The following is a 1,153,433-nucleotide window of genomic DNA, read 5'->3' as shown; positions in this document are numbered from 1 at the left end:
TTAGATGATAATGATGACGATAATGATGATGATGATGATGACATTTTTCAGGGTGTAGTGGAGTCGCCCAATGAAGTGTTAATGCTCTGGAGCCAGAGACAAAAAGGTATTCACCCACTCTGCTTATAACCCTGTGTCATCAGAATTCTTTCTTTCGCCATGGCAGCAACAGTAAGCGATGTACTTCACTATTATTTATTTTATCTCTTCTTCTACAGCGGTCGCATCTCAACAGCCTCGGCACATACTGGTGGTGGCTAAACCTTCTTCCTCACCAAAGCGGCTCCCAGTAAGGTACGCATCGCCCCGCCACTACTCACTGCCCGGAAAGCCACCGCCGCCCCGGCACTGCCGCTATGGCGTCCATGGGCCAAGCAACGAACCCCTCCAGTTACTGGGTTGGGTCTACAATAGCATCGGGAATCATCGCCGCAGCCTGGCTGTTCCCATCGCTCTGACCCGCTAGCACTGCAACATCCTCCTTTGTCATCATCATCATCAACATCATCGTATGAGCCTCAGTAGAATCGGCATAAACGCAAGGTATGTGTGCCTCAGCACATACCGAGTTGCCACTACCCAACACCATCATCAGTGGGGTGGAATCAGAATAGTATCAATAGTGGCTAGTGGCAGTTCTCTCACCTGTCCTTTCAGTGAAGGACATCAGGTCAATCACACCATAGAATACTCGGTGATTGCATACTTTTTGAGGAGTGAATCTCATTCACGAGGATCGAGAAACTGGCAGGAGGATACCGGTACCCTGTTCGTTTTATAAGGGCGTACCTTCCTGTCGTGGAAACGGAGCTCCTCAAGGTAGTCAATGATAGGCGGTATCCCGCCATTAAATGCAGTGTGGTGCTCTGCATCGAGTTATCACCCCCCCCCCCCCCCAAAGTTGATTCTGGTGTTGAAGAGATAATTCTTCGTTACCTTTGGGGGCAACATGGAGTGGTAATGTGGAGCACGTCAATCGCCGAGTGGTGTCGTAGATTTACCTCGAGTGCTATACTGGCCCAGCTTTCCGAGATGGCCGATTTCTCCACCTCCACAATCTGCAGTGTCGTACATTCTATGTGATCGTGGTTTTGATCGATTGTCCACTGACTCCAACATAAACGTTTCCACATGTGCATGGTATGCGGTGTATTCCCGGGATTGCAGGTGGGTCTCTTTTCTCCTTTGCTGATCTGAGGCGCATTTGATCTTCTTTGTCGGTTTGTTAATAATCTTTATGCCGCCTTTGCGCGACATATGCCGATTCTGTCCGTCATTTGGGGAATGTACGGCACAAAGGCCATGCGCGACATTTCTTTTTCAGATGTCTCACTTCCCCGAGTGTTTGTCTCTCTTATGCTTCTAATGTAACTTGGGAAGTACCCATTGTTCCTTAGAATACTTTGTTTTCGTCTGATGTGCTGTGGCCCATATATTCGTCTTGCTCGCGTTACAATCGTATTAATCAAGCCGCTTTTCTGGCTCTGGTGGTGATTTGACAGTTTGTGCAGGTATCTGTCCGTGTGTGTTGGTTTTCACTATCCCTTACGACCAGCACATTTAGAAATCGTAGTTGTTTCTCGTTTTCTACTTCTGTGGTAAATTTTATGTTGCTATGGAGGCTGTTCGAAAGCCTTAAGAAGTCAACGAACTGTTCCTCACCATAGCTCCATGCAACAAAATGTCATCGACGTATCTGTTCCACACCTTGGGGTTTACAAGGTGTTAGATCCAATGCCTGTGCTTCGAATTGTTCCATGAAGAAGTTGTCCACCACTGGTCTTAGAGGACTACCCATGGTGATGCACTCCAGCTGTTCGTAGAAGTTGCCATTCCACGTGAAATAGCTTGTGGTGAGATTCGCATGAATGAGCATTGTGATACCATCGAGAACTGTGACTGTTGTGTACAGATGTGAGCTGAGATGGGAACCCTTCGCTTACAGCTGCAGGCTGCGTTGTCTTCCGTCACACAGTTTGACTCTGCTGCCAAGGCGCATCACTGTGGGGGGACAGACGCAGGGAAGCGAGGGACGTCGAGCACGTCCTATGTGTCCCCCAATCGGTGTACTGCTGTGGCTGCCACGATTACTGCCTGCACTGAGGTTGACCTCTCAACCATGGTTGAGTGGGAGATCATTCCAAAGTCTGGAAGACAACGAAAAACTTTTCGAGGGACCAATCGTAGCGTCTCCCTGGTTCATTTGACGAACAGGTTTCGGGCGTTATCTGTGGCTGACGATGCCTCTGAACCGGATGCAGTCGTCCACCCTGTTCCAGAGGAAGCTTCTCGGCCCGCGAAGTCTGGACATTCACAGAGGGAGGGAGGGGAGGGGAGGGGTTGCTGGTGTATGTGAGCACCAACTTTAGGCGCGTAATGGGGCCTCTTAGGAACATGGCTGCAAAGGACTCGGAAGGAAGCCAATGTGCACTCCGTGGGGAGTCATTCCGGATGTGCAAAGGGTGCTTCCGGATGCCATAAAGAGTACAGGGTGCAGTCAACTGCAGGCGGTGGCTCATGTCGGTACCAATAACTTGTGTCCCTTTGGATCGAAGGAGATTCTCGTTTTGGGCAGCTAGCGGAAATGGTAAACATTGCCAGACTTGCTTGCGAGATTACGGCGGAGCTCACCATTTGCAGCATCGTCGATAGAACCGGCTGCGGTCCTTTGGTGAAGAGCCGAGTGGAGGGTCTGAATCAGAGGCTCAGGCGCTTTTGTGACCATGTAGTCTCCAGGTTCCTTTCCTTGCACCATCGGACGCTGGGTTTCCGAGTTCCGTTTATTAGGTCAGGAGTCCACTACACACAGGAAGCGGCTACACGGGTAGCGGGGACTGTGTGGAAGGGACTGGTCGGTTTTTAAGGTTAGAGGGTCTCCAGAAGGAGTCCGTCAAAAAGTGGACAGGTAAAACACAATAAGTTAGCTGTAGAAAGGGTCAGTATTGTAAATTGTCGTGGCTGTGTTCAGCCGAAATTTTTTCGAACGATCTACCAATTTACGGAAAGGATAGATTTAATACAGTTGGCGTTGGAGTATTTATTGCTGACACTGGACTCGCATTCGGGAGGACGACGGTCCAATCCCACGTCTGGCCATCCTGGTTTAGGTTTTCCGTGATTTCCCTAAATCACTCCAGGCAAATGCCGGGATGGTTCCTCCGAAAGGGCACGGCCGACTTCCTTCCCCATCCTTCCGTAATCCGATGAGACCGATGACCTCGCTGTTTGGTCTCCTTCCCCAAAAACAACAACAACATGTATTGCTGTCGGAAGTAGTTTGCCTTGAAGTGGAATCGAAGTAGATATTTCCTGCGAAATAGCACGGGTAGAGGTTATACTTGACAAACGGTCTAAACGATTAATTGGATCGTTTGACTGACCTCCCGACTCAGAAGGTATAGTTGCTGAACAGTCAACGAAAATTCGAGTCTCATTTCAAATAGGTACACCACTCATACAGTTATAGTCGGTGGTGACTTCGATCTGCCCTCGATATGCTGGAAAAATTTTACGTTTAAGGGGATACGGAATCACCTATCCCCGCAATGTTAATATATGCCTACTATAGGGAACATTTTCTCACAAACTACTGGAGACAGAGAGGTAAAAATTTTACTGTATGTGCATTCATATGTTACAACAATACTGAAACAACAGTTTATTGTCAAAGTATTTTCTTACAGAGATATTGTACATTTATTTTTAAGTAAATTTTTTCCATCGCTTTTTACTAGACTATCACCCCTAAGTCTTTTGTAAATCAAGTAATTAAAAAATCGTTGTTTCAGTATGTAATAGGGACCTATGTCACTACGTCATAAAAATTTCAGACTTCTAGGTTGACCAGTACCTGAGATAATGTTCCTAGATGAAGTAAAAAGTAAACTTACGGGAAACGGAGAAAGAAGATTAAAACATTCCTGATCCGTAGCTAATACCCCCTTCACAGTCTTCATAATCATCTTCAAGTCTTCTTTTGGCACCCCTCTGCACCTGTCTTGCTTTTTTCACTAATGTCTTGATTATATTATCAGCATGCCTTAGTCTGTGCTGATCTAAAAAGAACATAGCACGTACCGTACGGGAACCAACACACATACCCAACTTTTGAAGGACCTGGCATTTAGTTATATTTCCAAGATTGAAGGTTGCCACAGCATCATACACACCAAAATGTAGTGTATTAATTCCGACAAACACTGTTTTTGGGAGACAATGCCATATCACACTATTCAAGCACTCGTTGGGGTTCTGCGTTTTTCCGTGAAGACATTTCATCAGAAGACTTCTGTCAGCCAGATCTCTGAAAATGGGCTTTATTTCTGCCATGATGGCTGATGGTAGACTGTGGTGGTGAATGTATTTCTCTCCTGTTGTTAGTCCCCTATTGTATTTACACCAGCTGTTTTCACCTTTGGGGCACAAACCATGTTGTGGATGCTCATCCGTGGATGCGGTGTGGAAATATAAAGCCCATATAGCTCTCCTCATTTCTTCAAGATTGCCTGTATTTTGCCTGATTGCAAGGCCATAGCAGTTCTGAATGTGGTCTATTATGGAATCAGTCAATCTTCCTCTGCCATCCAAGGTTTTCCCATCATCTAGTTTTTTCCGTTTCATAACTGATTTTAACCTTCTCAGCCTGGCACCCATTCTCTTCTGCACATGTCCTATACATTCAAGTTTGCTTATATTTACACTGTTCCCATATGGTTTGCTTTCCAAAACTTCTTTGAATGCTTTAGAGTCACCATCTCCCAGATATTTGACATAGCGAACATTATACCACTGTGAAGAGTGATGAAAAATTTTCTTCACCCCAGCAACCTCCATGCCACCACTACTACCATAATAATTAGCAATACAGTCATCACTGTGTTCATTTTTCAGCCTGCCTGTGCACCTACAGTATTTAGACATTATTGCAACATCAATAACCTTGCCAGTATCAACACTAGTTGCTGTTACAACACCATTGTTGGAGGTGTGGCCCCTTTTCTGCCACGTGCCATCAAACGCCACTGTGAGGTCACGACTGCCGTCATTTTCTTCCACTGCTTCTTCCACAGCAACCTGCATTGACTTCTGTGCTACATCTTCAACTGCAGATCCTAGTACATAATTGTAAGCTTCAAACTTTGAAGGTGCACTTGGAAGATTTAGAACACCACATAGCATATCACCAGCTGCTTTGCCCTTACCAATTGCTCGCAATCCATAAACTAACCTAATATTTACACTATAAAGTTCAGTTTTCTTGTATCCATTATTTACAGTTACTGAAACCGAACTTGGAAACTTACAGCTGTATTTACAAACACTGCATATTAAATTAAACTGGGCAGCCAGGCCAACATGGGATTCTACTTTCAGAGAAACGTTTCCATGACATTTTTTGCAGCACAAACTGTTTTCAAGAGCTTCACACAATATATTCGTATCAATGAGTTCAAAAACTTCATTCCCTCTATCAAGTAAATTATATTTCTCTTAGTTTTTTATGAGAAGCACTGTTTTCATTTGGTGTAAGTTCGTTCGGCAAATCAGTAATAAGTGTATTCACATTTTCCAACAGTGATGATGATGAACTGCTTTGCTTTGCTAATGAATCATTATTTCTTTTCTTTTGCCAGTTCACACGCTTTTTAAATACTTTTGCTTTAGCTCTAGGCATTTTCACTGCGAAAAATGAAGCACTAAATACGAAATAACTCAACAACAACTACTTTCTTATATCACACTGTTTACAAAACAGTCCCGCCACAAAGTCAAAGAGTAACTTGAGGAAACCAGAGAGAAACATTTTCGGGCAACTAGTGTATAAATAGTCGCTGGAAACCGGGATATTTGAATTCATGTCACTTTAAAGGTACTGCCAAAAAGTTCATGGTCAGCCACGAGAGACGTGTATAACTAAAGCGCAATACCCGATCTCACAAATATATAAAAATAAAATAGTTATAATTGTAGTAGAGCTATGTATGATACGTCATTTTAAAGAGGAAACATGGCAGAATATAATACGCCAATAAAAAAAAATTCGATTTTTTAACCCAAAATCCGATTCCGTATCCCCTTAAAGCAGCCACGAGGCATAAAACATCATCACCCGAAATTGTACTGAATGCCTTCTCGGAAAATTATTTTGAACAATTAGTTCATGAGCCCACTCGAAGCGTAAATGGTTGCGAAAGCATGCTTTATCTGTTAGCATCAAATAACACTGTGTATCGTGACGAATACAGGGATTAGCGACCACAAGGCAGTTGCTGCTAGGCCGAATGCCGTTAACACCTACAACCATCAAAAAGAAACGCTAAGTATATCTATTTTAAAAAGCTGTTAAAAATGCTCTTAACGCCGTTTTGATAGACAGTCTTCACTCCTCCCGATCTGGTCATGAAACGTAGAAAAGTTGTGGAATGATTTCAGAGAGATAGTATCGACAGCAATTGAGATATATACGAGTATATACCACATAAATAAATAAACGATGGTACTGATACACCATGGCGCACGAAACCGGTCAGATCGCTGTTGCAGACGCAGCGAAAAAAGCATGCCAAATTTAAAAGAACGCAAAATCCCCAAGACTGGAAAAGTTTTATAGAAGTTCGAAATATAGCGCGTACTTCAATGCGAGATGCTTTTAGTAATTCCCATAACGAAACTCTCCACATAGATGTAGATATCCTCGGACTAACGAAGCAGCTTAAATCACTTAGTAAAGGCAAGGCTTCTGGTCCAGACTGTGTACCAGTCAGGCTCGTCTCAGAATATGCTGATACAATAGCTCCATATTTAGTAATTATATACAGGCACTCTCTCACAGAAAGATCCGTAAATAAAGACTGGAAAATAGCTCAAGTCACACCAATACTCATAAAGGGAAGTGGGAGTAATCCGTTGAATTACAGGCCCATATCACTTAAATAGATTAGCCGTAGGGTTTTGGAACATATGCTGTATTCGAACAGTATGAAGTACCTCGAAGAAAACGATTGACTGACACATAATCAGGACGGATTCAGAAAATATCGTTCTTACGAAACACAACTAGCTCTTTATACTCACGAAGTAAAGAGAGCTATCGACAGGGGATGTCAAATAGATTCCATATTTTTAGATTTCCAGAAGGCTTTCGACACCGTTCTTCACAAGCGTGTTCTAACCAAACTGCGTGTCTGTGGAATTTCGCCTCAGATGTGCGACTGGATTCGTGATTTCCTGTCAGAAAGGTCGCAGTTCGTAGTAATAGATGGAAAGTCATCGAGTAAAACAGATGTAATATCCGGCGTTCTCCAAGGAAGTGTTATAGGCGCTCTATTGTTCGTGATGTATGTTAACGATGTAGGAGAAAATCTTAGTAGACGTCTTAGATAGTTTGCATATGATGCTGTCATTTTCCCTCTTGTGAAGTCAGCAGTTGACCAAAATCAATTGCTAAATTATTTATATAAGATATCTGTATGGTGCGAAACTTGGCAGTAAACCGTGAATAAAGAAAAATGGTTCAAAGGGCTCGAAGCACTATGGGACTTAACATCTGAGGCCATCCGTCACCTAGACATAAAACTACTTAAACCGAACTTTAGCTAAGGACATCACACACATGCATGCCCGAGGCAGGATTCCAACCTGTGACCGTAACAGCATCGTGGCTCGGTACTGAAGCGCATAGAGCCGCTCGGCCACAGCGACCGGCTGAATAAAGGAAAGTGTGAAGTTATTCACATTAGTATTAAGAGAAATTCACTAAATTTGGATTACGCGATAAGTCACACAAATCTGAATGCTGTAAATTCAACTAAATACTTAGGGATTACAATTACAAATAACCTAAATTGGAACGATCACACAGGTAATGTTGTGGGTAGACCAAACCAAAGACTGCGATTCATTGGCAGAACACTTAGAAGGTTCAACAGGTCTACTAGAGATACTGCTTACACCACTCTTGTTTACCCTATTCTGGAGTATTTCTGTACATTGTTGGATCCGCATCAGGTGGGCCTGACGGATGGCATCGAAAAAGTACAAAGAAAAGAAGATCGTTTTGTATTGTCGCAAAATAGAGAAGATAGTGTGACAGACTTCATACTTGAATTCGAGTGGCAGTCATTAAAACAAAGGCGTTTTTCGTTGCGACGGGATCTTCTCATGAAATTTCGATCACCTGTTTTCTCCTCCGATTGTGAAAACATTCTGTTGGCACCCACCTACATAGGGGGAAATGATCATCACGATAAAGTAAGAGAAATCTGGGATAGCACAGAAAAATTTAAGTGCTCGTTTTTCCCGCCCACCGTTCGAGAGTGGAACGGTAGAGAAACAGCTTAAAGGTGGTTTATTGAACTCTCTGTCAGGCACTTTATTGTGAATAGTAGAATAATCATGTAGATGTAGATGTAGAACTGATGTGCTCCAGACAGTCACTGAGTGGCACTTTCGTAAACAAAGAAACATCATCAAGACTGACCAGGGTGTCGTTTGATACAAGTCTTAGCTGTTTCACCTTCTCAGTGAAATATCTTGAGTCCTTTATGTATGTGTTAGTCTTCCGCAAGTGCCGCTGGAGCACAGAGGCCGTGGCAGAACATGCTGTGTGTGAGGGTGACTAAAGTAAAATTCGCCGACACGGAAATTCTGGCTCCAGAGAAGAGCTATCACATCCTTAGGTTCAGAGAAGCTGTAGAAATACACAATCTCGAGAATAGACACAACAAGAAAGAATAAAAGTCTCAACGTAAACGGATCCTGAATTCCCCTGCTACAGCGAACGACCGCCGCAGTTAGCAACAGGACCGCACCGGAAATTATGGCAAAGAAGCCATCGGACGTTGGTGCACCAGGTACACATAGTTTGCGGCCCCGAGCTCGTCTCCAGTTCACCACCAGTAGTGGAGGGTGAAGGTTTGACAATGCCAGCCACTCGTGTTGGCGAAACGTCGGAAAAATCATCAGAGAAACGTCGGTCGAAGAACATGAGACACAAGCCAATAGTCAGTTTGTCAACAAGTGGCCATGAAAGCCTTAACGATTTTGTATTGCATAAAGACTTGTTGGACTCTGTGTGGACCTTTTGAATTGACGTAAACTGGAGTGACAGAACATCTTACATGTGCTTCCCATTATTCTGCTCTCTGTCTCACCTCTCCCCTACTCTGTGGTGTCCACCCCTGCACCATCCCAACAACTGGCGACAAGACTGTATCCACGGGCGTCCCGAAAGTTTGCCCTGCACATTATTATCGCGCTTTTCACTGTCTTTTATCAGTTTCTGTTTCCAGTGGCGCAGCATATTTTTTCATTGTCATTTTTGTATGCATTTATTATGGCCAGTGCTCTGTAAGAATTGTCAGCAACATGCCAACTATCTGAAACTTGTATCTTATCTTTCTAATGTCGCTAAAGCAAGGAACTGAAACCTTGCAAAAATTTATTCTGATATTTGACAGTTCCCCTTAACCTAGCCCCACTTCCTTCTGAGATATGTTTTTTCAAACAATAGAGATTTCTCACTCATACTCTAAATGTAAATATCCCCTTATTGGACTTGTAAGTTCAGTGAGGGTTCTGCTCCGTAGAAATAGGTTCTATTCATTTACCTAAATGCTTGTTTCTTTTTTTTTGTATCAGTATTGCATGACTAGAATTCCTTCTGTATTGTAGATAATAAACTAGTCATAATTATGATCACAAATATATGATCGGGATGAAACGGCAGCCTGCTAATGAATTACAGACAGTAGAAGATGCAGAACTATCTGCTGTTGTTTCAATCCATTAGAGTCACCACTTCAGTCCCATTAGTGTCTCTGTTCACACTAATACAGGTTGCGTCCTGAGTCACAACACCAGAATTAGAAACAACGTTTCCCGCTCCACTATCCAATATCCCACTAAATTTTCAATGCGATAGGGTCCGCAGCTGCGATGAATTTTTTGAATGATTTCTTGAAGACTTCAGCTGCCATTTTCTTTATTTCCTGATATTGAACATCACGGAGGCCATCAAGTTTAATAAACAGTGTATACGAGACAATATCACGCCGAAATTTGCCAGGATCAAAATTAGAAAGAGGTCTAGTGCCGCACAGTGTATAAAAAAACAGTGCGAACGCTATTGAGTGACCAGTGAAATCTGTGAGAAATTTAAAATTAAGAATAAAGTAAATGTAAAACTATATTTAGCTCATTTAGATCTTGCTAGTGTCCTAACACCTTTACCATCAAATCACATTTTATAAGCAATTGATAAATTTATAAGATATATGGGTTCAAACATTCGACTAAGACATAAAAAGAAGATACATACACTCACACAAGAAAAAGATTTAAATACACACAGTTAAAATAAATGTCATATGCAGAGTAACTTCAAATTCTTCCAGAAGGTTGAAAATCTGACCAACATTAGATTCACTCCCACAGAAATGAACGTACTAAACAAAGAGTATAGGAAATAAAGAAAAAAATACCCGCACACTTTCATGCGGGCGATATAGTTTGAAACGAGACTCGTCCGACATGGCAACTTGTTTCTAGTCGTCATCAGTCCAATGTCGGTGCTGATGGGTCGAGACAAGGCGTAAAGCTTTTTGTCATGCAAGCAGATGCAGTTATCGACAGATTTTGGAGTGTTTGTTGTACAGAAAACCGCATGTGAAACTATCGACCTTTCTAAAGAATTCTGCGTGGCGTGTTCAGTATGCATTTACAGAACATTTTTGGCGAGCACCTTCATTGTAATATTTCGGGATGGACTTAGCACTTTCCTGGCTGTCTTGAGTGTGACAGCTGCATGAACTAGTAGTGGATGTGCTATCGACGTAAATGTGGGCTTGTTGACACAATAGATAAAAGACAATAAAAAACATTAGTAGTGGACGTTTTCAATGAAGAAAGGAAGCATCCCCTTATGCCCGTTATTACTAGAGATCTGCAGGTTTGCTTTGTTACCTGAGTTACGCGGACTGTGCAGTCGTGAGTATGGACAATGGTTTTCTTCAACGCTGCTTTTAACATCGTCTGCATAGTACCTACGAATGCAGAGCAATGGACGGTGAACGAACGCTATGCTGAGGTAGGTGGACATTAATTTTGCAGCTTGCTTCACTCAGTGCTAGCTATCAAGAGTCGAACCACCCCGCCGCAAGTCTAATGATTAAAGAATACAGAATATGGGCAAACAGAATAAAAACGAAAGGAGTGAATACCAGCAGAAACGATATGATCGGAAAGCTTAATAGAAAATCGTTCCTTCTGGACTATACATCTATCGCGTTAACAGATTTCTTGTGAGAAACTGGTAGCCAGAACGAAAACAAAAACAACCTTGCTTTTAAGTGTAGTTGCATGACTAATATTAAAAAAAAGTGTCCATTAATGTTAACTCCAAACATGTATACATATCATGCAAACTGACTCGTCCACATAATTTCGGTAAAAGAATCGTTTAAATGTCCTATGGGACACTAACTAATTATGTAATATAATATGAGAAATGGTAACGAGAAGTAGATGATGTGAAGAACTGACATATCTATCTGCAGCTGCTGTATTTTGTTTTGCTACTCTTGGTCGACCTAGAACTGACTAGCGTTAGACAATTTACCTGTTTCGGAATAACGTCGAAAGTATTCAGACCATAATTCATGCCACGTTCAGTATTACTGAGATAGAGATCAGTGTCCGATTTTTTTCAGTGCATCAGATTATTTTAACATGGGAAACAAGATCCAGCCAGTGTCTATTTTTGTAGTTTAGCTTTTAGACTTCACTTACGGGACTACACTCTGCTCACAACTGGTGTGCAAAGAATCTAGGATATTAAGTGTGTAAAGGTCTGATTAGAGTTATCTGGAAATTAGATGCAGAAACTGCCCTTTTCTTGTACAGGTAGCCCGTTTCTACTCTGTGCGGAAATTCTTGTCTTCTCACAGTAGAGCACGCTTCATTTTTTGCTATTAAAATATGTTCAAGTAGTATTGGTAGTTTTACTCACCCACAAATAGCGTACAAGAATGTTGTATATGGTGTGGTATCACACTTTAAGAAAAATGCATATAGTTCTATTTCCACAAGTATAGAAGAGATCTACAGCCGTGGTCCTTAAGCTGGAACCATCCCACCATTTTTCTGACGTGAATCTAGAAACCTACGTATAATTTAAATCGGGATGCTGGATGAAGACTGTAGCATCCACCATCATGAATATAATGCCAACGTGCTTAAACCAATGCTACCTCATTCGCTTTATCCATAGTGTAGAGTACTATTCCGCAAAGACGTTATTTAATCCGCTAACGGGAGTTTAAAATCTTCTCGCGTTAGTGCGTTGTACTCCACACCAATCTATCACATATCCATCACTGCAATGGAACTGAATTTAAGTTATACCTCGTTCAGCAGAATTTTATTATATCAAGTTGCTTGACTGAAGAGGTTTGCTACCGGTGGTATTCTTCTGGTAGAATTATGTATAGGGGTTCATAACATATGAGGTCTGCTAACCATAGGAGATAAAGCATTTTATTTTTTTACTTGAACTGGGTGAGTACCTGGCGTTGGGTGGGTATTTATATTTATTACAGTTCTCATCACTTCCTTCTCCCTCTATCCATCCATCTCCTCCATTCCCCTCTCTGTCCATCTGCTCCTCCCCCTCTGTCCATCTGCTCCTCCCCCTCTGTCCATTTGCTCCTGCCTCCTTTGTCTATCTCCTCCTGCCTTTGTAATCCATCTTCCCCCTATTTCCCCCTCACTCTCTCTAAGCTCATCTCCTCCTCACCCCTTTCTCTGTTCATTTCCTCGTCCCCCCTATCTGTGTTCGTCTCATGCTTCTTCCCCTCCTCTCTCTATCTACTCCTCCTGTCTGCAAAACGTGTTGCAAATAAAATTTGTAGCAAAGAAGTAATAAATTAAAAAATCATGCCTGATTCGTCAGTTTTACAGCATCAACAACGGAAATGTAGTAAGCGATAAGATTTTCCCTTTCATCATTTTGTGGTGGATGACAGCGAGGAAAAGTTTCGTAAAGGTTTGAAAATATGTGTTAATTTGTTGCAAGTGACTATGTGCTTACGTTTTCAAACACTGGATGAATAAATTCTACGTATTCACGCGTCGTTGGTCTACATTTCCTTTCCACGTCCACCCCTTTGATCGCTGGATGGTTCTTATACACTTATTCTATCCGGACAATAAGTGCTATGTGTACCATATTTGGATTAAACCGATCCAGTGGTTTAGCATGATGTGTGGAACATACATACAAATATACATACATACATACATTTTTATAATATGTGCAGATTAAATGATTTCTTTTGCTAAGATTCACCATTTCTAACTTTATTATAATAAAAAAATATTTTCACATTGCCTTTGTTTTGCTTTGATTTCACTGACATTGCTCATTTTTTTCCGTTTACTCTTTTTTTCTCTCTTCCTATGAAATACATCCCATCTGCAACGCCAGTTTCACTACAGTCATTTACAGGATCTTATTCCTGCTCACTTTGTGAATCACGCTCGCTATAGTAAGTGGCTTCATCTTATTCATCAGAATTGTCATCTTCCCCATTTGAATACTTTACTTTTGCATCGTAATTCCTGTTGGATAGTTCATAAAGTTCGTCAGCTGTGACGTCCATACGCGACCTGAGCAAGAAAAACGGCGTTTGTGCTTCATAGATATCTTGCATACAAAATCAGATGCAAGATATCGAAAGCAGAAAAATTAAACACATGAAATTTTACGTACACGACCAGGTGCATGGTGGATTTGGTACGCTGAACGTCACATACTCTCTTAAGCTTATCTTAGACGCACTGCAGATTTACGACAATGAACAAGGTAACCTAAGCAATAGTTAAGGAACAACTGTTTATTCTAACCAATCAAGGACATAAACTCGCCAAAATTAGACTTACTTACATTTGGGAAACTTCATACCATTGTCGCCAACTTCGGGGTTTTCCCATAAATTTAGGAGGAATCACTTGCTGTGTGGCGAACTTAAGAAGGATAAATGCTTCAGGGGATACTTAAGGAAATGTGCTTTGTGAAGAACTTTTATGAGCTTCTCGAATATGAATAATGCATATCAAATAAAAATTATTTTGCCCTAGCTAATAATAAAACATATAATTATAGATTTTTCGTTGGCATCCCTCGTTTACGACCACTACCACACCTGAAAACTGTTGTTGCTTTGGGGATTACTGTTACTGTGATTAGTTGGAAACGCCAGAGAGATAAAGAGAGAGAGAGAGAGAGAACATTGATCAGAAGAGTTAATAGCAGTCGATCAGGAAAAAGCAACGGTACGGTGAAGACTCTGAATTGAAGTATGAAAAAGTTTTAATTGTTAAGTGTGCTTACATTAAGTGACAATGGTCCCAGAGACAAGAAGTATTTCCAGAGATACACCAAGAAGATCCCTCACTGAAAAGTAGTTTATCTCCGGTTTGTTTGTTTTCTCGTGTGTAGCTGACCAGTGACGATGTTTACATAGCTTTTCCGGTAGCCTATTTGTTACGGTTTACATCTTAGGACGTCATGCAGGAACTATTGCTTTTTTTAGAAAATACTAAAGCGTAGAATACTAAAAATTAGGGTTTTTCCGGCATGAACTCCTGGAACGAATGCACGAATTCGTCGCTCTACATGATCGGTGCAAATAAATTTTGGTTACTACTGTCTACGTGTTTAATGTAAGTTATAAAGTGATTGCTACGAATTAGAAACTGTCACCTCCCTCCACCACCCCACCTCCTTGTTACTTTCCAGAGTGGTTGGCCCCTAACTCTATGCTAGTATGCAAGAGTATTTAATTCTAGAAGTAGGAAATTTTCTGTATTTTCGAATTACTGATCAAAGCACAGATGTAACTGCTCAAAAGCTGTTTTACTTTATGCATCGCTGCTGTTTTGAAGACATACATTATAATTACATTTTGTTGTATTCTGCAATTGAGCACTCGTGATACACTGTGTACAGTGTAATATGTTCAAAACTGGAAAGTGATGGTTTTAAAGAGGAAAATTTGATAGGAATGCATTGGGGTGGATTGCTCACGTGTAATGAAAGCAGTCCATTGTTCTCTAGCTGCTTTTCTGAAAGAAATATTTCCTGATGTAATTCTTATTAAGTGTGTTTTTCATCGTCTTTGTGCAGAAAACGTTGCAGTTATCTTCCCACGCCAATGAGAATTTCTTATTACGTAAACACACACTGTTTTCTTACAGCTCTAAGAGACTGGAAGTATACAAACAATTATGTAAAAGTATGAATGGTATTTACAATCCAACTAAGATTGGAAATACAGGTATTCTGTTATTGCTACAATTTTAAGCAATGATAAGAACTGAAGTTATTATTTTCTCTCGCTAAAAGCGTCAAGGTAATGGATTGTCCAGCATACAAAACGCTTTTGATGATTCTCAGAATAAATTGAAATCCATATGCAGAATTTTTCTTTTCCAAAGTGGTATTATTGAAGCTGACAAAATCTTGGAAGATGTCTTCCTCTTCTTCAGAACTCTACTCAGAAAGGTTTTTGTTCCCACTTAGTTGCAAAAACTAAAGGATGACAGATTCGTAAATTTTCATTTTAAAAACCACTTAATTCATACTTCACCGTTATACTTGGGTTATGAATTTCGGTCTATGATATAAGTTCTTATACCAGAAGGAAGTTCCGATCTCCCAGAGAGATGCAAGAAGTTTCTCGTACAGTTTTATAGGAAATTTCAAAATCAACTGCCAGAAAATATAGAAATTTTGCAAAAGATAAATACACTTCACCCTTCCACTGCAGTTCTAAAGCAAAGACGAGATAATCTTCCAGTTGTGTCCAGCTCCAGAAGTATAAAGATAACTGGTAAAATAGATGACATCATCCCAGAATGGAATGCCCTGCCAAATAAATAATGGAAAATCGTTCGAGATACTGTAGGTTTCTGGACAGAGGTTTCGCAAGATACAGATGCAGCTAGTAACGACCGATGTTGGGATATTGGCAATCCTAAAGCTGAATTACTAACATTGTCCATGTCAAATGCTACTGTCGAACATGCATTCCCAGTATTTCCTAGCGTAAGTAAATGACTTCAGGAATGAGCTCTTTATGAAGTTATACAAAAACGGCAAACGTATGCTTTACTCGTTTTGAAACATCTTCCAAAATGCTAAAAACGTGTGACATATCCAAGTGCGACAACAAGGAAACATAAGTAAGAGCACAAGAAGTACAAGCTCTGGAACACCTCTTAGGCTTTTATACATTACCAAATTCCTTTGCGAGCTACATAAAGAGAAAATTCTTTGTAAATAGTTTAAAATTATTATAATCATTTGAATCGTTGTTGCATAAACAATGCATATCTGGAATGTTGTGCGTCCTCTTGAAATAGTGACAAACATACTCGAAAGAGCTCAAATCTCTCAGATGGAATGTAACCACGAAATTCACTTGAGGTGTTCACCACCGTGCAATACATCATAATTCTTTCCTGAAATTCAAACATCACTTGGTGACGTTGCTATCACAGAATCAATTATTTGCCGCTCCACCATGTTTGCACAGGACCAGTAAGTTAGAATTTACATATACGTATTGTATACCTTGGGTATTCTATTAGTATTAATTCCATCTCGTAAGAGCGAGCGTATGTAGTATTCGAAAGTGTTAAATTCCGGAAAAATCTTCTTGACTGAATGCCGGAAACATCAAAGTTTCTGAGTGGAATGTTGTTTATTCTGTAACAAGTCCATATAAAATGTAACGCAAACACTGAGTAAGATGCTCATAAACAATCCAAAATTACTTGCGCGAACTTAATGCAGCTGAAGGTTCTTTTTAATTGTTTAAACACTGAGGCAGATCGTGTCACTTTCTGCAAGAATTGCCATTCACAATTCTACATCATATCTAACACAGTATTACAAGTTATTTAAACATTTCTGAACTCCTGGCCCCCCAGAAAATGGAAATATAGTAATACAGCCGTTTAGATTCATAAACTACACAACGGATTTTGGTCTGATTTAGATGGATCTGAAATGCGATACAGTGGGAAATTGTGCTTCAGAGTTAAAAGCACTGCTTTTTAAGCCCGAGAACCCGCTGTAAGGTTAATAACGTAAATGGTTTGTGCTACTCCATTGATTAATTTCCTACCTAAGTCGCTGCACACAGTACATACACTACACGGATATCATTTCATTATGTAACACTGCACATGCTATCAGCTGACATCAGGACCATTGTGAACATGATAAGATTTCCATTTTGTATACTGCTACTTCTCATTTCCTAGCATCAAAAGCTGGGTCACTATCCCTCTATAACGAACGAGATGATGTGCTCGGAAACAAAATAAATTTGATAGCTTATGTAGTAAGGGTTTCCTGGAAATACAAAAAAGAAAAGAAAAAGGAGTAAAACGTAATGTGAAACTTATGCGAAATGGTAGATGTCTTGTTAACGCTTTTATTACAAAGAGTGGACAAAAATATGCGAAGACTGTGAAAAATGCACGTTTTAACACAACTGAAAGTGTTGATCAAGATGGCAGGTTGCGCTGATGTATTTCACCACGAACGGCACCTGCGCAATGTCCACAGCACGTTGCAGGTGTCAGTGAAAACAGTGAAAAGTGTTTTTTTGTGTAGAGTTGAGTGCCCTATGTCGGCGCTAAATGGAACGTGAGCAGATTGTTGGTGCTCGTGTGGTGGCTTCTTCGTAACCAAGGAAGCCGCAGTGCCACGTGTTTCTAGAAGCGTTGTGTCGAAGTCTTATATCGCATACGGGTAAAGCGGAAAACCATTATCTGCTTGGTGATCGTGATGGATGCTCATTGAAGAGAATTTCTATGAAAAATAAGAGGGTGATAGCTGCCAAAATCACTGCAGAGCATTATCTGTACGAAATCAACCTCGTGGGTGCTCCATGAGCAGGGAATTGCACGGTGAACTGGAATTCCAAAATCACTCAAAAATCATGCAGAGTCCCATAACAGGAAAAGGCGGTGCCGAGCCATGAAACGTGGGCTATGGATCAATACATAAAAGTCTTTTGATTGGATGAGTCTGGTTGCGTAACTAACGACTGGCTGAGTTACGTCCCAAGCGTGAAACAGGACGGGGACTCTGATGCAGCAAGCCACCATCCGTCGATAAATAGCGGCAACAGCAAAAGGAGGTAAACCGATTTTGTGTCTTTTTAGATTTCCTGACTAGGAGCGAATTATATAGTTTCATTTGTGTGCTTTCGTAGTTTAGTTTTTGAATATCTTTGTATTATTATAATAGTTCTTGGGCTTTCGTCTGTGCCGGAAAGTAAACCGATTTTGTGAGATATTAAAAGTTCCTAATCAGGCACGAATTATTTAATGTCAGCTGTGTGATTTGGTGGTCTAGTTTTTAAATCTCTGCTCGTTAATCCGATTTATCACGTTTTCATCAGTGTCTACGTGAGAGCCGGCCGGGTGGCCGAGCGGTTCTAGGCTCTACAGTCTGGAACCGCGTAACCGCTATGGTCGCAGGTTCGAATCCTGCCTCGGGCATAGATGTGTGTGATGTAATTAGGTTAGTTAGGTTTAAGTAGTTCTGAGTTCTAGGAGACTGATAACCTCAGAAGTTAAGTCCAATCGGGTTCGGAGCCATTTGAATTTCTACGGGAGAGTGTCTTAGCGCGTGTCTTTTATTCGTTTGTTTTGTAGTGTAGTTTTCCGCTCTCTTTAATATGGATAGGTACAGTGTTTGCTGTGTGCAGATGCGAGCCGAGTTGGTGACATACACTCTCAGCTCCTGGCTTTATTGGCTTCGGTTAAACAGCTTCAGGCTTCAGTGAATGGGCATTCTTGTCGTGGGCTGCTCCTGGTGACCCAATAGATGTCCAGCATGACCCACGGGTCCGCCAATCAGTCAGCATCAGTGGTAAGCCCAGTTACTGCACACACAAATGTTGACGCGTCACCCGTGGTCAAGTAGGGGGTCACCTTGGGGTGTGGCAAGCTGCGAAAGACTTCCCTGGGAGCTGAGTGTGAGGCTCCCCAGTTAGTCTGACAAACAGGTTCCACTTGCTTTCTGTATCTGACACTGTCCCTCAGCCAGATGCAGTCGCTTGTCCTGTTTCGGAGAAAACCTCTCAGCCTACAAGATATGGGCAGGCACAGAAGGTAGGATAACTGGCATTTGGGAGCTCCAATATTAGGCAGACTTTACGGCCCCTTTGGAACATGACTGCCAAGGAGGCGAAGAAAGCCAATGAGCACTTCGTGTACAGGCTGCCAGCTGCTGGTGATGTCTCAAGTTGGTACCAATAGTGAGTGTCGCATTCGACTGATTTCGAGCATCTGTCAGAAGTGATAAGGGCTGCTAGCTGCATCTGGCTGAGGGACAGTCTCAGCCACAGAAAGCAACTCGAACTTGTTTTCAGACTAACTGGGGAGGCTTTACTTTCGGCTTCCTGGGAAGTCTTTCACAGCCTGTCACGCTCGGGGATGACCTCCACTAGATAGACCCAGAGAGTGCAGTAACCGAGCAGGTTACTGGTGCGGACCGATCGACGGACTCGTGGATCATGCTGGACGTCTGTTGGATGCCAACGGCCAGCCCACAAGAAGGATGCCCATCCACTGCTGCCTCAAGTTGTGTAACCGGAACCAACATAGCCAGGAGCTGATAGTGGAGTCACAATTTGCAGCACTGAAGACAGGACCGATTGCGGACCTCTGAATAAGAGTCTCGGGTAGTTATGCGACCATGTAGCCTGCAGATTCCTCGACCTGTGCCTTAGTGTGGTCTCAGGAAAAGATAAAAAGGGCTTCAGTCACAAGGGCTGCAGACCGATTATAGAAAGAACTTAGATATAGGAACCATCGGTATAATCAATTGTAATTTCTCGTAGCTGTGTTGGGAAAGTACCAGAGCTCCAAGCGCTGATCGAAAGCACAGATACTCAAATCATTATAGGAACTCAAAGCTGGCTAAAGCCAGAGATAAATTCAGCCGAAATTTTTGCGAAGGAGATATGTTATGTCCTAGCCAGTGATGCCACCCGAGCCCGCTGCCAAAAGGTTGGCAGCATCAAAGTTCGGACACCGTCCGCATAAGCAGCGCCAGCGATACAGGAAATCGCCGCAAGTCTGCGCGCGCCACCGCTGGCGTCTGGCTTCTTAAGCGCTGGAGTCGCGAGCGCTAGGACAGTTCTGTATTCGCCGCTCAGTTGTATACTCGCCACCGAATTGTGTACTTGTTAGTCAGTTGTGTGTTAATCGCAGCAGAGTTGTTGTTTGTCGTCAGCCGACGCTGACCTAGCCGCTCCGACTCGAACTAGACAGATTCTGTAGACACCGAGTTCACTATTGTGTTTCTGTATCTTCATCAATAAAGATAAGTACCGACTTTTATTTAATCAGAGTGTTTGTGGTTTCATCTTTCTGTTTACTGTTCCAGCGGACCGGTCGGCCCGCTATTAAAAGTGTGGCGGTGACTTCGTAAGCCATTTCTACAGCCAAGTGTTTGTCGCTACGAACACCGCCACAAAAAGATAAATAAAATTGTTGCTGTTAAGATAGTTTATCTTGAGACTAAATTGAAGTAGATAGTTCCCGTGAGTCAGTATGGGTACAGATCGTTCATGGCAACCAGAATAAAATAATAACTGTACCCTTTCATCGACCTCCCTGCTCAGGTGATATAATTGCTGGAAGGTTCATAGAAAACTTGAGTCTAATTTCAAACACATACCCAACTCATACAATTGTAGTTGGTGGTAACTTCAATTTACCCTCGGTATGTTGGCGAAAATACGTTATTAAATCCGGAGATGTGAATTAAACATCATACGAAATAATGCTAAACGCATTCTCTGAAAACTATTATATAATATATACCTCTTCATCGAAGCAGATAAAAATTCATTTGATGTCTTCCTAGAGACACACTTCTTTCCTCCTAAATTAACAACATAAATGTAGAAAGATGCGACCTAAATTCAAAGAAATAGTATTGACAGATAATGAGGGATTTATGTGAAACAAATTAACAAATGACGGAGATGATCTGCTTGACACACAAAACAGGTCAGACCACCGTTGCAGAAACAACGAAACGACATGCCAAATTTTAACGAACGCAAAACCCATAATATTGGCGATCCTTTACAAAAGCTCAGAATTTAGCGCGATATTCAATATGAGATGCTTATTATAGTTTCCACAATGTAACTCTGTCTCGCTGGCAGAAAATAATAATGTGTATGTAAAGTAAGCTAACCTCAAGACACACTCAATCCCATTTCTGTGTGATAGTAATACAAATACTATCGATGACAATGCTACTAAATCAGTTTACTACACACAGCCTTCTGAAATTCATTCACGAAAGAAGAAAAACTAAATATTCCACAATTCGAGTCAAGGACAGGTGCCAACATCAGTAACTTAGAAGGAGATATCCTCGAAGACGTAAAGCAACTTAAATCACTTAATAAGAGGATGTCTTCCGGTTCATTCTGTATATCAATTAGGTTCCCTTCAGAGTATGCTGATGCAATAGCTCCACACTTTAAACTTATGTTCAACAACTAGCTCGAAGGAAGATCTATACCCAAAGACCAGAAAGCTGCACAAGTGACACCAATATTTAAGAAAGACATAGGAGTAATTCACTAAATTTCATGCCCAGATCATTACCGTCGATATGCAGCAGGATTCTGGAACATATATTGAGTTCATAAATTGTGAATTACCTTGAAGAGAACGATCTGTTGGCACACAGTTAACACGGATTTAGAAAATATAGTTCTTGTGAAACACAGCTGGCTCTTTACTACCACTAAATGTGAATGCTATGGACAAGGGATTTAAAATTGATTCCTTTCATCTACATTTCAAGAAGGGTTTTGACATTGTACCTTAAAAGCAGCTTGTAATCAAATTGCGTGCTTATGGAATAGCGTCTCAGTTATGCGACTGGTTTTATGATTTCCTGACAGAGAGGTAACAGTTTGTAGTAAGTGAAGGAAAGTCATCGAATAAAACAGAAGGGATTTCTGGTGTTCCCCAAGGTAGTGTTATAGGTCCTCTGCTGTTGCTTATCTATATAAACGATTTAGGAGGCAATCTGAGTAGCCATCTAAGGTTGTTTGCAGATGTTGTCGTTTATCCACTGCTAGTCATTAGAAGATAAAAAATTGCAAAACCTTTAGGTAAGATAGCTGAATGGTGCAAAAATTGGTAGTTGACCCTAAATAATGAGAAGTGTGAGGTCATCGACATGACTGCTAAAAGGAGCCCGTTAAATTTCGGTTATACGATAAATCAGTTAAATAAAACGGATGTAAATTCAACTAAACAGCTAGGAATTATAATCATAAACAACTTAAAACGGAAAGATCACATAGGAAATTTTGAGGGGAAGGCAAACACAACACTGGGTTTTATTTGTCGAATATTTAGAAGTTGCAACAAATCAGCTAAATAAATTGCCTACACTACACTTGTTGGTCCTCTTTCCGAGTACTGCAGCGAGGTGTGGGTTCTTGTCAGATAGGATTAACAGAGTAAATTGTTAACGGTCAGTTATCGAGAAATATGGGAGAGAGTGTCACGAACATGATACGGGATTCAATGTGGAAATCATTAATATCACAAATATCAGATGGGTCAGATGCCATGGATACAGAGTATATAAAATCTAACACGAATACAAATATCGGCCTGTGCCATGCACAGTTGATAGTTTGAACAAATCGTTTAAACTCAACTGATGGATAAGCGTGGACCCTCAATATAGGAACATAAATATCAAATTCTGCTGATGCTGTGCAACTATAGTATGAAATGCAATCATTTCCCTGCCCCTGTTAGCCTGGACAGGAATAAAGTAGTCTACTGAATATTAGCCGGTAGTGTTTATCGCCAACAGTTCATGCCTACAGAAATGTGTAGTGCAAAGTTATTCTGTCGTCGTTGGGAAACAATTGGATTTCTGCCACTGACAACACATTGCTCAAAGAGCTGGTCTTTGGGACCGCAAATTCGGTCTGTCAATGCCGAAAAGTTGACTCCTCAAAGTAGCTAGAACTGTATAAGTGGCAGAAGGAGATTGCGACATGTGAGCTATTAAAAGCGGGCGATGCCATCTGGTCCTGTGTCAGAGAGTACACAAGACCCTCTCATCGAAAAGTTCGCTTGAGGTAATCGGTGCAACACTCACGTGTTATGACATAGTACTTTTATTTTGCCAGGCCGTACTTCGCACCCCGAACAGAAATCACTATAGTCCGATTCACGAACGATGATGGCTCACGCAGGTCGAACCATTGCAGTGTTGCTGGTTAAAACCGACATATGCGGCACATGTATATATGTATATATGTGCTTTGCGCTCGAAGAAAACATGTATTACGCAAATTATGTTTCTCTCTTTCTTATGCGAAATTTGTCGCTTACCACTACCATCAACCATTGTGACTTGCCACTAAGGAAACAAAAATACACAATATAACGCGCTATGATCACGTTTAATGTTCGCATTGATTACAACATCCACAGTAAAATACTCAGAATACTACTGACCTTTCATTGTCTGTCGAAGAACGAGTGACATAGGTGCCCAAAACAAGACTTAAGTCGACTCCTGACCCCAACTATAGATGTCCTCGCACATGGGCGGGAATTCCTGACCAAAGCTCTCGAGGGCCAGTTGCGGTGGTCGGGGAAAGATGATTCTATTGCCTAGGGTGCCCGCTGTTGCGCAACCAAGCCGCCACAGTAGTATGGACGGCAAACGCCCTTTCGCTATACGCAAAGCAGAGGTGTAGCTGAAATAAACGAGTGATTTTGTGCTGTGCTACGAAAAGGCGAACCAGCAACAACTGTGCGTGCAATAACTGTGTGTTTTACGACGCACACACGGTATCGGAAGGAAAAATTCACTGTAACGGAACAAAGCTAGCGAAATCAGTTACCCTTCACCATTAAGGTATAATTGTTTATTATAAGCTAATTTTATAAAGACAATTCATAACTCAAGTCTCAGATGTCTTATGTATAACAGATTGAAATTTTTATTGTTTGTTCTTGACTTCATTGATATCGATCTTGTTTTCTGTAACCCTTAACAAATGTTTCTATTTTTTCGCCTATGGGTCACGTGAAGTCTTTTATAACGAGGATTTAAACGATCTGTTGTCCGTTACCGAGAGACAGGTCAAAGACAGACCGAGAATCCATTGTCATGCATGGAATACGCCCAACAAGAGATGCTGTCAGTGTCAGTAAGAGTGCGAGTAAGGCAGCGCTGTAATGGCGCAGTTGGAGGTGGTGTGTTGGAAATGTTGTACTGGCTGAGCATGTCACCATAGTCACGAGTTGACTCTCAGTAAAATGTAAGAATTATTCTGAATGGCGACAACTTGTTTTTCGCAAAAAGTGACTATAAATAAGGAGTAAAGATATTATGCATTCCCTTCTATGGCATCGGCCAGTGGATTGCAGTTGGGCTGCATGTGCAGGTTATTAGAACAGTGTGTAACGATACTGCTCTGTATTTGTCCTGTGTTGAGATTCGACATAAATATACAGGGTGTTACATAAAGGTACGGCCAAACTTTCAGGAAACATTCCTCTCACACAAAGAAAGAAAATATGTTACGTGGACATGTGTCCGGAAACGCTGTGAACATGTGTCCGGAAACGCTTACTTTCCATGTTAGAGCTCATTTTATTACTTCTCTTCAAGTCACATTAATCATGGAATGGAAACACACAGCAACAGAACGTACCAGCGTGACTTCAAACACTTTGTTACAGGAAATGTTCTAAATGTCCCCCGTTAGCGAGGATACATGCATCCACCCTCCGTCGCATGGAATCCCTGATGCGCTGATGCAGCCCTGGAGAATGGCCTATTGTATCACAGCCGTCCACAATACGAGCACGAAGAGTCTCTACATTTGGTACCAGGGTTGCGTAGACAATAGCTTTCAAACGCCCCCATAAATGAAAGTCAAGAAGGTTGAGGTCAGGAGAGCGTGGAGGCCATGGAATTGGTCCGCCTCTACCAATCCATCGGTCACCGAATCTGTTGTTGAGAAGCGTATGAACACTTCGACTGAAATGTACAGGAGCTCCATCGTGCATGAATCACATGTTGTGTCGTACTTGTAAAGGCACATGTTCTAGCAGCACAGGTAGAGTATCCCGTATGAAATCATGGCTGTGAATCGAGGAAGTACAGTACATACTGACGAAACTAAAATGAGCTCTAACGTGGAAATTAAGCGTTTCCGGACACGTGTCCACATAACATCTTTTCTTTATTTGTGTGTGAGGAATGTTTCCTGAAAGTTTGGCCGTACCTTTTTGTAACACCCTGTATGTGTGTAACAAGAGCAGTGACTGTCTCCTGTTTGATGATGTGTATCTCACCTAGAGCAAACTTAACTGATCTTGGTTACTAAAATCCCTTCGTTCCTTAAATTTTGTGTTATTGAGCACCCAAAATCTGATTGAAACAGTTTCCATAGCATTAAAACTGAACAGCTCCTCTGCTACTTTCGACGGAATTCCAAGCATTTATTTGAATTGATGTTAGAATTTCGAGGTCCCACACAGACTAAATTGGTGAGATTAAATGCTTTGGTCAAATTTCTTTTTATGTACAGCTTTGAACAATATTTGTATTCATATTAGTTTTGATATTATGTGTATGGAAAATGCAACATTTCTTATTTAGTTTATACCATCTAAACCAAGCATCACGATGAAAATTTCACTCTGCGGTGGAGTTTGCGCTGATATGAAACTTCCTGGCAGATTATAAATGTGTACCAGACCGAGACTCGAACTCGGGGAATTTGCCTTCCGTGGGCCAGTGCCCTACCGACTGAGCTACCCAAGCACAACTCCCGATCCGTCCTTACAGCTTCAGTTTTGCCAATACCTCGTCTCCTACCTTCGAAATGTGACAGAACCTCACCTTGCAGAACTAGAACTCCTGGAAGAAAGGATACAGTAGACTGACAATTTCCATGTCTCCGCAATATCCTTTCTTCCAGAAGTGCTAGTTCTGCAAGGTTTGCAGGAGAGCTTCTGTGACGTTTTCTGGCAGATTAAAACTGTATGCCGGACTGAGACTCGAACTCGGGACCTTTGCCTTTCTCGGGCAAGTCCTTTACCATCTGAGCTATCCAAGCACGACTCACGCCCCGTCCTCAACTTTAATTCTGCCAGTATCTCGTCTCCTACATTCCTAACTTCACATAAGCTCTCCTGCGAACCTTGCAGAACTTGGATGGTAGGAGACGAGATACCGGCAGAAGTAAAGCTGTGAGGACGGGGCGTAAGTCGTGCTTGGGTAGCTCTGATGGTAGAGCACTTGCCCGCGAAAGGTAAAGGTCCTGAGTTCGAGTCTCGGTCCGGCACACAGTTTTAATCTGCCAGGAAGCCTCACATCAGGGCACACTCCGCTGAAGAGAAAAAATCTCATTCTATCTGCTGTGAAGTCTGAAAGTTGAGATACTGGAAGCTCAGACGCTCAGTTCCGTTTCAGCCGCGCTAGCGAGTCGACGTTGTTTGCTGCTGCGCTGCACTTCCGTGTTTACATCGCTGTACTTGTGCTTCGCCGAGTTCTGTCCTTCCGTTAATCTCCGTGTTCGTTCATATTCCCCGTGATCCGATCGCTCCTTCCGGTCGTGCTGCTGCTAATTTCAATTTCGGTTGTTGAACCGAAATTTCGTCGCTGGATTAGCCATGGCAGCAAACCTCAGGAAGAATACTTTGGTACTTGCTTTTGTCAAGGAATTGCGTCCTGTTCAGCCGACATCCTTGGAAACAGATGACTGGATTACACAGGTAATTGGTCCCACTTCTGAAACCGTCCATACCTGGCAACTGAATCAGGAAAAATATTCTGTTTTTGTCAAGTTATTCAGTGCTGCGACTGTTGATAAAGTGTTACGAAAGTGGGGCTATGAAGTAGATTTTGTGCATAAGAATGGTTATAAAAGTAACGTTTCCATCTACAGAGCTGACATTGATTATAAAACCGTTCGCGTCTTGAATCTTCCCATTGAAACTGAAAATGATAAGATTAAGGAAGCTCTTTCAACCATGGGGACGTCAAATCAATTGCAAAATAAAGATGGTCGCCTCACTTTCAACTGCAATGTTTCAACGGGGTCCGCTGTGTAGAGATAGACGTTAAGACAAATATTACGTCTCACATACCTGTTTGTGGGTATAAGGCGCAAATTTTTTATACAGGTCGGGAAACTACATGTCATATACAGGGTGGTCCATTGATAGTGACCGGGCCAAATATCTCACGAAATAAGCATCAAACGAAAAAACTACAAAGAACGAAACTCGTCTAGGTTGAAGGGAGAAACCAGATGGCGCTATGGTTGGCCCGCTAGATGACGCTGCCATAGGTCAAACGGATATCAACTGGGTTTTTTTTTAATAGGAACCCACATTTTTATTACATATTCGTGTAGTACGTAAAGAAATATGAATGTTTCAGTTGGATCACTTTTTTCGCTTTGTGATAGATGGCGGTGTAATAGACACAAACATATGGCTGACAATTTTAGACGAAAAGTTGGTAACAGGTTGGTGTTTTAAATTAAATACCGAACGTAGGTACGTTTAAACATTTTATTTCGGTTGCTCCAATATGATGCATGTACCTTTGTGAGCTTATCATTTCTGAGAACGCATGCTGTTACATCATGTTTACCTGTAAATACCACGTTAATGCAATAAATGCTCAAAATGATGTCCGTCAACCTCAATGCATTTGGCAATACTTGTAACGATATTCCTCTCAACAGCGAGTAGTTCGCCTTCCGTAATTTTCGCACACGCATTGACAATGCGCTGACGCATGTTGTCAGGCGTTATCGGTGGATCACGAATCAGATATCCTTCAAATTTCCCCACAGAAAGAAATCCGGGGACGTCAGATCCGGTGAACGTGCTTCGACGACCAATCCACCTGTCACGAAATATGCTATTCAAAACCGCTTCAACCGCACGCGAGCTATGTGCCGGACATCCATCATATTGGAAGTACATCGCCATTCTGTCATGCAGTGAAACATCTTGTAGTAACATTGGTAGAACATTACGTAGGAAATCAGCATACATTACACCATTTAGATTGCCATAGATAAAATGGGGGCCAATTACCCTTCCTCCCATAATGCCGCACCATAAATTACCCGCCAAGGCCGCAGATGTTTCACTTGTTTCAGCCATCGTTGATTTTCCGTTGCCCAATACTGCATATTATGCCGGTTTACGTTACGTTACCGCTAAATAGAACGCAAGCAAAAAATCTGTCATCGTCTTGTAAATTCTCTTGTGCCCAGTGGCAGAACTGTACACGACGTTGAAGTCGTCGCCATGCAATTCCTGGAACACAGAAATATGGTACTGGTGCAATTGATGTTGATGTAGCATTATCAACACCGACGTTTTTGAGATTCCCGATTCTCACGCAATTTGTCTGCTACTGAAATGCGGATTAGCCGCAACAGCAGCTAAAACACCTACTCGGGCATCATCATTTTTTGCAGGTCGTGATTGACGTTTCACATGTGACTGAACACTTCCTGTTTCCTTAAATAACGTAACTATCCGGCGAACGGTCCGCACCCTTGGATGATGTCGTCCAGGATACCGATCAGCATACATAGCACACGCCAGTTGGGCATTTTGATCACAATAGCGATACATCAACACGATATCGACCTTTTCCGCAGTTGGTGAACGGTCCATTTTAACACGGTTAACGTATCACGAAGCAAATACCGTCCGCACTGGGGGAATGTTACGCGACACCACGTACTTATACGTTTGTTACTATTACAGCGCCATCTGTCACAAAGCGAAAAAGTGGTCCAACTAAAACATTCATATTTCTTTATGTACTACAAGAATATGTAATAAAAATGGGGGTTTCTATTTAAAAAAAAAACGCAGTTGATATCCGTTTGGCCTAGGCAGCGCCATCTAGCGGGCCAACCATAATGCCATCTTGTTTCCCACTTCAAGCTAGACAAGTTTCGTCCTTTGTAGTTTTTTCGTTTGACGCCTATTTCGTGAGATATTTGGTCCGGTAACGATCAATGGACCACCCTGTATATGACGCAAACCGGCCACTTCAGACAGGAATGTCCGCGGCGAACTGCTGTACTTAAAAGTAATTTCATACAGCGTCAGAAACTTACCTTGAATGATCTTTTACCAAGGAATATCCCTGATCAACTGGTTGAGGATGTTACCGCAGCCGGCCAAGCTGATGTCCTCTGTCACGGTAAGAGTCAATTTCCCCTATTAACAACAAAGGGAAACCCTGTTATCACTATTCATGAAACTGAAATGCAACCGAGAAAACGACCTCTGGAGACAACTGATAGTTGTTCAGAGGACGATCTGTCCTGTACAATTCCCTAAGTTCGGAAGCAAAAACAGTGCGATGAAGAGGCAGACGAACCTGAAAGCAGAATGCGAATATAAACTGATAAACAGAAAGATTATAAACATACGGTACCATAAAATGAAGGGGGTGTTTTGCCAGAAACAACAGTTGAAGTAGCTGATTACAAGATCAGCAGCTTTCTGTTAGTAAACAAATTCAGGGAGAGGTTGCAAAACCGCCGTCTGCATTTGTTTCCCTCGACCAGGAAGTAAGTGACATTAATAAAGAACAGGGAAGTGGTGGCCAAAATGAAATCACGGTCAACACCGCATGGCAGGCACCAGAAACAGAAATTGCGTAAGCGTCTGCTGCTGCTCCAGATGAGGCCCGAAGTAACATAAAAACGCGACCAAATGTGAGTGTAGTTCGTAACCAAGGGAAGGGAAAATCCGGAATGGGCGACCCAAGCCCAAAGAATGTTCGGTACGAAACGGTCCTACACGAATAACTGGAGGAAAAATCAGAAAGTTTACAAGGAAATCAGTTTGCTAGCGGTACAAGAGAAAACCTCAGAAGTAGAAAAAAAAAAAAACGGGACAGTAACTAATAAACTGATTGAAGTGTTATTCCATGTTCAGCCTTCCGAGAAAACTGTTAATAGCTTAACTGAGCCCTAAACCACAGGAAACTAATTTTTCCTGAAAACAACTAAATAGTGACAGCACAATGACACAATGTTATGCAGTCTCCACTATAAAGATAAATAAACCTTCAGTGCTCAAGGAATTTTTGTATGAATCCGTGACTGATGTTGCCCTCTTACAATCAGTTCTAATGTCGGATGTAGTATTTCTCGGTTATGTCATCTACATAAATGTGTCTCACGAAACAAGTGTTGGAACAGCTGTTTTGGTTAGCAAAGGGATTCCAGTAAGTGAGGTGGAACGACTGGAATCCGGAAGGGGAAAGGACTAAATATCTATGATGTGGCTATCATCAACTTGTATGCCCCATTAGGAAGTTTTCACTGAGCTGACAGGGCACATGTCTTCAAAGATGAATTGATATACTTGTTAAGGAAAAATCCAAGGCAGTTATTACTTGGAGGTGATTTTAATTGTGTCTTATATCGAAAGATCAGTTACCTAATTCTAATTTCTCAAGTGAACTAAAACAACTAGTTGCTGCTTTAGAATTAAAGGATATATGGGAAAACAACTACAGCGTCATTGTTGAGTTCATGTATGTCACGCTAACATCTCGTAGTAGGGTTGAGAGATTATATATTTCCAAAAACTTGACACTTCCGTGACAAAAGTAGAAACCATTCCTACGTACTTTTCAGACCATTCAAGTGTCTTAGCTTACATAAATCTAATAAGACAGCCAGCTCGCCGATTCAAGACTCAGTGGAATTTGAACATTTAATTGTTAGTAAATCATGATTTAGAAGACCTGATTAAAGAAGCATGGGTAATATGCCTGCGTTCTCGTAGTAGAAATGCCGCTGCTATTGACTGCTGGGTTAAAATGGCGAAGCCAAAGTTGAGTAAGGTTCTTATTCAATACACTGCCCAGACCGCAAGAGAAATGAAATGCCCTATAGAATATTACTATTCCCTTCTGAGAGATCTGTATGATGAGGTCTCAGCATGTTCCTCACTTCGGATAGCAGACATCAAAAGAGTCAAAGCCAAGGTACTTAATATCAAGCGAAATCAAATGGAAGGGTTGAAAATAAAATCGAAGGCAAATTTGGTGTCAGACGACGAAACTACTTCCCTGTGTGCTTTAGTGAAGCATACGAAAAACGGAAGGATTTTTTTTCATGAAATTCGAACAGAAAACGGTACAATTCTCAAAACCCTACAGGATATCATGGACGAGATTTATCGCTATCGTTGCGAGGTATATTCTGTAAATCAAAGTACTGATGCATCCTTGGAAGAATTGCCTGATTTCCTAGCCCCACAACTGACAGAAGACGACATCGAAAATTTTCTCGAGGTAGCCAATGAAGAGGACATGTATGAGACTCTGTGTGCCTCACCACCAAAAAAAAAAAACACCAGGACCCGATGGTCTGGCAGGAGAGTTTTACATCCGTTACTGGGCAACAGTGGGTGTGAAAATCAAGGACATTGTAAATGAGGTTATTCATGGTAAAATTATTCCGGCTGAGTTTAAGGAGAGTAAAATAGTTCATGTGCTAAAAAATAACGGAAACAAAGGTTTAAATCATTTTCGTCCAATTTCACTGCAGAATTCTGATTATAAATTAGTAGCTAGAATAGTAAACAAGAGAATTTCATGTCTTACAGATAAAGTTATTGTAAACATCATAACTGCACGCATGGCAGAACCATTTTTCAAAATCTAGCAGAATTCAGGGATATCATTGCAGTAACTTCTGTAACAAACATAAAGTGTGCTTTATTTTTTTTTTATAAAACCTTTGATGTAGTATATCATGAATATCTCCTTCAGACTTTCAAGAAAATAGGTTTCAACGATATGGTCATACAGTTGATAAAGAACATAGCAACTGGAATAAATGCAAAAATAGCGGTGAATTGTCAACAATCCAGGCCGAAACAAAAAAAAAACAAGGTGTTCCTCTAGGAAGTCCTCTGTCCATATCACTCTACGCCATTTCACTGGAACCTTTCCTCTGAAAATGCTAGATTAAAATGCTTAACTTTATCAGGAAATAAAACAGATATAAGAGCCTATGCTGACGATGTAGGGGTCATTATAAGAACAACAGTGATTGATACGTACTATAGAGCATCTGGAGCCAATGCAAACTAAAAAAAAGTAAGATGTTAAATCTCAGGCGTTTTGATAATATCATTGTTGATTGGGCAAAATTAGTCCGACAACATAAAACACTTGGCATCACCCTGACAGCATGCCCCATGAAAATTACGGCTTTCAACTGGAAAGTTGCAGTAGATAAAGTGCAAGGAGCCATTACAGAAAATTTAACTCGATATATTAACCAAGTTCAAAGAACAAAGTATATCAACTCATGTATCCTTGCTAAAGCTTATTTTACTGCCCAGAATGATAGGGAGGAGAATAACGCCCAAAATCACAAACTTTTTGTGGAAAGGTAAAGTGTTCAGAGTAACTGCTAAAGTAGCCACTTTAGATGCTAAAAATGGTGGACTAGGATTAACTGATATAACGGATAAACCCTCTGTACTTTTTATAAAAAGGCAACTTAATTTGATAAGAGACCTGCGAGAAAGCATAACCAGCCTACTCTTCGAGATCATTAAACCTCGAAGCCTGCTTCCCGCGATTGACATGCAGAATATCAACAGTTGCTTATAACATGTGACGGTTTTCTATGTTGAGTTCAGTTATGGGTAAGTGCCGAAATCAGACAGTCACGACACTTAACATCAAAAGCCATAATGCGGGAACGAAAGAAAAGCGAAGGCAGGAACAAAATAGAACGACAGTTTCCAAACGTTGATAGGACTGAGATTTGGAAAAACATTAGTTCTAATGTTTCCACGTCTAATATAAAAAGTCATGGTACAAGAAAATTAACAATATCGTTAGCACTAATGAAATACTGTACGCAATCGGACTCTGTGAAACAAATTTATATCAGCAATGCCATCTAGCTGACACAATAATTCATAGATACACTTGCAGCGGTCACATGAATAGTTGGAAGTGGATGCGAGAGCAAATAGCTCTGATTACAAGGACATCTCCTAAGAGTATATCACTGTCATTAATACACAGGTCTGAAGCACGCTATTTCGCAGAGGCAAAAAATAACGATCTGTGCTGGTTGCTGGGAAATTTTATTAATTACGTTATTTAAAACTAGGATCTGAGAGCACCACAGAGTTCAAGCTACACATGATGTGTGAATACCACAAAATTAGAAGGTATTCGCATCACAAGACGAAGTTCGGTTGTATATTAAAAATTATATTTGAAGGAATGGCCATTGGTTAATATAAAAAAAGAAGACTGTGTTGACAGTGATGTGTTGTAGTTTCCTTAGGGAAATTATGTAAATATTCACTGTAAATTTTTTGTGTGTACTTTTTCTACTTCAGTAAGTAGTTTTTGAAATTTTATAGGCTGAATTTATGTGACAGTCAGATTGTGTGGCGAATAGTGTTAAAACACAAAACATTAACGCTGCATTATTGGTTTATAGTATAAATATGAAAATTGACAGTTTTTATGGAAATGTCTTTATCAATTGGTTAAAATCATAAGATCGTATCTGATATAATGTAATAGTCAATGGGTGGAAAACTGCCCGGTTTCTTTTCCTGCTGCGATGTGTAAGTCAGTTTTCTAGTGAAAGATCTATTATATAGGTCTGATCACTTCAGATAATTAACATTCCGTTAATATCCAGAAAGTGTAGTTGGAAGCTTAGTCAACCTTATGACATCTCTTTTTCGCCATTTTCAAGTATTTAATAGACTGTCTAATTTGATTATTAAACTGTTTTTATGTACGATGGGCATTAATCTTCCATATTCTGTATAAGTTTTGGTAACCTCCATACAACTGTGTGAAATGCTCATAGCTAGTCTGACTGAGCTGAGGTTAAAGATCAGTTTCTTCCCTTAACCCGTCCCTCACGGAGACTATTTCCTTGTCTACATTAATATACTAAGAATTATCGCAAAAACTTGCCGGTTTCCTTCATAAAGTGCTATTTATACTTCTGTAAAAATTGGAGCAAATGTAATTCATAGTACAGCTTTTTATTTACTCATATCAGAAGAAGTTTGAATGTCTTTAAAAAGCTTTCCTTGATGTTCAAATTAATTCTTTCTGGTAATTTAGTCAGTAACACAATATTGTGTTGTATTTTTTAACATCGGCATAATTGCAATGATCAAACTGTTTTTGTTTAATTCATTTCATGCATAACATGTGTGAATGGTTAGTACGTGTACTTAGTATCTATTTGGAACGTGTAACATTGTTCCTTAAATAAATATTTAAAAAAAAAGTTGGAACAGCACGTGCCTGCGGAAGGCAAAAATCCCGATTTTGAGTCGCAGTCCGGCATAAAGTTTTAATTTGCCAGAAATTTTCAAGCATCAGAAGTTTGCCGAGCTCTGCAGTCGCATTCAAGCAACAGAAAAACCCCTTCACTTTCCCAGGAACATCGTGATTCAACTCTACCAGTGGCAACTCAACCATCAGATTCAAGCACCACTTGAGTCAAGTTTGTTCAGGAGTCACATTAACAGTCAGGTTAAAATTATTCACGGCAGATCTAAGTTAGGTGCTACCGCATCTGTTTTCCACGCTGGTGGCCAGGATGAAGAGTTCACAGTTGTACATCACACATCATTTATGCCTATTCTGACATCTTCGACGTTTTTGAAACTTGCAATTGTGTATACTTGCGATTGCATTATGGAAAGAGCCTGTAATTCCGCATTTTAATTGCTGACAGGTGACCAGGCAATGGGCTGGGCCCTGGGCCTTAAACATGTCGTGAATTGGAATTTAAAAAATCTCCAATAAATATGTGTCATGGTTTCCTACCTCTACCAGTGCTTTCAGTGCGAAATAATCACAAAAATATGGTTCAAATGTCTCTGAGCGCTAAGGGACTTAACTTATGAGGTCATGAGTCCCCTAGAACTTAGAACTACTTAAACCTAACCAACCTAAGGACATCACACACATTCATGCCCGAGGCAGGATTCGAATCTGCGACCGTATCGGTCGCGCGGTTCCAGACTGTAGTGCCTAGAACCGAAATAATCACATCATCGTTTTATCATTCTTGTTCCTGCATGTTCCATGCATTATGTGTTTCCCCAGTAGGGAACCCTTTACAAATCGCTCCACTAACTCCACATGTCGTTGAGTTATGCCACTTTCACCCCATTCAATACACTCTTGCGACCTTGAAGAGTAGTTTTTCCACAGTAACACTGAGTCTCAACCCACTTCCGAAGTGTTGTTTGCATCAGAAAGTATTTCGATCAGTCAGAACCCTGTATCCACATCACTAGTTCACACATCCAGTTCGATCTGCAGGGACAAGTGCATGCGTTAATCAGCCAGAACCCTGTACCCAGTCCTCCTGACCTGATAACAAAGATGATAAGATGAAATTCGTTTCTTACCCAACGAGCACAGATTACGAGCACTGCTGTCTTTCAGTCAAAGGTCGATCCATCAACACATCAGTCGATCAAAATCTCCGTCCACCACTAAGTGTTCAATGCCTGCAACCCACAAATGTGGTTTTCTTCTCTTGAGGCGATCTTCACCAGCACAAAAATCATGAAAAATGCTACAGAGTTAACCATGACTACTGCGAAACAGAGCCCAGCCCACCATCATGTAGAGGCTCACAACATAAATACAAATTCTCCACAGTCTGGAGGCTGTTTAAGTAAACAGAATGCTTAATCATGTGGCAAGCATTCTTCAGAGCTGCTGAGCTCTTTGTTTTCTTCAGATGAATGTTCCTACAGTAGGACCACCCAGCTCCTGCAGCACCTCTGTGCCCTAGCTGAACCCAGTATCTTGCCAGACAAGTTTTATTTCAAAACGGGTACTCACATTGCCTGTATAAATCCATACAATGCTCATCATGAAACGTCCCCTTAGAAAAATTATACATGTGACTGGGCTTAAACTGACACACAATATTTTTAGCGCAACGCAATCTGACTTTCAAAAATCCCTACACAAGAATGGCCCTGACTAACATTAACCTATACGTTTCACAAATCACTTACCTCACAAAAATCTTCGTTACTCGAACTACTGCAGTACAGCGAGCGCCACTACTGCCAGCTAAATAAAAGATTCAAACTACGGAAGGCACAACCACTGATAGGCATAGTTAGCAAATGAAAGATTTTAATAGAGAACAAACAAGGTATTTACCTTGATATCATCATATATAAATATAGCAGTTCATGACAAATTACAAAACTCCGCCATCTCTCTCCCCACATCCACCACTGCTGGCGGCTCACCTCCAACTGCGCCACGCTACGCGCTGTTCACATCCAGCTGCCGCTGCCCAACACTACAATGGCAGACAACAATGCAAACTAGCCACAGACTGCACACAGCACAGCCAGTGATTTTCATACAGAGCGCTACGTGGCGTTACCAATATAAAAACCTAAACAGCCTACTTACAATCACACACGACAACCCCAACATCGACAACGTCACATAAAAGTGGACTTCGTGTTCGGTGTCTCTGCAGCAGTAAGTCCCGTAGCCATTCTGATGTGCAGTCCACAGTGTATCTTCCACATCCCAAGCCACATTTTTCAGAGTACCCGAACGAAGTGTGATAAGTCCATTATTGTTTACATTGTCCACGAATGATCTAGTAGAAAGGTTCAGAAGATCTTTGACCCTGTGTGACATATTGCTCATACACAGGAGAAGAAATCCAGTACTCTACAACTATGTTACTAATGACACATTGCTAGAAACAGTATCTGCCGTAAAATATCTAGGGTTAACCATCAGAGTGACCTTAACTGAAATGATCACATGAAACAGACAGTAGGAAAAGCCATGCCAGGCTGAGATGTATACCAAGAATCTTAAGGAAATACACTCCTGGAAATGGAAAAAAGAACACATTGACACCGGTGTGTCAGACCCACCATACTTGCTCCGGACACTGCGAGAGGGCTGTACAAGCAATGATCACACGCACGGCACAGCGGACACACCAGGAACCGCGGTGTTGGCCGTCGAATGGCGCTAGCTGCGCAGCATTTGTGCACCGCCGCCGTCAGTGTCAGCCAGTTTGCCGTGGCATACGGAGCTCCATCGCAGTCTTTAACACTGGTAGCATGCCGCGACAGCGTGGACGTGAACCGTATGTGCAGTTGACGGACTTTGAGCGAGGGCGTATAGTGGGCATGCGGGAGGCCGGGTGGACGTACCGCCGAATTGCTCAACACGTGGGGCGTGAGGTCTCCACAATACATCGATGTTGTCGCCAGTGGTCGGCGGAAGGTGCACGTGCCCGTCGACCTGGGACCAGACCGCAGCGACGCACGGATGCACGCCAAGACCGTAGGATCCTACGCAGTGCCATAGGGGACCGCACCGCCACTTCCCAGCAAATTAGGGACACTGTTGCTCCTGGGGTATCGGCGAGGACCAGTCGCAGCCGTCTCCATGAAGCTGGGCTACGGTCCCGCACACCGTTAGGCCGTCTTCTGCTCACGCCCCAACATCGTCCAGCCTGCCTCCAGTGGTGTCGCGACAGGCGTGAATGGAGGGACGAATGGAGACGTGTCGTCTTCAGCGATGAGAGTCGCTTCTGCCTTGGTGCCAATGATGGTCGTATGCGTGTATAGCGCCGTGCAGGTAAGCGCCACAATCAGGACTGCATACGACCGAGGCACACAGGGCCAACACCCGGCATCATGGTGTGGGGAGCGATCTCCTACACTGGCCGTACACCACTGGTGATCGTCGAGGGGACACTGAATAGTGCACGGTACATCCAAACCGTCATCGAACCCATCGTTCTACCATTCCTAGACCGGCAAGGGAACTTGCTGTTCCAACAGGACAATGCACGTCCGCATGTATCCCGTGCCACCCAACGTGCTCTAGAAGGTGTAAGTCAACTACCCTGGCCAGCAAGATCTCCGGATCTGTCCCCAATTGAGCATGTTTGGGACTGGATGAAGCGTCGTCTCACGCGGTCTGCACGTCCAGCACGAACGCTGGTCCAACTGAGGCGCCAGGTGGAAATGGCATGGCAAGCCGTTCCACAGGACTACATCCAGCATCTCTACGATCGTCTCCATGGGAGAATAACAGCCTGCATCGCTGCGAAAGGTGGATATACACTGTACTAGTGCCGACATTGTGCATGCTCTGTTGCCTGTGTCTATGTGCCTGTGGTTCTGTCATTGTGATCATGTGATGTATCTGACCCCAGGAATGTGTCAATAAAGTTTCCCCTTTCTGGGACAATGAATTCACGGTGTTCTTATTTCAATTTCCAGGAGTGTATATTTCATCCATCAAGGGAGTGGCTCACAAGTAGCTTGTTCAACCGAGTCTTGAGTACTGTTCATCAATAAATGATCATTACCAGATGGGACTGGTAGAAGACAGAGAAAGTCCAACCCAGAGCAGTGTGTTTAACTACAGGCCTATTTAGTCGGCATGAGAGCGTTACAGAGATGTTCAAGAAACTCCAGTGGTATACTCCACAAAAATTTCGGTAGACCACATTCCTGAAAGAGTCAAACAACATGTTACTAACTTCCGTATAGTCTCAGAATTAGATCGTAGTAATAGGAGTACCTTCCGCCACACACTGCTAAGTTGTTTGCGGAGTGTGATGTAGAAGCAGTTGCAGATGCAAGGCACACATTCCAATTAAGACCATATGAAGGCACGCATAAGCTGAAAAGCGTCTAAGGTAACTCCCCCTTGCTCGATGGTATCTGCCCACCTCTGCGCCAGGCCTGTCCCTGCCTTGTACAGCCCAAAGGCGCTATTCATACTAGTCACATGATTGCTATGCTCCAGAGCATAACATTCATACTAGTCACATGATTGCTATGCTCCAGAGCATAACATGTTCCCACATATGTTCGCTCAGGCATGTTTTCCCATCTCCCATTAGTGATCGTGGGACCAGCTGGTATCACGAGTTTTTCGGCAGTACCACTAACAACTGCAGACCGTCATGCTCATGTCCAAATGCGAATGGCAACACCTGGTTGCTCAGCAGTATCTGAACACTTATTTGCGGGTTTCTGTCACACTCCCACCACACAGATCCCCTGTCTAATCGATATCAGATCGGAATTCCTGAGTGTGTTTCTCTTGTGCAGAGATTTCCAATGTTGTTTTGGATATGCACAACTGATTGGTATATATTCCCATCAACCATAGACCTCGCCGTCGGTGGACTGGCTTGCGTGTCTCAGCGATACACGTAGCTGTACCATAGACTCAGTCACAATGGTGGGGTATCTGTTGTGAGGCCAGACAAACGTTTGGTTCCTGAAGAAGGGCAGCAATCTGGATGACTGACTGTACTGCCATTGTAGCATCAATCGAAGCGGCCTCGCTGTGCTGGTGCTTTGGTAGTCTGGAAGCTAGGCTCAACTAGAACCTTAATATATCTTGAAGGAACTAAGGTCTCCTGTAGGGTTAAACGACGATGGCATCCTCGTGGGTATAATATTCCAGAGGTAAAATATTCCCGCATTCGAATCTCCTAGAGAGGGCTACTCAGGACGATTTCGTGATCAGGAGAAACAAAACTGGCGTTCTACAGATCGAAGAGTCAGATGTGAGGTTGATTATATAATGATAAGTCTGAGACTTCGGAACCAGATTTGAAACTGTAAGACATTTCCAGGGGCAGATGTTGACTCTGACCACAATGTATTGATTATCAATTACAGATCAAAGCTGAAGAAATTGCGAAAAGTAGGAAATTAAGGAGATGGTACCTTGATCAGTTGAAGAACCAGAGATTATTGAAATTTTCAGAGGGAGCATTAGGCAATGGATGACTAGAACAGGGGGAAGGAAAGCAATAGAAGACGAATAGATGTGTTTGAGAGGTGAAATAGTCCAGGCAGCAGAGGATCAAATACGTGAAAAGACCAGGCCAAGTAGAAAAACTTATAGTTAGCTGACGAAAGGAGAATATTTCAAAAATGGAGCAAATGAAGCAGGTGAAACGGAATCCAAACGTCTAAAAAATGAGACTGATAGGATGTGCAAAATGGCTAAGCAGGAAAGGCTAGAGACAAATGTAAGGATAGAGAAGCATATTTTATGGAAAAGCCAGATACCGTCTACAGGAAAATTAAAAAGGCTTTGGAGAAAAGAGAAGCAGCTGAACGAATATCAAGTGCTCAGATGCGAAACCAATCCTAAGTAAAGAAGGGAAAGCTCAAAGGTGGAAGGCGTGTGAAGAGGGACTATACATGGGAGATGAAAGCAGTATTACAGAAAGGGGACGTAGATGAGGATGAGTTGAGACATATAACACGGCGAGAAATATTTGACAGAGCCCTGAAAAAACAGTCGATATAAGGCCACAGGAATAGACGCCATTCCGTTAGAACTACTGATAGCCCGGGGAGAGGCAGCCATGTCAAAATTATTCCATCTGGTGTGCAAGATGTGCAAGACAGGTGAAATACACTCAGCCATAAAAACAGGTGCTGACAGGTGTGAAAATTATCTATCAGTTCAACATGTCGTCGTTGCAAACTATTAACATGAATTGTTGGCAGAAGAATGGAAATCTGGTACGCGAGATCCTCAGGGAAGATCACTTTGGATTTCGGAGAACCATAGGAACATTGGAAGCGACACTGACCCTAAGGCTTACTTGAGAGTCTACGTTACGAATGGCAAACCTTGGCTTATAGCATTTGTGACGTTAGAGAAAGATAACTGTGATATGCTCTTTGATATTCTTAAGGTATCAGGGTAAAATGAAGAGATCGAAAGGCTATTTACAACTTGTACAGAAATCAGACGGCACTTATGAAAGTCTAGGGGCATGAAAGGAAAGCAGTGGTTGGGAAGGGAGTGAGAGAGGGTTGTAGCCTCTCCCCTATGTTACTCAATCTGTACACTGAGAAAGCAGTAAAGGAACCAAAGAAATACCTGGAGTAGGAATTAAAGTTCAGGAAGAAGAAATAAAAACGTTGAAGTCTGTGATGATTTTGTATTTCTGTCAGAGACAGCTAAGAACTTGGAAAGGCAGTTAAACAGAGTGGATAGTGTCTTGAAAGGAGGATATATGATCAACATCAACAAAAGTAACACAAGGATAATGGAATGTAGTCGAATTGAATCAGATTATGCTGGGGAAGTGGATTAGGCAATGAGACACTGAAATTAGTACAAGAATTTTGCTATTTGGGCAATAAAATAACTGATGATTACTGAAACACAGAGGATATAAACTGTAGACTGACGGTGACAGGAAGAGCATTTCTGAAGAAGAGAAATTTGTTAGCATCGAGTATAGAGCTACGTCTTTCCTGAAAATTTGGAAATTTGTCGTAAGGCCTTATGGGACCAAACTGCTGAGATTACGCACTACTTAATCTAACTTAAACTAACTTACACTAAGGACAACACACACACACACGCCCGAGGGAGAACTCGAATCTCCGACGGGGAGACCCGCGCGGGCCGTGACAATGCGCCCCAAACCGCTCTGCTAGCCCGTGCAACTTTCTGTCCTGAAGGTATTTGTCTGTAGAGTAGCCATGTATGGAACTGAAAAGTGGACGAGAAATTGTTTAGCCAAAAAGAGAATAGATTTTTTTTAGAGTGTGGTGCTATAGAAGACTGCTGAAGATTAGATGAGTAGAACAAGTAACTAATGAGGAGGTACTGAACAGAAGCGATGAGAAAAGAAATATGCGGTACAGCCTGGTTATAAGAATGAACTGATAGATAGGACACATTCTGAGATATCAATGGATCACGAATTTAGTATATTATAGGGAAATTTGAGAGTAAATATCATAGAGAGAGACTAAGAGATGAATACAGTAAACAGATTCAGAATGATGTAGGTTGCAGTAGTTATTTGGTGGTGTAGAGGGTGCATAGGATAGAGTAGCCTGAAGACCTGTATCAAATTAGTCTTCGGACTCATGACCACAACAACAACATTTGGTAAATGTATCCAGACAGTAGTGAATAACACTTGTGTTTTGGGTAAATCTCTGCAGTGAGACCGATCACTATTTTCAATTATTATTGTGGACCACTTCTGTATTTTGAGAAATGTGTTCATATCTTAGGCTCGTTGCTAACAACTGAGTGTACATTGAACGTACCATTTAATTCATTATAGACCTAAGGCTGCCACGCATCAGGGTTAGAGACGCCACCTACAAAAATACGTGTTTCGCAGTATAGCCACGAATAATCTGGTTTAAAATAAACTAAACGTTACCCACATCCTGTAATCAAAGTAACAATCAGAAGTAGTAAAAGGAATAAAAATGATGTGGTCGTATACTGGCCGTGTCCGCCATTGTCACACACCACCTGTATCATGTATAGAATACACTATCACGTTACGAGATGATATCATAAAGAGCAGACGAGTGCAGAACTTAAATAATTTTACTGGAATGTGAAGGATGGGATACAAACTCATGATAACATTGGGAGCAGTAAGCACAAATATATAGTCAAAAGACATAGAGAGATCTAAATTTATGCTTGTGGGTCACTCACGTTTGTGAAAAACACAACATAACATATTTATGAATTCTATCGTGACTGATTCCTTAATTCTACCGTTTAAGACACCAAATTCCTATTTATTAGAAGAGTGTATTCATCCCGATTTAAATACTCTGGAAATGTCCCTGATGTGAATGATTTTTATTACATTTTTAAGGCTGGTTTCATACACTGTACACATTATTTCAGCACGCACACTGATGCTTTATCTAAGCCTATCGATTTTTATTATTTTCTTTTTCTTTTTGTAAGGTGTTATTGATTTCATGTACTGTGGATGCTGATAACATCACTTCACTTTGTGGATAATTAAAGACAAGTATTAAATTTAGTTCTGGGTATTTGGAAAATGCTCATTCACATTGTTTACTAGGTGGGGTCAATCATTTATTGCTTCACCTCCACCCTTATCAGTACATTACTATGCTTTTGTTTGTTTCTCACAGCCTTTTGTTTAATGACATCTCAGACTGCTTTACTTTAATTATTTGAACTGTATATTATTTTGTTATTGAGTTTTTTGCAGCAATTAGCGCCTTACTAGAAGCCTTTTCGTGCCCGTAACACAGATTTGAAAACTCTGGCTCATTACTTTTCTTTCCCATTGAATTGTAATGGGTTACATACTTTCCATCTATAGACATGTAACTGGTTATCAAAACGTCTTTTTACTACCTGGCCGTTTAGGTTGATCCGTAGCACGCTAGCAGGCGAGACACGAAGGTGAACGAGACACTGATCGAATCCGCGTGGTGCATTAACGACCACTGGCCTAGTACGCTGGCTACACTGAGCGTGATCTTTAAGGAGTTTCGAACGATCGCTTAGAAAAATGCTGAGTTGCTTCCTAGCCCGTGTCTCAGAAACTACGATGCATAAACAGTTAAAATAAGGCAACGGACCGAGCAAAGCTTACATAATTTAAAGATCACTGGCGCACAAAACTTCGCTGCCTTCCGCTCACTCAAGACTTTGGCTGAAGGTATTGAAAGTAAATTTGGCAAATCGTGAAATCACTAGAACCCGCACGATGCGTTAAACCCTAGGAAAGAGACGGTTTTAAAATCTATTATATAAAAATAATCGTCAGAGGCAGACCTCTTCACTATGTGTATAACAACGCCATTGTTGTCCCATTTTTATTTATGTGGGAGGTTGTCAAAGAATATGACATGCAGAATAGAAATGAGGACGTAAATGTAGATATAAAGGAATACATTATTAATGCTTCGAGAGTTTGTACTTGTATCTGAAGGTGTCTGACACATGTGACATTACATGGAACAACAACAGAGAAAGAAGTGTGGATTAAATTCAGTAATAAAGATATATGGCTGTCTATGTGGCCTTAAAAGAGCGTATAGAGTACAGAAACACGTTGAAAACGAGATAAATATCCGGATATGACGCGGCTTGGCTGGCTCAAACACGCCTTCGTTTCGTGGGACTGTGCCGACAGTTATCGGATCCAATTTGACTGTTAGCGTGCGCTGCAGACACAATGCGCCACATGACGCAATCGTCCTGGTAGGTATATTGACACAGTAGCCAACTGGTGTTTTATTCATCTGTCACAAAAAATGTCCCGACCAGAACTTCCACCCATTAGCGTGTCTGTTACTGCATGAAGCCTTGCTGTGGTAGTACCCTACTTTTGTATTTGTGTTATTCACTTTAGCTTATTCACTTCACCTCAAGTCGACATTGTTTATCACCTCTTATAAATTGGGACTCCATTGTCATTTTTAAGCGAAATATTCATTATTGCTGTACAGAATATCATCACTAAATCAGGTTAATAAGAGTAAAACTGATGGCAAGAACTTTAGACAGCTTAAAAGCAAGCTCAGAAACGCATAAATCTTGCTAAAGCTGAGTAATGGGCAGAGACGTGTAAGTTGACTCTAAAAGAGCTAATGACGTCACATGAATGAGTTACTTTACGTGAACCGGCTGGCATTATCGATGGACCTCATGATACTGAAGTCTACTAGACAGCGAATAATCTTGATGTTAGGGTGTAAAACGAACAGATGTGTCGGCATATTCAAATGGAACTAACTACTTCTCAAAAAAAAAAAAAATATATACGGCGAAATAACGCCAGCAAATAGTTACATTTGATATAACGATTTGAACGAAAAGTTCAATGGGTATCATTAGTCTTCTAAAAAAACGCATATGTTGCATCTTGTTTTTTAACTATAGTCGTAGTTATTAATCTCAGTCCACTGGTTGTTCCCATTAATGTATATTACATTTTTAATTGCTAACATTTTGACAAGAATTTGGTTCGAACATTCGGATTGTCGTCACATAATATTGAGTCAAAGGTGACATATTTATCTAGTCACTCTACGAATCTCCAAAACAGAAGTAACGGTGTAGTTTAGTGCAGAGCTTTGTAGTGTTGTGTAGTACAGCGTAGTCTAAAGCTATAAATTTCGAAATTTGCGATATAGCGTTGTAACATAGCACTGTAGATCACATGTGCCTTCTCAATTCCAGATGAACATATATGTGCTCGTTAGATGGTCAAAGGGTAGTCTGTATAAGTAGATTTTTAAAATTATTTATATTATTATTTTTTACTAGATATTTTATGAATTAGTTCTAAAACACCTTCATGCTTTGTAATACTAACTTATTTCCAATTACGTTAATGTGGTATATTCACGTATACCATCTTACGTGTATCATATCAATATGTGGTCTGTTCTTTTATCTAGGTAACAGACTAAAGCAAAATAGTAATAATATTCAAAAAGTCATATTACTAGCAACTAGATGCACGATTTGAGTGAACGTTTAGTGCATTATCATTTCGTTACATCCAGTCAAAACATTACTCATGAAAAAAGTCAAACAGGCAGACCTAGCTAAAGTAGGACCTACTCGTAGTAAAAAAGAAAATATGATACAGATACTTCCGTGCACTTTAAGAGCGTCCTAAAATTGAAAGTCTGGTTTGAAGTTCGCGGCGGAAAAGAGTGAAATAAAAGTAAATGAACGACCGACGGTTATTCTGTAAGCGAGAGTAAAATTTCGTGACCTCCGGCGAAATCAAGGGAACGCAGGGGTACCACAAATTTCCTCCGAGCGTACCGGTGGCTGAAAACAGTTAAAGTTCTTTCATTAAACTTCCGAACTGCAGGAAGACAACGTAACTTCTCTGCGAGCATCAGGAGTAATACGGCCCCCGAGGTTTCGGTTGCAAGTCGTACGGGAGACAACGGGAAAGGCGAAGCGATTAGCTTCGAGCCAGCCCAGTCTGTTACCGTGTGTCGCGTGTCGCGACTGGGACTGCGTGTTACCGTCTGTCACCGCCGAGGGCTATCCGTGCCGTTTCGGTAATGCGAAATATCGATGGTGGCGTTCCATTTCTAATGAACACTTATGAAATCAATGCTACGGTTTTACCAGTAAATCTCTTTGCTACTATACGTACTGAAACACCACGGTCTACTGTATCTATTATATTGGTTGTGCACCAGAGAAAGAGCTCCTACCAAATTCGCTAAGAGCGTTACTGATGGATGACGTACAAAAGATGCCTTGCCTGATGAATGGCACAGTTTTTCTTTTTCAGCAAGACCGCACTTTTCTTTTCTCCCGTCAGCCAAACCACAATCATTTTTACTGGCTGTTTAATGGGAAATATATTAAATCAGTTGTTGAACTAACCTATTAACGCTCGCTATTGTGTACCAAAATGAAAGTGGGACGGAATCAACTTAAATGCAGTATTCTGGAAGCTGAAGTCTTGTACTCGCTCACACATACGTCAGACATACACAGTTACGCTATTGAGACATCTTTCTATCTTGGCCTATGGGTTACAAGTCCAAACCAAACTTCCAGAAAATTCGCTCACATACAGTAAGAGAAATAATAACAGTAATGAGAAATGTATCACTTCGTCTATGCAGCACTAGATCGCATATAATCCAAAGATAAATAAATCAGAAGCGCAGTCAATGAGTTCACTCAAGAAACGGTTTGCAGATTTTCCTTCATTAGAATCTTCGTCTGTCAAAACGTTTTCAGTTGATACTGCCTTTTCCACCTTTTTTCGTTGCTATACCGTGATATTGCATTTAAAATGGTCTTATCTGCCAAGCAAAAGCATGTTTTTCTTAAATTCACCGTCCAAGTACTTCTCTCACACATTATAAATGTAATGTTATCTTTCTTTTTCTGTCAAGATCATAAATTTTCGTATTTTTATAAGTAACATGATTAAAAGATTTTTCGTCTTTTACGCTACCTTCCTCCATTCTAATCACGGAAGCTATCTCAGTTTTCTCAGTAACGGATTTTTAAGCAACGGGAAATGGAGACGATAAACTGTAACACAAACTTTATGGTCAAACCATGACAATGAGGCTCAGCCTGCCGGAAATCCGCAGATGGATATATTATGTTCTTCTGAGGCTCTCGCTGATCGTAACCAAGATTATGCATCACATTAGCACACAAAAAATCTTACTGTTATCCATTTAACAACTCTTTTCTACTAAACAGCCATTGTACTTTCGTACGGCGACTACCGTTACATTAACTCTAGCTGGACTTTGAACAATAAATGAAGTGTAAATCACATTTTATTTCCACAGTTCCAAATATCAATTATAATAGATACCTTTTCCCTAGTACTTACGGTATATTCGCTACGTTTGCTTAAAAACATTTTCCATTTACTTGTTTCTTTTCCTCCAGAGTACAGCAGTTACTTTAATTTCAATTCATGTTTTTCACATTTAAAGTCATAACTCCACCATAGCCGAATGGTTAGCCGGCGCAGTGGCTCACTGCGATCTGTCAGATACAGGACACACTCTGTGAGAAACAATAGCGTCAGGTTTCCATCGATAGTCTTTGAGGGACGTCAGGTGACACCAGCGAGGTTTCCTCTCAGAGTCCAGACGAGTAGATGCCTGAGTAAAGAAGCAACGGCTTCGTCAAGATTCATCCACTGGCAATAACGGTTGGAGGGATTGATGAAATGCTATTCCACGATCATAGATAGCTGCCCTATACGTTGGAGTCGGAATTGGCCTAATTCGTGACTAGTATTTACTTTATTTATTATTTTTGTTTGAATGAATACGATTACGTTCAAATTTTTATCTGAACTTGGCTATATCCAGACGTAACTATTGAAGCCATGTGTTGCCAAAGCGCAGAGTTACCACGCCTTTGAGAGTCAAGCACCAGTCGTACCATCTCTCTTCCGTGTGATGCAGTGTCACTTAAAAGGAATAAAAATTGGCTCAGATGGTTCAAATGGCTCTGAGCACTATGGGACTTAACTGCTGTGGTCATCAGTCCCCTAGAATTTAGAACTACTTAAACCTAACCAACCTAAGGACATTACAAACACCCATGCCCGAGGCAGAATTCGAACTTGCGACCGCTGCCGTCGCGCGGTTCCAGACTGTAGCGCCCAGAACCGCTCGGCCACTCGGGAATAAAAATTGCATGACGTCTTAATGCTATCTTGTTATCGAAATGAAATGCAAAGAAATTTAAAAAAATTAGAACGTAAGGCTGTGTTATTAAATATGGCATATTATTGATCAGTTCGCAACCCTTCCGTTACGTGTGCATGTTGCCAAAATTAGGATAGTGGTTCCCATCAATTAAAATTTCGTGCCGCAATGTATAACTAATATAACGACCTGCACAAATGTTATTCTTCTAACAAAATGATGGCGATGATGTTTCGAGTACGATGCGAGAACAGTGATCAGAGTTGGAATTAGCAGTCCCGTAGGCAAGCTCCGATCATCGAATGCCGCTCCAGCCGTATGCGTGGTCAGTTCGGCGGGTGGCGTATCGGTTAACAGTGCGTCACGTGCGTCGTTTACTGTGAAGTCGAGTATGTTTTATTTCTCCTGTCTCGTTGTGAGTAGCTTCCGTTCGTTAAATAAGGTCAGCGAGTGTAACTATCGTTCAGCTTCGCAACAACATTGCAGTATATTAAATGTCAGTGTACCTTATTCGGTCATGCGACGATACATAAATTAGTGAAAAGATAGTTACAGAGACTGAATCTACAGTATTTTCGACGAAACTGCTCTATCAAACAAACTGTTTTAAACGAAAATAAACTGATCTCTGAAAAAAATTCGACAAAATCGTAAATCTATTTAAGAGTTCAGCCTGGTGATTTGGTAGAATATGCTCACAATACCTTGCACGAAAGCTAAAATCTTACAAGGTAAAGGCAATGCTTGGACCGATCAGTTCAGTTACTGTCGCTCAACGTCAGTACTACAACTGGCTGACGGTCGTCTGTGGATGTGGAGACGTTGATCGAGAAATGATCCTGTTTTCTACTAGCATGGTTGCATTTATCGGGGAGCGTGAATTGTACGAACAATCGATGTTGGAGCTCAGATTTTTTACTTTCCTATTATTGCATCCTCCTTGCTCCATATGGATGGTGAGGGAGGGGGGGGAGGGCGGGGTGAAGTCTCAAAGATACAACATTCCGTTCACCAGCTAAAAAGCTTTAAAAATAAAACAAAGACGAAAATAAATACTATTAAAATATATAAAAAGTGCAGACGGTTTTGAAAATTATAGAAGCCCATTACATAAAAACATGAAAATTAAAAGATAAAAAGCCAAAATACTTACATTTAAAAACACACCGCATAAGAGGTGGAATTCTTCTAACAACGAGCAGTGCACATTTACGTAATACCTGAAGGAGCTGCAATGGAAAGAAAGGGCTTCGGGAGCAGACCACGTGTTCTGTAGGGTTTAGGGGTGTGGTTAGAGAGATAGAGAGATATGGGGGTCCCTTAGGAAGAAAATTAAAGACATGAAAGTAGGTGTTTTGATGGATAGTGGGAAACCAGACGGTGAGGAGGAGAACGATGTATGGGCAGCGTAACGGTATCAAGAGGAAAAGGGATGGATAGAAATGGAGACAGGAAGGGAGAGCGGAGTGGTATGGGTGGGAAAGGGCTACAGTCGGTAGGATGGATAATTATCGAGGCGAATTTCGTTGTATGGGAGAGGTAATCAGTTGTAACTGATATGGGATAGAACATGGAGTGTCTTTAGATGCTGAGACGGTCGGACGTGTTTTTAAAGGCGCGGCACTGCATCAGGATTGTTAATAAGAGGGGAAATGATAGGGTACATGGAATTTACTTCGTGGTAACGTAGAATAAGTGGAGGTGCTCGATGTAGCTGAGGTCATGGTCGGTTCTAGAACATTTTCTCACGCAAATGACTTTTCATTTGGCATTCCGTCCTCCGAACCTCACTCTACCATTGTTTCGTAAACGTTCGTCCGTGCAAGTTTTCTCTACTTCGCACATCTTATAAATCTTCGCACTTGAGCGCCCTTGCACACCCGTCAGGCCGGCCGGTGTGGCTGAGCGGTTCTAGGCGCTTCAGACTGGAACCGCGCGACCGCTAGGGTCGCAGGTTCGAATCCTGACTCGGGCATGGATGTGTGTGATGTCCTTAGGTTAGTTAGGTTTAAGTAGTTCTAAGTTCTTGGGGACTGATGACCTCAGATGTTAAGTCCCATAGTACTCAGAGCCATTTGAACCCATTGCGCTAACGTTGGTGACGTACTTCTTTTATATATTCAGTTCAGTATGACTGCGATCATTTCCGAAAAGCGTTTGACACACTACATTGTGTTAACGAAGTTACGTGCATATGGGATAGGTACCCACGCATGTGACTGACTCGAAGACTTCTTCAATAATAAAATCCAGTGTGTTGTCCTCGACGGCGAGTGTTCATCAGAGACAAGGATATCCTTAGTAGTGTCCCATGGAAGTGTGATAGGACCGCTATTATGTTGTGCATACATAAATGACCTGGCGGACAGGGTCGACAGCAGCCTGCAGTTGTTTGCTGTAAAACAGTAGTGACTTCTGGCGTTTCCCAAGGTAGTGTTATAGGCTCTTTGCTGTTCCTGGTCCATATGAACAGTTTGGGAGACAATCTGAGCAGCCATCTTCGGTTGTTTGCAGATGACACTGTCGTTTATCAACTAATAAAGTCATCAGAAGAGCAAAAAAACTGCTAACCGAATTAGAAAAAGCATCTGAATGGTGCGAAAGTGGCAGTTGACCCTAAATAACGAAAAGTTGTGAGGTCATCCACCTGAGTGCTAAAAGGAACACGTTAAATTTCGGTTGCACGATAAATCAGTCTAATCTAAAAGCCGTAAATTCAACTAAATACCTAGGTATTACAATTACGAACAACTTACATTGGAAGGAACACATAGAAAATGTTGTGGGGAAGGCTAACCAATGACTACGTTTTATTGGCAGGACACTTAGAAAATGTAACAGACCTACTAAGGAGACTGCCTACACTACTCTTATCCGTCCTCTTTTAGAATAATGCTGCACGGTAAGGGATCCTTACCAGATACGACTGACGGAGTGCATTGAAAGTCTTCAAAGAAAGGTAGCACTTTTTTATCATCGCAATATATGGGAGAGAGTGTCATAGAAATGGTACAGGATTTGGGCTGGACATCATCAAAAGAAAGGCGTTTTTCGTTGCAACGGAATCTTCACACGAAATTCCAATCACTAACTTTCTCCTCCGAATGCGAAAATATTTTTTTACACCGAACTACATAGGGAGGAACGATCACCACGATAAAATAAGCTCGCACGGAAAGATATAGGTGTTCATTCTTTCGCCCGCTATACGAGATTGGAATAATAGAGAATTGTGAAGGTGGTTCCATGAACCCTCTGCCAGGAGCATAAATGTGATCTGCAGAGTATCCATGTAGATGTAGATGTAGATGATGCTGTGGCGTACAGGAAGGTGTCATAGTTGAGCGGTGACTGTAGGAGTATACAAGATGACTTAGATAACATTTCTATTTGCTGTAATGAATGACAGTTACTTCTAAATGTAGAAAAATGTAAGTTAGTGTGGGTAAGTAGGAAAAAATACCCTTTGTGTTCGGTTTCATCATGAGTAGTGCCTGCTTGGCACAGTCACGTCGTTTAAATAAGTGGGCGTAACGCTGCAGAGCGATATGACATGGAACGAACATGTATGTAATCCATGTATTGTAGTAGAGAAGGCGAATGGTCGACTGCGTTTCATTGGAAAAACTGTGGAAAAGTGTGGTTCATCTACAAAGGAGGCCGCATGTAGGACGCTGGTGCGACCTACTCTTGGGGATGTGCTCCAAGGTTTGGGATCCGCGCCAGGTCGGATTGAAGGAGAAATCGGAAGAATTTCAGAACCGGGCTGCTGTATCTGTTAGCGGTATATTCAAACAACACGAAAGTGTTACGGAGATACTTCGGAAACTCAAATGGGAATTCATGGAGGGAAGGCGACGTAGTGTTCGAGGAACACTAGTAAGGAAATTTAGAGAATCGACATTTGAGGCTGACTGCAGAACGATCCTACTGCCGCCAATGCACATCTAGCATAAGGACGGCGAATATAAGATAAGAGAAATTAAGAGTCGTACGGAGGCATACAGACAGCTGTTTTTCCCTGGCTCTGTTAGAACTGGAACAAACGACTAACAGCGGTGAAACGTACCGTCCGCCACACACCGTACTGTGGCTTACGGAGAACGTATGTCGATACAGATACAAATCATGTCTCTCTGTTGGTCCGAATGCATGGATGAGCGTGCCACTAATGCTTTTATTGACTGACATGTATCTCTTACTGATGTGAGATATTGTTGCGTCCTGTATGAATCGGCTTTGTGAACCAGCAATCCAAATACGTGAGCTCAATGAACTTGGTTTACGAGTAAACGCCTCAGTAAATTGACCTGATTTTTTTATCTTTGATTGTTTTTATGTGCGTACTTTGGAGCCCTGTCAACGTTCTCGCATATCAGAGGGAAATATAATCAAAAATGTGTCCTTGTATTATATTACGTTTTAGATATACAAGTGGTAGCAAGATTTCATAATACTTACGTTTAAGAGAGTTTATTGTGGCATTAACACGGTCATTCTTTCGTTACGCTAACAGAAGGAAAAGCTTCACAATAAACGTTTACTGCAGTTTAAGTTACTTTAGGATCTGTTATGCTATGAGCTAACAACTGAAGAATAGACGTACCGATCTTTCACGCCGGACGATGCAAGAGAACACGCCTACAACGCGTCTCTGACAGTGTAACGACATGTTCTGGATTGCCTCAGTAGTCGGGAGACAGCTGCAGCATTTCCACTGCTGCCGAAAACGTGTAAACTTTCGACACTCCACTTAAGCAATGGGCTGCGCCGTCTTGTCTCGGGCATTCTAGTGGCATGCTGCAGTACTGTGGCGCAGAGATTTCAGTGTGATCCTGGACTGCTGTTACCAACCTGCAAACAAACAAAAAAAGTCATCAATTGGATTTGCAGCTCCTTGTGTTTACCATGTCTGCAGTTACAATTGTTGGATGCAAGGTCCGTCAGTGATGCAAAACACCGTTTTTTCAAGTTCCCAAACATATTTCAGCACCTTTGTGTCATCATCAGTAGGTTTCTGTTTTATTTAAGTTGTAGTGTGAACATTTTTACTAAATGATTACAAAATTGTGTCGATGTTTAGTTCAAACAAATAATTCGTTTCTTTTTGTTAACGCCTTTACACTCGGTTTGCATGGCGTATTATTTATTACAGGTAGCTTGTCATTTGCAACTAAAACATGTTGAGAAAAATTTACGTATTACCAATTCTCTAAAGTTAATTTAGTTGGCCGCGATGTTCCGAGCCTGTATTCGTTTTTACTTACGTTTTTGTGTGGCAAGCCCTTTTATTCTCAGCATCACGGTGAGGTGTGAATCACACGTAAATATAACACGTATTTTCATAAATGAAGTCGTAAAGCACTTTGCACTTCACCAAAACACACTGTTATTGTGGTTGTTGTGTGTCCCAGCCCAGACAGTGTTCATTTGTTCACGGGTGAGTTGGCGCCAAATTTGAATTTTGTTAACATTTTATCTTTGTGTGTGTGTGTGTGTGTGTGTGTGTGTGTGTGTGTGTGTGTGTGTGCGCGCGCGCTTTGTACGCTTCTTAGCTCTGTTTGGGTTGTCTTTTATGTGGTTTTCCTACTGTGTGTAAAATGGTGAGTCTTTGCAGAGTGCAATGTATCTATTTATCACGTGTGTGTGTGTGTGTGGCGGCGGGGGGGGGGGGGGGGGGGGAGAGTAGCATTTTTAATTTTTAGTTTTTTGTGTTATCTTTTTGTAAAGTTCCTTTAATATGTTAAATAGTGGGCCCTTGCAGAGTGTAGTGTATTCATTTATGAACTGTTTTCCTTCTGCCACAGAAGGCGATAGCATCAGGAAAACAGGTCATAAATGAATACACTACACTCTGCAAGGACACACTATTGAGTACATTAAAGGAACTTAACAAAAAAGACAACACAAACAGCAAAAGAGAGTACACACACACACGACACACACACACACACACACACACACACACACACAAACGCAGAGGTAAAATGTAAACAAAATTCAAATTTGGCGCCAAACTCACTGGTGAACAAATAAACACTGACTTGGCTGGGGACAGACAACAACAACAACAATTATAATGTGTTTTGGTGAAGTGCAAAGTGCTTTTACGACTTTAGTTATGAAAATACGTGTTATTTTTACATGTGATTCACAATACCTCACCGTGATATTGAGAATAAAAGAGCTTGCCAAATGGTTCAAATGGCTCTGAGCACTATGGGACTTAACTGCTGTGGTTATCAGTCCCCTAGAAGTTAGAACTACTTAAACCTAACTAACCTAAGGACATCACACACATCCATGCCCGAGGCAGGATTCGAACCTGCGACCGTAGCGGTCGCGCGGTTCCAGACTGTAGCGCCTAGAACCGCTCAGCCACACAGGCCGGGTGAGCTTGCCACACAAAAGACATAAGTAAAAACGGATACAGGCACGGAACATCGCGACAAACTAAATTACGTTGAGAGAATTAATGATAGGTTAACTCCTAACAAAATTTTTCATCAACATCGTATGGTTGCAGATGACAAGCTACATGTAATAAATAATACACAAGCGGTCCTGAAATACCATGCAAACCGAGTGTAAAGGCATTAACAAAAAGAAACGTATTGTTTGTTTGAGCTAAACATCTGCACAATTTTGTAATCATTTAGTAAAAATGTTCACATTACAGCTTAAATAAAACAGAAACCTACTGCTGATGGCACAGAAGTGCTGAGACATGTTTGGAATTTGAAAAAACGGTGTTTCGCATAACTGGCGGACGTTACATTAAAAAAATCATTCATTTTGCTTCCAAAAAATCAAAACTCATTTGCAAATTTTAGTTTCTCATTTCCTAATATAATTTTTTCAGCATCACCTAATTTTATGCGACTGCATTTCATTACTCCTACTTTAGTTGATGTTCATGTTTATATCCTCTTTTCAAGATTTTTGCTGTCTCTCACGGAATTGCAGTGTAATCGGCAAATCTCAAAGTTTTTGTTTATTCTTCCTGAACTTATTTCCTTTACCGATTTTCTCGTTGCTTCCCATTACTACTTGCTCATTTTGGTAGGAATAACTTCTTGGAGGGGTGGTTCAAATGGTTCTGAGCACTATGGGACTTAACTTCTGAGGTCATCAGTCCCCTAGAACTTAGAACTACTTAAACCTAACTAACCTAAGGACATCACACACATCCATGCCCGAGGCAGGATTCGAACCTGCGACCGTAGCGGTCGCACGGTTCCAGACTCTAGCGCCTAGAGCCGCTCGACCACTCCGGCCGGCTGAAGGGGTGGGGTGGGAGGAGGTGGGTCAAGGGAGGGGTGGGGGTGAATAAGCTACAGCTCTGTCTCACGACATGCTAAGCCACTGCTTCCCTTACATGTCTTCCGACTCATAACTGACGTATGATTTCTGCAAAACTTATACGTAATCTTTCAGTCCCTGTATTTTAGCCCTGTTACCTTTAGAATTTAAAAAACTGTATTTCAGTTGACATTATCGAAAGTTTTCTCCAAATCTACAAATGATATAATTGTAAGTTTATCAACCTTTAAGCCTATTTTCTAGGGGAAGTGTTAGAGTGAGAATGGCTTCACGTACAACTAAATTTTTCCGGGATCCATAATGATTCGCCGCAGAGATCGATTTCTGTAAGTAATTCTTGACAGTAATTTGCAACCATGAATTATTAAACTTATAGTTCGGTGATGTTCAAGCCTGTCCGCCCCTGGCTTCTTTGGAATTTGAGCTCTTTCCTTTTCATATCTGATGGTATTTCGCCTGTCTCATACATCTTGCACACCAGGTGGATGAGCTTTTTTTGTGGTTGGCTCAACCCAGGATCTCAATAATTCTGAGAAAATGTCGTCTACTCCAGGGACCTTGTATCGACTTTGCTCTTTCTGGGGCTTGTCGAATTCTTCTCGTAGTATCGTATATCTCAACTCATCTACTTCCTCTTCCCTTTCTAATAGGCTGTTGCTTAAATTCGTAGCGTTTTTGTTCTCAATTTTGGTTTTCTGATTGCTTTGGGTTCCCTTATCGATTGTCATCTTTTTGCAGTTTACTATTGCTTTTGAGTTTACAAATTATAATTTTAAAACTCAGAAGCAGTGAGCAGAGCTGTGGTCGCTGTAAAACGGAGTGCCAAGTGGAGAAATCCGACAAATTTTTCTGTTTGTATTCAGTAGAGGGGTGACAACAGCGGAGGCAGTCAAGAACATTTTCGCCGTTTGTGGGATAATGACATTTGACAAACTTATAAAATGGTTTTCTTGTTTTCGGGAGGATCGTTTTGACATCAGTGATTCTCCACGCCCAGGAATATTTTTGGCATTTGGTGAAGATTGTTTAAACGCATTAATCTACAGTGATCCACGTCAGCGTACTTGAGAACTGACAAATGTGATGACTTTGATCATTCCACCATAGTGCGAGATTTGCATGCAATGGTAAAGTGGCGCGCGGTAGCCGCACGGTCTCAGACGCCTTGTCACGGTCCTCGCGGCTTCCCCCGTCGGAGATTCGGCACTGGTCTGTGTGTGTTGTCCTTAGCGTACGTTAGTTTAAGTTAGATTACGTAGTTCGTATGCTTATGGACCGATGACCTCAGCAGTTTGGTCCCATAAGACCTTACCACAAAATTAAAAAAAAAGGTAAAGGTTTAAAAATCGGCTGTATGGGTACCGCATGCTCTAAGCCAAAATAACTAAAACCAGCGGGTGGCCATATGTTCATCCTGCATGCTCGTCATCAAATGGCTCGTAGACAACACCGACCATTCCTATCGTGCTTCATTACTGGTAATGAGAAATTGTGTCTTTATGCTATGGAAAGGAAACGAATTCCCCATACAAAGACTGCGCGCATCCACAAAAGACATTGTGATGTATGTGGTCTGGTCTCTGTGAAGTGATTGTACTCCACACTAACCCCCATGTGCATTCTGCCAGACTGGCAAAAAACAGTGTATATGAGTTGGGTTGGGAACTCATTCCGCAAACACGTTTCTAACTTGATCTTGCGGACTCAAATTTTCAGTTATTCCGCTCTCTAGCAAACAAACTTCAAGGAACTTCCTTGCCGGATAATAATTCCCTAATTAGCGGTGGCAGATTGTTGTAAATAGCGAAGTAGAATATATTATTGATGATTAAAGTCTCTGTTACATGTATCTTACGGAAAAACGATACGAATTTATGTACCAGCCTTGTATAATACTGCCTTCATGTAAGTTTCCTCTTTATAGTCTTTCTATTTGTTTCTTTCAACATTCAGTTTTATATGATTGCTCAGTACTGACAAGATATCTGAGCTCTTGATACTCATACAGTTGCTTCTCTTTTCTTCAAAGGTTTAATTTTCCTGTACGTGGCATCTTCTTTAACACGGGAATCGAAATTTCATTCCATTTCACGCCCTCCTCCTTCCTGTTGAAATTCCTGCGGTGTTTCACAATCTCTATGGCCTCCCTGTATAGCCTTTCATGTTATCCGCTTGTAGTTGCCAGCACTTGAGTCCTATCAAAATGAATGCAGTGGTCTCTTGGCTATAAAGCATATTCTGCAACAGCTGATCTGTCAATCCCCTCTCTGCTGCAATTAACCTTATGCTCTTCGAGTCGTTTTTTGACAGTTCTTTTTGTAGCAACAGCGTACACCTCCGCATAACTACACAGAATCCTATAAATTCTAGCTTTTTCCAGCGATTGGCTAGCATCCTTGGCCGATTTTAAGTGATCCTGTATCTTCCGTATGGGTGTGTAAATTCCACTTTTTCAAGATTTTCCCTATGTGTTCAGTCACGTCCTTAATGAATGAGAGGAAAACTTTCGATGCTTGAGCATCACTATGATTTCTACTCAGTGCTTTTAGCGGTCTTTTCACTTCAGCGAACGAATGAACAGTCTTGAGCAATAAATTGTTGAGAAGTTTTAATTCTGCGTCAAGCAGCTGTGGTTCACAGACTTTCCTTGCTCTATCCACCAACGTTTTTATGATGCGGCGCATTTGTTGTTGGTGGTGGTTCGAATGCCGGTGTAGGTAACGGTCAGTGTGCGCTGGTTTCTGGTAAACCGTGTGGCCCAAGCTACCATCTTCTTTCTTGAAAACCAGCACGTCAAAAACATTTAATCTTCTGCCTGCCTCCTTCTGCTCCTCCTCGGTAGACTGAATCTTCGGTTTGATCCCGTTCACTCGTTTGTGAATTTCTTGGCCGCAGTTTCCAAAGCCTGCTCCTCGAACTTTTTCATAAAGAAGTTCGCTGTAACCGGGCTTAATGGGCCGGAGGGCATATTAGTTAGTTTTGATGTGGTATCATTATCACCATGGTTCCAGTCAATGAAGTGTTGCAACAGCTGAATCGGATATTTCCTCCCAGTGTTGCTAAACTGTTTAAATATTTATAGAATGAAATTTTCACAGCAGAGTGTGCGCTGATATGAAACTTCTTGGTGGATTAAAACTGTGTGCCGCAACCAAACTCGAACTCGGGACCTATTGTTTAAATATTGCCTCACAACCACTTATTTCAAATGGAATAAAGAGTTTCATGATCAGACGGATGGTGTCGCTATGGGGAGCCCCTACACCGGGATTCCAACCACCACCTATAACAAATGCGCCACATCATAAAAACGTTGGTGGGTATATAAAGGAAAATCTGTGAACCAGAGCTTCTTGACGCAGAACTAAAACATCTCAACAATGCATTGCGCAATAATGGTTATTCGTTCGCTGAGCTGAAAAGCGCGTTAAAACCACTACGTGGAAATCATAGTGATACTCGAGCGTCGGTGAAATAGAAAGTTTCTCTGCCATTCATCAAGGGCGTGACTGACCGCATGGGAAAAATCTTGAAAGAGCGGAACATCGCGGTAGTTTACACACCCACACGGAAGATACAAGATCACCTAAAATCGGCCAAGGATGCTCGCCAACCCGCGGATTAAACTGGAATTTATACGATTCGGTGAAGTTGTGAGGAGGTGTTCGTGGGTACTACAAAAACAACTCTCAAAAAACGACTCCAAGAGCATAAGGGAAACTGCAGCAGAGGGAAGATTGACAGATCAGCTCTTGCAGAACATGCTTTACAGCCAGGAGACCACCGCATACACTCTGATGGGACTCTAGTACTGGCAGACACAAGGAAATACCGAGAAAGGCTATACAGAGAGACCCTAGAAATTGTGAAACACCGCAGGAATTTCAATAGGAAGGAGGAGGGCGTGAATGGGAATGAAATTTGGATTCCGGTGCTGAAGAAGATGTGTACCAGTCTCCCACCAGGGAGTGATAACAACAGCGGACGACGTCAGTCAACCGCCCATTACACTCGCGTATTCAAAACATGTGACGTGACGTCACTGCGAGGAAGCTCGCGGCAACGGAAATTTGTTGTAGTCAGTAGGGAGCCAGGGTGTGAATCGGACATTCGACGAAGATACGATCGCCGATGAAAATGTCCTCCCCAGAAGGCGACGAAACGTCGGGCTTTAAAGTGATTCCCTTAAGGGGAGTCGTACTGCCCAAAATGACAAAATTGGACATTTTTACTTTTACGCAAACTATGAAAATATGGATGTTAATGCTTAATTTGGTGTTGGTTTTATTGAAATATTCGATTATTTACTATTTTAAATAAATATTTGAAGATAATCATGCAATGACATTTCCGAGAATTTTGTTTTCCATCATTTCGCATATTGGCATTCTTCTCTGGAACTATATAGTCTAGAAAGCTGTGGTTTCTTTTTTTTTGTAGAAACCTGTCCGTTTCATAAGTTGCATACACTGGCGGTACTTCGCAGTAAACCCTTTGAACTGTACATTTGCTTGTGTTTGACAACAACAGTTATTCACTAGCCGCGTTTTAGTTCCTGTGTTTCCGGTGATAGTTTTCGTCATGACTAAACCAAAAGGAGTGTTTAAAAAAATACGAAACAAAGGAAACAGATACTACAGAACAAATATAGTGGCAGTAAAAAGAGTGGTTAGCGCCGAAGGGCGTGATAATTTGGTTGTAAATAGTGACAGTCCTACTCCTCCGAGTGCTTCCAAGAAAAAACTGCTGGGTAATGATGTAAACTACAACGCAGCTTCAGACAGTGAAACAAACTGCAATATCATTACTAATGTCCATGTACTTATTTCAGCTTTGTGCGAAACAGTGTGTTGTCGCATATGTGGAGGGCAAATTGAAATTTCTGAAAAGCTGTCTCAACGAAATGGTCTGGTGTTTACTTTACAAATAATGTGTTTGAACTGTAAAAGCGAAAAGACTTTCAAGACTTCACAAGTAAGTGTAAAGAATGGACTTTTTGACACTAATCTAAGATACTTCTACGGACATAGATGCATAGGAAAAGGCCATTGTGCTGGTAAGGTTCTTTGTGGCTTACTGAACCTCCTTAGTCCCCCCACAAAATCTATCAAATACAACTCCATAGTACGAAGTAGTGTCAAGGCGTGTGTTATGGAGTCAATGACTACAGCAGCAGAGCAGGCTGTAGCGGAAAATGGCAGTTCTGACACAGCAGTATCATTCGACAGATCCCCGCAAAAAAGAGGTTTCCAGTCAAAAAATTCATGTGAATCTATTATCAGCATCAACAATGGGAATGTGTTGGATGTTGATGTGTTTACCACGTACTGTCAGGGTTGTAGGCAAGCAGGCAAGAATACTGAAAAGCAAACTAAGCATGAAATGAATTGTCAGAGAAACTATGAAGGAACTAGTGGAGGGATGGAGGATGCTTCTGCAGTGAAAATTTTCCACGTTCCCAGCATGACCGTGCTTTTCGCTACATGTATTTTCTTGGGGATTGAAACTCACGATCGTATAAGGCAGTGGTGGAGAGTAAACCCTATGGTGATTTGTCAGTTACAAAACTAGAGTGCATTAATCATGTGCAAAAGAGGATGGGCACGAGACTACATAGACTCAAACAGCAGTTGGTAGGTACAAAGTTATCTGATGGTCTAAGACGTCGACTAACTGATAAACAAATTGATCAGATTACACAATATTATGGTATGGCTTTTAGAAGTAACATAGTTAATTTAGATGGTATGAAGAGAGCTGTTTGGGCAATTTACTTTCACGAGCTGTATACAGATCCTGAACCAATACACAACCTGTGTTCCACTGAATGGTGTAAGTACTTGAAGACAAAAGAGGAGGGTAAAGTAGACACTTTCTCGCACAAAATTACTATACCAAATTATGTTATGCTTGCCATGAAATCTGTGTTTCAGGATCTTTCCCAACCAGAGCTGTTGCAGAAATGTCTCAAGGGCAAAACAAAAATGCGAATGTATCATTTAACAGTGCTGTATGGTCAAGGATACCAAAAAATGTGTTTGTTGGAAGGTCAGTTTTTGAGCTTGGTGTTTTGGATGCTGTTCTCATTTTTAATGAGGGCTATTCTGGAAGACTACAGGTTTTGGAATATCTTAGTGTTCATAAAGGCTACAACACCACCAAAAGTGTGATGGACGTGGACCAACTGCGAATCATGAAGGCAGAGACTGCAACAAGCAATATGTCAAAAGAAGCCAGATCCAAGAGAAGGAGGGCAGCACTGAGTGAGGAAGATGAAGGAGGCGGAGATGAGGACTACCATCCAGGAGGATTGTAACATATTTTTTATGTATCAGTTGGCTGTATATTAAATTTTTTTCTTTAAACGCAATTTTCTGAACATGACTTTTTTCAGTATAAAAGCCCCTTTTTTCTCAGAAACATCTGAATCTTCATCAGTGAATTATTTACCACATAACATAGATAGTACAATGATGTTGTAGCTATACTTTAATAGTATTTACTGTAATAGTAAGCTTGTTCGCCCACTGCTTGAATACTGCTCAGCAGTGTGGGATCCGTACCAGATAGGGTTGATAGAAGAGATAGAGAAGATCCAATGGAGAGCAGCGCGCTTCGTTACAGGATGATTTAGTAATCGCAAAAGCGTTACAGAGATGATAGAGAAACTCCAGTGGAAGACTCTGCAGGAGAGACGCTCAGTAGCTCGGTACGGGCTTTTGTTAAAGTTTCGAGAACATATCTTCACCGAAGAGTCAAGCAGTATATTGCTCCTTCCTACGTATATCTCGCGAAGAGACCCTGAGGATAAAATCAGAGAGATTAGAGCCCACACATAAGCATACTGACAATCCTTCTTTCCACGAACAATACGAGACTGGAATAGAAGGGAGAACCGATAGAGGTACTCAAGGAACCCTCCGCCACACACCGTCAGGTGGCTTGCGGAGTATGGATGTAGATGTAGATGTAGAATTGTGATAATTTACACCAAAAGATTATATGTTTAGGGAAATAATCATAATTTTTCCAGTTGTTATTTTACAGTGATTGTAGAGCAATGCAGTCACAAAACATGGGAGAACATGTGATAAAAACACCACATTTATATACTCAACAGTTCCTGAGAGAACGGGGCATTTATGTAGCCAATTTATCATTGACGAGATAGGGTGGTACGACTCCCCTTAATTGCTACAATTCCGTGACAGTTTTCATTGTACAATAAATATATTTCCTTCTTTCGTCCATTAGATTCAGTATCTTGTGCATCACCTAACGATTTCTGGTGAGGTTATGTCTTTTTGCCTATTTAATCTTCTGCTGCTTTCCATGTTTCATCATAGAGATTGTTATATACACTGTTTTACAACAGTTTTCTGGAGTTGGAAGCTTACAGTGTGAGAGCACGTTGAAACCTGCCTACTAACCCGCCGAGTACGGCGCCTCGGAACCGCTTGCTGGCGTCCCGGGTGGGGAGTGAGACCCCTGCGTGCTGGGTGGGGCCCCTCAGCGCCGATGCATATTCAGCGAGCGGCCGGCAGTGATAGCCGGCGCCGGCCCGGTCGCGGCCGGACGAGGACAATTTGGGAAGCGAGAGCGCCTTTAGCCCCGCCGCCGCGCTCTGCCGCCTGCCGCGTCTGCACGCGACGGCGGCGGCGCTGGCTGCCGGGTTGGCCGCCTGCGGGCCTCGGCAGTCACAGCCGGCGCTTCGCAACGGCCGCCGGTCACGAAACGGCTCGCTCTCCCTCGTGTCATTACCTCACTGTGTCACTGCCGGAAATTACTAGCCGCTCTTTTCTACTATTACAGTTCTCCCTTCTCCCGCGGAAGTGCTTTTGGATATTCCACGTCCACTGTCTCATTCATTTCACCCAAGCTTTTCAGTATGAAGTCTTAACAGTCACGAAGTCTTAACAGGGCCACACGTCTCCGCCAGAGATACGCTTCCAAACAGTGCAAGATCTGAGCACAATTTCCAACACGTGCGGGAAAAGGCAAGAGAATGAAGGTTATGAATGAAAGCCGAAAACTTTAGGCCGTCGGCACACGGACCGTGCAATCGAACGTCGAGCGCTGAGCATGACGAGTTTCTGTCTGCCGTCATCCCGCGGAAAAAAGGATTTGGGGGTGTATTTCCGAACGTGCAGAGCAATAACTAGCACGACAGATATTCTGAACGTACGTTTGAACGTTGACCAATAAGATGGAAGAACACCACCTACGTCACATGCACGCCATCTCAGCACAGAGTTGCTAGACGCCATATTTGCTTAATTGTGAAGCCCAGATTATGTACGCCATTCCTAAGCATCAGATAATTGAGGATCTCTCGAAACCTCGACGTTATTTGTGTGATTTGTTGAAACATGATGACCGGAAACGTCAAATTGGTGGCTAAAGAATAATTATAATTTGCGTATTATAAAAATATTCCATTGCAAGGCACAGCACACTGAGAATCCATCAAAAACGCATTGCTCTAAGTACAGTTTGTTATAATTAAATTTCAGTTAATTCCATACCGACGATTAAAGCTTTCAGGAGACGGTAAGATGCCAACTAAAGTGACAAACACTCATGGTCAACACAGCACAATGAGTATATCAGAATTGTAAAGTAATATCCTGTAATGTGACTTCGTAGACTTTCCCGGCGTAATACCTTCTGATATTCTTCACGGGTTTGAAGCCGGATCATGTCGTCGTCATTACACAATGTTTCGGTGGACCAGCTGGCCGCCATCTTCAGGTGAGTTAATGCTCGTGCACTGCCTCGCCGGAACTGAATTCCAGCCACAACGACGGAAACCTTTATACAGCATGAAGAGAGCACTGCACGTGCGTGAGATGATGGGCAGCGCCTCCAGGCGGCAAGTAGACATGCAGCGCGGCGGTGGGAGAAGACGGTGGAAACGATAAATCGCAACAGCTCTAGTTGGAAGAATCCAATGATCGAAAAGAAGACCGTTGTTGTTTAATGTCGGACAAAATCGGATTCCATATCCCTGTTAATAATATTAATGGATAATCTAATTTCAATGGATTCTTTAAGAACACTTTCCCAATAGCGAGAAGCAGGAGAGATCAATTGTGTCTTGTCATACATCATCCTGTGTCTTTCGTTAAGGCAATGTTCCGCCACTGCCTACTTCTCAGGCTGGAACAACCGAGTGTGCCGATGATGTTCCACACACCGGTCCTGAATAGTTCGGATAGTTTGACCAATATACTTTTTTCCACAGTGACACGGAATTTCATAAACCCCGGGCTTCCTCAAACCCAAATTATCTTTAACTGAGCCAAGAAGGCCTCCAGTCTTGGCCACCGGCGTAAAAACACTTTTAATATTATGTTTTGTTAAAATTCTTGAAATTTTGGATGATACACTTCCCGCAAAGGGTAAATAAGCAACAGATTCAAAGGATCCTCTATTGGCTCGCGTGACGGACCAAACTGAAGATCACGACATATTTGTTACTCCGTATATCCATTGTGTTTAAAAACAACTTCAAATGATCAAGTTCTTCTTTCAAATGTTCGTTGTCCGAAATGGCATAAGCTCTTTTGATGAGACTCCGCAAAACTCCACTGCGTTGGTGTGGCGGATGACAACTGGTCGCATGAAGATAGCTGTCAGTATGAGTGGGTTTCCTATACACACTATGTCTAAAAGTCCCATCATCCTTTCTTTTCACTAAAACATCAAGAAATGGAAGTTTACCAACTCTTTCAATTTCCATAGTAAATTTAATACTTGGATGTAGACAATTAAAATGATCTAAGAAACGATTCAAAGCATCAGTTCCATGTGGCCAAACCATAAAAATGTCATCAACGTATCTCAAAAAACACTTTTGTTTAAGAAACGAAGTTTTGAGTGCCGTGTCCTCGAAGTCTTCCATAAAAAGAATGGCGACTATGGGGTAGTGGACTCCCCATAGCCACCCCGTCAGTTTGCTCAAAATATACATCATTAAAAAGAAAATACGTTGAGGTCAACACATGACGACATAACTTGGTAGTTTCTTCATCTAATTTCTCACCGATGAGTAACAGGGTCTCTTCAAGAGAAACCTGAGTGAAGAGAGAAATAACATCGAAGCTAACGAGCAAGTCAGAACGACCACAGTACAGACTTTTTAATCGTCGAATAAAGTCGGACGAATTTGATATGTGGTGTTCACATTTTCCCACATATGGCCTGAGGACTGAAGCTAGACACCACATTCACTATTTGCAGTAAGATATTTTTTGTATTTCACATGTTGTAAAGATTCTGCTGCTGAATAGGAGCAGTGATGAAGTAGGAACGACCTCATGGTTTTACTAAAAAGAGAGAATGTCGATATCATTTTTTTCTCATGTGGAGACCTGTTGTACATGTGTGTCGCGTTATTTGCAATGTAACATTTATAAGCCGATGTCCTTATTGACTGGACAAAGTACTTCCCCTTTTGTCTTATAACACGTCCTTGGATATTGAAGTACTTATTTATGTACCCCGTGCGGTCTAATGCACTGCTTTCCGTGCGGGAAGGCGTGCCGGTCGCCTGCACGAATCAGCCCGGCGGATTAGTGTTGAGATCCGGTGTGTCGGCCAGGCTGTGGATGGTTATTAAGGCGGCTGTCCATCTGCCTCGGCGTATGCGGGCTCGTTCCCCTTATTCCGCCTCAGTTACAATGTGTAGGCAATTGCTGCGCAAACACAATCTCCACGTACGCGTACACCATAATTACTCTACCAAGCGAATATGGGTGTTTCACTCGTCTGGTGTGAGACATTCCCGGGGGAGTCCACTGCAGTCGAACGGCACAATAACCCTGGGTTCGGCGCGGGGTTCAAATGGTTCAAATGACTCTGAGCACTATGGGACTTAACATCTGAGGGCATCAGTCCTCCAGAACTTAGAACTACTTAAACCTAACCAACATAAGTACATCACACACATCCACGCCCGAGGCAGGACTCGAACCTGCGACCGTAAGAGCAACGCGGTTCCGGACTTAAGCGCCTAGAACCGGTCGGCAACAACGTTTCTAGTTCCCCAGATCCAGACAATACAATACTTATTTATGTATACTGCAGACAAAACAACATGACTAGCATATAGACAAGGAGGCGGATGCGCATTTTAATTGAGCTAACACAGGAATTTTACGTCCGCCTCTTCCATAAACAGTATGATGTGCGAGCCACATGCAGCCGACAACAGCCGCTGGAGCGCGCTGCGACTCCGTGTACCACTGTGAGCGGTCAGCAGCACGTTGACCTAGGAACGCTCAGCGTTAACTTTCGAAAGCATGGTGTGTGTGCCAACGGGTTGACGTCCTTTCGACAGCGAGGTCGCTAGTTACAAGTGGCTAGTGACAAATCCTTGGCTTACCCCGTTTAAATGGATGTAGTTTAAATCTAGTATTTTGGCATTAAACTTTATTCTTTTCATTGAGTGTAACGTAACTGAGTTGCAGTGACGTTGGTTTTTATATTTTTGTGTACGTCTGAAGTGAACATGGAGCAAGAAAATGCGGAATTAACAGTGAAAGAGAATCGTGCTGTGATCGAGTATCTCCTTTAAAACGGAACACAGCGAAACACATTTATGATGATTGCTACACTGTGTCATAACTGCCTTTCCTACTTAACTTTCAAGTATTGGGTTCCTGCATTTCAAAAATGGCATTGCAGCAAATAAGAAGGAGAGGGTCCTCGAAGGTCAGGTCACGCCACAATTCCGGGAACCGTGGACGCTGTTCATTCCATACTCCTAGATGGTCGGAGAACAACTACTAAAGTGATAACAGAAACGGGAATAAGGTGGCAAGCTGGGACGCAGTGTGTCCTGAAAGCCGTTACAAGCTGACATGTATCAACACGTCTCCAGTATTCAGCACATCTCCCAGTGTAAAGGCGTCTTACGTACAGTTCAGCAGAAAGTTGAAGCAACAAAAGTTAAATTGTGTTCCGCCGACGCCTAAGACCCCTTAGAAAGTTAAGAAAGATCCATGCCTTTTCAGACCGTGCTTATCCATAATCCCTGCTATTGCGGTACGGAATAGATTGCAGAAATGTCCGTACGCTAGAAGAGGGGCGCCACGAACATGTACGCCATAGTGTATTACGCCAGAAAACGAAATCAGCCATGGCCGACCACAGAACAAAACCTGCCTTACTAAACGTTACAGCACAACCAAGATACATAGGCTGTCTGCACTGACGCTAGGGGGGAACCCTGCACTGAGCCCAGAAAAAGCGAAGCGTTCCCAGTACAGCAGGGATGGCCAAGAATTCGGCACATGACGAGCGCAAATGACTGGCCCGTGTGCCACAACTCTCTCGCCCACATGCTCACTGTCCCTACTGGCACATCACGCTGTGTGAGTGTGAGGAGGGGGATGAGGGAGAAATTGCGAAGATGCCGCATTTAAATGGCAAAGTAGTTACTCTGTATACGGATTTGTTTCGTATATCATATTTCACAGCAGCACAGATCACAAAAAAACAAAGTTTCGGTGTTATTAAAGTATTTTTGGTATGCTGAAGACATAATTTGTCTGCTACCATCTGCGACATAAGGACAGACACAGACAGTGTCATAGGTTTTTTGTGACTTGGGTTGCCACGTAATCATGAGTCAGTCAATCAATGTGTTGACCGAAACATTCTGTCACATATGCAACCTCATTATGGAGACGTGTAAATAAGGAAATAATGCAGAGCTTCTCGGTAGTTTTATCGTAAAAGAATTTGTCTTTTAAACACGGCAGATCAACTGGTTCCATCTGCACATAGAGAGGGGTACTTTCAATTTAAATGTCAAACGCTCGCGAAAATAGCTCGGAAACAAATTTAAGATTGGAAGTGTCCTCAAAGAGTTTAGAAAACCATGCCAGTAACTGTTACAAAACCGCAATAAACTCATTAAATCTCACTCTTTCTTTAACATCAGTGAAAGTAGGCAATTGGGTATTTTTTGTCAGAATTTGTCCCTGCCATATCTTACTGCAGGATGAGTACAATTAAGTCCACACCAAATGCGAGGTACGTAATACATTGCGTACGTTCTAATTTTAGTTCCTGGTCTCGTTTTCTTCATAATTTCAACAATGGCAGCTTTTAAGTCGAAAATCTTAACAGGAATTTTCCTTGATGCAATTAATGTACCTTTCAGAAATATATAAAATTTCCCTACGCTTTGTTCAACTATGGATGTGACTTCAGACAATTTACGGTTTATACTACCACTCCTGATTATGTAATCCATGCCTGCAGATGTAGCACAGTTGCTTCTTGATGTGTAGAACAATGAATCCCTTTTGTCGAGCGATGCAATGTTTCGCTCTTTCATCATCAATATTAATCTTCAGATTACTTTTGCTTGATGTTGTAATGCCATTGCATAGCAAATTGGCAGTACTCGATGACTATGGGACTGTATATTGCGTAACAGATAATGAGAATTCATATATTCCTATCGTTCCAAATCATTTTTAAAGGCCTGTGGCGATTGATGGCGCCTCTTGATGTGCAAACAGCCACTTGACCTGTGAACTTCTTTTAAACCATGAACAAACAGCGAAGGGTAAACACCACTGACATCACAGTTCTGCGAAATGAAGAAAATCGTACTGATGCTTCACCACAATGAAAAGTCGTGCTGTACTGAATTACGCGTCACGTTGGAAGGCCACCCAGTTTTCAGCCGCTCTGGGGATCCTCTTCTATTAGCCACTGGAAGCCAATAATATTCATTCTATTTCCGAATGGGTAGCAGCGAGCTAAAGCTAGACAGCGAGAATCTCGCTCCTACATGCTGCACTTCAAAAATGTTCAAATGTGAGTGAATTCCTAAGGGATCAAACTGTTGAGGTCATCAGTCCCTAGACTCTTACACTACTTAAACTAACTTACACTATCTTATGGAGAGAACAACTCATACACCCATGCCCGAGGGAGGACTCGAACCTCCAAGGGGAGGGGCGGCTCAATCCGTGACATGGCGCCTCAAACCACGCTGCCACACCGCGCAGGCATGCTGCACTGTTGCCATACTTCATGACGGCCGAATTATTCATTCAACTGCCAGTTTTTTCTTGTATTTTTTTTCTTGTATCAGCATTGGTGAGTAGTGGGACAGAGGGCCTGCGAGGACAGAGTGCATGTTCCCAGATGTATCCACAAAGATGGAGATGATGTCATCCAAGATGGCGACTGTAGACTTGTCAACAGCGCATGACGTCTTCCAAGATGGCGGTCATGGCATCAGCTGATGACGTGACTACCGTTATCCAACATGGCGTCTTTTGACGGGAAAGTGCCATGCTCCCTGCCACCCCCCTCTGACAGGAAGTTTGAATATTGGTGGGAAATTGAATTATGTGCTTCTATGGGTCACCTGGAAGTCCCCTGATCCCTTTCCGACATTCTGCATGATGGCGCGTTATCCTCTAGGAAAATGGGAGGGGGGAAATTTTAATTTCGGACGGAATTATGTTCTAAGTGCTTACTACTGCAGCTGAGGCAAGTTAGTATGGTGTTGCTCTCACTAAAGCCTGCTCACAATGACATTCAGTTCCATTATAATTTCTTTAAATTTGTATAACTTTGTTTCAATTTAATTATATTTGTCTAAATTTGTTTGAATTTATTATCTACCTACAGCATTAGTGGCTTAGTCTGGTTATACCACCACACGAGGCTCAAATATCATTGCTTGTTGAGCTGTCAGTGTAGAAGGAGCATGTGTTCAATTAGCACGATGTTGGTGCCAGACAGGGGGAGCCTTAATAGCTGTATTACATGCACTCATTCAGCTGAGGAGTGCATCCACAGCTCACTGCATGAGGAATGGAAGCGAGCATTAATGCTTGAATATACAAAGAGGAAGTAAACGGTTCTGCAAATAGATGCTTTGCATCAAGATGCATTAAAGATGCATTACACAATGCATGGAAACATCTGTCTCTGCTGGAACTGCCTGTCATTCCAAAAGCCTACATATAAGCTCTCACCACACAAGAGACAGCAGCCTCCGATCCAGCAGACCAAAGGACTGAGCTAGTTCGCGAGTTCACTGCTAGAGGATGCTGCGATATGTCACGTGATCGTGCAGTTCAGCCAATATGAGCACAGCATCATAATGACATCACGTGTTTTTCTGAGATGAACATGTGTCCCAGCGTCCTTATCCCCCTGGCGGTCTGGAGGGGAAAATTGATGGGAAACAGAGTCAGCCTGTTGTGTATTGTTGGAGAGATGTAGTGTACTTTATTTCAACTAAATGAAAATAGATTTTTTCTGTTTTTGTGGAAAGAGGTCATTCATTATCGTCAGGAATGTTTTCATTTCCTTTTTAATAGTTGCCTTATTATACGAGTCGAGTTGATGTTAAATTGCGCAGTGCAGAATGGCAGAAGATTTCTCTATGAGACCAAGGGTCTCCCACAGCCACAGCTGGGAAGTCCCACGTGAAGTTAAACAAAAGTGTTTTCCATCCCAGAAAGAGAGCCCTATTGGAGGCGTTGAGGATCTGTCTAGTCTGTTACAGTTCATCGCTGCAGGTGTACCCTCTAACCATTAGGGGCTGTTGTGTCACTATACTTTACACGAACAAGATGCATTCGGGCCAGCCGTTCTTTTATATCCCGTTGTTTAATTAAGTATACCAGCTTTTGTGTTGCCAAGGAACCATTGTCTCTAGGTGGACAGCGGACAGCACATGTCGCGAGGCTGCTGGTGGGGTAGCTCCCTCCCTTCGTCCATCCACACTATTTTCGGCAGATTGTGATTGTAAATCGGGGAGAACACCCATTCAACTACTGCCTCCTCTCAGTCTTTTAGGATGATAATTTTCCGATGAACATGTGGTGCATTATGACCCGTTGTTACAAGTGCTGGTTTTTTCACGTCAGTTTAGAAGTGTAATTAGAACTGTGACTCATTTTTTCCATCAGATGTAATAGCGTGTATTGGCTTCGATTAACTGGGCTGTAAGGTGATTTTTAGTAGGAATCTGTAGCGAACTCCAATGTCAAACAGTGATAGATGCTGTATGCTTACAGGTAATATACTTTTTAAACTCCTCTCTTATCTACACCAGCATCTCATGAGTTGAACATATTTCCCACCAAAAAAAATAAAGATAGTACCTTACACCCCAGCCTTTTTTCCACCAGCTAGTAGGTGTAGGGTAGCATTTGAGTGTTTCTGTCACTGGTTTCGAGAGGTATTGCAAAATTTTTTCCCAGCAGGATAACACCACTTGTATGGATTGGTCAGTTTTTCCGCTATATTGCGATTTTATGCCGTCCTTGTGCAGCGCTATGCATATAGTTGGGTAATTAGGACAGATCTTTGTGATTAATTATGGAATTAAGATCGATGTTAGGGTCAGTTCCCCAACAAAAATAAAGTACACTAACCTAACCTTCCTCTCCTGTATCTGGACAGTTTACTTGTGTTAATGGCGCACTTAGGCTTTCAATCCAATAGTATCCCCCCAAGAACCATGGACCTTGCCGTTGGTGGGGAGGCTTGCGTGCCTCAGCGATACAGATGGCCGTACCGAAGGTGCAACCACAACGGAGGGGTATCTGTTGAGAGGCCAGACAAACGTGTGGTTCCCGAAGAGGGGCAGCAGCCTTCTCAATAGTTGCAGGGGCAACAGTCTGGATGATTGACTGATCTGGCCTTGTAACACTAACCAAAACGGCCTTGCCGTGCTGGTACTGTGAACGGCTGAAAGCAAGGGGAAACTACAGCCGTAATTTTTCCCGAGGGCATGCAGCTATACTATATGTTTAAATGATGATGGCGTCCTCTTGGGTAAAATAATGAATAAAAAAATAGGAGTGCGGGTAAACTACTACAAACAGCTTAGTGAATGCCTTATTGTGGCCAAGATAGACACGAAGCCCACGACTACTACAGTAGTACAAGTTTATACGCCAAGTAGCTCTGCAGATGACGAAGAAATTGAAGAAATGTATGATGAAATAAAATAAATTATTCAGATAGTTGAAGGGAGACAAAAATTAAATAGTCATGGGTGACTGGAATTCGGTAGTGGGAAAAGAGGGAGAAGGAAACTTAGTAGGTGAATAAGGATTGGGGCTAAGAAATGAAACAGGAAGCCTCCTGGTAGAATTTTGCACAGAGGACAACTTAATCATAGCTAACACTTGGTTAAAGAATCATAAAAGAAGGTTGTATACATGGAAGAAACCTGGAGATACTGACAGGTTTCAGATAGATTATATAATGGTAAGACAGAGATTTAGGAACCAGGTTTTAAATTGTAAGACATTTCCGGGGGCAGATGTGGACTCTGACCACAATCTATTGGTTATCAACTACAAAAAGGTGACAATTTAATGAGATGGTACCTGGATAAACTGAAAGAACCATATGTTGTACAGAGTTTCATGGAGAGCATAAGGGAACAATTGACAGGCATGGGGGAAAGAAATACAGTAGAAGAAGAATGTGTAGCTAGTAGAAATCCTTAGGGAACAGAAGAAATATTGAATTTAATTGATGAAAGGGGAAAATATAAAAATGCAGTAAATAAAGCAGGCAAAAAAGAATACAAACGTCTCAAACATGAGATTGGCAGGAAGTGCAAAATGGCTAAGTAGGGATGGCTAGAGGACAAATGTAAGGATGTAGAGGCTTTTCTCACTATGGGTAAGATAGATACTGCCTACAGGAAAATTAAAGAGACCTTTGGAGAAAAGAGAACCACTTGTATGAATATCAAGAGCTCAGATGGAAACCCAGTTCTAAGCAAAGAAGGGAAAGCAGAAAGGTAGAAGGAATACATAGAAGGTCTATACAAGGGCGATGTACTTGAGGACAATATTATGGAAATGGAAGAGGATGTAGATGAAGATGACACAGGAGATACGATACTGCTTGAAGAGTTCGATAGAGCACTGAAAGACCTGAGACGAACCAAGGCCCCGGGAGTAGACAACATTCCATCAGAACTACTGACGGCCTTGGGAGAGCCAGTCTTGACAAAACTTTACCATCTGGTGAGCAAGATGTATGAGACAGGCGAAATACCCTCAGACTTCAAGAAGAATATAATAATTCCAATGCCAAAGAAAGTAGGTGCTGATAGATGTGAAAATTTACGGAACAATGAGTTTAATAAGTCACGGATGCAAAATACTAACGCGAATTCTTTCCAGACGAATGGAAAAAGCCAACCTCGGGGAAGATCAGTTTGGATTCCGTAGAAATACTGAAACACGTGAGGCAATACTGACCCTACGACTTATCTTAGAAGCTATATTAAGGAAAGGCAAACCTACGTTTCTAGCATTTGTAGACTTAGAGAAAGCTTTTGACAATGTTGACTGGAATACTCTCTTTCAAATTCTGAAGGTGGCAGGGGTAAAATATAGGGAGCGAAAGGCTATTTACAATTTGTACAGAAACCAGATGGCAGTAATAAGAGTCGAGGGACATGAAAGGGAAGCAGTGGTTGGGAACGGAGTGAGACAGGGTTGTAGCCTCTCCCCAGTGTTATTTAATTTGTATATTGAGCAAGCAGTGAAGGAAACAAAAGAAAAAACTAGGAGTAGGTATTAAAATCCATGGAGAAGAAATAAAAACTTTAAGGTTCGCCGATGACATTGTAATTCTGCCATAGAGAGCAAAGGACTTGGAAGAGCAGTTGAACGGAATGGATAGTGTCTTGAAAGGAGGATATAAGTTGAACATCAGCAAAAGCAAAACGAGGATAATGGAATATAGTCGAATTAAGTCGGGTGATGCTGAAGGAATTAGTTTAGGAAATGAGACACTTACAATAGTAAAGAACTTTTGCTATTTGAGGAGCAAAATAACTGATGATGGTCGAAGTAGAGAGGATATAAAATGTAGACTGACAATGGCAAGGAAAGCGTTTCTGAAGAAAAGAAATTTGTTAATATCGAGTATAGATTGAAGTGTCAGGAAGTCGTTTCTGAAAGTACTTGTATGGAGTGTAGCCATGTAAGGAAGTGAAACATGGACGATAACTAGTTTGAACAAGAAGAGATTAGAAGCTTTCGAAATGTGATGCTACAGAAGAATGCTGAATATTAGATGGGTAGATCATATAAATAATGAGGAGGTATTGAATAGGAATGGGGAGAAGGGAAGTTTGTGGCACAACTTGAGCAGAAGAAGGGATCGGTTGGTAGGACATGTTCTGAGGGTTCAAGGGATCACCAATTTGGTATTGGAGGGCAGCGTGGAGGGTAGAAATCGTAGAGGGAGACCAAGAGATGAATACACTAAACAGATAGAGAAGGATGTAGGTTTCAGTAGGTACTGGGAGATGAAGAAGCTTGCACAGGATAGAGTAGCATGGACAGCTGCATCAAACCAGTCTCAGGACTGAAGACCACAACAACAACAGTATCCGGGTTCGAGTCACTGATACGTTGCGTTTTTTTATGTGCACTGAGTGTTTGTGCACTGCATTATTTTCTGTAGTTTAAGCATTGTGAGCGTGTTTGTGTAGCGTTACGCATGCATTATTTCAGTGATCTACGAGTAGTTTGTACGTCTGTATGCTGTCTACTGGATTATTTCAGCAATTTACAAGTTGTTTGTGTCTCTGCGTATTGGTGTACTTCATTATTTGCGAATAGTTTCCAGGTCTGTAAACTGTATATTGTGACCCCCAGGTATGTCAGGGTGAGTGTTTTGTATCAGGGTAATAAATAAACTACATGAAATCTGTCCCTGGATAAATTGTTGCAAAAATAAATAAAGCACACTCCTTCCCCTATCCAATAGCATACAACGGGCTGAATCCGTTCCCCACCATTTTTCGCCTCCAGACCTCAAGGGGGATGAGGAAGCTGGGACACACGTGCAGCTGAGAAAAACACATGATGTCATCATGATTCTGTGCTCCTATTGGCTGAACTGCACGATCACGTGACATACCACGGCAAGCTCTAGCAGTGAACTTCTAAACTAGCTCAATTCTTTGGTCTGCTGGATCAGAGGCAGTTGTCTCTTGTGTGGTGGGAGCTTATACATAGGTTTTAGAAATGACAGGCAATTCCATCAGAGTCAAATGTTTCCACGTGTTGCGTAATGCATCTTTGACGAAAAGCATTTGTTTACAGAACTGTATTCTTTCTTTTCATCTGTTCAGGCATCAATGCTCGCTTTCATTCTTTGTGCAGTGCGCTGTGGATACAATCCTCGGCCGAATGACTGCATGTAATACCGTTATTAAAACTCTCCCTGTTTGGCACCAACATCCCACTAATTGAACCCTGACAGCTCAACAAGCACTGACATCTCAGCCTCGTGTGGTTGTAACACACGCTAATCCACTAATGCTGTCAGTAGATAATAACTTTAATCAAATCTAAACAAATTTCTACAAATTTAAACAAATTATATTCGAATTGAATGACATCATGAGCAGTCTCTATTGCGGGCAACACCATACTAACTCGCCTGAGCGGCAGGAGTAAGCTCTTAGAGCAGAATTCCCTCAAAAATTCCAATTTTCCCACCTATTTTCCAAGAGGATAACGCGCCATCATGTAGAAAGTCGGAAGGTGGGCAAGGAACTGCCAGGTGACCCATAGATGCACGTAATTCAATTTGTCGTCAAAATTCAAACTTCCCATCAGGGTGGCGTGGCACTTTCCCGCCAAAAGCCACCATCTTGTATAATGGTACTCGCATCATCAGCTGACGTCACCACCGACATCTTGGATGATGTTATCGCCGTCATCTTGGATACATCTGGGAACAGTGCACTCTGTCCTCGCAGCCCCCCTGTCCTACTACTTAGATGTGAATGTGTATCTGTAAATGTTAATGGAAGGGGGATTTTTTACCGCGTTTATAACTTTTTCAAACGTGAATATGAAGGCAGGTCTCCTGCTGTTGACATTTGAAGACACAAGAACAGACTCCAGATCCATGTGGTGTCGGCAAGAGAACTGTAAAGAGAATTGTAAACGAAATTGTCAGAGCTGTAGGAACCATTGAAAAAGTTGATTTCTTGTCGCCTGGAAACGACTATGTTTTAAAGTGGTCCATGTGAATAATGAATGCCCGACATCACAAAAAGGTTTTACAGTTATACAGGAGAAATTAGCTTCAATGGTTAGCGCTTCATGAGTGGAAAGCGTTTTCAAAAGAGTTTGTTCCTGATATGTTAAGAAGAGAGTTTTTAGTTCAAAAAGTTTCATAGGTGCAGCACGAACTACATCCCATATAAATATTCACGATACAAGAGAAGGAGTTAGTGTAGCATTGTATTACCTTGAATCATGAGTCAATTAGAATCATTCCAGGAAGATCTGCTGGAAAATGAGTAATGGTGCTGGCGGTTTTAAAGTTTTCATAGGAACAGGTTCTCGGATAATTATTCTCATGCTGCATGCTGACTCTTCTTCTGGTTTTGTTTCTGAGAGTAAAGTTGTGTTTAAGTGTAAGAAAAACAGTAGTGACTACGATTCGGAAATGAACGCTGTCAGTTTCGTGACGTGATTCACGATTCTTGTCATACCATGCTTCGAAGTCGCTCATTGACAATTATAATTCAACCGTTACAGAGGCAACACCAAATATAAACACAAGAAAAGCGGATATTTTTCTGTGGCTTAAAAATTAAGATATTAAGTGCAATATAAACCAGACTCGTGCTGATCTCCAGCAGTTCGTTAGTTTATACAAGTCACGTGACAGAACGTTCAAACTTGACTTTCTTGCACGTAAATGCGGTCATACACAATTTTGCGTTTAGCCATGTGTTACTGTCAGTTTAGCCCTATTTAATTAATTTGGGCAAAGGATAAGGCTATGTGGGAGGAAAAAAAAAACAGGCAAGATGACATTCACTGAACCGTTTGTGCGTGAGGCAATAGGCAACACCCCCACCAGTAGTATGGGCACAGCCGATGCGGCATGCTGAAAATCTTGAGAAAGAATAACTTGAAAGGGAACTAATGATGGATACAAGTCTTGATCCTATGATCGTAAATTCTCAATCAGGTTGTTCAGAAACATATTCAAATAGAAGTGACGGTTGTATTGCAGTGAAGACTTTGGAACAAAGCAATAATATTTCTTAGTTTTAAAGACTCGTGGTTTACAAAATGTGTTTGTCAACATATCAGTTGCGTACATAGTAATGAGAACTTCCTAGCCTTAGGACTTTGTATCCTTTGAATTACGCAGACTACAATGTTCAACATTCTGCCCAAGGAGAAGTTAAACTTCCCCACTATGTTGTATGCTATAATAAAACGCGAGAATGTAGTTGGATAAATTCGTCAAAAGTCCGATATTTCCACATGTAAACCCCTGTCATTATCAAGGCACGAATCGGATAAGGCCCTAAATGACAGTAACTGTCACTGGCCGAAATATCGGTGCTTTTCGATATTATTGATCATCATTCCCTGGAATTATTTGCAGATGAAGGTTAATTGTCTGCTTGTTCAACGGATTACAAATGCGGTCTTTCACTGTAAAGTCGAACGAGTTAGTTTACACTGATACTGCCCGTTAACAGCGAAAAATATGACAGCTCAATTATCATTTTTACGATAGCCTTTTCGTTAGTTTTTTCTACCACAGATTCTCTTTTATCCGCCGTGATGACACTTAACTACATTCAATCAATCAATACACACACGTTACACACATTTTTAAGAATTTTATAGAGCAGAAGCAGTTGTCAAGCAAATATAATGATTTCGGTATGTGCTTGAAGTTAATTTTGTTGTGGATCAAATTTTTACTGATAATACAGTTCACAACGTAATAAATGATAATTATTGTTAGCAGTTTCAATGAGCTTGTCGTTACACGATTGTCATTGTGAGAAGAATTGTACTTCACGTCTTCTCAAAGCTGTGTCAGCTGTTCTCGCCTCCCGACTTGTAATTTCAACGACAGTATTTTGTGTCGCCAGTGTATGGGGCAGTGCTCGAGACATGAGTTAACGAATATTTTTCCATAAATGACTTTTAACTGAGAAAAGACTTATTATTATATAGTCACTTATTATTATATTGTGAAATGTCCAACAACGACATATTTTATTACTTTTATTACCAGTTTTCTACAAGGAATAATCATATAACAAAAGATAATACTACTAAAAGAATGTGTTGCCATTGTATTGTCTGTGGAATTTATCCTTCTTCTTCTTCTCCTCTTGATGTAGCCGATGAGATCGAAGATAAACTGAAGTCTGTTCTTTTAATATTATATTAAATATCGTAAAAGGTAGTCGTAAGTGATAAAAAAAAGGAAAGGTTTCATTTACTAAATTCAATTCTAGTCTACAGACTTTTATTTTTAACTGGATAACTAACTAAGAATGTTTTAAGTTTTGTGTCCGCAGCAGTCCAGACGGTGCTTTGTTTGTCGCCATTACGTGAGCGAATGGAGCGGCAAATTTAAACTGCAGAAAGAATCAGACATTAATTCTTTCGATCGTTATTACGATATATGAAATCAGAGGACAAGAACCCGCAGGAATTTTTTATTTTTCTATTTTAAAAGTGAAAATAACATTCAGTAGAACAATCTTCCTTTACATAAATGAAAAAATTTAATGGCTAGTGAGTAAGATTAGCTTTTCCCAGACCAATTTATCAGTGACTTAAAAAACAAAATATTTACGACACCAGTGTTGTTATGGGTAGAGGTTGTAGAGTGATATATTAATTATTTGATGCATACATTTTAATGTCAAGTAAATAATTATTGAAACTATAGTCGGGCTCAGCAGCACATAAATAAGAATTGTCAGAGATTATTTATTTCCTTCAAATAATTCTGTTATTCTTGCTGCCACATTTTCATACGTTATACAATAACAGCCGGCCGCGGTGGCCGTGCCGTTCTAGGTGCTTCAGTCCGGAATCGCGGGACTGCTACGGTCGCAGGTTCGAATCCTGCTTCGGGCATGGATGTGTGTGATGTCCTTAGGTTAGTTAGGTTTAAGTAGTTCTAAGTTCTAGGGGACTGATGACCTAAGATGTTAAGTCCCATAGTGCTCATAGCCATTTGAACCATTTGAACAATAACATGTACACGCCACCACAACAGCATTAAATAGAACCCCATTACCCATTATAGACTTCACGCAGAGTAGATACGTGCAGCAGTGGATGCAACATCGTCAAGAGGTGAGTTAATATTTCTCTCATGACGACTGATGGAAATTGGTTTTAATATTTACTATTCCCCTCATAGATTTGAACCTATAGTAGGATGTAATGTAGGCAAATTAGCTTAACTGTTGACCGCAGCAACGCAGTACGGCAACGTGGACTTTGTTTTCCCGCTCTCTGCTGCTGTGCATGCGCAGTTCTCATCCTTCACAGTTCTCCTCTATGCGCGGAAGCGTCGTCTTATGTGACTCGAGCTATAGATACTTCCGAAATATACCGAGCAAAGCCGAACAGGTCGAGTCTCAACCCGCACACTGTGCGCATGTGCAATTTGGAATGCTCAGGCTGACCCTGCCATACTACAACGTCTACACGCGAAGGTGATGGTGGGCAGACTACAGATAGCATATGGATGTCACCACCCCAGCCTATTCCCATTTCAGATGCGCAGAGTCGAGTGAGGGAGGGGTAACGACCAACTTGTGTAGGAGACTGACATCAGGTACCATATGAAGATGGCAATGAGTCTGTTTGTCGACATATCGTAGAGAACTAATCTGGATGGACACCCGAGAATTCTACATCATAGCCGAAACATATTTAAAAACTTTTAACATGCTCGTATACATTAATACATGGAGAACTACTTTTAGAGACTGTAAGGAGCCCGAGAGTGATTTCTGGGCAATTTTCCACTTTCATCTTAACCAGTACCTGCCTAGTTCCCCAGCTGTAGCTCAGAAACATAGTCTACGCTCGTGCTCATAAATTAAGGATAATGCTGATACATGGGGAAACAACGCTCTGGTGGGCGGTTTGCGGGTTTAAATTACCTCGGGGTATCACCATGCGGTGCATTGGACCTGCGGTCGTTACACGGTGGCATTGGCAGCAGAGGTGTGTTGGTGCATGTCAGAGTACGGTGGAGCGAGTAACTGTGCAGACGTTTTGAGACGTGCTAATGGTGACTGTCTGTTGAAAATGTCTCAAAGAACACATATTGATGACGTTATGAGGGGTAGAATTCTAGGGCGACTGGAGGCTGGTCAAACACAGCAGGTCGTAGCACGGGCACTCCGTGTGCCACAAAGTGTGATCTCAAGATTATGGCAAAGATTCTAGCAGACAGGAAACGTGTCCAGGCGCTATAGTACAGGACGTCCACAGTGTACAACACCACAAGAAGACCGATATCTCACCATCAGTGCCCACAGACGACCACGGCGTACTGCAGGTAGCTTTGCTCGGGATCTTACTACAGCCACTGGAACAGTTGTCTCCAGACACACAGTCTACAGAAGATTGAACAAACATCGTTTATTCACCCGGACATCTGTAAGGTGCATTCCACTGACCCTTGGTCACAGGAGAGCCCGTAAAGCCTGGTGTCAAGAAATATCGTGGAGAACTAATCTGGATGGACACCTGAGAATTCTACATCATAGCCGACACATATTTAAAACTTTTAACGTGGTTATTGGAACTGTGGTCTCAGGTTATGTTCACGGACGAGTCTAGGTATAGTCTGAACAGTGATTTTCGCCGAGTTTTCATGTGGCATGAACCAGGAACCAGATACCAACCCCTTAATGTTCTTGAAAGGTACCTGTATGGAGGTCATGGTTTGATGGTGTGGGGTGGGATTATGATTGGTGCACGTACACCCCTGCATGTCTTTGACAGAGGAACTGTAACAGGCCAGGTGTATTGTGACGTCATTTTCCACCAGTATGTGCGCCTTTTCAGGGGTGCAGTGGGTTCCACCTTCCTCCTGATGGATGATAACGCACGGCCTCATCGAGCTGCCATCGTGGAGGAGTACATGGAAACAGAAGATATCAAGCGAATGAAGTGGCCTGCCTGTTCTCCAGACCTAAAACCCATCGAGCACGTCTGGGATGCTCTCGGTCGACGTATCGCTGCACGTCTTCTAACCCCTACGACACTTCAGGTGCTCTGACAGGCACTGGTGCAAGAATTGTAGGCTATACTCCAACACCTGCTCGACCACCTTATCCAGAGTCTGCCAACCCGTTTTGCGGTCTGTGTACTTGTGCAAGGTGATCATATCCCATATTGATGTCGGGGTACATGCGCAGGAAACAGTGGCGTTTTGTAGCACTTGTGTTTCGGGAACGCTTTCTCAACTTTTCGTCAATACCGTGGACACTGACCCGTGTCGTGTGTGCTCCGTATGTGCCTATGCTATTAGTACCAGTTTTGTGTAGTGCCACGTTGTGTGGCACCACATTCTGCAATTATCCTTAATTTATGAGCATGACTGTACAAATGTAGAGGGTGTTTACAAAATAATTTATCCGATTTCGGACTATTAAGTCCTGTACATGAACAAAAACAGGAAATTCGGATCAACTTCTTGATTCCGTATAGGACTACAGAGTTTTCATTTTCAAAAGAACCATCCGATGTTACAAGGTTTTTATATCTTTTACATGCATACACACACAACCTTGAGGCGCTTTTTACACTCACATTTGGGACCAAATCTATGATAAACACCCAAATCATGGTCAATCCCTTCTCATACTTCGGCGATCATGTCTGAAGTTCTTGCATTCAATTCTGTACCACTACGGCCCCGTAGTTCACAAAAAGTGTTTGTGAAGAGGGACACACAGACGAGTTTCACAAATCTGCACAATGATATCAATTTTTCTCACATCAGGCGACGTGCAATTACGGAGTTTCCGATACCATCAGAGTATCGATATCTACTGAAATGGGTACTACTCAAGTCATCTGCAATAATACTAATATGAGCACTCAAAAAGTATCGATACATACTCGTATCAATTCTTTATAATTTTTATGCAAATGAAGTACTGCTGTGTATATATGATATTCTACTTGATTGTTCATGTTATGTAGTCTTATAAAACACATAAAATACTTTTAGTTTTTATTAATGATGATTCTTAAACAAACAATGTCACCTTTTTCAAGTTTTCTCAAAAAGATCAATTGTTATAAATATTTAGGAGAAAACTAAATTCTATTTCGACCCTTAGTTGCACCAGTTTTTTCACCAGCCAGAAACGTTGCAACAGTGATAACGTATTTTTGAGCACATTTGTACAAATACAGGAAAATGAATGTCATGCCTTCCAATTCTGTAGGTGAGTTACTTTAAAAAGATATTGCAGGGTTTGACAAATAAAAAGATACTTCAACACATTGCTGTGTTTCCTTCTTGACGCCGTGCGCCAGTTTTGTTTATTTATTTATATAAGTTCCACAAGACTCGTAGTCCTGTGTCACAGTAGATGTACCAACGTCTTCTTCTCATTCACGTGGGATACCGTGTTGCTCAGAAGCCACCTTTTTGAGTTTTTGTATGGTTAGCCTGCATGCTGCTGGATCATGAAAATATAGGTTTTTAAACCTTGAATCTAATGGAGTTGCAATGGGTGCATGGTCATTTAATTCAGTTAACGCATATAGTTTAGTGCCATGCACGGACTATATTGGTGATTTGTTTTGCTGTCAATGTAGCCTGTTCTGTGGGAACCTCTGCGATGGGTCTTCTGGCAACCAGCGGAGACGCTCGTACCAGGGGGCGGCGGAAGCAGTTCGGCGATGTGATGTAGAGGCATGCACGAGCCGTACGAAAGCCAAGTTGTGCTTCTGCATTTAGTGGAGTGTGCTACCTCACATGAGGTGATGGCTCTTGGGTTCGACGACTGTGGTGGACGTGTTTATTGTGAACCACGGCTGAATGCAGAAGCGTGACAGCTGTGACCGAGGACGGTACATGTCGCTGTGGCTCTTATTATCAGGTTGGAGCATAATTTCGAAGCGCTTTTGTTTTGCTTGTTTGTATCTCTGTTGCTGTTGGTTGGTTTGTCAATTTCTTTCAGATCACTTTTGCTGTTCGAGTTTACATATTGTCATTTTACGATTTAGAGATAGTGAACGCAGCTGTGGACGCCAGAATATGGAGTGCCAAGAGGAGAAATTGGAACATTTCCGACATTTTTTTCTGTTTGACTTCAGCAGAGGGGTGACAGCAACGGAGGCAGCCAGAAACATTTACGCCATGTATCGGGAAAACGCCACTGGAAAGAGCACGACAATAGAATGTTTTTCTCGTGTTAAGGAGGCTCGTTATTAGATTACTGACTTAATTTTTTACTTTGTAGTAAAACTGTCCAAACCACATAGAGATGTTTATTTATGAGCTGGCGACCGCTTTCGACCTCTGTTCTAGTCATCATCAGGCCGCTTACTCTGTGAAGAGAGTAACAACGTACGTAGAGGAATGTAAACTACAAGCACAAAATGAAACATAGTACAAAAAGATACATAGTACAGAAACGAATACGTAAAAGAAGGGAAGCTGTACCCATGGGAATCTGATGAAGATTGTGAGCAACATGCTTCACTCCAGGAGACATATAACCACTGCTGCTCGAAATGCAATTTGTATCGCGTAAGTAGGGAAAACTCCAGCCACCGTCTCCCGCATTATATCAGCCTAAATATAGTTATTTGTAAACAAAATTTATGTCGGATTATGGGTATATTGAAAATGAAAATACGTTTTATCAAACCCTAAAATAAAACTTAAAAATGAGTGTAAAGATAGAAAATATCTTGTCATCCTATAACAATACGAATGGCACCATCTTTAGGGCCCTGCGTGTAACAACAAGACGTTTATCTGGAACGATGCTAGTAACCGTTGTGACGTTCTGAAGATCGATATATTACAACCACACATCAAAGGTACATCAGTATTGGCATACAATCTTTGGCTCATCAGTAATAAGGTACCATCATCGAGATCGACCAGAGAACGAAATAGTATCATACGTTAAAAATTATTTCTGTTAAATTTATATTCATGAATAACAACCACTAAAAGAAGTTACAAACAAACAGTACTAAGACATAAAACATTAGTGCACTCTTATAAGGACAAGTGCATAGCATGTCAGGTTCAGATTGCAAGAAAAATATTACCTAATATCAAGGTACTCGTATGAACATCGATATGTTCCTATTCATAATATTATGTACAACATTAGATGTGAGGCATTAATTATACCCAGAGTTTACGATTATATTTAAAACATTAACAAGCCTCAGTTGAATAATACAAAAATAAACTGAAATAATGCCTCACAATTAATGTCGTCTGGACGTAAATATTGTACACCAAAAAAAATGTATTTAGGCTTTATTTAAAGTGTTTTATGGCCATTGGTTGACGATGTTATACTGGAGACGGTGGTTGGTGCTTCCGTAATTTACGCGATGTAAGTTGCATGTCATTCAGCAGCGGTTATATGCCTTCTAGAGTGAATCCTGCTCATCGCCAGCTTCAGCAGACTCCCATGGGTATACCTTCCTTTCTTTTACGTATTTGTTGAAGTGCTATATTTCTCTTTGTGCTCATAGCTCACATTCCTCTAAACGCGTTCATGTTACACTCTTCACAGAACAAGTAGTCTGATGATGACCAGAACAGTGATCGAAACTGATCAGTAGTCAATAAATAAACATCATCATTTCTTACAAATAATTAAATGCATTAATCCACAACGACTGACGTCAGTGTACTCGAAAATTAGCAAGTGTGACGAGCTGCGATCTTTCCACTATCGTGCGACATTTGAATTCAGTGGGGAAGATTCGAAAATCTGATATAGGGGTACCGCATGTTCTTAGCCAAAATCATTAAAATCAGCAGGTAGCCATAAGTTTGTCTCTGCTTCCTCGTCATCAATTGGATCGTCGACAGCACCGACCATTCCTTTCCTCTATCATTACTGGTAACGAGAAATGGTGTCTTCATGCTAATATAAGAAAAAGAAAGGAATGGCTGAGCTCAAACAAAGCACCAATTTCCCATACAAAGACCTGATCGCATCCACAAAAGATAATGCTATATAAATGGTGCAACAGCGACGGTGTAGTGTACCACGAATTGCTTCCCCGATGTGTAATCACCACTGCTGACGTTTATTGTCAACAACTGAGATGTCTTGCAGATGCAACCCAACAACAACGACCAGGAAGACTGCCTGAAGTGATGCTACTCCACCATAGCCCTCCGGCATTCTGCCAGATTGACAAAACCCATATACCGCTGCTGGGTTGAGAAGTCATTCCGCAGTCACCTTATTCACCTGATCTTGCGTTCCATATTTTTTTTGTCTTTTCCGGGCTCTGTCAAACAATCTTGAAGGAATTTCCTTACCGGATAAAAATGCGCTCATAACATGGCTTGTCGGGTTCTTCGCCTCAAAACCAAGTGGTCTCTACGGTCGCGGAATCAAAATGTTACCTAACCGTTGGCAAACCGTTGTAAATAGTGATGGAGAATATGTTATTGATGGCTAAAGTCCCTGTTATGTGAATCTGTTGTGTTTATTAAATATATGGAAAAATGCTTCGAATTCATGCAGCAACCGAGTATTTGAAAGGATTTGAACAATAAGCCGTCGGAAGGATGCTACCGTAGCTGTCACTGCTTGAAATTATCGCTAAGCTGATTTTTCGTGAACTTTAAGTATCTGTGTGGATTGTAACTCACCGCCCTGGTTACCTAGTTCGTAACTATGGGACAATGACTAGATTGTTCCACATAATTTCGGACATGTAGCCGCATAAATGTCTCTTCTTCTGATATTTCGGCTGTATACAATCTACCAATCTTCAGAGTTAGCTGGGTGACTGACGCTCCGGCACCTACCAATGCGCAGTGGCGCGGACCGTGTGTTTAAAAGGACGGAGAGAGTCCTGGAGCGTCAGTCACCCAGCTCACTGCGAAGGTGGATGTAAGGTAAAAAGCCGAAGTGAAATTTATGCGGTGGCACACCCAAAATTTTATGGACCAATCATTGCGTCGCGAAAATATGTAGATGCACAGCAATGACTAGATTGTTAGCTGTAGCGAGCGCCGTGCCTTATTACAGGTGTCAGTACATGTTATTCATTGTTTTGATCAAGGTTAATCGACAAGTGGCTCAAATTCTAGTTGTTTAGGTGTCTCATTCACCTGTTCGTTCAAGTCACGATCTTTTGCAGTGATTCAGTACGTCATTTATTGCCAACTGTTACTTACTACTTGATGTACAAATAATCCAATTATAATTTGTGAAATTCAGGCTGTTACTAATCTCATTTCTATTGTTTAAAGGGAAACAGTAATTCAATGTGGCCTTTCATCGGTACCACACAACAGACGGTTGTGCGTGATCGTTGGGACTATAATCTTTAAAAGCCATGTCTTCAAGCTTGATTGGTAAGCTTGGAGGTAGCACGTACTGCATATACACTGTGTTGTAGTTGTTGTTCACCATGAAAGTTACAACATGATTAAAGGAAACTATATGATTCCACCTACTTTTTTAAGTCCCAAACATCTATAATGTATATATCCAAACTGAAGTGAAGACCGAAAATTTGTAGTTAGGGCAGGATTCGACACCGGGTCTCCAGCTCACACCAGCAGATGCGCTAACCACTACGCCACGGTGCCACAGATGCTTTGAATGACTGCTTGGACTACCCTAGCACACCTTCACATTAAATTAAAATGATTCACGTCTTAACACGCTTGGTATTCCTCCGAAACTCAAACAGCATTGCAGAGGCTTTGCAGCTGCATTGGAATACCACCTCAGCATCAGATGAAACAGGTGACCCTGCCTGCTTTAAGCAAATGAAACGATGTGATTCCAGAGACATCTGCGATGTATGCATGCAGGCTGAAGCGAAGAATGAAAATTTGTACCAAGGCTGGAATTTGAACCGTGATCTCCTGTTCACTAGGCAAAAGCGCAAACCACTATGCTACCCTTGAACAGTAGCGTTCAAAGCTGCATGAACTATCCTAGAAGACCTCCCCCTCAGTCCAAAATCGCATTTTATTGTCTTTTGCTAAGACTTTCTACAAAACTTTGATATTTATGCCTTGTGTAAATTTTCCTTTGGGTTATTGTAAAGAAAGAATGTCAAAAATAGTCGAGATTTTTACTGGCCCAGCACCTTACCACTCTCTCCTCCTAATCCCTACCGCTTCATTTTTCTTCAGCTCTCTCAATAAAACGTCCTTGCATTCTTTAGCAGTCCGTGAGATTATTATGATATAATACAATTCTGCTGACAAACAATTAATTATCTGTATAATTATAGATATTGTAACACATGTCTGTCATAAAGCTTCTCTTGTAACATATTCAAAATATTCTGATAATACTGTAAGTTGGTTGACTGTTTCCATCTCTCCAGCGGTTGGCTTATTAGGCGCTGAAACAGTATTAATTCAGATATAATCTTTTGGGTCATTTTAAATAAAGAGTGTTAAACGTAACTGATATTTTTACTGGTCCAGCACCTTAGCACTCTCCCCACCCACTCCGTACCGCTTCATTTTTCTTCAGCTCTCTGAAGAAGACGTCTTTGGCAGTTAGTGAGACTGTTGTGTTTCAATTAAGTTCTGATGACAAATAATTAATTTCTGGTATAATTTTAGATATTGTAACACACTTATGTCATGAAACTTCTCTTGTAAAATATTCAAAATACTAAGGTAAAGTTGTAAGTTGGTTGACAGTTTCCATCTCTCCAGCGGGTGGCATATCAAGTGCTGAAGCACTGTCAATTCAGATATGACTTTTGTGCTCCAACATGAACAAGGACGAATTAGTCCTTATTTTAACATCAGCAACAAATTTAAGAAGTAACCATTCAGTTTTTTAATTTGTCTGACCGTAGAACAGTATTATTAATCCAATGCACTATTTTTCTTGAGTCATATTTTTTTTAAATACGTTGGTCCAGGAACTTAAAAATGAAGTTGCGACTTCTTCATGGGACATAAAAAACCTTCTCCTCGAAAAAGGTGAAAAGCTACATATCCTCATAGATAAAAAATACCAATGCATGAACTGTTTTTTTACATATTGTACCTCTATCTGGGAGAAAGTGATTAAGGACCTCTCAATTTAAATATAATGATACAGCACTAAAGGTAAATTTTTTACCTTTACTAGACGAAAGTCACAAGAACGTATCCTTTCAAATGTTTTGCTGTACCATCTTCGTCCTATATGCACTGTATTCGGATCGTAATCAGACACCAGATTTTTTGTTTTCCAGTTGGGGATATATCAATGTTTATGGCTGTAGCATGATAGACTCACGCAGTTCAACAACTGTACTCATCGATTTAGATGACGCTATTGCACTTTTTGGCCGCCCGGTTTGGCCGAGCGGTTCTAGTCGCTTCAGTACGGAACTGCGCGACCGCTGCGGTCGCAGGTTCGAATCCTGCCTCGGGCATGGATGTGTGTGATGTCCTTAGGGTAGTTAGGTTTCATTGTTCTAAGTTCTAGGGGACTTATGACCACAGATGTTAAGTCCCATAGCGCTCAGAGCCATTTGAACCGTTTATTGCACTTTTTGATAGGAAATATAAACAGTAGTTTTGGTAACGATATTGGAAGATGGCAGGTTCTTTCGACCCACCTCTCTTCCATTTTATTTGCTCACTCAGATTAATAGAGACGGTTGACAGTCTATAATCGTCGTTGGAAGATAGCATGTACAGATGCCTTAAGCGGGACGCATCCTCTCATACAGCAAAGAAAGACTGGAACTCCTGAAGATCTCTGGTCTACCAGAGGATGTCATCGAAAATCTTAGAGCACAAGCTCTTAGACCTCCTAAGTTGTACGGTTACCTGAAGTCCACAAGGAAGGTAATCCACTGAGGCCAACTGTTAGCGTTATTGGTTCTCCTACCTCCAGGCTGGTCAGACGTTTAACTAAGTTGATGTTTCCGATAGTTGGCCGCTGTGAATATCACATCAAAAACTCTCAGATGTTCATTGAGAAAAAGAGATATCAGTTGTCCAAAACGATATTTCACTCAGCCTGGATGTGGTCTCACTGTTTACAAAAGTTCCTGTGGAGGACAAACTGAAATTATTGCAGAGCACTTTTCTCCGATAAAATTGTTCTGACATGTTATGACAACCAACTACTTCTCGTACGGCGGTAAATTTTATCAAATGACTTACGGGAAGGCTATAAGTGTCGGTAGTCTTCAGCAATTGTCAACTTTTTTATGGGACATTTTCAGGAAGGTGCATTAAATTAGGTTCCTCTTCGTCCATATTCATTTTATCGTTACGTTTACGACGCGTTTATTGTCTGGTGACACGGCATAGAAGCTCTTGAGCTCTACCATAAACATACGTGTAGTATCCATCCAAACCTCCAGTTGACAGTCAAGACAGTGAAAGAGGGAAGGCTGCCATTTTGATACATTTTGGTACAACGAAAGTCGGATGGACGTCTCGGTCACTCAGTGTACCGCAAGATACTGATTTATGTCATAGCACCAAGAGTTTTCACCATCCAGTCCAGAAAAAGAGCGGCTTTAAATACACTGGTACACAGAGCAAAAACTGTTTTTAACGAGGACCACTTGAATTCCGAAATTAATAAAGTATGTGTTCCGAAAGAACGGCTATGGGTCTGATGGTATGAAGTGAGCTTTATCCAACAGAACGAAACGTAAAAAGTTGAACATTCACGTTATGAACCACCGATTGCATTCCTTCCTTTCTGCTCCGCTACATTTAGCAAAACAGTCAGAGTCCTGGGAAGGCGAGGTATAAGATGTTTTTTCCCACCTAAGAAGATAAAGGAAATGGTAGGCCCTGTTGATGACAGTCTCGGTTTCAAGACCGCTGAGATTTATAACATCACTTGTGAGTGCAAAAGCAGTTACATTTGTCAGTCCATCCGCACCGTTTCCGACCGCTGTTGGTGTTGAACATCGAGAACTGGTGAAATCTGCTGTTGCTGAGCACAGCCACAAAAACGTACACAAAATACTGTTTGACGAAACGGATGTTTTGTGCCAGGCTTCTACATACCGGGACTCTATAATTAAAGGGCTATAACAATAAGTATGTGTGAGAAAATCTTCAACCGTGACAGTAGATATAATCTTAGTGGTGTATGGAAGCGAGCCTCGATGCAGAGAAGAGCCAGAGAGATTCCTCGCAAAATTTGCGCTACGGTGGGAGCGATGGCACCACCAGCGAAGACTCTGACACATCTGCGACAGCTTTACGTAATTATGGACTGTTCAGAAGACGTCTGTGGTCTATATAAGGCCACCACATCAGCAGTTCCGACTGTCAGATGCACCTGACGAGGACGATGGTTCGAAATATGGCTCGAAGTATTACCTTCAACTGACGCGTCAAGCAGTCCGAGAACGTTTTATATAACACTGCCGCCGCGAAAGACTTTGTTCTCAAGGTTGGCAGTGGTTGTAACACTGAATTCAATAGTAGACAGAAAAATGCAGCCAATTGAGATGGAACATTCAAGCACTTGTTTTTCGTGAGGCAGCTATCGCTGTAGCAGGTGAGACTGAATAGGGCAAGTTCTAAGAAGAACAAGCCACAGGTATGCGAAGCGCATCCAGCTAGTTCTTTGACACGGAAGAGGCAATCGATGAGGACGCAGCCTGAGCCACAGGGAGTTACTGGACACACAGGACAGCCAGCAGCAGGTGCTTTGTAACCAGGTCTGAAATTCACACTTCTTTCGTAGAAATTGCGTAGGAATGTGAGAACGGCAGTTGTTCCCGTTTCAGTAGGGGGCCTCCAATTTTCTCCCGTTTTCACTAAGTTTGGCGCCTACTTTTTAATGGAAACATTTCTCGGAAACGCTGCTGGTAGCGGGAGACTCGGCGGCCATGAAGGCTGTGGCGTTTTTCCGGGTCACATAGATGCTCCAGTAACCGTGATTCCCCGCGTGTGAAGAATTTTTTTTTTTTGGTCATCAGTCTACTGACTGGTTTGATGCGGCCCGCCACGAATTCCTTTCCTGTGCTAACCTCTTCATCTCAGAGTAGTACGTGCAACCTACGTCCTCAATTATTTGCTTGACGTATTCCAATCTGTGTCTTCCTCTACAGATTTTGCCCTCTACAGCTCCCTCTAGTACCATGGAAGTCATTCCCTCATGTCTTAGCAGATGTCCTATCATCCTGTCCCTTCTCCTTATCAGTGTTTTCAACATATTCCTTTCCTCTCCGATTCTGCGTAGAACCTCCTCATTCCTTACCTTATCAGTCCACCTAATTTTCAACACTCGTCTACAGCACCACATCCCAAATGCTTCGATTCTCTTCTGTTCCGGTTTTCCCACAGTCCATGTTTCACTACCATACAATGCTGTACTCCAGACGTAGATCCTCAGAAATTTCTTCCTCAAATTAAGGCCGGTATTTGATATTAGTAGACTTCTCTTGGCCAGAAATGCCTTTTTTGCCATAGCGAGTCTGCTTTTAATGTCCTACTTGCTCCGTCCGTCATTGGTTATTTTACTGCCTAGTTAGCAGAATTCCTTAACTTCATTGACTTCGTGACCATCAATCCTGATGTTAAGTTTCTCGCTGTTCTCATTTCTGCTATTTCTCATTGCCTTCGTCTTTCTCCGATTTACTCTCAAGCCATACTGTGTAGTCATTAGACTGTTCATTCCGTTCAGCAGATCATGTAATTCTTCTTCACTTTCACTCAGGATAGCAATGTCATCAGCGAATCATATCATTGATATCCTTTCACCTTGTATTTTAATTCCACTCCTGAACCTTTCTTTTATTTCCATCATTGCTTCCTCGATGTACAGATTGAAGAGTAGGGGCGAAAGGCTACAGCCTTGTCTTACACCCTTCTTAATACGAGCATTTCGTTCTTGATCGTCCACTCTTATTATTCCCTCTTGGTTGTTTTACATATTGTATATGACCCGTCTCTCCCTAAAGCTTACCCCTACTTTTTTCAGAACCTCGAACAGCTTGCACCATTTTATATTGTCGAACGCTTTTTCCAAGTCGACAAATCCTATGAAAGTGTCTTGATTTTTCTTTAGCCTTGCTTCCATTATTAGCCGTAACGTCAGAATTGCCTCTCTCGTCCCTTTACTTTTCCTAAAGCCAAACTGATCCTCACCTAGCCCATTCTCAATTTTCTTTTCCATTCTTCTGTAGATTATTCTTGTAAGCAGCTTCGATGCATGAGCTGTTAAGCTGATTGTCCGATAATTCTCGCACTTGTCAGCTCTTGCCGTCTTTGGAATTGTGTGGATGGTATATCGCCAGACTCATATATTCTACACACCAACGTGAATAGTCGTTTTGTTGCCACTTCCCCCAATGATTTTAGAAATTCTGATGGAATGTTATCAATCCCTTCTGCCTTATTTGACCGTAAGTCCTCCAAAGATCTTTTAAATTCCGATTCTAACACTGGATCCCCTATCTCTTCTAAATCGACTCCTGTTTCTTCTTCTATCACATCGGACAAATTTTCACCCTCATAGAGGCTTTCAGTGTATTCTCTCCACCTATCTGCTCTCTCCTCTGCATTTAACAGTGGAATTCCCGTTGCACTCTTAATGTTACCACCGTTACTTTTAATGTCACCAAAGGTTGTTTTGACTTTCCTGTATGCTGAGTCTGTCCTTCCGACAATCATATCTTTTTCGATGTCTTCACATTTTTCCTGCAGCCATTGCGTCTTAGCTTCCCTGCACTTCATATTTATTTCATTCCTCATTTCATTCCTTAGCGACTTGTATTTCTATGTTCCTGATTTTCCCGGAACATGTTTGTACTTCCTCCTTTCATCAATCAACTGAAGTATTTCTTCTTTTACCCATGGTTTCTTCGCAGCTACCTTCTTTGTACCTATGTTTTCCTTTCCAACTTCTGTGATGGCCCTTTTTAGAGATATCCATTCCTCTTCAACTGTACTGCCTACTGCGCTATTCCTTATTGCTGTATCTATAGCGTTAGAGAACTTCAAACGTATCTCGTCATTCCGTAGTACTTCCGTATCCCACTTCTTTGCGTATTGATTCTTCCTGACTAATGTCTTGAACTCCGGCCTACTCTTAATCACTACTATATTGTGATCTGAGTCTATATCTGTTCCTGGGTACGCCTTACAATCCAGTATCTGATTTCAGAATCTCTGTCTGACCATGAAGTAATCTAATTGAAATCTTCCCGTATCTCCCGGCCCTTTCCAAGTATACCTCCTCCTCTTGTGATTCTTGAACAGGGTATTCACTATTACTAGCTGAAACTTGTTACAGAACTCAATTAGTCTATCTCCTCTTTCATTCCTTGTCCCAAGCCCATATTCTCCTGTAACCTTTTCTTCTACTCCTTCCCCTACAACTGCATTCCAGTCTCCCATGACTATTAGATTTTCGTCCCCCTTTACATACTGCATTACCCTTTCCTCATACACTTTCTCTATCTGTTCATCTTCAGCTTGCGACGGCGGCATGTATACCTGAACTATCGTTGTCGGTGTTGGTCTGCTGTCGATTCTGATTAGAACAACCCGGTCACTGAACTGTTCACAGTAACACACCCTCTGCCCTACCTTCCTATTCATAACGAATCCTACACAGAATCAGCCTGTATAAGCAGCCTTATTAATATTAAATGGCTCTGAGCACTGCTGTTATTACCCGATACTCATCTGACCAGAAATCGTTGTCTTCCTTCCACTTCACTTCACTGACCCCTACTATATCTAGATTGAGCCTTTGCATTTCCCTTTTCAGATTTTCTAGTTTCCCTACCACGTTCAAGCTTCTGACATTCCACGCTCCTACTCGTAGAACGTTATCCTTCCTTTGATTATTCAATCTTTTTCTCATGGTAACCTCCCCCTTGAAGAATAACAGTGTGTTAATTGGACCGAAGTCCATGACCTAAGAAATAATCACAGCGTACGCCTGTCGATGCACTGCCAGTGGAGGAGCAGTTTTTCCCGTCTTAGGGAAGGAGGCTATACAGGATGCAAAGTGATGCACAATTGTCACGCGAGTGTTTCCCGGGCTTTCGATTGGTGGTTTTAGTTTGTTGGTGAAAAATCCACACAGAGCTTTCCATGGCCTGGGAGATAGTGTGTGGAATAGGGTATTCGTTCGGGATCTGCAGAAGAGCGCAGACAAAATTACACCAAGGAAGAGTGCTGATGCAAGATCCTCCATCCGCCCCGACAATGAGACACACTACGCATCGCATCTCGCGTTTTCTACACGTTCGGTGAGCAGTGCACAGCACCGGCCATAGGAATCTCGGGTGCACAATCTCATATTTTCATACTTTACAGCTCGCCCAGGTAAGCAGCAGTTGTTGTCTGATCCCTAAGTACTGTAGTAGTCTGTTGTCGAGTTCAGTTCACCTTCACTGTCAGTTGTATTGATCATAGTCAGACAGAGTTATCTTTTTAAAGCCGCAATGAAAATGGTGTCATCACTCTTGGTTCAACTTTATCAACCACCTATCACATTACTCTACTTTATGAATATTAGATAGTGTGTAATCAAGGTGTGGACCCACATTCCATATTTTACATGTGTTTTATGAATAAATCCGTCATGACACCTCCTTGTTTCATTCAAGTTCACAAGATCCCTTGATCACCTTCAATAATTTCATTTACTTGTGTGAGAGATAACAGGTGGAGTCGTCTGATGAGAAATACAATGTGTCGTCTTCAGCGACAGTACACGGGGCCACCTTTTAGGTATTTGCGTAAATATCCCTGGTGCATAGTTTTCACAGTAGTGTCATTCGAGAGGTGGCTCTGTGTCTTAGAATTATTGAGAGACAGAAGTTCATTAGAGACAACCACATGGTTGCCTACTGAGAGACACTTTATAACATCTGCTATTGGAATCTCCTATGGATAGCGATACTACTGTGAAACCATTGTTCCTAATTTCACGACATCGTGGAGTGAGAAAAAAAAGAAAGAAAAATAACCTTTGGAAAATGCAGACTCAAGGAAGACGTAAAAGCCTAACAACTTAGAAAAAAAAAAGTGAAGAACGTAAGTAGCACACACATAGTTAGTATGGTACCCATAATTCATTAAATTCTGAAACGTAAAGCCGCAGCCAGAAAGCTGAAAGATGTAATACCTTGTGTTGATTTCCACTGCCATGAATTCAGCTTTAAAGTGAATTGTGGATTAGTGTTTCTAGCTTTATGTTTCTGAACATGCTATTGAGATTTCATGTGTAGCCAACATTAACTGTATTTTTATTATAAGTAGTTGTACATTGTGTTACCTGATAAAATTTAAGTTTACAAGTGTTGTAAGTTGCGAATTTCCTTAGACGGTCAGGGCACACCAGAAACCATAGCTTAATTGTTATGTACTGTTCGTTAGCGCACGAACATTTAGGCATCAGGTGGGTATGATTTATATCAAAGAACTAAATGCGATACTATGAAGCAGACTTCGGCAAAATGTAACCTGCATTTGACGTAGATATTTTTAACAAATACGCGGGACAGTTTCTTTATAAAAATTGTAAGATTAGTTGGGTGATACAGTAATTGCCAGGTTTTTATGGCAGATACAGTAATTGTCAGGTTTTTATGCGCTGTGTGTGTCGTAAATAAAGTACCAAGCAAAAATATAAAATATAGTAACTAGGTTCTTAAACCATAAGCATATATGTGACCAATGGCAGTTTTGTTTGCGTAAAGACAAACGTTGTTGGCATAGCTATGTATGACGCTTTTCTTTTTGGCCGTAAATCACGTGTTAATTATGTATTATGTCAAAGAGCTACTTTGAGCCCAATGAGAGAAAAGATGTGAAAATTAGTGTTCACTCCCCGTATTTAATACTAGAAGATAATCAGAAGGCTGATCAATTAACTTTTAAGCAATGCGTAAGCTTCGTAGTGTGCGCAATTGTCACAGTTTTGCTTCGTGTCTTCTGTCAATGCTACTGATCCTTACGGTGTACATTCTACAATGTTTGGTACAAAGTACTGAAAATGAGCTATGTCTGTTATTGATGCTGCTGTATCGTAGCACATGTAATGCGAACGTCTTTACAATAAGTCTTCGGAGAACCCATGTTCTACTTCTGTATGATATTTCATAGAAAATGATCGCCACAAAGAGTGTGTTTACAGAACTGCACGAGGTGCTTCCCCGTCCCACCACTCCCCTCGCGGAGGTGTAGTGCAGCTTCCTCTCTCTTCGCGCACCATCATGGTGAGAACAACCCCACAGTATGTGTGAAATGGGAATTCCACTGTTAAATGCAGAGAAGAGAGCGGATAGGCGGAAAGAATACATTGAAAGCCTCTATGAGGGGGAAGATTTGTCTGATGTGATAGAAGAAGAAACAGGCGTCGATTTAGAAGAGATAGAGAATCCAGTATTACAATCAGAATTTAAAACAGCTTTGGCGAACTTAAATCAAATAAGGCAGAAGGGGTAGATACCATTTCATCATAATTTCTAAAATCGTTTGGAGAAGTGGCAATAAAACGTCTATTCACGTTGGTGTGTAGAATATATGAGTCTGGCAACATACCATCTGACTTTCGGAAAAGCGGCCTCCACACAATTCCGAAGATGGCAAGAGCTGACAAGCGTGAGAATTATCGCACAATCAGCTTAACAGCTGATGCATCCAAGTTGCTTACAAGAATAATATACAGAAGAATGGAAAAGAAAATTGAGGATGCGCTAGATGGCGATCAGTTTGCCTTTAGGGTAGGTAAAGGCACGAGAGAGGCGATTAAGACGTTGCGGTTAATAATGGAAGGAAGACTAAAGAGAAATCAAGACACGTTCATAGGATTTGTCGACCTGGATTAAGCATTCGACAATATAAAATGGTGCAAGATGTTCGAAATTCTGAGAAAAGTAGGGGTAAGCTATGGGGAGCGACGGGTCAATACAATATGTACAACAGCCAAATGGGAATAATAAGAGTGGACAACTAAGAACGAAGAGCTCATATTAAAAAGGGTGTAAGACAAGGACGTAGCCTTTCGCCCCTACTCTTCAATCTGTACATCGAGGAAGCAATGATGGAAATAAAAGATAGGTCCAGGAGTGGAATTAATATTCAAGGTGAAAGAATATCAATGACACTATCCGCTGATGAAATTGGTAGTGAAAGTGAATAAGAATTAAATGATCTGCTGAACAGAATGAATAGTGTAATGAGTACAGAAGATGGATCGAGAGTAAATCGAAGAAAGACGAAGGTAATGAGAAGTAGTAGAAATGAGGTCAGCGAGAAGCTTAACATCAGGATTGATGGTCACGAAGTAGATGAAGTTAAGGAATTCTGCTACCTAGGCAGTAAAATAACCAGTGACGGACAGAGCAAGAGGACATCAAAAGCAGACTAGCGCTGACAAAAAGGGCATTCCTGGCCAGGAGAAGACTACTAATATAAAATATCGGCCTTAATTTGAGGAAGAAATTTCTGACAATGTACGTCCGGAGTACACCATTGTATGGTAGTGAAACATGGACTGTGGGAAAATCGGAACAGAATAGAATCGAAGCATTTGACACGTGGTGCTACAGACGAATGTTGAAAATTAGGTGGACTGAAAAGGTAAGGAATGAGGAGGTTCTGCGCAGAATCGGAGAGGAAAGGAATATGTGGAAAACACGGATGAAGAGAAGGGACAGGATGATAGGACATGTGTTAAGACATAAGGGAATGACTTCCTTGGTACTAGAGGGAGCTGTAGAGGGCAAAAATTGTAGAGGAAGACAGAGAATGGAATACATCCGGTAAATAATCGATGACGTAGGTTGCCACATCAAACCAGTCAGAAGTCTGATGACCCAAAGGAAAATACGAGATCCGAACGCCGCTTACGCTTTAGAAAACCTGTGCCGCACTCTCGAAGTAAAAGATAACGGACAATAGTAGTCGTATGACAATATTAATATAGGGAAACACAAATCCCCTTTTTTACTGCTTCACTGCCATGTAAACTCGTGACTGGGTAACGAAAGAGCGAGCAATTGAACGACATGTGAACTATCTGCACTACGGACACCACTGCCTGCAATTGAGTAAAGTGGGTACTTAACAACATTAGCTACAACCGGTGAGCACTGAAACCACGCTTCTTTAATGAATTGAGCTACAGTGTTTTGAATTCATATCTCCTGACTGTGTGGTACAATGATATAATTTTGCGTGTACATTCAGTTGCATCTGTGGATAATGTTTGTAAAATTTGATGAGTGTACAGATTGTTGCAAATCAGTAATCAATTTAGTGAATGAACTTTCTTCATTTTTTTCTGGGAGGTGTCAGCATGAAAAAGTTCTGTAAAATTTGAAGTCGCTAACAAAGATAGTATTTGCCTTCCAACGGCCATATCTGTATGAAAGTTTGGTTACAGGACCATTACGTATCTCTCCAGTGTGCTGGTGTGTTTCGTTTTACTGCAAGATTCTGCAAACGTGCTCTAGAAGTCGCTGAGGATGTCACTGTAAGAAACACACGCAATGCAGATATCTTACCAAATGGAACTATACGGCGTGATGTTATTCTAAAGTCCTTTTTGAAATCAGTGATAAATCCCAGTGACGCTGTAAGGATTGTACATTCCAAATTACTGGCTACTCCGCGTCCCAACCTTGTAAATGCCGATAATGAATGGAAGAACCGCATACTCGCATTTCATCGCACTTCGCCATTGACGTTGATTGATGTTAGTGAATTACAAAGCACGGTTTACTTTGAAAGCTATACTGACTTCTGCTTTCTGTGCCACATGGTCCAGTACGCTTTTACTATTGCTTGTATCCTTCATTTTAAGGTATCTTTCCCGCAGATTGTGATATTTGTGGAAATCTCTCACGTCATAATCGTTGTATATGTGCTCTAGTATGTTCTCATCACACTTGATGAGACATTTGAGTTCTTAACAGGAGAATATTGGAATTCACTGCTTCCATCGTCTCTCCTCGACCCTGCAGCATTATTATCGCTTACAGTGTGGTGTTCGCCTTATCATCACTAACATCGTCATTACGTAGTTGTGTTACAACGGTTCCCCATTTCTAACTAGTGTCAATATTTTCGCAATATAATAGACACCAGAAAACATGCGAATGCCATATTCATATAGAAGTGCTCCCCCCAACTTCATTTCAAGCAATCGCAGTACATTAACATGGTTGATTACCAGCCACCAACGTGTCTGACAATTCACTAGGCAAATAACGTCACAAAGTGCAACTTCACATACACTCAGCACTATCTCTACTGGTCTCGACTGCCGAAGCGGCAGGCAAAAATAGAGTTCGGCATGGCATATTCAGCGACTCCTAATGAGCGACTGCAGACGTTTGCTTACACGAATATCATCGGTGCAATAAGGGACCTTTAAATGATATCTCACGGGATGTAGTGCAAATTCGTTTGTTCGAGCCGAAATACTTTCGCTGTAAATACTCTGTTTCTCAAATATCGATGAATATAGTCTGGGTAATTTGAGCGCCGTGATTTACACTGCCTCAATACATATATGCAGATAGTTGTTATAATATTTTTCTTACTGTGTTAAACCTCTAACATGAGCTTATACCTCATAGTGAGTAGATAGGGAGCATTTTAAAGTTTCATATTCGGTTAGTAATTATAAAAAATATTGAAAAAATATTTTATTGTCAGCAGAAGCAGTTAGACCAACAACTTGCAGTTGGAACCGTGCACTGCGTTACGTGCTTAGTAATACTGATACCTAACACGAAATTGATACTAGGGTTCCACCTTTATTTATCTAAGTGATATAGTCTCGTGTAATTGGATTAATGTATTTGCATAACCCTGGAGACCTATACACAAGGAACAATGCTTTCCCGTGTCGATGATATGGCTGACTCTTCTTTATCCTGGTAACTGACTTGCGGCTCTAGGGAAGGAATCTTGCGGCTGACAGTAACAGAAGTTACCGTATCACAGCAACTGCTCATTGTTAGCAGATCCAATATGTTGGGATCAACATTGAAAACATGGAGAAGGTAAATACAGTATACGATAAGAAGAACTCCTCACAAATGGCATTTTATTAAGAGCTGAAAAACCCTTGAATATTTTCAAAACTATACGAGTGTGCTTTAAAAAGTAAATTACATATTATTCTGGCACATCAAGTAACTTTTATTGAATGCTATACTACCCTTTATAGGAACGCAGATATGTGACACGGTTTTGCAACAGTCACTAAGTCTCTGTAAACATTCTACTTAAAGTTCAACTTCTCGACAGTAGAAATCCGCTCCTTGGTAACGGAGCCATTCGAAAACCGCTGTGTGACAGTTGTAACCCTTACTCCCTTCCCTCCCTCTCCCCCACCTCACCGGACGTTTCCGCTTACCGAAGAAACGGAATCAGCTACATGCAAGTGATGCAAGATTTTGACTTCCCCGTCAGCATCACTCAAGTCTGTACGGCCTTGTTTTAATTGTTGGCATTATGTCAATACGACTGGTCACGACATTCCATATGGTCTACACACCGTTAGAATTTCCAGGTGAATATGTGTCCAGTTCAGACTGTCACGCGTACTTCACCTTTGGAGTAAGTTCCCAATCTCCACGCCATTTCAAGGGCAGACTGTGATGAACAGTAGGAATGACCATCAACAGGCAAGGAAAAACCTCAAATATATTTCTATAAGAAGTCAAAGTAGAATCTGCTTCCCATTTAAGTACATAGGAAGCATGATCTCGAAAGACAACACCATTAAACAGGAAGTACTCAGCAGGACACAGAAAGCATCCAGTTTTTACGGTCAAATCAGAAATCGCCTCTGGGACGATAGAAAGTCACGTTAACCAAAAGCGACCATGTACCAAACCTATTCCGTACCGATCCATACGTATGGTTTAGAAACATGTACTCTAATAAGACCTCAGCATAGTAAGACCTCAGCATAATTCAGACAAACGAAATGAGATTCATTACAACTATGAATAAAAAATATAAAGGACTCAATCAGGAGTGAAGTGAGTAGAAATGTAGCTGGTTTGTATTGTTGTTGTTTTTGTTGTGGTCTTCTGTCCTGAGACTGGTTTGATGCAGGTCTCCATGCTACTCTATCCTGTACAAGCTTCTTCATCTCCCAGTACCTACTGCAGCCTACATCCTTCTGAATCTGCTTAGTGTATTCATCTCTTGGTCTCCCTCTACGATTTTTACCCTCCACGCTGCCCTCCAATACTAAATTGGTGATCCCTCGATGTCTCAGAACATGTCCTACCAACCGATACCTTCTTCTAGTCACGTTGAGCCACAAGCTCCTCTTCTCCCCAATTATATTCAATACCTCCTCATTAGTTATGTGATCTACCCATTTAAACTTCAGCATTCTTCTGTAGCACCACATTTCGAAAGCTTCTATTCTCTTCTTCTCTAAGCTATTTATCGTCCACGTTTCACTTACATACATGGCTACACTCCATACAAATACTTTCCGAAACGACTTCCTGACATTTAAATCCATACTCGATGTTAACGAATTTCTCTTCTTCAGAAACGCTTTCCTTGCCATTGCCAGTCTACATTTTATATCCTCTCTACTTCGACCATTATCAGTTATTTTGCTCCCCAAATAGCAAAACTCCTTTATTAATTTAAGTGTCTCATTTCCTAATCTAATTCCCTCAGCATCACCCGACTTAATTCGACTACATTTCATTATCCTCGTTTTGCTTTTGTTGATGTTCATCTTATATCCGTTTTTCGAGACACTGTCCGTTCCGTTCAACTGCTCTTCCAAGTCCTTTGCTGTCTCTGACAGAATTACAATGTCATCGGCGAACCTCAAAGTTTTTATTTCTTCTCCATGGATTTTAATACCTAATCAGAAATTTTCTTTTGTTTCCTTTATTGCTTGCTCAATATACAGATTGAATAACATCGGGGATAGGCTACAACCCTGTCTCACTCCCTTCCCAACCACTGCTTCCCTTTCATACCCCTCGACTCTTATAACTGCCATCTGCTTTCTGTACAAACTGTAAATAGACTTTCGCTCCCTGTATTTTACCCCTGCCACCTTCAGAATTTGAAAGAGAGCATTCCAATCAACCTTGTCAAAAGCTTTCTCTAAGTCTACAAATGCTAGAAACGTAGGTTTGTCTTCCCTGAATCTTTCTTCTAAGATAAGTCGTAGGGTCAGTATTTTCTCACGTGTTCCAACATTTCTACGGAATCCAAATTGATCTTCCCCGAGGTTGGCTTCTATCAGTTTTTCCATTCGTCTGTAAAGATTTCGCGATAGTATTTTGCAGCTGTGACTTATTAAACTAATAGTTCGGTAATTTTCACATCTGTCAACACCGGCTTTCTTTGGGATTGGAATTATTACATTCTTCTTTAAGTCTGAGGGTATTTCGCTTGTCTCCTACATCTTGCTCACCAGATGGTAGTTTTGTCAGGACTGGCTCTCCCAAGGCTGTCAGTAGTTCTAATGGAATGTTGTCTACTCCGGGGGCCTTGTTTCGACTAAGGTCTTTCAGTGCTGTGTCAAACTCTTCATGCAGAATCATATCTCCCATTTCATCTTCATCTACATCCTCTTCCATTTCCATAATATTGTCCTCAAGTACATCGCCCTTGTATAGACCCTCCATATACTCCTTCCACCTTTCTGCTTTCCCTTATTTGCTTAGAACTTCGTTTCCATCTGAGCTCTTGATATTCATGCAAGTGGTTCTCCTTTCTCCAAAACTCTCTTTAATTTTCCTGTAGGCAGTATCTATCTTACCCCTAGTGAGATAAGCCTCTACATCCTTAGATTTGTCCTCTAGCCATGCCTGCTTAGCCATTTTGCACTTCCTGTCGATCTCATTTTTGAGACGTTTTCATTCTGTTTTGCCTGCTTCATTTACTGCATTTTTATATTTTCTCCTTTCATCAATTAAATTCAATATTTCTTCTGTTACCCAAGGGTTTCTACCAGCCCTCGTCTTTTTACCTATTTGATCCTCCGCTGCCTTCACTATTTCATCCCTCAAAGCTACCCATTCTTCTTCTACTGTATTTCTTTCCCCCATTCTTGTCAATTGTTCCATTATGCTCTCCCTGAAACTCTGTTCAACATATGGTTCTTTCAGTTTATCCAAGTCCCATCTCCTTAAATTCCCACCTTTTTGTAGTTTCTTCAGTTTTAATCTACTGGTTCGTATTGGCAGTGTCAAAGAGAAACCCAGGTTTCAGTGGTGAATGAGAATGAACAGCGAAAGGCCTGCGAAAAATATTTCATCCTGAACCTCGTAGAAAGAAGAACACGGGAAAGACCAAACTCACGCTGGATAGAGGCTGTAAGGTCAGATGTGGTTGAGAAAGGACACAAATGGGAAGCTGTTCTGGAACAAAAAAGTGGTTTAATTAGCTCTAAGCACTAAGGGACCTAACATCTGAGGTCATCAGTCCCCTGGACTTAGAACAACTTAAACCTAACTAACCTAAGGACATCACACACATCCATGCCCGAGGCAGGATTCGAACCTGCGACCGTAGCAGCAGCGCGGTTCCAGAGTGAAGCGCCTAAAACCGCTCGGTCATAGTGGCCGGATTTTCTGCAAAAGAAGATGTATGAAGACGGAAGGACAAGCGAGCTCTTGCACACTACACTCGGGAACTGGAGTTGGAAAACGGTGATGATGCTTCAGCTGTTCTGCACAATCTCCTACCACTTGAGTACAACGCACAAAACATCCACACAACCACATACAATTGCCAGAAGTGTCCTTCTTTGGGATGTTGTTGAACTCGCTCACTACATTGGTGTAAATGTCGGTTGAGTCGTCAAACCGTTGACCCTTCATGTGGTTTGCATGTTCTCCTTATGTGATAGGTTCCTATTGATAACACGAAGTCTCGCTACACGTGATAATCGTTTCCCGAAATGAACTGTCTGCATTTCACTTAAGCAGCGGCAGGCAGCCACGCATCGTAGTTTTTGTTCGGGTTTTTGTTCGGGATTGAAAGTGTGTGCGGGAAAAACTCTGCACGCACTTTTCCCTTCCTCAAAACATTTAGGAGAATGTCTTTAACACTTGATTTAGAGATGTTGTTCCATTCCGATTTGTAACGCAACAACGTTGAATACACATAGCTTCACACTGCTTCCTTGTAACTTACTGTTCGAATGCACATCCGTTGTTTACAGTTATTAATTCAAGCTGCTACCGTAGTTAGTGCGGTCACGTCGGTTATGGCCAGGAATAAATTTAGTCTCGGAACTTTTTGGACGGACCGTGTTTGTCCTCCCCACGACACCGAAAAGTTTAAAAGAACATCATTTTGATTGTCCAACATTCCATCAATGTTTAAAAGTGCAACTACCACCGTCATACCTTAGCAAAAGATCTTGCTGAAAACCCTAGGAAATTCCGGTCTTAAGTAAAATCCGTAAGCGGGTCGAAGGCTTCCATCCAGTCACTCACTGATGAGTCTGGCCTGGCAACGGAAGACAGCAAAATGATGGCTGAAATTTTAAATTTAGCATTTGTAAAACGTTTCACGCAGGAGGATCGTATTTCCTTGAGACAGAGAAGTTGCTGTCCATGCATCAGCACGGCTTTAGAAAGCATCGCTCCTGCGAAACGCAACTCGCCCTTTTCCCACATATCTTGCGAACCATGGATGAAGGGTATCACACGGATGCCATATTCCTTGACCTCCGGAAAGCGTTTGACTCGGTGCCCCACTGCAGACTCCTAACTAAGGTACTAGCATATGGGATTGGTTCCCAAGTATGTGAGTGGCTCGAAGACTTCTTACGTAATAGAACCCAGTACATTGTCCTCTATGTTGAGTGTTCATCGGAGGTGAGGGTATCACCTGGAGTGCACCAGAGAAGTGTGGTAGGTCCACTGTTGTTTTCTATCTACGTAAATGATCTTTTGGATAGGGTGGATAGCAATGTGCGGCTGTTTGCTGATGATGCTGTGGTGTACGGGAAGGTGTCGTCGTTGAGTGACTGTAGGAGGATACAAGATAACTTGGACAGGATTTGTGATTGGTGTAAAGAATGGCAGCTAACTCTAAATATAAATAAATGTAAATTGATGCAGATGAATAGGAAAAAGAATCCTGTAATGTTTGAATACTCCACTAGTAGTTTAGAGGTTGACACAGTCACGTCGATTAAATAATTGGGCGTAACATTGCAGAGCGATATGAAGTGGGACAAGCATGTAATGGCAGTTGTGGGGAATGCGGATAGTCGTCTTCGGTTCATTGGTAGAATTTTGGGAAGATGTGGTTGATCTGTAAGGGAGACCGCTTATAAAGCACTAATACGACCTATTCTTGAGTACTGCTCGAGCGTTTGGGATCCCTATCACGTTGGATTGAGCAATTCAGAGGCGGGCCCAGATCTGTGACTGACTGCTAGCTCCCTAAGAGCTCACGAACAGACAGGTCGCGGCGCGTACGTCAAACGTATTACGAGAGCCAGAAGCTGTCATCGGCGGGGAGCCAGTAACAATTTCACTGCGCGTTTAAATACATGCAGGCTCTCGATAGCACTTAACAAAGGTAAGACCTGTAGTGGATACCTTTTCAGTTACATATTGATTTCCCCTGGGTCCTGCATAGAGTAGTGCGTTCGCGAAGTGTGGCGGACAAGCCGACTAGTTTGACGTCAGAGGTTCCTTAAGGAGCCTGAATTTCTCGTGGCTCCTGTTCACTAGCATGACCACTAGCTGTCAGTCCTAGGCTTCCTTTACTACATTTTATGGCCCGCCCGCCCGCCGCCCCCCCCCCCCCCCCAGCACTATCTTCTCCAACCGTCCTCTCAGTATTATGTAGTTAAAAACCCTGTGTATTGCAAAATCCTATCATCACTTTATTATAGGTGGCTATGCCGAGGGAGCAATGGGGTTCCACTGTTAATCAGAGATACACCGGAGAGGCGGATAAGTGGAGAGAGTTCACCGAAGGCCTCGAGGACTTACCTGGTGACGTGATATAAGGAGAAACAGGAGTAGATAGAGAAGAGACGGGGGATCAAGTATTAGAATTCGACAGAGCTTCAGAAGACTCCAGATCCATTGAGGCAGAAGGAGTAGAAAACATTCATCAGAATCTCTAAAATCATTGGGGACGCGGCAACAAAAAATTATCCATGTTCATGCTTAAAATGTATGAGTCTGGCGTTGTATCATCTGCCTTTCGGGAATTCATTACCCACACAATTCCGAAGATAGAAAAAACCGACACGTGCGAGAATTGTCATACAATCAGCTTAACAGCTCATGCACCCAATTTACTGAGAAAAATAATACACAAAGAGTAGAAAAGAACTGTTCAGTCTATACATCGAAGAAGCAATTACGGAAAAGAGAGAAAGTTTAAAGAGTGGAATTAAAATTCGAGATGGAAGGGTATCAATGATAATATTCGCTGCTGAAATTTGTTTCCTCGGTGAAAGTGAAGAAAATCACAGGATCTTGTGGACGGTGTGAACAGTCTACGGAATATAGACTGAGAAGTAGTAGAAACGAGAACAGCGAGAAACTCAACAACAGGATTAGCGATCACAAACAAGGCATTACTGGTATCAAACGTAGGTCTTAATTTGAGGAAGAAGTTTCTAAGTATGTAGGTTTGGAGAACAGCATTACATGTTAGTTGAACGCAGACTGTGGAAAACCGGAAAGGAAGAGAATTGAGACATTTGAGAAGTGGTGCTACAGAAGAATGTTGAAAATGAGGTGGATTGATTAGGCAAGGACAGAGGAGATTCTCAGGATAATCGGCGAGGAAGGGAATATATGGAAAACACTGACAAATAGAAGAGACAGGGTGGTAGGACATTTAAGACGTAACGGAATGACTTACATGGTACTGGAGGGAACTGTAGAGGGTAAAAACTGTAGAGGAAAACAAAGATTGGAATACATCCTGCGCAAAACTGAGGATGTAAGTTGCAAGTGCTGCTCTGAGATGAAGAGGTTGGCGCAGGAGAGGAATACGTCGTGGGAAGCATTAAAGCAGTAAAAGACTGATGACACAGAAAAAGGAAAAAGGATTTGTCGAAGGATTTGTCGATGTACAGAGTATTGACCCAGAATCTCCGAGTCGTGTTATTCTAAAGCGAGGAGCTGACCCTGAAATATCGAAAGATGCTGATCCCGGCCACAGCCTCGAAAATTCTCTTGTAGCCTAATGCTAAATACTAAAGGTGACAAGCTACTCTCCCCGTCAAAGGTGGATGTTTAACACGGGAAGATACAGTCCGAGACAACCCTGCAACTTAATTAGCCCGGCTGGTAATTCGGCTATTCAGTGTTAGCCCCACCCACGTCGTGCAGCTACGGCGGGCTGGCTCAGCTACGCAAGTGGGTCGCGCCGCGCCTCGCTAACACAGCTTGCGGCGCTGGAAGGACACCACCCCCGCACCCACCCCCGCCGACGGTCACTGCAGGAGGACCCTCTGAAGAGCCGCTCTAATTAGGCGGATTGCCGCCCCTTCACCTCCTGCCCCCCTCCGCAAGCCGCCTTGCTGCTCAGGAGATGGTCCAGCGACGGCGCTGTACTGCCCCTTGCCTTTATCTTCAGTTCATCCTCATTGTTCTTGCGTGTACGTCTCCACTTGTTTCGCTCTCCTTGACAACTTTTTCCGCTCGCACTTCTGCATCTACATCTACATTCATACTCCGCAATCCACCATACGATGCGTGGCGGAGGGTACCTCGTACCACTACTAGCATCTTCTCTCCCTGTTCCACTCCCAAACAGATCCAGGGAAAAATGACTGCCTATATGCCTCTGTACGAGCCCTAATCTCTCTTATCCTATCTTTGTGGTCTTTGCGTGAAATGTGAATTGGTGGCAGTAAAATTGTACTGCAGTCAGCCTCAAATGCTGGTTCTCTAAACTTCCTTAGCAGCGATTCGCGAAAAGAACGCCTCCTTTACTCTAGAGAGTTTCTGAAGCATTTCCGTAACACTCGCGTGATAATCAAACCTACCATCTGTATAAATTCCATCTGTATAAATTTACTATTGTGCAACAACTGAAGTCAAGAGATTTTGCTCTACGTGAAGACTTTGTTTGCAGAACTCAAGTGATTTAGAGTGATAAAGCCATTTTACTGATGAACGATGAAGCTCATTTTCATTTAAACAGGACCATCAATAAACGAAACTTGCGTTACTCTACTCCAGAGCATGCCCACTGCATTCACCAGTGTCCTTTACACTCCGAGAAAGTCGTGCGTAGTCTGGTGTGCTCTTGGCTCTTTCAGTATTATTGGACCGCCTTTTGTCGGGAAAAGATGGAGCTACAATTACTGCAAATTCGGGTCGATTTATTCATGTGATTGAAAGGATCTTGAAACCAGTACTAAGAAGACGAAGAACCCTTTTAAAAGATGTTTGGTTCTATAAGGACAGCGCTACATCAGACACTGAACACTTAAGTAGAGTTCCACATCAAATGTTCACTGTACAGACGTATCAGTATGTGGCTTTTTTTCTCAGGGGTTACCTCAAGAGCAGGGTCTATAGCCACAAATCGCAAAATCTGAACAAATTGAAGAGTAGAATCATTCAAGAAATTGCTGCCATCACTGCAGCGACAATGGTACGTGTGATTGGGAATTTGGAGAAGAGACTTGAGTCATGCATTCGAAGTATCAACGAGACGACATTATTTCCGACAAATAAGTATGTCCCGCATTACATTACAAGTAATGATATTTGATTTAATGTCAATAAACATCAATTAATTTTTAAACTGACGGAGTACTCGTTATTTAAGAACCGACCGTGTACGGTGTGTCACCCCCGTAAAAATTTCCTTTACTGGCCTGATACTGTAAGTGTGATGTGAAGTTCAGGTCATCTTATCAATCACCGTTCACATGATGTTAATGGAGGAAACTCATGTATATAAATTGAAGCACTTATTTGCAAAACTTCAGACAAGAGAAGAATGAGCTCAAGAAACGACTATTGATAATATCAACAGTTCCACAAGCAGTGCTTAACAGAGGCGCTGGTGTTAGGTGGGCCCCCACCAAAGGTGCAAGCGCGGAAGGAGTGCAGAAAGTGTCGTAAAGAAAAACAAGGGAAGCAGTGGCAGTTTAAGAGTTGATCAGTAAAGGTACGTGATTTCTCTCACCTCTAATGTTCTTGCCCTCTCTCTTCCCTCTACCGTTACTGTAAATGCAAGCGGTTTCTGTTACTATAGTGTCATTTCGTCCAAGCAGCGATGTACAACTACTGAAGACACGTCCATCGCTAAGAAGGTTTACGTGGCAACATTGTATACGTTTCACACATCTGCCGTCCTTTACAGATCGCTCGTGTTTTAACAACGTACGTTTTCCTATTACATAGTACGAAGGGCATTCAGTAAGTAACGTAACACACTTTTTTTCTGAAACGAGGTTGGTTTTATTCACGATTCCCCCACTCCATATTATTCCCCTCTCTTTTGGCTACAAAACCTTGTTTTTCAACTTTATGTCTGTTCAACTGTACAGTCTTACTTGGAGGGCATGGTCGGTCGCTAAGTCTTGCTGCATCAGATACCTCCCCATCATCCACGAACTGCTTACCATGGAGTCCACTGTTCATTGGGCCAGATAGATGGACATCGGATGACGTGAAACTCTGGGTATAGGGCGAATGACAAGGAACACTCCAAGCCACCTATTGGATGTGCAGTCTTGTGTGAGGCCTTGCGGTGTCATAGAAGTTCGTTTGCATGTTTGTGGCGACGAACACGCTGAAGTTTTGTTCCTTCTTTTCTTGAGATCAGCACAATACGCGTCAGAGATGATCGTTGAACCGTAAGCGACTCCATCAAATAGAATAACCCTTCAGAGTCCCAGAAGGTCGTCACCGTCACTTTACCGACTGAGGCTCCGGCTTTGAACTTCTTTCTGCGGAGAACGGGTGGTGGAGCATTACTCCATGGATTGCCGTTCTGTTACCAGTTCGAAGTGTTGAACACATGTTTCATCACCTGTGACGATGTTCGACAAAAAATCGTCACGATCAGCCTCGTAACATGCAAGGAATTTCTCACAGTCATCCTTCATTGCTGCTTATTATCGTGGTTATTTTGCGAGGAGGTATATCATTGTAATCCGTCAGTGACCTGGAATAACAGTATGCGCACGTTCCAACGTTGCAGGAGTCACAGCTGTGTGCGGCCGGCGGGCATGTGAAAGGTCGGACAGGTTTGCGCGACCTTGTTACGAGGACAACAGACCCCAAGCTCAACGAATCGCCGTGCTTTTGTTCACAGTCAAGAGTCCAGAGACATTCTGCAAGCCTCTGAATACCTGCGATGCTCTGGTTTTCCGTCAAAAGGTACTCAGTGACAGCTCTGTGCTTGGATTGCATGTCCGTTACAGATGCCATTTTAAAGGTTACAGATAGCCCCGCCACTTATCGGAACTTCATGAAATTGTTGGGGTTGAAGCGGGAATATCGCACGATGTCCCACAACAGTTCCCGCACTTTTTCAAACGAAACTGGCCTTGAAAAAATGTGTTGGATTGTTTATTGAACGCCCCTAGCAGTATCTCAATGGTCGGCGAGAGATTGCTTGGCTCACTAGCTGTAGCAAATATGCTACTTGATCGAAAACATGTGTGTTATGACTATTTCTGCCGCCTGAGGACAGTGTAGAGAGGCGACGTTGGAGGAAGCAACTAAAATATGCTACGGTAGACATTTATGAAATGTTCAGGTGTTGACCCTGTAGATATAGTTAAGGAAACATCTGCTTCAATTTGAGGGTGAAACAACTTACAAGGAAATTGACACATGTTACTGTTTCGATATTTTGATAGCTTCTCATAGACGTCTGGATTAACAGATTCTTATCCAAATACGAAATAGCTTTAAGTATATTTATAGTAATGCCAGTGATTTCACTGCCTTGTGAACACAGTTCCAATACAACAGGGTAACAAAAACTATGTAAGCTTGAGCATGACAGAAAGTAGACTGTGAAATGTAGCTGTCTGTCTTTTCTACAGGGTAGGACACAGCTGCTAAACTTAATTTCAATGACAGAGTCAACGATTCTACTTCACTCGAAACAATTAAATAGGAAGTTAAATTCTATTAAAAACCCAAATACTAGGAAGATATATTTCTCAACTCTTAATAATAGCTCTTTTACTTATACTCATTATTAACAGTTTATACACCATTATCTAATCATTAGCAGCATTTAAAATATTTTTTATTATACATCATTCTATAACCAAAGTACAGTAGCTGCGATAAACACTAAGATCAACATTTAGTTTTACGCTCAGTTTTTTATAAAGTTTACGCAAGATTTAATTTATTTGCTTCAGTTATATTTTTTATTTATGTCCAATGTTTTTCATCAGTATAGATCATTTAAGTAATATTTTTCAACAAAACATGATTTTTTTTACGTAGTTACAAAATTTGCTCTATCTTCTTAGGAATAAATGCAGTTTTATGGGACGGGTGGGTGAACGAGGTGTGGGGGAAGAGGCATTTTCGGCGGTTCTTTCAGGATCACAGGATCATCTTGGTACGAATATGTCTGCGAATTACGAGGAAAAGGTAACTAATTTTCTGATACCTTGCTAACTTTACAGTTGTGTAATGTCAACTAAAACAAACAAGAATTCATGAATTACAGTGAAACCAGACAATGATGTAACATTACGGTAAATCGCTAAATAATGGTTTGACCGCTATGGAACACCATGTCTTCCTCGAAAACTGTATGAAACTTTCATGGTTCTTGTGAAAGATATCTCTCTTGTCAATACTGTTCAGTGTAGATCTGCAGTCAGGCCACTGTATTCACGTATAAAACCTAGAAAATATTGAAGTTTGAAAGATTTAATTTCGGTAGGAGTCTTCACAACGATTGTAAAGACTGGATTTTTAAAGTACTTTTGCTGTGATGCCTACAAGAAACAAAGAATTCCGTGAAGCCGTAACTAGAACCAAGGAAGTCTCATGCCCACAGCTAAAACAGTGAACCTTTCTCCGGACTGCATTTGCAGGTTGTTGTACGAAAACTTCAGACGAGATTCTTCTAAAACTTACTTTACGGTGGGCAACTCATTATTTTTGACACAGAAAGTCGGCGCCTGATGCCAGAGGGCTAGCTGGAATTCTTGGAAGGTAACGAAGCGTATGCCACAACTACTTGCCGCACAGAATAGTAGCTAATAAGACTGTAGAATATTGTGTTGCGCAAGCTGTAATAGAGATTTAGCAAAAACACAGCTGATATTTTAATGGAAGGCACAGCAAAATAAGTGAAGTATACACACCAGCGATTCGTTATTTGGCAGTTTACGGAGCGCATGTAATTCCTCAACAGCATGCATTGTAAATTTAACATGTGAGGTCTAGCTGGAGGAACATTAGACCATGTGCGTTAGTAAAATAGCTCAACGTGCTGTGAATGGTATCGTGAAACACATTAATATATTTATTCGCTTTGAAAGTAATTTGTTATGATCACACGTCTTTGCATGTCTGTCAAAATATAAAACAGATCGTCACGGTTGCGTTCCCTGTCCTAGGCAGAGAAAGAGCTCTAGCTCTTCTTGCTTGTGACCTAGAAAAGATGTGTCTGCATTCACAATTTCAGAGAGAAATGATGTGACTCGCGAACCGAGAATAATTTATAGAAAAATGTGATATGATCAGAAGAATCCGGACACCGCTGCGTAATGTGGAAGTGACCAATAGATGCCACGATAAACGGACCAACCAGTATAAAAGAAGATGGGGAGCATTTTGTTCCAGTAGAAAAGCAGGAAGAGCAGAATGGGTTTGCCACGGGAGCTCTGTAATTTCGATCATGGGTCATTGGATGACCCCTAAATAACCTGTGTATCAGGTACATTTCAATCCTTCTAAAGCTGCCCAAGTTCACTGCTGCTAATGTAAAGTCGAAACGTGAAGGAACAACCACAGTCAAACCAAGACTATACAGGCATACACTGCTGTGCATTAAAATTGATACACCAAGAAGGAAAGCAGATGATGAACGGGTATTCATTGGACAAAGATATTATTCTAGAACTAACATGCGATTACATTTACACACAATTTGGGTACATAAATCCAGAGAAATCAGTACCCAGAACAACCAACTCTGGCCGTAATAACGGCCTTGATACGCCTGGTCATTGAGTCAAATAGAGCTTGGATGGCGTGTACAGGTACAGCTGCCCTTGCAATTTCAACACGATACCACAGTTTATCAAGAGTAGTGACTGGCGTATTGTGACGAGCAATTTGCTCGGCCACCATTGACCAGACGTTTTCGATTGGTAAAAGATGTGGAGAATGTGCTGGCCTGGGCAGCAGTCGAACATTTTCTGTATCCAGAAAGGCCACACGACCTGCAACATGCGATCGTCCATCGTCCTCCTGAAATGTAGGGTTTCGCAGGGATCGAATGAAGGGTAGAGCCACGGGTCGCAACGGATCTGAAATGTAACGTCCAATGTTCAAAGTGCCATCAATGCGAACAAGAAGTGACCGAAACGTGTAACCAATGGCACCCCATACCATCACGCCGGGTGATACGCCAGTATGGCGATGACGAATACACGCTTCCAATGTGCGTTCACTGCGATGTCACCAAACACGGATGCGACCATCATGATGCTGTAAAAGAGAACCTGGTTTCATCCGAAAAGATGACGTTCTGTCATTCGTGCACCCAGGTTCGCCGTTGAGTACACCATCACAGGCACTCCTGTCTGTGATGCAGCGTCAAGGGTAACCGCAGCCATGGTCTCCGAGCTGATAGTCCATGCTGCTGCAGACGTCGTCGAACTGTTCGTGCAGATGGTTGTTGTCTTGCAAACGTCCCCATCTCTTGACTCAGGGATAGAGACGTGGCTGCACGATCCGTTACAGCCACGGGGATAAGATGCCTGTCATCTCGACTGCTAGTGATACGAGGCCGTTGGGATCCAGCACGGCGTTCCGATTACCCTCCTGAACCCACCGATTCCATATTCTGTTAACAGTCTTTGTATCTCGACCAATGCGAGCAGAAATGTCGCGATACGATAAACCGCAATCGCGATGGGCTACAATCCGACCTTTATCAAAGTCGGAAACGTGATGGTACGCACTTCTCCTCCTTACACGAAGCATCACAACAACGTTTCACCAGGCAACACCGGTCAACTGCCGACTTTTCGCCGGCAACAACTGCATTTTCTCAATGTTATTTAACGTTTATAATACCAAGTCTCACTAACAGTTTATTTCTGCTCAAAAAATACTTCAAACAGTCATAAACACGTTTTCTACCTACGGACTATTTTCCGTGAAATCGCTCTTATACCGTATGGACCTCTGTCATCGTTTTTCGCAGTTAATAAGAAGAATCTACAAGCACTATGCTATGAGTTTTCTCCTTCACTACGTTGACTGGTCCACTAGGCAAATCTCTATTTCTGTTTGGCATAATCGTGAACGCAGTGTTAAGACACGTTTAGGCTTGCTACCAGCCCATTCACCGAACACAGACTCTCTACGTGACACCACACATTATTTCTATTTATTGAGTTAATTTCAATTTTTTCATTAGTACCGAATGTCCATTGTGACACGATCGCTTTGGATTAGAATTGTTTTGGTTACTTGGAATATAAATACTGATTGAACTGTTTATTTCTCAATTTATCCGCCACCGGGTGCACAGTGGGTGATCACTGTCTGTCGAAGGGTCCTATTTAGTCTCTCGTATCCAATCTGCAAATCAGAGTCGGAACTGAAATAAATCGATATGTTGGTCAAATTATCAGAAGCTACGTGGAATCAGTTTTCCCCTGTGAATAGTCTTGTATTTGGTGCTTGGACCTTAGCACAGCCGTCGTTGGATTTCATGCAAGACTTTGTGCTGGAATGAGTAACGTGTTGAAAAATGTTGCCCACACGAAATACTACAAGACTCAGGCCGTTCTACGCCCGACGTTCATAAAGGCATAGCGCAACAAACAAATAGCAATTCCCGGCATTTTCAAATGACGGAGTGGATTCGCACTAGTAATAATACTTATTAAGCAGTATCACTGTAGTAGTTTTGTATTAGTTTCCCGATAATTACGTGGGCTATTAGGCTTGTTACTTTATAAAGTTGATTAATGAGGCATGAGGCATGAGGCAACAGACAACGGAGTCTCCGAATTCAACTCTATGTCCTAAGTAGCTTTGAGTTACATTAATGTACGCTGTTGTGTTAGATTGTGTGCCTTTGCACACCCTGTGGGTCTAAATGGATCTTTGTGTTAATTAACAGTTTTCCAAATCCCTGGATAAAAGAATATGCAAAATATCACAAGATTTTTTGATAGCACTTGACATTCGCCCTTCTTTGGCACCACTTTGTGTTCTTCAGTCACTGCACCTGGCTGTTACTAATTCTGTAAGGCATCCCTAATGTCTTCAACTTAACACTGCAGCAGTTTGTAAAGTATTGTACCCATCTCCGTAGCTGAGGTGCGGTGGTGCTGGACTCGGTAGCAGCCGGTTCGAACTGTGTTGCTGGAAGTAGTTATTAGCTGTAGATTTTGAGAGCAAGGGAAGGGGAAGTGAATATGTAAAGTTCCTGACAAACAGAATTTGCGATAATGTCATAGAGTAAATTTTAAACCTATAATCAGTGTCTGATTGTGGTATCGATAGCTACGATGCCACGGCGTAGGTACAAGTTCTTAGGTTGGCACTAAGGCACTGACACCGACGACAGCGCCCTCTACCGGGCGCTGTGCAGTTCTACGACCATCGCTCCAGATTCAGCCCATTTAATTCCGAGTAGGCGACCAAGCAACATTGTTTCTATTCCATAGTGGGCGAGCCATTACAGATTTTGCCTTTGTAACTTCTAGCCAATGTTAGATTTGATTGACGTACAGCTTCGCACCTACGTGCTCATATCAGTGCAAAGTTACGTATTATTGTGATATAGTAAAACCATTACTAAGTGCAGTACAGAGAGATTTTTACCTCACTTGCTCCTACTCCCTTCCTACATTCGGCTTACACTTCAGTTTACAGGAGCAGACCAATGCGCCGCCTTCCAGGTGTGATACAAAACTGATAAAGTGATGCTATGTGACAATTCCAATAGTGATGCCCCTGGACATTAAGGTGGGCGGTCCCCTTGATGCTATTCTAGAGGCATAGGCTGTGAGCAGTCATCACGTTTCATTCTCCTCCTTCTTGCAACTTCATATTGCGAGAAACATGAGACCATACTGTACGCCGCGGGGGGTAGCCGTGCGGTCTATGGCGTCTTGTCACGGTCCGCGAGGCTCCAACCGTAAGAGGTTCGAGTCCTTCCTCGGACCTGGGCGTGTGTGTCGTCCTTAGCATATATTAGTTTAAGTTAAATAGTGTGTAAGCTTAGGGACCGATGGCCTCTGAAGTTTGGTCCCATAAGACCTTACTACAAATTTCCAATTTTCCATACTATACACACTCGGCAGAAACACTTAATACACAACTCCGACGAACCGCAAGGAAAAGTGCAGTTCTACACGGAGGAAGAAATCTCTTTCCAGTTAAGCGACTCTACCTATCTCTCGCAATCTCCCCGCCAGCAATACCATACATCTGTATCTCCTTTTCTCTTTTTACAGTATTAATTGCACTGATGAAGGTTTGTTCCAGTAATTCCAGCAACAGATTTCCTATCTGATGGTGTACGTGGATTTTTGTGACTCTACTGCTTCTGTCATGTATCTTTCAATGTAAAATCGATTTTCATTATTTTTCACCATCATTGGCCGTTCGATGCATCATGTGTCACTGTTGGCTAATTTTTCGAGAGCTGAGGCTCCAAATTCATTCACGAGATCGATATGGATGGTTGGACACCTGAAAAGTTTGCCAACCTTGCTGACATTTGAGTCGCTTGCTGCCTGAGGCTTACACGCCTCAGACACGGGCTGCCTGAGATATGCATAATGTCACGCAGTAGATCAATGGATACCTGTACTCACTTAACTAATATTCATTAGACATTAAAGTTGATAACAGAGAAGAATTAAGAAATACATATTAAGGAAGACGCCATAAATACATGCAATATTTGGGATAGAGTAGACCTGTACTGATGAGCCAAAACATTATGATTACTGGCTACCGAGTGACTGAAAACCGTCTGGTGACGCTGTGGGCACTTGACGCAGTAAGGAAAATGCATAGGCAGAGCAGAGACGAATGGGGTATCACTAGCCGCTGCTACGGAAGCAAGACCCACTGCACCAGGCTCTTCAAAGGACAACTCACGACAACGACCACTCAATATTTGTCCACCAATAAAAGTGAAGCTCTAATTTTATCGAGGGTGGCAATTTACAAACAATGACATTAGTAAACGGTTGTTCAATTGCTCGAATTGGACATCAGGTTGGCGAAGGAAACACATCAGAACAGAGATTGGGCAAATAAGACCGCTACATTCGAGCTCGATGATTTTTTTAAAAGGACAGTGAAGGACTTTCTCCAACGCACTCGGTGACTCCCCAGGGTGATAACAGACCATCAGTCAACCAAATGAGAAAATACAAACTCTAGTCATTGACGCAAATTTCACATCTATAGACGATTAATCGCATGCAGCACTTCTCAGGCTAGTGGCTCAGCTCCCACGCTATCACGTCGCGTGAGATAAAGAAAAGGAGATAGAAGAAACTTCAGCTGAAGAGGTCTCCTCCATCCTCACAACACCTAAAACGGGACAGCAGGAGGTCCCGAAAATGTCAGTAATACCCCACTGAAGCAGATGCCACCAGCTGCCAACGCATATCTGGTCAGTACATTCAACGAGATTTTCCGTGTACCAGTTTGCTTTAGCGTGGAAACATGCACACATACTGGCCATACCGAAGACTGGCGAACTGCACCGAATTTCACTACTGTCCATTAAAATTGCTACACCAAGAAGAAATGCAGATGATAAACAGGTATTCATTGGACAAATATATTATACTAGAACTGACATGTGATTACATTTTTACGCAATTTGGGTGGATAAATCTGAAAAATCAGTACCCAGAACAACCACCTCTGGACGTAATAACGGCCTTGATACGCCTGGGCATTGAGTCAAACAGAGCTTCGATGGCGTCTAAAGGTACAGCTGCCCATGCAGCTTCAACACGATACCACAGTTGTTCAAGAGTAGTGACTGGCGTATTGTGACGAGCCAGTAGCTCGGCAACCATTGACCCAACGTTTTCAGTTGGTGAGAGATCTGGACAGTGTGCTGGCCAGGGCAGTAGTCCAACATTTTCTGTATCCAGAAAGGCCCGTACAGGACCTTCAACATGCGTTCGTGCATTATCCTGCTGGAACGTAGGGTTTCGCAGGGATCGAACGAAGGGTAGAGCCACGGGTCATAACACATCTGAAATCCACTGCTCGAATTGCCGCCAATGCGAACAGAAGGTGACCAATGGCACCCCATAGCATCTCTCCGGGCGATAAGCCAGTATGGCGATGACGAATACACGCTTCCAATGTGCGTTCACCGCGATGTCGCCAAACACGGATGCGACCATTATGGTGCTGTAAACAGAACCTGGATTCATCCAAAAAAATTAAGATTTGCCATTCGTGCGCCCAGGTTCATCGTAGAGTACACCATTGCAGGCGCTCCTGTCTGTGATGCAGCGTCAAGGGTAACCGCAGCCGTGGTCTCCGAGCTCATAGTCCATGCTGATGCAAACGTCGTCGAACTGTTCGTGCTAATGGTTGATGTCTTGCAAACGTCCCCATCTGTTGACTCAGGGATAGAGACGAGGCTGCACGATCCGTTACAGCCATGCGGATAAGATGCCTGTCATCTAGACTGCTAGTGATACGAGGCCGTTGGGATCCAGCACATCGTTCCGTACTACCCTCCTGAAACCACCGATTCCATATTCTGCCAACAGTCATTGGATCTAGACCAACGCGAGCAGCAATGTCGTGATACGATAAACCACAATCGAGATAGGCTACAATCTGACCTTTCTCAAAGTCGGAAACGTGATGTTACGCATTTCTCCTCCTTACACGAGGCACCACAACAACGTTTCACCAGGCAACGCCGGTAAATTGCTGTTTGTGTATGAGAAATCGGTTGGAAACTTTCCTCATGTCAGCACGTTGTAGGTGTAGCCACCGGCGCCATCCTGTGTGAATCTTCTGGAAAGCTAATCATTTGCACATCACAGCATCTTCTCCCTCTTTGTTAAATTTCGCGTCTGTAGCACATATTCGTGGTGTAGCAATTTTAATGGGCAGTAGTGTTTACACCTATAAGTTTACTGCCAGCTCTATGCGATGTTTCCGAGAGAGTGCGTAACCTCCCAACAGAAAAAATTATATAAATAATATTCACATTTAGTGTAACCTCCCAACAGAAAAGTTCCGAAACCTCCCAACAGTAAAAAATATAATTATATCGTTCACATTCAGTATAACCTACCAACAGAAATATTGCGTAACCTATCAATAATAAAATGTGACTAATCTCTCAATAAAATTGTGGCTCACTTATAACCTTTCAGTAACTGACTGTGAATTTAAACTGGTAAATTTTGGACGTCAGCAGTGCTGCGTCATGGCCCTGAAAGATCATACTGAATAAATTGAAATTCTTACCTCAATAAAGTGGCCGGATAACGCATATATATATATATATGCTCCTATAAGAAATTTTTCTGTTACAGTCCTTTGCAATGCTGGCCGATATATTTGTCATGCATAAAAAGATACAACTGATTTTTCTTTACAATAATCGGGATGACCATGGATTATAGAATTTAGTGAATTCTTTAAATTGAGATGAATGATTGTCAAAAGTTACTTTTTGTGAGAAAGATTATTACTAACAGATTTATTTAAAACATTTACATGGGTATTGATATAACAATACTACATATGCGTGACGCTGCTTTTACCTTATACTACAACGCTCAGGCTCCGCCATCGCTCCACACGACCGGCCCAGCCAACTTCACACACCGGACTGCTAGCAACTACTTACTCCTACTGCTACACAGTTCCTACTGCATACAACACTGCTCTCTGGTCTGAGATTCTCTTATAGCTTACATATCGCAGGCAGCACGTGAGCAATCCATCGAAATTACATCTGCTCGAGTGCGCTAGCAACAAATTTCTTAATCATGGAACTCTTCCAAGTGTAATGTCAAGAGGCTTCAACGTCACGCCACGTCCTAGGCAATAATACCCGAGGTCCTGTTCGGATTTCAAAAGGGCGTCAGCTCCTTCGATTAGTGAAGGAGACCTACGCTTTTCGACAGAGCGTTCGACAGTGCGTGTTATAATGGCTTCTTGTTGGAGCTACTGGAGCAAAGGGTGCCGAAAAGTTCGCTTATGTCTTGAGGACAGGACCATCCATCTGCGAGCTGGACTGTCCGCAGTTCGTCGTATTTGTACTATCGTGCCACAGGTGTGTGTCTCTGGAGCAGTCGCGTATACGCTCTACACCGCTGACGGGTCTGAGACCGACCACGTACAGCCTGTGGTGTACACTGATGACAGTGCTTTTCTTCAGCCGCAGCATACTATAGTCTCCGACGTCTACTGTAGCTCGCCTCTGATAATTCGTACTCATGTACAGCCGAGTCGTGCTTTAAATTCAGTGTTACAAAGACGCCACCCCCACAGCGCTACAACCCGTCCACGTTGCTGGCAGCATTGTTCCACGGAATGATACGGTGCGATATCTTGATGTCAAGCTTGACAGCCGTCCAAGATGGCGCCAGCACCTCCGAGACGCCAGGAAGAAATCCAACTGTTGATCGGCTTGCTCAATCCATCTTCCATCCCATTGCCGAAGCTTGCTTATCACATTGTACAGGATCCTGCTCCATCCTGTAATGGAACACGCTGCTGTCGTGTGGGACGAAGCCTCCGAAACGCACATATAGACGCTACGAAAACTGCAGTACCGCGTACTGTGGCTGACTCCCCGCCTATCAAGGACTTTCGGGACAGATTTTCTGAGCGAAACGGCAGAGGTCCCACGTCTTGGGACCGTTCTATACAGCGGCTGCCCCCCCCCCCCCCCCCCCCCCCCCCCCGCAATCTATAACGAGAGAACGTGGTGGTCGCACAGCACGAAAATCCAGGTGTTGGCCGAAAACTTCTGCGTAGTGTTCATACAAGATGGCCACAAAAACTAGCTGCGTAGGCAGTTGTTACTGACTCAAGGCAAACAGGACAAAAAGAAAAATACAATCCATAATGATGCGCACAAAAAGTCAACAGAGATTACGAGGGAAAGCATACACAGGTTGCGAACTATAAGACTATAAAAATGGCGTGAGAATTCTACACAACTCCGTGAACATTTATCGGTTGTACTGCATCATTCTAGCAATGATACGAGACGCTGTTGAGCTCTAAGCCTAGATATCTCTGGCACGTAGTCAACGTGAATTACTTGCCCCGATCGGACATATATCGTTCCTCACGTCTCCGGAAACCTACCAAGAAATTACCGAATCCACTCACACATACTTGGCGGTCTATTGCATACAAGTGGATCAAAGTGGTGTTATTCAGTTGATCAATTGTTTGAGTCATTAGTGTAAATCAACAGGGCCACTGGTGCAATACAATTATGGTTGTCAGACAATGGGGATACGTTTTGCTTACTGATTCTTTGCCAGTTGTAAAATTTCCTTCAAGTACAACACGTCAGATAATAATCAGATACCCGGTGTTAACATACGTTTTATGTATCCAAATGTATCCCAAGTCATCACAAGATCAAAACAAACTGCAAAACGATTTAGAAAAGGTATATGAATGGTGCGAAAAGTGGCAGTTGACCCTGAATAACGAAAAGTGTGAGGTCATCCACATGAGTGCTAAAAGGAACTCGTTAAACTTCGGTTACACGATAAATCAGTCTAATCTAATAGCCGTAAATTCAACTAAATACCTAGGTATTACAATTACGAACAACTTAAATTGGAAGGAACACATAGAAAATGTCGTGGGGAAGGCTAACCATATACTGCCTTTTATATGGGCAGGACACTTAGAAAATGTAACAGACCTACTAAGGAGACTGCCTACACTACGCTTGTCCGTCCTCTTTGAGAATACTGCTGCACGGTATGGGATCCTTACCAGGTAGGACTGACGGAGTACATCGAAAAAGTTGAAAGAAAGGCAGCACGTTTTGTATTATCGCGAAATATGGGAGAGAGTGTCATAGAAATGATACAGGAGTGGGGCTGGAAATCGTTGAAAGAAAGGCGTTTTTCGTTGCGACGGAATATTCTCACGAAATTCCAATCACCAACTTTCTCCTACGAATGTGAAAATATTTTGTTGACACTGATCTACATAGGGAGGAACGATCACCACGATAAAATAAGGGAAATAAGAGTTCGTACGGAAAGATATAGGTGGCCATTCTTTCAACGCGCTATACGAGATTGTAATAATAGAGAATTGTGAAGGTGGTTCGACGAATCCTCTACCAGGCCCTTAAATGTGATCTGCACAGTATCCATGTAAATGTAGAGGTATGGTTTGCACCACAACCCTCGGCTTGTTTTAGGACTATGATTAACTGCCTTCTTTTCTTCTTAAAGTTGCACTGATTAATGCATTAAGTACCACCGTGAAAGTTTAGGTTTGAAAATATACATTGGAATTAAACTCATTAAGAGCCTGAACATAACATGTATCATAAAATTAACCTTCGATGTAAGACTGTTTTGAGTCATCAGTCATAAGATATTTCGGCTGTTGTATGTTTTACTCAAAATGTACGATACTGGATCCGCCCATCTCTTATGTCCAGCTGGCTACAGTCCCATAATCGTATATAAGATCTCCATGGTTTTTTTTCCCAACACTGAGCTCACGGTAAGTATGGTAACGAAACGTCATTTCTACACTCCATAACCCACCTTCTCCTCAAATCCGACGAATGATACTACTGTGGAGAGCAACGGTTTGAAGTTTCAATTCTCAGGTAGTTGCAATAAAAGGAAGAAAACGTCCACAGGGCGGTGCTTTCGCAAACATAGATACTGTGGCATGTATTTGCAGGGAACCATGTATTTTTTACCGTTCCTCTTTGGGAGACTGGATGCCTTACTGTAGCATTTTTGCAAGGGATCACGGTTTGGTTATTGATGAATGTTGTCGAAATAGATATAATTAAAAGGAAAGAATATTTTTCTCTCTCTTTAGTGTTTTGCGTGGGATCCACAAACGTTGTTAGTCATCGCTACACCATTTGGGAGCCAATTGAATTTCATTTATGGATCAGCAAGCTCTTAATGCAGCTACCAACGTTAGTGAGAAAAGTTGTGTGCGCAATATGTCTGTGAACAGCGTAAACTTGATTTTGTGGATATGGCAATGGTACCGTTTTGGAAATTTGTGGTAAGTTCCTATGGGACCAAACCGCTGAGGCCATCGACCCCTAGGCTGATGCACTACTTAATCTAACTTAAACTAACTTATGCTAAGGACAACACACACACACACATGCCGGAGGGAGGACTCGAGTCTCCGAAGGGGGCAGACGCGCGAACCGTGAAAAGGCGCCCCACATCGCAGGGCTACCCTGCGCGGCTACAGATGCCGTGCTGATTTCGGGAATGAGGAGTATCTTGAGTTTCGGATCCAGGTGGAGTGAGGAAGGTGTTATGGGGATCAGTACCATCCCCCTCCCCAAAATCATTCAGCTAAGTCGACTATGAGAGTATGACTTTTCATGTTATTTTTTTATCCTAGAAGTTCACAGAAAATTCTCAGTTAACTTTCAGGATAACAAAATACTATGGAAAGTAAGTATCAAAAAGGGAGGAAATTCTGCGTGTTCCCACGCGTGTTCCACACACCTCTCCAGGGCTCCCTACTCCAAGCCACCGGCTCGTGCCATCACCAGGGAGTAAAAAAGTGGTGTGATGATGGTTTTATGAGAGACCGAAACCGGTCCTCGAGTGAAATATATGAAACTTAGATGCAATGTAGACTGCTTTACTGAATTAATTTTAATATTATTATTATATCAACACATTTTATGTGTATTTATTGATGGTCCACAGCAGTGTGGAACAGCAGTGCACCACGCCCCAACTGATCCCTACGATGTCCGGTGCAGACTCGCTCCACACTACTTCCTGCAGCAGACCCCCGAACCTCGCGTATCAAGGGGGCGCTCACCAACCATGGCGCTTCAGAGAAAACTCCGCATGAGCATCGCAGTAGGTCACGGTACAACCACCACCACCACCATTCCATCCACCCATCCACCCATCCACCCCTCCACCCCTCCACCCATTAACGTGGAACAGCAGGGCAGTGATTTTGATTCGCGTCACCCGACACCCTATGTGCAATGTCTGCACGAGCTGCCTAAATTTGGCTGAGATGTGCACTCGTTCGTTTCCCTGATTTTATATTCCTGAGTAGGAAGTTCACTAGTGATAGTCTTCTTACAACCACATATGTTCCCACAAATCTTGGCAATTTCTCGGCAAGGCCTTGGCTCTCTTGAGCTTTCCCCCGGGAGTTCTTCAAAAACACTGTCTCCCACCTCCAGTCCTTTTGCCCAACTGCCTCTATTGTATCCTTTTTTCTCCCAGCTATGCGCTATCCTGATGTTATTCTTGTCTGCCTCCACTAATGCTTGACATCAAGACTAATTGCTCCGGTAACAGATCAATGAGCATCCACAGAGTAGTCAAAGGTGAATTCAGGGTGGACTAAAACATCAATCTGGCAAGAGTCGTCCCTTCTGCCTCGTGGTTGGCGATGTTGATCTTGAAGGCATACCAACTGGGGGATAAATCCCACCTCTTCTCCGACCTCAAATGATTTGCAATTAGGACTGCCTTAAAATTGCCATTATTGCTATCGGCGATGGAGGGTTGCACTTAATACGGCGTAAGTTTTATAACTTGATCTAAACAGAATTCCTGAATTTCATTAGAGGTGAAGCCGGAACATTGTCGCTCGTTATAAAATGGCAAATATTCTTTTCAAGTTCTCGATACCTGTGGCCGTTGTGGTACTACCACTTGCAACGAGCCATACGAATCTGGTAAAAGCATCTATAATGACAAATATGAAACTGTTCCCTCTTTGAGTATGAGGCAGTGGTCCCAGGTAATAGATGTATAACGTCTCCATAGGTTGAAATTATCAGTGGACCCTCGCCTAGGCCCAGTATCTGCTGAAAGCTGTACACAAGTCACACTCGGCCAACGTCTTAAGAATATCCCCGCTCATGACCCTCCAGGGGAATTGCTTTCTTATTTTAAGGTGGGTTTTATTGGATTCCAGATGCCCTCCACACAAGGACTGATGAAAGTAACTGAACACCCCATGTATTAAGCTCTTTGGTACACACAATTTCGGCCTTTTTATCTCCGCATGCGTGATAGAAAAAGAAGGCATTCTGCAGGGAATACTCGGGCACAGCTTCACCGGCGTCGTGTCTGATTTGAACAGGCTGTAATTCCAGGTCCTGCCATTTTTCCTCTTTAAGGGGAGCTGGAGCGTCCTATCACGACAATGTTAAATTCAGTGACTTGGCTTCCCTGTATTTCAGGAACCACTGTAGTCATTGCCATGAAACTTTTACAGGACAGTAAACTGTATGTTCTGTGTCTACTGAGCTACAATAATTGCATTTCAGTCACTGCTTTCGAAAATACAATTTTTAAATACATGGTTAAAATTCTGTGCACTTTTTGTACGTTATACTTACTAATTTCAATTATACATAACATTATGCTCTTCTTTTAGTTCATTAGTCTCGGGCTATGTGTGTTATTACTCCCTCAAACTTTGAATACTCTATTGGAAGTGGTTTCTCAGATTTAAGGAAAAATGCAATAGGAAATGTAAATTTTCAGGAATGGCTTCTGAAGTTTCAAAAGACAGTAACTTACTTAATATATGCTTAACTTTTTATTTTTAGTCACTCAGAAGCACCATGCACCATACTGTATATCATCCCCTCGATCTTCTTCCAAGTTTTTCTTCTTTCCTTTTTTCTGGAATTCTTATGGTCAACTGTGCCGCATGCTCTGCTGCATCAATGCAATCTTTGTCCATCCGTTCAAGTTCTCTGAGGCAGTTTGTAACAGGATTAATTCCCATATGCTACAGCACTGTCACTTTACCAATTTTGCCATCATTAAAATCAATAACAGCATAACTGACCCCCCCTCCCCCTTTAGAGTCTTCATTCCAACACTTTTTGGTAAGCGCGCCCATATAAGATTATTGAGCGACTCATTTGGATTTTGAGTCTCACCATGCAGACACTTCTTCAGTAACTTAGGATTTGCCAGGTCTCTGTAAACAGGTTTTATGATATCCAAGACTACTGCTGGGATGGAGTGTTTATGGCTGTATGAACTGTTTGAGTATGGGCATTGCTGTAATTGCACCATGAATCAGATCCAGGAGGGAAAAGGTGATGTACTGGTTCTTAACCATCTGACAGTCTGCTTGCTTCATTTTCAACAAATTCTCAGTATTATTTCTAATGGTCATCCCATAATACAGCTGTAGTTCATCAGTCATTTCGTCCGTCAGCCTGCCTCTTATGGTTTTACCATCAGAAAGTTTCTTGTCTCTCAAATTTTATTTCATCTTCCTCAACTTGGTGCCCATACTCTACAGGACATGACCAACACAATACAGTTTTGTGATAACTGCACTGTTATTGGCTTTTGAGTCTTCATCACCTAAGCCTTAGTGTAACACACTCCCCTTTCGTTCACAAAATGGTTCAAATGGCTATGAGCTCTATGGGACTTAACTGCTGAGGTCATCAGTCCCCTAGAACTTAGAACTACTTAAACCTACCTAACCTAAGGACATCACACACATCCATGCCCGAGGCAGGATTCGAACCTGCGACCGTAGCGGTCGCGCGGTTCCAGACTGAAGCGCCTAGAACCGCTCGGCCACTCGGGCCGGCTTTCGTTTACAGATCGACTAAAAATTCCAATAGCTGCAGAGGCCTCCGCACCATCACTTGTTCCTTGATAATTTCTGTCAAAGATATGTCTTCTTCAATCCCTGATTTACACTTATAACAATGTTTGGTTAAAACCTGGAAATCTATTACGTTTCCAGTATCCACCCTGGACACCGTAGCAACAGAATTCTTAGAACTGTAGCCGCACTTCTGTCAAGTGCCATCAAAAGCTACCGATATGTCAGTCATACCATCATTTGTTTCAACAGATTCGTTTGCAGCACCCTTGATTGACTCACATGCAACAGATTCCACAGTAGCTCCAACAAATCCTGCGTACTTGTAGATTTTACGAGTTTGGCGTGGCGTATTAATCATGGCACATGTTGTTTCTGCTGCAGTGTGTCCTTTGCCAATAGCTCTCAATCCATAAACCATCTAACATTTAGTTCAAAATAATTATCTTGATACTTATCAGAATTCCAAAATGAATGACTGTATCTGCAATTGGCACAATTAATGAAGAGTTTCCTGGCTAGTCCATTTGATACCTCACTGTCTTCTTTTAAGGTAAGTGCCCCTCTACATATTTTACAGTTCACACATTCTCCTAATACCCTTGTTATGATGTGTAAATCTAACAGAACATAACCTAACCTACCATTTACATCACTTTAGTTTTGAGAAAATTGTGTACCACAACGTTATATTTTAATCTTCGAAGCACTAATGGGTGTTTCTATAGATATTAATTTGCCTTTATTTCATTGTATGGACTTCACACGCCACATGTTTCCCTTTATTCGATAATCTATTACCATGAAACCCACGTTTCTTAAAAACACTTCGTTTTGGCGTCATACTTTACTGTTAGAGAGATATACCAATGAATCCGTCACTTTCCCTCGAATAACGTTAGCACTTCGACGTACAGCGTATGTTTATGCTATGAAAAGGTACGATACTGTTTTTGACAGTGCTACCAATACAAACACGTAATTTAACCTTTATAAAGAAGCGGATGAGGATTTACCTACGTAGCGTAGGCCGTGCATGCAGCATATAGCACGGCAACTAGGCCTGAGGGTCGCGCGAGGCGTGTTTACAGTCTGCAGCCGCTTCCGACCGCCTCGACCTTCAATCGTACAATATTTCCCAGCGTATTTTAAGCGATGTTTGAATCACAATAGCAATATGCGTTACATCACTATACGCGTCTTTTCCAGAGCGTTCGAATTATGGTAAAAAGTATAGCGTTCCATTTAAAAAACATGTACGAGGGTCGGTCAAAAAGTAATGCCTCCCATTTTTTTCTACTTAAAGAAATTAAGTTAAGTGAAAAATTTGAATTTGGCGCCATTCCTCAAACCTTCTTCTGCAATCCACTGCAGTAGTAACTTTCTGTGTCAACAGGTGGCAGCACAGCAGAAGTTTGTAAGATGGCCGACATCGATGTTCGTTTGAGACAGCGTTGTGTGATTGAATTCTTGAATGCAGAAGGTGAAACGCCCATACGCATTCATGAAAGACTGAAGAAGGTGTATGGTGTTGTGACAGTGGATGTCAGCACTGTTAGACGATGGGTTCGTCGTTGTAAGGAAGCTGAAGGGCAAACACCGTTGACTGACGAAAAGCGGAGCGGCAGGCCGGTGAGTGCAGTGACTCCACACAACATTCAGCAAGTTGATGACATCATTCGTGGTGACCGTCGGGTGACTGCAGATGAAGTGTGTCGCATTATTTCTCTTAGTAAAGGCAGTGTGATCACGATTATTAAACAATTGGGGTACTCAAAAGTTTGTGCACGGTGGGTTCCAAGAATGTTAACCGATCAGAATAAAGAGGCAAGGAAAACAATAGCCTCCCAACACTTGCAGCGCTTCCGTTTGGAGGGAGATGAGTTTCTGAAAAAAATTGTGACCGGGGACGAAACATGGGTGCATTTTTTTGAACCCGAATCAAAGAGGCAGTCAATGGAGTGGCGTCACACAAGCTCGCCGAGGAAGAAAAAATTCAAAACTGTGCGATCGGCAGGGAAAGTTATGGCAACAGTTTTCTGGGATACAGAGGGTGTGATTCTGGTTGATTTTTTGGAGCAGGGATGCACAATAAATTCTGTTCAATACGTCACAACCCTCAACAAACTTAAAGCACGTCTTCAGCGAGTTCGCCCAACAAAATCAATGGCAGATGTTCTTCTTTTGCATGACAATGCAAGACCACACACCAGTCGTCACACCTCTGACGAGATTGTCAAAATTGGATGGGAAGTTTTGCCTCATCCCCCATACAGCCCTGACCTGGCACCATCAGACTTCCATCTGTTCGGGCCACTAAAAGAAGCTCATCGTGGGATTCATTTTGAAGATGAGGAGGCCGTCAAAACATCAGTGCGTCAATGGCTTAGGAAGCAGAGCTGTGATTTTTACCGTGCTGGGATACATGCCCTTGTTCAAAGATGGACCAAAACTGTAGAGATGGGCGGAGATTACATTGAAAAATGACAAAATGATCCTCAATGTTGTGGTTTTCAACCTATGTAATTGCATTTCAATTTCCTGACAATTAAACGTAGAAAAAAAAATAGGAGGCATTACTTTTTGACTGACCCTCGTACTTGGCTCATTATCTCGGTCAATATAAACGTTGCGATTATTGTGCATGTACCAACGTATGTGCCCCATAGTCGGCTATGATTCGCCAAACACCGCTTGTCGATACGTGCAATGGTCCCCGGAATAATGGGGGTGTTACGTCTTATGCGACTCACCTTGTGTATATCTCCTGGAGGTGCTACACATGCACCATGCTCCCTCACTCCTTCAAGTGCGTAACAGCATGCAGTCCTCAACATATTTTTCTTCATTTATGACTCACACTGTATATACAAGATGTTACAAAAAGTACGGCCAAACTTTCAGGAAACATTACTCACACACAAAGAAAGAAAATATGTTATGTGGACATGTGTCCGGAAACGCTCACTTTCCATGTTAGAGCTCATTTTATTACTTCTCTTCAAATCACAATAATCATGGAATGGAAACACACAGCAACAGAACGTACCAGCGTGACTTCAAACACTTTGTTACAGGAAATGTTCAAAATGTCCTCCGTTAACGAGGATACATGCATCCACCCTCCGTCGCATGGAATCCCTGATGCGCTGATGCTGCCCTGGAGATTGGCCTATTTTATCACAGCAATCCACAATTCGAGCACGAAGAGTCTCTACATTCGGTACCGGGGTTGCGTAGACAAGAGCTTTCAAATGGCCCCATAAATGAAAGTCAAGAGGGTTGAGGTCAGGAGAGCGTGGAGGCCATGGAATTGGTCCGCCTCTACCAATCCATCGGTCACCGAATCTGTTGTTGAGAAGCGTACGAACACTCCGACTGAAATGTGCAGGAGCTCCATCGTGCAAGAACCACATGTTGTGTCGTACTAGTAAAGGCACATGTTCTAGCAGCACAGGTAGAGTATCCCGTATGAAATCATGATAACGTGCTTCATTGAGCTTAGGTGGACGAAACTAAAATGAGCTCTAACATGGAAATTAAGCGTTTCAGGACACATGTCCACACAACATCTTTTCTTTATTTGTGTGTGAGGAATGTTTCCTGAAAGTTTGGCCGTACCTTTTTGTAACACCCTGTATATATATTAGTGTGAGTCATAAATGAGGAAAAATATGTCGAGGACCGCATGCTGCTATGTGTGACCCGTGACGCACCGTTGTTAATTTCGTTCTCCTCCGTGTACTGTGTACGTAAAACAAATACACCTGTTAACCATTGAACGAGATACCGACGAGCCTCACTATGTCATGTCATTCACCCATATATACTAAACATGACACACCAATGAGCTGATGTGTACCTGCCAGCGTTTGAAAGATACGAGAAAGAACAAATCCCATCGTTATTGTAAGTGAAATTGTATCAGAACTTGTGAATCACACGTTGCCGGTGGCAACGGAGTGTACAGTCCCATGTTAGGGAATGTGTGTCCTGTAAGCGGAAAGATTGGTCAACGGCGGAAGTAAAACCACGGCGTGCAGGACGTGTTTACAACACCTCTGCGCTGCTCACTCAGCCCGATACTTGCCGTGTCGACAGCCGCTAACGGCCGCGTCGCAGCGTTACTACAGTACCATGGCAAGTTTCACAAACGAGGAATACGCAGACATCCACCTCACTTATGGGATTGTAGATGGAAGAGCTGACGTTGCAAGGCAACTGTATCACGAGAGGTTTCCTAGCCGGCGCCTTCCATCCGCAAAAATGTTTTACTCCTTGGACAGGCGCTTGATGGAGTATGGTGCATGTGTATCACCTCCACGATTTAGTGGTCGCGGCCGACCGTCGATGTACAGTGCGAATGACGAAGAAAAAGTGTTACAAACTGTTGCGGAGGACCGAATAATAAGCAACAGGTCTCTCGCCGCTGTAGTCGGAATGTCGCGATGTACTGTTATGCGAGTACTCAGTAGAAACCATTATCATTCCTTTCGCATGCAGAAGGTACATGCATTCTTGCGGGAAGGCTGCCAGAGGAGGCTGGATTTCTGCAACTTTATCCTACTGCGTCAGACCCACGGCCAGCAATACTGTTCACCGACGAAGACTATTTCATGAAGGAGGGTATAGAGAATTCTCATAATTGGCATGAGTGGGCGGAAGAAAACCCCCACAGCACAGTGATACGAGGGTACCAACAACGATGCAATATCTGGTGTGTATTATCGATTACCATCTCATAGGGCCACATGTGTTACCAAAAAAGCTTACAGGACAGCGGTATCTGCGTTTCCTGGATGCTACATTACCGGAATTATTGGAAGACGTTAGTTTGGCCTCTCGTATGAACATGTGGCACATGCATGATGGTGCCACCGTTCACTTCAGCGGCGCAGTGCGACGGCACTTGGACAATGCCTTTCATTCGAAATGGATTGGTTATGGAGGCCCTGTAGCATGGCCAGCAAGATCGCCAGACCAGAATCCACTGGATTTCTTTTTATGGGGCCATCTGAAATCTGTGATTTATGAAGGGTACAACATGCATGTGATATTTGTAACCTCCCCTTACAAAAATTATTAATTACTGTGCGGGTAAACCTCTTACGTTATTTGATTTTCAAACAGCTGAGCAAAACTGAACATACTCAGACATTTCTCTCTTTACTAATTCTGATCAACACTAAACTGACACACAACATTTTTAGGGCAACGCAGTCTGACTTCCAATAATCCCTACAAAAGAATGGCCCTGACTAACAGTAACCTACACCTTTCATGAATCACTTACCTCACAAAAATCTTCGTTACTCGAACTACTGCAATACAGCGAGCGCCAATACTGCCAGCTAAATAAAAGATTCTAACTACTGAAGGCACTAACTACTGATAGTCATAGTTAGCAAATGAAAGATTTTGATAGGGGACAAACAATGTAATTACCTTAATAATGTTCAAAAGTCATTATATATATATATATATATATATATATATATATATATATATATATATATATATATCAGTTCATGATATCCAATATTACAGATTTACTCTTTCTGATGGACACACGTCCAGATCGTCCGCTCTTAAAATTCTGCCATATTTCTCCCCACATACACCACTGCTGGCGGTTCACCTCCAACTGCGCAACGCTACGCGCTGTTCACATCCAACTGCCCAACGCTACAATAGCGAATATTCCAACACTACCAACCAGCCACAGTCTACACACAGCACCGTCAGTGATTTTCATACAGAGCGCTACGTGAAGTTACCAACATAAAAACCTAAACAGCCTACTCACATATTACGCAAAGAGATACAGACATGTTGGATCGTGTTCATCAGTCCTTCCTGCGAAGAGTTCAACTTTGCGAGACACATCGTGGCCGTCATTTCGAACAGTACCTATAGACCGTCACTGCTGCTTCTGTTCATGTGTTTATATGATAGTTTCGATTTGTACAGCTGTATTGTATTTGTTTGTATTAACTGGCAGATACCTGTTCAGTTGTATTTTGTATTCTGCATCTATGTACTCATTTCTTAATACTAATTCTGGGACACAAAAACCAATTATAAAACATGCATGTACAGTAGCGCAGCACCTCCTCACGTTCCTTTCCCTATGCCAACTAGCCGCGATACATAATACCGGCCAACGTAACCGGTACGAGATAGATGTTGGCGCTGTCCTTGCTCGCATTGTCACGCAGACCGTCGCTTGACGCCGCATGCCTCGCCTTCTCGTGAGCGGTTAGACTACCTACAACACTCGCATGTTGTGCCGTGTTGCCGATCTGTCCCCTTGGCCAATGTCGGTGCACGGTGCACAGTAACACCCAAAGGTCCACTTCACATTTCCAGATTTTTACCATTCAATCACATTGTCATTTATTGACATAGGAACATGCGGAAAACGAATTTATGTTTGTAGCTCAGTGTGTGACAATTTACACGACATATTTTTCCTCATTTATGACTCACCCTGTATTTATATCATTTTATTCGGAAAATTGCAAATTTTATAGTGAGATAAAAATCCGAAAATCTAAAAAAAATTTCCGTTCTAACTCCCCTTAAGATTAGTAAATAAGAAATTTCGGGTATGACCTCAATAACACGACTCACTTCTACCTGGTGCTTCACAAACCGTAGCTCATCGGGCTCATAGAACATCCAACTCTACACATTACCAATTTGATTCTGCCTCCCTCTTATATGACAAAATTGAAGGCTCTAACTGCCCATCGTTCTATCCACCCAGTTTCGAGGGGACGAGCCAATACTCACCTTAGGGCCTGTTTATCTTCCTCAAGATGGAACTTCCGGTGTTCAAGATAAAATTTGAAAACTTCAAGCACGAACAAGACAGCTAATGCCTCGATCTCATATACCAAATATTTATATTCCATGGCTGACAATTTGCATGGTGCATACGCTAGAGTACATCTTTCCCCGCTCTGCTCTTGTATTAGAACCGTCCCAACCCGCACATTCGTCGCTTCAGTCTGTATGACAAAGGGCACATTGAAGTCACATATGCGCTGGGGGGTGCTTAGTGCCAGCTTCATACTCTCAAAGGCGTCATGCAGGGATTCCCGTTACCCCCCCCCCCCCTCTCCTCCCACATAAATTTTGCGCCATTTTTAAGTAACTGATTGAGAGATGCCAGCAACTGTGCGAAATTAGGAACAAATTTTCGGAAAAATTAACCAAGCCAATGCAGCAGACGATGCCTTTTTTGTCCCTCGAAACCAGTAACTGACATACGGCTTTAATGCGGCTTTGATCTACTTCGGCTCCTCGTTGAGACACCTTGTCCCCCAAGAAGGGAATTTGCCCGCAGGCTGGGGTCACCCTAGTAGGTTTTCCGGTCAACCCCACTTCTATGAGTCGCCAGAAAACTTCCCTAAGATGTGCAAGGTGTTCCTCAAAACTGGCGTGTATCCAACCACATCATCTAATTAATAGATATGAACTTAAATTTCAGATCACCCAACACAGAACCCAATGGACGAGACAAAACGGCTGCACCAGTAGCCAACTCAAAGGGTACTTAATGAGTTCGAAAAGATTGTAACCTGTCGATTGGTTGGTTGGTTCATTTGTGGGAGGGCATCAAACAGAGAGGTGATCGGTACCATCGGAATAGGAAGGGGAGGAAAGTCGAACGTACCCTTCCCAAGGAACCATGCCGACGTTTGCCTGAAGCAATTTAGGGAAATCACGGATAACCGAAAATGACTGGACGGGGTTTGAAACATCGTCCTCCCGAATGCGAGTCCAGAGTAATCTGTAGGAAAGGCGGTAATAGGTTTAGACTATTCTGCAAAGGGAAAGTGATAGTAGGCTTGGTTAAAGCCTTCACCATGGGGCTTGGTAAGCAGAAAAACTGGGTTATCTTATGGCGAGATGGAAGGTCTAATTACGCCATCAGTAAGAAGCTGATGAACGATTTCTTACAGCTTTTGCATCTTAGGAGAAGTCAACCAGTGCGGTGTGTGGTGTATGCAGCTCTGATCCGTGAGCTGAATACTATATTTGATTTTGTTAGTAACGCCTAGCCGATCCGTGAACGACTCTGGGAATTCGTCCAACAACTCAATACCATTAGAAGCTCACGTCTGCCCTGTTCAACTGATCGCCCGCTCTGCAAGCCCTCATCTTATCATTATGAGAATATAAGCTAAAACTCTCACTTGACTTACATCTGAAACAAAACCAACCATCCGCATAACCAATCAAACACTGCGTTAATCGCAAAAAATAATTTTAACTGATAAACCCTTTAACAACAAAGCATTCAAGGGCCATGTAAAGGACTGAATAATTTAAAATGGGCTTGGCCTACAACTTGAAGAGGCCACCTGTCCACTGAACGACAAGTTTGATTAACTAGACCCAACTCTGGTACCCGAGCTACCTGTTGGTATCTGGTGTACCAATTACAATGAATCAGGGGAACACTACTGCCCGAATCAATTAGAACACAAAACAGGTTCTATAGCCAACGCCGCACGCACGTAAGGGAGCTGCTAATACTTTGCAGCACATATTTTACGGCAGGACTTCGGAAGCTTTTTATGGAGGGCTGACGAATTGCCTTCCTTCTGCCGTGAGTGAGTTATCCGCCTACACTTCATAAACGAGGAGTGCCTAACAAAATGCCCTGGTTTGTTATACTAACAGTACACTCCTTTAGCGCCAACATTACCCCCCCCCCCCCCCCCCCCCCCGCCACACAGCCGAAATCTAATTCTTCGCACTTGCTATCACTGTAACTAATAACTCGTCTAAACCGGCAAAACATGGTGGCTTATCACAAACGAGACTCTTGCATCTATCGGCTACCCCATACCTACCAAGACAAATGGCTCTGAGCACTATGGGACTTAACATCTGAGGTCATCAGTCCCCTAGACTTAGTTTCAGCAACTGCGAAATAATCGCGTGTACAAACAGTGATCCAATAGTGTAAAATGCTTTTTTATTCCAGTCTCTGACCACAAATGAATTCTTTAGACTATGACCGGTTTCAGTCTGTAATGACACATGGTGTAAAAAAGATCTGAAGATGGTCATTACAGACTGAAACCGGTCATCGTCTAAAGAATTCATTTGTGGTCAGAGACTGGAATAAAAAAGCATTTCTCTAGACTTAGAACTACTTAAACCTAACTGACCTAAGGACATCACACACCAATGCCCGAGGCAGGATTCGAACCTGCGACCGTAGCAGCAGCGCGGTTCCGGACTGAAGCTCCTAGAACCGCTCGAACACAACGGCGGCTTCCAAGACATTTGCAACCGTTTCAGTATCTGTGATCTCAACTCTCAAGACTAAGATGACAACACGGACCTCGTTAACATAATGGTTATTGTTTCATCTTTCTTTTGTACGTGACAAACGTGTTTATCAACTATGTCTTTCTTTTCACGAGTATCAAAACACTTATTTAAAAGCTTTTTCCTAAAAGCCCACAATGTTTCCTGATTCTCTAATGCTTCTGCAACTATCTTCGCTAATCGTCCCACAGGCAGTGGGTAAGTAAGGTGCAGTGCTATACTATGTCTGACACACAACACGTTGGCCTTCTCGAGTAACCTAGCTAACAACCACAGGAGTTCATGTAATTTCTCAATACTTTCCACAGCCAAATTTCATACGATATTAAGAATCGCCATTATCGGGTTAAGTAATCTCCCAAACGCTCTCAGATTTTTTAATGCTGACCTTTCTAGACTAACATTAGTATCAGCATTTTGCTCGTTCTCACCCCAGTTTAAACATAACATCTCCACTAACACCAGTGATCTTTACTAATAGAACGCATATCACGCATTCTATTGAGTAAATGATGTAGTAGGGCTCGCACCCGGCAAATTTACCTTCGCAATGTGGAAGCGACATCAAAATCTATAATGTCATCCTGATGATCTAACACATTTTGTAAGTGAGTGTGGCTTCACTCACATCTTCTACCGATTCCCGCGAAATGCTCACTGGCGAGGTCAAGGAAACCCTCGAGCGTTGATCAAGTTCTGTTACGCTTCCTTCCTCATCCTGCTTACGAATCTGCAGCACCTATTCCGAGCAAGTCATTCTGAGACTGGCAATAACGAGGACCCCCTCGTTATTATGGAATCCATATTACAACAAAACAAGCAACAATAGAATAAAACCCTCACAACAAGCAAAACATGTTCAATAAAAATAAATGGAAAGTTTTACATTGGCCATTATGCTGCTACCAGTGCATTAAAATAAGAATCCAAGCCCCCCCCCCCCCCCCCCCTCCTGCGAAAACCGCAACCACACTGTGCTACCATTGATAAAAAAGGGAGCAGGGCACAAGGCTACTGGAGCGGAATGCTGAGCCACAATTTGAGGATACAGTAAAAAAAAAAAAAGGAGATTCGTTTGACAAAATTGAAATGCAAACACTGCCAAGAACACATTTACAGAATAATACTGTCATAAGCAGCCGGTGGTATGTTCGTAGTTACTGAATTAATAGAAACGAAATTTTAAAAAAATCACCACCCATTTTAGGTAACAATTCTTGAAGGTGGGTAAGATAAACAACCTTACTCAGATAAGATGAGTATTAATGTTACGTAGAATTGACCTTACGATTAAGATAATAAGACTCAACTACTGATGTAAGTTGAATGAACGAATTTTGATCCAGCCAAATGATAGTTTATTATGGATGTCAGTACGGTTTATGGAAAGTAAGGTATCAAATCATTCAAATGTAGATTGTCTTAGCAGCAAAAGTCTCTATCACAATTGAGCAACCTGATTAATAACCAAAGGCTCTGCAGCTTACAGAGAAAGCCAACAACAAACACTGGGTGATCATTACATAAAGCAGTAGTCTGAAAAGAGAACACACAAATTAGCACACTATTGACGTTCAACATCGGCAGCGCTTCTGAACGTCGGGCGCGATACCCGACCACAAAGCCGGTGTGGCCGTGCGGTTCTAGTCGCTTCAGTCTGGAACCACGTGCCCGCTACGGTCGCAGGTTCGAATCCTGCCTCGGGCATGGATGTGTGTGGTGTCCTTAGGTTAGTTAGGTTTAAGTACACTCCTGGAAATTGAAATAAGAACACCGTGAATTCACTGTCCCAGGAAGGGGAAACTTTATTGACACATTCCAGGGGTCAGATACACCACATGATCACACTGACAGAACCACAGGCACATAGACACAGGCAACAGAGCATGCACAATGTCGGCACTAGTACAGTGTATATCCACCTTTCGCAGCAATGCAGGCTGCTATTCTCCCATGGAGACGATCGTAGAGATGCTGAATGTAGTCCTGTGGAACGGCTTGCCATGCCATTTCCACCTGGCGCCTCAGTTGGACCAGCGTTCGTGCTTGACGTGCAGACCGCGTGAGACGACGCTTCATTCAGTCCCAAACATGCTCAATGGGGGACAGATCCGGAGATCTTGCTGGCCAGGGTAGTTGACTTACACCTTCTAGAGCACGTTAGGTGGCACGGGATACATGCGGACGGGCATTGTCCTGTTGGAACAGCAAGTTCCCTTGCCGGTCTAGGAATGGTAGAACGATGGGTTCGATGACGGTTTGGATGTACCGTGCACTATTTAGTGTCCCCTCGACGATCACCAGTGGTGTACGGCCAGTGTAAGAGATCGCTCCCCAAGCCGTGATGCCGGGTGTTGGCCCTGTGTGCCTCGGTCGTATGCAGTCCTGATTGTGGCGCTCACCTGCACGGCGCCAAACACGCATACGACCATCATTGGCACCAAGGCAGAAGCGACTCTCATCGCTGAAGACGACACGTCTCCATTCGTCCCTCCATTCACGCCTGTCGCGACACCACTGGAGGCGGGCTGCACGATGTTGGGGCGTGAGCGGAAGACGGCCTAACAGTGTGCGGGACCGTAGCCCAGCTTCATGGAGACGGTTGCGAATGTTCCTCGCCGATACCCCAGGAGCAACAGTGTCCCTAATTTGCTGGGAAGTGGCGGTGCGGTCCCCTACGGCACTGCGTAGGATCCTACGGTCTTGGCGTGCATCCGTGCGTCGCTGCGGTCCGGTCCCAGGTCGACGGGCACGTGCACCTTCCGCCGACCACTGGCGACAACATCGATGTACTGTGGAGACCTCACGCACCACGTGTTGAGCAATTCGGCGGTACGTCCACCCGGCCTCCCGCATGCCCACTATACGCCCTCGCTCAAAGTCCGTCAACTGCACATACGGTTCACGTCCACGCTGTCGCGGCATGCTACCAGTGTTAAAGACTGCGATGGAGCTCCGTATGCCACGGCAAACTGGCTGACACTGACAGCGGTGGTGCACAAATGCTGCGCAGCTAGCGCCATTCGACGGCCAACACCGCGGTTCCTGGTGTGTCCGCTGTGCCGTGCGTGTGATCATTGCTTGTACAGCCCTCTCGCAGTGTCCGGAGCAAGTATGGTGGGTCTGACACACCGGTGTCAATGTGTTCTTTTTTCCATTTCCAGGAGTGTAGTTCTAAGTTCTAGGCGACTGATGACCTCAGAAGTTAAGTCGCCTAGTGCTCAGAGCCATTTGAACCAACCCGACCACAAACAACAAAATTGGTTTAAATGGCTCTGAGCGCTATGGGACTTAACTTCTGAGGTCATCAGTCCCTAGAACTTAGAACTACTTAAACCTAACTAACCTAAGGACATCACACACATCCATGCCCGAGGCAGGATTCGAACCTGCGACTGTAGAGCCTAGAACCGCTCGGCACAAACAACAAATTACAATGGAATCCAGACTTTTAGTTGCTTACAGGGGTTGATAAATACTAAAGAGGACAGCTGGAAATGTGTACCGCGACCGCGACTCGAACCTGGGATCTCCTGCTTGTTTTTTTTTTTTCGTTGCGTTTGGTCTGGGTGGACGTCACAAGACATCCGTGCAAACTGATCGTTGATTCCTCGACTCACTTTTTTTATTACAGAGAGCACGCAGCCCTCTGACCGAACACGCTGAGCTACCGTGGCGGCGTTAGTGCGACTGCAGGGACTTACCTCTGGAACGCTCCCCGTGAGACTCACATCTCCAACTTACTGTCCACACACTACATTTGTAGTGCCCCTGCTCACTATACACATTATTCGCGGCAGTCAATCTACCTATTCCCGTAAGAGTTCGGACAGTGAGAGTGTATTCACACTAAAGAAGATCACTGGCCTGTAAGCCTTTTCTATATGAAGATGGTATCTGTTCTTCCGGACATGCTGAAAGAACAGATACCATCTTCATACTACCATCACTAGCTGTACACTGGCTGCAGCTTCTGTAAAACACAGATAAAACCAACAGTAACATACCATTCAATGCAATAAATCACCACAACGGTAAATCCATCAGAGATCATGAAAGTAGAAAATACTTGAAGGTAAGACTCGGCTCAAAGTTCCTTAAATTCGGTGTATCCTAAGAAACTGCAGGCACAATTGATGCCAGTTCTGCCGTTAAGACAGCATGAATCCAATTAACGTTCATAAAAGGTAATCTGCAGCGCCACTCTGGAATTTGACGTCGTAAAGAACGAAAACCTGCACCAAGTTTTAACTACTAAGAATACCGCCCTTTGATGGCAGAAGCTTTTCAACAAGCAACAACCGCCAACAGGCAGCAAGTGGCACAGTAAAACTCAACGTAAGTTGAACGTTAAGCTTTGGCATGCAGTCGAGGAATTCACTGAAAAATCCTGAAAGCACCAATTCACTCAGTGTAACATGCACGAGATAAATTTTAGCTACAGTGCGACGAGAGGAAATTATGCCTGTAAAACAGTTATACACATTATCTATTCGACATATGACAAAAATAGTGAAAACGATGATAAATATTAATTATTTATATAATATTCTATGATCTAATTGGACATATCGATGTGTATCATACAAAGACAATGATAATTCTAAATTCCTTTTATTATTTGTGTTCGCCTTCCTTTGTTTTTACCTTTTGTTGGTTGGCTTTTGTAGGTTGCGGACGCATATCAAACTGAGGTCTGTTAAGAAATTGTAATTATTTTTTAATTATTACTTGAGAATAGAGTTCATTATTATTATAAATATGAGTGAATAATTATTTGTAACTTTAATTCCTCTCTCAGTAAGCATTATCTGTGTTAATTATTTTTTCCGCTGCAACGAGCGCAGCCATTGATGATAGCAATCTGTATCGCGTTTTTGTCTGTGTGTTCCTTAGAAACAAATCAAATGTTTGCTTGATGAAATCTAAATAGTGCACAATACGAAAGTATAGTTTATAGAGTTTACTAAGCATTTCAAATACATACTTATTTGGTCTAACAATAGAAAGTCTCTATCAATTGTCTGCCGCCATCTTAACAATTATCTCAGCGGCAAATTCAAATTACGCAACTCTGTAGACATAAATGCCGACCGTAATACAAATGTGTAAAAATAAATGTGCACCGGTGGTCACTAACTCATTTTAATGAAAATAACTCGAATCAGATTGGTTCTTTAAAAACAGTGCTCATAGCACGATCCTTATAAGAAACTTTTCCAGCTGATGTATGGAGCCGAAATTAATTACGCACGAGTTGCGAAGAATATTGTTTCAGGTAACATACATCAGTGTTGTGCGCGGCTGATATTCGGTGGTTTTAATGATCATTTTGCTGAAGATAACTGTTTCCATCATAATCCATAGTTGTATAGAATCTGTTGTATGAACCGTGATTTAGCGACACTTATACAACTTACAGACAACACTTTAACACAACGTTAACTTAGAGTTCTTTAGCAACTTGACCAATTATTTAGCCGGGAGAAAAATTTTCATTTACAAATTAGTTAAATACCAAACCACTGAATAACACAGCGAACGCCACATCAGATAACATAATTTGCCGAATATCGGCGACAACTGACACCAATTAAAAACTGACAGCAAAAAGAAAAAGGTACACACACACACACACACACACACACACACACACAAGTCAGTTAATTTCACTCGCGATTAACAGTGATACAAATATTAACACCCAAGCGATTTAGAATACCTCAGGAGCAAACAGGTTGGAAAATGATCCACCAGACAAATAGCTCACCATTTGAAAATTAATCCATGGAGCTTACGTAGATGTACAAGCCAGGGCAAACTCCAGGGGTCTCACCCGCGCTAAGCCGGAACGACAGAGCCATTGCTTACTGGTTACTGCCGCCACACTCCACTCTCGCTCTCCAACACCCACCGGCGCCGCAATGACAACACCAGTGCGGCACAGCAGTACACCACGCGCCAATGGATCCCCTGCGACGCCTCTTGCGGACTCGCTACGTACTTCTTCCTCATGCAGAGCGCCGGGACCCGTTATCAAAGTGGCGCTAACCAACCAGGTCGCCGCGAAGCATATCGTTTCGACAGGAAAAACTCCGCGAAAATAAGACCATCACAGGAGCTCGCACAACAGCTGTGTTGTACCGTTACGCGTCTTTAGGCGAGCGAGTCGGTCGCACAGTATTGGTAAGAGGCGAATCTGCTTGTACGGCTGAGCGCTGGCGCACAGCCTTAAAGCGCCACAGGCGGTGCAGAGCTAGTGGCTGTTGCTGGTGAGCCAGGTGCGCACACAAAGGCTTCGGCAGAAAAAGGGAAAATCCCGTTTGGACGACACGTCGATCGCTTAGGAGGGCAATCTCTGCTTCCAGCAATGGCAGACTTTCAGACAAACTAAAAGCTAGCTTCTTGTAACTCTTTGAGAATCTAAAATATTTTACAATCAGATATTAATGTAAACCCGAGTACATCGGCGTTCCAGAAAAATGAGGCTCATCCAGTGATACAACCGTAACTTCAACATCTTTTAATCCACAAAGATAATATTTTGAAGTGGATAAGTTTTTTCATAGTAGACTTCCGAATTAACAGCTTTTAATCGCTTCTGGTACTGCGAATGGCTGAACGCAAGGGGAAACTACATTCCTAATTTTTTTCGCGTGGCCTGCGGCTTTACTGTATGGTTAAATGATGATGGCGTCCTCCTGGGTAAAATATTACGGAGATAAAATAGTCCCCCATTCGGATCTCCGGGAGGGGACTATTCAGGAGGACGTCGTTATCAGGACAAAGAAAACTGGCGCTCTACTGATCAGATCGTAGAATGTCAGATCGCTTAGTCGGGCAGGCAGGTTAGAAAATTTAGAAAGGGATATAGGTTAAAGTTAGATATTATGGGAATTAGTGAAGTTCGGTGGCAGGAGGTAGAAGACTTCTGGTCAGGTGAATACAGGGTTATAAATACAAATTCAAATAATGGTAATGCTGTAGTACAAGTTTATATGCCAACTAGTTCCGCAGATGATTGAAGAAATGTATGACACGATAAGAGAAATTATTCGGATACTCAAAGGACACAAAAATTTTATAGTCATGAGGAACTGGAATTCTATAGTAGGAAAAACAAGAGAAGGAAAAGTAGTAGCTGAATATGGACTGGGAGTGAAGAATGAAAGAGGAAGCAGCCTGGCAGCTTCGGGGCAGATCAGTTTGGATTCCATAGAAATATTGAAACATGCGAGACAATACTGACCCTACTAATTATCTTAGAAGATAAATTAAGGCAAATCTACGTTTCTAGCATTTGTAGATTCAGAGAAAGCTTTTGACAATATTGACTGGAATAGGGAATAGTCTTTTTCAAATTCTGAAGGTGGCATGAGTAACATTCAGGGAGCGAAACGCTGTTTACAATTTGTACAGAAACAAGATGGCAGTTGTAAGAGTCTTCAGGCATGAAAGGGAAGTAGTGGTTGAGAAGGGAGTGAGACACGGTTGTAGCCTATACCCAATGTTATTGAATCTGTACATTGACCAAGTAAAGGAAACAAAAGTAAAATTTGCAGTAGGAATTAAAACACAAAATGGTTTAAATGGCTCTGAGCACTATGGGACTCAACTGCTGAGGTCATTAGTCCCCTAGAACTTAGAACTAGGTAAACCTAACTAACTTAAGGACATCACAAACATCCACGCCAGAGGCAGGATTCGAACCTGTGACCGTAGCGGTCTTGCGGTTCCAGACTGCAGGGCCTTTAACCGCACGGCCACTTCGGCCGGCATTAAAACCCACGGAGGTTTGCCGGCGACACTTTAATTCTGTCAGTATAGACAGAAAGGAGGATGTAGGATGAACACCAACAAAAGCAACACGAGGATAATTGAATGTAGTCGAATTAAGTCGGGTGGTGCTGAGGGAATTAGATTAGGAAATGCGACACTTAAAGTAGTAAAGGAGTTTTACTATTTGGGGAGCAAAATAACTGATGATGGCCGAAGTAGAGAGGATATAAAATGTAGACTGGCAATGGCAAGGAAAGCGTTTCTGAAGAAAAGAAATTTGTTAACATCGAGTATAGATTTAAGTGTCGGGAAGTCGTTTCTGAAAGTATTTGTATGGAGTGTAGCCATGTATGAAAGTGAAACATGGACGATAAATAGTTTGGACAAGAAGAGAATAGAAGCTTTCGAAATGTGGTGCTACAGAAGAATGCTGAAGATTAGATGGGTAGATCACATAACTAATGAGGATGTATCGAACAGAATTGGGGAGAAGAGGAGTTTGTGGCACAACTTGACAAGAAGAAGGGATCGATTGGTACGACATGTTCTGAGGCATCAAGGGATCACAAATTTAGCATTGGAGGGCAGCGTGGAGGGTAAAAATCGTAGAGGGAGACCAAGAGATGGATACACTTAGCAGATTCAGAAGGATGTAGGTTGCAGTAAGTACTGGGAGATGATGAAGCTTGCACAGGATAGAGTAGCATGGAGAGCTGCGTCAAACAAGTCTCCAGACTGAAGATCACAACAAGAACAATTGCTTCATGTAATTTCAGCAAACGACATCTCAGATAACGGAATCGCACTATAGCTATCGTCTCTGAAAAATACGAATGAAATAAATGTCGTGTGACTAGAGGTTCTCGTCGGGTAGACCGTTCTCCGGGTGCTAGTCCTTCTATTTCACGCCACTTCGGCGACTTGCTCGTCGATGAGGATGAAATGATTATGATTAGGACAACACAACACCCAGTCCCTGAGCAATGAAAGTCTCCGACCCACCCGGTAATCGAACCCGGGCCCTTAGGGTCGACATTCTGTCACGCTGACCACTCAGCTACCGGGGGCGGACCCTGAAAAATATGAATCCGTATTTATTTTATGTATTCATTTACTACGTCTTTTATATCGCTTTCCGTATGCAAATGTTTGTCAGAACATCCCATCCTCTACATTTACACAGCAAATGATACAACATTAATATCTCACATTTCGTTATTCTTGCGTATATATTTATGGAACAGTTTAGTATATTGCCAGTCACTTTATTTAAATGTTGTTTGCAGATGGTATTAAAAACTGTGCTAAATCAAAAGTGTGTTATCGGACACCACAATTGAAAAGAGAATCAAAAGACACTTGTGTCAAGAAATTATAAATAATGGTTTAAAATATTTAACGACAATCTGTGACCCTTTATCGTTATAAAACTTCTGTAAGAATGCTAGCTTGTTTGCTTATGAACCAGCTATTACTTACATTTATTGTAAGTGATCTGCGTGTGACCGAATGTTCGTAACTTTTCTTTTATTTAAATACTGTCGTAATATATTAGTTTGATGGGGGACAGTGTTCAAGATGAATCATATCTTGTCTGTAGCAATTAAGAACACTGTATGTTTGGTGGGGATGGCCTGCAGCCAATATAGAAAGAGACAGTAGCTGAACACTGTGAGAGGCAGTTGGAGACCGGGGCTTTTCTAGTGAAGAGGCCAAAGGAGTGATTCTGGCACTTTACGTCGAGTGCCCGAAGAAGGCACACCTGCCTATAGTAACGTGTATATTCAGCCGTAAAGGTGATCGGTTCTGGGCGGTGAAGGGCCGCTACCATACTTTAGCTTCTGAAGGAACTTATATTTTGAGAGGTTTGAATATGTTCCAGAGTAAGACTCCAACTTTTGCCACTTGATTTAGGGTACTGAGAATAGACAGAGCATGAATTTCTATTCTTCATATTGTGTGTGTTAATTTGTGTGTGATCATTTTGAACTCTGAACTGCTTTTACTTTGCATATTGTGATCACGAAATGAATTTACTACTCGTGAGTCTTTGGTGACTATTTAGTTTGGACATTTTGCTACCATTTTCGTAACGACACTTGTAAGAGTACTTATTGCCTGTATTTTAACTGAATACCGTGGGGCCGCTTCCCCTTTATTTGAGATGTCCTTTCTTGAATGAACGTTTATTAGCATAATTCGCTGTCGTCTTCTTCAATTACAGGAGTTGGAACAGAACCCCTTTCTATTAAATGATTCGTTGGTCTTTTACTTTATATTCCTGTGTAATTTATTAGCTCATAATTCTAGCCAACGCCTCGATTATTAGACTGCAGAATCACAGCTACAGGTTATTATTTGCAGTGAATTATATGAGGTGCATGAAAGCAGATGTGCATGGCTCGACCCTGTGACTACATCGAGCTATTCTTTTTAAACAGAGCCGTGCATAGCCCCAGTACCTAAAGTACGAGTATCCGCAGGTAAAGACACAACTGGTTTGCTAGTATGGGATGCTGTTAGGAAGCGATACACAGCATCAGTAACCGTTAGGTACCGTCGCAGTGTTTAATATTCTCCGTCGCATAAAGTGTAATTTACAATGTTAAACAGCAAGTTTGGCGTACAACGTTCTGTGGAGGTGGACTGTGTCTCTGCCTTATAGTGTTTGGTTACCTATGAACTAGTGTCCCTTGCACATGCTAGTCAGTTGAATCTTGAAAATGGCCTAATAAGCGGAAACTAATTAGAAATAAAAAAAAACAGTAGGACAAAAACTGTGCACTAGTTATTAAACATTAAATTCCTCAATTAGTGTTACGGTGCACACTTATTTCCAGGTCCGTATCGATCTTAGTGCTGAGTTTTCACTCAGACGGCGCTTGGGCGTTAGGCGGCTGTTTCAGTGTGTGATCACTGGCCGGAGCTTTGTTAGCTGGAGGCGTGTGAGGAGGCAAGAGGTGGCTGCCTTGGCGTGAAGACAGTTCGGCTCGGCTGGGGTTGCTTGCGTCTGGACGCCGAGTGGGGCCCGATGGGAAGACCGGAGCGTGATTTTACGGTTAATAGTGTGGACAGCGGCATGGTGTGCCGTTTAACTTGATTCGCAAGGGGAGCAAAATCTCGCCTGTTGTAGTTTGTCGAGACTGAGTTTGAAATACCTTCCATGTGCGGCGGGATGTCATTTCATCCTCCTGTCTCTCCGTCGCTGGTATTGCTATCCTCGTTTACCGTCCCATGGATGTATAGCGATGGGGTACGCTGCTCTTCGTACTCTACTAGACGTTCAGCGGCACATTAGTCTGGGTGCTTTATGTTTGATCTTCAAGTGCATAGTCTTCGAGTGGCACTTCTTAGAGTTTGCCTTGCGGAGTTAGATTGGAGTTTATTTTGTCTTGTGGTGCTTCCGCTTTCCGTTAACGAAGGTTAAGCTTGATTCAGCACTCCGTACGACGCTTGGCACCTCAGCAGGCGGGTCGGAGCCATCTTCGCGACTAAATGTAAGCCTTTGGACTGAGAGGTCTTGTGTTTTGCATATTGTTCATAAACTGTTGTGTCGGTATTAAGTTGGCTGAGGTTTCTTATGGATTTCCGGCATTTGGTCTGTTGTCAGGCCCGGGCTAGGTCTCGTTATTTTAAAAGTCGGTCCTTGTTTTGGCTTAGTACGATTTCGGTTTACTGCCTGGTGGTTCTGGTAGTACGCCGGGTCGCTGTGATTGTGTTGCATTTTGTGTGGGGCTGTGTGCTAGGAGGCGTGGAGTACCTTTTGGGTGAACTGCTTCACTGGGGAGTACTGATCGGGCCATTCTTGGTCCTCTGCTGTATGAAATGATTTTATTATTATTTTAAAGTAACATTATCAGTTACATGATTTAATTCTTGTTGCGTTAATTGCAACTTGGGTACTGAGAAATTTAGTAGTGTAATTACGGAAGATTTAATAGTGGCACATGCCCCTTTACCTGTCTCGTAATCTGTTAATTACTGAAAGACCTTAAGCTCATAGTCATATGATGTGATTTTCTTAAATTATTGTATTTTTATGTCATGTTATTGTTTTTTTAATTTGCTGATCGCTGGTGTACGATTCCAAGTATTAAAATGTTTAAGGTAGCCATTACTTGGGTGGAACGCGCGGAACCGCAACGGGGAGAGTAGCTGCGTGCCTTACGTGTCCGTTGTTGGCGCGGCCTGGTGTCCGTTGTTTTTGTTTTGGTGCACCTGAGTTAAGTATTGTGTTGCCTCCTCCCTTGAGGCCCCATCGTGTTCTTCTCATAAACATTTCCATCAAGGAATTTTAGTTAATTTTATGCTAGTATTGTTTTAATTTCTTACATAGGTAAAATTGTGCGGCCTTCATTATGCGCACTGTTTGTCATAGCGGAGTTGATGTGCCATTGTAATTTCTTAAACTCCATTGTGTGTGCCCTTCGTGATGCATATTGTTTGTCATAATAGATTTTAGTATGGCAACTATAATGTCTCATATATCATGATGTGCGTATGTAATGGTGCAATAAATGGATGATTGTTATTTATGTTTTTGGCGCCCTTCATACCTTCTTTCATGTCCCTATTAGTACGCTATCCTTGTACTTGTGTTGCTATGCCACATCATTTAGTATTTTTATCCGACCCATAGATTTAACTTAAAACATAGTGTGGTATATTTCACTAAAATGTTACATCTTAAAAATTTGAGCTGCTATGGAAAAATTAATGCCTTTTTCAATGCAGAAAAACAAATTTATATGAAATCTTCTCCAGGTACCCTGAAACTAATACAACTTTCTCCTTTGTTATTAATATACTAGACATTTGTGTTGTATTTAAAGTAGATGTTAAAGCACATTACATTGAGGCGGAGAAGTTGACTGGGCGACTGGGCGGGGGAGGGTGGCGGCGGGAAACGAAGGGGAATGTGCCAAACTTTGACCCTCCCCATATTTAACGCAGGACCACTGCGTCCACATCACGTCCAAGTCGATAGACCCTGATTGACCAGAGCAGCTACCGAGAGAACCCCTCCGGCCGTCAGCTAGGCCTGTGGGAGGCTTGGCGCAGCTAATTGAATGCGTGCCGCCCACCTGCACGGCCGTGGCACGCGCAGCAATTGAATGCAGGCTGGACGGCGCGTGTGATACGCCAATTAGGCCCTCCTGAGCGACCACAAGGAGATTGCAAGGGGAGCACGTGACTGGCGTCTCACAGTGCACCGGCTCGCTGGCACGCGCTGCCCACGCATCGCTTACTCTTAACGCCAGTTGCTCCTTATCTCTCTCCTATTGGATCAGTCCCCTACTTCACTGTATTCCATGTGGCCATTCTCTTCTCGTAATACATCTGCTTGTGCCTTGTAATTTCTTGCAGTACAAGCATATGTTCCTGACTGACAGATACAGTTCCCTTTTCGATCTCTTGCTGTTCTTAGCCATTCCTGGTACGTTTTTACACTACTGGCCATTAAAATTGCTACACCAAGAAGAAATGCAGATGATAAATGGGTATTCAGTGGACAAATATATTATACTAGAACTGACATGTGATTACATTTTCACGTAATTTCGGTGTATAGATCCTGAGAAATCAGAACCCAGAACAACCACCTCTGGCCGTAATAAAAGCCTTGATACGCCTGGGCATTGAGTTAAACAGACCTTGGATGGCGTGTACAGGTACAGCTGCCCATGCAGCGTATTGTGACTAGCCAGTTGCTTGGCCACCATTGACCAGACGTTTTCAGTTGGTGAGAGATCTGGAGAATGTGCTGGCCAGGGCAGCAGTCGAACATTTTCTATATCCAGAAAAGCCCGTACAGGACCTGCAACATGCGATCGTGTATTACCCTGCTGAAATATAGGGTTTCGCAGGGATCGAAGCAAGGGTAGAGCCATGGGTCGTAACACATCTGAAATATAACGTCCACTGTTCAAAATGCCATCAATGCGAAGTACAGGTGATCGAGACTTGTAACCAACGGCGCCCCATACCATCAAGCCGGGTGGCGATGACGAATACACGCTTCCGATGTGTGTTCACCGCGATGTCGCCAAACACGGATGCGACCATTATGACGCTGTAAACAAAACCTGGATTCATCCGAAAAAATGACATTTTACCATTCGTGCACCCAGATTCGTCGTTGAGTACACCATCGCAGGCGCTCCTATCTGTGATGCAGCGTCAAGGGTAACCGCAGCCATGGTCTCCGAGCTGATAGTCCATGCTGCTGCAAACGTCGTCGAACTGTTCGTGAGGTACATGGTCAAAGATAAAATAACAAGTTACAACTCGTAGCAAAACCTATATGGCTTATAAATTAGATTACATACTATTATTTTATAGTATCAAGGTTGTTTGGGCGTCTGTTACAGTTCTTATACAGTTCTTTCTTATATTGCAGGTAGGGTTTGTGGAAAACACATCGATTGGCTGCATGGCGCCCAATAAGAGCTACGTAATATACACTACGTGATGAAAAGTATTCGTACACCCCAGAAACAAACATTTTTCATATTAGGTGCATTTTGCTGCCACCTACTGCCAGGTACTCCATATTAGCGACCTCAGCAGTCATTAGACAACGTGAGAGAGCAGAATGAGCCGATCTGCGGAACTCACAGACTTAGAACGCGGTCAGGTGATTGGGTCTCATTTGTGTCAGTTGTAGGTATACGTGATTTTCACACTCCTGAGCATCCCTAGGTTCACTGTTTCCGAAGTGATAGTGAAGTGGAAACGTGAAAGATCACGTACAGCACAGCCGGCCGGGATGGACGAGCGGTTCTAGGCGCTACGCTATGGTTGCGGGTTCGAATCCTGCCTCGGGCATGGATGTGTGTGATGTCCTTAGGTTAGTTAGGTTTACGCAGTTCTAAGTTCTAGGGGACTGATGACCTCAGAAGTCAAGTCCCATAGTGCTCAGAGCCATTTGAACCATTTTTTTAACGTACAGCAGAAAAGCGTACCGGCCGACCTCGTCTGTTAACTGACAGAGCCCGACGACAGTTGAAGAGGATCGTAGTGTGTAATAGGCAGACATCTATCCAGACCATCACACAGTAATTCCAAAATGCACTAGGATCCACTGCAAGTACTATAACAGTTAGGTAGGAGGTGAAAAAACTTAGATTTCATGATCGAGCGGCTGGGCATAAGCCACACGTCACGCCGGTAAATGGCCAACGACGCCCCGCTTGGTATAAGGACTGTAAACATTGAACAGAGCGTAAACATTGTGTGGAGCGACGAATCACGGTACACAATGTGGCGATCCGATGGCTGGGTGTGGGTAAGGCGAATGCCCGGTGAATGTTTTTTGCCATTGTGTGTGGTGCCAGCAGTAAATTTCGGAGGCGGTGGTGTTATGGTGTGGTCTTCTTTTTCATAGAGGGGGCTTGGTTGAGATGGTTCAAATGGCTCTAAGCACTATGGGACTTAACATCTGAGGTCATCAGTCCTCTCGACTTAGAACTACTTAATCCTAACTAACATAAGGACATCACACACATCCATGCCCTAGGCAGGATTCGAACCTGCGACCGTAGCAGCAGCGCGGTTCCGGACTGAAGTGCCTAGAATCGCTCGGCCACAGCATCCGGCGAGGGGGCTTGCACCACTTGTTGTTTTACGTGACACTATTATCGCAAAAATGGTTCAAATGGCTCTGAGCACTACGGGACTTAACATCTATGGTCATCAGTGCCCTAGAACTTAGAACTACTTAAACCTAACTAACCTAAGGACATCACACAACACCCAGTCATCACGAGGCAGAGAAAATCACAGACCCTGCCGGGAATCGAACCCGTAAACCCAGGCGTGGGAAGCGAGAACGCTACCGCACGACCACGAGCTGCAGACACTATTGCAGCACCATGTGTTTTAAGCACCTTCTTGCTTCTCACTGTTGAAGAGCAATTCGGAGATGGCGACTGCATCTTTCAACACGTTCGAGCAACTGTTCATAATTCACGGCCTGTGGCGGAGTGGTTACATGACAATAACATCCCTGTAATGGACTAGCCTACACAGAGTCCTAACCTGAATCCTTTAGAACACCTTTGGGATGTTTTGGAATGCCGACTTCGTGCCAGGTCTCACCGACCGACAACGATACCTCTCCTCATTGCAGCACTCTGTGAAGAATGAGCTGCCATTCACCAAGAAACTGTCCAACACCTGATTGAACGTATGCCTGCGAGAATGGAAGCTATCATCAAGGCTAAGGGTGCACCAACACCATATTGAATTACAGCATTACCGATGGAGGGCGCCACTTCATTGTAAGTCATTTCCAGCCAGGTGTCCGGATACTTTTGATCACATAGTGTACAACACTCATAGGAACGCAGTTACGATCTCTAGTAAAAAAAAACTTCAAATCTGCATGTGAATAACATAAAATAAAATACAAGTAAAATTATGTACGTTGCTGTCCGACTTATCTCCACATTTAACAGTAACCACAGAAAATATGAAAAAATTCCAAATTTATCTCTTGTGAGTCAATTGTTTTGTTATTCTTTAAAAATCTTATGTAACATCATGTTGGTAAAACATTTAAGAAAAAAAAATTTACGAGACACAAGGAGGCTCATGTTATATGCTGCAAATATTATAATTGATTTCAATTGAATGTTTTTATCCTCTGTATTATTTTTCTCTTTGTTTGAACATCTTCATTTAAATAAAATCAATTTCAATACTTGTAATTAAAGGGAGAAATGCAGTTCAACATTGTTCGTGATGAAGATAAAATGTCTAGAAGATACTTTGATATTATATTAAAGGACATGAATCAAAATTCTGCTTCCGTTATGCATGTTTCCAGATAATCTTGTTAATAATACACTACTGGCTACAGACGCGAAATTTAACCGACAGGAAGAAAATGCTGTGATATGCAAATGATTAGCTTTTCAGAGCATTCTCGCAAGGCTGGCACCGGTGGCGACACCTACAACGTTCTGACATGAGGAAAGTTTCCAACCGATTTCTCAAACACAAACAGCAGTTGACTGGCGTTGTCTGGTGAAACGTTGTTGTGATGCCCCGTGTAAGGAGGAGAAATGCGTACCATCACGTTTCCGACTTTGATAAAGGTCGGATTCTAGCCTATCGCGATTGCGGTTTATCGTATCGCGATATTGCTGCTCACGTTGGTCGAGATCCAATGACTGTTAGCTGAATATGGAATCGGTGGGTTCAGGAGGGTAATACGGAGCACCGTGCTGGATCCCAAAGGCCTCATATCACTAGCAGTCGACATGACAGGCTCTTATCCGCATGGCTGTAACGGATCGTGCAGCCATGTATCGATCCCTGAGTCAACAGAAGGGGACGTTTGCAAGACAACAACCATCTGCACGAACAGTTCAATGATGTTTGCAGCAGCATGGACTATCAGCTCGGAGACCATGGCTGCGGTTACCCTTGACGGTGTATCACAGACAGGAGCACCTGCGAAGACGTACTCAACGACGAACCTGGGTACACGAATGGCAAAACGTCATTTTTTCGGATGAATCCAGGTTCTGTTTACAGCATCATGATGGTCGCATCCGTGTTTGGCGACATCGCGTTGAACGCACATCGGAAGCGTGTATTCGGCATCGCCACCCGGCGTGATGGTATGGGGCGCCATTGGTTACAAGTCTCGATCACCTGTTCTTCGCATTGACGGCACTTTGAACAGTGGACGTTTTATTTCAGTTATGATAGACTCGTGGCTCTACCCTTGATTCGATCCCTGCGAAACCATACATTTCAGCAGGATAACGGTTATCCGCATGGCTGTAACGGATCGTGCAGCCACGTCTGGATCCCTGAGTCAACAGAAGGGGACACAGTTGAAAGTCCTGTACGGGCCTTTCCGGATAGAGAAAATGTTCGACTGATGCCCTGGCCAGCACATTCTTCAGATCTCTCACCAACTGAAAACGTCTGGTCAATGGTGGCCGTGCAACTGACTCTTCACAATACGACAGTCACTACTCTTGATGAACTGTGGTATCGTGTTGAAGCAGCATGGGCAGCTGTACCTGTACACGCCATCCAAGCTCTGACTCAATGCCCAGGCGTATCAAGGCCGTTATTACGACCAGAGGTGGTTGTTCTGGGTACTGAATTCGCAGGATCTATGCACCCAAATTTCGTGAAAATGTAATCGCATGTCAGTCCTAGTATAATATATTTGTCCGATGAATACCCGTTTATCATCTACATTTCTTCTTGGTGTAGTAATTTTAATGGGCAGTAGTGTTTTTATTAGCATCAGTAAAAACGGAACCGTGTAAGGATCACTTTGTTGGCTGTCTGTCTGACCCTCTGTTAGGACCTGCTTTTCTGAGGAACAGGTACAGCTATCGTGTTGAAATTTGTGTCAATCACTAAGAGCTTCATTCGCTTGGTGATAAAAAAATTTAAGCTTCTACGTCAGTGGAATCAAAAGATACTGCCATTTACGTTACATGTTTTGATATTCGCAAACCCACACGTTGAAACCTTTGGACGAGCTATCTGTATACATAATTGGGTTTGTACGAAATCCTTAGAGCGCGAGTCGTACTTGCATTTGTCCGATTTCCTTTAAAGTTATCAGTTTTCTCATTGGTCTGATGCTGTTGATCACGAATTCCTCTCCTGCGTCAATTTCTTCATCTCAGAATTCCAATTGCACGCAGTATTCTCAGGTATTTGTTGTATGTATTCCTATCTCTGTCTTGCTGTTCAGTTACTACACACTATAATCCCCTCTAATACCACGCAAGTTGTACTCTGATGCTTTAACACATGTCCTAGTGTCCTGCCCCTTCTTCTTGTCAGTGTTTTCCAGATATTCCTTTCTTCGCTCATTCTGAGGAGAACCTCCTCATTCTCTACTTCATCACTCCACCTAATTTTCACCTTTCTTCTCTAGTGCCGTATCTCAAAACACTTTGACTCTCTTCTGTTCTAGTTTTCTTACAGTCCATGATTCAGTATCACACAATTCTGTATTTCAAACGTACATTTTCAGAAATTGTTAAATTCAATAAAATTTTTCTGTGTTTGTGACCGCATTGTCAACGTATAAAACTACCGACGTTTCGGTCCCAGTTACAAGTGACCTTCTTCAGAGTCACTTGGAACAGGGACCGAAACGTCGATAGTTTTATACATTGACAATGCAATCACAAACTGAGAAAAATTATATTGAAAGAGAATCTTATCTTGGATATCCTTTCAGCTTGAATTTTAATTCTACTCTTGAACCTTTCTTCTATTTGCGTCAATTTGTCTACAATGTATAGCCAGCCCTTTTGGCCGAGCGGTTCTAGGCGCTTCAGTCCGGAACCGCGCTGCTGCTACGATCGCAGGTTCGAATCCTGCCTCGGGCATGAATGTGTGTGATGTCCTTAGGTTAGTTACATTGAAGTAGTTCGAAGTCTAGGGGACTGATGACCTCCGATGTTAAGTCCCATAGTGCGTAGAGCCATTTGAACCAGTTACAATGTATAGAACGAACTGTAGGTGTGAAGGATTGCTTCCCTGTCCCATATCCTTTTTAATCTGAGCAGTCTTATTGTTCCCACTTGGTTCAGTAACTTACTCGTCTTTCCCTATAGCTCACTACTAGTCTCGATTTTCGACCATTTTACACTGTTGAACAGTTTTTCCAGGTCGACAAATCCTATGAATCGTGTCTTGATTTATCTTCGGTCTTGCACGCTTTAGCAGTCACAAAATTAGATTACATGTCTGGTGCCTTTACCATTCCTGAAGGCAGACTGATTGTCGACTTAAGGTTCCTCAAATTTTTCCATTCTTCGGTATATTGCTCTTGTCAGCAACTTGGATGCTTGAGTTGTTAAGATGATTTTGTGATAGTTATCACACATATCTGCTCTTGCTGTCTTTGGAATTAAATGGATGATACTTTTCTGGAATTCTGATAGTATGCCCCAATCTCATAGATTCTTCATATCACTATGAATAGTCGTTTGGTTACTACTCCAGAAATGACTTGAGAAATCAATCTGAGGTCCTCCAAAGATCATTTAAATTCTGACCCTAATATTGGATACTTAATCTTTTCCCTATCAATAGTAGGGCTACCAACTATCCAGCACCGCTAAAATCATTTACAGCTCAACTACCTGATCCTTAACTCTGTCGTTGACCATTTCTGAAGTTCATGAATAACGTCACCAATGATCTTGAACAAGTGATTTCGTCAATGACTTCTTGCTCATCAGTGGGTAGCCACACCCCTTCTTATCTCCGGACAATCATAATGCAGTATTAAAATTCCAAGATGGCGACAACAGCACAATTTCGTTAGTGGAAAATTAAAACCACCAACCACAGTGCAGGACTCTTTATTTCCAGCCAATCATAGGGCAGAAAAAATCCAAGAAGCAGTCAAATTGCGTCAATAGAAAATTTTCCTCTCCCCACCGCATTTTCCAACGACCGTTGTGCAGTATTAAATCGCAATGATGGCAGAAAAGTATCAGTTGGTGTCTGTATGTCCATCTTTCCAGAGATGGTTACGAGACTCAGCTGTCCATTACAAAATGTCAAATCAAACACCTTTCAGCCGTCTAACTTCCAAACCGCTATTTCATTAGGCTATCAGTTTCAGGCCCCCTGACCGACGTTTAGGAAGATTCCAATCTCGGTTCAAGTCAAAATATGGGCCAGCATTCAAAGACTGTTATCTGTGGCTCTCTGCTTGATACAGCGATCACTTCAAACATCGTCTCCCGTCTCTAAGATGGGCGTTTTGATTTATCCGTGACCGGCCGTTGTGGCCGAGCGCTTCTAGGCTCTTCAGTCTGGAACCGCGCGACCGCTACGGTCGCAGGTTCGAATCCTGCCTCGGGCATGGATGTGTGTGATGTCCTTAGGTTAGTTAGGTTTCAGTAGTTCTAGGATCTAGGGGACTGATGACCTCCGATGTTAAGTCCCATAGTGCTCAGAGCTATTTGAACCATTTTTGATTAAGCCGTGCGCATAATCTCGAATTACGTCCTCAGCACTGTACTTATGCACCAATTGTAGTAGTAGTATTAGTAGTAGTAGTAAACGACTCACTGTACTTTTTCTTATACGTACACACACCAATAGAAATATACTGAATATTCGATTTCCAAGTTAAATAATAAAAAAATACAGACAGATAGACAACATTTCGCTAACGACGAATGTAGTTAGTAGATGTTTCGTTAAATTACTTCCTGGTAAGACTTTAGACTCTTTCGGGCACACCGAAGTCCGGTTGTAATGACTCTCTTTTATGAGCATCCTCTAGGGCCAGCGGGTAGGCCGGCCGCGGTGGTCAAGCGGTTCTAGGCGCTCAGTCCGGAACCGCGCGACTGCGACGGTCGCAGGTTCGAATCCTGCCTCGGGCATGGATGTGTGTGATGTCCTTAGGTTAGTTAGCTTTAAGTAGTTCTAAGTTCTAGGGGGCTGATGACCACAGATGCTAAGTCCCATAGTGCTCAGAGCCATTTGAACCAGCGGGTAGAGTGGATGCCATTTCATTTTCTATGTTCTTAACGGCATATTAATGGAGGAAATTCACTTTATAGACAGCCAGGTCACTCGATGACAACGGTCTGAAGCACCGTACGACGGTAAAAGTCATAACAGCGAACTACTGTAGAAGATCGCATGCAGGCAAATAGGCAGATATATGTATAGAGTCAACTTCGATGACTTATCTGCCTGGCAGACATGACCTAACCTACACAACGTAGCGAGGGTTAGGCACGCAATCGGGACTGACAATTTCTCAGGAGCTCTCTTTCTCCTCAATGATCGTCAGTTCTCCTCCAAAGCACTAAAGTGCGAATGTGTCGAAAGAAGTAAATCTCCACAACTGATACCATCGGAGCGGACAATTTAAATCGAAGGTTGAATGTACGATAAATACGTTTAAAATGATTCACAGGTCAAGCAATACCACAACCGCTTCCTCACACAGAATTAGTGAAAGTATGTCAGTTTCATCCTGTCCCATTCTAAAATGCGCCATCGTTCAGCTAGTAAGGGAAATGCGCTGTCAATTCCTGTCCTATATGTACTTGTTCCGATTACCCCCTGTATCTGTATGTCTATCCTTCAATTAGTATAAGGATCTATAATGAGCTCTCTCTCTCTCTCTCTCTCTCTCTCTATATATATATATATATATATATATATATATATATATATATATATATATTTTCCGTTACCCTTTAGAACAAATTTCAGTCAGTTTGTGGGAGGATTGCGCATTGACTGTAATAGTTCACTCATCTTCATAGTTTCCGAGGAAAGCGTCCAAGCCTTCCCCCCGGACACTTTGGTCTATAGTTTGTGTCACATACTCTTACACCATTGTATAAACGCAGATATCCTGGGTGACCATATCATAGTTTTCACCAAATATCTTTGACATTTTTTACGTTTCTCGATAATTACCCGTTTTTCCATAAGTAAATGTAAGAGTATGAGTATGCTATTATTACTTAAACGACCAGATGTGGCTTGATATGTTTCCTTTTTTTGTGCTGTCCAACTTTGATAGAGATACACCGCACAGCTAGGATATATATTTATTCCTCGAAATGACAATACTACGTGCGAAAAACAACTCTAAAACACACACACACACACACACACACACACACACACTCACACATACGCACGGATTGCTGTTAGAGGTAGTGTGTTGGCATTATTCTGCTGCAAACACACAAACGTAACTGGAGCAGGAACCCCCACTCCCAAACTCCAATGAAGCCGGCGGCCTCGTTGGAAAATGGCTCTGAGTACTACGGGACTTAACATCTGTGGTCATCACTCCCCTAGAACGTAGAACTTAAACCTAACGAACCTAAGGAGATCACACACATCCATGCCCGAGGCAGAATTAGAACCTGCGACCGTAGCGGTCACGCGGTTCCAGACTGAAGCGCCTAGAACCGCACGGGCACACAGGCCGGCGGCGTCGTTGGAGGAAGTGGCTGTGGCGACGTTGGAATATGCGTGTTTTAGCGTTGCCTTTCGCACTTAGTACTTTAATTTATAGGAATAAGTATATACCCTGGCTGTGTTGGGGCTCTGTATCAAAGCTAGATGGCATAAAGACAGCATAGCAAGCCACATCTCGTCATGTAAGCAACAGGAGCGTATTTATACCTGTACACTTACATATGGAAAAATACATGAATATCGTAGAATTTTGGAAATGTCAAAAAAATGCCATAAAATCTACGGCACTCTCAAACAGGATGTCTACGGTCGTACTTAGAGAGTAGTCAGAATTATCATAAACTGTAGATCAAAGTCTCTGCGGGAGCATTCTTGGACGCTTTCCTAGGAAGGTATGCGGATGAGTGATCTATTACAATCACTCTACAGTCCTCCTCCAAATTAAGTGAGATTTGTACTAAAGGTTGAGAGAGAGAGAGAGGGAGAGAGAGAGAGAGGGCTCATCGTAGACCCTTCGGAAAAAATATCTATTTTGTTATTTATACTCAAGGAAGCATAGACATGACGTCACAGACATACAGACGGAGTGATCGGCTGACGGAAATTGTAACGAGAGGATGTAGGCGGAGCAGATATAGACTGAATGATGGCGCACTCTGCATAGAGATGTGATGAAATTGACATACTTCCGCAAGTTCTCTGTGAAGAAGCAGTTACGTTGTTGCTTGAAGTGTGGGTAATTTTTAAACCTATTTATTAAATTTAACCCTTTTTTCGACTGTGTTCTCCGGTGGAATCAGTTGCGGAGATTTACTGCTTTCGGCGCATATACTACGGAGTGTTATGCAGGACAATTAACGAAGTGTAGAGAGAGAGAGAAGCCTCGTGAGGTGCTGTCACTCCCCACTACGTCCCCACACCTGGATACGATCTGTACGGTATGTCACGTATATCACGCAGCTGCCGTTTGGACAGCTATATCTGCCTACTCGTTTGCCTACGACATTCTGTAGCATTTCGTTGTTACGCATTTTATAGTCATACGGTACTATAATTTAAAAAAACAATTACCCTCTTTTCATAAAGTCGCCTGGCTATCTTTAAAATGAGTTTCCTAGATTAATGTGCCCTCATTAATACACAAAATGAAGTGGCATCCACCCTACATACTGGCCCTCGGGGATACACGAAAAAAAAGAGTGTAATGACAGCAACATTTAGAAGGCATGACCGGTATGGTTTTAAGTCTCTACACGGATGTCTTACATGAAATGTCTACTAATTGTTTTCTACATGTGCGGGATATTATCTATCTGTCTATAGTTTTTTTATCATTTAACGTGGTAGTCAACTACTAAAAATCGTGCTGCTGCTGTTTGCGCGTATAAAAAAGTAAAGGTATTCTTAGTCGTTTAATACTACTACACGTGGTGCATGAGCTCTGGGCTGAGGACCTAAGTGGAACTACGCGTACGACTTTATACAAATACCCGCTTGTTCTACTTAAAACAATACCAAAGTCATAATGACAACCGCAGCCAGGTAGCATTATTACGTCCTGCCGTATTGTTGTCTCGTTTTTTGTAGACAACTGATCTAAGACTTAAATAAAAATGCAGCGTTAAGTGTGCGTTTATGCTGTGCCGAGTAGCGCTGTGCATGATGCTCGTCGTTGCTGGTCTCCGCGTTCGCACCACATGGCTCTTGGGCATCCTCGTCACGGGAAATACAGTATAGTGATAGTTCAATCACTTTGAGATATTGGAAATTTGTGGTAAGTTCTATGGGACCAAACTGCTGAGGTCATCGGTCCCTACGCTTACACACTACTTAATCTAACTTAAACTGACTTACGCTAAGGACAACACTCACATACACACACCCATACCCAATGGAGGACCCGGACCTCTGACAGGGGGAGCCGCGCGAACCATGGCAAGGCGCCCCTTAGACCACACGGCCACTTTTAGATGCTCATGTGAGTGGAAATACCGCCATTATTACCTACACCCAATGGAATTCTGCTACTGTCATGAATAAACATCTTTAGTAAAGTGCACTTGCTGCTGGTGGTCATGTTGCCATGTTATGAAGCAGTCCAGTGTTTGTCTGACAGTTTAAGGAATACTAACGCACACTGACAGTGCAGTGCATGCTCTGCGACATGAACCAATGCTAGGCACAATTTTGAGCAGAAATTTTTTTGGTAAAACATTCCATTCCTAAACCAGAGCTGTTGACAGCTGATGGATGGAAGTTTTTTGTGCAGGTCGACGGGCTGCCCTACACTTCCCAAACTCATACAAAACCTGCACAATAGGATTTAGGTCGAGGGAAAAGGGCAGTCCAGTCCATACCCCCGAATATCATCTCGTTCCAAGAGCTCCGATGTTGTCGCGCTTTGTAATCCGTAAAAATGAAGTCAGGCTCGAATACATAATTGAAAAAACACTTGCGAGGAAAGGGGTTCTGTGACGCAGTACTTTTAACCGGTGAATGTACCGTGTTCAAGATCTGGATGTCAGAATGCCCATGCAACATTACGCCTCGCCACAGCATTACATATGAGTCCCCAAAACGGTCATTATCGATAATATTGCAGGGTATATTAAGAGCTGACTTTAACGTTCTACGAGAGATGGCCTGGAATGTCAGAGGCTTAAACGTGGTAGGAAAACTGGAAAATCTGAAAAGAGAAATCCAAAGCCTCAATATGGATATATTATGGGTCAGTGAAGTCGAATGGAAAGAAGGCAACGATATCTGCTCAGATGAGTATAGAATAACGGGAGTAAAAAATGATATAATGGGAGTAAGATTCTTTACGAATAGGAAGGTAGGGCAGAGAGTTTGTTACTGTGTACAGCTCGATAACAGCGTTGTTCTCATCGGAATCAACAACAAACCAACGCCAGCGCAGGTATACATCCCGACGTCACAATCTGAAGATGAAGAGATGTAATAGGTGTATGAGGACTGAACAGGTAATTTGTAAAGGGAGAGGAAAATCGAACACGGGGAAATGGAATGCGGTTAGAGTAGAATAAATGGTCACGGGAAGATTTCAGTTAAATGGTCAGACAAACATTCCGAAGTCGGTTGGATAATATGGCATACGAAGATGCTGATATAGATTCAAATCATTTTGTAGTAGTGATGAAGAGTAGGCTGAAGTTTAAGAGATTAGTCAGGATTCAGTACGCAAAGAAGTGGGATACCTGAGTAATATGGAATGAGAGGATGTACGCTTCAAGTTCTCTAAGGCTATAAAGACTGCAATAACGAATTGTTCAGTAGGCAGTACAACTGAAGAGGAATGGACATCTCTAAAAAGGGCAATAACAGAAGCTGGAAAGAAAGACGTAGGTACAAAGAAAGTAAATCCGAAGAAAGGGTGGGAAACAGAAGAAACGCTTCAGCTGATCGATGAATGAAGAAAGTACAAAAATATTCAGGGAAACTCAGGAATACAGAAATACAAGTCGTTAAGGAATGAAATAAAAAGGAAGTTCAGGAAAGCATAAACGAAATGAATGCATCAAAAATGTGAAGAAATCGAAAATGAGATGATTGTCGGAATGACTGACTAAGCATATATTGCTGACATGCAATTAAATGCAAGGGTCGTAATATTATGACTACCACTGGAATTCTGCTCTTAAATGCAGAAGAGAGAGCGGATAGACTGAAGGGTAGACTGCAAGACTCTGCGAGTGGAAAACTTTGTTTGATGAGACAGAAGGAGAAACAGGAGTAGATTTGGAAGAGATTGGGTATCCAGTATTAGAATCAGAATTTAAAAGAATTTTGGAAAACTTAAGCTCGAGTAAGGCAGAAGGGATAGATAACATCGTAATTTCTAAAATCATTTGAAGAAGTGGTATTCAGTTGGTATGTAGAAAGTATGAGTTTTTGATATACCTTCTGACTTCCGGAAAAATTTCACCGGCACAATTCCGAAAACTTCAAGAGCTGACATGTGCGAGAATTATCGCACAGCCACCTGAATAGGTCAAGCATCCAAGTTGCTGTCAAGAATATAGATGCAAGACTAAAGAAAAATCAAGAGCGCTTATTAGCATTTGTCGATCTACAAATATCGATCGACAATGTCAAATGGAGCCAGATGTACGAAATCCTGAGGAAAATAGGGGTATGTTATGGTGAGAGACGTGTAACATATACGTACAAGAACCAAGAGAGTGTAGTAAGTGTGGAAGACCAAGAATGAGGAGTTCGTATTAACAAGTGTGTAACATAAGGATGTAGTCTTTCGCCGATGCTTTTCAGTCTATACATCGAAGAAGCAATGATGGAAATAAAAGAAAGATTCAGGAGTGGAATTAAAATTGATAGTGAAAGGCTACGAATCAATGATGACATCGATGTCCTTAGTGAAAGTGAAGAAGAGTTACATGATCTGCTGAATGGAATGAGCAGGCTAATGAGTCCAGAATGTGGACTCAGAGTAAATTGAAGAAAAACGACAGTAATGAGAGGTAACAGAAATGAGAACAGTGAGATACTGAACACCAGGATTGATGGTCTCGTGTTAGTAGAAGTTAAGGAATTCTGCTACGTAGGCATCAAAGTAACCAATGTCTGACGGATAAAGGAGGAGATCAAAGTCAGACTAGCACTGGAAAAAAGGGCATTCTTGGCCAAGAGAAGTCTACTAATATCAAACATAGGGCTTCACATGAGCAAGAAATTTCTGAGAATGTCCGTTCGGAGCACAGCATTGCATGGTGGAGTAATATGGGCTAAGGGAAAACAAGAACATAAGAGAATCAACGTATCTGTGATGTGGTGCTACACTCGAATGTTGAAAATCAGGTGGACTGATAAGGTAGAGAATGAGGAGGTTCTGCGCAGATACGGAAAGGAAACGCATATGGGGAAAACACTGACAAGAAGAAGGCATAGAATGATTGGATATCTGTTAAGACGTCAGCGGATAACTTCCATGGTACTAGAGCGGGCTGCAGAGGGTTAAAACTGTAGAGGAAGACAGTGTCTGGAAAATATACAGCAAATAAATGAGGACGTAGGTTGCAAGTTCTACTCTGAGATGGAGAGGTTAGCAGAGAAGAGGAATTCGTGGCGGGGCGCATCAAACCAGTCGGAAGAATGATTACTCAAGAAAAATTCACATTAAGTATTCCCACCCTCACCACATGGGGATGCGTCCCGAATCACTAGTCACACAAAGTCTGCTATCATCCGAGAAGTGCATGCGATCTCTCTCCTCGTTGTGTCCAGACACACAGTCCACTGACAGTAGACTTGTGTAAAAATATTGCCAAAACAAGGTGAATGATGGATGCTTCTCTAGATAAATGTTCCGGAGTAATAGCCTCCCGTTCGGATCTCCGGGGGAGGCGTTTTGCGAAGGATCAAAAGTCGTTCAGGATCAGAGTGGGAACTGTAAACGAGGCAACAATGACGGGAAAGGGAAGAGAGATAGTAGATATGATGCAGAGGAGGAAGATAAAGGCTTTGTGTGTGCAAGAGACAAGGTGGAAGGGCAATAAGGCAAAGATCTTAGCTGAAGGCTATAAGCTACTTTATAGTAGTGCAAGCCCGGAATCAAGAAATTGAGTAGGAGTTATTTTGCACAGAGAGCTTCAAGAAAAGGTATGGGAAGTCAGCAGAGTAAATGATAGGATCATGTATATTAAGATGATGTTTGGCGGAGAAATGGTAACAGTGCACCCCAAGTGGGATGTTCGGAGGACGAGAAGGAAAAATTTTAGAGAGATTTCGATGGAGTAATGGTCGGAATACCAGAGAATGAAAGAGTGATAGTCGGAGGGGATCTAAATGGTCGTGTTGACGGAGGGAAAGGTGGGAAAGAGAGGTGGCATGGAGGATGGGGGTATGGCGAGAGAAATGAGGAAGGAAAAAGATAATGGAGTTTGCAGTGGCTTTTGATCTAGTGATTACGAATACCTACTTCCAAAGAAAAAGAGAAAAACCGATAACATAAAGGAGTGGCGAAAATAAAAGCCAAATTGATTACGTATTATGTAGAAGGAAAAATAATGGGGAGGTGCGAAATACTAAGGTCATATACGGTGAAGGAATGGCAACACAACATAAGTTGATTGTAGCGGATTGTGAGATGAAAGTATGTAAAAGACAGAGGCACATAAATCAATGTGAAAGGAAAATTAAGTGGTGGAGATGCAAGGAAAAAAATTTGACAGAGAAGTTTAGTGAAAAAATACTGGAGAAGGAGTGGTGGAAAATAAATAGTGCTATTATAAGGAACACCGGGGGTGCTTGGGTTAACATCTTGGAGAGGGATGCCAAAAGATAAGGAAGCATGGCGGTGGAATGAAAAGGTACACAAAGTTGTGAAGGAAAAGAGAGACGCTAAGAGGAAGTAGGATATGTTCGGAAGTGCTGAGGATGGGCAAGCATACAAAAAGTGCAAAGAAGGGCGCTAAAGATAAAGCTGAATCAGTAAGGGAGGCATACCAACAACTACAGAAAAATCAGGATATGAGACAATTGATACGGATAGGCAAATTAAGAGATAAAGCTTCTAAGGATCTAACAGCAATAAAACAAATTAAAGATGAAACAGGAATAATTCTGCATGACCATGGAAAAATTATCCAAAGGTGGTTGAATTATTTTGAGAAATTGCTGAATGAAGAAACTGTAAGAGTGAAAACTGAGGAAGGAGTGGCAAACGAAGAATTAACGATGGATATAAGTAGAGATGAAGTCGATTGGGCAATTGAAAAGATGAAAAATGGGAAGGCAGTTGGCCCAGACCAGATCCCCGCTGAGGTATGGAAGTGTCTCGGTAAAAAGGGAATTGAGCTCCTTTGGGATTTAATGAAGAAGATTTGGCGACAGGAGGAGATGCCAGACGAGTAGAGAACTAGTGTACTGACCCCAATATTTAAGGGGGAAAATGATGTGGAAGACTGTAGTAACTATAGAGGTATTAAACTGATGGCACACGCAATGAAAATATGGGAAAGAGGTACAGAAACAAGATTACGCAAGGAGACTGTGGTGTGAAGAACAGTTTGGGTTCATTCCTGGAATAGGAACGACTGATGCAATACATGCTTCAAGGCGGATAGTGGAGAGACACGGGGAGCTACAAGCCGATCTACATATGTCTTTCATTGATTTGGAGAAAGCATATGACAGAGTCCCAAGGGACGAAATATGGAGAAGCATGAGAGAGCAGTGCGTGCTAGAGAAGTATGTGAGGTTACTGAAGAAAATGTACAGAGGAGCAATGACACAGGTGAGAAGTAGTGTGGGCATGACAAAGGAGTTTCCAGTAAAAGTAGGACTGCATCAAGGGTCTGCGCTTAGTCCCTACCTTTTTGACTTGAGTATGGATGTGCTGGTGAAAGATGTGAAGAAGGAATCGCCGTAGAATATGATGTTTGCGGATGATGTGGTTCTTTGTGAGCAGAGTATCGACAGACTTGAGGAAAAGGTGGAGGATTGGAGGAAGGCACTAGAAGAAAAAAGGATGAAAATTAGCAGGACATCGTCAGAATATTTAGCACTTGTACCATAATTTTTTCCTTATGTTGTTACCTGAATATATAACATATCTGTGTCTTTGTATATTGTAATTGTTTTACTATTTGTATATATATGCATTTATGTTGATGTATAATTGGTTTGTTTTGTGAATATTATTTGTATTTATACGCTGGGTCTGGCCTAGGCAAAACTATACTATCGAACGAATACATCGATAGGTCGTGTGGAGAACGAAAGTGTTTAGGATCTTTGGTAGTGTTAACTCTGCTGCGTGGAGCGCGGGCAGACCAGAGGGAGTCTGGCTGAGGTGTTCCGGTGGAGCAGGTGTGTTGTGTGAAGCTCCCGCGAGTTGCCGCGCTTTCGGGGTTTGGCAGCGTGTAATTGCGCTCGACTTGCGATGATAATTTCTGACATGGTGTCGCGGACGGGAAGCATTAGCTGGCGCACATCAAGAGCCCGTTTCGTCTGGTGACCGTGTCGATAAGAAGGCGCGCCAACATCCAGCTTCTGCAACAGCGACGGCCGACAATGAGTGACTGTCGCCACCTCCTCGATCGACGACTTCAAACCTTCAATCAACCAACAAGGAAGACTACAAGCACGTAAAGTTTCAGAACTGTATGGCAGACCTCAGCTTTTCAAACTGTTCCATTTGCCTCGCAAAATTACAGCAACTTAGCATGAACTTTTGTTGCTCATTGTCCCAATTGCATTACCAAGCAGGGTCCCTTCCTTTTCCGAAATGAACCCGAGTGTCGTTGAAATTCAGACGACTGCATTAAAGTACAATCATTCCATTTCACTGCTTTAATTTCAAATTTCAGTTTAAGTATTCATAGCTGGCTACAATATTTAGATTACACAAGCACAAATTAAGAGTGCGAGTTTTGTTACCGTATTTTAGCTTACCTGTGACTGCAGCTCAGCTTGGTATGTACTAAATTTTACTATTGTTAATTGTTCAGAATCATTTAATTCAAGTTCAAAGCTAAATCTCTTATTTCTAAATTGCGTAGATTCAAGTAGCTTTTGAAATGATTGTTGAGGTAGTCCAAGACTAACCGTATTTTACTGAATTTCGATGTGCTTAAGAAAGAAAGCTTCTTATTAATTTCAGTCACTAAATTAACTTTCAGTTTTCCGGTTTTATTAATTCTTTTGCTAAATTAAGTCAGAGTGCAGCGAAAGTTATTACTTCTGACAAACTCAGTTTTCACACTACACGTGTCAACCTTCAGTTGCCACGCTTCTAGTGCTAATTATATGTGTAATTACCTTTCTTTTTCAGTTACTATAGTAATTGTCCTTAGGACTGGCGACCGTAATTTCCCCCAAATCTCAAATATCTAATTACCGCTAGTTAATTGTTAACGTAACGGCCGCACATTTACTTTCTTCATTAACTTTACCCCTTTTCAAAATTAATTTCCACCAGTTTCATTTGCATTTTTCCTTTCATTTAGATGTAACCCTTTCCTCCCTCTTTACCGACAGATTAACTTCGGTGACGATTGCTTTTCCCAAATTTCCATTAGGTACACGCGGCTCAATTTTTCACTGTCATTAAGGTCGATAAGTGAGGGGGAGGTTACACACTGAAGGATGTGAAGATGAGATCTTGCAATATCCAGGATGATGAGCTGAAATCGGTCTGCAAATTGTGTGACAAGAAGGTGAGCAATGGGTTGAAAGAGAAAGTGTACAAGTCGGTGTTAAGGCCAGCTATGATATACGGGGCAGAGACATGGCCAATCACAGTAGCCCAGGAAAGGAAAATGGAAGTGGTGGAAATGAGGATGCTGAGGTGGATGTGTGGGGTAACAGGATTAGAAATGAATTTGTTAGAGGAGCTGTGAAAGTGGGACCCATGGGGAAAAAGATACAAGATAGCAGACAAAGGTGGTACGGACACTTACAGGGAAAAGGGGAAGAGTATATCGGAAACAAAGTTGAAGATATAAAGATTGAAGAAGCGAAAATGAGTGGAAGACCGAAGATGAGGTGGAAGGATAAGATATCCGGGGACCTAAGGGAGAAAGGATGGAAGAAGGAAGAGGCAATGGATAGAGTACTACGGAGGAGAAGGGTCCAGAAGAGCAACGACGACTCTACGTGACGTGGGGCAAGGCGACGATAAAGAAGAAGAAGAAGAAGACTTGTGTAATTAATTTCTTTATTCCGGCCGTCGCGTCTAGTTCACCAGGAACAGTTTGGTGGAGGTGTCCAGGGGCTTATCACGTGAAACAACAGATGTCCGGCTTGCTGACAGTGGAGAGGGTAGGATCGAGCACGGCGTCACTCAAATTCTGCTGTCAATGACGTCTCCGCCTACGACCGTGATGACAGCATGGCGGCGCAGCTGACAATACTGCGGCGACGGCCATGAGCTCCCTCCAGCGAGCGGGCCGCTCTCTGCTCTGGCGGCGGCTCTCTCGTAATCAGGGCAGGCTGCCCTTTCCCTTGGTCGAACAATGGACCCCGTACTGCATTCCAAGATGTCGCTCTGGATATCACTGTCTCGTGGTATAGGCTGTGATACTGAGACGAGAATATTGTAGCACACAAATGTCTGAGTACTTATACGCTCCAGATTATGGTCGTTTAGGGCTTAAAGCATATTCTCCAAACACTTCCATGGTGGCAAGTGAGGAAAGGTTTCCGTCCTTCCGCTGGCGTACTGCAGTGACGTCTGTTGTTCTATTGCAGCCGCGCGGAGTGGCCGATCGGTCTAAAAGCGCCATGTCACGGACTGCACGGCCTCACCCGCCAGAGGTTCGAGTCCTCCCTCGGGCATGGGTGTGTGTGTTGTTCTTAGCGTAAGTTAGTTTAAGTAGTGTGTAAGACTAGGGACCGATGACCTCAGCAGTTTGGTCCCTTAGAAATTCACACACATTTCAACATTTGTTGTACCGCATCCGCTGTCTCGGATTCGCGGCGCCTGTCGTCCGTGTTTTCTTTCGCAACGCGCAACACTTTTGCCTGCCTGTGGCTGGCTCTGTTGCAACTCATTTCCGCTCTGGCTTATTTTATTTTTTTCACCGAGTACGATCGATACGCTACACTGACATCCTTTTTTTCAAGATCTGGTCCCCTGTGTCGCCCAAACTAGATTATCCTTTGCACTAGAGTTCCTAGCGACTAGCCCTGTTTCACCTCTTACGAATTCACAATTGGTTTCCTTAACCATATCACTTATTCTTACAGATTTCTAGATGGCCCCTTGCCCTGCTCCTTAAGTCCAACACCAAAGAACTTGTTTCATAACTAAGTTTCTGGCACAATAATTTCTACCTGCTTGTTCCAAACTTACAAACTTCCGTTGTGCGTTCATCTCCCTTCTGCTATTTTTATGCTCTGGCTATCCAATCCATTGGAATTTGAATGACAACTGCGTCCGAACTCAGCCTTGTACTTCACCTTGTAGTGCCAAAACGAGGACTACGCTCAGCAGAACAAGTGTCACTGCTGTGGTTGGTATCACAATAGTCAGTGTTGTCTCCTTCCAGTACTGATTTTCCGAATAAAAATAACATGCGAAGTTAAGTTTCCAAGGAGTCTCGCCTCTCTTGCTGATTCAGAAGCGTGTTTAAAGACTGCATTAATTTCTACCCTGGAGTTTAATTGAATCTGGCTAGATCTGCGGCAGGTAGCACTTCCGTGGGCTCCTCTGGCCAATACAAACGAGAATATTCAGGTCAGTTATCCTGAAATCGCGGCTGTCCGATAGAAAACAGGCCCAATTATCTCATACGCTGTTCCATTTACTAACAAACCACTCCCGTTTAATTCTAGCCTCTTTGCTGACGTAAGCTTCACCGGCTCGAAACAACTAACCACTACTACAATGTCGTCAAAGTTACAGTACAACCAAAGGACCTCGACCTGCAGAAAGTACATTTCTGGCTGGGTCACTTATTTATTACATTTTCTTAGCTCCTTTTGTCCAATTAGAAATTTCACTGCGCAGGAATCCTGCCGTCTCTTATTACCATATTCGGACAGACTGTGATATCCTCTCGGCAGTAATTTTGTAACTTTGCTTCCTACGTATCTTCCTTTGTCCCTTGAAATGAATAATAATCGCTGCGTTTTTGCTCTTACAAGTCTCTTCAGTACCCCCACGTGACAAGATACTGTATAGCATCCGAAACGCGCTTGTTTCCCTGCTACTGATATAGAAACGGATACGTCAACTTTCACTCCGTTAGATCTCACCGATACTGCGGCTACCTTGGAATAAATAAGGAAGTTTTTCTGCTCGGGTTTTAATACCAACCCCAAATCCGTCGGTAGTTCCTTCTGTAATTTCCTTAGACGCTTTCAATACTGTTAGGGTGTCAAGAAGTTTATCCCCAGCTGACTTCTTACAGCCTGCTGTATAGCCTCTCGCAGTTTTGTTACTTTCCTAGTGATTACCAAAGACTGTCTTCTACGGACACCGATAATTTTGACATTACGACTTCCCTATCTAAGACTTCAGCTGATTAACTGCCTCTTTTGCAGTTCTGGCATGCCGGGATACTTCTCCAGTCTGCTGTCGTAATAGTCGTGTGTTACTCAATACGACGTTTTCTAAACTTGCAATCTGCGTAGTGTGCCAATCACTCACGGCTTTGTTCCCTTTTTCCCACTGCTCAACATCTACTACGGTGTCAAATGGATCTGAGCACTATGCGACTCAACTTCTGAGGTCATCAGTCGCCTAGAACTTAGAACTAATTAAACCTAACTAAACTAAGGACATCACACACATCCATGCCCGAGGCAGGATCCGAACCTGCGACCGTAGCAGTCGCTCGGCTCCAGACTGTAGCGGCTAGAACCGCACCGCTACTCTGGCCGGCTACTACGGTGTCGTTCACCCTTATAATATCTTTCGCATCAGCAGTACCAAATATTGTTTTCATAAGCCGACCTCCTCCTTCACGTATTTGGAGTAACACTCATTACCTGGGCTACCTCAGCTTTTAGTTTCTCGGGTGCCCAATGTAGTCTCTCACAAACCCCAGCATTTCCTCCAAAGATCCCGTGCCTTTCCATCCCTCATTGAATTTGTCGAATGCTTCTTCCCATCTTCTCATCTCATTACGCATCTCCCAAGCATTGAATACAACCTGGAACACCCAGCGATGACTGGTGATCACGACGTCTTCCTGCTAGGCGAACAGCACTCCTCCTTCCAGGCGCTGGTTCCATAACGCTTCCACTCCGTCGACAGCCAGTAGTCCCGTTATGTACCGCATCATCTCAGCTTCTCTGCACCTCACCTTAAATTCACCACTTTTCCGCAGCTAATTACCCTAAACCTGCTCCTAACGTAAAAAAATATCCAGTGGCTTAATTCATATGGGTTCATCGTTACCGTTTCATTCACGTCGTCTTATTTATCTTCCCGTACCTTTCTCCACATTCCCCCTTTCCGGTCCGCATCTTCTGTCCTTGGAATAGCTTTCGGACTTCCTTGAAAAGGCTTCAACCCCCCGCAGCCACAATTGTCCTCCTCTCCGGCAATTGAATCTTGACATTTATTGGCGACGCAGTCTCTACCATTTGGTAAGGTGCTTCGCAAAAACCTTCTTTGTCTTTCCCTTCGGCCTGTGAGAAGTCGACAGCATTACCCACTGACCAACTGTACACTGTGGCATTCCTTCCGTCCAGCCATTGCTTCTTCTAGTTTCTCCAGTGCTCGTCTATTTTCCCTCCATATTCCATTCCAAATTTCCCTAATCAAGCTGGCAAACCTGAAGAGAATCTCCAGTCTTTCCTTCCTTCGTTTTCAATATGTCGAACGGTGATGATATTTTACAACCACATAGTGCTTCATATGGCGATAATTTTTTATTCGTATGCTGTTTTGAGCTGTAGGCGGAGATGACGTATTTCAATTAGACATACCAGCTGGTGTGATGTGAGTAAACGTAGTATCCAAGTATCTTCTTGATTGTGCTATGCACTCTTTCAGTTCTTCCATTGGATTGTGGATGGGGAGGACTTGTCCTCAACTTTTCCACATTCAATAAATTACACAATAGCTAGTAAAGATCTGATATGATGTTCGTTCCCTGGACTGTCACTATTCTTTCAGGCACTTCAAACGTCAGCATCCAATTATTCCCAATTACTTGTATCATTGTTGCTTCCTGATGGTTTGGCATCCCGACCGTTTCTGCGTGTCTTGAAAAATGATCTATGATTGTGAATACATACTTATTCCCTGCAGATGTTTTACTGAATCGACCTAAAACATCACACCCCAGAAATTCGAATGGCGCTAATGGATTTTTCGACACAAATCTGCCCTCTGTGCATACCGTATGCAGTTCTGCACATACTGGTTTTCGTCCGTCTGCCTATTTCTCCACCAGTAACTTTGCGCTACTCTCCTGTTGGTAGATCTACAACCTCCATAACGCACTAATATGTGATCGTGAGCTTCTTGTAACACTCTATTCTTTAGCTTCCCTGGTACCTGTACCCGCGATTCCAGCTTGGTTCCTCTGCATAGCAACCCGTCCTGCATAGAGAGTTGTGACTGCTTAAAACACTGCTTTCTCTCATCATCCGCTCTCTGTGCAGTTTGCCATTCCTTATGCTCATTGCCCGCGGTGTTTAATACTGCTACTTTTCTACTTAATCCATCCACATTTCCGTGCTTCTTCCAACGTTCAAGCGTGAACTTCGAAATCAAATTTACGTATTCTTACTACCCATCACGTCAACCTACCAGAAGACTCCTCTAACCTCAGCAACCATTTTAATGCCGCATGATCTGTTATTACTGTAAACTTTTTACTCTATAGGTAATATCTGAAATACGTGATTCCATAACTAAGACTTAGCATCTCTTTCTCCTTTGTGGAGTAATTTCTTTCTAGAGAATTTAGTTGTCTTGTTGCATAAGTTACCTCTTGTGACAATACATAGCCAAGTACACGGGTTGATGCATCACATGATAAAACAGATTCTTTATTACGATCCGAAAATATCAGTAGCTTTTCAAAAGCATGCTGGCACTCCTCTGACCACACAAATGTAGTACCCTCTTCTGCCAGTTGTGTTAACAGTTGGGAAAATCTACAAATCCTTTTACGAACAGGCAGTAATAGTTTGCGACTCCTAAGGATTGCAACTCACTTACACATTTTGATACAGGAAGTTCACGTACAGCTCTAATTAATACTGGGTCCGTTTTAACCCCCTCTTTACTTATACATAGGTATGCTACATCTTGCAACACAAAATTACAGTTTTTCTGTAGTTAGTGTTAATTTCGCTGCTTTTAACCTTAGGGATACTTCTCTCAATCGCAGCGTATGCTCTTCCATATCACTGTCATAGGTGATTCTGTCATCGACATATAGGAAACTGCCGTGGTTTTAAACCTCTAGTACTCCGTCTAATAACCTCCGCAACGTTGCAAGTGCACTTTTTAATCCGATTGGCATTTTTCTGAATTGGCAGTGTCCCCAGGACGCCGAAATTGCTGTTTGTGTCAATCCTGCGGTGCACCCTCTGTCTGGTGATAAATCCATTGTTGAAAAATATTTTCATAGCCCTAAACGACCCAGGGTTTATGTGATGTTTGGCGATGTGTAGGCGTCCGTTGTGAGTTTTGCATTAAGATGTGTAAGTAACCTGTTTATATGTTTGTATGTTGGCAGCGCTAAAGACAGCGCTCTGCACCCTCGGTAAGAGACTCTGTGGTTGGACGGACTAGCAGCAGTGACGAAGTTTTCAAAGGCGACTTTTTGAATGTAAAGAATACTGAAATTTTTCTCAAGGTTAGCTTCTGTGTTACTTTTCTCAAGGCCAGCCGGTGCACGTGACAGTGCGTCCGCAATAATGTTTTCCGTGCCAGGAATGTAGATTACTGTGAAGCGGAATTCTTGCAGAAACAGTGCCAAACGTTTCAACCTGTCACGATTTAATTTTGAAGACATAAGAAATAGTAATGCTCGATGATCGCCATAAACTTTTACATATTTGCCAAATGCCCAGACGAAGCTTCCAATTCAATAACGGAATAATTTTCGTCAGATTTTGGTAGTACGCGGCTAGCAAAATCTATGGCTTTCTGAACAGTAATGCCATTTTCTATAGCTTCTTGAAATAAATGGGCATCAAGACCAACTTTACATGAATCTGTACTAAGGCAGAAATCTTGTGACAGATCTGGATGAGCTAAGATTGGCGCATTAAGTAGCGCTTCTTTCAAAGAATCACAGTCAACTGTGCCTGTTCGTCCCAGTTCCAAATAGTGTTCCTGCCATTGGGAGAACAAAGTTATGGAGCTACTAGAATTTGCATATTCAGGAAACGACAGTAGAAATTCACGAGACGTAGGAAACTGCGAACTTGTCTTTTTGTGGACGGAACAGGAATGGATCTGATTGGTTCCAACTTTTCATGATCCGACAGAATGCCTTCAGAAGAAATAATGTGACCCAAATACTTCACCTTTGTCCTACCGAATTCAGACTTTTACGAGTAAACTGTAATTCCAGATTCAGCAAAAATACGTAACAAAGTGTTGAGGATACGATTATGTTGTTCCCCAGAGGCTTTTGCTATTAAAATATCGTCCACGTACGAGGTGATGTGTCGTTTTAAGAACTCAGGTAAAATGGAATTTAGCCCACGAATGAAAGGTCCCGAAGAAATGTTCAAACAAAAAGGAAGTTTCTGAAATTGATAACAAACGCCAAAACAAAGAAAAGCAGTATATTTTCTACATTCTGGATGAAGTTCAATTTGGTAAAAGCTGGATCTGAGATCAATAGAAGACAATACTCTTACGCATTTGTAATTTTGAAGAAGTTCTTCCAACGTTTGCGGCCTGTCTGTTTCAGGAATGATGATGGTATATATTTGTCTGGAATCTAAGACAAGCCTGATCGATGCGTTTTTCTTTTCAACAACATGTAACGATTTATTGTATGAGCTTACCACTGGTTCAATAATGCCCCCGTCAAGCATAGATTGCATTTCCGTTCCAACACGGTCCCTACAGTGTGTCGAAATTACGCATGGTCTGACTCAAAATTTAGTGTGCTCACGAACACGAAATTTGTATTGAAATCCTTTAATTGTTCCTGTTTTGTGCGGAAAAACTGTGGAATGTGCTTTTAAGACGTCAAAAAGGTTCTGCCTATCAGTGTCATTACAGTTCTCAATTGTTTGAATTTTTTCTGAATTAAAACGTTAGTATCGAATATGTCATCAGTATCATCCCTGTTAGCACTTTCAAAGTGATTATTAGTGTCAAATGGCGTCGAGAGTTCCAAACTGTGGTCTGACAAACGATAAAGCCGATTGATTTCCTCGTCATGGTTTGAAAGCTAATTTTAAAATTTCAAAGCTGTTCACTTACCTTCATTATCAAAACTTACTCAGTGTTGTGAAAGTTTAAAATTGCCTTATACTCATTCAAAAAGTCTACAACTAACATAATCTCCGTCGACAAAATAATGGAACAATTATAAAATTCATAATAAATCTGTGGCTTTGAAAAAAGAATTCTAAGTTAGTTTGCTGGCATACAGCTACGCATTTTCCAAAAACTGCACCTTGTAATTTAATCTTACGTAAAGGAATGTGGGACAATCGTTCGTTTTATTGCATTTACGGAAAGCTATTTCACTAATTAATGAAATAGGACTGCCGAAGTCAAGTACTGCGTAAATTTTAGGTCATTTGTTGTGCTGTGAATTACAGGATACGCAATATTGTACTCTTTCATATCATGTTCCTGGAGTAAAATGTTCCTAATGTCTTGTATTTCCACGTAATTGATAGCCACAGCAGCTACGTCGTCAGCTTCATAGGTATGTCTTGTGGGTGCCTGAAGTGTGAGTCATTGTCTATCATCTCTTTGTTGTTGCGCGTCGTTACTGGGATTTGGAGGTCTAATTTCTACAATATCAGCCTGCTGATAGGGCCCTGACCTATTTGAGTCACGCTAGTTTTGATTAAACTCAGGTCTGTTGTCATGACTATAGCGTCTGTCGTCCTATCGGTAATTTCTGTAATTTCTTTCTTGTCGATTAAGTGGTGGAGAATTTCTCCCGGTATCTCATTACGAGATGGACTGTTGCATCTGAAGTCATTTTGTCTCTCTTGATAATAATTATTCTGGTTCCCGTAATGTCTATTCCCACGGTTGTCTCTGTCATAGTCATTACTACGGAAATGTGATCTTTTTCTGTAACTGTTGTCATTCTGCCAATGATTGTCATACGGGTGATGTCTGTTTTGGTCACGATTTGCATTATAACAGTAACCTTTTCGTGTCCGGTTATTCTTTCTGTCGTCACGAAATTATGATGGATGTGACCTGTAACTGTTGTAGTTTTCCTGTTTCCGCATCATTCGATTGTCTGTGTCGATTTCCAATTCTTGCAAAAGTCCCTGAAAAGCTCCGATATCATCTTTGCAACGTCCTGACAAAATAATATGTCTTAAATGTTCCGGAAACTTAAACAAATGCGAATAAGAATGAGTATGCGCTGATATGAAACTTCCTAGCAGAGGTCCCGAGTTCCAATCTCGGTCTGCCACACAGTTTTAATCGGCCAGGAAGTTTCAAATGTGAATAAGTTCTGAGGGGCAGTCCGGGTTTGACAGATACTGATTCTTATGCAACATGTCTTCAAAATATTTGACCAGACTATAAAATTCAGATTGTTCGAAATGTTTCATCATTATGATGCTTTGTTTTATTAGATCTTGAGTAGCCTGAGAACTATATTGGCGAAAGGTAGACATGATAAATATGCCCTTCACTGTGACAGTCACGAATAACCGATCGCATCTTTACAGCTGGGTCATTTTCTAAATAGCCACACATTAATTCTAATATATGCCCTTATGAGCAATCAGGAGGAAAACAATGAGAAAATTGTTGAAGCCAAGCTTGTGGATGTATGCTATTAGTATAATTCTTGAATGTTTTAAATTTACGTGTTGTGATGAAGAGCTTATGGTCAGTCATCGTGACGCCGAGTCACAAATCGGTCATTCTTACGTCTTGTCGGCGGTTCCATCTCAAGGCTCGCTGCACCCTGTCCATTCCTTTCAAAATCGTCGAAATACCATGTGTTATTCCTTTGTGACTTCTCCGTATTTCTAAATCCCTCTTCTCGTGTCAGACCGCAAGTATCCTCGGAAATATGTAATTCTTGAATTACCTGTGCCGAATGATCTTGTACTTTCCGCATTTCTCTTTTGTGTTCCATATTGATTTGTTTCTGACTTTGTTTGATTTTCCCAATTTCCTCGTACCCCTCTGTGTCAGTAAGAGCTACCGGTCTTGTATCATTCAAATCATCATATACCTTTGTCGATAAATTTGTTAACTGTTCCGATACTTCGGCTACTTTTTCCGATAATGTGTTGATAACCCCCCGCGTGCTTTTCTGAGCCAAGTTTTAGTGTCCATTTGTATCGTAATCGTATCTACTGTGTACTTTCAGTTTCCTTGATTTTCTACAAGTTACGCGACCGTATCGGTAGATGCAACAGAGTCAATTTTAGCCTTCAAGGCGTCGTGATTTTCGTGTACAATCGTTTGCAGTTCTTTTATGGCTGCTTCGTGATTCTGTAATGTGTTTTCATGTCGCGAAAAAATAGGCTGAAACTGGTCACAAATTTGTGTTTTTACATCTTCAGAACTTTTTTCATATTTCGATTCGATTTTGAGTATCACAACGTTTAAATCTTCACGTGTTTGTTGCAGTGTTAGTTTCGTCACTTATGTCTAACTTTTGAAGTTGTTGGTTCGTTTGTTTCTGATTCTATTCCATCGTGCCTAGCTTTTGAAGCTGTTTCTATATTCGTTCCTGATTTTGTTTTATTTGTTGCTGTGTTTGCTTCCCTGTTTGATCAAATTTTTGAATTAACTGTAATAACAATGCATTAGTGCCTGAAAGATGTTCCTTTGTGTTTTGTCAGTGCTTTTGCACCGGAAATATTCGTACTTTTAAAACCAGAGACTGTGTCTTGACTTAACTGAGAAAAGCGTAATGACGCAAAACCTGAACCTACGTTATTTGCAAGAACTGTTACCTGTTACCGAACGATCGATTGACAATCGTTCACTGTTCACTGATCGTTTCCATTTCTACGGCGTTATTTAGTGCCTGATCCATGTCCCTACGCACTATTACCAAATTATTGTCTTGATCATGTGTCATTTCCTTACTAGGTGGTACTAACAAGCTACGCTCGTCGTCATTGTCATTTCTCACTTAACTTTGCAGCCTAGTTTTACTATTTTCACTCGCCATGATTATCACACTGTTTCACACAATAATACAAAAAATTTGGAAAGCGTAAATAGGAAGACACACTGAAATAACACTGAAAATAATGAATATCTAATTAGTTGCAAAAGCGACTGGAGATACTTAGTGGAAATCCACATGCATGCCACAACTGCTTTGCTCAATACAATACAGTACAACAAAAAAAAACTACAACTACAAAGGAAATTCCATATATACAATTAAGCGGTAGCAGTAAACAATAAATAATTTCTAATTATGGACTAATTATTCAAACTACAAGAAAATCAGACGATTCCAGTGAAGTATCCTGGCCTAAGGGTCGACAGGTGAAACTTGTTTGTTTGAGTCTACTCAAATAACTGAGTAGTTGAAACTACTTTTTGTGAGTCTTAAACTGCTGAATGTAACTGAACCTACTGTCTCGTTAGTTATTTTTATCATTTCAACACTGACCTACAGAATTTTCCCCAACAAAGAAAAACTCAAACTTAACCCATTCATGTATTAACCACAATATACAGCGCAACGCAATCTGATTGCTCTAAAATGACAACATGACTTCAAATAATAAATACAAAAGAATGGCCCTGAATTGGGAGAAATCCTAACAATAACCCATACTTTTTCATAAGTCATTTACCTCACAGAAAATCTTCATAACATGAACTTCAGTAATTTCAGCAAGCAGCAACTACAGCAAGCTAAATAAAAATATTATAACTACTATAGGCTCTAACTACTAAGAGGCATATGGTTAGCAAAAGAAAGATTTTGTTGAAGAGCAAACAATGTATTTAGCAGATTTTACCTTATTCATGTGACATCTAGTTCCAAAAATTATACAGTCGTCAATAATTCCACTACCCAAACATTGAAAACTACACCCATCTTCATTTTACAATGCATGTCGCACCAACACTGAGTCTCCATGACGGACACATGTCCAAGCCGTCCGCTCACTAACTGCTAACTGCTATTTCGTTTAGTTCGTCCAACCACAGAGTCTCTTACCGAGGATGCAGAGCAACGTCAGTGTTAATAATTACAGTCTACTTACGCTGCCAACATATAAAATACAAACAGGCTACTTACATAGCCCCCCTGCTTCCCTCAAAAAGTTTTACGAAGTGCCATGTGCAGTGGCCAAGACTAAATTGTTAAAATTTTTGTATCAATAATATCAAATAGATCAGATGCACACAAAGGTTAACTAATATGCTGATGGTCAATAACGTAAAAATTGTCCTCACAGTCCCTAACCACAGTTCTTATTCAGCAGAAGAGAAGTCTACGGCAGCACAAAGGCTGAGCAGTAAAAGAAAATGCACATGTAATTAGAGGGCCACCATGGAGTCTTGAAGAAGTAATGTTGTCCTCCCCACGGAAACACAGTGCTGACTCTTGACATGAAGATTTCATTTGAGAAGATTGTTAATGGGCCACAACAGAGCAGAAGTCTTGAAGAATATAGGTAGAATTGTTGGGTCACCGCAGAGGAGACTCACAGTATTCCTTGTACATATTATTGTAGTAATGGGCCACCAAAGGTACTGACCCACTGTAGTCCTTGTAGAGATGGCCAGCAGCCATTCATTGCGACTGTGCAGGTGCACAATTACAATTGAAGAGTCTTGAGGATAATGTAGCAAGTCCATCAACCACCACCTGTGAACTCACAATTTATTTATTTATTTTTTTGCAATACCCTTAGAACCAGCAATGCTGTTAACCAATTCCTTGCTGAATTATCAACACACATACAACACTAACACAGTCATATAATCTCTGTGATTTTTACATATAGAATGACCAACAGTCAAATATGTGCAGTAAAATCAATCCCTGCTATTTACCTAAGTTGAAGAACTGGTGTCTATACAATTACAATTTAACAGTATATGAATTCAATTACAAATGTAAAGAAAACTTCATTATAGCGTAGAAAAATAATACAAATAACATTTGTAATAATACAGGCTTTACAAATAGAATAAAAGTAAACACATATACGAGTATTACAGGAATTATGAAATAAGTAAATAAATGAAAAATGAGAATATCAGTAGAAGCATAGCAGAGTAAATAGAGTTTAAATATCTTCCTAATGCAAATAACATGGTAAAAAACATAGATTAGATTTGTGGATAACAGTATTCCTCGTAATAGTGAATGCCGCTTGGTATTAGAAGGAAAAATATTGTACTAAATTCATCTTATCAGGTAAACTTGCAGAGACAGGAAGAACACAGGCACACAAGAGTACACATAAACATAGCGGAATAACACAAAATGAAAGAACAAGGTCTCTTTCATCTGTATATGTGTAGAAATGTAAGTATAACATTTGGTACTGCAGTACTAGTGTTGAGCATTTTATACCTACTTTATTCTCATACCTGTTTTACTTTCAACCAAAACTACTTCATTTCCAACTAAAACTTCATTTAATTCTCGTCAACGTTTCTTACTTCAACATTTGTTTCCACAAAAAACTCCTATTTATCCGTATTTAACCGAAACTACTTCATTTCCTTCCTCGTTATACAACACTTTTTGTCCAGATCTTTTTCTTGTAGCTTCTCAATGCACTTTTTTTCCAACTCATTGTAACTGGTTTTCTTATATAGCATACCCCCTCTTAAACTAACGTCAGTCTACTGATCTCAGAAACATAAACTAGAGAAGGAGGCAACGCAGCTGCACAAAAAATTAACACAAACAACAATGACAAAAATGCAGAGTGGCAAAGCAAGCAGCAGAATATCTAAATCAGCAAAGCAAATGCAACTAATATAAGGGAATATGCAGCAAACAAGAAAAATAAATCAGTGGTAAAACTGCTTTATCACGGTAGTACAAAGTAAAATTCAGTAGGACATTGCCAGACAAATAGCAGCAGCAAATGCAATAACTTATACCTAAACATAACAAAGCACAAGCAGAAAAAAATATTACAGTAAAGACAGCACTGCAGATAAGGGAAATATATGTGTAAGCTTACAATAGCATGTGTGAATCTGCGATCATCAAAATTATGCAAAGCGCCAGCACAAGGAACAAGATCTATTCCATCCCCCATGTGAAACGCAATGTTTCTGTGTCACATCTTGACACTAAAATGGTGCACCACATCAACTTATTCTACCAAAAAATTACCAAGTCCTCGAAAAAAAAAACATTATGTATGTATTTGCTGTTGCTATTCCCTTCTCTTTCTTACTATTCTTTCCTTTCCAAGTGCTGTTTTTTAGGAATGTGGATCATAAAATTATTATTTAATGGGTCTCTTGACAGACAGTGTTCAAATTAGCATATGTATTGAATTTTATTTTATAAAACTAATGATGCAGCGCAACTAGAAACCAGATATCAAATAAAATAAGCATATATGTACAGGGCAAAACTTAAAAACATCATTCAAGAGCCGTGTTGAATTTTATAAGTTAGTAGAAATTCTCTCAACCTCCGTAGAGAGACACTTGTCATAATCAGGTGTGTAAACATAAGAATATATCTCATCAATTCATAAGCATTTCAGTAAATAGTCAAAGGACAAACTCTAAAGTGTAATCATATGTTTAGAAGTAATAGTGTATGACGTTTTTGTGGCGCGTCCTGCAAAGAAATGTCAATAGCGAGGTTAACGGCCTCTCTTTTCTACCGTTATGCGAGCCCTTGATGGAGTGCAGTGAGCTTAAAAGCGGCTGAAGCGACACCATTAAAATTGACAGAAAACACAACAATGGGTATTTCCTGGTGGCTAGCGCGCAACCCAGTGCAGCAGAGCATCACATCAAAGTCACATACAATATACACCACTCAAAGCTCTCACAGTATCACAGTCGTTCCTAAAGTAAATGTGAACAGTTCACAAAATGCAAACAAAGTACAATATCCTAAATGCGAAGTAATCCCACTGTGCAATTACCTAAACATGTGCCCGAGACACAGTAAAATGTTTATTTCTCTTTGTTAAATGACCAGATAGCTGTGTAATTCCGTGTTAGAGAAATGTGGTACCGAAGTGTAAAACTGTATAATCAAATACCATATTATCTGGAGCTACTTGCTCTTGCCACATGCGTAGTACATAAAGTAGGCATACCCCCATGAGCGACAATGTAATTATACATCATATCTTACAGATTAAAACTGGGGAATGAAATGTATCACTGAAAACATTCTCTGTATCAATGTACTTAAAAAATATTTCTAAAAAGCTCCGAGTACAAAAAGTAATCACTCAAATCCCTTTCATGTAAGGCTAAACTATACTTCTTGCTAAAAAAAAATTTCTGTCATTGCTTAACGGTAAAAATATGCCAAGTGTCGTAGTTATCGTTGTTCATAAGCAATGTTCTCCAAAAATCGATGTTCTTACCTTGTCACATACAAAAGTAAGGTGCTTTGCATATAAATGTCTTAGTTATTATGTTCATTGCTGTGACATTGAAAGTACTGTACTGTAACGTCTTGATATGAGACTGTGCAGACATCAAGCAGATACAGTGCAAAAGCAATAATGAAAATTGGGTCACTCGTTAGTAGCGTCGTAATTAATCGTGTAGCTGTCACACAAATCAAATACTGTGTCATCTGTGGCTTCTCAGAAAGTACTTTAAATAAAAAATGGTTTTCTTTCAAGTAAACCAAAATGGTGCAGTAAAACCTTATTAGCAGTATGTATTCCAAGAATGTGAACCTTATAGTCGTGATGTAATAGTGCAACTAAAAAGCAAAAATGTACATGCAATAGGACTACGTCGTCTGTTCCTTATAAAAGTGAACTCGTAAAATTAGTCTTAATATGTTCTATAGGTTCCTGACTGGACAGTTAACTTAAAAACATCGCTGCATGCTAAATGTGACATAGCGTAATAGTAACTTGAAGTGAAAAATTTATTTGGAAAAACCATGCCAGAAAGCAAATTATTTCTCAATAAACGGTTTTACATGAGAAATGTGGTGTATTCCTTCACTTTTCTTAGTACGCAGAGTTTCAACTCCAACGCAATTATGCGGTGAACGTCGGGTCCTGTAAGGTACATCGTAAATCAGAAAGAGTTTGTGACTCAAATGTTTCTTCTAATGTGAGAATGAATGTGTTTTAATGAGAACTTTTTAACCAATGTCTAGTTTCTTTGCATTTGTCTTACATTGTAGTATTCTCCTTTCGCACGCCGCAGAAATTATATTTTTAATTGCCAAACCAATTATGTCATCATGTCAAAGTTTAGGTCTACTCGGAAAAGGTACAGGCTCTCTCATTCTGTTGTATGGTTCCTCATTCTTCAGTACAAGATTAGGTGGTAAAGCAGTGGAGTCATGAGGCATTTCACTCAGTACATTTTGAAATAAGTGTAAGTATCTGTCCCAATAATGATGCTTCCTGTGACAATGCAGTCTGCAAAGCTTAATTTCTTTGACAATGCATACATACGGGCTACAATGTGAAGAGTACAATGAAATAAAAACAGTGATGTAACTTCGACAGTGGCGATAATGTAAGAAAATCCATTCAATGTTTTAACAAGGGGTCCAAGAATATCAACAGCAGCCAATTGTTTTAATCTAGTAGGAATAATAGGAAACAATGGCGCATGATGTGAGATGGTAGATGGTTTAGCTATTTGACAAAGTTTACAACTAGACAAGACTCTCCTAATTCTCTTTTCCATCTTGTTGAAATAACAAGTAGTCCGAAGAATATGATAACATTTTCGTGGACCAAAATGTGCGTAGCTGAAATCAGTGAACCAGATGAGCTTATTGACAAAATCGTCAGGAATGCAAAATACCCATAGCTTGTCCTCAACAGTGCAGCGTTTGAAGAGTATGTTATTTTTAACCGGATGATAATGAAGAATCTGCGTGTGTGTCTTTTCATGCCATTTACTTTTAATATCTTTCCAAATCGGATCCATGTCTTGCTCATGAGCAAGATGCCTGCAATCCCAAGAAAACCTATAGTTTTGTGTTCCATCGGCTGGTTTTATTGGCATGACGACTGTTGTTGCACCCATGCATTAATACTTTCCTCAGTTATCCCATCATTCAGCTTTTGATCGATAAATTGCTCCAAAATTGGTTGCAAGTACTTAAGTATTCTGTATGGTTTGCAGTAGGGAAGTGATTCATTTCTAGTTAGTATGTGTTGCTGTGTGTGGTAATGGCTCTTTTGGAAAAAAATATTAAATTTCAATAGTAATTTTTCCATCCGTTCCATATGGCTTCCTTTAGGTGCTTCACTTTTTCCCGTACTGCAGTTTCAATGGCGTCCAGCGACTGTCCATGGCTGATCCCCTTCCTCCGTGACCCATTTTTCTTCCTCCAGGATAACCATATTTGCGATTAATGGCTCCTATGTCCTCTGCGTTTCTATTATCTACAAAAACAGGTACCTTCTTTTTCACCCTCTATTTCTTGTATGCGTATCTCTTTTAACTAAGCAACCCACTCTTAACGGTTCCACCGCACTTACAAAATTCCTACCGGAATGCTAGACTCATTGCCGACCCCGAAGTGATTTCGCAGTACTCTTAGGTACACAATCGTGGGAGTCAAGTGTTAGTGCAGTTCTTCGTGATTAAATTGTTTCGTCTTTCACGATAGACACCCTTCGCGACATCGCTACAGTGGCAACGGTTTCAACTGACCGAAACGTTTTACCGTCGAGTTCCACCCTATGTTGCCGACGATCGATTATGGTACAATGTTGATATAAGATATCTAATCCTAGAATCATGTCATAGCCCTCATTCACGTGTGGGACAATCTCTGCAAATTGCTTAAATTGAATCATATCCAGGCAAAAGTCTATATCCAGTGATCCTAATCGTGTATCATCTTTATCTGACACTTCACGCAATCTGTACCGTGATAGGTCCTATTGCTTACGTTTCACCAAAAATGGTTCAAATGGCTCTGAGAACTAAGGGACTTAACATCGGAGGTCATCAGTCCCCTAGAACGTAGAACTACTTAAACCTAACTAACCTAAGGACAACACACACCTATGCCCGAGGTAGGATTCGAACCTGCGCCTACAACCGCTCGGCCAACGTGGCCGGTTTACGTTTCACCAGATCACTACTGGTGACCAACACGTGCGGTCCTGTGTCCTATAATATCCTGCAATACTTTTTGCCTACTATTCCTCGCATCACACAGTCCAACCTGCAAACAGTTTCGAAGCATCCAATCTTGCTAGGAATGCCTCTAGGTGGACCTAGGGTTCCTGTTGGCGTTTAGCACCTTATTCTTCCACGGTCCTCTACTTCTAAAACTATTACTTTTTGTTAGTTTATACACATCTTTCTGTGGCTGACGACACTGCCTCCTTACATTCCCCATTCGTCCACACCAGGGATATTTTATACCAGCTGCAAATGCTGTCCTTTACCCTGCATTCCAGTCGACACATCGATCTTCTTACACACTGTAGCTAACCGCCCTGCTGTGTACATCTGTACGTCACCATATCCATACACCTCTCGACATTTTAGCATGAAACCCACTTAAAAAAAGCATCGAGCGCCCTATGCTCAGCTTCTTGCAAATTAATTTCATTGACTGCAACATCCTGTCCTAGTTCACAGGTACATCCATTAACTTTCCTTATCGTATCTGAAAACTGTTGCAGAATTTCCATATTTCTTAGTTATGACTGGTAATTGTTCCCTACTGTTCCAGGCACTATTTCATTTCGTATTTCTCTGAAATTCTTAGAATGTTGTGTCTTCCTTAAGAGCTTCTATATACTCTACGAAAATTTTAGCTTCCCCTGAAACGCTATTGCTTTATCAGACTAACCTTAGATTACAGCCAGATTTCCAAGGTCTCTCACAAAGGACTACACATCCTTGGCTGCCTAATCAGAAAAGTAGCAATTAAGTTAGCGACTGACAAATCTAAACCCCGTTTTGACAATCATGTTTCTACCAACCCACGAAGTTCTGCTTTATCCACTGTTAGTTGTGCTACAATTTCTAACAATATTTATACTGCTTCCGGTTCTAGCATACCTTGCGTCTCTGGTTCTGTCGAAGCTTTTCCCTTGTCAACCCTCGTATTGAGAAGTAACATTCACAACGCAAGGAAACAAAATACAATAACTTAATTCTTACATCTACTCACGAGTCATCTCGACTCCCGGCATTGCCTAGCCCTATGTCCCCAACGATTACATGTTTAACATTTCACTGGAAATGATTCCATATATGGCGCTGAGTGATCCTCAAAGTTCCACTGTGCTCATATAACAGGCACTAGGCATTACCAAACTAGGCAAATCCATTGGTTCTTTCCTTCCATGAAGTCTGCCTTACAAAATGCATGAGCGTCAAACCTTTTCTCCAAGACCAACACACAATCAAAACTTTTGGCCTCAGCATACCACTGGGTGTAGGTTCAGACGGTGCTCTAAGAAAATGATGTCAGTGATGTGACACCAGTGTTAGATCACCCATGGATTGTCGCCGATGGAGAGTGATATGAGACACCAAGACGACAGTCGATTTGTTTAATTCCGGCCCTCGGCCGTAGTACGTCAGGAAAAGCTTGGTGGAGGCAACCAGCAGCCTCTTGTGTGACAAAAATAGACGTCTGGCTTACTGACAGCCTAGTGCGTGGGCCCTAGTGTAGCATCACTCGAATGCCACTATCAGCGAGGTCTCAAGTGCTACTGTGATGACAGCATGGCAGCGCAGCTAACAATATTGCGGGAGCGGCCGTGGCCTCCTTCAAGAGAGCCTACAGCTCTCTGCACTGACAGCGGCTCTCTCGTGACTCAGGGCAGGCTTCCCTGCCCGTGATGGAACAGTGGACCCTGTTCTGAATTCCAGGATGTCACTCCAGATACCATAGACTGATGCTGTTGGCTCTGATACCGAGATGAGAGTATTGTAGTACACGAATGCGTGAGTATTTGTACACTCCAGACTATGTTCGTTTAGGACTTAAGGCACATACTCCAAACCCGCCTATGATGTCAGGTCGGGAAAAGCTTCTGTGCTTCCGCTAGTATACTGGAACGTCGGCTGTTAGTATACCATGCCCCACTGGCTGTGCTTCCCAGCACCTGTGAGCCATGTTTTACTTCGCAGTGCCGCGTTTTTCTTCGCAGTGTGTAGCTCAATTGTGTGCCTGTGGCTGGCTCATTTGAAACTCACTTCCGCTCTGGCGTACTTTTTGTCTGAATATGAGTGATGTGCCACATGGCGAACAACATCCATGGGTCCAGTGACCTCGCGGAAGGAGTATCACGCAATGGTTGCATACCACATACATCCCTTCATGACGATCATGCATTTTTCATCAAGGTAATCGGCCATACCACAAGGCCAGGGATAGGACTGGTTTGGTGAACACTTTGATGAATTCCAATTGATGGGCCGGCTCTCCAGCCCGCCGGATCTGAACCTAATCAAATACCTCTGGAATGTGATGGAGCGTGATGTCACAACTCGTAGCACCCCTCCCCGGAATTTACGGGAATTAGGTGACTTGTGCGTGCAGACGTGTTACCAACTCCCTCCAGCGACCTACCACGGCCTTATAGGTTCCACATTACGATCTGCCTCCAGTTATCCACGCCAAAGGTGGACATACTGCCTATTAGGTCTGTGGTCATAATATTTTGTCTGATGAGTGTATCTTATCATAGTACACTATGGTTGTCTCAAATGGAATTTTGTCTTTTACGGCCACCTGGGCTGGACAGAGTCTTAATATTTTACTTTTATTTTTATTCTCATTTTGTTAGGCGACAGTTTCTTGCAGTACTACGTCTTCATTAACAGTTGCTGTACTTTCCCCTACTACTTCTTTTTTCGCCAAAACGTAAATCCTTGTAATTATTAGTCTGTCTAAACAGTGTACCCTTAGTGCTGCGGGGACTTTAGTGATATTTATTTTATTTATTTTCTGTATCAGTGTTTTGTTGTAGAGATGTCCCCTATACCTTTCTTGCTGATCGGTATTTTCAATTTTAATTTTCATACAGATTATGCTATCATAGTTCTGCAACTTATTACTATCGTGGCTACGACTTAACTTACCTAGGCCCGAGCATGCGCGACAGGGTATATTTCTGTATATCACCCTCGGGTTGTCAGTACTTGGTATACTGTGGGTTGAACCGCTCCGCTCCCGTGTTCTCAGTGCAGCTTGTGTAAGCACTATTTATCATTAGAGGTTTTTAGAATTTGTTCTCAATTTCTCTTGAGCAACAGTTTTTTATCACATTGGTTCCTTTACAATTTGATTCGGTTCATAGTGTCTCAGTTTTCTCTGGGATTCATCTCACACCTAGTTCATTGTCAAGTTTCGGACGGTTGCGTTTTTTACGCTGTAATCATCATAAGTACAGCGGACCTCTATATTTTTATTGAGGGGTTGCTTGCATTACAGCTGTTGTTTGGTACCTGACGATGTGACTTTAGTCACTAAACTAGTTATGAACCAATAAAAGATCACTAAACCATCTCATGGCAGATATTACGAATATTTGTATGTTGAAATGACTTTGAACTATTCACGTAAGTTTACTAATGGTAATAACTAATACATATATTATTGACATCTTTTTCGTTTCCAAAAATTGGGTGCAAATAGCACGCTTTTGAACAAACTCCAAATTCTGTTTAACTGAATAACTTGGGTAACGAAACATATTGATTTTTCTGGTAGTATTAACCCTAGATCACTAAACCCTTGTTAAATTTACGACTTCAGTAGGGTGTTAAACAGGACATTATTTACTTAATTAGGTACGTGACACGCCTTTGACGATATAATATTTATAATTAACTAATGTTTAAACTAAAAAATACGGCTTTATTTCAATAAAACGTGAACTAGAGAACTTAATAACTTAATTAAGGTTGGCTGCTTTTATTGCATGCATGTTGCTCTGGTATGTTCTTTAACAAAGGTATCTTTTCCTGTCATACGTTTTTGCATTTTTAAGCGAAATGAAGAGCAGAGTTAAGTGATGTAAAATATGACTGTTACTGCCGTCTGTCGTGCAATTACATTTTCTTGCGTCCATTGGCAGCTAGATCCGATACAGCATTTTCTCAAACAAAACAGTGATAGAAGGCTATAGATAAATTGATGGAAGTAATATTACTTACTGAATGAATGTTATACTAACATGGTTCTTATTTATTTTATTCTTCAGTTGTACGTAAAGTACTGATTTGATTTCCAATGTAAAATGAGATAAATATTTGCAATCTATGTGGAACGCTATGTTCAGGCGAGCACATTCTTTTTTGTCTTACACTGAAACACATTCACTGGGTCGGAGCGTTTAGTGCTTGGCATTACCGATGACTTGACGTACGTGAGACTTTATATGATAATTCTATAACAGCTACCAGGTTAGGTAACACATCAACGTTTTGTGGTCAGATGATAGCGTTAAACGTTTGTCTATCGGAACAAGACTGACTTAAACAACATTCATGAGTTTTTATACATGTAGACTCCTTTGGTGTTTGTAACACCGTCAATGTGTGATAGTCTAATTTTGTGTCCGCAATGAAGTTCTCATAGATACAAATAATTAAAGTGACCCTGCCGTTGACAACCTATACCAAGGGATTTTCACAAAATTAAGTGTCGTGTTGTGGTTTCATGTCACTTCAGTTTGCCAAACCAAGCCAATAATTCCTGTCGGGATGGTACTAGAATGAATCACAGCTTTGAGGCGGTAAGTGCTTTATTGTCAAAAAAACGTATAGAGTACAAAAATTGTATAAATATTAAGTACAGAATGTCATATTTTACCCTAAATGTAATTTCGAGGTTGGCAGAGCGTATGATTTTCTCCAGACTGCGCCCTCCTTTAGTAGACGGACACAGAGTTGGCTCATATTGACTGGCGGTGAGAAACACAAGACCTATTCACTGACTGAAACTTTCAGAAAAAAATCATTGGAACTCAACACATTTACTGTGAGCGGTTCCCTGTCCGCTGAACTGAAATGCGCATATCACGTATTGAAGAAAGACAGCTGTTGTATTTCACCGATAATCGCTTTCTGGGGCGTTGGCCGCTGCGCAGATGATGTACGAGGCTTACATCTAATTCTCTGCCTACGTAGTGGACCTCGTATGCAATCCGCAAACTTCTGGTGCTGAAATTAGACAGGAGTCAAGATTCTCTGTTTGCTGACTGGCCAGGAACAGAATTCGACAATAGTGTACTTCCTTAAGGCAGCACTTCAATGTGCGTTAGACTCCACAGAAAGGTGAACAATCGTCAATCGAGTAAATAGAATACCAACTGCGTCCACAGCCAAGCGACTTCACGCACTCCATGTGACGAAATCAGTACTTTCGAAAGTCCAGCAGCCAAATTTGCCGCTGTTTGTCTCAGCATCGAAATCTCTAGAACGATCTCAGGAGGAAAGTGTCTTCAGTCGATCCCCTCAGGGAATGTTTGCGCTAAGGCGGCAAATCCCGGAGGCCATTACAAAAACCACCATCATGCTCTATTCCATGGGAATGATTGTGCTGACGACCATGATGTAACACAGGACCGAAAGAAGGTCAGCATCGGCCGCCACGTCATCTTGCTTCATTTTTTGTTTTTAATTGCACTGCAGATCTAGATTTCAACTGACAGAGAAGCTACCATTACCTGTACATGCTTGAGACAGACCGGAATGTGTGTCATTATGATTACATTCAGTCTGTGTGACTACTGACCACACTGATGATAGTTGCACAGTAAGTTGAAATCTAGATGTGCAATGATATAAAAAGGACAGATAGCATTACGGCCGATGCTGGCCTGCTGTCTGTCCTATGTTACAAAAAAAATTTTCTCCCATTAAGTGGATCATGAATATGTCAGCCAATCGCCTGAAGCTCAGCTCCGTCTATAAGATTTTCTGGAAGTTTCCAGTTCCCTTCCTACATCCTTAGCACTCTCCCAATCCAGTATGTGTTCAGCTTTACGGTGGGAAGCGTGCCTCACCGCTAGCTGTGAGACGATACCTCGGCAGTCAGCTAGCAACCGTCGTTTTGTGACTCAGCGCATTCCTTTGCACTAAAAAGGATGGCTTTTTGGCCTTAAGTCAGGTGCACCATCCCAAATTTTTTTTTCGGCGCACCGGAGTGTAACCTGCCAGTCGTATTGTCTTTGCTATGGGGGTTTAGCGGCTTCCAGCGTTGCAAACCACCGCTTCCTCACTCTGTTCTCTCTCATGTCAGTAGATATCGGACCCTGCAGAACATGGCAACTCTCTTTCCAGCCCCTATTTAGCCGGCTGCAGCTTCTGTGGAAGGTGTTCTCCATGTCTCTTTTTCTGACGCCATTCAATTCTAGTTAATTCCCAGACGCCAAGTGGAATGGAAATTGCTGGTATGTGGTGTTATCCAGGATTAGGGAATAAAATCATTGCTAATTTGACTGTGCTTCTTAAACAGTGGTCTCATGCAAATATAAATCTACAATAATTTACAGATTATTGGCGCTTCACATACTCTAAAATACAGGGTGTAACAAAAAGGTACGGCCAAAGTTTCAGAAAACATTCCTCACACACAAAGAAAGAAAATGTGTTATGTGGACATGTGTCCGGAAATGCTTACTTTCCATGTTAGAGCCCATTTTATTACTTCTCTTCAAATCACATTAATCATGGAATGGAAACACACAGCAACAGAACGTACCAGCGTGACTTCAAACACTTTGTTACACGAAGTGTTCAAAATGTCCTCCGTTAGTGAGGATACATGCATCCACCCTCCGTCGCATGGAATCCCTGATTCGCTGATGCAGCCCTGGAGAACGGCGTATTGTATCACAGCCGTCCACCATACGAGCACGAAGAGTCTCTACATTTGGTACCGGGGTTGCGTAGACAAGAGCTTTCAAATGCCCCCATAAATGAAAGTCAAGAGGGTTGAGGTGAGGAGAGCGTGGAGGCCATGGAATTGGTCCGCCTCTACCAATCCATCGGTCACCGAATCTGTTGTTGAGAAGCGTACGAACACTTCGACTGAAACGTGCAGAAGCTCCATCGTGCATGAACCACATGTTGTGTCGTACTTGTAAAGGCACATGTTCTAGCAGCACAGGTAGAGTATGCCGTATGAAATCATGATAACGTGCTCCATTGAGCGTAGGTGGAAGAACATGGGGCCCAATCAAGACATCACCAACAATGCCTGCCCAAACGTTCACAGAAAATCTGTGTTGATAACGTGATTGCACAATTGCGTGCGGATTCTCGTCAGCCCACACATGTTGATTGTGAAAATTTACAATTTGCTCACGTTGGAATGAAGCCTCATCCGTAACGAGGACATTTGCACTGAAATGAGGATTGACACATTGTTAGATGAACCATTCGCACAAGTGTACCCGTGGAGGCCAATCAGCTGCTGATAGTGCCTGCACACGCTGCACATGGTACGGAAACAACTGGTTCTCCCGTAGCACTCTCCATACAGTGACGTGGTCAACGTTACCTTGTACAGCAGCAACTTCTCTGACGCTGACATTAGGGTTATCGTCAACTGCACGAAGAATTGCCTCGACCATTGCAGGTGTCCTCGTCGTTCTAGGTCTTCCCCAGTCGCGAGTCATAGGTTGTAATATTCCGTGCTCACTAAGACGCCGATCAATTGCTTCGAACGTCTTCCTGTCGGGACACCTTCGTTCTGGAAATCTGTCTCGATACAAACATACCGCGCTACGGTTATTGCCCCGTGCTAATGCATACATCAAATGGGCATCTGCCAACTACGCATTTGTTGACATTGCACTGACTGCAAAACCACGTTCGTGATGAGCACTAACCTGTTGATGCTACGTACTGATGTGCTTGATGCTAGTACTGTAGAGCAATGAGTCGCATGTCAACACAAGCACCGAAGTCAACATTACCTTCCTTCAATTGGGCCAACTGGCGGTGAATCGAGGAAGTACGGTACATACTGACGAAACTAAAATGAGCTCTAACATGGAAATTAAGCGTTTCCGGACATATGTCCACATAACATCTTTTCTTTATTTGTGTGTGAGGAATGTTTCCTGAAAGTTTGACCGTACCTTTTTGTAACACCCAGTATAAGTGTTCCTTCGACATATTGTCGTATTTCTAAACGAAGCTATTATGCAAACGTTCCAATTGTATGGCACGTCGAGAAGAACTTAACGCTGATGGCGCCTTGTCGCAAAAGCCTGGCAATGATACTACGTTTCCGAAAGTACCTTACACTGAAATGGACATTTTCCACCGGGAGGGGTGCGGGATTTTACAGTCCTTAAAATGTGGACTGAGGCAGCTGCTTGCATATTCAGAGACGGGGCCGGCAATTCTGCAGAATGGTCTCCGTTTCCGAGGCGGGCTGGTCCGGGGGCAGATGGCGGCAGGCGCCGGGGCTGGGCCCGCAGCGCAGCCGCCGACGGCGACAGCAATTACGGCGCGAGTGACCACGTGCCGGCCACGTGGTCCGCATGCAGACGGCGCGCTCGTATTTCTGCTGAATACAGGCGCGCCGCGCCATTCACGTACGCTGCCGCAGCCACAGCCATGCGGAACCGCTCCTTTCACGTGAATACACACGAGCTGATTTAAGCGCTGCCGATGTACGAGGTCAATAGAATATAAACGAGTATTTCACGAGCACCACGATATTACCAAACACTTGTTAACTTACAACACCCTGCCACTAGCGTCAGAATAATTTGTCGCTGTGGCAGTAACTCTACAGCCTAATTTATACCAGCAGCTGCGATGAATAAGGAGGGAGTAATTGTGTTGGTTTTTGGGTACCTTTTCCATCGTTCTTCGTTTTAACACATTTTAAATAGGTCGCTGTCTTTTCCGCCAATTCGTTAAAAATTTTGCTGTTGATTTTAAACTAAATTCCAGATGAGGTAGGGACTTGAAATTTTAAACGGGGCTCACAATTGGATGACTATGTAAGTTTACCTCACTTTGTCGTTCATTTGTTCTCTATAGCTGGGGACGTGAAAAATAACAGATCAGCTTAGATAGCAAATTCAATGGTTCAATCCCGCAACTCTTAGTTCAATTAGAACATATGATCACATATATTCTAATTAACAGTGTAACTATAGTGTTAGATTAGATTAGATTAGTTTTCGTTCCATAGATCCGTGCTGAGGAGATCCTCGTGGATGTGGAATGTCATTTTTTTTCAAGCTGAAATAACAATACTAATAGTATGAATATACGCAATACATCATTTGTTTCTATTAAAAAATTCGTCAGTGGAGTAGGAGGAGTTGGCCGCTAGTAAGTCTTTCACGCCCCTTTTAAACTGATCTTTATTTGTAACTAAATTTTTTATGTTTGCTGGCAAATTATTGAAGATGAGTGTTCCTGAGTAGTGGACCCCTTTTTGAACTAAAGTAAGTGCTTTTAAGTCCTTGTGCAGATCATTTTTGTTCCTGGTATTGTGTGTAAGAACTGAGCTGTTTGTTGGAAAAAGAGATATATTATTTAGGACAAATTTCATTAAGGAGTAAATATACTGAGAGGCAGTAGTTAGTATACCCAGTTCTTTGAAGATGTTTCTAAAGGATGTCCGTGAATTTACTCCACAAATAATACGTATTACACGCTTTTGGACTCTGAAAACTTTTGTTTGACTTGAAGAGTTACCCCAAAATATTATAGCATATGACATTATGGAATGAAAGTAGGCAAAGTATGCAAGCTTTTTCATTTTTATGTCGCCTATGTCTGCTAACACTCGAATTGCAAATGCACATTTGTTAATGTGTTTCTGCAGTTCTGTGGAGTGCTCCTCCCAACTGAATTTAATATCGAGTTGTAATCCCAGGAATATAAGACTGTCAACCTCTTCTATCTGCTCTTCGTCATACTTTATGCATATGCTGGGTGGAAACCTCTTACAGGTTCTGAATTGCATATAGTGAATCTTTTCGAAGTTTAATGTCAGTGAATTGGCTTAAAACCATTTATTAATATCCATGAAAATATCATTAGCAGATCTTTCTAGAACTACACTCGACATACAATTTATTGTAATACTTGTGCCATCTGCAAAGAAAACGAACTCTGCTTCTGGCAGTGTAACTGATGAGAGATCATTAATGTACAATAGAAAAAGCAATGGCGCTAAGATGGATCCTTGTGGGACACCACATGTAATTTCTTCCCATTCTGATGGTGACTGATGACTTAATTCATTATTCCCTTGTATTGACACTCTTTGTTTCCTGTTAGCAAGGTATCACTTGAACCATTTTGTAGCACTGCCCGTGACACCCAAGAATTCTGATTTATTTAAAAGAATGTTGTGGTTCACACAATCGAATGCCTTTGACAAATCACAGAAAATACCTGCTGCTTGTAATTTGTTATTTAATGAACTAAGTACATTTTCACTGTAGGTGTAAATAGCCTTCTCGATATCAGAACCATTCAGAAATCCTAACTGAGTTCTTGATAATATGTTATTTGTGGTCAGATGGTTGAGAAGTTGCCCGTACATTGCTTTTTCTAAAATTTTTGAGAATGCTGGCAGTGTAAATAAAATGCCAGTGGCACTATTCTCTACCTTGTGAATATTAAGTAATGTAAATGATCTTGAAACAATAATGCACCAAGTCCATAGAACTCAGGTAGTTGGTAGGCACATGTGAAACTGTCACATTCAGCTGTAACTAGCAGACTATCAAATTGTGGTTTTACGAGTTGCTCATTTTCAGTTCTCAGCAGGAAAACGTCTGGTGAAGTTTTATTTTGTGTACAGCTATAATTTATTTGTGTATCTACATACTGAGTTATTTTCAGTAATTTTCGAAATATTGATATAATTTTATGAGTTATTCACAAATAGAAACTATTAACAGCGACTAAAATCTACTTTTATTAAATGTCAGATGAAATGGTCTATTCAAACGAGCACTTACAATATGGTAGGAACCCTCTACTTCATTTATACATTGTGTAAGTCACAAAACAGTAAAAAAAGCATTGTACATGTTGCGTATTTAGTGCAATTGCCTAAGGTAACCTCTGTTTCGGATTCAATTGTGTTTATTGATCGAATGACTTCAATTTTAACATTTCTATCTACATGTTAAATTAACAGGATGTGATGATTTTTAATTGTAAAATCAGCGCTATCAACAGTGTTCCCATTATCATGTACTATGTATAAGCAATAGGGTTTGAGAAATGTGGATCTCACTGTTGTTCCGACTTCCGCGATGGAAGATCTGTGTCGCATTGTGAAATAAAATATTACAAAATGTTTCTCGGCGTATCCTGAGCTTGTTTCATGCCCTGTAAACAACCTAAAACGTGAATTCAGAGAATCCAGTTCCCTGCAGGATCTCCAGGACAACGAGCAGACTTCAACCTATGTTTATTCATTATTGAGTTACACCACCCACATAGACTGTTTTATTTCATCGAGCACGTTACGTAACAGAGTGAATGGAATATTTAATTGTCATACAAAATCAAACAGCCAAGTGGACAGAAAGTGAAATTTTGGAACCAAAATCAGACGTGCGACGAACAATAAAGCTTTAACAACAAAGAAGACGAGTACTCTTCAAAATCAGTTTTATTTTTGCTTGGTGTAATGTGTTTAGGTCGTGTGAAAACACTTCCAGTGACCACTTTCTGAAAGTACGCTATGAAAAGTATATTTTCAGATCGTGTTCACTCCCCATGTAACTACTGCATTGGTGTTCATTCTATGGCTCAATTGTTTTGACTCTAACACCTGTTTGCCACCTGTCTCCCATGCATTTCGATGATTTTTCACTCATCTACACGCTGGGACATACAGTTCAATAGATCTTGACGATTAATTCACTTAAAGAAGTCTAATTACACCCAACATTGTAGCACTTGATAGTTCCTTAAGTTTGAAATATCGTTTGCGATTTCGATTAGAGATTCAATGCTCTTTTCCAGAAACCTTCCAATAAATCTGAGCTTTCCATTCACCTTCCCTATTACTGATTTTATGTGAACATCCAATTTTATTCAGCTTCGCTCGTATAAACGCAAGTGTTTAAACAATGTGATGTGCTAGAAGTACGCACGGAGCCAGCTTTATTGGGCTTTCCTTTGAGTCAGAGTCCTGCATGCCCAGCAATCCTTAGTCTTGTGTTGTTACATGTAAACAGGTGGGTAATGTTGCACCTTCCAGCCAGAAAGCCACCCGACGACCGCACCACACATGCCACCTAGAATATAGGTGTCACCCTTGAAAAAATTCGCTCAGCACCTGCCGATAAGCTGGGAAAGCACCCAGTTGTATGCACTACCTTTGACGGCTGTTGAGTTGGAGCGTAAACGGGCCTGGTATGGTTAGAAGACAGTGTCAAAGGAACGACCAGTTACAGAAAGCTATAGTTGTGTAATAAGGGCCTAGTTTCACATAGATTACTCTGAAAACTTTGTTGTCTGTATTAGCAAAAATGTCACGAGGAGAAGAGCGTATTATTTGTAAAACGTAAACGTTGCTGTGTAAAGCTTCTCCCATCAACCAAGAGGCAATCAACCGAAAATTGTGCATTTTACGGGTCCCCTTGATGCTAATGTGAGTAATGCAATTATGCAAAAGTGTAAAAAGTCAAAGATTTTTAAGGACTCTTTGTCAGTGGTGAAATATTCTAACATACCAGTGAACAAATAAACATTTATTCTACACAAACGAAAACGGTTTGAAAACGTGTGAATCAACAGGTGGCAACAAACGAGAAGGAAATAAAGCTGTTTTTTAACTAATTTGTGGATAAATCATTCAGTACCAACAAACAAGGGTGAAATAAAGAGGCTGTCTGGATTGATTTTGTGGATGGGACTTACAAACTAATATCCAGTAAAAAAAGTAAAAAAGGTAGGTGCATGAGTAGGACTAAAATTAATAACTTGTTCATTAGTGTCAACACTAATCATGTATACATGTCCCGTAAACTGACTCGTTACACATCATTTCGACAAAAATATCGTTCAAATGACCTATGGAACAAGTAATTAACTAACTAACCTTATATTTTATACATAAGCTTACATACACATACTGAAATAGTTTAGAGATTTTTTATCGTCCATCAATTTCATTATTTACTTTACTTGGAATGTATTGTTTATGTAGCAGATACAAGTAAGCTGCTGTCTGATTGTTATTTGTAGAAGGTTGAGAATTATTGTCGCTTGATAGTTACAAAGAATCTAAAATAATTTAGTTAATATATTTTCGACATTATTCGAAATGAACAATGTGATAGATGAAAGGTGACGTCAGTGGTTGTCGGATGTTGCCCAGTGAAAGGAGTTGATCCAGACGACGAATTGTGAAGCTAAATTGGAATGAGGCATCACGAACCAACCGGGTTGTCACCCGTATAGGCACCAAGTGACCAGCACGGAATTAGTGGAATTAGGAATGCCGTTACAACACTCATAATGGCTTGCTGATATATTATTACATAACACAAGTTTCTTCTTTCAGTTCATACATCGATTACATAGGAGATAGAATTAGGAGATCAGCATGTTTTATTCCTGTTATAGGGACATCTTTTAGAGTTTATTTTCTAGTTTGTTGTGTGATTTATTCGTTCCATATTTGCTATGTACCATAACGTGCGTTTAGTCAGTTTCACATTTCACGAAGATTCATAACAGGCACATTGTGGATCCTCATTAGCCCTATTTCATATTAACTCCAATCGAATATGGTAATTTCCACTTCACGAGAAATAAACGGAAAACATATTTTTTCAAAAAGGTAGATAATACTTCGTTTCACTTATTCCTGAGAGACAATCTCTACTCCACCAAATTTAATAATGTAAATGTAGATCAGATGTGGCCTGAATGCAAAGAAATATTATCAACAGCAAGTGAGGTATTTATACCAAATAAATTAACAAACGACGGAAGTGATCTCCTATGGTACACAAAACAGGTCAGAACACTGTTGGAGAAACAACTGAAAAAGCATGCCAAATTTAGATGAACGCAAAATTCCCAAGATTGGCAGTCATTTACAAGCTCGGAACTTAGCGCGGAATTCATTGCGAGATGTATATTGCAGTTTCCACACGAAACGTTTCCTAGAAACAAGGCAGAGAATCCAAATAGATTCTGCCTCCTCTGCGCGATAGCAACGGAAATATTATCGATGACAGTGCTGCTAAAGCAGAGTTACTAAATACAGCCTTCCGAAATTCCTTCATCAAAGAAGATGAAGTAAATATTCCAAGAGTCGGATCAAGAAAAGCTGCCAACATAAACTTAGAAGTACATATTCTCAGAGTAGTGAAGCAACTTAAATCACTTAGCAAAATCAAGTCTCCCGGTCCAGATGAATGTCAGTTATGTTCCTTTCAGAGTAAGCTGATGCAGTAGCTCCATATTTAACTATCATACAGAACCGCTCGCTCAACAAAAGACACTTACCTATGGACTGGGAAGTTGCACAGGTTACACCAATATTCAAGAAGGGCAATAGGAGTAATCCACGTAATTACAGGCTCATATCATTAACGTCAATGTGCAGCACGATGTTGTGACATATGTTGTGTTCGAGCATTGTGAGTTATCCCAAAGAGAACGGTCCGTTGACACATACGATAGTCAACACAGATTTAGAAAACATCGTTCTGGTGAAAAACAACTATCTCCTTACTTACACGATGTGTTGAGTGCTGTCGAAAAGGGATTTAAAATTGATTCTGTAAGTCAAGAGATTCAGATGGCTTTTCACATCGTACCTAATAAGCGGCTAGTAATCAAAGTGCTTGCTTATGAAATATCGTCTCAACTATGCGACTGGATTCGTGATTTCCTGTCGAAGACGTAATATTTCGCAGTGACCATGGAAAGTTTTCGAGTAAACCAGAAGTTATTTCTTGATTCGTCCCGAGATAGAGTCACAGGCCCTCAGTTGTTCCTTATGTATGTAAACGATGTAGGAGGCGATCTGAGCACCCGTCTTATGTTGTTTTCAGATGATGAGTCGCTTATGGTCTAGTGAACTCACCAGGAGATCAAAACCAACTGCACATTGATTTACGTAAGATACCTTAGGATGGGGAAATAGGCTCATTCATATGAGTGTCGAAAGAAATCAGTTAAACTTTGGTTATACGACTAATCAATGAAATCTAAAGGCTGTAAATTCAACTAAATACCTAGGAATTACAGTTACTAACAAATTAAACTGGAAAGAACATACAGAAAATGTTGTGGGGTAGGCATTCCAAAGACTGCGTTTTATTGGCGGAACACTTAGAAGTTGCAACACATCTACTAAGGAAACTGCCTATTACTATGCTTGTCTGTCCTCTTCTGGAGTACTGCTGCGTGGTGTGGGAACCTTACCAGATAGGATTAACGGAGTACGTCGAGAAAGTTCGAAGAAGAGCAGCACGTTTTGTATTGTCGAGTAATAGGGGAGAGAATGTCACTGACATTGTAAAGAATTTGGGGTGGACACCATTAAAACAAAGGCCTTTTCTCGTTGTGCCGGGATCTTCTCACCGAATTTAAATCGCCAACGTTTTCCTCTGAATGCGAAAATATTGTATTGACGACGATCTACACAGGGAGAAACGATCATCATAATAAAATAAGGGAAATAAGAACTTAGCGGAAAGACACAGGTGTTCGTTATTCCCGCACGCTGATCGAGAGTGAAATAACATAGAATTATTGTGAAGGTTGTTCGATGAGCAGTCTGCCAGGTACTTAAGTGTGGTTTTCAGAGTAGTCATGTAGCTGTAGATCGTGTCGTTTGAACAAGTATTAAAGGTGTCGCCTGAGCGACACAGTGCCCACACTCAAAATCCTTTTGCGAGACTCAGATTTTCACTAACCACGTGCTCAGCTAAGACTCACAGCAAATTGGCGATACAGTGCAGTGGCTACCGTTTTCGTATGCGTTCTTGTATAGGATTCCTCGTCAGACAACGCAAAGACATCGTTCTGCGCACCGAAACACTGGCAACCGGCAACTCACGGATCTGAACCCAGGTAAGTAATGTTCTCACCTCTTTACACCATCAAGGAAACTCTCCGGTAGCACTAAGTAACTCTCATCAGACATTGAATTTTATTCACACTAGTACGTTAGTACCCTTACTTCAGTTGGTAATGTTTAATTGTTTTTTAGGTGTACGAACGTACTTGATAAATGTTCCAACACTGATCCTCTCGTTAGCGTCTTATCATTTATTACACACAAATATACTTCAAATTAGTTGGCGCGGATCTCGCTAGCCTTATTGTAACTAAACACCTTTTCGTTATATTCGGACGAAGGAGGTTAGTCCCACATCTACCATTGCATTCTCTGCTCGGTAGTTTCAAGGGTATAAACACTACATAATTTACCCTTCTTTTCCATGATTATATTGAGCTCATGCCGTTTTAAAGATTTACCTCTATGCGAACTCATCACGACTTAAAGTTTCAACAACTGATAGTTACTTGTTTCGAACGTCGTTTATCTACTCTAATCAGAATGTTTACCCCATGCGTGTCCAAAACTACAAAGAATCCAAAGTTACACGCAATCTGAGAAGCATCGCATCTTGCTGTACATACGACATCCACATTAAAATATTCGTCCCACACTCACATACATCTGCTTAATCATATGCAATTAATGAACTAGAAATTTGCATCATTCAGACTCGTGCATTTTCATTTCACAAGTGCATACTATTAGAGAACAACGCTACTATACCTCATAATTAATTCTAATATAAATATTTACACTTTGTGCTCTGCTTAAGAGCTCATATAGTCACTTTACTGTCCTGGAGAAATAACCATCGATTATTCACATCCCATTCGGATCTCCGGGCGGGGACTACTCAAGAGGATGTCGTTATCAGGAGAAAAAAACTGGCGTTCTACGGATCGGAGCGTGGAATGTCAGATCCCTTAATCGGGCAGGTAGGTTAGAAAATTTAAAAAGGGAAATGGATAGGTTGAAGTTAGATATAGTGGGAATTAGTGAAGTTCGGTGGCAGGAGGAACAAGACTTCTGGTCAGGTGACTACAGGGTTATAAACACAAAATCAAATAGGGGTAATGCAGGAGTAGGTTTAATAATGAATAGGAAAATAGGAATGCGGGTAAGCTACTACAAACAGCATAGTGAACGCATTATTGTGGCCAAGATAGATACGAAGCCCACGCCTACTACAGTAGTACAAGTTTATATGCCAACTAGCTCTGCAGATGACGAAGAAATTGAAGAAATGTATGATGAAATAAAAGAAATTATTCAGATTGTGAAGGGAGACGAAAATTTAATAGTCATGGGTGACTGGAATTCGAGTGTAGGAAAAGAGAGAGAAGGAAACATAGTAGGTGAATATGGATTGGCGGACAGAAATGAAAGAGGAAGCCGCCTGGTCGAATTTTGCACAGAGCACAACATAATCATAACTAACACTTGGTTTAAGAATCATGAAAGAAGGTTGTATACATGGAAGAATCCTGAAGATACTAAAAGGTTTCAGATAGATTATATAATGGTAAGACAGAGATTTAGGAACCAGGTTTTAAATTGTAAGACATTTCCAGGGGCAGATGTGAACTCTGACCACAATCTATTGGTTATGACCTGTAGATTAAAACTGAAGAAACTGCAAAAAGGTGGGAATTTAAGGAGATGGGACCTGGATAAACTAAAAGAACCAGAGGTTGTACAGAGATTCAGGGAGAGCATAAGGGAGCAATTGACAGGAATGGGGGAAATAAATACAGTAGAAGAAGAATGGGTAGCTCTGAGGGATGAAGTAGTGAAGGCAGCAGAGGATCAAGTAGGTAAAAAGACAAGGGCTAGTAGATATCCTTGGGTAACAGAAGAAATATTGAATTTAATTGATGAAAGGAGAAAATATAAAAATGCAGTAAGTGAAACAGGCAAAAAGGAATACAAACGTCTCAAAAATGAGATCGACAGGAAGTGCAAAATGGCTAAGCATGGATGGCTAGAGGACAAATGTAAGGATGTACAGGCCTATCTCACTAGGGGTAAGATAGATACCGCCTACAGGAAAATTAAAGAGACCTTTGGAGATAAGAGAACGACTTGTATGAATATCAAGAGCTCAGATGGAAACCCAGTTCTAAGCAAAGAAGGGAAAGCAGAAAGGTGGAAGGAGTATATAGAGGGTCTATACAAGGGAGATGTACATGAGGACAATATTATGGAAATGGAAGAGGATGTAGATGAAGATGAAATGGGAGATATGATACTGCGTGAAGAGTTTGACAGAGCACTGAAAGACCTGAGTCGAAATAAGGCCCCTGGAGTAGACAATATTCCATTGGAACTACTGACGGCCGTGGGAGAGCCAGTCCTGACAAAACTCTACCATCTGGTGAGCAAGATGTATGAAACAGGCGAAATACCCTCAGACTTCAAGAAGAATATAATAATTCCAATCCCAAAGAAAGCAGGTGTTGACAGATGTGAAAATTACCGAACTATCAGCTTAATAAGTCACAGCTGCAAAATACTAACACGAATTCTTTACAGACGAATGGAAAAACTAGTAGAAGCCAATCTCGGGGAAGATCAGTTTGGATTCCGTAGAAACACTGGAACACGTGAGGCAATACTGAGCTTACGACTTATCTTAGAAGCTAGATTAAGAAAAGGCAAACCTACGTTTCTAGCATTTGTAGACTTAGAGAAAGCTTTTGACAATGTTGGCTGGAATACTCTCTTTCAAATTCTAAAGGTGGCAGGGGTAAAATACAGGGAGCGAAAGGCTATTTACAATTTGTACAGAAACCAGATGGCAGTTATAAGAGTCGAGGGACATGAAAGGGAAGCAGTGGTTGGGAAGGGAGTAAGACAGGGTTGTAGCCTCTCCCCGATGTTGTTCAATCTGTATATTGAGCAAGCAGTAAAGGAAACAAAAGAAAAATTCGGAGTATGTATTAAAATTCATGGAGAAGAAATAAAAACTTTGAGGTTCGCCGATGACATTGTAATTCTGTCAGACACAGCAAAGGACTTGCAAGAGGACCTGGAAGAGCAGTTGAACGCAATGGACATTTTCTTGAAAGGAGGATATAAGATGAACATCAACAAAAGCAAAACAAGGATACTGGAATGTAGTCTAATTAAGTCGGGTGATGCGGAGGGAATTAGATTAGGAAATGAGGCACTTAAAGTAGTAAAGGAGTTTTGCTATTTGGGGAGCAAAATAACTGATGATGGTCGAAGTAAAGAGGATATAAAATGTAGGCTGGCAATGGCAAGGAAAGCGTTTCTGAAGAAGAGAAATTTGTTAACATCCAGTATTGATTTAAGTGTCAGGAAGTCATTTCTGAAAGTATTCGTATGGAGTGTAGCCATGTATGGAAGTGAAACATGGACGATAAATAGTTTGGACAAGAAGAGAATAGAAGCTTTCGAAATGTGGTGCTACAGAAGAATGCTGAAGATTAGATGGGTAGATCACATAACTAATGAGGAAGTATTGAATAGGATTGGGGAGAAGAGAAGTTTGTGGCACAACTTGACCAGAAGAAGGGATCGGTTGGTAGGACATGTTCTGAGGCATCAAGGGATCACCAATTTAGTATTGGAGGGCAGCGTGGAGGGTAAAAATCGTAGAGGGAGACCAAGAGACGAATACACTAAGCAGATTCAGAAGGATGTAGGTTGCAGTAGGTACTGGGAGATGAAAAAGCTTGCACAGGATAGAGTAGCATGGAGAGCTGCATCAAACCAGTCTCAGGACTGAAGACCACAACAACATTCACAAAAAACCTTAACGACGAATAATACACATTGAAGCACTAAATTTTGCCATTATAAAAGTAGTGACAACTTAAAAAAATTACGGCTTTAGTTTACAGCAACTAAAATAAGAGTCCCTTTTCAGACTTTTTCTAGTTTTGGATAACTGTGCTTCTCTTATTTCTAGTATACATCAGTGCCACGTATGAATATTACATGAAGTACATCCTTTTACAATCTATAGGTATCGCTTTCTTCTTTCTGATTTATCTGGTCACATAGGAGAACATTTGTTTCCAAGTTTCAGGCAAAATAGTTCAGAGTTTTATGTAGTTTTCGCTAAACATAAATTAGTACGTCATGGTAAACTATTAGTTACGAAATTGCTTAGAGCATATTGTTTTACGTGAGTTACTAATTAAAGGTTTTACTGTTTACATTTTCTCAAGTCAAACGAATTCAGTCGTCACTATGATTTGTACATTTTCAAATCTTGGTGATTGTAAAGTCCATCAGTTTTGCTTGTTCTTGGAAAAGCCGAAAGGTAGTTTCTTGGATGTGGAATCCGAATTACCTCACATTGTCCTGTGAACAGTAGTTGTCATCTATTATTTTCATTCTTCAAATGAATGTTCTTCTGCACGTCCTGACTTTTGTCGTGGGTATTCTTTCAAATTCTAGCCAGCTCATTGAGTGCATTCAGTGTATTTCTTAAGTCTCCTTCCAGTGTTAATTCTTCCTTCGTCGGGTGTGGCATAGGGTTTATCCAACCATTAACTCCTTTTCCGTTCAGTCGCTTCCCGACGTCGGCGACTTGCAGACTGCTGCGGCAGCGATCGTCGACACAGACCAGCTGTAAGCAACGCAGGTTAACTGACTGCGGGTTTCTAGCCCGGGAGTAAAGCAAGGAAATATTGTCAACAATCTTTTAAGTACGAATTCGCGCCAGCGTGCCAGCGGAGTACGGCGTTCTATAGGGTGGAGTAAATAAAAGTGGCCTGGAGAACAGACTTCCAGGGTACACAGGAACACGGCACTTTTGCCACTTTTGTGCCCTGGACAGTAAGCTGCTGAAGACGGATCGAAGATGGACTGCTGGTATTGCTGCACTCTCATCCAAAATGTTCTGCTGCAGTTCTTGAAGACTATGAGGCTCGTTATGTTAAATGTTAGACTTGTGGGCTACCCACACAAGTAATCGCACACTAACAGATCGGTTGACGCTGGCGGCCAGCTAGGGCATCGACCATTCTGAGGTATACTATTGAGAATGTCAGATGTGAAGAATGTGTGAATGAGTTCCAAGGTTCGGCAGGCTGTATGGGCAGTTGCTCCATCCTGTTGGAAGCAACTGTGGGTCTGCTCCTCCTCCGCTAACGCTGCCCCAAATCTATCCACTCAGCCGACCCACTTTTATTTGCTCCACCTTGTGCTTTGTGCTTTCGAAAAGAACGTCCCAAGATTACGGATCAAATTTGTTCCAATGAACAAAGTGGATCATAAGTAAAGACAACTTTAACTCAAGTCGTTTACAAGCAACCAATTGTATCGCCTACTCACATCAAAAAGAAAAAGAACGAACACATACATGAAAGGTTGATTCAAGACAGGTGGATGCAAGGAAAGTCACAGTGGATGACACCTGCGCATAGAACAAACCTTTAGTTTGGCAATTCGTTAGACTCACTATTGATCACCAATGACATCCAGCAAATTAGGCAGAGGCACCCCAACTGTGCATTAAAAAAACAACACCAAGCAGGAGAAACGAACAGGAAACGAAAGATTCTAAGTTTTCTATCACTCAACAGTCTTCTGACTGATTTGATGTGGCCCGCCACGAATTCTGCTCCTGTGCCAACCTCTTCATCTCGGCGTACCACTTGCAGCCAACGTCTTAAGTTATTTGCTGAATGTATTCCAATATTTGTTTTCCCCTACAATTTTTTCCCTCTAAGTTCTCTCTAGTACCATGAAAGTTTTTCCCTGATGTCTTAACTGATGTTGTGCCATCCTGTTCCTCCTTCTTGTCAGTGTTTTCCATATATTCCTTTCCTCACATCCGTCCACCAAATTTTTGACGTTCTTTCGTATCACTAAATCTCAAATACTTTGAGTCTTTTCTTTCCAGGTTTGCCCACAGTCCATGTTTCACTACCATACAGTGCTGTGCTCCAAACGTACATTCTCATGAATTTCTTCCTCAAATTAAGGACTGTGTCTGATACCAGTAGAATTCTCTTGGCCAAAAAATGCCGTTTGCACAGTGCTAGTCTTCTTTTTATGTCCTCCTTCCTCCGGCCTTCATTGGTTACGTTGCTTCCTAGGTAGCAGACCTCTTTGAGATCATCTACTTTGTGATCACCAAACCTGATGTTTAGTTTCTAAGTGTTTCATTAATTTCGTCGTTCTTCGACTTACTCTCAGTCCAAATTTTGCACTCATTAGACTACTCGCTACATTCAGTACACCCTCTAATTCTTCTTCACTTTCACTGAAACCAGGTTGATAGGTACTCAGAGACCACACAGAATAAGGTAATGATTGTGGATGGGGCCGTAGACAGTTATTGTGAGTTGCACAATCAAACACACAATTTTATTTTTCTAAGAACCACTCATATAAACATTGATTTAAATGACGCAACTAAACAATATGGCTGAAGGCCTAGTTAAATAACTTGAGATGCTTTCTGGGCTGAAGACCCAAAACCACACCAAAAACAAGATCAGCTGAAGGCCTGGCTTAGAAATCAAAAGCAGTTAAAAATAGAAGGTAAATTTAAAAAAAAACATGTAGTTGAAAACAATTAGTGGCTGAAGGCCTACACTAAGCGTCTGAAGGACAACTATAATTAAAACACATTAATAAACAATTTTTCCATCCACGAAATTTCTTTTTAAACTTACAACAGAATGGCTGAATGCTTAATTAAAGAAATATTAAGTTATTGCACGGCAGAAGACAGCAAACAAATTTGAAACAACGGCTGAAGGCCTGAACAACAAGTCAGACAAACAATTTAAAATAAACCCCTTTCTTCTTATAAAAAATTTTCCTTTAAAGAATACACATGGCTGAAAGCCTTATTAAAAGAGGTTCACGAAAATCCTCGGCTGAAGGTCATACTTTACACACTGAACAATTAACGGCTTACGGTCTGGATTATAAACAATTTCAGATAGAACCAATTTTAAGAAAAAAAATTCTTCAAAATTTTAGTTTGACACGGCTGAAGACCTTTATGTAAAATTTACAAATAATTGAATTAATACACAGACGAAGTAATCGCACAATTCTTCAAACTAAAATGAAAATCACAATCTGTAACAAACAGAACAATTGGTGCTCAGAAGTGTTCCAAGGTGCGGCCTGAGAAGGTAGCTCAAACGTAAGGTGAGGTGAGACAGGCAGCCGCTACGGAGACTTCCTCTCTGCTCCGTCCCCACCGACTGACCACTACACACACAACCACCACCCAGAAATACTGGCGGTCACACCACAAATAGTATGACAGTAGTAGTATCGATAAGCGCTGCTTCAGCCACTCAAGGAGGCAAGCTAGCTACTTCATTACGCCAGTAAGTAATGAAGAAACAAGACGCCACTCTATTTGACAAAATGCCAAAGAGCAAACGGCATGAACGCGAGCTGCACACGGCTCATTCACTGAGGATAGAAATGTCATCGGCGAATCTTATCATTGATATCCTTCCTCCTTAAATTTCAATTCCATTCTTAAGCCTTTCTCTTATTTCCGTCATTGCTTCTTAGGTGTGTAAATTGAACAGTAGGCGAGAGAGACTACATCCCTGTCTTACACTCTTTTTCAATTCGAGTCTTCCAGGCTTGTTATTCCCTCTTCGTTGTTGTACGTATCGTATATTTCTCGTCTTTCCCTATAGCTGACCCTCTTTTTATCTCATAATTTCGAGTATTTTGCACAATTTGACATTGCGGACACTTTTTCCAGGTGGACAAATGCTATGAACGTGGCCTGAGCTTTCTTTAGTCTTACTTCCAGTATCAACTGCAACGTCAAAAGTACCTCTCCCTAAAGCGAAACTGGTCGTCGTATAGCACATCTCTATTTTTTTTTCATTTTTCGGTATAATATTTTCGTCAGATAATTGGATATATGAGCTGTTAAGCTGACTGGGCGACAATTGTCGCACTTGTAGGATCTTGCAGTCTTCGGGATTGTACGGATGATATTTTTCCGAGATTTTAATGGTATATCACCAGACACATACGTTCTACACTCCAACGTGAATAGTTGTTTGGTTATCACTGTCCTCATCTCATGGAATGTTTTCTATCCCTTCTGCCTTATTTGATTTTAAGTCTCTCAGAGCTTATTTGAATTCCTATCTCCTATATCTTCTATGTAGATTCCTGTTTCTTCTTCTGTCACGTCATCAACCAACTCCTCCCCCCTCATACACGCCTTCAGTGTATTCTTTCCAACTATCCGCTCTCTCCTCTGATTTTAAGCGTGGTATTCCCACAGATTCTTAACGTTACCGTTCTTACTTTTTATTTCACCGAAAGTTGCTTTGACTTTCCTACATGCTGAGTCAGTTATTCTGACAATAATTTCAGTTTTGATTTCTTCACTTGTTTCATGCAGCTATATCGCCTTAGCTTCCCTCCACTTCCTGTTCATTTATTTCATCCCTCAGCGACTTGTACTTCCGTATTTCTGAATTTCTCTGACCATTATTCTACTTCCTTCTTTCATCGATCAGCTGAAGTATTTCTTCTGTTATGCATGGTTTCCTCGCTGTTACCTTCCTTGTACGTATGTTTTCCTTTCCAACTTCTGTGACTGCACTTTTTAGAGACGTCTCTCCCTCTTCTACTATACAGCCTACTGAACTATTCTTTAGTTCTGTATCTAATGCCTTTGAGAACTTCAAGAGTATCTCGCCATTCGTTAGTACTTCGGCATCCCTCTTCTTTGCGTACTGGTTCATTCTGACTAATCTCCTAAACTTCAATCTACTCTTCACAACTCTTGAATCTGATCTGAGTCTATTTCTGCTTCTGGGTACTCCTCACAACCCAATACCTCATTTCAGAATCTCTGCGTTACCATGATGTAACCTAGCTGAAATCTTTTCGTATGTCCCTGCCACTTCCAAGTATAGCTCCTCCTCTTGTGATCCTATTCGCTATTAGAAGCTGAAATCTATCACAGAACTCAATCTTTCTCCTCTCACATTCGGAATACCAAGTCCATATTCTCCCATACCCCTCTATTTCACTCCTTCTCCAACAACCACATTTCAATCACCCGTGACTTTCGGATTTCCATCTCCCTTTTCGTACTGAATTACCCGTTCAATATCCTCACATACTTTCTCTATCTCCTTTTCTTCTATTTGCGACGTCTGCATGCATAAATGAAGTGTCGTTGTCCGTGTTGGTTTGCTATGGATTCTGATGAGGACCACTCTAACACTTAACTGTTCACAGTAGCACACTCTCTGCCCTTCAGTCCCATTCATAACTAATCCTACTCCCGTCATACCATTTTCTGATGCTGTTGATATTACCCTTTACTCATCTGACCAGAAACCTTTGTCTTCTACCAATTTCACTTCACTGAGCCCCATTATATCTAGATTGAGCCTTTGCATTTCCCTTTTCAGATTTTCTAGCTTCCCTACCACGTTCAAGCTTCTGACTTTCCACGTCGCGACTCGTAGGACGTTAATACAAAACGTCACAAGCGAAGCAGCTTATCAAATTGTGATTTCACAGTAATTTATAAGAACGACCCAGGGCCTGGAACTGATACTGCCATTATAATACATTAAAACAAATGATATAGAAATTTGACGGAGTGGACGCGGAATCACTTGTGCCATTTACAATGCAAATCCTGCGAACGTTTACTCTCCATCCGCTAGTGACAGAAAGCCAATAGAATTCGTTTCTTTGGTCAAGATCTACACCAGTTACTTCATAGGAACAATAATAAACTCGCCATCGGTGGTGATTTTAACTGTGTATGACCGAATTCCAAACAAGTGTAATGAACTTAATGCACTGGTTGACAGTTATCAATCTTGGAGACACTTGGCGAATTTTGAACGCCAACAAATCCGAGTACAATTATTTTTACGCTAAAGGACATAACACACGTGTTGTCTTCAATCCAAGCTCAAATAAAACTGAAACAAAACCCGTGACACTCCCGGACCATGGCAGCTACGTCTGCCAAATTAAATTTTCGAAAGCACATTTTCGTCATAAGAAAGGCATTTGGAACCCTGATAGTAGCCATTTGGAGGATCAGATTTATTGGTCACATGTCATGAGGTACTCAAAAAGTGGTGTCACGCTAAAAGCCCATTGAAATGGTGGCTCACGCAAGCGAGGCCTGCTATTCGAAACATATCAACTATGGTGGCGAGAAAGCCCATTCGCTCCAATCAAGCTCAAAATTCTATCGGAGTTGTCTGCAACCTCTCGTTAGCAAAATAAAAGTTCAGCCGATATTACTACTGCAGTTGAGACAAATGGAGGCAAAACTTCTATGTCCCCTACGAAAGATGAGTGAATAATTGAAGATACCTTTATAAGGAGTCAGCCGGTAGGTGGTAATGCAGAAGCACTTATTTGTATCTACCACTTAGACAGAGAACGGGAGGGAGGAAGGAACTGTTTTATAACAAAAAAAAAGAACATAATGGTCAGAAAACTTGATGAGAATTAACTGAAAACTGAAATCATCACCCAATTAACAAAACTATTCAAAGAAAACGACATCAGCCCATCCGCAATAAAGAGTTTTCTTCAGGAAACACCTCACATGCTTACGGAATATTAACGGATGCACCTTAATGAGCAGTTCACTTTACACGAAATCGAAGAAGCAATAAAAACGAGTTCTAAAGGAAAATCCCCGGGGAAGTCGATGGGGTTCCTGTGGAATTTTCTTTGAAATACTTTAATATTCGGGGAAAGTTCTACTAGACATTGTTATTACGATTCGTAGCGTTGTCGACATATTGGAAGAATTTTTAAAAGAATTGAAGAAACACCAATGTTACAGAATCTACGTCCAATCACACAACTCAACGTTGATTATAAACTGATCGCTTGGTGCTTTTCTGCGAGATTGAAGTAAGAAATTTAAAAAAAGTGATCAAATGCGTGACGTCCGAACAGAAACATGTATAACGACTTGCTAACTTATAGAGATTGTATATCGTACACAAAAACTGAGAAATCAAAAGAAGCAGCTATTTTATTAATAGACTTTAAAAATGCTTTCGAAAGGGTTAATCATAAATATCTGGAAAAAGTCATGATTAAAATGGCTTTTGGCACCAATTTTACGAATGCAGTTCAGAATATTTTTGACAACGGTCTCTCACAAATCATTGTTAATGGTAGATTGAGTGAGAAGATTCCCATCAAAAGATCAGTCAGTCAAGGTTGCCCGTTATCTATGCCATTATATAAAATTGCCTTAGATTCATTCCTCCGTACCATATGTTGTGAGGGCCAAGGAATTTCAACAGGAAATATATGGCTCGTATGCACAGCTTACGCCGATGACTTGCCGGTATTCATGGAAAGATCACGAAATGTTGACAACTTATATAACATCCTCTGACGATACGAAAAAGCTAAAGGTGCTACTGTCAACCCCAAAAAGACTGTGTTGATGGCAATTGCAAATAATAAGTGGTACATACAAAGGCATTGGTTCACTGCCAAAAATCAACACCGAGTCTTAGGCTTCATTGTGGTAAATAACCCACAAAGAATAGAGGCTCTGAACTGGTGCACCACACTACATAAAATAACAGCGGTATCAGAAATCCACGCAGGTAGAAATTTGGCTATGACAGAAGAAGCCGAGGTGTACAACACACAAATACGCGCAAAACCGTAATTCTTAGCTCATGTCCTCCCGATGCCCAGAAAAATGGGGAGGAACGAAATCTTTAAGGTATCTCTGCCGACCTGCATCCTCAGCTTAAATGAGGGTGGACTGGGACTAAAGGACATGAACGCAGAATGCGCGGCACTACTCGCGAACACAGCTAAGTGACCACAAACGCGAACTGTCGTACTGTTTCACAAGTATCAACCGACATCAGAGCTAGCGCTAGTTTACATTGTGAATATCTCACACTCTTAAATTTTGTCCGAAATTATTATCTCAATAAAAGCTACATTCCAGTAGACGTCCTAAACCAAGGAAAAGTTCGTGACATGATCATTGCTCTCGAAGGAATACCAATTCCTAGGAAATGGGACCTGCGGCTACCGCAGCACAACTGAAGAACCGGGTGTCAAAATTTGCGATGGAAATACCAGAAGGTGCCAGACCGGCTTGGTACAAAGCGATAAACCGGATAGTAGCTATCAATTCTGAGCTTTACTTCTGCCAGTTAAAATCTTCATCAGCCTGTAGAAATTATAATTGGAAGGACACAATCGAACATCGTTTTGAGAAACCGAAATTTGTTGATATGTGGCAAACATGATTCGACTGATCAATAGAACGGACGATCGCAAATAGAGGTTCCAAACGTCTTGATACCCAAATGAAAAGCTTTTTCAAAGCAAAGCGATAGGCAGCAACTTGGATCACGGAACACACATTTCACATAGCTTAAATTCACGTACAAATTACAGTAGCTGGAACACTTATGGGATGAATACGAGAAAGTAACTCGCAGCCCGAAATACACGCTTATATACGCGAATTTCCTCAATATTTCAATATGTAAAGCTTACCACAGTATTTTGACATGAAAGTGCCGGAAGAAGAAGAAAAAAGGGAAATGTAATGTCAGTTCTACAGAAGTGTCATCTAAGAAATAGCTCAATGAGCGATTTGTTGCAGATTTTCGTACAAAAGAGTGGAACATGGAAGTATTGTAATGCGTATAATTATTTTTCAAATGAGTTTGTTTTCTGTGGTGTGAAATTGTTAAGTGGTAAATAAATATCTTTAGAAAAAGATAGACCGAACACGGCAGTTCTTTGATCGAGAAAAAAATAGACTAGGTGGAAGATATTTAACTCTAAAGAAGCACAATGGTACTATAAAGTGACACTCGCAATTATTAATGTTAATTGGAAATCATCGGCCAGAAAATTATCAGCTTCAGACAATACAGATTATAAACGCATATGTATCATCCGGGACCAACCCGCCATTAACAAGACAGAAACTATATGCTATGGCTATAGTCGAGTTACTTATCGACCTACACCGCAATTGTTTTAGCCGGAAATTTCAGTTGTGTCCTACACCGAGATGACCAAGACCCAGGCATGAAATTCAGCAAAGAACCTCAAACACTAATAAATGAACTTCGTCTCCAAGAACTTTGGAAATGTTACCACCGTGACACTGCGGCATACAATCATACATCACCCCATCGTCCAAAAACAGGATGGACCTCTTTTTCTTCTTTTTTGGGAGGGGGGGAAGGGGGGTCATCAGTCTTCTGACTGGTTTGAAGTGGCCCGCCACGAAATCCTCTTTCGTACCAAGCTCTTCATCTCCGAGTAGCACTTGCAACCTACGCCTTCAATTATTTGCTGGATGTATTCCAATCTCTGTTTCCTCTACAGATTTCCCTCTACAGTTCCCCCTAGTACCATGGAAGTCATTCCCTCATATCTTACCAGATATCCTATCATCTTGTCTCTGCTCCGTATCACTGTTTTCCACATATTTCTTTCCTCTCCCAGTCTGCGCAGAATTTCTTCATTCCTTACCTTATCAGTCCACCTAATTTTCAGCATTCGTCTGTAGCACCATATCACAAGTTCTACGAATCTCCTCTGTTCCTGTTTTACCACAGTCCATATTTCACTACCATACGATTCGGTTGTCCAGACATACGTTCTCAGAAATTTCTTCCTCAAATTAAGACCCATGTTTGATAGTAGTAGACTTCTCTTGGCAAGGAATGCCCTTTATTCCATTTCTAGTCTGCTTTTGATGTCCTTGCTCCGTCCGTCATGGAGTATTTTACTGCCGAGGTAACGGAATTCCTTAACTTCTTCTACTTCGTGACCATCAATCCTGATGTTAAGTTTCCCGCTGTTCTTATTTCTTGTACTTATAATTACTTTCGCCTTTAATCGATTTACTCTCAATCCATATTCTGCACTCATTAGATTGTTCCTTCCATTCAGCGGATCTTATAATTCTTCTTCACTTTCACTCAGGATAGCAATGTCATCAGCGAATCTAATCATCGGTATCCTTTCACCTTGAATTTTAATTCCACTGCTGAACCTTTCTTTTACTTCCATCATTGGTTCTTCGATGAACAGATTGAACAGTTGTGGGGTAAAACTACATACCTGTCTTACACCCTTTTTAATCCGAGCACTTCGTTTTTTGCTGTCGACTATTATTATTCTCTCTTGCCTCTTGTACATATTGTATATTACCCGTCTTTCCTTATACCGTACCCCTACTTTTCTCAGAATTTCACACATCTTGCACCATTTTTTACTGTCGAACGCTTTTTCCAGGTCGACAAATCCTATGAACGTGTCTTGATTTTTGTTTAGTTTTCCTTCTGTTATCAACCGCAACGACAGAATTGCCTCTCTGTTTCCTTTACCTTCACTGAAGCCAAACTGATCGTCATCTAACACCTCCTCAATTTTCTTATCCATTGTTCTGTATATTATTCTTGTCAGCAACTTGTATGATGAACTGTTAAGCTGATTGTGCGATACTCGTCGCACTTGTCAGCTCTTGCAGTCTTCGGAATTGTTTGGATGCTATTTTTCCGGAAGTCAGATGGTATGTCGCCAGACTCATACAATCTACACACCTTCGTGAATAGTCATATTGTTGCCACTTCCCGTAATGATTTTAGAAATTCTGATGGAATGTTATCTATCCCTTCTGCCATATGTGATGTTACGGCTTTCAAAGCTCTTCTAATTCTGAATCTAATACCGTATGTCCTATCACTTCTAAATCGGCTCCTGTTTCCTTCTCTACAACATCATACAAATCTTCTCCCACGTAGAGGCTTTCAATGTATTATTTCAACCTATCTGCTGTCTCCTCTGTATTTAGCAATGGAGTAACCTTTGCACTCCAAATGTTTTCACCCTTGCTATTTATGTCATCGAAGGTTGTTTTGACTTTCCTGAGGCTGTCCTTCCGACAGTCATTTCTTTTTGATTTCTTCACATTTTTCATGCAGACATTTTGTCTTAGCTTCCCTGCACTTCCTGCTTATTTCATTCCTCAGTGACTTGCATTTCAGTATTCCTGAGTTTCCCAGAACATTTTTGTAATTCCTCCTTTCACCCATCAAATGAAGTATTTTATCTGTTACCCATGGTTCCTTCACAGTTACCTTCTTTGAACCTATGTTTTTCTTTCCAACTTCTACGATGGCTCTTTTTAGAGATGTACATTCCTCTTCCACTGTACTGCCTACTGAGATATTATTTATTGCTGCGTCTATAACCTTAGAGAGCTACAATCATATCTCGTGATTCCTTAGTACTTATGTATCCCACTTCTTTGCATATTGATTCGTACAGACTAATATCTTGAACTTCTGTCTGCTCTTCATCACTACTATATTGTGATCTGAGTCTATATCTGTTCATGGGTACGCCTTACAATCCAGTATCTGATTTCGGAATCTCTGTCTGACCATGATAAAATCTAACTGAAACTTTCCCTTATCACCCGGCCTTTTCCAAGCATACCTCTTCCTCTTGTGTTTCTTGAACAGAGTACTCGCTATTACTAGCTGAAACTTGTTACAGAACTCAATTAGTCTTCCTCCTCTCTCATTCGTGGTCCCAAGTCCATTTTCTCCTACAGCTGTATTCCAGTCCCTCGTTACTATCAGATTTTCTTCTCCCCTTACGTACTGTACTACTGTATTACCCTTTCTCCTACAACTGCATTCCAGTCTCTCGTGACTATTAGATTTTCTTCTCTCCTTATGTACTGTATTACTCTTTCAATAACGTCATATACTTTCTGTCTCTCGTCATCTTAAGCCTGCGACTTCGGGATATATACCAGAACTACGCTGTCCGTGTGGGTTTGCTGTCGATTCTGAACTGTTCACAGTAACAAACTCTCTGCCCCATCTTCTCTTTCATAACGAATCCTACTCCCGTCATAGGCCGGCCGTGGTGGCCGAGCGGTTCTAAGCGCTTCAGTCCAGGACCGTGCGATTGCTACGGTCGCACATTCGAATCCTGCCTCGGGCATGGATGTGTGTGATGCCCTTAGGTTAGTTAGGTTTAAGTTGTTCTAAGTTCTAGTGGACTGATGACCTCAGATGTTAAGTCCCATAGAACTCAGAGCCATTTGAGCCATCCCGTCATAACGTTTTCTGCTGCTGCTGATATTACCCTATACTCATCTGACCAGAGGTCCTTGTCTGTTTCCATTTCACTTCACTGACCCCTACTATCTCTGCCTTAAGCCTTAGCATTTCCCTTTCCAGATTTTCTAGTTTCCCTAGCACGTTCAAGGTTCTGACATTTCACGACCCGATTCGTAGAACGTTATCCTTTCTTTGACTGTTCATATTTTTTTTATGGTCACCTCTCCCGTGGCAGTCCCCTCCTGGAGATCCGAATGGAGGACTATTCCGGAATCTTTAGCCAATGCAGAGATCATCATGACACTTTGCAATGTCCTGTGGATACACGTCATACGTCTGTAATGCAGTGGTTTGCCTTTAGAGGCTTTTTCCCACCCCAAGGACAAGAGTGTCCCCTGAACATATGTCCGTTCCTCCGCCCATTTTGACAAGGTCGTTGGCAGAACGAGGGTGACTTCTTATGCCGGAAGTCTTCGGTCGACAATGCTGATTATCAGTCAAACTTCAAGCAGTGGCGGGATTCGAATTCGGGACTGAGGATCAAAGACTAATCAAAGACGCTACCCCTAGACCACGGGTGCAAACTCGATATGCGCACACAGTTCCTTATTAGAACATATTCAAGCAACACAGTTTTGGCCAGTGGGATTTATTGATCACTCCACTTTCCACATTCCCTGAATGTGTATTCAGACGTAGAGGACCCGCGATGTTAAACTGTTCCATATTAAAAGATCAATCATTGGAGTGTGAAATCGCATATTTGTGATAACAGCTCATAGCTTCGCAAGCTCCGTACAATACCCGTCTCAAATGGTGCGTAATCATAGCAAAATCCAAATCCTATTATAGAGAACAGGCTTAGTGGCAGTGTCTTACGCAAGATTGCTGTTTAGCGAATGTAATACAACTGTACTCTGCGACTGGCACTTCACAGACAATATCACCGCCATCAAACGAATTAAAGCCAAAATTGTAAGTCTTAATAGCTCAAAAGTAGAAGAACATAAAATGTGATCGCGCTGCGCGCAGGTGAATGGCAGCAGCTCACTACTGTCTCTAACATATAGCACGAGTCGCACGAAATGCCCTCCATCATGTTACAGGACGGCACTGGCGTCATAGATACAACGCAGGCTGTCAAGGAGTGTTTTACTGACTTACACTCCTGGAAATTGAAATAAGAACACCGTGAATTCATTGTCCCAGGAAGGGGAAACTTTATTGACACATTCCTGGGGTCAGATACATCACATGATCACACTGACAGAACCACAGGCACATAGACACAGGCAACAGAGCATGCACAATGTCGGCACTAGTACAGTGTAAATCCACCTTTCGCAGCAATGCAGGCTGCTATTCTCCCATGGAGACGATCGTAGAGATGCTGGTTGTAGTCCTGTGGAACGGCTTGCCATGCCATTTCCACCTGGCGCCTCAGTTGGACCAGCGTTCGTGCTGGACGTGCAGACCGCGTGAGACGACGCTTCATCCAGTCCCAAACATGCTCAATTGGGGACAGATCCGGAGATCTTGCTGGCCAGGGTAGTTGACTTACACCTTCTAGAGCACGTTGGGTGGCACGGGATACACGCGGACGTGCATTGTCCTGTTGGAACAGCAAGTTCCCTTGCCGGTCTAGGAATGGTAGAACGATGGGTTCGATGACGGTTTGGATGTACCGTGCACTATTCAGTGTCCCCTCGACGATCACCAGTGGTTTACGGCCAGTGTAGGAGATCGCTCCCCACACCATGATGCCGGGTGTTGGCCCTGTGTGCCTCGGTCGTATGCAGTCCTGATTGTGGCGCTCACCTGCACGGCGCCAAACACGCATACGACCATCATTGGCACCAAGGCAGAAGGGACTCTCATCACTGAAGACGACACGTCTCCATTCGTCCCTCCATTCACGCCTGTCGCGACACCACTGGAGGCGGGCTGCACGATGTTGTGGGGTGAGCGGAAGACGGCCTAACGGTGTGCGGGACCGTAGCCCAGCTTCATGGAGACGGTTGCGAATGGTCCTCGCCGATACCCCAGGAGCAACAGTGTCCCTAATTTGCTGGGAAGTGTCGGTGCGGTCCCCTACGGCACTGCGTAGGATCCTACGGTCTTGGCGTGCATCCGTGCGTCGCTGCGGTCCGGTACCAGGTCGACGGGCACGTGCACCTTCCGCCGACCACTGGCGACAACATCGATGTACTGTGGAGACCTCACGCCCCACGTGTTGAGCAATTCGGCGGTACGTCCACCCGGCCTCCCGCATGCCCACTATACGCCCTCGCTCAAAGTCCGTCAACTGCACATACGGTTCACGTCCACGCTGTCGCGGCATGCTACCAGTGTTAAAGACTGCGATGGAGCTCCGTATGCCACGGAAAACTGGCTGACACTGACGGCGGCGGTGCACAAATGCTGCGCAGCTAGCGCCATTCGACGGCCAACACCGCGGTTCCTGGTGTGTCCGCTGTGCCGTGCGTGTGATCATTGCTTGTACAGCCCTCTCGCAGTGTCCGGAGCAAGTATGGTGGGTCTGACACACCGGTGTCAATGTGTTCTTTTTTCCATTTCCAGGAGTGTATATACCACTAGATAGCCAGCAACCGCAAGACGCGAAATGTAGCACGCTGTGTCAGTCGCGCCATATATCATGGCGGACCAACAACATAGAGTTATATTACTTACATCGGCAGCAGAATACTTGTACGATACTACACACATCAAAAACGTTTTGCATTACCTCGTTTCCGTGAGTTCCAGAACCTGTAGAGAAAATTGGAATAGAGATCAACACAAACATCATTTCCGCCCTTTTATTGCGCATGAAAACCACACGCTGCATATTGTACCACCATAAAGCGAGACCTTCAAAGGTGGTCGTCCAGATTGCCGTACACACCGCTACCTCAAATTCCGAGTAGCACGTCCTCTTGAATTGATTCATGCTTGTATTTGTCGTGGAATTCTATCCACAAGTTCTTCAAGATATTGTTGGTCCTGATTGTCCCACTCCTCAACGGCAATTCGATGTAGATCCCTCAGAGTGGTTTAGCGGTCACGTCGTCCACAAACAGCCCGTTTCAATATTCCCCAGGCATCTTCGATAGGGTTCATGCCTGGAGAACATGCTGGCCACTCTAGTCGAGTGATGTCGTTATCCCGAAAGGTGTCATTCACAAGATGTCCACGATGGGGGCGCGAATTGTCGTCCATGAAGACGAGCCTCGCCAACATGCTGCCGATATGGTTCAAATATCGGTCGGAAGATGGCATCCACGTATCGTAGAGCCGTTACGGCGCCTTCCATGACCATCAGCGGCGTACGTCGGCCTCACATAATGCTACGTCAAAACAGCAGGGAACCTCCACCTTGCTGCACTCGCTGGACAGTGTGTCTAAGGCGTTCAACCTGACCGGGTTGCCTCCAAACATGTCTCTGACGATTGTTTGGATGAAGGCATATGCGACATTATCGGTGAAGAGAATGTGATGCCAATCCTGAGCGCATGTTGTTGGACCCATCTGTATCGCGCTGCATGGTGTCGTGGTTGCAAAGATGGAACTCGCCATGGACGTCGGGAGTGAAGTTACAAAAATGTTCAAATGTGTGTGAAATCTTGTGGGACTTAACTGTGAAGGTCATCAGTCCCTAAGCTTACAAACTACTTAACCTAAATTATCCTAAGGACAAACACACACACCCATGCCCGAGGGAGGACTCGAACCTCCGCCGGGACCAGCCGCACAGTCCATGACTGCAGCGCCTAAGACCGCTCGGCTAATCCCGCGCGGCGAGTGAAGTTACCATCATGCAGCCTATTGCACACAGTTGGGCTGTAACACGACGCCCCTTGGTTGCACGAAAAGCATTATCCAACATGGTGGAGTTGCAGTCAGGGTTCCTCCGAGCCATAATCCGTAGTTTGCGGTCACACACTGTAGTAATAGCCCTTGGGTGACCTGAGCGAGGCATGTCGTCGACACTTCCCTTGTTGAGAGCCCTTCCCGGCACAAAGTAACAATGCGGACGCGATCGAACCTTGGTATTGACCGTCTAGGCATAGTTGAACTACAGACAACAAGAGCCGTGTACCTCCTTCCTGGTGGAATGACTGGAACTGATAGGCTGTCGGACCCCCTCCGTGTAATAGGCGCTGCTCATGCATGGTTGTTTACATCTTTGGGCGAGTTTAATGACATCTCTGAACAGTCAAAGGGACTCTGTCTGTGATAGAATACCCACAGTCAACGTCTACCTTCAGGAGTCCTGGGAACCGGGGCGATGCAAAACTTTTTTGGATGTGTGTATTAAATACTCTCCCCAAAACTAGTCACTGGGACTGGCTGGCTTACCAATTGAATCTTGTAACAAATATTGGCATTTTATAGGAGACGAGCTCACTAAGATCTACAATGACTTGTAACAAGGAGGCCAAAAGTCAATGTAGTCTTAGTGCTGAATAAGACCAGATTCATATCAGTCTCAGATCCAAGTCCACTAACAATACTCAATGCGACATTCAAGATTTTCACCCGCTGCATCAACGCACGTGTCAAGACAATTTTACCAAATATATTTGGTCTTTATCAAAAATTGACAGTCCCAGGTTGGAGGATGACTGATATATTGGCTTACTACCCGACTTGATAAACTGACATGGAATGTTCCAAAATCCCCAGCAATAGTCTTTCTCGATTTCGAAAAAGCTTACGATAAGACTGAACACTGTTACCTTCTCGCAGTTGTGAATTCGTATGTTTTTTTCAGAGCATTATATAACATCATCCGAAAGTGTGTCGCCGCGCGTGGTAGCCGTCCGGTCTGGGGCGTCTTGTAACGTTCCGGGTGGCTGCGCCCGTCGGAAGTTCCAGTCCTTCCTCGGCCGTGGGTGCGCGTGCTGTACTTAGCGTAAGTTATTTTAAGTTAGGTTAAGTAGTATGTAGGCTTACAGACAGATGACCTCAGCAGTTTGGCCTCTGAAGAATTCACACACAAATGAAATTGTCTCCACGGAACAACGACAAAATACCAGTATCAGAATGCAGCGTGCGCTTAAACACGCCTGCCCCATATCGTCTTCACTTTACGCCATTGCAACGGAACCATTATTGCGAAAATTACGACATGAACCTAGAGGCGTCAGCATCATAGAGTTAAAGGTGTTATTCACGCATATGCTGTGTTGGGCAGCGTTGAAGATGCGCAAACAGTACATCACCAGCATACCACTCAGGCCGTCTTTAAGGGAATAAAGAATATCCTATGCTTACAATATAAAATTCAGCCAAATTTAAGAACATTTTCTTATGACTTATTGGGACTATACATTTGATTTTTTTCACAGAACGCTGAATTAATCATTTTATAAAAATGACTATAGTTGTTGAGATATTTTACTTTCTCTAAATGTTAAAAATCATACACATTTTGACAAGCATTTTACAATACCAACCGTTTAATACAAAATAATTTGTCAGGTCTTTCAATTGGGGTATATTACAAGGTATTAAGAATCAACTCCTGAAAATTTCATGTTTATCCCATAAATAGACTCTGGGAAAGTGTGCCTTATTTACAAAAAGAGTTAACAGCTACTATAATCGGAAATGTCCAACATATTCCTCTTGATGGCTCTTCTATGCTGTCCAGCAATCTTTCAGTATATTTTACTGCACTATCTTAAGACCTGAGTCGTCCCTTTCCTAGACAAGGCTTAGCTGTAGCAGTTCGTAAGTCTAGGCAGAGCTCTATCTTCGGCAAAACTTAACACTTCGTTATATTTCCTTACTGAATGATGAAACACCATCAGAAACGCCAATGCGCTACCGGTTATACGCTTAAACACAGTTTTAGGTTGTCTGTTTAATAGCACATGGTTAACACATTTGGATTTTAAGTCTGGCAGTGAAGACTTTTCTTTTGTAGACCAATATCTGTGAGGTCTTGCAGTACTGGTGTTATTTAGTTCACAATGGCAAGTGGCAAATGATGATGGTAATTGTGTTGTTGTTAAGTTACTTTGCCTGTATTGTACACACACAAACTACCGTCTCCTTTTGGACATAGCCCATGTAGTGGATTCTCTTAGTTGAAGCTGTGTGGGGAAAACGGAGCCCAGACTGCTCTTCTCACCAGTCATGCGTCTGATGTGATCTCTCTAATTGCTAGACCATAGCACTCCTGAATATGCTCTAAAGCAGTATATCTGAGAATGCTTTCCCATTTAAACATTTATCATCTGTCAACATCTTGTTTTCTAGCCTTTTCTGAACGTGGACCACACACTCTAGTTCGGAAATGTTCACATTGTTCCCAAAGGGCTACAGTTCCTCAACTTCTTTGAATGCCTTTTAGTTACCCTATCCAAGATAATTAATGTATCTAACGTTGTATCATTTTAATAAGTGTAGATAGTGTAGTTCTTACTACAGTCAATAATTTTCCGTGCATTTTTCTTCATGTTTATTTTGCATTTTATGCTTCCATATGCAATGATTGCGTTGCAAGTAATAAGCAAGAAACGTCCACATCAACTACTTTGCCAGTATCCTCAATTGTATCTGCTACAATACCATTCTGATATGTGTTCTTCTGACAGCTCCCATCCATAGTTATGAATAAATCACTGATAGTTATATTTTCAACAACAGCTTCCTAACAGAAATTTTCATATTTTTCTGTGCTACATCTTCAACAGCAGAGATTATTGCAATGATTTATTTGTCAAATTTTAAAGGTGGAGCAGGGACGTTCATCGCTTTGCATAATATGGCTCACGTAGCCCTCCCCTTACGTATAGACCGTAATCTTCAAACCAGTTTAATGCTTGTATCATATAGTTTACCTGTATTTGCAGTAGCATATAAGAAATTGTGAAAAAAAGTAACACTGTTTTGGCGATAATAGCACATAACTCTAATTCACAAGGAAGTCCCACATGTATGTTTTCAGTGAAACTTCACGTTTTTCACATTTTTAGAGTACACATTGTTCTCCAGAACATTTGATTATAAAGACACATTAATTATCTCTCACTTTGTAGCGGTAGCATTTACTTTCTTCTATTCTTGTTCAACTTTTCTTTTTCTTTTTTTTTAATCTTATGGGACTTAACTGCTAAGGTCATCAGTCCCTAACCTTACACACTACTTAACCTAAATTATCCTAAGGAGAAACACACACACCCATGCCCGAGGGAGGACTCGAACCTCCGCCGGGATCAGCCGCACAGACCATGACTGCATCGCCTTAGTCTTGTTCAACAGTGAGCTAGTTTTCTTTATGAAACACTTTCAGCATTACTCAATATGTCACTACCAGTGTAGAGGTTGAGGGCTACTGGGACGTCAAATACATATGTAGACCACGAACAAGAAGAAGTCTGAGTACCTTTTATTCTCTTGCGCGGATATAGGCCTACACGGTATTTAAATACTTTCAGACTAAGTTTTGGCATGCTGAAGTGAACAAAACTCGTGACTTCACCAAATACGACTTTCACAACGAGCAGATAAATGTACTCGCAAAGGAAACAATACGAGTAGCGCTAAATTGATAGTCAACTGTCTTGCAATGTAGCCAACAGAAAACGTAACCCTCCTGTGCTCAGTTATACCTCTGGCAAAAAAGACTGTATCAGGCACGTTTCATGTCTCACACACATGGTGTGGAACATCATGTGCCACAATTTAAAAAAACGATTTAAAATACCTTTATATAAATCAACCCAATATTTTACACACAGTTTTAAAGATGAGACTCCAAATATTTCGAGAGTACATGTTCCAGACGACCGATTTTCTTTCCGAAAAATTCTTTCCATGTACCTGTAACTATACGAAAACGGCTGTACTCACCTTGGGACCCTCGGGACAACAGTTACCATAAGACTGGTTAACATGAGTGATTTATAAACTGCAACTCGGAATGTATGTTAAGGTTTGCCCTCAAGAAATGTTGCACTGAAACTAGCATAACAAGACACGCACAATCAAAACTATACTTGAAAGCATCATCTAAGCAGCCGAGGCCGGATGCAAAACGTCTTTTATATTAATGTGTATATCTTGCGAAAATAATATTTCAGCGGTATTTTCAACGACTAACCTTCTGCGAGACGGATTTTATCAACAATGTCGTGGCTTATATATATGGCTTCACCGTGAAAAACAGGGGTACACACTACGAAACCTGGGTGTGCACAGCAGCGCGATCTATATCAGGCAAACAATAGCAGATTCTAGAGACAAAGAAGATACCAACGCCAAACGTATATTCCTCTATTTTTAGTCTGCAGACACTCACTCATCAGTAGCCATCAATCCCGTGAGAACTGCGCCAGATTACAACGAAAAGTACTATTTAAAGTCGATCTACGTCGATACAAAAACTCACAAACTACCCACAGGATTAATCTATCAAGCCTTAATAATGAGCACCCCCAATCACCCACCTCTGTAAAACATCCGCGGACATCATGGACACAAGTCTGGAGAAACGCTCATACGCCGGTGTTGACCCCACAAACATTAGACCCGTTTGGTATGAGGTGGTTTTAGAAACACTAAAAACACATGACGGAAAATTTAAACTGAAACTGCTACCGAGTCCCCTTTTCAATTCATGCAACAAGGTAGTTGACCTTACCCACTACTTTCTTTGTGATGAACCTATACCCATTTGGAGCTGGACGAAAGAGAAGTTGGCTTTGATAACAAAGGTACCTGTCAACAGATTGATATCACGGCCATACTGCGAAAAGACTGGAAGTTATTTCCAACTGCGTAACACCATAGCTACATTTGGCTGGCCGGACAACGTGTCTATTGCAACGTCAAGACAACACGTCTTTGCATAAAAGACTACCAGAACAACCTCCGTCAGCAATATTGGATACTGAAAAGCCGATTTCGTGAGAAATACAGGGTGTTAAAAAAAGGTACGACCAAACTTTCAGGAAACATTCCTCACACACAAAGAAAGAAAATATGTTATGTGGACATGTGTCCGGAAACGCTTACTTTCCATGTTAGAGCTCATTTTATTACTTCTCTTCAAATCACATTAATCATGGTATGGAAACACACAGTAACAGAACGTACCAGCGCGACTTCAAACACTTTGCTACAGGAAATGTTCAAAATGTCCTCCGTTAGCGAGGATACATGCATCCACCCTCCGTCGCATGGAATCCCTGATGCACTGATGCAGCCCTGAAGATTGGCCTATTGTATCACAGCCGTCCACAATACGAGCACGAAGAGTCTCTACATTTCGTACCGGGGTTGCGTAGACAGGAGCTTTCAAATGCCCCCATAAATGAAAGTCAAGAGGGTTGAGGTCAGGAGAGCGTGGAGGTCATGGAATTGGTCCGCCTCTACCAATCCATCGGTCACCGAATCTGTTGTTGAGAAGCGTACGAACACTTCGACTGAAATGTGCAGGAGCTCCATCGTGCATGAACCACATGTTGTGTCGTACTTGTAAAGGCACATGTTCTAGCAGAAGTCAACATTACCTTCCATCAATTGGGCCAACTGGCGATCAATCGAGGAAGTACAGTACATACTGACGAAACTAAAATTTGCTCTAACATGGAAATTAAGCGTTTCCGGACACGTGTCCACATAGCATCTTTTCTTTATTTGTGTGTGAGGAATGTTTCCTGAAAGTTTGGCCATACCTTTTTGTAACACCCTGTATAAAGTTACTTTCCAAACCTAACCGACACATGACTGGCAAAGATGTATGAGTATATGAAGATTCTCCATATAATTTCTCAAAGTCCTGCGACGGGAAGAGATCCTTAAATAATGCATTTGTTTAGGTTCATTTATGCTTGCTTTACTCCATTGTTGTGTATGGCAGTTTCTTTCATGTTCGGAAATGTGATCTTCCGAGTACGAAGAAGAGAACGTCCAGGGAAATACATCAGCTGCGTGTTTTCCTCGAATTAAAGAAAGGCTGAAAAAATGAAATAAATACAAAATTCGCCGAAGAAGGACTAATGATAGTAAAATCGAAGTGGTATAGGGGTAGCGGCTTCAACTAGTAAGTAATTGTCCTCCGTTCTAAGTTAGAATCTCACCACTGCTTAAATTTTGAATAAATGACAAAGACTTCTGACATAAGAAGTCCTCCACGTTCTGATAATGGCCTTGTCAGAACATTCTCTTGCCTTTTAACTGAAAAGTATCATGATAATCTCTCCATTGGCGAAAGATTTCGAACTCGTCGTCCCATTCAGATGACAGGGAGTGCACTGCAATGAGAAAACAAGATGGGATAACCTACGAAAGGGTAACGTTCTATGAGTCTGTGCATGGAATGCCAGAAGTTTGGACTTGGTAAGGAAGCTAGAAAATCTGAAAAGGAAAATATTAACCTCAGTCTAAATATAGTGAGGTTAAGTGAAGTGAAATGGAAACAAGACAAGGATTTCTTGTCAGACGAAAACGACATAAAGAGAATTCGATTGGTTATGAAGAGGGGGGGGGGGGGGGTAAGACAGATAATTCAGTGATAGGGTTGTTCTCGTTTGAATCAACACCAAACCAACCCCGACGTCAAAAATTCAGATTCCAGGTACACATGCCGACGTCGCAAGCATGAAGCGATAGAGAAAGTAACTGAGGAGGAAAAAGTCAAGAGACAGCGATATGCAACTACACAGACGGCGCTTGTTATGTGGGCTCCTGTGAGATTCAGCACGACACAAACAAGAAAGGAGAGAAGTTGTGACGCCCGCTGGCAGGAAAACAAAATGATCTGTACATTAAATTTTCTAATTGATAGGAAACTTTACTTCTAAAAAGAACAGAAACGTAACTTATTGTTATGAAGTGGCTTCATGCTGCTTCCTGTTCCTTCTACCTGAAAGTACTTTGTAGGCTAAGTGTTGTCTTCCTACTCTTCAGTGCTAATGCTCTCGAATCCTGCGACTGAACTGGGGTCCACCAGCGATGGGTCGCTGGTTAAATCAGCGTCGACAGGGGGCGGTGAACTCAATCTTCCTGGAAGTGCGGCACTACCTGTTCTTTACATTGGCGCCTGGGTCAAGCCTTCTTCCTGAAGTTTTGCAACACTGGTCGGTGTGCAGTCGATGCATTAGGACTGCACAGCAATAGTATCACATACACAAGATATGGAAGTGTAAGGTGGCAGCTTGAATGAATGGTAATTCCGCACCTTACATGAGTTTCTACACATTGCAACAAGTAGAAGGATATGTCACCTGACATACTTTGGTGGTAATGAGCATATTTATCTATCAAAATGTACAGTATGTAATGCAAATAGATGACACTCGATTTGACAATATTAACACACTGAACCCAAATCCTGCATGTCAATGAGCAAAAGGTGAAAACAGCTGCTGCAAGAATCGTTTTAGTTTGGGAGCAGACGTGAGATGCACCATCATGGCCCGTGTACAACTGAAGGCTTCTAACAGGGTTTGGTGACCCGTAGTGAGAGAGACAATGAATACGCCAGGCCTTACAGTCAATAGTGCAGGTAGCGGCTCAGCGCTGCTTGCGGTGGAGAAATTCTTTAGAAAACTACGTTGGGGAATTTTCAGATGGATACAAACAGACCTGCGACAGCGATGATCAAGTGAAAGGCCCGTGGTATGCTCATGATGTACGCGTGTAACTTTTAGGCGTCAGGAGCGGGCACAAAATGTCCAGTTGGCTGAAATAAACTTGGAAGAAGAAAAAGGAGCGACGTTCCTACACAGTTTAAATGTAGGCCCTTTGCGATTGGCAGAGGTAGTTTCCCCAAGATGAAAGGAATGCCCCCATTGGTCTGAAAAAGATTTGACATGAAGCACGAAAGGACATAGATAGGGGACAATTTGCTATGAAAGATATGATACCAAAAACTTCAGGGCTCTCCTCTGAACCAGTGTCAAGTGTAGAACAGGGCGCATCACGCTCTGTACGGCACCAAAAGAGGAATTTTGTGTGAACACTGCGTTCACTTCAGCTGATATTCAGCTAGAAATTAGCTGAAGAGTCGTTGAGCTGCGACAGCGGAGAGACGAAACAGCCATGTAATTAATTGTTATTGCGAGAACTGAGAGAGCATTGAAGTATACATGTTGCTCCACTTATGCACGTGTACATTGCCATATTTACCAGACTATAAATGAATGCATGGTTTTTCCCCTAACGAGAAACATAGGACAGCTTTAGCTGATAAAACAGTAAAGATTTTGATTAGGTTTTTATAGGATTTTCAGAGGGTGAGAGCAGCCATGCAGCCGATAGCACATCGTAACTAAAGGTAAATACTGCTCGCAGAGACGTAAAATTGTTGAATCACCAGCTTGCACCTACTTTGAACTCGAGCAACCTTGAGTAATCTTTTGCTCATCTTGTCGCAAAACTAACCAGCCTCTGTAGACTTGATTGTCATTCTAAATAGTACCATAGCCGGCCGGTGTAGCCGAGCGGTTCTAGGCGCTTCAGTCTGGAACCGCGCGACCGCTACGGTCGCAGGTTCGAATCCTGCCTCGGGTATGTGTGTGATGTCCTTAGGTTAGTTAGGTTTATGTAGTTCTAAGTTCTAGGAGACTGATGACCTCAGATGTCAAGTCCCATAGTGCTCAGAGCCATTTGAACCATTTTTAGCACCAAACATAGAAATGGAATTGGATGATTTGTCGTGATATTGGCCAACTTCACTGTCTAGAAGTAAGAAAAGTCTTGTAGAGAACCTTCTCTTTAAATTTGATATTGTTGCGTTTAGTGTCATTTCTGCAAAACAGGACATAATGCGTTATCTTGACAACTGTCCTGAAATTTTCATGTCACATTCTATGTAAACTCTGTGTGCTTCTTTAACAACAGTACAGGAATAAAACAAATTTAGTACAGCTAAACTCCGATGTGCTCTGTCATAGTATAAGGGTCCACTCCTAACGTCAAAAATTTATTCTAATGACGCTAACGCACTCATAGGGTGTTTTTGCAGATGTCTGACGAACGTGAAAAGGAGTGGTGAGTCAGAAAAGGGCACTGCAATTGCAGAGCAAACGTTTGTACTCAGACTCTGAATTCGACATGATTTGCTGGAGCTAGACGCATGGGACATTCCATTTCGGATATCGTAGGGAATTCAATATTCCGCAGATCACTGTGTCAGCAGTGTTCCGAGAACACCAAACTCCAGGCATTACTTCTCACCAAGGACGACGCAGTAGCCGACGGACATCGATTAACGACCGAGAGCAGGTTCACGTGCGTAGAGCTGTCAGTGCTAACAGACAAGCAAAACTACGTGAAATAGCCGCAGAAATCAGTGTGGGACGTACGACGAAAGTTTCTGGTACGACAGTGCTGCGAAATTTGGCGTTAAGGAACTGTGGCAGCAAACGACCTATTCGATGTCTTTGCTAACAGCACGACATCGACTGGATCGACTCTTCTGGGCTCGTGACTACGTCGGTTGCACCCTAGACGATTGGAATATAGTGGCCTGTTCAGATGAGTACCGACTTCAGTTGTTAAGAGCTGATGGTAAGGTTCGAGAATGGTGCAGGCCCCACGAAGCTATGGACCCAGGTTGTCAGCAAGGCACTGTGAAAACTGGTAGTTGCTCCATGAAGGTGAGAGCCGTGTAGATGAACTAGGTCCTTTTGTCCAACGGAATCGATCATTAACTAGCAGTTTGCCTTGAAAATGGCGGGATGTTCTCCCGCCGAAATATCGGCGGTCGCTGAAAGTGTTACCTGGCTGAATTTCCGGAAGTTATTTGAAACATTTGGAGATATTTATGAAGTTCCCAAACAACGATGGAATTTTACCGGACCACAGTTGTTCTCAAATTTTTTAAGAACACTCTGGACAGTCCGAGCGAATGATTTGCCCACCCTGATCTCCCGATGTGAAAACCATCGAACATTTATAGGACATAACTGGGAGCACAATATTCTGCGTCGATAACACTTTCTCAATTATGGACGGATGTAGAGACAGCATGGCTCAATATACATGCAGAGACGTCCAAAAACTTGTTGACCACTCCGAGTTGCCGCACTAAGTCGAACAAAGATAGATTCCGCTCTGTATTAGGAGATATCCCACGATTTTTGTCACGTCAGTGTAAACGAGCATGTTGAACAGGTAATTCAGTACGTGAAAATCTAGTAGTCGTGGGCGAGTGGAGTACCATTTTAGATAAAGGAATGGATGAAACGGTTACTCGAGAATATGGGTTTGGAAGTAGGAATGAGAGAGGAGAAAAATTGAGCTTTGCAAGAAGTTTTAACTAGTAATAGAGAATACTCTGCTCAGGAATCACATGAGGAAGAGGTAAACTTGGAAAATGGCGGGAGATATCAGTTAGATTACGTCATGATCGCGTAGAGAGTCCGAAATCAGATATTGGATTGTAGGGCGTACTCAGGGGCAGATTTAGACTCAGGCTACAATTGAGTAGCGATAAAGAGCGGACTGAAATTTAAGAGCCCAGCCAGGAAAAATCTCCGTGGCTATAGACACTATGATAATGAATAGCTCAGTAGGCAGTTTAGTTGAAGAGGAATGGACGTCTCTCCAAAAGGCACTCTCAGAAGGTGAAAGGCAAGACACAAGAACAAAGAAGACGACTGTGAAGAAACCAGGGGTAACCAAAGAAATAATTCAGTTTGTTGACGAAAGAAGAAAGTACATGAAATGTTGGGGGAGATTGAGGGAAACAGAAAAATAAACCCCTTAGAAAGAAAGTAAATAGGAAGTGCTGGCAAGGTGAGGTGAAATGACTATAAGAAATATGTGAAGAAATCGAAAAGATTGTCGGAAGGGCTGACACAGCATATGGAAAAGTCAAAACAACCTTCGGTAAACTGAAAAGCAAGGACGGCAATATAAAGAGTGCAATGGGAATTCCATTGTTAAATTTAAAGGAGAGAGAGGATAGGCAGAAATAGTACTTTAAAGGCATTTACGAGGGGGGGAACTGTGTGATGACGTGACAAAGAAGAAGCAAGAGTCGACAGGGATCCAATACTAGAACCAGAATTTAAAAGAACCTTGGACGACTTTTTAAAGTTTTTCTGAAAGAATTTGTCTGGAGCGTAGCTATGTATAGAAGTGAAAAGTGGAGGATAAAGTGTGCATACAAGTAGAGACTAGAAGATTATCAAATATGGTACTACTGAAGAATGCTGAAGATTAGACGGGTAGAACACGTAAGTTATGAAGAGTTACTGAATAGAGTCAATGTGAAAAGAAATTTGTGGCACTACTTGACTAAAAAAAAGGGATCGGTTCATAGGACGCATTTTGAGACATCAAGGGATCACAAATTTAGTATTGGAGGGAAGTGTAGGGCTTAAAAATCGTAGAGGGAGACCAATAGATGAATACAGTAAGCAGATTCAGAAGGATGTAGGTTGCAGTAGTTATTCGGAGATGAAGAGGCTCGCACAGGATACAGAACGATGGAGAGCTACATCAGACCCATCTTCAGACTGAAGACCACAACAACAATAACAAAATTGCAATATGTGTTTTTTAACATTGATATTGCTGTTCTCATGTGCTGATGTCTTCGAAACGGTAAGTGCACTGTGAGCCCCGCGGACAGACTTCGTCCAAACGAAAAGTACAGTCAGGCTCAGGAAATGATGGCGCCCAAGCGAAGAGTCCACTGTCAGTCCTACGAGACTGACGGGGCGCTTAATGTATTGATTCGGTTCTTTGTGTATGTTACAGACTTTTCTTAGTTCTATCCATATTTAATGAGTGATGACTTTCATTACACCAAGTGTGTTTAGAGAGAGCTGTCGCTCATTACACCAAAAGGAAAATACGACCTCTTGTCTCTATGGCCCTCTACCAACGTCTAACGACGATATCATTCTGTAGACAATGACATCATCGACGCACAGTCTGCTGACCCGGTCCGATAAATTATTTTATGATACCGCAGTCGCTTGTTCACATAAAATAATACAACGGCTGAAATTAATAGTTAACCACAGTTATCTGTACCAGTCTAAACAGCTGATTCCTTAGTCATTGAGAGCTAAGATAACATCGTGATTGGCCAAAGATTAGGGAGGCACATGTCATCTGCGTTTCATAGAAAAATGTTGGGAGAAAAATGTTAAATTTTAGTGATGTAGGTTAAACTAGACTAGCAATAATAGATATGCCAAGTGATTCAAATAATACTATTTTTTATTTTTTGAAGCAACAGTAAAAACGAAGCAAAAATTAAAACTACGGCTCGTGGTTCTAATGTTTCATGACATCCCATATCAAAAAGTAACACAGTTTGTATACGTAGCCGTCCTATTACTCTTCATTGGAACTCGCCCGATGCTAATTTCGTTTCTGTTGGTCATTCTTCAGGTCAGTATAGTTCACTGGTTTTTATCAAAGAGTCATTGAGCCAGTAGCAAATATAGGAAGATACTCCTTGTGGTGTTACATTGTTATTAATCTACGTGTGGTACAATATCGAAGGTCTTACTGAAATTTATGTAGACAATGAGAAGAGATGAAAACTTTAAAGACTGCCTATCGCATGACTTCTCCGCTGAATTCAGTTGAGTGATGATGAGGGATTAAATTAGGAAACAAGACAATGAAATTACCGGACGTGTTGTGCTGTCTCGGTACTAAAATGACAGACAGTGGCAGAAGTGCAGTAGACATAAAATGCAGCTCGTAACTGTTACAAAATTCATCCGGTACGATTCGAACACTTCATGAATGTAAAAAATAAGTTGAAAATTGATATACACAACATTGACTTAGCATTTACTAGTAGGAACAGATTTATAATGGGTCAAAAAACTGACTTCTGCAAATATACTCTCCATTACCCAGTCTACGTCAACATGCAGAACGAGCCGTCTGAATTGCAAACACGTTTCTATATCTAGTTTACACTCAGTAATAAGCAGATAAGTTGCACCCATCACCGAAGACGTACCTAAATCTTGTATATACTGGGTGAGAGTAATTAAAGTGTAATTACTTTCAGAGGTCCAGTGTGGGATATAATCAACACATGGCAGCGAAACTTAGCAGATATTTGTGGTGTCACCACCAGACACCACACTTGCTAGGTGGTAGCCTTTAAATCGGCCGCGGTCCGTTAGTATACGTCGGACCCGCGTGTCGCCACTGTCAGTGATTGCAGACCGAGCGCCGCCACACGGCAGGTCTAGAGAGACTTCCTAGCACTCGCCCAGTTGTACAGCCGACTTTGCTAGCGATGGCTCACTGACAAATTACGCTCTCATTGGCCGAGACGATAGTTACCATAGCCTTCAACTACGTCATTTGCTACGACCTAGCAAGGCGCCATTATCATTTGCTATTTATCTTGTGATGCATGTACCGTCAGAGCGATGTTCACCAATTATGGATTAAAGTTAAGTATTCCAACAGCTACGTACTTTATTTGCTAGACTCACATCCTTTAACTGTTCCAGACCTCACGCCAGCCTGCGTGAGCTTAAACGCGTGCCTTTCGGCTTCACCTCCTAGTGGCTTGGCTGTCTTGCCAAGTCACAACAATATTCTAACGCATTAATGTGGAATCGATTTACTCCAGAAAAAAATAGTTTCAGTTTTGGCCACCAGGTGAAAATCTGGGGCTTTGTATGCAAAAAGACATCTATATTTCCATACATAGGCTGTCTCACCTAACTGTGACACCTCAAATCTCTCTGGAACAACAATAGGTATTCAAAAACGGTTTTCACCAGCATGAACGTACGGCAGCGGCTTAGGAAACTAACTACTATTTGAAATTTTAAAATGTAAACAAATACTATTTTCAACACAAACTTGTGTCTTTTTAAATGGACACCCCCTATTATTTCGTATGCTATCAATAGCTTGAAAAATCACCAATATAATTGGCGTTGATTGCATCGCAATACGTCGATTACATCCCGAGAAACTGCGGAGCGAAGTTGACGCTCGAAATAAATGAAGCGTACAGCTAGCGCACGTCCTGAGACTCACGAATGAACCTCACGCTGCCTGTGTCAGGGGCTCATACAATGGGAAGGTATGCACAATCCACAAAAATAAACATGTAACACGTCCAAAGCAAAGTTATGTTTTTCAAATTGTAAATGTATGTTTATTCTGGCGAGATGACAACTAGAGCTACAATTAGAGATAACACACTTGAATTCACTTTGCTAAACACATTTACTAGTCCTCTGTCACCCACAGAAACTGTATTGTTGTGCATTACATCTAGCATAGAAAATACACCCTCATCTTGACCAATGAAACTGTCACACATCAAGAGTTGTTCGAAGTGGCTTCCGTGTGCATCAATACGCGTTTGCTGACTGGTAACGAGAGAGTGTGGCACAGATTGTAGAGTTTCTACAGATATTGTCAAATGGTTGAAATGGCTCTGAGCACTATGGGACTTAATATCTGACGTCATCAGTCCCCTAGAACTTAGAACTACTTAAACCTAACTAACCTAAGGACATCACACACATCCATGCCCGAGGCAGAAATCGAACTTGCGACCATAACGGTTGCGCGGTTCCAGACTGAAGCGCCGAGACCCGCTCGGCCACATCGGCCGGCAGATATTCTCACACACGCCACAGTAATACGATGTTGCATATGCTCTACTGTCGTTGGGGGTTCTTGACACACTCTGTCTCTCACTGCGTCCCGGAGAAAGAAGTCTAATGACGTCAAGTCGGGGACCGTGCTGGCCATCGCACTGTACCTCAACGCCCCATCCACCTATTTGCAAATGTCGCATCTGGAACATCTCTGGTAACTTTTACATCGTGTGCGGGACATCCATCATGCTGGAACCACAATGATAGGCGAGTTTCCAATCCTAGATCCTCCATGAGGAGCGCTAGTGTGTGTTGAAGAAATGATGCATATCGCTGTCCATTCAATGTTCCACGGTAAAAAAAGGGACCTACAATACACTTAGCAATGATACCGCACCAAACATTGACACTCCACTGTCGTTGATGAGGAACTTGGTGAATCCAGTGAAGATTTTGTACGTACCAGTAGTGCATGTACCGCAGATTGACATAACAATGGTTTGTAAATGAAGCCTCGTCCTTAAAAAACTTATTGCTTGGGACTACTAGATTACCCTGCAACTGCTGAAGTGCAAAACGACAGAATTCACTGTGGGATTCAAAGTCATTCCCGTACAGTTCTTGGTGCAGTGAGATATGGAACAGGTGAAACCGATGGCGATGCAAGATTCTGAACACACTACTGTGGCTTATTCCTTCACTACGTGCAATTTCCCTTACACCCACCTGTGGATTGTGCGCTACAGCAGCCAGAACAGCAATTTCGTTTCCATTTCTAGTCGCTGGCGTTGGTTGTACGTAGACGTTTTGTGGGAGCTCAGCTTCCTGTTTCCGTGAGTGTCTTGCAGATGTTGCCAATGGTTCGACGTGACGGACATCGCCGATTTGGGTAACGTTCAGCATACAGTGACACAGCTATGGCTGCATTTCTGTGACATTCTACATAAATTAAAATAATATCCAGTTTTTCTTCACTATTGAAGGCCGGCATATCGACTACACGACGACAAATGTAACAAGCAACAAGAAAACATGTTTTAGTGTGGCAATGTATGTAAATTACAGTATGAGAGCAGTTCAGCAGACCACGTTAGGAGATACTTGTACACTTACGGTAGAGCGTGCCGTGGTGAATTTGGTATGTTTACGGCAGAATACAAGAAGCAGTGCAGGCAACCCCTGCTCTGAGCACAGTACTACATGCGATGCATTACGTCATAAACTGTGACGCCATTGATATCCTTTGCAAGCCGCACGTTTCAGACCTTATGAGGTTTAGGAACATATAACCAAGTGTGTGAGCACTAATTGTACCTCTAGTTGTCATTTCGCAACTATAAACGTTATGCGCAGGACTTCCATCATCCTGATACCGCATTATTTGACACATTATAAGAGTTGGACGGGTTCACGTAAGGTACAGCTCAAGAAGGGGCTAAACTATTCCCCTTTAGGAGTGCCATCAATGAAATATGGGCCAATGATGTGTTGTCATACAATAGCAAACCATACATTAACACTCCACTGACGTAGTACGTCAATCACATGACGATTACCGACAGCGTGAGGTGCCTGCTTGAGTCTCAGAACGTGCGCTAGCTGTGCGCTTCATTTATTTCAAGCGTCAAGTTCGCTTCGCAATTTCTCAGGATGTAATCGACGAATTGCGGTGCAATCAACGCCGTTGTTTTTGTGATTTTTCATGCTATTGATAGCATACGAAATAACAGGGAGAGTCCATTTAAAAATATACAAGTTTGTGTTGAAAATAGTATTTGTTTACTTTTTAAAATTTCGTATAGTATTTGGTTTCGTAAGCCCCTGCCGTACGTTCATGCTGGTGAAAACCGTTTTTGAATAGTGGCAGAGTTAGGGGAGACGCCTTGTATAAAGGATTAGGGACGTGAGGGGACGTGGGCAGAAAAAGTGAGACAAGTGAGAAATGCATATTATTGGTGGTAACCGCCATTTACACGATTTGTTCAACATGAGCACCAACGAGATGTTGTACAGTTCCAGAATTGCATCTAGAGTTCTAAATTGGAGATAATTTTTTCCAGTTTAAATCGGTCCTGCATTAACGCTTTACCATATCTGCCAAGTTTCGCTACCATACGATCATTACAGCACATACTGAACCACCGTGAGTAGCTGCACTTCAATTACAACCACCCAGTCACATTTACTATCTTTTAGAAGGATGAGTGCATTTCTGACAGTGAGCTTTAGGTCATCGTGTAACTTCCGAAGATGAAGCTAAATTTGTAATATTTTTTCTGAAAATATAGTGGTGGGGAACGGAAAGATACATTTTTGAACATTTTTGAATATTGCAATCACATTTTTACTACAGAAAAAGACAATTTCTTGAACTTCCGCTCTGAGCGAAATGAGGTAGGAGGAGAGAGATAGCGGTGGTATTGACGAACGGAAGGTGCAGCGAACTAGGAGAGCGACCGAGCTGAAACTTGCCCCTGATAGCCCTGTTAGCAAGGGTGCGATAGGGCAGCAACTGTTAGGTAAACGAAGTGGAAAGTTAGCGGCGCAAACTTGAGAACAGGGCAGGGCAGGGCCCAGTTGGTGCCAGATGGAGCACCCTTGGCTTGTAGTTTGCGCGCCGAGTTGTGGGGCTGGTGTGTGTGGTCGCCTGCGGCGCTGCAGCCCCCAAGTCTGTGGCCGCTGCTGCAGCTGCTGGAAGCGTCGCGTGGGCCAGGCTCGAGTTCAGGGTGTTCCGGAGAAACGACGCTCAGCCACGAGAAACAGGCCAGGAAGCGATACATTACATTCAACAGCCAGTTTGCGTAACAGTATGTCGGCATCATCGTGGGAAATACTTTGAGGCTGCTGGCGGACTGCTTTTACATATTAGTTTGAGGAGAATGCCCCCCCCCCCCCCCCCAATTCCGCAATTTAAAAATTCACAGTATTTTACTGATGTCACAATTACTGTTTAGCATCTGGGTCAAGACAGTCACCGTGGACTTTTGTACCACTTATAATTCGAAGTATCATAACATCAAATTTACTACGTATATGGAAAAAGTTTTTTTTTACATTTTTTATATCTTAGAAACACACATATTCATAGCATGACAGAATTTTCCTGGAGTAAAGTTCTGTCGAGTTTATAGCATCGTTTGTAGTTACACAGAGTGTTCAAAAATAGCGTACAATGTTTTGAGAGGAGGTAATAACCATCGAAACAAAAAAAGAAATCAAGCAAACATGGGCCTTGAAATACATTAAAAAATACATTCTTTTACAGGTTATTATCCCTTGCTGTAGGAGCTGTAATTCTGATATTTTTTTCTAAACGAGCACGGTAAAACAGAGGCCACTATTTCCACTACATCAAGTGGATTTAGTGCTCACGTACTCACACTGAACGGTGAACACTTCCCAGTTTATCAGTGGGGTCTAATTGAAAATTATTATTACTATTAGCGGTACCATGCGTGCAATGGTCGTGCCAGGGGCGCAATATTGAATCTTTATCCTATCATTAAAGGCGCGAGGACTGCACGACCTTAAAGAAACCGTTATCATGAGACTAGTTCTGCATTATTCTACTGTGACACTAAGGGCGATTTCATGTAATGAAAGGGTGAATGTAAAGCTTAAAGGACTCATATATTTAACAGTTGAATATTGAACAATTATACAATCAAATTGGGGGTGGGGGAAGAAAGAACTGAGTTTAGCAGCCTGCCCCAACGTACGTTCATAATAAGCCACGATGGCAGGGAAAAGAAATCGCCGTATTATTAACTTGAGTTGAATTTACTAAAGGAAGAGGTAGCAGGCATGCAACGACCACCACCATGAATTAGCCAAAGGCTAAGAAAGATGCTACTGGAGGTGAATCGCTAGGTAGCCTCCTGCACTAACGGAATAAAACCAGCAAGACGCGAAACTATTCATACATGCGATACTAGATAACTTTGGCTCGCGGTCCGACTACGTTAACGAAACATAAAGGGGTGCCAGACACTCACGACGTGGCGTAGGACAAAGGGCAGAAGTTTTCAAGCTAGAAGACCTAAATTCAGAGTCAAATTTTGCACGGGAGAACTGGAAGAGCTGCTGCCAGACGAAGCGGAAAAGTGAGCATCAAAGTATACACTTTAGTGTCGAACTGCAGGTTACTGTGACTAACCAACACATCGCGTACATTATGCCCAACTGCACACGGAAAACCTAATCTTGTAACCCGAAAAAAACTGCGTAAACCGTAATTTAAAGAACGCACATCAGTAAAATGAACTATAAGGTTCCCTCTGGGCCACAGGGCGCGAAGCTACAGTGCACGTTGGCGCTCATGCTTACCGAAATTTCATCTTCTAGAAGCAGCACCTCCAGCCTCAGGCACGGTCACACTACAACTGCCACTGCCCCTTTGTCTACTATCCACCCCCGGAGAGCGATTGGCGCCCACCCACGAAAAACGGGCGCGCACCTGAACTGACCAATCAGAGGGCCGGAATCTCGCAGGGAGGCGACCTCGCGATGTTAAACATCGAGCAGAAATAGCAGTTACAAGGTTGGTAAGGCATGTTGTGGAACTGGGAACAGGAGAAACTTTGGCCACTACTGAACGTTTAAACAACACCACGTGCTACCCTGGCGATCCGAAAAAGGATAGGAAATGGAAAGCCATCATGGCTGCTAGGAAGACTGCTGCCCTCGCCCATAAATAAAGAACATTCCTAGCGCCAAGCACCTCTCACAGATCAGTGTGCGACAAACTGTCAACATCGTCAAATAAATCAGGCAACCCATAGAAATTATTAACAGGGCATGAATTATTATATTACCGAATAGCAGAATGCTGGGATTAGAAATACGAAATACGAGCACTGAATGGGGAATGAAGTGCACGTCTTTCAACATACTTTCTGAAATCTGTCCAGTTGTCCATAGTGGCTAATGAAATATGGTTGTGAATCTATCCTTCCTCTTTTGGAGTACTGCTGCGCATTGAAGGATGCTTACCAGAGATTAACGGAGAACATCGAGAAAGTTCAAAGAAAGGCAGCACGTTTTGGGTTATAGAGAAATGGACGAGAAGGTGTCATGGACATCATACAGGATTTAGGGTGAATTAAATCTAAGGCGTTTATCGTTGTGGTGGGATAGTCTCACGCAATTTCAGTCAGCAGCTTTCCCCTCTGAAAGCGAAAACATTTTGTTGACGCCGACCTATATAAGGGAAAACGATCATCATAATAAAATAATGGAAATCAGAGCTCGCATGAAGAGGTATAGGTGGAGGAGGAGGAGATTAGTGTTTAACGTCCCGTCGACAACGAGGTCATCAGAGACGGAGCACAAGCTCGGATTATGGAAGGATGGGGAAGGAAACCGGCCGTGCCCTTTCAAAGGAACCATCCCGACATTTGCCTGAAACGATTTAGGGAAATCACGGCAAACATAAATCAGGATGGCCGGGACGGGTTTGAAAAGTCGTCCTCCCGAAAAAGATATATGTGTTCTTTTTCTCCGCTATCTATACCAAATTGGAATAACAGTGAATTGTGTAGGTGGTTCGATGAACCCTCCGCCAGGCAATTAAATGTGATATGCAGAGTACCCATGTAAATGTAGATGTAAAGATATGCTGTCGGAAGGACTGACTCATCTTAGAGAAATTTCAAAACAACCCTCGGTGAAATTAAAACTTAAAAGCAAGGGCCGTACCATTATGAGTGCATTGGGAATTGCATTACTATTTGCAAAGCAGAAAGCGGATAGGTGGAAAGAGTACATTGAGGCTACGAGGGGAAGGACTTACATGATGGTAGCGGAAGGAACGGGTGTCGACAGACCAGAGATTAGGAATCCATTATTAGAATCAAAATTTAGAAGTTAATGAATTCTGCTACTTAGACAGCAAAGTAACCAGCCCCCAGAGGCTCAGCATTCATTTGCTGGGTACGGGCTTGGCGACCCCGGGGTTCCTGAGCTGGGGACTGGTAAGCGCCGCCAGTCCCCTGTCACCGTAAGCTCTGGGCATACTTCAGCGACCACCGTGCGGCGCGGCGGTGCAATGTTGTGTGTCTCAGGGAATGGGGATCTTGGCTTGACCGCCCGGATCGCGAGAATGGAATAAACCTCTATAAACAACCCCTCAATCTCAAAGTGTGCTGAGCGCTGATGAGATGCATTGCTGTTGAGGTCGTTAGCGGGCAACCTCTGGGGAACCTGCCGTACCTCAGTTGTATAAGGCTTACCTAAGCACGCGGGGCTCAGTCTAGGTGGACATCTAGTTCCCTTGCTGGTCGTGGGACCGAGATGGAACCCTCGAACTTTTATTCTTCTCCTCCCAGCGGAAAGGATGGACATCTGGTGGGTTCTAACACCCAATCCAACAAGAGGGCTCGTCTAGCCAGTCCTTCTGATTCAGTTTCTAGTAACAGAATGCAAACTGCTTCGCTGAATGTTTCTCATAATTAAAAGAAAGGAGAAGAATTTCGATAAAGTTTCGCCATTTTATATACAGAAAGGCTTACAACGCAATGCTGACACCTTAAAATCAGTCAAGCGCTTGCGAAATAGAACCTTGTTGGTGGAAACATTTAGCTTCCAGCAAGTCCAGAACCTTCAGAAAGCACAATTTCTTGGGGAGTTTGCGATAGAGACTGAATTTCACAACACCTTGAACTACAGCAAGGGTGTTGTGACTTGCAGAGGTTTCGTTGACATTCCCCAAGACGAACTGAAGGCTGAATGGTCCCGGGAAGGAAATGTCGACGTGGAACACGTTATGAAACGGGTGTGTGGTGCTCTCATGAACTCTGACTCATTTATCCTTACGTTTAACAGCACCAAATTGCCAGAGCATGTGAAGGCAGCTTTCCTACGTCTCAGTGTATGGCCTTATTACCCCAACCCCCATGCGGTGTTTTAAATGCCAACACTTTAGACACGCTACTCTCGGCTGTAGAGGGGAAGCCACTTTCGGGAAATTTGGTAAAACCGTCCATGAGGGAGTTGGTTGCTCCTCTCCTCCCAAGTGTGTCAACTCCTCTGGGGCTCACCCTGTGTGGAGTAGGGAATGCAAAGTTTTCCTTGAGGAACGGAAGATCCAGGAACTTAAAACCACCAAACGCATCCCGTATGGTGAGGCAAAGAAAATATACAAGTCCATGCAGCCGCCCATGTTCGCTGCCTCCTTTTCTTCCGTTCTGAAACCGCCAGTCTTGAAAACTGATGCCGCTACACAAACAGAGGTTGCAACTGTCAGCACTAGCACCTGCTTTTGTCAATGTACGTGTGCCGCTGCCGTTCCTGTAAAGCCTGCTGCTCCCCCCCCCCCCCCCCCCGGCCTTCTGACCAGGCCGTGGTAACTGACACCATGGACCTTCCTGCCCCTTCCCAGGACCAATCTTGTGCACTGCCCAGCGCTGCTACACCCCCTACTGCTTCTGAAGTTTTGGCTCCAATGCCACCCCAGGCCAACAAATCTAAGCCAAAAGCCAAAGGTAAAGACTCGCCCGCTGAAGGAGACTGAAGTTATACAGTCTGCTGATGTTGATGTCATTCTCTCTGACGTCTCTCTCGCCTCCTCTTCTGAGGCGAAGGAGGTTGATGTCAGACTGGGGCAATCATCTCGCCCCAAATCCGAGCCTCCAACTGTTGTGGGCTCTCCTCCCCGACAGAAAGTGAGGATGAAGGTACTCCCACCCTGATAAATGGCTCCCATTATACAGTGGAACATGAATGGATTCCAGGCACATGTGGAGGAACTGAACCTCCTAGCATGGCAACGCCCCCTGTGCTCGTGTTTACAGGAAACGCATTTAAAACCATCTGATGCTCCTGTACTAAGGGGCTATACGTTATATCGCAAGGATGACCTGACTGGGGAAAGGGCCAAAGGCGGAGTCGCCGTGTTTGTCAATAATGACCACCACTCCTCTGCTCTCCCCCTGGATACTGACCTGCAAGCAGCTGCAGTTGAAATTCATCCACATCGGAGGCTTACCATTTGCTCCCTTTATTTACCTCCTCTGGATGCAGTGAACTTAGAGGCTCTCACAGATCTTATTGCACAACTCCCCCGCCCATTTATCCTCCTGGGCGACTTCAATGCCCATCATGTGCTGTGGGGCTCCACTTCTCTTTGCGCTCGAGGTCGAGTTTTGGAGAGCCTCCTAACATCTCAAGTGCTGTGCATCCTCAACACTGGTACTCCGACTCATTTCTCTGCTGCTACTGGGTCATTCTCAGCCATTGACCTATCTTTCTGCTCTCCGACCCTTACCGACTCTGTTCACTGGGAGGTCATTGACGACCTTCATTCCAGCTATCATTTCCCCATCCGCATTCATCTCCTGGATGGTGAAATGCTGGAGCATAGGCCGCCATCGTGGCTGCTTGGCAGGGCTAACTGGCCACTGTTCAGTCGGTTGGCTGTCTTCGAACGCCGCAACAGCGTACAGGAATGGGTGGATCACATCACAGTTGTGATCCATCATGCTGCTGATCTGCCCATACCAAAGTCTTCTGGCCCTCTTAAGCGGCGCCTTGTGCCTTGGTGGACAGAAGAGTTCCATTCAGCCATCCGGGACAGGCGTGCGGCTCTTCGACGATTTAAATGCTGCCCAACAGCAGTCAATCTTACCGCCTTTCGAGTCGCAAGAGCCAGGCACGCCGTGTCATTAAGGAGAGCAAGAAAAGGTCATGGCAGGAGCTCCTAGACTCCATCAACCGTTCCACTTGTTCCACAAAAGTATGGGAAGCCATCCAGAGGATTTCCGGTAAATGCAGCCGTTTATCAATAGCTGCAGTCCTGAACCAGGGATGCCTCCAAACGACACTCAGAGCCATTTCTCAGACGCTGGCAGAGCATTTTGCACAAAGTACTGCCACTGCAAATCAGGATCCAGCGTTTCGTCGTTACCGTGCGACTGTCGAGAGAGCAACCTTGGACTTTCGGTTGAACAGTTCTGAGGCCTACAACTCCCCTTTCTCCATGTGGGAACTTGAATCAGCACTTACTGAGACTTCTGATACTGCATCAGGTCACGGCCGCATCTGGTATTCCACGCTTCGTCATCTTCCAGTGGCGTCAAAGGAAATCCTCCTTGAATGTTTTAATCTCATATGGCAGACAGGAGTGTTTCCCACCTCGTGGAGGGAGGCAATTCTCATCCCTCTCCTCAAACCAGGAGAGGACCGCACATGCCCCAGTAGTTATCGGAGTATCACCTTGACGAGCTGTGTTAGAAAGACCCTGGAACGGATGGTTAACCGTCGTCTGGTCTGGCTGTTAGAAACCAGACAGCTCCTTAGCCGCTTTCAGTGTGGATTCCTAAAATTTCGGTCCACGGTCGACAACCTGACCCTCCTAGAGGCGACTATTCAGCACGCTTTCCTCTGTCAGCATTACTGTATCGGTATCTTCTTTGATATCAGTAAGGCATATGATACTACTTGGAGACATTCTTGCACAACTGCATCAATGGGGCTTTCGTGGCCGCCTCCCCATTACCTGTCTCAGCGGTTTTTTCGGGCCCGAGTTGGTGACACACTGTCTGATCGCTTTGAGCAAGAGAACGGTGTCCCCCAGGGCAGTGTTTTAAGCGTTACCCTCTTTGCCATAGCCATCAACAGTATAACGTCTACAGTGAGGAGTCCAGTACAGTGCTCCTTATTTGTGGACGACTTTGCTGTTTTCTGTTCCTCCTCCAGTGTTGCAACCGTGAGCCGTCAGTTGCAGCGAACAGTGCGGCGGTTAGAGGAGTGGGCTGCAAAGACGGGTTTTCTATTTTCTGCCGATAAGTGTGCTTGTGTTCATTTTAATCGTTCTCGTCGTCTTTTGACTTTGCCTGCCTTGCATATGGGGGATACTGTCCTAAATTTTAGAGACACAGTGCGGTTTCTGGTCCTAATTTTTGACTCCAGGTTGTCATGGCTGCCACACCTACGCGACTTGAAAGCCAGATCCAAGCCAGATCCCTGAAGGCACTGAACATCCTCAAGTGCCTGAGCCACAGGTCTTGGGGAGCGGACAGAGCGCGTCTCCTTCAATTTTATGGAGCTTTTGTGCGTTCACGGCTGGACTATGGGTGCACAGTTTATGGGTCAGTGAGGCCGTCTTATTTGCAGATGCTTATCAGACGGGTGCTTATCGGACCAGTCCCATACCCAGCCTCTGTGCTGAGGCTGGGGAACCGCCACTTACCATCCGGCGGCAGCTCCTGCTGGTGCGCCAGACTTGTAAGTTTCTTGCAGCTCCGACCTTGCCTGCTCATCATCTTGTTGCCCATCCACCTCTGGACCGCCTTTATTCCCGCCGTCCCCGGGCTACGTTGCCGTTTGGGATCCGTGTGCAACCTGTGCTAGAGTCCCTCGGCGTGGAGTCTGTACAACCCCAAAGCCTGGGTTTTAACCACCTGCCACCCTGCTTACTGAAGAGGCCCGGAGTGATTTTAGATTTATTGTAGTACAAGAGAGATTGCACCCCTGCCACCGTTTTTAAAGCAGCATTTCGTGCCATTTTATCTGACTATATAGCTGTTTTTACGGATGGGTCGAAACAGGGGGATTCCGTTGATTGCTCTTTTGTTTTTCCGGATCGTGTCCTCAAGGTCCGACTGCCTCAGCCTTTTACTGTCTTTGATGCAGAATTGTCTGCGATCTTGCAGGCACTGGAGCAGATGAGACATTCTTCCTCTCCTAAATTTCTTGTCTGTTCCGATTCACTAAGTGCCCTTCACTCTTTGCAACGTTTGTATCCAGCAGATAAAATAGTCCAGACCATCCAGGATGCCCTCCTCCAACTACAGCGACTGGGGAAGGTGAGGCTTTCTGCTGGGTTCCGGGGCACGCCGGCATTGCTGGGAATGAAAGGGCAGATCTCGCAGCCAAGGAGGCGTGTCTCGATCCACAAGTATCTCAGTGTGCTGTTCCCCTGCACGCATTCACCTCGCTGTTGAGCTCACGAGCCATGCGTCGGTGGGAGGATGAGTGGCTGGAAATGACTGACAAGCTCCGTATAGTCAAGCCCACAACGCGTGTGTGGTGTACTTCCTTTCAGCCCCATCGACAGGACGAGGTTCTCCTCACTCGGCTTCGGATAGGCCACAGCCCTATGATGCATGGCTTCCTGCTCCGGTGAGAGGACCCTCCAATGTGTGGTGATTGTGGCGTCCAGGTCACTGTGCGCCACGTTTTATTGGATTGCGTTTTATTTTCTGATCAGCGGGCAGCGGCTGACTTGCCAGCGGACCTGCCATCTCTTATAGGCAACATTCGGACGAATGTGGTTAAAGTTTTAAAGTTCTGTGCCATGTCAAATGTTTTTAAAAATATTTTAAGTAGAGGATCTTAATTTGCTCACTGTGTGACAAGCTCGCTCATATTTTATGTAAGTGGCCAGCCAATGACAATTTACTGTGGCATTCTTGTTGTTACGATTTCCCTTTCCTTACGATCTACTTTCTTATGTCGGATTTTCCCTCTTTTCCTGCTTTCTTTGCGTGTGTGTTTCAGTTTTATTAGGTCAGTCCACATTGGTTCCCTTTAATGTGTGTCAGGGCGCTGATGACCCGGACGTTGAGCGCCCATAAGCCCCAACACACAGACACACAGAAAAATAACCCATGACGGAAGCATCAAGGAGGACACGAGAAACAGACAAGCACTGGCAAAAAGGGCTTTCCTGGCCCAGGGAAGTCTACTAGCATCAAACGCAGCCTTAATCTGAGGAAGAAATATCCGAGAGCGCACATATGCATCCCAGAATTTAGAAGAGCTTTGGAAGATTTAAAATCAACTACTGCGCGATCGCCAGTTACGAATTTCTATTTAAAAATCGTTAACCAGAAAAAAACATAATTCCATGAATAGGACTAATAATGATAATGTGTTTATTGATGTTAATGCTACTGATGTATAAATATCCTGAAAACTGACTCGTTCCACATCATTTTGATAAAAGAATCGTTAAAATGTGATGTGGAATATATAACTAACTAACTAATACCCCATCAACGCGAGGGCAAGCATTCTTGGTAATAAATTTCTAGGATCATACTTCCTACCAGAAAGACGAAATGGGGCTCATTACCATCAGCTTCATTTCAACATATTGTCTAGCTTTTTGGAGGATGTGTCATGTCTGCAAAGAATAACGATGTGATATATGCGCGACGGCGCATCAGCGCGTTTCGTCACCAGTGTGCGTGAACGTCTGACACTGACATTTCACGACGGCCAGCTTGGTCGGAGAGAACCAACACCTTGACCTCACTGTTCCCCGGACTTCAGTCGCCAGGACTTTTAGTTAAGAGGACACTTGAAGGCACTAGTCTACGCCTCACCAGTCAACTATGTCCCGACCCTAAGGGATCCCGTCTCCAATGCCGACAAGCACTTACAGCATCCCTACGCCGAAGGGCAGAGGGGTGCGTTGCCATTGACAGACACCGTGTTGAGCACATCCCACAACAAGCGACATGAATTGACGTCAGTTGGAACCTCTCCTATGAACAAGTGTGCATATTGCAGAAAGTATGCGTGTCGGTACCCATGTTTATTGAATTTTTTTCGTATTTTGGTGCGAACTACCACCTCTCAAAGTATGCGACACCGTTTTTTAACATCCTGTCTGTTCACGAACTTTTGGCTGAGGTCTTCTCAGCTACTGAAAATTGATTCGCAACTACTGCTTTGTTTTTGGTTTTTTTCGTTCATTTATGTATTTATTTCCCGTTCGGTTTCCATCCCAAGCCGTAGAACGGACTCAAATTCTTCAGACTATGGAGTTCAGAAGTGGCCTAAGGGATAGAGAGCTCCCGACAACTGACACGTAGCCAGCATGACGTCACAATATCGGTGCTGCACCAGGATGGGTTTTACGTGACGTCTCGCTGTAATCTTGGAAATCCCATAGGTTACGGCCGTATTTGTGGGCTCTGTGCGTTCTCTAGTCGTTTAGCGTTAGTCCGAGGACCAGAGGTTGGAATTCACGTTTGTTATATTAGATTTTGTTTCAAAATTTATGTATCTTCGTATCAGAAAATTGTTCACAAGCTGACATACAAACGGATTATTTCTTCATTATCTCAAAAGTCTTTAATTATTTGTGCAGTATACTGTTTGTTGCTTTCGGAAAGGATAATTCTATTACTTATTCTAGTTATCTGAAAGAGAACGTACACGTTGCACAACAGTTTTTTTTCTTTCTGCTACACGACGAACAACGAATGAAATATTTCAACGTTTCTGTTACAAAAGGAGAAAAAATTTCCGGTGTGTGACTTCACCTGACAAGTCTTTCATCGAAGTGTGCGACAACTGCATTCACTCATTTCATATAAAATGTTTCCAGCACTTTTTTAGGAAGTAAATATTTGTTGTTGGAACATTTCAGATGTTTTCTGGGCAATAGAATACTCCGCTATAGACACATGTATAGGGGATATTATCATGTTTTAGTTTCGTAGCTCCTGGAGTCTGAAACGGAACTTCAAATAGGGAGCGCAATGACAACGCAATCTGCATCATTTGGGCATTTCCGTGTGGAAGCCCTACATCGAGTTCTACAGAAACACCTGACGAAGAAATGTCTATTACACATTTATAGCACACTCATGAACATGCATATGAAATATAAACCTCTCCGAATGACTTCACTGTTTTTTTTTTTTCTGTATGAGGATTGCCTGTAGCATCGTTAACTGAAATTTTCAGACTGGAGAGACGAATGTAAAGCATTTGTTGCCACTGGCGAAGAGTGCATTGCAAGTGGGATAAACAGCGATGTTAAATCGTAGTGACTCTCTGTGTGTAAAGGCGCCTTAAAGCAACCATTTGAATACTGTTTCAAAATCTGGTTGGAAAATGCCAACAGTTTCAAACATTTATATCTGATGACAATGAAAGATCGTTCCTAAGCAGCATAACTGATAAAGAGATTTTTCAACAGCATTTGAAAATGACAGTTGACTACGCTAGCTCTTCAGAGACATATACTTGTGGTAGGGATGCGATAAAAATTATTTCAAAAGAAATCACATTTTAGAGAATAATTTCATAACCAATCATATTGACAACTGGATTCTAAGCAACAGCAGGCGGAATTTAGTTTCATTTCCAAAACAAACGCAAATTTCTGTCAAATGGTGCGTCCTTTCGTCACCAATTCTCCTTTTTCTTTTTTTTTTAAATGGCTCTGAGCACCATGGGACTTAATTAAATCTGAGGTCATCAGTCCCCTAGAACTTAGAACTACTTAAACCTAACTAACCTAAGGACATCACACACATCCATGCCCGAGGCAGGATTCGAGCCTGCGACCGTAGCGGTCGCGCGGTTCCAGACTGAAGCGCCTAGAACCGCACGGCCACACCGGCCGGCTAAATTTTTCTTCCAGAATATTCGTTCTTTCATTATCATGTAAAATATAAGCTGTGGGTTTCGTATTGGATCTGGTTCCAAAGCTGCACATTCCACAAAAGTCGAAAAATGCAGCAAGTAATCCACTTTAAGCAACGTACGTTTAAAGTGATATTTTTGAAGAGTGTTGCTACTTTTTATTCACCGTTCTCAGCGCCTCTACAGCGTAAAGTTCGTCTTCAGAGTAAAGTCATCTACGTGAAATGCGCGAAATCCTGCTATTTATACGTTTTCGCGAACATTTAAAATCATAAATCCCACCGTGAACCGCTAGCACCGTGGCACCTTCCTCTGTGAGTAGCTCTCACACTGTGAGTTCACTAGACGATGTCGCAGGCTTCCTTTCACGAAAGCCTCGGTTCGGATCCTTTCAATTAAATATATAGCGACTCGATGAGCAATACATGTCGTACCACGGTAAGACCTTTGCGCAACAAGATTGGGCATTGTCAGACGATAATACACGTTCCGAGATTCCTGTAGAAACAGTTACGCCCCGGCATAGGTTCCAGGTGCGTCACAGTGTGCGACTGAAATAACGTGGCAATTGGAAATGTACTTCAAAATTAAAGTGAGCGGTATAGTATGACTTGTGGGCAAAACAATTAGCGCACAGGTTCACCGGCAAATTCTATCAATGTATGGCTTAAATACCATGCCACGTCCAGGAGTAGTGAAAGGGTGCCAAAAATTTGACAAAGGTCACACGGGCGTGGGCGACGCTGATTTAGAAGTCCACATTTTGCGCCATGCGGTTTCGATCTCTTCGGAAAGAACATCAAGGAAGCGAAAAATATTTTCCAACGATTAGGACGTTCACACAGTGGTGCATGACTGGCTCCGTGACCAAAGAGAGGATTTTTATCGCCGAGGAATTGAAGGCCTGGTAGATCTTTCCGATCGTTGGTATCTATGTTGAAAAACAGTGTAATGTATCTGTGGCACTTCCATAAGTAGTACAGCATTCCGTAGAAGGTACTATAACACCCCTCTGCTTCCCGGGATTTGCGGAATTACAAGTTGACAATGACCGTGAATTATGAATTTTGACCCGCGTCGGGATAAGGCATCCGAATCCGAAGTAAATAATGATTATTCCGCGGGAAACAGGAGACGTCATAACTTGATCGTTAATGAATGAGTAATTTCATTCGATAACGATCGGTAAATGAAATAATGGAAATAATGTGGAAATAAATTTTGCCAGTGGAAATTTTGCCGAAAGAAATGATTAAGTTGTAAAAGCAATTAAAAAATCGGTCGCCAGCTCAACTGACGAGCGACAGTACTGTTAAGTACGTGAATAATTGTGTCAAAAATAAAGTTTACCTCTTTGTAGCGCGGCAGGTGGAACGGGGACTTTTACGTAAGTGCTGTGTCAGGCTCAGTAGTCATATAAAACAATGTCATAACAATCCTACTACACTTATTTTGTTCATAATTTGTCAGCTAAGTGCAATGCTGGCAACACAGATAATTATGTATCGAGATTTTGAATAATGGACTTTCATTCTGTCTTTAAAATTAGGTACTTTGCACAGTTTAATCTACTGATAATGAAATATATTGCCAATAATTGATTAACTATGTTTTGACTGATAATAATGCATTAATTGGGGGATTGTCAGGTAGAATTAGCTTTATAGTTTCATGAAATATCCTTGAATTAACTTCAGCCGAATATGCATTGAAATAAATCTTAATAATCAAATTTATTACTTCAGTCTATTATTATGTTACTACGGTTGGCGTAAGCTTAGCAAGTGCAACAATTAACTACGATAACCAGTCTGAAATTTACTCTTCACCATCTATGCAAATAATTTGATAATTAACATATTTTCTCTTTATAATGGCGTGACACACTCGGTTCAGTAAGGTTAGGATTGGAAGGAACCTACTTGGTGTTATTGTCGGGTGGAATGTAATTGCAACACTTCGATTATAAAGTGCTTGTTATTAACTGTTCAACTTCAGAGAAAAGCACAGTCACTGGCAAGCCTTCTACAATGTTATCCTACGAAAATGACGTAGAACTTACTTCCCTCGTTGTCGATGGATCGACGGAAGTCCACGGCGGTGACACAATGTGGCAGCGGGCTTTTACTGTTGCGACTTGGTCCCACAGTTCGCTTCACATTTAAGCCCTCGTTTCTTCAGCACTATGCCCATTAATCCATAATAACTTGCCCGGCCAAGCTTCCAGATATGCCGACAATTACTTTTCCGTCATACTTAGATCCACACATTAGCCGTTTGATTAACACAGCTAGGACTAGCAACACTCGACAGCTAGGACTAGCAGCACTCGACTGTACTTCTTACTCCGAGCACGGCGTTACTGCTACTACTACCTGCTGGCGCGCTCCCGCGCCCAGAGGCGCGAGAAAACAATCTCTCTGACTCCACCGTTAACTAAATATGCCCTGACTTGCCAGCGTTAAATATTACATAATTTAAACATAGTATTTACAATACATATTTACATTAGACAATACATCGTATACAAACAGTTTCATGTGTTAAGTAAGCGAAAAAATTCATAGCAAGGACTGCGTTGTAGCGTCACAGTACTTGTCCTGCCAAAGCGATGTGAAACTTTCTTTTTCAATTCCCCTCGTAGTAGGCGAAAAGGCAGTGGAGAAGTATGGTTCAAAAACGTTCAAATGTGTGTTAATTCTTATGAGACTAATCTGCTAAGGTCACCAGTCCCTAAACTTACACACTACTTAACCTAAATTATCCTAAGGACAAACACGCACACCCATGCCCGAGGGAGGAGTCGAACCGCCGCCGGGATCAGCCGCACAGTCCATGACTGCAGCGCCCAAGACCGCTCGGCTAATCCCGCGCGGCAGTATGGTTCCAAACTGAGAATAAATGAGAGCAGTTTATTATTTTCGGCATTTCCCTCACAACGTAGAAAACTCTCCAGAAAACCTTGGTGGGTACCGGAGTGACGGATAGGGATGGGGGCTTTGGATGGGATGGGGAGGCGTGGTAGGGGGGGGGGGGGGCTGGTCTCGTCATTTGTATGGCCCCTCACAAGTCCTGGATGTTAATGAGGTTTCAGCGTCCTCATTTGCCTCTTCCGATATAAAGTTAATAGGATTGCATATAATCACACATGACTGATTATCAAGAACTTTCCCCTCGCCTATGATGCCTGAAGACTGTGATGTTTGTATGTGTAGTAAAGAGATAGCAACGAGAATGCTTGAAGTGTGTAGATCAGAAGGCAGCAGTCAACCGATGGACATGCGTTTCTGCGCCGATGTGTATTATTTTCCTCGGAACCTACCTCTCGTGATGATAATCTTCGAATATACACTCCTGCTCATAAATTAAGGATAATTGCAGAATGCGGTGCCACACAACGTGGCACTACACAAAACTGGTGCTAATAGCATAGGCACATAGGGAACACACACGACACAGATCTGTAAGTCCACAGTATTGGTGATAAGTTGAGAAAACCGTCCCGAAACACGTGTTACAACACGCCACTGTTTCCTGCGCATGTACCCCCCACATCAATATGGGATATGATCACCATGCACACGTACACAGGCTGCACAACGTGTTGGCATACTCTGGATGAGGCGGTCGAGCAGCTGCTGGGGTATAGCCTCCCATTCTGGCACCAGTTCCTGTCCGAGCCCCTGAAGTGTCGTAGGGGTTTGAAGACGTGCAGCGATACGTCGCCCGAGAGCATCCCAGACGTGCTCGATGGGGGTTTAGGTCTGGAGAACAGGTAGGCCACTCCATTCGCCAGATATCTTTTGTTTCAAGGTACTACTCCACGAGGGCAGCTCGGTGGGGCTGTGCGTTATCACCCATCAAGAGGAAGGAGGGACACACTGCACCCTTAAAAAGGCGGACATACTGGTGCAAAATAACGTCCCGATACACCTGGCCTGTTACAGTTCCTCTGTCAAAGACATGCAGAGGTATACGTGCACCGATCATAATCCCACCCCACACCATCAAACCACGTCCTCCATACAGGTCCCTTTCTGTAGACTATGTGTCTGGAGACAACTGTTCCAGTGGCTACGGTAAGGTCCAGAGCAAGGCTACCTGCAGTACTCCGTGGCCGTCGGTGGACACTGATGGTGTGATATCGGTTTTATTGTGGTGCTTTACATTGTGTACGTCCCGTACTGTAGCACTTGAACACGTTTCCCGTCTGCTGGAATCGTTGCCATGATCTTGAGATCATACTTCGTGGCACACGGAGGACCTGTGCTACGACCTCCCGTGTTTGACCAGCCTCCAGTGGCCTTAGTATTCGACCCCTCATAACCTCATCAGTATGTGTTCTTAGAGCCATATTCAACACACAGTCACCATTAGCATGTCTGAAAACGTCTGCACACTTACTCGCTGCACCATACTCTGACATGCCCCAATCCACTTCTGCGTATGTGGACTGCTGCCAGCACCACCGTGCGACGACCACAGGTCAAATGCACCACATGGTCATATCCCGAGGTGATTTAAACCCGAAAACCGCCCACCAGAGCGTTATTTCACCATGTGTCAGCATTATCCTTAATTTATGAGCATGAGTGTAATTTTGTATCGATCTGGCTGCTCGTTCAGGTACTTCTGATTTCTCTGGAGAGGGTAATCACAGACGCCTCTCATGTTCAGTCTGGCATTGTTCTTTTGTGTGCACTCACTCTGTCCGCCACAGTACTGTCGTCATTCACGCAATATTTTGCGGTCACCAGACATTCTGAGGCTTACAATGCCTTTCACTGGCCTCATGCATTGCTGTATTTTACCGAGGCTTGAAGATTGACTTGATGTTACATCTCTTCAGGAGCAAACTAATTTTCCCCATCACCACACAACGGTATGGCAAAATAGCCAGAATTTTACTCCTCTCTTCGGCGTCTTCTTCTTATTAATACCACCTGAAATTATTTGCGATACTTGTTTCCGTTTTCAGGGAAATTTTAATAGGTGATTCAATTCGTATGGCAAGCTTTCGGCACACGATGAACCAAAGTAGCACCTCCTTTTTTCAGGAGGTGCTGACCATAGTCTCTTTAGAACTTTGTGTTTTCGCCCAGATGATGATAGTTGAAAGCACGCAGATACTGGTCAGTATGTGTTAGATTTAGGTTTACCCTGCGGTTGACTCTCCCATTATGTTTTCAGCTGATGAGAACTTTATAGACCGTAAACTTACCATCAATTCCAGCCTCCTTCATGAATTCAGCGTTATCAGGGATGCTCTTCAGTCGTTCCAAGAAACTACAGAGATAAGAATGTTTAATCACACCTTCGATAAAGACGACGTTCTGCATCTGATTGGGGACCGGCCATCATGATGTAACAGTGGAAGTGGCAGACGTGAATCGCATATATTTTCTTACGTGGCAACAGACTAACAGTGACGTAACAGCAGATATCACAGCTATGTAATGCAACAGCAGGCTCAGGGGTTAGCCATTGGCGGTGTTTTATTTCCATCTACACAGCTGATTTACCAACGAAGCCTAGGATAATGAACCATCAACACGAGCGACACCATTTTTTTTTTTTTTAACGAGAAGCTGATGGCCAGTGTCTCTCCATTAGCTAAAGCTTGTCCAGATCTCGAAAGATGGCCAAGTAAGCACCTTCAGGGCCACAGAAAGCCTTACCATGTTATTCGCCTTCTTCTTCCTTTCAAATATAATGAGAAGTTACCTGTTACGATACCCATGGTTACTGGGATCTTCCTGTATTTCTTCTTCCTTGGAACTTACATTTTCTAGCCTTTACAAGGGTTGAGCCGTGTGCGGCTCGTGTTCATGCAGTTTATTTCTTGGCATCTTGTCATTGCGGTTATGGCGTCTCGTTTTTTATTCGATTTACTGGCGTCACTAAGTTGCTTGCTTGCCTGCCTGTGAGTGGCAGCAGTAGCGCTTATTGATACGAGTACTGTGATACTATCTTTGGAGAAACCGCTAGTATTTCCGGGTAACATTGTGTGGAGGGGAGTTGCGAAAGGGACATCAAGCGATTTGGGGCGCGGCAGCGAACAGGTCCGTGAAGCGCGGGGGCAAGCCGGTGCGCTGCAACTGCCAGATCAAGGAGGGGTAGCTCCAAGAGCGACGACTTCGTTGCACACCGTACCCTGGACGTTTAAGTTGAGTGAAGAATTCACTGCTAACGCAAACTCTACTATTCTGACGTCTCGCCTTTGGGTGCAGGTTGTTGCTACCAGGGCCGTTGAGCCTGGCGGCAACGAGTGAAGTGTTTCGAGCCAGTGAAATATTGCAGCCGTCTTTCTCTATTTGTTATTCATCATTGAATTTAGTATTATTCTTTCTAGTGAAGTGCAACCAGCGGTATTTTCTGCCTTGTGGCCGTTAACGCTCCAGTTACCTGCCCTGGAGGTTAGCGTACTTTTCCGGCAGTGTACCTTTCCTCGTCGTGTTGATGCTGTCCGATATGGCGTGTGTTCGACAGCTTCTTGTATTGTACTGTGCATTTTTTATGGGAGGTCTACCTTGGTTTTAGTGTTTCCTTCGGCCTTGGGTGTTTCCTAAAGACGTAGTGCTGTCTGTCTCTTGGCCCTCCCTTAAAAATATTCCATCGTTGTCTTGGTGGTCTGACATCAGGTGGATTGGTTAATCGGTCGGTCGGCGCTTAAGCTGGCCCTAGTTTGAGTTGCCATCCTGTCACATGAGTACAATGCTTAGCTGCGTATCTCATCTTACTTTATGTTTGAGTTACCTTCCCAGGCTGACCCTTGGAATACTTGCTGGGAATAGCTTGTCTTAATTCCTTAGATTGTGATGTTCGTTTTAAGGAAATTTGTAATTTTCTAATTATTGTTGGTGTGGCCTTCAGCCGAGCAATGATTTCCCATCTTTGGTGATAAGGCCTTCAGCCATGATACAGTAAGTTCTTGTAAGAAAACTTGTTTTAAAAGCAAAGTATGTGTTGAAATGTGTACAATTTGGAATTGTTCGTCTGACTTCCAATTCAGCCCTTTAGCCGTTTGTGATTTGAACTTCTGTGTGACTTTCATCCGAGCAATAATTTCCCCTCTTTCATAATAAGGCCTTCAGCCGTGTTACAATAAGTTTTTTTTAAAGCAAACTTGTTTTAAAAGCAATGTTTGTTGAAATGTCTCCTGTTTGGAATTGTTTTCCTGACTTGTAATTCAGGCCTTCATCCGTTTGTTATTTGAAATTGTTTGTAGCTTTCAGCCGAGTGATAATTTCACTTCTTTTATAATAATTCCTTCAGCCATGTCAAGTTTGTTTTAAAACGGAGTATTGATCTTAATATGTGCTATTTGGAAATGTTCTTCTGATTTCTAACTCAGGCCTTCAGCCGTTTGTTGTTTGAGGTTATTGTTGGTGGCCTTCGGCCCGAAAGCTGTGGAATATTTTTTTCTGTGACAAGGCCATCAGCCGTCATACAGTCAATTGTTTTTTTAAGAGATTGTTTTAAAATTTTAATTTCTTTAAATAAAGCTTACGTATTTGTTGTGCAACTGGGAGTAACTGATTAAGGCCCCATCCACAATCGTAACCTTATCCTATCCCATCCTGAGAAACCAGCTCTGTGGAGTGTGTCACTTTCCATTATTTCTAGGTGTTCATTCCATTTTCTCCCTTGTTCTACAATTTTGTCATTTACACTAAAGAATTTTATTTCTTCTCTAATATTTCGATTACTTTTGTCTTCTACTGCGCAACCTTTAATTCGTCTCAGGAATTTCATTTGTTGTGCTGCAATACGGCTTTCTTTCTTTTTGCTAACCACTCAGGTCTCACCTCCTTGAACCAGTTGGGGACTGTAACTGTTTTGAAGAATTTAATCTGTGTATCTGTCCTAGTTTTTTCTGTTAATTGTTCCACATATCCGGCTAAATTTACTGTCTTCTATATCTTTGCTGTAGCCGTATGTCACTTCACATCCTAGGTAACAGAAGTGGTTTACTTGCTCTGAAATCTTCTGATCCATAAATGTTTTGGTTCTACTGTGTTATTTCCCCATGAAGACCGCTTTATTCTGTTCATATCTCCACGTCAAATTTCACACTTATTTCTTACAGTAAGTAAATTACTTTCTAAAGTCCTGTTCTTTATCTGATAGGATCACTGCATCATCAGCATACGGGGTTACGTAAAAGAGTCATCGTGTCTAAGTACATACGTTTTTGAAATCCTGTTTTCCACGTAAGCATTATTTCACGCACATAAATGTTAAACACGGTTGTGGAGGTACAGCAGCCTTGTCGTACTTCTTTGTTAGTTGGTATCTCATTAGACATTTTTCTGTTGAGATCTAGAGCTACAATCGTGTTCTGATACACGCTTTTAATTGCATTTATTAGACGTTTTGGATATTTGCGACTCGTTACTATCTTCCAAAGTTTCTGTCTGTTGATATTTTTAAAAGCTTTTTTAAAAGTCGATAAAAGCAATGTGTGTTTCTTTGTTATATTCTCTGTGTTTTTGTATTATCTGTTATAAAATAAAACAGGATGTACCGCAGAGCATCTTTTCCAAAAACCCGTTTATTCGTCGTGCAGTACTGCTTCCGTTATGCTTTGAAGTCTTGTGTTTAATATCTTGGCGAACATCGTTTATGATGAGTCTAGTAATCTTATTCCTATTTAGTTGCTGCATAGGCTGTTGCCTCCTTTTAAAAAAAAAAAAAATTGAAATCTACCAATCTCCCATTCTTTCAGGATACTTCTGCTCTTCCAACAATCGTTCAGAGTCGTAACAGTCGTAGATGTAGCATCATTACTTTATATTTTAGTAATTCAGCATTTACATCGTCTCTTCCAGTCCGCTTTTCTCTTCTTAAGTGATGATAAGGTAGATTTTATTTCGTCAAGCTGTATTTCGTCTTATCCCTTGTCATCTATTGTTTAAGTTTGTTTCTTGTCCTGTCTAGTTATACCATAATGCGTTGTAATAATTTATCCACCGTTCTTCTTCAGTATTGTTTATTTATATCATCTCTTTCTCTGTTGTGTTTAAAGTTTTTAAGAACATTATATGCCATTTGTAGCCTCCAGTGAACACCTTTGCAACCTTTGATACTATTCTGTTTCCGGGGCTCTTTGAGATACTGGAAGCAGCAAGTGTTTTACGACAGATATTTACAAGCCATCTGCTCAGTCCCCTTTCTAGGAGGACCAGAATATTATTTCTTTGTTACCTCCCTTAGCCGATATGCTCTGGTTATTTAAAGCCGCCGAAAAACTTGCGTTTCATCCTCTCCCGTCGACTACGTAACTAAAAGCCACTGTACTCCATGCACTGAGCAGAGGTTAAGCGACTCCTTTCTTCTTGGACGTGGGAGTAGGGTTTGTTGGCAGAGCTGCCTTGAATTTTTCAAGGTCTTATTCATTCATCAAATTACACCATACGTTCCTCAGAGTTTTAATTCCGAACAGGTATCGGCAGCCTAAATAGAAAAATGTCCTTAGTTTAGTTAGGTTTAATTAGTTCTAAGTTCTAGGCGACTGATGACCTCAGAAGTTAAGTCGCATAGTTCAATGGCTCTGAGCACTATGGGACTTAACATCTGAGGTCATCAGTCCCCTAGACTTAGAACTACATAAACCTAAATAACCTAAGGACATCACACACATCCTAGCCCGAGGCAGGATTCGAACCTGCGAACGTAGCAAAAGCGCGGTTCCGGTCCGAAGCGCCTAGAACGGCTCGCTCACAGCAGCCGGCGCCTAAATAAGACTGTGAGATCCTTCGGCAATTACAGATAGAAAAGGAAAATGAATGACACTCTTAGGCCTTGAAATCTAATAACGGAGGCGTCGAAATATACAAGAGTTGGCCAAGGGAGACCGACACGATGGAAAATATATAAGAAGGCTGACATCAGTAAGTGGAAGTAATGTCGTACCTAGGTAAGGGAACATGTGGCTGCTACTCACATTCTCCCATAAACAGAGCCACCTAGGGGGACTACATTTTCTCTGGAGTTTCACCAACTCATCAGTCTGGCACGGGTGACACTTACAAGAGCATTGCTCTCGCCATAATAGCCCAGTGGATCATTGAGGCACACAAACCTCCCAACCATCATTAAAGTGGTAATACATGGGGAGGATGGTATTAACCTAATACCCGAAACTAGACCTCTGGGTTATTCAACTTTTTGGAGGGACCATCCAAACAGTGGAGACGGCCAAGTACTCCGGACAGTACGCTAACTTGACATCCAAGATTGTTGGTAGCCCAATGGAAGACTGCAATGTGTCAATGCCCATTAGTCAACGGAAAATCCGCTGTATAGATCAAATGCAGCCTCACCATTTTACGACTGTCCATGCGGCCAGTGATGGACTATGGAAGCGCCATGTGTGCCAGGATGCAGCACAAACTGCAGGAAGAGAGGGGGGAGGGGATGGGGGAGCGGAACATTTATCTCCATGGCTTATTAACATAAGCAGAAACTGAACTCTCCATGTCAGTGCAACAGCAAATACACGCTGGCTGATCATAAGAGTTAGATATCGAAACATATTTATTGCATTTTGCTGCAAATCTTGAAATTCACTGTAAAATGAATGACAGTAATCTCTCACGCACATTAGATTAGAAAAACAAACTCAGGCATTCACATATTATCAAAGCACAACATACATTATGTGATGGAAAGTATCCGGACACCTGGCTGAAAATTACTTACATGTTTGTGGCGCCCTCCGTCGGTAATCCTGGAATTCAATATGGTGTTGGCCCACCCTTAGTCTTTATGACAGCTTCCACTCTCGCAGGCATACTTTCAGTCAGGTGGTGGAAGGTTTCTTGGGGGATGTCAGTCCATTCTTCACGGAGTGCTGCACTGAGGAGAGGTATCGATGTCGCTCGGTGTGGCCTGGCTCGAAGTCGACATTCCAAAACATTCCATAGGTGTTCTATAGAATTCAGGCCAGGAGTCTGTGCAGGACAATCCATTACAGGGAAGTTATTGTCGTGTAACCACTCCGTCACAGGCCGTGCATTATGAACAGGTGCTCGATCTCGTTCAAAGATGCAATCGCCATCCCCAAATTGCTCCTCAGCAGTGGGAAGCAAGAATGTGCTTAAAACATCATCGTAAGCCTGTGCTGCGATAGTGCCACGTAAAACAACAAGGGGTGCGAGTCCCCTCCATAAAAAAACACTACCATATCATAACACCACCCTCTCCAAATTTTACTGTAGGCACTACACACGCTGGCAGACGGCATTCACCGGACATTCGCCATACCCACACCCTTCCATCGGATCACCACATCTTGTACCGTGATGCGACACTCAACACAATGTTTTTCCACTGTTCAGTCGTCCAACTTTTACGCTCATTACACCAAGCGGGACGTCGATTGGCATTTACTGGCGTGATTTGTGGCTTACGAGCAGCCACTCGACCAAGAAATCCAAGATTCCTCGCCTCACCCATAACTGTCATAGTACTTGTAGTGGATCCTGATGCAGTTTGGAATTCCTGTGTGATGGTCTGGATGGAGGTCTGCCTATTACACATTACGACCTTCTTCAACTGTCGACGGTCTCCGTCAGTCAACAGAAGAGGTCAGCCTGTACACTTTAGTGCTGTACGTATCCTTTCACGTTTCCACTTCACTATTACATCGGAAACAGTGGACCTAGGGATGTTTAGTAGTGTGGAAATATCGCGTACAGACGTATGACGTAAGTGACACCCAATAATCTGATCACGTTCGAAGTTAGAGAGTTCCGCGGAGCTTCCTGTTCTGCTTTGTCACGATGTATGATTACTACTGACGTCGTTGATACGGAGTATCTAGCAGTAGGTGCCAGCACAATGCACCTAATATGAAAAACGTATGTTTTTGGGGGTGTCCGGATACTTTTGGTCACGTAATGTATATATTGTGTTGATTACAAATAGGAAAGTTGCATTTATGGCCTGTGGGTTATGAGTAGCATAGTACTACGAATGATGAATTTTTCAGTAACAGTAAGCAAGCTCAAGGACAGAGGCTCAGAGAGAGAATGGAAGAGGAGATGGACAGAGGGATGCTAGGAAATGGCGTGGAAAGCGGAAAATGGGAGATGGGCAGTGAGCAGGATGAGATGGTCGGTTAGTCGGGGAACGCAGGGGTTGGGGGGGGGGGGGGGGAGGAAGTGATGGACAATGGACAGAGAGAAGTGGAGAGGACTAACAGAGTGGAGGTGCTGTGATGGACAGAGAGGGTGGAGGAGGTGTTGGACAAAGAGAGGGGGGGGGGGTGGAAGGAGGAGGAAAGTAACACTGACTGACTGGAAAAGCAGATTAGGACGCATATCCAATTTCTATACGTCTTATAAACGTGTGCTTTCTCTTTTCTTCCCTTTCCTCTTAACCAGACTGAGCCACAGCAACGCGTGACTGGGAGGAGCTATTACTCCATAAAACTCTACAGGTAAATGTGCATGGCATGTATACCAGTTTACATCTCAAAAACGCATGATACCTCTTTGCTGCACTTACATACGTGATTACAAATATAAATACAACTCACTCTCAGTACGTATTTCAAGAAACAGGAGCGAACGAGAGAGAAACTTGACATGTCATCTCAGGTCATCTGACCTATACGAGAGACCAGTGAAATATACACAATTTAGTATTTTATCCATCCTCAGCAATTGTATTCCTACATAATGAAATAATAAGCAACCATAAAAAATTTTTAATTTCTTTACCGTTTTTTGGGTACTCCGTAAGGTGTCAGGCAAATCCAACACATTCCATGAAAACCCTGACACGATAAGCAAATCCGGCAGTATGTCACATAGCTCCGAATAAATCGTGACATTAAATTAACCAAAGTAATACGAGTAACTAGTGAGCAAATGGAATATCACAGACTAACACCAGAATGCCTAAATGCATGTCAACCTTCCCACCATGAGACAGACGCAGTTCCGAGGGGAGAAACGAGAACAGAAGCCGAGAGCAGAACCGTGTTAATCTAGAAGGCACTACGATAAGGGATGGACACCCAAGTCACCAGCCTACCGCCAGGACCACCCCCCAGCCCATGTTAAAAGATAGAGCCCTCCAGAAGAACAGTATAGATCTGACGATAACACTAAAAGGGCCAACCCAGCTGCAAGTTTTAGCGTGAGACTTTTTTGCCTCTCTGTTACGTTGCAAACGTTAAAAACATTGGCCCACCACGAAAAATAACCGCCAGGACCACCCCCCAGCCCATGTTAAAAGATAGAGCCCTCCAGAAGAACAGTATAGATCTTACAATAACACTAAAAGGACCGCACCAGCTGCAAGTTATAGCATGAGACTTTTTCGCGTCTCTGTTACGTTGCAAACATTAAAACCATTGCCCCACCACGAAAAGTATAATGTTTCTCATTGGATAGACAGAATTTTTGTAGGTGGAGCTTAAGGTTAACATTGAGACCCTGATTAGTCACATGAAAACACAGCCAGATAGTTTTTTTTAACCAATTACGGTAAATTGTAGTAAGGAGAAGTTAGGAGAGACTTGCTTCCGCGACGGCGAGGTGCTTGAGCTGTGCCGCACGCCGCCCCCTGAGGAACACCGACAAGGTAATGAACGCACGCGATGCCGCATTTTTGAGCGCATAAGGCTTCACTCAGAACTGCAGAAGTCTCATCTGTTAGATCCCCTTTTTACGTAATACTAGTGTCGATCGTCAATTGAAGCTCATGGTATTCACATTTGTTACATAAGTTAAAATCTGAAACGTGATGATTTTTCTGTTATATTATTATTGAGAAGCCACATCAGCCACTGTAATTTACGACAAGTTAGATAAGTAATTAAAGATAATTGAGGGTCACTGTAGACCATCTTGGTAGTTTTTTCTTTTGTGAAACTTAATTTAAACCTAGATTATAGATGTGAAATGGCTTAGGTCATCCTTCGATCCATTGTAGAACTTGGAAACCCACTCAGGGAATATTCGTTCACATTTTTGTTGAACGCAGTTGGTTTTTATCATCCTGTATAAAAATATTTTCTTTTATCAATAGTGCAATTTATAAACATTGTTTTGTGAGTAGAATAAAATTTCCAGTGGTAAACTTAACTGCTTTTTCGACGTTATTTTACCAGCTAACTAAAAATAAGAAAGCCTTGAATCCCTTCCACTAAATTTAGTTAGTATTAAGATTCTTTTACAGGGAGTGCAGTGGAGCTGACGCTGAAATCATTAAGTATTTGGTTATATAATCGCTAGTCTCACTGAACTCTTCTGAACTCTGCATGTCATGTGTGATATGGCGTCTCCTTACCAGCAACAGGTCCCAAGATCAAACTAGTCAATTCCCTAAAAAACACGCTCAGAGCATCGTTGCGCGAAAGTGGTAGGAGACACGACTTAGAACAAACAGACACCATGCAGAATGTTAGAGAATGGCGACCCTGCCGGGATGGGAAAGTACTATGATTGAAGGTCGACCAAATGGCTAACTAGGTCAGAAAAATATCTTGTTGAAAAATTTTTGTAACAAAAATTATTTTCCTTCAGTTATAAATAGTCGAGAACAGTAGCTGCAGCGATAGATAGTAAGAAAATATTCCACAGAACGTGAGAAATTCTAGCAGAGACAATACCATTATTAAGTTATGAATTTTAATATTGTTAGAATTAAGTTTTCTCTCCAAAGCAAGCGCACAGGTGGTGGATACATCGTTGACAAGTTGGTTCTCACCCAACAAGTAAGTGAATGGATTGTCAAGTCGTGTGTGCAAAAAGTTTATGAAACGCGTGAGATCGTATGAGAGCATGTTGACGCGAAGTAGGGCGCGTGAATTGCTTTTAAAACAGAAAGTAAGGGATTCGGAAAGATTAGCAATGGCAGATCGGGACCTTGACCGAATTGAGGAAGAGACCTAGCATGAAGGTGGACAGAGAATAGAGGACAGTACAACAGACGATGCACTATCGCGAGAAATAGGACAGATAACGCACCATAACGAGGATAATGTACGACAAGGCATAGAAAACGTACGTCAGCATGCGACAGAGGAGCAGGAATGTAGAGAGACAGTCGATGAGGATTCTAACTTGCGTCTTGAATACGTAGAACCCATAGTACAAGTAATCAGAGCTCCCTCACCACAGAGTACAAGGAATTCGAGCAGAAACATGTCACCACACAGTTCAATGTAATCGGTTGCAAACCAACACTTGGGCGAAAACACAGAGCGTAGGACGTCGGAAGAAAACGCAATAGGACCCACCAATCTGGCAGAATTATTACAATTAATGACGGAAACCACGACAAGACAAAATAAAGAAATTGCGAACCAAATTAAAATTCATAATGCAGAAACGACGAAACAAATTGCAGAAACCACGAGACAAATGCGTGAGATTAAAGAACAAAACAAAACAATTCAGTTACACCTAAGTCATATTGAAGAAGAGCCAAAATAATCTCGAGAAGTGATAGGAAACTTAGTATCAGGTCACAATCAATTGAGAACAGACATTGACGAGGTACAAGCGGACGTGCAATCATTGCGCAACAACACTCAGGCCGAGATCAAAACATTACGTAACAACACCCAGGGAGAAGTCAAGAAACTAGAGAAACAGATAAACGTAAATACTAGACAAGCAGCAGGTACAGCGCGTGAAGTTGTTGAAAATAGTGTGTTACACAAACGTATCACAAAAGCAGCGCTGAAAAGACATGATAACCGCATAGGCAAAATAGATGCGCAAACGAAGCGACAATTACAGAAATTGCGAACAGTGTTGTTCCAAACCATTGAAGAGCGTAGTGAACAGGATCGAACAAGCACTGATTCTGCAACCAATCCGTATCTGTAACAGCACCGGAAAAACAAGCAATTAACGAAGATATTACGCATTTGCGATTCCAATCACAGGCGGAAAGTAACAAACGTGAAATCAGACAGCCTCCACAGCAACAAACACGTTTCGAATTTCTTGATGAACAAACGGCGCCACAAACACATGCGGAACCACAAATGTATGTTTCAAGACAGTTTGGATAGTACAATGAAGCGGCAAGGTTACCCAGACAAGATACCGAACCAATACGTGACAATGGAAAGCCAGGTCGCGAAGAGTGCAGTGCAATGCGTTCAGCTACACGTTCACAACCGATGGAAGAAAATTATTGCGTACCACTCCAACGGTACTACGCAAGGGTAGGCGAAAGTTACAGTGGACAATATCCAATGGATCTACCACAACCGGAAAGAACGACGGGAGAAATGATCAGAAACAAAAGTGGCGAAGAATCGCGAATTTCATATGGAACTATGACGAAGTACGACAACGATCATTTCTTCACAGTCAGAAAATTTCAACACTTTCGAGAAGGAAGCTCATTACATCCACGAACTTTTATTGATCAATTCAGAGTAGGATTACCAGAACACTGGACGCTAGCACACAAATTAGACTTTATATGTGCACACATGTCAGGAACAGTCGCAGAAACCATGCAGAATGTTGCAGCGACATGCCCATCGTACGATGATTTCAGAGAGAAGTTTCTCTCACGATATTCGTCCAGCGAAGCACAGAACAGAGTGAAGTACGAATTATTACGGGACCCATGTTTTGAAAATTCAGGAGAGAAGAGTCCAGTGAAATTTTTCGAATTAATGGCAAAAAAAAATCAATGCTTAGATGTACCATATAGTGACGGAGAGTTTATTAAATTATGCGCGATGAAGTTACCATTGAAATACCAGCAATCATTAGTAGGTCGCAGAGGCAATGACGTCGAAGCATTTAAAGGTATTCTAAGGGAACTAGAGTTCATATTTTCGGAAGATGACGCAAGAAAAAGACGAAGCGCACGTGAAAACGAAAGCAATAAGCAGTGGAATCCACAAGACACAGTACGACGAAACAATAATAACGAGCCATGTGATAACTTCGCACCAAGAAACGACAATAGATTTCAACAAAGAACCGGTTATGGATTTAGAAGAGAATATGGCAATAACTGTAATTCACCCAGGAACGGCAGCAACTATTACAGAATGAATAACGACAACCGGAACAGGTATTGGAGCGCCAATAGTCCGACTAATTATCAACAAAGAAACCGCTATCAACAAGCTGAACAAGAAAAGAGAATACAGATAGAAGAGGTGGAGGTAAGACCACCAAACCCCGATAAACTTTCGAATTGACAGCTAAGCGCCCATGCCAAAGAGAATGACGCACCGACCCAGGACAATTGCAGCACCTTGAACAGAGAAGTAAATACCTTATCACGAGAAGAGAAGAAAGAAAAACAATTCCGCAGGGACCAGATGAAAACGAAGAGAGGAAAATAACAATGTCGTGTTGGGGCGAAATTAATTGGGAGAATACTGACGAGAAAGATGAATTACCAGAGGCATGCACAACGAATGTAGGAGGAAAGGACGAAGTAATGAGTATTGCAGAGCTATTGGAGATGGAAACCAGGGAAAGCGAATTCAGTGAGGATAATGCTCAGTCGACAGAACTTGAAAAAAAGTTCCTAGTGGGCACACAACCCAACGTATATAATGAAAGAAGTTATGAAGCGATATTATAGCATTTAGATGCGATTATGTGGAAGTAGCGACGAAGAAGGAGAAGATAGACGAGGATGAGGAAAAAGTAGAGGATGTTGAAGAAAGCGTAAATGAAGGAAGAAATAGAGAAGAAGAAATAAAAGAGAGAGAAGTAGTAGTCGAAGCTTATCCTACAGAAAGTTCGAATTCACAAGGGTAATTCCTGAAAAGACTCATGTATGATTCGGTGTAGGATTCGTTGATGCAAGAAGAGGAACAACAGAACCAACCCTTTCAAATTCAACCAATTGTGAAGGCCATGGTGAAGCATATCCCAGTCAATATTGTAATTGATAGCGAAAGGGAACTGACTGCGATCTCAGAATATTTATTCATGCAGTGTAATGCCAATGAGGAAGTGCCAGTTGTGAAAACACGTAAGATTAAAGTAAGAGGTCCTATTACAAACAATGCTGCGGAAGCTACGAGACAAACAAGGTTAACTCTTTCGTGTCAAGGTCAAAAGATCGAAGCCAACTTCGTGATTATACCTAAACTAACTGTAGATTTCAATATAGGTGCAGATATTTTAAATGAGAGGCGAGCGATAATAGACATGGGGAAAGGTAGCGTAACATTCGGAAATGTCACACTTCTCTTTGAGCAAATGCTAAAATTAGAAGAAATAGCAGTTATAATTAAACAATTAAGAATGACGCGAGATAAAGAGGATGAAGAATTAGAATGGTATGCACAAAAGGGGGAATCGCCTCAACTCATGTTAGAAGTCCATAAAGAAATCAACGAAAAATTGCAAGAAGTTCAAGGTATTTAAGAACACAGTAAAAGAGAATTAGAGGGTATTTTACGAGATAAAGCAGAGGTGTTTTTACCTAGGACTGACAGTATTAAACACTTTCAGTACAAGTTTGAAGTAAAACAGCACAAACCATTTAGAGTGCCACCCTATACAATCCCATTAAGCTACAGGAATAAAGTATTCCAGGAGATATCTAAAATGTTAGATGATGATATTATTGAAGCAGCTAACTCCACATATAACAGCCCGCTCCATATTGTACAAAAACGAGATGGGAGCATCAGGTTAGTGCTTGATTCCAGACAGATCAACACAATCATAATTACTGAGACAGATCGCCCAGAAAAATTGGAGGAATTGATACAAAACTTCCACGGTGCTAAGATATTTTCATCAATTGATTTACAGAGTAGTTTCTGGCAAATAGAATTGGCCCCAGAATGTAAAAAATTTACAGCATTTATCGTATTCGGTAGATGTTACCAGTTTAAAAGATTGCCACTTGGTTTTAACATATCATCAGCAGCGTTTATTAGGGGATTTAATACTATAGTCAGTCCTGAAATTTTAAAAAAAATTACTTGTTATGTTGATGATGTGATTATAACAGAACCCGCTTGGGAACATCACAACGACACATTAAATCAGTTTTTACAGATCATGAAAGAGCATTGGGTCACAGTAAATACAACAAAATCCAAATTTGGAAGAGGAGACGTCACATTTCTAGGACACATAATTTCAGAGAAAGTGGTAATGCCCGACCCAGAAAAACTAACGGCAATCAAAGAATTCTGTACTCCATATAATAAGAAAACTCTCAGAGGATTTCTAGGTCTCACCGGATTCTAGAAAAAATTTGTTTGGATCGACTCTCTCGTAACACCTCGCCTATGTGCATTGACTGGAAAAAACATGCCATGGGTATGGGATCAACAAGCCAAAGTGAACAACGCACTAACAACAGCACGGATTTTAGCACATCCTGATCTAACACACAATTTTTGTATGGCCACTGATAGCGCGAAAACAGGTTTAGGAATTGTTTTATTCCAAGAATACGAACAGGCGGGGCTAAGATCAAATAGAAAAATTGCATTTGCCAGTCGTGTACTCAAAAAAAGTGAGAAAAACTATTCAGTCACGGAGCTGGAAGCATTGGCCATTGTATGAGGCTTCCTACGTTTTCGATACTTCCTATTTGGAAGAAAAACAAAAGTATACACTGACCACAAAGCATTAGAACTTCTGTTATCCGCCAAACTAACTCATGGGAGGTTAACCAGATGGATGTTAATACTACAAGAATTTGACTTCACTATTGCACACATACCAGGACCAGCGAATGTATTAGCAGATGCTTCATCACGATGTCCACAGGGTGCATCCAATAACGTAGGTTTGGAAGCAGCAGAAGACCAGTTTACAATGTACTATATGAAACAAGTACCTTTCAAAAACTACATTACAACAGCATTGAAAAACATAGGCAAAGAACAGGACAAGGATCCTGAAATACTGGGAATCAAACACAAGTGGAGAAGTAAGGATTTTCCAGACATTCGACAGCACTATCTCGTAAAAAACAATGTTTCATTTTTTAGACGAAATGTTGCAACGAATGAATGGTTAATTTATATCCCAGGTGAACTAATTAATAAGTACATATGGTATACACATTTAAGTAATGGCCACTCTGGACCAAAGAAATGCTTTTTAAAAATAAAACAAACAAGCCATTGTCCTAATATGGAAAGACGAATTAGAACAATATTAGTAAAAAGCAAAAAATGTATGAGCGCTGAACACGTCACTTTCCAAACTAAACCACCTATGTTTCCAATAATCCCTAAAAAATTAAAACAAATAGCTGCAACAGATGTGATGGGGCCCCTCCCACGCACAAAAAATGGATATATTTTCATATTTGTCGTTTTGGAACTTACTTCTAAATATGTTACTTTGACACCATTAAAAAGGGCAACAGGTCTTACTATAAGTAAAGCATTTAGACAAGATTTTCTCAGACAAGTAGGTTGAGTGGAACGAATAATTTCGGATAATGGTCCACAATACAAAGCGTTGCAATGGCAGAACACGTTAAAACAACACAAAATAAAACCCACCTACATACCTAAGTACAAACCTAGCGTAAATCCAGCAGAACGATCTATGAAAGACATGGGCACTTTATGCCGATTATATGCAGGCAAAAGACACAACACTTAGGATATATACCTTAAAGATTTTCAAGAAGTAATAAATGAAATGCCACATAGCACTACACTATTACCTCCAGTTAATGTACTTAAAAATATTGAACCCCCAGACATAACCAGAGAAATTGTTAGATTTCCTATTGTACCACGTAAACAGCACAAACAAGTCATAGCAACAGCACTCTCCAACATCAGAAATGCAGCCATTGAAAGAAAAGAAGGAGGAGATAGAACAGCAATTAAACGAACATTCTCAGTAGGCCAGAAAGTATTTGTAAAAACACATCATCTCTCCAGCAAACAGAAACACAAATTACATAAATTTTACGCTGCATACAAAGGACCTGTCATAATTAGCTGAATTACTTATGGTAATGCTGTGGAACTAATGAACCCAAAATCAGGCAAAACTTTAGGACTTCACCATGTGAGCTATATCAAAAAGTTTGAAGATTAATTTTATTACTAGTAAATAATCAGCAAAATATTTCAAGATTATGTTGCAGATAAGATCGTCAGGAGAAAGAAGAATGAAGAGAGAGGAAGGTGGGGAAAAGAAGGTAGTCCCAATAAAAACAAAAAAATAACACCAATAGTATCATAGATTAAGGTGAAGGGATAAAACATAGATAGTCTAACAGCATGAAATACTAAAATGCTATACACCACGCCACTACAAGAAGTTAAGAATCAAAATATCTTAGAACTGTAACATGGAAAGGGCACCAAAATTTGTAAAGCTTTTTAAGAAGGTGTAAAACAATGTAGGTACTAGACATATGTTAGATGATTATAAGTAAAACTTCCTGTAAGAACCATTGTAGAAACTCCAGCAAAGACCAGATGCAACAACCCACAAGTTGCAATGCGAGCAGTAACAAGAAAGAAAGGGACGTAATTAGCAAGACATGATTCCTACAAGGCAGAAGCGACAAGAGAAGGGAAAGGACATCGAGACCACAACAGGGCTATTGTAGCTGAAGTGGGCAGTAAATCTGCTGCCAAGCAGAACCACAGAGTGGCGGAACCCTCCTGGGACAGAACACAGAAGGCCAAGAGGGTCTTGGGACGCCCTATGTCAGCGGAGCGAGCAAAAAACGGCCTGACGAGAAGACGGCTTGGGCAAGCCACCACTGGCAAAATATATGTGTAAGAGTCACACTACTGCTATTAAACAGCACGCTGATGCACAAAACTGAAGAAAACGTCCACAAAGTAGAAATGACATGTCCAAATAATTTATCAAACTGTTGCTAAGAGGAGAACTTCAAAGCGACTAGTTATCAATAAATATTCCCATATCCTGCCCAGAGAAGAACCAAGAATCATGTAAGAAACAGAGAAAAAGCAGGAAGAACAGAAGTTGAAGATTCGTAAGATTGAGACCAAGAAAGAAGATGGGTGAAGAATAGACGACATACCTTCCCAAATCCCTATCCTATTGTAAACTAGTCGTCTGCGAAGTATTACATCGAAAAACAACCGCTTTCAGCGACACATAACGATGACTTTCACGCATACAAAGCCAGTAAACCACGAGGTTCTGCACTCACAGCTCCATTCCATTATGGGACCTCCACAACAGCAACACACACTTGCAAAGGAATGACACACAAAGCTGTACATCAAATACTTGCCCACATCCATCTCGTTCAATTCCATCACCTTAATGGAAAAACATTCGTCAACCTCTTGCTTAAACATTCATAGGACTGTGTGAATGTGTGAAATCAAATTATGTCATGTGGGAATTGTGCAAAAGAAACGTGTGAAAAACTAAATATGTTAAGCACACCAGCCAGCTAATAAACTACAAAATAACAATCACTGACTATGGACTTAAGTAAAAAATAGACTATCGATAAAAATAAGTCATTAGTTCTGAAATGAACAGGACATAAAGAACAAAAGTAAGACATTGTTGTTGTTATTGTTGTGGTCTTCAGTCCTGAGACTGGTTTGATGCAGCTCTCCATGCTACTCTACCCTGTGCAAGCTTTTTCATCTCCCAGTGCCTATATAATAAACACTAATACCTATATACCTATATAATAAACACTAAAACTATATGCCACTTATTTTCTCCACATACAAATAAAAGAATAACTATATTTTACTGATTTTCTCCTTATAAAATCAAAGAATAATAATTACCTTGGATATTTTCCCTTATTTTAAGATTTGTAACATTTGTTAGGATAATATCTCAATACTTGTGTATGTATTTATTTGTCAAATTCAGTTCTTGGAAATAATTCTAATTTGTTAGTGTAACAATATTGACATGAGTGTCTAGAAACTAAAACATTTTAATTGTACATGATATTTAGAACATGTGTTAGGAATAGATTTTACTTATTTACTACATTTATAAAAACAATATTTCTAAGAAAATCGATGTGAAAGACTCCTCACTTTCGATAACAAACTTCTTAAAAAACAAATTTCACACTTAAAGAAAGAAAATAATTAAAAAATAATAATTATAATAGCATAAAAATATTCTTCTCTTCTCAGTATAAACAGATTTTTAGAATAATGTGGAAGAATATAAAAATATAAATTAGTAATACAAACTAGCATAGAACCAGGATAACGTGGGTGAACAGTAGGCAAAAAAATTTAGATAAAGGAATAATTTTTGACTGACTTAGACTTTGCCTAACTTAGGTGAAAAATTAAGTTCGAAGGGTGCTGATGAGTAAGGCGTCAGGCAAATCCAACACCTTCCATGAAAACCCTGACATGATAAGCATATCGGGCAGTATGTCACATAGCTCCGAATAAATCGTGACATTAAATTAACCAAAGTAATACGAGTAACGAGTGAGCAAATGGAATACCACAGACTAACACAAGAACGCCTAAATGCATGTTATACCTTCCAACCGTGGGACAGACGCAGTTTCAAGGGGAGAAACGAGAACACAAGCCGAGAGCAGAACCGTGTTAAGCTAGACGGCTCTACAATAAGGAACGGACACCCACGTTGCCAGCCAACCTCCAGGTCCAAACCCCCAGCCCATGTTAAAAGATAGAGCCCTCCAGAAGAACAGTATAGATCTTACAATAACACTAAAAGGGCCACACCAGCTGCAAGTTTTAGCGTGAGACTTTTTCGCGTCTCTGTAACGTTGCAAACGTTAAAAACATTGCCCCATCACGAAAAGTATAGCGTTTCTCATTGGATAGAAAGAATTTTTGTAGGCGGAGCTCAAGGTTAACATTGAGACCCTGATTGGTCACATGAAAACACAGCCAGATAGTTTTTTTTTAAACCAACTTCGGTAAATTGTATTAAGGAGAAGTTAGGAGAGAGTTGCTTCCGAGATGGCGAGGTGCATGAAGCTGTGCTGTCCGCCGCCCCCTGACGAACACCGAAAAGGTATGGAACACACTCGATGCCCCATTTTTGAGCACATAAGGCATCACTCACAACTGCAGAAATCTCATCTGTGACATCCCCTTTTTACGTAATACTATTGTCGATCGTCAATTGAAGCTCATGGTATTCACATTAGCTATGTAAGTTAAAATCTGAAACGCGATGATTTTTCTGTTATATAATTATTGAGAAGCCACATCAGCCACTGTAATTTACGACAAGTTAGATAAGTAATTAAAGATAATTGAGGGTCACTGTAGACCATCTTGATAGTTTTTTCTTTTGTGAAACTTAATTTAAACCTAGATTATAGATGTGATATGGCATAGGTCATCCTTAGATCCATTGTAGAACTTGGAAACCCACTCAGGGAATATTCGTTCACAATTTTGTTGAACGCAGTTGGTTTTTATCATCCTGTATAAAAATATTTCCTTTTATCAATAGCGCAATTTATAAACAATGTTTTGTGAGTAGAATAAAATTTCCAATGGTAAACTTAACTGCTTTTTCGACGTTATTTTACCAGCTAACTAAAAATAAGAAAGCCTTGAATCCCTTCCACTAAATTTAGTTAGTATTAAGATTTTTTTACTGGGAGTGCAGTGGAGCTGACGCTGAAATCATTAAGTATTTGGTTACATAATCGCTAGTCTCACTGAACTCTTCTGAACTCTGCATGTCATGTGTGGTCTGGCGTCTCCTTACCAGCAACAGGTCCCAGGTTCAAACTAGTCAATTCCCTAAAAAACACGCTCAGAGCGTCGTTGCGCGAAAGTGGTAGGGAGTCACGACTTAGAACAAAGAGATACCTCGCAGAATGTTAGAACTCAATGCTCTTCTTCAGAAGAGACAGGCAAACAAACAAATGGAGTTGCATGGAGCACTCAGATAAGAAATGAAAATGATATCTAAAACTATTGTAGATGGTATAGCAACATATGGAACTGAAACATGACCGATACCTGAAAGAATTAAGAGGAACTTATTATCACTGGAGATGGGATTTTGGAGATTTTGTTGCTGTTTGAAGCTACAGAATGAAATAAAAACTGAAGACATACGTGAGAAAACGATCCTGGCACCCCGATACAATCGAAGCAAAACGACAGAGATGGTATCGGCATGTTTGCTGTTTGGGTGAAGATAGTTCGTGCAAGCAAGATTTCTACTAAAAGAACAAGAAAAGAACGTCTGAAAACCACATGTGAAGAGGTAGTCAGAAGAGCTATATTAGGGAGGAATTCGTAGGCGGAATATTGGGAAAATAGGAGATTTTGTAAGTTAGAATATGAGAAAAAACTGTAATGTTTTATTAAATCACAATTTAAAAACAAATTATGAGAGTGTACGTTTGTAGCATAGCATTGTACGGAAGTAAATCATGAACTAGCTGACAATCGGAAAAGAAGAGAATCGAAGAGTTTGAGATGTGGTGTTACAGTAGGGTGCTGAAAATCTGTTAGACAGATAAAATAAGAAATGAGGAAGTTTCTGCAGAATCAGTGAGGTTGGGAACATGTCGGAAACACTAATAAGATGAAGGGATATGCTGGTACGGACATCAAGGAATAGTTTAGATTGTGTTTGGGAGTGCTGTAGAAGGCAAAAATTGTAGAGGTACTAGAGACTGCGATACAGCCCATAAGTAACTGGGTACGTTTTGTGTACTACTTTGCGGAGAAGAAGTTGGTGCGAGAAAGTGTTTCGTGGCAGTCCGTATCAAACCAAGCCAAATACAGAAGACTGATAACACAAAAGAAACAAACAGCAGTGTTTCAATAACAGCTTATCTGCCATACATTGAAAATCGTTCCTGTTGGTTAGGCAGTGAGATAAATTATTGAGATCTTTCGTCCTATAGCTAAAACCCAGGTGCTTCTGAGACAGATCAAAGTCTATTTAACGCTGTGGAAGGTACTGAGAAACTTAACAGTCCACACTAAAGACGCAACATTGACAATAAGAAGAAATGAAGCAGGAATGCCGCAGCGTTCAGTTCTGCACTCAGTTTATAAACGTAACCTCGCAAACGTTCCAAGGGTCGATCGAGCTGTAACCATATGAAGATGACACCGACACCGCCATCGGAATTAGGAGCAGATGGCCGCAGGCTATGCATAGCTAATTACGAGGGGCATGTGAAGATCTTGAAACCTGGACATCCAAATGAATAGTAGCTTTCAGCGCTATGAAGAACCAGGCAGTCATTTTCGCAGGAAGACGAACACCTCACCTCCTGAAACTGCTACTATTTGTCACAGAAGACATGTGGACATCTCTACCAAATATATATGAGTCATAATGGACAGCAAGTTGACATGGAAAAGCCAAACAGCGGAGGATAGATACGTAGACAGGCTGTGACTAGGGACACCATACTAAATCTACCATGAAAATTCAAAATTCTCCATTTGAATAGACTAGCTGTCTATAGGACTTTTAGCAGGCTCCTTGTGAACTATGGTAGCTCATCGTGTGGCAATGAAGCAACGACTCAATGCAAGGAATGCAGACAATGTATAATGAGTCACTGAGAAGATTTTTCCTTGTACTAGGAAATTACCAACATATGCTTTCACGTGGCAGCACAGATACAGCAATCCCTATTCATATTTTGCGCTATAGTCCATTGTTTTCTCAACAGACCTTGGGGCGTTTTTCAGCGAATAACATTGCGGTAATGAATGAAGTAAGAACGTCGTTGCAGCAACGCAAGGCCTTATTCAAGTGGTACTGGAAGTATGAAAACGTGATGGGAGTACGCAATGGCGTTATGTGTACGGAACTCGCCAACCAACACGTATTCGCGGTAAATTTGAAGACGACTCTACTGTTCAATATGTGCATAAGGAAAGGTCTGGTTGACTAAAAACATTAACAAGTCCAGCTCCAGCGTAACTGTGTTGCAACATTTCACTAGGTCACCTCAAAAATCTGTGAAGCAGGGTGCCCGTGGAAGCGGACTGAGCCAGTCAAGCGTAAGACGAATTCTAAAGGCTGGAAAGTGGAAAGTGTACATTCCAAGATCGCTGCACGCTATGAACATGGACGACCCGGATCGAAGGATGGAGTACTGCGAGTAGTTTGAAGGCATGCTTCACGATGATGAACCGTTTGCAGGGACGGGGCGCAATTCAGACTGAATGGTAAAGTAAACTGCAACAATTGCTTTTACTGGGCTCCTGAAAATCCTCACGTTCATGTGGACAAACATGTTAAGCTACTCGGGGTTAATGTGTGGTGTGGTCTAAAATATGTTCTAATGTGTGTGTAATCTTATGGGACTTAACTGATAAGGTCATCAGTCCCTAAGCTTACATACTACTTAACCTAAATTATCCTAAGGAGAAACACACACACGCATGCCGGAGGGAAGGACTCAAACCTCCGCAGGGACCAGATGCACAGTCCATGACTGCAGCGCCTGAGACCGCTCGGCTAATCCCGCGCGGCTGTGGTGTGGCCTGTCATCATGCAGTATGATTGGAGTAGTCTTCCATGAAGGTACCGTAACTGGTATGCTGTATCTTCATATGGTGCAGACATCGATTTTACGTGCCATCTGAGAGGTGTTTGGCAATGAAAAATGGCGCTCCGGCTCGCTACCACAGAGATATCAGAGCCTAAATGAATGGAAATCTGCGTGGACGATGGATAGGTCGAAGAGGAGCTGTTGAGTACCTATCATAGTCTCCAGACCTTACATTTCTTGAATTCGACCAATGGGGGACCCTCGAAAATGAAGTTTATCAACAGAATCAAAAAATTTGTTGAAGTGGCTCTGAGCACTATGGGACTTGACATCTGAAGTCATCAGTCCTCTAGAACTTAAAACTACTTAAACCTAACTAACCTAACGGCATCACACACATCATTTCCCGAGGCAGGATTCGAACCTGCAACCGTAGCGGTCGCGCGGTTCCGTACTGAAGCGCCTAGAACCGCTCTGTCATAATGGCTGGCTGAACAGAATCCAGCTACACGGAACGAGCTAAGAAACCATCGAGGCATCCTGTAAGCCTATCACACAGGCAACACTGACCCCCGTAGTTCGGTCAACAGTTCAGCGGCACAGACGTTGTTTGGCTGCTTGAGGGTCTCTTTGAACACATAAAATAACCTCCCCGCGTGCAAGAATTATAACGGTATGTCATTTTGTTCCATTAATACTGACTATCAAAGTGTGTCTATATTTTTCTGGCTCCCTCTGCATTAACAGTTGGTTCCACAATATCAACATCGTGCCTCAAGAAGGCTTCAGGACTTATCCACCGTGCAGGAAAGACCAGCTGGTCACTCTGTTAGACTAGTCACTGTTCAATGAATTCCGGACTAGACCGGTGTTCAAAGGTACATCAGTGCAAGCAAATATTGAACAACGCTGCCATACATAACCCTCCCATTCAAGATAGGTACTGTGTATTTTCTCGTCATAAACTATTGTCAGTTGTTGCTAATTCGTGTTGCCTTCAGTTGTGCTGTGGTTCGCCTGAACTTATTTGGCCCATTGAAGAGGCTGCATGGTTGCTGCGTGCAAGCTAGTCACCTCAATAGCAGCAATTAATTTGCATGGTAGGGGATTCTCTTTCTGCCACCTTTATATTACACACCAAGAACATTTGGTATACACAATAGCCTTACTCTCAGATTCTGTTTATTTATACAACAGATCACACTAGTCTAAAATTAGTAACAGCATTAATACTGGCTGGAGGGGCAACTTACGAGCGCTTGCTGAAAGATAGTTCCTTAGAAACTTGTTATTCTGTACTCATTATCGATTTAGATATTACACATCATGCATGTGTTAGGTTGGCTTTTCCACTAGAAGGCTCAGAACTATAGCGTTAAACATGGGACTGCGTAACGTAACAATGCCGGTGCGTGAGAGACAATGTGCTGTAATCGAGTTTCTAACAGCATAAAGCTCAAAGTACGGACGCGAAGAGTTTGTCCACACACGGAGAACCTTCTTGTTCAGCATCAGAATGCCAGACCACACACCAGCGCAGCGACATCTGCATGAATCCGACGCCTTGGATTCACTGTCATCGATCATCCTCTATACAGATCCGACTTGGCCCCATCCGATTTTCATCTGCTTCCAAAACTTAAGGAATACCTTTGAGGGCTTCACTTTGATATTGGTGAAGCGGCGCAAGTGGAGATGACGTTGTGGCCCCGTCAACAAAGTCAAACTCTCTACAGGACTGTATCAAGAAACTAGGCTTAACTTGGGAGAACTGTGTTCGTCCCCATGGTGACCATGGTGAGAAATAAATGTGAAACCATCAAGAATAAGGATGTATAGCCGGCCGTGGTGGCCGTGCGGTTCTAGGCGCTGCAGTCCGGAACCGCGTGACTGCTACGGTCGCAGGTTCGAATCCTGCCTCGGGCATGGATGTGTGTGATGTCCTTAGGTTAGTTAGGTTTAAGTAGTTCTAAGTTCTAGGGGACTGATGACCTAAGATGTTAAGTCCCATAGTGCTCAGAGCCATTTGAACCATTTTTTAAAGATGTATAATGTCAACAAAGTTTGTTTTACTTAAAACGATTTGAGACTTTTCACATAAAATGCAGGGGACGAAAGGCTATTTATAGCTTGACATAAACCAGATGACAGCTATAAGAGTCGAGTGGCATGAAAGGGGAGCAGTGGTTTAGAAGGGAGTGAGGCGGGGTTATAGCCTATCACCGATATTATTGACTCTTTACACTGAGCAAGCAGTAAATGAAAACAAAGAGAAATTAGGAGTAGGAATTGAAGTTCAGTGAGAATAAATAAGAACTTCTACATTTTCCGGTGACATTGTAATTCATTGTAATTGTCTCAGGGACAGCAAAGGCTTGGAAAAGCCGTTGACGCAATGGACAGGCACTTGAAAGGACATGTAAGATGAATATCAACAAGAGCAGAACACCATAGTCCAACATAATCGAAATATATCAAATGATACTGAGGGAATTACGTTAGAAAACGAGAAAATTAAAGTATTAGACGAGTTCTGCTATTTGGGCAGCGAAATAACTGATGATGGTCGAAGTCGAGAGGATATAAAACACAGAATGCCAATGAAAAGAGAAGCGTTTCTAAAGAAGTTTGTTATCACCGAATATAGATTTATGTGTCAGGAAATCTTTTCTGAAAGTACTTGTATGGAGTAGCCCTACAGCCTTGTATGAATGTGAAACGGACGATAAAAAGTTTATTCTAGAGGCGAATAAAGGCTTTTCAAATGTGTTGCTACAGAAGAGTGTTAAAGATTAGAGGGCTAGATCACGTAACTGATGAGGAGGTACTGAACAGCTCTAGGGAGAAAAGAAATTTGTGGCACAACTTGACTGCAAGAAGGTATCGGTATAGGACACATTCTGAGACATCAAGAGACCATCAGTTTTGTACTGGAGGGAAGTTTGGGGGGTATGGCAGGGAAAAATGGTAGAGGAAGATCAAGAAATGAATATAGTAAGCAAATTCAAAATGATGTAGGTTACAGCAGTTACTCGGAGAGGCTTGAACAGGATATAGTAGCATGAAGAGCTGTTTCCAACCAGTCTTCAAGCTTAAGACCACAAGAATAGTAACATGTAAAAAATTTGGAGGGACAATTCCTCAGCACGCCCTCTTAATTACATATTCCTTACATCTTTCCTGTTTTCTTTCGCCACCTTTGGGACTCGCTCCAGACCTTAGTCTCCAGAAGACGGCAAAAACTGGAAGCCTTCAGTCAAATAGCTTATTTCTTACAGAGCCTGCTCTCCTGCCTCCTGTCCAGAGAAAAACGGTTCACTGAGCACAATGACTCTGCTTTTTCTGAGCAACTTAACTGGTTCTTTTGCAGCGTGTACAGAAAGAACCACTCAAGGACGCTGGACCCTTTCGGCCTCTTCATTCCCAATTTCTCCTTACCGTTGCATCTCCACAATATCTCAGCGAAGAAGCAGCAAAAACTCTACAGTTCAGTATGAGTGATCAGTGTAGAGGGCAGTTGTTTGAACCAAGCACACTCTGTTGCGCGTATATCGCATTAATGACGTATGCCTGTTTGGTACTAAGTTGTTTCTTATGATCCTGCTTGGACGAAATGTACTATGCTGCATAAATGATGCTGTGATAATGGGTTCGTTTGAGTCGCGGCTGAAAGAAAGACAGAAAACAGGAATACTAGAGGTAGGACAACTCACGTTAACTCTCCCGTTTAATTCTTAAACCGTCTTATTCTCTGGTCTATTTCTGATCAGTGTCTGGTTCTCTCTGTGTCTGCACCATGGGTGGGTGCCTATCACCACGCGCTCGTTATGGCCCTAGATGCAAGTTTACCTTACAACATATGCTTACAGTGTGACATACGCTTGACGGTGAACCGTGATTTATTTTCAAAGAATATAATTAAGAATTTATTTTATTTACTACCGATTCATCAAAAACATTAACACATTTAATGACACTACGTAAGCATGGAAGTAGTTGCCAGAGAGTAACTGATGAAATCATAACCAAATTCCTTTTAACAAATGGGAATTTTATTCAGTTTAAATTATAATCAAAAAGCACCCTCTAAATATCAAGTAGCAGTTTATTCAAAGGCAGAAAGAAACAAGTTTTGAATGTATGAGCTTACGGGCAGAGAACCTTGCCGCTGCCTTTGGACACGGCAGTAGTTACGACCGCTCACAACAGCCTCTGAAAGATTATACTGGTGCAAATCTGTAACACACCAGATTACTTTAAACTAAAATTTTTAACAATTTACACAAGCACACAAACTATGCACCCCCGTAGGAGGGATGGAAATGGTACAAAACACTAAAAATTAAAATATTAACTTTGCCACCGAAGGTGCAACTTGATTTTAACTTCTAAGAAAAGTCTTATGGTGAAGGGTGGCAGCTTCGTATACTACAATGATCATTTAAATAAAAGCCCATAAAATGCAATCTTATATAAATTCTACAAGGTTGGCCAAACAAGTTAAGATGCTCTACAGTACACAGATACCGCCTCTCAAGATGATGGGCAAAATCCAAACATATTTCAGGAATTAGCCCGTTACACTCCAAGCAATGAATTCGTTAACACACCAAATCCGAACAACATGACAGAGGCAGCTCCGAACGACAGACAGACACTAACTGCCTAACAAATGCGGACGAGAGACATACGAGCAAGCTGGGGACGAGAGACTGACCAAGAAAACAAGTAGAATTTAACAAGAGTTGGTTCAAATGGTTAAAATGGCTCTGAGCACTATGGGACTGAACTTCTGAGGTCATCAGTGCCCTAGAACTTAGAACTACTTAAACCTAACTAACCTGCCCGAGGCAGGATTCGAACCTGCGACCGTAGCGGTCTCGGAGTTCCAGACTGTAGCGCCTAGAACCGTACGGGCACTCCGGCCGGCTTAACAAGAGTAAATCACACAACATATCACCGATCACTTAACTTCTAATAATCTGTGATTTCTCGAGAAGACCTGGCGCAGCACCGTCCGCTGCCAGCTGCTTCAACGGACGCAGGAAGGCGCGCCGATCTCCCGTCTCATGGCGTCGCAGCTCGCACAGGCCAGACTGATGTGGTTTGACTCCTGTTGCGCTCGTGTCGACCGCGAAGTTCCTACCCCTCGTAATACGGCGCGGTCCACTGGACTCACGAGGCGACCTCAGATGCGCCGACGCTCAAGGCGAACAAGTCACCTTGTGTCTCAGTGCCCGACCGATCAACCGATCGATCCAACCGCTAATGACCATTGCCTGAGCAAACTTGAACAGACTGGCTGCCTAACACGCAGACTCAGATGCAGGAACTAAGCCCCGACCGGACGACCACTCGCTGAGTTCTCTTACTGGCGGAGTGTAACGATTCTCATTTTTCCGGCTTTAAAGGTTGATCCGAACGACAGACATACTACCACTCCGAACTACAGACAGACTCTAACTGCCTAACAAATGCGGACGAGAGACAGACTAGCAAGCTGGGGACGAGAGACCCAGACTGACGTGATGCAGAGGCCATAAATCATGGATTAGGCAGCAATGGTCAAAAGTAATTTGGTCTGCTGTGTCTTGTTTCACACTGTTTCCAACGTCTGGTGTTGTTCACGTTCGAGAATGAAAAATGACGGGTGATCGATGGTGATCTGAGCAGCAGTATCGCGGTCCAGAATGAAATTTTCACGCTGCAGCGGAGTGTGTGCTGATATGAAATTCCATGACGGATTGAAACTATGTGGCGGATCCAGACTCGAACTCGGGGCCTTTGCCTTTCGCAAGCAAATGCTCTACTACAGCGCTACCCAATCACAATTCACAACCCGTCCTCACAGTATCGTGGTATTCCATTTTCGTCACGACTACTCTGCAAGATCGCTTTACGCCCAAGATTTTTGTGCCCACTTTGGTCGATCAGAGTCATCCCACGATGCAACTTTTCTTTTCTAATGGTCATGCTGTGTTGAAAGACGATAGGACCCCCGTTCACATAGACGAAAAGTTCACGACCGGTTCTGTTACCTACTACAGTTACCGGATCTCAGTATTCCTGAGTCCTTGTGGTCTGCTTTGGAGAGAATGTTGCGTGATTAGCTTCCATATCCATCACCATTATCTGAACTTGCCACTAATTTTGCAGGGCAAGTGTTGAGAGATAGCCCTGAAAACCATACAGTCCTTGTATTTATCCATTCCGAGACGATCGAGAACTGTTCTCAGTAACATCTGGTTTCCTACATCTTACTAGGCTTGGTAATGTATTTTTGGTGTTTCCATAATTTGTGCACCACCTACATTGCTACTACACTGTAATCGCTGCTATGCGCCGCGGGTTGCCTGGAAAAACGAATACTCCAAGTTCCAAGCAACTAATAGCGTTTGACAAGAAGTTCTGTAGGACAGACAACTTTTACGATGATTGAGATATTAATACCTAAATATTGAGTTATTAATATCTAAATATTGAGTTATTAATACCTAAATTACTAGAGCTTGTTTTATTCCTGTGCATTAAGAGAACGTTGTTCACGTGTACTTTCCGTATGAAGTGAGGTTTGAAAAGCCTATTGTTTAATTACGTGAAATTAACGAATATCGAAACTTATTCCGTCAAGCCCAACTCTCAGGCTATTTTGACATTCAGAAGCTGACTGAATCTAAGCTCAAGTGAAAGGAGAGATAAGTATCATATTGCGCTTCTGAGACTGAAAGTTTGCAGACAGAAAGCGAGGATACAAGCAGCCTCTGAAGTAAACTTTCGCTACGCACAGGTAAGTCCTCAGGAACAATACGCGCTCCAACTTTAACTTTTAATTAATGAGTGTTTACTGAAACATTCCCTGTCATAAGACACACCGCAGCTTACCAAGTCTCCTGCTAATTATGAAGCACACCCACAAACAAATTGACACGCTCTTCTCTGGGTAGCTGACAATGCAGAGGGTTACATCCGAGCGAACGTAGTAGTGCAACGCTGTAGAAAGGAAAAGATAAGATGATTATGATTTGACACCCCGTAGACGGTAATGTCATTAGGAACCAAGCGCAAACTCGGTTAGCGCGAAAAAAGGAAATAAAGCGTATCACTTGCAATAGGTCGACCTCAATCTTAACTTATTTAATATGTCTATATATCCATACGTACATGTAGATAACTACTATGAAATTAACACTTAAGAGCTTTACACAGGATTCATAGAGCCAGTTTCATATTATTTCGCAACCGCAACACTGTCAAATAATACATGGGAGGAATGAGCACCTAAATCTTTCAGCGTGAGCTCTGATTTCTTTTATTTTCCAACGATTTACGTTTCTCGCTTTGAAAGTGGGAGACCAAACATTTTCGTATTGAAAGAGAACGTTGGTGATTTAAGTTTAGGGAAAAGTCCTCGCTACAACGAAAATCCCTTTACGATATTTGTAAGGTGTCAGACAAATCCAACACCTTCCATAAAAACCCTGACATGATAAGCAAATCCAGTAGTATGTCACATAGCTCCGAATTAATCGTGAAATTAAATTAACCAAAGTAATATGAGTAACGAGTGAGCAAATGGAATACCACAGAATAACACAAGAATGCCTAAATGCATGTCATACCTTCCCACCGTGAGACAGACGCAGTTCCGAGGGGAGAAACGAGAACAGAAGCCGAGAGCAGAACCGTGTTAAGCTGGAAGGCCCTACGATAAGGGACGGACACCCACGTCGCCAGCAAACCGCTAGGACCACCCCCCAGTGCATGTTAAAAGCTAGAGCCCTCCAGATGAACAGTATTGATCTTACGATAACACAAAAAGGGCCACCACAACCGCAAGTTTTAGCGTGAGACTTTTTCGCGTCTCTGTTACGTCAGGACCACCCCCCAGCCAATGTTAAAAGATAAAGACCTCCAGAAGAACAGTATAAATCTTACGATAACACTAAAAGGACCACACCAGCTGCAAGTTTTAGCATGAGATTTTTTCGCGTCTCTGTTCTGTTGCAAACTTTAAAAACATTGCCGCACCACGAAAAGTATAACGTTTCTCATTGGATAGAAAGAATTTTTGTAGGCGGAGCTTAAGGTTAACATTGAGACTCTGATTGGTCAGATGAAAACACACCCAGATAGTTTTTTTAAACCAACTTCGGTAAATTTTAGTAAGGAGAAGTTAGGAGAGAGTTACTTCCGAGACGGCGAGGTGAGCAGAGCTGTGCTGCCCGCCGCCCCCTGACGAACATCGACAAGGTAATGAACGCATGCAATACCGCATAACAGCGCATAAAGCTTCACTCAGAACTGCAGAAGTCTCATCCGTTACACCCCCTTTCTGCGTAATACTAGTGTCGATCGTCAATTAAAGCTCATGGTGTTCACATTTGCCACTCGAAGTAAAAATGTGAAACGCGATGATTTTTCTGTTATATACTCGTAGTTATTGAGAAGCCGCATCAGCCACTGTAATTTAGGACAAGTTAGATAAGTAATTAAAGATAATTGAGGGTTACTGTAGACCATTTTGATAGTTTTCTCTTTTGTGAAACCTAATTTAAACCTAGATTATAGATGTGATATGGCATAGATCATCCTTCGATCCATTGTAGAACTTGGAAACCCATTCAGGGAATATTCGTTCACATTTTTGTTGAACGCAGTTAGTTTTTACCATCCTGTATTAAAACATTTCCTTTTATCAATAAGGCAATTTATAAACAATGTTTTGTGAGTAGAATAAAACTTCCAATGGTACACTTAACTGCTTTTTCGACGTTATTTTACCAGCTAACTACAAATAGGAAAGCATTTACCCCCTTCCACTAAATTTAGTTAGTATTAAGATTCTTTTACAGGGAGTGCAGTAGAGCAGACACTGAAATCATTAAGTATTTGGTTATATCATCGCTAGTCTCGCTGAACTCTTCTCAAGTCTACATGTCATGTGTGGTCTGACGTCTCCTTACCAGCAACAGGTCCCAGGTTCAAACTAGTCAATTCCCTAAAAAACATGCTCAGAGCGTCGTTGCGCGAAAGTGGTGGGGAGACACGATATAGAACAAACAGACACCACGCAGAAAGTTAGAAAATAGCGACCCTGCCAGGATGGTAAGATCCCATAATTGAAGGTCGACCAGACGCCTAACTAGGTAAGAAAAATATCCTGTTGAAAAATTTTCGTAGTAAAAAATTTTTTTTTCTCATAGTTATACATAGTTGAAAACAGTAGCTGCAGCGATAAAAAGTGCGACATTCTAGCAGGGACAATAGCATAATTAAGTTCTGAATTTTTAAAATTGTTTGAATTAAGTTTTCTCTCCAATGCAAGCGCACAGGTGGCGGATACATCGTTGGTTCTCACCCAACTACTAAGTGAATGGTTTGTCAAGTCGTGTGAACAAAAAGTTTATGAAACGCGTGAGATCGTATGTGCGCATGTTGACTCGATGTAGGGCGCGTGAATTGTTTTTAAAAGAGAAAATAAGGGATTCGGAAAGATTAGCAATGCCAGATCGAGACCTTGACCGAATTGAGGTAGAGACCCAGCATGAAAATGGTCAGAGAATCGAGGAAAGTACAACAGACGATGCAGTATCGCGAGAAATAGGGCATATAACGCACCATAACGAGGATAATGTACGTCAAGGCATAGAAAACATAAGTCAGCATACGACAGAAGAGTAGGAAAGTAGAGAGACAGTCGATGAGGATTCTAACTTGCGTCTTGAATACGTAGAACCCATAGTACAAGTAATCAGAGCTCCCTCACCACAGAGTACAAGGAATGCGAGCAAAAACGTGTCACAGCACAGTTCAATGCAATCGGTTGCGAACCAACACTTGGGCGAAAACACAGAGCGTAGGACGTCGGAAGAAAGCGCAACAGGACTCACCAATCTGGCAGAATTATTACAACAAATTACGGTAACCATGGCAAGGCAAAATAAAGACATAGCGAACCAAATTCAAATTCAGAATGCAGAAACCCCGAGACAAGTGCGTGCGATTAAAGAACAAAACAAAACAATTCAGTTACACATAAGTCATATTGAAGACGAGGCAAAATAATCTCGAGAAGTGATAGGAAACTTAATAACAGGTCCCAATCAATTGAGAACAGTCACTGACAAGGTACAAGCGGACGTACAAACATTGCGTAATGACATTCAGGACGAGATCAAAACATTACGTAACAACACCCAGGGAGAAGTCAAGAAACCAGAGAAACAGATAAACGTAATTGCAAGACAAGCAGCAGGTACAGCGCGTGAAGTTGTTGAAAATAGTGTGTTACACAAACGTATCACAAAAGCAGCGCTGAAAAGACATGATAACCGCATAGGCAAAATAGATGCGCAAACGAAGCGACAATTACAGAAATTGCGAACAGTGTTGTTGCAAACCATTGAAGAGCGTAGTGAACAGAATCGAACAAGCACAGAGTCTGCAGCCACATCCGTATCTGTAACAGCACCGGAAAAACAAGCAATTAACGAAGATATTACACATTTGCGATTCCAATCACAGGCGGAAAGTAACATACGTGAAATCAGACAGCCTGCACAGCAACAAACACGTTTCGAAATTCTTGATGAACAAACGTCATCACAAACACATGCGGAACCACAAATGTATGTTTCAAGACAGTTTGGATCGTGCATGAAGCAGCAAGGTTAGCCGGACAAGATACCGAACCAATACGTGACAATGGAAAGCCAGGTCGCGAAGAGTACAGTGCAACGCATTCAGCTGCACGTTCACAACCGATGGAAGATAATTATTGCGTACCACTCCAACGATACTACGCAAGGGTAGGCGAAAGTTACAGTGGACAATATCCAATGGATCTACCACAACCGGAAAGAACGACGGGAGAAATGATCAGAAACAAAAGTGGCGAAAAATCGCGAATTTCATATGGAACTATGACGAAGTACGACAACGATCATTACCTCACAGTCAGAAAAATTCAACACTTTCGAGAAGGAAACTCATTACATCCATGAACTTTTATTGATCAATTCCGAGTAGGATTACCAGAACACTGGGCGCTAGCACACTAATTAGACTTTATATGTGCACACACGTCAGGAACAGTCGCAGAAACCATGCAGAATGTTGCAGCGACATGCCGATCGTACGAAGATTTCAGAGAGAAGTTTCTCTCACGATATTGGTCCAGCAAAGCACAGAACAGAGTGAAGTACGAATTATTACGGGACCCATATTTTGAAAATTCAGGAGAGAAGAGTCCAGTGAAATTTTTCGAATTAATGGCAAAAAAAAATCAATGCTTAGATGTACCATACAGTGACGGAGAGTTGATTAAATTATGCGCGATGAAGTTACCATTGAAATACCAGCAATCATTAGTAGGTCGCAGAGGCAATGACGTCGAAGCATTTAAAGGTATTCTAAGGGAACCAGAGTTCATATTTTCGGAAGATGACGCAAGAAAAAGACGAAGCGCACGTGTAAACGAAAGCAAAAAGCAGTGGAATCCACAAGACACAGTACGAAGAAACAATAATAACGAGCCATGTGATAACTTCGCACCAAGAAACGACAATAGATTTCAACAATGAACGGGTTATGGATTTAGAAGAGAATATGGCAATAACTATAATTCACCCAGGAACGGCAACAACTATTACAGAGGGAATAACGACAACCGGAACGGGTATTGGAGAACCAATGCACCGACAAATTATCAACAAGGAAACCGCTATCAACAAGCTGAACAAGTAAAGAGAATACTGAAGGAACAGGTGGAGGTAAGACCACCAAACCCCGATAAACGTTCGAATTGACAGCTAAGCGCCCATGCCAAAGAGAATGACGCACTGACCCAGGACAATTGCAGCACCTTGAACAGAGAAGTAAAAATCTTACCACGAGTAGAGAAGAAGGAATAAACAAATCCGCAGGGACCACATGAAAACGAAGACAGGAAAATAACAATATCATGTTGGGACTAAATTAATTGGGAGGATACTGACGAGGAAGATGAATTACCAGAGGCATGCACAACGAATGTAGGAGGAAAGGACGAAGTAATGAGTATTGCAGAGATATTTGAGATGGAAACCAGGGGAAGCGAATTCAATGAGGATAATGCGCAGTCGACAGAGGTTGAAAATAAGTTACGGGTGGGCACACAACCCAACGTATGTAATGAAAGAAGTTATGAAGCGATAGTTAGAGCATGTAGATGCGATTATGTGGAAGTAGCGACGAAGAAGGAGAAGATAGACGAGGATGACGAAAAAGTAGAGGATGTTGAAGAAAGCGTAAATGAAGGAAGGAATAGAGAAGAGGAAATAAAAGAGAGAGAAGTAGCAGTCGAAGCTTATCCTACAAAAATTCGAATTCACAAGGGAAATTCCTAAAAAGACTCATGTACGATTCAGTGGAGGATTCGTTGATGCAAGAAGAAGAAGAACAGACCCAACCCTTTCAAATTTAACCAAATGTAAAGGCCATGGTAAAGCATATCCCAGTCAATATTGTAATTGACAGCGGAAGTGAACTGACTGCGATCTCAGAAAATTTATTCATACAGTGTAATGCCAATGAGGAATTGCCAGTTGTGAAAAAACATAAGATTAAAGTAAGAGGTCCTATTAGAAACAATGCTGTGGAAGTTACGAGACAAACAAGGCTAACTCATTCGTGTCAACGTCAAAAGATCGAAGCCAACTTCGTGAATATACCTAAACTAACTGTAAATTTGATTATAGGCGCAGATTTTTAAATGAGAGACGACCGATAATAGATATGGGGAAAGGTAGCGTAACATTCGGGAATGTCACACTTCTCTTTGAGCAAAAGCTAAAATTAGAAGAAATACCAGTTATAAACGAACAATTAAGAATGACGTGAGATAAAGAGGATGAAGAATTAGAATGGTATGCACAAAAGGGGGAATCGCCTCAACTCATGTTAGAAGTTCATGCAGAAATCGACGAAAAATTGCAAGAAGTTCAAGGTATTTAGGAACACAGTAAAAGAGAATTAGAGGGTATATTACAAGATAAGGCAGAGGTGTTATTAACTAAGACTGGCAGTATTAAACACATTCAGTACAAGTTTCAAGTAAAAGAGGCAAAACCTTTGGACATCACCATTTGAACCATATCAAAAAGTTCGAAGATTAATTTTATTACTGGTAAATAATCAGCACAATATTTCAAGATTATGTTGCAGATAAGATCGTCAGGAGAAAGAAGAATGAAGAGAGAGGAAGTTGGGTAAAAGATTGTAGTTGCAATAAAAACAAAAACAAAAATAACACCATTAGTACCATAGATTAAAGTGAAGGGATAAAACATAGATAGTCTAACAGCATGAAATACTAAAATGCTATACACCACGACACTACAAGAAGTTAAGACTCAAAATATCTTAGAACTATAACATGGAAAGGGAGCCGAAATTTGTAAAGCTTTTTAAAAAGGCGTAAAACAATGTACATACTAGACATACATTAGATGATTATAAGTAAAACTTTTTGTAAGAACCATTGTAAAAACTCCAGCAAGGATAAGATGCAACGACCCACTAGTTGCAACTAGAGAAGTATCGAGGAAGAAAAGGACATAATTAGCAAGACACGATTCCCACAAGGCAGAAGCGTCGAGAGAAGGGAAAGTACAGTAAGACCAACAGAAGGCCATTGTAGGCAAAGTAGGCAGTAAATCTGTCCGCTAAGCGGAACCCTGCAGAGACACGGAAGGACACAGAACGCCAGAAGGGTGTGGAACGCCAGAAGGGTACCCAGGGTACCCCGAATGAATGGAGGGAGCAAAAAACGGCCCGAGGAGAAGACCGCTTGGGCGAGCCACCACTGGCAAAAAATATGTGTAAAAGTCACACTACTGCTATTAAACAGCACACTGATGCACGAAACTGAAGAAAACTTCCACAAAGTAAAAATGACATGCCCAAACAATTTATCAAACTGTTACTAAGAGGAGAACTTCAAAGCGACTAGTTATCAATAAATATTTCCATATCCTGCCCAGAGAAGAACCAAGAATCAAGTAAGAAGCAGAGAAAAAGCAGGAAGAACAGAAGTTGAAGATTCACAAGATTGAGACCAAGAGAGAAGATGGGTGAAGAATAGACGACATACCTTACCAAATCCCTATCCTATTGTAAACCAGTCGTCTGCAAAGTATTACAACGAAAAACGACCGCTTTCAGCGACACATAACGATGACTTTCACGCATACAAAGCCAGTAAACCACGAGGTTCTGCACTCACAGCTCCATTCCATTATGGGACCTCCACAACAGCAACACGCACTTGCAAAGGAACGACACACAAAGCTGTACATCAAATACTTGCCCACATCCATCTCGCTCAATTCCATCACCTTAATGCAAAAACATTCGCCAGCCTCTTGCTTAAACATTCATAGGACTGTGTGAATGTGTGAAATCAAATTATGTCATGTAGGAATTGTGCAAAAGAAACGTGTGAAAAACTAAATAAGTTAAGCACACCAGACAGCTAATAAGCTACAAAATAACAGTCATTGACTATGGACTTAAGTAAAAAATAGACTATCGATAAAAATGAGTCATTAGTTCTGACATGGACAGTATATAAAGAACAAAAGGAAGGCATAATAAACACTAAAACTATATGCCACTTATTTTCTCCTCATAAAAATAAAAGAATAACTGTATTTTACTTATTTTCTCCTTATAAAAACAAAGAATAAAAAATTATCTTGCTGGATGTTTTCCCTTCTTTTTTAACATTTGTACCATTTGTTAGGATAATATCTCAATACTTGTGTTTGTATATTTCTTTGTCAAAGCAATTCTTGGATATAATTCTTATTTGTTAGTGTAACAATGTTGAATTGTCTAGAAACAAAAACATTTTACTTGTACATGATATTTAGAAAATGTGTTAGGAATAGATTTTACTTAACTACTACACCTATAAAAACAATATTTCTAAGAAAATCGATGTGAAAGACTCCTCACTTCCGATAACAAACTTGTTAAAAAACTAACTTCACAATTAAATAAAGAAAGAAAGCAATTTAAAAAATAATGATTATAATAGAATCAAAATATTCTTCCCTTGTCAATATAAACATATTTTAATAATAATGTGGAAGAATGTAAGAATATAAATTAGTAATACAAACTAGCATAGAACAGAATAACGTGGCTGAACAGTAGGCAACCAAATTTAGATAACAGAATAATTTTTGACTGACTTAGACAACGATTCAATCATTGACTAACTTCACTGCAAAAATTAAGTTCGAAGGGTGGTGATATGTAAGGTGTCAGGCAAATCCAACACCTTCCATGAAAACCTTGACATGATAAGCAAATCTAGTAGTATGTCACATAGCTCCAAATAAATCGTGACATTAAATTAACCAAAGTAATACAAGTAACGAGTGAGCAAATGGAATACCACAGACTAACACAAGAATGCCTAAATGCATGTCATACCTTCCCACCGTGAGACAGACGCAGTTCCGAGTGGAGAAACGATAACAGAAGCTGAGAGCAGAACCGTGTTAAGCTGGAAGGCCCTACGATAAGGGACGGACACCCACGTCGCCAGCAAACCGCTAGGACCACCCCCCAGTCCATGTTAAAAACTAGAGCCCTCCAGAAGAACAGTATAGATCTTACCATATCACAAAAAGTGCCACCACAACCTCAAGTTTTTGTGTGAGACTTTTTCGCGTCTCTGTTACGTCAGGACGACCCCCCAGCCCATGTTAAAAGATAGAGCCCTCCAGAAGAACAGCATAAATCTTACGATAACACTAAAAGGACCACACCAGCTGCAAGTTTTAGCATGAGACTTTTTCGTGTCCCTGTTACGTTGCAAACTTTAAAAACATTGCCCCACGACGAAAAATACGAGGGCTATCCACAAAGTACATTACGTTTTGGAATTAAAAATAAATAATGTATTGGAATATTTTTTTATTATATACAGATGAAAGCCACACTTAAATACTACTTTTTTACATAGCTGCCATTTATATTAAGGCACTTATCATAGCGATGGACGAGCTTGGAAATTACTTCGTCGTAAAATTCGGCCGCCTGCGCCTTCAACCACGTGGTTACCTCTTCTTGAAGCTGTGCATCGTCATCAAAACGCTGCATAGCCAACCACTTCTTCATTGCTGGGAATAAGTGGAAGTCGCTTGGTGCCAGGTTGGGACTGTACGGTGGATGAGGAAACAACTCCCACTTAAAAGATTCGAGAACTTCACATGTGGCATTTGCCGTGTGGGCCCGGGCGTTGTCGTGAATCAGCAAGATCTTTGAGCCCAACATTCCCCTGCACTTGTTTTGTATTGCTCTTCTGAGGTTGTGCAGAGTTTGGCAATACCTTTGAGAGTTTATTGTAGTGCCTCTTTCCAGGAAATCCACAAAAATCACACCTTTTCTGTCCCAAAAGACAGTCGCCATCACCTTCCTTGCCGACATTGCCTGCATGCATTTCTTGGGTTTTTGGGGGGAATTTGTGTGCCCCCACTGCATTAACTGCAATTTTGTCTCACAGTTCACATGCTTAACCCATGTTTCGTCACCGAGTAATGAGTCGCCATCTTTCTCATAAGCGTCCAAAAACGTTAACGCTGCAGCCATTTGCTGATTTTTGTGAATCTCTGTCAAGATTTTTGGTATCCATATTGCACAAAACTTGTGGTAACCAAGCTTTTCGGTAATGATTTCGTGCAACATTTGTTGAAAACTCATAGAGAGTTCCGTTATTGTGAAATGACGGTTTTCACGGACCGCGGCATTGACTTTTTTGACAAGTTCGACAGTCACTATGCTGGGTCTTCCACTTCGCTCTTCGTCTTGAACGTTATTTAGGCCATTTTTAAATTTTATGGCCCATTGACACACTCCACCTTCAGTGATTATGTTGTCCCCATACATTTCAAAAAGCTGCCGCTAGATTTCTATCGCTGTACAGTTTTTTGCAGTCAGAAACCTTATTACAGCACGCACTTCACACTTTGCGGCATTTTCAATTACTGCTGACATTTCAAACTGTCACAGTAACTCAATGGAGTACAGCACGAACCTCTCACTAGCACGGCAGGATGCCGACTGAGCGGCGGAATGCCATGATACCAAGATGGCCGCGCTAGCCCCGCCCCTGACGGACACAAACGAAAACGTAATGTACTTTGTGGATAGCCCTTGTATGACGTTTCTCATTGGATAGACAGAATTTTTGTAGGCGGAGCTTAAGGTTAACATTGAGACCCTGATTGGTCAGATCAAAACACAGCCAACTTCAGTAAATTGTAGTGAGGAGAGAGTTGCTTCCGAGACGGCGAGGTGAGCGGAGCTGTGCCGCTCCGCCGCCCCCTGACGAACACCGACAAGGTAATGAACGCACACGATGCCGCATAACAGCGCATAAAGCTTCACTCAGAACTGCAGAAGTCTCATCTGTTACACCCCCTTTTTGCGTAATACTAGTGTCGATCGTCAATTAAAGCTCATGGTGTTCACATTTGCCACTTGAAGTAAAAATTTGAAACGCGATGATTTTTCTGTTATATAGTTATTGAGAAGCCACATCAGCCACTGTAATTTACGACAAGTTAGATAAGCAATTAAAGATAATTGAGGGTCACTGTAGACCATTTTGATAGTTTTCTCTTTTGTGAAACCTAATTTAAACCTAGGTTATAGATGTGATATGGCATAGATCATCCTTCGATCCATTGTAGAACTTGGAAACTCATTCAGGGAATACTCGTTCACATTTTTGTTGAACGCAGTTGGTTTTTACCATCCTATTTTAAAACATTTCCTTTTATCAATAAGGCAATTTATAAACAATGTTTTTTGAGTAGAATAAAATTTCTTAACTGCTTTTTCGACGTTATTTTACCAGCTAGCTAAAAATAGGAAAGCTATGAACCCCTTCCACTAAATTTAGTTAGTATTGAGATTCTTTTACAGGGAGTGCAGTGGAGCTGACGCTGAAATCAATAAGTATTTGGTTATATCATCGCTAGTCTCACTGAACTCTTCTGAACTCTACATGTCATGTGTGGTCTGACGTCTCCTTACCAGCAACATGTCCCAGGTTCAAACTAGTCAATTCCCTAAAAAACACGCTCAGAGCGTCGTTGCGCGAAAGTTGTAGGGCGACACGATATAGAACAAACAGACACCAGGCAGAATGTTAGATATTGCATTGCCAGTTTTCTCCGAACTTGTCGCATGTCCAAAGGAACAGACACTGTGGCAGCTACAGCCGTTATGAAATACATTAAATGTATCCGCAATTGCGAATGTGAGCCACCATCAGCTGTAGAATGGAATGACGACAACGGAAATTTGTGCCAGGCCGAGACTCGAACCCGGTTTTCCGCTTATTGCAAGTGGTCGTCCTATCTTTTGGCTAGCCATGCACGACTCATGAACGGACCTAAACTTCCACCTCAACTTGCTTAGTCCATCCGTGACACATTCCCGCTGTTTTGCGATAGTACGAAACGTGCTGCCTTTGTTTCGGCTTTTCCATTGTCCTGCGTTAACCCACGGTGAACCACAACTATTAGTTCTGTTCCAATCGATGACTTTCCTTCAATTACTAGCAACTGTGAACTTTCCAACTGCAAATCGTGAATCCATTCGCAAAAATGCGACGGTACTCCCTAGGCACATAATCTGATTCGAACATGCTTGTGAGGAACGGTGCTTAAAGCCTTCTAGAAATTTACAAATATAATCAAGTTGAGATCCCTTGTCGTTAGTTTTATATTGTACTGTATGTTAACCGGGGGGCTAGAAACGACGAAGTCGATCCGTCTCCGCAGCAGCTGCAGTGGTCCACAACCCCACGACGAGTACCGCAACCCACTTCAACCCTCCGCCGCCCCACACCGAACCACGGCCCCCGGTGCAATACCCCCCTCCCCCCCCCCTGCTGCAGGGAATGTCTCACACAATACGTGTGTAGCCCCTATATTTTCATGGTAGAGTAATGGTGGTGGAGGCGTAAGTGGAGAACATGTTTGCGCAGCAATCGCCGACAGAGTGTAGCTGAGGCGGAATAAGGGGAACCTGCCCGCATTCGCCCAGGCAGATGGAAAACCGCCTAAAAACCATCCACAGACTGGCCGCCTCACCGGACCTCGACTCAAGTCCGCCGGGCGGGTTCGTGCTGGGGACCAGGCGCTCCTTCCCAATCCAGAAAGCCGTGCGACAGACCGTACAGGTAACTGGGCAGACTTAGTATACTATTACTTTGCCCTAATAAAGAGCCAGTTCTGTTCCACAAGGCTGACATACTTTGAATCCAAGCTGGCTGTTTGTCTGTCGTTTCTACGAGATATTCCATATTGGTAGAAGACGACACATTTTCCAAACTCCTACTGCAAATTGATATCAATGACACAGGTCTGTAATTCAACGAATTAGCCGGCCGCGGTGGCCGAGCTGTTCTAGGCGCTTCACTCCGGAACCGCCTGACTGCTACGGTCGCAGGTCCGAATCCTGCCTCGGGCATGGATGTGTGTGGTGCCCTTAGGTTATTTAGGTTTAAGTAGTTCTGAGTTCTAGGGGACTGATGACCTCAGGTGTTAAGTCTCATAGTGCTCAGAGCCATTTGAACTATTTTTCAACGAATTACTTGTGTTTACTTTCCTGTGTATTGATGAGGACTATGAAACTTTCAGTCATAAGGTACGGATCGCTTTTTGAGCGAACAGCTGTCGATGATTGCTAAAAATGAAGCTTCCGAAAAAGATCTAAATGGTAGACAGAGAGAAATTACGAGAATCGCAAATCTATAGGGCCTGAGGACGATTTGAAGTCCGCTGCTGCCTACGAAGCCCAGTGTGCTAACCACTGCATCCCACACTCAGTGCAATACTGTAGATAAAAATCATACGAAAAATGTATTATCCACACCTCTGATTGAGAAAGTGCTTTACTTGATATTACTCTTCGCCTGATACTGATATGTTTCTATGTGGTACAACTGAACACCTGGTACCAGAGTTACACAACACATTGACACAGCTCACTTTGGTGCTGACGCCTTGGTAGACATCCATTTCGCTTTTCTAGGTAAAAGCAACAAGTCCTAACTGTAGAAGAGAAGTGGATGTCTACCAAGGCGTCAGCACCAAAGCATTTACGGCAAAGAAACTGTGAGGAGAAGTTCCGACAGTGTACACTCCGGTATTGTTAAAGCTCTATATACAAATTCATTGCTTAGCACTTCAATTAAACACTGACTGGCATTTTTGTTTGTCAATACTCCTTGCACACGAATACTTCATCGGAAGATACCACTGACCGTTTCAACTCTCATTGCTCAAATTTTTCGTGAGAATGCAAACGTGGTTTGCTCCTTTTGTCACTTCCATGGGCCATAAAGGCTCTTTCACTGGGGCACCTTTTAAAATCAAATGTGACAGGCACAAGCCTTTTCATATCTGAGTTTCCATGTTAAAATTGGAGGCCATCTCTGTGCTATTGCTCACATTATTGCAAAAGTTGCTCCGTAACGACAAATTTTACCGTATCATCAGTTATAAATCAATTTTGTGCACTTTTCTTCTTCGTGTTTGAAGTTATCCGAATCCCATTCCGCGCGGCTGTGTGTGCATTGTGCCCTAATTTCCTCGTCAGAGACTTACCCAACTTTCAACATCGTGTTTACATGTTTCATCTTCTCTTCAGTCACTACTTTCTCCCGCTCATCGTCAAATTAAGAAAAATTGACCAACAAAGAAAAAGAAAGAGAAAAGAAACTAGAAAGGAAGACCGTTTAAGAAGTAATCAGGAGAGACATAGTTCGCACAAAATTACTTATTTCATGGGCAGAAATGCATTCTCTATCCCAGCACATGGCGAGCCTACCCCTTCGATCCGTATGATCCGTAGGGTGGGGTGGGGGGGTGGGGGGTGGGTAGTTTGCGTCGCCTGTTGAGCTGTGTGGTATGTCGGTTACAAGTGGCCATTTTAGTTGTTCATATGCCGATTTAAGTGTAGGTTATTGGTCGTAAAAGCACAACCATTCTGTACGATCATTGGCGGTCAAACTAACTGTATCTCAGACGTTCTCTTTCTGATTACGCTTCAGCTGTTGAATGGCACTAACCCTAAGGCGCATTGACCCCATGTACCATTACCTGTGTCTTGTCTCTTGTCACGCCCACTGTGCACGTGCGAACCACGTTATCTTGAACATGCTTTACATGAGTTTTCCCACCCCTCGTGCTCGTACCTTCTGTCTATGAAAATAAATCTTCTCTTCGCTTGCAAATGTTAACACACGGATTTGTTACAACGCCTTTCTACACTGTCATTTGATCTGAGTACTATGAAAAAGAAGTGACTACTACCGAATGGACGTCTCTCGCTAACATGGTTTATGTAGTAACAGTGCACTGAACATGAAAGTTTTCTGGGTAAGGTACCACAACATATTGTAAATAACTCCCATTGATGAAACCTGCCAGTAGTAGAGTTATTTACAATATGACACACTGCCGTACCTAAAAAACATTCTTGTTAACTGATTCTGGCTGCAGAAGCCTACGCAATTACAACAGTGCAGTTGGTTCACACAGCTACCTCTTGCACAGCTCGCACATATTTAATGAGTTATTGCAGCTACTTCGCAGCAGTATCGCCAGATATTTTATTTGAAAGGAGGCTTCCGATTTACGCCGGTTTCTGCATTTCAAGAACTGGAGCGAGAAGGAGCAGTGGAGGAGGAATGAAAAATGATGGCAGCGATGTGTAACTTATTTATCTGTATGAATAGGACTATTATGACTACCATATTTAGTTTGTATGATCTGCTAGTAGTAAGCGGACCTGTTGAGCGCAGTACACGATCATTTAACGACCAAATTCCGCCCACCCACAAAAATAGGATATAAAAAAGTAAGACAAGATAAAATATAACAAAATTAAATAAAAAAAAATTATTCAAGGAACTCCAGATCATATAATACATAATCATTATTTCTAACTCTCTTCATCTGTTATACTTTAGTTTAATGTCATCTTCTTCAAAACATTCGAAGTCCAATTCACTTATTACTTTATTAAACCTATCTGGAAAAAAAATTTTAAATTTATTATTAAGCTCCGTACACGTTTTCTTTAGATATCTAGTATTTCAATCCCATAATTTAAAACAATTCGTTTTCCATTAGCTCACCAATCTTTATAAACATACTATAGTTCCTTACAATTTTTACCATCTTCAGTAGATAATTCATTTATATAGAATAAATAATAAGAATATTAAATATTTTCACTCAAAATTCTATGCTGAACATCATACATTAAATTTTCCTTACCGTACAAGACTTTGCAGGCAACTGTACCTTCCAGAATGTTACCATTAAATGTGGCAGCTAAATTCATTGTAATTTTCTGTGTGGCTAACACATTCATTCTCCTAAACACATTTATAACTAAAATAATTAATTCTCAATGAAACTGATGGGATTTACATTGACATCATCACTCCATTTAGTGACTCTCTTAAAATCGAAAAACACATCATATGTTTTCAGATAATTATTTGGTGGACCAAGATTCCAAAATTCTTGAGCGAAAACTCCATTTCTTCCATTTTTCACATAAATATTTTGTAATTCAACATGATCGAATAAAGAAGAATCAGTTGAGTATTGTTTTCCATTAGTTTGGAAAACAACGAAAATAAAGTAAGGCAAATCAAAGTCTCAAGAATTGTAGTAGAAAATTTATTTTTCCTTATAATCTGGCTGTTTTAACTGTTTGTTATTCAAAGAAACAAATTGGATTTTTAGATTTTTTTAAACTTCCTTCTTCTAGGTCTAGTGAATATTCTGGTTCACACTTTTGAAAGGAACACTAGTTTCCATAGATTCTACTACAGTGTTAACTTCTCTTGGAAGTGTATCTTTTATTTCAATTACAGCATCATTTTTATCAGCCCATCTAAGAACAGCATCTCCAGCACTTGAACTTCAAGTAAAAATTACTGTTAGATCTCCTCCTACATCTCTTCTTTATAATCTTTGAAAAATCCATCAAACAAATCTAGTGGAAAAAGTACTTCATTTTTCTTAATTTTTATTTTACCATTATTATTGATATGACCTTCCATAATTAACTCACAGACTATAGTTGAAGTTAATCTCATAAGGCCAGATGAAGAAGTAAATGGATGTTCCATTCTACACAAAATATTATTTCCTTTCTTTATAGTGATGATGTTGAACAGCTTAGCCACATAATTAAAATTGATTTTTTATTGAATTTTCCATCATACGATAGACAATCTGTATCATCAGCTCCAATAATACTAAAACTCTTATATAATTATATATAAATGAACCTTTCCACCTCCAACATTTATACTAATCTCTGTGTTCTTGTGGGGGACATTTAGATTATTTAACTCTCGATTTTGGTCATAACTGAATAAGAATAAAATTCAGAAAGACATTTCTAAAATTACTGTTACATAAGCACAATTAAAGTCAATCGAATGGTCATTTTTATCAGTTATAATTATTTCTAAATTTTGAATAGGTCCAAAAATCAGAATATATATGGGATAATGAGGTTCATGAAATTCTGATTTAGGCTTGAATGAGTCAATTAGTTTCTTGCTGAAAATGATCAGTATGCTTCACAAACATCACATCAGCACAATTAAAATTTATATTTTTTAAGTGAAATAAAATAAATTTAGGAATGTCATTAGCAACAGGCTTTTCGTTAGCCTCAACAATTAGATTACTAAAACCAAGCAAACTTCCAGTACTATCTTTTATATTCATATACAGGGTGTTACAAAAAGGTATGGCCAAACTTTCAGGAAACATTCCTCACACACAAAGAAAGAAAATATGTTATGTGGACATGTGTCCGGAAACGCTTTCTTTCCATGTTAGAGCTCATTTTATTAGTTCTCTTCTAATCACATTAATCATGGAATGGAGTCACACAGCAACAGAACGTAGCAGCGTGACTTCAAACTTTTTGTTACAGGAAATGTTCAAAATGTCCACCATTAGCTAGGATACATGCATCCACCCTCCATCGCATGGAATCCCTGATGCGGTGATGCAACCCTGGAGAATGGCGTATTGTATCACAGCCATCCACAATACGAGCCCGAAGAGTCTCCACATTTGGTACCAGGGTTGCGTAGACAAAAGCTTTCAAATGCCCCCATAAATGAAAGTCAAGAGGGTTGAGGTCAGGAGAGCGTGGTGGCCATGGAATTGGTCCGCCTCTACCAATCCATCGGTCACCGAATCTGTTGTTGAGAAGCATACGAACACTTCGACTGAAATGTGCAGGAGCTTCATCGTGCATGAACCACATGTTGTATTGTACTTGTAAAGGCACATGTTCTAGCAGCACAGGTAGAGAATCCCATATGAAATCATGATAACGTGCTCCATTGAGCGTAGGTGGAAGAACATGGGGCCCAATCAAGACATCACCAACAATGCCTGCCCAAACGTTCACAGAAAGTCTGTGTTGATGACATGACTGCACAATTGCGTACGGATTCTCGTCAGCCCACACATGTTGATTGTGAAAATTTACAATTTGATCACGTTGGAAAGAAGCCTCATCCGTAAAGAGAACATTTGCACTGAAATGAGGATTGACACATTATTGGATGAACCATTCGCAGAAGTGTACCCGTGGCAGTCAGTCAGTTGCTGCTAGTGCCTACACCCGCTGTACATGGTACGGAAACAACTGGTTCTCCCATAGCACTCTCAATACAGTGACGTGGTCAACGTTACCTTGTACAGCAGCAACTTCTCTGACGCTGACATTAGGGTTATCGTCAACTGCACGAAGAATTGCCTCGTCCATTGCAGGTATCCTCGTCGTTCTGGGTCTTCCCCAGTCGCGAGTCATAGGCTGGAATGTTCCGTGCTCCCTAAGACGCCGATCAATTGCTTCAAACATCTTCCTGTCAGGACACCTTCGTTCTGGAAATCTGTCTCAATAGTAACGTACCGCGCCATGGCTATTTCCCCGTGCTAATCCATACATCAAATGGCCATCTGCCAACTCTGCATTTGTAAACATTGCACTAACCTGTTGATGCTACGTACTGATGTGCTTGATGCTAGTACTTTAGAGCAATGAGTCGCATGTCAAAACAAGCACCGAAGTCAACATTACCTTCCTTCAAGTGCGCCAACTGGCGGTGACTCGAGGAAGTACAGTACATACTGACGAAATTAAAATGAGCTCTAACGTGGAAATTAAGCGTTTCCAGACACATGTCAACATAACATCTTTTCTTTATTTGTGTGTGAAGAATGTTTCCTGAAAGTCTGGCCTGAAAGTTTGGCCTTCCTGTAACACCCTGTATAACTTAACATCACTCTCAATATTAACTCTCTTTAAAATTTCATATGCTATACTGTGAATATTAGGCTTTCTGGAATGAATAAATTTTTCAAAGTTTTTGAAACTGTACTAACCAGTTCTTTCTTTTCTTTCTCACTAGTCATACTGGACTCAAGAGTCCATTACTGCAGCAACGTATTTTCGCCATCTGTCCCTGCCTTGGGCTATTTCTTTCCATTCACCTTCAATACCTATGCTCCTCAAATCACCCTACACATTGTCCTCCCATCTACGCCTCGGTCTCCCACTAAGTGCCCTACCAGGACTCTGCACGCTGCCCTGCCCTCATTCATTCGAGCTATGTGAGCCGCCTATCGCAGCCTATGTGATTTAATAATACTGATTATGTCAGGGCTTGAGTAGAGTTCGTGAACCTCTTCCTTATGCAGTTTTTGCCACTCTCCGGTAATGTCATCCCTTTTTGCTCCGAAAAGTTTCCACAAAATTTTGTTTTCAAATACTCGAAATGGCTTTTCATTTTGGACAATGAGAGACCATGTCTCACCCCATACAGCATAACTGGTAGAATAATAGTTTTGTGTAATCTAATCGTTTAATTCCTTGACAACATCCATGATGAATGTAATCTATTCAGTGCAAAGTAGCACGCATTTCCCGCCCGTAATCTCTTCTTCAGTTTGGATTCAATCTCATTTTTCGAAGCGATTTCCACTCCTAGATACTTAAATGTTTTCACTTTTTCAAACTGCATGCCTTCAAGTATTAACATTTCCTGATCTACTGCTGTAGGCATTCTAGTAGTAACCAGGTATTTAGTTTTATCTTCACTTATCCTTAGGCCTACACTTCACTAGCCTTGATTAACACATTCGCATTTGCTGTTACAGATTCTTTCCTATCGCTAATGATGTTTAGATCATCTGCGTACCATAATATCCTAATATTCCCATTTAACTCCACACCCTCTGAATTATCTGCTGCCATCCATACAATATATTCTATGACTAAATTAAAAAGTAGCAGAGACACGGCATCTCCTTGCTTAATTCCATTCTTTACTAAAAATTCTTCTGACTCCAATTTCCCCACACGTACTCTACCTTTTGTGTTTTTCAAACTCGCTTCTAAAAGTCTAACATACTTCTCTGGTATTCCAAGTTCCAAAGGAATTCTGTACAATTTTGATTGCAATACTGAATCATATGCTTGTGTAAAATCTATGAAATAGTTTATTGTATTCCCATTTCTTTTCCAAAATTTGATGCAGGGTGAATATTTGGTCTATAGTTGATCTGTTCCTCCAAAAGCTGGCTTGGTAATCCCCCACAATTTCATCTGCATATGGTGTAAGCCTGCTTAGCAGAATATCCGAGAAAATTTTGGAACATACTGGTAATAACGACATCCCTCTATAATTACTACACTTCATTTTGTCTTCCTTCTTAAAAATTGGGATCAAAATCGACTCCTCCCACTCTTCAGGTATCATCTCTGAGTTCCATACTTTAGTTATTAGTTTGTAAACTACTTCCACCAATTTCTATCCCACATTTTTAACTAATTCTGGAGTTATGCAATCTGATCCTGGTGCTTCATGCTCTTTCAATTTCTTGGAATTAATATTGTTTCTCCAACACAATATAGTTTATTATTTTTTGATGTATTATTTGGAGTTAACAAAGTTGAATAAAAACCAATCAATGCATTGTTACTAAAGATGTCTTGTATAGGTACAGTCAATCTCTTTTTGAGATCAGATGACTTCTCACTTATTTGAAATAATTTTCCCATTTACTAAAAAAAAATTTATTTAACTAGGCCTAAATGAATACTAATTGAGAACCAAAAAAAAGAATTTCAAAAAAGAAATAAAAAAATAATCACGGTAAACTTTTACCAAATTCTGTTTGATGTGTAATCATGGGATCAAGTGGTTGTGGTAAAACTATATTAATGATTAAGAATTATATTCTAGCTCCAGGATGGTTGAACTGGAATGAAATTAATTATTTGTATGTCAATTTTAAAAGTTTAAATCAACCAAAATATCTATAATTTATAAAAATAAGTAAAAAATTGAAGATAAGCGGAAAAATACTATTTTTATTCGAAATAATGAAGTAATTATTCCATTACATCAATCTCAAGAAAATTCAGTAGTAGTAGTATTTGATGACCTCATTCCGGAAAATCAAGATATAGTTAGAGAATATTATACTAGAGGAAGATGTAAAGGACTAGATTGCTTGTATTAGGCTCAGACTTAATCAAAAATACCGAAACAATTACAGATAATTTTTGTTTTTTACATAAATAATGTCACATGTAACATGAGTTCATTGATGGCGATTTTAAGTTCGATGATTTTAAAGAAGTGTGTAGTAAGTGATGGAATGACGAATTGGATTTTTTTACAATAGACATGACTAGAAAAGCGAATGAAGGTAAGTTCAGAAATAAAATACAAAAAGTTCATAGCAAGATAAATATTAAAATAAAATAAATATAAAATGTTCAAAACAACACTCAAATATGTTTAATTAATGTTTTTCCATCTCCAATAAATGTTTGCAAAATATGATCCAAAAGTTGTTAAAAAAGCTAGGCGAAATTCAAGGGTAAAAGGACAGTTAAAAGAAGAGGTACAAATGGAAGAAACAACCAAAAACAGAGTATGAAAAATATAAAAAAGATCAACTGCTTATCGATGCAATTGAAAAAGTGAAACATGATATTGAAGGATCAGGTGATAATGTTTTGAAAGTTATTGAAGAATATAGAGAAGCTGAAAAGCAAATGGTTCACTATTCTCATTATCAGTTACAAGAATTTAATGATACACCTCCAATTAAAGACTATGAAAGTCCACAGCCTGACCATACTTTAAGTGAGTCAGAAATACAAAATTTATTTATAAAGTAAGGAGAAGACAGAGAGAGGAAAAAAGTGTAAGAATATCTTACAAAATAAATGTGAGAGAATATTAGAATACATTAATCACAGTGAAGGTAAAGTTTTTGGATTAAGAACTGTTGGTTCATTTAAATTCGTTGGTACATTACCAGTAAAATTTGATGGAGATGAATTTACTATTGGTGATAGGATATATGAAGGTGCAGATGGATTAATGAATCCTTTAATTAAAAACAGATAACAAAAGAAGACATCAGTACATTATTTACAGATCCTAATTAATCAGATTATGTGCAGTTATTATACAATTAAGGAGCGTTTTATTCTGATAATAATCCAAATAAAATAAAATCGAGTAGAGGTTATAATTTCAATTATTTGATACTGGACGTTATTGATGACTTGTTTCCAGCACTGCGACAAAAATTTAGGTGATTCATTGCAAAGTGAATGAGAAAAAGTTGGCGGCCGCTTAGTAAAGAAATATTTTAAGAAATCAATCGAATATATCTGGATGAATGACATCTATCAACTAATTGATAGATTAGCTGTAATACATCTGGAAGAATCAGTGGGAAATGAGAGCTATCATAATGAAAAATTTGGCATACACAGGTGTTAACAAATAAATTCAGTGATATCAGAATCGATAATCCAAAAGGAATTCCCCATTTAATTAGATTGTAGAACAATCTTCCTATCACATTTTGGAAAAGTGATAAATATGGTAGAGATTTAGTAAATTCATTAATTAACAAATTACAATTTGAAATGCACCTTCGAGGCTATAAATTTTTTGTCCCGGTACAAAATTAGAAGAAATATTAGGTAGAGGAGATTAAAGAATTAGTCCACTAGATAAAGCTTCCAAACAAAATGACATTGCCTATGGAGGTACTGAAGGTTTTGAAAAAAGATATGAAGCAGATAAAGAACTTCAATTAGCTGCAAAAAAATGAATGAATGCAAGTGATGTAACATTAGGAGAAAAAGTTGCAGCCAATGCAGTTAGAGGCATCATGTATGGAAAATGAAAATTAGTTATGGGCTTAGGCATGGATGAGAAAGGTTGAGGAGTGTAAAAAATATTAATCTTTATAAAATTTTAATCTGTATCAATGAATAACTTCTCAATAGATTTACTTTGCTATGTGGTGGCTAAACTAAAACAAAATCAATTAAATTTAAATTGAATTATAATCAACTGAATAATATCAGACCATTTTTAACTGGTGCACAAAACAGAAAGGTAGAGATAAAACTGGTGGTGATTTACTTATTGCAGTAGGTATTCATATTGTAAAAAAAGATTATTGGATATCTAACAAAAAAGAAAGAAGCAAAAGGACTAACACCACACAAAGGAGGATTTCTTCTGTTACTGTTAATTGCATTACCATATTTGTGGGTGGATCTGCAGCAATTGCAAATGCAGTAATAACCAAGAAAAAAGCTGATGCAGAATTGGCTGAACAGAAAAGACATAATCATGCAATGGAAAGGAAATGTGGAGGATCAAAAAGAAATTTCAAAAAAGTAATTGATTTCTGTCCTAATGCATTATGTAATTTCGATAGAGAAGAATTAGTGAAACAATTAAAAATCAAACACTTTCGTTGCGTTTTTGTGATTGATGAGTTATCAATTCAAACTAGAGAATATGAATCTGGATTAGTTGATTTAGATATATCTGATTATGCAGGTTTTCACTGGATTTGTTATTATAAGAATAAAAATATAAAATTTGGTTTTGATTTATTTGGTGGTAATTTACCAATTAAACTAGTTAATTATTTGGAAGAAAAACATCTGTACAACCATTCTGAGAGAACACAAAATTTTGATGAAGTAATTTGTTGCCACATATGTCTATTTGTGTTAATATTACTTTCTGATAACTACAAGTTTAATGATAGTTTGACTCTAAAATTGGACATTTTTGGAATTAATATCAATTACGATTTAGGTTTTTATCCAAAAATATATGATTCCTTAATTTCAAACTTTGAATATTTGCAATCAAAAATCAAAGATATTAAATCATTAATAGATCCAAATATTAATAATCTAATTAAACAATTTCATAAAGAAGTTAATGCTATTTTTAAAGTAACTAGAAGTTATATTGGGATTAAAGGTAGAGGAATTGCGAATGTAAATGACCCAATTGGTGTAAAGGATGTAGTGAACAAACATAATTTATAGAATGAGTTATGAAACACAGTTGAATAATTATGATAGAAAAACTAATCGAAATAATTACATTATAAAAAAGCAAATCGAAAACGCTTTTTCAGATTATTTCTCAAAAACAGATTTAAATCCATACTTAGGTTAGGTAAGTAATCTTGAAGATAAAGTATATGTTAAAAAAATAAGTGAATTTACATTTATTACTTCAGGGGAAAAATTGTACAATTTTGAATATGCTTTTGGGCTTAAAGAATTATTGTTGTTGGTAAGACGATGAACAGAGATTTAAAATCTTATGACTCTGACATCACTGTAAGAATGGCTGTTAATCTGTACCGAATAAATAATAGTAATCAATCAATAATGATAAACAAAAGTAATTTTGTCACCATAAGATTAAAAAATTCTATTGAAACTATTCCTGTTGATATAAAGTTGACTATATTTGGCAAAATAATTAAAATTTTATTAAATTTTTATTCTATATAAATGGATAATCATAATCACATCTACTGTTTGAAGTGTAAAAAATTTTCTGAGCCTCATAATCCTCGCAGTTCACCTATGAAAATTGGAAGACAAGGAATTGAAGGTCTTTGTACAGTATGCAGAAGGAATAACAGTAAGTTTGTCAAAAATATCTTATGGGCGAAAGGGGTAGAAAATCACTACTCCCTAATATTTGTGAAGAAATAGTAATGAATTTCATAAACAAAGAGAAAAAGTTTTAAAACAAAGAAATACAATTTCTCTCGGTGTGTATAATCTATAGCAAGAAAACCTTGTCGAACTGGATTCTGGCAAACCGAAAGGAATTTCGAAGATAAATCAAGAATATAAACATTTATTAACTGTTTTTAACTTCTATTTCAAATTTGCTTGGGCTATCCCATTTAAAGGTAATACAGGTAAGAATGTTGTTGATGCTTTTGACAAAATATTCGAGTCGAGACAACCAAAAAATTTATTAACTGTCTTTAACTTCTATTTTAAATTTGCTTGGGCTATCCCAATTAAAGGTAATACAGATAAGAATGTTGTTGATGCTTTTGACAAAATATTCAAGTCGAGACAATCAAAAAATTTACAGACAGGTAATGGTAAAGAATTCTGTAACAAAGATTGTCAAGAATTGGTGAAAAAATACATCATTAATCATTACTCACCTTTTACAGAATTAGAAGCATTTGTTGTCAAACAATTCAACAGTACACTTAAAGAGAAGATGTGGGAAAGGTTTGCTCTTCAAGGAAACTATAGATGGTTTGGGTTGCTTAAGAATTTAGTTGATGAATACAATAATACAAAAGCATTAACTTATAAAAATGAAACCAATAGAACTAAATGACAGAAATTTGAGACTCACCTGGGAGGTGGGTGAAGCATCTCCAAAATTTGAAAAAGGAGATAATGTAAGGATCAGTAAACTTAAAGGACTTTTTGAGAAAAGATTCACAGCCCACTGGTCAACAGAAGTTTTTGAAATTCTGTCAGTTATTCATTCTAATCCAATGATGTATAAATTGAAAGATATCGAAGAAATTTTTATGATCAAGAGCTAGAGAAAACAAAATATCGAGACGTATACAGGTTTGAGAAAGAAAGGAGATAAAGTATATGTTAAATGGCTTGGTTTTAATAATTCACAAACTAGTTGGGTAAATAATGACATTGTTAGTATTTAAATTGTAAATGACATTTAATTCTGACTCCTCTGGAGGGGTAATTTTCCCAGTCTATAATTCCATACAAAAATGTTAAAATTTTCAGTGGTGCTGCTCTGCACTGCTGAAATTCTGCACTTATTTAATGGTCCATTTTAATATTCATTATCTTTCTTATAAGAATAATTTCATTTAGACTTTTATCAAAACGATTTCCACGAGATATTATCGATAATCGTTCTCTCATTAAATTATAGAGATATATTGTTTTTGGATATCTGATTCTCAAAGTTATTTCCATTTTTGGATAATCTGCTTGTAATTCATTCAATATAGTATTTACAGAAAAATTTTGAGTTTTGAAGCATAACATGGATACTCCCACACATGATTTTTTTTTATTAAAATGAATTCACTATGTTTATCATGATTAATTGCTGGAGGAGTGGCATGATTATCAATAATTTCATTTTTCTATGGAATTTATCTCTAGCAATGTTGAACATAATCGTATTACTATTTTTCATATTTCCAATTTTATTTTGTTCAAATGTGTGTGATATCTTATGGGACTTTCAATTTATACATGATTGGATTAGAATGAATAATTGACAGAATTTCAAAAACTTCTGTTGACCAGTGGGCTGTGAATTTCTTTTGTCTACTTTGCATACATCAAAATAACTGTTAAACATATTCTCTACTAATCTGTAATCTGTACATTTTTATTTTCTGAAATAAAGTATATTATCGTCTTTAGTTCTTACCCTATTATAAAGGTCGTCAGTCCATAAGCTTACACACTACTTAACCTAAATTATTCTAAGGACAAACACACACACCCATGCCCGAGGCATGACTTGAAATTCTGCAGGGACCATCCGCACATTCCATAACTGCAGTGTCTTAGCCCGTTTGGCTAATACCACACTGCAATTTTATTTTCTAAATAATTAATTGTGTTTCGTAATTTGTATTCAACATACATTCTAATCTATTGTAAGACTTCATGAGTAACCCTTATTTTAAGTAACACTTTAATTAAACGTAACATGGATACTCCCACATATAATTTTTCTTGATTAAGATTAATTCACTATGTCTATTTTGATTAATAGTTGGAAGAGCTGCATGATTAGCAGTATTCCTGAAAGACGATTTTCAGATAGTACACCACCAACTTTAAAATAATTTTTCTTGGACTACTGTATAGATGCAGCAATTAAAGTAATTTGATCTTTCTTCATCTCTACTATATCAGATGTTACATCTTTTAAGTGAAGGCATTCTTCTTCCTTTCCTTCCAACTCTTTCTCTTTTATTTTAATTGATTTTCAAAGTCGAGTGCAAGTTGTTCTTTAACAGATGTTTTGTATTTTAGATAATCTACAAATATTTTGTTTAGAATTAAGTAGTACTTTTTCACCTGCTTGCATTATCTGTGGTGAACCTCATTAGAGACTCTTTAAAATTTTCATTTGTTAACACAATCCATTTCTTTTGAACAAGGTTGTTTGGTGTTAAAGTTTTAATCTAATTTTGAATGTATTCATATTCTAAAACCAATGGATTGCCATATTGAATTTCTGTGAATGGAGTCTCATTAGTTTTTAGAAATTGAATATAATTTGTTTTGTTTTTCACATAATTACAAGCTCTAAATTTTTAGCCTATGTAATCCCATACAAAAAGCTAAAACATCGTTAGTAATCTCTAAACGAAGTTCTCACATTTAGCTGATAGTTATTGTGGTTAATAAATAAAAATACATTCAACAACAGTAGTGGATGCATTTGATGTCGATGGAATCAATGCAATTTATATATAATTAAAATATATTAAAATTCTAAGGCACTCTTAATTTTTTTCAGGCATCAGATCTTTGGCACATGGAATTACATCTGTAGTTTCCTTAATAGTGTGTCATTATAGATTACAATTTCTTTTGAATGAAGTGTGTGTTATACTGCAAAGTGAAATAGAAAAAAGACATAGTAAAAATACAAGTGATAGGAACAAAATTTAGGGCGTAAATATTTTATCTATACAACTATCTACCCCACAGCAACACTAAAGTAGATTGATTTACTAAGGAATAATTGTAATTAATATAAAGAAAAAATTGTCTCAATAAATGGCAGTGTTTAAGATGTGTAAAAAATGTAATGTGTGTTCGCCGGCGAATGCTGGTTTACAAATCACTCGTCAATGTGGACGGCACTCTTGGTGCTTCGACATCTTCTGCGAAGGGTAAAAAGAACGAAGTAAGAGGAGTAGGTAAAACTACTCGATTTGTTCTTATTCATGGACCTACTTTATTTTGTGGTGCGAAGTTAAATTTTTCTTTAATGAAAGTTTCTTCTTCTTCCAGTTTGGGTAACGGATGGATTACTGTAGCTTTCGTTGCTTGTAACAATGCAGGAAGAGCAGGTTTGGAATCCTTTGAAAGTAGGGAAATCCTAGCTTACCGTACTATACCTGTTTCTGAGATTATTATTGCTAGTGAGGGTTCCTACATTTTACCGCACGGGAGTTTGTCTTTGTCTTGTCATTGACGTTGTAAGATAAATTCCGATTGTAGTATTCACTTATGGGTGAAGGCTAGTGGTCCTGCTTCTTTCGAAGATTGTCGTATTGTGGGTGATTGTACTTTATATAATCATTGAAAGCAGTTCTCAAATCGGCCCTTTTAAGGGCCGCAAATAGTACACATTGATCTTGCCATTCACATAAATATACATAAGGACAAACATTCATGTATGTGTAAAGAATGTTATAAAAAGCTTAGAAAGAATATATATAATGGTAAAAAATAAGGTTTTAAACAGATCATACCTAATTATAAGAGTCCTTTGGAAAAATTTAGCGACATGAAAGGTTTTCTTTGTACTTACAATCAGCAGGAATTAAACAGAGAACACCAAAGTGAAGCACGTTGTAAAAAATGTATTGGTTGTCATGAAATTACAGATTTTACTTGTTTTTACTTAAGTCATATATCTAGGGACAAGCTCTCATATAGGTGCAAGATTTGTCGACGACAAGATATACAAAAAAGAAAACAGTGTGTAAGTGAGGAAAAGAAATAGTAAAAGTGTTCTCAATAAACAAACAGGCACATCAAAATAACTGAAAATAAAATCACAACATTTTTGCATAGCTAATGATTTCTGTCCTTAATAAATGGAAGTCTCACTCAGAGAGTTTACAGTCTCTCAATTCCATGACTATGGCAGAAGAGATAATTTACGAGTTTATAGCAGATTTAGAAAAGATGATAAAATTAATTTGATTGTTTTGATTAATTTACCTCCTCCTACAACAACTCTTGATATTTTGAAAGTAGGTGAACTCAAAGCTAGACCTAAAAGAGTTGGTCTTACAGGATACAGTAAACTAAGGAAATCAGAGTTAGTTAATTGTATTGAGTTAGAGAAGTTTCAAATTCATCCAGAATTATTCCAAACACCTAGATCAAGGACAAAATGAGTACATAACATAAATTATTTTTACAGATTTGATGACCACTAAAAGAGGATTGATATAGCAGGTATCTCATGTAATGTCTAGACATTTACAATTCCTAGAGGTTGTGGCAGTGGTAAAAGGTGATAAATTCAGCTGATGATAAAACGACTAAGAGATGCATCACGAGAATTAAAAATGATGATAATCTGTGCTGTCCTGTAGCAGTAATAGTGGCATTAACATACCATACAAATAATTCTTTGGGCAGAGAACTAACTACAATCGATATTAAGAAAATTAGAGAAGGAGATGAATACAAATAACGAAAAGAGCTAATGGACATATTATGTAATCAGTTGGATGAGTATAATGAAGAAGGCTTTGTAACCTCCCCCTCACTTATCGACCTTAATGACAGTGAAAAATTAAACCACGTGTACCTAATGGAAATTTGGAAAATGCAATCTTCACCGAAGTTAATCTGTCGGTAAAGAGGGAGGAAAGGGTTACATCTAAATGTAAGGAAAGATGCAAATGAGACTGGTGGAAATTAATTTTGAAAAGGGGTAAAGTTAATAAAGAAAGTAAATGTGCGGCTGTTACGTTAACAATTAACTAGTGGTAATTAGATATTTGAGATTTGGGGAAAATTACGTTCGCCAGTCCTAAGGACAATTACTATAGTAACTGAAAAAGAAAGGTTATTACATATATGATTAGCACTAGAAGCGTGTCAACTGAAGGTTGACACGTTAGTGTGAAAACTGAAAGTTTGTCAGAAGTAATAAATTTGCTACACTCTGACTTAATTAAGCAAAAGAATTAATAAAACTAGAAAATTGAAAGTTAATTTAGTGACTGAAATTAATAGTGAGCTTTGTTTCTGAAGCATATCGAAATCCAGTAAAATACGGTTAGTCTTGGACCAACTCAACAATAATTTCAAAAGCTACTTGAATCTACGCAATTTAGAAATAAGAGATTTAACTTTGAACTTGAATTAAATTATTCTGAACAATTAACAATAGTAAAATTTAGTATGTACCAAGCTGAGCTGCAGTCACAGGTAAGCTAAAATATGCTAAAAAAACTTGCACTCTTCATTTGTACTTGTGTAATCTAAATATTGTAGCCAGCTATGAATACTTTAACTGAACTTTGAAATTAAAGCAGTGAAATCGAATTATATTACTTTAATGCTGGCGTTTGAATTTCAACGACACTCAGGTTCATTTTGGAAAGGCAAGGGACCCTGCTTGGCAATGCAATTGGGACAATGAGCAACAAAGGTTCACGCTAAGTTGCTGTAATTTTGTGATGCAACAATTTTAAAAGCTGAGGTCTGCCATATAGATCTGAAACTTTACGTGTTTTTAGTCTTCCTTGTTGGTTGATTGAAGGTTTGAAGTCGTCGATCGAGGAGGTGGCGACAGTCACTCATTGTCGGCCGTCGCTGTTGCAGAAGCTGGATGTAGGCACGCCTTCTTCTCGACACTGTCACCAGGCGAAACGGGCTCTTGATGTGCGCCAGCTAATGCTTCCCGTCCGCGACACTGTGTCAGAAACTAACATAGCAAGTCGAGTGCAATTACATGCTGCCAAACACCGAACACGCGGCAACTTGCAGGAGCATCGCACAACACACGTGCTCCACTGCACTACTCCAGTCAGACTCCCCTGCCCGCGCTCCACGCGGCAGAGTTAACACTTCCAAAGATCCTAAACACTTTGGTTCTCCACACGACCTATCGATGTATTTGTTCGATAGCATAGTTTTCCCTAGGCAAGGCCCAGCATAAAAATACAAATTGTATTTACAAACCAAACCAATTATACATCGACATAAATGCATAAATATATGTATATATACAAATAGTAAAACAATTACAATATATAAAGACACAGAAATGTCATATCTTGAGGTAACAAAATAAGGAAAAAAATTATAGTACAATAGATGGAAATAGGAGGATATGCATTTCCGGCGTTACACGTGCCCCACATTGTCTGAGGATGTTCGTGTAACCTAAACAGACTCAGAAAATGTCCCAAAAAAGAAACAGCGGAAATGCATATGCTCAAAACATCAACAAAATTTAGCATTCGTCTAATTAACCATAAATCAATTTTTAGACCAAAATAATTGAGTGGAGACACTCCTAATCTTATTCCACACTGTTATCTTACACAAAAGAAAACAGGTTGACAACATATTAAAATTCATAGAAAACATAGAAAATGGTTTAGCTATTCTAAAATCATCAAAATTCCTAACAGTATCAAGAAATGGAATTCTATTTAAAAAACTAATCAGAGTACATGGTCATAAAAACAGGTATATCAAAATACGCAAATTAATAATTAATTACATAGAATACACATTTTATATAACCTTTTCATAATTAATACTGTCGCCATGAGAGTCCACTTAACGCTAAAGAAGAAAATAATATACAGCAGATTGACAAAAACATAAATATTGACAGCAGAATTCTTTCACATTAGCTGTCCGGGAAGAAAAACAACTCCGCCTTCCGTACTCGCAAGTACAAAGAATGCCGACAGCGGCACAAAAGCCTACAGCGGCACAAGGGCCGACAGCGACTCCGCCTCGCCAGTATTGTTGCGCCCGCCTGTGCGGCACGCTTGATCTCACTCGCTCTTGTAACGGCATTTCCAGAACGTCCGTTTCACTGAATTCTTTCGGAAAACCTCACTCCCGAGTAATCTCAAGGAGTCCATTAATACTATCACAGTGGATAACTCAACACTGTCCATCATCATACGCATATACTAGCCTGAAACTTAAAACTGCGTCTAAGTACATCGGCAATGACTAGTAAATCACATATTCATGAAATCTTATAGCTAGTTACAAAATCATATTTACATTATTTAATCTAGTGTGACTCAGCTGAAAACTTAAACCAGCAGCTTGGATTTTTCAATTGATTAATAATATGTTACTCTTAAATAATTTAATCAAAATTACTTACTTATTAATTACAACTTCTTTAATGACCTCTTGGTCAAGCAAAAGCATGGCAACCTAACAAATCCTTAAATCTTACACTCTGTATTTACATACTGTACACATTACCCATTCTGTGGTATTAATCAATCCTATGTCGGTACAATTTCAAGTCTACAATGTTCCGTATACCTAATAGTTTTCCAGAGCTTGGATACTCTAAGCAATAAGCATTTATGTGAGGTATACCAATGACTTTATATGGTTCGTTATAAACAAACTTAAATTTAGAGATTTCATTGTCTATCTCGCTCGATTTCTCATGAGCTTTTACAAGTACTAAGTCTCCGATTGCAAACTTAGCAAGACGCGCTTTAGCGTCATGAGGACGTATGCGAATATCGGCTTTTAGCTTCATTACTTCTCGCAAACGAACTTTTTTCACACCAATATTAATGTCAATCTGTGGAGGGAATTTGATTATCTCTTCCACAAGTCCCGGTTTGTCTGAAAACACACTCTTATTTCTCATTATTACTTCATACAGGCCTCGTCTTTGTTCGTGTGTTACGTTTGACACACCGTCTACAATACTTCCCAATTCACTTTCTACACTATTGTCGATGCCGAGATTCCTCACGTTACAGTAGTTCAAATTCATACCTAAGTCAATGACATCCGGCCACTTAACAATGTGTATAGGCTGGTACTGCCTATGCACACCGTCTCCTGCCTCGTCAAAACTAAGTACTATTGTTTTATCTTGTGACGTACATGTCAAAGTTTTGCTTTCGCAATTAATCACCCCACGGTGCTTTAGTAGCCAATCTAACCCGATAATTACTTCCGTAGTTAAGTCTGGCACGACGACAAACTCTTGTTCAAATCGTGCCCCACATATCTCGAAGTCGACAAAATTCTGTTTTGTGACCGGTTTACTGGCCTTCCCAGTAGCACCGATAATTTTCACTACTGTTACTGGCATAACTACGATACCAGGTCTGTCTTTCAGTAACTCAAATATTTTCCCAGATACAGCACTCAATTCTGCACCGGTGTCAATCAACACGTTTAGTTGTAGGTCGTGCATATTAACAGACACTACTATCTGTCTACACTTGTCCTCGACTGTTTCTTTATTTCCTCACAGTAAATCCTCGTCTATATCCAGGTCATTCCAGAAAAATCCATGCGGCTTTGATCTGGCTTTGATCTGGCGGCTTTTTCAGCCTCTGTTCACAGTTTTAATTTCAACACGTTTGTCCTGAGGCTTAGTCTGTAGGTCCGCCTCCAATACCGAAAGCTTTTCCTGTAACTCGTCAACTAGTGGGTGTTGCTTTGCTATCAGTTCACTAATTGTCACCTTCGTTGATTCCTCTTTGGTCTGATTGATCTCATCTGCCAATCTACCTGGAATAATGTACCCAGTAGTATCTGCAATTACTTCCTCTGGATCTGCGCAACCCACACTGCTACCGTCTGACCGTATAACGCCAGCTCTAACCTCATACACGCTGTAATCTACATGCTTTTCTACCAATCGTGTCCGGCTATCACTAAAATTCTCGTAATCTTTCTCCTCAATACTTTGGCAATGTTGAAACTGGGGTTTGGCGTCGGATGGGTCGGCCACTTCTAACACTATAACTTTCGGTAAAGTCTGCCGGTCAGGGCCAGAACTTTCCGTTACTACTTCAACATCCAACTCTTGCGGTATGAAAGACGACGAATCTTGCTCGTGCTCCCCATTAACATCAACTATTTCTGGTAAAGTCTGCCGGCTAGCGCCAGAACTTTCTATCATTTCACAAACACTATCTTCCTGCGGGACGAGACGCGGAAAATCCTGCACGCGCTCCCCATAAACACTTCTCCCATACAGGCCCCTATAATCTCTTAGTTCGTCGTATAACCGACCGAACTGCCTTAACCAGACTTCATCCCTCTCTGCATCCCCTCGCTCGATGACGGACGTTTTATCCGACATCTGATCTTCTCTCAACACTTGCGAATCATTCTTAAACTCAATCTCCAGTTCCGCTGTGGGTGTTACAGCTGCCACTTTATAGTCGATTTCCGGAACACTGCTTAAATTATTCTCACTGACAGTGAATGTATTTTCTGCTGCCGTGTCTACAGGTGATCTACTACTTGCGGGCGCAGTCCTTTCTCCTAACACTGGCACACTCTCCCGCCGTTGATTATTCCATACGGAGTTTTCATAACGACGACAACTCGGTTTTCTCCTGTTATTGGGCCTCCAAAATTTCTCCACGCCCGGTCGGCCCCTCACCGGCGCGGCTAATGGTTTCCCTGTCTCGTCCCAGCAGATACGCTCCCCGGATGCTGCTGAGGCGGCTGATCACACCCTCTGGCGTTATTACTATTCTCCGAAGCCCGTATCACGCTAGTATGATACTGGTTTCCGTCATTACTATTATTATTAGCATTGTACCGATTGTCATTACGGCCCGAACCTTTATTGTTATTGCTGCCAAGATTGCGGTATGCATTATTCCCATAGTTATCGTTGTTGTGGTTGCTGTGGTACCCGTTGTTGTTACCACGGTCTCTACCACTGTCGCGATTATTGCGCCAATTGTCCTCGTCCTCAACTCTTTCCAGGAAATCATTGATTGTCCTGTAATTGCTTCCTACGTACCGGTTTTTATGATCTAGAAGCTTCTTGTGGAGTTCCCACACTATTTCGGATTCCGTGCGGCGATCACGCAAATATTCAACTTGCGGATCCAGCCCTCACAAAACTCCTTCATCGAGCCACGCGAATTCGCATCGAAAGGCCTCGATGTGACAAATTCGCTCCAGACACTTTGTTGTTTTTGCTCTGACCAGTTTAATAAGCCACAGCTGCAAAATACTAACACGAATTCTTTACAGACGAATGGAAAAACTAGTAGAAGCCGACCTCGGGGAAGATCAGTTTGGATTCCGTAGAAATACTGGAACACGTGAGGCAATACTGACCTTACGACTTATCTTAGAAGAAAGACTAAGGAAAGGGAAACCTACGTTTCTAGCAATTGTTGACCTAGAGAAAGCTTTTGACAAGGTTTACTGGAATACTCTCATTCAAATTCTAAAGGTGGCTGGGGTAAAATACAGGGAGCGAAAGGCTATTTACAATTTGTACAGAAACCAGATGGCAGTTATAAGAGTCGAGGGACATGAAAGGGAAGCAGTGGTTGGGAAGGGAGTAAGACAGGGTTGTAGCCTCTCCCCGATGTTATTCAATCTGTATATTGAGCAAACAGTAAAGGAAACAAAAGAAAAATTTGGAGTAGGTATTAAAATCCATGGAGAAGAAATAAAAACTTTGAGGTTCGCCGATGACATTGTAATTCTGTCAGAGACAGCAAAGGACTTGGAAGAGCAGTTGAACGGAATGTATGGTGTCTTGAAGGAAGGATATAAGATGAACATCAACAAAAGCAAAACAAGGATAATGGAATGTAGTCGAATTAAGTCGGGTGATGTTGAGGGTATTAGATTAGGAAATGAGACACTTAAAGTAGTAAAGGAGTTTTGCTGTTTGGGGAGCAAAATAACTGATGATGGTCGAAGTAGAGAGGATATAAAATGTAGACTGGCAATGGCAAGGAAAGCGTTTCTGAAGAAGAGAAATTTGTTAACATGGAGTATAGATTTAAGTGTCAGGAAGTCATTTCTGAAAGTATTTGTATGGAGTGTAGCCATGTAGGGAAGTGAAACATGGACGATAAATAGTTTGGACAAGAAGAGAATAGAAGCTTTCGAAATGTGGTGCTGCAGAAGAATGCTGAAGATTAGATGGGTAGATCACATAACTAATGAGGAGGTACTGAATAGGATTGGGGAGAAGAGGAGTTTGTGTCACAACTTGACCAGAAGAAGGGATCGGTTGGTAAGACATGTTCTGAGGCATCAAGGGATCACCAATTTAGTATTGGAGGGCAGCGTGGAGGGTAAAAATCGTAGGGGGAGACCAAGAGATGAATACACTAAGCAGATTCAGAAGGATGTAGGTTGCAGTATGTACTGGGAGATGAAGAAGCTTGCACAGGATAGAGTAGCATGGAGAGCTGCATCAAACCAGTCTCAGGACTGAAGACCACAACAACAACAACAGTATTCAGCCCGAAACAAATTTTTAAACTCGTAAAGTCAGGTTCGTAATGTTGAGGTTTAAGCCCCAACGTTTGGCATCACCAGCCAACACGTCAATAACCGCATTAATTTTTCTCTCATTAGTCCATGATCTGGGTAAAACTCTTTCGTCAACAATTCCGAACTATGTGCACAGATTGTCACATAGCTCTGTTTTTCGTCAAGTTTATTTTCTAATTCCGAAACTCTCGTAATTACTTGGCAAGTGGTTGTCGCAAGCGTATCTACTTCCCTTTTTTTCTCTTCGCAGGTATTAGCCTGCTTCGTCACTTTAGCATCAACCTCGGACACTAAAGCATTTAAAGTTTCCACCTTCTATTGATCCTCTTTTTTTTCACTAATTGAATTTGTTCCGTCACCTTATTCTCGATGATCGAAGCAACTGCTTCTCCTACACTTTTCTCGATTCTGCTAATTTCGGAATTAAAACGAGTATTTATGCTCTCAATTTCCGCCTGAACGCTTATCATTTCCTGTTTAAGATAACCGATTTCGGTATTAATTGCAACAATATCTTCTTTCATTTTATCAAGTTTTGTGTTAACAATTCCAACAATGTTGTTAACAACATTAATAGCTTTGTTCTGATTGTCTAGCTTCCGTTCAATTTTTGCATACTGAGCTTCTTGCATGGCAGCCTGAGCTTCTTGCATGGCAGCCTGAGCTTTAATTTCTGCCGATTGACTCTTGATTTCATTAATCAAAACATTCAATAAATCAGTTAAATTCCCGGTAACTACCGGTTTTACTTCCGTAGCGGCTTCCTCTTTAATTGTCCCCCCGTATTCGTCATCAAGGGGTGTTGTTGTTGTTGTTGTGGTCTTTAGTCCTGAGACTGGTTTGATGCAGCTCTCCATACTACTCTATCCTGTGCAAGCTTTTTCATCTCCCAGTACCTACTGCAACCTACATCCTTCTGAATCTGCTTAGTGTATTCATCTCTTGGTCTCCCTCTACGATTTTTACCCTCCACGCTGCCCTCCAATACTAAATTGGTGGTCCCTTGATGCCTCAGAACATGTCCTACCAACCGATCCCTTCTTCTGGTCAAGTTGTGCCACAAACTTCTCTTCTCCCCAATCCTATTCAATACTTCCTCATTAGTTATGTGATCTACCCATCTAATCTTCAGCATTCTTCTGTAGCACCACATTTCGAAAGCTTCTATTCTCTTCTTGTCCAAACTATTTATCGTCCATGTTTCACTTCCCTACATGGCTACACTCCATACGAATACTTTCAGAAATGACTTCCTGACACTTAAATCAATACTGGATGTTAACAAATTTCTCTTCTTCAGAAATGCTTTCCTTGCCATTGCCAGCCTACATTTTATATCCTCTCTACTTCGACCATCATCAGTTATTTTGCTCCCCAAATAGCAGAACTCCTTTACTACTTTAAGTGCCTCATTTCCTAATCTAATTCCCTCAGCATCACCCGACTTAATTAGACTACATTCCATTATCCTTGTTTTGCTTTTGTTGATGTTCATCTTATATCCTCCTTTCAAGACACTGTCCATTCCATTCAACTGCTCTTCCAAGTCCTTTGCTGTCTCTGACAGAATTACAATGTCATCGGCGAACCTCAAAGTTTTTATTTTTTCTCCATGGATTTTAATACCTACTCCAAATTTTTCTTTTGTTTCCTTTACTGTTTGCTCAATATACAGATTGAATAACATCGGGGAGAGGCTACAACCCTGTCTTACTCCCTTCCCAACCACTGCTTCCCTTTCATGTCCCTCGACTCTTATAACTGCCATCTGGTTTCTGTACAAATTGTAAATAGTCTTTCGCTCCCTGTATTTTACCCCTGCCACCTTTAGAATTTGAAAGAGAGTATTCCAGTCAACATTGTCAAAAGCTTTCTCTAAGTCTACAAATGCTAGAAACGTAGGTTTGCCTTTCCTTAATCTTTCTTCTAAGATAAGTCGTAAGGTCAGTATTGCCTCACGTGTTCCAGTGTTTCTACGGAATCCAAACTGATCTTCCCCAAGGTTGGCTTCTACTAGTTTTTCCATTCGCCTGTAAAGAATTCGTATTAGTATTTTGCAGCTGTGACTTATTAAGCTGATAGTTCGGTAATTTTCACATCTGTGAACACCTGCTTTCTTTGGGATTGGAATTATTATATTCTTCTTGAAGTCTGAGGGTATTTCGCCTGTTTCATACATCTTCCTCACCAGATGGTAGAGTTTTGTCAGGACTGGCTCTCCCACGGCCGTCAGTAGTTCCAATGGAATATTGTCTACTCCGGGGGCCTTGTTTCGACTCAGGTCTTTCAGTGCTCTGTCAAACTCTTCACGCAGTATCGTATCTCCCATTTCATCTTCATCTACATCCTCTTCCATTTCCATAATATTGTCCTCAAGTACATCGCCCTTGTATAGACCCTCTATATACTCCTTCCACCTTTCTGCTTTCCCTTCTTTGCTTAGAACTGGGTTTCCATCTGAGCTCTTGATATTCATACAAGTGTTTCTCCTTTCTCCAAAGGTCTCTTTAATTTTCCTGTAGGTGGTATCTATCTTACCCCTAGTGAGATAGGCCTCTACATCCTTACATTTGACCTCTAGCCATCCCTGCTTAGCCATTTTGCACTTCCTGTCGATCTCATTTTTGAGACGTTTGTATTCCTTTTTGCCTGTTTCACTTACTGCATTTTTATATTTTCTCCTTGCATCAATTAAATTCAATATTTCTTCTGTTACCCAAGGATTTCTACTAGCCCTCGTCTTTTTACCTACTTGATCCTCTACTGCCTTCACTACTTCATCCCTCAAAGCTACCCATTCTTCTTCTACTGTATTTATTTCCCCCATTCCTGTCAATTGCTCCCTTATGCTCTCCCTGAATCTCTGTACAACCTCTGGTTCTTTTAGTTTATCCAGGTCCCATCTCCTTAAATTCCCACCTTTTTGCAGTTTCTTCAGTTTTAATCTACAGGTCATAACCAATAGATTGTGGTCAGAGTCCACATCTGCCCCTGGAAATGTCTTACAATTTAAAACCTGGTTCCTAAATCTCTGTCTTACCATTATATAATCTATCTGATACCTTTTAGTATCTCCAGGGTTCTTCCATGTATACAACCTTCTTTCATGATTCTTAAACCAAGTGTTAGCTATGATTAAGTTGTGCTCTGTGCAAAATTCTACCAGGTGGCTTCCTCTTTCATTTCTGTCCCCCAATCCATATTCACCTACTATGTTTCCTTCTCTCCCTTTTCCTACACTCGAATTCCAGTCACCCATGACTATTAAATTTTCGTCTCCCTTCACAATCTGAATAATTTCTTTTATTTCATCATACATTTCTTCAATTTCTTCGTCATCTGCAGAGCTAGTTGGCAAATAAACTTGTGCTACTGTAGTAGGTGTGGGCTTCGTATCTATCTTGGCCACAATAATGCGTTCACTATGCTGTTTGTAGTAGCTTACCCGCATTCCTATTTTCCTATTCATTATTAAACCTACTCCTGCATTACCCCTATTTGATTTTGTGTTTATAACCCTGTAGTCACCTGACCAGAAGTCTTGTTCCTCCTGCCACCGAACTTCACTAATTCCCACTATATCTAACTTCAACCTATCCATTTCCCTTTTTAAATTTTCTAACCTACCTGCCCGATTAAGGGACCTGACATTCCACGCTCCGATCCGTAGAACGCCAGTTTTCTTTCTCCTGATAACGACATCCTCTTGAGTAGTCTCGCCCGGAGATCCGAATGGGGTACTATTTTACCTCCGGAATATTTTACCCAAGAGGACGCCATCATCATGTAATCATACAGTAAAGCTGCATGCCCTCGGGAAAAATTACGGCTGTAGTTTCCCCTTGCTTTCAGCTGTTCGCAGTACCAGCACAGCAAGGCCGTTTTGGTTATTGTTACAAGGCCAGATCAGTCAATCATCCAGACTGTTGCCCTTGCAACTACTGAAAAGGCTGCTGCCCCTCTTCAGGAACCACACGTTTGTCTGGCCTCTCAACAGATACCCCTCCGTTGTGGTTGCACCTACGGTACGGCAATCTGTATCGCTGAGGCACGCAAGCCTCCCCACCAACGGCAAAGTCCATGGTTCATGGGGGGGCATCAAGGGGTTCAGATTTGATTTCCACTTCCGATTCCGAAACATTTTCTAAAGTTTGGAATTCCATTTCTGCTCTTTGTAGCGTTTCGACGGTCGCGTCTTTCATGCTAGCCGCCTGCCCCTAAACAATGGGTATCGCGGTGCGAGTTTCCCACTGTTCGACCGATTGTTCCGTATCCAAGTCTACCAAATTTTGGTAATTATTGCCTTCACTCATTTTAATAATTTTCAATATAAATAACAAATCTCAAATCTAATTATAATTCCTCCCACTACTTAATCCCGCTTACATAACTACCTGTTAGTAACCAATACATTGTTACGACATCTGCACCATACAAAATTCGTGTCCAGAACAACCTCAGATCTGAAGATTGTCCTGTCACCAGGTCGCCACGTGTAACCTCCCCCTCGCTTATCGATCTTAATGACAGTGAAAAATTAAACCGTGTGTACCTGATGGAAATTTGGAAAAAGCAATCATCATCGAAGTTAATCTGTCAGTAAAGAGGGAGGAAAGGGTTACATCTAAATGGAAGGAAAAATGCAAATGAAACTGGTGGAAATTAATTTTGAAAAGGGGAAAGTTAATAAAGAAATCAATTTGTGGCTGTTACATTAACAATTAACTAGTGGTAATTAGATATTTGAGATTTGGGGAAAATTACAGCTTTACTCTAGATAACATTAAAAATGTTGAACAATTGTTGGATATCCAAATAATTGTTGTATGTGCTAAAAATTTCTATTCAGTTACCAATAGTGGCCCTGAGAAAGACATAAAGATATATCTGTACAAATATCAAGACCATTTCGATTTAATTAACAGTACAACAGCATTTTTAGGATCATCATATATCTGTAATAAATGTAACAAGCCACATAACAATAAAGATAAACATAATTGCCAAATAGAATGAACAATCTGTATACTATGCAAAGGTTCAGGAATTAGATGGAAAATAAGATTTATTGTGAAAAGTGCAACAGATACTGTTATAATGAAGAATGCTTAAAAAATCACTAAGAAATTTGTAATACAGCTTATAAATTTAAAAGATCTAAAAAGATTTGCTTTAGATCTAAAGAACATAAATGTGGCTTTGCACTTTACATAAATTGTAAACAAACAGTAAAAATTGGAAGTCATACATGTTGCATGCAATACAATTTGCAGAAAGAAAATTTGGTGATGATCTTATAGTGCAAGGTTGCCCAAATTGTTATAAAGATGGTTGCTACGTTAATGGGGAATTCAATGATTTCTATGTTTACAAATGCTTCATATGCTGTAAAATAGTTACTAGTAAACAGTTCAAGTGCTGTGGAGATGGATTGCCTAAGAGAGTGATGTAACAATACAGAAAGACATGTGGTTTGATTATGAAGTTCAACAAGAGACTGTCATACATATTACAAATCTCACAATTGTTCACAATTTTAAAAAGAGATACTGCTTATAAATTTAAGACAAATGAAGAATTCTGTAGGTGGCTGATATCTGAAAAAAGAAGTTATCACACATTCATAGCTCACTATGCAAAAGGTTATGATTCCTAATTCATTCTGAAGTACTGCATTGACAATACAATAAAGCTATATACCATCTACATAGGAACAAAACCGATGTTATTATAGACCAAACACAACTAAAAATTATGGTTAGGTGTAACTATTTCTATGGACCACTTAGTAGCTTTCCTAAAAATTTGATTTGAAAGAATTGAAGTAAGAATACTTCCCATATTTCTTCAATACACAATAAAATGAAAATTATATAGGGCCTATTCCTAATACTTAGTATTGTTGTGTTGACACTGTGAAGCCAAAATATAGAGAAGCATTTCTTAAATGGCACAGCTCAAGAGTTGAAGAAAATTACATATTCAATATGAAGAAAGAAATTGTGGAATACTGTTACTTTGATGTAGATATTTTGAGAAGAGGTTGTTTCGAACTGCGAAACCAATCTCTAGAAACAGTTAATATTGATCCATTCTGTTATTTTACCACTGCTGGAGTTTGTATGACTATTTACAGATCCAAATATTCACCTGAAACTATAATTGCTGTAATGGATATATAACAGAAAGAGAATTATGGTAAACAATCCATAGCTTGTTTAAACAGTTTAAAAAATAATGACATTTTGCATGCTCTTAACGGTGGAGAAGTGAAAATAGCTGGTGCAAAACATGCTGGATTTGGTAAAGAAACTAATACTGTTTATCAATAATGTGGTTGTTATTGGCATGATTGTAAAAAATATTTCAAAAGTGAGACGATTAACAATAAAAATAAAGAAATAATGTATGACCTTTATCGAAAGACCTTAATGAGAAGTGCAGAAGTACGAAATGTTAGATACAATTTAGTGGAAATGTGGTTGGCTTAACTCACCAGAGTACAAAAAACTTAAAAAATTGAAGCAGTTACATGAAATTGACAAACCATTGAAACCAAGACGTGCCTTTTATGATGGTTGAACAAATGCAATAAAATTACATCTATATCTAGATCTACATGGATACTCTGTAAATTACATTTAAGTGCCTGGCAGAGGGTTCATCCAACCTCCTATTTTTCCAACCTCGTATAGTGTGTGGAAAGAACACCTATATCTTTCTGTACGAGCTCTGATTTCCCTTATTTTATAGTGGTGATCGTATCTCCCTATGTAAGTCGGTGTCCATAAAATATTTTCGCATTCTGAGGAGAAGGTTGGTTATTGGAATTTTATGAGAAGATACCATCACAACGAAAAACGCCTTGCTTTTAATGATATCCAGCCCAAATCCTGTATCATTCCAGTGACACTCTCTCCCATATTTCGCGATAATACAAAACGATCATCCCTTCTTTGATACTTTTCGATGTACTCTGTCAGTACCATCTGGTAAAGATCCCACACCATACGGCAGTATTATAAAAGAGGACAGACAAGCATCGTGGATGTGCTACATTTCCTAAGTTTCCTGCCAATAAAACGCAGTCTTTGGTTAGCCTTCTGCATAAAATTTTCTATGTGTTCCTTCCAATTTAAGTTGTTCGTACTTGTAATTCCTAGGTAATCAGTTGAAGTTATGGCCAGACAAAGAAGAGAGGCGGTTTTAGATGCCATTTCTTTTCATAGCAGGACTCCTTTTGTTGCCAACCGCGGCATATTTACAGCACACTGGCACATCGTCGATACTCCACGCCCTGTTTTGTTGCAGTTCATGGGAAGGCATCCTGGGCTTACATGCCCAAATTCACATGGTGAGAGCTTGTATTGCTTGTCTTCATGCTTGCCAAATCCTATCTTGGCCAGTAACGTTACTGGCACTTTTCCCATTTCAAAACATTTGGAGCACTATGGGCAGGACCCACCAACCAGAGCGGGATTTTGATTATCTGACTCGCCAGTTGGGCAGAATTTGTTACGGTATCACTCTGGAGGACATCCAACAACTCTGTCAATCAGAACCAACCTGAATAACTGCTTTCATAAGTGCCAGCGGTGGACCAACGCCTTATTGACTTTTCCAAGTTCGTGAAGCAATTTCTCCTGAATAAATCATCCAACTTTTATGAAACTGTGCTCATTTATTTGTCTGTAGAAGTACACCTCATCTACCGATTGCCGTCCCATTCGGTTAATTACTTCGTGGTGAGCCTGATTTTGTGTCTTAGAGTATATTGACAATCAGCCACAGAAGACTTCTTCTGTGAAAAATTTTTTATACAACAGAAGTAAGAAGCAGGCCTGTTGAGTACACTACACGATTATTTAACAATGAAACCCAACAACCCCCAAAAATAGAATAAAAAATAAGACAAAATAGATAAGATATAAAAAATTTATTAAATAAAAATTTATTCAAACAATGAACTCTACATCATGAAAATCGTTATTATTTTTAGTTCTTTTCTTACCTTTCCACTTTAGTTTAATATCACCATCTCTAAAAGATAAAGTCCCAGTTAGTTATTATTTTATTAAACCTTTGAGGCAAAATAATTTTAAATTTTTTCCCTCTATCTAGTTTTCAAATGTTCACAACTTGTAATGTAATACCATATATTTACCTCTAGCTCACTAATCTTTTTTAACAAATTAGAAATCCTTGTATTATTTAGATTCTTCAGTAGAGTATCCATTCATATAGAGCAGAATTTTAATTATCTTCTCAATTTTTTAATCTTATAAATATGATTAATGTAGGATATGAATTTAAAATAACATTTTTGTCGATACAAGTAATGAACCATGAGAGAGACAAGTTTAATGTAATATTTGCAAAGAATATTTTAAACCATCCTTAACTACAGAAATTTGAGAAGGCAGAAACATGATGTAAAACTAAGTGATATAGAAATATGGGAGGAAATAGAAAACTCTGATTACCTCTTTTTTATGACTGTAAAAGTAATAGCAAATCATAATTTACCTTTAAATAAGTTACCAAAAACATTATAAAACTAGGTTAAAGCCTACTCATTATTTTTAAAAGTTTTTCACTCTATAACTAAAAAGTTAGACATTGGAGAATACAACAAAAGGCAACTAATTAATTTATTCTTTTTGTACGAATATTGTGCTATGTTTCTTTACATTAGGATATATAGAGATAATATTTTAATCTTATTAAATAATAAATAATTTTTTCTACCCATAAAGCACTGTATCATAATTTTCTAGAACCACTGTTTTATCATACTGAAATGAGAATTCTTTCTTAGTCTGTTTGTTGACTAGATTTTTAGTATCACCATTTCCAACCAGCTGGCTGTATTCTAGCTCTATCTTTTCCTTCAATTCACTCTTGATTAAGCTTATCATATATTCCCCGTCAGCTTCTGGTTTCTCTTACACTTTAAAGTGAATCCCTTACGCTCATCCCGATTTTTTCATTGTTTTTCTCATAATAGAAACTTTTTGGGCCAGTTGAAGCCCAATCTGTAATCCAGTTAATTCGTAATTCACCAGTTCATTCGCCTAACATACAGTCTGTTTCCACAGTGTTTTCACCACCATCAGTATATATTGCAGAAGTGGTTTCAAAATACATAACAGATTTTCCTAGATTAACTAACATATGATCTAAGTCTTGTATCTGATGTTGTGAATGCTGCTATAAAAATATTTGCAGCTGTATTATTTTCCACATAATAATCCTTGAAATTGAACTTCATCTGAACCATATTGTTATTAAGAAAATATATATCTATATTATCTAATCGATCATACAATAGTGTCTCATAAAAACACTGCAAATTACTTACACATTATGATTGACTCATATTTCGCCTTTGCCCAAATTTTCCCCATAGTGAATTAAGAAATATCTTAGCAACAGCTCGTTTTCCCAGATTTTCCTTTATGATTACAGAATGTAAGCCAATACCTAATTTCTCTTTAACTGTTTTGGTATACTCTTCGTCACTTTCAAAATCACGTGGACTGGTCTCTAATTTTAGTCTCAGAAAATCTTTCACATAGTTTTTAAACAGTATATTGCTTTTATTTTTAAGATCCCAAACTTCATACAGATTTATAATTACATATCCTTTTTCTACAGCTTTCATCACCTCATCGGTCTTCCAAATACCAATAAAACTTCTTTAATCATCACTGTGATTGCATTTATCTACTTGTTTTGAGCACATTTGACACACGAAAGAAACAATAAATTTTCATTTTTATCGATTTGTGTACATACCGGCAAAATAGGGCGATAAAATCCTCTAGGAAATCAATGCTTTACATTTTATCAAACCATACCAAACTTTAGAGGACTATTTTGGTCTATATATTTTTCTCGGATGTTGTTCACAATAAAAGTCATAAAATTGTACAGTAGGATCAGCACTACATACGTCAATGTGTTTTATTTTTGTACTAACACCATCACCTTCAGCTCTTAATTAAACCTCCAAAACTAAACAAAATATCCCTATTAAAAAAAGCGGATAAAAATTCACATGATGCCTTCCTTAGAGATCATCTCCATTCCACTTAATAATATAAGTGTAGACCAGACGTGGCTTGAATTGAAGGAAATGGTATCGGTAGCAGTTGAGTGATGTATACCAAATAAATAAACAAATGACAGAGCTGATCCTCGTTGGTTCACAAAATTGGTCAGAATACGGTTACAGATACAACGAAACAAACATGACAAATTTAAACATATGCAAAATCCACAAGGTTGGAAACCTTTCACAGAAGCTCGAAATCTTAAAGTGGATTTCAAGCGAGATGCTTATAACAGTTTCGACAACGAAATCCAAAGGTATTCGGTATTCTGGTCGCATGTTAAGTATTTTAGTGGCGAGAAACAGTCAGTGCCTTCTCTGCACTACAGCAATGGAGATACTATCGAAGGCAGTGCTGCCAAAGCAGAGTTACTGAATACAGTCTTCCGAAATGCCTTCATAAAAGAAGACAAAGTAAATATTTCAGAATTCGAACCAAGAACAGCTGCCAACATGAGCAACGTAGAAGTAAATATCCCTGGAGTAGTGAAGCTACTGAAATCACTTAACAAAAAGCATGTCTTCTTGTCCAGACTGTATACCAATTACGTTCCTTTCAGAGTATGCTGATGCATTAGCTCCATGCTTAACAATAATATACAACCGTTCGCTCGATGAAACTTCTATACCGAAAGTCTGGAAAGTTGCTCAGCTCACACCAGTATTCAAGAAAGGTAGTAGGACTAATCCACTTAATTGTAAGGCCATATCATTAACGTCGAAATGCAGCAGGATTCTGGAACATATATAGAGTTCAAACATTATGAATTACCTAGAAGAAAGCTGTTTATTGACACACAATCAATATGGGTTTAGAAAATATCGTTATGGTGAAACAACTAGCTCTTTATTCACATGAAGTGTTGACTACTATTGATAAAGCATTTCAAATCGATTCCATACTTCTCGATTTCCGGAAGGCTTTTGACACTGTATGACAAAAGGACTTGTAGGGAAATTGCATGCTTATGGAATATCGTCTCAGTTATGTGACTGGATTTGAGACTACCCGTGAAAGAGATACTAATTGACAGAAAGTCATCGAGTAAAACAGAAGTGGTTTCTGGCGTTCCCCAAGGTAGTGTGATAGGCCATTTGATGCTCCTTATCAATATAAACTATTTGGGAGACAATGTGAGCAGCCATCTTAGGCTGTTTTCAAATGAGAGTGTCGTTTATAGACTAATAAACTCATTAGAAGATCAAAACAAATTGCAAAAATATTTAGAAACGGTATCTGAATGGTGAGAAAATTGGCAGTTGGCCCTAAATAATGTAAAGTGTGAGGTCATCCACATGAGTGCTAAAAGTTATTCGTTATAATTTGGTTACACGATAAATTAGTCAAATCTAAAATTTGTATCTTTTACACAATAGAAGGTACTGTCAAGGAGAAACTTTTTCAAATTTAACGCTGCTCTCTGCCTGACATTTTATATTGCTAGGTATATAACGAAAAATTTTGGTGCTACGATTTTGCACACCTTTTGTTCCAAATGTCGAGTAACTGATGTAATTTTTTGGTTATGGTATTGTAGTTGTGTACATCATTTTTCCATATGAACAGCAGTGCATGAGGAAAGAAATATACTGTGAAGCAGTTGTCAAAATACCTTAGACAGATGTCTGCAAGTTGATAGGGATGAGCATCACATGCTAATCTTACATTATGTTATTGAGAAATGAAGTCTTTCTTTCTTAATGATGACTTACTCCACAACAGTGTACCATATGATTTTACTGAATTGTCTCTCACCAAGATTTCCAGTGATTTGAAGTGCAAATGGAGGTGAAATAAGTTGTTTTAGAAGTTTAGAAATGTTTTGTACATTTTAAATACTCATCAATATGTACAACTCGTCATGTTTTACACTTGTCATAGTAGCACTTCAATATATGTAGATCTGAATATGTTGTTATTTTTGATACTGTGAAAGGGCCACTCACAGAATATGGCGCAATAATACTTGAAAGCGTATTATTTAGAATTTCTGCTGATGGCACATGTACGTACAGACTGATTAGTAGTGTATTGCAGTGTTAGTATGTGTGAAGCACAGGTCGGCTATATATGTTCCCAGGAGCCTCCATGCCAGGTTGCAAGATATTTTAGGTGCTTAATAGGATGTTTCGGTTCCTTTCTTCTTCTTGTAATAATATCGATTCTCATTAAAGGAACATTTGACGAAAAGAAAAACATTTCGAGCGTTTATAGATTATGTTAACTGAATTTTCCGTCGCTTCTTGCTAGAACAATATTACAATAAATGAAAAGCATTAGTTTGTTTTCTCCAACAATTGTACATTCATTGTGTTAATCGGTTTTCGGTTTACAAGTCCATCTTCAGATATTCGCTGGCAATTGTCGGCAAAGAAGTTAAAATGTTTGTAAACGACATGTCGTTGTAATTTCTTTGGCGCCAGTAGTCAGTACATTTCTGAAGATGGCGTTGTAAGCTGAAAACCGGTTAACGCAATAAAAGTAATACTGCAGAACAAAAGCAAACTAGCGCTTTTCATTCATTTATGAAGTAAATTTTGATTATACACCACTTTTCTTATGAATTACATATTTTTTGGACTACTGCTATTAGCAGCAGTAGATACAGACTAATGTACTGAAGTCTGTAGTATGGTCATACACTTTAACCATTTATTTCACTCGGATGTATTATTTACGGTAATAGTCAAACAGAGCTAGGAATTGAAGGTAGTGCAACATATTACCCATTACCCACGTGGGTTTTTCTTCCCTTTCTGACAAGCGTCAGCCTTGAATATCGATGCTTTCTATGGCACCACAGACTGGAGACTATTGACCCAAGCCTTCTTTATCACCGTAACAAGTAGAGGTGATAGGTAAAAAAGGTTATTAGAAACCAGTATTTTTGTTTCTTTTTTTAGGTTTTAGTAGTTTTTTCTGCTTCCTGTACTTAACGAAGTTTGGAGGATGATTACTGGACTTAATTCCCTTGGGTCCTATGGGTGCACAGCACGTCCACGAGACCTCAGTTCTCCCAGGTTCTTCCAACTATCCTAGCTTTCCCTTCCATCAGTCTTCTCAATGTGCTTCATGGCCTGTCTTCTTTGCTGTCTGGAGATTCCATTCCATTGCCTTCTTTTAGACGGTTCCATCTGACTTTCTCAGTATGCGCACCATCCAACTCCACTTTCTCTTACGTATCGAGTCTTCTCTACGTATACGGTTTCTTTTGCACCACAACTCCTCGTTACTTATTTTATCTATAGGCTAGATGTTCATGGTGCACCGGCGCTCGGTAATTGTCGTGTTAAATTCTGATCTGCTTTCCAACACTGTGTATAGGACGTCCTTGACATTTGTATTAAAATATGGATTTTTGTTTTGCATGCGTTAGTTCTATTTTACCATATTGGATGCTACTGCATGAAATAATTTTCCGCCTTCGTGATGCTTTTCTTTCTCACTTCCTCTCCTAGGTACAAATATAAATTGAAAGTCTCCCCCAACCACGACCCATAAATTCCCAGAATTTTCTCTCATTTCTCTGTATATAAATGTAATCAGCAATCAGCTGCATAAAAGAAATTTAATTCCTTAATCGGTTGGAAGGCACTTAGAGCTCTTCTTCAGAAGGTTATACCTGTCACATTATTTACGAGTGTTAACACTAAGATGCACACAGCAGTATCCCATGGTCATGTGGTTCACAGTGTTTGCATAAAAACAAGCTTTTGAGTGGGCATTATGAACCACATGACCATGTTATTTTTTAATATGCATCTTATTGTTGACGCACTGTTCCATCTGACTTTCTCAGTTTGCGCTCCATCCAACTCCACTTTCTCTTACGTATCGAGTCTTCTCTATGTATACAGTTTCTTTTGCACCACAACTCCTCATTACTTATTTTATCTATGGGCCAGATTTGTTATTGAAGAAAGAGTTGCTTATGTGATTACAATAATCATTAAGAAATTAAATTTCTCTTATGCAGCTGATTGCTGATTATTTCGATTTATGCAACTACAGATGCCTAGGATAGATAAAATACTAAACTCTCGTTTCTTTTGTTTTACCTATATTTATCTTGAGGCCAGCAATCCTGCCTTCATTGTCAGAGACTTTTCTTTGCCTTCCATATTTGTCAGCCTTTCACATCTGCGAAGTCCAGCTGCTCCAGATGTTCAAGGATTCACCATTTGTTTCATCTCCTCCTGCCAGTGTCAAATAACCATTTAAACAAATTCTCCTGTAACATGTGTAAAACTCATAAGAGGCAGTTATGTAAAATTATAATAAATTAGTCCCCACCTGGAAATAAAATACAGATTAGTACTTCTGATTGGTAAGATGTAGCTGTTCGTATTTCATATATTAAACCGCATGCATAGCTAAAAAAAAGGCCACTAGTGAACAAGTTGAATGTCAGTAAGAGCTAGGAATGTTGTGCAGGCCATAAAAACTCCAGGGTGTCTCCATGCCATTTGCAGAACTACCTAACCATGTTAAGAGAAATGGAAGACAACCCTAAAACCTGCCGGAGTGGTGGTATGTTTAGTGGAAGAGAGAGTGAGAGAGAGAGAGAGAGAGAGAGAGAGAGAAAGCCGCCCTGACACTGTTGATATCATGTGTCTGCCATGAGACGCATCAGTTTTGCTTTTAGCAAGCCATCTCCGAAGGATGCGTGCGACCAACGACCACAGACCAAAGAGAACTGTTTTTGTAGGTAGACTCACTGGGAAGTCAATTGCACAGAGAAACATGAGCCGTTGAGATAGTATCTGAGAAAGTGGAATGGAAACCGAATGTTCGGATTTCTTTGTAGTTCGTGAATCACCGACACATGATGGGGTGACGACAAACTAGATGAATTTTTAAAGAATCGTAAAGACAGGTGCCGCTGGTCCATATAAACAATCTAGGAATGGGAGCAGAAAATGCCAATGTGCTTATAGAGATCTAACTGTTTTCGTTAGCACACTGGGGATGGGAGAAGAAAGAAGTAAAGCATTACACTCTTCGAGCCCGAAAGCTAAAATATTTTGAACTTGTTAACATTTCAAATTCGAATAAGGAAAAGAGACTAGTATCTTGTAACACAAAATCTTACTGGTCAGCTCTCACAAGAAACAGTTTATCAATCAAAATTACGCAGTGCCAATAACTACAGAGTTCAAAGTTTTTCTTTTCGGAATCGCTCTGCAGATAGCTACTTCTCACCTAGACTTTATTGGGCGTGACACATCCGGAACCAGAGGCTCTCATATGACTGAGGGCGAACACAGACTTTGGCAGAGACGAGCTATTGGTACCGAGACAATGACAGACTTTGTAGCAACAACAGCCGCCATCTGTAGACTCTAAATATGTTGAGTCACAGCCTCAACAGTGAAGCGGACTGTAGGGAAAGGCAAAGTTAGCGGTACAACATTCAGTAATTCCTATTTTAATTCCGAAGGATTCTTTTCAATTGCAAGTTCCACATGCTTTCAACTTAAACAATAGAAGCACATTCAAATCATTCCCCCGTATTTTCTGTCTCTGTATCCTACACAACGTGAATTATATTACAATCTTTGCTACCATTAATATTTCGTTCAGATACAATATAATTCTGAATTATCGTTCAGGATACTTTATACAAGTTTGCCAAGTTATTTCAGCATTCATTAAATGTGTTTTCTTGTGATATATCATTACATGCATCCAAGGAGTTAAAGGTGTTAATAAAGTTGGTTTGTAGTTATCATTATTTGATTTTATAGTCAAACGCGTTCCTTGATCATTAATTTGATTAGTGATAATTTACATGCCACAGATATTCCAGAACCAAATTCATTTATTTAATTTTACTATCCAATTAAAGAACCCAATCCACTGAATAGGTAGAAATCAAACCCTGTACCATTACAAAAAGTGATCTCCGCACAGAATTTCATTTACTTGCGAACTTATGACACAGCAGTCAGATCTGCACGAATTTTTTCACTTAAAATTTGTTATTGAAGAAAGAGTTGCTTATGTGATTATAATAATCATTAAATTCAATGCATTAAACTATCACATGTTACTGGCATATAAGCATTAAAAGTGTTTTTATTTCAGGTAGGGGCAGATGTTAGTGCATACCAATTGTTGTCCAGCTGAAGATCACTGTTGAAATATTGGAGGCGACTGTATTTGTTTTCCGTGTTCTATGTACCATATTGTGTATTTTAGGAGAAACATGAACTGTAGTTCTGCATGTGCAATTGGAGCATTTTTATTGATGGTTTGCCAGTTGTATTAAAGTGTTAGGTAAACTGAAGTTAGAGATTTCTGTTACGGCGTACCGAGATTAACAAGAGCATGAGGTGAAAATTAGCGTCACTGAACGATGTAGAAAGATAGGTGCTGGTTAATTAATGAGGCTTAGGTAATGGAGCAGATACGGAGGTGCAGCAACAGAATGCCCAAATGTATCAGCAAGCCACGTGGCGAGACGTCGCAAAATAAAAGGAATAATGAGAACGAACAAAATTAGGCACAGCATAACATCTACATCTACATCTACGTGATTACTCTGCTATTCAGATTAAAGTGCCTGGCAGAGGGTTCAATGAACCAGCTTCATGCCGTCCCTCTGCCATTCCACTCTCGAAAGGCACGCGGGAAAAACGAGCACTTAAATTTTTTCTGTGCGAGCCCTGATTTCTCTTATTTTATCCTGATGATCATTTCTCCCTATGTAGGTGGGTGCCAACAGAATGTTTTCGCAATCGGAGGAGAAACTGGTGATTTACATTTCATGAGAAGATCCCGTCGCAACGAAAAACGCCTTTGTTTTAATTATTGCCACTCCAATTCACATATCATGTCTGTGACACTATCTCCCCTATCTCACGATAATAGAAAAGGAGCTGCCCTTCTTTGTACTTTTTCGGTGTCATCCGTCAGTCCCAGCTGATGCGGATCCCACACCACACAGCAATACTCCAGAATAGGACGGACAAGCGTAGTATAAGCAGCCTCTTTGGTAGACCTGCTGCACCTTCTAAATGTTCTGCCAATGAATAGCAGTCTATGGTTTGCTCTACCCACAATATTATCTCTGTGTTCGTTCCAGTTTAGGTCATTTGTAATTGTAATCCCTAAGTATTTAGTTGAATTTACAGCCCTCAGATTTGTGTTACTTATCGAGTAATCGAAATTTAGCTGATTTCTTTTAATACTCATGTGAATAACTTCACACTTTTCTTTATTCAAGGTCAATTGCCACTTTTCGCACCGTACAGATATCTTATCTAAATCATTTTGCAAATCCTTTTGATCATCTTATGACTTTACAAGATGGTAAATGACAGCACCATCTGCAAACAATCTAAGGCAGCTACTTAGATTGTCTCCTATGTGGTTAATATAGATCAGGAAAAATAGCGGGCCTATAACACTTCCTTGGGGAACGCCGGATATTACTTCTGTTTTACTCGATGACTTTCCGTCTGTTACTACGGACTACGACCTTTCTGACAGGAAATCGGGAATGCAGTCGCACAACTGAGGCGATACTCCCTAGGCACGTAGTTTGGTTAGAAGACGCTTGTGAGAAACGGTGTCGAAAGCCTTCTGGAAATCTAAAGATATGGAATCAATTTGGCATCCCCAGTCGATAGCACTTATTAATTCATGAGTATAAAGAGCTGGTTGTGTTTCACAAGAACGATATTTTCTGAATCTGTACTGACTTTATGTCAATAAATCGTTTTCTTCGAGGTACTTCATAATGTTCGAATACAGTATATGTTCTGAAACCCTACTGCAAATCGACGTTAGTGATATAGGTCTATAATTCAGCTGATTACTCATACTTCCCTTTTTGGGTATTGGTGTGACTTCAGCAATTTTCCAATCTTTAGGTACGGATCTTTCAGTGAGCGAGTGATTGTATATAATTGTTAAATATGTCGCTATTTTATCAGCATACTCTGAGAGGAACCTAACTGGTATACAATTTAGACCGGAGGCCTCGCCTTTATTAAGTGGTTTAAGCTGCTTTGTTACTCCTAGGATATGTACTTCTATGTTTCTCATCTTGGCAGTTGTTCTTGACTGGAATTCAGGAATATTAACTTCAACGAAGAGATTTCGGAAGTCTATTTTAGGAGCGATGCCGTTGCAGAATCTGCACAAGTAGCAGAGTGATCCAAAGTAATTACCCTTGAAAAAGAAGCACGGAGTCAAGTATGTTATGAGCCCAAACCTCAACAACTGACAGCATTCGATCTGCAAAGTTTCTTAACTAAGCAATTTCAGAAAATCGAGAAAGAAAAAGTCATGGTACTCGATGTCAATAGGCAGCAGTTTAAGATAGAAAAACGATTTCGGACAGTAAGAATGAAACCTACGACTGCGTGAAGGAAAGCGAGCAACAAATTATACTGTTGATTGATGATAATATGCCACATCTTCTCTACATATTCGCCGCTCCGTTCGAGACATTTGTGGTAGCGTTGTACCAACTTTCCAATACCCTCGCCATAGAAGGCAGCCGCCTGCACTTTTCGCCGACTCTCTACGCTGATCTGCAGTTCGTTGTCTGTGTCAAAACGTCGACTTCACAGCCAGCGTTTCATGTCAGCAGAAATGAAAATCAGAGGGAGCAAAGTCGGGGCTGTATGGAGGGCGATCAAACACTTCCCACCGAAAATGCTGCGTGGCGTCCTCACTGCCGTTGCTGAGTGTGGCCAAGACCTGTCATGAAGAAGGAAATGCATGGTAGTTAGGTTGTGTGGGTTGCATAAAATCAGGCGAAACCTCTCTCAGGCACTCATACTTGGCGGGAGACACTGTTTCCTAGGCATCGTTACGTGCTCACTGTACGCTCGGAACTGAAAGGACAGATGTGACGCGATCAACGGACATACTAGAGACATCTATGTAGAGCTTTACCGGATTTTCACAATCGTTACATATCGCGACTAATCCGACTTTACATTCGGAATACACCTCGTTTATTTGGAACAATGCTCGGTTTGGGAGTGGCCTGCCAAGCAAGTGCTTTTATTATTCGTACATCAGAAATATTTTCATCATTTATCATACCCACTGCAACTATGCTTGAAATTAGAGCCCTAGTACCTAACAGTTAAGCTATAATTTATTCTCGTCTTTACTTCTTAACGCAACGGAATGGGTAACGCATATGACTAATAGCTTGTGCACATTTCTGATGAACTCACTCCATCATGGCAAGACCACATTTCCTTTCTGTGGCATATATTTAAATCAAAGCTTGGGCATACTAGCAAAAACGGAGTTTATGGTATAATGCCTCAACAAATGGCTATCCACAACTAAATAATCAAGACCACCATTTGTTTCATATGTCTCCCCTTTTATTATAATAAATTTTTTCATATTAATGTTGCATAATTTCTTGCATTACGCTTAAAAACAACAGTTAAACAAGGCATTATCCACCCAATGTGCATGACATTACATAAGCATTTTACTATACTATGGTCTCGTAATGTTTCTGTTTATCGCTACTGTGCACTTTCCGGATTGGTAAGGAATCTTTCGCTACTTCATCCTCTCCCATACTCTCTTAAGCTCATTCATGAGCAACATAATGAATTTACTGACTATTGGGCTCTACTAAGGAAAATCATTCTTGACCCACCGTATTTGAAACTTATTCTCTACTGTCTCATGAAAATAACACAGATTAAATATACAAAATAAACCACATTGGCAGTATAAAACACATCTCAGAAGCAAAATGTTTGGTTATCTACTTGTTCTGTTTTCCCACGTTAATCAATGGTCATCCCAGATTCACAGGTCACTGACCCACGTAATAGATTTCCCTACCACAAACTCTTGAGGATTTATGCACATCTCCCAATGCAAAGCAGCCCACATGGTGTTGCCAGGTAGATGGCTGACTCGCCTTAAATCTCTCTCAGAGTATCAGAATATCAAGCTAGCGTCACACAAATGTATCTCACAATGGAAATTTTTTGTATCTTAATTATCTCACACACGGATCTTCAACTGAAAGCTTGGACAAGCACTTCTACTTTTTTATTGTCTCATAGGTTGAGACTCACACTCTACTCACCACGTGGAAGTGCTTGTCTCTAATTCAAGTTCTGCACATGCAGTTCTGAAATATTTTCAATTTAGATTTAACAAGCAAGTATTTCATCTTATAATTACAAGACGTGGTTTCATTGTGACATTTGATCACATGGATTTTACCTACCCATCTTTTTCCCGACCATTCACATGAGCCTCCCACTAAAAGTTTCTGAAAAGAGAAATCATTATTTTTATCTACTCTTAAATATTCCACATCCATACCATTTTCATTTAAATTTGTTTTTATGGAGCTCGCATAAAATACGTATTCACACCTCAGGAACCATCGACAGAGTACTGAAACACGGCCGTTCATCCGGTCATCCTGCGCTTTCACAGAAGTGGGGGAGGACCTTGCCACTGTGTTGGTCAGCAACATCCCAGGCCCTCTAGTGCTCTGGTATACTTCCTCTCTTCTGTTCGGCTAAAGGTGACCAGAGGACTGTCTCAAAGATGATTATAGAATCTATCTTCACTATCTGTGGTCAGCAGACGACCAGCCATTCATTCAATTCACAAACATCACCAAACTGGATACAGGGATCTATTTTAAGGAAGTGCACATCTTAATAATTAAATAAATAACTTGTCCTTCTCTCTGGCTTCGGTGTATTAAATAAAATTGTGTTATTGTACAAAAAATGCTGTTCTGACAAGAACAGCGAAGTATGTTGTTGTACATATTTTCTACGTCGTGCAGTACTGTACCGTTTCAAGTTTAAGGGAGGAGATTCACACCAACACAAGGAAAATCGAGACACATGGAAGGGAGAAATTAGTGAAGAAATAAAAGCTGTCCAGACGAAATTGGACTCACAGAAAGTAACTGTAAGTAAAGTCATAGAGCAAAACGAAGTGTTGACTACCGCCGTTGGGCAACGATCAGTATGTAGTGAGTCAACATCCGATAAGAACGTACCAGTAAGCCAACGCGAGCAGGAAGAAATCAGAGACTTAGTACAGTTTAACGAGAGACAGGCTTACATCGAAAGAAGGAATAGAGAAACGTTAGATGCTTCAGCTGAAAGAGGAAGAGAGGAGGGAATACTCGGACAGGAACGAAAGCGAAAATGAGATGAACAGAAGCGAAACAGAGAGAAACCGAAGAGGACCTAAGGGAACTAATCGAATGGTTATGCAGCATTATGGGAGTACCGACAATTTACCTTTACTGGTAAACTCAACTACTACTGTCAGAAGTTTATCGCACGATGTAAGCGAAGAAGAGATTAGGAGGAAGTTTGTGTCAGTAAAGAAATATTCGGTGTTTCCGGATGCATCGAACAGATTAGAACAAAATACTTCAATCGAGCAGTTGCGGAAGCATTATGAAGGTCGTAACCACATATATTATAAATTTTGTCTGCACACACTTCAGGGGGAAAGCAGCCGCGAAGCTGAGAGTGCTGCAGGGGAGTGTAAGACAAATGCAGAGTTCAAACCCGCCTTCCTCAATGTATACTGGTCTAAAGTGAAGAGAGATTGGGTAAGATTGGGAATGCTAATGAATGAAAGTGACGCAGAATCTGGGTGGCATTACCCAGTACAGTACTACATAAAGATGGTCGACAGTAATCAGTTCTTAGATGTACCCTATCAACAAGTAGAATTAACTCGAATTTGTGTGGCAAAAGTACCGCTTGTGATACAGATGGAAATCGTAGCAACACGAAAAAATTGCAAGACGCCTGAGAAATTCAACACTTATTACAAGAATTAACATACAACTGGAGTGCAGAAATAAGGGAACCAGTAAGGTTTGTGGAGCCACACACTACGTCAGGGAACCAACAACAGGATAATGACAACTTTAGAGCGATGTGTGTGGAGAAATGGAACTGAATGGAATAGGTGGAATGTTATATATGATGGAGACCACAGCATGAAATAAATGATAGAAGGAGCAACTGGAGACGAAACGATCAGTGTAAAGAGAGAGACGAAAAAGTGTAAGTACATGGACATAAACAAAGATGTAATCAAAGAAACGAGGGGAAAAGGAAAGAGCGTCAGAACTGACTAGTCTCACAACTCTACGGGGGCTATTCCAGATGAAGGACAACCAGAGCCTAACATACTTTTTACCAGCGTTCAGGAGCATATTGTTAGGAGGGGAAGAGAAAACTGGTCTTTGTATCCAGTCCTTAATGTAGAAAAAATGGTAGAGTAATTCAGTGTATGTTACACACAGCCAGCCTAATGTCAGTTTTAAATACATCTATATCTGATATTTGTGATAGTGAATGGTGATATACAGTATGTAAAACAAAAGTTTTAAGGATGAGAGGTGTCATGAGTGGCTAGAGTTCTCATGTTAAGGAAGAACTTAGAATAGAGTTAACATGCCAAATATATAGTGTCAACGTGAACTTCATGATTGTAATAGAATTAGTGGTAGAAGCAATATCTGGACTCAACTTTCTCAATAGGTAACAGATGATCGTGCGCATGGCAGAAATATCTGTTATAATAACAGTTGTGAATGGACAGGTGAAACTAACTTCAACAGCCTTGTACAGTAAGTTTAGTGGCATTAAGAGTTGTGAAGACAAGTGAATAAGAGATAGAGAAGAAAGTACAGCACATCGGATATGCAGATGTGAGAGCACACATGGAAACGGTATTGAAGTAACATAAATATTTTTACATGCACCAGCGACATTCTGTACGAATTTAAAGAGAAGGAACATCGCAACATTTTCGTAAAGCCTCACTAACTGCCACTAACCTTCAAGGAGAAGGTAGAGAACGAGCTTAAGACAATTTTGAGAGAAGGAACGATAGAAGAGAATAACCCGTCGTGGTACATCACTAAGAAAGATAGATCTATCAGGCTGGTACAGGACTCCTGACAAATCTGTACCACAACTCAGGTGGAAACAGGAAGACTAGAAAAATCATTGCAGCAATTTCATGGAGAATGTGCTCAGATAGCAGTAGATTTATGTAGAAGCTAATGCAAGTAGAGCTGCATCGTGCATGTCGCCAATATACAGCATTTCCTGTGTTACAGACGATGTTATCAGTCCAAGAGATTACTATGTGGATTAAATATTTCATTGGCTGATTTTGTAGAGGATTAGGATCCACGATTCCTGAAGCACTAAAGGATAAAATAACGCTGTATGTTGATTACATACTTAGTGCGGGGAAGATATGACCAGAAAATATGTGATCTTTATCAAATACTTGAAGCTCTTATAGCACAGGGGATTACTGGTGACTTAGCAGAATCAGAGTTTGGATCAAAGAAGTAGCATTCTTAGGACATATGACATCTGTCGATGGCATCTTGCCAGGCAAATTTAAGTTGGAAGCCATTGAGAGGTACTCAGCACCAAAAACAAAGCGACAGATATGTGCATTTCTAGGATTTGCAAATTCTTATAAGCAGTTTGTAAAAGTAACAGTCACCATTCCCAATTTGTGTCATTCGACAACCAAAACTGTAACATGTCTATAGACTGAGACGGAACAACGTGAGTTTGAAGGAAGCACTACTAAAATCACCCACTTTGCTTCACCTACACCTTAAAAAAGTATTCTGCATGTGTGCAGATGGATCACAGATCGGTCTCAGCATTCACTTTTTCCAAGATGTTGAAAAGAATGGAGACATAATGAAGACAACCATTGTCTTTTGCAATCGTATTTTGAGCAAAGTGGAAAGACGTCATTCGTTTACAAAATTACAAGCATTAGCAGGTGTATGGGGATATAGTGCATTTTGATATTTCTTGACAGGGCGAGTAACGAAAATATACAGCAGTGACTATGGATTGCACTTCTTAAAAGTAGCAAAGTTGATACATTAACGTCAGGCATGCTGGGCTCTCTATCTTCAGGAGTTTAAATTTTATATCATCCAGATACCGCAAAAAGAAACATCGTCATATGTGCATCTACAGGTTTTTTTTCAAGAGGTGGAGCCCATCCACGCCCACACCGTTATGATGGTCCACTCAAAAGGTCTACTGCCAGCTCTGCATAAGGGTTAGTTTTCACTAAAGTGAGGTGTCGCAGGATGTGGCTACTGCGATGTTTGCGTACGGCTGGTTAAGGTTAACCATTAATACGCGCTCATCTGGAGATAGATTGGGTCGAAAGTCGAACGAAGGGTAGTGGTTTGAAGGTCAGAGGAAAAAAAGTGCTAAGGCAAGAGTCAAGGGAAGAGAAACCTAAGCGATATTTAGGTCGGATAGTAAGAGCAGTAGCGGATGTCTTGCTCCCAGCGAAGGTCATGCAAGCGTAGGTTTTGTTAATAGTGGGTATCATGTATGTCGACACCTTCGACGTTGCGCGGTGCTGTTAATCGGCGGCTGCATCTGGGTGCCGGTGTTGATCTCTCGGTCAGCGTCAGTACACCTGTAACAGGTTCATTACCACTTGTGCCCGATAGGTCATATATCAGATGCACAGTGTAAGATGATGATGGCGATTTCTTTGTGCGTCAGTGGGCGAGCTCGTCGGTTTTCCTATTCTAACCTGTTGGTCGGCTTTCATAGCAGCTGGTATATCCTGTCAACATTGCTGATATGCAAGGGCTTGCCGATGTTCGTCACTTGTTGGTGTATGTTAGCTTGCCATAGGTGGTTAGGAGCCATCTAGCATTGTGGTCACAGACATTAATGGGTGAATACCGATATCAGATAGTACTGACAGTCGAACTCACTTCCAAATCCATAAAGCTTACACCACTGAAGAACGCCATCAGTAGATCTGTAATCAAAGCTCTCAATAAACATAACTGCCCCTCGGGGTTCTCGTGCATTCTAGGGGCCTTACCACAGTTCGTGAGGCTCCCCCCCCCCCCCCCCCCCCCCCCCGACGGAGATTCGAGTCCTCCCTTAGGCATGGGTGTGTGTGTGTTGTCGTTAGCGAAAGTTAGTTAAAGTTAGATTAAGTAGTGTGTAAGCTTAGGGGCCGATGACCTCAACAGTTTGGTCCCACGGGAACTTATCACAAATTCCCAAATTTCAAACCACATTCAAAGAGGATCCTATCAGACGACAGTCCACAATTTGAGCAAAGTGTTGGAGGAACTTTCTGAGGCAAAAGAAGATAAAGGTTTATATATTTTGACACCATCCGGTCTCTAACCCCTGTGTGACTATTGGAATGGCACCAAGATTAGAACTGAAAAACCAACCACCTTCAGATTGTGTAAGAGAGACTGTAGATAACCTACCTGTCAGACGTGAACTCTGCCAAGAAATTGTAAAATTAGCAATGAAGACAATAAATAAAAACACCTTGAAGAGGAAAGAAAATCAAAGTGCTCCAATAAGACGGATTAAGCTTACTCTGGGAGTTAAAGAATTACTGCGAGTGTGAAGACAGACCAATAAGTGAAGATACCTAAGCAACAAGATTTTGACTATTTTTTGGGACATCCTGCGTACAGAAAAGAATTCACCACAACTTCGTTGAATTAGAAGCGGTATAAAGCCCCGAATCAGTCGGAAAATTTCACATGTTACACATCAAATTGTTCAAGAAATGAAACATTTTGGAGGAACGAATTGATACATGCCATTTAGTCTCACTTCTGTTATAAGAAGACAGTGAAGTAAGGTAGCTGGTAAAAAAGATACTAAGGAAAGTAACATTGAACGGATTATTGGCTGTAGTTGCCCATTGATGAAGTTGTGTATATTTGTTGAAGATCATTTTTATGCGTGTTTCCCAGCTGTTTAGGGAACTGAGCAAGAAGCCAGCGAGTTTGATGGTTATTAAGTGAGTGAGATGCAAAGTACCACTAAATTAATGAGAGTTTTGAGAATAGCAAACATAAAGCAACGCTGTACTGAAGTTGAGGATAGCAGACGTGAAGCGCAAGCCGGTACACCAACAGACATGAGTATTTGCTAGTTTAACGAAAGTATGGTGTGGTAATTTTTGTGTATCTCTGTGTACTGTTGACACGACAGATTGTTGAGTTTTTGGAGGAAGACTATAGTGGAAGGAGATGAACTTAACATGCCCTTAGAAGGGGGAATGGTAGGGTAATATTGAATCAAAATCAAACATGGACAGCATTCCAAATGCCAAACAATGCAAATAACAGTAAAAATAAGAGAAAAATAAAGATAAGAGCGAGATATTGAAGAAAATAATGTATAATGTAAGTGAACTTTGTGTCACATTTTTCAGGTATAGAACAGTATCACGCTAGTGCTTATGTTTCAGAGAAACGTTCCTCACAATTTAGAGAACCGACAGTAAGACAAAAATTACAAGAGGGAAGATGATGGAAGAACGTAAAATCAAATCAGACGAAAGGTCGAAAATGAGAACAAAGGAAGAAGGATAAGACGGTAATTTTGTATAATAAACAAATTGGCAACAGCAGATATACATTTATGGAAATAAGCAATCGCTAGTGCGCAGTTAGTAATGACTTTTCTGTAGGATATCAGTAGACTCTGCTGGAATAACCAGTAGTGCATGTGTACATGAGCAACTGCATGAAACTTCTAGCTAACAGTTCATAAACTTCAACCAAAATAAAAGTACGCGTTGATGTATCTGTTGTATGTTGACTGATGAATGATAGAAAGGATTTGAGCAATTTAAAGTGATAGGAACGAAGTACTGATAATTGTGATTATGTAAAGTAAAATGTGGAAGGAAGAATTTGGAAGATGCAAAGTGACTTTGAAATTAAATAATTACGTATCTATGTGCAAAGCTGATATAGTGTTAAAATATGAAAGAATGTCTAAGGAATAAAATAATGTGAATAGTAATGAGTAACGACAAACTTGCAAATAAACTTGTGAATGTTCAGTTGTAACTACGTAAAAGGAATAGTGGGAGGGGGAAAGAGATGATTGTAAATTCTAAGACCTAATATTATGCTGCTTGAAGCCGTAGCCGGGCGTAGTGGCAGCATGGTTTGAGGCACCATGTCACGGATTGCGCGAGCCCTCCCGCCGGAGATTCGATTCCTCCCTCGGGCTCAGGTGTGTGTGCTGTTCTTAGCATAAGGTAGTTTAAGTTAGTCTAAGTTGTGTGTAAGTCTAGGGACCGATCACCTCAGCAGTTTGGTCCATTGGGAATTCACACACATTTGAAGATATTGAAGTCACACCACTCACACGTTGGAAAATGGCACGAGAAAGCTGCAGAGGAAACGAACCAGACAGTATGAGGAACGAGTTATTCGATGCGTTAATGGCCACCGAAGTATTGGTCCTATGCATTCCGTGTTACACGAAAAACCAGCCCAGTAGATCGCCAACCTGTGGCACGAGCCAAGTTACCAGGCACTGCCAGCATGTTCAGGTAAGTCACAACAAGCACAATGGACCCTATCTGAACTTAGCCGTCTTAATCCTTACGCAAACTTATAGTGCACATTTATTTCAGAAGATCCCAATTATCTCACACACGGATCTTCAACTGAAAGCATCAGCCAATCCAACCATCAGAACATAAGACAGGAATAATTGACAGATCAGACCTTTTTGACTCACGAAAATGATGCTGTCATGTAGGGTCTGCAAAGAGGTGATTTCGATCTGAAATGAGGATACAAATAAAATACAAATAAATTACAAAATGTAGTGGTTTGTCGAAAATGATTTCGACCTATACAGCGCTGAGAGTATGTAGGGTCTGCATATAGGTGATTTCGACCTGAAATGAGGATACAAATAAAATACAACATGTTGTGGTTTGTCGTAAATGATTTCGACCTATATAGCGCTGAGAGTATTGCCACGCATGCGTCAGAGCTACGGTGACAGAAGGATGACAGCGCTCCGCGCCAGCGCCCTCGTTGGTGGAACTGCTGAGATCAGCCGTCTTCAGCGTGGCCTCTCGCCGCAGTCAACGGACTGTTCTGGCATCTCCGTCTGAAGCAAATTTCGGAAATGACAGAGTTACACGCATTATCCAGCTTTTACCAGCTTTCATGGGTCATTAGATTTTCCGCTATGTGTATTTCAACGGATTCTTTTGTAATGGAGTCCCAAAAAGTGTGACCAAAAGTAATGTTTTGTCATTCTCCATTACATGTCTGTTGGAGATAGACACCCGTGGTCTAGGAGTAGCGTCTTTGATTCATAATCAATGGAACCGAATACTAAAGAAGAAATTACCCTCCTTCTGCCAACGGCCTCGTCAAAGAGGGCGGGGGAGAGATCAGAGGCTCAGGACACTCTCTTGCCCTTCCGGTGGGAAAGTGCTCGTAAAGGCGGACACGCCAGCTGTGCTCAGCGTCATGAGGATGCAGAAGGCAATGGAAACCACTGCATTTAAGAAACATAACGCATATCCACAGGACATGTGGCCTGTAATTGAAGAAGTGTCATGATGATCTCTCCATTGGCAAAAGATTCCAGAATAGTTCCCGACTCGGATCTCTGAGAGGGGACTGCCTAGGCGGACGTTACCATGAGAAAAAGATTGAATAATATACGGAAGGATAACGTTCTACGAGTTGCGGAGTGGAATGTCAGAAGCTTGAACGTAGTAGGGAAACTAGAAAATCTGATACGGGGAAGTGCAGAGGCTCAGTCTAGATATAGTAGGGGTCAGTGAAGTAAAGTGGAAAGAAGGCAAGGATTTCTGGTCAGATGAGTATAGGGTAATATCAACAGCAACAGAAAATGGTAAAACGGAAGTAGGATTCATTATGAACAGGAAGGTAGCACCGAGATAGTGTTCATGCGAACACTTCAGTAACAGGGTTGTTCTGATCAGAATCGACAGCAAACCAACACGGACAACAATAGTTCAGGTATACATGCCGACGTCTCAAGCTGAAGATGAAGAGATGGAGAAATAATATCAGGATATTGAAAGGGTAATACAGTAAGTAAAGGAATATGAAAATCTAATAGTCATGGGAGGTTGGAATTCAGTTGTAGGGGAAGTAGTAGAAGAAAACGTTAGAGGAGAATACAGGCTTGGGACAAGGAATTAAGGACAAAGACTAATTCTGTACTGTAACAAGTTTCAGCTAGTAATAGCAAATACTCTGTTCAAGAACCACAAGAGGAGGAGGTATACTTGCAAAAATCCCAGTGATACGGTAAGATTTCAGTTAGTTACATTATGGTCAGACAGAGATTCCGAAAACAGATACTAGATAGTAAGGCGTACCCAGGAACAGACATAGACTCGGATCACAGTATAGTAGTGATGAAGAGTAGACTGAAGTTTAAGAAATTAGTCAGGAAGAATCAATACGCGAAGAAGTGGGATATGGAAGCACTATGGAATGAACAGATAAGGTTGAAGTTTTCTATGGCTTTAGATACAGCAATAAGGAATAGTTCAGGAGGCAGTACAGTTGAAGAGGAATGGACATCTCTAAAAAAGGCCCTCACAGAAGTTGGGAAGGAAAACATAGGTACAAAGAAGGTAACCGCGAAGAAACCAAGGGTAACAGAAGAAATACTTCAATTGATCGATGATAGGAGGAAGTACAAAAATGTTCCGGGAAACTCAGGAATAGAGAGATGCAAGTCGCTGAGGAATGAAATAAATAGGAAGTGCCGGGAAGCTGATGAGAAATGGCTGCAGGAAAAATATGAAGAAACCGAAAAAGAAATGATTGTCGGAAGGACAGACTAAGCACACAGGAAAGTCAAAACAGCATTCGGTAACGTTAAAATCAAGGATGATGACGTTAATAGTACAACGGGAATTCCACTGTTACATGCAGAGGAATAGGTAGAATGAATATAATGAAAGCCTTTATGAGGGGGATGATTTATCTGATGTGATAGAAGAAGAAACAGGAGTCGATTTAGAAGAAAGTGAGGATTCAGTATTAGAATCAGAATTTTAAAGAGCTTTGGAGGGCTTAAGATCAAAAATTAGGCAGAAGGGATAGATAACATTCCATCAGAATTTCTAAAATCATTGGGAAAAGTGGCAACAAAACGACTACTCACGTTGGTGTGTAGAATGTTTAAGTCTGGCAACATACCATCTGACTTTCGGAAAAGCATCATCCACACAATTTCGAAGATGGCAAGAGCTGACAAGTGCGAGAATTATCGCACAATCAGCTTAACAGCTCATGCATCCAAGTTGCTTAGAGGAATAATATTCAGATGAATGGAAAAGAAAATTTAGGATGAGCTATTTCACGATGACTTTGGCTTTGGGAGAAGTAAAGGCACGAGAGAGGCAATTATGACGCTACGGTTAATAACAGAAGCAAGACTAAAGAAAAATCAGGAGAATTTCATAGGATTTGTCGACCTGGAAAAAGCATTCGACAATGTTAAATGGATGGAGATGTTCGAAATTCTGAGAAAAGTAGGGTTACGCTATAGGGACAGACGGGTCATGTACAATATGTACAACTGTCAACAGTATTAAAAAGGGTGTAAGACAAGGACGCAGCTTTTCGCCCCTACTGTTCAATCTGTACATCGAGGCAGCAGTGATGGAAATAAAAGAAATGTTTAGGAGAGGAATTAAAATTCATGGTGAAAGGATATCAATAATACGATCCACTGATGACATTGCTATCCTGTGCGATAGTGAAGAAGAATTATATGATCTGCTGAACGAAATGACAGTCTAATGCGTACAGAGTATGGATTGAGAGTAAATCGAATAAAGATGAAGGTAATGAGAAGTAGCAGAAGCGAGAACAGCGAGAAATTTAACATCAAGGTTAATGGTCACGAAGTAGATGAAGTTAAGGAATTCAGCTACCAAGGCAGTAAAATAACCAATGACGGACAGAGCAAGGCGAACATCAAAAGCAGACTAGTGCCTCCAAAAAGGGTATTCCTGGCCAAGAGAAGACTACTAATATTAAATATTGCCCTTAATTTGAGGAAGAAATTTCTGAGAATGTACGTCTGGAGTATACCATTGTAGGCTATGATAGTGAAACATGGACTGTGGGAAAACCAGAACAGATGAGAATCGAAGCATTTGAAATGTGCTGCTACAGACTAATGTCGGAAATTAGGTGGACGGATAAGGTATGGAATGAGGAGGTTCTGCGAAGAATCGGAGAGGAAAGCAATATGTGGAAAACATTGATAAAGATAAGGGACAGGATGACAGACATCGGTTAAGACATGAGGGGAGATCTTCCATGGTACTAAAGTGCGCGTCATATATCTTGGCGGCCGAGTTTAGGTTCGTTCTGCGCATCTGACGTCACAAAACACAGTCAGCCAATGAACAGAGAACGACGTTGCCAGATCTCGACAGCAGTGCAGAGCGCAGACGAGTGTCTGCAGTTTTAGAAACGTTCAGTCATAAATAAAGTAATAGACCAAAAGTAATGTCTTGATAGCAGATTTTCTTTTACAGAAAGTTTGGAAAAAGCATTCTTTATACCAATTGCTTCATATTCTATTAATTAATTAAACCAAACAAGCAATAAGACTCCTAATTCAGGCAATAGCAAGGAAAGGTGTTTGTTTCAATCTCACGAACTGCTTTTTAGCAATAAAGAACAGCGGTAATTGTTTATTTCCTGTTGTACTTCGACGAAGTGTGAGTAATTCATAGTCATACCAACAGTGTTTATAAGTAGTTGCGTGAAGTGTTAGAGTCCTTATGGAGTCACACTGCTGAATGAGCTGAGGTAGCGGAACGGTTCAGGTGTGGGGCTGCCAAGGGAAAGGTTATGAGTTCAAACCTTGTGCGGTGCTTAATATTTTCTTTATTTAAAAACAATATTGGAGTGCCTTACTTCACGACTTTTATTCGTTTGAATGAAATTTCTAGTGCTTTGCCTCTTCATTAACTTTTTCGCTGCTGCAGAAACGTGAGAAACGTGCTCCCCGCATTCCACGCTGTGCGCGATTTTGTCATCACTGCACTTCTCGCCTGTGCAGACACATGGTGTTCCCACTGCTTTGACACACTTATCATTCGATTTCACAAAAACTATTTGGCCAAAAAATTTGATTTTTACACGTCTTCTTGCCTGATACCTTCCCCCCATAAATGACTTAATTTTGTTTTGATGCGCAGCATTAAATGTAGTAAACCATTGCACGAAATTTTGAAGAGTTTGCAGAGGTATAAGTCCATAGCGTATACTTTCCGTATGGTCGATTTTAGTTGCCACAATGTTGAGAATGAAATGTGGACAAGATACCTAAATCTCATATAATATTTACTGTATAACAATATCTCATTTAATTTAAGTACCACATAGGTGTCGTATGTAATATTGAGAAATATTCCGTCTTTCGCGACTGTAATAAAAGTTTTATATACACACAGCGCGTTTGGCTTTATTTTAAAGCACTTCCATCGGTGAAAGGTATGGCACATATACAATGGTATTCATGTTCTATTTCTTGTTTTTGTTCCACAGTCGCAGTTTTACCAATGGTATTGAAATATATCCCTCTTCTGCAACTGCAATAAGCGACTTATTTAGACCAGACGCGTTTCTCTCTTTTGAAGCATCATAAGGGGACTATATTTTGTGTCCTCCATTGCCAAGTCACCTTTCGTAGTTTTGTGCTACGGTAGCACAATATTCAACGTTTGTGTTGGCTCATCAGTGATTTAGCAAATAAATGCTGTTTGTGTGTGCCACACACAAAATTATATTTGACATAGCTCTGAGCACTTCACTGACAGACGGTATATTCAAGTCCTAATGTTTTTGTAAGTCCACAGTTTTGTTTAATGTATTTTGTCTACTTCCTTTTGATTGATTGAAGTGCTTTAAAATAAAGCCAGACGTGCCCAGTGTAAGTAAAACTTTTGTTACAGTCGCGAAAGGTGGAATATTTCTCAATATTACATACGACACTTATGTGGTACTTAAATTAAATGAAATATATAAGTATCTTGTCCACATTTCATTCTCAACATTGTGGCAACTAAAATCGACCATACGGAAAGTATACTCTATGGACTTTTACCTCTACAAACTCTTGAAAATTTCGTGCAAAGGTTTACTATATTTAATGCTGCATAATAACTGCGTTGAACATCGAAACAAAATTAAGTCATTTATAGGGGGAAGGTATCAGTCAAGAAGAGAGGTAAAAATCTAATTTTTGAACCAAATAGTTTTTGTGGAATCGAATGATAAAGAGTGTCAAAGCAGTCGGAACACAATGCGTCTGCACAGGCGAGCAGTGCAGTGACAAAATCGCCCACAGCGCGGAATGCAGGGAGCACGTCTTTGTAGCAGCGAAAGGGTTAATGCGGCCGTGGTGGCTTTACTTCATGAACTGCGCGCTCCCCCCCTACACGTAAGCTTGCGAACTATGCTATACTATGGCGCTGCTTCTATTGGCGCGTGCGTCGTGTGCAAACTGACAACGCAGCAATCTCCAGCGTCTGGGCGGGCATGCGCGAGCCGCCAAGATAAAAGAATTGAACTATAGATGGAGCTGTAGCGGGCATAAACTGTGGAGAAAGACAGAGATTGAAATACTTCCAACAAATAATTGCGGACGTAGGTCGCAAGCGCTACTCTGATATGAAGAGGTTAGCACAGGAGAGGAATTCGTGGCGGGCAGCATCAAACCAATGAGAATACTGGTGACCAAAAAGGAAGTCTCTCCTAGTGGCTAACTTTTTTATGGTGGATTATCAGAAAGTAACACTTGAATTAGCAATTCTGAAACCAACTGTTTTTTTTTTTGAGGTACGTGGATGATATTTTAATAGTGTGGCCCCACAGAGAAGGTAATTTAATGAAGTTTATAAGTCATCTTAACTCTATTCATGAGAACATTTGATTTACTGTGGAATTAGAGAAAGATAATTGTCTCCCATTCCTGGATGTTGGGTCAGACGGAAGAGTGGCCATTGTCTGTGACATTCTGTTTATCATAAGCCCACTCATGCTGATTTGTACTTGCACTCTTCATCTTGCCATCACCCATCCCAAACCATGAGTGTACTTAAAACCCTTGTACGCAGAGCTCATACAGTGTCGGATGCCGACAGTCTGCCTAAAGAGCTTTCACATTTAAAGACGGTGTTCGCACCCAGTGGATACTCTAACCGGCCAAATAACAGGACACTCTCAGCGAAATGCAAGAACCGGAAAGTGGATAAAGAGGAGATCAAAGTACCTAGCTTCTCTTCCATTCGTTGGAAATACTTCCTTCACAATTGGACGAATCAGTAGTCATTTTCAGGTGAAAGTGATTTTCCGCCCATCATTTAAGATTTCGGATTTGCTAGGATCAGTTAAGAATAATATGTTGTTGTAGAAGCAGGGAATTAACAAAATACCTTGTCAGAGTGGTAAGACCTATAGAGGACAGACAACTCACCAGTGAAAAAACGCCGCACAGAACTTAAACGTTGAACTCGCCTCTTGCAGCTCATAAAATCTACGGAACATTATATTTCCGACGGACATTCAATGGAGGATGACAAAACATTAGTTTGGACAGAGCAACATATTTTGTGAATCCATTATAAAAGAATTCGTTAAAGTACGCATCACGGAAAATGTAAAGAACCGTGATAGGGGCTACCAGATGGACAATAAGTGGTATCAGGTCGTCTCCGAAATTTCGTTCAGACGAAGACGGCAAAATACTCCCATGACTGCGTGGAGGGTAACGCCAAAGACCGCTGATCCTTAAGTTCCACCAGCGAACGCACTGTCGCCGAGCGATGTGGTCCCTCTGTCACAGTGATCCTGAAGCATGCGCGACAATTGTCTTAGCGCGCTATATAAGGCGGAGCGGAGAACGTCTTCCGTCAGTCTCCGATGGCTGACCTGAAGACGACTGTCATGTGTCCAGTCTAAATATCGTGCAGTGAAATTTACGACGACTAGCTGCAATCTCGAAATCTCTTCGGACTATGTAAAGAATATTCATGGGACTACGAACTCGGTCGCCAGTTTCTATCCTGCGTTATCAGCAGTACTGGTCGCGAGACAAGAGACTGCGAGGTGCACGCATCGTGCCCACAGTGCGACACAAATGCCCATGGCACACATGTGCCGGCTTGCGGGCAGCTCACGTGCCCAGCCCTGGTTTCGGCAGTCACGTCCGTGTCCGGTGAGGCTTTTACCCGCGACCGCTCGCGGGCCCCTTGTTCTGGGGTACAAAGCAGTCAGGGAGCCGAGAGTATGTTGCCGCCGTCTCTAATGACGTTGTAAGGCTGCTTAATAACTTCAATCGCCTCCCGAATTGCGCGTTACTGCCTCCACGACTCTTTCGCCAGCACACGGTCTTCCTGGAGCGAGAGAGGCTGTTCTGTTCCGCTCTCGTCGATTTACTATTCTGTACTAATCGCACATAGCATTCTTGTTCTGCTACTCGTATGCAGTTCTCCCTGTCTTCCGTACATAGGCTGTGCATACGACAGTATCTTCTACGAACAGCCTCATACCACTTCCGACGTTATTCACTAGTCCTTTTGCCTGTATTTTGAAAAGGAATGCTCATGTAATACTCCGTTTGGTACGCACTATGTTACTTTTAGGTCTGAAGATTTCTCTCCGTTGAGATTGTCGCGCTGTGCTGTATTTAATGTGTATAGTTCACTGCAGTTTATCTTGCTACGGATGTTAGGCCACTAGGACGGGGAAAATGGGAAAATACACCTGGACATCATGAGATGGAACGCTCGTTCTAATTAACAAAGATATCTTGCATTTTTCTGTAAACATTAAAGTTCCAACATACGTACAATCATGCTCAAAAATATCCGAACGACCTGAATTGCATTTCGCCTGATTTGCATGCAACCCACATAACGCAGCTGTCTAGCAGGTCCTTTAATCACTCCTCGGTACAGTCGTTCGACTATTGAAAATGGTTCCAACAAGTCATCACTAGAAAACACTGCTCTGTATCGCAATATCTCAAGATTTAAATATATACTACGATACTACAAGTATCAGGGAACACCCTGTCACAGATAAGACTTTCCTTAAGCCTGTAACGCCGGAAATGCATATCCTCCTATTTCCATCTATTGCACTGCAAATTTTTTTCCTTATTTTGTTACCTGAAGATATAACATTTCTGTGTCTTTGTATATTGTAATGGTTTTACTATTTGTATATATATGCATTTATGTCGATGTATAATTGGTTTGTTTTGTGAATATTATTTCTATTTATACGCTGGGTCTGGCCTAGGCAAAACTATACTATCGAACGAATACATCGATAGGTCGTGTGGAGAACGAAAGTGTTTAGGATCTTTGGTAGTGTTAACTCTGCCGCGTGGAGCGCGGGCTGAGCAGAAAGAGTTTGGCTGGGGTGGTGCAGTGGAGCAGGTGCGTTGTGTGACGCTCCCGCGAGTTGCCGCGCTTTCGGGGTTGGGTAGCATGTAATTGCGCTCGACTTGCTATGATAGTTTCTGACACTGTGTCGCGGATGGGAAGCATTAGCTGGCGCACATCAAGAGCCCGTTTCGCCTGGTGACCGAGTCGAGAAGAAGGCGCGCCAACATCCAACTTCTGCAACAGCGACGGCCGACAATGAGTGACTGTCGCCACCTCCTCGATCGACGGCTTCAAACCTTCAATCAACCAACAAGGAAGACTAAAAGCACGTAAAGTTTTAGAACAGTATGGCAGACCTCAGCTTTTCAAACTGTTCAAATCACAAAATTACAGCAACGTAGCATGAACCTTTGTTGCTCATTGTCCCAATTGCATTACCAAGCAGGGTCCCTTCCTTTTCCGGAATGAACCCGAGTGTCGTTGAAATTCAAACGCCAGCATCATTCGATTTCACTGCTTTAATTTCAAAGTCCAGTTAAGGTATTCATAGCTGGCTACAATATTTAGATTACACAAGCACAAATTAAGAGTGCGAGTTTATTACCGTATTTTAGCTTACCTGTGACTGCAGCTCAGCTTGGTACGTACTAAATCTTACTATTGTTAATTGTTCAGAATAATTTAATTCAAGTTCAAAGTTAAATCTCTTATTTCTAAATTGCGTAGATTCAAGTAGCTTTTGAAATTATTGTTGAGGTAGTCCAAGACTAACCGTATTTTACTGAATTTCGATGTGCTTCAGAAAGAAAGCTCACTATTAACTTCAGTCACTAAATTAACTTCCGATTTTCCGGTTTTATTAATTCTTTTGCTAAATTAAGCCAGAGTGTAGCGAAATTTATTACTTCTGACAAACTTTCAGTTTTCACACTACACGTGTCAACCTTCAGTTGCCACGCTTCTAGTGCTAATTATATGTGTAATAAACTTTCTTTTTCAGTTACTATAGTAATTGTCCTTAGGACTGGCGACCGAAATTTTCCCCAAATCTCAAATATCTAATTACCGCTAGTTAATTGTTAATGTAACGGCCGCACATTTACTTTCTTTATTAACTTTACCCCTTTTCAAAATTAATTTCCACCAGTTTCATTTGAATTTTTCTTTTCATTTAGATGTAACCCTTTCCTCCCTCTTTACCGACAGATTAACTTCAGTGACTATTGCTTTTCCCAAATTTCCATTAGGTACACGCGGTTTAATTTTTCACTGTCAATAAGGTCGATAAGTGAGGGGGAGGTTACAAGCCTTATAAGCTCACATTTATTACAATAAATGACATACCTGAAATGTTACCACTCTCATTATTACGTCATATAGGTAATGCACGTAGTACGTTCGTCGAATTCATGATTTCCTCTACAAAATAACTTACTGTACTTATTATTAGAGACAAAATGATATTAAAATTTTTATTTATTCACAATCAGCTAGTTCAGAATATGTATGAACTTCAAATGACACGAAGAACCGTCTCGTTCTGCATATGGATTCAAACCCAGGTCATGAAGACCAAGCGGAGATTTCGCGACTGACGGAAACTAACAGTCATTCCTGACTATGCATAAAGAGAGTGGTATACCTCGATTTTAGACAGTATCTGTTAGCAAATATCAACTTTAAATTACATAACGTAAACATTTTTAATGGACAGGATATCTTACCCAGCATCTGTTGCCCCTGTTAACGAACTACGAGATATTTTAAATATTGCTTCGTCACAAATAACTTTGAAATGGCTTGAGGTAAAGCTTTGTGTTGGACAGGGATTCGAACCCAGAACCTAATCAGATTGTTATCGAAGCACAATCAACTTTGACATATCGGATTTTCTTGGCAGTAGCTAGATGTTTTAACTGAAATGACGAGACGAAACATTAATTTTTTCCTTCCCAGGACTCCCACCCGACACCTATCGCTGTTATATTCTAGAGAAAACGAACGTTAAATATTGATTTGTTACACAAGCTGCGACATGTGAGCATGTTTGAACTAGAAATAATATGACAAAGAGTTCAGTGCTGACCGGGAATCGAACCCCACACATATCGTTGTTGACGACACACAAAGAGACGTCAGCTACTGACTTTTTCTCCACCAGCATCCTTGAACTTACAGTGATCTCGCAGATAGTTCTGTGTCCCACTGGGAGGCAAAAACGTCAGATATCGTTAGTGTTGACAATGAATGAAAATACATTAAAAATCAAAATTATTATCCACCAGCAGATAGGTGTTCTCGTGCTAGAGCTTGATAATACATAATGAAAACTTTAGTTCTGGGCCAGGATTCGAACCCATTCACTCGCAATATGTGGAGATGTTGAAGAAACTGTAGTTCTGAACAAACAACAAAGTTTAGTCGAGCTGCATTGTCACGAATGGATCAAATTAATAGTTAAGGGCGGTCTGAGTTGCATTCCCAGTTCAGAACCAGTTTTATCGACATACAGAAGTTCAAATAGAAGGTGTAAGAAGCGTCCTGTGACCATACATAGCGTATGTTTCGTCACTAGAAATAAATAACTAGTATAATAATGGTTACTGGTGACAGAGTTTCTACATGTCTATTGTGGTTCAACCTAACGTCTACTTGGTAGAAACGGGATATCATGATTAATGTGAATTTCAGAGCACAATGGCATTATACCTTCTTCACTTGGCATAGCCAGAAGACAATAGAATCTGTCTCTCCCTGTCAAAAATCATCAGCAGAAGCTGGAATCGATCCCAGCCCATAAGTATATGAAATTATTATCAATCCAACATACCACCGAAACCACTGCGCAGAATGCCACAGCGGATCAGAATTCTGCAACACAGCCTCTCTGTAGTGGTTTGCAGCATGTTCAGTACTTTCACTAACTTGATTGACCGAATCACCATGCACTAGCTGCCACAGCTACCCAGTGCATACATTCAACTCTATTTTGTAATCACCGAAATAAAATCACATAACTGCCACCTACACAGAACTGCCTACAGTGTAGGATGCAGAATTTAAATAGGAAGTGTTCCTTTCCACTTGAGTTACTCTATTGCGCTATCTGTTTGTTGAAAATGTCATGCAGTGCAAAAGAAAACTGTAACTGTCTGTCTCGCCGAAGTCTATATCCGTTCATATGCATTATCTCACAGCACTGTGGAATGTGGAAGCTCTGGAGGAATTATTATTGACCTTTGGAGGTGCCAAAGTCACGTGTCAGCTAGTGGCATAATGCTAAGTGTCGTGCACCGTAGATAAGATGTCGCGAGTTCGAGTATGTTCACTGCTACATTTTTTAGAACGCAATTGTGCTGTCTGCTGACGTTATCGATCTAATGGAAATACGAACATAATTCCCTTCACTTCTCAACCCAAAATAGTGGCATGTGGAAAAAGGGCTAACTTCTACGACATTTTGTTCTTTTCAGGTTTAATAGACGACCAGGCAGCAAACGCATCTCGAAACTTTTGTATTATGTATGGGGAGAGCGCATCGTGCCAAAATACGCCAGAAAAATATTTTCTGCATTAGCTGTCGTGTGATAGTGGCCTCTTATTCTTCTTCAAACCTTGTTTGACAGCCTTAACTCAGAACAAGTTTTCTACATGCATCTAATCAATAAACCGCATGTGCATTGTCAGACTGTGATAAAGAACATCAGAGAATTCGCATGTATCACTGATGATTAATTTCTCTCTCATGTTTATTATTGTTTTAACAACACTAAAAGAAACCTTACGAAAATTGTGCACTGTGTTATAAGAAATGAAATAAAACTGCCCACGATAACCTTACGACGAAAGTCTGTTTTAATAAAACTGGGTATCTGTACACAAGCGTGCCTCTATCGGTACGAATTAGCAAAACACTACTCACTTAGATTTCGATTGGGACTGTGTTTAATTAGAAGGCTGTGTCATACTCAAGAGATATGCAAATGCCGGCCGCGGTGGTCTCGTGGTTCTAGGCGCTCAGTCCGGAACCGCGCGACTGCTACGGTCGCAGGTTCGAATCCTGCCTCGGGCCTGGATGTGTGTGATGTCCTTAGGTTAGCTAGGTTTAAGTAGTTCTAAGTTCTAGGGGACTGATGACCACAGATGTTAAGTCCCATAGTGCTCAGAGCCATTTGAATCATTTTTAGGTATGCAAATGTGGCATTTCATAAACAAAGTTATGTATTCCTAGAAACCCAAAATCTGCTTGTCAGCAGTGAAAAGAGGCGTTACCTGTAGTGCAGCATTGTAAGTTTTTCGCCATTGCACTATGAGCCGAAAGTATTTTCTTGTGATTTGCTTATCGATGTTTGATCTGACTGCTTGTAGCTCTTTCACAGAAGTGATAAAAACGTTGTTGTCGGCGAGATTGGAACCGCGAACCATAACAAACGCTTTTTCACAGGTCCGCGCGTAACCCCAGATCCAACGAAGAGGTACTTGTTCTATCATCTTCTTAAGAGGCCAATAATGCCTATAACTCGTAAACAGCTAGTTAAAGGACGTGATTAGTTGCGATTTCCATGGGCTGAAAACCGTAAATTTACAATCTTTTGTTACACCTCAAGAGATAACAACTCAGTTTATTCAATGGAAATGACAGGAAAAATCAGGTGAACTTTGAGTCTTAATTCCATGCTCACCAGGAAGTAATTCGTCGATCACAGAGTTGCCAAACATACCCTGCCGTGTTGCCAATTCTCAGTTACAGTACGAGCAGGAAGAATACGATCCGATGTGAGGCTACAGTGGGCTGGGAAGTGACCATAGCTGGCGTCTCAAAGACTGAGAAGTATCTGGTATGGCGTGGAATACGTAATGCGTCTGATTCACATTTCTGTAACCAGGTTTAGGGACTGGAGCGTAGTTACTAATAATGCTCAGAACTGATTGCAAACTACGCATCATAAATCAGTAACCCTCGCAGTTGTTTTTATATTTCTTTCGTACGTGTACTCAAAACTAAGAAACTCATTCACGGACGTTTTCGATCGTCACCAATAGTCGAGCATAACAAACAAATAAAAATAAAAAAGAATCTACTTCTATATGATTACTCTGCAGTTCACATTTAAGTACTTGGCAAAGGGTTCATCGAACCACAATCATACTATCTCCCTACCATTCCACTCCCGAAGAGCGCGCGGGAAAAACGATTACCTAAACCTCTCTGCTCGAGCTCTGATTTCTCTTATTTTATTTTGATGATCATTCCTACCTATGTAGGTTGGGCTCGACAAAATATTTTTGCATTCGAAAGAGAAAGTTGGTGACTGAAATTTCGTAAATAGATCTCGCCGCGGCGAAAAACGTTTTTGCTTTAATGACTTCCATCCCAAGTCGCGTATCATATCTGCCACACTTTCTCCCCTATTACGTGATAATACAAAACGAGCCGCCCTCTTTTGCACCCTTTCGATGTCCTCCGTCAATCCCACCTGATAAGGATCCCACACCGCGTAGTAATATTCTAACAGAGGACGAACGAGTGTAGTGTAAGCTGTCTCTTTAGTGGACTTGTTGCATCTTCGAAGTGTCCTGCCAATGAATCGCAACCTTTTTCTCGCCTTCCCCACAATATTATCTACGTGGTCTTTCCAACTGAAGTTGTTCGTAATTTTAACACCCTGGTACTTAGTTGAATTGACAGCCTTGGGAATTGTACTATTTATCGAGTAATCGAATTCCAAAGGCTTTCTTTTGGAACCCATGTGGACCACCTTACTCTTTTCGTTATTTAGCATCAAGTGCCACCTGCCACACCATACAGCAATCTTTCCTAAATCGCTTTGCAACTGATACTGGTCTTCGGATGACCTTACTAGACGAAAACGTGTGTGTGTGTGTGTGTGTGTGTGTGTGTGTGAGAGAGAGAGAGAGAGAGAGAGAGAGAGAGAGAGAAAAGAGGGAGGGAGAGGGAGAGAGACGAGAGAGAGAGAGACAGAGTGAGGGAGATAGGCAGAGATAAAAATAAAAAAGAATGAGAGAGAGAGTGAAAAATTGTTGTAAAGAAATTTAATCATGGTATGTAAATATATCTTTCATTAAAATTACACGTTCCACATCATTACAAAATGTCGTTTTCGTGATCTATGGAACAAGTAATAATCTAATCTAATCTAATGATATCATACTGCTAACTAGCTATGAAGATTCATAAATTACTGAAATTTTTGCCAATATTGGTAACCAAATCTAAACTTGAAAATAAAAGACGACACTTTTTATAATAAACTGGGATTCCTATCAAGACCCTTTCGTCCGTGTTAAATAACCACGACAGATATCTGATATACCTACAATCAGAAGTAACAAGGTGTGCATACATTTAAAGATGAAGTGCGTGATGTAAAGTTCTGTGATGGACATACGAACCTAACACGTAATCGGATTGTTAACTAAGTAAAATCAAGTGTTACTTATCGGTTTTTCTTACCAGCTGCTATGTGTTTGAATCTAAAGTAAGGATAGAAAACTTTTATGCCCGAGCGACAATCAAACAGCACTCCTACCATCCTTCTTTATCATCCATGAATATAATTTAATTATTAGTTGCTTACTCACTAACAGTAAGATGTGTGCGTGTTTGACCAGAAGTAACGACACCTACTGAGATTGTTGGCAACACATGAGCAGACATTAAAAATGCACGTTAATTTTCACCATCAGGCCAGTGTGCACGTGATAGGGCTTGAAATGAAATCATTAATATTTTTGTACTGGATCAGGATTCAGTCCCACATAATTACCTTTGAAGGAGGCCTAGAGAAGATTTCAGTCTTGGGAAAAGGAACGAGATGATTGAACTATACTGTTCCGAGAGATTGAGATCCTTGAAAGACGAGATACGAATTCGAATCATAGTCCAGCACCATATTTTTCAACGACTCTATTTCAATCAAGTACAAGAAAAATAAGAGCTCTCTTCGTTTAAATAGATATCGGTTCATTAAATAAAATAAAATTGTCTAATGTAAGTACGTTCACTGCCGACAGTATTTCTATTTACCATGACTTTCGCCTATGTCATTTCCCTACATAAACCGGCTCTGTCCAATTGGTAATGAAGGAACATGATGTTTAATGCGGATTCTGGATTATAACGTGTTTCCCTCGAGGTCTCCAGACGTAAAGTAAAAACGTTTGTGAATCTTGAAAGTAAATTTCCCAACCCACGTATTGCACCTGTGATAGCTTGTTCCACCAGACCATTGTGGTCACATTTCCCAGCCCCAGGAGTGTGCTGTAACGGATGATGTGCTTGTTGTTGTTGTTGTGGTCTTCAGTCCTGAGACTGGTTTGATGCAGCTCTCCATGCTGCTCTATCCTGTGCAAGCTTCTTCATCTCCCAGTACCTACTGCAACCTACATCCTCCTGAATCTGCTTAGTGTATTCATCTCTTGGTCTCCCTCTACGATTTTTACCCTCCACGCTGCCCTCCAATACTAAATTGGTGATCCCTTGATGCCTCAGAACATGTCCTACCAACCGATCCCTTCTTCTGGTCAAGTTGTGCCACAAACTTCTCTTCTCCCCAATCCTATTCAATACTTCCTCATTAGTTATGTGATCTACCCATCTAATCCTCAGCATTCTTCTGTAGCACCACATTTCGAAAGCTTCTATTCTCTACTTGTCCAAGTTATTTTTCGTCCATGTTTCACTTCCATACATGGCTACACTCCATACGAATCCTTTCAGAAATGACTTCCTGACACTTAAATCAATACTGGATGTTAACAAATTTCTCTTCTTCAGAAACGCTTTCCTTGCCATTGCCAGCCTACATTTTGTATCCTCTCTACTTCGACCTTCATCAGTTATTTTGCTCCCCAAATAGCAAAACTCCTTTACTACTTTAAATGCCTCATTTCCTAATCTAATTCCCTCAGCATCACCCGACTACATTCCATTATCATTGTTTTGCTTTTGTTGATGTTCATCTTATATCCTCCTTTCAAGACACTGTCCACTCCATTCAACTGCTCTTCCAAGTCCTTTGCTGATTCTGACAGAATTACAATGTCATCGGCGAACCTCAAAGTTTTTATTTCTTCTCCATGAATTTTAATACCTACTCCTAATGTTTCTTTTGTTTCCTTTACTGCTTGCTCAATATACAGATTGAATAACATCGGGGAGAGGCTACAACCCTGTCTTACTCCCTTCCCAACCACTGCTTCCCTTTCACGTCCCTCGACTCTTATAACTGCCATCTGGTTTCTGTACAAATTGTAAATAGCCTTTCGCTCCCTGTATTTTACCCCTGCCACCTTTAGAATTTGAAAGAGAGTATTCCAGTCAACATTGTCAAAAGCTTTCTCTAAGTCTACAAATGCTAGAAACGTAGGTTTGCCTTTCCTTAATCTTTCTTCTAAGATAAGTCGTAAGGTCAGTATTGCCTCACGTGTTCCAGTGTTTCTACGGAATCCAAACTCATCTTCCCCGAGGTTAGCTTCCACTAGTTTTTCCATTCGTCTGTAAAGAATTCGTGTTAGTATTTTGCAGCTGTGACTTATTAAGCTGATAGTTCGGTAGTTTTCACATCTGTCAACACCTGCTTTCTTTGGGATTGGAATTATTATATTCTTCTTGAAGTCTGAGGGTATTTCGCCTGTTTCATACATCTTGCTCACCAGATGGTAGAGTTTTGTCAGGACTGGCTCTCCCACGGCCGTCAGTAGTTCCAATGGAATATTGTCTACTCCGGGGGCCTTGTTTCGACTCAGGTCTTTCAGTGCTCTGTCAAACTCTTCACGCAGTATCATATCTCCCATTTCATCTTCATCTACATCCTCTTCCATTTCCATAATATTGTCCTCAAGTACATCGCCCTTGTATAGACCCTCTATATACTCCTTCCACCTTTCTGCTTTTCCTTCTTTGCTTAGAACTGGGTTTCCATCTGAGCTCTTGATATTCATACAAGTCGTTCTCTTATCTCCAAAGGTCTCTTTAATTTTCCTGTAGGCGGTATCTATCTTACCCCTAGTGAGATAGGCCTCTACATCCTTACATTTGTCCTCTAGTCATCCCTGCTTAGCCATTTTGCACTTCCTGTCGATCTCATTTTTGAGACGTTTGTATTCCTTTTTGCCTGTTTCACTTACTGCATTTTTATATTTTATCCTTTCATCAATTAAATTCAGTATTTCTTGTGTTACCCAAGGATTTCTACTAGTCCTCGTCTTTTTACCTACTTGATCCTCTGCTGCCTTCACTACTTCATCCCTCAAAGCTACCCATTCTTCTTCTACTGTATTTATTTCCCCCATTCCTGTCAATTGCTCCCTTATGCTCTCCCTGAATCTCTGTACAACCTCTGGTTCTTTTAGTTTATCCAGGTCCCATCTCCTTAAATTCCCACCTTTTTGTAGTTTCTTCAGTTTTAATCTACAGGTCATAACCAATAGATTGTGGTCAGAGTCCACATCTGCCCCAGAAAATGTCTTACAATTTAAAACCTGGTTCCTAAATCTCTGTCTTACCATTATATAATCTATCTGATATCTTTTAGTATCTCCAGGGTTCTTCCACGTATACAACCTTCTTTCATGATTCTTGAACCAGGTGTTAGCTATGATTAAGTTATGCTCTGTGCAAAATTCTACAAGGCGGCTTCCTCTTTCATTTCTTCCCCCCAATCCATATTCACCTACTATGTATCCTTCTCTCCCTTTTCCTACACTCGAATTCCAGTCACCCGTGACTATTAAATTTTCGTCTCCCTTCACAATCGGAATAATTTCTTTTATTACATCATACATTTCTTCAATTTCTTCGTCATCTGCAGAGCTAGTTGGCAAATAAACTTGTACTACTGTAGTAGGTGTGGGCTTCGTATCTATCTTGGCCACAATAATGCGTTCACTATGCTGTTTGTAGTAGCTTACCCGCATTCCTATTTTCCTATTCATTATTAAACCTACTCCTGCATTACCCCTATTTGATTTTGTGTTTATAACCCTGTAGTCACCTGACCAGAAGTCTTGTTCCTCCTGCCACCGAACTTCACTAATTCCCACTATATCTAACTTCAACCTATTCATTTCCCTTTTTAAATTTTCTAACCTACCTGCCCGATTAAGGGATCTGACATTCCACGCTCCGATCCGTAGAACGACAGTTTTCTTTCTCCTGATAACGACATCCTCTTGAGTAGTCCCCGCCCGGAGATCCGAATGGGGGTCTATTTTACCTCCGGAATATTTTACCCAAGAGGACGCCATCATCATGTAATCATACAGTAAAGCTGCATGCCCTCGGGAAAAATTACGGCTGTAGTTTCCCCTTGCTTTCAGCCGTTCGCAGTACCAGCACAGCAAGGCCGTTTTGGTTATTGTTACAAGGCCAGATCATTCAATCATCCAGACTGTTGCCCTTGCAACTACTGAAAAGGCTGCTGCCCCTCTTCAGGAACCACACGTTTGTCTGGCCTCTCAACAGATACCCCTCCGTTGTGGTTGCACATACGGTACGGCTATCTGTATCGCTGAGACACGCAAGCCTCCCCACCAACGGCAAGGTCCATGGTTCATGGGGGGGATGTGCTTAGCTTACAATATTAGTCACGGCGGAAAAAATGCGATTCTGTTAAATAATTAATTAGAAGCAAGCTTCTGACGCGGAGATTATGCTATTCTCATGTCAGCAGGATGGAAAGATTCTTCTGGGCATCGTAGCCTCGATGTGACGCCATTTTGAAATTTTTACTAATTCAACAATATCTTAGTTCGAGAAAATACACTGTGAAGTGTGAAGTGACCGGATAATTCGATTAGTACCGTCATTATTACTGTCGTTTTCCTCATACCGCTGCTGCAACACGTGTGCTTGTAGATCATTTAAAGCCTTTTGGTCATTACAGAAGTAGTTGACCAAGAACAGGTTCTTTCCCTGTCTAAGGAATCCTTTTCATGTTAATATCAAACGTCAGCAATTACTTGTAGATTACATTAAAACGAAAGTAATTGATGAACACGTTATCTCATAACAAAAACTCGCTGCCTTTCTTCATTTACTTGCGCCTAGAAATGGCTGTCGAATACCGCCAAACCAAAAACCAAGTGATCTTACTGCCTTCCGATATACGTCGCTGTCAGTTCTTCCATATAATTTGGTCGACGTGACCTGTTTCAAGTTGTGTATAACAGAGAAGGTTTTAGAAAATCAATTGTTTTCCTTTTAAATAAACAGAAAGATTTTCATTCTAAGGTATCCAAGTCCAAATTCTCGCAATATTAGTTCAAATTTAATATTCGCTCCTATAATGTAGGTAAGTAATTCACAGTTGCAAAACCCGCATCCGACTCATTGACGTTACACTTAGCCGCTGACCATAAACTCTAGCTCAGAGTGACAATAGTTTAAGTAACCTAATATAGCGAAGACTGTCTGCCAGTGCTCTTTCTCACCGGAAAATACGCATTTCACTCACTGGGCTCCATAAGTATACTGTAGCAGTAATTTCTGTGTGTACGTAGTGCATACGGATTGTAGAATTTAGTGGTGCTCTCTCTTCCACTTCTGTATACAATATGACTGACCTAAATGGGCCCTTTATCATTACAGGCCCTGGGTAGTGCTACATCATACTGACAACAATAATGTACTTATACTGACGACCTCACTGTTCGTTTTACCTGATTTTGTAATCGTTTAAATAAAACAACATGACCTTCCAGTGAGAGACATTTCGTCCCCCTTTTCCTTCTGTGAAATTTGTGAGTAAGCTTTTTGCCTTCCAAACTGCGAAATTCGGCAGAGTACGGCCGGTAAACGATTCACAAACCACGATATAGTGCCGTTAAGACAATTTCCTTAAACATTGAAGTAGAAGAAGGAATTTAGTTTCTTCTTAAATCGTCTTATGCAGCAACGTTCACAGATATCTCAAATTGCAAAAGCTCTTTATCCAGGTACGAAGGTTGTAAAACAATCTTCACACAGTTCGTGTTAGGTTGATCTTTTCGTCTTATAGCACTGCGTAAGTATTTTGTCTAAGAGGCTTCACAAGTAGTGTTACTGTAGCTGTGGGAATTATTGGTTGAAAACGAGTTTAACACCAATGGGTACAGTACTGCTAAATATTCAAAATGATTATTATCAGCCTAAGCCTGAGTTCATCCACAAACTGAGTCGTATTTATAATATTGAAGCTAGACTGTGTATCCTTGTCTTCCTTGAGTGGTCATTGGAGGGCATTTACACACACGTATACAATACTATGAATACTTCGAACGCTATAGTTAACGTTGCTGTCACAAACTAATTTTGTTTTCTTTTTTTTTAGTTCTGCAGGGCCTTCGGCGTGCAATATGCGTTGTAAGAACAGTCTTACACCAAAAAAAAATTGTCCGTCTAGTCGATCACGTAAGGTGGACAATACAGTCGTGCTCCCCTCAGAATTCTATGTCCTGCAATATGCTCGATCTGGCAACTTTGTAGACTGCAGTATTTTCAGGAGGATGTCTTTACTGCAGTCCGTATGCATTGCATACACACAGAAATTACTGTTACAGTTTACTTACGGAGCTCAATGAGTGAATTGCGTATTTTCCGGTGAGAAAGAGCACTGGCAGACAGTCTTCGCTACATTAGGTTACTTAAACTACTGTCACTCCGAGCTAGGATTTATGGTCAGCGACTAAGTGTAAGGTAAATGAGTCGGATGTGGGTTTTGCAACTGTGAAATACTTTCGTTCATCATAGAAGCGAATATTAAATTTGAACTAACATTGCGCAAATGTTGAACTTGGATACCTTTCCGTTTATTGCAAAGGAAAACAATTAATTTTCTAAAACATTCTCTGTCATACACAACTTGAAACAGGTCACGTCGACCAAATCATATGGAAGAAATGACAGCGACGTATATCGGAAGGCAGTAAGATCCCTTGGCTTTTGGTTTGGCAGTGTTCGACGGCCATATCTCGTCGCAAGTAAATGAAGAAAGGCAGCGAGTTTTTGTTATGAGATAACGTGTTCATCAGTTACTTTAGTTTTAATGTAATCTACAAATAATTGCTGATGTTTGATATTAACATGAAAAGGATTCCGTAGACAGGGAAAGAACCTGTTCTTGCGCAACTACTTCTATAATGATCAAAACGCTATAAATGATCTTCAGGCAGATGTATTCCAGCAGCGGTATGAAGAAAACAATAGTAATAATGACGCTACTAATCGAGTTATCCGGTACTTCACACTTCAAAGTGGATTTTCTCGAACTAAGAGATTTGCTGCATTAGTGAAAATTTCAAATTGGCTTCACATCGAGGCTCTGTTGCCTAGAAGAGTCTTTCCGTCCCGCTGACATGAGAATAGCATAACCTCTGCTTCAGAAGCTCGCTTCTCGTTAACCATTTAATAGACTCGCATTTTTTCCACCGTGACTAATATTGTAAGCTAAGCACATCATCCGTTACAGCATACTCCTGGGGCTGGAAAATGTGGCCACAATGTTCTGGTGGAACGAGCTACCACGGGTGCAATAGGTGGGTTCAGACATTTACTTTTAAGAGGCACAAACGTATTTACTTTACCTCTGGGAACCTCGAGAGAAACACGTTATAATCCATAATCCGCATTAAACATCACGTTCCTTGATTACCAACTGGGTAGAGCCGGCTTACGCAGGTCAATGACGTAGGCGGAAGTCATGGTAAACAGAAATACTGTCGCCAGTAAACTTAGTTACATTAGAAAATTTTATTTTATTTGATGAACTGATAGCCATCTAAAGGAAAAGAGCTCTTATTTTACTTGTACTTAATTGAACTAGAGTCGTTATAAAATATGGTGCTGGACTGTGATTCGAATTCGTATCACCTATTTCAGGGACCCCTATCACTCGACCGGCCAGGGTGGCTCAGCGGTTCTAGGCGCTACAGTCTGGAACCGTGCGACCGCTGCGTCGTAGGTTCGGATTCTGCCTCGGGCATGGATGTGTGTGATGTCCTTAGGTTAGTTAGGTTTAAGTATTTCTAAGTTCTAGGGGACTGATGACGTCAGAAGTTAAGTCCCATAGTGGTCAGAGCCAGTTCAATCTCTCGGAACACTATAGTTCAAACATTTCGTTCCTTTGCCCAAGACTGCAATCTTCTCTAGGTCTCCTCAAAAGGTAACTATAAGGGTCCGAATCCTCATCCGGTATAAAAATATTCGTCAATTCATTTCAAGCCCTATCACGTGCACACCGGCCTGCTAGTGAAAATTAACGTGTATTATTAATGTCTGCTCATGTGTTGCCAACAATCTCAATAGGTGTCGTTATTTCTGGTCAAACACGCACTCATCTTACTGTTGGTGAGTAAGCAATTGATACTTAAGCCATATTCGTGGATGATATAGAAGGACGGTAGGTGTGCGGTTCGATTGTCGCTCAGGCACAAATATTTGTATCCTTATTTTAGATTTAAACACCTAGCAGCTGGTAAGGAAAACCGATAAGTAACATCTGATTTTTCTTAGTTAACAATACGATTATGTGTTTGGTTCGTATCTCCATCACAGAACTTCACATCGTGCGCTTCACCTTCAAATGCATGCACACTTTGTTATTTCTGAATGGAGGTATATCAGACATCTTTCGTGGTTAGCTAACAGGGACGAAAGGGTCTTGAGAGGAGTCCTCATTTATTACAATAACTGTCGTCTTTTATTTTCATGTTTAGATTTGGTTAGTGATAACGGCAAAAATTTCGGTAATTCAAGACTCTTCATGGCTAGTTAGCAATGTGATATGATTAGATTGGATAAAATTAGATTACATTAATACTTCTTCCATAGGTCGTGAATGCGACATTTTGGTATGAACGGCATTGACGAAATTGCGTATAAGTGCTGGTTAACTACAGGCAGGGTAGTTCTAGAGGCTATAATAAACTCAACAGATGATTTCATTGAGGTGTTTGCTTCGAGGTTACAACAGCTCCTACCGCACTCAATTACCTCCCAGCAGCAGTCACATTTCTGTATAATAACTGAAGAAGGTCTCAAAGTAAATGAGTATCTTTTTCTTTGTGACTTTGCAGAAAATTACTCCATCACCATTCAGGATGAGGTACAGGGATTGCACTGGAATAATTCACAGGCTACAATTCACCCATTTATAGCTTACTACAGAGACCCAAGCACTAAAGAAATGCGACATGTATCATAAGTGGAAATAAGGCCATAGCAGCTGCGTCTCAGTCTTTGAGATGACAGCTATGGTCACTTCCCAGCCCACTGTAGCCTCACATCGGTTCGTCTCCTTCCTGCTGGTACTGTAACTGAGATTTGGCAACACGACAGGGTATGTTCGGCAACTCTGTGATCGACGAATTGCTTTCTGGTGTGCATGGAATTAAGACTCTAAGTTCACTTGATTTTTCCTGTCATTTCCAGTGAATAATCTGAGTTATTATCACTTGAGGTGTAAAAAAAGATTGTAAATTTACGGTTTTCAGGTCAGGTAAGTCGTTAAACGTGGAAATCACAACTAATCACGTCCTTTAACTAGCTGTTATCGATTTATAGGCATTATTGGCATCGTAAGAGGAACACAAAACACATACATCTTTGTCGGCTCTGCGGTCACGTCCCGAACTGTGAAAAGGCGTTTGTTATGGTTCGCGGTTCCAGTCTCGCTGACAATAACGTTTTCATCCCTTCTGTGAAAGAGCTACAACTAGTCAGATCAAACACCGATAAGGAAATCGCAAGAAAATACTTTTGGCTCATAGTGCAATGGCGAAAAACTTACAATGCTGCACTACAGGTAAAACCTCTTTCTGCTGCTGACAAGCAGATTTTGGGTTTCTAGGAATACATAACTTTATTTATGAAATGCCACATTTGCATTCCTCTTGAGTATGACACAGCCTACTAATTAAACACAGTCCCAATCGAAATCTAAGTGAGTAGTGTTTTGCTAATTCGTACCGATAGAGGCACGCTTGTGTACAGATACTCAGTTGTATTAAAACAGACTTCCGTCGTAAGGTTATCGTGGGTAGTTTTATTTCATTTCTTATAATACAGTGCACAACTCTCGTAAGGTTTTTTATAGTGTTGTTAAAATAATAGTAAACATGGAGGAGAAATTAAATATCAGTGATATATGCGAATTCTCTGATGTTCTTTATCACAGTCTGACAATGCACATGCGGTTTTTTGATTAGATGCATGTAGAAAACTTGTTCTGAGTTAAGGCTGTCAAACAAGGTTTGAAGAAGAATAAGATGCCACTACCATACGACAGCTAATGCAGAAAATACTTTTCTGACGTGTTTTGGCACGATGCGCTCTCCCCATACATAATACAAAAGTTTCGAAATGCGTTTGCTGCCTGGTCGTCTATTTAACCTGAAAAGAACAAAATGTCGTAGAAGTTAGCCCTTTTACCACATGCCACTAGTTTGGGTTGAGAAGTGAAGGAAATTATGTTCGTATTTCCATTAGATCGATAACGTCAGCAGACAGCACAATTGCGTTTTAAAAAATGTAGCAGTGAATATACTCGAACTCGCGACATCTTATCTACGGTGCACGACACTTACCATTATGCCACTAGCTGACACGTGACTTTGGCACCTCCAGAGGTCAATAATAATTCCTCCAGAGCTTCCACATTGCACAGTGCTGTGAGATATTGCATATGGACGGAACTAGACTTCGGCGAGACAGGCAGTTACAGCTTTTCTTTTGCACTGCATGACATTTTCAACACACAGATAGCGCAATAGCGTAGCTCAAGTGGAATGGCACACTTCCTATTTAAATTCTGCATCCTACACTGTTGGCAGTTACATGATTTTATTTCGGTGATTACAAAATAGAGTCGAATGTATGCACTGGGTAGCTGTGGCAGCTAGTTCATGGCGATTTAGTCAACCAAGTACATGAATGGACTGAACATGCTGCAAACCACTATAGTGAGCCTCTGTGTCAGAATTCTGATCCGGTGTGACGATCTGAGCAGAGGATTCGATTCTGTGTTCGATTGGTAATAGTTTCGTGTACTTATGCTCTGCGATGGATTCTAACTTCTACTTGTAATTTTTGATAGGTAGAGATTGATTCAATTCTCTTCTGGCTACGCCAAGTGAAGAAGGTATAATGCCATTGTGTTCTGAAATTCACATTAATCGTGATATCCGGTCTCTACCAAGTAGACGTTAGGTTGAGCCACAATAGACATGTAGAAACTCTGTCACCAGTAACCATTATTATACTAGTTATTTATTTCTAGTGACGAAACATACTCTATGTAGGGTCACATGACGCTTCGTACACCTTCTATTTGAACTTCTGTATGTCGATAAAATTGGTTCTGAACTGGGAATGCAACTCACCGCCCTTATCTATTAATTTGATCCATTCGTGACAATGCAGTTCGACCAAACTTTGTTGTTTGTCCAGAACTGCAGTTTCTTCAACATCTCCACATATTGCGCGTGAATGGGTTCGAATCCTGGCCCAGCACTAAAGTTTTCATTATGTATTATCAAGGTCTAGCACGAGAACACCTATCTGCTGGTGGATAATAATTTTGATTTTTAATGTACTTCATTCGTTGTCAATACTAACGATATCTGACGTTTTTGCCTCCCAGTGGGACACAGAACTATTTGCGAGATCACTGTAAGTTCAAGGATGCTGGTGAGAAAAAGTCGGTAGCTGATGTCTCTTTGTGTGTAGTCAACAACGAGATGTGTGGGGTTCGATTCCCAGTCAGCACTGAACTCTTCATCAAATTATTTCTAGTACAAACATGCTCACATGTTGCTGCTTGTGTAACAACCCCATATTTAAGGTTCGTTTTCTCTAGAATATAACAGCGGTAGGTGTCGGGTTGGAGTCCTGGGAAGGAAAATATTAATGTTTCGTCTCGTCATTTCAGTCAAAACATCTAGCTACTGCCGAGAAAATCCGATATGCACAGTTGATTGTGCTTCGATAACAATCTGATTAGGTTCTGGGTTCGAATCCCTGTCCAACACAAAGCTTTACCTCCAGCCATTTCAAGTAAGTTATTTGTGAAGAAGCAATATTTAACATGTCTCGTAGTTCGTTAACAGGGACAAAAAAATTGGTTCAAATGGCTCTGAGCACTATGGGACTCAACATCTGTGGTCATGAGTCCCCTAAAACTTAGAACTAACTAACCTAAGGACATCACACACATCCATGCCCGAGGCAGGATTCCAACCTGCTACCCTAGCGGCCACGCGATTCCAGACTGAAGCGCCTAGAACCGCACGGCCACAACGCCCGGCGAAAGAGGGACAACAGATGCTGCGTAGGAATACATGTCCGTTAAAAATGTTCACATTTTGTAATTTAAAGTTGATATTTGCTAACTGAAACTGTCTAAAATCGAGGTATATCACTCTCTGTATGCATAGTCGGGAATGACTGTTAGTTTCCGTCAGTCACGAAATCTTTGCTTAGTCTCCATGACCTGGGTCTGAATCTATATGCAGAGCGAGACGGTTCGTCTTGTCATTTGAAGTTCATACATACTCTGAACTAGCTGCTCGTGAATAATTAAAATTTTAGTGTCATTTTGTGTTAAATAATAAGTACGGTATGTTACTTTGAAGAGGAAATCATGAATACGACGAACTTACTACGTGCATTACCTATCTGATGTAATAATGAGAGTGGTAACATTTCAGGTATGTCGTTTATTGTAATAAATGTGAGCCTACAAGCCTTAAGGACAGTCGTATCTGTGATAAGGCGTTCCCTGATATTTGTAGTATCGTGGTATAACTTTTCATCTTTAGTTATTGCGATACAGAGCAGTGTTTTCTAGTGGTGACTTGTTGGAACCATTTTCAATAGTCAAACGACTGTACTGAGTAGCGATTAGTGGTCCTGCTAGACAGCTGTGTTATGTGGGTTGCATGCGAATCAGGCGAAATGCGATTCAGGTCGTTCGGATACTTTTGAGCACGACTGTACATAGGTTCTTCCACAGCACTTGCGAGAAATCATCAGCTGTAGTGTCTTTATAGCTTTGCTAATCAGCGTTGTACATAAAATTTCAGGGTTTGTTGCTATCCGTAAGTGTGTTAGCTTTATGTTATATTTACCTGTGTGAATAATGCTTGAAGCTCGCTTCAAGCCTGGTGCTGGTAGTATTGCGTCAACCAAGTATCACCAAATGACTGGTGGTAGTCAATTTGTCGTTGATCTTAATATTTTCATACTGCCACGGACAGAAGAAAAGTAGCACCAACCAACCTTCTTTCCTTTTACAAAAGAAAAATCACTAAACATAAGTATGTCCAGAGATTGTTATTTTACTAACGTTATACATTGCATTTTCTAGATTTTGAAGGCCATTGCTACGCTTCATTACACCTTGGCATATACTACATGTGTACTCGATTGTTCCTTACATGCACTGTCTTGAAGATGGCGTCATAGGATGATGGACTGGTCGTGTAAATAAAATAACAGCTCCTGAAAAAAATTCTACTGTTTGGTGATTTTTCTTTAATAAACGTGTCAGCAGCTGCTGACCCGTATCCACAATGGATCAACAGAGATCCCTGTTGCTGTTCTCTCCTCAGTGTAAACGAGACATCGTGGTACAAACTCCGGACAGAAACGTGGCCGCAGGGACGCAACGAAACAAACCTCAGTCTGTTCACCAGATCATCTAAAAACAAAGGCGTTCAGGAGTTTCGTGTTATTATACCAGCACTGGGTTTTCTTTCTAAAGCCTCGGCTCTCTCTCCGTGATTTCCATTGTTTTCGGAGTGACATAAGACAACATTGCCAAACAAAACGTAATTTCCGTCCTCCACAGTAACTGGACTGTTTCCTGAAATTTAGTAAGGAAATATCACCTCAGTATAACGGTTTGAACTGTCGCAACGCTGACAAATGCGAATATTGTCGTTCGCCTCGTAATACACCGAATGTACTCATTGAGTTGTTATTTCTATTTACAAGCGGTTTTCCAGTTAGCTCTGCATGTTAGTCATGTCCCGGATAATGTACACATTGCGTCCTCAAATGTAAATTCCGCTTCTGTGCTGTAGATTAATACACAACGCCTGTACAGCAGAAGCAATTTACTGATCTCTGTGAGATACTTGTTGTCTGAAGAGGGCAGGGAAACAATGTATTTAAAAGTAGAGTGCTATTTCAAACATAAAAATTTGCAAACTATTTAGTGGTTTTTCCTCACTTTCTTACCATCTCAGGTGTTTCACTCTGCTACAACGGTCTTGCGACGAGAATGTGCTTCTTATATTTTTAATGATGGTTTGCTCGCATAACTGTTTTACAATGTATAGTCTGACTTCTTTCTTAGTTTTTCCTCATAATACACACACACACACACACACAAACACACACTCACTCACTCACTGTCCCTGTTGCTCCTACTTTTCCGTATTTGCCGCCCTGTCGGTCCGAACACTGTACCCTGTCTAGTGGTGGGTCGCACACGGTGAAGGGGCAGAGGCTGTGGCTTGAGAAGAGAGGAGCTGTTTTTGGAAGCCACGAATCGAGGCTGATGGACGGTGGTGCAAGCGATATTCCTCAGATGTATTTTTGTGCGGGAGAGCACAAGTTTGGAAAGCACGGTTTGTGGCGGTTGTCTAAGCAGTGTGGGGGATGTCGTGAGTTCAGCAGTCTACACGACTCCATAAAACGAACTGATGGTAGCTGCAATGTCAGTTGAAATCTAGATCCGCAAAGCAAGAAAAAAGAGATGACCTTACGACCAACGCATCCTAGTTTGTGTCCTGAATTATGCACTGCGGTGGGAAAAGTCAAGGGATATCTCTTCATATCCTGTCGGAACTTCTTTTGGCCGGTGTAGCGTAGCATCTCGAAGTGACAGGGGAGTTTCCTGCAGAGATATTGAAACACGCTGCCACTATAACCGTCCATAATTGCGAAAGTGCTGCGCGTGCAGAATTTTCTGCACAAACTGACCCCATGATTATGTCTTATAAATGTTCGATTGGATTCATGTCGGGCGATGTGGGTGCCCAAATCATTCGCTCGACTTGTCCAGAATGCTCTTCACACCAATGGAGGACATTTATGGTCCGGTGAAATAGAGCGTTTTCATCCATAAAAAATCCATTGCTTTTTAGAATTGCCGAACATAATCATTTTCAGTCAATGATTGGTTCGGTAGGACCAGACGACCCAATCAATCCCGTGTAAACATAGCCCACACCATTATGAAGCCACAGCACAGTGCCTTGTTGACGAGCTGGGTCCATAGCCTCGTTGGTTCTGCGCCACATTGGAACCCTACCATCAGCTCGTAACAACTGAAATCGAGACTCATGTGGTCAGGCCACAGTTTTCCATTTGTCTAGGGTCCATCCGATATGGTTACGAGCCCAGCAGAGGCTTTGCAAGCGACGTCGTGCTGTTAGCAAAGGCACTTTCGTTGGTCGTCTGCTACCATAGCCCTTTAGTACCAAATTTCGCCTCACTGTCCTAACGGATACGTACATCACACATTGACTTCTGTCGTTATTTCACGCAGTGTTGCTTGTATGTTAGCACTCACAACTCTCTGCAAACGCGGCTGCCCTTTGTCGATAAGTGAATGCCTTCTACTCCTGCGTTCTCCGTGGTGAGAAGTAATGCCTGCAATTTTGTATTTTTGGCACACTCTTGACACTGTGGATCCCGGAATAATGAATCCCCTATTTCCGAAACGGAATGTCCCATGCGTCTAGCTTCAACTGCCATTCCGCGTTCAAAGTCAGTCAGTTTCCGTCGTGTGGCCACAGTCACATCGTAAATATTTCCACTTGATCACCTGAGTTCAAATGACAGCTCCGTCAATGCACTGCCCTCTTATTGAGTCATCAATCTCCTGACTGGTTTGATGACGCCTGCTTCGAGTTCCTCTGATGTGCCACCCACTTCAACTCAGAGTAGCACTTGCAACCTTCGTCCTCATTTGCTGGATGTATTCTAAACTCTGTTTTCCTCTACGGTTTTTACCCTCTACAGCTCCCTCCAGTAGCTTGGAAGTTATTCTGTGATGTCTTAACAGATTTCCTACCATCCTATCCCTTCTTTTTGTCAGTAGTTTCCATACATTCCTTTCATCTTCAATTCTCCGAAACACGTCCCGATTTCTTACCTTATTAGTCCACCAAATTTTTAACATTCTTCTGTAGCACCACATCTAAAATGCTTCAATCCTGTTGCGTTCCCGTACAACTGCCATTTGTATATGTGCACATCGCGATTCCATGACTTTTGTTACCTCAGTTTAAGGGATTCTGTTGTAAATTTACTCTGCTTCTCGTTTGGTATGTACTGTGACAGTGCTGCACTTCGATTGGTGGATGTCGACTGAAATTGTATTTTGAATATGGTTGGACCTGTCGGTTAGCTTTCCAGCTGTAATATTTGGACTTGCTTCATCGCTCCTTTGGAATATGCCAGGGGCTGTTACTGTGATTTAAACATCGTGTTTACACTGCAGTGTAACTTCGAAGTGAACTGTTAGCACGTCTCTTCAGTTTAGTTTCTGTTTGTCTCGCTTGACCGTACTGCAAAATGAATGTGTTATTGAGTTGAGTGGAATGGATGTTGGCGATCTGATTATTTAGCAAAGAAGGAAAGCCACTGGGGTAGTTTTTATCTCAACTACCATATATTTCATTCAGTAAATTATTAATTTAACTGAATTTACTGAATAACTTATAAACGTGTCAGAGCAGTTGTGTGTATCGTAAGCTGCTTCTGAAAATTGTTAACGATATGAGTGTGTATATTAACACTAGTGCTGTTGCGGATCCTTCTAAGATTAATTTGGCTTGTTTCAAGTTAAATCAAGCACTAAGTGGGCCACATCCTGGGAGGAGCTAGAACTTATTTAAGTGGTTTACTGTTGAGTTCATGGCTGAGATGCAGAACCATCTATTAATCCACCTTCTTCTAAAAGGTTTGAAAACTTTCACGATTTGTTAAAGCTTTTCTCAGTATATTTTTGTTGTTTTTTCTAATTTCTTTGACAGAGTTGATTTTTGTTATATCTTTATGTAGTGTGTTTCTATTAATATTGAGTTCAACAGAAGACATTACTTTATAAAGAATTTTTGTACGTAGTAAAGAAATTACGGCATTGGGATGTTCTGAAATAAATGTGCACTGTAAGTGCAACGTGTATGAATTGGGCCAGCCTACAACGTTACCTTTATTAGCTGTCGCGTATTCTCTTTTAATGTCCTGTTGGTTTAATGCTTCGGTATCATTATGGTAGTAATCAGCGTTTTTTTCTGGGTTGTTTCATACAGGCTGTCAGAACTGAAAGTCGATGTAGTGTGATATTTTCTGTTTCTTTGTGGTACCAAGGAATGTACATGAGAAAGCTTTGTTGAGAAAGGAGGACTTAGTCCATGAACTTAGAGATTTGGAGGCATTTGGAGTGTCTACTGCTCAACTAAATCAGCATTTTTAATGACTGCTTTCCATAAACCAACTGTAACCTCGTCAGCCGATCCTGGGAAGCCAAATTTCGCTGTTTGCGTCATCACTTGTGCCGTTGGTAAATTTCAGGTTCAAATGGAGTTGTCTGGAGAAACATCTCCCTCCCATAGTCATGTTAGGCGTATACAAGTACTCTTCGAACATTACCGAAACTGTTTGTGTGATTTCGGGGAGGAGGAAGGTGGGTGTTAGTGGCGAAATTAATTTTAAAATCGCTGAACTAGGGAATCAAATCAAGGGGATTAATCAGCGGTTGTTGGAGGTTCAAATGTATGTGAATTCCTAAGAGACCAGACCTCTGAGGTCATCGATCCCTAGACGTACGCACTACTTAAACTAATTTAACGCTAAGGACAACACTCACACCCATACCCGAGGGAGGATTCGAACCTCCGGCGGGAGGGGCCGCACGATTAGACATGGCGCCTCTAATAGCGCGACCACTCCGCTCGGCTGTTGGAGGTTAATCAGGCAATTGCGAGTGGGAGAGAAAGGGAGTGGAGACTGGAGGGTAGAGAAAGATTAACTCATCCAGGACGTTATTTTCAAAAACCGCCAATCCTAAGGAGAACTTTCTGCGGCGACAAACTAACTGGGAAAGTGGGGTCATTTTGGGCGCTGAAGACCTTGCTGTCGTGCGCCCACAAACCCCTCTTCTACGACTGGGGTCATTTCCGCAAGCGTTAAAGATAGCACAATTGATGGTAGAATTTCTGAATAAAGGTGAGGTTGTTAGGTGTAATGGTAGTTAAGGTGAACGGAACTTTGTTGCAATTAGTGCGAAAAGCAGTTAGTCAGGGTGCTAGTTTTGCCGATTTTTGTAAGAAGCTGCTCGGACAGATAACTCACCTAGAGCGTTCGGAAGTTAGCTCATGAGAATTATGGTAAGCAACGAGGGAGAAATGGATTAATAGCGGAGTATGCCAACGAAGTAAAAGTGAGTGTGAAGGCTTTGTGTTTGTGATATAATGAAGCACACGGTGTACATCACATTTTAGTGGGTCGTCGTTGAGGATCAACAAGACGCCTTTTTTGGGGATGTGACGAATATTTTCAAACTATGGATCAATTGTTAAGACATTTCCCAGCCTCAGTTTATGTGGGGAACAAAAGGGAGGAAGTAAGTTCAGGCCTGCTAATAAGAAATCTATCAAGAACTTTTTGAGAGAAGAAAGGTAGGACAATTAGACGCTTCAATACGGGAAATTGCTGGTAACTGACCAAAGGTCAAGAATAGTAATGACTTGCCGGATGGCGTATGGTTAGTGAAAGGAACGTAGGAAGTGTAAGAGGATTTATGGAATATGCACTCAGGATAGAAAAGGGTTGTCTTTCGTTCGTTGCTATGTCAACAACGAGCCAGTTGGTGCCCTTCTGGATTCGGCTAGTATCATTAGTGCGTTAGGTTTCAGGAAACAAAGAACATTAGTAAATAGGGCATGTAGGGTTCAGAGGAAAGCATCTACGAGGCGTATCTCGAACGTAAGGTCCGATCGGTCGTGAAATGGAAACCACAGTGAACATCCGATAAAGCTTTGCACGGGTGTGTCGGACAGTGTCATGCATTTCCTTCTTCATGACATTTCTCGGCCGCACTCTGCAGGGAAAATGAGGACGCCCTGCAGCGTTTTAGATGGGAAGTATTTGATCGCCCTCCATACAGCCTGGACTTTGCTCCCTCACGTTTCCACTTCTGCTGACGGGAACCGCTGGCTATGAAGTCAACAAACTGCGGATCAGTGTAGAGAGTCGGCAAAAAGTGCAGGCGGCTGCTTTCCATGACGAGGGTATGGAAAAGTTGGTACAACGCTATGACAGATGGTGCGGGGACTATGTAGAGACGTTGCTGGAAGGTGTAGCATACTATTGCAAATAAAACACTTTTGATTTTCACTGTGGTGCCCATTTTGCGACCGATCGAACATTACTTTCGGAATACTCCTCGTATATTTCCCCTAGCATCATGTGCGTTAGGGTGAAAGGATTCATTTCGGCGCAGCTTAACATTAGTGGCTGCTCCTCGAGAACTAAGGTCGAGTCATATCGAATTTATCAACATCTTTCAATCTGCGATTTTATCAGAAAGATCAGCTTAACAATTAGCTGCACAGATAATTTCTTCTTTAAATTTCTACAGGATCCTAAACTTAGCTTTTATCATCATGGAGAGAGTAAACGTGGATATTGTGTTGAGTATTACAGTGCGGGGATGGGATGGACTGCTAAATCGGAGGGTAAGGTGAAATCCACAGAAGTCGACGTACAGCATTTGAAATTAGAGAATGGTAGAACAATTAGTACTTTTTGTCAAGAGAATTTTGGCCTGCTTACCACTAGAGTCTAGTTAACATCCCTAATGGAATATCAGATATACCGTCCCAGTGCATAAACCAACTTACTGTCTCCTCCCCTTCCCTACAACCACAGTCCAATCCCCCCCCACCAAAAAAAAAAAAAAAACGAAGGAGCTGAACACTACTAAAGAGAAACTTCTATATGAGGGAGTTTATGGTCCATCCAGCTTCTCATATGCAGCCCCAGTTTTTCTGTTTTCTAACTCATGTGGGGGTAACCACCCAGTGGTAGATTTCATCTTTACTACAGCAGATGTAAATCAAGCATACAGTTAGGTCCCGTTAGTGGCGAAATGCAGGAGGCTAATAGAATTCGCGACCGACAGGAGTTGGAGTTCACTCGAGTGCCTTTTCGGTTGTCCACTGTATATTTGTACACCAGCATCTTTATGACTTAGCTATTTACAGACACAATTTCCAATAACATCTAGAGCATTTGAGGAAGTTTATTAGGCAACTACAGGATGTGGGATTGATGGTTAAGCCGAGAAAGTGAAGTGGCATGCCCCAGGTTGCGATGTTTGAAACATGTAATATCTCCAGGCGGAGAAACAGTCGATCCAGGGAGTATGTTACGGCTATTCTGGCAGTTCACCTACAGAAAGATATTAAGGCAGTCGCTAAATTCATGGGGATGGAAAACGTCTTGATGAAATTGTAAGGTGTCAGGCAAATCCAACACCTTCCATGAAAACCCTGACATGATAAGCAAATCCAGTAGTATGTCACACAGCTCCGACTTAATCGTGAACGAGTGAGCAAATGGAATACCACAGACTAACACAAGAATGCCTAAATGCATGTCATACCTTCCCACCGTGAGACAGAGGCAGTTCTGAGGGGAGAAACGAGAACAGAAGCCGAGAGCAGAACCGTGTTAAGCTGGAAGGCCCTACGATAAGGGACGGACGGACACCAACGTCGCCAGCAAACCGCTAGGACCACACCACCCGCAAGTTTTAGCGTGAGACTTTTCCATGTCTCTGTTACGTCAGGACCACCCCCCAGCCCATGTTAAAAGATAGAGCCCTCCAGAAGAACAGTATAGATCTTACGATAATGCTAAAAGGACCACACTAGCTGCAAGTTTTAGCGTGAGACTTTTTCGCGTCTCTGTTACGTTGCGAACTTTAAAAAACGTTGCCCCACCACGAAAAGTATAACGTTTCTCATTGGATGGACAGAATTTTTGTTGGCGGATCTTAAGGTTAACATTGAGACCCTGATTGGTCAGATGAAAACACAGCCAGATAGTTTTTTTTAAACTAACTTCGGTAAATTGTAGTAAGGGGAGGTTGGAGAAGAGTTGCTTCCGAGAAGGTGAGGTGAGTGGAGCTGTGCTGCCCGCCGCCCCTTGACGAACACCGACAAGGTAATGAACGCACACGATGCCGCATAACAACGCATAAAGCTTCACTCAGGACTGCAGAAGTCTCATCTGTTACACCCCCTTTTTGCGTAATACTAGTGTCGATCGCCAATTAAAGCTCATGGTGTTCACATTTGCTACTTGAAGTAAAAATCTGAAACGCGATGATTTTTCTGTTATATAGTTATTGAGAAGCCACATCAGCCACTGTAATTTACGACAAGTTAGATAAGTAATTAAAGATAATTGAGGGTCACTGTAGACCATTTAGATAGTTTTCTCTTTTGTGAAACTTAATTTAAACCTAGATTATAGATGTGATATGGCATAGGTCATCCTTCAATCCATTGTAGAACTTGGAAACCCATTCAGGGAATATTCGTTCACATTTTTGTTGAACGCAGTTGGTTTTTACCATCCTGTATTAAAACATTTCCTTTTATCAATAGTGCAATTTATAAACAATGCTTTGTGAGTAGAATAAAATTTCCAATGGTAAACTTAACTGCTTTTTCGACGTTATTTTACCAGCTAACTAAAAATAGGAAAGCCTTGAACCCCTTCAACTAAATTTAGTTAGTATTAAGATTCTTTTACAGGGAGTGCAGTGGAGCTGACGCTGAAATCATTAAGTATTTGGTTACATCATCGCTAGTCTCACTGAACTCTTCTGAATTCTTCATGTCATGTGTGGTCTGACGTCTCCTTACCAGCAACAGGTCCTAGGTTCAAACTAGTCAATTCCCTAGAAAACATGCTCAGAGCGTCGTTGCACGAAAGTGGTAGGGAGACACGATATAGAACAAACTGACACCACGCAGAATGTTAGAAAATGGCGACCCTGCAAGGATGGCAAAATACCATTATTGAAGGTCGACCACATGCCTAACTAGGTCAGAAAAATATTCTGTTGAAAAATTTTCGTAGTAAAAAATGTTTTTTCTCAAGTTATACATAGTCGAAAACAGTTGCTGCAGCGATAGATAGTAAAAGTATTCAATAGAAAGTGAGTCTGGCAGAGACAATAACGTAATTAAGTTATGAATTCTGATATTGTTAGAATTAAGTTTTCTCTCCAATGCAAGCGCACAGGTGGCGGATACATCGTTGAGAAGTTGGTTCTGTCCCAACAAGTAAGTGAATGGATTGTCAGTCTTGGTAGTGTCAAGTCGTGTGTGCAAAAAGTGTATGAAACGCGTGAGATCGTATGAGCGCATGTTGACTCGAAGTAGGGCGCGTGAATTGCTTTTAAAACAGAAAATAAGGGATTCGTAAAGATTAGCAATGGCAGATCGAGACCTTGACCGAATTGATGTAGAGACCCAGCATGAAAATCGACAGAGAATAGAAGACAGTACAACAGACCATGCAGTATCGCGAGAAATAGGACATACAACGCACCATAACGAGGATAATGTACGTCAAGGCATAGAAAACATAAGTCAGCATACGACAGAGGAGTAGGAAAGTAGAGAGACAGTCGATGAGGATTCTAACATGCGTCTTGAATATGTAGAACCCATAGTACAAGTAATCAGAGCTCCCTCACCATGGAGTACAAGGAATGCGAGCAGAAACGTGTCACAGCACAGTTCAATGCAATCGGTTGCAAACCAACACTTGGGCGAAAACACAGAGCGTAGGACGTTGGAAGAAAACGCAATAGGACCCACCAATCTGGCAGAATTATTACAACAAATTACGGAAACCATGACAAGGCAAAATAAAGACATAACGAACCAAATTCAAATTCAGAATGCAGAAACCACGAGACAAATACGTGAGATTAAAGAACAAAACAAAAAAATTCTATTACACCTAAGTCATATTGAAGACGAGGCAAAAGAATCTCGAGAAGCGATAGAAAACTTAATAACAGATTACAATCAACTGAGAACGGACATTGACTAGGTACAAGTGGACGTACGAACATTGCGTAACGACACTCAGGCCGAGATCAAAACATTACGTAACAACACCCAGGGAGAAGTCAAGAAATTAGAGAAACAGATAAACGTAATTACTAGACAAGCAGCAGGTACAGCGCGAGAAGTTGTTGAAAACAGTGTGTTACACAAACGTATCACAAAAGCAGCGCTGAAAAGATATGATAACCGCATAGTCAAAATAGAAGCGCAAACGAAGCGACAATTTCAGAAATTGCGAACAGAGTCGTTGCAAACCATTGAAGAGCGCAGTGAACAGGATCGAACAAGCACAGAGTCTGCAACCACACCCGTATCTGTAACAGCACCGGAAAAACAAGCAATTAACGAAGATATTACACATTTGCGATTCCAATCACAGGCGGAAAGTAACATACGTGAAATCAGACAGCCTGCACAGCAACAAACACGTTTCGAAATTCTTGATGAACAAACGTCATCACAAACACATGCTGAACTACAAATGTATGTTTCAAGACAGTTTGGATCGTGCAATGAAGCAGCAAGCTTAGCCGGACAAGATACCCAATCAATACGTGACAATGGAAAGCCTGGTCGCGAAGAGTACACTGCAATGCATTGAGCTACACGTTCACAACCGTTGGAAGAAAATTATTGCGTACCACTCCAACGATACTACGCAAGGGTTGGCGAAAGTTACAGCGGACAATATCAAATGGATCTAACACAACAGGAAAGAACGACGGGGGAAATGATCAGAAACAAAAGTGGCGAAGAATCGCGAATTTCATATGGAACTATGACGAAGTACGATAACGATCATATCCTCACAGTCAGAAAATTTCAAAACGTTGGAGAAGGAAACTCATTACATCCACGAACTTTTATTGATCAATTCCGAGTAGGATTACCAGAACACTGGCCGCTTGCACACAAATTAGACTTTATATGTGCACACATGTCAGGAACAGTCGCAGAAACCATGCAGAATGTTGCAGCGACATGCCGATCGTACGATGATTTCAGAGAGAAGTTTCTCTCACGATATTCGTCCAGAGAAGCACAGAACAGAGTGAAGTACGAATTATTACGGGACCCATATTTTGAAAATTCAGGAGAGAAGAGTCCCGTGAAATTTTTCGAATTAATGGCAAAGAAAAATCAATGCTTAGATGTACCATACAGTGACGGAGAATTGATTAAATTATGCGCGATGAAGCTACCATTGAAATACCAGCAATCATTAGTAGGTCGCGGCGGCAATGACGTCGAAGCATTTAAAGGTAGTCTAAGGGAACTAGAGTTCATATTTTCGGAAGATGACGCAAGAAAAAGACGAAGCGCCCGTGAAAACCAAAGCAAAAAGCAGTGGAATCCACAAGACACAGTACGAAGAAACAATAATTACGAACCATGTGATAACTTCGCACCAAGAAACGACAATAGATTCAACAAAGAACCGGTTATGGATTTAGAAGAGAATATGGCAATAACTATAATTCACCCAGGAACGGAAACAACTATTACAGAGGGAATAACGACAACCGGAACGGGTACTGGAGAACCAATAGACCGACAAATTATCAACAAAGAAACCACTATCAACAAGCTGAACAAGAAAAGAGAGCCGGCCGCGGTGGTCTAGCGGTTCTAGGCGCTCAGTCCGGAACCGCGGGACTGCTACAGTCTCAGGTTGGAATCCTGCCACGGGCATGGATGTATGTGCTGTCCTTAGGTTGGTTAGGTTTAATTAGTTCTAAGTTCTAGGCGACTGATGACCTCAGAAGTTAAGTCGCATAGTGCTCAGAGCCATTTGAACCATTTGAAGAAAAGAGAATACAGATAGAACAGGTGGAGGTAAGACCACTAAACCCCGATAAACGTTCGAATTGACAGCTAAGCGCCCATGCCAAAGAGAATGACGCACCGAACCAGAACAATTGCAGTACCATGAACAGAGAAGTAAAAATTTTATCACGAGAAGAGAAGAAGGAAAAAACAAATCCGCAGGAACCAGATGAAAAAAGAGACAAGAAAATAACAATATCGTGTTGGGGCGAAATTAATTGGGAGAATACTGACGAGGAAGATGAATTACCTGAGGCATGCACAACGAATGTAGGGGGAATGGACGGAGTAATGAGTATTGCAGAGCTATTTGAGATGGAAACTAGGGAAAGCGAATTCAATGAGGATAATGCTCAGTCGACTGAAGTTGAAAATAGGTTACGAGTGGGCACACAACCCAACGTATATAATGAAGGAAGTTATGAAGCGATAATTACAACATTTAGATGCGATTATGTGGAAGTAGCGACGAAGAAGGAGAAGATAGACGAGGATAAGGAAAAAGTAGAGGACGTTGAAGAAAGCGTAAATGAAGGAAGAAATAGCGAAGAGGAAATGAAAGAGAGAGAAGTAGCAGTCGAAGCTTATCCTACAGAAAGTTCGAATTCACAAGGGAAATTCCTAAAAAGACTCATGTATGATTCAGTGGAGGATTCGTTGATGAAAGAAGAAGAAGAAAAGAACCAACATTTTCAAATTCAACCAGTTGTTAAGGCCATGGTAAAGCATATGCCAGTCAATATTGCAGTTAATAGCGGAAGTGAACTGGCTGCGATCTCAGAACATTTATTCATGCAGTGCAATGCCAATGAGGAATTGCCAGTTCTGAAAACACGTAAGATTAAAGTAAGAGGTCCTATTAGAAACAACGCTGCGGAAGTTACGAGACAGACAAGGTTAATTTTTCGTGCCAAGGTCAAAAGATCGAATCAACTTCGTGATTATACCCAAACTAACTGTAGATTTGATCATAGGTGCAGATTTTTTAAATGAGAGACGAGCGATAATAGATATGGGGAATGGTAGCAAAACATTCGGGAATGTCACACTTCTCTTTGAGCAAAAGCTAAAATTAGAAGAAATACCAGTTATAAACAAACAATTAAGATTGACACGAGATAAAGAGGATGAAGAATTAGAATGGTATGCACAAAAGGGGGAATCGCCTCAACTCATGTTAGAAGTTCATAAAGAAATCGACGAAAAATTGCAAAAAGTTCAAGGTATTTTGGAACACAGTAAAAGAGAATTAGAGGGTATTTTACGAGATAAAGCAGAGCTATTTTTACCTAAGACTGGCAGTATTAAACACTTTCAGTACAAGTTTGAAGATTAATTTTATTACCGGTAAATAATCACCATAATATTTCAAGATTATGTTGCAGATAATATCGTCAGGAGAAAGAAGAATGAAGAGAGAGGAAGGTGGGAAAAAGAAGGTAGTTTCAATAAAAACAAAAACAAAAATAACACCAATAGTACCATAGATTAAGGTGAAGGGATAAAGCGTAGACAGGCTAACGGCATTAAATACTAAAATGCTATACGCCATGACACTACACAAAAATAAAAAACGAATTTGAGGTTTCTTGTATAAGTTAAGACTCAAAATATCTTAGAATTGTAATATGGAAAGGGCGCCGAAATTTGTACAGCTTTTTAAAAAAGGTGTAAAACAATGTAGGTACTAGACATATGTTAGATGATTATAAGTAAAACTGTTTGTAAGAACTATTGTAAAAACTCCAGCAAAGACCAGATGCAACGACCCACAAGTTGCAATGCGAGAAGTATCAAGAAAGAAAAGGACGTAATTAGCAAGACACGATTCCTACAAGGCAGAAGTGTCGAGAGAAGGGAAAGGACAGCGAGACCAACAGAGTTCCCTTCTTGTAGCGAAAGTGGGCAGTAAATAAATCTGCTACCAGGTGGAACCACAGAGTGCCGGAACCCTGCAGAGACGCGACGGGACGCTGAATGCCGGAAGGGTCTCCGAGCGCCCCGAATGAATGGAGCGAGCAAAAAATGGCCCAATGAGAAGACCGCTTGGGCAAGCCACCACTGGCAAAAAAATGTTTGTTTAAGTCACACTACCGCTATTAAACAGCACGCTGATGCACGAAACTGAAGAAAACGTCCACAAAGTAGAAATGACATGTTTAAACCATTTATCAAACTGTTACTAGGAGCAGAACTTCAAAGCGACTAGTTATCAATAAATATTTCCATATCCTGCCCAGAGAAGAACCAAGAATCGAGTAAGAAGCGGAGAAATAGCAGGAAGAACAGAAGTTGAAGATTTGCAAGATTGAGACCAAGAAAGAAGATGGGTGAAGAATAGACGACATACCTTCCCAAATCCCTATCCTATTGTAAACTAGTCGTCTGCGAAGTATTACAACGAAAAACGACCGCTCTCAGCGACACATAACGATGACTTTCACGCATACAAAGCCAGTAAACCACGAGATTCTGCACTCACAGCTCCATCCCATTGTGGGACCTCCACGACAGCAACACACACTTGCAATGCCAACAAGGAACGACGAACGAAGCTGTATATCAAATACTTGCCCACATCCATCTCGCTCAAGTCCATCACCTTCGTGCAAAAACATTCACCAACTTCATGCTTATACATTCATAGGATTGTGTGAATGTGTGAAATCAAATTATGTGATGTAGGAATTGTGCAAAAGAAACGTGTGAAATACTAGATATGTTAAGCACCCCAGACAGCTAATAAACTACAAAATAACAGTCATTGACTATGGACTTAAGTAAAAAATAGACTATCGATAAAAATAGGTCATTAGTTCTGAAATGGACAGTATATAAAGAACAAAAGTAAGGCATAATAAACACTAAAACTATATGCCACTTATATTCTCCTCATAAAAATAAAAGAATAACTAAATTTTACTTATTTTCTCCTTATAAAAACAAAGACTAAAATTATCTTGTTGGACGCTTTCCCTTTTCTTTTAACATTTGTACCATTTGTTAGGAGAATATCTCAATACTTGTGTATGTATATTTCTTTGTCAAAGCAGTTCTTGGAAATAATTCTTGCATGAAAACGTGTTAAAACACACACTCCACGGATCATCCAAAAACGGAATGAGGAACATCAGCTTCCTTAAAGTAGCCACTGTGGAACCGAGTTCAGAATCATTTCCGGCAGCTACCCATGCTGCAATAAGTTTCCACAATCTTCTTAGTTAAACGCAGAACAGAAATCATGCATAAATTCGAGTTTGCAAATTACGAGCTGGGAAGCTGTTCCACATGAGACAACGAACCCACCACAATTTTGCACGTCAGGGCGCCCAATGATCGGCGCCGTACTTCCGGCGCCTGCCAAAAGACAAGGTCGGCGAGCAAGGCGAGGCCCATGCACCATGGTTAGGGATGTAGGGATTGTTTTCAACACAAGCTGGCTCGTTGAACGCCGACCAGAAACTCACTCATCACACGTTCACCCGGAAAGCCCTCCGGTGGAAGAAGTCAAAGATAGCAGGACAGCCGAATATCGATATCAGCGATGCAAGACTAACACCCTTGCGCCAGCCACCACGGGTCAATTCACCAGAGACAAATTCACAAGTAAGAATTAGGCATTCATCTGAATATTCTGTAGCTAAAAGGCATTCACTGCTACACACTAAGGGCTCTAAGAGCATAGCATGCTGATGACATTCTCTCCAGAAATATTTCAATGTTCACATTATTCCAACTGGGAATCAATATGCGTGATTAGAAATTATGTGTTTTTATCCAGATAGTAGAGGTACTTACGGCAATTGATTTCACAGTGTCACTTTTCCTCTTCAAACTGAAATTAATGGGATTTGTCTGCTTTATGTTGAGTGTAACCTTGCGCACATTGACCAGTTGTAACTTATTTCATGGACTTAATTTTATTTCCCTGCAACTAGTTCTCTTGTTTTCTCAGTGACTATAACAGTGCTACCATCAGCAAAGAGAATTTTTTTGCACATGACTAACATTATTTCAAAAGCCTTTGATGTACTAAATGTTAGCCTCGACTGAGGTTCTTTCATCACTACTTTTTGTACTCAAACTGCTAGGTATGATAGGAACCAGGCATTAGCTACTCTTCTTATTCATAATGATTCTTGCTTATTCCGTAAAATCTTATGAAGACCTCCCACTCGTCAAGAGCATCAAGTATCACTATTGTGTATTTTACTATGCTGCTTCTGTACTTAAACTCTCCGCAAGCCAAACTGTAGTTCGCTTACAGCGTTTTACTTATTCAGCTAATAAACCAACCTCTCTTTAATAAATGTTTGTACCATTTTTACAAAATAATAGCATGGAAATGAACCTGTTCTTTTCAATACCTTCTGCATTAAGGGGGAACGTTGATGAAAAACACACACTATTTAAAAAATGCACCAAATCCACAAATTTGGTGATATGGCAATGAAATTCTGTACCACGCTTTACATGAAGGTAACTCATTTACATATAAAATCCTTTGTTATATACATTCAGCATTTTTAATGAAATTTGAAGTTCTATTTTCAAACAATAATGTATGTTCCTTTTTCTCAATAAGTATTCAAGAGATTTCTACAAAAAATTCTATCTTTCATCTCTTTATATGTTGTAATCTTATCTCATGAGGTTTTCAGAATAAATCAAATAGGAGAATTTTCATAATTTTTTAATCATTTCACAAGTACAATTTTAAATTAATGCAAAATTCCTAGCACTTTGCCCCATATCCCAGCTTGCAATCAGAATTTCAAATTTTGCTCTTGAGACAACGTTTATTAGGTTTAGAGAAATATATGTACAAACTTTCATAGTTCTAGCGTTCATAGAATCTGAGGAAAAGGTACATAAACTTTAAAAACAAACTTTTCAGGAAACGCAATTTAATGTTCAACCTTTTTTCCTTATGTCGCTTCTTCAGAAGGCACCACATTTCTACTCTGGGTCATCTTTCCCTTCAAGGCTTCTCTTCTGGTTTCTTGTTGTCTGTCTTCTTCCCCTTACCAGGTCTTCAAGTGACTTTTCAGCTGCAGAGACGTATAACAAATAGAGAGAGCATAATCATCAGTTCTGTGGGATATAATGTTTTCTCTTTCGCCTGTAAAATTTAATACTGAGGCACGAAATGACTCAAAATAGATCTACTCATTTACACCCAAAACGACAAATTTATAATATTTCCCGCACAACCTTTGCTTTGATTATATTTTTACGAATACCCGCATCCTCATGGTCAAAAGGAAAAATACTGTTCTTAGGGACATAATTCCCCCACTCACCAGGTTAGCCGAGGGGGCTAATGTGCTGCTTCCTGGACCTAGGTAGGTGCGCCAGCCCAGGATCGAATCCGCCCAGCGCATTAACGACGAGGGTCGGTGTGCTGGCCAGCCTGGATTTGGATTTTAGGCGGTTTTCCGCTTCCCACTGGATGAATACCGGTCTGGTCCCCATGACCCGCCTCAGTTACACGGCTCGCAGACATTTGAAAACGTTCGCACTATTTCTTGCCTTATACTAGACACAGACAGCTCGGGTACACTAATTCCATCCCGGGGGCTGCAGGGTGGCGATAGGAAGGGCATCCAGCCACCCTCCGACACCAACATCGCCAAATCCATATTAACAAGACCGAACCCGTTTTGCACTGGGACAAAGGCCCAAGAAAATGATGATGTTGATGAAGGACGTAATTCCATCAATTCAGCTAGGGTTTGGGTAATATGCTACAATACAGTGCCTCTAGCAGTTCATTCGAAGACTTTCAGTTTATAAGTACAAATTCGAAAGTATCTGAGTCATTGTTGTGGAAACGTATAATACGTGCACTGTCCATTGTATTCAGGTAATAAAGGAGAAAGGTAATGTACACATAAATATTTGTATATGCTTTTATTCATAATTGTTAATTGACTAACTTTTCAAAACAATGTGTAATACATCGTCCTTCGTGGCGTTTCTCCACACTTTCTGAACAACGGCTGATTCATTTCATTGTTAACATTTCTGTTTTTGTACTCATCCACCCGAATACCCCACAATGCCGGCAATTCCACCTACAATTCCATATATTAAAATCATAACTCTGTTTCTTCCTATTTTGAACTCATTTTCAACATCTTAACAACAATGAACAGCGAACACAATAATGTCCACAGTATACAGCACGCGGTAGACAGGCAGGAATATTGCCATTACTGCCCAGAGACGGCATAATGTTTTCAGGCAGTGCCATATATAGGGTGAAATAAGAGTGCGCACTTGGAGGTCAGCATTCGATTCCTCCTCGGCAGTGAAGGCTAAAGCCTGTGTAGCGAAATCAGATCGGGTGCACTTTGAAAACACGTGTACGAGAACGAGGAGTTGGCAACACAGTCACAGCCTGCAGCGCATCAGTATAATTACGTAGAGGAAGGTGTATGATGCGGTACTACCGAAGCAGCCGTCGTAGCTTACAGACGAGACATCTGCTTTCGGCAGTGGTTAGCCGAGCACGTCTGTTGGCGTCTCGCCTGTTTTGCTGCTTGCAAGCGAGCTCGCGTTTATTTATTTGTGCGTAGCGGCTTGTCTTCGTGTCCGAATTTACCGACTATCACAGCGTTTGCCGTCCGCCCCGAGAGCTGAATGGTCAACGTGATGGACTGCCATCCTAAGGGGCCCGGGTTGGATTCGCGGTTGGGTGGGGGATTTTCCGCTCAGGGTTGGGTGTTGTGTTGTCTTCATCATAATTTCATACCCATACGGCGTGCAGGTCGCACAATGTGGCGTCAAAGGTACTAAGACCTGCACCAAGGCGCCCGCAACTGCCCCGTAAGGGGCCTCCCGGCCAATGACGTCAAACGCTCATTTCCATTTTCCACAGCGTTTCCCGATCACAAAGCGACGATTGAATTAACGTTTTCTTAGGATCATTGACGACCAAAAGAGTACGAAGTTGAACGGTTTGTATGGGACGAAATGCGTTTTCCGCCGTATGATGATCTCGGAGTTCATTTTTCTTTCGATTCTTAACAGTACTGTATACATATAGCTGGCGAACGAAGAACTGCGCGCCGACTTTGTGCGGCGCTATGACAAAGACTTCAAGTTCCGCTACTTTGACGGCCTTAAGGGGATGTCATAGTTGACCATGTGCTTTGGTCTCAGAACGTTGCGGGCTTTCGAACTCCTGTTTGAGATGCTTTTTACTGTGGCAATTTACGTTTCCCTCCTTCAGGAGTTGCTATTTGCAGCCTTTTGTGTTCCCCACGGTTTTACAGCACATTTCTCCCATGCTTCCCCTTCTGGTAGTGGGGTGACGATTCTGCTATGTGATGGATCCTCGCTGATACAGTTCCCTATCTCCCTGAAGCCTGAGGTATTGCTCTCACATTTAGTGGCATCAGGATCATCAACGTCTATGCGCCATCTGGTTCTAGACGCCGATGCGGAAGTTCAGCTTTCTTCTCCGGAGGAGTCACGGCTTTCTTCCTGGGTCGGGAAGATGCATTGTTCATGGAAGGTGATTTCAAAGCCCTCCCAGCCCCAACGAACAACTACATCACTTTCCCTGCATGACGCTAGCGGTAATTCTCCAGCTCCTCAACCTTGTCGATTCTTGGGAGTTTGCTCAAGGTCATCGGCCGGGATTAGGCAGTTCACTAGCCATTCTTCCAGCAGCCTTGCTCGTATTTATATCTCCCGTGATAATTTAGTGGCATATAGGCAGCTAAAGTCTGGCGCCTTACGTTCTCTGACCATGACGCATACATTTGTGTCATCAATCTCTGCCACGAAGGGGTGTGGCGTTGCCGGGGCCACGGAAACTGAACACGATACGTCTTACTTCACCCGACTGCCGGCAGCTCTTCGAGGCCACATGGACAGCTTGTCGTCAACGTCGTGGTGCCTATCAGTCTGCCTGTCATTGTGGGTGCTCGGTGCAAAACCTGCCCTCCGTAGGGTCTTGATTGGTTACCGAAGGAAGGTCGAGGCGTGGGGAAGACGAACCCAGGATTTCTATTTCACCATTCTCCGGGAATGTACACTGACGTATTCGATAGAACTCCAGAAGATGGTGTTACTGCACCAAGCCACAGCTCAGATTCCTCTCTCGGTGTCACCATGAAGGAGCTACGATCAGGGCGCGCATACGCGACGGGTTGGCAAAGGAGCGTCCATCTATGTATCATGTGAATAGCGGAACGGCGTCATTGTCGACAGACTTTAATTAATATTCTTACGACTGATGAGAGGCGACGCTTAGATACCCAACGCGAAATAGGGTCTGCCCTCCATGCACGTTATGATACGCTGTGCTCTGAAAAACGTTCCCACCCTGTCAACATAACGGCGGACTCCCGACTCTGCTTTGGGATTGTTCCTAGGGATGCACCGATGGATCTCCTTGCCGACGTCACAGAGGACAAAGTCCATGATGTTATCCAGGTGGGTTCTACCAACAAGTCGCCTGGCCCTGATGGCCTCCCACTGGAATTTTATGGGATATTTCGTCCCCTATTGGCGCCGATGTGGACGGATATTTGTTGGAGCTGCGTGCAGATTGCAGACGATTTCCTCGACGGTCTCATCACTCCCATCTGTAAGCCTCAGGGTACCTCACAGATAAGCGATTACCGCCCGTTGTCGTTGCTCAACAGGACACAAAGATCTTTACCAGGCTGTTGGCTACACGGCTAAAAGGGACGCCTGCTACGTGATTTCCACTGAACAAACTACTTTGGGAGGTGCAAATAACGTCCACAATGCGCTCTGTTGCTATCGGGACACTCTCCCTCTTTCTCACGCTTGTCGTGTACCTAGACTTTTTGCAGCTCTTGACTTCATCCAGGCATTCGATCAGGTCGATCACGACTGCTGGGAAAGAGTGCTCCGCAATGTGGGGTACCCTGATAATACTGTCGACGTCGTAATGCGTCTCCTCCTTGGAGCTGCGCCCCGTGTTGTCTACAGTGGCGATCTCACTCCTTCCATGTTGATCTGGCGTTTGGTGAGCAAAGGTTGCCCCCTCCCTGCACTGTTGTATGCTTTCGTCCTGGAACCACTACTTTGAGGCCTTCGTGAACGCCTGTCTAGGATGTCTCTCGGTGGCCATGTATTCAGCTGTCGTGCCTAAGCGGACACTCTCATAATCGTTCTTCGTAGCGGTGCTGATGTCAGGGATTCACTGGCTTAGGTCACCATCTACGCCGAAGCTTCTGATAGCTGTGTGTGTGAAATCTTATGGGACTTAACTGCTAAGGCTATCAGTCTTGGTAGCTGCCTTAACCTCTGAAAATCGAGCTCCGTCGCTATAGATGTCGGACTCGTGAAATCATCACAGTTCATCCTATTCGCCGGTTCTCGAGTACAGTGACGCGTATAATTTTGGGTTAATGGGTTTAAACGATCTTCATCAAACCCTAACGATCTTCCGGAATGTCTAGAGTCACTAATATCAAAACGATTATCCTCTAAACGAGAAAACCGTTTTCTTGACATGCTCTGTCCAACTGTACTATCCCCATACACGGCGCAAATATTTCTGGTTGCATCCGCTGCTGTTGCGCATCTACTGAACTCAAACAGAAGAATATGTCGGAAATGTTCCGATTTGTTCGCTTGGCACTCCATCTTCTACCTTCCGTAAAAGAATATTCAAATGTGTGTGAAATCTTATGGAACTTAACTGCTAAGGTCATCAGTCCCTAAGCTTACAGCCTACTTGACGTAAATTATCCTAAGGACAAACACGCACACCCATGCCCGAGGGAGGACTCGAACCTCGGCCGGGACCGGCTGCACAGTCCATGACTGCAGCACCCTAGACCGCTCGACTAATCCCGCGCGGTTTACCTTCCGTAGATCGACTCAGCGTCCTTAAATGACAAAATGACATTTGCCCTCAAAAAGCAACACTGAACTACAAATAAAAAATATCAATCGATAAATAAACACATAGCAGCTGGAATATCATCATGCAAAGCAGAAACGCTTATGCACCAACCTAATATTAGTTTTGTTAGTCACTAGCAGGCGCGGCTCGTAATTAAAGGCTCTGAGGCGGAGCCGCCCCAAAATATATGTTAAAGTAAATTTCGCAAGAACGTATTACATAATTTAAATTATCAGGACGAATTTTGCATATTTCCCATTCCGATTAAAATTACGACGGTCAACGTTTTTGGAACTGTTTGTATCGATGGATGTTTTCCGACAGGTAAGTAGTGTTTAGGCTGCGCCTTGGAACGTCCGTAAGCTGCATGTAGTAGTGGTTTGGGGGCGTGGCTTCTACATAGTACTGCTCTTTATGGGCGACCCGAAGGCTCAGAGCTTGTAGCCTAAGGGTGTCATACCAACCGCCACACATTTTTCAGGTTCCACTATCTATGTAATAAAGGAATGTAGAGTGGCCGAAACTTCGCTATCCAATCTCTGTCTCTGCACATCTCTACTACGCTTCGACGCGTCATTAATCGACGTTTAGTATTATTGCTTTGGTAATATTTAACATAGTTGTTTTGTTTCTGCCATTGGCTATTTTATCCACATTTAGAATAAGTTTGCAAATATCCCGTCAGAGTGCACTACACTACAGTAACATACCAGTACTGCCATCTAGCGAGTGTTTCATAATTGGTTAGAGGACAAAGCGCGCGAAATTTCTCCCGTTACTTTACTTTCCTTGCTTGCTGATGCTGACGGCATTTGTTGATACCGTGTGATATTAGCAAGTTTCTTTTTCGGAGTATATTTTGCAAGATTTTAGTGAGTTTTACTTGCTGGTGAATATCTACGACATACCGCCAGTGTGAAACAAGCGCAATATGAATTCAGTGTGCAATTTAATAGGTAAAAACTTGGAACACGGCCATAGGATGAAAGTGAAAGAACTTGGTGCATCCAGACCCGCATTAAAGATATCTCCGAAACATATCTTTTCATATGATTTGCTGCACAGTGTCAGAAAATGTAATGATGACGTAGAAAAACACAAACCAAAGATTTTAACTCGAAGTTAGCTTCTAACAATATTTAATACCTGATTATAGAAGATACAGTACGTAAAATTATGGGCAGAGAGTGATCTGCTCACCCCCTCCCCCTGAATTCTTAGTTGTTTATGTCAGACCAATCTGTAGCGTAACCCGAGGTCTATCTTGGCTCCGATCGATAAATGCCGCAGCCTTCCCCAGTATAGAAACCACGAGCCGCGCCTGGTCACTAGTCATTGGATTCAGAACTAGATCCGTGATCAAAGTTAGATAATGGCAAAAGAACTTTAAGTAACATTGGCAAGCATAGTCTTCACCCAAGATACGTAGTGTATATTTAATCTTCATAAAATATTGTAAAGTTTCGGTAATTGGTGTTGCTCTGTTTGGCTGTAGTATGCCTAAACGTTCAAATGGTTCAAATGGCTCTGAGCACTGTGAGACTCAACATCTGAGGGCATCAGTTCCCTAGAACTTAGAACTACTTAAACCTAAGTAACCTAAGGACATTATACACATCCATGCCGGAGGTACGATTCGAACCTGCGACCGTAGCGGCCGCGAGGTTCCAGACTGAAGCGCCTAGAACCGCACGGCCACTCCTGCTGGCGGCCGTGTCGTTGCTGCGCGAAAGCAAGCCAACTCAATACAGCGATTAATTTCAGTGGTAGAGGTTCTCTCCACGCTACATTTGTGCTGCTCGCGAAGTAAATTTGGTGAATAAAACACTATAGAACATATTTCTTAAGACAAAACTACGTACGACACTTGGACTAATCAGATGCTACGTGTTTCAAAGAAAATGTCCGAACAGCGTCAGCCTCTTCAACACGAGACGTGACAAGTAAATGAGCCATAACGTAAATGTTGCACAGGAGCGTACCACGAGGAAACGAGAGAAACACTCCTATAACAGAAGGCGACGGTCCTCCTCGATCGAAGTGCGATGGAAGCCGAATTCGACGATGTCGCTTTCAATCGGCGTTCAGCGGCGAAGACTTCCTCCTCGCTGCGCCTTCCTCCGCCCCGGGTCCCTGCACCCGGCCAGGCGGGACGCCGTGTAGCGTCCGCTGTAGGACTCGGCCCTATCTGTTATGCATGAGACCGCGGTCGGAGGTGTGCCGGCACAAGACGCTTTCACGGCGCCCGATGAACGGGCTGCCGCGCCCCCCTGTTCGTGCTCGAGTGGACTGCCACCACAACCTTCCACTGTATCCAACATCCACTTCGTCACCTGCACAAGACCGCTACGGTAGTGCCCCACAGCTTGTGACTGCACACGATACGATTCTCCGCAGCCTTCTATCTGAACTCCTTGATCCAAATTTCTTCTTTTACGTTTTTGTAAATGAAGTTTTTTTTCGGTTTTTTCGAGTGATGTTGTGAGCAGCTGTGGTCTAAGGGTAGCTTCAGTGACCAGTAATCAGGACGACCTGGATCCTGGACCGAACCCACTCACTACAAAAAATATTCAGTAATAATTATCAGCAATGGTAACCGAATATTTAAGAAGAAATCTCCCACCTTCTGCCAACGGTCAGTCAAAGAGGGCGGAGGAGAGATCAGAGGCTCAGGACACTCTCATGCCGTTGTAAGGTGTCAGGCAAATCCAACACCTTCCATGAAAACCCTGACATGATAAGCAAATCCAGTAGTATGTCACATAGCTCCGAATAAATCGTGACGTTAAATTAACCAAAGTAATACGAGTAACGAGTGAGCAAATGGAATACCACGAATGAAGTACAGAACACATATTTTGAAAATTCAGGAGAGAAGAGTCCCGTGAAATTTTTCGAATTAATGGCAAAGAAAAATCAATGCTTAGATGTACCATACAGTGACAGAGAATTGATTAAATTATGCGCGATGAAGCTACCATTGAAATACCAGCAATCATTAGTAGGTCGCGGCGGCAATGAAGTCGAAGCATTTAAAGGTAGTCTAAGGGAACTAGAGTTCATATTTTCGGAAGATGACGCAAGAAAAAGACGAAGCGCACGTGAAAACGAAAGCAAAAAGCAGTGGAATCCACAAGACACAGTACGAAGAAACAATAATTACGAACCATGTGATAACTTCGCACCAAGAAACGACAATATATTTCAACAAAGAACCGATTATGGATTTAGAAGAGAATATGGCAATAACTATAATTCACCCAGGAACGGCAACAAGTATTACAGAGGGAATAACGACAACCGGAACGGGTACTGGAGAACCAATAGACCGACAAATTATCAACAAAGAAACCACTATCAACAAGCTGAACAAGAAACGAGAGCCGGCCGCGGTGGTCTAGCGGTTCTAGGCGCTCAGTCCGGAACCGCGGGACTGCTACAGTCGCAGGTTCGAATCCTGCCTCGGGCATGGATGTATGTGCTGTCCTTAGGTTAGTTAGGTTTAATTAGTTCTAAGTTCTAGGCGACTGATGAGCTCAGAAGTTAAGTCGCATGGTGCTCAGAGCCATTTGAACCATTTGAAGAAAAGAGAATACAGATAGAAAAGGTGGAGGTAAGACCACCAATGAATTACCAGAGGCATGCACAACGAATGTAGGAGGAATGGACGGAGTAATGAGTATTGCTGAGCTATTTGAGATGGAAACTAGGGAAAGCGAATTCAATGAGGATAATGCGCAGTCAACAGAAGTTGAAAATAAGTTACGAGTGGGCACACAACACAACGTATATAATGAAGGACGTTATGAAGCGATAATTACAGCATTTAGATGCGATTATGTGGAAGTAGCGACGAAGAAGGAGAAGATAGACGAGGATGAAGAAAAAGTAGAGGATGTTGAAGAAAGCGTAAATGAAGGAAGAAATAGAGAAGAGGAAATGAAAGAGAGAGAAGTAGCACTCGAAGATTATCCCACAGAAAGTTCGAATTCACAAGGGAAATTCCTAAAAAGACTCATGTATGATTCAGTGGAGGATTCGTTGATGAAAGAAGAACAGAACCAACACTTTCAAATTCAACCAATTGTGAAGGCCATGGCAAAGCATATGCCAGTCAATATTGCAGTTAATAGCGGAAGTGAACTGACTGCGATCTCAGAGCATTTATTCATACAGTGTAATGCCAATGAGGAATTGCCAGTTCTGAAAACACGTAAGATTAAAGTAAGAGGTCCTATTAGAAACAATGCTGCGGAAGGTACGAGACAAACAAGGTAAACTCTTTCGTGTGAAGGTCAAAAGATCGAAGCCAACTTCGTGATTATACTTAAGCTAACTGTAGATTTGTTCATAGGTGCAGATTTTTTTAAATGAGAGACGAGCGATAATAGATATGGGGAAAGGTAGCGTAATATTTGGGAATGTCACACTTCTCTTTGAGCAAAAGCTAAAATTAGAAGAAATACCAGTTATAAACAAACAATTAAGAATGACACGAGATAAAGAGGATGAAGAATTAGAATGGTATGCACAAAAGGGGGAATCGCCTCAACTCATGTTAGAAGTTCATGAAGAAATCGACGAAAAATTGCTAGAAGTTCAAGGTATTTCGGAACACAGTAAAAGAGAATTAGAGGGTATTTTACGAGATAAAGCAGAGGTATTTTTACCTAAGACTGGCAGTATTAAACACTTTCAGTACAAGTTTGAAGATTAATTTTATTACTGGTAAATAATCAGCACAATATTTCAAGATTATGTTGCAGATAAGATCGTCAGGAGAAAGAAGAATAAAGAGAGAGAAAGGTGGGAAAAAGAAAGTAGTTTCAATAAATACAAAAACAAAAATAACACCAATAGTACCATAGATTAAGGTGAAGGAATAAACCGTAGATAGTCTAACAGCATGAAATACTAAAATGCTATACACCATGAAACTACACAAAAAATAAAAAAAAAGAATTTAGGATTTTTGTAGAAGTTAAGTCTCAAAATAACTTAGAATTGTAACATGGAAAGGGCGCCGAAATTTGTAAAGGTTTTTAAGAAGGCGTAAAACAATGTAGGTACTGGACATATGTGAGATGATTATAAGTAAAACTTTTTATAAGAACCATTGTAAAAACTCCAACAAAGACCAGACGCAACAACACACAAGTTGCAATGCGAGAAGTATCAAGAAAGAAAAGGACGTAATTAGCAAGACACGATTCCTACAAAGCAGAAGCATCGAGAGAAGGGAAAGGACAGTGAGACCAACAGAGGGTAGCTGAAGTGGACAGTAAATCTGCTGAACCACAGGGTGGCAGAACCCTGCTGGGACAAAAGACGGAACCACAGAGTGGCGGAACATGGAAGGGACCGGTGCAGGGACTGAGAAGCAAACAACGGACTTTCACTGCTCGTAAACCACGCGACGTCCCGACTTAGCGGAGCGAGCAAAAAACGGCCCGACGAGAAGACGGCTTGGGCAAGCCATCACTGCCAAAAAATATGAGTAAAAGTCACACTACCGCTATTAAACAGCACGCTGATTCACGAAACTGAAGAAAAACGTCCACAAAGTAGAAATGACATGCCCACACCATTTATCAAACTGTTACTAAGAGGATAACTTCAAAGCGACTAGTTATCAATAAATATTTCCAGATCCTGCCGAGAGAAGAACCAAGAAGCAAGTAAGATGCAGAGAAAAAGCAGGAAGAACAGAAGTTGAAGATTCGCAAGATTGAGACTAAGAAAGAAGATGGGTGAAGAATAGACGACATACCTTCCCAAATCCCTATTCTATTGTAAACTAGTCGTCTGCAAAGTATTACAACGAAAAACAACCGCTTTCAGCGACACATAACGATGACTTTCACGCATACAAAGCCAGTAAACCACGAGATTCTGCACTCACAGCTCCATTCCATTATGGCACCTCCACAACGGCAACACACACTTGCAAAGCCAACAAGGAACGACGAACGAAGCTGTATATCAAATACTTGCCCACATCCATCTCGCTCAAGTCCATCACCTTTGTGCAAAAAACGTTGGCCAACCTCATGCTTACACATTCATAGGATTGTGTGAATGTGTGAAATCAAATTATGTAATGTAGGAATTGTGCAAAAGAATCGTGTGAAAAACTAAATAAGTTAAGCACACCAGACGGATAATAAACTACAAAATAACAGTCATTGACTATGGACTTAAGTAAAAAATAGACTATCGATAAAAATAAGTCATTAGCTCTGAAATGGACAGAATATAAAGAACAAAAGTAAGGTATAATAAACACTAAAACTATATGCCACTTACCTTCTCCTCATAAAAATAAAAGAATAACTATATTTTACTTATTTTCTCCTTATAGAAACAACAAATAAAAAATTATCTTGTTGGATGTTTTCCCTTTTTTTAGACATTTGTACCATTTGTTAGGATAATCTCTCAATACTTGTGCATGTATATTTCTTTGTCAAAGCAATTCTTGGAAATAATTCTTATTTGTTAGTGTAACAATGTTGAAATGAGTGTCTAGAAAGAAAAACATTTTACTTGTACATCATATTTAGAAAATGTGTTAGGAAAAGATTTGACTTAATTACTACATTTATAAAAACAATATTCGAAATGTGAAAGACTCCTCACTTTCGATAACAAACTTCTTAAAAAAAAACAATCTTCACAATTAAATAAAGAAAGAAAATAATTAACTAAACAAAAATTATAATAGAATAAAAATATTCTTCCCTTGTCAGTATAAACATATTTTTGATAATAATGTGGAAGAACATAAAAATATACATTAGTAATACAAACTAGCATAGAACAGAATAATGTGGCTGAACAGTAGGTAACAAAATTTAGATAACGGAATAATTTTTGACTGACTTAGACAGCGATTCAATCATTGCCTAACTTCAGTGCAAACATTAAGTTCGATGGGTGGTGATATGTAAGGTGTCAGGCAAATCCAACACGTTTCATGAAAACCCTGACATGATAAGCAAATCCAGTAGTATGTCACATAGCTCCGAATAAATTGTGACATTAAATTAACCAAAGTAATACGAGTAACGAGTGAGCAAATGGAATCCACAGACTAACTCAAGAATGCCTAAATGCATGTCATACTTTCCCACTGTGAGACAGACGCAGTTCTGAGGGGAGAAGCGAGAACAGAAGCCGAGAGCAGAACCGTGTTAAGGTGTAAGGCCCTACGACACCCACGTCGCTAGCTAACCGCTAGGACCACCCCCCAGCCCATGTTAAAAGCTAGATCCCTCCAGAAGAACAGTATAGATCTTACGATAATGCTAAAAGGACCACACCAGCTGCAAGTTTTAGCGTGAGACTTTTTCGCGTCTCTGTTACGTTGCAAACTTTAAAAAACATTGCCCCACCACGAAAAGTATAACGTTTCACTTTGCATGGACAGAATTTTTGTAGGCGGAGCTTAAGGTGAACATTGAGACCCTGATTGGTCATATGAAAACACAGCCAGATAGTTTTTTTAAACCAACTTCGGTAAATTGTAGTAAGGAGAAGTTAGGAGAGAGTTGCTTCCGAGACGGCGAGGTGAGCGGAGCTGTGCTGCCTGCCGCCCCCTGACGAACACCGAGAAGGTAATGAACGCACGCGATGCAGCATAACAGCGCATAAAGCTTCACTCAGAACTGCAGAAGTCTCATCTGTTACACCCCCTTTTTGCGTAAGCTCATGGCGTTCACATTTGCCACTTGAAGTAAAAATCTGAAACGCAATGATTTTTATGTTATATAGTTATTGAGAAGCCACATCAGCCACTGTAATTTACGACAAGTTAGATAGGTAATTAAGGATAATTGAGGGTCACTCCAGACCATTTTGATAGTTTTCTCTTTTGTCAAACTTAATTTAAACCTAGATTATAGATGTGATATGGCATAGGTCATCCTTCGATCCATTGTAGAACTTCAAAACCCATTCAGGCAATATTCGTTCATATTTTTGTTGAACGCAGTTGGTTTTTACCATCCTGTATTAAAACATCTCCTTTTATCAATAGTGCTATTTATAAACAAAGTTTTGTGAGTAGAATGAAATTTCCAATGGTAAAGTTAACTGCTTTTTCGACGTTATTTTACCAACCAACTAAAAATGGGAAAGCCTTGAACCCCTTCCAGAAAATTTAGTTAGTATTAAGATTCTTTTACAGGGAGTGCAGTGGAGCTGACGCTGAAATCATTAAGTATTTGGTTATATCATCGCTAGTCTCACTGAACTCTCCTGAACTCTACATGTCATGTGTGGTCTGACGTCTCCTTACCAGTAACAGGTCCCAGGTTCAAACTAGTCAATTCCCTAAAAAACAAGCTCAGAGCGTCGTTGCGCGAAAGTGGTAGGGAGACACGATATAGAACAACAGACACCACGCAGAATGTTAGACCGTTAGGGTGGGAAAGTGCCCGTAAAGGCGGACACAACAGCAGTGCTTAGCGTCATGAGGATGGAGAAGATAGTGGAACCATGGTATTAAAGACACTGAAATCCCTGGGTTAGCAGGACAGAACGGATGCGGCTATATTTGTGGAAAGAGGCCAAAATAAGTTACTGTCAGTTGCACACTATTTCTTGAAACACACAATCACACAAGCAAGAACCAAAATTCTCAAGGTTTTAACGAAAGACCTCCTTTGAATTAATTTAGATCGGCTGAAGGCCACATCGAAAATCCAAGGCACAAAGCCTAAGCAAGGAATGGAATACAGGTGTTCTTCTGACGGCTTAACTTCTTTAAAAAACACTTTTTCATCTTCAGTGTAAGTAGGGTGACGGCCATAGCTTAAATCTTTCCCACTGAACTCGGCTGACGGACTCACAATAATCAAGAACAGTGTTACGGCTTCAGGCCGAGACAAAGATTCTCAATGTTTAATCTAAATAGGCTGAAAACTCGGATGAAGGCCGCATATCATCAAAACAGTATTACAGCTTATGGTCTAGGAAGAAGAGCTTTCAAATTTAAAAGGCTGAAGGCCATATTTTAAAATTTTCGTGTACAACCCGGCTGAAGGCCTCATACTAAAGAATAACTATCTTATAACTTAAGGGCAAGACAAGGATTTTGTATTTTTAATTTAAGAGAGGTTAAAACTCATCCAAAGGCCACACAGCGTGCAGTAAACAATTTTACAGCCTAAGGTCTAAAGGGAGGAGCTTCTAAATTTCAACTAAAATAAGCTTTATCCTACAATGCTTCATATAAGCCTCAGCTCAAGACCACATACGAAACCCAGACAATCTCACAACTTAATGCCCAGACAAAGAAATTTCCAATTCTTAATTTAACCTGGAAAACTCGGCTGAAGGCCACATACCAAACAAGAAATAATTTTTTTTACCGCTTTAGGTCTAAGAAGAGCAACACATCTGCTGTCGAACTACACGCCGTAATGGACAGCATCAACACGACGAGGAAGATACACTGCCGAAAACTACGTCAACGACCAGGGCATGCAACCGGAACGTCAACGACCACAAGGCAGAAGATACCGCTGGTACACTTCGTTAATGAAGGAATGAATTTAAAAATGTTGAACACCACACAGAAAGCTGGCTACAATTCTAGCCGACTTCAATGCACATACGTTGTTGCTCGCGGGAATCTCCCAGAAAGCGACAACCAGGATCAAACGAAGAGATGTGATAGCAGTTGAGGCTTGATAATAGGTTAAGTGAGCACTCAACTTTAGTGTCCAGGATCGGTGGGCGACGAACTTCGTAACCCTCGCAAGAAGCGCCTCACAACCCCAACCGCGCGTGCACGCCACCAGTGGCTCCGGCCTGACTAACCGCCACAGAGACTTCCTCGCTGCTCTGCCCCAACCGACCGAGTGCCACACACAGCACACCCGTAAAATATATCTGCCACACCAAAGATACGAGGTGCATTCAAGTTCTAAGGCCTCCGATTTTTTTCTCCGGACTGGAAAGAGAAAGAAACATGCGCATTGTTTTGAAATGAGGCCGCGTTCATTGTCAAAACAAATGGTTCAAATGGCTCTCAGCACTATGGGACTCAACTGCTGAGGTCATTGGTCCCCTAGAACTTAGAACTAGTTAAACCTAACTAACCTAAGGACATTACAAACATCCATGCCCGAGCCAGGATTCGAACCTGCGACCGTAGCGGTCTTGCGGTTCCAGACTGCAGCGCCTTTAACCGAACGGCCACTTCGGCCGGCCGTGCAATCATTCGTTTTCTGAATTTTCGCGGTGTGAAACTAACTGAAATTCATCGACAGTTGAAGGAGACATGTGGTGATGGAGTTATGGATGTGTCGAAAGTGCGTTCGTGGGTGCGACAGTTTAATGAAGGCAGAACATCGTGTGACACAAACCGAAACAACCTCTGGCTCGAACAAGCCGGTCTGACAACATGATCGAGAAAGTGGAGAGAACTGTTTTGGGGGATCGCCGAAAGACGGTTGAACAGATCGCCTCCAGAGTTGGCATTTCTGTGGGTTCTGTGCACACAATCCTGCATGACGACCTGAAAATGCGAAAAGTGTCATCCAGGTGGGTGCCACGAATGCTGATTGACGACCACATGGCTGCCCGTGTGGCATGTTGCCAAGCAATGTTGACGTGCAACGACAGCACGAATGGGACTTCCTTTTCGTCGGTTCTGACAATGGATGAGACGTGGATGCCACTTTTCAATCCAGAAACAAAGCGCCAGTCAGCTCAATGGAAGCACACAGATTCACCGCCACCAAAAAAATTTCGGGTAACCGCCAGTGCTGAAAATATGATGGTGTCCATGTTCTGGGACAGCGAGGGCGTAATCCTTACCCATTGCGTTCCAAAGGGCACTACGGTAACAGGTGCATCCTACGAAAATGTTTTGAAGAACAAATTCCTTCCTGCGCTGCAACAAAAACGTCCGGGAAGGGCTGCGTGTGTACTGTTTCACACCCGCACATTGAGCTAACGTTACGCAACAGTTTCTTCGTGATAACAACTTTGAAGTGATTCCTCAGGCTCCCTACTCACCTGACCTGGCTCCTAGTGACTTTTGGCTTTTTCCAACAATGAAAGACACTCTCCGTGGCCGCACATTCACCAGCTGTGCTGCTATTGCCTCAGCGATTTTCCAGTGGTCAAAACAGACTCCTAAAGAAGCCTTCGCCGCTGCCTTGGAATCATGGCGTCAGCGTTGTGAAAAATGTGTGCGTCTGCAGGGCGATTACGTCGAGAAGTAACGCCAGTTTCATCGATTTCGGGTGAGTAGTTAATTAGAAAAAAAATCGGAGGCCTTAGAACTTGAATGCACCTCGTAGTACAGCAGTACTAGTATCGACACACGCTGCTGATGCCACTCAAGGAGAGAAGACAGCAACGTTATGGCAGTAACCTAAGGAGAAATAAGTCACCACTGGACTGCAACAAACGATTAAAAACAAGGCATGACGCGAGCCAGTCACGACTGAGACACAAATTTGTATCCATAGAGCGTTTGACCTGTGATTGAAAAGTGTCATGATGATCTTTCAATTGTCAAAAGCTTTCGGCTTAATCCCGCATTTCTATCTCCTGGAGGAGGCTGCCAGGAGGGTGACCATAGCAAAAGATGGAATGGATAACTTTCTGCGATGCGACGGCGGAATGCATAAGTTTGAACCTCGTAGGTAAGCTACAAAGTCTGAGAAGGGAAATGCAGAGGCTCGATCTAGATACAGTGGGGGTCAGAGAAGTGAAATGGAAAGAAGACAAGGATTCCTGGCTAGACGAGTACAGGGCAGTATCAACAGAAAATGATATAACGGGAGTAGGATTCGTTATAAAGAGGAAGGTAGGGCAGAGAATAAGTTATTGTGAACAGTTCATTGATAGGGGTTGACTGGGGTGTTCTCATCAGAATGGATAGCATACTAACACCGACAAGGATAGTTCAGGGGTACTTGCCAACGTAGCAACCAGAAGATGAAGAGATAGACAAAGTATAAGAGAATATTGAACAGGTAATTTCGTATGTAAAGTGAGATGAAATTTTAATAATCACTGGGGATTGGAATGGGGTTATAGGAGAAGACGTAGAAGAAAGGATTGTGGGAGAACACGGGTTTGGTAGTAAGAGTGAAAGAGGAACTGAGCTCTGCATCAAACTTCAGCTAACAGTAGCGAATACTCTGTCCAAGAAACACAAGAGGAGGAGGCACACTTGGAAAAGGATGGGAGGTGCGGGAATCATCCATTTAGATTACATCAATTTTATCATTACTAAATTGTGATCTGAATCTGTATCGGCTCCTGGGTACGCCTTAAAATCCATTATCTGAAATCAGATATTGGAGTATAAGGCGTGCCCAGGAGTCGATATAGTTGCAGATCGCAATTTAGTAATTATGAAGAGTGAGTATATGTTTAAGAGACTCGTTAGGAAGAATAAGTGGACAAAGTGGGATATGGAAGTACTGAGAAATGAAGAAACACGCTTAAAGTTCTCTGAGAAAATTAAATTTGTGGTAAGTCCCGTGGGACCAAACTGCTGAGGCCATCGGTCCCTAGGCTTACACACTACTTAATCTAACTTTAACTAACTTATGCCAAGACAATACATACACACCCACGCCTAAGGGAGGACTCGAACCTCCGACGGTGGGAGCCGGGCGAACCGTGGCAAGGCGTTTTAAACCACACGGCTACCCCGCGCGGTAAGAAGTTCTCTGAGGCTTTAGACACTGCAGTAATGAATATAGCACAGTAGGTAGTTGAGGTGAAGAGGACTGGACATGTTTAAAAAGTGCAGTCCCAGAATTGGAAACAAAAATGTAGATATGAGGAAGGTAGATGCGAAGAAACCACGTTAACAGAAGACATAATTGAGTTGATCGGCGAAAGAAGAAAGTACAGCGAAATTCAGGACTACAGAAATGCAAATCAATTAGGAATGAAGTTCAGAGAAGCTAACGCGAAATGGCTGCACAAAAAATGTAAAGAAATCGAAGAAGAAATGATTATAGTAAGGGCTTACGAAATGGATGGAAAAGTCAAAACAGCTGTCAGTGAAAATAAAATCAAGGGTACTAATATTAAGAGTACAATGGGATTTCTACTGTTAAATGCAGAGGTGGGAGTGAACAGCTGAGAACAGTACACTGTAGGCCTCTAGTAGCAGGAGGACTTCTCTCTTAACGTGATAGATGAAATTCCAGCAGAATTTCTAAAATCATTGGGGAACCCGGCAGCATTCACGGCGGCGTGCAGAATGTATGAGGCTGGCGATATACCATCTGACTTTCGGAAAAACATAATCCACGTAATTCCGAAGACTGCAAGAGCTGAAAAGCACGAGAGTTGTCTCACAATCGCTCAACAGCTCCTGCATTCAAGTTCTCACAAGAATAACATACAGAGGAATGAAAAGGAAAACTGAGAATGTGTTAGATGATCAGTTTGGCTTTAGGAAAGATAAAGCCACCAGAGAGGCAGTTCTGGTGTTGCGGTTGGTAATGGAAGCAAGAATGAAGAAAAATAAAGACACTTTCGAAGAATTCGTCGACCTGGAAAAAGCATTAGACAATGTAAAATGATGTACCATGTTCGAAATTCTGAGAAAAATAAGGGTAGGTTCTAGAGAAAACGGTTAATATACGATATGTAACAAGAATGGGACTCGAAGAAAGAAGTGTTCTGATTAAAAAGGATGTAAGGCAGGGATGTTCAATCTGTACATCGAAGAAGCAATGACGGAAATAAAAGAAAATTTCAAGAGTGGGATTTAAATTCATGGTGAAAGGATATCAGATTCGGTGATGACATCGCTGTGCTCGGTGAATGTGAAGAATGAAATTACAATGAAATGAATACCCTTAGCTGCATACAGGCGTTGATATAAGTCAACGGTGACAGTTGAAAATGTGTGCCCCAACCGGGACTCGAACACCGGATCTCCTGCTTACATGGCAGACGCCTTGTCCATTTTTTTTTTCTTCGTTGTTGATCGTTGTATTTGGTCGTTGCGGACGGCACATGACATCCGTTAAAGTTTGTTTGTTGATCTTTCCAACCAGTTTTTTTATTTCAGAGGCCAAGCAGCTCTCTGACCGAACACGCTGAGCTACCGTGCCGGCTATCCATCTGAGCCACCGAGGACACAGAGGATAGTGCGACTGCAGGGACTTATCACTGGCACGCCTCCTGTGAGACCTACATTCGCAACTTATAGTCCCGCACTATATTCATAGTGCTCCTGCCCATAACACTCATTACTCGCGGCTTTACTGCCGATTACAGTAGAGTTCGGGCACTGTTTGTGCATCCGCACAGAAGAAGATGGTTAAATTGCCGGTGAGCCGTAACTATGTATATCTGAAGATGGTATCTGTTCTTTCGGACATTACAGGACTTTTTGAATGGAATATACAGTCTAATGAGTTAAGAATATCATTTCAGAGTAAGTAAAAAAAATAAAGATTATGACAAACTGCGGAAATGAGAAGAATGAGAAACTTGACGTCATAATTGAGGATCACAAAGTAGACGCGATTAAGGAATTCTGCACACTTAACCAGCAAAATAACGCATGATGGACGTTGCAAAAGGATGTAAGAAGCAGATTAGCAATGGGAAGAATGGTATTCTTGACCAAGAGAAGTCTATTAGCATCGAAACACAAGCTCTAATTTGAGACACACATTTATGAGGATGTACGTTTGAACACAGTATTGTATGGTAGTGAAACAGGGACTCTGGGAAAACCGGAACACAAGAGAATCGAAGCAACCGTGCCGTGGCACCACATACGAATGTTGAAAAATAGAGGGAAGGATGAGTCAAGGGATGAGGAGGTTCTGTGCAGAATCGGTGAGGATAGGGATGTATGGAAAACACTGACAAGAAGAAGGGACCTTGTGATAAGACATCTGTTGCGACATCAGGGGTTAAATTCCATGGTCCTAGAGGCAGCTGTAGAGCATAAATACGGTAGAGCAAGACGTGGAAGCAGCGTATTTCGAGATTAAAGTTTGGGCAATGGTGGTGATATACTGAGTATATCAACAAGTATCGTGCTCTTATTTTGTTAATAAACTTATGTCCGAAAACGTTTCGTTTGCCTGCTAGCGTTTCGATAATATGGAGCAGGACGTAGGCAGTTTCCGCGACATAAGATTGGCAAGAATTACTGTCGGTAAACACCAGTGTAATTCACTTATAGGAGGTGCTCAATATGAGCGCTACCAACCTCGATACATTTTGTGAATCACCTGATGATGTGCTGCCGAATCCTCGGAATGATCCCCTGCCTATTACGGATGACTCCACCAACTACTTGTATTCGTGCTACAACATTTTGTGGTGACTCTCGTACACAAATGGTTTTCATGTACCCAAAGAAATGAAAATCCGATGGTTTCAGGTCAGGTCATAGAGGTGGCCCGGCTGTTGAGCGTCCATGTCCAATACACCTGTTCCAAAAGGTGTTATTCAAGTGGCCACGTTTGCTGAAGAGGCTTCCTGTTGGAACCACATGACAGGACGGATGTCCAATGGCACTTCGTCCGACAACCCGCGTAAGAGAGACCACTCAGAAATATAAAGTAACTGGGACAATCAGCATATATGGACATGATGTACAAACCTATGACATGGTCATCAATGAGACTTGCCAATACGCAGATAGCAAAGAGATGTTGATGACCTCGGCTATGCATCCAAAATGGTTGTTTCTGGTGTTGAACATTCCAATCCTGGTAAAGGTACATTCATCAGAAAACAGGATACATCGCTGAAAAAGAGGATCCTGCCTACTTTGTTCGAGCAGCCATTGGTACTAGTTGGAAAGACAAAACAATTCATACCGAGTCATCGCATGAGGCTTCCGGAGTTTGCATGCACGAATGTGCTCACCGTGCAGAACGTACGACACTGCCATGTGGTTCTCACCCATGGTGTGTGCTGCAGCTTGGGTGCTCGTAGAAAGACCTTTCTTCAAAACGCTGGCATAGAGCGTCTTCAAATTCCGGTGTACGGAATGTCCGCAGGCGTCCAATGTGGTGACCGCTGAAACATGCGCTGCCCGGTTCATGATATGCCTCTCCTGATTTGCGAACATGATGTGGGCTCTGTAATGCTTGTTGTGAGCCTTCGGTAATCTCTGCATTTGTGTTCGCAGTCGTCATTGTTGATTTCCGTTTTAACATAGCCACAAGAATGTCTGAAAGCTAGGTACAGCATAAAAGTATGGTACACAAGATAGCACTGTACCGTACGGTTGTCTACATAAGACTTGGTGCGCTGTGTATGTCGTGTGACTGAATCCGTACCTCTGGTAAGCACTCCGAGATCACAGTATGCCCTCTGTTGATGGTTCGTGATGGCTTGTTTATCTACAGCTCCGTTTCGGAGGTTCTAGCGCGCAGTCTCAGAGCGATTGCAGTCACATTATCTCCTTTAAACCTTGCCTACCTTGAGTGATCCAACCTTCCTGCGTGCTAACTCACAATCGAGGCCTTTTCTTACACATTTTTTTGTAACGAAAACATGTTCACGTGGTTCCCATATACCAACTAGAACGCTTTATAACATTCTTTTTAATACCCTCTGTATTTATTTACTTACTTATACATTTACTTCAGTGGTTAGACACTGGACTCGCATTCGGGAGGACGACGGTTCAATCCCGCGTCCGGCCATCCTGATTTAGGTTTTCCGTGGTTTCCCTAAATCACTCCAGGCAAATGCCAGGATGGTTCCTCTGAAAGGGCACGGCCGACTTCCTTCCCCGTCCTTCCCTAATCCGATGAGACCGATGACCACGCTGTCTTTTCTCCTTCCCCAAAACAACCAACAACCAACCATTTACTTCACCTTGCAAAATGGTTCAAATGGCTCTGAGCACTATGTGACTTAACTTCTGAGGTCATCAGTCGCCTAGAACTTAGAAATAATTAAACATAACTAACCTAAGGACATCACACACATCCATGCCCGAGGCAGGATTCTAACCCGCGACCGTAGCGGTCGCTCGGTTCCAGGCTGTAGCGCATAGAACCGGACGGCCACTCCGGCCGGCTATACCTTGCAAAATTAGGGCGTTTAAGTACGCTGTTAAACTAGACATCTTGCGTGAACAGTACGTAAGACACAGCCACAAGAAGTTGACACCCAGAAGGAGAGGCAGGAACAAAATGAAAATACAAGTATATGGAGAGTAAGTGATATTGTTGGAGTGATTACTACATGGAGCCACATTTACAAAGACCTGATGCCGCTCTATCAACTGAAGACACGATATGTGCAAATGAGTCCGAGATCATGTTATGTCACTTTATTTGTAAAGATCCGTTTCGGTCAATCAAATTTTACAATTCACAATTATCGGTTTCGGCTGCTGCCATCTTTAGATCTACAGAAAAACAGTGGTGTAAATAACTAAGTTCAGAGAGCTGAAGCAAAATCTGTAACATGGACTAGTGATGTATAAGAGAAATAGAAAATATTCAGTGATTAACAGTCATGCGTACCATAAAATATTCTGATGTAAGTATCAACGTCAAAATCTATATACATTGGTGTCCAAAATTAAAGCAACAAACGGAAATTTTGCCACAAAACAGAATAAACAGGTAATGGTAAAGTAGAAGCAATGTAAAGAACACAGAACGTAATCAAGTGCAACGTGCATAACGGTAGACAAAAATGTTCTTCGTTTTCTTTCTTCAACGTAACGGATTTGCAGACACGTTCCGAAATCTTCTTAATGTGCTCAGTATGGGATGCGACCATCTCTTGCAGCAATACAGGCCTGACAACGATGGGGCAAGCTGTGAATGATGTCATGCGTCTCATACAGAGGCAATAACGCACATTCTTCGTGTAGAACTGCTCGCACGTATTGGAGAGTGGCTGGCGGATGCTGACGTGATGCAACCCTAGTGCATCCCAGGCTTGCTCTGTGGGATTCATACCGAGAGTGCGAGCAGACCACGCCATGCTTGCGATATCTTCTCTGTTTCCAAAAAACCATCAACCACTTGTACTCTATGAGGTCGAGCATTATCGCCCATCAGTACGAAGTCCGGGCCCATAGCATCGCGCAACAACCGCACATGAGGCCCCAAGATCTTGTGACGATGCCTGATAGCTATTAAACCTTTCCGATTCACCCGTACAATTTTATGATGAGGCGTTCGAGTGGTCAACAAAGTCCCTGCTCACACCATAAGCGATCCTCCTCAATATCGGCCTCTTTCAACAATGTATGGATCCCGAAATCATGTTCCACGTCACCTCCAGATGCGAATCCGTCGAGAATTACTCTCCAGGCCAAACCGGGACTTACCTGTGAAAAGACTGTAACCTCCCCACAAAATTTTTAAAGAAAGAAATGACAATATTATTTAGAAATGGTAATGGACATTGCTCTAAGCGTAACTTTCCCACAATGGAATCTAGTGACAATGACAATTAAACAAAAATTAGCAATCTGACTCAAATATAAGTTCTTCACAAAAATTAAAGTCCATTCAGTGATAAGAAAATTCAATTAAACCGAAATATCGGTCTTTGGCCCTGTAAAACAATCAGAATTAGATTCTTACCTCAGTATAACTGGATGTCAAATTTCTGCTCTTATCTTTGCGCACGGCTTGGAGGAACTGCATTGCAAATAATAATATTCCTTTTTTCTGTGATTTTACTGAAAATTTTCTTTAAAAGAAGTGGAATGAAATGGGAAGTGCAACGAAATTTTTAGTTCAATAAAAATTAAATTTTTGAAAAAATGCTTTTGAAATAAAAATTATTATTGGGGCACTTGTTGGAGAATAATCACAATAAATAAATTTTTACATTATCTAATGATTATATTAATTAACAGTATACCTCATTCAGCATCTTGACCAGTGTTGCCGACCGCCTACATCACACAACCGCACTGGGCTGCTACTACTGACCGACCGCTCTGCATGACGACTATTAGCGTACTGTACTGCACAACTACTACTCACCGACAGCTCGCAACTAAATCGAGCTACCGACTTCCACGACTACAGACAGAGTACTGCTCTGCATAGCGACAACTAGCGAACAGCTCGCAACACTCGCGCGGTCAAGCGCAGGCTCTCTGGTCAGAGACGCTGCAATGCCTCGCCATCGCTGCTGCGTTACATACGTGTTTCAAGACATACCTGTGAAAACAACAATGGACCAATGTTCGACCGTCCTAAGTAGCATGTTGACGACTCCACGCTAAACATTCCCTTTTGCGAAGACGCGTCAGGGATACACGTGCAGCAGGTCTCCGGAAGGAAAGGCCACTCTGCGAAGCCTTCTGTACATTGTTTGCCTCGATATAATACGTCCGATGAATGCTGCGAAGTCAGATGCCAGTCGCAGTGCAGTATTAACGGGGTACTCTCGTGACCTTACAACCAAGTAACGGTCCTCTCTTTCTAATGTCACAAGTGGTTGGCCCTTCTCTATTAACTGTCGCCTTATCCGAGAAACAACAGAACGATTTTCGTTAAGCCATCGGGCCACGGGAGTTTGTGGCTGTCCTGCTTCAGTATTCCCACGGCTCTCCACCGCAGAGAGTCTGGTAGGTGTCTTCTCTGTACAGTATTGCGCCATCTGTGACGTTGTACACAGCAATTATGGACGTGAGACTACTGGGCATATTTCATAGGTGCCCTGACACCATAGCTGGCATGTCTGTCCGTTGACCGGGATGCCATCTTCTGTGCAGAACACGATCTTACAGACGTTTGTTGATATTTTGTATGATAACATCCTGAATTAAGCGCAGGACGAGGAAATAGCGGTTATCTGCTCTAATTCTGGTTACAGGTTTATTTAGGTACACAGTAAGAGCTGGTGATGGCTTGGGTGCATCCAGTATTCATACCAATAACTGAGGCCAGTAGTTAGGGTAAATGCATAACCAATATCGTTAAACTAATAGTTAAAATGTAGTATGCGCCATCATTAATAAAAATTACTACACACGGCAAAATGAGCGCCTGATAATAAAACATGAACTGAGGTACCATATGTGGAATTATATTGATACCTAAAGTCCACGAAGAGTAAGAATGGGAAGCTCCTACCCTGGAAATGGAAACAGCACGTATCTATGTAAAAACCAGAATAAAAAATTTAAAAGTAACATCTGTAAATCGAATCTTTTCCGCTTGACAAAACAATTAAAAATAACCGTAAATGGAAGTAATTACCGACTACTGAGGTTTTAATTTATAGTAATCTTTTTAAATACCTCCCACTTACAGTTATTTTTAATTGTGTTGTCATGCTCAAATATTTAGATTTATAGAAGTTACTTTTAAACTTTTTATTCTAGCCTTTACACAGTTGTGTGTTATTTACTGTGCCAGTGCGGGAGCTTCCCATTCTTACTCTTTACATGTTTTATGTTGTTTTTAAGCATGAACTTGATTCCACATACTGCATGTTAATTCATTTTATTACCTGACGCTCAGTTTTCCATAAGAAAATACAATCGTGAAATTGGAATAAACCAGACGAACTCAGACCTTGGTAACACAAAAATTACAGTACATTTCCTTTCACTGTGTCTAATCTGCAGCTACATACTTTCTAAGCAACCATGTGACATCTGCACCTGTGTCGTCGTTACCAATTGTGGACATCCGAACACCAAAGAGAGTGAATACAACAACACCAGGACTGAGAATATGTCGTGTTAGAAAAGAAGCGATCCTGTTATTCGAGTAATCAAAGTATATGCCACTCACTTCTAGGAACAGCCGACAGAAATTATAGTGTCGTCTACAAAACTCACGAGAATGCTGAAATAGACAACTATGTTATCCATTTTTTACAGAAGTCCAAAATATTTGATTTGGTGTCTAGACTTACTTGGTATATAAAAATTCTGAAAACAATTCAATAAATTAAGTTAACGCGTTTACGAGTGGTATTTGGACCAAAAAACTGGTCAAATATAGAAACTGACTCGATAGAAGTACGATAATAAAAATATACATATAGCATTAGTGTGCTGAAAGTTTAATATAAAAAAGTAATGAGAAACAAGATAATATGGATGAGACACAGAATTATTAGACAGTCTAGTTGAACAGAAAAATTTAAAGTCATGCATTGTCGCGAAGTAAGACTATCAGTGGTTAAAGTGAAGCAACTGTAACAATTATGAAATGTCAACAGTCTGTATCTTATCATTATAAGTCTCTTCTACATTTGCATTGGAAGTAACTGTGTCATTCTACCTGTGGTTGCGGTATTTAGTTCTCACGTGACTGTAGCCTAAGAAGCCGAAAGCCGGTTCATGATTTTTTTTTTTAAATATGCAGACCTTCAGGAAAGTGTTTCTTAGATTTTTGATGTATTATGTCAAAACAGATGGAAAATTCCTTTACTGTGATAAAAATTTAATGAGTTACCATCTACAATTTTACGATTTTATTAATAGCAGCGATTTTTTCTCTATTTCGAAGGCCCCTTTTACAGGGTTCAACAAATCCATGTTTTCAAGTGCAGTTTCTTTTAGGAAAAACTTCTTTCATTCTGGGAGAATGTTGTTCCTGCTCTTTTTGTATCCACTTTATTCTACTACTTGATTTTCTTCCGTGCTGAATGCCCGTCTTTTCTCTCGCTTCTCTAAAATGTATTCTATTTCTTATTGTCTCCCCGTCGACTCCAACATTTCCGATATGTCTTCCCACTTCTCTCAAGCATGTGATTTTGGATTTATAATTGTTCAGTAAATTGCTTACTTATTCTGTCATTATTTGCCTTGCATATCTGTCCACACCTAAATTAGTTTTTAATTTGGCCTTCACACGTTTTAAACATCAACAATTGTACTTTTAGGTCACAAAAATTAAAGTATGTAAACAATAAGAAATAAAAAAACTGATTTTCTTAAAACAAGCAATTCCATCCTAATTTCCAAACATAGAAGTAATAATTAAATTTTCCTCCAAAAAAACAACAGGTTTGTACAGTCATTACTCTTTGAAATACAAACAGTTTTTAATTAAGTACTAAAACTGGTGATTACTATGTATAGGTCTGTGCTCAGATTTTAATAAAAATAGAAGTAACTATCCATCTAAGAACTGCTTTATCATTCAACAGAAATAGACCAGTAATACCTGTAAGGAATGTTCTCTGCGTCGCTGTAGCCTGCAACAGTCGAAGATTGCATGGTTAATATTTCCAGAATCTGAACTATTACAATCTCAGGTCTTTCAGTTTATCAGTTGTAAGTGACACAAAAAGAGAGACGATGCTGCCAAGATTGAATCTCATTTGAGTGAATGTAAAGATTGCTTTGCCGGTCTACAGACGCGTTTTGAAGCCAAGGTAAGTCAGATATTTGGGATAGAACACATACAAAGCTTTCCTTAATTTATGTTTGATGTTTTCTCTTCTAACTGGGTTCCGATTTCCATTTTTACTTGATATAAGAAATCAGTAGTAAAAGGTATCTAGATATCAAGGTGAGTTCTGCATATAGCATCATCCTCGTCCAGGTTGTTATTGTTTAGTTGTAAAGCATTCCTGAGTGACTTTTATCCAAAGCATAAAAATATTTCTTGGGGAACTTTCCATTTCTTCGTCCGCTATGTCGATAACAAGTTTATTGTTGCGTTTTTTTCCAGTTCCTGCTGTTTATGGCAGTAAAATGCCTTTTGAAACAGAAATAAGAACTATATTTTTGTCGAATTAAGTTAAACTGTGCTTGACGGCAGCTATGATTGCCACTGCTTCCGCTTCATGTACGGAGACTCATGGTTGAAGCTCATGCTGTTCGTAGCTATCCGCTCTATAACACAATAAAGCACACGCGGGGTTTCTTTCTGACGCGATTATTGAACCACTAGAGTATATATATTTCGTTCCGTTCTTTTCACAGAGGTACGTGGTGCCAAACAGATTGAGGCTCTGCCACTGTTTACACTAAATTCCAAGTACGACAATGAGGCGATGACGTGAAGAAGCGAAAACGCCATTTGTATAGCTGGAAGTTTTCTCAATGTTCTACAGGGTGGTTATAGCTTTCGCTACTTGAGCAATTGTACACGCAGAACTATTTACCGTATAGCTACCCAACTTAATAGGAATGAGATTCATTATGTACTATCCAGGATTTTCGATTTTAGTAGTGTTAGTGTCTTGGCTTGTCGTTAGGCGTCGCTACTGGTGCGGCGATGTAGTATCAGTGCGAATTATAATTGTAGACAGTCAAAATGTGTCTGGAAAAGGTGAGCAGGACCTTAATCGCAATACTGTTTTATCAAAAAGACTGCAATAGTACTGCAGCTCTTCGCGGGTTTCGACGCGTTAAAGGAATACGGAGAGATTCTCTTTCCACAGCGGGGTTGAAGAACGTGATTCGGAAGTTGAATTAATTAGTGATTATGATATTACTCCTGGGAAAGGCTGACGGGCAAGTGTGCTAGAAATTGTTGAAGAAGTTACTGTCACCATGGCAGAGAATGTTGTCCACAATGTGCAATCTTCATACAGTGCGCGAGCTATTTCGTGGCAGCTGAACATTCCACGGCCCCCGTTGTTCGGGCAGTGTAGAGCAATCTCTAGTGTGGTTGCAGATGATCGTCGCATTGGCCAACATTTGTAACCTGAAACGTAAACACGCTACGCAATTAACAAATATTACGCTACCATGTGAAAACTGAAATGTGTTTCTTTCAATCGTTTATTCGTTATGTCTCTTCCGTGTGTTCACACAAATTTGTCTACAAAGTTTCATTGTCCTACAATCACTCGTTTTTCACGAGGGCCATCACGAGTAGCCAAAGTTTAATTATAACCACTCTGTGCTTTTGGATAGATTTCTCAACGTCTAGAGGTCGATATAACGTTATGTTATCCAGAAGAGTGCACAGAATTTCAAATTTCTTCATTACTGGACGGAAAACCATTGGCGCCTAAAATGAAGAGGCATTATCCGTGAGTCTCCTAAAATCGCGCTTGCAAGAGTCGACCTGATCGCCCATGAAAAACCTAGACACAGCTGTACTCTGAACTATTTAATTTACAAATGTGCTTTAGTATTATCGTACATAGGACAACCATATTCGATCCTGTTCCTAATTAAATCCTGGTATATGGTCAGTGTAAATCGGGGTTGTTATTTCAGCAGACTTGGGTTAACAATTCCTAACGGGGAGGCAACAGTTAATAGTGGATTTGCTCAGAGGAATCCAGCTGGACACGGAATCTAACTGTTTCCCCAAGAATTTGGATGACAGTTTAACATGAAATGAACTATTTGTTACGTAAGCTGAATTATATGACAGGTGACGTTTCGAAAAATAAGAACCGAAAACTTTTCATGTCAGATTTGGAGGCCGTTTCCACGCATCCAACCGTCCACTTCTATTGTTGCTTTTATGAGATTGCCGATTACGGAATCCTCTGTGGAACCAGATTTGTGTCAGCATATATTATCAGCATACTGCAGTATATGAGTATTGGGAGGAATAATTCTTCGAAATCCCACTTCTAAATTAAGTATAATGAAGGGCGAAAGACTACTCTCTGTAGAAGCCTCTGAATAAGACAGAAAGTCGTAGAAATATGTTATGATATCGTAGATACATTGTTCTGTTCCGTGGGAAAGTGCTAATACGATGTATCCAGCTAACTACGAGCCCCGGATTTTGTTAAAGGATGGAGACTTGAAAATTTCGTAAGCTGATGTCAGGTGTAAGAGTAATGATATTAAGAATTTCTTTTCTTCCAAAAACTGGGAGAATGTCGGCCCTCAGAATTATTACTCGTATGCTGTCAACCATTCTTCAACCTTTAAGAAAACCAAACTGAAACTAAGGTATTAAATCATTACGACTGAAGCCGATTTTTGAAATACTTTCAAGGGGTTACCCCACACAAGATGACAATAAAATTTATGTGTGCGAGGAAAGTTTTTTAGGATCATTACCAGGCTTCAATACTGGCGTAGTAATCTATAGCTACATACGTTCTCTCCTTTCCCACTTTCATGGAATGTCTAGAGAAGTGGTTGCAAAGCTTCTAAGGACAGGTTTCTTATCATATCATAGTGAATGTAGTCCGTTGCTGGAGGCGTATTGTTAGTAGTCTTCATAACCGCATCCAACTGGAATCTGTCGGAAGAGACTAGTAAAAGATGCTTGCAACCTATCAAGAGGGAAAGCCATGTGAATGTCACGGAAAGACCAAGGAGCCACTCTTATCACAAAGTCTTCGAACCACATCGAACGCCCCTCCAGGCCTCAGAGACATTGTAAACTTTATTCATGGACTTAGAGAAGTCGGGGAAAACTTCTTTTTTTATTTTCCTCGGGATCTAACATTTTCATTCCAGGATTCAGCGTTTATTCCCAGCGATATCTAGGCAGGGCTAACCCTCATTTAGCCAAAGCTTTGGAGGCCGGATTACCGCCAGCAAATATACAGTTTCCCAGAATAAAACTCAGTTTTCCATTGCGATATTGTTTTTCTACTCGCTAGATCCCCAGCTACCACAAGAGTGCTGTAAGCTTCCCTTGCAATCCTTGCTGGAGTTTCCTAATACGTCCTGTAAGATTTTTTAAATGTTTTCTTTCTGGTAGACGTCCTTTTTTTTCCATGGGCCGCTACTTGAAAGTTATTGTTAACAAAGGAAGTGGTACAACATTCTTATGGGAAATTTACTCTTTTTGTTGTTACAGTGACTTTTTCTTATATCTTTAATACAATGTAGATTGCAGAAGACTTGATTAAATAAAACATTAATGACCCATGCCACTTTCGATATCTTCCGTCACGCTCTGTCACTCGTTATCTTTGGCCAGAGAAGAGGGCGCGAGAGACTTGGGCAGTGATCGGCGTGGCACACTGAGAAAGAGTAAGTTGCCTAACGGAGACGGTAACGGTCGAGTCGGTCTGTGTTGTTGCCGTGTGTGCCTCTTCTGTAGATCGTGGGTGTTGTTGACCCGGATATTTGAGGCGTGCTTCGTCGGCAGTTAAGGAAGGCAACATAAACGGATTGAGTTGAGTCCGTCCGCTTAGAGGAAAGACATCCGCCGTTAGTCTGGGGAATTCGTCCGCGGGACATCTTTCGTGGAAAGTAGTTTAATCGCGACGAAATGGGAGTACGTTTGGCCTCTGCTACCTTCTTCTTCTCCGCCTGCATTACTCCAGGTGAGCAACTACACCTGACACGGTGTCATTGTACGGGTGTGTGTATTCCTTCGCCAGTTGTTTGCAGTACCTTCACCACTGCCTATCTTGCGGTTAGTTTTGAAACTGTTCATTCCGTGTTACCTGCAGTTTGAAAGTAAAATATCAACGATCGAACTGCAATCACTGCTCAGCCTTCCTAACTTGAAGTGATATTGATATGTATATTTTCAGAGTGGTAGTTTTTGAATTTCCTTGTCCTTGTAAATGTCTTAGACACATTTAATTAGATCGAAAATAATTGTTTTGTTCCGGTTAACAAAATTTGTCAACCTTTGGACTTTCATTGCTTGTTATCACTTAAATCTAACTGCACCCAGGACGAGCCCCGCAATGACTGTGTGTGATCTGTTGGTATTTGTATTTTAGAGAGGCAGAGCCTCTGGGGGGCGGGGGGGGGGGTGGTGACTAAGACGTCCCGAAAGTTTGGTCGACGACGGAGGATGTTAATAGCCACTGAGTTGCTTACTCGAAAGCAGAGTTTACTTATGAACACTTTTTCCTTGTTTTTATTTGTTTTGCTAGGTGCGATAAATTGTTTTAATCAGTAATGTTTTCAGTGATTTTCCTTCAGCCAATGGAATAAAGCCTAGTGTTTTAATTGATTTATGTATGTTCAACAACTGTTTTAAAACTTGTTGGTGCCAAGAATGACGTTCAATACTCTTTGTTCCAGTCCTTCCGTTCACAAGGCAATCAAAATTACCAATCACAAAATAAATTGTAATGTTGGTGTTGGCGTATTTGAAGATTGCCTAGCACATGCAAAAAAGAAGTGAAAGGCGTATGGTAATAAACTAACTGCGTTCAATGAGTTGCGTGGACGGAACATATCTCCACGAATTTAAAGCAACTAAGGAAAGACAGAAAACAGAAAAAAATGAAAAAATTTTTGTAATGTTTAGCTGTTATAATTGATTGATTAAATGAGGTTCTGATCATACGGGGTGTTACAAAAAGGTACGGCCAAACTTTTAGGAAACATTCCTCACACACAAAGAAAGAAAATGTTATGTGGACATGTGTCCAGAAACGCTTACTTTCCATGTTAGAGCTCATTTTATTACTTCTCTTCAAATCACATTAATCATGGAATGGAAACACACAGCAGCAGAACGTACCAGCGTGACTTCAAACACTATGTTCAAAATGTCCTCCGTTAGCGAGGATACATGGATGCACCCTCCGTCGCATGGAATCCCTGATGCGCTGATGCAGCCCTGGAGAATGGCGTATTGTATCACAGCCGTCCACAATACGAGCACGAAGAGTCTCTACATTTGGTACCGGGGTTGCGTAGACAAAATCTTTCAAATGTCCCCATAAATAAGTCAAGAGGGTTGAGGTCAGGAGAGCGTGGTGGCCATGGAATTGGTCCGCCTCTACCAATCCATAGGTCACCGAATCTGTTGTTGAGAAGCGTACGAACACTTCGACTGAAATGTGCAGGAGCTCCATCGCGCATGAGCCACATGTTGTGTCGTACTTGTAAAGGCACATGTTCTAGCAGCACAGGTGAAGCATCCCGTATGAAATCATAACGTGCTCCATTGAGCGTAGCTGGACGAAACTAAAATGAGCTCTAACATGGAAATTAAGCGTTTCCGGACACATGTCCACATAACATCTTTCCTTTATTTGTGTGTGAGGAATGTTTCCTGAAAGTTTGGCCATAGCTTTTTGTAACACCCGGTATATGCATGCCATTGCCTGTTAAAGGCAGAATGTGATGTGAAGAAAGTATTTACATCAGTAGTTTTATCTGACACCTTGGAAAATGTCATTTATTAACAGGCGCATCGACACAACCTTATCTGTCTCAGAGAAACTGTCGCTCATCCACCTGTTAGAATAGCTTATTTTGGGTGGGAATCGCGTGGAATGTCTTCAGCAAGTCGTCTAGAGTCAGAGGTTAGCCACCCATCCAGCCAATAGAAATGCCCGGCAAGCAGATTCGGTAAGTTTGGATGAAGCGACACTCTATTCTTCTGTTTGATACTGTGAGCAATCGCCGATCTGTTTAGCACAAACGCTTTGTTTTATGACAAAGAAGTGGGCACGTAGAAGCAAGATCATTCTGGATTATGGTGAGAATGTTGCTTCCTTGTGCTACATTTGCTTAGTGCTGCTTTGTGGAAAATCAGATTTATTTACACTAAATACAATGCGGTCGTATTCAGAGTGGTCAACATTAGTTCTTCGTTGGACCCTATTGATTCGTTAGTACACTTTGGAATAAACATTGTTTCCTTTCAGTCATTTTAATTTTCAGGTTGACAGCATAAATTCTTTTCCATTCATTAAGTAATATCGGGACGTGCTGAAAGTAATGCCTTGGAATTTTTTATGTGAACACTCTTACGGATTTTCAAATAAAACAAAGACTTTACTAACATTCCGCGTTTTTAAGTTTCATGTATACATACTTATTTCTCAACGTAGTCACTCTGGCGATCAACACATTTCTCCCAATGAGAAACCAGATTGTTGTCTGTTAAGCCACAACCTCATCTCTGCTTGCATCGCTTTATCAGTACCAAAGGGAAGTCCTCGAAGGTGTTTTTTCAGTTTTGGAAACAGATGGAAAGCGGCTGGGGCCCCGTCAGGAGTGTATGGAGGATGATGGATGACAGTTAACCCAAGGTGACGGACTGTTGCAGATGTCGCAGAGCTCGTGTGTGGTCTGGCATTGTCGTGCTGAAGCTGAGTCTGTTCCATATGTGGACGAACAGCTCTAATTAAAAACTCTATTACAGAACGCTGTTTCCTAGGCACCGACATCATTACAAAACACACTGGCATGTTATAGGCTACGATTCTGATCCCTTTCGCAGAAGGGGCTGCAAATATGTAGACATGAAGCGTAATGGTTTCGAACGTTAATAACGTTTAAGAGTTTTGACATGAAAAATTCGGAGGCATTACTTTTCAGCAGATCTTCGTATCACGGACGTTTATAGTACTGAGCCGTGGTGCGCATTTTTGGGCACACCAGCTCTTTGGCGCGACTATCGATTACCCAGCTGTACTACGATCTTTGCCCCTGTTGTGATCTCGTGGGTGTTTGGCACTCGAACCAGTTGGTGTTGGACTCGCTACGAGGCGCAAGGACGTGCTTGCGTGGACGAAAGAGGAAAACACGCGTGCTCGGCCAGCTGCGGCACGGCGGGTCGACCGCTTAAGCCGGTAGCGAGTTTATGGTGGACCTGCCCGATGTCAACTACGGGCGCTGGTAAACATTTAACGTCTTTCATGTACATTTAAAAACATTAGGCTTTTATTTGCTTGGGAATGATATGTACTGAACTGTAACTTTGTCCTGCTTGTGCTATTTGGGGTTCTAACGAACTGGTGTGGGTTTCATGAATGACTTTGACATTGCAAATTATTGCCCTTTTTTTTAAATAAATTATATGCACTACATTTTTAAAAATCACTTTGATTGTAATTTATTGTTCCTTTAAGTATTGAAATCTCTGTGGCTCATCTCTTTAAGTCAGTTTGTGACTTTAATAAGCTGCCTTACTTGAGAAGCAAGCTATCTGTGACATTTTAGTATTGTCTTAAAGATGGCCACGTGTTGATTGTCTCTTAGCTGTTTTAGAAATATTGTCTTTGAATAAATTGTTAATTTATTGATTTGGTTGTGGTTCTTTTTAAGGAGTGACATAGAGGCCTTGACCTTCCATGTTAAGTGTACTCCCCATCCTGACTTAGTCAGTTACAACTACTATAGGGTAATTTTCTTTGTCATTTGTATCAGTATTGTCATTTAAGTCGCGTGGTTCTTTGAAAGCCTCTTGTAAGGGAAAGACGAGACTTTTTATTCATTTAGAGAACGATATAGTCGTATGTTCCGATCCCTATTCAAATCCTTGCACGTGTTCCATTAAGAACCTCGTTCGAAAATGAACTGTGTTTCACTTTCAGCAGACTTTAGGCACATAGACTAGACTGCCTTCAGCAGTGATGGCACTTCCTTATTTATGAATGGAATTTTCAGTTAGCCAGTTAAGTTCTTGTTGCAATTGTACTTCTACACACGTGGCTGCAGCGACGGAGACTTGGGTATTATGTTATTGCATAAGTTCAGATCTGTAGGATAAGAGTGCAAACACATTTGCACTGCGCGAATTACCCTTTTAGCGGTTACGATTTCAGATTTGTCTTGTTTCAGATTATGTTGAAACCTCCTTCAATTATTTCGTTGCATTATGAGAAAGTTGCTCGCAACTACGAAATCTAAAATAAGGGTAGATTGCTTTTGTTGACTTAAGAGTCATATTTCATCTAAAAGGGAGTATTACGGTGCATTGACTATAGCGGTCATAGTCTCATTCGAACTCGCAGGTTAAAGTTTAAAGTAGTGACAGACTTTCTAACGCAGTCGTTACTTTAGCACTTTAGGTTAAATAGTTATTATAATTTTTCAAGGTGGCCATTTTCTTCGTCCTACTGTCTTGCAGGCTAGTGGCTCGCGCTCTTCAAAGCCATATGGTGTTTTTATTGTTGTTCACTCCTGCGTCCCGCGTGATTGCTGCGGTGTGATCATCTACCTATATTAGGAAGACCGCCAGTTATATGCATAGTGCGTGACTTCCGTCAACGGCCAGCTGTGATAGCACCATGTGCAGACTTTTGCGGCGCCCTTTAGTGGCTGCCCGGATAAGAGCGTTCTATCAAACGCCGCTCCCTCCACTCCCATCTGATACACTTTTCACATGTACAGTTTCTAATCGCCAGCCTACGTGTTTCTGTCCTGTGTTGACTATCTAATTTTTTGCAGCGTCATATTAAAGTGAGGGCATTCCTTGCTAAGTCGGGGATCGGAGCCCTCCAGTATAGCAGCACTACACCGCTGGTCGCCTACGCTACAAGTCGCAGGGACTACATCGGCGTACACCACCAATGTACATTTCGAACGCATGTCTCATCTGACATGGCCAGACAAAACATAATAGCAATTTTAAAAAGGCAAGGCCAAGGGAACGTAGAGCGGCTAGGATAAGTTCAGGGGAAAAAAATCTTTCACGTTTTGGTAACAAGCTTTATTTATGAAGGTCCAGATTTTTCGATTACAATTTTCCCAGGGTCTTAAAAAATATGATTTAAATAAAAACAAGTAACCTAACCTCCAACCTAACTCAAGATCTTGAGAAAATTTGATAGTTACCCAAGGCAACAACCTTTCTTAAAAAAGATCCAAGCATTTAAGAGAAAACAACCATTTTAGGGACTGGCCACATACACATTCAAGGAAAGCACCAGTTATGTGCCATGCCAACTACTTGACAAAATCCTAAAACTTCTGTTACTTAAACTACAACAAACGGATAGTCTTGATGATTAGAGAAAAACAGGAAAAAATGAGCATCGACCAAGGCACACCGCGACAAGCCTTTAGCTACGTGTACTGCTTTACGTAACTCCCGATTCTATGGATCGTCTATAGAGCCACCGTCCCTAATTTGTCGTAGGTGCGGGCGTCCTTCCGACCCGTCAGATCGGCGTCTTCTACAGGGTGTGGCCTTCCCGCCGCTATAACATGTCTAACGGCCGTTTCCATACCACTAGTTGAGAAATAATTTCAATAAATTTACATAGGAGAAAAATACAAGTCCGGTGCGAAACAGCACAGAGCCTCTGTAAAACAACAGTCAATATGGGAATGCCAGGCTAGCAGGGGCTCAAAGGCAACGGGCCTGCAACTCGTCGCGACCGAATCGAATCAAAATAGCACGAAGATGTTACCGAAACGCTTCCCACGCCCGGGGTCCCAGGTTCGATTCCCGGCGGGGTCGGGGATTTTCTCTGCCTCGTGATGACTGGGTGTTGTGTGCTGTCCTTAGGTTAGTTAGGTCTAAGTAGTTATACGTTCTAGGGGACTGATGACCATAGATGTTACGTCCCATAGTGCTCAGAGCCATTTGAACCATTTGTTACCGAAACCCAGAACGACTGAAGAGGTGCCCAACAGATGCAAAGCTTAAACCAAACAGTCACTCAACTCGGAGGAGGCAGCAACTTGTACAGTCCACGGTTGGAGTCAATGACATACACCCATTACCCTAAAGATGTCAAGAAGTATCCACAGCAGAACAATGGATGGACCTCCAGACTAACTGCATAAATATAACAACCGCCAGCAAGGCGACAGTAGCCATAGGTATTCTTGCAGGAATACAGACTGCCGCGCATTTACCGCTGTGTACCGCCCTCTCTCCATGTCCACACCTTCCACCTCCTTTCCCAATGCAACTTCCAGCACCTACCCCTCTGAGATGATGAACTACCAACTCTAACCCCACTTTCCTCCTGCCTCCTTCTCAGGGCTTCCTCTCCTACCCCTCCCTTCTCCTGAGTGGCTTTCCCCCTCTTACACCTCCTCCCTCTCCCATGTTCCCCTTCTTCAGTGTCTCTGTACTCCCTCCAGCCTTGTATCCCCTCTTCATCTCCAACCCTGCCTGTCTCCTGCCCCTTGTTGCACCTCCTGCCCCCTTTCTTTCCTCTTCCTCCCCCCCCCCCCGCAGCTCTCGCACCGCGCCTTCTTCCCCTCTTTTTCCCTCCCCTCCAGCCTCCAGTCCCTTGGCAGGTCCCTACCAGCGGTTTTTTATTCTTCATGAGTGCTTCATCGTTTCCAGTGGTTTTCTAAGTGTCGTGCTCTGAGTGATTTTTATCCTGTTGGCGGCTTTTAGCTTGTGTTTGCCTCCAGAGATTTTTTTAAGTACACTTTGATTTGCCAGCTGTGTTCTTTTAACTTTATGTCGATGTTTTAACTGTCCCCCAGAACATGTTCCCATCTTAGTGTATATTTTAACTCCCATCACCTCCATTTACTGTGTTTTTTTATGTCCCCCTTTTATTACCCATTTTTATGTAATCACCCTTCTGTATTTTTGTAACGCCAATTGGCTGGAAAGCGGTGGACAGTGCCGCTGCCAGTCCATATGGGCAGGGGAATGAAATTACAATTTTAAAAAAGTATGACAAGCCAGTTCTCCATGGAAGATATGTCTCTAGGCAATTAAGCCAACCGAGCCACGGTCTCTGAATCAGAAGCTCTCCTGGAGTCATCCTGCTACCTGTCGTCTTCAAACTATATCGAGATTTGACTTCTATTAAGAAGCTCACTAGAAACTCGTCAAACGCAACATGACACTGGTCATACTCGACATTTTTGGCTCATTATATGCATTCCATTGATTTTCTGATTAGTTGCAGTATGTTTGTCTTGTTGGAGGTTTCTGCGACACTGAAATATTCCAACATCCAAAAGGGCTTGATCCAACGTTTACCACTCCGTCACTCCTCTACAGAGGCAGGCGTGTGCGCGTGTGCCCCCCCCCCCCCCCCCCCACAGAATATAGTCATGTTAATGTCACCGCCGATGACAAAATGCAGTAACCATTCACAGACGACATATGGCAACACTAGAAGTGGAGGGTACATAAAGAGTGTCGAAGGACACCAAAATGGTGCATTGTCATAATGCGGAAATGGAGCAATTTATCTGACGTCCAAATGTCATTACCATTGGCTTTCGGCCCAAGTGTGGAAACTTTTCCGAAACGACTACATTATTAACTGTTCGCGTGCCGCCGCTGTGCATGGCAAAGTGACGATATCTAAAATCGTCTCCAAAACACCTCTGATGTACAATGGGCCACAGATGACGAGCTGCAGAGATGTTTACAGGTGAACAGACGTGCAACTATTGGCCATCTGATAGCCCAGGTGAACGCAGGGGCTACCAACAGTGTCTCCTCATCAAGCGTTCAGATAAATTTGCTGTGTATGGGCCTCCACAGTAGACGCCTGCTTCATGCACCCTTGGTGACTGCTGTTCATCGACGACGAAGTGTAGAATTCGCACACCAATATCGCAATTGGACGTCTACTGTGAGACGACAGGTGGTCTTTTCGGATGAATCACGTTTTATGCTACATAGGCGTGAAACGTCTAGAAGGAAAATGCTCTGCAGCAATCGTTGGAAGGTTACAGGCCCAAGGAAAGAGCAAAGTAACCTAGCGTAGCTGGCCATAGTACTGGAGTCAGTACCTCCTAGAAACTGACTCCCTTTCTGCACATCTGCACTGCATAACGTGGTTATTGAGACTTTAGATAGGCGGTCACATTAGTGTGGCTAGACCATGTACGTACGCAATACCCATACACATAATTTTTGGGTCTGACTGAGAGTACGGAAAACATTAACCTAGGAATAAATAAAATTTGTCCTCATCCCCTGTTCTGGTCAAGGTTTTTAGGGGGTTTTCTTTGCTCTCATGTAAATTCTGGAACTAGAGGCCTCTCCTCCTTTTCCCAATTGAAAGCCCCTCTGCCAAGCTATCAGATATTGTCCGTTAAATGGCTGAGAAGAAATGCGACTCTATATTGCAAAGGCAAACGTCCATATTCAGGCCCTGATGGGCCCATTGGGATTCACCGAACGCCATATCGTACTCTGCCATCGACCCATCGACGTCATTGAATGCGGTGTTGATGAGTACGGGGTCAACAATCAATTCTCGCGGCTGTCGTCGGTTTCCTTGACCTTCGAGTAGCTACTTTTAACTCCAGCCATTTATTGGCCTCACGAGGCTGAGTGCACTCTGTACAAGTGCTCCCACCAAGCGAAAAATCCTGGGCAATACCAGGAACCGAAGCCAGGCCCTAGACAGAGCAGCCACACAAACTGACGACTGACCTACGGAGGAGAACGCCACTCCATAATGGTCTGAATCTGAGTCCTCTCTCCTCTTTGGAATGGAGAACGAAAAGTGCAACCAGTAACAATAGTAATAATAAAAAGGACTTGAGTAGTGGCACTTATTTCAGTATCATTGCTTATTATTTATTCTTTAGAAGAGACATAGCCATCCCCCACGTTCCGTCCACCAGTTACACAAAATATTTATAGAATAAAAAACCGCTCCAGTTGCTAATTAAGTCCGTGTCGTGCTGTCAAGGCTGCTGGTCCAAATCTCTCATGCGTTTTTTGACGTCAATATGATCCTCAGTGACTGACTGGCCCGTCCACCACACATTTTTTCATTACTATTTGGTGGCACCTGAAGATGAAACTTTAAGCTTGGAATTAAGAAAATTACTGCCAACTGGAGCTGATTTTCTACCTTACAACTATGTTTCTCAGTTGTGGATGTTCCCCTGATCAAACGTTTCATCCACAAAAATAATGTGAATAGTGAACTTAAATCTTTCTGCGAATTACGTTTCAGAGAAACAACGTGTACTGAAGATGAGTGCTTGTAAATCAGGTAAATTTGGCCCGAAAAAAATGTTGGAATGAGTTTTCATGTATCTACAGAAAATAATTTAAAGACGCGCGATGTTTTCACCGTTTTGAAGGATTTAGTGTGAGAATATAGTGTAAATTTATCAAGTTATATATTATTTCTGTAACCTGTGCGAATATTTCACTTTTTTGCTACAGTTATGACCTCAAATTTAATAGCTCCATTTACATGGCTAATCGTTGTCTTCTAATTGTTTTCAGTAGCTCACGATGCGTTACTCATCTAAGAACATGCCCACTTTCTGTTTTCATTTTGCAGTTCTACAGACTTTCCGCATACACGAGTTCGTGTGTTATTGCTGCGGATGCCTTCCATTCTTTACAGTTAAAAACGCGGAAATCTGCAAAAGGCCTATTATATAATTTAAATGCTAAATATCCCAGTGTTTACAGAAGAAAATCAACGTTCTGTAAGTGGTTAATCACCCATATTTTGTGAGAAAGAGAAGTTCGTTTGCATTTTTGTGGCGACGAATACACTGACGTAGTTTCTTCAATTTCCTTAAGGGATTATCATTGGACCATAAGGGAGGGCATCAAACAGAATAACTTCTTCACAGTCCCAGAAGACCATCGCGATTACGTTACTGGTTGCGTGTGCGGCTTTGAACCTTTTCTTCAGAGGATCCACTACATGGATTCCCATTTTGTTGTCCGAGGTGATTAATCCATGTTCCAACGCGTGTGACGATGTCGACAAACTGTCGCGATCAGCCTCTTAAGACGCAAGCCATTGCGCACAATCAGTCCATCGTTGCTCTTAATGGGTATGGTCTTCCGCTAGGCGGCGAAGAATCCAGCAGGGATACTCCTTAGAGTACCCCAACTGCTGGACGAGTGTGTAAAGACGTCAATGTCGTGTGATATGGCCTCCCGTCGGGTAGACCGTTCACCGGGTACAAGTCTTTCGATTTGACGCCGCTTCGGCGACTTACGCGTCGATGGGGATGAAATCATGATCAGGCCAACACAACACCCAGTTCCTGAGCGGAGAAAATCTCCGAACCAGTAGGGAACTGAACCTGGTCCCCTAGGATTGACATTCTGTCACGCTGACCACTCAGCTACCGGGGGCGGACGACGAGTGTGTCATCACTAACAACAGAGACGTCCAGTTCTGCAAGATGTCCGACTGACCGTCGAATGAGTGTGTCCCACCTGCGGGTCCAGGGTAAGAATAGGCCCAAGGTATTCCTGCCTGTCGTAAGAGGCGACTGAAAGGAGTTTCAACCATTTCGGCCTTCCATGTGATGGTCCCCCTTGGGGTTTGACCTCCATTTTTCAAAATTCTGCAGAAGTACGAGCCTTTTCGGGAAGGACGCCTTACATGGTGTACCACTGGTCCTCAGTGACCTTGGCACTCAGCATTGTACCGGCGTTGTAACTATACCCACTCTTCCTCAAATTGTGCCTAAACGCCTGATGGGTTGTACAAGTTACTCCCATAGTGCGTCCCCATCTGCACCTACGATCATGATGGACTTTCCATGGCACCAGAAATCCAGCACGGTAGCCAGCCCATTGTGGTGGGGTCATCATGTACCCTCTAGGTTGTAGCCCCCTGACAACACAGGGATCGTACTGCCGATACCTGAGCTGCACCCTCCCCACGTCGGCCAAGGAGTAGATGCCCGTCTCCTTGGGGCATCAGGACTCCTGGCAATGGTCATCCCGCCAGGTGGCCCTTGCTGAGGCTAGGTGGCGCCCATGGGGAGAGACCCTGGTCGGAGTGGGTGGTATCGGGGCGGACGTTTCGCAGATGAAACGTCAACACGTATCAGGTCGCTCTGCGGCCGAGACTTTCAAAAGGAAAGGTACTGTTTCTAGTTCTGGTTCTTCTGCCCTTTCCCCCTTGGCCACTCCCTGGGAGGAGGGACAGGCCCACCGGCTTGGGGCGATGTACTTCCCCCGCTATTTGGTCTGTTCTCGAACCGATGGGGGGACGTTCGCCACCTCAAAGCCCATGATCTTTGTTCAGCACATTGAGGACATCTTCGGGGAAATCGAGGCTCTCAGCAAGATGCGTTAAGGGTCTGTACTTATCAAGACCACATCCGCCACACAGTCGGCGGCGCTCCAGGCGTGCGAACACCTAGGGGACATCCCAGTGTCCATTGTCCCGCATCTGGCACTAAATAGGACGCAGGGGGTTATTTTCCATCGGGACCTCCTGCTGCAATCTGATAAGGAGCTCAGGGCCAACCTGGAGCGCCGAGGCGTGCATTTCGTCCGGCGTGTCCAGCGCGGCCCCAAAGACCGTCGCATCGACACCGGGGCCTTTATCCTCGCCTTCGAGGGGGACGTTCTCCCGGAGAAGGTAAAGGTGATGCGCTACCGGTGCGACGTGCGACCTTAGGTCCCGCCTCATATGCGCTGTTTTCGGTGTTTGCGCTTTGGGCACATGTCGTCATGGTGTGAGGTTGAGCCCATTTGTGGCGATTGTGGACGTCCTCTTCGTGAGGAAGATACATGCACCCCACCACCTCGGTGCGTTAATTGTCCTGGCATCCACTCGCCTAGATCCTCCGACTACCCCGCATATCAGAAGGAAAAGAAGATACAAGAACTCAAAACTTTGGATCGGCTCTCTTATTCTGAAGCCAGGAAGAAGTATGACCGCCTCCATCCCGTGCCGTTGACCACTTCCTTTGCCTCAATTGTGTCCACTCCTTCCGCAGTATCCTCACCCCTATCCTGTCCCCGCTCTGCCTCCTCCCCCCATCCGGGGTCTCTGACTCCGCCTCCCAAATAGCTCCCTTTCAAATCCTCCTCCCCCGTGCCCCCGTCCTTCTGCCCCAGGGGCCACCCTTCCTCCTCCTCCTCCTCCTCCTCCTCCTCCTCCTCCTCCTCCTCCTCCTCCTCCCCCGCCGCCTGAGAAGCGATCCTCTTCTCAGGCGTCCATCGGGGAAACGTTCCGGACCCCAGCTTCCGAGGTCCGGCGTTCCAAAACGGACCCCGCGCGTGAGGACCTTCTTCAGGTCCAGCCCACCATCCCTGTGCCTCCTCAGCCTTCCAAGAAGGCCTCCAAGAAGTAGCCTCTATCCCCCTCTCCACCCCGGCGCGTTTCGTCTGACGCTCCATCCGTGAGTCGCTGCTCCCAGCCGTCCTCAGTTTCGCCGTGACGCTCTGCTGCCAGACGCTCAGCTGGCCTCTCGTCGGCAAATGATGCTGCCCCTCCTACACAACCAGGGACAGCGGCCGCAGCTGGCGACGACTCGATGGAACAGGATCCGCCTCCCGCCGGTTGTAGCGTTGTTCCCTCGAAACCTGGCCCTCCGCGGCCGTCGAGGTGACCAGCTCTTCCCCCGTCTCATTCCCCCTCTGTTTTGACTAGCGATGGCCTTGTTACATTCGAACATAAGAAGTATTCGATCTAATCGGGAGGAATTACAACTGCTCCGCCGCCTGCACTGTCTGCTCGTCCTTGGTCTCCAGGAAACCAAGTTGCGCCCAACTGATCATATTGCCTTTACCCACTACACCTCGGAGCGGTATGACCTCACCCCTGTGGACAGTATCCCAGCTCATGGTGGGGTCATGTTGCTCGTTCGGGACGATGTCTATTACCATCCCGTTTCATTGACCACCCCACTCCAAGCAATAGCTGTCCGCATTACTCTTTCTGCTTTTACGTTTTCAGTTTGTACCATCCACACTACATTGTCATCCACAGTTAGTCGGGCTGACATGATGCACCTGATTGTTCAGCTTCCTCCGCCGTTTTTATTGTTTGGCGACTTCAATGCCCATCATCCCCTTTGGGGCTCTCCTGCATCCTGTCAAAGAGGCTCACTCTTGGCGGATGTCTTCAACCATCTCAATCTTGTCTGCATCAATACTGGCGCCCCGACTTTCCTCTCGGACTCTACTCATACCTACTCCCACTTGGACGTCTCGATCTGTTCTACCACTCTTGCCCGTCGGTTCGAGTGGTATGTCCTTTCTGACACCTATTCGAGCGACCACTTCCCCTGTGTCGTTCGTCTCCTGCACCACACCCCATCCCCGCGTCCTTCGAGCTGGAACATACCGAAAGCTGACTGGGGACTTTACTCCTCCCTGGCGACATTTCCGGACCACGATTTTCTCAGTTGTGACAATCAGGTCGAATACCTCACAGCTGTTATCATCAATGCTGCCGAACGTTCCATTCCTCGTACTACCTCTTCTTCACGTCGCGCTTCCGTCCCCTGGTGGAACGAGGCTTGTAGAGGCGCTGTCCGTGCTCGACGACGTGCTTTACGCACCTTTCGCCGCCATCCTACGTTGACGAATTGTATTGGATACAAACGACTCCGAGCGCAATGCCGTAGAGTCCTCAAAGACGGCAAAAAAGCTTGTTGGGCCTCTTTCACCAGCTCCTTTAACAGTTTTACTTCCTCTTCCGTCGTTTGGGGTGGCCTGCGCCGGCTGTCGGGCATTAAGGCCCACTCCTCGGTACCTGGCCTGACCTCAGGTAATGAGGTCCTTGTTGATCCTGTGGCTGTCTCCAACGCCTTCGGCCGGTTTTTCGCGGAGGTTTCAAACTCCACCCATTACCACCCTGCCTTCCTTCCCAGGAAAGAGGCAGAAGAGGCTCAGCGACCTTCCTTCCACTCGCTGAATCTGGAAACTTATAATGCCCCCTTTACTATGCGGGAACTCGAACGTGCGCTTGCACTGTCCCAGTCCTCTGCTCCGGGGCCAGATGCCATTCACGTTCAGATGCTGGCAAACGTTTCTCCGGCGGGCAAAAGCTTGCTTCTTCATACCTACAATCACGTCTGGACCGAAGGTCAGGTCCCCATGCGTTGGCGTGACACAGTCGTTGTTCCTATACCCAAACCCGGGAAGGATAGACACCTTCCTTCTAGTTACTGCCCAATTTCTCTTACAAGCTGTGTCTGTAAGGTGATGGAGCGCATGGTTCATGCTCGGTTAGTTTGGATTCTTGAATCTCGACAGCTACTTACCAATGTCCGATGCGGCTTTCGTCGCCGCCGCTCCGCTGTTGACCACCTTGTGACCTTGTCGACATTCATCATGAACAACTTTCTGCGAAGGCCCCAAACGGTAGCCGTGTTCTTCGATTTGGAGAAGGCTTATGATACCTGTTGGAGAGGAGGTATCCTCCGCACTATGCACAGGTGGGGCCTACACGGTCACCTGCCCCTTTTTATTGATTCCTTTTTAACGGATCGAAAGTTTAGGGTACGTGTGGGTTCCGTATTGTCCAACGTCTTCCTCCAGGAGAACGGAGTGCCTCAGGGCTCTGTCTCGAGCGTAGCCCTTTTTGCCATCGCGATCAGTCCTATTATGGATTGCATTCCACCTGATGTCTCAGGCTCTCTCTTTGTGGATGACTTCACGATCTACTGCAGTGCCCAGAGAACATGCCTCCTGGAGCGCTGCCTTCAGCGTTGTCTAGACAGCCTCTACTCATGGAGCGTGGCAAATGGCTTCCGGTTCTCTGAAGAGAAGACGGTTTGTATCAACTTTTGGCAATATATAGCGTTCCTTCCGCCATCCTTACATCTTGGTCCCGTTGTTCTCCCGTACGTGGAAACAACTAAGTTTCTAGGGCTCACATTGCACAGGAGACTGTGTTGGTCTTCGCATGTCTCTTATTTGGCGGCCCGTTGTACACGTTCCCTTAATGTCCTCAGAGTTCTTAGCGGTTCATCTTGGGGAGCGGATCGCACTGTCCTGCTTCGCTTGTATCGGTCCATAGTCCGATCGAAGCTGGATTATGGGAGCTTCGTCTACTCGTCTGCTCGGCCATCCCTCTTACGCCGTCTCAACTCCATCCAACATCGGGGGTTACGTCTTGCGACCAGAGCCTTCTACACTAGTCCTGTCGAGTCTTTATGCTGAAGCTGCCGAATTACCATTGACCTACCGGCGCGACGTACTGCTGTCGGTATGCCTGCTGGCTGTTGTCAATGCCCGACCACCCCTCTTACCAGTCCTTCTTCGCCGATTCTCTCGATCGTCAGTACGGGTTGTATGTGTCTGCCCTGCTACCCCCCAGAGTCCGCTTCCGTCGCCTGCTTCGACAATTGGATTTTGCCCTCCCTACCACCTTCAGAGTGGGTGAGAGCCCAACACCACCCCCCCAGGGGGTCCACAACTCTTTCGTGGATACGTGCGTGGCGAGCACGGGGCCCCGAGCCATTGCAGCCTTCTTTCTCTCCCGGGCTGCATTTCCTTTCCCTTCCCCTCCTTTCCCCTCCATACCCCTTTCCCCTCGCCCTCTCCTCTCCCTCTATTGGTGTCCTTGCTTATGTTGGCCCCCGCTATCCTCCTGGTTCTGTTGGTTTTACACTCTGGCTTTGTTGCGTAATCATCTCCTCCTTTTGGCATTCCTTGGTCCCCCTCTGGGGTTTGACCTCCATTCCAAAATTTCTCTTCCGTAGTGTGAGCCATTTGGGGAAGAGCACCTTACCTAGTGTCTCCGACGTGTGCCCTCCTAGTATATTCCACCTTTTCTTCTACGTCGTTGTCTGATGCTAGGGTGCATAGCCAGCACGGTAGCCAGCCCGTGTGGTGGGGTCGCTATGTACCCTTTTGGTTGAGCCCCCTGAACACACAGGGATCACACTTCTGATACCTGAGCTGTGACCTCCTCATGCATGCCTTGGAGTGGTTGCTCGTCATCCTGGAGCATCGGAACTCCCGGCAATGGCCGCCGTGCCAGACGGCCCTTGCTGTGGCTGGGTGGCGCCCGTGAGGAGAGCCCCTGATCGGAGTGGGTGGTATCAGGGCGGACGCTATGCAGATGAAACGCATAAGGGTCCAAACCTCTGGCCGCTCTTCTGCGGCCGTCTCTCTGCGTGGTACTGATTCCTCAAGTGCTGCTTGTCTTGCTCCTTCGGCCTTCCCTTCCGTGGCTACCCCCTGGGAGGAGGGTCAGGCCCGTCGTCTAGGGGCAAAACCTTTCCCCCGTTATCTAGTTTGCACCAGGACTGATGGAGATACTTTCACCAGTGTCAAACCTTTATTCTTTGTGGAACACATTGAAGACAAGTTCGGCGAAGTGGACTCCCTGAGCAAGATGCGGTCGGGTTCATTACTGATAAAAACTGCTTCGGCTGCCCAATCTGCGGCCCTTCGTGCCTGTACCCATCTTGGCACAATTCCCGTGTCCATTACCCCTCACCAGTCTCTAAATATGGTACAAGGTGTGATTTTTCACAGAGACCTCATCCTTCAAACTGATGAGGAACTTCGGGACAATCTCGGACGGCGGGGTGTTCACTTTGTTCGGCGTGTTCAGAAGGGTCCTAAAGATAATCGTATTGATACTGGTGCCTTTATCCTGGCCTTTGAAGGGGATACCCTTCCTGAGAAAGTTAAGATTATGGTCTATCGCTGTGATGTGAAGCCGTACATCCCACCTCCTATGCGGTGTTTTAAGTGCTTGCGTTTTGGCCACATGTCTTCTCGCTGTACCCAGGACCCTCTCTGTGGTGACTGTGGACGTCCACTCCATGAGGGGAGTCCCTGTGTTCCCCCCCCTGTATGTGTAAATTGTCATGGTAGTCATTCTCCACGTTCAGCAGATTGCCCAGTCTATAAGAAAGAAAAAAAGATACAGGAGTATAAGTCTCTTGATCGTTTAAGCTACACAGAGGCCCGTAAGAAATATGCACGATTGCACCCTGTGTCCATGACATCTAGTTACGCCTTGGTTACATCTTCATCCCTTCCTCCCCCTTCCTTACCCCCGTCCCGGACCCCTCTCCTTCCCCCCTCCCCTGCGGCTCCCACACCTTCTCCTCTGGGCGCCGCTCCCCCTCCCCAGCCGGAGAAGTGTCCCACTCCTTCGGCGTCTGCCGGTCAAGGGCGCCTCTCCCGGGATGCCCCTTCCCGGCACCTTCCAGGTCAAAGGTCTGCTGCAGCGCGGCGACCGCGAGAGCCGCGGTCTATCGGCCCCCAGGTCGCCCGGTCTCTTTCTGTTCCTGATCTTGCTGCAGCTGGCTCCATTATGCCACACAGCCCTCCTCGATCTCAGCCTGAAAAGAAGAAGAAACATAAGTCCCGGGACAAAGAGCCTCTGGTGTCACCGGAGGCCCCTTCCCCGGCTTCACAACCGGATTCTGACCTGTCGTTTATGGATGTCGCCCCCTCCTTGTCGGTGACGGGTGGGGACCCGGCGGTATGACTGGATTTAGCGTGTTCAGCCCTCATTTAAACCATCGTTCTGTGGTTCTCCAATGGAATTGTAATGGCTACTATCGTCACCTTCCGGAATTGAAATCCCTTCTTTCGTCCTACTCAGCAGCTTGTGTGGTTCTCCAGGAATCTCATTTTACTGATGCTCACTCACCGACCCTCCGTGGGTTCCGTGTTTTCTGTCGAAATCGGGTCGGACCCTTGCGGGCTTCTGGTGGCGTTTGTACGTTGGTCCGTACAGACATTGCTAGCACGTGGATTCCTCTCCAAACTACATTGGAAGCGGTTGCTGTTAGGGTCCACTTAGACTCTGCAGTCACAGTTTGCAATCTTTATCTCCCTCCTGACAGGACTCTTACACCTGCTGCCTTAACCACCTTTCTTCAGCAACTTCCTCCTCCCTTCCTCCTCCTTGGGGATTTTAATGCTCATCATCCTTTGTGGGGCAGTGCCTTTCCATCTAGACGAGGTCTTCTTATCGACCAATTTATTGCAGACCACGACCTGTGCCTTCTTAATGATGGCTCCCCTACTCATTTCAGTGCTGGTCATGGTACCTTTTCTGCCATTGATCTTTCTCTTTCTTCTCCCTCTCTCCTCCCTTCATTACACTGGTCGCCACACGACGACCTTTGCGATAGTGACCATTTCCCGTTGATTATCACGCTCCCTTCCCGCTCCCCGATGGAGAGGTTACCTCGTTGGTCTTTCCACCGCGCCGATTGGCCTCTATATACTGCACAGGTCGAGTTTTCTCCCTCTTTGTCGGGTTGTATTGATGACGTCCTACGTGACGTGTCTGACGCGATTGTTCGCGCTGCTAACCTTGCTGTCCCGCGCTCATCTGGACAATTTCGTCGTCGGCAAGTCCCGTGGTGGAGTACGGCCATTGCCATTGCGATCCGTGATCGCCGTCGAGCTTTGCAACACTTTAAGAGGCACCCATCTGTAGCCAGCCTTTCTACCTTTAAGCGCCTTCGCGCTAAAGCCCGTTATTTAATCAAACAGAGCAAGCGGATATGTTGGGAACGATTCGTTTCTTCCCTTGGTTCCACTGTCCCTCTGTCACGGGTATGGGCTACACTTCGCTCTCTCCAAGGTTGCCATCGGCAGTCCACCCTCCCAGGCCTTCACCTCCCAGATGGCATTTGTACGGACCCATTAGTTCTCGCAGAACATCTTGCGACCCATTTTGCAGTGGAATCAGCGTCGGCCTCCTATCCAGCTGCTTTCCTTCATCAAAAACAGCAGGCTGAAGCTGTCACCTTATGTTTCACCACTTGTGAGTCAGAATCTTACAACGAACCTTTCACTGAATGGGAATTTCTTTCTGCTCTATCTGCTTCTCATGATACGGCTCCTGGCCCAGATTCCATTCATAACCAGCTGCTTCAACATCTCAGTGCTCCACAACGGCACCATCTTCTTCGGGTGTTTAACCGTATCTGGCTCCAGGGTGACTTCCCTTCTCAGTGGAGGGATAGCATTGTGGTTCCTGTCCTTAAGCCTGGTCAGAACCCCCTATCTGTTGACAGCTATCGGCCAATTAGTTTGACCAATGTTGGTTGTAAGTTACTTGAACGGCTGGTAGCCCGTCGGCTCACTTGGGTCCTCGAATCTCGGGATCTATTGTCCCCTTACCAGTGTGGCTTTCGAGAGGGACGATCTCCAATCGATCATTTACTTCGCTTGGAATCCGCAGTTCGGCAGGCTTTTTCCCAGCGCCGCCATTTGGTTGCAGTGTTTTTTGACCTTCGCAAGGCCTATGACACGGCCTGGCGCCATCACATCTTACTAACCCTTCATCAGTGGGGTCTTCGGGGCCCACTCCCGATTTTTATCCGCCAGTTCCTGATCCATCGGTCATTCAGAGTTCGAGTTGGTACTGCTTTTAGTTCTCCACGGACCCAGGAGACGGGCATCCCACAGGGTTCTGTCTTGAGTGTCCTTCTTTTCCTCATTGCTATCGATGGACTTGTGGCCTCTGTCTGTCCCTTGGTCGCCCCTGCCCTGTATGTGGATGATTTCTGCATTTGGGTTAGTTCCTCCTCGATGGCATCTGCAGAACGGCAGCTCCAGGTGGCTATACGGCGTGCCTCTGCATGGACCCTCTCCCACGGGTTTCAATTCTCTCCTTTAAAATCGCGGGTGGTCCACTTCTGTCGCCGTACTACGGTCCACCCTGATCCAGAGCTCTATCTCGCTGCACAAAGATTGCCTGTGGTTCCACAGTTTCGTTTCCTAGGTCTTCTTTTCGACAACAAGCTCACTTGGCTGCCCCATATCAGACTCCTGAAGGTAGGATGTTTCCGTAAACTCAATGTCCTTCGCTTCCTTGCCCACTCCTCCTGGGGTGCGGACCGTTCCCTCCTCCTCCGTCTTTATCGTGCTCTAGTTCTGTCACGTTTGGACTATGGTTGTCAAGTTTATGGTTCAGCTGCTCCTTCCACGCTGCACGTGCTGGATCCAGTCCACCATCGTGGTATCCGTTTGGCCACCGGTGCCTTCCCTACTAGCCCTGTTGATAGTCTCCTGGTTGAAGCTGGGATCCCCCCCCTTTCTGTTCGGCGGTCCCAGCTTCTGGTGTCTTATGCCCTTACTATCCGTTCTTCTCCCGCTCATCCTTCCTATTCTATCCTATTCCCAGACCATGGACGTCGCCCGCCTGACTCCCGCCCTCGGGCGGGTTTACCGGTTGGGCTGCGCCTTGCGTCTCTTACCCGTGATTTTCGGCTTCCTTCTTTGTCCTGTCTTCCTCACTCCCTCCCCTCCACCCCTCCTTGGTTAGTTCCTCGGCCTCGAATTCGGATGGATCTCCGCCGCGGTCCGAAAGATTCCATCCCCCCGGTGGTGTTCCGTTCCTTTTTCCGCCAAATTTTATGGGAGTTTCGGGATGCTGTTGTTTTTTACACTGATGGCTCTAAATCTGCTGATCATGTTGGGTATGCCTTCACGTCCTTTGTTGGAACGGAAAATCATCTACTGCCACCCTCATGTGGGGTGTTTACTGCGGAATTGATGGCAATTTCCCGGGCCCTTACCTTTATTAAACAATCCCAACACAACCGCGTTTTGTTATGTACGGACTCGATGAGTGGCCTTCTTGCTATTGACCGGTGTTTTTCGCGCCATCCCTTGGTCTCTGCCATCCATGACCATCTCGCTGATCTTCACCGTGCTGCTTGTTCCATTGACTTCCTATGGGTCCCGGGCCATGTGGGTATCCCGGGTAATGAGCTCGCTGATCGTTTGGCTGGGGGAGCAGTTACTTACCCCCCGTTTTCTGTAACCCCTCCTGCAGCGGATTTACGGCTTCACATCAAATCCCACTTTGCACAGTCATGGGCCAATTCTTGGGAGGCTACTCCACTGTCTAATAAACTTCGTGCCATTAAGGTGAATACAGGCCCATGGCGTTCTTCCTTTAGCCTCTCCCGCAAGGACTCGACCACACTGTGTCGTCTCCGCATTGGCCATACCAGGCTGACCCATGGTTTCCTTTTGCGTGATGAGCCACCCACGCTATGTGGTTGTGGAGCCTTCCAGTCAGTGGCCCACATTTTGGTTGAATGCCCCCTTCTTTTGGCTCTGCGTGCTAAGTACAGACTCCCCCATACTTTACCTTTGATGTTGGCTGACGATTCCCGGATGGTCTCTCTGGTTTTAGGTTTCCTCCGGGAGAGTGGTTTTTATTCTCAGTTTTAAAGTTTTTAATCTCCCTCTGGTGTTGGGGCAGGGCGGTGAGTGTTTGGGTGTCTCCCACTGTAGGCAGTGTTCAGAGATTCCCGATTCACCTCCCTGACCGGAATCCTCTTTTCTTTCCCTTTTACTCTGTTTTTACCCCTTCTTTTTAAGGCTTGGTTAGTTTTTCTATTCCCATGCGTACTTTCTGCATTATAGCAGTTGTACCTTTAAAGTCACAGGTGGTCTTGCCTATGCTGTTTCAGCATAGTGTTGGGTTCGTTCTCTTGCCAACTTCCCTCATTTGTTTTTACTAATGACGACGTGACTGCTCTTTACGTTTCCCCTTTATCCGTTCTATTTTTCTGACTATACTGAGATGTCCCGTTAGCAGAATGGAGTCTATTTGAAACAAGGGACTGATGACCTTGCTGTTTGGTCCCTTTAACCTCAAACAACCAACCAACCAACCAACCCAACACCACCTTGGCTCCAGGCTCCGGTTCATATTTATCTCGACCTCAGCTCACTCCCAAAGGAGGATACTCCGGCTGCAGTGTATTGCTCACGGTTTGTCGAACTTCGAGCTCGACTTGCCGGTCACACCTTTATTTACACCGATGGCTCCAAAACTGACGATGGTGTCGGCTGTGCCTTTGTCGTCGGGGCCGCCACCTTTAAATACCGGCTCCTCGACCAATGTTCCAGCTTTACGGCCGAGCTTTTTGCTCTCCATCAGGCCGTTCAGTATGTCCGCCGCCACCGCCATTCATCGTATGTACTCTGCTCTGACTCCCTCAGTGCTCTTCAGAGCCTTGGAGCTCCCTATCCGGTCCATCCTTTGGTTCAACGGATACAGCAGTCCCTCCATTCTTTCGCCGATAATGGTTCACCTGTCAGCTTTCTGTGGGTTCCCGGACATGTAGGAGTGCCTGGGAATGAGGCTGCGGGTGCTGCAGCCAAGGCTGCAGTCCTCCTGCCTCGGCCAGCCTCCCATTGTGTCCCGTCATCTGACGTTCGTGGGGATGCTTGTACGAGGCTTGTGTCGTTGTGGTGGGATGCTTGGTCATCCCTCCAAGGAAACAAGCTCTGGGCAGTAAAACCGCTCCCAACTGCTTGGACAACCTCCTCCCAACCATCTCGGCGAGAGGAGGTCCTTCTGACCAGGTTGCGGATTGGGCATTGCCGGTTTAGCCACCGCTACCTGCTCTCCGGTGACCCAGCCCCGCAGTGCCCTTGTGGTCAGGCATTAACAGTGCGCCATGTTTTACTGTCGTGTCCCCGCTTTAGTCAAGTTCGTGTTGTCCTGTTATATTGAATTCTACTCTGCTTTTGTAAATGATGAAAGTCTATGTGAATGCAGCTTGCCGCTAACATGGTGTAATGTTTTGTCTGTACAGAAGTGTATCTGTCGCCTTTATCGCTCTTTCCCTCACACACATAAATCGGTACAATAAAGTCAGGGCTTCGTGTTTTCTAGTTAGGCTGATCCGTGAAAAGACAGAGAAACAATTATGCTAATGGAGGATTCTCTCTCTCTCTCTCTCTCTCTCTCTCTCTCTCTCTCTCTCTGTCCTTTATGTGTGTACAGTTTAAATATATTATTTACGTGAAATCAGCCTAGTAGAATCTCCGGTGGAGCCCTTCGTCTTAATATTCAGCGGCTGGCTTGCTAGAAAAGATCTTTACATTTGTTATTATTATTAAGCGCTGCATTCAGTTGGGAAAATCGATCGTTTGAACAATTCGTTCAGTTTACGACAGATCTAAAATTTCAGATGTGGACGAAGCCTTTTTGGACGATTTCAAAAAACTCAGAGATTGCAGGCTCTCTTCGTCACAGCTGAAACTTCCCAATTAATTACAGGGCCCAGACAATCATCAATGGTTCAGACAGAGAACTCATTCGTCATTCACTCTAGAATAAAATGGTCACAAACCTTATTTCTGAGGAAAATTGTATATTGAATCCACTTCCGTACATGTTCCGTTTTCTGTTGGTTCCAAGTCTCATGTAATTTTCTTTTACAGGTTTTTCTTTCTGTTTATCTATCACGGTAGCGGCACAAACTTTCCTAGCTCGCTTTAGCGCGAAGAAGAGTAAATAAATCTCTTTTAGCAATCCGAAAATCTTCCAACCGATACTTCCGAAGCTGTTCCTCTCTCTCTATAATAACCATGGAGCATACATTTCTGTACCTCTGTTGTTCCAAAGAATAAACGTACAAGAAAAATACCTTGGCGTCGACGAGCTGTCGGCGCATATATTACTAGAAAATCTGATCAGATACTTTTCAAACGTAAATACATGTGGATGATTTGGTTGACCATTATTAATTATTGCGTGGTACATGGTAATTTTCCGGGGGAAGATTACAATGCCCCTCGCAGCGAGCGAAGTTTGTGAGCTGAATTTTGATTCACCGAACACACTTCACGAGCTATCTATTAGCGTGGATAACCCGGAAGTGATGATTGTCAGTCCTCCGACTGAAAAAGAATATTATATTTGAGACAGACGAAGAAAAGAAATGTTGAAGACAGAAGAAATGAAGAGACCGGTACCGCGGCTGTATTGCTTTTACGTGCATCTAGGTGTTATATTTGCTGTGCACAACCAAGGAAGATGATCTTTCATGAACTGATGTCAGGGTCTACCCATTCTGGAACTTTTTTAAGCAGGGAAACCTTGGAAAACCTCTTAAGCCTAGACCCCCAGCCTACGGTACATAGAAGATAGGAAAGCCTATAGAAGAAAAAAAAATATAATTTTGAAACAGATCTCTAAAGGAAAGACAGGGATCAATTTGTATCACGATTTGGAGAAGAGTGGTTTGTGCCTCTAGCAAAAAAAACGTTTTACAATAAATAACGCGAATTCTCGTTTTACAATCTTGCTCCTGGTACAATATCTTGCGGTGCTAAACTCCCCCGGGTCTTGCATGTCCCCGACGTCCACATTTGTAGTCGGTCTTCTACGCGGCCCCCTCTGTAGTTGATCTTCTACGCGGCCCGCAATGGGAAGAGTAGAAGGAACAGGGATACTCGAATTCACATGTAACATTCATTCCAAAAGAATTAGCAATGACCAAAAGGAAAACTCTTCCTGTAAGAGAACTGATTAGGTTGCACCGTCCAAGATTCTCCTTTTTGAAAGCAAAATCCTTATGGCTTCATGGATCCTTTTTGTTACGACGTACTTCAAGGAAGTCAACCATTAACTAATGATGTTGCCAAAAGCATCATCCGATTTACTCCCTTTTGAATACTCCTTTTGACTTTGCCTCCCCACTTGTGCTTATAAGTCCAAAAGTTCTAACACATTTTCTATCACTGATTTGTTCTTCGTAATTTAAAGGATTCATGTAACTTACTATAGATTTTGGATTCAAATCCTCGAATAATGGAAAGTGTAGTTCATTTTATACCAAGATATCATCCATATTTCCTTGATAAGTCATATAATTTAGCTATACTCAAAACTTTTTATTCTAAATACATATATTTCTTCGCTTGAGTGCTGAAATTAAAAAGTTATTAGCATTGAGGAATGCGGATTCGCTTCTTTCAATTACTCTGATTCATACGGTGTTCATCCATGCTCATATATGGAAATGGATTTTTCACACAAAATTCCCAAACGAACACGAACCACTAAATTACTACTGAATCTATGAATATTACTTTCTTTAATCATTCATTAATAAATTAAAAACTCTTAACTTCTAATTATAACACCTATTCCTTTTAGAGTTCAACATGAATCAGTTTATCCTCGCGTTTGGTGCGAGTCTCTTACAAAGCATATCTGTATCGTCTATATCGATTTTAATTCTCGCGCCGACGTCAACTGTTTTGCGCGGGAAATTATCTTTGCGGCGTTAACCGTCACTCACGATACACTACCACAACACATCCCTTCACACGTTTACACATGTAAGCGTTCACATGAGATTATATATGAATATTCAATCGGAATCTCTTTTGATTATTCCGCGTCATTTGCGGGAAACATTTCATTCTTCTTGAAGGTCAGTTAGATCCTTAATCATTCTTGATGACATTAGCAATGCTAAAGTTCTATGTTCACCCAAACCACAGGTGAAGCCTATCTTCACCATCTTCTTTACAACACTCGATAATAATAGTTAGTCACTATTTCTATACTCTGTCACTGATTAACTATTTCAATTTAAAGGCTTCTATCACTACATACACAGTTTATTGTTATGTTTTTACGAGCGTTCATTTTGCTTTTGGCACGACCAACAATGGGGAGCAGTATGGGCTTGTAGACGGTTCGATCAAACCCCATTTCAACATGCGATCTATTTCCTTTTGAACTTGAGCCTTTAACCTCCAGGGAAAAGGATAGAAAGTTCTACAATACGTTTCGTGTGGCTTAACGTAGAGATGGCATATGTATCCCTTAATAACTCCTGGCCTTTCGTCAAACACGTTTTCATACACTAATAATAATTCTTTGAGCTGCTTCTTCTGCTCTTCAATAATGCAGTCGGATTCATTTAACTTCTCATACACTAATTGACCGAAGTCTCCTTTGACTTGGAACTCATTATTTACGTGCTGTTTAGAATTTTGTGCAGTCCTGATTACTTGCACACTGATCCCACTATTATATTTTCTGGTAAGGCTTTCCTTTTTCAACAAGTCCAACTCAATTTCTTGTTTATTTACATTTAACCAAATTTTTCCTGTTTTAAAATCTATTCTGCATCCGTATTGACGTAGGCTGTCGACTCCTATAATGCAGTCTACCACCAAATTTTTTACAACAAGGAATGTGCTTAATATCGCTACATTTCCGACTTCTACACTAAGTAGTGACTGCACTTTTACATTAGCCGATCTAGCCCCAACGGCGCCTATTATTCTGCAATTTTGAACTGGAAAAATTGGTACTCGTCTTATATTTCTGATCTTGTTGAATAGAGCCTCCGAAATAACATTCGTGGTTGCAGCTGTGTCCAAAACCGCCACTATAGGTACAGTCTCCAAAATGACTTGCACTTCGGCTACTGCCACCTGTTCCTTATCCTCATCTTGGAGTTCTAAGTCCTCGGTCAATTCATCTGCCAGTAATCGTCCATCATTATACATTAGCATGAGTACACATATCCTGTTGCCCCTCAACCAATTGTTGACCGCTCCTCCGGGGCACGAGTGGGTCCTTAAAAGTTTGTTGGATTTTGATTCGCCTGGTGGTTGACATCGTCCATCACTTCGGTAATTACCGGTTGATTCGTAGATGTCCGTCCCCACTGACGTTGGTTATTTGAATCTATTCCCCCCGATTGATTCCACTTTCTATTACTGTTATTGTTCCAGGCTTGCGGTCTGAAATTCCTTTCGTTCCCCCATACGGGATTGTATCGTTTCCCATTCCTGTTGTTCCTTGGATAGCCCCTCGCAAGACTATTGCCGGTATTATTATTGAGATTTTGAGGGGTTTCTCCACTATTTATCGATCTCTGTGCGTTCCCTTGCCTACCATTTGGCGGAGGTTCTATCTCCCTATATTGGAATCTGTTGTTACGGGCTTTCTGGTTGCTCTCTTCTATAATGTCTATATGATCTAACGTCGTGAGGAACGACTCCAAGTCTTTATCGTTCCCGTAAATTAATTGATTCCGGATGTTAGTTGGTAATCTTGCCTTAAGTATGTTTATTATGTCTGGCAAAGGCATAGGTCTGTCCCAATATCTAGTTTTGTTTATATATTTTTCAAAATACTTCCTAAGGCTTCCTTTTGAAAAAGAGAAAGGCTCTGGGTAGAGCACCTCCTGCCTTAGGCGTTCCTGTACCCCTTCTGACCAGAATTTTGCTAAAAACTCTTTCTCAAAATCGTCATATGTCGAGCAAACAGAAGTCATGTCCGAGGCCCAGATCGCCCCCGAACCTTGTATATACCCAGTCACGAAACTGATTTTCTGCCACTCCGACCAATTTCTGGGTAGCACTCCTCTAAAACTTCGGATAAAAACAATGGGATGGACCCCCCTTTTGTCAGTGTTAAAAATCTGGAATTGCCGATGCTTTATCATTTTTTCTTCGGCATGGCAAAGACTTTCGTAATCTCCGTCAGATAAAACTTCACGCGAACAACTAGCTCGTGGCAATTTAATATTCGAGTTACTCACACAAGTCGGTATCGTGTGCGAATGTGCAGTAACTGGCTCTACAGACGCTGCCAACTTCTGCTGCTGGCCGGTATTCATTTGTTCGGAGCCTTGTTGTGAAACGCGTATCGACTCTTCTATCGTTTGTTTCCAATGCTCGAAATCAGCACCTAACTGCTGTCGCACTTCAAGTCCTTTCGCAAACAAATTCTCTTCCTGTTTGCCGCATAGACTCTGGAATGCCGCTTTAACATTTTGCTCAACGTTTTCACACATTAGCCTTTTGTTTTCTAATGTGATTTCGGATAATTTACCCGTTAATACATTAATCTGGTGATCTATAACGTCTTGACGTTCTGTCAGATGTTCCACACTTTCCTTTAGGTTCGTCTGCGTACGTGCCAATTCAGGAAGTTGCGCAATTGCACATGACATGGCATCTTGCTTTTGTACTAATTGCGGAACCATTTCCACCTGTTCCCGTACGGTATCTATCTTAATAGCCACATACTCCATTTCTACGCGTACGCGTTGAGTAGATTCCTCACATTGAGCTTTAACCAATTCTATTTCTGCAGTTAATTTTCGTTCCGTCTCTTCGGCCTGATCTTCAAGTTCCTTTGTCTTCGCCTCTATCCGCTGCTCTAATTCGGAAAAACTGTCGTGTAACTGCTGCTTAATCTCAGCTTTCAGATTTTCCTGCCCCTCAGTAACTGAGGCTAATTTCGCATTCAAATCATTTTGCCCCTCGGTAACTGAGGCTAACTTCGCATTACTGTCGGTTTTCATATTATTCATGGTCTCGGTTATCATCTGCATCTGTCTCATGATAATTACTAATGGATCTAATCCATGCTGCATACTTGCTGTTACATCTCCAGCCGTGTCTACCGGGCGTTCTATTGCACTATCTGTAGCGATCGGTTCTACAACACATCCTACTACATCACTATTATCCGTGCTCACAGCTGAAGGCTGTTGCGTGTTGCTCTGCTCTGCTTGACTCATCTTAAACATTGCCCTAGTTAAAACCATATAAATGTTCTACAGTCAATGTGTATACATCTCCCTTCACACAAGAATACTTCTGTGGCTACTTTCTTATAATACTTATACAGGTGAATGCAACTAGGGCAGGTCAATGTATTGCATGAACACAATTAGTAAATGTTCAAATCTACGTCTACTTCCTCAATACTAGCAAGCTTTAATAAAATATTATAGATCTGGCCGTTTTTCTGAGCCCAGCGTGCTGCTTTTATTTGTAGATCCACTTAATTTGCCTGCGAGTATTTCTTTTTTCCCAGTTAAGTTGTCTAGTCGTAGTTCACATGAAACAGAGAACAAAATTATTTTAACAACGTCCAAAAACGTGTCCTGTCACGGATTGGCCATTATAATGAATTCTACTCTGCTTTTGTAAATGATGAAAGTCTATGTGAACGCAGCTTGCCGCTAACTTGGTGTAATGTTTTGTCTGTACAGAAGTGTATCTGTCGCCTTTATCGCTCTTTCTCTCTCACACATAAATCGGTACAATAAAGTCAGGGCTTCGTGTTTTCTAGTTAGGCTGATCCGTGAAAAGACAGAGAAACAATTATGCTAATGGAGGATTCTCTCTCTCTCTTTCTCTCTCTCTCTCTCTCTCTCTCTCTCTGTCCTTTATCTGTGTACAGTTTAAACATATTATTTACGTGAAATCAGCCTAGTAGAATCTCTGGTGGAGCCCTTCGTCTTAATATTCAGCGGCTGGCTTGCTAGAAAAGATCTTTACATTTGTTATTATTATTAAGCGCTACATTCAGTTGGGAAAATCGATCGTTTGAACAATTCGTTCAGTTTACGACAGATCTAAAATTTCAGATGTGGACGAAGCCTTTTTGGACGATTTCAAAAAACTCATATTGCAGGCTCTCTTCGTCACAGCTGAAACTTCCCAATTAATTACAGGGCCCAGACAATCATCAATGGTTCAGACAGAACTCATTCGTCATTCACTCTAGAATAAAATGGTCACAAACCTCATTTCTGAGGAAAATTGTATATTGAATCCATTTCCGTACATGTTCCGTTTTCTGTGGTTCCAAGTCTCATGTAATTTTCTTTTACAGGTTTTTCTTTCTGTTTATCTATCACGCTAGCGGCACAAACTTTCCTAGCTCGCTTTAGCGCGAAGAAGAGTAAATAAATCTCTTTTAGCAATCCGAAAATCTTCCAACCGATACTTCCGAAGCTGTTCCTCTCTCTCTCTCTCTATAATAACCATGGAGCATACATTTCTGTACCTCTGTTGTTCCAAAGAATAAACGTACTAGAAAAATACCTTGGCGTCGACGAGCTGTCGGCGCATATATTACTAGAAAATCTGATCAGATACTTTTCAAACGTAAATGCATGTGGATGATTTGGTTGACCATTATTAATTATTGCGTGGTAGAGGGTAATTTTCCGGGGGATGATTACACTGTCCCTGCCGTCTACTTTACCGGATATTTTAGCTGATGACGCTCGAGCAGCTGCTCGTGTTCTGCGTTTTATAACTTTGACTGGCTTGTCCAAAGACATCTAACCTTTTTACTTATTTGATCTACATCTTTGTCAGGTCTTTCTGGTGTCCCCCTCCCCTTGAGTTTTACTAGATTCCATGTGCTCTAACAGTGACTGGGCGCTAATGACCACAGTAGTTGACCACCCTTAAACCCCACCCAAAAAAAAAAAAAGAATGAGTGTGTCGGAACATTCCAGCGTGCCAGTCACAGCTTTGTGGAGCCAGTCGGCACGCGGGAGGTTGGACAGGTTTGTGCGATGTTGTTGCGATGCTGAAAGACGCCTCGCCGAACGATTGACTGTGCTATTCTTCACTGTCTCCTTAGACATTCTGGAAGCACCTATGAGTATCTGCGATGCTCTGGTTGTACGCCATAAGAAGGTCAGTGACAGCTCTATTCTTGAAATGCACCTCCGTACAGACGCTATTTTGAAGGCTATGCAACGCTCCACCAACTATCGGAAATTCCTGAAACTATAAGGCCTGAAGTGGGAGTATTGCATGATGTTTCAAAACAAATTCCGCATTTAACTAACCGAAACTGACCGAAAAAATGTGTCGCATTCCGTATTGAAGACCCCACGTATTTGTCTGTTGTATAGTCCTTTACGTATCTATGACGTATATTTGGTTTCCTGAATTATTCACGAAACAACAGTTTGTTTCTACGTTTTAAGGCACTATACGCTTGAAATGGTTGCATAGGTGAATCCGAAGACCCCTAAGTAAATAATAACTTCAATAGCAGTTTTGAATAGGGGAAGAATTTGTCCAAACAGTTCAGTTTGGATGATCTGTATCAGCAGAGGCAGCTGCTGCGTAAGAGCACAAGAGCATCTGAACACCCTAAATTCCGACGCGTCTCGGATTTAGTGGTCATTTCTCTTAGAATGCTGTTAAATTTGATACAGATGGTGCAACCTAAAGATACAGCACTTAAATCTACTGCGCTACTACTCCTCTTGATTCCCTGAAACTTGGCAACAGAGTCGCATACATACATCCAGTTGTGCACGTTTGAAGGAGTTTGCGCACACGCAACTCGAATGACGTGACTGCCTGAAGGGCCAAATACATTTGGACTTGATCAACAAAGTGCGTGGTTCACGGTGTGCATAGCTAGCTCTTGCCAATCAACTAGAAGTTGAGGTCACTGCAACCAGGTGGTAGCACACTGTAGCAGACTTCCCGTTCGGTCGGCATAAATCTTGCTAGAGATAGCACACTCATCGAATATGCTAATTCACTCAGTACATACTGTTGTAAAATTAGATCAGACGTAGGTATATGTTAAACTGCGAAGTAAATTCTTCTACATTTGTCTGCAAAAATGGGGAAGCATTAAACCTCCAACTTACATAAAACTGCGAAGTGGAGAGATGTGAAAGCTTAAACGTTATTTCGTTATTGCCCTAATCTGTACTTATGAACAAAACAACAAAATTCCACAGAACAATTCTTTCTTTCGTCAGGTACGTGTCTTACTAATTATTATTATTATTATTATTATTAGAGTTATTATTATTGACAATGGCTGTAGTTGTATAAACTTGTTGATAAGCGCAACTGTTATGCAGCAGATGCTATTAATTTCATGCTCTCAAATTTATGTAACAGTGTATCAGTTAACCAAGGAACAGTACGAGATTACTTGTACTTTCAGGGAATGAGTCCAATTAAGTAGGTAAATGTGGCATTACTATATGGTGCGTTAAACGTCATTCGTGGGGAATCTAATGCCATCATTAAGAAAAATAAGCCTCCGGCCTTCTGGGTCACGCCTGGGATGACGGGAACGCACGTGCTGCGACCGATATCAGGCCAATAGTAGACGCGGTTGTTAGTGGTCAGGTGATCCAGGCGAAATGTGGCGCCGTGGTCGTACACACCAACGGTCAGAGACGCTTGCGGCTACTCGTAACACACCAGTCGCTGGTGGCGACCTGTTTAGAATACCGGGTCACAATGCCGTGCGGAATGGCCGCGCGGTTTGTGGCGCCATGTCACGGATAGCACAGCCCCTACCTTCGGAGTTTCGAATCCTCGCTCCGGCATGGATGGGCGTGTTGTTCTTAGTATAAGTCTAAGTACTGTATAAGTCTAGGGACCGATACGCTCAGCAGTTTGGTCCTTTAGGAAGTCACACACATTTGAACGTTTTTGAAGTGGGAGAGGTTGACTACAGTTACAGCTCTGCGTTCAGACAACAGGTGAACACGCCACCGAATGTTATTCGTCATATTGCTTGAAATTTGGCATATTTACCACTATACAGGGTGTTACAAAAAGGTACAGCCAAACCTTCAGGAAACATTCCTCACACACAAAGATGAAAATATGTTATGTGGACATGTGTCCGGAAACGCTTACTTTCCATGTTAGAGCTCATTTTATTACTTCTCTTCAAATCACATTAATCATGAAATGGAAACAAACAGCAGCAGAACGTACCAGCGTGACTTCAAACACTGTGTTCAAAATGTCCTCCGTTAGCGAGGATACATGCATCCACCCTCCATCGCTTGGAATCCCTGATGCGCTGATGCAGCCCTGGAGAATGGCGTATTGTATCACAACCGTCCACAATACGAGCACGAAGAGTCTCTACATTTGGTACCGGGATTGCGTAGACAAAATCTTTCAAATGCCCCCAATAAATGAAAGTCAAGAGGGTTGAGGTCAGGAGAGCGTGGAGGCTATGGAATTGGTCCGCCTCTAACAATCCATCAATCCATCGGTCACCGAATCTGTTGTTGAGAAGCGTACGAACGTTTCGACTGAAATGGGCAGGAGCTCCATCGTGTATGAACCACATGGTGTGTCGTACTTGTAAAGGCACATGTTCTAGTAGCACAGGTAGAGTATCCCGTATGAAATCATGATAACGTGCTCCATTGAGCGTGGGTGGAAGAACATGGGGCCGAATCAAGACATCACCAACAATGGCTGCCCAAACGTTCAGATGTCAACACAAGCACCGAAGTCAACATTACCTTCCTTCAATTGGGCCAACTGGCGGTGAATCGAGGAAGTAAAATACATACTGACGAAACTAAAATGAGCTCTAACATGGATATTAAGCGTTTCCGGACACATGTCCACATAACATCTTTTCTTTATTTGTGTGTGAGGAATGTTTCCTGAAAGTTTGGCCGTACCTTTTTGTAACACCCTGTATATTGCCATTAGAAATAAAACAACTAATTCCATATTACAGTCTGTTCACGAAGACTGATTCTCATATTAATGAAGACAGTCCTAAAAACGAAAACTCATCAATGGGTTCTATGCTTCCATTTGTAACATATTCTTTTCGTGTTGATTGTATATTTTTGTATTTTGCTCTCATGCCTAATTTCGAACTCTATTGTTTTAACGTTATTTTCGTAATACTCCCCGCCCCCCCCTAAATCCACCATTTCTATTGAGGCCTTACGCACCAAATTTGGTGTTACTGCTGCATGTAATTACTTTTATTTTAAGCTGCTTGTGTGTACTCAAATTTTAAACTATGCAAGTATTTAAAAAAAGTTTAGAATGCTTGTACAGTTTTTCCTCCGCTGTTATGTATTGCGTCATATATATATTTATCGGTTAATATTGGTGCCGGCCGGAGTGGCCGAGAGGTTCTAGGCGCTATAGTCTGGAACCGCGCGACCACTACGGTCACAGGTTCGAATCCTGCCTCGGGCATGGATGTCTATGATGTCCTTAGGTTAGTTAGGTTTAAGCAGTTCTAATTTCTAGGGAACTGATGACCTCAGAAGTTAAGTCCCATAGTGCTCAGAGCCATTTGAACCATTTGTTAATATTGGTGGGTATGTCTATGGTGGTGCGTCAGTCAGCAAGCTGCACATACAGAGGTGCTATAACTCAACGTGTTCATGAGAGCAGTCTCCATCTCTGATTTAATTTTTGCTCGCTTTTACAGAGCTTTCTCTATTGAAATTTTAAATTTGGTTAGCAGCTGAGTTGTTTCCAAACTAAAGGCGTTGATAATGGTTTGTTTGCTCCAGAGTTATCATATGTTTCTTCTGTTCCACGCAAAATAATGTCATGTAATAGTCTTCGGCTGGTTTCTTCAAACACAGAAAAACTGACAATTTAATCTCGGAGATATGCACATACATTAAAAAGTTGCCAGAGTGTCTTTCGTTTCGGAACAGTTGCAGCCACGTGAAAGAATGCTGTTGTCAAGCATTCGGACCATATCTTTTTTAATTTTTTAAAACTGTAATCCTGCGAGAAACGACGTCGTATTTCTACTTCGGTAGCCACGTCTATCATCCTTTCACTTGTTTGTATTCTCAGTTAAACAAACAAATCATTACAGCTCGCTCATTGATTTATTGCATTCCAGCCACCTCGTAATGTAACAGCGGAATGTGTTTCCGCAATCACCATCACCGAGTATATACATTTTGGCATGTATGTTTCTTTATAACACGGCAGCTGTGTATTTTGTTGCTGTAAACACGATTGTGAAAGAAAAGCCTGAAGCAAAGCAGAATTTCTGCGAACAGTGGTGCGATGACGCAGACGGGCGTTTCTGCGAATGCCTTTGTCCCTCTAGACAAGGTTAGCAGGTAGTCTGCAGTCGCTCGAAAACAGGGTAAAAAGAAGTGCACACATCCTTTATCTATAGGGCCTGATTACCTATTCAGTGCGTCCTAAGCTGCATAATTCCTTCACCGCTGTGATAATTTTGCTTTCCTTTGATCAGTATATACTAATCTTCTTTGAATTCTTGCTACAAATATGTTACCACATTACTGTAATATCAGCTTTCATCCGCTTCAAATACTCTCAACGCCTGAATTATTCTGTAGAAGTACAGCACAATGTTGTGCCTGCACTGTGCTTCGCAACCTGTGTGACAGACATTTAATCTATTCTTTAATTTTTCAATAAGAACGGTTTCTGTTTTTTTAAGTCCATGCATAACACTGTTCCTTGTTATCACCACTATTTGAGAGTCGTTTAGTCGGTACACCTAACAACTTCCAACGGATAAACTGACGAACAAAAATCGCAAATTAAAAAAAATAATTTTGTGTAATGAAATTTTGGAACTGTATTTGACTAGGTAACATATAAAAGCGATTAACATTGCAGCATTACAAGTTAATCTAAGTACTAATATGTCATTGCAAATGTGAAACACTGGTGCAATAATAACCGGTGTAACAGCCAGGCTGTTGAAAGAAAGCATGAAAACATACTGTAAGTTGGCTGTTTAGGTTTTTATTTTGGTAACGCCACTTAGTGCTCTGTATGAAAGTGGCTGACTGCGCTGTGTGCAGTCTGTGGCTGGTTGGACTCATTGTTGGAGTATTCGCTAGTGTAGTGTTGGGCTGTCGGATGTGAACAGCGCGTAGTGTTGGGCAGTTGGAGGTGAGCCGCCAGCAGTGGTGGATGTGGCGAGAGAGAGGCCAGAGTTTCGAGAAGACGATCTGGACAATATATATATATATATATATATATATATATATATATATATAGCCGACAAAAAGCATGGACAGAGGACCGGAAACAGAAACACAGCGAGCGAATGAGGGAAGTTTGGGCAGCAAGGAAGGCAGCAAAAGGAACTGGCCATGTAGTTTAGTCCAATGCGCTCTTTAAGGGCAAAACAATAATATATATATATATATATATATATATACTTTTTAACGATATTAAGGTAAATACATTGTACGTTCTCTATCAACATTTTTCATTTGTTAACTATGCCTATCAGTAGTTAATACCTTAGTAGTTACAATCTTTTATTTAGCTGGCAATATTGGTGCCTGCTGTATTGCAGTAGTTTGAGTAACGAAGATTTTTGTGAGGTGAGTGATCGATAAATGGTATAGGCTATTGTTAGTCGGGGCCATTCTTTTGCAGGGATCATTGAAAGTCAGATTGCGTCGCGCTATAACCGTGAGAGTGCTTCCGCTGTCATACAAGATCATATCAGACCACAACTCCAGGCGCAGGCCAAGTGTCTCAAGCACGCAGACTGGTTGGCTGTAGGCCATCAGCTGGCCTTTACTGACAAACACACGGCAGTCACTGGCACCGAGGCAGAACCAGCTGACATCAGAAAACACAACAGACACGAGCTCTCGCAAGACACCACTGAAGTCGCAGATGGTGGTGGTTTGGGGTCAGTGGATCGCACAAAACAGGACATATGGCCCGGAGCTGCCAATGAGGTAACCGTTTCGTAACAGTTCGCTGAGTCACTGTGGTGCTAACTGCAGCTCAGATTGCTGCTGCAGGTGTAATACGATGTGCCAGAGCCATAAGCCGAACACGATGGTTTTCCCTCACGGTAGTGTGATGTGGCCGTCCGGAGCCCGATCTTCATGCGACCGTACATTCTCGTGAAAATCGCTGCCAGCGGTCTTGTACAGCAGCTACGTCCTTGCCAAGTCTTTCTGCAGTTTCACGAAAGGAACACACAACTTCTCGTAGCCCTATTAAACGACCTCATTCACACTTAGCAGGGTGTCGATAATAGCGCCTATGTCGTCTTAAAGGCATTTTTGACTAACGTCAATCATAATTTCCAAAGGTAACATAACGCTCAAGACCGTTACACCGTGTAATTAAAGCAAACCTGATTTGCATCCTCATAGTGGCACTACTAGTCCCACACTTATGCAACTGGTGCGAAATTTGAATGTACGTCATGTTTCAGATGCAGAAACACGCCTACAAGTCATCCTATACGTCGCACAACTCCTCCTTGGTTTTACAATTCTTTTCGTTAACGCAATTGCCATTCCATTATAAGAGGTATACACTGTGGTAGTTAATAATATGAAAATTGTATGTTGCACGCAGCAGCCTCAAATAGAAGGGCCCAAAGTTTCATAGACTTTTGTTAAAACAATAGCACGATCTTCAGGTACATTTGATTCAACTTTAGTAACAGAGGAAGACATACAGCATAAAGCAGTTGTAGACAGTTTAGTATACGAAACAGTTGTCATTCAAAATAAACGAAGTGCTGAAACGAAATTAAACTTATCTTTCTTCCTTAGGTCACTTACTGTTCGGGGCCAAATGCTGCATTACATTTGAAAACAAAAGAACAATTAAGTGTAAAATATTTACAGAGAGAATGAAAAATTAAGATGCTGCTGAAGAATTTTAAACTGAGATCAAAACAGTAAAATAGGCTGGAATAATAACATGTATGAATGGATAGGCAGAGACTACACTAAAATAAAAAAATAAAATAAAAAACAGGGGGCAATATCAGTAGAATCCATGGAAATGAAGCATACAGTATCTCATAAAACATGGAAACGTATTTAGTTAAAACGGCTTTGATTAATCCCGAGAAATAAAAAATAAATTACCTCAGGGCACCTCATAGGAAAGTGTAACTCCAGTGATAGAAACAAGCAGCTACAGTGAAAAAGAACTAGGAACAGCAAACGCAGAATGGCGTATACAAAGAATTAAATTATTAAATTAACAGATATTCTCATATTTCTTGGCACACCAACTACATAATAACAAATGAAAATCATAATATCGTGTTCGTTCTACATTATTTATTCACTTTATAAACAGGTTTTCAGCTTATAAAATTATCATCAGACATTAAATCACTAGTCAGTCAATGTCTGATTGTGGCTTTGTAAGGCGAAAACCACTAAACAAAGTAAATTAATACTGTAGAACACACTAATTATTTCGCTTTTCATTTCTGTATTATTAGTTTTGAAACTATAGCTCATTGCAAAAGAATCGGTACACAGTCTGAATGCGCTGTTGTTCAGCAGAAGGAATGTGTAGAAGAAGAGTCATTTAGAGAGGATTTAGTATTCACAGATGTTTCGGACAGCACAGTATCAGAACTGGAAGATGCATCTGTAAAATCACCAGTTACCAGATTACAACAGAACTTTCTTTAAACAACAAACGAATTGGATCTGGTAATATTCCATCTGACCAGTTAAAGAGTACTAGAAGTAAGGTGCAAGAACAGCTGTACACAGGTATATGTATATAATATGAGAATGTGAATCTAGGAGTATAAGAAATTACTGGACTTAACAGTTACATCCGCCTTAGAAATGAAGTGAGATTTAAAGGTATAGTTACACACCATTTAGGAGGAGTCGAATCTGGATTTTCGAAAAGTAAAGAAACATTCGAAGCTGTAACTGCACTACTATTTGTTTTGGAATCAATCATTGAGATCTCTCCCATGAACTATGTACCTTGCCTAGGTGGGGTCGCTTGGGTGCCTCCGTAGGTCAATCACAATGAGGGGGTCTATGTAAAGGCCGGCTAAACCGTGGTTCTTAAATAGGGGCAAAACAATTTTCAGTACTTGGAGGAAATTATACCGCTATGAGATTTAACCCACAAGAATTGTATAACCTACCTTTGGATTTCACGGGGAAGCATTGCCAAATGGTTGCGAAGATGAGATTTCTTATTTTAGAATTCCACTTCTTATACCTTACACATGGTAAAACGGACATAGAATGAAATAAAATGAGGACCTTGGGAACATGAAGGAACCTAACATATTTTAAGCACACAAAACAGAAGGATCTCTCTCTTTCTCTTTGTTTGGAGCCATCAGTATGTATGTACAAAAATCCCGGCCGTTTCTGGTACCCAAGACACATTGTATCACAATATATTAGTGTATTTTCCGTTAGTAACAAGCCGTCTAAATTTATACGCACTTCATGTGACAGGACTGAATAATTATGCATATAGATATCGACTGAATTTGTACTAAGGATTTTTGTTGACAGGTATCTCCATGTTCTGCTAATCATTAGAGCAAGGGATGAGCCACTTTTCAGGCAAATAACGTCGAGGGCCTCCAGATTGGAATTCAAGGGATGATTTAAAAAGGACATCATATCGGCTAGAAATCTGCCCGCCAACAATTGCCTTCTCATGTATAAGAGCATTTCATGGGTTTTAATTAAGAGGGCGTTCATAGGGGTAGAGCCAGTAGCGCCTAAGCACTGTCGAATACATTTAAACTGGAATTTGTCCAATTTCCCCAGGAAATCCTTTCGTACAGTATGGAACACCACACCAACGTAGTCAAGTCTTGAACGAATTAAGGGTTTGTTCACCGTCAGTAAATTGAGGGGATGAGAAAGCCCCACCAAATTCGTGAGAATGACCAGGTAATATGTAATGCTTTTTCACAGTCCTTTATTAAGTGGTTAATGTGTTGGACACGTGACGAACGATAATCAAGGACGACGCCCAGGAATCGCGCGTACGATGACGCTGGGAACATTCAAACGCTGGGATCGGTCTGTCGGGAATATGTGGAGAGAAACGCTTAGAAAATACGGCGGTTCTATGCCGTGAGCTGTGAGACACCTTTCCACACGAGAAACTGCAGAGGAAAGTGCAGCTTCACGTTCCGCAATCAAACATCGTCTGCGTACCGAAGCATTTTAATCGACGTAGGAAGAGATATTTCCAGACCCATGGTGTGCACAGCGTATAATAGAGGACAGAGAATTGCCCCTTGTGGAAGGCCAGTCGCGACAAAGCGGGGGCTTGTAAGTTTATAATGGTACTTGATAAAAGTCTACCTTTCCGAAATTAGTTGCCGCATTCCATAAATCTTTTCCGGGACTCTCAGTCTGTGGAGCAAAAGATCTATGTGTACATTGTCATATGCTCCCTTGACGTCCAAGAACGTAACTGTGGTCTTTTAATTCTTCATGAAGGCTGACAAAGAAGTATTATTGTCAGTTGGCTTTTTCCCTTTCTAAACTCAAATTGCGAAGTAGCCAAGGGACTATCTGATTACCGCCAGCAAATCAGTCGTTGTTTAGCTAATCCTTCCAGTGTCTTCCCAATGCAAGTGGAAATAGCAGTGGGTCGGTACGAAGTTGACTGACAACAATCTTTACCTCTCAGCAAGATTGGGGCAATTATGTGTGTTCTCCAGTCTTCTACGAGGTCTTCAGACCCTCAACGTTGATTGTGTACACGCAAGAGTAGTAGTAGTGCACTTGACTGCATGTTGCGTACCACAGTATAATGGCTGGAGAACTGCCTGTGACTGAGTGAATTGCCGTCTTCAGTACTACGAAGGTAGGTGAGGAAACAAGTGGTGACGGCGTGGTGGGCATATGCGCGGTTGAGGACGCACCGAAACAGGGCAGAATCGATCAGTGAATTCTTCTAACGAAGGTGCTTCCATCGTTCGGGCAGATCACTTACTTCTGAATTTATTGATTTTGTGCCATAATTCTGTGAGGTGTACAACGGCACGTCATGCAAAACAGCGTTGTGCCACTGCATAAGAGCAGGTACACTGCCACTAAACGGGAGGGGGATTCTTGACAAAATACGTCTTTCTTTCGAGGGATGAAAACACGTGCTGCGTCGTTAACGGCATCAAGTAGTTCTTGTAGATCGCTGTGGGCGTAGTGAGCAGCCGTTGTGCTGGACTGTTTCTTCTAGTGTCGACGAGTAAAGTGGCCAGAACGTCTGTCCAGGAGGGGGAAAGAATGCGGGTGCAGTTTAAAAGACTTCACCTACATGGATACTCTGCAAATCACATTTAAGTAAATAGAGTTCATCGAACCACCTTCACGATCCTTTATTATTCCAATCTCGTATAGCGCGCGGGAAGAATGAACACTTATATCTTTCCGTACGAGCTCTGATTTCCCTTATTTTATAGTGGTGACCGTTCCTCCCTATGTAGGTCGGTGTCAATAAAATATTTTCGCATTCGGAGGAGAAAGTAGATGATTGGAATTTGGTGAGAAGATTCCGTCGCGACGAAAAACGCCTTTCTTTTCATGACTTCCAGCCCAAATCCTGTATCGTTTCTGTGACACTCTCTCCCATATTACGCGATAATACAAGACGTGCTGCCTTTCTTTGAACTTTTTCTATGTACTCCGTCAGTCCTTTCTGGTAAGGATCCCACACCGCGCAGTGGTATTCTAAAAGAGGACGCACAAGCATAGTGTAGGCAGTCTCCTTAGTAGGTCTGTTACATTTTCTAAGTGTCCTGCCAATAAAACGCAGTCTTTTGTTACCCTTCCCCACAACATTTTCTATGTGTTCCTTACAATTTAAGTTGTTCGTAATTGCTCAGATTGTCTCCCAAATCGTTTCTATAGATAAGGGACAGTAAAGGGCCTATAACACTACCTTGGGGAACGCCAGAAATTACTTCTATTTTACTCGATGACTTTCTGCCAGTTACTATGAACTGTGACCCCTCTGACAGGAAATCACGAATCCAGTCACATAACTGAGACGATATTCCATCAGCAAGCAATTTCACTACGAGCCGCTTGTGTGGTACAGTGTCAAAAGCCTTCCGGAAATCCAGAAATACGGAATCGATCTGAAATCCCTTGTGAATAGCACTCAACACTTCATGTGAATAAAGAGATAGTTGTGCTTCACAGGGGCGATGTTTTCTAAACCCATGTTGACTGTGTCTCAATAGACCGTTTTCTTCGAGGTAATTCATAATGTTCGACACAATATATGTTCCAAAATCCTGCTACATAACGACGTTAACGATATGGGCCTGTAATTTATTGGATTACTTCTACCTTTCTTGAATATTGGTGTGACCTGCGCAACTTATCAGTCATTGAGTACGGATCTTTCATCCAGCGAACGGTTCTATTTGATATGTTAAGTATGGAGCTAATGCATCAGCATACTCCGAAAGGAACCTAACTGGTATACAGTCTGGACCAGAAGACTTGCTTTTATTAAGTGATTTAAGTTTCTTTACTACTCCGAGGATATTTAATTCTACTTTACGCATATTGGCAGCTGTTCTCGATTCGACTTCTGGAATATTTACTTCATCTTCTTTTGTGAAGGCATTTCGGAAGGCTGTGTTTAGTAACCCTGCTTTGGCAGCACTGTCTTCGATAATATCTCCATTACTATCGCGCAGAGAACGCATTCATTGTTTCTTGTCGCTAACATACTTCACATACTACCAGAATCTCTTTGGGTTTTACGACAAATTTAGAGACAAAGTTTCCTTGTGGAAATTGTGATAAGCATCTCGCACTGAAGTCCGCGCTGAATTTCGAGCTTCTGTAAAAGATCGCCGATATTGGGTATTTTGCGTATGTTTAAATTTAGCATGTTTGTTTCAGTGTTTCCGCAACAGTGTTATAACACGTTTTGTGTACCAAGGAGGATCACTTCCGTCGTTAGTTAATTTATTTGGTATAAATCTCTGAATTGCTGCCGATACTATTTCTTAGAATTTAAGCAACATCTGGTCTGCACTTATATCTCTAATTTGGAAGGAGTGGAGATTGTCAGGAAGGGGTCAAGTGAAATTTTATCTAATTTTTTTTATAGGTATATTTTCCGCTTTTTTCCGAGGATTTTGGGATTACAATATTCAGTCTCGCTACAACAACCCTGTGTTCACTAATGCCTGAATCGGTTTTGATGCTTGTTATTAACTCAGGATTATTTGTTGTTAAGACGTCAAGTGTGTTTTCACAACCGTTTACTATTCGCGTGAGCTCATGAAGTAACTGCTCGAAATAATTTTCAGAGAATGCGTTTAGCACAGTTTCGGATGATATTTTATGCGTACCTCCGGAATTAAACATGTTTTCGCCAACATAACGAGGGTAAATTAAAGTCACCACCAACTATTATCGTATAAGTCGGGTACGTGTTTGAAATCAAACCCAAGATTTCTTTGAACCTTTCAGCAACTGTACCATCTGTATTGAGACGTCGGTAAAAGGATCCAATTGTTATGTTATTCCGGTTGCCAACAATGACCTCTGCCCATACCAACTCACAGGAAGTATCTACTCCAATTTCGCGACAAGATAAACTACTTCTAACAGCAAAAAACACGGCACCGCTAACCGTGTTTAGCCTATCCTTTCGGAACACCGTTACTTTCTTCGCAAAAATTTCGGCTGAGCTTATATCCGGCTTTAGCCAGCTTTCAGTGCCTATAACGATTTGAGCATCAGTGCTTTCTGTTAGCGCTTGGAGCGCTGGCACTTCCCCAACACAGCTACAATTTACAACTGTTATAAAGAAATGGCTCTGAGCACTATGGGACCTAACATTTGAGGTCATCAGTCCCCTATAACTTAGAGCTACTTAAACCTAACTGACCTAAAGACATCACACATCCATGCCCGAGGCAGGAGTCGAACCTGCGATCGTAGCGGTCGCATGGTTCCAGACTAAAGCGCCTAGAACCGCCCGGCCACCCCGACCGGCTACAACTGTTATACCAATGGTTCCTGTATCTATGTTCTTCCTGTGTTCAGCCTGCAACCTTTGTGACTGAAGCCCTTCTTATGTTTTCCCGAGACCCTCTAACTTAAAAAACCGCCCAGTCCACGTCACACAGCCCCTACTACCGGTGTAGCCGCCTCCTGCGTATAGTGAACACTTGACCTATTCAGCGGAACCAGAAACTCAACCACCCTTTGGCACACGGATGCAGAACCATATGAGCCTCTGATTCAGACCCTCCACTCTGCTCTGCAGCAGAGGTCCGCAATCGGTCCTATCGACTATGCTGGAAATGGTCCGCCCTGCTTACGTCCTGCTTACCAGACTGGCAGCCTTTACCACTTCTGTTAGCCGCTCGAAACCAGAGAGAATCTCTTCTGATCCGAAGTAACACACATCATTGGTACTGAGGTGATCCACCACTTGCAGTTGGCTGCATCCTGTGTTCTTCATGGCATCCGGGAGGACCCTTTCCACATCTGGAATGACTCCACCCAGTATGCACACGGAGTGCACATTGGTTTTCTTTCCCTTGCTGTCAGCAAAGTCCCTAAGGGACCCCATAACGCGCCTAACATTGAAGCTCACAGCTACCAATAATCTCACCCTCTGTGACTGCCCGGATCTTGCAGACTGGGTGGTTTCCTCTGAGACAGGACAGGCGACAGCATCTGGCCCAGCGACTGTCAGCCACAGACAGCACCTAGAACCTGTTTGTCAGACAAACCGGGGAGGCCTTACGTGCTGCCGCCTGGGAAGTATTTCGCCCCCTGCTTCGCCCTGGGAAGACTTCCCACTCAACCACAGGTCAGGGGTCAGCCTCAGTGCGAGGAGTAACTGGGTTGGCCGCCGGTGAGGACCTATGGAAGGACTCGGACGTGCTGGACGTCCGTTGGATTCCCATGGCCGGTCCACAACAGTAGTGCCCATCCAGTGCAGTTTCAAGCCGAGTAACCGAATCCATCACAGCCTGAAGCTGAGAGCGAAGTGTCACCAACTCGGCTAGCATCCGCACACAACAATCGCAGCCCCCGTCCATACTCAAGACCATGGAAAACTAAACTCTGCAGATAAACGGACTATCGGCACGTGATGCGCAACTCTACTGTAGACCCTTACGAAAACGCAGGAAATGTTTCTAATAATACACAGATATTCAAAAAGCTAACTACCAAAGCACTCAGGTGAAACTAAATAATTCGCCTCTGATTAGGAACCTGTAATATGTCAAAAAATCGGTTTACTTTCCGACGCAAACCAAAACGCGAAAAAAGTGGCTATTAGATGTTAAATTTACATGCAGAAAATCAAGAAACCCAACTATTAAAGCACACAGAAGATATAATAAAATTCGCTCGTGGTTAGGAACTCGTAAATCTCACAAAAGCTGTTACTTCCCTGTTGCTGCGTCTGTCTCGGTCGGTTTCTACTGCCTGACTGACTGGCTGACTTTTGAGTGTTACCTCTGACGGGAAGCGATGTGACTCGAGCTAGTCCTTTTTGACGCACCATTTGTCGAAAAAACTGAAGACACTGAAACAAAGTGTGATGCCAACAGCAGATCTGTTTCAATGTGGTGCTGAGGCCACTGCAGGAGATCCATTACTTAGCATAACTAGGCTGTTATCCTCCACGGCCGGCAACAAGTCCATGTCATTAACATGCGCAGCGGTACATCATCAAGCTTGATGGTGAGCGTTAATATCTCAGTAGGATATGTACGGAGAGGGAAGCTGTCTAAATAAGTTGTCCGAAGTAGTGATTTGGACTCCATAATGGGAAGGCAATGCGGAGTTCAGAAGTAGGAGTCGTGATCTCAAGTGCTGTTGCCTTAAAGTCTGACGGTAAATTTAAAAATACTTGTTAGACAGGACTCGTAGAGCTTAAGAGAACAACAGCACATTTATCGTCTTGTCAATCCTGTCATACCAGTTCATAACCTCGGAGAGGAGAGATTAACGTTAGGTTTAAACCACATTTCACTTTATTCAACTGCAAAATATTCTGGAGAAATTCTCTCTAAAAAGCTTCTCGATTAGCTACAACAGAGCGATCTTTCCACTGGACAACCATACTGGCGTTGTAGCTTTTCATAGAAGTACTACCTACATCCGTCAGAATGTACAAGCTTTCCCCGTTTAGAATGTATAGTCAAGCGACCTTCGAATAACTCTAATAACCAATGTCAAGCAAGATTCATTATGTTGCCTAGCATGTGCCGTATGTTTGCTCCTTTTGTTTGTTCGATAGCTTCTATAATGATGTTGAGAAGTTTCTTGACAATCGACTTCGAGTCGTGATTTGGTCGTCCATTCCTTGTGCTACACTGGACGTGAATTGATGACATGATGATGTCGTCGAGGAATATGCGTTACCTGTTGCAGTACTACAATGAAGCACCAAAGAAACTGGTACAGGCTTGCGTATTCAAATACAGAGATATGTAAACAGGCAGAATACAGCGCTGTTTTCGGCAATTTCTATGTCAGACAAGTGTGTGGCACAGTTGTTAAGTCGGTTACTACTGCTGCAATGACAGGTTATCAAGATTTAAGTGAGTTTGAACGTAGTGTTATAGTCGGCGGACAAGTGATGGGACACAGCTTCTCCGAAGTACCGATGAAGTGGGGATTTTCCCGTCGACCATTTCACAAGTGAACCGTGAATATCAGGAATCTCCGACACCAATGCGGCCGGAAAAGATCCTGCAAGAACGGAACTGACGACGACTGGAGAGAATCGTTCAGCATGACAGAAGTGCTACCCTTCCGAAAATTGCTGGAAGTTTCGGTGCTGGGCCATTAACAAATGTCAGCGTGCAAATCATTCAACGAAACGTCGATATGGACCTCCGGTACCGAAAGACCACTCGTATACCCTTGATGACTGCACAACACAAAGCTTTGCTCCTCGTCTGGGCCCATCAACACCGACATTGCACAGTTGACGACTGGAAACACATTGCCTGATCGGACGAGTCTCGTTTCAAATTGTATCGAGTAGATGGACGTGTACGGGTATGAAGACATCATGAATCCATGGAACCTGCGTGTCAGCGGGGTCTGTTCAAGCTGGTGGAGGCTCTGTAATGGTGTGGAGCATGTGCAGTTGGAACGATACGGGACACCTGGTACGTCTAGATACGACTCTGACAGGTGACACTTACGTAACCATCCTGACTGGTTATTTGCATCCATTCATGTCCACTGTGCATTCCGACGGACTTGGGAAATGCCAGCAGGATAATTAGACACCCCTTACGTCCAGAATTGCTACAGAGTGGCTCCAGGAACACCCTTTCCAGCTTACACTTCCGCTTGCCACCAAAGCCCCCAGACATCAACATTATTGAGCATGTCTGAGATGCCTTGCAACGTCCTGTTCAGGAAAGATCTCCACCCCTTCTTACTCTTAGCAATTTATGGACAGACCTGCAGCATTCATGGTGTCAGTTCCCTCCAGCACTACTTGAGACATTAGTCGAGTCCATGTCACGTCGTGTTGCGGCACTTCAGCGCGCTCGCGTGGGCCCTACACGATATAGGCAGGTGTCCCAGTTTCTTTGACTCTTACGATAAAAATTACATTCGTATTTGATTAATGACTTAGCCATGACTTATATGGAAAAGAGTCGAAGATAACGAAAGTAAATAACAACAAAAAAAGAGAAATGTACTTGGCTGGAATAAATTATCTTAAAGGAAAACCGAGAACGTTCATGTCCAATATAGCATTGCGCATCGCGATGTCGTAATATTGCGAAATAGCGTTAACTTTTAACAATAATTATTGAACCCAACGGGACTCCGCGGTAAAATGGGGCTTTTGGGTGATGAGAAACTAAAATGTAACATAAAAACGGGAAAATGAAATAAATATTAACATATACGAAACACAAAAAGAAAACAGTAGCAGGAAAAGTTGATTAATCCTGTGTGGCCGTCTCCTACCCTCACTAGTTCATCTTCGAAGTTACCCATGCCTTTTTTATTCTATTTCTTTTCACTGCTTCAGTGCAACATTGCCTATGGCTCCCACTGAAAAGCTCAACCACCTCTGTTTCTTTATCCTCTTCCCATCCTTTTCTTTTATCATATTTCTGCAATTTCTTGAGTTCCAATATACAGTTCATATTCAATAAACTATGTTCGGAATTTCGTATCAGCTCCTAGAAATTCCTTGCAGTTTAAAGCCTAGTTTCGAAACCTCTGTCGTGATACCTCGCCGTGTGTCCAGTCTCTTATACGTATACAGTCTTCTTTCATGACCGAACTTTTGTGAGCAACCATTAACCTATGTACTCTAAGAAAAAATCTACCAGGCGGCTTCTCCTTTCACTCCTTTGTTGCAATACGTATTCTTCAAATACTTCTCTTTCTCTTCCTTTTCATACTTCTAGTGGCGGGTCTTTTCTCCGTGTATGTCTTATGTACGATATTGTGCTCACTGTGCTGTCCAAAATAACTTACCCGCTTTCGTATTTCTGTATTCATTATAAGATGCCGAGCCGAGTAGCCGCACCAGAAGCGGTAGCAGACAGCTGACATTCAGTGACTTAGTTTAGTTTCTGTTTTTCTCATGTACTTCTGCAAAGGAGTGAACTTTACCTGTGTATTTTACTGCGTAGACTAGTGGTTAGCAAATTACTGTAAGTTTTTATTTTTGCGTAACTCTTTGGGCATATTCTTCTGTAAGGTGGCTTCCTAGTATAATTTTCCCGCCGTCAGACTGCCATGTCACGTCATCAAGTCTAAATCTCGTGCTGCTACACCTCATATAGCTTAATTCAGTGCATTCTAGTTTGTATACTTATCTCGTGTAGCAGCTCTCGGGTAAGTAGAGTTTCTAGTAATAGGTAATTGTAGATACAGCCACTTCAATAGAGAAATTTATTTGTGTTTAAGAGTATGCCGTCCCATGGCATACTGAGCAATCTGCAGTGCAGTTTTAGTGTTCCTCTACTCTCCCCGTCATATTTTGCGTTATTCCAAATTCAGTTGCGCCATTTCAGATTTTGTATCTATTTTCACACACTACGCTATGGCTAGGGACTGTCCTTGTTATGAGCGGACTCAAGGAGAGTTGGCTGCTGTCCGTAAACAACTAGAAGCTGCGTTGGCTACCGTCAACGTCTTCTGGCTAATGCTCAAAGTTGCGGCGACATCGGGGTGCTGGGAGCAATACCTGCGACACATTTGGAGCCCTTGGAATCGCCTGGCGATCCAGGTGTCGCTGCACTTCTGATACGCAGCATCTGGCCTGTCCGTCCTCATTCGAGAGCGGGTGGCAGACAGTGGTGGGTTCGCTGGTCACTGGCCGGAAGACGAAAGAGGGAGCAGGTTGTGTGGTTGGTTCCCTACGCCTTAGCAACAGGTATGAGACGCTACCCAGTGTTAATGATTACTCTGGAGCCAGCACGGGATACCTCTCCTGTTGGTCCAGTAGACGGTTTTCTTGCCCAGTCCGGACAATTGCAGCGAGTGGGTATGCTCGTCATTTGGAGCTCCAATGTAAGGTGGGTGATGGAGCCCCTCAGGGAAATAGCAAGGAAGACTGGAAACAATGCCAGTGTGCACTCGGTATGTTTGCCAGGCTGTCTCGTCGGTAATATGGATGAGGCCCTCCCGGCGGCTATGGAGCGCACTGGGAACAACCAGTTGCATATAGCTGTATATGTCGGCACGAATGACGCCTGCCGCGTGGTTTCTGAGGGCGTCCTAGATTCCTTTCGGTGGATGGCTGATTTGGCACAGTATCGTACGCTGGATGCAGGCTAAGAAGTCTATTTGTAGTATCGTACCCATAGTTAATCGCTGTCCTCTGGTTTGAAGCAGAGTGGAAGGTCAAAACCAGAGGGCCAGACGACTCTGAGACGGTATCGGATACGAATTTCTCGACCTCCGCTTTCGAGTACAGAGTTGTAGGTTTCTCTTAACAGGTCAGGCGTGCACTACACGCAGATGCGGCTACGAGGGTAGCGGAGTATGTGTGGCGTGCACATGGGGTTCTTTAGATTAGAGATACCCTCCCTTGGGATGAATTGCCTGATAAATTAGCGTCCATGTGCTCAGAGAACGTTTGTCGTCGCAGATCAGAAACAGAAAAGCTTAATACGACGTTAGTAAACTGCAGGAGCATCCAAGGAAAGGTCCCAAAATTAGTATCACTTACTGAAGGTTATAATGCAAAAATATTATTAGTAACAGAAAGCTGGTTGAAGCAGATGTTAGAATCAACGGAATCCTACGTTCACGTTGGAATATTTATCGTAAGAGTAGGTTTGCCGTCAGTGGTGGCGGCGTATTTATTGCAGTAAGGAATTCGGTAAAATCTAGCGAAGTTATCACGGATTCCGATTGTGAATTATCTGGGTGAAGTAAACCATCAAACATCGGCCAGAAATGGTAGGGTCAGGAGTCCTAGTGATAGAGCGCTTCAGACAGAACTTGCAGGATATCTTCAATAATTTTCCTGGTTATGCTTTTGTAATAGGAGTGACTTCAGCCTTCTAGGTCCCCCCTGCGGGTCCGGGGTAAGAATAGGCCCGAGGTATTCCTGCCTGTCGTACGAGGCGACTAAAAGGAGTTTCAACCATTTCGGCCTTCCATGTGATGGTCCCCCTTGGGGTTTGACCTCCATTTTTCAAAATTCTACAGAAGTACGAACCTTTTGGGGAAGGACACCTTACGTGGTGTACCACTGGTCCTAATTGCACTAAGACCTTGGCACTCAGCATTGCACTGGCGTTGTAACCATACCCACTATTCCTCAAATTGGGCCTAAACGCCTGATCGGTTGTCCAAGTTACGCCCATAGTGCATCTCCATCTGCACCAGTGATCATGATGGACTTTCATGGCACCATAAATCCAGCACGGTAGCCAGCCCGTTGTGGTGGGGTCGTCATGTACCCTCTAGGTTGTAGCCCCCTGACAACACAGGGATCGTACTGCCGATACCTGAGCTGCACCCTCCCCACGTCGGCCAAGGAGTAGATGCCCGTCTCCTTGGGGCATCAGGACTCCCGGCAATGGTCATCCTGCCAGGTGGCCCTTGCTGCGGCTGGGTGGCGCCCGTGGGGAGAGCCCGTGGTCGGAGTGGGTGGTATCGGGGCGGAAGTTTCGCAGATGAAACGTCAACACGTATCAGGTCGCTCTGCGGCCGAGTCTTTCAAAAGAAAAGGTACCATTTCTAGTTCTGGTTCTCCTGCCCTTTCCCCCTTGGCCACTCCATGGGAGGAGGGACAGGCCCGCCGGCTTCGGGCGAAGTACTTCCCCCGCTATTTGGTCTGTTCTCGAACCGATGGGGGGACATGCGCCACCTCCTAGCCCATGTTCTTTGTTCAGCACATTGAGGACATCTTCGGGGAAATCGATGCTCTCAGCAAGATGCGTTCAGGGTCCGTTCTTATCAAGACCACCTCCGCCACACAGTCGGCGGCGCTCCAGGCGTGCGACCGCCTGCGGGACATCCCAGTATCCATTGTCCCACACCTGGCACTAAATAGGACGCAGGGGGTTATTTTTCATCGTGACCTCCTGCTACAATCTGATGAGGAGCTCAGGGCCAACCTGGAGCGCCGAGGCGTGCATTTCGTCCGGCGAGTCCAGCACGGCCCCAAAGACCGTCGCATCGACACCGGGGCCTTTATCCTCGCCTTCGAGGGGGACGTTCTCCCGGAGAAGGTAAAGGTGATGTGCTACCGGTGTGACGTGCGACCTTACGTCCCGCCTCCTATGCGCTGTTTTAGGTGTTTGCGCTTTGGGCACATGTCACGGTGTGAGGCTCAGCCCCTTTGTGGCGATTGTGGACGTCCTCTTTGTGAGGAACATACATGCACCCCACCACCTCGGTGCATTAATTGTCCTGGCGTCCACTCGCCTAGATCCTCAGACTGCCCCGCATATCAGAAGGAGAAGAAGATACAAGAAATCAAAACTTTGGATCAGCTCTCTTATTCTGAAGCCAGGAAGAAGTATGACTGCCTCCATCCCGTGCCATTGACCACTTCGTTTGCCTCAGTTGTGTCCACTCCTTCCGCAGTATCCTCACCCCTATCCTGTCCGCCCATCAGGGGGCTCTGCCTCTGCCTCCCAAATCCCTCCCTTCCAAATCCTCCTCCCCCGTGGCCCCCACCCCCTCTGCCCCAGAGGCCACCCTCAGTCCTCCTTCTCCCCCCACGCCACCTGAGAAGCGATCCTCTTCTCAGGCGTCCATCGGGGAAACGTTCCGGACCCCAGCTTCCGAGGTCCGGCGTTCCAAAACGGACCCAGCGCGTGAGGACCTTCTTCGGGTCCAGCCCACCATCCCTGTGCCTCCTCGGCCTTGGCCTCCAAGAAGAAGTCTCTATCCCCCTCGCCACCCCGGCGCGTTTCGTCTGACGCTCCATCCGTGAGTCGCTGCTCCCGGCTGTCCTCAGTTTCGCCGGGACGCTCTGCTGCCAGGCGCTCAGCTGGCCTTTCGTCAACAAATGATGCTGCCCCTCCTACACAACCAGGGACAGCGGCCGCAGCTGGCGACGACTCGATGGAACCGGATCCGCCTCCCGTCGGTTGTAGCGTTGTTTCCTCGCAACCTGGCCCTCCGCGGCCGTCGAGGTGACCATCTCTTCCCCCGTCTCGTTCCCCCAACTTTTTGACTAGCGATGGCGTAGTTTCATTGGAACATAAGAGGTATTCGATCTAATTGGGAGGAATTACAACTGCTCCTCCGCCTGCACTGTCTGCTCGTCCTTGGTCTCCAGGAAACCAAGTTATGCCCGGCTGACCATATTGCCTTTACCCACTATACCTCGGAGCAGTATGAACTCACCCCTGTGGACAGTATCCCAGCTCAAGGTGGGGTCATGTTGCTCGTTCAGGACGATGTCTATTACCATCCCATCCCATTGACCACCCCACTCCAAGCAATAGCTGTCCGCATTACTCTTTCTGCTTTTACTTTTTCAGTTTGTACCATCTACACTCCACCGTCATCTGCTGTTAGTCGGGCTGACATGATGCACCTGATCGTTCAGCTTCCCCCGCCGTTTTTATTGTTTGGCGACTTCAATGCCCATCATCCCCTTTGGGGCTCTCCTGCATCTTGTCAAAGAGGCTCACTCTTGGCAGATGTCTTCAACCATCTCCATCTTGTCTGCCTCAATACCGGCGCCCCGACTTTCCTCTCGGACTCTACTCATACCTACTCCCACTTGGACCTCTCGATCTGTTCTACCACTCTTGCCCGTCGGTTCGGGTGGTATGTCCTTTCTGACACCTATTCGAGCGACCACTTCCCCTGTGTCGTTCATCTCCTGCACCACAACCTATCCCTATGTCCTTCGAGCTGGAACATACTGAAAGCTGACTGGGGACTTTACTCCTCCCTGGCGACCTTTCTGGACCACGATTTTCCCAATTGTGACAGTCAGGTCGAATACCTCATGGCTGTTATCATCAATGCTGCCGAACGTTCCATTCCTCATACTACTTCTTCTTCACGTCGCGTTTCCGTCCCCTGGTGGAACAAGGCTTGTAGGGACACTATCCGTGCTCGACGACGTGCTTTACGCACCTTTCGCCGCCATCCTACGTTGGCGAATTGTATTGAATACAAACAACTCCAAGCGCAATGCCGTAGAGTCATCAAAGACAGCAAAAAAGCTTGTTGGGCCTCTTTCACCAGCTCCTTTAACGGTTTTACTCCCTCTTCCGTCATTTGGGGTAGCCTGCGCCGGCTGTCGGGCATTAAGGCCCACTCCTCGGTACCTGGCCTGACCTCAGGTAATGAGGTCCTTGTTGATCCTGTGGCTGTCTCCAACGCCTTTGGCCGGTTTTTTGTGGTGGTTTCAAGCTCCGCCCATTACCACTATGCCTTCCTTCCCAGGAAAGAGGCAGAAGAGGCTCGGCGACCTTCCTTCCACTCGCTGAATCTGGAAACTTATAATGCCCCCTTTACTATGCGGGGAACTCGAACGTGCGCTTGCCCTGTCCCGGTCCTCTGCTCCGGGGCCAGATGCCATTCACGTTCAGATGCTGGCACACCTTTCTCCGGTGGGCAAAAGCTTCCTTCTTCGTACCTACAATCGCGTCTGGACCGAAGGTCAAGTCCCCATGAGTTGGCGTGACGCCGTTATTGTTCCTGTACCCAAACCCGGGAAGGATAGACACCTTCCTTCTAGTTACTGCCCAATTTCTCTTACAAGCTGTGTCTGTAAGGTGATGGAGCGCATGGTTAATGCTCTGTTAGTCTGGTTTCTTGAATCTCGACGGCTACTTACTAATGTCCAATGCGGCTTTCGTCGCCGCCGCTCCGCTGTTGACCACCTTGTGATCTTGTCGACATTCATCATGAACAACTTTTTGCGAAAGCGCCAAACGGTAGCCGTGTTCTTCGACTTGCAGAAGGCTTATGATACCTGTTGGAGAGGAGGTATCCTCCGCACTATGCACAGGTGGGGCCTACGCGGTTAGCCTGCCCCTTTTTATTGATACCTTTTTAACGGATCGAAGGTTAGGGCACGTGTGGGTTCCGTATTGTCCGACGTCTTCCTCCAGGAGAACGGAGTGCCTCAGGGCTCCGTCTTGAGCGTAGCCCTTTTTGCCATCGCGATCAATCCAATTATGGATTGCATTCCACCTAATGTCTCAGGCTCTCTTTGCCGATGACTTCGCGATCTACTGCAGTGCCCAGAGAACATGCCTCCTGGAGCGCTGCCTTCAGCGTTGTCTAGACAGCCTCTACTCATGGAGCGTGGCAAATGGCTTCCGGTTCTCTGAAGAGAAGACGGTTTGTATCAACTTTTGGCAATATAAAGCGTTCCTTCCGCCATCCTTACATCTCGGTCCCGCTGTTCTCCCATTCGTGGACACAACTAAGTTTCTAGGACTCACGTTGGACAGGAAACTGTGTTGGTCTCCACATGTCTCTTATTTGGCGGCCCGTTGTACACGTTCCCTTAATGTCCTCAGAGTTCTTAGCGGTTCATCTTGGGGAGCGGATCGCACTGTCCTGCTTCGCTTGTATCGGTCCATAGTCAGATCGAAGCTGGATTATGGGAGCTTCGTCTACTCGTCCGCCCGGCCATCCTTCTTACGCCGGCTCAACTCCATCCACCATCGGGGATACATCTTGCGACCGGCGCCTTCTACACTAGTCCTGTCGAGAGTCTTTATGCTGCTTCTTTATGTTGAAGCTGCCGAGTTACCATTGACCTACCGGCGCGACATACTGCTGTGTCGGTATGCCTCCCGGCTGTTGTCTATGCCCGACCACTCCTCTTACAAGTCCTTCTTCGCCGATTCTCTCGACCGTCAGTATGGGTTGTATGTGTCTGCCCTGCTGCCCTCCGGAGTCCGCTTCCGTCGCCTGCTTCGACAATTGGATTTTGCCCTCCCTACCACCTTCAGAGAGGGTGAGAGCCCAACACCACCTTCGCTCCAGGCTCCGGTTCATATTTATCTCGACCTCAGCTCACTCCCAAAGGAGGGTACTCCGGCTGCAGTGTATTGCTCCCGGTTTGTCGAACTTCGTGCTCGACTTGCCAGTCACACCTTTATTTACACCGATGGCTCCAAAACTGACGATGGTGTCGGCTGTGCCTTTGTCCTCGGGGCCGCCACCTTTAAATACCAGCTCCTTGATCAATGTTCCAGCTTTACGGCCGAGCTTTTTGCTCTCCATCAGGCAGTTCAGTATGCCCGCCGCCACCGCCATTCATCGTATGTACTCTGCTCTGACTCCCTCTGTGCTCTTCAGAGCCTTGGAGCTCCCTATCCGGTCCATCCCTTGATTCAACGGATACAGCAGTCCCTCCATTCTTTCGCTGATAATGGTGGTTCTGTCAGCTTTCTGTGGGTTCCCGGACATGTAGGAGTGCCTGGGAATGAGGCTGCGGATGCTGCAGCCAAGGCTGCAGTCCTCCTGCCTCGGCCAGCCTCCCATTGTGTCCCGTCATCTGACGTTCGTGCGGATGTACGTAAGAGGCTTGTGTCGTTGTGGTGGGATGCTTGGTCATCCCTCCAAGGAAACAAGCTCCGGGCAGTAAAACCGCTCCCAACTGCTTGGACAACATCCTCCCGACAATCTCGGCGCGAGGAGGTCCTTCTGACCAGGTTGCGGATTGGGCATTGCCGGTTTAGCCACCGCTACCTGCTCTCCGGTGACCCAGCCCCGCAGTGCCCTTGTGGTCAGGCATTAACAGTGCGCCATGTTTTGTTGTCGTGTTGTCCTGTCCCTGCCATCTACTTTACCGGATGTTTTAGCTGATGACGCTCGAGCAGCTGCTCGTATTCTGCGTTTTATAACTTTAACTGGCTTGTCCAAAGACATTTAACCTTTTTACTTATTTTATCTGCATCTTTGTCAGGTCCTTCTGGTGTCCTCCCCATCCCCTTGAGTTTTACTAGATTCCATGTGCTCTCACAACAGTGACTGGGCGCTAATGACCTCAGCAGTTGAGCGCCCTTAAACCCAACCAAAAAAAAAGCCTTCTAGGTACAGATTGGGAGTGTCATGTTGTCAGACCTGGCACCAGAGACAGGGATTCGTGTGACATTTTTCTGGATTTCTTGTAAGAAAATTACTTCGAGTATCAATTTTTTGTTTGCTCGTGTCACAATCATTCTGAGTAGATATCCGAATGGGGAAGTATTTTGTCCCGGCCTACATTACCTGTTCGCAGTAGCAGGTTAGCTAACGTTACCGGACTAGGCCAGTCATTCACCCATACTGAACCGTAATTCATAATGAAGAAGTCGATAATCTGGCTATAGAAACTACAAACTCCGCAAATTACGTCGACCGCAAACTATGGCCCTCTGAATTGTACCGTCTGGCAACACAGAATGCCTTTCGAGAATGGCAGGAGGATTGGAACGCATCTCTGCTATTTGATGGGGAAGATATTACGCCGGTATTCAGCCTGTTATCCCGCGTAGACCCTGGTTACATGATGATCGTTTACCTGTATGGCTCATATCTACTGTGCGCAAGCTTTCCGATGGACTTTCACGACACTGGAATAGCTCCAACCCCGCTCTGTGACTGTAATAACACTACAGAATGTGACATCAATCACAGTCTCTTCACATGTGCAGGAGGGATGGGCACAGACATACATTTTTACAATAGTTACATTGACTGAAAGTAGAGCCTTCATTCTAGATTCTAGTTACTTTGAATAATAGTGAAATTAACATAGAGCCTTTCATACCTCTACAAGCAGCCAAGGTAACTATGTAATAATAAAACAGCCCTGGGAAGTATGTTACGTTAATACGCATTTCATATGTATAGTTGTTTTAATTTGAGTACTGTAGAGTCGTATTTCTGGTGCTACTACATTTTTGTTTTGTGTATTAACTTCTGATAATCGTTAATGTTGTTATATCATCAATGTATGGGTTGTTTTACATGTCTCTTTTTTTTAAGTCCACGTTCTTCTGATTCGTTTGATACGGCCCGCCACGAATTCCTCTCCTGTGGCAACTTCTTAATTTCAGAGTAACACTTGCAACCTACGTCTTCAGTTACTTGCTGGATTTAGATATAGATGTCTATCACTGTAGTATCCACCCTCTACGGTTTCCTCTATTATCATGGAAGCTATTTCCGGATCTCTTAACAGATGTCCTGTCAGTGTTTACCATGTATTTCTTTCCTCTCCGGTTCTGCGCAGAACCTCCTCATTCCTTATCAGACCACCTAATTTTCCAAATTCGTCTGCAACCCCACATTTCAAATCCTATCCTAGTCTGTTCCGATTTTGCAGCAGTCAATGTTTCACTACCATACAATGCTGTGCTCCAGACGTACATTCTCACAAATTTCTTCTTCGAATTAAGGCCTATATTTGATGCAAGTAGACCACTCTTGGCCAGGAACGCCCATATTGCCAGTGTTAGTCTACTTCTGATGTCCCCCTAGTTCCGTCCCGCATAGGTTATTTTCTTGCTTAGACAGCAGAATTCCTTAACTTCGTGACCATCAATCCCGATTTTAAGTTTCTCAAAGTTTTCATTTCTCCTACTTCTCATTACTTTCGCCGTTCTTAGATTTAGCCTCAGTTCGTATTCTGTACTCACTACACTGTTAATTCCATTCAACATATCCCGACATTCCTCTTCACTTTCACTGAGGATAGCAATGTCATCAGTGAATCTTATCAATGATATCCTTCCATCATGAATTTTAATTTCGCATTTGAACCTTTCTTTATTTCTATCATTGTTTCTTCAATGTGCAGACTGAACAGTAAGGGCGAAAGACTACGTCCCTGTCTTACACCGTTTTTAATCCGAACACTTCGATCTTTGTCTTACACTCTTGTTATTTCCCCTTGGTTCCTGTACATGTTGTGTATTACCCGTTTCTCTCTATATTTAACCTCTATTTTCGTCAGAATTTCGAACATCTTGAGCCATTTGACACTATCGTACGCTTGTTACTGGTCGACAAATCCTATGAACCTGTGTTGATTTTTCTTTAACCTTGCTTCCATTATCAACCACAACGTGAGAACGGCCTCTCTGGTGCCTTCACCTTTCCTAAAGCGGAACTGATCGTCATCTAAGGCATCCTCAATTTTCTTTTCCATTCTTATATTATTCTTGTCAGCAGCTTACATGCAGGAGCTGTTAGATGATTGTGCGATAATTCTTGCACTTGTCAGCTCTTGCACTCTTCGGGTGATATTTTTCCAGAATCATCTTCACACCAACGTGAAGAGGCCTTTTGTTGACACTTCCCCCAAAGGTATTTGAAATTCTTATGGAATATCATTTATTAATTGTGCCTTATTTGATCTTAAATCTTCTAAAAATTTTACTTCTGGATCCCCTACTTCTTCTATATCGACTCCTGTGTCTTCTTCTATTACTTCAGCCAAGTCTACACCTCAAACAGGCCTTCAGTGTACTCTTTCCATCAACCCACTATCTCCTCTGCATTTAACAGTGGAAATCCCGTTGCACTCTTAATGTTACCATCCTTGCTTTTAATTTCACTGATGGTTGTTTTGACTTTTCTCTATGCTGAGTCAGTCCTTCCGACGGTCATTAATTTTTCGATTTCGTCGCATATTTCAAATCGTAATTTCGCCTTGGCTTCCTTGCACTTCCTGTTTATTTTATTCCTCGGCGGCTTGTACTTCTGTCTCTCTGAATTTCCCTAAAATTTTTGCACTTTTTCTTTTATCGATAAACTGAAATATTTCGTCTGCTACCCATGGATTCTTTCCAGTTACCTTCTTAGTATCTATGTTGTTCTTTCCAACTTCTGTAATTGTCCTTTTAGAGATGTTCATTCATACTGAGCTATTTTTTATCGTAGTATCTACAGCTTTAGAGAACTTGGAGCGTATTTGTTCATTCCTTAGCACTTCCATATCCCACTACTTTGCGTACTGGTTCTTCCATACTAGCTACTTACACTGCAGCCTACTCTTCGTCATTACTAAATTGTGATCTTAGTCTATATCTACTCCCGGAAATGTCTTAAAATCCAATAGCTTAGTTCGGTATCTCTATCTGACCATGATATAATCTGAAATCTTTCCGTATCTCTCGACCTGTTTCAAGTATACCTACTCCTCTTGTGAGTCTTCAACAAAGTATTCGCTATTACTAACTGAAATTTAAAGCAGAACCCAGTTAATTTTTCTCCTCTTTCATTCCTAGTACCAAACCCGTATCCCTCCATAACCCTTTCTTCTTCCCCAACGACTGTATGCCATCTTCTTTACGTACTGAACTACTAGTTCGATATAATTCATACTTTATCTATATCTTCTTCTTCTTCAGCTTGCGATGTCGACATGTGTACGTGAACTATAGTTGTCAATTGTGGTCGGCCGTCGAATCTGATGAGAGCAACCCTGTCACTGAACTGTGTATTAACTCATTCTGTATCCTACCTTCCTATTCATAAACAATCCTACTCCCATTATACCATTTTCTACTGCTGTTGACGTTATCCTACACTCATCGGATCAGAAATCCTTGTATTCTTTCCATTTCACGTCACTGACCCCCTCCCCCCCACTATAGCTACACTGAGCCTTTGCATTTTCCTTTTCAGATTTTCTAGCTACCATGTTCAAACTTCTGACATTCCACGCCACGACTCGCAGAACGTTATCCTTTCTTTAGTTATTCAGTCTTGTTCAGATGGTCACCCCCCCCCCCCCTCCCTTGCCAATCCCCTCGCAGAGAACCGAATGGGGAACTGGTCCGGAATTCTGTCATTGGAGAGGCCATCATGACACTTTTTAAATTACATGCCACATTATGTGTCTTTATTGTAGTGGTTTCCATTGCTTTATGCATCCTCACGTCGTCTACCATTGGTGATTCTTCTCGTTTCAGGGGCAGTTTCTCATCCCAAGGGCAAGAGAGTGCCCTGAAGTTATGTCCGCCCCTCCGCCCCTCTACCCTCTTTGATAATGTCATTGACACAGTGATGGTGACTTCTTTTGCTGTAAGTCTTGGTCTCCAAAGATTATGATAATTTTTTTCAAAATTTAAGCGGTGGCATTGTTCGAACCCGGGACCAGGGACGTTTTAATTACTAATCAAAGATGATACCCCCTTTTGTTGTAATTTAATTAGAAAAAATCAAAGAGGAACAATAGATAAACGTATTATGATATTTATAAGTGATGTTGTTGTTGTGGTTGTTGTGGTCTTCAGTCCTGAGACTGGTTTGATGCAGCTCTCCATGCTACTCTATCCTGTGCAAGCTTCATCATCTCCCAGTACCTACTGCAACCTACATCCTTCTGAATCTGCTTAGTGTATTGATCTCTTGGTCTCCCTCTACGATTTTTACCCTCCACGCTGCCCTCCAATGCTAAATTTTGTGATCCCTTGATGCCTCAAAACATGTCCTACCAACCGATCCCTTCTAGTCAAGTTGTGCCACAAACTTCTCTTCTCCCCAATCCTATTCAATACCTCCTCATTAGTTACGTGATCTACCCACCTTATCTTCAGCATTCTTCTGTAGCAACACATTTCGAAAGCTTCTATTCTCTTCTTGTCCAAACTGGTTATCGTCCATGTTTCACTTCCATACATGGCTACACTCCATACAAATACTTTCAGAAACGACTTCCTGACACTTAAATCTATACTCGATGTTAACAAATTTCTCTTCTTCAGAAACGATTTCCTTGCCATTGCCAGTCTACATTTTATATCCTCTCTACTTCGACCATCATCAGTTATTTTACTCCCTAAATAGCAAAACTCCTTCACTACTTTAAGTGACTCATTTCCTAATCTAATCCCCTCAGCATCACCCGATTTAATTTGACTACATTCCATTATCCTCGTTTTGCTTTTGTTGATGTTCATCTTATATCCTCCTTTCAAGACACTGTCCATTGCGTTCAACTGCTCTTCCAAGTCCTTTGCTGTCTCTGACAGAATTACAATGTCATCGGCGAACCTCAAAGTTTTTATTTCTTCTCCATGGATTTTAATACCTACTCCGAATTTTTCTTTTGTTTGCTCAATATACAGATTGAATAACATCGGGGAGAGGCTACAACCCTGTCTCACTCCTTTCCCAACCACTGCCCCTCGACTCTTACAACTGCCATCTGGTTTCTGTACAAATTGTAAATAGCCTTTCGCTCCCTGTATTTTACCCCTGCCACCTTTAGAATTTGAAAGAGAGTATTCCAGTTAACGTTGTCAAAAGCTTTCTCTAAGTCTACAAATGCTAGAAACGTAGGTTTGCCTTTCCGTAATCTTTCTTCTAAGATAAGTCGTAAGGTTAGTATTGCCTCACGTGTTCCAACATTTCTACGGAATCTAAACTGATCTTCCCCGAGGTCCGCTTCTACCAGTTTTTCCATTCGTCTGTAAAGAATTCGCGTTAGTATTTTGCAGCTGTGACTTATTAAACTGATAGTTCGGTAATTTTCACATCTGTAACACCTGCTTTCTTTGGGACTGGAATTATTATATTCTTCTTGAAGTCTGTGGGTATTTCGCCTGTCTCATACATCTTGCTCACCAGATGGTAGAGTTTTGTCAGGACTGGCTCTCCCAAGGCCATCAGTAGTTCTAATGGAATGTTGTCTACTCCCGGGGCCTTGTTTCGACTCAGGTCTTTCAGTGCTCTGTCAAACTCTTCACGCAGTATCTTATCTCCCATTTCATCTTCATCTACATCCTCTTCCATTTCCATAATATTGTCCTCAAGTACATCGCCCTTGTATAAACCCTCTATATACTCCTTCCACCTTTCTGCCTTCCCTTCTTTGCTTAGAACTGGGTTGCCATCTGAGCTCTTGATATTCATACAAGTGGTTCTCTTCTCTCCAAAGGTCTCTTTAATTTTCCTGTAGGCAGTATCTATCTTACCCCTAGTGAGACAAGCCTCTACATCCTTACATTTGTCCTCTAGCCATCCCTGTTTAGCCATTTTGCACTTCCTGTCGATCTCATGTTTGAGACGTTTGTATTCCTTTTTGCCTGCTTCATTTACTGCATTTTTATATTTTCTCCTTTCATCAATTAAATTCAATGTTTCTTCTGTTACCCAAGGATTTCTATTAGCCCTCGTCTTTTTACCTACTTGATCCTCTGCTGCCTTCACTACTTCATCCCTCAGAGCTACCCATTCTTCTTCTACTGTATTTCTTTCCCCCATTCCTGTCAATTGTTCCCTTATGCTTTCCCTGACACTCTGTACAACCTCTGGTTCTTTCAGTTTATCCAGGTCCCATCTCCTTAAATTCCCGCCTTTTTGCAGTTTCTTCAGTTTCAATCTGCAGTTCATAACCAATAGATTGTGGTCAGAATCCACATCTGCCCCTGGAAATCTCTTACAATTTAAAACCTGGTTCCTAAATCTCTGTGTTACCGTTATGCAATCTATCTGATACCTTTTAGTATCTCCAGGATTCTTCCAGGTATACAACCTTCTTTCATGATTCTTGAACCAAGTGTTAGCTATGATTAAGTTATGCTCTGTGCAAAATTCTACAAGGCGGCTTCCTCTTTCATTTCTTCCCCCCAATCCATGTTCACCTACTATGTTTCCTTCTCTCCCTTTTCCTACACTCGAATTGCAGTCACCCATGACTATTAAATTTTCGTCTCCCTTCACTACCTGAATAATTTCTTTTATCTCGTCATACATTTCATCAATTTCTTCATCATCTGCAGAGCTAGTTGGCATATAAACTTGTACTGCTGTAGTAGGCATGGGCTTTGTGTCTATCTTGGCCACAATAATGCGTTCACTATGCTGTTTGTAGTAGCTAACCCGCATTCCTATTTTCCTATTCATTATTAAACCTACTCCTGCATTACCCCTATTTGATTTTGTGTTTATAACCCTGTAGTCACCTGACCAGAAGTCTCGTTCCTCCTGCCACCGAACTTCACTAATTCCCACTATATCTAACTTCAACCTATCCATTTCCCTTTTTAAATTTTCTAACCTACCTGCGCGATTAAGGGATCTGACATTCCACGCTCCGATCCGTAGAATGCCAGTTTTCTTTCTCCTGATAACGACGTCCTCTTGAGTAGTCCCCGGCCGGAGATCCGAATGGGGGACTATTTTACCTCCGGAATATTTTACCCAAGAGGACGCCATCATCATTTAATCATACAGTAATGCTGCATGTCCTCGGGAAAAATTACGGCTGTAGTTTCCCCTTGCTTTCAGCCGTTCGCAGTACCAGCACAGCAAGGCCGTTTTGGTTAATGTTACAAGGCCAGATCAGTCAATCATCCAGACTGTTGCCCCTGCAACTACTGAAAAGGCTGCTGCCCCTCTTCAGGAACCACATGTTTGTCTGGCCTCTCAACAGATACCCCTTCGATGTGGTTGCACCTACGGTACGGCCATCTGTATCACTGAGGCACGCAAGCCTCCCCACCAACGGCAAGGTCCATGGTTCATGGGGGGTTATAAGTGATAGATGCACCCAATTAAGGGAAGGAAGGAGAGAGGATAAACAACCGGGGCTATACTTCCGTCCGTCGGCACAGCCCGGGAGCAGGGAGGGCAGGAGTCTTATTTGGGGCATGGACCGGAGTGCACGTGGTAGTTGGGGTGGGTTGGCGGAGACTTCCTTTAATTTATTTAATCCTAATTCATGGAGAGGGTAAAGTGTCATGGGGGAGAGGGTGAAGTGTCATGGTGCTGCCGTATATGGACTGCCTTTTTGCGAAATATGTGCTCTTCTTTTGTTATGTCCTCAAAAATAGGGGCGAAAGATGTAGATGGCAGCTATAAGAGCGGAAGAAGTAATAGTGGTGGAGGGAAGGGAGTGAGGGAGCGTGTGTAAAGCCCGTGGTGCTCCAACGGGGCCAGTGGTGGGACATGAATACACTACGCTGGTAGCTGGAAAATAAAGTCCGGTAAGTGGGTCGTCGTTCCAAGTCGGCGTGGGATTTCTGTAACTTGTACCAAAAGCAGAGGCTTAGCATTTCGCCGTCACCGTCGATGCAGCTGAGCGCCCAACCTTTCATCCAGACTATGGCGTTGGTTTTGGCAGCTGGGAAGTGGATGTCCTCAGGAAAGATGTATGTCTTGGTTTCAACCATGATCTTAGGAATGTGGTGAAAGCAGGCGATCGACTTAGTTCCCAGATGTGAAGGGTTCATGGGCTTGTGAGGATGTCCTCGTCACAGTGTTGGCGGACGGCAGGAAATAGGGTGTTATCTAATCCAGTTGCACGTAAATTCTGCAGTGTTGGAATTTTGCCATTGTTAACCAAGTACCGTATTCCTCTAACGTGTGTGGGAAGTAAACTTGGTGGACCAATGGATCGCAGGGTACTTCTGGTCGACAGTGTTGCGTGACACTGAACTTAGCAGGGTGAGATAAATGTCTTTGGCCCTAGGAGGAAGCGTGGTCGGGAGTGCGGGATGTTCGTAATTATAGGGCATAATAAAGGTCGCAATATGTGACACTCATGTATGACAGTGACCAACCGGCACTGGTAGAAAGATAGACACCGGCATGAGGACGTCCACCAAACTGCGTGTAATGGATGCTCCTTATCCAGCCCCTAGTTTCCGTATCGATTGCATATACAGAGCATCCGCTCCGTGCTGTAGGTTGAGTAGATCATGTCCTGCCTCACGCGTGAGAGTCAAGAGTCTTCTGACTGGTTTGATGCCGCCCGCCACGAATTTCTCTCCTGTACCAACCGGTTCATCTGAGAGTAGCAGCCGGCCGGGATGGCCGAGTGGTTCTAGGCGCTACAGTTTGGACCGCGCGACCGCTACGGTCGCAGGTTCGAATCCTGCCTCGGGCATGGATGAGTGTGATGTCCTTAGGTTAGTTAGGTTTAAGTAGTTCTAAGGTCTAGGAGACTGATGACATCAGCAGCTAAGTCCCATAGTGCTCAGAGCCATTTGAACCAATTTGAGAGTAACACTTGCAATCCACGTCCTCTATTATCTGCTGGATGTATTCCAATCTCTCTTCCTCTACAGTTTTTTTGCCCTCTACAGCTCCCTATAGTACCATGGAAGTCAGATGTCCTGTGATCCTGTCCCTTCCACCTGTCAGTGTTTTCCACATGTTCCTTTCCTCTCCGATTCTGCGCAGAACCTCCTTACCTTATCAGTCCACCTAATTTTCAACATGGAAGCTAGGGAAGTAACAAATTTCTGAACCCCATATTGGTATCCTAACCCAGATTTTCCGAGGATTCCAAATCACGTCAGCTGGAAGCCGGGCTAGTTCCTTAAAACTTGGCAATGACAACTTTTTTGTCATCTCTATCCAGTAGTAGCCACTGCTACACCTCTTATCTAGACTTTGACGGGTCAGTTCAGCAAATACCCATACTAAGTAGTCTCATGAATAACCTAAATCTGTATGGATGGAGTGTTTCTGAAAATCACACGGATCTTTTTCTTAAGGCTGAATCGTTGTGTAGAATTAGATTTTTCAAAGTAAACAGCATCCATTTTTGTTTGTTTATTTAGCAGTATCGCTGGTAGGGTACGTCGGTAATTGTCGACTGTAAGTGTGAGATAAATGTGCTGCATCAGTATTTTTTACTTTTAATATTACCTTAGGAAATAATTTGTGATTGTGTTATATCTGTTGACAAGTATGTGATTTACGGTATAAACGATATCTGAAGTACAAAGCTCTTGCGAACCGTTTTACAGGGAACAGAAAGATTGGTGCCATCATCAATATATCTGTCGATACATTAGGACGATTAATGGACTGTTTCACTGGCGATTAAAATAATATATTGAGAAATGTGTTTGTATTTGACATACGTCACATTCAAACACCGACTGATAAACGACATTAGTGCTTTTGTTATCCGTCAGTGCGAAAAATGCACAAAGGGATTACGCTGCCAAGCGTAGTAAAAATGCGCCATGAAACCTTGCGCAGTGGTTATAAACCTCATATTCTGTGCAGCTTTATCTCTATACTACTTCCTTTAAAAACTGCTAAGATACATTCCTGGAATGTCTGTGCCTTTTTTCATAGTCGGCTGAACTTAATGTTCTCTGCTGTTTGCACACAATTTAAAATCATATCTTTATCTAAATCTAGACCTTTTCGATAAATGCTGTGTGAAGTTTCATTTTTTGTTCGAAATCGATTTACAGTGTAGAGATAATTGTTAAAATCATATACCACCCCGCCAAAAACATCGACACTGCTCAAAAATGCATAACTTAACAAAAATCGAATCAGAGAATTCTATAAAACTTATATTTAAATAGCATAAGCGTACTTTAAATTGCAAATAAGTAATTTTGCCAGTAAATTTAATTATACTCTGTAAAAATGTAATATGGACATATGGTTATGTTCTCGTCGAATGTGATGTGTTTTGAAGTAATTATTATTTAATTTCTAGCACTGTCTTCTTTTCTTGATTTTCTGAAAATTTTTGTTTCTGTTATGACCAGTCATGTAATACTTTTGCCCATTTACCACCCCAAAGAATTTATATTATTTTACTTACTGTAATATAATAAGACTTTTGAGCCTCGATCAGGTCAAAGTAATTATTAAATTAAAATAAAAAAGGGAGAAAGAAGTTGAAATTATTGTATCAGAAACAAATTATGCAAAATTTTAATATATGAAAATTAATACAATTTAGTCAAAAACAACAAATAGATAAAATTTAAGAAGCACAATTTACGAAAACATAGAATCATAAATGGTCTTATATACTGTTGGAATAGTTCTCGTTGAGAAAAGAGATTCAATATGAACTTTCTTTATAACAGATATTTCCATCTTTCCTTCTACGCTGCAACTTCTAAAACAGCTGTAATCGACGAAACAGACATGCATGACGTGTCTGAAAGGCATTGTAGTGTAATATGCAGACACTGCATAGAAGCACATATTGTAATAAGCAACAACATTAAAAATTACATTCAGCTTACTTTATGCATAGAAAATTTCTCAACTCAGAATATGGTTCTTCTTGAATGACCAATGTACAGCAGCCAGTAGCAACGCTGAAGTGGCACTGTTCTCGTGACGCTGCATGAAATAGCCTACAACAAAACTAACATGAATGGCCTAAAGTTGACATATTGCGAGAAGAGGTGTGACGTTTTTCGTGCACTCTTGGGCACATCACAAGTATTTTCCAGTGACAACAACAAAAAATTGTCTTTTTTTTAATCAATTTTCTAGCCGGGATGCGACATAGACTCTGCTTTGTTACATTGATTGCTTTTGTGCATTCTCGCAATAAACGAAACTAATTGTAAGAATTCTAGGCAATTTTCAGTTTTTCCCGTCATGCAATACACAACACAGATTTTATTCGATCAAACAAATCTTGGTTTCTATCTTAGCAATCTGTACTTGTCCACTATTGGATTTCTGCCTTCATTGCAAATTCTGCGGATGCTCGTTTATAAGCATAGACTATGAATACTGCACACTTTTTATACAACTGATGGCATAGCTATGAAAGCCAAAACGATCCAATAACCACAGAATCTATGGTCAAAGATTGTCACTTGTCATTATTGGCTTTAAACATATTAACGAGGTACAAGTATCTGTGCATGAACAAAAGTTTTTGCTGTTGACTGCAGGCATGGAACATAACTTTTGCTTTCTTGACTCGATCCACATCATTTCGATAAAAAAAAATCATCCGGCCGCTGTGGCCGAGCGGTTCTAGGCGCTTCAGTCCGGAACCGCGCTGCTGCTACTGTCGCACGTTCGCATCCTGCCTCGGGCATGGATGTGTGTGATGTCCTTAGGTTAGTTAGGTTTAAGTAGTTCTAAGTCTAGGGGACTGATGACCTCAGATGTTAAGTCCCAAAGTGCTTATAGCCATTTAAACCAATTGATAAAATATCATTCGGATTATCTGTGGAACGTTCAACTACATAACTAACTAATCTCACTTTGTTGTCTAAAAGAGATGAAAGTAAACAACTGAAATGAAATTATATTATATGATTGGTGGCTGGGAGTCCCCACCTGTAGAATATCGGCCACCGACTTTCACGTTTTTTCAGTGGACACCAATTGCTCGACTTGGGTGTCGATGGTGATAATGACGACAACACAACACCCCATCCCCTAGCGGAATTAATTTCCGACCCGGCCGGAAATAGTCCGGTTACACTGCATGGCAGTCATACGTGCTAACCACTCAGCTACGTGGCCGAACAGTAAAAACTGGATTTCCGTCTATGGTTCACGAGCCCTATTAAGGCATCGTCACCATGTGTCCTATCCAGCTCCTCTAATGGATTATTCTTCTAAGATAGTCCCCCGGCCGGAGTATGTCACAAGTTACTCACGTGAATACTGTTTGGTCTTGTTCGATAGTTTATTATTACTTTTACAGCTGTCCGCCCCGGTAGCTGAGTGGTCAGCGTGGCAGACTGTCAATCCTCAGGGCCCGGGTTCGATTTACAGCTTCCGTTTACAACTCAGAACAAGTAAAGACACCATTGACTATTAAGTAGCACACAGTATGTGCGTTCAGTGGTTAGCATACTGGACTCGCATTCGTGATGACGACGGTTCAAACCCACTTCCAGCCATCCTGATTTAGGTTTTCTGTGATTTCCCTAAATCGTTTCAGCCAAATGCCGGGATGGTTCCTTTGGAAGGAGACGGTCGACTTCCTTCCCTAACCCGATGGGACAGATGACCTCGCTGTTTGGTCCTCTTCCCTAAATCAACCATCCAACTACATGCTTTCCTGAACCACTGATGCTGCAAATTCATTACATAATAGAAGAACATTTTAAATCAACATTACAAAAAAGTTAAATGTTTTTCGTAGAATAAAACAGATTTAAAATATAATTTCGCTTTAATTTAATGGAGTGTCAGAGGCGATACATGTATTATAGATAAATTTGGGAAGTGTCCTGTCTGATCTTAACAGTGGATTATGCATTAAAGAAAATCGGAATGAGGCCAAATTTAAGTGTAAACCACTCTGATATACACTGATACGAATTAAATTTGATAATGTAGTCTGACTGCGAAGAATTAGTAGAAAATTACTTTGACACTGAACACCTAACTTTTGTAGCGCATCTGTTTGCAGTGGCCATAGGAAAAGAAAACTGAATTTTAGTGAATATAATCAGTCGCACCACAAATCTCACCAAGCATAAAAATGTTTAAGCAACGTCACTTATTTCCAGTTGAAGTACAGATCAGCATGTGAGCCTCAAACTGTTAGAAGACTATGCAACTACTGTACAAGACATTGAATAAAAACACTTTCTGTAGGAAAAAAGGCACCGCGTCTCTGCAACCTGAGTTAGCATTAAAATTGTGATGCACACTATTTTCAGAATTCCTGCTAATATTGATGTTACCTGAGGTGAGAAACCTGTAAAATATTACCAGTTGCTGGAGTCGAGTTCGATCGTATATTGACCTCGGAGTGCAAGTCCGGTTATTTCTTTCAAAGAGGAAAATGAATAGCAGGGAAAACTGAATATAAAAATTGTTTGAATGTGAATTCATATAATCGACTTTAAAAAAGGAAATCATAGTAACAGATATACTGCTGGCGCCCCAGAAATACGTGGCGTACAAAGTTCCAACGAAGTTCAAACAAAAAAAGTCGCATACCATTTACAAAGAGTAATTCATAGGCATTATGACTAAGTTCACTGTAAGACTTCTCGAATGAATTAAGAGCGAGTGGATTCTGTACTGAGCCTCGAAAGAAACTCCTGTCACAAATAGTCGATATCGACATGTCGTACGATTGCCGAAGTCATGAAAACTACAGTAACTTGGCGATGAGAATAAAAAAAAAAAAAGTAGTTGTGCTTGAACCACATGTTCCTCGTGAAGGATAAACATAATCGACTAGCAAGACTGTATTTCCCGCACGCAGCCTACCTTCCTCTCATCAACTCACGAACCGACGTTCGGCAAATCGCTGAATTCGACAGCAAACACGGCCTTCTTCGACACAGCGTTAACACAAGGGTGTCTATTTGAACTCATGGGCAGCGGTCCCAGCAAGCAACCACTGATCTGACTGGTTAGCTCACCCAGAACTCAAACTTCCTTGCCCGCATGCCTCACAAACAAACCGGAAGCTAACTGAGTCCCTCCCAGTCTACACTAGGCATCTTTAAAATAAACTAGTATGCGAAATAACTGAAGTATAAAAAATACCAGATTAAATGTTGAAAGTGGCAGTATGAAAGTCACCTTTCATCTTGTAATCTCAGATAGTAAGATTACACAAAAACCCTCTTTCTCGTAAACAAGTTTTTACAGAAAGTTTTATACATCAGTCTTCTGACTGGTCTGATGCAGCCCGCCACGAATTCATCGCCTGTGCCAACCTCTTCATCTCAGACTAGCACTTGCAACCTACGTCCGCAGTTACTTACTGGAGGTACTTCAATCTCTTCTTCTACAATTTATGCCGTCTGTCGGTCCCTCTAGTATAATGAAAGTTATTTCACAACATCTTAATATATGTCCTATCATCCAGTCCCTTCTTCTTCTCATTGTTCTCCATACGTTCCTCTCTTCACCGATTAGCAGTGCATCTAGTTTCCAACATTCTTCTGAAGCAACATCTCAAATGCTTCAGTTCCCTTCTATTCCGGTTTTCCCACAGCTTCACAACCACACAAAGCTCCAAACGTATATTCTCCGAAATTCCCTCCTCGAACTAAGGCCTCAGTTTTACAATAAAAGACTTCTCTTTGCAAGCAATTAGCTTTTCGCGGTGCTAGGCTGCTTTCTATGTCCTCGTTGCTCCGTCCGTCATTGGTTATTTTGCTGCCTGGATTCCAAAATTCCTCTATTTCATCCACTTCGTGATCACCAATGCTGATGTTCAATATCTCGCTGTTCTCATTTCTGTTACTTCGGGTTGCTTTCATCTTTCTTCGTTTTATTCTCAGTTCCTATTCTATAGTTGTTACACTTGTAGTGCTACGACGCTGAAAATTAATATTACGACGATGTCAAACCTTATTTACATAATGTAAAGAAGTATTCATGATATTAAAAATGTAATTACAATTTTATTATTTTCATCGTGGTCAGTGTATCAGACTATCTAGTGCACGGAATAAATTAGCATTGTTTGTACTACGAAACTATATATTATTGTTAAGGTTTAAGCATGTAATAATTCGATGTAAGGCATTTTGTGGGGTCTGAATTTTGTTCTCGTACTGGTCGGTAGAGAAGAAAAAGTTCCTTAATCGATGTGAAGGTATAAAGGCTGTAAAAAGGGGAGAGAGAGAGAGAGAGAGAGAGAGAGAGAGAGAGAGAGAGAGAGAGAGAGAGAGAGAGAGAGAGAGAGAAGGTAAATACAAGTTCTTCAAAACAAATATCTCCCAAGTGTAAAGTCTTGTCATTTCCTATAACTAAAAATTGCAAGGTCTAATCTGAGCCTGTCCTGAATAACAGCGAAGAACATTTATGTTATCATATATTTTCTTCGTTTGATCACGGTTGTGATTCGCATGTTTCTCTTTGTTACGCGACTTGTTATGAATATTTTCATTATACGCGCAAAAGTGCACACAGCTTTAATCGAACCTGCGTCTATTGGAAACGATAACTTTTAATCAGTACAATTACGCGAATACCGTCTAAAGCGCAACCGTGTTTCCTGGACCAAATAATTCTTATAAAATGTGTATTCTCCAAAGCGAGCAGCATTGCACTATCGCTGACTCGCAACAATCGAAAGAGTAAAATCAATGCTTAAATAAAATTGCCACCTTTTAATAATTATTATTATTATCCCATTAAATAAATAAATAGCAATTCAGAGGCTATCCAATCAATAAACAGAGGGGGCAATTCACACTGTTCATTCCATTTAGCAGATCCTGTAATTCTTCTGTACTTTAATTGTGGACAGCAATGCCATCAGCGAATCTTATCACTGACATCCTTCCATCTCGAATTTTAATCGCATTCTAGAACCTTCCTTTTATTTCGGTCATTGTCTCTTCGAAGGATAGACTGAATAGTAGGAGCGAAAGGCTAGGTTCCCTGCCTTAACACTTTTTAATCCGAGAAATTCGTTCTTGACTTTCCACTCTTATTGTTCCCACTTGGTTCTTGTTCATATTATGTGTTATCCGCCTTCCCCCAAAGCTTACCGCAATCTTTCTCAGATTTTCATACACCTCGTACCATCTTGCATTGTCGAAGGCTTTTTCCAGTTCGTAAAACGCTATGAACGTGTCTTGATCATTCTTCAGTCTTGCTTACATTACCAGAGGTTGAAAATACCGCTACAGTTGTAAGGTACTTTTCATTTTACACACGACTGGTTTCGGCCTCGGCTCTTACGTGTCCATCTTCCAGGTGTCGTAACTCGGTGCTGTGTGCACACCGCGTCTTGTACACGTCCACCGCGGCGCTCGGGGTCACAGCACCGAGTTACGACACCTGGAAGATGGACACGTAAGAGCCGAGGCCGAAACCAGTCGTGTGTAAAATGAAAAATACCTTACAACTGTAGCGGTATTTTCAACATCTGATATAATGATCAGTTGCGGATGTTCCTCCGACAGAATTGCTTGCTTACATTATCACCCCCAACAACAGAATTGCCTCTCTGCTGCCTTTCCGAAAGCCGAACTAATCGTCATCTAACACATCAACAGTTTTCTTTTCCATTCTTCTGTATATTATTCTTGTCAGCAACTGGGATGCATGATCTTTCAAGCGATAATTCTCACATTTGTCGGCTCTTGCTATCTTCGGAACATTAATGATACCGTTTTTCCAAAAGTCTGATTGCGTATCTTCAGTCTTACACATTCGTTTTGTTGCCATTCTTCACAATGATTTTAGGAATTCCAATGGAACGCTATCCATCCCTCCTATTTCATCTTAAATGGTCAAAAGGTTTATTAAATAGTGGATCCGCCAACTCCTCCGTGTCGACTTCTGTTTCTTCTTCTATCACGTCATCTGCAAGTTGTACCACTCATGGAGACCTTCCCTGTGGTCGTTCCATCTATCTGGTCTCTCTTTGCCGTAACAATGGAATTCCCATTCATCTCTTAATGTTACCGCCCTTGCCTTTAATTTCACCACAAGTTGTATTGACTTTTCTATCCCAATCAGTCCTTCCGAAAACCATCTGTTTTTCGATTTCTTCACAGTTTTCATGTAATCATTGCGCCTTTTAGCTTCGTCGCCCTTCTTAGCAGTTTCAATCCAAGTGAATTTCCCTGCCGTCCACTGTGGCCGAACGGTTCTAGGCGCTTCAGTCCGGAACCGCGCTGTTGCTACGGTTCGAATCCTGCCTCGGGGATGGATGTGTGTGATGTCCTTAGGTTAGGTAGGTTTAAATAGTTCTAAATCTAGGGGACTGGTGACCTCAGATGTTAAGTCCCCTAGTGCTTAGAACCACTTGAACCATTTGAATTTCCCTGTATTTTTTTACTTGCTTGCTTCGTCAAAAATGGCTCTGAGCACTATGGGACTTAACAGCTATGGTCACCAGGCCCCTACAACTACTTAAACCTAACTAACCTAAGGACATGACACAACACCCAGTCATCACGAGGCAGAGTAAATCCCTGACCTCGCCGGGAATCGAACCCGGGAACGCGGGCGTGGGAAGCGAGAACGCTACCGCACGACCACGAGCTGCGGACCCTTGCTTCGTCAATCAGCATAAGTATTTCTTCTGTTACTCATGATTTATTTGCAGTTATCTTCCTTGTACCTACGTTTGTCTGTCCAGTATCTGTGACTGCCATTTTTACTGATATCCACTCTTCAGTTTAACCGCCTACTGCGATATTCCTTATTGCAGTATCTCACATCCTCCTCGAAACAAACGCGTCTCATCATTCAAAAAATGATTGAAACCGCATTAATAACTATGGGACTTAACATCTGAGGTCATCAGTCCCCTAGACCTAGAACTACTTAAGCCTAACTAACCTAAGGACATCACACATATCCATGCCCGAGGCAGGATTCGAACCTGCGGCAGTAGCAACCCCGTGATTCCGGACTGAAGGGCCTAGAACCGCTCGGCCACAGTGGCCCGCTCTCATCATTCCTCCGTGCTTCAGTATATTTTCTTTACATAATAGTGGAAAGTAGCAGCAATTCTTTACTAAACATAAAATCAACAGCTCCAGGCACAATAACAATTTCCACTCCAACCACCTCCACACCCAGAAGCCAGCTTCCTTAAGGGACTTCCTTAAGGGACAAGAATATACATGATTCCACTCAACTGGGGAACCTCTGAAAAAGAAATAGATACATTCACAAAAATACGTAATAACAGCGGGAATGACACAAATGTTGTACACAGACTCAATCAAAAAAATTAAAATACGGGTACAGAACAAACACAATATACCAAGAAAGCAGGAAACTCAAGCACCTAACCTATAGATACACACAATGCCAACACCATAGAGAAGCAAAGGAAATGCGATATACTACGACTTACATTCATAAAATGCTGTTGTTTCGTAACAGCAATTGTCACTGTCTTATCAGTCTTCCTCTTTCTTTATCCACTCATATAACAGCTTCAGATGTGCTCTACTAATCTATATCACACTTACGCCCTTTCTCATTATTATCATTCCTAGTTGCAATTATTATTATTATTGTAAATGTGTGGAAGAGATACGCTGGTCTCCATAATCTAGTCAGGCTAAATAAAGTATAAACAAAATAAAAAATAAATAAATTAAAACATATTGTGACAACGAAGCAAAGAAACAGATCCTACATACAGAATATAAAACTGCACACTCTCTCAAAACAATCCAAGCCGTTTACAAGAAGGAATAAAGTCCACTGACTGTGCATATACAAAGTTAAATGTTACTGTTGTGATGCAGCATGCATAGAAACGACAGTGAAAAACTACATATCAAATGTTCAAAGTATAAAACGAACCCTTCCTCATTCGGAGACCACTTACAGGCGCATAACCATCATCCCACCAGCACGGAACAAGACATGAAAACCATCAGGGTAAGTAACTACAACAAAAGCCTTATCCTAATACAGGAAAAATGCCACATCCAGTAACAGAAGAAACAAGCGATAAAGGACCATATACGAGTACATGTAAAGGTGTCTCTGCTAAGAGTTGTATGACCCATTTTCTCTGGTGTTTCGGCAGATATTTGCAGTTTTGTTTTTGCAACGTGTAGCTGGAGTAAGCTACCACGTCTTTCGCGAGATGTCCAGCGTAGATGGAGAGCGTCGATTGGTTTCCCGTTACAAACAAAGTGATTTTTTTTAAATCGGAATGTTACCTGTACATTCGACAGAGCTGTTCAAAATTAGCCTAATGTGATATTCGTTTTACCGATATGTTCCTGCGGAGCTTAAGGGACCAGCACACCTGGAAGAAAGAATATCACCAAGACATGGCTTAGCTACATGCTGTGACACATTTCCAACTTGAAATTTTAACTATGCAACGGGGTGTGCGCTGACGTGAGACTTTTTGGTAGATTAAAACTGTGTCGGAGCGTGACGAACTCTGGACGTTTGCCTTTTGAGGGTGACTACAACTTGTGACGTAGCAAGTTATTGGTTCAAATGGCTCCGAGCACTATGGGACGTAACTTCTGAGGTCATCAGTCCCCTAGAACTTAGAACTATTTAAACCTAACAGACCTAAGGACATCACACACATTCATGACCGAGGCAGGGTTCGAACCTGCGACCGTAGCGGTCGTGCGGTTCCAGACTGTAGCGCCTAGAACCACTCGGCCACTCGGGCCGGCGCAAGTTATTACGGGGTAACATTTATTGCAGTAAGATACCTAGACGTGGAGCGCATTGAATATACAGGAGGTTGCAAACCTGTGTCTTAGCCCTGATTCATAGCACATTTGTCACTATGCTTCATCCCGTGTGCAAGGTAGCTCTTACGCTAGCATACACTGATGGGAGACAGGCGAAACTAGAACTAAGAGCGTGTTTGTTTATAACGCGGTTTTATTCTCAGTCCAAAACGACCACTAATGTAAACGTGTGAGAACTTCTAAATGGAATGTCTACAACTTGGTAATCTTTTCACAACATATCGTTTTAAAAATGCCGAGCTAATGAATAAGCGACGTGCAAAAAAACAATAATCGCCTATTGCTGAGGACACACGATACACAAAGAGAAAGACGCCGCGTTTCGTATCACTTTAGCTGCCGTTTGAGTGTTATTGAATCTACTCCTTCGTCGTAGCGCGTAGTAACTCGCAATATTATACTTGCATTCACAGTTAATAATAATTATGAATAGCGCTGTAAACTTTAATTTTTTTTAAATACCCAGTAACGTCCCCAGTATATATGTGTGTGTGTGTGTGTGTGCTGAAAAAGAGCTTAGTCGCGGTAATTGCACGTATTTATAGCATCTCGACTTTCGATGAAAAATTTTGCGTTTTATTATTTATTTTATGTTCCCGAATTCCGAAGACGAATTTTGCCTATTACTATCTCTTTCCTATGAGAGTTACACTCATGGAATGTATTGTCATTTAACTCGTGGTCCGTAGGGACGAACAGTGGATCTGCAGGCATGTAAGTGTTCGAGGTCTAATTAGCTCTAACTTAGGAAGTTCGCATAGGAGAAAGTTTCCAGAACGCATATTTCAATCCGAATTTTGAAACTTTGTGGAAGATTAAAACTGCGTGCCTCGTCGAGCCTCGAACCTGGAACCTCGGCTTTTGCGGGCATCACTGATCTCTCCTTGTGACTCTCAGCACGCTCTCATAGCTTCATCCACTAACTCTGCTGACAAATTTCACAGTTCTCCTGAATATCTCGCTGGTCAAACACTGGAGGGCTCATGCTGGAAGTAATCCTCACGCTTCGGATAATCCATTTCTCCGCAGTATCTTTTCTCGACGAGTGATAGTCCAGCATGATAAGCAGGACTATCACCCAGATATCTAGCGAGTGGGCATGCAAATCTGCTAAGTTCGCATCCCAACCACTCTGATGAATTTTTGTGGCGAGCAGTTATTTCAAACAAATACCATCTGAAATACAAAAAAAGAGTAAAAGTTATGGTGACAAAAATTTTACCTGGCCCTGTTCATCTCTTTTCGGCTACGGTATAGCAGTGCGTAAACTCCTACGGCTATAATTCTCACCCCTTAAGGCAATGCGTATTACAAACACGAGCCTGGCAACGGAGAATCTGCGAGAAGTGCTTTTCGCTTGTTTTGTACGTGCACACACAGCGGAAAGGTCAACTGTATGCTGTTTTTCATTCCACTTTCTGTTTTGCTTAACAACATGGCCAGAAACACACTCGTAGCGATAATGGTCTGTGCGAGATTAAAAACAGTTCCCAGCGGCGACGAAATTGCGCGAAACAGCGGGCGCTGCAAGCGCTCGCCCACCTGTGGCACCGCAGCCTCTGTGGTTCTGGTAGCAGAGTCTGCACTGTCGTCGGCCTCTCCTTACTGGGACCTTGGCTATATGACTGAAGGTACTGACGATATACCGGAAAAGGTGTCACTTTTTCCACAGTGGCTATATCCATGAAGACCTCTCCTTAATTACACAAAGGCACCATAGGCATAAAAATGGCAGCAAATTCAGACGATTGTTACCATTAGTGATGGTTTACTAATACTTCGACGTACGGGTTGAGTCTGAAGAAAAGGTAGATGCTTTCAGGCTTGGTAGTATCGGTGATTTCTGTACAAAAAAATTTCAAATGAACGTATGCTCTTTTCTTAACCGTATCCACCACACAGCTGTTAGAAAATCACCGGCGTCAGTCAAGTGTCCTCCTTCACCAGCATTCACACACGAATACCGCCAAAGTGACATTAGGCTACGTAGTGCGGCCTTTGCTGACAGTTTAAATGGGCACTTCACTTGTGCATGGTGGAGCTCGTATTTTACAAGCGTGTGCTCGAGTAAAAGGCTGTGCGAATCAACTGAGACCAGCAACAAAGTAGTTGTCTACAAGGGCTGCAAAATGCATTGCAGTTGACAATGGACGATTTGAACATTTTTGTGAGGCAATCTACACAATTAAACAAAACATTAGATCACAATGTTTCATTTACTATTACCTACATTTGTCCTGTTACCCACTGTTGCCACTGGTTTCCTGGAAACTGTTAAAAATATGCCAGACGTCAGATGACGTTTTTCGCTCAGATTCGCCAATATTATCATCCCTCAAAGCATGTACCTTTCTTCCTCAGTCACCATGTTTAGTTAAATGCATTTAAGTGCCGGCCGCGGTGGTCTAGCGGTTCGACGCGCAGTCCGGAACCACACGACTGCTACGGTCGCAGGTTCGAATCCTGCCTCGGGCATGGATGTGTGCGATATCCTTCGGTTAGTTAGGTTTAAGTAGTTCTAAGTTGTAGGGGACTGACGAGCACAGATGTTAAGTCCCATAGTGCTCAGAGCCATTTGAACCATTTTTTTGCATTTAAGTATCTGCCAAACAATTCAGTATAGGAAACAGAGCTCAAGTTTGGCGCCAAACTGACATGAGAGCAAGTGAACATCAACTAGGCTGGACACACAACAGCAATGTTAAGACTGTTTTTCAGAGTGCAAAAGCGTTATTTGCAAGTGAAATTTCGCAAAATATGTACGGCATCTTCGTGTGCATTGCATCAATAGATGACAATGCAAAATGAGAAAGCGTATTTCCAAAGCTAGCTATTAGTAATCGCAAAATATACGAGGGTTGTCCAGAAATTAAGTTCCGATCGGTCGCTAAATGGAAACCACAGTGAAAATCAGAAATATTTTATTTGCAAGAGTTAGCTGCACTTTCCAGATACTTCTCTACCTAGTCGCCGCTCCGACTTAGATATCAGTCGGAGCGTTATACCAAATTTCCAACATCATCGTCATAGAAGCCAGCCACTTGTGTTTTCCGGTAATTCTCTACGCTGGTCTATAGCGCGTAGCCTGCGCTTACGTGTTGTCTTCGTATCCAGCGTTTCATGTGAACAGAGATGGTACTCAGGAAAAGCCAATTAGGACTGTGTTGTGGGTGATCGAACACTTCCCATCGAAAAGGCTGCAGAAGCTTCTTCACTGCCCCTGCTGATTGCGGCTGAGAATTGCCATGAAGAAGGAAGTGCGTGGCAGTTGGGTTAGGTGGGCTGCATTCATTAAGGCGAAGCCTCTCAGCGGGCCCTCCTACTTGGCGGGAGACGTCGTTGTTCTAGGCACCTCTACTCGCTCACAGTGAGCTCCAAACTGAAAAGAGCGTCTTGATGCGATCGACGGTCATACTAGAGACACTAACCAACACATCTGTGCAAAGCATCATCGGGTTTTCACTGTGGTGTCCATTTCGCGACCGATGGGAACTTACTTCCTGGACAACACTCGTAGCAGCAAAATATTTCCACACAGAAAAATTACATTTATAGGTTAATTGATTTGTCACCTCGCCAACCAATTTATTGCTGACGACAATAATGTAAATAACTAAGTAGTGCAGAAAAATGAAGGCAATGACAACGATGTATACTGCTTTGTGGGCTTACTTCGTCAGAACAATTATGACTTAAAACATGCTTAAATTTTACAGAACTAAATAAAGACTACCCACCGACGATGGCACAAATGTGCTGAAATGTATTTGGGTTCATATAATAATAATGATAATAATAATATTAATAACAATAAGTTGTTTGTGTAACATGCAGACTGATAAACAGTAAATCAAGAATATGTGGTATGCAGAGCGTTACAAAACGATACTAACAAACTTTAAGAAGTTGTATAGGATTCCTGGAGGAACAAACTAAGAACAGAAACCAGTGTCCGGAAACGTCCTCCAACGATGCCAAAGAGTGTGGAAGTTAACAGGCTCTGGCGCGTGCCGCTGGGCCACCCCTTTGACAAAAAATGTATCTGTGTATGCTGGCGGACCAGAGGTGGAACGTCTCGCAGTAGACATGTTTGTTTTACAGTGATCGCGACTGATTACCACGATCGTCAGTGGAGAAGATGGAGCTAGTTGTTTCGTAGACAGTCCTTGTATCCTGTGAATACGATGCTCTGTTTCCTTGGTGGATGACAGTTTCGCACTTAAGTTTCAATCCGCAGCTTACTTTTATGCTGCAGCCCTCTAAAATCTCCAATGTGTTTTGGCATATATTGTGTAACAAAGATAGTGACAACGTCGAAATTTCAGGGCCTAACGTCTGACTCCACAGACTACGCTGGAGATTGCGGCTGTCAGTTGTGTTCAATCAATAACTGCAGAGTTTTCGAGAATTCGACCCTTTTGTTTAATTTGAAGGAAAGGAAATATGATTGCAAAGAAAGGAGACGGAAGCATAAGGGTATTCACTGTGGCAGACAACAGTTGTTGCAAGAAAGTAAACAAAATTAGAGAAGATGTTCAAAATACCTGCCTGTAGTATTGCAACATACCTGACATATGCATGCCATTGATTGAGGCGCTCGCTGAAAGACACCTGGCATAGTATGAACATTTTCACACGCCCTATGTACCGTTGCCACTAATCGTCGTCTCACTTCACTGGGTTTTCATTCACAATATTTTTAGATGACCCCGCAAGAAAAAGTCCAGCAGGTTGAGGCCAGGCGATCGAGGCAGCCAAGTCAAGGGTAAGGTGAACACTCCAGCGATCTCACAACATCTGTCCAATCTGGGTTCTGGCAGCTAGACTCAAGTGTGTGGGTGCTCCATCGTGCTGGAACCATATATGTTGGGGGGCTGCAAGTTGTACGTCGTCAAATAATTGCAGCAGCATATCTCAAATGAACGTTGCATAGTTATCGTCTGTGAGTTGAGAAGAAAGCATGTAGAAGCCCAATCAAATAATAGTGTACTCTGCCAATTCATAAATTTTGGGAAACATTTTTTCATGAACTTGTTCGTGCATGTCGTGGGTGTTCTCCTCCGCCCCAATATGAAAAGCGTGTGAGTTGAACACACCCTCGCGGCTAAAGGACACTTCGTTCGTGAACAAAATAACTTAATACGACTGTGTGGGGCAACGCTGCAAGGGACACTGCTAGAGCTCCGTACGCGAAGCAAAATAACGGACCGTCAACGCCTGTGCCTTCTGAAAATGGAATACATGCCATCGCTCCTCATACATCACCCACTAACCCGCTATGTACCTCAGAGCAAGTGTTCACGGCCATACACTAAATGATCAAAAGTATCTGGACACCCACGAAAACATACGTTTTCATATTAGGTGCATTGTTCTGCCACCTACTGCCACGCACTCCATGTCAGCGACTTCAGTAGTCATTAGACATCGTGAGAGAGCAGAATGGGGCGCTCTGCGGAACGCACGGACTTGGAACGTGATCAGGTGATTGGGTTTCACTTGTGTCACACGTCTGTACACGAGATTTCCACCCCTAGGTTCACTGTTCCCGATGCGATAATGGAGTGGAAACGTAAAGGGGCACGTCCAGCACAAAAGCCTACAGGCCCACCTCGTCTACAGACTGACAGAGACCGGCGACCGTTGAAGAGGGACGTAATGTGTAATAGGCAGACATCTATCCACACCAACACACAGAAATTCCATACTGCATCAGGATCCGCTGCAAGTACTATGACAGTTAGACGGGAGGTGAGAAAACTTGGATTTCATGCCTGCTCATAAGCCTCACATCACGCCAGTAAATGCCAAACGATGCCTCGCTTGCTGTAAGGAGCGTAAACATTGGACAACTGAAGAGTGGAAAAACGTTGTGTGGAGTGATGAATCACGGGTCACAACGTGGCGATCCGATGGTAGGGTGTGTGTAAGGCGAATGCCCGGTGAACGTCGCCTGCCAGCGTGTGTAGAGCCAGCAGTAAAATTCGGAGGAGGAGGTGTTATGGTAAGGTCGTGTTTCCCATGGAGGGGCCTTGTTTTGCGTGGCACTTTCACAGCACAGGCCTACATTGACGTTTTAAGCACGCTCTTGCTTCCCACTGTTGAAGAGCAATTCGGTGATAGCGATTGCATCTTTCAACACGATCGAGCACCTGTTCATAATGCACGGCCTGTGGCGGAGTGAGTACACCGCAATAACAACCCTGCGATGGACTGGCCAGCACAGAGTCCTGACCTGAAGCCTATAGAACACTTCTGGGATGTCTTGGAAAGCCGACTTTGTGCCAGGCCACACCGACCGACATTGATTCCTCTCTCCAGTGCAGCACTGCGTGAAGAATGGGCTGCCATTCGTCAAGAAACCTTCCAGCACCTGATTGAACGTATGTCTGGAGAGGCTGTCATCAAGGCAAAGGGTGGGCCAACACCATACTGAATTCCAGCATTACCGATGGAGGACGCCACGAACCTGTAAGTCGTTTTCAGCCACGTGTCCGCATACTTTTGATCACACAGTGTATTGCTGAGTCGAATCTCTCTGTACGTTCTCTTCAAGTTGTAGAGTTAGTACGCCTCGCATACGACCTCCCCCGTGTTGACGTCCTTTGAAACCACCTGCTTCACCCAGACGCCTGTGAATAGCAGCAAACGGAGAATGGTGTGGTTAACGCTCATTTCAATATGTCTACCAATAGACGCGTAAAACTGCGTGTCGATTTCCCCTCGCCTCACCACAAACAAAATGCATACGGTATCGTGTTCCTCGTACCAAGTGAAGTTCTCCATGATGTGGCACAACCGCACAAGGCAATTTGCGAGTGAGAGCTGCATTTCTACACCTTACGCCTGTCTTTCCTCTCTGGCGCTACTGTTGTTAGCGGTCCCTACATCGTTGTTGCGACAGGTGTGGACGCGTTTGGCGCCATCTACCGTCCAGAATACTGCCAGATGCATTGCCAGATGTTCTGCCTGCGGTCCGTTAGCGTACAAGCTCCCTTCTGCTGCCAAAGGGATAGCCCAGTGACAACAGGCCCTGGCGCGAATAACTTCGACGCTCTGAGGCGTCATAGGATGACGCTTACGAACACGGATTCGCATCCCCAGTTTGTTCGTTCGGAGACCCTCCACAGCTCTTCAAAGACTTTTGTCAGCACCAAACTAAGTGACTTGAAATGTCGATAAAGACTTTCTTATCCCTTCCATTGCCTCCATCAAATAAGCTGTTACTTTCAGTAAGTGATAATGTTATTTATGACAAATTTCTTTCAAGAATAAAAACACTACGAACCAGTAGTCGGTATCCCAAATACCTCGAGTAGCCAATAAAGCTATTGCAAGCTGCCTTCGATAAATTTCCTCAAGTAACTTTGTTGAAGCCCTATTCCTGTCTTTCTCTACAATTACTTACCCTGATACATCTAGATTACATGTTGTTTCTTAATTATAAAAAACAACGCCAATGCAGCAGATTAATCGGTTCAGAACATTTTAGCAATTTTGTGAAATATCAGAGTCAAACCTATCCTTGGTACAATGGCTGCGGTGCTAAGGAGCAAGTGTCTTTCGTGAGCAATCCTGTCTCCTGAACAGCTGTCACAGTGAAACCTTGATCTAAGCAATCAGGGGCAGGTACTTTCCTAATTGTTATTTGTTACATAAAGCAATCTGTGATGTACTCCAACTCTCTTTGCTTACTTGTCTTTTAGAAAACAAGTTTTAAAAGAAAAATGACATTTGCGCTTTAAATGCTGGTCTGTGGTACGTTAACTCGGCTGCTCTCGGTCTCTGCTGCTTTCTATGAGTGCAAGGACTGCCAGACCGTTGGCCCCCGTTACACGACATTGAAAGGTTGTGTCTTTGTACCTAGCGACAGTCCATCTGCAAGCCCTCACTGGGCAGCATTCGACACAGCCGTACAATGAGCTACCCAGGGTCCTGAAATTCTTGTCCTTCTTGTACATGCCTGGGCGATACCATCCACTTCAGCATTCCACCAGCTTTGAGCGTGACCACAACAGCTGACATTAAACTTGTTGTCCTCTCAGTTACGTGTCCCATTTGTCTCGGTGCATATACTTGGGGTCGATAAAAGTAAGTCTGAACGCCCAATTAATATAGCACAACTACTCCACAAATCCAACTTATGGATTTCATCAATGCTGTTTCATAAATTTGGTAGGTACATCCGATTCCATTACCCATGTCCCGAAATTCACTTATGCCGTCAGGTTTTGTAAATACGTGCAGCGTAAATACTGATAAATCAGCACACGTTATTACAGCTCAGAATTTATTCTGTCAACAAAATTCAGAAGTTGGTTGTGGGTGACATCGATCATGTTCATACACTGTTACCAACCTATATTTGGCTGACATATTCACATATTAAAAATATTGCAGGTCTACATGGTCTGTGTAATGTGCCGAAATGTGTCATGTTGAACGTCATACAACAAGTGGTCGCCTCAAGGAGACAAGTAAGTAGATTTGTTTCAGATTAATTTTGCATTGACAGATTAAAATAATTTTGACAGGTATATGAACATTTTATAACAAGTATCTAAAGTGGGAAGGAATGTGAATTAATTTGCATAGGTAAAATCAGTTACGTATCACCTTGGGTATTAATACCCGTTTCCGTTGTAGTTCCTCTCTTATTACTGGATCACTACCAGTTTCGTGGCACTAAAGACCACTTCTTCAGGTGAACATAGGATTAAAACATTAGAGATGAAAAGATTGGAACCTATTTACTCACATTCGTTGTCCGTCAGAACGGAACACAGCTAAAAGGCGGTATGTCGTAGAATAAAACAGCCGGATTCCAGTATAGTGAATGGGTCCGCTTCTCTAATCTATATGGAACCGCAACTAGGGGACAGAGCCGCATGCTCTGTCATACTCATACTGTTTTAGTCATACGTTCATCTGAACATGTGGCTTTTAGTGCCACGAAACCGGTAGTGATCCAATAATAAAGGACGAAATATAGCTGAAGTGGTTAATAATACCCACGATGACTCCTCATAGTTGTGCTTGGTCTACAGGGCTGTCTGAAGGTATGTATTGTTTACGTCAAAACGTAAGCTTAAAGGTTGATGCTCTACGATTTCGAAATCGCAATAAATTATTAAATTTTTATACACGAAGTTGGTATTTGTTTGATATTAGTGTGCATCTGAAAAGTAAAGCTATACATATTAGGCAAACTCCTATAAATAAGCCATAAAAAAGCACTCAAATTCTTGACGTACCAAGGGTGTGGCAGTTATTAATGACGCAAGAATAACTATTCTGAATAGAAGAACTCACTTTATTATGAAAGTCGTGAAGGCATCAAATCTAATTTTGTGGGTTTTTATATTTATAAAGTGCACTGCCGTGATGTACAGTTGCAGATAACATTTGTTATAGGAATATACATCTATACTGTACATCTACTACCAACTTATTACTTACATCTTAGTAGAACTATACGACAAGTTAAAACATGATAGCTATATTGCATCAAACCAGTCTCTGGACTGAAGAACTCAACAACAACTGCTATATTTTAAGAAACATTGTATTAGGAGTCTTTCATTGAATTTGTAGTAGTCAGATACCGTAGACAACTAATCTGTTGCTATTAAGTTCTGTTTTGGGAAGAACGAATTGGTTACTACTGGAGTGACCAGCCACAACACTCACTCACTCTCAAGTGACGCTTTTTGTCTGCCCAAAACGTACTTGAAGACATTCCTCTCTATCTCTTTAACGGATGTTAAGACGGAAAATGAATTATAAAATTAAGTTTAACAGCAGAATTAAGCTGCCTGAAGGTTAACTTAGTTTTCATTTATATTATTATTAGCTTCGAAGAATTTTTTCCTTCGCATACGAAATTGGGTTGAATTTATCTTAACATAGCACCAACACTAGAGTACACTTATGTCCTCAAACCAGTCTGCAATTTTAGCTAAACAAAATAAGTGCAACTTTTATGAAATATTAAAGGACGACAATTATGTATAGACTATTTCACATTAAAGGAGCTTTTAGCTGATTCAAAACTGCTCTTATATTTTGAGAATCTGTAACATTTCCAAAGTAATGGAGGATACAGTACTCTAATACACTTCTTATTAACATCAATTCAGTTCATGCGTCTGGAACGCAGTATTAAGCGTAAATCTTGATCTATTCTCCTCTAGAAACACCTCAATAAATGTCACTTTTCAGAGCAGCCATTTAATTACTTCCAAGGAACTCATTACTAGCAGCATTGTCCCCAGAACTGATGTGACACCCCGGGTCTGAGCCGAGTGCAAAGCTTGAACCAGAGACTTAGAAGGTCCTATGACAGGCTGGGCTGTGACTTCGTAGGTAGGCTCCCTAAGACCGAGAACTGTCTGGTCCCCCCCCCCCCCCCCCACAATGAGCACTACATAACAGAGGCCGCTACCAAGATTGCTGACTGAGTGTGAGGTGCAGACAAGACTTTCTTAGATAAGGTGACCCTTGATCCAGTCAACATAACGATAGCTCTAGCAGACCTGAAAGTGCCATTATAAGATCCAAGGAAACACTCCCTATAGGCGAGAGAGCAAAATAATAATGGTTAACTGCCGAAATTTTGCAACAAATTGCCAGAATTTGAAGCGCTCCTGGAAAACAGTGGAGCTTACATACTACTAAGCACAGAAAGTTGGTTACAATCTGAAACTGATAGTAATAAGATTTTTGGTTAATATTTCAGTGTAAATCAGAGCGACAGGCTAATGGCAAATGCAGGTCATGAATATTTGTTGCAACAGACAAGAAATTAAGATTGTTGTTGTAGACTTCAGTCCTGAGACTGGCTTGATGCAGTTCTCCATGCTACTCTCTCCTGTGCAAGCTTCTTCATCTCCCAGTACCTACTGCAACCTACATCTTTCTGAATCTGCTTAGTGTATTCATGTCTTGGTCTCCCTCTACGATTTTTACTCTCCACGCTGCCCTCCAATACTAAATTGGTGATCCCTTGATGCCTCAGAACATGTCCTGCCAACCGAACCCTTCTTATAGTCATGTTGTGCCACAAACTCCTCTTCTCCCCAGTTCTATTCAATACGTTCTCATTAGTTATGTGATCTACCCATCTAATCTTCAGCATTCTTCTGTAGCACCACATTTCGAGAGCTTCTATTCTCTTCTTCTCCAAACTATTTATCATCCATGTTTCACTTCCATACATGGCTACACTCCATACAAATACTTTCAGAGACGACTTCCTTACACTTAAATCTATACTCGATATTAACAAATTTCTCTTCTTCAGAAACGCTTTCCTTGCCATTGCCAGTCTACATTTTATATCCTCTCTACTTCGACCATCATCAGTTGCTTTGCCCCCCAAATAGCAAAACTCCTTTACTACTTTGTCTCATTTCCTAGGTTTCCTAGCCTAATTCCCTCAGCATCACCCGACTTAATCCGACTACTTTCCATTATCCTCGTTTTGCTTTTGTTGATGTTCATCTTATATCCTCTATTCAAGACACTGTCCATTCCGTTCAACTGCTCTTCCAAGTCCTTTGCTGTCCCTTACAGAATACTGCAGCCAATGTCATCAACAAACCTCAAAGTATTTTTTTTCTCCGTGGATTTTAATACCTATTCCGAATTTTTCTTTTGTTTCCTTTACTGCTTCCTCAATATACCGTTTCAATAACATCGAGGAGAGACCACAACCCTTTCCCAGTCCCTTCCCAACCACTGCTTCCCTTTCATGTCCCTCGACTCTTATAACTGCCATCTGGTTTCTGTACATAGCCTTTCGCTGCCTGTATTTTACCATTGCCGGCTTCAAAATTTGAAAGAGAGTATTCCAATCAACATTGTCAAAAGCTTTCTCGAGGTCTACAAATGCTAGAAAAGTATGTTTGCCTTTCCTTAATCTTCACTACTGGCCATTAAAATTGCTACACCAAGAAGAAATTCAGATGATAAACGGGTACTCATTGGACAAATATATTATACTATAGCTAACATGTGATTACATTTTCATGCAATTTGGGTGCATAGATCCTGAAAAATCAGTACCCAGAACAACCACCTCTGGCAATAATAACGGCCTTGATACGCCTGATCATTGAGTCAAAAAAGGTTGGATGGCGTGTACAGGTACAGCTGCCCATGCAGCTTCAACACGAAACCACAGTTCATCAAGAGTAGTGACTGGCATATTGTGACGAGCCAGTTCCTTTCCACCATTGACCAGACGTTCTCAATTGGTGAGAGATCTGGAGAATGTGCTGGCCAGGGCAGTAGTCGAACGTTTTCTGTTTCCAGGAAGGCCCGTACAGGACCTGCAACATGCGGTCTTGCATTATCCTGTTGAAACGTAGGGTTTCTCAGGGATAGAATAAAGGGTAGGGCCACGGGTCGAAACTCATCTGATATGTAACGTCCACTGTTCAAAGTGCTGTGACCGAGACGTGTAACCAATGGCACCCCATACCATCACGCCGGGTGATACGCCAATATGGCGATGACGAATACACGCTTCCACTGTGCGTTAACCGCGATGTCGCCAAAAACGGATGCGACCATCATGATGCTGTAAACACCACCTGGATTCATCCGAAAAAATGACGTTTTGCCTTAGTGCACCCAGATTCGTCGTTGAGTACACCATCGCAGGCGCTGCTATCTGTGACGCAGCGTCAAGGGTAACCGCAGCCATGGTCTCCGAGCTGATAGTCCATGCTGCTGCAAACGTCGTCGAACTGTTCGTGCATACGGTAGTTGTCTTGCAAACGTCCCCATCTGTTGACTCAGGGATCGAGACGTGGCTGCAGGATCCGTTACAGCCATGCGGAAAGATGCCTGTTAACTGGACTCCTGGTGATACGAGGTCGTTGGGATCCAGCACGGCGTTCCGTATTACGCACGTTAATCCAACGATTCCATATTCTGCTAACAGTCATTGGATCTCGACCAACGTGAGCAGCAATGTCGCGATACGATAAACCGCAATCGCGATAGGCTACAATCCGACCTTTATCAAAGTCGGAAACGTGATGGTAGGCATTTCTCCTCTTTACACGAGGCATCACAACAACGTTTCACCAGGCAACGCCGGTCAACTGCTGTTTGTGTATGATAAATCGGTTGGAAACTTTCCTCATGTCAGCACTTTGGTGTCCCCACCGGCGCCAACCTTTTGTGAATGCTCTGAAAAGCTAATCATTTGCGTATCACACCATCGTCTTCCTGTCTGTTAAATTTCGCGTATGTAGCACGTCATCTTCGTGGTGTAGCAATTCAAATGGCCAGTAGTGTATCTTCTAAGATAAGTCTTAGGGTCTGCATTGCCTCATGTGTTCCAACATTTCTACGGAATCCAAACTGATCTTCCCCGAATTCGGCTTCTACCAGTTTTTCCATTCGTCTGTAAAGAATCCGTGTAAGTATTTTGCAGTCGTGACTTATTAAGCTGATATTTCGGTAATTTTCACATCTGGCAACACCTGCCTTCTTTGGGAATTCTTCTTGAAGTCTGATGGTGTTTCGCCTGTCCCATACATCTTGCTCACCATATGGTAGAGTTTGGTCAGGACTGGGTGTCTCAAGGCTGTCAGTAGTTGTAATGAAATGTTGTCTACTCCCGGGACCTTGTTTCGACTTATGTCTTTCAGTGCTATGTCAAACTCTTCACGCAGTATCATATCTCCCATTTCATCTTCATCTACATCCTTTTCCATTTCCACAATATTGTCCTCAAGAACATCGCCCTTGTATAGACCCTCTATATACTCCTTCCACCTTTCCGCTTTCCCGTCTTTTCTTAGAACTGGGTTTCAATCTGAGTTCTTGATATTCATACAAGTGGTTCATTTTCTCCAAAAGTCTCTTTATTTTTCCTGTAGGCAGTACCTACCATACCCCTAGTGAGATAAGCTTCTACTCCCTTACATTTGTCCTCTAGCCATCCCTGTTTAGCCATTTTGCACTTCCTGTAGATCTCATTTTTGAGACGTTTGTATTCCTTTTGGCCTATTTCGTTTACTGCATTTTTATACTTTCTCCTTTCGTCAATTAAATTCAATATTTCTTCTGTTAGCCAAGGATTTCTACTAGCCCTCGTCTTTCTACCTACTTGATCCTCTGGTGCCTTCATTATTTCATCCCTCAAGGCTACGTATTCTTCTTCTACTGTATTTCTTTCCCCCATTCCTGTCAATTGTTCCCTTATGCTCTCCATGAAACTCTGTACAACCTCTGGTTTAGCCAGTTTATCCAGGTCCTATCTCCTTAAATGCCCACCTTTTTGCAGTTTCTTCAGTTTTAATCTATAGTTCATAACCAATAGATTTTGGTCAAAGTCCACGTCTGCCCCTGGAAATGTCTTACAATTTAAAACCTGGTTCCTAAATCTGTCTATTATATAATCTAACTGATACCTTCCAGTATCTCCAGGCTTTTTCCATGTATACAACCTTCTTTTATGATTCTTGAACCAAGTAGTAGCTATGATCAAGTTACGCTCTGTGCAAAATTCTACCAGGCGGCTTCCTCTTTCATTTCTTACCCCCAATTCATATTCACCTACTAGGTTTCCTTCTCTTCCTTTCCCTACTATCGAATGCCAGTCAACCATAACTATCAAATTTTCGTCTCCCTTCACTATCTGAATAATTTTTTTATCTCATCATACACATCATCAATTTATTCGTCATCTACAGAGCTAGCTGGCATATAAACTTGTATTACTGTAGCAGGCGTGGGCTTCGCGTCTATCTTGGCCACAATAATGCGTTCACTATGCTGTCTGTAGTAGCTTACCAGCACTCCTACTTTTTTTATTCATTATTAAATCTACTCCTGTATTACCCCTATTTGATTTTGTATTTATAACCCTGTAATCACCTGACCAAAAGTCTTGTTCCTCCTGCCACCGAACTTCGCTAATGCCCATTATATCTATCCATTTCCCTTTTTAAAATTTCTATCCTACCTGCCCGATTAAGGGATCTGACATTCCACGGTCCGATCCGTAGAATGCCAGTTTTCTTTCTCCTGATAACGACGTCCTCTTGAGTAGTCCCCGCCCGAAGATCCAAATGGGGGACTATTTTACCTGCGGAATATTTTACCCAAGAGGACGCTATCATCATTTAACCATACAGTAAAGCTCCATGCCCTGGGGAAAAATTACGCCTGCAGTTTCCCCTTGCTTTCAGCCGTTCGCAGTACCAGCATAGCAATGCCGTTTTTGTTAGTGTTACAAGGCCAGGTCAGTCAATCATCCAGAGTGTTGCCAGTGCAAATACTGAAAAGACTGCTGCCTCTCTTCAGGAATTACACGTTTGTCTGGCCTCTCAACAGATACCTCTCCGTTGTGGTTGCACCTACGGTACGGCTATCTGTATCGACGAGGCACACAAGCCTCCCCACCAACGGCAAGATCGTTGGTTCATGGGGGAGGAAATTGAAAGTGCATGTGAAATAGTTTTGCCAAGATTCGGTATCAAGGACGGGCATAAATTTTAATCAGATCCTTATATAGACCAACAGACTCACCTCCACATAAACCGAAAACTATAGAGAAAAGGTAAAGTAACTAGTAGGTAAATTCTTCAATCATATTGTCATGATTGTAGTAGACTTTAATCACTCAACAATAAAATGGGAAAATTACGTTTTTTTAAGTGGTATGAGTGACATTATGTCTCGCGAAGCAATACTAAATGCCTCTTAGAGAGCTACTCGGAACAGATTCTTGGGAAACACACTGATGATGGAAGTGTACTACATTCCATAGTAACAGGGAGATCTGCCCTCCACTGAAATTAGCATCGGTGAGGACAAGGCAGCGATAGTAGCAATGTCTGCCAAAGTACAAAGGGCACATAAAACCAATAGAAGAATATATACATTCAGTGTACTAGATAAATATGCAGTGGTGTTGTATTTCAGTAACTAGCTCCAAACATTTAGCACTGGAGCGAAACATAAAGAGGAACTGGTGCTCAGTTTTAGACTAGTTGATTAAGCACTCGACATTTACGCACTTAGTAGAACAGTCATGATTGGAAGGACGATCGGGCTACTCAGTCATTGTAAAGAAACGTCTAAAGAAGTATAGAATACTGCACAGCTAGTACAAAATACAACGTAGGGCTATAGACAGAATGGTGATGAATAAAATGCTTACGGTTGGCATGAGAGAAAAGCGTGAACTCTTCAACGACCACTGTAGCAGAATATCGATATATCTGTCAGAAAACCCAAAGAAAGTCTGGTCGAATGTGAATGCGGTTGGTGGAACCAAAGTTAGTGTCCCGACACCCATGGACGAGACAAGAATTGAAATTGACTGTGGCAGAGCAAAAGCAAAATTGCTGAACACTTTTTTTCAAATGTCCACTTACAAAAAAAAATTTAAGATGTTGTCCCAGTTTAACTCACGCATTATTCTAACGACGACTAATATAGATTTTAGTGTCATTGACGTCATATATATGTGCGTGTGTTTATTTCTGCATTACTCTGGAAAGCTAGGAGCAGTAACTAGCAAACAACCTATGGCATTTGATGATGACACATACCCTCTCCCCTCTAATTCTTCTGGTTCTTAAAGTCTCTGCGTTTAATTTTGTTTCTGTGTATGAATGCATACGAGAAGGTGAGTGATTCCTCAGGACTAGAAGACAAGGAAAATGTTTCTAAGAATTTTCGGATGATTGGCAAATTTCTGTTCACAACTCATATCTTAATAGTCCATCATAGCTGCCACCAGTAGCTCTATTGCCCCCAAAAACTGTGTGTTCAACGCGAATGTCGGTCACTGCAATATTTTTAGACGTCCCTTCCTTCCCACACTTACATATGTTCATAGGAATGATGAAAATGTGTCGCACTCACGGTATATTTCCCACATGTCTATCAAACTCGGTTGAATTTTCTCCAAGTACTCAAGCGTTTCAGAGACATACTTTGAGGTATCATCCCTTCTCGCCCCATTACCTCTTTATGGACGCTACGTGGCTCTCGTACCCCCTCCCCCACACGTGTGGGTGTGCGGGGATGACCTTTTCTTTTTTAAGAGAGAGGCAGAGAAATTTCCTTATTAAGACTTAGAAGAAGAAAGAAAGAAAGAAAGACAGCTGTAGGGCTGTAAGCAGAAGTAAATGTTTGTGCCTCACTTGCTTTCAGCGTTCAATATCTGCAACAGCGGTCCGTTTGCCTAAAGGGAAAGCAAGTAAGATTAGGGAGATGTATAAAGTTTTAATGAAGCTTGAATGAGCATAGCGGACATGCTGACATCTCCCCTCACGTGGATGGCACGTATCGAGCGGAACACTGCCGGAGGGCGAACTTAATAAGACGGTGGTAGGAAGTCTTCTGGAATGACGTCGCATCTTTTAGAGGTAGATGCCGCATTACTGGCAACTGCGATTTACGGTTGTTTTCGTTGCAGCCTTGTAGAGCGCCGTCGAAGATAATACAGAAGCATCTCAGCCACTGTCGTCTAATAATGATACAATCTTTATTGAGACTGAAGGTTCTCTGACACAGATGGTCTGTCAGACGATAGTGTTGTTTATCTACGTATTGATTTACTTTTTGCCCTTTCGAAGCTGTGTAGAAAAAGATCGTAACGTTGCAGTGTTATGCCAGAATAAATTATACCATCTACATTCTTCTGCACCCTTTTCTTCCATGAATAATCTGTAACATTTGTTTTCATTGCGCCGGCCGGGGTGGCCGAGTGGTTCTAGGCGCTACAGTGTGAAACCGCGAGACCGCTTCGGTCGCAGGTTTGAATCGTGCCTCGGGCATGGATGTGTGTGATGTCCTTAGGTTAGTTAGGTTTAAGTAGTTCTAAGTTCTAGGGGACTGATGACCTCAGAAGTTAGGTCCCATAGTGCTCAGAGCCATTTGAACCATTTTTTTTCATTGCGCGTTACCTTGATATGTTGTTATAATTTCTTATCAGATAGTTCGTGTTATGAACTACAAACATAAACGTAATGTAATTAACAGACTTCTTTCCACTGTGTGATGTTGGCATGCATTTACGTGAAACACCAACAAAAAATACAATATTCAGCAAAACATAAATTCGTCTGCTTCGAATATATATCAAAGACAATAGCACTACCTATATTCCGATGCAAAACATATTTCTAAGTTTCACTATCAATTTAGAAGTGTTTGACTCCATACAAGAAAAATAAATGTACTAATAACGGAATTTTCAGATTTTGCTTCACTTACTTTTTTTCTTTATTGTGATTTTAACACCAGTATAACAGGTAGGCTGGCAGCAGCACAATACGCCGCTCTTCAGCCAAATATATTACAATGGTAAAACAGAGAAGACACATGGGTTGGAACAAAACGGCGGGAAAAAAACAGTAGACACATGAACATAAAAAACATGAAGCCGTGTACACTCGATGACAACTCACACTGTTGACATGAAGCATAAACACTGAAGATGTCGATGGCACTGGTGAACGATGGAGTGTGACGGTGAACACTGAACACTAAACACGACGGCACATAAGAGACACTGATGCCGATGATCTCCGGTGCGCGAATGTCCACTTAGCGTGTGTGAGTCTGGGGACCTGCCAAGAGGGGAAGAAGGGTGAGGTGGGGGAGAGGGGAGAACAAGGATGCCAATGGCTGAGGAGGGTGGAGGGAGGCCCAGGGGAGGAATGGGGAGAAATGGAGGAGGGAGGGAAGAGTGAGAGAAGGATGGGAAGGTGCCCAAAGGAGCAAACACAGGAAGAGGGAGGGAGGATTAAAGATGGTAGGAGGGGTAGATGGAGAAGAGGAGGGTATCATCAGGGAGAGGGAGCTGGCGGGAGCCACCTTGAGAGAGGGTAAGGAGGGTGGTCAGATGAAGACCGGGTGGGACATGGAAATACAGGCACGGCAGTGGGCAGGGGTGGGAGAGGATGGGCGAGACAAGCGGGTGAGGAGGATCGAGTTTGCGGGAGGTGTACAGGATCCTTATCCTTTCAAGGAAAAGGAGGTGGTGGGGGAACAGAATGAGATCATACAGGATCCGCGTGGGGGAGGGGAGACGGATGCGATAGGCGAGGCGGAGAGCATGGCAGTCAAGGATTTGAAGGGATTTATAAAAGGTAGGGGGGTGGAGATCCAGGCCGGATGGGCATAACAAAGGATAGGGCGGATGAGGGATTTATAGGTGTGGAGTATGATGGAGGGGTCCAGACCCCACGTACGGCCGGAAAGGAGCTTGAGGAGACAGTCAGGAAAGTGCCTTGGCTTGGATTGTCCGGAGATGGGGGTTCCAGGAGAGTCAACAGTCGAGGGTGGGGGTGAGGGCGATAGGACGGCCATAGATGGTGAGATAGAAATCAAGGAGGCGGAAGGAAGGGGTGGTTTTGCCAACAATGATCGCCTGGGTTTTAGAGGGATTGACCTTGAGCAACCACTGGTTGCACCAAGCGGTGAACCGGTCAATATGGCATTGGAGAAGGTGTTGGGAACGCTGCAGGGTGGGGGCGAGGGCAAGGAAGGCGGTGTCATCGGCAAATTGGAGAAGGTGAACGGGGGGTGACGGCGGTGGCATGTCCGCTGTATACAAAAGGTACAGAAGGGGGGAGAAGACAGAGCCTTGGGGCACATCAGCGGAGGGAAAAAAGGTGTAGGAATCTGTGTTATGGATGATGACGTAGGAAGGACGGTGGGAGAGAAAGGAGCCAATCAGACGGACGTAGTTAATAGGAAGGGCGAAGGTTTGGAGCTTGAAGAGGAGACCGGAATGCCATATGTGGTCATAGGCTGGTTTGAGGTCCAGGGAGAGGAAGATTGCGGAGCGATGGGAATTTAGCTGTTCGGAAAGGAGATGAGTGAGGTGGAGGAGAAGATCATCAGAAGAGTAGGACGGTCGAAATACACATTTGGTAACAGGAAGGAGGCAGTGCTGGCGGAGATGCTGGTGGATGCGTCGGGTGAGGATGGATTCCAGGACCTTCGAGGTAAGGCTGATGGGACGATAGGAGGAGACGGCGGACAGCGGTTTACCAGGTTTAAGGAACATCAGGATATGGGAGGTTTTCCACAGGTCAGGGTAGTAACTGGTGGACAGGACTACATTGTAGAGCCTGGCCAGGGTGGAGAGGAAAGAGACAGGAGCTTCACGAAGGTGACAGTAGGTGACACGATCGTGACCAGGAGTGGTGTTGTGTTTCGTGTGGAGTGTAGCAATGAGTTCCTGTGTAGTTATAGGGGCATTGAGTTCCGTGTGTGCAATGTTGTCCAAGTACTGGAAACCAGGTGCGAGGGGAGGCACAGAGGTGTCAGTTCGATTGCGGACATCCGGGAAGAGGGAGTAATCGAACTGGGGATCATCGGGGATGGAAAAGACATCGGAGAGGTAAGAGGCAAAGTGATTGGCCTTACTAAGGATGTCAGGGAAGGGGTGATCATCATGGAGAAGTGGATAGTAGGGGAGGGTTTAGTTCTGGTAAGGTGACGGAAGGCTGACCAGAACTTGGACGAGTTTATAGGTAGGGTTGCATTTAAATGGGTGTATGTCTGTCGCCAGTCCCGGCGTTTCTTAGCCGCGAGCAAATTTCGAATGTGTCCCTGGAGTTGCCGGTGGCGTCGGAGGGTGTCCGGGTCACGCGTGTCGAGGAAGGCATGGTAGAGACAGCGGGATTCACGGAGGAGGAGGACGGCCTGTGGGGGTAAGGTAGGATGGTGGGGGTGGATGGCGACAGTAGGGACATGGGCCTCCATGGCCTCAGACGAGGTCTGCTGGAGAAAGGAGGCGGCATGGGTTACTTCATCAGGGTGGTGGTAGGTGAAGGGGTGGCTATCGACCTGGGTGGAGAGGGTATCCCAGTAGGCATTCCAGTTGGCACGGGAATAGTCATGGACATACTTTGGGGGAGGGTCATTACGAGCGTCGGGGTGGGGGCGACGACCATCTGAAATGGTGAGGAGGACAGGGAGATGGTCGCTACCAATAAGCTCCAGGACATCCACCGTTATGCAGCCAAGGAGGTTAGGGGAGGAAAGGATAACATCGGGAGTGGAGTTGGATTCTGGACGGGAGAGCTGGGGGATGGGGATGAGGTCGCCTTCAAGGGAGGAGGGGAACTGATGCCACCGCAATAACTGAGCGGTGGAACGACTATGGATGTTGAGGTCGGCGACGATCACGTAGGAGGAGAAGGTATGGTCAATGTGGGAGAGGAAGTCGAAGGGAATAGGGGCGTTTGGGTGGACATAGGTGGTGGCGCAGGTGACGGTAAGGCCGGGGAAGAAGAGACTAAGGATCAGGTTTTCGGTGGGGTTGGGAAGGAGTGGTTGGAGCCGAACTGGGATCTGGCGGTGGTGACCAATGGCAACTCTGCCACGCGCAATCGGGAGGGGATTATTGGAGCGGTGAAGGAGGTAGGGCGACGTGTGGACTGTGTGGTGGGGTTGGAGGAAGGTTTCATTGAGGAGGAAGGCATCCACGCGGTGGGTGGCAAGGGTGTGCAGGAAGAGGTTCTTGTTGGCGGGAAGGGAGCGAATGTTGCTGAAAAGGATACGGTGCTGTCGCACCATGACAGGGATTTAGACAAGGGTGTCGAGACAGGAGAAGCTGATACGGGCCTGGTTGTTGGAGTAGGTGGCATACATTTTTAAGTGGAAAATGGAATGGGTGGCGAGGGAGACCTGTTGGAGGGTGTGAGGGCGCTGGAAAGGGTGGACGTTTTGTAGGACAATGGTGAGGAACCTGATTATGTCCTCAGCAGTGGGGGAGGGGGGGGACAAAGGGAATTGCCAGGAGGTGTGGGGGCATCCAGAGGACTGACAGGGATGGTGAGTTCAGGAGTGGTCGGAGGGGGTCGGGCTTTACACTTTTGGGAGTAGGTGGGATGGGGGACATTGCAGGTATTACAGGAGGGAGGGGATTGAAGGTTAGGGCACTGCCGGAGGAAGTAGACTTGCCTACAATGCGGGCAGGTGGGGGCCTCACGGCACTCGGCTGTTATAGCGCAGACACCTCTGGCAGTGCAGGGATTGAGGAGGGGAATGGGAGGGGTCGACCTTATAGCGCTGGTTGAAGAGGAGGGCACCCTTCTTCAGGAGACCGTCAATGGAGGGAGCGTCCTCGGAGAAAACCCGCATAAGGCGGGTGGGGCTGGCCGAGTTGAAAATGCGGCGGACCGCTCGCACCTCCAGCATGGGATGCGCCTTGAGCTCCGCCAAAACCTCCGCCTCCGTGATCGTTGGACTGAGCCGAGTGATCACGGCAGTGAGGGTTGGCGGGCGACACGGGGGTTGGGGTTGGCGGGTAGGAGATGCAGAAGGAGCAGGGGTGAGGGAGGCATTGGGGCCAAAACGGGTGGTGGGGAGGCGGGAGAGGATGTCAGTATGGAGGGTGGGACTGGGGGAGGAGATGAGAATGGAATCCCATCTGGGAGTGAGGAGTGATATGGGGGCACCAGGGAAGTGTTGGCGGATGAGGAGGGAGAGATTCCGGGACTCAAGAAGGAAAGGATCGGGATGGGAGAGGAGGTATTTGTATAAAGAGGGGAGGAGGAGGAGGCGGAGGGAGCAAGACCAGGCAGGGGGACATCCATGGCATCCTGGAGGGGGCGAAGGAGGATGGGGCGGGGCCTTCTTAGGAGCGGAGGATGGGGTGGTGCCACTAGGGCGTTTAACGGCGGCAGAAGGGTGGGTGGTGACATGAGGGATGGGAGCTATAGGGAGGTGGCGGGAAAGGGCAGGTCCCGGCGTGGACGCAGCAGTTGGCGCCGGAGATGGTGACGGTGAAGGCGACGGCGACGGCGACGGCGACGGCGACGGTGGTGGTGGTGATGGCGAAGGCGATGGGGAGAGTTGGGCATTGGCAGTGGCCTGACAGGCCACCACTCTAGCTGGAGCTGCAGTGACAAGCTGGGGGAGTGGGGAGAAAGGATCAGAGGGAGAGGAGCGGGAGGAAGAAGCTGGATAGGGGGCGACAAAGAGCAAGGGCGAAGGGAGAGTGAGAAGAGGAGGGATGGAAAGAGAGGGTGTGACTGGGCACACCATGTAATGGTGGTGGTGGCGGCAGAGGGCGACGTGTACACAATGGCAGTGGTGGTAGTAGTGGCAATGGTGGTGGGGGCTGACATGACGACAGGGATAAACAAAAAGGCACAGGATGAAAAGGAAAGGAAAAAAAACTGGGGACAGACGGACGAAGGCGAAGACGGATGAAGACGAAGACAAAGACCAGAGTTCCGCGCTGATGGCGCTGGCGCTGGCGATGGCTGGCAGGAATGCCGCAGCTGCTGCTGCTGCTGCTGCTGCTGCTGCTGCCGCGGACGGGGCCGCTGCTGCTGCTTCTGCTGCTGCTGCTGCTGGAGGGCTGGCTGGCTGGCTGGCTGGCTGGCTGGACTGCTGCTGCTGGAGGGCTGGCTGGTTGGACCGCTGCTGCTGGCCGGGACCGCTGCTGCTCGGCTGGACCGCTGCTGCTCGGCTCGCTGGCACGTGAAACCCTAGCGCTTCGATTAGTGCTGGAATGGCACAATCGAGGGGCAGTATCCTTTCGGAGTACCGCCGGAGATGCTTCACTTACGTTCGAAACCTCTTTTCTGTATTCCTTTTGTCGTTATGATTGTTACGAAAGAGTCACACAGCAGTAATCGTAAGTGATGCTTGTGTTCCAATACTCAGATAATTTATTTTGTTACAAAAGTGCACATTCATAGTAGCTAATCGCTTTTATATATCCATTGATCGTGACTGGGCCAAATATCTCACGAAATAAGCGTCAAACGAAAAAACTACAGAGAACGAAACTTGTCTAGCTTGGTGGGGGAAACCAGATGGCGCTGCCGTAGGTCAAACGGATATCAACTGCGGTTTTTTAAATAGGAACCCCCATTTTTATCACATATTCGTGAAGCACGTGAAGAAATACGAATGTTTTAGTTGGACCACTTTTTTCGCTTTGTGACAGATGGCGTTGTAATAGTCATAAACGTATAAGTACGTGGTATCACGTAACATTCCGGCAGTGCGATATTTGTTTCGTGATACATTATTCGTGTTGAAATGGACCGCTTACCAATTGCGGAAAAGGTCGATATCGTGTTGATGTATGGCTGTTGTGATCAATGCTATGTATGCTATTTATGCTGCTCGGTATCCTGGACGACATCATCCAAGCGTCCGGACCGTTCGCCGGATAGTTACGTTATTTAAAGACACAAGAAGTGTTCAGCCACATGTGAAACGTCAACTACGACCTGCAACAAATGATGATGCCCAAGTAGGTATTTTGGCTACTGTCGTAGCTAATCTGCACATCAGTATCAGACAAATTGCACGAGAATCGGGAATCTCAAAGATGTCGAGAATGAGAATGCTACATCAACATCGATTGCACCCGTACCATATTTCTATGCACCAGGAATTGCATGGCGACGACTTTGAACGTCGTGTACAGTCTGCCATTGGGCACAAGAGAAATTACGGGACGATGACAGATTTTTTGCACGCGTTCTATTTAGTGACGAAGCGTCATTCACCTATAGCGGTAACGTAAACCGGCATAATATGCACTATTGGGCAACGGAAAATACACGATGGCTGCGACAAGTGGAACATCAGCGACCTTGGCGGGTTAATGTATGGTGCGGCATTATGGGAGGAAGGATAATTGGCCCCCATTTTATCGATGGCATTCTAAATGATGCAATGTATGCTGATTTCTTACGTAATGTTCTACTGATGTAACTACAAGATGTTTCACTGCATGACAGAATGGGGATGTACTTCCAACATGATGGATGTCCGGTACATAGCTCGCGTGTTGTTGAAGCGGTATTGAATAGCATATTTCATGACAGGTGGATTGGTCGTCGAAGCACCGTACCATGGGCCGCACATTCATCGGGTCTGACGTCCCCGGATTATTTTCTGTGGGGAAAGTTGAAGGATATTGGCTACCGTGATCCACCGCCAACGCCTGACAACATGCGTCAGCGCATTGTCAATGCATGTGCAAACATTACGGAAGGCGAAAGTTCCTCTGATCACGTGCCGTATTATTTACGCGTTGCAGTCAGTGTGATTGACGCAGCGTACTGTAAGTAGCAGAATGGTCCGTTACTCATGTCGGATAGAAGCCGAACCGGTGTTTGTGTACAGCCAAATATGTGGAAACGGTCGAGAGACAGCATGGCTACCAAAACAAGTACCCTCACAGACACCAACCACGTCACACAACAGTTCAGGACGTTTTTGGGAGAGCCGGCCGGGGTGACCGAGCGCTTCTAGGCGCTACAGTCTGGAACCGCGCGACCGCTACGATCGCAGGTTCGAGTCCTGCCATGGGCGTGGATGTGTGTGATGTCCTTAGGTTAGTTAGGTTTACGTAGTTCTAAGTTCTAGGGGACTGATGACCTCAGAAGTTAAGTTCCATAGTGCTCAGAGCCATTTGAACCATTATTTTGTTTTGTTTTTGGGAGTCTGTGTGAACATGGGTCTTTTCAGACAGACGAACGTGAAGGGAATCGGTTGACTTTGCGTCCACCAGATGTGGACTACAGGGTTCTACAGGATGTTGAGACGCACCCTAGTATTGTGCTCCAGGAAAGCGGCTCACCAACATGATGTAAGACAAAGTACGATTGTATGTATCCTGCATGACAACCGCTACTCTTCCTATCGCCTGCAACGAGTTCAAGGATTATCAGCAACAGATTTTTCCGCTATGGGAAGGATTTTATCGATGGATAATATGATTTCCGTCATTGGTCCTCTTTATCGACGAAGTGAACTTTACCAGAACTAACATCATCAATCTGCATAGTCGTCATTGTGGGCTACAGACAATCCTCGGCGAATGGTTGAGGCGTCTCATCAGCATCGGTTCACCGTCAGCGTATGGGCAGGAATTCTTGTAAATCACGTATTTGCACGGATGAAGGAACTTCACTGGAATCCCAGCGGAATAAACTGCCTGGGCTGGTTGAGAATGTGGACTTGGCAAAACGACAGGTTGTATAGTTTTGGCACGACGGAACACTAGCCAACTTCCGCATTACGGTTGGCGACACCTCAACAACATCTTTCCCAGACGTTGAACACGACGCGGAGGCCCTGTAGCATGGCCTGCTAGGTCACCGGTATTAAACCTTTTGGATTTTTACCTCTGGGGCATCTGAAAAGCGTTGTGCATGCTGAACCACTTTCTGCTGTGCAGATCAATCAGCAACGTGTCCACGACACTTCTGAAGCTATTCGGTGAGAGGCCGGAAAGTGCGATAGTATTCGGAAATCCATGATGGGACTTGTGAACGCGTACATTGCATCCCATGTTCTTTAACATTTGGTGGTTTGTAAGACCATTACGCATTTCTTTCTAAGACACAGTGATATCACTCGCAAGAAAAACTTATGTGACGTGCCCACCAATGGTTGATTTTCGGTCATTATTGTTTCGTATCATCAGCAATCAGTTATTGACGACGTATTATACTTAGTGGTATGGGATATGTGATAGATTCGCCATGAGTATCAGGATTATAAAGTATGTGTTTGTGTTCCGACACGTGTAAAGGAGATGATTATGTCCAGTCGTAAGGAAGGTATGGATTTGACGTGGAATACTGTGATAGCAAAGGGAAGAGTATGTTGTTGTTGTTGTTGTTGTTGTTGTTGTGGTCTTCAGTCCTGAGACAGGTTTGATGCAGCTCTCCATGCTACTCTATCCTGTGCAAGCTTCTTCATCTCCCAGTACTTACTGCAACTTACATCCTTCTGAATCTGTTTAGCGTATTCATCTCTTGGTCTCACTCTACGATTTTTACCCTCTACGCTGCCCCCCAATGCTACATTTGTGATCCCTTGATGCCTCAGAACATGCCCTAACAACCGGTCTCTACTTCTTGTCAAGTTGTGCCACAGACTCCTCTTCTCCCCAATTCTATTCAATACCTCCTCATTATTTATGTCATCTACCCATCTAATCTTCAGCATCCTTCTGTAGCACCACATTTCGAAAGCTTCTACTCTCTTCTTGTCCAAACTATTTATCGCCCATGTTTCACTTCCATACATGACTACACTCCATACAAATGCTTTCAGAAACAACCTCCTGACACTTAAATGTATACTCGATGTTAACAAATTTCTATTCTTCAGAAATGCTTTCCTTACCATTGCCAGTCTACATTTTATATCCTCTCTACTTCGACCATCATCAGTTATTTTGCTCCCCAAATAGCAAAACTCCTTTACTACTTTAAGTGTCTCATTTCCTGATCTAATTACCTCAGCATCGATTGACTTAATTAGACTACATTCCATTATCCTCTTTTTGCTTTTGTTGATGTTAATCTTATACCTACCTTTCAATACACTGTCCATTCCGTTAAACTGCTCTTCCAAGTCCAATGCTGACAGAATGACAATGTCATCGGCGAACCTCAAAGTTTTTATTTCTTCTCTATGGATTTTAATACCTACTCCGAATTTTTCTTTTGTTTCCTTTACTGCTTGCTCAGTATGCAGATTGAATAACATCGGGGAGAGGCTACAACCCTGTCTCACTCCTTTCCCAACCACTGCTTCCTCTTTCAGACCCTTCGACTCTTATAACTGCCATCTGGTTTATGTACAAATTGTAAATATCTTTTCGGTTCCTGTATTTTAACCCTGCCACCTTTAGAATTTGCAACAGAGTATTCCAGCCAATATTGTCAAAAGCTTTCTCTAAATCTACAAATGCCAGAAACGAAGGTTTGGCTTTCCTTAATCTTTCTTCCAAAATAAGTCGTATGGTCAGTATTGCCTCATGTGTTTCAAAATTTCTATGGAATCCAAACTGATCTTCCCCTAGGTTGGCTTCTACCAGTGAAAAACTGTAAACAATTCGCGTTAGTATTTTGCAGCTGTGACTTATTAAACTAATAGTTCGGTAATTTTCACATCTGTCAACACCTGCTTTCTTTGGGATTGCAACTATATTCTTCTTAAAGCCAGAGGATATTTCGCCTGTCTCATACATCTTGTTCACCGGATGGTAGAGTTTTGTCAGGACTGGCTCTCCTAAGGCCGTCAGTAGTTCTAATGGAATGTTGTCTAATCCCGGGGCCTTGTTTCGACTTAGGTTTTTCAGAGCTCTGTCAAACTCTTCACCCGGTGTCGTATCTCCCATTTCATCTTCATCTACGTCCTCTCCCATTACCACAATATTGTCCTCAAGTGCATCGCCCTTGTATAGACCCTTTATATACTCATTCCACCTTTCTGCTTTCCCTTCTTTGCTTAAAACTGGGTTTCCATCTGAGCTCTTGATATTCATACAAGTGGATCCCTTTTCTCCGAAGGTATCTTTAATTATCCTGTAGGCAGCACCTATCTTACCCCTAATAAGAACCCTCTACATCCTTACATTTGTCTTCCAGCCATCCCTGCTTAGCCATTTTCCAAATCCTGTCGATCTCATTTTTGAGACATTTGTATTCCTTTTTGCCTGCTTCATTCATTTACTGCATTTTCATATTTTCTCCTTTCATCAATTAAATTCAATGTTTCTTCTGTTACCCAAGGATTTCTACTAGCTGTCGTCCTTTTACCTACTTGATCCTCTGCTGCCTTCATTATTTCATCCCTCAAGGCTACACATTCTTCTTCTACTGTATTTCTTTCCCCCATTCCTGTCAATTGTTCCCTTATGCTCTCCCTGAAACTACGTACAACCTCTGGTTCTTTCAGTTTATCCAGGTCCCGTCTCCTTAAATTCCCACCTTTTTGCAGTTTCTTCAGTTTGAATCTACTGTTCATAACCAATACATTGTGGTAGAGTCCACATCTGCCCCTGGAAATGTCTTACAATTTAAAACCTGGTTCCTAAATCTCTGTCTTAACATTATATAATCTATCTGATACCGTCTAGTATCTCCAGGATTCTTCCATGTATACAACCTTCTTTTATGATTCTTGAACCAAGTATTACCTATGATTAAGTTATGCTCTGTGCAAAATTCTACCAGACGGCTTCCTCTTTCGCTTCTTACCCCCAATCCATATTCCCCCTCTATGTTTCCTTCTCTCCCTTTTCCTACTCTCGAAATCCAGTCACCCATGACTATTAGATTTTTGTCTCCCTAAACTACCTGAATAGTTTCTTTTATTTCATCATACATTTCATCAATTTCTTCATCTGCAGAGCTATTTGGCCTATAAACTTTTACTACTGTAGTAGGCATGGGCGTCGTGTCTATTTTGGTCACAATAATGCGTTCACTATGCTGCTTGTAGTAGGTTACCCGCACTCCTATTTTTTTATTCATTATTAAACCTATTCCAGCATTACCCCTATTTGATTTTGTATTTATAACCCTGTATTCACCTGACCAAAAGTCTTGTTCCTCTTGCCACCGAACTTCACTAATTCCCACTATATCTAACTTTAACCTATCCATTTCCCTTTTCCAATTTTCTAACCTACCTGCCCGATTAAGGGATCTGACATTCCACGCTCCGATCCGTAGAATGCCTGTTTTTTTTCTCCTGATAACGACGTCCTCCTGAGTAGTCCCCGCCTGGAGATCCAAATGGGGGACTATTTTACCTCCAGAATACTTTACCCAAGAGGACACCATCATCATTTAACCATACAGTAAAGCTGCATGCCCTCGGGAAAAATTACGGCTGTAGTTTCCACTTACTTTCAGCCGTTCGCTGTACCAGCACGGCAAGGCCGTTTTGGTTAGTGTTCCAAGGCCAGATGAGTCAATCATCCAGACTGTTGCCCCTGCAACTACTGAAAAGGCTGCTGCCCCTCTTCCGGTACCACACGTTTGTCCGGCCTCTCAACAGATACCCCTCCGTTGTGGTTGCACCTACGGTACGGCCATCTGTATTGCTGAGGCACGCAAGCCTCCCCACCAACGGCAAGGTCTATGGTTTATGGGAGGGAGGGGAAGAGTATGTCAAGTCATCAGAATGGTAAATATATTACCATTTACAGAGCCACAGCCATCAGCAGGGTGTATTTTCGATACTTCGCTCATTGTCAAATGTCATTCTAGTGAAACCGCAATAAAAAAAAGTGGCTCTGAGCACTATGGGACTTAACATCTGAGGTCATCAGTCCCCTAGAACTTAGAACTACTTAAACCTAACTAACCTAAGGACATCATACACATCCATGCCCGAGGCAGTATTCGAACCTGCGACCGTAGCGGTCGCGGAAACGGCAATCATAATATTTTAATTGTACATATAGCTACCAAATATACATATGTGGTCGATTTCGTAATATGATTCTGTCTAGGCGTGGCCTGTGTTGGGAATAATTCACGTTTCCCGCTAACGCCGTGTACCGTCCTAATGAAGAGGGCTGTTGCGAAGCGGGAATGTGGTTGACTTAACCATGTAGTCCTCTAGACGACCGAATAGCGAACTAATACGTAGTATGTGCTGGACAGCTTTCGTGATCAAGTGGAAATTTGACAAGATTCAATATGGACGTGTGTTTGTGCTGGGTGATTTTTCCCCTATCATGTAAATTGTTTAGCTGAGTGCTTCTTCGCATTTGACTTCCTTATATAGTTAAGAGGAGATCGACTGTGGTGTGTGCATCTAGCAGGAGGAAGACACGTTTGCCGGTTCTCTAGATAAGAGAAAGACCTTATTTGACTTTGTAAATAATAGGGGGCGATTTGGTATCTGCAAAATCACCTACATTTGTATTCATGAATGGAAATTTCGGTCTCCGCGTAAATGTCTTCGCTGACGTGAGGAGTTTGTTGTGACTTGGCAAGACAGCCAAGTCACTATGAGAGGAAGCCGAAAGGCACGCTTTAATGATATTAAAAAAAATAATTTCATTAAAAAAAAAGAAAAAAAATTAGTCAGTTACCTTTTTTTTAAATTTGTTGCTTTTAGTTAATTTGTCTTTCTTTCTTTCTGTACGTACGAACGAACTTTGTTGTAGAACCTCTCATTTACGTATGGTAATAAAAAATTCATTTACACGGAACTAAGTACATTTAAAATTACGTGAACTCATATTAACTGATTAAGAATATTTAGTTGAGATTTAAATCCTTTACATAATTCGGCCTTGGCACACATTTTCTAAATGCAGTGGTTTTTTTTTTTATATATTTACTGAATTCTTTCCCGGCGTTAGCTATGGAACACAAGACTGTCTCTATTAGCAGAAAATGGTTAAATATTGCCAAGCCGACGTTTAATTACCACTGATAAAACACACATCGCTATACATTTAAGTTATTTGAAAGAACCAAAATTGTTAAATTTCAACATTAACTATCCGCCTATGAATGCACAAATGTGTAACTATTTTTAAAATCCGTCAGTCTCAGGATCGCTGCAAAAGAACATTTTCTTAATTCACTGCTAATTTTTTATCTGTTCCCGATTTACGGGTTTGGTTAATTTTTCTTAGCGGAACAATTTTTTAAATGTGCCGCCGCTGCAAATCGATCGGCCGCGGCACAGCCCAGCAACACAGCTAAAAATGCTGAAAATTCTTTAAAGAAATATTATAGATGACATGGGCAAGCTAATTTACATTAATAATACACACTTTTGATAAATTATAATATATTTAAACCACAACAAATATTCAACTCACATTAGTTTGTAATTTCTCCTCTAATGGCGGCTAAATCTAGCTACAGACAAAAGACGTCTACCCATTCATAAAACGCTTCGTCACAGCTTCCTATCGCTTTCAGCTCTAAAGGAGGATGACCAAAGAATACATAGTACATTGTGCTTTTATACTACTGCTGACTATTAACATTTCTTTGTAATCTCACAACATTATTTTACTCTGGCTGAATTTCACATCTCTGTTATCGCAGATATTGACACATTTCGCAATTACATTATGAATATAGAAATATTACCATCCTAAATACAGAGAGAATATTACTACAAAAAATATTACAATAATAACAAATGTCTTTTACACAAAATTCAATAATATTTTTTGCTAAATAATTACAGTATACACAAATTGCTAAGAGCGGCGTATATGGTACAATTAAATTTTAGTTTATTAATAGTGTGAATTTGCCAGGGAACGTTACATTGCCCCCTGGTATCATTTGGCAAAGAGTTTCTATACTTTGACACAATGGTGCCAGTATTGTTCTTTACAATTCTGTATTTTTTTTTTAATGGAATGGCTCTTTTAATTAGTCCCAGGGTTATATATGTTCATGGCTCCCCCATTTGGGCGAAGGCAGACAGGAAACCTGGGCAAAACTGTGCCGGAGCCCAGCCATCCCAGTTGGTTCATGATTAATCTTGTCTCTTTAACAGTCATTCTTTTGAATTGATATAACAGTTTGTCATCAACGGTTACATAATATCACAGTCACATACAGTTCAACGATATACTGCAAGGTGACTTGTCCTAGGATATATCACTTAGTTTTTTGAAATCATTTAGCACAGCATCACTTTTTATAATGTTCCCACTACCTACGTGTTACAAATCAATCTCCTACACTTGTTAGTGTTCATTTTCTCTTATCAGTTCACAGGTATACATAATAAATGTTCAATGTTTATCAAAAATGGAGTCATTGACATGTTATGCAGTTCATGTAAATATTTTGGAAAATGTCAATAATGCTGTAGTTGGTGAGCGGTGCGGAGTAATTGTTGAGCGGCGCTCGGCGCGGCGCGTCGGCTCCGTGTAGGTCACCGCCCCCGGTGTTGACAGCTACGGCGCGGAGAGGCGTGTGGCTGTCTGGTCTGCTACGGGCTGCTGCGGACCCTACATGGCTGAGGTAGCCGGATGCGCGTTGTATATCAGCTCGCCCGTGTGACATCTTCTTGCAGTGCTCCAGCGAACATGCAACAAGTTCACAAACAGTGTACTATCCTTATGGGCATTTTTCCTGCTGTGGGAAAAAACGCACACAGTTATTGGCAGTTATTATTCAGTAAGCCTTCACTAGTCTGGTTTGCACAATGTTTCGTTGTCATAGTAACACGTTTTATGGGCACACAATATTTTTTCACCATGTCATGACTTGTCATTAGTCACACGCAAGTTTTCACCTTAGGACAAAATGTATCTCCGTAGTCAATGCGCTTTCCTAGCGTCCCTTGACACACAAAGAGTTATAGTTTGACACTAACTTGGTCCACCGTCCGTTATCGGCTCACTGTTCGTGTCGTGCTAGTTCCTTTTTCACTTGCACACACGGCGATGATACAGTATCTTATTGTTTGTTCAAAACAACTTCGTGACGTATTGCTGCAGGTTTAACAGTCACTGTCTGTCTCTGCCACACAATACTGCACTTTTGTTTAAGTTTTTTTTTAGTTTACAATGTCCGTTGTGCGATTTTTATAACAGCAAATTCGTAACTTCTTTGTTCGCTCTTTACCAAGGTGTGTGATATTTGCGTACATGGTAACAAATATTAAAACTTCGTATTAGTTTGCCCAAAAATCATCTATATTTATGTTCGAGTAGATTTTATTTGTGCATTCCAGCCGGATTTAGGCATATTGTTCAATAACTCCTTTGAAATTATGTCTCACTTTACTTGCAAGGCCCTACGTAACTACAGTGTAGTCTCTCTAGGCTAAAATTGACTTGGACTGTATCAGGCTAGCTCTTTTTTACTGATTGAATCTGCACATGCTTCAATTGAAGCTTCTCTGTGCGTAACTTTGCGTTACTTAAATTTGCAATAAGTTTGCCTCCCATGGTGCCCTCGGGTCACTACTGGGTGCATTATTCTCTTTGATAACACTGGTTTGAAAATAAAGTTCTCAGGGTCTCATATTACTGATATTATTCTGGGTTCGAATCTGTCAATCTGACAGCTACACATATATACATACATACATATATAATAGAAAAGATTGTACCAAGAAATATTTCAAGTTTGACACACATATAGAATATCATGCAGTACACAAACTAATCATTACTAAAATGCTCCTCCTCACTGATCTCTCACAATTTAACACTACAAATAATTGCACTAATCAAGTTATCTGTGCAGACATTTAGAGCGTGTTTAAGCTAACACTAATTAAAAGAAGACATAACACAAATATTCATAAATAAAACAGAAAATCATATTCTTATAACTAAATACTTCTACACTAGTACATTATCTCTACAGATCACACATCATTAATGTTCATTCCTTTTCAAAATAATGGTGTACCTTTTTTACACATAACGCATAGGACTATTAGTCATTTACTGTAGGAATATTTTTACATCCTTACGCGGATACAGTCCTCGTACTCCCCCTGAGTGGGGATCTGCTAAGAGATAGCTACTATTTCCTTCTTGGACTAAGGAATGGAGTATGAGGCTCGACAGTAGGTTTTGTGAGGCTTCACCTCGATATTGCCTTGATATCCGTTAACAATTCCTGGTCGTTCTGAAACTACATATGCATAATTAGATAATAACTGTACCAAATCCTGCTGTTGCATTGAATTCAAATTTTCGGACTGTGATACTTTGTTCACAAGTGCGTCCACATTTGCTTTTAATTGATCACTTTGTACGTCTGGATAATAGAGATTTTGTCCTAAACAATGATTGTCTAAATGTAGTATCCACTGATTCCTACATTTTATGTTAATAGCATTACAATTAGGCACAGGTACCTCTTCAGATCTGAGCATGGACAATTCTATCCTCCTACCCGCGTTCATCAAACTTAATTTTCCCCGAGAAAGGTCGATTATTGCGTCCCTTTCTCTCAAAAAATCTACCCCCAAAATGCAGGCTACCTTTAAACCCTTTACTACCAGGAATGAGCACGCTATGGCTTCTCCCCCTATATACATCTCTACCCGCACTTGGAGTTTAATTATTTGTCGCTGTGCACTGATGGCTCCAGAGACTTTACAATTATTCACAGGAAAAGTCAGCATACGCTTTTCTTTCCCCCAGTACTCTGAATAAGTCCATATTCATGACACTGACAGTAGCACCTGTATCTACGATTGCTTGCACATCAATATTGTTAATTTTGATCTCTATTATCGCTTGTAATTTGTCTTTGTGCTCCTTTATGCACGTAGATGGTTCAGTTAATAATTCATGGCCCATCTGTACCCCGTCATTATACCTGAGGATACAGATTCCCGATGTTTTGTTCTGTGTCGGGCTGCTCTCACTCCAAACCTCAGCCGACGATGTAGAGCGTATCTCGGCTGAATCTAGTTTGTTGGATTATTGCTGGTGGATGGGTGTGGCTGCTTTGTGTCACTGACCTCCACTATGTGTAAGTTGTGTTGCGCCGGCCGCCACGGTTGCGCAATTGGCGCATTTTGTGGTGGCGGTCGGTTATTGTCATATCTTTCACTGTTTTGCCGGTCCGGACTGGGCCTCTGGTTCTGTGGCCAAGTTCGGTTTGCATCGTTATAGGTATTACTGTTCCACGGCCCCCTGGCATTTTTCCATCTACTATTGCTTGGTGGGCCTGTTTCATATCGGTCATCAGACCTCCTTTTCCGGTCATTATTCACCGGCGGACTATTGCCGTTCCGGTCTCTACCTCTACTCCCGTTTTGTACATAATCTTGTCTCCTATTGTTACCTCCGCCGTTTCCATTATTTGGTGGAGGCGTGTTATTTCGACCATTTCTGTAACCGTTTCCGTTACTTCTAGCCTGTTCAGAGGCTGCCTTAACATCCTCCTGAATCAGGTCAATTGAGTCCAGAACAGACAAGAAATGTTCTATGTCGTTCTCCGGCACGTGTATAAGTTTTTCCTTTACGTGTATCGGCAAGTGTGATTTCAAAAGTCTGATCAAATCCCGGGATGAAATCTGCTCGTCCCAGTAACGGGTCATATTAATGTACTTCTCAAAATATTTTCGCAAATTGCCTAATCGTGGAGAATACGGCTCTGGATTATATACCTCTTTCCGTAATCTCTCCTGAATACATGTTGACCAATATTTGGCCAAGAATGCCTTTTCAAATTGCTCATATGTGTCGCAACTGTCAGCTGCTTCGGTTGCCCATAATGCAGCATCTCCTTGTATGTAAGACATAACGAACTGTATTTTCTGTGTATGACTCCAAACGCTAGGCAAAATGTTTCTAAAACCCTTGATAAACACTACAGAGTGAACAGATTTCTTCTCCGTTGTAAAGATCTGAAACTGTCGGTTTCTAATCAGGCTTTCTTCAATCACTATTTTGGAGTGACATTTACTTGTTTCGCTAACATTGGTTGCCTGTTCTGTCTCGCAGTCGCAATTTTTTACTGCTGTATTTATATGCCTATCATTGTTGGACCTGGCTGGCGTGACACACGCCTGTGCGTCGCCTTGCAACAAGCTGTTCTCCAGCTCCGCAAGACGACGGTTGACATTCCGCTGCCACAGCGGAATGTCAGTGTGCACCACCTTTTTTAGGTCCTGCACTTTCACATTGGAGCCTACGTCTTTGGCTCGAATCGCGGCGTGCACCTTCTCATCTATTTTTTTATAAATTCGTTTTCAATTTTGTGCACTTGTTCGGACATTTTGTGCTCAATTACTTGACTTGTGTCGATTTCTAATTGTTCCATCCTGTTAGCCAGTACACTAATTTCACCCACGATACTGGCGTTAACCACCTGGATATTATCTACTCTGTCGCTCACTTCTTGCACCGCTTTGGGTATGGCTTCGTAGTTTTGTCTCAAACTAACAATCTCACTTTGCATAGTTTCCAAAGATTGCATTAACTGCAAGTGTCTCTCATTCAAGCGTTGATTACGCTCTGCTTGTTCAGCATCACGTTCTCTATCGCGTTCTGCTTGTTTAGCATCACGTTCTTTATCGCGTTCTGCTTGTTTACGTACAAATTCAGCTTGGAAATTGAGCATGCGCTCGAACATAACTCTTAATGATTGCACTTCTTACACCTCACCACTCTCTGGTCCGTGTCTAGTGCTTGTGGGTGGCACAGTATTTCTACTATCAACTGAATCACTGGCTGGCAGTGGCAACATTTCTTGCCCTTCTGCCCCCAGATTCTCACATGGTACTTCCTGAATTACGCTACTAACATTACTTTGTGCCCCACTTTCTAACTCGGTATCACTACTTGCTAACTGTTGTTCATTATCCATGTTGATATCTTTCTGACTACGCAATCTAACCATAGTCAACAAAAGAAACAAAATCTGAACTAAATATCCTAACACTCAGGTTTCACAGACATAATCACACAAGAAATGGTCATTTGTTGAAACACACTTATTATATACTACGATGACTAACTACTCAAATGTCCTGTTATTTTTAAAAATAAACACTAACAACAAGCACACCACTAATGATCCGAGAACACTGCACTGAGGCTACTTTACTACCCACAGGACAACTACACTGTAGCTTTACCTTTTGGTGATCTATCTTGGGTGCAGCTGCCCCCTGGTATTGTGGTAGGTAATTAATTTTTCGATATAATGAGCTCTCTTCTTCAGCTTGCCTCTGGGTATATAGTGTTCTCATGCAAAAAATCATATACAGGTATTACCACACAATATTGGTTAGGCAATGCATACAATACATGAAAAAAACTATTGGTTGTTCTCCAACAAAGTTCGACTACAATAATTCCCTAGTTATCTCATGGGTATTTTGTGGCCACTGCATATTCGAGCCCCACGTTGGGCGCCAATTTAATGAAATTTAAAAAAAAATAATTTCATTAAAAAAAAAGAAAAAAATTAATCAGTTACCTTTTTTTAAATTTGTTGCTTTTAGTTAATTTGTCTTTCTTTCTTTCTGTACGTACGAACGAACTTTGTTGTAGAACCTCTCATTTACGTGTGGCAATAAAAAGTTCATTTACACGGAACTAAGTACATTTAAAATTACGTGAACTCATATTAACTGATTAAGAATATTTAGTTGAGAATTAAATCCTTTACATAATTCGGCCTTGGCACACATTTTCTAAATGCACTGGTTTTTTTTATATATTTACTGAATTCTTTCCCGGCGTTAGCTATGGAACACAAGACTGTCTCTATTAGCAGAAAATGGTTAAATATTGCCAAGCCGACGTTTAATTATCACTGATAAAACACACATCGCTATACATTTAAGTTATTTGAAATAACCAAAATTGTTAAATTTCAACATTAACTATCCGCCTATGAATGCACAAATGTGTAACTATTTTTAAAATCCGTCAGTCTCAGGATCGCTGCAAAAGAACATTTTCTTAATTCACTGCTAATTTTTTATCTGTTCCCGATTTACGGGTTTGGTTAATTTTTCTTAGCGGAACAATTTTTTAAATGTGCCGCCGCTGCAAATCGATCGGTCGCGGCACATCCCAGCAACACCGCTAAAAATGCTGAAAATTCTTTAAAGAAATATTATAGATGACATGGGCAAGCTAATTTACATTAATAATACACACTTTTGATAAATTATAATATATTTAAACCATAACAAATGTTCAACTCACATTAGTTTGTAATTTCTCCTCTAATGGCGGCTAAATCTAGCTACAGACAAAAGACGTCTACCCATTCATAAAACGCTTCGTCACAGCTTCCTATCGCTTTCAGCTCTAAAGGAGGATGACCAAAGAATACATAGTACATTGTGCTTTTATACTACTGCTGACTATTAACATTTCTTTGTAATCTCACAACATTATTTTCCTCTGGCTGAATTTCACATCTGTTATCGCAGATATTGACACATTTCGCAATTACATTATGAATATAGAAATATTACCATCCTAAATACAGGGAGAATATTACTACGAAAAATATTACAATAATAACAAATGTCTTTTACACAAAATTCAATAATATTTTTTGCTAAATAATTACAGTATATACAAATTGCTCAGAGCGGCGTATATGGTACAATTAAAATTTAGTTTATTAATAGTGTGAGTTTGCCAGGGAACTTCGCTGACGTGAGGAGTTTGTTGTGACTTGGCAAGACAGCCAAGTCACTATGAGAGGAAGCCCAAAGGCACGCGTTTAAGCTGACGCAGGCTGGCGTGAGGTCTGGAACAGGTCAAGTAATTATACTATCAAGAAAAGTACGTAGCTTCAGGAATACTTAACTTTAATCCATAATTGGTGAACATCGGTCTGACTGTACATGCATCACAAGATTAACAGCAAATGATAATGGCGCCTTGCTAGGTCGTAGCAAATGACGTAGCTGAAGGCTATGCTAACTAATGTCTCGGCAAATGAGAGCGTAATTTGTCAGTGAACCATCTCTAGCAAAGTCGTCTGTACAACTGGGGCGAGTGCTAGGAAGTCTCTCTAGACCTGCCGTGTGGCGGCGCTCGGTCTGCAATCACTGACAGTGGCGACACGCGGGTCCGACGTATACTACCGGACCGCGGCCGATTTAAAGGCTACCACCTAGCAAGTGTGGTGTCTGGCGGTGACACCACAAAGTTTTTCAGTCGAACGTGAAAAAACTATACCGATTTTGCTCATAAAACTAAATCAAACAGGACTATTTTCGTGGGAAGAGGGTTCGGGGCCTGTGACAGCGGTGCTTCGTAGCCACGAGGAACGGCTGTGTCAGTATACTTTTAGACGAACAGGATTCGTTTGTGGGGAAAGCGGGACTTTCGCCTTGGCTCCGCGAGTCATTTTGGCGAGACTTTCGGCTGGAGGCCGCACACGCCGTTAGATTGTCGGCGTAGTAGCTTCATCTCGTAGGTTGTGATTGTGTATGGATGATAACGCAGTCTTTTAGAACGACGATTTCCCTCCAGTACTGTGATTTCTATCAGCTGTGATAGCACGAATTGGCTTCGGTTAGAGAGATTTCTTTTAGTAGATGTGTATAGTGAACTCTGATGTCAAAAAGGTATACATGCTATATGCTTGTAAGTAGTACACTTTTTTTAACTCATCTCTGTCCAACACAAGGATCTAGTCGGCTGAACGTTTTCCCCCTAGCTTGTAGGTGTAGGGTAGAGTTTGAGTGTTTCTGTCGCTGGTTTCGAGAGGTATAATTTTTTTTCACAGAAGGATAAGACTAGTTGCCAATTTTTGCGGAGTATTGCCATTCTTGTGCAGTGCTATGCATATAGTTGTGTAATTAGGGCGGATCTTTGTTAGGATAGATAACTGAGTCAGTTTACTGAGAAAAATAAATAAAGTACACTAACTTAAAATTCCTCTACCGCATATGGACAGTCTCCATGTGTTAGGGGGTGGACTTAGGCTTTCCATCCACTAGAATCAGGGTTCGTGCTGCAGATAAGTTGCGTTTTTTTACTTGCACTAAGTGTTTTTGGATTGAATTATTTTTGGGTGTTTAAGCATTGTGAGCGTGTTTGAAAGCATTATTTTGGTAATTTAGGAGTAGTCTGCATGGTGTGTGCTGGATTATTTGAGTAATTTACGAGTTGTTTGTGTCTCTGCCCAATAGCGTAATGCATTATTTACGAGTAGTTTCCAGATCTGTAAACTGTATATTGTGACTCCAAGCACTCCAGGGTGTGTGTTTTGCATCAGCGTAATAAGTACATAAATTAGGTGAAATCCGTGGCTAAATAAATTATTCAAAAAACAAAGAAAGCACACCCCTAACTCTCTCCAACAGCCCAGAACAGACTGCTTCCTCTTTACACCAATTTTTCTCCTCCAGCCAGCTGGCAGTGTGTTTTGTGTAAGCGTAATAAATAAACTGGGTGAATGGTTCAAATGGCTCTGAGGTCATCAGTACCCTAGAACTTAGAACTACTTAAACCTAACTAACCTAAGGACATCACACAACACCCAGTCATCACGAGGCAGAGAAAATCCCTGACCCCGCCGGGAATCGAACCCGGGAACCCGGGCGTAGGAAGCGAGAACGCTACCGCACGACCATGAGCTGCGGACTCAAACTAAGTCGCTATTGTTGTAGGTATCTAATAAATTTAAACACATTGTATTCGAACTGAATGAACAGGCTCTAGTTGGGGAAACATAATACTAACTCCCGTCAGCTGCAGGAGTAAGCTCTTAGAGCAAAATTAACGTCCATTTTCCAAGAGGATGACAAACGAACTTGGTGGTGGTACTGGTTCTAATTGTTTAAATAATGACTTATGTCCAGTTCCTAGGAAGAGGTGACTTAGGTTAGTGGAAGTAGCCCAAGTGTCCTTTCTTTCCCGCCATTTTCTTAGTTTAGTACAGGTAATCCAATAGACCTATCTTCCCACCAAAATTGAAACTTCCCAACAGTTCCAAGGAAGAGGTGGGGTCCGGTGACTTAGGTTAGTGGAGGGAGCCCAACTGACCTTTCTTTCCTACTATTTTCTATGGTTAGTGGAAGTAGCCAAAGTTTCCTTTCTTTCCCGCTATTTTCTAGGTTAGCCTATTGTGCTACCTTCCCTCTAAAATTAAACTTGCCACCAGGGGGCGTGGCACTTTCTTGGGTTAGTAGAGGTAGCCCAATTGTGCTATCTTCCCTCCAAAAATTCAAACTTTCCGCCATCTTGAATGACGTCAATTGCGTCATCAGCTGACGTCACGTGAAATCAAGCACTTGCGTCACGGCTGCCATCTTGGATAACGGTACTTGGGGTGACGCCACCCCTAGGGTGATGTGGCCATCTTGGATAACGGTACTTGGGGTGACACACAGGTTGCCCTACGACTACTGTGCCAGCATGCACTCAGCTACGGTGGTGGACAATGCAATTGATGGGTTGTCGTGTAACTAGGGCCTCCCGTCGGATAGACCGCTCGCCGGGTGCAAGTCTTTTGATTTGACGGCACTGCAGCGACTTGCACGTCGATGGGGATGAAATGTTGATGATTAGGACAACACAACACCCAGCCCATGAGCGGAGAAAATCTCTGACCCAACAGGGAATCGAACTCGGGCCCTTAGGATTGACATTCTGTCACGCTGAACACTCAGCTACCGGGGCCGGACAATGCAATTGATGTAATACTATAATTAGTTACCGACGGAATAGGGGTCCTGTTAATTTCAGTGACTCACCTTTCAAATACTGTAGTATTACAGAGGGCAATGATATCGACTAAAATACAGCACTTGTATGTCTCAGGTCTGCTTAACTTGTCATTTCGAAGTGTCTTCTATACGAAGCAAAACGTGTGAGCTTTCAAAACGCAGAACAAACGTATTTATAATGGTTCGACAAGTAATCCTAATACTATAAAATCCTCTCGATAGGCAAGCAGAAGGAAGTTGATCGTTATTATTTCATCAAAATGAGAGTGCTTCGACATAGGCGAAAAAAAGCCAGCTCTACGTTCCTGGCGTTGCATATTAAAGGTTCCTTCAATTTTCAGGTTAAAGTTTTCTTCAATTTCAATAAAAAAAGAGTGGAAGGTCTGAAAGTTTTTTTTTTTTTTTTTTTTTTTTTTTTTTTTTTTTTTTTTTGCATGTTGGTGGGCGCTACACTACGAGATCGAAAGTATCTCGACACCCCCAAAAACATAAGTTTTTCATACTAGGTGTATTGTGCCGCCACCTATTGCCAGGTACCCCATATTGTAAGAGGTATGCGATGTATGCGCTGCCTGCAATAGGCAAGGCATAGCAGAGTCCCGACCAGAGCAGACTGCAGACAAGCGCAGACACGCGCCGACTACCACCGACTACTGCCGACTCACGCAGACTACTCAAGACTACTGAAGACTAATGCCGACTAGCGACAAGCAACAACTAACTACATACTACTATCTAGTCAGAGACTCTCCTATGCCTTGCCTACTGCAGGCAGCGTATACATCGCATACCTCTTACAATATCAGCGACCTCAATAGTCATTAGACATCGTGAGAGCAGAATGGGGTGCTAAGCTGAACTCACGGACTTCGAACGTGGTCAGGTGATTGGGTGTCTCTTGTGTCATACGTCTGTATGGGAGATTTTCGCACTCCTGAGCATCCCTTGGTCTACTGTTTCCGATGTGATAGTGATGTGGGAACGTGAAGGGACGCGTACAGCACAAAAGTGTACAGGTCGACCTCGTCTGTTGACTGACAGAGACCGCCGACAGTTGAAGAGGGTCGTAGTGTGTAATAGGCACACATCGATCCAGACCGTCACAAAGGAATTCCAAACTGCATCGGGATCCACTGCAAGTACTATGACAGTTGGGCTGGAGGTGAGAAAACTTGTATTACATGGTCGAGCGGCTGCTCATAAGCCACAGCCGGCCCGTGTGGCCGAGCGGTTCTAGGCGCTTCAGTCTGGAACCGCGCGACCACTACGGTCGCAGGTTCGAATCCTGCCTCGGGCATGGGTGTGTATGATGTCCTTAGGTTAGTTAGGTTTAAGTAGTTCTAAGTTCTAGGGGACTGATGACCTCAGATGTTAAGTCCCATAGTGCTCAGAGCCATTTGAACCATAAGCCACATATCACGCCGGTAAATGTAAACGATGCCTCACTCGGTGTAAGGAGCGTAAACATTGGACGACTGAAGAGTGGAAATATTTTTGTGGAATGACGAATCACGGTACACAATGTGGCGATTCGATGGCAGGGTATGGGTATGGCGAACGCCCGGTGAACGTCATCTGCCACCCTGTGTGGTGCCAACAGTAGAATTCGGAGGCAGTGGTGCTACGGTGTGGTCGTGCTTTTTATGGAGAGGGCTTGCACCCCTTGTTGTTTTGCGTGGCACTATCACAGTACAGGGCTATATTCATGTTTTAAGCACCTTCTTGCTTCCCACTGTTGATTAACAATTCGGGGATGGCGACTGCATCGTTCAACACGATCAAGCACCTGTTTAAAATGCACGGCCTGTGGCGGAATGGGTTCACGACAATAACATCCCTGCAATGGACTGGCCTGCACAGAGTCCTGACCTTAATCCTATAGAACACCGTTGGGATGTTTTTTTTTTGATCGCCGGCTTCGTGCCAGGCCTCACCGACCGAGATCGATACTTCTCCTCAGTGCAGCACTCCGTGGAGAATAGGCTACCATATCCCAAGAAACCTTCCCGAACCTCACTAAACGTATGCCTGCAAGAGTGGAAGCTGTCATCAAGGCCAAGGGTGGGGCAACACCATACTGAATTCCAGCATTACCGGTGGAGGGTGCCACGAACTTGTAAGTGATTTCAGCCAGGTGTTCGGATACTTTTGATCACATAGTGTATGTGATACTTTTGATCACGTAGTGTATGAGTCATCTCAATATGTAAATTTTGCGTCGGCGTTTTTTATACTGTAGTACATAGGACTTTTGCGATATATTTTATTTATATTTTGGCTACGCGTTTTATAACGACTTTTTTGTCGAATCAGTTGACTTTTAATTCAGAGTGACGCCATTTTGTTATAAACTATTTTTTGAAATAACTCTACGTACTAGTCAAAAAGCAGTTTTTTTTAAATTTTGTTCTAGGTTGAAAATTGTGTTGCTCGGAGCTCCCACCAACGGCCACGCACTCCACGAAGGCCTTTCATCCATGTCGTACACTGTTCTGTGGGACCAAATATTTCACTTAAAAAATAATGTACAATAAATGAATAGAATCAGTCTGGTAATTTTTTTGTTACTTTGTTGGAAAAAATCATGAATATTGGTTCCATATCACGATGGTCTACCCCTAAGGGCTATTGTAACTTCCGCCTTACGTGGTGCTGCCAAGTAATATAGTTCGAAGAATCCTGAAACATACGTAGAAAGAGCAGCTACTATAGAGTGCAGAATGCGACAAAGAAATACGCAGTAAACTACCCAGAAATAACACTATTAATCAAAGATAATAATTTCACTAATCTCACCGAGATTTATAAATAAAATGTCGTGTGACTAGGGCCTCCCGTCGGGTAGACCGTTCGCCGGGTGCAAGTCTTTCGGTTTGACGCCACTTCGGCGACTTGCGCGTCGATGGGGATGAGATGATGATGATTAGGACAACACAACGCCCAGTCCCTGAGCTGAGAAAATCTCCGACCCAGCCGGGAATCGAACCCGGACCCTGTCGCGCTGACCATTTTTTTTTGTTAAGAAAAAGGCGTTTGTCAGTTACGACAAGCAAAATTGTAGTTTACATCCATAGCAATAACAGAACAAGAGTACCTTAGAAACTATGAAATGGGATTTCAAACTAATCGTATAATGAAAGATAACAGAGAAAGAAAAATGTAAGTAAGTCTTGCCCGCCATGCCATTTGCATGGCCCATCTGCCTACAGATTCCATGTTGCAAGTTAATAAACATTTCGCAGCGTGTGGAGGTCCATAACGGCGGTCATCCTCTGCCCGGTACTCCCCAACTGTGAGGGGGTTATCGAAGACAATGCGCAAATAGTTCGTAAATAGCTGTTGGTATCGGGGTGTACGCTCAAGTGTGCTATGACTGTCCTGGAGAAATTGCCAGTAATCAAGTACAATCTTCTCACCATCTCGAAAGAGGTAGTATATGGACATGCCTTTAAACCATGTGAGAGCGTGAGTCTTCGCAGGTGGGAAATAAGTATCCACCGGACAAAGGAGGAGCCGTGGCTCAATTGTGCGAGGCGCGATACGTAGGTAGTAGGCGGGGATCTTCTGCACTAGCAGACATACCTCTAACGCCGATCCACATGTTAAACGGTTTGCGTCAGTATCCACGAGGTGGCAACGTGGGCAAAGGGGGGAATCCGTCATCCCAATAGCATCCAGCCTTTGTCGTGTTACAGCTTTCCCGTTCACAACCTGGTACCACGTGGCTCGTACCCGCGTGGGGAGGAACTGCTTCTGGACCGCTCTCCACACTGCAGGCCATAGGGTGGTCGGTCTTTTCCTCTCAATCGCTTTGCAAGGGATGGACCTTAGCAGGAACCTGTAAATGTGAGGGAGTAATGTGCGCAATCGTGACAAGTGGCAGAAGAGACGCCGGAATCAATTCCTCTAACAGACGTCCCGTAAGGGAAGCATCTTGAATAGTCCACAATTTCATCATTGTGCAGAAGTATAACGCTGTAGCTCTCGCTCGTACAAGTCCCAGTCCGCCTTCACGCGGAGGCAGGTGAATAGGAGTCCAGCGGTAAGATAATATCCAAATGCTGCTTGCAGCCTGTGTGCCATCGCTGGCGATATTGGTAAAACCTGAGCCATGTGGATCATCTTCGTCGACAGGTGAAGGTTGAGGTATTCAAACGCTGTAGGAAATCCATCCGTTGAAGTAGCTTCCAGCGAACGTCTGTGTGTATCGCCTGTAGTAATCGTTTATAGTTCATGGCAGCTGTGAAGCGCTATGCTGTGTAAATGCTATGCCCAAGAACCGGATATTGTTGACTAGTGGGAGTGGGGCTAAAGCGCCCTCCTGTAGACCTCTCCCAATAGGCATCGCTGCCGACTTGGCCACATTCATGAGACTGCCCACTGCCAATCCGTAACGAGTGATCTATTGTATCACCGAGCGTACCGCCTCACCAGATCGGACAAGTAATTGAAGATTGTCAGCATATATCCTCCAGTGAAAAGTGTGATCCCTCAATAACATGCCCGAGAGTCTGTTTTTCAACACTCCAACAAGTGGTTCAAGTGCCATCTCGTAAAGGATCATGGAGAGTGGGCATCCTTGGCGAACTGACCGCCGGATCGGCAAAGGACCCGCAATCCGTCCATTTACCAGCACACGGGATGCAGCTCAGCGGAAAAGGCGCTGAAAGACGTCGAGAAAGTCGGGCGGTAAGCCCATGCGGGCCATAGCTGACAGAAGGAACTTCTGGTGAAGCAGCTCGAAGGCGACAGGATGTGGCGATGGTTATTAAATCCCTGCATTCGCTGGTTGCCGTTTGCATGGTGGTCACTCCACCCTGTGTCGTTTGCTTTATGTATAGGAGTAGTGGCAGAACCTTCTTTGTGCGGCCGGCATGTAGTTAGGCGAAGATTTTACAGTCCGAGTTTAGCATTGTAATTGACCTGCAGTCCTCTAAAGTCTGACCTCGGGAAGGCTTGTGTACCGGTAAGAGGAGACCTTCCACGAATCCAGGGGGTACGCGGGAACCGGGGGTCATTATTTCTTGGTATATGGTGATCCATCGGGGCATCATTAGATCGCGGAAAGTCCGATCAAACTAGAGCGGCAGTCCGTCTGGCCCGGGTGACTTGTTGAGTGCTCCCTTGTTAAGCACATCCTCGATGTCGTTCCGTGTAAGTCCAGGTAAAAGTGACGCCGCTGCTGCAATTACGAGGGTGTGCGACACGTGCTGCAATTTGTCGTGGTCGTCCGCTTCCTCCGTAGTCACCTCTTTGTAAACCCGGCGACAGTGATCTGCAAAGGCTTCCGCAACCGCCGCCTGAGTCATTACGTCCTTACCATCGGGCAAAATGAGGTCCGTGATCATTTGCTGTCGGCGTCGGCGGCTGTCAAGCACGATGTGGTGCATAGACGGGTTTTCTCCTCCCACGCGGTCTTGACGTCACGAACGCACGACGACCCCATCTGAACGTCGCCTCGTAAGAGACTATATTTTACCTTTAATTCGGCGGATTTGCTTCGCCGGTCTAGTGCCAGTGGTTGGGTGGCGAGTCCAGTGCGTGACGATGCCACGCTGCGATGTCTTTTCCATATTGTGTTACACACGCCGAAACGCTGGTTTTGCATATTCCATCCACCATGCTAGAGTCGAAGGATATCGGGGAAGACGACGTTCGCAATCCATCCATGTGCTGGCGATAATCTGACGGCATTCCGGGTCTTGAAGGTGTGTCACATTCAGCTTCCAGGGTCCACTGCTGCGCCATATCCGCTGCTGCTGTAGAGTGACCGTTCATATGAAAGCGCTATGACCAGAGAAGGCAAGCGGCCAACGTTCGGCATCCAGCACTCCCGGCGCTAGAGCTCGTGTGACACAAATACGATCTAAGCGACTGGTTGAGTTACTAGTAAGGTATGTGGGTCCGGGGCAGTCACTATGCAGTTTCTCCCAAGTGTCGGTGAGAAGCAGATCTCGAAGTATTAGCCGAAGTTCTTGACAAGTCAAGAAATGTGGCACTTGGACTTTGGGGTGGAGCACACAGTAAATTCGCCGCCGAAGATACAGTGATCGAAGCGACTAATAAACAGAGGGGGGGGGGGGGGGGGCGATATCCTCCGATTAGAACTGCGATCGCCTACGACGTTGGTCAGTTCCTGATGGAGCGTAAATGTTAATGATGGGCGTGCCCAGCGCTGTGATCGCCAACCCCCCTGCCTGACGGAAGGTAAGTCACTTCTTCGATGGCAATTCCGTCGCGCCCTAGTATTGCTGTACCGCTGCCATTTCGGTCCGCCGGTGGCGGACATGTATGTTACATAACCGTAGGAGGGCGGCTATATACACTTCTTGCAACAAGCGATGTCGACATCCGGAGAACGAAGCATGTCACTTAGCAACTGGATCTTCACTGCCGTTCTTATCGTACTGAGGTTAATAATGGCGATACTATACGCTTGTTGTCGAACGACAGGTGCTAACTTATCCATTGAGATTGGAATTGTCTATGGAGCTTCCGATTGTACCGGCATCTCCGCATCCCCCCAAACATCACCTGTAATCGTTTCTAGAGAGCCGGAGCCAATGGCGTGGGCCCTCTTGGCGTAACGTGCATGGTGCCTTTGTCGTAGTGGTCATCCGCCCACGCCGGGGAACTCAGAACAAGATCGGCTACCCTAGCTTTCTCAGGACACGGCATGGTTGCCTGTACTCCAGAATATGGTGGGCAGTATCTGTCCAGCATAGTGGCAGCCGATTGCGCCACTGTGGGTATGTGTGATTTGTCCTCAGTTCCGTTCGGTGGTGCCACACTGAAGCAAATGGCGGCTGCCTCTGTAGTAACGTCGTCATTGAAGGTGGAGTCGTCGTCCTCTGGAGGCTGTGTCGCATCCCTTTCGGAAGTTGCTCTACGCCTCCGCTTCCGTCGCTTCGGAGAGCATTGCTTCCTGGTGTGCCTTATGTGTCAGTCGATGGCAACGACTCACGACGTTCCGGCACAAAGGCCACCGTTGGCACAATAAGCGAGTCTACTGCCATGCTATTGTCATATATCGCGTCATCCGTCGGCGGGGACGGCGCCATCGGAGGTGAATCTGTAACTTGTCGAACGTAAATGTCGTCATCGCCCTGTATTGGAGGATGGAGTGGCGACTCAACCGTGGATATCAGCCGTCGTGATGAAGTGGTAGCGGTCGTGATGGCTGCTACATAAGTCACAGGAAGCAGCGTCGGCTGCGATGGCGGGTCCGCGTCAGCCGGCCGCAGTTGAGTGATTCGACGTTGGATACATTCGGATCTGAGGCGTCCCTCTTTCCCACAACCAGAGCAGGTCTTCGGTTGCCCGTCGTAGATGACGATGGCACGACACCCACCGATATTCAGAGATGCACATGTCTTTTATGTTCCATTCGGACCTGGCGGACGCCGTTCAGTACAGGATATGTCTGGAATTGCGTCCATTTTTCCGCAATATGATCTTGCATCGTGCCGCAGGGGCGCAGCGCTGCCACGACGTCCTCCGCCGGTAGTTCGAATGGAAGTTCGAAAAATCTGACCGTGCGGAGCCCCATGCAGAACAATAGACGTGCGCAGTCTCCACATTGCCATTAGCATGGCAGAAACGGAGACACTCTTTCGTCTCCCGAAGTATCCGTTCACATGTTGCTTCGTTGATGATCTTGACATATACGAGGCTACTCACAACGGACAAATGAATGCCAAGAATGTTGGTCGCCGGGATTTTTTCCTCTTCTAGTAGGAATCGTTCGACTTCAAGTGCTTTGGATCGTGCAAATTCGTTGCGGAACGCGAATTTGAGCGTCGATTTTCTGTATTAGTGCGCCATGATGATCTATATGCTGAGTACGGCAAGCGCGAAACGGTCGAGTATGATGTAAACCACACGAGCACTCGCTCGGCGGCAGGAACACAAATAGCACGTCCTCACCGCAGCACTGCCAAAGGCCAACTGCAGCACTCAGCTACTGGGGGCACAGAGATTTTGTTATCACAACGGTTTGCAATGCTTGCTCTACAACGTGCTTCCCCGCTAGACAAAAGGTTGCTAAGGTGTTCTTCTGGTAGGGAGTTCATGTTCGACAATGTTATAAGCAACAATACTGCTTCAAACTCTCGCCGTTAAAGGGGTACGTCCAGCATTGGCGAACATCATCGTTTTGGTGGTCCAGATGTTAGAGCGGGGGAAGCATAACGTTGCATTGGGGTAGTGATCTCCAAATCTCTGAACACAGTACACTCAACGGTCAATGTTACTGATACTGTACTGCTTCCCCACGTGCATCTTTACAGGGGTGCATCGACCGTGACATCATTTTTGTGGATGACAACGAGCGACTGCATCCAAATGCGCAGGTGGAGCAGCTCTCAGAACGAGAGGATATTCGGCGAATGGACTGGTCTGCCGTTCACCCGAATTCAGTCCCATTGGGCGCCTGTGGGAAGTTTCGAATAGACGTATTACAGCGCCCCCACGTGCACCAACGACCATCCAGTAACTCAACTGCTCTGGTGCACAGTAACTTCGCATACACCTTGTGGCAACTATGGGAGCACGCTGCAAAGCACACACTGCCGACAGTAGCGATCACACACCCTATTAAGAACCGTGTCCCGCCGAGTGTAATGTCCAGGGGCCAACACGAATCGCGGAGAGCTCAGTGTAATTATTGTCTTTCAATAGCAATGTCATTTCAGTTCGTCTTGCTGCGTATTTATTTCAGTTCCTTTCTGTGCTGTACTGAAGCAGTTCTTTATGTGAATGGTCCAAGTTTTTTGGTTGCTTTCTTCGTTAAGTCTGGCACATTATTGTACTTCAAAACATAATAATTAGTGTTAAAATGCTTGTCACGTAAATGGGGTCAACGGCTCGGAGCCGCTATTGAGTTTGTGACACTATGAGACCATCTTATGTAACGAACGGCGGACACTCTTCCATGCAATGAGACCATACAACAGGATAGCCACCGTACCACTCGTACATTACGGACCCTACAGCTTAGTTCTCAGTGTTACCCCAAAGCCGGGATACTGCAACGTGAGAGAATCGATGTTGATCACTCGACGCTGCCTTCTACCATCTGAAGTGGTTTCTCGCAAGCCACTGCTTCGGCATCCATCCGTCACAGACGCTTCTAGCTGTAATGGGCACTGAATTGCGACTGCAATCTGCAAGCTCGTATTGTTCATCAGTGCAGCGATGAAACGCTCGACTGATGGTTAGGAGTGTCATCGGACACAACTAGCATTTCGACTGTTACGCATTGCGGACAAGGTAAGCATTTCTGTGAACAGTTGTATTAGAAGAGGCTAGAGCCAGAGGTCCTCTCCCTCCTTCAGGCAACTTCAGGTGCTGTGTTTACGTAGTCAGTCCTCGGTCTCTTACGACAAGGAACTTGAAAGCTTTTTGCAGTCATTGTAATACAGCGTCCCTTGCCTCCTGTTTCACATGAAATGAAACCCATTATACCTGTCGAGGTATGGTGAAAGCAACACCTAAACGTGCAGTAATTTCATCTAATACTGTGCAATTACAAACCTTTTTACTTTATTGCTGTCAACCACAAAGCTGTGTGTGTAATTCTCGTCTCCTCGCACGTGGGGAGGTGGGTTGCTGCCTTTAATATAGGTACATGTACACTGCGTGGTTGGAGGGCACAAGGCACATATTATATGGTGACAAAACTATCAAATGCTCTCAGTACGTTAATGAGCCACAAAAGTAATCGCATAAAGTCAAGAAAGATTACGTGTAGGAATGATCAAGATGGGAACATGAAAATACAAATTACAAAACCTACAAAAACTGCAGCTGATCATAGTTCAGCCTGAAAACCGGGAACGGAGGCCGTGAAGGTCATGTGATATGAAGAAAGAAGTAGCACAAAAACAAATGTAGTCTTTATAAAAGTGATGTGACGTGAGCACACGGGTTTTTAAATATATACGGCTACCAGCTAAACACAAGAGAGCGATGACGCATTGATGCGTGTGGATTTCTTCCTCTCTTTCACTGTGACCTTTGTCATTCACCAGTTAACGTACATGAACCTCTGTTGATTCAATTTAACAAGTTAAAAAGAAACAAATAGTGACTGAATGTACATTGGTTTGTAATGGTACCGACTGAAACCAAAAAAACTAATCACATATGTGCGTGATATTTGTCAGTCCATAGCAGTATGCGACATTGAGTGACTACGAACTCTGGAAACTAAAGCTACCACGCCACACTGTCCCTTAAAAATTAGGGCACAAGAAACTCCCACAGTCAAAGTTAATTTATCGTGGCAGTGCACCATTGATGCAGTTTCCACAAGCTAAAGGAGATAGGAATTTACAGAGCTCCAATTTGTGCAGGAGAAAAGAATGTGAGCGATCGTGAAAAAAGAGAAGATGGCTGACAGGCAGCTCGCTCTTGAGGGTCTTCCAAAAATCACAGTGCTTCGAGGGTTTCTGTACAAGTGTCCGCAAGGGATTTTCACCAGGAATATATCCAAACGTTTCTGAATCCGTTCTACGGCACTTACAGGCTCTGACTGCACCGTGTAAGAGATTTGCCCCACAATGTATCCCAGTTATTACAGCTACATTATCTCAATCATGTCTGCCTAGCTGTGTTTCTAATCTGTGGCGTTCGTGTCACAACATGTATCCTTGAAAACTTAGCGTATTATCTACGTCCCTCACTGACGAGCGCTTAAATCTTTCAGTGCCTTGTTGAACTCACAACTCATTATTTGCTGACCTATTATCTTTATGGAACTCTCTCCTGATTTGCTGTTGCAAAGTTCTGCCTTTCCCTTCTACCGTCCAGCATCTCTTTCGTGTCTTACTTCTAGATCCTGAGACCCTATTGGTGTGTTACATACTTCATGTGTATTAGGGAAGGCATAAGAAGACTTGGGTTCGTTGAAAGTGTTCTAGAAAGGTGCAGTGAGTCCGTAACGGAAATCGTACACAAGACGCTAGTGCGGACAATGCTAGAGTACTGTAAAAGCGTCTCAAGCTTTGATCAAGTTGGTATGATAACAAACGAACGATATCAGAAATGCGTTCATATGGCCGTATCGTCTCGTTATAGCCCATACGAAAGTGTAACCGAACTGTTCGGGAGACTTAAATGTGAATCTCTGGAAGAAACGCAGCATAGTTCTCCAAACCCGGTTGAGTAAAATTAGATAACCCTTTTTCGAGGAAGATTGTGCCACCATTCTCCTGCTATCAACGTGTATCTTTCATAGGGATCGTGGTAATATAAGATAGATAAGGATGCATACAGAGGTACACATTCATTTTGCTTTTCTCCATACGCAAATGAAATAGGACAGACGGATCGTTAATATTGGTAACAAGTAACCTCTGCCGTAGACTGTAAGGGGCCTTATGGCGTATATATGTACACTATCTGATGAAAAGTAACCGAATACCTATTAGTGGACATTAATATTGGGTGTGGGCAACCATCGCCTTTAAGATAGTTTGAACTTTCCTGAGGACACTTTCTTAGAGAAGCCTGAATGCCTGTGTAGGAGTGATAATCTATTTTCCCTCAAGGGCCACAATCAATGTGGTGAAGTTGATCGTTGGGATCCGGAGCGAACGTGACGTTGCAATGTATTCCAAAGGAGTTCCATTAGGTTCAAGTCGGACCTCTGGGCGGACCAGTCCATTTCAGGAATACCGTTGTCCATAAAACCGTTGGGTCACAAATGCTGTCTTATAACAGTTCGCACTGTCACGCCGTTAAAAATAATTGTCTCGCAACTGTACACATACACAATGCTGTAAACCGAGCGAGGTGGCGCAGTGGCTAGCACACTGGACTCGTATTCTGGAGGACGATAGTTTAATCCCGCGTCCGGCAATTCTGATTTAGGTTTTCCGTGATTTCCCTAAATCGCTCCATGTAAATGCCGGGATGGTTCCTTTGAAAGGGCACAACCGACTTCCTTCCCTGTCCTTCCCTAATCCGATGAGACCGATGACCTCGCTGTTTGGTTTCTTCCCCCAATCAACCCAACTCCAACAACGCAGTAAAATGTTTTCAGATCCTCCCACATTTCCTGTTTTCTTAACCACAACAGTGGGACCACAACGTAGCCGTGAGAAACACCCCCTTACCATACCACCACCTCTTCTGTACCTCAATTTTGTGGCTGTCGTCAATGGTAGGTAGCGTTCACCATGTATTCGCCAAAGTCAGACTCTTCCATTAGGTTAGCACATGGCATAGCGTGATTCGTCACTCCCAGGTACTAGCTTCAGGTCACCCACTTGCCAGAGGTATCACATCTTACACCATCCCAAGCGTCGCTTACCATCGACTATGAAAATCTGATGCTCAACGGGAGCCGCTCAACCACTATAGCCTTGCCTTTTAACTACGTATAAACATTCGTTATGCTGGTAGCACTCTGAAACTCCTGAGTAATTAGTCCTTCGCGTTTTCACTTCAGTCACTTCACCGACAATGGGCAGCTTTAGAAGGGTTGAAATGTCGCTGATGAATTTATTAATCAGATGATATGCAACCACTAGACCACCTTCGAAGCCAGTGGACTCCCTTGACCGACCCGTCCTGCAGCTACTGAAAATTCCCGTCTCCTTTTATAGTGGTGGGTCCGCCTTCGGTAAGATCTGGTGACCAGTTTCGCATTACATGGCAGTGTACGGATTCCGGATGTTCCCTCTTTTCTCACCACATACACACTTCTGCTTTTGTATTTGCAACAAAATTTCTTCCCAACAAGCACCTCTTTTCCCATCAATTGGTCAAGGAGGACACACTATTGTAAAATAGTGGAGTATTAAATTTACAATCACCTAATTTACATAGTGTTTATTAAACGCTATCGTTCAATGTTGCTGTGTCGATCTTCGCAGCGGACGAAGATCGGCAGCAGCCATGTTCGTCCTCCGCCGGTCGCCAGCCCTGCAGTGAGGTAAGATATCCCTGCGCCGTAATTCCTGCGGAATGCTCCGGCTGCAGAATCTCTGGACTGGGCCGCCGCTGTTCGCAGTTGGCTGTTCCTGAGGAACGTCCAACAAATCTCCCTGCTTATCACCTCTCGTCACGCGAGCCTCTCCGCAGCGCACGACTCAGTGCCGTTGCACGCCGTACATGAGGAGCTCGCTTTACGGAGGCCAATTTTGGCTCCGAAAATCAAGCAGAAGACCTTTGTAGCTGTGTTATAGGAGCAGGATCGCTTACGGTGCATCACTTCTTTTGAATGTACCTTCAGTCGACAGGTATGAGGAGGTACATACCAGCAGAACAGATACTACTTCTTTCAGCGAATTTACGCAGGCTTTAGTAGGCAACCAGACCTTCCGTTCGTTTGACACACTTCGTACATGCTACCAGTGTATACACGGTGAACCTGAATTCCACCGAAAGGCATTTTAGAGCCCATATGTAGTAGACTCTTTTTGTTATTTTGACCCATATATATATATATATATATATATATATATATATATATATATATATATATATATATATATAACCTCTGAAAGCTTGTCGGTGGAATTTTGGTTCATCCTATATAGGATGTCCCAGGAGGAATCGTCAATATTCAGTGTCCTGACAATGTGATTACTTGAAGCTAAACTGTTTTGTGAGAATGGGCTCTGAAATACATACCTTAAGGGCTATGAGCGCTTGTTCCCTTCACTATTCTGGAATACCTCTTCCCCCATAGGTCTTACGGTATGTTTTTCAGAACTCCTGTTTATTTTGCAAGCGGTACAAAGATCACACTCCTCAGCCAAAAGGTTTAAAATATACCTCAAGATAAAACAATATAAATAAGACGTGAATCTTCTACAAATGTTTTTAAAATTCTCTAAACATGAATTTTTGCTGATACTTATGCGAAAATTGTTTATATCCTTCGTTTCTAATGAAAACAAAGATAACTGAAGAATAAAACAAAAAATAAATTATATTTAAAACATGTTTCAGACCGATGACGATCATATAATGGAGCACTGCACTTTCACTAAAATGCTGAAAGATCTGCAGTGCCGAAAACAATTGCAGCGAGAGAAAACTTGGTGTTCTGTGGGGTTATAAAGTGTTAGAAATGCGTTCAAAATGTGGGTGAATTCCTAAGGGACCAGACTGCTTAGGTCGTCGGTCCATATACTTACAAACTACTTAAACTAGCTTAAACTAACTTATGCTAAGAACAACATAAACACCCATGTCCGAAGGAGGACTCAAACCTCCTGCGGGAGTGGCCGCGCAGTCCGTGACATAAAAGTGTTAGAATAATATGGGGATCTGTTGGGTAGTATCTTTAAAGATGAAGGTAGGTGTTGGGGTGGAAGACTTGGAAGGAAGAAGGAGAGAAGTAATTTGTGTTTTTGGTTGTAGTATGAAGATGAGAAGGGAAAGGAAAAGACAGAGTGGGAGGAGGGAGTCCAGATGGAGGTGGGAGAGCTACGAAACAGTTACAGTCGACAGCACGGATAAACATCGGGGTGGATTTCATTCTCTGCGAGAGATAGACGTTTGAAGGTCCGGTGGGTGAGTGTGTCTCTGTACAGGAGTTGTGGAATGTATTGACAGAGGTGCGGTAGCATCCTACGGTTGGAAATTAAAGGAGAGAAAACTCGACTGTTGGAGTTGAGTTTGAGGAGAGTGTGGCATGCCTAGAGGTGTTCCATGCGCCTTCGAGAAACACCTTGAATTTGATGAGACGGAAAAGAATCCATGTGCAGAAGGGTAAACTGATGCAAAAGCGAAGAAGAGTACGTGACATTCAGAGATTTGGAGGAAGCGATGGAACTTTAATGGAGCAGATGCCCATGAAATATTAGCACAGGAGAGAACAGATCGGATCAAGATTTTGTAAGTGTGAATGATAGTGCAGAATGCTATCCCTTTGTTCGCCAAGTTAGTAGTTTTAATCTGTTTTAAGCTTTCGGGAGCCAAATCTTTTAGTGATTCGATTAGTAGGTGAGGACCGTCATAAATGATGAAGCGAAAGTCATGTGGTAAGAAGTTGCAGGTAATTCATCCCATGTGTTTGGGAAGGGTTCATCTTGATGAGGCAGTCGTCACACATGGAAGTAATCTGGGAAGTAATCTGGCTAAGATGGATCTGGAGACATAGCTGGGATTTCTGCAGTGGAGGGAGCTAGGAAAGTACTCAACGAGGTGTTCAGGTGAAGACAGTTTCTGCGTATTGGCAGTGTTGCTTATGTGGTCATGTGGAAGTAGTTTTGACATATAGAAAGTGTTGAGGACAGATTGGAGAGGAGGAGGGACAGAACTTCGGAGCACGCGTGCAGTGGGACGGAACATATGGGAATTGGCACTATGATGGATGTATAGGATGTACAGTTAGATGAGGAGGATGCTATAAGCTGGAGATGGTTGATAAACCGAAAATACTTCATAATAGAGTATGAGCAATAATGTTCGTCTACTTGACATGCAACTGGCTTAAACGATTCATATGACAGCCCATGGACAACACGAGTGAACTGAACATATAGTCTGTTTCAAAAATATTCGGTTGATTTCATAAGGCTTTACCGGCGGTGGACAAAAAACACGAAAACACCGCGGTATATGCACGTTTGAAAATTAATGCTGATGCTAGCCAAGCATATTGGTTATGCTGTTGTATTCGATCACGAACGGCACCTCTATAATATTTCAATACATTGAAAGTGTCAGGAGTGGTCAGTACAGTGTTTTGTGTAATTACGAGTGCAGCTCAGAGCATTCGAACATGCAGACTGTTGATTATCGTGTGGTGGGTGCTTCTGTAACCAAGGCAGCCGAAGTGTTTGGTGTTTCAAGAGGCACCACACCGAAGGTTTATACTGCATACAGGGAAAGCGTAAAAACAGTCTGAAAGTCACGGACGAAAAAGTAAGTTGAGTCCATCCGATGGTACGATGTTTGTTCCCTAACGGTGGTGCCCCCTCTCTGGTCCGTTTTGGAGAGAAGGGTGCTTATTCACTGTTCACCTCTATCAACGTTACCTGAGCTTACCACAATTATGCAGAAAGAATGTTATAAGATTCCCTTGAAAACCCTATGGAATCTGTATTAATACATTCCGAGACCACTGGAAGCTGTCTTGAATGCCATTCGTTTTCCTACTGAGTATCGAGGATGATAATGTGTTGTGTTTTTGGGATTGCCATGCTTTTGTCCACGTCCTGTATCTTCTACATGAATCAGGATGGAAACTTTCCATAAACACTACCTTAAGGATTTTACATTGGCACTAGCTCTCTCTCTTCTGAATCAGGGATCAAATTGTATCCTGTACTATTACTCAAGTACATCTTCATTTAAGTAGTTCTGTCTCTCATTTTCTTTTTAAATAATTGAAACGGAAAGCACCTCGTGTTCTTTAACTTTTTTCTTACATTTTCCATCTTGCAAGCACGCATTTTTTCTTGCTCTCTGCATTATCAGTATAGTATTAAGGTTAAATAAGCTATGTTTTATTTCTTAGAAGAGGTTTCAATATCCTCTATTAATAATAGTAGATCTTTGGTCTATGTTTCAGCGTTTCCATAACGCTGGAAATCGATTGGTTCTTTGGTGTCATGTCGATTAGGTGCCATCAGCACACCATTACATCCATATTTGCATTCCATATAAATCGAAATTGTAATCTAAATTTCTTGTCACTAGGCCCTATAACTGCTGTTGTGTAATGCAAAACATTTTGTTGGATTATACATGATATTAAAGTTATCACAGTCCACCATCACCAAATTTTTCCAATACCCAGTGACGACTCTGCACCCTAGGCCAAAAAAAAATTATAGTAGAAGGTAACAGAGGCGTTTTAACGCACAAGGAAGTTTGCTACTATTTTAATACTACAGATTCCTTAATTATACTCTTGCTGTGGCCACTGTGGTGTAATCCGACTCTGCACAATTAGCTTTCACATAACGAATTTCGACAGTTTTCTTTTAACATAAGTATTACCTTTAGAGGTATACATTATAATGTGGGTGCCGGCAGGTGCCCCGTTTTTGCAGCTGGCTCGGTAACTTGTCCAGTAGGCAATATAAGGTCGCCTCGAGATGCCGCCAATACAGTAACAAAAAGGTGGTTTGTGTCCTCTGCTTCAACGTGTGATACTCAGTTACAACTGTGAAGCGTGATTTTCATCAAGAGGGTGGCCTAAATGGTGAACTCTCCGTAATGTGCTGAAAGCAAAATAGTTACTCCTACATTTAGTTCAACTACAAGTAATATACAAGATCTAAATACTGTAATGCTTAGAAGTTTAATAGAGATGATGAAGGAAATGTCAACGAAATTGTCATCTCCAATGTCAGCAATGCATAATGAAATGTTAACTAAACAAGACGAATTCCGTAATGAGATTTCCTCTCAAATAACAAGTCTAACAACGACTGTACCAAATTTAACATTACATCAAAACAGATGTTAACTTAAAAAAATACATTAAGTCATGAAATCACTTCATCGAAAAAGTGCTAATGAAACCAGGTACTATGTCATTCAAATCAGAGACAGTGTCTGATAAACTGTTGATTAGTGGTAATGAAAAATTAGATTGGAAATTGATACATATAGTGCAGCTATTGAACTTTTATCTTAGAATGGCTCTTCAGAAAAGTTATGGAGCCTGAAGTGAACCCATCTGATCGTACATTAGGTAAAACTGTACCGGAATCGCAAGAGAATGAAAATGTTAACAAAAATCAGTAATATCCTATGGGAGCAATCTGATGCAGACCAAACAATACTAAGCACAATGCCATCTGTTGTTACCAGTGTAATAAAAATAATAAACCCACACCACACAACAAGATTTGTAGTGACAAAACGAATCAAGCACCCAAATATGTGTCCCACTGTGTGGCAGCAACACTCATTACACTTAGTTCCACTACATGAATGCATGTCTGAAAACGAGCAGCTGCAGGTTTTCACTGCTACTACAAACAATAATAATAAAATCGTTAACGATAGTGGCACAGCTCACTTCTCTCAGACATGCTCAAGGTTTGTTGTCAAAGCATATTAAAAGGTGCTAATGTTGACCCTGTTACACAGCTGATGACACCACCACTATACTATACTCAGCCTGTGGAATGCGGTCTAACAAACCTCATTCAATTTAGCACAGGTGGTGACAAATATCAAATCAGTTGCTGTTGCACTGGACTGGGACGATACCATGATTATGACACTATGGCACCTACACAAACAGGAATATAGAAAAGGCATTTTTACATAATATTTTGGTACTAAATTCTGCTCTCCGTGTGAATTGGCTAAGGATCCACCCCATGCAACGTTAAAAACAATAAATTAATTGTGAACACAAATGGTAAGCTGTGGGATAGATTGGATGCAAAGACAATAAACTTATTACATTATAATGAAATTGCAGACATGACAGAGGAACTAACTACAGACCATTTTAAATGCCATTTTCGGAATGAAAGCCATAGTACATACAGTATTGGGAAAGGTAACGACTACAGTTGTAATTGACATAGGTGCTATGACACATGTTGCATCATCCTATTTGCTGAATAAGATTTTTAAGGCCACATACGTACCCACATAATCTCCACAAAACTGTAAAATCGTGTAATGTCAAGATGCAAACTCAGGTGGTGGTTAAAAGTGGAAATGGAGTGAGATACGGCCATTCCTGGTCACATGTGAATTGGTTGTAAAATGCATTCACAGCATTGATTTCCCATGAGGAAAGGACACAATAAATTTCTTTCTAGTCAAATGCTTCCTAACCATCGATAACCACAAGACTCGACTACATTTAATAAAAAAAAGTTTGTGAGTGATAAATACTGCCAAGGTTTGAGGGTGAAGTAACTTAAGACAAGGACAACATACACCAGTAACACGCCCTCACACTGTAGTCAAGTTTAAAATATTGAAAATCATGTAAAACATAAAATCACAGAGTCTGCTACTACTGATTCACTGCAACAAGCAGAATTATAAGAATTGCTATTGAAGGATGTACATGAATTCGGAAGCAAGGCTGGTATTATCAGTATATACCAGTATTGAATGGATGTTCACCACCACAAAATGTACTGTCATAACACATATTTCAGCTCGTGGACCAAGAGGGCAACAGTCACAGATGATAAACCAATGTTGGAGTGGAGATTAATTGAAGCTTTTAGATCACCTTACTGCGTCTGCTATTAGATGTGGGAAGACGTGAAGGAATTTTTACCTAGTTTTGCATGTTGGGGGTATTAGTAAGATCATTATTCCTGTAAGAACCCAACCTGAAAGCTTAGATGAACTTGGAGTTAAATACCTTACAAGATAGATTTAGAACATCATACTGGCAGATAATACCCACTAAGGAATCTAAAAAGTATACTGCCTTTACATTCAGAGGAAGGCATTACCAATTTTTTGTACTATCATTTGATCTGAACATGAGTTCATGCAAGTTCATTACAGTCTTAGATGCTGATTAGGGGCTGAACTATGAGACAGAGTTACATTCTACTTTGATGAATAATAAGTGTCGATCACACCTTGGTGGAACATGCAGGTTTGTCAGAATAAGTACTACAGAAAGTTTCTGAAGAAAAAGCTACAGTGAATAGAAATATTCTGTAGCAAAGGCTACAGGGAATCTGAAAAATTCGAAAATTTTTTATGCACAAAATTAGGTTCACTGGGTAAATAATTTCATCTATAGGAATAGCACCTGACAAACAAAATGAGTGAAACAACAGCTTAAAGCTGTTTTCGAAGGTTTCTGAAATCAGTTCCGTTAAGTCTCTTGAAGTAAAATGCACTGTTTGTTTGGACAAGCGAATGTAAAAATGATTTTGATGTGAAACAGAATGTTTTATTTACCTCTGATGTTTTACTCTATGAGGCTATGATCAAAAATTTTTGGCTACTTATTAATGCCTGATTTTCTGGTCTATGAGCCTATCCATTTGACATAAATGAAGAAGATGGCAAGCAAGATATTCGTTTTTTAGTTTTGGTAGCTGCATGTTGTCACAGTGTGAATGTACCTACTTTGTTACTGAATTAGGAACTCTAACAGTAGTATGGGTCTTTAAAAAAATCAGTTATAATGAAGTACATTAAACTTTACTGTGACCAACAGGCTATAAACTTTCTATTGTCATGCAAATTACTCTAAGCATTCTTACAGTGTTGGTCTTTGTTTTCACAAAAATACATTTTTGAGATGACTCATATAACTGGAAAAGTTAATATTTTGGTAGATGCTCTGTCACAATTACCACAAGGTTTGCCAGAATACACAGAGCTTATACAACAATCTGCTGAGTACTGTGTTTCACTCAAAAACGATAGCTACTACTGCCACTAGAACTTAGGTGTATGTAAAAATGTGGCTGATTTACAGAAACTGAACTGCGATGGAATAAAGTAAAAACACTAATGTCACAAGATCCTATAAATAAGCTAAAACATAATTACAGAGTAAAGAATGTAGCTCTGTCATGTAGATGACACATGATCTGAGACATGGTGCGTTTATAGACCAATTGCATGTGAAGATGAATTAATTATTGACCATATACCTGTGGGGTCTCTATAGTGCATCTAAATGTAACAGAAAGATCCATTTACATTGCTATTTTCTCAACAGAATAAGACGAATACAGTAGTTACTTCAATACTTCTTATTTGTCAGAAACTAAAACCTACAAATAAATGCTCTCTCACAATATCACGTCCTATAATACCAACAAAGCCACTATGATCATTTCAATAAATCTCGCAGGATCTTTGTTCTCATTCATAGGTGGAGTTACTTGTGTACTATATGACATTTATCCAAGGTATGTTAAATTGTATACTTCGAAGTGTACTGCAATAAGCATCATCATTGAAAGAACAGTAAGCAATTGTTTATCAACAGTTGGCAAGCTTATAACATTTTTACAAAATGCTACAGTGTCTACTGCAACAGATACAATCATTGAAGGAACAGTAAACAGTTATATGCCAACAGTTGGCAAACTTACCGCCTTGGTGTCAGATATCGCCTCGAACTTCACCTGCCAAACATGGAAAACATTTTTACATGAACATGGCATTAAGCAGATTCTAATATCAAGCTTTAATTCTGAAGGGAATCCCACTAAACGTGTCTACGAATAATAGACAGATGATAGATACGGTAAGAAACAAAAAGTGGCGGGGAAAAGTGAAACACAATATAGAACGTCCTCAGACTAAAGAAAAGCAAGAAGAATAATAGAAGAAATTAGAAGAGATTTGAGCCGGTACGGATCTCTATAATTTATTTATTTATTTTTTTAAACCACCCCCCTTCTCGGTACTCGCCGCGATGTCGATATCGAGATCGGATTGGAGTCACTGGTCGCCGCATATCTTTAGCGAGTTGGCTTCCCGCACGCCGCGAGGCGGACAGAACGAGAAAGAAGGGGCTTGTTGGGTGTTAGTGCTGGACTGTGCTTGAGGAGTGACGTCGGTGGGCCCCACAGAAGCAGTTGGTTGGGGGCGGAGCGCCGTGGGCTCGAAGATCCTAGTGTGGGAGTGCCGGTGTTGTCCCGAGGGCCGGCCGAAGTGGCCGTGCGGTTAAAGGCGTTGCAGTCTGGAACCGCAAGACCGCTACGGTCGCAGGTTCGAATCCTGCCTCGGGCATGGATGTTTGTGATGTCCGTAGGTTAGTTAGGTTTAACTAGTTCTAAGTTCTAGGGGACTAATGACCTCAGCAGTTGAGTCCCATAGTGCTCAGAGCCATTTGAACCATTTTTCGTCCCGAGGGCAATCATCGTCTGGTCATTCAAGGGCTGAGAAGTGATATCTTGGTTCTGCGCTTGGATTCCGACGAAGAATTTCGGCAAGTTTGATGCATGAGGTGAACATAAGAATTCCAAAAAGGTGCACGTTGGCGGCGCGTATGCCAGACTTGTGTGTGGTTTAAGCTTTGCTTCGGTGCTGCAGTCTCCTGATAGAACTCTGCTTGAGAGGAGAGCGTTCATATCGGCATTGTCGTCTATTTAGGTGCTTTAAAGTAAACGACTTATTTGGATCGAAGATGGATCCAAGTGAAGCACCGAATCATTGCTTGTCTTATTAAGAAACCTAAGTCGGCCCAGCTTGTTCATAACAATAGAACTGCAATTAACACAATTCACAAGGTCCGACTGAAAAGCTCCACAGTAAATCTTTCCATTATTACAAACACTTAACAGTGCCTCCAAGGTTCGCTCGCGGACACTACGAGAGTGTCAAATTATTTGTTATAACTGTAGATAACAATCTACATTTGACATTGGCGCGCAGGCGTTGGCTGGGATAGATACCAGACGACGCCCGAATGCCATTGCTTTGAATACGTGGAAGTTGTGGGGGGTACGGGCAGACACCGTTTCGCCCCTTTTTTACCATTAAAATTTTGCAGCTTTATTGACTTCATTTTAAAATATTGAGTGAACATTCGTTATCGTGAACAACAAGATCCTCAATACAGTTTGTTAATGAACGTTCATTAAGTATTTTTACACATCTAAGAAAAGCTCTCAGAATCAATTTACAACGCTTAAAACTCAAAATCCCTTTTTAAGCAAAGAAAAAAATACAAATTGCATAATGCAAAATTAAATAAAAGATTCTAACGCCCCACGTCAATACCAAAATTTTCGTAGATATGACCTCTGATCTCTAAAACCAAAAAAATATTAATCATAAAATTTTTAAGTAAAACAACTTAAATGCAATAAAATTCAAGAGCACGTGGAAGGAAAGGGATGTGGAAACTGAAAACAGCCATCAGTTTACCCATGGAAAAAGTACTGTGGAGGGCAGAATATCAAAGAGCACTAAGTTGTTTGATGAGGAACAGTTACTGATAATACAAGAGAGAAATGAAGCAAGACAGGAAATGCTGCAAAGGAAAACAAGACAGGCAGTGAAAGACTACAGAAAGAAGAGTAAGAGAGCAAATAAGTTACGTAAGATGAAGAAAAGGCAGAATGAAAGGAGGAAGGTAGAACAGCTGGACGAAATGAGGCATAATAATGAGATACGAAAGTTCTATGAAAGATCTAGAGAGATGAAGAAAGGTTTCCAACCGAGAGCAGTCCTCTTCAGGGACAAAGATGGAAACCTAACTGGAGACAAAATCAAAGCTTTGGGAAGATGGCTGGAGCATTTCGCCGAGTTACTTGATAGAAAGGGGCGGAGGGAATGCAGGGGAAATCTAGAAAAGGAAGAGGAGGAACTTAACATAGTACTGGAATTGAAATCATCAGCGGAGGAACAGGAAGTTGAATCACCAGTTTCAGAGTAACAGAAGAATGCAATTAAAAACATCAAAAATAATAATGCTGCAGGAAGAGGCAGCATTGAAGTTTGAGGGAAAAGATGGAGTCGCTGTTAATGAATTAATGAAGAAAATATGGACTAAGGGAGAAGTGCCTAAAGACTGGAGTGTGGGAATAATCTGAGCATTACATAAGAGAGGCGATTAGGCAGAGTGTAACAGTTACCGCGGGAGTACTCTCTTAGATACAACGTATAAGGTGTCTAGTAATATCTTAGCCTCTTAGTTAGAATACTGGGTGGAAATAATACTGGATGATCATCGGGCTGAATTTAAAAGAAACGGGTCCACAATAGACCACACAGAGATATGTTATGAAAATAACGAGCACGTGCATCAGCTGCACATCTGTTTTAAACACGCTTACGACAACCTATACAGGTATACGGTTCACGAAAGCATGAAGGATTTTAGAATACCGCTTAGCGAGTTTGACCGAAATGACCATGAAAGCAACATTTTTTAATGTCATAATAAAAAAGTGTTGTCAGGAGAAATGAAAATGAATTGCTCGTGTGGCACTGATGAGTGGGAGGCCCCATCCGAGGAAGTTCTGACGCCGAGATGCAAGTCTTATTTTAGGTGACGCCATATTGGGCGACTTGCGTGTTGGTGATGAGATGATGACGAGGAGAGCACAACACCCAGTCCACGATTGGAGAAAATCTCCAACCCAGCCGTGAATCGAGACCGGGCCAACTGCATGGTAGGCAAACAAGTTACCATTCAGTTTAGCACGCAAACCTGTCAGGAGAGTTCCACGTGCGGAGGTGGTGGCGGCACGAAGATGTGATCTCTGGGCTACTCTTTAACTTAACACTACAGAAGGTAGTTCGGAAAATGCTAACAAACCCAGAAGGAACAATATTTAACCGGTAAGTCATAGAATCTAGCTCGACAACATTTTGCACTACCTGGTGCAGTGAATATAAAGAACTGCCGAATATGGAATTCTGTGAGACCGGCTGTTGTGCACGAAGAACCACTCCACTAGCTGTATCTGTCTGTGGAATCACAAGCTCCTTTATTCTCGGTCCGTTCTTCTTTGAAGGGAATGCTCCCAGAGGGCCTGTCAAGTGACGTCTGCACGTTATCGAGATCTCCTTGCACAGAACGTGATTCCTGGTTTGGAAGAGCACAACTGCGTAAAAAGCATCATTTTCGTGCAAGGCTGGCGAACACTGCATGTCGCTGGCCCGGTAAAAGATCTGCTAAACGCAACTTTCCACAAACGCTATGTACGAATGCATGCTTTCGCGGCGATATCCGTTAATAAAAGGTGGGCGAGCCTATAAACTTGCTAAACATTTGGCCAGCCTCCACTCTACACACGTTGGACGCTGTGGATACTATATAAAGAATACGGCGGACTTCATAAATCGGCTTAAAGGTCTGCGACCTGCTGAAAGGTATATTATGGTTAGCTTCGATGTGGTTTCTTTATTCACGTGTGTCCCCATCACAGACTCTATGGACTTGCTGTCACAGGCCTTTTACGACACCATCGTGGATTTATTTAAGCACACTCTGACGTCATCGTATTTCTTACATGATGGAGAATATTTTAACTAAACTGACGGCGTGGCGATGGGAAGTGCATTAGCACCAGTAGTAGCCAACCTCTTTATGGAGCGAAGACATCGCCTTGGACACGGCTCCTACATAGCCGAGCTGTTTTTATCGCTACATCGACGATACCTTCGTCATTTGGCCACATGGACAAGAAACGTTACAAGAGTTCCTGGAGCACCTCAACAGCATCCACGACCACATCAACTACACAATGGAAATAGAGAAGAAGGGTTTCCTGCCGTTCTTGGACGTGCTTGTCCGCCGTAAACCCAATGGATCTCTAGGTCATAGCGTTTACCGTAAGCCCACCCACACGGATCGGTACCTGCACGCCCCTAGCTTCCATCACCCAGCACAGAAACAGTGAGTTCTGAGGAGCTTAGTACATCGAGCTGAAACCGTTTCAGACGCTGAAAACTTTCCGAGAGAATTGAGCCACTTACGCAAAGGTTTTAAGGAAAACTGTTACAACAACGAAAAGATCTCACAACAAAAAGATCTCCGAGTCTCAAAGGAAGAAGACCTCTGAAGAAGATACCAAGCAGGATGCATTTTTCCCGTTTTGTGGTTCGACAACAGGTAAGATTAGACGGCTCCTGAAGAGGCATAAAATAGTCATAATCTTCAGGCCTCCGACAAAGATCCGGCAACTAATGAAATCTGTGAAAGACGATGTAGGGCTCAGAACACCAGGAATTTACAAGATACCGTGTGGATGTGGGCAGTTCTATGTCGGCCCGACTGTTCGCATTATTGAACAGCGCCGCATAGAACATGAAAGGTGTTACCGTCTGCGTTATCCCGAAAAGTCAGCTGTAGCAGAACATGCTCTGGAAAACGGACACCGAATTGCATTCGACGAGACGTCTATTATTAAACGGACAAATGGTTTCTGGGATAGCGTGATAAACGAGACCATAGAGATTAGAATCTCTGACAACACTTTCAATAGAGACGGCGGATTGCAGCTGAGTACAGTGTGGGATCCGGTGTTGAGGGAGTTTAAGCGGGCCCGGCAGTCGTGCGGCCAAAACATTACCATATATGATGCGGGACCGAGCACCAGTGACGTCACGAGTGACGTCACGAGCGACGGTGCTGCTATATAAGCACGGCAATGACAACCGCACGACAGTCATCTACTTGACAATGACAGAGGAGATCTCCGCCGAATGCTCGGGTGCAGTAAACCACTTGACGCGGCTTGAAACCCGAGAATGTTTTATTAATTCCGCGAACGTGATGTCTCCACAGGTTTTCTGGGTGCATGGCCTACAAGATCATTTGGTCTGAATGCATGTGACTTTTGGCTCTTGGTATATCGAAAAGAACACATTTACCAGGGACATACTCGGTCTACAACTGATTTGAAGGCCAATGAACAGGTCCACGTTGCTGAGATTCTATCGAAACTGCTGCGAGCAAGTGTCGATCACGCCGTTTTACGGATGCAGCATCTCGTCGATGTCCAGTTGCTCATACTGAACAAAATGTGTGAGCGGCGGTTAGTAATAAAACGAAACTTTAAGCCTTTCTCAATTGTTTGGCCTTTTCTGCTGATGTTCCGTTCTAATCTATTACGTATGGAAACCTTTCTACACGTTTTTCATCCATTCATAGTACCAGATTTGCACATGGTGGCCAAAATCGTAACTTTTTTCCAGTGTATATCTGTTCCTGATCGTTCAGATGGCTCTAAGCACTATGGGACTTAGGATCTGAGGTCATCAGTCCCCTAGAACTTAGAACTACTTAAACCTAACTAACATAAGGACATCACACACATCCCCGCCCGAGGCAGGCGCGTTTCCAGACTGTAGTGCCAAGAACCGCTCGGCCACTCCGGCCGGCTATCTCTTTCATATTAACGCGTAAGAATATCTACCAAGTTTCGCTGACGTACCATAAATGCAGCACGCACTGGAACTGTGAGTAGCTCAGCTATAATTGTAACCACTTTGTATGTTCGAAAAAGTAAGGGCCGAATATGACTATCGTCTGGATGTTTGTCGCTCACTCAACTGAAGGCACATTAAACATTTGTGGAAACTAAATGAAAAGCTTTTCGGTTGTCAAGCCGCACCATTTGGAAAAGGACACTCGAGCTTTCGATAACTAACTGCGCCATCGTCGTCAGAAGTAAAAGCCACTGCTTCGAGAAGATTTTATTCAGGCGTACCACCGCGAAAGACTTTGGCAACCCTAAATTAAGATTTTGATCTTAAACGTACATGTAAAACGCACCGCAATGTACGAGCATGCATTTTACAAAATTGCCGGTGTAAAACTGAATGGTTATATTGAAATTAAAAACTTTGTAATCCTCTGCGCAAATTACAATTGTCCCCAAGTGCCTTTCTTCGTTCACGTGTAAGAAATAGTCTTGTTAAGTAAATAACCTCTTCACATACTTTCTAATGTAGTTACTCCGTTACTATCAAAATAATTACAGAGACGAAAGTACAATATTTTTCCTGTCAGACTACACTGCTACATAAGACCCCTTAGTATAAAAATAATTATAGTGTTGAAAGTTCTGCTTCATAAGTTAGCAATTATTACGGAGCACACATCGTTTCACGGAAATGCATTGCGGAAATTGTAATTACGTTCGTTAGTGTGAAGGCGGAACAGTTTTTATACCATTCAGGATGAAAGGATGTTCAGTGTGATACACAGTTTAGCATTTTCTCCACACACACCCACACGCGTCATACAGGGGTTGTTGCGTCCCTCCACTGCCAGCTGCCGTGCTATTCGCTAGCGGGATCGCCCCCTTCTGATCCTATTGCCTCCCTCCCCCACTCCCTCCCAGGCTATTATTTTACCCTCGTAATTAGAGTTCCAGCGTTTTAATCCCTCCGCCAAAGCCGCGACTCAGTAATTAAAATTACATCCGTTAAATAAATCAACGTGCGGCCACAACAATACCACGTTCTCGAACTTCGTAATGCACTGCGCCCGAGCCTCCCTAGCAGCAGAATCCGTTCATTTACTGCCTCCCTCTGGCTCAGAGCACACTACGCAGCCAAGCAGCCAGCGCTGTGAGATTATCAGTGTAGTGCGCGTGTCTATCAGACGCTATATACGTAACACTGTACGGTAGACTGCTGGACCCAAGCAAGCGCTCGAGGATACAATGGCGAAATGGAATGTCGTGTGGCTAGGGAATCCCGTGGCGTAGACCGGTCGCCTGGTGCAAGTCTTTTGAGTTGACGCCATTTTGGCGACTTGCGCGTCGATGGGGATGAGATGCTGATGATGAAGACAACACAACGCCCAATCCCTGAGCGGAGAAAATCTCTGACCCAGCCGGGAATCGAACCAGGGCCCTTTAGCCTGGCATTCCGTCGCGCTGACCACTCAGCTGCCGAGGCAGACACGATGGTGAAAGCAGGAAACTGGTTCCACAAGAGATTTATGGTGTTATAAATAAACACACTGAACGAAAGTTGGTCGCCGCCTGAACAGCTTTGGAAACGGTCTTAAATTGGCGTTTTGTCAACTACACTCCTGGAAATGGAAAAAAGAACACATTGACACCGGTGTGTCAGACCCACCATACTTGCTCCGGACACTGCGAGAGGGCTGTACAAGCAATGATCACACGCACGGCACAGCGGACACACCAGGAACCGCGGTGTTGGCCGTCGAATGGCGCTAGCTGCGCAGCATTTGTGCACCGCCGCCGTCAGTGTCAGCCAGTTTGCCGTGGCATACGGAGCTCCATCGCAGTCTTTAACACTGGTAGCATGCCGCGACAGCGTGGACGTGAACCGTATGTGCAGTTGACGGACTTTGAGCGAGGGCGTATAGTGGGCATGCGGGAGGCCGGGTGGACGTACCGCCGAATTGCTCAACACGTGGGGCGTGAGGTCTCCACAGTACATCGATGTTGTCGCCAGTGGTCGGCGGAAGGTGCACGTGCCCGTCGACCTGGGACCGGACCGCAGCGACGCACGGATGCACGCCAAGACCGTAGGATCCTACGCAGTGCCGTAGGGGACCGCACCGCCACTTCCCAGCAAATTAGGGACACTGTTGCTCCTGGGGTATCGGCGAGGACCATTCGCAACCGTCTCCATGAAGCTGGGCTACGGTCCCGCACACCGTTAGGCCGTCTTCCGCTCACGCCCCAACATCGTGCAGCCCGCCTCCAGTGGTGTCGCGACAGGCGTGAATGGAGGGACGAATGGAGACGTGTCGTCTTCAGCGATGAGAGTCGCTTCTGCCTTGGTGCCAATGATGGTCGTATGCGTGTTTGGCGCCGTGCAGGTGAGCGCCACAATCAGGACTGCATACGACCGAGGCACACAGGGCCAACACCCGGCATCATGGCGTGGGGAGCGATCTCCTACACTGGCCGTACACCACTGGTGATCGTCGAGGGGACACTGAATAGTGCACAGTACATCCAAACCGTCATAGAACCCATCGTTCTACCATTCCTAGACCGGCAAGGGAACTTGCTGTTCCAACAGGACAATGCACGTCCGCATGTATCCCGTGCCACCCAACGTGCTCTAGAAGGTGTAAGTCAACTACCCTGGCCAGCAAGATCTCCGGATCTGTCCCCCATTGAGCATGTTTGGGACTGGATGAAGCGTCGTCTCACGCGGTCTGCACGTCCAGCACGAACGCTGGTCCAACTGAGGCGCCAGGTGGAAATGGCATGGCAAGCCGTTCCACAGGACTACATCCAGCATCTCTACGATCGTCTCCATGGGAGAATAGCAGCCTGCATTGCTGCGAAAGGTGGATATACACTGTACTAGTGCCGACATTGTGCATGCTCTGTTGCCTGTGTCTATGTGCCTGTGGTTCTGTCAGTGTGATCATGTGATGTTTCTGACCCCAGGAATGTGTCAATAAAGTTTCCCCTTCCTGGGACAATGAATTCACGGTGTTCTTATTTCAATTTCCAGGAGTGTATGTCACCTCCAATTGAAGTCGCTTATTTATAACTGTGGAGCTATTAAATTGCGGAGATGTTGATGACTTCGTGCCATCTCCTGCTCCAAATGGTCCCACACATATTTTGTGGGATTGAAATCAGCTGATTTGGCATCAAGAGACTAGTTCAGTTCCGGCAGGGTGCCTAAGTAACTGTGCAAGCTACGAACGTATTCATAGAGCATTTTAAGTAACTGCCGTTCCATTTTGTAAGACGACAGTGTCCACATCATATTCATCATTTACGTGCAAAGGAAATGGTAACCTTGGCCATCGACGATGTTGAGATAATCATTCTGGTTTAAATTGCAGAGTAGTGACGTAGAAATAGAAATGTACAGGTCAATATTCACGGTAGTCTGAATGAGTTGGTTCAAGTCAAGGTGCGATAAAGATCCAAAAATAGTTACGGAATCATCTCTGGCTTAAACTATACACCCATACAGTGCAGGTTGAACTGCTCATTTTGGCATCGGTACATTCAAAGCACTGTATCACTTCAGAAAAGCCAAAACAGCGACTCGTTGTACCACTCGAAACGCTTCCAATCAGCTACTATCTAGATTCCGTGCTTTTGACCGCTGAAGAAATCCAGCTTCATTTGTAACTGTGAGCAATACTATTAGGTTGATGCATAAGTTCATAGTATTTTGGTTTTGCGTGTTGGTACTCCGCTTATATGGGTCCCGTATTTATCGATTGTCATTTCTTATTTGCAGTTCACTATTGCTGTTTGAATTTATATATTTTGTCATTTGGAGATAGCGAGTGGAGCTGTGGACGCTAAAGCTGAGTGGCAAGCGGAAAAATCGGAACATTTCAGGCATATTCTACTGTTTGAGATAAAAAGAGGAGTCACAACAGCGGAGGCAGCCAGGAACATTTGCCCCGTGTATTGGGATAATGCCACTGGATAGAGCACGAAAAGAAACTGGTTTACCCATTTCAAGGAGGATCGTTCTGACATTAGTGAGTCTCCATGTTCAGAAGGACTTTCGGTGTTTGATGATGATCTTGTAAAAATATTAATCCTCAATTATGCAACCCACTGTACTCGAAAACTGACATATCTATGTACTGTGATCATTCTACCATCTGCGACATTTGCAAGCAGTGGAGAAGGTTCAAAATTCGGCTGTATGGGTACCGCACACTGCAGCCAAATTCACAAAAATCATTGGGTTGTCATTATGCGTTTCTGCTTGTTCGTCATCAAGTGGCTCGTGAACAAAGACAACCATTTCTATCCTGATCCATTATTGGCGACGAGAAACAGTGTCTTCATGCTAAGATAAGGATGAGAAAAGAATGGTTGCGCCATAACGAAGCAGCAGCTCCCCGTACAAATACCTTCCCGGACCAACAAGAGAGATTGCTATGCTTGTGGTGGAACGGCAACGGTGTGTTGTACTACGACTTGCTTCTCCGAGGTGCAACCTTTACTGCTGACATTTTTTGTCAACAACTGAAGCGTCTTGCAGGCGCACTACAAGAAAAACTACTAAGAATACTGCGTGAAATGACGCCACTCTACAATAACGCCAGCCCGAATTCTGCTAGACTGACTGTACAGGAGTTCGAAGTAATTTCGCACCCACCGTATTCACCTGATTTTGAACCCTTAGATTTTCATTTTTTGCGTTCCGTATAGAGTAACCTTCAAGGAACTTCCTTTCCCGATGAAAATGCCCAAAACGTCTCGACGAGTTCTTCACTTGAAAACCACGTGATTTGTGCAGTCGTGAAATCAAAAAGTTACCCCAGCATTGATAGACTTTTGTAAAAAGTGAAGGAAAATATATTATTGCTGAAGTCGCTACTATGCGTGTCTGTTGTGTTTATTAAACTTATGGAAAAACGCCTCGAACGTATGCATCAACCCAACACTTTGGGAGGTATAGAACTCCGTACGTACGTTGCATGCAGTTCTTTTCGCAATATGTGCTCACGAACTGAGACCTGGTTGAAACGGATCTGCATTCACTGACTTCACCAGTTGTTGTCGGATTTGAAACCGATTGCGATTGACAAGGCGCGAAAATCGTCCCCGGTTTTTGTCATCCAGAATACAGAGTCCACCAGAAAAGGCTCCATCGAGATATCGATACTGTCGTTCGATTTCAGTTATGAGTGTTCGTAGTATGGTCTTTGGCTCAACAAATGTTAGTAACTTCATCTCCGTATTGAGAATACAAGATGGCTGGAGCACGCTTGAATTTCGAGCAACGAAAATGTATTGTGAAGTGGTTTTCCAAGTTTGATAACGCCGTTGAAGTGCAACGTCAGTGGACGAGGGAGTTTGAAACAGAAACGCCAACAGACCAAACAATTAAACGCATCATTGACAGATTTGAATTTCACGGAACAACTTGCGACAGTCACAAAGGAAGCTCAGGAAGACAGCGTACAGCTGCAAGTCCTGCTCCATCGACTCTCGTGTTGGAAACGTTTGTTAACTCTCCACAGAAGTCTGCTACGCAATGTGCACATGAAGTGGGAGTTAGCAATACAAGTGCACGAAGAATTCTGAAAGTTGCGAAGTGGAAAGTTTACATTCCAAGATTACTGCACTCGATTAATGATGACGATCCTGATCGGCGGATGCAATTTTGCGAATGGTATCAGCCAACGCTAACTTATAACTAACAATTTGCGGTGAAGGCAGTGTGGAGTCACGAAGCACAATTTAAACTTAATGGAACCGTGAATGAGCATAACAGTGTGTACTGGGTTCAAAAATGGTTCAAATGGCTCTGAGCACTATGGGACTTAACAGCTGAGGTCATTAGTCCCCTAGAACTTAGAACTACTTAAACCTAACTAACCTAAGGACATCACACACATCCATGCCCGAGGCAGGATTCGAACCTGCGACCGTAGCAGTCGCGCGGTTCCGGACTGAGCGCCTAGAACCGCTAGACCAGCGCGGCCAGCAGTGTGTACTGGGCTCTGGAAAATCCGCATGTTTACGTCGATAACGCGGTCAATCTACCAGGGGTTCATGTGTGGTGAGGACTGTCATCTACGGGCTTAGCAGGTCACTTCTTCTTTGATGCTACTGTCACTAGAGAAGTGTACCTGGAAAAGTTAAGTAGCTTAATTGTGCTAGGTATACGTGCGCTTTATGGAGCTGATGAAGAGGTCTTCTACCAACAGGACGGGGTGCCACCACACTATCACCTAGCCGTACGAGCTGTCCTGGAAGTCAATTTTCTGGGGCATTGGACTGGACGACGAGGACCCATTGAGTTTCCTCCACGGTCGACAGATCTAACACCTATGGACTTTTACTTGTGGGGAACTGTGATAGATAACGTCTACCGACGTAAGCCACGCACGCTGGAGGAACTTCTCCAGGAGATTACAGCGACATGTGTAGCAATATCCACTGTAACACTGACTGACGTAGTTGCGGCGATCGCTCGTCGTTCTGTTATGTATAGAGCCGCCAACGGTGAACATTTAAAGTAACCATGTGCTAAACCGAAGGTTGTACAACATATGTGATCAATTATACACGTGAAATAAACACACAAGTTATAGTTTTCGTTCCTTAGGGTGTGTATACATTTTTCTGGAAGACTCTGTATTTTAGCGATCACTGTCCTTACCCCGTGTTACATAGTTGCTGATGCTGCACGATTCCTTGGAGACGCGTCAGACAGTCCGCATAAAGAGACTGATCACGGGGACATCCTAATACACTACTGGCCATTAAAATTGCTACACCACGAAGTCGAAGTGCTACAGACGCGAAATTTAACCTACAGGAAGAAGATGCTGTGACATGCAAACCATTAGCTTTTCAGAGTATTCACACGATGCCGACGCCGGTGGCGACACCTACAACGTGCTGACACGGGGAAAGTTTCCAATCGATTTCTCATACCCAAACAGCAGTTGACCGGCGTTGTCTGGTGAAACGTTGTTGTGTTGCGTCGTGTAAGGAGGAGAAACGCGTACCATCACGTTTCCGACTTTGATAAAGGTCGGATTGTAGCCTATCGCGATTGCGGTTTATCGTATCGCAACATTGCTGCTCGCGTTGGTCGAGATCCAATGACTGTTAGCAGAATATGGAATCGGTGGGTTAAGGGGGGTAATATGGAACGCCGTGCTGGATACCAACGGCCTCGTATCACTAGCAGTCGAGATGACAGGCATCTTATCCCCATGGCTGTAACGGATCGTGCAGCCACGTCTAGATCCCTGAGTCAACAGATGGGGACGTTTGCAAGACAACAACTGTCTGCACCAACAGTTGACGACGTTTGCACCAGCATGGACTATCATGCGATGGTGTACCCAACGACGAACCTAGGTGCACCAATGGGAAAACATCATTTTGTCGGATGAACCCAGGTTCTGTTTACAGCACCATGTTTCTCGCATCCGTGTTATGCGACATCGCGGTGAACACACACTGGAAGCCTGTATTCGTCATCGCCAAACTGGCGTACCAGCCGGCCTGATGGTATGGTGTGTCATTGGCTACACGTCTCGATCGCCCCTAGTCCGCATTGACAGCACTTTGAACAGTGGACGTTACATTTCAGATGTCAGGATAATGCACGACCGCATGTTGCAGGTCCTGTACGGGCCTTTCAGGATACAGAAAATGTTCGACTGCTGCTCTGGCCAGCACATTCTCCAGATCTCTAACCAACTGAAAACGTCTGGTCAACGGTGACCGAGCAACTGGCTCATCACAATACGCCAGTCACTACTCTTGATGAACTCTGGTATCGTGTTAAAGCTGCACCTGTAAACGCCAGCAAAGCTCTGTTTGACTCAAAGCCCAGGCGTATCGAGGCCGTCATTACGGCCAGAGGTGGTTGTTCTGTGTACTGATTTCTCAGGATCTATGCACCCAAATTGCGTGAAAATGTAATCACATGTCAGTTCTAGTATAATATATTTGTCCCATGAATACCAGTTTATCATCTGCATTTCTTCTTGGTGTAGTAATTTTAATGGCCAGTAGTGTACTATTACCCTTTTCTGAATTTCTATCAAGTCTAAACTTCTATCCATCTTACTGTGCTGATTCCATACAACCCACCGGCATAAACACACCACTTCACTACCATTACCTACGGAAGCTGACCAGTATTACGTGAGCGCTACGTGCCGGCCGGAGTGGCCGAGGGTTTCTAGGCGCTACAGTCTGGAACCGCACGACCCCTACGGTCGCAGGTTCGAATCCTGCCTCGGGCATGGATTTGTGTGATGTCCTTAGGTTAGTTAGGTTTAAGTGTTTCTAAGTTCTAGGGGACTGATGACCCCAGAAGTTAAGTCCCATAGTGCTCAGAGCCATTTTTGAGCGCTACGTACCATTCACAGCGCTTCAAAGCGACCACTGCTCTTTCATGGAGATTGCTATTATTCTGTCCAGCGTGACTATATTACGATTATTGGTTGGTATCAATGCGACCTGTGTTCCACATCCTATTGCGCTGAATATGAATTCGTTTGTTATGTTTCAGAACACTGGTTTTCCGATCGAAGAGAAAGGCCTATTGACACACAGTCTACACGGATTTAGAAAAGATCGTTCTTGTGAAACACAACTAGGTCTTTACTCGCACGAAGCTTTGAGTAACTGGATTCGTGATTTCTTGTCAGAGAGATCACAGTTCGTAGTAACTGACGGAAAGTCATCGAGTCAAACAGAAGTGATTTCTGGCGTCCCCCAAGATAGTGATAAAGGGCCTCTATAAAAGAGATTTAGGAGAAAATATGAGCAGCCGTCTTATGTTGTTTGTAGATTTTCAGGTGTGCCGCAGGGGAGTGTCGTAGGACCGTTACTATTCACAATATACATAAATGACCCTGTGGATGGCATCGGAAGTTCACTGAGGCTTTTTGCGGATGATGCTGTGGTATATCGAGAGGTTGTAACAATGGAAAACTTTACTGAAATGCAGGAGGATCTGCAGTGAATTGACGCATGGTGCAGGGAATGGCAATTGAATCTCAATGTAGACAAGTGTAATCTACATCTACATTTATACTCCGCAAGCCACCCAACGGTGTGTGGCGGAGGGCACTTTACGTGCCACTGTCATTACCTCCCTTTCCTGTTCCAGTCGCGTATGGTTCGCGGGAAGAACGACTGTCTGAAAGCCTCCGTGCGCGCTCTAATCTCTCTGATTTTACATTCGTGATCTCCTCGGGAGGTATACGTAGGAGGAAGCTATATTCGATACCTCATCCAGAAACGCACCCTCTCGAAACCTGGCGAGCAAGCTACACCGCGATGCAGAGCGCCTCTCTTGCAGAGTCTGCCACTTGAGTTTGTTAAACATCTCCGTAACGCTTTCACGGTTACCAAATACCCCTGTGACGAAACGCGCCGCTCTTCTTTGGATCTTCTCTATCTCCTCCGTCAACCCGATCTGGTACGGATCCCACACTGATGAGCAATACTCAAGTATAGGTCGAACGAGTGTTTTGTAAGCCTCCTCCTTTGTTGATGGACTACATTTTCTAAGGACTCTCCCAATGAACCTCAACCTGGTACCCGTCTTACCAACAATTAATTTTATATGATCATTCCACTTCAAATCGTTCCGCACGCATACTCCCAGATATTTTACACAAGTAACTGCTACCAGTGTTTGTTCCGATATCATATAATCATACAATAAAGAATCCTTCTTTTTATGTATTCGCAATACATTACATTTGTCTATGTTAAGGGTCAGTTGCCACTCCCTGCACCAAGTGCCTATCCGCTGCAGATCTTCCTGCACTTCGCTACAATTTTCTAATGCTGCAACTTCTCTGTATACTACAGCATCATCCGCGAAAAGCCGCATGGAACTTCCGACACTGTCTACTAGGTCATTTATATATATTGTGAAAAGCAATGGTCCCATAACACTCCCCTGTGGCACGCCAGAGGTTACTTTAACGTCTGTAGAAGTCTCTCCATTGATAACAACATGCTGTGTTCTGTTTGCTAAAAACTCTTCAATCCAGCCACACAGCTGGTCTGATATTCCGTAGGCTCTTACTTTGTTTATCAGGCGACAGTGCGGAACTGTATCGAACGCCTTCCGGAAGTCAAGAAAAATAGCATCTACCTGGGAGCCTGTATCTAATATTTTCTGGGTCTCATGAACAAATAAAGCGAGTTGGGTCTCACACGATCGCTGTTTCCGGAATCCATGTTGATTCCTACATTGTAGATTCTGGGTTTCCAAAAACGACATGATACTCGAGCAAAAAACATGTTCTAAAATTCTACAACAGATCGACGTCAGAGGTATAGGTCTATAGTTTTGCGCATCTGCTCGACGACCCTTCTTGAAGACTGGGACTACCTGTGCTCTTTTGCAATCATTTGGAACCTTCCTTTCCTCTAGAGACTTGCGGTACACGGCTATTAGAAGGGGGGCAAGTTCTTTCGCGTACTCTGTGTAGAATCGAATTGGTATCCCGTCAGGTCCAGTGGACTTTCCTCTGTTGAGTGATTCCAGTTGCATTGCTATTCCTTGGACACTTATTTCGATGCCAGCCATTTTTTCGTTTATGCGAGGATTTAGAGAAGGAATTGCAGTGCGGTCTTCCTCCGTGAAACAGCTTTGGAAAAAGGTGTTTAGCATTTCAGCTTTACGCGTGTCATCCTCTGTTTCAATGCCCTCATCATCCCGGAGTGTCTGGATATGCTGTTTCGAGCCACTTACTGATTTAACGTAAGACCAGAACTTCCTAGGATTTTCTGTCAAGTCGGTACATAGAATTTTACTTTCGAATTCACTGAATGCTTCACGCATAGCCCTCCTTACGCTAACTTTGACATCGTTTATCTTCCGTTTATCTGAGAGGGTTTGGCTGCGTTTAAACTTAGAGTGAAGCTCTCTTTGCTTTCGCAGTAGTTTCCTAACTTTGTTGTTGTACCACGGTGGGTTTATCCCGTCCCTCACAGTTTTACTCGGCACGTACCTGTCTAAAACGCATTTTACGATTGCCTTGAACTTTCTCCATAAACACTCAACATTGTCAGTGTCGGAACAGAAATTTTCGTTTTGATCTGTTAGGTAGTCTGAAATCTGCCTTCTTTACTCTTGCTAAACAGATAAACTTTCCTCCCTTTTTTTATATTCCTACTAACTTCCATATTCAGGGATGCTGCAACGGCCTTATGATCACTGATTCCCTGTTCTGTACATACAGAGTCGAAAAGTTCGGGTCTGTTTGTTATCAGTAGGTCCAAGATGTTATCTCCACGAGTCGGTTCTCTGTTTAATTGCTCGAGGTAATTTTCGGATAGTGCACTCAGTATAATGTCACTCGATGCTCTGTCCCTACCACCCGTCCTAAATATCTGAGTGTCCCAGTCTATATCTGGTAAATTGAAATCTCCACCTAAGACTATAACATGCTGAGAAAATTTATGTGAAATGTATTCCAAATTTTCTCTCAGTTGTTCTGCCACTAATGCTGCTGAGTCGGGAGGTCGGTAAAAGGAGCCAATTATTAACCTAGCTCGGTTGTTGAGTGTAAACTCCACCCATAATAATTCACAGGAACTATCCACTTCTATTTCACTACAGGATAAACTACTACTAACAGCGACGAACACTCCACCACCGGTTGCATGCAATCTATCCTTTCTAAACACTGTCTGTACCTTTGTAAAAATTTCGGCAGAATTTATCTCTGGCTTCAACCAGCATTCTGTACCTATAACGATTTCGGCTTCGGTGCTTTCCATCAGCGCTTGAAGTTCCGGTACTTTACCAACGCAGCTTCGGCAGTTTACAATTACAATACCGATTGCTGCTTGGTCCCCGCATGTCCTGACTTTGCCCTGCACCCGTTGAGGCTGTTGCCCTTTCTGTACTCGCCCAAGGCCATCTAACCTAAAAAATCGTCCAGCCCACGCCACACAACCCCTGCTACCCGTGTAGCCGCGTGTTGCGTGTAGTGGACTCCTGACCTATCCAGCGGAACCCGAAACCCCACCACCCTATGGCGCAAGTCGAGGAATCTGCAGCCCACACGGTCGCACAACCGTCTCAGCCTCTGATTCAGACCCTCCGCTCGGCTCTGTACCAAAGGTCCGCAGTCAGTCCTGTCGACGATGCTGCAGATGGTGAGCTCTGCTTTCATCCCGCTAGCGGGACTGGCAGTCTTCACCAAATCAGATAGCCGCCGGAAGCCAGAGAGGATTTCCTCGGATCCATAGCGACACACATCATTGATGCCGACATGAGCGACCACCTGCAGATGGGTGCACCCTGTACCCTTCATGGCATCCGGAAGGACCCTTTCCACATCTGGAATGACTCCCCCCGGTATGCACACGGAGTGCACATTGGTTTTCTTCCCCTCTCTTGCTGCCATATCCCTAAGGGGCCCCATTACGCGCCTGACGTTGGAGCTCCCAACTACCAGTATGCCCACCCTCTGCGACCGCCCGGATCTTGCAGACTGAGGGGCAACCTCTGGAACAGGACAAGCAGCCATGTCAGGCCGAAGATCAGTATCAGCCTGAGAGAGAGCCTGAAACCGGTTCCTCAGGCAAACTGGAGAGGCCTTCCGTTCAGCCCTCCGGAATGTCTTTCGCCCCCTGCCACACCTTGAGACGACCTCCCACTCTACCACAGCTGAGGGATCAGCCTCAATGCGGGCAGTATCCCGGGCAACCACAGTCGTAGTCCGATCGGGGGATGCGTGGGACGAGCTGGCCGTCCCCGACAAACCCCCATCCGGAACCCCACAGTGATGCCCATTGGCAACAGCCTCAAGCTGTGTGACCGAAGCCAACACCGCCTGAAGCTGGGAGCGAAGGGATGCCAACTCAGCCTGCATCCGAACACAGCAGTTGCAGACCCTATCCATGCTAAAAACTGTTGTGCAAAGAACGTCTGAACTAATCTACAGAGAGCGCAAACAAATCGACACAAAATTTAAACGGTTATTAAAATACAAGATTGCCTAGTAAATGCAGTAATGCTGCTACTTGCGCACTACTGACACACTGCTCGGCGGCGGAAGGAGACTACGCGATTTTACACTATTCAGGTACTAAAACGTGATGCTACAACTCTCAAATACTATAATACGCCCGAAATTTATGAATTAAACAATGCAAGTACCAAAAACACGCAAAGAAATTAAGAATTAAACTATGTAACAAATGAGTGAGCTAGGAGTATACGACTTGCTGCTGCAGCTGCTTATCCAACGACGGCAGGGAGCACACTGACTGTGACCAACCGACACTGGCCGTTCAAAACAAAAACAGAAGACAAACGACTACGTGAATTTACTCTATTCAGGTACTAAAACGCGATGCTACAACTCTCAAATACTATAATACGCCCGAAATTTATGAATTAAACAATGCAAGTACAAAAAACACGCAAAGAAATTAAGAATTAAACTGTGTAACAAATGAGTGAGCTAGGAGTATACGACTTGCTGCTGCAGCTGCTTATCCAACGACGTAGAAAGAAAGATCCCTTATCATTTAGCTACAATATAGCAGGTCATCAACTGGAAGCAGTTAATTCCATAAATTATCTGGGAGTACGCGTTAGGAGTGATTTAAAATGGAATGATCATATAAAGTTGATCGTCGGTAAAGCAGATGCCAGACTAATATTCATTGGAAGAATCTTAAGGAAATGCAATCCGAAAACAAAGGAAGTAGATTACAGTACGCTTGTTCGCCCACTGCTTGAACACTGCTCAGCAGTGTGGGGTCCATACCAGATAGGGTTGATAGAAGAGATAGAGAAGATCCAACGGAGAGCAGCGCGCTTCGTTACAGGATCATTTAGTAATCGCGGAAGCGTTACGGAGATGATAGATAAACTCCAGTGGAATACTCTCCAAGAGAGACGCTCAGTAGCTCGGTACGGGCTTTTGTTGAAGTTTCGAGAACATACCTTGACCGAGGAGTCAAGCAGTATATTGCTCCCTCCTACGTATATCTCGCCAAGAGACCATGAGGATAAAATCAGAGAGATTAGAGCCCACACAGAGGCATACCGACAATCCTCCTTTCCACGAACCATACGAGACTGGAATACGTAGAAATAAAGATCCCTTATCATTTAGAAGGGAGATCCGATAGAGGTACTCAAGGTACCCTCCGCCATACGCTGTCAGGTGGCTTGCAGGGTATGGATGTAGATGTAGATGTAGATGATACTGTCGTTAATCGGCAGCCGTCTTATGTTGTTTGTAGATGATGTTGTCGTTTATCGACCATTAAGTCATCAGAAGATCAAAACAAACTACGGAGAGATTTAGAAAAGATATCTGTAGGGTGCAAAAATTGGCAATTGGCCCTAAATAATCAAATGGGTGAGGTCATCCACATGAGTGCTAAAAGGAATCCTTTAAACTTTCGCCGGCCGCAGTGGCCGAGCGGTTCTACGCGCTACAGTCTGGAACATCGAGACCGCTACGGTCGCAGGTTCGAATCCTGCCTCGGGCATGGATGTGTGTGATGTCCTCAGGTTAGTTAGGTTTAAGTAGTTCTAAGTTCTAGGGGATTGATGACCTCAGCAGTGCTCAGGGCCATTTGAACCATTTTTTTAAACTTTCGTTACGCGATAAATAAGTCAAATCTAAACGCTTTAAATTTAACTAAATACCTAGGAATTACAATTAAGAAGAAGTTAAATTGGAAAGAGCATATGGAAAATGTTGAACGGAAGGGGAACCAAAGACTGCGTTCTGTTGGAAGAAATGTTAGAAAATTCAACAGGACTACTAGAAGCCTGCCTATACTACCCTTAACCATCCTCTTATGGATTACTGCTACGCGATGTGGGGTCCTTACCAGAAAGCATTAACGGAGTACATCGAGAAAGTTGAAAGAAGAGCCGCTCGTTTTGAATTATCGAGAAATAGGGAAGAGAAATTCGGATTTAAGGTGGACGTCGTTAAAAGGAATTCGTTTTCCGTTGCGGCGGAATCTTCTCATGAAATTTCAATCACCAGCTTTCTCCTGCGGATGTGAAAATACTTTGTTGACGCCGACCTACGTGTGGAAAAACGATCATCAGAATAAAATATGGGAAATCAGAGCTCGTACTGAGAGATACAAGTGTTCTTTTTTTCCGGGCGCTCTTCGAGGTTGGAATAATACAGAATTATTGTGAAGGTGATTCGATGAACCCTCTGCCAGGCACCTAAGTGTGATTTGCAGAGTATTCAAGTAGATACAGGTAGAACACCCATTTCATTGGTATTTACTGGCGAAGGACAGGGACATATCGTTTGCCGAATGGGCATGTCGATTAGGTAAGATGCGAGTTACACAGTTACAGAAAGAAAAGTTTCTGCTCTTTGTTGCGATGACGGCTGTGTTTTTGTGGCTACCAGGTCGCTCGGTCATTCTTTGTTGGAAGTTAGAGATATTCCTGTAGGAACAAAATGACTGTGACACGTAAAAGCTGCAAGTTGTTACTGTGACAATCCACAGTTAACGAATCACGTGATCGTTTCGGTCGCGACAGAGTCTGTATCAGCTAGCTGTGAAGCTTCTGCGTGGGGCAGAACTGAATGACTTTTCAAAAAAAAAAAAAAAAAAAAAGTACTTAATATGTCGCTATCAACATTCATTATTTTACACTGTAATTGACCAGAGGTTGTCCGATAATTAAAGTTCATTAAGTTTCATGTATCCATGACCATAACGGTTCAATTAATTTGTATTAAACTACGTCCATATATTAAATGTGTCTCGCTGATACAGGATTAATGTGATCTCAGCAGATGCAGTGCACGAGAACTGCAACATGAAATTTAGTGTTAACCAGTATACTGCGTAATGGTACAGTACAAATTGCATATCATCGTTATTTTAGACTACTTCAGTGATTGAACTTTGCCATTAAAAAATGCTAGGTCATGAAAACACCATCGAGTAAAGTGATATTGCGGCATGCGCCATTAGCATGAAATGGTATGACCTTCTGTCAGGAATCTGTATACGTTTTTTGCTCCACAACAGATTTCACTTTTTTCTGACCCGCCATTTAGGATTGACACCGGTGATTGAAAATTTACAACCTAGATACATTTACATCCATAACTGTACTCCGCAAAACACGTGGCAGTGTTTGGTTCAATAATGGCTCTGAGCACTATGCGACTTAACTTCTGAGGTCATCAGTCGCCTAGAACTAAGAACTAATTAAACCTAACTAACCTAAGGACACCACACACATCCATGCCCGAGGCAGGATTCGAACCTGCGACCGTAGCGGTCACGCGGTTCCAGACTGAAGCGCCTAGAACCGCACGGCCACACCAGCCGGCGGCAGTGTTTGGAGGAGGGTACTTCCGTACTACTATCTGACCCCTTCTTCCCTGTTCCATGCCGGCCGAAGTGGCCGTGCGATTAAAGGCGCTGCAGTCTAGAACCGCCAGACCGCTACGGTCGCAGGTTCGAATCCTGCCTCGGGCATGGATGTTTGTGATGTCCTTAGGTTAGTTAGGTTTAACTACACTCCTGGAAATGGAAAAAAGAACACATTGACACCGGTGTGTCAGACCCACCATACTTGCTACGGACACTGCGAGAGGGCTGTACAAGCATTGATCACACGCACGGCACAGCGGACACACCAGGAACCGCGGTGTTGGCCGTCGAATGGCGCTAGCTGCGCAGCATTTGTGCACCGCCGCCGTCAGTGTCAGCCAGTTTGCCGTGGCGTACGGAGCTCCATCGCAGTCTTTAACACTGGTAGCATGCCGCGACAGCGTGGACGTGAACCGTATGTGCAGTTGACGGACTTTGAGCGAGGGCGTATAGTGGGCATGCGGGAGGCCGGGTGGACGTACCGCCGAATTGCTCAACACGTGGGGCGTGAGGTCTCCACAGTACATCGATGTTGTCGCCAGTGGTCGGCGGAAGGTGCACGTGCCCGTCGACCTGGGACCGGACCGCAGCGACGCACGGATGCAAGCCAAGACCGTAGGATCCTACGCAGTGCCGTAGGGGACCGCACCGCCACTTCCCAGCAAATTAGGGACACTGTTGCTCCTGGGGTATCAGCGAGGACCATTCGCAACCGTCTCCATGAAGCTGGGCTACAGTCCCGCACACCGTTAGGCCGTCTTCCGCTCACGCCCCAACATCGTGCAGCCCGCCTCCAGTGGTGTCGCGACAGGCGTGAATGGAGGGACGAATGGAGACGTGTCGTCTTCAGCGATGAGAGTCGCTTCTGCCTTGGTGCCAATGATGGTCGTATGCGTGTTTGGCGCCGTGCAGGTGAGCGCCACAATCAGGACTGCATACGACCGAGGCACACAGGGCCAACACCCGGCATCATGGTGTGGGGAGCGATCTCCTACACTGGCCGTACACCACTGGTGATCGTCGAGGGGACACTGAATAGTACACGGTACATCCAAACCGTCATCGAACCCATCGTTCTACCATTCCTAGACCGGCAAGGGAACTTGCTGTTCCAACAGGACAATGCACGTCCGCATGTATCCCGTGCCACCCAACGTGCTCTAGAAGGTGTAAGTCAACTACCCTGACCAGCAAGAGCTCCGGATCTGTCCCCCATTGAGCATGTTTGGGACTGGATGAGGCGTCGTCTCACGTGGTCTGCACGTCCAGCACGAACGCTGGTCCAACTGAGGCGCCAGGTGGAAATGGCATGGCAAGCCGTTCCACAGGACTACATCCAGCATCTCTACGATCGTCTCCATGGGAGAATAGCAGCCTGCATTGCTGCGAAAGGTGGATATACACTGTACTAGTGCCGACATTGTGCATGCTCTGTTGCCTGTGTCTATGTGCCTGTGGTTCTGTCAGTGTGATCATGTGATGTATCTGACCCCAGGAATGTGTCAATAAAGTTTCCCCTTCCTGGGACAATGAATTCACGGTGTTCTTATTTCAATTTCCAGGAGTGTAGTTCTAAGTTCTAGGGGACTAATGACCTCAGCAGTTGAGTCCCATAGTGCTCAGAGCCATTTGAACCCTGTTCCATTCACGAAGGCGCGTTGGAAGAATAGTTGTCCGTAAACCTCCGTACTAATTTCTCGAATCTTCTCGTTGTGTCCGTTTAATGAGACATATAAGGGAGGAGGCTATACCTTAGAAGACTTCTAGGGGAACGTACTGTCTTAGAATGTCGACAGTGTACCTCTCTGTGAAACACAACGCCACTCTTGTACTGTCTGGCACTGGTGTTGGTGAAGCAGCGCCACTACGAGAGCGAAGTGGCGACGCATTGAAACTACGCTCTCGTACGGACTAAAATGCACGTGACGAAACAGGGCTCTCTTCATTAGGTATTGTTTACCTCTTTTATAAATCCGACTTGGTCTCGACTCAAAGGCAATATTAAAGAATCCGTAGAACAATTGTATTGTGAACCATACCTTTCGTGGATGAATTACATTTCCTTAAGATTCTTCCCAAGTCCCTCAGTCTGTCATCTGTTTTTCCTGTCATTTCTTTTATGTGATCACTCCACCATAGGTCGGTCAGACTGACTACTCCTAGCTATTTTATGATAGTTGTTGTTTCCAGACGTTAGTCTCCAATAGTATAATCGTACAATAGAAAGTTCTTCGTCTGTTTATGCGTAATGTGTTACAGTTATTTACGTTTACAGTTATTTACGTTTACTGTCAATTGTCAGTCCCTGCACCATTCCTCAATCCTCTGCCGGTATTCCTGGAGTTCGCTACCGTCTTCTGATGTTACTACCTACTTATAAGTAACTACACTATCTGCAAACAGCTTCATGGACTGTGACTCGCTACAACGTTTGTATGTACTGTGAACAGCAATAGTCCTTTCACACTTTTTGAGGACACTCATGAAATCACTTTTACACTCGTGGAGGGAGAGATAGGGACTGAATGGAAGATGTGTAAGAGATTCTCAGCGAATCTTCTGCAACGTAGTCGCTGGGAAGTCCTTACACACCCTCCAAACAGTCCGCATCTCTCCCCGTGCGGTTTCCATATTTCCGAAACCCTGAAGAAAGACATTCGTTGCCGTCGGTTTGCTTCGGACGAAGAGATGCACGCCTGGAAGTAATAATGGATCCGTAGTACAACGTCGCAGTCTGGCTAACTAGCGGTAGAGCTGTATATACTGACGTTATATTAAAAAAATAATCTACTTGGGCTGCGCTGAAATCCCACCGAGTGCGTATTATTTGTCTCGTGCAAGTCAAGCAATTACGTGCTACCGGCCTCGGTGGCCGAGCGGTTCTAGGCGCTCCAGTCCGAAACCGCGCAACTGCTACGGTCGCAGATTCGAATCCTGCCTCGGGTATTGATGTGTGTGATGTCCTTAGGTTAGTTAGGTTTAAGTAGTTCTAAGTTCTAGGGGACTGATGACCACAGCTGTTAAGTCCCATAGTGCTCAGAGCCATTTGAACCAATTACGTGCTCCCCGGCGTATTTAAACACAGCTGCACGTAGGGGTGTATCACTTCCTATTCCGGCATTAATCATAGCTTCATAACATGCACAACGCCAATATCTCCACTAAAGTTTTTCAGTTTACTATAGCCTAATAGTTCGTAACAGAGCGATAATTTGTTAATGAGGCAAAGAGTACTTATACACGCCGCGTTCCTTGGACAATCAGTGTCGTCGCACAGATAATTATTTACTGAGTACACAATATTGTATGGATTTAAAGAAGTTATTGAAGCAGTAACAACACTGAATGCTGGTTTATAGCACTATTTTCACATCCTAACATTGCCGTAAGGAAGTAGCTTTTCCTATCTGGGTGGAATTAATGACGTATACTTCAGTCCAAGATATTGTGCTAGTTCCATATTACGATTTTACGAATTTTAATTCTTTTCTCATAATTAGGTTTCAAGTTTAGTCTTTTTATCCGTCCATCATTAATAGTTTCTAACTTTGGGTAATGTCCAGTCTTATATTCAAAATATTCAATTTAAGACAATTTCGAATCTTTCACCACTTGGATTCTACATGATATCCTAATTGAAGTTACTGATTTACTTGTTACAAGTTCAGTGCGGCGTAGTACACTCCTGGAAATTGAAATAAGAACACTGTGAATTCATTGTCCCAGGAAGGAGAAACTTTATTGACACATTCCTGGGGTCAGATACATCACATGATCACACTGACAGAACCACAGGCACATAGACACAGGCAACAGAGCATGCACAATGTCGGCACTAGTACAGTGTATATCCACCTTTCGCAGCAATGCAGGCTGCTATTCTCCCATGGAGACGATCGTAGAGATGCTGGATGTAGTCCTGTGGAACGGCTTGCCATGCCATTTCCACCTGGCGCCTCAGTTGGACCAGCGTTCGTGCTGGACGTGCAGACCGCGTGAGACGACGCTTCATCCAGTCCCAAACATGCTCAATGGGGGACAGATCCGGAGATCTTGCTGGCCAGGGTAGTTGACTTACACCTTCTAGAGCACGTTGGGTGGCACGGGATACATGCGGACGTGCATTGTCCTGTTGGAACAGCAAGTTCCCTTGCCGGTCTAGGAATGGTAGAACGATGGGTTCGATGACGGTTTGGATGTACCGTGCACTATTCAGTGTCTCCTCGACGATCACCAGTGGTGTACGGCCAATGTAGGAGATCGCTCCCCACACCATGATGCCGGGTGTTGGCCCTGTGTGCCTCGGTCGTATGCAGTCCTGATTGTGGCGCTCACCTGCACGGCGCCAAACACGCATACGACCACCATTGGCACCAAGGCAGAAGCGACTCTCATCGCTGAAGACGACACGTCTCCATTCGTCCCTCCATTCACGCCTGTCGCGACACCACTGGAGGCGGGCTGCACGATGTTGGGGCGTGAGCGGAAGACGGCCTAACGGTGTGCGGGACCGTAGCCCAACTTCCTGGAGACGGTTGCGAATGGTCCTCGTCGATACCCCAGAAGCAACAGTGTCCCTAATTTGCTGGGAAGTGGCGGTGCAGTCCCCTACGGCACTGCGTAGGATCCTACGGTCTTGGCGTGCATCCGTGCGTCGCTGCGGTCCGGTCCCAGGTCGACGGGCACGTGCACCTTCCGCCGACCACTGGCGACAACATCGATGTACTGTGGATACCTCACGCCCCACGTGTTGAGCAATTCGGCGGTACGTCCACCCGGCCTCCCGCATGCCCACTATACGCCCTCGCTCAAAGTCCGTCAACTGCACATACGGTTCACGTCCACGCTGTCGCGGCATGCTACCAGTGTTAAAGACTGCGATGGAGCTCCGTATGCCACGGCAAACTGGCTGACACTGACGGCGGCGGTGCACAAATGCTGCGCAGCTAGCGCCGTTCGACGGCCAACACCGCGGTTCCTGGTGTGTCCGCTATGCCGTGCGTGTGATCATTGCTTGTACAGCCCTCTCGCAGTGTCCGGAGCAAGTATGGTGGGTCTGACACACCGGTGTCGATGTGTTCTTTTTTCCATTTCCAGGAGTGTAGATCGCAAATCTTTAGCGTTCAAGAAAACAATCTCGTCGCGCCCACGTATTCGAGCACACGCTGAGGTACGACTTGCTCCGGCAAACTCTCGCAACACAGTAACAATGCGTGGTTCATTCTTAGGCATTACACACGATTCTCAAAGAGTACACATAAGGTGTATTCTTTGAGATCGTTCGTCCTACTAAGTGATTTCTAATTACGGTACTTTGCGATCTACTATGATTTTATTTTGAAACTAATGGGATTCTATCTTTTTTCTTTCTTTCTTTTTCAAAACCCTAAGGTACTTAATACTGAATTTCTTTTCTTTCTACGTGCTGCTAATCAAGCAACATTATTCCAAAAGATACTTTGTTTCTTTTCTTTTTTTTCATTTATGAAATTTGGAACTTGATTTTTGGGACTTCTGGGGTACTATTATTATATTCTTCATTTTTCGTCCAAAGGAAGCGGCGTAACCGCAAACATTTTTCCACGAAGGCATTCACCATGTTGTCTTACAGTGTGATACATGTATTACCATTTACGGTGATTACTTTCGAAATAATAAACAGTTTACTTAGTTTTATACAGTCTGTCTCATTTTCATTTGACTACTCCTTATACATCCGTCGATTCTGCTCCAATAAGAGCGAGGTGTTGATTACTGTCAGCAAGGAAGTCCTGATTCAAGTCTGAAATCTAATTCTGTATTCGGTACACTCGTATGTTGTTCACTGAACGACAATGTAGAATTGTATCAAATGCCCCTCTGAAGTTAATGAACATGGCATCAACTTCAGTGTCCATGTCAACAGCTCTGTGGACATCTTGGAGGACTAGAGAGGAGCTGAGTTTCGCAATATCTCTGTTTTCGGAGTTCATGGGGAAAATTTTCATTCGGCAAAAACTTTATAAAAAGTAAGCACAAAAAGGTTACATAATTTTACAGCAGACTGATGCCAGCGATATAGAACCATAAGTATGGGCATCTGTTTTACGACTCCGCTGAAAACGGGAATGACCACTTTCTTCCAGTCTGTATGTAGCCTTTGTTAGTCCAGCGACTTGATGTAAAGTGTTATTACAATGTGAGCAAGTTCTTTCGCATAATCTCTGCACACTTTTACATGTATCTCATTTGGTCCAGATGCTTTTTCATTATCATCTTATTTGGTCCAGAAGTTTTTTTCATTATTACGCGATTACAGTTTCTTTCCTGTTCCGCGATAACTGATCTCAGAATCCGCCATTTCGGCATTCAGCCGCAGATCAACGATGTGGCCACGGACACCAGCAATCAACACGTGGCTGGCCAGGGTACGCACGAAGGTTGGATTCGAGTTCAGCCACGGATTCAAATCGGCCTGAAAATATGCCCAGCAAATACTCGCCGGACTGTGCGCCTAAGACGTTTGCGCAAGTCCTCGCCTTATTCACCGGTGGACCTCTCACACCGTCCTCCTCGCTCCGTTACCAATCTCCCAACTCGCCACGCCACAACACGCCCTGTCCCCATCAACAACCTTGACCAAAGATCTTAGTGGCCTCAAACCAGAGGAACTTCACACGACAGATCGGGCTAGGGGCGCCAGCAGTTCAAAAGGCAACAACCCCATCACGGCGAAAACACTTGTAACAAAGTACCTGTAAGACGTTTGAATTTCACGAACCGAAATTGGTATAAAGGTACTTTCTGTCCAGTTGTGTTATTGCATTGTTAGTACTTTGCCCAATCTTGGTTCCTCCTAACTACCTCAAAAATTCTGTTTTCCATTGATTTTGTTAGGGTTTGTAGTTCTTGCAGTGAAATTCTCGCTCACTCTTCTCGCATCGCTCTTTGCAGCTGACATGCAGCCTCAAATTGCCTTCCATTGCCATAAACGCGCCTTGCAAGTTTTCCAGGATTCAAGAATAGGCTGCGTGCAGGCCAGGGCAAGACAATGTCTTTATCTTCAAACAACTTTTTTGTTGAAACATTAAAGTTTTGTCACGTAGGACCTCATATATTCTATTCCATTCTGCCTCTAGAGTTGATTCTAGTGTTTACCAAAGCAATGCGTGATTTAGCTTTAGTGTAGAAGGCTGCCCAAATCATAACACTTCCGACACCAGAATTCCTGCTCAATCTTACCTGCTGTTCTGTTCTCAGATCGTATCAGTCATACTGAAGCCCCCGTGGTACCTGTTCTTTCAGACATGTCCGAAAGAACAGACACCACTCATTCACGTAATTCATTCATCTCGATGGGCAATGGATCCACCACAGTCAGTGCGGATGCAAAATTACCTCCGATCGCCTGCGGGAATTTCTCGGTAGCGAGCATGGAGGACACGTCTATCTCAGTGGTTAACAAAACTGCTTCACAAGCAGGGGATAATGGGTTAGAGCTCTGGTATATTTTACTCGTCGCGCTGCTGCTGCACAAAGTCCCGTTGCATCTGATATCAATCATCGCTATCCTTTTCTTTTTCCCACTCCCGCATTTACTTTACACAATCATACAGCAGTTTTGTTTATTTCTCACTTGTGTTATAATTGGTGCCGTAGTCAAAGTCCACTTTCACACATGTAAGTTGTGGCGAATAAGAGTTATTGCACTAACAATAATACCTACCAACGGCAGAATGTTCCCTACATCAATGACCGTTCTGTTATATGTCAATCTCTTAATGGTGTGTTGCGTTTCCAAAATCCAAGAAACTGTTTTGCTCGAATTTCATAACCCGCAAATGTCGCTTCATCCACAGAAACTTGCCTTAGAACCCAGATCAATTTTACAAATCTGAAAAAATAGTTACTATTTGAATTTATTACTTACGGCAAGTGATCACTGTCACTGGATGGAGAGCAAAACCAATAAATAGAGGAGTAAAGCTGACCTTCAGCGAGGTTGGTATACTAAACAAATTTTCAGAATGAAGTTTTTAATGTCTATGAAATTTAACGTTAACAGCCAGTTTGTATTAACAGCTTTCGTCCATGGCAGTGAGACGTGAACTTTAAACACATTGACTGTTCAAAATTTGAGAGTGGCTCATCGACTAAGAGAGAGACACATATTACAAATTACTGATGGACTGGAAAACAAATAGGGAACAGATTAGAATGGTAGACGCAATTATTATAGTGATGAGAGAAGGTGGTGGTGTGCTCAACAGTACCCAGGAAGACAGATGGTAGATGACCAAAGGAAGCTCTTTTCTGGATTACAACAAATAAGAAGAGACTAAGAAGACAAACTGATGGAGGTAGGTAGGTAATATTATAAGAAATACAGGAACAGTATTGATTCACATCGTTGAAAAATCACATAGTGTGTGGAAATATCTAGAAAAGGCTTTTAATCAGCAATGGATATGAAATGGCTGCTGATGAGCGTCTATTTACATTTTGATTAGGGAGACAATTTTTAACATATTACCCTAGAGCGGTCCCAAAATCTTCATTGAAGCATTTTTTATACCCCTCAGAAGTTTCCATTCTACCCCTCTGTGGGCAATTACCACAGTTTGGAAACCATGCACGTCGTGGTGATTTAAATGTTGTAAGACTCACCTGGGCACAAAAGCGCTCCAAATTCAGCTATAAAACCATATTGACCGTAGCAACAGGCCATTCCACAGTAAACCTAAGAAGGTCGCTTACAAACCACGACGTAAACATTGTTCCATAAGAATCCACACAACACACGGTACACAGTCACCATCTTATAGACATAAACGCAACGAAAAACATGAATGATTCACGGATTCGGAAGGAACTCAGCTATGCCCTTTAAAAGGAACCCCCTTGACATTTGCCTGGAGCTATTCAGGAAAGTCACGGAAAACCTAACTCTGGATGCACTGCCGCGAATTTAAAGAGACGTTCTTCCGAATGGGAGTGAAGCGTGATGCCCTGTGTGCCATCTGCCTCGATTTATCAGTCAGACTTCTGCCGCAGACTTCTCAGCACATTACAGTACTCTGGTCTTCTATTCAAAGCTCCACAGCCCGAATCGCCTCACGTAACTCGAAGGGAGATTAAATACCATAGATCGTATGCTCCAACAGCTCACTGTACAGAAACATTTTTTTAAATTTAAATCACCAGTCTTGTGACTGGTTTGATGCGGCACGCCACGAATTCCTCTCCTGTGCCAACGTCTTCATCTTAGAGTAGCACTTGGAACCTAAGTCCGTAGTTATCTCGTGGATGTATTTCAAACTCTGTCTTCCTCTACAGTTTTTGCCCTCTACTGCTCCCTCTAGTACCATGGAAGTCATCCCCTGATGTCTTAATAGATGTCACTTACTCCTGTCCCTTCTCCTTGTCAGTGTTTTCTACATATTCCTTTCCTCTCCGATTCTGCGTAGAACCTCCTCATTCCTTACCTTATCAGTCCACCTAATTTTCAACAATCGTCTGTAGCACCAGATCTCAAACGCTTCGATTCTCTTCTCTTCCAGTTTTCCCACAGTCCACGTTTCACTAAAATACAATGCTGTGCTCCAGACGTACATTCTCAGAAATTTCCTCCTCAAATTAAAGCCTATGTTTGATACTAGTGCACTTCTCTTGGCCATGACTGCCCTTTTTGCCAGTGCTAGTCTGGTTTTGATGTCCTCCTTGCTCCGTCCATCATTGGTTATTTTGCTGCCTAGGTAATAATAATCCTCAACTTCATCTACTTTGTGACCATCAGTCCTGATGTTAAGATTTCGAGTGCTCTCATTTCTGCTTCTTCTCATTATATTCGTCTTTCTTCGATTTACCCTCAATCCATATTCCGTACTCAGTAGATTGTTCATTCCATTCAGCAGATCCCGTAATTCTTCTTCACTTTCATCCAGGATAGCAATGTCATCAGCGAATCATATCATTGATATCCTTTCACGTTGAATTTTAATTCCGCCCGTGAACCTTTCTTCTACTTCCATTATTGCTTCTTCGCTGTACCGACTAAACAGTAAGGTGGAAAGACTACATCCCTGTCTTACACCCTTTTTAATACGTCCTCCGTTCTTGGTCGTCCACCCTTATTATTCTCTCTTGTCTCTTGTGCATATTGCATATTACCTTGCCGGCCGTTGTGGTCGAGCGATTCTAGGCGCTTCAGTCTGGAATCGCGCGAACGATACGTCGCTGGTTCGAATCCTGCCTCGGGATGAGGTCCTTAGGTTAGTTAGATTTCAGTAGTTCTATGTTCTATGGGACTGATGACCTCAGTCCCATAGATGTTAAGTCCCATAGTGCTCAGAGCGATTTAAACCATTTGAACCATATTACCCGTCTCTCCCTATAGCTTACCCCTAGTGAGACTAACTAAATAATGAGGGTAAAAGCCTAATAGATGGTAAAATACATTAATTTTATTATGAGTTTATGACTCCGTAGGATAAATATGCTCTTCACTCCGAATAAGTAAAACTGTTCATCGACTTACAGAAGTAATAGCTACGCTAAATAACGAACAATTTAGCTCCCGCCATAACTTGTTCCAAGTCAAATCCGAAGCCTGTACACTAAGATGAATGTAGAAATGTGCGAGACAGGTCAAAGCATTACATTCGCAACGGCAAAATGAAATATACTCATCCTGTTGTGTGCAACGACAAGAGCCCTGCTATTTTGTGGAAGAATTTACGTAGCCTGGGTAAAGGAAATACATAATCAGACACTGTTCAAAATGGTTCAAATGGTTCAAATCAGATCTTGTGCATTTCCAAAACACATACGTAAAATCGAGGAACTGGCAACACTGTCATATCTTGCAGCGCATTCGAATGCGTATCACCTCGCACTGCTGTACAAGCAGTTGTCACTCACTGAGCAGACTTCTGGTGCATCTAACCAGCATCCAACATGGAGCTTCGGTTTTATTCTTTGTCAGATTCCTTTTTAATATTTTACTTGTCCGTTCCCTTGCACTTGTCGTTTTTCTAAGTCGGAGATCGTATGGTCACATGCCAACAACTTAACACATGATAGTGGGATCCACTGAACTGCATGCATATGTCTACTAACCGTGCTGTGTACAACTGCAACTGGTCCTGTGAAGTTCATGTAGGGTGGCATCCCAATTGAGTATACAAACGATGAATACAGCGATATGATTTTGGTGCTACGGTATGTGATAAAAAGTTTTCGGAAACCCCCAAAAACATACGTTTTTCATATTAGGTGCATTGTACTGCCACCTACTGCGAGGTACTCCATATCAGCGAACACAGTAGTAATTAGACATCGTGAGGGAGCAGAATGGGATGCTCCGCGGAACTCACAGACTTTGAACGTGATCAGGTGATTGAGTGTCACTTGTGTCATACATCTGTATGCGAGATTTCCACACTCATAAACATCCCAAGATCCACTGTTTCCGATGTGATAGTGAAGTGGAAGCATGAAGGGACACATGCAGCACAAAAGCATACAGGCCGACATGTTGAATGACAGAGACCGCCGACAGTTGAAGAGGGTTGTAATATATAATAGGCAGACGTCTATCCCTACCATCACACAGGAATTCCAAACTGCATTACGATCCAGTGCAAGTATTATGACAGTTAGGCGGGGAATGAGAAAACCAGGATTTCATGGTCGAGCGGTTGCTCATAAACCCGGTGAACGTCATCTACCAGCGTGTAGTGCCAACACTAAATTTCGAAGGCGGTGGTTTTATGGTGTGGTCGTGTTTTTCATGGAGGAGATTTGCACCGCTTTTGTTTTGCGTGACACTATCACAGCACAGGCCTACATTGATGTTTTAAGCACATTCTTACTTCCCACTGCTGAAGAGCAATTCGGGGATGGCGACTGCATCTTTCAACACGATCGAGCACCTGTTCAAAAGGCACGGCCAGAGGCGGAGTGCTTACACGGCAATAACATCCCTGTGATGGACTGGCCTGCACAGAGTCCTGACCTGAATCCAATGGAACACCTTTGGGACGTTTTGGAACGCCGACTTCGTGCCAGGCCTCACCGATCGACATAGATACCTCTCCTCAGTGCAGCACTCCGTGAAGAATGGGCTGCCATTCCCCAAGAAAACTTCCGTCGCCTTAATGAACGTATGCTTGCGAGAGTGGAAGCTGTCAACACCATACTGAATTCCAGCGTTACCGATGGAGGGCGCCTCGAACTTCTAAGTCATTTTCAGACAGTTGTCGGGATACTTTTTATCACATAGTGTATGTGCGCCGATAACCAACCTGCTGCGGTCGTGCTTACGCTGCACGGTATCCTCAAAGCCGTCATTTTGATAAGAATGTTTTTCGTCACGTAGAGCAACGGCTTTGGGAAACCGGTAATCTTCGTCCACAAGGTCTATTCCTCCAAGGAATAGACGTACTTACAAACACAAGACGATTTTTGCAAACGTTCAACAACCATCTTCGCGAAGTACCGGCTATAAAGCAAGACAGTTCCCGATATCTCAGACTTGTTGAAGTTTTGCACTGTGAAGAACTGCATCCATATAATTATACGTTAACTCAACACCAGCAACTACAGTATCGCATTCGACGAGTACAGTTTTGTAAAAGGCTCTTGCACCAAGTGGAAGATCTCGAACATTTTATAAACAACGTGATATGGACTGAAAAATCTAGATTCACTCCTGAAACTATTTGCAGTCTCCACAGTAGCCATTACTGACCGGAACACAATGCAAATGCAATCCGTGAACGTGGCTTTCACTCTTTGCCATAAGCCTGTGGGCTGGAATCGCGGGATGAGCGCTTTTGGGTCATTACTTATTGCCGGTCAAGCTGAATGCGCTCCTGTGTCATACGTGTCATTGCAATACATCACCTGATACATTAGGAAACGTTCCACCCGATGTATGTCGACAGCATGATGGCGCACCACCATACTTTGGAATTAATGTGCGTAACTATGTGAATGAAGCGTTTCCAGGGAAATCGTTTGGTAGTGGATATCCATTGTTCTGGCCTGGACATTCTCCGGACCGTCACCATTAGATTTTTGTATAAGGGGACACTTAAAAGAGCAAGTTTATAGCACTCCATCTATGGACGTGCACGACCTAATAGCTCGCAAATATGTTGCTTCGGTAATGGCGAATGTAGGTGTGTTTCATAGTGTCTAGCCAACAGCGGGTGGCGACATGTTTGCAAGTGAAAGATGGTCGCTTTGGACATCTTGTCTAAAGTGCTCGTACTTGTACGTACCAGCTATGTGAAGATAAGCCTGGACGACAAACGTATGGAATTACTGTGCGTAGCGTGATGTTCGATCTAGTGTAGCCTACCTATTATGTTCTTTGTAACTCACAGGATACAGACAATGTTAATGTCTCAACTATCATATTCTCTTGGCTTTATCTGTGTCTTGGACGAAACAAAGGTGTCGTTTACATATGTAAGAAATTCATGTTCTATCTTAATGTTTAAATAAAGTAACAGTAGCAGAAAGAAATACACAAGATACCGCAATGTGTATACAATTTAAAGCTTATCCGAAACGAAGTTTGGCGTGAATACGACTCGAAAATCAGTGAATCTCCGTATCCGTTCCCAATGAGATTGCGTGGTTTCATTCTTCTTTCTTTTTTCTTTTTTTATTCTTGTCACCTACCGTGCCATTAACTAAAGTGTTGTCAGTCAATGAAAACCAAATGAAATTGGTACTCTTCAATCCTGACGCAAGACTTCTGTACGTCAGGCCTGTGCTTCATATTGTATTAATTCTGGTCATTGGCCTGCTGCACACATGAAGTAACGTAATGACACAAATAAAAATTATAAATAAACGAAACCAGTATCCTTCAGATTCATTGTTCTCTTTTCGATTGTAATTACGTTTTGGTAATGTTTATTTTACATATTCAGTGGAACAATTAGAAATCTTCATATTTTCGAGATTTCTGTTCAACTGAAAGGTATTGTAAACAATCACACAAGCACCTGTTTTTATATATGATGGTGTCATACACGTAATTTCCTAAGGGCCAGGCGTAGCTGTTATTTTAGCCCTGGAAAAGAAATTCCAATGTGGGTGCAGTATGTGTTCAGTTGTTACGCAGGCTGAACTTGGTCTACTTTTTTGTTAGTCCAGGGCTATATTTCGGTTTGATCTCAGAAGGAAACGTACGTACAAGCAAATCGATAAGATGGCATTTATCAAAATATGGCGTCGGACTCAGATGGATTTTATGTTGTTTCTCGCCTGTAGCAGTGGTCCCACTTACAACTTCGTACCACACAGTCCTAACTTTGGAAGGAAGCACTGAGTTATAAATATTCTTCCATATATTCTTCCATATATTCTTCCATGCTGACATTTCGCCTGTAACGGGTGCATCGGCTGTCCGTTACCATAGCAAGGTACAGTGCACCTGTTTTGAAACTGTAGTCATTTATATCTATGTAACTTAAATCCAAATAATAACGGCAGACATAAGCTAGTTCTGTACTTATATGGCATATGTTTGCCGCTGGTGTTTTATTGTTGGGATAGAGACAAGTAAATATTTTTTGGTGGTCTCGTGAATGAAGGTTGCCATACATCGAACAGAGCTAATGGGACAGCTGTAGCACGGTGTAGAGCTCATGCTACTTGTTCTTGGCCACGCTTCACTCAGTTACAGCGTTGCCAGATACTTGTTTTCTAAATTGAATTTCTGTTAAAGCTATTGGCGGGACTGGGTTTTGCATGGTACATTTTTTTCTTGAACTGGAACGAGAAATCGCATGCCGACGGCTACGTGCGGCACTTTTTCTTCTCCCTGTATTTAAGTTGTCTTTTGTGAATGAGAATGGAAAGGAAACACTGTGCGAGTTATCCCTAGGACCAGCAGTCACCTAGTGATAAAGTCCTATTAGCAACTTATCCGCTGTTTTCAAATGCCTGGAATATAAAATTGTTGACAAAATTGCAGAACACTAAAGTAAATTAAATTTATATGACAAAAATCGGTCCCGTTTTTGTAATCGTCTTAGGACAAATGGGTCAGTAATTAAGGTAACTATAGGTCTACAGTCAACTCCAGTCAACATACTGCTTGAAAAGAAATCGACAGATAAATTTCTAAGATTGTTTGCTGAAGTGGTGCAAAAGCTAAAATGAAAACAATAACAGCCCTCGGTCACAAAAAAGAAGTCTTTTGACATAGGTTTCTGCACTACTAAGAATGCCTTCATCAAAAGTAAAACACCCAAACTCCTTAACCACCGAACTCGAAAACGAGGCCCGTCAATTGAATTTTATTGACGCTTACAGCCGCGCGGGATTAGCCGAGCGATCTGGGGCGCTGCAGTCATGGACTGTGCGGCTGATCCCAGCGGAGCTTTGAGTCCTCCCTCGGGCATGGGTGTGTGTGTTTGTCCTTATGATAATGTAGGTTAAGTAGTGTGTAAGCTTAGGGACTGATGACCTTAGAAGTTAAGTCCCATAAGATTTCACACACATTTAAAAAAATTCCTCGACGCTTACAGTAGAAGAAAATAAAATCTCAGTTAATATTTTTCGTAAAGAAACATATACCGATCAGAACGTACCTGCGTCTTCCATGTGCCCACAAACTCAAAAAAACGCTCTCTTTCACTGTGTTATTCACAGAGCTACTTCTATTCCACACCCTAAAGAAAAATTCGGAAGAAGTTAATTTCAAAAATGGTTCCAATGGCTCTGAGCACAATGGGACTTAACATCTGAGGTCATCAGTCCCCTAGACTTAGAACTACTTAAACCTAACTAACCTAAGGACATCACATACATCCATGCCCGAGGAGGATTCGAATCTGCGAGCGTAGCAGCAGCGCGGTTCCGGACTGAAGCGCCTAGAACCGCTCGGCCACAATGGCCGGCAAAGTTAATTTAATCAAAACGATAGCAGTTAATAGCGCATACGAACCTGCCATAACGGATAACATCCTTAACACATTAACAGCCACGTGAGCCAATGGTGGCTCACAGTTTCATGGGTTGTAACGCCACGTGAGCCATATTTGGTTCACGTATACATTGTACTGTGGGAAGCGTGAGCCATAAATGGCTCACATGCCGAGTTGTGTTTAGAGGCCTCGTGAGCCTCATAGGGCTCACAGATAATGTGTTTGAACTATGGGTTTAAAAGTTGTGGCTCCACTTAACACTCTCTTGTTCGTAGCACTCAATATTTTTGCAGTTGGTAGCCATGGCGATTCCTAACTTCGGCGTACTGTTAAAAGGTACTGAAAGATCGTTTTTGAAGTCCTCGTCGGCCGCTATTCTAGCGGTTCTAGCCGCTTCGGTCCGGAACCACGCTGCGACTACGATCGCAGGTTCGAATCCTCCATCGGGCATGTATGTGTGTGATGTCCTTACATTAGTTAGGTTTAAGTAGCTCTAAGTCTAGGGGACTGATTCCCTCAGATGTTAAGCCCCTTAGTGCTTAGAGCCTTTTCAACCATTTTTTGAAATCCTCTTTGGAACATGTTTGTAAATGCTCAAGTGCTGTACAACTTGGCAAACAATGGATGAATGTCCTCCTTTCAGGGGGTGCTTGACTCTACTGCTATTGAGCAGTCAAATATGATGTTCGGGCTGTTATATACGCCTGGGAAAAAGATAAGAAAGCAAGGATGCTGCTAAGAAAGTGGAGAGGGTGTGCACTAAATGCAATAAATGTGACAGTTTTACGTGCAACGAGTGTTTTAGTGACATTGACAATGCTGTGTTGAAGAAATAGAATATTCTAAGATCTTTATTCATGAACATTGTCAGATCAGGCAAAAGAAATTGTAAATAATATTATATGTAGCTAATATAAACAAATGAGCTAAGTGTTTGAATCATTTCTTGAAAAACGAATTTTTTATACCAATGTGGTTTTAAATCGTGTGAGCCACATGTTGCTCATTGTGGGGACAGATTACTGTTGTGTTAAAATGTTGTTGTTGGGCCACGTGAGCTATATATGGATCATGCCTCTTATCTGTCCTGATCAGTCATAAAATGACATTTTATCAAGTAACTTAATTCTACATGTTCAAAAGAAGACATCTGATGCAAAAAATAAATTTGGTTTCAGAAGTAATATTCGTGATTTCAATGTGGCACAGTAATGCATGGTCCGAATTCCATCATGGCAGTCAATGTGTTGAAAGGAAAACTGTTAAAAGTGTTATTACACTCGGCATCTCTGTCATTGAGTCCAACCTAAAGAAGAAGGTTTTTTTCTAATCCTTTCTTAGCGCCCATCTCCTATCAGATTCAACGCCTTCTTCGTAATAAATACAACTTTAATGTCGCCTTTTCAATCAATAATAATTTGAAAAAGATTATTCATAATTTAAAATCGACCCTTTCCTTCTGAAAAACTCTGGTGCCTTAAGATGTTTTGCGTTACTTGCTCTTCTTACTGCATAGGACAAACAGGACGTGCCTTTACAGTCAGATACTAAGAACATCTTTCAAGAAAAAATGGTACTAGCACCCAAAATTCGTCTTTTGCTGACCACCTTCTGGTTATAGGTCACGCACCTAAAGCTGTCCACAATATCAACATTTTGAAGACTGAGAAGAAAGGGCGTAGATCACATGTTCTCGAAGAATTAGGAATTTTTAAACATCTTTCTCCGAATGATGGCTTCATTCTTAATGAGCAGCTACAATTACGTAGTAAAAGTTTCTTCAACGGTGTAAAGCCGTTACGTGATATTTGCTTTGTGTTCCCTCGCGCAGTTACCGAAACATTTTTTCTAAGTCGATTAGTAGTTTTTTGTTCATTAAATGGTTTATATTAACTACATTTCAGTTGTACTGTTTTTCTACTCGCTGAGTTATTCAGCTCCCTTTGTAATTCTGTAATGGCGTTTTCAGCCTTTAACCTATACTTCTAACCTCTTATGTAGACAAACTGTTACCATGTCTGCTGCTGTCAGATAATAATACTTCATGTATTAAATAATGTTCATCATAATATTCGTCTGTCTATATTTTGAATGTTAAGTAACCTGTTTGCATTTGGGGCTACTAGATGGCACTCTTGGTGTAATGTTCACCTCCCCGTAATTGCTAACGAGGGCGCTACTGTATCTCAACATGTGTGAGCAGCCCATAGTGGCTTGCCTTCCATATTTTCTATTTTAAAATTTTGTCACTAAAGCTTTAGCACTTGCACTTATTTTATACGTAACATGTAAGTAATGTTTCTCTTTTGTACAGCTAATCAGTGCTTACATTAAAAAAAAATTTGCTAAAATTTTGTACTTATACGCCCGTTTGAGTGTTTTACTTCTGATGAAGGCACTCTTAGTAGTGCCGAAACCTAGGTCAAAAGACTTCATTTTTGCGACGGAGGGCTGTTATTGCTTTAATTTTACTTTGTAAATGGTCACTGACAACGCAGCCATTTTCAAAACTTTATGGTTCAAAAGCTATTTGAGATGCAAAAAGCAATGGAATGTCTGTGTGAGTAAAAAGTCGTCCTTGAAACATGTTCTCTCAGGAGTTTCACAGAGGTCAGCCCAGGTCCCACTATTGTTTTCCTCGTATGTCAATGACATCTTTTGGGTTCCGTCATCTGGCAAACATTATTTTTCTACCGACGAAATGCAGCTTTAATTAAGAGCCAGATTTTATCACATCAATACTGCCATTGTCTAGGGAGCAACAACGTGCGAGTCGGCTGTATGAATGCGTGAGCATGCACTCCGTAGAGAGAGGGGTCTACTTGTCCTCACTGGTGGAAGTGGCTTGCGATGCGATAGGGCAGTGCGGCTTTTGGTAGCCTGCCGTGAGCATTGTGGTTCTGCGTTGGTCCCCTGAAGGAGTTCGCTCTTTGGTGTGAAGAGGAGTTGTTTACTTCCGGTGTGGTTGCTGCCGCTTGGTGGGAGCCGTTGCTTGCAGCCTGCGGTGGACAGAGGCCACAGTTCAGAAACCGAGACTCTAATTACTCTCCTAGCTCTAAGGATTGTATTGTGACCACTTGGGTTAGCCCTGTTTCACAGGTATTTATGTTCAGTATACGCTGAGCATCTGACTTATCGTTATCCTGTGCTAGTGACCGTTTTGGAGCCCAGTAGTGTACCGTCAGTTTCCATCATCTCGGTTCTCAGTAACTCGAACCCTTCACAGCTTCAGTGTGCATTCTAAGTATGCTATGTACAGACAATGTAAAGGACTGAATTGTTCCTTAGCCATTCCCAGTATTATCATGCAAGTAAGTTTATTTTTAAACTCATTAACTACTGTCAAATCGTTCTTTATAGGCTAACTGCTGAGTGAGCTCACAACTCCATAAGTTATGTCCTGTTTGCAATCAGTGCATATTCAAGTTGGCAGAACAACCATCCACGTTTATTTACACAGGCTTTATTTGCACTTTTTAAGGCACTGAGGCGTTACTTAGTTATCTTGGTATGATTCTGTTGGCCACTTCACATACTGGCCAAAATGATTGCGGTTTTCACAGTTTTCAATGATGAAATATGCTCTCGTACTGATTTTGGACTTAGCTCTGTTTAATATACACTCATCAGCCAGAAAATTATGAACACCTACCTAATAGCCGATATTTCCACCTATGGCACGGATAACAGCGGCGACGCCTCGTGGCATGAAAGCAATGAGGCCTTGGTAGATCGCTGGATAGAGTTGGCACCCCATCTGAACACACAATTCAATCAGTTCCCGTAAATTCTGGGAGGGGGGCGATGACCTCTGACGCCAGATTGTCATATCCCAGATGCGTTCCATCAGGTTCAGATCTGATGAGATGGGGAGGGGGGGGGGGGGGGGCGAGCATATCAATTGCAACTTGAAAACGTTTTCCTCGAATCACTCCATCTCGTTCCTGACATTGTGACATGGCAAATTATCTTCTTGAAAAATTTCATGGCTGTCGATATACAAGATCGTCATGAAGTCTGCAACCAGTGTACACCTTATCCTTTATGATGGTCTTGCTCGATCTCCACTGGACCCATGGATGCCCACGTGAATGTTCCCCAGAGCATAATGCAGCCCCCTCCCACCTGTCCCCATTCGGCAGTAGAGAAATGAAGGAGCTCTTCCCATGGAAGACGACAGATTCGCTCCCTCCCATCGCCATGACGAAGATGGTACGGGATTCATCACACCCTGCAACGCTCTACCGCTCCGCCAATATCCAGTGCTAATGATCACGTGCTCATTTCAGTCGTATTTGCCCAAGTCGTGATGTTAAAACACTTGTACTTTGCCCAGCATTAGAGGCTGATGTTTTCTCCTCAAGAGTTCGCCGCCTGTCCTGCTTTACCAGTCTGCCCAGAGAACAATGTCGGACATCAGAAAAGAGGGGTGGCTACCCAACTCCATGACTTCTGTGCGTGTTTTCACTGTGATTTCGTCATGCATGGAAGATACCACTTCACGCCTCGAATACCGGGCAAGTCATGCAGTTTCCGAAATGCTCGTGTCGAGTATCTGGGCGATCGCAATCTGCGCCCATAGCAATATGCTCTCGGTGAAACTCCGATATATCGCCCGCGTTTCCCATTCTACATAAGGACAGCAAGCGAACCGAAACTGCATGTACCGTGTGTCTCACTAGCAGCCATTCCTCTCCAGGTGACACTGCTACCGCCTGGACGGGTTTGTATCGATAGTAAATCGGTGGGCATATGAAACTTCCTGGCAGATTAAAACTGTATGCCGGACCGAGACTCGAACTCGGAACCTTTGGCTTTCGCCGGCAAGTGCTGTACGATCTGCAGGAGAGCTTCTGTGAAGTTTGGAAGGTAGGAGAAGAGCTACTGGCGGAATTGAAGCGGTGAGGATGGGTCGTGTTAAATTTAAAACAAAAACAAAAATTCGTTAACCTTTTTCTTAAAATTTGAGTTCAGGAATAACCAAATTTTTGAGCACAAGAAATGAACATTACTTAATTAAGAGAACATAGCTAAAACGGCAGAATAAATTACAACAGTTACAAGTGGCTCGTATTAAAGCTCCAACCTCTTAGCCAAGTCAAATATTACAACACGAAGGCCAGGTTTGAATGCGGTAACAACCAAGCGCTTACGGGCAGCACCTCCTAAAAGTAACCGATTTAATTTCAACTCTTCTACTGTACAATACAATAAACCTGCTCGCAAGACATCAAAATCTTTAAGACAAGAGCAATACATAGTAAACATATTAAATGAAACCAAATCTAACATCACTAGGAGAGCTAGTTTCATCACTCAAAGCTTTGAACACCGCAGTCAGTTCGGCCAATATTTGAAGTGACCAAGGAGAATCATCCAAGATAATGAAGTACGCCTCAGCGGCTTAAACAGTTAAACGTCAGTCTAAATAAACGTAGATGTTTCTTCTGTTCACAAGAATACACTTATAGTGATCACCGTGAAAACAATTTAAGGAGTAGTTGTCAGCCTACTCAGGCACTAGCCCATAAACAGCTATTCGACAGAAGTAAACCAATTCACAAATCAATCCGTTTGCGTGGTAACACCGATCGTAGGTAACCAATACGTCAGTCCTTCACATTATTTGAAGACAGCACAGCCAGAAAGCACGTCTAAGTTGTGAAGCGTTCGAGTCCTAGTATCTGAGAACCTATACGTCGGTACCTTACGGTACACTACTGGACTCAAAAAACTGTCACTAACACAGAATAATGGTAAGTCAGATGCTCACCAAATGATGCACATAAATCCCTTCTGAACAGTGGACTCCCTCCAACACAGGCAGCAAGCGACGGGTTCCACCAATGGGGCAGCGATCACATCCCAGCTAAACGCATCCGCTGCATACCAACTTGCGAACCCTCCCGGTGAATCAGCCACTCGGCATTAACGCACAGCCACAACGTTCACCGTGGCCCACCGAAAGTTGTGCTGCCACGTCGCACTGCAAGCCGCTTCCGCCACTGAGGACATGCTCACGCCTTTATACAACCGACTCGCACGTCACTGGCTCTGGCGAGATTCCGGCACGCTGAGCAGCCACCAACTGCTCGAAGACAGTAATATCACATAGACAGCAAATTGCTAGTACGACACCACCCCTCCATCCGATTAAAATTAATTTGTTCTGAATTCCGCGAAACATTACCTCCCTTTCTTCTCTACGATATCACGATACCCTATAAGTAAACGGTGAAAGACTTTGCTGTAACTTTGGACGAGCAACTCAACTGGGCAGAAAATACTGTCACCACTAGCAGTAACACTTCCGCTTGCCTCTATGCTCACTAGAAATTTCGCAGTACAATTATACAGGCAGTGAAACGCACACTTGTCAATCACTCGTTCCACGAACCTCCACTGCTTCGGTGTAATTGAACACAACACGTGTAGTGCATACTTTAGAAGTTTAGAACGTTCGTGATTGCTTGTGAGCGTTACCTGAGTAACATCCGTTTAATTGATCATATCAGTGTCTCATACGCTGCGTTAGGATGTCATCTCCCGTGTGTGAGTGCAACCCAACATCTCACATCATAGGTCAAGTAATTCTCACCTCAGCGTAATCACATAACAAGATCTCACTTGTTTATTAGCCTAACTGTGCTGATTTCTAAAACTGAAACATTCGGAGTCTCCCTCGCCGCTGGTACTGTCCGTCTCTGGAAGAAGATACTTGCATAATTTAATGTCCCATTTTCTTTAAGAACTTGCTGAAGTACACCATTTTCCAACCTTGCAATGTTTCCCTAAAACATTAACACATATGCCCATCTTCCCTGTGGCAAATCGTAAAGCACCTGATCCTGTCATCCCCTAGTTGCGCTTCTTTATTTCAGGAGCAGCGGGGCCATTTCTTTTCCCCCTTCTTCATTACTTGTTTCTGACATGTTCTTCTCGCTCTCATTCTCTCACCCTGCCTTATCACGTATCGACACCAATGGCGTCGCGAAGCTGGTAACAGAATTGTAAGTTCCCTTTAGACGCCGACAGCGGTAGGGCGGCATCTGGCAGACCCAATGGTCGGCGCCCACTGTGCCACGCCTAGCGTGGCTCTAGACTACGAACGCCCTCTGCTGCCGCAATATACAACGGCTGGCAGCAGACACACAGTCCACTCGCACTTGTAGCCTGATTGTTATAATACGATTGTTTGTTCTTAGTGCAAAGAGACTCTTCCTTGTTATTGCTGTTTTAAATGTGGACTTCATTTTTTGCTGCATTATTTGCAATGAGTCTTTATACGTTTGGAGAAATACATGTAAGTAAATCTTTTGTTTTCTGCGTTATTTTGTTCGCTAATCATTTCTGCTCCTGTCCAGCTTTCATACAACAGTTGCTGCACCACTCTGCATGCCACCTCCCCGTACTGTTGTTTATGATGTCATACACAATACATCCATTGTCTCACGTCCATTGCTACCAGTTCCACGAGTTTACATCTCCTGGACTGTGCTCTATCTTCGTTTTACTATGCACAAATTACTTAAATTCTGTCTTTTTCTTCTATTACAACTACTACTCCTTTCCGCTACTAGTATTTACTTCCAATTATTGTACGCTGTATTAAATATTTTTAACATCTATCACTATCTATTCAATATTTATAACGTCTATACCATTACGTGAATATAATATAAAACGTGTAGAATGCCTATTTAAATGCAAGAGAAGATCTAAAGGCTCCAGTATTGCCAGGATAAACGTGAAGGACATTCCGAAAATTAGTTTGGTCATTGTTTTTGAAAGATAAGATGGTATACCACGTCAAAAAATAGATGCCTTATGAATCCGCACCTGTTACTGGTTCCATGACGGAAAGGAGGCCTCCAGATAGGCATGCTCGGAATATTCGGTTATTCGAGTACACATCACGATGGAAGACGGACGTGTGTTGACAACGCGGTCGCCACTGGAGATTCATGGTGTCATCCCGTATCAATGGGCATGTGGTACTAGTGTATCAGTCATCCACGAATGCCTACACACCACGTATGTCTCGTTCAATGGTTGGTCGCAGTGTTGCATGTTCAGAGAACGAACTCAGTGGGTGCAGGATGAAGGTCGAAGTGGGTAGCCTTCCAAATCAGCGAATGAAAAAGACGTTGTTAGGGTATAGGACACGCTGAGATGGAACAGGCTGTGCGACAATTCCTTGCATCGCAGGGTGCCGAGTTTTACCATAGTGGTTTCTTCAAACTTATAGCTTGCTGCGACAAATGCCTCAATGTCGGTGAACAGTATGGCGGAATATACTATTTCTTTTTGACAATAAACTTTCCATGTGAAGAAAATGACAAAAGTTACTTTCAGAATGTCCTTCATTAATAAACATGTAAATAAATGTAATAGAGGTGTTCACATTCTTTTTAGCACACAGTCTGGTAACTTGTAATCATTACATATCTCGTCCAGATATCAAAGTTCAGAGACTCCAACATGAACACCTGCGATTTAGTTTGAGCAGATCTGTAGCGACAGTGTTGGGAGCGAGGTTCTGGCCTGTTTGGACAGGCTTTCCAAGTCACACAACCGAGGAACTCTTGAGTATGGGTTTCAGTGTGTTACAGAATTCACATGAGCAATGGTAATGAATACAGAGTAGGTAAGAAAACAAATTACAATAATAGTAGTAATAATTAATGAGCTCAGCTTAGAAAACTTTGGCAGTCATTCCCTTAGAAATTCTGCACAGGATGTCTCTACATAAATGGGACCAAGGCATTTTCCAGTTCAGATAGATGAAATCGGGCTGTTGTGCCGAAAGTGACCTGGGGTGTACGTAGAGTGGTTAAGATACCTGAAGGCGGTACATGAGCAGCTAAGCTGGACCGGCCCATGAGGCTTAGCCAGCAGCCACCGATTCGCCTCCACTGGTGTGCAGATGCAATTCCCACCACCAGCAGCTGAGGTGGAAATAGCACGAAATCATAGTTGTAGATATTTAACACAACAGCATATCAATCTGTATCACATTATATCTGAACTTCAACATCGTTAGTAGATAGTAAAAACGTTCACCTTATTTATGTGTTATGTTTGGAATAGACTGTTCATATTAACAGAACATTTTATGAGAAGCTATTTATTTCAAATACATAGTATTGATCATTATTTCTGAGGACGATTTACTATGAAAATATTTTTATTAAGGTTGTCTGATTGGTCCCAAAATTGCATTGCATGCCTAAAACTTTCAGGCCTGACCACATTCTAGTACTCGTCTTCTACTCTAAAGTATCTAAATTGAATAAAGTGAAGAAGGCGTAGCTGGATTAATGGTACTTAGCTTTTTCGTGATGAAGTTTTGATGATAATCTCCCAGGCTGCTGCTTCTTCTTTTTGTGGAAGCTTATACAAATAGGTTCTCGTAGTAGGTTGAAGTTGACGTTTACTTTACATATATAGTCTTGGCCATGATGTCATTTTCTACCAGAAGGTTTAATGCCACATTCTGATACACTTTCGCAACTGATTACAGTACTTACGTATATTAGTGATGGCAACAGTTTATCGAGCGACCCTTCAGCGTACACCCGCTTTCGTGCTTCCGCAACAATTAAGTGTTTCGTCTGCGCTGATAAGTCAAAGGTCTCGTAAAACTCCAGGTTCAGGCTGGATTTGTTATTCTGGCTTTTCTTTACACGCTTTTGACACAGGTTAGTACCATAATAGAAACTAGAAAAATGTGATACATGCAGGTTGAGAATAACGCTTACAGTAACTATTGGTAGTTATTTATGGTAATATAATGTTTATATTGTGTTGATAATGATATACTTAATTTGATTTGGTATGTCTTACTCTCTGATTGTCAAACTGATGTTTTGCAGTTTTGTGTTTTTCTATGAATAGGTTACATCTGTTTTACGTTCCTCATCAGGATTTACAAATAATGAAAGTAATTTTGGCCTGAACAGTTTTGAGAATCAACTACGCTTTTGAATTCAAAACTACGACACAATTTTCATATTTCAAATTGACTATTTTCTACTTGAGACAGGACTGACAAAAACTAGGATTAATTTCAGTGTTTCTGTATCCTAAATTTAAAGATGAGATATAAAGTTCCAAAAGATAACTTAATTAATAATTTAACATTATTGCACAGCTTGTAATTTTCGTATTTTGGTTTGTTACCGATATTAAAATGGCTATTTCTGTGATGAGGTTTGTTTACATGTAATATGCATTTTGTCTGTTTCAGAATTTACGTTTTCTCGATAACTGTGTAGCTGCAAATTTGATTTTGAGCCTACATTGTACATAATTTTCGGTAAGCTGTAAAATCCATAATACATTTCTTGACTATGGAGCTTATAGTGTGTCTACAGATGTTACCTGTCAAAATATTGTGTGAACAGTTGGAACAGATGCTGAAGATGAACCAGAAAGCTTTACTGATTCTACCAGTACCATATCCTTAACGTTGTAAATTACAGTTTAATGCACGTCACTATGATGGAATGACGTCGCTGGGAAAAGACGAAAATAGCAGCCAACAGTAAATAAAATAAAAAATGATGGGGTAATGCATAGTAAGGCAGTCTTATGTGTCGGTGCGGTAGATGGGCACTGATTTTTGGACTCGAAAGGGTGAGGAGCTCTCCAGAATGTGAGTCTGTAAAGTTTGTGTGATTTAGTTTCCTGGCAGCAGTTGGACAAGTAGTGCAAGTCTTTGGCCTTTGATTATTTGACGAGCCCATTTCAAATTATGAGTCAGGATTTTTGTGCACGTGAGATCATAGATGAAGTTTTCTTAGGGAAGTGTGTTGAACATACCTAGTGAAACTAAAAGTCCGACCGATTATTCGTGAGTTGCGAATAAAAGTCTGAGTTTGGTTCTCGTGAAACTGGTTGCCTACTAGAGTTGCTCAGCCAGTTAGAACTGCTACAACTGAGTTATGTTTTAATGAATAATTTTTTGAACTGCAAATGTATTTCTTGTGCAGCTAGCTCATGTGATGTAATCTACCCCAACTACACTCATTTACTTATAATGCAGCTACCAATCTTGCAAGAAGACATAACAAGCCGGTATTTTGTTAAAAAATTAGAACTATTCTGCAGTGCTGCGCGATCGGGCACTAGGTAAATCCGATAGCGCACTTATTTTCCTCTCCATAGACACGTTTGCACAGTTATACTAGTAAAGCTAGCTAATTTTATTTGACGATATCTGCCTTTAATGTGAGAAGCGTATCAGAATTTCCTTATGCTACTACATTCGTTGTGTCATATGCATTCCGTATTTGACTGAAATGGACATGATATTTCATTAAATAGTTGTTGTTGTTGTGGTCTTCAGTCCTGAGACTGGTTTGATGCAGCTGTCCATGCTACTCTATCCTGTGCAAGCTTCTTCATCTCCCACTACGTACTGCAGCCTACATCCTTCTGAATCTGCTTAGTGTATTCTTCTCTTGGTCTCCCTCTACAATTTTTACCCTCTACGCTACCCTCCAATACTAAATTGGTGATCCATTGATGCCTCAGAACATGTCCTACCAACCGATCCCTTCTTCTAATCAAGTTGTGCCATAAACTCCTCCCCAATCCTATTCAATACCTCCACATTAGTTATGTGATCTACCCATCTAATCTTCAGCATTCTTCTGTAGCACCACATTTCGAAAGCTTCTATTCTCTTCTTGTCCAAACTATTTATCGTCCATGTTTCACTTCCATACATGGCTACACTCCATAGAAATACTTTCATAAACGACTTCCTGACACTTAAATCTATACTCGATGTTAACAAATTTCTCTTCTTCAGAAACGCTTTCCTTGGCATTGCCAGTCTACATTTTATATATTCTCTACTTCGGCCATCATTAGTTATTTTGCTCCCCAAATAGCAAAACTCCTTCACTACTTTAAGTGTCTCATTTCCTAATCTAATTCCCTCAGCATCACCCGACTTAATTCGACTACATTCCATTATCCTCGTTTTGCTTTTGTTGATGTTCATCTTATATCCTCCTTTCAAGACACTGTACATCCGTTCAACTGCTCTTCCAAGTCCTTTGCTGTCTCTCACAGAATTGCCATGTCATCGGCGAACGTTAAAGTTTTTATTTCTTCTCCATGGATTTTAATACCTACTCCGAATTTTTATTTTGTTTCCTTTACTGCTTGATCAATACACGGATTGAATAACATCGGGGAGAGGCTACAACCCTGTCTCACTCCCTTCCCAACCAGTGCTTCCCTTTCATGTCCCTCGACTCTTATAACTGCCGTCTGGTTTCTGTACAAATTGTAAAAAGCCTTTCGCTCCCTGTATTTTACCCCTGCCACCTTTAGAATTTGAGAGTATTCCAGTCAACATTGTCAAAAGCTTTCTCTAAGTCTACAAATGCTAGAAATGTAGGTTTGCCTTTCCTTAATCTATTTTCCAAGTTAAGTCGTAGGGTCAGTATTGACTCACGTGTTCCAATATTTCTGCGGAATCCAAACTGATCTTCATCGAGTTCGGCTTCTACCAGTTTTTCCATTCGTCTGTAAAGAATCCGCGTTAGTATTTTGCAGCTGTGGCTTATTAAACTGATAGTTCGGTAATTTTCACATCTGTCAACACCTGCTTTCTTTGGGATTGCAATTATTATATTCTTCTTGACGTTTGAGGGTATTTCGGCTTTCTCATACATTTTGATCACCAGATGGTAGAGTTTTGTCAGGACAGGCTCTCCCAAGGCCGTCAGTAGTTCCAATGGAATGTTGTCTACTCCCGAGGCCTTGTTTCGACTGAGGCCTTTCAGTGCTCTGTCAAACTCTTGACGCAGTATTATATCTCCCATTTCATTTACATCCTCTTCCATTTCCATAATATTGTCAAGTACATCGCCCTTGTATAGACCCTCTATATACTCCTTCCACCTTTCTGCTATCCCTTCTTTGCTTAGAACTGGGTTTCAATCAACGCTCTTGATATTCATACAAGTGCCTCTCTTTTCCCCAAAGGTCTCGCTGATTTTCCTGTAGGCAGTATCTGTCTTACCCCTAGTGAGATAAGCCTCTACATCCTTACATTTGTCCTCTAGGCATCCCTGCTTAGCCATTTTGCACTTCCTGTCGATCTTATTTTTGAGTCGTTTGTATTCCTTTTTGCCTGCTTCATTTACTGCGTTTTTATATTTTCGCCTTTCATCAATTAAATTCAATATTTCTTCTGTTACCCAAGGATTTCTACTAGCCCTCGTCTTTTTACCTACTTGTTCCTCTTATGCCTTCTCTACTTCATCCCTCAAAGCTGCCCATTCCTCTTCTACTGTATTTCTTTCCCCAGTTCCTGTCAATTGTTGTCTTATGCTCTCCCTGAAACTCTGTACAACATCTGGTTTAGTCATTTTATCCATGTCCCATCTACTTAAATTCCCACCTTTTTGGAGTTCCTTCAGTTTTAATCTACAGTTCATAACCAATAGATTGTGGTCAGAGTCTATCTGATACCTTCTAGTATCTCCAGGATTCTTCCACGTATACAACCTTCTTTTATGATTCTTGAACCAAGTGTTAGCTATGATTAAGTTATGCTCTGTGCAAAATTCTACCAGACGGCTTCCTCTTTCATTTCTCTCCCCCAATCCATATTCACCCACTATGTTTCCTTCTCTCCCTTTTCCTTCTCTCGAATTCCAGTCACCCATGACTATTAAATATTCGTCTCCCTTGACTACCTAAATAATTTCTTTTCTCTCATAATACATTTCATCAATTTCTTCACCATCTGCAGAGCTAGTTGGCATATAAACTTGTACTACTGTAATAGGCGTGGGCTTCGTGTCTATCTTGGCCACAATAATGCGTTCGCTATGCTGTTGGCAGTAGCTTACCCGCACTCCTACTTTTTTATTCACTATTAAACCTACTCCTGCATTACTCCTATTTGATTTTATATTTATAACCCTGCATTCACCTGACCAAAAGTCTTGTTCCTCCTGCCACCGAACTTCACTAATTCCCACTCCATACAAATACTTTTAGAAACGACTTCCTGACAAATTTATACTCGATGTCGACAAATTTCGCTACTTCAGCAACGCTTTCCTTGACATTGCCAGTCTACAACCAGTTATTTTGCTCCCCAAATAGCAAAACTCCGTTACAAGGTTAAGTTTCTCATTTCCTAATCTAATTCCCTCAGCATCACCCGGCTTAATTCGACTACATTCCATTATCCTCGTTTTGCTTCTGTTGATATTCATCTTATGTCCTCCTTTCAAGGCACTGTCCATTCCGTTCAACTGCTCTTCCAAGTCCTTTGCTGTCTCTCACAGAATTGCCATGTCATCGGCGAACGTTAAAGTTTTTATTTCTTCTCCATGGATTTTAATACCTACTCCGAATTTTTATTTTGTTTCCTTTACTGCTTGATCAATACACGGATTGAATAACATCGGAGAGAGGCTACAACCCTGTCTCACTCCCTTCCCAACCAGTGCTTCCCTTTCATGTCCCTCGACTCTTATAACTGCCGTCTGGTTTCTGTACAAATTGTAAATAGCCTTTCGCTCCCTGTATTTTACCCCTGCCACCTTTAGAATTTGAGAGTATTCCAGTCAACATTGTCAAAAGCTTTCTCTAAGTCTACAAATGCTAGAAACGTAGGTTTGCCCTTCCTTAATCTAACTGCTAAGATGAGTCGTATTGTCAGTATTGCCTCACGTGTTCCAACATTTCTACGGAATCCAAACTGATCTTACCCAAGGTCGGCTTCTACTAGTTTTTCCATCCTTCTGTAAGGAATTCGCGTTAGTATTTTGCAGCCGTGACTTATGAAACTGACAGTTCGGTGATTTTCACATCTGTCAACGCCAGCTTTCTTTGGGGTTCGAATTATTACATTCTTCTTGAAGTCTGAGGGTATTTCGCCTGTCTCATACATTTTTCTTACCAGACGGTAGTTTTGTCAGGACTGGCTCTCCCAAGGCTGTCAATTGTTCTAATGGAAAGTTGTCTACTCCCGAGGCCTTGTTTCGACTTAGGTCTTGCAGTGCTCTATCAAATTCTTCACGCAGTATCATATCTCCCATTTCATTTTCATGTACATCATCTTCCCTTTCTATAACATTGCCCTCAAGTACATCGCCCCTTGTATAGAACCTCTTTATACTCCTTCCATCTTTCTGCTTTTCCCTCTTTGCTTAGAACTGGGTTTCCATCTGAGCTCTTGATATTCATACAAGGGGTTCTCTTTTCTCCAAAGGTCTCTTTGATTTTCCTTTAGGCAGTATCTATCTTAGCCCTAGTGAGATAAACCTCTACATCCCTACATTTGTCCTCTAACCATGCCTGCTTAACCAATTTGCACTTCCTGTCGATCTCATTTTTGAGACGTTTGTATTCCTTTTTGCCTGCTTCACTTATTGCATTTTTATATTTTCTCCTTTCATCAGTTAAATTCAATATTTCTTCTGTCACCCAAGGATTTCTACTAGCCCTCGTCTTTTTACCTACTTGTTCCTCTGCTGTCTTCTCTACTTCATCCCTCAAAGCTACCTGTTCTTCTTCTACTGTATTTCTTTCCCCCATTCCTGTCAATTGTTCCCTTATGCTCTCCCTGAAACTCTTTACAACCTCTGGTTTAGTCAGTTTATCCACGTCCTATCTCCTTAAATTACCACCTTTTTACAGTTTCTTCAGTTTTAATCTACAGTTCATAACCAATAGATTGTGGCCAGAGTCCACATCTGCTCCTGGAAATGTCTTACAATTTAATATCTGGTTCCTAAATTTCTGTCTTACTATAACATAATCTATCTGAAGCCTTTTAGTATCTCCAGGGTTCTTCCATGTGTACAACCTTCTTTTGTGATTCTTGAACCAAGTGTTAGCTATGATTAAGTTATGCTCTGCGCAAAATTCTACCAGGCGGCTTCCTCTTGCATTTCTTACCCCCAATCCATATTCACCTACTACGTTTCCTTCTGTTCCTCTTCCTACTATCGAATTTTTATCTCCCTTCATTATCTGAATAATTTCTTTTATCTCATCACACATTTAATCAATTTCTTCGTCATCTGCAAAGCTAGTTGGCATATAGACTTGAGCTACTGTCGTAGGCGTGGGCTTCGTGTCGATCTTGGCCACAATAATGCGTTCACTATGTTGTTTGTAGTAGCTTACGCGGACTCATATTTTTTAATCATTATTAAACTTACTCCTGCATTACCCCTATTTGATTTTGTATTTATAACTCTGCATTCACCTGACCAAAAGTCTTGTTCCTCCTGCCACCGAATTTCACTAATTCCCACTATATCTAACTTTAACCTCTCGATTTCCCTTTTTAAATTTTCTAACCTGCCTGCCCGATTAAGGGATCTGACATTCCACGCTCCGATCCGTAGAACGCCAGTTTTCTTTCTCCTGATAACGACGTCCTCTTGAGTATTCCCCGCCCGGAGATCCGAATGGAGGACTATTTTACGTCCGGAATATTTTACTCATGAGGACGCCATCATCATTTATCCATATAGTAAAGCCGCATGCCCTGAGGAAAAATTACGGCTGTAGTTTCCCCTTGCTTTCAGCCGTTCGCAGTACTAGCACAGCAAGGCCGTTTTGGCTAGTGTTACAAGGCCAGATCAGTCAATCATCCAGACTGTTGTACCTGCAACTACTGCATTAAGTAGTAGCAGTGATATAAGTTTTTAAGTGAGCACATTAGTCCTAAAGCTGTAATAAAATCATGACACCGTACATTTTGAGCCAAATGTTAGACTCGTAATTAATTCTCCAAAATATTAAAGTCCACCATGCCAACCAGCACGGACACCGAAATCACAGGTCATGTGAATTCAGTCATGTGGGGCCACCAAATGAAATTTGGAACTGAATTGACGATTTGTTGTTTCTAGAGAGGAAGCAGTATGTTGTCGTGGGTGGAAAGTCGTCGTCATCAGATGTAGAAGACTTCAGGCGTGTCACAGCGATGCGTGTAAGGATCCTTGTTTTTTCTATTAACAAGCTGCCATACATTATTAACAGAAGCGTCAGGCTTTGTGAAGTTTATGCAGTTATTAGGAAGCAGTATCTAAGAAAGACTGCACAAATATACAATCAGATCTTGATAAACTTTCAGACTGATGTTCTGCAATATGGCTCCCCTAGTATTTACGTAAGGTACACTGATGAGCAGAGCGCTATGGCCTCTGCTCAACGCGCGATTGAAACGTAGCTGACGGCGTTGTAGTCGCGTGACGCGGTAAGCAGTGCATATAGACGGAGAAGAGGGCAGTGTTTTTATCATGTTTGCACAGCGTAGCGACGATACGGGTCACAAATGGTAAACTCCACTCGTTTAGTGATACAAAAGTAAAATTCTTACCGCCCGGAGTGCACCGTGTACGATATAGTGATGGTGGTTATGTGCTTCGACATCTCTATTAGTTAAGTGGACGCTGTGGTCTTAACCCGCTGAAGATGTTTGAATTTCATATTGGGGCTACAGGTTCTGCTTACTGGTAGCTCACCCAGGGATTAACCCTTACGGTACCAGGAGGGGAGGGAGTGGAATATTTTGTGTCCACCTTTTGTAAATATGGTAATACAATTTGGTATTTCATGTTTTAAAATCTTGATAAAATATTCATTGTTTTTTTATTTCCTCTACCAGAATTCATAGCATATAATTCTTTCAGCTGAACTTAATCCGTTAAATTAAGTGTAAGGGCAGTCATTTATTCGATAAATCATACCATTTAGTCAGTGTAGACCCTCTGGGCACAGAACTTCTCTGTTTGGGTAGCAACAATGATCGCAACAAGGATTCATTTCTCTTTGGTTCCTGATTGTTTCTTATTTCTCCATATTCAGTGCCGTTTCCTCCAGTGTGAGAGAAATATGTGACAGAAAATGTACCGTCAATCTTTCACTGAGATAGAATCATTGGACATGTTACAAGACTCTGAAGGTTCCGAAATTGAATTTGGTGAAAATGTTGAAAAGGTGAGCGAAGCTGATAGAAATGTATTGTGAGTGACGATGTGGACAACGGTGGTGTACGAACACTCTGTAGACGAACTCTGGCACCTCCAGCGGATGTTAACGCAGCTGGTGAGGTTAGCGAGAAGTACACTACTGGCCATTAAAATTGCTACACCAAGAAGAAATGCAGATGATAAACTGGTATTCATTTGACAAATATATTATACTAGAACTGATATGTGATTACCTTTTCACGCAATTTGGGTGCATAGATCCTGAGAAATCAGTACCCAGAACAACCACCTCTGGCCGTAATAACGGCATTGATACTCCTGGGCATTGAGTCAAACAGAGCTTGGATGGCGTGTACAGGTACAGCTGCCTGTGCAGCTACAACACGATACCATAGTTCATCAAGAGTAGTGATTAGCATATTGGAACGAGTCAGTTGCTTGGCCACCATTGACCAGACGTTTTCAATTGGTGAGAGATCTGGAGGGCCAGGGCAGCAGTTAAACATTTTCTGTATCCAGAAAGGCTCGTACAGGACCTGCAACATGCGGTCGTGCATTATCCTGCTGAAATGTAGGGTTCCGCAGGGATCGAATGAAGGATAGAGCCACGGGTCATAACACATCGGATATGTAACGTCCACTGTTCAAAGTGCCGTCAATGCGAACAACACGTGACCGAGACATGTAACCAATGGCACCCCATACCATCACGCCGGGTGATACGCCAGTATGGCGATGACGAATACACGCTTCCAATGTGCGTTCACCGCGATGTCACCAAACACGGATGCGACCATCATGATGCTGTAAACAGAAGACGGATTCATCCGAAAAAATGACGTTTTGCCATTCGTGCACCCAGGTTCGTCGTTGAGTACACCATCGCAGGCGCTCCTGCCTGTGATGCAGCGTCAATGGTAATTGCAGCCATGGTCTCCGAGGTGATAGTCCATGCTGCTGCAAACGTAGTGGATCTGTTCGTGCAGATGGTTGTTGTCTTGCAAACGTCCCCATCTGTTGACTCATGGATCGAGACGTGGCTGCATGATCCGTTACAGCCATGCAGATAAGATTCCTGTCATCTCAACTGCTAGTGATACGAGGCCGTTTGTATCCAGCACGGCGTTCCGTATTACCCTCCTGAACCCACCGATTCCATATTCTGCTAACAGTCATTGGATCTCGACCAACATGAGGAGCAGTGTCGCGATTCGATAAACCGCAATCATGATAGGCTACAATCCGACCTTTACCAAAGTCGAAAACGTGATGGTACGCATTTCTCCTCCTTACATGAGGCATCACAACAACGTTTCACCGGGCAACGCCAGTCAACTGCTGTTTGTGTATGAGAAATCGGTTGGAAACTTTCCTCATGTCAGCACGTTGTTGGTGTCGCCACCGGCGCCAACCTTGCGTGAATGGAATGAGATTTTCACTCTGCAGCGGAGTGTGCGCTGATATGAAACTTCCTGGCAGATTAAAACTGTGTGCCCGACCGAGACTCGAACTCGGGACCTTTGCCTTTAATCTGCCAGGAAGTTTCATATCAGCGCACACTCCGCTGCAGAGTGAAAATCTCATTCTGGAAACATCCCCCAGGCTGTGGCTAAGCCAAGTCTCCGCAATATCCTTTCTTTCAGAAGTGCTAGTTCTGCAAGGTTCGCAGGAGAGCTTCTGTAAAGTTTGGAAGGTAGGAGACGAGGTACTGGCAGAAGTAAAGCTGTGAGTACCGGGCGTCAGTCGTGCTTCGGTAGCTCAGTTGGTAGAGCACTTGCCCGCGAAAGGCAAAGGTCCCGAGTTCGAGTCTCGGTCGGGCACACAGTTTTAATCTGCCAGGAAACTTGTGTGAATGGTCTGAAAAGCTAATCATTTGCATATCACAGCATCTTCTTCCTGTAGGTTAAATTTCGCGTCTGTAGCACGTCATCCTCGTGGTGTAGCAATTTTAATGGCCAGTAGTGTATTTAACTACCACTGGAAACGTCTTTACTTCCAGACGTCCTCATATCACCAAGGAGGAACAATAAAAGAATCATTTGAAAAGATCTTTTCTCCAAATATTGTTAGCGTCATTAGAAATAATACCAATGAAGAAGCATTGAGATAGAATTTACTCAGAACAGACAGACTTGAATTCATGGCGTATATAGGGCTGCTTCATGTTACGGGAAGGGAGGGCTATAGTAAGTCACCTACTCCCTATAATTGGTCCAGCATTTCAGGAAGGTCTGTTTATACTGCTACTATGAGTGGAAATTCATTCCTTCAGCTTCAGATTTGATGACAGAGAGACGAGATATGGGAGTAGGTTACATGTAAGTTTGCTGCAGCACGAGAAGTAGTTTCGAAAAAGATGGAATTACTACCAAGATATTATTCTGCTGGGATGCACATTGTTATTAATGAAATGTTTTCATTGATCCGTGGCATGTGTCCCCACAAAGTCTTCAAGAAGGTATAACCTGAAAGGTATGACATACTTATACGAATGCTCAGACTCTAAAACCAAATATGTTCTCAGCATGAGGCCGTATGCACGGAAAAAATTATTGTCCCCAACAATGAAAGTCAGCTGCAGCTATAGCGAAACGCCTGGTTGTACCTATACATAATTCAGGGAGCTATGTTACCAAAGACAGATGTTACACATCACTTGATTTGTCTGAAGATTTGTGAACGAATCGCAAGCTAACTGTCGTGGGAACATTACAAGCTAATAGAACTGAAAGACATCTCAAGAAGAGAATTCTAGTAAATTTATTTTCAGTGGTTCTAGTACTGGAAATATCACAATCACAATCGTTTCCTGTACCCCCGTGGAAACCCAAAAAGATAAACCTTCTGTTGCTATCTATTCAACATTATGACGTTGCAATGGTTCGCCTACTGACACTAAAAAGGTAACAGTCGTAATTTTTATACTGTAATAAGACGAAAGGCGGCATTGACACAATCGACGAGCGGTGAGGGAACTTTCAACTAAGAGGGCTACAAGAAGGCAGCCGCTATCTATTTTCTATACTCTTGTGAGCACAGCACCGTTAAACGGGTATGCATTGTTTCTGATCAGCTTTCCAGTTTGGAATAATACAAAATCTGATAAGCGACTATTTTTTCTTCAAAAGTTTGGACTATAGTTCGCGAAACCATACATTCAAGAACGGGCTAAGAATATCAGACGACTGCAGATGTGTGTGGTTTCAGCCTCGGCAGTTCAGTGCAAAGGAAGCTAAAGGAGAAAGGGGAAGATGTCATTTATCGTGAAAGCCAGCCAAAAGCAGTGAAGTACAATAAAGAGAACAAAACAGCAATGATCTATAGCAACTGTAAGATATGCACATGCAGTAAATAATAGCAAGAAAATTGTTAAGTGTTCCAAGTGTGAAGCCGTTTCCGAAGAAAGTGATGAGTAATTGATCCTTCAAACTATGTGATGTAAACTGCTGTACTTAACCCCAAATACTTGTAATATTTTTGAATTATAATGAAGTGTTCTTCAATAACTCTATAGCGACTTTTACTACCCATGTAAAGACATACTGTTCAAGAAAATAGTACTAAATAGACTTAAATGACGAAAAAAGTGAAAAATTCTAAGTGCGTTTTTGTAGAGAGTGCTAAAAGACCTGGACCTTTATCACACATCAGTAGCTCTTTATACAATATTTTATTAACAGCGGTCAGTAAAAGTTAAGGAAATCTGAATTATAAAATTTTTTGTGGTGGGCACAGAGTAACGCCCCTCTTTTGCGCGCTATGAAAAATACGATGATACTGTAAGGCTTAATGGTTATTATGTTATTAGGAGCGAAGAAACTTGTATTTCAGATCGTCTAAAGGTAGTTGTTGATCAGTCGTAACATCATTATAGCAATACAGAGACATTGCTTCTCAGGCACACAGCAACATGCGCTAAATCTTTGACAGTGGAAGTAATTTTCGCCATAAAATACGATCATCTTTTGTCAACTTAAGTCTTTCTGATTTCTCTTCCGTCACTGATAAACAAATAGCTTTGATTTCAATTTGAAATAACATTGGAAATAATGCTGTTCTCTCGTGATATTTTTTAAATACGTTCCAGCGATAAGCTAGTACTCAGAGATGCGGCTAATACAGTTAGCTACAGTGATAACTGTCCTTCAGATTAATCCACTGTTAGCAATTGTTACTAACTTTTAATCTAAGAAAAATGAGGTATAGTAATTTCTCCGAGTTATCTTCAACAAAATCATCACTCAACGTTTAATTATCTTCAGTTATTCATACATATTTATTGCACTTCGCAACATTCTGCACGTGACAGCCACGTAATCAAAACGTTTACGCTACGTAACTTCAATGTAAGAGCTTTCGTGGCAAGACTAGACTGAATACAGAACATAATCCCTACCTCTCATTTTTTCATTTCTTCACTTGCCTTCATTGTTATCGTGGGCGCTGGTTGGCTGCATCAGGCTTGCGTCTGAGACTGACGACTGTGGATTGGAATAATACTGGCGTTCGGTGACGCTATCTGCCGACCGACACAACGATTTTTCCCTCCGTATCCGCCAATCCTCACGATGTATGTAAATCATAAAAAAAAACAAGCAGAAACATACATTCGTAGCATCACATATTAACAGGAAAGTTCATGAATAATTACAACGCTTTTAATACTTATCACTGCTTACTATTCCAAGTACTGTACAGTGAAAAAGATTACGAGTGATGCAGCATACATAAATGCTGAATCACTACTGGTTTCCGGGAACAAGGTTTCCGGAAAAGACTAATCAGGTTGGCTGTTCGAGTGTTACTGTTTGGGCCATATATGGAAAGCTTCAACTGTATAGAAATATTAAACTGTCTACTTCATAAACTGGGAAATCTTATTATAGAAACAGAAGTACAGCTTCCAACAGCCAAGATCGCTGTTGTACGGCTTTCATTGTAACGATAGATTTCAGCAAACTGCGTTGCCATCATCATATCTTCTGTACTACATTACACTGAATCTTGAGCAAATTCTTTTTAAATCGTATCATATCACATAAAGTATCGTTCTTTGATGTGACAGGATATAAGAAGCATCTAGTCAAGATCCAGTGAAATGTAGTACAGAAGATCTGATGATGACAACGTAGGTTGCTGAAACCGATCGTCACAATGAAGGCTGTAAAATAGCGATCTCGGCTGTTTCCGCGTTAATCTGGATTGCCCACTAGTTTGACAGTATCAAGCATACATGAAAACCTAGTATACTAAGTCACAAATATCAACGAACTACAACCAGAATAGGCCAGCTCATAAAAATCTTCGCCGGCCGTTGTGGCCGAGCGGTTCTAGGCAATTCAATCTGGAGCCGCGCGACCACAACGGTAGCAGGTTCGAATCCTGCCTCGGGCATGGATGTGTGTGATGTCCTTAGGTTAGTTAGGTTTAAGTAGTTCTAAGTCCTAGGGGACTGATGACCCCAGATGTTAAGTCCCATAGTGCTAAGAGCCATTCGAGCCATAAAAATATTCATGATAAATGAAAATCACCTACATAACTTTGCTACAGTTAAAACTATTTGAAATATAAACAGTTCAGGTGGATGGTGTAACTCAGGTGCCTAACGTGTCCTTCTGTAATATTCGGAAATTCTTCACATAAACAGCATTTGGATGTACAATTAGGATTCCCATATCAAGCTGGGATCTCTTAGGGACACTCTAAGATGGGAGTGTAGAAATGAAGTAAAAATGTATTTAGCGTAATTACTTTTTATTTAGAACACGGAGCTTGTTGGGGCAGAAGTAGTTGGTACACAAAAATTTTCCGAAGATTCCACTTTTTTCAGCAAGTCTTTTTTCTCTTTTGTGTAAAACTTCATGCAAGTCAGCTTGCAGTTAAACTGGCACTGTAAGATTGATTCCACCGTCCCCGGTACCAGTCGATTTCTTTCACTAGTCCACTGGGCCAACATTAGCGAAAATACTCTTTCCACAATGACGTTGTGTGCAGGAGTAGAAAACAAATACTCGCATAATTTTAGCAATTGGCATCTGCGTTCAGGATTTCCGGTTTTCTTAAGAAATAAAGCACATATATCTTCCAAGGAGTGTTTAGCCTTCCATTCTTCCGGGTCACGCATTGTTTCTATAAAGTTATTCAGATACATGTATACCTGAAAACAATTGTCATCTGTAATCTTCACACAATTTTTAGTCAGATATTTAATAGTTTTTTCTATCATCGCCCAATCTGGGGTTTCAGATACCGTCAGCCATCCATGTACTTGATATTTATTAAAAGAAATAGCCCATTGCTATAAGTATGCTGTGGTATAGAAAGTCATTCTTTCTTCTTCAAATTTTGAAATCAAAATAATTATTTCTTGGTTAGAGCTCTTATTCTTTAATTTGTTCAAATTCATCTCGGTCTGTATACCAATGGTTTGGCAGTCTTCCTTTCATTCATACATCTTTGAGTGTCGATTAATATACTTATTTTTTCAGTTACCAAGACTATTCTTCTGCAAGCTTTTTATATATTTTTTTCAAACAGAGCCAGTTCGACTGCAGAAACATGAAGCAAATTTCAGTGACGGGACTACTAAAAAATCTGAAATTATTTTAAAAGTCCTGTCTTTGCCGTCAAAAAATGATTTTAATGGAATCATAAGCTTAATAATTCTCTCAGCTGAGGGCATTAACGATAGCCACCTTGTTTTTGATTGAGGTAGAATAGTCTCATGATTGACATCATCGTGTAAGCAAAACTCTTTCCGCTTCCCTGTCCTTGCAGCTTATATTGAAAAATAATTAAATGTTTTCATGGCCATTTTTCAATGTCGACAGTATAGACTTCAGCAGCGGTTGACATACTATTGAGGCGTATTTGGGCAAGGGATCTAATTCCTTCAACGTTTTTTCTTGGTTCTTCTCTAATTTGGTGAAACACGTTACGCTGGCTGCGTAGATAAAACCCTCCGAAGTTGGTGTTCGTATTGTTTCCATAAAAAGTGATTAATTTATCTAATGGAATTTGCAGATGTTTAAAATGTCTAGTCAAAACTTTGCAGTTGTCTCCGATGTTTCGTTATCCTGCGAATCAGACTTCAACAGTTTCTTTTGGATTCAGTCAGTTCGGTAAAGTATTGAATAACGAAAGGAAACATCTTTGCACCCTTATGGTTCGATGCGTCGGTGCCTACAAATGATGTTTCTTATGCATTCTAACACAGTCTGTGGTGTGAAAACATGTTTAACGACTCCTGCAGCCTTTGTCCTTGCTATACACTGCTTTACGGCTACTTTGGAGTCACGATACATCGCGGCATTCAGTTCTACGGTATAGTCAAGAGAAACGAAGGACTGATGATGCTTGACAACTTTATAAGCTTTTATTAGTTCTGCAGCAGCAATGAACAATTCTTTCTGGGTGTCTTCTTTAAATATGAATGAATAAATTGGCTTTGACGTCGATACTGGCACGAATTTATTTGTGTGATTGTTCATAGAAATGTGATGCCTCACATTTGCCTTCCACTTTATTATTCAAAGCGTCGCAGGTGTTCCGTCACACGCATCAGATCAACAGTGAACATCGATCTTCACAACTCCTACACTTATATGTATATTTTCAAACAATTTCTTGATTGTTAGTATTACAGTTACTAGAAATTACCATTAATATTATCACATCAAGTTCATTCGACATACATACAGAAATGTCACATTGGTTCTTATTTGTCTCGTATATACAATGTGTCCACAAAAGAATATTATTACTCTGATTGATATAAAATAACAATATGAACAATGGTCTTATTAACTTCATTAATTACTGGATGACGAAAATAAGTGTAATGTTCCTAATATGTTTTCGATGTATACGTGATTAGAACTTTTTATCAGTATTAACTGTAGTTCCGTCTTTTACACAGAAAGTATCTTCTGATAATTTGTTTAAATATGTTGGGTCCCATTACTTCGCAACGTCTCATAAATTCGAAAATTAGTGAATTTAGTTACGTACCTAAGTTACACAGATGAATAATAGCAGTAAAAATGTTAATCCAGACTTTGTTTCATATATTACAGGTTTAGCGTTAGAATTAGCATATTCTGTATTAGAAATAGTAGTAAATAATAATAGTGATGCTGCCATTGTTGGTTGGTAATATTTACTGGCAAAATGCAACCTAACATTAGATTCCGTACTTACGGCTATCCTGTGTGGTCGTTTTTCAGTGCGACTTGAAAAGAAAGAGATTATTAATTGATCAGCGACGTGTCGGTTCTCGATTGTGTTCAGGAGACGTACGGATTGATTATGCGAAGGGATTTTCTTAACTGACCTTTTGATCCGGATTGCCTTCACGCAACCAGAACCTTCGATGAAAATACCTAAGGAACGTATTTGAATATGAAAATGGAAACGAAATCAAATTAGTGGAATTCCGCAAGAAAAAGATTAACAGATCGGAAGTTGAACAAATTAGTGGTCTCCAAAATACAATCGAGACACCGCGATAAAGAGCGTACCTGTAACAAAGCTCATATACATTTGAACATCATTTTGGTTATCAAAAGAAAAGAATAAGAAGAAAATTACTGCATCGTAAAATATTAATACATTTTGAACAAAATGGCTTTAAACTTCTAGATATTGAGAAATATACAATGAATATATGACTGACTTCCGATATTTCTTTCGTACATGGCGCAGTCCAATAATCGCTGCTTTATCAGTCCGTTCCTTCTTAAAATTAAATGTCCTTGCATGTGCGTAAGTACATTATAGCTTCACCCAAGTTACCGAAAAGTCTGTTCGTCGATTCGTATAGTTTTACACAAAATAAAAATACAACTTGTAGCAATGCTGTGTAGTACGTCTTAACATGTCGGCGACCAATAGTACAAAGGATAATGAAGTCTCTAGAATATTTCTCAACAAATGATACATTGTTTTTTCTTCTGTTTCGCATCTTCTTGCTATCAAGCGCTGCGGCAATGATTTTAAATATCTGTGACCAGCGGGTCATAGTGTTTATTTAAAGTACTTAAACGCTGGACGCGCGTCTTGGTATAGACGTAAATCATAAAAGTATTTCGTCTCTTTACTCTCTCGCTGTTATGCTCAGCATCTTTACGAGCTACAGCTCGTTGGCTGTTCTTTTCTTTTATGATAAACATCTCATATGCAAAGTATCTGAAATCCAATAATATTACACAGGCAACAAATGAAAATGGGTAACATGATATAACGCGATTTCATTATATGCTAAATATCTTCCTGCTAATTGACCTATTTCTGTGTTTTCTATACGGTGGCACTTCACAATCATTTACACATTACATTAATAGCAAAGTAGAAATTACTGGTTCGCACATTATAATTATCTTGTTAATTGGAATCTGGGGATCACTTGCCCTGGACTTTACTGTGAAATATGCCTTACAGACTGGCCTGTTAAACATCGGTAGGGATATGAAATGGAATGAACACATAGGCTCAGTCAGATAGAAAGCAAGTGGCAGACTTCCGTTTATCGGTAAAATACTGGAAAAACACCAACAGTCTACTAAGCAGACACAAAACATGTCACCCATCACAGAATGCAGTTCAAGTTTTTTAGACTCATGCCAAACGCAAAAAGGAGCTACTGAAATAATTTCAAGAAGAACAGCACAAATTATATCAGATATATTTAACCACGTGGGAAACTGTCAAGTACGTGCTGAAAACATGAACTGGCAGATGCTTCAAGACAGCGGAAAGTATCTCGTGGTAGCCATGCTCTTTAAGTTACAAGAATGAGTCTTTAGTGAAGAATCTAGAAATATAGTTCATCCTCGTCCTACATATCGCACCCATAGGGCCCTCAATTGCAAGACTGGACTAATCATGGAGCGTGTACAGGCATTCAAGCAACTAGTCTTCCTGTTCGCCATACACGTAAGTGATTTGCAGAGCATAGACGTAGATGTGAGCGATATTTACCCTGCGCGGATAACTTCTCTTGTGGTTCGCTGGCATCGAGAGAATTTTGACAAATAGGGAAGACACTTATTTCGGAGATACCATTAGCTCAAAGCCATTTACAACAATTACGTCAAGTCTAGAGAAAGCTACGAAATATTACTTTTACTTCAACATTTACTGAGTATGCCTCTGATCAACTTCTCGTTTCTACTGTTGACCATATGAGTGGAAGCCACTCTTTTTCATTACTGGCAAATTTCTTTTATTGTACCTTTTTGACCAGATGTAACACTTATCTCCACAATTGCCAGTTACCATAATGGAGAGGAGGCGTGTGCGCTATCTGTTTCTGTCACGTATTGTGAAGTGAAGGTTGGGAAACAATCCAGCATTTGCATAAACGACCGCAGAAAAGAGCCTGGAAGTCACACATCCTGGGTGGTGTACAAGACCAATCGCCGTTCTTACGCCACGTCGATTCAATCCAGAAAGCACGCATTTCTTCAGTTCTGCGTCGTAATTTATTCCCATTACAAACTCCTAGGACTTGTAGAGGGGAATGAGTCATAATGTTTTAACAGGAATCCATGTACTGTTTCCGTTCTGCGACGGTTTCAGTTCAGATGTTTAACTCATCCACCTCTAGTTGAGGAACTGAATTAGGCGTGACGCAGTACAATTATTAGGTGACAGTTTGAATTGATACTTATTGAAGCTTTCACGTATGACTTAAACATTTTTGCTTGTATTAACATTCTAACCTTTACGTGTTTGCATTAATAGAAAACGATAGAGTACACGACATAACGCACGTGCAAAATAGTACTGATGCATTACAACAGGGGCTTCGTATGGCGTCCATTAACATTGTTACAGAAATTGTGTCTACGAAGCATGTTTTGCTACACACCCTCCATTCTACCTGGTGTCTCTTCAGTTTCCAGTGCAGCGGCCAGAAATCGTGCCAGCAGGTCTTCCTCTGTGTCTTCAAGAGTCTCGTATACTGAACTTTGCAAGACAGATCTTAAGTGACATCCGGTGACCGTCTGACGTTGTGCACGTCGTCCTGTCCACTCTATTGCATTCCAGGACAAGTATCTCTGAAACTCTTCTCTTTCCCCCAGCAGAAGTGGACGCGTGCACATCTGACTTGAAACCGTCGTAGAAAGAAAACGGTACGTTTCCGAACCTGGGTTCCTATTCCAAATGTTATGTACTCATTCCCCTCTGCAAATCCTTGAAAATTGTAACAAGAATTTCCGAATACCCTTTATACAGAGTGTACCAGAAAGAATAGTCAACATTCAGGGATATGTGAGGAGCGATCATTCGAAGCAAAAAAGTATTGTAAACATGGGCTCTAAAATGGCGACATTAAGTGCTATGAGCACTTCTTCATCGTCATCATCATCATCATCTTCTTCTTCTTCTTCTTCTTCTTCTTCTTTGACACTGTGACACAAGTCTCTTCTACTACAAGCTCTTCGCTTTTCGTTTTTTTGAGAGGACAGAAATAAGTAAAAAATTTCCCCTTAACATAGGCTCATAAAGTGCATACCTTGAGAAGTATGATCACTTCTTCGATATAGCTGTTCATCTCTTCTGCTCATCATAGCTCTTATGTTTACTAGACAATGTTTTCTTCTTCAGTCCATACTACTTCTTTCCAAAATGTGGAAAGCAAGGAGCTTGCAGTAGAAGAGATGTATCGAAAAACAAGAAGAAGAATTGTTTATAGCTCTTAATTTATGCATTTTAGAGCCACTTTTCTGCTTGAAATGATCGCTCCTATCATATCCCTGAATATTGATCATTGTCCTTCTATGAACAATGCACCTTGCCATAGGTGGGGTGGCTTGCGTGTCTCAGCGATACAGACAGCCGTACCGTCGGTGCAACCACAACAAAGCGGTAACCGTTGAGAAGCCAGACAAACATGTATTCCTGAAGTGGGCAGCAGGTGCCACAGTCTGGATGATTGACTGATCTGACATTGTAACATCAATCAAAATGGCCTTGCTGTGCTGGTACTGCAAACGGCTGGAAGAAAGAGGAAACTACAACCATAAATTTTACCCAGAGCATGCAGCTCTATTGTATGATTAAATGATGATGGCGTCCTCCTGGATAAAATATTACCGAGGTAAAATAGTCCCCCATTCGAATTTCCGGTCTGGGACTACTCAGAAGGATGTCATCATCAGAAGAAACAAAACTGGAGTTCTAAGGATCGAAGCGTGAAATGTTAGATCCCTTAATACGGCAGGTAGGTTAAAAAAGTTAAAAAGAAAGATGGACAGGTTGAAGTTAGATATAGTGGAAATTAGTGATCGGAGGAACAGGACTTCTGGTTAAGTGAATACAGGGCTACACTTAAAAATTTAAATAGAGATAGTTGACTAGAACAGGATAAGGGAATCCAGTAGTAGACGAATCAGTAACTTTTATGACATGGTGAAGGAAGAAGAACCTCAAATAGGTGAAAAAAGAATGCCTAGTAGATATCTTTGCATAGCACAAGAGATACTGGATTTAATAGATGGAAGGAGAAAACATAAAAATGCAGCAATGAAGCAGACGAAAGAGAATACATTCGTTAAATGAATGAGATTGGCTACCCAAGAATGGCTAGAAGAGAAATGTAAGGATTTAGAAGGATATTTCATTCGTGGAAAGATAGATACCGCCCACAAGAAATTAGAGAGGCCTCTGGCGAATAGAAAAGCAGCTGCGTGGATATCTAGAGCTCAGACGGACAAGCAGTCCTAAGCAAAGAAGGAAAAGCTGAGACGTGTTGGGGGTATACAGGGTGGTCCATTGATCGTGACCGGCCCAAATATCTCGCGAAATAAGCGTCAAACGAAAAAACTACCAAGAACGAAACTCGTCTAGCTTGAAGGGGGAAACCAGATGGCGCTATGGTTGGCCGCTAGATGGTCAAACGGATATCAACTGCGTTTTTTTTTTAATAGGAATCCCCATTTTTATTACATATTCGTGTAGTACGTAAAGAAATATGAATGTTTTAGTTGGACCACTTTTTTCGCTTTGTAATAGATGGCGCTGTAATAGTCACAAACGTATAAGTACGTGGTATCACGTAACATTCCGCCAGTGCGGACGGTATCTGCTTCGTGATACATTACCCGTGTTAAAATGGACCCTTTACCAATGAAAAAGGAGATATCTTGAAAAGGAGATATGAGTATTAACAAAAGCAGAGCTTTGGTAATGAAATGTTCTAGAAATAAATAAGGTGATGCTGACGGAATCACATTAGGAAATGAGACACTCAGAGTAGTAGGTGAGTTTTACTATTTGGGCAGCAAAATAACTGACGATGGCCGAAAGAGTGGAAATAAAATGTAGACTGGCAATGGCAAGGAAAGTGTTTCTGAAGAAGAGAAATTTGTTAAAATCGAGTGTAGATTTAATTGTCAGAAAGTCTTTCCTGAAAGTTTTTATATGGAGTGTAGCTATGTATGGAAGTGAAACGGGACCATAAACAGTTTCCACCAAAAGAGAATAAAAGCTTTTGAAATGTGATGCTACAGAAGAATGTCAAAAATTAGATGGGTAGATCATGTAACTAATGAGATACTGAATAGTATTGGGGAGACAAGAAATTTTTCATATTCAGAAGGATGTAGGTTGCAGTAGGTACTGGGAGATGAAGAGGCTTGCACAGGATAGAGTAGCACGGAGAGCTGCATCAAACCAGTCTCAGGACTGAAGACCACAACAACAACAACAAGAAATTTTTTTCACAATTTGACCAAAAGAAGGGATCGGTTGACAGGACACGTTCCGAGACATCAAGAAATCACAAAATTAGTTTGGGAGGGAAATCTGGGGGGGGGGGGGGGGGGGGGAAGAGTGTAGAAATCGTAGAGGGAGACAAAGACATGAATTCAACAAGCAGATTCAGAAGGATGCAGGTTGCAGTTATTATTCGGAGATGAAGAGGCTCTCACCGGATAGGACAGAATGGAGAGCTGCATCAAATCAGACGACATCATCAAAAATTTATATACTGATCTGCCTGCAATAGCCACTCACTAGAGCATCCCGCCACCCTCTACCACTAATACTATCAAATCCACTAATTAACATGTCGACCCTGTGAAGTTACGGGTTGTTGTTGTTGTGGTCTTCAGTCCTGAGACTGGTTTCATGCAGCTCTCCATGTTACTCTACCCTGTGCAACCTTCTTCATCTCCCAGTACCTACTGCAGCCTACATCCTTCTGAATCTGCTTAGTGTATTTATCTCTTGGTCTCCCTCTACGGTTTTTACTCTCCACGCTGCCCTCCAGTACTAAATTGGTGATTCCTTGATGCCTCGGAACATGTCCTACCAACCGATCCCTTCTTCTAGTCAAGTTGTGCCACAAATTTCTCTTCTCCCCAATTCTATTCAATACCTCCTCATTAATTATGTGATCTACTCATCTAATCTTCAACATTCTTCTGTAGCACCACATTTCGAAAGCTTCTATTCTCTTCTTGTCTAAACAATTTATCGTCCATGTTTCACTTCCATACATGGCTACACTCCATACAAATACTTTCAGAAACGACTTCCAGGTACTTAAATCAATACTCGATGTTAACAAATTTCTCTTCTTCAGAAACGCTTTCCTTGCCATTGCCAGTCTACATTTTATATCCTCTCTACTTCGACTATCATCAGTTATTTTGCTCCCCAAATAGCAAAACTCCTTTACTACTTTAAGTGTCTCATTTATTAATCTAATTCCCTCAGCATCACCCAACGTAATTCGACTACATTCCATTATCCTCGTTTTGCTTTTGTTGATGTTCATCTTATACCCTCCTTCCAAGACACTGTCCATTCCGTTCAACTGCTCTTCCAAGTCCTTTGCTGTCTCTGACAGAATTACAATGCCATCGGCGAACCTCAAAGTTTTTATTTCTTCTCCATGGATTTTAATAGTTACGGGTTAAGAGACAGAAAAGAAGAAGAATAACTTTTTATAGTTAATCAGTACAGTTCACGTTTTAGGGGTTGCTAAAGGAGTTCTGTTATGCTTATTGGTAACATAAACTAAGGAATTATCCTGTCTTGAATTTTGAACTCTTCTTACCAATTTCCTTTCAATTATTGTGGCCTGAGCCTGGGTGTAAAAAACGAAATATTTCAGTTTGTGTAGACCGCAAATGTGCTCTGGGATACCATTGCTGGGTCGGTATCAAATCAGTGCTGGCACAATGTTGTGCTGTGAACTGACTCTGTGATCTCTGAAACAAAATTACTAGAAACGAAATTAGATACCGGGATGCGAATGTTGTAAGAACTTTGGCGAAATTCAATTTCACACCTTGCAGATTCGCCCTTGGCTACGGTGCCGCAGTAGTCGAAGCAATGGCTGAAACGGAAATTGCTGTTTTAGCGAGAGGGAACGGGCTAACAGTCAAAGCCACGCAGCCTTGGGCGCCTGCGCTTTGGCAACTAGACTGAACTGCTGGCACCGGGCTCTGTTGTAATACTGTCTGAGTTTAGAATGTCGGTGCCGTCCACTGTGCGCAGAGCACACTATTATGGAACTGTTGTACACAGAAACTGTTGTCTTTCCAAAGAAGCCGTTAATTAAGTCTTCGGCAGTGATAAATAGTAGCAGCAGTTAGGAAATTAGCACACCAGCACGAAAGCGAACTTTGCGTTGTTATCTACATCTATATGGTTACTCTACAGTTCACACTTAAGTGCCTGGCAGAGCGTTCATCGACCCATTTTCATACTACATCTCTACCATTCCACTCTCGCATGGCGCGCTGGAAAGAGGAACACCTAAATCTTTCCGTTCGAGCTCTCATTTCTCTTATTTTATTATGATGATCATTTCTCCCTACGTAGGTGGGTGTCAAAAAATATTGTCGCATTCAGAAGACAAAGTTGGTGACTGAAATTCCGTAAATAGATCTCGCCGTAAAGAAAACCACCTTTGTTTCAGTGAGTGTCACCACAACTCGCGTATCATATCAGTGACACTCTCACCCCTATTGCGCGGTAACACGAAACGAGCTGCCCTTCTTTGTACTTTTTCGATGTCCTCCGTCAGTCCTACCTGGTAAGGATCCCACACCGCACAGCAATATTCCAGCAGAGGACGGACAAGTGTAATGTAGGCTGTCTCTTTAGTGGATTTGTCGCATCTTTTAAGTGTTCTGCCAACAAAGCGCAGTCTTTGTTTCGCCTACTCCACAATAATATCTATGTGGTCTTTCCAATTTAAGTTGCTCGTAATCGTAACTCCTAGGTAGTCAGTCGAATTGACAGCCCTTAGATTTGAGCGATTTATCGTATACCGAAAATTTATCGGATTACTTTTAGTACCATAAAATGTTGATGACCTCAAACTTTTCTTTGTTTAGTACCAATTGCCGTTTTTCGCACCATACAGAAATTCTCTATAGATCCTTTTGTAATTGGAATTGATCGTCTGTGACTTTACTAAACTGTAAATTACAGCGTCATCTGCAAACAATCTAAAGGGGCTGCTCAGATTATCACCTAGATCATTTACGTAAATCAGGAACAGCAGAGGGCCTATGATACTACCTTGTGGAACGCCAGATATCACTTCTGTTCTACTCGAATTGTGACCTCTCTGAGAGGAAATCATGAATCCAGTCACGCAACTGAGACTATACTCCATATGCAAGCAATTTGATTAATAGACGCTTGTGAGGAACGGTATCAAAAGCCTTCTGGAAATCTAGGAATATGGAAACGATCTGAGATCCGTTGTCGACAGCATTCATTATTTCACGGGAATATAAAGCTAGCTGCGTTGCACCAGAACAATATTTTCTGAATCCGTGTTGTTTCTTCAAGGTGAACCATAATGTTCGAGTACAGTACATGCTCCAAAATCCTACTGCAAATTGAGGTCAGTGATATGGGTCTGTAATTCAATGGGTTACTCCTATCTCCTTTCTTTAATATTGGTGTGACCTGTGCTATTTTCCAGTCTTTAGGAACAGACCTTTCGTCAAGTGAGCGGTTGTATATGATTTGCTAAGAAAGGCGCTATTGTGTCTGCATACTCTGGACCGGAAGACTTGCCTTTCTAAAGTGATTTGAGTTGTTTCGCAACACCTAAGATATCAACTTCTGTGTCACTCATGCTAACAGCTGTTCTGGTTTCGAATTCTGGAATATTTACTTCGTCTTCTTTCGTGAAGTAATTACGGAAAACTGTATTTAGTAACTCTGCTTTAGTGGCACCATCATCGGTAACATTTCCATCCCTGTCGCGCAGTGACGGTATTGACCGTTTTTTCCCACTGGTGTACTTTACACACGGACAGAATCTCTTTGGGTTATATACCATATTTTGAGACAATGTTTCATTGTGGAAACTATTAAAAGCATCTCGCATTGGCGTCCGTTATACAACACTCACATCCTATTTCAAAGGTTGCCATCCCACATTCCTGACTGTAAAATCTGCATGCGAAAACGACACAAACTGGCAAATCATTCGTAGTGACAACTGTGCATTCCAGACAGGAAGCACACTTAAGATTACCATTCACCGCGCCCTACCAAGCCGAAAATGTATTTCATGGAATGTATTCGCAGTTGCGAATGTGGACAACCAGTGGAATGACAGCAATGAATATTCGTGCCACATCGGGAGTCGAACTCGGATTTTGCGCTTGTCTCAAGGAGTAGCCTTTCTATTAGGCTACCTGAGCGCGCTCTCCGGTCCGAACCGATCTTCCATACGTCGTCAACCACGTGTCTACAACCGGCACTCGTACATTTCAATTGAAATTCGCTTGCCCGGTGTCGGCGAATGAATACGTGTTGTTGATAATTACGACGCAATATTAATTCGGATAAGCATGCATGAGATCCCTGTGGACAGATATGTTGAGTATAAAGAATCTGATATGGATTTTGTGCCGCCGGCGCGTAGTATTTGAGGCACAGTAACACAGGACGGAGCAAGTAAGTCTCAATGAACACAACGTGTGTCGAAATCACTGGCAGATTTGGGCCGACCGCAGTCAACATGTGATCGACCTCGGACTTCGTAGCAAATATTCCATTACGGAGGGTACATTAAATGTCAATGCAAGCAAGCTCGAATCACTTCGGTGTCCCCAGACCAGACTCATTATCGTGCCTTAATTGCTCAGAGACTTTCAACTAGCTCAGCACCCGTCCAGCAAACAGTAGTTCACACATTCCCGCCACACTTTGTATTGCTCTTAAGTATGGTGACACTCCATTTGTAACAGAGACGAAACACCAGCCCATAGGCCACACATTTTCCATCACACCGCATATCGTTCTGTAATTCTGATGACACTCCTTTTGCATTCATCTCGCATTAAGGCACCACATCGTGCCATCCTCACCGTGACTGAATCCAAAAATAACTGTTATATTCTCATGGATGAACGTCGGCTTACTATGAGGAGTATTTCTTATCGTCTCTTCATCTGGTAGACCTGTGCTTCACATTACAAGCTTGCTACTAATATGGGAAACGGCCGATGTGGCAGCGTCATTGCAATCATCTGGCGCATCATATCAGGACAACATAGGCCACTGTATCTGTGTCGTATGAATACTGTTAAGGCTTCTGTCCGTAGGGATAAATTTTACATTACTCTGTACATTTATACGGTTCAGTCGCATTAATGTGATCACCACGTATATCAAAGTGCAGTGAACACTGACAGATGACGGGTGGCAGCACTAGCAGTGGAGATTATACACTCCTGGAAATGGAAAAAAGAACACATTGACACCGGTGTGTCAGACCCACCATACTTGCTCCGGACACTGCGAGAGGGCTGTACAAGCAATGATCACACGCACGGCACAGCGGACACACCAGGAACCGCGGTGCTGGCCGTCGAATGGCGCTAGCTGCGCAGCATTTGTGCACCGCCGCCGTCAGTGTCAGCCAGTTTGCCGTGGCATACGGAGCTCCATCGCAGTCTTTAACACTGGTAGCATGCCGCGACAGCGTGGACGTGAACCGTATGTGCAGTTGACGGACTTTGAGCGAGGGCGTATAGTGGGCATGCGGGAGGCCGGGTGGACGTACCGCCGAATTGCTCAACACGTGGGGCGTGAGGTCTCCACAGTACATCGATGTTGTCGCCAGTGGTCGGCGGAAGGTGCACGTGCCCGTCGACCTGGGACCGGACCGCAGCGACGCACGGATGCACGCCAAGACCGTAGGATCCTACGCAGTGCCGTAGGGGACCGCACCGCCACTTCCCAGCAAATTAGGGACACTGTTGCTCCTGGGGTATCGGCGAGGACCATTCGCAACCGTCTCCATGAAGCTGGGCTACGGTCCCGCACACCGTTAGGCCGTCTTCCGCTCACGCCCCAACATCGTGCAGCCCGCCTCCAGTGGTGTCGCGACAGGCGTGAATGGAGGGACGAATGGAGACGTGTCGTCTTCAGCGATGAGAGTCGCTTCTGCCTTGGTGCCAATGATGGTCGTATGCGTGTTTGCCGCCGTGCAGGTGAGCGCCACAATCAGGACTGCATACGACCGAGGCACACAGGGCCAACACCCGGCATCATGGCGTGGGGAGCGATCTCCTACACTGGCCGTACACCACTGGTGATCGTCGAGGGGACACTGAATAGTGCACGGTACATCCAAACCGTCATCGAACCCATCGTTCTACCATTCCTAGACCGGCAAGGGAACTTGCTGTTCCAACAGGACAATGCACGCCCGCATGTATCCCGTGCCACCCAACGTGCTCTAGAAGGTGTAAGTCAACTACCCTGGCCAGCAAGATCTCCGGATCTGTCCCCCATTGAGCATGTTTGGGACTGGATGAAGCGTCGTCTCACGCGGTCTGCACGTCCAGCACGAACGCTGGTCCAACTGAGGCGCCAGGTGGAAATGGCATGGCAAGCCGTTCCACAGGACTACGTCCAGCATCTCTACGATCGTCTCCATGGGAGAATAGCAGCCTGCATTGCTGCGAAGGGTGGATATACACTGTACTAGTGCCGACATTGTGCATGCTCTGTTGCCTGTGTCTATGTGCCTGTGGTTCTGTCAGTGTGATCATGTGATGAATCTGACCCCAGGAATGTGTCAATAAAGTTTCCCCTTCCTGGGACAATGAATTCACGGTGTTCTTATTTCAATTTCCAGGAGAGTATAAAGGTACCGACGGAAGGTGGAAAACAATGCAGTCGTTGTTGTTAACACGGAAACGAAGCGATTCATCTGACGTCTGAAAGGGCATAATCACTGTCTTTCGGGCCAAGGCTAGAAGCATTTCCGAAACGGTTAAGTCTGTAAACTGTTTGCATGCTGCGGAGATTAAAGTAATAATGTGTATGGGAAAATGGTGCTATCCAAAACCGGTGCTGAGGCAACTGTGGTGCAGGTGGTGAGCCGTGCTGTGGCTCGCGTTGGTGCTGTTTGTAGATTTCCACCCTCTCTTGAAGGCCATATGGTATGGTTTAGTTGGCATAGTTACGGTTGTTTGTCTTCTTCTCGTGTTTACTGGCGCCGCTCGGTTTCACAAGAGTGTCCTGTCCGCTAGTGGTGTAATATTTCTGGCTTATTCAGATATCATATTAGGCTGCAGGAAGCTATTCCCAGGGCAGTGGAGATGCAAGAAGCATAGAGATGACGCAATGTGGGATGAGATACCGGTGACAGATGTTAGATTCGGTACCATTCCCGTGAGAAAGACCGTCTGCAGGATGCTGCTGCTCTGTGATTGGCTGCTGTGTTCAGCGGTAGGGCGCCAAAACGTTAAACTTTAGTTGCTATTATTAATTAAACCTGTCATACAAATTACTTCATTTTTTTTTAAAATAAACATCTCTCAACAGCCAGCTATCAATCGGTCATTTCAAAATTATCAAAATCAAAGTATTACTAAAACAAAAGACTGACGATATTACTGCCGATGCACTTCGGTGGCGTTAGGGTCACGCCTTGCTGGCTTGGCGCGCGAAGTGTCTCGGGTAGTCCGGCTCTCCAGTTCTGACCGTTCCAGTAGACAGACATGTTGTCTGTTATGGCAGTATTTGTTTCATGCAGTTTTATTTACTACAGTTCCGACCGTCGCTAGGTACAGACATGTTGTCTGTAATAGTAGTATTTGATTCATGTAATTTTATTGTCCAGTTCTGACGGTTCCAATAGACAGACATGTTGTCCGTGGCAGGATGTATTTCATATTATTTTAGCCAGATATAATGACTGTGGAAAGATATGTTCAATACGTTGTGATCAAGAATAGTTTCTCGTGTCTATATCAATAAAAACGCGAGTGGCATCCGATATGAGTTATAGTTTATTCGTAGCAGCAGTTCCTTGCGAAGTTAATTTCAGTCTCAAGAAAAAGAATCCACGACCTGCGTGCTGTTTTCTGCGCTGGGGACATCATCATCATGAAGACAGCAGGTTACTGAAGTGTACAAGAACTTATAAATTCCACACAGGGCAGTGGAAACAACTAGGCACCTCACGTGTACTGCATGCACAGTACAAATGTGCTCAGTGACACGTCATCTGCAGTAATGCAGAGGAGGGGTAAAGATGGATGAAAGTATTAACACTATCTCAAATTTATTCCTTTTTCTTGCCGTACATGGCATCCCTTGCGGGGAAATCTTCGATGTTTGAGTGCTTTGGAGATATGAGGCTTGATTATTAGCGAGGACCGTCAACTGTGAAAAATTCTAGGAAAAATTCATAGCACCTGAAGTGACTGTTCTACTACTACATGACAATAGATATGTCTAGGAACTGTTTCAAATGATTTTTGAACTGTGTTTGAGCACTTTTGAACTTTAGTTGAACTTCGATTTTTGATGCCACAGACAAGTTTTTTTATTCACGAGAACATAACGTCAGTGTATAGTATATGCTGAAAGTGTTAAAGTGCTAGTGACAGAAAATCAAATACCGGGTGATCAAAAAGTCAGTATAAATCTGAAAACTTAATAAACCATGGAATAATGTAGATAGAGAGGTAAAAATTGACACACATGCTTGGAATGACATGGGGTTTTCTTAGAACCAAAAGAAAAAAACACTCCATGTTGCTAGACGCGTGAAAGATCTCTTGCGAGCGTCGTTTGGTGATGATCGTTTACTCAGCCGCCACTTTCGTCATGCTTGGCTTCTCAGGTCCCCAGACCTTAGTCTGTGCGATTATTGGCTTTGGGGTTACCTGAAGTCGCAAGTGTATCGTGATCGACCGACATCTCTAGGGATGTTGAAAGACGACATCCGATGCCAATGCCTCACCATAATTCCGGACAAGCTCTACAGTGCTGTGCTCATCTGCAGTAATGCAGAGGAGGGGTAAAGAAGGATGAAGGTATTAACACTATCTCACATTTATTCCTTTTTCTTGCCGTAGTGGCAGCAGCGATGGTTATCGGTATGTAGTAACTGTTGCCCTATCTTTGGGCCGGTCCCGGCTTTGGCGTGTAGTTCCATCGTTGCATTTGGTTTATCGGACGTCAGGTAGCTTCATCAGGATTATCATTAGTCATTCGTTAGACTACCACTAGTCTGAGTTACCATCGTGTGAAGTGAATGCAACTCGTGGCTGCCTATCTCATCGCTCGCGAAAGTGTTTGTGGCTCGACCTTCTCAGAGGTCGATTCCGGGAGCACCGGTTCGGCCCCTTGGTTCTAAAAGGAGGTCTGATGGCCAGTAGTTCAGTGTAATGCTCCTTCAGTCCACGCCTTCTGCTGGTATACTCTGCCTCAGTACCCTTTAAGGAACTGATGTACTGGTCCTTGTGATTTATTATTGTATTACTTATTACAATACCTTTTAATGCCTACATTAAAGGTTATGTACGTCTAGTTAATAGTTCTGGTCACCTTCTGGACTAAATCTAGCAGTGTAGTGTTCAGTGGATGTTAAGGGTTGTGTTACAAAGTTTACCTTCATCTTATTTCACCCATTTGGTGATCAGTTGCTTGTTTTTTAATTAAGGTTTGCTATTGTATTTGCTGTTTTACAGCACGTTTCTAAATTTTTTCTATTATTGCCGTTCCTGCATGTAAGGCCGTCAGCCGTGATTGTGGTCACTTGCCTTAAAATTCTTATTTGGTATTTGTATTTACGCAGTAAGCCTTTTAAACCTTATTTACTGCCATTTCTGGCGTCTGATGCCTTCTGCTGTGTTTGTGGCGACTTGTCTTTAAATTTCAAAACCTATAATTTGTAAGTTGCAGCGAGTTTTAAACAATTCTTAATTTATTGCCATTCCTGGCGTGTAAGGCGTTCTGCCCAGATCACAGTGGCTTGCTTTCAAAACATTATCTGCTGTATCTGTATTTAATGGTGATATGCTAAATTGTAACTCACTGAAAACACTATTATTTACACAGTTGTTTATTCCTTCATTAATAACGTGTGGTATTTTTTTATTTATTGTTGAGTCTGGAATTACTGGTTTAAAATAAATTGTGTGTAACTGTAAAAGGCAACTAATAGTAACTGATTACGGCCCCGTCCACAGATCGTAACAGAATCCTGCCTTCCCTAGACTACCAGGTATCAGGTGGTGCACCACGGACCGTAAATGATAGGGGTAGGCGAAGTCTGCACAGATGTCTGAGGGGAAAGTAATTATGCAGCTGTTTGAGCAACTGACCATCCAAATTTACCAATGGGATACCAACAGTGTCATCTCAACGACCGTTCAGTGAACTTAACACAGGAATGCATCTATCTTTGGGCACCATGCCCACCCCTACATGCAGTTTGCTTTTCCTCGGCACCAGCAGGACAATCCAAGACGTCACACAGCTCGCAGTGTATGTGCGTTGCTCTATGAGCACCGTGACGTCTACCATACTCCACTGGTCACCAAATTCACAGAATTTGAACCCAATCTCAATCGGGCTGTTCCTGCCTTGGATCCTCAACGGAGAAACTAGCGTAGCTGTCCAAGACATTGAGATTAGCACGGCTTTACGTCCTGCCGGCATCTTCCAGAATCTCATCGACTCTCTTCTTCCATGTCAGCGGTCCACGTTGCATAAGGTTGATATTCAATCTGTTGACGGTGGTCACATAATGTGATTGGACAGTGTAGTTCATGTTGCTTAGTAACCTAGGTTCGTAGGATGCATGTTTTGCCTTACTACTTACTACCCGTCGGGCCGAAAGTACCCACAACATTAAGACATCGAACATTTCGAGTGGCCGTCCAGTTTTCTGGACTCAGTTCTTCTGTACATGCAAGAGACGCGTATTTCCTATGGACTGCAGCCGTAACATCACCATGAACCACTGCTGAACCCGCAAAGGCGCTTGCTAGATGTATAATGCTTGGCAAACAACAGACGCGTCTTCCAAGATTTCCGAAAGGCGGTAAACACTGTACATCATCGTAAAGTATTCGTCAAGAGATTATCATACAGAGAATCTCCGCAAATGTGATATTATGTTGAATATCTGACTGACGTATTCCAATACGTTATTCTGACCAGCGAATTTCCCATGAAGACGAAAGTAACACCTGAAGTGCCCGTATGAGAATCGTAGGGTCCGCTCTATTTTCAATACTCTTACACATATATCGGACAGGATCACTAGCACTGTTTGTTCGCTACCGATGATTCTATATACAGGAAAGTATCGTCTTAGGATGAGCATAAGAAACTGCATAAGAATTTGGACAAAAATTCCACGTGGTGTATCTAATCAACTGCAGCTCTCATTAAATCAGGATAACTGTAAGCCAATGCCTATGCGAAGAAGAGAAAACATAATAGTATCTGATTACAATATTAGTAGTGAACATCTTGAGTACGTCACACCTTATAAGTATTTAGATGTAATACTAGCAAGCGGTGTGAATCACAGCGAAGAGCCAAAGACATTGGCACACCTGCCTAATATCGGTTAGAGCCACCGTGGGCATGCAGAAGTGCCGCGACACGACGTGGCATGGACTCGACTAAAGTCTGAAGTAGTGCTGGATGGAACTTACACCATGAATCCTGCAGGGCTGTCCATAAATCCGTAAGAGTGCGACGGGGTGGAGATCTCTCCTCAGCATTACGTTGCAAGGCATCCCAGATATGCTCAATAATGTTCAGGTCTGGGGAGTTTAGTGGCCAGTGGACGTGTTTAAACTCAGAAGAGTGTTTCTGGAGTCACTCTGCAGCAATTCTGGACGTATGGGGTGTAGCATTGTTCTGCTGGAATTGCCCAAGTCCGTAGGAATCCACAATGGACATGAATGGATGAAGGTGATCAGACAGAATGCTGACGTACGTGTCACCTCTCAGAGTCTTATCTAGACTTATCAGGGACTCCAACTGCATACGCCCCACACCATTACACAGCGTCGACCAGCTTGAACAGTCCCCTGATGACATGCAAGGTCCATGGATTCATGAGGTTTTCTCCATACCCATACACGTCCATCCGGTCGAAACAACTTGAAATGTGAGTCGTCCGACCAGGCAATATGGTTCCAGTCATCAACAGTCCAAAGTCGTTCTTGGCGGGTCCAGGCGAGGCGTAAATCTTTGTGTCGTGCAGTCATCAAGGGTACACGAGTGGGCCTTGGCCTCGGAAACCCCATATCGAAGATGTTTCGTTGAATGGTTCGCACGCTGCCACTTGTTTGTTGCCCAGCATTGAAATCTCCAGTAATTTGCAGAAGGGATGCTCTTATGTCACGCTGAACTATGGTCCCGTTCTTGAAGGATCTTTTTCCGGCCGCATAGATGTCAGAGATTTGATATTTTGTCGGATTTCTGATATTCATGGCCTACTCGTGAAATGGTCGTACGGGAAATTATCCACTTCATCGTTACCTGGGGGATGCTGTATCCCATCATTCGTGCGCCGACTGTAGCACCACGTTCTAACTCACTTAAATCTTGATAATCTGCCGTTGAAGCAACAGCAACCGGACTAACAACTACACCAGACAATTGTCGTCTTATATTGGCGTTGCCGTAGTGTGCCTGTTCACGTATCTTTGTATTTCAAAATGTTCAAAAGTGTGTGAAATCTTATGGGACTTAACTGCTAAGGCCATCAGTCCCTAAACTTACACACTACTTAACCTAAATTATCCTAAGGACAAACACACACACCCATGCCCGAGGGAGGACTCGAACCTCCTCCAGGACCAGCCGCACAGTGTATGACTGTAGTCCCCCAGACCGCTCGGCTAATCCCGCGCGGCTATCTTTGTATTTGAATACGCATGCGAACAGCAGTTTCTTTGGCGCTTCAGTGTAGAACGTTCACTTAAAATCAGTATCAGGGAACGCGGTGAAAATCTTAAACTTATTCTGGGATAATTCAGTGAAGATGTAAAGTAAATCTCACGTAATATACTATTGCACCAATCCTGTAGTATTGTTGCAGAGTTTGGAGCCCTGATGAAGTATGCATTGTAGCACTTCCTTTCCAAAACGAACATGCACATTCACATGCCGTCTTCTCTGCAAAAATACATAGCGAAAGTATACGAATTAGTGCGATATTGCCAACTGGAGGAATAAATGGGTTCATACAACTAACCCACGCATGGTAAAAGGTTAACTGAAAATGGCTTATCATTATTGTACCAGCGTCTAATTTGACAATTAAACGTGATAACTGTAAATTTCTGGAAGAACTAGTCATGTCAATAAACTACCCTCCATTTCCACTTTCGTTCCGTACAATGCGACATCGTTGGCACACTTACTGAAATCAAACTGAAATGTTGCAAATAAAAGCACAAAATCTGCTTTAGAAGTTTTGGTTCGGTAAGAAGGTGCCAATTTTGGCCGTTAGACTGAAGGATACGTGTAGTCCCACTCTCCGAGGCAGGTTCATACGAATCAGTGACGCCTGCTAATGAGAACAAGATACAGCGTTTTATTAGTAAGTTAAAACAGGTGCTATGGAATGGGGTGCATATTGGACGAAATGCTAATGTGAAATTCCATTTATTCCATAGTGAATTTGTGTCTGTATCTGAAAGTATGTTTCATAAAACAGTTATTCAGAAAATCGATTACACAAAAAAAACAAGTAAGCCTTGAATAATTAGGGGAATTAAAGTATCGTGAAAAAGAAAGAGGGAAATTGATGTAAGGGCCAGAATAAGATCGGGCATTTCTTGCATATTACAAATAGAAGTTTAGTATCTTAAGGAAAGTCATTAAAATGTGCAGAACTGTCCACTATGTAATTTTCTCAAATGGGAGACAAGACAGCCAGTCAGTGTACAAGATACCACAACATTAAAGTAAATGCCAATGTACTGACTCACATTTCGCAAGTTGCGAGCACCTTCAACAATCACTTCTTAAATTCAGCAGCAAAAATAATTTAAATGGTTCAGGTGAAGGAGTGAGAGAATATATCAAAAGTATCCTTCAGGTTTGTTTCCATCAGAAAGCAGGTTCACTGTTGGTTATTTCTAATGGCAATGTCGTACCATATGTGACTTTATTTATGATGTGTCATCATGACTTGTATATAATTGCACTGAACATAGCTACACAGTAGCTTAAATCGATCTGCATTAACCAGATTAAAAATTTACCTGCTATACTGCCCTTACTCCTATCTTGGATCTTAAAATACTTTTATATCGTTCCACAAAACTTTAAGCAGTTCGATATAGCACCAAGATTCTCCACTGAGATTAGGGAATTATAAAAATTCTAAAAACCAAAAGTTTGCAAGGTGTTGATGGAATTCTAAACAGAACTCTGGAAAACTGCTCTAATTTCACAAGTAATCTCCCCAGTGATGCATATTATGCATCATTGTCACAGGAAATTTTTTGAGACGTAACATGAAGTTGTTGAACGATTTTATAATAAAGGTGACGAGAAAGAGTCAAGAGTACTCTCACATTCAAATTGGAGCAGTTTACTTAACGTATCACAGTTAGAATTCCAGAAGGATTGCTCGACTGATAACGCTATTTATGCATTCACCCACCTAACACTACATGTCGTAAATAATAAAATATCTCCCGTTGGTATTTTTGTAATCTTCAGAGTGCGTTATATTGTATAGATCATGTTACACTCGTATAAAAACTTACGTTTTTGCGAATTCATGACTTCACACACAACTGATTAGAATATTCTTGACAAAGAGAATGTATAATGTGGCGCTGAGTAATTCAGACAGTACTGAAAACAAGAAACTCTGAGTGGGGCGAAATCGCAAAGGGAGTCTCACACAGTCAAATTTTGCATCTATTCCTATTATTATACGACCCTTCACTTCACGTTAAACAAACAGCATTAGTATATTTGCAGTCGATACTATTGGTGTAATAAATCCCATTAGAGGAAAAGCAACAGAAGAGATTTTTAATGAAGTTTTTCAAGAAATCGTTAAGCGGTTCTCCGAAAACTGACCCTCACTTAATGTTAAGAAAACACACTTCAACAAAATGAGACATACCAACAGGAGAGGTAGTACGTGAACAGGAATAGTGTATCACGCTCCAAAATTCTAGGTGTACATTTTGACGAAAACTCTAAATGAAAGAAGGATATTACTTAATTTCTCAAACAATTATATTCAACTAAGTTTGCTCTTTATGATTGCTGGTCTTGGAAACAAACGAGTTAGCCTCCTGAAATTGCGTATTTCCACTCAACAATGTCTTATGGAATAATCTGCTGTGATAACTAATCACTTAGAAGGAAACTGTTGATTGCACACATGCGAACACTAAGAATAATGTATGGTGTTCGTCAGCGATCTTCATGCTAGTACCTCCTCAAGGCGTTAGGTATTTTAACTTCACCATCGCACTTCACACGCTCGGTAGTGCATTTATTTATTTGTGTATCGTATAATTTTTAAATACAATGTTATATCTAACACAAACAATAACATATGTAATTTACGAACGGACATCAAAATTTTTAATACAATCTACTACGTCATTTATTATCTCCAGAAAACCGCCGAAAGTACCACGAAAGCCCTGTTGGGACTTACTACAACTATGTGACGAACGGTTTGCCTGGTTGCTCGACAGTCGCAGTTTGCAGATGGAGTCTTTCTATGAAGGGAGTCGATGTTTCTGCCATGATTGGTGGGCATTCTGTTAAACATTTTCCACGTTCTGAGGGACTGGTCAAAGGCAGCGGGTTTCTTTTTTATGCAATTCCCATGGGTTGAACTGAGGCGTTTGCTGTTCCATGGCTGTTTTCATGCGTGGTTTTCTTGATCGAAGTCGGTGTCTTTCTGGGATAACCGCATGTTGATGGATAGGGACTTGCGGATTTCCTACTCACGGAGTGGAGGTCTTTTTCGTAAAAGTCCATGGGGTGAATGTGGCTCATTATGGACAGCCATTCGAAGGGGTTGACCTTATTTTACCACCGAAAATTCCCATTGTGTTTTTCCGCTTTGTGCCGAGAGTTTTTGTGTGTGCACTACTGGGCCATACAGGAGCGCCATATTCCATAGAAGACAAGACTAGTCCAAATTCCAAAGTGCGCAGAATGTCAGCAGCTGAGCCACATTGTAAGAGGTCCGAGCAGATGTAATTTCGATGTATTGCTCATGCGCTGCCTGCGATATGCAAGGTATAAGAAAATCTCTGACCAGAGAGCAGTGTGGACTGCAGTAGGAAATGTGTAGCTGTAGCAGTAAGTTGTTGCTAGTCTGGAGTCTGCTCTGGTCTGGTCTGGTGTATCGTGTTGGCTGGCCCGGTCGCGGTGCAGCGATGCCGGAGTCTATTATTGTATGAGGTAAAAAGCAGCCTCGCGAATATCTAGTAATGTTATCTCAAGTCGCATGTAAATGTTTTAAAACTCTCGTAATAATAATCTTCCTCATAAAAAGTAACTTTTAACAACCATTAATTTCAATTTAAAGAATTTACTAATTTCTCGCATCCATGATCATCCCGATTGTTCCAAAAGAAAAAAAAATCAGTTGCTTCCTTTCATAAATGAGAGATATATCGGCCAGCATTGCACAGAGCTGTGCCGGAAAAATTTATTGTAAGAGCAGATATATCCGGCGATTTCATTGAGGTAAGAATTTTTTCCTTTTTTTTTATTCAGAATGATCTTTCAGGGCCATGACGCACCACTGATGTCGTCCAAAATTTACCACGTTAAATTCACAGTGAATTATTGAAAAGTCATAAGTGAGCGACAATTTAATTGAGAGGTTAGTTACATTGTATTATTACCAGGTTACTGAATTTATTTTTTTATTGGGACGTTACACTGAATGTGAACGACATAATTATAATTTTTTCTGTTGTGAGGTTACGCTAAATGTGAATGAATTTTGAGCTTAGATTAAATCAGAAAGAATTTTGTGTGGAGGTTAATGTGAAAAGAATTTTGTAGGGAGGTTACAAATCGGAAAGAATTTTGTGGGGACGGTACACTGAATGAGGATATTTATTTATATTATTTATTATAAATTATTGTGGGGAGGTTACAACATGTTGTTTCACACCACTTAGTTAAGGCGTTTTACCAAGTTCGTATCTTCGCAGCGGTATTTCCAGATCCTTCCTACAGGACAGTGGCCTTTCCAATGTAACCCCTAAATATTTTGTATGTTGACTTTGTTAAGTAGTCTGTCGAGAAAAGAGACTTGGAGCTGTCTATTCGCCCCTCTGTTGCACAAATGAAAGCAAGCAGTTTGTGTGTTGTTGGAGTTTGGTTTGAGTCCCCATCTCCGCAAGCATGTTCCCATTACCGCCACGTCGGAGGTTAAGGTGGCTTCCGTTTCTTTAAAATATCGATATCCCATTGCCAGAAACAAGTCATCGGTGTATCGAAAGTTACGAAAACTAGTTTCGGGCATATCGGAGATATGGAGATAAGACAGTAGTGAGGTGAGAACAGATTCCTAAGTTAGTACATTGTTTGGTTTCTTTGACAAGCTTGTCCTGTATGACCAGGACTGACCTTCCAACAAGCTATTAAGAAGTTAGACTGTTTTTCTCGATGGTATTGTTTGAATGAATCATAATTTGAGAATAAGAGTGATGTCCACGCCTTCAACAGTAGAGGAAAAAATTTCCTTCACTGCCCTTTGCGAAAGTTGTCAGTGGCTCGGAAAGAAGTTCAGTGTGGAGTAGCAAAAAGTTTAGATCCTTCGTCCAGACGGAAGCCTGGATAAAACTAAACACAGGGAGAGGGAGAGACACACACACAGAGAGAGAGAGAGAGAGAGTGAGAGAAAAAAATCTCCACACTAACATATACATATCCTCTAAACTAACTCGTTCCATATCATTTCGATAAAGTATGGTTAAAATGATGTGTGGAACATGTAACTTAACTAGCCTAGCGCCAAGGGACAGCACACAGCCTGCTGCAGCTGCTTTCGGGACTGCATGGCTGCGTCTTGCCTACTGTGTGAGGTGCTCGCACTTGGTTTGGGCAAGTCGGGGGTTGTTATTTTAATACCACCTCCGCTTGGGTTGGTACCGAGTAACAGGTCGTGGGGCATCTGCTCAACAGAACAACTTGAAGAGCGAAGCTGTAAAGCCTCCAGAGTCTTCTTGTTGAATGGTGGTTATGCAGTAGTTCTCGTTGCATCTCCATCGACGCCGAAGCATGTGAGTATTTCTTCCATAAGGTGAGCCCGTCTCGCCATTACTTTCCCTTGCTGCATACTCATCGTTTCCACTCTGGTCATGGCCTTCATAAAATTCCCCTTTGGATGACTAGCTGCCGTAGAGCAGCGCGTTGTTTCTAGGGTTTCTGTAAATGTATGTGTACGTGTTTCGGAGGTGGAGGGGGGGGAGTGTATTTTTAGCTGTGTGCTCCAGTGTATTTTTCTATTTAATGCACCCTTTGCCCGCAGGGAGGCGTTAAGTCCAGTATAATGATCACAGTTCTTGTGAGCCAGTATCATTTATGATCCCATTGCTAAAGGCATTAATGAACTTTTTTTACTTGTTTTTCTGTGATAAATACAACCTATATAATGGCGGTACCAGAAAGAGACGTTATCTCTTGCAAGACACGGCAGACAGGTAATTCACTGACTGCAAAATTACAAGACAAGAAGCTCTTTTGCAAGTAGGCAAGGATGTCCGAATTGCTTGTGTGCAGGACAAATTATGCAATCATCTTTGTTGCGCGCGTATTAATTTCATGCACTTCCCCAGAAGACAGTCCCGCCCTGTCCCCTGTCTTCGCCACCGAATCGCGTGCTCACTGCCGCCTTAACGCAGCATGACAAAAGACGTCTAGCGATTTCCGAGATATGTTACTGGGATCTAACAGTTCGATATAATCGGTACGAAAGTGTAACAGAAATTCTCGTAAAACCTAAATGGGAATTCTTGGAAGGAACACGGAGTAGTTCTCGCCAAATACTATTGGGTAAATTTAGAGACAACCAAACACGTGACCATCATGCTGTTATCATCGTACGTCCCACGTAGGGGCGAGAGAGGAGAGATTAATGCAAGTACAAAGGAATATAAACAGTCTACTTTCCATCGTTCAAAAAATAAATATGGAAGAAAATTGATATCTACCTAAATATGAATATTTCTCTACGTGTTCGGAGCATATTATCTGGAACAGTAATGACCCCATTTACGGATCGTCATTTGGAATGTGGTTACCATTGTGTGGAGGTTCAGAGCAACATAGCTTTTCCAGCAACAATGTACCCTTTCTTCATTAAAACCGATTGCGAGAAAGACAATGCTGCAATTGTCGAGCCGGCCGAGGTGGTCTCGCGGTTCTAAGCGCTCAGTCCGGAACCGCGCGACTGCTACGGTCGCAGGTTCGAATCCTGCCTCGGGCTGGATGTGTGTGATGTCCTTAGGTTAGTTAGGTTTAAGTAGTTCTACGTTCTAGGGGAGTGATGACCACAGATGTTAAGTCCCGTAGTACTCAGAGCCATTTGAACCATTTTTTTTGCAATTGTCGACATTGCAAAAACCATCAATGGCTTTGTGAACGTGCTATTTTGGCAGCAAAGAACACCAACGTTAATGCAGTCAGCTATGCAACCCACAAACAAACTGCGGGCGAGTCTGTCTGTTACGAATCGAATGACGGTAGCGGGAAGGGATACGATATTTTTAACTTTGCAACTGGACTCTTCTGTTGTCTCACCATATACATTGTCACTCAAAATTGGCGCACCAATAATTCCTGTGCGCAACATTTATCTAAACTGATTGGGCAGTGGAACAAAGCTAGCTGTCAAAAAACTGACGCCGAGCGTCCTCGAGACGACAGTTCTGAATGGTAAGTCAAACGGAGAAGATGTGCCCATTCCCACCGATAGGCCATTTCAAACGCCTACAGTTCCCCGCTCGCCTAGCATTCCCAATCATCAACAAAGCGAAAGATCAGTCGCTTCAAGTGCGTGGATTAAATCTGCAAAATCCATGCTTCTCACATGGTCAATTATATGTTTCATGCTCACGAGTGAACAAGCGAAAAAATGTATTTGTTCCTGCACAAAAGGCAAAGAACAAACACGTATAGCCCAGAGCCCTTGAATAAACATACTCTCATAAACACAATAATGAAGAAATCAGTCTTTTCTTTATTTTCTACACATATAACTGTCTGAATCGCTTAAGCATATCTATTTCCAAAAAATTACGAAACAACTGAAGGAGGCATTGCAACGCATCTACATCTAAATCTACAAGAATATTCTGCAAATCACATTTAAGTGCCTGGCAGAGGCTTCATCGAACGGTCCTCACATATCTCTATTATTCCAGTCTCGTACAGCGCGTGGAAACAATGAACACCTATATCTATCCGTACGAGTTCTGATTTCCCTTATTTTATCGTCGTGATGGTTCCACCCTATGTAGGTCGGTGTCAACAAAATATTTTCGCATTCGGAGGAGAATGTTGGTGGTTGGAACTTCGTGAGAAGATTCCGTCGCACCGAAAAACGCCTTTCTTTCAATGATGTCAAGCCCAAATCCTGTATCATTTCTGTGACACCCTCTCCCATATTCCGCGATAATACAAAATATGCTGCCTTTCTTCAAACTTTTTCGTTGTACTCCGTCAGTCCTACCTGGTAAGGATCCCACACCGCGCAGCAGTATTCTAAAAGAGGACGGACAAGAGTAGTGTAGGCAAGTCTCCTTAGTTGCTCTGTTACATTTTCTAAGTGTCCTGCCAATAAAACGCAGCCTTTGTTTAGCGTTCACCACAACATTTTCTATGTGTTGTTTCCAATTTAAGTTGTTCGTAATTGTAATAGCTAGGTATTTAGTTGAATTTAGGGCTTTTAGATTAGACTGATTTATCGTGTAACCGATGTTTAACGCGTTCCTTTTAGCACTCATGTGGATGACCTCACCCTTTCGTTATTTAGGGTCAACTGCCACGTTTCGCACCATTCAGATATTTTTTCTAAATCGTTTTGCAGTTTGTTTTGATATACTGATGACTTTATTAGTCGACAAACGACAGCGTCATCTGCAAACAACCGAAGATGGCTCCTCAGATTGTATCCCAAATCGTTTATATAGATAAGGAACAGCAGAGGGCCTATAGCACTATCTTGGGGAACGCCAGAAATCACTTCTGTTTTATTCGATGACTTTCCGTCAATTACTACGACCTGTGACATCTCTGACAGGAAATCGCAAATCCAGTCACATAACTGAGACGATATTCCGTAAGCACGCAATTTTACTACGTGCCGCTTGTGTGGTACAGTGTCAAAATCCTTCCGGAAATCCAGGCATACGGAAACGATCTGAAATCCCTTGTCAATAGCACTCAGCACTTCATATGAAAAAAAGCTAGTTGTGTTTCACACGAACGATGTTTTCTAAACCCATGTTGACTGTGTGTCAATAGACCGTTTTCTTCGAGGTAATTCATTACGTCCGAACACAATATATGTTCTCATATACTGCTGCATATCGACATTAATGATATGGGCCTGTAATTTAGTGGATTACTCCTACTACCTTTCCTGAATATTGGTGTGACCTGTGCAACTTTCCAGTCTTTGGGTACGGATCTTTCGTCGAGTGAACGGTTGTATATGATTGTTAAGTATGGAGCTAATGCATCAGCGTACTCCCAAAGGAAGCTAATTGGTATACAGTCTGGACCAGAAGACCTACTTTTATTAAGTGATTTGAGTTGTTCACCACTCCGAGGATATTTCCTTCTACGTTACTCACGTTGGCAGCTGTTCTCGATTCGAATTCTGGAATATTTACTTCGTCTTTTTTTGTGAAGGCATTTCGGAAGGCTGTGTTTAGTAAATCTGCTTTGGCAGCACTGTCTTCGATAGTATCTCCATTGTTATCGCGCAGGCATTAGCTAGTCATCCACTGTAATCTGATTCTTGAGGTTTTTTCTACGTAAATTGAGTATTCTGTGAGGTTTCGGGATTGCAACCAGGTGACGTCAACGAGGCGGCAAGACGTCGTCATCTGTTTGCAACCCGAAACCACACAGAAGACTCTAGAGTAGCTTTACGGGACATATAAGGAGGTACAGATGTACTAGAATTCGTGTTAACCTGCCTAATAGGCAGTATGGAGATCGGTGTGCGTCCTCTATTGTGAGAGGGTATTACACCCCACACTTACGTTAAGTAGTGCACGGTAGTCATACACCACTCACGGCAAATAACAACAATGTCTCAAGGATGATATTCCGTTACACCTCGCAGCCGTATCACTGTTACATGAGTCGCAACGTTGCTTGGGCATCTTTTACTCTTTACATAATCGTTTTGTAAGAAGTAATAGGCACTAGTATTTACCAGATTTCATCTCGGGATCTATTGGAAACCTCTAGTCTATATAGACATTTTTGCTACACCACCGAATTCTGAAATTTTGTCCTGGCATTCCCTGCATATTTCAGTCCTGCAGAGATCGATTATTTTTCAGAGCGAGAAATTGGGAAAGGAGAAACAGTTTTACTGCCGTACCAATGATTAAAATATGGAACTTTCGAAGCTAATCTCACTTTACACAGATGTTCACAGACGCACAATCAGCTGCGATGGCAAATCCTGGCAACGCTGTTTTCTTTTTTCTTTTCCCCCCGACTAGACTCCCACCACTGTGCGGCTACTCGCGGCACTAATATCAGGCCGCGCCGTAATTTATGTGTGTCAGGTTCCCGCGGGAAGCCATATAGCAGAGCCCCGGGCGTAATACCGCGGACCTTTATATCGCTTATTTCGAATTGCCCCCGACGGAGTTCATGGCTTGTTTCGATAGCGCCAGAATTCGCGCGCTCATTGTTCGCTCCAATGCCCGCGGACACGGTGCCTTTTCCTAGGGCACGCTCGCTATCGACTAACCTGACCACTACAGCAGCCGCAGCGATAACGGCTCCTGTCGCCAGCCATTGTCCAGCTAGGCTACTAAACAACCTCGCTCCATCATCACCAGCGTGCTACGACGGCTAATCTTGTCATTATTGACCACGTACACCACTTCGGAGAAGAAATGTGTATCCTTGGAGGATAAATCGTGTTTGCGTAGGTGTTCGCAAGGAAGGGGGGGGAGGGAGGGGAGGGAGGGGAGGGAGGGGAGGGGGTTAGTAACAGGGGGCAGCTGTACAGCCTGCCTGCCACCCTCCTGAAATTATTGGTAAGGGACTCTCACTCATTGCAGGGTTCTATTATACACTCCTGGAAATGGAAAAAAGAACACATTGACACCGGTGTGTCAGACCCACCATACTTGCTCCGGACACTGCGAGAGGGCTTTACAAGCAATGATCACACGCACGGCACAGCGGACACACCAGGAACCGCGGTGTTGGCCGTCGAATGGCGCTAGCTGCGCAGCATTTGTGCACCGCCGGGGTCAGTGTCAGCCAGTTTGCCGTGGCATACGGAGCTCCATCGCAGTCTTTAACACTGGTAGCATGCCGCGACAGCGTGGACGTGAGCCGTATGTGCAGTTGACGGACTTTGAGCGAGGGCGTATAGTGGGCATGCGGGAGGCCGGGTGGACGTACCGCCGAATTGCTCAACACGTGGGGCGTGAGGTCTCCACAGTACATCGATGTTGTCGCCAGTGGTCGGCGGAAGGTGCACGTGCCCGTCGACCTGGGACCGGACCGCAGCGACGCACGGATGCACGCCAAGACCGTAGGATCCTACGCAGTGCCGTAGGGGACCGCACCGCCACTTCCCAGCAAATTAGGGACACTGTTGCTCCTGGGGTATCGGCGAGGACCATTCGCAACCGTCTCCATGAAGCTGGGCTACGGTCCCGCACACCGTTAGGCCGTCTTCCGCTCACGCCCCAACATCGTGCAGCCCGCCTCCAGTGGTGTCGCGACAGGCGTGAATGGAGGGACGAATGGAGACGTGTCGTCTTCAGCGATGAGAGTCGCTTCTGCCTTGGTGCCAATGATGGTCGTATGCGTGTTTGGCGCCGTGCAGGTGAGCGCCACAATCAGGACTGCATACGACCGAGGCACACAGGGCCAACACCCGGCATCATGGAGTGGGGAGCGACCTCCTACACTGGCCGTACACCACTGGTGATCGTCGAGGGGACACTGAATAGTGCACGGTACATCCAAACCGTCATCGAACCCATCGTTCTACCATTCCTAGACCGGCAAGGGAACTTGCTGTTCCAACAGGACAATGCACGCCCGCATGTATCCCGTGCCACCCAACGTGCTCTAGGAGGTGTAAGTCAACTACCCTGGCCAGCAAGATCTCCGGATCTGTCCCCCATTGAGCATGTTTGGGACTGGATGAAGCGTCGTCTCACGCGGTCTGCACGTCCAGCACGAACGCTGGTCCAATGAGGCGCCAGGTGGAAATGGCATGGCAAGCCGTTCCACAGGACTACGTCCAGCATCTCTACGATCGTCTCCATGGGAGAATAGCAGCCTGCATTGCTGCGAAGGGTGGATATACACTGTACTAGTGCCGACATTGTGCACGCTCTGTTGCCTGTGTCTATGTGCCTGTGGTTCTGTCAGTGTGATCATGTTATGTATCTGACCCCAGGAATGTGTCAATAAAGTTTCCCCTTCCTGCGACAATGAATTCACGGTGTTCTTATTTCAATTTCCAGGAGTGTAGATGTGAGTGGATAACCATGAATTTTTTTCTGCCATAGCTGGAACCCCCTATCTTCGATCCATTAAGGTGTTGAACTACTGTGCACAAAACAGCTTCAAAGTTCTCACTGCTTTATAAATGAGTTAATTTGTTAAACATTTGCGGTCCGCTTTAGGAAAAAAAAACTAATTTTTCATTCATCTCAGTGTTTATAACTTCGTATCTGCTGAACGATGTGGTGTATAATGCCATAATTATGCATGTACATTCAGTGCTGTATGTGGATAATACGTGCGAAATGTTCTGCAAAATCAGATTGCACTAAAGAAGTAATACATAACAACATTATTCTTTATGTTAAAGTGTTACTGCACGAACAGTGAAAACGTTTGCGATAAATTTTTCTCCTTTCAGTACTTTGTCGCGCTCGGAGACAGTGTGGGAGGTGGCAGCGACAGAAGTCTCGATAAGGTTTCAAATTACGCGTGGTATTTGTTGTATCTCGGTAAGTACTCTCTTTCTCCAACGTTGCATGAATATGGTCTGGGTAATTTGCGCGCTTTGAGTTATGCTGCCTCAAGAGTTATACATAGTTTTTTATTTTAATACTTTAATTATTCTGTTGAACCTCCTGTAACATGTAAGTATTCGCTTTAATGATTAGATGATGACAAACTTTAAATTTTAAATGCGGTCATTAATTAGGATAAAGATAAGTGTAGTGGCCAGAGTGGGGAAAGGAGCTACTTCGTTTTATTGTCTTGGAGAGTGTTGCAACCCATTTCAGATATATATATATATATATATATATATATATATATATATATATATATATATATATATGTGTGTGTGTGTGTGTGTGTGTGTGTGTGAGTGTGTACAGGGTGCCCCAAAGAAACAACGACAATCTTTTAAAGACAAGTTTCTCATTCGGAAATAAGTAAAAATCTCCAGTAAAAATGCTCTCTAGGATGGATACCTTGAGAGGTATAAGCACCTGTTCATCTTCAATACTATGAAAGAAATCTCTTCTAATGCAGGGTCTTTGCTTCTCATACTTTTGGAGGAGGAAGTACTGACTAAAACAAGAAAAAATGTCTAGTAAACTTGGGTTCGAAAATGAATACTTTAAAAACTATAAGCACTTGTTCATCTTCGCTAGTGTGAAACACTTCTCTCCTACTGAACAAGAGTTCATAGCTGTTAAGGTATGCATTTTAGAGCCCGCGTTTCCTGGACATGTTTTGTTGTTTTGGTCCATACTATCTCTTCCCAAAATACGAAAGACAAAGATGTTTAACTAGAAGAGATGAGTTCCACAGTACCGCAGATGAACAAGTGCTGACATCTCTTAAGGTAAGTGCCTTATAGTCCTTGTTTTTCTTTTTTTCTTGTTTTAGGGTAAAGAACCTTTCCTCAAAATTTATCCGTGCTACTTTGAGACACTCTGTGTAGATCTATATTGTGGTATCATGAATCGATATCATTCTACCGACGTTTCACAGTAGGCAGCGGGATAGGGAGTTTCCGACGCTGACAGCGGTCGCGCGGGATTTCAGCGGACCCAATGGTGAGCGCTCACTGTGCCACGTCTCCAGCGGCTCTGGACTCCGAGAGCCCTCTGCCGTCATGATAAGGGACGGCCGGTAACAGTCGATCGAGCACTTGCAGTTGGAACTTCTTCATACGACACCCTGGCTCATGCTTAGTACATCGAGCCTCATCCTACTTGATGTTATGATACCTGGACCCTTTTCTTGCTGAATTATTTCCAATGAATCTTCGTACACGTGTAGAAATACAATTTAAGTGTTTGTTGTGTTAGCTTGTTCGCCAATCATTTCTGCTCTTTTCCAGCTTTCCTATGGTGACAGTTACCACATTACTTTCTATCCAACCTCTCCTTATTGTTGTACGTGATGGCATACACAACATCTGTGTGTGTCTGTGTGTGTGTTTTTAATAGTTTTGTCACACACACACACACACACACACACACACACAAAGCGCGCGCGAGCAAATACCTAACGGAACACAGAAAATGCTATGCTGAACAATCTGAATAACAGTTTCGCAGCTGAAGGCCTGGATGATAAATTCTTAAGAAGAGTTAACTTCTCGAAGAGATACTAAAATATTTTTAAAAAAACACAGTCATCACAATTTGATCAAACTAAGAGAGAAGTGGGCCTCAGACATTTCTCCAAGAATTGACCTGGGAAAGTCGCCAACTCCATAACCGATGAGACAGGCAGCCGAGAGCTGTATTCACTTAACCAGATGGTAACTCAAACTAGTGATAGTTTAAACACAGACCAACACTCTCGCAACATCTACCTAACGTCTGGTAACCAGCACAACGACGGAATAACATAGGCAAGGCAGAACTGACGGACAGCACTGCATCTTCCGAATTCGGAGTTAAGAACATCCAGAAGCAGGAGGAACCACTACGACAAAGGTAGTCCAGAAGAACAAATTATCCGAACCACAATCAAGGAGGCTGTCGAACTACACGCCTTACCGGACAGCAGCGGCAAGGTGAGGAAAGGTACACTGCCGCGAAAATACGCCAACCCTTTGGGCAGGTAACTGGGGCATTAGCGGCCACTAAGCAGAAAAATATCGCTGGCTGAACTTCACCGACAATAACAGCAGGAATTTAATGCTTAATGATAAGAAGTGGAGGACAACTAATTAATTTCGCCAACCACAAACACTCCACTCGTTGCTATTCGTGTCAGCGACCCTGTGAGCCACAACGCGCAAACAAACGGCGTGATCTCAAAACAGTGGAGGTTTCACTACTGGGTTAATGTTCACTCAAATCAAACATGCTGGGTCCAGTCGACAACGAGGTTGTGGCCCTTGCAACAACAGCCCCTCGAACCGGCAGTGCCTGCGTGCCGCCAGTGGTCCCGGCATGTCCCCACGCTGCCGGACCTCACTGCTGCTCCGTCCCAACTGAACTACCCAACACACTCCCTTCCCAGATAACACTTGACGTTCCTCCAAAGATAGTACCACTGTACTAGATATCGATAACCGCTGCTGCTACCAATCGTGGACAGACAACGCTAGCAAACGCAATGGCACCAGTAAACACAAGAAGAAAACGAGACGCCACTGTCCCTATTACATGATGCCACCTACCAACGGCACCAACGCGAGCTGCAATACGGCTCAGTATCCTTGGCTGTTCATGAGAGGGTGTGGAAATAACATGACGGTGCACCGCCTCACTTCAGTGTGGATGTCCAGCAACCTTCTCAGTGCTGTATTTCCTGGCCGCTGGATTGGAGGGGAAGTCCTAATCCATGGTCTGCGACGCCAGGTGATCTAAATCCCCTTGATTGTTTTCTATGGGGATATCTAAACTTACTTGCGTATCAGACCCCGGTGGATACGGAGATGAAATTAGTTGCCAGAACTGTAGCTGCCTGTGATGTGATCCGAAACATCCCAGAGATATTTGTCAGGGTGCGTCAGAAACTTGTTCTTCAATGTGATGCTTGCATTGAGGCTGATGGTAGACAGTTTAAGAACAACTTGTAAGAAACAGTACAAATGATACGTTCGTTGTGTCATTGATGGCATTTACAGTTAACTGTAACTAATGCAAATAAAACCGTGCAAAGAATGTGATTTTATTCCTGTTGTCGCCCCTCGTGCCGGTCAGACAAGAGTCGGTGTTGCGCCTAAAGTAGTCGGTGCCGGATGCGTCACGCTTCAACGTGTCCTACAGCGATAGTCGTATATGTGTCCAGCGGTGAGCGCAACCTGGAGGGCTGCATTGTGGAGCGGCATAGCAGACAAACACGAGGTGTCATGGTTTGGGGCACCATTGGTTATAACAAATGATCTCGCCTCGTACGTATTGCACGCACTTTGAACAGCAACCCTTACCTAACGGAGGTTTTGGAGCCTGAGGTACTCCTCCAGCTTCAGGCATCCCCACAGGCCACATTTGAACAGGACAATGCCCGGCCACATACTGCGAGCAATGAACAGGCCTTCTTCGAAGAACGACGGGTACCATTGCTTCACTGGCCTGCACGTTCGCCAGATATGTCGCCCTTCGAACATGTTAGAGATATGGTTTGTCGGCGCCTGGTGCATTACGGTCCTCCAGTAACTGATGTCACAGATTTGTGGGATCGGATACAAATTGCGTGGAGGGAAATCCCTCAGGAACGTATTCAGAACCTAATTGATTCAATGCCACGGAGTTTGGCAGCTCTAATTGCAGTGCATGGTGGCCACACGACACACTGAATAGTGCGCAAAGGACATGTACATATTTGAAAAGGTAATCATTTGTTACTTGTCATGAACCTGACCTGTGGCATTAAATAAACTGAATTCATGCAGTTCCTTCTTGGTATTGCAATTTCCACAGACGATACTGTATGTATATTGCGACAGTTGAAACAATGCTGCTAAAAAGGGTAAAATGTTATATTTTAACCTTGGAAACCGTGTGATCATGTATTGCCTACGTTATGCAATTTCGTATTCAGACCATATTTAGCGTAATGGCTTTCACCTCAGCCAACGTGGCCAGTCCTCTGACGGGGCAAAATGCCACTTTGCCCAGACATGTATTTTGGAATGTATTTACCTTGTTACAAGACAGCGGAATTGATAATCAGACAAGAATGTTCCATTTATTAAACATACGGAGGCGGAAGTGTATTAAAACTTGGTGAAAAACTATGTTCTCTTATTACAGGTTTATGTTATCATCAACTTATTTCAGAAAGTCAAATGTGATGGGATTTATAAGCTATAAAACAAGCTTTGGATGCTATAAGCAAACAAAGACGCCGTTCGGTGATTCAAGAAATGTACTTAAAAGACGAGTTCTTAAAAAGAAAAAAAAAAAAAACCTTTGATGCTACTAAAGACTAGAAGATTTTTTGGAACTTCGAATGTGTATTCAACAGGGAACAAGAAGAAGAACTCCTTAACCATAGTCTTGATATGGAATGAATGTATTATTGCATATCAGTAACTGATCTAGCCACTTGGAATCTAAGCTTGTTAAGCGCAATAATCTACAGTACCCATTCAACAAAGAGAGAAATTTAGTAGGCATGAACTATGAGTCACAGTTTAGAAAGTGACATCCAAACATGGGCTTTATAAACCAGATTTCACATCATCTGAACCTTATTTTTCGTTCAGAGAAAAATAATATTTTTGCTTAGAGTGGCCACATTCCCACATTTCCCCTGTGTGAAATACGAAAAATCAAATTTTTGTTGCTGCTGGCAGCTGTTAGATAGGCAACCTACAAGTGGGATCGTGTCACCATTTTATCCGTTTCGTAAGACAGATAATAAGGTTTTCGTCTCACCCTTAGAGTTTACTTCTTTTGACATGAGATATCTCGAACCTCACGTCAAAAACTGCAATTTTAAGTTTTGAAGTCTGCTCCTCCATGGAAATAATTCTGCGGACTCCCATGCATGTGACCAATTGTGGCTCCAATAATTATGAAGAATTCCACACAGTGCGGTAGGTATAATAGGACTGAATCAGTGTTTCATTGGAAGTTGAAATAAAGATGATTCGAATTAGAAACATAAGACCAACACTTGTTTTATGACTGTAGAAGATGGACTAGTAGCACACTAATGGACATGTGAGGTATCACAAAGTGCTTTCCTCTGCAGAGTCGGTCTCTTCTGTGAAAGCCGGCCGGAGTGGCCGAGCGGTTAAAGGCGCTACAGTCTGGAACCGCACGACCGCTACGGTCGCAGGTTCGAATCCTGCCTCGGGCATGGATGTGTGTGATGTCCTTAGGTTAGTAAGGTTTAAGTAGTTCTAAGTTCTAGGGGACTTATGACCACAGCAGTTGAGCCATTTGAACCATTTTCTTCTGTGAAAAACTTCTCCTCCACCTTCAGTCAGTCACATAGCTCTAGATCTGTGGCCCCCATAGAGGATTTTAAATAGCGTGTGAATAATACAAATTTTGTTGTACCCGGTTAGATACTACACTCCTGGAAATAGAAAAAAGAACGCATTGACACCGGTGTGTCAGACCCACCATACTTGCTCCGGACACTGCGAGAGGGCTGTACAAGCAATGATCACACGCACGGCACAGCGGACACACCAGGAACCGCGGTGCTGGCCGTCGAATGGCGCTAGCTGCGCAGCATTTGTGCACCGCCGCCGTCAGTGTCAGCCAGTTTGCCGTGGCATACGGAGCTCCATCGCAGTCTTTAACACTGGTAGCATGCCGCGACAGCGTGGACGTGAACCGTATGTGCAGTTGACGGACTTTGAGCGAGGGCGTATAGTGGGCATGCGGGAGGCCGGGTGGACGTACCGCCGAATTGCTCAACACGTGGGGCGTGAGGTCTCCACAGTACATCGATGTTGTCGCCAGTGGTCGGCGGAAGGTGCACGTGCCCGTCGACCTGGGACCGGACCGCAGCGACGCACGGATGCACGCCAAGACCGTAGGATCCTACGCAGTGCCGTAGGGGACCGCACCGCCACTTCCCAGCAAATTAGGGACACTGTTGCTCCTGGGGTATCGGCGAGGACCATTCGCAACCGTCTCCATGAAGCTGGGCTACGGTCCCGCACACCGTTAGGCCGTCTTCCGCTCACGCCCCAACATCGTGCAGCCCGCCTCCAGTGGTGTCGCGACAGGCGTGAATGGAGGGACGAATGGAGACGTGTCGTCTTCAGTGATGAGAGTCGCTTCTGCCTTGGTGCCAATGATGGTCGTATGCGTGTTTGGCGCCGTGCAGGTGAGCGCCACAATCAGGACTGCATACGACCGAGGCACACAGGGCCAACACCCGGCATCATGGTGTGGGGAGCGATCTCCTACACTGGCCGTACACCACTGGTGATCGTCGAGGGGACACTGAATAGTGCACGGTACATCCAAACCGTCATCGAACCCATCGTTCTACCATTCCTAGACCGGCAAGGGAACTTGCTGTTCCAACAGGACAATGCACGTCCGCATGTATCCCGTGCCACCCAACGTGCTCTAGAAGGTGTAAGTCAACTACCCTGGCCAGCAAGATCTCCGGATCTGTCCCCCATTGAGCATGTTTGGGACTGGATGAAGCGTGATTCTCGCGCGGTCTGCACGTCCAGCACGAACGCTGGTCCAACTGAGGCGCCAGGTGGAAATGGCATGGCAAGCCGTTCCACAGGACTACATCCAGCATCTCTACGATCGTCTCCATGGGAGAATAGCAGCCTGCATTGCTGCGAAAGGTGGATATACACTGTACTAGTGCCGACATTGTGCATGCTCTGTTGCCTGTGTCTATGTGCCTGTGGTTCTGTCAGTGTGATCATGTGATGTATCTGACCCCAGGAATGTGTCAATAAAGTTTCCCCTTCCTGGGACAATGAATTCACGGTGTTCTTATTTCAATTTCCAGGAGTTTATGTCACATTGTAGCCATACGATTACCCGAGTCACAAAGTTTTAATTTTCGCCTCTGGAAAATTATTTTTGCAAAATTAATCTCTTGTTTGCATGCAGTTACATGTCTACGGTACTGTGGGACACTGTGCAATCCTCGAACCACTTTACCGCAGAACGTCGATAGAGGAACCAATCCAAACGAGCGCAGCCTATTGATAAATGGATGTATCATGCGGCAATTCATCTATTCTCTTTGAAAGGGAACAACGTTGCGACAATCCATACTGAAAATGTACAGCAATTATTCTCCATCAGATGACACAGTGATTAGGTGGCGCAGCCGCTTCTGGGTGTGAATGACGAGGTACTAAGCGAGATTAGCATCTCTCTGTGTAAAGTAGAAATGCAGTACGCCCGCCGAATCGAGACAGATGCGGTAAGCCGGCCGGTGTGTCCGTGCGGTTAAAGGCGCTTCAGTGTGGAACCGCGTGACCGCTGCGGTCGCAGGTTCGAATCCTGCCTTGGGCATGGATGTGTGTGATGTCCTTAGGTTAGTTAGGTTTAATTAGTTTTAAGTTCTAGGCGACTGATGACCTTAGAAGTTAAGTCGCATAGTGCTCAGAGCCATTTGAACCATTTTTGAGATGCGGTAAAGTTGCAGCTGTGTCAGGGTTGCTTTAGCCGTCTTATCATCATGGGTGAGCGGTGGGTGCATCACTATGACCCTGTGGCAAAAAAGCGAAGCAAGCAGTGAAAATGTCATCACCAGGCATAACCGGACAAGATGATACTGCGTGTTTTTTGGGGCTTCCATGGTGTGGTGCAGAAATATTATGCTCATGAGGACCAAACCATCACAGGAGTATGTTATAGAAAATTCTGACGAGTTTACGGGAGGATGCCAAGGCAAAGCATCGATGGTAGCTGCCCTGGGAGGAGAGTTAGCTCCACGACAGGATCCCAACCCATTTTGCAGTGGATATAGTCACACGTGCTGCTTATTTGGCCTGGCAAATTTTGTCTCATCCCTGTATTCTCCCGACATGGCACTCAGGAAATTCTGCCTATTTTCTCAGATTAAGGAACCATGGATTGAAAGGCATTTTCAGGATGATAACTTTCAAGGTGGAAAGTTACCTAAACAGTGAAAATGCACACTTCTACAACTGAGGTGACCGTCAAGTTATCCGTTGCTGCAAAAAATGTGTCGCCCTGGAAGGTGAATAACCAGAGCATGGCCAACACCATCACCAAGTTTCACGGTCGCAACTTGATTTTCTAGAGGTAATAAATAGCGCTTTATGACTACCACTCATAAATTGGAAAAGAAAACAGCTAACCGATCCTCAGTTTTTCTCTTGTAAGTGGTTAGTCCTCTATAACAATAACAAGTGATTAGCACTCACTTCGCAAATGACAGAAATATGCAGACGATACAATCATTCTCTTGTGCCACGGTTAATCTAAGTCTACAGATGATTTCCTCTCAATCTCTCGCTCTGCCTTTTGTGGTAAGTAAACTTCATTTTCATGCTTTTGTAATTAGGATCCTACAAATGGATTTTTTAAAAACTTTTCCTGACATCAGCTGACGTGACTCTGTTTTGAGATTCGGTCGAGCTTTGCGGATTCCATCTCGATAATATCTTTTTCATCGCTGGATATACATGCACAATCAAATATACTCCAGCGTTAGATGGGCGTAAGACTGTCTCTATTTTACAGGAAGTCACGTAACCGATATTGGTCGACCAACAGCAGTGGCTCCCAATCTTTCTGAGACCATTACCCCTGAGTGATATTATCTAGTAATATCCTCCCACCAACATCATCAACTTTTGTGTAATAAAGAATTTTCTTTGAACAGTTTCATTTCTAAAACTAAGAAGCGCAAAAGATATTATGTTTTTGTTGATGTTTTATTAAACCAAAAATTAATGATCAAAAGAGACAATTGATGCAGCTGGTTTCTAATAACCTTCTTTATATAATGATGAAGCAAATCTCAGTGCATTTGAATGTTACAAAACACTCCTTTTCAGCAAAGAAAGCTGACTATCCATGTTGAGGGTAGGAACTTCTTACAAAAAATGCTTCTTCTGCAACAACCCTCCTCCTACATAAGCATTTGAAATAAACCAAATTAAAAGGTGTACACTAAACTTAATATTACTGTTTCTAAATGAGCTAAACACTGGACTTCTTACTTCTCAGCTGGCAGAAATTGAAAGACTTCTGGTTGGCAACGCTTTTCATATGACCACTAGTGCTAACAGTAATAATAATAATAATAATAATAATAATAACACTGTGAAGGACCTACATCAGCGTAGTATCCACCAAATAGTTACTGTTGTTCTGTCAACTGGTTCGTTTATGTATTGTGTATCGAATAATGAAGCAATTTATGGTCTCTTAAGGGAAGTAGTTAAAACTCGGAGAAGGTATTTTCATGATATTTTTAAGGGTATATCGCGTATACGTCTCAATTTTACTGACGTAGATGCCTAGTGCTATGAATGTGTGTAGCGGGTGGACTGAGGACAACTTGTGAAACCAGTATATGAACAATTTCGTGTACCCCTTCCACAACAGTGTCACTCTTTAATGGTGGTACTGGAAAAGAATTAATTATTGGTCAAGTATGTGATCGGAGTTACAGTAATAAGAGGTAGTGATAATAGCAATGATATTTTTCTAAAAAAGTTAGCTTCGTAACCCAAACACAACTGAACCCTTTTGTTTTCACTCCTAAGAAAATTACATTTTATCCATAAAGTGGAAATTATTCCCAATGTGGGAACTATTGACTCATTTCGCAAAACAAATGTAAAACCAGTTACGAGAAGGCAACAACCAAAAGTTGGAAGAGGTAATTTGAGACATTTGGGTTCAGCTATATCTTCGTGAAAATTGTAAGAGAATTTTCATTTTCTCGCAGTAATGTTTCTCCAAAAGCTGACTGTAAACAAATTAATCAGCCAGTTTCTAAGATTTCATTTATGTTACAATGCAAACGATAAATTTTAGAACAACTGGCAAAAGGGTGAATGTAGAAGCCACATGCTGGAAGGCTCCACAGGCCTTAAGGTACCCACGGCTAACTATTCGTTTCAGACTCATGAAAGAAGGCTGTATACGAGGAAGAGACCGGAAATTATGAGGCTGGTTGTATGATGGTAGGACAGAGATTTTCAAACCATATTTTAAACTGTAAGATGTTGATTCTGATCATAATTTACTGGTTGTGAACTGTAGATTAAAACTGACAAATTTGCAAAAAGGCAGGAAATTGGGTACATAAAGCCTGCATAAAAGGCAACGTTTGACTGAAAGTGGGGAAAGGATATGATAGAGGACCAACGGGTAGCTTTGAGGGATACACTCAAGACAGCAGACGATCAAACAGGTAAGACGACAAGACCTAGTAGAAATCCTTGGAAATTTCAGGCGATATTTAACTGACGAAAGAAAAAAATACAAAACTAAAACGAATGACGTGGGCAAAAGGGAATAAAGACACCTAAGAAATGAGACTGAGAGAATACAAAATGGCTAGCAGGAATAGCTAGAGGAAAGAAGCACGGCTGTCTAGGCGGGAGGTAGCTGCCACAGAAGGGATATTAAAGAGCCATTTGGAGAAAACAGAAGCACTGTACGAGTATCAAGAGCTCAGATGGAAGGCGAGTATCAAGAAGAGGAGGGAAAGCTCAAATTTGAAAGGAATATATAAACGCGCTAAGCCAGGTGATTGAAGGCAGTAATACTGAAAGGGAAGAAGAAGTAAATACAGATGATATCGGAGACATTACACTGAGAGAAAAATTTGCCATGGCACTGAGACTTAAGTCGAAACAAAGCTCCTGCAGTAGACAACATTCCCTCACAATTATTTTGAGATCCTTGGGAGGTTCAGCCATGGCAAATCTATTCCTTGTGATGTTTAAATTATATAAAGCAGGCGAAATTCCGTCAGTCTTCAAGTAGAACGTATTCCAAAGAAGGCAGATGCTGACAGATGTGAACAGTTCAAAATGTTCAGTCTAATATCGAAACCCAAAGCGGTACTGGTTGGCCATTCTAGGCTCATTATCCCGAAATACCGGGAATCCCTATCGTCATTAACCCTAAATGGGAAAAATATCAACTTAAAAAAGCTTCCAAAATAGACGTTTTGTTGCCCAGATCGCAATTGATGCATTTCCTGATTACAAGTTTCAGCGAAGTATTCGACGATCTGAATATGGCAGTACGACTTCGCTGAAACAAGTAATCAATATATGTGTCAACTGTGATCTGCGCAATAAAAACTTTTTTACATTGATATAAAGGCAGTTACAGAAAATATCAACTTCTCCCCTCCAGCCAAGAATCTAGGAGTAACCACAGACGCAAATCTAAATTGGACGGAGCACTTAACTGCAGTGTGCAAGAAGGCGTCACTATCTCTCCATTTCCTACAAAAATATAAAAAGTTCTTCCTGCTTGACTCGAAAAAAGAGCTTCTCCAAACACTTATTGATTCCAGTTGTTGATGACTACGATGTTATCCTGCAGGGCCATTTTTAAGGAACGTTCACGGCGCCAGGAAGAGGTTATGAATGTCTGTGTTCGTTATATCTGTGATGTTCGCCACTTCGATAACATTTCTCCGTCATATGCACAGCTATCGTACGTCCTTGTAGACTAGCGCCAAGACTTCCATTCCCTTATGCGATAAAACGGTACTCTCAGCAGTACACGAAGAAAATGATTCAGAAACTTTTTCACAGTTGTGCCTTCACACAAAGATGAATCACCTAAAACTTGCACAGAAAATATTATGGAAATGAGAGGTGCTATTGATGTGCCGTTTTTACAGAATGGATAGGTAGTGAGTGTCTCTTATTGTTAGCCAAGCAATACGTCGTAATAACATATAGAAAGTGTATTTTTTGTACAACCATGTACATTTTTAAATTGAACAAAATACATCATACGTCTTTAGTATCCTGTCTTAATTCCCGTGTACAGAAGAAAAAGCGGTTCCCATAATCGTTTCTACGCAGCTCTTGATGGAGAGAGATGGGATGGAGGTAGGACCTATGTCGACGGAGAATGCTAGGACACTTGACTGATTCATGCCACTTACTCGAGCGATTGTGAGTGACCTAAAGTGCGGATCAATTACAGCGGCAGCAATAACATTATTTTCCCCCTCTGCCATTGTCACTTGTTTCCCTTCTGTTACGTTTACTATGCGTTACGCTACCACTTTCACGTAACTGGTTGAAAAGGTTGAAAAATTACTGCCTTAAATGTTGACGTCTGTTGGGGTACCTTGCCGCATACACCGTACACGAACTAATTGCATTCTCCCTACATTCTCCATACACCATCGGCATGTCAGCTTTTTCTATATTTGTAAATCCCATCGTCCTTTCAACTGCTTGGCGTGCCACACTAACTTACTTGCAAGTCGCAGTGCGCTCAAGGAACACACATGTACGCGCATACGCAGGTTGTATGGCACAAAAGAGTGTCGGTGTGGAAACTTTTCAAAATACGAAATATCGTAAACGACTCGCACTAGAATCCTACAAAAAACACTACTGACAGTCTAACTTAACCTACTTTTCGCTCGTTAGTGTCATTAGGCACTGTTTCATTTTTTAAAAAAGTGCATGCTTACACAAAAAGTACACTTTCTAAGCATTATTACAATCTGTTTATTGGATAACAATACGAGCCAATGACTACCAACCCATTCTGTGAAAGCGATGCATCAATATCACTTTCCGTTTCCGCAATACCTGCTGTTGAAGCAATAAAGCGTGTCCGGAGGACACGGACACCGGTCCAGTCGTTGTTGTAATACAGAAACGGAGCGATGCATCTGACGTCCTAAAAGGCATTATCATTGGCTTTGGGGCAAAGGGTGGAAGCTTATGCGAAACAGTGATGTTCGTCATCTTTTCGTGTGCTGCCGTGGTTAAAGTAAACGTGCATAGCAAAATAGAACTGTTCAAACAAATTTCGGGCCTGCAGCCGGTCGTCGTTCAATAAATGGTTCAAATGGCTCTGAGCACTATGGGACTTAACATCTGTGGTCATCAGTCCCCTAGAACTTAGAACTACTTAAACCTAACTAACCTAAGGACATCACACACATCCATGCCCGAGGCAGGATTCGAACCTGTGACCGTAGCAGTCGGTCGTTCAATACTTCGCGCGATATTTCAACTGGGCACCTGCCAGTCATCTTCAGGTGAGCTGTTGCAGACTGGCGAAAACGTCCTCCGTTCCGCAATATATAGCGTACTGAAACTATTCTGCGCATGCGTCGAAAACTTGATAGATGAACCACACTGCCCGCCGGCAGCGCCCTCGCTGGTGGAATAGTGGAACTCAGTCGCCCTCTGCGTTGCTGTTTGCCACGGCCGTCGACGCACTCTGTCGTCTTCGATTTGAGCAAATCGTGGATATGATGGGATTCCATGCACTGTCCAGCTGGTAGCCACTGTCACGGTTTAACAGATTTCCGCCAGTCGTATTTCTACGGATTCTTTAATAATGGAGTCCCAGAAAGACGTTGCTGTGGACAAAATCATTGTTTTCTCATACTCCATTGAATGTCCAGTAGAAATAGTCAATTCGCCGGGAAATTTTTAAATTCACAAAATGGAATTATCGAAAACCACCACCGAAGCATCTGTGGTGCACCACGGGCGATAGATGACAGGGGTAAAAGACAATTGCAGCGATGTGTGCGGACGAATAGATATGCAACTGTTGAGCAACTGACCAACCAGGTGAATCCATTGGCTGCCAAAAGTGCCTCCTTAACGACAATTCAGCGAACGTTGAGTATGGGCCTCTGCGGGCAGGATCCTGCTCCATGCATCCACGCAGACTGCTGTTCAGCGGTGACGAAGGTTGCAGTTTGCAAGTCAGTATCGCAAATGGACGTCCACCGAGTGGTGACAGGTGGCCTTTCCGCAACAATTATGTTTTACGTGCTCGGCGTGAGACGTCTGTAAGCAAACACCCTGCTGCTATCTTTGGAATGGCCCAGGCTGGAGGAGGGAGTGACTTGGCTCGGGAACACATTCGTGGCATTTCCCTCGTGATCTCGTCGCTCTGGAAAGCACAATGAATGAAAACTGGTATGCAAATATCCTTGCGGATCATGTCCACCCCTACATGCAGTTTCTTGTTACTCAGCACGATGGCGTATTGCGGTGGGACAACGGAACGTTTCACACCTACATCTACATTTATAATCCGCAAGCCACCCAACGGTGTGTGGCGGAGGGCACTTTACGTGTCACTGTCATTACCTCCCTTTCCCGTTCCATTCGCGTATGGTTCGCGGGAAGAACGACTGCCGGAAAGCCTCCGTGCGCGCTCGAATCTCTGTAATTTTACATTCGTGATCTCCTCGGGAGGTATAAGTAGGGGGGAAGCAATATATTCGATACCTCATCCAGAAACGCACCCTCTCGAAACCTGGACAGCAAGCGATGCAGAGCACCTTTCTTGCAGAGTCTGCCACTTGAGTTTGCTAAACATATCCGTAACGCTATCACGCTTACCAAACAACCCTGTGACGAAACGCGCCGCTCTTCTTTGGATCTTCTCTATCTCCGCTGTCAACCCGACCTGATACGAATCCCACACTGATGAGCAATACACAAGTATAGGTCGAACGAGTGTTCTGTAAGCCACCTCCTTTGTTGATGGACTACATTTTCTCGGGACTCTCCCAATGAATCTCAACCTGGTACTCGCCTTACCAACAATTAATTTTATATTATCATTCCACTTTAAATCGCTCCACACGCATACTCCTAGATATTTTACAGAAGTAACTACTACCCCCCCCCCCCCATGTACCAGGGACTTTGCCGTTGGTGGGGAGGCTTGCGTGCCTCAGCGGTACAGATGGCCGTACCGTAGGTGCAACCACAACGGAGGAGTATCTGTTGAGAGGCCAGACAAACGTGTGATTCCTGAAGAGGGGCAGCAGCCTTTTCAGTAGTTGCAGGGGCAACAGTCTGGATGATTGACTGATCTGGCCTTGTAACACTAACCAAAACGTCCTTGCTGTGCTGATACTGTGAACGGCTGAAAGCAAGGGGAAACTACGGCCGTAATTTTTCCCGAGGGCATGCAGATTTACTGTATCGAATTTTACTCTTGGGTAAAATATTCCGGAGGTAAAATAGTCCCCCATTCGGATCTCCGGGCGGGAACTACTCAAGAGGATGTCGTTAACAGGACAAAGAAAACTGCCGTTCTACGCATCGGAGCGTGGAATGTCAGATCCCTTAATCGGGCAGGTAGGTTAGAAAATTTAAAAAGGGAAATGGATAGGTTAAAGTTAGATATATTGGGAATTAGTGAAGTTCGGTGGCAGGAGGAACAAGACTTCTGATCAGGTGACTACAGAGTTATAAACACAAAATCAAATAGGGGTAATGCAGGAGTAGGTTTAATAATGAATAGGAAGATAGGAATGCCGGTAAGCTACCACAAACAGCATAGTGAACGCATTATTGTGGCCAAGATAGATACGAAGCCCACGCCTACTACAGTAGTACAAGTTTATATGCCAACTAGCTCTGCAGATGACAAAGAAATTGAAGAAATGTGTGATGAAATAAAAGAAATTATTCAGATAGTGAAGGGTGACGAAAATTTAATAGTCATGGGTGACTGGAATTCGGTAGTAGGAAAAGGGAAAGAAGGAAACGTAGTAGGTGAATATGGATTGAGGCTAAGAAATGATGGAGGAAGCCGCCTGGTAGAATTTTGCGCAGAGAACAACTTAATCATAGCTAACACTTGGTTCAAGAATCATAAAAGAAGGCTGTATACATGGATGAAGCCTGGAGATACTGACAGGTTTCAGATGGATTATCTAACGGTAAGACAGAGATTTAGGAACCAGGTTTTAAATTGTAAGACATTTCCAGGGGCAGATGTGAACTCTGATCACAATATATTGGTTATGACCTCTAGATTAAAACTGAAGAAACTGAAAAAAGGTGGGAATTTAAGGAGATGGGACCTGGATAAACTGAAAGAACCAGAGGTTGTACAGATTTTCAGGGAGAGCATAAGGGAACAATTGACAGGAATGGGGGAAAGAAATACAGTAGATGAAGAATGGGTGGCTTTGAGGGCTGAAGTAGAGAAGGCGGCAGAGGATCAAGTAGGTAAAAAGATGAGGGCTAGTAGAAATCTTTGGGTAACAGAAGATATATTGAATTTAATTGATGAAAGGAGAAAACATAAAAATGCAGTAAATGAAGCAGGCAAAAAAGAATACAAACGTCTCAAAAATGAGATCGACAGGAAGTGCAAAATGGCTAAGCAGGGATGGCTAGAGGACAAATGTAAAGATGTATAGGCTTATCTCACTAGGGGTAAGATAGAGACTGCCTACAGGAAAATTAAAGAGACATTTGGAGATAAGAGAGCCACTTGCATTAACATCAAGAGCTCCGGTGCAAACCCAGTTCTAAGCAAAGAAGGGAAAGCAGAAAGGTGGAAGGAGTATATAGAAGGTCTATACAAGGGCGATGTACTTGAGGACAATGTTATGGAAATGGAACAGGGTGTAGATGAAGATGAAATGGGAGATACGATACTGCGTGAAGAGTTTGACAGAGCACCTAAAGACCTGAGTCGAAACAAGGCCCCCGGAGTAGACAACGTTCCATTGGAACTACTGACGGCCTTGGGAGAGCAAGTCCTGACAAAACTCTACCATCTGGTGATCAAGATGTATGAAACAGGCGAAATACCCTCAGACTTCAAGAAGAATATAATAATTGCAATCCCAAAGAAAGCAGGTGTTGACAGATGTGAAAATTACCGAACTATCAGTTTAATAAGTCACAGCTGCAAAATACTAACGCGAATTCTGTACAGAAGAATGGAAAAACTAGTATAAGCCGACCTCGGGGAAGATCAGTTTGGATTCCGCAGAAATGTTGGAACACGTGAGACAATACTGATCCTACGACTCATCTCAGAAGCTAGATTAAGGAAGGGCAAACCTACGTTTCTAGCATTTGTTGACTTAGAGAAAGCTTTTGACAATGTTGACTGGACTGTAACCTATCCCCGATGTTATTCAATCTGTATATTGAGCAAGCAATGAAGGAAACAAAAGAAAAATTCGGAGTAGGTATTAAAATCCATGGAGAAGAAATAAAAACTTTGAGGTTCGCCGTTGACATTGTAATTGTATCAGAGACAGCAAAGGACTTGGAAGAGCAGTTGAACGGAATGGATAGTGTCTTGAAAGGAGGATATAAGATGAACATCAACAAAAGCAAAACGAGGATGATGGAATGTAGTCGAATTAAGTCGGGTGATGCTGAGGGAATTAGATTAGGAAATGAGACACTTCAAGTAGTAAAGGAGTTTTGCTGTTTGGGGAGCAAAATGACTGATGATGGTCGAAGAAGAGAGGATATAAAATGTAGACTTGCAATGGCAAGGAAAGCGTTTCTGAAGAAGAGAAATTTGTTAACATCGAGTATAGATTTAAGTGTGAGGAAGTCATTTGTGAAAGTATTTGTATGGAGTGTAGCCATGTATGGAGGTGAAATATGGACGATAAATAGTTTGGACAAGAAGAGAATAGAAGCTTTCGAAATGCGATGCTACAGAATAATGCTGAAGATTAGATGGGTAGATCACATAACTAATGAGGAAGTATTGAATAGGATTGGGGAGAAGAGAAGTTTGTGGCACAACTTGACTAGAAGAAGGGATCGGTTGGTAGGACATGTTCTGAGGCATCAAGGGATCACCAATTTAGTATTGGAGGGCAGCGTGGAGGGTAAAAATCTTAGAGGGAGACCACGAGATGAATACACTAAGCAGATTCAGAAGGCTGTAGGTTTCAGTAAGTACTGGGAGATGAAGTTTGCACAGGATAGAGTAGCATGGAGAGCTGCATCAAACCAGTCTCAGGACTGAAGACCACAACAACAACAACTGCTACCAGTGTTTGTTCCGCTATCATGTAATCATACAATAAAGGATCCTTCTTTCTATGCATTCACAATACATTACATTTGTCTATGTTAAGGGTCAGTTGCCACTCCCTGCACCAAGTGCCCATCCGCTGCAGATTTTTTTGCATTTCGCTACAATTTTCTAATGCTGCAACTTCTCTGTATACTACAGCATCATCCGCGAAAAGCCGAATGGAACTTCAGACACTATCTACTAGGTCATTTATATATATTGTGAAAAGCAATGGTCCCATAACACTCCCCTGTGGCACGCCAGAGGTTGCTTTAACGTCTGTAGACGTCTCTCCATTGAGAACAACATCCTGTGTTCTGTTTGCTAAAAACTCTTCAATCCAGCCACACAGCTGGTCTGATACTCCGATATTCCGTAGGCTCTTACTTTGTTTATCAGGCGACAGTGCGGAACTGTATCGAACGCCTTCCGGAAGTCAAGTAAAATGGCATCTACCTGGGAGCCTGTATCTGTTAGTTTCTGGGTATCATGATCAAATAAAGCAAGTTGGGTCTCACACGATCGTTGTTTCCGGAATTCATATTGATTCCTACAGAGTAGATTCTGGGTTTACAGAAACGACATGATACGTGAGCAAAAAGCATGTTCTAAAATTCTACAACAGATCGACGTCAGAGATATAGGTCTATAGTTTCGCGCATCTGCTCGACGACCCTTCTTGAAGACTGGGACTACCTGTACTCTTTTCCAATCATTTGGAACATTCCGTTGATCTAGAGACTTGCGGTACACGGCTGTTAGAAAGGGGGCAAGGTCTTTCGTGTACTCTGTGTAGAATCCAATTGGTATCCCGTCAGGTCCAGTGGACTTTCCTCTGTTGAGTAATTCCAGTTGCTTTTCTGTTCCTTGGACACTTTTTTCGATGTCAGCCATTTTTTCGTTTGTGCGAGAATTTAGTGAAGAAACTGCAGTGCGGTATTCCTCTGTGAAACAGCTTTGGAAAAAGCTCGCAGTGCACATGTGTGGTTCGAACAAATCAAAAATGAGTTTACCGTACTATCCTGGCCACCAAACGCCGCGGATTTATACCGAATAGAGACTCTATGGGACCATCTCTATCAGGATTTTGGTGTGATTAATCCTCAGGCGAGAACCCTAGCGCAGCTGGCCACAGCCGTGTGGTCAAAACGACTACCCACCCCTGTCGGTACCTTGCAGAAGCTCAGTGACTCTCTTTCTCGTAGCGGTCCACGCTGCAGCAGGTGGCTATCCAGCTTGTGACAGGCATGATTGCATATATTCTGTTTTTAAAAGACAGAATATATTGTGTACAGTAGAGAACAACGTTATCTAATAATCGTTTGTATCGGCTGCACTATCTGGGTTCGCGTGTGTAATTACGAGGGTGATCCAATAAGTACTCGACCCAAAAAAGAAAACACAAAAATTTTAGAAAATATGTATTTATTTTTCACCATAATCTCCTTTCAGCTCTATACGCTTTTCCCAGCGATGTTCAGTAAGTTCGATACCCTTTTTATAATGACAACTGTCTAGCTCCTCAAAATAGCCATAAACTGCCGACATCACCTTTTAATTTGTGGAAAATCTTCGACCACCGAGCCACTTTCTTTTAAGTTTGGGAACAGAAAATTATCTGACAGGGATAAATCTGGCGAATAGTGTGCATGAAGTAGCAATTAAAACTTTAATTCATTAATTTTGTCCATTGCAATAACGAACATGTGAGCTTGTGCATTGCCCTGAACAAACAACACATTATTTTTGGCCAAATGTGGCCGTATTTGCTTGATTTCTTCGACCAAACGTTCCAGTAAGTTCGCATAATACTTGCCGTTGATAGTTTTTCCTTTTTCCATGTAGTCAATGAAAATTATCTCACGCGCATCCCAAAAAACCGAGGCCTTGACCTTGCCTGCAGATGCAACGGTCTTCACCTTCTTTGGACTCGGTTCTCTAGTTTGTCTCCAATGTTTTGATTGTTCTTTTGTCACGGGAGTGAAGTGCTGGACCCATGTTTCATCCATGGTTATCAAATGGTGCAAAAAATCAGCTCTGTTGCTGCGAAACTTTGCTAAACACTCAGTTGAAACATCTTCACGACACAATTTCTGCTCGAGTGTGAATTTTCAGATAATATGCAATGTACCGCTTTTCCAATGCCTACTATGTCTGCTGGCTCGCGCACTTTCAGTCGACGATCATCCAGTACCACATTGTAGATTTTCTTCACCATTTCCGGAGTCGCCACCTCATTTGGTAGACCACTGCGATGCTCGTCTTGGCAGCTCGCACGGCCTCGTTTAAACTCAGATACCCGATATTTTACTGTTATCAACGAAGGGGCAGACTTTCCCAAAGTAGAATATAGCTCAGCTTTAGCATTGGTCGCGAAGAGGCCTTTAAAAAAAATGTATCACATAACAATGACTAATTTTCTCCATTTTTACAAGTTCACTCACAATGTTCACTATTGGTGGCTGCCGAACTCATACTAAACAATGTGGCGTCTTTAAACTTAAACATACTCTTCATAGATTGTATACATTCTAATCCAGAGATTGTTTCAACAACGACTGCCATCTCTCGGTCAGGCCGGGTACTAACGAGACCACCCTTGCACATAGTTCAGTAGACCTACGAGAATAATTATCCTATAAATAGCTTCTCTTGAGGCACTATTTTACTTTTTTTTTAAAAAAAATGTTACTGGACTTACGCTTAATCTTGAACAGTTTATTACGTATATCGCTGAGTTTACACACACGTTAAATTAACTAGCTGCTTCGTTCGCGTAGACTGTATAGCCCACAAATATTTTTTGTTTTTTGTTTTTATATAATCGAATTTTTATGTCGTTCACAAACTGCTGCAGCTGAGCTTTTCACGCTAATTAAGACGATATAAGCTTGGTCTTTTGCGCTGCTCTTCTGAACAGAAAGCTATTCTGGTAGCTAGAGTCCAAATCTTTTGTTAATTACGCCTTTTGCGTTCTTGTGGAGATACTTCCATAGAAACTTTTATTCCCTAACAAATATTTCCTTATATCCAACCGAAAGAGAAATACCAATTCCCACAAGGTTAGCTTTAAGGATACAGGGTACTTATGAATGGTGGAAAAATCTACATTTTTATGACTTTATTAAATTTTATAATCTTTCCTTATTACATTGATATATACATTATAGGGTTTCAAGTGAAAAATGACCTATACATACCAAATTTTAAAGTTACGGTCATGTACGCCGCCACACCCCCGTTATTTCTGTTACTTAAACCAGTATTATTTCGAAAAGAACTGTGAACTTTCTGTTTCCAGCGATTATACGTATATTATATATGTCGCTAACAGTGCAGGTTTCTTGTGTCTGTAAATGATTATCTTTGCTAGTATTCACTTTTGTTTCGCTGAAGCAGTTTTTTCACATGTTACTAAATGTTTGTAGCCTAAATGCTACATATACTTGTGGGAATACATATCCTTTAGTGTGTAATAAATACGAACTATGCCATGCATCAAGAAATTCAATAAAAGGAAATTCCTTGGTAACCAGTTCACAAACAAAGCAAGCCACACTGTTGAAAGTAACCTATGTATCAGATCTTCAGGGAAGAAACTCTCACATGGCACGCCTCCTGGTGATTCAAATTTTTGTGTTGACAATGACGCTGTTTGTAGTGGATTTGTTGTTGTTGATATGGGCATCTTATCTTCTTTGATAAACGAAGTGTTCAAGTGTAAACAATGTGATGGTGTAGGCTGTCTGGGACTAACTGAACAACAAATTAGCAGGAAGGGTTTAGCTTCAAACTTAGTTGTTCTGTGTAGATCCTGCTATAAATCTACCTCGAAGATGACTTCGAGCATTGTGCATAATTCATATGATGTGAGTTTGAAGTTAGTGTTTGCAATACGTACAATAGTAAAACAGGAAAAGGTTGCTCAAACGTTTTGTGCTTTGATGGACCTTCCTCCTCCTCCCAGTAGGTTAAGCAAGTACATAAAAATACTTTTAGGTGCCTTGAAAGTTGTGTCTAAAGCTTCTATGAAACGTGCAGTAGAAGAAACTGCAAATATTGGTGGCACCAGGGACATTGCTGTAGCACTTGATAGGACATGGCAACGTCGAGGACATCGTTCCTGGAATGGTGTTGTAATTGCTACTTATTTGGAGAATGGAAAAATTGTTGATCTTTAGTGGGTATCTAAGTACTGCCACACGTGCCATGGTAACACTGAAGGATATATTGAACATCAGTGTTCTAAGAATTATGATGGTTACAGTGGAGGTATGGAGTTTGATGGATCTCTAAAAATATTTCAGAGGTCGGTGTCCATTTATAACGTTAGATGTACGAAGCACCTAGGTAATGGGGACTCTAAAGCTTTCAATAAAATTAATGAGTTCAATGTTTATGGTGATACCTAGGTGACAAAACTGGAGTGTTGTGGCCATGTGCAAAAGAGGATGGGTGCTAGACGAGGAAGCTACAAAGAGAAATGAAAGTTGCTATCTCCCTGAAAATCTCTGTCTGGCCGAGGCAGATTGACAGAAACTGAAATAGACCTTCTTTAGAGTTATTATGGACTGCCATTAGACGAACTGCACCTCTGAATGATGTTACAGCAATGAGAAAAACTGTATGGGTCACCTACTTTCAGAAGTTGTCCACAGATGACCACCCAGTTCCCAGACTTTGCCCTAAAGGAGCAGATTCTTGGTGTGGTTACCAAAAGGCAAACGAAAGTGGTCAAATATACCATCTTAAGCATTCTCTTCCTGAGCCTGTTATCAATGAAATAAAATCAATTTTTAGAGACCGGAGTGACCCTGTTTTGCTTAGCAGATGTCTTCATGGGGGCACTCAAAATACAAATGAATGTTTCAGCCATTGCATATTGGAAAGATTACCGAAGAATGTTTTTGTAGGACTAAATACATTAAAAGTTGGTGTACTAGAAGAAGTGATATGTTTCAGTGGTGGAGTGATAGGAAGGTTGGAAGTCCTGAGAAATTTAGGCATAAAATGTGACTCATAATATGGAAGATCAATTGCTTGCTTGTGACAAACAACGGGTGCACGAAACTGAAAGATTCGCTCTTCAAGTTACCAAAGAAGCAAGAAGTGCTAAAAGAAATGCCAAGAGGAAGCCTGAAGGTGAAGAAATGCTGCAGGATCAAGACCATGCTTCAGGAATGTTCTGAGGCACAGTTTAATTGGACTCATATCTTCATTCGCAATTTCCCGCAAGTTGTATTTTTTCAGAATTCGAGTACAAATATTTCCTAAAGTTTATAAAGCATTGTTCTAATTTTTTTCTGTAACTTGCAATAGTCCATACTTTTGTAGTAGACCTAAGCTTTATTGCAGTATCAACTAAATTATAGAAAAAAATAACATTTTATTAGGAAAAGAACTATAAAAATTTAAATTAAGATGTGATATTTTTTATCCTTGTAATATATATAATTGGTGGAATTATGTAGGTCTAGTCCCTCAGCCATCATGTCATTCATATCTGGTAAAAATTTGGTCTCCCTCAAATGTATAACGCTGGATTGAATGGTACCTCAATATGAGGAAGCGTTGTGGAAAAATATGCATCAATTTCTTTGTAATTATTTTAATAACCCTAAGCAGGTTCAAAAACATTCATAATACTTCTAATTTGTTCAAAAAGTGTGCTGCATTACCTGGTATCAACAAAAAATCTGTAAAACATATACATTATAAACAGAGCCTGGAAGAAATAGATGATGATTTTTACGCAACATTAAGCCGAAAAGTACCCTGTATCCTTAAAAATCTTTCAATGCAACGAAATATTTTGGTAAAATTTTCATCCTCTAATTCATTCCCTTATAGGTTGAATTTCAGGAAATTCTGGAACATGTATTTTATTTGTAACCGAGAAGTCAAATACCAGTTGTCATAGATGTAGCCTTGTAAATCCTTTAGTAGTTCCTTAGTAATTATTTTCAAAAATCTTTCTTCAACTATTTTACCTGTTTAGTGGCTGAACTACCAAATATGCTGAAAAACGTAATTTTTATTTTCTGCGTGAGAATCCAATTGCGTTTTCGTAGCTCTAGCTTCTAAATTCCCTTAATAGCGACATACTTTCAAAAAGTTTTTCATGCCCTGCTTCGTTCTCTTAGGAATGGTATTTCAGACAATCCATTCTTAAACGGTGCCTACAGTACAATATCCACACCCTTTCCAAACAACGAGTTTATATCCTTAGCGATTAGGGCTCGGCGATGACGATTCAGTGAATCAATCTAACCCTATTTAGCCCCTTAAAGACGTGAATTTCTTACAACAGTGAACCAAGTATTTTTTCATGTACAACCGAGAAACCATACACCAATTTTTCAAAGATTTAGCTTTAAAAATGCTTTCCCAATGAAATATTTTCATAACACGTTTCACCCCTTTTTTACCCCCTTAGGGGTTAAATTTACAAAAACAGTGACATGAGTATGTTTTATTTCTGACCGAGAAACCCAATACCAATTTTCGTAAGTCTAGCTTCAAAATTGCCTTAATAGTGACATTTTTTTGAAAAAACCTTCATCCCTGTTTCGTCCCATATTTCATCGCTTTGGGATTTGAAGATCGAAAAATTGCTTCTTAAACCAGCGTACAAAGCTGTCTCCAAATTTCAAGTTTCTTTCCTTAGCGGTTTGGGCTGGGTGAAGATGAGTCAGTGAGTCAGTCAAGACATTGCCTTCTGTATGTAAAGAAATAACTCTGCTCCTATGTAAAACTATTCTGAAATAGTGAAGAAAGGGCCACTGAAATGGTTTACCGTATTATTAATTCCTCTTCGTAATAAAAGTTACGCGTCCCGGTACATTCTGTTAGGTGTAATTCCGTAACACAGTCAGCAATATCATATTTATACTTGTGTGTAGTCGCGAATTACGGCAATATATACATTTCTCCAATGATCTGAAGTAGGGTTTTTACTTAACATTCCTTTCATAAGTAAAGGTTTTTTCCTATTTTATCTTTGTTTTCTTTTTTACATTTCCTTTCGAATAACAGCTTAGCAACTAAATACTGCTTGACTTTAAAGAACATTTGCTATTTTTGTTTTACTAGTATCTGAGACTACTCAGTATACAGAATAAGATTTTATTTCCTTTTTCTTTGCATTAATTTTTGTATACAGACATTTGTGACTAAATTTTCATGGACAAAAAATTGACTATCCGAGGACTATTTTTGCTTCTAACAAAGAAACATTTTAGCTAACCAAAAGTTCATACAGAAGTACGGAGGTGTGAACGAGTGGAATTTACCACAACCACCAACAAATCTGGATATAAAAATTGTTGTGTCACCGCCAGACACCACACTTGCTAGGTGGTAGCTTAAATCGGCCGCGGTCCATTTAGTACATGTCAGACCCGCGTGTCGCCGCTGTGTGATCGCAGACCGAGCGCCACCACAAGGCAGGTCTCGAGATACGGGATAGCACTCGCCCCAGTTGTACGACGACTTTGCTAGCGACTACACTGACGAAGCCTTCCTCTCATTTGCCGAGAGACAGTTAGAATAGCCTTCAGCTAAGTCCATGGCTACGACCTAGCAAAGCGCCATTAACCGTATCTGAAGATAGTCTTATTTGTATTATCAAGAGTGATGTACCACAAGGATGGAATAAAGATAAGTATTCGAGGAGCTGCATACTTTTCTTATGAGAATTCACTACTTATCCTGTTCCAGAATTCACGCCCCGTCTGCGTTTGATTTCGGCCTCCTCTATCTACAAGGTGTTGGCACATTTACCAACACATCATTGGCGACAATTTAACGGAAAGGGTCTTGTTCTTTCAACTTGCTTCGCCAGATGTACTGTCCGAATTTTATCGCTTGCAGAATCAGCAGACGCAGGCGTTATTGGATGCCCTTGGACAGCTCGTCCAGGGTCAACGTGCCATTCAAACCGATGCGGCAGCCGCCGCTTCACCACTACCGCAGCCACAACATGCAGTTGCACCGCCTTTTAGGCCCTACGACCCAGACGTGGAATCGTGGACCGAGTGGTCCCGCCAGTTTGGATTTCATCTCGCCGCCTACAGAATTCAAGGTAACGAGCGGCAGCCTCATTTATTGTCGTGTGTAGGGGTGCAAACGTACCATGTGATAGTGAAATTGTTTCCCCGACGCGACGTAGCAACTCTGTCCTACGAAGAAATTTTGTCGGCATTGGACGCCTATTTCAAAGAAACAGTTAATGTAGTTGCAAAAAGGTATATGTTCTTTCGTACAAAACGTACAGCCAGTCAAACTAATCGGGAGTGGGTTGCAACTTTGCAAGGCCTTACTAGGGATTGTGCCTTTGAATGTGACTGTGGCCTTCCTTATTCAGATACTATGGTGCGTGATGCAATTGCACAGAACGTTTCTGATGTTCGCATACGGGAGCAAATTTTGAAACTAGTCAATCCCTCCCTTCAACAAGTGATAGACATATTGGATAGGCAAGACACACTTGACTGTGCTCAGGAATCTTTTGAAACTTCGCCAGCAGTGTGTAATATTAACCGACCCGTCGGGCGCGCTGCGCGGCCCGGTACACTGCCCTCGCGCACGACTGCGCAGCTGCCGTCACGCTCTACACCAGGTGTGCCGCGCCAGCACACAACTGCAGTGAAATCATGCCCGCGGTGTGCTACTAGACATTCGCGTGAACTTTGCCGTCACGCCAAGCTATTTGCTTTTTCTGTAATAAGAAAGGACATGTTCAAAGTGTTTGCCAGAAAAAGCTCAGATCAGACACTCTTCATCATTCCAGGCCCTTTGCTTCGCGCCGGAATCGAACCCAGAATACTCAGGCTTGTGGACCTTCGCCCATGGACATTCATGTAGTTAATTCCGCTTCGTCCAGTACCACTTTCTCTAACAGTGACTGTGTTCGTCCCACATAAAGTGTGCGTCGACGTCGCCGGAAATCACGTCAAGTCGCAAGTGATGCTGTACCTGTATCAGTTCAAATTGCACGAGACAGTCGCTCTTGTCGTCAGCAGGACAATAAACTTTTTGTAGATGGCAAGGTCATTCCATTCCAGCTCGATACCGGAGCTGCTGTTTCATTGCTCAATCACGCCACGTACAAACAACTGGGCAAACCTCCATTGCATTCCGCAAATGTTAAGCTAACCACATATTCAGGACAGCTTATCCCTGTGTTATGACAGTGCAGCCTTCTTGCAACATACAAGGGACAAACAAAACTTGTGTCATTTTACGTTCTTCGTTCTTCTACTGCAGTGAACTTGTTTGGTTTAGATTTATTTCAATTGTTTAACATGTCTATAGTAAATCAGGTCCTGTCAGTGAATCAGACTGTGCCTTCAGACAGTGTTGCTCGGTTATGTGAAGAATTTGCAGACATTTTTGCACCGGGCCTAGGTTGCGCTAAAAACTATGAAGCACATTTGGAACTGAAAGTAAACGCGCAACCGAAATTTTTCCGAGCGCGCAATGTTCCCCACGCATTGCGTGATGAGGTAGCAAGAACATTAAACGATTTAGAATCACAAGGTGTAATTGAACGTGTGCAAGCTTCTCTCTGGGCCTCACCCTTAGTCATTTTGCCAAAACCTTCCGGAAAACTGAGACTTTGTGTGGACTTCAAGGCAACAGTGAATCCACAACTCGTAATTGCAACTTTTCCATTACCCCGCCCGGAAGATCTTTTTGATAAACTGTGCCCGGGTAAATACTTTTCCAAGTTAGACCTAGCAGATGCGTACTTGCAAATCCCAGTGGACGCCGAATCCCAGCGCGTCTTGGTGGTTAACATGCATCTTGGTTTGTACCGATTCAAAAGACTGCCATTCGGGTGTGCATCCGCCCCTGCATTGTTTCAACAACATTTACAAACTGTTTGTGCGTCGGTCCCTACTGCTGCGACCTATCTGGACGATATTGTGATCTCCGGAAAGACGGCAGACGAGTATTTAGCACACCTACGAACATTATTTCAGGTATTGCGCCAACATGGTCTTCGCTTGCGGAAGGACAAATGTGTGTTTTTTGCTCGTGACTTACCATATCTGGGACATGTCATAAATGCACAAGGCATACATCCCAGTCCCGAGCACCTCCGTGCCATACAAGATTTGCCTTCGCCGCAGAATATGAAACAGCTACAGAGTGTGTTGGGTAAAATTAACTATTATCATCGCTTTCTGCGCAATGCCTCTTCTATTTCAGCTCCGCTTCATAGCTTACGCCGTAAGGGTGTTCCGTTCGTCTGGACGACGGAATGCGAACGCGCCTTTCGCCAGTTGAAATCGGCGTTGCTTTCTCATACTTGCCTTACGCCATTCGATCCCCAGAAACCCCTTTTGTTGATGGTAGATGCATCGGAATTCGGGATCGGTGCTGTGCTTGCGCACAAAGTTGGCTCGCATGATCGCCCTATTGCCTTTGCGTCCAAATTGCTCTCGTCTGCGCAAAGAAATTATTCCCAGATAGAGAAAGAAGCTTTGGCTCTCGTGTTTGGTGTTACTAAGTTCCATGATTTCTTGTATGGTCGTCACTTTACCATCATCACAGACCACAAACCTTTGACGTCGCTGTTTTCATCCGCACAAGCCTGTACATCCGCGTACAGCGCAGAAATTCATTCGCTGGTCTATTTTCCTCTCGCAGTACCGCTACGATATGTTGTATCGGTCCACTGCTAAGCACTGAAACGCCGATGCGTTATCCCGTTTGCCTGTTGCTGAGGATAAAGCATTCGATTCTTCCGAACTTGCTTGCATGTTCATTGATTCGGAAACCGATGAAGTGGTCGAATCGTTTCCGATTGATTTTCGTCGTGTAGCTACAGCCACAGCTGCTGACCCTGTCCTTGCTACCGTTTTGCGTTTTGTTGCTACGCAATGGCCTTTGTCACAGTCTCGGATCGAGGATCCGTTGGTTCGCCGATTTTTTGCTCACAAGGAGAGACTTTTTGTACGACGTGGTGTTTTGTTGTTGCGTTCTGATAATGATCAGTCCAGAGTCGTGGTCCCACGTTCGTTACAGTCCTCTGTTTTACGGCTTCTTCACCAAGGACATTGGGGTATAGTGCGAACGAAACAACTTGCTCGTCACCACTGTACTTGGTTCGGAATCGATGCTGCGATTACGAATATGTGTTCTTCTTGCATGGCGTGTGCCGAACAACAATCCGCACTGCCGCGGAAAGTCTTTGCATGGCCGAAAGCCACTTCCCCTTGGCAACGCTTGCACACAGATTTTGCTGGTCCATTCTGGAATGCTCGATGGTTGGTTCTGGTAGATGCCTTCAGTAATTTTCCTTTTGTTGTCCGGATGTCTTTCACGACGTCCTCTGCCACCATCCAAGCGTTGTCTGCTATCTTTTGCATTGACGGTCTTCCGCAGACTATTGTTTCCGACAATGGCCCACAATTCATGTCCGCAGAATTTCAGTCATTCTGCCAGGCCAATGGTATTCAACATCTGACATCCGCGCCGTTTTCGCCTCAGTGAAACGGTGCCGCTGAACGATTGGTCCGGACTTTCAAGTCACAGATGTTAAAGTTGAAAGAGTCGCATTCTCGGGAGGACGCGTTGTTGCTCTTTTTGTCATCGTATCGCTCTCAGCCCCGAGATGGTCGCTCGCCGGCTGAGTTGCTCCATGGTCGTCCTCATCGAACCTTGATGTCTTTGCTGCATCCGCCGCATCAGGTTCCTGTGCAGCGGCTTTTGCTCCAGGCGACGTTGTATTTTATCGCAGCTATCGGGGTTCGCGGCGTTGGCTCGCAGGGCGCATTCTTCGCTGCCTCGGCCGCGCGATGTATTTGGTTTTGGGGGCCTCTGGTGAGGTGCGTCGGCATCTCAATCAGCTGCGCCTCTGTCGTCGCACGGGTTCTGCCGCTCCCCGTCTGCTTTCAGCGACGGTGCCGTCCGGTCAGCGCCCTGGGGACCCATCTACTGGCTCGCCTCATCCCCAGGTGTTACCGACGATGCCTTCCGTTTTGCCCCATGGCGACGCGCCGCCGCAGCCGCCGCCGCCGCCGCCTGTTCTCCCGCCGGCGCCGCCCGAATTCGGCGCTTCGCTGCAGCCGCCAAGCGCCTCCCTGGGTCACGCACCGCCGATCGCTTCCCGTGACCAGCTGTCCTCCGCCATGGAACTCTTGCCCGCTCCGGACCACATGACGTCATCGCGCGTCGGATACCCCGACGCGATGGAGGTCGACCCTTCGGCCCCTCCTGTCTCTTTACGGGCGCATACACCGCATGTTGACGTGCACCCTGGACTAGGTTTTCAGGCGTTTCCTAGCTCCCCTCGGACCGAATGGCCGGGTGCGGGTGGCACAGCCTCGCCTGTTGTTAGGCTCCCCACCTCATCACATACGTCAACATGGGGTCCTCCCCACGGCGGGCGGAAGCCTTATAACACGATCGTTCGACGATTTGCGGGGGAAGAATGTGGTGTCACCGCCAGACACCACACTTGCTAGGTGGTAGCTTAAATCGGCCGCGGTCCATTTAGTACATGTCGGACCCGCGTGTCGCCGCTGTGTGATCGCAGACCGAGCGCCACCACAAGGCAGGTCTCGGATACGGGATAGCACTCGTCCCAGTTGTACGACGACTTTGCTAGCGACTACACTGACGAAGCCTTCCTCTCATTTGCCGAGAGACAGTTAGAATAGCCTTCAGCTAAGTCCATGGCTACGACCTAGCAAAGCGCCATTAACCGTATCTGAAGATAGTCTTATTTGTATTATCAAGAGTGATGTACCACAAGGATGGAATAAAGATAAGTATTCGAGGAGCTGCATACTTTTCTTATGAGAATTCACTACTTATCCTGTTCCAGAATTCACGCACGTCTGCGTTAGATTTCGGCCTCCTCTATCTACAAGGTGTTGGCACATTTGCCAACACATCAAAAATATTGTAATGTCACCGCCACTGTGGACTATCAGTTACAAGGATAATCAAAGCACTTCCAGGCGACCGATGTGGTCGAGCGGTTCTAGGCGCTTCAATCTGGAACCGCGAGACAGCTAAGGTCGCAGGTTCGAATCCTGCCTCGGGCATGGATGTGTGTGATGTCCTTAGGTTAGTTAGGTTTAAGTAGTTCTAAGTTCTAAGGGACTGATGACCTCAGATGTTAAGTCCCATAGTGCTCAGAGCCATTTGAACCAGTTTTTGAAAGCACTTCCTCTTCAGACGTTGACTGCTAGACTATATTTCTCCCTAAATATGAGAGTTGCTTGGATAATTGCCACGGATTTCCGTACGTGGATACAACGCGGAACGTGATTCAAATTAACCTTTCCAAGTAAAATTCTGGAAGAAACCTTGTCAGTCACAGGTCTCTTAATGCTGTGTTTCAAATCACATGTTCTGGTATCACATAACTAGGGGGATACCTTAAAAGTTCCGCAGCCTATTTACGCCCCTGGCGTTCGTTTTCTACTATACAAAATCCAGATATCTTAGTTGACCTAAGATCATAAAATATCCCAAAGAAATCACTTTTAATCCTTCCTAAATCAGCAAGTATCAACGACTGATTCACAGAATGCCAAATGCTTACGTTGAGGTACTCCATTTCGCACCTTCGAGCCAGACTAGTTCTAGAGAGATGTACTCTCACGGTGAAATGTCATTTCTTGAACCGATGCTGTGTTGTGTAACACATGTTATTATGTTATCCTACAGGGCATTTGTCACTTTGTGAGGTGTGACACAGCGCGCCATTGAAAGTCAGGAGGCATGCTTGCCGACTCTGGGATACTTTCTATTATAGACGTCCTCTACTTTCGGATACTTCCTATTGTAGATTTATCCAGCTCTCTAGTAGCACATAAAATTGTTTGTGTATTTGTTCTTACACCTCTCACCATACATGTAACAGGGAGGGGTGGGTTTGCAGGGACAAATGATCGCCTATGGGAAAAAACAACACCCCCTCACCATCCCCATCCACGAACAGAAAACTGTTTTAGCGTCCCCCCCCCCTCCCCCCCCCCCCCCCTCCGGAGAAAATCAATTCCATAAATTTCATCCCCTCCAAAAAACTTTTTTAGCTATCACATCTATTATGTATATACTCTTGAGCTACATGACATACGTTCCCAGAATGAGATTTTCTATCTGCAGCGGAATGTGCACTGATATGAAACTTCCTGGTGGATTAAAACTGTCTGCCAGACCAAGACTCGAACTCGGGACCTTTGCCTTTCGCAGGCAAGTGCTCAACCGTCTGAGCTACCCAAGCACGACTCACGATCTGCCCCCACAGTTTCAATTCTGCCAGTACTTGGTTTCCAACCTTCCAAACTTCACAGAAGCTCTTCTGTGAACCTTGCAGAACTAGCACTCCTGGAAGAAAGGATATTGTGCAGACATTGCTTACCCACAGCGTTGGGGATGTTTCCAGAATGCGATTTTCTCTCTGCAGCGGAGTGTGCGCTGTTGTGAAACGTCCTGGCAGATGAAAACTGTGTGTCGCACCGAGGCTTGAACTCGAAACCTTTGCCTTTCGCGGGCAAGTGCTCTACTATCTGAGCTACCCAAACACGACTCACGACCCGCTCACAGTTTAAATTCTCTCAGTACCTCGTCTCCTACCTTCCAAACTTCACAGAAGCTCTTCTGCGAACCTAGAAGACCTAGTGCTCCTGGAAAAAGGATACTGCGGAGACATGGTTTAGCCACAGCCTTGGGGATGTTTCGAGAATGCGATTTTCAGTCTACTGCAGAGTGTGCGCTGATATGAAACTTCCTGGCAGATTAAAAGTGTCTGCCAGACTGAGACTTGGTAGCTCAGATGGTAGAGCACTTGCCTGCGAAAGGCAAATGTCCCGAGTTGGAGTCTCGGTCCGACACGCAGTTTTAATCTGCCAGGAAGTTTCATATGATATACGTTGTTTATTATGGCCAGCGAATCTTCTGAATTTTGAACACGGGTTCAGGGACATCAGCCGATAAATTTCAAGATACAAGCGTACCAACACTTGCAGGTAAGAAAGCTCACTGTGCTAGCTAAGCAAGGTTAACTCATAAAGGAGGGCAAATATGTCAAGATGTTTTGATTTAAAAGTTTTTGAAGCTAGTACCCTCCTTTTACGTCTCTGGCTCTGCGCCGGACATATTCATCTTTTTGTGCTACGATAGGGGAATTTTTCATTCTGTTTCCCAACTCTCACTGAACCATAATTTTGACATTAGACCACCACCCTAGCTTGACAACTGATGAGGATTTTTGTTGATTCGGGTAACAGTTGATGCGGTATATGTGTTTTTATTCTCTTTCCTACCACGTTGCTTACATCGTGTCAACGGCCAAAGCTTTCACAAAATGAAAAGACGACCATAAATTACATGTTTCTGTCAACGTTTCTCACAAAATTTTAACTTGTTCGCACAAGTTTGAAACATAGAATTAGCGCAAGTAGAAAACCACAGAAAAGTATTTTTAGACGTAAAACCCGAATGAAATTTTTTGAAAGTGAGTTTTCAATTTTATCGTAAAATCGCATTTTTTTATTTATTTGATTCACATTCAACCGTTTCCGCGGATTCAGTTCACGTAAGAACGAATTTTACGTGCTACATTTAGCTCGACTTTAAACTATCGTACCTCGACAACGGATAAATATTATTGGTTAAAAATTTGTCGGTTTAACTTTAACCATTTCGAGTTGATTTTATATATTTATCTACCTTCGTGCAAAGTTTGAAGCGATTAGTACAAGTTTAAAGTACTGAAGTGGCGCGCTTCGAAAGCATGGTAGAAAAACGAGTTTTTTGAACGTAGAATCCAAACGAAGCAAGATTTTTCGTACGGTGGAAACTATTCCCAGACCAGAGTTCGATAGAGCGGTGAGCCAAAATTGAACCATCAGTCTCTCTTCAATCCGGACTTACAGAGTGCAAATTACTGAACTATATGAAAAAAAAACGTAAATTGTAAATTAGTTACAAACTACAGAGTGCACACGCTTTATTCAACATGTAAACGTCACTACAGATATTCGGATTTAAGTTATGACACGTTCGACGTGGCTGCCATCATTGGCGATGATATAGCACAGACGAATAACGAAATTCTGCATGACCCCCAGAACCAGAAGTGTCGGAAAATCGATGGCGTCCATGACCTCCTGAATGGCTGTTTTTAGCTCAGCAATTGTTTTCGAGTTATTGCTCTACACCTTGTCTTCAATATAGGCCTCACAAAAAGGAGTCGCTTGTGTTCGCATCCGGAGAATATGGCGGCCAATCGAGGCCCATGCTAGTTGGCCTCTCGGTACCCCAGAATGAGATCCTCAAAGTGCTCCTCCATGACATCAAACACCCTCCTGCTTCGATGGGGTCGTGCTCCGTCTTGCATTAACCACATCTTGTCAAAATCAGGGTAATCACCGTGCCATCAAGGAACATCTCACCGATTATTTCGTGACTGAACGTTGCACACCACAGCCACCCGTTGATTTCTCGATCGCAGAAATGCGGATTGTCAGTCCCCAAAATTCGCCAATTTAGCTCATTGACGAACCCATCCAAATGAAAGTGGGCTTCGTAGTTGAACCAAACCATACTAATTCCCTTCATGTACCGCGGTCAACCGCACAGCTTGAAACTCCTAACGCAAACCGTTCATAATTTATGAAGATTTTAAATCATATAGTTCAATAACTGTCACCTAAAATCGAACGAGGATGCCTTTTTTTTTGCATGTTCACATAATAACAGTGCCGTCAATTGAGCAATAATTTCAATCCAATTAAAATATTTTGCCAATGCATTATTCGATTCGTAAAATTTGCCTGAGCACCAGCCCCGGTTTGTCGTTCAGTCCTTGCCTTTTATACTGTAACATCGCCAGTAAGATGGATGTCAGAATGGCTATACAAAAGGCCGCTCGTTGGGATAAGCCAAAAACTTTTTGCATGTTCCGAGGTCAAATAGGAATCTTGCACAAGACCCCCGTCCCCCATCCAACAGCGATTCTGCGCGCCAGCTCTTCATATACACACATCAAAAAAAGTTATGCATCATTCGGGTTCCCAGAACCCCTGAAGATAGACGTTGACTGTGGATATTGTATCACAGACATAGTTCCTTTGACTGTTCAGCGATGTCACTAAACCCACCCAAAGATGTAAACAACAACGCATGAGCAGCGCCAGTTAGACAAATGGTTCAAATGGCTCTGAGCACTAAGGGACTTAACATCTTAGAACTACTTAAACCTTACTAACCTAAGGACATCACACACATCCATGCCCCAGGCAGGAGTCGAACCTGCGGCTGTAGCAGTCGCGCGGTTCCTGACTGAAGCGCCTAGAACAGCTCGGCCACCGCGGCCGGTGCCTGTTAGATGGACGGGGTCCGATAGCCGATCAGTTCCAGGCATTCCACCAGGAAAGGTACACGGCTCGTGTTGCCTGTGGTTCAACCATGCCCAGACGTTCAACACCGCGGTTCGATCGCGTCCGCATCGTTACTTTGTACCAAGAAGGGGCCTCAAGAAGGGAAGTGTCTAGGCGTCTCGGACTGGACCAAAGCGATGTTGTTCGGTCATGGAGGACATACAGAGGGACAGAAAATGTCGATGACAAGCCTCGTTCAGGTCGCACAAGGGATAATGCTGCAATGGATGACCACTACCTACGGATTATGGCTCGGAGGAACCCTGACAGCAATGCCACCGTGTTGAATAATGCTTTTCGTGCAACCACAGGACGTCGTGTTACGACTCAAGCTGTGTGCAATAGGTTGCATGAAGCGCAACCTCACTCCCGACGTCCACGGCGAAGTCCATCTTTGCAACCATGGCCCAACAACATGCCGAATGGACCGCTCAGGATTGGCATCACGTTCTCTTCACCGATGAGTGTCGCATATGCCTTCGACCAGACAATCGTCGTAGAAATGTTTCGAGGCAACTCGGTCAGACTGAACGCCTTAGACATACTGTCCAGCGAGTGCAGCAAGGTGGCAAGGTGTAGGTTCTCTGCTGTTTTGGGATGGCATTATGTGGGGCTGACGTACGCCGCTGGTGGTCATGGAAGGCGCCGTAAAGGCTGTACGATACGTTAATGCCATCCTCCGACCGGCGGTGCAACCATATCGGCAGCATATTGACGAGGCATTCGTTTTCATGGACAACAATTCGCGCCCCCATCGTGCACATCTCGTGAATGGCTTCCTTCTGGATAACGGCATCGCTCGACTAGAGTGGACAGCATTGGGGCTGTTTATGGACGACGTGGCCCACCAACCACTCTGAGGGATCTACGCCGAATCGCCGTTGAGGAGTGGAACAATTTGGACCAACAGTGCCTTGATGAACTTGTGGATAGTATGCCACGACGAATATAGGCATGCCGGCCGAAGTGGCCGTGCGGTTAAAGGCGCTGCAGTCTGGAACCGCAAGACCGCTACGGTCGCAGGTTCGCATCCTGCCTCGGGCATGGATGTTTGTGATGTCCTTAGGTTAGTTAGGTTTAACTAGTTCTAAGTTCTAGGGGACTCATGACCTCAGCAGTTGAGTCCCATAGTGTTCAGAGCCATTTTTTGAATATAGGCATGCATCAATGCAACAGGACGTGCTACTGGGTGTTAGAGGTACCGGCGTGTACAGCAATCTGGACTGCCACTTCCGAAGGTCTCGCTGTATGGTGGTACAACATGCAATGTGTGGTTTTCATGAGCAATAAAAAGGGCGTAAATGATGTTTATGTTAATCTTTATTCCAATTTTCTATACAGATTCCGGAACTCTCGGAACCGAGGTGATGCAAAACTCTTTTTGATGTGTGTATATTGGTTACAACGCTTCCGGGTTGTAACGGTAAACGAACAGCGCTAGCTCCACTCTTAGCAAATCGTCTTGAAGTGAAACAATGGCTAGCTGCGGCATTATGGTCGAACTTAGCCGCATGGAATGCTACTCGGCTGGAAAAAATCGCCCCACTGGGATTTGCAGCCTCGTTGTCTACAATATTTTACACAGAAATTATAACACACAATTAAATACACCATAACAGTATTCTTTTAGCCACACATCCCGTTGCAGAGTATTCCAAGAGACATTGTTCAGACGACCACTTGTTACTTAATGTTTAACCAAACACATTTTAGCGCGTCACGCAAGCTTCGTAATTTCGAACAAAATGTTATTCACGGAACTTTTCTGCAATTCCCTTGAAGTCCTTTCTGGATCAGCTTTCAGTGTAAAACCTGATATTTTAGTCCCGTAAGTCGACAGTGACGACTAAAAACCAAGTGTCTCATACACTGCAGACACAGCGAAAGGTACTTTTAATTTCCACGAAACAAGAGCTCAGTGCCGGTATCACTCTAGAGCTAGACGCACGGTCATAGTTCTGCATATGAGATCCAGTGACAATAGAACAACACCCTTCCTAAGAGTGTATTAAAGAGAACGTGACAGTCTTCGTATCATTTCGCAACGTTATGAGACACTACAATCGTAATCGTAAACGTTATGATACCATTATAGCAGGGTTTGAATCCGCATCGGACCACCCTTGGGTTTCTCTCTCTCTCTCTCTCTCTCTCTCTCTCTCTCTCTCTCTCTCTCTGTGTGTGTGTGTGTGTGTGTGTGTGTGTGTGTGTGTGTGTGTGTGTCTTGGCGAGCAATCTCTTTTATGATATTTTATTTAACCACATTACAAAGCAAATTTTGTTGACAGAACGAACACATTCACCAGTACCTCGTCTTCACAAGGCACAAAACCACCTCTGACGTTCGTTGCATTTCGATAAAGTTCTGACATAGATGAAACGTACTATAAGAGATCCTGTGAACAGTTCAAAAGTGTCAAATGACGCACACATTATTACATTTGTTTAGATTGCTTGGAAGACAATTAGAACAGCAGTGCTTTTATTTTCATTATCATACAATAATGAATAACGTGCTTATATTATTGGTTCTGTGTAGTCGGTTCAGACACTACGGCCTCATTTTTTCAGGAACTTGTTAGTTAATACCAACTCCGTGAATTTAAAAAACTGCATGCCACTCTGTTCGATATCAATAGATTTCATTTTCCATTTCCTACTGTTGGGGAGAAAAGCCGGAGATTCGTGAAGGTTTATGTGAACCTACACATTTCAATTGACAGCGGCGTCCTAATAACGGCAGCAGTATGAGGCCGCATTGCTCACAGCATTTCACATATGTTACTGAAAAGCAAAGAACGACAGCTTACTTCCTTCCATGTGTAGGATCAGTGGTAATCACAATTCCCCTTCGTCCACTGATGAATGTTCTTGTACATCAGTTACAGCCAAATATTTTCATAGCTCTTTTCCTCTGTATATAAGTGCCTTTTATTTCTGCATTCCTTCATATGCTGGAGAAATGAACGTGTATTTGGCTACAGGTGCAGCTTGCACGATATAATGGCCCGCTGACAATAACTTGATTATAGATTAGAATGTACTGTGTCTATGGCGTATCGCTCTCCACTGCGACAACTTAATGGAGCTTTTGTAATCTCTGTCATGCGATATTTTCAGAGAGACGAAGTAGTGAGCGGTTCTGGTGTGTTAAAGAAATGATACGATTCATCACTGTTTCATAAAGTGCAACGGCCATTCCAAGTGTTGCCCTTTAAGAGATTTCACAGAGAACATTCTACGGATTTTCACTAATAAAAGCGATACTTCTTCATGACGCGCAATTCTTCCTCTTTACCATTTTATTAAATACACTCATGAGCAACTGGATTAGAGACAGTTGTGTATTGAAGACAGGACAGTAAAAGTAAATACTGTTGATACGTGGCGCTGTTGGCGCCAGTCGCTTCTCTCTATTCATTTAAGATCTCTGCGATCGACTCTGTATCGCGTGGCCGCGGTTTTCCTCTTTTCTCGCTTTTCGATCTTTTAAGCACACGACGATGTGGGGAGAGGGCTGGTTTTGGGGCGGCTGGTTGGTGCCCCGGTGTGCAGTCTGGTTGCCGGCGGTCGCTCTTTGCGCATGCTCTGCCTCTTTCTGTCACGTGGGCTGTGGCGCTGAGGATGGAGACGTGCGTGCTGTTGGCGAGGGTGTATAGCATGTAGTGAAAGGGAGCTGATGTCGTCAGTGCAGCTAAACGACGTGAGAGAATGTGAGAAGTTTATTATCAACGAGTTACTGTCACCACAAGAAGATAATAGTGGATTTGTATTGTTTCAGTTAGCAAGTCCTTTTCTTGATTAAGTTGTGGTCCTCCTGCGATGAAGTTGGAAACAGAGGAAGGACAGAACCAGTACCATAGTTATAAACTTCACCATTTGCAACGTGATTGTATTGTGAACTTTTTAATTATTAATTTACAAAGCGAATAGTGACAGCCTTGTCTCAATGTAGCCATTGTTGTCTGAAGTGCTGTTATATGTAGTATGCTGGAGAACCGTGCCATCGAGTAGATACGCACATCATTTGGTTCTGTCTCATATGTATGAGTGTGATCAAAAAAATTTTTGGAGTAATTTGTGTGCATTACTATTTCATGTTAGTAGGAATTGCTGAACGTGAATGGCTTGTCGGTCCCTTGTGGCCGTAACCCTGTTTTGAAATTTTCTAATGTGTTAAAGATCGTTATTCAGGATACTGCCCGATTGCTTTGTGGGTTTGTCGTTGTCTGTGTGGGTTTGTTGTTGTTTCTTGGTATGATCAGCGGTGCGCGTCGTCCGTTATAGCTGGTCGTATAACTGAGCGACGTCACTTTGGCGGCGGCCAGTTTGAATTGTAACCGATAGCGCGATTGTTGTGTTTATCTGTAGACTCCAGTTCTCCGGCAAATTTAAGTTGAGTTTTTCATTATTTGCTCCTGGTGACACCGAGGCGTCCGTCTTTCCTTCTTCATCGTTCCTTTCAGCTTTCATTCATACTCGATCTGAGTTGTAGTTTGCGCACACCTCTGATGCGCCATTACTTGCCACTGAAATTTTGTAATACGTGAAAGATGCCTTTCATTGTACTGGATTTTTAATATCTTACTGTGAGTGAGAAATTGTGAGTTGTTTCTGCTGTTTTGTCTTAAAAGGTGTCTTGCTTCTGTGGGACTTTCCTCGGTAAACTATTTATTGTTCGTTTGGTTCTTAAAATTTATGTAAAGAGGGTTTTAAAGTTTATTGTTTAGGGTGCGCTTTGACGCCCGTAGACATTGTCTGTTTAGTAATATTTCAAATTCTAGGGAAATTACGTATATGGTCTTGTTAAATAAAATCTGTTGGGAATTACAAGGCAGAGTTTGTGTTTGTCTGGTAATTATCTCCTTGTCTTTATTGAGTTGAAGTATCCTTGAGTGTGTGTCCAACGTCCATCTGGTAGCAGAGCGTGGTTACGATCCACGGACCTGTCGGTTATGAGTGTCTCGGATAGGATAGCATTCGCCCCGAGATCCGGCTTTCTCCTGACGTTCCCCGGACTCTTTCGTGAATATGCGACTGAGCCCATCAGCGCAGCATTCTCGGTTCCCCGGATATTCTTTACCTGAACACGGAAAGCAGAGATCCGCAACGCCCACCTCGCTATGCGGCCCATCTTGCGAGGCCTGGCTAGTACCCAACACAGGGTTTTATTGTCAATCTCGAGAGGAAAATCCTGATGTTCAACGTAAAAACAGAACTTCTCGAGAGCGAAGAGCACGGCCAAGGCCTCACATTCATAGACAGAATAATTACTCTCGTCATTGGTAAGGCGCCGGGACGCATAAGCCACCGGGCGTCTCACTTCTTGCTGTTCTTGGAGATGTACCGAGGCAATTCTAGAATGGGACGCATCGGTTTGTACAATAAAGGTACCATTAAAATCGGGTACTGCGAAAAACGAAGAACAGGTATCAGCAGTTTTAATTGATTCAAAGGTGCGCTGCTGATCTTGCCTCCAAACGAACTGTTAATTCATCTTGAATAAATTACTGAGTAGTGCAGCGATCTGAGCAAAGTTGGGAATGAGTTTACGAAAAACATTTGCCATCCCGATGAATCGTGGGACGTCTTTCTTGTCTCTAGGGGGCGGGAACTCTCCGAGAGCCATAGTGCACTCTTGGTCAATCCTAACCCCTTCCGCTGACACTAGATGCCCCAAGAACTAAGTACAAGGTCGATAGAAATCTGTCTTAAATGGTTTGACGGTCAAACTGGCGGCACGCAAGCGAGAAAAAACCTGATCGAAATGCTTGTGATGGTCGGAGAAGGATTTACTAAAATTGAACATGTCATCCAGATAGTTGTAGACACAAGTATATTTGAGATCGCCTAAGACCGTATCCAACAGAAGAGAAAAAACCGCCGCGCCTGTGGGCAAGCCAAAGAGGACTCTACTGAATTGGATCGGGTTCCAATCAGTGCAAAATGCGGTTGCCGCCTTAGATTCTGCAAGCTAACATCCCAAAGATGTTCGGGTTCACGTGCGGTTCCTCTTCGTCCAAATGTCTTGGCCCAAACGCGTCTACGGGTTGAACCGCACGTGTCGCATTACACGCCCCAAATTAGGCACTCGTGAACCTTTGGTTAAATTGCCTAGCTGAGGGCAAGTTTGCGAAATACGAAGTTAACATGACATATAATAACAGCAATAATAATATAGGGAACTAAATTAACGACCCATAAATGATACTGGCCAAACAGTTGCGATTTGGTTAGAACAACGTTTATTCAGAAAGCAAAGCGAAAGTGGTCGTGTACTGTTACACTCGAGCGCATATCCGTTTGACACAGGTTCGATCATTCACAATCTCATCGTGAATTACAAGTCCACTTCGTTAGAGCTCACACCAAGCACGCGGCTACTCACCGATACCACACAACGCGGAAATTTTCTAAGTCGTTTCACTTCCTGGCTACCTAAGGACCGACCGTCCACTTTCGCGTCTCAACCCAAACTGTCCCCTTTGGTGTCTCCAGCCAAACTGTCCGCTTTCGCGTCTCCACCAGCATTGTCCGCTTTGGTGTCTCGACCACAACTGTCCCTCTCTGCCCGACTCCGGCCGCGTTTTTCCGCGCGCCGAACATCGTCACTCAACTGACTAAGGCAGTTTCATTTCCTGAAGCCGTCAATCTGATTGGCTACAGCTTATTCTGCATTATTTTACATTTTAACATATTTAAATAATCAAAGCTTGACACTGTCACGGCCAGTAGCCTTGCACCAATGTACTTTCAGATAAATAAATAAAGAACAAAAGTAACTATTACGCACTAAACTTTACAACAAACATTCTATTACCTAATTTTTCAATAAAGTGTCATGCTGTGATCGTTCAATGTGCGTTGTGTGGAGGAAATGATGACCTGATGCTTAACTGAAAATACTGATAACGAAGTTACAGAGTTGATATTTACAACATTTGTCTTTTTAATGATGCGCTTCTATATGAAATGTCGATCGTTAAGATCGACTAAAGCGTTCAGATTTTAGCATTCAGGTCTTTGTTACAAAACTTGTTACTTTGACTTTAACAGTAAATCCTAAACTATTACAGATATGATCAATACTCAGGTTTTATTGGGATCACCATGAAAATTTATGAAGGATGGTAGATTAAAATAACTGTGGCTTAATTCCCTGCATTACTACAGAATTAAATAGTTCCCATAAATGTTTCCGTTTATGGCTAGTCTTAGGTCCACCGTATTTAACAATGCTACTTCTCCTTGGCCACATACGGCTTCTACTGGGTTTCCCTATGACGTAGGTACTCATTTGTCTCACTCGCACACTACAGCGCTTAGGCCTCAACAGACAATAGACGCTTATGAGTTTCCCGATCTCGTGGTGAATCTGCGCCCTTTGTGGCACGTGGTCCTGGACGACAAGGTTCGTTTCACAATTCCTGTTGGCTGACTCTTTTGGGCATATATTTAAATGAGAGAGCAATGCTGGTTAACTCACAATTCCTCAGCCAGAGGGATCTGATATTACGCCTAGTTCAAGTCAAGCACCGTTAAATACCGTGCTCTGGCAAACCAAGGGAAACAGTTGTGAAGATTAGGTAACGGTTCACACTCCTGAACCATCTCTTTATTAAGGGTCCGATAATCCAACACTGTTCGATAATCGCCCCTTGGGACCTTTAGGGACAAAGAACACGTGCGAGGCTTACGGTCTTCCAGCATGCTACCAATTTTCACACGCTAGATTTTCGTCTTTGGGGGGAAAGCCTATAAGGCGCACGAGAAACAGGAATACTGTCAGATAGATGGATGGTGTATTGGATGAGAGGGGTAACCCATAACCTATCCGATAGCACATTGGGATGTTGTTTCAAGATATTATTCATAGATTGGATCTCATCAACACTGAGGTGGCTCAGATGAACTTGAACCGCCTCCACAGACAGGATGTGAACTCCGGGCGGATGTCTACGTGCACAAAACGCAAAACTATTGCCCCGGGAAAATTAGAAATGGAAGGTATCTCCAGCACAATCAAAGCAAGACCGGTGCGCTGCATAAAATCGCAGCCAAGTACAACAGGGACGCTCAAATTCTTAGCAATGATCGACTGTACCGGCCAGGAAAACCCGTGCACTGATAGACTACCCCTAACTGCCTGAAAAGAGGTAACCCGTGCCCATCAGCGAGCAGACATCTCCGATCAACAAATTTAGGAATATAAAATCTACACAGGTGCCGATATTCCAGATTTTTTGATCAACAAGTGAAACAGAACTATCGGAGTCCAGGAGAGCATACACCGGCTCCTGACCCAAACGAGTGCAGATATACAGGAGAGGAGGCGTTGCAACCGCTTGAATAGAAATTCGACGCCAATTCGTACGACGAGCCCACCCCCTCATCTTTATAGGCGTCCTCTACAGGGGCGCGGACCCCGCTGTATCGGACACTGGCGAACGAAATGATCATCAGTACCGCTCCGTAAACAAAGGCGAACTGCCTTCTGGTGTTTACTGTCTTGTTTCACGGTGTACGCATCCTCGTTCTTACAATAACGGTCTCCCCCCGAAAACCACGCGTTGCTCATCAGCAAAGGCAATTGCCCGGGCCGCGTCGACAAGCTCTTGGAACTGACTCCAAGATACAGGACGACTAGTGAACGTAAAACGTGACCGGTGTTCGGGTCGCATCCACTCAATGAGATGGTCAATACACTCCCTTTCAGAAAACTGCACTTCTAATGCTAGCACGGCTTTGTGCACCCGATCAAGGTATCGATCTAAAGACTCATTCTGTGCCTGCAGTCGTGCGGTAGCGTTCTCGCTTCCCGCGCCCGGGTTCCCGGGTTCGATTCCCGGCGGGGTCAGGGATTTTCTCTGCCTCGTGATGACTGGGTGTTGTGTGATGTCCTTAGGTTAGTTAGGTTTAAGTAGTTCTAAGTTCTAGGGGACTGATGACCATAGATGTTAAGTCCCATAGTGCTCAGAGCCATTTGAACCATTAGCCATTTGTGCCTGCACGCGTCAATGAAACCCTTGCTTGAAGTGGATCCGCATTCGTGCGGAGAGCTTTTGTTTTAGCACCTGTTGCCGAAGGTGTCCCAAGAATCCCTGCTCATGTAAAACATCCGAAAAAATTATGTTCAATCCCGCTCTGGTCATAGGGTAAAGAAGGGACAACAGAAACGGATGAGAAACCTGCAAGGCACCGGCATGAATTTGAAGTCACACAAGTACCCATAATACCTCTTGGATCTGTGGCAATATATCCACGAACAACTCTTTAATATATTTTATTAATGCTAATAACGGGTTAGGAAAACGAGCAAAATCAGTGTGAGTGTTTGCCCCATCGAGTACAAACGGCAACGCCGTTAGGGTGGACATGGCTCCACTTCCATGTCGGTACCTTCCAAAACCTCATTGACTCTCCTGCCGTACGTCTTGCAGCGGACTGCGCTGCAAAACATTTGCTCTGTTGACATGCAAATTCCAGCCTTCTTCGCCGATGAACCGCAGTCAGCACGGTTGCGTGAAACAGGTGCTTGCTGTGGAGGCCCATTCGCAGGAACGTTCGCTGAACGGTCGGTGAAGATACGCTGTTGGTACCAATTGATTCAACAGTTCCGCGTCTTTTCACCTGTACATATCTCTGCACCCGTCGTTAACTCCTATCATCTATGATCCAAAGTTGATTAGAGGTTGCCTCAGCGCCGGTTTTGGTTGCACCGATTTCACATGTACTGTCTACTCTAGTCACAGCGATGTGCGAACGGTTTACAAACTTAGCCCTTTCGTAAATAGCTCCACCCTTGGCTGAAAAATAAAGCTTATATCCTTTTGGACGTCAGATAAGTATCTCCATTTCCGCATTACGGCAACGACTGAACTGTTTTCCGCTTTTGAATATTCTTGTGCTATGATGTTCGGAAAGGATGCTAAACAGTTTAGTCTGATGCTAATATTTATCCATCACAAACAGCTGTATGCATACGACCTTTTAAACCTATTGTATTTACCATGCGTTTGGCGTTCTTCAGTTTATTATCATCACTTCTTTTTTCAAGAATGTCACCATCTGTCCCCTTCTTCGATGCATGGATACTTAAGACATGTTCATAAAACACGTTCTATTCACTTATATCACCATCTGCTCAGGAGTTACACTTTACAAGTAAGCAGCATTTCCTTTTATCATCCGTTTGAGCTTAAAAGCACTTCATATGAGACTGCATAAGCGTAGTACTTCGAGACGCATAGCGGCAAAGGCGGCTTCATCGAAACTTAATTCTTCCACAACACGACCTAATTTCTCAAGGAATTAGGCAGTGTAGGCCAGAAATGACACTTACGTCCCGCAAAAACGGAGCCTCTATGTCGTATTTACAACACTGAGAAAGAACAGAACTGTGTTTGCAGTTAATGTTCTAATGTAAATCTCATATAATGGTTTCGAATAACCCGCACCTCCAACCCTTTTCCTCCGTTGTGCTTTGAGGAAGTTTTTCCACCTCTGGAACTCCGTATTAGTCGTCAGATTGCGTTATTAAAACGTCATGTTGAGTGTCTCGTAGTACATTTCAGAACAGAAATACGATTCATAATAATACAGCAAAATACACGTTCAGTTTCAAACGGAGTAGCAGGCTTTCAACCTACAACAGACAGTAAGACCATGTGGAATATCTGGCTGAATTTGTCAATGCAACAAGGGCAAACGTCCAGAACCGTGCTAGTCGTTTAACGAGAAGTTGAATTAGCGACACCTACTTTGTTGGTAACGTGTAACGCCCTCTCCTCTCCACCAACTGTTTTCTCCCTCATAACACCCACGTAGATTGACGCAAACTCCACAAGAAAATGAAGGCTTAGGGAGCCATTTTACTCAGAGACCACCTATCCACCGCCGCCCACAACACACGAGAACTGGTCAGAACAGGAGTAGACAGGGCACACCTATCTGGCTTCAAGTGGTTCCACTTGTACCAAGAGGGTACAACTTAACTAGAGCCCGTATACTCTCTAACGGCAATTTCCGCAGCTAGCGTTACTGCCTCTGGATCACGGAGTCCAGGGGTCGATTCCCAGCCGGGTTGGGATTTTCTCTGCCCGAGAACTGGGTGTTTGTGTTGTCCTTATCATTTCATCATCATCATCATCATCATCATTCGTGACAGTGGCTAGGTTGGATTGAGTAAAAATTGGGACTTTGTACGGCCACTGATGACAACGTAGTTGACCGCTCCGCAAACTAAACATCATTATCTATCGGCAATGTGTAGATTGCTAACGCCCGTCGCGATTCGTCACGATAAGTTATGATGGACACAGAGCTGATCTGTATCATGAAAGAAGTCTGCTAATACCAAACGTCGGCCGCACTCTGAGGTAGAAATTTCTGAGATGTACATTTTGTGGCCAGCGTTGAACAGAAATGAACCATGGACTGTGAGAGAACCGGGAAAGAATAAAATCGAAGTGTCTGAGATGTCGCCAGCCATACGGCTCTACAAGCAGGAATCATGGACTGAGGTCCTGTATCTTTTCATAGCAGGTCCCCTTTGGTTGTCATCCACAGCACCGTTACAGCTGTACCCTGGAAATTTAAGGTACTTTTGAATTAACCAGGAAGAAAATTCACCGTAACATTCATTTAATTCGTTGAACGACAAACGCATATCAGAACACGCAAATTCTTAATAAACTGCCAGAAGTGACTCTGCTGTAAAACAACCAACAACAACCCATTTCATATTACTAGAACATATATTTACGAACTATTACAGTTATATACATAAGGCATCAAAATAATAGACTATGATTTCCCCAACGTATCTTTAATTGAGACGGTGCGTCTGTCAGAATTCCGTAATCGTGTCTCTGAGTGAGAACGTTTCCAAACGTGCCATTCGTACAACTGATCAAGAACCGGTAGTTCTTCACCCCTGATACTGAGACCTTCGTCCTCCCACATCCCAGTCCCAACAAGGCAGACCGGAGATTTATGCACAAGAACTCATACGAAGCGTGCACTCAGCATTCAGCTGTAGCACCTCACTTGAAACGTCGTTAGTAGAGCTTCACAAACCGTGAAGCTGCTCAGGGCTACCCCATCGGACAGAGTTCTGAAAACCAAGCGACATCAGGATGCTCATCAATACAACCCATATCAACCGCAGCCCACAACCAAAAGCATCGATGGTAGCGCAAATCCACCTTCGTATTACTTTTCTAAAATCCACATATTATACGTGAGACGTGGCGGCTTCCGTGAGGGCGCGCGCGCTATCCTATTGGCGCCACTTGTGCGCGCGTGCCGTCGACTCTGGTCCTCGTCATAGCATCTTTGCTGGGTGGTGTGTCCCTTCTGGAGCAGTGTGGTGGCGAGTGGTGCGTCGGACACGGATCTGGACGAGTGTACCTAAGTACTTGGCATCCTGACGATTGCAGCGAGTTAACACCGTTGACTGTTGAGCTATGGGGACCCGCGTTTTCCTACAGCATTGACAGTTGTTGTTGGCGAGTTTAGTGGGCAAGGAGCGGCTCTCGTCTATTGCAACCTGGTTACGACGTGCATCAGTCAATCGCGGTATGCCAAATATGCCGAAATGTATTGAACAACTTGTCAGTAGCAGGGCGATATTCACGTTCAAACTTACAATGAACGGACATTATGCTAAAAGCAATTGTCAAGCACCGAAAGTCTGTATTAAGCAACAGTAGAAATTTATACTTTGATCACATTCTATTATCAGTATCTATTATTATCTGTTATTATTCCACTGTTGTCTGATATTCTCCAACCAATCCGGAAAAGCCAATAAATTAAAAACGGTACACAAAATACCCTCTGCCAAAGACCAGAGGGTGCACACCACGTGGAGGTGCCGGACCTGCGGAAAGTCGGTGGAGGTAATGGTTGGTATTTTTTTACATAGGAGGATAGGTTGCAGGTAACATGGTGAAGGTGCATGGTCTACGAGAGCCGAGATTCTATACGAGAGCAGAGATTCTCTCAGTGGGGACATATTAACTGGTCACAATGGTGTGTCCTGGGTTTCTGGTTTTATGGACTTTAGGAAGCATGTAGAAGACAGAAGTGCGGGAATGGTAGGAGTGAGGAGAGAGATGGACTTCGGGGAGAGGTTGTCGGATGGGCCTAAGGAGGTGTCTACTTGGAGTCTTGAAACTATTGGCCCCCTTGGCATTTGTTTGAAGTTAACTATAAAGACTGTTTAGAAAGTACTGTACTTAAAGATTTTTAATTCTGCCCGCTGTGAGCTGGTCAGGAATCTAGTTTCTTTATGCCTTTCGGTGATTCCTTTGGGGCATTGTGTCTCAATCTGAAGGTTTCTGTACGCACCGAGCTAGTATTTTGCAATGTTATTCTTGTATTTGATATCATGGTTTGTTATTATTGAGTATTTGATACTACAGATTATAATTTCTCTTTGTCGTAGACCTCATGGACCTTCCTGGGGAGAATTATTGGATTTGGCCTGTAGCTAAAGTTGTGTGCGCGCAGCCTAAAGGTATTCGCATGTTGGTTATGTACATGTGCGTGCTAGTATTTGCACGCTCTCTTACTTCGTGTTGAGGAGCCCTTCGGGTTATAGGTGTATAGTTTAACCGGCCACCTGCCATTTGGTGTGTATCCCAATTACAGTGTCTCTTAACTGATCAAGAGATCCCCGTAAAGGTAGACCTCGATTTTGAAATCTTATTTGAGTTATTATGTAATTATTCTTTAAATTATCTTTTACATTGCTTCTTGTTATTGCTGGGAAGGTTATCTTGCAATTTTATGAGAAGGTCTCTCCCATACTGAAGTTGGATAGTCGAATTTTCAGTTTAAGTATAACTGTGTATGTTAGTTTTTATCAAACTTGATTTGCTGTTTGTTGTTTGGTATAAGTTAACAGTCTCGTATCGGCAGCAGTTGACGCGTTGCTGTTCTGCTGGTCCGGGCTAAGTACGCGTTTTCCTTCTGCTTCGGCGCTTTTACCTCATCGAACGAGGCTTAAGTGTTTGCATGTCACACGCGATTCTGCAAATCTCCCGTTCTAGGCCCAAGCTGAGTAATTTGTTGTCATTCTTTTGGCATCGTGCCACGGCGGGAGGTGTCGCCGGATTAGGAAGTAACTGACTCAGTATTTCCATTATTCTAAGGCTCTTGTGGGCGTGTGATGAAAGTCTTTGGACAAACTGAGAACCGACTTTACAATTTCTTTAAAAAATTAATATCGTTATTGTCATTATCTTTTTAATTGTGTTTTAGCGGTCCAGTAGCTTATTTAAGTACTTAATGTGATTTACATGGGGCAGGCTTGTGCCAAGTCAGTGAAGTACTACTGTTGCTTCTGTTTTACATGTAGGTAGAATTGCGGCAGTATGCCGTGTCTTGTGTATATGAGAGAAGAATAACAAATGGAGATGCATGCATTTTAATGTCTTTTATTTAATGTTCGTTGAACTCATATTCAAGTCCTGTTGTGGGATTATCCCACAGCTGTGATATAGTTGTGGGGAGATAGTGCCGCCGCAGGTTTATTTAATTAATTAACTGTTTGTAATCGGGCTACCATTGTGTTGCAGAGTTGACATTTTCTTGGTACTATTTGTAATTTTATGTATAATGCAAATGTCCTTATACATGGTGAATTTAATTAAAAATTAACTGTTTGTACGTATTTCGCAAGAATCTCAATAACTTTCTGTTGACTCTTGACAGAATTGTTATCAAATAAAAATATTTGTTTGCGAATGATAAATGACGCATTAAGTTAGGCCACCCTTCCACGAGTTTTCCTTAAATTAATCCTGATGCTGGTACTTGGTCTCAGTACGATTCTATACACTATCGTTTCTGTAACATCAGAACACTCGACACCACAACATGAAATTTTACTCAGAGAAGTGAACACAGACCACCAGTTTGCCGTTACTCCACACAGCGCGGCAAACAGTGTCACTGCCGATCTCATTTGACGGCCCTTTCGAAGCTACCATGCCACCTCGCAGCTCCGTTCTTGAGGAAAAAGATCCGTAGACACTAAACGGTAGTAAAACCCCAGTCGATTCGCAGAACCGTGCCAACGGACACACAGCACAGTAGTACGTCGACGATATTCTACACCCTGTTCTGTTGCTGTTTATGCAAGCCATCCTGAGCTTACATTTCAGCAAGATAATATCTTCCCGCACATGGCAAGAGTTTCTAATGCTTCTCTTCGTGCTTGCAAAACTGTACCTTGGGCAGCAAGATCGCCAGATCTCTCTCCCCAATAGAGAACATTTGGTGCATTATGGGCAGGGCCCTCCAACCAGCTCACAATTTTGACGATCTAACGCGGCAGTCGAACAGAATTTGGCACGATAACCGTCAGGAGAATATCTTTCATCTCCGTCAGTCAATGCCAAGCCGAATAACTACTTGCACAAGAGACAGGTGGGCCCACGCGTTATTGACTTGTTGAATTGCTGAATTTGTGAAGCTCTTTCCACCGAATGAATCAACCAGTTATTTTGAAGTTATAATCATTTGTTTGTCCATACATGAACATCAAATCGATCCCGACTTCTTTTCCGGCAGTTCCTTCGTGTGGTCAGCTTTTTCTTCTTGTTTTCATGCATTATCTTTTCCTTAATTTCTGAGAAAGAATTAATAGCGAAAATGTCAATGCAAGTAGTAATTAATATCTAGCTGACTACCTTTCTTAAAATGAAGCATACTCTATTCTGTCCGGAGAGGTACACTGTTTTATGCATCAAATATATGACTGAGTGCAGTAGCTACGATAAATACAACACAATTTACAATTATCCTGCTTGATATCCTGTCTCATTTCCTTCACGAACTCCGTCTTCAAGCATGGGACCACTACGGAAAGTTTCTGACGATGAAACAGAAGTCTGCGTGCCCATTCAACATGGTCATCACCTAACAGGAACTAAAAACTACCAACCTATTTTCCCTGATCTCTCTTGACAATAGGGGACTTCGTCTGCTCCGAAAACACAGCACCTACGGAGTTATTCCTGAAAGTAATCATTCCTTCTCCGGCCTCATTATAACCAATGCCTCTTCTCAAAGTACATTGTCACTCATAAATGGAGGAACTATCTGAAGCGTACGGAAATCCGTACTCTCAACGTGTTTCTGACCATTATCAACGTACTATTTGAGAATCTGTCAGTCTTCATTCCCTTACTTTTACTTCTGGTCTTCAAAAGCCCGGCGCCATATCTAAAGCCAATGCCTGCTCTGTTTCACCTACGCCTCTGTCAACATATGAGCACATTGACAAAACATGTAAAAGATGCCCACAACAATGCAGTGAAGAGACAAAGACAAAACAAAGCAAAATACACAAAAAATTCAATAAGAAATCTTCTAATTATGGTACCAAAGAGCACAAACACGAGATAAGTTCATAAACATCAGGAACAACTTCATACAAAGCGTACAGGTAGCAGGACGTACGTGCAAGTGGTAAATAAATCCGAAATATTATTATAGTAACCACAAAAAATGCGTCACTGTAGCTTCAATAGGACACAACACAAAATGTACAGCCTACTTCCATATCAATAATTCAGTATTCCCCAATACTCAATCAGTACGCCTAAATCTCTATTAACAGAACATAACGAAAAACATCGCAGACAAAGAAGCGCGCACTACCGCAGCGGCTCATCAGACCAGAGTCGTATTATTTTTAAATTGGTGTCAAGAATAAACTTTTCAGAGACCTCACCGCATACAAAAGACAGGCTATTCATTCAAAAATAGCAAAATTTCATTAAAAATGTCGAGCTTGTCGCACACAAATAATCGGAAGTCGATTGCTCGAAGCAACATAGTAACTAACAGGTAACTTAGAAATATGCACACAAATGTTCCGGGCGGGGGACAGATTTCATGCAAATTTTCTTAACACTTTCCCATCTTTGTAGCAAAACCTCAAAGTAAAACCAACTGATGGAAAGAAAGAACAAAACTATATATATTTACATAAATTTGTTTCACCATTCGATGTAACTACCTAATACATATAGTCGAGGCTCTCATGCTTATTTGTATTATAGACTGAGACTGTAGCGCTTCAACTAGACAGTAAGTTACACTTTTGAATATGATATCGGATGAGAGCGAATAATAACGCTGATTTCAGTTGTAACAGTTGTTACAAAAGAATCGGGTGTAGTCCAATAAAAATTGATATTAACCTAAAAACTGTACCACATTTATCATTCTTTAGGGTTCTAAGGATCCTGGGGGTATAAAACGATACATTACCGGACAATTGCTTTTAGGATTCTCTTGCAACGTACACATATATACTGAAGAATGTCTCTTCGTTGAGTCACATAAAGTGGTCATTAGTCAGCAGGATACCTGACATTTTCAGAAAGACGGCTTATATTTACCAAAGAATGTGAAGTTTTAATTGCTACATTTCCATCAACATCACTGAATGTGGAAAGTAGGGAACTTGTAACGAATGCCAGACCTACATTATTTAACGTGCCAAATAAGCCACCCCAACTGTAGCTGAAGAGAAAACCATACAGCCGTGATAATAAAATACCGAAAACTTTAAATGAGTTTCCCAACACGAACGAAACGAATTCTTCAATTGTTGCTACCTCTGAGCCAGGAAAGGGCGAATATCATCAAAACAGTAGCTATCGCTTGCGCCGTGTCCCGCATTTTGCGCGAGGTTGGCGTGGTTAAATCGATGGTAATAAAACGCCAAAAGCATTAAAATAGTTTCCCAGTACGGAAGAAACCAATAGTGCAGTTGTTTCTACTTCTGAGCGACAAATGACACAAATATTCAGCACAGTCGTCTTTTGAAGAAACAGAAGGTCGAATGGAATCCAAGTCAAATCATTAGACTCTACAAAAAATCCTTAAGTGTCAACTAGTGAGCTTTGGCTATTTTTACATTTGTTTTACAATCACTCACGTCACTTGATAATTTACTGGTATTCTGGAGGCAAAAATATAATAACTATTTCTTTAACGAAGTAGAAATGTAATTAAAAATTATATTCATCTTACATTTGGCTTTCTTGCCGATAGGAGCGCTAGTGTCGTTCCAACTGCCAAACGGTTAACGACTTTCACAGCAGTAAGTGTTGCGATTGTTTATGTTAGACTGTGCTAGATCTACTCTGATCCAATATAAGCCAAGAAATCCCAGCGAGGATCAGGTAACGGGATCATTCCTGGACTCTCAAGTGATATATACTGCGTGGCTATTCGGAAAAACACATCTGCAACTTTTTGAAGAGTGCAGGAAACAGGATGAAATACCTTGCTCAACTTGGTGCACATCTGACTGACCATGACACCGTGAATCAACACACAAAGAGTGTATTGGCAAATCGAACAATTAAACTGGCGGTGTCTAGGAAAATAGTAAGCAGAACACAAATCGTTAAAGAGCGAAAAAAATATTATAAAGAAAATTACTCGAGTTGTATGGTAACTCCTTGATCTACGACAAGCAAAGAAATTAACAGCAAATCGAAAGATCATTTCATTAATTTGTAGCGAATTAAGAACTACACTACTCCAGCTGCACATGGGTGAAAAGAAAATCCCGTTGCAGCATTTAGTCAGGTTGAGAAACGGACCAGACAAAGTATACCTGTATGTGTCTCGTTTCTTCGTGTCCACTTCCAAGTGGACCCAAAAAAAACAAATGTCTCCCTTCGCTACTTGTGGGTTCCTCTCTCCCCTTCTCAGTTCCTGCCCGCAGAGTTTCACCGTTATGTTAATTGCGAACTTCGGCTGAACAATGCCACGCAGACTTCTCTGTCCAAAGACTTACGTTTGCAAAGAGAGAGCCAAAGATTTCATACTTAGTTCCTTGGCGGGTTACAGACTATAGCTAACAAACGATCTCGCCAACTATTACGCTGTTGATAAAGGCAGGTGAATGGGAAAACATGCTTTAATGTTCAAAAATACTAATTAATTATCCAGTTATGTAGATCTTCTTCGTCTTTATATTGTGCGGGAGCTTTATTTGGCCTTGGTTATGAACCCTGACGGTACACAAGTAGTCGATGCGTTTCAAATTGTACAACGGAAGAATATCTGAGAATAGCGTAATGCTTGTCTTACTACAGCTGCGTACACAAAACCAGTAAATTATAAACGAGTGTAAAAATATTAAACCAGGAAGTTCTATATTATGTGTGAACTCTACCATTAATACCAGAAATGTAACTAAGGGAACATTAACAATATTTTTAATGGCATAAAGAGCAAACGATTTGAGGCCATGTATAATCTTTATTGCTAGGCGGGTTTTGCAACAGTGGGGAGATTCACTTGTTTCATGTCAACTTATTCCAAAAACGTCGAATTTGTACCACATACGTATCAAAACCATTTTAATATGTGCAGGAGTAGGTTTAATAATGAATAAAAGAAATAGGAGTGCGGGTTAGCTACTACAAACAGCATAGTGAACGCATTATTGTGGCCAAGATAGACACAAAGCCCATGCCTACTACAGTAGTACAAGTTTATATGCCAACTAGCTCTGCAGATGATGAAGAAATTGATGAATTGTATGACGAGACAAAAGAAATTATTCAGGTAGTGAAGGGAGACGAAAATTTAATAGTCATGGGTGACTGGAATTCGTCAATATGAAAAGGGAGAGAAGGAAACGTAGTAGGTGAATATGGATTGGGGGGAAGAAATGAAAGAGGAAGCCGCCTTGTAGAATTTTGCACAGAGCATAACTTAATCATAGCTAACACTTGGTTCAAGAATCATAGAAGAAGGTTGTATACCTGGAAGAATCCTGGAGATACTAAAAGGTATCAGATAGATTATATAATGGTAAGACAGAGATTTAGGAACCAGGTTTTAAATTGTAAGACATTTCCAGGGGCAGATATGGATTCTGACCACAATCTCTTGGTTATGAACTGCAGATTGAAACTGAAGAAACTGCAAAAAGGTGGGAATTTAAGGAGATGGGACCTGGATAAACTGAAAGAACCAGAGGTTGTAGAGAGTTTCAGGAAGAGCATAAGGGAACAATTGACAGGAATGGGGGAAAGAAATACAGTAGAAGAAGAATGGGTAGCTCTGAGGGATGAAGTAGTGAAAGCAGCAGACGATCAAGTAGGTAAAAAGACGAGGGCTAATAGAAATCCTTGGGTAACAGAAGAAATATTGAATTTAATTGATGAAAGGAGAAAATATAAAAATGCTCTAAATGAAGCAGGCAAAAAGGAATACAAACGTCTCAAAAATGAGATCGACAGGAAGTGCAAAATGGCTAAGCAGGGATGGCTAGAGGACAAATGTAAGGATGTAGAGGCATGTCTTCCTAGGGGTAAGATAGATACTGCCTACAGGAAAATTAAAGAGCTCTTTGGAGAGAAGAGAACCACTTGTATGAATATCAAGAGCTCAGATGGCAACCCAGTTCTAAGCAAAGAAGGGAAGGCAGAAAGGTGGAAGGAGTATATAGAGGGTGTATACAAGGGCGATGTACTTGAGGACAATATTATGGAAATGGAAGAGGATGTAGATGAAGATGAAATGGGAGATACGATACTGCGTGAAGAGTTTGACAGAGCACTGAAAGACCTGAGTCGAAACAAGGCCCCGGGAGTAGACAACATTCCATTAGCACTACTGACGGCCTTGAGAGAGCCAGTCCTGACAAAACTCTACCATCTGGTGAGCAAGATCTATGAGACAGGTGAAATACCCTCAGACTTCAAGAAGAATATAATAATTCCAATCCCAAAGAAATCAGGTGTTGACAGATGTGAAAATTACCGAACTATCAGTTTAATAAGTCACAGCTGCAAAATACTAACGCGAATTCTTTACAGACGAATGGAAAAACTGGTAGAAGCGGACCTCGGGGAAGATCAGTTTGGATTCCGTAGAATTGTTGGAACACGTGAGGCTATACTAACCTTACGACTTATCTTAGAAGAAAGATTAAGAAAAGGCAAACCTACGTTTCTAGCATTTGTAGACTTAGAGAAAGCTTTTGACAATGTTGACTGGAATACTCTCTTTCACATTCTAAAGGTGGCAGGGGTAAAATACAGGGAGCGAAAGGCTATTTACAATTTGTACAGAAACCAGATGGCAGTTATAAGAGTCGAGGGGCATGAAAGGGAAGCAGTGGTTGGGAAAGGAGTGAGACAGCGTTATTCAATCTGTATATTGAGCAAGCAGTAAAAGAAACAAAAGAAAAATTCGGAGTAGGTATTAAAATTCATGGAGAAGAAATAAAAACTTTGAGGTTCGCCGAATACATTGTAATTCTGTCAGAGACAGCAAAGGACTTGGAAGAGCAGTTGAACGGAATGGATAGTGTCTTGAAAGGAGGATATAAGATGAACATCAACAAAAGCAAAACGAGGATAATGGAATGTAGTCAAATTAAATCGGGTGATGCTGAGGGAATTAGATTAGGAAATGAGACACTTAAAGTAGTAAAGGAGTTTTGCTATTTAGGGAGTAAAATAACTGATGATGGTCGAAGTAGAGAGGATATAAAATGTAGACTGGCAATGGCAAGGAAATCGTTTCTGAAGAAGAGAAATTTGTTAACATCGAGTATAGACTTAAGTGTCAGGAAGTCGTTTCTGAAAGTATTTGTATGGAGTGTAGCCATGTATTGAAGTGAAACATGGACGATAACTAGTATGGACAAGAAGAGAATAGAAGCTTTCGAAATGTGGTGCTACAGAAGAATGCTGAAGATAAGGTGGGTAGATCACATAACTAATGAGGAGCTATTGAATTGGATTGGGGAGAAGAGAAGTTTGTGGCACAACTTGACTAGAAGAAGGGATCGGTTGGTAGGACATGTTTTGAGGCATCAAGGGATCACAAATTTAGCATTGGAGGGCAGCGTGGAGGGTAAAAATCGTAGAGGAAGACCAAGAGATGAATACACTAAGCAGATTCAAAAGGATGTAGGTTGCAGTAGGTACTGGGAGATGAAGAAGCTTGCACAGGATAGAGGAGCATGGAGAGCTGCATCAAACCAGTCTCAGGACTGAAGACCACAACAACAACAACATGTGTAACTCTAGCATTTATTTGTTCATTGCGTAATTAACTGTGGGTAGAACGTTATTGTCCCCTACGCCCTCCTTATAACAGGTCTTAAGCCACAATAGTTATTCCCTGAGGCATCCCATCAGAACAGATCATTGGCTCACGAATGGAATTGTAACACTGTGCAACAAAAAACGTTTTTTTTTTCAAATACAGGAACATTATACACAGTTTTTGAAAGACAAGAAAGCTATGGATACAGATATAATTTCGTAATTTTTGCACAGGCCGGCGTTTCAACGTAATATTTGTTTTGTGATTGCTTATCAGAGACTGTGTATTATAAAGCAGGTCTCTCCTATGATTCGTCAGGCGCATTTCCTCTGGATCGGCCGATGTTTGCAGTATCGTTTACGCAGTGTGTAGCTGGAGTCATCCCAAACAAACAGGGCTCATCACGCCTTTCATGCAACGCCTTGTATCGACGTAAAGCGTCGGTATTGTTTCCCTTTACAGAATCATTTTTAAGTCTGAATTTTGCGTGCCCATTCGATAGAGAAAGCCCCGATTAGTCTAATTTGTTTTATCGATATGTATTAACAGGTACAGTAAACACGAAGAATAACAGCAATGTAAACAGCGTCTCAGTAGCGCTGCATGCTTGGCGGTAGCAGTCAGCGTGGACCGGGACACTGCTGTCACTGCTGGAGTAGCTGTTATTCTTCGAGATCTACTGTCCCTGTTAACAAACAAAAATAAAACGAATATTTAACTGTGATAATCAGGACCGCTCCTTTGAATGGGCATTTAAAATTAGGCTTTAAAAATTATCTTGTTTGTAATGCGAAACAAACAGATGCTTTCCGTCGTCACTTTAAAATACTTAACCCTCGCGTTACCAAGCGGGGTATTCTGACTACCCCAGGTTGATTTCTTCCCTATAATAATGTTATCTGAAGGGCCACATGCCTGTGGTTTCATGACTTTGTACTAAAATGATGGAGGTTGAATTCACACTTACGACTGTCTAATTTTTTTGGCTTTATCATTGTTATTCAAGCCATTTATTGGTGGGATTGTGAGACTATCCCGCTTGGTATGAAACGTCTTATTTTCTTATTTGTAGAAAAAGAAGATTTTGGGAAATATATCTGTCATTCATTTTCTTTATTGTGTTTTGCCATAGATCCAATGTTTTTTATTGTTGCTTGGTTACTATTGTTGAGTTGAATTTGACCTTCACTGTTGAGATGACATTACACGAGTCAGTATTTCATCTGCAAGTTCAAAGGACTTTCTAGCGAAGACATCATGGAAACTCTATACAATTCTGATGTCAGCGACGATGAAAATGAATGGGACATTGATAATGAATTGAATGAATATATGGAACCTCTTGACAAAGACCATATCATAGCATCAGATGAAGCTGATGATGAAATATCAGAAGACAGTACACATTCACGTGAACAAGTAGAAGAAGAAGAAAAGGATAATGATGAAGAAGAAGAAGACGAAGACGAAGACATTGGAGATTTGTTTGTTTCTAGAAGTGGACTAAAATTTTCTAGTGAGCCACCAAAAGGTGGGCGGCGTCGACGTTTTGAACGTAACACCTGGCCCAGTGAATGATGGAAAAACAATCAAAACAATAACAGAATCATTTTTATTATTTATCTCACCGGAAATCGTGAGCATCATTGTAGAAGAAACAAACAGGGAAGTCAAACGAGTAATTTCTTTGTGGAAAGCAGCTCATTCTCCGAACAAAACGACATGGAGAGATATAAATGCAACTGAAGTGTACGCTGTATTAGCAATTCTACCAGGAACTGGTTGAACTAATGGAAATCACACAAGTGCATCCGATCTGTGGGGAGGTAATGTTGCCTTTCGGCAAACATTCTTTTCTGCTGCCATGTCAAGAGACTGATTTTTGTCTTTACTGAAATTCTTGTGATTCGACAACAGAAACACGAAAGGCTTCAGGGTAGTGTTCGACACATTTCAGTCTAACTTTGCAAGAACTTCTATCCTTATGAATATGTGACTATTGATGAACGATTAGCAACAAACCGAGGAAACTGCCCTTTTAGGGTTTATATGAAGAGCAAGCTTGGCAAGTATGGCATTAAAATTTGGGTTTGTGCTGATGTAAAGACATCTTACTTATTACGGATCCAAATTTACACAGCAATGGTGGACAATACTTGGGAAGTGAATCAAGGACAGAGAGTTGTTTTGCATCTGATGGAACCATTTCTGAATAACGGTCATGGTGTAACAACTGATAATTTTTTCACCAGTTTTCCATTGGCTGCTGAACTACTAAAACGAAACACAACATTGGTTGGTACCTTGCGTTCCAATAAGAAAGAGATTACGAACGGTTTTTACCAAACAGAAAGACAGAAGTTCACTCTTCAATGTTTGGTCTCACAAATGACTTGACCCTAGTTTGCTATGTTCCAAAGAAGGGAAAGGCAGTAATACTACTCTCTGCTCAGCATAATGAGAGACAAGTGAGTGGTGAAAAAAGAGAACACAAACCCGAAATCATACTGCGCTACAACAAAACGAAAGGTGCTGTATATAATGGGGACAAAATGATAAGAGAATACAGTTGTGTTAGAGGAACGAGGCGGTGGCCACTAAGAATCTTCATGGAAATGATAGATTTGCAGCACTGAATGCATATATTCTGTACACTCAAAGATTTCCTGAATGGCAGAGGAATAACCTAAGCCGACGTAAACTCTTCACGACTGAACTGGCATTTGGACTCAACAAAGGCAACATGAAGGAAAGAGCCAAAAATATCAATGGTCTTCATAAAAATGCACAAGATGCGCTGAAAGATTGTGGTATTGCAATTCCTACAGCAGTGATCCAGACCCAGTGTTCCAAGTTACCAACGCCACAACGATGTCAAGTTTGCAAGAGAAACGAAGATTCGAATACAAGATTCTGTTGTGTAACGTGCATGAAACCTGTTTGTAATATACACAGAGAAGAAACTGTTACTGTGAAGTGCAGGCAGTGCAAAAACATACTTGACTGAAATGTTGAGAAAAGTCTCGTGTTATTTTACTGCAGTGACTGTTGAGGTACATAGATTATTAATTTTCTGTTCATTGAGTACTGAATTTAGTGAAAGACATAAAAATTTTTTTGTATTCTGTATCTGTGATCTGATTAAATACTTCTAATAGCCTGAAAAGCTGTTTTTCAATACTAAATAAACCCATTCAATGGAAATAACGAAATCTGAGAACAAATATTACAATAAAACACAACACTCTTTTGGGGTAATCCAAATACCACGCTTGGTAAAACAGATGTGCGAAAAAGCTTGGTAACGGGAGGGTTAAGCAATTTAAACAAAGAAATACTCACCCTTGAAAAAAAAGAATATTTAAAGGTAATCTATGTAAAAGTAAAAGATGATACTCCCGAAAATAACCAAGAGAACAAGGCATTTCATGAAAGACGTGATCAGCTCTATTAGCCAGGGCTGATTCCAGCTGCACGATGCAAAATCGAAATTGCAAATATCTGCTTAAGCGCCAGAGAAAATTCGCCTAAGGACTATTGGGAGAGACACCCTGTACATATCTCGCAAACTGCAGTGCTTTCGCAACAAGCCTTCCAAATTATAAAGCAAAAAGAAATGTCAGTACACAAACGAACCAAAGAAATTAATAACGTAAGAGTAAATAGTAAAGGATCATACCAGGAAATATTTCCTTTCGATTTTCCTCTGTACAGAATCACCAGTGGCTCGACAACGTTGCAGTGATACATTCGTTCCATTCACCCGATAGCGCTTCTCCATTCGAGAAATGTCCTGGTGGAAACAATTTTTCATGTTCGTCACAATGGAGACAAGGTTATCAGAAAAGAAGTCCAAATCATCATTCAAGAAAAGTAGTTCGCCCATGAGGTGATATAATGTCAGGGGTATTGTTAATTGTTGTTAATTTTTATTAACAACATTTTTTTAATAGACACTGACATATACGTCGGGTCCAGAACCTTTTAGCACAATCTTAGCAGTACCAACACATTTTCCATAATGTGTACACAGAGAGCAGGCGTACTTTGTGACCACCAAAAAAATTGAAAACAAAACATTTCTTTAACTATCACTGATTTTTATACACAACAATATTTTTAAAGATATATAGATCATGAGCTTGAAAATCTATTACATTTGTCGCGAAAAGTCACGTTTACTACGAAGACTTAAATTTTTGGTTAATGTTTCACTGAAAAGTTCAAAACAATAACGGAATCTGGTATAAGAAGTCATTAGAAACAACAAATATTTTTTTCAAAATTTTAAAACGTGAGGTACGTGAGTAAATTACAGTATTTTCAGAAGGTTCGCATAAAGTATCCCCTTCTTTCCCCCTTGGTATTGCTAATGTTTAATTCCTTAATTTGCGGTTTTACAAATATTCCTTCCTTTATATATGTATCACCGATCCTTGGAAACGTCTCTCGCAAGTTCATCAAACCACATGTAATTTGATCCGTTGCTTTTCGCAAAGTTTTTGACGAGTCCTAATGTAATGGGCAGTGGAGTAGATACACATTTTTGGGGCCAACTACAAAAGTCTTCACGTTATTATTCTGTCAACGCAGTAGTTCATTCCGAGCAGGCCAAGTACCGTATAGCAGTGGTTGTATATGTCTCTGTTGTCCCTGTCGCATAGAAAGCAGCAGTACCTGAGCAGCATGCTGGAGGTGACAAACAACAGGGGCCAAACGCCGAGACTAAAGGTACGCCTGACTGCGCGCAAGACCCACTGTGGCAGGTGACGGGTACACGGACGTGGGTTTCCGTACCTGTGCATCGCGCACACGGAGTTGGCAAATTATACATGTAATACAGGACATATTCAGACTCTGCTATTAGCGGAAACAAGGGCCACCCACATAATACGCCCAGCAGAAGGCAATAGGTAACGGGGTGGGGTACTGTCAAGGTTACTGTCGCTGGAGAAATTCAGTCGGGTGACGGCTTGAGCACTCTGTTGGGGCAGGTGTACGTAGGGCGGGTACCAAGTGTCACAAATATTCATTTCACGGAACCATTGTAACTAGAAACTAAGCAAATACATCAAATTAAAGAGCACTCTCGTCAAGACCAATAGCTTTTAAATGATTCAAGATGAATTTTTTTTTAAAAGACCTGTGAACTGCTCAAATTAATAACTCCCTTACATCCTGAGCGATTACAACAAACTGTCTTTAGAGAGGGCACGAAGCGCTTTATCAGAATATAGTACAGTACGTTTGTACATACAGGGTCTTAGCAGTATAACTGCAGAGGTTATGATCATTGGTACCTAAATATGTACCCATTTTAGTGTGTTAGTCATTCATTCTCTGTCTTCCCACAAACACGTCACACAATTAACGACCTGATTTTTTCTGCGTGGTAGTGAGTGCACCACTAAGTGAACTATGCCTGTCAGTATAGACTAACTACTCTGCATCCATACGTCCACACCTGACTTTCTGCCCAGTGCAAAATAAGCATTTATGGCTTGCTCTTACCACAGGCACCAACCAACCTGAAACGTTACTGCTCCTAATAGGCATTATTATTACTCTGCAAATGAAGTAAATACTGATGTACACTGAATTCAGTCACCAGCAAAAATACTTATACCCCTACTAGCCTCTATAACATACAGGGTGATTCCGTGATGTTGTTACAAAGTTTCTGGGATGACAGAGAAAGGTAATTGTATCAATTACAGGTGAAGACCCTGGTTCTGAAATGACTGAATATTATAAGGGGAAAACGTTCTTATATGTCTCACAGTGAAATACATGTACTGTCCTATGCTAAGATTCTATGGCAGGCAACTTTCAGAGGTGGTACTATGAGCCAAAACAGTGAGAAAAATAACTCTAGTACACATTGGCTCTAAAGTGCATAGTACCTTAAGAGCTGTGAGCAGCTGTTCTACTGTGCTGCAAGCTCTTTGTTTTCTATCTCTTTGGAGATGGTGGCACCGGTATGGATCAAAACAGGAATGAAATGCCCATTAAATATGGGCTCTACAATACATACCTTAGTACCTATGGTAACTTTTCAGTAGAAAAGATGTGTTTCACAGTAATGAAAGCCAACAAGTGTTTGTAGATATTAAGGTATGTACTTTGGTGTCCATGCGAACTAGACATTTTCTTCTGTTTTTGGTCCATAGCACCACCTCGGGAAGTTACCTACCCTACTATCTTAGCAATAACATTACCACTACACAAGACTGGAGACGTTTCAGAAGTATGGTAGAACTAAGTTATATCTTGGTGCAAATATACCGTGTAATTGTCGCCTCTCTGGTTGCCGTTCCTGATACAGATGCAGTGCAGGTTGCATAAAACGACACTGGTAGGGGCAGCTGAATCTCACTGTTCACGGTTCACCCTAGTTCTGAAGCACGTTGCCTATTTGACCCATACAGATCGCAAACACAGCATTTTATATTACTTACTTACAACAGAAGAAACTGGACTGGCCACGTTGACCTGCTTATGGACATCTGGGGAAACTGTAGAAGAAGGCTAAATGGAGTAATTGTTGAATAACATAGATACTGGATAAATAGGATTTTGCATTTCAGTTATGAAATAACGAAATGTATTTAGCATGAACGGTAATGGGACAAGCATATAGTGACCAAGAAGACAATGGAGAACACAAAGCACTAAAAAATGTCAATACTTGTCTTGTCACATACACCATAACTGAGTGAGAGAAGTTCTAATGTGATCAGACAACTGATTTTTATATACATCTTATGTAGACATTCATGACTAGCTCGAGTCGTTTGGTGTTTGCTACATATTTGTTGCTTTAAACACAGTAGTAAAGGTACGCAAAAAGCAACAACTCATCTAGTTTTTGTTGAAACTTTCACTATCTTTTTCCTGAACAGCATACGGGAAAGTGGAAAATTTCGTGAATGCTAAGACAGTGTTACTACAAATTAATATGCACATCGAGGATTGTGCTTTATCGTTTACATATTTCACAGGATAACCGGTTACCTTCAAGGAATGTGAGATGGAACGCTTAACAGAAAGTTGACTGATCTCCTCTCGGCACAGTAAATGAAACACGTATATCGTCCTAGAAATCGGCTGGTGTTCCAGGATTTGTATACATCGTGACACTGAACGAATATCAACATTCCTGTCAGACATGTCACAAGCGATATTTTTAGATACTGCTGAAAGTCATCAGCATAAATGTGATAGTTACAAGAAACTAAGATGAGATACCTATAGTATCTAAAAGTGTCTGTACAAGTGAACTTTCATTCTTGATTGCCTGCTGACTGATTGATGCTAATTGGCAATCACCTGTCAAGGAGCTCATATGAACATTTACACACTGACAACGATTCGTCAAATGGGTTTCGTCACCCCTAATGAAATCGAAGCTGGCCAAATGCAGGAAGTTATTCAGATCATAACATAACTTTAGCAAAACCTGAGATGAAATTAATGAAAAGAGAGACCGCTGTTGAGGGCACATGATCTGTTCCGGTGAGCAAAAACCCCCAGTGATTGTCCACACTTTCCTCGTGAACATTAACACCAAAAATTCAAGAAAACGAAATGAAAACACTCTCAAACATCCTATGGAGTGAATGGAACGATTTCCTTATTCTTGAACAAAACATAACCACACTAACCAAAATTAAACAACATTTAAGCCATGCTCCGAAGAAACATAACATCTTACCCATGCAGTGCCTGGAACCTGAATGCCGTTTTCAAATGGCGAATTGAGGCGATGGGCGACAGAGAGAATTATTTGTAGCTGGAGGGGACTGGGCAACTCAAAACGCCCACTGCTACAAAGTTCGAAGTGCTCTGATTTGTGGATAATGCAAAGTGACTGGACGTGTCTGGGAAAAGCGAACGGTATTTACACAATACGGCACAGAGGAGACAAGGAACCCTTTGCTTCTGTCACTGATTCGGACGTACATGCTCACATAGTCTAGTTAAACAGAGGTTGTCTGTGGATATGAAGACGATATGGGTAGGGAGGTTGTTGCCACGTAAAATGAACGTATATTCGGTATCTGCACGTTCTCTTGAGAAGGCAGAGGGAGCCAGAAGGGTAATTACGTTAGCGGTGACGAACCCCATTTGACGAATCGTTGTCAGTGTGTAAATTTTCATAAGAGCTCCTTGACATCAACAAGCACTCATACTCGGTTAATGTTATTACTCAAATCAGCCCGACCAATTCGGAAGTGTATTCTCATCCTTTGTATGTGTGTGAGGGAAATCAGTAGATTACAAGTGCAAGCAACTCATATGTGCACATCATTTAATATCATTCACAATGAATCACATTTCGAGTAGTTTTTCTTGGTTAGTTTAAGGAACGTTCAATTTAAAATCTTTGTGGAAAGATATGATTCTGACCTGGTGATTTATTACCCGCACGCAGGTAGCTTCAATGCTGATGGAAAATAATCTGAGTTATATGTTATTTAAATAAATAATTTGATGCAGGATTTATGAATCTATCCGTTTGCTTTCTACCACCATATGCTGGCTTCTCTCTTGTAATATGAGTCTGCCACGTACAAGCATTGTAAGTTAAGGACAATAATTTCATTTATACACTGAACTGCTTTGTGTATTTAGTGTGGACAATTATTCCGCACAAAAAATGGCCAGTGTCACAGCAATCTATCTTACTAATATTTCCATCTTACATTCACGTCTTCCGGTCTTCTGAAATCATTCAAACCATAAGATTAATCAGGAAGTTTATGATAAGCAGCACCTAAGAGAATAACTGCTTAGTCTCATGTAATGCTCACCATGATCGCGTGTAGTACGTGTAGTCGGACCGGATAGTGAGCGTCTCTGTTCCAACATTTTTTTTCTTTTATTCTGCCCGACTGGCTGACCTAACACACATGTGACGCATAAGGACTAAAAAAGTTACGAAATCTGATAAGCAATGTGGCTAACTGAAAGGTAAATATAGGAAATAAGTACGCTGCATTATGAAGAGAAGAAATCAACGAACCAAGGATGTGAATGCACTGTTTAAGAAAGTCTTTTGTTTCAGTTTCAAAACTGAGAAATGGAAATGACTCGTATTAAATTCGTTATTGAAACGGAATTGTGTGAAATGATTGATTCGTCTCTTTTCATTAATATTCTCAGGTATTCTGCTGTAATATCTTCGAAATTCAGATGTTACAAGACAGTTTGTCCGGTGATCATGAACAAATACTCCAAAGCTTTTGATACTGTGCGTAATATACTAATCGACCCATCCTGCCGTATTATTTGTTGCAGTGATGACTTCGTATATGCTCTTTACCTAGTGATTGTCGTATAATCCAGACAACTGTATCGGTACGTCTGGAATACGATTCTTCACACACTTGATGTAAGTTGTTCCTGTCACTTTGTAGAGGGAAGCTCACAGTGGTGAAAAGCCTCCTATAAAAGATGTGAAACATAGTGGACCTTCCACAAAATCTCACGCTAAAGCATGTAAGGCTTTAATGATGACCAGTAGATCCGTTCTCGGTGTTGTGTACAACAATTCTATAACAGCGATGTGAGTGTTGAATGGCAGATCGTGCTTTCGGACTTAAGGTGCAGCAGGATCCATATACGTGTCCTTAACAAGAACAAAAAATAGCAACTTCAAATGGTCAGATGACACAAAATACATTAACTTCTTGTGAACCACAAACGTTCTACACAGTAGTGCTAGCAATTTCTTTGTCCTAGTTTCGCAGATTGCTCCTGTCCCTCTAAACATCACAAAATAGGCATTGCCTCATCACACGAAACACGTTTCTCAAGAAAAGGTAGAGTATCAAATGCTGTTTTGCTCATACAGAGAATTCAAAGCAAGTCAATCCGTCCAAGGAATCAGAATCTGTAACAACTGCAGGCATTAGTTTTCCTGCTTCAATCGTTTCCGTAACATTTTTCAGGTGGTCCGATGCGAAATCCCTAGTTTTCGGAATTCTTAAATGTCTTCCTTCAATCCGACATGGTACAGATCACAAACATGCAAGTAGTGCACAAGAATGAGCCGCACAAGTGTTCTATATGACGCCTCATTTACAGACAAACTACACCTTCCTAAAATTCTCTCAGTTAACCGAAATCGACTATTCGCTTTCCTCACCACCGTCCTTACGTGCTCCTTCCATTTCATATCGCGTTGCACCGTCACACACTGTATTTAATTGAATTGCCTGTGTCAAACAACAGACCACTAACGCTGTATTGTAACATTATGGGATATTTTTCCCTTTTCATCTGCATTAACTTACATTTTTATAGATTTAAAGCAATTTGCCATTCATCACCACAAACCAGAGATTTTTTGACTCATCTTGTAGCTTCCTACATTCACTCAATGACAGAATTCTATACGCTGCTGCATCACCAGCAAAGCGCTGCAGTTAGTTGCTCATTCCGTCAGTCAAATCATTTATGTACAAAGTGAACAAAAGCAGTGCTATCACATTTGCCTGGGGCACTCCTGACGATATCCTTGTCTCTGATGAACACTCGTCATTAAGAACAAAGTAATGAGTTCTATTAGTTAAGAATGATGGAATACGTGCACGCTGTAAACATGAACTCTTTTGTTTAATCATTATATAAGTTTTTCTTATTTCTACCTGCACAACTTTTTAGCCTAGCTGAGATGTGTTGAAATACGAATTTTATAGGAATGAAACTAACATATTGCCATCGGCTTCGCCGTGTAATTGTATGTCACATATATCTTGCATACATGTATATTTTCCACATATATTTACACACATATGTCAACTGTGTCTGTGTCAAATTTTGTCCTGCAGTCTCATCTGAACCCTGAAGAAATATACAGGGTGTTACAAAAAGGTACGGCCAAACTTTCAGGAAACATTCCTCATACACAAATAAAGAAAAGATGTTATGTGGACATGTGTCCGGAAACGCTTAATTTCCATGTTAGAGCTCATTTTAGTTTCGTCAATATGTACTGTACTTCCTCGATTCACCGCCAGTTGGCCCAATTGAAAGAACGTAATGTTGACTTCGGTGCTTGTGTTGACATGCGACTCATTGCTCTACAGTACTAGCATCAAGCACATTAGTACGTAGCATCAACAGGTTAGTGTTCATCACGAACGTGGTTTTGCAGCCTGTGCAATATTTACAAATGCGGAGTTGGCAGATGTCCATTTGATGTATGGATTAGCACGGGCAATAGCCGTGGCGCGGTACGTTTGTATCGAGACAGATTTCCAGAAAGAAGATGTCCCGAAAGGAAGACGTTCGATGCAATTGATCGGCGTCTTAGGGAGCACGGTATATTCCAGCCTATGACTCGCGACTGGGGAAGACCTAGAACGACGAGGACACCTGCAATGGGCGAGGCAATTCTTCGTGCAGTTGACGATAACCGTAATGTCAGCGTCAGAGAAGTTGCTGCTGTACAAGGTAACGTTGACCACGTCACTGTATGGAGAGTGCTACGGGAGAACCAGTTGTTTCCGTACCATGTACAGCGTGTGCAGGCACTATCAGCAGCTGATTGGCCTCCACGGGTACACTTCTGCGAATGGTTCATCCAACATGTGTCAATCTTCATTTCAGTGCAAGTGTTCTATTTAGGGATGAGGCTTCATTCCAACGTGATCAAATTGTAAATTTTCACAATCAACATGTGTGGGCTGACGAGAATCCACACGCAATTGTGCAATCACGTCATCAACACAGATTTTCTGTAAACGTTTGGGCAGGCACTGTCTTGATTGGGCCCCACGTTCTTCCACCTACTCTCAATGGAGGACGTTCTCATGATTTCATACGGGATACTCTACCTGTGCTGCTAGAACATGTGCCTTTACAAGTACGACACAACATGTGGTTAATGCACGATGGAGCTCCTGCACAGTTCAGTCGAAGTGTTCGTACGCTTCTCAACAACAGATTCGGTGACCGATGGATTGGTAGAGGCGGACCAATTCCATGGCCTCCACGCTCTCCTGACCTCAACCCTCTTGACTTTCATTTATGGGGCCATTTGAAAGCTCTTGTCTACGCAACCCCGGTACCAAATGTAGAGACTCTTCGTGCTCGTATTGTGGACGGCTGTGATACAATACGTCATTCTCCAGGGCTGCATCAGCGCATCAGGGATTCCATGCGACGGAGGGTGGATGCATGTATCCTCGCTAAGGGGGACATTTTGAACATTTCCTGTAACAAAGTGTTTGAAGTCACGCTGGTACGTTCTGTTGCTGTTTGTTTCCATTCCATGATTTATGTGATTTGAAGAGAAGTAATAAAATGAGCTCTAACATGGAAAGTAAGCGTTTCTGGACGCATGTCCACATAACATCTTTTCTTTCTTTGTGTGTGAGGAATGTTTCCTGAAAGTTTAGCCGTACCTTTTTGTAACACCCTGTATAATTCCGCCTGCGTGAGAAGAATGTAAAAAGTCCTGAAGAATGGTTCAACGTCTTAGGTGTGAAAATGAGAGTAACCCTTTTTACCTTCGTAATAGGGTAAATATTCTTCCCATTCGCTAAAAGTCCTTCTTTTTTATTAGATGAAAAAGTATTCCGGTATACTAGTAAGAACTACCAACAGGTCGTTTTCGAAAAATTTTACATGTCACCCCTTCACATCTCCATCTCCACCACAAGAGGTAGTAGTTTTATACCAGTGAGTCGAATATCTGCCAGTTTTGGTTGAAACTGCATCAGGCGGTCTGGAGTTATGCTTTTACATCCACCCTTTTGAAAACCATCGACGTCCATGGGGTGCTAAGGGTATCTTACTGTCACAGTATACTTGTTCGAGATAGCAAGTGATAAGTGTTTTACTTTTGATAGAAACTGCTTCAGGTGTTACAGGAACATGCTGATATGTCACTGTCTATGCGTTGTCATTCAGACAGTCACCAATGAGCGTGGCGACACACAAGCTGTGGATCAGATACTAGTACCAGTCGCTATCGAATATGTTTACGTGTCACAGCTGCTCATCCCCACGGCAACCTATAGCGTTGGTAGCTACATATTACCCCACAGCATTTTTGTACAAATAATAAGAGTAATGAAAGTAATGAATCACTGGTTCTCAAAATGTGGATGTAACTGCATCAGACGTTCCTGAATTATGCTTCTATGTCACCCCCTTTTCACCCTCCTGTATGGGAGGTAGCAGGTTTTTATCCCAGAGTAATTCTATCCCATTGTACTGATCGACGTTGAAGCGAACGCCTTGCTGCTGCATCAATAACAACATCATCCACGTACTGCTTCCACGGGCTGCACTCTTCATTGTGTCAGACAGATGGAAATCTGAAGGTGCGAGACTCGATTTGTAGAAGGATGAGGAGGAACAGTACAACGAAGTATTTTGAGCTCCTCTAGGGTGCGCATTTTTGTGTGAGGCCTTGCGTTGTCGTGGGGAAACAGAAGTTCGTTTGCATTTTTGTGGCGATGAACAAGTTGAATTTGTTCTTCAATTTACTGAGGCCAGCATAATACACTTCAGAACTGATATTTGCACTGTGGTGAAGGACGTCAGACACAATAACCAGAAGACCGTCGCCATTACTTTAACCACTGAAGGTGTGGCTTTTAAAAAAATGGTTCAAATGACTGTGAGCACTATGGGACTTAACGTCTAAGGTCATCAGTCCCCTAGAACTTAGAACTACTTAAACCTAACTAACCTAAGGATATCACACACATCCATGCCCGAGGCAGGATTCGAACCTGCGACCGTAGCGGTTGCGCGGTTCCAGACTGTAGCGCCTAGAACCGCTCGGCCACCCCGGCTGGCGGTGTAGCTTTTAACTTTTTCTTCGGAAAAGATGTGATATGGCGCCATTCCGTGAACTGCCTTTTTATTTCCGATTTTCATCATCTGTGACGATGTTCGCCAAAAAGTTGACACTATCAGCCTAGTAACACTCAAGCAATACCGCACAGACGGTCCTCCGTTACTCTATGTAGCCTAGTTTATACGACGACACTAGGTTGCATGCAACTGCGCTACGGGCCACTGCGCATGCGCGGCGAGAGTTTGCGCAACTCGTTGGTGAAACTAAACACTTTCGGCGTGTTCCAACTTTGGTGACACTAGTTGCACGAGTTTTGAGGTTATCTGTTTTCGTAGAGTGCAGACAAACTGAAATATAAAGTGCGCAACGGAGAATAATGTTCGCTTTTTGGATATATATGCTTTGCATAGGTGTTTGTGGGATTTGAGTGATGCCGATTACAAAAATAAGCAACATATTGCTGCTGCTGAGACCATCATGGGTGGTCATAACATAGACGGTTTGACAATGTCTGAGCTGCAGGGCGAAATTTATTGAGTTAGGAGCACATATACGCCTGAATTAAGAAAAATACAAGCAAGTGTAATTCTAGCTGTGACAATGCTCTCGTTTACAAGACTAAAATCCCATCGTTCAAGTTGGCCAACTCTTTACTAAGGATTATTGTTGACAGGAGGGAAGGCTATAGGAATTCAAGAAGCTGCATTCTTCTATTTAAAATGTCGCTGCAGTGCTGCCCTTTCACATATGTCAGAATTTTGAAATATTGCCACTGTACAGATCTATCTTCAAGAGAGTAGTTTGCAATCCATTCTCTTGTTCATGCGGCCTGCTTCGAATAATTATTGTTGCTAATGTTAATAATTATTACTGTTAATGTTAATAGTTATTGGTGTCACTGAAAAAACGTCATCACCAACTAAAACCGTATCTTATAGTATGCCCAGTGTTCTCGATTGTAATGCGCGCAATATGACATATAATTTCAGTTCTGGCGACTGTGCTTCATGCATTACAGTACCTTTACTCCTTATCGCATAGTTAACTCTATTTAGAAGAAACGTGAACAGTTCTGGTGACATTCTAAGAAAATTAAAAGAAGCTCTTGGATCTTCCGTTAGAAATTTTCGGCACGGATGCTGAGCAACCAAGCTCTCTTTTCATCATCCAGTCACGAATCGAAACACGTTTCTTATTTTTTTCTTATGCAGCGATTCCACACAACAAGTTTTAACTCCGTCACAACTCGTGCGACGTGCAGCTGCCAGAACTTTCATTTTAGACACGACTCAGGGACCCACAAAACGACAAAACTGAAGTGTCGCCGTGTCTACAGTCATATATGAAACCACTTGCGTGCTACTCATTCCACGCAACGCGTGGCGCAACCCAATGTCGTCGTGTAAACCAGGCTTTAGGCGGCGAGGAACCCAGTGGGCACGCACCCGTGAGTACCCCAAACGGGAGGACAAGTGTGTTAACACTACCAACAGAGACGTACAGTTGAGCAACGAGGTGTCTGACTGTGCTCCGTCGATCACCTCAAATGAGAGTGTCCACACGTTGCAACACCGCAGGAGTCACAGCAGTGTGCGCCGGCCGGCACGTGGGAGATCAGACAGGTGTGCGCGACCTCGTTGCCGTGGTGACAGCCGCCTCGTCCAACGACACGCCGTGCTTTTTCACACTGCCACATGTCCGTAGAAGTTCCGCTGAAGATCTGCGAAGCTTCGATTTTCCGCCATAAGGAACTTGGGGCGCACCTCCGTTACACACGCCATTGTGAAGGCTGCGTTTAGCGCCGCCACCTATCGGAACCTCGTGGAAGTTCCAAGCGTATTTTCGCGGATGATGCTGTACTATAAAGAGAAATTGCAGCATTAGAAAATTATAGCGAAATGCAGGAAGATCTGCAGCGGATAGGCACTTGGTGCAGGGAGTGGCAACTGATCAAATGGTTCAAATGGCTCTGAGCACTATGGGACTCAACTGCTGTGGTCATTAGTCCCCTAGAACTTAGAACTACTTAAAACTAACTAACCTACGGACATCACACACATCCATGCCCGAAGCAGGATTCGAACCTGCGACCGTAGCAGTCGCACGGTTCCGGACTGCGCGCCTAGAACCGCGAGACCACCGCGGCCGGCGGCAACTGATCCTTAACATAGACAAATGTAATGTATTGCGAAAACATAGACAGAAGGATCCTTTATTGTATGATTATATGATAGCAGAACAATCACTGGTAGCAGTTACTTCTGCAAAATATCTGGGAGTATGCGTGCGGAACGATTTGAAGTGGAATGATGATATAAAATTAATTGTTTGCAAGGTGGGTATCAGGTTGAGATTCATTGGGAGATTCCTTAGAAAATGTAGTCCATCAACAAAGGTGGCTTACAAAACACTCGTTCGACCTATACTTGAGTATTGCTCATCAGTGTGGGATCCGTACCAGATCGGGTTGACGGAGGAGATAGACAAGATCCAAAGAAGAGCGGCGCGTTTCGTCACAGGCTTATTTGGTAAGCGTGAAAGCGTTACGGAGATGTTTAGCAAACTCAAGTGGCAGACTCCGCAAGAGAGGCGCTCTGCATCGCGGTGTAGGTTGCTGTCCAGGTTTCGAGAGGGTGCGCTTCTGGATGAGGTACCGAATATATTGCTTCCCCCTACTTATACCTCCAGAGGAGATCAGGAGTGTAAAATTAGAGAGATTCGAGCGCGCACGGAGGCTTTCCGGCAGTCGTTCTTCCCGCGAACCATACGCGACTGGAACAGGAATGGGAGGTAATGACAGCGGCACGTCAAGTGCCCTCCGCCACACACTGTTGAGTGGCTTGCGGAGTATAAATGTAGATGTAGATGTAGAACTATACAGGCTGAAGCTGAAAAAGCCGGCCGCGGTGGTCTAGCGGTTGCCGGCACGGTAACTCAGCGTGTTCGGTCAGAGGGTTAATTGCCCTCTGTAATAAAAAAAAAAACTGAGATAATGGATCAACTAGGAACTGAAACGGGTGTCTTGCGACGTCCGCACCGAGCAGATACAACAACGAAAACGAACAAAATGAGACTAAAAAAAAAAGCGGTTCTAGGCGCTCAGTCCGGAACCGCGCGACTGCTACGGCCGCAGGTTCGAATCCTGCCTCGAGCATGGATGTGTGTGATGTCCTTAGGTTGGTTAGGTTTAAGTAGTTCTAAGTTCTAGGGGACTGCTGACCACAGATATTAAGTCCCATAGTGCTCAGAGCCATTTGAACCATTTTTTTGAAGCTGAAAAATTCCACGACGTCCCACATTAATTTTTAATAAACACGGAATTTTTTCAACCGTAAATTGCCGAGAAAACACGTGTTACCTTACTTATTGAACGCCTTTCGTACAACAGGTTTTATAAATATGTATGCCAAATAAGTGGGAGAAAAGCGTGTTTACTATTCTGAATCTCAAACGTGGCCCTCTGGCGAACGTAGGTGTGCGTGGTAAAGGCGCCTTCTGCGTATATCCAGAGCACCGGTTCTGAGAGGCGGCGTATTCAGCGGCGCGTGCTAACTCCGCCGGAGGGCTGGCGGCAGGTACTCAGAACAGATTACTGCGAGAAAGGCAGCCGGCAGCCCCTGCAGCCGACGTTCGCACAACACGCCAGCGCCGCCGGCCGCTCACGCCCCTACCCGTCCCGCCGCCGCGTGCACCGTGGCGCCGCCTTATGACGTCGCTGGTCCTATTACCGTGCCTCACTACGCAGTTATTAGCGTCGTTCTTTAGCGAGTATAGTCTCGTCCACCAGTCCGTCCCACAGTGTTAGGCTGCTTCTAACTTCCGAGTTTTCTCGATGAAACTCGTTTTCTCCTAATTCTACAGTTTGAAAGCTAGCACAAGGTTCCATTCACCACCACATTCCTGCAACTTTTCTAGTAATTTTTAAAGTGCGTCGAGCTAATATCTCACTAGCTTATCGCTGATTTAGGCAAACTGGCCAAAAAGTAAGTCACCCTCAGGAGATATCACGCTAATCCTCAGAACACAGATTCTGTCCCTGATGTCCTCAGTTGGTTCAAATGGTTCAAATGGCTCTGAGCACTATGGAACTTAACATCTGACGTCATCAGTCCCTTAGAACTACTGAAACCTGACTAACCTAAGGGCATGACACACATCCATGCCCGAGACAGGATTCGAAACTGTGACCGTAGCAGTCGCGCGGTTCCGGACTGAAGCGCCTAGAACCACTCGGCCACCACGGCAGGTTGTCCTGAGTTGGGCAGGGAAAAAGTCCACAAATATGTGACATACTTAGCTGAGATCAACGAGCTGTCATATTTCTGGGATAGACAGCTACGTTTCATCTGCTGTTTTAAATAGTACGAGGTGACAAAACTCAAGGAATGCCTCCTAATATACGGTCAGACATCATTTTGACGGGCGCAGTCGCATGACTCAACAAGTCTTTGCAAGCCTCTCCAAAACATATTGAGCCATGCTGCCTCTATAGCCGTCCATACTTGCGAAAGTGTCGCCGGTGCAGGACTTTGTGCACGAACTGACTCCTCGACTCTGTGCTATACATCTTCGATGGAATTCGTGTCGGACGATCTCGGTGGCCAAATCATTCGGTCAGATTGTCTAGAAAGTTCTTCATACCGAGCACGAGCAATTGTGGGCCGGTGATAAGGAGCATTATCATACGTAAAAATTCCATCGTCTGTTTGGGAACATAAAATCCACGAATAGTTACAAGCGTAGTTGCTCACCATAACCATATCCAGTCAAAGATCTGCTCCGTTGGACCAGAGAACCGAGTCAGTTCCATTTAAACACCCCCCCCCCCCTCCCACCATGAAGTATACCACAAGCTTTCACAGTGCCTTGTTCAGAACTTGGAGCCATTGCTTCGTAGGTCTGCGCCACTCTCGCTCATTGCTATCAGTTCTTACCAAATGAAATAGGGACTCAGCTGACCAGGCCACGGTTTTACAGTAATCTAAGGTCCAATCAATATGAACGTGAGCCCAGGAAAGGCCCTGCAGCCGATGTCCTGCTGTTAGCAAACGTACGTCGGTCGTCCGCGGCGATAGCTCATTAACTCCAAATTTCGCAGCACTGTCCCAACAGATACGCTCGTCGTACGTCCTACATTGATACTATGGTTATTTCACGCAGTACCGCTTGCCTGTTCGCACTGACAACTCTACTCAAACGCCGCTGCTCTCGGTCTTTAAGTGAAGACCGGTGGCACCGCCTTGTCCGTTCTGAGAGGCAGTATCTGAAGTTTAGTATTCTAGGCACACTCATGACAGTGTGAATCCGAAATGGAATGTCCCATCCGTCTAGCTCCAACTACCATTCCGCGTTGAAAGTCTGTTAATTCCCATTTTGCGGTCGTAATCACGTCGGAAAGCTTTTCTCATTAATCACTCGAGCACAAATGATAGCTCCGCCTATGCACTGCCCTTTTATACCTTGTATACGGTATACTACTGCCATTGTATACGTACGAATCGCTATCCCGTGACTTTTGTCACCTATGTGTAGAAATGACATTTTCTGTAAGATTAAGGTCGATTGATTTAGCGGGTCAGGTGCCACAGTGTGCTTCAGTGTTGCCGAACCAGGAACTTATGCGTGCATATCTAAAGACATAACGTTTGGCATTTTCGAAGTGGGGACGGCACACTCATCATGAACATGTAAAAGGAAGAGCAACATTTTATGATCGAGAATGTTGAAATGAAATTCCTGACTCAAGTTCACGGTGACCTCTACGAAGGGGGCCCAATCGTGGCACAAAGGACACCGCAAAAACATCACAGATCCACATCTGTCCTAAAGTGCGCCCTCTATCCACACAGTAGCTCACTGGGCAGTCTGTGCACTCCACGCCTTGCATCAGTAGGAAAGAAACAAAACTGCGACTCGTCTGACCACACTAAACGCTTTCAGCCTGCTGCTGTGAAGTTTCTGTGATGTTTGGCTTATCGAAAACTAACAGCTTTGTATCCCTGAGCATAATGGCCATTAACGAGGTAACCGACTGGAAATGGCCATTGAAAGTAGTTTGCTTTACAATATCCCCGCGGAAACTGTTTGAGACAGATCTGCATTCACTAACAGAAGCAGTCCCTCAATTCCTGTTGAGTTTGAAACGGACAGTCATTCATAAGGCTTAACACTTGTCTCCAGTTTCTGTCAGTTAGGACTTTTTTATGACCACTGTCCTTACATAGAGCACGTTGCTGCGAGTGGTATACCGTTGCTTTTAGAGACGTTGAACCGGACGCGTTGATACACCAACAAATCAGCAACTTTATTCACTGTGTAGTGTGTGGTCTTGGGTAACCCCAATCGCGGTAACTCCTTCCTGTGGTTCTGTAGTTTCTCCAAGTCGACCCATCTTATTGTCTATTTCTTGTTCTTGTCGTGTGGCACCACGGCTTGGTGCAAGTCTTTCAATTGGGCGCAATTCGACGATTTGGGTGTCCTTAAAAACAACAGCACCCCGGTTTCTAGGAACGGTCACTCAACCAAGTACTATCCGCCTTGCTTAGCTACGGTTATCAGGTGTATATCTGTGCTATCAACTTGGCAAACAGTTGACGTCTTACCGTGTGAATTCTATACTACAGACTGACACAAACACACCCTCTACTACCATGAACGGTGTCAACGATGAATTACTGTACGACAGCCTGGAACCATCTACACGGCTCCAAAGCGACCAGCGCATTCTTGAACGGTGGTGACTTAAGTCCTGCAGTCACATTCATACTCCAGAAGTCACCTTGCGTTGTGTGGCAGTGGGTACTTCCGGTACTCCTTTTCCTGTTCAAACAGTGAAAGGTGCGCAGGTAGAATGACTATTGGCTTCCCGCGAAATGTTTGATGTCGTTTGTGAAATTTCGTGTCATCCTTGAGAATATGCATTGTATAATAGTTTTATGACCCTGATCTTGAATTATACACTGGACTCGCATTTGGGAGGACGACGGTTCAATCCCGCGTCCGGCCCTCCTGATTTAGGTTTTCCGTGATTTTCCTAAATCGCTCCAGGCAAATGCCGGGATGGTTCCTTTGAAAGGGCACGGCCGACTTCCTTCCCCATCCTTCCCCAATCCGATGAGATCGATGACCTCGCTGTTTGGTCTCTTCCCCCCCAAACAATCCAATCCAATCTTGAATTATGCTGTATGATACAAGTCCTCCCATAGTCTCTCAATACGAAAAGGGACGTCACCATGTCGGCAACAGAGAGACTACGCATCATAACACAACATAATTCAATAGGACTGTCTGCATCAAATAAATATGGAAGTGTAACAACAGAATGTACACACTACGTGATCTGTCATCCACAACAACTAAACAGCGTAAGTGTACACGATTTTTATTTAATGACTGACCACATAAATAAATTTCAATCCACTAAACAGCCAGGTGGATATAAGACCACGAAGAGCATCAACTCCGAATATTACTTATAACAGATTTTTTTTCTCAGACGCTGACGACGATTTTCCTGGCAGTGATGCCCAAACAGCTAAGGATTGACTCGACTACAGACAAACAAAGAGACCAAGGGAGCTGGGGAGGTGGCGCAGGAAGGGTTTAATTTCCTTAATAATGCCGGTTAGTCATTTCATCCTTTGGTGCGTAAGTTCGTAGAGTTTCTCCGTAAGTTTAATAAACACTACAGATACATAACAGAGACTTTAGTCACAAATAATATATTCTCCTTCACTATTTACAACAGTTTACCAACGTTGGGGAAACTTTTCGATTCCACGACTGTAGAAATCACGTTTTCTTGTCATCATCTGTCCAAAGGCATTATCCCCATACAAGGTACACACGTTTCTGGTTGCCACCGTTGCTATAACTCCTCTATTGAATTTAAATAGAAGAATAGGTCTGAAATGTTCTGATTTCTGCACTTTGCACTCCATTTTCCAGCGTCCACTCGCTATATGGAAATAACAAAATGACAATATGTAAACTCAAACAGCAGCTTTGAATTACAAATAAAAAATGAAAATCGATAAATAAACCTATAGCAACGAGAACACCAACACGAAAAACAAAAACGCTACGAACATCTGTACCAACCTAACACTATTTTCGAAGACTCATTGTTCCAAAACAAAAACAAAAATTGAGTTGTATGTCACATCAGGTTGTGTCTAATAGCTCTCGGACAAACTGGCCTTCGTTTTCAAGTTGTTACCCACGATATAGCAGACAACAGTCTACGAGCGATTTACGCTAAACACATGACGAGTTTCGATGAACCTCGTCGCTGCTCGGCGTTTCGACTTCTGGTAGCGGAAAAAATGTCATTATAGGCTTCTGGCAACAAGATTTCTCACAGTTCCTGTTCAAACAACCAAGTTCATCGCCATCGTGAAGACGAAAATAATTAAAAATAAATAAAGTCGTTGTGTCGTCGCTGTTGATACGGAAGTGAAACGCATATTTCGCGGTAAACAGATACTTTGTAGTATAGAACGATGGGGAACGCAGTCTGACCATTAGTGGGGTTGTTACTGCCACGAAGATACGAATTCCAGTTGATTTTGGTCCCGATGCACACGACTTCATTGCTTGCACATGCGGGCGTAACATGGTTAATAAGTTGAACTGTTTCCATTTGAGGACTCCGTTGGTCGTTCTCATTGTGGTTTGTACGTTGGTGGCAGATCACACCATAGACTTGAAGATTACACTTTTTGGCATCGATACTAGTAGTATGTTCTGCATAAACGACGCTGGATTACAATACAGCTGTTGGTTCCAATTACCAACAACTGACGTACACTGATGAGTCAGAACATTATGACCACCTACTTAATAGTCGGTATGTCCACCTTAGACACGGATAACAGCGGCGACGCGTCGTGGTATGGGAATAATGAGGTTGTGGTAGGTCACTGGAGGGAGCTGGTACTACATCTATCTACACACACAAGTCAACTAATTGCCGCAAATTCCGGGGAGAGAGGCGACGAGCTCTGACCCCACTTTCAATAACATCCCAGGCGTGCTCGATCGGGTTCAGATCTGTCTATTTGGGGGGGGGGGGGGGCAGCATATCAATTGGAGCTCGCCACTGTGTTTCTGGAACCACTCCATCACCCTCCCGGCTCTGTGACATGACGCATTTTCTTGCTGAAAAATGTCACTGCCATCGGTAAACATGATCGTCATGATAAGGTGTACGTGGTCTGCAATCAGTTTACGATAGTCCATGTACGGGCTTCGCTGGACCCACGGACGCCCACGTGATCGTTCCCTGGAGCATAAAGGAACCGCCGCCAGCTAGTCGCCATCCCGCAGTATAGGTGTCAAGGAGCTGTTCCTCTGTAAGACGACAAATTCGCGCCCTCCTATCGGCATGGTGAAGAAGGTATTCATCAAACCATGCCTCTCTCTGCCACTGCGCCAACGTCCAGTGTCGATGGTCACGTGCCCATTTCAGTCGTAGTTGCCAATATCGTGGTGTCAAATTGGCCCTTCATTAGGAGTATTTGGTGCATTGTGTGTTCAGACACACTTGAACTCTTCCCAGCATTAAAGTGTGATGTTAATTCCTCTGCAGTCCACTGTCCTGTTTTGTCAGTCTGCCTAGTCTACAAGTCAAATGTCTGTATTAAGGGGTGCCCTCCCATTCCCGCGACATCTGGACGCGGTTTCACTTTGGTTTCGCCAGTGCTGAAGACACTCACCACAGCACTCCTCGCACACCCGACGAGTTTCCACTATGTTTGAGCCGAGTCTCTGGGCCATCACAATCAGCCCTCGGTCAAACTCAGACAGATCGAAAATCTTTCCCCTTCGGCACGCCGACAGCACACTCAGTGATACTGCATGCATTGTGCGTATGTCTGACTAGTAGTCATTCCTCGGCAGGTGACGTTGCTATCCCCTGGACACGTTTATATCGACAATAGGTCAGTGGCCATAATTTTCTCGTTAATCACTGGGTGTTCCAAAGGTCGGCAGAAGCAAATAGCTTATCGCCTCCACTAAGATCATTACAAAGGAACGGAATGTGATGTGTACATTGACACCACGATCGATAATGAGCACCACAATTCGCTTGTATCTGTGAAAACAATGCTTAGTTGTACTTGCTGCACGCGCCATACTATCTTTGTTGTTTTCAAAAATGACAAATTTCTCTACCTTTTACGGTTCTCAATCTGATATTAGATAACTGCTAAATCAAAGACTAAAATTATATCCTATCTTCACTAAATACTCACACTTCATTTCGATATTCTACCTTTTTTTAAATTTTATCCGTAATGGATATGAGGATGGCATCAATATTATACACTTTACGTCACCATGGAGAGAGAGAGAGCTTCATTTTACTAATACAGATTACCGCTGTGCCCACGAGTGCTACGTTTTAGTATTCGGTCCGAACGGGCGTTAAATTCGCAGCCACCGCCACAGTTCAAAATAAAAGAGGCACTCGGGCCCTGCGGTCGAAAATAAACGGAAAACTAGATTAGTTAGCAAGAAATTTGGCCGTGATTATCTTCAATTACGCTGAGTTTATCCAAATGGCTTTTGTTTCGCAAGCGAATTTGTGCGTAACACAGAACCGTTCTGTGGTTTGCCACAGGCCCGTGCATAGCTGCGTGCGCCTAAGCCAGCGTTATGTAGTTCATTTTCCGGCCTGAAGCAATCACGGTGCGAGTTAACCTTTGCACAACTCTCATGTTATTTGTTAATAGTTAACAAAAGCATTCATTTAAACTCGGCAATTTGTGCGAGTCCCATAGAGCACGCTGACAGCAGTGCGTCGTTTAGTGATTTATTGTTTAGCGGTCATCGTTGAAGGAAACAAAAGACTGTGGTTTTCACGATACTGCAGGAATATTTAACCAAAATCCTAACATTCAGAGAACGTTGTAATGCAACAAAGTTAACTAAACTTTAGAAAACCACAGGACGTCCCTATTTCCTCCCCAACGCCAAGTGCAGCCTTGAAAAAATAAACGAAGCGAGGAATATGGTTGCATATATGCTACAATCCATCGAATTCAAGTGTGTAGCTTCGTATTCCTTATGATACAAATCTTCCAGCATGAAAATGATGAGTAGGAACGTAATAACAGATATTTCAATAGTTTCAATGAGCTATCTGACCAGCGGATAATACAAACTGTTCGAAAATATTAAAAATAAGATTACGAATCCTATTTAACAAAACGCCAGTACATACACTTACACAGAGAAGAACATTGACTTCAACAGAGAAGCATGGAAGTACTTAATCATCATAGTGAAAACTGAAGTAAACAAAATTGTAGAAGAACTCTAACTAAAAATGGAACAAGGTTAAATCATGAATTTAAGTAATAAATTTCTGAATGAATTTAAGATTTTCGAGAAAACAACTTGTGGCGAATAAAGTTAAGTGAAAGTTAAATCATATTTGCGATAACGCTTATTGTTCAAATGTTCAAATGTGTGTGAAATCTTATGGGACTTGACTGCTAAGGTCATCAGTCCCTAAGCTTACACACTACTTAACCTAAATTATCCTAAGGAGAAACACACACACTCATGCCTGAGGGAGGACTCGAACCTACGCCGGAACCAGCCGGAACGCTTATTTGTAAGGATATTTTCTCGACACAAAGTCAATGACATTCGTTTCCGTATCTTCCATGAACATAGGAGGTGACATATAATATGTGTCACATAAGTGAAAATGTTCTTGTAGTCTTCATTTGAAGACGGGTTAATGCGGTTCTCCACGCTGCTGCATCCTGTGCAGGCCTCCTCGTCTCCGAAAACTGCTGTAGCCTAGATCCATTTGAACCCGCTTACTGCATTCATCCCTTTGGTCTCCCTCTACAGCTTTTATATCACCCAGTTCCCACTAATACTAAAATGATGATTCCTCGAAGTCTCAGAATGTGCTCTGTCAACAGGTCCCTTTTTCTAGCCAATGCAACAAATTTCTTATATCTCCAATTATATTCAGTACTTCCTCATTAGTAACGCGGTGTACCTATATTTTCACAGATCTTCAACATCACCGCGCTTCAAAAACTTCTGTTCTCTAGTCGTCCGAACTGCTTATCGTCCACGTTTCACTACCGTACAAGGCTACACTCCAGACTTATTTATGGTAGATGTGAACAAATTCTTCTTCAGAAGCGTTTTTTTTTTTTTTGCCATTATCGTTCTACATTTTATATCCTCTCTACTTCAGCAATCACCAGTTACTTTACCGCCAAATAACGCAACTCATCTACCGTTTTTAGTATCTCATTTTCTAATCTAATTTCCTCTTCGGCTATTGGTTTAATTTAGCTACATTGCATTACTCTTGTTTTGCTTGTGTTGATGCTGACCTTATATCCTCATTTCAAGACACTGTCCTTTCCGTTCAATTACTCTCCCAAAACCTTTGCTGTCTCTGACAGAATTGTACTCGTAATATCATCAGCAAACTTCAAAGATTTTATTTCTTTTCCCTGAATTTTAATTCCTTTTCCACAGTTTTATTTAGTTTCCTTTACTGATTGCTTGAAATACGGATTAGACAACATCGGGAACAGGCTGTCTAACTTCTTTCTCAACCACTGCTTCCTTTTCATGTCCTAACAGCCGGCCTGTTTCTGTGCATGTGGTATATAAACTTTCGCCTCCTCTGCTCTACACCTGATACCTTTAGAATATCAATTAATGTATTCCAGACAACACTGTCAAAAGCTTGTTCTAAGTCTACAGAAGCCAAAAATTGGAAAATAATTCACAGAGTAATTTGCGACCATGAATTATTACACTGGTGATTCGGTGATATTCACACTTATCAAAACCCGTTTTTTTGGAATTGGAATTATTACATTTTTCTTGAAGTAGGAAGGTATATATATCCCCTGTCTCAGACGTCTTGCACACCAGATGGAGTAGAAACTTCCTGTCAGAATAAAACTGCATGCAAGAGCGACACTCGAACTCGGGACCTTTACTTGTGGCGACAAGTGCTCTACCTACCAAAGAACAACTCACGACCCGTCCTTACAGCTTCACTTCCGCCGCTACCCTTTCTCCTACCTTCTAGAACCAGTTTTAAGTGCCACGAAATTTTTTATCACCGCACACTCCGCTGCAGAATGAAAATCTCATTCCAGGTGGAATAATTTTGTCATGGCTGGCTCCCCCAAGGATATCAGCAGTTCTGAGGGAATGTCGTCTATTTCAGGGGCCTGGTTTCTACTTAAAGCTTTCACTTCACTGTCATTCTTTTCACCGTGCCATACATCTCCAAAGCCCTCCTTAATTTTCCTGTAGGCGATATCTATTTCCCGTATGCTTCTATAGACCTGTCCTGCAGCCGTTCCTGATAACCGTTTTGCGCTTCTGTCAGTCTAATGTTTTAGACGGCTGAATTCCCTTTTACTTGCTTCATTTGCTGCATTTTTATATTTTCTCCTTTCATTAGTTAAATTCAGTACCTCATGTGATATCCAAGGACTTATATTACCTATTTGATCTTCCGATGCCTTCAGTATTTCATCTCTCAGAGCTACCCATTCATCTTCTACCGTACTCCTTTCCACTTGTCCTAGTCAATAGTTTCCACATCTGTCATGGAAATTTCTCACAGTTTAAAATCTAGAATGAGATTTTCACTCTGCAGCGGAGTATGCGCTGATATGAAACTTCCTGGCAGATTAAAACTGTGTGCTGTACCGAGACTCGAACTCGGGACCTTTGCCTTTCGCGGGCAAGTGCTCTACCAACTTTTTTTTATCTCATTTTGTCATTTTGTTCGCTTTTGTTCGTTGCATCTGGTCGGTGCGGACGTCGTAAGACATCCATTTATGTTCGTTGTTGATCGATTGACTCAGTTTTTTTATTACAGAGAGCACGTAACCCTCTGACCGAACACGCTGAGGTACCGTGCCGCCCCAACTGAGCTATCCAAGCACGACTCACGCTCCGTCCTCACAGCTTTACTTCTGCCAGTACCTCGTCTCCTACCTTCCGAACTTCGGAAGGTAGGAGACGAGGTACTGGCAGAAGTAAAGCTGTGAGGACGGAGCGTGAGTCGTGCTTGGGTAGCTCAGTTGGTAGAGCACTTGCCCGCGAAAGGCAAAGGTTCCGAGTTCGAGTCTCGGTACGGCACACAGTTTTAATCTGCCAGGAAGTTTCAGTTTAAAATCTGTTTGCGAAATCTGTATCTTACCATTATATAATCAATTTGAAACTTTCGAATGTGTCCAGATCCCTTCCAGGTACACAGCCCCCTTTCCTGGTTTTTGAACCAGTGTTAGCGATGTTTAAATTATGCTCCGTATAAAATTCTGCCAGGTGGCTTTCTCTTTCGTTCCTTTCTGCCCAGTCCATATTCTCCTATAACTTTTTTTTTTAAGTTAGTGGGTTTCGGTCTTTAGACCTAATACCATGATGGTAGGCGGTGGCGGTGAACGGAGCGGGCGTTATGACTCCACGAACGTTAAGCTACTGTAGTGAATATCGGGTTTGTGCTTGTCTTAGTTACGACAATGCGTTCACTTTGCTGTTCATAGTGGCTTATCCGCTTTCCTATTTTACACTGAAGATCCAGAGAAACTGGTACACCGGCCGAACACCGGAGTAAGGCCCTTGCAAGCACGCAGAAGTGCCAGAACATGACGTGGCATGGTCTCGCCTAGTGCCTGAAGTAATGCTGGAGGGAACTGACACCATGAATCCTGCAGGGTGGTCGATAAATCCGTAAGAGTACGAGGAAGTGGAGATCCCTTCTGAACAGCACTTTCAAGTCATCCCACATACGCTCAACAACGTTCATGTCTGGGGAGTTTGGTGGCCAGTGGAAGTGTTTAACTCAGAAGAGCCACTCTGTAGCAATTCAGGACGTGTGGGGTGTCGCATTATCCTGCTGGAATTGCTCAAGTCCGTCGGAATGCGCAATGGATATGAATGGATGCAGGTGTTCAGACAGGGTACTTACGTACGTGTCACCTGTTAGAGTCTTATCGTATCAGGAGTCCCATAACACTCCAACTGCACACGCCCCACGCCGTTACAGGGGTGCCACCAGCTTGAACAGTCCCCTGCTGACATGCAGGGTCCATGGATTCATGAGGGTGTAAAGCTTTGTGTCTTGCAGTCACCAAGGGTCTTCGGTTCCGAAAGCCCATATCTATGATGTTTCGTTGAATGGTTCGCACACTGACACTTGTTGATGGCTCAGCACTGAAATCTGCAACAGTTTGCGGAAGGGTCGCACTTCTGTCACGTTAAAGGATTCTCTTCAGTCGTCGTTGGTCCATTCGTGTAGGAATTTTTTCCGGCCACAGCTCTGTCGGAGATTTGATGTTTTACCGGATTCCTGTTACTCACGATAAACTCGTGAAATGGTCGTACGGGAAAATCCCCACTTTATCACTACCTCAGAGAAGCTGTGTCCCATCACTCGTACGCCGACTATAATACCACTTTCAAACTCACTTAAATCTTTATAACCTGCCATTGCAGCAGCAGTAACCGATCTAACTGCACCAGATACTTGTTCTCTTATACAGGCGTTGCCGACCACAGCGCCGTTTCGGCCTGTTTTCAAATCTCTGTATTTGAATACGCATGCCTATACAGTTTCTTTGGCGCTTTAGTGTATTACTCATTTTTAAACCCGTTCTTGTATTACCCTTATTTGATTTTTTGTTGATAACTCTGTATGTACCCGACTAGAAGTCCTGTTCCTCCTGCCACCGAACTTCATTAATTCCTTCTATCTAGATTCAGCCTGCCAATTTTCCTTTTTAAATTTTCTAACCTACCTGTCCGATTGAGGGATCTAAAATTCCACTCTCCTATCCGTAGAGTGCCATTTTCGTTTTTCCTGATGACTACATCCTTCCGGAGATCCGATAGAGGAACTATTTCACCTAAGGAACATTTTATCCAAGAGGATATCATCACCATTTGACCAGACATTAGTGCAGCATAGTTCAACACAAAAAGGCCTTGTTGACTTATGCTATAGGGCCAGGTCAGTCAATCCATCCAGACTACTGCTCCTAGACATGCTGAACAGGCTGCTACTTCCTTCTTGAATCACATGTTTGTCTGGACTCTCCAGAGGTATCCTCCGTTGTGATTGCAATGACTGTGTGGCTTTCGATATCGTTCAGACATACAAGCAAGCAAACACCACGGCAAGGTCCATGCTTCTTGAGGCGGAATTGGATATAAAAGTATTTGTACGGTATACTAAATACTACATTTTACCAATGGAATGCACCATTGTCTTTTGGTCTTTGTAAGTCCATCTTTGATCAGATGATTGAGGACCTACGGCTGTTTAATATAAAATGTGAAATTAAAAAACGCCTTCAGCTATCTATGTTTTGAATGTGATGTCAAACATCCACGATAGTTGAAATAAAAATCATTTCCTTGTGGCGAATAATTTCTGACCATCACGTCCATTTTCTCACTATAGCCTTAAACGTAAGTGTAATCATACAGTCGACCAATGTACATATGAGTAAAAAATGATCACATTCGTGTTAGAATACATTACATGAATACAATAATCAAACTTAAGAGGGGTATACATGGTGTTCGGAAACACGTGTTTCAAACTAGTAGAGGTAAGTGAGTACATAATATTTTAAATAGGATTCAATGACATGTAAGAAATCGTTTCTATTCTACGGCAGTTTCAATTCAGTTGTGTAACTCATCCGCTTCTGCTTGAGGAACTGAATTAGGCGTGGCACAGTACAGGTATTATGCTAAAGTTCGAAAAGAAACCTAACGAAACATACATTTATCGCTTAAGCACATTTGTTTGTATTAACACGTAAACATTACGCGTTTACATTATTCCAAAACAAAAAAGAACTCAGCACACTGTAACCACAGAACAGTACTTCTGTCTCTATCGGAGTCTCGTAAATTAAAATCTGCTTACGACCTCACAAGCAGTTGTTGTTGTTGTTGTTGTTGTTGTTGTTATCTTCAGTCCTGAGACTGGTTTGATGCAGCTCTCCATGCTACTCTATCCTGTGCAAGCTTCTTCATCTCCCAGTTCTTACTGCAACCTACATCCTTCTGAATCTGCTTAGTGCATTCATCTCTTGGTCCCCATCTACGATTTTTACCCTCCACGCTGCCCTCCAATGCTAACTTTGTGATACCTTGATGCCTCAAAACATGTCCTACCAACCGATCACTTCTTCTTGTCAAATTGTGCCACAAACTCCTCTTCTCCCCAATTCTATTCAATACCTCCTCATTAGTTATGTGATCTACCCATATAATCTTCAGCATTCTTCTGTAGCACCACATATCGAAATCTTCTATTCTCTTCTTGTCCCAACTATTTTTCGTCCATGTTTCACTTCCATACATGGCTACACTCCATACAAATACTTTCAGAAACGACTTCCTGACACTTAAATCTATACTCGATGTTAACAAATTTCTCTTCTTCAGAAACGCTTTCCTTGCCATTGCCAGTCTACATTCTATATCCTCTCTACTTCGACCATCATCAGTTATTTTGCTCCCCAAATAGCAAAACTCCTTTACTACTTTAAGTGTCTCATTTCCTAATCTAATTCCCTCAGCATCACCCGACTTAATTCGACTACATTCCATTATCCTCTTTTTGCCTTTGTTGATGTTCATCTTATATCCTCCTTTCAAGACACTGTCCATTCCGTTCAACTGCTCTTCCAAGTCCTGTCATCGGCGAACCTCAACGTTTTTATTTCTTCTCCATGGACTTTAATACCTACTCCGAATTTTTCTTTTGTTTCCGTTACTGCTTGCTCAATATACAGATTGAATAACATCGGGGACAGGCTACACCCTGTATCACTCCCTTCCCAACCACTGCTTCCCTTTCAAGCCCCTCGACTCTTATAACTGCCATCTGGTTTCTGTACAAATTGTAAATAGCCTTTCGCTCCCTGTATTTTACCCCTGCCACCTTTAGAATTTGAAAGAGATTATTCCAGTCAACATTGTCAAAAGCTTTCTCTAAGTCTACAAATGCTACAAATGTAGGTTTGCCTTTCCTTAATGTAGCTTCTAAGACAAGTCTTAGGGTCAGTATTGCCTCACGTGTTCCAACATTTCTGCGGAATCCAAACTGATCTTCGCCGAGGTCGGCTTCTACCAGTTTTTCCATTCGTCTGTAAAGAATTCGCGTTAGTATTTTGCAGCTGTGACTTATTAAACTGATAATTCGGTAATTTTCACATCTGTCAACACCTGCTTTTTTTGGGATTGGAATTATTCTATTCTTCTTGAAGTCTGAGGGTATTTCGCCTGTCTCTTACATCTTGCTCACCAGATGGTAGAGTTTTGCCAGGACTGGCTCTCCCAAGGCCGTCAGTAGATCCAATGGAATGTTGTCTACTCCAGGGGCCTTGTTTCGACTCAGGTCTTTCAGTGCTCTGTCAAACTCTTCATGCAGTATCGTATCTCCCATTTCATCTTCATCTACATCCTCTTCCATTTCCATAATACTGTCCTCAAGTACATCGCCCTTGTATAGACCCTCTATATACTCCTTCCAACTTTCTGCTTTCCCTTCTTTGCTTAGAACTGGGTTTCCATCTGAGCACTTGATATTCATACAAGGTCTCTTTAATTTTCCTGTAGGCAGTATCCATCTTACACCTAGTGAGATAAGCCTCTACATCCTTACATTTATCCTCTTAGCCATCCCTGCTTAGCCATTTTGCACTTCCTGCCGATCTCATTTTTGAGGTGTTTGTATTCCCTTTGCCTGCTTCATTTACTGCGTTTTTATATTTTTTCCTTTCATCAATTAAATTCAATATTTCTTCTGTTACCCAAGGATTCCTACTAGTCCTCGTCTTTTTACTACTTGATCCTCTGCTCCCTTCACTACTTCATCCCTCAGAGCTACCCATTCTTCTTCTACTGTATTTCTTTCCCCCATTCCTCTCAATTGTTCCCTTATGCTCTCCCTGAAACTCTGTACAACATCTGGTTTAGTCATTTTATCCATGTCCCATCTACTTAAATTCCCACCTTTTTGGAGTTCCTTCAGTTTTAATCTACAGTTCATAACCAATAGATTGTGGTCAGAGTCTATCTGATACCTTCTAGTATCTCCAGGATTCTTCCTTGTATACAACCTTCTTTTATGATTCTTGAACCAAGTGTTAGCTATGATTAAGTTATGCTCTGTGCAAAATTCTACCAGATGGCTCCCTCTTTCATTTCTCTCCCCCAATCCATAGTCACCCACTACGTTTCCTTCTCTTCTTTTTCCTACTCTCGAATTCCAGTCACCCATGACTATTAAATTTTCGTCACCCTTCACTACCTGAATAATTTCTTTTATCTCATCATACATTTCATCAATTTCTTCATCATCTGCAGAGCTAGTTGGCATCAATTTCTTCATTATCTGTGGCAGGCGTGGGCTTCGTATCTGTCTTGGCCACAGTTATGCGCTCACTATGGTGTTTGTAGTAGCTTACCCGCACTCCTATTTTTTTATTCATTACTAAACCTACTCCTGCATTACCACTACAAGCAGTAGTCTATAATAATTCGGTGATCGCGGCGGCCACGTGGTTGCGGTACCTCGACCTGTCCGTCTTCCACCACAGCGTCTGTTGAGATGTCTATGAACCGCACATGGCAAGTGAGGTGGTGCGCCATCTTGCTGAAACTACATTTCCTGAAGGACATTCAGTGGCACAGCTTCGAAGAACGGGTCCAATACGATTTGTAGGAAGATCAAGTGTGCCGACCAGTTAGCCTAAGTGGAAAGATGTATGGTCCAAACACGTAACCGTAGAGAATACCAGCCCACACATTAATGACAAACTTGTGCTGAAACCCCTGAACACGCGTGGTTCTACGGTTTTTTCTGCCCAGAAATGACTGATTCGCGATTTCAGGACACATTCCCTAATGAACTTACATTCATTTCATTCACCTGTGAGCGGCAATCGACATGGAAACAGCGGTGTGTCAATTCAGCGGTGCAACGATTTATGGAAAATCAGCTGGACACATAGCGTGTACCCGTTGTAAGTGGTACGGATGTAACTGTTGTTACCGCAGAACGTCGCAGGCGGTAGTGTGGATAACACCCATTGCACTCGCAACTGTTCGAGTACCCGCTGACGGGTTCTCGTCAACGCGATATAGATTGCCTTGCATCACCACAGTGAACCGCGGATGTAGGTGTCTGTTTCTCAGAGCTCCTTCGTAACTTGGGAAAAAAGTTGTGCCATGACGTGCTACGTTGCGGAAAACGTTAGTGATACAGCCGACTAGCAGCTCTTCTGTTACTTCCAGCTTCGCCAAACACATGGAGAATGTTTGTCTATTCAGAAGACGTGTACCGAACCATGTTTATTGTACCGGAGACGCACAGACATTGAATAGGTCTCGTCCTATCTACAATATTGCATATCAGAACAAGCAACTTTTCTCTTTCTGTCAGCAGGCGTGGACGTGTTATATATCTGAGATGAAACCGTCATCAAACGGAAACTTTAATTTTCAAACCTTGGTTCCTATTCAAATTATTATGTACTCACTACTCTCTACAAGTCCTGTAAGTTTGTAATGGGAATTTCAGAAGGTCCCGTATAATATGGTACCCTTATAATCGAATGGAGCAAGCTATATGATTGCCCATACGTTTAAGGCTATAGTTTGGAAATTGGACGTGATGCTCCGAAATGACTATTATTGTAACTGCGACATATATTGAAGAAACTAAAAATATTTCATACGCAAGTTGCTAGTCCTACCCACCATTATGTTGGACTTCATGAACATAGAGGACCTTCTTTCTTGAAGACAAAACATTATTGCCGGCCGTGGTGGCCAAGCTGTTAAAGGCGCTACAGTCTGGAACCGCGCGGCCGCTGCGGTCGCAGGTTCGAATCCTGCCTCGGGCATTGATGTGTGTGATGTCCTTAGGTTAGTTAGGTTTAAGTAGTTCTAAGTTCTAGGCGACTGATGAACTTAGAAGTTAAGTCCCATAGTGCTCAGAGCCATTTGAACCATTTGAACAAAACATTATTCCATATGACATTACTGAAATAAAATGCGCAAAATATCTAAACTTATTTGTCTGTCCCCAAGATTTGCAGTGATTGTAAGTGCAAATGTGGTTAAACCAAGTTGTTTTAGGAGTTCCAGTGTTTTATCGTGTTAAAAATGTCATAAATGTGGTCACTTTAAAGTTCTGAAATTTTCATTCCAGTTATTACTTCCTAACCATGAGTTACACTCATCATTGGTGCAGCACTTCTGTATGTGTCGACCTGAATATGTTGCTTATTTTTGAAACTGATACTGAAACCATGCGCAGATAACCACTCAGTGATACATTTAAGAACATTATTTACTATTTCTGCTGCTACTATAGATATGCCTGGACTGATTACAATGTCGGTGATCATCTGCATCGTTTACATGTATACATCTACTCCCTACGCCACTTCCACACCCACTGTAGATGTCTCATAAATTATGACAATGAACTTCAACTAATGTTGCATTATTTCATTTTCTTTTATCCAAACCTTTTTGGTGAAAAGATATTGCAGAATGCTGTCTCACTGACAACATCATTAGTGCTAGAAATTGTTTAATTTCAGCCCCCTTCTAAAACTAGTCAATAAACTTGAAGGATATTATCAAGATGTGATTATTCCTTCACGATACTCTTCGAGACATTCACTTGTCTCTAGATATTCTTCTCACCAGCTTGTGTTTAACTTTGAAACCTAGGAATTCAACCGATATCGATATAAAGTTAAAATCTAGAAATAGGTAAAAAATTGTTTCATACAATGAAGGCTTACGTTGGACATCCTCAGAGGTATGGCTGGTCCTGCTGAGTCAGCAGGACCAGCCATACCTCTGAGGATGTCCAACGTAATATTGGAAGAAACGTTAGGAATAGAAGAATTCCATGGACCGCGGCCATATAACCCGGAAGAATGATCAACAACAAAAAAATGTTTACCACGTCCAGACCGTAGGACATTTACTTGCCTAATTATAGCAAGACGGACTATGCACATGATAAGAATCCGCAAGCACCCCGAAGTTCAATGCACTGAGATCAGAAATCTGTCTATTCAGGTAGTACAGGGATCACTGGATCGATCGTCTTTACAAGGAAAAAACGCAGAACGACACCAGCTAAATTTTTTCCCCGAAAATAAGCAGAATGTTGAAAAACATAAAGATAAAGTAGTCTTTCATCCACCATCACAAATCTCGGCTCTTTTGGGAATTGTCAAATACGACACAAGACTGCGCAGGGCAGGTGTTTATATGAAATTGTGCTTGGTGACAAAACTTCTATGGCAAAAATGATGCACACTGTTCAGGGTCGTATGGTGGAAAACCAGCAGCATCCTCGTCTCTTCCAATACAGCAAGTGCACTATCGAGAAACACTGTATTCCTAATGCTCATTCGATGAAAAATAATGATAGGAAAACGGTGGCCCTTACGTCATCAATCAGTCAGTAGTGACAAACGGTCGCTTCCAGCTGGATTCTGCTCGAAATTCTGTCATCGAAAAACTTCTTTCTCTCCTCTTCTGGTGTCGTTCGACGATTCTATCAATTTGAAGAAGATTTATCCGATATCGATGAAGCGAGGTTTCACCACGGAAGGCACGCGGCGCAGCTCACAGACTTGCAGCAGAAGCGAGTGGCCTCAAGCAGCGCATGCGCAGTGAGGACTTGCTACACCATGTATGTACCGGCGGGGTATTAAATAGAAGAGCTCTTTTTTTTCGCCAGTGTTCACCTGAGGATGGACAGAAGATTCTGCATGGAATTATCGTGGCAGCAAGTTGCAGACATCCAGCATTTCGTCCGAAATTGCATGAAACAACCTAAGCGCTGAGAGTTTTAAATTTCAGTTGTTGGCAAAAAATGCGAGCTGCGATGGACGCTCTCTTGGGGAGCAGTTCGTAAAGCACAACTCTTCTTTGTGTCACTAGATGCAAAATATTATCTGTTCGAACTGTGTAAGGTTACGATCCTCTCAAATCCCAAAATGATGATCATCCTCAATGGGATTGATAAACACGCCTTTAGGAAGTTTCTAGTCCTGATATCGATACATTTTAATCCGTAACGTAATGGGGACTAAATCGGGATAGATAAGAGATACAGAAAAATATTTTAGATATAAATTTTAGTTGATAAAGAGGGTCACGCATAGCTACTAAAGGCAGTGGCCTTGAACGTGATTTTCAGGGTGATTTGAAAGTGATTTTTTTTAAATGGGGACAGTAATATTTAAGATTTGAAATATCGACTAGTTTTACGTATAAAATGATATATTATTGAGGGATTTGGCTAGTTCAAAGAAGGTCAAATAAGCAAGTACGTTTTTACGTCTAGTAGGGATTAACTTAGACTGAAGGTGGGGTAGAGCGAAATACAATGTTAAATACAAATAGGAAGGGGCATTCCGAGAAATGAGAGGCGAGGGACTTACTCAACGACTTGTAAACCAATGACCTACGTTCCGTGGTGTATGTACTTTTGCCAATAAATCCTTGAAGTTCAAATCCATGTTTCTTATTTCCAAATCCGACGTCACATTGCCGTACATCTTGCCTATGGCGTAGTCCAGGTAATCGGTGGGACTACATTGGGATGTGACTGTCATGTTGTTCCTTTCGAGTCGCGGACTAAACCCTTTAGGACACCTAAATGGAACATTATTGGTTTAATATTATGTGGCGAAACTGCTATACTACATTTGAAAATACGGAAATATTACACACATCATAAATGCCTACATTTCTTAGAGCCCATGTCCCACGTGTATTTTTCACTCAAACGTATCTTGTTGTACGTTGCTTCTGTTAAACTAAATAAAATTTTAGACAATTTAAATTTTATCATTTTCAATCCCTTTTACAGATTCAACTGTTAGTCTGTTCCTCTCCATTGTCCAATTTTAATTAATTCACTAAATTTTTCTTCACTGCGCCACTACTCAATGTACTTCTTCTGGCGCGGTTTAGATCTTCCATCCTAAGTGGCTATGAATTTTTCTAAAATTGAAAAGTGATCAAAACACATTTTAATCAACTTCAATATTTTTATCCAGCAAAAATTTAACAGCTACGTCCACATTAGTCCATGATGATGTAATTCAGTAATCGACGACACAAGATGGAAACAAACATGAAAAGATGTTAATTCTTAAAATTAAAAAAGTGCGTACATTAGCAGCAACAGTAAAAATGTTTGGGGACGCTACATTAAACTTCGAAGATGTAGGCGCGTCCTCTTAAATGCTGATGTAGGGTGTGGTGTAACCGCCAGACACCACACTTGCTAGGTGGTAGCCTTTAAATCAGCCGCTGTCCATTAGTATACGTCGGGCCCGCGTGTCGCCACTGTCAGTGATTGCAGACCGAGCGCCGCCACACGGCAGGTCTAGAGAGACGTCCTAGCACTCGCCCCAGTTGTACAGCCGACGTTGCTAGGAATGGATCACTGACAAATACGCTCTCATTTGCCGAGACGATAGTTAGCATAGCCTTCAGCTACGTCATTTGCTACGACCTAGCAAGGCGCCATTACCAGTTTATATTGAGATTGTTATTAATGTATCAACAAGAGCGATGTTCTCCAATTATGGGTTAAAGTTAAGTATTACATCATCTACATACTTTATTTGCTACAATAAATTCCCTTAACTGTTCCAGACCTCACGCCAGTCTGCATGAGCTTAACGCGTGCCTTTCGGCTTCCTCTCATAGTGGGTTGGCTGTCTTGCCAATCCACAACACTTGGCGATGAGGCCACACCGCGTTCGTAACTATAGTGCCCTGATTTACTTGTGTAATGGCTTCGCCACCATCTCCAGATGTACTGTCCGAATTTTATCGCTTACAGAATCAGCAGACGCAGGCCTTACTGGATGCCCTTGAACAGCTCGTCCAGGGTCAACGTGCAATGAAAAACGATGCAGCAGCCGCCGCTCCACCGCTCACGCATCCACAACACGCGGTTGCACCAAATTTTCGTCATTTTGATGCTGAACTGGAAAGCTGGACGGAGTGGTCACGCCAATTTGGATTCTATCTCGCCGCCTACAGAATTCAAGGTATTGAGCAGCAGCCTTTTTTGCTTTCTTGTGTAGGTGTGTCCACCTACCGTGTGACAGTGAAATTGTTTCCACGACGCGACGTAGTAACTCTGTCCTAAGACGAAATTTTGTCTGCATTAGATGCATATTTCAAAGAATCAGTCAATGTATTTGCAGAAAGGTATACGTTCTTTCGTACAAAACGTACGGCCGGTCAAACTAATCAGGAGTGGGTTGCAACTTTGCAAGGCCTTACTAGGGATTGTGCTTTTGAGTGTGAATGTGGACTCCCTTATTCAGATACTATGGTGCGTGATGCAATTGCACAGAACGTGTCTGATGTTCGTATACGGGAACATATTTTGAAACTAGTCAATCCCTCCCTTTAACAAGTGATGGACATGTTGGATAGGCAAGACACACTTGACTTTGCTCAGGAATCATTTGAAACTTTGCCAGCCGTGTGTCACATTAACCGGCCCTCCGGGCGCGCTGCACAGAACAGTAAACAGCCCTCGCGCCCGTCCGCGCAGCTGCCGCCAAGCTCTCCGCTACGTGTGCCGCGCAAGCAAGCAAATGCAGTGCTAAAATCATGTCCGTGGTGTGCAACTAGACATTCGCGTGAGAATTGCCCGTCACGCCAAGCTATTTGCTTTTTATGTAATAAAATGGACATGTTCAGAGTGTTTGCCAGAAACAGATCAGATCGGACACTCACAACGGTTCCAGGCCCTTTGCTTCGCGCCGGACTCGAACCAAGAATACTCAGACTCGTGAACCTTCGCCTATGGAAATTCATGTAGTTAATTCCACTCCGCCCAGTGCCACACTCTCTAACAGTGACTGTGTTCGTCCCACGAATAGTGTGTGTCGACATCGACGGAAATCCCGTCAAGTCGCAAGTGATTCTGTGCCAGTGTCAGTTCACGCTGCACGAGACAGTCGCTCTTGTCGTCAGCAGGCCAATAAACTTTTTGTAGACTTGGACATTCATGGCACCGTGATACCATTCCAGCTCGATACCGGAGCTGCAGTTTCACTGATCTATAAATACACGTACAAACAACTGGGTACACCTCCGTTGCGTGCTGCAAATGTTAAGTTAAATAGTTATTCAGGACAAGCTACCCCTGTGTTAGGACAGTGCAGCCTTCTTGCAACATACAAGGGACAAACCAAACTTGTGTCCTTTTACGTACTTCGTTCTTCTTCTGCAGTGAACTTGTTTGGTTTAGATTTATTTCAGTTGTTTTACTTGTCTATAGTCAATCAGGTCCTATCAGTGAACCAGACTGCGCCTTCAGCCAATGTTTCTCGTCTATGTGAAGAGTTTGCAGACATTTTTGCACCAGGCCTTGGTTGCGCTAAGAACTATAAAGCACATTTGGAACTGAAAGTAAACGCGCAACCGAAATTTTTCAGAGCGCGCAATGTTCCCCACGCATTGCGTGATGAGGTCACAAGAACATTAAACGATTTGGAATCACAAGGTGTAATTGAACGTGTGCAGGCTTCTCTCTGGGCATCACTCTTAGTAATTTTGCCAAAACCTTCCGGAAAATTGAGACTTTGTGTGGACTTCAAGGCAACAGTGAATCCCCAACTAGTGATTGCAACTTTTCCTTTACCCCGCCCGGAAGATCTTTTTGACAAACTGTGCCCGGGTAACTATTTTTCGAAGTTGGACCTAGCAGATGCGTACTTGCAAATACCGGTGGACGAAGAATCCCAGCGCGTTTTGGTGGTTAACACGCATCTTGGTTTGTATCGATTCAAAGGACTACCATTCGGGTGTGCATCCCCCCCTGCATTGTTTCAGCAATATCTGCAAACTGTTTGTGCGTCGGTCCCTACTGCAGCAAACTATCTGGACGATATTGTGATCTCCGAAAAGACAGAAGAAGAACATTTAGCCAATCTCAGAACATTATTTCAGGTCTTGCGACAAAATGGTCTTCGCTTGCGGAAGGACAAATGCTCGTGACTTGCCCTACCTGGGACATGTACTCAATGCCCCAGGCATACATCCCAGTCCCGAGCACCTCCGTGCCATACAAGACTTGCCTTCGCCGCAGAATTTGAAGCAGCTACAGAGTGTGGTGGGAAAAATAAATTACTATAACAGATATGTGCGCCACGCCTCTTCCATTTCAGCTCCGCTTCATCGCTTACGCCGTAAAGGTGTTCCGTTCGTATGGACGACGGAATGCGAACACGCCTTTCGCCAGTTGAAATCGGCGTTGCTTTCTAATACTTGCCTTACGCCATTCGATCCCCAGAAACCCCTTTTGTTGATGGTAGATGCATCGGATTTCGGGATCGGTGCTGTGCTTGCGCACAAAGATGAATCGCATGATCGCCCTATTGCCTTTGCGTCCAAATTGCTCTCGTCTGCGCAAAGAAATTATTCACAGATAGAGAAAGAAGCTTTGGCTCTCGTATTTGGTGTTACTAAGTTCATGATTTCTTGTATGGTCGTCACTTTACCATCATCACAGACCACAAACCTTTGACATCGCTTTTTCATCCGAACACGCCTGTACCTCCACGTACAGCGAAGAAATTCAATCGCTGGTCTATTTTCCTCTCGCAGTACCGCTACGAGATCTTGTATCGGTCCACTGCTAAGCACGGAAACGCCGATGCGTTGTCCCGTTTGCCTGTTGCTGAGGATAGAGCATTCGATTCTTCCGAACTTGCTTGCATGTTCATTGATGCGGAAACCGATGACGTGGTGGAATCGTTTCGTCGTGTAGCTACAGCCACAGCTGCTGACCCTGTCCTTGCTACCGTTTTGCGTTTTATTGCTACTCAATGGCCCTTGTCAAAGTCACGGATCGAGGATCCGTTGGTTCGCCGATTTTTTGCTCACTAGGAGACACTTTTTGTTCGACGTGGTGTTTTGCTGTTGCGTTCTGATAATGATCAGTCCCGGCTCGTGGTCCCACGTTCGTTACAGTCCTCTGTCTTACGGCTTCTCCACCAAGGCCATTGGGGTATAGTGCGCACGAAGCAACTTGCTCGTCAGCACTGTACTTGGTTCGGAATCGATACTGCGATTACGAATATGTGCTCTTCTTGCATGGCGTGTGTCGAACAACAATCCGCACCGTCGCGGAAATTCTTTGCATGGCCGAAAGCCACTTCCCCTTGGCAACGCTTACACATCGATTTTGCTGGTCCATTCTGGAATGCTCGATGGTTGGTTGTGGTAGAATCATTCAGTAATTTTCCTTTTGTTGTCAGGATGTCTTCCACGACGTCATCTGCCACCATCCAAGCATTATCTGCTATCTTTTGCATAGAAAGTCTTCCACAGACTATTGTTTCCGACAATGGCCCACAATTCATGTCCGCAGAATTTCAGTCATTCTGCAAGGCCAATGGTATTCAACATCTGACGTCCGCGCCGTTTTCGTATCATGTCAAACGGTGCCGCTGAACGATTGGTCCGCACTTTCAAGTCACAGATGTTGAAGCTGAAGGAGTCGCATTCTCGGGAGGACGCGTTATTGCTCTTTTTGTCCTCGTATCGCTCTCAGCCCCGAGATGGTCGCTCGCCGGCTGAGTTGCTCCACGGTCGTCCTCATCGAACCTTGATGTCTTTGCTACATCCGCTGCATCAGGTTCCTGTGCAGCGGCAGCCACCTGCTTTTGCTCCAGGCGACGTTGTATACTATCGCAACTATCGCGGTTCACGGCGTTGGCTCGCTGGGCGCATTCTTCGCTGCCTCGGCCGCGCTATGTATCTGGTTTTGGGGGCCTCTGGTGAGGTGCGTCGGCATCTCAATCAGCTGCGCCTCTGTCGTCGCACGGGTTCTGCCGCTCCCCGTCTGCTTTCAGCGACGGTGCCGTTCGGTCAGCGCCCTGGGGACCCATCTCCTGGCTCGCCTCAGCCCCAGGTGTTACCGACGCTGCCTTCCATTTTGCCCCATGGCGACGCGCCGCCGCCGCCGCCTGTTCTCCCGCCGGCGACGCCCGCAGTGGACGCTTCGCTGCAGACGCCAAGCGCCTCCCTGTGTCACGCGCCGCCGATCGCTTCCCGTGACCAGCTGTCCTCCGGCATGGAACTCTTGCCATCTCCGGACCACATGGCGTCTTCGCCCGGCGGGTGCCCCGACGCGATGGAGGTCGACCCTTCGGCCCCTCCTGTCTCTCTACGGGCGCATACACCGCATGTTGGCGTGCACCCTGGACTAGGTTTTCAGGCGTTTCCTAGCTCCCCTCGGATCGAATGGTAGGGTGCGGGTGGCACAGCCTCGCCTGTTGTTAGGCTCCCCACCTCGTTGCATACGTTAACATGGGGTCCTCCCCACGCCGATTTGCGGGGGAGGAATGTGGTGTCACCGCCAGACACCACACTTGCTAGGTGGTAGCCTTTAAATCGGCCGCGGTCCATTAGTATACGTCGGACCCGCGTGACGCCACTGTCAGTGATTGCAGACCGAGCGCCGCCACACGGCAGGTCTAGAGAGACGTCCTAGCACTCGCCCCAGTTGTACAGCCGACGTTGCTAGGAATGGATCACTGACAAATACGCTCTCATTTGCCGAGACGATTGTTAGCATAGCCTTCAGCTACGTCATTTGCTACGACCTAGCAAGGCGCCTTTACCAGTTTATATTGAGATTGTTATTAATGTATCAACAAGAGCGATGTTCTCCAATTATGGATTAAAGTTAAGTATTACATCATCTACGTACTTTATTTGCTACTATAAATTCCCTTAACTGTTCCAGACCTCACGCCAGTCTGCGTGAGCTTAACGCGTGCCTTTCGGCATCCTCGCATAGTGACTTGGCTGTCTTGCCAAGTCACAACATAGGGTCTATTCACAGTGCCCTTTACTCAAAGATATGTATTTTTTTATTGCTTAGGCACTAATTGCTTCTCAAGAAGCTAACATAAAGGTGTCATAATCTCCGCCGTAACAATATTTCGTAGGCATTTCAGTGGGCTCACTGGTGACTTTCAAGCAAAAATGCAATAATAGTCACCCCATTTACTTTGTTGCTTTGAACTGGAGCACGCTGCACTCCTGCACCCGCCTTCCGAACCATGCCTACTTGAATGCAAATGTCGCGCGGATGTTACGTGGTCGCATTTCATCACATATGACAATTTTCAAGACTTTCTGATTTTGAAAAATCGTTAATGTTAGACTGATCTTTCTTGAAATGCGGAAATGGTTTTCAGACGCCATCTATCCCGTAGCTCTAGCCCCACAAGCAATACTAATGTTTCGAACTACCTCTGCAGCCATCAACACTTTACTAAAAGCAAAGTAAACAATATGTCGCAAATAACAGACCATTTCCTACTTGGGACTCTATAAATGTATAACACTCCAACAACATTCATGAAACTAAAGTATGCAAAACTCCTTACGTCACTACAAGAAAAAAGGCTAATACTCATAATAAAAAAAGACAGTTTTGTGGTGTTACTGCGCTTTGTTCACTCGGTTTATAGGCATTATTTCTTACGGAAAATCAAACTACAATAATAAACACTTTTATTCTTGCCAATGCCAGTGCAGAAACATACCCAAGTTGTGCCGGTGGCTAGTGCTGTATGGCCGCTGTATGGCGCGGACATACTCGAGCATGACCTGTTCTAATTTTGACGCAGCTACAGGGTCTTTCTTGGTAACGTTACTAATTTTTTAAAAAATTACGTATTGGTCGGAAAGGTAAGAAAATTGTCTTTAAGGTTCCGTCAGACTGGCACAATTCGCAGACACCTGGGATGAGATTTACAAGGTATTGGAAAGAGTGGACTCGAACCCGCGACTTTGCACTTAAATTGTGCGACATTTATCGTTAGACTATGAGAAAATACAGCATTACAACATCTCGAACGCAAGGCTTCACTTCCTATAAAAACTTTCGACTCCTACACTTTTGTCAGATCGCGCAGATGACCAGACAGAATTCTGACTGGTGGCCGTTTCTATTGAAACCTTAAGTGAACGGTTATAAATATGCAACGTACGAGTATCATTCGATGTTGAATAACCTTTATTATTATTATTATTATTACTATTCATGAAAAATTTTAAGTGTTTACTGTTCTCATTTACAGTCTGGAATGGGCTATGGTAATCTTGAAAATGGCGCCAGCACAGCATCTTCACTCCGGTTCCCATTATCTCCTCAACAATCCTGTCCCAGTTTTCAGTATCTGTTAATATACGAACAGTGTGTCTGATACTTTGTTCGATAAACTCACGACAGACATGTCTCCTCATATAAAAAAGCGTCAATTTCTAGGATCGTAGATTTAACATTGCTGTAGAGAAATCAAAGTTGATGGTGAACAGCGAAAAAATTGTCCAACTACAAAGACCACTAAAGTCATTTATTCATGTAGATGACTGCTTTAGGCATTTCTCTGTCGCCTTCTTCTGACATATGTTTACATCATTACACAGTCTTGTTCTTTAGTACAGTCAGTGATGCTATAAACGTATGTCTATGTCCATGTTGGTATCGTGAGACATAAATTGTGTACCAGCACTTACTCCACTGAGGGAGAAGACGGTGTAGTGGTGTAAACATAAATCAGAAGATGGCAACAGAGAACTGCTGCAACCAGTCATAGATATGAACAAATTATTTTAGTGATTTTGGCAGCTGGAAAAAATAATTCAGTTTCCATAATACTAGAAATCGCCCCCACACTGACGATGTCAGAAGTGTACTTAGTTGATGGTATTGCGTCTTATACTCAGATAAATGTTGAAATCCTGCTTACGGCCTTTTCAGTAATTCAACTAATGCCTATGTGCAATATCGTACAGTGAACACACGAAGTGAGTTGTCTCATAGCTGTGGCTGCATCGTGTAGCCTTGGCATCCATAGACCGAAGGCATACCGCTTGGCCATTGCTCACGTTTGTATTATCTTCTGCATTGATTATTACATTCCCCACATGGGGAAGGGGTACGTGGACTAGCTTCAGTCATACTTCTCCAGCCAAATAATTTTACAAATATTTCCAGCTCCACAATTTAAAAAATTAAATATAAATTATTTCTTTTAATGATGAACTATAGAAACACAGATGACGATAGTCTTGCTGGCATGATGATCCCAATGCCAATGATGATAGATAGATAGACAGATATCCAGCGATGAGAGGCCGTGCACACCACACGCTGCTTCCACAAAAAATGGTTCAAATGGCTCTAAGCGCTATGGGACTTAACATCTGAGGTCAACAGCCCCTAGACTTAGAACTACTTAAACCTAACTAACCTAAGGATATCACACACATCCATGCCGGAGCCAGGATTCCAACCTGCGACCATAGCAGCAGCTCGGTTCCGGACTGAAGCACCTAGAACCGCTCGGCCACCGCGGCCGGCGCTGCTTCCAGAAACTGCCTCCATTCATTCCTGTTTTGTGCCGGGTACCTCCAGGTGTCTTCGACCCCAGAGGCTGCTAATTCCTTCGCCAGGTCGTCCACCCAGCGCTGCCTTGGTCGTCCAATTGGACGCTTGGTGTTTGGTTTCCCCTCTAGTGCCATCTTCGCCTATCTTCCACTTGGCATACGGGCTACATGGCCCATCCATTGTGTTCTTTTGCTCTTTGTCTTCTGTAGGACAGTTGGTTGTCGCATCAGAAGGTGGATTTCCTCGTTTTCCCTCCTCCTCAATTCCTCGTTATCTAAAACTGGTCCCCATATTTTCCTCATTAGTCTTCCTTCAAATATTAATAGTTGTTCCTTTTCTCGCGTAGTCATTCTCCATGTTTCTGAACCGTACATTACTGCTGGGCAGATCACTGTATTGTAGATTTTCATCTTAGCGTTCACTGAGAACGATTTAGAGCCGAGCCCATCTCTGAGGGAATGCATGCATTTCATTCCCACTGCTATTCTTTCCTTGATGTCCATTTTATGTTGTTGTCCGTGGTAAACCAAGATCCCTCTTGAATCTCTTGCCATCTATCTCAAGAATTTCTTCCTGCTCTTGTCTTCTTCCGAATTGCATGAACTCTGTTTCGTCTTTATTCACTTTGAGCCCTACATTCTGTGTTTAATTGTCCATTTTCTGGTACATTCCTTTCAACTCATGCTTTGATTCACTTAGTAGTACTCTGTCATCTGCTATGCCAGACAATTGAAGTTACCATCCATCTGTACTCCAGCCCACTCTTGTTGCCTACACTGTTTTATTACTTACTCTAACATTACACTGAACAGAATACATGAGAGAGCATCCCCTTGTATGAGGCCTGTCTCAGTCTCAAGTGTTTCTGATGTGGCTCCTCGGAAACGTACTGCTGCCTTTGACCCTTCAATACAAGCTTGCACCATTCTCACTAACTTCTAAGGGATTCTGCAGTCTCCCACTGCATTGTATAGGCTATTCCTGTGGATGCTGTCATCTGCACGTTGAAAATCGACGAACAGGCTGTAGATATATTTATCAAATTCCCAGTGTTTTTCAAACAATTGTCTTAGTGTGAAAATGTGGTCTATTGTCGATCGGTTTGGTCGAAAGCCAGTTTGGTACTCTTGTATGTTGTTCTCTATGAATACCTGCAGTTTTCTGAGGATAAAGATGGACAGTACCTTACACGTTACATTCAACAAGCTGATTCCTCTGTAGCTACCACATTCCATTTTGCTTCCCTTCTTGTATATTGGGCACATTGTAGCCATTTTCCACTCTTCTGACAGTGTCTCCTTCTCCCATATCAACTGGACCAGTTTATATATCTCTAAAAGTATTAGCTGTCACCTCCCTCCTTGTTTAATTCTGGTGTTATTCTGTCCTTCCCTGGGGCTTTGTTGTTTCTGAGTCCTTTGATTGCGATCTCCACGTCTTCTTCACTAACTTCCTATTTTTCTTCACCTTTCGTTTCCTCCGTAGTGTCTGCAGGTAACATCTCATCTGGGTCTGGGAGATTCAACAGTTCTGAGAAGTATTCTTTCCGTCTTTCTACAATTCTTTCCTTGTCGTTTATCAAGTTGCCGTTCTTATTTCTAGTGAAAAAAGTTGGGCATTGAAAACCACGTTTCCTATTTTTTATGTATTGGAAGAATTACTTTGAATTCTTTTTTTCTCTCGTAGTTGAACATTAGTTTCAGCCCTCACACAATGAGGAAGTGGTCTCAAACACAGTCGGTTCCTCTATACGACCTGACGTCCATGACTCTATGGTTATAGTGGTGGTCAAAAATGGCTCTGAGCACTATGGGACTTAACATCTGAGGTCATCAGTCCCCTAGAACTTAGAACTACTTAAACCTAACTAACCTAAGGACATCACACACATCCATGCCCGAGGCAAGATTCGAACCTGCGACCGGAGCGGTCGGGCGGTTCCAGACTGAAGCGCCTAGAACCGCTCGGCCACACCGGCCGGCTATAGCGGTGGTCCTCCAAGATGTGATGCATGTGGCTGGTGGTTCTTCCATCCAGTGAGTACCATGTTCCCTTACCTATTCTCTTTTGTTCGAAGTAAGTCGAACATACTGTCAGGTTCTTTGACGTAGCGAAGTTGATCTGCTCTGACCATCCTCATTGGTCTCATCATGCAAACTGTGCCTTCCTATAGTTGGTATGTAGAATTCTTATTTTCTTGCTTTTCCATTAAAATCTCCCAGTACTATCCTGATATTTCTAGCTAGTGTGCTCTCAATTGTTTGTCCCAGTTGTTCATAGAACTCTTCCTTTTTGTCTCCTGTTTAAGCCTCAGTCAGGGCATGAACATTGATGAATGTGACGTCTGACACTTGGTTTCCAAGTATTATGTAGGACATTCCTTTGTGAACAGCTTTGAATTCATTAATCGAATTTGCTGTTTTGTTGTGTATTACAAAACGAGTGTCGAATTCATGTTTATCTACACATCCACCGTAGAATAGTGTGTATCCATCCTCTCTGTGAGCTCTCTCTCCTAGGCATCTTGTCTCTTGTCACCACCAGGTCAAGTTTATATCGCTTAATTTATGAGACCTTAGTTGTGATGGTTCCTGGTCTATACAGTCTCGGAACATTCCAAATTTCAAAATTAAAATTTCTAAATCGTATACCGCTTTTCCTTTGCAGTTTTTCATTGTATCCATTCATGTCTGAGGTAAGTTTGCGTTTCATAACAAAGAGTTTTTTACAGGACTGGGTTGTTATCCCAATGCTCAACCTTCCTCCTTTATCCGGGCTTGGGACCGGCAGAGGCTGTTGCAAGGCAACTGGCTCCAGACGGAGTCAATGTCAATGATGATGATGATTATTATAACAGTTCTGCCAAATTGGAATTTGGGATCCTAGGTAGATAGATAGAAATGACAGAGGTATGATTGGCAATAGAATAGAAGTGTCACTACATATGAGGTCAATGGGCCAGAAAGTGGATTTTATGAGTAGGAAGTGGAACAGGATGGAGCAAGGATTGGTCAGGAGGTGGGGAGAGGCATTGGCTAAGAGGCAAGGCTAAGAGATTTAGGGCAGGATGGGTAGACTTCAGGATGAGAAGAAGAGGGTGTCACTTGAGGCTTCCCTGGGACAGGATGTAAAGAGTGTGGAAGTGGAGGGAGGGTAGGACATATTAGTACAGGCATGGGAGCAGCCCAGGAATGTATAGGGTTGGGAAGTCAATGTTGTTTCGATCTTCGAATTGCAATGTGTAGGATTTGCGAACATGGTCGACGAATTTAAGGAGTGTGTGGAGGGGGCGAGGGGGGAGGTGGAGGGTGCGAATTCTATCAGCTGTTACAGTATATGCCTAAGTTAGGGGGCCGATGGGTCTCGATGAATAGGCAGAATGCCGTTCTTCTTTCTAGGGAATTTGATGAGTAAAATTATGGATGTTCAAATATTGTCAGAGATGAAGTTGCATCAGATAAGGGTTTTGTAAGTATAGGGTTAGGAGGAGGATGCATTTTACTTCATGGTGTCTTAGCAGTTCCATTAATTTTAGTCTACTGTAGACTTTTGTTGGATGAGTATTAGAGGGGGCACCAAGTTAGTTAGTGGGCGAGAGTTACTAAGAAGTATTCTAGTGCGTTCATAAGATGGATGGGATTACTGTGGATGGTGAGGTGAAAGTCAGAGTGACAAAAATGACAGGAAGTACAGTACATGGTATGATTAGTATCTTGGTTTCCAAGCGATTAACTTTCAGGTATCAGAGGTAACACCAGGAGAGGGAGTTATTGAGGGGGGCATCTAAATGGGTGATTGAGAATCTTGATGGGATAGGTAGAGGGCAAGCAAGGTGAAGTCGTTATTATACTGAAGCAGGTGGTGTAAGCAACTGCCTGCATGGTATCAGTATCAAAGAGGCGTTACAGAAGAGGTGACAGAGACGATCTTTAGGGCGCTTCAAAAGTAGACATAATTGTTTGGAAGTGGTGCAAAAAGGGGTCTGGAATACAACAAATAGCCAAAAGCCTTTTCAAGATTGAAGGAAACAAAAATACCAGAAAGTTGCTTGCTTAGTCTATGAATGAAGTTGAATGATGTTGAGGATATGACCACGTGGGGAATAATTTGGACAGAAACCATATAAAGTGTTGAGAACGGGTAAATGCTGTTCTAAATTTTGGTGGATGCACTCGGTTAGGATTCCAATACCTTGCTGGACATGGAAGATTGGCTAATGAGTCTATAGGTGAAACTTTCATTAAGAGATTTAAGGAATAGGAGTATTTTAAAATCTCCCACAGCTCTGGATTGAAAGTAGTGCATTGGACGGCATTGTACTGCAGTGCTAATAGAAAGGAGAAGGGACTATAGAGTGGCAGTTGACAATTGAGTCATGATCCGTCGCTAGTTTGTGTTCTGGAGAGTAATGCTTTGACGACTTCTGTTGCATCCGGTGCGGGTAATTTGGTTTGTGGCGTTGGACGCTTGGATGCAGTGGTTGGGTGGTACCGTATTCGTTATCGGAAGCCATTGGGTGTTCGAAGTTCTGATAATTGGGAACAGTTGGAATGTCTTCAAAGTATGAACTAAAAAGGTGATTTTCCTGAGGTTTCATGGTAATGATTGGTTGTTCAGGAACAGAGAATATTGTGGTGAAAAATTTGTACCAGTGAGGCAGTGCAATGCTTTCCAGTCTTTTTTTTTTAGTCTGTAAAAAGTGTTTTCTTGAGTTCCGCATAAATCTGTCGCCAATCCTGTCGTTTCTTTGTCCGAACGAGGTTCTATTAAGTGGCAGTGTGGTGGTGGGGTGCGGGAGTGCCTCAGTGTCCGATCTGGAGAAAGAATTTGCACAGCTGAAGGAATTCTCCCAAAGCGGAAGAGCGTGTGGGGAGTGCGCGGTAGTGGGCCAGTGGTGATGTGGGTGGACATGGCTTGAGACAAGTTGTCTGGAAGGACGGATGCAGTCAGTGCTACAATTATATTACAGGAAAAATTTGGGAATGGGTAGTCCAGATAGCCATTCCAATAGGGATGGAAATAGCCTTGCACGCACACTGACGAAAAAAATCGCAGCACCAAAAATGCTGAAACATCAATAAGCCGTGTAACCACCAAAACGTTGAACACAAGAATGCAAACCTGCATGTATTGTGATGTATAAGTGCGGGATGTCAGTGGGATGAAATTCCATGCCTGCTGCACTTCGCCAGTCAATACAGAGAAGGTTGATGCTGTTTATAGATAACACTGTAACTATTGTTGTCCGATGATGTCTCATATCTGCTCCATTGCAGACAGATTTTGTGATCGAGTAGGCCGAGGCAACATGTCGAGACTCTGTAGAGTATGTTGGGTTACAACAGCGGTAACTGGGCGAAAGTTATCCTGTTGAAAAACACCACCTGTAATGTTGTTCATGAATGGCAGCATAACATGCCGAATCACCAGACTGACGCACAATTTTTCTGTCAAGGTGTGTTTGATAACCACGAGAGTGTTCCCGCTTTCATAAAAAAACTTCCCCTCCCCCCTCCCCAGTCAGGAGTAGCTCTAGTTTGCCTTGGACGCAGACAGGTTAGTTCCAGGCCCTCAGTTGTCCTCATTCCAACCAACACACGACCATCACTGGCACCGAGGCAAAACCAACTTTCATCAGATAACACAACAGACCTGCACTCTGCCGTCCAATGAGCTCTCGCTTGACACCACCGAAGCCACAAGTGATTGAGGTTTGGAGTCAGTGGAAAGCACGTTACAGGGCGTCTGGCTCGGAGCTGTCCTTGATGTAACCAATTTATAACAGTTTGTTGTGTCACAGAGGTGTCAACTACTGCTCAAAGTTTTTCTGGAGATGCACTACGATACGACAGAGCCATACGCTGGTCTTACTTGTCGTCCCCCCTCGGTAACACCACGTGGCCGTCAGGCAACCGGTCTTCTTCCGGACGTAAATTCTCGTAACGATTGCTGCCATCAATCATGTACAGTGGCAACATTCCTGCGAAGTCCTTCATGTAATGGCGCAGAAGGAATTTACAGCTTTTCATAGCCCGGTTACACGACCTCCTTGTAACTAAGTAAGATGTTGTTAATGGCTCTCTTTGTCTCTTAAAATGCATTGTTTACTAACACCAACTCACCACGACCCATCTCAAAGGTAACTAATGCTCGAGACCATTAAAGTGTGTATTTAAATCAAACCTGATTTGTATCCTCATATTGTTGCTGTTATGACCTTAAGCAACTGGCGCGAAATTGGAATAGATATCATTTATCAGATGTAGTACACACCTACTGACTTTTATTTATGTCGCACAACTCGTTTATGGTGTTGCGATTTTCTTTCCGTCAATCCCCATTACGGTCGGAGGAAGGCAATGGCAAACCACCTCCGCTAGGACCTTGCCTAGTACGGCGGTGCGGGTCTCCCGCATCGTCCCCTACGCTCCTCGAAGTATGGGACCTCATCATCATCACCAGTTTATTTGGGGGAGGATCAGAGGTCTGAAGGTGTATCGTGTCTGTTGATGTCGTTTGGGGATTGTGAGGAGGATGAGGAGGTGATCTCTTCCACTCAGACTGAGGACACACTCAGTGAAACGTCGAAGGGGATTGGTTGAGGTGATGACGACATTACGGATGAAGCTACTTTCAGGCCGAATGTGTTGGGGTGTAGGCACCTGATCAGCTAGTACAGAAGTAGTAAACCTGCCATATGACGTTTATAGCATGCCCCCTGGTTGTCACCTTTTTAGTAACCAGAACTGTAATTTCTTTCCTAGAAATACGATGGTTGTCCAGAAAGTAAGTTCCGATTAGTCGCGAAATGGAAACCACAGTGAAAACCAGGAACGTTTTATTTGCAACAGTTAGGTACACATTCCACTTAGTTCTCTACATAGTCGTAGTGTTGTATAAACTTTCCAATATCCTCGTCATAAAAAGCAGCCGCCTGTGCTTTCGACCAGTTATCTGCACTGGTCTGCACCTCGTTCTCTGTGGAAAATTTTTGTCTTCATAGCCAGTGAGAGCAGAGTTGAGACTCGGCGGAGCCAATTACTGATTCTATTGTCGGTGCTCAAAGACTTCTCATCGGGGACGCTGCAGGAACGTCTTCATTGCCTCTGCACTGTGCGGCCTAGAACTAGCATGAAGAAGAAACATTTCGACAGTTGTGTTATGTGGGCTGCATGACACAGGAGAAACTTCTAACCAGGCCCTGAGACTTGGCGGGAGACGCTATTTCATACGCATCTTTACGTGCTCACTGTTCACTCAAAACTGGAAGGAGCGCCGCGGCACGATCGATGGGCATACTAGAGACACTGCCCAACACATATGTGCTAAGCTTTACCGGATTTTCCCAGTGGTTTCCATTTTGCGACCGATCGGAATTTACTTTCTGGACAACCCTCGTAATTCTGAGCCAAATAGTTTTTTTTAAAGCGTTAACTGATGTCAAGTGATCACTGACTAATCTGACAGTTTAAATTTGGTTCTAGAACTAGTTGCAAGTTTAAGAGTACAGCATATTTTTCTCCATTTCATAGGTCTGGCATTTGCGTTTTTTCACAGGCGATGTATTGAGGGTAACACATATTTTTTGCACAAAATCAATTTGGAAAGCTATGAAATTGTGTACGAAAATTATTCTTGCCGTTGAGTTATCTGGAAGTTATTAAGAAGCAGTAACTTCAGTGATCGTCATATCAAAATTCACTTTTTACATCTTTCCCTTATCTTTTTAGCGAAGAAACTAATGTCGTTGATAAGCTGGCAGTTATAAATCACAAATTCAAAGACAAGGCATTCATATACACGTTGCACCCAGAATATAAGATTTCTTCATTACTCGCCATTCAGATCATTTTGTGTTTTTCCTTTGACTACAGTGTTACGAGGACAGCTAGCAGTGTAAAACCGGAAACGCCGCCGCCCCCCTCTTCTCTTCCGCAGTCGTAAACAAGATTCTCTCCTCTCCTCTCCCGTTCCCTTCCCTTTCCGCCCCTTCCCTGTCCTCCTCAGAGTTCCGAACCACAACAGAAACTTCTATCCTTACGTCATTTGCTCGCGGCCGCTGCCAACTTGCCGCCTTTACTAACTCAGCCAGCTAATTGCAAACGGAGTAACATCCTGAGGGAGCGTATTGTGAAGCAATTGCTTATTCTAAATTGGCTAAATGGAGAGAAATGGCGCTAACTGCTGAGAGGCGAGGCGGCCCTCTTAATTAAAGTGGCGCTGCTGCGCGTCCGCTGAGCTCAGCTTTCCTCCACGCACGCTGCTCGTTCCTCGCCTCCCATACGCACACGCCGTCGGCGGAGACACGACAGCCAGTTACACACACACACACACACACACACACACACATACACACACATTCCTCCTTATCTATCATTAAAAATCAAAGTATAGCCAAAAGTATCTGACCTGAAAATGATTAACATGAGAAATCGGTTAACGTGAAACAATACTGCTGCCTGACAAAACACTGTGCAATAACTCACATTTTTACGTGAAACGAAAATTGTTCAACAAGCTTACCTGGCGAACAAATGTAGGGGAACTCGGGGCAGGACGGGATAGCGGGGCACAATGGGAATTTGCTCTTTTCTAGACTGCACAGTGTTGCAACCTGTTGTAAGGGCATGTAACTAGTTCTCCGAAAGGAAGGGAAGTAAGGGCAGCCATTCTGATTTAGTTTGAAGTGCGAGATCTAAGTGAATTGTTGTCCGTCACGTTACCGCTTGCGTTGTTCTAACGTTTGGTAAATTACAAAGTCATGTAAGCTGTTAATTGTTAATTGTATACCCTAAAATGACACATTCCCTTAAAGTGCATGGCATTTGTTATACTTTAGTTATTTAATGCGTTTAAATACGTCAGTTATTACACTGCATGAAAGTTGTTAACCTCAAAAGTGCTCTTGGGGTGGACCGGGACGGTGCAGAATGGGATGGTGTCCCGTTCTGCCCCGTCATGTTTTGATGCAAGTAGAAAGCAAACCCAGCCTGGATGTTGATGGATGCCAGACTCTCCCAAACGACTATGTCCACCGAACAACTCAGCTTTCCAGATATCGCCCGAGGCTGTCATTCCAATCCCACTAGTCTGTCAAAATACTCGGCGGACTACAAGACGAAAAGGAAGAACTGTCGTATTAACAGATTCTCCTTATAAGAAGGAGCTGCATAATGCTGTCGCACGTAAAGTTGGCCTACAGAAAGGAGGAGGGCGCACAAATAGAAACAATGTCAGGACAGAGACGTCAGGTGCAATGCAACTTACGGCAAAAATATCAAACTGTACACCCAAAAAACAAAAAAAACAAAAAAACAGAGGACTTCAAAGACCTTAAGAAAAATAAAAGGAAGAAGATGATGGAGAAGAGAGAATCAGAGAGAGAGGATGCTGAGTGTCTCTACTGTGGGGACTTCTACTTCGTTTCTAATGAGGGCTGGGTCGCATGCCAGAGTGGGCACACAATTCATGTGCTGGCATAGACAGTGAAGATGAAGAGGAAATACTGATTTGTGACTATTGTCGAAAGGGCTAGTAGTTAGTGGTTTGGTGGTTATTAAGTATTGTACATTTTTCAGAATGACATTAAAATATTTTCTTATTTCCAGGAATGACTTTTTAATTGATTAAATTACACATTCCTTAGTCTGAATTGCCTGTTATACAACATTTTGTCATAGTTTAATACGATACTCGTAATTAAAATTCAACGTTTATGCAATAATTTAACAAAAAATACCCTTATCCCATTCTGCCCAATGGGTGGGGCGGAACGGGAAATATGCAAGACTTCCTTTGAAAAATTGTAAAAAATGCAAAATGTATTGTTTTAAGTGATTTTAAGATAAGGTACATTAGGTTACAGTACAAGGTGTTTTTTTTATCCCTTTAAGAAATGTTTCCTTGTGTTCCCTTATTTTATAAAAGGTGTTAAACATTAAGTATCCCGTTCCGCCCCGAGTTCCCCTACCTGTTTTCTTAAAAATTATTCCTTTTACTAATTAACACAGATGACGGTGGTGTGGATGGCATGAAGATGCCGACGCCGATTGTGATGATGATTACTATACAATTCTGGCAAGTGGGAAAGTCAAATCCTAGAAAATTCCGTATGGATAGATAGGAATGGTAGAGGATTGAGAGGCAGTAGGATAGAAGTGTCGCTACGTAAGAGAGCAGTGGGCTGCAAAATGGAGTATATGAGTAGAGACAGGAACAGGATGGAGCAAGGATTGATCCGAAGGCATTGGAGCATTCTTCTTAGGCAAGGATAAGAGGCCAAGGGCTATAGCTGGCATGTTGGGTGGATGTCAGGATGAGGAGAAGAGGGTATGACTACAGGCTACCCTGAAACAGGGTGTAGAGAGTATGGAAGCGGAGGGAGAGTAGGACGTATTTGTATAGGCATGGAAGCAGCCCAGGAATGTATAGGATTGGAGAAGCAATGTGGTTTTCATTTTCGGATTGGGTTGTGTAGAATTTGTGAAGATAGTCAAGAAATTTAAAAAGTGTGGGATGTGGGAGGGAGGGATTCTATCAACTGGTACACTGTCTGTGTAACTTACGGCTTATGGACCTGGACGACTAGCCAGAGTTCTGTATGTCTTTCTAATATTTTTAATTAAAATTTTGGATGTTCGGATATTGTCAGAGGCGAGTTGGGATCGGATACGGCTTTTGTACGTAGTGGAGGTAGAACGAGGCTGCATTTCACTTCGTGACTTCTTAGTAGCTCCATTAATTTTAGTCTATTGTAGACTTTTGTTTAATGATTATTAGACGGGACACCAAGGTAGTTTGCAGATGAGAGTTAGTACCAGGTATGCTGGTGTGTTCATAAGACGGATGGAGGAACCCAACAGAAATTTTGGTGTTCGTAGAAGAAAGTTGATGACAGAAATTTCTTGAAAAGATTTTGCAGCAATGAAAGACGGCTTTGTTTCAATGGACGCCGCCAAAACTCGCTTATGATATCCTATTTCGTCACAACATAAACCTAATTTCTTTCTTTGAAATTTTCCGGTGTCCTCCGTCACTCATACCACGTAAAGATTCCAAATAGTTCAACAACAGCCCAGCGCAGGATGGGGAAGCCTAGTGCAGGCAGTCTCTTCAACACATTTGTTACACCTTCTAAGCACCAAAAAACCGTTGTTTCTCTGTGGTGATTCCAATTTAAGTTGTCCGTAGTTGTAATCCTTAGGTATTGAGCTGAATCGACCAACTTTTAATTTGTGTGATATATCTTATAACCAAAATTTAACGGAACATTTTAGCATTGATGTGTAGGACTTCATACTTGGTATTGTTATGGATCAATTGTTACCTTTCGCACAATGCAGCTACCTTATCTAATCAATTTTTTAATTCGTTTTGATCTTCTGATGACTTCATTAAGTGATAAATAACGGCTTCATTTGCAAACAATCTAAGAGAGCGGATCTGTTTGCCTTCAAAATTATAAACAAAGCAATTTGCGGTCGCAGCTGTTACTATGTTACTACTTGTCTGTGGGTATCGCCGATGTAAGACACTTCAGTCAGTTTTCGAAATCGGTAAGGGGTATGTAGAAGACAGTGAATTGTTAACCTAAATGAGTGAATTACACTGACCAGCCAGAACATTATGACCACCGATCTACTATTAACATATATCCATCTAGGCGGTACCAGCATCACCTGGCGAGGAACGTCTTCTAGTGAGGAAGAGGAGGAGGAGGATATTAGTGTTTAACGTCCCGTCGACAACGAGGTCATTAGAGACGGAGCGCAAGCTCGGGTGAGGGAAGGATTGGGAAGGAAATCGGCCGTGCCCTTTCAAAGGAACCATCCCGGCATTTGCCTGAAGCGATGTAGGGAAATCACGGAAAACCTAAATCAGGATGGCCGGACGCGGGATTGAACCGTCGTCCTCCCGTCTTCTAGTGAGAAACACTCACGGTGTACATAGTGTCAGTGAGTGTGCTGTCCGTGTGTAAAATGGGGAAGGCTCGCGATCTATCTGAGTTTGACCGAGGGCAGATTGTGCTGGCTCAAAAGCTCAGCACAATCATTTCGAATACTGCAAGACTTGGGTGTTCAGTGAGTGCTGTGGCGCGCGTCTTCAAAACTGGCGAAACGAAGGTGAAGTCACGTCCAGAAATCGTCGATTTTGATGGCCACCCCTCATTACAGATATCGGACGTCGTAGGCTGAGCGGACTGGTAAAACAGGATAGGCGGTGAACTGTGATGTAATTAACGTCAGACTTTAATGCTGGGCCAAGTACAAGTGTGTCTCAACACACAGTGCACAGAACATAACTAACGATAGGCCTCCACAGCTGACGACCCAGTCATGTGCCAATGTTAACACCACGACATTGGCAACTATGACGAAATGGTCACGTGACCATCGGCACTGGAATTAGGCGTAGAACTAGAATGAAACATGATCTGATGAATCCCGATGCCCTTAATAGAGGGTGCGAATCTGTCGTCTGCCGGTGGAACAGCTTCTTGACTCCTGTACTGCGGGACGAAGACAAGCTGGTAGCGGCTCCATTATGCTCTGCGTGTGTATCCATGGGTCCAGCAGATCTCAAGCAAGGCACCATAACGGCCAAGGAGTACCGAACACTGGTTGCAGACCATGTACACCTCCTAACGACGACTATGTTTCCCAACGGCAGAGCCATTTTTCAACTAGATAATGCAACACGTCACAAGGCCAGGAGTGTGACAGTGCTTAGAGGAACGTAGTGGCAAGTTCCAATTGATGTGCTGGCCCTCAACTCGTCAGATCAGAACCCAGTCGAACTCATCTGAGATGTGACTGAGCGTGGCGTCAGAGCTTATCGCCCCTTCCCCGGAATTTAATGAAATTAGGTGCCTTGTGCGCAGATGTGACGCCTACTCCCTCCAGCGATCCATCAAGACCTCATTGTTTCCATGCCGCCGGCCGGAGTGGCCGTGCGGTTCTAGACGCTACAGTCTGGAGCTGAGCGACTGCTACGGTCGCAGGATCGAATCCTGCCTCGGGCATGGATGTGTGTGATGCCCTTACTGTAGTTAGGCTTAATTAGTTCTAAGTTCTAGGCAACTGATGACCTCAGAAGTTAAGTCGCTTAGTGCTCAGAGCCATTTGAACCATTTTGTTTCCATGCCACAATGCGTCTCAGCTGTTATCCATACCAAAAGTTGACATACCGGCTATTATGTAGATGGTAATAATGTTTCGGCTGATCAGTGCATATGCCCGTTTAAGCAGTAAAGTGTCTATTTACACTTTCCTTAGTGCCCAATTACACTTTCCTTAACACTTGCAACAATGCTTACTAAAGCAAAAAGAAAAATTCATTCATTCGTACATTCATTGTAGGTTCCAAATGGTTCAAATGGCTCTGAGCACTATGGGACTTAAAATCTGAGGTCATCAGTCCCCTAGACTTAGAATTACTTAAACCTAACTAACCAAAGGACATCACACACATCCATCCCCGAGTTAGGATTCGAACTGCGACCGTAGCAGCAGCACGGTTCCGGACTGAAGCGCCTAGAACCGCTCGGAAACCGAGGCCAGCTCATTCATTGTAGGAGGCTTAATTATTTTAGTCCACACGCACATGTGCACCCCATATTATTCATACGTACGTGCCCGTGTGCTGCTCAGAAAGAGCACATTTCTTTTGTTGTAGGAAATTTGATATGAAATGTGGGTAGATGGAGAAATTATGTTGCTAATATGAGTTGAATTTGAAAGATTTTGGTAACACCTTTCTGAAACACTGTTAGACTGCCGTAATCTAAAGAGAGCTGCCAGTACATTTCTGGAATGGACATTAGTGCTAAACGGACTGCGGCAGCATGAAAGGGTCCTGCCAGTACTGGTCGAAAAGAATCAGATATATTGATGTGAGGGTGGCTATAGAATTGTTCCCAACAGATTTAGAATGTGTGCTGCCACTCTATTTTCGAAAGAGCTCGTTGCAGAGCCATGTGAGAATTCCCAAAATTAAGTCCAATTCTAAGAAAGAGTAAAACAACCGCTTGGCCACTATAGTGGCCAGCAGAACGGATAGCCTTGGCAAGATGGCGTTAGGCCAGTGCATTCTATGAGTGGTCAGGACCGTGCACGTGCAGCAGGCAACAGAGTGGAGACAATGTGGAATACGATAATTAGCACATTCCACATGCTCCATTAAACTAAGCATTGTCAGTGCGGCATCAGCCAGAGAACACGAAGTCCAAGGTCCCAAACTTAAGTGGAACATAGGCAAATAACATTTATGGTTAGAGCATAAACGAAATGCAGAATGAAGACACCACAGATGACCTTGGTGATGTGCATGTCGGTGCCATGGGTCCACCAGCCAGCCTGCTGGAGCAGTTTCCAGGGTGTTTTGGGGTCTTTTGTCGGGGTGAAGAGACCGTTAGCTTTCAAGAGTGGTCACTCCCACAGTGCAGGGCATGACAATCTCACCAGTAATTTCAGCCAGAGTGATATTCTAGACGAACTTTTCACCAATGACATGTTTGGAACTGCAAGGCTGTTCAATGAACAGGAAGTGACTGCAGTAGGAATAGTAAAGGATAGAAGTTTTGAGATCTGACACAGAATATTAAAGATTTTGAATTAAAAGCGAGAGAACTTGAACAAGCAGAAAGTGCAAAACTGCCTTTGGAGGAAAAGGCCGATATCTAAAAATTCGTATTTGATGGAGATTCCAACATGAACTGCCCTGAAGTCTGAATAAGGAGAGTGCAACGCTTTTAGATCCACAGGCTGAATGATGTGAAACACAACGTCTTTCTCAACAACTGCTTTATGAAAGGATGCTTAGGAAGTTGAGATGTTTGCCTGTGGGAAGAATAAAAACGGAAAATTCACTAGCTAAGTTTGAATTCGATAGAAAGGTACCAATTAAAAACTTGTTCTATGAGGATGAACCATTTCCCATGGCAGCTGAAATGAAGTTTATTGTGTGTTAGAAAGTTGCACGGAGAGTGTACTATCAGTTGACAATGGTTTCAAGATTTTGGCATTTTCTCAAGAATACCTTATAGACTCTCCAAGCCAAATGGGCATAGCCATCTGACAGTTTCAAATATTAAAATCTTCAGTGCTACAAGAAGTTATCCAAAGCAATCCAGTCACACTTATGCAGTTTAAGGAAGTAGCTATAGAGCACTTGTACTTCATCATTCCAAAGCCAACCGTCAAAATGATTGTAGGGGTAGACGTTTTGGAGTTGTATTGCTTGGATGCAAATTTTAATTGGGACATATAAAGGTGTATGTAAAGGAAAAGGTGATAGTGGTACAGGTTCTGCAGTAATCGGGTGAGAAGAGAAAAACATAGGAAGCGCAATATTTTGAAGCATGAAATGAATAGCTAGGGCTTAGATTAACTCCAGTAAGGAGATTTAAGAGGGGGGATTGGGAACAGAACCTACCTGCTAGAGATAAAAGCTGGATGGGGTAAGATGACTGAGAGTCAAGGATACGACTATATTATCAGATACCCAGAAAGAAATATTGAATGAGATATTGTTAAGGAATAATGATGTGTTTTCAGACCCTGGGGTAGGAATAAGTGCTGTGTTTTCAGACTCCCCTGGGGTTGTGAACGAATTTGAAAAGCCTCATGAGAAGCTTGAGGCCAAGAAATACCATTGCCTTTTGTACAAAGAGAAGAAGCGCAGGCTGAAGTCAGTTCTATGTTAGTGTGGGTTATTATTAAAAAGGTCAGAAGAGAATATATTGAAATATTATTATGGTCCTGGGAACGTGCAACATGTTTCATAAGTCCAGAAATTAATGGGATCGTGGAGAGAGAAACTGGTAGACCCATGTCTATCTAAATCTCGCTTCAGCGGTGTCATTTCCGAAATTTTTGTCATCTATTAATGCAATGTGCGAATACTAGAGGCTCAGGTTAGCACTGTGATCCATAAAGTATATCACATTTCTACAAGGCGGCTTGCGTTACCAAGTCCGCAGCTCGTGGTCGTGCGGTAGCGTTCTCGCTTCCCGCGCCCGGGTTCCCGGGTTCGATTCCCGGCGGGGTCAGGGATTTTCTCTGCCTCGTGATGACTGGGTGTTGTGTGCTGTCCTTAGGTTAGTTAGGTTTAAGTAGTTCTAAGTTCTCGGGGACTGATGACCATAGATGTTAAGTCCCATAGTGCTCAGAGCCATTTTTTTGCGTTACCAGTTCTGTGTGTTGCTGTTCAGTCTAAATCTCTAGGGGCTGTGCATTTGTGCAGGTATGCATTAACACCTGGGACTGGAACTGATGGAACAACTGATTGTCTATGTCAGTGATGTAATGTAGCCACATCCATCTGCGAAGAGAGTTGCAAATTGTGGGAGTGATCATCATGCATTCAGAAGTATAACGCCCAAATTTAGAAAAACCGAATTGATTAAAAGTAAGATAAAATTCTTATGTTATGTCATTAATGGTGCACCACCTAAGGAAAGAGACTCAGAGCAGTAGCAGAATTTCCTCGTCGGAAACAGAAGAAGCATTTGGGCGCCATGTTTTACCTCTTTGGCAATTATAGGCGATTCGTCTTCTCCAAGGCTTTTAACAGTTCATCTCTGAACCAAATGCTCAAAGCGAATGCAGCATGTGCCTCGGTAGAAACTGTGCAGCAGCATTCGAAGAATGCTGGATACCAAACTTTCATACCATCTGGACCATGAAATCTTTCCTTGCGTGATCGGATGCATATGTACACTACTGGCCATTAAAATTGCTACACCAAGAAGAAATACAGATGATAAACGGGTATTCATTGGACAAATATATTATACTAGAACTGACATATGATTACATTTTCACGCAATTTGGGTGCGTACATCCTGTGAAATCAGCACCCAGAACAACCACCTCTGACAGTAATAACGGCCTTGATACGCCTGGCATGAGTCAAACAGAGCTTGGATGGCGTGTACAGGTACAGCTGCCCATGCAGCTTCAACACGATACCACAGTTCATCAAGAATAGTGACTGGCGTATTGTGACGAGCCAGTTGCTTGGCCACCATTGACCAGACGTTTTCGGTTGGTGAGAGATCTGGAGAATGTGCTGGCCAGGGCAGCAGTCGAAGATTTTCTGTATCCAGAAAGGCCAGTACAGGACCTGCAACATACGGTCGTGCATTATCCTGCTGAACTGTAGGGTTTTGCAGGGATCGAATGAAGGGTAGAGCCACGGGTCGTAACACATCTGAAATGTAACGTCCACTGTTCAAGATGCCGTCAATGCGAACAAGAGATGACCGAGACGTGTAACCAATGGCACCCCATACCGTCATGCCGGGTGATACGCCAGTATGGCGATGACGAATACACGCCTCCAATGTGCGTTCACCGTGATGTCGCCAAACACGGACGCGACCATCATGATGCTATAAACACAACCTGTATTCATCCGACAAAATGACGTTTTGCCGTTCGTGCACCCAAGTTCGTCGCAGCCATGGTCTCCGAGCTGATAGTTCATGCTGCTGCAAATGTCGTCGAACTGTTCGTGCAGATGGTTCTTGTCTTGCAAACGTCCCCATCTGTTGACTCAGGGATCGAGACGTGGCTGCACGATCCGTTACAGCCATGCGGATAAGATGCCTTTCATCTCGACAGATAGTGATACGAGGCCGTTGGGATGCAGCACGGCGTTCCGTATTAGCCTCCTGAACCCACCGATTCCATATTCCGCTAACAGTCATTGGATCTCGACCAACACGAGCAGCAATGTCGCGATACGATAAACCGCAATCGCGATAGGGTACAATCCGACTTTTATCAAAGTCAGAAACGTGATGGTACGCATTTCTCCTCCTTACACGAGACATCACAACAACGTTTCACCAGGCAACGCCAGTCAGCTGGTGTTTTTGTATGAGAAATCGGGTGGAAACTTTCCTCATGTCAGCACGTTGTAGGTGTCGGCACCGGCGCCAACCTTGTGTGCATGCTCTGAAAATCTAATTATTTGCATATCACAGCATCTTCTTCCTGTCGGTTAAATTTTGGTCTTTAGCACGTCATCTTCGTGGTGTAGCAATTTTAGTGGCCAGTAGTGTATATGTAATTGTAGAGGTGTTCCAAATGGAAAGAAGTAAGGGTGATGTTAAAAACCACACGATGCCATTTGCAAATAGAATGTTAACAGTGACGGAGCGCAGTTACAGTGTAGCTGAGCAAGAGGCATTGGCCGTGATGTATGGGTTTCAGAAATTCCATAGTTACCGTAAAATAGTTTTGACAGATGACAAGTCACTTACTATTACGAAAAAGAGCAGCTCTGGACATGCAGAATTAGCACAGTGGGCCACGTACACAAAGAAATTTGACATGGAGGTCAGGTACACCGAAGGCAGTTATAACTTCACAGCAGATGTGTTATCCTGTATACCAGAAGATGGGGAAAACGCTGAGCATGGCAAAGTTCAGAAGGACTACAAGTCTTGTTCAAGACAAGTCTTGTCTTGAAGCTGCAATTCGAAGAATCTGTCGTGAAATTAGTAGATAACAGTATGAGGATGCCCATTTGAGGTATGTAAACAGATTCTGGGTTCACGTGAACATCCTAGGGTGAATTATATTATAAGACGCACCAAGGGGTACTCTTTCGATAAAGAACAAATGATCAGGAAGCCTAGAAACTGCGTTCTCCGAATAAATATGTACATTCTCTGACAGGCCTGATATGTGAAAGCTACGGTCATTATCGTGTATGCAGATATGTAGCTAAATTACAAGACATCATGATTTTGTAGAACACATGGCAGTGGCTACAGAAAGAGACAACTGTATGTGATCAGTGTCAAAAAATGTGAGTCGCTTTTATACCAAATCAGGGCCTTCCTCAAAGCATTCAAGTTGGAGCACTGTGGCAGTTAATCGTCACGGATCTCTTTGGTCCACTGCCTGAGCCAAGATGAGGGTGCACTTACATGTCAACGATCTTAGATATGTTCTCCAGGAATAATTCTGCATATGAAACATTCACAGCTGGAACAGGGAAATGAGAAAGTGACACTGGCACCCGTGCGGTTCTAGTCACTACAGTCTGGAGTCCCGTTACCGCTACGGTCGCAGGAAGCGAATCCTGCCTCAGGCATGGATGTGTGTGATGTCCTTAGTTTAGTTAGGTTTAAGTAGTTCTAAGTTCTAGGGGACTGATGAACTCAGGAGTTAAGTCCCATAGTGCTCAGAGCCATTTGAACCATTTTTGACAGTGGTACATGAAGTACCATAAGCCATACACCGTAAAGTATACTGCAGAGTATAGATGTAGCGAGGTGATATGTTTCTTCTGGAGATGTTCGACCACGGTTGCTTATAGGGCAACGATAGTGGACAGTACAGACAGAGTCAACATTTTATGCTGTATGTCACAGTTTGCTCACCTTTAACCATGATTTTGGACAGGACTCGTTTTAAATTATGCTGACAAGATGAAAGAATTTGTTGCACATTGCAAATTTCCAAATACATTTTAGCAGACAACTGTAATATATCCCGACGTATTGTTTCAAAAAAATGAATAGATGTAGAGTCACATGTTTTACAGATGTGTATAAAGGAGCCTACGTTACAGTAATCATTTAGGTTATCGAGTATCCAATGCCCGGGCATCACACACGTCCGGTACTCTCCTATCATGTTTTTTTTCTTCTTAAGGTTATCGGACTAGGAAATTCTTTGTTTATTGGCGAGTATCTCTTGGGTATTAATACTTCAGTCCCTCATGGAAGCTTGTAGGAAGCTGTTGGGCGTTCCAAACGTCGATGAAGGTGCTAATTAGCTCTTCTTTCAATATATCCCAATAACTGGGGTAAAATTCAGCTGGTTCACCGTCTATTCCTGTTCGGATCCCTAGGCCACAGATTTTGACATAAATTCTATATACCGACCTTACAGGAAATCCTAGGAAATTGTGACCTTATGTTAAACGGGTAAACGGATAGAAGCCGTCTGTTGATAAACTACATAATGGCGTCGAAAAGGGGGATGATAGTGAGAAGGCTGAAATACTAATCTCTTCTTCCCAGATGTGTTTGATTGAGAGAGATGTACAGCGGTTCCTCGTATATAGTGTCTCATGAATGTCAGGAATGTCAAAATGACAGATATCAAAATAAAAGAGAGCGGGCTAGAAAACCAAGTAAAATCGCTCAACAAAGGTCACTGGTTCTGATTCGATACGGAAAGGAGCTCGTGAAAGAAATGGGTCCTCTTCTAGCAGCAAGTGTACTGTAGACAAGTCGAGGAGTGAAGCGTTCTTAGTGACTGGAAGGGAAAACAAGTCATACCCGTCTCCGTTCTATAAGCCTACATCGCTAAGGTCGGTTGCAGAAATTTTCAACATGTTGTACGCTTGTGTACAACGACATTTCTGGAAGCCGAAAAGTATCCTCTATAGGAATCAACATGCATTCTGAAAAACAACGACCATGTGAAACCCAGTACTCCGCGTTCGTCCACGAGACCTAGAAAGCATTAGACACGGGCGCCGATCCGCATTGTCGTCGAGTGAATAGTATATTAGCTGTGTGGTTGGACTGAAGAGTTCCTAGAAAACAGAAGACGAAGCGTCATTCCTAACGTAGAGAAATCTACAGACGTAAAAGTAACATTTTGTGAATCACAGTGGAGTTTTATATGACCATTACTTTTCATAATACATATATGTTGGAAAACGTCTCATGCTGCATGACGCTTTCCGCGAATAATGCGTCTGTAGTCTGAGTAGAGATATCGCAATACTAGAATATTGTAGCGAAATGTGGGAAGATCTGTAGAGAGGTGACGTACGATACAGCGATTGACAGTTGATCCTCAACATAAACAAATACGAGTATTACATATTGCGAATACATAGACAAAAAAACCCATTGTTATTTGATTGCATGACTGCATAACAGTTCCGGGAGCAGTCACACCGATACAGTAACTCGTAACAGGCATACGGAGCGATTTAAGGGGACTCAGGTAAGACGGACATCAGATGAATTCATTGGAAGCTTTCTCAGGATGTTTAGTCCTTACAAAGGAGGTGGCTTACAAAAACGTCTTTTGATCAATATTTGAATATTACGCACCAGTTTGGGATCCGAACCACATAGGTTCGACGGAGAAAACAGTGAACATCTAAAGAAGAACAACGTGTTTGTGGCAAGTTCATTCAGTAAGAGCGAAAGCAGCACGCATATTCTCAACCCACCCGAGCGGCAGATGCTACGAGAGAGGCGTTGTACATCACGGTGTAGTCTACAGTTAAAATTCTGAGAGCTTACGTTCCTAGAACAGGCAACCAATATATGACTGCCACTCATGTGTACCTCGCGCCGGCCGAAGTGGCCGAGCGGTTCTAGGCGCTACAGTCTGGAAGCGCGCGACCGCTACGGTCGCAGGTTCGAATCCTGCCTCGGGCATGGATGTGTGTGATGTCCTTAGGTTAGTTAGGTTTAAGTAGTTCTAAGTTCTAGGGGACTGATGACCTCAGATGTTAAGTCCCATAGTGCTCAGAGCCATTTGAACCAATTTTTTGTACCTCGCGAAAAGGCTATCAAGGTTAAATGGGAGAGAGTAGAGCTCACGCCGAGGCTTTTCGGCACTCGTACTTCCCAAGCATCACTCACGACTAGAAGACTATTTTTATTACCTCCGAACCACATGGTTTAAGCTCACAACTGTTATAAATTCACTAAAATCGATAAAAAAAAGTCTCTCGTTAATTTTCTGATTTCAGCACTCCCTCTCTCTTTCACACACACACACACACACACACACACACACACACACAGACTTAACCGTACAAAAGTACGCCAGACCAGTCTCATCCTGTAGTTCTTTGTTTCTTACTGTGCATGCGCCACCGCACATATAGACCTCCTTGCTACCACTATAAATTCAGCATTGAATGAGACTCAGTAGAGGACAGGTGATAGAAGCTGTAAAATTGTGCTGTTACTTTGACAGAAATATTTTTTGAAGGGCCACTGCAATCCTAGAGTACACATTGTTAGAAGAACTCAGTCGTGAAAGTGACATTCCTGATGAAAATAATTCTGAAGCTGATGCTCCTGTTGCAGTTATGGACATGCTGAAAATGATCAGTTTGCTGAATCTCGAGACAGCGGTGAAGAAACAGCCATTCACGACAAGAATCATTTTTGTTGGAACACAGCTATCCCTGACGGAAGAGACCGGCCAGTTGTGAATAACAAAGTAGTCCCTATACATGGAGCATGTAAACAAAGAAGCAAATGCATTTATGAATAATTGAGAACATTTCAAAAGATTTCTGTAATATGTGCATTACATTAAGTACATAGAATGTTCATATAATTAAAGAGCAAATAAAATATTTACACCTGGATAGCTTTCAAGCTTCATCACTTACATGCTTCCATAACAGTTTTCCCTTTGCCTCTAATTTTAGATGCATTTATATCAGTATTGATCGAAAAGGTGCATGACGGAGGTGAAACAAAATACGTTTAATATAGGAGAGTCCAATTCCAGTATAAAATATTCTGTATTTAAGCAACTTCCCCAACAAACAATTCAGGGTCCCTGTGACACTGGTGTACAGTTCGTGTTGCAATGTCGGAGGCGCACACTGCTCCGAGTTAAAAGTTATGAAGTGCGAACGAGGGCACAGGAAAACAGAATGAGAGGAAGCTGTATGGAGTTTGGCGGTAAGCCACAGAACGTCCAAAACCACGTTGCGACAAGCCAAAATGAGTTTAGTTGCAGGTCGCCACGCAGCAAGCACAGCGCCCCGTACACTGTATTTCGTATTCTTGCCGGACCGCGTGCGTCCCCTGGCCAGACGTCGCACTCTCTAGCCCCGCTTGTCAGCGCCAAACCCTGACAGCGCGAGGAATAAGCGCGAAATTTTACATTCTGAACAGTCACGCTCTGCGCTGCGCGCCGCCCGCTTTCGCCCGCCCGTCTCTTTATTTTGTTACGTTATGTATTCACACTGCTGTTGAAAAGCGAGCAATTCCTCTGCGCTGTGTATTTGGTATTCCGAGGGGCGTCCCACTCCGGCGAAGTGTGTTTCTGCCGCGGGCCGCAGCGTGTGCGGCCAGCAACCGCGCGCCGTGTCAGCAGGAAATTGCTGACGACGACCGGCGCCACCGGTTACTTTATCCCTCCATCTCCGACTCTTTCAGCGCGAGGGTTGTTGCACGTCTTCCACTTCATCCTCTAAATTCGTCAGGGAATCTGAGAGCAGCGTCGAGCCTCATCCTTGATGAAAACCTTCCAGCTGCGAGTCCTGCAGGAACTGTAAAATTGTCGCAAGCACTGTATAGCATACCTTTCTGACGTCAGTGGTCATGTTCAGAAATCTTTACCTAAACTAGATTTCGAGCTGCACCTGTCAGAGCTCGGCGATTGAAGGTCCTCACATTTGCTGTGTAAGTAGGCTGTTTAGGTTTTTATGTTGGTAACGCCATGTAGCGCTCTATATTAAAATCACTGACTGTGCTGTGTGCAGTCTGTGGCTGGTTTGCATTGATGGAATTTGCTATTGTAGTGTTGGGCAGTTGGCTGTTAACAGCGCGTAGCGTTGCGCAGTTGGAGGTGAGCCGCCAGCAGTGATGGATGTGGGGAGTGAGATGGCGGAGTTTTGAGAGCGGATGATCTGGACGTGTGTCCATCAGAGAGAGTAAATTTGTAAGACTGGATGTCATGAACTGATTTATATATATATACATATTATGACTTTTGAACACTATTAAGGTAAATACATTGTTTGCTCTCTATCAAAATCTTTCATTTACTAACTATGCCTATCAGTAGTTAGTGCCTTCAGTAGTTAGAATCTTTTATTTAGCTATCAGTAGTAGCGCTAACTATATTGCAGTAGTTCGAGTAACGAAGATTTTTGTGAGATAAGTGATTCATGAAAGGTATAGGTTATTGTCAGCCAGAGCCATTCTTTTGTAGCGATTATTAAAAGTCAGACTGCGTTGCGCTATAAATATTGTGTGTCAGCTTAGCGAAGATTAGAATAAGTAAAGAGAGGAATGTCTGAGTACGTTCAGTTTTGCTCAGCTGTTTGAAAATCAAATAACGTAAGGGGTTTACCAGCACAATCATTCATAAATTTTTCTAAGGGGGCCTTTCAGCTGGCCGTCATGTTGTAGTTACGCTAGAAACAGCATGTCACTAGAATGCAAAGTAAAATGCAGTGTGTTTCAAAATGAATATACGGTTTTTAAGGCTTTGTAGCACTTATAATAACTGGCAACCAATGCTGTACAATCGCAATAAAGTCATGATACGTTCAATTGACTCTTTTATTAGAACATGTTACGCGTTTCGGGGTTACACCCATCTTCAGACTTCTGTCACAAGAAATTACGAAGCATAAGTGAACAGCACACTGGACACGTCTCAACGTTACAGAAAATAAGATCGGGTCATATGAGTTTCATACCACAAACTTCAACTCCTTCCTAACCGAGCAGGCGTACTGCCTTAACCAAAGCTCACAGAAAGTGTCCAATAACATATGACTATAACTGCAACACAAGCAGTCTTGAAGCAGAGCGTATACTGACGCTAAACAAGTCAATTAGGAGCCAAGCGCCCTCGGTAGGGGGCGCTGCATGGTCATGTGCTCCATGCGTTCATCCGTAATTTTACAATAATATACTCAGCATATAACATCTAACAGGGTGTAATTACGACTATCAACCGGAATGCTACTTCCGTACACGTTAGCACTAAAGGATTTTTTAAATTTTTTTAACTCCAAAATTTTATATTGCGGCACTATACCTATAGGCAGTAGTGGCACTAAGCAAAACTCAAACCATATGTCAATATAAAATAAATAATAGGGGGGCGGGGGGGAGTTCCTTCATGAATAAACCTTTCAACCTCCCAAATCTCTAAAAGAATACCACCAAATTAAATATAACCAACATTATCCACCATAAACTAAAACCCTGTGATCAGCTCGCGTACGCAAACGTCTTAGGCGCTATCTGCTAAAGCCAACGGCAAGCACGTCGGCGGCAGCCATCCGCCTATCGAATTACAGCCAAGTGATATTCATGGGCCATGATTGCCCAAACAGAAGCCTTCAAAAACAACTTACACCTCTGTAACTACTGGAAAAAAGTTTAATGGTGAGAGGAAGAACATTTTCATAAAATCACAAAACACACATGTAGGTTATACCTCATACATTCCTTATACAAACTACTGGCACGACAATTGCCAGAGTCCTACCTATGCTATCCGGATACTGGAGAGCTCTAGATTTAAAAAAAATGAAACATTAAAAGTGTTAAAACTTTAAAGTCTAAAATCAATAAAATAAACCATTGTGTCACCAAGGACCACCCAAAGCGTACGGTGGTGAACAAATACATATATGCCAACCTATCTACCCATATAACTTTCCCCATATGACGTTAAGTAAGCCAACCACTCAGCAAACAACCTGGCCTGTCATAACGGTACGTGCACAGGACACCGCCAGCTCCTATAAAATACACTATGATAACTTCTTATGAGGGGCTAACAGACACCAAATTCAAAATATTATCCGTTCAAACAAACCAAAAAACCAGTTGTACACAGGAAGCCTGTTCATTAAAGACTGGCTGGGCAGCGTGCTGTATACGCGCATAGATCTCCACATCTTCAAGGTTATCTAAAATCTTCCCCTTTGGTTCTAACTGCACAATCGTTAGTCTATCTTCTATCGGGGCCAGATTATGGCCAGTCTCTCTCTCATATGGCACCCCAGCCCACTATTATTACTATAGTTATGTTCTCTAAACCTTGTGGCAAAATCCCTATCCGTCTGGCCAATGTATGTTCCAGCACATCCTCCACATTTAATTTCGTATACACCGGATTGCTTAAACTTATCTGTTTTCCCTTCTTCCTTATGTCGTAATATCCCCCCCCCCCCCTCCAACTACTTCCTTGTATGGAAGCCTACTCGAACGCCAGCCTTCCTGAAGGCTCTAGTTGTTTTTTGGCAACATGGTCCAACATATTCCATTGTCACAAACTTACTATTTAATTTTTGGAGGCCCGGCTGCCACGTCTTACCAAAAGTTTTAGCTCCAAAGTCTGATATAAATTTTTCCGAGTACCCGTTAGCCCCTCCTATCTTTACAATCATTTCAATCTCTCTATCAGAAGCTTCTTTGCTCAAGTTAAATCTGTATAACCTGTTAAACACTGCCGAAAAGAACGTCCTTTTATGAGCGAATGGGTGGGGTTGTAATGAAACAGCCGCAATTATTATGTCTGTTGTCGTTAGCTTCCGAAATACGCCTATTTCCAACCCATTCCTATTGTAGCACTTATTACATTCGCCTTACAATAATAAATCAAGCGCCAAATGAAAGAAAAACACAAACAGTTTTTCTTACAATGAACATCGATCACACATCGAGTCGATAGGCGACTTGTTCCGAAACTTTGATCAATGTGTCAGGAGTAACTGTTGCAATAACGCTGTTTCTAGAGGCGGATAGATCAGCTGGATACGGAGACACATACACATGATCGCGTCAGATCGTGTGTGAACGTGGAGTTCACGCGTAAAATGCTGTGTCAACCGGCCCCTTGCGCCCAATCCACCGGTCGGATACAACGTCGTTTTTAACGAGTCACGTACTGAGTTATGCCAGCGAGGCGGCGCACCATCTTGCACCCAAATAAAGATGTGTTGTTCAGCTTCTTCCCAGTGAGACACAGACCATAGCTGTAGCACATCAAGATAAGAGACATCAGTTACAGTTGATTCGCTGAAGAAGAAACGCCCATAAACTTTGCGCGGGGATATTTCCTGCGGGTAAGCATGAAACACTCAGTCATTCTGCGTCATTCCATACTCTTCCCATTTCACACAGGTATGCAATCAAAACTGTTTGAGTTGCTCTTTCATTTGCTGAATTATTTACAATTGTAAGTCGAACGTAATAAATGCTATAACGCCTTGAAACCGGTATGTTCATTTTGAAACGACCTGTACTTTCCTGTTCAGCACCCACATGAATCTATTCCAACGGATGTTAAAGACTTCCAGAGAAAAACAAAATGAGTAGTTTCAAAACCAGTGTAAAAATGGTGACTTTTCGCTGAGGAGTTTCAAAATTCGAATGTGATTCGAACGTTGACACGCTGAGCATAAAACTGATTTTGCTTTATTTCCAGTTGTTCTTTACTCATTCGTTCATTCTGCGTGTAAAACATCCCCTTGAGATGCAGTACTCTTCGTTAAGCACGTTAAATTCAGAAAATCAAGGATCAAAAACAATGGAACCTCCACGATCATGCAAAGAAAGTGGTACAGTCCTGAATTTTGCCACTCGCAGATCATTCTGACATCTAACAACTATTTGCAAAAGCCCTGACGGGAATTTAATTAAGATCGTATACAAGGTGTCCCAGAAATGTTACAACAAACTTCGAGGTGATGTCTTGAGGAACAAATCGAGGATAGGAGCCCGTGTCTGGAAACTTCATGCAATGACGCCAGCCCAACAGGCAATTCATGCATTGACCAAAAACAAAAAGGATAATGCATTGAGAATGGCTAGTTTCTAGCTGAAATCTAGTCTGCCAATAAAAATTCCAGAGGACGACTGATAGCTGAAATCTGTTGTTTACAATTCAAAATAACTGTCGCTGCATGCAACAGCCTCTGAGCGTAGGGTAACCTGATCAACATTTTAGAGGTATTTTCGAGTCAAAAGTCTATAACGCAAAGTTTATCAGAAGTCTTGTGCTATAAAATTAATGTATGTCTCAGTTCAAAAAAATTAACTAATAGGTTATCCCTGGAAACTCTGATAGCTCTGTCTTTCGTATCACTGTGTCCATATGTCAACTGTTACCGAAAGTCTTAGACAGGTACTCCCTGCCTTCTTTTCTCTCGCTTCTTCTCTTTTCTGTATTTCCTTTCTTTTTGTAAGGATAATATTTTATTTTGTGTTAAAATTTTTATGCGTTATTTAAGATAATTGTTACGAGTATAATATACGTAGAATACATGGTCTAATGTCATAACATGACGACCGATAGTGGTAAATGAATGTCTACGGTATAAAATATAAGGTGTTTGGTCCAGTTTAAGAGATGTCGCGAATCCTTCATATGGCCTGGGTAAGCAATGTTCGAAATAAAGAAAATTTGATGATAATACTGGGCAAAATATTATTTTCAATTGATCACACTGAAGCCCTCATTTATTTAAAAATAAAATAAATTTTTTCTGTTGTATTTGTCACGCTTTCATTCTAAAATAAGTGTGACATTCAGCTGTTTAGGTCAAGTGCAGATTTACTCTAGCGGTCGCGTTCCCATTCACGCGTTCACCGAGTCATCTCACAGTTTTACATTTCATATCCCTCCAAGAGACGATCCCACGTCTTCCATTCTCACCGCATCGATTGTACTCATGCTGTCTTCTGCAGTCGCCGACGCCTCTTTTCTGTGACTTATGGCGCTACAGTGAACCGCAGTTAGTTCAAACTTTTGTAAGGCCTCGGCTTTCAGAGTAAAGTCCAAACGACGAGATATATAGCCCTAGCTCCCGTTGACTACCGGGATCAGACGCGCATTTACCGCCGCATAAAGTACCCCTGAAGAGATCGGTGAACTCCGTGGCACTTCCAGGGAGAATAGAAGTCGTAGCAGGGCGTGCGAACATATGACCTGTGCTGCATAATGTCAACGATCGCCTTTGAAGGCGAGATATCGGTGCCTTGGGGGTGGAGGGAGAAGGGAGGGAAAAGTGGAACAACGTGGAATGAAAGGAGCATTGATCGATGTGACACGGCAGTCCGTGCAAAGCCAAGGACGACCTTTCACTGACAAGTATTTGTGCCGCAATGCGATTAGTTGAGAGACCGCGGGATTTTTCACTATTTAATGGCGTTTCATTAGAGACAGTTGTCCTTTACTTCACACAGAGCCGCAGTAGAATTTATAGACCACTATGCTGAACCCGTGATGCAGGCACCGTCTCGTCAGATTTCGTGATATTTAATCCATAAAATAGTCTTTTTAAGAAGTTTTCGAATCAAACGTCTGTATTTAAAGCTGATTATCGAAATGCATAAAAACTGAATTTACAATTTGTGGTTTAATGAATTTCTAAAAATTAAAAAAAATTGAAAAGCATTTGACTCCTTCTATTTTCTATGGCAGTTTGTGTTTCTTGTTTTAGATCCCTTCGAAGTGACATTCTTGAATGAAATCTTCTCGGTTTTCAAGCTGTGTTACTTCGAGCGAACTACTCGAGCTATCTGCAGTTGCCATTGCCAGCGTCATCAAGAGTAAATAACCAACGTCTGCGGGGCTGACATGGTGTTCCGCCTGGCGTTCCACCTAAGTGGAACACCATGCCAGTCCTGGTAGTCGTTGATGATGCATTCATGATGACAAGTGCAGATACCACTATTGAAAGTTCGAGCGTAATATTTGAAGTGAGAGGACTTGAAAATCAAGATTATCGCATTCATTTTGTGTTTATTGGACTCCATTGCGCCCCATAATTCGAATATTATGTGGAAAATATAAAAGAGCTCTCATTACAGTGATAACTTTACTTTTCTGTTGCACGGTTGTTATTCACCTACAATGTCCGCCCCGATAGCTGAGTGGTAATTCAATAAATAATTTAAAAAATCTAATATTGATAATAATAAAAAACAAGAATTACAAAAAAAGTAATCAGCGTGACGGATTGCCGTCCTAAGGTCCCGGGTTCGATTTCCGGCTGGATCGAGGATTTTCCCCGCTCAGGGACTGGGTGTTTGGTGTCTTCATCATCATTGCATCCCCATCCGGCTCGCAGGTCGCACAGTGTGGCGTCGAATGTAATAAGCCCTGCACCAAGGCGGCCGGACCTGTCCAGCAAGGGGCCTCTAAGTCAATGACGCCAAACGGTCATTTCTATTTCATTCGCCTAGAATGTCTGGACAGCCCTCATAATGTTGATAAAAGCTTGGAGCTGTTTCCAGCTGGTTGAAGTGTAGCTACTACAGATACAAATACTTTACGGGATACACCTACTGTAATTATTTAGGCTTTCCCGGCAACCTGTTGAAACGTCTTGAGGTATCGGGTATTCTGCTGGATATCAGCGTCGTCCATGAACGATATTTAGACGACTCGTTGACTTCGTCAGACGCTGACAGATTCTGTTAGTAGAATGGAAGGGGTCCAGTATTGAAACTTCCAACCGACACACAGTTTTAATCTGCCAGGAAGTTTGATATTAGGGCACACTCCGCTGTAGAGTGAAAATTTCATTCTAAAAACAACCCCCAGGCTGTGGCTAAGCCATGTCTCCGCAATATCCTTTCTTCCAGGAGTGCTAGTTCTGCTAGGTTCGCAGGATAGCTTCTGTGAAGTTTGGAAGGTAGGAGACGAGGTACTGGCGGAATTAAAGCTGTGAGGACGGGGCGTGAGTCGTGCTTGGATAGCTCAGTTGGTTGAGTACTTGCCCGCGAAAGGCAAAGGTCCCGAGTTCGAGTCTCAGTCCGGCACAAAGTTTTAATCTGCCAGGAAGTTTCATATCAGCGCACACTCCACTGTAGAGTGAAAATTTCATTCTGGGTCCAGTAATTATAGCCACTGCCTTCCTTCTACATGGCCTGTTCTAGCCGCTCCATCTGCAGTCCAGTCCCCCTTGCATCGCCCTGTTCCGTCTTCGGTCCAGTGCCTGTGGCCGCGAGATGGCACTCCGTTTTCGGTCCGGTGCTCACAGCGTTCTGGTGTACCGCTTACTGTTTATAAATTCGTTTCCCTCTTTAACTTATAGATTTCCAGTTACAACGTCCGTCATGGTCTCGTGAAATAGCTATGACGTCATGAGTCAGGCGGTCTGCGGCTGGTTACGATGAAATGACTTACGGAACAAATCCTATTTCCCAGAAATCTGGCTCACTTCAAACTGACAAAACTTCCGTTAACGATTCTTTTAAAAGTCTAAGCGGTTTTGCAAAATAAATCTGTCACGGTTTTGGCTGGCTGAGACAGGGAACTCGATAAGTGGAAATACTGAGTCTGAGAGATGAATGATAACTTTGTATAGCCCTTCCACTGAAATATTCATCTCAACAAGACCATATAAAATAATTACGTTTACAAATTTTACGATTACAAGAGGGCCCATCCACAGCCTACAAAGAAAGTTATTTTCTTACTCAATTTTCTCAGTCCTGAGCTTAGGTTTAATAAAGGACAAGTTTGCATTGGTGGTCATTGTATTGCTTTGGGACCAAATAATACTGTATTGCTGAATTCAAACAGTAGACATTATTTACTAAAATTTTCAGGCGTGTTCAAAGTAAATAATGTTTATGTTAGCGAAACTAAAATATGTGTATTATTCAGAAAACTATTTGTCAAAGATTTAAAAATTATGAAAACAAATCTTGAATTAGACGTCGTTGCCGAATCTTAACCCAGTGCTACATGCAAAATGTAATTTCGTTGTATTGTTGTGATGAAATAAACAATCAACAACAACTTATTCACTAGTCTAGAGCATATTAGCTTATTAAAGCGTATGACATTAATAACGATACTACTAGTGGTACATGTAAAAAGAATTTACAAGTGTACAAAATACCCGTTTTTTTTGTTTTTTTAAATATTGAGTACTGACGAAAGGAAACTGAGGTAGACTGCACCAGCTAAGTGTATTGGTAAATTGGTAAATGACGAGGTCTGGTTGGAAATAGGTGTGTCCAAGGGTAACGAGTGCGTTCAGGGACAATGGCAATGAGTATTGTTACTTTAGCAGATACGTCACAAGACAGTTAATGACATATCTATTAATTACATGTCTACTAAAACCACATTAATGATTACCGTTGACCCTTCACGCACTAGTTTCCTTTGGACATCCTTCTTTCACACCAGATCTTCCTCATTTTCCAGTGTTCTTAGCTGATGTAGTCTCCTTAAATTTCGATTCCCCAGAACTCGCTATGTCCGAAAACATCTGTTTTGTAGGCCTATAAATTCTTGTTATATCTGCTACTATCATTACTGTTGTTTTGCATTATTATCATTATTATTATTATCATTATCGTTATTGCTATCATCAGTGGCAGCAACAACAGTAGTAAAAGTACTGCCATTATTAACCTTTTTAGTTCATGTTCAGTATATTTACTCACATTATCACTACATACAATCGATTTTAATACTATTTATCATATTACAGTTGTTGTCAAATGTACTTTATATGTGAAACCCAGGTCTGATGTAAGACAAGACGTGATGGCCCTAATCAGATCAGGTTACATGAGTAAAAAAAATGGTTCAAATGGCTCTGAGCACTATGGGACTTAACTTTTTAGGTCATCAGTCCCCTAGAACTTAGAACTACTTAAACCTAACTAACCTAAGGACGTCACACATATCCATGCACGCGGCAGGATTCGAACCTGCGACCGTAGGGGTCGCGCGGTTCCAGACTGTAGCGCCTAGAACCGCTCGGCCACCTAAGCCGGCACATGAGTAAAAAAATGGAATAAATATTACAAACACATTCTAGTTAAAAATTACTGAAAACAAACAAAAATCAAATTTTTTCTCGAAGACATGTTGATTCCGCGATAAACAGCTTTCTACAACCAGATGCCGCATCTTGCTGGGAACATGCATAAACGGAAATTAGTTATGCATTGAAAGCAGGTGGGGTAAAGCAGGGCCGGCTACGTTCGGGCCACGACACCGCTTCTACTGACTTTGCTCGTGCGTTCTCGGAAGTACTCAGTGCAGCGTGGTATTTCACTTAGTACTGCGGTGAGGCGTTTTTCGGTCGACACAACTCTCTTCACTTCTGCAGAATCGTGGTATGAAGGACGTTCACAGGCCCAGTGGATGTTTGCACAAAAGAGGTAGTCTAGAGATCTAACGTCACAAGCCTTTCAAAATTAATGGGAATGACAGAAGGGAGGAATGAGAATTCTCCATATACATTATGCCGTCGCATAAGTTACGGGTACTGCTGATTTGCTATGAAAAGATATTGCAATACCATGTAGAATTAATTTAGAGATTTAACTGACAATTAAAGAGCAAAGAATTACAACGATCGACAGATTCATTATTCAGTACATCAAGAAGCACTTTGTGCTAAATTTTCAGGAATATAGCACATGAAGATATTGGTGGTATCGATAGTAAAATTTATGAAGTCGCACGTATTATTACACGGTCAGGTGCAACAGTTTTAGATGGAACTGAGTATGGAGACTTTACCTATAGCTGCAAAGTACGTTGGTTACGTCAAAAGGCAAGCCAGGAACGATTTGTTGATTTAAAACTATCTGTTGTTGACTTTATGAAGGAGTGCAGGAACGAAAATTAGAACATGGATTGCAGATCTCGCATTTTAAAGGGGCTTGACTGCACGCTGCCCACACTAAGTCACTGCAAGATGAGAAACCACTTATTGTTCATTTGATGGGGATGCATTAAAAAAGAAAGTGGCGTTATAGAAGGAACACATTCCAGTTCCCTAAGCTCACTGCCAGTGAAAAAAACGTGAGCTATGAAGAATTTCTTTGTGGGCTTGAAATATCTACAAAAATAGTTTCCTAAACGTTTCGAAGACACTGTCGATCTTATACCTCTTCTCGAACTGTTTTCGAGACCGTTTCCTGTTTCAGTTGAAATCGCTCCTGTGTATGTGATCTGCAAGGGAATTCCCGATTTGATAACAAATCCTTTCACGTTGAAACTGTCCAGCTAGAGTGTCCACGTATCCATAATGAGGCTGCAAAAGTGCTACAATATTTTGATCTACATACTTGCATCAAAGATCTTTTTCTCGGTTATGAAACTAAATAAGTCATCATTAAGTGGCAACATGAGTTCGAAAATATGTGAAATTGTCGGCGTCTGTCCGTATGCCGACAGTTTGTACCAGACAAAACTTACGTCTTCAGTGTACCAAAAGTAGTTAAAGGATACTGAAAATCCAAATTCGCATCCGGCTGTCCAGATTTAAGTTGTCCGTGCGTTCTTAAAATTGCTTATGACGACTTTCGGGACTCTTTCCTTTGAAACGGCTTGGGCGACCTCTTGCTTCAGTCCGAGCATGGAGCTTTACTGGGAGCTGGCTGAACTCTGAAACTAAATCTTCTTCCACGTTTATCCTGTTGTAGAAGGATCACTGACAACGTGCTGTGGCCCAACGACGAACTATAAATTATTTTGCATTTCATTTTAATGGTCAGATACCCGCACAAACGCAGTTGCTCTCATTTATCAAAAGCGAGCGTGCCATCAACATGTGAATCGTCTGAACTTCGTTTGGTGCATAATAGATTCAGAAGCTAGGGCACAGGTTGTTAACTTATCAGAAAAAATCGGTTCGACAGTGAATAATATGCACAAAATAAAAGTAAAAATGGGACAGTTATAAAAGAATAAAAATGGCAAGATATACTCTTCCCTGATGAAGAAGCTGTTATTTATAAATATCGCAGTTTACATAAGCTAGAGCCAATCAAAATGTAGTCACGTAATCAACATTACTAAACGATTGCCTCTGTCACACTCGCTTCATTTTGTTTCTTTACGGCAAAATTAAAATTAATAGCGATCACAATGTGTTTTTATTCCTTATGAGGCGTTTTGGCCATCATATCAAAATAAACCCTGAAGCATACATCTTATGCATCACGCCAGCAACTGTAGTGTATGTTACAGTGATATATACCATGCTCACTTGACGTGAAGTACATATTATGTATCTACGCTTCACATTTTATTTTCATTCCTGGCTATGATCGAAACACGTAATATGGAATGAAAAAGAAATGCACATTGTCATCTAAGTGCTAAGAATGAACGCCGGCCTCTATAAGGATTTAATGTCGTACACAGTAAAGTTGATATTGTTTTCAACCTATGTTCGGGTACCAGTTTCTGAACTACGGTTGTCTCTCTGTAAGAAAGCCTCATCCACTATAATGGTGCCACGCTCATGAGTCATACCTCTGCGGAAGTGACAGTTAAGAGTATCTGACAATCTTGACGGCCATGGGTGTGTGACAATCTGGAGAATCGATAGCTGACTTTTTTCCTCTCTTAAAATAAGAAATAAGAATACATTTTGTTTGAAATTAAGTAGCCGCCGACGACAACCTATGTGAGCCCATCAGGGAAGTTTCTGGTTCGAGTCCTGGTAGTGACCAAATCGTCCCTTCAAAACTCAAAATCGTAATTGGCTCTGTTCATTTCATTCCTCTTATTATGTTGAAGACCAAGAGCTTGTAGCAGTCTCCCTTCATTGCTGTGAAATTTGCGTTCGAAGAGACTCAACAGTTTATTTCACTTTCCGGTGGAGCTTTAAACGGCCGCTTACAGTACTCTCTCCCTTATGTTACGTAGGTCTTTCATTTGCCTTGTTGAGACGAACGCCCGCTAATGGCCTTGATTCTTTTATTTTGTGCCACTACTTACAATGGATGGTTACTACGTCTCTAACACCTCTGATAGTGTCACGCCTTACATATAATTCGTTGTCGTTGTGGTCTTCAGTCAAAATACTGGTTTCATGTCACCTCCGTCACGCAAGAGGGCCCGGGTTCGATTCCCGGCAGCGGACTGGGTGATGTGTGTACATCATCATTTTCATCCTCATTGACATGAAAGTCGCCGAAGTGGCAACAACTAAAGAAGACTTGCAAGACGGCGGCTGAACCCCGAAGGGGATATCTCGGCCATTCGATCATTTTATTTTTCACTGGTTTGATGCAGCTTTCCATACTCCTCTATTCTGTACAAGCCTCTTCTTCTCAGGATAACTACTCTAAGCTACATTCATTTGAATCTGCTTACTGCATCCATTTCTTGGTCTTCTTCTACAGCTTCCGTCCGCTATCAGACTGATGTCTGCTTGATGTCTCAGGGTGAATTCTGTCAACCGATCCTTTCTTTTAGTGAAGTTGTACCATAAATTTCTCTTCCCCAAATCGTTCCGGTACCTCCTCGTTACCTACGCTATCTAACCATCCACTTCTCAGCACTCATCTGTAGCACAGCATTTCAAAAACTTCTGTTCTCTTCTTGTCTGACCCGCTTATAGTCAACGTTTTACTTCTGCACTAGGCTACACTCCAGATGAAAACATTAAAAAAGCTCCAAACACTTAAATTTACATTAATTGTTAAAAAATTCATATCTTTTCTTGCTACAGCCAATCTGCATTTTATAGTCTCCATTTCGAAAATCATCAGTTATTTTACTACATAAACAGCAGGTCTCATTTCCTACTATCAGTGTCTCATTCCGTAATCTGATTCATTCAGTATCGCCCGATTTAATTGGACTACTTTCCTTTACCCTTGGTTATTTTCGTTGATGTTCATCTTCTAATCTGTTTTCAAGACTTTATCAGTTCCGTTCAGCTGATCTTCCAAGTCTTTACAAGTCCACCGAATTAAAATATCATCGGCAAACCTCAGAGATTTTATTTCTTCTCCCTGAACTATAATCCGGTTTCCAAGTTTTTCCTCGGTTTCCTTTACTGCTTGCCCAGTGTACAGATTGAATAGCGTCTGGTTCAGACTACCGATGTGTCTCATACCCTTTTCAACCACTGCTTCCCTATCATTACCTTCGACTCTTATAATAGCAGTCTGGTTTCTGTGCAAATTGTAAACAACCTTTCGACCCCTGTATCTTATCCCTCCTGCCTTCATGATTTCAAAGACTGTACTCCAGTGTTACTGTCTGAAGCTTTATCTACATCCACAACTGTTGTAAGCGTATGTTTCCCTTTCGTTAAACTTTTTCCTAAGATAGGCAGTATTCACACCTAGCAGCACTCTATTCTTTGAAATTGAAATTATTTTATTGTTACTGAAGTCTGAGGGTATTTCATCTGTGTCATTCGTCGTGCACACATGGTAGAGTGACTTGTTAAGGCTGGCTTTCCAAGGATTTCAGCAATGCACAGGGAATGACGTCTACCACCGCAACTTAGTTATGATTTAGGTCTTTCAGTGCTATGCCCAAATCTTCTGGCAGTATCGCATATCTCATTTCGTCTTCATCTACTTCTTCTTCCGTTCCTACAGTATTGCCTTCCAGTTCTTTCCCTTGTACAGCACTTTTATAAGTATCTTCCAGCTTTCCCTTCTTTGCTTAGAACTGACTTACCATCTAAGCTTTTAATATCCATGCAGATGCTTCTCTGTTCTTCAAAAGTCTTATCAGTTAGTTATGGATGCTTCTACAGCCTTGCATTTGTCCTACAGCCACTCCTGCTTAGCCATTTTGTACTTTCTCTTACTCTAATTTTTTAGACACCTGTATTCTCTTCGGCTGCTTCCTTTGCTGTATTTTATATTATCTCCTTTTGTCTATTTAACTCGGTATCTTCTGTGTTATCCAAAGACATTTACTAGGCCTTGTCTTTTTACCTATATGATAACCTGCTATCTTCACTATTTCATTTATCAAAGCTCCCCATCCCCTTTCTTCTTTGTTTCGTTCCCTTGTTTTAGTCAATCGTTGCCCGATGCTCCCTCTGAAACTCTCTGCAGCCTCGTTGTGAATAACCCCTTTGTTCTGATGTTTAGTTTTTTTTTTCTTTAGTAAGGAAAGAACAACGTATTTCGTCGTTCACATGAATTTACTTCCATCCTCTAGAACGTGCTATTTAAATATTAATTTGGAGTCATAAATTACTACTACATGTATTTTGTCACAGTTTCCTCTTTGTCCATCCTTCTGTTGTCTGGTTTCCTATGTTCATATCCTAGTTGTGAAGTATACTGCCACTATCTTTCGTGGATTTTACTTAGCTTTTCGTGAATGTAAGCTCTAAAAGTGAGTGTACGGCCCCGTCTAGTTGCAACGAAAGTAGTGTCGTCCGCAAATTGCACTAAGATCACACTGTCGTTCGAGGCAATATCTTATGAACAGATTTCACTGCTGTGGTTTGCGAGTTCAGTACCTTTAATTTCGCTCATATTCCTTGGAGGAAGGTAGCTAACAACTTCAAATAGCAGTCTGCATTTAGTTTTAGCCTGAATTCATGTGTTACATACAGGTTTTATCGTTGGCCGTCTCTGCTTCAAGAAATACTGCCGCATTGAGCTTAGTGCCCTTGAAGTTTTTAGTATGTCCTCTGTATCTTATAGAATCTCTGCAAATAGTTTTCTTTGAAATCCAAGTTGTTGTAGGCGAATTGTATGATACGGGTGATTCTCACAAATACCAGGTGATCAAAAAGTCAGTATAAATTTGAAAACTGAATAAATCACGGAATAATGTAGATGGAGAGGTACAAATTGACACACATGCTTGGAATGACTTGAGGTTTTATTAGAACCAAAAAAATACAAACGTTCAAAAATGTCCGACAGATATCGCTTCATCTGATCAGAATAGCAATAATTAGCATAACAAAGTAAGGCAAAGCAAAGATGATGTTCTTTACAGAAAATGCTCATTACGTTCACCATTATTCCTCAACAATAACTGTAGTCGAGGAATAATGTTGGCCAGCCGGTGTGGCCGTGCGGTTCTAGGCGCTTCAGTCTGGAACCGCGTGACCGCTACAGTCGCAGTTTCGAATCCTGCCTCGGGCATGGATATGTGTGATGTCCTAAGGTTAGTTAGGTTTAAGTAGTTCTAAGTTCTAGGGGACTGATGACCACAGATGTTAAGTCCCATAGTGCTCAGAGCCATTTGAATCATTTGAATAATGTTGTGAACAGCACTGTAAAGCATGTCCGGAGTTATGGTAAGGCACTGGCGTCGGATGTTGTCTTTCAGCATCCCTAGAGATGTCGGTCGATCACAATACACTTGCGACTTCAGGTAACCCCAAAGCCAATAATCGCACAGACTGGGGTCTGGGGACCTGGAAGGTCAAGCATGACGAAAGTCGCGGCTGAGCACATGATCATCACCAAACGACGCGCGCAAGAGGTCTTTCACGCGTCTAACAGTACGGGGTGGAGCGCCATCCTGCATAAACATCATACGTTCCAGCAGGTAATTATCAGCCAGGCTGGGGATGATGCGGTTCTATAACATATCGACGTACGTCTCACCCGCCACGGTAGCAGTTACAGACGATTTGCTGTCCAGCGCCATCTGTCGGACAGTTTGTGAACTTTTTTTTCTAATAAAACCCCATGTCATTCCTAGCGTGTGTGTCAGTTTTTACCTCTCTATCTACATTATTCCGTGGTATATTAAGTTTTCATATTTATACTGACTTTTTGATCACCCGGTACCTAGCCAAATGTTCTAAGAAGGCTTATTGCTTGATAATTTAAGGCTTTCGTTAAGCCTGGTCTGGAGATGGATACAGCTTGAGCTAATTTCGGTATCTCGGCGTAGTAGATGAGACATGGCGCCACTGAATTAGTAGACTGTTCTATCTGGCGCCACTGGCTCAGGGGTAGTGTCGACTATCCCTCTTGCGGCCCCATTGCCAGTATCTATGAGTATGAGTTAGTAACTGTGGGTTGTGTCCTTAGAAGGTCTTTGCTTGCCGATAAATATACGGGGTTTCCTATCCCAGGAGAGTCCCTCCCAGGTTCTATAAATCCCTCCAAATCCTCGAACGCCATGCACTCCGCCTCGCCTTCCGCATCTGCTTTCCGTCCCCCACGTGCATCCTCTATGACCTCATCCCCTTCCCCCACCTTCTCTTTTTCCTTGAACACATCTGCACACTATATATTGTCCGCTGCATTGATCCCTCACACCCCCTGGTGTCTCCTTTCCTCTCCACCCCCCAGCCCATTGCCGCGCCTTTACGTTGTATCCCACTCTTTCTCCATCTCCACACCCTTCGCCTCCTTTCCCAACACAACTTCCACCATCTAGCCCCCCCCCCCCCCGGATGATGAGCTTCGCCCTGACATCTAACCTTCCTACCAACTCTAACCCCATCTTCCTCCTGCCTTCTCCACTTCTCCTCAGGGCTCCCTCTCCTCCCCCTCCCTTCTCCTGAGTTGCTTTCCCCTCCTACTCCCCCTCCCTCTATTGTGCTCCCATTCAGTGTCTCTGCACTCCCTACTGCCTTCCCTATCCTCTTCATCTCGTGTCCCACCAGTCTCCTGCCTCTTAGTATATCTGCTGATGCCCCTACTCTTTTCATCCCGCCACCTCCCCTGCTGCCCCTTACTCTCCCCTCCTTTTCCATCCTCTCCGGTCTCTCTCTCGGCAGGTCCAACCTGGGGTTTTAAGTGTGTTGCTCTGGAATGTTTTTAATACCGTGGCCGACTTTTAACCTGTGCGTGTGCCTTCATTGTCTTCTTTGGGTTTTAAGAATCGCCAACTGTATGTTTTTTAACTTCATGTCGACTTTTTAAATTGTCCCCTCCATGAACGTCTCCATGTCAGTGTATTTTTACATCCATTATCTCCCCTTACTCTGTTTTATGTCCCCCTTTTTATCGCCATATATGTAACATTTTATTCTTGTCTTAGCTGTCATGTCACTCAGCTGAAGAGCAGCGGATTGTGCCGCTGACAGCCCTCCCCTGCCCATATTGGGGAATGACATCACAATAAATAAATAAAAAAGCCCGAGAGAGAGGCACGAAGTTTGGGGATTGGCAGTAGCACCGCAACAAGAGGTGGTCACGAGGTCCAAGCGGCCGAAGCCATGAGCTGCGCAAGGAGGGCCTGCACAAAGTAAGATACCAGACTACATCACAGGGGTTATATTCGACTAAATGCAGCAGGCCAACATCCTGTTGGTTGGTTGTCAACATCCGCATTGGAAGACCGCTCGTGGCCTGGTTGCCCTCTTCTACCTGGCTTTCATCGGCACCACTCAGTAACCACTGTGATACACCAAGGATCCATGGATCTGCTTGCTGATAAATGGTAGTAACATCCTGTAATCTTGTGGTGACTTGTTTCATTGTGTACCTGCCCTCCTTATTATTATCTGGTTTGTAACCAACCCTCAGAATTTTACCCAGTCGGATCTTTGCTCGTAAATATGGGCAGTAGTATTGTATTAACACTAGTTGTCGTTTGATAATTTGTCCCACTATTATATTCCCTTTCCTTTCTGGTTCTACCCGAACATTAATGTTCTAATTAATCAGCTCTTGGCCGTAAATACAGCCAAAAAATTGTACTAAGAAACAGGTTGCCGTTAAATAAAAGAGGGACCATGTGGTTAGATTTAGCTGTTAACCGGTTCAATTCTTTGACTGTAATTGTATTTCTTAGTCACTAGTTATAATTTTATCAACCTTTTATATTAAGCTGTTCGTTTCTATGTTTGAAAGACCGGGTCATTATCGGTGTATTTTAGCTCGATCTTGTGGTTCCGCCGAGTGAGTTCTTTCGTAATAAGTGTTCACAAGTAATGTTTTAAAACGTTACTTAAGAGTGGTCTTAACAACTGAAAATCAATTATGTTTGAAAATATTAACTGCCAACTGTCACCAGGGCTTTAGTCAAAATAAAATTGTCAGAAGGGACAGTTTGGGATCCAGTCGCATCTTGGTTGCCTATTGAAATTAAGAGGTTGGTCCCTTTGAAGTAGGCTGTATCATTGTCATATTATTTGCTAATCTGTTTAAGCACAGGTGCACATCTTAACCCCGAACCTTTCGACATACAGCATTCAAGTTAAAAGTTACTTCATCTGTTTTGAGTAATTGAATCACTCTTGTCATCAATGGTGCTTATAGTTTCCATGTGTTGCAGAAGGGCATTTAATAAGACGGACTGTGACCAGCGCTGTTTCACCAGATAACGGACGGGCTGCAGATCCAGCGGTCTTGTAATCATTGTCATATTGTTTGCTGTTTTGCAATACAGCCCTTCAGGTTTCTTTTAAGTTTTAAGGTCAAAAGAATTTTGAAATTTTTTTCATTTTGTTAAAGAAAATTTTATGGTTAAATGCTTTGGTTACTTGTAAAACACAGTTTATATATTGTTAAATAAACAGGTTGTGTGAAAAGAAAGTTATATTGGTGGTTCCTACCCTTCCACGTTTTCCTTAATTGTTGTAAGTACAAGGAATCAGTGGACTTTTTGAAGATAGCAATTGTAGAACCTGGCTAGTAATACCTAGGAATTTCTTGGTAACAAGTTCATCTGGAGGTGTGATATTTTACCAGCTCGAGATGCGGTATCATTATATCATTTATTCTAACATTTTAACATCTCCAGCAGTAATTACTTCGATTATCGTTGTTTGACCTTCTTGTAAAATTCTGTCTTCTAGGATTCTTTCTTCCTCAGTTTGCTGTGCATTATGGCGTCAGTTTAGTAAGTTTTGTTCTTCGTTCGCCGTGATGAATTTCTCATACTTAGTTAGTCGTTCATAAATCAGATGCTGAGTAATTTGATGAAGATACTTTTTTTTGTTTTTTTCGTCCACTTAACAATATTCTCTTTCTCTTTCTAATTGACGCATTCATCATATATGTATGGGATGTCGAAGGGGTTGCTATTTCTTCGTGGATCTTTTATGTTTCAGCCTTCCTGTTCGCCAGCTCTTAGTCGTAAATAATCTGAAGTCCCCGTCATTAGCGCCTCTCTCCTGGTCGTCACACTAGGTTACAGAGAAAAATTCTAATTTCTACTTATGAATGATGGAATAAATACAAATGTATCATATAGGATGCATGCTTTCTGCAATAAAATTGTATCTCGAACTTTGCTCTATCTCTCTACAGTCTTGTAGTAACAGGCTGATAAATGTTATTCCTGCCTTTCGCAATGAGTACCATACAGTAAAAACATTTAGGAATAAAATATCAAAGTGTACTGGCACATCAGTCTTGTTGGATTATATGTGGTCTTCCATTTGGTGTTGTCACAGTTATATCATATACCACTGGTTATTGGATACCAGCTTAATTAACTTAAAACCTATAACCATAGAAGAAACTAGTAGCTGTACGTATCTTTTACAGTACTTTATTATAATATACGCCCGAAACAGTACACGTCCCAAATGTTTTCTGTATTTTGTCATCTTACTGTGGGAGAAACTAATTAATGACTTCTAGATATATGTCATCGACGGCAGCTGTCGGCTGTGTAAATATCTGAAAACGTTGAGAATCTATATCATCACAACTTTAATTGTAGTATTGCTATAATACGTAACACAATGTAATGTTACTACCTGTCGGCATGTGTTGAGACAGAAAGGGAAGTTCCTATGCTCTAATACTGGTTGACCTTCAGTCATTCTTTGTTGATAAATTCATGTTCTGTTGTGTAGCCGAGGCTAAAGTGCTATTCATGTAGAATACGTGACTTGGCGCTATATCAGAAGTGCGAAGGCTGCCTACTGTAGTTTGCCATAGGTTGAACTCGCTTCATAGGAAGTGAGTTATTGCGTACTTAAGTTCTATAATACATTCTGTTTGCTTCTTTCCGACCAGGCTCTGTTAGTAGCGGCAAGAGGATCTTCAATGTGTACACAGCTTGACTGGCCAGATGACCGTTGTTCGTTGATGCAACTCGGTTCAACAAGTACATTTCAATAACCACATCGGGATATACTCTGAAACTGTTTGCTACTGTGCTTCTGTGTAAGTTCATGTATAACATCGTACAATAGCTCGGGCTGAATGTATGTTACTCCGATCGTTTCTGTGCTTTAAATGATAGCAGACAGACAGGAGTCGGTTGCTTCACATAATTTCCTCCGTCCCTGATTATACTATTTAATAAAGTAATGTTGGTACAGTGACTGTGTAATGAATTCCCAACTGAGTATCCTTCTTAGTTACGATAGCATTACCAAACTATGCAGTTTTAGGTAGTCATAACGCTTGTTGTACTGCCATATCAAGATCTAGAAATAGAGTATTATGTACAATCTGATATCTGTAATAGCAAATACCACCTCCGATTTTATCACTTTCGATTCAAGAGATTTTTAAGATATCCGTTTTACTTACCAGTTTCTTTCCCAGCGAGATTGGATGTATTCTATCGATGCTCCTGTCCGTACAGTCAGCAAACACAACAAAAACGTCACTTTGATGCGATGAATAAAACTTGCCTTCAATTGTCTCCTCTGAGTTAGCTGTACTGTTATTAGCTGATGTTTCTAGTATTGCCCTATGAAGAGTTTCTATCATTACTTTGTAGGTGTTATTGTTTGTTTCTTCCATTGTACCCTTCGGAACAGTACGTCACTTTAGTTCACTAGCTATTGTTGGAGTGAATCTGTTGTGTCGGTATCTGGGCCGACACCGTGAAGTTGAGATGGCTGAAAAGGCAAGCTAGACTAACGCAGACGGGCGTGAAGTACTGGAACAGGATACGTAATTAATGTTAGGAAGAAAAGTACGGAGCAGGATTAATACTTATCTTTAATATCATTGTGGTACATCGATCTTGAAGATACACAGGAGACTTTAAGTTCAATCACTGTATGGCTAATGCGCCTTGCTAGTTCGTAGCCATTAACTTAGCTGATGGCTATTCTGTCTCTCGGCTAATGAGAGAGAAAGGCTTCGTACAACTGGGCGGTAGCTAGGTTCTCGTACAACTGGGCGGTAGCTAGGTTCTCGTACAACTGGGGCGAGTGCTCTCCCGTATCACGAGACCTGCCTTGGTGGTGGCGCTAGGTCTGCGATTACACAGTGGCGACACGCGGGTCCGACATGTACTAAATGGACCGCGGCCGATTTAAGCTACCACCTAGCAAGTGTGGTGTCTGGCGGTGACACCACAGAATCCATGTTACAGGAATCTTGTACGGTATCACAAAGTAGTTACATAGGGTAGTGAGTCAGCTAAAGCCACCCATAACACACTGATGAGCCAAATCATTATGACCACTTGCTTAATAACGTGTTCTTCGTTCTCCTTTCTACTTGGAATGGGCTCGACACGCGTTTGGTTAGTCGTTGGTTGTATGTAGAACCAGATTCTTAGCCGCCTGTTGTGGCCGAGCGGTTCTAGTCGCTTCAGTCTGGAACCGCGCAGCTGCTACGGTCGCATGTTCGGATCCTGCCTCGTGCATGGATGTGTGTCCTGTTCTTAGTTTAGTTAGGTTTAAGTAGTTCTAAGTCTAGGGGACTGATGACCTCAGATGTTAAGTCCCATAGTGCTCAGAGCCATTTGAACCATTTGAACCAGATTCTTAGGCACAGGTAACGCAGTTACAGTTAATTGCTGGCTGGTATATTGTAGACGCGGAGCTACGATCTGAATGTGTCCCACATATGTTCCATCGGCTTTAAGTCAGGTGAATTTTCTGACATAAAGTTCGCTATCGTGATCCTCAAACTATGGTACCACGATTCTGGCCTTGTGATACGGCCCCTCAGGGGCTCAGCATTCGTTTGCTGAGTACGGGCTTGGCGTCCTCGGGGTTCCTGATCTGAGGACTGGTAAGCGCCACCAGGGACTGGTAAGCGCCACCAGTCCTCTGTCACCGTAAGCTCTGGTCATACTTCAACGACCACCGTGCCGCGCAACGGTGGAATGTTGTGTGTTTCGGAGAACGGGGGTCTGGCTTCACCGCCTGGACTGCGAGGATGGTATCCACCTCTATAAAGAAATCTTCAACCTCAAGGTGTCCTGCGTGCTGAGAAGGTTAATGGCTGTTGAGGTGAAACAGTCTCTAGCGAGCAACCTGTGGGGCACCTGCCGCACCCCAGTTGAATCAGGCTTGCTCAGGCATGCAGGGCTCTGCCTGGGTCGACGGTTGCTTCCCTATCATCTCGTGGGATCCTTATGGAACTGCCTCATGAAACTACTACTCCTGATGGGATGGGTATACCGTCAGGCAGCACCTACACCCACTCCTTAAAGAGAGCTCGGTTGGTGAGTCCTCCTGAAAAGAAGTCTCCGAGTAATAGTAACAGGGCATTACTGTGCCATAACACTTTCGTTGAAATCAAGCGACCGGGGGAAGCTTTGAGAAGATATCCCCTTTCTGTATTAACAAGGCATAGGAAGGTATTGCTGGGTCTCTGAAAAGTGTCAAACGACTACGTAATGGAAAGCTTTTGGTTGAAACTGCTAATTCCACCCAATTATCTAAGCTCCTGGGATGTAAGGCCTTAGGCGACTACCCCATTGAGGCTGAATTCCATAACACCCTTAACTATAGTAAGACGTGGTTACCTGCTCCGATATAATGGAGATGGACCCCACGGAGCTGCGTGAAGAGGAAGAATCTGGGCGTCACAGCGGTGCAGAATTATATGAGGAGAGTCAATGGCAAATTGGAAAAATCAGTAATGTTTACTCTAACGTTTAGTACTCCCGAATTACCGGAACATATCCTTGCTGGCTATATGCGCCTTAAGGTTCACCCGTTTGTTCCTAACCGCATGCGATGCTATAAATGTCAAAGATTTGGCCATAGCACAATGGGATGTAACTGGAAGGCTACGTGTGGCAATTGTGGAGTCAAGGACTTCGAACACTTCCTCTGAAATGTGTTAACTGCTCTGGGGATCACCCAGTGTGGAGCAGAAAGTGTTGGATTTACAACGAGAAAGAGAAAATTGAAGAGTTGAAAGTGCAGAGATGCGTACCCTGTGGTGAAGCTAAAAAGGCTTACAAGGCCATGCAACCACCGGTTTTTACAGCTTCTTTGGCTTCAGCCCTTAAAACGCCAATAGCCAAGCGTGATGCCTTCACACAAACTCAGACCACAGATTCAAGTACGAGCACATGCATTTGTCGCTGTACCTGTGGGGGAAACGCTCCAATTGCAACTGATGTCGCTCGGAAGCCGTCAGCAGTAGACTTACCATCTAAGCCACAACTACAGAAGCCACCTAAGCCATCCCAGCAACCCCAGCAGCCTCCCTCTCCTGCCAGGAAAGAAAAACGTCATTCTAAAAGTAGTTCTAAGTCCAAGAAAGCGGTAGGTAAGCCTTCGGATTGGCGAGCGCTCTCCCTTTCTCATGGAGACTATGCTCTTGAAGATATAGACTTTCAATCGGAGGAACTAGAGAACGCGGAACCGGCTAACGTTCCCCCTGACCTCCCCGCTGAATCACCGCCTCCGAGGGAGAAAGGAAAGAACCACCATCACTAATCAATGGCTTCCATAGGGACTTCTGTGTTGCAGTGGAATTTGAATGGATATCGCTCACATTTGGAAGAACTACAGCTGCTGGTCCAGGATAAACCTTTCTGCATCTGCTTACAAGAAACACATTTTAAAGTCACAGACACACCCACATTACGGGGCTATCACATACACAGGAAAGATGATACTGCTGTAGGCAGGGCTAAAGATGAAGTGGCTATATTTCTTGATGACAGATACCACTCCTCTCCTGATCCTCTTACCACGACCATCCGCCCATTCCTTCTAGTGAGGGACTTCAATGCCCACAATATGCTGTGGGGGTTCAGCTACTACTTGCTCCAGGGGTCGGCTGAACGAGCGACTCGTCCATTCTGAGGATATCTGTCTTCTGAACGCGGGTCAGATGACTCACTTTTCCACAGCTACAGGGTCTTTATCAGCTATTGATCTTTGCTTTCGTTCCTCAGCTATTGCGGATTCAGTTCAGTGGGGAGTGGCTCCAGATTTACATTCTAGTGACCACTTCCCAGTGTGGATTCGTCTGCCGCCTAGGACAGTGACCAGCAGGAGACCACGCAGGTGGATGATACAAAGGGCAAATCGGTTACAGTACAGTCGACAGGCTGTATTTGAACGAAATGATTGTGCACAAGAGGCGGTAGCCCATATCACTTATGAGACCCAAAGGGCTGCCGCAGAGTCCATCCCCCTGGTCTATTAGCCACCTCGGACGACGGCCTGAACCTTGGTGAAATGACGACTGTCGATTGGCAATCAGGGCCAGACGGGCAGCTCTTCGGAACTTCAAACGGTGTCCAACTACAGACAATCTTCATGTCTTCAGGTCTGCGAGATCACATGCAAGGCGAGTGATCAAAGAACGGAAGAGGGCTTCCTGGAGGGAATTCATGACTTCCATTAATCGGTCCACTTCCGCTGCGCGCGTTTGGGAATCAATAAGACAGATTTCAGGCAAGGGTAGTCCACATCCCCTTACGGCCTTGTCAAATAATGGGGTCTTGGTGGACACGCCAGAAGAGATGGCTCACGTTCAGCTGAATACTTTTTTATTGTTACTAAGTCATCTAGACCAGCTACTGCTGTTCAGGTGTTCTGTCCGATTGCAGAGATGAGGAACCTCAATTTTTTCTCGCGTAATTCCATTCTCCATGTGGGAACTGGAATCAGCTTTATCTGCAACCAGAGTCACTGCTCCAGGACCTGATGAGATCCATTATACCATGCTTCGTCATCTGTGCCCTGAAGCGAAATGTCAGATCCTCTCTTGTTTCAATCAGATTTAGCTTGACGGACAGTACCCCACGTCTTGGAATGAGGCATTTTTAATTCCATTCTGGAAACCAGGTGAGGACCGTAGCGCCCCAAACAGTTATCGGAGTGTCGCCCTTACTAGTTGCATGGGTAAGACTCTTGAACGCATAGTTAACCACCGCCTCGTCTGGCTGCTCTAGTCCCGGGGTTACCTGAGCCACTCCCAGTGTGGTTTCAGGCGCTACCGTTCCACTATTGACAACATAAGCTGACAGGTCCCGCCCCCTACAGTTTTATAGGGCATTTGTTCGATCACGCTTTGACTATGGCAGCGTGGTCTATGGTTCGGCCCGTCCTTCCTACATCCGGATGTTAGATGCTGCCCACCATGCGGGCATTCGGATATCAACGGGAGCCTTTCGAACCAGCCCAGTTCAGGATCTGTGTGCAGAGGCTGGTGAACCATCACTCTGGATTCGGTGACGTATCCTTTTGGCTCCACAGGTGCTGAACATCTCAGCGTCACTCCAGTCATTGGTATTTGATTCAGTGATCCAACCCGCCTTCGAATGACTGTTCAATAATCGGCCCCAAGCGATCCAGCCATTTGGTAGACGTGCTACGACCTCCCTCGAGGATCTGGATCTCTCGGGCATGAAAATACACACCCAGGGATGGAACGCACTGACGCCTTTGTGCCTTCGGAGGCCCAAAGTGATTATAAGCTTGACACAGTACCCTAAAAATTGTACTCCGGATATGGTTTTTACAACTTTGTTCTCGTTTATTTTAAGTATGTATATAGCTTTATCGTTATTTATACATATGGATCCCAGCAGGGGAATGCTCTCGGTTGTTCTGTGGTTTTCCCTGATAGGGTTTTTAAAGTGCGTCTTCCAGTAAAATTTACAAATTATGATGCGGAGTTATATGGCATTCTAAAGGCACTGAAGAGGGTTCTCAGACATCAGCGTACGAGCTTTCTTCTCCATTCCGACTCTCTTAGTGCACTGCAAGCGCTTCACCAAATATATCCTGTAGACCCTCTGATTCAGCTCATCCATGACTGCTTACAGCAGCTCCAACGCCGTGGCAAGGAGGTGATCTTTTGCTGGGTACCTGGACATGCTGGGATACAGAGTAACGACATGGCTGCCATAGCTGCCAAGGAAGGATTTTGGGATGGTGCTGTCCATCAATGTCCCATCCCGTTGCACGCCATTACCTCATTTCCTGACAGATACATCATGCCTCAGTGGCAGACTGAATGGTTGGAGGTGTCGGACAACAAACTGCGGTCGCTCAAACCGACCACAACAGCTCGGCGGACTTCGTGTCAGCCTCGCTGCTGGAAGGGGGTTTTGCTTACCAGACTGCGCATCAGGCATAGCCCTTTCACACATGGCTCCCTCCTCCGGCGGGAGGATCCACCTTTCTGTGAAGTTTGTGGAGTCAGTTCAGCATATTGTGTCTACGTGTGTCCTGTATACTGATAATAGGGCAGCCCTTGGTCTCGCTGGAGATCTGCCCACCGTCCTCGCAGATACCGATACCAGTGTTAAGAGAGTGGTGTAATTTTGTGAACTATCAGGCCTCGTCCCTAAACTGGTGGGGTAGGGCGGCAGACTTTAGTACGTTATAAATTGTTCTGCATGTGGGGACAGCCTTCGTCCCCACCCATGAGATTTCATGTTGACATTTCGTCAGGGCGCTGATGACCGTGATGTCGAGCGCCCCCTCAACCCAACTCATCATCATCATTGGGATACGGTTACTCTGCTGGAAGACGCCATGGCTACCGCGGAAGATATCAAGCATAAAAAGTATTCCACAGATGTCATGGTGCCTTCGGTTATCACCCCAGGTCCCATGGAAGCTTAGGCGAGTGTCCCTCGTAGCACAATACTGTTCGCACCGACCTGCCTCCGTGGCGCGGCTCAGTGGCTTCAGGCAGCTGTTCGTCTGGGTGATTGTGAACCGTAGAAGACTGTCGGCCGAGTGGGAAAAGAAACTTTTTTCATCCGACCACGCTACACGTTTCGGCTAATGCATAATCCAAACTCGATCACCTCGTGATCACTACAATCGTACAATCGTGATTCACTTCGTCGCTGGGTCAACATGGGACTTATTGAGTTTCTGTTTTTTTCTTTTTTTTTTTTTTTTTTTTTACTTTTTTAGTTTTAGGAACGTATCCATTCATCCATCTCAACAGTGAAATGTCAATGACGACGATACAAACGCAAGGGCACCAAACCAGAATACCCAGTCCCGCAGCGGAGAAAATCTCCGACCTGGCCAGGAATCGAACTCTGGCCCGTTCGCTTGGTAATTGTTCCTGATCTATATTAACGACATCGGAGACAATCTGAGTGGCCGTCTTAACTTGTTTGCAGATGATTCTGTCATTTACCGTCGCGTTAAGTCATCAGATGATCAAAACTACTTGCAAAATTATTTAGATACGATATCTGTATGATGCTAAAAGTGGTAATTGACCCTGAACAAGGAAAAGTGTGAAGCTATTCACATGAGTACTAAAAGAAATCAGCTAAATTTCGATTACGCGATAAGTCACTCAAACCTGAAGGCTGTAATTTCAACTGAATACTTAGGGATTAGCCGGCCGGTGTGGCCGAGCGGTTCTAGGCGCTTCAGTCTGGAACCGCGCGACCGCTACGGTCGCAGGTTCGAACCCTGCCTCGGGCATGGATATGTGTGATATCCTTAGGTTAGTTAGGTTTAAATAGTTCTAAGTTCTAGGGGACTGATGACCTCAGATGTTAAGTCCCATAGTGCTGAGAGCCATTTGAACCATTTTTGAACTTAGGGATTATAATTACAAATAACCGAAATTGGAACGATCACATAGATAATACTGCGGGTAGAGCAAACCAAAGACTTCGATTCCTTGGCAGAACACTTAGAAGGTGCAACAGGTCTACTAAAGATACTGCTTGTCGGCCCTATTCTAGAGTACTGCTGTGCGGTGTGGGATCCGCATCAGGTGGGACTGACGGATGACACTGAAAAAGTACAAAGAAGGGCAGCTCGTTTTATATTATCGCGAAATAGGGGAGATAGTGTCACATACGTGATACGTGAATTGGAGTGGCCATCATTAAAACAAAGGCGTTTTTCGTTGCGACGGTATCTTCTCACGAAATTTCAATAACCAGTTTTCTCCTCCCCAGAGAAATAAAGGCTCGCACAGAAAAATTTAAGTGCTCGTATTTCCCGCGTGCCGTTCGGGAGTGGAACGGTAGAGAGACGGTTGAAGGTGGTTCATTGAACCCTCTGCCAGGCACTTCATTTTTAATAGCAGAGCAATCACGTAGATGTAGAATCCGACGTGCTGACCACCCTGCTACCGAGGCCGGAAAAGCATATAGGGTTCGTTTGCTGCAGAACCATGTGCTGAACGATGTACGCTGACTGTGTGCTTTGAAACACATCACTCTGTCGCCAGAGTGCCACAGATCGTGCCTATACTGCGTTACAGAGCGGTCAAAGACTCCGTAATCCACATTCCGTTGGGAGGTGCGGACGTCGTGTACTCGTGATTTCACCTCATTCAACCATTCCCCACACATGCTCGCGACAGTAGCATGCGAACAGGCGACTAGCTTCACCGCTTCTGAGACCCTCGTCCCAGGTACTGGCCCAGAAACACCTGCCGTTTGTCAAAGTTGCTTATGTCAGTGGATTTCCCCATTTGCGGCCCATATCGTCGCTAGAATGATTCACCATCCGCCTCTGCTTCGCTTACACACTTTACGTACGGCGTCACTAGTAAACAACGCTGCCTAGCTGCATTGAGTCTTGGGGTGCGCTGTGGTCACAACGTTTTGGCTCATGAGTGTGTACCCAGAAAGATTAAATATAGGGTATCTTATAATTTTAAGTTAATAATAAAATACATTATTTGTTTCAAAATTGCTGCTTTTATTATGTCAATATGAAACACAAAAACTACAATGAAACATGAACCAAAACATCAAGCAAATGTCCTCCACGGCTTCGTCTGCCTACATCTACTCTGTGAACAAAATTTTCGACTTCTCTACAGCACAGTTCCAAGTTGAGGGACGTTTCGTGGATTGTTCGCATAAACACAAGATTTGACGTACCCCCACAAAACAAGTCAGGTAGTGTCAGATCACGTGGCCTCGCTGGCCCACTTTGATCGTCATTCCGAGAGATGAGACGAGCAGAGAATCATTCTTCGTCAACCCTTGTTGTTTCAGCGGCAGTGTGACAGATTGTCGCATCGTATTGTAACCACAAGTGTTCCACGTTCAGTTCTTGCAACTACGGCCATAAAAACTGTGCGATCATGTGACAAGGATCAACAGTCACTGTCACAGCCGTTCCATTCTCGTCTTCAAAAAAGCGTGGTCCAATTAGTACGCCAGCCCATGATGCCTCGCCCTGGATAAAAACACTTCTCAGGGACCATGCGAGGATGTGCCCAAAATTCGACGATTTGTTGTTTTGTGAATACCCAATCGGTAGATGTTCGGCACTTGGTGGTATATCGACTTCAGCTCTTGTGTCAGTTGGATCGTAAAAGGATGCAGATGCAGATCTTTTGTTAAAATTTGACACAGACTGTTTTTCGGAATGCTAACTGTTGAGAAAGGCGGTCAGTCGACTTCATGGGACCTTAGTGACACGTTCACTGACTTAACCGACATTCTCCACCGAGCCAGGTGATTTAACGTTCACTGTCGATGCTGTATCTTCAAATTTCCTTACCAGTCTCTGCACTGTTGACACATTAGGCGCATTTCGCCTGCCAAAAACTACATTAACGCTTTGACCGTTACAGGATTCACCGTAGTTAAAAGCACTTACAAAATCTGCATACGTTAATCCACCGTGTATCACTCCGTTTTATCTGATAAAAGTTTGCACAAATGCCAACTGACAATGCCAGCCAATAATCGCAATATCGACTACAGTCGTTTAACTTTCTGGTCCGGCAGCCTTACAAACTGAAAGAGAAGCACAATTTAAAAATTACATCCATTATGGACACCCTTTATTTTTTTGCTAAGTTATAGCATATAATTAGGCGAACTGCTAATGCAAAGCAAATAATTCTTTAACGTTTATAGATGTCGTGTTATGACAGAATTTCGACTCTGTACGTTGTACGGCATTTCATGTGTCCGGGAGTCGTCGGTGATTCCTTGCACACCTATTGTTCCATATTTTTACAGATAAATGTCCAGATGTATTAGCTCTGGTGAACGTGCAGAGTATTCTGTGTTTACGAACTGACCAATTCATCGATATTAAGATTTTCTGTTACGTTCTCTGTTTATGTGTACCGAATTGGCGCGGGACATTCGTCATGCTGGTACGACATGGAGTGCCTTTCGTTCATTAGAATTTCTTCCAATAATGCAAAGTACAAGTATATACCGGGTGGTTACAATTAAAGTACAGCTACCCATGATGTCCAGTGTGGGCTGTAACTATCGTGTGGCAGCGAAACTCGGTCGATATTTTAAGGCGTTAATGCGTAACCGATTTACGCCGGAAAACAAATCAGTTACAATTGTGGCACCAGGCGCAAATCTGACGCTGTACACTGTATGACATGACACCCACGCTGTCATTGGACAAGCCGTAGCGTGAGTGAACAGTGTGGCTAGCGGAAAAGGGACCGAGCACTGTTGATGAAAATGTTTATGGGAACGGCTCCAAGTACAGTGCTGCATTGAGAGAATATCGCCGACTGAAAGGTTTGAGGAGAGGCCTGCTGTCATTAAACAGTTTAAAGAACATGATAATTAAATTCTAAAACACGGATGAACTTGGCCGGCCGGAGTGGCCGAGCGGTTCTGGGCCCTTCAGTCTGGAACCGTGCGACCGCTACGGTCGCAGGTTAAAATCCTGCCTCGGGCATGGATGTGTGTGATGTCCTTAGGTTAGTTAGGTTTAAGGAGTTCTAAGTTCTAGGGGACTTATGACCTCAGCTGTTGAGTCCCATAGTGCTTAGAGCCATTTGAACCATTTTTTGAACGGATGAACTTGGTGTTACACCTGGAAAAGGAGGGGCGTCCTGGTGCAGTGTCTAGAGAATTGTCCATTCCGTAGTCAACGGTGCGAAACGCTTTGCAGTCTATGTTGCACTGGTACCATTACAAGATACAGACGGTGCAGCAATTGAAGTCTCATTATCCGCGACAGCGTACTGAATATGCTCTTCGGTTTCTGACACGGGTCGAAGTTAGTGACTCGTGGAGTGACGAGGCACATTTTACACTACAGGGTGCAGTGAATAAACAGAACTGACAATTTTGGGTACCGTTAAACCGCGTTGTTAACGAAGAGCCACTGCACTCAACGTATGTGACTGTGAGGTGTGGATACACACGCACATTTATTCTCGGTCCGTTCTTCTTTGAAGAAAATACACCCATAGGGCCTGTGAGCTGTACCATGATGACTGCTCCTTATCGAGATCTCCTTGTATAGGTGTGATTCCCGCGTTGGAAGAGCGCAAATGAGTGTAAACCACTGATTTCATGCAACATGAGACAACATGCAAGATGGGCCAACACCTCATGTCGCTCGCTCAGTGATGGATTTGCTTAAAGCAACCTTCCACGGATGTGTTATCTCTGCATGGTGAGCAAGATCGCCTGTTCTGAATCCATGTGACTTTTGGCTCTACGATAATGTAAAAGAACGCATTTAGCAGGAACACAGTCGGTTTCTACCTAATCTAAAGACAATTCTACAGGAAGACGTTGCTCAGGTTCCATCGGAACTGCTGAGAGCAACTATTGATCACATCGTTTTAAGCATGCAGCATCTCGACGAGCTCTCCGGTCCTCGTACTGAACAAATTGCGTAAGAGATGGTTAATAGCTGCCGGCCGAAGTGGCCGTGCGATTCTAGGCGCTGCAGTCTGGAACCGCGAGACCGCTACGGTCGCAGGTTCGAATCCTGCCTCGAGCATGGATGTGTGTGATGTCCTTAGGTTAGTTAGGTTTAACTAGTTCCAAGTTCTAGGGGACTAATGACCTCAGAAGTTGAGTCCCATAGTGCTCAGAGCCATTTGAACCTTTCTTTTTTTGTTAATAGCAAAATCAACATTATGCCTTTCTCACTTGTTTGACGTGTTCTGCCCAAGTCCCGTTCCTAATCCAATGCTTATGGAAACATTTCTACACGTCTTTCTTGCATTCACAGCACCAAATTTGCACCTGGTGGCAAAAATTGGAACTATATATTTTTTCAGCGTAAATTGGTTTCCCATTAACATGTTAGAATATCTACCAAGGTTCGTTGCCATACTATAATTACAGCCCCCATTCGACCTCTGTGAGTAGCCGCACATTAGTTATAACAGCTAGATACTTGCGGCTACTTAGGGACCCATCAATAAAACAGGGACCAGTTGTGCGATTCTTGCAAAGCCCGCACCACACGTTTGAGAACTAAGGTCGTTGTTTATCCTCTTCTCTCCGCCAATCGACCAGCAGTGCATATTGTAGACATTAATTTTCCCACAGCTGGTCAACGATCCATAAGTGAAATCTTAGATACAAACGATACATCGCTTTGCAGTTTTCGTAGACAATGTTCGGCAAACTGTACCGGAATCTGGAAGTCATCGCCGCGAATCTGTTGAAGTATCTAAATGTGGAAATGATGAAATGTATTGGAGTGTGACATTCTCAGGATACGCCTATGCCTGATCCCACTCGCACATTGAGCGAGGTGGCGCAGTGGTTAGCACACTGGACTCGCATTCGGGAGGACGACGTTTCAATCCCGCGACCGTCCATCCTGATTTAGATTTTCCGTGATTTCTCTAAATCGCTCCAGGCAAATGCCGGGATGGTTCCTTTGAAAGGGCACGGCCAACTTCCTTCCCCATCCTTCTCTAATCCGATGAGACCGCTGACCTCGCTGTTTGGTCTCTTCCCCCAAACAACCCAACCCAACCCAACCCCACTCGCACATTCAAGCTGCCTCGTAATGGTGTGTGGATTGTGTGCTTCCGTTGCTAAACTGAACGCTTAGCTGCATTTCTCTTGTCAGTTACTGTTCTTTCTCTATTTTATTATTCACATATCCGGTTTCTTGAACTTTGTTTCTGTAATGTTTATGAAGACCGTAGGGACTTTACTCTATTAGTATACTTCTCAGCTCCTATAAATATTTGGCGACATTTTTTCTTTGAAAAAATTGACGTATTATCTTCTTCGAGAAAAAAATAACAAATTTATGTTCATCATATTTAACTGTCCATTTAGATTGCATTCACTTTACAACTGAAGATTAAGGTCCGAAGATGGTTAACGTGAAACGGAAACCGAACACAATTTTAAAAATGAATTGAGTCTGATGGACTTTTTTTTATCTAGTATCCCTTCTTGGACTTCAAATGTGATATCTCGGTGTTTCTTCGACTAAAACTACGTCGATTTCGTGCTATCAATAGTGGTAGCAATGATTCCTTGTCCGTTTCAATTTCCACATGCTCGTATGATACGAGCACCATCAAAGCGACATCGCTGTTTAAGTGTAGACTACATGTGACTTAAAATCAAAGGAAGAGTATTGATAGCAGCAGAGAGATTCAAACCAAGGAAATTAATGATAGACGCAGCTGACCTTCCTACTACACAAAACAGGTCAGGTCACTGTTGCGGGATCAAGGAAAAAGGTATTCCATATTTAAGGGAACGCAAAATCTCCAAGATGTTTACAGCTCAGTGCTCTCTCATGTATTCATTCAGACATCCTGCTTTCATACACACACACACACACAAATATACAAATATATAAACATTTAGACATATTTACAATACACACACAAGAAAAATATAAGAATGGACATAAAACTAATGAAATAGCCTAACACTACTGTAAATACTTTTGCTTCGTGATCTTCATTTTACGATGAACAGTCTTATTCATTCCTTTGACACAAAGGGTTTCAAGTCTTTGTGCGGGTGGAGGCCACGCACCTTTTGTGTCTTAGAATTTGCGAAAACATGACGTTCCTCATGTGGTATGTTAATACTCCGATGTGGACCTGTATATAACAGTTGCCACTTTTTGTTAACCTTTTTTATACTGAGGCTTTTGGTTGTGTTCTCAGTAATACTAAATCTCCCATGTGGTACTTGTGTACCTTGTTTAACCGTTTGCATTTCCGCCATCTTAGGTCAGCTTGTTTTTTTTTTTTTTTTTTCAGAGTCACCCAGACTTGTTGTAATCTTTCCTCCTGCGACACATGTCTTCGTATTCTAGGGAGTGGTTTTACCCATTCATCTGGCATAACTGTTGATATCATGATTTCGGCCGCTGTATACCCAGTCGATTCATATGGTAGGTTATTATAAATATTTACAAAAGGTGGTACTAGATCTACCCATTTTGTATGCTGATGTGAGGCATATGTTCTTATGAACCGACTGAGCTCATGAAAACATAGTTGCACGGGATTTATACTCGAACTAAGACGGGACACTGATACGTGTTTGATGTCCACCTCCTGCAGAAGCTGTTTCCATTGCTTACATTCAAAATAGACCGTGTTATCCGAGAGCCACGTCACAGGTTTTTCCACAAGTGGAACATAGTCGGTGGCCAGTTTCATTAGTATGGTGGGCGATGTCTTGTTGTATATATGTTTACAGTCACAGACGGCTGTAATGTACCTGGCTCCTCCTTTACCCACCCGTAAGGGTCCTATGACGTCGACTGATGTTATTAAGAGTGGTTTTGTTGGAATTAGCGAGTGTAATTCGTTACGAGTGTTCGTATTTATGGGCTTTGCCTTCTGACAAAGTACATATGAGCGTAACAGTTTTCTGACACGTCGGCTCAAGTTTGGGAAGTAGCAATATGTTGCAATTTTTTGCAATCATTTTCTAATCCCAAAATGACCCCAACAGTGGTGCGTGTATCAAATTACATAGTCGACTGTATCTGCAGGAATACATACACACCGTTGTTCCAATCCCTCTTGGCTTCTCGGAAACAAGAGTCCATCATGTACATTGAAATTTTTGTCTAAGCTCCCAGTTGGGTTTTCTTGTGAAGTCTTAATTTTGTACAAGCCTGCTACTTTCTTCAATAATCTGGACTTTAATAAAAATGGCAAAGGTAATATTAATCAGACCACAGAGAGGAGCTGTCGTCTAAATATAATAGATTTATTAATTCTTAACATCACACGACAAAAAAGTCTAAATAAACGCCACACAAACATTTTTTATTTGACAAAAGCTTTCACTAATGTGGGGTCGATGGTGGACAAAGTGATCAGCTGGGGATGAACACACGACACTAACCAGAACACTAATCGCTTTATATGACTTCATACACATGAATCTGGGGTATGGCACAAAAACTATGCCACCATCAAGCATCTGTAGTCTACTGTTCCAAAAAGAAAAATATGGTTCGAAAGAACAGGGTGCTGAGAAACATAAATTGGAGCTCTAGCCGTAGCAGTGAATACTTTACCCTTCTGCTGGTCAGGGCGGGATACCACGATGCGTTCGGAAAACTGAAGTCATGGACGGCAGCAATCTGTTATTAATGGCGTGCGCATGAAAAATGCAGGTACGCGGTCTCGCGTTCGGACAATTCGGAACGCAGGTACCTGGTGGACTGCAGTGTGCAGGTAGACCCTCTTGCTGGTCTGCCAAACCAATTTGACTCTGTCCCACGACTATGCGTGACAGAATATGTCAAATGTTTAGAAGGCTGACTCAAGACAAATAAGTACACCCACGCATCACTCGTTGTGTGCGTGATGATGGAAGCAGTACCTCTGACGGTTCTGAAGGCGACTGGCACAGGCTCCAAGAGGCACACTAGTAAAGCACACAAGTCTCACCGTTTAGGTAGAGACCTGCAGTTCTTTACTGGCGAAGCACCAGTACATGAGTGATCTCTTCTGTCTACTTTCCTCGCCAGCTTGGTAGCAAAGCACATTTACATCTTAGACTACTCCCACGAGCTGGAGTGCTGCATTCGAAGGTGGGAGACTACTCCCTACTCTGCATACACCGATTTGACCAACCAGAGACTTGAAAGTCAATTGGGAGAAAAGAAAAAACAGATTCAACTTCGTGGCCTCTTTCCCACGCGTTTACGCTGTCTCTTTTGCTAACAACATGACCAGAATGAAACCACAGCCCGCCATAAAAAGATTATCTCCCTATTGCGTCCCTTTCAAAGTTTCCAAAGAACGGCCATAAACTTGCTAGAAGCCTTGTGCCTTCACAAATATTTTTCTGTAACAGTGTGGACATCTGAGCGTCTGGGCGCCAGTGACCTGTCGGACGCAGAACGCTCACAGTCGTCTCATCGACTTCCTGCCTAACAAAGGCCCATCTTCTGCTTTATTGCCAGTCTTCAATGCTTTGGCCATTCCAGCAGCGTCTCCTCGGCGCTAGTCAGCCTACCGGGACGCGACTGGCGACCAACCGGCGCTATCCAGAAGTGTCTGCACAATGAGACTGCGGAACTCGGCAGTCTGGAAATGTTTTCACCCAGATTCAGGAGAAAAAACGCGCTTCCCTTAGACCTTAGTCGCCTTACGCCTTTACTGCAGTCATTTAAATCGCCCCCCTAATACTTTGAATGCATGTAAAGCTTACTGCCATTCCTTCAGTAGAGCACACAAGCAAGAGCCTTAGCTACTGCCCACCATTTCCTCATGATGTATTAAGTCAGATTGTAATAAAGATCATCTTCCTTAAGAACATTAAGTGGCATGACACTGAATCAGAGGTGAGAGTGCCCTGCAATCTCTCATCTGTTCCATACAGGGTCTGTCTGCTGTTGGATTTGCATATTATTGCACACGTGGAAGAAAGCCTCTCTACCACTTGCGTCTTTTATCAGCAAAATCTTATACTTTATTGATCGTTCCAAGAATTCTGTGAACTCCAGCAAACCTTCTGTAATTGGAGTAATGCATCCACTATTACGTTGTCACTACCTTTGACGTGCCTAGTCTGGAAATCGTGATCTTGTAATCGAAGCACCCACCTACTTAAACGCGTGTGTTGTAACCGGTATGTAAGTCGGTAACTTGGAGCCTGGTTGTCGCAGAAGATAATCATCCTCTTTCCATAAACGCAGAAGTGATGCTTCTTTAATGCCAACACTACAGCCAGAGCTACTAATTCAATAGCCAAGTGTGCATGCTCACACGCAGTTAGTACGCAGGTCGTGAAACGAGTTAACCTTACTTCAGGTTGTTCCTCATTTTCTCCTAGTTGGAATAAGCAAGCTCCAATCATCTGTTGCCAGATAGAAATCCGTTGACATATCTGGATGGTGAAGGATTTCTGATTGTAACAGTGCATTTCTTATGTTGTCAATGGCCTTTCAACATTCCTCCGTGAACACCAACGACCTGTTCTTACGTAACAGCTGTAGCAGTGCCACATTATTAAACAGCTGCGTGCGGTCGAATTGCCTAAAGAACGAGGCCATATACAAACAAGCCTTCAATTGTTTCTTTGTAGTGGGGTACGGCAAACGTTGGATAGCTTCCAATTACCTGTGTCAGGCATTATACCTATTGGTGACACTATATGTCATAAAAAATTTATCTCAGACCAGCCAAATTTTGATTTCTTTAAGTTGGCGGTAAGACCCGTTTCTGCGTACCTATGTAACACCCGGTCTAATAATTCTAGATGTTCTTCCCACGTTTTTGTGGCTATTAATATATCATCTACATACAAAGTTACCTTTTCTAGTAAGTTCGGTCCGAGTACGGTGTCAAGTGCCTCAATAAAGACTCCAGCACTTACGTTAAGCCCAAAGAGTAGCACTCGGAACTGGTAACTATGACTGGCAGCTATGAAGGCTGGCCGGCCGGAATGGCCGTGCGGTTCTAGGCGCTGCAATCTTGAACCGAGCGACCGCTACGGTCGCAGGTTTGAATCCTGCCTCGGGTATGGATGTGTGTGATGTCCTTAGGTTAGTTAGGTTTAAGTAGTTCTAAGTTCTAGGGGACTGATGACCTTAGAAGTTAAGTCACATAGTGCTCAGAGCCATTTGAACAATTTTTATAAAGGCTGTATTTTTTCATGAGGCCTCTGCTAGCAACACTTGCCAGTATTACGACTTGAGATCAAGACTAGTAAGGATTTTAACTCTTTGAAACTTTTGAATCCGTTCTTAGAGGTTTCCAGGTCGGGTTCTTACAGGTATAACGATTTTCAACGTCTCAGACATCCAGCACTAACCGCATACTTCCATTTGCTTTTGTGACTGCGACCATGGGGTTGCTATATGGCGACGACGAATGTTCTGTTATTTGCCATTTAAGGATTTGTTGAATTTCTTTAGATACAACTTGCTTTTTAGCCCATGGCATGGAATAAGAGCTGCGGCAAAATTTTTCGTGCGGTTTAATTTGCATGTCATCTGTGGATCCATTTATTGTACCAGGTTTCTGGGAAAATACCTGACTATACTTGGTAGCAGGTGAGTCAGTTCATGCTTTTGGTTACAGTCGAGGTAACTCGAATCTGACACTTTTACTTCAATACCTTGTCTTATTTCTTTTGTTTCAGCTTCGATTTCATGGTCTACCTTATTGTAAGTCCTCCTGTAATAATCATTTTCTATATACCGTACCTTTGGGTCGCAGATATCCACCTGAACCTGCCTACAGTAATTATTATATGTGGCAGCAGTCTTTATCACTGCTACTTCATTAATGTCATTGTGGTTTTTCAAGGTGCATGTCGCACGAGAGAGGTCTATCTTTGCGTTCCTCTCACGCAACATATCCAAATCCAGGATACAGGATACCGCTAAGTACCTAACGAGCAAGAATAAGCAATTCATCGCTTCTTTTTCTATCTCTGGGTTGGCCTGTACCTGATTTTTAATTACCTGCACCCGGCCACATATAGCCCCCACAATTTTACAGTTTTGCACTGGTAAAATTGGCAGTCTCTTAATCTGGTCTAGGTATTTATAAAATTCATGATCCATAACTGAATCACTTGCCCCTGTATCAAAAATTGACAGTTACGGGTATTGTAGTAACTCAACCATTTCTTGCCGTGTCTGTCCCGGTTCAGCAATTAATTCCTCCCTGAGTTTTTCACTTTCATTATATTTCAACATGAATGCTTGCACGCTTTGCCTGCCTTCGCCCTGTGCCATATCGACCCTATGTGGAAGGCTTACATAGGCCGGTTGGAGTTTACCGCCCACGAACATCCGGATTGCGGCTCTTCAACCACTTCCACAATGCGTACTGTTTCATTTTGTTTCTACTCTTGCTGTTTTGGCACGTATTGTGGTTGTGGTGTTCAATGCTGCTGCATAGGTGGCGGCAGCATTGGTATAACGTTTGTTATTCACTGACTCCTTCCGGTCGGCGGAAGTGTGCTGTATCTGCCAATTTACAGGGCCAGATTTGTGCCACTGCTCATTTACAGTTTGCATATTTTTGTTAGCAAAGGAAGGGTTAAAAATTTCCTTCGTTCCTCCGCGTCCTATTAAAATTTCCGTTTCCATTTTTATTCGGAGAAGGGTTACTACATCCATTGTATTGGTAGCCAGCCGAACCACTGTGACTGTTTTGTTTGTTGCTACTGTAGTCGCGGACGCGGTAATCACTTTCTCTATTCTGTCCAACTTTCCTGGGACGGTTTCCATTCAGATATCTTTGCCTCTTGTTACAACTGTTCGATCCTGGCCCACCACTGCCAAATTCGTTTTGCCTGGCGTCTTCTTATATTAAATCCAATAAACCTATGGTGGCCATAAAATGTTAGAGGTCCGTATCGGACACATGAACAAGCTTTTCCCTAATTGAAATTGGTAACTGGCGCTTTAATATATGCAACACTGCTTCCGGAAGCATGGGTTCATCCCAGTATCGTGTCTTGTTTAAATATCGAAGTATTTTCGAAGGCTGCCTTGCAGGGGACTGAAAGGCTCGGGGTTATTCACCTGCTTTGAGACGTTCTTGTACACGTAACGACCAGAAGCGAGCTAAAAACGTCTTCTCAAAGTGTAAGTATACCTGACAATTCTCTGCAGCCTCCACTGCCGAGAGAGCTGTATCTCGATTTATAAAAGAAATCACAAATTGTATTTTCTGCTTCTCCATCCACAAAGGAGGTAAAATATTTCTTAAAGTCTTGATAAATGTCACTCTGTGTATTGACTTTCGTTCCTCAGTGAATATTGGGAACTGAGTGTGTTTAATAAGCGACTCCTCATGTTTTACCCGTGCAACAGTTGGCATTTTACCCACATCTGTCGCACCAACAATAGTCCCATATGGCATTATCGCGAGCCAACCGCCCACCGTTTGACATATTCACAGGTACGTTTCCGCACCGGTTAGTAATGTGTGGTGGGCCGTCATGTTCCCTACGACCACTTTCCCCTTCTAAAGCGGAAGTGCGCTGCTACATCTCACTTAGTTCAGGGTTTAAGTGCGTGTTCCAGTCCTGGCTCTCACACTCAACACCTATATTTAATCACTGCAAAGCATTCGTTACTTCTTGTTCTGCTTTTGTTTCTACACTGTCAGCTATTTGATCTAGATTTTTAGCTAGCGATTTCGTCTAACCCTCCAGTGCCTGTTGTACTGTGTCGAGTTCGGTTGCCTTCTCGTCACGTTTCTGGCCTCTCGTTGGAATAACATTGCTTTTTACTAGCAATCCGGAAACTTGTTCCCGCAGACCATCTATTACTCTCTTAAGACTTTTATCTCGTTCACCTAAAATCTGGTTTAGTCGACCGACTAAACGTTTATCACGTTCGACTTCTTCCCTTTCCAAGCGTTCTGCTCTTACTATCGTTTGAACTTGATTAATTATGGAATTTTTATTTCCCGCACGCTGTACTTCTAATATACTATTCACTTGAGCTATTAAAACTTTTTCTCTTTCGAGACGCTCCTCTGTTTCGCCTTTCTCTCTTTCCAAACGTTCCTCATATTCTTGATTCTCTCTTTCCCGTTCTCTCAACTCGAGATTTGTCAGCAACACGGCTAGAAAGTCATTCGTCGTTGCTGGCTGTGGTAGCTCATCAGCTCTCTCTACAACAGATGTTGCTTTGTCTGAGTCGTCAGCTGAGCTGTCGCCTGTCTGCTGTTCCAGCTGTTGACCGCTAACAGCAGGCGATATTTCTTCTACATTGCCCTGTTCAGTTTCCAAATTGTGGATTGCTGTTGTGTCGTCCATGCTTAGTTTTCTCTCTTTGCGGATCTGAACTTTACTCGTATTAACACTGTTACGCCAAAAGACACAAAAAACACAAAAATACACCACTTAATTTAACACAAACAAATACACGGTACACAAAATAATACACTATATCCTACTCACACCTAAAGCCCACTCGTAGCACCTTGGCAAGAAAACTTAATATTACTCTTGAACGTAACTTTTAAACGATCTGTAGACACACAGCTGATTGTGTAGCTTATCACACCAAGTATCTATATTAATTGAAAGAATGTGGCTACACTTCAACTTTAGAATGGCAATCAAACATCTTTTTCAAACATGTAGCCGGTTGTACTAATGAAAGTACTGAATGTCACACTTTATTTAATCAGTAATCACTGTGCATGGCCCCCATTTACTAATGATTCTAATACTGAACTTGGGAGCTCATGCAGTGGCATTCTTTCCTTGGTAAGCAGTCTCTGTTACTCGTCGCTCCACATCAAGGCTGCGAAGTCTATTTTGTACAATAATGTTACGGCAGCTGCAGTCTATCCCAGTCCAACAGCTCGGGTTATTTATTTCCCGCGCTCAGTAATGGATTGTAGTTCTTACAAGTACATGGAACATAACATTTATAGAATTACATACTTTACAAAATTATTATACATGCATAAATATAATCTGATATTCTTAAGTTTTCAGTGAATAGTGCACTCACTACAGCAATATTTCTGATCTATAAGTTGGATACCGAAAAGCAATATTTATTTAGTTCAGGCCCCACAGTTGGGCGCCATTTGTACCGCTACCGTCCAGATCCAACGTCTCAAGTATACTACTACTGTGTGCTCAAGGAATGTGATGAAAAGAACGTAAGAAAATCTTAACGCCTAACTTTATTGATATTTACACACGGCAGGAGCGTGAATAGAGCACTTATTTGGCGAAGTGGACACAAGAATGAATTATGATAATATGAGGACCGGAATTGATACTTTTGTTAAATAGTTATCTGAGCTTTGATTATTTAACAGTACGCCACTCACCGCGTTGTTAATACAGGATTGCGTGAGGCGCTTTCAGAATTGATGTCTACGTGGGGCTTTCATAGAGACAAAAAAGTAAACATAGTCTCAGGGGATTATATCTCGTGTTATCACATTAAAATATTGGTGCAGGATATCTTTACCGTAGCGAAATTTAATTAAAAGAAACCTTTGAACTAAAGAAAGTATTTCCTTTTTTAAACGGAATAATCATTGGTTTTCCAAGAAGCGGCCAATGTATGTACAGAACTGAAAGTTTTTAGTTTTTGCTTTAATACGAAATAAATTAATTTATGCTCTTTCTTTTCTTTACTAATTACGATGCGAGTCTTTTCAATTTCTCGTTGATTATAGTGAAATTATTCCTACGCAAGATGTCTGCCAAGAACTGACGACTGTTCAGCCGTCCTTGTTGTTTATCTAGCGTACTGAAAAGAATCCTAAATGGCTGCCATAGCGTGCGTTTCCATCAAGGCTAGAACAGACTGTATGTAACAACGCTGGTCTTTTCTTGTGTCTTTGCACCAGCGAGTAAAAGAACAATTACATTGCTACATCGATTCTATACAGTTATCTTATATGGTCTTCTCCCTTTTTTTATTATTTCTTTTCAGTACAAATTACCATTCTGACAGTTAATTACAGGCGTGTTTTCAGAGTCGCCGCGTGATATTTTCAATAATTTAGTTTTACAGCCTCCATTTTACTTGGTTTTGTGTCCTCCAACTTGTCGTCGCACGATTTAATATTTTGTACCGCGTATTGGGTCAAGGGCCCCTGGTATGAGTGGGGCAAAAACACCTGTAGTTTGCGAACAGTCATACCACCTATATAATAACATATGACACATGTCGATTCACTTCTCTTTGTGTTTTTACACACACACACACACACACACACATGTATATATATATATATATATATATATATATATATATATATATATATATATATATATATATATATATATATATATACACTCCTGGAAATTGAAATAAGAACACCATGAATTCATTGTCCCAGGAAGGGGAAACTTTATTGACACATTCCTGGGGTCAGATACATGACATGATCACACTGACAGAACCACAGGCACATAGACACAGGCAACAGAGCATGCACAATGTCGGCACTAGTACAGTGTATATCCACCTTTCGCAGCAATGCAGGCTGCTATTCTCCCATGGAGACGATCGTAGAGATGCTGGATGTAGTCCTGTGGAACGGCTTGCCATGCCATTTCCACCTGGCGCCTCAGTTGGACCAGCGTTCGTGCTGGACGTGCAGACCGCGTGAGAGGACGCTTCATCCAGTCCCAAACATGCTCAATGGGGCACAGATCCGGAGATCTTGCTGGCCAGGGTAGTTGACTTACACCTTCTAGAGCACGTTGGGTGGCACGGGATACATGCGGACGTGCATTGTCCTGTTGGAACAGCAAGTTCCCTTGCCGGTCTAGGAATGGTAGAACAATGGGTTCGATGACGGTTTGGATGTACCGTGCACTATTCAGTGTCCCCTCGACGATCACCAGTGGTGTACGGCCAGTGTAGAAGATCGCTCCCCACATCATGATGCCGGGTGTTGGCCCTGTGTGCCTCGGTCGTATGCAGTCCTGATTGTGGCGCCCACCTGCACGGCGCCAAACACGGATACGACCATCATTGGCACCAAGACAGAAGCGACTCTCATCGCTGAAGACGACACGTCTCCATTCGTCCCTCCATTCACGCCTGTCGCGACACCACTGGAGGCGGGCTGCACGATGTTGGGACGTGAGCGGAAGACGGCCTAACGGTGTGCGGGACCGTAGCCCAGCTTCATGGAGACGGTTGCGAATGGTCCTCGCCGATACCCCAGGAGCAACAGTGTCCCTAATTTGCTGGGAAGTGACGGTGCGGTCCCCTACGGCACTGCGTAGGATCCTACGGTCTTGGCGTGCATCCGTGCGTCGCTGCGGTCCGGTCCCAGGTCGACGGGCACGTGCACCTTCCGCCGACCACTGGCGACAACATCGATGTACTGTGGAGACCTCACGCCCCACGTGTTGAGCAATTCGGCGGTACGTCCACCCGGCCTCCCGCATGCCCACTATACGCCCTCGCTCAAAGTCCGTCAACTGCACATACGGTTCACGTCCACGCTGTCGCGGCATGCTACCAGTGTTAAAGACTGCGATGGAGCTCCGTATGCCACGGCAAACTGGCTGACACTGACGGCGGCGGTGCCCAAATGCTGCGCAGCTAGCGCCATTCGACGGCCAACACCGCGGTTCCTGGTGTGTCCGCTGTGCCGTGCGTGTGATCATTGCTTGTACAGCCCTCTCGCAGTGTCCGGAGCAAGTATGGTGGGTCTGACACACCGGTGTCAATGTGTTCTTTTTTCCATTTCCAGGAGTGTATATATGTATATGTATATATGTATATATATATATATATGGTGTTAGGTACGGCCAAACTTTCAGGAAACATTCCTCACACACAAAGAAAGAAAATATGTTATGTGGACATGCGTCCGGAAACGCTTACTTTCCATGTTAGAGCTCATTTTATTACTTCTCTTCAAATCACATTAATCATGGAATGGAAACACACAGCAACAGAACGTACCAGCGTGACTTCAAACACTTTGTTACAGGAAATGTTCAAAATGTCCTCCGTTAGCGAGGATACATGCATCCATCCTCCGTCGCATGGAATCCCTGATGCGCTGATGCAGCCCTGGCGAATGGCGTATTGTATCACAGCCGTCCACAATATGAGCACGAAGAGCCTATACATTTGGTACCGGGATTGCGTAGACAAGAGCTTTCAAATGCCCCTATAAATGAGTCAAGGGAGTTGAGGTCAGGAGAGCGTGGAGGCCATGGAATTGGTCCGCCTCTACCAATCCATCGGTCACCGAATGTGTTGTTGAGAAGCGTACAAACAATTCGACTGAAATGTGCAGGAGCTCCATCGTGCATAACCAAATGTTGTGTCGTACCTGTAAAGGCACATGTTCTAGCAGCACAGGTGGAGTATCCCGTATGAAATCATGATAACGTGCTCCACTGAGCGTAGGTGGAAGAACATGGGGCCCAATCAAGACATCACCAACAATGCCTGCCCAAACGTTCACAGAAAATCTGTGTTGATGACGTCAGCCCATACATGTTGATTGTGAAAATTTACAAATTGATCACGTTGGAATGAAGCCTCATCCGTAAAGAGAACATTTGCACTGAAATGAGGATTGACACATTGTTGGATGAACCATTCGCAGAAGTGTACCCGTGGAGGCCAATCAGCTGCTGATAGTGCCTGCACACGCTGTACATGGTACGAAAACACAGGTTCTCCCGTAGCACTCTCCATACAGTGACGTGGTCAACGTTATCTTGTACAGCAGCAACCGTCTTCCTGTCGGGACACCTTCTGGAAATCTGTCTCGATACAAACGTACCGCGCCACGGCCATTGCCCCGTGCTAATCCATACATCAAATGGGCATCTGCCAACTCCGCATTTGTAAACATTGCACTGACTGCAAAACCACGCTCGTGATGAACACTGACCTGTTGATGCTACGTACTGATGTGCTTGATGCTAGTACTGTAGAGCAATGAGTCGCATGGCAACACAAGCACCGAAGTCAACATATCCTTCCCTCAATTGGGCCAACTGGCGGTGAATCGAGGAAGTACAGTAAATACTGACGAAACTAAAATGAGCTCTAACATGGAAATGAAGCGTTTCCGGACACATGTCCACATAACATCTTTTCTTTATTTGTGTGTGAGGAATGTTTCCTGAAAGTTTGGCCGTACCTTTTTTAACACCCTGTATAACATTTTCCTTTTTTACAAGGTTTCAACTATTTCTACTATGTACATTGCTCTATCTTTCGCCATTACACTACGCGACGAGAGAGAACAGCTTGATATGATTAAATAATTCCGGTAAACAATAGCTTTATTTCCCTATCTAGGGTACGGGCGACGGTAAAGAAAAGGGTTAAAAAAAAAAAAAAAACTTCCCGGAGTCTTCAAACTCGTCACACCCTCGCTACTATCAAGTACTGATTGTGAATGATGTTATAATTTGATTACCTCTATATGCAGACCATAATTTTTACAGTAAACAGTTTTACACGATATTTACAAGTTACCTATTGAAATCATTTTTTCAGCTATACAATATGAAAATATGCAATTGATGGTTAATTTTACTAAGTTCGTTCACTTTCTAGTGCATCAACTTACGATGTACGTCAACTTCACATATGCAACATAGTTTTTAGGAGATATATACACTCCTGGAAATTGAAATAAGAACACCGTGAATTCATTGTCCTGGGAAGGGGAAACTTTATTGACACATTCCTGGGGTCAGATACATCACATGATCACACTGACAGAACCACAGGCACATAGACACAGGCAACAGAGCATGCACAATGTCGGCACTAGTACAGTGTATATCCACCTTTCGCAGCAATGCAGGCTGCTATTCTCCCATGGAGACGATCGTAGAGATGCTGGATGTAGTCCTGTGGAACGGCTTGCAATGCCATTTCCACCTGGCGCCTCAGTTGGACCAGCGTTCGTGCTGGACGTGCAGACCGCGTGAGACGACGCTTCATCCAGTCCCAAACATGCTCAATGGGGACAGATCCGGAGATCTTGCTGGCCAGGGTAGTTGACCTACACCTTCTAGAGCACGTTGGGCGGCACGGGATACATGCGGACGTGCAGTGTCCTGTTGGAACAGCAAGTTCCCTTGCCGGTCTAGGAATGGTAGAACGATGGGTTCGATGACGGTTTGGATGTACCGTGCACTATTCAGTGTCCCCTCGACGATCACCAGTGGTGTACGGCCAGTGTAGGAGATCGCTCCCCACACCATGATGCCGGGTGTTGGCCCTGTGTGCCTCGGTCGTATGCAGTCCTGATTGTGGCGCTCGCCTGACGGCGCCAAACACGCATACGACCATCATTGGCACCAAGGCAGAAGCGACTCTCATCACTGAAGACGACACGTCTCCATTCGTCCCTCCATTCACGCCTGTCGCGACACCACTGGAGGCGAGCTGCACGATGTTGGGGCGTGAGCGGAAGACGGCCTAACGGTGTGCGGGACCGTAGCCCAGCTTCATGGAGACGGTTGCGAATGGTCTTCGCCGATACCCCAGGAGCAAGTGTCCCTAATTTGCTGGGAAGTGGCGGTGCGGTCCCCTACGGCACTGCGTAGGATCCTACGGTCTTGGAGTGCATCCGTGCGTCGCTGCGGTCCGGTCCCAGGTCGACGGGCACGTGCACCTTCCGCCGACCACTGGCGACAACATCGATGTACTGTGGAGACCTCACGCCCCACGTGTTGAGCAATTCGGCGGTACGTCCACCCGGCCTCCCGCATGCCCACTATACGCCCTCGCTCAAAGTCCGTCAACTGCACATACGGTTCACGTCCACGCTGTCGCGGCATGCTACCAGTGTTAAAGACTGCGATGGAGCTCCGTATGCCACGGCAAACTGGCTGACACTGACGGCGGCGGTGCACAAATGCTGCGCAGCTAGCGCCATTCGACGGCCAACACCGCGGTTCCTGGTGTGTCCGCTGTGCCGTGCGTGTGATCATTGCTTGTACAGCCCTCTCGCAGTGTCCGGAGCAAGTATGGTGGGTCTGACACACCGGTGTCAATGTGTTCTTTCTTCCATTTCCAGGAGTGTATATACAGCACAAAAACTTTTTCATTCATGTCTCTCACAGTCATTACTGCAGAATGTATCTATTTTTGCATAATTTTTATAACAAATTAATGCGATGCCCTGTTTTTCGTTGCCGCTGGCATGATGGGTAGACGGTCGGGAAATTGCCTCTCGCCTCCCGCCGCCGGTCATTGAACGCTGGTCTACAGCTCATCGTTGTAGGAGCGGGCCCCACCCACCGGGCGTCGATAGCTGTTGGACGTCATCACGCCAACCCGTTGTGTACCGATACGCGGTTCAAAATATTCAATCGTGCCAAAAGTCGGACACAAAACCAAGTAAAATGGAGATAGTAAAACTTTAAATTATTGAAAATATCACGCGAGGTCTCTGAAAATGCTCGTGTAATTATCTGTCAGAACGGTAATTTGTAATAAAAATAAATAGAAAAGGCAAAATACCATATAAAATAGCTGTATAGTTGTTCTTTTACTCGGTAGTGCAAGAAAGCAAAAAAGACCAGCGTTATTAATACAATCTAAGTTCTAGCCTTGAAGAAAACACACGCTACGGCAGCCAGTCGTATTGAAAGGTGTGAATTTTAAAAAATATATCGTAATTTATGGTAATTGTGCATTTTTATTTCTTGTATATAGTGACCGTCATGCAGAAGTAGAAATAATGTTTATTTTCAAGTTTTTCGTTACTCTGGATAAACAACAACAACGGCCGAACAATCGTCCATTCATGGCAGACACCTTGCGTAGGAATAATTTCATTATAATTGCATAGCGTTCCGTCATCAACGAAAATTTAATACTCGCATCATAATTAGTAAAGGAAAAAAGTGCATAAAGTAATTTATTTCGTATTAAAGTAAATAATAAAAACTTTCAGTTTTGTACATACGTTGGCCGCTTCTTGGCGAAACAGTGGTTACACTTTCTTTACTTCAAAGGTTTCTTTTTACTAAATTTCGCTACGCTGAAGATATCCTGCAACAATATTTTAATGTGATTACGCTAAATATAATCCCTCAAATTATGTTTACGTTTCTGTCTCTGTGAACGCTCCACGTAGATATTAGTTTCAAGCCGGCTACTGTGATCGAGTGGTTCTAGGCGCTTCAGTCCGGAACCGCGCTGCTTCTACGGTCGCAGGTTCGAATGCTGCCTCGGGCATGGATGTGTGTGATGTCCTTAGGTTAGCTGGGTCTAATTAGTTCTAAGTCTAGAGGACTGATGACCTCAGAGTCCCATAGTGCTTAGAGCCATTTGAACCATTAATTTCAACAGATTCTCAAAGCGCCCCATGCAGCCCTACATTAAGAAGGTGGTGAGTGGCGTGCTTTTAAATAACACTGTTCCACAAAAAAAAAACTTTTTTCTATTTCTGATAAAAAATATTGTGATCCTAGTTGTATTTTGAGTGGTGAATTGAAAACTGTTTTTGGTTTTTTTTCTGTCAGGGATAGTTTATGAGTAATCGCAATTTTATTTCTCTTTTCAGTTTCTGATATAGTGCAGCAAACGTGAGGTGAAATTTAACAAACAAATGCACATCTTTATGATGTTATAAGTTCATCACATTAATGGAGGGTGGGATCTAACATATAACACAGTAACCTTTGTGTATACACTTTGAAGCATTTATTTGACATGAGAAATTACAGAAAATTGACAAACAATGAGCCACTGCCTTGTAATGCACATCACTTTTTTCTCTTGTATTGTGAATCTTTCTTCTCTCGAATGATATTCCAGCAATAATCTGCTAACATAGAAGGTACCCACTTCCCTTCATAGCGCCTTTCTATGGTAGAAATGTCTTTATGGAATCTTTCCCCATGTTCATCCGATACGTCACTACAACTCTCTGTGAAGTAGTCCAGATGAGAGTCCATCATATGTACCTTCAAAGACATATTGCACCCCAAATCCTGATATGCTTTGATCATATCCTTCACCATTGCTTTGTAGTTAGTAGCTCTTCTTCTTCCGAGGAAGTTTTCTGACACCATCTTGAAACAGTCCCATGCAGTTTTTTCTTTATCAGTTAAACATGCTTCAAAATTTGCACCTTTCTGCAGCTCCCTGATTTGTGGGCCCACAAATACACCTTCCTTTATTTTTGCAGCTGAAAGACGAGGGAATTTGGTAGCTAGATATGCAAACCCACAGCCTGTTGGATCCATGGCCTTCACGAATTGTTTCATCAGGCCAAGTTTGATGTGAAGCGGTGGAAGTAGTATATATTCAGGAGCTACCAGACTTTCACGTTGTACATTCTTTTCGCCAACTTTCCATCTTCACCTAGGCCATTTCTTTTTCACGTAGTGAGAATTTCGGTCTCAACTATCCCACTCGCAAAGAAAACAGGCATACTTTGTGTAGCCTTGTTGAGTTCCCAGTACCATAGCAATTACCTTGAAATCTGCACATATCTTCCATTTGTGTTCATTGTCTTTTAATGAATTTAGCATCCTTTGTACGAATTCGTAATTAAAGCTACTGGAACAGAGGGTATTTTATTTCCGTTATGGAGCGAAACACCCTTCAGACTTGTTTTCGATGCATCTATGAAAAGTCTCCACTCCTGTGAAATATAAGTGAAGTTCAGCATTTTCATCAGGCCAGAAACGTCATTGCAAAATGTCAGTGCTTTGTCAGTTGAAAAATAAGAAATAAAGGCATGTTCTCTGTGCCTGAACACACTGATTTTAGTACGTTGGTGCAGCAGATTACACTCTTGTAATCTTGAACCAAGCAGCTGCACCTTTTGTTTACTTAGTCCTAGATCACGTACTAAATCATTTAAATCTGCCTGTGTTAACAAATGTGATGATGACTCACTTGTGCAGTAATATAAAGAATCATCATCTGTGATTTCTTCAGTACTACTTATTTCACTGTCACTTGCAATTTGACCTCGAGCTCTTGAAGGTACTGGAAGGTTGTCGGAATGCTGCACTGGCATTCTCACTGAAGGCAGATCTGGGTAAACAGTGTGCCTCTTTGACTTTTTGTTTGTAAAACCCTGAATTTTTGTTAGACAGAAATAACAATCAGTAACATGGTCCTTAGGCTCCCTCCACACCATGGGAACAGCAAACAACGCCACATTCTCTTTACCTTTCCATCACTGAATTAGTTAGCAGTAACATGTAGCACAACAGAAATGTGATGCCCATTCTTTATCTTGGTCTCCTACCTCTACTCCAAAGTAATGTTTGTATGCTTTCTTTATGACTGAAGAAACGCTCTTCCTATTTCTGGCAAAAATGAACTTCCCACAGATGTAGCATATGTTGGCTGGCTTATATCGACCTCCATGACGACATGGCATTTCTGCAAATTTAAAAATACCACTTTGGTAATACACCTGTATTAAATTAATAGAAGGGAACTAGAGGAACGCTGATGTGTAAAAACAAGCAGTCATTTTACCTTCAGCACCAGGCTCAATCAGTTTACACACAGGAACTAAAAAATTCAACCGTGCTCGGAAATATGACAGACACTTACTTGTCAGCCAAAACACACACTCGTTAAGACTGACACAAATTGCGGCTAACACCACTGTTGTAAACTCGATGCACCTGCCCCTAGGAGGCGTGAAGCTTTACTGCCGAGGCAGCGAACGGCTGTCGCCGTTCGAGTTAATGAGACGTTTCAGGTGGTCTTAATGACGTAGGTGTGGCTGGGGATAACCAATTGATGTCTGATTCTTTCCACCTGCTGTTGCACAAGAAATTATCACGTTCTATCACTATTGGATGCGGCACCATACCCGTATTTCTCTATAACATCTCTGTGTTTGCCATGAATTGAGAATATACATGTATATGCATATTACATAAAAAGTATCCCTGACAATGATATTTTGTTTACATATTTGAATTTCCCACGGTAAAATGGTCTAGAAGCACATACTTTAATATCAGAAATAGAACCCATGTCGAACAGTGTAATTAGCCCGGAGAACTCTTCGGAAGCATAAATTCCGGTCCCCCGTATTATTATCATTTCTTCTTGTGTCCGTTTGCCAAGAAAATGCTCTATTCACAATCTTGCTGGGCGCAAAAATCAATAAAATTAGGCGTTAAAGTTTTCTTACATTCTTTTCGTCACATTCGTTGAGGACACCATAAGTATACATGAGACGGTGTCAGGACCTGGGCGGTAGCGGTACAATCTGTCATACTGTGTAACTTTCCTGCATGAGTATAATGTGTGTTTTGTAAAAATACTGGTGGCTTAAATATACTCTCCAGCAATTTTTCTGGTTTATACCACAGGGAGAAAAGGAAAGGAGAAAGATGATTTATTGCTGAAAAGTTATGGACTTCCGCGGGAAGAGCGGGATTTGAATACCAATGGGCAATGCTGTCGCAAATTATACACAGACGATGTCACGAGGAATGACGGAATTATTTCTTCAATATCGACGTGATTCACTCAGCGCCTGTCCTTTTCCGGGCAGAACTGGCGATGTATCATTAACTGCTGCGCTTCCAAGGTATTTAGTGTTTTGTCAAAAGGTGAGACATACTGGTTGTCTAAGGTTGACCTCACTTTTTCGAAACATTTACTGTATACAGTGATGTGTTAACTGTTTTTTGTGTCTGTGTAATTACAACTGTGTGTTTTTACAGTGAGCTGCTCTGGTGGAGTACGTTTTTAAAAGGGCCTACAAAAAAATTGTGGTAATCAAATCAGGGAAATTCACAGAATGTCCTAGACGTGGCACTCTCATTTACACACGCATTTTTATCCTCGGTGCAGCCTGTAATGCACTTATGTTTTCTGTGAAAATATGTACGTGCCGGCTGGGATAATATCAAACACCGTTTATCAGTATAAAACTCGTCGCTGTTTGGGGACCGCTGTTATTAATGGACCTGCAAATGTAACAACAAAAACCGCTACTTTGCTAGTGAATTATTGTAATCCAGCTGCCAAATGCGCGGTAGCAGATAATGTCTGCATTTTAAAATACAGCGGAAAGTAAAAAAAAAAAAGTAGAGGGAAAATAAACGCAACGATTTATGGGTAATGTGAAGCACGTTAAGCGGTGTGTTTCCTCCTGTTCCTGCACAAGTACACCGACCAGTGGCGGGGAAATACCATCGCATGCAGTTATGGCTGGGCGTGGGAGGGATAGGGGGCAGAAATTTCCGACTGTTAACAGATGGAAATGTTTATTCAGACATTCAGAAATCAGGTGTACACTTGTAACTCTGATAAGTATTTCAGCACCGACATACAAACTCAGCAAGCCACTGAACACACGAAGTGCTCAGTATTTTGTAACATTTCGTATTCTCTCGTCCTTCATTCAGGAATAACGCTATGGAAGGCTTACAGAAATAGGGAGGAAAAAAGAAAATTTCTATGTGTGGTAGCGAAAGACTGTATTTTCTATGGAAAAATAGAATGGTTTTAGACCACAGCATTGTCTCCAACTTCTTTTCCCAGTGAACAAGGACAGTGAAGTCTCAGTTTTAAAGTTAATCTACATTTTCATCTACATTTACGTCTACCACTGTAGCGGTCTGCGTAGCAGGAGATGAAAATTTTATCCGTTGTCAGTAATTCAGTTGAGTTTCCGACCTTTCCGAATCTCCACGCGCGAAGATTCTGAAACATGATCCATGTGTAATACCAAATAAAGTGGCCCAGAATAAATTCACTAAGAATGCACAATGATTAATAGTTTGTAAGGCTCTACTGGAAATGTTTTTATATACTTGGTATTTCAATTTAAGAATGTTGTTTCGGCTCACAATTGATGGAAGTCGTACTCACACGGAGATGCTAGTGTTTCCAAGGAGTTACCAACTACTACCTCTCGGAAATTATTTTTTCATTCTGAATTAAATAAACTGCTCAAAGCGAGACTCAATAAATACCCTCTGCAAAAGGCAAACACTTTGATAACATCAAACTAAAAATCAAAACAGAACAACTGCGCCACGAATCTTCGAATATTCTAAAAACATTGTTTCCATGTACTTCCCCGTAACACTCTCTCACTAACTTCAATCCAGTTCAGGTATATTCAGCGTAAAGTATAGTCTTGGCTTGGTGCGTCAACCGTTTCAGAATACGAGGATGGTTTTATAAGTCTAGTAAATTTCCACGAATGAACGGAACATTTTTGTTGCGCCTTTATGGTTGGTAAGCTTGGTTATTCCAAGGTCATCGAATAAAAATTGTTGACATTGTCGAGATTGAAGGCATGTCAGCTGAGCGAGCGCATAAAGCATGGAGAGTTGGCTGTGAAGAAGCTGTGTGCGAAGTGGGTTCTCACAGTCGAACAAAAGAGCATCCCGCACAACATTTCAAGACAATGTCCGACGGTTTTTAATTGCAATCCGCAACATTTTTCGCCGAGTTTTGTAACTGTTGTTAAAAACTTAATCCATCATTACGCACAAGAATCAAAACAATGGACAAATACCAATGAAACTGCACCAAAGAAGGTAAAGAGCATTTTGTCAGTTGGTAAGGTGATGACCACTGTTTTCTGAGATTCCCAAGGAATAATCCTCATAAATTACTTGGAAAAAGCAGAACACTAATGGACCCTACTATGCCTCATTGTTAGATCATCTGAAACTTGCGTTGGCTCAAAAGAGACGAAGGTTCGCACACGAAAAAGTGCTTTTTCACTAGGATAATACACGTCCCACACATCAGCGATAAAAATGGCGAAATTGCTTAAAATGGATTTTGAATTGGTTCCTTATCCACCCTAGTCACAAGAACTCACCCCATGTGACTTGTTCCTGTTCCCCAACTTGAAACTTTGGCATGCTGTGAAGAAATTTTTATCAAATCAGGAAGTGATAGTTGCAGTCAACGCTTATTTTGCAGAATCTGACAGAACCCATTTTTCCGATGGGATGAAAAAGCTGGGTGATCGCTGGTCCAAGTGTATATCCATCAAAGGAGACCATATCGAGAAGTGAAACGTATTAAACCACCCTCGTACAATCCAAACAAGAACTGAAACGTTCATACAAATCAAAATGTATTTCACCTGAGGCGTCTGCGCACTCTTTGGCTGCCAGCTGATTTTTACCTCGCTGTATCAGTTCACGCTCTTGGGGGCCAGCTGCTATTGTCTGTGCCATCGGCATAGATAGTTGCGTACAAATACGGAACTTTTGTAACATTAGCATTCCAATATCGGCACAAGTAAATACCTCTCACTTGTTGAAAGCTTGTCCGCTCAGCAGTGATGACGAACGAAAACCTACTATACTCTTGCAGTTTGCGCGAGGATTACAAAAATTAATATTGGCTGTCGAACTAAGCGATCCGTCATACTGCAACGTCTTCAGAGAACTCAAAATGTTCCTCAGCAAAATATTTCTTTTGACGTTGGGACAATTTTGCGGCTCAGAGTAGGTCAATACTTGTGAACAGAGTAGCTTTTACAACAATATTCCTGCTTTAAATCGTTCCGTTTCCTACAGTGTAAGCACCTCTGTGCGCAAGTGCATTAAAATGATTAATTCGTCACGTTGATCCAAAACACACGAAGGAAAAGGGGAATCATCGAACCTACCACAGTAGTTATATCTCGAGTGTAAGATTTTGATGCATATTATTCTACATGAACTCGAACTGCTAATACAACGTAGATGAGGAAGGCGTTATTGTTGACAAGAGAATTTCTTGGTTTATTTCATGTTTGACTGTTTCCTGGAAAATGAATTTATAGTCAATGAAGTGCGCATTTCTGTTTTATTGTAATTTGTATTTTCAGTTAAGTGAAAACACCATTCTGTACATCTTGAAAAGTTAAATGTTATGCTGAACAGAATTCGTTTCTTAACGTTTTTTTTTTTTTTTTTTTTTTTTTTTTTTTTTTTTTTTTTTTTTTGCTAGCTGAACCACTGAACCAAAACATAATACTTAAATTCACTGACTGGCTCTCGTTTTTCATATGATTATTAATGCATATATGAGGCTAATCCCAAAAGTAAGGTCTCCTATTTTTTTATAAGTACAGAACTCTGTTTGTGTGGCAGTTGGTCACACTGTTGTGAAGAGTGTTTGACGCGCTGTGTTAAAAACGCGCACGCCAAGCTGAGACGCTCTGTCTTGGCTTGGAAGCCGTTGAGAATGGAGCTCCCGTTGGATGTTCTCGCCAAATGCGAATTTCACGTTTTGAACGCAAAGGGCACAGCGCCGATTGAAATCCATCGCCAATTGACAGAAGTGTATGGTGAGTCGTGCATGGATGTCAAATGTTCGTAAGTGGTGTAGAGTTTGCAGCTGATCGGACCGAAATTCACGACGAAGAAAGGAGTGGGAGTCTGTCAATTTCTGAGGAGACAGTGTTGAAAGTTGAGCAAAGCATGCTTGATGATCGGCGGATCACACTGGATGATCTCTGCACGTTGGTTGCTGAGGTTTCCTTAAGCACCGCTCACAGAATTTTAACGTTAACAGTGAACTACCGGAAGGTGTGCGCAAGATGGGTGCCACGCATGCTGACTGAGGACCATATGCGGTAACGAGTTGATGCTCCCCGCGCATTTTTCACCGCCTTGCAGCCGAACAGGCGACTTTCTGGACTCAATTGTCACGGGTAACGAAACCTGGTCATACCACTTTACACCTGAGACCAAGCAACAATAACGCCAGTGGCGACATCCTTCTTCGCCAAAGCAGCGGGAATTCAAACAAACACAGTCTGCCGGAAAACACATGACAACCATATTTTGCGATCGGAAAGGGGTATTGTTGGTCGACTTTATACCCACTGGAACCACAATTAACGGTGACAAGTACTGTAAGACTCTGAAAAAACTGAAACGGGCAATTCAGAACCGGAGAAGAGGAATGTTGAGCAAGGGCGTACACATTCTCCATGCTTCCCACAGAACGCTCGGCAAACCGTTGCTCTCATGCAACAGTTTCAGTGGAACATAGTCACCCACCCACCCTATAGTTCTGACTTGGGACCCAGTGACTATCACCTATTCCCTAAGTTAAAAGAACGTTTGGCCGGAAAGCGATTCAGCTCCGACGACGAGTTAAAAGAAGAGGTTCATAACTTTCTGAACAGCATGGCGGCGAGTTGGTGTGACATGGGCATACAAAAACTGCCACAACGTCTACAAAAATGCATCGAGAGAAATGGTGATTATGTCGAAAAATAACTAAATGTTGAAGCTGTAAGCTGATATAAACCATTGTAGAAATAAACAGGTCTATGTACGTATAAAAGAAATATGAGACCTTACGTTTGGGATTACCCTCATATCTTACGAAAAAGACGAATAATTGTCTTATAACTTAAGAACGTCTCTTGTAGGATTGTCTGCGTTTGCTCGTTGCAGATGTAGCAGTTTCTGCCATTTAAAATAATAGAGCTCCTTGCTCGTTTCTATTGCTCTATCAACAAAATATCTTGGTGAAACCGGTCACCATCTCCACCATCACAATTTGGCGGTAATGTATCCGGCTGATACTGCAAATAGCGCATTTGTAGTGACATACGACCTAGCAACTGCTTCTACCAGCACAACACACCAACCATAAGTTCTTTGAAGTTTCCTGCTCTGATGTCTTCCGGAAAACATTTACAAACATTCTTAAAGGATAGTCACGATGTTTTCTCCATTTGCATTTGGAGTAATTCAAACTGAGCGTCTTTAAAAGGTTGTCTGGTCTTTGAACCGACACCTTCATAATGAAGAGAATGATCGCAGAGAAGAAGATAATTTTCAGTGGTGACAGGTTTCAATCTAACCAGATCATCTACACACCGTAAGGCACCTCAGAGAAAAAACATTTTGCTACAGGAGGATTTTTTTATTTTAAAAAATGTCCTATCGCTTCTTCAACGAGTTCTGCTTCTCTGTGACAGTGCAAGATTAAGTTTCCACTGTATTTGTGTAACTTGGCAAGGACTGAAGGCCACAGGCCCGTGCGTCTCACCTCCAAGTGTTTATTTCATTATTTGTAGTGCCTCAATTCTGATTTCCTATTCAGCTAATGCCTTGAGGACTTTTTATCGCTGTGAGGTTTCTGCTCTGATGGTATCTACCTCTTGAATGCGATGTGACACATATGTGTGCTGGTCTGTCTCATGACTTTTTGTGTATCTTAGTTTGATCATTTCTACAGTAGGTTCCAAAACGTGATCCTCATGCAGTGTCTGGATTCACGTATACCTTCAAGCCCTAAGTATCTAACTAAGAACTTTATTTCGTAGTACTTATATCTGCTGCATTTGTGTCTTGCTAGCGAGCCCCCGCGATGTGTCCACATAAAGGGTTTATGCTATTACAGTTGTCTTGTAGAGTAACTTTTGTAGATGCCAGAGACATTCAGTTTTAAATTTTGCATACGTTTACGGAGAAAAAATATCGATGCAGTGTGCTTCCTAATACTTTACAGTTGCGCTCCATGGTACCTCTTTTCCTTGGACAGTAAAGTTTCTGTCTAGTTATGGACACTTTTTTGTTTGTTTTGGCAGGTTAACTTTAATCTTGTTGTGTCTCCACAGCTCTATGGTGCAATCCAGTTGTGTCTCTAGACTTCTGATGTTGATATGTTGGCGTTCACTCTTAAAGTATGCCATGTCATTTTCGAACTGTGCCAGCTGAACATTTGCAGTCCTCGGCACATCGTTGATGTAGACTGTTAACGAGAGTGACGGTAAGACCAACCCTTCCGGAATTCCAGCCTCTTCGAGCTTGATTTCTGGCCTGATGCCTTCAGTCTTCATCTGCATTTTTCTGTTGGAGAGAGGACTTGCAATGTGTTGTCTGGGATCGTTGTTTGGTCTCTCAATTTTCACAGCAAATTCTCACGCCAGACCTTTTCAAAGTCACTTTCCACGTCTAGAAAAATTACAGGAGTCGAGGTTGTCCTACTAGAATTATTCGTGACATGTTCCATAGTTCTCAGCACTCGGAACTCCGGCGAAATCTTCCACTAGAACCCAAATTGCTATCGTCACATAATCTCATCTTCAGTTAAATTGTCTTGTAGCCCATCCTTAATGACCCTTTCGAACCTTCTTCAAAGACTGATTAGTAAGCTGATACGTCTGTCATTTGCAGATTGAGTTAAAATTATGAAAATAGCTTCAAAATAGGTGGTTGGTCGCAAAATAATGATCACATATTTCTGAACCCAGTACAGTACCTGCTTATCAGTTAAGTGAAGATAAATTTAGGTGCTGCAGTGGTTGACCTAACCGACACAGCATTCTCCCGTGATGCCATTTAAGTTCTTAGTAGACGACAAACCTTAATCTTCCGCCTAAAAAGCAGTCATCAAAAAAGTGATAAATGAAGTAAAAACTGGTGCTGAAATATCTGAAATTTTAAAATTCCCACAAGCCAATACAGCGGTGAAAACTTGTCGTACTTTCACGTTTTACGAACGTAATATACAATCATCATAAAAAAATTCTCAGTGACGTAAAGAATCTATGCTAGAAGTTGCATGAGATAAAAATTTTATGTATTGAGACAAATAAAGAGTAATTCTCTTGTATTGTTAGTGATAGGGGTTATAGCTCAAAGACTCTGCTGTTCTTCACAGATAATTATCTCTTTCGTCAGTGACATCAAAGCTTGTGTGAATAGCTCTAATGTTCTGCTAGTTTCAAAATGGAGCAAAAATCGTTTAATAATTATGCATCCCAAAATACCGAAGCTGCATTCGTAGATTAAGCTTCGTAAAGAATATTTCCCAATTCGTCCAGTCATTAGTGCATGCCAAAACCCACACTACTTGGTTAATAGTCTTTGTTAAGCAACAATTAAAGAACTCTTTACACTTCAGGACTCGTATAGTGTCAAAAATAATTATGAAATGGTTCAACTGTTGAAATACTTTGAAATGCCAGAAAATGTTGTTTTAGCCTCACTTGACATCAAGAACCTCTATACAAATGTACGCGTGAACGAGACGTTAGGAATTACTTTGAAAAATCTTCTTTCATTTTGTAAGCTAGACAACATATACACTTTAGAATTTATTGAACTAACAGAGCATTTTTATCTTTTAACTATTTTACATTTGATCAAAAACTTCACTAAAAGAAAAACAGGCTTGCAATGGGATCCAGTGTTTCAGGTATTTTATCCGGAATTTTCGTGAAAGATTTAGAGAATAGATTTTTCAAAGCTATGACTACCTTCGCAAAAAAATCACTTTGTATCGTAAGTACGTCGATGATAGTTATGATGAAATTCAAGAACTAGCACGGGTTCTTAAGACTGAACATGAAAAAACGCAATTCACTAGAGAATTTGAAACTGATGGTTCCCTCAGTTTTTGGATCTGCAAATGACGGAAAGGGGTACGAAAGTAAACATTGACATTTTCTGTAAACCCACTGAAACGGACTTCAGCATTTCGTCATCCGGCTGCACATAAACGAGCTTTCTTTGCTTCAATGTTTTATCTAATCGAAAAACTTGATATAGATAGTGACACGGCTGATACGGAAATTGACACAATAGTTTAAGTTGGTATGGAAAATGGCCTTATCGAAAAAGCAATTCGGAAATGAGGTGTAATAATTTTGAGAAAGGTGGGGAATCAGACAACCAGTACTAAAAATGCAGTTGGCAACGTTTCTGTTTCCTATGTCGGCTCATGTTCCGAAACAATTTGCCGATGTTTTCAAAAAAATCTAATACACAAATCGGTTTCCGAACAAATAACAAACCTGGACTATTTTTGCGCTATAGTCTGGATGAGGTTACAGATAAATACAGCACTACAAGTGTTCATAAAATGAATTGCGAGTCTTGTTATAGCTTCTATATTGGCAAGACGGATAGAGCATTTAAGATAACATTTAAGGGGCGCGCACCAGCAACAACAGCGCCCTTGTTTGTCACCTGAGAGAACTAATTCAGTGTTTAGAGACAATGGATAACAATTAATTTTACATTTGGAATAAAAAGTAGAACATTAGATGTCCTGGAAGAGGTCGAAATGTACGCTAACCGCCTTTCAACCCAAATATAATAATTAATGAGCAGGTCACCAGCAACAGGGAACGGTTCTTCAGCATTTTTGACGAGTTGTTGCTGAACAAGTTGATGGTAAAATACACGGACAAAAACCTACGTTTTCATACTTCATTCAGTTAGGTTATGTTCTCCTGTATATTTTGTAGTTTATTTAGTAGCTTTTACCTCTTGAAACCGGCTCCTAGTTTTGTTTCTCTTTTTATTGTATATTCCCTACACAAAATATTTTTATTGCAAAGCACTGTATGTGCTTGAAACCTGTCTTTTCCTCGTGTTGGCATTACTTTTCTGTTCATAAAGTAAGAAAAAATCTGTGTACCTTTTGTGTGAAATACTGTAATCTGTTTGAAATTACCACTTGTAATTACATACGGTAGCGTCATAGAACTTGCTCCATCCAGCGCCAATAAGCTCTCTTATATAGAATCAAAATACTATATGTCTTTTAAATTTTTCTTTGCCATAGATTGGCACAAACTTTTATTTTTAGTGCCAGAAAAATCTATATAAATTTTATTATACATTATGTTATTACCACTTGCAATCATGTATCGGCCATTTACAGCAACGCCACAGCGCTTACGCCCCCTGCCATCGACAAGTTCTCTTACTGGGGACTATCTTCCAGCCACATCGCTCGCTGAAAGCAGCCCACACGTTAGCTCAAGAAGTTATTTGCTGAGTCGACTGGTTTGCAACCCGAGAATATTTCAGTAACGGATATCGCCGCGAGAGTGTGCATTCGTTATGTTTCATGTAGGTTGCGTCGCAGTGAATGACCAGTGGCGTTACCCATTGTTTGTTCTTAGCGTTGTCTTCCGGCTCTGCGCCCTTTTGTGCACTTGGCTCGTGTGATGTTGATCACTGCCAATATGCCCAAGTCACCCCCAACTGTGCACCTCCCCCAATATGCTGATGACACTGCCTTCCTGGCTCTCTATCCTACCCTTCAACGATCCCAACGCACTCTCAAACCCACCTTGACCAGTTCACCATTGGTGCAACCAGTGGTTCCTATATATCAACCCTTCAAAGACCCACGCAAGCACCATAGGCTCCAACATGTACTCCTTCAGTCTCTCTGATTTCTACCTGACCATTTATGGTCGTCCCATCCAGCTCACCCCCCACCCTGAGATACCTTAGTCTCACCCTCGACCTCGACGTCACCTCACCTGGACGCCTCATCTCCTGACCATCCAGCAGAAAGTCCATCTCTGCCTCCACATCCTGAAACTCCTGTCCAGCTGGACTTGGGAATGGCATCTTTCTATCATCCTCCACTTACAGATCCCTTATCCATCCTATCCTCTGTTATGCCAGCGTGCCTGGATCTCTGCCCCTCCCCCCCCCCCCCCATTTTTATAGGGCCCTCCAAATCCTAGAACACCACGTGCTCTGCCTTGCCTTCTGTACTTACCTTCCATCCCCCACACAGCTCCTGTGTGACCACATCCCCTTCCTCCACCTCCACCTTTTCCTCCTACATATCTACATCCTTTATAAAGTACACAGACTTGATCTCCACACCCAGCACAATTTCCAGCACTTACTCCTCCTGGATGGTGAACTTCACAATGTCTACCCTTCCTACCAACTGTAGCCTGGCCTTGTCCCTGCCCCCCTCCCCAGGGCCCCACTTTTCCTCTCCCCTCCTTCCCCCAGAGCAGTTTTTCCTACTTCTCCTCTCCCCCCCCCACCCCGAGTCTCTGGACCCCTCATTGGCTGTATCCCTCTCCTGTCCTACCCTCACCGGCCACCTTCGGCGCGCCCCCAGCCCCATCTCCCCTTCTCTATCCCCCTCTAGCAACACCCTATCCCCCCTTCATCCCTTCTCCCTCGTATCCATATCCCTGACAGATCCTCCCAGTGCGTTCTTCGTCAGTGTTGTGTTCGGTGATGTTCTATAATGATGTCAAGTGCTATAATTTTAATCATGTGCTGGACTTGCACATAGTGATCTTCTGTGCTATGCAACCCTTCGCAACTTTTATGCTCCAGCCAAGTGCTTGGCCTTGTGTTCTTTTAATTGTCACAGTATGTGGTTTTTTGTGTACACTACCATTTTAGATTTTTATCTCCCTTTTTACAGTCACCCTCTTTTGTATGCCATATTCCATAATGTATCCCCTTTTTTACATCTCTGTTTCGCCATATTTTCTCCTTTATTTTGTTGTAAATGTGTCCCTGTTATTTACTTACTGTTTCTCGACTGAAGAGCAGCACCTGCCCTCCCCAGATGGGGATCTGAAATTCAGTAAAGAAAAAAAATTGATGTTGATGCCTTGTGTAATTTGTTATTTGTTTTGATGTTCATCTTCCTTCTTTTCTGTTCACATGTCATTTGTTTTCTAACGTATGGCTGTCTAAGGAGTGACTTTCATGATTTTGTCTTCGTCATCGTCTTCTGTGTTGTCTTGATTGGCATCTACTTCCACTTTTATTTTCTCATCTGACTGTGACTCGTCGCTCGACTCTAATGGCGCGCTCCTCTGAACTGCTTGCTTCCTATTAAAAGTCTTGTTTGGTCCACCTGATTTCCTTCATTGTCTTCTCGCCTTGTCTCCCTCGTTTTTTCCTTGATGTAGGTGGATCTAAGTTGTTTTTCGCCTGGTCCATTTTGCTGACAGGTCCCTCCACTGCACTTATTGGTGGTGGTGAAGGTGGTGGTGGTGGATTGTTGTTCCAACTCCCGTGTCTATTGGCACTTGACATAGCTTCACCATCAGGCTGCAGGCTGCTTCCGCCGCATCACAGACCCTGGACCATAGTTTTCCCGTACCTGCGTCCATAATTCCCAGCTAGTCCGGAAATATTTCTCCCCTGTCACTCCCTAACATCTCAGACAAGTTGTAAAACTGAAGTCACGACAGCTAATTGTGAGTGAATAGCATGAAATCCGCTACGAGCTATGAAGGTGAAGCTCTGCCCACCATCTACTGTATGATATCAGAAAGCCCCAAAGAGAAGAAGATACGATGGCAATTTATACAATTATGGTGAGAAATGAGTTGAGTAAAAAGTCGAAAAATCTAAATAAACAAGATGAAACATATCAATATTAATCGTCAAACGCATTAAACATATGTAAATAATATAATGTAACGAATAAATATAATAACGAACAGAAAACAGTTACAATAGCCGGAAGTACCACCTGTGGTTAATATGTAAAAATAATAGACAAATAGACCATAGTCATTGTCAGATATTGAAGGTATCTAGAAATCAGTGCAAAGATGTATCCAAGCAACACCGCCAGTCATCATGGAGACGAGCGGCGTCGAATCCATAGATGAAATGTGTCCGCAGCAGGTCAGACGTCCATCCAAATACACACCGGCAAGTGACACCGCCAGTCACCATGGAAACGAAAGCATCGATGCATGCCGAAATAGCCTCCGTTGCCACGAAGACAGCCGGCCCAAACCTCAACGATAAAGATACATCTGTTGCTGTGTAGTAGTCCATTCGAAGTTATTTCGCCACAAGACACCACTGGTCACCTTGGTGACGAAAGATGTTGTCAATTATTGACATGGCTTACTAACAAAGGTCCATTTGTCGTAAAATACTGCACGGTCAGTTATGAGCTGGTAACATTTTGTAAGTAGGCTGTTTATGTTTTCTCTATGTAAGTAGGCTGTTTAGGTTTTTTATTGGTAACGCCACCTCTGTATGACAATCACTGGCTGTGCTGTGGGCAGTCTGTGTCTGCTTTGCATTGTTGTAATACTCGCCATTGTAGTGTTAGGCAGCTGGCTGTGAACAGCGCGTAGCGTTGCGCAGTTGGAGGTGAGCCGCCAGCAGTGGTGGATGTGGGGAGAGAGATGGCGGAGGTTTGCAATTTGTCATGAACTGATATATATATTATGACTTGTGATGATATTAAGGTAAATACATTGTTTGTTCTCTATTAATATCTTTCATTTGCTAACTATCCCTATCAGTAGTTAGTGCCTTTAGTAGTTTGAATCTTTTATTTAGCTGGCAGTAGTGGCGCTTGCTGTATTGCAGTAGCTTGAGCAGCGAAGATTTTTGTGAGGTAAGTGATTTGTGAAAGGTATAGTTTAATGTTAGTCAGGGCCATTCTTTTGTAGGGAATTTTGAAAGTCAGATTGCGTTGCGCTAACAAAGTATTGTGTGTCAGGTTAAGCACAGTCCTATATAAATTGTTCAAAGGGGATGTTTCATATGTCGACCCTTAGCCGAGGATACCTCACTGGAATCTTCTGATTTTTTCTTGTAGTTTGTGTATTTAGTGTAGCTTTTGTTTATTGCTAGCGCGTAATTGTAGAGAGAATCTCCTTTGTAGTTGTAGTTTTTCATTGTTGTAGAGTAAAACAGTTGTGGCATGCATGTAGATTTGCACCAAGTATTTCGCAGCTGCAATTAACTAGACATTATTTCCATTGCTACGTTATTTTATTTTGCTCTTCAAATTGTGTTTTTCTGTGTTGTCGTGTGAAATACTGTGACAATAATGGCGTGTGATAAACGTAATACTAGGCTCCAAAGTAAACTGAGAAATGACAGTGAAGACGAAGGCAGTGTGTTAGCGCCGCAGAGTAATGAATTAACTGATGTTCAAAGTAGTAATTTGGTAATCGTGCATAGGGAAATGGAGCGGGCGGCAAACAATGGCACGGACAGTGAAACAATTAGTGAAGAGGGAAGCATTATCGATCGATCGGTCGGCAACAGCTCGTCTCAGGAATCCGAAATGACAGGACACAATTTCGCAAATACTGTAGATTCAGGTTTTGGGTTATCACAGTTTTCTCAAATAAGTCAAGACGCATTTTCTGCTTGTCAAAATGTGAATGTTGCCGGTGCAAATGCACTGCCGAAAAGCGTAGAGAAACAGATTCCAGACACTAATACATTATTATTGCAATTAATGCAACAAATGGAACAAAATCAGAGACAAATGGGACAAAATCTTAAAAAGTTTGACACAGTGGAACAAAATCTCAAAAAGTTAGACACAATGGAACAAAATCTTAAAAAGTTAGACTCATTGGAGCAAACTCTTGAACGAACACGTGAGGATTTAACTGCTGAGTTACATCACATTGAATCGAAATGTCAGAAAGTCTGTAATGACGTAAAAACACAAATTTGTGAGCATTTCCAACCTATTTTTTCGCGTCATGAAAATGCACTACAGAATCACGAAGCAGCTATAAAAGAACTGCAAACTATTGTTCATGAAAATCATGAGACCTTGCAAGCAAAATTTGACTCAGTTGCATCTACCGATACGGTTATGCAACTTGCAAAAACTCAGGAAAACTTAAAGGTCACAGTAGATTCGATTGCAACACAAATGGACACTCTGAAACTTGGTTCAGAAAAACATAGAGAGGAAATGATTTCACTATCGGATAAAGTAGCCGAACTTTCAGATCAGTTCACTAACTTATCTACAAAGGTAGATGATGATCTGAATGACACAACACCTGTAGCTTTCATGGACACTGAAGAGTATGAACAAATTAGAAAATTCAAACAAAATCAAAATCAAATCAATACACAGTACAAAAGAGAAATCCGGGAAGTGCAAGATCAGTTGGCACAAGTAGTACAAGAATTACGTATTTCTGAGGACACTCGCGCCCCAATACGGGAAGAGGGACATACAAATACGGAACAGACACAAAATAATAACACAGGGCATTTCGGAAGTTATGAAAGAAATTGGCAATGTGCACCGAATTTTGAGATGGAACGGCCGACACGACCTAACAATGACCGATATGCGACTCGCCGACATGATGATTTTGACTATAAGCTGTTCATTACTACACGTAAATTCAAAACATTTAAGAATTCTGGCAACGACATTCATCCACAAGCATGGCTCCATCAATTCTCTCATTGCTTTCCTCCCAACTGGTCGTTAGAACACAGATTAGAATTTATGTGTGGCTACTTAGAGAATGAACCAGCTGTAAGAATGCGATCGGTCATTCACGATTGCCACAGTGAGGGTGAATTTTACCATGCCTTCCTCTCAGCATATTGGTCTCAAGCTACACAAGACCGTGTAAAACATAACATCATAATGATGAAACACTTCGAACAATCTGAATTTTCCAGTCTTGTGAAATATTTTGAAGACATGTTGCATAAGAATCAGTACCTTTGAAACCCATACAGCCCCTCAGAACTCATCCGCATTTGCTTAATCAAATTACGTGAACATGTACGGCATATTATTTTGGCAGGACGTTGCAAAGACGACATTGAAGCTTTTCAGGGACTGTTACAAGAATTAGAAATTGACACTGACAATCGCGGAACGCGAAACCAGGAACACAACAATTACAGGTCACATCCGTCGCAAATCCGCGATGAAAGAAGTAATAACTGGACACGACAAGGCTATTCTCACAACACAAATCGTGACCAAAATAGACAACACCCGTATGACAACCGGTGGCAGAGTAGTAATAACTACAGGGAAAGATCACCTCTCCGTGGTAATGACTATCACAGAGACAATCAGAGAAACAGACAATATGGGAACCAAAATAAATATTATCAGGGGAGACAGAATAACTTTAGACGCAACGGTCCAGCGCGCAGTTTCGACTCAGGGAGAAATTCTCCACCACGTGACCGACAAGAAAGAAACTATGGCATCTACCGACATGACGACAGACGATATGATCGTAACGATAGACCTGAACTGCATCAGAACTGGCGGGATTCAAACAGAGCAGGGCCCTCTCGTCACGGTGAATTTGTAGAAGTTAGGTCTCCAAATCCCAATAACGACGCGCGCCAACAAAGAGACAATAGGCAATGACTCACACCGATGGCAGCCACAAAACATTCTTATGACACTAACGACGCAGCTGCCGTAGCTAGTAATTACGTAAAAATGGAAGACATTAGGGACATCTTACTCCAGGAACACGACATAAAACATAACAATATTGCATATCCTGTGATTCACATTACAGTAAATGACGTAAAATTTACGGCAGTACTTGACTCTGGCAGTCCCATCTCAGTAATTAGTGAAACAGCCTTTAGCAAATGTAACAAATCGAACGATTGCCCTACACTTCCGCTACGTAAGATTAAATTACAAGGTGCAATCTTTGGAAAAAGTGTAGATGTACGCCAGCAAACCAATTTAGAATTCTTTTGTCAAAGCCACAGCTTCTCTATAAACTTTCTTATTGTTCCATTATTGTCGACGGAAATTATATTGGGAGTAGACTTTTTGAATGAATACAAAGCAATCTTAAGCTTTCACGATGCTGAAATAAGTTTAGAGAAAGAAGGTAAGTCAATAGCTTTGAAATTTGAAGACTGTCTCTCAAACCATGACGAGGAAATTAATCGGCTTTACCTTCTGTTAGACAACAGTTCGGACTTTTCTACGGAACTAGACACTAACAATCACTCTGCAAGTACTGACAGGGATGATATCGACGGCGCATTTGACATTAATAAGTTAATTCAGAATAAAATTCAAACAATTGAGAATTGTAATGACACTGATAGGCAGGACCTTTTTGAGATTTTACAAGCACATTCCACAGTTTTTACTCATAAAACAGGAACAATCAAGGGATTTCAATACCAATTTCGTGTTCGTGAGCATACTAAATTTTGTGTTAGACCATACGTTTTTCCAGCACATTATAGGGACTGTGTTAGAACAGAAATACAATTTATGCTTGACGAGGGCATTATTGAGCCTGCAGTAAGCTCATACAACAATCCATTACATGTTGTTGAAAAGAAAAATGGATCGATCAGACTTGTCTTAGATTCGAGACAAATCAATACTATCATTATTCCTGAAACAGACAGGCCGCAGACGATGGAAGAACTTCTTCAAAATTTTAATGGTGTAAAAGTGTTGTCTTCCATTGATCTCAGATCCAGCTTTTATCAGATCGAACTTCATCCAGAATGCAGAAAATACACAGCTTTCCTTTGTTTCGGCGTTTGTTATCAGTTTCGGAAACTTCCCTTTGGTTTGAACATTTCTTCAGCAGCATTTATTCGCGGGCTAAATTCCATATTACCTGAGTTCTTAAAACGTCACATCACCTTATATGTGGACGATATTCTAATAGCGGAAGCTTCATGGGAACAACATAATCGCATCCTCAACAGTCTGTTACGTATTTTTGCAGAATCTGGAATTACAGTTAACTTGGAAAAGTCTGAATTCGGTAGGTCAAAGGTGAGGTTTTTGGGACATATTATTTCTTCTGAAGACATTCAGCCGGATCTTGAGAAGTTAGAAGCAATCAGAGCCATTCCAGTTCCATCCACAAAAAGACAAGTCCGCAGTTTTCTAGGTCTCGTAAATTTTTACCGTCGTTTTCTGAATATGCAAATTCTAGTTACACCAAAACTTTGTTCTCTCACTGGAAAAAATACTATTTGGAACTGGGACGAACAAGCACAGTTGGAATTCAATTCTTTGAAAGAAGCGTTACTTCACGCGCCAATACTAGCTCATCCTGATCTGTCACAAGATTTCTGCCTTAGTACGGATTCTTCTAAAGTCGATCTTGGTGCCCATTTATTTCAAGAAGCCATAGAAAATGACACTACCGTTCAGAAAACCATTGCTTTTGCTAGCCGAGTGCTAACAAAATCTGAAAAAAATTATTCCGTTACTGAATTAGAAGCTTTAGCTATCGTTTGGGCATTTAACAAATTCCGTTTCTTTCTTTCTGGTAAGCACGTAAAAGTATACAGTGATCATCGTGCATTACAATTTCTTATGTCTTCAAAATTAAATCATGACAGGTTAAAACGTTGGGCATTGTTTCTGCAAGAATTCCGCTTCACAGTAGTCTACATTCCCGGCAAGGAGAACATTGTTGCGGACGCACTGTCACGCGCACCGGCTGGGCTTGAGAAAAGTACCACAGAAGGCAACCTCGAGAAAAATTTCAGTATTCTTTACATTCAGAAAGTCGCCTTTGAAAACTTCATCACCACATCTTTAAAGGACATTGCTCATGAACAAGATAAAGATCCGATTTGGAAAGACATCAAGAGCAAATGGCATGAAAAGACACACACACAGATTCGGCATTATTACCTGGTTAGAAACAACATACTCTTCAAACGCTGCACTGTTGATGACAAGCTATGGGTACTTTGCATTCCAGACGATTTTGTTAATAAGCTCATTTGGTACATTCATTTCAGCTACGCACATTTTGGCCCACGAAAATGTTATCATATTCTTCGAACGACTTGTTATTTTAACAATATGGAAAAGCGAATTCGAAGAGTCTTGTCTATTTGTAAACTTTGTCAAAAGGCGAAACCATCTACTGTCTCACATCGTGCTCCGTTGTTTCCTATTATTCCTGCTAAATTAAAAGAATTTGCTGCTGTTGATCTCTTGGGACCGCTTGTCAGAACATCCAATGGATTTTCGTACGTTCTAGTCGCTGTTGAACTTACTTCAAAATGTGTTTCTTTCACTCCGTTACGTAAAGCCACTGGACGGTCTGTATCCAACGCCTTTGTTAAAAATTTCTTACGTGAAGTTGGACACGTTAGTAAAGTCATTTCAGATAACGGACCGCAATTCAGATCTGCTGTTTGGTCACGCATGCTTCGCAACCATAAAATCAAACCTGTTTTTATTTCATTGTACTCACCACATTGCAACCCGTCTGAACGGATTATGAAAGAAATCAATAAGCTTTGCAGACTTTATTGTCACAGAAAGCATCAGCATTGGGACAGATATTTACACTTATTTCAAAACGTGCTGAATGAAATGCCTCACGACTCCACTGCTTTACCACCTACTCTTGTACTGAAGAATGAAGAACCACCGAACAGAATCAGAGAGCTTGTACCTTTCCCGAATACACGTAAACTTCGACACAAAGACATAATTGATTTGGCTCTTAAAAATATAAAATCTGCAGCAGACAAAAGGAGAAAACTACACGGTAAAGCAAATGCAAAGAAATTGTATATTGGTCAGAAAGTTCTCATTAAAGCTCATTCATTGTCACATAAGAAGAAACACTTGAGTCACAAATTCTTTCTAGTTTACAATGGACCTTACAGAATCCGACGTATACCACATGATAATTGCGTTGAAGTTGAAACTCTGCGTACTAGGAAGAGTAAAGGTTTACACCACATTTCTCATGTAAAACCATTTATTGACAGATAATCTGCCTTTTAACTTTGTCTTTGCCATAAAACGTTTCACTTCACGTTACTAGTATGCTTTAGAAACTGTTACCATGCAACAATGTTTGAAGTTAAATATCCAATCAAGAACCAAGAGAACTTATTTAAACAGAAATGACGAATGCATTGTTATAGTAAACAGACGTCACAGTGTTATTGTGTGTGTACATTCTTGCTTGTTTGTTGCACGATTACGTAACGACTATAAGGCTCACATACTTAGAACATTTACCAGTACTGCTAATGAGATTTTAATGCAACATTTTGGTTTATTTGAAAATACATTCTGAATTTAAAGTGCTTTGTGAGAGATACCAGATGACACAGAGGTTAGTTTATGTGACAGCTACACGATTTTTATCACGACGCTGCTAATGAGTGACAATTTACAATGTTGCTTTTGCGGTGTATCTGTTTTATATCTGCACAGTTTTCTGAATTCTTCTGGAAATCAAAACATGTTTTATTAGTAACTTTTGTGGTATAGCTACAAGGAGATAGCCTTTTCCATAGCACAACAATACGTTACAGCACAGTACTTTCATCATCACAACTATAAGCGTAATAACTAAGATATCTCTACGCAAAGCATTTCACTTTTGTTTATCATGAGGTAAGTACATTGGCTTCTGCAGAACTTAGCTTTTGGAGGAAAATAACTACGACACTTTCACAGAGATTATCTTACAACAATATGCACATTTAGCGCTACAGGACACGCATTTCAGTGATTAATTTTGTACTTAAAAAATTTATTTTTAAAGATTTTTGAATTACAAAGAAAGTTTTCAGTGATACATTTCATTTCATTGCTGTAATCTGTAACACCTGAGGGTATAATTACATTAATCCTCAGGGGGGTACACGCTTACTTTGTGTACCATGTGTTTGGCAAGCACAAGGAGCCCTAGCTAATATGGTATTTGCTTATACAACTTTACACATCGGTACCATATTTCTCTAACACACAAATTACACAGCTATCTGATCATTTAACTGAGAGATAAACATGTTTTTTACTACATCAGTGACAGATGTTTACGCAATTACACCGTTGGATAACTTCACACTTATGAAACTGTATTTTGTCTGTACTGTGTAAACTGTTCATATTTTTTTGGAACCATTGTGATACTATGAGAGCTTTGAATGACGTATTTGGTATGGATTCATGATTTTTAAAGTACGTTTGAGGCAGCTGACACTTTTGACATGAGCAGAGAATTATTTTAGGCTTAGAAATTATTGGAGGAAGTTACGACGATTTTGAGATTTGACTGAAGTGTTATGATGTTATTATTACGACGACGATGTGTATTATGTTGTTGAGGAATGTTTATTATGCTACGTATTTCTCACGATGAAATATTGAAGAAGTGTCGACGAACATGTATATGTATAATGAGGTAAGGAGTAATGAATAGTGGGTAGGGACTCTTGACTTGTGAAAAAGAATGTTGGAAACCAAGAATCGTACTTTAAGAGTTATGACATGTGTGAATCATGTGTGAATGTATCACAATGCCACTGAACATTTTTTGGACACTGTTATATTCATAGGATTTTGTTTCTACAGATTTGCAACTCTAATTCTTGACCTGTGAAGTATTTTTATGTGAGACTGTCACTTTAGCGAAAATTGCTGTCGTAAATATTTCCGTGCGAAAGTTAAGTGACCACCTGCACGTAATGCGTCGCGGGCACCCAGCTGTGTCAGACGCCTGGAGAAAAAGTCATTAGCGCGTGCCTTTCAGAGCACAGGAAGAAAAAAAAAAGAAAGGGAAGGCCATTATCCTGGCCATTGTCATTCCTTTAGAGAAAGCATCGCAAAAACGACACGGTCGAACTTGAAAACATATGATTACACTAGCTCTTAATTTACGATATTTACTGAAATGCCTAATAAAATGACAAGAAATATTTTTACATCTGCACACCTGATTATGACAAGCGTCTTTCTATGAGAGTTGAGAGAATTTCTACTAACTTACGAAATGTCACATGACTACTGAATGATATTTTTATGCTTTGCTTTTCATAGTTGCTTATTTCATTTGACATCTGTTTTCCAGCTTTGTTGCAGCATTGCTTTTATAAAATAAAATGCATTTGCTAATGTGAACACTTTCTGTCAACAGATCTATTAAATAATTATTTTATGATCCACATTCTTTAAAAAAGGAGCACTTGGAAAGGAAAGAACAATAAGAAGGAACTAGTAACTGCATTCATAATATTCTTTTCAAGTAATTGGTAACTTTTTGGTAGAATAACTTCTTGTGGTGCACCACTTTAATTACTTAGACATTAAGATGTGATTATACATTTGCCTTATCTGCATTGTTATCTTTAGTGTACTATTTTTTCTACTTGAGCTATGTCATGTTTCGATATAAGCTGCTGTTTGCCAGGCATAGTGCTACTGAACTTTAATTTGTGTTACTCTGCTAAGCCAGATTTTTTTTTTTTTTTTGCTGCACAGTGCCCTATATGAGTTGTAATATTGCAACTGCTTTGGCATTTGTATTTTTGTCATTGATGTTTGTGTTAATTGTTTTGTGCTGCTGCATTGCCTCGTCCCTTAGTTTAGCATCTGAGCTCAGTAGATTTAAGTTAGCTTAAGAGGGGGTAGACTATATGAGAAACTGACTATGGAGAATAGGTAAAGAATGCATTGCGAAGTTATATAAAAAGGATTTGGGCCCAAATGAGTATTGTACAATCAGAAATAATTATTTTGAAAGAAATATGAACAGAATACAGAATGCATGCTTGGATAAGATTTTTTTGGTGGAAGCAAAGGTTGAAATAAGACGAAAGATCTATAGAATGAAGTTTTGGGATGGACTGCAGTACCAAATGTTACACTGAAAACGAACCCTGTCCTTTCCTTTTGTGTTATCCCACTATGTGTTTGTGTACCCTTGAGTATTTGTTTTCTTCCTGTCTCTGTGTAGTTTCATAGAATTTTTTCTTCTTTTAATATTAAGCTACATTCACTATGATGAGGAATACTGTTATCCTCGAATATAATTGGCATTAATAATATGTTATTTACTTTGTAAAGATGTTTAGACATTATTTACTCTGTTTTGTGTTAATGCTAATGTGTGAAGTTGATGTTTCAAAAGTTATTGTGATCTTTTATGTATGTACTCATGTCATAATTCCTGTAACACTGACGTATATGTCTATTTCTATTCTTTTGTAACGCCTGTTTTACTACAAATGTTATCTGTATTGTTATGTTCTTTAATGATGTATTTTGTACCTTTGTTATTGTATTCTTCTGTTATAAAATTGTAATTGTCACCAGTTCATGATATTATTAACTTGTAAGTTCCATTTCACTGCACACGTTTCTGTTGGTCATAGTATATGGACAATATGTGAGAAGTAGGGACTGATAGTGTTTGCACGTGTGTTAATGATTCAGCAAGGGACTGGATAACAGCATTGCTGGGTCTAAGGACAATTCCACAAACTTTGTGAGTGCACAAGTGGGGGTATATGGACTTGCTATCTTCTCTGCAAGCCTCTTCGATGGTGATTGTGCACCTGCACAGTCGCAACAGATGGCTGCTGGCCGTGTCTACAAGGACTACAGTAGGTCTACATCTTTGATGATTCATCAATACCATTATTTCTACCAGGACTACAGTGGGTCTGCTCTGTGATGACCTACCTACCAATATTCATCAAAACTTCGACTGACTCTGCAGTGGGTTTGCTCTGTTGTGGCCCATTACCTGTCAGCATGTCGAGAGTCAGCACTGACTTTCCGTTGGAAGGACAACACTACTTCTTCAAGACTGCATGGAAATCCACTACTTCCGTGTGCATTTTCTTTTACTGCTCAGACTTTGAGAAAAACACTGCTATTCTACTGTAATGAATGATCAGGACTATCTTTATGGACTGTGAGAAAATTTTAGCTTTTGACCAACATTGTATCACTAAGTGTGTGCATTTGATTTCTTTGTTATTGTAATTATGAAAAATTTTATCAAATCATTATTGGCCACTGCCCAAAAAAATTTTGTAAAAATTTTTGTGGGGAGCATGGGGGCTATGTAAGTAGGCTGTTTATGTTTTCTCTATGTAAGTAGGCTGTTTAGGTTTTTTATTGGTAACGCCACCTCTGTATGACAATCACTGGCTGTGCTGTGGGCAGTCTGTGTCTGCTTTGCATTGTTGTAATACTCGCCATTGTAGTGTTAGGCAGCTGGCTGTGAACAGCGCGTAGCATTGCGCAGTTGGAGGTGAGCCGCCAGCAGTGGTGGATGTGGGGAGAGAGATGGCGGAGGTTATTTGTTATGAACTGATATATATATTATGACTTGTGATGATATTAAGGTAAATACATTGTTTGTTCTCTATTAATATCTTTCATTTGCTAACTATCCCTATCAGTAGTTAGTGCCTTTAGTAGTTTGAATCTTTTATTTAGCTGGCAGTAGTGGCGCTTGCTGTATTGCAGTAGCTTGAGCAGCGAAGATTTTTGTGAGGTAAGTGATTTGTGAAAGGTATAGTTTAATGTTAGTCAGGGCCATTCTTTTGTAGGGAATTTTGAAAGTCAGATTGCGTTGCGCTAACAAAGTATTGTGTGTCAGGTTAAGCACAGTCCTATATAAATTGTTCAAAGGGGATGTTTCAATTTTACATATATATATATTTAAAAATTCATGGAAAAGGTAAGTAAAATTTAGCAAAGTGTACAATAAAAACGAGACTGATTAGAATTGTTTAAGCTCATAGCATAAAAGAAGCCATGACCCAAAATATAAAAACATAAAGATGTAGTATGTCAGTGTTTTGTAGTAGAGTCATATGGTCAGCTACACTACAGGCCATTAAAATTGCTACACCAAGACGAAATGCAGATGATAAACAGGTATTCATTGGACAAATATATTTTACTAGAACTGACATGTGATTACATTTTCACGCAATTTGGGTGCATGCATCCTGAGATGCTCTTATTATCAAGTATTGCATGAATATAGTCTGGGTTTTTGGGTGTGATGAGTTACTTTGTCTCAAGATATTTATAAGGTTTCTACAGTAATACTTCTCTTGTTGTGTTAAATTTTTAACATAAGATTATGTCTCTTAATGAGTAGATTGTGAAAGCATTTAATTTTTTAAATTCCGTCAGTAACTATGCGAAGTATTGAAAACCAAATTTTTGTTGCCATGGAACTGGGTGACCATGATCAGGGCTATTCATTTTGTGATCGAGATACCTCCAGTTTTGTTTTCTTCGTGTCCATACTTTTTATGAGGGTAGTTTGGTTGGTAAACCTCTTCCAAATTTTTGACAGTCTAAATGTCATACATGTCTTTTCCATTCACACACGCATTGGGGTTGACCGGATACGAAGTATAGATTATGTTGGATGTTCTTTTCTTTCTTTGTTCCCTGTCACACAAACAAGATACAAGAAATATGTCTTTTCTATGGAAGGCGTAATCGAAGGAAATTTTGACTTCTCCGCAAATATACCAGACGTAACCAGCATTATTAACAATTTGTGAAACGTCGTTGTAAGTGTCTGTTAATAGTAGATTCCCAGCTCTAAGTGTATCAGAACAGTTCTCATCAAAGCACTTCGAGAATCGTCCATCAAAACCAGTTCATTATACCACATCCTTGAACTGAAGGTCATTATTTGAACATAACGTTAATGTTCACGCATTTAGTGAAACACCTGTAATTACAGATAATAGTTGCAATTAGAAAACCATGGCTGATGTGATACTTTTGACATCAGTTTCGAATTTAGTGACATTACATTAATAAAACTTGCACTGAGATGCCAAAAGTCATTGCATAGCGTTTACTGGCAACAATATCGCGTACACAAGGTATAAAAGGGTAGTGCATTGCGGAGTTTTCATTTGTACTCTGGTTATTCACGTGAAATGGTTTCAATCATTATGGCCACCCGAATGTTAGTTGGAGCTAGACACATGAGACACTCCATTTCGGAAAGCATTTGGGAAGCCTGTATTCCGCGATCCACAGTGTCAATAGTGTGCCAAGGCATTACCTCTCACCAGCGACAACGCAGTTGCCGACGGCTTTCACTTAACGACCAAGAGCAGCGACATTTGCGTACTTGTCAGTACTAACAGACAAGTAAGACTGCGTGAAATAATCGCAAAAATCAATGTGGGACGAACGTATCCGTTAGATTAGTGTGGCGAAATCTGGCGTTAATGAGCTATGGCAGAACACGACCAACACGAGTGTATTGTTGACAGCACGTCATCGGCTGCAGCGCTTCTCCTGGGCTCGTGACCATATCGGTTCGGCGCTAGACGACTGGAGAACTGTGGCCTGGTCAGGTGAGTCCCGGCTTAAGTTGGCAAGACCTGTTATTAGCTTTCGAATGTGGCGCAGACCACACGAACCCATGGACACAGGTTGTCAACAAGGCACTGTGCAAGCTGGCTGCGGCTCCATAATGGTGTGCGCTGTACTTACATAGAATGGACTGGGTCCTCTCATCCAACTGACTCGATCATTGACTGAAAATGGTTATGGTGGGCTTCAATTAGCCAATTTGCAGCCATTCATGGACTTAACGTTCCCAAACAACGATGGAATGTTTATGGATGACAATGTGACATGTCATGGGCCGCAACTGTTCGCTTTTGTTCTGAAGAACATGTAATCCCTGACACAGTATTAGTTAAGGCCTGTGCTATGCTAACTGAGCGGGATTCACCTTATGAGAAAAGATTTTCGCATAGATAACGACCCCGTGTACCTGAATGGTGGCAAATCAGACTTACATCCACTCTGTAATGATAATGATCCGTCAAGTAAGTTCGAAATGCAAATATACGTGAGGATGGGTCAAAAGCAAACCAGGAGACGCTACCAATGTGACAATAATACGGTTGCCACCCTAATTAGGCGTTAACTGAGTTTCTTCCCTGTACAAGTTTGTATATATTCATGCAAAACAACAAGTTGTGACACTGCATAATATAGTAGAATTTTAGAACCAGAAAATCTATTGAACTGATAGTTTTAACGTTCTATACTGATATGGAGAATCCTGGATACACAACACTTCACTATAATGTTTACTACAAAACTTTATACTGTCTATTAATCTGATTAAAATCGGGCATAGGTTACCCTAGAAATTGTACTTTCATGCCACACACAAAATGTCAGTTCTGATAAGGATAACACACTGATAAATTTTGACTTTTATATTGACTTTAACTTTTGCTGGTCAGGCCAATTTAGAACACTTCAGAATTCAAATGAATGAAGGGGGGACCCTGAAACTGTTCTGATCGCTGTATTTTAAAAAATGATTACTGAATTTATTATTCATTCAAGATTTCAAGTATATAAGTTACTACTCTTTTCATCTTATTTACTGCTCATTTAAATCCCTTTATCTCTGTCTCGAAATAATAAACTTCATTACTATATCAATACTAAAGTTATCTTTCGACTTCGTTAGACCTTTGCTATTCATTTATTAGTTCATTAACAAAACATTTCTTTAAACACCATTCTAACATAGCTAGTTCTGCAAATAATTATTATTAACACAATTTTTAATTTTCATTGGGGGACACTCGGATTGCACACCGTTTGGAAAGGACCCTGTCTAGGTTAGCAGTGAGGATAATTAAATGATGGAAAAGTTCTGGTAAAATTTAGGTTATTATTGCACCAAACAAACACGGTTCGCTCTCTGATCCATACGAATACAGTACTAAAAGTTCCAACCTGCTGGTATCGATGTGGCGGTTGGCGGGCGGCAAGATGGCGGGGCACAGAGCACACATACAACCACAGGTATGGCTCTTGACGTATCGGCACTTTAATTCTTCTTAGCGTCGCAATACTTTTTCATTTAGTACCTATGGAATTTTGCCATCCTGTGTGGGCATTGAAACGGCGTACCCGAGGCTCAGTGAAGCTATGTCTTCCAGGAGAGCCTCCTCGCTCCAGAAGGTGTTGCTCAAATCCGTGCCAAACTCCAACTACTACAACTGTGCCCGTCGTGGCGTACAGTGTCCGCGCGCATTTTCCCGCGCTCTCCTGCCATCCACCTTTTACCGCTCCCTGACAGAGCGGGTACTCACCCGAGGTTTTGCATTCCACATATCCTAACACATTGTCTACGTATGGACCAGATGCACAGTTACAATTTTAAACATCTTACAACAGTTTCAACATTTTTTTAATTTCAATTCTATTAAAATATTACTTGACATTTGACACAAACATTAATATTCACTTTGAAACTTATTTACAGTTTTCTTAACATAATGGCATGAAACAAAAAGAAATGAAATGAGAACATCAATTACAGAAGTTTATCGTAAAATCAGATGAAAAGAATTACTTATATGTATAATAGTACAGAGTCGTTGTTGTTACAAGCATTCTGGACAATTTAAGCGAATTGTTTGGCCACCTAGATCACCCGATATAAATGCCATTGAATATTTATGGGACATAATCGAGAGGTCAGTTCGTGGACAAAATCCGGCACCGTCAACACTTTCGCAGTTAAGGACGACTATAGAGGCAGTATGGCTCAGTATGTCGTGCAGGGAACTTCGAACGATTTGTTGAGTCCATACCCCGACGAGTTGCTGATCTATGCCGGGCAAATGGAGATACGACACAATATTATGAGGCATTCCATGCCTCTTGTAACCTCATTGCAGTTCACTTCAGTGCCATAACATCATTTATATTCAACAAAGTAATAAGTGCGTCCCATTTGCCAATAATACCTTTCCCAGTTGGTAGTGTTAAGCTTATTAGTTGTTTTCGCTCTCCATATGATCTTAACTGGTTTGTTCATTCTCTGGTGTGTTCGGAGTAATGCTACTTATATAATTTTTAACTTAGTTTTACAGGTTTAATACTATTCTGTTTTCCGGTACGTCTAAGCTCAAACAGCCATGAGTCACAAAACAAAGGAATTGAAATCTATTTTCCGTCATCAGTTAAGTTGTAAGGTGGTCATGTCATTTTGGTTTTCGTAAGTTATCGATATGCACGTCAGAGAGAGAGCAAGTTTTGTTACTGTTAAACAATCTTTGGTCTTGTAGCAGTTTTTGCCTCTGTGCAGTCTGATATATCCTTCTTTGAAGTGTGGTAGGTGATGAACGTATTCAGGAGTGCTGTATTAACTTGTGATTGCATCTGTTCGATGAAGGAAGATTTTTTTGTAAAGGACAGCAAGCATAAATATGATGTATACATTTATTAAAAGGTGAAAATTATTTTTCTTTAGGATATCATTTGATAGAAGTAGTTATTCTCCCCATTCCACTGTTTAAAGAAGATTTATTATTACGCATTAACACATTACACCGTGTGGTATGCAACAGTCTGAATATTCTTTGAAAATTTTATTAAGAAACAGGTATCTACTTAGCCGCTGCCTACTTTCTATTTGCTATTGTACTTTTGAGAACTCTGCAACAATATTTTCAAGACGCAAGATAAGTGGAAATTTGTATTAGAGTCAGATAATTATTTTGCTTCGGTTGCACATTTAAGATAAAGACAATTTATATTCAGACCAGTTACAGCCAAATTCAGTTTGTGTTCTGTTTAGCCAAAGGTTAACATGCGAGTTTAAGGTGAATAACAGTTTGTTGGTTCATAGTTTTGGTAATACGTTGACCTTTTGTACAATGGGAGGTAAAGTTGGGCTAAATTTCATACAGAAGCACGTAGTGGGAAATTTACATATGTCGCCCTATACTGCCGGGATAGTTCGTTGGTTCTTCTGATAGCACATGGTTAGATAGTGTCTGATTTCTCTAAAGGAAAAAAAAATACCGCTCCATTAACTTTACTAATGCTGTACTACTTTTTCAGGCCATACGTTTAAAATGTTGTGTTCAGTTTTTGAAATTTTATGTCGTGTGACGATTATCTATTATTTTATTACCAAACAGTTGGCATAATAGTACAGGTTCCGTGTGGATTTCATTCATTGTACAGTAGTACACTTTTTTTGTTTGGTGAGTGTAGCAAATTTTTTTTCAAGAAATAGTATTTCACCATGTCTGGCATTACTGTCCGTCGTAGCACAAGACAGCAGAGGGTGTTACAAATAATGAATCGGCACAGGATGAGATAAACCATATTCAAAAATTAGCAACTACCAGTAGTTTACATGAGACTGCAGGAAACTGCTCAGATCGACAGTTATTGACCAGTTTAGTGAAATATACTGAAGCAGAACAAACGATGAATAATGAACACGAAAATGCTGAAGATGAGTCGATAGGCACACAGTTTAGCAAAAGCTTACAACTGGTAACAGACAATCCGAATCAGGTTTTGCGTCAAATTATTTTGAACAAACACAGCCCACAGACGTTCAGTGAACAATTATGTAGAATCACACTGCGCGAAACGGACAAATTTTCTAGAATCAATTGGTCACATGCTTAAAGAAACACAAGATGAAATGAGTAAGAAAATCGACAAATCACAGGAAGAAAATAGTAAATCACTTATGGAAGAAATTAAAAAATCGGGAATTAAAAATAGAAAATTCAGTAAGACAACAGAAAATCACAGGAAGGAATTAAATTGAAAATAAGAAATTTATCAGTTGAGATTAGGGAACAAACTAAAAAGACCTTCAACCAATAATTATCAATTTTGCAACTGGATTACGTAACCTTGGAACAGAACACGAAAACATGAAAACAAACCAGCGTAATGACAAGGACGAATTCTTCACTATAATCAATACTGTAGTTCCGAGTGTCCTAGCTACACTGATAAAGGAGCAGAACGAACAGCTTAACATAACGGTTAAATAAATTGGCGAACAAGTGGAAACTTTAACATTAAATTCTGAACAACAAAAGGAAGAGTTAAGCTCAATTAAAGAAAAAGCTGATGACTTGACCATGAAAATGGCAACCAGTGCAGATAGAGATTCAAATGACACAATGCCAGTACAGTTTTCAGACACAGCAGAATATATCGTTAGTAAATTTTAAAGACAACCAAGGGAAAATTAATAGGGAGAATAAGCTTTATAGGACCACTATTAATGGGAAAGTCGAGCGTCTTGAAAGAAAGCTTAACCCCGAAGACTAAAAGGAGATATTGGCCGTTTACATTCATAGTCAAAAAACTTTGGTGACGATACGAATTGATGATGTTTGGGTGATTTTCCACGAGAACAGTACCACGCATCCTGATACGAAAATGAATCAACAAGGTGGTGCAATGCAGAACAATCTGGTTCACACAAAAATGGTAACTTTGATTACAAACACTTTTCGACAGTACGTAAATTCATTACCAAAAAATTGGCCACTTGAAAACAAATTAGAATTTCCCTGTGGTTATTTGGAAAAATGAAACTGCAGCAAGAATGCGCTTCATAGTAAGACATTTCCAAAGCGTAAATCATTCTGACTTGAAGATGGCGTCACGTATTGGTGTAGTGATAAATCACTCCAGTTCAAATTACGAAAATAATGGTGTTAAGTGTTATGTATGTGGAGAAAATGTAATGCAGGGACTCCGTATGAGTGAAGAAGCTCAACAGTGTGTTCATTCAAATTGTGTTGTCGCACTCAGTTTAAATTACACTGCAATCAATAAAACGTGTTTGTGTAGTGATCAGTGCAACGCCATTAACGAACTTTTCGTGGCATATGATGCAGACATTGAACGATGTGTTGTTACAACATTAACCAATGATGTGTGCCAGCTAAAAGCCGAAGTAAACTAACTAAAAAATGCCTTCTCAGTAGAATAAACCAAGTTGGTGAACGTAAAAGCAGCGGACACTCACTTTGACCTGCTTTGTAGCATGTCCTACACACCTAAAAAGGCTCATCAAGCGAAAGTTCCTACAGATAATTTTCATATCAAATTAAGTAATAGATATCACGTATTATCAGACAATACTGTAGTGCAAAAAGAAAAAGTCATTGCGAATTCTCGTGAATACCTTACGGCAAAAGGTCTGAATGAGAAACCTTTAACTCGTTCTGGCAGCAAAAAAAGTACTACTAGATTATATATTAGAAACAAATGTGATGATAAGGTGAACACTTTATTGCTGGAGAAAAATGACAGGTATGAAAATCGGAAATTAAGTCAAGAAAATGTTTACTTATTCTCAGTCATGGAAGAGGGCTAGCTGAAATACTGAAAGAAAAAATGGAAAAGGTAAATGTTATGGGTCTAGTGAAACCATGATGTTACAAAAGATATCCACAAATACAAAGACTCAGTTTCAAATAACTCATTTATAATAATAGCTGGAGCAAATGATGTTTACAAAACGAAGCGAAACAAGCAACAAGAGACCTGAAGAAAATGCTAGTGTGTGTGCCAGCACTCAAAATAACTATTGCTAGTATTCCTGAGCGACATGACCTAACAAAAACATGAAGTGTAAATAAAGAAATAGAAATTGCAATTCGTAAAATTGAGAAAATGTGCAAACTGTTCTGCAAAGTGAGCTTTCTTGAAGCTGCCGATCTAAGAGAAGACTTCACAACGCATGGTATGCACAGGAACAGCAGTGGCAAATCTATATTGTGTGACTTAATACTGGAAAACCTAAATCAATTCAGTGAATGACAGTATCCACCAATAGCAGTAAGTCGGGTGGAGCCTAATCTAGGATCACAGAGTGGTACAACTGCAGTGACTTCGGATAAATTGATAAACAACTCAAGTAAAGAAATCGACATAGATGATTTGTCAACCTCAGCTTCTACTACATCAACTGTCCCCTCACCAGCGGAAGTGTGATTAACTCCAGCTACAGCAACTATAGTACCGGAAACATTAACATTAACTGCAGCAGGACAAACAACTAGCTCACATTGCTCCATCAAAGCTGCTGTAGTGCCGCCAAGGCCTGCAGCAGTCTACAATCAAAAGAGTGGAAGTGTCAACGACTCAGTGGAAGTGTCATCAATCAAAAGAGTGGAAGCACCTGAAACATCAACTGCAGCAGGATCAACAATTAGATCAGTGTTCCATCAAAACTACTGTAGTGTCACCAAGGCCTGCAGCAGTCTACAATCGAAAGAGGATCTTGAGGCCTAGAAAATGTGCCCTACTAAATCAAGATTTTTTATGGTTCCACAACAAAAAGGGGAAAACCATGACTTAGGTAAGCCAGTCAGAAATGACACTCAGCATAAGATCAATGGTCTAACGAGTGTGTGCAAAAACTCACCCATCTTGAAACCTAGCAACTCACTTCCTCAAAAAGTCAATAGTAAATGTGACAAACTATGTATTTTCCATCAAAATATAAGGGGCTAAGAAGTAAACTAGAACTGTTGACAATGAATATTAGTGACAGTAATACTACTGATAATATTGATATCCTTTGTTTTACCAAACACTGTGTAAAGGAAGGTATCAATATGCTGAATCTAGATGGCTATCATATAGCATCTCACTTTTGTAGAAACAGTGTGGAGAAGGGTGGTGTAATTATATATGTAAAAAAGAATACAATGTATAGATCTCTAGAGCTCACAAAATACTGTTCTGATCAGCATTTTGAAGCTTGTGGTATAGAAATTAGCACCAAGTTCCTGTCACTCATTGTAATAACAGTGTGTAGGGCCCTATCAGGGAAGTAATGTATGTTCTTTAAGCAACTCGAATCTCTTGTATCCCATATATGTTCAAAAAAATAAAAATACTGTAGTCTTAGGAGACTTCAACATTAACTTTCTAGATTATGATAGTAGTAGAGCTGACCTGCTACATTTAATGAACACATACAACCTGACACCCATATAGACTTCCCCACAAGTCTTATAGATAATATTTTCATTGATGAGAATAGAAACAACAATGCAACAGTAAAACAAGTCCTAAATGGTCTTTCAGACCATGATGGCCAATTGCTAACCATCAATGATATATGCCCACACAAGAAGGACAAAGTCTGTAAAAGGTCATTTAGGGTAATTAACAATGAAAATCTCATGATCTTCAACAGTTATCTTCAACTCACTGACTGGAGTCCAATTTATAGAGCACTGAAAGTCAATGACAAATTTAACCTATTTATAAATGAATTTATGTGCGACTTGGAAGCTGTCTTTCCTCTAAGAACTGCAAAGAACAAGTACCAGAGCCATACCAGCAAACAGTGGCTCACAAAAGGAATAAAAACATCATGTAGGACTAAAAGACTGCTTTATGTTCCTCTCAGAAATACTAATGATCCTGAAATGAGAGCTCAAAGTTACTGCAAGATCTTAAATGAAGTTCTGATAAAGGCAAAAAGTATGTTCATCAAATCAGAAATAGATAACTGTGGCAACAAAATAAAAACCATCTGGAGTATTATTAAAAGAGAAACTGGTAGATAATCAAACGATTCAGAAAATATTGAAGTTAGACATAATGGGAATATCTTTGATAAAGGTGAAAATGTTGCAGACATTTTCAACAAGCATTTTTTGACTGCAGCGGATAAAATAGTGTGTAATGGTTCTATAAATGAGGCTCTGAAGCTTTTACAAAGAAGTGGACTTAGTGCAACACCCCAGATTAGCATGCCTCCTTTCACTGTTGAGGAAATTAAGAAGATAATAAAGATCATGAAAAACAGAAAGTCAAATGGTATTGATGGTATTTCCATCAAAGTGTTGAAACACACACACATTTCCATTTGTGAAGTCCTGTGCACTATCATTAATGAATCACTGAGACTAGGAATTGTCCCTGATAGAATTAAATATGCAGTAGTGAAACCATTGTACAAGAAGGGTGACTGAAACGAAGTAACCAATCATCGTCCTATTTCACTCTTAACTTGTTTCTCCAAGATTATCGAGAAACTTGTACACAGAAGGATTCTTGAACATCTTAGTGAATACAATATTCTCAATAAATGTCAATTCGGTTTCCAGAAAAACATCTTAACAGAAGATGCAATATATTCTTTCACCAATGCAATTCTTGAATCAATCAATTTCCAACTGGAATTTTTTGTGACATTTCTAAGGCATTCGATTGTGTGAACCATGAGATTTTTCTGAGAAAGGCAGAATTTTATGGGTTACTGGAGAAGCAGGTATGTGGCTTGCCTCCTATTTAAGGGACCGGAAACAGAAAGTCATGGTAAACGACACTAATGGGGAACCAGTGTCCTCTTCTTGGGGCACAATAAACTGTGGAGTCCCACAGGGCTCTATTCTGGGTCCTCTACTTTTCCATATTTCCATAAATGACCTTCCAATGTGTACAACGGCTAAGATAAAATTTACTTTCTTTGCCAAGACACGACAATTCTGGTAGACAATTCAACAAATACTAATCTTGAAATCACTGTAAATGAAATTTTTCAGATCTTTAACTGGTTTACCTCTAATGGATTATAATTAAATTGATTCAATTCCATACAAGCCAAAATATCGAAGGGGAGATTAATGTTAAATACAATGATACTTGTTCATAGCAGTCTAAATTGGTCCTTACACATTCCTTACCTATATAAAAAAACTAAGCTCAGCAATTTACGCTATTTGTGCCATTGATTCCTTCAGTGACATAAATAATTTGAAAGCTGCCTATTTTGGTTATTTTCATGCCCTGATGGCCTATGGAATTATATTATGGAGAAACCAGCCAAAGGCAAACAAAATCCTCATAGCCCAGAAAAGAGTCATTAGGATTCTGTGTGGTGTCAATTACAGACATTCCTGCAGGAAACTCTTCCAAGAACTGAGAACTCACAACAGTATCTCAGTACATTTTCTCTCTCATGTGTTTCTTGTGTAAAAACCTTTCCCTTTTCGAAATGAACAGCATGTATCATAACTATGAGAGGGTAAAAAATGATCTATATCTTGAGCAAAAAATCTAAGTATGGTGCAAAAAGGAGTACACTGCTCTTGCATAAAAATATTTAATGCTCTCCCTCAGGCAATAAAAATGTCAGTTACTGGTCCACCTACTTTTAAATATCAACTTAAACAGTATCTTATACGTAAAACCATTTACTCACTGGACGAATTTATGTATGAAAATATGTGAATTGATTTTGATCTATTGTAAGTCTGTTCAATGTAATTTGTAACTTTTTACAAAGTTCAATTCTTGTAAACATTTTTTCTATGTAATATATTATTCATTGTACAACCTATTATTTTAAACAAGTGTCTCAAATCTATGAAAACGACACGTTCTACACCCAAGCGATTTATCGCTAATAGGTCTACAGAACACGAATGAAATAAATAAATAAATAAATATATTTCCACTGAGCATTGTTGTCAGCTTACTGGTCGTAGGCCGCACAAGTCGGGTAAAATATAGCATTAAAATGTTGTGAAACTTTGAACAAATTGACCTCTCTAACCCCACAGTCAGTCAGAGCTAATTCACATTTGTTTAACGAAGTTTCCTACACGCTTGAGACACGTTATTTTGGCTGGCAGGGGTAAAGATGGTTAGAAGCATTGCAAACATTATTTCAGGAATTGTAATTGGACAGTGACAATAGCTTAACGAAGAAACATAATAACAATCACAACAGAAACTATGACACACAAGATCTTTTTGTACCGTGTGAAAACAAACTAAGGGAACTCACATAACAAACACAACCACAGAAACAATTACAGATGGGATAAGCGACATCGTCCGCATGATGTACAGTACTCGCAACTGATTAATGATTATAATGATAGAAGTAACTTCCAGAGCAGTGACTGTGAATAATTACAGTAATGAGAACAGGCGTAATTGTAATTATTATAGCAGTTAATATAACCGCAGACGATACTCTAACTCATATGATAATCATGCAGATACTCAAGGGCATAATCCAGGTACCGAGCGAGGTGGCGCAGTGGTTAGCACACTGGACTCGCATTCGGGAGGACGACGGTTCAATCGAGCGTCCGGCCATCCTGAGTTAGGTTTTCCATGATTTCCCTAAATCGCTCCGGGCAAATACCAAGATGGTTCCTTTGAAAGGGCACGACCGACCTTCTTCCCCATCCTTCCTTAATCCAATGAGACCGATGACCTCACTGTCTGGTCTCCTTCTTCAAACAACCAGCCAACCATAATCCAGGTAGATCAATTCACAAAATACATGGTATCAACAATTACGCAGATAGTAGCCAACACAGACAAAACACACACGTCACAGTAATCAACATCTAGTTCACAGTGGCAAAATTCTGGAAGGCCAGCCCAGCACGACAGATACAAATAATTGAAGTCAGATCATCAAATCGACAAGATAATCAGCGACGAGGAAGTAATAAGCAAGCATCTTAGTCACAAATTCTTTCTTGTGTGTAAGGGACTTTATGAAATTTGTAGAATTGTACACGATAATGTTGTGGAAACTGAAACTATTTGGACACACAAGAGCAAGGGACTTCATCATATTTCGCATATGAAACTTATATAAAATAATTCTATTTACTGAAACAGTGCCCTGATCGTAGAACTACATGTCATCTATTTCTAAAAATACTTCTTGCATTACAGCGCACAGTAATAGTTAGCGATAAACAATGCTATTGCACCACATGCCAGACCGACTCCTGTCGCACTTGAGGCAACTTTTGACGAGAATCAGGTGACTTTCTTCGCGCAACTAACTTCATTTCACATGCAACAAATCCAGCGATTTGCTGCAGCAACATGTACAACAAATTGCTACGAGCCTCGAAATTTCATCTACAATCTGAATAACAACATGCAGTTTCTAATAAAATGAACATTGTCAGTATTTTTTAAACCAGTTCTGAGAGGATGCACAGGTTATCAGCAATGTGTTGTTCACTTGACAAACATTTTTTGGCCATACACAGTGATGATAATGCAGAGAAATTTAATATTTTCAACCACTTTTGATGAGATATACAGGCTGTTAGAATGATAACTGGTTTGTCAGGAAAGAAGAGTAATAAGTGTTTCGCTGTGAGAAGTTTTTCAGGTTCTGTTTTGAGGCAGTGAAGCTGTATTTACTGAAGTGAAATATTTACAATCATAGGGAATTATTATTTGAAGTGTATGTTGTGACTAACAGAGCGCATATGATTAAAGTTATAACAGGATAATTAGACTCGTGTTGGTTAGGTTCATGAGAGATTTTTGATGCATACTGTAAAAAAGTTAGGCAATGATTCTGATGATTACTGTAGAGAAAGAGTAAGTCAGTAATGATTAGAGTATAGGGACTCAGCCTCTTGTTATAGTCAAATTTTATGCAATATGGATGCATTACATGTTTATAAGCGAAAAAGGTAAGTTTTCGAAAATATGTGGCTAAGTGACAATAGCAAACGAAGGTACATGACTTAAGACAATAAAGGTATTTCTTTGACGTGGAGTTTATAATTCTCTTATGGAAATTGGTCAATCTTTTACTAAGCATACAGTGTCACTTTTTTCATCAGAACAACACAACATGAAACACTTACGTAAATTTTACAGTACTTCTAGCATTGTGCAATTTTGTCTCCATTTGTGAGTGAAAACTGTTTAGCTAAGGTTTGGCTCAGCATTTATTTCTACTCTATTTTGTGACACACTCCTGTAGCACATGTAACCTCGCTGAACGTTTTGTGACTTTTCTTTCTGGTTGTGTCTGTTCTATTGTTTGAAGTGATGAATGACATTTTATCTGATTTTTCTTTTATGTAGCCACATGCTCGCAAAATTTAACCTCTACTGAATTCTGTAGAACTAATCTACCTTGCCTTTGTCTAACAGATAAACTTTATGTATGTATGAAACTTTGTCATGAGAGTATAGTCCATCTGTCCTAAGTGTAAGGGAAACTTTGGAAGTCAAGACAAAATTCATGACTTGTGAGGTATGACATGGATAGATAAAATACTTAGAACAAGAGAAAAAAGCAATAAGAAAAATGAGATGCAAAAGTATGTGGAATGCTAATCATATCTTTTTTATTTACTTTCCAGCTACTTTCTTTTTGCCATCTCATAGGATAAGAACTTTATGTAGTGTATTACAATTATTTATATACATAAAGCGAAATATAACTAGAGAGAACGCTAGTTACTGACCATATTAGGTATAATAATAGACTTACATCGACTGACTGCATAAAGTACTCTTTGGTGTAAACCTTTTCTACCAACATGTATGACATTGTATGCTGTCTTCTAGTATTTACATGTTATGTAACATAGCATTCAGTGGCTCAGCTTACTGAATTTTCAGATTGAATTTGCCTCTTACACTTATATTATTTATTAAGTGTTTTTAGAATCCATATTCTCTGTATAAATTGTTACCATAGGATGTAGCGCTATTAGTATAACAATTAGGCTATGTTAAGTGTAATAATACTGTAGTGAGCTATCATAAGTCATGAAAGGTGTGTAAGAAATCATGAAAGATGTGTAAGAAGGAATCAAAGAGAAAAAGGTAAGAAAGGAATTTGTACACATGAGCAAAGAAATGGTTACAAAGATGAATTTGAGATGAAATGATTAGGAAGGGTGAATAACAGATGAAGTATGATTAGGTAGGGCAAATATGAGAAATGGTTAGGTAGGGCAAAAATTACATATGCTTAGGCAGGGCAATGGAGCTAAATAATATGAACCTATATGAATGTATGAAAAATATGCTAGTTATAAGCAAAGAGATAAAGTAAACATTTTTTTGTTGGAAGTCTCATCATGGGTAAAATGAAACGATGAAAATAATAATATATTATATAATATATACTATATATAATTAATGTATTACAATTATTTACACACATAAAGCGAAATATAACTAGAGAGAACGCTAGTTACTGACCATATTAGGCATAATAATAGACTTACATCGACTGACTGCATAAAGTACTCTTTGGTGTAAACCTTGGTTACCCCCTATTCCATGATTTTCCTACCTATATATTTGTGTTCTCCTTATCAATGTGTGTGACACTATCCTCATGTGTTTATTTCTTGTGTGTGATCACTATTCTTCTGTATCTCTTTCTACCTTATTCCTTATACTATTATGTGTTTTACTGATGTACACAAATACATATTTATCTGAATAGATTTAGAACTTTATGTAGGTCATTGTGGACACATATAATGTACTGACACATTCCATGACCTTGGAGATTTGTTCTTCAATTTGGTCCTGCAGATCTTGATGTGTAAGTAAATAAAAAAATGATTGTTTCTTAGCATGCCTATTACAGTACACTGTTTCACATGATATACTTGTCTGATGTTTCTGTAATTCGTTATTGTAAAACAGTGATGCCATGTCTCGTCTTGCTTTTTAGTAGACATCGAAATCTATTGTTGCCATTACACTACATGTGCAGTCCATATGTGTAGGTTAGAGCCATAACCCACGTGCTCCAAAATACTGAAAATTGAGATGCTGACATATTCTCATATAGCTTTATACATAGAACACAATTCACAAAACAGTTATTCACATTTGGCACAACATCCTTCAGAACACCGGTGTTAAGCTTCATGATTAGTTTCAAAAGTCTCATGATCCCAGGGATCTTGTGAGTTTTGTCCCATACCTCATCTTGACCAACCAGCGATTAGCTCACTCAGCGCCATTTTCTTATGTAGTAGTAAATATTGATGCCAGCGGAGTGTGTTTCGTGTTCTGTTCAGTTATTTTGGGGAATATAATTCAATATAGTGATTGGAATAAAACTGATTTTAGACACAAGTCATGGAAGAAAACGTTTCACCTGTTGGAGAAAGAGGAAGGCCAAGGAAATGTTCACAGCCTCTAGAAATGTGGAAAAGTCAGGAAGCCAAACGAATGAGGTTAGATTATCCTGTTTTTTCATTGTTTTCAAATTAAATTGAATCTTTTTATTGGCTTGATTTGTTCCTCCACGTAAGAATGTATATGACTCTTTCTTTGGAACTTAACAGTGAGGAATCGCAAATTCATTATTTTAAGCCTATTTTTGAAAATTAATCAGAATCTCACAGTGTAGTTTGTTCTATCATTATAGGTACAAACCTTCCGTGCTGCCCCAGTATCCGACATGCCAACACCGTGGAGGAGCATTTAATTGCTGTTCGCTTGTTATGAACGATATTAAAAACTTTCATGATTTGTTTTATAAAACACCGGAAAGCGATTATCAGAATCAGTTCATATTGAGTATGTGAAACTTCGCAACATCATCAGATGTCGACCCAAAAAAGACAAATCAAGTCAAAACCAAAAGTCGCAGCTGCTTAGAACGACGATATATTTTATATGAACCACACAGAAAAATAAAGTTTCAGTTTGATGTCAACCTTTATAAATGTATTGGGAGTGTCACGATTCAGAATAAATAATATGACTAAAGTTTCATCAGCAAGGTCTTGTACAAGACCAGAGAGGCGGCTTCAGGAGGGTGGCAGAATATGAACACAAAGAGAGACTGTGTCATGAAGTTTATCAATAGTCTAAAGTGTGTAGGGACACATTATTGTAGAGGACGAACAGAAAGACGATATCTGCCTGCGAGTATGAAGTGTAAAATGTTATGGAAAATTTATTCTTCCAAGTCCGAAAACATCCCAGTGAAGCTATCTTACTTCAGGTTCACCTTTAACACAAAATACAACATAGGCTTTGGTACACCGAGCTGATGTGTGTTCTACATGCTTAAGCCTAGCTGTGAAGTTAAAACATGAGAGAGACTGTAACAAAAAAACTCAATTAATTACTGAATAAAGGACCCACAAGTTAAGGTATATGGCATTTTGTAACACCCTGAAGGACAAAGACTTTGAAACTTTAATTCTTTCATTTGATTGTGAGAAGAACGTTCCATTGCCCAAAGTTCCAGATCAGTCATGCTATTATACCAGACAAATTTATGTCCAGAATTTTATCATTGTTAAAGGTCACAGTAAATCTGAGTTAAACTGTTCCACCGCAACTTCTTATTGTTAAACAAAAAATGAATTCAGTCGAGATTCAAACACTATAGCGTGATGTGTATTTCATACATTAAACTCCCTAGACATGTCCCATTACAAACAAATTCGATTGGTATGTGATGAGAGTGCTGCACAAAATAAGAATTCTACTTTGGTTGTGATGTGTATGTTTTGGCTTTCTGTAAAGTCTCCCCCACATATCGATGGAACTGAAATGATTTTTGCGGTCGCTGGTCATAGTTACACTCCTCCAGACTGTGTGTTTGGAAATATGGAAAGGAACATGAAAACAACAGAAGTAATAGTACAGCCTGAAGAAGTGTATGAGATAATTTTGAGGCAGTCAGCATTGAATTTGGTAGGAAGAGACGCCAGTGTTGCTGACTTCAAGAATTGTGTGAAAACTGCATTACGAAATCCAGGATCATGGTATTTTTCAATTTCAAAATGTAAGCGCATTTACATAAAGCACGGAGTGGGAAATAAAATTCTTGTGCGTGATGAACAAACGTACAGAAATGACCTTGGAACATTTAGATCTGTGTTTGAATCTGGAGTAAATGCACTTACCCATCCCAAACTCATCCAACCAAATACTTCAATCTAATTGGAGAAAAGGGGGGATGTTGGAAAACTTCTGACTGCCCATTCTGGGAAAAACTGGAGAGAAATTGAGGAGCTCAGGTTCTATAAGCATGTCATTGATGAGAATACATCAGATCAAACTGACCATGAATGAATGTGTGACACGATTCAAGAGGAACTTAATGTTGTGATATAGACATAGAAGAATAAAATTATTTTCAGTTTTAGAAGTGAATCTCCTTCAAAACTTTAGTTTTATTTTAGTAGCTTACTTTCTTTTGGTACTTGACAGTTTCTTTCTTCTCAAAGAATGCTTAACAGGTTTGAATTATTTTCCTGAGTATAATATTCTACTTTTCTTTGTGATCAATAATTAGTTCTCCTGAATGGAAAATTTGTAAATTTCTTTGATCATTAAACTGAAGAAATGTGCACGGTAGACATTTAATTTATGAATTTGCGAATGGTATTCCAAACTAGAGAATATCTTTTGTAAACTAACACAAGCAAATTCCATAAAAGATGATTAATAGGTATTTATCACGATTAACATCAGAATGTAATGTTATATATACACTGTAGAAGAGACAGTCGCTTGCAGTCGGAATCAATAAGTGTTGCATGTCGAGTTGCAACCCAATAGTTCCCACGAAACCAACATCGTCCAAACAGCTCATTACCAAAACTCACAGGATCCAAAATGAGGATTGTCAAAAGTTACATGGTCCATAGCTCATTAACAAAACTCACTTGATCCATAATATAACCTTAAATAATTGTAATTTCTCAATAAGCAAATATAATCTGAAATATACATAATGATTTATAGCCATTGTTCTTGCACATACTGATGTCAATATATGGGGCATGTGCACGACACATGTAAAACACGTTATTAGTCTTTTGTGAAAATTTATGTTTTTGGATCATGTGAGTTATGCTTCTAACCTACTCATATGTACAACTGTGTAAAATCTTATTATTCCTGAGTTAATACAGGTAACTGTATACAGCAGATGCAGTAAATAGTATTTGATTGACCATTCGCCACAAATGATTGAGACATGCCAGGGAAAAAAAAAATATGCCTACTAGTATATACTGAAATAATGTCTGTCAAATGTTGTCATACTTTTCTAATACAAGCTGCTACTGACTTTTACAAGGAACTCTTCTATACTACGAAATGGTTTTAGAGTTACCAAAGGAGCTGCTGTCAGCTTCAGGCTGATACTGTTACATATTTTACTCTTTGTGCATGTGTGGGGTTGTCAGCTAAGAACTGTACTTAGTATCATTGAGCCTGCTTACACATAACTTCTCACATCAGTGACGACTTGGGTCGTTAGTGACAAGGACACTCTTCTACTTACATTCATCATGCAAATACTACTGTCATATGTGACTATGCTTCAGAAATGAAAGCCCTGTTTGATATAGACACTATGACCTACATCCTGTGCACTACAAAAACAGAGTAGACCACCAGTACTGCTTACTACAATACAAAATGTGATATATACACTTTCAAAATAGTCCTGTTGAGAATGTTGTCATAGATATCACAAAGCATGATAACCCACCTGTCATTAATTCAGTTGATTACTTCATTCACTTGTTTTTGAGCTTTTTCGTGTACAGTTCTGTAACTTATATTCTTGATATTTTTCTCTTTATATTTCTAACATTCCTGGTATGTTTCTATCGATAATGCTTAGAATTTTGTCCTCGCCCCATTCCTATATGAAATGACCCTCCTACAAAATTCTACTCGGGGAAGGTGGAGGATATGTAAGGTTGACATGTTATTTTAGTTTTAAGTTATCGATTGCATGTCAGAGAGAGAGCAAGTTATGTTGTAGCTTTATTCATCTGTAGATCTCTTTTTACCAGCATGTAGGACATGTCAAAGTATTTACAAATTTAGATCAATTTAAAATAAGCTAATTCGTGTACACATATATTTACAGACTTCTAGTTAGACACACAGACACACACACACACACACACACACACACACACACACACACACACACACACACACACACACACACACACAGTGGTGATCTCTGGGTCATTTTCTGTACCATAACTTCCCATTTGCTATCTTTTAAAACTGAGTCGGCATCCCTTCATAATCAGAGAGATGTTGAGCTCAGAAAGAGGAAGAGGTGTCAGTATTGTGCTATGCATAGATTGGGGGTAATTATTTCTAGAAAGGAAAAAAGAAGGGAAAACATAAAGTGAAGGTGTTATGTGGAATGATGGATATTTTATAATCATTATTATTATTATTATTTATTTGTATAATTCTTTGTATCAAACCCCTACTGTTTTAGCTTAGTAATCCTTCAATCTATAAAATGTATTGCATAACAGGTACTTCTTAGCTGCCTTTTTAAATAAGTGTACTTTTGCTATTACTTTAATATCTTTTGGTAATATATTGTTCAGTTTTATTCCATGGTAGAAAATGCTGTTTTGAGTTCTATGTTTATTTTTTCTTGGTAAATGTAAGTTGAGTCTATCTCTTGTTGCATGGTCATGGACAGAGCTGTTTGTACAGTAATTACCAATGTTATTTTTGATGTGTACAACTGACTGATTAAAGTATTCACATGGAGCAGCTAAAATCCCCAGTGCTTTGAACATATCTTAACAATGAGCTCAACTAGTGTTTTTGGTTATTATTCTTACGGCTCTTTTCTGGAGTTTGAAAATTGTGTTCATGTTTTGTGCGTTTGTTCCCCATAAAAGAATGCCATAGCTAAGAACTGAGTGTACATATGAATGATATGTAACTAAAAGACACTGCATGTTACTCACTGATGATAGGATTCTAAAGACATAACATGCTGATGACATTATGTTAGCAAGTACCTTTGTGTGGTCACACCACTTCAACTGAGAATCAATATTCATTCCTAGAAATTTTGCATTTGTTACACAGTCTATAGAGGTTCCTTCTACATTTAATTTAAAATTGTCATTTTTTCTCTTCAAACTGAAATTCATGGCATTAGTTTTCTTTATGTCAAACGTCACTTTATTGCTTGTTGACCAATCATAAACTTACTTGATAGTTTCATTTGCTTTCTCAGCAAGAAGCTCTCTTCTTTTCTGAGTGACTATAATATTGCTTCCATCAGCGAAGAGAATTTTTTCACCATGAGTAACACTACTGGGAAAGTCGTGGAATGCATCTCAGGAACAGTATTGGCTCTAATATGCTACCTTGCGGAACCCCTATATTTTTTGGTTCTAATAAGTGTTTTAGTAAATGTTTGGATCTATTTGAAGTATGTACTCTTTGTACGCTATCTGTTAGGTATGATCAAAACCAGTCATTAGCTACCGGTCTTATTCCTAATGCTTCTAATTTATTTAAGAGAGTCTTGTGGCTGACTGTTTCAAACGCCTTAGAAAGATCCAAAAATATACCTGTGATACACTCATCTGTATCAAGAGCATCAAGTACAACTTTTGTGAATTCTACTATGGTTGAATCCGTACTTTTGCCACTTCGGAAACCAAACTGTGATTCGCTTAAAACATTGTATTTATTCAAGTAATTCATTAATCTGTCTTTCATAATGCTTCTATTATTTTTGAGAATGGTGACAGCAGGGAAATGCACCAGTAATTTCCTATGTCGTCTGCACTGCCTTTCTTAAGCAAAGGTACAGCTCTTGCCTGTTTCAACTGCTCTGGAAATGTCCCTGATGTGAAGGATTCATTTATTATATTTGTTAAGAGGCCTTGTATAATCCCTATGCATTGTTTCAGTACACATACTGGTACCTCATCTAAGCCTACTGACTTTTAATTTTTTAGTTTTTGAACAGTTTTATTGACTTCATTCTCTGTGGTTGGAAGTAACATCATTGTAGTGCAACATTATTTACAGGTGTTATATTTGTTTGGGGGAATTTTTGCTGTAACTTCTCTCCAATACTTGAAAAATGCTCGTGTACATAGTTTTCTAAGTGTTGTGGATCATTTATTACCTTATCCTTCTTCTTTAGCAGTATGTTATTCTACATTTTTTGCCTCTCCCCATTTTCTTTTTTATAACATCCCAGACTGCTTCGCTTTTCAGAATGAGATTTTCACTCTGCAGCGGAGTGTGCGCTGAATTGAAACTTCCTGGCAGATTAAAACTGTGTGCCCGACCGAGACTCGAACTCGGGACCTTTGCCTTTCGCGGGCAAGTGTTCTACCATCTTTTTTTTTTTTTTTAGGATTTTTTTTTTATGAACATGGTGTAGGGAAAAAAATAATAATAGGTCTGATGTAATCTAAGAGGTGTGAAGCAATATACAGTGGAGTGAGGGAAAGACCAGTGTTGTCTGGGGTAGTGCATTAAAGAAAGGAGGCGCGTGTCCATGCGCCTACTCCACTGTGGGTTACAATGTAGAAAGTAGCGCGGGGAGTCTCAGATGTCAGCAGGGGGGGCGGGAGTGCTGTCGGCGTGTGGCACCATCCAACTGAGCGGGGGTGAAGTAAAGATCGCGTGTAGGTAATTGGCGAAGAAGGCGCGGTAGCGCGGTCGCTGTTCGACTTCACTGTGGGCGGTTTGTAAGTACTGCCAGAAATCAAGGCGTGATTTGTCGCCACCATTATACATGTAGGTGATCGTCCATCCCTTGACCCAGACAATCGCATGATTTTTGGAGGCGGGGAAATAAGTATTCCCAGGATGGATAAAAGTCCATGGGTCAATCGAGTCCGGCGGAACGCGGAGGTAACAGGCTACCAACTGACGGGCAAGTTTCCAGACGTCACTGGTGGCAGTACAAGTCAGTTGATGGACATCGTCATCCACGAGGTGGCAAATGGAACAAAGTGGAGAGTCCTGTAGTCCGATGGCGTGAAGGCGATGGTTTGTGGCGAATTTTTCATTTGCGACTTGGTACCATGTTGCCCGGACGTTGGAGGGAAGAAAAGGCTGGTGGATGTGACGCCAAACCGTTGGCCACCGCGTGGACGGATGTCTCAGTTCGATATTGTTGCTGGATATGGAACGAAGGAGAGGGGTGTAAAAATCTTTAGGACGAGGAGAACGCGTGGTCGGTAAGTGTGTGTAAGCATAACTGAAGTCGACGATGAAATCAGAAATGTGCGTCAAATGGTGCTTGATGTGTCCGACTGGTACTGGTGGTGTTATGGTCGCTGGCACAAGAATTTCCAGCAAGCTGCGCGTAAGGGAGGTGCCCCCGTGCCACTGCTTGTGCATGGTGGACATGTACAAGGACGCCGCTCGGAGTCGCACATTGACAAGGCCGAGGCCTCCTGCTCGCGGGGGAAGGGTGAGCGTGTCGCAGCGGACCTTAAAGATCGTACCGGCTGTAAGGAAGTATCCGAGGGCAGCCTGAAGGCTGCGTCCAATAGTTGATGGCAGCGGGAGGACCTGTGCGATGTGGACCATTCTGGCCGCCACATGTTGATTGAGGTATTGGACACGTTGTAAAGAATCGAGTCGTCGGAGAAGATTTTGTCGCACCGTCGTGCGGATAGTTTGGAGTGCACGCCGAAAATTGATGGCAGCGGAGCGGCGCACGGTGGAGGTGAAAATGATACCAAGATATCGTAGTTGTTGTACACACGGGAGAGGTGCTAAGTCTTCGTGTGAGAGGCCGCGTCCAATGGGCATCGCCGCGGATTTCGCCACATTCATGTTACTGCCCGCTGCAGTGCCGTACGTTGATATCAAATCAAGGACCGTGTGTGTTTCACTCCGTGAGCGGATCAAGAGGAGGAGGTCGTCCGCATACGCACGACATCGAAAACTGTGCTGTCGCAAAGTGAGACCAGAAAGGTGGCTCGTCAGACTCCCGATGAGTGGCTCCAGGCTTATGGCATATAGTAGGGTCGAAAGTGGGCAGCCTTGCCGTACGGAACGCCGGATTGCCACTGGTCCCGCCACACGGCCGTTAACCTGAATCAGAGATTCGGCGGTGTCGTACAGGCGCCGGATCACGTCGATAAAGGCTGGTGGAAAACCCATGCGGTTCATCACTGAGAACAGAAAAAGATGCCGCAATTTGTCGAATGCGCTGTCAAAATCAATGGCAACCACTGCGGCGCGGAGTCTGCACGCCGCTGCCAGTGCAATTAAATCGCGACATTCTCCTGTGGCCGTTTGTATATTAACTGAGCCGCCCGGAGTTGTCTGTTCCGGGGATAGAATGCTAGGCAGGATCTTGCGGCATCGCGTTGCCAGTAGGCGTGTAAAAATTTTACAGTCTGCGTTAAGCAGAGTCAGGGGACGGTAATGTGCTGTCGTCACACCTGGTGTCGGCTTGTGGATGGGTATAATAATTCCCGTGACGAAGGACGGCGGTACGGCGTTCCCTATCGTCAGCAGTTCATTAAACATCGTTGTCCACCGTGATGCCATTAGTGTGAAGAAAGCGCGATAAAATTCTATCGGCAATCCGTCGACACCAGGTGACTTATTCAGAGCACCTTTTTTGATTGCATCGTGGATTTCGTCACGCGTAATGGGCTCCAGCAGCTCGTCCGCTTCGTCGCTGGTGAGGGTGCGAGTTACGTGTGGTAACACAGACTCCTCAGCGTGGTTGTTGGTAGTCTCCTCCTGGTACATTGTGCGGTAGTGGTCGACAAAGGCACTGACGATTTCGGCCTGGCAAGTGACGTGCTGGCCGCGACAGGTGGTGATCTCGGTGATGAGTTGTCGTCGTCGATGTTTCCTATCGGAGGCGATATGATGCATGGTCGGATGTTCTTGTTCCGCCGAATCTTGACGTCGGGTTCGCACCATAGCCCCCTGCAGTCTACGGCGTGTCAAAGTTACAATTTGCGCCTTAATCCTGCTGCGTTCCCTCTGGGTGTCGGGGGTGGGCGGTTGGGCGTCCAGGTCGCGGAGAACGGCGTAGAAATAGTCGGTAGTGTGCCGGCGCCACGTAGCAACTTCCTTTCCATACTGAATCAAAGTACGTCGAATGGCAGGTTTGGCACATTCTAGCCACCAGGTCAAGGTCGTGCAGTATTTAGGTAAGCGACGTTCACAGGTGGCCCATGTCTCGGTAACACGTTGAAGACATTCGGGATCATGAAGATGGGAGGTGTTTAGCTTCCACGGTGCACGACTACGCCAGACCACTTGCTTGGGGAAGAGAATGTTGCAGATGTAGGCACAGTGGTCCGAAAAGGCCAGGGGCCAAAGTTCTGCACCTTGGACTGCAGGTGTGAGTTCCCGAGAGACGTAAATTCTATCAAGGCGGCTCGCGGAGTGACTCGTCTGGTAAGTATGTCCAGGCGCGTCGCCGTGCCGAACTTCCCAAGTGTCGCGGAGCAACAGATCTCGGACGACAAGACGCAGTTCTTGACAGGTGTTGTAGTGGGGCACTTGATCTTTAGGGTGCAAGACACAATTAAAATCACCCCCAAGCAAGTAATGGTCGCAGCGTCCAAGAAACAAAGGAGCGATTTCTTCTGAATAGAAGAGGGCCCTGTCGCGTCTGCGGGTGGAGCCTGACGGAGCGTAAATGTTGATGATACGCGTCCCCATGACGGTGACGGCCATGCCTCTAGCAGATGGAAGTTACGTGATATCGGCCACTGGAATGCCTTCTCTGGCGTAGATGGCTACGCCGCGTCCCAGGTGGTCACCAGGAGAAGGATAAGTGTTATATCCCGCGACGTCTGGTAGTGTGGCCAGGTGTACTTCCTGTAGTAGTGCGATATCGACGTCCGACGCCCATATCATCTCTCGCAGCAGTTGAAGTTTCACGGGTGAGCTAATGGTGTTAGTGTTGATCGTCGCTATTCGGTAGGTTTGGAGCTGTAACCCGCCGTGGAGGGGAACTCCACCGGCGGAGGATGAAGAGGGACGAGGCAACGGTGAGTCGTGCCGTACGCCACCTGACGGCATTATCAGCGGCGTAACGATGCTTCCGTCTGGGGTACCTCTGTCCCCAGCGTGTGGTCCGGCTCCTCATCGACGTCCTCACTCCACACCATTGAAGGCGTTGTCGTTGTGATGGTCGTACGTTCCACTTCGGTCGTAGGGGCAGAGGACGTCTCGGCGGCAGTCGCATCTGTGGAGTCCATTGGTTCAGGAGCACCTGAGCGAGCCAGTAGAGTAGGCATCGACGTATCCACAGTCGGCGTCATGTTGCCGTCATTCGTATCGTCGTGTAGGTTCTCCGAGGCCTCGTCGGGTCGGACGGCCTCTGGAGCATTGGGGGGTGGTGATCCGTCTCGTTCCGAGACCGTACGGCGCCTCCTCTTGCGCCTCTTAGGTGAACGTTGTTTGCGGGTTCGTCCCTCCGCGTCGGAAGACGGGAGGGAGTCGCGTCGCTCTGAGAGGAAGGCCGTCGCGGGAACGTCAAATGAAGGGGCTTCCATATGTTCAGGCGGGTGGGTGTCGGAAGTCGTCGCTGTTGGTAGTGGCGCCGGAGTAGCGTCAGGCTTTGAGCGCGACGCGTCGGCCCCAGCGGTATCCGTAGCAGCTGGAAGGGTCACCGGTGCATGGTCCGATGGGCGGCGGCCGGTGGGAGGAGAACAGAGCGCCGATGCGTAGGTGATCGGTAAAACCGTAGTCGGAGCCGGAGGTGCCACGGTAGCGGCTGGCAATTGGGTGATTCGTCGCTGAAGACACTCAGATCTGAGGTGGCCTTCTTTGCCGCACCCGGAACAGGTCTTGGGTTGGCCGTCGTATATGACAACCGCGCGGCACCCGCTAATTTGCAGGTAAGATGGCACGTGGCGATGGAGGTCGATGGTGATCTGCCGTACACCGTTAAGAACAGGGTACGTTTGGAATTGCGCCCAGCGTTCGGCAGTGTGGCCGTGTACAGTGCCATAGGGGCGGAAAGCCGCGATAACGTCTTCCGCTGGAAGTTCGAACGGGAGTTCGAAAACTCGTATGGTGCGCATTCCTAAGCCGGCATGGTCGACAGTGACCGCTCCGACATTGCCGTCGGCGTGGCAAAAGCGTAATCCATGGTTGGTGTCACGAAGTATTCTTTCACATACCGCGTCATTGACGACTTTGACGTACACAGTACTGCTTAATATGGACAAATGGATGCCCAAGATGTCAGAAGCTGGGATCTTAGCAACGTCGCGTAGGAAACGTTCCACTTCCAAGGCCTTTGGTCGTGCGTCGTCGTTGCAGAAGTTGAAACGTAAAGTTGATTTTCGAAAACGGTTGGCCATGATTCTAGTGCACGTAAGCGACACGTAAGTGACGGCCGCTGAAATGTAAACAACAGCGAGCGCGCGCGCTCCGCAGGCGGAAATAACAACACGTCCGCACTGCACGGCTGCGAAAGCCGGACTGACCATCTGAGCTACCGAAGCACGACTCACGGCCGGTACTCACAGCTGTACTTCTGCCAGTATCTCGTCTCCTACCTTCCAAACTTTACAGAAGCTCTCCTGCGAACCTGCAGAACTAGCACTCCTGAAAGAAAGGATACAGCGGAGACATGGCTTAGCCACAGCCTGGGGGATGTTTCCAGAATGAGATTTTCACTCTGCAGCGGAGTGTGCGCTGAATTGAAACTTCCTGGCAGATTAAAACTGTGTGCCCGACCGAAACTCGAACTCGGGACCTTTGCCTTTCGCGGGCAAAGTGCTCTACCATCTGAGCTACCGAAGCACGACTCACGGCCGGTACTCACAGCTTTACTTCTGCCAGTATCTCGTCTCCTACCTTCCAAACTTTACAGAAGCTCTCCTGCGAACCTGCAGAACTAGCACTCCTGAAAGAAAGGATATAGCGGAGACATGGCTTAGCCACAGCCTGGGGGATGTTTCCAGAATGAGATTTTCACTCTGCAGCGGAGTGTGCGCTGAATTGAAACTTCCTGGCAGATTAAAACTGTGTGCCCGACCGAGACTCGAACTCGGGACCTTTGCCTTTCGTGGGCAAGTGCTCTACCATCTGAGCAACCGAAGCACGACTCACGGCCGGTACTCACAGCTTTACTTCTGCCAGTATCTCGTCTCCTACCTTCCAAACTTTACAGAAGCTCTCCTGCGAACCTGCAGAACTAGCACTCCTGAAAGAAAGGATATAGCGGAGACATGGCTTAGCCACAGCCTGGGGGATGTTTCCAGAATGAGATTTTCACTCTGCAGCGGAGTGTGCGCTGAATTGAAACTTCCTGGCAGATTAAAACCGGCCGTGGGTCGTGCTTCGGTAGCTCAGATGGTGGAGCACTTGCCCGCGAAAGGCAAAGGTCCCGAGTTCGAGTCTCGGTCGGGCACACAGTTTTAATCTGCCAGGAAGTTTCAATTCAGCGCACACTCCGCTGCAGAGTGAAAATCTCATTCTGGAAACATCCCCCAGGCTGTGGCTAAGCCATGTCTCCGCTATATCCTTTCTTTCAGGAGTGCTAGTTCTGCAGGTTCGCAGGAGAGCTTCTGTAAAGTTTGGAAGGTAGGAGACGAGATACTGGCAGAAGCAAAGCTGTGAGTACCGGCCGTGAGTCGTGCTTCGGTAGCTCAGATGGTAGAGCACTTGCCCGCGAAAGGCAAAGGTCCCGAGTTCGAGTCTCGGTCGGGCACACAGTTTTAATCTGCCAGGATGCTTTGCTGTTATTCTTTGCATTATATAGTATTTTGTCATTAAATGACTTGTTTGCAGCAATCAGCATCTTCCTATAGATCCATTATAGAAAGTTAAGGAATTTGGATCATTGCAAATCTTTTTCATGGAACTTTGGTGTTTACGTGTTTGGGATGACTTCTTAATACCTGCTGTTATCCATTTGTTTTTGTGAGAAGTTCAATTTAAACAATATGGAGAATTTAGAGAATTTCATATACACATTGGTTTCCTTATACACTTTATCCCAGATTTGTTTTTCTAGCTCTTCTGAAAATCTTTCATTTTGATTTTGATAGATGTCGTTTATAGGCTTGTATTTTAGGGAATGATTCGATGCCTAATTTTACTGTTGTTATTTGACAGAGATGGTCAGAATGACAAAAATCTTTTACAGCTCCATCACATTTTTCCCTGTCCATATTTGTGGCCACATGGTCAATTACTGATGAAGTCGTTGTAGTAACCCTCGTTGCACTATTGACCGATAGGGAAATGCCAAAACTTTGAAGAATGTTTATGAAGGTCGTGCTGGATTCATCTATGATATCAGTGTTGATGTTAATGTACCCACACAGAATTATGTTGACTTTGTACTTGAAACTTTATCTAGAACTTCTGTTAACTTATTGAAAAAAGTGTCCACACTACCATTGGGAGATCTATACACACACAAAACGATTAATTTCTTGGTGATACCAAGCCCTGTTAATTCAATAGCTGATATTTCAATGTGTTTCTCTTCACTTACTGTACTGACGTCATGTCTTGATTTTTACTGTGTACCTTTTCTGGTATAAATGCATGGTCCTTCTCCCCTTGAAATAGTTCTGCAGTATGAGTTTACCTTTTCATACGATGATAATACTACATGTTGGATTTTTATGTCCCTACACAAGTGCTAAGTAATACAAACTACTGTGCAGTTCACAGATTGGAGCTCAACTTCTAATAGTTGTATTTTATTTTCTATTGATCGCATGTTTTGATGGAGGATTTTTAAGTCTGTGAAATGCCCCATGTTACTCTTTGCAATGGTTTGCTTTTCTTTGTGACTTCCGGTATATGTGATATTTGTGGTGTTAAAATCTGTCTTGTGAGTGACTGTTTCAGTATTTTTTTAAAGTGCTGGAGACACTCTTTAGGCAGGGGATCCTATTGTCTGGATATATCATAAAAAGACCTACGTTTCCTACTTATGAAAACAGGTATTTGACCATGTGTGGCCTGAGATCCACGCCCTATAATTTCATCAATCAGCTGTACCAATCTTCCCTTCCCAGCCCTTTTTAGGTGTAGGCCATGCCTAATGTTGATAGTTCTGATGGGCGCCAGAGAAACATGAGCAAAGTTGGCTGTCCTCAGAGCCATCTGTAACACCACATTGATTGGCCTCACAGCTCCATCAAGGTGTGGTCGATCATGACGTCGGAACAGCTCAACAAAGTGTTTGGTGGTGCTGTGAGTCAGGGAAGCTATCTTGTCCAGGTCACCACCTATGTCATATACCCAATCCCCATCCAAACCGTTTCCTGCGCCACCCACTATCACTACATTGTTCTCTTTTGCTAAGTCCTTACATAAAGACCCTAGGTCCTCTATCACATGACTTAGCCCAGCATTTGTCTTGATGATGCTGGTGGCCTGATACACTTCCTCTAAACTTTTCTGTATCTGAGGGCATACACCTCGCCAATGGCTACTGCCTAGCAGCAGCACTTTCTTCTTCCTAAGACTTTGTACATTCCTAGGCTTCTTGGCCCTGGTTGAAGTGTGCTGCACGTTTCCTGTTCCTCGTTCTACCTGAGGCCATTCTCCACTTAACTCTGGCAGTGGTGGATACCTGTTTTTGGTGTTAATGATAAAACTGTCATATCGCGTTCTTCCTATCCTCCTACCAGCTGCCAGTTCCCAACCACCCTCCTCCCCCCTCTCTCCCTTGATCCTTATGAGTTCCTATATTGCTTTCTGCAACTGCGCCTGAAGGACAGAGATTTACCTTTCCTGTTCCCCAATCAAAATGTTCCTACTGCATACTCTGCAGTTCCAGGAGATAGTCTCTTCTGTTCTCCTAACATTCTCCTCACTACATCCCCTCCAGTGAAAATATTTTCTACAATATTTTCAACAAGTCCCTCTACTCACTACCCTAAACAGCTTACATATTTCTCACTCATGCTCTGTTACGAAACAATAATTAAGTTTAAAGAATTTTTTAAATTTGTCAAGAACGCGAGATTGGCTGTGTGTAAACAAAAAACGACACAAAGGTCTTATGTGTGGTGGTTGTTGCTTTTGTACTGATGTAGAGATACAATGACAGAAAAATGAATTTCTAATTAATTTGCTTTTAGAGAATTTATGTTATCAGGCGTGTTTGGTCAGGTGTTTAAAGTTAATAATTCGGAAAATTTAGGCCTAGATCGCGTCTATCTAATTAGTAAACAATACAAAATGTTAGTTAAATACGATTTAGAAATGTTTAATTATACTTCTATTGCGACAATAGACACTGATGGAACTAGTAGCTGTCTTTTTTAAACGAATTTTGCACTACCAAGAAACCTGAAAAGAATTTTTTGTGTTTATGTCACGCAAAATTTCGGGTTGTGTCGCGATTATCGGGACTCCAGCGAAAGAACAAGTATTTTCAAGAACAAGCGTTGTTGGGATGCTAATATTCAGTTGGGTGAAAAGAACGGACACTACAGCAAGTATACAAAACAAAGAAAATTTGAATTTGACACTATTTCCTCTTAAATAAGTTCTTTTAGCGGATGAATAAAATACCTGTGGTCTCACTCGGCAGCCATCTTTTGCGTTAAGCAATCTTTGGTCCTGCTGTGCCCCTGCGTAGTCTGGTACATTCGTAATTGAATATGACTTGTATATTGAAAGGCGAAAACAATATCAATTTTGAGCTTTTCTTTTTTTAAGAAAGGGAAGTTTGAGATAAGACTGCAGCACTGGGCAAATTGTTCGTCAGAATGATTGTTGGCAGCTAGTTAACTTTGTTCATTTCCCTAAGTCATGTTTCAACGTATCAACTGATTAAGCAGCTGTTTAGTTTTTGTAGAAATTCTCTGTTAATATTATACCCCTACTTAAGTCATTGTTTACTTTGTTAAGTATATTATTGTTCACACTGGTGTTATGGGTGAAGATCACATAAAGTTTTAATCTCTCTTTTTTTACTGTAATATATGCTACATTATAAAACCGTTGTCTTGGAATATCATTTCATAGGAACATTTATTCCCCCCAACCCACCGCTTAAAGAAGATTAATCATTAAGCACCACTACATTGCACCATATGGTATGCAACAGTTTGAATACTGTTTGGAAATTTTATTAAAAATAGAAATCTACCTTTGATATTCCTGACAAGGTTTTTATTTTTAATCTAAAGTTATTGTTAAATAAGCTTTCGGTCACGATAAAAAAATATTATCTCACCCCATATCTCTGGACCTAATTAATGATGTGAAGAGGCTAACGAGCTGGACTGGCATTCTTTGGGGCTTCGGACAGAAAAGATTATTTTCAGATTTTTGTTATGTCTTTCGATTGTGATACTAGCTTCAGTTCTCACACTCACTACATGCCTGTGTAATATCTTGCGACAACGTCTCGTAATTGTCGTAGAAATCCTGAATATGTCAGAGTCAAAGAAATTCTAATCTAATTTTCTGCGCAAATACGTCAGATTTTTTTGTGTGTGTCATCGGTCTTCTGGCTGGTTTGATGCAGCCCACCAAGAATTCCTCCTCTTTGCCAACCTCTTCATCTCACAGTATCACTTGCAACTTACTTCCTCAATTATTTGCAGGATGTATGCCAGTCTACGTCTTCATCTAACGTTTTTCCCCTTTACAGCTCTCTCTACTACCATGACAGTCATTTCCTGACGTTTTAACAGATGTCCTATCATCCTGTCCTTTATTGTCTCTGTTTTCCACATATTCCTTAAATCTATGATTCTGCACAGAACCACCTCATTCCCTACCTTATCAGTCCACCTAGTTTGCAACATTCGTCTGTAGTACCATATCTCAAATGCTTCGACTCTCTCCTGTACCAGTTTTCCAACTGTCCATGTTTCGCTACCATACAATACTGTGCTCCAAACGTACATTCTCAGAATTTACTTCCTTAAAATAAAGCCTAAGTTTGATACTAGTAGACTTCTCTTGCGCAGGGATGCCCTTTTGCATGTGCTAGTTTGCTTTTGTCGTCACCTTTGCTCTGCCCATCATTTCTACTAGGTAGCAGTATTCCTTAGCTTCAAGTGCTTCGTGACCATCAATACGACGCTAAGCTTCTCACTGTTCTCATTTCTGCTACTTCTACTTAAATTTCGCCTTTCTACAATTTATTCTCAATAAATATTCTGTATTCATTAGACTGCTCATTGCATTCAGCAGATCATCTAATTCTTCTTCACTTTCACTCAGGGTAGCAAAGTCTTCAGCGAATCGTATCACTGATATCCTTTCACCTTGAATTTTAATTCCACTCCTGAACATCTTTATATTTCCATCGTTGCTTCTCCGATGTACAAATTGAACAGTTGGGGCGAAAGACTACATTCCGTCTTTAATCCGAGCATTTCGTTCTTTGGTCGTCCACTCTGATTACTCCCACTTAGCGCTTGTACATACCGTATATTACCCGTCTCTTCCTATAACTTACCCCTATGTTTCTCAGAATTTCGAACATCTTGCATCATTTTACGTTGTCGAACGCTTTTTCTAGGTCCACAAACGTGTCTTAATTTTTCGTGACTATCCCTAACATTATTTATGTAACGGACAATCGCTGGGAGTCGACAGCGAGTCATGGATGGGTAAAACCAATCGGTCAAAAAATTATAATAGTACTGTTGCGAAAAACTGATTTTTCGGTATTTATTTGGTATTTGTTATAAAAAGTATTTTTATTTTTTTACTGATAACCCCGTATAAAACCGATATTACAGTTTGCCACAGCATTGATGCTAAAATTTTTGGTTTTAAATGAATTTTTTTAACAATGAGAGTGATACGGTAGGAAGTTCTGTTGCTTCTGACATACGACTGACGTTTTTGAATAATATTGATAAAAGGAGTCAGCTTACAGATCAACACAGTACTCTAATGAGTATTTATGAATAGCTAGGAGCAAAAATATCAGCCAGTGGAATAATTCATTACCGGAATTTTAACTCTTGTCATGTAATTGTTCTCGGTAAATGTAATATTTTGTCTACTATCTATATTGTTCATTTGAATTAATGGAAGAGCGTTTTACGTTTTCTCAATAAAAAATCAATTATACCCAAATTACCATTAAAAAGAATATACATATATTTGACTAAAAATACCTTTTTCATTCGAAATAATTAAAGAAAAATAACGCCACAAGTTTTCGACAAAATGTTGTTTTGTATCTGATGAATTTATGGCGACTGTAATAAAAACTTCAAAGTTCATTCATAATTTACCATAAAAATGGGAAATAGCTTATCTGCTACCTTCATCCCCTTGTAACCGGCGGAAACGGCATATATTACAGGAAAAATATTTTTCCAGCCTCATAGAAATGATACAGGATTTGGGCTGGACTTCATTAAAAGAAAGGCGCTTTTTGTTGCGATGGAATCTTCTCATGAAATTCCAATCTCCAACTTTCTCCTCCGAATGCGAAAATATTTTGTTGACACCGACCTACACAGGGAGGAGCGATCATCAAGATAAAATAAGGAAAATCAGAGCGCATGCTATACGAGATTGGAATAATAGAGAATTGTGAAGGTGGTTCGATGAACCCTCTGCCAGGCACTTAAATGTGATTTGAAGAGTATCCATGTAGATGCAGATACAGAAGAATTGTCAGAGCATGTGCTTCGATAAGTGCCGAAGTGATAAGGAATACCACTCAGTCCATGATAAGAAGATTGCAGCACTGCATTGATACCAATGGTCATCACTTCGAACACTTTCTTTAAATGGATGTTCATGCCACCTTTGTGGACTTCGTTTACTTTCATAGACCTTACTGTAACACATCGTTGTATTCGTCTCGGTAGTTGCTATCAGAAAATAAGTACCAAACTATAGCATCCTATTTCAAAAAACAAAGTTGACCATACCTCTGTCGCGACCCCACCTAGCAACAAAAAACCAACGTCATATTATGGCCCCCGTTGCCCCTTGCAACTTTTGTCCCATCGTGTCAAGGTGCCTGTGACCACGCGCCCTCGCATTCGGGAGGACGACGGTTCAATCCCGTCTCCGGCCATCCTGATTTAGGTTTTCCGTGATTTCCCTAAATCGTTTCAGGCAAATGCCGGGATGGTTCCTTTGAAAGGGCACGGCCGATTTCCTTCCCCATCCTTCCCTAACCCGAGCTTGCGCTCCGTCTCTAATGACCTCGTTGTCGACGGGACGTTAAACACCACTAACCTAACCACGTGCCTACCCCTCGCGGTGTCGGAATAGGCAAGGACGCAACGCTGAGCGAACTGCTATCTGGCATTCCCTCCTCTGTGACAAGTGGCAAGCGAGAGGACTCCCTGGACAACGTTAAATCGATAACGGAGGAGAAAAACATACGCCGCGCTGAGTTTACAACCTGAGAAACACGTTCCAGCCAACCCACCGGGATGGCCAAAACTAGTTTTTGGAAAAACGGATTGGCGGCTGTGGCAACCTTTCATGCTGTCAACGGAATTTCCAACAAAGTTTGCCGCAAGGTATCGTCCGATGCGAATACGAGATACTCCTGCTGACGGAACTCTGGATCAGCCCCCACATGCATCCATGTTGATGCTTATGCTTTTGTACTCCTTGTGGTGGAGATTCAACGAATGTCATGGCAATAAATACGGAGGAGGAGGCCTCTAGTTTGCAAAATGTTGGTAGTTGACTTGGCATAATACGAAATTTTGCCCAAAAAAACTTGGGTGCTGCATTTGACGATGGCTTTGATGTAATCGTCTATAAGGACCAGGCCAATTTTGTGAACCACATCTCCCAACAAATGTACCTTTAGGAAGGAAATCAAGCACTTTTCCAGCTTGCAACAAAAGCCATTCTCCAGAAGAGGTTGGAAAACCATCTGTAGATTTCGGGAATCCTCCTCTCGTGTAGAGCCCATAAAACAGATGTCATCAAGGTAGTTCACATTATAGGGAACGTACTGAAGCAAGTGCTCTAAATTCACTGATAAATTCTCAATGTAAACAAGAGCCCAGAAGGCAAGCGATTACACCGGTAAAGCCCACAGATGGTGTTGAGTACCAAGAAAGTCCAAGAAGCTGCACCTAACAGCAACTGCAGGTAACCGCGATGTGTGAAAAATAGTGATTCCGAACAACCTCACCAATAACTCCTCAAAGAGAAACATGTCTCTCGAAATTTTATAACCCTTTCCAAGATTTTCTCAACCAGATGGTTATATGGCTGTGGTAAGGAGGCCAGATCTTGTAAGGGAACTGAATGAGATTCTAAATAGACTTATGGTCTTTGTCAACTATCTGTAAGCTAAAAACAGAGAGAACATCTAACTCAAAGATATTTTGAGCCAATGGGAAACAGACTAAACAATGTAAATTCCGTTTCACATTCTTATAATTTGTAGCGATGAAAAATTTCCCTCTCAAAGAAATTGAGTGTTTACTATAAGACACAACTAGACGCAACAGCCGTTGCAAAGCCGAACAGCCCAAAAGCCAGTACCTATGTAAGTTAATGAGGCTGACCGTTAACGAGGCTGACCGTCGCTCCCATGTTTATTTGAAATTCAACCGGTCGCCCAAACACTTCCAACGTGAGCAAAACACGCCGGGGCGACACGTGTGATGCATTGGATGTAGCCCCAGAGTCCAGTGAAAACATAGGGGTTTCCGGACCCGTGGCTGTCAAAAACAGTTAATAAGTGACCTACCTATCGGCAGACCCCATAGATGGCCTCCACGTGTGAGCAATTTGGACGATCACGCAGCAAAAGGCAATAAGAGTACGACCACTATGTCGCCTGACGAGTAGAAGGAGAGAGTCATGCTGAGGACCCAAAAAACGCTACAGGCAGGTATAAGCGGTGTTGCAATCGATTTGAAACCACCGAGCTCAACATAGTCGATGACAGATACCGCCGCAATGCCTCTGCACCGGAATCGTCAATGGCAACTCGGCGAATCGCTGGAAGAGCGCTTGGGTAACCTGTGGGTCAACGGGGGTAGTTTTCCATGGATACCTAATTGCGCTACCCGCCAGTTGTCGGAAAGGACAATCCTTGCCGCTGCCGTATGCGATTTCACAGTCTGGGAAACGTTAGCTAAGGAAAGATCGAACGAGGTCAACCTACGTTTAGAGCTGTGGATCATAAGCTAACAGGACAAACACATCCTGAATTAGTGAGCCTGTATAGGAGGGAGTGCAGATGGGATACACAAAACGGCACTTGCGTGAGGGACCTGCAAATCGCCGATCCAGGCTGCAAACAACTTCCTGGGGCATTTGCGGTTCTGGTAAAACTGCGATTGCGCCGTCACAACATGAGTCTGATGTCCGATATACTGCGTAAGCAACCGACAAAGTTTGTCAAAGGCTAGCTTCTTGGGCTCATCGGAGTGCATCAGAAGTTTGCACAACTTCAAACAACCGCGCTCTGGACAATAATAACGCACATTTACAAAGTGGATTGACGATACTCCTTATCTGGCAGCGCAGCTAGAGCTGACGCAAGTACTTTTCCCACATTTACACAAACTCATCGAGGGCTGTGTGGCGTGGGATGGAGGGGGGGGGGGGGGCAGGGAGGAAAATTGCACAGTTGGCGCCTGGCTTTTCACCTGTATGGAATGGACGCGAAGCAACTCGGCATTCTGGTTTAACAGCCCTTGTTTAGCTGCTCCTTCTACAGGCGCAACTCTTCGTGCCAACACTGTAGAAATACTAGTTGCATGGCAGCCTAAAATTAGATTACGAAAAGGGAAGACAAAAAAGTTGAAGTCACATGTGCTTAAAACCATCCTTCGACGCCACTTAAGTATCAGCACAGGCGCGAAAACGCCGCTGACCAACACTGTCGGCACAAGGTACTCTACGGGCTAACGGTGGTTTGACAAGAAGCCGGGGGACAGGACCCTGCAGGAGGAAATAAAGCTTGATTGACTTTTCTCATTATGAGAATACTGAATGGTAATCTGTTTTAATTTTTAAAAACCATTCAAAACCCAAGATCCCACAATATATTTTTTATTCAAGACAACTGGTTTCAAAAGTCTTATCTGTCATCCATAGGTCTTAAACATTTTTTGTAGTAAAATTGGTCAACTTACTCTGACCTCAAATGTTTATAATTTGCTAAGTTTTATCCATTTCATATCCTGTGCATGAGGTTAGTGTTAAATGAACAAGTTTTACTACAAAAAACGTTTAAGATCTAAATATGACAGCTAAGGCTGTTTAATCCGGTTGTCTTGAATAAAAAATACTTTGTTTGATCTTGGCTTTTGAATAGTTTTTAGAAATAAAACTCTTCACGCTAGTCAGTGTACGGTGAACAAGAAAGCCTGAAACCGTATTGAGACTTACATAGGGACAAACACACCACACAGCAGGCGTAGGCGGCTGACGGCAGAGGCTGTCGCCCGCAGATAAACACTTCTGTCAGCGCGTCTGTCCATACAGTGTGTCGTATGCGTCCCCAAAGGCAGATATCCTCTGTACCCACGGTAGATCATCTGCCTCCATCGCGATGTCTCCTGGGGGGATACTAAAAGGATCATTTTTCAGTACGGTTCTTTTTCAAAGCCCGCTCTGATTTTGGGGGTGGGCGATGATAGTGTTTTCCGCACTCCCTCCGAAGTTGTTTTTTTATTTTTTTTATTACTATGCAGGGAACTTTCGCAATACGTAATTGATGTCCATAGCGACATTCTGCCGCCCTCTCCCCAATTTTCACATGCCACATATGCCTAGAATTTTGCTATTAATAATAAATACAGTACATAAATATTTTAAAATAGTGGTAATAAACTAATAATTTCATTATGTCACTCCTTATTGAGCATAACTTAAAGAGTTTGCAAGTCAGAGGACACATATACTGGAAAATTGTGTAATATATGTGTCTGCGATTGATTTAACATGCTTAACAGCGACGAACTTCCACAATTTTGACAACATCATAATATACATTACCTAAAAACGAAGTCTGCATGGCTTTGGAAACTTGTAAATGGGGGAATGTTTCAGTAGTTTCTGCCTACGTTTGTCAGCAGCCATGTATCTGGGGTTTTTATTTTTATTTTTTTTTCTTACTAGAGGGTCTATCTATTTCTGTCTTTGCTTACTCAACGTTCTTGGAGTCACGAACACGCCAGACATATTCTTAGCAGCAGGTGTGGTCAGCCTATAAATGGGCTTTCACATTCTCTGAAGCCAGTCAGGCTGAAAGCCCATCTACATGGTCTTGCTTCCAGGGAAACAGATAAAAAGAAGTGTTGCAGCATTGCCATCTCGCAGGACATCTAAATTAACCAAGTGGTATGCAGACAGCTAAAAACATAATTTTGCAGCTGAGTGAACCAATAAGGCTTGCGTAGCATTCTGCAATGCGGCATCCTAGCATCAGTGGTGGACTACACTGCTACATGCTGATGTGCAACGCTGTGTTTCTGCATTGGCTACGTAATGATAACCTACCTCTCATCATAACAGCCAGGGTTGGAGCAATTACCTGATCAGCAATTAGGAGCATTACATCTGTCCCCTCTATTTGTCCAGCACAGTCTCCGCATCAGACATCAGTCAAATGTGCGGGCTAGCAGCTACAGTCTCATCGAACAATCTCATCGAATAGGTGAAGACACTTGTCTACAAACCAGCAGCTAGCCCTTACACTTCCATGCTACGAACTGGCTCCGCCGAGGCGAGATCACCCACTGAGTCTCATCACCTGGCATCGTAGCCAGTCTCCAAGTTTGTTTGATTTGGGACTTCTGCACCCCCCCAGCCAGGCCACCAGGCAGCGAGTGAGCAGAGGTTGTACCATCATAATAGAAGCTGGCGGCGGCAGTGGCCTTGTTATAGCTGGGCCAGCTTACACTGCCCATGGTCGCAGCCAGCCCACCTGGGCCATGAGCAGTGTTAGCTGGCCCAGCCATCTATCATTACCTGCCTGCGGAGCTGTCGCCCGACTTAACGCCAAGAAGGCCACTGCCGCTGCCAGCCTCTATTATGCTGGCACAGCATCCTGCTGCCCCAGCCTGCTCACTCGCTGCCTAGTGGCCACGAACGACTCCTGGGCTGCAGTCATCGACTTCCTGTGAGGAAGCATCGATTTATGAAGAATGATGTCATTGAACAAAAATTCTTGACTACATCCTCGCTATAGTACCTGATCACATCCCATAGCTATCTACACACTTCACTTTGAAGACTTAAGTGGCCATCCTGTAACACTGGTGCGAGGTTAGCGGTCAGCACCGATACAGTAGAGTTCCTTCACATTTTCAAGCCCCTTAGTTTTCGAGCTGCATTATTCTCTGTAAGGCGACAAAAAATATGGAAACTAATCTATGTAAAAATATAAGCGAAGTTAGTAATTTTTTATCTGGAGGGGTTCATGACTCACATGACCCTGCCCTTGGGTACGCGCCTGCTGCCAGACTATAACGACCTGTTTAAATTTAACACTTTCACAGTATTGAATTATTGGTGTCAAATGAGATATTATGTCGAAATCGTGCTGGGCTCGACAGTCTTCCTGCCGCGCTTACAACCTTAACATTGAAATGCTAGAGGACAGAGTACAATGCTCGTTATACTTTAATTTAAATAATTGAATCAAATTCTCCAAAGCATGGGCACATGTTATGCAACGGAAATACCGTCACAGTGAGACAACAAATTATATATGCAAAAAACTAGCTAGTTTATTATATAAGGATCGAATAGTTGAGATTAAATGTAGAACAATCGGGTTTATAATTGCAACGCAAGAGTGCATTGAACAATTTCCATTTATTGTGAACAAACTTCTACATGAACCAAAGATAATGACAAATAATCAGTTTGTATTGTGAGAATAATCAGTTCTCTGAACATTAATGGCCAACAGTGGCTCAGTAGAAGCTTAATAATATCTGAATGCACCCTAACACTTTGGAGGATACGTCAAATGTAACTGGAACACAACTTGCGAAGCGCAGTAAACTTTTGTAATCTGCACAGCTCGCAAATGCAAAGTACTCGAGTGCAATACTCGCGAAATAAGACAAGTGATCATCCAATACAAGTTGCACTGCAAATCCTGCAAAATGTGAGCTGCTCAGATAATGAACAGCACTAACTACGAAATGCGGAACTTACTTAAAACTTAGCTAACATGTGCCCCAACGCACAAGTCAGCACCGAAAGCAAAATGGTTGAGATGACAGCCGAGAATAGTTTCCACCGACATCAGGACAGATACAGACGTCAGCTCTATGGCAAGTTCCGCAACGGAACCATCATCTCCACCTAACTCTCTACCTCTCGAAAAAGTCAATCTGGAGTAGATAATCCCCAGGCACTGCCATACCGACCGTCGAAAATTTCGATTTCTTTTCCAGAATATAGGAGAACCCTCCATAAATGTCTTATTCTTGGCTCACTGAATGCATTGTAGTGTGCAGAAAGTTGCAATTGACTCCTAGCCACGTTCCACTCAGTGGTCGAGTCCTTCGCGGCGAAGTAGAGAGTTGGATAAGGCATACGTGCATTCCCTTACGTGTTTATGCTTATTATTACGCACATTTATGCGATCGGGAATGCTCAATAGCAGCCATGACACGTTTACATCTGACAGTTATGCGTCAGTAAGGAGGCAATGTTGTGCAACCTTAGTAGGGACAAGATCCGACTATTCGGGAGTAGGATCTTACAATCTGAGACAGTGTGCCGAGACGAACTTCCGTCACAATGTCCGCTAACGTGACATCAGATCTGCCTGGCAACAGCGATCTAAACGCCCATTGGCTGAGAGTTTTGATATATATATACGTAGGAGACGAGTGGAGTGTCCCTATTGGCTGAGGGAGAAAGGTGGGGCCTCTCTTGTGCGTCGGGAAGACAGGGTGAGTTAGTAGCGAGGTGTAACTCAAAAATGCACGGTCGAGTAACCGGTGGCGGCTCCAAAAGAACGGCCGCGAGTAAATATGACAGTGATAAACAAAATATAAAGTTAAAATGAAGGTACTGATTATCAGTGAACGCCACGTGTCGGGGGTAGTATCTATAACGAGTATTAAAAGTGATAAATGAGTTGAAAAGGGTTGAAAAAAAAATGGTTCAAATGGCTCTGAGCACTATGGGACTTAACCTCTGTGGTCATCAGTCCCCTAGAACTTAGAACTACTTAAACCTAACTAACCTAAGGACATCACACACATCCATGCCCGAGGCAGGATTCGAACCTGCGACCGTAGCAGTCGTGCGGTTCCGGACTGAGCACCTGAACCGCTAGACCACCGCGGCCGGCAGAAAAGGGTTGAGTATAACGGCTAGCCAAGAGCCGCCATATTGGAAAGTGGGTGACGTGTGTTTCAAAGGATTCTTAGTTAACGAGTGTATTAAAAAAACGTTGTTAACATTTAACAACTGGCATCCCGACACACCTCACTTCAACAGGATCACAAACCAACATTGAACCTGGCGCCTGAGCGCTACTATTGAGCGACGAGGGACAAACGAAGCAGCAAGACACCAGGTTTGTAATACAGAAACCAGAGAAGTAAGGCATAGTCAATTCCTTCTCACTACAATGCCACGGAGGGCATTGTAACATGTTTAGATAACCAGAGATAGAAGGGAAAGCAACGAGGTTTTCCACAGTAGGCTAGCGGTGGCATATCGTTGTCTGTTCTGGAAGGTGAATTCGTCACACACGGCATTCCTCTGGGGACTTTCAAAGGAGACAACCGCACTTGTAGCCGAAACTGGAATCCAGAGGCTCACCATAGACGCTTGCCCGGTAAGCTGTACCGTCGATGCCGGCCCCCTCCCACTAGTGCCTTCAGCACAGATCTCCTGAGATCCAGCCGAAACTACTATGCAACCACTCAGCCCGCTCGCTTTCCACTAAGGTAAAACTGAAACCTTCCTCCCAGCCTTGTGTTTTTCAAAAACATAGCCAAAAAAGATCAAATAAAAAGATAAACACCGCATCGCGAAATTTGACTGCTATGTCATACAGCTAAGATAACATTAAGATCCTGCTCCAGATGTGTCTAGTGCAGCGGCAGAAGCCGAAACGCTATCCTGGTGCAACACACATTAACAGGGCGCTCCTTAAGTTTCCCCGCTGGCCGCCCCTTCGCACGCCCTCTTCCCGACACCTACAGGGAACACGAGAGGCTGCTTTCACACCGTACCGCCGTTGAGCCGCCCACTTTGCGTGTCTCCCTGAGTGGTTTCTGGTGTTGGTTTTGCAAATGCGCTGTAAATGCGGCACCGGGAAGAAGCTTCCGCATCCCTTAATTGCACCACAGCTCTGCCAGCGTCTCGGAAATGCGGGACCTGCTGATTACATTAGCGTGGTTAAGCAAATCATTTTCCACCGGAAAGAGTGCACTGAAAATCCACTTGACAAATATTTTGCAAAGGCCTCGAGGTTATTTCTCTTTTTTTTCAGATAGGCACGCCTCCGAGTGTGCCCCCTTTAACGGTTGTAGCTGAGTATTATTCTCTCTACAGCTCTTTTCGTAGTTTAAAAGTCTTCGTTTGAGCCCTGTTCCGTTCCTGTTCATGCGAGACGTCTGTCTGTAAAATACAGGATAGCGTTTTTCTGAAATGTATATACTCACAAAGCTGTTAATACAAATTATTAACTTTATACAGGGTGCGTATCTTGAAACAGGGAGAGTGCAGAATGTGTCTCACCGTTAATTCTTCACAAAAAATATTTAATGTAACTTTAACCAAGACTATAGTACTGAGATTCAGTACAGTTTTGAGAGGGAAGGAACTCTGTCAAGCATTTATTCAAGAATGTCGGCGCGAAAAACTGCCATGTCGTAAAATAGTGTGTACTTTCATAGTGTTTACATACGCGAGTGCAGTATTGGAACGTTCTTCACTTACATAACCTTCAAGTGAAATACTGCATGAATGAATTCAACCGCACACTTCTTGACCAATCATAAACCTGCATGAAGTTTGACTGGGTTTCCGTTAGTAATAACACAACCAACAGGCAATTTTGTACAGGATTTGACCGTGTGATGTGTCTAATGGATAAGTAAATCAGACTATTCAATTCTTTTCCTAAGATTTTATCTAGCGGTTAAACAGAAACGCAGTATGAATAATATTATACTGAAGCTAGGACAGTTCATTTAGTGGTTCAAAACATGTACTAATGGTCGCCAGCCTGTCCAGGCAACTGAACAGTGAAGTGTTGGAAAAGCAGAAGTATGAGTTTTTGCTTACTTTCTTCCTACTATTTAATTTGGTTCTTCAGATTAATATTACTCCACGTAAACAATGTTAGTGCAGACACAGGAATTTCTTTTGACTAGTCCAACCTTATAAATTACGTTTTAAAAAGATAAAAGTCCCAGTAGATAACTTCAGAGAAACTGAAAATATTTGGCCAGGGGGGGGGGGACATATAGAGAATCATTTCCTATAATAAACAATCTTTCGTACTGGAATTTACTTTCAGAAGCTGTTATTCTTTGAATAAACACTATGTATTCATTTACCAGCTTCAAGTAACTTGGCTACACTCTGACTGAATTTTACGTAAACGAACTTTTACTATAACACTTTTCAATTGTTAAGAAAACACAAAAACAACCTAAATGGTTCCTCTTTACATTATCTTGGCACTTCATAAATCTGTAAAATAGGACACTCAGATTCATCAAACACCAGGAAGGAACCCTATATAGGTGTATGTTTAGGATGAAATAACAGTATGAACCACTTTCCCTAAAGTTCAAGAATGTTTATTAAAACACATTTTAAATTAATGGTTCACGCTGTACAAAAGTAAATTTACTATAAAAAAGTCTTATCTGGTGGCTGTTGGCTTGAGTATGGTGAACAATTACGGCGCCTGCACTATCCACAGTATGGCCTGCAAGTCTCTTGCTGTATGGGCTTAATTTCTCTTCTTGGCGTCGTTCGATTCTGCATACAGTAGCCCAACAACTCGCTGCTTTTCCGTAAGCCGTTTGCAGTTTCCATTGTGCGAATTTGCAGACAAAGCTTCTCCTGCTCCACAAACGTGTTGCCTCAATCACTGCTGCTTACAGACTGTGTGAATTACTCCCGCGTTTGCTCCAGGTAGCGCGCCAGTTCGCCCTTGCCACCTTTCCCAGTCCCCAGATCCACTTTAGCTTTCAACAAAAGCACACTGGCTTTTACAAAACACCTATTTCTTATACTGTTACTAAGCGTGACCATTTCTTAAATTTTCAAATTTACATAGACATGAACAATGTATACACACAAAATATTTTTAAATACGAAAGGTCATTACAAAATTATTTAAGGTAATAAACAATTTACATAGTATAATATATATACATTACTCACATACAATGCTAAGAACTTCAACCTTCACTATAATACACTTTACTTTGCATATACAGACAATTTAGTACCAATATGAGAAAATTTTAAAGCAAAAGAAAAAAGTTAAGTCTAAATGATCGATAAACAAATATTGTTATAATAACTGCTACTCAACACTGCTCATCTGAGAATGTGTGTAACTATGCTAGCAGATGCAGTGCAGCAACACAAAGATATTGTAGCAATAGTCAAAGATTACGGAGCTACATAATTACTCTCTGTTTGAGCTGTGCATGAAACAGAATTTACAGAGTGACCAAAAGAATATACATACCTCACAACCCTCTTTGCTAAAGTGCCATATTAACGTGACAATAACTCGAAACACCTTGCATATAGAGATGACTTATGAAATAAGAAACTGAAGGACCTCAATACGCAATTCTGAAAATAATTACAGGAAAACTTTTGAATTCGAGTATTTGGAAGACACAAAGTGCAGTAATAAAATTTATTGATTGTAATAATTGAAATTGTGGTAATTTTACAGCTATATGACAGAAATGTTCAGTAAGTATGACGGTGTCGCAGTGAAATTATAGCCATTAAAATGCCATTAAATTTTCACGAAACTTAAATCTAGAATCGCTGTGTTAAAATAACATGTGTCACCTATCCTTTCAAAAACACACGAACATCCTTCGTGTTTCGTCAAAGCGATCACGCGGACCAAATGAATACCTAGCCACGCTTACATCTCCATAGGGGAAGGGGTGTGGCGTAAGTGATGGAGAGGAGATTACGACCTGAAAATTTTATGAGGAGGGGGCAGCAGTAATTGCTGCCTGGGGCCGTCAGTTACAGAGCACCCTCCTACTCTTCCAACATCGAAAATCGTTGCAACATCTGGCACTGAGCAAACTTAAGGAAGCCTTACTTCCCATCCCCTAAAAGGAATGGTGGATAAACGGCATGTAGCTCTAATAATCAAGCTATTACGCTTTTGTATTGATTCCTAGATAAAGCTTTTGAAACACGTTTAAAAAAGCTAACCATACAATGATAAAATCTTAGGTAGAGCTGTGATAATAATGTTTGCCAAATTTGCTAAGGCAGGTGACTTCATTACTCAGCATAGTGTGTAAATGTGTATCTGTAATGCGGGAAAATCACAACCTTAGAAACACTTAAATAAGTGGATTTTGATATTTTTATTCCATGAAGGAATGTACTTGTGTGTTGGCACACAAAAACGGTGTCATTTATCTAACTGTTCACTACAGTTCTAGATGTTCTGCTATAGTAACTTTCTGTGGTGATTTCAACACAGATTTTCTAAGGAATCCTGAATGGTACCACGCATGAATATAAATATGGTGACGCAATTTTATTTCATTAGCTGATATACTAAAACGAGATAAGTGTGGCAGGAATCTGACTGATATTTTCTTGAAACATAAGACTGAAAACAATCGAATAAATGTTTACTCTGCAGGAACTGAGCCTAGTATCATGGTGCACTGTTGTTTAAGAGAAACAGCCTCTTGCAATACAAGATTGACGTTTCGCCATAGTAATTATTAGTGATAATTAATGATTCAATCACAAAAAAATTTGAATAATTTGCAAGGAACCGAATGGAATATAATTTCGATGAAACAGAATGGTAACCTCGTACTTGTGTACCTTGTTAAGTTTGGGTTATTATTTGACAGTAGTTTGTTGTATATTGTGACAAGTAAACTAAAAATTACAATAACCACCGAAAACTTAAAGAAGTGGTATCTGTTTTGTCCATTGGACTCTTTTTATCGTAACAGCAATAAGTAAAGATTGTAATTTGGTTACCAGATACAAAAATAATTTCGATTTGTTATTTTAAAAAATCAATATAAATTCTAAAAGTAAGCGCCTTGTGAGAGAAATTAATAATTCAAACAACAGAGTTAATTTATAAATTAACTGTCTCAATTAAGGTGCACTTAAGGTTCGCCAGCTTCTGTTTTTTAGTTTGGACATTCAGTGAAATGCCACTTGCACTGCTACAAAGTTAATTTCTTTCTCTGTGAGGAGAAAAAACGGAATTAAGAATTTCATAATTTTTAATTATTTTGTAAATAATTGCAATTAGTAGTCAAGTCCTAAATAATCCCCAGAGGGCGTCGACTGGAGTGCTAAATCTCTCCAGGCAGAGACATGTGCTATAGCAGTAAGTACGGAGGAGGATCTACGTACATGTTATAAGGACTGTAGAACCTATATTCATTCACAGTGCCAAGCAACTGTGAAACCTATATCAGCGCCTGCAACGAGATTAGAGATCGTTCGAGAATGCTATGAGACGCTTGTGAGGCTCGGGGAAAACAGCTGCTGCATGTCCCTAGTCCGTGAGGAATTACTGGTAACGAACAAGCTGATATGCTGGCCAGGGCAGGAGGGATTACTCCATTTGTTGGGCCAGAACCTATCGTAGCCGTCACTCAGGCGATAGTTGATACGCGGCGCCGATGGCGCCAGTCGGTTCTCTCTACTCATTTAAGATCTCTGCGACCGACTCTGTATCGTGTGGCCGCGGTTTTCCTCTTCGGTCGCTTTTCGGCTATGTAAGAGCACGACGCTGTTGGGAGAGGGCTGGTTTTAGTCAGTTGATTAGTGTTCCGGTGTGCAGTCTTCTTGTCTGTGGTCGCTCTTTGTGCATCCTCTGCCACTTTCTGTCACGTGGGCCGTGGGGCTGCGGACGGACGGTCGGCGAGTCTGTGCGGCATCTAGCGAGAGGACGATGGTCTCGTCTGTGCTGTTAAACGACGTGAAAAAAATGTGAGAAGTTTATTTTTAATTTGTTATTTTTACCAGAAGAAGATAATAGTGGATTTGTATTGTATCTATTAGCAACTCTTTTTCCTGATCAAGTTCTGATCCGTCAGTGATAAAGTTGGAAACAGAGCAAGGACAGAACCAGTGGCATAGTTATAATCTTCACTATTTGCAATAAGATTGTATTGTGAACATTTTAATTATTAATTTACAAAGCGAATAGTGAAGTGCTGAATGCGAATGGCTTGTAGGTTCCTTGTGGCCGTATTCCTGTTCCTAAATTTTTCTGTAGTTGTAATTATAGTTATTCAGGATGGTTTTATGTTGTTGTTTCAGTGGTATAATCAGCGATGTGTGTCATCCGTTGTAGCTGGTCGTTTAATTGGGGGACGACGCCTTGGCGGCAGCCAGTTTGAATTGTAACCGACAGCGCGGTCGCTGTGTTTATCAGAAGACTCCAGTTCTCCGGCGAATTTAAGCTGAGTATTTTACTATTTATTCCTGGTGACGACAAGGCGCCCGTCTTCCTGTCTTCACCGTTCATTCCAGCTTTCATTCAAACTCGGTCTGAGTTTTAGTTGCCGCGCACCTCTAATGTGCCACTACTTGTCACTGAAGTACTGTAATACCTGAAATATACCTTTCACTGTACTGGGTTTTTAGTACCTTCTTGTGAGAGAGAAGTTGTGAGTTGTTTCTGCTTTACGTCTTAAAAGGTGTCCCGCTTTTGTTCCTCTTGTTCGTGTGGTTCTTAAGATTAATGGAAAGAGGGTTTTAAAATTATTTATTGTTTGGTGTGGGCTTTAACGCCCGTGGACATTTTGTCTGTTTTTATTCTTGGGTCTTGTCAAATAAAACCTGTTGGAAATTACAACCCAGAGATTGCGTTTAATTGGTAATTATTGCGTTGTCTTTATTGAGTTGAAGTATCCTTGAGCGTGTGTTTAGCGCCTCAAAAGTAGTCTCTGAACTACGTAGCTAGATCAAAGGGAAGCACGTAGAGTATTGGATTAAAACCCAAAAACGAAAAACATGGCAAACTGATTCAGAAACAACGTTTAAATAGATGTTTGTAATACTGGGCTTGAACAGAAGGCATATTAAACTCATGGTAGGTCTAATGTGCAGTCTGTGATACGAGAGAGTTAACTTCACTACATTTAATCTTCAAATGCGTGTAGCAGTGCAGGCAAAACACGCAAAATACTTCGGTCATTGATTCCAGAAGGAACTGCGGTCAATAGAGATCCAGTAAAGGGACTCCTACTACTCTATAAGGCTACTGGTTGATTTTTCTAGAACGACAGGGAAAGATGTCGCACAGTAAAGTCAGTTTTGGGGGGGTTAGGATCATTGTTGTTTTGTCTCCCTGGTTAAATGAAATCATAGGTCCAAGGATGAATTTAATAATGTCCATTCTTTTACTTTATTATAGAAGTAGAAATTAAGAGAAACCACAAGATTAAACGTTGTCATATTGTTGTAACAAAGTGCTATCATTGTAAATGACTCATTTTAGTACAAAAAGCGAAACAAATATACAATGAGGTAGAAAATTCCAGTTAAGCTGGTAGCAAAATGAAACTTCCTGGCAAATTAAATCTGTGTGTTGCACCGAAACCTGAACTACGGGACCTGGAAACATCCCCCAGCCTGTGGCCAAGCCATCTCTCCGCAATATCCTTTCTTCCTGGGCCACGCGGGGTAGCAGTGCGGTCTCGGGCAACTTGTTACGGTTCGCACGTCAGAACGTTCCATGACCACATATTGTCTACCTCAATACAAGCAAAAAATTCCAGAGCGAACGTTTGTCTTGCTGGCAGGTCAGCAGGAAGTAACTCCTTAACGTGGATGTTCTTTTGGTAGATAACAATCCAGGATGTTTCGTAAGTTTATGCACCATGCTCAGAGGCATACCCAACGTTCGGGCAATTCCCTGTGCACTAGGTGTTTGAACACCACCGTTTGGTACGCCTATCAGTGGTGTGGTCACATTTCGACAGACGTCGAATCAACTGCTTTGTTCCCCCGTCATACTGCACTTCGAAATAATCTGGCTTTTCGAAATTTGTGATCATTTGTTCCAGGCCCTTAGCAGATATCGGACAAATGATTTTTTTTTTTAAATCACACCCTTGAAGATCCGGAGCTTCTGCAGCGCTACTGGTGCACAGCCACTGTTCTTGTAAAGGAGCTTTACCAGTATCGAGACAGTCATCTTGGGCTCTCGAACGCAAACTGAGGAACAGCTGTGTGCCGCCCATCTGCGGGTGTGCGTAGTCTAACGCTTACAGTGTCATCACTTGCTCAAACGTTCGTCACAATTCTTTTCTTTTTTTTGTTAAGTGACGTTTTCCTCTGCATCAATAACATGCTATTCAAATTTGACGTCATTCCGAGTAGTGATTCTCTTTCTACAGCGTTTTGAAACTGAACCTTTAATTATGAACACCCTGTTTTCGGTGATTATACATAGATAAATAAGTTTTTCTTGTATTATGAAAATATGAATGTGCTGCAATAGAATATGGACTTCAGCACAGTTCAACTGTTATATTAAATACTTGTTGTTGTTGTTGTGTCCAAAGACTGGTTTGATGCAGCTCTCCATGCTACTCTATTCTGTAAAAGCTTCTTCATCTCCCAATACCTACTGCAACCTACATCCTTCTGAATCTGTTTAGTGTATTCATCTCTGGTCTCCCTCTACGATTTTTACCCTCCGCGCTGCCCTCCAATACTAAATTGGTGATCCCTTGATGCCTCGGAATATGCCCTACCAACCGATCCCTTCTTCTAGTCAAGTTGTGCCACAAATTTCTCTTCTCTGTAATTCTATTCAATACCTCCACACTAGTTATGTGATCTACCCATCCAATCTTCAGCATTCTTCTGTAGCACCACATTTCGAAACCTTCTATTCTCTTCTCGTCTAAACTATTTATCGTCCATGTTTCACTTCCATACATGGCTACACTCCATACAAATACTTTCAGAAACGACTTCCTGACACTTATATCTACCTGTATACTCGATGTTAACAAAGTTCTCTTCTTCAGAAATGCTTTCCTTGCCATTGCCAGTCTACGTTTTATATCCTCTCTACTTCGACTATCATCAGTTATTTTGCTCCCCAAGTAGCAAAACTCATTTACTACTTTAAGCGTCTCATTTCCTAATCTAATTCCGGCAGCATCACCCGATTTAATTCGACTACATTCCATTATCCTCGTTTTGCTTTTGTTGATGTTCATCTTGCATCCTCCTTTCAAGACACTATTCATTCCGTTAAGCTGCTATTCCAGGTCCTTTGCTGTCTCTGACACAATTACAATGTCATCGGTGAACCAAAACTTTTTATTTCTTCTCCATGGATTTTAATATCTACTCCGAATTTTTCTTTTGTTTCCTTTACTGCTTGCCCGACTTACAGATTGAATAACATCGAGGATAGGCTACAACCCTGTCTCACTCCCTTCCCACCACTGCTTCTCTTTCAAGCCCGTCGACTCTTATAAACTGCGATCTGGTTTCTGTACAAATTGTAAATAGCCTTTCACTCCCTGTATTTTACCCCTGCCAACTACAGAATTTGAAACATAGTATTCCAGTCTACATTCTCAAAAGCATTCTCTAAACCTACAGATGCTAGAAACGTAGGTTTGCCTTTTCTTAAACTATTTTCTAACGTAAGTCGTAGGGTCAGTATTGCTCACGTGTTCCAACATTTCTACGGAATTCAAACAGATCTTCCCCGAGGTCGGCTTCTACCAGTTTTTCCATTCGTCTGTAAAGAATTCGTGTTAGTATTTTGCAGCCGTGGCTTATTAAACTGATAGACCGGTAATTTTCAAATCTGTCGGCACCTGCTTTCTTTGGGATTGGAATTATGATATTCTTCTTGAAGTCTGAGGGTATTTCGTCTGTCTCATACATTTTGCTCACTAGATGGTAGAGTTTTGTTAGGTCTGGCTCTCCCAAGGCTGTCAGTTCTAATGGAATGTTGTCTACTCCCGGGGCATTGTTTCGACTTAGGTCATTCTGTGCTATGTCAAACTATTTCCTATTTCATCGTCATCTACATTTTCTTTCATTTCTGTACTATTGTCCTCAAGAACATCGCCCTTGTATAGACCCTCTATATACTCCTTTCACCTTTCTGCTTTCCTTTCTTTGCTTAGAACTGTGTTTCCATCTGAGCTCTTGATATTCGTGCAAGTGGTTCCCTTTTCTCCAAAGGTCTCTTTAATTTTCCTGTAGGCAGTATCTATCTTACCCCTAGTGATATGCGCCTCTACATCCTTACATTGGTCCTCTAGTCATCTCTGCTTAGCCATTTTGCACTTCCTGTCGATCTCATTTTTGAGACGTTTGTATTCCTTTCTACCTGCCTCAATTACTGCATTTTTATATTTTCTCCTTGCATCAATTAAATTCAATATCTCTTCTGTTACCCAAGGATTTCTATTAGCCCTCGTCTTTTTCCCTACTTGATCATCTGCTACCTTCACTATTTCCTTTCTACAAGCTACCCATTCTTCTTCCACTGTATTTCTTTCCCCCATTCTTGTCAATCGTTCCCTGAAGCTCTCTGCAACCTCTGGTTCTTTCAGTTTATCCAGGTCCCATCTCCTCAAATTCCCACCTTTTGTAGTTTTAATCTGCAGTTCAAACCAATTGATCGGTGTCAGAGTCCACATCTACCCCTGGAAATGTCTTACAATTTAAAACCTGCTTCCTGAATCTCTGTCTTACCATTATATAATCTGTGTGAAACCTTCCAGTATCTCCAGGGTTCTTCCATGTATACAGCCTTCTTTCATGATTCTTAACCCAAGTGTTAGCTATGATTAAGTTACGCTCTGCACAAAATTCTACCAGGCGGCTTCCTCTTTCATTTCTTACCCCCAATCCATATTCACCTACTATGTTTCCTCCTCTCCCTTTTCCTACTCGTGAATTCCGGTCACCCATGACTATTAAATGTTCGTCTCCCTTCACAATCTGAATAATTTCTTTTATCTCATCATACATTTCATCAATCTCTTCGTCATTTGTGGAGCTAGTTGGCCTATAAAACTTGCACTACTGTGGTAGGCGTGGGCTTCGTATCTATCTTAGCCACAACAATGCGTTCACTACGCTGTTTGTAGTAGCTTACCCGCATTCCTATTTTCCTATTCATTATTAAACCTACTCCTGTATTACTCCTATTTGATTTTGTATTTATAATCCTGTGTTGTCGGTCGGTGTGGCCGAGTGGTTCTAGGCGCTACATTCTGGAACCGCGCGACTGCTACGGTCGCAGGTTCGAATCCTGCCTCGGGCATGGGTGTGTGTGATGTCCTTACGTTAGTTAGGTTTAAATAGTTATAAGTTCTAGGGGACTGATGACCTCAGATGTTAAGTCCCTTAGTGCTCAGAGCCACCCTGTGTTCACCTGACCAGAAGTCTTGTTCTTCCTGCCACCGAATGTCACTAATTCCCACTATATCTAACTTTAACCTATCCATTTCGCTTTTTAAATTTTCTAAGCTATCTACCCGATTAAGGGATCTGACATTCCACGCTCCGATGCGTAGAACGCCAGTTTTCTTTCTGCTGATAACAACGTCCTCCTGAGTAGTCCCCACCCAGAGATCCGAATGGGGGACTATTTTACCTCCGGAATATTTTACCCAAGAGGATGCCATCATCATTTAACCATACAGTCAAGCTGCATGCACTCGGGAAAAATTACGGCTGTAGTTACCCACTGCTTTCAGCCGTTCGCAGTACCAGTACAGCAAGGCCGTTTTGGTTAGTGTTACAAGGCCAGATTAGTCAATCATCCAGACTGTTGCCCCTGCAGCTTCTGAAAAGGCTGCTGCCCCTCTTCAGGAACCACACGTTTGTCTGGCCTGTCAACAGATACCTCTCCGTTATTGTTGCACCTACGGTATGGCTATCTGTATCGCTGAGGCACGCAATCCTCCCCACCAACGGCAAGGTCCATGGTTCATTGGGGGAGGGGGGGGGGGGGATTAAATGCTTAAAAATAAAAAAGATTACAACAGACCACAGATACGCCTACATACAATGCAGGTTGAACTTATTGGAAAAGAAAAGTACGTGGTTAAAAAAATTGCTGTGCATTGAATCGGTAAACTATGAGAACGCTCTGGTGCTTTCTCAAAGATTATCCAAAAGTGGTCGAGCCTGTTTCATTACTGTCGATGCGTAGATTTTGACTAAGTTGGAATATCATTGACTGGATTCGAATTGTCTTCAGTGATGAGTCCCGCTTCGAACTGAGCCCGATGCCCAACGAAGACATACCTGGACACGACCTGGACAGCGGTGGGATACCAACCTCACTGTCAACCGCCATACGCCACCACAACCAGGAGTGATGATCTGGGATACCATTTCATTTCATAGCATGACCCCTTACAGCACATCTGTAGGTCGACGCCATGCCACGCCCAGTTTTGTCGTCCTTCAAGGCAAGCCATCCCAGTGTTATTTCAACAAGATAACGCCCGCCAGCACACGGCGAGAGTTTCTACTGCTTGTCTTCGTGCTTGCCAAGACCTACCTCGGTCAGAAAGGTCGCAGGGTCTCTTGCCAATTGAGAAGTTTTCTAGCATTATGGGCAGGGCCTTCGAACCAGTTCAGGATTTTGACAGCCTGCCTCGCCCAATATAGGACAACAACCTTTAAAAGAACGTGGAGCAACTCTCTCGGTCGATGCCAAGCCGGAGAACAGCTTGCGTAAGGCCAGATATGGGCCAACGCTTTCCTGACCCGCTCACCTTGTGAAGCACTTATGGCTGAATAAATCATCCAGCTTTTCTGAAATTGTAATCAGTTTGTCTGTACATGTGCATGTCTTCTACTGATTCCCATCCCTTGTGGATGATTCACTAATGTTGCGTCTTTTTTTGTCTTAGAGCGCTAATAAAATTTTATGACCCGTCTTAGTTGTTTTATAAAAAGCTCTCAACAGCAAATACACAGACTACCTCGCGCACTGAAAGAAAATGATCAAGCCGATTTCATTTTTCGTATGTGAGGAAGTGTTGTTAATAGATACACAAAATTGGATGTATGAAGAGGTCGCCACCTGTTAACAAACTCTTATTTAAAGAACCTTCAACATCGCAGCGCGTCAGCAATCGTTGGTTAATATAGTAAAAAACTAAAAACCCGCCTCGATTGCGAGAAAAGCACCTAGTGTTAAGTGTCAACCCAGGTTTCTGCGTAGATAACTGCACCTTCTTCAGAACAACAATAAAACCCACAAGTGCCTAAGACGACCTTTGTCAGTGATTAAAAGTACGCCGGCCGCGGTGTCCGAGAGGTTCTAGGCGCTCCAGTCCGGAACCGCGCTGCTGCTACGGTCGCAGGTTCGAATCCTGCCTCGGGCATGGATGTGTGTGATTTCCTTAGGTTAAAGTAGTTCTAAGTCTAGGGGACTGATGACCTAAGATGTTGAGTTCCATAGTGCTCAGAGCCATTTGAACCATTTGATTAAAAGAACACCATAACTATACATTTATAAACGAAAAAGAAAAGGAAAACACAAACAGTATATATGTACGAAGTCAAAACCAGCACTTAACTTAATGCTGTACGCTCCACCTCACACCGGCCTATGTTCGATGGGCCATGACCAGCCATAAACTGCAGCTACAAAAGGTCGCTCACTTATAAGCTGACCCGCTATCTATGCACATGCGCAAGACAAGGGAAGTTACTCTAATGCACATGTGCATACGAATACGAAAAAGTTTATACATGGGTCGTGGCTAAATAGCCTATATATTCCCAACCGTGGATCAACGTATATCAAAAAATGAAATGGACAGATCAAGAGACGAGGTAAATAGGAGATGAAACCTAAAAATAACCGAACACGGTTGCTTATGCTAGTAAAGAAACTTATATATGAAGTTACCTATGACAACAGGAGGAACTCTTAACAACTATACCTAAAGCCAGTAGTTAACTGGGAGCGGGGGGCGGGGGTGGGGGGGGGGGGAGGGGCAGAGGGGACGTAATCTAAAGTTTCGTGGTAATAAAGAATATAGGGATAAAACGTGAGGTGTTCAACGGGCTAAAATCACCTTCATCGTAAAAGGAAAATGAGGATAACAAGAAAGAAGATGAACATCTTGACCAACCGCGCTCCCCAATCAGCGCGCGCACGTGATAATCCCCAGATCATCAGAGTTACAAGTATGAAGAACGAAGTAAAGGCGCGAAACCTTCAAAAAAATTTCTGTTTCTTAGTAGGAGTTGGTGATTGAAGATATTGTCTTTAACATGTTGCAGATGCTTAAAGATCTGCATATCTTCCAAAACATCCAGTTTTAAGCCCTTAACCTCGACATGAAGTAACTCGATATTAAGTGGAGGGCTCGGCGCATGACCCGTTTGCACAAGGTGTTCCGCATAAGTAGCGCCCTTAACACTGTCACCACTTCTTGTAAGAATATGCTCTTTATACCTGACACTCAGAGCTCGCCCCATTTGCCCGATGTAAGATTTTGGACAATCCCCGCATTAATTTTATATACTCCTGATTGTGAAAGTTTATAGCTCTTACTCTGCAAGGAGTGAATTAAATTCCTATGTAAACTATTATTAGTAGAATAGGCGACTCTGAAATTATGGGCTCTGAGTAAACGCCTCAATTTGTAACTTATATTGCCTTATTTAAAGCCCACATTTCCCTGTGATTGCACATTGCCGTAAGAGTGGCAGGGACTACGTTATTGTTGTGTACATAGTTCCGCGTAGTCAGCGCGTACACAACTTTCCCACTAGAGCGCGCCCCGCTAAGCACAACAGCGGGGGCGCAGCGCTCGTCCATCTCCGCACTACGAGATGGCGCTGCCTTTGAGATGGACCAAATTCTGCTTCCGCCGATCCGCGTATTAATATGTAACGCAGCCAATGAGATTGCTGCTAACGTAGAACCTTTTCTCCTTGCGGATCACACTCGCGCAGTGATACCTGGACGCACGAGGTATTATAACGAGTGTACAGACCTCTGATTAGTCAGTCTGTATTTGTCTGCACCACTCTGTACCAATCTACATTAGTCTGTACCAGTCTATAGTCAAGTTTCAGTCTGCGCCTAATAAGATTGCCATATTCCTGTACATAGCCATGAAGATAAATGAATAGACACTTTGTCAAGTATCAGAGATATGTGAGAATAAGATTAACGTACCAAGACCAAAGGAACTTCAGATTGTCAATTGTAAATAGCATCCAGAATCAAGTTAAGTAATTCTATATTTGTTATTATTTTAATAAATGTGTGTGAAAATTAATCAAGTTCTGTTTAAAGTTGGTCACCGTCAATCTGCTACTCTAAGCGTGCAAATGGCATTTCTATCGTCTGACCTAACGGCAGTAGATAAATACGCCATGATAAGACCACGAGACGTATTGTTGACACTCACCTACTTCGTTAGAGCGACAAGTCAAATAATCTGATGGTGTGTGTACCGAAGGTCTTACAGTACGCACACCACAGTTATCAAGTTTTGTTCTGTTGGTAGCCATGAGCATCCCAGACGGAAAGGACGACCGAGGTCAATGAACTGTTCAGAACTGCCGTCTGGGCGATGGTAATATGCCGTCGTCCACGTGCTGCTGACGGTCCAGCGCCACGCAATGAGATCGGGGAAAACACTTGGCGCCTTCGAGAATTCCATGGACTTGTCGGCATGTTCTCTCAACTATTTCCAGCTCCTTAGAAAATACACAGCAATTTCGCTGCCGCCAGCGCAAGGAGGGTGCGGGAAGAGGCGGGAGAAGTAAAGGAGAGACAGAGAGAGAGAGAGAGAGAATGAAAGAAGCAGGAGGGCTAGAGAAGAAACTCGGCTGACTCTTCAGAGACGCGGCAGCAGTCGTGTTTTTCTTCCAGGGGAGCGGCGTCCGTCCCGTGGGCGAGCGGCAGCAGCGGCGGCAAGCGACGCGTCCCCAGGGAGGTGGCAGGAGAGAGGTGGGTGGGGCGGCGCGCGCATCTAGCTCGGCTGTGCTGCGCTGCGCTCCGGATCACTGGAGGGAAGGCCCGCGGCGCGGCTGCAATCCGGGCAGGCTTCACTCGCTGATAACCCAGCACAGCGAGCGACGCCGGCACGGGCAGGTATGACACCACACTTTTGATCCAACAGTACGGCACTACGGGTTGCGTCACAGGGGTGACACACATACATCGATGTATTAAAAAACACTCGATCTGTGGCATCTATTCATCAAATCGAACCGATATACACTGACGTCACAAAAGTCTTGAGGTACCTCCTAGCGCCAAGCGATTCTAGGCGCTACAGTCTGGAACCGCGCTACCGCGACGGTCGCAGTTTCGAATCCTGCCTCAGGCATGGATGTGTGTGATGTCCTTAGGTTAGTTAGGTTTAAGTAGTTCTGAGTTGTAGGGGACTGATGACCTCGGAAGTTGAGTCCCCTAGTGCTCAGAGCCATTTACCTCGTAGCCGGCAGCTGTGGCCGAGCGGTTCTAGGCCAGGGTGTATACGTGGACAAGGGAAAAAATATTCCCAGATTTTTCGCTGATTTCCCGGTTAAAAATACACTTTCTCCCGGGTGAAAATACACTTTTTCCTTGTTAAGTGACAGTATACTCTTCCTCAGCACTGTAGAACTCATTAATTGTTTGAATGTTTATGGTTTTATATACCGATGTAGAATTTCCTGGCACTTTAGAAAACGAAACTCATGGGGGGAAAACACGTTCTGAAAGACCTTTGATGTGCAGCAACATGTACGCTGCGTATTTCCGTATTACGAAGGTATAAATTTGAATTCCACCAAACACAGCATGTCATTTTCTGAAGCATTGAAATCGAGATTGCGATGCGCTTTTGTAAGCCAGTCATAGCTCATGTCACGTCATCTCGCCAGCTGATGACAGAGTAGGACACGTGATGTAGTCAGCCAATAGCAAGACCACTCTTAAGTAGTGCGAACAAACAAATAAGAAAAGTTAATTGCTTAAATTAATCTACAAATCATTCACATATAATATTGGTCTCGAAGATTAATAAGCTGGAAGGGAAGCTAAGCTTCCACATATAATGTTGATCTTTTTTGCGCGTGTTACACTTAAAGATACATCACACGAATGTGCCAGTAAAATTTTTGATAACGACTTAAATGTTTGATAGTCTGGGCTCGAAATTCTTCTAAATAGATTTCCTCAAAGAGTTGATTTTTTTAAATGAGAGTCAAACGCTTTGTGATTTAAGAAATTCTTCATACATTCTCGCACATAGTTCATCTCGCGTAAAAGGAAATTTGGTTTGAATGTAACGCTTTTCAAACCACCATTCGCAATATTTTCCCGCGGCCTGTTAGAAATAGGTTCGTTTCAGCAGTTGGAAGAGAGCGCCAGATAATAGGCGTCACCGGGCTTACACAGCTACGATGACGCAGGAAGACCATATGTTAGTACGTGTAAAACATTAAAAGATCTTACATTATGTCATAAAAGAAACAAGACATCAGAGGATACTCCAAGAGCATCGGAATTTCGTGAACCATACTAAAATGCATAATTCGGCTTAAAATGCACATTCATATGTCCAGATTCGTATGTAAATTTTCTTGGCGTATCAGTACTGTATTATCTCATGTTTGGTTCTTTATTACGGCATAATGCCATACGTGCACTTGAAATGCAGCGAACAGTTGAAACTATCCAATAGTGTGAAATTAAACACTTCGTTTCAGATAAAGCAGAAAAGATTAATGAAACCCAAATCTCTTTAGCAAACCGACAAAAATAACTTCATTGTTCTGCAAGGCGATTAATGCTTGACTGTCAGAAAGTTGGAAATAAAATCTTAAACTAGTAACATATTTTAGCCTTCCGTAATTATGCGAACGTTATTTTAATTCATTTGATAACTCCCGGCCGGAAAAATCCGTTTATCATTTAACGTGAGAGCAATAAACGAAGAGGAAACAACAAAATCACTGAACGTAAACACAGGTCACGTGGAGACGACCCATCTCCCCACCACAACTCAGACTGCTCTGGGCATCAGCGCCAGATTTACTATATTTCCGAACCGGGGCGATATTAAGTAGTGGCGCCCAGCCATACTTCAGTAACCAGAAGGTACAACTCATACGCGACTCAACTGCGCGTGCGCAAGAGGCCCTCGCAACTGCTCAAACGAATCTAATTTAAACAGGTTGTCACGTCACGCTCTTCGCAGGCAATTTGTTGTTATGAAGCATTATAGTCTTCCTAAAGCCTTTTACACACTTTGCTGTTGGCAGAAGCTTGTATGAGTACTGTGTTTTGTTGTTGTACACGGCGCATTTCCTTTGCAACTTAAGTTTTATTTTCGTTTTCTTTTTTTTTCTCGTTCACGTTTTGTTGCTGCAGCATTATTCTGCAATAGCGGTATACAGTAATATCCTTTGTTAGAGTATTGGCTCTTACCAGTCAAAATCACAAAAAGTTAACTGAAAACTAAAACAATAAAAAATTCCCGGAAAACTAAACAATTCCGGGGTTTTTCCCGGTTTTCTCCCGGATGAAAAAATTCCCGGGTTTTCCCCGGATCTCCCGGTTGTCCCGCATCGTATACACCCTGGAGGCGCTTCAGTCTCGAACCTGTAAAGAAACTGGTTCTCTACTTCTAAAAAAAACCCTTTTAAATAATAAAACATGACCTATACAAGGAATCTGCCTACCCCTGTTAGTCATGGACGAAAATAAAATTTGGCATAGTCTTTGTCAGAAAGTGCAGAATCTTATTTGGGGCCAATAAGACATCAATTTTAATCTAAATATTGTATGCCAATTTTACATAATAAAGAAAATAAATTAAGTAATTCAGTACAATTATTATATAGATGGGATAAATCACTTTAACGGGGGCCAAATGAACAATTAAAGTCAATATAATTCCAATAAACCTGAAAAGTAAAAAAAAAAAAAAATTATTGTAGGGGCCTACATCGACATCACGCATCTGCTAGATGCCCACGAAATACGCAATTTTGTTTTGAAGCTGATAGCCAATGAGAAAATAGGTGCAAAAATACTATTGGTCAGTTTTCAAACAGTAATGGCGGACAGAATCAGCTGGTAACATACGTAATTTTATGGTAGCTAATTTTACTGCACAAAAAATAAAATATGTACTCCCTCCAAAGAAGTTACATACAAACATTAAAATAAAATCATGGTGAGCAGCAAAATGTCTGAGAAGAATTTTGAAAGAAAATTGTTAATTGAACTTTAATTTGGCGGGTTTTCAACACTGTCAACAAGACGAAATGATGGAAAGAATATTTATTGGAACTAAACAAAATTGAACCTTGATATTGTGACAGTATTTTTAAAATAGATAATTTAACTGCAAATGTCTTTAATTTTGAAATGAGAGAGAGCATAATAATTTTCTTTTAATGTCTTAACTGTTGCTGCAGGCAGTGCGATGATGTCCGCGGTGGTCCGCGCGGACGATGTGTGAAGTTAATCCTGGTTCGTGGCGTGAAGATAATTATGGATCCTCCTGTTTCATTAATATTCCAGTTACGGCGGCGGTCCACGTCTCCGTTGTAGTCGAATCAGCTGGCAGCACTGGAGCGATAATAATAATTCCGGTGTGTGCGTTGTCGTTACGCGCGCTACGTTGTATAATTAAAAGTTTATTAATCACGAGGTGCGGGTAGGTCGGAATTATGCAATGTTTTTAGTATTTACGATATATAGCCGGTTAATGCCAATACTTCGCACAGTTCTTTAACCGTGTCGCCACAGGAAAACAGTCACATGAGTTTATCACTATAACAGTCCGTTAAACATCAGTTCAATTCACGTCGTCGTCTTTAAGACAGTTTGGATGATATAATAAATGATTCTTGATCAAATCACAGCACTGTTCTTTTACTTAACATTTTGGTTTGTTCCACTTCCACACAATCCTAACAGTTAGTGTCTCCACACGACAATGATGTCTGGTTCACGGCTAATTGTCACAAGTTCACACAGAATGTAAAATCGTCACCTCAAACACTCGATATACTTTTCAGGTTTTACTGTTCACTTAATAATGCACGATATCCTATTAACACAGCGGACGCACTGTCATTAATTATTCCTCCGCGTATCACCGTCTTTCACGCCGAACTTTGAAACGAATCTCCACCCGCGAAACGGCCACGATACCACCACAATTCACACGCTCTGTATCGATAGTCGTTCACTCTATCTCTTACACAGTACTTCGCCTAGCCTAACCAAAGATTTACAAAGCACATAAAACCAGAACATTCATATTCGTACAATATAAAATATAAAACCGTAGCAAATTGAATGAAGAAACAATGTGACGTATTAACAAATAAAGAATAGTTGAAACAAATGATACATACGTAATATGACAAGGTAACGCACAAAATAAAAAAAAGTTATCAACTCTCGGGGAAAGCAATGTCTTTACAAACTTCTCTGCTGCTACGGTCGCAGGTTCGAATCACGCCTCGGGCATGGATGTGTGTGATGTCCTCAGGTTAATTACGTTTAAGTTGTTCTAAGTCTAGGGGACTGATGACCTCAGATGTTAAGTCCCATAGTGCTTAGAGCCATTTGAACCATTTGAACCTCCTAATACCGTGTCGAACCTCCTTTTTCCCGGTAAAGTGCAGGAACTAGACGTAACATGGATTCAACAAGTCGCTGGAGGTCCCCTGCAGAAATATTGAGCAATGTTGCTCCAAAGCCGATAGTTACCGGTGCAAAATTTTTGTACGAGCTGACATCTCCTTTACATCCCATACGTATTCATGTCGGGCGTTCTCTCTAATTGTGCAGATTGTTCTTCAAACCAATCGCAAACAACTACATACCTAGTGACATGGCACAATGTCAGTCACAACAATTCCATATTTGTTTGTGAACATCAAGGCCATGAATAGCTGCAAATGGTCTTCAAGTAACCGAACATACCCAAAGATCGGTTCTGTTGCACCAGAGGACCCAGTCCATTTCATGTAAACACACCATGCACCATTATGGAGCCACCGCCAGCTTGCACAGTGCCTTGTTGACAACTTGGCTCCATGGCTTCGTGAGGTCTGCGTCACAAATAATGGTTCAAATTGCTCTGAACACTATGGGTCTAAACTGCTCTGGTCATCAGTCCCCTAGAACTTAGAACTACTTAAACCTAACTAACCTAGCGACATCACACACATCCACGCCCGAGGCAGGATTTGAACCTGCGTCCGTAGCGGTCGCGCGATTCCAGACTGTTCTGCGCCACAACCGAACCCTATAACTAGCTCTTACAAACTGAAATCGTGACCCATCTGCCAAGGTCACTGTTTCCCAGGCGTCTAAGGCACAACCGATATGGTCACGAGCCAAGGAAAGGCACTGTGAGAGATAACGTACTGTTAGCAAAGTCACCAGCGTCGGTCGTGTGCTGCCATAGCCCATTAACGCCAAATTTCACCACACTGTCCTGACTGATACGTTCCTCGTTAGTCCCGTTTTGATTTCTGTGCTTGTCTCTAAGCACTGACAACTGTACACAAACACCGCTTCTCTCGGGCCTTAAATGAAGACCGTCAGCCACTACGTTGTCCGTGGTGAGAGGTAATGCCTGAAATTTGGTATTCTCGGCACTCACTTGACACTGTGGATCTCGGAATATTGAATTTTATTTTCCTATTTTACAGTCTAGTTCCGTAGTACAAAATTCAGGAGCAAATCTCGAAGGTCGTAAAACATGTCAGTACATTACCTTACAATATAAAAGTAATAACAGAGAAACTAAATGTTTATGAACCCAAAAAGGCAACCCATAAGTTTATGTAAACGCAGTCAGCAGTAGACACAGGAATCAGCTCAATTTTTCAAGGACGTCCTCGACAGAATAGAAGGAGTGACCCCATGAGGAAACTCTTCAGTTTAGATTTGAAAGCGCGGAGATTACTGCCAAGATTTTTGAATTATTGTGGTAGGTTATTGAAAATGCATGTAGCAGTATACTGCAAACGTTTCTCCAAAAGAATCAAGGAAGTGCGATCCAAATGTAGATTGGATTTCTGCCTAGTATTAACTGAGTGAAAGCCGCTAATTCTTCGGAATAAGCTGATTTTGTCAGAATACCCAGACTAGTGAACAGTGGTCGACAGGAAGTTCGGAAACTTACACCATTTATTGCCCGAACTGCCCGTTTGTGAGCCAAAAATATCATTTGATAATGAGAAGTTACTCAAAATATAATACCATAAGACATAGGTAGAGAAGACTCCTTCTGTGTCGAACTATCGCTTATTTCAGATACAGTTCGAATAGTAAAAATGCCAGCAATAAGTCTTTGAACAAAATCGTGAACGTCGGTTTTCCACGACACTTCACTTTCTATTTGAACACCTAGAAATCTGAACAAGATTCAGAATGTGGGCTTTCCACGACACTTCACTATCTATCTGAATACGTAGAAATTTGAACTGTTGAGTTTCACTAATCATATGCCCATGCTGTGAAATTGAAACGTGGGGTTTTGTTGAATTGTGTGTTAGAAACTATAAAAACTGAGACTTACTATGATGTAGCGTTTATTTATTTTTTACAAGCCATGAACTTATGTCACATACTGCACTATTTTAAACAGAGCCAGTGTTGCACACAACATCCTTTACTATCAAACTAGTGTCATCAGCAAACATAAATATTCTAGAATTACCTGTAATACTAGAGGGCATATCATTTATATAAATAATTAACAGGAGTGGCCTCAGCACTGATCCCTGGGGTACCCGCTCTTTGACTGTGCCTCACTCTGATCCCGCATCACAACCATTCTCAACACTGTGAATAATGACCTTTTGCTATGTGTTGTTAAAGTAAGAGGTGAACCAATTGTGAGTTACTCCCCGTATTCCACAAAGGACCAGCTTATGTAGTAACATTTTGTGATCAACACAATCAAAAGCCTTATTTAAATAAAAAAAGATCCTTAGCATTCGAATCCTTCTGTTTAATTCATCCATTTCCTCACAGCGAAAAGAGAATATATCGTTTTCAGTTGTTAAGCCCCCTTCTAAAGCCGACCTGTACATATGATAGCAAACTGTGTGAAATAAAATAATCCGTTATCCTTACATACATAGCCTTTTCAAGAACTTTAGCGAACACTGATGGCTCAGAAATTGGCTTAAATTGTCTACATTATCTCTTTCTCCCTTTTTATAAAGCGGCTTTACTACTGAATACTTTAAGCGTTCAGGAAACTTACCATTCTTAAAGGAAAAATTACAACTATGGCTAAGTACATGGATAGCACGTGCAGCACAGTACTTTAATATTCTGCTAGGCACTCCGTCATATCCATAAGAATCCTTAGTCTTCACTGATTTAATTATTGACTCAATCTCTCCCTTGTCAGTATCGCAGAGGAGTGTTTCAGACATCAGTCTTGGAAAGGCATTTTCCAAGAGAGTTCTGTGACTCTCAGTAGAAACTAAGTTTTTATTTAATTCACCAACAATGCTCAGAAAATGATTGTTTAATACTGTACGTACATCTGACTTATCAGTAACAGAAATATTTTTACTACGAACTGACTTTATATCGTCGACCGTGTACTGCTGACCAGACACTTCCTTCACAACTGACCATATTCTAAAAATTCTAATAATTGGCACAATGGAATGTTACATACACTTAGGTCCAACTACTATTCCGCGTTCAAATTTTGTTAATTCCCTTCGTGCGGCCATAACCAAGTTGGACACTTTTTCACATCATTGCCCTTTTATACCCTGTGTACAACCATCTGTAGATGTGCATATCGCTAACCTATGACCTTTGTCATGTCAGAGCATTGATAAATCAGGAAAAGATACTGCAACATTAAATCTAAAAACAGAGCCACACCAGAAAAAGCGTAATAAACAATTATGGTGCAATGAGGAACTCAATCAAACAAAAATAAATAGCTCCCATGGAAACAGAGTTGCAGAAGTAGATTCTACAACATTACAAAAACTGGATAAAGTATTAAGATCTGCAAATATTAGGTAGGCACCTAAATTAGATGGAATGAATATGGAACTTCTAATGGTATAACACGCAAGTTGAGAATTTGCATTTGTTCTATAAATGCTGGAAAAGTTGCCAAATATTTCTCTCTCTTTCTCAACAGCTCTAGTAAAACATCTTTTCAAAGAAGAAGATGGCAAAAATTGTGAAAATTGTAGAGCAAATAGTGACATCAAAACAGGATATAAAATTTGTGCTAATTAATAATAAACAGACTAAGAATTAGTCGCTGATGAATCTTCCGGGCTGCATGGCTGCCGTCGAAGATACCTTTCCGACCCTAACGTTCCTCATACAGTTGCGCTAGACGTCTTCGGAGATGCTCCAGATGACTGACAAGTTTGACGTATTAAGCCTGTAAAGCGGGCGCGGTCGAGTTTACATGTGACGAGCTTATATAATGTTTGTCAAGTAATTCAGTTTGCCATGGAGATGGAAGAAGCCAACGCATTATCCTTCGCGGATGTTTTAGTTATGAGAAAGGCTGATGGAAAGCTGAAACATAATTTTTTTCGGGAAGTCACACATTCAGATAGAACTCCATCATCCACAACAAAAGAGAGGGGCCATTAAAAGTCTTATTGAGAAAGCCAAAAGAATTCGCACGCCGGAACACCTGGACGCCGAATTAAAAAAACTGAAGCAGACTTTCGAGAAGAATGGCTCTTCAGGCAAAGACGTAAATAGGGTTCTGCGACCTAATAACAATATGAAGGACAACGATAAAACACAGCGATGGAAGAACACTGTTTCTCTCCCTTTCGCTAAAAAAGTAACTGATGAGGTCGGCAAGATTTTACAGAAACATTACAACAGACTGTTTCTTAGACCAACTGAGAAAATATATCAAGCACTCCGATCTATGAAGAACAAACGCCTTTCTCTGCCAGGAAATAGAGTCTATAAGATTCTGTGTACTTGTGGAGAGGTCTACGTTGAACCCACCAAGAGAAGCTTGAATACAAGACTGAAAGCACGTAAAAGTCTTTGCCGACTTGGGAAAACAGAAAAATCAGCTACAGCAGAACAGGCTCTTCACTCAGGAAATTGAAGTTAAGTTCTCCGAAAGTTAAATTTTATCTAGTATGAGAAACTATTATCCACGACTATGTAGAGAAACCATCGAGAAACATAAGTATAGTGATAATTTTAACAGAAAAGAAGACAAGAAATTCAATGATATACGGACAACTGTTGTGCAGAATCGATAGATACGTTTTTATCCATGACAGGTTACAATCGATAGCTAAGTTTTATCTCTGAAAAAGATCCCTTCTACTGATCACGTGTAAACTTGACCACACCCTCTTTACACAATATTTTTTGTGCTCTCCGACGTTCGACTCGTCAATCGGCAAGATTCAGCGTCGCCAGGAGCACCTCTGAAGATGCCCAGCGCAGCCCTGGACAAAAGAACCGAAAAGTTTCCTCAACCATTGCCACACAACTGGAAAGATTCATCAGCAACTATGACTTCCGGTCGCGACAGCCTTCATTTGTACGATCAGATTAACAATTGCTTCATATCGTCTATTAGGAGAAGTGTGGATTTTGGAAATGAAAAACTTACTCTATATGATAAAAAGTATCCGGACACACACCAAAACATGCGTTTTTTATATTAGTTGCATTGTGCTGCCACCTACTGCTAGGTACTCCATACCAGCGACCTCAGTAGTCATAGGACATCGTGAGAGAGCAGAGTGGGACGACCCGCGGAACTCAAGGACTTCGAACTTGGTCAGGTGATTGGGTATCATTAGTGTCATACGTCTGTCCTAGTTCCACTGTTCCCAATGTGATAGTTAAGTGGAAACGTGAAGGGACATGCACAGCACAAAAACATACACACCGACCTTGTCTGTTGACTGACAGAGACGGCCGATAGTTGAAGAGGGTCGTAATATGTAACAGGCAGACGTCTATCCAGATCATCACACAGGAATTCCAAACTGCATCAGGATCCACTGCAAGTACTAAGAGTGTTAGGCGGGAGGTGAGAAAACTTCATCATTGTCGAGCGACTGCTCATAAGCTACATTAGACGCCAGTAAATGCCAAACGACACCTCGCTTGGTGTAAAGAGCGTAAACACTGGACGATTGAACAGTGCAACAACGTTGTGTGGAGTGACGAATCACGGTACACAGCATGGCGATCCGGTGGCAGGGTGTGTGTACGGCGAACGCCCGGTGAACGTCATCTTGCCAGCGTGTGTAGTTCCAACAATATAATTCGGAGGCAGTGGTCGTGTTTTTCATGGAGGGGGCTTGCATCCCTTGTTGTTTTGCGTGGCACTATCACAGCACAGGTCTACATTGATGTTTTAAGCACCTTCTTGCTTCTCAATGTTGAAGAACAATTCGGGGATGGCGACTTCATCTTTCAACACGATCGAGCAAGTTCATAATGCACGGCCTGTGGCGGAGTGATTACACGACAATAACATTCCTGTAATGGACTGGCCTGCACAGAGTCCGTGAAGAATGGGCTGTAATTCCCCAAGAAACCTTCCAGCACCTGATTGAACATATGCCTGCTAGAGTGGAAGCTGTCATCAAGGCTAAGGGTAGGCCAACACCATATTGAATTCCAGCATTACCGATGGAGGGCGCCAGGAACTTGTAAGTTATTTTCAGACCGGAATCCGGATACTTGTGATCACATTGTGTACATGGGTCATTTTTTCACCAATCGACAAGTAGCAGGACAATTATAGGCTTTGATAGAGCGAATGACTGGATGGATGTAATGAAATACCAGAAAACTATGCCTGTCCACCATACTTAATTTTCGGTAATGAGGAGCCTGTAGCGAAAAACACAATTTTATGATAGACATAACAATTAAAACAAGGGATCAGTGTAACAAATATAGGACTTGAACAGGGGTGTAGCTTATCACCCACACATCTTAATATGAATACTGACGACATTTTAACAAAATCAAATCTAGGAATTAAGGCATCAAAGAGCGTCTGTTCCAACACTTTTGTATTTGCGTGCTATCAAATAATGATTATAGAAAATAGGACACAATGACGTAAATACATGCATCTTTTAAATAATCTTTGCAGACCTCGTAATTTTAAAATCTCAGCTAATAAAACGAGAATTACGGTTTGTGGGTGAAAGAATCCAGTCAGAACAAAGATTGTGCTAGAAAGCAAAATTTTAGAACAGATATCGAACTTTAAATATCTTGCCTGTGCCCTAAGTTTATATAATGACAAGGATGTTGAGCAAAAAGTTAGAAAATTTCAAGCTATACGTTGGACTATTAAAAGAACTTCTAAAAATAAAGTTAGGTAAAAAACAAAAAAACAAATTTTATGAAGTATTGGCTTCACCGGCACTGCTTTATGGAAACGAAGCCTGGATGCCAACTGAAAAACAACTAAATAAAAGACAATCAGTAGAAATGAGAATTTTAAGGAATGTTAAACAATATACGAGTATAAATAGAGTACGAAATGAAGGGATGAGGAGAAAATTAAATATAAAATCAATATATAACAAAGTGTTAAATGATAGAATTGCACTGATCACTCACGAATATCAGAGAGAAGTCAGATGGGGCAACAATGCCTAACGCATGAAGTATAGAAGAAGAAGAAGAAGAAGAAGAAGAAGAAGCAGTAGCACACTGAAGCGCCAAATAAACTGTATAGGCATGCGTATTCAAATAAAGCGATATGTAAACAGGCCTAATACGATGCTGTTGTCAGCAACGCCTTTATAAGACAAAAAGTATCTGGCGCAGTTGTTAGATCGGTTACTGCTGCTACAATGGCGAGTTATCAAGAACTAAGGGAGCTTGAATGTGGTGTTATAGTCAGCGCACAAGCTATGGGACACAGCGTCTCCGAGGTAGCGACGAAGTGGAGATTTTCTCGTACCACCATTTCACTAGTGTACCGTGAATATCAGGAATCCAGTAAAACATCAAATCTCCGACATCGCTGCGACCGGAAAAAAATCTTGCAAGAACGGGACAGAAGTACAACCCTCCCGCAAATTGCTGCAGATTTCAATGCTGAGCCATCAAGCTGTGTCAGTGTGCGAACGATTCAACGAAACATCATCGATACGTGCTTTCAGAGCCGAAGGCACACTCGTGTTCCCTTGATGCCCGCACGACACAAAGCCTTATGTCTCGCCTTGCCCATCGACACCAACATTGGACTGTTGATGACTGGAAAAATGTTGCCTAGTCGGATGAGTCTCATTTCAAATTGTATGGAGTGGACGGACGTGGACGGGTATGGAGATAACCTCATGAATCCGTGGATGCAGCATGTCCGTAGGGGACTGTTGAAGCTGGTGGAGTCTGTAATGGTGTGGGGCGTATACAGTTGGAGTAATATGGGACTCCTGATACATCTAGATACGACTCTGGCAGGTGACACGTAGATAAGCATCCTGTCTGATCACCTGCACCCATTCACGTCCATCGTGCACTCCGACGGACTTGGGCAATTCCAGCAGGACATTGCGACGCCCCATTCACCCCAGATTGCCACACAGTGGCTCCAGGAACACATATCTGAGTTTAAACATTTCCACTGGCCACCGAACTCCCCAGACATGAAAATTATTGAGCATATCTAGGATGCTATGGGACGCGCCGTTCAGACGAGATTTCCACCCCGTCGTACTTTTACGGATTTACGGACAGCCCTGCAGGATTCATGGTGTCAGTTTCCTACAACATTTCAGACATCAGTCGAGTCCATACCACGTCGTGTTGTGGCACTTCTGCGTGCTCGCGGGGGCCCTCCACGATATTAGGCAGTTTCTTTGGCTCTTCAGTCTCGTATACTTAACGGTGTAATATATTGTATGAATCGATGCTTTTATAGTCCATACATCGACTGGATTATTTTTTTACGTGAAATACTTGTCTCTTATAGGGATTGCAAGGGACCATTGAGTTGGCTAGCCTGAATGCGTTCTAACTTGGACTGTTATGACATGAGTTAATTGGACACTCTCCGAAATGATGATTAACAATTCAATGGTTATTACTTTATACAAGAATAACGATTAGTTTGCTTCATTACGTTAAAGTGACTGCCGCGCGGTATTAGCCGAGCGGTCTAAGGCGCTGCAGTCATGGACTGTGCGGCTGGTCCCGGCGGAGGTTCGAGTCCTCCCTCGGGCATGGGTGTGTGCGTTTGTCCTTAGGATAACTTGGTTACGTAGTGTGTAAGCTTAGGGACTGATGACCTTAGCAGTTAAGGCCCATAATATTTCACACACACACACATTAAAGTGACTCATAAATAAACTGACCAACAATAATAATTCTGAAGTGAATCCTTGACATATCCGACGAAAGATTTTGGGGTAAGATTTCAGGAATCAAGCATAAAAACAAAAACAAATGCAGTCCCAAAATTGTACTATTGTTGTCATGATGTTAGTATAAAACACTGATTGCACCAGAGAAGAGACTATGTTGCATCTGGGCCGGATCTGGAAGCAAATAGGTCATTCGAATACATATCAACTCACTATTGTGGCTCATTCTCAGCATATCAGTCTGTAGGTGGAGGCAAGGGGTCTGTACAGTAAGTCATTATCGGTACATCAGTCAGACCGAAATCTAAGTCCTTCAGCTCATTTGCTCAAATGTGAACATTGGTGGCATCGTAGTGCAAGATCTGACTATTGGGAGGGCGTAAGTAGAGGTACTCTCCCAGTTCGCACTGCCGTTTGCCAGTATTCCTCGGAAGGATGGTAGCGACCTTGTGGTCGCCAGTAGGCGCTGAGAAACGAGATTCAGAATTAACTATTTATTTTAATAAACGTAAAGGTTGCGTCTTGGCTGGTGGAACTGTCTGACAACGTCCGCTGAGGAATTATCGTTAACGGCCTTCAACCTGTTGAAGGCAGCGCACACTTTGTTCCGGCCGGCTACTGCACTGACGGTTCGCCGCGACAGTGAGTAATGGCGGCGTGTGTACTGAACTCACACATGGCGACCTGGGAGGTGTTCTGCCCCTCCCGCTCACCACCCTTCGCAATCCGTGGCACTCCGATGACAGTTGCCATGTAGCTGTCAAGTTCGACGATATTGGACTGCCGTCCAGATAGGCCCTATTCAGCTCAATGGAATGACAGGGACGCTCGTGTCCTGATCCTGGTGGGAAGGGAAGACCTCCAGGTCCTCCCATATGCGACAGAGCCAGACTGTGGTGTTGAATTCTGCGGCTGGTGATTACGACGAGGTAGCTATCTCTCCCAGTAGCGGCTGTTGTTGTCCATAGCATGCAGGAAATATTTAACGACTTGTGCCAGACGTCACTTCGCTGCAATCAGGGAATAGAGTGCTAACGTCATTCACACCATCGATCCGCCTGACCCACTGCCTCACGAGCTAAGCTGCTAGGGTATTATGGAACGAAATATTGACTAATGTTTAGCAGACGTCATTCGTCATGACCGCACAGAACTTGCTGTTACGAAGGTATCAGTAGTTTTCCTTCTACCGTGCTTGCTTAACGAGTTTTTTATAGTATAGAACTGATTCGTAAAAGCTCTAGGTACCGTTTGTTGCATTCGCCTTAGCCTTTCTTTCGTTACATAACGAAGGTGACGTGAGCCTGCTTATCTGCTCTGACCCACTACATTCTACTGAAGTCAGCTGCCTGGCTCGCCAGAAAAGCCGTCGTTTTGTGTTGCCCTGACCCAGTCTCGGTAGCGATCTTTTTTTTTCCGCCTCATGTCGACATTGCCATGATGTAGTGAGATAGCTTCAACCTGGGACTCGGAAAATTTTACCCGTTTTAATGCCCTATACGAATTTGGCATGCAACAACAGGCAGTCAGATGGGCAGTCCAAAGGTGAAGGCTAAAGGCCACTTCTAATTAATCTGCTAAGCCATCACATATTCATTGTTCTATTTTGCAGGAATACATTTAACTTGTTCTTCTTCAAACACAACAGGTTTGTACCGGTACCAACTTACACTCACCCATACTTCTTTAAAACTGACATTACAAATCAGCTTCTGTAACAGGCATTCACATTAACATACTTTACAAACCGCGTGACATTACTTTACTTGTTCAATCATACATCAGCGGTTTGAACACATTCATCCATTCCATCTTTCAGACACCGACTGATTCTCACTCTTGCACCGAAAAGTTTTTGATATTGACCTCATTCACACTCTCTGGTAGCGTTGAACATTTCCACAAGTAGATCCTCCACAAAAGACCGTGATTATATAATAAAGTAAGTTAACAATTCATTTGTAATGTTCATCCGTAAGACCTTCCGGTCAGTCTCCGTTACACGCACTCGAAATAAGCATCAAACGAAAAAACTACAAAGAACGAAACTCGTCTAGCTTGAAGGGGGAAACCAGATGGCGCTATGGTTGGCCCCGTTAGATGGCGCTGCCATAGCTCGAACGGATATGAACTGCGTTTTTTTTAAATAGAAACCCCCATTCTTTATTACATATTCGTGTAGTACGTAAAGAAATATGAATGTTTTAATTGGACCACTTTTTTCGTTTTGTGAAAGATGGCGCTGTAATAATCACAAACGTATAAGTACGTGGCATCACGTAACATTCCGCCAGTGCAGACGCTATTTGCTTCGTGATACATTACCCGTGTTAAAATGGACCGTTTAGGGGAAAAGGTCGATATCGTGTTGATGTGTGGCTATTGTGATCAAAATGTTCAGTGGACGTGTGCTATGTATGCTGCTCGGTATCCTGGACGTCATCATCCAAGTGTCCGGACCGTTCGCCGGATAGTTACTTTATTTAAGAAAACAGGAAGTGTTCAGCCACATGTGAAACGTTAACCACGACCTGCAGCAAGTGATGATGGCCAAGTAGGTGTTTTAGCTGCTGTCGCGGCTAACCCGCACATGAGTAGCAGACAAATTGCGCGAGAATCGGGAATCTCAAAAACGTCGGTGTTGAGAATGCTACATCAACATCGATTGCACCCGTACCGTCTTTCTATGCACCAGGAATTGCATGGCGACGACTTTGAACGTCGTGTACAGTTCTGCCACTGCGCACAAGAGAAATTACGGTACGATGACAGATTTTTTGCACGCGTTCTTTTTAGTGAGGAAGCGTCATTCGCCAACAGCGGTAACGTAAATCGGCATAATATGCACTATTGGGCAACGGAAAATCCACGATGGCTGCGAGAAGTGGAACATCAGCGACCTTGGTGGGTTAATGTATGGTGCGGCATTATGGGAGGAAGGATAATTGGTCCCCATTTTATCGATGGCAATCTAAATGGTGCAATGTATGCTGATTTCCTAGGTAATGTTCTACCGACGTTACTACAAGATGTTTCACTGCATGACAGAATGGCGATGTACTTCCAACATGATGGATGTCCGGCACACAGCTCGCGTGCGGTTGAAGCGGTATTGAATAGCATATTTCATGAAGGTGGATTGGTCGTCGAAGCACCATATCATGGCCCGCACGTTCACCGGATTTGACACCCCCGGATTTCTTTCTGCGGGGAAAGTTGAAGAATATTTGCTATCGTGATCCACCGACAACGCCTGGCAACATGCGTGAGCGCATCGTCAAGGCATGTGCGAACATTACGGAAGGCAAACTGCCCGCTGTTGAGAGGAATGTCGTTACACGTATTGCCAAATGCATTGAGGTTGACGGACATCATTTTGAGCGTTTCTTGCATTAATGTGTTATTTACGGGTAATCACGCTGTAACAGCATGCGTTCTCAGAAATGATAAGTTCATAAAGGTACATGTATCACATTGGAACAACCGAAATAAAATGTTCAAACGTACCTACGTTCTGTATTTTAATTTAAAAAACCTAGCTGTCACCAACTGTTCGTCTAAAATTGTGAGCCATATGTTTGTGACTATTACAGAGCCATCTATCACAAAGCGAGAAAAGTGGTCTAACTAAAACATTCACATTTCTTTACGTACTACACGAATATGTAATAAAAATGGGGGTGGGGGTTCCTATTTAAAAAAACGCAGTTGATAACCGTTTGACCTATGGCAGCTCCATCTAGCGGTCCAACCATTGCGCCATCTGGTTTCCCCCCTCAAGCTAGACAAGTTTCGTTCTTTGTAGTTTTTTCATTTGACTCTTATTTCGTGGGACATTTGGCCCGGTCACGATCAATGGTTGGTTGTTTTGGGGAAGGAGACCAGACAGCGAAGTCATCGGTCTCATCGGATTAGGGAAGGACGGGGATGGAAGTCGGCCGTGCCCTTTGAAAGGAACCATCCCGGCATTTGCCTGGAGCGATTTAGGGAAATCACGGAAAATCTAAATCAGGATGGCCGGACGCGGGATTGAACCGTCGTCCTCCCGAGTACGAGCCCACTGCGCCACCTCGCTCGGTCACGATCAATGGGTCACAGTTAATATCGACAACCACTTTTTACGGAAATACGTTTATTCCACTGTAGCGGACAGAACCTTAAATGGAATACTGGCTGCCATGCAAGATCGTCCGCAGCGTAATACTTTTCCTTAATATCTCTGACACACACACACACACACACACACACACACACACACACACAGAATTTGAACTTCAATTGTTCACATCACTGATGACATTCATTTGCCTATCTAATTCCAAGATCAGATTACAGCTGTGAACATTAATTAAAAAAAAAATAAAGTATTGGAATAAATTGAAATAGTGTATCTTAACATGCATGCTCTGCCTGTATGGTTGATGGCTATTCTGTCATGGTTCAACGTCCATCCATTCTTTTGTTCCATCTCCCCTCCGCATTTTTCTCATACTGCCTTCCCTCATGTAATTGTTGTGATCTATAACAAGTTTACAAGACATGCACTAACAATGCAATTCGCATAAATACAAATACAATATATCTGCACAATCCTTTTCAGTAGATTTTACTACGAATTTACATAAATATATGACTATTACTTTTTAATCAATTCACTCAAATATTAATTTAATCTTGCGTCAAGTTACGGCACTCTTACTACTGAGACCACATAACAGTCATCCAATTTTCCTAGTCATTCCTAGTATTTCAGTTCATTATTTTGTCTCTGATGCATCTTCCATCCATCCATCATATCAACAAGTTAGCTACGTATATAGTGGGTTCTATAAAATTATAAATCGCAAATGTGAACGAGAAAAAGCATAATTGGGCTTCCAACACCCAGAAAATTTACTTTACGTCCACTCACTTCATTTCGTAAGTTCTTGAACTACTGTGGTTCTTTGCCTTACCCCTTTTCACTCCTGCATGTTATCTTATCGATATTTTACCATGATTCGTGGTCTGTCTCTCTATTTAGTGATAGATCCAAAAATTTTAGATATTATTTCCTTCAACATGGGCCGCAATCTCTTTCATTCTCTCTACTTATTTAACCTTCGACGTGGTTACTCTCAATAAGTCAGCTGTCTGTCCTGTCAGCAGTTCATGCCTATACATAAAATCATTCATTGCAGTCTCATCAACTCGCAAAGTATTCACCTAAATCAGCGTAACAAAACTCTCATGCATTTTGTCTGTTAAACCCTAGCTGTGCAACGTTCCTTCACATCTGCTAAACTAACTGTGCAGCAGTCCTTCAAATGTACTTTGCTCAGTGAGATATTACGTCTGGTGTACCCACAAAAATTAAACTTCAATTAATATACATTTCTTCATCAGGGCAAATACAGCGAATGATCTGTTTAAAGTACCGCTTCCCGGTATCTCCTGCATCATCTTCCTAAGGTTCTTCTGACGATAATTGCATTTAATCTATGCAAAACTCCCTTCTTCCAATATATATCTCTTATATTTTATAGGATCACCTCATGTTATTATCACTGCATCATTTCATGAGTAACTGAAGAGTGGATATTGCATCTGTCTTCCTATCTTCATTTTTTCCAATACTTCTCATTCCTTGAATGCTTTAATGAGCGAAGAGTGGTGGTTTCTGATAGACTTACGACTTCGTAGAGTTTCCAGTTCCATGACGTTGTGATGCACAATTCATTTTCGGTGAGAAACACAACATATATAAAATTTATTATTTAAACATTGACTCCTCTTTGACTTTTTTCTCGATCTTAGCGAAAATATATCTCCCACTGTGATTGTAAATTAGTGGTCCTTTCCGGTCTTCTTTCCTCTTCTCTACTTTTGCAATAATCTTCTTCAAGGCTAGAACCGTGAATTGCTGGTGACGTTTGATTCGAGAACTCTCTCATCTGCTCTTGAGGTAGCTGATTCGTCAGAACTAACTCCTGTAGCTTCAAGTGGTAAATCATTTAGGACATTCTTTAAGTCTTGCAAATATAGTGTTTCAATCGTCTTTTGCCTCACGAAATTCTTCCACACCTTAGACCTGAACTGTGGCATGTTGTCTCATAATATCCTTTTCACCTTTCCTACTGTGTGAAGAAAATGATTATTAAATACTCTTGGTACTGACTAGCCTGTGGTGTTCTTTAATGAAGTATATGTAACAAGTTTAGAAGTCAGCTCGACATTTCCTAATATGTATCGATATATAACGTGAGAGATCAGAAAGGATCATAAAAGATCTGTGGCCACAATGTCTCTCAATCCTTTAGGCATTTTCAGAAACATAGGGGCTCAATTGCAACGCTACTACCCACATCTGCGCACGGAATACACTCTTTTTTTTGTCAACGGATAGTCAGAAATTAATTGATTTAGGCGGGAAATGCTGCTTTCCTACTGTTAACTTTACTCATCATTGTAAGTGATGTTGGGTCATATACTACTGAAATTAGTCATTTGCGGATTTTACTATACAGCATTTATTTCGTCACACACATGAGCACTGATATTAACAGACACAATTAAAGGACACTTTAAACTAACTGTATGCCATTACACAATAACCGCATGCATGACTATTAGCTCTGCCTGTACATTACTGCATCCAGTGGGCCACTATCAGCTCTCCCTGAACGCTACTGCCAAGCTCAGTCGCTCCACAACAGTTACAACTGTTCTCTCTGTCGTCTGTGGGTAATCGATCCAAGAATAGTATGTAAAGGGTACTGTACTCTTACACATTCCCATCAAAACAAGTCTAAAACATTTACAAATGAAATGGAGACAATTTTAGCAGTTAAGTCAAAAGAGAGTAAAAAGAATGATAAATATTACATATCTTAACGAAAAGTTAACTAGCTGTACGAATAGACACAGTCAGTTCACGAAGATGCTCCCTGCCGTCGTTGGATAAGCAGTTGCCAGCAGCAAGTCGTATACTCTTAGCTCACTTATTTGTTAAATACAGTAGAGCCTCGATTATCCGAACGTCGGTCAACCGAACGACCGCTTAACCGAACTGTGTACTCGCTCGCACCTGTTACTCTCCCACCCTACCGTCCATCATCCCCCTCACTCCCAAACCAAGTTTCCCACAGTAGTCGCCGCACTGGGCCACGGCTGGCGCAACATTGCTTCTAATGGGGCCACGAATGTGATGAAGAAGACGTTCATGAATGGATGAATATCGATGATGCAGATCCAGGACACCAAATCATGCAGGACAGCGAGATTTTAAACGTCGTCACTGATAGATGACGCCGCCAGCATCTCATCAATCAGTGCTCCAGAAAGTGAAGATGAAAGTATACCAACAGACAGGGCCGGCCTTAGCCATCCAGGTGCCCCGGGCGAGTCGTCTAGTTGGCGCCCTTTATTGTATAAATAGCGAACCTGGCAGTGCTTTGCAACACGGTATTTGACTGTTTTCTAGAAATCGTCTTAAGTGGTTAATGGCGTCATCTTATGATCATAACATGGTTTTTTCCATCGTAAATTTGAGTATTTTATTTTTTTTAATGGAAATGAAATCCAAATAATCTGAAAGCCCGCTAAGACGCTCCATGTGAGTCTTGTGTAGCCTGTGACGTCAGTCCAGCATGCTGCTGTCGCTGCCGTAACAGTCAGTATAGCAGTGATATATTGTTTGGGCATTCAGGTTTTGGGAAATTGTCTAAAAATATTGCGTAGTACTGCACTGTACATCTACAACATCTCCAGAAAATTGTTTTTGCGTGTTCCAAACAAAGAAAAGATGCGTAAAATGTGGTTGAAACAGGCTCGTATATCCCAAATATTTCTTTTCTTTTCTGAAGCACCCCTGTACTAAAGCGAACAAAAAAAAAAAACAAAAATTATTGAAATTGGTCAAGCGATTTCTTTGTTTTGGTGAGACTAACACACAACAATTGATTTTTATATATAGGAGGTAATATGTATAACGAAAAAACACTAATTTTGAATTGGGTACCATATTTTTATTGAATTTAATATAACTGTAAGCCATAAACCTATATTTTCTGTCAGTCATCTGAACACAAAACATATTACGCCTAATGAAAAACAATTATAAACGACTAAAATTTTACTTTTCTCGCTTTTCTGTCGGCAAAGTCTCTGATCAGATTAGCAAAGTCCAGGTTTTCTGCAACTTCATTTTCAATGGACAGTGAGGCCAAACTGGTTAGTCTTGTATTAGACATTGTAGGCCGCAAGTACGTTTTTATCAACTTCAGTTTGGAAAAACTGCGTTCGCCACTTGCGACAGTCACTGGTATTGTTAGCAAAATACGTAACGTTATCCAGATGTTGGGATATAACTCTTGAAGATTATGCTTTTTTATGAAGTTTAAGGCTTCAATAGGCGTTGCCTGGCTGTCTTCGAGATAGTGTTGCAGGCCTAAAATTTCGTCGCACAGCAAATTTCCATCAATATCTGACTTCATGTTGACAGTTAACTTTTCTTGTATTTTAGAACAGCATTGTATTAGTTCTTCTTTATTTTGATTTTTTTTAATGTCAAACAAGAAACTCTACGTCGCAGAAAATTCTTGCATTTGTTCAAATCTTTCTTTCATGGATATGTGCACGGTGTCCAACTGTGCATTGAAAAACTCTACTTTAAACTTCTTTTTTGGGTCAGTTATTTGATCATCAACAGCCTCTTCACCCGGCCTGCGTTTAATACGTCTTAATCGCATTTGTGGTTTAAATAATGGCTGTGTATCAAGATCCGAAGCCAGTTCAGTTGCTGTTACAATAGCTTGTTCGAAACCTGTTTGTCTATATGTTTCCAAATAAGAGCAACATTTGTCAAGGATTCCCATAAACTCGACAAAGTTGATTGTGGGTTACTGTCTTGCTTTACTCACAACGTTAATTTGAAACAGAACATCATACCATGTCACGAGAGAAACAATGAAGCTGAAGTCTTTTAATTGTCCTCCTAGTGTTGTCGCTTCGTGTGACACCGCAGCATCGCTTTGTTCAGTAGCATCGGCCAAGGAAACCAAAGCGTCATGCATTTCGCATAATTGATAACGAACCGCTCTGACGCTATCAATTCGAGCTTCCCAGCGTGTGTCACTTACATTTCTCAGGGTGTATATCTTCAAATGGTCGGTCAAAATTTTCCATCTATTTACCGATCCAGCAAATAGATTAAACATTTTTTGTAACATACCGAACAGTGTCACGGATTTTACTGATGATTTTGCCGCATTACACAATACCAAATTATAACTATGGCATCCACATGGCACAAAAAAAGCTAGTGGATTTAACTTCTTAATTCTGTTCTGGACGCCTTTATTTTCCCCCTTCATGTTCGCGCCGTTATCGTAGCCCTGTCCTCTGCAGTCATTAATGTTAAGGTCAAGATCACTCAATGTTTTTAAAATGCTTTCTGTGAGGCCTTCACCGGTTGTATCATCTATTTGCAGAAATGAGATGAAATGTTCTTTTACACTTACGCCATCCTCTGTTATGCCGGCGCACAATGGGAGGCCCTCGTCACACGACATTTCCATTTTTTATCTTAAAGTTATCGAAAGTTGTTCTTTGTGGCTTATATCTGGAGTACAGTCAGCTATGATTGCATAATACTTTGAACCCTTTATGCGGGATACGATTGTAGACATAATGTGTGATGCCATGAGTTCTATTAATTCATTTTGTATATTTTTGCCGCAATAATGGTCAGCCAAATCACCATTCAATGCCAGTCTGACGTGCTCTTCCATGATTGGATCAAACTTTGCCAATAACTGTACAAGACCTAAGAATTTTCCATTATTTGGGGTAAATAATTTATCTGATAACCCTCTGAATGCCATATTATTTTCAGCCAAATACAAAGTAATGTGCATCAATCTTTGAAGCACATTGCTCCATCGTAAACTTTCTTTAGAAATTAGCTTTTGTTCTTCCTTGTCAATAGTTAATCCAGCTTCAAACCTGATTTCAGCTTCAGTCCATTGAGTAAATGCTTTTTTGTGGTTAGGACTATTTTCATGCAGTTTCAGAGCTTCACTTAAATGTTTCCAATTTCTGAAACCCACAGTGGTAGTCAAATTAGTAGTTGACTTTAAATCAAACAATCGACAACAAAAGCAAAAGACACTGTCGTTTGATACAGAATAAACTAGCCACCGTCGTCTGATAGTTTCTTCGTTTGATAGTTTTCTTGTGTAATGAGTTGAAGAGAAATGACGCCAATTTTCATCTTTTGGAAAGTTATTTAGACATACTTGTGAGGGTCCACATATTATAATGCGATCTATATCTCTAGCATTAAGTACTTTTGGCCACGTACCTACATCAGAAACATCGTATTCTTTTATTGCAAGAACGTTGATACTTTCATCGACCACAGATGTCATGTGTTGATTTTGACTTGGAGAAATATCAGAGGATTCATGCAAAGATGTACTGCGCTGGTCAATTTGATCACCTTCAATAGGTGATTGTATATTTTTTGTGTATAATTGTTCACAGTATGAAGAAATATTTGCTGATACATGGACTTTTGATTCAATATCTGAAGTATTTGCCTTAGAATTTCCTTTAAAGTGCTTATAAATATTCATGTGCTTTTTAGTTTCTTCAAGAACTTTTTCTTTTTCAGCTTTTCTTTTCCGATTTTCTGAACCAGAAAGCTTTTTTTTAATCATTTCCTTCTCTTCTGGCATGATTTAATAATTTGACAAATTATTGCTTGGACACTGCTCTACTTCGCGACCACAATATTCGATCTATAACAAATAAAGAAATTCACCTATCAGTAGACGTAACTAGAAAAAAACCTGAACTGAAAGATAAAAATGTTTTTCGCACCTACCAGAAAATTAAAATGTTGACACAGTCACGACACTCGTTTCACTCACAATTATTCAGCCACGAAAACATGACCGCTGCCTCCGACTCTTACTGACAATTACTGACATGCGGGTGCAAATCGTAGCGCTGCCAACATATGCAGTCTAACAAACATTGTGTGGCGCTGTATTATTTCAATAAGTTAGGGGAGAATTCTCTATGAATGCAGTGCACGCATTGCATGATCTATTAATTAATGTACATGAGTCATTAAGTCACAAATATTCGATATAAATACATTCTTATTAATTAAATCATAGTGTAATGTATATTTCACAGTCTGTATTTTCTTTTATTTGGAGCGACCGGTAGTTTCTGTTGTAAACGAGAGATGGTGCGGCTGCATGGGCTCTTCCTTGTTGCAGTTCTTGAAACAAATAAGAGAGGCGCTTTGGTAGAGCCCGTGCTTGCCCGCGTCAAACATGGATGGTTGCAGACAATACGAAGATTGCATTCAGCATGATTTCTCTTCTGCTACCCCGAATTCATCGCGCATTCGTGAGATTAGCGACGTATGTTGAATGAGACTGAATAATATTTTAGTTTCGCGAAATGGGTGATTGTAAATTGTAATTTTTTTTTTACATGCGTTTAGTACGTGGCGCCCCTTGGGCCCCGGCGCCCTGGGCGACCGCCCGAGTCGCCCCACCCTAAAGCCGGCGCTGCCAACAGATTCTGAGGCTTTCATTGTTTAGATACTGCCTTGCGATGGTTTGAAGCCCAAGATGAAAGTGACCAGTTTCAGATATCTGTAATGAAAAAAGTACGTGACTTAGCTGCTCGTAAGCGTGTAGGCTTGCTTAGGCAGACCAAAATAAACGATTTTTTTAAACGTTAATTTTGTATACTGTGTGTATTGTTCATGCAAAATGCGTATGTAATATGTATACATTTTTCTTACTAAACTGTGCCACATACTATATATTGCTACTGAAGTTGCCTTTGTATGTTACTTTGTAATACTAAAAGAGATGTCTGTTTTTATGAATAAATTTACTGTACAGTACTTCTTTTTGGCAAATAAACATGTACAGTTCGATTATCCGAACAAACCAGTTTTCCGAACACCCATGTCCCCCAATTACTTCGGATAATCGACGCTCTACTGTAGTTTAATTCTTAATTTCTTTGCGTGTTTTTGGTTACTTGCATTGTGAAACTCATAAATTTCTGGCGTATTGTAGTATTTGAGAGTTGTAGCATCGCGTATTAGAACCTGAATGGTGTAAAATCGCGTAGTCCCCTTCTGCCGCCAAGCAGTGTGTCAGCAGTGCGCAAGTAGCAGCATTACTGCATTTACTAGGCAGTCTTGTATTTTAATAACCGTTTAAATTTTGTGTCGAATTGTTTGTGCTCTCTGTAGATTAGTTGGTTGGGGGTTGGGTTGGGTTGTTTGGGGAAGTAGACCAGACAGCGAGGTCATCGGTCTCATCGTGCCCTTTCAAAGGAACCATCCCGGCATTTGCCTGGAGCGATTTAGGGAAATCACGGAAAACCTAAATCAGGATGGCCGGACGCGGGATTGAACTGTCGTCCTCCCGAATGCGAGTCCAGTGCCTAACCACTGCGCCACCTCGCTCTGTAGATTAGTTCAGACGTTCTTTGCACAACAGTAATTACCATGGATAGGGACTGCGACTGCTGTGTTCGGATGCAGGCTGAGTTGGCATCCCTTCACTCCCAGCTTCAGGCAGTGTTGGCTTCAGTCACACAGCTTGAGGCTGTTGCCAATGGGCATCACTGTGTGGGTCCAGATGGGGGTTTGTCGGGGACGGCCAGCTCGTCCCACGCATCCCCTGATCGGACTACGGCTGTGGCTGCCCGGGATACTGCCCACATTGAGGCTGACCCCTCACCCGTGGTAGAGTGGGAGGTCGTCTCGGGGTGTGGCAGGGGGCGAAAGACATTCCGGAGGGCTGAATGGAAGGCCTCTCCAGTTTGTCTGACAATCCGGTTTCAGGCTCTGTCTCTGGCTGATAGTGATCTTTGGCCGGATATTGCTGCTTGTCCTTTTCCAGAGGTTGTCCCTCAGTCTGCAAGATCCGGGTGGTCGCAGAGGGTGGGCTTACTGGTAGTTGGGAGCTCCAACGTCAGGTGCGTAATGGGGCCCCTTAGGGATACGCCAGCAAGAGAGGGGAAGAAAACCAATGTGGACTCCGTGTGCATACCGGGGGGGAGTCATTCCAGATGTGGAAAGGGTCCTTCCGGATGCCATGAAGGGTACAGGGTGCACCTATCTGCAGGTGGCTGCTCATGTTGACACCAATGATGTGTGTCGCTATGGATAGGAGGAAATCCTCTCTGGCTTCAGGCAGCTATCTGATTTGGTGAAGACTGCCAGTCTCGCTAGTGGGATGAAAGCAGAGCTCACCATCTGCAGCATCGTCGACAGGACGACCGCGGACTTTTGGTACAGAGCCAAGTGGAGGGTCTGAATCAGAGGCTGAGACAGTTCTGCGACCGTGTGGGCTGCAGATTCCTCGACTTGCGCCATAGGGTGGTGGGGTTTCGGGTTCCAGTGGATAGGTCAGAAGCTCACTACACCCAGCAGTCGGCTACACGGGTAGCAGGGGCTGTGTGGCGTGGACTGGCCAGTTTTTTAGGTTAGATGGCCTCGGGCCAGTACAGAAAGGGCAACAGCCTCAAAGGGTGCGGGGCAGAGTCAGGACATGCGGGGACCAAGCAGCAATACGTATTGTAATTGTAAACTGTCGAAGCTGCATTGGTAAAGTACCGAAGCTGAAAGCCAGAGATAAATTCTGCCGAAATTTTTACAAAGGCACAGACGGTGTTTAGAAAGGAAAAATTGCGTGCAACTGGTGGTGGCGTGTTTGTCGCTTTTAGTAGTAGTTTATCTTGTAGTGAAATAGAAGTGGATGCTTCCTGTGAATTATTATGGGTGGAGGTTATACTCAACAACCGAGCTAGGTTAATAATTGGCTCCTTTTACCGACCTCCCGACTCAACAGTATTAGTGGCAGAACAACTGAGAGAAAATCTGGAATACATTTCGCATAAATTTCCTCAGCCTGTTATAGTATTAGGTAGAGATTTCAATTTACCAGATGTAGACCGGGACACTCAGATGTTTAGGACGGGTGGTAGGGACAGAGCAACGAGTGACATTATACTGAGCGCACTATCCGAAAATTACCTCGAGCAATTAAACAGGGAACCTACTCGTGGAGATAACATCTTGGACCTACTGATAACAAACAGACCCGAACTTTTCGACTCTGTAAGCGCAGAACAGGGAATCAGTGATCATAAGCAGCATCCCTGAATATGGAAGTAAACAGGAATATAAAAAAAGGAAGGAAGGCTTATCTGTTTAGCAGGAGTAATAGGAGGCAAATTTCAGACTACCTAACAGATCAAAACGAAAATTTTTGTTCCGACACTGACAATGTTGAGTGTTTATGGAAAAAGTTCAAAGCAATCGTAAAATGCGTTTTAGACAGGTACGTGCCGAGTAAAACTGTGAGGCACGTCAAAAACCCTCCGTGGTTCAACAATAAAGTTAGGAAACTACTGCGAAAGCAAAGAGAGCTTCACTGCAAGTTTAAACGCAGCCAAAACCTCTCAGACAAACAGAAGCTAAACGATGTCAAATTTAGCGTAAGGAGGGCTATGAGTGAAGCGGTCAGTGAATTCGAAAGTAAAACTCTATGTACCGACTTGACAGAAAATCCTATGAAGTTCTGATCTTACTGGTCTTACGTTACATCAGTAAGTGGATCGAAATAGCGTATCCAGACACTCTGGGATGATGATGGCATTGAAACAGAGGATGACACGCGTAAGGCTGAAATACTAAACACCATTTTGCAAAGCTGTTGCACAGAGGAAGACCGCACTGCAGTTCCTTCTCTAAATCCTCGCACGAACAAAAAAATAGCTGACTTTGAAATAAGTATCCAAGGAATATAAAAGCAACTGAAATCACTCAACCGAGGAAAGTCCACTGGACCTGACGGGATACCAATTCGATTCTATACAGAATACACGAAAGAACTTTCCCCCCTTCTAACAGCCGTGTACCGCAAGTCTCTAGAGGAACGGAAGGTTCCAAATGATTGGAAAAAGAGCACAAGTAGTTCCAGTTTTCAAGAAGGGTCGTCTAGCAGATGCGCAAAACTATAGGCCTATATCTGTGACATCGATCTGTTGTAGAATTTTAGAACATGAATTTTGCTAGCGTATCATGCAAGGGGAAACTAGAGCCGTAATTTTTCCCGAGGGCATGCAGCTTTACTGTATGATTAAATGATGATGGTGTCCTCTTGGGTAAAAAATATTCCGGAGGTAAAATAGTCCCCCATTCGGATCTCCGGGCGGAGACTACTCAGGAGGACGTTGTTATCAGGAGAGAGAAAACAGGCGTTCTACGGATCGGAGCGTGGAATGTCAGATCCCTTAATCGGGCAGGTAGGTTAGAAAATTTAAAAAGGGAAATGGGTAGGTTAAAGTTATAGTGGGAATTAGTAAAGTTCGGTGGCAGGAGGAACAAGACATTTGGTCAGGTGAACACAGGGCTATAAATACAAAATCAAATAGGGGTAATGCTAGAGTTGGTTTAATAATAAATAAAAAAATTGGAGTACGGGTAAGCTACTACAAACAGCATAGTGAACGCATTATTGTGGCCAAGATAGACACGAAGCCCACGCCTACTACAGTAGTGCAAGTTTATATGTCAACTAGCTCTGCAGATGACGAAGAAATTCATGAAATGTATGATGAGATAAAAGAAATTATTCAGGTAGTGAAGAGAGACGAAAATTTAATAGTCATGGGTGACTGGAGTTCACGAGTAGGAAAAGGGAGAGGAGGAAACATAGTAGGTGAATATGGATTGGGGCTAAGAAATGAAAGAGGGACAGAAGGTTGTATGCATGGAAGAACCCTGGAGATACCAAAAGGTTTCAGATAGATTATATAATGGTGAGACAGGGATTTAGGAACCAGATTTTAAATTGTAAGACAGTTCCAGGGGCAGATGTGGACTCTGACCACAATCTATTGGTTACGAACTGTAGAGTAAAACTGAAGAAACTGCAAAAAGGTGGGAATTTAAGGAGATGGGGCCTGGATAAACTGACTAAACCAGAGGATGTACAGAGTTTCAGGGAGAGCATAAGGGAACAATTGACAGGAATGGAGGAAAGAAATACAGTAGAAGAAGAATGGGTAGCTTTGAGGAATGTAATAGTGAAGGCAGCTGAGGATCAAATAGGTAAAAAGACGAGGGCTACTAGAAATCCTTGGGTAACAGAAGAGATACTGAATTTAATTGATGAAAGGAGAAAATACAAAAACGCAGCAAGTGAAGCAGGCAAAAAGGAATACAAACGTCTCAAAAATGCGATCGACAGGAAGTGCAAAATGGCTAAGCAGCGATAGCTAGAGGACAAATGTAAGGATGTAGAGGCTTATCTCACTAGGGGTAAGATAGGTACTGCCTACAGGAAAATTAAAGAGACCCTAGGAAAAGGAGAACCACTTGCATGAATATCAAGAGCTTTGATGGAAACCCAGTTCTAAGCAAAGAAGGGAAAGCAGAATGGTGGAATAATTGATCCAAACATGGTATGTAAAGGGTTGGTTGGTTCTGAGCACTAGGGGACTTCACATCCGAGGTCATCAGTCCCCTAGAATTTACAACTACTTAAACCTAATTAACCTAAGGACATCACACACTTCCATGCCAGAGGCAGGATTCGAACCTGCGACCGTAGCGGTAGCGCGGTTCCCGACTGAAACTCCTAGAACTGCTCGGCCACTCCGGCCGGCGGTATATAAAATGGGTAACAGTCGGGGTTTGCTTTCTGACAAGGTGCACATCTGTCCAGTACCTTTCTTATTTGGCTGTACATGTTACTGAGTTGTACCGACTCTCTCACTTTAGTACAACATTTTCAGGGACCAAAGTGAGCGTGACTAAGGTGCCCAAATCAAATCGGCGTGCTCTTAGATTCCTCCCGGATACACACTAGGGAGTTCATTCCGCTGGTACACCTGATCAAGCTGCACTGTCTAATACTTACGAAAGATTTGTCTTTCGATTGTTCTTTTACTGCCCCTAAGACTGTGTCTCTGTCTCGTTCATTTCCAATGTTGGTAAGCATTGTCCGAATAAAATTTTCGAATGTCACTTTCTTCATGTAAAGTACAGGGTGATTCAAAAAGAATACCACAACTTTAGGAATTTAAAACTCTGCAACGACAAAAGGCAGAGCTAAGCACTATCTGTCGGCGAATTAAGGGAGCTATAAAGTTTCATTTAGTTGTACATTTGTTCGCTTGAGGCGCTGTTGACTAGGCGTCAGCGTCAGTTGATGCTAAGATGGCGACCGCTCAACAGAAAGCTTTTTGTGTTATTGAGTACGGCAGAAGTGAATCGACGACAGTTGTTCAGCGTGCATTTCGAACGAAGTATGGTGTTAAACCTCCTGATAGGTGGTGTATTAAATGTTGGTATAAACAGTTTACAGATAATGGGTGTTTGCGCAAAGGGAAAAGTTCTGGACGGCCGAGAACGAGTGATGAAAATGTAGCACGCATCCAGCAAGCGTCTTACCCCCTGCGATTTTTTCTTATGGGGGTATGTTAAGGATATGGTGTTTCGGCCACCTCTCCCAGCCACCATTGATGATTTGAAACGAGAAATAACAGCAGCTATCCAAACTGTTACGCCTGATATGCTACAGAGAGTGTGGAACGAGTTGGAGTATTGGGTTGATATTGCTCGTGTGTCTGGAAGGGGCCATATTGAACATCTCTGAACTTGTTTTTGAGTGAAAAAAAACCTTTTTAAATACTCTTTGTAATGATGTATAACAGAAGGTTATATTATGATTCTTTCATTAAATACACATTTTTAAAGTTGTGGTATTCTTTTTGAATCACCCTGTATTTTAAAGTCTGCTTCCTCAACTTAGTTATCACCCTTTTCTGTCAGTCCCTGGGTGCTTATGACAGTACATCTGCTATGATGTTGTCTTCACTCGGGAAGTGAAACACATAAAGTTTAGACTCTTGCAGATAATTTTCCCACCTGAAGAGTCGCCCATAACCCAGTTACTAAAAATTCTAAGGCTTTGTGTTCAACATACACTTTTATCATTGGTTTTGTCAAAAAGTATCTGAATTTACTAAATCACCAAACAACAGGTTGAGCTTCTGATTCTGTCACGGAGTAATTTTTCTCTGCTTTGATTAGAATGCGACTTCGAAAGGCAACAGTTCTCTTTACTGTCTCTCCAACACCTTCATTTTTCTTAATTATATGCACGATAGGACCTGATCTTGAGGCATCAGTGCACATACAGAATTTCGTGCCCAGGTCGCGATGAAACTAAAGTGGCAATCTTAGTAATGCTCTCTTCAAATCAACAAATTCTCTTTGCTCTACGTCAGCCCAGCCTACTTCCACGTGGCACTCTTTCCATTCTACAGGCACACACTGGACATAATTACGGTAGAAATTAGCCAGTCCTAAACATGCAACACTTGGAACTTTGTCCTAGGTAATGAGTACTGTTGTACGCAAAGTCGTAAGTAAGCGGGAGAGTAATGTGGGAACAGGCGGCGTTATTCATTCGCACGGAAGTATCAACAGCCGCCAGCTGAGATGCATAAACGTTTCAACATTGTTAACTCGGTCAGGAAGACAGCAATGTCGACGCACTTGCGTGCCACTGGGAGAGAGCTCAGCGGAAAATGGTTATAAGGGCAAGGACCGAAAAGCCCTCTTGACTTTCATAACGTTTTGTAAGAGACACTGGGTTCAGTCATTATGAATGAAGTCGTAGGGTGGGGTCTCTCCTAGGTGACATAAATATCCCACCCTTACTAGCTTAGAGCACACACTTGACCTCCTTGCAACAAATAATCCTGATCTAATAACGAGCATCTAACGCATACAGGGACTAATGAACACAGAGGTCTAGTAGCGAGGGTGATTATTGTAACCCCCAAATCCTCCAAAAATAAACGAAAAATATACGTGTTCAAAAAAGCAGATAGACGTCTTCCTGAGGGTCAATCTCCACTCCATCCTAATTAACACTGTAAGTGTAGGCCAGACCTGGCTTAAATTCAAAAAAATAGTACCGACAGCAACTGCGAGATTTATACCAAATAAATTATCAAACGAGGGAGTTGATCCCGGTACGCAAAACGTGTCAGCATGCCAAATTTAAAAGAACACCAGATTGGCGATCTTTTACAAATGCTCGAAATTTAATGCAGACATCAGTGAAAGAAGCTTATAATTTTTTCCACAACGAAGTTTTGTCTCGAAACCTGGCAGAAAATCCAAAGACATTCTGGTAGTAGGGGAAGTATGTTAGCGGCAAAGACAGTCAATGCCTTCTCTGCGTGATAGCAGTGAAAATACTATCGACGACTGTGCTCCGAAAGCAGATTTACTAAACACAGCCTTTCGAAATGCCTTCATCAAGGAAGGCGAAGTAAATATTCCAGAATTCGAGCCAAGAACAGCTGGCAACATGAGTAGCTTAGAAGTAGAGATCCTCGGAGTAGCGAAGCAACTTAATAAAAGCAAGTCTTCTGGTCTACACTGTACACCAATTCGATTCCATTCAGAGTATGCTGATACAGCAGCTCCACACTTAACAATAGTACACAGCCGCTCGTTCGACGAAAGATTTGTACCCAAAGACTGGAAAGTTACTCAGGTCACACCAATATTCAAGAAAGGCAGTAAGAGTAATCCACTACATTACAGGCCCATATCATTAACGTCAATATACAGCAGTATTTTGGAACATATATTGTGTTCCAACATTATGAATTACCTCGAAGATAACGGTCTTTTGACACACAGTCGGCGTAGATTTAGAAAACATCGTTCGTGTGGAACGCAACTAGCTCTTTACACACACTAAGTGTTGAGTGCTATTGACAAGGGATTTCAAATGGCTCTGAGCACTATCCGACTTAACTTCTGAGGTCATCAGTCGCCTAGAACTTAGAACTAATTAAACCTAACTAACCTAAAGACATCACACACATCCATGCCCGAGGCAGGATTCGAACCTGCGACCGTAGCGGCCGCTCGGTTCCACACTGTAGCGCCTAGAACCGCACGGCCACTCCGGTCGGCAAGGGATTTCAAATTGATTGCGTATTTTTATATTTCCAAAAGGCTTTACACACTGTACCACACAAGCGGTTCCTAGTGAAATTGCTTGCTTGTGGTATATCGCCTCAATTACATGACTGGGTCCGTGATTTCCTGTCAGAGTGGTCACTGACGGAAAGTCATCTAATAAAACAGAACTGATCTCTGGCGTCCCACAAGATAGTGTTATAGGTCCTCTGCTGTTCCTTGTCTATATAAACGATTCAGGAGATAATCTGTGAAACGCCCTGCTAAACGCGCACGACAGGACAGGCAGTTGGAATTGTGCAAAGGGGCAAAATGAGCGGCTGTTAGTTGCACTCAAACACACATAACTTTATTTATTTGACCAAACATTACAGTACAAATTCTTGAACGTAGTTATCGGCTGAATACACCACATTGTCTTATGTCTTAAGGGCACAACCACTATAATTTTTAAAAGAGCTGAAAACCATTAACGCAAAACTCTGTACGCCAAAAGAATATTTAGAAGGCAGTCTTCATGTTAAGTAAAATCTATAATTTGGCTCAAGGCCCAAAACTCGAACACTTGAAAAGCAACAGCCTTAATTTAAAAACGGCTGAAGACCCCATGACTTAAAACTCACGGTAAAATAAATTTAAACAACAAAGCCTTATCTTAAATTAGGCAGAAGGCCCCAAACAATTTAACACTTGACAAGCATGTAATTTTAATTATAATCGGCTGAAGGCCCATGACTTAAAACACAACTAAAATAATTTGTAGGAGACAGAAGGCCCAAGGCTTTATCTTTAAACAATATATTAATCAGGATGAAGGTCCAAACAATCTAACACTTGACAAGCAAGTAATTTTAATTTTAAAGCGACTGAAGGCCCATGACTTAAAACACCACTAAAAACAATTCAACTTTAATTCAAAACCATCGGCTATGAGCCATATAAATACACACAACAGAAAATAAGAAAAGGCAGTGCAGCTAACGGCGCTCAGAAGTTTCGTGGGTTGGCCAGCACTTGAAATACTAACATTCACGTAGGTGAGACTGGCAGACGGCCCAATCATTCTCGATTAGACGACAACCCAACCAACAGACAGTCAGCGGACCCACGGACAAGGTAACTTGCGCTCCACTCGACCAGCACTCAACCGGGAGTTCAATGCAAATGTAAAACGCATGGACGCCCACAACCAAGCATACATAAAGCTGTCGTACTACACACCGTGCTGGACAGCGACAACATGGTGAGGAGAGGACACTGCCTAAATTTACGTCAACGGCCAGGGCAGGTAACCGGAACGTTAACGGCCACAAGGCAGAAACTTCCGCTGGTGCACTTCAATTGCAAATAACCAAATACAGTTAGACTCCACCGGCGGGTGGCTAAACCTTCACCAACTCGGACACAAACGTTGTTGTTCGCGGGAATGTTCCAACAGCCGACAATGAGAACCAGACGACACAACGTGAACAGTCTTGACTTGCTGATAAGTTAAATCCAAACTCAACTTTCATGTCCAGGGTCAGTGAGCCACAGTTCTCGTAGCAATGGGAACAGCCCCACACACTCCGACACGGTGTAGAGATCGCCAGCAGGCCCGGCCAAACCACGCCCTGCGGAGATTTTCTCACTGCTCCATGACAACAGACCGACTCCCATACATCAGCATGGAGACAGCACTGAAATAACTGAGCAGTCAACATCACAACCTACACACAGTTTCATGAACACTTGCCCGAAGGACGAGACAATACTAACAGCAGTGACTGTGCGATAACAAGGACGAATCACAAGTTGGCACAAGCAGGCAACCCATAAGCGATCGCCGGCCAACATACACGTTGTCCGACAAAATGACTGACCGACGACCAACCAAGGTGGTCCACACTGAAGCGATACATATCGGTAACCGCCTAACGAATCATGGCTGTCTGGACCTCACTGCAGCCGCGCCCCGATGAACTTCTGCCGCATCTTTAAGTCAAACGCTGCCAGGTCCAAACTGCACAGCTAGCGCCTCCCAACTCAATGGAAGATCCGAACTAACTCCAAAAACACGACAACTGGGAAATAATAGCAGTGAGCAAAGATAATATGCCACGGCTTATATCAATAACCGCCGCTGCTGACCTCACGGGCAGGCAAGGTGGCAACTCAGTGACACCAGTAATTGAAATTAACATAATGAGATGTAGTAAAGAAAAAACAGGATGACAAATGAGATGTGGCATGAACACGAGCCACGCATGGCTCAATCTGAGCAGCCATCTTAGATTGTTTGCAACAATGAAAAAGATTTAGAAAAGGTATCTGAATTGTGCGAAAATTGGGAATTGATTCTAAATAATGAAAAGTGTGAGGTCATCCATATGAGTGCTAAAAGGAATCCATTAAACTTCGGTTACACCATAAATCTTGTAAGTCTTATGTAAAGTACGCAAATTCAACTGAATGCCTAGGAATTATATCTACGAACAATTTAAATTATAAACAACACAGAAAATGTTGTGGGGAAGGCAAACCAAAGACTGATTTTTTATTGTCAGGACACTACCAAGGAGACTGCGTGCACTACTCTTGTCTGTCCTGTTTTGGAGTACTGCTATGCAGTGTGGGATCCTTACTAGATAGGACTGCTGCGGATCTTCTCGCGAAATTTCAGTCACGAACTTTCTTCTCTGAATTGATTAAGCAAACTTTTTTTTATTTTTGGGTCATCATTCATCTGACTGGTTTGATGCGGCCCACAACGAATTCCTCACCTGTGCCAACCTCTTCATTTCCTCGTAGCGCTTGCAGCCTACATCCTCAATTATTTGCTGGATGTATTCGAATCTCCGCCTTTATCTACAGCTCCCTCTAGTGCCATGTAACTCGTTCCCTGATGTCTTAACAGATGCCCTATAATCCTATCCCTTCTGCTTGTCAGTGTCTCCCACATATTCCTCTCCTCTCCGATTCTGCGCAGAACCTCCACGTTCCTTATCTTATCAGTCCACCTAATTTTGAACATTCGTCTGTAGCATCACATTTCAAATGTTTCGATTCACTTCTGTTCCGCTTTTCCCATAGTCTATGTTTCACTACAACACAGTGCTGTGCTCCAAACGTAAATTCTCAAGAATTTCTTCCCCAAATTAAGCCCATACTTGATACTAGTAGACTTCTCTTGGCCTGGAATGCCTTTTCTGCCACTGCTAGTCTGTTTTTGATTCCTCCTTGCTCCGTCTGTCATTGGTTATTTTGCTGCCTAGGTAGCTGAATTCCTTAACTTCATCTACTTCATGACCATCAAACCTGAGGTTAAATTCTCGTTGTTCTCATTTCTCCTACTTCTCATTACTTTCGTCTTCCTTCGATTTAATCTCAATCCATATTCTGTACTCACTAGATTGTTCATCCGATTAAGCAGATTATGTAATTCTCTTTCAATTTCACTCAGGATAGCAATGTCATCAGCGAATCGTATCACTGTTATCCTTTCAGCTTGAATTTTATTTCTATTTCTGAACCTTTCTTTTATTTCCATCATTCCTTCTACGATGTACAGAGTGAACAGTAGAGGAAAAAGACTTCATCCTTGTCTTACACCCTTTTTAATCCGAGCACTTCGTAGTTGGTCGTCCACTCTAATTATTTCCCCTTGCCTCTTGAACATATTGTGTATTACCCGTCTCTCCCTATAGCTTACGCCTATTTTTCTCAGAATTTCGAATATTTTTCACCATTTTACATTGTCGAATGCTTTTTCCAGGTTGAAAAAATCCTGTGAACGTGTCTTGATTTTTCTTTAGTCTTGATCCATTACGAACCAGTATGTCAGAATTGCCTCTCTGGTGCCTTTACCATTTCTAAAGCTCAACTGAGCGTTATCTAGCACATCCTCAATTCTCTGTTCTATTCTTCTGTATATTATTCTTGTCAGCAACTTGGATGCATGAGCTGCTACACTGATTGTGCAATAATTCTCGCACTTGTCAGCTCTTGCAGTCTTCGAAATTGTGTGGATGATACTTTTCCGAGAGTCAGATGGTATGTCGCCAGGCTCATACAATCTAGACACCAACGTCGATAGTCGTTCTGTTGCCACTTCCCACAACGATTTTAGAAATTCTGATGGAATCTTATCTATACCTTCTGTGTTATTTGATCTTAAGTACTCCAAAGCTCTTTTAAATTCTGATTCTAATACTGGATCCCCTACCTCTTCTAAATCGACTCCTGTTTCTTCTTCTGACACATCAGACAAATATTCCCCGTCACAGAGGCTTTCAATGTATTCTTTCTACCCATCTGCTCTCTCCTCTGCATTTAATTGTGGAATTACGTTGCACTCTTTATGGTACCACCCTTGCTTTTAATGTCACCGAAGATTGTTTTGGCTTTCCTGTATGCTGAGTCTGTCCTTCTGACATTCATTCCTTTTTAGATTCTTTCACATTTTTCGTGCAGCCATTTCGTCTTAACTTCCCTGCACTTCCTATTTATTTCATTTCTCAGCAACTTTTATTTCTCCATTCCCGAGTTTCCCAGAAGATTTTGTTTCTTTCATCGATTAACTGAAGTATATCTTCTGTTATCCATAGTTTCTTCGCAGTTACCTTCTTTGTACCTACGTTTTTCTTACCAACATCTGTGATGGCCCTTTTTTGAGATGTCCATCCCTCTTCAACTGCACAGCCTACTGAGCTATGCCTTATTGCTGTATCTATAGCTTTAGAGAACTTCAAGCGTATTTCGTCATTCCTTAGTACTTCCGTATCCCACTTCTTTGCGTATTGATTCTTCGTCACTAATGTCTTAAACTTCAGTCGACTCTTCATCACTATTACAATGTGATCTGCGTCTATATCTGCTCCTGAGTACGCCTTACAATCCAGTATCTGGTTTCAGAATCTTTGTCTGACCATGATGTAATCTAACTGAAATCTTCCCGCATCACCCGGCTTTTTCCAAGTATACCTGCTCCTCCTGTGATTTCTGAACAGAGATATTCGCAATTATTAGCTGAAATTTATTACAGAGCTCAATTCGTCTTTCTCCTCTCTCATCCCTTGTCCCAAGCCCATGTTCTCCTGCAACCTTTTCTTCTACTCCTTCCCCTATAACTGCATTCCAGTTCCCCCTGACTATTACATTTTCATCTCCCTTTTCGTACTTTATTACCCCTTCAATATCTTCATATACCTTCTCTATATCCTCACCTTCAGCTTACGAGGTTATCCTGTATACCTGATCTATCGTTGTCGGTGATGGTTTGCTGTCGAACAACCCTATCACTGAATTATTCATAGTAACACACTTTTTTCCCTACCTTCCTATTCACAGCGAGTCCTATTCCATTTATACCATTTTCTGCTGCTGCTAATATTACCCTATACTCATCTGACCAGAAATCCTTGTCTTCTTTCCATTTCACTCCACTGGCCCCTACCGTATCTAGACTGAGCATCTGCATTTCCATTTCCAGATATTTTAGTTTCCTTACCACGTTCAAGCTTCTGAAATTCTACGCTCCGACTCGTAGAACGTTACTTTTCGTTGATTATTGAATATTTTATTCATGGTCACCTCCCCTTTGGCAGTGCCCTCCCAGAGATCCGAAAGGGGGACTATTCCGGAATCTTATGTCAATGGAGAGATCATCATGACACTTTTTCAATTGTAGGTCACATGTCCTGTGGATACACGTCACGCGTCTTTAATGCAGTGGTTTCCATTGCCTTCTGCATCCTCATGCCGTTGATCATTATTCGGCCTTTAAGGGCAATTTCCCACACCTAGGAGAAGAGAGTGCCCTGAACCTCTGTCCGCTCCCCCACCCTCTTTGACGAGGCTGTTGGCAGAATGAGGGTGACTTCTTATGGAGGAAGTCTTCGGCCGCCAATGTTGATTATTAATCAAAATTTAAGCAGTGGTGGTTTCAAATCCAGGACCAGGGACGTTTTGATTACTAATCAGAGACGCTACGCCGACCTTCATACGGAGAAACGATTACAATAATAAAATAATGGGAAACAGAGCTCATACGAAAAGGTGTAGGTGTTCGTTTTCTCCCGCGCTCTGATCGAGAGTGGAATAATACAGAATTATTATGAAGGTGGTTCGATGTAACCTGTGCCAGGCACTCAAGTGTGATTTGCAGAGTATCCGTGTAGATGTAGAGCACCATGATCGATGGACTCCATGTACTTCACTCTCGATTCTCTGGTTATGGTATGGTTAAATCTTCAGTGTGGGTTACTCCTGGTGTTGGTCTCACACTTGCCATCTCACAAATGTCAACGATCTGTAGCCATGGACGATGATGTCCAACGTACAGTACTGAACTCAGCACATCATCAAGCACTAATGGCTAGCCCAGAGGTCTGCCAACATGGCTCCTGTTCAGGGCAGAAGCTACTCTAAAACCCCAGCTTCGCACGAGTCTGACGGCCTACCGCACTGGCTAGAGATGCCGTTAAAATATCGATACATCGTTTTTTCCAAACAATTTCGGTATATATCGGCATGTTATTTCCACAGATAAATCGATGTATCGATATTAAAGTAGCAATGTCGGGTGCCGATTTTTTTATTTTATATTATATTTTTCACAATTTTTTGATAAATATTTGAAGTTCCTCTTTTGAAGCTGTAGTAGAACATATTTTACTTTGGCCATGTAAAGGAGTCTTACTTCTTTTTGAGCTTTCACCACGTCCAATCTTTCTCTTTTGACAATGTGATTCAATTCTTCAAAAACAGTTGCCGAAAATAATGAACAAAAATCTAAATGACAAGACTGGTCTTTGCGGTGGGTGGCGTAATCGGCGCTCAGCGCTTACGAACAGAAATTGTAGCGTTTAGCTTCCGTACACAATTTTGTCACTACAACTGCTAAGTCGCTGGTGTTGGTACAAGTGAAAAAACAGGTAAGTCGTTATGAAGTGTTCCGGACAAATCCGATATATGACGAAACCTAACGACGGACCCATGAGACACCTTTTATCATGTCACTTACATGCAGTTACCATTGTTCTTGCTCTAAGGGGGATAGGCAGGATGCTAGCTTGTTGATCTGAATATCTAATAATAAATTAATACTTAAATATTCAGATCTAAAACTGGCAGTATATTTACAATGTACAGCCAATATTTTTATAGGCAGGTACGTCCATATTTTATATATCGGTATATCGATACTATTTTTCGTTATCTGGACAGCTGATAATAACATTTTTTAAATATCCATATATCTGTTTTCCAACATTTTCAAAAATATCAGCAGTCCTAGTATATGGTAAGTGGGCTAAGTACAGAATTCAGCACATCATGGGTTCAGAAGTCGTGATCCACCTGATGGAACAACATGGGTACCGCTCTCCCCTTAACGGCGTGTGCATCGAACACTTACGTCGCAGTCAACCAACATCTACAAACAGTGCGTGCCTAACTCGCCAGCTGGTGGCAGACTGCCGCAATAGGGTGTCATCGACTTCCACTTCAAGTTGATGTACTGTTCTCGGCAGCCTTCAGTTCACTGTTGGATTCAGAGGATTCCTCTCTGGGTTACGTAGCCACCAGCTGTCGCAGAATGAACGGCAATTACTCTTATTCTGAATAATAAGTGGAGTAATCTTGAACACGGTTTTATTGCGTCTAATGATGCTGCACAGTCCTCAGTCGGCATCCTGACAAAACAGTAGAGGTTTCCAACCCGACAATTGGTGACACCTGCAAATTGGAAGTCAGAAGTGTTCTAGTCCAGGGCAATTAAGAGTTGGAAGGCAACGATCCGACACGACGTCAGCAACAGTCACTGCGGGTGAGTTATTTGTTCTAAAAGGAAAATTGTATTCTTTGCTACTTATTTTACCTCATACAGACCGAGAGAACCAACAGATTTATCGCAGTTCGAGAGTATTATTCGGCAAGGATATATCCTTCCGACACTGTAAAACTTGTAATTTTACATGACATTGTCCACGAGGTGATATATTTGTATCAGCGATACGTACTACTTTTAGAAGATATGGTTACATGGCAGACGATTGTTAAGAATGCCGTTGGTTAACGATCCGGAGCAGGAATTAAATGTAATTGTTTTATATTTGCAAATGTGGCTGTTAACGTTGGCTAGCCTGAATCGTCTGAAAGAGGAAAGGTAAACCGCACATGCTTGGCACAAACACAGGCAGCTCGTACTAACGAGGCGATAGGTACTTTCACGGAGCAAGTCTCTAAATTTTTGGAGGATAATGAACAGTAGAATAAATTTAACGAACAGCTAACGCAACAGGTACAATCGTTATTTGCACAACAGCCTCAATCGGGTTTGTGTGAGATTAAAACAGTAGTAAGTGTCACCTCGCCATTTATTGACCCTTCAGCTGCAAATCTAGTAATTCCCTTCTCCAGGAAAACAACGGAGGACGTTACGGTGTTTACAGACGAAATATTAGCCCCGGCCAAGTTAAGTAGCTGGTCAGATGAAACATGCTTACGGATGGCTAAGTTACGTATCGTGAGGCAAAAACCTGTATCTCATATCATGAGGTATCCATATTCAGTGAGTTAGCGGACGTTTTGCATCAGAGTTGTAGAAAAAAGAACAGTACGAGTAGTACATGGTGTTTTAGAGAGAACTTCAATAGTTATAACACAGAAGGCGAATGTAACAGTGGAATCATTTGCTGAGAGATCAGTGCACAAATTTATGAGCTTATGCACATGCCAGAAGCTAGAAGAAATTAGAGCTTTGGGCGCGTTTCTTAGAGAGGGATTCACCAGAATTTAATGTAAAACTCCGAGAATTTAGACAGAGCACTTCGCATTGTTAAGCATTTACAAGAAGTGCATAATGCAACTAGGATGTGTCCTGAACGGCAGATATTCAGATCTAGTAAAGAATATTACTGTTGTGATCAGCACGGTCACTTAAAGGCACAGTGTCACCAATGACAATGCTATAATGGCCAACATTTCAGGCATAAGACTTGGGATTATGAGTTTGCAAAACAGGGCAAATAGAACACGAAAAATAAACAGTTAAACGCCAGTGGAAATGTTCCTTCGATTGTGAAGCATTCCCAGTAAATCACATATTGTAAAAATCTATGCAGAGATGGATTGTTGCTTAATAGCTTGAATAAATATAAATAAAAGTAAGAGTAAGTTTTTAGAAAATACTGGGACACGTTTATCAGTTGTCAGTCTGGACCTCATGGACAAGAGGAGACAGAAAACACCAGGCTATAGATTGTGTACAACAGGAGTAAAGAAGAATGTTCAAATGGGACAACACAAGTTCATGGTAGGAAGTACATAGGTTCAGGAGCAAGTGAAAGTGTTACCATCTGTGCAGCAGCGACATTCACCAATCCTTGGGTTAGATTTTCTGGTTAGGCATCATGCTAAAATTGACCTTTGGCAACAAACAGTTGAAGGAATTTGTTTTCGATGAGTACAATAGTTCCAAATGTTCCTGTGAAACAAGGTACACCCATTACTAAGATAGAACCAATTAAAATATGCACAAGTAATTAAAAGTTGTTTTGCATGACAGAGTACCAGCAAGTAATGGAATGTTAATTTGGATTATGAAAGATGTCGATGTTCCACAATAAGCTTTGTGTTTAATAGAACCTCTGTCGAGTAATGACATGTTGGATCAACAGCATTGTTTTATACAAGAAAGTATGGCACATGAAGGGGAAATAAATGGTCAGGTTATGTTACCAGAAAACCTGGATGGTTTCGGAATGAGTCTTCCAAAGGGATTGAGATAGTAGATCCCTTACTGTTACTCAGTTAATGACACACCAATGAGTCAGAAATAAAGTACAATGTCAAGCAAACTATCAGCATATCTGTGTTGCTTAACAACTTTAGTTACTTAAAGAGTAATGATCGATCAGTCATGTAGTCACTGTTAGTTCTGTACAGAGATTTCTTTACTTCAGAAAGTTCTTTACCAGCCACACCCATAAAACAGCGTCATATTCCAACATGTAGTCATGCACTGGTGCACTGTAAGCAGTGTAGGTTAACAAAACATCTCCATCAGTTAATAGAACAGCATGTAGATCAACATCATTGAGAAGATATAATAGAGAACAGCAATAGACCTTAGTCAACAAATAAAGTAATCATGCTGGAGATGTCACCTGATGGAACAAGGAAATGTAAATTCTGTTGTGATAATAAGTTTTTAAATGAATGTTCAGTAACCAATGCATATCTGATTCCTAAAACAAGTGACATTTTGGATAACGTGGGACAGTATAAACTCTTTTCTAAGCTAGATATAAGGAGTGGATATCACCATATTGAAGTATGTCCAGAAGATAGGCTGAAAACATCATTCAGTCACTCCCAGTATTGCATCATCCTTCAAAGTTAAAAAAATACACCTACAACATTTCAGTGCTTGTTAGATACAGACATTCAAGGGTTAAAACAGAAGCAAATGCATTGTTTATTTGGGTGATTCTTTTTTTTTTTTCTCAAAAGATGTAGTTGAACACCCAGAATGACTGATTGAACGATTTGATAGTTTGGGAACAACTCTTCTCACACTGAAGCACAGATAATAGTTACTTTGCCCAATCAATAGTTACTTACTGGAGCATATTATTAGCCAAGATGGATTGAGGATGGGTCCTCATCTCATTTCAGCTGTAGATAATTTTTCAGTTCCACAAACAATTAAGTAATTACAATCATTTCTTGGATTGGCAAAGTATTGCTGAAAATTTGTCAAAGTGTTCACATTGAGTCAATTATTGAAAAACGGATTCTTTTTCAGGGGATACCAGAATGTCAATCAACATTTCAAAATTTGAAAGGGATCTGATCTCATATCATGTATTAATTTTTCCAGAGTTTACTAAAGAATTTATATTATGATGTGATCCAAGCAATATAGCTTTGTGCGTAATTTTAAGTTAATTGGTAGGCTGACAATAAAATCGAGTAGCTTATGCATCTTGCCAATCAAATAAAGCTGAGAACAACTATTCTGTTATAGGAAAGAAAATGTTAGCTTTGATGTATGGTATTTTATATTTCTGTTGCTACCTATATGACTGTACATTTCAAATCAATCCTAGCTATGGCTATGGCTATTAGAACTAAAAGACCCTTAAAGTTGATGAAAAAGATGGGCACTGAAACCAAGTGAATTTCAACATCAAGCAGTTCACAAGCCTGATGTCAAGCACATGAATGGGGATATATTCAGTATGAAAATTGCAGTGTTGCGAGTATTGGGATTTGAATCTGTAGGTTTGAAAAAAGCGTAATCATTGGATACAGTATGTCAAGTGTACAGTACACAACCACAATTTCTTATGTAACAAGGTGTACTGTGTACGTCAACTAAATGAGGACAACTTAATGTCACTCCTACAGCACTGTGAACCAAAGCGTTATGACAAACACATGACCATGTACTATTACGACATGAAGGTAGGAGAGCTACTGACAGCAAGTTGCAGAAAGATTCTGATGGAGCACAGAATGTGGTGATGTGGAGCAATACATAAAAAATTGCATTCCATATGTTTAAAGAATGGATTTGAGTCACCAAAACATACAACTTCAGAGATTACTAGAATCAGAAAAACCTTTTCAAAAGTTAGGAACTGACATATTGAGACCATTGAATAGAAGCTTAGTGGGTAAGAAGTATGTAATAACAATAATAATTAATCATATTCAAGATACCTTGTAATGATAGCAATACCAGAGTTTATTAATTGGTGATGTATCCAATTTTGTAGAAAAAATTTAAGCAGCAAAAGTGTGTAGTAAAAATTTAGAATCTAACAACAGTTGCAATAAAATCTACCATGTAAAGGCCAATAGTCTGTATCTCAGATGTTAATTATTCCATATTGTAGTTTTACCCTCCCACATATCACCACTAAATTTCTCTGTCTCTAAAAGTTTTGAAAGCTTCAAGAGGCATAAGATATAAAACAAGAAAACCTTTTTACTTATATTCATTTTCACTTCTTGTTGTTGGCTTCAGATTTGCGTCTAGCTGTTCATTCTTGAGGCTATAATTTTGACTTACTGGATTCCAGATGACTAAATAACTGATGAAATACTATGTGTTTCCATGATTTTCTTTTATTTTATCCCGTTCTTTTATATCACACTGGCTTCACATTCTACATTTCCATACAATGATCAATTACATGGTTGTAGACAAAATTAAAAAAAAACATGTGCATTTGATTCAGAGTCATACCCACAACAACTTACATCCTGTGGTACTCACAATATACCAAAGAGTTATCAAAGCAAGAGTTTACAAACTTTCTTGATGAAAGTAGAATCTTCACCAAGTTATATCATTATTTTATAAATGAATCCAGAGATAAATTTAATAATTAGCATCAGATTGTGAATTAATAATATGAATTTTAAATATGACAGACATTTCTTAGTTTCATATATTTTTAAAAGAAGAATAATTTTAACTTTACATAGAGAGTGTAACAAATTAATTTCCTTTCATACATTTTAGTCTGAAATTTAATGCATATATACAAAATCAAATGAAATTCTTTCAGTGAAGCAGCCGAGCATGTTCACCTACACCAGATTCTGGATTAATCCTGGTATCAACTTCTTCTATAAAAAAGGATATGTTAGAAATGGGTGTCCCATTACAATATGTTAATTAATTTAATGTGATTCAAAGCACTTTAAATGAGAATGCACTTGTCAGGCTTTCTGTTGGTGTGGGTCACCTATCTCGAATATACTGATTAGCTCATAAATCTGCATGTTTCTGACAGTAATATTGATACCAATTAATTATGTTTTCAGATTATGAGTAACCTAATAAAAACTAATTACAATAATTGAAACAGAACACCCAAAATGATAACCTGACCAAGAAATTCAAGATAAATCAAGTCTAAACAAGATCCTGGTAATTTTATGTAAGTGTTACATGCCATTAGATAAATGTATTGAAAATTAGCAAAAAGATTGGTTATTTATGGGAACAGAAAAAAAATTGATGGAAGGAATATGCTATGTAATACAATGTAAAACATTCGCCACCACTCTAAAAAAGGTTCTGATACAGGGAGAATTTTATAGTGTAGCTGACTACATTAGCAAACAGTGATCAAAAGTTCATCCTGTGAGTGATAAGTCTCACGCATCATAAAAAGAACTAGCAACAGAAATCAGTGTTAAAGAAGTTTACTATAATTAGTAACAACTGATGTATAATGTAAGCTAATTATATCTCACAAAATTATAATTTTTTTGTATGTGTCATGTATCATAAGTCATTTTATACCACGTAATATTATGAATATACTGCAGCATAAGTCATTGTGTACAATGTAATATTGTATACATACTATGAAAGCTCCTACGTACATTTAATGTGTAAGCTATTTTATATACTTTTAAATTTCATATTATCTAGATTGTATGCATAATGACCTGCCCTATGTTACAAGTACATATCTGTACAAAGGTAACTGATGGAATCAATAAAATTCACAAATCACAATGTCCAGATTGTTAGCTACAAATCTTTAAACATATATCATGAAAGATGTAAAATTTTAATAAACTACAAATTCACACTATTGCATACACAAAAGCAATACATGCTTAAAGTGGTCACTGACATAAATTATAAGAATATACATATTTCAGACATTACTTTTAAGTGAGTAAATGCGCTATATACTTCAGATGAGAAACAAAATCTTTTACTAATATGTACAATAATATTCTTTTCAAACTTTTTCCTTGAGAAAAGTTTGAATCACAGGCATACACTTCCACTCACAGCCTACCACTGTCCATCTGATGATTTTCATTTCAGTTTATGGGCATTGTCGTGCTGGAAATTTGGAATGCCTACTACTGTACAGTCCAGTTCCACAATTCTAGGTTCAGTAAGGGAAATGATCACCTTGTTTCCAACAGACAAGATAATTATAGCATCAGAACCTGTAATCTCTAATTTGTGCTCAATTTAATACATAAATGATTACAAAATACCATCATATCAAACCTATGAAACTTGGTCAATTGGTAGAAACATCTTAAATTTCCCGATTGTATGCATGGGAGGCCATCAGTCCAAAGACTGTTCTGACATTGCAGTGCTCTCTTGAAAGAGTAATGCCACCATCCTACAAGTCCGTTTCTTTGGGGGTGGTAGGCAGTCGTTCGACATTTGGTGGTACCATACAGCTGGCAGAGTTGGGTGAAGAGTGCTGATAAAACTGCTGGTCTGGTCAGTGGTGACAGTAGTGGGTCAACCAAAGTGGGAAATCCAGGAAGAAACCAAAGCCTTAGCCACAGTTTTGGTTATCATGTTGGTGAGAGGTGCGGCCTCTACCCACCGAGATAAACAGACGATGCAAGAAAGAATGTAACCGAAGCCCTCTGAGGGGGGAAGGAGGCTGATGAGGTCCAGGTGTACTTGGCAAAAGTGGCCAGATGGAATGCCGAATTTGTGGACAGGTGGGACAGTGTGCCTGGTGACTTTGTTACACTGGCAGGTAACATGGTTCAGGGCTCTGGTCTGACAATCACACTTCATGTCTCACCACCTGAATTGTTCGGACATGAGATGTGTTGATGACTTAATTCCCTGGTGTGCTAGAGAATGTAGTGTGTCAAACACTGAATGGCAGAGGGAGACGGGGATGAGGGGGCAGTGGGTGCCAGTGGAGGAGCCACGCCAGACCTTCTCTCAGATGCTGGCGAATTTTGCATTGGTGAAAGACAGTACAGTGGAGGTGCTGTTGGCAAGTTACTGTGTATCCTCTACCTGATTCTGTAGGGGCGCATGGCCAGAAAGGTCGACGACTGTTGAAATGACGCTAATGCAATGATATTGTCGGTGCCTTTGATATGGCAGACGTCAGTAGAGAACTGAGAGATGAAATTGAAATGCCGAAAGTGGCAGAAGCGGGTGGGGGGTCAGTTCGAGAGGGGGATTTCATATGGCATCTGCTACTGGTTTATGGTCTGTCAGGTTGTGGGAAGGTTTGTCCTCAACATTGGGGCAGAAGTGTTTCACTGCCTCATAAAATGCTAAAAGTTCACTGTCAAAAGCTGAGTATTTTTGTTGGGTGTGTGAAAGGTTTTTTGAAAAGAACTAAAGTGGCATGACCATGTTGTTGCGGCATTGTTGCAAGACTGCACCTACTGCAGAGTCACTGGCATCAATGGTGATGAAGAGTTCAGCATCTGAGATTGGATGAGTGACGGTGATGGCTTGTGTGAGAGAGTCTTTCAGGTCCTGGAAGGCTGTGCGCATTAGTTCCATCCACGGAATGGGTCATGTCCCTGTTTGCTTGCTGGCAAGGGCATTAGTGAGGGTGGCCTGGATGTTGACTGCTGCAGGCAAATGACAATGGGAGTAGTTTACAGTTCCCAGGAACCGAAGGGGCTCTTTATATGCAGTAGGGGGTGGCATGGATAAGATTGATTGCCTCTTCAATTCAAGGGGCGTATACTGGCGGCCGAGACTGTATACCCCAAGAATTGGACAGATTGTTGGCATAGTTGCAGTCGGAGTTAATCTTGACTCCATTAGATGAGAGAGTGTCCTTTATTATCATGATGTGGTGTTCGTGATCTAACACAGATCTGCTGAAGATCAGGATACTGTCAAGATACATGAAACAGAAGTTGAACTGAAGCAAGAGAGAGTCAATAAAGCGTTTCCACATCTGAGAGGCGTTTTTTAACCAGAGTGGCACGAAATGGTACTCATACAACCCGACAGGGGTGATAATCATCGTTTTTGGAATGTCCTCAGGTGCGACTGTGATTTGGTGATAAGCACATTTGCAATCCAGTTCACTGATTTTTGCTGGCAAGCTGAGTGTAACTTCAGTGGGTTAAGGAAATGAGCCTTGTGATGAATAGATGAGCTCTCGGACATGACAATGTGGGGTTCCATTCATGATGGTGGAAACTGAATGCCCAATGACTGCTTGCGGGTAGGCACAGTGTTGGTTGATTTTTTAGTGGGAGGAGCATAGCTTGGAAGCAGCGTAGTTGTCTGCTCAACAGGGGAATGGCAGGGAAAAAGTCACATGTTTGTTATGTTTATGCCAGCGCAAATGGCAGTTTGCGAGTGCCGAGCGTGCAGCGAGCAGGAGTGGTGTGTGTAGAGACTGTCTATTGTCCATAGTGCATGATAGAGGCGCACATGGAGATCTCGTGCGAGCCGTGTGAGGAGGCGCAAGAGGGGGGGAATGTTCATCAACACATTGGGCAGGCATGCACATCGTGGTGAGGGGCGTGGTCAGAGCCCAGATGGCTGAACTGTCTTGAGGCGCGCAAGTGTCAGTTTATGAAACAGGTAAGGGAGACATTGAGCGGAACTCGCTTGTGGGGGTGGAGGAGGTGGGGGTAACACTATGTGGTTGAGACTGGATTCACACGGGATAGGTGTGGTGTTGCTTATCTGTGTGCTGTTGTCAGCGAAGTTGTCAGGTGTGGTGGATGAATGCTCGGGTGTTGGCACTGTCAAGCAGTGTGAATTGATGCAGGAAGTGATTGCAGCAAGCTGGCCATCAGCGCATGCAGTACAATGCTTCAAAATGGCATTCTCACAGTGGAGGGCACATGTCTTGACACTTTCAGCCAGGATGCGATTCATGGTTGCATTAGTCCTGCTCACAAAGGCCACGCACTGATGCACTAAACAGTTAATGGTGTTTACACTCAGAGAAGGTGGTGGAGCACATTCAAATGGGGTGTGAGAGGTAGAAGTGTGATGAAACAGAAAACCTCAAACAACATTTGGAGACAGGTGGTGGTGTGATAAGAAGTTAATTCCCAGAATTGATTCTGCAATGACCGCCACATGCAAGACCCAGAGGGACGAAAGGCTGTTAGGGAGGTGGAGTTGAAGCTTGATGGAGCTGCAGGTGTAGAGTATAGATGAGTCCAGGGCTCGCAGGAGAGAGCATGTGCATGTGAAGGGGTGTGTGACCATCACTTTAAGTATGATTGAGACATCAGCATCAGTGTCCATCAGGAAGTGGAGACTCAAAGAATAATTTTCAACATAGAGGCAGCCATTCAATGGGTGGAGGCATGGACAGAATGTAGTGTGGGTTGGCACTTATCAGATGATTCGCTTTTTGGATGCTTGCACAGAAGGTGACAATGTTTTGAGTCATTGCCAAATATGGTGTGGTAACAACAGTGAGGCTATGTTGGGAGAGGAGGCATCCGATCATCCTCGACGTGTTTGCATTCATATGCTGGAGCAGATAATGCAGGTGCAATATGCAGCGGCTCTTTGGGTGAAGATTGATTGCACTGGGTGCCAGGTGACGCAGCAGTCCGAGGAACAGAGTGAGGCCTGCCCCTGCCAGTGGACTGGTGAACAATCAGTGCAGGAGTGCTAACCTTTTGCGTGAGCTTCTGTTGGTGGCACTGGTGTGTGAGCAAAAAGACCTGGTCAGCCATCTGTGCATGTGACACGCGAACCGATGGATTCCAAGGTGTGGGTGAGGAGAAAAACCTGGAGATTTGTAGGCAGTTTTAATAACCACACTGACCACAGGATTTTGTCCAGCATCATCTGGTCACTGACCAGGAGGCATAGCCTCCACCTAAGCTGGAATGGGGTGCGGTCGCTGAGATGTTCCTCGTACAGTATTTGCAGAATAACCTCTTTTCGGGAATGCGAGAAGTGCTCAATGATAGTCTGTTTTGCAAAATCATACTTCAAAATTAGCACTGGCATCAGAAGTAGGTCACAGATCAGGTCACTGTGCCTTTGCAGATGAGTCATGAGACACAGGAATTTTTAATTGTCATCAGTTCAAAAAAGTTCTCCACCAGTGCAAACCACATTGCTCGGTGGTCTTTGGATAGCAGGAGCATGGTTGGTAAGCAGCCTGGTGGTGTAACAAAGGTACAGCTAGTTCTGTATCTGTGTCCCTCATATCACTCGTATGATGTTGATGCTGGACTAGCTTGGTTGACACAGACGCCACTGTGCCACTGTGCAGGATGCGAGTGAGCAGTCTGTCAGAGATGATGAGAATGGCACTGAAGCACTAGGAAATGATGCTGTAGAAATGTCCGATGCAACGTTTGTGGTGCAGAAGTCCAAAGTGGAAGGTATGGCTGATGACATGTGAAATGCAAGTGAGTGAATGCAACTGAAACCCCCTGAAAGTTTACCTGCAGTGCAGTGGCAGGGGGGCAGGATGGAGAGGGGGGGGGGGGTGTAAGAGCAGATGTGTGTGGAGGAGCTCAATAAAATGTTCCCACCAGGCTGTCAACATGACGAGCCAGGGCATATTTGCACAGGCGGAAACTACAGTTAGTATCATTATGAGGCACATTGTTCACATCAGGTGGGGCGCGTAAAGTGCATTGAGTGGCTGAACTGTCCCTGGGGGTGGAAACGTACATTGAAATAGTCATGATATACACTGGGCGTTGTCCACTTTCTAAACTAATGAAGCGGTAAAGCACTCGGGCATCACGGGAGCATGGTTAGTACAAGTGGCCTGTCTCAACAAAGGCGAGTTTGCACATGGCACTGTTATAACGGTCTCCTGGGTGGCTGGCATCTGATAAATAGTTTGTGCACAAAATGCAGAATCACATTAGCATGATGAAATGCAGGAACTTTGATCACCTTGTTACTGTTTTCAAAATGCACGCATCAATGCACACTCGCTGGAGAGGCAAAGCCTGAGTCTACAGTCACATGTTGAGATGACAAAACTGCAGGAAATGTGTCATAGAATCCAGGTGGCTGTGAAGTGACAAAATGTCCCATTTTAGATGCAGGAGCTTTGCTATCCACATGCTGCATAGCAGTATACATGACCACGGGAAACAAACAAAGGTGTAAACAAAGCTGGCATGGTAGACGTGAAACGGCAAGCGAATTCTTATTTGGGGTCACCACTGCGGGAATTTGGTTTGGTTGTAGCCCAAGGAAAACACACTTAAAAACCATTACTCTTTAAACTACATTATGCTTTGAAAATCAGTTAAACTGCACTTAATTTAATGTGATTTTGTCTAATTTCTATTAGACAAAGTTGCTCATTATAAATTTAGAAAAATGCGTGGATACTCTTATTCTCTGAGCATGTGGTTCCCCCTTTTTACATTCAGGAGTGTCATTTTGCAAATTAGGGTAAATTAGATGAGTTTATTAATTAGTGAGTTAATTAATCAGTGGTGTACATCATATTGTGCAGAAAATGTAACAAAAGCACAGTGTCAAGGTTCATAATCTAACAATAGTCATAACAAAATCTGCAATATCGAGAGGCAGTAGTCTGGAATTTTGATGTTAAGTATTGCATAGCATAATTATTTTTAGATGATTCAAAGTGCGTGCAGCTGTTAGATTTAATGCTGCAGTGAGTCACCTTTCTCAAATATACTGGCTAGCCCTTAGAGCTTTCCATGTTGTGAACTGTAACACTGATATTCATTAATTGCATCGTCAACCTATGTCTGCCTTAATGAAAAATAAATTGCATCATTGTTAGCAGAACAACCAGAAATTAAGCCTAAGCAAGATCTTGAGATTTTTATGTAATGTTACATGCAAATAGATAAATGTATTGGAAATAAGACAAAAATTTGTAATAATATTGGTTATCTATGAGAGTATAAAAAACATAACACATGGGAAGAATCCACGTTGCTATATCACAGCCCTGAATACTGAACATTACAGAAGATACTGGAGATGGTCACAGTTGAGAATGATGCAGTGCTGTGGTTGCTTTATCAAACTGTGAGACATGTGTAGCAACTCTATCTCATTGATAGACTAACAGCATTTTCTCATTGTTCTTTTATAGCTCTTCCAGTGAGTGAGGCCTATTTTAGTAGGATTATTTTAGTACACCTGGTTCTTCAATTTGCCACACAGATAAGAATCATGTGGGAAGAGGTAAGGTGATTGAAGTGGCCAACAGACTACACTGCCTCTGGTAGACTGCCCTCACCTCAACAAACACCTCATGCATCCTTGCAAGAGATGAACAAATGTGGACATGTGACAGTAATCAAGTGGTGCACTTGCTTTGTCCGTGATGGAGAATTCTCTTGTTAATTAATGAGGGTCAGTTCCAGTTCAGTCTTACATATATTTTAGAGGACAGTTTTATTTTGTCCACACTGTACAATACATAAAAAACTAACAACAGAAATGTATGCATAATAAATCAGTATATCTGTGTTAAAAATTCATCTGATAAGTAATAGTTTGATGAAGGTAATAAAGCTTTATTTTCTTTTTAAAATGTTCACTGTTGCTACTTAGGTTATTTGGCTTTGAGTTAAATGTTTTAATACTGGAATGCTTTATACCTTCCAGTATCTGAGTTAGATTTTGGAAATGACAATGGAGGTCAGCTTTCCTCATTGTGATTGTGAAACTTTTCAGTGGTATCACAGTACACAAAATTGTTAACCATGAAGCTCATAATGGAAAAATATAAAGCAAAGTTGTAGTAAGTACCACATGTTTCTTGAAAATATTAAGGCACAACATTCTTGGGAAATCGCTCATTAGTGAGACAGCCTTTTCTGCAGAAAGAAAATTTTCTTTAGTGTGGATGATTTGCCACAGTAAATAATTCCATAGGACATAAAAGGATGGAAGTATCCAAAATAAGTCTTTGTGACATTCAGGTTTCCAATATTTGACTCTTCACTAATCATAGAATTAGACATGGACAACATTTTCATGGTCTGGATCAGATGACGTTCCCTGTTATCTCTGTGGAGGTCTAAGAATTTGACGCAGTGTACCCTTGACATTTTCTAACTGTCATGTACAGTAAGCATCCCCTTTTTGAATCTGTGATAAGAGGAACGTGGATGTTCAGGTTTAATGACAGGAAGTTTATTTTGAACCAGATTATTAGTTCTGAAAATAGTTTCTTGCTGTCAGCCTCTAGATCAATGGGCTGTTTTTTGTTTATCAGAGTGCTGATATCATCAGCAAACAGTGAACTTGCACGTTTGGTATGGCAAAAAATAAGTTATTTATGTATGTGAGGAGCAGTAACAGGGAAAGTAGAAATCCCTCTGATAACTCCATGTAGTACAGCACACAAGTCAGTTTCTACCCCCTCACTTGCTTGCTGCTTTCAGCCAAGACCAGCTTCTATTACCCATCTTGGATGTAGTATTTTGGCCAGTTTCCCACTGCACGTGTGATGTCATAGTGGCATGCAGTGTTGGTAAGTGTTTTGTGATCCATACACTCAAATGCCTCAGAAAGACCACAAAATTACAAACTGCTTTCTTTTTGTATCCTAGAGGTTCCAGTACATTTTATGTGAAATGAAATACAGGTTCAGTTGCAGACATATCATTTCAGACACCAAACAATCTTTGCTGATGATGTCCAAGTTTCTGAGGTGTCTCACAATTCTAGAATACAGTATTTTCTTAAGGAAATTCGAGAATGTGGAAAATAAAAAAATTCGAAAATAATTTGTAACTTGTCTCATTTATTGTGAAGAAGCTTCACTATAGCATACCTTATTCTTTCTGGGAAGACATAATCACAGACTCATTTGATATATGGACCAAAACTTTGTATAACTGGTATGATCTGGCTTTTAGAAATTAACTGATCAACCACCCGCATAGCTGTGTCTATTAGGATGCCATTTCCTAGATTTGAGGAGGCACACCAGCTCCTCATCAAATCTGTTTGGTAGGTTAACAATGTTGTTTTTAGGTGGTTTTCCAAAACTGATTAGGACAACACCAGTTACTTGATTAGCAAACTTATAAAAACATTCACGCATTTTCACGCCCTATAAGGTATAATACTAGACAAAGACACATACAAAAATGAGCTCCTCATTCACATCATGAATGTCCAAGAGATGCCTACTGGCTACTATACCATCCTTTGCCTGGCAGTGTCATACAGATGCAGTATGGAGGGGTGGGGTATGTGGTCAGCACTCCGCTCTCCCAGCCATGCTGCAGGCTTTGCAGACTGTGGATCTGCTACTTTTCACTCAACTAGCTCCTCAGTGGCATCACAAGGATGAGTTCATTTCATACCAGTACCCCCCCCCCCCCCCCCACTCAAGGTAAAATACATGGCAGTGGCAGGAATTGATATCAGGTCTTCTGCATGGTGTCCATCCACATGGTCCACTTTTTTTAATTCTTTTATTTTTTTTAAAATCTGAGCAGCCATCTTAGAGTAGGTTGTTTTCAGATGATGATGTCATTTAACATGTAATAAAGTCACCAGAACATCAAAACAAATCGCAGAATAATTTAGAAAAGATATCTGTTTGGTGGAAAAATTGACAATTGACCTTAAATAATGGAAAGAGTGAGCTCATCTAAATTAATTAAATGTATCTACAATTGAAATAATGGCAGGCATCAGCTGTAGAATGGAATGACGACAATGAAAATTTGTGCCAGACTGGGACTCAAATCTGGATTTCAGGCTTGTTGCAAGCAGTCACCTTACCACTTTTTTTTTTTTTTAATCAGAATGACTTGGTATCATCATGACACTTCAATAGACCATAGTCAAATCATCATCTAATACAAGCTGCAAATGGGAGAAAAATTTAATTGTTATAACAGAATAATGAATAAAATGAGGAAAAAAACCAAAAACATAATCAACAAACCACCACCAAGCTCACATGATATGTATAAATAATTACTTTACATGCGTTTTTTGAGTAATTTTTTAATTTTGTGTTTTTTATTTATTTCTATTGTTTGTAATAGAATCTACAAGTAGAAGGAAAATCAAACCAGATTACATTCCAAATAGCAAACTAAGAATAATCCCAATTTGATCACAGACATTGTCGACACTCATGTGTATCTATACTTCATATATACACATTTTACAATAGAACTGGAGTGATGCTGAGTCAACATGCAAAACAAAATGAACAGGGAAACCAGGAGAGGACAAGCCGAGGCAAATCAGATGGGAACATACACAACAAAGAAAAACACATATCAGAAAAATTAAATTAGCCAACACCTTCAACATATTGGTGAAGAGGTCTCAATATCAAGGCATTCACAAGCATGTCCAATATGCAGTGAAGTTCATGTGGTCTTCCCCCTTGCCTTCTACAACATAATGAATAAAGAGTCCCAGCAACCACATAACAGTATGGGTTTTTGACCATGGAAAGAAAGAAGAATCTGTGCACAGTATGGTGTCTGTAGTGTATGCAATCTCAGAAGATTGAATAAGGAAGGCCAATATACAATTGATCCAAGACCAGTTTGCCATATGACCTCCACAAGTAAAGCGATGTCGTATCATGTCTGAAGACATACGACGACCACATAAATCCATGTTACTAAGCCCAATATGGAAAAGACACTCATACAGAGGAATCAAGTTATTTACTACCTTATACCACGAGGATGCTACACACATTGGCAAAATCAGACAACTGATATTGAACCAAACTGTCATCCTGGTAGTATGCGATGATTGGCTTTCACAAGGTTCAGGCAAGGGACTGTTTCCCATCAAGTCTTTAGGAATTTCATGGTGAGGACAGGTCTCCATAAGATGTCAGCCTTTAAATTTCTCACTGCAAGGAAGAAGTTACACATATGTTTTAACTTATGATTGATGCAACCAACATCAATAGGGGGTTCAAGACTAGCAGGATGGACACAGAGTAATAAATGAGATGTGAATGTACGAGTTTCTTGAGTCATCGCCAAAACAGTATATGGGTAAGCATTGTAGGGTTGCCGAATCCAATGATGCACGCTACACCACATGTAATAAACACTATTTTTATTTCTCGTAAGCACACATATACAGTTGTTTACATTCTGAATTCTCGGTACACGTCCGTACACTTTCGCGCGCGACCATAGACTGGGGCAAAGAGCTTGCCAAAAACAAAGATATTAACCGCGACTTGGTCGATAGTCGCCACATTAGTCCCCCCCCCCCTAGAGTGTGGAGCACAAACATAAATATTGGGGCATACATGTAAAGGGAACACCCAGGGGGGAGGGAGAGGGTGTTTAATCAGAAACCATACCTTACATTACATTACATTAGTAATTGAAGTCTTCGAGCCAGCGAGGGGGGCGGATGGTCCTGCCTGACCGGGTGAATCCTCGTACAGCAGTTGAGGGATCTGGGGAGGGGATGGTGGGTTGTGAGGGGCCAGGATAGCGGATCTGAATGCCTGTGGCGGTACGTAGGACTTTGACCGTTGATGGGTCAGTACCAACAGGCAAGGGGACAGACTGGAGGAGCTGAATGTGAGTTAAGTTGTCACTGGTGAAGCTGGCTTGTTCGTAGAAGATGTACACATTACCCGGCTGCATAACAAAAAACACATTAGAGCTGCAAATAAGATCTGTGTTGACATTCACTACCACTTCCTGATACGGGTTGACAGAATCTCCACACGAGTCGTCATCGGTGACATCACGCGCTCTGAGGCTGGTCCCTGATACATCACTGAATCCTAACAGGGGAGAGGCGAGGGGCTGCCTGTAGGAGGGTAAGTCATCACACGCATCACTCTGCCTAGGAATGTCACACGCACCTGTAGCACTGTCACACGACTGGGAGTGGGGCACGTCACACGTGTGGGAATGGGCGTCGCTCATCCATTGACTGTCGGTAGATGCCTCATGCGAGGTGGATGCAGCAGGGGATGGGGTCTGACTGGGAGGGGTATCGGGCAGTTCTCCCAGAGTCCATGCAGTTTTGAGGCGGCAGACGGATACCGTTTGAGGCGTGCTGTTAATGAGCACTTCGAACGTGTTGGTACGCCGTGTTATGACTCTGTGCGGGCCCGTATATGGAGGTCTGAGTGCCGGTCGGATGGTGTCATCATGCACCATGACGTGAGTACACGACGCCAAGTCCTTATGCAGAAATACGGGAGGAGGCGTGTGTGGTCGAGGAGGCGGCACGCGGATGTTAGCAATTAGCTCCTTGACCTGCCCGACGAATGTCGAGTCGCAGATTTGATCTGGAGGAAGTGAAGGCTCAACTAACTCTGCTGGGAGTGTGAGGGGTTCTCCATACAGTACCTCTGCCAGGGATGCGCCAAGGTCCTCTTTGTACGCGGCCCGAACGCCTAACATTACCCATGGTAAGGCATCGGCCTACTCACCTCCGTGGCACATCAGGGAAGCTTTAAGCATTCGGTGCCAGCATTCCACAAGCCCATTGCTCTGGGGGTGGTATGCTGTAGTCCTAAATCGTTTCACCCCACACAGTTCACAAAGCTGTCGGAAGAGGGCAGACTCGAACTGGCGGCCCTGGTCGGTGGTGACAGAGACTGGGCAGCCGAAGCGCAAGATCCACATTAACAGCAGGGCTCGGGCCACTGCATCGGCTGTGATAGTAGTGAGAGGAATTACCTCTACCCAGCGGGTAAACCTGTCAATTGCGGACAGTATGTAACGGAAGGGGCCTGAGGGGGGTAAGGGCCCGACGATATCGATGTGTATGTGCTGGAATCTTCTTTTTGCCACATCGAACGTACCCATGGGGGGCTGTGCATGACGTCCTACTTTTGCGCGCTGACAAGCCACACATGCTCGTGCCCAACTGCGACACTGTTTTATCACCCCAGGCCAAACAAAACTTTCAGATACCAGACGTGCGGAGGCGCGAATGCCAGGGTGTGCCAAGTCGTGGATACTATTAAATATGTCCCGGCGGAGAGGTGCAGGAATCACCGGGCGTATGCATCCTGTTGAAATGTCACACCAGATGGGTGATGAAAACCCCGGAAGTGTCCATAACTCTAGTTTGAGTCCTGTTTTGATATCGGAACGCAATGCTGCGAGTTCAGTATCCTCTGTCTGCAATTTAGGGAGCTCACTGAGGTCCAGTTGTGAAGATAAAACCGACACCCGAGACAGAAAATCAGCGACGACTTTGTCTGCGCCTCTGACTTAACGTATGTCATTCATAAACTTACATATAAGGTCCATATGCCTAAAACGTCTAGGGGATGAGTCCTTACCTGGGTTACGGAAAGCGTAAACCAATGGCTCGTGGTCGGTAAATACCACGAGATGGCGACCTTCGATATCGTCTTGGAAATATTTGATAGCAGCGTAAATAGCAAACAGTTCCCGGTCGAAGGTCAACCATTTACGTTGGGAAGCGGTCAGTTTGTGGGAGAAAAATCTGAGCGGCTGTACAACAGAACCCACGGATTGCTGAAGTACTGCCCCTACTGCTGTATCACTTGCGTCTGTAGTAAGCGAGATGGGAGCATCAGGAATGGGGTGAGCAAGCGTAACAGCTGTCTGTAAGGCTGACTTTAGGTTATCAAATGCGCGACGCATATCTGGAGTCCACGTGACCGCCCGAGACCCTGATGTGTTTTTTCTGCGAGGGCATCCGTCAGTGGGGCTTGTATGTCGGCGGCGCGGGGAATATGTTTACGGTAGTAATTTACCGTTCCAAGGAAGCGGCGGAGGCCCTGAAAATCTTTGGGCAAAGGCACCGTACTAATGGCCTCCACCCGTTCAGTTAGGGGGCGGATGCCGTCGCCCGAAACTCTGTGGCCCAGAAAAGTGACACTGGTGCGGCGGAGTTGTGACTTAGTATTGTTCACTGCGATACCGTTTGCTTTTAATAGTTGGAGCACTGTATTTAAATGTTGTTCATGTTCCTCGAGGGAGGAAGAAAAAATTAACAAGTCGTCCAGGTACGCATATGCAAAGTCCAGTTTTCCAACCAGTGAGTCGATGAACCGTTGCCACATCTGTGCAGCATTTTTAAGGCCGAATGGCATAAACAAATACTCGAACAACCCGAACGGTGTGATGATAGCGGTGTTTTCAACGTCCTCAGGTGCCATTGGCAGTTGGTGGTACGCCTTATGACAATCGACTACACTGAAAATTTGTGCCCCATGCAGCTGGGAAGCAAAGTCTTAAATATTTGGGACGGGATAATTATCTAAAATTGTTCTGGCGTTAAGCGCCCGATAGTCACCGCAGAGGCGGAAAGTGTCATCTTTCTTAGGCACCAAATGAATGGGTGACGACCAACAACTAGAAGAAGGGCGGATAGTCTTATTATCTAAAAGTTCCTGAACAATAGCTTTGGCGTGTTTAAGTTTTTCTGGATTTAAACGCCTAGCCTTTGCACGTACCGGTGGGCCTTCTGTGGTATTTATTCTGTGGACAGTACTGTTATTGATCGCGAACACCGATGGGGATGCTGGACCAGCACCCGTTGCACTGTGACTAACCTGTAATGCACACGTGTGTGTGTCCAAGGCCGGCAGTTCAGCAGCAGTGGCGATGATCCACTGGTAGTCCTTGTCGAAGAGCTCGGTGGGGTACCTGGTAGCGTCGCGGGTACAGCTTCCGTCCGGCAGTAGAAATGTCACGCGGCGTCGGCTGCAGGTGCGAGGAAGTGGTGCGGGGTTTGGGGGCGTGGCCGTGTGCGACAGCTGGGCGGTCTGCTTACGCGCGTCCGTGAGCTTGGCTTGCACGACGGCGATGCATAAGCAGAGAGCCCCATTGCTGTCCCGAAGTTCGTCGTTGTGTGATCTAAGAGAAAGCACTGCAACAGCAGTTTCCGCTAGCTCACACAGCAGAATGGCGCTTTCGGATGAGAGGGGTAAGATATCTGAACCGGTGGTACGGTCTCCCGAGTTAAAGGTTAGTGTACCTCGTTGTAGGTCGGGTGACAGTGCGTGGGCTAAGAGAAAATCTACCCCAAGCACGGGTTCATCCACATCCGCGATAACGAAAGTCCACTGTAAGGGCGTATTAATGTCCTGCAGTTTAAGGCTTAAATTCGTTATTCCATGAGAGTGGATCAGGGAATTATTGGCGGCTCGAAGCGGGGGGCAAGGCTGAAGCTCGAATTTAATACCTGCGGACAAAGGTATCACACTAACCTCGGCCCCCGTGTCGACTAGAAATGAAAGGCAAGACACTGCATCTTTCACGTACAAGCGTCCTGGCGCATGAGGAGAAGAAGTATTTAGTGATAGGCGTCTGTGCAGTTCAACGCGGCCTGTAGCACCTGAATTGGGTCGCGTTATTAGTTTGGGAACGCGCATGGAGAACGACAGTTCTTAGCTGCATCGCCAAAGCGGGAGTGGAAATAACACCAAGCGGGGTGGCGCGTGGCGTCGCCCGTCGTGCTGGTTGAGGTCGAAGCGGCAGTGGAGGGGGACTTGTTTGTAGTTCCCTCCGATGGCGACGCTGCAGTAGTGCTGGTAGGAGAGGAGTTACTGCGGCGGTTGCCAGGCGGCGTTGGCTCCGCGCGCATGCGTGGAGCGAGTCGTGCGCACTCTGTACTGCAGGATGGGAACTGCCGCGCAGGTGTGCCAACCCCTGAGGCCTGAGGGCAGCCTGGGGGGGCATGCGGGGGGGGCAGAATGTTGTAAACCTGGTCTGCGATCTTCAGTTTGGCATCTAGTGGGGCCGAAGTTACATGTAGAAGGTGAAGTTGAACTTGCGGGGGAAGTTTCAGCAACCAGATGGTCCAAAGTGTAATGTCCGGCATGTGATGCGTGTCAATCATAGCGCGGAGATGACGCCAGAGTTGCGACGGGGACCTGGATCCCAGCGATTCCTGACTGATGAGGCGGATAGCTTCCTCTGTCGATGTGGATAGTCGCTCGAGGATGGTGCGTCGGGCGAACGCATATTTGTCCGTAGCGGGGGGCGAAGCCACAATGTCGCAGATCAGATCCAGTTCGTCATGGAGGTGACACAGTAAGCATAGGATCTTCGAATTGTCGTCGGCGACGCCGTGTAGCTGCAGGACGTGGTCGACCAAGGTAAACCATGTGCGTGGGTGATCCTTGCGAAGGGGTGGTAGCTTCAGCCAACGGGTGGGAAAGTCTTGACATAAATGTTTATCAGAAACTGTCTCTCCCTGTCCATAGTTCTGCAACGTAATTGTCTCGGGTGCAGTAGCGGTGCACCAGCTTCCGCCACTGTCAGTGGCACGCGGCATGGTAGGCGCGGCTGGCTCGACCTTGGTCGAGAAATCAATGAATCGAGCGGTCGACGGAGTAACGCCGACGGGCGTAGAATGGACCGGCGCAGTAGAATCGACCGTAGTCAACCGATGTGCGGCGAACGACGGAATACAGTTTCCGGGCCCCTCCCCTACAGGTCCATTAAAATAGTTAAAATCACCTAATGTTTGTGGAACACACACAGCAGGAACAGCGTGTGCCGTCAGAAACACTCGTAAAGCGGACGCTGGTGGTGTAGGGGGGGTTGGTGCAAAATCCGGAGTTCCGGCAGAAATATGAACTCTCCTGTCTTGAGCGTCCGGCTCGATTTGTACAGTCACTGATTCGGGTGGAAAATTCACACTTGCACTTGGGAAACCTGTAAACATAGTCACTGGGGTTTGAGCACATTGTGTCGGCTGTTGAGCACTCGGAACACGTGGCTGTGGAATTGTATAAACACTGTCCTGTTGAGTACAGCTAATCGATGTGTTCGGAAACTGCGTAGAGCTATTGCGGACGCCCGGTGGATAATTGTAAAACCATGCCAAAGCGTCCGTTGGAACACTTAGTTGGCATGTGGTCGGTGTAGCAGGCGGCAAGCGCTCCATTGTGTACTGTTCGACGGTATAAGATTTCGTTGTAGCACTCGCGAACAAAATTCGGGGTCACCAGTATGGGTAAGCGTTGTAGGGTTGCCGAATCCAATGATGCACGCTACACCACATGTAATAAACACTATTTTTATTTCTCGTAAGCACACATATACAGTTGTTTACATTCTGAATTCTCGGTACACGTCCGTACACTTTCGTGCGCGACCACAGACTGGGGCAAAGAGCTTGCCAAAAACAAAGATATTAACCGCGACTTGGTCGATAGTCGCCACAAGTATATTGCCCATATAGCATCTGCATCTCCCTTGGTCTCCATAAGATGTCAGCCTTTAAATTTCTCACTGCAAAGGAAGAAGTTACACATATGTTTTAACTTATAATTGATGCAACCAACATCAATAGGGGGTTCAAGACTAGCAGGATGGACACAGAGAAATAAATGAGATGTGAATGTATGAGTTTCTTGAGTCATCGCCAAAACAGTATATTGCCCATATAGCATCTGCATCTCCCTTTGTATGTCAGTCAGTCCCAACCCCCCAAAGGAACAAGACTTCATGATCACCTCATACCGTAAGCAAAATAAATATCTCTTCCATAAGAAACGACCAGACAATTGTTGTAGTTCCTTTGCCATCATCAAGGGAAGTGGATAAACTGTGCCATGTAATAAGCTTTGCATAAGACATATGTATCCAGTATTTGTACTTTCTGGAGTAGAGTAAGAGAATGCCTTTCATGCTCTAGTATTGCTCCCTGAATTTTTTCTGTAATGGACTTCTGGTTGAGCGTCGCCATTTTGAATGGACAACGATCAATGATGATAATGAGAGACGTATGCTGATGCACTGCAGTAGGCAATGGAATAACCACATCATCAAAACCTTGCAAGGGAAGAAGCTTGCATTTACCTTCATTAAGTTTTGCACCTGAACTTCAACAAAAATCATTGATTACAGTCTTCAGTTGAGTCATCTCAGCAGGATACGCACAAACACCTATAGTACTGCCAGAAAGTATCCAACCTGTAAGCTGAGTCTGAAGTAGGGGCTCCAGAGAAACAAAAACAAAGTCATTGACAGTGAGCTCCCTTGAGGCACTCCCCTACAGATATTTATTGGGGGTGTCATTGGCCATTAACAACCACCGATGCTGAAGTACCAGTAAACAGATTTGAGAGCACTTGCTGAGTGTCAACAGTGAAACCAATAGCATCCAGAATCCAAAGCAGAAAGTTGTGATTAACATAATCAAATACCTTGTCAAAGTCTTGAAAAGCAAGGGCACAAGGAACGGACATTGCAGCAGCAACTGAAACTACGTCACAACACTTGACTATAGGGGTAAGAATGGTACAACCAGGCACACAGCTTTGATAATTGTCTCCATCAGAGATGACATCCTACTGTTAACTGCCCTTGCCATAGTCTTATGATCAAAGTTTAACAAAATAAGTGGGCAAAAGCTATCAGTGGCAGCTGGTCCAGGGCGTTTTGGGATTAAGACAATAGTTCCCACTTTGAATGAGGTTGGCACTACTTAACCCTGTAACACTTCATTCAAAAGGGAGGTAAAGGTAGCACTCAACAATGGACAAAAGAGCACGTAAAATTCCTTGGGAAGACAATCTAGACCCTGAGACTTTTGAGAAGGCATTTCTACAATAAGTCCGTAAACTTCCTCAGGCTGAAAGGCAGCTAACAGTGATGCATTATGTTCAGGTGTAGTTGTAGTATCCAAGATGCTGACAAGTGAGTTGTAAAAGAATTTACTGGACTCATCAGTGTCATAGAGATCTACATAGTACTGGCGTAAGATACGCACTGTATCAGCTTGCGTCATTACAATACGCCCATCATTTGTTATGAGAAAATGAATACAAGCATGTCGGTGACATGTCTGATGCTGAAGCAAATGATATAAGGAAGTCAGTTCTTCCATCACCAATGAATGTGGCTTCAACCAGATTTTCTAACCTTCCATTTGTATTTTCTTCGAGGTCAACAATTTTGCTTATACACACCTAACATCCGCAATTCACAGAGGGGTGTGATCTGAAGCAGCATAAAGTTCATGCAGGATGGAATAGTAATATTCATAAGTTCTCAAAAAGTCTCACACTTTGGCAGCACAGAAAAGTTTCAAAGTTTGCCTGAGCCTTGGTTTAGCTAGCAGTGTCCACCAGTCAAGGGTGGAAGAATATTTCCCAGTGGACTGTAGAGTACGCTCCCACATGACTCACATCATGTCATTGAGAGAGGGACAGCTAGGTGAGTGACGTTTAACATTCACGGAGGGTGAAACAATTTGACTAGTTGCCATTCAAGAGTGAGAGTTGTGGCCACAGTGCAGTGATCTGTAAATGAAGCAAGGATGACTTCAACTTTAAGAATACTATCGCTCAGGCAGTCATAAGTAAAACCCATCTAACCTGCTACTAGAAGTTGCTGTAAAATAGGTAAATTTTACTAATGTCGGGTATTTACATATCCAGATGTCTTTTAGGCACAAGGAGTAGACCAATTCATGTAATTCACGAGAGAAATTAAAATTAGGAGACTGATCTGCAGTACACAGTTAAAATCACCACCCAACGGAATACCCGGAGGACTCTTACACAACAGAAAATCAATTATCTCTTTGTAACAATATGGACGATCCACTGCATGACCAGTGCCAGAAGGGGCATATAATAGAACCAAGGTAAGATTAAAAAATTGACAACCTATGTTCCTGCCAGAATCCAATATTTCCACCTTAGCAATAGGGATGCCTTCGCAAAATAATAAGGTGGTACCCGTAGAATATTTGGATGCTACATTAAAGATCATATGAAAACCAGGTAACGAGAAATTACTAAATAACACATCCTGTATGAAAACTATGTCTGCACATTTATCATAAATGAACTGATGCAGTAAAGCCAATCACAGTTCTGATTCCACATGCTTAACATTTAAAGAAAGGAATGTGCAGTCTTGGGTCATTGATCACTGCTGGATATGAATGTACAGAACTCTGAGTAGAATTAGGTAGACAGCTCAGAGTCCAGGTACATTGTAGAATCCACAGAGGAATGAGACATTGGTGGATCAGAACCCCCATCATCACAATCTTTTTTTCTTATATTTCTTACATGCCACCATATGGTCAGGTTGCAAACACTGTTTCTGTTGGCTATGTGGGATGGTGACCTCTGCACATGGAGGTGTGGGAGGGGTCATAGGCATAGCTTTCTGCCCCTTGGAATTAGGGTCATGTAATGCAGTTCGAGTCACTACGGAGGAAGCTCTCTGTGGAACTGCCAATGCAACAGGTGATACTTTTATTCTCCTCAGGAGTTGCTGTAGTTGGCAAATGCAGGAAACCATCGGCAGCTGAAGACAAAGGAGCAGGAGGACATTGCATCATCTCAGACAGTAATGGAGGACACAAAGATGAAAGGGGGGGCGGGGATTCTGCTCCCTCTACACACACAGGCAGCTCAGAAGGTACCACTTCACGAGCAGGAGGGATGCTGGAGATAACTTCTTTGCCACTCATCGTACCATCTGTAGTAACCACAACCAACAGCGGGAACACCTTGGGCTGTGGATTGGAGCCGCCAGGCGGGGAAGGCACCAGCGGTTGAGCACGCACCACCGGGTAAACACAGGACGAGTCGGATGACAGACCAACGACAACTGACAACAACTGACCACGACCGACTATGAGACACAACACGGAAGAAATAAACAATGGAGGCTTGTGGAAACCACAACACTAAACACCAAACGTAAATCCACTCGGAACTAGAGCCAGGCAAATGTCAACAACGAGCAACGACCACAACGCAGTACCGCTGAGATAGAAACGAAATCCAGAGCGAGAACCAGACTGGCTGGACTAGGGCAGAGCGGGTCACTATATACAAAACCGGAGGGAGCGGCTATTGGCCGCTGTCTCCACGTGGCTTAGCAGTGGCGCCCTCGCTGCATGAGAGCCGCTGCGCAGAATAGCCACTGCGGAGGCGGAGCCCTCTATGGGCTGACCACATCCATTTGTTCTGCCGTGTGTTCGACTTCTGCGGCGGAAGGTACTAGACCATGGATGGGTGGTATAGCAGGATAAAGATGAGCAGGGGACACAATCAATGTGGAGGAGGCTGGCACAGAAGACATAGCCAAATCCACACCATCACCATCCTGAGTGTGACGTCAGTTGTTTGTCACCATTATAGGTTCTATCCTGTGGCCAATAGGTTCCTGCCCCAAATTTTTCTTTGGTTCCCTTTACTGATTTTTCAATGTACAGATCAGGGAAAGACTACAACCCTGTCTCACTCCTTCCTCAGCAACTGCTTCCCTTTCATGTCCCTCAATTAATATAACTGCCATTTGGTTCCTGTATAAGTTGTAAATAGTTTTTCATTTCCTGTATTATATGAATGCTATGTTCAGAACTTCAAAGCAAGTGTTCCAGGCAACATTGTCAAAAGCTTTCTCTAAGTCTGCAAGTGCTATAAACATGGGTTTGTTTTTCCTTAACCTATATCCTAAGATAAATTGGATAAATAGTAGGGCGAGTATTGCCTTGTGTGTTCCTACATTTCTCCAGAATCCAAACTATTCTTCCCGAAGGTTGGCTTCTACCAGTTCTTCCATTCTTCTATAAAGAATTATGTTAGTATTTTGCTACCATGACTTATTCAACTGATAGTTTGGTATTTTTCACATCTGTCAGCAACTACTTTTTTTTGGAATTGGAATTATTGCATTCCTCCTAAAGATGAGGATATTTCGCCTGTTTCATACATCTTGCACACCAGATACAAGAGTTTTGTCATGGCAGGCTCTCCCAAGGCTATAATAAATCTGACAGAATATTGTCTACTTCTGTAGCCTTGTTCAACTTTGATCTTTCAGAGCACTGCCAAATTCTTCTTGCAGTATCATATCTTCCATCTCATCTTCATCTATGCGCATTTGATTTTCTAGAATATTGCCTTCAAGTTGATCTCCCTTGTATAGACCCTCTACATACTCCTTCCACCCTCTAGCTATCCCTTCTTTACCTAGGACTGTCTTGCCACCTGAGCTTAATTCTCTTTCCTCCAAAGGCCTCTTCAGTTTTCGTGTAGGTGGTATCTATCATTCCCCTAGTGAAATATGTTAGTAGTTGTCCTCTAACCATTCCTGCTAAGCCATTTTTGCATTTTTTTTAAACATTTGTATTCCCTTTTACCTACTTTACTTGCTGCATTTTTGTAATTTATCCTTTCCTCAGTTTAACTCAATATCTATTCTGTTATCCAAGGATGTTTTCTAGGCCTTTGAAATGTAACAGTCCAGTTAGACTCACTTAAAACATGGATTCTCCAGATGAATTCGGAATTACACATGCATACAAAAATATGTAAATCATCTAGAAGAAATTATAACTGCAAAAATAATTGTTTGATTTCATTTACTTCAGAGGGTGGAAGCTCTGTATATGAAGGGAACAATTTCCATTAAGGGAGCCTCAAGTAAATAATGAGATATGTAAATACATTATTTTATTTATGTAATCTAGAAATTATACTCAAATAGTACCATAAATATGAACCAACATAGAATTGCACTTGTTGTTCTGGAGTAAACATATGTTTATATATGTATTTTCAGTTTCAATATGTTACTTTTAATTGTTAGTCAATCAAAAAATGATCCTAAGTAATGCTGAGGATTGTTTGGAATATATATGTATAGGGGTAGCCATATTGACATAGGGGGTCAGTACTTTGTGTGTATTTGGACAGAAAGCATGTAGCTTGTTGAGCAAGATTCATTTCATTATTGTAAGTATGTTACTACTTATTTCAGATTTGTCAAGATGCTTTTATTTACTTTGAGATCATAATAAATATTCAGCTGAAACACTATACTGGATTAAATATTCATTTAACTTTATAGTTAAATCCTGCAGTCGCTGTTACCCAGGACTTCCGCTGTGACAGATCGTCTGCACCGATGAGTTCACAAACCCCAATATAAAAGTCAAACTTATTCATAGTAATTTTTACCTTATCTTTTTACCTATTTGATCCTCTGCTCCCTTCAGTATTTTATCTCTTAAAGATACACATTCATCTTCTACTTTATTTGTTTCCCCTGTTTTAGTCAACTGTTGCCCAATGCTCCCTCTGAAACCCTCATGAACTTCTGGTTCTTTCATCTTATCCAGGTCAAATCACCTTAATTTCCTACATTTTCCCAGTTTCCTCAGTCTTAATCTGTAGTTCATAACCAATAAATTGTGATCAGAGTCCATCCCTTGGAAATATCTTACAATTTAAAAATCTAGTTCCAAAATCTCTGTCTTACCATTGTATAATCAGTCTGGAATCTTCTGGTGTCTCCAGGTCTCTTCCACATATGCAGCCTTCTTTTATGATTCTTAACACAGGTGTTAGTGATGATGAAATTGTGACCTGTGCAAAACTACCAAGTAGCTTCCTCTTTCATTCTTTTTCTCCAGTCCATATTTACCTACTATTCTTTCTTCTCTATCTTTTCCTATTTTCGAATTCCATTCCCCCATCACTATTAATGTTTTGTACCTCTTACCTATCTGAATAATTTCTTTTATCTTGTCATAAATTTCTTTGAACTCTTAATCATATGTGGAGATAGTTGGCATATAAACTTGTACTACTGTGATGGGCATGGACTTCATGTCTATCTTGGCTACAGATGTTCATTTCATAGTAGCTTACCCACATTCATATTTTCTTATTCATTATTAAACCTATTGCTGCATTACCCCTATTTGTTTTTGTGTTTATAACCCTGTGTTCATCTGACCAGAAGTCATGTTCATCCTGCCACCAAAATTCACTAATTCCCACTATATCTTATAACCAGTCCATCCCCTTTTTAAATTTTCTAACCTACCTGCCCGATTAAGGTACCTAACATTCCACCCTATGATCTAGAATGCCAGTTTTATTTCTCCTGATGATGACATCCTTCTGAGTAAGCCCTGCCTGGAGATCTGAATGGGGGACTATTTTACCGAAGATCATGTCATCATCATTTAGCCATACAGATGAGCTGCATTCCCTCAGGAACAGTTGTGGCTGTAATTTCCCTTTGCTTCCAACCATTCATAGTACCAGCACAGCAAGGCCTTTTTCGTTGATGATACAAGGCCAGATAAGTCATTCATACAGACTGTTGCCCCTGTAGCTACGGAAAAGGCTGCTGCCCCTCTTCAGGAACCACATGTTTGTCTGCCTCACATCAGATACCCCTCTGCTGTGGTTGTACCTACAGCACATTGATCTGTATCACTGAGACATGCAAGCCACCCCACAGATGACAAAGTTCATGGTTCATAGGGCAGTTATTATCTTTGTCAAAAATGTTTGAGATGTTGTCTGTAGGTAAAATACTTTTGTTTTTCTGTTATTTTCACATAAAATTTTTTATCCATGACTTTGAAGTAAAATACATATTTCTTTTGAGTTGGTATCATATCATCATCAACTGAAAAATAATTAATTACATTTCCAGGTTTTGCGGCTTCCAAAACTTAACCATCTGCAATCTGTAAATTTACAGGCTCTTTTCAAGTTACAAAGTCAGAAAAATAATTTTTGCTATTAATAATGTGAGCCATGCAGTCACTTTCCGATAACTGATCAGTCTGCCTAGTATTATTCCATGCCATCATGGGTTGTACACCTGCCACAGAGCTGCTCACGCCTGTTCTGTTCTATTCATAGCCCTAGTCTCTTCAAAGCTGACCATCTCTTGCACTATTGCACTATACTGCTTATTTCAAACATGTGAGCAGTTGTTGTTACTACTACACTGACTATATGGCAAATGTTAACTGCCACATTGATTGAAATTTCCTCAATGGTCTCCTTGATGATGTTTCCCACATGTGCTTCAAACACTACTTGTTCCTGATTGATGTAAGTTCCTCTTTAGAAGCCCCAGTTTGCTACATCCATAACACAATTGCTTCTGGTAGCTAATACTGTTTTTCGTTTCAGAGGAAAATGCTTTGGATATTAGACCTTCACTTCCATTGTTTCCTTTCAGAGTCATCATTTGAATTTTACTTTTAACAAATATTCAATTGTCTGATATACTTCTTTTAAAACACTGACTGTGTCCCTAAGGGTTCTCAATATGTAGTTTAGCTCCTCCTTTAGCGTCCCATTTGTGACTGCTAATTGTAATTTTTTCATGGTCTTTTCAAAAATACTGAAGAATGTTGCCATTTCACTAATCTTTTAACCTCAGTATATTCAACTTGTTCTACAAAAATTCACAGTAATGTCAATTTCATGGAGTATAATTCAGCAAAATTTTTCATTGTCTCTTCTGCAGTTTCCCTACTACTTGTTTAAAATTTCTCCACAAATGTAAGTCACTGTGATCAGATTTTCTTTGTGCCAAGTATCCATGTTGTCTATGATCATTTTTGCTATTGAAGCCACTGTGTAGCATTCCTTCATTTTCAGATAAATTTCCATTCATCTTTTCCAGTTCCCACAGCCAACTTCATCAAACTCTCGTATTTTAATGTTAGCGATGGCCAATTTCATAAATCACTGTTCATTGAATAAAAATATTCTTTTGCATTAACAACCATAGATTGCTATCATGTTAAAGAGTATTTATTAACAACAAGGTAAATACTTTGATCTGCACACAGTTAACATGCTCATGGAGAGGAACTAGCTGACTGTTCTGCCATATGCACATATACAATCAACAAGCAGCACAACAGGGATGAAAATTCAGCAACACTGACAGTTAAGAACATTCAAAATACTGTCAATATTCTCAGCATAAACACTCTGAATTAATGTCAGAATGCTCCAACACCAGCTTGCACATTTTTAGGGGTTTCTTTATGTTACCAGGTATGTCTTCTTTCGTATTCTCCCACTAATTTCCTTTGGTCCCTGACTTATTTCTTGTAGGCATCTTAGGGCTGCCACCCTATATATGACACATTTTAGGAAAATGCCCTTGAATTCCACAAGTTTCAGAAACGGAATCCTTTCCTGACCACTGAGACCTAATAATGCCATTGTGCCCCACAACAATAACAGCGTGAGTTAACAGACTGCAAATTTACTTAATGCACTATGCTTGAAGAAGCCATATTATATCCAGTGCCAACCAGCGCTGCATCAGTGTCCATAGTCACTGCAGTTTCTTGACATTTCTTGAATTTCAGTTCACATTCACCAAATTTTTTCTTTCAGACTGTTTAATTATTTTAAAACCAAACAGTAATCTACATCATAGTACTTCATAAAAATTGTATTTAAACTCAAGACAAAGATTTGAACTAATATACAGGGTGTTTCAAAAATGACCGGTACATTTGAAACGGCAATAAAAACTAAACGAGCAGCGATAGAAATACACCATTTGTTGCAATATGCTTGGGACAACAGTACATTTTCAGGCGGACAAACTTTCGAAATTACAGTAGTTACAATTTTCAACAACAGATGGCGCTGCAAGTGATGTGAAAGATATAGAAGACAATGCAGTCTGTGGGTGCGCCATTCTGTACGTCGTCTTTCTGCTGTAAGCGTGTGCTGTTCACAACGTGCAAGTGTGCTGTAGACAACATGGTTTATTCCTTAGAACAGAGGATTTTTCTGGTGTTGGAATTCCACCGCTTAGAACACAGTGTTGTTGCAACAAGACAAAGTTTCCAATGGAGGTTTAATGTAACCAAAGGACCGAAAAGCGATACAATAAAGGATCTGTTTGAAAAATTTCAACGGACTGGGAACGTGACAGATGAACGTGCTGGAAAGGTAGGGCAACCGCGTACGGCAACCACAGAGGGCAACGCGCAGCTAGTGCAGCAGGTGATCCAACAGCGGCCTCGGGTTTCCGTTCGCCGTGTTGCAGCTGCGGTCCAAATGACGCCAACGTCCACGTATCGTCTCATGCGCCAGAGTTTACACCTCTATCCATACAAAATTCAAACGCGGCAACCCATTGCTGCACGAGAGACATTCGCTAACGATATAGTGCACAGGATTGATGACGGCGATATGCATGTGGGCAGCATTTGGTTTACTGACGAAGCTTATTTTTACCTGGACAGCTTCATCAATAAACAGAACTGGCGCATATGGGGAACCGAAAAGCCCCATGTTGCAGTCCCATCGTTCCTGCATCCTCAAAAAGTACTGGTCTGGGCCGCCATTTCTTCCAAAGGAATCATTGGCCCATTTTTCGGATCCGAAACGATTACTGCATCACGCTATCTGGACATTCTTCGTGAATTTGTGGCGGTACAAACTGCCTTAGATGACACTGCGACCACCTCGTGGTTTATGCAAGATGGTGCCCGGCCACATCGCATGGCCGACGTCTTTAATTTCCTGAATGAATATTTCGATGATCGTGTGATTGCTTTGGGCTATCCAAAACATACAGGAGGCGGCGTGGATTGGCCTCCCTATTCGCCAGACATGAACCCCTGTGACTTCTTTCTGTGGGGACACTTGAAAGACCAGGTGTACCGCCAGAATCCAGAAACAATTGAACAGCTGAAGCAGTACATCTCATCTGCATGTGAAGCCATTCCGCCAGACACGTTGTCAAAGGTTTCGGGTAATTTCATTCAGAGACTACGCCATATTATTGCTACGCATGGTGGATATGTGGAAAATATCGTACTATAGAGTTTCCCAGACCGCAGCGCCATCTGTCATTGAAAATTGTAACTCCTGTAATTTCGAAAGTTTGTCTGCCTGAAAATGTACTGTTGTCCCAAGCATATTGCAACAAACGGTGTATTTCTATCACTGCTCGTTTAGTTTTTATTGCCGTTTCAAATATACCGGTCATTTTTGAAACACCCTGTATTTACTGGGAAATAGATTACTCCAGCACTTATTTTCTCATGTGAAACTACCAATGTTCCTGAATTGCAAAAGATGTTATCCGTAGTAATATCTCACTAGTTTCACTATTTTGTCAAAAGTCATATCTTCTAGCTTCTGATAAACTTCTAGATTGAGCATGAGAGCTGCATAATCAGATCCCAGAAGACTCAGCAGGTAGTTGATTTGCAGGTTGTCTGGAATCTTGTCCACAAGAAGCTACTTCATAATGGAGATACACACACTCCACTTTGTTTTGTGAACTCAGGCATTGAGATGGCATTGGGGCTATCCACAGACACATGGCTCTTCACTGCTGCTTCCCAGTCCACATTATAATTTTCATTTCTTACATGATACAGTCAATGTTAATTTGTATGAATGTTAAACTTCTTCTCAGAGACATACAGAGTTTTTATTTGATTCCTTATTGCAAGTTATTGGGTTTTATACTCAATTACACAGTAATACATGGATATAAAAACCACACACTTTATTTTGCCATTACACACTCACAAACAGAGACAAAGACTATGGTTCAGGTGACAACAACATAGCAAAGAACATAAGAAGGGCACTAAAGTACAACTGCCAACTTAGCTCAAAGATATAATAGTCTATACTCACCTGAGCTATGGGCTTGAATTGTTGTTTTCATTGCTGTGGTTTGGTTTAATGTACGTTTCCAAGCTAGTTTATCCCATGCAGATCTCTCAATCTCTGAATAACTACCGCTAGGTCTCCTTCTACAATTTTTACCTCTTACACTGCCCACCACCACCAAATACACTATTCCTTGGCGCCTCAGAATGTATCATGTCAACTGAATCTTTCTTTTGTCAAGTTGTGTCATAGAAGTCTTTCTTCCTATCTCAGTAACTCTAATAAGAGTTACTTGATATTGCCATCTGATCTTCAGCATTAACAATATAGGAAAAGACAGATTGCTACCTACCATAAAGAGGGCACATAAAGTTGCAGACAGGCATGATTAAAACACACTTACCCTCCCTCCCATCCACGTCATGTGGACCTCCTCAACCCAGCTTGCCACCTTCCTAGATGTTCACCTACTCTCTGATTCTTCCATCTTTGCCACTGTCTACATTAAACTCACCATCCACCAACACTACCTGCTTTTGACAGCTGTCTTTCTTTTCACACAAAAAACTCCCTCTCATATAGTCTGGCTACCTAGGGACAGAGTATCTGCAGTGACAGAAACTAACTTGTTCAATATGCTGAGGGTCTCACTAAGGCCTTCACAGACAGGCACTATCCCCCAGACCTAGTATGGAAACAGACCTCCTGTGCCATTTCCCCTCACAACCTCTACACTCCCACCACTCCCAAAAAAAACAGCCACAAAGGAGTATCCCCTTCATCACCCAGTACCACCCCTGGGCTGGAACAACTGAACCAGATCCTTCGCCAGGGCTTTGATTATTGCTTTATTACTATATCTTTGTCGTTTACCAGTCATGGCTGGACAGACTGCGTCACAAATACAATGTTTATCAACTAACATTTATACAACGCCATATACAAAATTTATATTACAAATAAAAGAAAATATTTATGCAATGCACAAAACACATAGAACATAGAGGGAATGAAATATAACTAAACAGGAAAGTAAAACTTCATAGCAGCAAATGAAAATACCATAAAGCAAAATGTTTACAAGTCCATGTAGATCACACACACAAAGTTTCGTTTTGGCAAAATATGTACTTTAAGTAAAACACAAAAGTAAATGTGCAGTTAACATAAAAAGAAGATTAAATTTAGGCAAAATTATATATAAAACATAACAATATTTATTATTTTGTCCATTCACTAGAACCACTGTTGAAAAACTCTTCCAATGAATATAGTGGATGTCGTTTCAAGTCCTGAGCAATTTTTTTCCGAAATAATTCAGGTGGCAGGGATTTCACTTCTGGAGGCAGTTGATTGTACATTTTTAGGGCGACTGTTGGAAAGCTGTCTTATGTACTTGATAGATGACACCTTGGCACTTCAATGTTCCTCTTACAGCGAGTGTCATGATTATGTATTTCTTGTATTATGCTAAAATTCCTTTGATTTTCCTTTATAAAAATGAGGCAGAAAAACACATACTGGTTAAAAACAGTCATTATGCCTAGCCTGGTGAAAATAGGCTTACAGTGATCCAGTCTTTTGCTAGAGGATATGATCCTGATGGCTTTTTTTTGCAATAGCAACACATATTTGCTGCCTGAGGAGTGTCCCCACAACAACAGTCCATAGCTAATGTGGCTGTGGAAGAGTGGATGGTAGACTGTTGTGAGAAACTGGTCAGTTATTACCCTCTTCAGCTTCTTCAGGAGGTATATCACACAAGAAAGTTTGGTGCATACATATGAAGTGTGATCATTCATGGAGAGTTTGCTGTCAATCTTGAAGCCCAGTAGTCTGACAGTCTCCATGTTTTCTTGGTCTTCAATGTTGGTTAGACTGCATGTCAAATGTTGGGTTTTTTCTTCATTGATCTTCATTTTGTTTATTACGAACCATTCTTTTATTTCTTCAAACATCAAATTTGATGCACCAAGAGCTTCTGCGGCTGTATGTCCTTTGGCAATAAGGGTAGTGTCATCTGCAAACTGCAACATTTGACTATTACAGCTCATATCATTGACATATATGAGGAATAGGAGAGGTCCTAAGACTGATCCTTGGGGCACTCCATGTTCCAGTTTGTGTTCAAGAGAAGTTGCTCCATGCACTGATACTACCTGCTTTCGGTTTTCCAAATAAGATTGGAGTGTTGATAGAACAACACCTCCCACACCATAGCACCTTAACTTGGCTATTAGTGTTGTGTGTGAGATGCAGTCAAAGGCTTTGCTGAGCTCACAGAGTGTCAGTGCCACACTCTCTCTCTCTTCAAAACTCTGTCGAATTGTTTTTAATAAGTCCAGTGTGGCTGTCACTGTTGATCTCCCTTTGTGGAATCTGTGCTGTGTGTTTTGGAATAAGTTGTATTCCTCAAAGTAATTCAGTACCTGGCGGTGCATCACAGACTCAGTAACTTAGGCTAGTACTGGTACCACTGAGATTGGTCTGAAGCTGGACACCTCACATGGATCCCCCTTCTTATATATTGGTACTGTGCACGCCAGTTTAAGGAAGTCTGGGAAGACACCAGGAGATAGACATTTGTTTATTGTTATGGCTAGTGGCTGAGCTAATTCTGCAATAATTTTCTTTATCAGTGTGCAGGACATGCCATAGATGTCTACACTTTCTGAGTGTTTGTAGGAGTTCACAATTTTTATCATGTCTTCAGGGTGTACTTCCTTCCAGTTTTGAATACTACAACTGTCTGCATTTCTTATGTTTGCAGTCGGATCTAGGTCAGAGTGTGGAATTTCACTCACTGTCTTTTCCACTATTCTGACAAAATATTCATTGAAGTCATCAGGGCTACATGAATTTAAGCAGGAGGTAGTCTTCTTTCTGTTCTCATTTACAAGATTCCAGGCAGCTTTACAAGGATTTTGGGCCTCTTTAATGTATGTATCATTATATTTCTTTTTGCTTCCTCTACTGCCTTCCTATAAGCTTTTTTGGCTTTTAGGTAGTCGCGGTGATGTAATTCTTTAGCTGGAATGTATAAAGCTGATTTCATTCGGTCCTTGCACATTGTCACAATATGCTTCAATTTATTGAGCTCGGTGGTGTACCATTGTTTTACATTGATAACTTTCTGCCTGCCTTGTGATTTGTCCACAGGGTTCTTCACTGGTCTTACCGGAAACATGTCATCAAATACTGCTTTTAAGGTTTGGAACAGACATAAGAAAGAATCACTGCCTACTAACTCTCCAATTTTCTGCTGCCAGTTTACACAAGATAGAGCTTCTTTGGGATCATTTAGTCTCTCTTCTTTAACAAATCTTCTTTTGAATGTGTAGTTTGAATGCCATGTGCTTATCTGCGGTTTGCTCCTCATACTGGTTTCCATTACTAGTACACTGAGTTTATAATCCCAGATGTTGAGGTTGGTGATTATGGTGTCCAGGCATGCACCACCCCTTGTTGGGAGCTTATTTGCAATAAACAACCCATAACTGGTAATTAATCTCATAAAGACACTCTCTCTGGCATCTCCATCACCTACGTGTATGTTAAAATCTCCACACAGTGCAATTTTTTACTTTAGGCGTGTTAGGTAACACAAACAGTTCTCCATATGTCCAATAAAATTCTCAAAGTCACCATCTGGTGAATGGCACACAGAAACAACAACTAAATCAATATTTGTTAATAACAGTGCAGCTAATTCAAGATCAAAATCCACACAAAAACTGCTTAAATCAATTTCCTTGATGCTATGATCTCTGTTGGCATACACAGAGACCCCACCATGGGTTGCAGTTCTTCAAAACCAAGCACTGGCAATATCTACATATTCAACAGATTTATAGAAATCACCTTCTGCTTCAGCTAGCCAGTGTTCACAAATACATAAAACATCTGGTTTAATTTCTTCTACAAAAAATGATAGGAGATCCATTTTGGTTCTTATGCACTGCACATTTACACTTGCAATGATTATAGGCATATTGTTTTCAGTACTAGAAACATTCTTGTGCAGTGATCCTTGATCCTTGTTTTTAACTTCATAATCTATTTTATTGGCATAATGGTTGGTCTCCGGAACAAAAACCGCTTAATTACAACATTTTTGGGCCATACAGCAGTGTCCATTAGCTTGCCTTTTAGATGAAGGTCTACACCAATCTTAAAACTACTATTTATACCCTTAGATTCCAATTTTTCTACGTGAAAGTTGCGATGACCTGGTAGGATTTTCTTCAAAAAGTTAATTACGTTTTTTGCTGTCGTTCCACTTTTCACCTTTCCCATCATCATGCCCTGAAATGAGGGACATTCTACTCAACATACTTCCCACCCACCCTAACCTGGTCTTCTATCATGCACCCAACCTATCCTAGTCCACCACTATGCCACTCTCAGTCCCAACCCCTTGACACAAGGATCATACCCCATGGAAGACCCATCCACCCAGCATTTCCTATTCCAGTCCTGTCACACATTTATCCTACCCCATCAGGGGCCAGGTCACTGGTGAAAGCAGCCATGTCATTTACCAGCCCTGTTGCAATTACAGTACAGCTTTTTATATTGGTATGACTACCAACAAGCTGTACACCAGGATGAACAGCCATGGCCAAACTGAGGCCAAGTGCGAAGTAGACCACCCAGTGGCACAGCATGCAGCCGACATTAACACACTTGATTTCAGTGGCTGCATCACTATCCGAGCCATCTGGATCCTTCCCTCCACCACAAGCTTTCCTGAGTTGTGCAGGTCTGAATTATCCTTACAACACATTCTCTGCTCCTGTTATTATCATGGCCTCAACTTACAGTAACATACTATCTCACACCCTGCACCCAACAGTTTCCACCTCCTCTCCCTCCCCATTCTTGTCTCTCATCATGTTTATTTGCAGCCCTCTAACAATGCATCTGCCTGTTTTTCCACTGCCCCTCTCCTTTTTTGTCTCTTCTTTCCCCATGTCCCTGCCCCACAAACTCCTGATGCTGTGCCTGTTGGCAGTCTAGTCCCTGCACACTCCACGTTCGTCTCTCTCTCCACCTGTACATTACTACCGCTTCCCCTTCCCATTCCCATTCCCCTTCCCCTTCCACTTCCCCTTCCCCACCATTCCTGACTCCTGCTTGCATCCCATGTGATGATGCATTCCGGCCCAAGATGCTGGAGTTGGCAGTCGTGTGTGCATGAGGTGTCATTGATTTGTGTGTGTGTGTGTGTGTGTGTGTGTGTGTGTGTGTGTGTGTCTTTACTGATGAAGGCTGTGGCTGAAAGCAATATGTGAGAGTCTTTTAACCGTACCTGTCTGCAACTTGATGTGTCGTCTTTGTGGTAACTAGCAAAACGTCTTCTTACATTGATATTCCTATTTGGAGTTTCCACTGTTTGATCTTCAGCATTCTTCTATAGCCCCACATTCTGAAGCCAGTATACATTTCACATTCTCTCTACTTCAGCCATCATCAGTTATATGTTCCTAAATAGTAAAACTCATCTGCTGCTTTTACTGTCTCATATCTAATGTAATTCCATCAGCATTGCCAGATTTAATTCCAACATTTTCCATTACCTCCAATTTAATTTTGTGGATTTTCATCTTATATGCTCTTTCTAAGACACTATGCATTCCATTCAACTACTCTTCCAAGTCTGCCAGAATTGCAATGTGATCAGAAAACAGCAAAGCTTTCATTTATTTTCCTGAACCTTAATTACCTTCCCATATGTCTTCTTGGTTTCCTTTAGTGCTTGGTCAGTGTACAGATGCAATGACACTGGGAATGGAATATAAATCTCATTCATCCCTTCTCACTTACTGCTTCTCTTTCATATCTCCTGACTCTTATAACTGCACTCTGGTTTCTGTACATGTTGTACATATACATTTCCTTCCTATATTTTAACCCTGTTACCTTCAAAATTTCAGCATGTTGTCCAGTCAGCATTAAGCTTTCTTTAAAACTACAAATGCTATAAATGTATATTCTAAGATAAGACATAGCAACAGTGTTACTTCAAATGTTCCTCTCAATCCAAAACAGTTATTCTCAAGGTCACCTTTTACATTTTACCATTCTTTTGTAAATGATTTGTGTCAGCACTTTACACCCAGGCTTGTTACAGTAATGATTCTGTGTTATTCATCCCTGTCAGTGCCTGACTTCTCTGAAATTTGATTTATTTCATCACTCTTAATGTCCAAGAGTATTTCTTCTGTCTCATACATCTTGTACAACAGGTGCAGTAGTTTTGTCGTGACTCGCTCCCAAGAATCTGTGACGTAGCAAATTAAGATCTTTTTACTTCCTTTCTTGTTTTGTCACTGCCTCCTTAAAATTCATATTGTTTTCACATTTAACTAATTACCATCGACATACATAAGTATAATCTGCACTTTCGTAAAAGAGAAAGGTTGGCCCTCAGTTTTCAAGAATATACCACCAGATCTAATTTTGTGCTTAGTTTTGTTTATGTCATCAATTTTCTAATTTATTTTGACTGTTCTTAGTTAATACTTTTGCTGTAGGGTGAATCAGCAATTGTTTTGTTACTTAAATTCTGTTGCTGAATTACAAACAAATTTAAATTCTGTACTAATTATAAACATTTGTAAGATGAATCACTTGGATTCTTTAATTATTTACTTGGCTCTATTTGAAAACTTGTTAAAAAAGCCAGCCCTTAATTAATTCCAAAGTAACTACCAGTTTTGCTGAATTTATTGTTTGCATAACTATATCTGTTAATTTCATGATTGAAACAATTAATTTGGCTTAACCCTCATGGTAAATGAAACTCTTGAAAGGGACCAATTTGTTTATGTATTCAGTTAATTTATTGGTTTATGTTTTAATTGCAGTTTCTGTAAACTAAACATCAAACAATGTATAGTTTCAGTACCTATTATTGTGATGATATATAAAGACCTGATTTTTAGTCCCAAGACAGTCAGACCATGGTTGAGTTTCAGACGAGGAGCCGATAGTGGTAAGATCAACAGCAATGCATCAACTTAACTGTGAAATAAGTGTAACACAGATAGGCCATGTGTTAAAACAATGGCAGTGTTTGTTCAATACGTACTGTATTATTCTGCACCAACTGTGAGGTTAGATTTTTACTGCTTGTAGATTTTCAACAGTAAACGACTGTAGCAGTATGCTGATGTTTACCTGCAAACTATTAGTGAGGCTTATCAAGTGTTAAACAGTAGTGTGCTGGCCATATTAACTGTGTAACATTGTGGGGTTGTGAACAGTGAAAGTAAAGATGGAAGTGAAATGCAACAGTGCAACTGTCAGCTTCATCATTTAAAGTAGTCAGTATTGAACTTCCACCCCTCTATTTTTCAGCCGGTATAGCAATGCAGTATGTCAACACCGAGGTCAATCAATGAAGAAATAATGCAGCTGAATGTCACAAATCCTAATGATTATGAAGGAACATCATCTCCTTCAGGTGCTTTGCCTCTACACAAATCTTTCAGGGCTCTGTCAAATTCTTCTCACAGTGGCATAACATCCATCCAATCTTAACTTCCTTCCTCTTCTGTTTCTATAATATTGTCCACAAGCTTGTTTATCTTATATTGACCTACTATCTTTCAGATTTCCCCTCTTTGTTTAGTATTCGCTTGCCTGCTGAACTCTTGATATTATTACAGTTGCTTCTTTTTTTCTTTAAAGATCTCTTTCATTTTCCTATGGATGGCATCTATCTTTCTCATAGTCATGCATGTTTTTAGAGTGTTGTATTTGTTCTCTAGTCATTCCTGCCAGTCATTTTCTGCAAGACATCCAGATTTCCTTTCAACTGCTTCACTCACTGCATTTCTATATTTTTTTTTCGGCAATTAAATTCAATATTCCCTATGTTATCCAAGGATTTCTACTAGGATTTGTCTTTTTACTTATATGATTCTCTGCTGCCTTCGCTATTTCAATTCTCAAAGCTGCATATACATCTTCTATTGTTTTTATTTCCCTTATTTGTATTCACATGTTGCCCAGCACTCACTTTGAAACATTCAACAGCTCCTTGTTCTTCTGATTCTTCCAGGCCCTGTCTCTTTAAATTCCTACATTTTGCAATTTATTTAGTTTTAATCTGCTGTTTATCAATTATAAATCATGGTTAGAGTTGTAATAGAACTGCTCAACACACTTCTTTCTTTATGAAGTATCATAGTAGGCAATACTCTACAATTTAAAGTTAATATTTAAATTTTGTATTATAGTCATACTTATTGTTTTCCATAATTATTCAAAAAGATAAAATTTATCATTAAGAAACATTGATTATATTGACTTGACACATATATCTTTGTAATTAAACTTTTTGTATCTTTGTAATTGACTTGATTATATTGACTTGACACATATATCTTTGTAAATAAACCTTTTTTTATCTTTGTAATTGACAACAAGTTGTTGGTATCTGACTGCTGTGATTGATCTATGGAGCAACAGTATTTAGTCTGTGTACTGTTATTTTGTAAAGCTACAGAATATGTTACCTGATGTTAAAACATGTCTGATTATGTTAGTTAAAAATCTTATGTTAAGAAAGTAATCTGCTTTATCATAGTATTTTCAATATACATATTTCCAAATAACAACCCAACTACTACTCACAGGCTGGACAATATACCATCTACACAAACAGCCAAACTACATTCCAATGAGTACAAAGTTAGGTAGAAATAATAAATTTTGATCATCCTGCCTGCTATTGGTCATACTAATAGGCATTCTATGTGATTCATGTATGGGTGGCATCTGTTCTCATAGACTCATCTGAAAGAACAGACACTATGCATTCATATAGTTGATACACCAAGACAGGAAATGGATCCACCTTCTTCAGTGTGGATACATAAATATGCCTGACTTCCTGTGGGAATCTCAGGGTAATGAACATATAGGAAATGGACAGGATCTGTGGATAGGTGGCACTTAATGAGAATGTGGATCAGCTATGAGGTGTGCCTGGACAGTCCATGCAGTTATCATAATTCTGTGTCCCAGATGGCACAGAGATTAATGCATATGTCTAGGGAGTAGGAGAGCCTGGATTAGAATCCTGATCCAGTACACATTTTCACTCATCACTGCTGATTCAGCATAATGTCCTGATGCAGATGACAGCAGTGGTCCCCTGCCTTTCCTTTTCCTTCTTCTCCTCTCCAATTTCAATTTACATATAATATTTATTTATTATATAAAAGTATGCAAAATAAAGGGTCTGCAAAGTTTGCTAATATCCTTATTACTACAACTACTGTAGTCAGCAGGGTGAGGTTCGGGTGACAATTTGGGATCTATGTCTCTGATATAAATAAGCATAGTATGCACTATAGTGACATGTACATAGCAGGAAATCAAGGAAAATTACAAATACTGTTAACTGAAGTGAAAAAAAGGGTTTTTCCAAGTAAAGGATAATAACTATGATGGACAATAAAGTTTCAGGCCTAACCATCAACAGCAGTGTAGATGGACACCTAAAGTAAAGAAGGGATTTTTCTTTTCTTTTTACTTATCTTATTTGCAAGTGATAAAAAAGTTTAAAAAATGATAGAGGAAGTATTTGGGAATTGTAAACAATTACAGGTTTGAAGCAATGTTTTAAAGAATTAGATAAACAACAAGAAAAACATTATCAAGAAACAAAAGAAGTTTTAGGACATATTAAAGTTGAAAATAAGGAAATGAGAAATACTTTAAAAGCAGTAGGACACTTGGTTGATTAATTTATATGTCATCTTATAAATGTACTGAGTGAAATACAGAAAATTATGAAAGAAACTGTAATAATAACACCAACAGCCTTAGTTGTAGACTTCAACAAAACTGAAAAAGATGATTTAGTAAATTTGTATGCTTTGAATGACAAAGTTAAGGAAGATGTTGGTTTTTGAATGAAATAGGTAATTTTTATGAAAATGCTATAGACTATCCCATTGCTTAGACAGATTATTTTCCTGTTGTGAAAAATGAAGTTTTGGGAGTTGTGGTAAGGTCTTATGGGACCAAACTGCTGAGGTCATCAGTCCCTAAGCCTACACACTACTTAATGGAACTTAAACTAACTTATGCTATGGACAACACACACATCCTTGCCTGAGGGAGGACTTGAACCTCCGATGGGGGAAGCCACACGGACCGTGACAAGGCACCTCAGCCTCCGTGGCTACCCTGTGTGGCTAAAAAATGAACTTTCAGCAGTAGACATAGAGAGTCTTTATGGAGCACAAATTCAGTAATAACAAAACTGTTTCGGAAAGGTTGTCAGAATTCTGTTAAACATTAAAGGAGTACCTGGATGTCTTTTTCAGATAGTTTAACATCGACTGGAAAGCAAGCTCTAATGACACATTTAAAGCGTTTGACTCTGTTGAAAGACTAGCTGGTCAGTACTTGGTTGTAAATCTAGTGTGAAAGTAGAAAAAAGTATCGGTATGTGAATGTGAAGTTAGGCATGTGCTTTTTAAACAACTACACAAACCTGACGTGACTGTTAGATTAGTAGAGAGACTGTTTGGAAAATGTAACAGTGAAATTTTTGAATTTAATTTTGTAATGCAAAAACCACAACATATGTTACTGAAAAAGATCAAGGATCATAGATAAGTTCCTGCTAAGTGCCTACAAGTGCCTTGGCATTGGATTCAGTATTAATAAGAGGGTGGTTTGAAAAGTTCTTGGAATGGAATAGAAAAAAGTACTTACATTACTGTAATTTTTTTTTTATTTTTCAATATAGTCTCCTTGTAGATTAATGCACTGGGTCCAACAATGTTCCAGTGCCTTGATCCCATCTCGAAACTGAGTTTCCCCCAGGCCTGCAAAATAGGTGTCAACTCCAGCTATCAATGCATGAAGTTTTGGGAAGAGATGGAAGTCTGGTGGAGCCATTTTAGCTGAATTAGGTGAGTGTGGTAACAATTCATACCTTAGCTCATGTAATTTTGCCGTGGTGATGGCACATGTGTGCGGGTGCACATTTTCTTGATGGAAGATGACTTTCTTCCTTGCTAAACATGGCCTTTTTTTGCATATCTTTTGTTGCAATTTGTCCAGGAGGTTAACGTAGTATTCTGCAGTAATTGTTTGTACAGTGGGGAAATAATCTACAAACAGAATAATCCGCTTTGCATCTCAGAACAGTGATGCCATGATATTTCCTGCCGAAGGAATTGCGTTTGCTTTCTTTGGTGGCAGAGAATCAGCATATTTCCACTGCTTTAACTGTTGTTTTGTCATTGGGGTACAGTAGGGCACCAAAGTTTCATCTGTGGTCACAAACCAGAGCAAAAAATCTTGATTGTTTCCCCTAAAATGGGCCAAACATTGTTCCAATCTCTCCATTCTCACGTGTTTTTGATCCAGCATCAAGAGTCATGGCACCCATCTTGCAAATTATTTTTTCCTTTATAATTCTACAGTTAAAATGTGATATATCCTTTTAGATGACATGTGGCAAACTTGAGCAATTTCATGCTCTTTCAGTTGGCTATCCTCCATGACCATTTGTGCTCTTTTCCTATGATTTCTGGAGTAGTGACATGTCTTGGCCAACCACTGCATGGATTGTCATCTAAGCTCTCATTTGTTCACTTAGCAACAGTTGAATATGAAGGAGCAGAGTCCCCCAATGTATTCTGGGAATCTGCATGTCCTTTGCTTTCTTACCTTTCTTTACAAAGTACTTAATCACTGCTCAAATCTCAATTTTTTCCATCTTCACAAATCATTAAGCGGGAACAACAACAAAGCCATGTCATCACCACAGCTGTCTTCCAAGACAACTGATGTGGCACTTGCTTACAGACAACCACCCAATGAATATCAAATGAATAACTCATTGTGCTAGCGCAGACCTCTCATGGAGATTCCGATAACTTTTCAAACCACCCTCATATCTGCAAGTTGTACAGTCTCTGGTCATCTGGTATATCAATAAATGATAGTAAGTAATGGTGACCAACAAAACAGACCAACAAAATCCAGATGGATGTGTACAAAACATGCTGTCAGGAAAATTCTGAATCTTTGTGTGCAAATGCCACAAAACTCTGTTTTCCTGGTACAAGTCACAGGAGTGCATCTGCATATGGCTGTCTTTTTTCAACACCAGTCCAGACCACTCTGTTTGACACAGGTTTCATGGAACATTGATGCCACAGTGAGACAAGCTATGAATGACACTAAAGACTTCAAGGTGATGTTTTTGCAGAATTAAAGGCATTACACAGCTGCTGCTGCAGTCACACTATATATTGTTTTTAAATCTGTCCACTGGCATGTGAGTCAAGTAAAATGATGATGTACCATTATGGGTGAAATGTATGGATGCATTGATAAGCTGGTCATCTGCAATTTCTGCCCAATTCCTGGAAAGGCAATCTACCATGGTGTTGTCTCTCCCCTCAATGTGGCACATGTGTGTAGTAAACTAAGCCAGAAATTTGGCATGGTGCCCTGATGTGACAAAACAATTTCAGTCGCCTACTGTAATACAGAAATAAGTTGTTGGTGGTCTGTAAAAACAGCAAAATGTTGGCCCTCCAAAATGAGATCGCAATGTTTGATAACCTGGTGTATATCAAGCAGTTCCCTATCTACAGCACTTTAAGATGCCTAGACAAAAAATTCTAGGGGTACCCAAGATCTGTGTAGTTTTTGCTGTAAGACTGTGCTCACTGCTACCTGACTGGCATTGATGAAAAGTCCAGTAGGGGTGCTGGGTTTTGAATGTGTGAGCACTGTAGCATTTGCTGTCTTCATGTCTTCAAATGCTTTAGATGATTCAGCAGACCACACAATTTTTCTGTTGCTAGAAGTATATTTTTTTCTTTTTTTTCCAGAGAGAAGCAGATAAAGAGACAGCTGCACAACTGCAGTGTGAGGTAAAAGACGGTGGCAAAAATTTACCTTGCTCAAAAAACACCTAAGATCCTTGTATGTGGTAGGATGCAGCATGTTCTGAAAGGCTAAAATCTTATCATGTAGTGGTGCCAATCCAGCAGAGTAGTCTTTATAACCCAGAAAAGAAAACACACACTTCTTGGCATTAGTGAGGACTCTTAAAGTCCCCATGGTGTTGGAAGAGTTGACACATATGTTGTAAATATTCTTGCAAGGATGTAGGAAACAGCAGTATATCATCAAGACAGCAAAAAAACAGATTGAAGATCACTTAACACTATGCATAAATCTCTAACAAATCTGTGTGGCATTACATAAACTATACAGCATAAAACTGTAATAAAGTAGTCCAAATGGTGTTATAATTGTTGACTTCTTTATATCCTCCTTGGCCATCATAATCTGTGAGATTACTTTTGTACAGTCAACAGATGCCCTACTGATAATATGGTTAAATTTGGCTGTGTGAGATACTGGATAGTGTTTCAATGTTGCATGGGCATTCAGTGCTGTGTAGTTACTGATTAATCCACATGTACCATCTTTCTTTCTCACCATGTAGAATGGAGAGGGCAAGTCACTCTGTGAGATGGACATGATATCTTCACATAATACATTATTTATCTCCCTCTGTGCTCTAACAAATTTCTCCAGAGGTATACAATGTGCATGATAGAAAATGGACTGTCTGGGGAAGATTTTTGTATGACACTGCTTGGTGTGGCAGCACTGTCATTTTGTTTTGAGTGTTTCTGTCAGTTCAGAAAATTCATTCAACAACTGTGCAAAGTAGCATCATTGGAAATAGCAGATAGTTCACCTGTTGTGAATACTGTAGCAGAAGAAATGGGCACACATTTGCGCAGCCCACATTTGTTGAAGTATGAGTCTTGTGGATCCAAAGTATCCATCACAGAAATCTTCATGAAGGCCATGATGGGCCTCAAGCATTCATTACAAACCAGCATAGGTGCCGTGACAGGTATACAATTGTCAGTTTTTGTACTGACAAAACAACCATTCACTAGGCCTGGCATCAATTTGAAAAATTTCAGAAAATCGGATGCTGAGATGCAGCCACTGACATCAGCAATAACAAACCTCCAAGTAGGCGAAAAATTAGGACAGAAGTGTAATGAGAACCCCTGTTCACCATATGAATTGATGTGTGTATTGTTCACCACCATCAGGGTATGATAAGTGGCAGACATCAGCTCAGAACACAGATGTCAGAGAAAAAGATTAATATGAGAACATGACTTGAGCAAAAAGTATGTCCATGCTTATATCTATAATAAATGACCTTCTGGAACATCTGAGCACTGCTACTGTAGCATTAGAGCACTGAAAATTACTAATGTTTTTGTTATTATTAAGGTTCCCACTAGGAAAACTGCATAGCACTGCACATTTTCTAGCCTTGCATCCAATCTTTTTATGTAGCCAACACAAAGAGGCCTTCTTCTGTATCACTGTTAGAGTTCAGTTCTCTATATAGACCAGATTTGCTCGAAGGTTCAGACTTGTGTGAGAAGTCAAATGGGTCAGAGTAACTAGCATCAAGCACAGTTGGCATGCATGATTCAGGGCCTGTAGCATCAGAACTCAAAATGAACATCCCAGGGCTGCAACCACAAATTGAAGAAACTGCATCATGAAAATCATCTTCTAAGTAGCTAGCTATTCTCAGCCTTCTTTGCAAGTTCTGAGGAAGGCAGATTAGTATCTGCCAGAAACACAGGGCATAATTTGTTTGAGAGTTCGCCAAGCCACAAAAACATAATATAGTTTCTGCTAGGATACCTTTAAGTGCAAATGAGTATTGTTTCAGGAAAACTTCAACATTTTCAGTTGCACATAAGTTTCAGGTGAAAGCAAGTTTTTTAAGTGTTCATGTTGAGGCAATGAATAATGATGTATCTGTGTGTTTTTCACACAAGAATAGACCTCTTCATGTAGCACATCCTCGATGTTTTTTATGTGCCCATTATCTAACTATGCCAATAGTAATATGTGTCTGGCAAAATCACTAATCAGAACAACAGGAGTTTCACATTACCAATGTTCAGTGAATATTTTGCTGATCTGAACCAGAGTGAGAACTTGATTGCACATTTTTGGTTGGAGCTGTTTTTGGTTGGAGTTGCGATGGCTGGAGTAGTGAGCGAAGGGTTGTCATTGTTTGATGCAGCAGAAATGTCTTCCAAGTTGTGCCCGTTGTGTATGATGATGAAAATGCTGACTCCATTTTTAAATATTCTGCATGAAATAGTTGGGAAGTCAACAATGTAGGATTCCTTTTTTGGTGGTATTCTATCTGTAAAAGATGAAATGATATGCCATGACATATAACCACAATTTATTGGGAAAAACACTTTGAAAGAGACACCAGTAGCATAAGCACATTACATACCCAAAATGCGGAAGACAACAGAAAGATAGAGATATAACTTTGTACCCATACTGCATAATGAAATTCTGTCAGTTGGTCTCAGGTCACCAAAACTTCATTTTTCTGAATTGTGTTTTAAGGATATGTGTAAATACTTAAATAATCTGCAATTTCAACTCTGACCTATTATATCTACCAGCACATCTTATTCAGAGAAAATATTCATATTTGTTTATTTCTCCCAGAAATTAAGTCAATCCCAGACATTTAAACCTGATGCCCATTTACTCATGTATAACTGATAATGTCATCTGAAACTAATTAGTGATGTTTCTTGTAGCTGACAATACGCTCATGTAAGGAACATCCTACTACATCAAGATGTAGAAAGGGTTCATACTCATGTAAAGAATGTTCTACCAAACCAAGGTGTGAAAAGGATTGATACATTTCAAGTAGTAAGATGGTGCAATACAAATGACATGAAACTGACTAAGTGAAAAGAAGAAGGCTTTGTGTTGTGCCATTTTTTATAAAGTAAAAACTATGCTTTATTTTCAAGTAAAAAGATGGTCTATAAATGTACATGTTCTTATTTTCTGTTAAAGACCCTGCTAAATGGTATAAATTTACAGTGACATATTGTGTGCCAAATATAAAGAATACTGCAAATAAAAAGAATTATATCAGCAACTTCAACACTGTGTATGTATAAAGTATTACTTAATTAGTTAACTAATGTATGGTTGTTTTATGTAATTGTGTTTAAAATTAAAAAAAAAAGAAAGGAAAAGGTCACATGGCACAACAGCCTGGTGCAAGTCTCTCAATTGGACACCACTTTGGCAACTTGAAATAATGCCTGAACACCGCAGAGTCTATAAATGGCAGACACAATTCAGTCTTACAAAGTTAATTGTCTCTTTCATATTTGTTAAAAACGGCCTTGAACAGTTCCATTATTTTGGTGTCATAATTTTGTTCATGTGTTCTTGCTTAAAAAACTATACGATAACTTTAGTAATGAAACTGTTCAACACAACTCTTTTTTGTGAAATAGTAAAGTAGTCTAAGCACTATAATTTAAAGTTAAGATCATTTAAATTTGGTATTACAATTGTACTTATTGCTTTTCATAATTACTCACAAAGTTAAAATTTATAAAAAAATGTTATTGTTTAAGAAATATTAGTAACTGAATCTCTTCCATTAAGAAACATTGATTTCATCACCTGTATTTGTATGTATTTGTAAGTAAATGTATATGTGTCAACAAGTAGTTGGTGTCTTTCTGTCATGGTTGCTCTATGTAGGCAGTATGTTAAGTCTGTGAACTGAGATGCTGTAAAACTACAATGTGTGCTACTTGGTGTTGATGTTCATCAAATAGTTGATGTGAAGAAGTAATCTGCCTCAAAATATTATTTCAGTGTACATATTTCCAAGTAACAACCAAACAATGTATCACAGGAAAGAGAATCTACCATCTAGACAAACAAGCAAGCAACAATTCTAATGAGCTCAGAATAAAGTAGAAATAATGGACTTTGATAACTCTACCCACACTTGCTCATACTATGATGTATTTATTATTCAAACTCATGCAAATTCTGTAGTTTGTGAAGCTTTCTAATTGCTTTATTATGATGATTATTGTAATCAACAGAGCAAGATTGGTTTAGAGAATCAACATCAATTCCTGTCTTTCTTGCAGGGACAAATGACATAGCAAAGAACAATGTAAAAGATTTTATTCTTTCCTGTAAATGGAGGTTGCATGAATTCAGAAACATGGATGTGATCATTTTTTCTGTGCTCCATCACCACAATTGATGTAATCAGTCCTGGGTGAATAAGAAAGTAGAAAAAATTAATAAGGTGTGGAAAATCTATGCAGTGACTTTAAAAATGCAACATGTGTTACTATAAGCACACTAGGGAGTTGATTTCGTACAGCACATAGTTCACTCATCAATAAACTGGGGAAGGTCTTTGTTAACCATAAGATCTCACATACATTTCATTTTAAGTCAATCATGTAGCAAGGTTTCAAGCAAGTTATACATTTGAAAGGTAAAAGTTAAATATTTGTGGAATTTAGCTTGTGATGAGATGAAACAGTAGAAGTGGTGGTCTCTATCAAGACCCAGAATTCTGATAATTTTTTTTTTTTCCAGTTTACAGAATTACAATGTGTGCAATTCGGATGTGCCATGTGCAGATGAGTGCTTGCTTGAGAAAGAAAACAATAATAAAATATTTACTCTGCTGCACATCAAACCCACCAACAAGCAACAGTACCTCCATTATGACAGCTGCCACCCATTCCACATCAAACGGTCCCTTCCCTACAGCCTAGGTGGCAAACGAATCTGCTCCAGTCCGGAATCCCTGAACCATTACACCAACAACCTGACAACAGCTTTCGCATCCCGCAACTACCCTCCCGACCTGGTACAGAAGCAAATAACCAGAGCCACTTTCTCATCCCCTCAAACCCAGAATCCCCCACAGAAGAACCACAAAAGTGCCCCACTTGTGACAGGATACTTTCCGGGACTGGACCAGACTCTGAATGTGGCTCTCCAGCAGGGATACAACTTCCTCAAATCCTGCCCTGAAATGAGATCCATCCTTCATGAAATCCTCCCCACTCCACCAAGAGTGTCTTTCCGCCATCCACCTATCCTTCGTAACCTGCTAGTTCATCCCTATGAAATCCCCAAACCACCTTCCCTACCCTCTGGCTCCTATCCCTGTAACCGCCCCCGGTGTAAAACCTGTCCCATGCACCCTCCCACCACCACCGACTCCAGTCCTGTAACCCGGAAGGTGTACACGATCAAAGGCAGAGCCACATGTGAAAGTACCCACATGATTTACCAACTGACCTGCCTACACTGTGATGCATTCTATGTGGGAAGGACCAGCAACAAACTGTCCATTCGCATGAATGGACACAGGCAGACAGTGTTTGTTGGTAATGAGGATCACCCTGTGGCTAAACATGCCTTGGTGCACGGCCAGCACATCTTGGCACAGTGTCACACCGTCCGGGTTATCTGGATACTTCCCACCAACACCAACCTATCCGAACTCCGGAGATGGGAACTTGCTCTTCAATATATCCTCTCTTCCCGTTACCCACCAGGCCTCAATCTCCACTAATTTCAAGTTGCCGCCACTCATACCTCACCTGTCATTCAACATCATCTTTGCCTCTGCACTTCCGCCACGACTGACATCTCTGCCCAAACTCTTTGTCTTTAAATATGTCTGCTTGTGTCTGTATATGTGTGGATGGATATGTGTGTGTGTGCGAGTGTATACCCATCCTTTTTTCCCCCTAAGGTAAGTCTTTCCACTCCCGGGATTGGAATGACTCCTTACCCTCTCCCTTAAAACCCACATCCTTTCGTCTTTCCCTCTCCTTCCCTCTTTCCTGATGAGGCAACAGTTTGTTGCGAAAGCTTGAATTTTGTGTGTATGTATGTGTCTGTTTGTGTTTCTATCGACCTGCCAGCGCTTTCGTATGGTAAGTCACATCATCTTTGTTTTTAAATATATTTTTCCCGTGTGGAATGTTTCCCTCTATTATATTGATATCATTAATTTGAACCCAACAATTAGGCTTGTTATTGTCACTGTTGCATTTCGAAATCTTTTCTGTCGTCTTATTTCCTCTTTCTGTTTTTGCCAGTAGTTTCACTTTGTATTCACCTTCTCCTTTTTACCGTAATCCGCTATACAATTTTATCCCGCCTATATATACTCAGTAATACGTAACCCACTTCCCAACCATAACCAAAAAATTTTTTTTGCCGTTTTCAACACTACCGCCGCTATAAAATCCACCATTTGTAGTTCACAAACAGTTCCTTTCACCTTTTAAACAACCATTTCGGCTAGTTCTAAAAACTTTCGCTTTATTTCCATTTCCGTTTTTCCCACATCACTGTTAATTTTTAGCCGCTTCCCACAGGTTTTAACGTAATTATTTCTTCGTCAGATAATTGTTAGCCTCATTTTCATAATCTGCCACCACAAAACCACTCCTTTTAATATATTACACGCAGTTTTTTCGAAATTTTCCCGAATTTCTCCGTCCTCTAACGTGTTTTGGCGGCAACACAACCACCTAGCCTTTGTGCACATCGTTGTCTACCAACCCAAGTCCAACATAGCCCAGCTGTAACCAACATCTTTTCGCCTTTTTTCACACCAGATCTCCAGTTACTTTCCAGTCCACCTTTACCCTTCCCATATATTTTTATTTTCATTTGCATTTCAGCCTCATGTTACACTTTCCACCTTCTAATACCATGTCACCCTCACAACACCCCCACAACGACCCCATTAAGTTTTATTTACATTCCCTCGGCAAACATACCATCGCCCTAGCCAGATTATGCTCCCATATTCTATTTTCTCAGGCTTGTCTGACATTTGGCATTACCCCCAAAGGCCTCACACTTAAAGTTCCCATCTCTGGCTGCAACCCTTCTTTCCATCAGTCCCTATACCAGTTCCAAACTGAACAATCCATTGCCCTCACCCACCTAATCCTTCACCTACACATCAACTCAGCCAATGAACACACTCGTCAAGTCCTATCCTTAATAAATGTCCTCAATCTGTCCTCTCCCACATCCACACCAGCTGTTCAGAGCATCCTCCTACAGGCCAACCGTAAATTAGAACAGCATGCCACCCTTCACCTCAAAAAACTATCCAATCTCCTGGTTTCCCACCTCTGGAAAGGCAACTCACTCACCCTTCACAACCTTTCCAGCAAACCTCAACCTCCTCTCATTGCACACAAACCCAGTCTCTCCCATCTACTCAACCTCCCACTTCCAGCTCCACTCCCTCCAAAACCTCAAAATTCCAATCAACACAATCTGGAACCACAACACCCTAATTCAGTAGTTAACCTGTCCTCCAAACCTCTCTCCCAATCCGAAACCTTTGTCCTATCCAAAGGCCTCACCTTCAGCCCCACTCCCAGATTCAACCAAACAGCCCTCATCAAAGATTTACTGTCCTACACTCGTACTCTCTGCTTGGAAGTATCACTTTGCAACGAAGAAAAATGATCCTAATCTTACTCCTAATGATCCAACTCCCCAAGACACCATCCAAATTGTACCCTGCCTGGAACAGTTCTGTCCTCCGTCGCAGTGGGACCCACCTCCTCTTCCTCAAAATCACCCCCTCCAAACCTTCCAGGAATTTCTGACTTCCAGCCTTGCATCTCAATCCTTCTTAAAAAACCTTAATCCTACTCCCAACATCACCACTGCTGAAGCCCAAGCTATCCGTGATCTGAAGGCTGACCGATCCATCGTCATTCATCCGGCGGACAAGGGTTCCACGACCGTGGTACTTGATCGTTGGGAGTATGTGGCTGAGGGACTGCGTCAGCTTTCAGACAACACCACATACAAAGTTTGCCAAGGTAACCCCATTCCCGATGTCCAGGCGGAGCTTCAAGGAATCCTCAGAACCTTAGGCCCCCTGCAAAACCTTTCACCTGACTCCATCAACTTCCTGACCCCACCGACACCCCGCACCCCTACCTTCTACCTTCTTCCTAAAATCCACAAATCCAATCATCCCGGCCGCCCCATTGTAGCTGGTTACCAAGCCCCCACAGAACGTATCTCTGCCTACATAGATCAACACCTTCAACCCATTACATGCAGTCTCCCATCCTTCATCAAAGACACCAACCACTTTCTCGACTGCCTGGAATCCTTACCCAATGTGTTACCCCCGGAAACCATCCATGTAACCATTGATGCCACTTCCTTATACACAAATATTCCGCACGTCCAGGGCCTTGTTGCGATGGAGCATTTCCTTTCATGCCGATCACCTGCCACCCTACCTAAAACCTCTTTCCTCATCACCTTAGCCAGCTTCATCCTTACCCACAACTTCTTCGCTTTTGAAGGCCAGACATATCAACAATTAAAGGGAACAGCCATGGGTACCAGGATGGCCCCCCCGTACGCCAACCTATTCATGGGTCGCTTAGAGGAAGCCTTCTTGGTTACCCAGGCCTGCCAACCCAAAGTTTGGTACAGATTTATTGATGACATCTTCATGATCTGGACTCACAGTGAAGAAGAACTCCAGAATTTCCTCTCCAACCTCAACTCCTATGGTTCCATCAGATTCACCTGGTCCTACTCCAAATCCCATGCCACTTACCTTGACGTTGACCTCCACCTGTCCAATGGCCAGCTTCACACGTCCGTCCACATCAAACCTACCAACAAGCAACAGTACCTCCATTATGACAGCTGCCACACATTCCACATCAAACGGTCCCTTCCCTACAGCCTAGGTCTTCTTGGCAAACGAATCTGCTCCAGTCTGGAATCCCTGAACCATTACACCAACAACCTGACAACAGCTTTCGCATCCCGCACCTACCCTCCCGACCTGGTACAGAAGCAAATAACCAGAGCTACTTCCTCATCCCCTCAAACCCAGAATCCCCCACAGAAGAACCACAAAAGTGCCCCACTTGTGACAGGATACTTTCCGGGACTGGATCAGACTCTGAATGTAGCTCTCCAGCAGGGATACGACTTCCTCAATTCCGGCCCTGAAATGAGACCCATCCTTCATGAAATCCTCCCCACTCCACCAAGAGTGTCTTTCCGCCATCCACCTAACCTTCATAACCTGTTAGTTCATCCCTATGAAATCCCCAAACCACCATCCTTACCCTCTGGCTCCTATCCTTGTAACCGCCCCCGGTGTAAAACCTGTCCCATGCACCCTCCCACCACCACCTACTCCAGTCCTGTAACCCGGAAGGTGTACACGATCAAAGGCAGAGCCACATGTGAAAGTACCCACATGATTTACCAACTGACCTGCCTACACTGTGATGCATTCTATGTGGGAATGACCAGCAACAAACTGTCCATTCGCCTGAATGGACACAAGCAGACAGTGTTTGTTGGTAATGAGGATCACCCTGTGGCTAAACATGCCTTGGTGCATGGCCAGCACATCTTGGCACAGTGTTACACCATCCAGGTTATCTGGATACTTCCCACCAACACCAACCTATCCAAACTCCGGGGATGGGAACTTGCTCTTCAATATATCCTCTCTTCCCATTACCCACCAGCCCTCAATCTCTGCTAATTTCAAGTTGCTGCCACTCATACCTCACCTGTCATTCAACATCATCTTTGCCTCTGCACTTCCGCCTCAACTGACATCTCTGCCCAAACTCTTTGTCTTTAAATATGTCTGCTTGTGTCTGTATATGTGTGGATGGATATGTGTGTGTGTGCGAGTGTATACCCATCCTTTTTTCCCCCTAAGGTAAGTCTTTCCACTCCCGGGATTGGAATGACTCCTTACCCTCTCCCTTAAAACCCACATCCTTTCGTCTTTCCCTCTCCTTCCCTCTTTCCTGATGAGGCAACAGTTTGTTGCGAAAGCTTGAATTTTGTGTGTATGTACGTGTCTGTTTGTGTTTCTATCAACCTGCCAGCACTTTCGTATGGTAAGTCACATCATCTTTGTTTTTAAATATATTTTTCCCGTGTGGAATGTTCCCTCTATTATACAAATATTACCTAATGTCCAAAAGAACTAAGAACTAAAAGAAATTAGAGGAAACATGCTCATATGGTATCAAATATATAAAAATGGGGATAATTGAGGGACTGAATAGAGATTTGGATTACAGTACTTACCTTACAGGTAAAAAGTATTACAAAGGTAAGCTCACTCAAGCTAAAAAAAAAAGCATGTGAAAGGTATACAGAAGGTGCTCCAAATAAGTGTAAGATAGCATAGAAAGTTATCAGACAAGATAGTTCACATATGTCAAACTCTGCTTGATCCAGAAGAACTGAATTACTCCTTTGTCATATCAGTAAGAGAACTTGGAGACAAAATTAAGGCCACAGACACATTAGCAAGGGATCTGCTTGGTCTCCAGATGTTCAAAAGGCCTTTGTTTCATTGGGATAAAATTGCACCCAATGACATCTGTAAAATTGTTTACAAATTTACTAATTCCAAAAGCATGGGCTGCTACTGGATTTCTAACTGTGTCATTAAATGAGTAAGTAAGCCACTAAGTTTCATTTTAAAAAAAATGTTTAGAGTATGGAGTTTTCCATATTCACTCAAAATCTCAATATTAACCCCATATTCAAAAAGTGTGATAAACAACTCCCCCAGAACTACTAACCAGTTTCAGTTGTGCCAATATTCTCAAAAATGTATGAATCACTCATGTACAAACTATTAAGCAATTATTTTGAAAAGCATGACTTCCTCAGCAACAGTCAGTATGGATTTCAGCCAGATAAAAATACCACTGCAGCTGTTCTGGAAATTGTTGATCAGTCTTTAACAGCTTTTGAAACTAAGAAGACAGTGTCACTAGAATTATATGATCTAAGTAAAGCAATTGACTGCATTCCTTTTAACATATTGCTATGAAAATTAGAGTATTATGGCATACAAAAATCTACATTAGCTGAAATTTCTTCCTACTTGAACAACAGAAGGAAGCTTCTCTCAATTAGAAACAGACACTACTCCTTTGTAGATTTTCATACAGGTATTGCACAGGGCTCTGTCATTAGCTCCTCCTTTTTCATTATGGCTGTCAATGACCTGTCCCATTGTGTATCACAGTCAGTTATCTTCTATACTGATTATACAACTTTACTTACTTCACATCATGATATCCAAACTCTTGATAAGATTTCACAAGAAACTCATGAATGTTCTACTTCATGTAGAAACTGAGGAATATGGCCAGCAATAATTATCTCCGTATGACATATTTTGTGCTTTTAGACATTCTTCTCATTTTAAAAGTTTAAAAAGAAAATTTCCCACGTAACATGTGAGGCTGACCCTAAAGAACAATGCTGCTCTCTTTTTACTAGGTATAGAATACTAAGAGTGATGAATATGTACGTTTATGAGTCTGCACTTTTCGCCAAGGAAAATGTTAAAGAATGTGTTATCAGGGAAACAATTCACAAATAAATAAGAAAAAAATTGACATTCCAAGGTACAGGCTAGCAGTAGCAGGAAACTCCCACATAATGAATGCCCTTAAAATTCTTAACAAGTTTTCTCTTGCTGTTTGAGCCTTGCCATTTAAAAAATACAAATTTAAATTATAAGAATGGCTAACAAAAAATCAATGTTACAATATAAAAAAGTGTTTGTTATGGACAATGCTGATATTAACATTTAAGTTTATAGGTTTATACAAGGTACTTGGTTTGTACATATAATACAAATTTTAATTTTAATACTTTGATGTCAACTGTAACTTGCTGTGACTGGATAAGCCCATTTTACTGTATGTAGTCAATGGCAAGAAAGAATCTGAATCTGAAACCTGAAAGTATCTTACAGTTTAAATCTCTGTCTTGCCGTTATACAATCAGTCTGAAACCTTACATTGTCCCTAAGTCTCTCCCATGTATACAACAATCTTTCATGATTCTTAAACCAAGTGACTAAATTATACTCTGTGCAAAATTCCACCAGGAAGCTTCCTTTTGCATTCTTTTTCCCCAGAAAATGTTTTCCCAATATCATCTCTGACTTTTCCTACTACCAAATTCCAGTCATCCATCACTTTAGAATGTTCAACTACCTTACCTATCTTAATAACATCCTTTATCTCATCATACATTTTTTCAACCTCATTGTCACCTCTGGAACAGTTGGCATATAATTACATTCTCTAACCTATCTACCTGATTGAGGAATCTAACATTCCACTCTCTGAAACATAGAATGTCAGTTCCCCTTTTCCTAATAATGATGTTCTCCTGAGTAGTGAGCTAGGACTCACTGTTGAGAACTACAATTCTATCTTTGAAGGGAATTTTACTTTGTAATTAGATATTACCTGAAATTCAGCTCATCAGATTCTGTATAGAGACCAAATACAAATTGCTGCAGAACAGTTTCCTGTGTGATGAACTTGTCAGTCTCTTATACGGGAAGTGTACTTAATGAAACTGTAACACCACAGGATACAATAATAATTGCTTCATTCATATCAAAAGAGCAATGGAAAAACATTCACACAACATGGAAGTCAGCAACAGGCTAACTACAGAGAGAGTATTTGTGGAAGAACAAAAATGTAATTAATATTGTAATGGATATGTCAATGCTGCCTCTTTACTGATCTATTTTCAGACAAGATGTTGTCCATTATTTTATGACTAGTTTGCATTGAGTCCCACATCGCATCTATAGTTCTAAATTAATACTTGTCTTGTTCATTCATAGTTAGTCTCATTTTACTCCATGGGATATGTTGCTGGGTCCAAGTCATCCTTGTACCATTAAATGTGAAATGTTCAAAAGTTTGCTGTTCAGTTAACTTCTGACGGTTATTCCAATAAATGCAGTTTTGAACTTTGAAATAAATATATGCTTTACTGTTTTCACACTCAGTATTAATAACATACAATACTTCTGCCTTCAGCAGTTCTAAACAACATCAATTCCCTTTGCAACAACTCTTCTTCCTAGAGCATCCATTCCACAACATTCCCACCAGGTCTCTATACCTCTTTCTTAATGACCAACAATAGCGAGCTCATGTAGTGGTCATTTTATGAATGTATATGCATTGAAATAATTCCTATAAAACTGAAAAATCAGTACATACTGGTGCCATACATTTCTTATTATATTATTGCTTGATTACATTATCCCCCCCCCCCCCCCACCCTCCCCAGAATTTCACAAATAAGCATTTATGGGTGTCCTATGATGCAAGAAGGAAAAAGAAAAAAAATTTTTGTACAAAACAAATTCTGAAGGTTATCAAAATTGAATATTACAAAAGTTTTACAGTAAAATTTCTCTTATCTTCTGGTTCTTGTTAAGCCTGAAGGTTAGGCATGTTCATAAACATCACCAGTAATCGATTATGTACTTTATAAATAGAACATGACCAAATCTGGCCACAATTTAGGTGGTATCACATACTTCACTACTTGGGAAAAAGTTCTGTTATTACAGTACTTTGTAATATTCGTCAACTTTCCCACAATCTACAGCTACATCCCCATTTACATCTACATGGATACTCCACAAGTGACCATATGGTGAGTGGTGGAGGATACTCTGTACCACTACTTGTCATATCCTCTAATGTTCCAATCGCAAATAGTGAGAGGGAAAAATGACTGTCTATATGCCTCCGTATGAGCCCTAATTTCTTATCTTTGTGGTCCTTAGGCACAATGTATGTTGGTGGCAGTAGAAACATTCAGCAGTCAGCTTAAAATTGTGGCTCTCTAGGTTTTCTCAATAGTGTTTCTCAAAAAGAATGCTGTCTTTCTTCCAGGGTATCTCATTTGAGTTCCTGAAGCATCTCCACAACACTTACGTGTTGTTCAAACCTATTGGTAATAAATCTATCAGCCTGCCTCTGAACTGCCTCTATGTATTTCTGCAATCCAACCTGGCACGGATACCAAACGCTCATGCAGTACTCAAGAATAGGTCAACCAGTGTTCTATATGCACTCTCCTTTACAGGTGAAGCACACTTTCATAAAATTCTCCCAATGAACTGAAGTCAACCATTTGCCTTCTCTACCACAGTTCTCACATGCTAATTCCACCTCATACTGCTTTGCAACATTACATCCAGACATTTAAACAACTTGACTGTCTTAAGCAAGACACTAGTAATACTGTATCAGAGCATCACAGGTTTGATCTTCCTACTCATCCACATTAACTTACATTTTTCCTCATTTAGGGCCAGCTGTCATTCATCAAACCAACTAAAAATTTTGTCTAAGTTGTCTTCTATCTTTCTACGGCCACTCACCTTCAACACCTTACTGTACACCAAAGCACCATCAGCAAACAGCCACAGATTGCTGCCCACTCTGTCCACCAAATCATTTGTGTATATAGAGAACAACAGCAGTCCTATCACACTTTCCTGGGACACTTCTGACAATATACTTGTCTCTGATGAACACTCACCATTGGGGACAGCATACTAGGTTCCATTATTTAAGAAGTCTTCAAGCCACTCATATATCAATGATTTTATTCCATATGCTCATACCTTCATTAACAGCCTGCAATGGGGCACCATGTCAAATGCTTTTCAGAAATATGAAATCTGCCTGTTGCCCTTCATCCATAGTTCTCAGTATATCATGTGACAAAAGGGTAAGGTGAGTTTCACATGACTGATACTTTGTAAAACAATGCTGATTCATACACACAAGCTTCTTAGCCTCAAGAAAGTTTATTACATTCAAACTGAGAATATCTTCAAGGATTCTGCATCAGACAGAAGTTAGGGATATTGGTCTTCCTTTATACTGGAGTCACCTGCACTTTTTTCCCATCACTTGGGACTTTGGGCTCTTTGCAAAATCAAACTGGTATTACATCCGGACCTGACGATTTACTTGCTTTCAAATCTTTTAGTTGTTTCTGTTTGCTTATTAGTCTGCCCTATGGTCAAATGATGGTATGTTTGTACGACTCTCCTGTGTGAAGATTTCTTGAATATGGAATTTAAAACTTCTCCTTTTGATTTGCTATCTGCAGTTGCCACGCCAGACTGGTCAACAAGGGACTGAATGGAAGTCTTGGCCCAATTAGTGATTGTGCATGCAACCAGAATTTCTCTTTCGAACCAACCAGAATTTCTCTTTTGAACCAAGAGTGCAACAGCCTCTGCTTTCTCAGAATCCACCAAATTTTGTAGGTGAACCATGGTGTATCTTTTCCATCCTTTATCGATTTATTTGGCACATAACTCTCCAGACTACAATTTACAATCTGCTTAAACTGTTTGTAGCTAGGTCTAAGGTATTTCCATTGCAGGTGGACTGCCAAGCTAGCTACTCAAGACAATTTTCAGAAAACAAGTTCAGAAGTATTTCACATAACTGTCTGTCTGTACTCCCCACAATGAATCTATAGACATCCCAGTCTATACTCAGCAGCTTAAAGTCATCAATTAGTATTCCATGGTATGGGTGTTTACATGCTGTTGGCCATAGACTTTCTTTGAATGACTCTAGAACTGTCAGCAGGATTGGGTGGCTGGTAAAAATATTCAACAATTAACTCGGTTTCACCTACACCTGTTATACTCAACCAGATGACTTCATTGTGACACTCAACTATGACCTCAGTAGACAAAATATTTTTGTCAACTACTATGAACCCTCCCCCTCTTATGGCCCCCAATCTGTCTCTCCATGACTCACTGAATATCTCAGAGCTATCCACTTCAGATTTCAGCCAGCTCTCAGCCCCAGGAAATACTTGAGCATGAGAACATTCCTGGTGGGCAGTAAACTCAGGAACTTTATCACAAATATCTCGATAGTTTACGGAGAAAATTGTGACAGTCAAAGTGTCTTTATTCTGAACTCCATTTGACTTCCCTTGCTGCATATTGACAGGTCATCAGACACCTCAAACTACCACCTAACCTAAAAAAAACCATCATGTGCACTCCACAAATACTCTGCTAGCTGAGTAGTTGCTTCCTTTGTGTAGTACATCCATGATCTGTCAAGAAGAGTCCTACAGGTCCCCACATTATAATGCATATCTACAAATGTGCTCCCAAGACTGTCACAGAGTCGATGAAGCCTCTAGTGAGACCCTCCACTCAGCTCCAAACCAAAGGACCCCTGTCAACTCTGTGAACAATGCTGCAAATTGCGAGCTTTGCTTGCACCCCATGCTTGAGGCCATCAGTCTTCACTATCTCCACCAGCTGCCTGTACAAGCTGAGGATCTCCTCAGAACCCATGTAACAGGCATCGTTGGTGCTGACGTGGGCTGCAACATGCATGCACAATAACCACTGGCAAGGCCACCTCCACATCTCAGATGAGGCCCCCAGCAGTCATACTGAGTACACATTGACCTTCTTTCTAGCCCTGAACACTATCTGCCTAAGGGTCTCCATAATGTGCCTAACATTGGAGCTCCCAATAACTAGTAAAACCCTTCTCCTGCGTGCCTGCTTGGACCCTACTGATCAAGTGACCACCTGTCCACTCACAGGGTGAATGGGTGATGCCAGGTGGCCAGTCTCCACATTGCCCCTCTGCCTCCATCAACACAAACATCTTACCTCCCATCACTAACCCTGCTGTAATGGTGGTTCCGTGATGTTGCTTGCACTAGGAGGTGCCTTGGAAGCAGAGCCCATGGCAAAATAAGCAACACCTGAAGGGTGCCTACGAGGTGCCAGATTCTCCACCACCACTACACCCCAAGGCAGCAGCCTGAAGTTGATTGATCATAGCCAAAAGCACCTTCAGCTGTTCATAAATTGAAGCCAGTTCCTCCTGGGTCTGTGCACAGCATGCACATATCCTAACCATCCTAGCAAGGCTAACTGAAGAAGTGAACCATAAAAGCAGACAATCCAACATATGCAACTTGTTTCCCTCCTGATATGTCACCAATGGACACTGATACATTAAGGACCTACACAGCTGTCTTTTCAGTAAGCAACTGTTGTGCTACAGATTGAATGAATTTACACTTACAAAAACCTGAGATTAAACCTCTTAAACAGAGAAACATGCACAAAATTTAGTAAATGTTCTAAGTGGAAAATACAGAAAAAGATAAACACTTAACTTGCCACTATGTAGATGTATATCAGCCGAGAGCTAGAGGTTGACAAGGTGGGCCATATTTTATAGAACAGTTTGACTATGAGATTAAGTATGTTAAGGGAGCTTAGTATCTAGCTGCAGATACACTGTGTTGGTTATCAGTAGGAGGGGATAATAATAATATCAAGGAGGAGGAGGAGAAGGAAACCATTGGTTTGAGGATTAGATATCTGAACAGGGTTGAAGACGAGAAGGTACCAAGTCCTTTTACCAAAGCAACTTTTCACTAGTTTGCAATTATCATTCTGGTAGCTATGAATGTCATTACAGATGATCTTAATTACCTTCTCATCTTCAACCCCTTTCAGGCATATAATTCTGAATTCAATGGTTTCCTCCTCCTCCTCACCCCCTTCTTCTTCAATATTATTATTATCCCCTCCTAATGGTAACGAAGACAGTGTATTGGCACCTGGATACCAAGATCCCTTAACATAATTAACTTCATAGTCAAACTGTTCTAAAAATATGGCTCACATTGTGAATCTACTGTGACACAACTTTAATTTTTTCCGTAGCATTTTGGTTTGAGTACACAATATTTTTATGCCCTGACAAGTAGTTTCTGAATTAGGTAAATGCAAATGTACAGCTAGCAGTTCCTTCTCAGTTACAGTATAAGCTCTTTTATGTTTTTGGAGTATCCTAACCAGGAAAGTAATTGTTTGAGTTGTGTTTTCCCCATATACAATCATTATTTGAAAGAAATGTGCACCAAGTCCAGTCACTAGCATCACACAATATACAAAATGGTAAGGATATGTTTTGTCTACACAGCAGTTACCATTACATAAACCACTTTTTATAGCGTCAAAAGCTTCCTGCCATTCCCTGTTCAGGATCTAAAAAGAATTCTTTCTTGGTGAATTACACAAACCTGCTGCATTGATACTTTGTTTATGAAGTGTTTCCTACAACATCTACATGTTCCAAAGAAGAATTTCAATTGCTTCCTATTTTTGGATACTAGAAACTTAGAATTGGCTCTGATTTTGTCAGAATCTGGTAATATATCTTTCTCTGTAATGCAGTGCCCCAAGAATTTCTGTTCATTAAGCACAAACTTACATTTTTAAAATTTTAATGACATCCCTCCCAGTCTCAATTTGTAATTTGTTTAATGCTTCTTTTAGCAACTAATAATGTTCATCCCAACTCTGTTTGCAAAGCAACAGTCATTAGTTTAAAAGATAGTTCCAGACCTAACACTTGATCCATAGCTCAGATGAGCTCAGCTATTGAAATATTTAAGTCGAAGGGTGCATCACAGTATTGATAACATTTACAAAAATAAAAATACCAGAGGTTAACTCTAAGCTTTTCATCGGTCTAATGCACTAAAAATTATGTTCTCAGGATCATCATTTTCTCTCTGTGTATAAATTTGTTCAGAAATCTAGAGTCTAAAACAAGTTAAATACTTCCATCAAGTTTTGCTACAACTACCAAAGCATTAATACAGTCACTACTACTTTTCTCAGTTATGCCATACCTTTCCATCTTTTGCAATTTCTTTTCAAAAGTTGGTCCACTAGCAGTTGGTCCTTTTTATCAACACCAACTCTTTCCATGTGGCAACATCCATTCTTTCTGATTCATCACTGAACACGTCCCCATATTCCAATTACAAACCTTTAACCTCATGTTTCTGTTTATTCTTCAGCCCCATAGCTTCAGATACACTTTCCTCAAATATTTTTGTTGACCCCTTCTCTTCAGCTTCTAGTTCTAAGTTGTCCTCTGTCGTGTTTCAGGATACTGAATAAGGATAAATGTAGTGGGAAAGGGAAACTGGGTGTTTTCCTTTCTGGTACACAGTGAATGTGGAGCAGTGGTGGAGCCAGCGAGAAGGGATCCAGTAAAAATTGTACCACAACCACTGGTCATTCAGGAGTCATTTGTGCCATGGTGCAGCAAGTGCCTGAATCCATGAGCCATGGAGTAAATGGTGCACCAACAAGGGATTAATCAACAATTGAAGAGCAGTAGTTGATTCTCTGGTTTTTTATCTCAGGTCCTACAGATACATGTATGGTCGCTTGAATGTATTCAACAGAGTGGTATTACCACAGCAATTGTTAGTTGTGTTGTAAAAAGTAATAGTGAAAATATTGGGTGAGATATACCCCCGTTTGTGAGAAATGTGGCTATTTATTTAGTAGTGCAGTAGAGAGAACTTGCGAAAGCATTCCAGGAATCGTGACTACTGAAGAACTGGATACAACCTGTCGGCTTTGACCAATGATGTCAGACTTTGCCAGAGATGGTTTATTACACAGATTTAACAACTGAGATGAGTGTTCATAAACAAAGGAATGCAGGAGAGAAAGCAGATGGTAGACATATCATGTCCAGTAATATTTCGACCATAATGTTAAGTATATCTCTTGTTTGAGTCCTAGTACTTCTGTAAAAAATAAAGAAAAGAGAAGGGGATAGAAGTGGTGGTAGCATAGAGTACCTCACTTGGCATATATATGAGTTGTCTCTTGAACTTCAGTCGATATGTATAGGTTAACTGCTGTACAGGATACAAATTTGACACATGTCGATTTCTTCATTTTTGTTAGCATTAGCATCCTATTGTTCAGTTGAACTATGTAGGTCAACTGAGGTATGGGATACAAATTTTACAGGTGTTGTTTCTTTCACTTCCACTACTACTAACATTCTGTTCTTATGTTGATAGTATTACTAGCGAAGGCATAAAGATCTACATACACAATATTTGTAACCCATACTTCAGTCGACCTATATAGGTCAACTGAAGAATAGTATACCACTGCTAATGAAAACAAAGAAGTCGATATACACAACATTGGTAATCTGTACCTCACTTCAACTACATTAAGGTGGAAGAAGATGACACACATAAAATTAGTATACCGTGCTTCCGTTGAACTATAAAGGTCAACTGAAATAGACAAATTCAGTACAACATAAAGACAAAGAACTTAACTTACCATATGCCAACTACTCCACAAAAAACCATAGCTCGTCTTGAAATACTTCAACAAAAATCACATACCAACATGCACAAGAAACACATCACGAAAAAACACACATACCTTCAAATATATAAAACCGGTAGTTGACATCAACAAAATGAAGTAAAAAAAAATAAATAAAATAAAATAAAATCCACTGAAGAAAATTGTGGAACATAAGAAAATGAAGAATGATGGACCAACCCCAAAAAATCCAAATCAATATTTTAACTATCTCAACCACTCCCATCCTTCTCCTTAATTATCAGTTAACCCCCCATCCCAATCTGAAATTAACTAACAAATTTTGGATGATACATTTGCCCAACACATTTCACGAAACACTTAAGTGGGCAATATGTATTGGGCACACTAAACCTCCATGAATATTCATCTAAATGGATCTGTAGTGTCGAAATCCGTCATTTCCCCCTCCCTATAGCAGATTGTATGGCTGAACAGTAACCTTCTACACTACTGGTACAAGATCTGAGTTCAATATTGTAATTGACAACAAGATGCTGAAAACCCCTATTCCCCAAATCACTATATGAAGAAAAACCATCGGAAATAACTACATATTACCGTCATTGGTCCATGTATTGAAATCACTATCCTTTGCTCTCACATTGAGGACCTGCAGCAGAGTGACCTTCAGTTTCACTAATTTTAGCAGCCCGATTGAAATGTTGAGGTGGATGTTGCTTATGATTTCAGTTTCTTCATTCGTATGCGCTATTGTAGTGCCTCCTTCTGTTACCAAAACTTCTTGATGGTCCTGTTTCAGGAATTCTGTGATTATCATCATCTTTCTTCCCATGATAATTATTATTTACCAAAATTCCATTATAATCAACTTGTCTGAAATGATTTGAACAAAAAACCCTGTCTATTATTTCTTTCAAATGCTCTGTCCAACTTACCTACAAATTTAAGTAATTGATCAGCTGAATAATTATTAGGCCATACAGTGATCCCCATTGCACATTCTCAGGTAACCTTCTCTTCGAAGCATCAGTTTGTTGAAAGGTTGATTTAAATGAAGAATTTTCTGTAAGTGATGCTTACAAAATTGTTTCATCTCTGTTTTGTGATCTTTGTAAGATAGCTCGCTGAGGAATTTGCATTTAATTCTATGTTCTCATTCTGATCAAAACTTGCTAAGAAAACTCTTTAAATCCTGATAAAATAAATCTTGTGTATAACTCTGATTTGTCCAAGAGAGTGCTTCATCATCCAAACATCTTTCCCAGATTTCATTGTAAGGTGAACAGTTAAGTTTTGAATGAAGCTGTCTTTACAGAGTCTCAAGAAATCAAGAGGATGCAAACTTCCATCTCCAGGATAAAGTTTCACTGACATAGGCTACAAGAAACTCCATTACAACTTGCATTAAACAATATTTTGTTGTCACACTTCACTGCAAACTATATAATTGGTTTTGGAAATCAAGAAAATTATTCTCTAAACATAACAATTTATTTTTACACACATTATCTTTTTCTGAAATGACCTTGTCAACACTAAAAAAAACCTTTATAAGTGAGGTCATTTCTCTCACAAATTGTTCTAATTATGGTGTGTTTCCTGATTCTATTGAATCTTCCAAACTCTCCTTTTGAAGTTCTAACCCTGAGTTGTCTTCCTCCTCCTGAAATGAGATACTTTTATTTTTCTTTAGTGCCATTTTGAAAATTTAACTAATAATCTATTTTAGCAAAATTACTTTACATGCAAAAAAAGCTAATATTGCAAGTAGTAACTTTTATGTTTGTGCTTTATGCCAACAAGATAATTAAAGTAAAAGCTGGAATCATATCCATAACTTCTGTTGTATGTTTGTTATATCCTCATTGTTCTCCAGTCCCATGGTTCACAGATCTAGAGTGTTCTTCTCTTTCATTTCTGTTTCATTGGCTTTTGCATTTATGGTAATTTTACATTTAACTTTTTTGATACCTGATCAGGTAATTATACCTGATGAGTCCACCAAGCGTGAAGGGTTATGCAGCACTGCACCTTCAACAATCTATCTTAAAACAAACACTGACTACCATTTTTTAGTTAGTTTGCATTCAGTCCCGCATTATTTCTAATAGTTTTCCATTTAATTAGTACTTATCTTGTTTATGAATTGTTGGTCTCATTGTCCTCCATGGAATATGTTGCTGGGCCCAAGTTGTTACCTTGTACCAAGAAATATTACATTTTCAACAGATTTTTATATATGTAACATCTGATTAATATTCCAATAATGCAGTTTCTGAACTCTGAAACAGTTATATTCTTCAGTATTTCCATACTTAGCACAAGAAACATATAATACCAAGAGCATCCATTCCACAACATTCTCACCAAGTCTCTGTACCTCAGTGATTTCATGTGAAGGTCAAAGATTTTACAACACTACCGATGATAATTGCTAGTTCATATTTGAAACAATTAATGAAACAAATTTACATGAACTCAACTGAAATGATTTAACATTAATAAATTTGTAGGATACAAATATTTAACTAAGAAATAACTCATTTTTACGAATGTGTATATGTCAAAATTATCCTTGTCAAACTGAAAAAATGATACACACCAGCATCATAAGTTTCTTAATAATTGCAGGATTGACTGCATCACAATGTCAAAGCCTGTTGTTTATGGCATATTCCACATCTGTGATGGGATCCACAAAATAGAGTTTCTAATACCCAAGCAGATCTGCTAGCTGTATTGTAATTAAATTTAAGGATCTGGAGCTGGAATTCAACAATGAAATGTGATGACACAAATGAACTTGTTTAAATTGCTCTTATTTATTTAATAGCAACAGTTTATCAGTTGCATTAATTATCTCAATACTGCAGCAATTAGCCAGTTTTGCAGGCACACTTTAAGTCCCATTCACAAATTGCAAAGGAACTGTTGTGACTGTTCCTAAGTGCAATCACACTTTCCAACACAACTTTACTGCTTGAATATACGAGGGTGGTTTGAAAACTTCTCAGAACGAATAGAAAAAAAGTACTTATATGACTGTTTTTTTTTTATTTTTCAATGTAGTCTCCTTGTAGATTAATGCACTTGGTCCAACAACGTTCCAGTGCCTTGATCCCATCTCGAAAATGAGTTTCCTCCAGGCCTGCAAAATAATTGCCAACTCGGACTATCAGTTCTTCCTTTGAAGTGAATCTTAATACACCAAGAAAAATTTTCAGTTTTGGGAAGAGATGAAAGTCTGGAGGAGCCATATCAGCTGAATAAGGCAGGTGTGGCAACAATTCACACCTTAGTTCATGTAATTTTGCCATAGAGATGGCACATATGTGCGGGTGCACATTGTCTTGGTGGAAGATGACTTTCTTCCTTCCTAAACCTGTCCTTTTTTGCATATCTTTTGTTGCAATTTGTCCAGGAGGTTAACATTGTATTCTTCAGTAATAGTTCGCCCAGTGTGGAGATAACCTACAAACAGAATCCCCTTTGCATCCCAGAACACTGATGGCATGACCTTTCCTGCCGAAGGAATTGTCTTTGCTTTCTTTGGTGGCGAAAAAACAGCATGTTTACACTGCTTTGACTGTTGTTTTGTCCCTGCGATATAGTAGTGCACCCAAGTTTCATCTGTGGTCACAAACCAGAGCAAAAAAATCTTATATGTTTCTCCCAAAACAGGCCAAACATTGTCCTAGTATCTCCATTCTCATGCATTTTTGATTCAGCATCAAGAGTCGTGGCACCCATCTTGCAGATAATTTTTTCCTTTCTAATTCTTCAGTTAAAATGTGATGTACCCTTTCAGATGACATCTGGCAAGCTTGAGCAATTTCACACACTTTCAATTGGCAATCCTCCATGACCATTTTATGCACTTTTCCAATGATTTCTGGAGTAGCGACACATTTTGGCTGACCACAGCACGGATCATCATCTAACTCACCTGACCGAATTTAAATTCATATGTCCACTTAGCAACTGCTGAATATGAAGGAGCAGAGTCTCTCAGTTTATTCGGGAAATCAGAATGAATGCCCTTTGCTTTCATACCTTTCTTTGTGAAGCACTTAATCACTGTTTGAATCTCAATTTTTTCCATATTTGCAAATCACTATGCGGGAACAACAACAGAGCCACATCACCACCACAGCTGTCTTCCAAGTGCACTGATGTGGCATGTGTTTACAGGCAACAGTCCCATGAATATCATGTGAACAACTTGTTGTGTTAGCACTGACCTCTCGTGTTGATTCCAAGAACTTTTCAAACCACCCTCATAATACTAATGGGCTGAGAATTTCAAACTGAGATAAACCCAGTGATTGCTCAAAGATCTAACAGTTCAATAATATGTAAATTGTTGTATCATGGTATACTCATGATAAAAGCTAAGTTCAAAATCAACACAATTTAGGAAACACAGCAGTTTACAAAGGTATATGCCTGGATGCTCAAGTCCCCAATTAAAATCCCTGATTTATTTGAACAGAAACAGACACGAAAAACTGCATAGACTCTCTTGAGTTTCAGACTGAAGTCTTCCAATACAAACAAAATGCAACACTCACAAAAATATCTGGACTCTTTGGAGCCCCAGAACAAAGTCCACTAATAGTTGAAAACAGCAATGTGTGAACTCTCTGGAGTCTGACATTCAAGTCTTCAAATTCTCTCAACATCAGTACCCATCTAAACTTTCAATATTCTCTCAATAACTATCACTTTGTCTGTTATTGGCTGACCACCTCTGCACATCTCCCACCATTCCATTCCATCATTCATACACAAACAATAGCCCAGCTAACTAATACACACAACCATCTTTTCACACACTGGTGGAGAAATCGTGTGACTACCTGGAGTGTATGAAGAAACACTGTCCCTTACAAAACCCTTTACAAACATTTGGTTTGTGAGTGCCTTGACACCATGCAGTGTGTAAGAATTTCTTTTGCATGTGGTCAGAAAGCTACCAGCTGGTAACTAATAATGCATGCCTATGTTTTTCTAAACCCTAGAGTCAGAAAGCATGTGATCGACACCCATGTAAGAGAAGATACAGTGGCCCTTTTTAGTAAATTTGATATGCACATTCCATTGGTATTGGTGTGGTCTTTACAACATATGAACTCAATAATGATACAATTTGCTGACTCAAAGCACTTCTGAAGCACGCAACTCCTTTGGCCTTAAGAAAGAAAACAACATTCACTTTTGCAGTGCATTTTGAGACCTGCAGCCCACATTACAGATGCCTGACCAGAGTATGTCTTTTACAAAATATGCCGGTGCATAACACTGCTATTTACTCTTCCAGGCTGCCTCCAATGCATTCAGGTTCATAGGTGCCCCATCCCAAAACAATGTGGAAACACAAAGCATAACGCTCTGCCATACCAGCAAGCCCCGGACTTCCTGCAGAGCTTTTCCAACATACAGTCACTTAGGTAAGTCATGTACAGTTCTCAGCCTGGCATTCTCTCAGCCTGCCCATGCATGGCATGAAACACACTTAGGCCTTATTTGTTTGTTCTCAAGTTCCTACCTGGAGATCAGAATGGAGAGTCTATTTTACTTCCAGAATATTTTCCCAACAGGATGCCACCACCATTAAGACTTATGGGGAAAACAGTAGTTCCCCCTTGCTTTCACTGTTCACGTTACCTGAACAGCAAGGCCTTGTTGGATTATGTTACTAGGCCTGATCAATCATCGACCAGACTGCAACTATTGAAAAGACTGCTGCCTTGCTTTAAGAAATGCAGGTCAGTCTGGCCTCTCTACAGATACCACCCTGCTGTTTTGGCACCTGAAGTACAGATATCTGCCTCGGTGAGGTACGTAAGCCATCCATCCTTGAGGTCCATGGTTCATGACAGGACATGGGCACATAGCATACAGAGAATGTTTAGAGAATCTGAAGGAAGTGATAGCTTTGATAATATAGTCAAGAAAGTAAAGGAATGAATGTGGTTCTGTGATAAATGCTGAAGTGTGAAATGAGCAGGTGTAATAGTAAAGTGTTCATGTTGAAAATTTCCTTAAAAGATTTTGGTATCAGTGGTGTTATATGGGCTATCATCTGCCACAAATGATTATTGGAAATATGTGTTAGTTGTACTTGAAGTATTTTCAAAATTTGTGAAATTTGGTGGTTTAAAGACAGCTACTCCTAAAATATTTGTGGTAACAAATAGAAAAGGTTTATTTCACAAATGTTTGAAGACCTAGAGGAGCTGTGCCTGATAATGGTTTTCAGTTTACATCAAGAACTTGGAAACAATGAGTGGTAGACCATGGAATGGTAGTAGAATATATTTCAGCTTACTGACAATCTAGTAACCCTATGGAAAGACATATGAGGGATACTGCACATTATTGCAGGACATATTTCAGTGATAAACACAAGTCCTGGTGTAATTATCATATGGACTTTGGAACAGTACAGTAAATGAGAACACTGAATTTGTGCCATATGAAATAATAAAGAGAGACCAAGTGCCAAATTTGTTAAATTAAAAAGTTCAGAGACCACCTAGACATAGCCTCAACCTGGATGTAAAATAATGCACACATCCAGAAATAGGCAGAAGGATGAAAGAACAGACATGATTGAAAAATGCATCCCGTAGAATTTAAAATTTTACATCTTTCTCTTGTTAAGACAAAGGAAAATGAAGAAAATTACACTTTTCTCAGCATAAGGAGTTTTAAAATTTGCAGCTTCCATGGGACTTATTTTTACAGTACACAAACTCATGCAACACGATTTCTCTTTTATTAAATTCACATTATCTTGAAACTACTGACCAAGGATGAAAATAAGTCCTGCAAATTTCACAAAGGAAATTAATCACTGTAGGTGTATCTTCATGCAGACATATTTGTAATAATGAGCTCTCACAGATACTTATACTACAGAACATGCTTCAGCCAACTTCACAACAATCACATCTCTACAGCTGGAGAATAGATTATGTAATTTTCCCCCCCAGGGGTCCTTCTCCTGTGTCAGAGAAATCCAGTTCAAATACCTACTTTCTGGTCTATCCAAATCATAAAAAGTCAAATAATGGAAAGCCTAGGAAGGAATACCAGCAATAAGAAAAGGATAGATTGCTGCTCATCACAAAGAGGGGGCACTGAGTTGCAGATGGTCTTAGTGAAAAGACCACTAAACATTTTAGCTTTCGGAGAAATAGTCCTTCTTCCAAAACAGAACACACACAAATATTTGTACAAGCATAGTTCACACACTGATGGCTACTGTCTCTGGCTGGACAGACATGACTGTTATGAAGCTTGCTGAAGTGTGTTTTGTAGTGTAGGTATCTGCAAGAGCTGATGATTATAAATAGGTCTGCATAAAGGTACACTATACAGTGATTAATTTTCTTTGTGAAATTTGTATGACTATGTTTTCATACTTGGTCAGGAGCTTTAAGATAATGTGAAGTTGATAACAGAGAAGTCCCATGGAAGTCGCAAATTTTAAAATTCCTTATGAGGAGATAAGTGTGATTTTCCTTTCATGAATATTTCATTTATACGTTCTTTTCATGTACCTCTTAGAGGCTGCCATTTTTAAAGTTGATAGTGTAATTAAGGATATTTCTTTTTTTAGTCACTCAATAGAGAGTAAATTTTACCTGAATATGATACTTTGCAAACCATATAAAGACGTCTAACATGTGTGACATTACTTGAAGTGTCAAGGTGAAATTTGGAACAGACTACTGGAGAAGTGTATCTGGATGGGAACCATTGAACTATTTCCACAGGTGATTCAGAGTGTGATCTGTGTGCTAATAAAGGGGCAGGGGAAACAGATTAAGATGTTGGTAAGTCATGAGCAAATAACTACTGTTTTGTCACTGAAGGGCCAGAGAGAACGATAAACAATAACAATTGGCTGGTCACTATTGAGAAGCTGTTATTTGTATTGTATTATAAACATAGAAGGACAGAAAGCAGAAGCTGTTGACTGGAAATGGAATGGAATTGAGTGAAGAATTGGAAAATTATCTGATGTGCCTTTCATAGTTTGATTTCATATATATATATATATATATATATATATATATATATATATATATATATATATATATATATATAATGGAAGGAAACATTCCACGTGGGAAAAATTATATATAAAAACAAAGATGAGGTGACTTACCGAACAAAAGCGCTGGCAGGTCGATAGACACACAAACAAACACAAACATACACACAAAATTCAAGCTTTCGCAACAAACTGTTGCCTCATCAGGAAAGAGGGAAGGAGAGGGGAAGACGAAAGGAAGTGGGTTTTAAGGGAGAGGGTAAGGAGTCATTCCAATCCCGGGAGCGGAAAGACTTACCTTAGGGGGAAAAAAGGACAGGTGTACACTCGCACACACGCACATATCCATCCACACATACAGACCTGTCCTTTTTTCCCCCTAAGGTAAGTCTTTCCGCTCCCGGGATTGGAATGACTCCTTACCCTCTCCCTTAAAACCCACTTCCTTTCGTCTTCCCCTCTCCTTCCCTCTTTCCTGATGAGGCAACAGTTTGTTGCGAAAGCTTGAATTTTGTGTGTATGTTTGTGTTTGTTTGTGTGTCTATCGACCTGCCAGCGCTTTTGTTCGGTAAGTCACCTCATCTTTGTTTTTTTTTATATATATATATATATATATATATATATATATATATATATATATAATGGAAGGAAACATTCCACGTGGGAAAAATTATATATAAAAACAAAGATGAGGTGACTTACCGAACAAAAGCGCTGGCAGGTCGATAGACACACAAACAAACACAAACATACACACAAAATTCAAGCTTTTGCAACAAACTGTTGCCTCATCAGGAAAGAGGGAAGGAGAGGGGAAGACGAAAGGAAGTGGGTTTTAAGGGAGAGGGTAAGGAGTCATTCCAATCCCGGGAGCGGAAAGACTTACCTTAGGGGGAAAAAAGGACAGGTATACACTCGCACACACGCACATATCCATCCAAACATACAGACACAAGCAGACATATGTTTGGATGGATATGTGCGTGTGTGCGAGTGTATACCTGTCCTTTTTTCCCCCTAAGGTAAGTCTTTCCGCTCCCGGGATTGGAATGACTCCTTACCCTCTCCCTTAAAACCCACTTCCTTTCGTCTTCCCCTCTCCTTCCCTCTTTCCTGATGAGGCAACAGTTTGTTGTGAAAGCTTGAATTTTGTGTGTATGTTTGTGTTTGTTTGTGTGTCTATCGACCTGCCAGCGCTTTTGTTCGGTAAGTCACCTCATCTTTGTTTTTATATATATATATATATATATATATATATATATATATATATATATATATATATATATATATACAAAGATGATGAGACTTACCAAACAAAAGCGCTGGCAGGTCGATAGACACACAAACAAACACACACACAAAATTCTAGCTTTCACAACCAACGGTTGCTTCATCAGGAAAGAGGGAAGGAGAGGGAAAGACGAAAGGATGTGGGTTTTAAGGGAGAGGGTAAGGAGTCATTCCAATCCCGGGAGTGGAAAGACTTACCTTAGGGGGAAAAAAGGACAGGTATACACTCGCACACACGCACATATCCATCCGCACATACACAGACACAAGCAGACATTTCACATATCATTGACAGAAGTAAATTTGAACCAAAATTAACTACTGAACATAAAATGTCATCAGCATATTTACCAACATGGAACAATGACAAAACTACCATATGTAAATGAGAATTTACTGTTTGTGACAACCAGGCAGTTTTTTCTTAATTTTTGTGATTAACATTACTAAAGGAAAATACAGTCCTAATTCAACTAAAAGTGAACATGTTCTTAAATGTTTCAGCTACTCAGAAACCTATTTATGACCAAATTAATTTGCTGAACAATGTTGATGTAATGAATTTTGTGACTGTTGAAATTTTGAGATTCTTGTCCAGTAGTTAACTGTAAGTATATTACTTAAGTTTCAAGTAGTGACATTAAAACTGGAGAATGCACTGCTTTATAATTTTTATGGGTAACTTTGTGGAGCACTTTAATTATTGGTTACCTCTGTGTGTATTATAATGGTGTTTGTGGGAAGGATCTATATGGCACAGGCTGTGAAGCAGTCATTAAGATGAGAGATATCATCTTTGGCAGCACGTTCAGCAACAGGGCAGTCCACTTGTTTCATGACCACAGATTGTCGGTGGCCATTCATGTGGACAGACAGCTTGTTGGTTGTCATGCCTACATAGAATGCAGCACAGAGGTTGCAGCTCAGCTTGTAAATCACATGACTGGTTTCACACGTAACCCTGCCTTTGACGGGATAGGTGATGTTAGTGACCAGACTGGAGTAGGTGGTGGTAGGAGGATGTATGGGATAGGTCTTGCATCTATTTCTATTACAGGGGTATGAGCCATGTGGTAAGGGATTGGAAGCAGGGGTTGTGTAAGGATGGACAAGTATATTTTGTAGGCTCGGTGGACAGTGGAATACTACGGTAGGAGGGATGGAAAGGATAGTGGGCAGGACATTTCTCATTACAGGGCATGATGAGAGGTAATCAAAACCCTGGTGGAGAATGTAATACTCCAGTCCCGGATGATACTGAGTTACGAGGGAATGCTCCTCTGTGGCCAGACTGTGGGACTTTGGGAGGTGGTGGGAGACTGGAAAGATAAGGCACGGGAGATTTGTTTTTGTACAAGGATGAGAGGATAATTACAGTCAATGAAGGCTTCAGTGAGACCCTCAGTATATTTTGAGAGGGGGTGGCAAGACTATACAGAAGGGACTTCTTGGTATTGAATTGGTGGCAGCTGTCAAAGTGGAGGTATTGCTGGTGGTTAGTAGGTTCGATATAGATGGAGGAACTGATGTAGCCATCTATGAGGTGAAGGTCAACATCTAGGAAGGTGGCTTGTTGGGTTGAGTAGGACCAGGTGAAGCAAACGGGGGAGAAGTTGTTGAGGTTCTGGAGGAATGTGAATAAGGTGTCCTGACCTTCAATCCAGATAGCAAAAATGTCATCAATGAATCTGAACCAGGTGAGGGGTTTAGGATTCTGAGTTTTAGGAAGGATTCCTCTAGGTGGCACATGAATAGGTTAGCATAGGACGGTGCCATGTGGGTGCCCATAGCTGTACCGTGGATTTGTTTGTAGGTAATGCCTTCAAAGGAGAAGTAATTGTGGGTGAGGATATAGTTGGTCATGGATACTAGGAATTTGGTTGCTGGTTTGGAATCCATAGGGCATCTGGAAAGCAAGTATTTGACAGCAGTAAGGTCATGGACATTAGGAATGTTAGTGTACAGGGAGATGGCATCAATAGTGACGAGCAGGGCACCGTGTGGTAAAGGGTCAGGAACTGTGGAGAGTTGGTCGAGGAAATGGTCGGTATCTTTGAAACAAGTGGACCGCCTTGTTGCTGAACACGCTGCCAAACATGACATCCCTCATCTTAATGACTGCTTCATAGCCTGTGCCATATGGATCCTTCCCACCAACACCAGCTTTTCTGAATTGCACAGGCAGGAACTTTCCCTGCAATACATACTACGTTCCTGTAACCCTCCTGGCATCAACCTTCATTAGTCACTGTGCTCACCCATCCACCCCCCCCCCCCCCCCTTCCTGTTCCCATTCCAGCACAGCACTACACAGCCATCATTTCACCGCCACACCCAGTCTTTTAATTTCTTTTATTTTTTTCCTTTCCACTCCTTGCCCCGTCCCCCCTAGGCACCTTCTCTCCTGCCCTCTGTCCAAACTGCAACACTTGACTGTCCATCACTCCCACCATACTATCCTTCCCCCTCCCCACCCAGCCTCCTCCTTACCCCCACCGAGTCGCCAGTCCCATCATACACTGGTGCTGCTGTTCGCAGTGTGGTCTCAGCTCTCTGAGACTGCAGACATGTGTGCAAGTTGCGTTTATGTGTGTGTGTGTGTGTGTGTGTGTGTGTGTGTGTGTGTGTGTGTGCGTGTGTGTGTGTGTGTGTGTGCATGTATGTATGTGTGTCTACTGCTGACAAAGGCCTTAATGGCCGAAAGCTTTAATTGTGTGAATCTTTTTATTGCGCCTATCGTGACTCACCATCTCTGCTATATGGTGAGGAGCAACTTTCCTTCTCTGGTATTGTTACAATAACCCATTAGTGGTAGCTTTGAAAGGAGAGTGCAGTATTTGTTTAGTGCTCAACTGTAGACACCTGAATAAATATTTGGAGAGAGAAACTGACCACCCTGAAAGTATAGATGAACTACTAAATAAGTGTGAAAATGTAAAATATATGACTAGTCTTGACTTGACTTCTGGATTTCATCAGATTGAATCAGAAAGAGATTTTAGAAAATACACTGCATTTTTGTTTAATGGGGAATGTTTTCAATATTATGGTGTACCATTTGCGTTAAATGTATCTGTGGTAGAATTTATTTGGGGATTGGACTTTGTTTTGGGTAAAGAACTCTTAGAAAAGTTAATTATGTATGTGGATGACATTTTGGTATCAAGTAAGACCTGGGAGGAACGTATTCAAATTTTAAAGGAAATTGGAGAGAAAATGAGACAGGGGGGTATGACTTTGAAATTAGAAAAATGTAAGTTTGCAATGAAAGAATTAAAATTTGTTGGCGACTGCATAAATGAAAAAGTGATTTTACCTAATGGAGAACAGATTGAGGCCATCACAAAATTCCCAAAACCTAGAAATAAAAATGATTTAAAATCTAATTTTGGATTAGTAAACTTCTATCAAAAATATGTGAAAATGCAGGCACTTAATGCCCCATGCTTGAACAAAGCTGTTAAGAAAAAATGCAGCGTGGGATTGATCTGATGAATGCCGGATAGCTTTTGACAGAATTAAGAAAGGATTGGCAGAAAGTGAAATCCTCCATAGACTTGATTTGTCTTTACCATTTTGTATGATGTCAGACAGTTGTGATTATGGACTGGGGGTACATTTACTCCAAGAGAAAGAAATTAACAGGAAAATTGAACATCATTCTATAGCATTTGCAAGCAGAACCTTACAAAAACATCAGAGAAATTACATCATTATTGAAAAGGAACCTTTGGAAATTGTATGGGGATTCAAAAAATTTAAAAATTTTTTGTTTGGGCATGAAGTCAAAGTTTATACAGATCATAAAGCATTAACTTACTTACAAGAGTGTAAATTGTATCATGGGAGAGTTACCAGATGGTCAATGTCCTTACAGCAGTTTAAATACACAGTTCATTTCATAAAGGGTAAGGAAAATGTCATCACTGATGTTTTGTCAGGAATGCCAGTGGAGAATGGAAATGATAATGGAAAAAATAGTCAGGAGGGAAAGTTTAAAATAATGTATTTAAAGATGCCAAAGAGGAAAGTGAAATTAGAAAAATCTGTAATCAATTGAGAAGATATAAAATGGTGATGATAATTGGAAGCTTGTAAAAAATTATTTAGGGAAGAAAAGTCATGAGAAAGTACAAATGGGTTATCAGGTCTTCAAATGTATTCTATTTTATAGACACAGCCCAGATAGTGATGCTTGGAAAGTTTGCTGGCCAGATTCGCACATAAATACTTTGATAAAGTACACACACGAAAGCTTTGGACAATGTGGTGCATTGAAATGTATTAAAAAAATACAAGAGTGTATATATTTTCATAATATGTTAGGACCTTACTCGCCTGCTGTGACAGATGTCAAAGAACAAAAGTTAGTAACAAAACCAACAAGGTATCTTTACAAAATGTGGTACCAAATAAACAGTTAGATTTGGTAGGGATAGAGTTGTATGGTCAACTTCCAATAGCTAAAGGAGGATTTCAGTATATTTTCGTCATTGTACATTTGTTTTCTAAATATGTGAAATTTTATCCTTTAAAGAAAGCCACTAGTAAGAAAATAGCTTCTACATTTATAATGGACTACTTTGTTAAATTGGGTACTCTTAAGGCTATTTTATCTGAAAATGGGAGCCAATTTACTTCAAAATTTTGGAAGGAATTTGTAGAAGAACATAACATCAGACATATCTTAATATTATCCTATTCGCCTAAATGGAACCCAACTGAATGGTACATGAGGGAAATTGGTAGGTTGTGTAGAACTTACTGTCAGAAAGATCACACAAATTGGTTATGTTATGTTAAAGAATTTGAAGATATTATGAATAGCCTACAACATACTACTACAAGATACTCTCCTTATGAGATCATGTTTGACTAAGAACCATCTTACTTAATCAAAGAACTTATAGAGTTTCCAGCTTGTAAAAGTATAACAGCAGCTGAAAGAAAGGAGATAGAAGAACTATGGAAGATTGTTATGAAAAAAGATAGAAATGGCATGACAAACAAATAAGAAACACAGAATTCAAAGTTGGGGATCTAGTATTGACAAAAAGTTACACCAAATCTAAAGCACTAAATAGAGAAATAAAGAAATTTTTTGATGTTTATATAGGTTCATTTGAAATTGTTGAAAAACCACACTCAAATGCTTATAGACTTGTATATCCTAAGTTCAAAGGATTATTTGGACTTAGGAATGTTAAGCAGCTGAAATTATACAAACAGCTTTCATCACTCATATAACATCATAAGAATTGTCTTTCCTCAGGAGGTTGCAAGCTCTTTTTGCAATTTGGAGGTGGCAGACCCAAGGCTTCGAGTTGGTGTGTCTCCTTCCTTTTCAAGTCACATCCTCTCTTACTTATCTGTACTAACTCACCGTCTTCCACTTTCTGATTTGGATGAGTAGTTAGAGACTGAATGCCAAAAGGAACTGGTGCACATATTTTATACTGGGCAAGCTGTTTTTTCTGGTTATCTGGACACAAGTACAAACTTTGGGCAGATTTAATAATGTGTGGTTTAATAATACAACCAGAGTATGAATTCTCAGGAGAGTTGGTGTAATATTTACTTATGTCTATACAGTTATTCTCACTATGCTGATAAAGTTATAATCTCATTGTGCTGATGACTTTGTGAAAAGTTGAGAAAATGTGTTGGTGCGAAGATTACTTAAGATATCTGTGCTGTTAAGGCAATATACTATTACTTTACAACTGAGATGTGATTACAATTAGGTTAGACTGCTTGTAGCCTTATATACATGTTCTCATTTGGTTTGACCTGTTACTATACCAATTATGTGAAAGTCACTGGACAGACATTGATTTACTATCAAGTATGAAAATACTTTGTCATGATCTTGTCCTTAAAATGTGTTAGATCTAATATGTAATTGGAAAAGGAACCTTTATCAGAAAGAAATTAATTATGTTTGTATTACTTCTGTAATTCATCTGTGGAGCACAAGGAAAATGGAATTTCATGTTGGAAATAGTTATTGGAACAGAAATGTTCTGATTCCCAGGATTTAAGATTCACATAGTTTTATTTTCATGTAATTTTCTACCACTTCAGTGACCAAACCATTGGTACCCTTATTTAATTACTCTTTTGTCATCTTAACACTATAAGATATGGATGACGTTTACAACATGTTTGGTATCTGTACAAGTCATGCTCTCTCCTCAGTACAGATATGAGATGTTCTGTGTCACAATGTCTACACAAATCTGAACTGTTTAATACTGCTGTATGTTACAGCCACAGCAAGTCCATGCCTTTCAATACATACAAATGTTACCTTATTATCTGATTATTAGTGAAAACTGGTTAATTTTCTCCAATGTCTTATTGAAAATACTCTGATGACCACTAATAATTCATGTGTAATGAGTAGCAAAGAAAAAAGGTTAAAGATTGAGGATTTATATTCATGATATAGTTATGGTTTTTGCAGACATCTACTTTCAATTGAAGACTAGTTGATTCATTATATGTAACTGATGAGGAAATATAAATATATTTATCATACCCTTAGAGTGGCTGAACTAACTATTTTACTCCTAATATTAACCCATTCACATTTAACCACTAGTACTTTACCCTATGCCTTAACCTATGTTGGAATTAACCTTATCTGTGCCCAATTTTATTACTGTCTGATCTGATGTTGCTACATCATGTCTAATGTGGTGATGACCAGTGAGAAATCTGTCAACTAGTTGTTGAGCAGTACATGTTCTGGAAGTAACCTGCTGGTACTTAATTTGCAAATGTAAATCTGATTCTACAGTGGCATGTGGCCATGGTGGCTCTCAGTCTCTACAAGAAGATGCTGAAAAATTTGGGATGATGACATTAAAGCTACGAGAACAAGGTGCCTTTGACAGTTATTGTGGCAAAACCCTTTATCTGTCCTTGTGGTTTCCTGACCTGAAATGTTCATGTCGGCTCAGTTGTTCTAAAGTTGGAGTTTGACTTGTAAAGAGATGAGGATGTTTGGTCCTTCAAGTGGTATAGTCATTATATCTATGCACATTTCAGCAGTTGAAAACAGAGATAATTTTTCCACGAAAATAGATGCCTGAAGAGACTAACAATTACTGTTTCTTGTAAATTGCTTGACAACTACCTATACATGATACGATACATACTATAATCATCTGTTTAATCTGGTCTGTCTAGACTCAATACAATGATATACTGTTACATGCAATATATTCCTTTACAATCACCTATTGTCAATGTAATTTCAAACTTTGAGTGTTTATTCATATGCACTGCTGCTTGTAATATTTTCTGCATATACTTAATACAGCACAGATATCTTACTACAGTGATATACTGTTCTCAGCAAGCACTTATTATCAGTGTATACCTGTCCTTTTCCCCCTAAGGTAAGTCTTTCCGCTCCCGGGATTGGAATGACTCCTTACCCTCTCCCTTAAAACCCACATACTTTCGTCTTTCCCTCTCCTTCCCTCTTTCCTGATGAGGCAACAGTTTGTTGCGAAAGCTTGAATTTTGTGTGTATGTTTGTGTTTCTTTGTGTGTCTTTTGACCTGCCAGCACTTTTGTTTGGTAAGTCACATCATCTTTGTTTTTTGATAAATTTTTCCCACGTGGAGAGATAGACACACAAACAAACACAAACATACACACAAAATTCTAGCTTTCGCAACAAACGGTTGCTTCGTCAGGAAAGAGGGAAGGAGAGGGAAAGACAAAAGGAAGTGGGTTTTAAGGGAGAGGGTAAGGAGTCATTCCAATCCCGGGAACGAAAAGACTTACCTTACGGGGAAAAAAGGACGGGTATACACTCGCACACACACACACACACACATATCCATCCACACATATACAGACACAAGCAGACATATTTAAAGACAAAGAGTTTGGCCAGAGATGTCAGTCGAGGCGGAAGTGCAGAGGCAAAGATGATGTTGAATGACAGGTGAGGTATGAGTGGCGGCAACTTGAAATTAGCGGAGATTGAGGCCTGGTGGGTAACAGGAAGAGAGGATATATTGAAGAGCAAGTTACCATCTCTGGAGTTCGGATAGGTTGGTGTTGGTGGGAAGTATCCAGATAACCCGGATGGTGTAACACTGTGCCAAGATGTGCTGGCCGTGCACCAAGGCATGTTTAGCCACAGGGTGATCCTCATTACCAACAAACACTGTCTGCCTGTGTCCATTCATGCGAATGGACAGTTTGTTGCTGGTCATTCCCACATAAAATGCGTCACAGTGCAGGCAGGTCAGTTGGTAAATCACGTGGGTGCTTTCACATGTAGCTCTGCCTTTGATCGTGTACACCTTCCGGGTTACAGGACTGGAGTAGGTGGTCGTGGGAGGGTGCATGGGACAGGTTTTACACCGGGGGCGGTTACAAGGATAGGAGCCAGAGGGTAGGGAAGGTGGTTTGGGGATTTCATAGGGATGAACTGACAGGTTACGAAGGTTAGGTGGACGGCGGAAAGACACTCTTGGTGGAGTGGGGAGGATTTCATGAAGGATGGATCTCATTTCAGGGCAGGATTTGAGGAAGTCGTATCCCTGATGGAGAGCCACATTCAGAGTCTGGTCCAGTCCCGGAAAGTATCCTGTCACAAGTGGGGCACTTTTGTGGTTCTTCTGTGGGGGATTCTGGGTTTGAGGGGATGAGAAAGTGGCTCTGGTTATTTGCTTCTGTACCAGGTCGGGAGGGTAGTTGTGGGATGCGAAAGCTGTTGTCAGGTTGTTGGTGTAATGGTTCAGGGATTCCGGACTGGAGCAGATTCGTTTCCCACGAAGTCCTAGGCTGTAGGGAAGGGACTGTTTGATGTGGAATGGGTGGCAGCTGTCATAATGGAGGTACTGTTGCTTGTTGGTGGGTTTGATGTGGACGGACGTGTGAAGCTGGCCATTGGACAGGTGGAGGTCAACGTAAAGGAAAGTGGCATGGGATTTGGAGTAGGACCAGGTGAATCTGATGGAACCAAAGGAGTTGAGGTTGGAGAGGAAATTCTGGAGTTCTTCTTCACTGTGAGTCCAGATCATGAAGATGTCATCAATAAATCTGTACCAAACTTTGGGTTGGCGGGCCTGGGTAACCAAGAAGACTTCCTCTAAGTGACCCATGAATAGGTTGGGGTACGAGGGGGCCATCCTGGTACCCATGGCTGTTAACTTTAATTGTTGGTATGTCTGGCCTTCAAAAGTGAAGAAGTTGTGGGTAAGGATGAAGCTGGCTAAGGTGATGAGGAAAGAGGTTTTAGGTAGGGTGGCAGGTGATCGGCATGAAAGAAAATGCTCCATCACAGCGAGGCCCTGGATGTGCGGAATATTTGTGTATAAGGAAGTGGCATCAATTGTTACAAGGATGGTTTCTGGGGGTAACAGATTGGGTAAGGATTCCAGGCGTTCGAGAAAGTGGTTGGTGTCTTTGATGAAGGATGGGAGACTGCATGTAATGGGCTGAAGGTGTTGATCTACGTAGGCAGAGATACATTCTGTGGGGGCTTGGTAACCAGCTTCAATGGGACGGCCGGGATGATTGGGTTTGTGGATTTTAGGAAGAAGGTAGAAGGTAGGGCTGTGGGGTGTCGGTGGGGTCAGGAGGTTGATGGAGTCAGGTGAAAGGTTTTGCAGGGGGCCTAAGGTTCTGAGGATTCCTTGAAGCTCCGCCTGGACATCGGGAATGGGGTTGCCTTCGCAAACTTTGCATGTGGTGTTGTCTGAAAGCTGACGCAGTCCCTCAGCCACATACTCCCAACGATCAAGTACCACGGTCGTGGAACACTTGTCCGCCGGAAGAATGACGATGGATCGGTCAGCCTTCAGATCACGGATAGCCTGGGCTTCAGCAATGGTGATGTTGGGAGTAGGATTAAGGTTTTTTAAGAAGGATTGAGATGCAAGGCTGGAAGTCAGAAATTCCTGGAAAGTTTGGAGAGGGTGATTTTGAGGAAGAGGAGGTGGGTCCCACTGTGACGGAGGATGGAACTGTTCCAGGCAGGGTACAATTTGGATGGTGTCTTGGGGAGTTGGATCATTAGGAGTAGGATTAGGATCATTTTTCTTCGTGGCAAAGTGATATTCCCAGCAGAGAGTACGAGTGTAGGACAGTAAATCTTTGATGAGGGCTGTTTGGTTGAATCTGGGAGTGGGGCTGAAGGTGAGGCCTTTGGATAGGACAGAGGTTTCGGATTGGGAGAGAGGTTTGGAGGACAGGTTAACTACTGAATTAGGGTGTTGTGGTTCCAGATTGTGTTGATTGGAATTTTGAGGTTTTGGAGGGAGTGGAGCTTTAAGTGGGAGATTGAGTGGATGGGAGAGACTGGGTTTGTGTGCAATAAGAGGAGGTTGAGGTTTGCTGGAACGGTTGTGAAGGGTGAGTGAGTTGCCTTTCCGGAGGTGGGAAACCAGGAGATTGGATAGTTTTTTGAGGTGAAGGGTGGCATGCTGTTCTAATTTACGGTTGGCCTGTAGGAGGATGCTCTGAACAGCCGGTGTGGATGTGGGAGAGGAAAGATTAAGGACTTTTATTAAGGATAGGAGTTGACACGTGTGTTCATTGGCTGAGTTGATGTGTAGGTGAAGGATTAGGTGGGTGAGGGCAATGGATTGTTCAGTTTGGAACTGGTATAGGGACTGATGGAAAGAAGGGTTGCAGCCAGAGATGGGAACTTTAAGTGTGAGGCCTTTGGGGGTAATGCCAAATGTCAGACAAGCCTGAGAAAATAGAATATGGGAGCATAATCTGGCTAGGGCGAAGGCATGTTTGCGGAGGGAATGTAAATAAAACTTAATGGGGTCGTTGTGGGGGTGTTGTGAGGGTGACATGGTATTAGAAGGTGGAAAGTGTAACATGAGGCTGAAATGAAAATGAAAATAAAAATATATGGGGAGAGATAAAGGTGAACTTGAAAGTAACTGGAAATCTGGTGTGAAAAAAGGCGAAAAGGTGTTGGTTACAGCTGGGCTATGTTGGACTTGGGTTGGTAGACAACGATGTGCACAAAGGTTATGTGGTTGTGTTGCCGCCAAAACACGTTAAAGGACGGAGAAATTCGGGAAAATTTCGAAAAAACTGCGTGTAATATATTAAAAGGAGTGATTTTGTGGTGGCAGATTATGAAAATGAGGCTAACAATTGTCTGTCGAAGAAATAATGACGTTAAAACCTGTGGGAAGTGGCTAAAAATTAACAGTGATGTGGGAAAAACGGAAATATAAATAAAGCGAAAGTTATTAGAACTAGCCGAAATGGTTGTTTAAAAGGTGAAAGGAACTGTTTGTGAACTACAAATGGTGGATTTTATAGCGGCGGTAGTGTTGAAAGCGGCAAAAAAATTTTTTTGGTTATGGTTTGGAAGTGGGTTACGTATTATTGAGTATATATAGGCGGGATAAAATTGTAAAGCAGATTTCTGTAAAAAGGAGAAGGTGAATACAAAGTGAAACTACTGGCAAAAACAGAAAGAGGAAATAAGACGACAGAAAAGATTTCGAAATGCAACAGTGACAATAACAAGCGTAATTGTTGGGTTCAAATTAATGATATCAATATAACAGAGGGAAACATTCCACGTGGGAAAAATATATCTAAAAACAAAGATGATGTGACTTACCGAACGAAAGCGCTGGCAGGTCGATAGACACACAAACAAACACAAACATACACACAAAATTCTAGCTTTCGCAACAAACGGTTGCTTCGTCAGGAATGAGGGAAGGAGAGGGAAAGACAAAAGGAAGTGGGTTTTAAGGGAGAGGGTAAGGAGTCATTCCAATCCCGGGAGTGGAAAGACTTGCCTTATGGGGAAAAAAGGACGGGTATACATTCGCACACACACACATATCCATCCGCACATACACAGACACAAGCAGACATTTGTAAAGGCCTTTAGAGAGTAGATAACTGTATCCACATGATTAATTTTACCTCCAGGCATCTATTAAAAACACCAGAAGAAACCCTCTTCCCCTCCCCCCTCTTTCTGCCACCCACCCTCCACTTCCCCTGCACTGTGATGCATGAAGAATTGACCTTAGAACATAACCCATATCAAAGTATTTGGTTTCTCTTTACCTCCAGCTGTCTCATGGTTGGATTAGAAGAGTGTGGATATGGCCAAGAACTAATGAACATGTCAAGCATGATTTCCCACTAATTTTCTGGGCTTGTTACGGGTATGAATAGTGGATGCCCCTTATCACCATCAGGCTTATTTTGATGGTTTTGGAGTATTAGGCCAAGATCTTCCAACCTATTCTGCAGCCATACAGACACCTTTTTAGTGATGGGTTTGTTTCCCAAGACAGTAATGCATGAGAAAACCACCCTCACCTCAGGAACACCTTCTCTCAGGAGCGCATGGCATCTATTAATGTGTACTTCCCTGAATGTCCTTGTTACTAGATGAAACTTGTTACCTCATCACAGGAACCTTATCACACACTGAAATAACTTCAAGAATGCCACTCTCAAAGAGTGAGACAGGCTTGAACTGTAACATCTCAACCACTTTGAGAGTAGTAAGCCAAAGAGGACTGAAGCAGGTTACAGTGTATGAAGTGAAGCAGCCCGGTGTTGAATGTTAACCAGAAGCAGATCTTGATTTCATAAACATGCAAAGATGTGCAAGTGAGAACAATCTCTTTCTAGCTTTGTTACTTTTGTTTTGTTTTATTTTCCCAATATAGTGAACCATGGACCTTGCCATTTGTGGGGAGGCTTGCGTGCCTCAATGATGCTGTAGATGCAACCACAACGGATGGATATCTGTGAGAGGCCAGACAAACATGTGGTTCCTGAAGAGGGGCAGCAGCCTTTTCAATAGTTGCAGGGGCAACAGTCTGGATGACTGACTAATCTGGCCTTGTAACGCTAACCAAAATGGCCTTGCTGTTCTGGTACAGCAAACAGCTGTAAGCAAGGGGAAACTACAGCTGTAATTTTTCCCAAGGGCATGCAGCTTTACTGTATGATTAAATGATGATGGTGTCCTCTTGGGTAAAATATTCCAGAGGTAAAATAGTCCCCCATTTGGATTTCCGGGCGGGAACTATTCAAGAGGACGTCATTATCAAGAGAAAGAAAACTGGCGTTCTACGGATTGGAGTGTGGAATGTCAGGTCCCTTAATCGGGCGGGTAGGTTAGAAAAATTAAAAAGGGAAATGGACAGGTTAAAGTTAGATATAGTGGGAATTAGTGAAGTTCGGTGGCAGAAGGAACAAGACTTTTGGTCAGGTGAATACAAAATCAAATAGGGGTAATGCAGGAGTAGGTTTATAATGAATAAAAAAATAGGAGTACGGATAAGCTACTACAAACAGCATAGTGAACGCATTATTGTGGCCAAGATAGACATGAAGCCCACACCTACTACAGAAGTACAAGTTTATATGCCAACTGGCTCTGCAGATGATGAAGAAATTGATGAAATTTATGATGAGATAAAAGAAATTATTCAGGTAGTGAAGGGAGACGAAAATTTAATAGTCATGGGTGACTGGTATTCAAGAGTAGGAAAAGGGAGAGAAGGAAACATAGTAGGTGAATATGGATTGGGGCTAAGAAATGAAAGAGGAAGCCGCCTGGTAGAATTTTGCGCAGAGCATAACTTAATCATAGCTGACACTTGGTTCAAGAATCATGAAAGAAGGTTGTATACATGGAAGAACCCTGGAGGTAGTAGAAGATATCAGATAGATTATATAATGGTAAGACAGAGATTTAGGAGCCAGGTTTTAAATTGTAAAACATTTCCAGGAGCAGATGTGGACTCTGACCACTATCTATTGCTTATGAACTGCAGATTAAAACTGAAGAAATTGCAAAAAGGTGGCAATTTAAGGAGATGGGACCTGGATAAACTGAAAGAACCTGAGGTTGTACAGGGTTTCAGGGAGAGCATAATGGAACAATTGACAGGAATTGGGGAAAGAAATACAGTAGAAGAAGAATGGGTAGCTTTGAGGGATGAAATAGTGAAGGCAGCAGAGGATCAAATAGGTAAAAAGACGAGGGCTAGTAGAAACCCTTGGGTAACAGAAGAAATATTGAATTTAATTGATGAAAGGAGAAAATATAAAAATGCAGTTAATGAAGCAGGCAAAAAGGAATACAAACATCTCAAAAATGAGATCAACAGGAAGTGCAAAATGGCTAAACAGGGATGGCTAGAGGGCAAATGTAAGGATGTAGAGGCTTAACTCACAAGGGGTAAGATAGATACTGACTACAGGAAAATTAAAGAGACCTTTGGAGAAAGGAGAACCACTTGCATGAATATGAAGAGCTTTGATAGAAACCCAGTTCTAAGCAAAGCAGGGAAAGCTGAAAGGTGGAAGGAATATATAGAGGGTCTATACAAGGGCGATGTACTTGAAGACAGTATTATGGAAATGGAAGAGGATGTAGATGAAGATGAAATGGGAGGTATGATACTGCGTGAAGAGTTTGACAGAGCACTGAAAGACCTGAGTTGAAACAAGCCCCCCAGAGTAGACAACATTCCATTAGAACTACTGACAGCCTTGGGAGAGCCAGTACTGACAAAACTCTACCATCTGGTGAGCAAGATGTATGAGACAGGTGAAATACCCTCAGACTTCAAGAAAAATTTAATAATTCCAATCCCAAAGAAAGCAGGTGTTGACAGATGTGAAAATTACCGAACTATCAGTTTAATAAGTCACAGCTGCAAAATACTAATGTGAATTCTTTACAGACAAATGGAAAAACTGATAGAAGCCAACCTTGGGGAAGATCAGTTTGGATTCTGTAGAAATGTTGGAACACGTGAGGCAATACTGACCCTACGACTTATCTTAGAAGAAAGATTAAGGAAAGGCAAACCTACGTTTCTAGCATTTGTAGACTTAGAGAAAGCTTTTGACAATGTTGATTGGAATACTCTGTTTCAAATTCTGAAGATGGCAGGGGTAAAATACAGGGAGCGAAAGGCTATTTACAATTTGTACAGAAACCAGATGGCAGTTATAAGAGTCAAGGGGTATGAAAGGGAAGCAGTGGTTGGGAAGAGAGTGAGACAGGGTTGTAGCCTATCCCCGATGTTATTCAATCTGTATATTGAGCAAGCAGTAAAGGAAACAAAAGAAAAGTTCTTTCGGAGAAGGTATTAAAATCCATGGAGAAGAAATAAAAACTTTGAGGTTCACCAATGACATTGTAATTCTGTCAGAGACAGCAAAGGACTTGGAAGAGCAGTTGAACGGAATGGACAGTGTCTTGAAAGGGGGGTATAAGATGAACATCAACAAAAGCAAAACAAGGATAATGGAATGTAGTTGAATTAAATCGGGTGAGGGAATTAGACTAGGAAATGAGACACTTAAAGTAGTAAAGGAGTTTTGCTATTTGGGGAGCTGAAGATTAGATAGGTAGACCACATAACTAATGAGGAGGTATTGAATAGAATTGGAAAGAAGATTAGTTTGTGGCACAACTCGACTAGAAGAAGGGATCGGTTGGTAGGACATGTTCTGAGACATCGATGGATCGCCAGTTTAGTATTGGAGGGCAACGAGGAGGGTAAAAATCGAAGAGGGAGACCAAGAGATGAGTACACTAAGCAGATTCAGAAGGATGTAGGCTGCAGTAGGTACTGGGAGATGAAGAAGCTTGCACAGGATAGAGTAGCATGGAGAGCTGCATCAAACCAGTCTCAGGACTGAAGACCACAACAACAACAAAGTGATTTCATTAATTTCATTGTGCTTATTATTTCATACCCTTCTTCCCTTTAATCTAAGCCCACACTTGTTCATAGATATGCAAGTGTTGCAGAACTTATTGATTGGTTTATGTACTGTAATGTATTTTAGGGTAGTAGTTATGACAGAGGTCATTGATTGTATTCGCTGGTATAGAGGGAGAGCAAAGTCAGGTTTAATGTGGGCTGCACCAAATATTATTATGCAGCTGAACATAAGCCCATAACCACAGATTGAACACTTCCCTTTGTAGGAAAACTGACTCTAGAAAATGAAAATGAGGATAATATTAATATCTTGTGGAAGCTTATAACACTCAAGCCATTGTAACAAAGTTTGAGGTCTAGTAGTGTCTGATCTGTTCTAGTTGGCTGCAGAAGACAGATTTAAGGTAAGTGGAGGCTTGTATCATAACTAAACTTGATTACTAAATTTTTGGGCGACCAATCTGCAAAAACTCCAGGTTGGAAATTTGTACATGAAGGAGATCCATAGAGCTGTCTAGGGGTCCTGTCTTCAGTAATTTTGAGGTGAGAATGGAGAAAAATGGATGAATAAACAGATAGTTCAGAATGTCACTCATGATGGAAATACATTAGATCTAAAGGCAAAAAGCAGACCTGATCTCTTTCAGGAAGTCTACACTGAAACTAATATCAGTGTCCATCAAGCAGTTGTGGCAACACTGAATATCAAAACACGAAGGGCAACTGAAACAGGCAGAAATATTTATATGTTTATCAAACTAGGCAGAGAATCAATAGTGTCATAACTCAACCATGAACTTGAAACCTTCAGTTCAGGACAGGAATACGTACAGGAACTATGGCTCAAGTTAAAAAGAATAGTTGACCCTCCAGTGGATAGATATGTACCCAGCAGAACAGTTCATAGTGAAGGGAGGGAGGGAGGGGGGGACCCTCCATGGTATATAGTCACTGTAAAGAAGCTTCTAAACATGCAGAGATTACTGCATAATAGGTGTAACAAGAACCATAGGGCTAGAGATAGAGAGATGCTGAATGAAACACATCTGGCTCTCAAGAGAGTAATCCATTAAGCCTTCAATGACTACAGTAGCAGAATATTGTCACATGATCTTTCACACAACCCAAAGAAAGTCTGGTCGTATTTAAAAGCTGTTAGTGCCACCATAGTCAGTGTCCAGCCACTCATGGATGAGACTGGAACTGAAAACTGAGAGTAGTGAAACAAAAGCAGAAATGCACAACTGTGTTTTCAAATGCTCCTTTACAAAGTACATCCTAGGATGATTGCTCCAACTTAATTCTCATACCACTGAATAGATTAGTGAAATAGATATTAGTGTCAGTGTCATTGAAAAACAGCTGGAATCATTCAAATGGAATACAGCCCCATGACCCAGTAAAATTCCTGTCAGATTCAACACCCACTTTGTGGCTGAGATAGCCTCAAAAAGAACCACCCATGCCCATTAGTTGGAACAATGCATAGTTCGCACCTGTCTGCAAGCAGGGTAGCAGAAGTGATCTACAAAACTACCATCCAGTATCTTTGGATCCATTAATAGTTAATCTTATATTCTGAGCTTAAATGTAGTGATGTATGTCAAACCGAAGAACCTCCTCTATAGCAACCAGGATGGATTTCTAAAACATGGGTAATGATTTTGAAGCTTTCTTTAAAAGATATAGAGACAAATGGTACTCCTGTTCCCCATTAATAAAAGTTAGGTCCTCAGTTAAACATAAAAATACAAAAATATACTGGTATACAAAAGAACCGGCAGGAATTAGAGAAAGTATGCTCATACTGTATCAAACCCATCTCATGCTTTTCTTACTTGACATTCTGAAAACCATGGATCAAGGCAGTTAGGCAGATGCCATATTTCTCAATTTTTGAAAGGCATTTGACTCAGTACCGCACCTACACTTGTTATGAAGAGTATGATCATATGGGGTATCAGGCAAAATGTGTGACCGAGGATTTATTGGTAGGGAGGATGCATCATGATATTTTGAATGGAGACTCATCAACAGATGTAGAAGCTATTTCAGGATTACCCCAGAAAGTGTATGATTTCCTTGCTGTTCGTGTTGTATATTAATGATCTAGTGGACAATACCAGTAGTAATTTCAGACTTTTTGCAGATGATGCAGCTATCTACACTGAAGTAAAGTCTGAACAGTGCTGTACAAATATTTAGTCAGGCCTTGATAAGATTTTGAAGTGGTGCAATGACTGCTTTAAATGATATAATTGTTCAAAAATGTAAAACTGTACAGTTCGCAAAATGGAAACAGAAATAGTATGCTATGAATACAATATTAGTGAGTCACAGTTAGAATCTGTGAACTCACAAACACTTGGATGTTGCACTTAGGAAGTACAAGAAGTGGAACATTCACATAGCCTCAATTGTAGTTAGAGCAGGTAACATACTTTAGTTTTGTGGTAGAATACTAGAGAACTGCAATAAATCTACAAAGAAGATTGCTCACAAATAACTCATGCAAACCATCCTAGAATTTTGCTAAAGTGTGTGGGACCCATATCAGAGATGTCTAGTAGGGGATATTAAACATAATCAGAGAGGGGCAGCAAAATTTGTTTGCACATTAATAGACTGGGAAAAGCATTTGTTGCTGCAAGATCTTGGATATAGTTCTTGCAAAATCAAACATGCAGTGAGGTGTAAAGCAAAAAGTAATGTATCTTTAGAATTTAACATGCAACATGAGGAAACAGTGACATTTACCAAGAGCATTGATGAAAATGCTTTTTTAGCAGAAGTAAATATTCCAGCAACTCCAACTTAGTCAGAAACAATATATGCAATTTGGATTTGCCTTATGCAGATGAATGCTCACTTGAGAATGAAAAGAATGACAAAATATTAAGGTTACTGCAAGTCAATATTTGTTGTTTAAGAAATAAACTGTTAGGATTAGAACATTTTTGTAACATTAAGAATGTAGATGTGATATGTGTGTCAGAACACTGGCTAACAGGAAGTAAAGTTGACAGTTTTGTTCCTCAAGGTTATATTTTAGCTCATATAACGTGCAGGAAAAACAGAAAAAAAGGGGGTGTTGGAATTTATATCAAGCATGGCCAACAATTTTCAAAATTAGATATAGCACCATATTGTTCAGAAGTAAATGCGGAGTTTAGCTGTATAAGATTGACTGAAGAAAACATAGTAATTGTTACCCTGTATAGGTCTCCAAATGGAGACATAAAAGTTTTCTTTGAACAGTTTGAACTAGTAGTTATCAAACTTTTTACATTTAAAACAAAGATTGTTATTTGTGGTGATTCTAGTATTGAAATGGGAAATTCAAGGCAATGAGACTCCAGAACATTTTTTAATATATTAAGATCTTTAAACTTGCACTGCACGAACAAGTGTCCTACTGATAATGATGCATGCCTAGACAATATTATTGTTAATTTGCATAGAGAGGAATATGTGGTTAGCTTTGCTGATAGTGTTTTTTGCAGAACGTGGTCCATTGCTTTTAACACTTTATCATAATAAACCATCTTATTCCAATGAATTTAATGTGGCATGTGGAAGAGGTCAGAGAGAGGAGCAAATTATGTCATTTATTAACAAGTTAAAGGACACAAACTGGGACTCTGTGTGTCATCCAGAAAAAACAGGAGTTGAAAATGATTTTGAAGCTTTCTTTAAGAAATATAAAGACAGGAGAACCCCAATAATAAATGTTAGGTCCTCAGTTAAATGTAAAATTACAAAAATAAACTGGTGTACAAAAGAACCAGCAAGAATTAGAGAAAAAATGCTCATACTGTATCAAACATATAAAAGAAAGGACAATCAAGGGTCTGAACAGAAGGATATGGTCTGCAATGCTTACCTTAAAAATAAAGAGTATTACAAAGCTAAGCTCAGAGAAGCCAAAAAAGCAGCTGTGAAAGGTATATGGAAGGTGCTCCAAATAAGTGTAAGGCAGCATGGGAGGTTATTAGACAAGATGATTCTTCCAGCCAAGTATGTCAAACTCAACTTAATCCAGGAGAACTGAATGACTACTGTGTCACATCAGTCAGAGAACTCGGAGACAAAATTAAGGCCACAGATATATCTGCAAGGGATCTGCTTCATCTCCAGCTATCTGAAGGACCTTGTTTCACTGGAAGAATATCATGCCCAATCAAGTTTCTAAAACTGTTGCTAAATTATCAAATTCCAAATGTATGTACTGCTACTGGATGTCCAGTTATGTTGTTAAAAGAACAGTCCACTTCATAAGTAAGCCACTAAGCTTTATTTTTAACAGATGTTTAGGGAATGGAGTTTTTCCAGATTTGTTACAAATCTCAAAAATTATTCCCATATTCAAAAAGAGTGATAAACAACTCCCCCAGAACTACCGAGCAGGATCTATTGCGCCAATATTTTCAAAAATAATTGAATCATTCATGTACTTTCAATTGAGCAATTATTTTGCTTTTGCAACAATCAATACCTATGGATTTAGACTAGGTAAAAATACTACTGCAGCTGTTGTGGAAATTGTTGATCAGACTTTAACAGCTTCTGAAAATTAGAAGATGGTGTCATTTGTTTTATGTGATCTAAGTAAAGCTTTTGATTGCATTCCTTTTAACATATTATTAACAAAACTGGAGTATTATGGTGTATAAAAATCTATGTTAGCAATAATTTCTTCCTATTTGACCAACAGAAGACAGTTTGTCTCAATTATAAATAGGCATTCCCCGTCAGTAGAAATTGGTAAAGGTGTACCACAGGCTCTGTCCTTGGTCCCCTTTTTTTCATTGTGGCTATCGATGACCTGTCCCATTCTGTATCACGCTCTGTGATCTGCTATGCATGTGATACAACTATGCTTACTTCACACCATGACATCCCAAACCCGGATAAGATCTTATGCTAGGATTACCTAAGAATATAGAAAATAAAAGTGTCAAGCTCTTCGGAATACATATTGATGCCAAACTAACTTGGGAAGAGCATATAAGCTAAATCCGAAAAAAAATCCCAAGAGTGACCTACCTCATTTGGAAACTGAGAGATATGGTCAGTAATAATTATCACTGTATAGCATATTTTGGACTCTTTCAATCACATATACCATATGGCCTACTCATCTAGGGGACAGTCTCTTCATATCAGTAACATCTTAAAAGTAAAAAAAAAAATTGTTTGTATAATGTGTGATGCTGGCTGGTCCTGTAGAACACTGTTGTCCTCTTTCTCCCAGGCTTAGGATACTAACAGTGGTGAAGCTGTATATCTATGAGGCTGCACTCTTTGTCAGGAATAACATTAAAGAATGTATTGTCAGGGAAACAATTCACAAACATGTTACTAGAAATAAGGCGAACATTTACATTCCAAGCACAGGCTAGCAATAACAGGAAACTCCCATAAAGTAAATGCCCTCCAAATTTTTAACAAACTTCCTCTTGCTGCTCAATCCTTACCTTTTAAAAAGTTCAAAATAAAATTATGTGACTGGCTAACAAAAAACCCATGTTATCATATAAAAGAGTTCTATGATATTGATAATATTGATATTAATAATTAAGATTAGATCTGTATATAAGATATTTAATTTTTACATGTGACGTGATCAATATTTGTATCTTAATATCACTATAAAAGCCTATTCTACTGTATATGGTCAATGGAAATAAAGAATCTGAATCAGAATGTGGTCAGATGTTTGAGAGACCCATGTATGAGTGTCACTGAGATGCTGGAGCAGTTGAAATGGCAGTTTCATGGAGATTCATGGAAACTATTCCAAGAAAGTCTACTAACAAAGTTTCAAGATCCAGCTTTAAATTATGACTCTAGGAATATACTGCAACTCCCTATATATCACTCCCATAGGTTTCTTGAGGAGATTTCTAGATTAATTACATCACTCATGGAGGCATTTAAACTATCTTTTTTCCCACACTGCATATGTGAAAGAAACAGGAAAATGTTCTAATATGTGGTACAGTGGGATGTACCCTCTGCCATGCACTTCACAGTGGTTCACAGTGTAGATGCAGATGTAGAAAAATAAGGTTCTGGGTCCAGAAAAGAGAGTCAGTGATAATCTGTCACACAGAGAGCCAGTTTCTCACCACAGAACTTGCAGTTTAAACCTTTTAGGTGACTCCAGACTCAGAATATGTATCTGGGAATTCTGTACAGCAATAAGTAATGGAATTATGAAGAATTACAAAGATTCTTCCAGTAGTGTATGTTTTAAGTCATGCAGAATGATTACAAATATGGAAAATTGGGAGAATATTATTGTGCAGGATAGAAGCCTTATGGGTGGAACTATAACATTTACACAGATATAAACAGAGGTTACTGAAAATTTCAGATTGTAAAATGAATAAGAGCACATATCACTGTAACACAAAATCATAATTTTGTGGAGCCACCATGGGCTAAAGTACAAACCTGTGCCATAGAAATTGTATTTATCTTTAAGGTTGCTTATGAACAGGCAGACAATGAAAAATTTACTGTATTTGGAAGTGAAGGAGCAGAGACAGTAAAAAGATGACTAGCAATTGATTCTATACTGGAAATACCTGATCTAATTTTAGGGGCAAAGATCAATCGAATATTGTTAAAATGGAGTTAATACTGTTCTGTCATTGTAATACCAAAAGAAAGTAACTGTTCACATCAATTTCACAAATGTCAAGGCTTTTTTTCTGTGATGCTGCTCATATGCAAAACATAGCACCATATCAGTTAAATAACTACCATGAATACAGTGCAACACTGATGTATCAGAATCCTCCAAGACTTGCAATTGATTCTTTCCTGGAAATACCTGATCTAGTTTTATGTGCAAAGATCAATGAAATATTGGTAAAATGGAGTTAATACTGTTCTGTCATTGTAATGTTAAAAGAAAGTAACTGTTCATATCAATTTCACAAATGTAAAGGGTTTTTTTCTGTGATGCTGCTCGTATGCAAAACGTAGCACCATATCAGTTAAATATCTACCATGACTACAATGCAACACTGACGTATCAGAATCTTCCAAATTTGTTCAATAGTTGAATTATAGCATATGCAAGCAATACCCAAGTCCACAGATGGTCACTTCAGGTTGTTGAGGAAAATACGAAAACAACAATTACAAATTTTTAGTATATTTTGCAGTATTAAAAAGGCACCATGGCATCACATATCCTCCAATGTTGTAATACAAAATTATTCATCAGATTTTTATGTATTTATACAGTGGACAGGTACAAAGAAGCATGGCATGATTCTGAAAACAGAACGATTATTTGAAGTAAAATGGCTGTTCTCTATTTTAATTATAATTTTTGATGAACAAATTGATACAACTCTTTCTAGGACACTTTTTGTTCCCTTACCAGATATATAATCTAACAATCCATTCATTACAGAATAATAAGAAATTACACAAAATATTGACAAGTGTACATATTAAATTCACTTGAAATTTTAGACAACCATACACCAGATACATCATTTTGAACTAACTTAAAACTGCCACATCAAAAACATGTATTGCTGGCACAGCACACACACACACACACACACACACACACACACACACACACACACACACACACACAAAGCATGCACATGCACACACACATGTACAAATGCACCTCACATTTACTGTTATATCACTTCTTAAGTGTGCTTCATCTGAGCTAAATACTATGTTATTGCCAGCATATTGCTGCAATATCTCACCTAAGAGTTACAGCTTTTCCCACTTCCTTCCCCTTTATGGTCAGTACCCCAAACTCGACAGCGATTCTAATGGTACCAGAATGCATTGGCAGAAACAGGAAGACATTTCATCTATCTTTTTTGACTCCATGCAGGTCAATAAGAAAGAAGCACCAAGTAATGGTGTTTTCATTAGAAAATGCAAAAATATGGTATTTTCTACCTATTAGTTCTTCCGTTAGTATCATGAAGGATATAAGGCTGTAATGTGTTGCCACTCTCTTGCTACTCATAAATAGCACCAAAGTGATAAGTGGGTTTATTTCCATCACCACTGCTGATATACTGACTATTATGAACATCCCCTCGTAATGTACATCCAAGAGACATTTCATGTAATTTAAGGAGTAAGGGCTACAACTCACTATATTGTGAGGAGTTGAGTCACACACACACACACACACACACACTCAGTATTATATTCATCGGGCATTTGCAGCAGATTTCAGATTTTACCTGAGACAATTAGTGCACAACCTAGTGGCAAAATCTGGAAGATTTGATTTCTCTTTGTTTTGCTTTGATACATTTCGGGTGATGAGAGTTATATTCCAAACCCAACAGGGAGAACACGAAGAGGCACTTGTAATTCCTTCACACAAACTGTCTACATTCCATATGTTACTGATGGTGTATGGTCTTGCACTAATTAGGGTTAAGAATTAAGTGAAGGAAAAGTGTAACAGTGGGAAAAACCCAGTTTTAGCAAAGTGATGATGAAATTAGGATTATAGATAGACAATTGATATTAGTATGTTTAAGTCATATACAGTTCATTTTGCATTAAACAATGCTGCTGAAGTTGATAAAGTTAGCAAAATCATATCTCCTCCAATCAGCTCACAAAAGTCGAACCTGGAGACTGAGCACAGCTGATGCAAGACTGCTATTTTGCCATTTGACATCCATACTGGCTCACAGATCACACCAGTATAGCTCATCTTTGGTTAGTTCACTACACTCAAGTTATTTTATTCATTAGAGAGCTAATGTTTTTAATTTTCCTTTTCTTATTCCTTAAAACCGATAGGAGGCTGATGGATTGATCCATAGCAATACAAGTAAAATGGGAAACATTAAACTAGCCATCTATTAAATAAAGATCAGATTGTTCATATGTACTACAACCTTGAGATAAGACTATTATTTTAGAAACAATAAGAAATAGGCATTTGGTTGTAAGGCAGTGCATTGTTTTTCCATTGACAATGTATTTTTTCTGCTTCTTTCTGCATCCACTTGTAAACTGTTCACATTTTACTCTCTTATTCCCAACACTACACATTTGAAGAAGTGTCTTCATTGACTATGATTTAGTTTTAAGTGTATAAAAACATTATGTTTCATTGAAACAAACTTGCAATGTTAATATGAAATGCTCTTGGAAAACATCTTGAATCAATGTCAAATAAATTTTGAAGTTTTGACAGTATCCCCACTGTCTTTATGATGCTGACTATCAAAGAGATGATAGATCAATATATATAAATGAGGTAAAGATGGATCCTGTGATGAGAAACTATATCACTATTCATGTTGGTGCATTTTCCACACCATAACTCTTTTCATCACGGTCTAATCATAGTGCCCAATCCTGTAGTCTCTCAGAGGCAACCATCTGCTTCCAAGCATAACTAACTGTCTATACAGTGTTGTAATTGTTAACATACAATTTAATTTCAGTGGCATCTTTGATATCAGAGTCCCAATGGGTTAAAATGTTTGCTAGCCTATTTCTGGTCAAAGAAGATTTTGCTTTTATTCAAAGAGCTGTGTTTTACCATTGCTGATTCTTTTAGATGTACCACAAAAGATAAGCATAAAAAATTGTTTGAGTACACAAAGATTCTAGACCATGTTTCATATTACTTGGAGTTAGTTATCTAGGAGGACACAGGTACGGGAATGTATTTTATCAGTTTTCACAACAGTAGAGCTTATTTTCTGATATGTGTGCAGAATTAGGCACCAGTTACAGAGAAACTTCACATGAGTATACAGAATATTTTACATTCTTATGAGGCTAGTGATAATACAATCAACCATAAAATTGGTGTAATATATGGCCACAAGAGGCATCATTACATCATGTACTTGTGTGGATCCCAGTCATCTCTCTGTTAGTCTTTGGCTTTTCTGGTTATCACAATGGAGGCTGTCACAGAAAGCATCAGTGTTTAAATTATGTGACATAGATAGGTCACCAAAAATATGTTGTACTAGATGTCTATCATGGGTGAATTGTTGAAAAATACAGAGCCATCAAAATTGCTATACAATTTCTCAAAAAACAGATGATTATCTTCTCATCTGCTCTATGCATTCCCACCTTTGGCTTAAGAAACTTCTTTATTTTACATGAAGAGACAAGATATAGTTGGAGACTCAATTATCTGAGTAGGTATTCATATGAAAAAAAACACTACAACTATGCTAGGGGTAATAATAACATTATCAACAATGAATAGAGTTTAACGAAACAATAACAACATTTTATGATAACACTCAGCTGATACAACAAAAATATTAACAACTTTAAGGTATCTGTTATTTACAAAATTGCACATTCGGCCTTCATGGTACTTAAACACTGCCTTATGGAAAAGGCATTTGGCTTATAATTCAAAAATTAACTGCCTCAACAATCATAAATTCATTTAACATAAAGAACACAAGGAAAAAAGAAGTATATACTGATTCGTTATATATTAGATAATGTTACAGTAATTACCTTTGATTAAATTTAGCCTACTAAAAAAGTAAGATATCACTTTGGCATCAGTATGTGAAACAGCATACTATTTACAAGATACAGAACACATTGAGAGAGACCTTTTCACCAGTGTATCAGTGTTTCAACTATATTTATTTACATATTTATGGTTTCTTGGGGTTTAGTCAAAGCAGTGATTGTTGAAACCATTCATCAAAACATAGCTGAAATATAATTGTTATTATTAAAAGCTTTCTTTTGTTGCATTTTTCTTGTGTTTAATTCAACTTCTGATGAGCAATTATTACTTTAATAAATATTCCTTTTTGGTTATTTAATAGAAAAAATTTGTTTCAGAGAATAATTTTGAACAGAATTTACCAACACATTGTACTACAGTGATCTTATTCAATAATTAAGTTTCTTTCTGAGTTAACATTCTTGAAGTAAATGTAGTAATTACTTTGTTAGATGATTGGCTGCTTAGATAGTTTCATGCCATGAAACAGGAATGAGAAACTACCTAAATTTTCTTGTTAAGTTGTTGCTCTGATGCTGCAGGAAAGATATTACAAAAGTAAAAAAGAAATACTTGAAATAATTTAGTACTTTCAGTACTTTATGATGATTCAGGTAGTGAGTAATCATATGAAAGTTCAACAAAAATTGGAAAAGTCTTAAAATCTACTGAATCAGATAAAAATGGTGGTGTACTGCAGTTAGATTCATAGAACTAATAACTAAATTTGCAACACATAATGTACAAAACTAGTGACTTGTTGCTAGTGGCTAATATGCAACTTGCAAGTTGTGAACGGAGAATGAAAGGAAGAATATCATGCAGATAAGCAAAATAGACAATCTGTTGTAAAATATGCACCATTTTACAGCTCTTCAGACATATTATTTCTCTTGTACAATTTGGCTTTGAGCTACAAATCATGTCTCAAGTCCCTCTGACTCTCTGTTCTAGCATTAAAAATAATGCAGGATAATGGAATGTCAAAGTACGGTTTTTAAAAATATTGTTTGGAAGGTAAAAGTACAATTTCCCCACTGATACTAATAATTGAAAATGAGACTTGATACAAGTCTGTATTAATTACAATAGTACAAATATGAGATGACTGTTTCATGCTTACTTCTTCTGTCTTTGTGTGATGATATTCTTGCCTGTTTAGCCTTTTCTTGTCAGAGTGTTCACTGTGGCGATTTTTGGGATAAAAGGATTGTAATTGTCTTTGATTCCTTGCAATGTATAAGAGAGTCTTTCATAGTACCAGCCACTGCAGTTTTTATGTGGATTTAGGCTGAGGTTCTGTTCTGATCCCTCAAATACAGCCGAAATACAACTATTGACACTATAGCCTTTTTACCCAGGTGATGTAAAATTTGGTGCAGGACACAGTTAAATACTGCCATGGACATTGGGAGCTCTGTGAACATGGAACCAAATAATAGGCAGGCAGCAGACCACACTGAAGTTCTGGGAGATAACCACAAAAGTGGCTGCTGACCACTCCAGTACACGTGTACATGTACTTCCCATTTTTGCATTTTGAGGCAGGTACTACATGTTAATGTGTAGTGCAAAGCCTACAGATAAGTACATTGTGAATATTGCCCAGAGGCTCTGGGCAACTTCTGTATTTCTGACACTAGCCAGCACAGCTCTTTGCTGACACTGCTTAGAATCTGAAGTTTCACAGAGGGTTGAGTAGTATGAGAAATGGTTACCGCACAATTGAAATTTTTTTCTTTCCACTGAGTTGCGCTTTTTAGCGCAGCCCTCCGCCGGCACTGCTGCGCCTGTTGTGGCGAAATCGGTCGCCACGGCCGCGTTGCGCCGGGGAATCCCTGGCGCCGGCTGCCGACGGTAACGGCCGAGCTCGGCCGAACATAAACGAGTCGGTGGCGACGCTCTCCGCGCCCGACTCGCTGGCAACGTCACCGCCGCCACCACCACCACCCCCGCCGCCGTCGACGTCGGCGTCAGAAGCGCAGCGCGGGCGCGATCCAGCCCTGGCGACGGCGCTGCAGTGGGCAGGGCACTCGCTGGAGTCGGTACTCAGGTAGCCCGAATCCTCGGGGCCGTGCAGCATCCGACGCCGCCTCCGGGGCACGTCCGCCGTCGACTTGCGCGGGCGCGTCGACTCCCGAGGGCCGCTAGAGCGACGCCTGGCGTCGCAGCTACCTCTGTGCCCGGCCGCCTCTCCGCGCTGTAGATAACAAAGCGCCCGTTTTGGTGAAGTTGTCCGCCTAGTAATAGCCTACATACACTCGACAAAACAGAACCTAATGCTAAGGCGAGCCAAACCAATAAACGACAAATTTCATTTTCTTGTACTAAAATATTAGAGACCTTCCTCTTTAAAATGGCATATGTATTTTGTGCTTAGTTTAATAAAAGTATTTTTATTTATTTTCTAAAAATATGCTGACCCAGTTTTGTCACGATATGCTCTCTCGAAAAAATAAGTCTTCAACTTCTCGAGTAACAAGTAAACCTCCGAGCCACGATTCTTTATAGGATCAGACTGCCATGTATTTAGCCGGCCGTGGTGGCCGATTCTAGTTAAGACAGTCAATTATATATATGTTTGCGGTTTGGTTCTATGTCTCTGTCTGGAATGAAGAGGCTATTGTCAGTTTACTATTTTTGTTCTATTTTGTAAGCTTACAAATGGCACTATATTGAAATGTGTTCTCCAGTCTATTGTAGGATACAGTTCGAGTTGAAACAGTTCCAGAACTTCATTATTTGTTTTTTCTGCCTATGTACATATATGGTTGTTTTAATAAAGGGGGAAAAAAGTGGTTCTAGGCGCTTCAGCCCGGGAGCGCGCGACTGCTACGGTCGCAGGTTCGAATCCTGCCTCGGGCATGGAGGTGTGTGATGTCCTTAGGTTAGTTAGGGTTAAGTAGTTCTAAGTTCTAGGGGACTGATGACCTCAGATGTAAGCCCCATAGTGCTTAGAGCCATTTAAACCATTTTTTGCCATGTATTTAACGGTTTCAAACGTCTGACTACTTTACTAATGAGTTAATGTCTTAAATATTGGATCTTAATTATGGAAACGAGAAAATGTTTAGAAAAAGGGCCGAATTTGTGTTTTGAGTTTATTGGAAGTCGCTAAGTTCAAATGGTTCAAATGGCTCTGAGCACTATGGGACTTAACATCTATGGTCATCAGTCCCCTAGAACTTAGAACTACTTAAACCTAACTAACCTAAGGACATCACACACATCCATGCCCGAGGCAGGATTCGAACCTGCGACCGTAGCGGTCACGCGGTTCCAAACTGACGCGATTAGAACCGCACGGCCGCACCGGCCGGCGAAGTCGCTAAGTGCTCTCATGGTGAAACACTGGATAAACGCAGTCTGGGTAATTTTCGCTCTGTTTTATGCAAAAGCTACTTTTTCAGCGTTTGAAACGTTATATCTCCTGACCTATATGCCATGCAATGACGCAATTTTACACGTAAAATCAATGGTGTACGTGGATACTGTCTGCAAAATGTTTTGCGAATAGAGTCAGTAGTAAAGAAGTAATAAATTAAAACCCAAGCCTTTTTACTGCAAGAACAATGAATTTGTGGGGGATGTCAGCGATAAAAAGTTTAGTATAGGTTTGAAAGTATGTAGAAAGTATATTGGAGATCGCGAAGTACTCTCATTCTCAAATACTGAATGAATATAGTGTGGGTGATTTCCGCGCCTTTAGTTCCACTGCCGCAACACGGTTTCTAATTGTAGTACTTGTCTTACTGAGTCAGACACTTAACTAAATTTTAGAATTCGCTCGATAATTATATGAAATACCACAAATAAAAATTTTATTGCCCCTTGAAGCCGTTCGGCTGGAAACCTGCAATTAGAACTCCGCACCATGAGCTGGGTTAACCATTTAGTAAAATGGATTTCACAGATATTATATCTCTACAACAAGTGCTCACAGTTAACTAACATGGTAACACAGACAACTGTTTTCATTTCAGCCGCCAAGTCTCAGGAATAATATCATAGCTTCGTTGTTGCTTTATGAACTGCGTCGTTAGTTCACTGTAAACAGGCACGATTCAATAACTGATTTTTTTTTAAGAAGAAAAATCTTCTAGTGCAAGGAAACTGTAAGGGGTCTGGAGAGCATAATTATGCTCCAAATCACAATGTTTTTCCATCATTCAGATTCTATTAAAGACAATGAAGATATTTCGCCAATAATTTCGTATCAGACGTCTTTCTGGGAACTGGTTTCATGAAGCCCATGGTAGCCTCACACTCTGATCCATTGGTTGTATTTGCACCACGTGCCTGGTCCCTTGTGACGTAGGCCACGTAAAGTTTTAGATGTACAGGGTGTAAACGGTGACTGTTTACAATGTAACACAATCGATCAAGAAGTCGAGACGAACAATTTCATATGCAACGCTTTCGGTCAATCAATCAAACTCAAACTGGCCTACGAACGTTCCTAAGCAACAGCACATGCGTGACGCGCAAGATTTTCGGTATCCTCTCGCTCGATTACGCAATTGGTGTAGTCGACGTTTTGGTTAATATTAACTTAAAGTTTGATGCAAGGGTGGTGAAAGAAGAAAGACTTCTGTAAACGTTATGCAAAAACTAATTACGGTTACAACAGGATGTAAATTTATCCCTTATAAGAGAGGTCACCCAACTTTTATCACAGCGGGCCGAATGAATGGCAAAATGACGAGCTTGGGCCGCAGATAGAAAGCTGTGAGAAGAAAAGAAGAAAAACTAAGTTCAGCATTCCGCGTTAATCACGGGTGAGTGGTATCCAATGCACACACGCAGAAAAGACAATAAACTCATATATTTACTACAAAAGTTATCAAATAAGGTGATATTAGCAAAGAGATAGGTTGGCTACGTTAGACCTATTGTGCACGTGATAGAATAACAAAAACTAGCCAGCAAAAAATGTGGCACTTATGCAGTTTAGCAGGTACGGAAAAAATTTATCAATTTTTTTCAAAATTTGATCGATTATAGTCAAATTTGATAGGCTGATTACGAATACGATATTTATTTTCGCCCCAGTCAATTATTTACATCAAAAAAATTGTTTTAAATTTTTTTAAATTTTTTTATTTTTCAATATTTTGTCGATATAGTGAATTCTAATGCGCTGATTTCGAATATAACATCCATTTTCATTTTCCCTTGACCGTCGGCGATATCTTCTGCCCGATAAGCGCGGCGCTGCCGATGACGCAACATTGCGTAATACACTAACTAATCAGTATTTTCAAATCATAGGCGGCCGCTGCCGTGGCCGCATTCCAAAAAAAAAACTCCCAGCCTAACCTCAAGTGGGCTACGCTACAGATCACTTTATTTATGAAAATACAAAGTACAATCACCAACAAACTTTACATATTCACCCACAAAGCTCTCCAAGCCAGATACATTTGGAATGAAAAATTTTTTCCGTACCTGCTAAACTGCATAAGTGCCAAAAATGTTTGCGAGATTTGTGTAACTGACTCTGGCTTTCAAGATATCATCAGTGTTTGGTATTGCACCGCTGCATCCAATCAAGAGAATTCCTTTCAAATGATCATCAGTCAATCTCGTTCGATGTGCTGACTTAGCATACATCATTTTCGAAAACGTTTGCTCACAGACATGAATTGTTGTAAACACAAATGCAATATCAACGGCAAATTGCTTGGGTTTCGGGAACTCAGAATTAGATAAGCAGTGGTAAAATTCAATATGTTTTGCTGCTCCCTGCTTCTCGTTCAAGAAGTCATTTGTTAGAAAATCAGTGAGCGCCAACTTTAGTTGAAGTGGCAAATCACCAATGTTACAATCGACCGCGTTGTGGAACAGAGGAATGCCACTCTCACTTTTCTCAACCTCTGAAAATTTTTCCAAATAGTGCTTCTTCAAGTCACAAATAGGGTAAGTCCGGAAGAGTTGGACCATTATCTTTCTTCAGCATAAAATTACTTGTTTTTTACCGTTTTTGGATTCTGACGGCATATTCGAATCGAGTCTCACATAAACTTAGGTACAACACATTACTGACGCACTGCCACTTCCAGTACAAGAGATAAGATAAAATGAGAATATACATCAGTTGTCTCTGTGGGTGAGATGGACCATTGATGTATATTCTCAAAGCTGTACAGGTGAGGTGGACCACTGTACTGGGAGAGATGGACCGCATAAAAATGGCTATACATGAAGAAAAGAGTCAATTAAAATTTCATACAGAACTATACTATTAAATATTTTAGTCCAAAACAATTATATTAGTTTATTATAAATCCTGACTGAACACTGGTTTTTCTAATGAGTCATTGGTTTCTTCAAGAATTAGCCTGTCTTTCTCTCATCACCGCAGGTACACTTATTAACAGATGTTGACATCGTGAAGAGACACCACAATGAAACCAATCGTAATTTTTATAAGTTTCGTAATAGCTATCACCGCAGCGAGCACATTCACCCTCATCTCACTCATCAAAGTTATATTCGTAGTCTGATACAATGTTTGCACCTTATGAACATGGTGAGCTATTTGCCGTATTTTTCTTCTTGAGCTCTTCATTCTGTTTTTCTCTTCACTATTATTTCCATTTGGTGATCTTTTTGTGCCTTTTTCTGTTTCTTTGTTTTTTTATTCCTCTTTTTCTTTACAGTTTTCGTATTTTCAGCGGAATTTAGCCCTTTGGATACTATTGCTGTCACAGTATTCTAGTTTCGTAGTGAGACCAGACAAAAAAAAAAAAAAACATTTGAACATGCTGTCCGTTTTTGGAACACAACCTACGACCAGCTTAGAGACAGAAGTGATGACACTTTCTGCAGGACCTGATCATCATTTTACAGGACAATGCTTAGGCACGAACAGTGCAAGCTGTTACTGATTTGTTTGACTGATGGGACGGCTAAGTGCTATACCACCTGCTGCACTCCTCTTACTTAAGCCCTCGTGAGTTCAACTCGATTTCTAAACTGAAAGAAACACTTCACGCCAGTCGCTTCAGAACTTCTACAAATTCGTCGGCAATAGACCGCTCCGCTCGAACTGTCAACACAACTGGCACTGCTAAGAGTATCCTACGACTTCCACATCGCTGGCAACGGTTTATACACAATGCTGGTGACTACTTTGATGCTGCCGACCGGAGTGGCCGTGCGGTTCTAGGCGCTACAGTCTGGAAAAGGGCGAGCGCTACGGTCGCAGGTTCGAATCCTGCCTCGGGCATGGATGTGCGTGATGTCCTTAGGTTAGCTAGGTTTAATTAGTTCTAAGTTCTAGGCGACTGATGACCTCAGAAGTTAAATCGCATAGTGCTCAGAGCAATTTGAACCATTTGAACTTTGATGCCCAGTAAAACTTTGAAACACGTATCTATTTTGTACGAGCTGTAAATAAATAGTTGCCACTATTAAAGTTTCAATCCTCGTACATACAAACAGAGATAAATTGTTTTCTTCGTTCTCTTGACAATGTCATATTTTACATTTCAACTCTTTATTTATGACACAAATTGGTCCTAATCCAGGACTAGAGTCTGCAGCGCATTACTAACTGCGATATCTACTTGTTCAGTTTGCTAGTAGGTCTATCATGACACTGCTGGAGCACGCCTCACAGACCGAATCACAGATTCAGTCAGTTGTTATCAACGATTACTCTCTGTATCTTTCAAGATCGAGGAACCACTGGCAGTCTGAAGCTGTGAGTCAGTCCATGGCAAGATGGAACGAACTGTTAGCGAAAGACAAGGCTCCGGCTTAGAATCCTGGTCTGAGAGGAAGTCGTAACTTTTCATAAATATGCAAACAGAAAATTTGGTTGAAGTTAAAATCTTCTGGGTTCTTAGGCCGCGTCATGTTTCTTCTAAAATGCTCGACGTTTCGACCCCTCTACTGGGATCTTCTTCAGGATCTTTCGGTGTCCACTACTGCTAGAACACTGGCAGTGGACACTTAAAGGTCCTGAAGAAGATCCCAGCAGAGGGGCCGAAACGTCCAACATTTTAGAAGAAACATGACGCGGCCTAATAACCCAGAAGATTTTAACTTCAGTGACAACGGCCACGAAAGCCTGCAGACTTACACAAAACTTGGTTGTAGCACCTTGATGATACGTACGTAGTCTTTAATGTGGCACACGTCTGTCCCGTTCGACGCAGGCCTGATGACAGAACAGCGCGTGCTGCCCCCGCCAGATGCCGTGGTGTGGTTCTTGTCTTGAGCGCCAGACCTCCCGTGGGATCGGTTTCCGGTGGTCGACCCGTTCCGTTCGTCCGTCCCCGTGAGGGACCCGGCAAAAGGTTCGTCGTAGAACGCTTCGTACCCGTCGCAGTCAGACGACGGTGACGAAGGAGAAGAGGACGCGGACGGCGAGGAGGAGTCGAGGCTGTCTGCAGAAGCACCGGCAGAGGTGTTCGGGGGGAGCGCGCAGCCGAGGCGCTGCAGCGGCAGCGGCGGCAGCGGCCTACGGGCCGGGTCCGGAGGCCGTGCGATGCTTCTGGACGGTGCGTTTTTTGGCGGCAGGGACGGAGGCACCAGCGACTGTGGCATCACTGGTCTGGGCGGCGGCGGCTGCTGGTACAGCACCTTGGGGGGCAGCGGCGGAGGCGACGTCGCTCCACGCTGGCGGCGCGCCTGGCGCGAGCCCGGGTTGAGCAGCAAGCCGTCGAACAGGGGGCCGTTGGTTCGCCTCCAGGCCAGGCCGTAGTAGTCGGGCTCGCTGGCGGCAGAGTGGTCGGAGCCGGCCGGCTCCAGCCCGTAGTACAGGTGGCGCGCCTCGTAAATCTCCCGCAGGCTGCCGAAGCCCCTGGAGAAGGAGGCAACTTCGTCATCTCCTCGCACTGTTCTGTCAGCCGTGTAACCGTCGAAAGACCCCGTCTGGCTGGCAGAGTCGCCACGAAAGCTGCCCGTCGTGCGCAGCAGGATGTTTGCCGGCCGCTCCAGAGAGTCACTGTAGCATTCGGCAGGTACTGGCGCGTGGGACGCAGCTGCAGGCACTTCTATGACGCCTGCCGATGTTGACCCTTGTCTGCTAGGTTTTCTGTCCAGTGTGTCAGGCTCGAAGCTGTCCGAGTCGTCTCCTGGAGCGTACTCCACAGGCGAGTCTTCTACTTCTATTGTGAGGTGACCGGGCTTCTCCGGTTCGTCGTACCTGATCTTGGGGCCGCCTGTGCTGCCACGTGACTTCGGCGACGACGATGGAGAACCACTGTCATAACTATACCCATCATTGACGTATACCTCACTGACGAGGCTGTAGCCGCCGCCGTTGCACAGAACTTTGGAGAACTCTGTCGCTCGCGCATTCCTTTTCTCCTCATTACTAGATTTCTTATCATCTTTTGCCATGATGACTTCGTATTCGTGGTCATCTTCTGGGGGAGTTACCTGCTTAGGTTTCAGCTTGGATATAGTAGTACTTCCTGTATTCACATTAAATACCTCATTTCTCATTGTCATCTCCTCTTCGAGAGGAAGGTTCGACCGCAGAGTGGAGCCCAGACAGCTCCTGAGTGTTCCGTCTCCATAATCACTGGGAGTCGAGAACCCTCGGTTTTCGATTTGGTGAACTCCGAGGGTATCTGACCTCTCCAAACTGTCCGATTCAAAGCTACTGTTGATAGATGGTTTTGACTTTAGTGTACTCTTGCCCGACAGCTGAGAATTCTGTGATTCTGGAGCCTTGCTCGTTTCCTGTGATCGTTGACCTACGAGTTCTTTAATGACTGCATCCATCAGGTGTTTCGTTTCCATTGGAGCGGGCGATTTGCGTTTTGGAGTGCTTACCCGTTTTTCTTTGTCTTGTGGTGGCACTACTGGTGGCATTGGAGGTGGAGCAGGACAAGATGTTGGTGAAGGAAGTGGCGGAGGAGTAGGTACCGACTGATCAGGGACCTTTGGAGACACGGGCTTTGGTGGCGCTGGTGCTGGCTTTGAAATGCTTCTTTGTTCAGCTGGACTTTTGTTAAATTTTGCAGCCGTCTCTGCAATCAATTTGGCTACCATTTTCTGGCGGTTCGCGAGTGGTGACGTTGGCGTTGTAGTGTCATTCGAAACACTTTCGGTGTGCTTTGTATTTGTTGCTTTTGGATCGTCCTTTTGTGGAGAGTTTGGATGCAGTGGAGCCTTTGACTTCACTCCCTGATGCTGTGGTCGTGGAGAGGACAGCTGCGACATTTTCTGCCCCGAGTTAGATAGTGATTTTCCTGTCTCTGCAGACTGATCTTGAGGCGGTCTTCCGGAATCGCTCGTGCTCGATGAGCTGATGACTTCGAGGGAATCTGGCTGTATGGAGTCCCTCCCAGCTAGCTGCTGTGTCCTCACTGCTGCAGGCACGGGAACTTCTTCCAGCCACTTGCGAATGGACACCTCCTTGTTTGGGGCCTCGACACCCTCCAGGCAGCACGCGCGGCAAGGTGGCTCGGGGATGTCCACTGGCCGGCATGTAGGACAGCCTACGCACCCTGAAACACCAGTAGTGATTAGCTCCTGCCGATGAAGATACAGCTGTACAGAAAAAATTGCTGACTCTCAGAACAAACTAACTCTGTAATACTTAATGCATGATACAAAGCTATTCATGAGCCTATTGACTAATTTCACTATTTTTTTATAGTAAAGACAGCCCACTGGTTGCAATGGATTTTATAGTCGAATTGACCATGGTTTCGACTCCTAAACTAAGGGAGTCTTCATCAGAATTTATATTACCTAAATAAGGGGGATACAAAGTTAGTCATTAATAAGAAAAATACAAGACAGTAATAATTAATATTCGCATATAAAGATGTACTTACATACGTAAGAAGTTGAGCATAACAGCTCTCGTCGTAAGATACATACTCTTCAAACCTTTACTGAAGGATCCTTAAAAGATATTTTTCATCTATGTCAATTTTTCCTCGTGTTTTTTTCTGAAATGTTATTTTCGTCCCCATACTCTAATTGCAGTTTAATCACTCACTGTATTTTACTGTAACAAATTACTGAATTCTTTTTTTTCTTACTGCTTTTAAATTACAATATGTCTTCATACTATTAAATGTTTAAAAGTTGTAGACACATCTGCTATACAAACTGCTGTAACCTTTCTATCACGTAAAGCAGATGTTACCAATTTTCATCACTAGATGGCGTGACACCTCGTGTCCCCATCGTAGTATAGCCGGCGCACGCGGCACCCAGTCTGATGCCACCTGTTTAAGTGTACACAAGCAGCCCTTAGCGGCAATCTTCGATTTTTAACTAGAAATGGCAGTAAAACTTTTACGTAAGATGTTTTATTATGTGACGTGGCCTTTTTGGTGTTAAAATTGTATGACGAGAGATGTTATGGTCGACTTCTTACGTATGTAAGTCCATCTTTATATACGAATATTAATTATTACTATCTTGTATTTTTCTTATTAATGACTAACTTTGCATCCCCCTTATTTAGGTAATATAAATTCTGATGAATACTACCTTAGTTTAGGAGTCGAAACCATGGTCAATTCGACTATAAAATCGATGCAACCAGTGGGATGTCTTTACTACAAAAAATATTTTCACGGTTGCTGCACACAGTTATGTTTAAAGTTGTATAATTTCAGAGTGACTGAGGATAACCTACTCGTATAGCTTAATTTTCGGCGTACTAACCAGCGAGACAGAGGTGATCAAGACAAGAATCTAATTATGTTCAAATGTGTGTGAAATCTTATGGGACTTAACTGCTAAGGTCATCAGTCCCTAAGCTTATACACTACTTAACCTAAATTATCCTAAGGACAAACACACACACCTATGCCCGAGGGAGGACTCGAACCTTCGCCGGGACCAGCCACGCAGTCCATGACTGCAGCGCCCTAGACCGCTCGGCTAATCCCGCACGGCACGAATCGAATTAGGCGGCACCTTGACGACCGCTGGTCTGGTACACATATTTTCACGAGTGTTTTTTTTTTCCAGTCCGTTTAGCCTGGTCCCAAAAATACGATGCACATCCAGTTAAAACAAAGTAACCCACAGAACAAAGTTTGCACGACCCACACAAGCAGACAGCACATACGATTTCCCAGTGTTAGGAAGGGCACTCGGCCACAAAGTTAAAGTAAAATAATTCAAAGATACGGTCAACACGTACCAACAAACATTGAAGATGGTATTCACGCCAATTTGATGTGGACAATGGAGCTGAGAGAAGCTTTAACGTGTTCCATTAGTGCAACAAATGTAAGGTACCGGTACTTTCAGGTGGGGTTTTAGTGATTAACTTCATTTGATGCTGGAGTCGTGTAGTACAATTTGCACAGAACAAACGACGCTCCTGCATGACAACCGCAGCCGACGAAGATAAATCAGCTAATACGCGATCTCTGGCTATGTTCAGAGTCCCTGCCAGGCGATGCCTCAGAGCGCTTAACTTAAAACGTAGTGCCTGAACGAGCCTTTCCCGCCGTGGTCTTCTATTGAGACGCTCAACACTTCTAAAAACTCCATGAAAAATGGACCTAGATTCATTGTACATCACAGTAGAAAGACTAGTATGGGCGCAGGCGAATCGCCATTGGACACTATAAAATTGAACAACTTCGCCAGGATTGATAAGTCGCGTTGGACGTTGAATCACACCACGGACGGGGAACGAGTACGACGAAAACTGTATCAATGTGCCCTGATTGCCCAACAGTCCAGCGCTGAGCCATGCCGTAGCAGTATTTTCTAATAAAGTATGTTCACAAGGAATGAAAATGGGCGGTAAGTCTGTCAACAACTTTATGTTTCAAACGAAAGAGGAACCCATTGTCTGATAATGAGCATCTATTTACTCGCCTAACGCACCCTGCTACTAGCTTCGTTGTTTAGCAAGCTCTTATACCACTCAGTTGTTCCCGACATGTGCCAAAAAGCTCCTAGTACCACCGAAAGGAGATGAAGGTCGTCGTGTCATTTCCGTACCCTTCCCCCGGTTCAATAAACTTCACCCGTATTGAGTTACTGGAATATAGGTAGAGGGATATTGTTCTTACTCGTATATGTCAGAGACAATGATTCCAGAGTAATATTTGGCGGGAACATTAGCGCAAAGTGGGTAAGACTGTGAACCGGAACAGTCTTACCTTAGCCTGAACTTGGAAAGCCAGCAGCAGAAGAGGAATAACAAGGACTGAGCGCCATAACACTAGGGTGTATCTGTGAGCTTGAGTGTCGAAACGGGTAGTAATGGTAAACTCATGGGACCAAACCTTAATCTAACATTTAAAGGGCGCACTGGTATCATTACAGCTGGTATAAAACTGGTGCCAAGTGGTCATATGACCGTCTACCGATGACGTGCATTACTACATATAGGTCAATCGGCTTTATGGTATCATCGCTCAACGAGTGAAGGTCAAATTTTCGACTGGGTAATGCGTGGCACACGACGATTTCTGAAATATCTTCGCAAAGAAAACATCTTACGCTTAAGAACACGTCCAGCAACAGTTAATTTGATTAATTTGGCATCTGGATTTTAGCTTCGCGGGACCACACTTGACAAAGGACGACCATGCGGTATCATCATTCCGCATGCGCGTACGCACTGCAGAGGGAACAAGATTCGAAAACGTCGCTAAAGTCGACAGAGGGCGCTCATGCAGTGATCACTTGAGCACGCGTCTCAACGCTAATTGATAATGTAAACTTAGAAATGGGCACTAGTAGTCCCTGGTGTACAACATTAAACCTGGACATAGCTGAATGGTTGTCAGCCGAACTATCGCGGCAAGCTGTCGACATCAACGGGCTGCAATCCCAAAAATTTATTTCGTAGTCCTTACGCCTGGAAAACTTAAAAGCTCACATCTATGGCCACACCGTAAGTGAAGTTACCCAGTTATTGGTGTATCAGTTATGGATGGCGGTTAGCGCTTTACAGTTTTATAACTTTTTTTTAGCGCTTTACAGTTTTATAACTTTTTTTTTTCAACGCCAGTTTAACCCGACTATTAGAAACGCTCAAAATAACCGGTTTCTGAAATAACCGATTTTATGTTTTTTTATTCCAATTTCTTCAACATAGAAACCAAACAAAGATTGAAAAATTTAGACTCTCCCAGTTTCAAGATACATGGAATCAAAATATTAAATTAAATAGGCAAATAAAAGAAAACTTAGTATGCCCACTGTTCGCCACTTTTCTCGAATAGTGGTAAGTGGTTGATCACCACAAAAATCACCAGTATTCTACTATGTCCACTGTTCGCTGCTTTTCTCGAAAAGTGGTAAGAGCTTGATCACCACAAAATAACACCAAAATTCTACTACTGATCTTAATTTTTTGAAACTCTCCTCAAAAATCATATCGTAATTGGGAAAAATTCCATCGTTTGGGAATTATGAATTGTCAGTGGTAAAGGGTGAACACTGAGGTTGAAGAACTCTGTTTTCCGTGTTAATTTGTCCGCTTTCAAGGGCTATAAGCAGATAAATGTATGTCATGTGGATACAGGCAGAGGATCAGCTGCTTTCAATGTTTATTGTAAGCTGCGAATGAACTGTTAAGTTTTACGTTTTATCCTTGTAGTATTTCACAAGATGGTAGTAGTTCCTTCCGTTTTTAATCTTTTAAAGGAAACGGAACATTGTACGTAACTGATAACACACTTCGTAAATTACTTCCAGACTCGCGATGGAGCAATTCTGTAGTATTACTGATACCCAACGACGACAGTGAGAAACTATCATGTAGACCAGATGGAGCACGTCTTCACACTGCACGTACCATCTAACGGGCCACGCCACATGGTAAGAGGTATATTATTGTCTCAGACATCCTGTACCAATACTTACACTATGTGTCTGTTGTTCGTTTCTGTCGGCATTGTTATTAAAATAACGCTGATCGCTTGTCCCATTTTCTATAACAAAGCAATACTTGAAAGCAGTGCAAATTTTACGAATAAAAATTAACTCTTTCTTAAAAAAGGTTTATTTAAAAACGAAAAATTTGCTATGGCTAATTGGTATTTCGTTCTTTACTCAGTTATTAGTAAAAAATGAAAACACCTGTCACAACCGAGACCATCTAAATACCGAAAAATACCGATTATTCAGAACTAAAATATCGATATTGGCTTTAACCGGTTGGTTTTTCCCATCCCTATTATCGATGTGGGCTGTCCAATTTGTCTACAGTGATCAGTGTACCACTCGCAACCATACAACACATTGTAAGGTAAGTAGTCGTAAAACATCCTAACTGACTGAGATTCGAGACGAGTACCGCGTCTTGTCGATGATAACCGGTTTCAAACCCGACAGGAATAGCTGCTGTCAATGAATGCAGGCCCAGTTTTTGAGCAAACATTGCGAAGCGAAGAAAACGTAGTGGGGGTCTGGAGTCGGTACCTCGTATGAGGTCGCTGTTCACAGCAGACCATGGAGAAGCACGTCTTAGGTAGGACGAACACCACATGAATGAGACAGTAGCTGACTGGAAGCGTATAGTGTAGTTCGATGATTTGCAGTTTTGTCTCTTATGAAATGATGGAAGGCGCCGTGTGCACCGATAGCCGTTCCGATCAACTAAATTGGTACATGCATAACTTTTTACTGGTATTGGACCTATACACGGAGGTGACAAAAGTCATGTTATACCTTTTAATATCGTCTCGGACCTCCTTTTGCCCAGCGTATGTGGCATGGACTCAACAAGTCGTTGGAAGTACCCTTCAGAAATATTGAGCCAGACAGTCACTATAGCCGTCCATAATTGCGAAAATGTTACAGGATTTTGTCCACGTGATGACCTCTCGATTAGGTTCCATGAATGTTCGACGGGATTCATACCAGGCGATCTGGGTGGCCAGATCATTCGCTCAAATTGTCCAGAATCTTCTTCAAACCAACATGAACAATTGTGGTCCGTCCGTAAAAATTCCATCATCGTTGGGGGACACAAGCTACACAGAGGGCTGCAAATGGTCTCCAAGTAGCAGAACATAACCCTTCCCAATCTACAATCGGTTCAGTTGGACCAGAGGAACCAGTCCATCCCACGTAAACAGCCGATACCGTTATGGAGGCACCATCAGCTTGCACAGTGCCTTGTTGAAGACTTGTGCCCATGGCTTCGTGGGGTCTGCGCCACAGTCGAACCCTACCATCAGCTCTTACCAACTGAATCTTGGAGTCATCTGACCAGGTGACAGTTTTCCGGTCATCTAGGACCCAACCTATATGATCACCAGCCCATAAGAGGCGTTGCAGGTGATGATGTTCTACTGACAAAGGCACAGGAGTCGATCGTCTGCTGGCAAAGGCCGGCCGGAGTGACCGAGCGGTTCTAGGCGCTACAGTCTGGAGCCACGCGACCGCTACGGTCGCAGGTTCGAATCCTGCCTCGGGCATGGATTTGTGTGATGTCCTTAGGTTAGTTAGGTTTAAGTAGTTCTAAGTCCTAGGGGACTGATGACCTCAGAAGTTAAGTCCCATAGTGCTCAGAGCCATTTTTTTGCTGGCAAAGCCCATTAACGCCAGACTTCACCGCAGTGCCCTAACGAATATGTTGGTCGTACGTCCCACATTGATTCTGTGGTTATCCCACACAGTGTTGCTTGTCTGTTAGCACTGACAATTCCGCGCAAACGCCGCTGCTCTCGGTCGTTAAGTGAAGACCCTCAGCCACCGCGTTGACCGTCGTGAGAGGTAATGCTTGAAACTTGGTGCTCTCGGCACCTTCTTGACACTGTTGATCTCGGAATATTGAACGATTTCCGAAATGGAATGTCCCATGCGTCTAGCTCCGGATACGATTCCGCGTTAAAAGTCTGATAATTCCCATCTTGCTGCCGTAATGAGTTCGGAAATTTTTTCACAAGAATCATCTGAGCATGAATAACAGCTCCGCCAATGCAGTGCCGTTTTATATCTTATGTATGCGATACTACCGCTGTCTATATACGTGCAAATCGCTATCCCATGACTTTTGTCGCCTCAGTGCACATTTTAATATGCTCACGGGCGTCATGTTTAGAACAAACAAATCTAACACTCTGTTTGGGACATCTGTAGAGAAAAATATATCAATAAAATTCATGCTTCTATGTACTGTTCGTGCAGAATGTTCCGAAATGATTTCACTGCTGGCGTACAAGCGACACCAGCGCAGTAACTGTGTTGGTAGCTTGAACTGTAATCAATAGACGTGTATTAGACCAGCCAGCTGCGACCAGGAAATGTTAAGCAATGGGCGTGCGGCAGCACTGTGTACGTTGTCCTGTCTCAAATCACAGTGGAGCAACATATCTAAATCAATTGATCAAGACATTCTCCAGAGTGTTTTGTAAAAGAGAAAAGTATGTCTTGTACACTTTTGACTCCCGAACAAGAACACCGATGCGTGGACGCCTGACGAGATTTGGTTGAAATGCAAAAGGCGGACAACTCTTTTCTGGAAAAAATGTCACCGGTGACGAGACATGGTGTTATCAATACGAACATACTAAAAGCGATAACCTAAAGATATTTCCATAAAGGGTTAACGCTTTGACGACATAACCAATACTCCAACGAACATGGTGCGCTAACTGAACAGCCACAAAGGAGAGCTTTTCTGACAGTTTCACATGTATAAACACTCTGTGCATTTTACTCAAGTGGAGGAGAGTGGTTACTAGTTAGAACACCTTCAGCATCAAAACAACCATCTTAAACCATCTAACTTTTTTCTACTTGTGATTAATTCAGTCCCTTTTTTGGGCTGACGGGGTAAGTCTATAGACTATCATAGCCCTAGTCATTGGCGGTCAAATCGTCTCTGTCGTTACTCCGCTACATATTCCTCTTTAAACTCTATCAGTGGCGAACGTTTCGATCTCTCTTTTGGCATTTCTTTAGGTTTCCATTGGTGGGCTGAAAGCTGTAGAAAGACAGTGTTGGATTCTCATATATGTAGGATTATTTAGCGGCCATTTGCAGAGGAATCTCGGCCTCAGTGCTTTTCGTCAAAATCTTATTTGATCAAGCCCTTAAACCTAGACTGGTTTGTTAGGATTTGATTGTATGGCTAAAGTAACACCAGACAACACCTCATATTAAATTGATTGGTTGTGGTCTTCAGTTCTGAGACTGGTTTGATGCAGCTCTCCATGCTACTCCGTTCTGTGCATCTCCCAGTACGTACTGCAGCCTACGTCCTTCTGAATCTGCTTAGTGTATTCATCTCTTGGTCTCCCTCTACGATTTTTACCCTCCACGCTGCCCTCCAATACTAAAGTGATGATTCCTTGATGCCTTAGAACATGTCCTACCAAGCGATCCCATCTTGTATTCAAGTTGTGCCGCAAACTCCTCTTCTCCCCAATTCTATTCAATACCTCCTCATTAGTTGTGTGATCTACCCATCTAATCTTCACCATTCTTTTGTAGCACCACATTTCGAAAGCTTCTATTCTTTTCTTGTCCAAACTATTTATCGTTCATGTTTCACTTCCATACATGGCTACACTCCACACAAATACTTTCAGAAACGTCTTCCTGACACTTAAATCTATACTCGATGTTAACAAATTTCTCTTCTTCAGAAACGCTTTCCTTGCCATTGTCAGTCTACATTTTATATCCTCCCTACTTCGAGCATCATCAGTTATTTTGCTCCCCAAATAACAAAACTCCTTTATTACTTTAAGTGTCTCATTTCCTAATCTAATTACCCCAGCATCACCCGAATTAATTCGACTACATTCCATTATCCTCGTTTTGCTTTTGTTGATGTTCATCTTATAACCCCCTTTCAAGACACTGTCCATTCCGTTCAACTTCTCTTCCAAGTCCTTCGCTGTCTCTGACAGAATTACAATGTCATCGGCGAACCTCAAAGTCTTTATTTCTTCTCCATGTGTTTTAATACCTACTCCGAACTTTTCTTTTATTTCCTTTACCGCTTGCTCAGTATACAGATTGAATAACATTGGGGAGAGGCTACAACCCTGTCTCACAACCTTCCCAACCACTGCTTCTCTTTCGTGCCCTTCGACTGTTACAACTGCCATCTGGTTTCTGTACAAATTGTAAATAGCCTTTCGCTCCCTGTATTTTACCCCTGCCACCTTTAGAATTTGAAAGAGAGTATTCCAGTCAACATTGTCAAAAGCTTTCTCTAAGTCTACAAATGCTATAAACGTAGGTTTGCCTTTTCTTAATTTAGTTTCTAAGATAAGTCGTAGGGTCAGTATTGCCTCACGTGTTCCAATATTTCTACAGAATCAAAACAGATCTTCCCCGAGGTCAGCTTCTACCAGTTTTTCCATTCGTCAGTAAATAATTCGCGTTAGTATTTTGCAGCCGTGACTTATTAAACTGATAGTTCGGTAATTTTCACATCTGTCAACACCTGCTTTCTTTGGAACTGGAATTATTATATTCTTCTTGAAGTCTGAGGGTGTTTCGCCTGTCTCATACATTTTTCTCAACAGATGGTAGCGGTTTGTCAGGACTGGCTCTCCCAAGGCTGTCAATAGTTCTAATGGAATGTTGTGTACTCCCGGCGCCTTGTTACGACTTAGGTCTTTCAGTGCTCTGTCAAACTCTTTACGCAGTATCATATCTCCAATTTCATCTTCATCTACATCCTCTTCCATTTCCATAATATTGCCCTGAAGTACATCGCCCTTGTATAGACACTCTATGTACTTCTTCCACCTTTCTGCTTTCCCTTCTTTGCTTAGAACTGGGTTTCAATCTGATTATCCAAAGCTTGTGTTAACTTTGATATTTGTGAGATTGGTAAACTATTACCAGAGGCGCCAAGTTGTGTGTTTCTACAGGCAAGCACTCTTTTACTTCTTGCAAGTAAAATTCTTTCCGGTTCAGCCTTTATTTCGGTATTTGCAAATGACAAGATGTACTTCTTTCTTCTACAGTTTCATGAAGAGTATACTATCGGTACACCCATCTACGAAGATGAGAACAACCGCGTACATTCCTGGTTTGAGAAGATTCCGGCATCCTAACGCACGTCTACTGGTCGGACGAATCCCCTCATACTAATCCCATAACACAGTGAGGTAAGAAAATCGTGGGACAGCGATATGCACATATGCAGATGGCGGAAGTGTCGCATACACAAGGTATAAATGGGCAGTTCATTGACGGGACTGTCACTTATACCCACTTGGTTCATGTGAAACGATTTCCGACGTGGTTTTGGGGGCAGGACGGAAATTAACAGACTTTGAACATGGAACGGTACGAGGGTCGTTCCGAAAATAATGCCTCCTATTTCTTTGTGTTGACTTTGGATGTCGTTGGTGTATTGCTAATGCTTGCACTTTCCTCTTTCATTTTCAACTGGTTCCGTTGTTTGTTGTAGTTGGCGCCAGCAGCGGAGTGTTCCAAAATAGAGTCTGATATGGATTCGCGTATAAAACTGCGATTTATGACTGAACTCCTCACTGTTGAAGAAATTTCACCGATTGAAATCCGTCGCCGCTTGCTTAAGGTCTATGGAGACGATGCAACGGATGTGAGCAAAGCGAGTCGATGGGTACGATATTTTCAGGATTGTGAAAAGGATGTGCATGACAAGCCATGGCACGGTAGACCCTGCACAGCTGTCATCCCTCGCAATGAAGAGCGTCTTGAGCAACTCATCCGTGCTGATCGGCGGATAACGACCAGATAATTGTGTGCAAAGCTGAATGTCGGCTGTCAATGTCTTGCAAACAATGTTAGAAGATGTCGGTTATCGCAAAATCTGTGCGAGACGGGTCCCGTTTATACTCATCGACCTACTGGACCAAAATGAAGCTGAGGGTGATAATTTTCTGAACAGCATCGTCATCGGAGATGGGACGTAGTCTCACCACTACGAGTCGGAATCCAAAAGACAGTCCATGGAAAGGTGACATGCGAACTCTCCGTCAACGAAGTCCAAGACACAGCCGCCTGCAGGCAAAGTGATGTGCATGCTCTTCTGGAATAGCCTGGGTGTGGTTCTTTGGGCCTCTGAAATATGGACTACGTGGCGAACATTTTAAAGACCCACTTGCTGTTGTCAAAGCTGCAAGGAAGTGGTTAGCCTCAACTGGTTCCTATTTTACAAGCGTGGCATGCAGTCTCTGGTTCGTTATTGGCAAAAGTGCATAAAGAACAGTGGTGAAAATGTGGAAAAATGAAATTCTGTAGCTGAAATATTGCTCTATATAGCTGTGCTGTTGTGATATATGTATCTCTTGTAGTTTCCATGAATAAAAATAGGAGGTATTACTTTCGAAACGACCTTCGTAGTTAGAGCTAGACGTGTGGACATCCCATTGCAGAAATCTTTAGAAAATTCAATACTCCGAGATCCACAGTGTTGAGTGAATACCAGATTTCAGGCTTTACCTCTCGCTAACGCAGTGGCCTACACCTTCACTTAAAGACCGAGAGCAGCTGCATTTGCGTACAGTTGACGGTGCTAACAGACAAGCAACAATGCGCGAAATATTCGCAGAAATCAACTTGGGACGTACGATGAACATATCAGTTAGGGCAGTGCGTCGAAATTTGGCGTTAACGTGTTATAGAAGCAACCATTGCTAACAGCACAAAATCGCTGCAGCACCTCTCTTGGGGCTGTGACCGTATCGGTTGGACCCTGGATGACTGGAAAACTATGGCCCCATCAGAAAAGTTCCGATGCCAGTTGGTATGAGTAGATGGTAGTGTTCGAGTGTGGCCCAGACCTTCCGAAAACATGGACAAAAGTTTTCAACAAGGCACTGTGTAAGCTGTTAATCGCTCCATAATGGTGTGGGCTGTGTTTACATGGTATGAACTGGGTCCTGTGGTCGAAATAAGCCGATCGTTGATTGGGAGTGTGAGATCATTTGCAGCCATTCACGGACTTTGTTCTAAATGATGCTGGAATTTTTATGGATGACAATGTGCCGTTTCACCGGGCCACAATCTTTCGCGACTAATTTGAAGAACATTCTGGACAATTCAAGCGAATTATTTAGACACCCAGATCACCTGAAATGGTCGAATATTTCTGGGACGTTATCGAGAAGTCAGTTCGGGCATAAAATGTTGCACCGGCTATACTTTCGCAATTAGAGACTGCTAGAGTGGCAGCAAGGCTCAATATTTCTGCAGGGTGATTTCAGTCACTTGTTGAGTCCATGCCAAGTCGACTTACTGCAGTACGACGGGCAAAAGGAGGTACGAGACGATATTAGGAGATATGCCATGCTTTTTGTCACCTCAGCGTACATGTGGAACTGCGAGTGAAATGTAGCAATCGGCATTCCCGAAGTCTGTTGCTCTACGGAATGGATCCTCAATGATGGCTTCAGATGGATGTGGCAGGTTGGCATCCTGGTGTCGTAGGATTTTCCGCCGGCATCTGGGCACACAAACTGCGATACAGTCGATAACAGTCGATCTTAACAGCGAACACAGAAGGGAGTACTGCCGAGCCACACCTGTGGAGGCAATGTTACTCGTACCAGCTGCAGCGTTGATGGTGTCTTCGCGACCGCACAGGGCGCAATACGCTCCACTCACGTCTCCGTGTTGCATTTAATTGATTTTTTTTCAGTTTATTGGCTTTCGGACCGTGCGCATTCATCCATCTTAACAGCACTGTCAGTTATGACGATACAAAAGGAAGGACAACGCAACACCTAGCCTCCGAGCGGAGAAAATCTCCGACACGGCCGGGTGTCGAATCCGAGCCTCTTCTCTTAATGGTCCAAAGCGCTAGCTGCACAGCTACCGAGAAAGTCGATTCAGTTGTTTTGTCATCAAAACCTTTTAAGAAGCCGCACTCTGAGTTCATGATCCATATCTGGGAAAACTTGCAGTGAGAACACACTGATACATGCTTCTAATCTTAACAGCTAGCCAGTGAGTATATCTTATAGCAGCGAGAAATTAAATCAGTTTGTATAAAGGACAATTCAGAAACTGATCTATCACAGCACCGCTGAAGGACTCGTAGTACTCCAGGATATTTATAAGTAATATTTCCGCTTGTACATAGTATAAATAAATTTGTTAATATTTTATTCATTCTGTAGATGTGTGATGTGTTAAGCTACTTCGTAAATTCTGGATACAACACTAGCCCTGTGCCCGTTGGAGACTGCTGTCAGATGCAGAGGGTCTCTCTACCGCCTTCACAAACGGAATCTTCCCAGGAAATAACAAACGAACAAGAACTAAAATTGTTCAATGCTCGAGAGTGGCCAAAGAGAGAGGGACAATTCTATAACTGGTCGTCGGGTTTATGACACATTTCCACACATCACGGAGAGAATCATTGTGAGGCATGCAAATCCATTTTGATGCGTGACACGCCATAGACCGTATACTGAATATTTACTCAGGAAAAAGAAACGTCCGGCAGAAATGCGTGCATGCGGTGACATTCGTACACCACACCGGACTGTACTGGATTGGACAGCTTACGAAGATTTACTGATTAAAATAAATGGCATTGCTACACTAAGTGACTGTTAGAAATTACGAGTAATGGCATCTAGGGAACGAGGTAGCAAATACGTTGTCTGGGGGGGAACTTAAGAAAATATCTAGTCTAAGAGACAGCAAATTGTGAGTGATAATGGTGAAGTGGATGCTGTGAGTCAGTGAATGTGACCGAGGATTTACCGAAACTGAAATTAATTTCTGTACAGAGGATGACTAAAAGCAGCTGATGTGCTACCAACAACGTAGCAGCTATGGCAGAATCGGCATAATCGGCTGTAGGTGACTTATGTGGAACTCCGGGGGGAGCTGGCTGCGCGGGTTGGGTTGGTGAATCCGTTGGTTCCATTGGTTAACTACATTGGTACTGCGGACAACAACAATAGCTCAGTTGTGTCCCCATCTCAGGGCTGACGCGCATTGGGTTCAGGATTGTTTTGGGATGCTATGGATTCTGTAGAACTAGGATTCTAGAGCCTTGGTATGCCGTCCCCAGCAATCGGGGACTCACCACAAACAAATAAGTAAAGGTAGCATACCTTATTGATGAAGAATTTACATCATGGGCTTCCTGAAGAATATACTTTCCTTCACCCTGTTGTTCCCCGGTGGTTAAGATTAGGAACTGCCGGTAAGACATCTGCTATGATGGTAGTATAGATGATTAACAAGTGTAGTATCAAGGTTTGAAGCCTTTGGGTATTTTCCTTTTTAATTTAATATTTTATAAATTTTCAATTTCCTTCAGTAATAACTGAAAATTTTTAAATTACAAGTCTTGAAGTAAATGTTAACAACAGTTTTATACAACCGTCTGTACGTGTGTGAAAATATGACATACATAGGATTCCAGGTGGCAGATGTCGAAATTGTACACAATAATAAACAGTAAGTAATTAACCGAAATAGAGTGATAAAGCGAAGTGAAAAATCCACGGAAAACTAAAGAAACACTATAGCTTACTATCCAAGAAGAAAATGTAATATAGTAATGAATGAGATACGAAGATTGTTTCGAAGTTGCACTACTGTCCATTAAAATTGCTACACCACGAAGATGACGTGCTATAGACGCGAAATTTAAACGACAAGAAGAAGATGCTGTGATATGCAAATGATAAGCTTTTCGGAGCATTCACACAAGGTTGGAGCCGGTGGCTACACCTACAACGTGCTGACATGAGGAAAGTTTCCAAACGATTTCTCATACACAAACAGCAGTTGACCGGCGTTGCCTGGTGAAACGTTGGTGTGATGACTCGTGTAAGGAGGAGAAATTCGTACAATCACGTTCCCGACTTTGATAAAGGTCGGATTGTAGCCTATCGCGATTGCGGTTTGTCGTATCACGACATTGCTGATCGCGTTGATCGAGATTCAATGTCTGTTAGCAGAATATGGAATCGGTGGGTTCAAGAGGGTAATACGGAACGCCGTGCTGGATCCCAACGACCTCGTATCACTAGCAGTCGAGATGACAGGCATCTTATCCGCATGGCTGTAACGGATCGTGCAGCCACGTCTCGATCGCTGTTGAGATGGGGACGTTTGGAAGACAACAACCATCTGCACGAACAGTTCGACGACGTTTGCAGCAGCATGGACTATCAGCTCGGAGACCATGGCTGCGGTTACCCTTGACGCTGCATCGCAGACAGGAGCGCCTGCGATGGTGTACTCAGCGACGAACTTGGGAGCACGAATGGCAAAACGTCATTTTTTCCGATGAATCCAGGTTCTGTTTACAGCATCATGATGGTCGCATCCGTGTTTGGCGACATCACGGTGAACGCACATTGGAAGCGTGTATTCGTCATCGCCATACTGGCGTATCACCCAGCGTGATGGTATGGTGTGCCATTGGTTACGCGTCTCGGTCACCTCTTGTTCGCGTTGATGGCACTTGGAACAGTGGACATTACATTTCAGATGTGTTACGAAACGTGGCTCTACCCTTCATTCGATTCCTCCGAAACCCTACATTTCAGCAGGATAAGGCACGACTGCATGTTGCAGGTCCTGTACGGGCCTTTCTGGATACGGAAAATGTTCAGCTGCTGCCCTGGCCAGCACATTCTCCAGATCTCTCACCAACTGAAAACGTCTAGTCAATGGTGGCCGAGCAACTGGCTCGTCACAATACACCAGTCACTACTCTTGATGAACTGTGGTATCGTGTTGAAGCTGCATGGGCAGCTGTACCTGTACACGCCATCCAAGCTCTGTTTGACTCAATGCCCAGGCGTATCAAGGCCGTTATTATGGCCAGAGGTGGTTGTTCTGGGTACTGATTTCTCAGGATCTATGCACCCAAATTGCGTGAAAATGTAATCACATGTCAGTTGTAGTATAATATATTTGTACAATGAATACCCGTTTATCATCTGCATTTCTTCTTGGTATAGCAATTTTAAATGGCCAGTAGTGTGAATGTTAATAACAGTTCTATATAAGCTTCTGTAACTGTGTGAAAATATCATCTACATAGGATTCCAGGTGATATGTGTCGAAATTGTACACAATAATAAAAAATAAATAATTAATTAAAATAGAGTGATGAAGGGAAGCGAAAAATCCACGGAAAACTAAAGAAACACTATAGCTTACAATCCAAGAAGAAAATGTAATATTGTAATGAATGAGATGTGAAGACTGTTTCGAAGTTAAATAAACAGTAAGTGAAAGGAAGCTATGCAAAAGAAAAGTGAGACACATGTATACAAACTAGAGATTTTTGGGTGAAATATTGACATGATCTAAGTCAAGAATACTTCTCCTGGGTATTTCTGTCTTGTACTCCTTCATGTTCCCCACTCTCCTCCGCCACCCCTTTCGTCAAACGGCTATATTGTAAATTAACTTTCCAACAGGTAAGCACACTGCGGAGTACAATTAAGCACCACTTTCTCGAAATAGCGTAAATTGTCTCCCATACCAAAGCGTAAGTTTGAAATTCGTCTAAAGGATGCCTACACCCTTCCTCTTTCTCGGCGCAGGGAGAAGCCTTTAGCAAGGATATAGGCGATGTTACACGGTACTAGCGTGATGTCCACTGGAGATGACTAATTTTCTGCCCGAAGTGCTTATTTGTTTCTCAAAGAGTCGAGGTTGCGGTGTCACAGTGGAATATGCACTCACCCCTGCGGCGGCTGTTCTCGCGCTTGAGGCTGAAGCCGGGGGGCGGCCAGGCGGAGGCGGACTGCGCCTGCGCAGCTCCAGGCGCCAGCTGGGCGCCGCCGCCGCCGTAGGCCGCCTCCTCCTCGGGGATGCCCGACAGGCTGGGCGAGAAGCGCTTCGCCACCATCTTGTGCTTCGCTATGGCCATCACCTCGCGGATCTTCGTCAGGAACTCGATGGCGGCCGGCGGCGGAGCCTGCGAACGATACATGTAAAGGTGCATTCAAGTTCTAAGGCCTCCGATTTTTTTTCTCCGGACTGGAAAGAGATAGAAACATGCGCATTGTTTTAAAATGAGGCCGCGTTCATTGTCAATACGTCCCAGAGATGGAATTTTACCGCCAGCGGCGAGAATGAGAACTGTTTTAAATACTTAAAATGGTGACATTTTCCTCACTTGAACAGCGTGCAATCATTTGTTTTCTGAATTTGCGTGGTGTGAAACCAATTGAAATTCATCGACAGTTGAAGGAGACATGTGGTGATGGAGTTATGGATGTGTCGAAAGCGCGTTCGTGGGTGCGACAGTTTAATGAAGGCAGAACATCGTGTGACAACAAACCGAAACAACCTCTGGCTCGCACAAGCCGGTCTGACGACATGATCGAGAAAGTGGAGAGAATTGTTTTGGGGGATCGCCGAATGGCTGTTGAGCAGATCGCCTCCAGAGATGGCATTTCTGTGGGTTCTGTGCACACAATCCTGCATGACGACCTGAAAATGCGAAAAGTGTCATCCAGGTGGGTGCCACGAATGCTGACAGACGACCACATGGCTGCCCGTGTGGCATGTTGCCAAGCAATGTTGGCGCACAACGACAGCATGAATGGGACTTTCTTTTCGTCGGTTGTGGCAATGGATGAGACGTGGATGCCATTTTTCAATCCAGAAACAAAGCGCCAGTCAGCTCAATGGAAGCACACAGATTCACCGCCGCCAAAAAAATTTCGGGTAACCGCCAGTGCTGAAAAAATGATGGTGTCCATATTCTGGGACAGCGAGGGCTTAATCCTTACCTATTGCGTTCCAAAGGGCACTACGGTAACAGGTGCATCCTACGAAAATGTTTTGAAGAACAAATTCCTTCCTGCACTGCAACAAAAACGTCCGGGAAGGGCTGCGTGTGTGCTGTTTCACCAAGACAATGCACCCGCACATCGAGCTAACGTTACACAACAGTTTCTTCGTGATAACAACTTTGAAGTGATTCCTCATGCTCCCTACTCACCTGACCTGGCTCCTAGTGACATTTGGCTTTTTCCAACAATGAAAGACACTCTCCGTGGCCACACAGTCACCAGCCGTGCTGCTATTGCCTCAGCGATTTTCCAGTGGTCAAAACAGACTCCTAAAGAAGCCTTCGCCGCTGCCATGGAATCATGGCGTCAGCGTTGTGAAAAATGTGTACGTCTGCAGGCCAATTACGTCGAGAAGTAACGCCAGTTTCATCGATTTCGGGTGAGTAGTTAATTAGAAAAATTCGGAGGCCTTAGAACTTGAATGCACCTCGTACACTCATGCTCATAAATTAAGTATAGCCGCGCGGGATTAGCTGAGCGGTCTTAGGCGCTGCTGTCATGGACTGTGCGGCTAGTCCCGGCGGAGGTTCGAGTCCTCCCTCGGGCGTGTGTGTGTGTGTGTGTGTGTTTGTCCTTAGGATAATTTAGGTTAAGTAGTGTGTAAGCTTAGAGACTAATGACCTCAGCAGTGAAGTCCCATAAGATTTCACACACATTTTTAAAATTAAGGATAATGCTGATACATGGTGAAACAACGGTCTGGTGGGCGGTTTGCGGGTTTAAATCACCTCGGGGTATGACCATGCGGTGCATTTGACCTGCGGTCGTCGCACGGAGGCATTGGCAGCAGTCCACATACGCAGAGGTGTGTTGGTGCACGTTAGAGTATGGTGCAGCGAGCAAGTGAGCAGACGTTTTCAGACGTGCTAATGGTGATTGAGTGTTGAAAATGGCTCAAAGAACACATATTGATGAGGTATGAGGGGTAGAAGACTAGGGCGACTGGGGGCTGGTCAAACACAGCTGGTCGTAGCACAGGCCCTCCATGTGCCACAAAGTGTGATCTCAAGATTATGGCAACGATTCCAGCAGACAGGAAACGTGTACAACACCACAAGAAGACTGATACCTCACCATCAGTGCCCGCAGGCGGCCACAGAGTACTGCGGGTAGCCTCGCTCGGGACCTTACCGCAGCCACTGGAACAGTTGTCTCTAGAGACAGTCTACAGACGACTGAACAGACATGGTTTATTCGCCCGGAGACCTGCAAGGTGCATTCCACTGACACCTTCTCACAGGAGAGCCTGTAAAGCCTGGTGTCAAGTACACAGTACATGGTCATTGGAACAGTGGTCCCAGGTTGTCTTCACGGATGAGTCCACATATAGTCTCAACTGTGATTCTCGCTGGGTTTTCATCTGGCGTGAACCAGATAGCAGATACCAACCCCTTAATGTCCTTGAGAGGGACCTGTATGGAGGTCGTGGTTTGCTGGTACGGGGTGGGATTATGATTGGTGCACGTACACCCCTGCATGTCTTTGACAGAGAAACTGTAACAGGTCAGGTGTATCGGAACGTCATTTTGCACCAGTACGTCTGCCTTTTCAGGGGTGCAGTGGGTCCCACCTTCCTCCTGATGGATGATAACGCACGGCCCCACCGAGCTGCCATCGTGGATGAGTACTTTGAAACAGAAGATGTCAGGCGTATAGAGTGGCCTGCCTGTTCTCCATACCTGAACCACATCAAGCAACTCTGGGATGCTCTCGGTCGACGTACCGTTGCACGTCTTCAAACCGCTACGACACTTCAGGAGCTCCGATAAGCACTGGTACAAGAATGGGAGGCTATACCACCTGATCCAGAGTATTCCAACCCGTTGTGCGGCATGTGTACTTGTGCATGATGATCACATCCCATACTGATATCGGGGTACATGCGCAGGAAACAGTGGTGTTTTGTAGCACATATGTTTCGGGACGGGTTTCTCAACTTATCACCAATAACATGGATTTACAGATCTGTGTCGTGTGCGTTCCCTATGCGCCTATGCTATTAGCGCCAGTTTTGTGTAGTGCCACGTTGTGTGGCACCACATTCTGCAATTATCTTTAATTTATGAGCATGTGTGTATATTACAGAAGGTAACTGAAAGAAACACGCAATGAGATGAACAGAAACAACACGTTTATTCGAACACAGTAATTACACCGAAGTCACAGCGTTTTATGATGCCCCCTGGACATTACAAAAGGCGGGACAGGGCTCTTGATGGGGTGTGTGATCCCCACGGACATCAGTGCATGCTCTGCTACATGCTCCAGTGCCGGCTTCAGTGTTGGTAAATGTTTTTGTGGAAGGGCGATCCATTCTTCCACCAGTGCGGTTGACAACTTGTGTACTGTCGTTGGTGCACGAACAGGTGCTGTAATAAGTTCCTCAACGCATCCCACGCATGCTTCATGGGATACAAGTCCGGGGAATGGTCATTCTTATCCATTCGCCCAATATCGTCTCGTTCCAACAGCTCCTGCACCTGCCCTATTTGATGAGGCAGAGCATTGTCACCCATAAAATTGAAGTCAGGCTGAATGCACTCCTGAAAAGATACGCATGGGCAAGAAGTGCAGTCTCACAGTCATGTTGTCTGACGATTGTTCCGTGTGCAAAGACTTGGAGATCAATATGCGAATTATGCCTCTCCACACCATAATACACGAACAAGCAAAAGATCATGTCTCTTCGCCTCATCACATGCCGGACGTGCCTTCATATGGCGAGTGGTGTAAACACATAATGTACCAGGAACACTGTCGAACAAAATCATTTTGCCGGTCTAGGTGTTATGGTATATGGAGGCTTAATGTTGCATGGCCGTGCTAACGTCCAAAACTTTGAATACAACCAACAATACTGTGGCACTGTACTCCTTAGCCATGTGCGTATTTTCAGAGGCGCATTTGGACCTGACTTCATTTTTATGGATGACAATGTGCGACCGCATCGGAATTCTGCAGGTGCGGGAGCTCTTGGAACGAGAGAATATTCGGCAAATGGACAGGCCTGCCCGTTACGTCGACATAAATTCCACCGAGCACTTATGGGATGAGTTGTCGAAAAGTATTTGAAGCAAGTCCACAGGCACAAACGACCATCCAACATTTGTCAACGGCACTGGTAGAGGAATGGAACGCCCAACCACACAGAACTCCTTGCCGACCTTGTGGGCAGCATGGCAGCAGTTGCACAGAGTACACTGCTGTCCGTGGTGAGCCGGCCGGTGTGGACGAGCGGTTCTAGGCGTTGAACCATTTGTCCGTGGTGATCACAGTCCTCATCAACAACCAGGTTCCATCTTTTATAATGTCTGATCATCATGAAATGGGTGAATCCAGTGTAGTTAATGTCTTTGAATGAAAATTTCATTTCTATCCGTCTCATTGCGTTTTTCTTTCAGTTGCCTATTATACTATACTATACTGTAGCAGTACACATCCCATTAAGAACCATGTTCTGCCTTTTCTATTGTCAGGGGACGACCATGAATCGCGGTGACTTCACTATGATTACTGGCTTTGAATATAAGTTTCATTCCTATCTGCCTCATTGCGCATTTCTTTCATGTACCTTCTGTATTATAATGCAGCATTTTCTTCTGTTCATGGTAAAACTTTCATCGAGCTGTGTTACCTAGCAGTGACAGAACATGCGAAAGTTACTTTCATATGTATGTTCTCCACACCAGTGTACACAAATTTTTAGCGGTTGAAGGCATCGTGATTTAATTGTGATGTACACAGTCAATGTAAATAATCCATGCGATTCTCGGGTTTGAGTATGAATGAGATGTTTGTGATTGGCTATGACTTTTAATGTTACATAGCATGTATCAGGTGGCTGGCTTAGTGGATGATGTCTGAAGGTCACAAATAAATAAGAATACAAAAAATATTGTCTCGCGTTTTTTCCGGGGTAGTGGAGTTAATGGGCCACGTTTCAGACAAAATATCAATTCAGCGGTAGAAGAGCAACAAGAAAAACGCAACCAGGTTATATACAATATTGTAATAACAACTAGTCCTAGCCAAAAAAGTAATATTTAAAGAACTAAATCAAGCAGGCGAATAAATGATGTCTACCATATCTGCCTCTAGAAGAGAAAAGTGTTGAAATCTAGTCGACACAGTTAGACATGAAACATAGCGATCATGGAGCATAGAAACTCTTGAAAGATCTTAGCGACGACCGTACCAGACTCTTCGTTGAAACGTTAAATGTAACCTCTGAACAAACAGCTCACATATACATTCCCTGTAAACTGACTCGTTCCACGTTATTTCGATAAAAGAATCGCTCAAATGATCTATTGGACATGTAACAAACTGACTCACTAATTAACTCATCATCTGGTACTAAATGACAAAACCAAAAGACGATATGAGAGCATAAAGCTACACAGAAAAGCTGACGAAAATGACTTTATTGTTTGTCTCTCACTTTATCGGGATGAGCACGCATGCGCTGCATGAAGAATAACCAAGCTCCAGGCCTAAAAGACCTGACTTGAACAAATAAAGAGATTCGGTCCGGGTAGTAAAACGTAGATTCTAAATCTAATTAACAACTGGGTCTCTAAGCCGCAGGTACCCAAAATCTGTCATAAAGTTTAAGTGGTGGCCTCTCTGAAACGTCAGAAAGATCCGACAGACACCAAATTTTCGAACAGTCTCTCTTCTCTGTCATCTATACAAACCGCTGGAAAGAACGATCTTGAAGAGTGTGTAGGAAAATGTAGACTAGACTCATATTAAACGCCATGCAGGATTTCTTCCGTGAAAAATCATGTTGTCGCCAGATCCTCAAATTAACTCGGCGTAAACAGAACGGATACAAGAGAGGCAAGATTACAGGTATGGCATTCGTGGAACTAACATCGGCATGTGACACAGTAAATCATAACAAACTCGTAAGGAAAATTTGTATGATCACCAAGAATTACCGATTAAAGCATTTCATCCAAGGCCTACTACAAAACATGCGGTTCTTTGTCACGCTGAACAACAAGAAGGGCTGTTGGAGAATCCAGAAAACGGTTTGCCTCAAGGTAGAGTGCTGGCACCGTTGCTATACAATATCTACACCAATGACCAACCTGTCGGAAAAAACACAAGATTTTCCTTTATCCCAACGACTCAGTAGTGGCAGTCTAAGGAAGAAAGCTCGAGGTGGTAAAAATTAAACTGAACGCAGCCCTTGAAGACGTAGTAGAATACTATGACAATAATCACCTAAAGGCTAACCCATCCAAAACTAAGGTCTGTTCGTTTCACTTGGGGATCAGAGAAGTCAGGGAGAAACTGGAAGTACCTTGGAGGGGAAATTAACAATAATATTTGGGCACCGCTACATACCTCAGAGTAAAACTCGACCGTCAACTTATTTTCAAAGACCATTGCGAGAAATGAAGGTCAAAGACTGCAGCCGAAATAAAACTATACGTACGTCACTAACAGCACATGGGAGAGTGGGGGCTCAGCCATATGTTTCACGTAAGTCTTCTCTAACTCTATGTTTCTTCACGGCAGAAAATGCTTCACCAGACTAGGAAAACCCCGCACGCACCAGACATGTTGACACCGCTCTTAAAGAGATAGGCATTATTAGTGACTGCATACGACCAACTTCGGTCGACAACATCTACCATCCGATATGCAAGGCAGCCCCGGGTATCAGACAAAGAGCAGCGACAGAGGTTGAAAAGAAAACAGGAAAACGATACAAGGAATCCCAAGTTTAGAGCGAGGCATCACGTCCTAGACTGAAGTTGAGAAAGAGCCTGTTTTGAACAGCTGAAGCAATTACATCGCCGAATAGAACTGTGGCGTAACAAGGCAACTGGAAGTAGCAGACAAAACCTAAAGGAACAGCCAGCTGCTGGTTTCCAACTACGCTACCACACATGGAAGACTGAACAGACTGCGAACTGGAGCGTCGAGGTAGAAACAAAATTTAAGGCGGTGGTGCGTTACTGGAGATACAACTTGCGAATGGAGGGAACTTCAAAATGCTGGACACATCTTGGTGTGCCCGGCGTTTTCCTGCAACCTGCACGCTGTATGACATGGTTTGAGAAAATGATCCAGGAATCAAGACTGCCAAACTCTGGGCCACGAAATCAATCTGTCACGCACAAAGTGTTACGTATTGATTGTAGATTTGTTTTGTATTTGTAAATACCTCTAATGTACTGTCCTGAATGTGAAAGAATAATAGGATGACAGTTCGTGAAGAGTAAGTGCAATTTCAATCGGGACAATGGCTACAGGCTTCCATCTTAGTGGCTACCCTGCCATCAAGAAAGTAAACACTCAGGCACTGCGAACGAGTAACATAAACACTGACCAGGAAAGAATCTAGGCGGCACAACAACAAAAATGTTTTGGTTTCCATCTCTCTTTCAATATCCACTTTCAGTGTTCACGCAAAGACGATGATCCACCAAAAATAACTTGAAGGTTTCTATCGAGTAACTCAAATCACCGAAAAACCGCGGGAAAATAGCTTTTTATAACTGAAACAATCACTATCCTTCGACATCGTTCAGCCTTCCAGTGAAATTCTCAAGAAGTATCGAAGATTTCAGTAGAGGGTTTGAAACGTCAAGCACTGAAGAAGCTTGGAGAAGAATATGACGCGGTCTAGTGACTCAGAAGATTCTACCATCAAATTCCATGCTCTTCACTGGTTTTCGAGTCATACTGCAGGCAGTGACGGTGGTATGCAGTACGAAGTTTTTGCTTCAAATAAAACTTGAATATCTTATGTTTGAAAATTTGAGCTACAGAACAAGGACAACTCCTTTTTGGAAGAAAATGGCCAGTTAAAAACAAAAAAGCTTATACGACCTCAGATTATGTACCACGAGAAATATTTTAAATATCCCCCGCTCCCTTTGCGAACGACTGTGGACTCGAAAGTAGGAGGATTAGACGACCATGAGGAAGATGGTGCGACCAGCTTTCAATAGCCTTGTATCGAAATAGGCAAAGACGTCTAACCCGAAAATGTACATGATGACGACCACAACGCTGATGATGTTGATGAAAGCTATTTTATTCCTGGGAAACTTGGATGCCTTGTTGTGCTATCAATCAGATAGGGGAAAGCAAATCATTATTTGTGGGGGCTTCAATGCTGACTCACTTAAAGCGTGTAATAGGAAGAATGACCTGGAAGTCTTACTCGGTTCTTTCAATTTGACATCTGTCATTAATTTTCCTACTCGGGCAGTAAAGGACAGCAGCACATTGATAGATAACACTTTTATAGACCAAGATAGGTTAAAAACCATAAATTCTTGTCATGTTGAGAATGGCCTTTCTGATCATGATGCTCAGCTAGTTACAGTATATGACATAGCTCCATTCAGTAATTCAAAACTACTCTCCAAAGTTGTGCGTTCAATTAATGACTCAACAATTAGAAATGTTACAGAAAATCTTCAGCAGTTACACTGGGATGAGGTGTACAAGGAACCTGATGCTAATTTAAAATATAACTTATTTCATGATACACTTGTAAGAGAATTTGAAAACTGTTTTCCCAAGAAAGTAGTTAAATCTAATTATAAGAATCCATGCAAAAATCCTTGGCTTACTAAAGGAATAAAAATATATTGTAACCACAAAAGGGAACTGTGTCTAACAACAAGGAAGAGTAATGACCCAGAAACAGCCAAATATTATAAAAACTACTGTGCTACATTAAGAAAGGTTATTAAAAAGTCCAGAAGCATGTGCATCATGTCTGAGACTAATACCTCTGATAACAAAATCAAAACAATTTGGAATATTATTACAAGAGAGACAGAGCAACCAAGAGTACAGGATGACGGCATCACCATCAAAGCGAATGGAAACTTGATAAACAACGAGCCGGAAGTCGAAAACATTTTGAATAATCATTTCTTAAATGTTGTAGAGAAAATAGGATGTAAATGTTTATTAGAAGAAGCAAGGCAGTTAATAGAAGAGGCCTAACCAACACCATTTGATGCAATTCAAATTCCACCCACCTTTTCTTCTGAAAATAGGAAGGTAATAAACTCTCTCAAGAATAAAAGCTCATGTGGAATTTATGGCATTTCCAGCAGGATAATAAAAGCTTGTATCCAAGAAATAAGTGGGATTCTTAGCCACATATGTAATAGCTCTCTGAAGCAGGGTATTTTTGCAGATAGACTGAAGTATGCCATTGTTAAACCACTGCATGAAAAAGGGGATACGTCTGATGTCAAGGTTTACCACCCAATCTCTCTTCCGACTGCCATATCCAAAATTCTTGGCTCTGAGCACTATGGGACTTAACTTCTGAGGTCATCAGTCCCCTAGAACTTAGAACTACTTAAACCTAACTAACCTAAGGACATCACACACATCCATGCCCGAGGCAGGATTCGAGCCTGCGACCGTAGCGGTAGAGCGGTTCCAGACTGTAGCGCCTAGAACCGCTCGGCCACTCCGGCCGGTCTCCAATATTATTGAAAAAGTAATGTATTGTAGAGTAGCTTCACAGCTTTGTAAAAATAAAGTTTTAACAAAATGTCAGTTTGGTATCCAGAAGGGTTTTTCAACGGAAAATGCTATATATACTTTCACTAATGAAATATTAAATGCTCTGAGTAACCGGAAGTCACCCGTTGGGATTTTTTGAGACCTATCAAAGGCTTTTGATTGTGTAAATCATCGAATACTTCTAGATAAGCTCACGTACTGTGGTATGAATGGGACAGTGCTGGTTTAAATCATACCTAACTGGGAGAGTGCAGGAAGTTGAAATAACCAGTTCACGTAATAAGCAAAAAAACTGGTGATTTCTCAAACTGGGGAGCAATCAAGTATGGTGTGCCGCAAGGTTCGATCTTGGGTCCTCTGCTGTTCTTAATATATATTAATGACTTGCCATTCTATATTCACAAAGATGCAAAGCTGGTGCTTTTTGTCGATAATACAAGTATAGCTATCACACCCAACAGACAAGAATTAACTGGTGAAATTGTAAATGACGTTTTTCAGAAAATCATTACGTGGTTCTCTGCAAACGGGCTCGCATTAACTTTGACGAAACACAGTATATACAGTTCCACACAGTAAATGGAATGACACCATTAATAAATACAGACTTCGATCAGAAATCGGTAGCTAAGGCAGAATATTCAAAATTTCTAAGTGTGTGCATTGATGAGGGGTTGAACTGGAAAAAACACACTCAGGATGTTCTGAAACGTTTGAGTTCAGCTACTTACGCTATTAGGGTCATTGCAAATTTTGGCGATATTCGTCTCAGTAAATTAGCTTACCATACCTATTTTCATTCTCTGCTTTCGTATGGCACCATATTCTGGGGTAACTCATCATTGAGTAAAAGAGTGTTTATTGCGCAAAAGCGTGTAATGAGAATAATTGCTGGAGCTCGTCCAAGATCATCCTGCAGACACTTATTTAAAGAGCTAGAGATCTTCATTGTAGCCTCACAATATATATATATATATATATATATATATATATATATATATATATATATATATATATATATATATATATTCACTTATGAAATTTGTTATTAACAACCCGAACGAATTCAAAAGTAATGGCAGTGTACATGGCTACAACACTAGGAGAAAGGATGATCTCCACTACTCAAGGTTAAATCTAACTTTGGCTCAGAAGGGGTAAATTATGCTGCCACAAAAGTCTTTGGTCACTTACCAAATAGCATCAAAAGTCTGACAGATAGCCATATAGCATTTCAAAGGAAATTAAAAGAATTTCTTAATGGCAATCCTTCTACTCATTAGATGAATTTTTGGATATAGTAAGTGGGTAATTTCCCCAACCCCCACAAAAAATATTGAATATATTAAGTGTCATGTAATATTTTGTGTAATGTAACATCTTGTATAGACACATTTTATTAACCTGGCACGTTCCACATCATTACGAAGTGCCGTACTCATGCTCTATGGAACAAGTACTAACCTAATCTTTAACACCACTTTTATGTTAAATAACTGTAGGCAGAATATCAGTTACATCACATGTGTCAGCCCGTCCCCAATTGGGGGAACGAATATAGAATAAAGAGAAACCAAAACTGCATAAGAGGAGACTGACCGCGAGGAGCTCCGGCTCGAAGTAAGCGGGGTTGAAGTAGAGCTTCCGCCGGCCCGAGGCGATGCCGCGCAGAGACCCCGGGGCGCAGAGCGCGAGGTGGTCGTCGGCGTCGGCGTAGCCGCCGCGGCCGTCGCCCTCGGTGGTCTCCACGATGGACACGTCGCCCTGCGGCAGCCGCTCCATCGAACCCGCGCCCTCCTGCGTCAGCGCCGGCTCGCACAGGTAGAGCTCCGCGCCGCACTGGTGCCGGCAAGAGTGGACCAGAGCCGACGTCACCGTGACCTGCACCTGCGACAACCAGACCACTCAACAAACGACCGCTTGCCCACTTGCCGACTCCGAGAGGCGATGTTTGTTCCACGGCTGACACCTCACGAAAATTGATTTTGTGAGACCCACAAAGCAATGCTAACTAGTAAATATAGCGCTGTTATGCAACGATCAGTGACTTGAGTTCTTCCGTCACTGCTTGGTAGAGCAAAAAATTGGGAAACGAAAGCCCGTCCATTGCTTTCATTGTCAGAAAGAACTGCAAAAAAAAACAGGTTATTAGGTGAACCTTCCTAGCAGATTAAAACTGTGTGCCGGACCGAGACTCGAACTCGGGACCTTTGCCTTTCGCGGGCAAGTGCTCTACCATCTGAGCTACCCAACCACGACTCCCGCCCCGTCCTCACAGCTTTACTTCCGCCAGTACCTCGTCTCCTACTTTTCAAACTTCACAGAAGCTCTCCTGCGATTCATGAAGTTTGGAAAGTAGGAGACGAGGTATTGGCGGAAGTAAAGCTGCGACGACTGGGCGGGAGTCGTGATTGGGTAGCTCAGATGGTAGAGCACTTGCCCGCGAAAGGCAAAGGTCCCGAGTTCGAGTCTCGGTCCGGCACACAGTTTTAATCTGCCAGGAAGTTTCATATCAGCGCACACTCCGCTTCAGAGTGAAAATCTCATTCAGGTAATTAGGTGTTTAATTTGGAATGCATTCTTAGCGATGCGTCCAGCAGCAGGAAAGTTGCCGATAGATAAATCACTTGGCTAAGACCCCACTGTCACCTGAAAGAAAAGAAAACTAGTATCACAGGTAGGGATTCAAAGAGCCAATTTAAGGCGTCAAAAAATCAGAAAAGCAGCCACGAGGTCGTATGCGACATCAACAGTGACACTGTAGTGATAGCTTTGCGCCATTTTTTGCAGCCATTTTTGCAGCGATGACGTTATTTATCTAGACATATGAAGTTAATGTATGTATGTAATCGTGATTAGTAACTACAAAATAATTTGCACGTGCATGCAGTATTTACAATGAACAAGAGATGGAAGGATTACGAGTGCCACCTGCAGGAACTGTTACTAGTCATTAGCATATATAGACCTGTAACATTTAAATAGAGTACATCATAAAAGTTTCATTTCTACAAAATGTATATGTTTTGGCCCATCGTAGTTACGTTTTAAAATTACATATCTTGACACAATTAATAACATTCGATCACACATTACACAGAATTTATTATATGGTTATATGATAGTGGAACAAACACTGGTAGCAGTTACTTCTGTAAAATACCTGGGCGTATGCGTGCGGAACGAATTGAAGTGGAATGACAATATAAAATTAATTGTTGGTAAGGCAGGTGCCAAGCTGAGATTCATTGGGAGAGTCCTTAGAAAATGTAGTCCATCATCAAAGGAGGTGGCTTACAAAACACTCGTTCGACCTATACTTGAGTAGTGCTCATCAGTGTGGGATCCGTACCAGGTCGTGTTGACAGAGGAGATAAAGAAGATCCAAAGAAGAGCGGCGCGTTTCGTCACAGGGTTATTTGGTAGGCGTGATAGCGTTACGGAGATGTTTAGCAAACTCATGTGGCAGACTCTGCAAGAGAGGCGCTCTGGATCGCGGTGTAGCTTGCTGTCTAGGTTTGGAGAAGGTGTGTTTCTGGATGATGTCTCGAATATATTGCTTCCCCCTACTTATACCTCTCGAGGAGATCACGAATGTAAAATTAGAGAAATTCGAGCGCACACGGAGGCTTTCCACGAACCACACGCGACTGGAACAGGAAAGGGAGGTAATGACAGTGGCTCGTAAAGTGCCCTCCGCCACACACCGTTGGGTGGATGGCGTAGTATAAATGTAGATGAAAACAAAGCAAAAAGATTATGTAGTTCCAGTCTAGCCTCAGTAGGCCAGATTTGAGAATGAACCGGTCAGTTATAAACTAGTAGCCAAAATATACGTACTACAGCTGTGACATACGAGGGTTATTCGGAAAGTAAGAAACGATCGGTCAAGAAATGGAAACCACAGTGAAAAAATCCGATGAAGTTTTGCACAGGTGTGTTGGGTAGTGTCCCTAGTATGCCTGTTGATAGCCTTACGTCGTTAGTTTTAGTTCTGAGCACACAGGGAGCACATAAAGATACCTAGAACAATAGTGTCTCCCGCCAAGTACGAAGGCCTGGTGAGAAATTTCGCTTGAAGCTATGCACCCAACATTACATAACTGTTGTGCGTTTTCTTCTCCAAGACAATTCTCAGCCGCATTCTGCAGGGGCAATGAAGATGCTCCTGCAGCGTTTTCAATTGGAAATGTTTGATTACCCACAATACAGCCCGTAATTGTCTCCCTCTGAGTTTCATCTCTGCTCACATGAACCGCTGACTATGGTCGCATTCCTGGATGTCTGTTTTTACCCTGAGTCAGATACAACACTGGCAGGTGTACTTTTATGGGAGTGAGTCACGGCGTATAATTACCAAGTGCTGTTTGGTTATGTCCAAGCATTTCAAGTGGTGGCACATACGGTGCCTGACAAAAAGTATCCGGATATGCCTATGTAATGCGGAACTGACCACTAAATGGCACTAGAGACAGATCCGTAGCATAACAGGTGATGCATCGGGCTGGACGTCGAACGTGGGTCAGTCATTGGATGTCACCCGAGTATCAGATCCATCAGTGACATTTCAACCCTTCTAGACCTGCCAAATCGATAGTAGGAGATGTGACTGTGAAGCAGAAAGGCGAATGCAACACCACAGCTAAAAAACGCGACCTTATATACTGACGGAGAGGGAGCGTCGAGCATTGCACGAAATTAGTAGAAGGAATCACTCGTGACTTCCAATGTGTTACCAGCAGTCGGGCTAACACGATGACTGCGCAGGAAGCTTAGAAGATTGGAGTACAGTGGTCGAGTATGTCGTCATAAGCCACACATTTCTCTAGTCAGTGCTAGGCGACGCTTGAGGTGGTCTAAAGAGAAACTGCATCTGTAAACGAGTGATCTGGAGTGAGTAATCACGCCGTACCCTTTGGAAATCCAACGGAAGGATTACGTTTAGGCGACGGCCTAGAGAACGTTAGCTTCCGTAATGCATAGTGCCAACAGTGAAGTACGGAGGAGGTGCTGTTACGATATCGGGGAGTGCTTCGTGATACTTTGTGCAATTTTTATTGCTCTTAAAAATGGCGAATTTAGATGGGTATGAGCGCATTTTACAACATTGTGTGCAGCAGATGAGCAGTCTGGAAAGAAAGGATGATCAATTGTACCAGCATGACTACGCACTCTCTCACTTAGCAGCAACTGTGAGACAATGGTTTGCGGACAATAACATTCCTGAAAAGGACTGAACTGCCCAGAGTGCCGACCTGAATCCAATGGAACACCTTTGGTATGAGTGAGAACGTTGGCTTCGAATCTTTCCCCAGCGTCTAACATCACTACCTTCTCTAGATCCGGCTCTTCGGGAAGAATGATCTACCGTTCCTCCGCCGTCATACAGCGTCCTGAGTAAACCTGAAGCAGTCAAGGCGAAGTGTGGAGACACTCCATATTAGTGCTCACTAATAGGTGTTCGCGATCAGAGTGCGTAGTTTCCCACGGGCTGTACAAACCTGTCTCCACACCCGCTGCACTTTTCTGCATTCGTTGGACATCTGTCGCCATGTCCATTTGATACGGAGTTAAGATGCTGGAAAAATACTTCAGACTCGATCGCACGTGCGTCTTATTTGTGATTTCCTTTACACACGCATTACAATTTCCCAGAACCCTTCCAACAAATTAAATCTTCCATTCGTCTTCCCTAAAAGGTATGTCAGGTGATCGTCGCATTTCGTATCGCTCCCTGTCATGAACAAGAGGAGGAGATTAGTGTTTAACGTCCCGTCGACAACGAGATCATTAGAAACGGAGCACAAGCTCGGATTAGGGAAGAATTGGGAAGGAAATCGGCAGTGCCCCTTCAAAGGCACCATCCCGGCATTTGTCTGTAACGATTTAGGGAATTCACGGAAAACCTAAATCAGGATCGCCGGAGACAAGTTTGAACCGTCGTCCTCCCAAATGCGAGTCCAGTGTGCTAACCACTCTGGTACTAACAGTCAATACTTATATCATGCGACGTTGCAGGCAGTACCACACTACACTGAGCATCACTTTTTCGAAACCACGTAAATGTTTCCCATTGCAACGCACAAGTTTTAAATTTGGCTCAAAGGTGCCTACAGACTTCTTCTGTAATGGTGCAAAATTATGGCGCCCTGCAATGTCACCTTGGGGCTCGACAATGCTTCAGACAGAAAGGTGTCGACACAAGGGAAAGAAAAGGCCAGAGCTCACAAATTCATTTGACGTGTAAAGCGGGTTAATCATGTCCCATTGCCACAAAATTTCACCATAATTCTGCCCAACCCCGTCGTGGACGTGTTAGACGTTGGGAAGGTCGTCACAGCCCCTCTCACCCATATTTCATCCCTTCGTATGATGGCTCAGCGATGGTCATTTCCTAACTTAGGATGGTGAGGCGGGGAGTGTTAGAGGGACCGTTTGCCGTTTTATTAAAAGGAGGGTAAGCGTTGGCCGTAATATTGATGTTTTATTGATGGCGAAATCGATTTTCAATCACATAGCGATCATCTTCAGTGCTGTGGTGTACAAATTAAACTCATAGACACCGGTATCTAGTTATCAGTAACCAAAGCTGAGAAGCGATCGCAATTATTTTATTGACGCGTGTGTGAATATCGCACCCCTCCATAATCAGGCCGCACGAGGGCGTGAAACAAGAGCACTGAAAAATCATAAGAACCCTTTGCTGCTTCATATCGCTTTCAAATTTCGTTAAATGGCTTTGAACGGTCGCTAGTGACTTCACTTGCACACCAGAGCAAAAATTGCGGTAGCACTGCGCTTTGAATGACTTGAGGTCACGTTCAGAGTTGTTGGTAGCCAACGATGCCCTTTGAGGAGGTTTGAAGCGTCAGGGGGATGTCACCAGTATCAATGATTGTGAAGAACGACTTCCTGTTTCTGATCGCCCTGCGAACTGTCGTTTTCGACTGCAAAATGGGTGGGAATCAACATCCGAAAGGAAGGTGTGGTTTCACTGACGCCCTTTGTGCCACCCCCTGTGGCCTTTTCGTGTCGATTGTGAGCGGCGCTGACACGTTTTCCTCGCCCACTGCGTGATTTTAGTGTTGGGCGACGCGCTTCCATAGCAGAGCAGTCAAAGGAAAGGCTGAGTGTTACACGTTCACGGTGGTGGGAGGCAGAACTGTGGTGGAGTTTCGTGCCAGTGGGACATCATTAATCCACAGTACACATCACATGAGCTTCTGAGCTCTGGTCTTTCTTTCGCATGTACAGACACCTTGCTGTCTGTCGAGCCGTAGAAAACGTCGCTGGACACCACGCCTTGGTGTTTATACCCTTACAGAGGAATTTGAGTCCCGATGTGAGAGAAAGTGATACGCTAAAACGTGATCCGCTAAATAGTGATCCTTTAGCGCAATGTACATTTAGCCACAGTTAAAAAGAGCTGCCATTCATTACATCAAGTTAAAATCTTGTCAAAGTCTTTCTGCAATTCCTTGCCAAACATTGCTGTAGACAACAGCACCGGCAACGAAAAGACCTTGAGCTGCTGATACTACACTACTAGCTATTAAAATTGCTACACCAAGAATAAATGCAGATGATAAACAGGTATTCATTGGAGAAATATATTATAGTAGAACAGACATGTGATTACATTTTCACACAATTTGGTTGCATAGATCCTGAGAAATCAGTACCCAGAACAACCACCTCTGACCGTAATTACGGACTTGATACGCCTAGGCACTGAGTCAAACACACCTTGGATGGCGTGTATAGGAACAGCTGCCCATGCAGCTTCAACACGATACCACAGTCCATCAAGAGTAGTGACTGGCATATTGTGACGAGCCAGTTGCTCGGCCACCACTGACCACACGTTTTCAATTGGTGAGCGATCTGGAGAATGTGCTGGCCAGGGCAGCAGTCGAACATTTTCTGTATCCAGAAAGGCCCGTACATGACCTGCAACATGTGGTCGTGTATTACCTTGCTGAAATGTAGGGTTTCGCAGGGATCGAATGAAGGGTAGAGCCACGGGTCGTAACACATCTGAAATGTAACGTCCTCTGTTCAAAGTGCCGTCAGTGCGAACAAGAGGTGACCGAGACGTGTAACCCATACCATCAAGCCGGGTGATACGCCAGTATGGCGATGACGAATACACGCTTCCAATGTGCGTTCACCGCGATGTTGCCAAACGCGGATGTGACCATCATGATGCTGTAATCAGAACTTGGATTCATCCGAAAAAGTGACGTTTTGCCATTCGTGCACCCAGGTTCGTCATTGAGTACACCATCGCAGGCGCTCCTGTCTGTGATGCAGCGTCAAGGGTAACCGCAGCCATGGTCTCCGAGCTGATAGTCCATGCTGCTGCAAACGTCGTCGATGTGTTCGTGCAGATGGTTGTTGTCTTGCAAACGTCCCCATCTGTTGACTCAGGGATCGTCACGTGGCTGCACGATCCGTTACAGCCATGCGGATAAGATGCCTGTCATCTCGACTGCTAGTGATACGAGGCCGTTGGAATCCAGCACGGCGTTACGTATTACCCTCCTAAACCGACCGATTCCATATTCTGCTAACAGTCATTGGATCTCGACCAACGCGAGCAGCAGTGTCGCGATACGATAAACCGCAATCGCGATAGGCTACAATCCGACCTTTATCATCGTTGGAAACGTGATGGTACGCATTTCTATTCCTTACACGAGACATGACAACAACGTCTCACCAGGGAACGCAGGTCAACTGCTGTTTGTGTATGAGAAATCGTTTGGAAACTTTCCACTCTGAAAAGCTAATCATCTGCATATCACAGCATCTTCTTGCTGTCGGTTAAATTTCGCGTCTGTAGCACGTCATCTTCGTGGTGCAGCAATTTTAATGGCCAATAGTGTATCAACGCCATCTGCATTAGAGAACTGCATGAAGTTGAAGGCGAGGGAGGGTCATTCACGATGCACAAACGACCCTTGTGTGTCATCTCTAAATACCCTTAAGCGTCACTATTCCAAGACTGACATCAACCTGAAAAGATTTCGCCATCACAGGTAATAGTGCCAATAATGCCTGCAAAGCACTAATGTGCCAAAAATTTCTGTGTGGAGCTTACCGATCCGCGCTCGTCGTCGGACAGCGGGCCCTGCGAGTCGTCGTTGGCGTCGGAGGACCTGGCGGAGCTGCAGCACGAGTCGGAGTCTTCGTGTCGGCGCCTGCGGCGGCCGGCGCGCGCCTGCGGCTGCAGCAGCAGCGGGTTGCGCTTCACGACGGGCGGCGGCTCCAGCGGCTCGGCCGCCCCCAGGCCCAGCTCCGCCGAGCTGCAGCCCGACTTGGACGAGCCGCCGCCGCCGCGCCGCGCGTGCAGGTATAGCAGCACCGACGCCACGTAGACGAGCCCCAGCAGCAGCGAGCACACGCCGATCGCCACGTACTCGCTGGCGCTCAGGCCCCCGCCGTCACTGCCGCCCCCGAGCGCAGCCCCCAGCCGGCCGTCCGCCTCTGATAAGCCGCTGTCTGCACCGAGCACGGAAAAAATCAGTTTTAATCGACAACAAAAGTTTGTTGCCACTTAACAGCTTAAGGGGGGTAGGACGTCAAACGGGACGACTTGGAGCAGGAGAGACACTACAGGCATTTTTAACCTCCACTGTCTGTACTTTTAAAAATAAATTGATAAAACTTTGTCACAATAACCAGAAAGGATTCAGGATTATCACTTATAGTGGTGGAAGTCCAAAAATATAATAAAATAATTTATTTTTTTATATTTGTACTTCACCTTTTTTTCACTTACCATTGGCTGCAATTGTTGCTATAGGTACACTTTTCTTCATAAGTAAGGGAGATTTTCCGATTAATTTTGCACAGCATACAAACCATACTTACAGGCGTATGAAACTCTAGAATTTTCCAAATACATTAAAAACTGTGGTAAAAATTGAGATAATTAAATATAATATTTGAGTTTTTTCGAAACATAAAGTTTAAAACGTAACAGCACATTCATTTTTTCATAAATTAAATAATCTCTAGAGTTTCATACACCTGTATGTATGGTTTGTACGCTCTGCAAGATTCATTGAAGAATCTCTCTTATTTATGAAGAAACGTGTACCTATAGCAACAAACGCAGCCAATAGAAGTGAAAAATGATGAACTTTCACATTTTAAAAAAATTATTTTGTTATTTTCTTTGAACTTCCACTGCTATGATTGTGAATCCTGAATCCTTCCTCGTCATGCTGACAAAGTTTTATGAATTTATTCGTAAAAGTATAGACAGTGGAAATTAAAATTTCCTGTGGTGTCTCTCCTGCTCCAAGACGGCCAGTTTGACGCCCTACCCCCCTTAACAGCTCTCATTTACAGTCTTGCAAAGTCATCAGATGATCAAAACGACTTGCAAAATCATTTAGATAAGATATCTGTATCGTGCGAAAAGTGCCAATGACCATGAATAAAAAATAGTGCGAAGTTATTCACATGAGTACTAAAAGAAATGAGCTAAATTTCGATTACGCGATAAGTTATATAAATCTGAAGGCTGTAAATTCAACTAAATACTTAGGGATTACAATTACAAATAACCTAAATTGGAACGATCACATAGACAATATTGTGGGTAGAGCAAACCAAAGACTGCGATTCATTGGCAGAGTACTTAGAAGGTGCGACAGGTCTACTAAAGAGACTGCTTACACCACGCTTGCCCGCCCTATTCTGGAGTACTGCTGTGCGGTGTGGGATCCGCATCAGGTGGGACTGACGGATGACATCGAAAAAGTACAAAGAAGGGCAGCTCGTTTTGTATTATCGCTAAATATGGGAGATAGTGTCACAGACATGATACGTGAATTGGAGTGGCAATCATTAAAACAATGGCGTTTTTCGTCGAGACGGGATCTTCTCATGATATTTCAATCACCAGTTCTCTCCTCCGTTTGCGAAAACATTCTGTTGGCACCCACCTTCAAAGGGAGAAATGATCATCACGATAAAATAAGAGAAATCAGGGCTCCCTCAGGAAAATTTAAGTGCTCGTTTTTCCCGAGTGCCTTTCGAGAGTGGAACGGTAGAGAGACAGCGTGAAGGCTGTTCATTGAACTCTCTGCCAGGCAGTTTATTGTGAATAGCAGAGTAATCTCGTAGATGTAGATGTAGAGGAATGGATTGCTTTCGCTAGCAGTACGATAAAGGGAGTATGACACTGTCGGCTCCCAGCGCAAGCGTTGTGTCTCCAATTCTCTAGTATGACATTTCCCTCATACGGTACTTCCAAGTCAAGAAGAAAAGATGACTTATGCACTAATTAAAACTAAGAACAGAATTCTGGAATCTTTAGAGACATTATAGAGATGAACAGGTTAGGAAAATAAAACTAGTCCGGAAAATGTACACTATGGGAAAAAAAACGACGCAGCATGAAGCAATTACTCTAATGGGACGACGGAACTCGAAGGAAGTTATGTACATGTACATACAAACAAATGATTACACTGCAGAAAAATTGGATGGTTTATTCAAGAGAAAGAACTTCAGTAATAGAGCAAGCCAGTAAAGCTTGGGTCCACCTCCGGTCCTTATGCAGTCAGTATTCGGTTTGACTTTGATTGATACAGTTATTGGATGTCCTCCTGAGAGATATCGTGCCAAATTCTGTCCAATTGGCGAGTTGGATCGTCAAAATCACGAGCTGGTTGGAGGATCCTGCCCACAATGCTCCAAATATCCTATGTCGCGCGGGATTAGCCGTGCGGTCAAAGGCGCTGCAGTCATGGACTATGCGGATAGTACCGGCGCAAGTTCGAGTCCTCCCTCGGGCATGGGTGTGTGTGTTTGTCCTTAGGATAATGTAGGTTAAGTAGTGTGTAAGCTCAGAGACTGATGACCTTAGCAGTTAAGTCCCATAAGATTTCACACACATTCGAACATTTTTTCTCAGTGGGGAATAGACGTGACGACGTTGCTGGCCAAGGTAGGTTTGTCAGGAACGAAGACAAGCAGTAGAAACTTTAATCGTGTGCATTTACAAGCTAAAATGTAAGCGCAGGATGGCTTGTCATGAAGGGCAGCAAAACAGGACGTAGAATATCGTCGAAGTACCGCTGTTTTGTCTGGGTGCTGCGGATAATAACCACAGACTATTCTACTACAGTCAATTACATTTCAGGCATCGATGACCAGAAATTTGCAAAAGTATCAAAAACTGAAGTGAATGAAAGAAATTTAACTAAGAGAAAAATAATTTGTTTGTAAAATGAAGGTAGGACTTTATTCAGAATACATACATTTTATAAACCAGCAACGTGCTCGTACATACATTTGTATCAGCGAGTGTAAATGCCTTCAGTGATGAGTCCCGTTTGGAATTGAGCACAAATGACCAGCGAAGACGCGTCTGGAGACGACCGGGAGAGCGGTGGGATACCAGCCTGACTGCCGCCTGCCATAAAGCCCGACAACCATATTTTATGGTCTTGGGTGTCATCTCTTTTCATAACAGAGCCCCTTTGGTTGTCATTACAGTACAGCGGTACGCTAATAATATTCTACGTCCAGTTTTGTTGCCCTTCATGACAAGCCGTCCTGGGATCTAACACACCAATTGGGCAGAATTTGGCACGATATCCCTCATAAGGACATCCAACAACTCTATCAGTCTGTGCCAAATCGAATAACTGCTCGCATAAGAGCCAGAGTTGCACCAACGTATTATTGACTTGCTTAGTTGGCGTGGCTCTTTCTCTTGAACAAATGAAGCAGTTTTCATGAAACTGTAATCATTTCTGTTTCTCTACCCGTTCGTCACGTCTACTAATTTCCGTCGGCTTCGGATAATTCCTTCTTGTTGCATGTTCTTTTTGTCTTTGAGTGTATTTATAAGATTGACGTTGAAATGCCCCTTGCCACTAAACATGTGACTAATTTTAATTTTAAAAATCAGCAGCCTCACTTGCAAAGATTATCTAGATTTACCTAGGTTTCAGTGTGGATAACCCAACCTTCTTCAAAATAAAAGTAACTACCGTTTGTCCGAAGTGGACATCGTCAAGCTAAAACTACAAATCCATAAATTATCGCCAGACTGTAAAAACGTATCTGAAACTGCCTCGGTCCAACTTCGCGACCGCGATGCGGCAGCCACGAGTACTGTACTGGAACTGACCGCAGCTTCATGAAGCCCGCCTAGGCGGACACAGTACCTTGCGCCTGCGCATAAATTGTGTGATGGGTACTTTTTGAGACAAGACGGGAACCTAACTCTTGGCCTTGAATTTACTAGTAAAGTCAAATAAAAGAAAGGTACAGCTGAGGAAAAGGGCGTATATGTTATCCTGTGCAGAACGTACGTAGATCGACTGTCTTAACATTTATGATGTATTCGTTGGTCATGATATGAGGAAGACATCACGTGTGGCCTGTCTAGGTAAATTTTGTGCTTAAGCACGAAGTTTAATTACTTTAAAGAACTTAGGAGTGGGAAGGATAATATGAAGCCAACAGAGATCAATTATGCTCAAAGCTAAAGTGTGACTTGGCGAACATCGCTCCGGTCAACACACTTAAAATAATTGACCGACACAGGTCAATATGTACTTAAAGAACTAGGGGAGGATGACGGGTAAATGGTGAAATTATGATGTGATTTGGCGAACAACGCTCCAAAGGACACCTTTAAACGTCATTGAGTAAGATCTATTTAAACTGATCCGGCTAGTCTCAACAAAAACTTCGCATGCAGTAGATTGTGGCAAGATGTCGTTAAGCTCCCGTGATACTTATATGGATACGACTGACATTAATTATGTTAATAAACAGTTGTGTATGGCTAGGTGATGGCATCACTGCTATCATATACACACAATATTAACCACATTTGGTCATATTGAAGGATTATGTGGTAGCACCTATATTCTATAATGGGATAGTGACTTGGTGATCGTCATTCCGGTTACTACACCTACGTGCTATTGACCGACGAAGTTATTATCCACTAATTAAATCAAGTGTTGAAACCGTTCTTAGCTCTAGAACGTGCATACCGAATATCGGTTGACCATCTGTGTGCATGTTCAACGTGTTTAATACGCCAAACATTAACCACTTAGTTTTGAAACAATAGCGTCACCCCAAAATTCGTAAATGTTGAAAATATGAGCAACTATCCGTCACAAAACATCTTGACATATTGACGCTTTTTTATGCGTTAAACCTATATCCCCAGCGCAGTGAGCTCTCTCAGCAGCTGCAAGGTGTTGCCACAACAATATCTTGCATTTTGTAAGCTGAGGTCTTTGGTGCTGTGTCCAAAATCCAGAAGATTCGCCAGCCACAAGAAACAAGAGCACGAATGTTTTTTTCTAGGGATATAAAATTTCGAGGGGTGGATTAAAAGCGCGACTACATCAAGAGGTCTTCTTTTACGTTCCTTACTCTGCCCAGGATTATTCGCCTTTTTGTGTTCCTTTAATAGTATTTTTCATTCTTAAATAAATAGGTAAGACTAAGATACCGCGCAGGCAGACTGCATTGTTGGCGTGAGAAGAGACGTACCGGGTTCCCTGGGTGTACCCGCGACGCGGAAGGCCACGCAGGGGCTGAAGTCTGCCGTGGCGGAGGCGGCCGAGTCAGAGTCAGAGTCAGAGTCGGCGGCGGACGGAAGGCGTGCGGCGTCGTGTGGTTGGCGGCACTGCAGCCGCACCAGCAGCACGTGGCCCTCCATGCGCGACCGCAGGGCTCCCTCCCCCAGCCACTGCAACAGGGCCGTGTCCTAGTCACTGAGATGACAGGATTACTTGGGAAGAACGTGGACGATCACTGTGAATCGACAGGTGACAGGTAAAATTAACAGGAGAAAAATATTAGGCGGGTGTAGACACAGGTAGGGATTTCAGGCTGCAATCGTATCTTTCCAATGATGGCGAGTGGGCGAGGTTGATGCTGAAACGTTCACAGTTAAGGGGCCGTTAATGGAAAGCACACATTATTTGAAAGCTGCACCAAATTCACAATTTAGAAGATACGGCAATGAAATTTTGTAGTATCCTTTACATTAAATTAACACACTTTACAGTTAAGTTCATTGGATTATACACATTTAACTTCATGCAATTTAAAAATCTTATTTTCAGAAAATAGTATATGTACCTTTTTCTCAGAAACTATTCAAGAGATTTCTACAAAATTTTCTCTGTCTAATCTCTTTGCATATAGTGAACCTCTCTCATGAGGTTTTTTGAACATATCGTATAGGTGAATTTTAATAATATTTTGTTTATAATCCTGTATGTATAATATAATATTCATGCAAAATTCCAAACACTTTGCCCCGTGTCTCAACTCAAAATTTCAAAATTTACTTTTGAGACAAAATTAATTGGGTGTATAGAAATAAGTATATAAAATTTCATAATTCTAGCCTTCATAGATACTGAGAAAAAGGTAAATAAATTTTAAAACCATAACTTTCAGGAAATGCTGTTCAGCCTAACGTTGTTTCTTATAACACCTCTTCGGAAAGTCCTAAATTTATACTCATGGTCCTCTTTCCCTTCATGTGTTCCCGTCTTATTTCTTGTTTTCTGCCATCTTTCCTGTAGCAGGTCCTCAACTGACTTTCTGGTGCAGAAAGGCAAATCTGTTTTTTTCAAGATGCCTTGAGTGAAATTTCCTATCTTAAAGTCCATTCCCTCTAATAACTTCATCTTCCATGTGTTCTCATCATTAAATACAAAAACTACATCATAAGTTGCAATTCTGACAATTCTAGCCGATCAAAATGTAATTTTAGACATCGTTTCCACATGAGTGAGTTTAGAGACTCAATTTGATTCAAGGGTTTTGCCATGAACACTGGTTTTTAGGAGGTAAGGATAAGTCAGGAACGTTTAAGTGGCCTTGATAACGTACAGGATACAATTTGGAAGCCACTTCTTGTGAATGTAAGGGTTGTGATCCCTCGGAGCCCATAGATATTTATATCAGATAATCTGGCACAGATGATGAATGAGATGTTCATCTGTTGACACCGTGTGTAAATATGTAGCTCGTAAGCTCGTACTGCGCTCTTCGCGTCACTTAGGAGTATACTGAATAGGTTCTGTCTGATAACCTTGTCATGGTACTGTTGAAGAGTGTGTGTCATCTTCTTTGTGAGTCTGTTGTGTTCACCTATGCCCTTTCCATCTTCCAACTTTGTCTCTATGCTGTTCATATTTGGAACAACCTACGATCAGCTTAGAGACAGAAGTGATGACACTTTCTGCAGGACCTGACCATCATCTTGCAGCACAATGCTCAAGCAAGCACAGTGGAAGCCGTTACTGATTTGTTTGATTGATGTGGCTGCTAAGTTCTGTACCACCTACTGCATTCCCGTGACTTAAGCCCTTGTAAGTTCAACTCTATTTCTAAACTGAAGGAAACACTTCTCGGCATTCGCTTCAGAACTGCTACAAATTCGTCGGGCAATAAACCGCGCCGCTCGAACTGTCAACACCACTGGCACTGCTAAGATTGTCCTACGACTTCCACATCGCTGACAACGGGTTATGCACAACGCTTGCGCTACTTTGGAGGTCAGTAAACTTTGAAAAACTTACCTATTTTGTACGAGCTGTAAATAAATAGTTGCCACTATTAAAGTTCCAACCCTCCTATCTGCAGTAAGGCGCAAGTGTCAGCGTGTGTTGTTTGCAAACAAACTTTTTTCCATTCGCCAAATTATTTTCTGCTGACAACAGTAAGGCCCACTTTAGTCTTCCTCCTGATCTTGCATTCACTACAGCTCAGTTCTGTTTCGGGCTTGATTTTTCGTCAGTGTTCATCGTGCATTAACAGCAAAACACAGCAGCACGGCTAGGATTACTGATGAAGAGTTGACCGACGTGTACCTCGACGCATTCAGTGAGCGCAATGCAATGCAACAGCGGCACGACAACGTTATACTGAGATATTATCGCAGTGACAGCAACATCAAAAGGCCTTTGTATCGGCGTGTAGGTGGTTACGAAAAACCAGGCCATTCTGGGTTAGAATAATGGCGTGTAGGTATTTTTGCAAAAACATATGATAATTGTGGTAAAATCTGCATAAATCATCACTACAATAGAGCTCCGTGACAATCTACTGGTGACTACGGCTTCATGATCTGAAACTAGCTTAGAAGCTCGGCGTAGCCTTGGTCAGAATATGTGGCACGGGAGAAGGCAGTCATCCTATTAGTAAAGCAGTTTGGTTGCGATGCGTGGCTGTGGGTGAGTGTGGTGGGCAAAAATCTTCGAAACGTGGAGCAACAAATACCACTAGGTAACGCTAAACAATACACTGAAGCGCCAAAGAAACTGGTATAGGCATCCGTATTAAAATACGTAAACAGGCAGAATACGGCGCTCCTGTTGACACCAGTAAAAGACAACAAGTGTCTGGCGCAGTTGTTATATCGGTTACTCCTGCTACAGTGTCAGTTATCAAGATTTAAGTGAGTTTGAACATGGTATTACAGTCGGCGCACAAGCGATGGGACACAGCATCTCCGAGGTAGCGATGAATTGGGGATTTTCCAGTACGACCAGTTCACGAGTGTATCACGAATATCGGGAATGCGGTAAAGCATCAAATCTCCGACATCGCTGCGACCGGCAAATGATCCTGTAAGAACGCGACAAACGACAACTAAAGAGAATCGGTCAGCGTGGCAGAAGTGCAAACTTTCCGCAAATTGCTGCAGATTTCAATGCTGGGTCATCAACAGGTGCCAGCGTGCGAACCATTCAACGAAACATCATCGATATGAGCTTTCGGAGCCGAAGGCCCACTCGTTTACATTTTATGACCGTACGACACAAAGCTTAACGCCTCTCCTGGGTCCGTCAACATCGCTATTGGACTCTTGATCACGAGACACATGTTGCTTGGTCAGACGAGTCTCCTTCCAAATTGTGTCGAGCGAATGGACGTGTACGGGTATGGAGAAAAGCTGATGAATCCATGGACCCCGAATGTCAGTAGGGGACTGTTCAAGCAGTTGGAGGATCTGAAATAGTGTGTAGCGTGTGAAGTTGGAGTGGACCCCTGATACGTCTAGATACGACACTGACAGGTGACACGTACGTAAGCATCCTATCTAATCACTTGCATCTCGACTCACTTGTACTCTTGCGTATTTATGGAGAGCCCTGTATGATTCATGGTGTCAGTTTCCTCCAGCACCACTTCAGACATTAGTCGAGTCCATGCAAATTCGTGTTGCGGCAGTTCTGCGTGCTCGGGGATGCCCTACACAACATTAGGCAGGTGTACAATTTTCTTTGGCTCTTCAATGTGTATGACTTCCGGACTTTTTATTGTTTCACTCACGATGCAACGTAATGATGATAGAGTCGTCCACGCTTTCTTCCGCACTGTAGTGGGTGATTATACTCCCGAAGAATAATGCGAAAGAACAACCAGCGAAGTGATTGACGACATCGCACTAAATTGTGTGAAGGATTATTCTCGCGAAGAATAAGCGAATAATTTATCCGAAATTACTGTAGTGTACCGTTCGACTATCAATTTGTTAATTACGAGTATTTTTACCTTTCAGTCCATTTGGATTTTTTTCTTTGTATCTCTCTTGACCGTTAGTAAAGTTCGGATGACGAAAACGCTTTGAGAAATTAAAAACTGAGCCATTTGATATTACAGCTCATTATTAAATTCTGAATGACGAAACCGCGCAAGGATTGTATTATGTTTCAGGAATGAAACTATAAACGCATATTCACATGTACGGGAATGTTCGTAAGCCATCGAGTGTATGGCTGTCCTAACAGTATTTATTGCTCCATATTTCGCGAACTTTTCGTTCGCCACACTCACCCACTGCCACACACCGCTACCAAACTCCCCCAGTAACAGCAGAGAACAAGGGATATCTAAGACTACAACCACGCGTAGACGGCTGTGGGTGGTCATGGAGAAAAGTCAGCCAATACGTACACACGCAAGCCTTTTACACATAGATACAGATAGCCAGAAAATATCCTTAAACAACCAGCGAAATTTTGTCATTGTACATCGACTTCACCACTATTGTTCCTAGTGGCCTTAATGTATCACAACTCGTTCACGGCGCCCTTGTCAAAACGTTGGTGTACTTAAAATCTGAACTACTAGGTTGGTCCAATTAAGTTATTTTAAAATATAGTAAGAAATGAACAAGTATTTTAAATTCTCACGCAATTTATCGAACAAATTTATCGTTAGTATAATTAATGGGGTGAATAGCGCGTTTTTCCCCACTCATCATCTCAAATCATAGAATCAAACTGGACAGAGCTAAGTTCATTCCCATGTTAATCTTCGCACGATATTTACTCTGTATTACAGTGACTGCCGAAAACCCACAACCGTGCAAATGGTATGTTAAAAGTAAAATTCATGTTTTATCAGCAATACGACTAAGCTACTGCTAGCCAAAACTCGTGAAGTTCCATGCTACTGAATTTAACGTACTGCTGCTCGACAACTCCATAATATTTTCTTCTTATAAAGAAGTAAATATTCTTACTCAAAAACGCAGATGTAATTTCACTTGACGAAGTCTTGATTGATAATCCCCACTCCTTCCAAATCAACAATGTGAGTGTAGACCATGTGTGGCTTGAGCTCAAAGAAATAGTATCTACAGCACTTGAGACACTTATACCAAATAAATTAACCAACGATAGATCTGATCCCTATTGGTATACAAAACGGGTCAAAACACTTCTGCAGAAACAACGAAAAAAGCATGCTATACTTAAACGGACGCAAAATCTACAATGGCAGTCTTTTACAGAAGCTCGAAATTTTGCGCGGATATCAATGCGAGATGCTTATAATAGTTTCCACAACGAAAATTTGTCTCGAAACATGCCAGAAAATTCAAAGAGATGTGTACAGAATGCTAGCGGCAAGACGCAGTCAATGGCTTCTCTGCGCGATAGCAATGGAAATACATAGACGACAGTGCTGCGACAGCAGAGTAATTAATCACAGCCTTTCAAAATTTCTTCAGAAAAAAGACGAAGTAAATATTCCAAAATTCGAATCAAGAAGAGCTGACAACACGAATAACTAATAAGTAGATATCCTCGGAGTAGTAAAGCAACTTCAATCACTTAATAAAAGCAAGTCTTCTGGTCCAGACTGTATACCAGTTAGGTTTCTTTGAGAGTATGCTGATCAATAGCTTCATACTTAACAATCACATACAACCGCTCGCTCGACGAAAGATCCGTACCAAAAGACTGGAAAGTCGCACAGGCCTCACCAAAATTGAAGAAAGATACTAGGAGTATTCACTAAGCAGGCTCATATCATAAACGTCGACGTGCAGCAGGAATCTGGAACATATATTGTGTTCGAACATTATGAATTACCTGAAACGGTCTATTACACAAATCAACATGGATGTAGAAAACAACTTGTGAAAACAACTTGTGAAAAACAACTAGCTCTTTACACATACGAAGCGTTGAGTGCTTTTGACAAGCGATTTTATATGGATTCCAAAAGGCTTTTGACACTACCATACAAGTGGCTTGTAGTGAAATTGCGTGATTATGGAATATTATCTCAGTTATATGACTGTCTTCTTGATTTCCTGCGAGAGAGGTCACAGTTCGCAGTAAATGTAAATGTCGTGTAGACCGTTCGCTGGGTGCAAGTCTTTCGATTTGACGCCACTTCGGCGACTTACGCGTCGATGGGGATGAAGTGATGATGATTAGGACAACACAACACCCAGTCCCTGAGCGGAGAAAATCTCCGACCCAGCTGGGAAGCAAACCCGGGCCCATAGGATTGACATTCTGTCGTGCTGACCACTCAGCTACCGGGGACGGACACCGTTCGCAGTAACTGACGGGAGGTCATCGAGCAGAACAGAAGTGATTTCTGGCATTCCGCAAGGTAGTGTTACAGGCCCTCTGCTGTTCCTTATCTATAGAAACGATTTAGGAGATATCTGATCAGCCGTCTTAGGTTGTTTGCAGATGATGCTGTCGTTTATCGTCTTGTAAGGTCATTAGAAGATCAAAACAAATTGCAAAAAGTTTTAGAAAAGATATTTGTGTCGCGCAAAAATTGGCAATTGAAAATAATGAAAAGTGTGAGATCATCCACATGAGTATTAAAAATAATCTGCTAAACACCGGTTACACGATAAATCACTAAAGTCTAAAGGCCGTAAATTCAACTAAATACCTAGGAATAACAATTACGAACAACTTAAATTGGGAAGGACGTATAGAAAATGTTGTGGTAAAGGTAAACCAAATACTGTGTTTTGTTGGCGGAACACTAAGAAAATGCAACAGACCTACTAAAGAGACTACCTTCACTATGCTTGTCCGTCCTCTTTTGGACTATTTCTGAGCGGTGTGGGATCCCTACCAGATAGGATAAACGGAGTACATAAAAAATGGCTCTGAGCACTATGGGACTTAACATCTATGGTCAGCAGTCCCCTAGAACCTAGAACTACTTAAACCTAACTAACCTAAGGACAACACACAACACCCAGTCATCACGAGGCAGAGAAAATCCCTGACCCCGCCGGGAATCTAACCCGGGAACCCGGGTTAACGGAGTACATCAAGGAAGTTCAAAGAAGAGCAGAACGTTTCGTATTACCCCAATATAGGGGAGAGAGTGTTACGGACATGATACAGGATTCGGGGTGGACAACTTTAAAACAAAGGCGGTTTTCGTTGCGGCGGAATACTCTCACGAAATTTCAATCACCAACTTTCTCCTCCGAATGCGAAAATATTTTGTCGACGTCGGCCTAGATAGGGAGAAACGATCATCTTATTAAAATAAGGAAAATGAGAGCTCGCACAGAAATATATAGGTGTTGGTTTTCTCCTCACGCTGATCGAGATTGGAATAATAGAGAATTGTTGTGAAGGTCGTTCGATGAACCCTCTGCCAAGCACTTAAGTATGATTTGCAGAGTATCCATGTAGATGTAGATGGAAGTTTGGCTTTTAATTGGTATTAAATCCCTTGGAATTTTTTCCATACTATCTGCCTGAAAGTATTTTTCCCATGAAGATTTTATTTTCCACAGTAAAAACAACGCCAAGAAGATATTAGTCTGCAATTAAAAATTCCAAAAGCTATGTTTTAATCGGTTGTATATTTAGAGTACCTCAATTCTAGCAAGGAAATTATAAAAAAATTACAATTCATCATTCTGGCAGTGGTACAATGGGATAATACAGATTTAAGACGTCGCACATGTTGTTTAGTTTCTCCGACTGTAAAAACTGGACATCCAGCGTAAAGGAACCAAACTGGGACAAATAGGTATCATATGAATAGCTACTGCAGTTTCAATATCAAACATTTTAGTTAGGAATGTGTATCAGCTTATGAATGTAGGTACAATACTTGGATTAACAATGAAGGGCGAATACATTTTACATATCTTACTTTCTTTGTTTCCATTACAAACGCCATATGCGATGATTCCAGTTTTAGAATGAAGCCATATTATTCTTTCTGATTAGGATAACTGCTATATTGAAACATTAATGTATGTGCTTGGCAGGACAGTTGATAATTTGTCTGAGCTGTTTGATGTTTTGATATTCAAAAGTTGGCAAATTTGCTCTAATAGTGACAAATGTTTATGTCTTTACATAATTAGAGACTCTGACATTTATATGAAACCAAAGAGCTAGATTGTACCTCGTGTGTTTGGCCGACATACCTGCAAGAAGGTTCGCCCCTCGTCCCTGAAGATTCTGAAGGGCGGTTCTGAGGTGTCCTTCGTCTTCAACGGCGACCAACCGCCGCGGCTCAGGAACTGTGACCCGGTGACTGCACATACTGGCCTCGTCCCAGCTTCTATGAGAGACGAGAGGAAAAATACCCTTTATCGCTGCTGGAAGTGTGCGTACGGTGAACGCCTGACAGTACGAAACACAAGATGCACAACCGTTGTGCCGCTTGCATAACGTCCAGGCGCTATTCGGCGCACAGTCTCCATTCCACTTCGAGCTCAACACTTTCCACTACCGTGGAAGATTATTTGACAAAATGTTACTCCCAGTACTAGACTTACGAGCAGTTAAGATAGTGCCAAAGTAAGTGCAAACCATTGTGACTGATCTAGGTCGAATTTACGACGAAGTTTGCATATTGAATCAGTAATTTTAATACTTGCTGCATTAAAATAACAACAACAACAATAATAAGAATAATAATGATAGTGATACTAATGTATCCACAAACGAAACTCTCATCAGTAACATCACAATTAGTTTGTATTTTTCTTACATTTAAAATGCTAATTTAAGTGCTACATGAACCACAAGTGTTAAAACTAGCGGAGATGATAATTATGAAGGCCGTTCGATAACGATTTACAATTGCGTTGTTGTATGAATACTGTTCAAACTATGGGGATGTCCTCCCGTAGAACGTTGAACTGATTGTAGTACACCATCTAGGCGCCAGAGGCAGTTTTGAACATTGTACGCAGTTAAAGGGCAGCTCTTGTTTCTTGTTAACTAGAGAATGTACATGAGCAGGGAAGCGAGGAGTAGGTTGTTGCATCCGGCTTAAGAGGACAATGCACAGGAAATCGAGCGGTCAGGGCTTGTAAGTAGGCATCAAGGGCTGCCATTAAATGACAGAACAGGAAAATAGGTAAAATGAAGAGAATATGTTTCAACGTACGGTATACAAGGGGCGCGCTTAGGGTCGGAAGTTACCAGGTTTAGGCCAGTCTAGGAGGTCGAACAATTAACTGAAATGGGCAACGGAAGAGGAGGCGGTTCATGTTAACTTATGTCGGTGGCCGGTCGTGAAACGCAGAGCCAGAGGCTCTGGCTCCCAAGAAAGACGTTTGTTCTGCTCGAGGTCTGGATCACAAGAGAGGGAAGCAGTTGTGTTCTGCACTGCACAATGGTCCAGCGTCGCAAACGTGATCTGTATCCCGCGAACGCTATTGGCTACAGCCGATGGCGTGAATTCGCTAGCAGTTTCAGCGGAGGGCTCAGGGTATCTCTTGTGAGCAATTTTAGCCGGACAGAGCTGCCTCGGTGCTGAAACACAGGCAACTTGTGTCACGCAGGCACAGCGTAAGTTGCTGTGGGAGAAAGCTCGTAAAGATTTCACTGGACCTTTGAAATAATTTTTTTTAAAACGATTCCCTGAAATATTCTTTGACTGGCTTTCACCTTCTATAAGAAAACTATGGACATGAAGGAAGGCGACTATCACAAACCAACATGGACCGCATGGTTTCTGTGAAAGGAAGGAGTCAAAACAACAGATTTCATAACGGGTTAACTGCAATGTGTGTGGTCAAGAAACTCGTATTTGTGCGACACATAATCACTATCACCACTGGAATAATAGGCAAAGTTGACATCACGTGGATTTATGTTGAGCCACACCCACCCGCCCTCCCGTCCTCATGAGCTGTTAAGCTGATTGTGCGATAGTTCCCGCACTTGTCAGTTCTTGCCGTCTTCGGAATTGTGTGGACGATGCTTTTCCGAAAGTCAGATGGTATGTCGCCAGATTAATACATTCTACACACCAACGTGAATAGTCGTTTTGTTGCTACTTCCCCCGATGATCTTAGAAATTCTGATGGAATGTTATCTGTCACTTCTGCCTTATTTGATCTTAAGTCCTCCAAAGATCTTTTAAATTTTGATTCTATTAATGGATCCCCTATGCCTTCTAAATCGACTCCTGTTTCTTCTTCTATCACATCAGAAAAATCTTCCCCGTCATAGAGGCTTTCAATGTTTTCTTTCCACCTATCCGCTCTCTCCTCTGCATTAAACAATGGAATTTCCGTTACACTCTTAATGTTAGCACCATTGCTTTTAATGCCAGCAAAGGTTGTTTTGACTTTCCTGTGTGCTGAGTCTGTCCTTCCGACAATCATTTGTTTTTCGATGTCTTCACATTTTTCCTGCAGCCGTCATACATTCATTGCACTTCCTATTTATTTCATTCGTCAGCGACTTGCATTTCTGTATTCCTGAGTTTCCAGGAACATTTTGGTACTTCCTTCTTTCATCGATCAATTCAAGTATTTCTTCCGTTACCCATGGTTTCTTCGCAGTTACCTTCTTCGTACCAGTACCTATGTTTTCCTTCCCAACTTCTGTGATGGCGCTTTTCAGAGATGTCCATTTCTCTTCAACTGTACTGCCTACTGAGCTATTCCTTATTGCTGTATCTATAGCCTTAGATACTTCAAGCGTATCTCGTCATTCCTTAGTACTTCCGTATCCCACTTCTTTGCGTATTGATTCTTTCTGACCAATGTGTGAAACTTCAGCCTACAGTTCATTGCTACTATATCGTGATCTGAGTCTATATCTGCTCCTGTGTACGCCTTACAATCCAGCATCTGATTTCGGAATCTCTGTCTGACCATTGTGTAATGTAACTGAAATCTTCCCGTATCATCTGGCCTTTTACACGTATTACTCCCGCTCTTGCGATTCTTGAACAGAGTATTCGCTATTATTAGCTGAAATTTGTTACAGAACTCAATTAGTCTTTCTCCTCTCTCATTCCTTGTCGAAAGCCCATATTCTCCTGTAAACTTTTCTTCTACTCCTTCCCCTACAGCCGGCCGGAGTAGCCGAGCTGTTCTTGGCGCTTCAGTCTGGAACCGCGCGACCGCTATGGTCGCAGGTTCGAATCCTGCTTCGGACATGGATGTGTGTGATGTCCTCAGGTTAGTTAGGTTTATGTAGTTCTAAGTTATAGGGGACTGACAACCTCAGAATTTAAGTCCCAAAGTGCTCAGAGCCATTTGAACCCTCCACTACAACTACATTCCAGTCCTCCATGATTATTAGATTTTTATCCGTCTTTACATACTGCATTACCCTTTCAATACCTCATACACTCTCCCTATCTCTTCATCTTCAGCTTGCGACTTCGGCATGTACACCTGAACTATCGTTGTCGGTGTTGGTTTGCTGTCAGTTCTGATAAGAACAACCCTATCACAGAACTGTTCACAGCAACACACTCTATGCCCTACCTTCCTATTCATAGCGAATCCTACACCTGTTATAACATTTTCTTCTGCTGTTGATATTACCCTATACTCATCTGACCAGAAATCCTTGTCCTATTTCCACTTCACTTCACTGACCCCTACTACATCTATATTGAGCCACTGCAAGTCCCTTTTCAGATTTTCTAGTTTTCCTACCACGTTCAAGTTTCTGACATTCCACGCTCCGACTGGTAGAACGTTATCCTTTCGTTGATTATTCAATCATTTCTCATGGTAATCTCCTCCTTGGGAGTCCCTTTCCGTAGATCCGAATTGGGGACTATTCCGATCTTTTGCCAATGGAGAGCTCAAGAGAAGTCTACTAGTATCAAACATAGATCTTAATCTGAGGAAGAAATTTCTGAGATTGTTCGTTTGAAGCACAGGATTGTATGGTAGTGAAACATGGGCTGTGGGGAAACCGGAACAGGAAAAAATAGAAGCATTTGAGATGTGGTTCTACAGAAGAATGTTGAAAATTAGGTGGTACGGCAATAAATGAAGAGGTTCTCGGAAGAATCGGCGAGGAAATGAATATATGGAAGAAACTGACAAGAAAAAGGGACTAGAAGATAGGGCACCTTTCAAGATATCATGGAATAACTTCCTTGGTACTAGAGAGAGCTGGAGAGGGAGACAGTGATGGAATACATTCAGCAAATAATTGAGGACACAGGGTGCATGTGCTACTTTGAGATGAAGTTGGCAGAGGAGAGGAATTCGTGGCACACAGTATCAAGCCAGTCAGAAGACTTTATGTAGATCTAATTTCGATCGGCTGCCTATCATCATCAACGCAAATAAAAATAATAAGTCGAACTGAGCTTGGCTCACAGAGGCACAGACACCGGCCTTAACACGTCAGGCAATCATGGGCTGATGTCGAGATTACCGGTAATCCGAACCATAGATGCTTACGTTATGAATTAAATGTCATTCTACATCGTCAGACCAGGTGCGACACAGGTACGACGACCATTAAGGCAATCTTGTAATGTTCAGTGTCCTGAAAACTTACACACACGAAAACGTCCATCGTAATGGCACTCCCCTGGTGCCACTCTCGTGCCCATCAGTATCTGAGGGCATCACTACCTGAGGGCACAGCCATTTTCGGCGTTCCTCTCTCTGCTGCTGCGCCAGCCACAACAACGGTCGCCATGCTGCCTTTCCGTACTGCTCAGTCTTACTGCCTGTACAGATATTTTTGCAGCTGCAAACAAGTCACATACTCTCTCGCGGAACACCTCGTGCCTGTCCTCTCAGGAGCTAGTCGTACAGGACCATAAAGATCCTTCATGGCACTTAATATGGCCCTAGTGAATCCATCGATCCAGATTCGCGTGGCAGTCGATGGATCCCGACGTTTGCGAGCAGCAGTATGGTTCAAATGGCTCTGAGAACTATGGGACTTAACATCTGAGGTCATCAGTCCCCTAGAACTTAGAATTACTTAAACCTAACTAACCTAAGGACATCACATCCATGCCCGAAGCAAGATTCGAACCTGCGACCGTAGCAGTCGCGCGGTTCCGGACTGAAACGCCTAGAACCGCTCGGCCACAGCGGCCGGCAGCAGCAGTATCACTGAACTAATACACAGAGGTGACAAGTCATGGGGTAGCGATATGCACATATACAGATCCTGGTAGTACTGCGTACCCAATTTATAAAAGGTCATTGAGCTGGCGGATCCTTCATTTGCTTTCAGATGTCTCATTTGATGTTTCCGATGCGATTATGATGGCACGACTGGAATTAACAGACTTTCAGCGTGGAATAGTAGTTGGAGCTAGTTGGAGCTAGACGTACTGGACACTTCAGTTCGGAAATCGTTAGGGAATTCAGTCTTCCGAGGTCCAGAATGTCAAGGGTGTGTCGAAACTACCAAATTTTAGGCATTGCCTCTCACCGCGGAAAACGCATTGGCCGATGGCCTTCACTTAACGACAGAAAACAGCGGCGTATGTGTAGAGTTGTCAGTGCTAAAGACAAGCACAAATCAATGTGGGATGTACGACAGACGTAACCTTTAGGACAGTCCGCCGAAATATGGCGCTAATAGATTATGGCAGCAGATGATGGATGCGAGTGCCTCAGCGATCAGCACCACGTCGCCTGCAGCGCCTCTCCTGTGCTCGCGGGCTTAGACGACTGCATAAAAGTGGCTTGGACAGGTGAGTCCCGATTTCAGTTGGCAAGAGCTGATGGAAGGGATCGAGTGCAGCGCACACCCCGCGAGGCCACGGATCCATTTGTCAACAACACACAGTGCAAGCTGGGGGTGGCTATAATGGTGTTGGCTGCGATTACATGGAATGGACTGGGTCCTCTAGTCCAGCTGAACTGAACCGATAATGACTGAAAATGTTTATTTTCGGCTGCTTGGAGATGATATGCAGCCATTCACGGACTCCATTTTCCCAAACAACGATGGAATTTTAATGGATGACAATGTGACATGTCACCGGGCCACAACTGTTTGCGATTACGTTTAAATACATTTTGGACAATTCGAGAGAATGATTCGGCCACCCAGATCGCCCGACATGAATCCCATCGAACATTTATGGGACATAATCGAGAATTCGGGTCGTACATAAAATTCTGTACCGGCAATACTTTCGTTATTTTGGACGGCATTAGAGGCAGCAAAGATTCGTTTTTCTGCATGGCACTTACAACGGCTTGTTGAGTTTACGCCACGTCGAGTTGCTGAAATACGCCGGTCGAGAGGAGGTCCGACATGATAGTAGGAGGTATCCCATGGTTTCTATCACCTCATTGTAAACAGCAATCTCGATAGAGCACGTTTTCACCGCTGTCTAATTCCGACACAAGTTGGTAGAAGTTTACTAGAGATATAGCAAGACTTTCTCATCAAAAATCAACACTGAAATCCTATTTCTGAGTGACAAAATTGCTTGGTAACCTTTGCTTGTAAAGAGAATCTAGAAGGCGTTTCTCCTATCTACAGGATGTCCATGATTACATGTACAGTTTAAAAACGCTGTAGAAAGAGAACCACTGGTCGGAATGACGTCACATTTGTACAGCATATTCTTGAGGCAGGAGGAAACGTCATGGTAAATTAACGAAAATCTGACCAATACATAGCACTAGAAGTGTCAGAATACCAACAGACGAGCGGCAAACGGCTGTTCCTCAGACGTCCAACATCACTGTCTTCATGAAAGATTGCACGACGCTAGTAAAGCTCTTTTATAAGAACGGTGACTGCGCGCCAGTAGCCCTGCAGAAGATGGGGGCACTCATAGGTATGAAACAAAGCATTGGTCCGATGTCTGCTAATCTAGAAAAATCGATTGCACAATTTGAGAAGACGGTTTCTTTTGAAGTGCAATGTGGCAGAGGGGGTGAAGCAGCTGATCCGACGTCTGGCGCAGATGTGGTCACAGCATTGCTGGAGGAGTCGAGTGGCGGTGTGAAAACGTGCAGTGCACGAGGAATTGCTCGAATGTTGGATATGCTTGCGAGTGCGATACATAAAATCCTACGAAACATTCTGCATTGCAAGTCGTACAAAATCATCCACGTTCAGTAGTTGCATCCTGTTAACGAGCCAGCAAAACAAAAGTTTGCTCTGGAATTTGTTGCTGGCTTGGATGTGGACAATATACGGCCATGGAACATTTTTTGGACAGACGAAGCTCATTTCTATCTCCAAGGACATATCAATACGCAGAATTGCGGAATATGGGCACCGAAAAACCGGAGCGCACATGCAAAGGTTACTTTGTAGAGCGGGTGCACGGCGTCGTTTATCGTGGGCCGTATTTTTTCGAGATGTGTTTTACGAGTCCTGTCATCTGTGCCGTCACTGGCAAACGTTACGAGAGTCTTTTGCGCACCAACGTCATTGCAGCCCTTCAAAAGTGTGGATGTGTGGATAGCAACATTTTTATGCTAGCTGTCGCTCCTCCGCACACTGCACTGGCCGTGAATCGGCTGTTGCAGAGGGATTTCGGAAATGCCAGAATAATCTTCCTCATTTCCCTACCACTTAGATAGTCCATATAACCTGCTCTTAATCTGTGTGACTTCTTGCTGTGAGGGTTACCTGAAAGATTTTGTCTTCAGTGCTCCAGTCACGAACGTGGCTGAACTGAGGGAAGCATTGCACAACACATTCTGACCCTGACCCAAGAGACACTCGGATCTGTTGAGAAACATGTTGTTTCTCTATTTCAACTTGTGGCTGAAAACGCTGGGTAGCGTACTGAACATGTTTTGCCCCAGTCTCACGACAGTTAGCAACCGGTGTCATTTCGCTTTAAACGCGTTTTGTGGCCCCAGAACAATAAGAAGCCAATGTTATTTGGCTTTCTATATGATTTTTGGCCTCAGGACAATTAAAAACCGTATTCATCATCACATGTGGTACGACCTTGCATGTTGGATGGGCTTACCTAACGTACATTACCACAACTGTTGACTGTGTGTCTTGTGTAATCATGCACATTGAACAATACGAATGGTGTAATGTGAACCTCAAATCACAGTCGTTGAGCTGAGATTCATTTGTCATTTGTTGCCGACCCTATTTGAGTTGAGATACTTACAGCGCCTTCTGTTGGTAAAAGCTTCATTTTTCTTGTTCCAAGATGTTTTCCCCTGCGTCAGTAATATGTTATTCAAATTTGACGTTATTCTGAGTATTGCATCTCTTTCTACAACGTTTTGAAAGTGGAACTTTAATAGCTTACACTTTTTCAAGCACAGGAGCTGTGCGTGGCTCGTGTTCGTGCCATATCTCATTTGACATCCTGTTTTTACTGTACTACCACCTCGTTATGCTAATTTCAATTACTGGTGTCACTGAGTGGCCGCCTTGCCTGCCCGTGAGCGGCAGCAGAGGCGCTTATCGATACAAGCCCTGCCGTATTACCTTTGCTGACTGCTATGACTTCCCAGTTGTCATGTGTTTGGAATTAGTTCTGATCTGACAGTGAGTTGGGAGGAGCTATCAGTGCAGTTCGGACCTGGCAGTGTTTGACTTAGGACGCGGCAGAAGTTCAGTCGGGGCGCGGCTGCAGTGAGGGCCGGACAGCCATGACTGGCCCGACGGTTGCCGGTACATATCACTTAAGTGCCGACCACCTTGATTAGTCGTCGGTCGGACGAAAGTATGTTGGCCAGCGATCGCTTATGGGTTGCCTGCGAGTGTCGAGTCGTGATTCGTCCTTGTTATTGCACAGTCGCTGCTGTTAGTATTGTCTAGTCCTTCGTGCAAGTGTTCGTGAAACTGTGTGTAGCTTGTGATGTCGACTGCTCATTTATTTTAGTGCTGTCTTCGTGCTGATGTGCGGCATTCGGTCGGTTGGTGTGGGTTAGCCAGTAAATCTAGGCGCGGCGCAGTGAGCCGGGCCTGCTGGCGGTCTCTACGCAGTGTCGTAGTGTGTGGGAGCTGTTCCGATTGCTACGAGGTTCGTGGCTCACCGACCCAGGACATCAAAGTCGAGTGGTGATTTAATTACTGAAGCTAGTCTGTTCAAATTGTGCCATTGGTTTTCATGGTTGGCTGTTGGGGGTATTCCCGTAAGATGTAAATGTCGTGTGACTAGGGCCTCCCGTCGGGTAGACAGTGCGCCAGGTGCAAGTCTTTCCATTTGACTCCACTTCGGCGACTTGCGCGTCAATGACGATGAAATGATGATGATTAGGACAATACATCACCCAGTCCCTGAGCGGAGAAAATATCCGAAAAAAATTGTTCAAATGGCTCTAGGCACTATGGGACTTAACATCTATGGTCATCAGTCCCCTAGAACTTAGAACTACTTAAACCTAACTAACCTAAGGACATCACACAACATCCAGTCATAAAATCTCCGACATAGCCGGGTATCAAACACGGGCCCTGTCTCTTGGTTGGGATGGCGGCGGATCGGGTGTAGTTGGGCTGACTACCTGTCTCCCTAAGCGGACGTTAATATTTCAAGTGGAGACCGATCCCCGGAAATTTTGATCGCCGCTGGCTGTACTGCCTTTTCTTATTGTGTATTTTAATGGCTCATAGCCGATGGTTTGAATTTGTATGTTTTTAGTTGGGTTTTAAATAATGGGCCTTCAGCCGTTTTAAAATTGTCAAGTCTTGCATTGTTTGGACCTTCAGCCTCCTTTTTTAAAATTATTTAAGTGTAAAGCTTTGGGTCTTCTGCATCTTGATAATCTATTGTAGTTGTGTTTTTAAATAATGGGCCTTCAGCCATTTTAAAATTGGAAGTTCCTCACTTCTCAAGTCTTACACTGTTTGGGTCTTCAGCCTAATTTAAAATATTTTTGGATAAAGCTTTGGGCCTTCTGCCTTTTGAAAATTTATTGTAGCCTTCAGCCGGTTTAAAAATTAAAAAGGTTGTGCCTTTAAGCCATAAAATTGTGTGACATATTCATTCGATAGTTAAGGTCGGAAATTTGCGCTGTAATGTTTGGGCAACTAAATAAAGTTATATGTGTTCGAGTGTAACTGACAGCCGCTCATTTTTGGCCCCTTTCCACAATTCCAACTACCTGTTCCGTCCTGTGGATTTAACTAGGCGTTTCAGCACGTAATACACTTTCATGGAGTTGCAATTTTAATGAGCAGCAGTGTGTTACTAGCATTTCTCATTGCCATGCTGTGTTGTCATCCTCAGCGCTTTGGTCCTATTCTGACCACAGTGAGGCTGTTTTGATCATTGCCAATAACGCCCTTCGTCTGTGCTCCACCCAGATCCTTCATTTTTACGCCATCTCTTGACAGGTATTTATTTTTCACTTGTAATTAGTGTACTTTAAGTTTGTGCTACTTAGTTGTGTAAAACATTGTAGGGTGCGATTATTTGAGGAGTGGTGTCAACCAGAAGTCAGCTGATTTTTCAAGGTCTCACGTCTCCTCTTCTCTGCCAGTGCACTTACCTGCGAATCTGATGTCGGCGCTAGGGTGGACGATCTGACCTTCTAGCGGCAGGAACACAAAAGGCACGCGCTGTGGAGGTGCCGAACTGCTCACGAATTCTGCCAAAGGGCACTCTGAAACAGACGAAGACAAACATTAAGTCTTGTGATAGCCGTCTATAATGCTGGTAGTGCACCGTGCACATTTGAGCGCTTGGACAATTTGCTGCTTCCAATGCACTACTTATTGGTTACGTCTCACAACGTGCTTGATGATACGAGTTGCACTACGAGCTACGATGTGAAAGTGATTCAACAGTCAATACAAATAAATATTTAGTGAAATATGGAGAAAGTGTTGAAATGTTTGACTTTAGACTTGACATGGTTCTTTTAGTACGAAATTGTAATCAGGTGTAAAAAGAGAAAAACTGAATCACAAAATTAAAGCAAAAATAAAGGGGACACCTAGAAAACAAAAAGAAGCAGTCCATTGCCACCACAAAAACGGAGACGCACAGAACACAAACACACAGAAAATATCAACACACAGAACATAAACACACAGAACACACACACACAAGCACACGTGAAGAAGAAATGCTCTCAATAATAAGCAAATGGTACATTCCCACCCACAGGATCAGCAACATACACAAAAAGCAAGCATTGAAATAGCCTACAGAACAGATAACTCAATGCAGAGAAAACTATGGGCAACCAATAAAACACAGAACAACATAACCAACTAACATGCCAGGACTGCAAATCAATTTGTACCGGAAAAACAAGCAGAGACTTCAATACCAGATACACATAACACAGAAGAGCACTAAAAAGTAACAACTGTCATTTTACGTTTGCTGAACATCTCATGCACATCAAACACAGTCCAACAGTATCAACACCTCTTGAAAATTCTCACGTGGAGCAACAGCCAACCTCCACCCCCCCCCCCCACCCCCACCCACGCTTCTCAAAAACTAACAACTGAAGAAAACAAACAAATACAAAAAGCCATAGTCGGAGAAAAAACAAGTGCTGAACGAATACATAGCTCTCTACAACCGAACTCTGTTCTCTTCCCTCAGAGAATTTCCAGACAACCGCAACCCATAAACACACACACACACACACACACACACACACACACACACACACACACACACACACAGTCTCTCATACAGAATTTATCAATCTAACCACAACATTCACAATTGTAAATTTTCGAAGTAAATAACTTTTCTAAGCGAAGATCTATATGGTTGTAGGTAACAGACGGTAGAATGAAAACAACTGTAATATGAAACACAAATAAACAGTATAACCACAGCATGTAACTAGGTATTTTTACAAACGTTTGCTTTCAAAATTTGTAAATACCTTCTTAAAAACTCGGATCTATCTGGGAACAAACATTTTCCTGTTGTTTAATAAGAAGAAAATAAAAGACCACTGCTGACGCAAAAACTTCAGTGGAACATGTCTGGGTAATAGAAAAAAAAAGAAATGTGTTTTGTTCAAGTTAGACCCCTTCAAACAAATTTAAGAGAAAAACATTTATGAAACCATGTATTTGAAGAAAAGCAGTGAACGAAATTAAAATGTGGAGGGAAGATAAACTGTAGAAAAAACATCCTCGAAGTTTTTGAATTAGAGTGTTTCCGGGTTAAGGCAAAAACTTCACTGGATAAATGAAGCTTAAAGAACGGAAAGAACCCTACTTCCAATTTATGTCTTAATTCAAATGTTTTCCGTAGTCCCATACAGGTAGCTGACATGAGGCACGTTAGGATTATAGTAACACGTATTTAGTTATGATTGAGCTTTCAGGCACGTACTGGGCCAAATTACATTGACTATAATACGAGTATTTTAACTACGACACAAGCGACAATACGTGATTATTACCCCTTCAATCAGTAAGTGAAAGTGAGCGGACAGGTTTACAAGCCAGCTGCTATCACACTAACACTCTGTTATCTTTGATTGTAATTTCACTCAATGATTAAAATCTCCTATTTCTTATCTCATTAGACTAATGACAATTTTTTTATAAATTCTAAGTGGACAGCTTTCGCGTGTCTGGTATCGTATCTGTGAACATTCGTATGACACTTCCTTTCTTGAAAAACAAAAATGAAACATTCGAGGGACAGTACTTATTGGAGAGCTGTGGTAAATCTTCCTAACGCTCTGCAACAAGAGAGCTTCGCACATACTCTATATATTGCTCCAAAAACCCTTTTCTGAACAATAGTTCCTTCAGAGAATAAAGGTGGGGAATTCAGGTTGGACGAACGAACATGCTGGTAAAAATCTGTTATGAGACCGAAGACTCGGTAACTTTGCACCAGAGCTTGCGGCAAAAGAGGAAATTGTGAGAGAAGACGAAGACATAAAATATATGATTTTATTATTGAGACAACAATTATGGAGAAAAATAGATTGCATGAGATGAAAAATGCTATTAAACGATTCGAAAGCCTGATGCCTATACATAAATAAAGAGAAACAATTCGGGAGCTCAAAAGGCTTTGGCCCTAAAGCTAGCATTATCGAAACTGGTGGAAATCAACTGAATTATCAGCATCGTGTGAGCATGAATAGAAGAGCTGTAACCTACAGAATTTTCAGCACCTTTCAACAGAAATGGGTTACGTAGAACTTTTTTCAGTACAGTACCTTTCATGTCAACACAAATGTAAAATAAGAGTTAAAACAATACCGTGATCTACTGAACACATTAGCGATGTAGTAAGCCAATTGAATAATGTACAACAGTTATTTCTAGAAACAGGGTAAGTTGTCCCACAATATGAGTACTGTTACAATCAGCAGTGTTATGTGTCTGTCTTCTTTTTCTGTATATTGCACTGCAAGCGTAGGAACGATGTATTCAGTAAGAAGGATCTACATTAAACTCATGCACATTCTACAACAATAATCAAGGGCACTGCAGGTTCCAGTAGAGTACATGCGGAAAGGATTTCCAAGACAATTACTCAGGTGTCTCATCACACCATTATACAGTCAATGCGGCAGTGTTTGGCTGTCATTACTTCGCTATAGATTCCGTACTCAGATATGCGATCGCCTGCGAGATAGGCACAAACGCAAGTAGGTTAGGTCTGTTCCTTTCCTTTTTGTCCGTGGTCACAAAAAATGGTTCAAATGGCTCTGAGCACTATGGGACTTAACATTTGAGGTCATCAGTCCCCTAGAACTGAGAACTACTTAAACCTAACTAACCTAATGACATCACACACATCCATGCCCGGGGCAGGATTCGAACCTGCGATCCGTGGTCACAAACAAAGTTGTTACAAGCAGAAGAATTTGTCAATTTTTGGAATTATACTATTTGACCGGACTGGCGGTGATATACCAGATGATAGTTGTGCATCGTTTTACTACTTATTCCAATTGTATAAGATCAGTTCGATGTTGTTATTGTAGTTACTGGCAATTAGCTGCTTCTGCTGCAGAGTTAAGTGAAATGGATTACGAAGCGAAGCGATATAAGCATGTCTTCCTTATGTTCCTGTTTTCTACACCATTGAGAGCTATCAAGAGCTCCCGGCTCCCAATCTCGCAAACATAGAAGTTTATCTTATAAACAGACAAGGTACAGTTATCACTACGGCGAAGGCTGGTTTGTCCTATGGCAGATCATATTCCTCTGTCATCCTCCGGTCTTTGAGCTGACTTCTCGAGTAAAATTTCGGAGAACATACAATTTAACGCGAACTCCGGTTTACGGTGCAGCACGTTTAATATGCGCAAATCACTGTCACAGACATAAGTAGCGGTAAGGGGCGGAAATTAAAACCTGGGACAGACTGTGGACTGAACGCTACAGCTGACACTTCACTACAACTCCGAATCAAAATAAGGACACACGCAAAGGTATCACTAGTGGAACGTTCGTTGATATGAACTTCAGCGAGGACAAGAAACATTGTGAAATGGCTTATTGATCTTCCTAACATTCACAACTGGAATGAAATGTCAGTCTTAATTCCACATCTTCTTCCGTTCTTTGGTCATCGATAGAGTGCTCTCTACCATACAGAATTTGATAATTTTTCACAAATATAAGGAGAAGTGGGGGAATCGCGTGTACTTAAGCAAAAATTAATGTTTTGACACATTCATACTAAGTGACCTAAACGTAACTGCATGCAAGATTGCTGTAGTTTGTATATTTTTACTGTATTAAATCAATTTAGACTTGAAAAAATGGCTCTGAGCACTATGGGACTTAACTTCTGAGGTCATCAGTCCCCTAGAACTTAGAACTACTTTAACCTAACTAACCTAAGGACATCATACACATCCGTGTTCGAGGCAGGATTCGAACCTGCGACCGTAGTGGTCGCGCAGTTCCAGACTGTAGCGCCTAGAACCGCTCGGCCACCCCGGCCGGCTTAGACGTGGAGAACTATACAGTGGAGCTTAAGTAAAAAATCACAAATATATGCGATTAACTAACCTGTAAGTTAATTATACTCAATGATTAAGAAATTTTACACATAAGTATACATGAATGAAATCAACCGCCAATGAAATTATTTGGAATTTTCTGTTAGGAAATCAGAATACTGAAATGTATTTATACAGTAATATGGTTTGTGTAATCACTTTCAAATCACATTTCAAAACTTTTTAAAAGATTCGTTTCTCGGATAAGTACATGCATCATGATTCTAAACAGAGCAGCGAACATATCTGTAACGCAATTATTTGTCTTTATGTGCTACTTAATAGATTAGGTACTGAAATAGTGTAGGTTCAGTGAACCAGCAAACTCGTTATCGCAATCATTGTCATCGTCACATCGCAAATGTTGGAAACATTCGATACCTAAACGACTTTGGTGTTATTTACTTGTGGTTCTATATTTCTTTTTTTTTCTCGTTGCTCAGTAAAGCATCCACGTACAGCATTTCCACTCTCGCTCTTTTACCCAGTCTATTGTACCTTTCCGTTCCTTACTTTCTTCTTCGTTTTAGCTTCTCGTTAACGGGGGTGTGCCCCTGTTATCTTTCATGACACCAGTACGGCAGTGTACCATTACCTTCTTACACGGTCAGAGTCTGCATTTTAAAGTGTTATTTTTAGAAATCAAATCCATCTAATGACACAATGTATTAAAGGTTTTAATATCACATTTAAATAAAAGTAAATAAGTAGTAACTATAAGCCTGACTTATTATTTTATGTCTGGTAAAAGAAACAAGAAACAGGACTGTTGTATTTGTCCCGGACTCACGGATTCCACAGTCAAATAGCGTATGTTTTCTTCTGCTTGTTTGTTACTTGCAGGTTTGAGAAGTGGGTAGCCGTCATGTTTATCGCATGCTTCAAATTTTGAACGAGTAAGATTACTCGCTGCGCAAATTACCCTACTTGCCGTTAAACATTTACTTGAACAAAGTACAGTGATGGAGACTAAAATACAGATAGCTCTGGCAGCAGTATTATGGATAAAATATCGCAACAAATATAGGTTCCAAAACAGTATTCGAGGCATTCGAATATAAATTTTTACCTAGAGGTATCAATAATGAATTACCACTAATGTAGAAGTAACATCGAGAGATTAATTTAGCCTACAACAACCGTTATTCCGACTGTGTAGTTCAGTATTTGTTTTCATTCATTTTAAGCTAGACATGTTAAGGACGTAAGACTTTTTGGAAAGAAATCGGGGCGACGGCATAAGATAAAAATAACAAAAACGAGACAGTAACTTCAGACAACAAATTTAAAGCAGAAATTTATGATTCTGATACAGAACTCATTAGTTTAAAATGTGTGTATCATTATAATACGGCGCTGATGAACCGCAATATACTATTTTGAGTGTGTTAACATAAAGGTGTCAAAATACAGGCGGCTAACACACAGAAGAAGAAGAAGAAGACCAAGAAATGCGTTGGATACCATTCTCTTCTTGAGACCGGATGGAATTCCTGTGAAGTGGTAACTCTTCCGTAACGAGCTGCTGTTACAGACACGAACAAGCAGTAACGAGCCGGTAAACGGAGTTGAGAATGCGAAAATAATCACCACGCCATTATTCCGTAATGAGTTGAGAGCACATTTAGCCTCAAGTATTCTCTTTGATGGCAATTAGTAACTAACGGTGGAAACGCTTAGGATCGTGTTTGTGCACAAAATTGGTTTCCAACATCGAACGAACAATTATTGTCCATAACGTATGGATGTCTAGTACCTTCAAAAATTCATTACCGTGTTGCTGTGGAGCATCTGAAAACTAAACAGACCATCTGATATACCAAAGCGTTCCAATGCGTTTAAAACAGACGGTTAATTTAGTGTTTACCTACGCAGTATTTCAATACAAATGGAATAACTCAATAGTTTTAAAACAGTTATGATATAAAACCCACATGTTCTGCCTGTCGCAAGCAAATAGGGATGTGGAAATGTACAGAGCATACCATAACTGGCTACACAAATCTCGGAGGCAGGTTACTCGCACCAAAAGTGCGTAAAAAACCGAAATTCTTTCGTTTTGAGCTATTAATGAGAGAACATCTTACGAGAAAGCCGGCCGAAGTGGCCGTGCGGTTAAAGGCGCTTCAGTCTGAAACCGCAAGACCGCTACGGTCGCAGGTTCGAATCCTGCCTCGGGCATGGATGTTTGTGATGTCCTTAGGTTGGTTAGGTTTAACTAGCTCTAAGTTCTAGGGGACTAATGACCTCAGCAGTTGAGTCCCATAGTGCTCAGAGCCTTACGAGAAACATGAAAACAATAACTTCTCTTTCAGTTGTTTTTATCGACGTAAGCATATTATTTGTTTCTATCGGCGTAAACATATTATTTACTATCGATTCTGAGGCAAGTATTCTTAATTATCAGGCACTTTAATTGATAAAAATCGAGATTCGCACTCATGAATATTCAGATATTATATGGACGCGTAAGTCAATCCTATTAACGTCACCTGGTAACTAAATGTATTAAACCGCTGATATATTTCTTGCTGTAGAATTTTTATGTTTATTTTTTCAACGATGATGATATCAAAAGCTTTACTGAAGTCAATATGTTATTACTGCCTTGATTACTGATGGTGGATTAACTTTAATCAGTTACTGTAGTTAGTGCATTGTCCTCATTATGGTTTTATGTAATTGCACATATCAGGGAAGCTTTTACAGATGGGATTAAACTGTATTAGACGCTAATAAGTAAATTCGTGGCAGCCCAAACATTTTTACCATAGGCCTCTCACTTACGTTATCTTCATTGAGTAGCGACACGATAGCAACAAATGTTCACCTAGCGTTATCTGCTATGGTACGAAACCGATGGATAAAGAACTGAACAAACATAAACTATTTCAAATGGCACGTGGAGATCGACAGGGACTGCCGCAAACTGACTATAAAAAAAATCTAACGTAATAATAAGTACGAAGAAAAAGTCAACAATAGGCAGAATATAAACAGAAAGGTAAGAAAGAGACGATTAAAAATTATGGTTTATATGTTTGGGCATCACTCTTTCCTTAGATGATAAAAACAACGAATGTGTAAATAGTAAGATCTCTCAGAATAAACTATCAGTGAATCAGTTGTATTTTACACTGCAGAGTAGAGATGTAATGACGAACAAGAGACACATCATTTTCAAATTTGTTGAGGTTAATGACACTACTGAAACAGAAACTTGGGTTAAAAAAGGGTAATCACGCAGTAAGCATATTCGCGTTGTTCAAAGTGGTTCTGGAATAGACAGAATGGCTTCTGGACCGCAGATTACGCAAAGAAAGATAGTGTAAGAGAAAATATGTATATATCGTGCCTTGAAGGGCTGGCTACTCTTCAGAAGCAAGAGTTGGTTTCCCAGCCACAGACGCGTATAGTGCCCTCTACGACAGACGTGTTTTGTTGGACTAGTATCGGCTATGCCGGCCGAAGTGGCCGTGCGGTTAAAGGCGCTGCAGTCTGGAACCGCAAGACCGCTACGGTCGCAGGTTCGAATCCTGCCTCGGGCATGGATGTTTGTGATGTCCTTAGGTTAGTTAGGTTTAACTAGTTCTAAGTTCTAGGGGACTAATGACCTCAGCAGTTGAGTCCCATAGTGCTCAGATCCATTTGAACCATTTTTTAGTATCGGCTACACGCATGGACAGCGACGACTGAGCAGAGGAAGGGGGAAGATGGGTAGTGAGAGGGGAGGAGGGAGCTTGAGATGGACGGAGAAAAGGGGTAGGACAAGGTGGACACATAGAGAGCGGAATAGGAGATGGATAGAGAAGGGTGAGGAGGGGGCAGACAGGGGCAGGACGAGATATGAGGGGGAGGAAGAGATGTTCAGAGACAGGGTGGAAGAGGCATGTTGCGCAGGTAAGATTGGCATGGCTTACGGGATTACACATGTGGATGGGCATGGTTGAGGAGAGAGAGCTGGATGCGAGAAGAGAGGGAGGAGAAGGAGATGTACAGAGAGAGAGGCGAGGAGAAGATGGTCAGAGAGGAGATGAACAGAGAGAAGAAGGAGGAGGGGAAGACGTAGAAGGCAGGGTGAAGGCGTAGAGGGGTAGTAGGCAGCTGGAAAAAAGAGGAAGGAATAGATGGCTGTAAGGGGAGCAGGACATGGACAGAGTAGGAGGAAGAAATGGTGAGAGAAGGGATGGAGATGGAGATAGAGAGAGGGGAGGAGGAGATGGAGAGACAGTGGGAAGGAGGACATCTATGAAAAATACGTGTCAAACTCAGGCACGAGCGAAGCCACTGGGAAAAGGCTAATATATTACAAAAGCGAAGCGACAGATGACATGGAACATTTACTGCAGTACGATCATGCCGAAGGCTAAGATAGAACTGTTCTGATAGTGTATGGGAATTCATTCTGCTAGAAAAAAAAAGCATGACGTCCATCTAGGATCTAGCAAGATTTTATTCGTGATGCGATGGCCGCAAGAGAATTCCAAGGAGTGGTTGTTAAGGCAACCGACTCTATAACGAGAAGACCTGCTGAAATACAGATGCACGCGCAGAGGAGTCGCAGCTTAGCGCCTCGTTCACGTCTTCCAGGTAAGCGCGGACGTAAAATTCGGTGCCGGCTGGTGCCAGCAGAACCGGTTGTGGTAGTTCGATGACCGACCACCGCCTCCGTGTCGCGCTCATCTCCAGAAACAAGCCGTGATTTATTCCACATCCCACTGGGAGGGGTATCGGTGCTTATTATTTCTCCACACACGCGGCACGTCTCGCAGCGCCTGCAGTATCCAAATATTTAGTGTTTGTTCGCAACTGAAGAGGTCGTCGTGGATGTGTTAGCAACAGAGCTCGCCGGACCGCCACGGCGTGCACCTGTCACAGGCTTAATGGAGTATTTACTGCTCAAACTAAAACTCCTCCTGCCGGTGGAGCCTTCAGTCCGCAAAGAAGTGTGACGTAACTGCTCTTGGCGCAGGAAGAAAAGTGAGCAAAACAGCGAGTCTTAAACGTCAAATGAAGCAATATTGGACAAGCTAATCTTAGAGCTGTTACAACTTGGCTTATAACTACGTAGGCATCAGACGGTAAACCGCTTACAAGATAAACTTTGTTTGGTGGATTAGGTATTACTATTATTATTATTATTATTATTATTTTATTATTATTATTACTATTGTTATTAAAAGCCATTACTTCCTCCGTTTTTTTATGCCGTCCTCCATCTCTTCCTCCGCTCTGCTAACAATTTCATTTATGCAGCTTCTTCTTATTCGCCTTTATGACAAAGACCTTACTGACCATAGATAGCTCCACATGCTACAAAAACTCCGTGCGAACAGGCATTGGAAGGCCCAAAAGTACCTTAAACGATATGAAGATGGCAACTGTTCTTTCGTTCGGACATGTCCGAAAGAACAGATGACATCTTCATATCGTTTAAGGCTAACCGGCTGATGACCTTCTTCAGTGCGGATGCACACGATTTGCCTGAACTCTTACGGGACTCGGTGGATTGTCTGCCGTGAGTAATGGGTACAGTGGCAGGGGCACTACGAATGTAGTGTGTGGACTATACATTGAGAATGTGGGTCTCACTGGGAGCGTACCGGCAATAAATCCCTGCAGTCGCACTATCCTCTGTGCCCTCGGTGGTTCAGATGGACAGAGCGTCTGCCATGTAAGCAGGGGATCCTGGGTTCGAGTCCCGGTCGGGGCACACATTTTCAACTGTCCCCGTTGATGTATATCAAAACCCGTCAGCAGCTAATGGTATTGACTTAATCGTAATTTCATGATGAATGACTGACTATACTAGTAGAGGTTCAAATGCCAGCGGACATGAAACGGCAGGCGTAACTTAAGCCCTGGGTTGAAAAGCCCGCACAGGTCCCCAAGGCGGACGGTCGGGGCACCTGAGCGCTGAAGCACAATACAGCGGGGCTGGAAGGATAACCGGAAGATACTTCGGGAACTCTGAAAATTTTGAACGCAGCAGAGAGGAACGAGGAAGCTTTACCTCGGAAATCACGCAGGCTGGGTTATTTCCAAGGAGTTTTATTCTGAGAAGCATACCATTGTATGGGGATAGGTATTTCCTAGCAAACTTTCTGCGGTGGACGAGAAAAGAATAAAATATGGTTGGTCGGTGTTCGGAAGAATCTGTAGAGAGGGAGAGTATTCCATGATTTCGACAACATGATTCGCTTTCTGCAGTTACGATGGAGGGGAGCCAAGCTTTACTGGGAAGTCAGCGGTGGAGAGAAAGTGGTCTTCCGTTTTGACAGTCGCTTAGCATCAGCTTTTGTTGGGACAGATGGACTCGCCGTCTTTGCTCTAGGGAGATTTTATAGTTGGAACGGTTAGGCACTGTACTGCTGCGAACTTATATGATTCTGGACTTCACTTCTGGGTAGGGAGTCGTCGTTGAGTATGCAGTGTTCAGTGATTGAGAGCACTTCTTCTGCCTGTAAACACTTAGAGACGTTTTCTGAATTCCTTCCTTGTGGCTGGAAGTTCGCGTTTCTTGTCTGTAGAACACAGAGAGGAGAAGACAGTACTAGATTATAATAGTCAGAGAACTAGTGTTTGAAAGAGTTTTTATTTGTGGCTGGAGTACTTCCATGGTCGCAGACATGTACGAGAACCATCAGTCTGACGCACCGGACGCAGTACATATGGTGATACTGATAACTGCTTCGACATATTAGAGTGATAGAGCTAAACATCTGTGATCACGTAAGTTTTATTTCCACTGAGGTTGCACACCACTGCAGATCATCTTTAAAAGTGGTGTCTTCTAGTGCTAGACGATGTCAGTCATCTCGCGTTATTTATATTAGATCGCGTAGCCAAAAAAGGGGCAGATTTGGGCAATTGATCAACCATATTAGTTAGGAAATTCATTTGTGTCTCTTTATGGTTCAGAATGGTTCAAATGGCTCTGAGTACTATGGGACTTAACTTCTGAGGTCATCAGTCCCCTAGAACTTAGAACTACTTAAACCTAACTAACCTAAGGACATCACACACATCCATGCCCGAGGCAGGATTGGAACCTGTGACCGCAGCGGTCGCGCGGCTCGAGACTGTAGCGCCTACAACCCCTCGGCCACCCCAGACGGCTGTCTCTTTATGTCCATTGGATATTGATATATAAACATTTGTAATATACAAAAGGAATTTTAATCTACATTAAACGTATAAACAGAATCATTTTAGTTACCTGTATCATTCATTTATGTAATTTATATGTTAAAGAGCAACAAGGAGGAAATAATATGAACATTATGAGATCCTAAGATCTGCTTCAGGGGGTAGTCAGACAGGACCAAATCTTCATTTTCACGTTCAGTATTTTCCGTTGCGCACATTCATTTTCACACCTGACTGGAGTAGCATCCTGGAAGGGTAAGTGACAGAAGTAACCAAAGCGCCCTCCGCAACGGACTGTAATGTTGCTTGCGGGATATAAATGTAGATGCAGACAGTGGTTTTTGATGATGAGGCCGCTCATTGTTTGTTGTTGCTGGTATTGTTAAGCACTGAGCTGGTGAACAATTTGGTACTTTCTGGTGAGTCTATCTGCTACTTGCCTGGCCTGACATGGGGGTTACAGGGGATATATGGGTTGCCGTTGGTCGCCAAATTATTCGTCTAGGTTCTCAATCAGCCACTATTGATATTTTTTTAGTCTTGATTACAGATCGCTTGAAGAAAGATTTCACAAGAATGTGTGCCGTTCGTCTTTGATCCAATGGCACAAAGTTACGAGTCAGACTGCAGGACGCAAGGCTTCGTACCGTATTGAATTATGAAAGTCAAAAATCCAATACACTTCCACAACCCTTATCATGTACGTCTAGCTATAAACATAATCGTTATAATACAGTGGAGATCGTACAGTGTCGTGTATGTCCTCTGCCAACTGTATTTGTCTTCATGTGTCGATAATATACGGTCAGGGGATACAGACTGCTTAAAATGTGCATTCTATGTATGCCTGTGAATAGATCTGTACGAATCAATCGTGGTTTCAGAGGCGTAATTTTTGGATGTGTCACTAACTACGCAAACAGTAACTGCCGATGTAGAAGACAGTGCTCTTTCTCCTCGTGCCTCGTGGCCTGCTCCCTTGGCACACACACACACACACACACACACACACACACACACACATAAACACACACGCACACATACGCACAGAGGCACGCACGCAGAGGCTCACGTTAGACGGTGCGACGGTGGTCCAGTGTTTGGGCAGTCATTAGGCGTTGCTTGGACACTTCGCAGCTGAGCAAACTTGCAAGCTTCTCTGAGGTTCAGCAGTGCAGATGACAGCAGGTGAGTCTCACATTTCGGCTCTGAGTGGAACGGAAATAATAGTGGAGCATCAGTGCGATTTAAGTGCTTCAAGCGAGACAGACCTACCAGCGTATCAGATTCTTGACCTTTCATTCCCCCCCACTTGGCTCCTGAAAGATTTATGCTATATTTTGCGTTCGTTCAGATATTTCCCTTATTACGTAGTAACCAACATCAAGTGTTCATTCCCCACAGAAGAGGATTTATTTTTATTTCACGTACGAGACGACATTTTAGATAACAAGATTTTTTTTTTTCAAACAGATTTTCGTTTATAAAAAGACATTTGTCTCGAAGATTACTTTCGTTTTAAAGAGAATTTTCAGTTTAATTTCCGAAAACATTCTGATTAGCCAAGATATTTGAATTTCGAAAATATTGTAGGGTACAAGAAAAATTTTGTTTTCATGTAGGAGAGAGTCTCTGAAAGAATTTTAGGTTTCTAGAAGTATTTGCCATATGAAGAAGAATTTCAATTTTCATATTGTTTTAGTAGATCTTTTTGAGCAAATTTATTTAAAGAAATGCTAGATGACGAAAGCGATTATGTAAAAAATAAAGTGGGTTAGAATGAGTAGAGTGAGGAAAAAAAATAGGAAGACAGCGCACTTGGTAGTGCGCTGTTCAGTAAACGTAGGATACGAGTTCGATTTCAGACTACGGACAGAGTTTTAACTTGACACAAATGTCCCACAAAGAGGTGATGGAAGCCCGTTATGTGACTGGCGTAGCTGCTTCTTTTAACAGGCATAGAAAGAACGCCTCTACATACGTGTCTTATCACTGCCCGCCTCGGTTTGTTTCTTTCCTGTGACCCGACTCAGTAGCAGAAATCCTTAACCCTTGTGCGATTGACTGACAACTGGTTACAAATCCTGGAAGAAGGCGGATGAAATTGTATGCCAGTATTTGGCTGTCAAGAGGAGTAGAAATGGTGGCATACAATTTCTAACCACCAATGTCGTTTCAAGTGTCCTGAGTTAAAATTCAAAGATCTATGCGGCGGCTAGTTGAGTATCGGCGTGTGATACGCCGTTTATTCGGTCGTTGGATGGAGTCATTAAGCTCGGTGGTTTATTATATATGAAATTCTTTGTCACCATCTGTGAAATTTATTGGAACGACGGAATTCCATAGCAATTAAACACTGAACTTTAGAACATTAGTTGGTCAAAACGTTACAGAGAGACCTCAGGAATTGGCTGTATCTCGTTTGCAGTCACTGAACTCTATGAACACAAAACACAAATGATCACCTGATAGTTCCGAAGCTACCTTGAACTTACATTTAAGTATCGATGTACATTTAAGTGGCGTTCCTATATACCAATGTGCAGCTCGGTCTCGCATACTGTATGACGTTGTCACCTATTGTGCTGTCGCTCGTTCGGTGGGTTAATGTTAAGAAGCCAGAACATAGCATACGTCGTAAGTCACTAAGGTTTATACAGGGTGATTAGAAACGGCCTGAAAACGTTGTGAGGGTGTTTCAGGGGAGGTTCTGTAGACAAATAAATTTGAAGAAAAGAATTCGACACGTTGCGTCGTTTCCGAGCTATTTAGTACTGAAGTTAGCCTATCAGGTCGTTGCGCGCAAATTAGAGCATTTGCACGCGCTAAAATGCGGCAGTGCACAGACATCGGTGTGTCCGTGAGTTAACACTGGTTCATAACCTCTTTATCAGCTAAAATATGCTTAAGTGATGAATTTAAACCAGGTGAGCAAAAGCTACGTTTGCTCGGTTTGAGGAAGACGTGTGTTAATTCCTAAGGTACCAAACTGCTGAGCTCATCCTTCCCTAGACTTACATTACTTAAACTAACTTAAGCTAATTTATGCTAACAACAAACACACTCATGCCCGAGGCGGGACTCGAACCTCCCGCGGGAGGAGCCGCGCAATCCGTGACCTGGCGCCCTAAACCGCGCGGCTACTCCGCGCGGCTCGGTTTGAGGAAATCAAACGATGAACACATTTGGCGACAACACATCTGGCAACCTGCTTGAATTTTTCGAGCATGACGACCATACTGGCTAACTGTAATTCTAAGTGACTTGGAAAGTGCACAACACATTGAATTTTTTTCTTGACAATTATTTGTGAGTACAACCTCCCCTCCAACAGCTTTACGAGCTATTCAGTACATCAGCAGTTTCTAACCAACCTGTACGTCAGTGCAGAGACTGTTATTCAGCGTGCATTGCCTTTTCCCCTCAGCATGTTCTTTTTAGGCCATTGGAATGTGCCTGTAATGACATCAAATTAGCCCTACTACTGTCACGATGTACTTCTGAATTTAACTGCAGCAGGTGCATGTAACGGTGTGCGTAGGTGTCGCAAGTACAGGCGTCCAATGTGCCGCCAGAGCAAGGGAATAAAGTGCATTAACACATGGCTGAGAAAATGTAACGCAATAACACCAACGACAGCAAGCTGTTTAACGTTCGCGGCAGATGGACGTAGCTGCGTGTATCCTAGCGAGCGGGTGTTGCGCTCTAGTACGAAGAAAGAGCCGGGTTTTACCGCTAGTGATGCGTTAGCTGCCGCTCCATGTCATGACTGTGCATGTAGTATACATCCAATCTTGACTTCACCATCATGTAGGCGGATGAACTGGGACTTAACAAACTGTGAAATTTTCCTGCTCTTACATATAATTGCCTCTGACTCTACCAGTGCAGACCGACCATTACGATAATGAAATCAGACTGAAGCCCGTGCGACTTTAAATTACTGCAAGGTCTAATTTTACTAAGCTACACAGAAGATGACTCCTACAACTAATTACAGAGCAAAAACTAAATAGTTAAAGAGGTCTACTACACAGTAAATGCGTGACCTATCTCACAGTAGGAAGCACACGCAACTGTTTTCCTTATCGAAGATGTAGCTTGGTAGCCATAATTCGCAACAGTAAAGTAGATCCTTTTATGGAAGTACGGCTAGCTGTTGTAAACCAACTAACTATTTGTTTAGAGGTTACAGACTGTTAAGCATAAGAGTTGTTTTAAAATTTTTGCATTTTACTGCGTTGCTTGGAATTTCAAGAGAAGGCTAAACTAGTACTATGCGAGCCCGCCAGGTTGGCCGTGCGGTCTAACGCACGGTTTTCCGGGCGGGAAGGAGCGCCTGGTCCCCGGCACGAATCCGCCCGGCGGATTTATGTCGAGGTCCGGTGACCCGGCCAGTCTATGGATCGGTTTTAGGCGGTTTTCCATCTGTCTCGGCGAATGCGGGCTGGTTCCCCTTATTCCGCCTCAGTTACACTGTGTCGGCTATTGCTGCGCAAACAAGTTCTCCACGTACGCGTACACTACCATTACTCTACCACGCAAACATAGGGGTTACACTCGTCTGGTGTGAGACGTTCCCTGGGGGATTCACCGGGGGCCAAACCGCACAATAACCCTGGGTTCGGTGTGGGGCGGCGGAGGGGTGAAGTGGACTGCGGTAGTCGTCGTGGGGTTGTGGACCACTGTGGCTGCAGCGGGGACGGAGCGTCTCCGTCGTTTCTAGGTCCCCGGTTAACATACAATACAATACAATACTATGGGAGCAAAATTAATACGACTCGATATCATCTTGGCGTTCTACATTCCGGACATAGTATCCAGCAAGTTAAAAAAATCAGTTGGTCGTTAGTGAACATCCGTCGACTGCCAACGCCAGTTTAGTGTTCCTTGAGAAAATTCAAGGCCGCTATCAGGAATACCCAGCCAGTAATAGATCTGCAAGTGTTCGTGACGGATGTTAATGAACATAAAATATTGACTGCGTGGACCGTGTTGTTCTCCTCTTTTACTGATTCAACTTTTCGACGTTTCAACCGCGTTTAGGACCTGTGCACATACCAAGATATCATCCCGTCAGAAGAATGGAAACGCCGGGTAATTTAAGTAGTCCAAGAAAGTGGCGTCACATGTTCACCTAGAAAAAATTACTGCCATTGTTTTGTCAGTCCTTTCTATGTACATCTCGTGGTATTTTCCATCAGCTAATCATCAACTTTGATTCCGTGATGTTGACAATAGTTACAGTAACTGAAACGTTAGATGAACAACGGAGAAAAGCTTACATCGTACGAACCTGCACTGTATGAACAGAGAAAAGTGTTGCACCCAGGCGCCTTGTCACGGTTCGTTCGACTCCTCCCGTCAGAGGTTCGAGTCCTCTCTCGGGCATGGGTGTGTGCGTGTTGTCCTCAGTGTAGGTTAGTTTAAGTTAGATTAACTAATGTGTAAGCCTAGGGACCGGTGACCTCAGCGGTTTGATCCCATAGGAGCTTACCACAAATTTCCCAAATGTCATCTTGTGGTATTGCAGTTCTTATTCCCGTGGTTGATTGATGAGATATTTTGCCTTACGCAACGCCCCTTTGGAGATTTTTTTTTTACCGAGACTTGTTTCAGCATTCATTGTTCTATTGTAGTGGATACTTTATTTCCTTTCTGTAAAATTGTAATTACACATTAGCGTTTAGGGAAAACATTTGGCTCAAAATATTTACATTTATGAATGAAGTGATTGTTGTCAAATTTTATATATGGTTTGTTTACAGTTCACAGTTGAGCTATGTATTAATTCGCTGATGTATTGTACGTTGTTTATTAACAAGTGTCTAATGTTCTGTTTTATAGCTTATTTCGGAAAAGGGTCGTGTAAGCCTTAGTTTACATACCTTACATGAAGCCATAGAACGATTATGTTGGTAGCTGTGTGTCTGACACACAATCTACAACTTGTCATCTGCAAACAGCAAAAGGTAATTTTTATTTTTGTTTATTATACATTTCCGAATGCAACTGGGTATGTAGCGCGTTAGTTCGCGTGTTTCTTACGGCTCTGAAGTTGCGGTGTTTGTCTCCCTTGTTTGTGGTGTGATAACACGCTGATTTCTTCCACCTGTCGTTTCACAGCGATTTTTCAAACTTGCACAGTGTTTCCGCCGCCATTACGTGTTGTTGTCGCTGTGTAACATTAATTTGCTTCGCGGCATGTTTGTGTGGATGAGCAGCGCAGATTTTCTCTAATGCGGGTCCATAAATCCCATATTATTTATCTGGTGGTACAGAGCAATCTGGTGAATAGTGAAATCTTAGTATAATAAAGCCAGTTACAGTACACCGTGAAATACCACCACTCAGTTTCTCGGATCCCTCTGCCAGTGACTTCCTGTGGCGTCGTATGCGACAACCTATTTATAGAACCACAAATTTCTAGCGGCAATGCACTTCTGCCTAACAGATGGGGAACTACAACATGGGATAGCAGCGTTTCTTTCCGTCCAACATGCAAAAGCAGAATTGAGTAATGGCTCATCTGCGCCAACCCGAGCACAACATAATGATGGTTCAACTGTGCCAGTCCGAAAGTCATTCGGTGTTTAAAGGATTATGTTTTGATGTAAGCTCACTGGACACGACGCCTAATGAGTACTGTTTTACAACGCTGAAACAACTATATGAAGATTCTGACCATCTACGACACAACCTATCACTTATCAGGAAATACAAGGCGAAGAATCCCCGCCGTGCTAGTATTGCCACAAAAAGATATGAAATTAGATCGAAAGATACAGCGATAGATTTCCGACACACCACAACCGTGTGCCATGTAATTAAAGAATACAATCAAAGCAAACAACAAATTATTGCCACCTTCCAGAATCTCAGGAGCCAATTTCATAGTACACAAAAGGCACTTAAAAACTACATAACCCAGCACTATCAAAGGTTCTGTTCCAGTGCAGGCGCTCCTGCTACCCGCTTGACTGGCGCGAATCCCTGACCATATGTGCAATCCACTAGTACATTTCGACGTTATTTACGGTAGAACTACTTTTAGTTTCGGCTCAACCACAGTAAATTCTGTTACTAAAATCGTGTTCCACATTTCTAGGCAAGTCGACATGTCTCCACCAAGATTCATGCTTAAACAGAACCAACACCGCGTTGTATTCAATCGTACTTCACCATGACAAGTCAACATACTGGAGGATTCCCTATACTGTTCCACGGCTTTTTTAATACCAACAGACTTTTCAGCACTCGACGGTAAACCCGATTCACAGGAGTTACCTACCGAGAGATTGCACCAGGGTTGGGCAGAATTTTCATCAAAAAATTCCTGCCGTCAGATATCATATCCGATTAGTTTAATGTAATCTATGGGAATGTGACAACAGAGAGAAGTCACCCAGCCTCAGCATAACACGAGACCATTTCTGCAGGAAATGACAGTCACAGAATATCTTAGAACAAAGACCAATTTTGTCGTGGGCGAAGAAGAAATTGGCTTTAATTATTAGAACAAGGGTAACCATCAAGGACTTGAAAATCATTTTTCCAGCCGGAATTTCAATGTTCTCAGGAGTCAAACATCAGTCGTATACTTGACACGTGACTCATTTCACTACCTACTCGATACCCATAACCACTGTGCACGTACCCAGCAACATCGATATTGCATCATGTGACAAAGATGCTTCAGATGCGGTTCAGAAAGTTTTTAGTCGTGTCTCTTTATTTGCACTAACGAGGAATGCAAGGTGGTATTCAACGAGGACCGACCACGCTGTTGGAGTGTTTACGGTCTTTACTGGATCAGACAGAATACCATAATTCCGAAGCACGGACTATATTTCGTGTTTTCTATTTCAAGCATGAGGAGCTTTAATATAACAAATAATGACTACAAAAGAGAAACAAGAGGAGGAAAAAAAGGAAAAAAATTACGATTACATTGTGAGATGCTGGCAAGAGATGGCATTTTAGGAGAGAGACATGATGGATTTTATGGGGAGACGCTAAATAAGTTGTAAAGTGACAGGCTACAGGTCTTAAGGTCTTGAGTTCGCATTCCGGTCAATCATAAGATTTTTATAAGTTCTTCCACTTCTGCTTAAGTGTGCAAAATGCTAGTCGCAATGCGCTTCGGATTCCACGTTAACGCGTAGGTCATCCTATAACCGGCGAGGTAAGTAATTTCATGGGTGAGTGGAAGGAAAGGGCATGTAATCTCGATTAGGGCAGTGCCTAGAAAGGCACTGTGGTGTTTAAACCAAAGTCGATGACAGCTTTACTACAGGTAATATATAGCTCCAGTGCATTGCAGTACAATTCTGAAAAGCTTCGACTAGCAGACTTCTTCCGGCTACGGATGTTCTGCTGGTATGTGTACGTCGTTTCATTTTCTTCTTGCTTTATCCCACGCGCCTCATTTTGTTTCCAAGATAGCAAAATTCCACCACTTCTCTAATTCTGATTATTTTAAATTTGACGCTGATCTTATTTCTGGTTCTATTCCTTTGTCGTTCGTTGTTTTACTCTCAATCTACAATCAGTATTCAGTAGATTGTTCATTTCATTCAATAGGTACTTTCAAGATGAGAATTACAGTCCTCGCTCAAACTTTGTAAGCTCTAACAAGCCGTCCATATCTCTCACAACAGAAATGTAAGATCAACAGTAATGAAGAGCTACTTCGCTTTCAGATAAGCTGATCCTACGCGCGTTGCATCTTCAAAGAAGAATATTTTAACTGGACAAGAGCTGGCTGTAAACTACGGGTACTAGGTAGGTTCCTGCAACAAATGTAAAGTAAAGGTCCCTAGAAGAATCGTGGTCACTCATGGTGTGGCCTGATGTCTGGATTCAGATACAGGTCGTTTCTTTCCATCCTCGTCGACCCCGGACTGTGACGATTGGCGCTAATGAATGTAGCTGACTGTTATGGCTCACTACGGCACTCGCTCTTTGAAGTGTCTTTCCATTCCTGTACTGCTCATCTGGAAACAGACAACGTTCTGGAAAATCCTGTACGGTCATTCTGTTTTACTGGATGGCCTTGAGGGAGAGGGAGGGGAAGGGGTGGGGGGGGGGATGGGGGAAGCGGCCCCTTTTCATCTGTACCAGACCTGCGCAGCTACGTCCGTCCACTGGTTGTTAATGAATTCCATTAACCGTTATGGCTTCCCGTGGTGTTCACTCTTCGGGCGCGTCTCCATTCCGATGCGACCATTACGTCGTGCCTCCGAGCTCCGCGTCTTGTAATTACTGAAAATAGTGTCGTTAAATCAGTCGCGAGGTGGTATGGGGCGTGCAGTGAAGCTTTCTTTCCGTGCCCTCTCCTCGGCCCCTTCCATTGGAAGTCGTGCGTATGTGTAGATTGTATTACGCATATAAGTACAAGGTAAGTTTATTTAGGTGCAACATTTACTTTAACCAAGTTCGTGCCCATAGTGTAGGCCAATGATCGACAGTGGTACACGACGACAAAATAGAAATAAAGTACTTGAAACGTAATGAAACAGAATGTTTACTTTAGTGAATCTCTTGTACACTCTTCCTTGAACTATTGCCTACTGATTTACAACCTAGTACAACCCATAATGTATTAGTTTGTATTATAAACGTGATGATGAAATGTCTCCAGCAGGAGCATCAAACTCATCATGCCAATGGAACATTTAATTATTTTGTCCTTTCAATAGTTGTCCTATGGTCATGTCTCACGATATTTTTTTACACTCATGGTAGAGAAATATTTCTTGTATATTATATCCGAGTACGCTGCACAACAAAGTTATTCTCTCCCTCTCTCTCTCTCTCTGTCTCTCTCTCTTGGAATGGTAGAGGAATTGCTAACTATAAAGTCGTTTTTAGCAAAGTTTATTCGTTTATCCATAGGATAACCCCAAACTTTGTTTCATGCTGCGAGAGGTACAAGACACCTGTCCACGACAAAAATTTATCTACATCTACATGGATACTCTGCAAATCACATTTAAGTGCCTGGCAGAGGGTTCATCGAACCAGCTTCACAATTCTCTATTATTCCAATTCGTATAGCGCGCGGGAAGAACGAAAACCTAAATCTTTCTGTACGAGCTCTGATTTCCTTTATTTTATCGTGGTGATCGTTGCTCCCTATGTAGGTCGATATCAACAAAATATTTTCGCATTCGGAGGAGAATGTTGGTGATTGGAATTTCGTGAGATGATTCTGTCGCAACGAAAAACGCCTGTCTTTTAATCCGCGATAGTACAAAACGTGCTGCCTTTCTTTGAACTTTTTCGATGTACTCCGTCAGTCATATCTGGTAAGAATCCCACACCGCGCAGCAGTATTCTAAACGAGGACGGACAAGCGTAGTGTAGACAGTCTCCTTAGTAGGTCTGTTACATTTTCTAAGTGTCCTGCCAGTAAAAAGCAGTCTTTGGTTACCCTTCCCCACAACATCTTCTATGTGTTCCTTCCAGTTTACGTTGTTCGTAATTGTAATACAGAGGTATTTAGTTGAATTTACGGCTTTTAGATTAGTCTGATTTATCGTGTAATAGAAGTTGA

At 42.2% G+C, this 1,153,433-nt stretch overlaps 1 protein-coding gene across 1 annotated transcript in view; it reads right to left on the bottom strand.

Moving 5' to 3' along the window:
- Positions 1-1,070,146: 1,070,146 nt before the first annotated feature.
- LOC124799116 overlaps positions 1,070,147-1,153,433 on the bottom strand; it is a 217,736-nt gene continuing 134,449 nt past the window's right edge. The window contains exons 4-10 of the mRNA XM_047262654.1: positions 1,131,263-1,131,376; positions 1,121,015-1,121,148; positions 1,112,824-1,113,022; positions 1,107,383-1,107,783; positions 1,099,879-1,100,166; positions 1,088,645-1,088,879; positions 1,070,147-1,072,530 (exon numbers count right to left, since the gene is read on the bottom strand). Of these exons, the coding sequence (XP_047118610.1) occupies positions 1,070,147-1,072,530; positions 1,088,645-1,088,879; positions 1,099,879-1,100,166; positions 1,107,383-1,107,783; positions 1,112,824-1,113,022; positions 1,121,015-1,121,148; positions 1,131,263-1,131,376 (3,755 nt within the window). The remainder of the gene's footprint in view (positions 1,072,531-1,088,644; positions 1,088,880-1,099,878; positions 1,100,167-1,107,382; positions 1,107,784-1,112,823; positions 1,113,023-1,121,014; positions 1,121,149-1,131,262; positions 1,131,377-1,153,433) is intronic.

This window comes from Schistocerca piceifrons, chromosome 5, assembly GCF_021461385.2.
Source record: "Schistocerca piceifrons isolate TAMUIC-IGC-003096 chromosome 5, iqSchPice1.1, whole genome shotgun sequence".
Lineage (NCBI taxonomy): Eukaryota > Metazoa > Arthropoda > Insecta > Orthoptera > Acrididae > Schistocerca > Schistocerca piceifrons.
This window is presented reverse-complemented; position numbering and strand designations above follow the sequence as displayed.